The 854,265-nt window shown below is 38.2% G+C and overlaps 5 protein-coding genes and 2 non-coding genes across 11 annotated transcripts; 4 read left to right on the top strand and 3 right to left on the bottom strand.

Moving 5' to 3' along the window:
- The first annotated feature begins 41,244 nt into the window (after positions 1 to 41,244).
- On the top strand, positions 41,245 to 41,316 carry Trnag-ucc (transfer RNA glycine (anticodon UCC)). The gene has a single exon. It is a non-coding gene; the product is annotated as a tRNA-Gly (tRNA).
- Positions 41,317 to 45,468: 4,152 nt separating this feature from the next.
- On the top strand, positions 45,469 to 45,540 carry Trnag-ucc (transfer RNA glycine (anticodon UCC)). Its single transcript has one exon. It is a non-coding gene; the product is annotated as a tRNA-Gly (tRNA).
- Positions 45,541 to 45,804: 264 nt separating this feature from the next.
- Positions 45,805 to 124,382, bottom strand: LOC106091367 (probable ATP-dependent RNA helicase CG8611). Of its 2 annotated transcripts, XM_013257864.2 has the most exons (8): positions 124,212 to 124,382; positions 123,214 to 124,153; positions 104,253 to 105,198; positions 104,106 to 104,190; positions 98,260 to 98,450; positions 98,041 to 98,192; positions 46,126 to 46,315; positions 45,805 to 46,052 (listed from the first exon to the last, which is right to left on the bottom strand). In XM_013257864.2, exons 1-8 carry the CDS (start codon positions 124,266 to 124,268, stop codon positions 45,860 to 45,862), a joined length of 2,754 nt encoding a protein of 917 aa, XP_013113318.2. In that variant the 5' UTR covers positions 124,269 to 124,382; the 3' UTR covers positions 45,805 to 45,859. The 2 variants fall into 2 exon arrangements, with proteins under 2 accessions (XP_013113318.2, XP_013113319.2); XM_013257865.2 differs by lacking the exons at positions 45,805 to 46,052; positions 46,126 to 46,315 and adding an exon at positions 80,569 to 80,822.
- A 29,228-nt stretch (positions 124,383 to 153,610) lies between these two features.
- On the bottom strand, positions 153,611 to 657,895 carry LOC106093711 (uncharacterized). 3 transcript variants are annotated; one of them, XM_059366857.1, is made up of 6 exons: positions 657,838 to 657,895; positions 656,563 to 656,939; positions 448,523 to 448,581; positions 343,661 to 343,763; positions 193,141 to 193,833; positions 153,611 to 156,216 (listed from the first exon to the last, which is right to left on the bottom strand). In XM_059366857.1, the coding sequence occupies exons 5-6, from the start codon at positions 193,193 to 193,195 to the stop codon at positions 156,068 to 156,070; spliced, it is 204 nt and encodes a 67-aa protein (XP_059222840.1). In that variant the 5' UTR covers positions 193,196 to 193,833; positions 343,661 to 343,763; positions 448,523 to 448,581; positions 656,563 to 656,939; positions 657,838 to 657,895; the 3' UTR covers positions 153,611 to 156,067. The 3 variants fall into 3 exon arrangements, 2 of the variants coding, with proteins under 2 accessions (XP_059222840.1, XP_059222839.1); XR_009398025.1 differs by lacking the exons at positions 153,611 to 156,216; positions 448,523 to 448,581; positions 656,563 to 656,939; positions 657,838 to 657,895 and adding exons at positions 192,977 to 193,038; positions 358,770 to 358,812; positions 434,221 to 434,792; positions 434,872 to 435,645; XM_059366856.1 differs by lacking the exon at positions 657,838 to 657,895 and having other exon boundaries at positions 656,563 to 657,319.
- LOC131996825 (uncharacterized) lies at positions 178,931 to 179,596 on the top strand. The gene is made up of 2 exons (XM_059366854.1): positions 178,931 to 179,019; positions 179,082 to 179,596. Exons 1-2 carry the CDS (start codon positions 179,010 to 179,012, stop codon positions 179,486 to 179,488), a joined length of 417 nt encoding a protein of 138 aa, XP_059222837.1. The 5' UTR covers positions 178,931 to 179,009; the 3' UTR covers positions 179,489 to 179,596.
- LOC106093993 (cytosolic endo-beta-N-acetylglucosaminidase) lies at positions 209,521 to 301,102 on the top strand. 2 transcript variants are annotated; one of them, XM_059366853.1, is made up of 5 exons: positions 209,521 to 209,827; positions 256,268 to 256,499; positions 256,579 to 256,727; positions 265,106 to 265,283; positions 296,199 to 301,102. In XM_059366853.1, the coding sequence occupies exons 1-5, from the start codon at positions 209,800 to 209,802 to the stop codon at positions 297,430 to 297,432; spliced, it is 1,821 nt and encodes a 606-aa protein (XP_059222836.1). In that variant the 5' UTR covers positions 209,521 to 209,799; the 3' UTR covers positions 297,433 to 301,102. The 2 variants fall into 2 exon arrangements, with proteins under 2 accessions (XP_059222836.1, XP_013116619.2); XM_013261165.2 differs by lacking the exon at positions 209,521 to 209,827 and having other exon boundaries at positions 256,162 to 256,499.
- Positions 278,612 to 279,942, bottom strand: LOC131996826 (uncharacterized). Its single transcript, XM_059366855.1, has 2 exons — positions 279,593 to 279,942; positions 278,612 to 279,168 (listed from the first exon to the last, which is right to left on the bottom strand). Exons 1-2 carry the CDS (start codon positions 279,722 to 279,724, stop codon positions 278,986 to 278,988), a joined length of 315 nt encoding a protein of 104 aa, XP_059222838.1. The 5' UTR covers positions 279,725 to 279,942; the 3' UTR covers positions 278,612 to 278,985.
- Positions 657,896 to 854,265: the final 196,370 nt, after the last annotated feature.

The raw sequence follows: 854,265 nt of genomic DNA, 5'->3' as shown, positions 1-854,265 counted from the left end.
GGGTTAACCAAATTTATTGACGGCAGTCCTTTGGCCTTCACTGCCAAATCGTCTGCTCTACCATTCCCTCTTATTCCGCTGAGGCCCGGCACGCAAACGATGCGGATGATAGATGTTTCCTTTGTATCAAAGGATGTAAGTGGAGGAATAGGCGACTGGGAAGTGTTGGATGACCACAGCTTCTCTGATCGTCGGTATATTAGTGGTCCCTCGGCTAAGGAAGATCCTACCCTTGAGACCTGTTGCAGAGGGATATATTCAGAAGTCAGAGAATGTATGGACAAAGTCTAGTGCGGAAACACTAGAACTACTCGTTGATACACATTTCCTAGAAAATCTCGCCACCAGAACAGGTGACTTTTGAAAATCTTGCATTCGCCGGAGGTTATTGTGTCCGAGTCATAAATCCCTAGGGCTATTAAAAGTTGGGACTCCTTTAAGTGGCCAGGCATTCCATAACATTGAAGGTGCTTCCTATAATGTTAAACCTATGTCTATCATGAAGGAGCTGGAGTTTCTAGGCATCAACACACATTGTGAGCATTCCAAAATTATGTGGCCTAGTCTAGACTTGAAGAAATCTACCGCTTTGCTGTCGCTGGCCAGAACGGACGTATCAGTCATTGTGCCTGTCGTGACAGGTTATTGTTTGATTGAAAAACATGCTGACAGACTGAAGGTTGTCAGTAACGACTTTTGCCGAAACTATGAGGACGTCGAGGAAGAAGAGACTATAGAACATCTACTGTGTGTGTGTCCCGTACTAGCAGTCAGAAGGAGTTCCACTTTAGTTTCCCATTTTTTTGAGAACTTGTCTAATTTAGCGGATGCGAACATTCGCAAGTTGTTGGGCGATCTGGATTAGTCAACGGTAGGAACTAGATGACATCTTCCTTCTCCTATTTCTGTGGTATTACAATGGACGAAAATGTCTAAGATAGTCTGATGGCAGACTGCCACTTTAACCTAGCCTAACCTAACAGATAGAGATAAAGGGTGATTTTTTTGAGGTTAGGATTTTCATGCATTAGTATTTGACAGATCACGTGGGATTTCAGACATGGTGTCAAAGAGAAAGATGCTCAGTATGCTTTGACATTTCATCATGAATAGACTTACTAACGAGCAACGCTTGCAAATCATTGAATTTTATTACCAAAATAAGTGTTCCTTATTTTATGTTCACGAAACATTACATAGCCATTTCCAGTAAGTATAAATAGGCGTTTCCAAGAAGTGTTCAAAATTTGGGGACCCTAGTGAGCTCAGAGGCTGATCCATGGTGTTTGAAAGTTGGTCACCTCGAGCATGCCAAATTTTGAATTGGTTGCTACTCAGTCTTATTTATGACAAGATTAAATAAAAGGGTAATGTTTTCAGTGATATTTTGCAGTTTCAAAATTTCAAAAAAGTAATCGTGAAAAACAGTGTGAAACACGAACTTAATACCCACCTTTTTGTAAACATGCAATTTCACTCGTCGAATTTTATTAAAGATTCTCGTACATAACTCATGAAGAAATCATTATTCGCAAATCTTTTCAATGTTGAAAGGTTTTATTGGAAGAAAATCAAAACATCAAAAAGTAAATTTTCAAAATATTTAAAATAATATTTCACTGTGCTCAAATCTACGGTCAAAGCCAGCAGATATAACAAATGTCTACTAGAATATTTGTCCCTTAATAACTATGAGCTCCGTATCAATTGCCTTAAATACTGTATTGTGAATAATGGAATTCCAAAAAAAAAACAAGTAAAAACGTGTTAAGTTCGACCGTGCCCACCACCATGTAGTAATTAACTATCCTCTTTTATAATAATTCCACTACCATACCCATTGTGATATGCAAATCGGGGCTGGCCTGTATCATTATTTGATTGAGGTCCCGAGAACTCCTGCACAAGTCACTGTTTCAGCGAAATGGCGCAACAAATCTACTTTTTATGGGATGAGGAACCTTAATTGGAAGATCGGTCTATATGAAAGCTATCTTAATATAATCTAATCTGGACCATACTCTGGTTCGGTGACGGGAGGCTTAGTACAAGTCACTGTGTCCTATTCCAGCGAAATCGGGTAATAAATAAAGCTTTTATGGGCTTCAGACTTTAGACCCTTTATCGAGAGATCAGTCTATATGGCAGCTATATCTAAATACAGTCCAATCTGAACTATATTTAGGTTGGATGTCGGGAGGCTCAAAACAACTCACCGTCTCAAATTTCAGCGAAATCGGATAAAAAAGCATTTATGGGCTTTAGACCCTTTATCGGCTGATCGGTCTATATAGCACCTACGTCCAAATATGGACCGATTTGGCCCGTTCAAGAAGCTAACCAGCGTGCATCAAATTTCAATCCAATATCTCAATTTTTGAAGGCTCTAGAATGATTACAACAGACGGACGGACTGACAATCGGACATCGCTAAATTGTCTTGGCATTTAATATCTAAAATATATTTACTTTGTAGGGTCATAAATTGATATTTCGATGTGTTGCTAACGGCATGGCTAAATGAATATACCCCCTAATCTATGGTGGTGGATATAAAAACGAAATGGTTATATTTGAAATAATTATTTGAAAATATCAGTTAATCTGGGTGATCATTTCATGGTTTTGAAGTTGTTTTTTCGAGTCTTTAAAATTTTTCATTTCATCGCTGATGTAAAGTTTTTCGGACTAACATGCAAATTTTTTCGTTAAAAGTAATTTTTTTAATTTTTTACGAATTAAGAGAAAATTCTTATATTGTACAATTATGTCTTAGAAACATCTTTGGTAAATGTTTGCCTTTTGGAAAAAATTTTTTAAAAAAAAATGTTGGCAAGAAAATTCCATGAAGATTTTGGCTTCAAGAAAATTTTTATAACTTTTCTTTTACAACAATCACAGAAGTTTTATCTTTTGAACAATTACATTGCGATTCGGTTTAAAAAAATGCATTAATCCATTAACGACCCAAAAACAGAGCTGTCTTAGAAAAATTCTAGCTCGAGTTAAAAAAGAGATTTCGTAATTACATTTGGATTGGCTTAAAGCGGACGAATGAAACCAGTTACAACAATTTTTCCCATCATGTTTTGGTGGAAAATTGGCTTGTCAAAAGTCCAACATTTTTATATCTCAAAAATCAAACGAAGCAATTTCTTAAAGTTCTTCTGACTTAACATAACCTAAGGAGTGAGACTTCTAGAATCAGTTTTAATGTCAAGTTGCTGTTGATGGTTTCTATATTTAAAAAAAAATATTTTATGGCAATTATCCTACTTCTTTTGATAGCAGGTGCAATTTTATGACAAAATCATTAAATTCAGCTTTCTTCGCTAAATGGTCATAATATATGATTTTGGTTGTAGTGGCTTTGGAAATAAGATTTTTATTTTCTTTAAAAATTTTTAAAATTCAAAATAAAATTTGCAACGTCAATAAAATAAAAAAAAAATAAAAAAACTCTGAATTATGAATATTTACAATTTAATAAAAGACGAACCGAAGGTCAGGCATAATGGATTAAAATTTTGTTTTTAAAAACATTTATTGAAATTTATCTATATTAAAATTTAAATGTTGGCCTTGAAAAATAATCTCTAGGTTAGTTTGTCTTTAGAGAGTTTTTCGCTGAAATTTAGTGGTTACAAAAAATTCTTTAATATTTATTCATTTGTAAAAATTTTATTGAAATCTTCTTTAAAACAAGTAAAAAGGCATTAAGTTCGGCCGGGCCGAACTTTGGATACCCACCACCTCAGGTATATATGTAAACCACCTTTCGTCAAAATCCAGTGAAAAATGCATACCTTATGTCCCATAGCAGCCACATCGAAATATGGTCCGATTTTGACCAAATACTAAAAAGTACAAGTCATTGTTCAATTGTGTATAACACAATATTGGTTATTGTAGTAGCTATATCTAGAAATTAACCGATCTAAACCATATACGACACGGATGTCGAAAAGCCTAACATAAATCACTGTGTCAAATTTCGGAGAAATCGTATTAGAAATGCGCTTTTTATGGGGCCAAGACATTAAATCAAGATATCGGTCTATATGGCAGTTATATCCAAATCTGGACCGATGGGAGAGACTGACACAATTCACTGTCCCAAATTTTGGCGACATCGGACAATAAACACGCCTTTTATGGGCGCAAGACCTTAAAACGAGAGATCGGTCTATATGGCATCTATATCCAAATCTGGACCGATCTGAGCCAAATTAAAGCAGAATGTTAAAGGGCCTAACTCACTGTCCCAAATTTCAGCAAAATCGGATAATAAATATGGCTTTTATGGGCCTAAGACCCTAAATCGCCGGATCGGTCTATATGGGGGCTATATCAAGACATAGTCCGATATAGCCCATCTTCAAAAATAAAAATTTTGTCTTTTAAAAGAATTAAATCAAAATGTTGTCTTAAAAAAAAAACAAGTAAAAGCGAGCTAAGTTCGGCCGGGCCGAATCTTATATACCCTCCACCATGGATCGCATTTGTCGAGTTCATTTCCCGGCATCTCTTCATAGGCAAAAAGATATAAGAAAAGATTTTGCTCTGCTATTAGAACGATATCAATATATGGTCCGGTTTGGACCACAATTAAATTATATGTTGGAGACCTGTGTAAAAAGTCAGCCAATTCGAATAAGAATTGCGCCCTTTGGGGACTCAAGACCATAATAAACACGTATGTTGACGTTAATGAGAGAATCCGTTGTACAAAATTTCAGGCAAATCGGATAATAATTGCGACCTCTAGAGGCTCAAGAAGTCAAGATCCCATATCGGTTTACATGACAGCTATATCAGGTTATGAACCAATTTGAACCCTATCTGACACAGTAGTTGAAAGTAGGAATAAAATACGTCATGCAATTCAGCCAAATCGGATAGGAATGGCGCCCTCTAGAAGTCAAGTCCCCATATCTGCTTATATGACAGTTATATCAGGTTATGAATCGATTTGAACCATACTTGGCACAAATGTTGGATATCATTACAAAATACTACGTGCGAAATTCATTCAAATCGGATAAGAATTGCGCACTCTAGAGGCTCAAGCAGTCAAGACCCAAGATCGGTTTATATGGCAGCTATATCAGATTATGAACCGATTTGAACTAGGCTTGACGCAGTTGTTGGATATCATAACAAAACACGTCGTGCCAAAATTCATTCAAATCGGATAAGAATTGCACACTCTAGAGGCTCAAGCAGTCAAGACTCAAGATCGGTTTATATGGCAGCTATATCAGGTTATAGACCGATTTAAACTATACTTGGCACAGTTGTTGGATATCATAACAAAACACGTCGTGCCAAAATTCATTCCAATCGGATAAGAATTGCGCACTCTAATGGCTCAGGAAGTCAGGACCCAAGACCGGTTTATATGGCAGCTAATCAGGTTATGAACCGATTTAAACCATACTCGGCACAGTTGTTGGATATCATAACGAATCACGTCGTGCAAAATTTCATGCCAATCGGTTAAGAATTGCGCAATCTAGAGACTCAAGAAGTCAAGACCCAAGATCGGTTTATATGGCAGCTATATCAAAACATGGACCGATATGGCCCATTTACAATACCAACCGACCTACACTAATAAGAAGTATTTGCGCAAAATTTAAAGCGGCTAGCTTTACTCCTTCGGAGGTTAACGTGCTTTCGACAGACAGACGGAAGGACGGACGGACGGACAGACGGACGGACATGGCTAGATCGACATAAAATGGTTCATAACCTGATATAGCTGCCATATAAACCGATCTTGGGTCTTGACTTCTTGAGCCTTTAGAGTGCGCAATTCTTGTCCGATTGGAATGAAATTTTGCACGACGTGTTTTGTTATGATATCCAACAACTGTGCCAAGTATGGTTCAAATCGGTTAATAACCTGATATAGCTGTCATATAAACCGATTTTGGGTCTTGACTTCTTGAGTCTCTAGAGTGCGCAATTCTTATCCGATTGGAATGAAATTTCGCGCGGCGTGTTTTGTTATGATATCCAACAACTGTGCCAGGTATGGTTCAAATCGGTTCATAACCTGATATAGCTGTCAAATATAAACAGATCTGGGGACTTGACTTCTTGAGCTTCTAGAGAGCGCAATTCCTATCTGATTTGGCTGAAATTTTGCATGACGTTTTTTATTTTTTCTTTCAACAACTGTGTCAAATAAGGTTTAAATCGGTTCATAACCTGATATAGCTGCCATATAAACCGATCTGGGATCTTGACTTCTTGAGCCTCTAGAGGTCGCAATTATTATCTGATTTGCCTGACATTTTGTACGACGGATCCTCTCATGACCATCAACATACGTGTTTATTATGGTCTGAATCGGTCTATAGCCCGATACAGCTCCCATATAAATCGATCTCTCTATTTTACTTTTTGAGCCCCAAAAGGCGCAATTATTATCCGAATTGGCTGACATTTTACACAGGTCTACAACATATAATTTTATTGTGGTCCAAACCGGACCGTATCTTGATATCGTTCTCTTAGCAGAGCAAATCTTTTCTTATATCCTTTTTTGCCTAAGAAGAGATGCCGGGAAAAGAACTCGACAAATGCGATCCATGGTGGAGGGTATATAAGATTCGGCCCGGCCGAACTTAGCACGCTTTTACTTGTTTATATTTTTGAATTACAGCCCCTGATCGATGTTTGTTTATTTTGTCACCTCTTCTCATACAAGTGCCACCACTATGCATGGATACCTTTCACCATGAATTCTGCAGAAAATGTATGCAATTCAACTCGGTTTATTTATTGATTATTTGTTTTAAATAAACCAATGGTTACCCAAGACATCAAATCGGGATATTGGTTTATATTGTTGACATTTGTATTTGTACCGAACTAAGAGAAGGTGTTAGTAGTGGGCAGACGCTATATCAGAAATAATTAAGTTTTCCCAATTGACTAATTCTTCGAGAAATTTTCTCCAGATAGCTTATCCATAAAACAATATTGATTTGGCAAAACTCACAAGTAACTGAGTGGAGACTCGATTCAGCCCAACTACAGTCTAAACATTTTTTTAGTTTTTGTTCCGAATATTTTTTATTAAATTTTTGTTAGGAACTTTTCTTTCTTTTATTCTCCTTGAAACGGCCGACAAAACATAATAATAGCTGATTAGCCGACAATATGCCGATACAAAGAAATTTAAAGATAATTTAGAAAATTGTCCTTACTTCCGCTCTGGTACTGCGAAAAGTGAGCTTTAAACTAAGAAAATTAGTCCTTTGCGTGATATTGCTCCTAAGCATTGGCTGTACTAAGAAGAAACGTGGCTTTTTAACAAACATTTACATCATTTTATCCTGCGAAGGCATATCCTTAACGTCTACGCGTAAACTCTTCATTGGCTTTACGCACGCACACATTGATGCCAATAGCACCAGAAACGTTAAGTGCGAGAGGAGAGAACGAAAAGCAAACAAAACAAAACCTTCTTTTGATCTTGCAATTAAAACCACGTTAAAATATCATTTGCTTTAGTTTAGCATTTAACAGAATTATATTCAACATCGTCCATTTACTGAAAAGAAACTTGACGAAGGCTTGCTAGAAAGGGAGCAGAGCATGGGTACAGGTTAAAAACGAAAGAGCAACTAATGACACCATCATTAATTCTTTGCGTTAACAAAGCGTTGAAGAAATCACTTTACCAGCGGCGTCTTCAACAACCACGACGATATGCTGCATTCACCGTGCGGACATCAACTAAATGATGCCATGGACATAGTGCACCAGCACTTGCTCAACGTCGCGGAAGGTGTAAGTGCGGATGGTTAGTCAGTCAATTGTTTAAACATTTGGCAAAAACTGAACTTCTTGCGTGACATGTATTTTAAATAACAAAAAAAAATTATGAGGCATCTAGATAAAACTTTTTATACCTACCACTAAATATTGCTTTGCGACCCTATAAAGTATATATTTATGCATACTCTTGATCGCCATGACATTGTATATCAATCGGTCGAAACTTCAACAGCGATCGAACTAAAAAACAAGATACCACTAATTGATGTAGGTCGTTGGGGATTGCAATTTAGATATAGATTCCATATTAAAAAGACTTTCAATTTGGTTTGCTGAGCCCCCAGAAGCCTTAATTTATAAGTAATCGGACTGAAATTTGATATATGAAGTACATTTATGCACTTAAATGCTCATTCCAGGTGCTCCAGAGAAACTTAAGTTAGGTAAAGTTAATGTGGCAGCCTGCCACCAGACTCACTTAGACTTTTTCGCCTATTGTGATACCTCAGGAACAGAGAATACATCTTGTATTCTAGTTCCTAGCGTTGAACCATCTAGATCGATTTAAAAATCCCAACAGCTTGCTTATGTTTACATCCGCTAATCAAACATGTTCTCAAAAAAAGAGTTCTTAAGTTGAACTCCTTCTGACTGCCAATGCGGGACACACACACAGCTGATTTTCTATAGTCTCTTCTTCCTCGACATCCGCACAGCTTCTGCAGAAGTCGTTGCTGGCAACCGTCAATTTTTTCGATCAGACATTGGCCTGTCATAACTGTCACAATGCAAAGCGATAGACCACAGCAAAGCGGTAGACCACTTCAAGTCTAGGTTAGGCCACATAATCTTGGAATGCTCACAACTCCCTCTTTGTGACCATCTATCATTTGTTTCCCTTCGGGCCAGATCCTGAAAACTTAGCTTACGTGGCGCTAGAGGCATATTCACAAATTCCACTTCCCCTGGAAGTGGTAGTTCCTTGTCTCGCAAGCTCGTCCGTTTTACAATTCCCTGGGATATATCTGTGGCCCAGTACCCAGAACAGATGAATTTTGAACTGTTCAGTCATCTCGTTGAGAGATCTGCGACAGGCGAGGGCTGTTTTTGAATTCAAAATAAGATCTCCAAGGATTCAATGGCTCTCTGCCTGTTTGAGAATATATTTGTGCCATTCGTCTTTATGATATTATATCTAAGGAATTTCACAAGGATCCCCACTTGATATACACTGAAGTGGTCTGGTAACCTTTTCGTCCAAACCAGTCCAAATTCTTCAAGGTACACCCCAAAAGCGACCTTGTCGTTTAGTTTGGAACCATCCGTATAGAAGTCTATACAACTATATATATAAACTATTACCAGACATATTGTAGTTCCAATCGGTTCTATCAGGGATAGTGGTACAGTGCCTTTTTTTTAAAAAAAGCGGCTCCGACAATGTAAAATCCACACTGCCGGACATTGTATCAAGAACAACAGCGTCCGAAGCCGCCACATGAATAATAAGAAATCTCCCTTAACCTCACGGCAGTGGTCGCTGCAATTTGTCTACCCACAAAGGCCAGAGGCATAAGATGTGGCATTTAATTCGGTGCATCAGATAGTGTCGTTCTCAGTGCGTCTGTTGTACAAACAAGCCATCCCTTGGATTCGGCTGACTGACCACAACATCGTATAGCATTATAGGTCTGACAACTGCAGTATATACACAGTACATGACACGCGGCTTAAGCCCTGAATTTTTGCCCATCGCTCTATTGCAGATTTATAAGCCAAGAGTAGCCTTTCTTGCCCTTTCCCAAATATTGGATTTGAAGTTCAATTTTCAGTCCAGCAAAACACTTAAGTATTTTGCGCTTTCAGTAAATGGGACATTCTCTCCTCCCAAGGAGACAGGTGCCACTTTAGAAAACTTGTATCTCCAGCTGAAAAGACTAACTTCTGTCTTACACGGACTTGCTTAGACCACTTTTGGTAGCCCATTTCGCTGTCACACACAGAGCTTGCTCATGTACATATATCTCTAAGACTGCTGGGAAACTTTCCCCTGCAATAACCACGTCATCAGCATACGCGACCACTATTAAACCTTTTTCTTGCAGAAACAATAATATATTGTTAATGGCTATATTCCAAAGTAGAAGAGACAGTACACCTATTTGAGGTATTCCTCTGCTGACCCAACTGTTTAAATCTGCAGATCTCTTAGTAAGTGTTTTTTACAAAACTTTCTTATGGTAGTGTTGATGACAAGAAACTCCAGCTCCTCAATGATTAACGTCGGGTTTACATTATTAAAAGCACCTTCAATGTCAAAACATGATTCTATTGTATATTCCTTGACAGCGAGAGAACCCTCTATGTAGCCGACTAGGTCGTGAAGGGTTGTTTCAGTGGATTTGCCTTTAATTTATGCATGCTGCTGCCGCGGCAGGTGATCTCCAGGGATCTTTGCCCTAAGATATATTTCTATCAACCTTTCAAGAGTCTTCAGTATGAAGCGTGACAGACTAATAGAATGGAAATCTTTTGCCTTTGTGTGGTATGGTTTTCCTGCCATCCCACAGGTATATATGAGCTACTGATACAATCAGAGTACACTTCCCTAAGGCAAGGAGCAAATTCAGCGGACAAAGCTTGTAATAACACCGGTGATACACCATCTGAGCTAGGCGACTTCAAAGCTTTTTATCGAACAAAGGATTTTCGGCTTAGTAACCATTACCCAAATAACCTCCGACGAATGCATACCAGTGACAACCTCTTCTGGCGCCACGTTGTCCATTAGAGAATTTCCTGGAAAATGTGTATTAATGAACTTACTTACTTCTGAATATACCCCACCGTAACAGGTCTCGAGGACAGAATCTTCTTTAGCCTAGATGCCTCAGATGTATACTCCACGGAGCTGCAGAATTCTACCTGAGCCTTTCTAAGCCAACCCTTCTATTTTCTTAGCTCAGCCTTATAGATGTCCTAATAGTGTGTTGCTCTTGTGGCTTTTGCTCTGTTGAAGAGTTTTCTGCAGTCCTCCCTTAGACCAACCAGCTCTGGGTTCCACCATGGCGGTCGCTGTTTGCCCATTGGCTTGGCACTAGGGCATGCTGACACAAGCGAGTGATTCAGGGCCTTCGTGATCCGCTTGTCCACTATGTCTATATCCTCCGCAGTTGCCACTTCTTTTTCTGGTCTAGAAGAAATAGACGTGCAGAATTTGTGCGGAATTTGTCCCAATCCGCCTTTCTTCGGTTTATCGTGTTACATATTTAGGGAAGCCAGCCAGTAATGAGATTTATTTATTTCAAGGCTGGCTACTACTGAACCTTCAGTGCTTAGCGACGGAAGAAGAAAAACATTTAAACTACTCTCTGCAAGAGATGTTTAAATCCCACAATTTTAAGTCCACGAACCATTCCTCCACACACCCATGGTTCCTGGATAAGATCTTCGTCAAATCCCCCTGCCATCAGGAGGACCTTTAGTACCGCCGAAGCGATGGAGATTTATCTGCAGAAACAGGACCATAGTCAGGGTTCAGAACTTCCACCGCTGTTGCGTTAGCATCGTCTTCTGATTCCGCCAGAAGTTCATCCTCGTTCGTTAGATCTTGTCATGATGAGCTTCCGTAAGCATCCAGGGGCAGGAAAGAAAGCATTTTTACCATAAAAAAAAACAGAAAATATTTGCTGCTGTCCTATTTTTAGCAGGCTTTCTGCAGCAATCAAACAATTTTGATGGTTTTACTAACAAATTTCTGGAAGTTGGAAGGTATTTCTGAATTCAAAAACCTGTCTGATCGGAAAACATGCTAACAGACTATAATCCGATCAGCCGATTTGAAGCCACAATTTGGTAAATAAGGAACATTTGAGGCTTCCACAGTCCTCACACAGATACAAATAATTTTGAAAAACAATAACTTTTGTCAAAATAATACGACGAAAATTGTTAATTTTCCTGCAACAATTTATTTTGAAAATCAACGATCCAAAGTAAAAATTTGTTGTTCAAAGACTCTCTTTGCAATTCATCATATAACAACTACAACAATATTATTCATAAGCAAGACAAAAAACCATTATACCAACTAAAGAAGTGCACAGTTACAACTGATTGTACCAGTTTGGTCATTTTTCAACATTCAATGGAATGCCATTTTTTCAACGATAACAAGTGTGAATGAGTACAGTGAAAAGGAGAGTAACATATCTATTTCCTATGGTCCTTCCAAACAGATTTTTTTCATTCTAGAGTCTGTAAATTACATAATCCTAACAGACTAAATTATAAACTAAATATATATACAAAACAAATATAAACAGAATTTTAGATTAAATTTGACACATGTTACATGTATTAAGATGTAGTATTAACTTTCTTTTAACAGAATCACAATTTTCAGAGAGATCAAAAACATTATAATATTTATTAAATTCAACAAAGAGATGGAGTAAACGGTCATTGTTTGCATAGTTCGATGTAAAATAACTTAATTAAATTAAGTTTAATCTAAATTCATTCAACGGAAGAGCCCGAGGATCGCAGCCACGCCCACTGAGGCACAATAGAAGAAATTGTTTTTGAACAGACTCAATCCTATTTGAGTGAATGGAATAGGCCGGATCCCATATAATGGACTAAAGTACTATGCACAAATGTAATATATAATTGTTTAGTTTTTAAGGGATCTAAAAATCGTTACTTCAACCCTTGATAAATCTCAGGCTTCTATAGGCTTTATTCGTAAATATGTTTACTAAAATTTAACAGTTAGTCCAACATGTTTCCCAAATCATGAATAGAATCCACATACTCCACTATACAGTCATTCAAATAATAACTTGTATCTATCTTCTTGAGCCGAAAGAAAGACATATGTTTATATCTTTATTGATCTTTATAATAGCTATATCTAAAAATAAACCAATCTGAACCATATACGACACGGATGTCGAAGAGCCTAACATAAGTCACTGTGTCAAATTTCGGTGAGATCGATAAATGTATCCAAATCTCGACCGTTTGGAGCAAGTTGCAGAAAAATGTCGAATGTCCTAACACAACTAACACAACTCACTTTCCCAAATTTCGGTCACATCGGAAAATACATGCGCCTTTTATGGGCTAAAAACCTTAAATCGAGAGATCGGTCTATATGGCAGCTATATCCAAATCTGGACCGATCTGTGCCATATTGCAGAAAGTTGTCGAGGGGCTTAATTTAACTCACTGTCCCCAATTTCGGCGACATCGGACAATAAATGCGCCTTTTGTGGGACCAAAGCCTTAAATCGAGAGATCGGTCTATATTGCAGCTATATCCAAATATGAACTGATTTGACCCAAATTGAAGAATAATGTCGAAGCGCCTAACACAATTCGCTGTCCCAAATTTCGGCGATATCGAACCATAAATGCGCTTTTTATGGGCCCAAAACCTTAAATCGAGAGATCGGTCTATATGGCAGCAATATTCAAATCAGGACCTATCTGGGCAATATTAGAGAAGGATGTCGAATGGCCTAACACAACTCGCTGTTTCGAATTTCGGCGACATCGGACAATAAATGCGCCTTTTATGGGCACAAAACCTTAAATCGGACCGATCAGACAATAAATGTGGCTTTTATGGGCCTAAGACCCTAAATCGGCGGATCGGTTTATATGACAGCTATATCCAAACCTGAACCGATCTGAGCCAAATTGAAGGAGGATGTCGAACGGCCTAACTCAACTCACTGTCCCAAATTTCAGAAAACTTGAATAATAAATACAGCCTTTATGGGTTTCAGACCCTTTATCGGCAGATTGGTCTATATGGGGGCTATATCAAGATATAGTCCGATCTGAACCATATTTTAGTCAGATGTCGGGAGGCTTAAAATTACGCACTGTTTTAAATTTCAGCGAAATCTGATGAAAAATAATGCATTTATGGGCATTAGACCCTTTATCGAATCGGTCTATATAGCAACTGTTACGTGGTGCACTAATTATGCACTCTGCCTAATGACGTCTTGCATATGATTGCAAGACGTCATTTCATTTTTGACAATCTGGTACTCGACTAGCTGAGCATCTGTCATAGGCAATCGGCGATGACTCTGTCCTTTTTGCATTGCTCTGTCAACCATTGCTAGTAGGACGTATTTTTTTAATATTGCCAAAAAAATTGAGAGAAGTGCGCCAGACTAAGCCCCAGCCAAACACAAATGTAAGATGACACCGTGAACAGTTACATTTAAGTGTGAATTAAATATATATATGAATTTTAGATTTGAGTGTTGTCACCAATTGAAATAAAATCAGTTTTGGATCACTCAAAATAAGTGTTTTCCTAGCCTGGGCGCTACATCTCGCAATATCGAAATAGAAATCTGATGAAAAATAAAGCATTTATGGGCATTAGACCCTTTATCGAATCGGTCTATATAGCAACTATATCCAAATATGGTCCGATTTGGCGCGTGCAAGAAAACGCTGAAATTTGAAATACAAATTCAACAGTGAAATATAAATACAAAATTCATCAGTTATATATATTATACAGCTCAATGTCCGTGCCGAATTTGGGTGCATAAGTTATCCAATTTTCACCGGTTAGTGACGAAAGGGGGTTTACATATATACCCGAGGTGGTGGCTATCCAAAGTTCGGCCCGGTCGAACTTAATGCCTTTTTACTTGTTCTCTCTGTTATTGTTCAATTCTTGCATTTTATACTATAACTGTTATACTTATTCTCCCATTTATACCACATGTATAAAGTATGCATATGATGTATCTGTTTTGTTGACACTTCCCTCCAAACATTTGGAAGTGACTTTCTCACTCCCTCCCAGAATAATCACTTTTTAGGTCCTTTTGTATGATTGTTTGTAGATATTTCATGATTTAAAACAACAAAAAATGTCGGAATTCTATCATTCATGTTTCGCTAATTAGTTTCTCATAATCAACTGTTATTGTTACAAATTTAAAAATAGATATTCTTTTTGTTTTGGACGCTAACTCAAAAAACCCAACACAAGAGAATGTATGTTTACTTAGCCTTCTGTAATAAAGAAAGGCCGGTAGCACAGAGGGATAGCATACGCCTCACAATCGCAAGGTTGGCTGTTCAAATCCCAGTCAGGGAAAATCATTGCAAATAAAATCTTCGACTATTAATCTTGAATTGGAAAAGAAATAAATTAGGAAGAGAAATAACAAGTAAAAGCGTGCTAAGTTCGGCCGGGCCGAATCTTATACAATATAACCTCCACCATGGATTGCATTTGTCGAGTTTTTTTCCTGGTATCTCTTCTTAGGCAAAACAGGATATAAGAAAAGATTTGCTCAGCTGTTAGAGCGATATCAAGATATGGTCCGGTTTGGACCATTGGAGACCTGTGTAAAATGTCAGCCAATTCGAATAAGAATTGCGCCCTTTGGGGGCTCAAGAAGTAAAACAGAGAGATCGATTTATATGCGAGATGTATCGGGCTATAGACCGATTCAGACCAATAAACAAGTATGTTGATAGTCATGAGAGAACCCGTCGTATATAATTGCGACCTCTAGAGGCTCAAGAAGTCAAGATCCTAGATCGGTTTATATGACAGCTATATCAGGTTATGAACCGATTTGAACCACACTTGGCACTGTTGTTGGATATCGTAACAAAACACATCGTGCAAAATTTCATTCCAATCGGATAAGAATTGCGCACTCTAGAGGCTCAAGAAGTCAAGACCCAAGATCGGTTTATATGGCAGCTATATCAGGTTATGGACCGATTTGAACCACACTTGGCACTGTTGTTGGATATCGTAACAAAACACATCGTGCAAAATTTCATTCCAATCGGATAAGAATTGCGCACTCTAGAGGCTCAAGAATTCAAGACCCAAGATCGGTTTATATGACAGCTATATCAGGTTATGAACCGATTTGAACCATACTTGGCGCAGTTGTTGGATATTTTTTCACTCTCTTTACCAATACCCTTAAAAAGAAATTTTGATAATTTTGCCGCCGCAGGTTTGAACTCATGATCTCATGTTTGGTGGTCATGCACGCATCCTCTAGCCTACCGACATGACCTTCCATATGGTGAAACAATTCAATAAGTAATACTGTACCACTTTTAAAAATATTTTTGATAACGAAATATATATATTTTTTTAGCCGAATTTTCTAAAATAATTTAAAAAAAAGTAACAAAAATAAAATATTACCGGCCGGGGGGTTCGAACCTTGGTTCGCAAGTATTTAATGGCATGAGAGATTTGAAGTCTACATAATAGTATGCCCATTTTAACAACTTACCCAAAAATTTGTTGAGCATCCACAAAATTTCAATTAGTTTGTTTTACCATTGAATCGAAGACGTTAATTGTTGAAGTAGGTTTGTAGAGACTTGATACTCTACAAACCTACTTCAACAATTAACGTCTTCGATTCAATGGTAAAATATGTTTAAAATTAACTTTTTCACGTACAAAATTGGAAACTGGTGTCTCTTTAGAGTAATTTTTTTATGTGCATACGAGTTTATAAACAGATTTCAAAATTTGAGTTATTTGGTATCTAAACGCCCCATTTTAGATTTGTTAATAGATGTGGTGCGACACGAACTCTCACATTTCGTGGGGTAGTACCAACACTAATAGGCGGGGCCAAACCGTGGCAGAGTTCTTGAATACTAACGACCTAATAACACTTAATATTGGTAGCACCGCTACCGTTGTTATTAGGATTAGGGAGGAGGTTTTAGATGTGACAAATGTGTTCGGAAAATCAAATAGAGAAGGTTCAGGATTGGAGGGTCCCCATGGAGCATTGCTTCTCCGTCCATCGCTACATTAGGTTTAGAATAACACGGCCAGCGCCCAATCCGATAAGCTTCCAGAATAAGTTGAAAACCAAATGAACAAAATTCGGAAGACTACTCATAAGAAGACTTGGGCAGGATAATTTAGATTGTGCAAGCATATAAGACATTGGCGACAATGGATTACGACTGCACTAGTGGAGTCATTCGAAGATAGTTGTCCTCTTGGAGAAAGGAAATCAGCCCAAGAAAAACCGTGGATGATCGGGGAGATTAGAAACATTGGAATAGAGGTCCGCAGACTTTATAAAGAGCACGTCGTAGAAAAGCAAAAGTATATTGGGATGTGTATTACATACGACTCAAGGAATACAATAAGATTACCAGAGCGGCATAACGTGCCTCCTGGAAGCTTTTCTGCGACCAGGTCGATAGCGTTAAAACGCTGCCAAGATTAAAAAGTTTCTCTCAAAAACCCTGTCCATACTGAATGATTAATAGACGACTTGGGAGTGAGAACAGAGACAACGGAGGACATGTTGAGGCTTTTGATGAAAACCCATTTTCCACAGCATACGACGGAACTCCCAGAGACACCGTTCATCGAAGGTTTATTATATCCGAATTTATAGTCAAGGAAGCTTGAGGAGCTTCAAACCATTTAAGTCACCCGGACCTGATGGAATATTTTCGGCGTTACTACAAAAGGAGGCCGACCATCTGGCGCCTCATCTGGTCATTCTTTTCACAGCGTGCCTTGGACTTGCATATACCTCCGAAAGCCTAGCAGGAGGCAAGTATTGTATTTGTAACTAAGCCCGGCAAGGCAAGTTATGCAACACCAAAGACCTACAGACCCATACCCTTTTCTACTCTAAATCATGGAACGTATTGTAGAAACCATGATAAAAAGTAGGACATCCAGCTATTAATGTAGCTCGCTGGATGTCCTACCCTTAATCATGGTATCTACAAACAGCATGCCTATGTCAAGGGAAGGTCGGTGGAGACTGCCCTACACGAGGTTGTGCATAAAATAGAAGAATCCTTCGATGCCAAGTCGTACACATTGGCGGTTTGCATTGACATCGAGGGAGCATTTAAAAATATGCTGACCGTCCCATTGATCTAACCCTTAGACTAGAACCATGTCGACCGGGTCCTTAGAGACTGGATAAACCATATGATAAGGAACAGATGGAAAAATTGCGGGTCCCATGACATAAATATAAGGGAGAAAGTGGCACAAGGCACGGTACGGGGTGGTAATTTTATCGCCACTCCTTTGGGTGACCACCATAAACAACCTATCACGGATACTGACTGAGGTGGGATTTGAGCCAGTCTGCTACGCAGACGATATTATTATAGTTCTTGGGGATAAGGATCCGAACCAGTTATGAACCTGTCCAGACCTGTCTAGACCAATACTTACTTACGCCTCAATAGTTTGGTGGACTGCTATGGAGAAAAAGTGCAACATAAGGACCAAACAACAGGTTCAGAGAACATGTTGTCTTGGTATAGGCGGACCGATGAGGACCACGCCCACTAGGGCACTAAAGACTATTCTAGATATCCGGCCCATAGACATATAGATTAAATTTGAGGCAGCCGCTGCGGCCATGAGACTTAAGGCGATGGATTGGAAGAATGGATTGTGGGAGCAGCTCATAACATCGCAGTATAATCGAGGCGACGATAGGAAACCTTGAGGTGGTGTGATGCAAACGCCAGAGCGGGGAGTGTGAACATCTTCACGGGCAGTAAAATGACCATAAGGGCAACAACAACCAGGAAGGTAACGTCACGAACAGTCTTGGAGTTTAAAAAGGAGATTAGCCCCTGCTCTGAGGATGGAACAATCCGCATCGTTTGGGTGCCGGGACATAATGGAGTGAGGTAGAATTGAAGATCAGACGATTTGACAGTGAAGGCGTTCTCTGGCCGCTGCCATCAATAAACTTGGCTATCCGGAATCCTTTCGGGCCGACGCAGTCCGATTTAAGGGCGTAGGTGACGAACGCCTACGCTACTGTGGAACAGCGAGACAGTCGGGAGGTCGACGAAAATCCTACACTCAACCAATTTTTTTATTCAAAACAGCAAAAATGTTTGCTAAAACAGCAGTTTTTGTCGGCTAAAAATGGGAAAGCAGATGTGAAAGCAGATGTTTCAGCAAACATAGGGCTGCTGTGTTAGCAAACATATCTTACTGCTTTTTTAACTAACAAAATCTGCTGTGTTGAGTACACAATTCTGACGAAAAATAAAGTGAATGTTACTTTTTATGGTTGCTTGTTACTTGTTTTGATTACCATAGGCATTTGCTAGAATATTTTTAAAAATTGTTGGAAGAGATGATTTTAAATTATGTATTTTTGCTGTAAAGAAGCTGTCTGATCCATTCATTGGTATACACATCGAAATGTGGCTGAGCTAACTCGCATTTTTTATACCCTCCACCATAAGATGGGGGGTATACTAATTTCGTCATTCTGTTTGTAACTACTCGAAATATTCGTCTGAGACCCCATAAAGTATATATATTCTTGATCGTCGTGACATTTTATGTCGATCTAGCCATGTCCGTCCGTCTGTCCGTCCGTCCGTCCGTCCGTCCGTCCGTCCGTCCGTCCGTCTGTCTGTCGAAAGCACGCTAACTTCCGAAGGAGTAAAGCTAGCCGCTTGAAATTTTGCACAAATACTTCTTATTAGTGTAGGTCGGTTGGTATTGTAAATGGGCCATATCGGTCCATGTTTTGATATAGCTGCCATATAAACCGATCTTGGGTCTTGACTTCTTGAGCCTGTAGAGTGCGCAATTCTTATCCGATTGGAACGAAATTTTGCATGACGTGTTTTGCTATGATATCCAACAACTGTGCCAAGTATGGTTCAAATCGGTCCATAACCTGATATAGCTGCCATATAAACCGATCTTGGGTCTTGACTTCTTGAGCCTCTAGCATGCGCAATTCTTATCCGATCAGAATGAAATTTTGCACAACGTGTTTTGTTATGATATCCAACAACTGTGCCAAGTTTGGTTCAAATCGGTCCATAACCTGATATAGCTGCCATATAAACCGATCTTGGGTCTTGACTTCTTGAGCCCCTAGAGTGCGCAATTCTTATCCGATTGGAATGGAATTTTGCACGACGTGTTTTGTTATGATACCCAACAACTGTGCCAAGTATGGTTGAAATCGGTTCATAACCTGATATAGCTGCCATATAAACCGATCTTGGGTCTTGACTTCTTGAGCCTCTAGCATGCGCAATTCTTATCCGATCAGAATGAAATTTTGCACAACGTGTTTTGTTATGATATCCAACAACTGTGCCAAGTTTGGTTCAAATCGGTCCATAACCTGATATAGCTGCCATATAAACCGATCTTGGGTCTTGACTTCTTGAGCCTCTAGAGTGCGCAATTCTTATCCGATTGGAATGGAATTTCGCACGACGTGTTTTGTTATGATACCCAACAACTGTGCCAAGTATGGTTCAAATCGGTTCATAAACTGATATAGCTGTCATATAAACAGATCTGGGGATTTGATTTCTTGAGCTTCTAGAGGGCGCAATTTCTATCCGATTTGGCTGAAATTTTGCATGACGTATTTTATTTTTACTTTCAACAACTGGATCAAATAAGGTTCAAATCGGTTCATAACCTGATATAGCTGCCATATAAACCGATCTGGGATCTTGACTTCTTGACCCCTAGAGGTCGCAATTATTATCCGATATGCCTGAAATTTTGTACGTTGGATCCTCTCATGACCATCAACAAACGTGTTTATTATGGTCTGAATCGGTCTATAGCCCGATACAGATCCCATATAAATCGTTCTCTCTATTTTACTTCGGGAGCCCCAATGGGCGCAATTCTTAACGCAACATATAATTTAATTTTGGTCCGAACCGGACCATATCTTGATATCGTTTTAATAGCAGAGTAACTCTTTTCTTATATCCTTTTTTGCCTAAGAAGAGATGCCGGGAAAAGAACTTGACAAATGCGATCCATGGTGGAGGGTATATAAGATTCGGCCCGGCCGAACTTAGCACGCTTTTACTTGTTGTTATTGCTCTACTAATGTGCACATGACTGACTTGGCCTTTTGTATCTAAATTTAAAGAAAAAGATAATAGAAAGTATACATTATTGATTATAAACATCCACTGAGACACCCATTTGTACTTTATTTTTTCTTCCATCATCCCCTTTATAAGCAGCAGTCATTTTCAGCAAACAACACACTTTTCAGCAGTAAACCTGCTACTCTGAAATTGCAGTACTGCTGTAATAGCAGAACTACTGCTACAATAGCAGCAAAATTAAATACTAATATTCAGCAGACAGTGTTTGCTAATTTCAGCAAACTTTTTCTATGAGTATATGGGGTGATCCGAATCATAAGAGGACAAGGCTATTACTGAAAGGAAGTAGTAAGGAGGTCAGTATATCTTTTGGTATCATGACGGGACACACAGGACTACGAGCTCACTTATGCAAAATCGGTGCCTCAAATGATAGCATGTGGGGAAGATGATGAGGCGTTGGAGCACTTCGTATGTCATTGCCCGGCTTTCGCGGCGAAAAGACACCGGTACTTAGTTGGGGACACAATACCAGACATGAACCTACTTAGGGGAGTAGTATGGAAAACAATTAAGGATTTTGTAAGTAGTACGGAATTCCAACAAGCCGATTACTGGCTTAGGTGTATGTCCACAGTGGCATGGGGTGGATTAATATCCGCACCCTCTTTTCAACCAAACCAAACCAAATAGATATTGCCCCATAAAATAAGGAAGCTGTTTGGTCTGGCAGCAACTATGTGTTGTGTTATTGTATTATCCTTGACACTATGCCCGATATCGCAAGCAGTGTGAACTAGGCTGATTGAAGCTACCTTGGTAACAAAAAAATTCGGAATCGTCACACGTCGGCATGGGCGAATGTAAAGGCAATAACCGCCTCTAATAAAAGGTATTTGAATAATGTATTGGAGGATTCGTTGATTATCCATGGGTCGTTAATATTCGAAGTTTTCCAACATCTGTCATCCCAAACTAAACACAAAATCAGTTTCTTAATTTTGCAAATTAATGAATAAATGACAGAGACCCATCATATCATGGACAAGAAAAATCCACAAAATTGATCGCACTTATGATCATGACTACCCCACAGCAGCAAAAACTGTTTGGCAACTGGGTGGACGAATGATGTGCATAAACCCACACTCGGGCAGTCCACTACTCAGACTGCGGCATGGTAAGGCGCGTAAGATTTGGCAAACAAATGATGATGAAACACGCAACGTATGTTTAAACTTCGACGAAAAGCCTAATTTGTTGATAATTTGTTAAAGAATTGTTCCTCCTTTGAGTGTTCCGATGATCTAATGGCGTTTTTAAAGCACTGGCCTTAAGGGGCCAAACTGCAACTCAATGGAACAATCTTATGTTGTTTGTAGCACCAAAATTCACGAATTTAGCTAACATACGTTTGTATGAGTTTGTGTTTTCATCAAAAAGTAAATGACACTTTAAAGTTTTGATGCAACTCGTCATGTATTTTTTGAAAGCAGTTCTAGTTAAATTTGAAGATTTATTGGTTTCGTAGGCTAACCGACAATTTAAATATAATTAAGCCAAAAGGCGTCAACCAGGCTAATTGCCTTAAACAGCAAACAATTAAAAACATCATTATGGGTTTTGACGGCCCTTGACGAAATGTGTATGGGCTATTCCATACTTATTATAGCCATAGTCTGAGGGCTATTTAACTTTTCGTTTGCAATTTCGAAATATTCATCTTCGACCTCATTATGTGTAAATATTCGTAATACCGGCAGCGCAACTATAGTCAATTGACTAAGCGTCAGATGACTAAAGTGAATACTAAATTTCCCATGAACATTCGATTAAGGAATAGGGGATACTTCTCTCATATCAATGAGTGCATTCCGATTAAAGTTTCAAGCTTAACGAAATTGGGCCTCCTTTTATATGCCGAGTACGAACGGCGTGCCGCTTGGCGACACAAATGTAGCCTTAGTAAGTGGAAATTGAAATTCCGATGTTGATGAAGAATGACTTGTTTGATATAATTTATCCGCATTTTAATATACTGAAAAAAGGTTATCGCATAATGTATTAAAAAATTTCAATTTGGTATAGAAATTTTATTACGCTTTATGAGAATGTTCTCTTCAATTATGAAATTTTGCTAAACTACGGGAACATGTACTACGAGGGTTGCCTTTTATATTTCGGGATGAGAGAACAAAAACAAATATTAAACATAGAAAATATCTGCATTGCTTTTCAAAATGTTCTCCATTAAGACACTTTTGCATGCGTTTGAACCAATTGTCTAAGAACTTTTGCCACTCTGATTGAGGTATCTCCAAAACATGCATTCTGAACGCAGCAACCGCTTCTTCAAGTGTCGGAAAACGTCGACCTCTCATATTAGTTTTTACGTACGGGATTAAAAAGAAGTTATTCGGTGCCAAGTCAGGACTATACGGCGGATGACTCCTCAAATCGATGTTATGAGTGCTCAAAAACGCAGTTGTTTGAGCCGATGTGTGAGAGCTCGCATTGTCTGTGTCCAGTTTTTCCGAAAAAACGAGCGATCATTTGCTTGGAGGTGCTTAGTGCGCGAGCAACTTTTATTGGATTTGGCTCAACTTGAAACACCCATACAGTAGGCTGCTGTTTACTTTCGGGCCCATATACGTAATTCCACGATTCATCACCTCGTATTTTTGGAGCATTTCATTCGACCTATCGACACGAGCCTTTTTTGAGCTATTGACAAATTGTGAGGGATCCAAATTTTTTTGGAGGTCAAATGTTCATGCAATATTGAATGTACGCTGGTCCCACTAATGCCTAAGGCTGTCTCAATCTCACGATAGGTCACATGACGATCTTGCAATATCTATTGGTGCACAGCATCAATGGTTTTTGGAACAAAAACTGATTTTTGACGACCATCGCGAAATTCGTCTTGGAGTGAACTACGACCTCGGTTGGAATCACCATACCATCGATAAACAATGGTCCTTGATTGAGCCGATGTGTGAGAGCTCGCATTGTCTGTGTCCAGTTTTTCCGAAAAAAACGAGCGATCATTTGCTTGGAGGTGCTTAGTGCGCGAGCAACTTTTATTGGATTTGGCTCAACTTGAAACACCCATACAGTAGGATGCTGTTTACTTTCGGGCCCATATACGTAATTCCACGATTCATCACCTCGTATTTTTGGAGCATTCCATTCGACCTATCGACACGAGCCTTTTTTGAGCTATTGACAAATTGTGAGGGATCCAAATTTTTTTGGAGGGTCCCACTAATGCCTAAGGCTGTCTCAATCTCACGATAGGTCACATGACGATCTTGCAATATCTATTGGTGCACAGCATCAATGGTTTTTGGAACAAAAACTGATTTTTGACGACCATCGCGAAATTCGTCTTGGAGTGAACTACGACCTCGGTTGGACTCACCATACCATCGATAAACAATGGTCCTTGATGGAGCTTTATCGCCAAACAGTTAATTAAGCTCATCGATGCAATGTTGTTGAGTTAATCCACGTTTAAAGCTGTAAAAAATAATCGCACGAAAATTTTCACGATTTAATTTAATTTTTTACGGAAGATGAATCTTTTAAGTTACTGTAAACAACACAAATGGCGCTCGTATGTCAAAACGTTCTGGGTACGTTTAACCTCAAAAATGTCAAGCTTTACGATAGAACTGTCAGTTGGCAGATTGCAAAACAAGTGTTGTAACCTTCGTATTTTTAAAGAAATTGCAATTAGTTCATATACTTATATGGGTATGGAAATTTCCTAAAAACTTTTCTTTATAACCAGTTTAAAAAATTTAAATTCTCGTTCAAAAATACTCCCGGAAGGGAAAATTACAACCTTAATTGCAGTCTGTGACACACCAAAAAAATTTTGTATGGACAAAAAAAATTGTATCAAATTTTTACTGAAGCTTACTATTGAGGACATGTCAGTATGAAGTTCACCACGTTATTAGAGCAAGATTAATATACACTTTTTTAGTTAGTGGGGAATGAAATATGGTATGCACTATCCTTAAATTATGCAAAATGCACTTTTAGGAAATATTCAATAGCATCTTGTAATAGTATACTTCTATACAAAACAGTCAACATGTTTTGTTACGACTTTTTTCATAAATTTTCTTTAACGATTTTTTGAAGATTAATGTGTCTTGTATGTCACTATATTACATGCGTGAGTTTTTTTATTTTTGGGTTTTTATTTGTGGTAAATTGTGTGTGTCTGTATGAGTGCATGTCCGTAAGAAAAATGTATGAGTGGGTGTCCATTAGAAAAGTATAGATTTTTTTGTTGTTGGACACGCGTGTGTGTATTGTGGCGAGGTTGTTTGCTTCCTTATTTTGCAGTTTCCTATATTACCTGATAGAATACGATTCGTTGGAGAGCAACGAAAAAAAAAAAACTGTAGCTAGATGAAAAAAATTAATAAATTCCCTACGGGAAATGGGACAGGTCCCAAACCTGTCACGGAATAGGTCCTCTGGTGATAGGGACCCGTCCCAGTTCTAATCTGCTTACATGGAAAATCACTTTTATAAGGGTTTGTCGCTCGAAGTGACAAATTGCCACCATTCTAACACCGTAGGATAGGTCCTGGGACGGTTCGAAAGAGATGAGTATACTTTGCATGTATTTTAAAGGGAGATAACATTAGTTAGCAAATATTTTTAACGAATAAGCTATTTTTACAATAGTTAAGCGACTTTTTAGAAAGTAATTAAGAATCATAAGTTATGACAATTGAATCTTTTCCTGTAGGATATGTCCTGTGATAAGTAACTAATTCTCCAGTTTCGGACCGGTATATTTGGGGCAATTGACTACACATTTCCCGTAGGGTTGTTGTAGCAGTCTGATTTGATGTTTATAGATGAATAATTCAGAAAGAGTTTAAATTATTTTACTAACAAAAATGTCATTTAATTTTTTCGTTAAATTAACAGATTATGTGAGCATATACATATATATTTTTCATTTCTGCTGCATCGAGTAAAATTAATAGACGAAAGCGCCATTTAAGGCAATTTTTTTTGGTTTTAATTGTAGGCATTTGTTGTGGCAATTTAAAACTCTGGTTAATATAATTAAAACCACGAGCAACCATGGCTTTTTGCTGCAAATGAGTATCCAAAGCTGCAGATAAATATATTTTTAGGTAAGTTCTACCTAAATTGTTGTGTTATTATACCCACCACCGTAGGAGAGGGGGTATAATCATGTAGTCATTCCGTTTGCAACACATCGATATATCAATTTCCGACCCTACAAAGTACATATATTTTCGATCGTCGTGAAATTCTAAAACGATTAAACGATGTCCGTGTGTCTGTCCGTCCGTCTGTTGTAATCACTCCATAGGCTTCAAAAATTGAAATATTGAGCTGAAATTTGGCAGAGATACGTCTTTTTGATGCACGATGGTTAAGTTCTTATACGGGCTAAATCGGACCATATTTGGATATAGCTGCTATATAGACCGATTTTCGGATAAAGGGTCAGAAGGCCATAAAGGCTTTATTTATTACTCGATTTCGCTGAAATTTGCAACAGTGAGTAATTTTAGGCCTACCGACATCTGACCTAAATATGGTTCAGGTCGGACTATATTTAGATATAGCTGCCATATAGACCGATCCGCCGATAAAGGGTCTGAAGCGCATACAAGCTTTAAAAATCATTGTTTTTAAAATAAAAACAGAAAAGCGATGCATATACCCCTGCGCAAGTTCATTCGATGCTGTCTCAACAACGACTGAAACAAAGAAAATAATAATGCGTGTGACTTGCCATCAACGCTACCGTAAGGGGTTGGACATCACTGCTTTAAGTAGATTATTGAGCTTATCATAACCCCAAATTGCTAAATTGCTTATCAATAATGGAAATTCGTTCAAATATAGGTCTGACTCCATTCAATGAGTTGCTCATTGACTGAATACATTTCTTAACTGAGACCATATTTCAATTTTTTGGCAAACAATGATTGTCTAACTAATTTTTCACATAAAAGCTTAAAAATTGGAGAAATTCCACTCTCTATTTATGCATAACATTAGACCTCATGATATGCTTGATAATTGATCTCTCAGAAGGGTAATTCATATTTTCCGGTTTAGTCTTTCTATTTCCTCCAATAATTTTATCCATACACGTCTAACTTGTGAAGTTAACTGATTGTTTCGAATTATCTACTTTGTTATACCCTCCACCATAGGATGGGGGGTATACTAATTTCGTCATTCTGTTTGTAACTACTCGAAATATTCGTCTGAGACCCCATAAAGTATATATATTCTTGATCGTCGATCTAGCCACGTCCGTCTGTCCGTCTGTCCGTTTGTCGAAAGCACGCTAACTTCCGAAGGAGTAAAGCTAGCCGCTTGAAATTATGCACAAGTACTTTTTTTTAGTGTAGGTCGGTTGGTATTGTAAATGGGCCATATCGGTCCATGTTTTGATATAGCTGCCATATAAACCGATCTTGGGTCTTGACTTCTTGAGCCTCAGAGGGCGCAATTCTCATCCGATTTGACTGAAATTTTGCGCATAGTGTTTTAATATCACTTCTAACAACTGTGTTTAGTATGGTTCAAATCGGTCTATAACCTGATATAGCTGCCATATAAACCGATCTTGGGTCTTGACTTCTTGAGCCTCTAGAGTGCGCAATTCTTACCCGATTGGAATGAAATTTTGCATGACGTATTTTGTTATGATATCCAACAACTGTGCTAAGTATGATTCAATTCGGTTCATAACCTGATATAGCTGCCATATAAACCGATCTGGGATCTTGACTTCTTGAGCCTCTGGAGGTCGCAATTATTATCCGATTTGCCTGAAATTTTGTACAACGGATCCTCTCATGACCACCAACATACGTGTTTATTATGGTCTGAATCGGTCTATAGCCCGATATAGCTCCCATATAAATCGATCTCTCTATTTTACTTCTTGAGCCCCCAAAGGGCGCAATTCTTATTCGAATTGGCTGACATTTTACACAGGTCTCCAACATATAATTTAATTCTGGTCTAAACCGAATCATATCTTGATATCGCTCTAATAGCAGAGCAAATCTTTTCTTATATCATTTTTTGCCTAAGAGGATATGTCGGGAAAAGAACTCGACAAATGCGCTCTATGGTGGAGGGTATATAAGATTCGGCCCGGCCGAACTTACCACGCTTTTACATGTTTAACTTTTCTTAAATCACGAGTAAAATTTTTTCCGAAACTATCAAACGTTCAACACATGCAAAGGAAGTTTTATAACGTAGAACTAAACTTCGCCACCGTGGTACATAAGTAAGCATATCCGTTCATGACGCTGAATGATTAGGTTCGAATCCTGACGAAAACATACTATTGTTGGCGATATAAACAAGCTTTTACGCCTGGTCAAACTAATCTGGGGTCGCTATGTCACCAAGCTTAAAACTTAAATCGGACTTGACTAATGGATATGAAAAAAGTATGCCCATGGGCAAATTTACAGATGTACAAGAGAATGTAATATAGCGTCGTACTTTAGAATATAGCGTAAAATAGAATAACTGCCTATGAACATTCCATTAAGGAACAGGGCAAACTTCTCCCATATCAACCAGTTCTGTCCGATTCTCAAGCTCAATGATAAGAGGCATCCTTTTTATAGCAGAGTCCGAACGGCGTGTCGCAGTGCGGCACCTCTTTGAGGAGAAGTTCTTACATGGCATAGTACCTCACAAATTTCGACAGTATTAGGGGGGTATAATCACTGCTAACATTTTTTTTTTCTGATGTACTCGCCAGGATTCTAACACAGGCATTCAGCGTCATAGGCGGGCATACTAACCTCGGCACTACGATGGCCAGTGGCGTGAATATACAGACAAGTTATTCTTATCATGGAATAGCCTATGTAGTTTAACATGTATTTTGCCTGGAAATGAATAAAAATATCGCTTGATGGGAGTTCTGCAGCACAGATATATGCCATAAGTTAATATTCGCATATTTAGTGTCATCTGTTATGTTTAAGTGGCACTATGTGTAGATAGGTGTTGCCTTTTACTCTTTTACCTCAGATTTCTTCAAAATGACAAATGATCTTATGAACATTATACAAGGTAACCTCTTTTGAGAATTAATAATTATAGACGCTGATTGATATGACGCTGAATGTTTTATAAATTGTGCATTTATGTTTAAGTTGATATATATACCCTTCATAAGGGCCACCGAGGCGCAGAGGTGAGCATGCACGTCTATGAGGCCAAACGATTGAGTTCAAATGTCGGTGTCACGTAAACAAATTCTGGCGACATTTGTAAGGTTGAAACTTCTATAACAATTGGTGTCGGGGCGCCTTTCGGACTCGGCATTAAAAAGAAGGCACCATATCATTGAGCTAAAACTTAATAGGAGTTCACTCATTATTATTCCCTATTCCTAAATGGAATATTCATGGGAAAATATTTAAGATTTTTATATCCTACACCATTATAGTGGTACAGGGTTTTATAACAAAGTACATTTGTTTGTAACTCCCATAAGGAGGAGACAAATTGATAAGTATACGGATCGAATCAGAATCACGTTTTGATTCGATTTAGCTACGTCCGTCTGTCCGTGCATGTTAATTCGTGTACAAAATACAGGTCGCAATTTTCATCCGATCGTCTCCAAATTTGGCACAGTCATCTTTTTGGCCTACACACGAAGCCTATTGAAACTGAAAAAATTGTTTCAGATTTGGATATGTGTCCCATATATATGTTCGTCCAATATGAATAATTTTATTAATTGGAGATTAAAGAAAATTATAAAAAAAAATAATATTCGCTGGGGTCAGTCATCACAACATTACTATTGAACTTAATCGAAATCGGTTCAGATTTAGATATAGCTGCCACATATATGTATCTCCCGATTTTCACTTCTGAAGCCTTTGCAAACGCATTTATCAACAGATATTCTCAAAATTTTGCAGAACGCTTGCCTTTTCAACTCCCACAATGCCCCTGGATTTTTTTCATCCGATTTGTACTACTATTTCAATATATGGTCAGTAGGCCCTTCGACATCCTTCTTCAATTTGGCCTAGATCGGACCAGATTTGGATATAGCTGCCACATAGACCGATCTCTCTATTTAAGGTCTTGGGGCCATAAAAGTCGCATTTATTGTCCGATTTCGCCCAAATTTGGGACAGTGAGTTGTGTTAGCTACTTTGCCTTTTTACTTGTTTTTTTTTTAAATTTCCTACACTGATAGAAAAAAGTTTGCTGAAAACAGCAAGCACTGCCCGCTAAATATAAGTAGTTAATTTTGTGACTGTAGCAGTAGTTTTTTATCTTTAAATTTAGATACAAAAGGTCATCCCAGTCATGTGACATTAGTAGAGCAATAACAAGTAAAAGCGAGCTTAGTTCGGGCGGGCCGAATCTTAAATATATACCCTCCGCCATGGACCGCATTTGTCGAGTTCTTTTCCCGGCTTCTCTTCTTATGCAAAAAAGGATATAAGAAAAGATTTGCTCTGCTATTTGAGCGATATCAAGATATGGTCCGGTTTGGACCACAATTAAATTATATGTTGGAGACCTGTGTAAAATGTCAGCCAATTCGAATATACTTTTTTATGCCTATGGTGGAGGGTATAAAAAAAATGCGAGCTATCTCAGCCACATTTCAAAATGTATACCAATGTATGGATTAGGTAGCTACTTTACAGTAATATTCCACAAATTAAAGTCATCTCTTCCAACAAAAGCATACACATTACTTTTCAGCAGACTTGTGTACTCAGAACAGCAGATTTTGTTAGTTGAAATAGCATTAGGAAATGTTTGCTAATACAGCAGCCCTATGTTTGATGAAACCTATTTTCAGCACACAAAAACTTCTGTTTTAGCCATCATTTTTGCTGTTTTGAATAACAAATTTGGTTGAGTGCATAGCTTTCAAAAAATTATCCCTTAGCAGTCTCACCCCATGATGTATAATATCAAATTTATTTTTGACATGCTGTTTTATTTGATATTTTTCCTTAAAAAACTGATTTTTTTACGACATTCTTTGTTTTTTTATGTACACCTCATTACTGTGTTTTCAATTTAACCCCTTCATTGTAACGAAGTCTTCTGTAATATGATCTCTGCACTACACACGTGTATTGAACAACCAACAACAATTTTGAAACAAAACAAGCAAGAATGGGAGAAAACAAACAATAACAGAAGACAACATGACCCCTATGAATAGAAATAAATGTTCAAATAAAACGTTCCATTTAATTTAAAGCACACTCTTAGGCTAATTTACGATGACCGCAGATCCGGTTCAGCCATATAATTGAGCGAAAACAAAAGAAACAAAATACGATATATATAGAAAAGGAAATAAATACACCCACACACGCTCTCTAACTCTACTTACAAGGACTAAATCAAGAGCAACACACAAAGTCAAGAGCTCAAGGACAAAATGACAAATTGCTAAAGTGTGCTTATGAGTGGGTGTTGCTGTTTGATTGAGCCCGCCGCTGCAGTTATGAGAAGGTGTGTATGCGAATGCTTTAGCTATTATACTCTGAAAGGGAAAAAACGCATGTCAACACAATCGCACACACTTTTCGGCACGTGTAGGCTTCACAATTACGACAGCACTTGATGTTGATGAGTTCCTTTTGCCAAGTGTGGAAACCTTAAAAACAACGCAACAACAACTAAAACACAACGGAAACACTGATTGATGAGAAATGTAAATTAAACGATAAATTGGTTTTTAGCGATCGAAATCACAGGCGATAAAAGGCATTCTGTCTTATAAGAGAAGATGCGGGAAAGTTCAAAGTACTATGGTGGTTTTAAGATGCCAAAACAAAACGCCCAAGTTTTTTTGATGGCATCAAGTTGCATGTTTTTTTGAATGCATTTTTGCTTTGAGTAAAGGCAATTCAATTCCCAACAAGAGCTCATATTCGTTAAACAATTGTCCCTTTAGATAATCCAGCATCTTGACCCTGCACTTGCCTGCTTGTTAATAACTATCTCCGCTCTAGGTATTACGTTTTAGGATTATTGTATTTTGGTCAGTAGAGCAAAACCTCAAAAGGGCTTGAAGCTCTTAAGCCCTTTACATACAAATTACCGTGGCCGAATAAAGGTCACCAATATTCAACGATATGTCAGAGTTGTGTGGACCGGTTAAGGCGATGACTGGGTTGTTTTTATGACCGCTATGTCAAAAGGTGACCTATATTTTTCACTATTTTGCAATCGGAATGATAAAATAATACTTTACGATGATGTGGGTATAAAAAAAGCAATACTCGGGTAATACTACTTTTATCTATGGTAGTGTGCCAATAGTTCTGAAGATTGTATACATATAGAAGCACGCGATGCCATTTGTGATATATTCGAATGAAAAACTATACGTAAACCAGTAAGGAAGGGCAAAAGTCGGGCGGTGCCGCTGTATAATACCCTACACCTACCCCATAAGTACAATGTGGGATCAATATTGAATTCTGAACCAATTTTGATGGACCTCGGCGAGCAAATATGTTCAAACTTTAATAACTACGGTTGACAAATGACAACATTATTGTAAATTGCCCAAAATCCGACGAACATATATATAGGAGCTATATCTAATTCTGAACCGATTTCGATGAAACTTCTTAGATAATGTGGTAGTCATCGAGGAAAGCGTTGTGCAAAATTTTGGAAAGATTGCGCTTGCAGTAGCTCTTTGGGTGAAAATCTGTCGATATACATATATGACAGCTATATCTAAATCTGGGCCGATTTCTATGAAGTTCACCAGTAATATCGAGAGTCATAAGAAAAAACATCCTGCCAAATTTCGATAGAATCGGTTAACAAATGAGCACTTGCTTGCAATATTTCTCAAAATCGGACGAACATATATATGGGAGCTATACCTTAATCTGAGCCGATTTCAATCAACTTCTCAGATACAGTGGCAGTCGCCGAGGAAAGCGTTGTACGAAGTTTTGGGAAGATTGGTCAATAAATGCGCTTGCAGTGGCTCTAGGAGAGAAAATCGGGCGAAATATATAAATATATGAGAGCTATATCTAAATCTGAACCGTTTTCCATGAAATTCACCAGTAAAGTCGAGAGTCATAAGAAAATCCTTCCTGCCAAATTTCGAGAGAAGCGGTTAACAAATGACCATTTTATTGCATTATAACTGAAAATCGGACAAACAAATATATGTGAACTATATCTAAATCTGAACCGATTTTTTTCAATTTCAATAGGCTTCGTCTCTAGGCTGAAAAACATGCCTGTACCAAACTTTGTACTTTGTACACAAATTAATATGGGCAGACGGACAGACAGACAGACGGACAGAGCTCAATCCAATCAGAAAGTGATTCCGAGTCGATCGGTATATCTATCAATGGGTCTATCTCTCTTCCTTTTGGGTGTTACAAACAAATTCATTAAGTTATAATACCTTGTACCACAGTAGTGGTGTAGGGTATAAAAAGCTGCAATTCACTAAGAACAAATGCATTTGTTCTTGTCACAGTTAACTGGCATATAATAAGCTTTCAATTTTAAACACGAAAATATTCTTTTCTATTCTATTTCAAAACATTCAAAAAAATAGTCAACAAGTAAAAAGGCGTTGTGTTCGGCCGGGCCGAACTATGGATACCCACCACCTCGGGTATATATGTAAACCACCTTTCATCAAAATCCGGTGAAAATTTCATACCTTATACGAAATATGATCCGATTTCGACAAAATACTATTAAGTACAAGCCATTGTTCAATTATGTATAACAAAATATTGGTCTCTTTAGTAGCTATATCTAAAAATAAACCTATCTGAACCATAAAAAAGATGGATGTCGAAAAGCTTACATAAGTCACTGTGTCAAATTTCAGTTAAATCGGATTATAAATGCGCCTTTTTTGGGGCCAAGACTTTGAATCGAGATATCGGTCTATATGGCAGCTATATGCAAATCTTGATCGATCTAGACCAATTTGCAGAAATGTGTGGAAGGGCTTAACGTAACTCTGTTCCAAATTTCGGCTTCATCGGAAAATAAATGCGCCTTTTATGGGCCCAAAACATTAAATCGAGAGATCAGTCTATATGGCAGCTATATCCAAATATGGCCCCAAAACCTAAAGCCGAGAGATCGATCTATATGGCAGCAATATCCAAATCTGGACCGATCTGTGCCATATTGATTGGAGAAGTATGTCAAAGGGCTTAACTTAACACGCGCCTAAGACCCTAAATCGGAGGATCGGTCTATATGGCAGCTATAGCCAAATCTGGACCGATCGGGGCCAAATTGACGGAGGATGTCGAAGGGCCTAACACAAGATATAGTCCAATATAGCCCATCTTCGAACTTATGAACAAAAAAAGAATCTGTGCAAAGTTTCAGCTCAATATCACTATTTTTGAAGACTGTAGCGTGATTTCAACAGACAGACGGATGGACATGTCTAGATCGTCTTAGATTTTTACGCTGATCAAGAATATATATACTTTATAGGGTACAGGAAATGGATATTTCGATGTGTTGCAAACGGAATGACAAAATGTATATACCCCCATCCTTCGGTGGTGGGTAGAAAAAGAATTGCTATGATATCTCTATTCGTATTTTTTTCTTAGAATTTATTCAATTTGAATTATCGTTTTCAGAAAAATGCAATTTTTCCCCTTATTTTTGGAATGAATGTCAGAGGCACGAAAGTGGAAAATGTATTATGTGTAAAAACAACAAACACGGGAAAAACTGCAGATTGAACAGATTGAAAAAACTCTTAGTAATTCTTTTTGAATATTGCAAATATTGTGTCCCTAAAAAACTAAAAATGAATTCTTCCTGATTTGTTTTAATCCCCAAAATACCCCTTTCAAGCCAAGCTGGTTTAAAAATCGGCATTTTTTAGTAAATTTAGTGCATAAGCTTCAAATATTGTTAGTTGCAAAAAAATTTTTGTTGTAAATAAAATATGTGCCCAATTGGGGCATCTGGACTTTGGAAATTTTGAACTCGGGGGGTTTTTCAATTCTTTTATTAAAGATTGCTTATTTTGAAGTACATATATCAACCGTTTAAATTGACAAATCTACTTTAAATTTGACTTAAAAAGCATCTACAATATGTCTTCTTCACAAAAAAGAAGAAACAAGTCAATGCGTGCTAAGTTCGGCCGAGCCGAATCTTATATACCCTCCACCATAGATCGCATCGCATTTGTCGAGTTCTTTTTCCGATATCTCTTTTTAGGCAAACAAAGGATAAAAGAAAAGAATTGCTATAATATTGAAGCTATATCAAGTTATGGTTCGGATCATAACTGAATTGTAAAGTAAAAGTCATTGTGCAAAATTTCAGACAATATGAGTAAGAATTGCGCCCTTTAGGGGCTCAAGAAGTGAAATAGGGAGATCGGATTATATCGTAGCTGTATCAGGCCGATTCGGACCATATTTAACACGTATATTGAAGGTCATGGGAGAAGCCGTTGTACAAAATATCAGCTAAATAGGATAATAATTACGCCCTCTGGAGGCTCAAGAAGTCAAGATCCCAGATCGGTTTATATGGTAGCTATATCAGGTTATGGATCGATTTGAACCATATTTGGCAAAGTTTTTAGAAGTCATAATAAAACACGTCACGCGAAATTTCAGCCAAATGGAATTAGAATTGTGCCCTCTAGTGGCTCAAGAAGTCAAGATTCAAGATCGAGGTTATTAAAACTAAGGTAGTTAAGCAAGTTTTTCCAATAAAGACTAATAAATGAAAATACTTTTTTTGGCAAAAAAATATACTTTTTCACATTTTTATACCCTCCACCATAGGATGGGGGGTATACTAATTTCGTCATTCTGTTTGTAACTACTCGAAATATTCGTCTGAGACCCCATAAAGTATATATTCTTGATCGTCGCGACATTTTATGTCGATCTAGCCATGTCCGTCCGTCTGTCCGTCCGTCCGTCCCTCTGTCTGTCGAAAGCACGCTAACTTCCGAAGGAGTAAAGCTAGCCGCTTGAAATTTTCCACAAATACTTCTTATTAGTGTAGGTCGGTTGGTATTGTAAATGGGCCATATCGGTCCATGTTTTGATATAGCTGCCATATAAACCGATCTTGGCCCTTGACTTCTTGAGCCTCTAGAGTGCGCAAATCTTATCCGATTTAAATGAAATTTTTCACGACGTATTTTGTTATGATATCCAACAGTTGTGCCAAGTATGGTTCCAATCGGTTCATAACCTGATATAGCTGCCATATAAACAAATCTTGGGTCTTGACTTCTTGAGCCTATAGAGTGCGCAATTCTTATCCGATTGGGATGAAATTTTGCACGACGTGTTTTGTTATGATAACCAACAACTGTGCCAAGTATGGGCCATATCGGTTCATAACTTGATATAGCTGCCATATAAACCGATCTTGGGTCTTGACTTCTTGAGCCTCTAGAGTGCGAAATTCTTATCCGATTGGAATGAAATTTTGCACGACATGTTTTGTTATGATATCCAACAAGTATGGTTCAAATCGGTTCATAACCTGATATAGCTGCCATATAAACCAATCTTGGGTCTTGACTTCTTGAGCCTCTTGAGTGCGCAATTCTTATCCGATTGGAATGAAATTTTGCACGACATGTTTTGTTATGATATCCAACAAGTATGGTTCAAATCGGTTCATAACCTGATATAGCTGCCATATAAACCGATCTTGGGTCTTGACTTCTTGAGCCTCTTGAGTGCGCAATTCTTATCCGATTGGGATGAAATTTTGCACGACGTGTTTTGTTATGATAACCAACAACTGTGCCAAGTATGGTTCAAATCGGTTTATAACCTGATATAGCTGCCATATAAACCGATCTTGGGTCTTGACTTCTTAAGTCTCTAGAGGGCGCTTGACTTATTGAGCCTCTAGAGGTCGCAATTATTATCCGATTTGACTGAAATTTTGTACGACGGATCCTCTTTTGACCATCAACATACGTGTTTGTTATGGTCTGAATCGGTCTATAGCCCGATACAGCTCCCATATAAATCGATCTCTCTATTTTACTTCTTGAGCCCCCAAAGGGCGCAATTCTTATTCGAATTGGCTGACATTTTACACAGGTCTCCAACTTATAATTTAATTGTGGTCCAAGCCGGACCATATCTTGATATCTCTCTAATAGTAGAGCAAATCTTTTCTTATATCCTTTTTTGCCTAAGAAGAGATGCCGGGAAAAGAACTCGACAAATGCGATCCATGGTGGAGGGTATATAAGATTCGACCCGGCCGAATTTTTACAGTTTGTTTGAATTTCAAACTGAAATAATCTGATTGAGTAATCAGATGTGGACACATGTTGCATCAAAGTCGCAAATCCAAATTATGCATAAAAATGAAATGCTCATCCGATTTGGCTGAAATTTTGTACAACGGCTTCTCTCATGATCTTCAACACACGTGTCTAATATGGTCTGAATCGATCAATAGCTTGATACACCTCCCATATAAATCTATCTCCCGATTTTGCTTCTTACGCCCCTACAAGGCGCAATTCTTATCTGAATGAACTGAAATATTACACAACGACTTCTACAATGTTCAGCATTCATTTATGGTCCGAATCGGACTATAATTTGATATAGCTCCAATAACATAACAGTTCTTATTCTATATGCTTTGTTTGCCTAAAAAGAGATACCGCGCATAGAACTCGACAAATGCGATCAATGGTGGAGGGTATATAAGATTCGGCCCGGCCGAACTTAACACGCTCTTACTTACTTTTTTATACCCACCACCGAAGGATGGGGGTATATTCATTTTGTCATTCCATTTCCAACACATCGTAATATCCATTTTCCGACCCTATAAAGTATGTATATTCTTGATCAGCGTAAATATCTAAGACGATCTAGACAAGTCCGTCCGTCTGTCTGTTGAAATCACGCTACAGTATTTAAAAATGGAGATATTGAGCTTTATCTTTGCACAGATTCTTTTTTTGTCCATAAGCAGGTTAAGTTCGAAGATGGGCTATATCGGACTATATCTTAATATAGCCCCCATATAGACCGATCCGCCGATTTAGGGTCTTAGGCCAATAAAAGCCACATTTATTATCCGATTTAGCTGAAATTTGGGACAGTGAGTTTTGTTAGGACCTTCGACGTCCACCGTCAATTTGGTCCAGATTGGTCCAGATTTGGATATAGCTGCCATGTAGACCAATCCTCCGATTTAGGGTCTTAGGCCCATAAAAGCCACATTTATTATCCGATTTTGCTGAAATTTGGGACAGTGGGATGTGTTAGGCCTTTCAACATCCTTCGTCAATTTGGTCCAGGTCGGTCCAGATTTTGATATAGCTGTCATATAGACCCATCCTCCGATTTAGGGTCTTAGGCCCATAAACGCCACATTTATTATCCGATTTTGCTGAAATTTGGGATAGTGAGTTGTATTAGGCCCTTTGACATCTTCCTTCAATTTGCCCCAGATCGGATCAGATTTGGATATAGCTGCCATATAGACCGACCCCTCGATTTAAGGTTTTGGGCCTATAAAAGGCGCATTTATTGTCCAATGTCGCCGAAATTAGGGACAGTGAGTTATGTTAAGCCCCTTGACATATTTCTGCAATATGCCACAGATCGGTTCAGATTTGGATATAGCTGCCATATAGACCGATCCTCAGATTTAGAGTCTTAGGCCCATAAAAGCCACATTTATTATCCGATGTCGCCGAAATTTGGGACAGTGAGTTGTCTTAAACCCTTCGACATCCTTCTTCAATTTCACTCAGATCGGTCCAGATTTGGATATAGCTGCCATATAGACCGATCACTCGATTTAATGTTTTGGGCCCATAAAAAGCGCATTTATTGTCTGATGTTGCCGAAATTTGGGACAGAGAGTAAAGTTGAGCCCCTCCACATATTTCTGCAATTTGGTGTAGATCGATCCAGATTTACATATAGCTGCCATATAGACCAATATCTCGATTTAAAGCCTTGGCCCCAAAAACGGCGCATTCATAATCCGATTTCACACAAATTTGACACAGTGACTTATGTTAGGCTTTACGACATCCATGTTGTATACTGAAAAGACCAATATTTTGTTGTACACAATTGAACAATGGTCCAAATCGGTACATATTTCGTTATAACTGCTATGGGACATAAGATATGCAATTTTCACCGGATTATGATAAAAGGTGGTATACATATATACCCGAGGTGGTGGGTATCCAAAGTTCGGTCCGCGCGAAATTTAACGCCTTTTTACTTGTTTACACAAAAATTTACTCCTTTTTACCATTTTTCTTACGATTTTTGCTGGTAAATTGTTGGCATCACTGACCAAGACAACATATTCCGTATTATTCTTACGTTTCACTTTTTCCCCATCGCCGTCCACCAAACTACTGAGGTGTAAGTAAGTATTGGTCTAAGTAAGCTTCTGCAGTGCCAGTGGACTATCCTCGGATTGAGGCCCCATTTCGAGCCTACGGCCTGTCTACATTGAGACTTCTCGGTACTCTACTGAATGTGACTATTCCAATTCAGTTTCATGTCCAAGATCACTCCTAAGTACTTGACCTTGTGAGATATCAAAATCGTTCTATTGAGGAAATGTGGTTCGTCAAGTTCGCCCACCTTCGTCTTCGACAGTCTTCACTGGGTTAACATTGAGACACTGGGTTCTATAATATTCGTATGATATCTGCAAGACCCTTTCGGTTCTTCCGTACAGCTAACTCGGATTCTTACCACTTAGAAGTATTATAACTTTGTCTGCGTAGCAAACGAGTTTGAATCCCTCCTCAGTCAACATCCATAATAGGTTATGGCGATAAAATGTCCCCCTGTAGAGTGTCCTGTGCCGCTTTCTCCCTTATATTTATATCATATGACCCACAATTTATCCAACTGTTCCTTAGCATATGGTTTATCCAGTATCTTATCCGGTACTGGTCTTAGGATTGGATTAGTGTGTCGATCCGCGCACTTTTATACGCCCCCTCGATGACAATGCATACCGCCTATGTGTAGGTATTGGTCTATTTTATGCACAACCTCGTGCAGGGCAGTCTTCACCGACCTTCCCTTAAGATAGGCATGTTGTTTGTATTTGAGCAGTTCGCAGGATGTCCCACTTTTTATCATGGAATCCACAATACGTTCCAAGGTTTTGAGTAGAAAGGACGTAAGGTTTATCAGTCTGTAAACCTTTAGTGTCGCAAAACTTGCCTCAACTCAAAACCTAAAATAACTTATCTAATATTGTGATTCGAATCAACTCGATGTAAGTATTCATTCCATCATTACTTCATTTACTACATCTAGGTTAGGTTAGGTTTAAATGATAGTCTGCCATCAGACTCATTTAGACGTATAAGTCCAATGTGATACCGAAGGAACAAGAGAAGGAAGATGCCATTCAGATCGCTTAAAAAAACTACTAATCTAACAATCATTCCAATTTGACGTAAATGACGACCACAAGGGAAAAAGACCACTATCATCGTAGGCCTAAATGTGCAACATTTTGACACATGTTTCATTGCCGACATACATAAATCCCGTCACAAGGAAACCACGATGGAATTGCTAACATATTTCCAACGTTGAGTGGCTGCTCATCCAGCGGAAAATGGGTTTTTAATATTTTTCTAAAGAACTTACGCTGAAGTCTCTTTGATTCTGTCTTTTTTTTTCTTTTCCCATTTCAAAGAAGATTAAAGTTGAGATAAACGAATATAAGTCAACCAAACCCAACGATAAAAGGAACAGGGATGGGAGAAAAAAATGGAAAATGTTTTAGCGCATTTTTAAACAACATTTTTCCCAAAAGGATGTCCGGCTAGGACAAAGTTAAAGATGTGAAAAACTTTCAACGATATAAAAGCTCTGCAGTGTGTGAGCTGGGAGAAAAAAATTAAACTTTTATCAAACATCATCAAGTTGTGTGGCCAGATATAAATTGCTATGGGGTGGCAGGAGATTGGAATGACGGATGTAAGCTTTAGACGTTGGTGGTTGATGATATGAATCCATAATGGAAACCAGAGATGTTGCAGTCTGCTACCACCATCGTCGCCGCCATATTGACCATATCCAATGTACCCATGGCAAAAACTTTGATGTTCTTTTGTATATACATACTCGTACATACGCTTGTGAACGATAAATAGCCAATTTACTAACATTTTACAAGATATTTTTTCGATTAAACGCTTGGATGCATAGCACAATTTTGTTCGATTTATTCCCAATGCGCGCATAAACATTTGTTGGCAATGTTTAAAATTAAAATGATTTTTTATCGACAACAGTTCTTGTTCTATTTTAAACCTGAAAGTAAAGTAAGCCAACGACTTGTTTCGATGATTCGAAGCATATTTCTAAAACAGCTGTGCTAACAACGACAACGGATTATGTCCGAAATATATGAGTACTACTATCTGAAATATAAGCGTTGGTGGTGTAATGGTGAGCATAGTTGCCTTCCAAGCAGTTGATCCGGGTTCGATTCCCGGCCAACGCACAATAACTTTTTATTGCCATTAACCATTGAGTGATTTCTATGAACCTCATTTTGAAACACGCAAGAAAATCAATCAAAATTCTATAAATATAAGAATCTTATGATGCAAACAGAATAAAGAAAATTCCAAAATTAGTTTGTAAATGATTTTTATACCAAACATCATAAATTAGTATATCCCTATACTCATTTACTTATTGCGTTTGTAACACCTCTATATATTTCATGTTTGATCGTCTGGACACTTGAAGTCAGTTTAGCTCATTTCGTACGTTCGTCAAAATAAAGTTCTAATAAAAAGAGCTTCCCATTTTTCGAGTTTTTTGCCTGTTAGGGCGAAAATCTTTAAATTTTAAAAGTTTTATTTGTTTCTCTTTCGAGACGAGCTCAATGATCGGAGATGCAAATGGAAAAGGAAAGCCAACGATAGCAACACATACCAACCACTAGGGGACGCGTTTCGTCTTTGGTTAGAAGATTTTTCAACTATATTAGCAGTGATGGCTTCAAAGGCCGTGCGTTGTATGTTGTATTTGTATCGTATTAATAGCGAAAACGCATCTACGATACAATTACCACATTAACTACGTTCGACAACCCTGTCTATTAGCTGTACTTTTTCCCAATGCATGTATTTTTGTGTAATGACAGACATTCTTTCTGTGGCAAATTACACTTCTTCCGTACCAAACACAAGATTTTTGTGCATATGTTGGCAGTTGTATTGATGGCTTCGAACGCTAGACAAGAGCAATGGCTCTCGCTGTTGCTCCGTGTGCCCAGGTTCAAATCCTGGCCGGGCTCTGCCGAATTTTCATTTTTCAAGTTTTTTGCTTTCGGCTGGAAATTTTCGCTTAGATACTTCTTATTGATGTAAGTCGTTGGGGATTGCAAATGGACTATCGTCAGTTCGGATGTGGATTCCATCTTAATCAATTCTCCAATTTAATTTCTAAAGCCCCCTAAAATCCTTAGTCCTTTTCTTTTTGAAAAAAATATGGTATGTGAAGCATGTATTTGCTCTCGACTCTCGACGGACGAAGCCAATTCAAGCAAGCGTAATATACATATCCCTCTATTAACTGATCCCCCGTTTTGATCTATTTAGGTCCAAGGGGCATCAATTTGTAAATATTTGTCATGAAATTTGGTACGATCCAAGAAATCTTGTCGGAGTGAAGCACATGTGTCAATATATAATGTGACTATTGTCACCTAAGCCGATGTAGAAATGTGTTCTTTCTGCGAAATTAACTGCTATACTTCTGGCTAGTTATAATCCATGTCAATGTTGATTTTTCTAATTCTGGCATTTACCATAACAGCAATTATATTTTATATTACGAGTGTACGAGGAGTTTTACTACAAATACAAATATTGCCCATGAACATTCCAGTAAGGAACAGGGGCAAACTTCTCACATATCAATGAGTGCAGTCCGATTCAAGTTTAAGGTCAATGATAAGGGGCCTTCTATTTATAGCCGAGTCCGAACGGCGTGCCGCAGTGCGATACCTCTTTGGAGAGAAGTTTTACATGGCATAGTACCTCACAAATGTTGCCAGCATTAGGAGGGGAAAACCAACGCTGAAATTTTTTCTGATGGTCTCGCCAGGATTCGAACCCCGGCGTTCAGCGTCATAGGCGGACAAGCTAACCTCTGCGCTACGGTGGCCTCCTAACTACTATGTCCTCAAATGTTATCGTGTATTATTCGCTGCGAAAGAGTATTACAAAATACTTCATTAAATATGTGATTTTGATATACCTCTATTGTATTTGAAATTGTACATAATAAAAAAAGTGAAAGAGGGTCAAGATCGGTCGGATCAAATCACGAGATAAATAAATCGATTTGCCTAGTGATTCGATCTAAAAATTCGCGACGTATATCGAAATTCAAATTAGTGATACGTTAAAGACGTTGGTTGGTTATTCACATATTCTTGATTTCAGATCTAGAAACTTAATCAATAAAATGCTATGTACTCTATCTTGAGCTCTCTAAAACACATGAATAGTCGAATTCATAAAACAAATAGTCAACTACATACAAAAAAATTAACGCTCCCTAATTTTATTTTGTTGTTATAGGAAATAAGTACACCCGGAGAAATAAGTTTGCCGATATCAGCAATCATTGTCTGCTGATTTTATATTGAACATTTTTTAACTTTGAATGAAACACTTTCAAATTTCCACGATCGATTTGAAACTCCTCCTCACAGAATCGTTCCTGGCCGTAGCTCGATACTGTCGTGGACTAACTCATTTCGGGAGTGTGGAAGTGTCGCTCAACCCAGAAATTGACATCAACGGCTATGCATTCTTCCCGACGTTCGGCTCGCAAATACGCAGTTGCTATGGGAATTTCTGGCACCGCTGTTCGACGAATTCTCTTTCAAGATCTTACATTTCATTCCTATTGAGCCACAGCACGAGACTCAATGAATTTGTTGCTACAACATTTCCCCGACTGACTCATCTCAATCAGGTATGATCCCCAATAGATTTGAGTCCGTGCGATTTCTTTTTATGGAGTTGTTTGAAATCCCTAGTTTATGTTGATCGACCACGGACCATAACACACCTCAAGAACAACATTTGACGCCATTGCCAACATATTAATTGATATGCTGCTAAAAGTGGACACGAATTTCAAAAATCGACTTAATCGGTGTATGAGCAAGACTGCATGAAAAATTGGGATATTGTATTCCCAAAAAAAAAAAATCAATAACCGAAGTCCTTTGTTGTTGCTGACCTTTCAAATAAGTAATATTCTCTGGCGCACCCTGTATATAAGATGTTTTATACAAGTTTCTAAAATATTTTTGACATTTTGCGTATCAAATCAACATTTTTTCGTCTGAAAATAGCACAAAATGTTTGCTGTGTAGCAAAAAATTACTGATGTCCCATTTTCAGCAGGCTTTTTGTTGTTTCAGCAAATTTTTTTCCTGCAATTTTTTTCAACAAATTTCTCTGAACAGAAATCAAATGAAACCCAAAATTGGTGGAAACATTTTATTTTCGAAAGCTCTGTCTAAACGCAAACAAGTGGATATAGTCCACAACTTTTTATTTCTTCGTTTAAGCGGAGGATGCAGAAAACTGTGCTGAAGGAGAACCTTTGTTGGACAATTTTTGAAAAAACTTACATTGACATGATTATTCCTCTCCTTTGTGGAGACATATACTGACATTTTCTATTCTAATGTTTCTAGTATAAATCTTAAAATTTGACGGAGTTATTATGAAAACATTGATAAAGCAAGGCAAAATTTTGATAGTAGACGATTATACTTTTTTGCTTATGTAACCGATGTCATGTTCTTGTAAGCATATGTCAAGTTACATAGATCTGACCAACAATTTTTTTCTGACATAAAAACCATGCAAATCTGTTCAGTAGATCAAAAGTTATAGCCCACAGAAGTGGGCTATAACTTTGTGGTCAAATTTGAAGTGGTCAAATTTGACACCCTGTAGCTCATCCTGTAATTAAGATATAAGCCAACAACATATAAGAACTGTGAAAGCATAGTTCCTCCATTAAAAATATCTAGAACAGTTTGTACCGATCAGATAAAAAGTAGTTGACTTATTTGCACTTTTCGCCGTTTGGGCGATTTCAATCTAAGTAATACTATATGGCCCCACAATGTTTTTTCCGTACTGTTATAAAGTGGTTCTTGTTTTTGGGAATACTAAGAACCAAAAGAATTTAATCACAAGATTTGTATTATGCTGAAATATGGCTATGACAGCGGCCTAAATTGAACGCAACATTGGCCTTTTTGGCCAGCAAAACAGAATACACAATATAGGGAATTTAGTGAAGAAATTAACCAATTTAGTACGTGGGTTTTGAAAGACACATAAAAGGACTTCCAACAAGAGGTGTTATTTTGAGTCATTCGGTTTGAAATAAACATCAGATCATTTATCTCAAAAAGTATAATTTTTTCTCTAAAAACAAAAACCTCTTACTGGAAACTCCTAATATGCACTGTGGGATAATATTTACTCACAGCTAATTAAAGCTACTATTTGCGGTATTCAATTCAGCAATATTTTCAATAACACCTATGTCAACAAAACTGCCATAGAATAAAGCTTATTAAATAAAAGTATTACTCCCTTAATAAGCGTTGGTGGTGTAATGGTGAGCATAGTTGCCTTCCAAGCAGTTGATCCGGGTTCGATTCCCGGCCAACGCAGTCTTTTTTATACTGAAAAATAAAAAATCTGGTTATGCATAGTTCTATAATATTCAGAACTGACTACAGTACTAACACCGGTATTCACAAAACTTAAAACTGTGCTATATGAGATTTATTTGGCAGTTCTATGAAGAAAATCTGTCAAATAAGTTTTGTGAATTTGGGGCTTATGCCTCTTCAAAAGTTTTGAGATGGCTGGCTTACTATCTTTCAGAAATAAATTATTTGCAAAAACTTACAAAATTTTAAAATCGGCAACAGTTCTAAGTTATTGTGGTAACAAGTTTTATTTATTACTTAATGGAAAATGTTTGTATTATTTATTTTTGCGCTTCTTCGAAGATGGCAAACCACTATCGAATTCAGATATGGTTAAAACTCTTGATGTGGGAATCATTTTGGCCAATCTATTGGGTTCAGGTCTATTGACATTCCTCACAGCACCAGTAACAGTAGTGCCAAAACGATGTTTTCTAGCCTTCTTTTCCAGTTTGATTTTCTCTGGATCTCTGTTTGATGAAAACAATTTATTTATAAATAACAAATTTTAATGAGGAATTTTAAACCTTTTTGATTACTTACCTCTCGGTATAGGTTAAGCGATTAGTAGGTAGTGCCGGTTTTGGCATAGAATGCTTTTTAGTAAACGAGGTGGGCTGATCCTTTAAGGCAAAACTCTTGGCAAAATGTCCCATGTGGGCATTTTTCACATTGAATATGGGTTTTAACTCTTTGGGAAAAGTTGTATAAAATTTAGTCCACGACACAAAAGCTGCAAGAAAAATAGAAAATATTAAAGGGTAATAAAGATGTTTTAATATCAAAAGAATATATACAAAGGACTCCAAGTAAATACGAACATTTTTGTAGAAACAAAATTAGATTTTACTTTTTCTAAAATCTATCTATTACTTCTAAAACATATAGCCCACTGTCAGACCGCGTAACCAAAGCTTCTAGTAGTTAAATAACAAATCCTTCCGAACTGGACACCAAGGGGAAAAAAAGCCTATTCCGTAATGCTATACTCACATCAACCGATTTGGGGCAGCAAATACGATAGTTATGAGCTCAGGAAGTTTTATCTAAAGATTTGACATTTCTAACTCAATAAAATCCCATTTGATGGGGAGGGTGGGTAAAATTCCAAATTTTGCCCATGAACATTCCACTAAGGAACAGGGGCAAACTTCTCACATATCAATGAGTGCAGTCCGATTCAAGTTAAAGCTCAATGATAAGGGACCTCCTTTTTATAGCCGAGTCCGAACGGCGAGCCGCAGTGCGACACCTCTTTGGAGAGAAGTTTTACATGGCATAGTACCTCACAAATGTCGCCAGCATTAGGAGGGGAAAACAGCAAAAATGGTTTAATTTTTCTCATCAGCCTGTACTGTCAAATATGTCACAAAGAGCACAAGCGGAAATAACTAAAAATTGATACTCCAGTCTACTTGAACTATCTTAAGGTGTTCCCCAAGTCTAAATGATCTTTCGAATGTTCGAACTATGGTACAAATATAAGGAATATTCTTAAATGTGTATCTGATATAAACTTTGATTTGAATTAAGTTTGTAACTGGACAAAAAATAATAGACTTTGCATAAACCCATCAAGGACGAAATTACTCGTAATGCACAGACGTTATTTAACTGTCCTGGATATAATATATTTGTACACTTCAATACAACGTGTTGAAGCTGCTTGTTACTTGGGTTTAACTTATAACTGCAATTTTACCTGGACTAATCACATTAGGTAAAACTGTTCGAAAAGTGTATGGAATGCTGCGTTACCTATTAGTAATGCGCCTCGCAGCACCATTTCAAATACACAAGCTGTTAGCAAAATCACATCTGATTCCCACTCTTCTATGCGGCTGCTGAGTTTTCTACATCTAGAGGTTAAAGAAGTCAAGATCCCAGATCGGTTTATATGGCAGCTATATCAGGTTCTATACCGATTTACGCCATACTTAACACAGTTATTGTGAGTCATAACAAAACACCTCATGCAACATTTAGCTAAATCGGATGAGAATTGCAAGAAGTCAAGATCCAAGATCGGTTTATATGACAGCTTTACCAGATTATGAACCGATTTGAATCATCCTTGGCACAGTTGTTGAAAGTGATACCAAAACACTATGTGCCAAATTTCAGTTAAATCGGATGAAAATTGCGCCCTCTAGAGGCTCAAGAAGTCAAGACCCAAGATCCGTATTATATGCAGCTATATCAGGTTATGAACCGATTTGAACCATACTTAGCACAGTTGTTGGACATCATAACGAAACACGTCGTGCAAAATTTCATTCCAATCGTATAAGAATTGCGCACTCTAGATGCTCAAGAAGTCAAGACCCAAGATCGGTTTATATGGCAGCTATATCAAAACATGGACCGATATGGCCCATTTACAATACCAACCAACCTACACTAATAAGAAGTATTTGTGCAAAATTTCAAGCGGCTAGCTTTACTCCTTCGGAAGTTAGGGTGCTTTCGGCAGACAGACGGACGGACGGACAGACAGACGGACGGACGGACAGACGGACGGACATGGCTAGATCGACATACAATGTCGCGACGATCAAGAATATATTGGGTTGCCCAAAAAGTAATTGTCGGAATTATAGTAGTAATATAGTCGGCGTTGACAAATTTTTTCAACGGCTTGTGACTCTGTAATTGCATTCTTTCTTATGTCAGTTATCAGATGTTACTTTAAGCTTGCTTTAGAAAAAAAGTGCGCGAAATTTTGTTTACATTTGTTTGTTTGGCGTCAATTTTAATATGGGTACCACATGTATTGAAAGAAATTCATTTAACAAACCGAATCAACGCTTGTGATATGCACCTTAAACGCAATGAATTCGATCCGTTTTTAAAACGAATCATAACTGGAGATGAAAAATGTATTGTTTACAACAACGTTAGTCGAAAACGATCATGGTCCAAGCATGGTGAACCAGCTTAAACCACTTCAAAGGCTGATATCCATCAAAAGAAGGTTATGCTGTCTGTTTGGTGGGATTGGAAGGGTGTGGTATATTTTGAGCTGCTTCCAAGGAACCAAACGATTAATTCGGATGTTTACTGTCAACAATTGGACAAATTGAATACAGCCATCAAGGAGAAGCGACCAGAATTGGTCAATCGTAAAGGTGTCATATTCCACCAGGACAACGCTAGACCGCACACATCTTTGGTCACTCGCCAAACACTGAGTGAGTTTAGCTGGGAACTTTTGATGCATCCACCATATAGCCCTGACCTTGCACCATCAGACTACCATTTTTTTCGATCTTTGCAGAACTCCTTAAATGGTTAAACTTTCGGCAATGATGAGGCTATAAAATCGCACTTGGTTCAGTTTTTTGCAGATCAAGGCCAGAAGTTCTATGAGCGTGGAATACTAAGTTTGCCAGGAAGATGGCAAAAGGTTATCGAACAAAATGGCAATTATATATTTGATTAAAGTTCATTCTAAGTTTTATTAAAAATGCATTTACTTTCTTTTAAAAAATCCGCAATTACTTTTTAGGCAACCCAATATATACTTTATGGGGTCTCAGACGAATATTTCGAGTAGTTACAAACAGAATGACGAAATTAGTATACCCCCATCCTATGGTGGAGGGTATAACAAGTAAAAGCATGCTAAGTTTAGGCGAATCGTACATGACCTCTACCATGGATCGCATTTGCCAAGTTCTTTGCCAGGTACCAAGGCAAACAAAGGATAATGGATAAGAAGGACCGTAGTTGATTTGGTTGTTGGAGGCCATGCAAGAAGTCATTGTGCAAAATTTCAACCAAATCAGATAAGAATTGTGCCCTATAAGGGCTGATCGGGAGATCGGTTTATATGGGAGCTATATCAAAACATGGACCGATATGGCCCATTTACATTCCCAACCTACCTGCTAAAAAGGAATTATTTGTGCAAAATTTCAAGCGCCTTGACTTACTCCTTCGAAAGTTAGCGTGCTTTCGACCGACGGACGGGCATGGCCAAGAATATATACACTTTATGCGGTCTTAGACCAATATTTCGATTTGTTACAAACGAAGTGACGTGTTATAAAAATAAGCTTTTAAGGTATAAAATTAAGTTCTTTCTCTGTGGAAAGTTACCACAAAACATAGTTTCATTTAAGGTGATATCACACTATATGTGATTGTCTTATGACATGTCACTTATGCAATTCATCATGTATTTTGCCCACGAACATGTTTTTTTGGTGATCTCGCCAGGATTCGGACCCAGGCGTTCAGTGTCATAGGCGGACATGCTAATCTCTGCGCTACGGTGGCCTCCAATTTGTGAGAAAGCTGGTTAAATCATAAAGTTGTGAAAGCAATTTAATTTGGGGTTGTTTTCATTCGACTGACAACAAAAACAGCTGTTTTCTATATGTTTTCGTCAGAAGGAATAAAGCACGCTCTGATCGAAAAATAACATGCGCTCTTTTGAAAAGTTGTTGTTGTAGTTGTAACCACATTGTCAGGTGGAGGTGGCGATCGTCGTCAAGTTCCTGCAGGTGAACAAGCTCGTTCCGGCCCAAAGGACCGATCGCCGTGGGAACAGGTTGGACATTGCTTATTTAAAGGCGCCAATAGCTCGCCTTGTCATATCGAGCATCGTATGCACTCAATATTTGTGCAAGAACAGGTGCTGCCCGGCCTCTCACTGAGACTCTGCTCGATACCGCTGAAAGTCCGCGACTGCCGTTGCAGGTACTGCGATTTAAACATTCCACTATTCGCAACCTGTGGACGTGCCCGGTAGCTCGCAGGTAAGCTTCTTGTGACAACAATGAACACCACGCAAATTGGAGCTTATTTCATTCATATCACACTTTGTGTGAAACTTTGACAAATGCGAAATTTGACTTATCATAAGACAAGCACATAAAGTGTGATAACACCTTGGTTGAAGATATCAAAAAAGCGTTTTTACAATAAAAATACATATAGGCAACCCCATTATATGTTTTACCACCAGAAATTATTTAAGTACATTGTGTTGTTTTCGTTATGATTATGTCGTTTTGATTATGTCGTTTTGAAAAACATCTCAACCGTTCACACTAGTTGACATGTTTTGGGAATTGCATTTTTTCACACTCCAACATAAATGTTATGATGAATTATTGTTAAACTCAGTTTCTCTTGTTTTATCTGTAAAATTTTGTTTATTTTATAATTTTTTTCTTCTATCTCAATTTTTTTTTTGAAAAAAATATATTTTATTTTTATACCCTCCACCATAGGATGGGGGTATACTAATTTCGTCATTCTGTTTGTAACACCTCGAATTATGCGTCTAAGACCCCATAAAGTATATATATTCTTGATCGTCATGTCATTTTAAGTCGATCTAGCCATGTCTGTCCGTCTGTCTGTCGAAAGCACGCTAACTTTCGAAGGAATAAAGCTAGCCACTTGAAATTTTGCACAAATACTTTTTATTAGTGTAGGTCGGTTGGTATTGTAAATGGGCTAAATCGGTCCATTTTTTGATATACCTTCCATATAAACCGATCTTGGGTCTTGACTTCTTGAGCTTCTATAGGACGAAATTCTCGTCCGATTTAACTGAAATTTTGCACGTAGTGTTTTGGCAGCATTTCCAACAACTACGCTAAGTATGGTTTTAATCGGTCCATGTTTTGATATAGCTGCCATATAAACCGATCTTGGGTCTTGAATTCTTCTAGAGGGCGTAATTTCTATCCGATTTGACTGAAATTTTGCACGAGGTGTTTTGGCATCACTTCCAACAACTGTGTTAAGTATGATTCAAATCGGTACATAATCTAGTATATCTGTCATAACAACCGATCTTGGATCTTGACATCATGAGCCAATAGAGCGCGCAATTCCCATCCGATTTGGCTGAAATTTTGCATGAGGTGTTTTGTTATGACTTCCAATAACTGTGCTTAGTATGGCGAAAATCGGTACATAACCTAATATAGGTGCCATATAAACCGATCTGGGATCTTGAGTCTCTAAAGGACGCAATTTTCATCCGATTTGGCAGAAATTTTGTACAACGGCTTATATCATGAGCTTCAACATACGTGTTCAATATGGTCTGAATCGATCAATCAATAGCTTGATACAGCTCCCATATAAACCTTTCTCCCGACTTTGCTTTTTGAGCCCCTACAAGGCGCAATTCTTATCAGTATGAATAATGACTTCTACAATGTTCAGCATCCATTTATGGTCTGAATCGGACTATAACTTGATATAGATTCAATAGCATAACCGTTGTTATTTTGCCCAAAATAGTATCGCGCGATCCATGGTGGAGGGTATATAAGATTTGGCCCGGCCGAATTTAGCACACTCTTACTTGGTGTAAAAAATTTTTACACCAAGATGGCAGGTGTAAAATTCGCTTCGGCGAATTGCTACAACAAAGCATCTTTTTTGGGAACTTGATATGTCAAAATTTGCAAACAGTGCCAATAAAAATCAATTCGCCTTGACATTTAAAATTTTCGGCAAATTTGCTTCGACCAATCAGAGCAAGAAGAAAGAAGTTAATTAATTTTTGAGTGTCAAGCAAGAAAACGCATATTTAAAAATGTTTAACATTTCAATTAGCTCCAGGGGTTTTACCACAAAACCACCAAGATGGCAGATTTAAATAATTTTCATTACGTTATTATAGTCGTAGATAGCTAACAAGTGAATGCTGATGTTGATAGGCGGGATAATTAACGTATGGCTCGAATAGAAACTTTGTGGTATGAGCTCAATCACCATAAGGTGGGGTTGTGGCTTTTGGATATCTGCGGTATAGAATGTTTAACTCCTAGTCAGAATGAGGTCCAAGTAGCTGTGACCCGACTGAAAAACAACAGGGCAGCAGGAGCCGACTGGTTGCCAGCTGAAATATATAAGACTAGCCGAACCGGGTCCGCTACGCTGCGCCCGGACTCGGACTCTGCTATAAGAAAAGGTCTCTTATCATTGAGTTTAAACTTGAATCGGAAAGCACTCTTTGATGTGGGAGAATTTGACCCTTCTCGGTTCCTGGTGGTAATGTTCTTCCTTAGGGTAATGTTCTCATTAGGGGAGGGATGGCACCTCAGACATTTCGAATGGAATTTGGATATCAAATTCGTTCTTTATTCCCAACGGAAATAAAGTTTAGTTTAGGGGGTGCTTTAGGGCGTACCCCAAAACACTTGGCTCCAAAATTGGATATCAAATTCCTGCTCTACTCTCAAATACCTTTCATTTGAGTCCCATATAACCTTGATCGGCTAATGTGGCCATTTGGGGGTTGGCGACCTCACCCATTACTTGGACCTTATGTTTTATGCCATATTTGCTACCTACTGCCTAATACTTTCATTTGAGTCCCATATTGACAAGAACTTCGAATATATCTGCTTAGAAGGGTTTTTGATTGAGGGGCCCGCTGGGTACTGCGACCCAAATTTTAATAACATATTCTTTTTCTGGTCTCCAATACCTTTCATTTGATACCCTTCTTGTGCCCATCGTACCACTTTCGGATATGGGTGGCGTTTTTGGGGTCTGGGTCCGCCTCCCCCCGATATCTACAAATTATATAGCCCATGTTTCGTTCCAGACAAAAGTACAAAATCTACGAAAATCTTAGCAAAATCTGTTCAGCCAAGCATCATATAGTCAAATTTTAATACCATATTCGTATTCTACTCTCCAATTCGCTTTTAGATATCTGCGGTATTTTCAGGTAATTTGAAAGTTTAAAGTTTGTTTGCTACGAGGATGACGTTGTCATCATGGTGTTTGGCAGTTCAGAGTGCATATAGTACAGTACTTAAGTTTGATTTGTGGGGATGAGGAGTCATAGACGGTTGAGCACCTATTATGGGACCGCCCTGAAAGTGCGACGATAGGTGCAGGATTATGGCTACACAAACACCTATTTTCCTGTCTAAATTATTTTTGGTGCTATAGTCCTTTCGCCATTCTTGATTACTATAGTTTTAAATGACATATTGGAGGGAACTTTTTCCAGACCCATTTTGTCATGCATGTTAACCCCTAATCTTCTTCATTCTAATGTCTGGCAATGTACTGACGTAAATTTTATCAGTGTTCTTCTTCGCTTTTGTAATCTTTCGGGGGCGACACAATGGACCTAAGTTCCCTGAGTGAAACTGATAGTGAATGAGGTTGTTAGACGCGCGGCATTATATACCCACAGTTTTGAAACAGCAGAAAACACAATTTATAAAATATTTATTTGCAGTTTATATTTTTGTACGGCGAATTTAAAAATTAATTGACATATAAAATTTTCCCAGCTGGGTTGATGCGGCCATCTTGTTAAAATCGCCCTGAGTTCATATACTTAAACTTATGCCATTTTGATCTTTCCTATTTCCAGTCCCAAAATTTCGAAAAAAAAGCAAAATGTTTTTCTCTTTCCATCAAAATTCTTTACTGTATCTTTTGTGCCCTAGATAGTGGGCTGAATTCCTTGAGCACCAGTTACTTTTTTTGCGTCTTGCTCTTGATTTCACGAAATCTCGATTTTAAATGCCTTTCAGATGTCAATATTCTAAGAGCTCAAGAAATGCTAGCGTATTTAATTTAAGTGTTTCAGAGAACTTTCAAGTAAAATTTGGAACCATGTATTATCCCCAAATTTCGAATCATACATAATATTTAATCATAAGATTTAATAGAAAAATTGGCTTTCCTTATTTAAATAATTTTTTTGTTTATAATTCATTAATTTATTTTTAATTCATTCATTTATCCAACAACAACATCATCATCACGTTTTAGTGTCTCATCATCGTTCATCATAATAAGCGTTATGAGTATTCATCATAATTACCAACATCATTCATCATAATTACTATCATCAACATCAATTTCGAGCAAATTTATAATCGTTATTCTATTTAATCAGTAAATAATTATTTACTATTACTATTATTATTATCTTTATAATTAGCTTACCCAAGATTGTAACACAATTATTCAAAGAAACGCAAAATTACATGTTTAAGTGGGCTTCACTGTAATGCACTCCGTTAATTCTTTATTTACTTTTACTTACCATAACTCGTTTTTGTAATGTTTAGTTTCAACTGTACTCAGCATACACAAAATCTGTTTTTTTATTCTATTCATTACTTTCGTTAAGTTTTATGCTCTCTCTTATGCATGAAATGATAATTCTATTTTGCCTATACGTACTTTAAACCTTATAAACTGTTGTTGTCCGAGTAAGTCATCATTTGCCAGACACCACAGCTAATGGCAAATGCGAATTTTGCCCATGAACATTACACTAAGGAACAGGGGCAAACAGGACGCCACAGCTGCTGGGGAAAAATTTCTTCTTTTTGAATTCTATTCCAACATCTGTAAGCGATTCAAATAAAGTAAACTTAATTGAATCTGGGTGCAGCCTCTTATTTTTATACCCACCACCGAAGGATGGGGGTATATTCATTTTGTCATTCCGTTTGCAACCCATCGAACTATCCATTTCCGACCCTATAAAGTATATATATCCTTGATCAGCTTAAAAATCTAAGACGATCTAGCCATGTCCGTCCCTCTGTCTTTTGAAATCACGTTACAGTCTTTAAAAATAGAGATATTGAGCTGAAACTATATACAGATTCTTTTTTTTTCCATAAACAGGTTAAGTTCGAAGATGGGCTATATCGGACTATATCTTGATATAGCTGCCATATAGACCGATCCTCGGTCTTAGGCCAATAAAAACCACATTTATAATCCGATTTTGCTGAAATTTGGGCAGTGAGTTGTCTTAGGCCCTTCGACATCTTTCTTCAATTTGGGCCTGATCGGATCAGATTTGGATATAGCTGCCATATAGACCGATCCCTCCATTTAAGGTTTTGGGCACATAAAAGGACAATGAGTTAAGTTAAGCCCCTTGACATAATTCTGCAATATGATACAAATCGGTCCAGATTTAGATATAGTTGCCATATAGACCGATCTCTCGATTTTAGGTTTTGGGGCCATAAAAAGCGCATTAATTGTCCGATGTTGCCGAAATTTGGGACAGAGAGTTAAGTTAAGCCCCTCCACATATTTTTGCAATTTGGTCTAGATCGGAAAGATTTGCATATAGCAGGCATATAGACCGATATCTCGATTAAAAGTCTTGGCCCCAAAAAAGTCGCATTTATAATCCGATTTAACTGAAATTTGACACAGTGACTTATGTTAGGCTTTTCGACATCCATGTTGCATATGGTTTAGATCGGTTTATTTTTAGATATAGCTACTAAAAGAGACCAATATTTTGCTATACACAATTGAACAATGACTTGTACTTATAAGTATTAGGTCCAAATTGGATCATATTTCGATATAACTGCCATGGGACATAAGGTATACAATTTTCACCTGATTTTGATGAAAGGTGGTGGTATCCAAAGTTCGGCCCGGCCGAACTTAACGCCTTTTTACTTGTTTTATTTTTTTTTCTTTTAGACCGGGATACTGTTTTAAGTTTTTTTTATGGGAATTATTGAATATAAGCATTATTGCTTTTAAGTCCTAACGGCGGGTTTAAGCTGTTTTGCCCATAGATCTTTTTGATTGTGGGAAGATCAGAGGTTTGTGTCTTACGATTTAAAATGAAAAATACTCGCCAAGTCGGAAGGCTTTTTTATTTTTTACACAACCTTACTGGCCTGGCCTTACTTACTGTACGTAAACTTTTTTGATATGACCACCGTCTATAAAAGTTGTATTAAACTTGAATCTATTCTTTTGCATTTTCGCTCCATTTTCGTTCACTAAAATACCAATCCACTTGGGACGTATGAGACGCAAAAATTACCCATTCTTTCTTTCAACATTTAACACAACTATAAAGTCAATTAATTTAAGTTAAATGCATCCTTTTCCTTATTTTTGCGAGACGATACTCAAACAAAAGTTGCTCCTCACAAAAACTCTCACAGAAGGCGGTGCGGCATACGTTGTATGAAATTAATTTCAGCTTTTATTTCCCGTGTGGCATTATGTCGACGTCGACGACAACTTCTCCATTTGGTTGCCTTAACACAAAGCCCTGACAATTTGTATAAAAATTACTTAAGCATCCATTATCCTTTTAACTAAACAGGAGGAGCAAGAGCAGCAGAAACAAAGGATGCAACGAAGAAAACCACAACATCTTGCAAAAACAAGGCCGCATGACCAAAGTGCGAGCCAAGGGGGGTTTAATCAGTATGAAGAGCTTCATAGTAGAACCACAGCTACATAGTTAACTCCCCCAGACACTTTTAAGGATAATAAATAAAATTCATTTTGTGGTAAATTTTCTTTATTAGCATCGTTAGACTCTATTGCGGCTGTGTGGCTTCTATGCACTCCAAATGCCAGCAAAACACCCAGAAGAGGGGGAGGACAGCGAAATGTAGTCTTCTATGGACTGCTTCGAAGCAAACACTGTCTAATGTCTTTAATTTGACTCTAATTGTATTAGAGCAATTAAATGGCATTATGTATGAATGTGACTACACTGACGACGATGCGACAATAACCGCAAAGGCATACCACAATCTGTAGATAAAATACCAAGGATTCAGTTAACATACCTCCCATTCTAGGAAGTTTGTCCTGCCCATTTTTATCCTATACTCCCCAATGATGTCAATACAATTAATTTTAATACAACTTGTCTAATTTCTGCGCCAGCCTTCCTGTCTGTCTGCAGATTTGTGGGTGGTGCATACACTGATAATATTTTCTTAAGCAAAATGGCAGACATGTGTGAGGGTGTAAACGGCAGTGAGGGTTGTATAGAAATTCAGCGTCTAAAGTTTTTTCCGCCATTTATCATTAAAGAGTAATGTTTTGACAAAGAATAAGGATGTAGAACAATGAATTTTTTTTGCATATACAGTATCGGACAAAGCATTTACAACTACCACCGAATTTTCCAATTTCTTACGAAGAATGGAACCTCTCAATGCTTAAAATAATAATTATTTCGCTTTCTTTGGCACTTGTTATTTGTATACCCTTCATTATAGGATGGGGATATACTAATTTCGTCATTCTGTTTGTAACTCCTCGAAATATTCGTCTCAGACCCCATAAAGTATATATATTCTTGATCGTCATGACATTTTATGTCGATCTTGCTATGTCCGTCCGTCTGTCTGTCTGTCGAAAGCACGCTAACTTTCGAAGGAGTAAAGCTAGCCGCTTGAAATTATGCACAAATACTTCTAATAGGCGTAGGTCGGTTGGGATTGTAAATGGACCATATCGGTCCATGTTTTGATATAGCTGCCATATAAACTGATCTTGGAACTTAACCTGATATAGCTGTCATATAAACCGATCTGGGGCCTTGAGCCTCTACAGGGCGTAATTCCTATCCGATTTGGCTGAATTTTGAAAGATGTGTTTCGTTACTTTCAACAACTGTGCAAAGTATGGTTCAAATCGGTCCATAACCTGATATAGCTGCCATATAAACCGATCTGGGATCTTGACTTCTTGAGCCTCTATAGGGTGCAATTATTATCGGATTTGAGTGAAATTTTGTACAACGGCTTCACCCACGACCTTCAACATATGTGTCAATTACGGTCTGAATCGGTCTATAACCTAATACAGCTACCCTATAAAATGATTTTCATATTTTACTTTTTGAGCCCCTAAAGTGTGAAATCCTTATTCGATTTGGCTGAAATTTTACACAATGACTTCTACTGTGGTCTCCAACATTCATTCCATTATGGTCCGAATCGGACCATAACTTGATATAGCTCCAATAGCATAGCAATTTTTTTCTTTTGTCCTTTCCTTTGTCCTTGTGCGAAGCATGATGGACAGTATATTAGATTCGGCCCGGCTGAATTAGCACGCTTTTACTTGTTTCTTTTTATACCCACCACCAAAGGATGGGGGGATATTCATTTTGTCATTTTGTTTGCAACATATCGAAATATTCATTTTAGACCCAATAAAGTAAATATATTCTTGATCAGCGTAAAAATCTAAGACGATCTAGACATATCCGTCCGTCTGTCTGTTGAAATCACGCAATTTAAAAATAGAGATATTGAGCTAAAACTTTGCACAGATTCTTTTTTGTCCATAATCGGACTATATTCTGATATAGTCCCCATATAGAACGATCCGCCGATTTAGGGTCTTAGGGCCATAAAAGTCACATTTATTATCCGATTTTGCTGAAATTTGGGCCACATGGCTGTCAACAAATCCAAACACGAGAAACCAAATATATCATGTTGTAGTAGATGGAAGGCATTCAACCAGCGTGTTGGATGTACGATCAATGCGAGGGCGAACATCGATTCGGATCACTACCTTGTTGCAGCAAATGTTCGCACCCGTCTTAGTGTGGCGGGAACGTACGATTTGACACTGCACGAAGCTGGTCATTGAAAAGCTGCAAACACAACAGATGCCAACGGCATACTCCACTCGATTGACCCAACTGCTTGATAAAAGCACTCCTTGTCCCGAGGATATAACGGCGCAGTGGCAATCCATTGCCCACACCATGAAAAATGCCGCAAAATCCGTATAGGATGCCTCCTCCAAAAAACCCATGGTACGACCAAGAGTGTCGAAATGCTACTGTGGCATACAGAGCGACCCTGCTATCTGTAGTAAGGAGAGGTATCGGGAGAAAAGGAGTGAAGAGAAACGTCTGTTCCGCAGAAGGGGAATGGAAAGGCGTGAGTGTGAGCGAATCGAAATGTACAGGAATCTGGATTAAGTCCAAAAATTCTACAACAGAATCAAACATCAACCCGAGGGATTTGGTGCATCTACTTCCTCCCGCAGAGACAAAGATGGAAATCTGGTAACAGACACAAATAGTGTGCTGAGGAGATGCAAAAAACATTTTACCCAATTGCTAGTGTCCGATGATGGTGGAGAAGAGGATACCGCAGAACCAATCCCTGATGTTGGTGTAGAATGTTTACCTCCTAGTCAGAATGAGGGCCAAGTAGCTGTGACCCAATTGAAGAACAACAAGGAAGCAGGAGCCGACGGATTACCCGCTAAATTTAAGACCGGAGGCGACATGCTGATAAGGCGTAAGCATCAGCTTGTCTGCGCGATCTGGCGAGAAGAACGCAAAATTAATAAGATGATACTTGCTGATACGCGTTCCTCAGTAAGAATAGGAAAGAAACTCTCCGAACTATTCAATACCAAATGAGGTTTCAGACAAGGTGACAGCTTATCGTGTGATCTCTTTGATATCCTGCTGGAGAAGATTGTAAGAGGTGCAGATGTGAATAGATATGGCAACCTAAACACAAGACAACACATGCACTCGCCTATGCCGACGACATCGATATCAAAGGTCGGTCACCGGAAGTAATAGCTGCAGTCCTTGAAAGATCGAAAGAGATTCATTGAAAATAGGTGTGGCAGTAAACAGAGATGAAGAAAATGGAGAAAGTAGGGAACCACAACTTTGAGATAGTCAGTAACTTTATCTATTTTAAAAGAAACGTTGAAAAAGATATTCTTCCACATCAATCAGAAATACAGTTCAAAATCATTAACTTTCGATGAGAACATAAAGTTAAACGTATTTTTCACCTTAACATTGGCAACTCTATATACAATATTAACATATTTAGAAATTATTCATCCTTTGTTGGAACCTGTCGCTTGTTTGCACATCATCTATACACGATGTCGTTACAATTACAGCTATCATTAGTTGCGAAAAACTCACACATTATCCCATGTAAACAGACAGATGTTGACATTTATAAAAACCAACACAACACACACACAATGGCAATTTATCCTGTATTCAGCGGTCTTGCATTTGTGCGGTTACTTATGTGCAAAGAGATATTTATCACTTTTTTCACTATGGGAATTTCCATTTACATCTGCATTTGTTCATTGTTTAGATGTAATTCGATACTACCATGCATTGTTTTCATGAATTGAAATTACTTTCATTTCCATTAGCATTATAAAGTATTGTGTGAAGAACAATTGCATTACCAAAGGATGTTGTATGCATTGGAGAATATGCGGAGTAAGAGATATATAACAAAGATTAATATAATAAAATTTTTACTAAATCATTAGAGAGAAATTTCTTTATTATTATTAAATCTATAGATGGATAGAGGATTGGAGCAGGTCATACCATCGCGGTGCAATCGAGGTGAAGATAGGAAACCCGGATGGATTAGAAGAGGTTTCCGATCGGATACCTGAGATGACACTTGAGGTCGAGCGCGAAACACTGCTGCCAGAGGCACAGTCTTGGATTGACGGAACTCTGGTATTATCATCTGGGAGATCATGTTTTACAGATGGATGGAAGCTAGAGGATAAAGTGGGCCTGGGGTCTACATCGAGCACCAAGGTACTGAGACCTGTTTTCGACCGCCTGACCATAATACGGTCCTGCAGACAGAGATTCGAGGGATCTCGGATTGCGTGAGATGGTGTGGTGTTCCCGCGAGGACGTCGAGTGTGAACATCTTTACAGACAATAAACTGGCGATCAGGGCAATAGCAACCAGGACTGCAAGGTCACGTGTTGTGGAAAACAATTAAGGATTTTTGTATTAAGGATTAGCATGAAATTTCTAACTCTGATTTTGTTTTTCGAGGTTACTTTATAATATTTAGAGCGCACACTAATACATATAACAGTTTAAATAAGCCAGTCTGACAGACATTGTCGTGGCCAATATAGCTCAAAACTTTTTACTACACAACGAAATATTGATCCTTTTTTAGCTCTTTTTATACCCTACACCACTACTGTGGTACAGGGTATTATAAGTTAGTGCATTTGTTTGTAACACTCAAAAGGAAGATAGATTGAAAAGTATACCGATCTACTAAGAATCACTTTCTGATTCGATTTAGCTACGTCTGTCTGTCCGTCTGTCCATGTTAATTTGTGTACAAACTACAGGCCGCAATTTTTTCTTTTCATCATTGAAAAGTATACCAATCGACTAAGAATCACTTTCTGATTCGATTCAGCTACGTCTGTCTGTCCGTCTGTCCATGTTAATTTGTGTACAAACTACAGGCCGCAATTTTTATCCGATCGTCTTCAAATTAAATACAGGCATGTTTTTCGGCCTATTGAAATTGGAAACAAGTAAAAAGGCGTTAAATTCGGCCGGGTCGAACTTTCGATACCCACCACCTCGGGTATATATGTATACCACCTTTCATCAAAATACGGTGTAAATTGTATACATTATGTCCCATGGCAGTTATATCGAAATATGTTTCGATTTGGACCAAATACTAATCGGTACAAGTCATTGTTCAATTGTGTATAACAAAATATTGGCCTTTTTATTTGCTATATATAAAAATAAACCGATCTGAACCATTTACGACATGGATGTCGAAAAGCCTAACACAACGCACTGTCCCAAATTGATCCAATGCGGTACCTAGGGGGGCTGCCCCACCCTAAAACCTACCAAACATATATTTCACCACTCACGACAATATGGGACTCAAATGAAAGGTATTTAAGATAAGAAAACGTATCTGATATCCAATTGTCGGACCAAGTGCTAAGGGGACCACCCCAAGCCGCAAAACACCCCTAAATCGGATATATTTACCGACCATGGCAATATGGGACTCAAATGAATACGAATCTGATATCCAAATGTGGGACCACGTTTCAGGGGGTCCACCCCTTTCCCGGGGGATCCACCCCTTTGCCGGGGGATCCACCCCTTTCCCAAACAGGACTTATTAACTGACCATGGGAATATGGGGCTTAAATAAAAGGTATTTGAATGTAGAATACGAATCTGATATCCAAATGTGGGACCAAGTGTTTGGGGAGCCGTCTCTCACCAAAAACATCCCCCAAAGGGGACAAATTTACGACCATAGCAATATGGGGCCCAATTTTCGGCAAAATTGTCTATGGGGCCACTCCACCCCTACAACACCACCCAAATAGTAAGTGTTTTCTGACTATTGCAATATGAGGCTCAAACAAGAGGGCTTTTAAAGTGGAACACGAATCCGATATATATTTTCAAGGCCAACTCACTAAGTGGCCGCCCATCCCACAAAACACCCCCCAAGCCGGTAATGTTTGCCGACTATGGAAATATGGCGCTCAAATTAAAGGTATGTGGAAGTAGACCACGTATCTGATATCAACATTAGGGGCCAACTGTCTAGCGGACGTCCCACCACCATAACAACCCCCAAATAGGACGTATTTGCTCACCAAGACAATTTGGGTCTTAAAGAGAGTGGAACTAAATATTTATAGTTTTTAGGGCCAATACCCCAAACCGGACTTATTTGCTGACTTTTGCATAAGGAGTTTAAATGAGATTAGAAAACGAATTTGATATCCAATTTTGAGGGCATTTGCAATATGGGGTTCAAGTAAATGATATATAGTTATATAAGAATAGAGCATGTTACTGATATATTTTCCGGACTGAGTGTTTGGGGAACCACCCCAATCCCCAAAACACCCCTAAATAGGGCATATTTACCGACCATGTCTATGTGGAGCTTAAATGAAAGGAATTGGGGGGTAGAGCAAGAATTGATACCCATTTTCGGGACCAATTTTCTGGTGGTCTACCCCTTTCCCAAAATACCCTACAAACAGCAATTTTTTAGTGACCATCGCAATATGGGGCTCAAATAAAGGTATTTGGGAGTAGAATACTTATTTGATATCCAAATGTAGGACCATGTATTTAGGGCATCACCCCTTTCCCAAAACACCCCCAAAGGGAAAACATTTTTCGACCATGTCAATATGTGGCCCAAATGAAAGGTATTTGAGTTTTGATAACCTATTTTGGGGCCATGTGTTTGGGGGACGCCTCATCCTGTAAACTCCTCTTAAGCCAATGGCAATACGGGGTTTAAATATATGGTAATTGAGAGAAGAGCACGATGCGGATATTTTTTCAGGGCCAAGTATCTGGGGGACCACCTCTCCCCCGAAAACACCACTAAATCAGACATCATGAGAATATCGGGCTGAAATGAAGTATTTTAAGAATGGAGTACACCTTACATTCAAACTTAAATTCGTAGACCAATAAAGATCATATGGGATTCAGATAAAGGCACTTATATTGTTAAACTGTTAGTCAAGTTAGCATGGTATTTCACTTAAAGATCTTTAACTGTCGAAAATAAATATTCCAAGGAAACTTTTCTTCCATATAAAGTAAAAAAAGGCGCAGCGAGCGGGCCCGGGTCAAATAGTCAAATAGAATACAAATTCGCCCATCAACACTCCATTTAAAAGCTGAGGCAAACTTCTTACATATCAATGAGTGACGTCCGATTCCTTTATGTCAAAAATAAATTCAGTAGTCGTAGCCACAAAGTGTAAACAAACATTTTTTTCAATCGCTATAAGCATGTTTAATTTTTCGTTGAATATCCATGGCGCAAAGATAATGATCTGTATTTGGTGGGAGAGGAGGACATGTTTTGTATAATGAACTTTGTAGTCGGGTCAGACGATCACAGAGCACCTGCATTAAACATAATAATTTCTCTTACAGAGATCGCTCAACGAAAAACTGCAAGAGTATTCCACCCGACACGAGGTCGTAATTTGCCATTACAAATCCTTCATAACATACAACAATCGAGTTTATGAAAGAACGAAACCCTTGTAATGAATGGAAGAAAAGGCCATAAAATTGGTATCTTCATGCATTATGCATAGTGGAAATAAATTATGGATTTATGAATGACATATAAATGGAAGCCTTAAAGCCTTTTCACAGTCCCCATTGCAGAGAAATAGGGTAGTTCGCAATTGACTTGTAATTGTAATTGATCAATCAGGTAAAATATTCATAATAAAAGCAGTTCAATAATTTTAAAAGGGTACCAATTGGTCATGATAACTATTTTAAGCAGAAAAATAAAGTTAGGACACAAATTGAACAAACGTAGAAACCAGCGCTTTGATATTTCTCTAACAGAGGTCTATTAAAAACAGATAGATGGAGATGGAAATGGAGACGATTAAAAATTATACAAACTTAAAAAAAAGAATTTAAATGTACTGTACTTGCTGTCAAAAATAAGTTTCAGGAAAAATTAATTTATAAAAAAGCACATACACATTTGGAAGATTTTGCGGCCACCCAGACTAACATAAGCTTTTATAAGGGTAGAAACAACTTCCGCTAGGTTAGTGGTTTCTAGTCTCACAACTTTGTCTGCTTTATTGTTCTCTGCGATATGGTTCCCTGTGGGCTGCATCGTATCTTTGCTACTGACAAAACTTATTTTGAAAATTCCAAAAATTATCATTCCAAATTTGTGAATATCTGTATGACAGCAATCACCGATGTACTTAGCAAATGGACACAAAGAGGCGTTTCTCCCCAAAGGACAATTGAAAAAAGAAAAGAAATAAGTAACAATTCATGAACCATAACTGAACGGTAGCAAGGATATGAACGAATGAAATACCTTCATACAAAACATGCACATTATCTGTATAATTGGGTGAATCGTTAATAAAGGGGGTTGGAAAGTATATGCCGCCCCACCCCCCACCCCCCACGCATCCCACCACTTTACAAATTATAACTGCATATATATACATAGCCTTCAGGTTGGTCCTTTCGTGAGTATGTATAACAAAACAATTGATTGGAAATAATAAACGAATACACTTATGGTATTTAGTTGTGTTTTTAGCTTTTGAAGCCCCCCCCCCATATAAATGGTAGGAGAAAAAGTTCTATTGTATTAATCAGATACCAACGATTTATCCATATTTTTGGTAGTTGACATGCCACCACTTGGTAAAATAATTAACAACAAAAAAAGAAAACGAAAGAAAATTGAATTGATATATGAATGTGATTGCTTGACTAATTACAGAGTAATTATTACAAAAGCCATAAATATAATTACATTAAAACGTCAATAAAATGTTATTGCTATATATGTGATGTAAGATTTCTTGTTATGAAGGAATTAATTTGATGATTAAACCAGTATTAATTATGAAAAGAGTTTTTCAAAAAGGTTTTTTAATTAAAAATTTAAGAACTTATCTAAGAGATGATTAAGGGAAATTTTTGTTCAGAGGAATTTAGCATGTATACTATAAAATTGAACTAGCAGCGACAAGCTCAGGTAGAAATAAAAGATTTGTAACGAGTGTACCCGGAAGTAGATAACTAGAGACCGGATTTTATGCAAAATCATATTTTGAATGGATGAATGTATTGAAGTCCAGATTTCACACAAATGATTTTGGACCCAAAATGAATCGTTTTAACCCATTTAGGATTTGCATACTTTGCATATCCATATGCTAAAAAATATGCAAATATCTTTATAGAGTTTTAAAAGATTTATATAACTAAATGTATAAAGCTACCAAGCTTAGATTTTGATCAAATAACCAGTATAGATGTCTCTCACAATGGTAGCAACAATAGCCTGGGAGTTTTTGACATCTGAAGGGGATAGACCCTCCCCATGAGGGCAATGTGAATCAAGAACCATGAAATTTGATATGAATGTTGGTCTCGAATCAAAGGACGAGATAAGACGGGGTTTGTTTATATTCACACATTTAGGTATTAAGAAATAGTACCGAACGGTGAATGTTTGTTCAAGGCGAACGGAAAGGGCTAGAAGTATGAGGTTGTGCGCAATTTAAAGAGCGTCTCGAAAAAATTAGGTTAAAGAAACAATTTGTGCATTATCATTCAATTAGTGCCGCAATCGGTACTATTCGATACTTTCTCTCTGATTGGGCTATAGCTCTGAAATTTAGGATGTAGGTACAACTAGGACACATATATGACCAGCTGAAAAATTTATTCAAAACTAGTACATTGCGGTACCAAAAAAGCAAAATAGTACGAAATAGCTTATCTTTGTGTACAGTGAACGACGAGAGCATGCGTAGTTAAAAAAAAAACAAGTAAGTTCTGCCGGGCCGAATCTTATACACCCTCTGCCATGGATTGCATTTGTGGAGTTCTATGCACGGTATCTCTTTTTAGGCAAGGAAAAAATATTGAATAAGAACTGTTATGCTATTGGAGCTATAGAAATCATTATGTAATATTTCAGTTCATTCGGATAAGAATTGCGCCTTGTAGGGGTTCAAGAAGCAAAATCGAGAGATAGGTTTATATGGTGGCTGTATCAAGCTATTGATCGATTCAGACCATATTAGACACGTGAAGGTCATGAGAGAAGCCGTTGAACAAAATTTCAGCCAAATCGGATGAGAATTGCGCCCTCTAGAGTTTCAAGATCCCAGATCGGTTTATGTGGCAGCTATATCAGGTTATGTACCGAATTGAATCATACTTAACACAGTTATTGGAAGTCATAACAAAATATCTCATGCAAAATTTCAGCCAAGTCGGATGAGAATTGCGCGCTCTATTGGCTCAAGAAGTCAAGATCCAAGATCGGTTTATATGACAGCTATACCAGATTATGAACCGATTTGAATCATACACAGTTTTTGGAAGTGGTACCAAAACACTACGTGCAAAATTTCAGTCAAATCGGATGAGAATTGCGCCGGCTCTAAAAGTCAAGACCCAAGATCGGATTAATGGCAGCTATATAAAAACATGGACTTATTTGAACCATACTTAGGGCAGTTGTTGGAAGTGATACCAAAACACCACGTGCAAAATCTCAGTCAAATCGGACGAGAATTGCGCCCTCTATAGGATCAAGAATTCAAGACCCAAGATCAGTTTATATGGCAGCTATATCAAAACATGAACCGATTTGGCCCATTTGCAATCCCAACCGACCTACACTAATAAAAAGTATTTGTGCAAAATTTCAATCGGCTAGCTTCGAAAGTTAGCGTGCTTTCGACAGACAGACGGACGGACGGACATGGCTAGATCGACTTAAAAGGACATGACGATAAAGAATATATATATATTGTGGGGTCTCAGACGCATATTTCGAGGTGTTACAAACAGAATGAGGAAACTAGTATTCCGTCCTATAGAGCTGTAATTGGTTGTTGTAGCAGTGTGTTGTGTTCTATCCAAAGGGATCTGGGTCTGATTCGAGTGGTTCTGGCTGGACAGTTAAACAGGTGCCGTGTGGTCCCAGGCTACAATCGGTACACACATCCTCCACGTTGGCATCAATCCTTGCTCTGTAGCAGTTGAGGCGCCAGCATCCGCCGGATCGTAATTGAGCTAGAACTACTCTGGCTTGCCGTGGAAGGTCAATTTCTTTAGGTGTGGTAGGTGGCGGTGGTTTTATAAGGACAACATTCACCCGGTAGCTATTCACCTCAGCGAATGGAAACTCTCCAACGAGGCTCTGGATGAGTAGTCCCTTAAGCGTATTGGCTACTGATGAGAAAAGGGAGAGCGGAATGTACGATTCCCCTTATTTGGATCATTTCTAGGCTTCAGTAGCGGGATTACTCTACACATCTTCCAAACATCGGGTAATATAAGAGTGTTCAGAGCCATGTTGAGGACAAATGTAAGGTACTCGAGTCCAGGTAGATTCAGCTTCTTCAGCATAAGTGTAGAGATTCCGTCGGGGCCTAACACTTTGAGTGACATTTGTAACTTCGTCCACCGTAAATTGTGATGGTTGTCCATAGGCTCGGAGACCACGGATACGACGAACGGCCCTCCCTCTTTGTGACTGCGGTCTGGTCCTCAATTCTTCCAGGGTTCGAAAGTGAATTATTAATAGACCACAGCCTGCACCTAACGGCACCTAAATGACATTGCTCCAAATATTCTATTGCACGGTGGTCACCGTAGCGCAGAGGTTAGCACGTCCCCCTATGACGCTGAACGCATGAGCTCGAATCCTGGCGAGAACATCAGCAGTGGTTATCCCCTCCTAATTCCGACGACATTTGTGAGGTACTTTCGCCATGTAAAAACTTCTCGAATTAGGTAAATGAATTATTTGAACGTCATGTGAAAGATAAGTGGTCAGACTATGAAATGAATGTTTGAAAGGGCGCTACGCCTTTTAAATGCTTAGTTATAGCTCATCACAGTCAAAATTTGTGGGAAAATGGTAGTAACTAAGTGGAGGAAAAAATTTTTTTTTTTTAATTTAAGATTTTTTTCTCATTTTTTAAGGCTTTAATATCATCATTACTCCTAATTTTGGTTTTTTGAAAATTTTAAATTACGAAGCGTAGGAAAAGACAATCTTTATAAATTTGTTTTGATTATCCGGAGAATTTTGTTAACTTTACAATAGTGTATGGTAAAGAAATAGTAACACAATTTCAAAAATGCCGATGATACATTGACTAAAACCTTAAAAATATGTTGTAACTTATATATCGTTATAGATATTTCAGACATGTAGGCATGTCTTTTGTAGGATTTCACGAACTCTATACTTGTAAAAAGAATTATGACGATCGGCACATAAATGCTTATTTGGCAGCACTTCAAAATTTGAAATGCTCGAGCTGACCAACATTAACGCCCCACGTCACACCCTGGGCCTGACAGGGTCTATATGCATATTAATTTGAAACAATTTCCACATTTACTGTGTCAAGTTTCGTATAGATATCATTATCTGCTCAAATATTATAAAATTATTCCGAAGATTTTTCGACTGTGAGACATTTCCTCCAGACACTTCTTGAACCTTGGCTTTTTTTAAATTGTTTGCCTCTAAACGAAAATGGGACACGTACGGGCAGCTAAACTCATTTGAATTATGTTAAGGGACAATAAAACAGCGAAATTTGAAAATAAAATGATGGTATAAAAGGGTGAATCCTTTTTCTTTTCCATAAAAGTTGAATAATGAAAACATTTTTACTTTTTAAATAGTGATTATCTTAGAGAAGCTAAAAGAAATCATTATTATTATGTTTTGGATACTTCTACATTTATTAAGTATATCCAACAATAGAAAAAATAAAGACAATCTCTTTTCTAGTCTTCGAGATATTACAGATGCAAACGGGCCAAACTACATGAAAAGTCATATCACCTAAACAAAAAATCTGATCTGATTTTTATACGTACCGTTATTGAAATCACTGTAAAGTTTTACACAAGATAGGTTTTTTCTAAATTTCGTAGGCACAAATGAAAATGTTGATTTTAGCACCTGTTTCATCAGCCTTCGGGCTCGGCTATAGAAAGGTGGCCTTATTTCATTGATTATTATTGATTGATATTGATATGTGAGAAATTTGCCCCTGTTCCTTAATGGAATGTTCATGGGAAAGTTTACAATTTGCAAGTGTTTCGATCACGAATTCCGCTTATGTTAGTTGACTACCCTGCTTATTTCCAGATTCACCTCGCTGATTCTGGGGTTAGAGGATCCGCGCAACGAATCCCATCACGCTCGTCTGCGAGCGTGCCGGGAAATCGGACCGCACTTGGGGTATTCGACTGGCTGGTAAAAGCGAGCGGCTTCTGTGTTAATGATGTCTCGGAATTTTCATCTCGGCAAAAAGCACATTTGAGGGGTGCCAGTTCACTGAAGCGGCGATTGGTGTACGCTCTGAAGCCGATCCAACCGGCCTTCTTTTGATTGATAAATGACCGGCGCTCTGAGGTTATTAAGCCGAGTGGTCGGTCGTGAGTATTAGGGGCCGGTGGTCTGATCCCATAAAAAAAATTACGGCTTGCCAGGATACGTCACTCGGGAGATTAGGGGATGCAATGGAAATGTTTGACGAGCTACTGTACCTCCTCAAAATCCTGGTAGAAGCATACTCATTCGCCGTGGAGAACGTGGGGCCTTCAATCTGCTCTGCCAAAGCAATGCCCCGCTGGCTGTTACCTAGGGGAGATTGACATGAAATGTGTTGCGCATTTAAGTCCCCTAGAACCAGGCGATTATGGACAGTAAGCCACTAATGTTCGGTCTGTAAACCTAGCCACTATCTGTGTCACAAATACCAATGTCCATTGGACATACCGGACATTGGTAATTGGCATTTGGTACTTTCTTTACAGATTAGCTGAATAAAATTTCAAAATTCAGAAAAATCAACAAATAAATGCGCCTAAAATGGGCTTAAGTCCGTAAATTGGGAGATCAGTGCATATGACAGCTATATTTAAATACGGTTCGATCTAAATCATTTTCGGTACGGATAATATAGAGGAACCTAGTGTTTTTCACTGTCTCAAATTTCACCGTAATCGGCTAATAAATGTCTCGCCTATGCACACAAGACTATATCGGTCTATATGACGGCTTTATGTAAATATGGTCGGATATGGGCCATACTCAAATCATATTCATATATCGGTGGCTTAGTGAAACTCACTTTTCCAAATTTCAGAGAAATAGGATTATCAAAGCGTCTGTTATGGGCTTTAAGCCCAAAATCAACAGATCTATGCAAAACAGTGAGTACAACTGAAAGACTAACTTAGCCGTTTTCGTCCATTGTAATACCACAGTTACGGGAGAAGAAAGATTCTTCATAGTTCCTACCATTGAACCATATAGATCGCCCAACAAAATACGATTGATGGGCTCAATACCTTATATCTAGAGATCGGTCTATATGGCAGCTATATCTAAACATGATCCGATTGGGACGATATTTAACAAAAAGATGTAGAGGTTTATCAAATCTCATTGTGCCAAATTCCTCGAAATCGGATGAAAAATGCTCCTTTTATAGGCTCAATACTAAACTAAATCGGAAGGTCGGTCTATATGTATCCAAATATGGTCCGATCTGAACCACATTTGACAGGAATAAGTAGGTATCTTTCAGAACTCACTGTGCCAAATTCCATCGAATTCGGGTAATAAATGGATCTTTAAGGTCTCAACACCCTATATCGGGAGATTGGGAGGTCGGGCATCTATACCCAAATACAGTCCAATCTGGACCGCACTTCCCAGAAATGAGAAGGGGTCTACCAGTTTTCACAGTTCCAAATTTTATCGAAATCGAATGAAAAATTACCAATTTATTGCCTCAAGCTATAGCGGCTATATATAACTATATTCCAATTTTATGAGATCAGAAGGTCAGTTTTATATCCAGAGAATACGAAATCATCATTTTTGGAAAATGTTTTTATACCCAAGATATCTGCAAAACTATAAATACCCAGCTTTTGGATATAAATGGGTAAATACCCGGGTATTTACCCAATTTACCGGATAAATACCTTTTGAGTATTTACCCATCGCCCATCTCTACCTAGTCTCTTCTTCTTCGAAGTCCTCACAGATTCAACAAAAGTCGTTACTGGCTACCTTCAGTCTGTCCGCATGTTTTCCGATCACACAGTGACCTGTCATGATGGACACAATGACTGAAACGTCTGTTCTAGCCAGCGACAGCAAACCGGTTGACCTCTTCAAGTCTAAATTATGCCACATAATTTTGGAATGCGCACAAGGATAACAAAGTCTCCGTAGGCACCGCATGATCAAAGAGAAAGCTCCCTTATCCTGACAGCAGTGCTTGAAGCAATTTGTATAGCCACAGTTTTCAAAGGCATTAGGTGTAGCATTAAATTCAGTGTATCAGATGGTGTCGTCCACAATGCGCAAACAAGTCATCCTTTGGATCCGCCTGAGTATTGAACAGTAGTTGGACTTTTGAAGCGCCGTCCACTAGACCACAACACCGTATAACATTATATGTCTGACAACTAATGTCATGCCCATTAAGTATATTTATCCATTATACGGTCTCAGAACAATATTTCTAAATATTACAAGCGGAATGACGAAATTAGTATACGCCTGCCATATGGTGAAGAATATAGAATCGATTTTATTGATGATAGCACCTTCATGAAATTTAACCTTTGTGCATAACACCACTGTTTCTGTTTCCAATTAAAAACTTTAATTCGCTTTATGATGTTCATCGAAAAACAACATGAAATGATGATTTCACGAAAAACTCGTTGAACTCATATTAAAAAAAAAATAAATAAAAAAAAAAAAATATATATATATATATATATATATTTACATTAACCAATTGCGTGGTGGTAGTCATCCCTACCCATCAAAAGGACATTAATTTTATAATTATATACAATTTTTCCGACCTGAAAATCAAATAAAAATGTTGGAAAATAACGAAATGAAACAGGATTATTTTTCCAATTATAAGTTGCCTGCCAGCGAGTCACAGTAACAATTTTATAACACCAGGACAAACACAGACATGCAACTGAACTGGAGATTTGTTTACCCAAACGAAAGGGTTGGCCAAGGCAACACGAAAAGCCAGACCCCAGCTTACCAAAGCATTCGCAGATAGATCCCATTACAAAGTAAAAGTTCTACCTCCTCCCACGCTCACAAAAACCTTTGAAATAAATACAAAATGGAGAAAAACGCGATGTTCCGACAATATTTTATGTTTTTTTTTAACATATAATCTTTTATTAAAAGTTATACTTTATTTTGATTGCGTGTATTTATGACACAGCGCAGCGGTATGAAATTAAACCGAAGATAGGAGGAAAAGATGGACAAATGATGGTGATGGTGATGGTGATGGTGACCGTGTGGATTGATGTTGTTGACGATAAAGGATTTAATCAAAATGAATTGGGTGTTCCCACGTAATTTTTAACGGAAAAAACGAGGCGAAGAGGATTTGAATTAAGTGCCATCGTGGATTTTACCGTTGCTAAGGGACTCAACAAGAAAGTGAGTTTAAAGCAATGGGTGTATGTTCCCCCACACGCACACACACACGTAGCCACATTTTCATGTTGAGGTGGAGACCCTCGTCAAACTCCTGTAGGTGAGCAAGTGACCGTTGGTTATTTAAAGGCGCCAATAACCCGCCTTGTCATTTCGATCATCATAGGTAGTCAGTATTTGTGCAAGAGTCGGTGCAACCCGGCTTCTGACTGAGGCTCTCCGCTCGATACCGCTGATGGTCCGCGACTGCCGCTGCAGCTACTCCGTATGGAGCATTCCACTATCCGCATATATACATTTTTGACCAAATAATGAAAATGCAAATTTTTATCATAATATATGGTTTTATTGTTTTTCAAAGTATCTTCCAGCATGATTTATACACTTTTGTATACGTTCAAACCAATTGTTGAAGCACTTTTTGACTTCGATTGAAACACCTTCAAAACATGGTTTGCGGTATACGCATAAAAATGCGGTATTCGCCACTACTTATACTACATGATCAATGCAAATTTGACCATGAACTTTCTATTAAGGAACAGGGTCAAACTTCTTACATATCAATGAATGCAGTCCGATTCAAGCTTAAGCTCAATGATAAGGGGCCTCAGAAATGTCGCCAGCATTAGAAGGAGAAAATTCACCGCTGGAAATTTTTTCTGATGGTCTAGCCAGAATTTGAACCCAGGCGTTCAGCATCGTAGCCGGTCACGCTAACCTCTGCGCTACGGTGGCCTCCCACATCATCAGTATTTGTTTTTATTTTGTTTCGTTATTGTATGGTGATGAAATTCGATGCGAAAATTCCATTTCGCAACAACACCGTTTGTTACTTTGACGGACACGATAGCAAGACCACGGCAACAGACCATAATTTGCTAAATTCAGTAAAAACAAGTAAAAGCGAGCTATGTTCACCAGTCATAGAAAAACACTACATCCAAAATTGCACGCAAATCGAGTCATAATTGTGTCCTCCAGAGGTTCAAAAAGTCAAACTGGGAGATCGGTTTATATGGCAGCTATATCAGGTTATATACCGATATAGACCATATATGGAACAGTTGTTAGTCAAAATAAAACACCTCATGCAAAATTTCAGCCAAATCGAATAAGAATTGCGCCGTCTAGAAGCTCAAGAAGTCAAGACCCAAGATCGGTTTATATGGCAGCTATATCAAAACATGGACCTATTTGGTCCGTTTACAATCCCAATCGCCCTACACTAACAAGAAGTATTTGTGCAAAATTTCAAGCGCCTAGCCTTACTCCTTCTAAAGTTAGCATGAAATTCGACAGACGGGTTGACGGACATGGCTAGATTGACTTAAAATATTGTATTATAACGATCAAGAATATAAATACTATGTGGGGTCTTAGACGCATAGTTCGAGATGTTACAAACGAAATGACGAAATTAGTATAACCCCCATCCTATGGTGGTATGAATAGAACAAAAGCTAAGATATGTTGTTAATCTAACAGCAATATTTTTGCATACCGACTTATTTCGCAATATTTTATGGAACAGCGGCAGAGTTGAGTTTGAAATGTTGTTAAATAAATTGAAAGTCTATGTAAACAAATACACAATATGAACCATTAAGACGTGATTTAATTCACTGTATGTAACAGTTTTACATAAGATTTCAAAATTATAATGAAATCAGTGCATTTTTTCTCAAATCGCAGAGGCATTTCTGACGGGCTTGAAACCGGACAATTTTTACGATTTCGGATTGCCGGAAGAGGTTTGTTTGAAGACATATAGCTCAGAAAACTGACTTACAGTGGATGGCTTGTTGGTGGTTAGTGTTCGTAGACTTCACCTAGTCTTTATTTCATGTTTTCATTTCGATCCTCGAAAAAAATATCCCTATCTCGAATAGGTACCTATTACGAAAAATGTTAAATGCCTTCCAGGAGTAGGTTCAAAATGCACTCCGAAGACCCAACAGCTGCGGTGGTGACATCAGACCGTTGTTGACCCCCCCTCCTAAAGGTGCGGGGGCCTTGGCAGCACCTGTCGTCGAGAGTAATGCTTCAAGCGCACAACCGGTCGTTGGACTTACAATTAAGGAAGAGACAAAACCGGAGGGATTCGCAGTTCATCCCCAGCCATTAAGTAAAGGTGGTGTTTCAGATTCAGATAGCGACAGTGTCAATGAAACAGCCGAATCGGGAGATGAGGACAGCGGGTTGACGCAGGAGTGAGCGAAGTCTTAGCTAAGCTCACATGGAGCCCGAGAAAGCAATCCGGGTCACGACGAAGGAGATAGACCAGCATCGGCAGCGCAATTGGCCGAAAACGCAGGATGCTGGAAGAGATAGAACTGACATTCCAGGCAGACAGAGAATCAGATCTCCCGAAGAGCATAACACTGCTAAGACGCTGAAGAATAAAAAGAGCTCCCGGTTTTTAAGTAAACTGGGAAGACCAAGCCAGCCTTCCCGCAATGAAAACTCCAGACAGTGTCCTACGGAGTGAGACAAGGTCGGAACAGGAACGAAGGAAGCGCGCACGGCCCCTGAGCCTTCATGGAGGACTGTGACTTCCAAAAGGATGCCACATCTATCACGGAAGGGGAAGAGAGTCGCTGAGAAAAGTAAAGAGCCATCCTCTTACGCCAGAGTGGCAAGGAAGCACAACAGAGATGAGATGACTAATGCAGTCACCGATCTCGGTAATGCATCCGGTATTATTCCATTAGATCATCGGTCCCAAATGAAGCATCTGGTAAATGAACGGGTTTTCGAACATGTGTTGAACTCTGAAGGAGATCCACCTAGACAAATTATGAGCTGTAAGTATAGAGGGGACATCTTGAATGTAGTGATATCGCCAAAAAGCTCGTTGGAAGTATCCACAGTCACTGAGACGCTAAAGTCGCCTTTGTGAGAAAGATGAGATATCCCCCAGCTCACAAAGGCGACGGTATTCATCTTCGCGGCGGAACGCATGATGGAAGTTTAAACAAGAAAAACCAAGATTTTGTCGTGGTGAAATGGGAGCTCTTCCACAGGGTGGAGAATAAGGAAGGAACTCTCCTTGTGGTGAGCATTGATCATGTCTCCGTGACAAGTTTGGCTAAGAGTGAAGGCATGGCGCACTACGGGAACAAGGACATATTTTTCAAGATTGGGAAGACTAGGTTAGGCAAATAAACTTATATTGAGCCATCAGGCAGTGCAGTGGCAGGACATTCAATACCGCCTCACGAACAGAAGGCCGACGAGACAATAACCGACTCACCCAATATTGGGAAGACTAGAATAAGCAAAGATCTTAATACATACATATCAGGCAGTGCAGGGACGAGAGACTCAATATAGTCTAACGAACAGTTTCGGAAGAATATGATGGATAAAAATCCTAACGTTAAAACAACAGACAGTGCAGTGACAGGAAAATCAATGCCGCATAACGAACAGGGAGCAGACGATTTTGCTTCACCCATTCCCAAGATGCCCATTTACTGGAGGACAAATGATTGAGGTCATCCAGATTAACTTCCACCGGAGCGAGATAGCTACACACGTTCTGATGGAAAAAATCAACAAGGGCAAGATTCATATTGCCTTAATTCAGGTGCCATGGATGACCTGTAACAAAGTTTCTCGACTGAACTAGATCAACTACCAATGATTCTATGCTAACATTGGAACTCGGCCGAGAACCTGAGTTATTTGTCATAAAAATTTTAATTATATATTTTTTCGTCAGAGTTGTCAACGTCGGATGCAACAGGGATGCGACAGGGAGACGGCGAAGACGACTCTCCGACACCGCCACCCACGTGGAAGCTGCAACGGCTGGAGAGGAAAGCAAAACAGAGAGGAAACGAGGTACTAATAGGGTGCGATACGAACTCTCACCACATTTCGTGTGGTAGTACCAACATAAATAAGCGGCGCCAAGCACTGGCAGAATTCTTGTATACTAACGACCTAATAAAACTTAACATTGGTTACGCTCTAGTCTAGGTCTCTAAGGGGCACTCCTTCTCAGACCATCGCTATTTCATGATTAGAATAGCACGGCCAACGCCGAATCCGATAAGCTTCCATAATAAGCTGAAAACCAACTGGTCAAAATACGGAAGATTACTTTGAAGCCGTCTTCTGATAATTTAGATTGGGCAAGATAATTTATAGTGCCCAAGAATAGAAGACATTTACGATAATGTCAACAGGATTACGACGGAAATAATGGGTCTTGTGAAGATAGTTGTAATCTTATCTTCGAGAAAGGAAATCAAATGCAAAATTGCCCATGAACATTCAATTAAGGAACAGGGGCAAACTTCTCACATATTAATGAGTGCTGTCCGATTCAAGTTTAAGCTTAATGATAAGGGGCTTCCTTTTTATACTCGGGAAAGAGGTCCAACGACTTTTCAACAGAGCCCGTCGTAAAAAAAGAGTAAGTTTAGTGGCATATTACCAAAGCTCTGGAAGCTTTTCTACGAACCAAAAAGAAAAATTTTTCTTTCAAAAACCCATGTCCAAACTGAAACGTTAGCAGACGACATGGGAGTGAGAGCAGAGACAGGGGGAGTATATGTTGAGGCTTTGGTGAAAACGCATTTTCCACAAAATACGACGGGACTCACAGCGACACACGGAGAATCTTGGAATAATGAGCTTGGCTGAAGGCCTATCATTACAGAGTTTGTGGTAATTTTGATTTGAACCTAATTTAGCACAGTTGTTGGTGGCTCTAGAGGCTCAAGAAGTCAAGATCCAAGATCGGTTTATATGGCAGCTATATGAAAACATGGACCGATTTGATATCAAAACACCCCATTATATAAGACCATCACCCAGGCTGGAACTTTGAGCTCCGATTTGTGTCGTGCTCATTGTTATCACGAGAAGCTTAGCTGCGAGCTTGCGGGCGCGTCCCCTCCATACGGAGTAGCTGCAATTGCAGTCGCGGACAATCAGCGGTATGGAGAGAAGAGTCTCAGTGAGAGGGCGAGTGGTGCCAGCTCTCTCATAAATACTGAGTGTCTATGATGCTCGATATGACAAGACGAGTTGTTGGCGCCTTTAAATAACAAATGGCCATAATGTTCACGCGACGATCGGTCCTTTAGACCCAAACTAGCTTGCTTACTTATAGGGGCTAGATGAGGATCGCCACCTCCACATATAGACAAGTGGCTACAACAACAACCAATATGGCCAATTTTTATACCCACCACCGAAGGATGGGGGTATATTCATTTTGTCATTCCGTTTGCAACACATCGAAATATCCATTTCCGACCCCATAAAGTATATATATTCTTGATCAACGTAAAAACATAAGACGATCTAGCCATGTCCGTCTGTCTGTCCGTCCGTCTGTCTGTTGAAATCATAGATATGTTGAGCTGAAACTTTCGACAGATTCTTTTTTCGTCCATAAGCAGGTTAAGTTCGAAGATGGGCTATATTGGACTATATCTTGAAATAGCCCCCATATAGACCGATCCGCCGTTTTAGGGTCTTAGGCCCATAAAAGCCACATTTATTATCCGATGTTGATGATATTTGGGACAGTGAGTTGTGTTAGGCATTCTTCTTCAATTTGCCCCAGATCGGTCCAGATTTGGATATAGCTGCCATATAGACCGATCCCTCGATTTAAGGCTTTGGGCCCCTTAAAAGGGGCATTTATTGTCCGATATCACCGAAATTTGGGACAGTTAGTTGTGTTAGGTCCTCGACATACTTCTGCAATATGGCACAGATCAGTCCAGATTTGGATATAGCTGCCATATAGACCGCTCGATTTAAGATTTGGAGCCCATAAAAGGCGCATTTATTGACCGATGTGACCGAAATTTGGGACAGTGAGTTGTGTTAGGACATTCGAAATTTTTCTGTAACTTGGCCCAAATCGGTCCAGATTTGAATATAGCTGCCATATAGACCGATATCTCGATTTAAAGTCTTGGCCCCATAAAAGGCGCAATAACAATCCGATTTCACTGAAATTTGATACAATGACTTATGTTAGGCTTCTCTACATCCGTGTCGTATATTGTTCAGATCGGTTAATTTTTAGATATAGCTACTAAAACGACAAATGTTTTGTTATTCACAATTGAACAATGACTTGTACTTATTAGTGTTTGTTCCAAATCGGAGCATATTTCGATAAAGCTGGTATGGGGCATAAGGTATGCATTTTTACCGGATTTTGACGAAAGGTTGTTGACATATATACCCGAGGTGGTGGGTATCCAAAGTATTTTTTTACTAAATTTCAAAGTTTCTCACTGGCAAAAAACACGTGGAATTTTTTGAACTTGAATTAAAGCTTAAAATGTTCCCAACACCTTAGATATGCGTCGCCATATCCTAGCCATAAATGAGGTCGAGGTAGCCAAAAAAAATAGTCGAATTTCAAACAGTCACTGTTCAATCTGAAATCGCTATTCCGAAGCTATTAGAGAAAATTCTGTCTCAAACATCAAGTCTCTTCTATATTGTCTCCCTACCAACATGGGTTTCAGAAATCGAAATCGACGATAACAAATATTTTACAATTTACTTGTTTGGTCAACGATGGCTTTAGGGAACGCTACCAAACGGATACTACATATACCGATTTTAGTAAAGCATTTGATAAAGTCAACCACAACCTTCTGTTAAGGAAAATAGATCTTATTGGTTTCAGTCCATCTTTACTAAAGTGGACCAGATCATATCTGACTGGACGTACTCAAAGAGTTAAATTTGATACTGCAGTTTCCAAATCAATTGTTGTCTCTTCAGGTGTTCCACAGGGTAGTTACCTTGGTCCTGTGTTCTTTTGTTTGTTCATAAACGATATCCCTTTTACTTTAAAGCACTCGAATATTTTGATGTATGCAGATGATGTAAAGATCTTCAGATTTTCAGTATTACGTCTGATTTTATAGTTCATATGTGAAAGGAACTTTTTTCGGTATCGCTTCTTCTACAAAACACAAAAAGAATCATTCAAATATCTCTATTCCATCTCTGTAATCGGAAACATAAAAGTAAATTTTTCAAAAAAGTCTAATTTTCCAAATTTTGTTGTTGACAAACGTCTTACTTATGCAATATACCTCACTTTAAAGAAAATATCCATACTTTTTCATACGGAGATGTTTAATCTAGAGATTGGTGTAGCTACCATATAGAGAAATGTTTTAATGTTTTTTTTTAGCAATTCCGGTTAATAAGAAATTCACTCTCGAAGAGGAAACAGAACTCGGTCTCTGGGCGCTCTAGACCAGGTTCCCTCTTCGTCCGGGTAGCATGAACTATTACATTCCCCTCTACAGAAGAATGTGACGCTATAAAAAGTATTTTGCACTCGGTTTTAATTGTTGATTTTGTAAATCTATAAATTGATGGTCCAGGCAGAAAACGGGTCCCATCTTTGTCTATTCTGAGTCTGAGTGAGTTAACATATTGAAAATTGGCGATTGAGCTGAAATTTTGAACGCAGAGTACACTAATGCTCTCACACTACCACATCAAGCACCGTTCAGATATGACCCCAACAAAGCGGTCTGGAGATTAGAAGCCGAATTTGTCGAAATGGGTGCCAAATAGATCTAAAAATAGAAAAAAGTCACCATATAAACTTCTTAAATTTTTGAAAGGATTGGTGGAAATTTGGTAGGTACAGTACACTTAAAACCTTTAATATTCACGCTTAGTTAGATCCATTAATAGAATAAGGCTATGGTGGTGAATTACGATGATGTTGACCGATCAAATTTATTGCGATTTTACTAAATTTATTCTCGAGATATGTCCTTTTATTTTGTTGATAAACAATGGTATACCCAATATTAAATTGTTCAAATTTAAAAATGGTTTATTAAAGTAGAAGAAGGCTATTATGTGTTTATAAATAACAAAAAAAAAGAAATTTTACATTTTTTCGATTAAAAAGAGCTATTTTAATTCGTGGGAATAAAGCTGTTGGTATTTCCATTTTCGATATGCGTTTCTATATATGTGAGGTGTAAAAATTGGGTTTTTGCATAAGGCCAAGAATTTCCATATTATTTACAATTATTTTCTCGTAGAGGATTTTCAATTTTTATACCCTCCACCATAAGATGGGGGGTATACTAATTTCGTCATTCTGTTTGTAACTACCCGAAATATTCGTCTGAGACCCCATAAAGTATATATATTCTTGATCGTCGTGAAATTTTATGTCGATCTAGCCATGTCCGTCCGTCTGTCCGTCCGTCTGTCCGTCCGTCCGTCCGTCCGTCCGTCCGTCCGTCTGTCTGTCGAAAGCACGCTAACTTCCGAAGGAGTAAAGCTAGCCGCTTGAAATTTTGCACAAATACTTCTTATTAGTGTAGGTCGGTTGGTATTGTAAATGGGCCATATCGGTCCATGTTTTGATATAGCTGCCATATAAACCGATCTTGGGTCTTGACTTCTTGAGCCTCTAGAGTGCGCAATTCTTATCCGATTGGAATGAATTTTTGCATGACGTGTTTTGTTATGATATCCAACAACTGCGCCAAGTATAGTTCAAATCGGTCCATAACCTGATATAGCTGCCATATAAACCGATCTTGGGTCTTGACTTCTTGAGCCTCTAGCGTGCGCAATTCTTACCCGATCAGAATGAAATTTTGCACGTCGTGTTTTGTTATTATATCCAACAACTGTGCCAAGTATGGTTCAAATCGGTCCATAACCTGATATAGCTGCCATATAAACCGATCTTGGGTCTTGACTTCTTGAGCCTCTAGAGTGCGCAATTCTTATCCGATAGGAATGAAATTTTGCACGACGTGTTTTGTTATGATATCCAACAACTGTGCCAAGTATGGTTCAAATCGGTCCATAACCTGATATAGCTGCCATATAAACCGATCTTGGGTCTTGACTTCTTGAGCCTCTAGCGTGCACAATTCTTATCCGATCAGAATGAAATTGTGCACGACGTGTTTTGTTATGATATCCAACAACTGTGCCAAGTATGGTTCAAATCGGCCCATAACCTGATATAGCTGCCATATAAACCGATCTGGGGTCTTGACTTCTTGAGCCTCTAGAGGGCCCAATTCTTATCCGAATGGAATGGAATTTCGCACGACGTGTTTTGTTATGATACCCAACAACTGTGCCAAGTATGGTTTAAATCGGTCCATAACCTGATATAGCTGCCATATAAACCGATCTTGGGTCTTGACTTCTTGAGCCTCTAGAGGGCACAATTCTTATCCGATTTGAATGAATTTTTGCACGAAGTATTTCGTTATAATATCCAACAACTGTGCCAAGTATGGTTGAAATCGGTCCATAACCTGATATAGCTGTCATATAAACTGATCTGGGGATTTGACTTCTTGAGCTTTTAGATGGCGCAATTCCTATCCGATTTGGCTGAAATTTTGCATGACGTATTTTATTTTTACTTTCAACAACTGTGTCAAATAAGGTTCAAATCGGTTCATAACCTGATATAGCTGCCATATAAACCGATCTGGGATCTTGACTTCTTGACCCCTAGAGGTCGCAATTATTATCCGATATGCCAGAAATTTTGTCATGACCATCAACAAACGTGTTTATAATGGTCTGAATCGTTCTATAGCCCGATACAGATCCCATATAAATCGTTCTCTCTATTTTACTTCGTGAGCCCCAATGGACGCAATTCTTATACGAATTGGCTGAAATTTTACACAGGTCTCCAACATACATATAATTTAATTGTGGTCCGAACCGGACCATATCTTGATATCGTTTTAATAGCAGAGCAACTCTTTTCTTATATCCTTTTTTGCCTAAGAAGAGATGCCAGGAAAGAACTCGACAAATGCGATCCATGGTGGAGGGTATATAAGATTCGGCCCGGCCGAACTTAGCACGTTTTTACTTGTTTTTGTGTGCTTTTTGATAAAAATTAACCAGACATAATGACTCAATTGCTGTTCTAATTCACTCAATGCTCTAGCCTGGCATTATTGTTATTGATGATGTGCTTTGAGATTTATTAGAGTAATAAATTTCAACTAATTTCATAAAAGAAAACGAAACAACAGGAAATAAGAGAACAGCCAAAATAAAACACGGAAACGGAAGGTTCATATAATGCCAAATTACTTGAACAAACACACATGTACATAGGTGAGTACTTGCCCAAGCACATGAATGTATCACATACGCGTATGTGTTACACTCAAAGAACAAAGGTTAAAAGTGTAGCAAGGACACAATACAACAATAACCAAAGTACATGAAACAACCAAAAAACTACAAATGTAATAAAAATAAAGGAAACAATTGAAAATGCTTGACAAAACAATAAAAAGCCAAGAACATTTGAAGAAAAACTTAAGAAGCACTTGAAGTAGTTTGAACCGAGAAACGAACAAATTACTTAGAGTATTGTCTAAAGGGAAGCAGAATCATGAAATTCAAAGGGGTGGCGAATGGCTCTGCCCTCAATCCCTACTAACAGAAGAACTTCACATGAAAAAATAAAAAAAATGAAAGTTTAACTGCTTTTTAAGATGTTGCAGAGCGAAAAAAGGAATAGAAGAACAGCACTGTGAAGTATGACCAATCAAAAATCCATTACAATTGTTTCGCTCGAATACAACTAAACAAAACAGTATAAATATACGAAGTAGATTCTCCCCACACAGCGATGCCTTTGCCAATACATTCGCATTTTACAACACCACATACACACTCGTAACGAAAAAGAAGTGAGGATAGTCTCTTCCGTAAAGGAAATCAAAGTACAGCAAAACATCCTGTGAGCATCGTTATAAAAGCATCCGTCCCAAAAACAAAGAACAACAGCAAACGGAGGAGCTGCTGATGCTACAAAAAAACTATAGCAAAATGTTCAAGCGAATAAACTTTCGCAATGTCCGTACAAAGGAAAACTGCAAAATGCACAATAATTGAATCAGTTTTCAAACATGAAATACATTAATTCATCTTTTTCTTTTCGTGCTTCTACTTAGGGGTGTAACGATACACTGAAAAAATAATAAATCCACAAATTACAATATGTTTTGTTCTTCTGGTTTGATGAAGCGGTTAGTTGGTTCGATAACCAAACGAAGCTCTTAAAAAAAATCAACAACACAGAAAAGCAGTATCAGACTCGACGCAGAATCAGCCGAGTACGATACGAAGTATCGAAACTTTTTTCAGACTAATCGAAATCAGATCACTTTTAAAAACCCTAGATCTACTGGAGAATAGTGATGATTAAAAACACAACTCAACCATTTTCTTCAAAACAGCTTCTATATTGACCGTCTACGATTAAACAAGAAAAAACGTGCTAGGATCGGACGCACCGAATCTTGGGTACCCACCCCCATGACTCCGTTAAAAATGTACCTTTATTAACTCAGTATGTATTTGAATTATTTTGTAACAATCAAATCGGAATTGATAGTGGTGTTTATGATAGCGAATTCATTTTAATTTCAGCCAAGTCAGATGAAAATTCAGGCCTCCAGGGGCTCAAGAAGTCAAAACCGGGGATCGGTTTATATGGGAGCTATACCAGTTTATAGACCGATTCAGTTCATACTCCGCACGGATGTAGGAAGTCAGAACAGAAATTCTTGTGCCAAATTCGAATTGAGGTCTCTGGGGCTGAAGAAGTCAAAACTGAGCATCGGTTTATAGGAATGCTATAACCAAATCTGTACCGATATGACCCATTTGTAGAGATGGGCGATGGGTAAATACCCAAAAGGTATTTACCCGGTAAATTTGGTAAATACCCCTGTATTTACCCTTATATATTGCTGGGTATTTATAAAGGGTGATTTTTTTGAGGTTAGGATTTTCATGCATTAGTATTTGACAGATCACGTGGGATTTCAGACATGGTGTCAAAGAGAAAGATGCTCAGTATGCTTTGACATTTCATCATGAATAGACTTACTAACGAGCAACGCTTGCAAATCATTGAATTTTATTACCAAAATCAGTGTTCGGTTCGAAATGTGTTCATTCACCGTAACGTTGCGTCCAACAGCATCTTTGAAAAAATACGGTCCAATGATTCCACCAGCGTACAAACCACACCAAACAGTGTATTTTTCGGGATGCATGGGCAGTTCTTGAACGGCTTCTGGTTGCTCTTCACTCCAAATGCGGCAATTTTGCTTATTTACGTAGCCATTCAACCAGAAATGAGCCTCATCGCTGAACAAAATTTGTCAAAATTTGAACACATTTCGAACCGAACATTGATTTTGGTAATAAAATGCAATGATTTGCAAGCGTTGCTCGTTAGTAAGTCTATTCATGATGAAATGTCAAAGCATACTGAGCATCTTTCTCTTTGACACCATATCTGAAATCCCACGTGATCTGTCAAATACTAATGCATGAAAATCCTAACCTCAAAAAAATCACCCTTTAATTTTGCAGATATCTTGGCAATATAAAACATTTTCCAAACAATTTTTAATGATTTTTTATTCTTCGCATATATAATCCTGACTTTCTGATCTCGTAAAAACGGAATATAGTTATACACAGCCACTATATAGACCGATCTCCCGATTTAAATTCTTGAGGCAATAAATTCCGCATTTTTCATCCGATTTTGCAGATCGGACAATATATGGATATAGCTGCTATATAGATCAATCTCCCGACCTCCCGATATAGGGTATTATGGCCAAAAAAGGTGCACGCGATTTCAATGTAATTTGAAACAATGAGTTCTACACCTCTACACCCTTTTGTTAAAAGTGGCTCAGATCGTACCATATTTAGATATAATTGCTATATATACCAATCTCCTGATATAGGGTATTACGAATACAAAAGTCGCATCTATTTCCCGATTTGGATGAAATTTGAAACAGTGAGTTTTAATAGACCTCTACACTATCTTGTCAAATGTGATCCAGATCGAAACATATTTAGATATAACTGCCTTATAGTTCGATCACCCGATATAGGAGCACGTTTTATACGATTTCGATGAAATTTGTAGCGGTGAGTTTGGAAGACCCTAAACCTTTTAGTCTAATGTGGCCGAAAGCGGGCAAAAATGCTTATCGTAACTGAGTTTACATTGCATTATACGATTTTGTTCATTATATTTATCCACTATTAGTAAAAAATTAGAAAACAGTTAGAAAATTAACTGCGTACAAATAAAACTAACTACTCATGAGTATAGATTAAATAGCTAACAATTCTGGTTGAGTTAGTAATTTTTCTTAAACGATTATTTTTGAAATAAGCGAGAGTTTTTCCTAATATGGGTTAAAGCATGTCACCGTTGACAAAATCTGTTCTGAAATTAACTACTTAACAAATAAAAGCGTGCTCGGCCGGGCCGAATCTTATATACCCTCCACCATAGATCGCATTTATCAAGTTCTTTTACCGATATCTCCTTTTAGGCAAACAAAGGAAAAGAAAATAGTTGATTTAATATTGGAGCTATATCAAATTATAGTCCGATTCGGACCATAATTGAATTGAATGTTGGAGACCATAGTAGAAGGTATTGTGTAAAATTTAAGCCAATTCGTGTAGCAATTGCGCCCTTTAGGGGCTCAAGAAGTAAAATAGAATAAACCGATCTTTATATGGGAGCTGTATCAGGCTATAGGCCGATTCGGACCATATTTGACATGTATGTTGAAGGTCATGAGAGAAGCCGTTGTACAAAATTTCAGCCAAATCGGATAAAAATGACGCCCTCTCAGGCTCAAGATATCAAGATCCTAGATTGGTTTATATGGCAGCTATATCAGGATCGACTTAAACCATATTTGACACAGTTGTTAGAATGCAAAATTTCAGCCAAATCGGATAAGAATTGTGCCCTCTAGTGGCTTCAAAAGTCAAGATCCAAGATCGGCTTATATGGCAGCAATATCAAAACATGGACCGATATAGCCCATTTACAATCCCAACCGACCTACACTAATAAGAAGTATTTGAGCAAAATTTCAAGCGTCTAGCTTTACTTCTTCGAAAGTTAGCGTGCTTTCAACAGACAGACGGACGGACGGTCATGGCTAGATCGACTTCAAATGTCATGACAATCAAGAATATATATACTTTATGGGGTCTTAGACGAATATTTCGAGGAGTTACAAACAGAATGACGAAATTAGTATACCCCCATCCTCCTATAGTGGAGGGTATACAAAATTTTTGTATTTTTAGTGCAATATAACTAAAACGTATTTAAATTTCTTAAGTTCACGACGTATGAATCACGAGCTGTATGACGACGATAGCATAGTTACACGCATCAAGATACAACGGCTGCATTGGGGTCATGATCATGGTCATGTTGTCAGAATGGATGAAGAAGCTCCAGCAAAGAAGTCTTTTGAAGGCAAACACGGTGGTAAACGCAAACCGGGAAGACGAAAAGCCCGATAGAAAGATCAAGTGGTGGGAGACACCTCGAAACTTAATGTCAGAGATTTTAGAATGAGCGCAGAAGATCGAGGTGCTTGGAACGCTATTCTACGTTCGGTTAGTGGAACAAATATTCTGTCATAGCCAAATAAATAAAGTAAGTGAGTTCACAAATACATGCTCAAAACTAAGAACAATTTTATAAACTTAATTCAAGTGGTGAGATATTGTGTCTTTAAACGCTCTAAACGTAAACAAAAAACATGAAAATCTTTGATGAAAATGAGTTAGAAAATGTTTTGCTTTTGTGTTGTTAGCAAATACTGAAAGGGGAAATTAGTATCACATTCAAACAACAGTGATGTGGATACATGCGTAGAGCGTCTTTGTAAACAGAAGGTCCTGGCTTTAGCCCTCAACTGCGGCACAATTTAGTTTTATTTAATTTACAATTGCAATGTTCATATTAAATCTGTCTTTTTCAATGTAGCCTCGCTATTGACAGTATGGAGGTGGGTTTTTTCAATAACTTTAATGGCTTCTACGCATGGTATAGTACATCACATTTGCCAGAAATGTGTAAGGGTCACCAAAACTCACTGCCTCAAATTTCATCGAAATCGAACGAAAAGTGCTCCGTTTAAGTGCTCAATACTCTATATTGGGAGATCCATCCATATGGCAGCTATATCTAAATATGGTCCGATCTAGACAATATTCGACGAAGGAGTAGAAAGGTCTACCAAAACGCATGGAACTCAGATGAAAAATGCTCTCTTTATGGGCTGAATACTTTATATCGGGAAATCAGTCTATATGGCAGCTATATCCAAATATGGTCCTATATGTGTCTCATTGGACCAAAAGGTTAAAGGGTCTACCAAAACTCACTGCTTCAAATTCCATCGAAATCGAATGAAAAGTACCCTTTTATGGGTTCAATACTCTATATCGGAGATCGGTCTATATGGCAGCTATATCCAAACATGGTCCGATCTGGGCCGCTTATTCTGAAACGATTTCTATGAAATTCAAAAGCAGTGCCGAGATTCCGGACTATTGAATTTCATTGAAATCCGTTCAGATTTAAATCAAGCTTACTTACTAAAATATGCACTACGGCAGGATAAAGATCTGTGGATCTAAAAAGATGGGTCAACAGAGGAACACCTCAAGGAGAGTACTGTCTCCTCTACTTTGGAATATAGCCATTAACAATATATTATTGTCTCTGGAAGAGAAAGGTGTGAAAGTGGTCGCGTATGGTGATGACGCTGGAATTGCGGTTAGTGGAAGTTTCCCAGCACTCTAAGAGATATACTTTAGAAAGATCTACATGCAACGGCGGAGTTGGCAACCGAAACTGATCTAGGTATAAATCCGTGCAAGACAGAAGTAGTTATTTTCAGCAGGAGATACAAGTTAACTACAGTGGGACCTATCTCCTTGGGAGGAGTAAATGTTCCATTTACAGAGAGCGCAAAATGCCTGGATGTTTTGAGACGGGCATAGCTAAATCGAATCAGGAAGTGATTCTAAGTCCATTGGTATTCTTATCATGGTTCTATCTCCCTTCCTTCTGGGATTTGCAAACAAATGCACTAAGTTATAATACCCTCTACCACAGTGGTGGTGTAGGGTACAATAATTGTTTCTACTGGAAAAAATACATTGCAATTCGGCCTTTAAAGAAAATTTCATTAATCTTTCAAATAAATTGGAAAAAAGTTTTTAGGCAATATTTGATTGAAATTTTGTCTCTAGAAAAAATTTAGACATTTTGAAAAATATATATTAAAATTTTGCCAACAGAAAATTGTATAGGAAGAATTTTTAAAAAGTTGGCTTTAAAAAATTTCTTTGAAGTTTTATATTTACATTTTATTGGAATTGTGTCCAGATTTTATTCCGAGGAAAGCCTAAAGCAGAGCAAGAGTTTGTCTTTAGAGATTTTTTTTCACAGAAATTTAGTCTTGCCATCTGTCGAAAACAAATGCATTCATATGCGATCATCAACGTAACACCGTGCCATGGCGACTCAACAAAAAGGGCCCGGCACGGGATAGCTGCGAGCACCACACAGGCTGGAATCAGCGTGGTGTTCATTGCTGTCACGAGAAGCTTAACTGAGAGCTACCGGGCGTATCCACAGGTTGCGGATAGTGGAATGCTCCATACAGAGCAGCTGCAACGGAATGTCATGGACAATCAGCGGTATCGAGCGGACAGTCTCAGTGAAAGGTCGGGTGGCACCGGCTCTTGCACAAATACTAGGTCTGTTCGCGTACTTTTCCAGTAAAAATTTGCAGGAGAGAAAGAGCCATTTTACTCTCTTTAAAAAATTTGCAACCAAAAGTACGCGAACGACTTCCATTGAAAATTTGCAGTAAAACAGCTGATTTTTGTTTTGGTTGGTTTCTTATTTGTTTGCTTGGAAAACAATTTTTTTAAATAAAAAATTCTGGCGATATTTTGAGGTATTTTCCATAGATAAACGTCAATTTATTGACCTGAGAGTGAAAAGGCTAGAAGGAGAGCCATTTGTACATCCGTGATCTCCGAGCCGCTCGACAGCCATTACAAATTACCGTGCAATCCCATGGCAGCCGGTTGTACGTACCCATTGGCCCGATGGAGTCTTTCAGTGTATAACGCACTGCTACATCAACAACAACAACCGTGCACGAAGCTACGAATGTCATCCGTGGCGCCAAGTTGAGCAAAGCGCTGGTTCCAGACAGAATCTCTAACCTGATGCTGAAGAATATGGATCTGCCTGGAATCGATTACCTTACAACTGTCCTCATCCTATCTGAACACTATTATAGTACCCGATGTTTGGAAGATGACAGACTGATACCGCTACTGAAACCTGAAAAGGACACGAGCAAGTGGGAGCCGTACGGACCGATCTCTCAACAGTAGCCAAGATGCATTAGGCACTCCTCCTCCCGCTCCATTCGTTGGCCAATTTCAATACGCCGAACATCAGCATGCATTTCGAAGCCTGCATAGGACTACAATTGCTTTGCATGCCATCACCGTATACAAAAGTACACTTGTTGTGCTAACAAAGATATCTTGGACTAACCATCTAATGCTTTTGGATATTGTATTGGGTTGCCCAAAAAGTAATTGTCGGTAATATAGTAGTAATATAGTCGGCGTTGACAAATTTGTTCAACGGCTTGTGACTCTGTAATTGCATTCTTTCTTCTGTCAGTTATCAGCTGTTACTATTAGCTTGCTTTAGAAAAAAAGTGTGCGAAATTTTGTTTACATTTGTTTGTTTGGCGTCAATTTTAATATAGGTACCACATGTATTGAAAGAAATTCATTTAACAAACCGAATCAACGATTGTGATATGCACCTTAAACGCAATGAATTCGATCCGTTTTTAAAACGAATAATAACTGGAGATGAAAGATGTATTGTTTACAACAACGTTAGTCGAAAACGATCATGGTCCAAGCATGGTGAACCAGCTCAAACCACTTCAAAGGCTAATATCCACCAAAAGAAGGTTATGCTGTCTGTTTGGTGGGATTGGAAGGGTGTGGTATATTTTGAGCTGCTTCCAAGGAACCAAACGATTAATTCGGATGTTTACTGTCAACAATTGGACAAATTGAATACAGCCATCAAGGAGAAGCGACCAGAATTGGTCAATTGTAAAGGTGTCATATTCCACCAGGACAACGCTAGACCGCTCACATCTTTGGTCACTCGCCAAAAACTGAGTGAGCTTGGCTGGGAACTTTTGATGCATCCACCATATAGCCCTGACCTTGCACCATCAGACTACCATTTATTTCGATCTTTGCAGAACTCCTTAAATGGTAAAACTTTCGGCAATGATGAGGCTATAAAATCGCACTTGGTTCAGTTTTTTGCAGATAAAGGCCATTTTGTTCGATAACCTTTTGCCAGGAAGATGGCAAAAGGATATCGAACAAAATGGCAATTATATATTTGATTAAAGTTCATTCTAAGTTCTATTAAAAATGCATTTACTTTCTTTTAAAAAATCCGCCATTACTTTTTGGGCAACCCAATAGCTAGATAAATTGCTACAACCACTGATGTGAGGCTAAGGGAGCATTCTATATGCTCAAGTGGTGGCTACGGACACTTTGTTATCATTGAAGATATCTGTATCCGTTCACAATTGGCAGACAAATTTGCACTAATTTGTTCTAATCCCACTGTGCGTCACTTGTTTAACTGCCCAGCTAGAACCAACTCGGTCCCATGGCAGCATCTTCCCTCCTTAACAAATTCAAATTAACTGCCCAGCTAGAACTAACTCGGTCCCATGGCAGTATCTTCCCTCCTTAACAAATTCAAAGAAATGGTGTTGGTTTCATCGTAGCTCTCCGATGAGGATGATTCCATCAATTTAAGAAACCGATAATTGCTCTTTTCCTGTTGTCTAAAAGGATACAATGTTTTAATTTTTCAAGGATTTTCCAAATAATTCCGCAAATTTGCACAAATTTTTGAGTTCCCGAACGCAGCTACTGAGTGCCTATAATGCTCGATATGACAGGGCGAGTTATTGGCGCCTTTAAATAGTCAATGGCCACCCTGTTCCCGCGGCGATCGGTCCTTTGGACCGGAACAAGCTTACTCACCTATAGGTACTTGACCACCTCCACATGAAAATGTGGCTACAATAACAACAACAAGGGCTGTGATAGGTTGAAATTCCAAAACAAACACAATCCCAAGTGATATTGAAGCAATATGGCATACTGCATGTATGCCATGTTGCACGTTACATTTGAGTGTAGTGATAATTTTGAAAATATTTGAGAAATGAAAAAACCAAAGATATTTTATTACCAGTTAAATGATGGCTTGTAATTTTTTTAGTTTTGTATTTATGTTTTTTTAAACATGCTCAAACGCTAAGTTTCAAATAAATTAATTTAAAATTTCAAAAAATGTATCCCATTTAAATCAACCCATGAATTCCATTGTTCGATTTGATTAAAATTTAATATATTTGTTATGTAGACATTTATGGCGACGGAGATTTTTTCAATTTTCCTAACAAAAATTAGTTTTTCAAAATATGTTCTTAAAAAAAACTAAGTTTTAACAGTAAAAATTATTGGTTTAGCATTGAATTACCATTAAGACTAAAAGATTGAATTTTAGTGCTCATGACATAAAATCGTACCTGTGGGCCAAAATAGTGGGCTTATCGCCACAATTATTTTTTTTTAGAAGCATAAAATGCTGCTGGGCACTGTAAGGGTTTCCAGACATGTTCTTGCGAACATTTTCAGTACCACTTTTGATTGATATTTTCAAGTATGTAAAATTACTGAACTTTAACGAGCCAGTTTTGTTAGTTCTGTTTATTGAATGAAAATAAAAATATCTTATATATCATTCTTATTAATTATCTTACATGTGCAAAATGTGTTGTTGTTGTTGTTGTTGTAGCAGTTTATTGTGTACTATCTTTCGTCTGCTTGATTCTGTTGAGTGTCAAGACCCAGGAACTCCGCGACTAAGATGGGGTGCGTCCACAGGGATCTGGGTCTGAGTCGAGTGGGTCTGGCCGGGCAGTTAAACAGGTGACGTGTATCGTGCGGTCCCTGGTTACAGTCGGGACATACATCTTGCACGTCGGCATCAATCCTAGCTCTGTGGGAATTGAGGCGGCTGCATCTGCCGGAACGTAATTGAGCCAGAATCACTCTGGTTTGCCGGGGGAGGTCGATTTCTTCGGGTGCAATGGGTGGCGGTCGTACTCCAAGGACTACATTCACCCGGTAGCCAGTTAACGCGTCTGCTACCGTGTCTGCATGAATGTTGTTCAGACCCGCTTGATATGCCGCTTGATCTAGAGGTTCTCTCTTGTAGCGCTGGACCTCACGCTCTAGATCATGTAGATCTACCTTAAGGCTTCTGGGCGGTGGGTATCTATCCACAAGATGATGATTTGGATGATTTCTGCGATAACAGCCCAAAAGGTATTGCTTAGACAGCATGTAGTTATGTCTTCGCACTGGTAGGATCTTTGTCTCCTGGTGGAGGTGGTCCACATGAGAACTAAGGAGGCAGCCCGTCGCAGTTCGGAGGGCGGCATTCTGACAGATCTGAATATTATTCCACTGCGTGTCACAAAGCTGACGTGACCACACTGGCGCTGCATAACTTACCACAGACCGGCCAATTGCTTTGTACGTGGTCAACAAGGTTTCTTTGTCTGCACCCCAAGTGCTGCCAGCGAGTGACTTGAGGACCTTGTTTCTACTTTTGACTTTATTGCAGATTGCTGTGGCATGTGGGGAGAAAGTGTAGGAGCTGTCAAATGTGACGCCAAGTATTTTGGGACACTTGATGGTCGGAATCAATTCTCCATCGACCATCACAGTCAGCTCAGAATTCACCTCACGCGTATTTGTAGTGAACAGTGTGGCTGAAGATTTGGTGGCGGATATCTTCAGATTTCTTGCAGCGAAATATGAGGCAAGCTCGTTGAGGTAGACGTTCAACCTATCGCAGATGTCATCAATGGGTGGGGGGCCTGATGCCAAGATCGTACAGTCGTCCGCATATGATACGATCTCTATGCCGTCTGGAGGAGGTGGGATGGAGGAAAGGTAGAGGTTAAACAGAGCCGGAGATATCACCCCGCCTTGGGGAACTCCCTGTTTCACTCTACGGTGTTTTGACTTCTTATCCCTAAATTCCACAAATGACTGGCGGCCACACAGATAATTCGCGACCCAACGTTTAAGGCCTGGCTGGAGGGACGTGTTGGCGATGTCCTCAAATAATTTGGCATGGCTGACCGTGTCGAATGCCTTCGATAGGTCCAATGCCACGAGGACCGTCCTATCACATGGCCTGGGTTGATTGAAGCCACGGCAAATGTGTGTGGTGATGGCATGCAAAGCTGTTGTTGTGCTGTGCAGTCTCCGAAATCCGTGTTGATGCTCGGCGAATGGAAATTCTCCTACGAGGCTCGGGAGGAGTAATGCCTCAAGCGTCTTAGCCACTGGTGAGAGAAGGGAGATCGGTCTGTACGACTCCCCCAAACTCGGGTCTTTACCAGGCTTCAGTAGCGGGATCACTCTGCCCATTTTCCAGACATCGGGAACTATAAGAGTGTTCAATGACAGGTTAAGGACAGTGGTAAGGTACTCAACTCCAGGTAAATCCAGATTCTTCAGCATCAATGTAGAGATTCCGTCGGGGCCCAACGCCTTGGAAGATTTGGCGCCACGGATGACATTCGTAACTTCGCCCACGGTAAATTGTGATGGCTGTTCATCGGCTCGGAGACCACGAATACGGCGAATGGCTCTCCTCCTTGCCCTGTCTCTCTCGGGATGCACGATAAATTGACGGTTGAACAACCTGGCGCATCTCTTCGGATCAGTCACGGTTAACTCGCCAAAAGTGACTGAGGTCCTGTCGTCCCGTCTACCGGGGTTCGAGAGAGACTTAACAGTGGCCCACAATTTGCCTGCACCGGTGCCTAAGTTACATTGCTCCAAGTGTTCCAGCCACAAATTCCGCTTATGTTCGTTGACTACCCTGTTTATTTCCAGATTCAGCTCGCTGATTCTGGGGTTAGCGGGGTCCATAGCACGAATCCCATCACGCTCGTCTGCGAGTACCACTGCTTGCGCCGGGAAATTGGGTCGCACTTGCGGTATTCGACCGGCTGGTATAAAGCGAGCGGCTGCTGCGTTGATGATGTCTCGGAATTTCCTCTCGGCCACAAGCACATCAGAGGGGGGTGGCAGTTCGTTGAAGCGGCGATTGGTATACTCTCTGAAGCCAGTCCAATTGGCCTTCTTATAGTTGATGAACGTTCGGCGCTCAGAGGTTATGAAGTCGGGTGGTCGGTCGATGGTGAGGATTATGGGGAGGTGGTCTGACCCCAAAGAGATGACGGCTTGCCAGGATACGTCACTCAGGAGATCAGGGGATGCGATTGAGATGTCTGGCGAGCTGCTGCACCTCCTCGTAATCCTAGTGGGGGCATCCTCATTCACCGTGCAAAACGTGGAGCTATCTATCTGCTCTGCCAAAGCTATGCCACGCTGGTCGTTGCCTAGGGGAGAATGCCATGACGAGTGATGTGCATTGAAATCCCCCAGAACCAGACGACTATGGCCAGATAGCAACCCACTTATGTCGGGGCTGTAGGCCTGGCCATTAATCGGGACACAGCTGCCAACCGGCGGTATATACACGTTGTATATCTCTATCTCGGCAGTACCAGACTTGACTGCTACCCCCATACATTCCATGTATGGGTCACTAGCGTCAAGCGCAGGCGAGATAGGTCTATACTGCACGGAATGGTGTATAACGAAGGCCAATCCCCCACCTCCATTCCTTGAGCGATCCTTACGTAGCACATTGTAGCCGTGACAACTGTGCAAGCTGCAGGTGTTAGTCAGCTTTGTCTCCTGGATCGCTGCGACCGGTATGCTCTTCCGACTCATAAAATCCACAATCTCATCAATCTTGCCTCGCAGTCCATTGCAGTTTAACTGCAGGAACGATACATTTCCCGACACTGGCCTGGCAATAGTAGGGCTAGGGTGCTGTCTTGCATAAATTGCCGTACGGGAGAGGTCGGGGGGGTCACATAGTCCGACGACGAGGACGCCGAAGGCGACGACGGCGACGCTTGTGACCCACTGCTGGCTGAGTTCGCACAGCACCTAGCGACATAGCCAGTATGACTATACTCCCGTAGCGAAGTTAGGCCAGAGCAAGAACGGAAATGTACCCACTCCAAGCACCTGTTACACCTCACCGACACTGACCGATGATGAAGGCGGTTCTGGCAAACGGAACAGAACCAGGGTCCGGGGTTCTTTTCAATCCCGGCACGGACCAAAAGCATACGGAGAAGGCACTCCGGGATGTGCCTCTCCCATGACGAAAAAAGACGAACACGTACACTGAGGCGGCAGCCCTTGCCGATGAAGATTCCATCGGGTCAATCCGGTACGTACAACCGGCTGCCATGGGATTGCAAAATGTGTATTCTCCACCAGTTATTTAGTTTTGGAAATATGTACTCCATATTTTTCACTTCCATGCAACCGTTTATTTGCAGAGCTCACTCGCGTAGGTAATAGCCAATGGCAACAAAAAATCATGCTTCAAAACATGAAGTTTTTCGTTTGATCTACCTATGATAATCGTCACCTACATGTCTCTGTTATGTCACACCGTGCATGTATTTGTGAGTGTCATATGCATTTGTATTGGCCTGTGCCTGGTTTTAAATTTTTACAGCTTAACAGGACAATGGCATGCCGTGACAGCAATAACGCAATTCGGTAGCCCTTTTATATACACCGACCATCCGTTCATGCTCTAAAGGTAACTTTTTGTACCAATCTTATTAACAAAGCGCATCAGGAGACAAAGATACTACCAGAGCGAAGACATACCACATGCTGCCTAAGCAAAACTTTTGGGCTGTTATCATAAAGACCATTCAAATCATCATCTTTTAGATAGGTATCTGCCGCCCAAAAGTCTACATGATCTAGAGCTTGAGGTTCAGCGCTACAAAAGACAACCTCTAGATCAAGCAGACACGGTAGTAGATGCGGTAAATAGCTACCGGGTGAATGTAGTCCTTGGAGAATGCCCGCCTCCAGTTGCACCGGAAAAAATTGACCCCAGAACTACTCTGGGTTCTGGCTCAATTACGTTCCGACGTGCAAGATGTATGTCCTGATTGTGTAAAGGGACCACACGTCACCTGTTTAGACCCACTCGACTCAGACCTAGATCCCCCTAGAAACACTCCATCTTAGTCGCAGACTTCCTGGATCTGGAATCTCAACAGAATTAAGCAAACTAAAGATAGAACACAACAAACTACTACAACAACAATAAAGCGCCAACAAAACAGTGCTTCTTATCGTTTTAATCTGAAAACATTTCGGCTCCGGGCTGTAGAAATTTAGGTCTTTTTCAAAAATAGGTTAACTCCGCTCCGGTGTGATATTCCGGAAATTGGTAATCGCTTAAATACGTCCAAGACAGAGAGTGTTCTTTTCAAACTAAGATCCCATGCTTGTGCCAATCTTTTTGGAAGGAAATTTAATTTTCCGATACCTCAAAACTTTTGAGAGTTTTTATGGAAGAATAACTAAACTTGGCTTTATATCAGACACGCAAAATGCCAGGCGTTAGAGGTTTGAGCACAAGTACTGTATTGGCACTGTACTGGTACAAGTACTGTATTCATATCCTTAATATGCGTTTTGATTATTGTTTTAAATTTTTCAAATGATATCTTTGATATAATGGGAAACCCATTTTATTTGCCCTAAAGCGTCACTAACGCAAGCTGTTGCAGTTAGGTAATATCTTATGTTTTTATTGGTAAGGACACTTACAAACGGTAAATTACTAACCTTTACATGCTTTTTCGTGCATTTCCTTGTCATCTACCAATAATTCTTGAAATTTATGTTGTAAATTCGAGGCAGCTTCCTGAACAGTATTTGCTTCACCATCTGCATCATTTAAGGCTTTTAAATATACATCCATGTCACCTTGTGATATTCTAAAAAACGAAGTTGAATAAGCACAAATACGCTTATAGTGAATCTGAAATATTAATAAAGACTTGCCTAATTCGTTTGTTTTCCAAGTAACGAACAAATTGCACTTCACTTGGGGTTAAAAATAATACGGCACGGCCATTGCGTCCCGCACGAGCTGTTCGACCAACACGATGAACAAAATCTGCTGTTTTTTGTGGCGGAGAGTACTGAATAACCAAATCGATTTCTGGAACATCAATGCCACGACCAACAACATCCTGAAAATAAGAGATTAAAATTTATTACAAATTCAATTTAAATAAAATAATTTATAGCAGATATGTGTTGTTGTTGCTGTAGGTGAAGAAGGAATGTTTTGCGCAATAGTGATTTTACAATAGGTTGTCTCAATTTAAAGTCCATAAAAATCCTAATTTTAAAACACATGCACAATCGGTAGAACGTTTTAAAATTGAGTAAATAAAAAAAATTAAGAAATCCCACTTATAAAAACCCTTGAAATCAAGCGCTTCTTTTACTACGAGAAGTGTTGGTTTGTAGGTTAGATAAGGTTAAAGTGGCAGTCAGCCATCAGACACAGGAACAGAAGAAAGATGCCTTCTAGTTCCTACCTTTGAACCATCCAGATGGCTTTAAAAATCTCAAAAACTTGCGAATGTTCACATCCGCATAATCAGACAAGTTCTCTAAGAAATAAGAACCTAAAATGTAATCCATTCTGACTGCTAGTGCGGGACACACACACAGCAAATGTTCTTTAGTCTCTACTACCTCGACGTCCGCACAGCTTCGGCAAAAGTCGTTACTGGCAACCTTCAGTCTGTCAGCATGTTTTTCGATCAGACAGTAACCTGTCATGACAGACACAATGACTGAAACGTCCGTTCTAGCCAGCGACAGCAAAGCGGTAGACCTCTTCAAGTCTAGACTAGGCCACATTGATGCCTAGAAACTCAAGCTTTTCATGATAGACGTAGGTTTAACATTATAGAAAGCACCTACAATGTCAAGGAATGCTACTATTTATTTTATATTCCTTGCCATCAAGAGAACCCTCTTTGTAGGCGACTAAGTCGGGTACTAAGTAGGGATCTTTGCCCTAAAATGTGTTTCTATCGACCTCTCTAGAGTCTTCAACATAAAGGATGACAGACTAATAGGACGAAAATGACATTCGTGCCCCTCCATCTCACAGGTATATATGACATTCTGATACAAGCAGAGTATATCTCTCTACGACAGGAAATTAATCTATCAGTCACACCTTGTAATTCAACCGGTGATACATCATCAGGGCCCAGCAACTTAAAGTAGTCGAAACTTCCTATCGCCCAAAGGATTTTCGGATCAGACACAATTTCCCTAATAACCTCCGACGAATACATACCAGTGACAACCTCTTCTGGCGCCACGTTGCCCGTTAGAGAATTTCCAGGGAAATGTGTATCAACGAGTAGTTCTAGTGTTTCCTCACTAAACATTGTCTATACATTCTCTGACTTCTGAGTATACCCCATAGTAATAAGTCTCTTCCTTAGCCTAGATGCCTCAGATGTATCCTTTACGGAGTTGCAGAGGATTTTATCTGAGCCTTTCTCAGCTCGCCCTTATATCTTCTTAACTCAACCTTATAGATGTCCCAATCGTGTGGTGCTCTCGTGGCTTTTGCTCTGTTGAAAAGTTTTCTGCAGTCCTTCCTTAGACCAACCAGCTCTGAGGTCCACCATGGCGGTCGCTGTTTGCATCTTGGCATGGACTAGGGCATGCTGACACAAGCGAGTCATTGAGAGCCTTCGTGGTCCGCTTGACCATTATGACTATGTCCTCCACAGTTTCCACTTCCTTTTCTAGTCTAGAAGGGATAGTCGTTCAGAATATGTGCCAAAATCTATCCCAATCCGCCTTCTTCTGTTTAGCTGAGGACCACTTCTACGGTATTTTCGTATCATGAAGCTGTGGTCATCCAACATTTCCCAGTCGCATATCCTTCTGCTAATATCTTCCGATACAAAAGTATTACTTAGTACCCCCTGCCGGTTCCTGGTAATAAAGGTCGGTATATTCCCTTTATACCAAATCGCCAGATTGCAACTTATAATATATTCGATAACCAGCTCACCCCTTTCCTGATAGTCTCTGCGAAAACAGCCCAAAAGGTATTGCTTAGACAGCATGTAGTTATGTCTCCGCACTGGTAGGATCTTTGTCTCCTGATTGAGGTGGTCCACATGAGAACTGAGGAGATAATCCGTCGCGATTCGGAGGGCGGCATTCTGACAGATCTGAATATTATTCCACTGCGTGTCACAGATCTGACGAGACCATACTGGCGCTGCCTGCATAACTCACCACACGCTGCCGGCAAGTGACTGGAGGACCTTGTTTCAACTTTTGACTTTATCGCAAATTGCTGTCGCATGTGGGGAGTATGTGTAGGAGCTGTCAAATGTTTCGCCAAGTATCTTGAGATACTTGATGGTCGGAATAATTTCTCCATCGACCATCACAGTCAGATATCTTCAGATTTCGTGCAGCGAAATATGAGGATACATTCAAGCTATCACAGATGTCAACAATGGGTGGGGGCCTGATGCCATGATCGTACAATCGTCCGCATATGATACGATCTCCATCTGGAGGGGGTGGAATGGAGGATGGGTAGAGGTTACACAGTGCCGGAGATATCACCCTGCCTTGGGGAACTTCCTGTTTCACACTTCGTATCCCTAAATTCCACATGACTGGCGACCACGCAGATAATTCGCGACCCAGCGTTTCAGGCTTGGCAGAAGGGACGTGTTGGCGATGTCCCCAAATAGTTTGGCATGGCTGAGCATGTCGAATGCCTTCGATAGGTTCAGTACCACAAGGACCGTCCTATCACTTGACCTGGGCGGATTAAAGCCACGGCAAATGTGTGCGGTGATGACATGGAAAACAGTAGTTGTGCTATGCAGTCTTCGAAATCCATGTTGATGCTCGGCGAATGGAAATTCTCCTACGAGGCTCGGGAGGAGTAATGCCTAAAGTGACTTTGCTACTGGTGACTGGTGAGAGAAGGGAGATCGGTCTGTACGACTCCCCCAAACTCGGGTCTTTTCCAGGCTTCAGTAGCAGGATCACTCTGTCCATTTTCCAGTCATCGGGAACTATAAGATACTCAATTCAAGGCAAATCAATTTTCTTCAGCATTAGTGTAGAGATTCCGTCGGGGCCCAACGACTTGGATGATTTGGCGCCACGGATGGCATTCGTTACTTCGCCCATGGTAAAGTGTGATGGCTGTCTATCGGCTCGGAGACCACGGATACGGTGAATGGCTCTCTCTACTTCCCCTGTCACTCTCGGGATGCACAATAAATTGACGGTTCAACAACCCTGTGAATCTCTTCGGATCAGTCACGGTTACGTCGCCAAAAGTGACTGAGGTCCTGTCATCCTGTCTACCGAGGTTCAAGAGTGACTTAACACTAGACCACAGCTTGCGTAAACCGGTGCCTAAGTTACGTTTCTCCAAGTGTTCCAGCCACAAACTCCGCCTATGTTCGTTAACTACCTTGTTTATTTCCAGTTCGATAATTTTTCAGATAAGTGTTCAGTAACAACTGCTGAGTTGTTTTCTGATTCCCCAACTCCACCACTTCTATACACTTTCTGTAGGATACAACTCCTTCAGACTTCAGATCTGCGAGACAGCCGGAGTTTACTGCATGTCTCCGGTAGCCATCAGCCTCATCCATTCTACCAGTCTTCCAGTCGGTGGTTGAAAGATTGGGATTGCATTCCCTTAACCTCCCAAGTATGGATTCAGGATCTGAAGCAATCCTTGATATCGAAGTGTATGCCATTGGTCGCGAAGGAATCTCTTCCTTCTTGACCAAATCCATTGCTGTGCCTGGTCAGATCTTGCCAATCTTCTTTAGGGCGGAACAATACATCTCAATTGAGCATTGATCCCCGAAAGCAATCAGTTGAATCGATCCCGATACCAGCCTGCATAGTCACAAACTGGAGGAGACCCAGGTATTTCCGCAAGGACATCAGAGTATACAGATGACAAACCAATACGCTCTTTAAGAGTTTGGAATAATAAGAGGCACATCGCTCTCAGATTTATTGAGAGGCTTGGTGCGAATGTTCCGAAGACCATAAACGGTGACGAGAAAGACTCCTTTAATTTGGTTTGGAGATTCGCTGCGCAATCTACCCCAAAGGCTACTCGTCTACATTCGTAAATGGCACAGCAATCAGCCAAAAGGCTAAGGTCACCTGGAGGCCATCCGCTGGTTTGCCAGAGAAGGCCGATGGCCTAGGCAAATTATAGGTATGCAAAGATAAAATAGGTTCGGCTTTGTCCGAAAAAATTTAACCGGGTGTCTTCGTCAAAAGCCCCTGCTGACCAGTCATCTGTCGACATGTGGAGCCTGGCGCAACCGCTCCACCAGTAGAGGTCTCAATAGCAGACAACATGCAGCTGTTGGGTCTTTGGAGTCCATTATAAGCCTACTCCCGGGCTCTAAATCTGCCGCTCCACTCAAAACAGACGCAGATCATTAACCGCCTAATGGATAACACTATCGTAGCTATCCTTGAGTAACTTGCCTTAAAATAACTGCCTATTATGCGTTCTTGCGAAGCGAAACAAGTCCGCTCCACTCAACGGTTCAAACAAGAATCCCATCGTGGCTTTGTATCTTAATTGGATGATTGCGAAGATATATGCAGTGACAGTTCGATGATCGCAACCAATTAGTGCCATTGTTTTTTGCTTGCTAAAATACTAAATGCCTATGATGTTGTTGTCATATCGACAACGCGAGTTATTGGCGTCTTTAATTAACCAAAACCTATCATGTTCCCGCGGTGATCGGTTCTACGGACAGGAACGAAATCGCTCATTTAGAGGAATTTGACAAGGGAACGAGAACATCGTGATTTTGCGTGTTAAGTTGCTATCATTGTCAAATGTATTTTCAGAGTTAGCAAATTTACGTACTAAAACTTTTAATATGAAAAATGGATTATCGAATAAATATGTAACTCTTTCGATCAAACCCAGCCCTTATTTCACCGAATATAAAGGGTGATTTTTTTGAGGTTAGGATTTTCATGCATTAGTATTTGACAGATCACGTGGGATTTCAGACATGGTGTCAAAGAGAAAGATGCTCAGTATGCTTTGACATTTCATCATGAATAGACTTACTAACGAGCAACGCTTGCAAATCATTTTCAGTGAATCATTTTCAGTGAAATCATTTTCAGTGAATCGACAAATTTTGTTCAGCGATGAGGCTCATTTCTGGTTGAATGGCTACGTAAATAAGCAAAATTGCCGCATTTGGAGTGAAGAGCAACCAGAAGCCGTTCAAGAACTGCCCATGCATCCCGAAAAATGCACTGTTTGGTGTGGTTTGTACGCTGGTGGAATCATTGGACCGTATTTTTTTCAAAGATGCTGTTGGACGCAACGTTACGGTGAATGAACACATTTCGAACCGAACACTGATTTTGGTAATAAAATTCAATGATTTGCAAGCGTTGCTCGTTAGTAAGTCTATTCATGATGAAATGTCAAAGCATACTGAGCATCTTTCTCTTTGACACCATGTCTGAAATCCCACGTGATCTGTCAAATACTAATGCATGAAAATCCTAACCTCAAAAAAATCACCCTTTACATGTAGACACATATCTATATACATGTAGACACATATCTATAAAAAGCACAATACATATGGGAATACATGCCGATTAGAGCGCGCTCTATTTGTATTTGACGTACATAGAGAAAGTCTTAAAGTAACGCACATATCGTGTGATAGCAACTTAAGCCAGAAACTAGTAGTTACGATATTAGTTGGAGCTTGCACTGTATTTTAAAATTTCATATTTCTGCATTATCCACATACCGTAGCCAACAAAACACCAGATTTGCATTCCCGGAATCCTTTAAAAACACCTTGTCGTTCAGTCTGTGACATAGAACCGTGTAAGCTGCACATGCAAATAAACATAATCCATTAGAAAATGTCCTAAAAATGTAAAATATAACTTACCGGAAAAATCTTAAGCCTTTCAACAAAGGTTCTTCAGACTCATCATCCGATTGTTCTTTGGCAACTTCATCATCGTCTTCGTCTAGAACTTTTTGTGTGAGCTGTTCATTTAGCAGATCATGATGAAAGTTTACCATTTCCATGGTACTCATAAAAATCAAAGCCTTAAACTTATCTTTGCCACGGTATTCATGAGCCAATAGACCTGATAGAATGACCAAACGTAATTTGGGCGTAACTACCACATAGCTAAGCTTCAAGTTTTCCGGTATAGTGAGAATGCCGGTAGAATCTTCACCATCTAGTATCTCCGCAGTGGCTGCCTCGATGCTTTCTTTATTATAACCATCAACGGTGGTTATTGCCTTTGCGGGATCCTCGTCACTGTTATCGATGAAAATCGGTTCATTTAATGTAAGGCCAGCCAACTTTTGTACAGCTGCCGTTAGAGTGGCTGACAGTAGCATTCTCTGTAAAGGCTCCAAAGATTCTTCTTTGGCACTCTCCTCGCGTTGTTTATCTATGCCTTCAACGATTTGTTTAACATCCCTTTCGTAACCCATTTCAAGTAAACGATCTGCCTCGTCAAGTATTAGAAACTTGGCTTTGTTTACCTTAAATGATTCGGTGTGCAACAGATGGTCGACTAGGCGGCCTGGTGTCCCAACTAAAATATTGATGCCTTTGCGCAATCTTGCTTTTTCTGCCTTACGTCGTTCACCACCCATTAGAACGCCGGGTACAAGCCATGTGAACGGTTTCACCAACTTGAGAAATAGCTCATATGTCTGTATGGCCAACTCGCGCGTCGGAACTATCACAAGGGCCATTATACCACAATCACGGGTAAGTTTTGGTCGTATGGCTTGAAGTTTTTCCACAACAGGTAGAGCATAAGCTAGTGTTTTGCCCGAACCAGTTTGTGACCGTACCAGAAGATCTTTGCCTGTTAATAGAGTCGATAGAATTCGAATTTTATTAATAAAATATTTGATTCCTTTATATTGTTTTGGCGAACACAGAAAAGTGTTGCTGCATTTCATTTATTAATGAGGGAAATTTTGGCAAAATTTATACGAAAAGATGTAGTTTTTTTATGACTTATTAAGTCTAATAACATCATATTTACAAATGTATTAACCTAAGAATTTAAATAGAACATAATATTCCTTTTTCATATTTTTTCGATTTTCCGATAGATCGATTATATCTTTCAGTTGATTAAATTGACAACACAACTGCCGAAAAGGATCATTATTAGCAAATTTTTAAAGGATAAAAGATCTGGTAGGCCTGATGGGCCTGATGTTAAAGAAAATTCGGCTCAAAAGAAAGCAAGAATCAATTTGGCCAAGAATCTATTTCGTTAAAATGTAATGTGTAACATTGTTCTAGGACTTTTTAGCGACGGCAGTTCATAAGATTTAATCAATATACATATTAAAGTAATGAACTTCAATCCCACCCATTTCTCCGGAGACAAAATCAAGGAAATAGTTTCATACGGAAATAGTTTGTAATACGGATCCAATATCAATGAACGGTGCTCAAGATTACTTCTGACTAACGAAGTATATAAGTTTTTTTGTTACAGAAAAATCATTAAGTTCCTTAATCCAGCGTTTCATAAAAGCACAACGTCCTCTGTTTACAACCATTGAAATGTGTTGACGAAAGTTTAAGCGTATGTAGCAAGGTTTAATAGATCCTGCTTAGCTCTTTAACTACACTGTGGAAGGGATATGCATTTTAAGTCATAAATTATTTGAAATTTGTCGTTCCACCCTTACCATGTACCACTGGTTCGGGCAAAACACAACTAGTTGCCCCAATCGTACGGCAGCCGGTTGTGCGTACCGGATTGACCCGATGGAGTTCTTCATCGGCAAGGACTGCAGTCTCAGTGTATAACACACTGCTACAACAACAACTAGTTGCCCCTATGGCCAGTAGGGCTGGCAAATATGCAACTGCTACGTCTGCGAGAATATGAAAATATTTATAGCTATGGTCATATCCTTACCCCTTCAATATTACTGGCAAAATATATGAGTACAAGCATTCTTAAATCTCATTTGTGAAATCATTAGCCAATTCATTAACCACCTATACAAAATAAATCTTTTAGCAGCCGACAGACCTGTTGAATTAAACAGGGAGTTTCTGAGAATGGTTGACATCGATTAACGTCTATCTATCCCCTATTTCATCGTCTCCGTACGGACGGCAAGAGACCCCACTTTGAGATATATGTTATAGGTTGAACGATTCCGACCAGCAAATACGCCAAAAAGCGTGGATATACATGTGACACCCTTCTCCCGCACTTGCTACCGCAATTATTGGCCGGGCCAAATCTTGGGAACCCACAAAAACGTATGCTGCTAAAAAAGAAATAAAACCGGATTTGTGGTTGAGGGCTGTATGGGCTCAAGAAATCAAATCAGGAGATAAGTTTATATATGAGGGTGGGTTACGTACCGGAATAGATTCAGGATCACTCCTGGACAAGGACTGCTACGTGAATCCACAAACGGACGGACAGATGGACGTACATGGCTATATCGATTTTGAATATCAGGACGATGAAAGATATTGGTTGACAGTTCAATATTTCGAGATGATATAAGCGGAATGACGAGATAACTATACACTCCATCTTATGGTGGTAGGTCCACAAATCAATTTCGGAACCATTAGGACTACAGGCAAGAAACATTGTTCACTACATAAAAGACAATTTTCCGTTTAGTTGTAAACAAAGCAGCGCCAAACAAATGAAACACAGTGGACCTGTAGACCACCTTAATTATGAGAAAAAAACCTGCTCGTGCCATGACAAATTTATATGTTTCTAGCTGGCCCGGTATGCTTCCCTACACCCAAAAGTGGCTATTTAATATTGTTTCTTTAAATGATATGAAGCTGATGCCCAGAGACATGGGTCTTTCTCGGATCTGCATTACTTTATTGTTTATCGTAAGCGATGATATAGGATAAAAACACATAAGCTTTATAGGATCAACGTTATTCTACATTTGGGAGAATGATTCGTACTTTACTATCAAAGCCCCTTACGGTGATTTCGATTCAAAAAAATGTTACACATTTACGGAAAAACATTTTGCAAATTAAAACAGAGATAGAGGACAAAATACACACTTCTGAGCATTCAAACAAATTTTGCTTCTATGACGGCAATCAGCCGTTTTACGAGCGAAGTTACGCCTTATATTCTGTATACGCCGCTATTTTGGTTGAGATACCTATGAAATGATAACAGCTGCTTTATTTTGATGCATTCTATATCGTAGACTTTGCACGGTGCAGGAAATGCAACATTTTTGCACTCTCTGCAGGCAATGCCATTAAAAACGAAAACTACACCCGGTGATCGGGTTACATTTTTTGGGCAAACGAACACAAAATTTCGATTTCAGTGCGACATGTCGACAATCGAAATCAACATTGGTATGAGTCCCATATTATCCCGGTTGACCCCCTTAAAGGGTTTTTTGGTGGCCCAGATACTTGCTCCTAAATTCGAATATCAGAATCGCATATTACTCCCAAAGTCCATTTATTTAAGTCTTACATTGTTTCGGTCATTCAGCATTAGCGTTTGGGGATATTTGGAGGATCTGACATTTTTCCCTTATATTGGAACTCTACTTTCAAAGACCTTTAGGGCGGTTCTCTAGACTTAATGTCTAAAATGAAAAACTGATTCGTATTCCACTATCAATGACCTTTCTGACATTGTCTCGATCGGCCCACATGTTGTTTTAGCAGCCCCCACATTTATTTTCGAATTCGGAATCGAAATATTTACTGTACACTTGAAAACCTTCCAATTGAGTCCAATATTACCCCAATCATACTACTTTCGTTTTTGAGAGACTTATAGGAGAAGGAATCTAAGGGGAAGGAGGATTTTTGGCCAGTGGTGGCCCCCTGTTATTTGGTCCCACATTTTGATATCAAATTCACATTTTTTTTATTAAAAAAATTAAATAGCCTATCACTTCTTCCAACCTGCACAAAATTCAATCCAGCCGTTTTCGAGTCTATACGAAACAAACAAACGAATAAAAATATATAAAATTTATACTCTTCTGCCACCCCATATAATAACGATGGGTTTACGGCCACCCAGATACTTGGTCCCTAATATCAATATCAGATTCGTAATCTACTATCAAATACCGCAATCCGATGGCAGCCGATTGTACGTACCGGATTGACCTGATGGAGTGGTTCTTTGGCAAGGGGTCCTCAACTATCAAATACCATTCATTTGCTTATCGTATTGAACAGGCATGCCAATATGTCCTGCTTTGGGGTTTTTAAGTGGGTGGCCAGCCATATACTTTTTAGTTTACTCTCAAGCCCTTTTAACCCATTTTAGACAGGTGGTGCGTTTTCGCATCAGTGACTTGGCGAGCATTTACATGTGTGTATTGGCTGTATGTTACTAACTTATATTGAAAAAATCAATTTTTACGTATTGCTCTAATTCTACAGAATAATATATCATTCGACTACGTGGATGATATTTGCCTCTTTGCGCATTGCTACGAGCACATATAAAATTGGAACCCTAAAATGAAAACACAGCCAAAGTAGGCAAAAAAAACCTGATTTCAATGTCTAAAATAATTAGAGCAATTAACACTTTGTTTGAAAAGTTTTTTATAAGTCAATACCATGTTTAATCGGTCAAATTTAGGTCTATATTTTTTGTGTACCAAAATCATCAATGGATATCGTCTAATTTCGATACTCCCCTTCTTTTTGAAAGCCTTTGAGCCTATAATCTCCCATCAAAGAAACGGATATTTGAATGACCATCGTCTTTAATCTGAGTGGCAATCTAGTTTTCGACCTCTACATTACTGTACAACTGCACTAATTGATGTGACGGAAGAAATTCAATCGAAACAGGATAATGGTAATGTCTCTGGTATGTCTGGTATTAATAAATCATTCTTAGGCGTTTGATTGTCTTGATCACTATATCCTATGCAGGAAGCTTCAAAATTGTTATGCTTCAAACTGTAATAGCGCTTGTATCAAACTACTTACGAGGTCGTACCCAGTTTGTCCTAACAAAAGATAATATACCAAATCCTTTGAGAGTTAAACGTGGTGTTTCTCATGTGTCAATACTGGGACCCTTGCCGTTTTGCGTGTATATAAATGTCCTACCCCGTCAACTTAACTTTACAAATATATGCGGACCATGTTCAAATATACTTAAGTTTTCCTAAATCGCAATTAATGGATGGAATATACAAGTTGAACAACGATTTGAACAGCGTCCACAAATGGGCAAAAAGAAAAAAGGCTCAACATAAACCCACTACTAGTTTGGTGGACTGCTATGAAAAAAAGTGCAACATAAGGACCATACAACAGATTCAGAGAACATGTTGCCTTGGCATAGGGGGATCAATGAGAACCACCCCCACTAGGGCACTGGAGACTATTCTACAATAGATATCCGACCCATTGACATACAGATTAAATGTGAGGCAGCCACTGCGGCTATGAGACTTAAGGCGATGGGAGAATGGATTGAGGGTGGGAGCAGCTCATGCCATCGCGGTAAAATCGAGGCGACGATAGGAAACCTGGAAGAAAGGGAAGAGGTTTCCGATTGGATACCTGAGATGAACAATGAAGTCGAGTGCGAGGCACTGCTGCCAGCGGCACCATCTTGAATTGACGGGACCCTAGTATTGCCATCTGGAAGGTCATGTGAGACGGATAGATCAAAGCTAGAAGACAGAGTGGGCCTGGGGGTCTACATTGAGAACCCAGGCGCCGAGATCTGTTTTAGATTGCCTGACCATAATACGGTCCCACAGGCGGAGATCCGGGCGATCACGCAATGCGTGAGGACTTCGAGTGTGAACATCTTTATGGGCAATAAAATAGCAATAAGGGCAATAACAACCAGGACGGTAAGGTCAAGAGCAGTCTTGCAGTGTAAGAAGGATAGCAAAATCCGCATCGTTTGGGTGCCGGGCCATAACGGAGTAAGGCGAAATGAAAGGGCAGACGATTTGGCGGTGAAGGTCAGAGGACTGCCGTCAATAAACTTGGTTAACCCGAAGCTTTTTGGGTCGACGCAGTCCGAGTTAAGGGTGTGTGCGACGAATGCTCATGCAACATTGTGGCACAGCGAAACGGTCGGTAGGACGGCGAAAATCCTATGGGCGGATCCAGATCGTGAGAAGACGAGGCTATTACTGAAAGGAAGCCTCCTCCGTCAGTATAGCTATTGGTATCATAACGGGACACATAGTACCACGAACTCACTTATGTAAAATCGGTGCGGCATGTGATAGCATGTGTAGGGCATGCGGGAAAGATGATGAGACGTTGCAGCATTTCATTTGTCATTGCCCGGCTTTCGCGTCTAACAGATTCCGGCACCTAGGTGGAGACACAATAGCACGAAATTCCTAACATAACATTTTCTTTTTAGAGGTTACTTTATAGTTTTTAGATCTCACAACAAGCCGATTACTGTAAGTGTATGTGCTTAAGTGTGTGTCCACAGTGGCATGGGGCGGATTAATATCTGCACCCTCTTTTCAACCTAAACCCAAAAAAGTCTAATTTTGTTCTCTTCTCAAGCCGTTTACAAGAAGTCCTTTTTGAATATCCCATCCGTATTGATGTAATTCTAAACAGGACCCTTACATGGATTGACCACATTGTTGCGGCAACTGCAAAGTTATTTGGAATGCTGAGAACTTTCTATAAAACACACCTGTACACACCAAAACATGTCCGATCGCTCCTGACAAATGCTTATCTTCCCGTGATACCTTATGATTGTGGGATATGTAGGAAATGCTATTCGAGAAGCAATTCTTGCCTGAAAACGGCTAATAAAACCATTATTTCGTCCGTTTACGGCCTAAGGACGAACGATAGCTGTTCACAATTTGCAAAGATCTTTTATAGTGTAGCGTTTGGGGATCTACTAAATATAAAAGCGCTGCTAATGTTACACAATATAATCTATAACAGAAGACCTGAATACCTGTACAACAAACTAACAACGGGTAGATCCAACATTTCAAAAGTCATCTTTATTTGTTGTATTTACATATTAACATTTTCGAGATACTATTTAAATATGTTACAGCGAATAATTTCTTTCTCTTTATAGACGTGCGTTTTTAGAATTATTTAATCTTAGTAAAAGAAAAATAGGAAGACTTTTATTTGAGTGTAAGCTAGTATCAAATATAGTGCGAAAATATATATGTACATAATTTTTTTTACTTTAATTGGCTACGACAGAATATTTGTTCCACTAGACAAAAGTAGAATAGCGTTCCCAGCGCTTCGATCTTCTGCGCTCATTCTAAAATCTCTGACACCAAGTTTCGAGGTGTCTCTAACCACTTGATCTTTCCATCGGGCTTTTGGTTGTTGTTGTTGTTGTAGCAGTTTATTGTGTACTATCTTTCGTCTGCTTGATTCTGTTGAGTGTCAAGACCCAGGAACTCCGCGACTAAGATGGGGTGCGTCCACAGGGATCTGGGTCTGAGTCGAGTGGGTCTCGCCGGGCAGTTAAACAGGTGACGTGTATCGTGCGGTCCCTGGTTACAATCGGGACATACATCTTGCACGTCGGCATCAATCCTAGCTCTGTGGGAATTGAGGCGGCTGCATCTGCCGGAACGTAATTGAGCCAGAACTACTCTGGTTTGCCGGGGGAGGTCGATTTCTTCGGGTGCAATGGGTGGCGGTCGTTCTCCAAGGACTACATTCACCCGGTAGCCAATTAACGCGTCTGCTACCGTGTCTGCATGAATGTTGTTCAGACCCGCTTGATATGCCGCTTGATCTAGAGGTTCTCTCTTGTAGCGCTGGACCTCACGCTCTAGATCGTGTAGATCAACCTTAAGGCTTCTGGGCGGTGGGTATCTATCCACAAGATGATGATTTGGATGATTTCTGCGATAACAGCCCAAAAGGTATTGCTTAGACAGCATGTAGTTATGTCTTCGCACTGGTAGGATCTTTGTCTCCTGATGGAGGTGGTCCACATGAGAACTGAGGAGACAGCCCGTCGCAGTTCGGAGGGCGGCATTCTGACAGATCTGAATATTAATCCACTGCGTGTCACAAAGTTGACGTGACCACACTGGCGCTGCATAACTTACCACAGACCGGCCAATTGCTTTGTACGTGGTCAACAAGGTTTCTTTGTCTGCACCCCAAGTGCTGCCAGCGAGTGACTTGAGGACCTTGTTTCTACTTTTGACTTTATTGCAGATTGCTGTGGCATGTGGGGAGAAAGTGTAGGAGCTGTCAAATGTGACGCCAAGTATTTTGGGACACTTGATGGTCGGAATCATTTCTCCATCGACCATCACAGTCAGCTCAGTATTCACCTCACGCGTATTTGTAGTGAACAGTGTGGCTGAAGATTTGGTGGCGGATATCTTCAGATTTCTTGCGGCGAAATATGAGGCAAGCTCGTTGAGATAGACGTTCAATCTATCGCAGATGTCATCAATGGGTGGGGGACCTGATGCCATGATCGTACAATCGTCCGCATATGATACTATCTCTATGCCGTCTGGAGGAGGTGGGATGGAGGATAGGTAGAGGTTAAACAGAGCCGGAGATATCACCCCACCTTGGGGAACTCCCTGTTTCACTCTACGGTGTTTTGACTTCTTATCCCTAAATTCCACAAATGACTGGCGGCCACACAGATAATTCGCGACCCAACGTTTCAGGCCTGGCTGGAGGGACGTGTTGGCGATGTCCTCAAATAATTTGGCATGGCTGACCGTGTCGAATGCCTTCGATAGGTCCAGTGCCACGAGGACCGTCCTATCACATGGCCTGGGTTGATTGAAGCCACGGCAAATGTGTGTGGTGATGGCATGCAAAGCTGTTGTTGTGCTGTGCAGTCTCCGAAATCCGTGTTGATGCTCGGCGAATGGAAATTCTCCTACGAGGCTCGGGAGGAGTAATGCCTCAAGCGTCTTAGCCACTGGTGAGAGAAGGGAGATCGGTCTGTACGACTCCCCCAAACTCGGGTCTTTACCCGGCTTCAGTAGCGGGATCACTCTGCCCATTTTCCAGACATCGGGAACTATAAAAGTGTTCAATGACAGGTTAAGGACAGTGGTAAGGTACTCAACTCCAGGTAAATCCAGATTCTTCAGCATCAATGTAGAGATTCCGTCGGGGCCCAACGCCTTGGAAGACTTGGCGCCACGGATGACATTCATAACTTCGCCCACTGTAAATTGTGAAGGCTGTTCATCGGCTCGGAGACCACGAATATGGCGAATGGCTCTCCTCCTTGCCCTGTCTCTCTCGGGATGCACAATAAATTGACGGTTGAACAACCTGGCGCATCTCTTCGGATCAGTCACGGTTAACTCGCCAAAAGTGACTGAGGTCCTGTCATCCCGTCTACCGGGGTTCGAGAGAGACTTAACAGTGGCCCATAGTTTGCCTGCACCGGTGCCTAAGTTACATTGCTCCAAGTGTTCCAGCCACAGATTCCGCTTATGTTCGTTGACTACCCTGTTTATTTCCAGATTCAGCTCGCTGATTCTGGGTTTAGCGGGGTCCATAGCACGAATCCCATCACGCTCGTCTGCGAGTACCACTGCTTGCGCCGGGAAATTGGGTCGCACTTGCGGTATTCGACCGGCAGGTATAAAGCGAGCGGCTGCTGCGTTGATGATGTCTCGGAATTTCCTCTCGGCCACAAGCACATCAGAGGGGGGTGGCAGTTGGTTTTCCCGGTTTGCGTGTACCACCATGTTTGCCTTCAAAAGACTTCTTTGCTGGAGCTTCTTCATCCATGCTGACAACATGACTTAGCCAACACAGCCGTTGTATTTTGATGCGAGTAACTATGCTATCGTCGTCATACAGCTCATACAGCTCGTGGTTCATACGTCGCCTATATTCTCCATTATCACAAACTGGTCCATATATTTTACGAAGAATCTTTATCTCAAATACTCCAAGCAAAGCAGATGAGGCAGCTTTCACAAGTACCCAAGTTTCAGAACCATATAACAGATCGGGTAGTATCAGTGTCTTGTATAGTGTTATCTTCGTCTGTCGAGAGGTGGCCATGTATCTAAACTGCTTACTTTGTCCAAAGTAGCATCTGTTTGCCAGTATTATTATATATACATAATAATACTGTTAAATATAATATGGCATTTCTACTTCAACGCGATACGTCTTTGGAACTCCCTGCCCCACAAATCCAATTCTTCGGCAACGCAAACACATTTAAAAAAGCCTTATATAACCATTTTAAATAGTTTTGGTCTGGGATCTAGTAGGAAATACAAAATCAAATAACAGTGGTAGTCACATACTTTATTTAAAAGATGTAAATCATGTTGTATGTGAATCTATCAGTGAATACAAATACAAATGGATTTGGTAGTCACAATTTTAGTCCAAGCATTACCAAATTTAGCCCATAAAGCTACAAAAATTTGCTAGTTATGCCCCAATTATTAATTATGCCTCTGTCAATAAAAACGATATCACTAGTCTTATATCTCTTAAACTATCTCAAGCCAATAACGTCAACTGGAATGGATGCAACCATTACTACAAAAATATTAATCCTGAAAGGCTACCTTCGCAATATCCCCCCGAAAGTTCAAGGTCATCTATTCAAAAAATATGTCCCGCTAAGACTAGTACACACCTATTTCGATCACACACCGTCATATTTTCGATCAACGTAGTGCGACTATAAGCGGAAAACATATAGTTTTTGTAGATGTAAAGCTAACCGCTTGAAATTTTGCACAAAAAGGTCGGTTGGTATTGTAAATGGGCCATATCGGTCCATGTTTTGATGGAGCTGCCATATAAACCGATCTTGGGTCTTGACTTCTTGAGCCTCTAGAGTGCGCAATTCCTTTCCGACTGGAATGAAATTTTGCACGACGTGTTTTGTTATGATATCCAACAACTGTGCCAAATATTATTCAAATCGGTCTATAACCTGATATAGCTGCCATATAAACCGATCTGGGGTCTTGACTTCTTGAGCCTCTAGAGTGCGCAATTCTTATCCGATTGGAATGAAATTTTGCAAGACGTTTTTTATTGTTACTTTCAACAACTATGTCAAATAAGGTTCAAATCGGTTCATAATCTGATATAGCTGCCTATAATCCGATCTGGGATCTTGACTTCTTGAGACTCTAGAGGTCGCAATTATTATCCGATTTGCCTGAAATTTTGTACGACGGATTCTCTCATGACCATCAACATAAGTGTTTATTATGGTCTGAATCGGTCTATAGCCCGATACAGCTCCCATATAAATCGATCTCTATTTTACTTCTTGAGCCCCCAAAGGGCGCAATTCTTATTCGAATTGGCTGACATTTTACACAGGTCTCCAACATATAATTTAATTGTGGTCCAAACCGGACCATATCTTGATATCGCTCTAATACCAGAGCAAATCTTTTCTTATATCCTGTTTTGCCTAAGAAGAGATGCCGGGAAAAGAACTCGACAAATGCGATCCATGGTGGAGGGTATATAAGATTCGGCCCGGCCGATCTTAGCACGCTTTTAGTTGTTTCGATCTCGAACGGTTGCTTTTCGTTCGTCTAGGCTTCTTTCTCCGATCTATATTCGCCTATATAGACGGTTTTTAGTATTTAATTTTGATGATTTATTAGCTCTTTTGACTTTGATAAAGCTGTTTATACATCGAAATTCTTCCCTTTTTGCTCGAACTGCAATTTAAACAAACTCTTAAGTGACGCGAAAAATTCGTTTTAAGATAGACAAACACTACTTGACTACTTAATAGCTAGTCATATAGTCATTTATAGATAACTACCACATGATGATCAATGTTAATAGGCGTTAAGCCACTCCTAGCGAGTAGTAACACTAACATTTAAGTTAGCGCCATCTACTGGATGTTTTCAAAAAGATTTAGGGCCAGTAAATGGCGCTGATTTGGAGAAGCCAATATGAACAGAAAGAAGGCAGAGTGGTCAAAATTGGTCATACAGCATTTATCTTCGTTATGACTTTGTTGCGGTTGTTTGCGGTATTATTTTTTAACTTTCCCAATCTACGATCAATCCCATGGCAGCCGGTTGTACGCACCGGATTGACCCGATGGATTCTTCATCGGCAAGGGCTGCCGCCTCAGTGTACGTGTTCGTCTTTTTTCGTCATGGGAGAGGCACATCCCGGAGTGCCTTCTCCGTATGCTTCTGGTCCGTGCCGGGATTGAAAAGAACCCCGGACCCTGGTTCTGTTCCGTTTGCCAGAACCGCCTTCATCATCGGTCAGTGTCGGTGAGGTGTAACCGGTGCTTGGAGTGGGTACATTTCCGTTCTTGCTCTGGCCTAACTTCGCTACGGGAGTATAGTCATACTGGCTATGTCGCTAGGTGCTGTGCGAACATAGCCAGCAGTGGGTCACAAGCGTCGCCGTCGTCGCCTTCGGCGTCCTCGTCGTCGGACTATGTGACCCTTCCGACCTCTCCCGTACGGCAATTTATGCAACGACAGCACCCTAGCCCTACTATTGCCAGGCCAGTGCCGGGAAGTGTATCGTTCTTGCAGTTAAACTGCAATGGACTGCGAGGCAAGATTGATGAGATTGTATATTTTATGAGTCGGAAGAGCATATCGGTCGCAGCGATCCAGGAGACAAAGCTGACTAACACCTGCAGCTTGCACAGTTGTCACGGCTACAATGTGTTACGTAAGGATCGCTCAAGGAATGGAGGTGGGGGATTGGCCTTCGTTATACACCATTCCGTGCAGTATAGACCTATCTCGCCTGCGCTTGACGCTAGTGACCCATACATGGAATGTATGGGGGTAGCAGGTCTGGTACTGCCGAGATAGAGATATACAACGTGTATATACCGCCGGTTGGTAGCTGTGTCCCGATTAATGGCCAGGCCTACAGCCCCGACATAAGTGGGTTGCTATCTGGCCATAGTCGTCTGGTTCTGGGGGATTTTAATGCACATCACTCGTCATGGCATTCTCCCCTGCGTGGGAGAGCTTTGGCAGAGCAGATAGATAGCTCCACGTTTTGCACGGTGAATGAGGATGCCCCCACTAGGATTACGAGGAGGTGCAGCAGCTCGCCAGACATCTCAATCGCATCCCCTGATCTCCTGAGTGACGTATCCTGGCAAGCCGTCATCTCTTTGGGGTCAGACCACCTCCCCATAAACCTCACCATCGACCGACCACCCGACTTCATAACCTCTGAGCGCTGGACGTTCATCAATTACAAGAAGGCCAATTGGACTGGCTTCAGAGAGTATACCAATCGCCGCTTCAATGAACTACCACCACCCTCTGATGTGCTTGTGGCCGAGAGGAAATTCCGAGACATCATCAACGCAGCAGCCGCTCGCTTTATACCAGCCGGTCGAATACCGCAAGTGCGACCCAATTTCCCGGCGCAAGCAGTGGTACTCGCAGACGAGCGTGATGGGATTCGTGCTATGGACCCCGCTAACCCCAGAATCACCGAGCTGAATCTGGAAATAAACAGGGAAGTCAACGAACATAAGCGGAATTTGTGGCTGGAACACTTGGAGCAATGTAACTTAGGCACCGGTGCAGGCAAACTGTGGGCCACTGTTAAGTCTCTCTCGAACCCCGGTAGACGGGACGACAGGACCTTAGTCACTTTTGGCGAGTTAACTGTGACTGATCCGAAGAGATGCGCCAGGTTGTTCAACCGTCCATTTATTGTGCATCCCGAGAGAGACAGGGCAAGGAGGAGAGCCATTCGCCGTATTCGTGGTCTCCGAGCCGATGAACAGCCATCACAATTTACCGTGGGCGAAGTTACGAATGTCATCCGTGGCGCCAAATCTTCCAAGGCATTGGGATCCGACGGAATCTCTACATTGATGCTGAAGAATCTGGATTTACCTGGAGTTGAGTACCTTACCACTGTCCTTAACCTGTCATTGAACACTTTTATAGTTCCCGATGTCTGGAAAATGGGCAGAGTGATCCCGCTACTGAAGCCTGGTAAAGACCCGAGTTTGGTGGAGTCGTACAGACCGATCTCCCTTCTCTCACCAGTGGCTAAGACGCTTGGGGCATTACTCCTCCCGAGCCTCGTAGGAGAATTTCCATTCGCCGAGCATCAACACAGATTTCGGAGACTGTACAGCACAACAACAGCTTTGCATGCCATCACCACACACATTTGCCGTGGCTTCAATCAACCCAGGCCATGTGATAGGACGGTCCTCGTGGCACTGGACCTATCGAAGGCATTCGACACGGTCATCCATGCCAAATTATTTGAGGACATCGCCAACACGTCCCTCCAGCCAGGCCTGAAACGTTGGGTCGCGAATTATCTGTGTGGCCGCCAGTCATTTGTGGAATTTAGGGATAAGAAGTCAAAACACCGTAGAGTGAAACAGGGAGTTCCACAAGGTGGGGTGATATCTCCGGCTCTGTTTAACCTCTACCTATCCTCCATCCCACCTCCTCCAGACGGCATAGAGATCGTATCATATGCGGACGACTGTACGATCATGGCATCAGGCCCCCACCCATTGATGACATCTGCGATAGGTTGAACGTCTACCTCAACGAGCTTGCCTCATACTTCGCTGCAAGAAATCTGAAGATATCCGCCACCAAATCTTCAGCCACACTGTTCACTACAAATACGCGTGAGGTGAATTCTGAGCTGACTGTTGTTGTTGTTGTAGCAGTGTGTTGTACACTGAGGCGGCAGCCCTTGCCAATGAAGAACTTCATCGGGTCAATCCGGAACGTACAACCGGCTGCCATGGGATAGCTGACTGTGATGGTCGATGGAGAAATGATTCCGACCATCAAGTGTCCCAAAATACTTGGCGTCACATTTGACAGCTCCTACACTTTCTCCCCACATGCCACAGCAATCTGCAATAAAGTCAAAAGTAGAAACAAGGTCCTCAAGTCACTCGCTGGCAGCACTTGGGGTGCAGACAAAGAAACCTTGTTGACCACGTACAAGGCAATTGGCCGGTCTGTGGTATGTTATGCAGCGCCAGTGTGGTCACGTCAACTTTGTGATACGCAGTGGAATAATATTCAGATCTGTCAGAATGCCGCCCGCTGCGACGGCTGTCTCCTTAGTTCTCATGTGGACCACCTCCATCAGGAGACAAAGATCCTACCAGTGCGAAGACATAACTACATGCTGTCTAAGCAATACCTTTTGGGCTGTTATCGCAGAAATCATCCAAATCATCATCTTGTGGATAGATACCCACCGCCCAGAAGCCTTAAGGTTGATCTACACGATCTAGAGCGTGAGGTCCACCGCTACAAGAGAGAACCTCTAGATCAAGCGGCATATCAAGCGGGTCTGAACAACATTCATGCAGACACGGTAGCAGACGCGTTAAATGGCTACCGGGTGAATGTAGTCCTTGGAGAACGACCGCCACCCATTGCACCCGAAGAAATCGACCTCCCCCGGCAAACCAGAGTGGTTCTGGCTCAATTACGTTCCGGCAGATGCAGCCGCCTCAATTCCCACAGAGCTAGGATTGATGCCGACGTGCAAGATGTATGTACCGATTGTAACCAGGGACCGCACGATACACGTCACCTGTTTAACTGCCCGGCCAGACCCACTCGACTCAGACCCAGATCCCTGTGGACGCACCCCATCTTAGTCGCGGAGTTCCTGGGTCTTGACACTCAACAGAATCAAGCAGACGAAAGATAGTACACAATAAACTGCTACAACAACAACAACGACCGACCTTAATAATAATTTTCGAAAACCCCAGATCAAGGAGATGGGTATGGAAATTTTTTTGGTACACTTACATTAACCTAAAATCAAAAATACGGGTATCAAATTAAAGGAATTTGAGACGAAAAAGCTAATCTGATATCCATTTGTGGGACTAATTGTTGCGTGGGTCTCCCCACCCAAAAAAAAAACCCTCAAATCGGACATATTTACCCACCATGACAGTATAGATCTTAAATGAAAGGTCTTTGGGAGAAGAGCACGAAATTGGCTTCCACTTTTGAGACCAAGTCTCTGGGGATCCACCACACCCTTAAACAGGACTTTTACTTATTGGGGTTTAAATAAGAGGTATAGGGTTGAAAAATCCACAGGAAAATAGGAACACATATTTAACTGAAATTAGGCAGAAATTTCCAAATTAGGAATACTTTTCTCCAACATAGCATCATCGGGCGCAGCAGAGCGGGCCGGGCTCAGCTAGTCACCTTATATTATATACACTTATAATAGATATTAGGTCGAAAACCTTTGTCTTTAGAACTTTTTAATAAATAAATAAATATCTTTCATCCGATATGTGCTTTTAGGGCTGTGGTAGCCACAATTTCGCTACGATTATTCAAGTTTTGAATGATATGTTTACTTCAATGTGTAAATTTATTTTCCAAAACGGTTCATATTACACGATATACATTTTTATGACTGAAACCGACGTCATTTTGGTACAATCTTTACAAAATTTTGCATGAGGCATAAGAGGTTGTCTTATGTGCACTTTAACGGCTGTATCACTGTTAGAACTGATTTTATTTACAATATCTCAGCGATTCTTTGCGAACGTTTTAAATTATACGATTTGTGTACAAATTTAATCGATTTTGGACTATTATTAAAAAAAACCTTTCGAGAAACAATATTAACTACTGTTGTTGTTTTTTATTCCCTCCACCTTAAGATGGTGGGGTCTCAGACGAAATATTCGTCTGAGACCCCATAAAGTATATATATTCTTGATCGTCGTGAAATTTTATGTCCATCTAGCCATGTCCGTCCGTCAGACGGACGTCTGTCTGTCGAAAGCACCCTAACTTCCGAAGGAGTAAAACTAGCCGCTTGAAATTTTGCACAAATACTTCTTATTAGTGTAGGTCGTTTGGTGTTGTAAATGGGCCATATCGGTCCATGTTTTGATATAGCTGCCATATAAACCGATCTTGGGTCTTGACTTCTTGAGCCTCTAGAGTGCGCAATTCTTATCCGATTGGGATGAAATTTTGCACGACGTGTTTTGTTACGATATCCAACAACTGTGCCAAGTATGGTTCAAATCGGTTCATAACCTTAAATAGCTGTCATATAAACCGATCTTAGGTCTTGACTTCTTGAGCCTCTAGAGGGCGCAATTCTTATCCAATTTGAATGAATTTTGGCACGTAGTATTTCGTTATTACATCCAACAACTGTGCCAAGTATGGTTCAAATCGGTTTATAACCTGATATAGCTGTCATATAAACAGATCTGGGGACTTGACTTCTTGAGCTTCTAGAGGGCGCAATTCCTATCCGATTTGGCTGAAATTTCGCAAGACGTTTTTTATTGTTACTTTCAACAACTATGTCAAATAAAGTACAAGTCGGTTCATAACCTGATATAGCTGCCATATAAACCGATCTGGGATCTTGACTTCTTGAGCCTCTAGAGGTCGCAATTATTATCCGATTTGCCTGAAATTTTGTGTTTATTATGGTCTGAATCGGTCTATAGCCCGATACAGCTCCCATATAAATCGATCTCTCTATTTTACTTCTTGAGCCCACAAAGGGCGCAATTCTTATTCGAATTGGCTGACATTTTACACAGGTCTCCAACATATAATTTAATTGTGGTCCAAACCGCTCTAATAGCAGAGCAAATCTTTTCTTATATCCTTTTTTTTTGCCTAAGAAGAGATGCCGGGAAAAGAACTCGACAAATGCGATCCATGGTGGAGCGTATATAAGATTCGGCCCGGCCGAACTTAGCACGCTTTTACTTGTTTTTTGATATTTTTAATATTGTACACAAATTTGATAACTTAGAACATCCGCAAAGAACCGCTGAGATATTTTAAAGTTTTTTAGGTTGCTGAATATCTGAAGTCGAAGGCTCGGTATTGAAAAGCAGAAAATCGTTGACTTTCGTTTCTTAATTTAGTCTGTGTTATTTTCCGTTTTATACACTTTTTAAAGCTTTGAAAAAGTTTCATTTTAGAGTTAGCCTAGAGATCGAAGGTATCTATAAATATTGTTGTATTTTCGGATATCGGCTTTGATTTTTTTTAATTTATCTTAAATCACAAATCGATTACTATATCTAAAATTTTAATGGTCAATTAGGTGCCATTTTGAGAGCAAAATAACCCAACGTGCGATGAGAATGCGGTAGTAAAAACTGTTAAAAACTAGCTAGATAATGATAGCATCTGATGCAGTTAGCTTAGCAAACAAACCAGTGTATATATGGTATATTGGAACTTAACCAATGAATAAAGGATGAAAACACAACAAACGCTGTTGGCAAAAGAACGACCGGTGTTGCCCATGCCTACCTGCTTTTACACACCCATTAAAAACAATCGCCGAAATCCTTGACCTTATTTACATTTTAGGATGGTTTATTGATCTTGAGCCCGGATTCCATAAATGCACGGCTAAAAAACAAAAAAGACCCAAGTTAACTACGGCCAAACAACTCAACCACCAACAGCTAAATCAAACAACCGGCGAACCAGTTGCAATTTATCTGAATTTTCAGTCATATGAAAATTTTTATAAGATGGACACAACAACAATATGAACTAAATGGCTATATGTAAGCCTGGAAGTGAGTTAAATTTGTCTCTTGGAGCGCAAAGTGAAAATTGTTATCTGCACTCGTTAGTTGTAGATTTTTGGAGTACCTTAACCTATTCGAAATATAGTGTAGAAATCAAGAAATCGCGATCCACCAAGATTTTTAAATGTTGAACAGCAGACTTTGCCAACTTTTTAACAGTTCTCTGCTATGCTATTTTTTGAAGCATTTAACTTAATGGTCCTATAGAAATATCCACTTAATATAAATAAAAAACTTTCATCGCTTAGAAACTGCTGAATAAATTATATGATGGCTCACCTTCCAACGCCTTAGGGACTGTCTTTTTCTGGACCGTTGTCAATTGTGTTATACTCAAAACATCTGCCAAGTTTTTCACCGTGTGAGCATGCAAATCTAATGAATCAACTTTAATGTCATCAAAAATCTTTTCCGTTATGGGTCTCACCAAGCGTTGACCTAACTCCACCTTCTCCGGTTGATCTTTGAACAGGCCAATTTTACGAACACTTGAATCTCCCGGCCGTTTAACACGGAACGCATTGACTTTACGTGCCTGTGGATCGACATGACCCAATTCGCGTTCTTCCTCTGAACTGTCTTTAGCGTCCTCTGCTATGTTTTGAAGCGCTTCCTTACGCTCCCTTTGAAGAAATAAATCCGAAGCTCTAGGTTTTTGATTGGGATTTTGTGAGTATTTTTTAATGCCAGTTCTGATTTCATTGTCGGTAAGTCTCCGTTTCTTTAGTAACATCTCACTTTGGCGTTCATTTCTTTTATTCTGAAGACGTTCCTCGCGTGTGGGTTTCGTGGGTTTCGGCTTTGCGAAAGTACTGGTAGTGCAGATATTTAACATCAAATCACTAGCTAAACCTTTCTCATTTTGCACTTTGGCATACGATTCTAAATCTGATTCATCATTATCCTCGCGAGCAGGTGCTGTTACAAAATTCTTTTGCAATGGTATCTCTTGTGTTTTTTCGGCGGCCTTCCTTTTCAGTGCACCCAATGTTTTCGTTTGCTCAGAATTAGAAGCGGCAACCTTTCGCCGTATAGCTATCGATTTCGTTGCCACTGATTTATGTGGCTCCTCCGACTGTTGTTTATTGCTGACGTTGGTTGTGGGTCGCCTTCGTGCCACTACAGCCTTAACTTTTTGTGTTCCTCCACCGAATTCAAATTTAAAGTCATTGTTGGGAGTTTTCTTAGATTTTTTAATTTTAACTGTATCAAGTAGTTCCTGTAAAAAAAAATTATCAATGGATGATTTTTAAGTGCAACAAACAGTCCAACTTTACCTCTGGTTTGGAGCGTATTGGCTGCTTGGCCGTGGTTATATTCAGTTCTATAGTCATTGGGAAATATCTTGCCAAATCGTAAATTACTCTAAATACTGCGCACGTGAATTCTCCTATTGAATGCTTTTAGGGGTTATGGGGATTGATTGATTCGGATTGGTTTGTTTTGGTTTTCTTTCGTCATTCACCGTGGAATGATCAACCCTTCGTGTTGAGAACGTTATCAATTCCCAGCGACAAAGTCGACTTTTAACTAATCAATTAATCGACTTCGAAAATGCGATTTTATAATCGACTCAGTGGATGACGGAAAAAAATTATTCAATTGTCGCTTGGCTCACCGGCCAACCCGGAAGGTCTATGCAACCTTCAATGTACAATTTCTTCTTACACTGTTCACTTCAACTAGCACCAGTTCAAGTTTGTGCGTTGTTATTTTTTATTACGATATTTTTCACTTGTACTGTTTGGCGTAAGTTTATACTCTTTGTATTGGCTTCACGATTGGCAAGAAAGAAAGAAGAAAAATACAACAAAAGGCTGGAATCAATTTTTCTGGAACAAAGATTCCAGATTTCTGTTTCGAAACTGGAGGGCAGGACACAAATTTCTGGCTGGCGGCCATAAATGAACTTCGTTCAAAAAAGTGCGTGCGCCAAAGATTTTGTTCAAAAAGGTACACACACAAAATTAAAGGGGATGCACCTTTCATTTGGTATTCCACACTTACCCCAGAACAGTTTTTCGTTGAATAAACTTTCTGTTTCTGTTTTGAAATTGGAGGGCAGGACACATAATTTAGTTTGGAGATCATTAACGAACTATTGGTCGATAAGGACGACATTCCTTCTCGACCAATAGCACACGTTTGGATACCAAGGATTCATATTTAGGAGACTAAGGGAATGTAATCCCAAATTTTCAACCACCGATGGGATGAGACTGATGGCGATCGGTGACATGTAGTATTCACACTGAACTCCGACTGCCTCGCAGGCCTCAACACTTAGTGAATCCTGACTGAACACTTTTCTGAAAAACTATCGACCACATATCTGAAATTTGGCGGATTGCAGGAGACTGAACGATGGGATGGGTAGGTCATCCGGTTGGATTGGGCTCAAGGTTTGCGCCAACGGGGAAGGACGGAGCTCAATAGCTGAACACAGCAGCATCGACAGCAGCAGCTTGTGAAACATTAAAGGAGGAATCGTCCAAACCGCAAGTGTCCTGAGGAAGTGTGGTTCCTCATCATGACAAGATCGAGGGAATCTTTTCAGGATAAACCCAAGGTCTGACGCGAACAGCTGTTACCAGCCGGCCAGGTTTGACGGTATTAAGATGTCAGATTTTTGTTTGCATTCTCGTTTTATCTTCTTTCTCGCGTATTCTCTGCTCATATACGCACACGTATACACACACGCACACAAATTTCTTTGTGTGTGTTTGCAAAAGGTCGACCAGCTTGATGGCAAGATGGCGGATTACACCATATGATTTGTGGTTGTTGTACAAACGATACCACCTTTAATTGTTTCGTTATGGGATAAACCCATGACATACTTACCAGGTAGTGTACCGTAAACAGCTGTGTACAATTTTTTCTTGCGAAGTGCACTATCTATCAACGAGATTTGGTTGTGTGTGTGTACTATAGTTAAGACCCATAACACACACAAACAACGAATAATGGTGCGAACTATTGGGTTGCCCAAAAAGTAATTGCGGATTTTTTAAAAGAAAGTAAATGCATTTTTAATAAAACTTAGAATGAATTTTAATCAAATATACTTTTTTTACACTTTTTTTTCTAAAGCAAGCTAAAAGTCACAGCTGATAACTGACAGAAGAAAGAATGCAATTACAGAGTCACAAGCTGTGAAAAAATTTGTCAACGCCGACTATATGAAAAATCCGCAATTACTTTTTGGTCAACCCAATAGTAACATACATAAAATCGGAGTTGCACTAATCACTGATTTTGACAGATAGTCCACTCAATATTTTGTTGTTGGGCAACTGCCGCTACCTGTAAATGAATATATCTTGGATAAACACAGGTAGTGCACTACAAACAGCTATTTAAAATGTACTATCTGGCAACGAATTTTGGTTGTATGTGTGTATTAAAGTTAAGAGCAACAACACACACAAACAACGAAAAATGCCGCAAACTAGTAACATACTCAAAATTAGAGTTGTTCTCAAGTGCACTCAATATTTTGTTATTGGACAACTGCGCCTACCTGTAAATAAATATATCATGGGATAAACTCTTGGCGGAATCAGTCGAGTTTAACACAATAGTGGTGGAAATTCTTCAGACAAATCTTCCCCATTGTGAGGACGCTTGGCGGCGCTAAAGGTCCTCGGATAACAGTAGGATTTAACGTGGCTCCAGGAAGCATGGGCGCGTGGAGGAATGGTTCTCGGGCTAAGAAGTTTCTTCTTACGTCGCTAAGCACTGAAGATTCAGTAGTAGCAAATCTTGAAAATATATATATGACCCACGATTCAGAGATGCTGCCTTTAAGTCTTAAGTTGCTGGTTAAAGCCACTTCTGCAGGAAAAAAGCCTCTTTGTTGTAAGTGATGCCAATGCACATCACCAGATATGGGGAAGTTCGGATATTAACGAAAGGGGTGAGCTGCTTAATGAATATATTATAAAGGGTGATTTTTTTGAGGTTAGGATTTTCATGCATTAGTATTTGACAGATCACGTGGGATTTCAGACATGGTGTCAAAGAGAAAGATGCTCAGTATGCTTTGACATTTCATCATGAATAGACTTACTAACGAGCAACGCTTGCAAATCATTGAATTTTATTACCAAAATCAGTGTTCGGTTCGAAATGTGTTCAAATTTACCACCGCTGAAATTTTTTTCTGATGTTCTTGCCAGGATTCGAACACAGGCTTCAGCATCATAGGATATGCTAACATCTGCGCTACTGTGGCCTCTATAAACCTATTACGGTGGGATATATTCAGAAGCCAGAGAAAATATGGACAGTGTCTAGTGAGGAAACACTAGAACTACTCGTTGATACACATTTCCCGGGAAACTCCTAAACAGACAACGCGACGCCAGAAGAGGTTGTCATGCATTCGTTGGAGGTTATTGGGGAAATTGTGTCTGAGTTGAAAATCCTTTAGGCGATAAAAAGTTTCAACTCCTTTAAGTCGGCAGGCCCTGATAATGTATCACGGCTTGAATTACCAGCTGAGTCCGACAGACTGGCTTCTTGGGTTAGGGAGATATACTCTGCTGTCGTATATATGTACCTGTGGGATAGGGGGACACAAATATCATTTTTATTCCTTACCAGAAGAATACGAAAGATTTTCGTTGTATTAGTATGCTAACTTAATGGTCAAGACTCTAGAGAAGTTGATAGAAACATATCTTAGGGCAAGAATCCCTGAGCAAGTTCACTGAAACAGCCTGTAGCATACAACGGTCAATTTCAATTTCTTGAAAAGCCAGTACATGTTGATCAAGTCAATGAGCAGACAAGTTGGCATTGGCACGCTTATTCGGCTCGGCCTTATTGCTCGTCGGTGGGTATGGGATCTTGCCATTGTCAAGCTCGAAAACGCTACCATAAAACTTTAAAAAGAATTGTCTATAAAGCGTGCAAGTTAAGCTAAGATGGGGACGAAATAGCAACGCAAGAAGTAGAAAAGAGAAAGAAGAAAATCGATTTTGCAGAGCCTATTGTATTCAGGTTATAGTTGTAGCAACCTGAAAAGTCTATGCCCACCCATCCATGTTACCTGGTATCCACCAATATATCCCTGGTAACCCATAACCAAAACCTCCCCTCTACGCTACTGCGGTGCCTTCAGGAATCAAACATAAAGAAATTGCTTAGCACATATCTATCGATTTCATGATTTTATTCGACATTGTAACCGATATTAATTCAAAAACAAACATATTCATTTTAAATTCACAAACATTTTTTTTTAAACCCTTATATATATATACAAAAGATAATAATAAAAAAACCAAAAAAAAGATAAAAAAAACAAACAAATCAAAATAACTTGCTTAACTGCTGTTGTTAACTATATGGCAAAAAAATTAAAACGAAATGATTAACAGTGACAGAGGTTTGTTCGTAGGTGTCTGTTACGATCGACTGAAATGTTAAACAAAAATGTTAATGCGCATATGTTCAATATGCATAAGAAAGCAAATGCAAAATAAAAAAAAAAACGCAAAGCAAAATGATCGAAGTTCAATGACCTGTTTCCGGACGGACAGGTGAAATTGCAAATGTATTAGTGTTATTCTCTGTTTGGTCTTATTTGCTGCTTAAAATTGTGTCATAATTTCAAAACATAAAACCCAATGCAATAATTACAACAACAAATGAAAAAGTAAAACGATTCTTTTGGTCACATCAACTGGTTTACCATAGGGAAAACAACAAAAACAACATTCACGTTTGTACGGCTATGCATTTATGTACTGAGAGTAAGGGACCACCATTCAAAAACAAGTGAGCATATTAAACTGCAGCCAAGAGCTCGCTATATGTTTCAATGCCTCTAAAGCTGTAAAGAGAAAATAACAAGGCATACACAAAAGGAAAAAAAAACCCTTGAACGCCTACGTGAATGTTATTTTCGAGTCCTTTTACCAGGATTTATAAAATGTTCTAATTATTTTGATCTATTTGAAATTTATTGCAGCTGAATTTGTGACCAAAGAAATATATTTTGAATTTATTGAAAATAAAAGAGAATCTTCATTGAAACCACCACTGCTCTTCAATATTCTAACGGTCTGCTCAAATGATTGGCACAACTAGTCCATGCAGCCACAGCATTAATGACAGCAAGTGATGTTTTCAAATAAAGCAACAACAACAACAAAACAAAAGAGTAAAGAAACCACTTACTTGTCGTTTAGATCCCACGATGAAAGGCCTTTCAGCAGGGGTATGCGGGGCAGGGCTATTTGCACTTCCCAACACTGGTGGATGTTCTTATAACTTACTAGATTTGTTGGTTGTTTTATTTATTGTCTCTTTTATGTGACTTGTTGTTGTAGTCTTTGGGTATAATGTTTTAATATGATTTTCTTTTTCTTTATTAGTGTTTCACTTTTTTCTAAATTTTTTAAATATATCCTTTTTTTCTTCGACCACTTGCGTAATTTTTACCCTTTAAAATTTTGGAAACTAAATAAATTTTAGAGACACTATAAAGTTGTTAAAAATGTTACTTTTTCTCCAAAGAACCGATTTAAAAAAAAAATGAATATAAATGGAAGAGGTTCAAAATCAAACAACACATACGAACAAATATCATGAGATTTTCATGCATGCAAAGCAGACTTCTGCTTGGAAAAAAAAATCAATTTCTTTCTTTTTCAGGTTCTTACAGTTTTCAGGCTATCAAAGCAACGATCTTTTTTTTCTAATTCGCACTATAAAATAGGTCACTTTTAAGGCAGCGAATATGAGCAGGAACACACTATTATTTTTTTGTTTGGGGTTATATAGCACACAAAGGCGGTCAGGGCTTCGCCGCAGTCCCCGAATACTTCCTCTCCACTCCCCTGACCACGGACACAAACGCGGGGAGTAGGAACGAGTTAATTTCACGACGCTGAGTAACAGACTGATGGGTTCCGTGTAAATGGGATGCAATGGTACTCCAAGTCAAGCCAGGGACTTCGTTCGCCTCAAAAGAGAAACCAAATCGACCAAAGAGAGTTAGAAACCTGAGGGAAACACACGACCTCTTATTAGAATTGGAGCAAAGCAAAAAAAAAAAAACAAAACTTAATTTACCTTTGTAGGTTTTTAATGTGGAAATGGTTAATGCGGGTTTCATATGCGGCAAATCAATAATTTAAATGACCGGAAATAAATTATGATTCAATGGTAGTTTGGCTCAAAAATTTATCCAAACACCCTTATTGGAAAATTTAACATAAGTTAGAATAAAATTCCAACCTTAAAACAGAAAAAAAAGAAAATTCGAAATAAATGAAAGGAAATCACTTTATGCCGACCTACCGACACCCGAAAAATAAGAAAAACTCACAATGGATAATTAAAGAAGTTCCGAAAACTGAGCGGTTTTCATAAAAAAAACGGATGACGTTTCAATAAAAAAATTCACAGCGGTTTTATTAAAAATTGACTCAACAAACAACGATCGTAGCTTTATGTACACTTGTTCACTCTGGGAAAGCTTGCCAAAAATGAGGAAGATGGCTTCTCGGCCAGGCCCTTTTCTACTCTCGCCAAAGCATCAGAATTTCCCAAGCTCTTAGCAAAGTTTACAACAAAAAAGAAATGGCCCGACATATACCAATGCAAAACAAACTCAATATGTCGCGGAGAAAAGGAGATAACATCATTGCCTAGGGCATAAAGACTCAATGGCATAGCATAGATATAACAGCGATTAAATGTAATGTGCGAAATCACAGGTATAATCTAGGGAGCTATTTGCCAAACCAAGCCACCAACACCATAACACAATCAGTCTGGCCACAAACCGGAAAAGGAACAAAAAAGAAAAGAAAGATTTAAACCAACACAGCCACAAGCGCCACTACATTTACCCCCCCGCCAAAATCAGGTTTCGGGGAGGAAAAAAAAACTCGAAAGCTGATCACGCTTGTGGATGTTCATTGCCTTATATCCTTCGCATGATAATTACCAAGGGATCGTCCTTGTAGATCCTCAAGTTCGTAATAGTAATTGCCCAGTTTCCTACGTATCCGGGCTTTAACAAAAGTTGGAGCCAATTTGGCATTGTAACCCTGCTCAAAGTTGCTTTGGCGAAAATTTCTCCGGAAAACCTCTTGACCAACTTCGTAGGAAACCTGTCTGGACCGAAGGTTATATGCCCTTTCATTGCGCTCAAACTGCTTCCTCATGAAATCCGAAGCCTTAGCACGAATAATATCAAATGAGTCCGAACGATTGAAATTGACAGCCCTATCATCTAACATGCCCAAGTTTCTTAATAATTTATAAGAAGCACCATTGGTCACCATATGCTGACCGAATGCCATGAAATAAGGGGAAGTACCAACGGAGGAGTGAACTGTAGACCTAAGTGCACATGCAATTCGACTCAGATTCTCATCCCAATCCTTCTGGTTAGGATTTACATACGCCTTTATCGCAGAAATAACTGATCTGTTCACTCTCTCAGACGCATTTGCCTGAGGAGAGTGAACCGCAGTATAAACATGAGAAATGCCATAATGTTGCAGAAGTTTATTGAAATTATTCGCCTTAAATTGGGTTCCGTTGTCGGAAACAACAACCTCGGGGACGCCAAAAGTGTGAAAAAATACTCCTCCAGGAACTTGACAACTATATCGGCCGTAAACTTCTTAACAGGATGGATAAAACAAAATTTCGAAAAATGGTCCAACGCCACAAAAATTCCTACGTTACCGGTTCTGGACCTAGGATACGGTCCTAAAAAGTCCACATACAGCCTCTGGAAGAACCTATGAGTCTCCCCTGCCTTACCCATCGGTGTTTTCATAATGTAATTCGGGTGTTTAGTGGATTTGCAGATCTCACAACTGTTAATGTAATTTCGGACATCATCGACCAAATTTGGCCAGTAGTAATATCTTCGGATTCTCTCCAGTGCCTTATTAATTCCGCAATGAGATGAGAAGGGGTCATCGTGGTGCTTTCGCAGGACCTCAGGAACTAAACCCGATGGAATCCAAAGTTTCCATGCCAAGTCGTCAGTTGTTTGTTCTCCGCGTGCGTGCTCTGTCCTTCTATACAAAAACCCATCGATTATTTTTAAGTCAGGTGTATGATCGATATTAGCTTGAACCCTTCTTAACAAGTCTTTGTAGTCTTCGGAGTTAAAGTGGGTAGAATTCAAATCTACAAAAACCCCACTGTCCTTACCTATCTCGGACAAACACAAGACCTCGGACAAGTCATCAGAGTTGACACGGGAAAGCGTATCAGGAACTATATTTTGCGTACCCTTTCGATGCTCAATCTTAAACCGATAGCCTTGTAGTTTCAAAGCCCATCTGGCCAGCCTTGTGCTTAGGTCTGTTTGGGACATGAGCCATTTTAATGATGCGTGATCAGTTATCACAGTGAACTCATGCCCCTCGACATAAGCCCTGAATTTCTTTATACTCAGCATTGCTGCCAAGCATTCTTGTTCGGTGACACTGTAGTTGCGTTGGGCTTGGTTGAGTTTCTTAGACATAAAAGCTATCGGAAACTCATCACCCTCCGCATTCTTCTGCACCAATACACTTCCTATTCCTGTTTTGCTAGCATCGCAGTGTATGTAAAAAGGCTGCGAGAAATCAGGACTATGCAAAACAGGGGCTGAACTCAAGATTGACTTTAAATCCTCAAAAGCTTTCTGGGCATCATCGGTCCACGCAAATTTTCTTTTTGCCTTTAACAAATCTGTTAAAGGGGTTGACAGGGCAGCATAGTTCCTAATAAATTTCCGGTACCAACCCGACATACCAAGAAAACGTCTGACCTGTTTAACAGACCTCGGTGTCGGAAATTCTGTAACGGCGGCAACTTTATCTGGGTCTGTTCGGATAACCCCGTTTCCCACACCATGGCCTAAATATCGGACTTCAGTCACGCAAAATTTACTTTTCTCGACATTTATGGTTAAACCAGCGTTTCGTAGACACTTAGCCACTTCCATTAACACAGCAATATGTCGCTCAAAGGATGCCGATACCACAAGAAGATCATCCAGATAGACAAACACTTCGGATCTGAGGTCCGCAGGTATCACCCGGTCCATGAGCCTGCACATGGTCTGTGGCGCATTGCATAGACCGAAGGGCATGACTTTGAAATGATACAGCGGCCTCCCAGGTACCGTGAATGCTGTCTTATCTTTCGATGAGTCATCAAGTGGTATTTGCCAAAAGGCATCTTTGAGGTCCAAACTACTGATAAATTCCGCCTTGGGCAGACGGCTTAAAATGCCGTCGATATGTGGAAGCGGATAAGCGTCACCTATTGTCAGAGAGTTTAGTTTCCTGCTGTCGAGACACAATCTATTTTTGCCAGGTTTTCTATGTAGCACCACTGGAGAAGACCAGGCACTAGAGGATTCTTCTATCACCCCCATGGCAAGCATTCGGTCCAACTCTTCATAAATCAACTTCTCAATCGCCGGAGAGACTGGGAAGTGCCGTTGTTTAACTGGTTTTGCATCACCAGTATCGATGGTATGGCATAAAACATTAGTCTTTCCCAGGCCCGCCTTCGCGAATGAAGGGAAAAGACCTATCACCTTTTGCATCTCGAACCGCTGCTCGGAGGTCAACACAATATCACCCAAAATCTCACAAACGTCAGGGAAAAGATTAAGCGAACCTATGGCCGGTAACAAAGACGGTGGTAAAAGGTCATATAAACGCCAAAAATCGATCCCTAAAATCAGATTCTGCGAGAGAGTAGGTACAATGAAAAGCCTTATGTCCATTTTTCGACCGCGAAATTCAATTGAAGTCTCCAAAATCCCTAAAACCTTTTGAGCTTTGCCATCGGCAGTGTTCACTGTGGTGTGAAGAGGTTTGTATGGAATATCCGAATGTAACATTCGTGTAGCCGCATCAGAACCTAAACAGGATACGGAAGCGCCAGTATCGAGGAGACCTATCATATTTCTGCCTAACAACTGAACTTCAGCATAGGGTCTTACATCTCCAGGTCTGTCTAGGACAGAAACAGAGAAGATTTTCCTCACAGATTTAATCTTTTTCCAAAAAGTTTTCATTCTAATACTCGACCTACTAGGCCTGTAGTCTTCACCAAAAATCCTCTTTCTGACTTCATAATAATTCCTAAGTCTCTCATGGAAAGGAACCAAAGGATTAGGACCTAATCGTCGTTCTAACTCAGGGTTATCTGTACAAAGTAATCCCTTTTCATTTCCATTTCCTGTATAGTTAACACCATCATTTCCATCGTTAAAGCTGGGTGATTTATTTTCAAGTCTGGGTAAATTATTGTCATATCCGGTTAGAGTACTGTCAAAATTGGGTAAAATATCCTCACACCCTATTTTGTTTCGGGGCTCGTTCGAGCATGACTCGTTTTGGCTGCACCCTTTGGTGCCATCGCTGAATAGTTTTTTGGATTCGAGCTGCATTTCCTACAGCTGGGTTTGTATGTCTGTGGTGCCCCACACCCATAACAAAATATGGTGCGTTCTGCCAAACAATCTTGGTAACGGTGTCCCGCCCCTCGGCAATTCCAGCAAATCAAACTAATTTCTGCTATATCCTCATCAGGTGGCAGCAACTCTAATACCGGTGTCTGTTCAGGTTCGATATCAATCTCGGATAACCGCTTATGGAGGTGACCCACCTTACTACCAGAAACACCATGCCTTTTATAAACGTCCTGAATGAAAAATTCACGGCGGCGGCAAATCTCACGAAGTTGACCGATAGATTCTATTTTCATATTCAAAATTTCGTGCTGGATTTCTGGCAAAAGATTACGTCTCAAGATCTCAACCAGTGTTTTACCACTCAAAGGCTGCTCCAATCGATCCACGAGGTCGATAACCGATTCGTAAAAGGAGTCAAAAGATTCATGAGACTTTTGTTTCCGGTCTCGGATCATCTCCCTAATATCTACATCCGTACGCGAATCCTTATACTGTTCACGCAGTGCACGACAAAGATCTGGCCATTTAACAATATCTACCGTCTTGTGGAATCGCCAAAACCAATCGTTGGCTTTCCCGTCAAATAACGCACTAGCATTGCCACACAACAAATGAAAATTGCCACCTAAGGTTTGGTTTGTCAACGCTTCAACCCTATAGATAAAACTGTCGACCGGCAAACAGTTTGAGCTTCCATTAAATTTCATCTTCCAGTTAAACATAATTTGGCTAACCTTATCGGGTCGGATACATAAATCAGGCACGGTGACTGATCCTGCAGAGTACGGGCGATTAGTACCAAGCCTAGCATCAAAAGAATCCTGACCACCACTAACATTCGGCCGATTATTTGATGATGAAGGCAAACCAAGGAGCTGCTCAAGTGTGCGCTGCTCTACATCAGGTAATGTATGCATTCGTGGTGCTCTGTTAGCATCCGGTGAAGACGTGTTCAAGGCATGAGAAGAATTTATATCCACTCTGTTCAATTGAGGTGGATTACTCTGAATGTGGCCCATTCGGAAGGCATTCGAACCCAATCTAGACAAACTGGTCTCAACACTCTTATCAACCAAAGTCGAGATTTGGCTGGACAAAGCGGACAAAAGTTGGGATTGCTGTTCAGAAACAATCCTAGATACCATACTCTGAATGTCATTCAAAGAAAATTCAGACATACCAAGGGTCGTACTAGAGGAGGTATTAGAAGGTTTTCCCTGTGAAACATTAGTCGCATTTCCTGATTGACTAGATGTAGATGGGACTAAATCGGTTGATCTCATTGAGTCAAAATTCTTGGCTTTCGATGAAGATCTAGTAGCTACAGGTGATGAAGCAGGCTTAGGCGCCGACGGAGTAGGATCTTTCGTAATTTTCTTACCACACACTGGGCAATTAGGATTGGTTTTAATGTGATTGCTAACACAAGTCTTGTGAAATAAATGCCTGCAAACAGTTTCGGTCAAAACGGACTTATCTGGGACAGTAGCATTGCACACGCCACATTTTGGACCGTTTTCCTCACTAGCTAGCGCGTTAGGCAAATCCTCATTACTACGTTGGAGTACCATTTTGAAAAAAAAACCCAAGACAACAAGAGAAGAAAAATCGAAGTAAAATCCTTCACCAGACGACTTCACGAAAAGTAAAAAAAACCCAAAAATATTTGAATTTGAAAAGCTAAAAATATTCAGAAAAATATTTCGCTTTTTATTATTCAAAAACAAAAACAAAAGTATGGAAGTCAAAACAAATCCCAAAAAAATAAAAATCAAGAGAAAAAAAAATATTCCAAGACGGAAAAAAAAAATCTAAAATAAAAAAGAATAAATAACCAAAAATAAAGCAAAAAAAAAATAAAAAACCAATAATGGAAAAAAAAATCTAATAAAAATCGAAATTTCCAAAACCCAAAATAATCATGAAATTATTTGATTCCTTTAGGCGACCACCAGTAGAAAGGGAGAACAAAATATAAAATATATCTAGGCTCTAAAAAAAAAGAAATTCCCCAAAAGAGAAAGTTAGATCTAAAAGAAAAGATAAGCTTACGTTGGTTGCAAACGTAATCGAAAACATTCACAAATTCCAATACGTAAATTAGAGAGAAAATATCTTAAGAATTTTAAAGTCTAGGTCAGTATTGGACAGAGGTCCAAAATCCTGAATTCGCCAAACAGCAAAATACAAAAGATACCTTCATAAAGATACAAGGCCGTGTACCCCTATAACTGGTAGTATTCGACAGCACCACTGCATTTAACGAAATACAAATTCCATTGAAATTGAGATACACAGAAGAAAATTGAAAAATTGGAAAGGATGGGAATACACAAAAAGATAGAAAAGGAAAATAGGAGCTGAGCGATTTTGCCAAAATATAAAAAAAAATATTTTGAAGTTTAAAAAAAAATAAATTAATTTACGAAAATCAGTTTCAAAACGCTCGGGCCCCACGTTGGGCGCCAAAAATTTTATAAGCCGTTCACGTCCTAGTTGCCTGGTTCTATCGGTGTTAGGTTTATAGGTTCTATCGGTGTTAAGGAATACACATGGTAGCATTTCTTGACATTGAAAGTGCTTTCAATAATGTTAAACCGACGTCAATCATGAAGGAGCTGCAGTTTCTAAGCATAAGAAAGTTTATTAATAACTTGCATAGGTTAGGTTTAAAAGAGGGTGCGGATATCACCCACTAAATTCTAAAAAGTAACCTAGAAAAAGAAACTCTAAGCTAGGAATTCCGTGCCAACATTAAGTTGGTTCATGTCTGATATTGTGTTCCCACCTAGATGCCGGTGTCTGTTAGCCGCGGAAGCCAATACATTGAAAATGCTTCAACGTCTCATCATCTCCCCCACATGCTGTCACTTGCCACACATATTGTGCGCTCGCATAAATCGTCCACTTACCGCCAAAAAAAATTTAAGTGCCAAATTTTGGGATTTTCAGTTTTTATAGGAATCGATAACTGACGACTGTTTCCACCATCTGTTAAAATTTTGTGACGATAATGCAAGCCGTTAAATTTTACAAAAAAAAATTTTTAAATTTGGTAAATAAATTCTGTGACAGCGAAGGGCACTTACATTATTTTCGCCAGACACAAGTATTTTATTTTTTTTTTTATTAAGCAATAATTGCAAAAAATATGGAAGTTATCACAATGAAACGTTTTGTATTTGGAAGTAGAGTACGATTTGGTTGTGTAAAAGTAGAGATAAGCATCTGAGGCTCGCAAACCGCCAAATAGAAATATTGGCCGACAGGGACAATATTGGACTCAAATTTAAAGTATTTGGAAGTTCAGTGGTCACCAATAAACCCATATTGGTCATCCGGGACAATATGGGACGCAAATAAAGGGCATTTGGAAGTAAAGTACGAAGAAACTTCCCAAGACGAAATTATGGGTTGATTGGAAAATATAGGATTTAAATATTTGGGATTTGATATAGTTGGGACGAAGGGAGCGGAGCGGCCCAGTTTCGGCCACTTCAGTCCACTCCAAATTCCCGATTATAAGTAAGTAGAAAAACGTTAAGATCGACTAGGCTTAAATTCAATAAAAAAAAACAATATTTAGCTGCCCCCATCGTCAATACACTCTCCCTTCGCCTTAAGTCTCATAGCCGCAGTGGCTGCCTCACACTTAATCTTCATCGCTCACCCTATCCCATGACAACAAGTTCTCTGAACCTGTTTTATTGTCCTTATGTTGCACTTTTTCTCCATAGCAGTCCACCAAACTACTGAGGCGTAAGTAAGTATTGGTCTAATCACGCTCCTGAAGAGCCAGTGGGCTATCCTCGGATTCAGGTCCAACTTCAAGTCTACATTGTGCCCAACATCTACGAGCCTTCTCAGCACGCTCCTGAATGTGACACTTCCAATTCAGTTTCCTATCCAAGATCACTCCTAAGTATTTGACCTCGTCAGATATCAAAATCGTTTTGTTGAGGAAACGTGGTGCGTCAAATTAACCAACCTTTGTCTTCCTCGTGAACAGTCATATTTCAGTCTTCTCTGGGTTAACATTGAGACCCCTGGGTTTATCCCAGTCATATATCATATGCAAGACCTTTTCGGTCCTTCTACATAGCTGGCTACGATCCTTACCCGTTAAAAGTATTATAAGATCGTCTGCATAGCAGACGGATTCAAATCCCTTATCAGTCACCATTCTTAATAGGTTATTTATGGTGGTCACTTATAGTAGTGGCGATAAAATGTCCCCCCTGTGGTGTGCGCTGTGCCACTTTTTCCCTTATATTTATGTCATCGGACCCGTAATTTATCTACCTGTTCCTTAGCATATGGTTTATCCAGTCTCTAAGGACCGGGTCCACCCGGTACTGGTCTAAGGATTGGATCAATGTGTTGGTCCTCACACTGTTAAACATCCTCTCGATGTCAATGCATACCGCCGTGTGTACGTCTTAGCATCGAAGAATTCTTCTATTTTATGCACAACCTCGTGCAGGGCAGTCTTCACCGATCTTCCCTTGACATAGGCGTGCTGTTTGTATTTCAGCAGTTTCCTGGATGTCATACTCTCTATCATGGTGTCCACAATACGTTCCATGGTTTTGAGTAGAAAGAACGTAAGGCTTATGGGTCTGTAGGCAATTGTTGTCGCATAACTTGCCTTGCCGGGCGTAGGTGTAAACACCACCCTTGCCTCCTGCCAGGCTTTCGGAGTATATGAAAGTCCTAGGCACTTTGTGAAAATTTTGGCCAGATAGTCTGCCTCTTTCTTTAGTAACCCCGGAAATATTCCATCAGGTCCTGGTGACTTAAATGGTTTGAAGCTCCTCAAGGCTTCCTTGACCATAAATTCCGTTATGATAAACCTTCGATCAACCTTATTATTTCAAGATTCCGGTGTCTCAGTGAGTCCCGTCGTATCCCGTGGAAAATTCGTTTTCATCAAAAGCCTCAACATGTGCCCTGTTTCTTATAAATACCATATTTAATCGAACAAGTAAAGGTCTTCAGTGTAAAGAATGACCGACTTATAGGTCGAAAATCGTTCGCAATCGTGTGGTAAGGTTTCTCTGCTTTTGGAATGAAAATTACTTTTGGTCTCTCTATCCCACAGGAATGAACGACATGCTGATACAAACAGAGAATATCCCTCAAGGAGGCAATCTATCAAAGATCTTGTCACATGCGATCCATGGTGGAGGTAAAATAAGATTCGGCACGGCCGAATCTTTTTCGCTTTGTGCGACACCAAGCGGTTGTGAGCTGAGTTCAGGTGTACAACACAAAAATATATTTTAAGAAAAACTACCTCTCTTACCAACATTTTGAACAGAAACAAATTAATTCTCAATTTATATTTTATTTAATGAATATGGGAATAAATATCGTAGTTAATTAATTTATGTGTTATTTTTTTTTTGCTTATCAAATAAATTAATAAAATCTACATCTCCACATTTTTCTAATTGTTAAATGGGTTATTAATTTTTGATCCGGGTGTATGTAAAGTAAATTTGCTTTTCTTTGTGTACGTCATTTAATGTACAATTAATCAATTTGAGTGGTACTTTTGTGTCATTTTTAGTCTTAAATAATAAAGCTATTATTTCTTAACTTAAAAAAAACATACATACAAGTACAATAAGATTTTGCAAAGATACACAAATAGGGTGCCGATTGGAGGAAATATTTGGTTTCAAATATTGGTCTACACACATAGAAACAAATTTTAGTGCATCAATTAATGGTGAAATACAAATTATTACTCGATATGAACTCCACAAAACAAAAAAGAAACTTTAGAAAAAAATATTAATATAAAATTAATTATATATAACACAAATTGAGTATGTATAACAAAATAAAATTGAATAATATATAATACAAATAAAGAAATTGGTGTAAATAGTTTTTTTTTTTTTTGTTGAAATTGAGTTGGCTTTCTAATGAGTCATAATTCACAATATATGTATAGTAGTGCATTTATTCTATAAGAACAATAATTGATTAGTACTATTTTAGCATTTTAAATAATATTTGACATTTCAATTAGTATACGATTACTAATTTGAAAATAAAACAAAAGTTATTAGACCTTATCAGTGCGGCTTTAGTTCTGGCAATTCCTTTGTTGAGCAGATGTTCACACTGCCTCAAATTGAAAGACCCCTGTGAACATATCATGGCTAAATTATTTAAAGGTTGGCTCATTTGTACAAAAACATAAAAACCACATGATAAGATCGCCATCTTGCCATCAAGCTGATCGACATTTTGCCAACACACACAAAGAAAGTTGTGTGCGTGTGTGTAAAAGTGTGCAGAAAATGTGCGTTCATGAGCAGAAAATATGCGAGAAAGAAGATAGCAACAGAATGCAAACAAAACTTCGGTCTTGTAGGAACTTTTTGAGGCATGTTAAAAACTGGAACCACAAAGGATCACAACATCTCACACCTATGAGATTTTACGATCCTTTATGGTTTTAAACAAATTCATTAAGTTTAATATCATGTTTACACTTATCGCGAATCTAGGTTTGCGACGAGGTTTCCAAAATCTCGTGTTTTGCAAGGAGGTTGCCCATACATAATTGAGGCGATTTGCAGCAAACCAGTTTCGATAGTGGTTTTGCTATCCGAAAAATTTAAATGCAACACTGCGATTACAGTGACTTTCGGTTATTATCATCGGTATTATCGACAAAACTTTTCGAAACATGTGACATTTTCTCACTAATATTATTAAATATTGAAGTTAAATTTGATTAAATGGTTTCAATATTAAAAACGCCGACCACAATTAAAATGCTGAACACAATAAAAATAGTGATCACAATTAATATGCTGTAAAAACATTGCTGCTGTCGATTTCATTTCGAAAATTTGAAATACAAATATCTTCAAATGTAGTTAAAAGGGTTTGAGAGATTAGCTCAAATCATCAGGCAGTGTAGTGACAGGAAAGTCAATGCAGTCAAAAGAACAGGGAGCAGACGATGAGACCATCACCTACTCCCAAGATGCCCATCTATTGGAGGACCACTGATTGAGGTAATCCGAATTAACCTCCCCCGGGGCGAGACTGCTACACAAGCTCTGATGGAGAAAATCAGCAAGAGCAAGATTCATATTGCCTTAATACAGGAGCCATGGACAACCCGGAACAAAGTTTCTGGACTGAACCATATCAACTACCAATTATTCTATGCTAACACTGGTACTCGGCCGAGGACCTATTTTCCACAGAGTTGTCAACGTCGGATGTAACAGTGGTGAGACAGGGAGACGGTGGATCATACCTGGCATCACTTTATCTACATTTCGACTCTCTGACACCGCCACCCACGTCGGAGCTGCAACGGCTTGCGAGGAAAGCAAAACAGACAGGAAATGAGGTACTAATAGGGTGCGATGCGAACTCTCTCTCACCACATTTCGTGGGGTAGTACTAACACTAATAAGCTGTAAAATAATAATACTTAATATATCTAACACCGCTATCTTTGTTAATAGGATTAGGGAGGAGGTATTAGATGTGACGATATGTTCAGAAAATCTGATCGATGAGGTTCAGGATTGGAGGGTCTCCATGGAACACTCTTTCTCTGATCATCGCTACATTAGGTTTAGAATAGCACGGCCAGCCCCGAATCCGATAAGCTTCCGGAATAAGTTGAAAACCAACTGTAAAAAATTCGGAAGGCTACCCAAAGAAGACTTGGGCAAGATAACTTAGATTGTCCAAGCATAGAAGAGATTGACGAAAATGTCAACAGGATTATGACTGCACTGGTGGTGTCCTTTGAAGATAGTTGTCCTCTTCGGGAAAGGAAATTTTACTTACTTTACTTTAATTGGCTATGACAGAATATTTGGATGAAGGAATCCTTGAGGAGCTTCAAACCATTTAAGTCACCAGGACCTGATGGAATGTTTCTGGTGTTACTACAGAAAGAGGCAGATTATCTGGCGCCCCACCTAGCCAATATTTTCACAGCGTGCCAGGGACATGTATTCGAAAAGCCTGGCAGGAGGCAAGGGTGATATTTATACCCAAACCCAGCAATGCAAATTATGCGACACCAAAGGCCTACAGACCCATTAGCCTTACGTCCTTTTTACTCAAAACCATGAAACCTATTGTGGACACCATGATAGAGAGTAGGACATCCATTGAACTGCTCAAATACAAACAGCATGCCTATGTCAAGGGAAGGTCGGTGGAGATTGCCCTACACTAGCTTGTGCATAAAATAGAAGAATCCTTCGATGCTAAAACGTACACACTGGCGGTTTGCATTGACATCGAGGGGGCTTTTAACAATGTGCGGAGCGACACACTGCTCCAATCCTTAGACCAGTACTGGGTGGACCCGGTCCTTAGAGACTGGACAAACCATATGCTAAGGAACAGGTGGATAAATTGTGTGTTTAATGGCATAAATATAAGGGAGAAAGTGGCACAACGCACGCCACAGGGGGGCATTTTATCGCCACTCCTATGGGTGACCACCTTAAATGACTTATTACGGATGTTGATTGAGGAGGGAATTGAACCAGTCTACCACGAAGACGATGTTATAATACTTCTAGGGGGTAAGGATACGAACGAGCTATGCGGAAGGGCCGGAAAGGTCTTACATGTGGCATATGACTGGGGTAGACCCAGAGGTCTCAATGTTTACCCAGAGAAGAATGAAATATGACTGCTCACGAGGAAGACGAAGGTGGGCCAATTTGACGCACCACGTTTCCTCAACAAAACGATTTCGGTATCTGACAAGGTCAAATACTTAGGTCTGATCTTGGACAGGAAACTGAATTGGAAGTGCCACATTCAGGAGCGTACTGAGAAGGCTCACAGATGTTGGGCACTATGTAGACGAGCCGTAGACTCAATTTGGGCCGAGAATAGTCCAGGAGCGTGATAAGACAAATACTTAAGTCTCAGTAGTTTGGTGGACTGCTGTGGTGATAAAGTAAAACATAAGGACCATACAATAGGTTAAGAGAAAAAGTTGACTTGGCATAAGAGACGTGATGAGGACCACGCCCACTAGGGCACTGGAGACTATTCTAGACATCCGACCCATTGACATACAGATTAAGTGTGAGGCAGCCACTGCGGCTATGAGACTTAAGGCGATGGAAGAATGGATTGAGGATGGGAGCAGCTCATACCAACGCGGTATAATCGAAACGACGATAGGAAACCTGGAAGGAAGGGAAGAGGTTTCTGATCGGATACCTGAGATGAACCTTGAGGTCGAGTGAGAGGCACTGCTACCAGCGGCACAGTCTTGGATTGACGGGACCCTAGTATTGTCATCTGGAAGATCATTTTAGACGGATAGATCAAAGCTAGAGGACAGAGTGGGCCTAGGGGTTTACATTGAGAACCCAGGGACTGAGATCTGTTTTAGACTGCCGGATCATAATACGGTCTCGCAGGCGGAGATCCGGGCGATCACGGAATGCGTGAGGTGGTGTGGTACTAACGTGAGGACTTCGAGTTCATCTTTATAGACAATAAAATAGCAATAAGGGCAATAACAACCAGGACGGTAAGGTCACGAACAGTCTTGCAGTGTAGGAAGGAGATTAACACCTTTTCTGTGGATGGCAAAATGCGCATCCGCATGGATGCCGGGCCATAACGGAGTAAGGGGGAATGAAAGGGCGGACGATTTGGCGGTGAAGGCCAGAGGACTGCCGTCAATAAACTAGAATAACCCGAAGCCTTTCGGATCGACGCAGTCCGATTTAAGGGCATGGGCGACGAATGCGCGTGCATCCATGTGGAACAGCGAAATGGTCGGTAGGACGTCAAAAATCCTATGGGGGGTCCAGATCGTGAGAAAACGAGGCTATTACTGAAAGGAAGTAAGAAGAAGAAGGTCAGTATAGCTATTAGTATCATGACGGGACACATAGAACTACGAGCTCAAATACAAACAGCATGCCTATGTCAAGGGAAGGTCGGTGGAGATTGCCCTACACTAGCTTGTGCATAAAATAGAAGAATCCTTCGATGCTAAAACGTACACACTGGCGGTTTGCATTGACATCGAGGGGGCTTTTAACAATGTGCGGAGCGACACACTGCTCCAATCCTTAGACCAGTACTGGGTGGACCCGGTCCTTAGAGACTGGACAAACCATATGCTAAGGAACAGGTGGATAAATTGTGTGTTTAATGGCATAAATATAAGGGAGAAAGTGGCACAACGCACGCCACAGGGGGGCATTTTATCGCCACTCCTATGGGTGACCACCTTAAATGACTTATTACGGATGTTGATTGAGGAGGGAATTGAACCAGTCTACCACGAAGACGATGTTATAATACTTCTAGGGGGTAAGGATACGGGACACATAGAACTACGAGCTCAATTATGTAAAATCGGTGCAACAAGTGATAGCACGTTGGACATGATAGCACATTGGCATGTAAAACAATTAAGGACTTTGTAAGTAGCACGGAATTCCTAACTTAGATTTTATTTTTCGAGGGTACTTTTTTTTGTATTTAGAGCGCACAACAAGCCGATTACTGGCTTAGGTGTATGTCCATAGTGGCATTGAGCGGATTTATATCTGCACCCTCTTTTCAACCTAACCTAACCTAACCTGCTTAAATCAAGTGGATTTAGGATCTAGTATAAAAGTTGCTATTTCAGCAGTAGTTTTACAATTTCAGAGCAGCAGGCTTACTGCTAAAAAGTCTGTTTGCTGAAAATTTCAGCTTCTTAATTTATGATGGGTTTGTCAGAAGAAATAAAATGAAAGTAAATAGTTTAAGACACACGCATAAGCTGTTTGCAAAAGAATTTCGGGCACAGACTGCGCAAATGCGTGTTACGACGTAATAAAAGGGCACGTGGGGAAGATGATGAGACGTTGAAGCATTGCCTATGCCATTGCCTGGCTTTCGCAGCCAACAGACACCGATACTTAGGTGGGGACTCAATACCAGACATGAACCAACTTTAGGGCGTAGTATGGAAAACAACGTTTTTGTAAGTAGGACTGAAGTCCTAACTTAGAGCGCACAACAAGCCGATTACTTAGGTGTATGTCCATAGTGGTATGGGGAGGATTAACATCCGCACCCTCTTTCAATCTAACCTAACTTTGTAAAAAGGGGTCATCGTTATCACACCATATTGACCATAACGCACACAAACAACGAAAGATGGCGCGAACTAGTAACATAATCAAAATCAGAGTTGCACTAATTTTGACAGAAAGTACACTCAATATTTTGTTGTTGTGCAACTGATCCTTCCTGTAAATGAATATCTTGGTCGTTATTGTGAACAATACACAGCGCACATGGGCCATAAGCATTAAGTAGGTATGAAGCACTTACGCGGCACTTCCTTGTTTAAAATATCATTACACTGCTGTTGTTCTACTTTACTACACACAAGAAATAGATTAAGGCAACATATTATAAAACCAAACTTTATCAAGGTCATTAGTTAGACTCCCTTTGGAAAAAATGTCCAAAGTAATCACAGCACATGCCATGCCGTAAAAGGCAAAATAAATAATAAATGCAAAACATTTTTTCATGTTGACAGATTTTTTCAACATTTTAGCAGATTTTTGTGTTAAAAACAGCAGGTTTTTTTAGCTGAAATATCAGTACGAAATGTTTGCTAATTTGTTGAGTGTTTGCGGTTTCGTTGAGTGTATTTATAATAGTATGGGAAAAAAAAGGAAATTCACATAAATTTACAATTAAAATCACATGACAATAATGAATTACTTTTTGACAAATCCTACCGACAAGTTTGGGTGGTTCCAAACGAAATCGCGATCTTTTATGGCTTGAAAACCTTAAATCGAGAGATCGGTCTATATGGCAGCTATATCAAAATCTGGACCGATCTGGAATGATGATTGAAGAATGATGTCGAAGTGCCTAACACAACTCAATGTCTCAAATTTCAGCAAAATCGGATAAAAAATGTAGCTTTTATGGGCCTAAGACCATAAATCGGCGGAACCGTCTATATGGCAGCTCTATTCAAATCTGGACCGATCTTTGCCAAATTGAAGAAGGATGTCGAGTGGCCTAATACAACTCATTGTCCCAAATTTCGGCGACATCGGACAATAAATGCGCCTTTTATGGGCCCAAAACCTTAAATCGAGAGATCAGTCTGTATGGCAGCTATATCCAAATCTGGACCGATCTGGGCCAAATTGAAGAAGTATGTCGAAGGGCCTAACAAAACTCACTGTCCCAAATTTCAGCAAATCGGATAATAAATGTAGCTTTTATGGGCCTACGACTAAATCGACGGATCGGTCTATATCAAGATATAATTCGATATAGCCCATCTTCGAACTTAATTTGCTATACAAAAAAAGAATCTGTGCAAAGTTTCAGCTCAATATCTCAATTTTTAAAGACTGTAGCGTGATTTCAACAAACGGACGGACGGACATGGCTAGATCGTCTTAGATTTTTACGCTGATCAAGGATATATATACTTTATAGGATCGGTAATGGATATTTCGATGTGTTGCAATACCCTCATCCTTCGGTGGTGGTTAAAAAAATAGAGGATTTTTGGGGGTGGCGACACTTAAATTTAAAAAAATCTAAGAAAACAACGAATAGATATTTATTAATAATTCTTTTTAAATTCTGCCCAATTTTTTTTTATAAAAATCACCAAATTCTTCTTGCGAGCAAAGATTGTTTTCGAAATCGGCGTTTTTAGTAAATTTGCTGTGGAGGCTAAAAATATTTTTAGATGCAAACATTTTTTGCATGGGTTTAGGGGACATATGGATTAAAAAAAGCATGAGTCCAACTGATGAATCTGGGCTTTGGAATTTTTGAACTCGAACATATAGAACCCGTTTAAGTTGATTTATCGTGTTCAAATTTCACTTAAAAAGCATCTACAATATGTCCTCTCCACAAGCAAAAAAGAAAAAATTAAAGCATTCAAACAAGTTTTTTCCAATAAAGACTAATCTATGAAAATACTTTTTGTGACCAAAACATGCAAAAACAAACACTTTTTCACATTTTTCACATTATAACTTTTAATTGAATAATCAAATTGGACAATTGTTCAGGAAAAGTCGTTGTGAATTTTGTCACGAATTCAAGTCATGCATAAAAATTAAAATCGAAGCACAAATGTCTTCGCAAATTACAAATACGAAGCCAATCTCGGCCAAAATCTAAACAAATAAAAATTAAAACTCTTACATTCCCGAAACCAGTGGAGATAATGTATACCTCAAGCGGATTTTTGGAAAGAATTTTTGAGCACGTTTTAGCAAAAAGAATTTTGAAAATGGGAACACAAATGAAAATTTGGCAGCCCTAAATTTGGGGATCTGCTAAAACTCAGCTCTAGCCTTATGTCGTCCAATTGGGATATGTCGTTTTTGTATGACTTCCTACAACTGTGCCAAGTATGGTCTAAATCGGTTCATAACCTGACATAGTTGCCATATAAACCGATCTCCCAATTTAACTTTCAGAGCATCTTGAAGGCGCAATTATTACATGATTTGTCTTAAATTTTGGAGTTGATATTCCCATATGACTTGTACGGTCAATAACTTCATATAGCTCATATATATTTGAAAAAGTCATTCAAAGTACTTGACAAATGCGATTCATGGTGGAGGATATATACGATTAGGCCCGACCGAACCTAGAACGCTTTTACTTGTTTTTTACTATTTTTTCGCAATTTCTCCCACTGTGCGACAGATGTTCTACATAAGACTGCACTGGTAATTTATCCAGAACTTCGTGTATGTTTTTTTTCTGAAATATGTTTTATGTCATGTGATCTGAAAAAATATAATATATTATTAACATATTTTTTATTGTAAATAAAGGACATATATATATATATATATATATATATATATATATATATATATATATATATATATATATATATATATATATATATATATATATATATATATAACTGAAAAAATATGTTGAGGCAAATCCTTCAAAAAAACCTAAAAGTAAAATGATTCATTTTAGTTTTTCCCAAGTCGTAGCAATATTACAGCAACTTTAACACAATTGTGGTAACAAATGAAATTAATTGTTAATAGTTATTTTTATACATATTTTAATTGGTTTTTCATTCATTATTCCATAAACATTTCAAATAAAATAACATTTAAAGTGCATTACAAGTACAATACATGGGTTCGCAAATAGCAAAATACGTATTTGCTTACAAATTATCACTGACTAACATACATGTGTACCTGTGTATTTATTGAGTGGTATGAGAACTATTCAATGTTGCTTTAAAAGTGTGCTAAAGCATATGAAAAATACCTACACAAAAGTTGGTGTTTTTTGTGTGTGTCCATTTGATAACATTTTTCTACTTTCATCTAAATAATTTTTTTCATTGATTTTTTTTTATAATTTTCATTGTTTTTTATAAAACGTTTTATCGTAATTTTAAATAAAAAGATGTCAACGTATTAAGTTCGGTAAGGTCGAACTTTGGATACCCAACACCACAGATATACGAGAATATCTTATTGACTTCGTGGTAGTCAAATGAAAAATACATTATTTTCGTGTCGAAATCTAATAAAAAACAATGCCCCTAATATAACTTGCAGTTACAAATTCCTGAGAAATCGGGTTGGCTTGGGTTGAGATATCACGGCTCTTAAGAAAAGCACGGCTTGGTATAGGGTTGATATTCCATTCTGCTTTCGGAAAGATCGCTCAAATATTTAATGTTCAGCGAGCGAAATTTGTTTTTGTTTCTATATTTGATTTTTTTTCGGAAATAGATCGCATCTGTCGAGTTCTTTGCGCAGCATCTCTTTTTAGGCAAACAAAGAATAATGAATATGGACGGAGGAGGAGCTATATCAAGTTATAGTCCAATTCGGGGCTCAAGAAGCAAAATCGGGAGATCGGTACAATGGAAGCTGTGTCAAGCTATAGATCGATTCAGACCATATTGCACATGATGTTGAAGGCCATGGGAAAAGCCGTTGTACAAAAACTGTGCCAAATCGGATGAGATTTGAAGATGAAGAACAAGAACTCTAGATCCCAGATCGGTTTATATGGCAGCTATATCAAATTGGATCAGAATTGTATCCTCTAGAGGCTCAAGATGTCAAAACCCAAGATCGGTTTATATGGCAGCTATATCTGGTTAGAGACCGATTTGCACCATACATACGCACAGTTGTTGGAAGTGATATCAAAACACTATGTGCAAAATTTCAGTCAAATCGGATAAGAATTACGACTTCTAAAAGTTCAAGAAGTCAAGACCCAAGATCGGTTTATATGGGAGCTATACCAGGTTATAGCCCAATTTGAACCATTCTTAGCACAATTGTTAGAAGTGATATCAAAACATTATGTGCAAAATTTCAGTCAAATCGGATAAGAATTGCGCCCTCTAGAGGCTCAAGAAGTCAAGACCCAAGATCGGTTTATATGGCAGCTATATCGAAACATGGACCGCTTTGGCCCATTTACAATCGACAGACAAACGGACATGGCTAGTTCGACTTTAAATGTCACGACGATCAAGAATATATATACTTTATGGGGTCTTCGACGCATATTCCGAGATGTTACAAACAGAATGACGAAATTAGTATACCCCCATCCTATGGTGGAGGGTATAACAAGTAAAAACGTGCTAAGTTCGGCCGGGTCGAATCTTATATACCCTCCACCACGGATAGCATTTGTCGAGCTCTTGCCACGGTATCTCCTTTTACTCAAATAAAGGATAAAAGAAAATAATTGCTATGTTATTGGAACAATATGGTTCATTTCGGACCATAATTGAACTGAATATTGGAGACCATAGTAGAAGTCATTGTGTAAAATTCAAATTTGGTAAGAATTGCGCACTTTAGGGGCTGAAGAAATAGGGAGATCGGTATATAGGGAGCCGCATTAGGCTATAAACCGATTCATGCCATTTTCGACACGTATGTGAAAGGCCATGAGAGAAGCCGTTGTACAAAATTTCAGCTAAAATCAGGTTATGGACCTATTATTATATTAATACAGTTGTTGGAAGTCATAACAAAACACGTCGTGCATTATTTCAGCCAAATCGGATAGGAATTGCTCCCTGTAGAGGCTCAAGACGTCAAGATTCCATATCGGTTCATATGGCAGCTATACCAGGTTATGGGCCGATTTGAACTTTTCTTAGCACACTTGTTGAAAGTCATAACAAAACACCTCACCCAAAATTCGGATAATAATTGTGTCCTCTAGTGGCTCAAAAAGTCAAGACCCCCGATCGGTTTCTATGGCAGCTATATCAAAACATAGACCGGTATAACCCATTTACAATCCCAACCGACCTACACTAATAAGAAGTATTTTTGCTAAATTTCAAGCACCTAGCTTTACTCCTTCGAAAGTTAGCGTGCTTTCGATAGACAAACGGACGGACGGACATGGCTAATTCGACTTAAAATGTCACGATGATCAAGAATATATATACTTTATGGGGTTTTAGACGAATATTTCGAGTAGTTACAAACAGAATGACGAAATTAGCATATCCCTATCCTATGGTGGAGGGTATAAAAAACTAATAATTTAAACCAATGACACAAAGAATATTGATGCCGCAATGGTAGCCGTACTGGTATCAGGAGTTGCTAATACAATTTTGTATGCCATTGTCTCACTATAAGCAGATTTCTACTTTTTGCGTATTATACCTATCACCATAAGATGGGGGTGTACTAATCTAGTCATTCCGTTTGTAACACCTCGAAATATTGACCTGGGATCCCATAAAGTACATATATTCTGGATCATCTCGACATTCTGATTCGATCTAGCCATGTCCGTCCGTCCGTCTGTCAAAATCACTATAGCGGTGGAGCGCTTAAAGATAGCAGCTTGAAATTTTGCACAGAACTTAATATTGACGTAGGTCGTTGGGGATTGCAAATGGTCTATATCGGTTCAGATTTAGATATAGCTCCCGTATAAACCGATCTCCCGATTTGACTTCTTGAGCTTCTGGAAGCTGCAATTTTTGTCCGATTGAGCTGAAATTTTGCATGAAGTGTTCTGTTATGCCAACAGCTGTGAGTGTACTGTTCAAATCGGTATATAACCTGATATAGCTCCCATATAAACCGTTCTCTCTATTTAAATTCTTGAGCTTCTGGAGCCACAATCGGCTGAAATTTTGTATGTACTGTTCTGGTAGGACTTCCAACAACTATGCCAAGTACGCTCCAAATCGGTTTATAACCTGACATTGCTCGCATATAAACCGATCCCCCGATTTGACTTCTTGACCTTCTGGAAGCCGCAATATTCGTCCGATTGAGCTGAAATTGAAATTTTGCATGTAGTGTTCTGTTATGATTTCCAACGACTATACGGTCCGAAACGATATATAACCTGATATAGCTCCCATATAAACCATAAAGTTGAACCATAAATATGAAAAACAAGAACAGCAGTGTTGTAGGGTACAGTTTGTGTTTTAATAATTAATAATTAAAATTATTTATAAATGTCTACTTAGTTAATCAATTTCATGCTATGGCCTAAAATACTCAACTGGATTCCTCAGAAATCACTATATCTAACTTTGAACGACGTGTCGGCAAGTGTAATCATTAATCGAAAAAATGGAGGGTATGCATGTCTCTATTTCTCAAACTTTTCTGCTGGTTCACACATTGCAATTTTTGGTAGTGTTTCATGTTTTTAACACACACATGGACATAAGGGAAATCTATCCTTTGCCCATTGATGGGATCTAAACTATACTCGGCATCTAAATATTCTAGATGCTTTATACAATTTTCTGTGCCAAATTTCACTGGAATCGGGTATTAAATGCGGGTTTTATGAGCCTAATGCCCTAAATAGGCGGATTGGTCTATATGGGGGTTATATCATCCTGGAACTAAACCTGCCTATGGTCAAAAAAAGAATGTAAGCACAGTTTCAGCTCAATATATTCAGTTTTAAAAACTACAGTAATTTCAACAGACAGTCGGACGGACATGGTAAGACCGTCTTAGATTTTTAAGACGACCAAAAATACATATAATCGGTTCAGCCGTTTTTGAGTCTATAGGGACCAAACAAATTTTCAAACCCACCAACAAACAAACAATCACAAATTCACTTTTATATATATATATATATATATATATTCCTTTTTCCTGATCATATTCGTAATCTACTCCCGAATACCTTTCATTCGAGTCCCATATTGTCATTATCGTCCAATATGCCTATTTTATGGGGTTTTGGGGTTGAGATTGTCCCCTATGTAATTGGACCCGGTAACAAGGCCCAATATTCTTTTGGGCATTATGACTGCCCAAAAATTGGCCAGAACACGCATTGGGCTTTATGACCTTTTTTGTTTATAAAAATTGGGCACTGCGAAATAAACTCCAAAGCAGAAAAACTGAAAATGTATGGAGAATGTCTAGTGAGGAAACACTAGAACTTCTCGTTGAAACACATTTCCCGGGAAATTCTCCAACGGACAACGTGGCGCCATAAGAGGTAGTCACCGGTTTGCATTCGTCGGAGGTTATAGGGGAAATTGTGTCTGAGCCGAAAATCCTTTGGGCGATAAGAAGTTTCGACTCCTTTAAGTCTCCAGGCGCCGATGATGTATCACCGGTTGAATTACAAGCTGTGTCTGATAGACTGGTTCCCTGGCTTAGGGACATATACTCTGCTTGTATCAGAATGTCATATATAAATGTGGGATGGAGGGACACATTCCAGGGATACTGGAAACTGTGGGTATGCCTCTAGCGACATGTAAGCTTAGTTTTCAGAACCAGGGCCGAAGGACAACGAATGATAGATTATCACAAAGAGGGGCCTGTGAGCATTCCAAAACTATGTGGCCTAATCTAGACTCGAAGAGGTCTACCGCTTTGCTGTCTTTGGCTAGAACAGACTTCTCAGTCATTGTGTCCGTCATGACAGGTCAATGTTTAATCGGAAAACATGCTGACAGACTAAAGGTTGCCAGCAACGACTTTTGCAGAAGCTGTGAGGACATCGAAGAAGAAGAGGGGAGCTTTATCTTGTATATATAGAAAGTAAAATGCAAATTTGCCCATGAACATTCCATAAGGAATAGGGGCAAACTTCTCACATATTAATGAGTACTGTCCGATTCAAATTTAAGCTCAATGATTAGGAACCACCTTCTTATAGCCGAGTCCGAACGGCGTTCCGCAGAGCGACACCTCTTTGGGGAGAAGTTTTTACATGGCAAAGTACCTCACAAAATGTCACCAGCATTAGGAGATAACCACCGCTGAACAATTTTTTCTGATGTTCTCACCGGGATGGTAGCATCTGCTCCATGGTGGCCTACTTTAAAAATGATTGAATTAATTACATTTTTAATTGAAAATGACAAACATATTACTCACGATTGTAATTGAAAAAAATTCAAGTTCAATTGAGAAAATGGTTGAATCAATTAATTCTTTAAAATTTCCTAAACTTCCTAAATTTCAATCACGATCGTAATTGAAAATAATACGGATTCAATTAAAAAAATGATTGATTCAATAAATTTTTTATTGAAAACATTTTTATTTTTAATTAAATTTTGAATTGATAAAATGTTTGTGTTATTTTTTTCTGTGTACACATCCTCCACGAATATTGCTGAGATAGGGCCATACGAAATGTGCTGGGATAGGGCCATACGGTCTTGAAACAATATTAGACCCGTTTATTACCCGATTTCACTGGAATTTGGAACAGTAAATTGTGGTGAGTTTGGTTCAACAAAGATCATATTTCGATACAGCAATTATGGCTTTATAAATAGTGCAGGTTTTGACAAAATGTTGTTCATATTTATACTCGAGGTGGTGGGTATCCAAAGTTCGGCTTTTTACTTGTTTTCTTAATGCCACAATTTGTACCATATAGGTATACTAAATATGTTTCGAATAGGTCCTCTATCTGATAAAACTATCGATTCCACTTTTAAGATTTATTTTGACTAATGGTGATTTCGATTATTCAAAAAAGTGTGGCATTTTTTCGACATGTTGCACTGAAATCGAAATTTTGTATTGGTTTGTCAAAAAAAAATGTAAACCCATCACCGGATGTAGTATCGTTAGTTTTTGGTGTTGCCTACAGAGAGTTGAAAAATGTTGCATTTCTTACTCCGTGCCAAGTCTACGGTGGAGAATGTTGTGGAAAAAAGCGGCAAAATATTAAAAAGAAATATATAAAAATGGAAAAAGTGAACGCCTTTATATAGCCAATGGCAATTAGATGTATTGCTAGAAAGTTCTTCATCCGAAGACGAGGATGCGATTTTTACCATATTATTTGGTCGAAATGATTACAAATAAACATGTTCGATTGAAAATGAAAAAGGTGTAACACTATGAGAGGGTTGAGGCGACATTCGCAAAATGTTGTCACGTATAAGTGCAACATTAGTGTAACATCTTTTTTCAGAATCGAAATCACCATAATCATCGTTTAGTTTCTCTCCTTTTAGAAGCCCGCATCTAAAAAGCTTGACGAACCCAACGACTGAACTTAAAATATATGCACTGTCACTGGAGACTTGTCAAGGTTTAATGAAATCATCTCCCCTTCATTTACATATAAAGATCCCTCAACTCTATTTTTGATTCCATACATCTATAAAATTTTAATATTTAAGGGCCAATGTCTGCAATTTTTCCACTCTTTTTTATTTGTTATTAAAAATTGGTATTACTAAACATAAAATATCAACTGCTTAAATTAAGATCATTGTTTTCCAACATTTACAAAGGGATGTATGAATAATGTTCGCAATGGGCTTATCCATTCTAACATCATGCATATCACACCCTGTATTCGTGTTCATCCATTAAAACTCAAGACTGATGATTTTTAATTGCTCTGCATTTAACCCCAGGAACGTGTACACCATGAACCCATGTGCAGACCTACAAAACTAATTCTATTGCGATGGTTGCTCCCATTTTGTATATTCTGATGATGTAAACGTGGCTGCTCATCATCGACACCAGCTCCAACACCTTGGGGGTCAATATTGGGTCGCCTAATGTAATATGCATAATATTGGTATTGCTGTGGTTGTTGCTGCTGTTGCTGTTCATGTTGCTGCAGGTTGAGATGGCGAGATGAGGTCATGGATGATGATTCGTCTCGAGTTGACGGTGATTGCACAAATGAAGCTGATGATGACGGTGATGAGGGTCCTGCTGATGAGGACGGCAGCAAATTGAATTCATTAAAATATCTTAAATTATCGTCATGGCGATTTCTTGAAATGCGAATATTGTTCACCCGATTGTAATCCATGTCGATGGCGACGGATGCGGTGGGAATTGAGTGATGAAAAATGTTAATGGGTTGTCGTGCTGCTGGTAGCTGTAGTCTACCATTACAGGTGGTGGTCATTGTTGTCGTTGTTTGAGTACCTTTGGTGGTAGTGGTCCTGTCGCCTTCATAACATTTGTTCTTCGCCCTGCTTGCATTGACAGCATATTTGTATGCCTTTTTAGCAAGAGCCGCAACGTTGCTATTGTTATTGTTGTCTGCTGATGATCCTGCAGCTGCGACTTGGGACCATATTATTTTGGCATTGGTGGTGGAGTCTGAGTGGCATTTAGAAGCCAGCTATGCTGTTACGTAATATTCGCGTTGACGCTTTTGACACTTTTCGCGTGCAATATAACACAATGCGATGGTTATCAATAGGGCAATGGTGATGCCCATGCCAATGCTGACCCACATAATCTCCTCATTTATGCCAACGTATGAGCGGCCTGGTTTCATGAAAATACAGAACAAAAAGATAAAAAAGGATTTATTTTATAGTGTCTTTACAATAAGAAGGATTTAAATTTTTAAGTAAAAAGTTTATTAAAATGTTGATCTTTTGTGAATGGCAAAAGTGTTGAGTGTTAATTTTTTATGCGTCTATCCAATGCGAGACATGAATGAAAAGTGCCCACTCATAGAAAAAAGTCTGCTGAAAATAACAAACACTGCCTGCTGAAAATGACTGCTGCTTAATTATGAAGGCTTTGTTAGAAGGAAAAATAGAACACATATGCAAATGTGTATCTCAGTGGATGTTTATAATCACCACTGAATGTATACTTTCCGTAATCTTTTTTCTTTAAATTTAGATACATACGCCATACCAGTCATGTGCACATTAGTAGAGCAATATCAAAAAATTCGAGCTAGCTCAGTCACATTTCGAAATGTATATCAATGGATGGATCAGGTAGCTTCTTTACAGTAAAATGACACACATTAAAATCACCTCTTCCAACAAAATTTCAAAAAAAAAAACTAAAAAATGCCTAAAGTAATCAAAACAAGTAACAGGCATGACATAATTACCAGGTAGTGTACCGTAATTAGCTGAGTACAATTTTTTCTCGCAAAGGGCACTGTCTATCAACGAATTTTGTTTGTGTGTGTATATATTATAGTTAAAACCCATAACCCACAAAAACATCGAAAAATGGCGCGAACTAGTAACATACTCAAAATCAGAGTGCACTAATCACTGATTTTGACAGATAGTGCATTCAATATTTTGTTGTTGGACAACTGCCACTACCTGTTAATGAATATATCTTGGCAACAGGCAACTATAAAAAGTAGCATTTTTTTCAGCAGACTTGTGTACTATTTTGTTAGTTGAAATAGCAGTAAGAAGTGTTAGCTAATACAGTAGCCATATGTTTGCTGAAACAGCAGTAATGTCTGCTTTCCCATTTTCAGCAAAACTGCTGTGTTAGCTAACATTTTTGCTTATTTGGAGGCGTTGAACTCTGTCAACTCCTGTGGTCTAAGTGAGTGAAATTACTGCTTTTTTACAGCAAAATTAAACTTGTGCTCATACACTCATAGAAAAAAGTCTGCAGATAACAGCAAACACTGTCTGCTGACTGTTAGTATTTGACCAATAGGCAAACGGAGATGTGTGTCTCAGTGGTTGTATACATTCCATATTCTATAATATTTTTTCATATAAAATAGACATAAGTAGCCAAGACAGTCACATGGACATCAGCAGAGCAGTAAAATTGTCAAGCAACCAGTTTTGTCGCAAAACCAACTACGGAATATGTTAATTTTCCTGCAACAATTTATTTTGAATCTCAACGATCCAAAGTACAAATTTGTTGTTGAAAAGCAGCCGCCTTGCAAGCCAACATATAACAACAACAACAATATTATTCAAAAGCAAAATAAAAAAAAACATTTTACCAACGACGCCACACTGTGCTTGCTTTGCTGCACAGCTTCAGTGTGCGTGGTTGGTGGTTAGTTATACCCTACACCACTACTGTAGTACAGGGTATTATAGATTTGTGCATTTGTTTGCAACGCTAAGAAGGAGGAGAGCTAGACCCATCGATAAGTATACGGATCGGCTTCGAATCACTTCCTGATTCGTTTTAGCTATGTCAGTCTGTATTTCCGTCCATGTATTCTTGTAATCAAGGTACAGGTCGCATTTTTTGTTCGATTTTCACAAAATTTTGCACAAGTCTATTTCTGATTTTGAAAAAAAGGTCCAGATTTAGATATGGCTCCCATATATATCTATCATCCGATGTGCCCTTTTAAAGCTGTAAAAACCACAATTTTAATCCGATCCTTAAAAAATTTGGAACAGTGTTTTTTTGACGATATGTGCGCAAAATTTCATTGAAATCGATTCAGATAGTCGGCTCCGCCCAACTTTTGCCTTTCCTTACTGGTTTCATTTTCTTTTTTCGGCTCGCTCTGCTTGTTCTCGTTCGTTTAATGCTGCACTCCGGTTTTTCTCTGTCACTCTCTCTACTAATACCTTTAAAACTAAATTTAAATAATTTTGCCTGTCGCTGAGGATTGAACTCATAATCTCATATTTGGAAGTCTTGCACGCATTCTCTAGCCTACCGACATCATCTTCCTTATGATAAAATAACTCAATAAATATTACTGCATTGTAATAAGTGTCTCAAACAATTTTATTAAAAACAAGTAAAAAGGCGTTAAGTTCGGCCGGGCCGAACTTTGGATACCCACCACCTCGGGTATATATGTAAAACATATTTCGTCAAAATCCGGTGAAAATGCATACCTTATGCCCCATAGCAGCGATATCGAAATATGTTCCGATTTGAACCAAATACTTATAAGTACAAGTCATTTTTCAATTGCGTATAACAAAATATTGGTCTTTTAAGTAGCTATATCTAAAATTAAACCGATTTGAACCATGTACTAAAGGATGTCGAAATGCTTAGCATAAGTCACTGTGTAAAATTTAAGTGAAATCGGATTATAAATGTGACTTTATGGGACCAAGACTATAAATCGGGATATCGGTCTATATGGCAGATCTGGACGGATCTGTATCAAATTTAAAAAGGATATCGAAGGGCCTAACACAACTCACCGTCCCAAATTTCTGCGTCATCGGACAATAAACGCGCCTTTTATGACCCCAAAACCTTAGATCGAGAGATCGGGCCATATGGCAGCTATATCCAAATCTGAACCGATCTGTGCCATATTGCAGAAGTATGTCGAGGGGCTTAATTTAACCAACTGTCCCCAATTTCGGCCACATCGAACAATAAATGGGCCCAAATCCTTTAATCGAGAGATCGGTCTATATGGCAGCTATATCCAAATTTGGACCGATCTCGGCCAAATTGACAAAGGATGTCGAGGGGCCTAACATAACTCACTGTCCCAAATTTTAGCAAAATCGGATAATAAATGTGGCTTTTATGAGCCTAAGACCCTAACGTATGGCAGCTATATCGAAATCTGAACCGATCTGGGCCAAATTGACGAAGGACGTCGAGAGGCCTAACATAACTCACTGTCCCAAATTTTAGCAAAATCGGATAATAAATGTGACTTTTACGGGCCTAAGACCCTAAATCGGCGGATCGGTCTAAATGGGGGCTATATCAAGATATAGTCCGATATAGCCCATCTTCGAACTTAACCTGCTTATGGACAAAAAAAGAATCTGTGCAAAGTTTCAGCTCAATATCTCTATTTTTGAAGACTGTAGCGTGATTTCAACAGACAGACGGTCAGACGGACGGACATGTCTATGGATATTTCGATGTGTTGCAAACGGAATGACAAAATGAATATACCCCCATCCTTCGGTGGTGGGTATAAAAAGTAAAAGCAAAACAGGCAAAAAAAAGCTTGAACAAATGAAACAAGTAAAAGCGTGCTAAGTTCGGCCGGGCCGAATCTTATATACCCTCCACCATGGATCGTATTTGTCGAGTTCTTTTCCCGGCATCTCTTCTTAGGCAAAAAAGGATATAAGAAAAGAGTTGCTCTGCTATTAAAACGATATCAAGATATGGTCCGGTTCGGACCACAATTAAATTATATGTTGGAGACCTGTGTAAAATTTCAGCGAATTCGTATAAAAATTGCGCCCATTGGGGCTCACGAAGTAAAATAGAGAGAACGATTTATATGGGATCTATATCGGGCTATAGACCGATTCAGACTATAATAAACACGTTTGTTGATGGTCATGAGAGGATCCGTCGTACAAAATTTCAGGCATATCGGATAATAATTGCGACCTCTAGGGGTCAAGAAGTAGAGATCCAAGATCGGTTTATATGGCAGCTATATCAGGTTATGAACCGATTTGAACCTTATTTGACACAGTTGTTGAAAGTAAAAATAAAATACGTCATGCAAAATTTCAGCCAAATCGGATAGAAATTGCGCCCTCTAGAAGCTCAGGAATCAAATCCCCAGATCTGTTTATATGACAGCTATATCAGGTTATGGACTGATTTTAACCATACTTGGCACAGTTATTAGATATCATAACGAAATACTTCGTGCAAAAATTCATTCAAATCGGATAAGAATTGTGCCCTCTAGAGGCTCAAGAAGTCAAGACCCAAGATCGGTTTATATGGCAGCTATATCAGGTTATGAACCGATTTAAACCATACTTGGTACAGTTGTTGGGTATCATAACAAAAAACGTCGTGCGAAATTCCATTCCAGTCGGATAAGAATTGCGCACTGTAGAGGCTCAAGAAGTCAAGACCCAAGATCGGTTTATATGGCAGCTATATCAGGTTATGGGCCAATTTGAACCATACTTGGCGCAGTTGTTGGATATAATAACAAAACACATCGTGCAAAATTTCATTCCAATCGGATAAGAATTGCGCACTCTAGAGAAGTAGATAGTTAATGTGTCTACTTGAAGAAGTCATGACCCAAGATCGGTTTATATGGCAGCTATATCAGGTTATAGACCGATTTGAACCATACTTGGCACAGTTGTTGGATATCATAACAAAACACGTCGTGCAAAATTTCATTCTGATCGGATAAGAATTGCGCACGCTAGAGGCTCAAGAAGTCAAGACCCAAGATCGGTTTATATGGCAGCTATATCAGGTTATGGACCGATTTGAACTATACTTGGCACAGTTGTTGGATATCATAACAAAACACGTCGTGCAAAATTTCATTCCAATCGGATAAGAATTGCGCACTCTAGAGGCTCAAGAAGTCAAGACCCAAGATCGGTTTATATGGCAGCTATATCAAAACATGGACCGATATGGCCCATTTACAATACCAACCGACCTACACTAATAAGAAGTATTTGTGCAAAATTTGAAGCGGCTAGCTTTACTCCTTCGGAAGTTAGCGTGCTTTCGACAGACAGACAGACAGACAGACGGACGGACGGACAGACGGACGGACATGGCTAGATCGACATAAAATGTCACGACGATCAAGAATATATATACTTTATGGGGTCTCAGACGAATATTTCGAGTAGTTACAAACAGGATGACGAAATTAGTATACCCCTATCTTATGGTGGAGGGTATAAAAAATTCAGCGGAGCCCGGCCGAGATTCGAACCTTAGCATATGGAGCATCAGCAAGAGTCGTTGCCGTTGTCTAGCGTTCGAAGCCATCAATACAACTTCTAACATATGCACAGAATCATGTGTACAACGGAAGTAGTGTAATTGCCACAGAAAAAAAATCTGTCATCACACAAAAAGACATTCATTGGGATAAAGCACAGCTAATAGACAGGGTTGTCGAGCGTAGTTAATGTGGTAATTGTATAATAGATGCGTTTTCCCAATTAATACGATTCATATACAACATACCAACGCACGGCCCTGAAAGCCATCACACCTAATAAGGTTGAAAAGTCTTCTATCCAGAGACGAAACGCGTCCCATAGTGGTTGGTGTGTGTTGCTATCTTTGGCTTTCCTTTTCCATTTGCATCTCCGATCATTGAGCTCGTCTCGAAAGAGAAGCAAACAAAAATTGTAAAAATTTAATGATCTTCGCCCTAAGAGGCAAAAAAAGATTGATAATCCCGGGCGGGATTCAAACCTGGTCACACGGAGCAACAGCGAGAGTCGTTGTCTAGCGTTTGAAGCCATCAATACAACTTCTTAAGATGCACAGAATCAAGTGTACCACGGAAATTGTGTTATTGCCACAGAAAAAAAGTCTGTCATTACACAAAAACACATGCACTGGGAAAAAGTACATCTAATAGACAGGGTTGTCGAGTGTGGTTAATGTGTCTACTTGTATCATAGATGCGTTTTCGCAATTAATACGATTCATATACAACATACCAACGCACGGCCCTTGAAGCCATCACACCTAATATGGTTGAAAAATCTTCTAACCAAAGACGCAACGCTTACCAAGGATGATTGGTGAGTGTTGTGATCTCTGGCTTTCCTTTTCCATTTGCAATCTCCGACATTGAGCTCGTCTCGAAAGAGAAACAAATAGAAATAGTAAAAACCACTTTAAAATTTTTTTCTTAATACGAAGTAGATATTTTTTTATAACTAATTTTCTAAAATAAGTTTAAAGAAAAAAATTAACTTTTTAACCCGTGTTCGCAAGTCATGGGAGTTTGGTGCGCTACATGATAGTGCGCCTTTTTGAAAATCCACAACATTTTAATTCTTTTGTCTGTCAAGTCTCTACAAACCTACGCCAATAAAAATTGTCTTCAATTCAATGCTAAAATTCGTTGAGAATTTAAAGTTTCACATACAAATTTGGTAATTGTTTTTTTCTAAGAGCTATTTTTTCTGTTAATAATTCAATAATTTGCTATGCGTTAATACAACTTTTTGCCAATTATATTTGTATGTTTTTTAGACTTAGACTGTTTATGTTTAAGAATTATCATTTTAAAAGGTAACATGTATTAAACAAATTTTTGTAGTAACTATGAAATTTGTAGGTTATTTTCAACTTTTTACCATCTGCATGTCTGATACAATACCTACACCTATAGAAATAAGTTTTCTGATATCAGCAACCACTGTCTGCCGATTTTAAACTACAATTTGTTAGCTATTTATTTTAGTGATAGCATTATATTAGATTTTAATATTGATTTTTGTATTATAAAAACCTGAAAATGTTCCAATCTATTAATGTAAAGCCCGGGTGGGCGATGTTTGATTAATAAAAAATGAATGATTGAATGAATTTTTTAACTATTGAAGGAAACTTTTTCAAATTGAAATTTAACTTCAAATCAATATATTAAGAAAAATTTTTAGTCATTTTAGGGCAACTTTTTTTGGTTTAATAGCGTAAATATGATAGCGTAGATAATTCATGCTGCTGTCATTTGAAGTCTTTAAAAAGTTATCAAATTGTAAGAAATTAAAACAAAATGTTCACTTTATAATAATAAATAATAGTAAAATATAAGATGCAACATACAAAGTTTTAAAGTATTTTTTGTAATTTTAGACTAATTTCAACATTTTACCGTCTCAAAACAGCAGAAAATGTTTGCTGTTTCAGCAAAAAGTTACTGCTGTCCCATTATTAGTATACGTTCTTCGGTTTCAGCAAACATTTTTGCTGTACTTACTAACATATTTCTTTGGGTGTACAAAATGGCAATCTTGGCGGACAAGATTTATTTATTTTTTTTGACCTTAACTTGCTCCAAAGGGTTGCCAACTATGGGCGCTGTTCAACATCCTGCCGTTTCAAGCTTTTGTTTACTAATTTGTTGTGCTGCTGTATCCTACTACACATCTTCTGTTTATTCGTACGCGTTCTTCCTGCTTCATCCTTGTTTCTGTTTCATCCTGTCTATGGACTTTTCATTCTTTCCGCTACGATCACTGTTCTTACCATAACCATATTGAAGCCTATCGTTTCTGTTGACTCCTGCTGCTGTGTCCTGGTCGCGTCGGGGACGAAATCCGTCATTGCGAATTCGCGAATTCGACACACATAATCCGTTACTGCGGATTATGTGTGTGAACGCAGAAACCATCATTGCTGTTTCATCGATATTTTATTCGACTTTGGAATACAGAGATGCTTAATCCGAATCCATTACTGTGGGTTCAGCGATTACTTAATAGACTTTTGTCTATCTCTATGGGTGAATGTGAGTTTAATTGGATTGTGTTTTTACCGTTGATTTATATCTTCGTGATTATACTTAATGGATGTTATAATTGTAATGTAACATACTTTTTATTTGTATTTGTTTTATTTGTTTTCCAAGTTGCCACTAACTGATGAAATAAATAAAGAAAACTGGGTGAGCGAGTTTAACTATCTTTCGAAATGTATACCACATTGTATGTAAAAGCACACTGTAGGACAAGTAATTTTTTTCGGTAATATTACTTTAATTTCCCATGGCCATTAAACAAGTGGTTCATAAGATTAATTAAAAAACTTATTCCAATTAAGTAAGTCAATTTTAATCTAATTTGGCTAAATTTTCTAAAAAAGAACGACAAATTTTAAGTGATAAATACATTTTACACCTATTTAGTAATAAGTAATTTTACTGAAACAAAATTCTATTCAACAAGTAAACATTCCTTTGTTAGAGAACGCCTATATTAACTCATGATAACAGTTTCGATGTTTTCAGTTCAACTATCCGTAAGAACGATTTTCTTCTATTTGAATACTCATTTGTAAAAAAAAATAGTTTATAAAACTTCCCAACTGTGGATAGCTTTGTGCAAATTAAAAGAAGCATAAGTTTTCACTTAAAATTTTGTTAAAATTTTGGTTTGAAAAAGTTTTTAACTGTGCTAAGCGAAACAACTAACTTTCTAGGAATACCAAGATGTGCTTAATGTAATTACAAATTTATTTATTAAATCGTTATATGCACTTGAAGTTTTTTTCAATCATCTCCAGATTAAAATTTGAAAAAACTCGAAAGTTTGGTTTACAACTTGAAGTTATAAAGGATAATTGGTATTTATATTAACACTCCTTCTAAAACGAGATCTTGTTTGAAAAGCAAAGTCTACTTGTTTATACTTTGAATTGTCCACATACGTTTACCACTTCTGTGAACAAATTTTAGTAGGTGGCAATTTGTCGTATATAGGTATGGGGAAAAGATGGTTCGTAGCGATATAGAGGATTTAGACTCATATTGTCTACATCCAACTGGGTGTCATAAAGTAAAAAATAGTAAAAGGTACATTTATGAAAATAATAAAATGCCTAATACGGCCGTCTACGGACTGCCAAATATAAAATTGTTTATTTTCACAATGAGAAATTAAAATTTTTCTGCGAGTGACAACATTTATTTATAGTGAAATGAAGTGGAACAATATGTTAAAAAATCAACTTAAGTTATTTTCGAAATATAAAAAAAAATATAATAAACATTGACCTTTTATGATATTTATTATTCCGCTGCAATTCTTAAAAAAAAAATAATTTCAGTTTTGATATCTGATATACAATAGTGGGACTAAGTGTTTCGTGGGTGTCATCCCCAAAGCACCCCTCAAATCGTACATATTTACCGACCATGGCAGTATATATCTTAAATGAAAGGTTTTCGGTAGAAGAGTACGAAATTGGCAACCCCTTTTGAGACCAAGTTTCTGAGGATCAACCACACCCTTAAACAGGACTTTTACTTCTTGGGCTTTAAAGAAGGGGTATTTGAGAATAGAAAAATCCACAGGAAAATTGGAATACATTTTCAGCTGAAATTAGGCAGAAATTTCTGAATTAAGAGTACTTTTCTCCAACATAGCATTATCGGACGCAGCAGAGCGGGCCAGGCTCAGCTAGTCTTATTTATAAAAATCAATTTGTGTTTGTCTGTTCCGTATAGACTCCAAAACTGCTAAACCGATTTTCTGAAAGGGGATGGACCATCCCCCTTACCCTAATTTGCACAAACGCCAGATCTCGGAGATAAGTGGTCCGATTAAAGCGAAATTTTATGTGCTTTCTTATAGTAATCTAAAAACAAAAATTTGATATCCAAATTTCAGTCCACCCCCAAATCCCACCAAATGCATATATAGACCAATTACGACAATGTGGAACTCAAAAGACAGGTGTTTACGTTTAGAAAACGTATCTGATATCCAATTGTGGGACTAATTGTTTGGGGGACCACCTCAACCCCCAAATTTTCCGATCATGGCAATTGGGGGTCCACCCCTTTCTCAAAACAACCCCTTGACAGGACTTATTTACTGACCATAACAATATGGGGCTCAATAAAATGAATTTGGGTGTAGAATAAGAATCTAATATCCAAATGTGGGACCAAGTGTTCGGGCAGCCACTCTAACTCGGAAACAACCCCTTAATGAGGACAAATTTACGACCATAGCAATATGGGGATCAAATGAAAGGTCTATAAGAGTATAGCTCGAATCTGATATCAATATCCGGGGAAAGTGTCTATGGGGCCACCCTTCCCCTATAATATCACCCAAATAGGACTTATTTGGAATGAATATGGGGCTCAAATTAAAGGTATTTTAGAGTAGAACATGGATCTGATATATATTTTCAGGGCCAAGTTACTGAGTGGCCGCCCCATCCCCCAAAACACCCCCAACCGGTCATGTTTGCCGACAATGAAAATATGGGGCTCAAATGAAAGATATTTGGGAGTAGAGCACGAATCTGATAACAACATTCGGGACCAACTGTCTAGGGGACGCCCCCTAACAACACTCAAATACTATTTGCTCATCATGATAATTTGGGGCTTCAAGAGAGTGGAGCTCGACGTTGATAGTTTTTATGGCTCACACAGCAAACCAGACATATTTGCCTACTTTTGCAATAAGGGGCTCAAATGGAACAATATGTTAAAAAATCAACTTAAGTTATTTTCGAAATATAAATAAAAATATAATAAACATTGACCTTTTACGAAATTTATTATTCCGCTGCAATTCAAAAAAAAAAAAATTAATTTCAGTTTTGATAGCGGAAGTGAACAGACATAAATGTTTCTCATGTAAGTACAATTAATAAGAATAAGCAGGATGGAATGGAATCTCAATAATATTTTAAGACCTAAAAACAAAAGCGCAAACAGACAAACCAAACGAAAGGTTCATCGCATCTGGTGTAGGTCACTGCCGGATTTATGGACCAATCACTACAATATGGGTATCAAATTAAAGGTATTTGAGAGTAGAAAGCGCATCTGATATACAATATGTCCGATACCTCAAATCGGACATATTTACCGACCATGGCAGTATATATCTTAAATGAAAGGTTTTCGGTAGAAGAGTACGAAATTGGCAACCCCTTTTGAGACCAAGTTTCTGAGGATCAACCACACCCTTAAACAGGACTTTTACTTCTTGGGCTTTAAAGAAGGGGTATTTGATAATAGAAAAATCCACAGGAAAATTGGAATACATTTTCAGCTGAAATTAGGCAGAAATTTCTGAATTAAGAGTACTTTTCTCCAACATAGCATTATCGGACGCAGCAGAGCGGGCCAGGCTCAGCTAGTCTTATTTATAAAAATCAATTTGTGTTTGTCTGTTCCGTATAGTCTCCAAAACTGCAAACCATAGCAATATGGGGCTCAAATGAAAGGTCTATGAGAGTATAGCTCGAATCTGATATCAATATCCGGGGAAAGTGTCTATGGGGCCATCCTTCTCCTATAACATCACCCAAATAGGACTTATTTGGAATGAATATGGGGCTCAAATTAAAGGTATTTTAGAGTAGAACATGGATCTGATATATATTTTCTGGGCCAAGTTACTGAGTGGCCGCCCCATCCCCCAAAACACCACCAACCGGTCATGTTTGCCGACAATGAAAATATGGGGCTCAAATGAAAGATATTTGGGAGTAGAGCACGAATCTGATATCAACATTCGGGACCAACTGTCTAGGGGACGCCCCCTAACAACACTCAAATACTATTTGCTCATCATGATAATTTGGGGCTTCAAGAGAGTGGAGCTCGACGTTGACAGTTTTTATGGCTCACACAGCAAACCAGACATATTTGCCTACTTTTGCAATAAGGGGCTCAAATGAATAGTATTTGAGATTAGAAAAGAAATTTGAGACTAGAGCACAATGCCAATATTTTTTCAGGGTTAAGGGTTTGGTGTTCCCAAAACACCCCTAAATCGGACATATTTACTGGCCATGGCAATGTGAGCTCAAACGAAAGGTATTTGGGAGTAGAGCACGAAATTGATACCCACTTTCGAAACCACGTTTCTGGGGGTACACTTAGGGGGTGCCCTTAACCCACCAACCACCAACCTGGGGGCCTTCCCACTCCCGAAATCAGCACGAGAATATTGGGCTCAAATAAACTCTTTTAAGAATGGAGTACATCTAAATCCAAACTTAAATGACCCTTAATCCTCCGAGCGAATTCATAGAACTATAAATATCATATGGGCTTCAGATAAATGCATTTATATTGTTTTCGTGGCATGGCATTTCACAAAATCTCTTTAATTATCGAAAATAAATATTATAATTTTGATCCATTTTATGTAAAGGAAGGCACAGCGGGGTGGGTCCGGTACAGCTAGTTTTCTAAAAGGCAAAATTTCTATGAAATTTTCTCTTTAGATAAACATTTTATTAAAGTTTTTATAAAACAAAATTGTTACAAAATTGTCTCTAAAGACAAAATTTCAATGAAATATTCTCTAAAAACAAAATTTCAATAAAATTTTCTCTAAAGAATAATTTTCAATTTTTTTTTAAAAAAAATTTTAATGGTATTTTCTCTAAAGACAATATTTCTATGAAATTTTCACTAAAACACTGAAGACGAAATTTAAGTTAAAGTTTCTATTATAAAAGATATGGCTTATGCACCCCTCGATAATTTTTTGTAAAAAAAAAATATCATTGAAAATTCACTTAAGATAAAATTTCGCTATTTTTGAAAACATTTCAATTTCATTTTTTTTCCAATGTCAATGACATTTTTCCTAATATTAGGAAATACTGAAATTAGGCCAAGCTCTATAAACAAATCGTTTTCCTCTACAATTCATAAGGGCAAACCGACTCACTTGCCACAAAAACAAGTCATTCAAAACATGTGAGTCCAAATAAATGCCTTAATTATGCAAAATAAAAACAGCCCTGAATAATGTCAAAAAATAAAAATCGAAATTTTTTTTTACAAAAACTTATAAAATAAACAAAACCATACAAAGAATGTAAGAAAAATAAATCTTAACAAATTAATTTTGAATAGAGAATTTTTTTTAAGTGAAAGTTGACCAGCCAACTTATTTCATTTTGATTTTTATGGATAAACCATCTCTCACCCGGAGGTTACATTGATAGATTTAAAATGTTCAAGTTTCATTTCCAAAATGTTGACGATAAAATTCGAAAACTTCCTTCAAAGGGAAATGTTTTCAAACAGGTGAGATTTCTGTTACGACCAATTAGTCACAAGGAAATTCCCTGCAAAATGTAGGACTTTCAAAGACATGATGCTAAATAAGGGCATAGATTAGGTTTGGTTGTAAAAGAGGGTGGGAGTATTAAACCACCCATGCCACAATGGGCATTTACCTAAGCCAATAATAGGCTTGTGCGCTCTAAATACTTAAAAATAACCTCAAACAAGTAAAAGCGTGCTAAGTTCGGCCGGGCCGAATCTTATATACCCTCCACCATGGATCGCATTTGTCGAGTTCTTTTCCCGGCATCTCTTCTTAGGCAAAAAAGGATATAAGAAAAGAGTTGCTCTGCTATTAAAACGATATCAAGATATGGTCCGGTTCGGACCACAATTAAATTATATGTTAGAGACCTGTGTAAAATTTCAGCCAATTCGTATAAGAATTGCGCCCATTGGGGCTCACGAAGTAAAATAGAGAGAACGATTTATATGGGATCTGTATCGGGCTACAGACCGATGCAGACCATAATAAACACGTTTGTTGATGGTCACGAGAGGATCCATCGTACAAAATTTCAGGCATATCGGATAATAATTGCGACCTCTTGGGGTCAAGAAGTCAATATCCCAGATCGGTTTATATGGCAGCTATATCAGGTTATGAACCGATTTAAACCTTATTTGACACAGTTGTTGAAAGTAAAAATAAAATACGTCATGCAAAATTTCAGCCAAATCGGATAGGAATTGTGCCCTCTAGAGGCTCAAAAAGTCAAGACCCAAGATCGGTTTATATGGCAGCTATATCAGGTTATGGACCGATTTAAACCATACTTAGCACAGTTGTTGGGTATCATAGCAAAACACGTCGTGCGAAATTCCATTCCAATCGGATAGGAATTGCGCCCTCTAGAGGCTCAAGAAGTCAAGACCCAAGATCGGTTTATATGGCAGCTATATCAGGTTATGGACCGATTTGAACCAAACTTGGCACAGTTGTTAGATATAATAACGAAACACGTCGTGCAAAATTTCATTTCAATCGGATAAGAATTGCGCACTCTAGAGGCTCAAGAAGTCAAGACCCAAGATCGGTTTATATGGCAGCTATATCAGGTTATGAACCGATTTGAAGCATACTTGGCACAGTTGTTGGATATCATAACAAAACATGTCGTGCAAAATTTCATTCTGATCGGATAAGAATTGCGCACGCTAGAGGCTCAAGAAGTCAAGACCCAAGATCGGTTTATATGGCAGCTATATCAGGTTATGGACCGATGTGAATCATACTTGGCACAGTTGTTGGATATCATAGCAAAACACGTCGTGCAAAATTTCATTCCAATCCGATAAGAATTGCGCACTCTAGAGGCTCAAGAAGTCAAGACCCAAGATCGGTTTACATGGCAGCTATATCAAAACATGGACCGATATGGCCCATTTACAATACCAACCGACCTACACTAATAAGAAATATTTGTGCAAAATTTCAAGCGGCTAGCTTTACTCCTTCGGAAGTTAGCGTGCTTTCGACAGACAGACGGACGGACGGACGGACGGACGGACGGACGGACGGACAGACGGACGGACATGGCTAGATCGACATAAAATTTCACGACGATCAAGAATATATATACTTTATGGGGTCTCAGACGAATATTTCGAGTAGTTACAAACAGAATGACGAAATTAGTATACCCCCCATCTTATGGTGGAGGGTATAAAAAAATCTTAGTTAGGAATACCGTACTAGCCAGAAAATCTCTTATTATTCTGGATTCCCTCGGAGATTTCGATTAGGATATGTCAATGCATTTCTTATGGTAACAAAAATTTTGCCAATGGAGCATACTGCCCTTTAACTTGCACTTCGTCTCCCCGAAAGGCTTCGGATTCACCAAATTTAGTCAATCCTCTGCCTTTAATTGCCAAACCGTCTGCTCATTCTCCCTTACTCCGCTATGGCTTTAAAGAAAAATTCTGCGGAGAAGGCGTTAATCTCCTTCTTACACTCCAAGACTGATCCTGACCTTACCGTTCTGGTTAATATTGCACTGATGGCCAGTTTACTGTCCGTGATCGCCCGGATCTCCGCCTGCAGGATCGAATTATGGTCATAGAATCGGATATAGATCTCAGTCCCTGAGTTCTCAATGTAGACCCCATGCCCCAACTGTTCTCTAGCTTTGATCCATCTATTTAGCATGAACTTCCAGATGGCAATACCAGAGTTTCGTCAATACAAGGCTTTGTCGGCGGCAGCGGTCCCTCGCACTCAACCTCAAGTCTTGTCTCAGGTATCCGATCCAAAACCTCCTCCATTCCTTCTTGGTTTCCTATCGTCGCCTCGAATGTACCGCGTTGGTGTGACTTGCTCCTATCTCCTATCCACTCTCCATCAAGTCTCATAGCATTAGTGGCAGCCTCACACTTAATCTATATGTCAATGGGTCTGATGTCTAGAATAGTTTCCAATTCCCTAGTTGGCGTGGTCCTCATCGCCCCGCCTATGTCAAGACAACATATTCTTTAAAACTGTTGTATTATCCTTACGATTCACTTTTTCTTCATCACAGTCCACTAAACAACTGAGGCTTAAGTAAGTATTAGACTAATAACGCTCCTGTTAAGCAAGTGAATTCAGTTCCCAATTCGAACCTACGGCCTGTCTACATAGTGACCAACATATGTGAGCTTTTCGGTAGGCTCCCTTCTAATTCAGTTTCCTGTCCAAGATCACACCTAAGTATTTGACCTTGTCGGATATTGAAATCGTTCTTTTGAGGAAACGTGGTGCGTCAAATTGGTCCACTTTCATTTTCTTCGTGAATAGGCAGATTTCAGCCTTCTGTGGGTTAACATTCAGACCCCTATGTTAGCCTAGTCGTACGCCATCTGTAAGACCTTTGCGGTCTTTCTGCATAGCTGATTCGTATTCCTATCCCTGAAATACTATATCATCGCCTGCATAGCAGATGGTTATTTAGGAACGACGATAAAATGACTCCTTTGGCGTGTTCTGTGCCACTTTCTCCCTTATCTTTATGTCATGGAACCCACAATGTATCCACCTGTTTCTCAGCATATGGTTTATTTCGTTGTTGTTTTTGTAGCCACTCTCTCATATGGAGATGGTACAAAGTACCCATAACAAGGTGGTCATTGGTTATTAAAAGGCGCCAATAGCTCGCCTTGTCATAACGAGCACCAAAGGCACTTAGTATTTGTACAAGAGTCGGTGCAATCCGGCCTCTCACTGAGACTCTCCGCTCGATACTGCTGATTGTCCACGACTGCCGTTGCAGCTACTCCGTATGGAGCATTCCACTATCCGCAATCTGTGGACGCGCCCGCTAGCTCGCAGCTAAGCTTCTCGTGACAGCAATGAACACCACACAGATCGGACCTCAATGTTCCAGCAGGGTGGTACTCACAGCTATCCCGTGACGGGTTTATCTTATTGAGCAATAGTTGCATGGAATTTTTACAATAGATCTAATCCATCAAAAATGGATGTTTGGTCGGCTTAAATAAAGTTCGAAGGAGAATTTGACATGTCAAAAAATTATTTTCTTGGAATATGTTAAAATTATTTTTTTTTATGTTTTCAGTTAATAAGTAGAATAAATAAAATTTTATGGAATTAAATTGAAATCATATTTTGGGACAAAAAAAAAATAAACGCAAAATATAAATTTCTTGCAATATTTAAAAATCGTCATCAAATTTTTGAAGCCAAATTTTTAACAAAAAATTTGAATAGCCTAATCTTACTATACTATAAAAGTAACATATCCACATAGAAAGATCTAATCGACCTACATATAGTGTTGCGCAAGCAATCCAAAGTTTGGCACTTGCCTTATGACGAAATGTCACAACAATTTTTCATAACAAATTTGCTAGTGTTTGTATCCAATTCAAAGTTACATAAGGATTTTGGGAATTTTTCGATTTTGGATCCCACTGAGGTGAGGTGCGGCGTTAAACTTTAAAGTACAAAGCTAAACAACACTTTTGCCGCAATGTCAAAAACCCAGTTGTGATGGAGTCAATTTATAATAGCCTCCTTCATCTGGTATTAAACTGATACCAAAGGGTATTTAACACAATTTGCAATAACGCAAATAAATAATACCATCCGGTATTGGCAAAGTACGATCCTTTTTTATCAGTGAACGAGTAATTTATACCATGTTTATTATTCATTTCTGATAGTTAGCATTACAACAATAGCTTCACATCACTTGTGTGCAATGCTACAATACCGTTCTTTCCCTTGATAGATGTTGTTTGTTATTTGAAAACCGTTTTTATACCCACCACCGTAGGATGGGGGTATACTATTCTAGTCATTCCGTTCGTCACACCTCGAAACATTCTCCTAAGACCCCATTAAATATATATATATTCTTGATCGACTCGACATTCTAAGTCGATCTAGCTCTGTCCGTCCGTTTGTCGAAATCACGATAGAGGTCGAACGCGTGGAGCTGGCCGCTTGAAATTTTGCACAGATGCTTAATATTGACGTAGGTAGTTGAGGATAAAAAATGGGTCATATCGGTTCAGATTTTGATATAGCTGCCTTATAAACAGATCTCCCGATTTCACATCTTTAGCTCCTGGAATCCGAAATTTTTGTCCGATTTAGCTAAAATTTTGCACATAGTATTCTGATATCACATCCAACATCTGTATTAAATACGGTACGATCTCTCGATTTGACTTCTTGAGTCCATATAAGCCGTAATTTTTGTCCGATTTGGCTGAAATTTTCTATGTAGTGTTCTATTACGACTTCCAACGACTGTCCAAATCAGTCTATAACTTGATATAGACCCATATAAACCGGTCTCTCGATTATCCATGTTCGATGCTTTAGAAGGTTTAATTTATGCTGGTTTGATAGAAGTTTGGTATGCCCCAGAATCCATGGTGGTGGGTTCCCAAGATTCGGCCCGGCCGAACTTGGCACGCTTTTACTTGTTTATTGCTATGAAGCACAACAACAACAGTATCACTTGAATGTTGTTTTGTGTCGCTGACCACGCGTGATCTGTGGGATGTTAGGATACTAATTATGAATGCCTTATTCTGCCAGTCATGTGTTTTGTTTATTTTAAATATATTGTCTGGTTGCGAACAGACAATTGCTTCTTATTTTAATTTATTTTATCTTCTCTTTATTTTATTTAACTTTACTCTCCTTTCAACAACCGCATCACAAATTCAGCAGCATTAATTTTAAGCAAACAAGAGATTTTTCAGCAGTTCTGAAATTGCAAACAAAACTCTATAACAACAGAACTGCTTCTGTAATAGCTGCAAAATAAACTACTCCTAATTAGCAGACAGTGTTTACTATTTTCGGCAGACTGTTTTCTGTGAGTGTAACCTTGAACAATATGGGTGCAACTTCACATCCCTGGTAAAAGAATGTGCAGGGACTTCTATACGGACGGCTAACACAAGTCCTTCGAATAAACTCTAAAGAAATACAGAATTGCCGCAAAAAATCAAACTTACCCTCCACCATGGGATGGCGGTATACTAATTTTGTCATTCCATTTGTAAGTGTATATATTCTTGATCGTCATGACGTTTTAAGTCGATCTAGCAATGTCCGTCTGTCTGTTTGTCTGTCGAAATCACGCCAACTTGCGAACGAGTAAAGCTAAGCGCTTGAAATTTTGCACTACTACTTCTTATTATTGTATGTCAGTCGAGATTGTAAATGGTTGGTTGAAATTTTGTTTTGACTATCAACAACTGTGCCAATTATGGTTCAAATCAATTCATAATTTGATATAGCTGCCATAAAAACCGATCTTCAGATTTGATTTCTTGAGCCTATAGAAGGTGCAATTACCACCCGATTTGGATGAAACATTACACGTAAAATTTTGCTATGACTTCCAACAACTTTGCCAAGTATGGTTAAAAGATGTCCTTAACCTGATATAGCTCCCATATAAACCGAACGGCGGATTTGACTTCTTGAGCTTCTAAAAGCAGCAATTACTATCCGATTTGGCTGAAATTTTGTACAATGTCTTTCAGGACTTCTACAATAATATACGTGCTAAGTATGGTCTGAATTCGTCTATAACCTTATATGGTTCCCATATAAACCGATCTCCCGTTTGCACCTCCCGAATCAGTCCATAACCTGATATATCTCCAATACAATAGCAGTTCTTATCCATTGTTTGCCTATAAAGAGATATCGGGCAAAAAACAAACAAATCCGATTTATGGTGGCACATAACTTAGCGCGCCTTATGGCGAACGATTAAAGATGGTACTTTCAAAGAGATGCGTTCAAGATTTTACTTCTTAGAATGCAATTTGTAAACAAAGTACATATTTACATGACATTTATCTTCATTATTTGAACCACTAGTTACTCTATATATAGCGCTAAAGATTTATATGGTTCTTATGAGTTAAGCAATTTCTTAACAACTACGAAATTCTTTATACAAAGTACTAGTTCACTTTAAACTTCCTCCAAGTAAAAAAATATAAACTTACCAGCATTGAAGCTGAAATGAAAACTATTGAAAAAAATCGCTATTTGTGAACTCTTTGGACTGTCAAATTAGAGATTGGCGGATACAGCTTTATTAAAAAACACATTTAGTTCCGCATGTCTCCCACCCCCTTGCTCTCAATCGAACAGCTTCATTGAAGAAGACAATTTTTTATGAACATTGTTTAGAGTTGAACCAAGGACCTTCTGTTTACAAAGCAGACGCTCTACGCATTCATCCACCTCAATGTTCTTTGAATCTGACACTATTTTCCCCTTTCAATATTTGCTTCTCTAACTCTTTTGCATCAAAGATGCTCATGCTTTTTTGTTTGCGCTTGACATGTTCTCTTTTTAGACACAATGTCTCACCATTAGAATTAAGTTAATTAAATTGTTCTTAGTTTCAAGCATTTGTTTGTGAACTTAAAAAATGGAAATCAAAATGAACGTTTTAGTTATATCGAATAAAAAATACAAATTTCTTTAAGTAGTTCATTCAGTAATAAATTTCAGAAGAGATATCGTCAACGATGGCATGCTTTTACCTATGTTTAGTAAAGTTCTCGCTTATTTCAAAAATAATTGTTTAAGGAAAATCACTAACTCCACCCGAGTTGTGAGCTATTTTATCTATACTCATGCGTAGTTAGTTTTATTTGCATGAAGTTAATTTTCAAACTGTTTAAGAACAAGCAACACTGTGCTGCCAAATCGAAAACTCTGGGAAACAATTCTGGAACTTTTGAACGGAGATATGTACCAAAAATTATTATACATTTTTGGAAAGCTAGTTCAGAGGACTATAGCAATAAAATATTGTGCGGAAAAATTCCGAACACGAATAACATATTTTGGGTAAAATCGAAAAAAAAAATAAAAATTAATTTTTTTGAAAAATGACGTGTAACTTTGAGCACCTTTAAAATCGGAACGCATCATTGTTTTAACTGTGTATAAAATGGAGCTTTGAAGAAAAAAATAAAACAAATATGTTATAAAAAGCGTTCTAACTGGCCAAAATAAGGTACAAACTAAAATGAGCCTTTTAAGTAAACTAGCTGTTTCTCGCACATTTAATGCTAGGATTTAGAAACCTTTTGCAGTTTGTTAATAGATATGTGGGCCAACTTGTAAGTGTTAAGAACTTTGGAATCGGTTCTGTGCGATTTAAGAAATTTGTTTGTCTTAATATTGTCAATTTTAGGACGGCCTTAACATATATATTAGTTGAACAAATCGGGACTTGCGCAGCTTTAATCGCATCTAAATGTAGATGCGATTAATGCTGCGCAAGTCCCTCTTTAAAACACTGGGACCTACTGGAAGAAAAAGGGTTATGAAGGAAATAATGATGTTAAGAATGCAAAATTTTCTCACACTTTCAGAAATACCGAAGAAACCTTGACAAAAATTTTCAAAAAAAAAAAATCGTTTTAAGTCCATTGTCTTATAAACCATTAGAGACATACTGAACATTTCCACATGTTACATACTTGAGGTGGCCAACTTTCTCATGGATCAGCCTCTGGACCCACTAGGGTCCGCAAATTTTACACTTTTTGGAAAACGCCTCAACATTGACTGTTTAAAGTTTCGTGTACATATCTCTATCCGTTCAAAAATTTCAGAATTATTTGCAAGCTTTTTCGATTTGTCAACATTGTGAAACTTTTAACTAATCGCGGATAAATATCATGAACTAACTTGCATTATGTAATTGACTTATAGTTAAGACAAGCATTTTTTGAGTGCGAACTGTAATCTGCCCCACTATTCTGGCAATGATGCAGTGTTCCAATCAACTTACAAACCGGATTAGGTTTAATGTTCGCCTGTCCTATCTGCCGTTTGTTCATTTTTATGTAATCAATCGCATTTGTTATCCAATCTTCAAAAAAATTTTTATAGCCCTAAAAATGTTTTAGTTAAAACAACAAAAAAGTTTACTGTAAGTGTAATGTTAAGAGTTTGAAAGCAGTCTAAGAAATTTAGTACATTATTTCCAATTTTTTACAATTTAATAATTTTTTACCGATTTTATATAAAAACAGACAAAGAAAATACTACAACCTTTTTTATGCTTTTAAACAGCTAACTAAAAATGTTTTAGTTAAAACAGCAAAAAAGTGTACTGTAAGTTTAATGTTAAGAAGTTGAAAGCAGTCTAAGAAATTTAGTACATTATTTCCAATTTTTTACAATTTAATAATTTTTTACCGATCTTATATAAAAACAGACAAAGAAAATACTACAACCTTTTTTATGCTTTTAAACAGCAAACGTACGTCTGAAATTTCAAAAAATATGTGTTAATATGCAAATGCTTTAATAGAAATTTAAAAACTGTGTATGGTTTACACCTAAAGTTTCAAATTCCATTCCAAACACATGAACACCTCCAAAACTCTCCATTCCAACCTCTTTGAATGTTTCAATGACAATAACAACGAATTATCTTTATAATATTCCAATTAGAATTTTGACTACAGATATCTTAAACTTACTTACTTAGAGACTTTTTAAATATACACCCAGAGAAATTAGTCTGCTGATATGAGCAAATATTGTCTGTTGAAATTTTATTAAAAATGTTAAGCTTTTAAATTAATGTTTGCTGTTTAAGCAAAAAATTACTGCTGTCCTATTTTGGGCAGACTTTCTGCTGTTCAGTGAGTGAGCGTTCAGTTTTACTAACAAATTTCTTTGAAAACGGCTGCTGCTAAATTTGTGAGGGGTTTGTTAGAAAGAGGGTAAAAATAAAAAAAAACAACGAAAGTGAAGATTTTAATTTTTGGACAGAAAATGACAATGGTCGCAGCCATATAACATATGTATAAATAACTCTATAATTCTTTTTGTCAATTCAGCAATACTACGCCGTAAATAAAGTTTAAATGTATTTCACAAAATCTATTTTTTTGTGTGTGGGAAGACTTTTAATAAATCTCTGAATTCAACATTTACAAAGACAACTACTTGACGCCAAGCTCGAACTGCACCCGAAATGCACATGTCATTAAAAGTTTCCTTGCATCGCTTTGAGAGTCATTACATGTATAGTAGGTTGCGTCGTTTTTAGGTTCTTCGTTATCTAACGATGGGACAAAGCCCAGCCTGGTCTATCTTATATGGTAACATGTTTGTTTGTATTTTCCGCATGAGATAAAAATAAACAAAACTTCAATTCTGCAATGATTTTCTGTCACCTACTTTGATATAAATAGAGAGCATTTTCTCTGTTCGAAGTTAAGTTGCAATCGTTTGCTACAGGGAACAAGTAAATCTTCTAAGGTTCTTCTTTGATGAGAGGTTGCAATGCATCTTGGCAAGTTTTTCACAAAAGAATATTTCATCTAGTTGTCTATTAACTGGCGTCCATACTTTTAGCTAAATATTCAATACTGATTTTGTTACTACTTGCTATCAAACTATGTAGTGGCAATGATCAGGCCACTGATTCCCCGTCATCGCTTGACAACAATATAAACAGCAATCTAAATCATCAGAAGGGAAGACGAAAGTCATGTCCACCTGCTGAAGTGCCAAAGCCAACTCCTACAGAAGCCCCAGAGCCACCTCCAACTGGTTTACGAACCCTTGAAACCATTAACGATTGTCTGGCTCTATCTGATGGTACTTTCCTCGTTGACGGCCGCCATTGTCGACGCTACTATATCTGCCAAAAACAACGTGTTGAACGTCTTCGTTGTTCCATTGATCAATGGTTCGACCGTGATATTTCAAAATGTATGGACCGCAATTTGGTAACCAACTGTCCAAGCAACAGGTCCTAATTCCCCTTTATGACTCACCGTCATCGAATTCCCCAAACAGTAGGTGATGTATTATATTGGCAAGGATGGTAAATACATGATAAAAATAAAAATTATCTCAAGCAAGAATCAATTAATTTCTTTTACGAGATGAGCTTAATGATCGAAAATTTTAGACAGTGGAAAAATCAAAGCCACAGAATATACATCACACCAATTATAATTTAACGAAGCGTTGGTAGCGTGCTCGGATTACCAGTGCGGGGGTCGTGGGTCGAACAACGGTGAAATCATGCCTTTGTGGTGCGTTTTTGCGAATTTTGTTTCAGCTAAGACGTCGAATCATGTAATGGATCGATTTAGGTTATATATGTAGCAGAAATTTCAGCCAAATCGAATAAGAATTTCGCCATCTAGAGTTTCAAGAAATATAATAGAGATATCGGTTTATATGGGAACTTTATCAAGTTATGAACCGATTTGAACCACAATTGGGGTGGATGTTGGCGGGGTCATAGGAGAAATCAGTACAGTTTTAGTTATTTTTTGTTTAAATTTTAAAAAAATTCAGTTTGAAAAATATGTATGTCGTATAAAAAAAATTAAGTGGTTTCTAATCTTTTTTTATATGTAACTAGCTGACCCGGGCCCGCACCGCTGCGCCTTCTTTTACTTTATATGGAACAAAAGTTTCCTTTGAATATTAAAGAGCTTTTAGTGAAATACCATGCTACGAAAATAGTATATCGCTTGACTAACAATTTAACAATATAAGTGGCTTTGTCCGAATCCCATATGATCTTTATTGGTCTACGAATTTAAGTTTGGATGTAATGTGTACTCCATTCTGAAATACTTTATTTCAGCCCGCTACTCTCATGATATCTGATTTAGGGATGTTTTCGGGGGTGAGGTGGTCCCCCAGGCACTTAGACGTGAAAAAATATCAGCATCGTACTCTTCTTTCAAAAACCATTTATTTAAACCCCATATTGCCATTGGTTTAGGGGAGTTCACACGATGAGGCGTCCCCCAAACACATGGCCCAAAATAGGTTATGAAATTCGTTTTCTAATCTTAAATACCACATATTGGTATGGTCGAAAATTTTTTACCCTTTGCGGGGTGTTTTGGGGAAGGGGTGATTCCCTAACCCCATGGTCCTAAATTTGGATATCAAATTCGTATTCTACTCCCAAATACCTTATTTGAGCCCCATTTTGCGATGGTCACTAAGAAATTGCTGCTTGTGGGGTATTTTGGGAAAGGGGTTAATCCCCAGAAAATTGGTCCCGAAAGTGGGTATCAATTCTTGCTCTATCCCTCAATACCTTTCATTTAATCACCACATTGACATGGTCAGTAAATATGGCCGATTTAGGGGCGTTTTGGGGATTGGGGTGGTCGCCCAAACACTAAGCCCGGAAAATTTATCAAAAACGTGTTCTATTCTCATATATCTATATACCATTTATTTGGACCCCATATTGCCATTGGTCTTAAAATTGGATATAAAATTCGTTTTCTAATCTCATTTAAACTCCTTATTGCAAAAGTCAGCAAATATGTCTTGTTTGGGGTATTGGCCCTAAAAACTATAAATATTTAGTTCCACTCTCTTTACGACCCAAATTGTCTTGGTGAGCAAATACGTCCTATTTGGGGGTTGTTATGGTACGTGGTCTACTTCCAAATACCTTTAATTTGAGCCCCATATTTCCATAGTCGGCAAACGTGGCCGGCTTGGGGGGTGTTTTGGGGGATGGGCGGCCACTCAGTGAGTTGGCCTTGAAAATATATATCGGATTCGTGTTCCAATCTAAAAACCCTCTTATTTAAGCCTCATATTGCAAAAGTCAGCAAATACTTACCATTTGGGTGGTGTTGTGGGGGTGGGGTGGCCCCATAGACACTTTTCCCAAATATTAATATCATATTCGTGCTTTATTCCCAAAGACTTTTCATTTGAGCCCCATATGGCTGTGGTCGTAAATTTGTTCCTTTTGGGGGATGTTTTTGGGGAGAGGCGGCGCCCCAAATACTTGGTCCCATATTTGGATATCGGATTCAAATTCTACACTCAAATACCTTTTATTTAAGCCCCATATTCCCATGGTCACTAAATAAGCCCTGTTTGGGGGTGTTTTGGAAAAGGGGTGGACCCCCAGAAACGTGGTCCCACATTTAGATATCAGATTCGTATTCTACTCGCAAATACCTTTCATTTGACTCCCATATTGCCATAATCGGTAAATATGTCCGATTTAGGGGTGTTTTGGGGGTTGGGTGGTGGGGTGGCCCCATATACACTTTTCCCGAATATTGATTTCAGATTTGTGCTTTACTCCCAAACACCTTTCATTTGAGTCCCATGTGGCTATGGTCGTAAATGTGTCCCCTTTGGGGGAGGTTTTTGGGGAGAGGCGGCCCCCCAAACACTTGGTCCCATATTTGGATATCAGATTCTAATTCTACACTCAAATACCTTTTATTTAAGCCCCATTTTCCCATGGTCAGTAAATATGTCCCGTTAGGGGGGTGTTTTGGGGAAGGGGTGGACCCCCAGAAACGTGGTCCCACATTTGGATATCAGATATCAGATATCCTACTCGCAAATACCTTTCATTTGAGTCCCATATTGCCATGGTCGGTAAATATGTCCGATTTAGGGGTGTTTTGGGGGTTGGGGTGGTCCCCCTAGCACTTGTTTCGACAAATGGATATCAGATACGTTTTCTTTTCCTAAATACCTTTCATTTTACTTTATATGGAACAAAAGTTTCCTTGGAATATTTATTTTCGACAATTAAAGAGCTTTTAGTGAAATACCATGCTACGAAAATAGTATATCGCTTGACTAACAATTTAACAATATAAGTGGCTTTGTCCGAATCCCATATGATTTTTATTGGTCTACGAATTTAAGTTTGGATGTAAAGTGTACTCCATTCTTTAAATACTTTTTTTCGGCCCTCTCATGATATCTGATTTAGGGGTGTTTTGGGGGTGAGGTGGTCTCCCAGGCACTTGGCCCTGAAAAAATATCAGCATAGTGCTCTTCTTTAAAAAACCATTTATTTAAACCCCATATTGCCATTGGTTTAGGGGAGTTTACACGATGAGGCGTCCCCCAAACACATGACCCAAAATAGGTTATGAAATTTGTTTTCTAATCATAAATACCACATATTGGTATGGTCGAAAATTTTTTATACCCACTACCGAAGGATGGGGGTATCCATTTCCGACCCTATAAAGTATATATATTCTTGATCAGCGTAAAAATCTAAGACGATCTAGACATGTCCGTCCGTCTGTCTGTTGAAATCATGCTACAGTCTTTAAAAATAGAGATATTGAGCTGAAATTTTGCAGAGATTCTTTTTTGTCCATAAGCAGGTTAAGTTTGAAGATGGGCTATATCGGAATATATCTTGATATAGACCGATCGGCCGATTTAGGTTCTTAGGCCCATAAAAGCCACATTTATTATCCGATCTTGCTGAAATTTGGGACAGTGAGTTGTGTTAGGCCCTTCGACATCCTTCCTCAATTTGGCTCAGATCGGTCCAGATTTGGATATAGCTGCCATATAGACCGATCCTCCGACTTAGGGTCTAAGGCCCATAAAAGCTACATTTATTATCGGATTTCGCTGAAATTTGGGACAGTGAGTTGCGTTAGGCCCTTCGACATCCTTCGTCAATTCGGCTCAGATCGGTCCAGAATTGGATATAGATGCCATATAGGCCGATCCTCCGATTTAGGGACTTAAGCCCATGAAAGCCACATTTATTATCCGATTTGCTGAAATTTGGGACAGTGAGTTGTGTTAAGCCCTTCGACATCTTTCTTCAATTTGGCCCAGATCGGTTCAGATTTGGATATAGCTGCCGTATAGACCGATTTCTTGATTTATGGTTTTGGGTCCATAAAATGCTTATTTATTGTCCGATGTCGCCGAAATTTGGGACAGTGAGTTAAGTTAAACCCCTTGACATACTTCTGCAATATCGCACTGATCGGTTCAGATTTGGATATAGCTGCCCTATAGACCGATATCTAGGTTTTAGGTTTTGGGGCCATAAAAGACGCATTTATTGTCCGATGTCGCTGAAATTTGAGACAGTGAGTTTGGTTAGGCTCTTCGAAGTCCTTCTTCAATCTTGCCTAGATCGGTCCAGATTTGAATATAGCTGCCATAAAGACCGTTATCGCAATTTAAGTTCTTGGCCCCATAAAAGGCGCATTTATAATCCGATTTCACTGAAATTTGACACAGTGACTAATGTTAGGCTTTTTGACATTCGTGTCGTATATGGTTCAGATCGGTTTATTTTTAGATATAGCTAGTGTACTTTTAGTATTTGGTCCAAATCGGAATATATTTTGATATAACTGATATGGGACATAAGGTATGAAATTTTCACCGAATTTTGATGAAAGGTTGTTTACATATATTACCGAGGTGGGGAAGGCGTGATTCCCTAAATACATGGTCCTAAATTTCGATATCAAATTCAAAACACTAAGCCCAGAAAATATATCAGCAACGTGCTCTATTCTCATATATCTATATATGATTTATTTGAACCCCATATTGCCAATGCCCTCAAAATTGAATATCAAATTCGTTTTCTAATCTCATTTAAATTCCTTATTGCAAAACTCAGCAAATATGTCCGGTTTGGGTTATTGGCCCTAAAAACTATAAATATTTTGTTCCACTCTCTTTACGATCCAAATTGTCTTGGTGAGCAAATACGTCCTATTTGTTGTCGTCCCCTCGACAGTTGGTCCCTAATGTTGATATCAGATACGTGGTCTACTCCGAAATACCTTTAATCTGAGCCCCATATTTCCATAGTCGGCAAACGTGACCAGCTTGGGGAGTGTTTTGGGGGATGGGCGGCCACTCAGTGAGTTGCCCTTGAAAATATATATCGGATTCATGTTCCACTCTAAAAATTCACGTAATTGAGCCTCATATTGCACCCAAATAGTAAGTATCAGCAAATACTTACTATTTGGGTGGTGTTGTGGGGGTGGGGTGGCCGCATGGACACTTTTCCCAAATATTGATATCAGATTCGTGCTTTACTCCCAAAGACCTGTAATTTGAGCCCCATATGGCTATGGTCGTAAATTTTTTCCCTTTGGGTGATGTTTTTGGGGAGAGGCGGCCCCCCAAACACTTGGTCCCATATTTGGATATCAGATTCTAATTCTACACTCAAATACCTTTTATTTAAGCCCCATATTCCCATGGTCAGTAAATAAGTCCTGTTTGGGGGGAGTTTTGGGAAAGGGTCCACCCCCAGAAACGTGGTCCCACATTTGGATATCAGATTCGTATTCTACTCGCAAATACCTTTCATTTGAGTCCCATAGTACCATGGTCGGTAAATATGTCCGATTTAGGGGTGTTTGGGGGTTGGGGTGCTCGCCCTAGCACTTGGTTCGACAATTAGATATCAGATACGGTTTCTTATCCTAAATACCTTTCATTTGAGTCCCATATTGTCGTGATTGGTCTAAATATATGTTTGGTAGGTTTTAGGGTGGGGCGGCCCCCCTAGTTACTCCATCCGCAATTTGGATACCATTTTTTTTAGGGTACTATATGAGAGCACACAAATCGCACCACCCATCTCCGAGATCTGGCGTTTCTGAAAGTTAGGGTAAGGGGGAGGGTCCGCCCTCCTTCAGATATTTTGATTTTTATATATAAGATTTAAGCTTATTAGTATGCAGTAATACGAATTGCGTTATCTCATCGTAAAGAAAATGATGTAGGTAGACTAGCGGGTGCGTATAGAACTACCAATCATCAGATCATGAGTTAAAATCTCCGCGGCGGCAAAATTAATAAAAATGTTTTTTTTTTTTTAATAATGGATAGTACCGTGAGTGACAGATAAAAAAACGAGAAAATCGTTTGCGGCTATAAAAAACTTTTGCCTTGAAAAAGTTTTTGATTTTTCTACAAAGAAAGGTACTTTCTCGTAAAAATTTCTCAAACGTTTTATTTTCTTGCGTGTATATATGGCAGCTATATTCAAATGTGTTCTGATCTACACCATATTCGGTGTGGATGTGTAGCGGTCTCACGTAGCTCACTGCACTTAATTTCGAAATTGGGTAATTTATTTAAGGGATATCGGTCTATATCTAAGCCGTAGTCTGAGATAAGCCGTACTCGGCACAGATGTTTAAGTGGCTAACATACACCTCAAAATCGGGAGATCGATCTATATGGGGTCTATGTTAAGATATTGATATTCTATTCTAGATATCCGACCCATTGACATACAGATTAAGTGTGAAGCAGCCACTGCGGCTATAAGACTTATGGCTATGGGAGAATAGATTGAGGATGGGAGCAGCTCATACGGTATAATCGAGGCGACGATAGGAAACCTGGAAGGAAGGGAAGAGGTTTACGATCGGATACCTGAGATGAACCTTGAAGTCGAGTGCGAGGCACTGCCGCCATCAGCACAGTCTTGGATTGACGGAACCCTAGTACTGCCATCTGGAAGAGCACATTACACGGATGGATCAAAGCTAGAGGACAGAGTGGGTCTGGGTGTTTACATTGAGAACCCAGGGACTGAGATCTGTTTTAGACTGCCTGACCATAATACGGTCTCGCAGACGGAGATCCGGGCGATCACGGAATGCGTGAAGTGGTGTGGTGTTAACGCGAGGACGTCAAGTGTGAGCATCTTTACAGACAGTAAAATTGCCATAAGGGCAATAACAACTTTATACACGCCTTTCGCGTCTAACAGATACCGACACTTAGGTGGAGACAGAATACAAGACATGAACCAACATAGTGGAGTGGTATTGAAAACAATTAAGGATTTTGTAAGTAGCACGGAATTCCTAACTTGAAATTTTCTTTTTAGAGGTTACTTCATAGTTTTTAGAGCGCACAACAAGCCGATTACTGGCTTAGGTGTATGTCCATAGTGGCATGGGGCGGATTAATATCTGCACCCTCTTTTCAACCTAACCTAACCTATCCTAGTATTGATGTAGGTTGTTGGATTACAAATGGACCATGTAAACCGATCTCCCGATTTGACTTCTCTTGAGTCCTTACAATCTGCAATTTTTATCCGATTTGGCTGAAATTTTTCGTGTGGTGTTCTGTTACTACTCCCAACAACTTTGCCAAATACAACCCGATATAGCTCTCATGTTAACCGGTCTCTCGATCATCCTTGTTCGGTTCCTAGAAGCTTTAAGTTTTGTTGTTTTGACAGCTTGGTTTATACACTCAACCAAATTTCTTATTCAAAACAGCAAAAAAACTGTTTTTGGCAGACATTACTGCTGTTCCAGCAAACATAGGGCTGCTGTATTAGCAAACATTTCTTGCTGCTATTTCAACTAACAAAATCTGTTGTTTTAAGTACACAAGTCTGCTGAAAAAAAGTTGTATGCTACTTTTTATGGTCGCCTGTTACTTGTTTTGATTACTTTAGGCATTGTTTAATTTTTTTTAAATTTTGTTGGAGGATTTGATTTTAATTTGTGGAATATTACTGTTAAGTAGCTACCTGATCCATCCATTGGTATAAATTTTGAAATGTGGCTGAGCTAGCTCGCATTTTTTTGTTATTGCTCTACTAATGTGCACATTACTCACATTGCCTTTTGTATCTAAATTTAAAGAAAAAACATTATGGAAAGAATACATTCAGTGGTGATTATAAACATCCACTGAGACACAAATTTACAAATATGTTCTATTTCTTCTTCTAACATCCCCTTCATAATTAAGTAGCAGTCATTTTCAGCAAACACCAGACTTTTCAGCAGTAAACCTGCTACTCTAAATTTGAAGTACTAAGCAGCAATGCCCTTCAACTAAATTTATTTTTCTGTGATTTCATTGTTGACGTTTGGAATTTTATAACTTTGTCTTCTTGGTTTGGCTCGAGGTCATCGAACAATTTACAAAAACAGTTGTTGGTGTTTTATTTAATTGTTTTATTTGTAATATTTACCAATATTTCGACCACTGCCGGTGATCTTCATCAGGGTTTTAACTATAAATTTAACAAACAACTAATTTTACAAAAAATGTTAAACATTTATACATTTGAAAATAATTACTTTTTGAAACAAAACAATGGACTTTTCCTTTACAGCGCACAAGTTCGACTAAAGCTCTCTCATTTTTGTCTGTATTTTTGTACCAAATTCCTGTAAATTTGAGCACAATTGTCTGTCTTTCTTAAAGTTCATACATTTGTTTGTAGGGGTGTCAATAATATGTAACATTTCTAAAGTAAATCGTCTTTTCTGATTGGATTCTTGTGCTAGTATGTCTACGTCATTAAAATTTGGTGTATGCCCTGTTAAAGTGCAATGTGCTGCAAGTGCAGTTTTTTGTTCTAAAGGTTTGTCTTTCATTTTCTGGTCCGATTTGTGAGAATGAGGCGTCCCCCAAACACATGGCCCCAAAATTGGTTATAAAATTCGTATTCTAATCTCAAATACCTTTCATTTGAGCCACATATTGGTGGCATGGGTGTTTTGGGAAAGGGGTTATGCCCTAAATACATGGTGCTACATTTGGATATCAAATTTTTATTCTACTCCCAAATACCTATATTTGAACCCCATTATGAGATGGTCAGTAAAACAATTGCTGATTGTGGGGTATTTTGGGAAAGGGGTAGACCCCCAGAAAATTGGTCCCGAAAGTGGGAATCAATTCTTGCTCTACCCCCAATACCTTTTATTTTAGCTCCATATTGACATGGTCGGTAAATATGCCCGATTTAGGGGTGTTTTGGGGATTGGGGTGGTCCCCCAAACACTAAGCCCGGAAAATATATCAGCAACGTGCTCTCTTCTCATATATCTATATATCATTTATTTGTTCCCCATATTGCCATTGGCCTCAAAATTGAATATGAAGCGTTTTCTAATCTAATTTAAACTCCTTATTGCAAAAGTCAGCAAATATGTCCGCCTTGGACCTTTAATTTGAGCCCCATATTTCCATAGTCGGCAAACATGACCGGCTTGGGGATGTTTTGGGCGGCCACTCAATGAGTTGGCTTTAAATATATATCGGATTCGTGTTCTACTCTAAAATACCTCTTATTTGAGCCTCATATTGCATAGGAAGCAAATACTTCCTATTTGGATAGTGTTGTGGGGGTGGGGTGACCCCATAGACACTTTTCCCGAATATTGATATAAGATTTGTGCTTCACTCCCAAAGACCATTCATTTGAGCCCTATATTTAGGTGGCCCCCAAACACTTGGTCCCATATTTGGATATCAGATTCGAATACTGCACTCAAATACCCTTTACCGATATCAGATACGTTTTCTTATCCTAAATACCTTTCATTTGAGTCCCATATTGTCGTGATTGTTCTAAATATATGTTTGGTAGGTTTTAGGGTGGGGCGGACCCCCTAGGTACCCCATCCGAAATTTGGATACCAAATTTGTAAATTTAGGGAACTATATGAGAGCACACAAAATGTCGCTTAAATCGCACCACCCATCTCCGAGATCTGGCGTGTCTGAAAATTGCGGAAAGGGGGAGGGTCCGCCCCCCTTCAGATATCAAAAAATTTAGTACCCTATTTTCACCACGGGATCATTATGCACCATCTGTGAAAATTTTAAGAAAATCGGTTCAGCCGTTTCTGAGCAGTAAAATTAATTACGTAGTGTACGTACGGTGTTTGCTTGTATCAGCAGGTTCTTTGATGAGTTTATCTACTCCATGATCTCCATTGAAAGAATAAATGAAAAAAGACTGAACATGCAAAAAATTGAAAATGCAAAAAAAAATTAAAATGCAACAATGTATTTCTGTAAATAGATAGCGTTTCTTGGAGGTCAAACACGAAAGTTCTAAAAATGGACAAAGTTCTGTTGAAATCCTAAAATAATGCTTTTTTGAAATTTTGGAATATGAAAAAATCTTTTATGTTAATATAAAAAAAAAAATCTTTTTGGTATGGTATTATTAAATATTTGATTTAAATACAGTTGAACCTCGTTTATCCGGGCGTTTATTAACCGCTTTCGCCTGTTAGCTGGGATGCTCTGCTTTTGATTTTGGATCTTTATTAACCGCCGTTTACCGCTATTATCCGCGCTTCAATAATGTTCCCTCTATTAACCATGCTAACTTCTATTAACGGTGCTTGCCTCTATTATCCGCCACAACACACACGTCATTTTTATATCCTACACGATGTGGGTGGGGATGTGGGTCTATTAATTTCGTCATTATGTTTGTAACTCCTCCAAATATTCGTCTAAGTGTATATATTATTAATCGCCGTGACATTTTAAGTCGATCTAGCCAAGGCCGTCCGTCCGTTGGTCTGTTGAAAACACGCTTACTTTCGAAGGAGTGAAGCGAGGTGCTTGAAATTTTGCATAATTACTTCTTATTAGTGTAGGTCGGTTGGGATTGTAAATGGGCCATATCGGTCAATGTTTTGATATAGCTGCCATATAAACCGATATTGACTTCTTGAGTTACTAGAGGGCGCAATTCTTATCCGATTTGGCTGAAATTTTGTGTGAGGTGTTTTGTTATGGTCTTCAACAACTGTGCTCAGTATGGTTTGAATCGGTTCATAACCTGATGTAGCTGCAATATAAACCGATCTTGGATCTTGAATTTTTAAGCCACTAGAGGGCGCAATTACTGTCCAATTGACTTTTACACAACGTCTTCTCCCATGACTATCAACAAACGTGTCAAATATGGTCTGAATCGGCCTATAGCCTGATACAGCTCCCATATAAACCGATCTCCCTATTTCTTGAGCATCTAAAGGACGCAATTTTTATCCTATTTGGCTGAAAGTTTGCATGACGTGTTTCGTTATGCCTTCCAACTACTGTGCTATGTGGGTTTCAAATCGATCCATAACCTGATATAGCTGACATATAAAAACCGATCTTGGATCTTAACTTCTTGAGCCACTAGATTTGGCTGAAATTTTGCATGAGATGTTCTTTTATGACTCTGAACAACTGTATCAAATATGGTTCAAACCGATCCATAACATGATAAAGCAGCCATATAAAACGATCTGGGATCTTGACTTCTTGAGCCTCTAGAGGGCGCAATAATACACCAATTTGGCTAAATTTGGTCTATAATTAAACCGATCTCCTTATTTTACTTCTTGAGCCCCTAAATGACACAATTCTTATTCGAATTGGCTGAAATTTTACACAATGATTTCTATTCAATTATGGTCCGAATCGGGATTCCCCTTTTCATTATACCCACCACCGAAGGATGGAGGTATATTCATTTTGTTATTCCGTTTGCAACACATCGAAATATGCATTTCCGACCCTATAAAGTATGTATATTCTTGATCAGCGTAAAAATCTAAGACGATCTAGCCATGTCCGCCTGTCTGTTGAAATCACGCTACAGTCTTTAAAAATAGAAATATTGAGCTGAAACTTTGCACAAATTCTTTCTTTGACTATAAGCAGGTTAATAGGGTCTTAGGCCCATAAAAGCCACATTTATTATACGATTTTGCTGAAATTTGGGAGAGTGAGTTGTGTTAGATTCTTCGCGTATATTTCTTCAATTTGGACCAGATCGGTTCAGATTTGGATATAGCTGCCCATTCGGGCCCATAAAAGCCGCATTTATTGTCCGATTGCTCCGAAATTTGACAGTGAGGTGTATTAAGACCTTCGACATTTTTCTGAAACTTATCCCAAATCGGTACAGATTTGGATATAGCTGCCATATCGACCGATATGTCTATTTAAAGTTTTGGTTCCATAAAAGATGCATTTATAATCCGATTTCACTGAAATATGACACAGTGACATATGTTAGGCTTCGCGACATCCGTGTCGTATATGGTTCAGATCGGTTTATTTTTAGATAAGCTAATAAAAAGACCAATATTTTGTTATCCACAATTGAACAATGACTTTTACTTAATAGTATTTGGCCCAAATCGGAACATATTTCAATATAGCTGCTATGGGGCATAAGGTATGCATTTTTCATCGGATTTTGACGAAAGGTGGCTTACATATATACCCACTTGAAAGTTGACTGGTATAGGTGTTTGTTTAAGAATGATTCCAACAGCAAAAGCGAACAAAAGAGCACGTAAAGTTCTTTCAGTTAAGGAAAAATAATAATAACATTCAAAGATCACAGTAAAAACATGTCCGTTGGTTTGATATCAGAAAATTAGGATGTAGCTAAACAAACTTTACGCGATTTGATAAAAAAGAGGAAAATAATTTTGAATTATGACTCTTGAAGTGAGTCTATGGATGGCTTGAAAACGAGCCATAAGTTAGACAACTTATACAACACATTGGCTTCGATAAGGAGTGCAAAAAGCTTTTACTTCTAGATAAGTGTAAGCGCAACCAGATGTAAATGTTCTGAAATCTGAAAAAGTTACAGTAAAATTTCTTCCACCGAATTCCAGATGCTTTTTCATCCTATGGATCAAGGCATAATGCGAATCTTCAAACACAATAAATTAATCATACAAAAAATTTTGGCTTCAGACAGCAGACATGATTTCGCCAAGTTTTTGAATATCCAGACAACTTTTTGGACATCTGCAGTATTTTGGGACAATGTAACACCACAAGTTTATTGTAATATTTAGAAAAACATGCTGTCCCAAGATACCGAAAAATCGAATTACACTGCTGTTATACAATCGAACATTGTAATAACGCCTGGATGTTAATTTTATGACCTCTCAAAGTAGACGAAATGCAATGATGATGTTACATCCTGTGCTATTTGACCTGATGCCACACCACATGCGGCTAGCCAAAGCGAAGAAATCAAAACATATGGGGACTCCGAAGAATCAGACAAAGGATACTCAAAACACCCATAAACCCCCCATCAGGTCAAGCAATAGAGGAATACAGTGTTCTGTGGGAATTCCTTGAAATAGTAATCCAGAAATGTCAGAGTCAGATGTCGAAGTTCAACTGTATTTAATTATGAAATGGACCCATTTCTGTTTCATTGTAATTAGTTCCAGATGTTTGACTTAGATTCATTCACGAAACATAAGAAATTGTAGCACCAATTAGACACTCATAAAATTATAGACATCGATTTGGACTGAGGCACTATTGAGATGATCTTCACATGTTTATGGAGATCGGGGAAACTACAAGTCGACTTACCAATTGTTGATATATACATACATATGTGCATACAAATAACCACAAGCATACTTATGCATCAAATTTTTGACCTGATCAAATTTTGACCCGGTTCAAATTCAATTTGCGAAATTTTTCAAATGGTCCCATGCACCGACCGCAACCGATAGAAACATACATGTCCGTTTTTCTTCTTCTTCTTGTTGTGTGTTGGGCCCATTGATGTATTAATGACCCGATCCAATTTCGACTTGGTATGTGTGTGTCAGTTATGTACACATCCTGATTGAAGTTCATAACGAATGTATGAATGTGTGGGTGGTGGATGGTTGGTCGATTGGTGGTTGGTTGATTGTGTGTGTGTAAGAGAAATACGTACCGTCTGTTATTAAATAAAAAGGAGGAAGAAGAAGACGATGTAAAGCAAGGAAATACAGCAAAACAAACGGCATGCACAAACATTTTTGGCAAATCAACTACTCACCATTGTAATAGTGGTTGGAATAACCCGCTTTTCCGGCTACACGTCCAGCTGGCATTTTTCTAGGTTTTGCGAATCTTCCGTATTGTGACCGCAGCCAGTTTCTCTATGTATGATAGATGGTCAACACCTTACACTTCCGGTTTCCCTCTTGGCTGACAAGATTAACACCGCGCTTAAACTAAAAGTGGCAAATGTAGCGCTTTTCCCTTTTCACTTCCGTTGTATCCCGGGCCAACCACAAACATGTACAAAGTCTTTGGGAAATTCAGATTTTTCTTTGGTTCTGTGGTCCTTTGGCGGTGGAGGGATAAGTGTGAAAATATTGTAGATTTGTAATTGATATTTTTCTTGTGTTTTCTTTGTGTTGGTGAACCTTCTCTTTTGGCGGTTCTATTGATACTGATATCAATTTTTTAATTTTTTTACTTCTTCGTTGTGAGCATTGCGATGGATGTGGTGGAGGAAATCAAAGCTGATTTTGGTAGATTTTGCTCCTTTGACTACTGTTGTTAAACAATTCACATAATTCGGCCGCCATAGAGGCGACAATGATGTTGAGTTTGTTGACTTTGAAAACATCTTCCAAGCCCCATTGATTAAGGCCAACTATTCAGCTCTCATCCGTTGGTATGCTGATGCTGCCTCCTCAAAAACTGCTGCGGCTGCGGAAGATGATGATGGCCTAGGTTATGTCTGAAAATACAGAGGAACAATGGATAATGGCAAAGAATCAAACAAAGAACAAGTAATTTCTTTTATGGCTGTTGGGAAGATTCAGCAAAAAAAAGTTCTGTTTGATGTCATGAAGAGTTCATGTCCTATTGATATTAACAGTCCATTAGGCCATGCCCTTGGTATGACGTTGCTGGATTAAGTGATGATTGGTGGCCATTAAATACAAAGATAGACAAATGTAATTCGTCGGAAGCTTCTTTTATCTATTTTCCATATATTTATGTATATTGTCATAAAAATAGGAATAAATAAGAGGTGGGAACAAACTGACGAAGAAATTCATTTTGTGGCTTATTATTTGAAGAGGTTTGATTTTGTTTGATCTACTGGCCGTGCTATATAGATCGTTCTATGTTTTTACGGTTGGTATTATGTTCTGCGAAATTTGGCATTAATCATTTGCTATTGTTTCCGTACCAAAAGACGTTTTTTTTATTTGCACTAAATGTATTTTATTTTTATAAACAATTGAAACCAAGAAAAATGATGCCGGCAATGGTTTCAAGCGTTATTAATATAAATTTTTTGCCATTTTCCTCATAATAAGCAGAGTACTACTCTTTTCGCCATTTTTTCTCCAACTTTTTTTATGTGGAGTTTGACGACACGCGAAAAGCTTAACAGAATATCCTGCACCGCTGAAAATCCGTCTTTCAACACAAATAACAATTTTATTAAAATTTTTCCATAAGTAATAAGGGAATGTCCTACTGTATGAAATCAGGAAGTTTTTTTTTGCTTTAAAATATATTAACTAAAATGGTAATTGACGAAAAATAATGCGAAAAGCGAATATAGTATCAGCCTTAAAGGAGAAACTCTTATTTGCAAATAGAGAAACGCATACCCTGCATTTTTGTCCTTTTGATCCTTATAAGCAAAATTGAAATATTGTTACGATCGGTTAACGAAAACCTGTGTCGCCACGACGTCCAAAGTTGGATGTAGTGGTTTCTAAGGAACGTTGTTGAGTATTTTTGGTCCTTGCATAAAATTGTTAAACTATGTACAGATTCAAACATTTTATGTTTTGGACACTCAAGTGCTTCATCAAAATAGTGGTCCGCACTGAAAAGGCAAGGTTAGGTTTAAATGGCAGTCTGCCATCAGAACCACTTAGACGTTTTCTTCCATTGTAATACTCACAGATTCTGCAAAAGTCGTTGCTTGCAGCCTTCAGTCTGTCAGCATGTTTTCCGGTCTGACATCGACCTGTCATGACGGACACAATGACTAAGTTGTCTGTTCTAGCCAGTGACAGCAAATCGGTAAACCTCTTTAAGTCTAGATTAGGCCACATAATTTTGGAATACTCATAGCCCCCTCCGTGTGACAATTTATCATTCGTTGTCCTTCGAGCCTGATCATGAAAACTTATCATACCTACCGCTATAAGCATACCCACAGCTTCCAGTTTCCCTGGAATGTGTAAGGTAGGTAGTTCGTGGTCTTGCAAGCTCGTCCGCTTTACAATTCCCTGGCATATATCTGTGGCCCGGCACCCAGAACAGCCATCTCGTTGATAGATCTGCGCCAGTCGAGGGCAGTTTTTGGATTCAGAAATACGATCTCCAAGCGGTCTGAGAAGATATTTATCCCAATCGTTGTTATGCCATTATATTTTAGCCATTCCACCACTTCCTTAATTGCAAGGATCTCCGTTTGATACACACAGCAGTGGTCGTCGGGTTACATTTTTGATATGACCAGTTCTATATCTTTAAAGTATACCCCAAAGCCCCCATGATTGTCTTGTTTGGAACCATCCGTATAGAGATCTATTCTTCTATTACCACGGATACCGTAGTTTCACTCGGTTCTATCAGGAGTAGTGGTACAGTAGTTTTTATCAAAAAACGACTCAGGTAGGGTATAATCCACACTGCCTGGAACATCGGACATTGTATCAAGGATAACACAGTGTCCGTAGCCGCCACATGACCAATGAGAAAGCTCCCTTAGCTCCATGGCAGTGGTCGCAGCTATTTGTTTAGCCACAATGAGCAGAGGCATTATATGTAACATTAAATTCAGTGCATCAGAAGGTGTCCTCCTCAGCGCGGCTGTGATGCACAAACAAGCCATCCTTTGGATCCAGATGAATATTGAACAGCAGTTGGGCTTTTGAAGCGCCGTCCACCAGACCACAACACTATATAGCATTATAGGTCTGACTACTGCAGTATATACCCAATGCATTGCACGCGGTCTAAACCCCCAACGTTTGTCAATGGCTCTCTTGCAGGTGTATAGGGCAAGAGTTGCCTTTCTTGCCCTTTCCATAATGTTGGATTTGAAGTTCAATTTCCTGTCCAGCAAAACACCCAAGTATTTTGCGCTTTCTGTAAATGCAACATTCTCTCCTGTCTCACTCCAAGGAGAAAGGTGCCACTGTAGGTAACTTGTATCTCCTGCCGTAAATAACTGCTTCTACCTTGCATGTATTTACGCCTAGATCACTTTCGGTAGCCCACTTCGCCGTCACACATAGAGCTTCCTGAAGTATACCTCTTCCAATTTTTTTACACATTTTTAATATGTTTTCCATACAAGTGAGCATGAATGCATATACCGTGACAAATTGACCAAACGATGATAACATTAGCAGCATGTCTAACTAATTCTGTACTACTTCCAGCTTGTCCTACTTCCTCTGTGATATTTAAAATGAAAATATTTCAATCGCTTGTGTATCGACATTTGCACATCTCAATTTGAACCGATTTTCACCAAAATCCATAGCGTTTGCCCTTTGACTAAAAAAGCGATATGAGGATTAGATAAAAATATTGTGTACTTTGAGTAAGAATTGCATTCTAATGGCTGGTACTATGTTCGTTTTTCACCGTTGAAAATCCATGCTTTTTGCGATTACTTTTATCGAAAACTACGCAAATAACAATGATAAAACTAAAATTTTAACATAAGTATTGAGGGAATATACTACTGAATGAAATCAGCAAGTTTTTATACCCTCCACCATAGGATGGGGGTATACTAATTTCGTCATTTTGTTTGTAACACCTCGAAATATGCGTCTTAGACCCCATAAAGTATATATATTCTTGATCGTCTTGTCATTCTAAGTCGATCTAGCCATGTCCGTTCATCCGTCCGTCTGTCTGCCGAAAGCACGCTAACTTTCAAGCTAGGCGCTTGAAATGTTGTAAAAATACTTTTTATTAGTGTAGGTTTGGATTGTAAATGGTTCAAATCGGACCATGTTTTGATGTAGCTGCCATAAAACCCGATCTTGGGTCTTGACTACTTGAGCCTCTAGAGGGCGTAATTCCTATCCGATTTGACTGAAATTTTGCACGTGGTGTTTTGGTATCCAACAACTGTGTTAAGTATGATTCAAATCGGTTCATAATCTGGTATAGCTGTCACATAAACCGATTTTGGATCTTGACGTCTTGAGCCAATAGAGCGCGCAATTCTCATCCGATTTGGCAGAAATTTTGTACATTGGCTTCTCTCATGACCTTCAGCTTGATACAGCTCCCATATAAACCGATCTCCCGATTTTGCTTCTTGAGCCCCTACAAGGCGTAATTCTTATCCAAATGGACTGAAATATTACACAATGACTTCTACAATGTCCAGCATTCATTTATGGTCCAAATCGGACTATAACTTGATATGGTTATCCGAAAATTAGTATTTTTTCATCCTGTCTTCTTGAAGTTACACCGACTAATAGTAACTGTAGCAAAGGTAGGCCAAAATGGAACTATGCAAAATCTTCCTTGCGAACAAAAAAAGGAATATCCAAAGAGCTTATTGATAATACAGATACCGCGCATTTATTAATGGCTGCAGAAATGGAACTGAAAGCATCAGGGAAAAGAAATTCTGCAAAATTTTGTTCAAGATTTAGGCACAGCTTCACCGTCAAATGGCACTGCACTTAAAAAATTACGGTTGTTAATTGGAAACCCGAAAAGTTTGCAGCCATACCATGCTCTTGCGTTGATAATAGATACACATTTGTCGACCCATCAATATAATTTACTCAGACAGCATACGGCAGAAATAAATCGGAAAATGTATCCCTTACATAAGGAAATCAAAGGTTCAATGCTACCCCGAAAACATATCGATAACGGAATCGGGTGCAGAAATTGAATTACAGTCATTAATTGAACATAGCTTAAGAAGATTGTGTATTGCGCAAGAGGAAGTGTTTCTATCCAATCCAGGAATAAAATATGTAAACGCAATTATTTTGTGGAGCATATCCATACACAATCAACAATTCAGCTTTTTTAGACGTGTCTGGGATTGGCGAAAACGTAGTATTTGAAAATCTAAGGTCACTGAAGATAACTTTTAATCCTGGTCCAGACAGAATTTCATCGAACATTTTAAAGCATTTGGCTCTCGAACTTTCATATCCCCTTTGTACACTTTTCAACAGTTCATTAAAGCATGGAAATCTGCCGCAATTGTGGAAGCAAACTTATATAAGACCGTTATTTAAAGCCGGAAATCGCAATGAGGTTTCTAATTACAGGGGGCATTTCAATTTTGAATGCTATTCCAAAGCTATTAGAGAAAATTTTGACTGCCACTATTCCACATACAGTCTCTTCTATATTGTCTCCCTACCAACATGGGTTCCGGAAATCGAAATCGACGATAACAAATATTGTAGAATTTACTTGTTTGGTCAACTATGGCTTTAGGGAACGCTACCAAACGGATACTATCTAAACCGATTTTAGTAAAGCATTTGATAAAGTCAACCACAACCTTCTGTTAAGAAAAATAGACCTTATTGGTTTTAGTCTCTCTTTACTAAAGTGGATCGGATCATATCTGACTGGAAGTACTTAAAGAGTTAAATTTGGTACTGCAGTTTCAAAATCAATTGTTGTCTCTTCAGGCGTTCCAGAGGGTAGTCATCTTGACCCTGTGCTGTCTTGTTTGTTCATAAAGGATCTCCATTTTACTTTAAAGCATTCGAATATTTTGATGTATGCAGATGATATAAAAATCTCCTGATCAACGAGAGACTCTGATGAACAGTGTTATCTTCAGTATGACCTTGATACTCTTTACGAATGGTGCAACCAGAACTTTAGGGAACCTAATATTTTCAAATGCAAACACATATCATTTTCAAGAATAACCGCTCTTAAAACTACAATAGCTACTTTTTGGGTTCCAATCAACTTGAAGTAGTCTATAGCTTTAAAGACCTTGGATTTCTTCTAGACCAACGCTTAAACTTATATACATCGCTAATAAGAAGTAATCTCGAGTACGATTCAGTGGTATGGGATCCATACTACAATATTCATTCTGATTTGATAGAATCGGTTCAAAAACAATTTATATTATTTTGTCTCCGTCGAAATGGGTGGGACAGAAGTTCATTACCTTCGTATGAGTACCGATTATATCTTATAAAGCTTCTTACATTAAAAAGTCGTAGAACCATGCTAAACATTACGGTTTTTACTAAATTAATTCATGGTCAAATAGATTCTTGCTTTCTTTTGAGTCGAATTCTCTTCAACGTTCCTATCAGACCTACCAGATATTTTGAAAATTTCTTATTATAGGACCAACTATGCCATGTTCGGCACCTATGTTATCAATTTAATCAACTGAACGATATAATACATCTCTCTGAGAATCGAGATAGTTTGTATTTGTATTTGTATTTTTATTATGATAAAACCCATACAAAAGACAGTGTCTTATATAAAGCATGGGTTAGTAAATTGATAAATACAATGAGTTCAACAAGTTTTCATTTAAATAGAACAATAATTGGTACAAAATATTTAACAATTTAAGCAAAGTTACTGATACAATATTTAAGTTAAAAAAAGGTTTAAACAAAACAAAAAAAAAAGAAAAAGAAACTTTAAAGAAAATTTAACAATTTAATCAAAGTTACTAATAAAATAAATTAAAAAAATAGTTATTAAAAAAAGCAAAACAAATAATTATTAAAAATGATTATAAATCAAAGATTTGAACTGTCGTTCATTACTTATAATTTGAATACTATTGGGAAGATTATTCCAGAGACGTATAGCATTAACAAAGAACTGTTGTTCAGATACACGATATTGATGACGTATTTGTATTACTTGTTTACCTCTTGTAGAGTTAGCAAAACGCAAAACAGAAGCCAGATATGACGGTTCATTGGTATAAATTATCTTGTGGATCATTTGCAACAAGCGTATCTTAAGGAACGAGTTAAAAGAGACACCATATACTTGTCTGGCAAAGTCAGATACCCGGTCTCTTCTACGCAAACCAAAAATGTATCTAACGACATCGTTAAAGGCCACGTGCAATTTATTCCTATGAGTTACATCACTACCGTAAAAAACCTCGCAAGAGTATAATAGTTTCGGCAGAATAAATGTCCTAGCCAAAAGCATTCTTATTGACAAAGGGGTATACTGTCGACTCATATATAAGTTTCGTAAAACGCCGTAGGTCCTGCCCACTGTCATTCTGACATGATTCTTCCATGAAAGTCTATCATCAAACTCCAAACCAAGGTTTCTTGCAGATGAAACAATCTCAATTGGGGCTCCAGCAATTGCCACATCAAGATTGGGCGGCATTGTCACCCGATTCCTACCAATTACAAGGCACTTTGACTTTATTGGATTTAAAAGAAGTCCGTTGGCGTTTGCCCATGTGTTTATCCTATCCAAGTCATTATTTAGTCGAAGTACGCCATCGATCAACCTCCCCGGCGAGGAGCTCATATACAGCTGTACGTCGTCGGCATACATATGAATACCACAGTTGCGCAACTGTCCAGGAAGGTCATTGCTATATAAGGAAAAAAGGAGTGGGCCCAACACAGACCCCTGTGGAACACCTCTTGAGACTGGAAGATAACTAGAACAGCGGCTATCAACACATACCGATTGGCTTCTATTCGTAAGATAGGAATATATAAGATCCGTTGTTCTTTCAGAAAATTTAAATAAATGTTTCAGTTTAAGGCAAAGTATATTGGGATCAACGGAATCAAAAGCTTTCGAATGATCTAAAAGAACAAGAAAGGCAACTTTATCGCTGTCAATATCACTCCTTACATCTTCAACTACTTTCAACAGTGCAGTAGTGCAACTGTGCTTTGGCCGGAAACCAGATTGAAAATCTGTTAGCAGCGAATTATTCGCAATATATTCAGATATTTTCCGGTTGACTAGAGTCTCAAATATCTTAGAGACGAATGGAAGTATTGCTATTGGCCTAAATTCCTGGTTATTCTTTGGTATTGGGACTATCCTTGCCCGTTTCCAAGACTGTGGATAGCAACTCCTTAAAATAATATTGTTAAAAAGATGGCACATATACGGAAGAATAAAGGGTAGAATTATCCTAAAAAATCTTGGGTCAATACCATCAGAACCAATGGCATTAGACTTAATTGATTCTACAGCGCTAACGATATCGCTTTGTTCAAAACGCTCAAGATCAAAACGTAGGTCTGGTGAGGTGTTGTTACTACTATGGTTTACGTTACTAAATTCACTGTCGTAGAAATGTACGTTTGGCTCAGGAAAAGATATGTTCAAGAAACTCCTATTAATCTCATCTAAATCAACATGCCTATCAATTGATGCATTATCACTTCCTATTCCAATTGACTTTATATGTCTCCAAGTATCTTTCGTGTTCAATGCCTCTTGAAATTTACGACTAAAATAAGCTATTTTCTTCGTCTTTATACAAGAAGTGGTCTGATTCCTCGCACGCTTGTAATCATTAAAGAGTTCAGGTGTTCTAAAACGCTTCCATCGAGAGTACGCACAATCTCTTTTACGTATCAATACTTTAATATCATTATCATTATTTTCACTTGTTGGTTATTTTGAACGCTTTTATAACTATGTATATGTTTAGTTGTTTCTATCAATCAAGACTTTTTGAACACTATTAAACAAGATTTTTTAAAATTTAAGTGGGGAAAACAATGCAAAACTTCAATTAAAGGCGGAACAAAGAAAAACACGTCCGTTCGCTGCTATGTTGTAAAAAGGAAAATTATATTATTTTATTTTTGTAAATATATTATATATTATTATAAGGGTATTTATTATCTATAGACTTAAATAAAAAAAACTAAATTAGGATGCAATGGCGCTAAACAGAGTGGCTACAAACAAACATTTTCTGAAGAAAACCTATCTGACTGCAGCATGTTTTTCATTTTAATAGTGCTCCTACAATTGCATACTACTCTAAACGGACGAAGATTTATAATATGGAATAATCCAGCTTCATCTTCTAACAGGTATTGTGGACCTACAAAATTTGTATTTACAAAAGAAACTCAAAATGTTACCACAAGAGAAGTAGAATGTGTCAAACTTCAAATTTCGATTCTTCAGCCAACACATATTCAAACCGAAAACCTCCAGATAGAGGTAAAAACTGGCTTAAATGAAATTTTTTTAAAAAAGGTTTCATACTATACTTTCTTGCATCGGATGTGGGTTCCAAATATTGTAATTCATGTTGCTTTTGATAACTATGCACGAGAGACAAGAGAACATTATTTGTCCGAATATCCCTGGTACATGATGCCAGTGAGTGTACACAACATTCTTTTTCGTGGAAAGGAAATAATTACAACATGTATTCTTCCTATTGCAAGAAATTATCGTGAACTCTATACTCGGAAAAAGTCACGAATAGAGACTGGCTTATTACATAGATTGCTTATATCTTCAGATCCATATATATGCAGTTTGCGGAAATAAACTTTAACGAAGAAGCGAGCAATTGATTCCGAAGTCTTTGCTTTATTGTCCAAACCAGGAACAGAATATCTTGACTCTGAATAATTTTTGTCATAAAACATTTTATATAAATCTGTTCATATGTATATAATTTTTCTTTAAGTGTTAGAATTATCCTAATATTGAATAACATACAAATAAATTGTTATAAACTTGTGAGTGCACTAATCCGTGCATTACGATAAAGGTATATTTTTTGAGAAACTATTGTCATTTGAGATTCCAACATATAAAGTGTTGCGAAAAACCTAAGCAACTTTCGTTCTTTTTTTTTAATATCGAACAAAAAGGGGGCGGTAGAGGGAAACAACAACAACAAGCTGCTTTCCCCTTCTACCACCCTTTCTTGTTTGGTGTTAACAAAGATGAACGATAGTTGCATAGGTTTTGCCCAACACTATAAGTGAAGTAGGCTTAAAAGTGAGCGGATCACGCCAATTTTTGTTTTGACCTTTCACATAACCCCTCAGAGTATATATGCCAAATTTCAATAGTGTAGCATCTTCTTAATTTTGGTGGAAAAAATCATACTGTGCGGCGGTGACATTTGATCATAAAGTCAGAGCTAAATTTCGTGCTAAATACCAACACACTAGTGTAAGTATATTGAAGCTTTCAGCGAATCTGCTTCAGTATTTTTATGCAATTTTTCATTTGCGCTCATTTTTGCTCTCATACTAGTTTTATGATTTCAACAGGTTATTGTTTGTGTCTGTCTATTGGTTTAAAATGTCTTTTATTTCGATAAAATTTTACGCAAACAAACTGAAAACGTTGAGCAAATAAAATAATTGTTAAATATTTCAAAAAATAAATCTTAATTAAAATCGATCGAAAATCCGTTTTTGATGGTAAAGATGTCCGGTAAAAATTGCATCCAACTATTGTCGTATATGCTTGTAATTTCCATCATGTCTTTATAAATCCTAACGTTTTCCTAATTTATTGGAGATAAAATAAGAAAAGGTGGTTGAACTAAAAATCAGAAATACGTAGAGATTTCTACGTTATTGCAGTTGAATACTTTTTTCTTTCTTTGCCAACTTTTTGATGTCCAATTACCCAGCGGCAAACGTAAGTACAATATAATATAAAACTTGCTCTCATAGATAAAATTCTGCTGACAAGTATTGTTTTAACACATTTCCTCACTTAAGGTGGATTTTAAGCATGACATAATTACCAGGTAGTGTACAGCTGAGTAAAATTTTTTCTCGCGAAGTGCACTATCTGTCAACTATTTTGGGTTGTGTGTGGGTGTATTATAGTTAAGAACACACACACACACAAACAACGAAAAGTGGTGCGAACTTACTCAAAATCATAATCGGTCATAAATGCCGATTTTGACAGATAGCACTATCTATCAATATTTTGTTGTTGGGCAACTGCCACTACCTGTAAATGAATATATCTTGGTTTTAAGGCCGTGTTTCACAGTGCAATTTAATATTTTTAAGATTACATATTTTAGATAATAGATTTTGAAACACAAAGTCTTTCTGAATTCATTCATCAGGGCATTTCTATTATTTATGATAAAATTTTAATAAAAGTGTTATGTTATCAGTGTTTTGTTGTTTTTCAAAAAAGTAACCGTGAAATACTGTGAAACACGAACTCAATACCCTCCTTTTTATAAACATACAATAAAATGACTCGTCGAGCTTTATCAGTTCATTCATTCGTTCATAACACATAAGGAAATCATTAATCGCAAAATCTTTTAATTGTAAAGAGTTTTTGTTGGAAGAAAATCAAAAAGTAAATAACAGAAAGTTTAAATAACGTTTCACTGTTTCCAAAAGCCAGCAGAACTAACAAATTTCTATTAGACTTTTCGTCCCTTAATCACTATGAGCTCCGCACCAATTGCCTTTAATACTGTATTGTAAATTATGGAATTCCCAGAAAAAAATAAACGAAATGGTTTTATTTTAAAATTTAAATTAAAATTAAAAAATGAAATACCACCTCGGGTATATGTGTAAACCACCTTTCGTGAAAATCCCCCATTCGTGAAAATGCCCCATATCAGCTATATCGAAATATTTTCCGATTTGGACCAAATACTAATAAGTACAAGCCATTGTTCAATTGTGTAAAACAAAATATTGATCTTTTTAGTAGCTTATGTAAAAGTAAACCGATTTGAACCAAATTTCAGTGAAAACGGACTATAAGTGCGCCTTTTATGGGGCCAAGAGTTTAAATCAAGATGTCAGTCTATATGGCAGCTATATCCAAAGCTGGACCGATTTGGACCAAATTGAAGAAGAATGTCGAGGGGCTTAACACTACTCACTGTCCCAAATTTCGACGAAATCGGACAATATATGCTCCTTTTATAGGACCAAAACCTTAAATCGAGAGATCGGTATATATGGCAGCCAAATTAAAAAAGGATGTCGAAGGGCCGAATACAACTCACTGTTCCAAATTTCGGGGACATCGGACAATGAATGCGCCTTTTAAGGGTCCAAAACCGAGAGATCGGTCTATATAGCAGCTATATCCAAATCTGAACCGATCTGTGCCATATTGCAGAAGAATATCGAGGGGCTTAACTTAACTCACCGTCCCGAATTTCGGTGACATCGGACAATAAATGCGCCTTTTATGGGCCCAAAACCTTAAATCGAGAGATCGGTCTATATGGGAGCTATATCCAAATCTGAAACGATCTGGACCAAATTAAAGAAGAATATCGACCTAACATAACTCACTGTCCCAAATTTCAGGGCCTAAGACCCTAAATCGGCGGAACGGTCTATATGGCAGCTATATCTAAATCTGAACCGATCTGGGCCAAATTGAAGAAGAATATCGAAGGACCTAACACAACTCACAATTCCAAATTTCAGTAAAATCGGATAATAAATGTGGCTTTTATGAGCCTAAAACCCTAAATCGGCGGATCAGTCTATATGGGGGCTATATCAAGATATAGTCCGAACTTAACCTGCTTACGGACAAATAAAAATATCTGCAAAGTTTCAGCTCAATATCTCTATTTGAAAGACTGTAGGGTGATTTCAGCAGACAGACGGACGGACATGGCTAGATTGTCTTAGATTTTTACGCTGATCAAGAATATATATACTCTATAGGGTCGGAAATGGATATTTCGATGTGTTGCAAACGGAATGACAAAATGAATATACCCCCATCCTTCGGTGGTGGGTATAAAAAAATGCATTAACCCATTAAAGAGAACAAGTAAAAGCGTGCTAAGTTCGGCCGGCCGAATCTTATATACCCTCCACCATGGATCGCATTTGTCGAGTTCTTTTCTCGGCATCTCTTCTTAGGCAAAACAATTAAAAGCGTTCTAAGTTCGGCCGGGCCGAATCATATATACCCTTCACCATGGATCGCATTTGTCGAGTTCTTTTCCCGGCATCTCTTCTTAGGCAAAAAAGGATGTAAGAAAAGATTTGCTCTGCTATTAGAGCGAAATCAAGATATGGTCCGGTTTGGACCACACTTAAATTATATGTTGGAGACCTGTGTAAAATGTCAGCCAATTCGAATAAGAGTTGTGCCCTTTGGGGGCTCAAGAAGTAAAATAGAGAGATGGATTTATATGGGAGCTGTATCGGGCTATATACCAATTCAGATCGTAATAAACACGTATGTTGATGGTCATGAGAGAATCCGTCGTACAAAATTTCAGGCGACTCGGATAATAATTGCGACCTCTAGAGGCTCAAGAAGTCAAGATCCCAGATCGGTTTATATGACAGCTATATCAGGTTATGAACCGATTTGAACCATACTTGGCACAGTTGTTGGATATTATAACAAAATACTACGTGCATAATTTCATTCCAATCGGATAAGAATTGCGCACTCTAGAGGCTCAAGAAGTCAAGACCCAAGATCGGTTTATATTGGAGCTATATCAGGTTATGGACCGATTTGAACCATACTATGCACAGATGTTGGATATCATAACAAAATGCTACAGACAAAAATTCATTCAAATCGGTTAAGAATTGCGCCCTCTAGAGGCTCAAGAAGTCAAGACCCAAGATCGGTTTATATGGCAGCTTTGTTATGATATCCAATAACTTGGACGTGCTTTGTTATGATATCCAATAACTTTGCCAAGTATGGTTCAAATCGGTCCATAACCTGATATAGCTGCCAATTAAACCGATCTTGGGTCTTGACTTCTTGATCCTCTAGAGGGGGCAATTCTGATCCGATTGGAATGCATTTTTGCACGAAGTGTTTTGTTATGATATCCAACAACTATGCCAAGTGTGGTTCAAATCGGTTCATAACCTGATATAGTTGTCATATAAACAGATCTGGGGACATGACTTCTTGAGCCTCTAGAGGGCGCAATTCTGATCCGATTGGAATGCATTTTTGCACGAAGTGGTTTGTTATGATATACAACAACTGTGCCAAGTGTGGTTCAAATCGGTTCATAACCTGATATAGCTGTCATATAAACAGATCTGGAGACTTGACTTCTTGAGCTTCTAGAGGGCGCAATTCCTATCCGATTTGGCTGAAATTTTTCATGAAGTATTTTATTCTTACTTTCAACAATTGTGTAAAATAAGGTTCAAATCGATCCATAACCTGATATAGCTGCCATATAAACCGATCTGGGATCTTGAGCCTCTAGAGGTCGCAATTATTATCCGATTTGCCTGAAATTTTGTGCGACGGATCCCCTCATGACCATCAACATACGTATTTTTTATGGTCTGAATCGGTCTATAGCCCGATACAGCTCCCATATAAATCGATCTCTCTATTTTTCTTCTTGAGCCCCCAAAGGGCTCAATTCTTATTCGAATTGGCTGACATTTTACACAGGTCTCCAACATGTAATTTAATTGTGGTCCAAACCGGACCATATCTTGATATCGCTCTAATAGCAGAGCAAATCTTTTCTTAAATCCTGTTTTGCCTAAGAAGAGATGCCGGGAAAATAACTCGACAAATGCGATCCATGGTGAAGGGTATGTAAGATTCGGCCCGGCCGAACGTAGAACGCTTTTACTTGTTTATACTCCAAAAATCAAACGAAAAAGTTTTTCAAAATTCCTAGGAGTGAGTTTTCTGGAATCCCTTTTAATGTCTTGTATCGTTTAAAATTAATTTGTGGCAATAATTGTACTTTTTTTTGACAGCAGGTGCGATTTTATGCCAAAATCATTAAATCCAGCTTTCTTCACTTAATGTTCAAATATATTAAGAAAATGATTTTTTCTTATAGGGGCTTAAGAAATAAAAATTCTTTTTTTTCAAAAATTTTTAAAATTCAAAATTTTTAAAGTTCTTTGCTGTGCAACTTTTTGAACAGAAAGCATTGAAAGAAATGGTCTGTTGATGGATGATAAAATTGAAAATATTTAAAAAATTGCTACGTCAATATAAATTCTCTAAATTATAAATATATAAAATTTCATAAAAATCGGACAACGTAATATTTATTGATTTTTGTCTATAGAAAAAATTCTAGGGAAATGTTGTTTGGTACAGATAAGCATAATAAAAAGTCTTTCAAAATGTTTATGCAAATTTTGTGTCGCACAATGCGAAATCTTATTTTGGCTTTAAAAATAATTTCTCGGTTAGCTCTTTTTAGAGAATTTTTCGCTGAAATGTAGTCCTTAAAAAAAATTTTCAAGAAATTTTATCCTTAAAAATAATTTCGAGATATTTCCTTAAGAAAAATAATTTTAAGGCGGGTCTGTCACCAGCAAAATATTGTCTTTGTAGAATATTATAAGTATGAAATTTTTTGGTGGGGGGGGGGGGGGGCTCGGCCCACCTGGCTACGTCCTTGAACACTGGTAATCTGCCGAGGACGTTATTTGTCATAAAAAGTATGTATTTCCCCCAGAGTCGTCAACGTCGGATACAACAGTGAGAAGGTGGAGCATACCTGTCATCACTTATCTGCCTTTCGACTAACAGACAGGCAGAGTTCTTGAATACTAACAACCTAATAACACTTAATATTGGTAACACCGCTACCTTTGTTAATAGGATTAGGGAGGAAGATTAAGTGTGACAATATGTTCGGGAAATCTAATCGTTGAGGTTCGGGATTGGAGGGTCTCCATGAGCCTACAGTGCTCATTAAATCCGGATTTAAAGAGCAGTGGGGGGTTTCCTTCGCAGACCATTGCTACATTAGGTTAAGAATATCACGGCCAGAGCGAATTCAATAAGCTTCCGTAATACGTTGAAAACCAATTGGCCAAATTTTGGAAGACTACTCAGAAGAAGACTTGGCCAAAATAATTTAGATTGTCCCAGCATAAAAGACATTGACGACAATGCCAACTGGATTATGATTGCACCAGTGGAGTCTTTCAAAGATAGTTGTTGGTAGTTGTAAATTGAGGCGTTTGTATACGAATTTATTGGGTTTTACACCGGCAGGTGTTTGGCGTTATCTTCAAAGCATTTACCCTTGTGTGTTCTGTATAGAAGTTAACATCTATGTGTGGGAGACATCTTTCGGTCATTGTTTAAATTTGAAAAACTACATAGCTTGGCAGCACAGCAGTTGTCTAAAATTTTCATTTTTCAACGGCTTTTATAAACACCGCGGGTGAAATACATGCAGGAGCGACATCTTCTGGTAATTGGAGGAACTTCGACGCATTCGCCGGGATTGGATACCGCACCATATGGTGAATTGTGATGTGGTATCAAATTCCAGTGAATGACAAATTTTGTTTTGTTTTGTTCTTTGTTTTGTTTTGGTGGTTATTTTCCATCAATGTTAACCTAATTTAATACGCACAGTAATGAAAATGTCAAAAAGTAACTAATTTGCAACCATGAGAATCAACCAATTGGTCTGTTTGCTTCGGCTACAAAGCTATCAATACCAACACAACGTGACAACATTTAAACATTTGAACATTTCGTCGGGGTCGTCTTAATTATTTTTATATATTTATATCTATTTGATTTGTTTAGTTAATTAATTGTGGAGCAGTGTAGCACGCACTTTTTTTTTAATTTTTCAAAGTGGATTTGTGGAAAACATCAATTACGAAATAACGAAGTAAACATTTGAGAAGAAACGTAAACATCACAGTGAAGTAAACAAAAACAATTATAGAATTATAGTTAAATTAAAAGGAAAACAATGTGTGATAATAAAGATGAATGTTGCAGTAAGTTGTCTAGAGTTTGGAGAACGTGTATCTAATTTAAGACTACCTTATGTGCCTTAGCTATTAAGACCCAGCAATTCTCTTTGTCTGGTAATTGTCTCAGTTTTGAAGTGCTAAACAAAAACCAAAACATGTAGAACATTAAAACCTTGTTTGTCTGCACATCGAGCCATCCCCTAACAAACCGACTATGGTGGAGAAGTTAGGGGTGGCGCTAGACAGAAAGACCCCCCGCTCATTGGCAAAAAACCGATGGAAACGCACGTAGCAAAGTGCTTTGGAGATAATATGAAATGACATTGCCTGATTTTTTTTTTTGAGGCATTTGCTTAAGATAAGACCAAAAACAAAAACAAAAAAGGCATTTCAGAATTTCATTTCAAACAAATGGGTGTTTAGACTTTGGAACATCTATAAATTAGAGTGCGAGTTGTACATATCCATGACATATTGTCACTGTGCACCTAACGCGAGAATAGATCACAGAAAAACCCCATATCAATTTGGTTCTTCCACTTCCCGTTTCCATTTTAGAACCTAAACTCAAAAGAAAATTGTGACTCAGTTTGGAAAGTCGTTGTTGTTGCTGCGACCAATATTTAACATTTCTTGCTGTTAACTCTGGTGTTGGTGTTGAATGAACTACAATACAACACACCATGTCGTTCTGCCTACCCAACACAGAACAGAACTTTTCAATTAACCCACTGTGACACTGCGAGTGTGGAGCGGCAGTATGGTATATACATATATGCAGCAACTATTTATAGCTATGTATTTATTGTCCGATTTGTTTTGTCGAAGAAGAAAAACACCATCTTCAATAGGACAAAATGGAGCACTTAAAACGCATGTACAGACAAACATATCAAGTGTGCCTGCGAACTGGTAGCCTTGGATCGGAGCCCGAGAAGTGGCAATTTTGCTCGACTCCGGACAAAAATAAAACTAAGATATTTGAACACAAGCAAAAACAAAAATCCTGGAAATATTTTATATTGTTTAGCCATAGCTTTGACCATTCCCTTAAATATTTCTCCTCTATTTACCATAACTTTAATGAATAAATAAAGTAAATACGCTTGTCTTGTACGCAAACATAAATTTGCCCTAAATATTGGGTTGCCCAAAAAGTAATTGCGGATTTTTTAAAAGAAAGTAAATGCATTTTTAATAAAACTTAGAATGAACTTTAATCAAATATACTTTTTTACACTTTTTTTCTAAAGCAAGCTAAAAGTTGCAGCTGATAACTGACGGAAGAAAGAATGCAATTACAGAGTCACAAGCTGGGAAAAAATTTGTCAACGCCGACTATATGAAAAATCCGCAATTACTTTTTGGGCAACCTAATATAAATACCCACGTTGTGTTTTGGATAATTATCCATATGATATCCGTCATCGACTACTACTAAATTTCCCATGAACATTCAATTAAGGAACAGCGGAACATATCCGTTATTAATTTAATAAAAAGCTTAGTATTTTCTTATGCCCGTATTTGGAGTATAATTTACTGTTCTAAACGACTAGACTAGTGCTCAATCCTATGGCTGCCGGTTGTACGTCTCGCATTGATCCGTTGGAGTCCTTCAACGGCAAGGGATGCCGCTTCAGTGTACAAAACAGTGCAACAACAGTTACACTAGAGTTAGCTAGGCAAATTTATACAAAGTATGAACAAGGATGTCAAATTGACATTCAAGTATTTATTTGCATTATCAAATGTAGCAGCCACAAAATTAAAAGATTTAAGGCCTGGATATGCTCTCGTAAATGTAGAACAAATGTAACGAGGCAATTATGCTCATTACAAAACGTAGCATATGACATTTCAAACAAAACAATTTTTGAACAAGAAAGACTTGAAGGTGAAAGTGTGTTTGACATCGAAGAACTTCAGGCATAACTCAAGGGCAGGTCGGAAAAGACGGCCCTCTACGTAGTGATTTGAGAAGTTGAGACGCCATTCTAACTGAAGGAGTACGTAATGGCGGCCTTCTCGAATATTGAGAGGGTATTTAACAACGAGGAGATGGGCCTACAGTCGCCGCCCAGTCTGGACACTATGGATACGGTGGACAGCCTGAAGAGGTTTTCAAGAGACAGGGACTGGATTGGGGCTATACTACGACACATACAACATTTCTGGCAGAGCTATGAGTATCACAGGCACTCAGTATTTAAGCAAGAGCCGTTGCCGCCCGTCCTACGTCCGCTGCTCCGTATACAAATCATTTCACTAACCGCAACCTGTGGACTCACCCGGTAGCACTCGGCTGAGCTTCACGTAATGCCAAAAAAATTGGAGCTCAGAGTTTCAACTGATGTGGTGCTTATAATCATCCCGTGTCGGGTCTAAATCAATATGTGTATATGGTGGCAGACTGGCCACCTTTTTATGGTGGGCTACACATTCAATCTTAGTCATTAACGATAAATTCCACAGAGAAATGGAATAGGCAGTTTCAAAACATACATTAACGGTTTTGAAATTTCTTCAAACTTCAAATTTTATCAGCTGACACGAAAACGGAACTAACAATTTTGTTTTTACTGAATTCTACTTTCCAGTTACGTTCGACAGAAGTTTCGTAATGTGTTCGCATGTGTTTTCAAAAAAAAAAAAAAGAAAACAGCTGACACGTCTTTCTACATTTACGGTATGTTTACGAGAGCATAACCAGGCCATTATTTTTATAGACGTTTAAATTATGAATTCAGACAGTAAATACGTGAAAAAAGAAACAAAAAGTGAATATTCTTCAAAATCCAAACAAAGCATTAGATATTCTAATGGCATTTGGACACAACTTTGAAATTGCGAAATTCCTTCAGCTGGGCTAGTGACTTTACCTTGTATAGATTTGCCGATGAAGGAGTCCATCGGGTCAATCTGGTACGTACAACCGGCTGCCATGGAATTCATTGATATTCGTTCCATTCGATAGTTTTCGTACCACTTATAGTATCGATAAGTCTGTTAAACATTTTTTAAATACGCATATTGCCAACACGAAAAATACCCGCAAATTCGGCCGGATCGGGCTTTGAATACCCATAACATACCAAAACAGAATACCCTCAACATAGCTGTATCTGAGCTAATATTGAAATATTAGTTGACCTGCTCACTATGGGCGAAAATGGAAAAAAAAACTGTTAAAATAAGATATTTTTGATGTTTCATATATCAAAAATTAAGATTATGATCTCTTATTCCTAAATATGAAAGATATAATTTGACGGTATGCTTGGTTTACGACTGTACGCAATTTAACATAAAAAATAACCAAAATTTTTTTTTTACATAAAGGTTTTTACATCCCTCTACACTTAATTAAATAAATAACCTTAAATATCCTAAACCATGGACATTTCAAGTATTCAGGAGCAATATCATGTTATGATTCGATGTTGAGTTATGTTGACTTGTAATGGCTATCAGTTGGAACATTGTGCTCACTACTACACTAAGTGTCGTGTTCACTGCAGTCACGAGGGGCTTAGTTGTGAGCTACCGGGCGCATCCACCGGCTGCGGATTGTGGAATGCTCCATACGAATTAGCTGCAACGGCAGTCGCAATGCACCTGACCGAATACCCGGCACGGGATATTTGTGAGCACCACACAGGCTGAAACATTGAGGTCCGATCTGTGTGGTGTTCATTGCTATTGCCGGGCGCGTCCACAGGTTGCGCATAGTGGAATGTAGCAGTCGTGGAGAGTCTTAGTGAGAGGCCAGGCGGCACCGGCTCTTGGAAGTCGTAGGAGAACCCATTGTAAAAAGTGTTAGCCTAACCGGATGAAAATTGCGCCCTTTATAGGCGCAATACATCTTAAAGGATACATTCAATGTAGGATCGCCTATTTTTGTTAACCACTAGAGCCCAAATCCACTCGATTCCAAAACCGGTTTACACTACGATTCAAGTGATTCGTATTTGTCAACAGGGATGTTTTTGACAGTGTTTTTATTGTGATCAGCATTTTTATTGTGTTCGGCATATATATTGTGGTTAGCAATTAAATTGATGAAGCGATTTTATTACATTTAATTACAAAAATTTATGATTTCAACGAGAAATTGTCAGACGTTGAGAAAAAGTGCTGTAGAAAACACCGATAATAACCAGTATTCAATACAAACGCAGTATTGTATTTGAGTTTCGAAGGAGATTTTCTGAAAATCTTCTCAAATAAGTAGATTTGCTCACACTGAAAATGTATAGGAAACGTCGTTGCAAAACACTAGATATCCAAAATATCGTCGCAAATCTGGAAAAAATTACAACAAGCGAAGTATATAAATTTTTACGATATTTACCAAAAAAAAAACAAAAAACCGTGCCAAGTCTAAGGTGTAGAATGTCGCACTTTAAATCAGCTGCTATCATACTATAGGCGCCTGCACTAAAATAATGGCGCTCATTAGTTATTATAGATGACAATTGTTATAGGAGACAAAATTTTTTTAATGTTTGGAAAAAAGCGGTAAGATATTGAAAAGAAATACGTAAAAATGGAAAAATTTAACGCGTTTTATTTAGCTAATGGCTTATTAGATGCATTGCTAGAAAGTTCTTCATCCGAAGACGAGCATACGATTTTAAACCCTCCACCATAGGGGGTATACTAATTTCGTCATTCTGTTTGTAACACCTCGAAATATGCGTCTAAGACCCCATAAAGTATATATATTCTTGATCGTCATATCATTTTAAATCGATCTAGCCATGTCCGTCCGTCCGAACGTCCGTCCGTCTATCTGTCGAAAGCACGCTAACTTTCGAAGGAGTAAAGCTAGCCCTTGAAATTTTGCACAAATACTTTTTATTAGTGCAGGTCGGTTGGTATTGTAAATGGTCCAAATCGGTCCATGTTTTGACATAGCTGCCATATAAACCGATCTTGGGTCTTGACTTCTTGAGCCTCTAAAGGGCGCAATTTTCGTCCGATTTGGCTGAAATTTTGCATGAGGTGTTTTGTTATGACTTCCAATAACTGTGCTAAGTATGGCGCAAATCGGCAAATAACCTGATATAGCTGCCATATAAACCGATCTGGGATATTAAATTCTTGAACCTCTAGAGGGCGCAATTTTCATCCGATTTGGCTGAAATTTTGTACAACGGCTTCTCTCATGACCTTCAACGTATATAATATGGTCTGAATCGATCAATAGCTTGATACAGCTCCCATTTAAACCTACCTCCCGATTTTGCTTCGTGAGCCCCTACAAGTCGCAATTCTTATCCGAATGAACTGAAATACTACACAATGACTTCTACAATGTTCAGCATTCATTTATGGTCCGAATCAGACTATAACTTGATATAGCTCCAATAGCATAACAGTTCTTATTGAATATTCTATGTTTGTCTAAAAAGAGATACCGCGCATAGAACTCGACAAATGCGATCAATGGTGGAGGACCCGGCCGAACTTAGCACGCTTTTACTTGTTATTGTATTATTTGGTTGATATGAAAACACATGGACGTATAAACATGTTCGATTGCAAATGCAAAAAGTGTAGCAATTTTTTTCAGAATTGAAATCACCATAAGATATCTGCACAAAAATTGGTTTACATGGTAGCTACATCAAGTTATGAGTTTGGCACGGTAGTTGGAAGTCATAACAGAACACTACACGAAAAATTTGAGCCAAAACGGTTAATAATGGTTCATTTTAGAAGTTCAAAAAGTCAAATCGGGAGACGGTCTATAACGTGGACCCATTTGGCCAAGTTACGATCTATCTACCAACTAACTTACTTCTTCGAAAGTTGGCGTGCTCTAGACAGATAGTTAGACTGACGGATGGACATGGCTAAATCGACTTAGAATGTCAAGAAAATTAAGAATATACTTTGTTGTATTTTAGAGCAATATTTCAATAGGTTACCACCCCAATAAAAGGTAAAAAAATAAAAGATTTGTGAAGTTGCGGCATCCGACCCTTAACACCTTATGACTCAATCGAGACCTTTAATTATTATTTTGTTGTTCATGTGGAGGTGGCGATCCTCGTCAAGCTTCTGGGCGAGGATCGGGCAAGCTCAGTCCGATCGCCGTGGCAACAAGGTTGCCATTGGTAATTTAAAGGCGCCAAGAACTCGTGCGCCATAGGCACTCAGTATTTGTGCAAGAGCCGGTGCCACCCGGCCTCTTACTGAGGCTCTCCGCTCGATACCGCTTACTGTCCACCGACTGCCGTTGCAGCTACGCGTCCGGTAGCTCGCATCTAAGCTTATCATGCAAGCAATGAACACCACACAGACCGGACCTCAATGTTCCAGCCTGTATGGAGCTTACAGCTAGATTATTATTATGTAAACATCGAGTGCAAATTTCTAATTTTTCTTAACAGATATTGCGATTTGGCTTCAAATGTTTCGCATCATATCTCACTCGACGCCTCATATCTCAAAAACGAATTGTTAAAAATTTGCTATGGTCTTCAATCCCCATATGGTCTTCAATTCCCAAATAATTTCATGATTAAATAAAGATCTCATATAGACCGACATTTATATCTCTTGGCCTTTCGCGCCAAGTACCCACACTCGTTAATTGCCGCTTTGCAATGGGTTAAGAGAACTGTTACTCACTTTTATGCTAAGCACCCGTGATATAATGAAATGATGGACGGACGGACATGGAATAACAAAAATAGAATTATTGATAAACGTTGGAGGCTAAAATGGTAAAATTTAATCTTTACTACGTTGGAAATATCTAATTAAAACAACATTGGCAAAATATGGAGAGACACAATTCAAACACACTGGATACGTTTAAATGGCAGCAGCAAAAACACCAACTTTATATAATGACAAAATTTGGGCCATTTATTGCTCCCCAGAAACGCGCTAAAAAAATTGTATGTGCCTAAAGCAAAGGTTCGGTTTCTTACTTCCGTTTGTTTCGGAAAAATGTTCTTGAAGAATAAGTTGATATTGGATTTGAAGCGGAAATATTCTCTCATTTAAATGCACATCTATTAAAGGCCGGCGAAGTGAGGTGAGCCGTGTCTGTGAGTTTCATGCCGGTAGGAACAGCCACAGACCAACAGGTCTGAAGATGGTTAACCGCCTAGCCATATGGTGGTGGGACGCAGTGATTGAGTGATGTGTTGACTTGTTGAAACTATCGCCTTTATTATGTTCCCCATTTATGCGAGCCAATAAGTGAATGTGGATGAATGCACGGATTTATGGCCAATAAATCGAGATTATGGTGTTGGCTTAAGTGTGTGACGTCGACCGATTAACCGTGAAAGGTGTGTGGTTGTTTTTACGTACGCAAGCATGGCTGTTGCAAAAAGTTCTAATGTGCACTTAAAAATGTAGACCGGCGTTTGGTTCTTAGCGGAATTGCTGGATGTGCATTCCAATTCAGTGGCGGTTTGTTTACTTATTTATATACACAGATAAAAATACTTGTATTGTTTGATATGGCGTGAAAAAGTTAAATCGACACTGAATCCAAATATAATCTAAAGTGTTTGAAATTGATTTGTTCCTATTGAAAATGGTTCCGTTTTCAAATTCATAAAAAAATTTGCTGTCATTAGCGGAATCGTGCTCAACTTCGAACGAGTCAAACATGTATTTTATATTGAACTAGCTGACCCGGGCCCGCTCCGCTGCGCTTTCTTTTACTTTATATGGAACAAAAGTTTCCTTGGAATATTTATTTTCGACAATTAAAGATCTTTTAGTGAAATACCATGCTAACTTGACTAACAGTTTAAGAATATAAGTGCCTTTATCTGAATCCCATATGATCTTTATTGGTCTAAGAATTTAAGTTTGAATGCAAGGTGTACTCCATTCGTAAAATACTTCATTTCAGCCCGATATTCTCATGATGTCTGATTTAGTAGTGTTTTCGGGGGAGAGCTGGTCCCCCAGATACTTGGCCCTGAAAAAATATCAGCATCGTATTCTTCTCTCAAATACCATTTAATTAAACCCCATATTGCCATTGTCTTAGAGGAGTTTACAGGATCAGGCGTCCCCCAAACACATGGCCCAAAAATAGGTTATCAAATTCGTTTTCTAATCTCAAATGCCTTTCATTTGAGCCACATATTGGCACGGTCGAAAATTTTTTCCCTTTAGGGGTGTTTTGGGAAAGGGGTGATGCCCTTAATACATGGTCCTACATTTGGATATCAAATTAGTATTCTACTCCCAAATACCTTTATTTGAGCCCTATATTGCGATGGTCAGTAAAAAATTGCTGTTTGTGGGGTATTTTGGGAAAGGGGTATACCCCAGAAAATTGGTCCCGAAAATGTGTATCAATTCTTGTTCTACCCCCAATACCTTTCATTTAAGCTCCACATTGACATGGTCGGTAAATATGCCCGATTAAGGGTTGTTTAAGGAATAGGGGTGTTTTGGGGATTGCTGATATATTTTCCGGTAAGCCCAGCATCAGCAACGTGCTCTATTCTCATTATATACCATTTATTTGAACCCCATATTGACATTGCCCTCAAAATTGGATATCAAATTCGTTTTCTAATCTCATTTAAACTCCTTATTGCAAAATTCAGCAAAAATGTCCGGTTTGGGGTATTGGCCCTAAAAACTATGAATATATAGTTCCACTCTCTTTAAGACCCAAATTGTCTTGGTGAGCAAATACGGGCTATTTGGGGGTTGTTATGGTGTTGGGACGTCCGCTAGACAGTTGGCCCCTAATGTTGATATCAGATACGTGGTCTACTCCACATACCTTTAATTTGAGCCCCATATTTCCATAGTCGGTAAACATGACCGGCTTGGGGGGTGTTTTGGGGGATGGGCAGCCACTCAGTGAGTTGGCCTTGAATATATATATCGGATTCGTGTTCTACTCTAAAAACCCTCTTATTTGAGCCTCATATTGCAATAGTCAGCAAATATTTCCTATGTGGGTGGTGTTGTGGGGGTGGGGTGGCCCCAATAGACAATTTTCCCGAATATTGGTATCAGATTAGTGCTTTACTTCCAAAGACTTTTCTTTTGAGCCCCATATTGCTATGGTCGTAAATTTGTCCCCTTTGGGGGATATCAGATTCGTATTCAACATTCAAATACCTTTTATTGAAGCCCCATATTGCCATGGTCAGTAAATAAGTCCTGCTTGGGGGTGTTTTGGGAAAGGCGTGGACCCCCAAAAAAGCGTGGTCCCACATTTGGATATCAGATTCGTATTCTACTCGCAAATACCTTTCATTTGAGTCCCATATTGCCATGGTCGGTAAATATGTCCGATTTAGGGGTGTTTTGGGGGTTGGGGTGGTCCCCCTAGCACTTGGTTCGACAATTGGATATCAGATACGTGTTCTTATCCTAAATACCTTTCATTTGAGTCCCATATTGTCGTGATTGTTCTAAATATATGTTTGGTAGGTTTTAGGTTGGGGCAGCCCCCTAGGTACCCCATCCGAAATTTGGATACCAAATTTTTATTTTTAGGGTACTATATGAGAGCATACAAAATTTCGCTTAAATCGCACCACCCATCTCCGAGATCTGGCGTTTCTGAAAATTTGGGTAAGGGGGAGGGTCCGTCCCATCTTCAGATATCAAAAAATGTAGTACCCTATTTTCACCACGGGGTCATTAAGCACCATCTGTGAAAATTTCAAGAAAATCGGTTCAGCCGTTTCTGAGTCTATAAGGAACACACAAACATACAAACAAACAAACCTACAAACAAAGACAAATTGATTTTTATATTGGGTTGCCCAAAAAGTAAGTGCGAATTTTTCGTATAGTTGGCGTTGACAAATTTTTTTACAGCTTGTAACTCTGTAATTGCATTCTTTCATCTGTCAGTTATCAGCTGTTACTTTTAGCTTGCTTTAGAAAAAAGTGTAAAAAAAAGTATATTTGATTAAAGTTCATTCTAAGTTTTATTAAAAATGAATTTACATTCTTTTAAAAAATCCGCAATGACTTTTTGGGCAACCCAATATATAAGATTCTAAATGGGTCAAATTGATCCAAGTTTAGATATAGCCCCCTATGTGGGATCTCCCGACTTGACTTCTTGTACTCCTGGTGGTTCCCATTTCTTTTCAATTTCAATGCAATTTAGAATGTTAAATTCTCTTTTGATATCCTGATATAGCTGCTATGTAAGTCGATAATCCGTTATGATTTCTACGGCGGATAGGGCTCAATTCTTATCGGGGTATTAAGAAAATGCATGAGTGCTTCCTGTAGTCATACTTTTAGTATGTTGTTATAACAGTAGATCGTCCATAGAAATTAAGAAATGCGATATCTGCTGGAGGTTATGCAACTTTCGGCATGTCCGAACACAGTTTAAATACTTCACTATAATCCAAATATCCGTCATTCTAAAAATATAGAACCTTCAGAGAGTATCATCCTAATTTTGCAATCGCCTCCTTTTTCGGTTTAAAGTATATCATAAATCATGCACACATCAACAAACAGTTTACATGGTACCCTAGTAGAGGGAACCCTGCGAACATTTTCTATCGTGCGAGTCACTAGATCTGCACTCAAGGAAGTGGAAAACAATCTCAGGCGATATCATTTTTTACACAAATTAGTTTCTCGGTAGGGACTTAAAGACTTTAAAATTCGATTATCAACGTTAATAATAAAAATAAATATTTTTTTTGCCTAATGTTTTTTTTACCAGTTAGAGTGAGCCTTATTTTTATTGCTCTTTCTAATTTGTCTTTTTCAACTCGAGATTAATAGTCGAAGATTTTATTTGCAAAGATTTTCTCTGGCTGGGATTTGAACAGCCTCTCTGTGCTATGCGCCTTTCTTCATTACAGAAGGCTACCCTGCAAACATTTTCTATCGTGCGAGTCACTAAATCTGCACTCAAGGAAGTTGAAAACAATCTCAGGCGATATCATTTTTATAACCTCCACCATAGGATGGGGGGTATACTAATTTCGTCATTCTGTTTGTAACTATTCGAAATATTCGTCTGAGACCCCATAAAGTATATATATTCTTGATCGACGCGACATTTTATGTCGATCTAGCCATGTCCGTCCGTCTGTCTGTCGAAAGCACGCTAACTTCCAAAGGAGTAAAGCTAGCCGCTTGAAATTTTGCACAAATACTTCTTATTAGTGTAGGTCAGTTGGTATTGTAAATGGGCCATATCGGTCCATGTTTTGATATAGCTGCCATATAAACCGATCTTGGGTCTTGACTTCTTGAGCCTCTACAGGGCGCAATTCTTATCCGATTGGGATGAAATTTTGCACTATGTGTTTTGTTATAATATCCAACAACTATGCCAAGTATGATTCAAATCGGTCCATAACCTGATATAGCTGTCATATAAACCGATCTTGGGTCTTGACTTCTTGAGCCTCTAGAGGGCGCAATTCTTATCGGACTTTATTGAAATTTTGTACGTAGTGTTTTAATATCACTTCCAACAACTCTGCCTAGTATGGTTTAAATCGGTCCATGTTTTGATATAGCTGCCATATTTACCGATCTTGGGTCTTGACTTCTTGAGCCTCTAGAGGCTCGTACGATGTAACTGAAATTTTGCACGTAATGTTTTGGTATCACTTCCAACAACTGTGCTAAGTATGATTCAAATCGGTTCATAATCTGGTATAGCTGTCATAGCCAATAGATCGCTCAATTCTCATCCAATTTGAAATTTCGAATGAGGTGTTTTGTTATGACTTCCAACAACTGTGCTAAGAATGACCAAATCGGTACATAACCTGATATAGCTGCCATATAAACCGATCTGAGATCTTGACTAGAGGCCGCAATTCTCATCCGTTTTGGCTAAAATTTTGTACAACGGCTTCTCTCATGACCTTCAACATACGTGTATAATATGGTCTGAATCGATCAATAGCTTGATACAGCTCCCATATAAACCTATCTCCCGATTTTGCTTCGTGAGCCCCTACAAGGTGCAATTCTTATCCGAATGAACTGAAATATTACACAATGACTTCTACAATGTTCAGCATTCATTTATGGTCCGAATCGGACTATAACTTGATATAGCTCCAATATCATAACAGTTCTTATTGAATATTCTATGTTTGCCTAAGAAGAGATACCGCGCATAGAACTAGACAAATGTGAGCCATGGTGGAGGGTATATAAGATTCGGCCGGGCCGAACTTAACACGCTTTTACTTTTAATATTTGTAACAATAACAGTTGATTATGAGAAACTCTATCATGAAATCTCTACAAACTATCATACAAAAGAGCTTAAAAAGTGACAATTCTGGAAGGGAGTGAGAAAGTCACTTCCAAATGTTTGGAGGGTAAGTAAACATACATTCACTTGTTTGGTGTTTTTTGAGTTAGCGTTCAAAACAACAACAAAAAATCTATATTTAAATTTGAAACAATAACAGTTGTTTATGAGAAACTATTTAGCGAAACATGAATGAAAGAATTCCGATAGTAATGTATTTTGTTGAAATCTCGACAATTCTGGCAGGGAGTGAGAAAGTCACTTCCAAGTGTTTGGAGGGCTACGCTTAATAATTTATTCGTACAAAGTCTTGTTGTTGTAGCAGCAGTGTGTTGTGTTCTATCTCTCGTCTGCTTGGTTCAGTTGAATCCAGGAATTCTGCGATTAAGTTGGGGTGCGTCCAGGGGGACCTGGGTCTAAGGTCGAGTGTGTCTAGCTGGGCATTTTGCAAATAAATTTTGCAATTTGTTGTCATCTTTATTGGCCTTTTAACAAATTAATTGATGTACTAAATGACATATAGCTTAAAACTACAGGCAATTGTGTGAGCTTCAGGACATCAATTGCATGATGGGCCATGAAAGAAAATTTATGATAACTAAAATGAGGACATGCCCACGGCGCAAAAGAACAATACGCTACGTTCTCTATATAAAGCATATATTTTGTGAATGCCTAACGGCCTATTTATGTGTATTGAAATGTGCCACATCATCACCATGACCAATTCTTCAGAATATCAATCAAATATTTCAAATAAATAACTTTATCCAATTATGGCATGATTAAATATTTATAGGTCAGGGCAATGGTCTGTTTATTGGCTGTTGACATTTTAATTTCCATATCCTTTAGAGACAATGAAATTTATTGACGCTTTGGCAGAATTCATGCCATACCGGAATTAAATTTTAAAATAAAATTGTCTCCCTTGAAATACTCAGATGACCAACATATCAGTCCTTGTCACCAACTCTTTTTTTCAAAGCATACCCTTTTCCTGCAAGCCATTTCGTTTGATTTGTGCTGGCATTGAAGGAATATCCTTTCAATGTCAACACTGGACACACGAATGAAATATCTCTTGCTCTCTCTTTTTTTTTTTCTCAAAACAAGGAAAATCGTAAAAAAGTCCTTTTTTATTGCACTTTGAAAGTGACATGAAAATGAAGCATAATTGTGGTGTAAAGATGTCATAAAAAGCGAGCAAATAACCAAAGAAGAAAGTTCAGCATAAACGTGCCACTTTGCCAAAAGGAAACATTTAAAGAAATGGCATGGGAATCATTAAAACGAGCATCGTCGATGGCTTTTATGGCCATCGGACTACAGTCAAGTACATGACAATTTCCCCCTTGAGAACGTGATTTGAGTTTTTAAAAGTTTTCTCTTATTCATTTTTAATATCCTCCTTTGCCTCTGTGGAAACATATTGGGAAGGGACCTTTGCTAATTTTCTTAGACTTTTACCTTTGGATGAAAATAAGATTTTGTGAAACTAATAAAATGCCATAAAATGAGTCAGATCAAATTTGATGTGCTTTTGAGCATACAAGGCATTCGCCGAGTTTTCCGGACGATGCCGTTAATACCACACTTGATGTGGATGTCGGAAGACAAACGGAAATCTAAATGCGAATTTAATGAAATTCGCCCTGTAGGTGCCCGAAAACTTTAATACCACTTGATATGCCGCTTGATCTAGACGTTCTCTCTTGTAGCGCCAAACCTCACGCTCTAGATCATGTAGATACACCTTAAGGCTTTTGGGCGGTGGATATCTAGCCACAAGATGATAAATTGGATTGTCTCTGCGATGACTGCCCAGAAGGTATTGCTTAGACAGCATATAGTTATGTCTTCGCACAGGTAGGTTTTATATCTCCTGATGGAGGTGATCCACGTGAGAACCGAGGAGACAGCCCACTGCACTTCGAAGAGCGGCATTCTGACAGATCTGAATATTATTCCACTGTGTATTACAGAGTTGACGAGACCACACTGGCGCTGCATAACTTACCAGAGAGCGGTCAATTGTTTTGTTCGTGGTCAACAAGATTTCTCTGTCAACATCCCAAGTGCTGCCGGGAAGTGTCTTGAGGACCATGTTTCTACTTTTGACTTTATCGCAAATTGCTGTGGCATGTGAGGAGAATTTTTAAGAGCTGTCAAATGTGACACCAAATATTTTGGGATACTTGATGGTCGGAATTGTCACTCCAACGACCATCACTTTCACCTCCATACCAACTTCATTCGCGTATATAGTGAAAAATGTGGCTGAAGATTTGGTGGCAGATATCTTCAGATCTCTTGCAGCGAAATATGAGACAGGTTGTTGTAGTTGTTGTAGCCACATTTTCATGTGGAAGTGGCGATCCTTGTCAAGCTCCTGTAGATGAGCAAGCTCGTTCCGGTCCAAAGGTCCGATCGCCACGGGAACAGGGTGGTAATTGTTTATTTAAAGGCGCTTTGTCATATCGAGCATCGTACGGTGCCGCCTGGCCTCTCACTGAGACTCTCCGCTGATTGTCCGCTACTTCCGCAACCTGTGGACGCTAGCTCGCAGCTAAGCTTCTCGTGACAGCAATGAATACCACACAGATCGGACCTCAATGTTCCAGCCAGTGTGGGGCTCACAGCTATCCCGTGCCGGGAGGGAGGCGTTTAACTTATCGCAGATTTCGTTAATGGGTAGGAGGCATGATGCCACGATTGTACAATCGTCCGCATATGATACCATCTCTACGCCGTCTGCTGGAGGTGCAATGAAGGATAGATAGAGGTAGAGATTAAACAGTGCCGGCGATAACACCCCGCCTTGGGAAACTCCCTGTTTCACTTTACGGTTCTTCTACTTCTTATCCCTTAATTCCACCTATGACTGGCGACCACACAGATAATCCGCGACCCACCGTTTCGGGCCTGGCTTGAGGGATATATTGGCGATGCACTCAAATAATTTGGCATGGCTGACCGTGTCGAATGCCTACGATAGGTCCAATACTACGCGAGCAGTCTTCGTAATCCATGCTCTGGAGGAGTAGTAGCGTCTTGGCTACTGGGTGAGATCGGTCTGTACCACTCCCCCTTATTCGGGTTCTTTCCGAGTAGGTTATGCACTAATGTGAACCAAACTATGCGTTAGAGGATAATTCGACATCGGATGCAAAATGGGCGTCCAGGTGCTCAACACATGAAAAAAATTTGATACCGTATGGTAATCAATGGCATAGATAGTGAAGCGCTACCGCGAAAAAACACAATCCCATGGCAGCCGGTTGTACGTACCAGATTGGCCCGCCTCAGTGTACAATACACTGCTACAACAACAAAGCAATATCGTATGGTATCTATAAAGCTTTTCATTATCCATACTACACGGTATTATTTCACTATCAACACCTTTGGTATCAATTTTTCGTTCAGTGAAGAAATCAAATCGGGAGATTTCTTATTGTGGGGTTCGTACTTGGTACTAGATGAAAGAAATATAAGAAATTTCAACCAAATCGGCGAGGAAATGTCCTTACTTTTGAAATCAAAATGAAAGAGATCAAGTCGAAAGTTCGGTTTCTATGAAAGCTACAAACAAAAAATAATTCTTTTCCCACAAAGGATTTTTTCGACAAGGAAAGTTCTTTTGTGAAATATGTTGGGGGTTTGTTACTATGAAAGTACATTATTTAAATTCATGGAATTTGTGATAAATACAAATTTTTTTACCCTAATAAAACCTTTTATTCTTGAGAAATGAAATCTTTATTCGGCATTTCAATCATTATACCCTCCACCATAAGATGGGGGGGGGTATAATGATTTCGTCATTCTGATTGTAACTACTCGAAATATTCGTCTTAGACCCCATAAAGTATATATATTCTTGATCGTCGCGACATTTTATGTCGATCTAGCCATGTCTGTCCGTCCGTCCGTCTGCCTGTCGAAAGCACGCTAACTTCCGAAGGAGTAAAGCTAGCCGCTTGAAATTTTGCACAAATACTTCTTATTAGTGTAGGTCGGTTGGTATTGTAAATGGGCCATCTCGGTCCATGTTTTGATATAGCTGCCATATAAACCGATCTTGGGTCTTGACTTCTTGAGGCTCTAGAGTGCGCAATTCTTATCCGATTGGGATGAAAATTTCCACTACGTGTTTTGTTATGATATCCAACAACTGTGCCAAGTATGGTTCAAATCGGTCCATAACCTGATATAGCTGCCGTATAAACCGATCTTGGGTCTTGACTTCTTGAGCCTCTAGAGTGCGCAATTCTTATCCGATTGGAATGAAATTTTGCACGACGTGTTTTGTTATGATATCCAACAACTGTGCTAAGTATGGTTCAAATCGGTCCATCAACTCATATAGCTGTCATATAAACCGATCTTGGGTCTTGAATTCTTGAGCCTCTAGAGGGCGCAATTCTTATCCAATTTGAATGAATTTTGGCACGTAGTATTTTGTTATGATATCCAACAACTGTGCCAAATATGGTTCAAATCGGTTCATAATCTGATATAGCTGCCATATAAACCGATCTTGGGTCTTGACTTCTTGAGCCTCTAGGGTGCGCAATTCTTATCCGATTGGAATGAAATTTTGCACGACGTGTTTTGTTATGATATCCAACAACTGTGCTTAGTATGGTTCAAATCGGTCCATCACCTTATATAGCTGTCATATAAACCGATCTTGGGTCTTGACTTCTTGAGCCTCTAGAGGGCGCAATTCTTATCCAATTTGAATGAATTTTGGCACGTAGTATTTTGTTATTATATCCAACAACTGTGCCAAGTATGGTTCAAATCGGTCCATAACCTGATATAGCTGCCATATAAACCGATCTTGGGTCTTGACTTCTTGAGTCTCTAGAGTGCGCAATTCTTATCCGATTGGAATGAAATTTTGCACGACGTTTTTTGTTATGATATCCAACAACTGTGCTAAGTATGGTTCAAATCGGTCCATCACCTTATATAGCTGTCATATAAACCGATCTTGGGGCTTGATTTCTTGAGCCTCTAGAGGGTGCAATTCTTATCCAATTTGAATGAATTTTGGCACGTAGTATTTCGTTATGATATCCAACAACTGTGCCAAGTATGGTTCAAATCGGTCCATAACCAGATATAGCTGCCATATAAACCGATCTTGGGTCTTGACTTCTTGAGCCTCTAGAGTGCGCAATTCTGTTATGATATCCAACAACTGTGCTAAGTATGGTTCAAATCGGTCCATAACCTGATATAGCTGCCATATAAACCGATCTGGGATCTTGACTTCTTGAGCCTCCAGAGGTCGCAATTATTATCCGATTTGCCTGAAATTTTGTACGACGGACTCTCTCATGACCATTAACATACGTGTTTATTATGGTCTGAATCGAGATGAGATGCCGGGAAAATAACTCAACAAATATGATCCATGGTGGAGGGTATATAAGATTCGGCCCGGCCGAACTTAGCACGCTTTTACTCGTTTCTTTTCTTGTTGTTATAATTTGATCTTTTTGAGTTTTTCGGCAGAACTGCTTGCTTTGAATAAAAATAAAATAATTACCGCCACCTATAGGCTTAACATTTGTTGTCAAATTTTCAGAGCACAAACATTTCTCTATAATTTCAATCCTCTTTGTAATCTGTTTGTCCGCAATTATGCTAACTCTCGAACGAGCAAAGCTAACTTCCCGACATTTTTCACAAATACTTCTCATTTATTTAGGTCGGGACTGTAAATGAGCTGAATCGGTCCAGGTTTCGATATAGCTCCAGTATAAACCGATCTCTCGATTTGACTGCTCAAGCCCTTAGAGGGCACAGTTCTAATCCGATGACAAACATGGTTCAAATCGGTCAATAATCTGATTTAGCTCCCATGTAAACGCAATTCTTAAACGTTTTGGCTAAAATTTTGTTATGACTTCCAACCAAGTCAAAATCGGTCTATTAGCTGATAAAGCTGCCATGGACGGCACAATTTTTATCCGATTTGACTAAAGCGATTTTGTTTCCACTGAATTCTATATATTTTATTTCTTGAATTAAATTCAGAAATATCTATAATTTACTTAAACAAAAAACCTGTTTATTATGGTTGCCTATTAGGTTAGGTTAGGCTGAAAGGAGGGCGCGGATATTAATACGCCCCATGCCACAATGCACATGCACCTAAGCCTTTACTAGGCTTGTTGTGCGCTCTAAATGCAAAAATGTAAGTAAAGTAAGTTGCCAATTATGTCTTGGTAATTGATTTCATTTATTTTTTTCATTAATCTCCCAAAGAAGAGATACGGGCTGTTGACCATGATAACAAATATCACTAGAATGAAAGGTTTTTTATTGAATACAGAAAACAAATTGCCAGACATACAAACGAAAAGTACCCTAACAAACCAGTTGTTGCCATAAGGCAACATGATATTTCTAGGTTTAAAGGACACCTAGGGATTAAAGCGAGCCATTTTTGGAATCTTTTACGTTGAAATAATAAATCCTGAATAAATCGTCCAAAAATATACAGTAGAAATTTTCTGGATGATTCGAGTTAAACTCTAAATCAATTTACGCGGTTATAATACAAACTTAAAATTTTACAAATTATAAGCAGATTTAGGGTAGTAATTCAAACTCGTTCAGAGTTTATTAGGATTTATTTCGATTTTATGATACACAATTAAATTTTAAACCTTTCAACGCACAACTCCATTATGGATATTTATTGTGATCTCCTGTATTTCATGTGCTACAAGTAAAACAAAAAATTACTTATATTAGTGGTTGTTCTCGTACATTTAAATACCTATCAAACAATATATGTGCCTAATTCTTGTCGTGTTTTCGTGTGCCTGGCTTCATTTGTCTGCTCTTACAAACCATATTGGGAATGCGAGTATTTTTATACCCTCCTCCATAGAACGGGGGTATATTAATTTTGTCATTCCCTTTGTAACGGCTCGAAATATTTGTCTAAGACCCCATAATGTATATATATCGCCATGACATTTTACGTTGATCTAGCCATGTCCGTCCGTCTGTCTGACGAAAGCACGCTTACTATCGAATGAGTAAAGCTAGGTGCCAGGGTGGTCATTGGTTATTTGAAGGCGCCAATAACTCGACTTGTCATATCGAACATCAGAGGCACTCAGTATTTATATAGGAGCCGGTGCCGCCCGACCTCTCACTGAGAATCTCAGCTCGATACCGCTGATTGTCCGCGATTGCCGTTGCAGCTACTCCGTGTGGAGGATTCCACTATCCGCAACCTGTGGACGCGCGCGGTAGCTCGCCGCTAAGCTTCTCGTGACAGCAATGAACACAGCCTGTGTGGTGCCTACAGCTATCCCGTACCGGGATTAGTCGGTTGGGATTGTAAATGGACCAAATCGGTCCATGTTTTGACTTCTTGAGCTTCTAGAGGGCGTAATCGTTTTGATACGACACCTGTGCCAAATTAGTACAAATCAGTCCATAACGTGATATAGCTACCATAGAAACCGATTTTCCGATTAGATTTCTTGAGCCTCTAGAGAGCGCAATTCTTATCCGATTTGGCTGAATGTGCATATGTCGTTTTGGTTTGACTTCCAATAACTGTGCCAAGTATGGCCTTAATCGGTTAATAACCCGAACCGAACTGGCTCATTTCCGATCCCCAACGACACATATAAATAAGAAGTATTTGTGCGGCGGATATGGCTTGGTCGCCTCAGAATGTGTAGAATATCAAGAATTTATATACTTTATAGGATCACAGATCAATATCATCCTTTCTTTGCACAATTTGACATATATATCTAAAGGTCGCACATTTTAAACAATTTGCCCAAGAGATTTGAATTATGAAAGAACTAAAATTTGACAGTCAACTCCACTTGGCGGTCATGATCTCGCTCATCAAAAAGAACTTGCCAATATCGTAGGTATGTGGGTGTAACAACAACACATCCAGGTCCACAATTGTTGCCTATTTGTAAGCAACACGTCAAAAATTTCATTTAATACCCATATTGGCTTTGTTGAAATTCTTCCCCCCAGGGGGTGACTTGGGTCCTGGGTATCCTTGAGCTTTTACCCCGAAAGAGCGACAATACATACCGTTTTGTATCGATGGCATGACACGATAGGGCGTTGTTGAGGACATAACGCAAGAGACGCAATGGTTTTCGGTAAATGACTTCAATTGTCAAAAATCTCAATTGAGAACCCATGGACTCCTGCTGCGTATTTTATTTATTAAAATCATATTAAGCTTATAGTAAATATAAGAATAATATTAATGAAGGAGAGAAACCCGGGTCCGCTCCGCTGCGCCTTCTTTTACTTTATATGGAACAAAACTTTCCTTGGAATATTTACTTCGACAATTAAAGAGCTATTAGTGAAATACCATGCTACGAAAATAGTATATCGCTTGACCAACAGTTTAACAATATAAGTGTCTTTATCTGAATCCCATATGGTCTTTATTAGTCTACGAATTTAAGTTTGGATGTAAGATGTACTCCATTCTTAAAATACTTTATTTCAGCACGATATTTTCATGATATATGATTTAGGGGTTTTCGGGGGTGAGGTGGTCCCTCAGACACTTGGCCCTGAAAAAATATCAGCCAAATACCATTTATTTAAACCCCATATTGCCATTGATTTAGGGGAGCTTACACGATGGTCCCCCAAACACATGGCCCCAAAATAGGTTGTCAAATTCGTTTTCTAATCTAGAATACTTTTCATTTGAGCCACATATTGGCATGGTCGAAAAATTTTTACCTTATGGGGGGTGTTTTGGGGAAGTGGGGTGATGCCTTTAATACATGGTCCTGCATTTGGATATCAAATTCGTATTCTACTCCCAAATATCTTTATTTAAGCCCCATATTGCGATGGTCAGTAAAAAATTCCTGTCTGTGGGGTATTTTGGGAAAGTGGTAGACCACCAGAAAATTGGTCCCGAAAGTGGGTATCAATTCTTGCTCTACCCCAATACCTTTTATTTAAGCTCCACATTGACATGGTCGGTAAATATGTGCGCTTTAGGGGTGTTTTGGGGAGTGGGGTGGTCCCCCAAACACTAAGCCCTGGAAATATATCAACTCTACTCTATTCCTATAAATCTATATATCATTTCTTTGAACCCCATATTGGCATTGGCCTCAAAATTGGATATCAAATATCAGCAAATATGTCCGGTTTGGGGTATTGGCCCTAAAAACTATAAATATTTAGTTCCACTCTCTTTAAGACCCAAATTGTCTTGGTGAGCAAATACGTCCTATTTGGGGGTTGTTATGGTGGTGGGACGTCCCCTAGATAGTTGTTCCCTAAAGTTGATATCAGATACGTGGTCAACTCCCAAATACCTTTAATTTGAGCCCCATATTTCCATAGTCGGCAAATATGACCGGCTTGAAGGGTGTTTTGGGTGATGGGCGACCACTCAGTGAGGTGGCCTTGAAAATATATATTGGATTCGTGTTCTACTCTAAAAACTCTCTTATTTAGCCTCATATTGCAAGTCAGCAAATACTTACTATTTGGGTGGTGTTGAGGCGGTGGGGTGGTCCCATATATACTTTTCCCGAATATTAATATCAGATTCGTGCTTTACTCCCAAAGACCGTTCATTTGAGCACCATATTGCTTTGGTCGTAAAGGTGTACCCTTCGGGGATATCCAAATATGGGACCAAACACTTGGTCCCATTTTTGGATATGAGATTCTAATTCTACACTCAAATACCTTTTATTTAAGCCCCATATTCCCACGGTCAGTAAATAAGTCCTGTTTGGGGGGTGGTTTGGGGAAGGGGTGGACCCCCAGAAACGTGGTCCCACATTTGGGTATCTGATTCGCAAATACCTTTCATTTGAGTCCCATATTGTCATGGTCGGTAAATATGTCCGATTTAGGGGTGTTTTGCGGGTTGTGGTGGTCCCCCTAGCACTTGGTCTGACAATTGGATATCAGATACGTTGGATATCAGATATATGTTTAATAGGTTTTAGGGTGGGGGGCCCCCTATGTACCCTATCCGAAATTTGGATACCAAATTTTTATTTTTAGGGTACTATATGAGAGCACACAAAATTTCGCTTAAATCGCACCACCCATCTCCGAGATCTGGCGTTTCTGAAAATTAGGGTAAGAGGGAGGTTCCGCCCCGCCTTCAGATATCGAAAAATTTAGTACCCTATTTTCACCACGGGATCTTTATGTACCAACTGTGAAAATTTCAAGAAAATCGGTTCAGCCGTTTCTGAGTCTATAAGGAACACACAAACAAACCCAAATTGATTTGTATATATAAGATGAGAGTGTTCACATTGACCCAACCGGTATAACCAAGTTAAAACCTTTGACTGGCTTTGGCATTATTTCAGCTTGTAACTTGCTGCAGGCGTTTTAGTCTGAAGAGCTCTGCACAGACAGCTGATTCATTGAAAAATATTGACTAAAATTAGTCAAAAATATATATTTAGTTACAATCGATGTATATATAAATCTGTAACGATTTTAACGTTTTTAGTACCTACACACAAATATAAGAGAGAAAGTGGCACAGGGCATGCCACAAGTAGCAAATCCCTGACTGAGGAGGGAGTTGAAATAGTCCGCTACGCAGACGATGTTATAATGCTTCTAAGAGGATCCGACCAGCTTTGCAGAAGGGCCGAAATATCAGGGTTGAAATAGTCCGCTACGCAGACGATGTTATAATGCTTCTAAGAGGATCCGACCAGCTTTGCAGAAGGGCCGAAATAGTCTTGCAGATGGCATACGACTGGGCTAGACCTAGGGGTCTCAATGTTAAACCAGAAAAGACTAAAATCTGCTTGTTCACGATGATGACAAAGGTGGGCCAATTTACCGCACCACGTTTCCTCAATAGAACGATTTCTATAGGGTTACCCAAAAAGTAATTGCGGATTTTTTAAAAGAAAGTAAATGCATTTTTAATAAAACTTAGAATGAACTTTAATCAAATATACTTTTTTTACACTTTTTTTCTAAAGCAAGCTAAAAGTAACAGCTGATAACTGACAGAAGAAAGAATGTAATTACAGAGTCACAAGCTGTGAAAAAATTTGTCAACGCCGACTATATGAAAATTCGCAATTACTTTTTGGGCAACCATATCCGGCAAGGTCAAATACTAAGGAGTAATTTTGGACGGGAAACTGAATTGGAAGTGTCACATTCAGGAGCTTACTGAGAAGGCTCACAGATGTTGGACACTATGTAGGCAGGCCGTAGGCTCGAAATGGGGCCTGATTCGGAGAATAGTCTACTGGCTCTATAGGAGCGTGATTAAACCAATACATACTTACTCCTCAGTAGTTTGATGGACTGCGATGGAGAGAAAGTGTAACGTATGAATAATACAACATGTTCAGAGAACGTATTGGCATAGACGGAGCGATGAGGGCTACGCCCACAGATTAAGTGTGAGGCAGCCATTGCGGTCGATTTGGTCATACCATCGCGGTATAATCGAGGCGACGATCGAAAACCTGGAGGAAGGAATGGAAGAGGTTTCCGATCGGATGCCTGAAATGACACTTAGGGTAGAGTGCGAGGCACTGCTGCAAGCGGCACAGTCTTGGATTGAAGGAGCCCTAGTATTGCCATCTGGAATATCATTTTACACGAATGCTTGAGATGGTGTGGTGGTAATTCGAGAACGTCGAGTGCGAACATCTTAACTGGGTGGTCACGAACAGACTTGGAGTGTAAGAAGGAGAATAACGCCTTCTCTGAGGATGGCACAATCCGCAACGTTTGGGTGCCGGGCCATAGCGGAGTAAGGGGAAATGAAAGAGCAGACGATTTGACAGTGAAGGTCAATAAACTTGGTAAAACCGAAGCCTTTCGAGTCGACGCAGTCCGAGTTAAGAGCGTGGGCTATGAATGCATATATTACTATGGAATAGCTAAACGGTCGGTAGGACGACGAAAATCCTGTGGAGAGATCCGGTTTGTGAGATGACGAGGCTTTTACTGAAAGGAAGTAAGCATGAGGTCACTAAAGCTTTCGGTATCATAACAGGACACGTAGGACTACGAACTCACATTTGCAAAATCGGTGCGGCAAGTGACAGCATGTGTAGGGCATGTGGGGAAGATGATGAGACGCTGGAGCATTTCCTATGTCATTGCCCGGCTTTCGCAACTAACAGACACCGGCACTTAGTTGGGGACACTACACCAGACATAAACCAACTAAGGGTTGTGGTATGGGAAGCAATTAGAGATTAAATTTCTTTTTCGAGTTTACTTACTGGCTTAGGTGTATGTCCATAGAAGCATGGGGCGGATTAATATTCGCACCCTTTTTTCAACCCGTCCTAACCTAGTACCTACACAAGAAAGTTCTGTGCTTTAATTACAAAAAAACATGGTCAAATAGATTGCCATTACAACTATCTCCATTCTAAGCGTGTTGATGGGGGCTATTTTCGTTCATTTTCTGTGTGCGTCACAAGTAGTGGTGCAATTAATAAAAATTCAATACCTTTATATCACCCTTGTTTGTACTGTTGCATTACTAATTTGTCCATGAAATTTCTATGTCCAGAGGCAAAGCATTTAAGCTACTTTACTTAAATTTCGAGTGTCCCCTCCTAAACTTTAGCATTGGTTTGCTTTTACTGGGGTGAGTACAATAGATTAACTTGATTCTTCTTTGGTCCTTTTAATAATGTCTGTGAAGCAAAGATTTTCCTACTAACAATTTCGTTTTAAGCTTCTTTTTGTGCTCGTTTTCTTTTGTGATGACAATGCGTAAACTATTGTAGTGCCTGCTTTCACCCATAAAGTTTTTTGGGGAAATTTTATGATTTTTTTAAAGTTGATTTGGTTGCCACAAAAAACGACCAAAAACTACTATCAGATTTCTTATTCCATGACAACGAATAGGTTTGTTAGGGCGGACCCTCTCCCTTACCCTAATTTCCAGAAACGCCAAATCTCGGAGATGGGTGGTGCGATTTAAGCGAAATTTTGTGTGCTCTCATATAGTACACTAAAAATAAAAATTTAGTGCCCAAATTTCGGATGGGGTACCAAGGGTGGCCGCCCCACCCTAAAACCTACCAAACATATATTTGCATCAATCACGACAATATGAAAGGTATTTAGGATGAGAAAACGAATCTGATATCCAATTGTCGAACCAAGTGCTAGGGGGACCACCCCAACCCCCAAAACACCCCTAAATCGGACATATTTACCGACCATGACAATATGGGACTCAAATGAAAGGTATTTGCGAGTAGAATACGAATCTGATACCCAAATGTGGGACCACGTTTCTGGGGGTCCACCCCTTCCCCAAAAAAACCCCCAAACAGGACTTATTTACTGACCGTGGGAATATGGGGCTTAAATAAAAGGTATTTGAGTGTAAAATTAGAATCTGTGTTTGGTCCCATATTTGGATATCCCCCGAAGGGGACGCATTTACGACCATAGCAATATGGTGCTCAAATGAACAGTCTTTGGGAGAAAATCACGAATCTGATATTAATATTCGGGAAAAGTATCTATGGGACCATCCCACCGCCACAACACCAGTCAAATAGTAAGTATTTGCTGACTATTGCAATATGAGGCTCAAATAAGAGAGTTTTTAGAGTAGAACACAAATCCGATATACATTTTCAAGGCAAACTCACTGAGTGGCCTCCGATCTTCTAAAACACTCCGCAAGCCGGTCATGTTTGCCGACTATGGAAATATGGGTCTCAAATTAAAGGTATGTGGGAGTAGACCACGTATCTGATATCAACCTTAGGGAACAACTATCTAGGGGACGTCCCACCACCATAACAACCCCCAAATAGGACGTATTTGCTCACCAAGACAATTTGGGTCTTAAAGAGAGTGGAACTAAATATTTATAGTTTTTAGGGCCAATACCCCAAACCGGACATATTTGCTGATATTTGATATCCAATTTTGAGGTCAATGCAAATATGGGGTTCAAATAAATGATATATAGATTTATGGGAATAGAGCACGTTGCTGATATAGTTTCAGGGCTTAGTGTTTGGGGGACAACCCCACTCCCCAAAACACCCCTAAATCGCGCATATTTACCGACCATGTCAATGTGGAGCTTAAATGAAAGGTATTGGGGGGTAGAGCAAGAATTGATACCCACTTTCGGGACCAATTTTCTGGTGGTCAACCCCTTTCCCAAAATACCCCACAAGCAGCAATTTTTAGTGACCATCGCAATATTTGGCTTAAATAAAGGTATTTGGGAGTAGAATATGAATTTGATATCCAAATGTAGGGCCATGTATTAAGGGCATCACCCCTTCCCCAAAACATCGCTCATAGGGTAAACATTTTTCGACCATGCCAATATGTGGCTCAAATGAAAAGTATTCGAGATTAGAAAACGAATTTGACAACCTATTTTGTGGCCATGTGTTTGGGGAACGCCTCTCATGACCATCAACAAACGTGTTTATTATGGTCTGAATCGGTCTATAGCCCGATACAGACCCCATATAAATCGTTCTCTCTATTTTACTTCGTGAGCCCCAATGGGCCCAATTCTAATACGAATTGGCTGAAATTTGACACACGTCTCCAACATATAATTTAATTGTGGTCCGAACCGGACCATATCTTGATATCGTTTTAATAGCAGAGCAACTCTTTTCTTATATCCTTTTTTGCCTAAGAAGAGATGCCGGGAAAAGAACTCGACAAATGCGATCCATGGTGGAGGGTATATAAGATTCGGCCCGGCCGAACTTAGCACGCTTTTACTTGTTTTTTTTGTTTACAACACAACGGAACACTCACATATATATTGTGTTTTTTCGAGGGTGTTTGCATCCCGGCTACCGTTTTTTGGTGCTTTTCTCATCTTCCTAGCAAAAGTTTACCTCAAAATAATTCCTCACTTTTAATCTGTATTTCCACTACACTTAACTCACAATTTTTCTCCTCTATTAGGGAAAAATAAAACGAGCGAATAAAGTGCGAAATATATCTGTAATTTTGGCTGGTCCTGTGTCCTGGGTGCAGTGATGCCAACAATTTGCCAGCAAAAAGCTTAACAAAATATGTAATAAGGGTAAAAAAGAGTGACATTTATATAACAATCAGTAAGGTAGGGCAAAGTCGGGCGGTGCCGACTTCATAATACCCTTCACCTACTCTATAGGTAGAAAGTGGGAGCTATATAGAATTCCGAACCAATTTTGATATACCTCGGCGGATGTTTTCAGATGAGTTATTAAACAATCCGTCTCAAAATTCGAGCAAATATGTTAAAAATGTAATAAATACGGTTGACAAATGGCAACATAATTGCAAATTACCCAAAATCTGACGAACTAATATATGGGAGCTATATCTAAATCTGAACTTAATATGACCAAACTTTTTAGATATTGTGGTAGGCATCGAGGAAATCAAAATTGGTCAATAAATGCGCTTGCAGTGGGTCTAGAAGTGAAAATCGGGAGAATCGGTTAAGAAATAACCACTTTATTGCAATATATCTCAAAATCTGATGAATATATATGGGAGATATATCTAAATCTGAACAGATTTCGACCAAGCTTTATAGATCTTGTGGAAGTTGTCGAGGAAAGCGTTGTACAAAATGTGAGTGAAAATCGGGCGGTATATATATATATATATATATATATATATATATATATATATATATATATATATATATATATATATATATATATATATATATATATATATATATATATGATAGCTATATCTTAATATGAACCGATTTCTATGAAATGAACCAGAAATGTCGAGAGTCATAAGAAAAACCTTCTTGCCAAATTTCGAGAGAATCGGTTAACAAATGACCATTTTATTGCAGTATTATCCCAAATCGGGGCTGTATCCAAATCTGATCCGATTTTTTTCCAATTTCAATAGGTTTCGTCTCTAGGCCTAAAAACATGACTGTACCAAATTGTAAGACGATCGGATGAAAACTGCGACCTTTACTTTGTACACAAATTAACATGGACAGACAGACGGACATAGCTAAATCGAATCAGAAAGTGGTTCTGAGTCGGTCGGTATACTTATCAATGGGTCTATCTCTCTTCGTTTTGGGTGTTTCAAACAAATGCACTAAGTTATAATACCCTGTACCACAGTAGTGGTGTAGGGCATAAAGAGTGGAACAGCACTAACTTAAATTTTCAGAAATTTTTGCTTATGGTGCATAATTTTAACGAAAAATATTTGCTATCGTAGCTTAGCATTACGATTGTCCATGGAATAAGACAAATAACAACAAATGAATGAATTGAAGCAAAATAATGGCGCTATTAAATCTTTTTATTTTCATCATCCAGCTTTTTATTTGGTTGACCCATCAAAACACTGAATTGGCATCCCTACCTGGGTGATGAGAATAAACGGGAACGAAATTTACCCTCATACGTACTTCCACATCATCATGATATATTTATTCCAAAGAAACTCCTCATCATCATGACACACAAAGAACGCTTCTCTTAGTGGCTGAGGGTCTTTAAAGCGGCGGATACGGATAAAGCTTGGAAACACAGTGTGTGTTTGTGTATAAAAAACGCCCCACTGCTCATGAAGTGCTCTGATTTATGACTGCATCAGCATCATTTCCAGTGGAGAAGATGAGGGCTTGCACTACACATTGTTGCACAAATATCTTCACTGCGTTTCTTTGGTTTCTCTATCCTCCGTGTGGCGGGAGTAAATGTTAAATGTTGGCGATATTAAGAATTTAATGAGTCACTGAAGAATCTTAACGGGTGTTAAGTTGAGGATAAAACTAAGTTAAATAGTGTTTGCCATTTAACATGGAATTCTGGACCTGATTTGTCTGCGGAAATGTCAAAGTTTCAACTTCAAGCTATAGTAAATAGAATAGGTGGAAACAATGTTGGTGGGAATTTATTAAAATGTGTTGTGTAAAAGATAAAATATTAGTAAGTGCAACAAAGGAAGTGATGTATTTAGTGCCTTTCCACAGAATCAAAGATTGGGAGATTTTTTTTGCGATAAAAAACGCTGGCATGGATTTAACGTCATGAAAATGTTTGACTTTTAATTCTAATAAAACAAACTTTTTATATATTTTTGGTTTTAATTAAACAACATTTAATGAATGATATTAATTAAACTCGCCTTAATAAGTATGGAGTGGTAATTTAGTCGAGTATTTTACCTGAAAGAAACATATAATAAAATTAAATTAATATAAATTTTCTTAAGTGAGGATTGATGTAAATATCCAATTTAAATATGTAGTTAAAAAAAAAGAATTTGCTGTATTATGCTTGATTGTCACCAAACATACTAAACCATGGTTAGATGATTGTTATATCGCTTTACTTGTAAACACCGCATAGTATGTTAAAAAAAAATGTGGCCCCAAATTGGTACAACCCAATCGTAGATGGTATAAAAATTAGTTGATTTCTATACCCACCTGGATAGTCAATAGTAAAAGTTAAATAGGTAAAATATTGTTTTTTCGTATGCACATACAAATAATAGCCTATTTTACTATTAATAAGCCTATTTTCAATTTGAAATAGTTATTGTATGCTCAATCCTTCATTGTATGCTCAATCAGTTCATTTAGCCTATTTTTGGCATTAAGTCAGCTAGACACCAGTTAACCTTTGTCCCAGAGCACGAAAATTCGATTTCAGATTACCCAGAGGAAATTTCTGCCAATTTAATGCACAAAAATTGAATAATATTGTTTTCTTAAGAACATATATTTAATTGAAAAATGTGTACGTTTCACTTAATTCTGACAGTGTATGTAGTAGCAGAACTTTAACATGTCAAAAAATTTTCAATTTTGAAATTACACGTTGGCCTAATAAAAAGACAAAATATCTGAAAAGCTGACTTTTGCATCTCTATTGCACACATTGATGCATTGTTTTCGCTATTTTTGAGGAAATTGTAAATTTCAGTATAATAAATAATTTCTTAAAATGTCAAATATTAGTTTGGTATAAAAACAAACTCGGATTCCAAATGGGAACCGGTTCATGAAACGGAAAAAATATGGTTTTTTCAAGTTGTAGATTTTTTTGTTTAGTTATGTATTTCTCGCTCCAAATTTGGATTTGGTGTATATTTCACACGTTTTTGCATTCAAAAGGAGAATACATATACTCGCAGTTCTTTTTTAAACCGAATTTCGGTCACTAACTAAAAAATTGCTATGGAAACTGAAAATGTTGCCAGAACAAAACGAAAATTTGTTGATAAGTCTATTTTAACTATTGGCTTGTTGTTAAACGTTTTGGACAAGGCGTAATTATATGGTGGGCGCATCGGCAAATTGATATAACAAAGCATATCTTTTGGGTACTTGATGTGTCAAAATTTGTAAACAGGGCGAAGAAAATTCAATTCGCCGTGACATATAAAATTTTTGGTAAATTTGCTTCGACCAATCAGAGCAAGAAAGAAGTGTATTAATTTTTGAGTGTCAGGCAAGAAAAAACAAATTCAAAAATTTTCAGAGTTCCTAATAGCTCCAGACAAAACCATCAAGATGGCAGGTTTAAATAGTTTTCACTAGGTTGTTGTAGGTATAATCCAGCTACCAATAGCCACCAAGAATGCATTTAGCCTTCCGCGGTATTTGTAACCCTTTTTAGGGAGGAGAAGGCTAAAGTTTGTTGGCTACGAAGATCACGTTTTCATCTTAGTGTGTGGTCGTTCAGAGAGTGTATAGTAAGCCGATAAGATTGGCCAATGGGCTTGACATAAACCGAAAGATAAAGTTAATGCCATTCACCAATATGAAGAAATTTGGTGTGTTTAGGGGACCTCACCCAGATGGGGTGGAGCTATCGCTCTCACTTCTGATAAGGCTTGTAACAAGAAATTGCAATGTCAGGACTTTGAAATCGCGCTGGTTGACGGTTGTGTACTTATTGTGGCACTGCCTGAATTGGTTCAGGATTATGGCTAAATGAACACATTTTTTCCTGTTTACATTATTTTCACAGGCACATAGTCCTTTCGCCATTTTTGACCGCAAAATGGGCTTGAAAAGGCAGATTGGAGGGAACTTCTTCAGCCCACCTGGCCAACATTATTGTCATGCATGTTGGCTCCTTATCTTCTTCATTTTGATGTGGCATTGTACATTGTATAATGCGAATTCAAAAATTATTTGACATATCAAATTCCATCAGCTGTGTTGATGCGGCCACCTTATAAAGTACGCCTTGGTTCTGGAATACGAACTTTTAAAATTGGTTTATTAGACAACAACTGTTTAATAAGAGAAGTGCACTTCAAACCTATAATAACTTTTTTTTTTTGAATATGGCTGTTAATGTTTAATATAAATGCAATAATTTGTATACTTAAACTAAGTCATTTTGATCTTTGGTTTTTCTGGTACCAAAATTTCGAATAAAAATCAAAATCATCAAAATTCGTTACTGATATCAGCCCTGTGTTTGCTGGAACTGCAGACATGTCGGCTTCACCCAGGTGGTTTTTTATATCTTCTCACAGCTATGACAACTCTAAAAAAATGTGTTTCCTAATTTTGATGATTCGAGCCAAATATTACCAAACTTTATTTAAAGGTGATGAATTTTCCAAATTTTTAGGGAAACGTTTCCTTTGGTGAAAAATATTTTCATTCATAATGGATTTTTTATTTTAAAAGGTATAAGGTATCCCTAATTTTGCGTCTTGTTATTAAAGACAAAAATCTTAAATGAAGGTCTAAATATCATTGAAAGTTTGAAAATTAACCATGGGACAAGACAACGGTGAATCGTTGTTAAAGACGCAAAATAGCCTTACAAATAGGAGCGTCTTTAAATGCTTAATTTTTATACCCAGCAGGTATACTTATCTTGTCATAACGTTTGTAACACCTCGAAATATTGATCTGTGACCCCATAAAGTATATATATATTCTTGATCGTCCCGGCATTCTGAGTCGATTTAGCAATGTTCGTCCGTTGTAATCACCATAGCGGCCGAAGGCGTAAAGCTAGACGCTTAAATTTTTGCACATATATTTCTTATTGATGTAGGTCGTTGGGGATTGCAAATGGGCCATATCGGTTCAGATTTGGATATAGCTCCCATACAAACCGATCTCCGGATTTCTTGAGTCCTTAGAAGCCACAATTTTTGTCCGATTTGGCTAAAATTTTGCATATAGTGTACTTCTACGACTTCCAAAAACTGTGCCAAGTACTGTCGAAAGTTGTTTATAAACTGATATAGCTCCCATATATTAATTATCGCCTGGTTTGGCAGACATATGGTATGTAGAGTAAAATTATGCCCTTCAACTAATTTTTTTCCCAAAATTCGGCCCGGCCGATCTTAGGACGTTTTTACTTGTTTAATTTAAGATACTAAGTTTAAAAAAGAAATTTTCAAAAAATAATGAATGGACAGTCATCTATAAAGTAAAATAACAATCAATCAGCGATCAAAATTTTAAACGGATGGTTATATCCGTTAATAATAAGACAATTAAATTTAAAGATAGCATTTTTGTTTTAAAGTTTTGGTTAATTGGCTCGTTTTCGTTGCTTTTTTTTTAGTGAAGTAATGTCCATGTCGGTCAATAACTTGCTATAGTTCTTATATTTGAAGAAATCATTCAAATAACTTGTCAGATGTGATTTATGGTGGAGGGTATAGAAGATTAGGTCCGAACTTAGCGTGCTATAACTTGTTGAAAATAGATTTTTCTTTAAAGATTTCGAAACTTGGGTTCAGGTGATCAAGACATTCAGGGCTATGAATCCTTTTCAAATCCATTTTTATACCCTCCACCATAAGATGGGGGGTATACTAATTTCGTCATTCTGTTTGTAACTACTCGAAATATTCGTCTGAGACCCCATAAAGTATATATATTCTTGATCGTCGTGAAATTTTATGTCGATCTAGCCATGTCCGTCCGTCTGTCCGTCCGTCCGTCCGTCCGTCCGTCCGTCCGTCCGTCCGTCCGTCCGTCCGTCCGTCCGTCCGTCCGTCCGTCCGTCCGTCCGTCCGTCCGTCTGTCTGTCGAAAGCACGCTAACTTCCGAATGAGTAAAGCTAGCCGCTTGAAATTTTGCACAAATACTTCTTATTAGTGTAGGTCGGTTGGTATTGTAAATGGGCCATATCGGTCCATGTTTTGATATAGCTGCCATATAAACCGATCTTGGGTCTTGACTTCTTGAGCCTCTAGAGTGCGCAATTCTTATCCGATTGGAACGAAATTTTGCTCGACGTGTTTTGCTATGATATCCAACAACTGTGCCAAGTATGGTTCAAATCGGTCCATAACCTGATATAGCTGCCATATAAACCGATCTTGGGTCTTGACTTCTTGAGCCTCTAGCGTGCGCAATTCTTATCCGATCAGAATAAAATTTGGCACGACGTGTTTTGCTATGATATCCAACAACTGTGCCAAGTATGGTTGAAATCGGTCCATAACCTGATATAGCTGCCATATAAACCGATCTTGGGTCTTGACTTCTTGAGCCACTAGAGTGCGCAATTCTTATCCGACTGGAATGAAATTTTGCACGACGTGTTTTGTTATTATATACAACAACTGTGCCAAGTATGGTTCAAATCGATCCATAACCTGATGTAGCTGTCATATAAACCGATCTTGGGTCTTGACTTCTTGAGCCTCTAGAGGGCACAATTCTTATCCGATTTGAATGAATTTTTGCACGAAGTATTTCGTTATGATATCCAACAACTGTGCCAAGTATGGTTGAAATCGGTCCATAACCTGATATAGCTGTCATATAAACATATCTGGGGATTTGACTTCTTGAGCTTATAGAGGGAGCAATTCCTATTCGATTTGGCTGAAATTTTGCATGACGTATTTTATTTTTACTTTCAACAACTGTGTCAAATAAGATTCAAATCTGTTCATAACCTGATATAGCTGCCATATAAACCGATCTGGGATCTTGACTTCTTGACCCCTAGAGGTCGCACTTATTATCCGATATGCCTGAAATTTTGTACGACGGATCCTCTCATGACCATCAACAAACGTGTTTATTATGGTCTGAATCGGTCTATAGCCCGATACAGATCCCATATAAATCGATCTCTCTATTTTACTTCGTGAGCCCCCAATGGGCGCAATTCTTATACGAATTGGCTGAAATTTTACACAGGTCTCCAACATATAATTTAATTGTGGTCCGAACCGGACCATATCTTGATATCGTTTTAATAGCAGATCAACTCTTTTCTTATATCCTTTTTTGCCTAAGAAGAGATGCCGAGAAAAGAACTCGACAAATGCGATCCATGGTGGAGGGTATATAAGATTCGGCCCGGCCGAACTTAGCACGCTTTTACTTGTTTATGATCATTTGGGTATATTCGTTATAAATTTTCAAAATTTTGTCATAAAACTACCTGATGGAATACAAAATTTTTAAAGACCCACATGCCTTTCCTGTGCCAAAACAAATTTACAATTTTATCCGAACGGCCGGATATATATTCACTTTTTTGCTTAGGAATGTATGTATTTTCAATAGCCTTGCAAATTGTTAATATTTTTAAAATTTGCTATGTTCTTTTTGCAATAATTTTACAAAAGCCAAAGATTTCACGGGTGTTGATACACTTCTGACGCTCTCTGTCTCTTCCATTTGACACCCATATTTTTCCATGCCAATTTAAGGGGTTTTGTCGGTGGGGCTTTGTCCCAGATTATTCGACTTCAAAATGTATGATAGTTTCGTGTCTTTTGGTTCCCATAAGGGTGCAATAAAAATTTTGATTTAATCAGGGAACTTTTTCCCATTATATATCGTTTTTGGATATTAAGAAAGGGTGGGGGGGGGGGGGGGGTGGGGGGGGCGTCCTTCCTTCACCCTATTTTTACTGGTACCCTATTTATCAAGCATGGCGTTGTAGAATTGACCCCATTGGTTCATAAAAGTGAATCAACTCACAGATCGCAACCAGATCAACCACAAATGTTTATAGATCAACAACAGTTTTTTTGTGAACGAAGGGTTAGAAAATAAATCGATTTAATTGTAAATGGTGTTGAGGTGAAACAAGTATGGGATTTAACTTTTCGGGGACGTGTAATTTCCAGATCCTTGATTGTAAGGGACAATCATGGCAAGCTTCTACGTCAAGTGGGAAACCGTCTAAATACACTCATAAAAAGTGTGCTGTTAATAGCAAACACTGTTAGTAGTTAATGTTGCTGTTATAGCAAAACGTTTGCAATTTATTTCAAACCAGCAAGCTGCAAGCTAAAAAGTTTATTGTTTATTGAAAATGTCTTCTACACAATTTATGAAGGAGCTGTTATGAGGAGAGTTAAATAAAATAAAAATCACAAAAAATAAAATAACATAAAATAAAGTAAAAAACTAAAATAAATGGGAAAACAAAACATAATATTAATGTTGAGCTTTTTATTTGCTATCGTAGCATAAAAGTTTTTTCCTGCTCAACAGTAATACGAGTTTAATATTATAGCAGACTAGCTGACCCGGGCCCACTCCGCTGCGCCTTCTTTTACTTAATATAGAACAAAAGTTTCCTTGGAATATTTTTTTTCGACAATTAAAGAGCTTTTAGTGAAATACCATGCTACGAAAATAGTATATCGCTTGACTAACAATTTAACAATATAAGTGGCTTTGTCCGAATCCTATATGATCTTTATTGGTCTACGAATTTAAGTTTGGATGTAAGATGTACTCCATTCCTAAAATACTTTATTTCAGCCCGCTACTCTCATGATATCTGATTTAGGGGTGTTTTCGGGGGTGAGATGGTCTCCTAGGCACTTGGCCCTGAAAACATATCAGCATCGTGCTCTTCTTTCAAAAACCATTTATTTAAACCCCATATTGCCATTGGTTTAGGGGAGTTTACACGATGAGGCGTCCCCCAAACACATGGCCCAAAATAGGTTACCAAATTAGTTTTCTAATCTTAAATACCACATATTGGCATGGTCGATAATTTTTTACCTTTTGCGGGGTGTTTTGGGGAAGGGGTGATTCCCAAAATAAAGGGTGATTTTTTTGAGGTTAGGATTTTCATGCATTAGTATTTGACAGATCACGTGGGATTTCAGACATGGTGTCAAAGAGAAAGATGCTCAGTATGCTTTGACATTTCATCATGAATAGACTTACTAACGAGCAACGCTTGCAAATCATTGAATTTTATTACCAAAATCAGTGTTCGGTTCGAAATGTGTTCAAATTTTGACAAATTTTGTTCAGCGATGAGGCTCATTTCTGGTTGAATGGCTACGTAAATAAGCAAAATTGCCGCATTTGGAGTGAAGAGCAACCAGAAGCCGTTCAAGAACTGCCCATGCATCCTGAAAAATGCACTGTTTGGTGTGGTTTGTACGCTGGTGGAATCATTGGACCGTATTTTTTCAAAGATGCTGTTGGACGCAACGTTACGGTGAATGAACACATTTCGAACCGAACACTGATTTTGGTAATAAAATTCAATGATTTGCAAGCGTTGCTCGTTAGTAAGTCTATTCATTATGAAATGTCAAAGCATACTGAGCATCTTTCTCTTTGACACCATGTCTGAAATCCCACGTGATCTGTCAAATACTAATGCATGAAAATCCTAACCTCAAAAAAATCACCCTTTACATGGTCCTAAATTTGGATATCAAATTCGTATTCTACTTCCAAATACCTTTATTTGAGCCCCATTTTGCGATGGTCACTAAAAAATTGCTGCTTGTGGGGTATTTTAGGGAAGGGGTTGACCCCCAGAAAATTGGTCCCGAAAGTGGGTAACAATTCTTGCTCTACCCCCCAATACCTTTCATTTAATCTCCACATTGACATGGCCTTTTTAGGGGTGTTTTGGGGATTGGGGTGGTCCCCCAAAGACTGAGCCCGGAAAATATATCAGCAACGTGCTCTATTCTCATATATGATCATTTATTTAAACCCCATATTTTGGGAAAGGGGTTGACCCCCAGAAAATTGGTCCCGAAAGTGGGTATCAATTCTGTCTCTACCCCCCAATACCTTCCATTTATGCTCCACATTGACATGGTCGGTATATATGGCCGATTTAGGGGTGTTTTGGGGATTAGGGTGGTCCCCCAAACAAGAAGCCCGGAAAATTTATCAGCAACGTGCTCTATTCTCATATATCTATATATCATTTATTTGAACCCCATATTGCCATTGGCCTCAAAGTTGTATACCAAATTCGTTTTCAAATCTCATTGAAGCTCCTTATTGCAAAAGTCAGCAAATATGTCCGGTTTGGGTTATTGGCCCTAAAAACTATAAATATTTAGTTCCACTCTCTTTAAGACCCAAATTGTATTGGTGAGTAAATACGTCCTATTTGGGGGTTGTTATGGTGGTGGGACGTCCCCTAGACAGTCGGTCCCTAATGTTGAGATCAGATACGTGGTCAACTCCCAAATACCTTTAATTTGAGCCCCATATTTCCATAGTCGGCAAATATGACCGGCTTGAGGGGTGTTTTGGGTGATGGGCGGCCACTCAGTGAGGTGGCCTTGAAAATATATATCGGATTCGTGTTCCACTCTAAAAACCCTCTTATTTGAGCCTCATATTGCAAAAGTCAGCAAATACTTACTACTTGGGTGGTGTTGTGGGGGTGGGGTGGCCCCACACCCCCCCCCCCACAGACCCTTTTCCCAAATATTGATATCAGATTCGTGCTTTACTCCCAAAGACCTTTCAATTGAGCCCCATATGGCTATAGTCGCAAATTTGTCCCCTTTGGGGGATGTTTTTGAGGAGAGGCGGCCCCCCAAACTCTTGGTCCCATATTTGGATATCAGATTCTAATTCTTATATAAGCCGCATATTCCCATGGTCAGTAAATAAGTCCACATTTGGATATCAGATTCGTATTCTACTCGCAAATACCTTTCATTTGAGTCCCATATTGCCATGGTCGGTAAATATGTCCGATTTAGGGGTGTTTGGCGGTTGGGTGGTGTTGTGGGGGTGGGGTGGCCCCATAGACACTTTTCCCGAATATTGATATCAGATTTGTTCTTTACTCGCAAATACCTCTCATTTGGGCCCCATGTGGCTATGGTCGTAAATGTGTCCCCTTTGGGGGAGGTTTTTGGGGAGAGGCGCCCCCCAAACACTTGGTCTCATATTTGGATATCAGATTCTAATTCTGCACTCAAATACCTTTTATTTAAGCCCCATACATGGTCGGTAAATAAGTCCTGTTTGGGGATGGGGTGGATCCCCAGAAACGTGGTCCCACATTTGGATATCAGATTCGTATTCTACTCGCAAATACCTTTCCTTTGAGTCCCATATTGCCATGGTCGGTAAACCGCCCCCCTTCAGATATCAAAAAATGTTGTACCCTATTTTCACCACGGGATCATTATGCACCATCTGTGAAAATTTCAAGAAAATCAGTTCAGACGTTTCTGAGTCTATAAGGAACACACAAACATACAAACAAACACAAATTGATTTTTATATATAAGATATTGTGGTTGAAATAACGGCTTTTGTTAGTTGAAATAGCAGATGAAAATATCTGCTAAAACAGCAGCCTTGTGTTTTTCAGTCATGTCCGCTTTTCGTTTTCAGCAGAAAACACTGTTGTTTTAGCATACATTTTTGTGTTTTGAGTAACAAATTAGGTTGAGTGTATATTCAAATGTCCAATATCTATTAAAAGGGGACACAACTTCCCGGTTTGCTGACAAAATATAATCCGGAAAATTGACGGGTGTATTATGAAAGGTTGCTGTTAATGTTTGCGCACTTCTAAACATCCATCGCACCCCAGCTGAAATGCTCAGACAGGTTAAGAATTGTATTTCTCATCATTGAAATGAAAGATACTGAATATTTTCAATATCTAAAGGACACAGGCCAATTTATTTTCGGAACTGTTATGTTGGTCTACACACTATGAAGTTATCACCAGTTTGTTTACTCTACACTGTTTTAACAAAATTTGTTTTGTTTAATTGGTTAAAAGGATGACATAAAATGTGATATTTCCTTGTTTCGTGATATTAATGAACATGCGATATTTGCATATATAAAAGATAAATTACGAGGTCTTTCTTTACTAAGTACAAAGGCCTGGATGAACTTCTTAAATCTAAGGACTAAGTTTTCGGGAGTTAGGTGGTCCCTTAAACCCTTGGCCCAGAAAAAAATATCAGCACCGTGCTCTTCTCTCAAATACCATTTATTTAAACCCCATATTGTCAATGGTTTAAGGGGAGTTTATATGTTGAGGCGTCCTCAAACATTTAACCCTAAAATTTTTATTTTTTGGGGGGTGTTTTGGGAACGGGGCGGTGCCCCAAATACATGGTCCCACATTTGGATATAAGATTCGTGTTCTACTCCCAAATACCTTTATTTGAGCCCCATATTGCGATGGTCAGTAAATAATTGTTGTTTGTGGGGTGTTTTAGGGAGCCCCGCATTGACGTGGTTGGTAAATATGCCCGATTTAGGGGTATTTTGGGGAGTGTGGTGCGCCACTAAACACTTTGCCATGAAAATATAGCAGAATCGTGCTCTACTCTCAAATATCATTTATTTGAACCCCATATTGCCATTGGCTTCATAATTGGATATCAAATTCGTTATCTTATCTCAAATACCTTTCATTTAATCCCCTTATTGGAAAATTCAGCAAATATGTTTGGTTTAGGGTATGGACCCTAAAAAACTATCAATATCGAGATCCACTCTCTTTAAGAACCAAAATTGTCATGGTGAGCAAATACGTCCTATTTGGGGGTTGTTATGGGGGAGGGACGTCCCCTAGGGAGTTGGTCCCGAATGTTGGTATTAGATTCGTGGTCTACTACTAAATAACTTTGATTTGAGCCCCATATTCTCATAGTCGGCAAACATGACCGGTTTTGGGGATGAGGCGGCCGTTCAGTGACAATGCTGGCAACATTTGTGAGTTACTATGCCATGTAAAACTTCTCTCCAAAGAGGTGTCGCACTGCGGCACGGCGTTCGGACTCGGCTATAAAAAGGAGGCCCCTTATCATTGAGCTTAAACTTGAATCGGACTGCACTTATTGATATGTGAGAAGTTTGGCCCTGTTCCTTAGTGGAATGTTTATGGCTTATAGTATAGGCAATTTTCTGTTACCTCTTACATTTTTAAACAAGTTAAAATATACGTTTCCGATCCGAAACGAATTTTGATCACTGTGGCTCGATTGTAACTCCCAAGAATATTATGTTGCAAACGGGAAACCCTCTGAACTTTCTTTCATTCAATTATAGGCAAATTTCAAATCAGCCGTTTTTCCTCATCTATCGCATTTTGTGTAAACTTAAACTGAATTTATTTGCTAAGATTTGATGCAAGTATGCAGTCAACATTCCTTTTGTATCAAATTTGCATACATTATTTGCAAGCAAAATGTTATTCATCCTGAGTACCTTTTGCTTCTTCTGAAATTTAAATTCACTTTTTTTTTGGTAAACAGCTGCATTGTTGCAAGCAACTAATTGTTCTCAAATGATTCACATAAGGGAACATTATCGAAATTTCTTTGATGTGAATAAAGTTTTTTTTTTTTTCACCATGACCTACAAATCAAACAAACCACATATATGGAAGGAATAGGTTTTTATATTTGTTGTTACATTTGCAAAATATGTTACAAAAAGCACAGTGGCTTCGAATTTGGAGTATGCAAAAATATTTAAAATGTTTCTATTTTCATAATTTTTATTTAGGAGTGTTTCTATTAAGAACTGCCGAGTTTCTGGAATATTCATCAATCGCAACTTCCACCTTTCCATTTCTATTCGGCAGAACAATTTTTCATAGTTTGGCGAAAAAGGTATGTGGTGAGGCAATACGAAAATTTGTTTACTTTTTACCATCACCATAATTGATGTGTGTGATTGGGGCTATGTCCTGTAATGTAATGTAAAAGTAAAAGTTGACGTTTTTATCATCGAGTTTTCCGTGTTTAGTTGCTTATGGCTTTAGGTAGCTCACTGCCTTACACCGACAATCACTTTTATTTTATAAACTCATATTTCATTATCAACTGTGAGGTACACCTTTGATATAGTTATATACACCCTGTTTTAGCTTCAAAATAAGTTTGTATGACTTCCATGATGGTGGCATGACTGTAATTATGGTTAGTTTTATTAAATAGTGATTTGCTATCATGCCAAGCTCAATCAACTCAATTTTTTTCTAGCCTTTTTGTCGTTGATATTTGGTTGCCAAAAGCATGAAATTGATGTATCTCTAGGAGTTCTTCTCAAATACAAGAACAAGACGGGATGGGGACCCAAGGACATACACCTTTTTTCACTTTCTCACCTACACTTCTTTTCTCAAATTGTATCACAAGGGCCAAAGAATTGTTTTTAATTTTTAATTCGGTTAATTTTAAAAAATTTCGGTGATAACACCGGCAAGAAATCGAAGTCACCATCCGTCCATAACAAATCCTACAGACTAACTTGCACAGGAGTAAGGTCACATATGATCTGCTATCGTAAATAATGACAGAATATCGTGCCGACATCGTAGTTATATGCGAGCAATATGGATGAAGAAATCAAGGGTCCTGGCTTGAGGATTTCGAAGATTACAAAGACAGCTGATATCTGGATTCCAGACCTCAATGTCATCTCACCATCTCTCAGCGGAAAAGCAAAAGGATACACCTGGGTGCAGCTAGATTACTTTACGTTGCTAGCTGCGGATTTCAACTCTTGAGTAGTGGAATGGGGCATGTCAACGGCTAACTAAAGAGGAAGATGAGTTATAGACATGGCCGCAATAACTGGTTTACTCGTTGTAAACAACAGAAACGTGCCAAGCTTTAGGCGACCATGGTGCTTCGGCACTATACCGGACATCCTTTTGCGTCCAAAGAAATCATCGGTGAGATAACAGAGCGGAGTGTACTAGAAACTTACACAGCAAGCGACCACCAGTATATTATGCTCTCCTTTAATATTGGAGGAGACACCGCTAATGCGAGAATGAGTACAAGTACACGAAAGTGGAACGTGAACAAGCTCGACCCCTCGAAACTCCTAGAGAAAATTGACCGGCAAGCCCAGCGGTCAGAGCATGCATTAGACGTTCCGTCAACAGTGCAACGAGTAAAGGGCATCATAGAGAGAGCGGATGTAACAAATCCATGCCAAGACTCAAACGGAGCCCAACTGCTGTGATTGCCGGGAGAACAATGGAAAATATAGTCCACACACTTTTTAGTATCACGGCGTATTTTGTGAGAATAATGAAAAGTTACTTGCATAACATCTATCTATTACTCTCAGGATAGAACGAGTGAATATGAGTTCACATAAGCAGCCACGAAAGCTTCAAATTGATCCGGGTCTTAAGAATACTGCGAACAGAAATGCCACACCGAACTTTTTGTAGGATAATGCTGATGGAATCGCTGCAGTCAATTCGGCAAGAGACACGGAAGGTGCAGAGTGCAAACTACGACAGGTGATTCTAAGGGCAAAAAACTGGCTGGATTCCCACGGCTTGCAACTTGCGATGCAGAAGACGAAGTTGCCACTCCTAACGAGAAAAAAATATCCCAGTGGAAGTGGATAAGCGCATAGACTACGCACTGGTGAAGACCAAGAGATTAGTCAAATATATATGTATCTTACTGGATACAAAGCGGAGCTGCAGAGCAAATCCGGCACGCGACGACTAAGACCGCGAGGATAACGGCTCACCTCAGTCGACTGATGGCAAACATAGGTGGGTCTCTCCCGAGCAGGCGTAGGATCTTAATGGAGACATGCAATAGTATCCTCATCTATGGAAGCAAAACATGGGGCCAGACACTGCAGGCATTATGCGGAGCGAAATCCCTGCTCTAGGTACAGAAAACGATGGTATCATCCTACCGGAAAGTGGCAGAGCCCGCAGCCCTTACGATAGCCGGAATTGTTCCGATAGACCTACAGGCCATGGAGCGCGCTAAGTTCTACACCGCGAAGTGCAACACCTAGGGAGGACAGTGTGAGATTCAAACTGATCATACTTGGGGCATACGATAGGAGACTTTTGAGAGATGGCAACAGAAGAGGACGAATGAAAATCGGGCCAGGTGGACGCGACGACTTATACCCGATGTACGGATGTGGTAACTTTCGGAAATACCTGCATATAATGAGCAAATGGCAATCTGGAAAGTGCATTTAGAAGTAGCAGACGATGCGGAACACAAATTCTTCCACTGCGAGCGCTGGGTCAAAGGTTGCTGGAAGGCGGTGATGAGAAACGCCGACGATGCGGAACACATATTCTTCCACTGCGAGCGCTGGGTCAAAGGTTGCTGGAAGGCGGTGATGAGATACGCCGAACAAGTACTGCGCAGGAAGAAGATGGACCTGTAGTGGAATTTTCGAAAATCGTTTAGTTAAAAAACTATAGCAGATTTTAATATTATCTATCGATAACACTAAAATCAGTAGATTTCGTTAACAAAACGAAAATTGTCAAATAAACGACGGAAAATTATACAGCGTTTACTTTAACGAAGAGAAATAAAAATCATTATTACAAGTGGCTTTTGAGTATTTTTCGCTTAATTTGTATTAAAAAAATTCGTATACGGGTGCACAATCAATAAATAAGCATGCTTTACGCAATGTAACAAAATGAAAAAATTGTTTATGAATAAATTGGTATTGATAACACTTTTCCTGAACATTTGTGCAGATTTTATATAAATTGTTGATGTTTTTGAATTAAATAAAGGATATTTCTTGCAATGAAAACGATTAGTTACTTATTTTTAGTATTTCCTCTTTGTGCTTTTCGTTTTAAGAAAAAATGGATAGCGTAATCGTTAGTGCAAACGATATTTCGACAAATTTAATTAAACAATTTTCATTATGAGTTATAGGACGCAGCGGCGTAGAGTATGCATACGGAGGTCTGGGTACAACCAACGAAGAAGATATGTATAATCACCAGATGTGGGGTTCACCTCGAAGTAATGCAAAAGCGGTTTGAGGTGGAATTAATCCCCAGTGGTGACACAGGGTGGGTTTTTAGCCGGCACCGTTGGAAACAATGGAGTGTGGCATAGGGCGTAACGCATTTTCCCATCCTGGCCCGCAAAAAAAGAAGACTAGGCAGGTGCTTTCACCCGACTGATGAGTCACATGTTAAAAAAGAGCGAAAAGTGTTTTGTATTTCAATCAATAGAAATTCGTTAGGAAACTCTCCAAACAAGAGTAGTAGGAGACGTATGTACAGTTAGTGGATCCTAAATACCATCAGTATACCCACACTGAATAGGCTGTGTATCACAGCTGTATTGATAGTGTACGCAGCCTACATCCACGATTCAATGACAGAGAAAACGGCTTACTAGCGAAGTCGAACGCATTCAACAAGTTTTGGCATCGTAGCAAAACCAGGCAATATACGTGGCGAAAAGATAATCTAAATATGAAGGTATTTACAACAACAACACTTGTATTGGGTTCCCCAAAAAGTAATTGCGGATTTTTCATATAGTCGGCGTTGACAAATTTTTTCACAGCTTGTGACTCTGTAATTGCATTCTTTCTTCTGTCAGTTATCAGCTGTTAATTTTAGCTTGCTTTAGAAAAAAGTATATTTGATTAAAGTTCATTCTAAGTTTTATTAAAAATGCATTTACTTTCTTTTAAAAAATCCGCAATTACTTTTTGGGCAACCCAATAGATTGGCTATTTCATAAAGGTAGGCATACATATATTTTTTTGATTCTATTGGTAATAGTAACAATTATTGATTTTTTTATTCATTAATCTCAAGAGAGATTGTGTGTCTTCCAATAAGGACTTCCTAGTTTTCATAGTTGGTAGCGGCTATTTTGTTAAAGTTATATCTAGAAAAATATCTCTTATTTATTTGATCGGTGCGGCAAGTGATAGGGGATGTGGAGGAGATGATGAGAAGTTGGAGCATTTCATCAGTCATTGCCCGGCTTTTGGAATTCCTAACTTAGGTTTTCGTTTTACGAGGTTACTTTTTAGTATTTATAGCGCACAACAAGCCGATTACTGGCTTCGGTGTATGTCCAAAGTGGAATGGGGGCGGATTAATATGCGCACCCTCTTTTCAACCTATCCACCTAAACCGTACGTTTGGCGGTATCGCCATGGCAATGGTTAGGAAAACATGGCGTACAAAGAAAAAGGTTTTTATACCCTACACCACAACTGTAGTTATAACGTTGTGTATTAGAATACCGATCAGCTTAGCATCACTTCTTGATTCTATTAGCTATGTCCGTCTGTCTGCCTGTCCATGTATGCTTCCAATCAAGGTATATTTCGCATTTGTCCGATTGTGGTAAAATTTTGCATGAACTACTTTTTTGGTCCAAGGACGAACACGTTTGATTTTCCATATAAATGTTTCATCCGATATGGACTTTTGAAGGTTGTAGAAGCCACAATTTTGGTCCGATCTTAAAATGATTTTGCATGAGATTATTTGATTTGACGCCCCAATATGTGTGCAAAATTTAAAAATCAATTCAGATTAACATATAGCCTTTAAGACTGCGGTAGCCAAAATTTAGGTCCTATCGTAAAAAATCATGCTATTATATTTGATATTTCAGTAGGAATACACAGCTAAAGTATTTCTAAACATACATAGGTTCTATGTATTTAAAGTAGTAGGTAGATCCTTTGATAGGTAGGTTTTCGTAATGTTAATAGTGCAGTTTTTGTAATATTAACAAATTAAATGCTGTCTTATACCATGCGTGCTTGTAAGCCACTGTGCAATGTCATAACGATAAACTGATAAATTCACAGTTCCATAGTTTTAAATAGTTATGTGTGCATATTTTATACAAGTTTTATGTAAAACTGCATATCATCGACAGACGACATTGACATACGGCCAGGCAAGTGCATTCTCTGGTGTTTTTTTTTGTAGTTGTTGTTGTGTTTTTTGCAATAGCAAAATGTGATAAGAAAGTAATAGAAAAATTGTTGTATGTTCACTTGTTTCCTCATTTGCAGTGAGCAACTAAAATAGTTTTAGCTTAAATTCTCAGCGATTCATAACTATTTTTAAATTTAGTGAAAATAAATCAAATTCAACTACAATACTAATAGACAATGTCTCGTTCTTTGTCTCTTGCAGATCAACTAGAAGCTGAGGCACTGCATACCAATGAACAATTGCTGGAGTTCAATGTGCGCAGCAAGGACATCGATTGGCGTGATTATGTGGTGCCAAAGAAGCCGCGCTCGGCTCCCGTCTATCTGCAGAGGCAATTTAATTTAATTAGCAATTATCGCGAGCCCATCGGCAATCACAATAGACGCAAAGTCTTGGTGTGTCACGACATGATGGGCAATTATCTGGAGGATAGGTGAGTAGGCGCTGATAATGGGGCGTGTAAGTGTTTAAGTGAGCTTTAATCGGGCATTTTGTTAATTGTATCTTTGTAGACATTACCATTCGTCGAAGAAATATGATGACTATCGCTTTTATCACTGGTCGGCTGTGGATTATTTTTGTTATTTTAGCCATAATTATATTACAATACCACCGTGTGGTTGGATAAATGCTGCTCACAAGCATGGCGTATCAGTTTTAGGTAAGCGTTTAACAACTGCTCTTTTTTATTTCATAAAAATCGCATGTTATCTGAAAAATCTACAGCATTTACAAGCTTTACACCCTGTCATCAATTTATTCAATTATTGAAACTATAGCATAAATCACGAAAGGTTTTTAGTTTTTTTTTTTTTAATATACCAGTTAAGACAGAGACTAAACATTAGGACAACTAGTATATATGACCTTATTAACTTATAAAACCCTAAATGTTGGTAAGTAAAATATCCTCGATATTTAAAGTATCGTCAATAAACTTCGTTAGAAGTAAGTTAAGCCTGACATGTATGTAAATATATAAGACCTAAATTCTGATTGTATTTTCATTTTGCTGTTAGTGCACCTTGCACATTTTCTTCTAGGCCAAGAAATCCTGGAATAAAGGTAAGCAAACTTGTCTGGACAATTCAAGACTAATTGATCCGATTTTTATGGGTCTCGACGCCCAAGTCCTACAAGCATCAGCTTACATCCTTTCCTTATGTAGTAACGGGATCACTCTGTCTATTTTCCACACTGAAAAAAAAGTTGGCCCAAGATTTAAGATTTTTCCTTATTCGTAGGATTTGAGCAATGAAAACGAGCCAAAGAAGATGCTATCTTTATATTTATGGATGGCAACCCATCTTCAGTTGAGTTGCCAACGAGCAAATTTGTTATAGAAATTTCTATTTCTATGTTGAATTGCATATTTTTGTACAATGTACTTAATAGCTGAACGTTCAAAATACTGATATTAGATGAAACGGATAAAAATTTCGAACTTTATACTAATTTTTATTTCATGATTTTATCAACCGTCAACGCAGCTATAGTTGAGTTGTCATCCATAATCGACCCCTTAATTTCCTATTTACCAACGAATCTGACCATCCATTTCAAACTTTTACCGTTGATATATTCTTATTTTACGCCATAGATGACTGTTCATTATGACAATGACAATTCTTATTTTTTGAAAAATTCTTTTAATAAATTTAGCATCTTAACCTAAAAAATTTAACATTTAAAGACGCTCCTTCACTGATGTCTTGTCCCAAGGTCAATTTCCTTACTATCAACGATATTTTGACCTTCACAAGACGCAAAGTTAAGGATTTAGTTATCTACCATTTAAAATAAAAAATCCTTAATATGGAGGAAAATATTTTTCAACCAAAGGAATGTTTCCCTAAAAAGTTGGAAAATTGGTCATCTTTAAATTAAAATTATATCAGTGCCGACTTCAGGTACATGGCGGTAATCACTGTAGATCAGGTATCATAATTTTGATCTTTGATCTACAATTTTTTAAGTATTATCTTAAAATTATAATATTAATTTAGAAATATAGTTAAGGAAATATAACGTTTGAAGGCAACGCACTTTACGAAAAAATTACATAATTTTTTTAACACGAACTACGCTCATTTTTTTTGATAAATTTCTAGAAATACCGAGATAAATGTATCCAACTATAGTATATATTTTTGAATAAATTTATACTAACAATGAAAAAATAACCGAACACGGAGTGCATTTATTCAGAAGATGAAAGGTAACTCTGAAAAATGTAGTGGCTAATTGTTATGTTTAAATGACAGAAATAACAAAGTTAAGTTCGAAGGCCACCGAAGCGCAGAGGTTAGCATGTCCGCCTATGACGCTGAATGCCTGGGTTCGAATCCTGGCGAAACCATCAGAAAAATTTTTCAGTGGTGGTTTTCCCCTCCTAATGCTGGCAACAAAACTTCTCTCCAAAGAGGTGTCCCACTGCGGCACGTCATTCGGACTCGTCTATAAAAAGGAGGCACCTTATCATTGAGCTTAAAACTTGAATCGGACTGCACTCATTGATATGTGAGAAGTTTACCCCTGTTCCTTAGTGGAATGTTCATGGGCAAAATTTCGACCAGGCCGAATCTTATGTATATACTCTCAACCATGGATCGAATTTCACATGTTCTATGAATGACATTTTTAAAAAATAGGCGATACATATACAGAGACAGATATCATGACTATTAGAAGTCATAAAAAATACCACGATTAAAATTTCAGGCCAATAATTTCGCCCCCAAAGACCGAAGATTGGTTTATATGGGAGCTATATCAGGTTTATAAACCTATTTAGGCCATACTTGGCACTGCTGTTGGAAGTTATAACAAAACTTTACGTGCAAAATTTCAGCCAAATTGAGCCCTATAGAGGATCAAGAAGTCAAACATGAAGATCGGTTTATATGGCAGCTATATCAGGTTATGAACCCATTTGGACCATTCTTGTCACAGTTATTGGAAGTCAAAACAAAATACCTCAGCCAAATTGGATAAGAATTGCACCCTCAAGAGGTTCAAAAAGTCAAAATCTGAGATCGGTTTATATGGCCTTATTTAAGGTACAGGGCTGCGTAGTCGACTCCGGGCACTTAAAAAATACTGTTTTATATCCACCACTATAGAATGGGGCTGAGGTGCTCCTACCTAGTCAAAATGGGTATCAAATGAAAGGTATTAGCGAGCAGATTAAGAATATTTAAAAACAAGTCTAAAAATCAGATTTAAGAAAACTCTAGGGGGTTAGATGATTTTAAACCCCCGCTTAATCCTAGGCAATATGGGTATCAAATGAAAGGTGTTAGGGAATAGATTATGACAACGCAAAAACAAATAAATTACACTCACCTGTGGCTATTTTTTCCAATTTTCATTTTTATCCAAAATTAAGGATGTAAAGGAAACTTACATTAAATATACGCCTGAGGGCATTAAAATGTAATTGCCACATTCACGCGGTAATTCCTGGATAGCACCAACGATAACAATAGAGAGGATGACCTTCCCCCTACCCCAAAGGAGGCAGGAGGAGTACGTCCCTAGGGAAGTGCAGAAACCTTGCCCCAGAAAAGCACTTCGTGTTCCTAGGCTCCAAAATAAATGCCCTATAAAGTGCATTTTTCGCCAAAGCTCGCCATTTCGTTTGTAACACCCCTTTCTCTAGAGTCCTAAATCATGAGCATCGGGTCAGTCGATCAAAAGTTTGGAGAAGTCAAAAGTGGTCAACTTTGACACCCTTTATCTCACCCTGTATTAACGATATGTACCTACAGCAGTACTTTCCTGAAAACCTATGTACTCTTCTACAAATGTCTAGAACATTTTGTACAGCTAAGATCAATGACTTATCAAGACTTATTTCAAATTTTGTTTGCCGTTTGTGCGTCGTGACGAATACGGTTACAACTGGTGGAGACAAATTCTAACAATATGCGCGTTCAAATTATGATGAAAATGAAGCAGATTGGCCTATTTTAGGCGTACTCCCGGCATATCGTCATTTATAAAGGACGCTTTTATATAAAAAATATTTTTAAAAATCGCTTACCACCATTTAATTCTAAAAAATTAAAATTTTTGAATAAACTGTGCAAGTAAGCTTTACACACTAATGGTTTAGTGTCAATAGTTTGCTGTCCCATATTAAGTTAGGCTGATTTCATCTAATACAAAAAAGTTTTAAACTTTGATCTTATTTCGTGCTATACATACGTGTTAAAAGTGATCAATGGACCGACTTATCCCTGAGCTGGGCTTTGAAACTGTACAAAAAGTGAGCTTATTCAAAAGGGGGGCTTATTCGTCCGATTTGGACTAATACAGCAATACTATCGTCATTTGTCAGCTGATTCCCACGAAATATTGCGCGAAGGTTTCTCTTATGACTCTCGATATTACTGGTGAAATTAATAGAAATCAATTCAGATTTAGATATAGCTTCCATATATATGTATATGTAGAGCCATTGCAAGCGCAAAATAATTTTGCATTACGCTTTCTTCTACAACTACCACAAAACACTTGGATTTTGGCCGAAATCGGATCAGATTTGGATAAAGCTGCCATATAAAGGGTGATTTTTTTGAGGTTAGGATTTTCATGCATTAGTATTTGACAGATCACGTGGGATTTCAGACATGGTGTCAAAGAGAAAGATGCTCAGTATGCTTTGACATTTCATCATGAATAGACTTACTAACGAGAAACGCTTGCAAATCATTGAATTTTATTACCAAAATCAGTGTTCGGTTCGAAATGTGTTCATTCACCGTTCAGCGATGAGGCTCATTTCTGGTTGAATGGCTACGTAAATAAGCAAAATTGCCGCATTTGGAGTGAAGAGCAACCAGAAGCCGTTCAAGAACTGCCCATGCATCCCGAAAAATGCACTGTTTGGTGTGGTTTGTACGCTGGTGGAATCATTGGACCGTATTTTTTCAAAGATGCTGTTGGACGCAACGTTACGGTGAATGAACACATTTCGAACCGAACACTGATTTTGGTAATAAAATTCAATGATTTGCAAGCGTTGCTCGTTAGTAAGTCTATTCATGATGAAATGTCAAAGCATACTGAGCATCTTTCTCTTTGACACCATGTCTGAAATCCCACGTGATCTGTCAAATACTAATGCATGAAAATCCTAACCTCAAAAAAATCACCCTTTATATGTTCGCCCAATCCGGACTAATATTGCAGTAATGTGGTCATTTGCATACCGATTATCATTAATTTGATGAACCAGGACCAAATTTTTAGATATCCTTCAGTGCTGTCCGATAAGACCAATGATGGGGGACCTCCTTCTTATAGCCGAGTGCGATTGGCGTGTCAAATGGTGACACCTCTTTGGGGGTCCCCAAATACTTGAGTCTTCAACTTTTATGCAGTATGGTACTTCAGTGGAAGCTTTTGAAGAGAGCAATACAAATATAGAAACAAACCTTCAAAATAAAGTAAAAGAAGGCGCATTAAAGCAAACTAGTCAAATATAACAAGCGAAAGCGTGTTAAGTTCGTCCGAGCCGAATCTTATATACTTTGACTTTTTCAAATATTTTCAAATAACAGCTACACATATCACATTATGGGCCGATGGGGACCCTACTTGTGATGGGTGTTAGACGTCATTTGGATCATTCACAAAAAAAAAAAAATCGTTTTATATAAAAGAAAATTTCGTCATGTAAACTTATTTTCTGAAAAACGTTGGATTTTGTTTACGATAAATTCTTGCAAAAATTTGTGGCAAATATAAAGTTTTTTTTTGCACTGACAATACCTTTCGTTCTAGATAAAAATGTTATTCGGGGATTCAAATAGTTTTTTTACTTATAAATTAATTTAACGCCATGCTTATGTATGTAAATGTATATTCTATTTAATTTTAATATAAATATACGAATATTAATATAAACGAATAGTTGTTTGCGGCAATTGAAACACTTTTCCAATTAAAAGAGTTTTTGGTGTTGCAACAAAAGAAGGGTGCTTTTACCGTTGGCGAAGTTGCTAAAGGGTTTACAATAAACAAAGTTAGTTACATTCGATAATACTACATTTATGGCTAACGTTTGATATGTTGAAGCGAAGAGTTACATAGTTACAATAAAAGAAAAAATTTGTAATAAAAGTATTTTGTTTCTCGTAAAAAAGTTTCAAACGGTTTATTTTTTTTTTGCTTGTACTTGACACGGATGTTGGAGTTCATAGTAAAATATTTCAGTCATATGGAGTGGTAATCGGCGTTATAGAAGCTCGAGAAATCAAATTTGAAGATCGGTTTATATGGCAGCTATATCAGGTCATGAACAGGTTTGAACGATACTTGGCACAGTTGTTAGAAATCAAAACACTTTAGAAGTCAAAACTCCTTAGAAATCAATACACCCAAAAATTTCAGCCAAATCGCCTCTAGAGGCTCAAGCAATCAAGGTTCGAGATCGGTTTATAGGACAGCTATATCAAAACATAGACCGACATGGCCCATTCACTTAGAATTTCAGTGTCGATCAAGAATATATTAACTTTTTTTGGGTCTCAGATCAATATTTAGATGTGTTGCAAACGAAATAACGAATTTTGTACACCCCCACCCCTTTTGGGAAATTCAAAATATTAATTTTGTTTGAAAATTAAATGTTAAGCATTTTCTTTTTTCAAAAATCAGAACACAAGATTCACATTATATGATTTAAAATGGTTATTCAATTGTTGATTGCATTTCGATACGGCAATGCGTTGATATGCTCATTTAACATTTTATTGCTTAGCTCTGCAATGCGAAGCATAGAAGAGTCTAAATAGCTCGTGCAGTAATGTGTGAACTATTTATCAACACGTATAATGTCCAATCGCTTTATACCCATTGTCATTCCTTTTTTATACCCTCCACCATAAGATGGGGGGTATACTAATTTCGTCATTCTGATTGTAACTACTCGAAATATTCGTCTGAGACCCCATAAAGTATATATATTCTTGATCGTCGTGAAATTTTATGTCGATCTAGCCATGTCCGTCCGTCTGTCTGTCGAAAGCACGCTAACTTCCGAAGGAGTAAAGCTAGCCGCTTGAAATTTTGCACAAATACTTTTAATTAGTGTAGGTCGGTTGGTATTGTAAATGGGCCATATCGGTCCATGTTTTGATATAGCTGCCATATAAACCGATCTTGGGTCTTGACTTCTTGAGCCTCTAGAGTGCGCAATTCTTATCCGATTGGAATGAAATTTTGCACGACGTGTTTTGCTATGGTATCCAACAACTGTGCTAAGTATGGTTCAAATCGGTCCATAACCTGATATAGCTGCCATATAAACCGATCTTGGGTCTTGACTTCTTGAGCCTCTAGAGTGCGCAATTCTTATCCGATTGGAATGAAATTTTGCACGACGTGTTTTGTTATGATATCCAACAACTGTGTCAAGTATGGTTCAAATCGGTCCATAACCTGATATAGCTGCCATATAAACCGATCTTGGGTCTTGACTTCTTGAGCCTCTAGAGTGCGCAATTCTTATCCGATTGGAATGAAATTTTGCACGATGTGTTTTGTTATTATATCCAACAACTGTGCCAAGTATGGTTTAAATCGGTTCATAACCTGATATAGCTGCCATATAAACCGATCTGGGGTCTTGACTTCTTGAGCCTCTAGAGTGCGCAATTCTTATCCGATTGGGATGAAATTTTGCGCGACGTGTTTTGTTATGATATCCAACAACTGTGCCAAGTATGGTTCAAATCGGTCCATAACCTTATATAGCTGTCATATAAACCGATCTTGGGTCTTGACTTCTTGAGCCTCTAGAGTGCGCAATTCTTATCCAATTTGAATGAATTTTGGCACGACGTGTTTTGTTATGATATCCAACAACTGTGTCAAGTATGGTTCAAATCGGTCCATAACCTGATATAGCTGCCATATAAACCGATCTTGGGTCTTGACTTCTTGAGCCTCTAGAGTGCGCAATTCTTATCCGATTGGAATGAAATTTTGCACGATGTGTTTTGTTATGATATCCAACAACTGTGCCAAATATGGTTCAAATCGGTTCATAACCTGATATAGTTGTCATATAAACAGATCTGGGGACTTGACTTCTTGAGCTTCTAGAGGGCTCAATTTCTATCCGATTTGGCTGAAATTTCGCAAGACGTTTTTTATTGTTACTTTCAACAACTATGTCAAATATAGTACAAGTCGGTTCATAACCTGATATAGCTGCCATATAAACCGATCTGGGATCTTGACTTCTTGAGCCTCTAGAGGTCGCAATTATTATCCGATTTGCCTGAAATTTTGTACGACGGATTCTCTCATGACCATTAACATACGTGTTTATTATAGTCTGAATTGGTCTATAGGCCACAAAGGGCGCAATTCTTATTCGAATTGGCTGACATTTTACACAGGTCTCCAACATATGATTTAATTGTGGTCCGAACCGGACCATATCTTTATATCGTTTTAATAGCAGAGCAACCCTTTTCTTATATCCTTTTTTGCCTAAGAAGAGATGCCGGGAAAAGAACTCGACAAATGCAATCCATGGTGGTGCTAAGTTCGGCCCGGCCGAACTTAGCACGCTTTTACTTGTTATACCCTACACCACAACTGTGGTTCAGGGTATTATAACTTTATGCATTTCTTTGAAACGCTAAGAAGTAGACCACTAGAACCATTGTTCTCAATTTGTTTGCAAAATTTCATCAAAATCGCTCCAGTATTCGATTTACCTCAGCTACATATCGTTCATCCCAATTAGTGCAGGTTTAGATATAGCTCCCTTATATATCTTTATTCTTATATATAGACTTTTATGACTATAGAAATAACAATATTGTTGCGATCTTTGTGAAGTTTTATATTTGAACAGAAGTAGGCAGACTCGGTGGTGTAGGTCATAATATAGTCGACTCTGCTCGACTGTTGCCTTTCCTTATTTGTCTTTCCTTTAAAGCATTTGCACGTTTTCCTCCGGTCATTAATTGATTATGTTTCTTCTTCTCTATCTTCTTTCATTCGTGCTTCGTGCAGGAACCTTCATTACAGAGGGTAAGGATGGATCTAAGCGTTTGCACGATATCCTTCAATCAACCGAAATGATAGACAATATTGTGGATGCAATGGTAAAGATATGCAAACACTATCATTTCGAGGGTTGGCTTATCAATGTTGAGTGCAAAGTGGAACTCGACTCAATGGAGAATCTATAGTAAGTATCAGCTTTTATTGAGAATTAATTTAGCAGAATGCATTTTTACATTATAAAGCATTGTAAGAATTAATATATGGGAATCCTTTTGGGGAATAAAATCTATTAAAACAAGGTACATTCATATTTATAAACAGGTAACAAAGCCATTGTAAGTGAATACAATGTTTGAATGTGAAGCGTGGTAAAAAGTTTCGGTGCAACGCACAATGCCAACAGTGCCAAAAACATACTGTCAAACATACTCAGTTTTGTACAATAATGGGCTATGAATCGACTAACAAATGAAGATTATTGAATTTTATAATTCAAAGCTTGTTTTTCAAAATACCCTGAAGAGGATAACATTTGAAGTAATTATTCGTTATTTATATCTTCATGTGGAATATTGGAAAATTCCAGACTTCGCCATTAAGCAAATGAATGCTCTCATTTCTTTTTGTTGACTTAACAAATATCATGTGTTTGTAAATAAAAGCCCTAATCATTTATTTACTTAGGATTTAATAATACGCATTGTAACGTTGAACCATTCATTATTTACCATGACTTCAATATGTGTCAACAACTGCTTCACTTGGTTTAATTGGATCGTTGAGCAGATTTTTACATTTTTTACGCATGGGGTCGTTTCTCCCTTCATACGAGCCGCAGATGCTATTGTTTTTATGTCAGAAACCAATTTGTTAGCAAAAAATAACGAAAAGATAAATAAATTCCAAATGCTACAATAAATGGTAATATCTACGTGTTCAAGGTACGTTTGAACATGAAGTCATGTGCACCCATGTGCAGACATGCGTTCACGTATGCACATGACCCACTGTGCATAACGGTACATTGAAGTAAGTTCTTAATCGCTGATTCCGCCTTGATTTCATATTTGTTTACCTGGAATTGTTGCTTGTAGCTTGGAAAGTTGACCGTTTTCGCGGGGTCCAAGTGACAAGCAACAACCAGAGAAAGATCAGTCTCGTTTTAAATCTCAAACCCGCGCATCGTATTCTCTCCCCCTCAAAGTGAAAACCCAAGTGAAGTGAAAAGTAAAAAGTGAACATACATACAAACATATATAACTAGAGTGAACATTGCAACAATAAACTTTGAAACAGTGAACTAATATATTTAACATTTTAGATACAAAGTGACACAATAACAACCGACTCAAAAACCAAATCTACACTCGACCCACAATTGCAACATCACAACAACCATAAGTGCGGGACACAACATACAACACCAACTAATTCTAATATTGCAAACCCCCCACCTGTTAAATACAATGTCTATCTACTACAATCAACTATACTCATAATTTAAATTTTAATCTAATTACTACTGCTACTTAAATCTATGAATTGTGCTATCTAAACCTAAATATTTGCTACTTAAACACTACGATCTACTTATAACTAATGAATTTAAATAACATAGAAAAGAACATCACAATAAACAATCACCACCACATTTGAATTTTAAACATAAAACTTCCTATGTTTTATTTCGGAAGGCAAAACCCTTAGTTTGACCCCAAACATTTGGTCCATTACGAACCGGATAAGTGGTTTTTTTAAATAATTAAAAAACCAAAAATCAAAAAAATTTTCTGTTTTCTGCCCAAAAATAATTCATTTTCATTTCAAAAGACCCAGTGACCGAAACACAAAAAATTCGCAACAACAAAAGTGCAGTGACCCAACAATTAAAAGCAAAAGAAATAGAGAAAAGTGCGAAAAAAGGGTTGGTTACACACAACCGTACATACATACACGTATGGACGGACGGCCAACACAAAAATATCAAAACACATAAAAGACCAGTTTTGGCCATTTATTAAAAACACAAAATAATACACAAATCACAAATTCATCACAAATCACAAAAATATATAGCGGCTCTCAGTGTTCTTCGTTTGGTTGTGGCATTTATTTTATTGAAAATTTGATAAAATATTCCAACCAAATGAAGATCAAAACGAAATAACAAAAGAAAATAATAACCAAATTGCAAAGTGACAATTAAAGTACATAAAGACTCAAATAAAACAAAAACTAATTAAATTAACAGGGTGACCCGTGTAAAAATAAAAATAATTAATTAAATTTTAATGTGCAAAAAATTGACCCCAAAATCATTAGAAGTTGTGGTAAATCAAAAAAGAAGTGTGCAAAAGACCCAAAAACTTGAAAGTGACCCGCACAGTGGGACAAAAGTGGCAAAAAGTAAAAAAAAAAAAAAATTAAAAACTTTAAAAAGTTTTGAAAAAAGTGTTAAATTCATATACAAAAGTGTTTTTGTTCTAAATAAAGGAAAAATTACATAAAAATTTAAAAATTCAACGATTTGTCGTCCAACTACCGAAATTGTTCACAAATTTTGTTTGTGTGTTTTGATAATTTTTCTAGCAAAATTGTTAAATAACGCATTTCCAAAGCAAAATCCCATAAAAAGCGTAATAAAATCAGTAGTTGCACGCCAAATTTGTTAAATTTGACCCAAAATTAATAATTTTATTTTTCTGTTTTTGCCTTAAAAAATCAATTCGGGACGGTCGCGCAAATAAAAAATACAACAAAAACTTTTTAAAAAACTGTACGCTTGGACCTTGACCAATCGAAACAACCGCTACAACGGTCATTTTCCAAGCTACAAAATTCAAAAAAAAACCCAACAACAAAAATCCACAAACCTACAAAAAGCGAACAATAAAAATAGACGCTTCAAAAAAGGCGCGCAAACAGCACAACAGCAACACAGCATCACCAATATAGACCCATACATACACACATACATCAATCAAAGTGAGTACCATTTTGTTTTTCTATTAAAGTGCGCTTGGGTATTACGTCATACATAACCTTTTTTTCAAAAAAGGAAAAGTTCATACATTTACCCAGCGTACTTTAATATTGTTTTTGATCGTTTTCTGATTATGAATCGCTAATTCGGTTGTCTGATAAATTTTGACCCAATTAATTTTGACCCAAATTAATTTGATCCAAGTGAATTTGGCCCATCATCAAGACACACATTTTTTTTCTCGCATTAGGTTTTTTTTGAAATAGATTTGATTTCTACAAATAACCAGTTTTTTTTGGACATTTTGTTGTAGATTTTTCCGTGGTTTTATAGTTTTTGAACCTATTTAAAACATATACAAGCCAATTACAAAATGGATAAGAATTTACGCGAAAAATTTGTAAACTGTGTGAATGATTTAGTAGATTTTGAAAGCGTTTACTCCGCGGCTAAGTCAGATGATAATATACATTCGTTAGAAATCACGCGGGTAGAACTCAATTCTTTATGGGATCAAATCAAGAAGGCATACTTAGATTGTAGGGACCGCGTTCCGGAAAAGGATGAGACACCTATAGATAAAACTAAACTTCGAAATAATTACAAACAGGCACTAGAAACTTATAAACGGTGTTTAAGCTCTCTTAACGGAGAAATTTTGGCCCTTAACGAGCAACAAGATCAAGAAAAACAGGAGAGAATATCGATGACCCAACAGCGAGACAATAATGATTTTTCACCAGCTCTAAGATTGCCGCCCTGTGACACAGATGTTTTTAAAGGGGGATATCGCGAATGGCCCACCTTTAGGGACTTATTTTCAGCAATTTACATTAACAATTCAAAATTAAGTAAAGTCGAGAAGTTGTTTCACTTAACCCAGAAAACAGCAGGAGAAGCCCGCGAAATAATTTCCAATGTTCCACTGACCCATGAGGGTTTCGACATAGCGTGGAGAAATCTCGTTCATAGGTACGAAAATAAACGCATGCAGGTAAATGAGCAATTGCGAGCTCTTTTTAATTTACCTTCGGTTTCCGTTGATAACGCGTCAACAATCCAGAAATTACAGCGCACTATAGGTAGTTGTACCCAAACTTTACAGACCCTTGAAGTAGAAACGGGGGGATGGGACCCAATCTTAGTTTATCTTGTGTCAACCAAACTACCAAGAATATTTTTAGAAGAATTCGAAAGCAGCCTAGCAGATTGTTCGTCTCTTCCATCGTGGAATCAACTAGATGTATTTTTGACCCATAAATTCAAGACCCTAGAATCAGTCGGCAATATCAAGCCACAATATTCGAGATATAATCAACCCAGATCGGAGTACGATAAGCGGGAAAAGCGAGTTAATAGTTTTCAAACAAATGTAAATCCCAATTTCAAGAACACGGGCTCAAGACCCAGCAACAACACACAATCACACTATAATGCTCAGAATAACAAACCGGTTTGTCAACTTTGTAAATCCAATCATTCTTTGCGAGAATGTCCTCAATTTCTAGAAAGGTCGATCAACGATCGAATAAACATTGTTAAGACAGGTCATCTTTGCTATAACTGCCTTTCTTCGGATCATGGAGTCAGGGAGTGTAAAAGTCGTTTTAGTTGTAGGGAATGTAGTCAACGACACCACAGTTTGATACATAAAGGCAACCAGAGCCAGTACCCTACAACAGACACACACCAACGAGGCGGAGCACGACCTAGCACCAGTGCTGCCGCTCTCAACACTTTAGTTCAACCCGGTAGACAGGAAGCACGACCTAGCACCAGTGCTACTGATCCTACCACCCTAGCTCAACCGGTTAGCGAATACGCACGCCCTAGTACCAGTGCTGCCGCTTCAACCACCCTAGTACAACCATCGGTATCGCCAAATATACAGTCCACACCTTGTTTAGAAGCACCTTGTTCAACGACTTTGACACTTCAGGAAATCAGACCCACTCCGCAACCCAAAGAGACACTTTTGTTCACAGCAATAGTTCAAATCAAATCTAGAGGACATAGATATGATGCCAGGGCAATCATCGATCCTGGGTCACAATCAACTTTCATATCAGAAAAAATTAGAAACAAATTGCAACTTCCAACAGTTAAGAATTTAATTCACGTCACAGGTTTAAGCGACGCAGTTTCTGAAACATCGACAAAAGCTTGCGTCTTCAATCTTTGCTCACGAGTAAATCCTAGTTTTGAGCTGGAGGTTTGGGCACCAGTCTTAAAGACCCTACCTTCTCATTTACCAACACACAATTTAAGGCAAAATCAATTTGGAGATTTTGCACACCTTAGTCTCGCGGACCCCCGATTCTTTGAAAGTCGACCCGTGGACATGTTAATCGGATTAGATATTGGACCCCTTATATTCACAAAAGGCGGTACTATGAAATCCTTTGGATCACTTATAGCGCAGGACACCGTTTTTGGGTGGATCATAGGAGGACCCATTACGGAAGACCCTAAACCCGCCAGACCCACACGCCCTCGCTTCGACCCACGGGAACCCAGGTATCGCCCCGCATCTTGGCAGTATGCCTGTGGCCTCTGCCAGGAGGACCACGCCATACGGTCATGCCCGCGGTTCCGGCAAATGACACCGTATCAGAGATACGAGACAGTTGAGAGACGGAGTTACTGTCGGAACTGTCTGGCGCGCAGCCATCTGGCCCCAGACTGCCCCGTGGTCACTGCCTGCCGAACATGCGACTACCGCCATCACACAATGCTGCATGGAGCCCCACAGCTTAGGGAGACATACGGCAGCTACAGCCCGCCCCCAATGGAGATTGCCAACCCACGGCAACTTGCAATCGAACCAGCCAACCAGATGCCCATCGTCCAAGGCCCTCCCCCGGTCGAGATACCTTACAGCCGGGCCACTGTTTTTTGTACCCACGGCGATGGTGGAATTGGCACCCGAGGAGCAGGACGATTGGGCTGGGGTACGGGTACTTTTGTGCCAGGCATCGACCATCACCCGAATCGCGGCAGCCACAGTAACTCGCCTGGGGATACCAACGAGAGAGCGCAGAGGGCACCGTCTGGCAACAATAAGACTTCGGTCAAGGCATGCGTCGAGGAGGACCATGTATACCATCCGGGCAGTGGTGACCCGGGATTTGCCGCGACGACCCTATTCAGATCCCATCATTCCCGACCCCACAAGCAGCCTAGGATCCCTTTCTTTGGCAGATGCTGACCCTAGGGGCAACGAACCAATCGATGTAGAGGTAGGGGCCGATGCCTACGCCCACCTCCGGAGGAGTGGTGTTGTACAACCCGGATTGGGAGCCGTCTTCGCCCAGGAGACAGATTGGGGATACGTGTTCGTCGGCCCAGTCACCTCACAGGCAAGAAACCAAAATTAGAAAAGGTAAGATGTCACTTCGTCACTTGGAGGGGGAGAATGTTCAAGGTACGTTTGAACATGAAGTCATGTGCACCCATGTGCAGACATGCGTTCACGTATGCACATGACCCACTGTGCATAACGGTACATTGAAGTAAGTTCTTAATCGCTGATTCCGCCTTGATTTCATATTTGTTTACCTGGAATTGTTGCTTGTAGCTTGGAAAGTTGACCGTTTTCGCGGGGTCCAAGTGACAAGCAACAACCAGAGAAAGATCAGTCTCGTTTTAAATCTCAAACCCGCGCATCGTATTCTCTCCCCCTCAAAGTGAAAACCCAAGTGAAGTGAAAAGTAAAAAGTGAACATACATACAAACATATATAACTAGAGTGAACATTGCAACAATAAACTTTGAAACAGTGAACTAATATATTTAACATTTTAGATACAAAGTGACACAATAACAACCGACTCAAAAACCAAATCTACACTCGACCCACAATTGCAACATCACAACAACCATAAGTGCGGGACACAACATACAACACCAACTAATTCTAATATTGCAAACCCCCCACCTGTTAAATACAATGTCTATCTACTACAATCAACTATACTCATAATTTAAATTTTAATCTAATTACTACTGCTACTTAAATCTATGAATTGTGCTATCTAAACCTAAATATTTGCTACTTAAACACTACGATCTACTTATAACTAATGAATTTAAATAACATAGAAAAGAACATCACAATAAACAATCACCACCACATTTGAATTTTAAACATAAAACTTCCTATGTTTTATTTCGGAAGGCAAAACCCTTAGTTTGACCCCAAGTCTCGATTGAAACCTTAAACCCGCGAACCGTGCTCTTTCCCCCCTCGAAGTGAACAACAAGTGAACCAACAGTGAACATACATACAAACATATATAACTAGAGTGAACATTGCAACAATAAACTTTGAAACAGTGAACTAATATATTTAACATTTTAGACACAAGTGACACAACAACAACAGACTCAAGCACCAAATTCTAAAAGCGACCCACAATCTCAGTACAGAAATAAACAACAATCAAAAGTGCGGGACACTAACAACACCAACCACAACCAAAAGTTCGGGCCACAATTAAAACTATAACTTTATATTGCACAATTCCCTAACATTAAAATAAAGCTGCATTTTTTCCTATTAAGATTTAAATTTGTCTACTTAAATCTACATATGAAATTTATTAATCAAACCCTAAGTGAAACCTAAACTAATTCAATCGTTTGTTCCCAATACAAATTTTGCTATCTAAAACTAAGTGTAATATTTGCTACTTAAACTAAAAATGAATTGCTCTACTTACCCTAATTAAAAGCAAATAATTAATTCTAAAATTCTCTAACTAATGCTAACTATAATCAATTATTCAACTCAATTGGCTACTTATATCTAATGAAATCTAAAAGCACTGAAAAATAACAATTACAATAAACAATTACAACAACAATGAATTTAAACACTTAATTCTCCCTCTTTTTATTCCGAAAGGCAAAACCCTTAGTTTGACCCCAAACATTCCCAATACAAATTTTGCTATCTAAAACTAAGTGTAATATTTGCTACTTAAACTAAAAATGAATTGCTCTACTTACCCTAATTAAAAGCAAATAATTAATTCTAAAATTCTCTAACTAATGCTAACTATAATTAATTATTCAACTCAATTGGCTACTTATATCTAATGAAATCTAAAAGCACTGAAAAATAACAATTACAATAAACAATTACAACAACAATGAATTTAAACACTTAATTCTCCCTCTTTTTATTCCGAAAGGCAAAACCCTTAGTTTGACCCCAAATGTTTGGGGTCAAACTAAGGGTTTTGCCTTCCGAAATAAAACATAGGAAGTTTTATGTTTAAAATTCAAATGTGGTGGTGATTGTTTATTGTGATGTTCTTTTCTATGTTATTTAAATTCATTAGTTATAAGTAGATCGTAGTGTTTAAGTAGCAAATATTTAGGTTTAGATAGCACAATTCATAGATTTAAGTAGCAGTAGTAATTAGATTAAAATTTAAATTATGAGTATAGTTGATTGTAGTAGATAGACATTGTATTTAACAGGTGGGGGGTTTGCAATATTAGAATTAGTTGGTGTTGTATGTTGTGTCCCGCACTTATGGTTGTTGTGATGTTGCAATTGTGGGTCGAGTGTAGATTTGGTTTTTGAGTCGGTTGTTATTGTGTCACTTTGTATCTAAAATGTTAAATATATTAGTTCACTGTTTCAAAGTTTATTGTTGCAATGTTCACTCTAGTTATATATGTTTGTATGTATGTTCACTTTTTACTTTTCACTTCACTTGGGTTTTCACTTTGAGGGGGAGAGAATACGATGCGCGGGTTTGAGATTTAAAACGAGACTGATCTTTCTCTGGTTGTTGCTTGTCACTTGGACCCCGCGAAAACGGTCAACTTTCCAAGCTACAAGCAACAATTCCAGGTAAACAAATATGAAATCAAGGCGGAATCAGCGATTAAGAACTTACTTCAATGTACCGTTATGCACAGTGGGTCATGTGCATACGTGAACGCATGTCTGCACATGGGTGCACATGACTTCATGTTCAAACGTACCTTGAACATTCTCCCCCTCCAAGTGACGAAGTGACATCTTACCTTTTCTAATTTTGGTTTCTTGCCTGTGAGGTGACTGGGCCGACGAACACGTATCCCCAATCTGTCTCCTGGGCGAAGACGGCTCCCAATCCGGGTTGTACAACACCACTCCTCCGGAGGTGGGCGTAGGCATCGGCCCCTACCTCTACATCGATTGGTTCGTTGCCCCTAGGGTCAGCATCTGCCAAAGAAAGGGATCCTAGGCTGCTTGTGGGGTCGGGAATGATGGGATCTGAATAGGGTCGTCGCGGCAAATCCCGGGTCACCACTGCCCGGATGGTATACATGGTCCTCCTCGACGCATGCCTTGACCGAAGTCTTATTGTTGCCAGACGGTGCCCTCTGCGCTCTCTCGTTGGTATCCCCAGGCGAGTTACTGTGGCTGCCGCGATTCGGGTGATGGTCGATGCCTGGCACAAAAGTACCCGTACCCCAGCCCAATCGTCCTGCTCCTCGGGTGCCAATTCCACCATCGCCGTGGGTACAAAAAACAGTGGCCCGGCTGTAAGGTATCTCGACCGGGGGAGGGCCTTGGACGATGGGCATCTGGTTGGCTGGTTCGATTGCAAGTTGCCGTGGGTTGGCAATCTCCATTGGGGGCGGGCTGTAGCTGCCGTATGTCTCCCTAAGCTGTGGGGCTCCATGCAGCATTGTGTGATGGCGGTAGTCGCATGTTCGGCAGGCAGTGACCACGGGGCAGTCTGGGGCCAGATGGCTGCGCGCCAGACAGTTCCGACAGTAACTCCGTCTCTCAACTGTCTCGTATCTCTGATACGGTGTCATTTGCCGGAACCGCGGGCATGACCGTATGGCGTGGTCCTCCTGGCAGAGGCCACAGGCATACTGCCAAGATGCGGGGCGATACCTGGGTTCCCGTGGGTCGAAGCGAGGGCGTGTGGGTCTGGCGGGTTTAGGGTCTTCCGTAATGGGTCCTCCTATGATCCACCCAAAAACGGTGTCCTGCGCTATAAGTGATCCAAAGGATTTCATAGTACCGCCTTTTGTGAATATAAGGGGTCCAATATCTAATCCGATTAACATGTCCACGGGTCGACTTTCAAAGAATCGGGGGTCCGCGAGACTAAGGTGTGCAAAATCTCCAAATTGATTTTGCCTTAAATTGTGTGTTGGTAAATGAGAAGGTAGGGTCTTTAAGACTGGTGCCCAAACCTCCAGCTCAAAACTAGGATTTACTCGTGAGCAAAGATTGAAGACGCAAGCTTTTGTCGATGTTTCAGAAACTGCGTCGCTTAAACCTGTGACGTGAATTAAATTCTTAACTGTTGGAAGTTGCAATTTGTTTCTAATTTTTTCTGATATGAAAGTTGATTGTGACCCAGGATCGATGATTGCCCTGGCATCATATCTATGTCCTCTAGATTTGATTTGAACTATTGCTGTGAACAAAAGTGTCTCTTTGGGTTGCGGAGTGGGTCTGATTTCCTGAAGTGTCAAAGTCGTTGAACAAGGTGCTTCTAAACAAGGTGTGGACTGTATATTTGGCGATACCGATGGTTGTACTAGGGTGGTTGAAGCGGCAGCACTGGTACTAGGGCGTGCGTATTCGCTAACCGGTTGAGCTAGGGTGGTAGGATCAGTAGCACTGGTGCTAGGTCGTGCTTCCTGTCTACCGGGTTGAACTAAAGTGTTGAGAGCGGCAGCACTGGTGCTAGGTCGTGCTCCGCCTCGTTGGTGTGTGTCTGTTGTAGGGTACTGGCTCTGGTTGCCTTTATGTATCAAACTGTGGTGTCGTTGACTACATTCCCTACAACTAAAACGACTTTTACACTCCCTGACTCCATGATCCGAAGAAAGGCAGTTATAGCAAAGATGACCTGTCTTAACAATGTTTATTCGATCGTTGATCGACCTTTCTAGAAATTGAGGACATTCTCGCAAAGAATGATTGGATTTACAAAGTTGACAAACCGGTTTGTTATTCTGAGCATTATAGTGTGATTGTGTGTTGTTGCTGGGTCTTGAGCCCGTGTTCTTGAAATTGGGATTTACATTTGTTTGAAAACTATTAACTCGCTTTTCCCGCTTATCGTACTCCGATCTGGGTTGATTATATCTCGAATATTGTGGCTTGATATTGCCGACTGATTCTAGGGTCTTGAATTTATGGGTCAAAAATACATCTAGTTGATTCCACGATGGAAGAGACGAACAATCTGCTAGGCTGCTTTCGAATTCTTCTAAAAATATTCTTGGTAGTTTGGTTGACACAAGATAAACTAAGATTGGGTCCCATCCCCCCGTTTCTACTTCAAGGGTCTGTAAAGTTTGGGTACAACTACCTATAGTGCGCTGTAATTTCTGGATTGTTGACGCGTTATCAACGGAAACCGAAGGTAAATTAAAAAGAGCTCGCAATTGCTCATTTACCTGCATGCGTTTATTTTCGTACCTATGAACGAGATTTCTCCACGCTATGTCGAAACCCTCATGGGTCAGTGGAACATTGGAAATTATTTCGCGGGCTTCTCCTGCTGTTTTCTGGGTTAAGTGAAACAACTTCTCGACTTTACTTAATTTTGAATTGTTAATGTAAATTGCTGAAAATAAGTCCCTAAAGGTGGGCCATTCGCGATATCCCCCTTTAAAAACATCTGTGTCACAGGGCGGCAATCTTAGAGCTGGTGAAAAATCATTATTGTCTCGCTGTTGGGTCATCGATATTCTCTCCTGTTTTTCTTGATCTTGTTGCTCGTTAAGGGCCAAAATTTCTCCGTTAAGAGAGCTTAAACACCGTTTATAAGTTTCTAGTGCCTGTTTGTAATTATTTCGAAGTTTAGTTTTATCTATAGGTGTCTCATCCTTTTCCGGAATGCGGTCCCTACAATCTAAGTATGCCTTCTTGATTTGATCCCATAAAGAATTGAGTTCTACCCGCGTGATTTCTAACGAATGTATATTATCATCTGACTTAGCCGCGGAGTAAACGCTTTCAAAATCTACTAAATCATTCACACAGTTTACAAATTTTTCGCGTAAATTCTTATCCATTTTGTAATTGGCTTGTATATGTTTTAAATAGGTTCAAAAACTATAAAACCACGGAAAAATCTACAACAAAATGTCCAAAAAAAACTGGTTATTTGTAGAAATCAAATCTATTTCAAAAAAAACCTAATGCGAGAAAAAAAATGTGTGTCTTGATGATGGGCCAAATTCACTTGGATCAAATTAATTTGGGTCAAAATTAATTGGGTCAAAATTTATCAGACAACCGAATTAGCGATTCATAATCAGAAAACGATCAAAAACAATATTAAAGTACGCTGGGTAAATGTATGAACTTTTCCTTTTTTGAAAAAAAGGTTATGTATGACGTAATACCCAAGCGCACTTTAATAGAAAAACAAAATGGTACTCACTTTGATTGATGTATGTGTGTATGTATGGGTCTATATTGGTGATGCTGTGTTGCTGTTGTGCTGTTTGCGCGCCTTTTTTGAAGCGTCTATTTTTATTGTTCGCTTTTTGTAGGTTTGTGGATTTTTGTTGTTGGGTTTTTTTTTGAATTTTGTAGCTTGGAAAATGACCGTTGTAGCGGTTGTTTCGATTGGTCAAGGTCCAAGCGTACAGTTTTTTAAAAAGTTTTTGTTGTATTTTTTATTTGCGCGACCGTCCCGAATTGATTTTTTAAGGCAAAAACAGAAAAATAAAATTATTAATTTTGGGTCAAATTTAACAAATTTGGCGTGCAACTACTGATTTTATTACGCTTTTTATGGGATTTTGCTTTGGAAATGCGTTATTTAACAATTTTGCTAGAAAAATTATCAAAACACACAAACAAAATTTGTGAACAATTTCGGTAGTTGGACGACAAATCGTTGAATTTTTAAATTTTTATGTAATTTTTCCTTTATTTAGAACAAAAACACTTTTGTATATGAATTTAACACTTTTTTCAAAACTTTTTAAAGTTTTTAATTTTTTTTTTTTTTTACTTTTTGCCACTTTTGTCCCACTGTGCGGGTCACTTTCAAGTTTTTGGGTCTTTTGCACACTTCTTTTTTGATTTACCACAACTTCTAATGATTTTGGGGTCAATTTTTTGCACATTAAAATTTAATTAATTATTTTTATTTTTACACGGGTCACCCTGTTAATTTAATTAGTTTTTGTTTTATTTGAGTCTTTATGTACTTTAATTGTCACTTTGCAATTTGGTTATTATTTTCTTTTGTTATTTCGTTTTGATCTTCATTTGGTTGGAATATTTTATCAAATTTTCAATAAAATAAATGCCACAACCAAACGAAGAACACTGAGAGCCGCTATATATTTTTGTGATTTGTGATGAATTTGTGATTTGTGTATTATTTTGTGTTTTTAATAAATGGCCAAAACTGGTCTTTTATGTGTTTTGATATTTTTGTGTTGGCCGTCCGTCCATACGTGTATGTATGTACGGTTGTGTGTAACCAACCCTTTTTTCGCACTTTTCTCTATTTCTTTTGCTTTTAATTGTTGGGTCACTGCACTTTTGTTGTTGCGAATTTTTTGTGTTTCGGTCACTGGGTCTTTTGAAATGAAAATGAATTATTTTTGGGCAGAAAACAGAAAATTTTTTTGATTTTTGGTTTTTTAATTATTTAAAAAAACCACTTATCCGGTTCGTAATGGACCAAATGTTTGGGGTCAAACTAAGGGTTTTGCCTTCCGAAATAAAACATAGGAAGTTTTATGTTTAAAATTCAAATGTGGTGGTGATTGTTTATTGTGATGTTCTTTTCTATGTTATTTAAATTCATTAGTTATAAGTAGATCGTAGTGTTTAAGTAGCAAATATTTAGGTTTAGATAGCACAATTCATAGATTTAAGTAGCAGTAGTAAGTAGATTAAAATTTAAATTATGAGTATAGTTGATTGTAGTAGATAGACATTGTATTTAACAGGTGGGGGGTTTGCAATATTAGAATTAGTTGGTGTTGTATGTTGTGTCCCGCACTTATGGTTGTTGTGATGTTGCAATTGTGGGTCGAGTGTAGATTTGGTTTTTGAGTCGGTTGTTATTGTGTCACTTTGTATCTAAAATGTTAAATATATTAGTTCACTGTTTCAAAGTTTATTGTTGCAATGTTCACTCTAGTTATATATGTTTGTATGTATGTTCACTTTTTACTTTTCACTTCACTTGGGTTTTCACTTTGAGGGGGAGAGAATACGATGCGCGGGTTTGAGATTTAAAAGCGAGACTGATCTTTTTTTTGGTTGTTGCTTGTCACTTGGACCCCGCGAAAACGGTCAACTTTCCAAGCTACAAGCAACAATTCCAGGTAAACAAATATGAAGTCAAGGCGGAATCAGCGATTAAGAACTTACTTCAATGTACCGTTATGCACAGTGGGTCATGTGCATACGTGAACGCATGTCTGCACATGGGTGCACATGACTTCATGTTCAAACGTACTTTGAACATTCTCCCCCTCCAAGTGACGAAGTGACATCTTACCTTTTTAATCCTGGTTTCTTGCCTGTGAGGTGACTGGGCCGACGAACACGTATCCCCAATCTGTCTCCTGGGCGAAGACGGCTCCCAATCCGGGTTGTACAACACCACTCCTCCGGAGGTGGGCGTAGGCATCGGCCCCTACCTCTACATCGATTGGTTCGTTGCCTCTAGGGTCAGCATCTGCCAAAGAAAGGGATCTTAGGCTGCTTGTGGGGTCGGGAATGATGGGATCTGAATAGGGTCGTCGCGGCAAATCCCGGGTCACCACTGCCCGGATGGTATACATGGTCCTCCTCGACGCATGCCTTGACCGAAGTCTTATTGTTGCCAGACGGTGCCCTCTGCGCTCTCTCGTTGGTATCCTCAGGCGAGTTACTGTGGCTGCCGCGATTCGGGTGATGGTCGATGCCTGGCACAAAAGTACCCGTACCCCAGCCCAATCGTCCTGCTCCTCGGGTGCCAATTCCACCATCGCCGTGGGTACAAAAACAGTGGCCCGGCTGTAAGGTATCTCGACCGGGGGAGGGCCTTGGACGATGGGCATCTGGTTGGCTGGTTCGATTGCAAGTTGCCGTGTGTTGGCAATCTCCATTGGATCTAATTACTCCTTTTCTATCTATGAAGGGGTTGAATGGTAAAAGACTACTTCTAGGTGAAAGCCTTTTCTTTTGGGTCAAAGAACTGTATTCCTCAACGAAGTAATGTTTCTGAGTTGCCACTATAAGACGCATCTTTGTGTCTATGAGCTCTGGGCTGGTTATTTCTTGCGATGAAATTTTAAGTGAGGATCTAGTTGAACCTGTGTTACGCCAGAACCTAACTGCGTAAGACAAAACACGATATGCTCTAGCTAAAGACGAAAATCGAGTCAAAGGGTCATCAAAAGTGCCTGTTGCGAATACTTTAACTTGTTTTGCTTCAAGATTAGTGTCTGTATTAACTCGGTCTTGCGGCCACTGATCATGCGGCAATTTGAGCCACTGGGGTCCCGTCCACCATAAATTATGAGATATTAAGTCGTCAGGAGAACAGCCACGACTTGCTACATCTGCAGGATTATATTCTGAGTCAACATGTTTCCAATGCTCACCACCGACGTTCTCTAATATCTCTGAAACCCTGTTACCAACGAAAGCGCTCCATGAGCATGGTGGCCTTTGTAGCCAGGCTAGAACGATTGTAGCGTCGGTCCAGAAATGGGTCGTAAACTTTGATAATCGAAGCTTAGGCACAATGGCATTTGCTAACCTTGACAACATAACTGCACCGCATAATTCTAACCTTGGCAGAGAGATTTTCTTAACTGGGGCTACTCGGGTCTTGGCTGCTAGAAGAAAAGTGTCTACAGTTTTATCGATGTGTTCAACGCGTATATAAATTGTGGCTGCATATGCGCTTTCTGACGCGTCGCAGAATCCATGTATCTCCACAATACTAGCAGGTGTAAACCGAACCCATCTTGGTATCGATACAGTGTCTATAGAATGGCTGCCTCTCACAAAGTTATTCCAGTTCATTTGAGTCACTGGCTTCAACGAGTCATCCCATTCTACCTTATCTAGCCAAACCTGCTGCATGATTAACTTGGCTACAACAATTACTGGCGCTAACCATCCACATGGGTCGAAAAACCTTGCTATCGTTGATAATACTTCTCGCTTGGTGCTCATTTGCTTTTCTTCAACTGTAGGGGCCGTAAAAGTGAAATTATCACCTGATATATTCCAACGAATTCCTAGGGTCTTTGTCGAAGAAGCTTCGGAAATATTTAACCAATCTATTGGAAGAAGCATGTCTTCATTTAAATCCTTTAACAAACGTGTGTCATTTGACGCCCATTTTCTTAGCTCGAAACCAGCTGATTCTAATGCGGAGGCTAATTCCTTCCTAGCTGCTGTAGCTTCTTCTATGGAGTGTCCGCCCGCTAATACATCATCGACATATAAATTTTCTTTAATAATTCTTGATCCTAACGGATGAGAATCTTTCACGTCTTCTGCTAACTGGAGAAGGGTCCTAATCGCTAAAAATGGGGCGCAATTTATGCCGAAGGTAACAGTTAAGAGTTCGTAATCCTCAATTGGGTGGTTTTCTGATTTACGAAAGAGAATTCTTTGAAAAGCTGTTTGATTGGGGTCTACTAAGATCTGACGATACATTTTTGTCACGTCTGCATTGAAGACGTACTTAAAAAATCTCCAGTTCAACACTTGTACGACAAGGTCTTGCTGAAGTATGGGTCCTGTATGTAAGATATCATTAAGACTTTTCTTGTTTGATGTTGGGCTAGATGCGTTAAAAACCACTCTAAGTTTTGTGGTAACCCTATCTGGTTTGATAACTGCATGGTGAGGTAAGTAGTAGTGAGGGGTCTTGTATACGCTGTTTGGGTCTACCTTCCTCATGTGTCCTAATTCCAAATACTCTAATATGGCTGCATCATAATGTGCTTTAATATCTGGGGTCTTAGACAACTTTTTCTCCATTCTATGAAACTGTGCCAATGCGATGTTCCTAGATGAACCGATCTCTGAACAGCTTTTAAAAGGTAAAGTTACGATATATCTCCCCGCCTCATTACGTCGTGTTGTATTTTTGTAATTATTTTCGCAATAAATATCTTCTGCTGACCTCAAAACCTTTTTTGGGGTCTCTTCCACCTCCCAAAAGCGAGTGATTATCTTTTCTAATGATGATGCACTATAAAGTGTGATTTGTCTGTCGGATTTAGGGTCTTCCGTAATGGGTCCTCCTATGATCCACCCAAAAACGGTGTCCTGCGCTAAAAGTGATCCACAGGATTTCATAGTACCGCCTTTTGTGTATATAAGGGGTCCAATATCTAATCCGATTAACATGTCCACGGGTCGACTTTCAAAGAATCGAGGGTCCGCGAGACTAAGGTGTGCAAAATCTCCAAATTGATTTTGCCTTAAATCGTGTGTTGGTAAATGAGAAGGTAGGGTCTTTAAGACTGGTGCCCAAACCTCCAGCTCAAAACTAGGATTTACTCGTGAGCAAAGATTGAAGACGCAAGCTTTTGTCGATGTTTCAGAAACTGCGTCGCTTAAACCTGTGACGTGAATTAAATTCTTAACTGTTGGAAGTTGTAGTTTGTTTCTAATTTTCTCTGAAATGAAAGTTGATTGTGACCCAGGATCGATGATTGCCCTGGCATCATATCTATGTCCTCTAGATTTGATTTGAACTATTGCTGTGAACAAAAGTGTCTCTTTGGGTTGCGGAGTGGGTCTGATTTCCTGAAGTGTCAAAGTCGTTGAACAAGGTGCTTCTAAACAAGGTGTGGACTGTATATTTGGCGATACCGATGGTTGTACTAGGGTGGTTAAAGCGGCAGCACTGGTACTAGGGCGTGCGTATTCGCTAACCGGTTGAGCTAGGGTGGTAGGATCAGTAGCACTGGTGCTAGGTCGTGCTTCCTGTCTACCGGGTTGAACTAAAGTGTTGAGAGCGGCAGCACTTGTGCTGGGTCGTGCTCCGTCTCGTTGGAGTGTGCCTGTTGTAGGGTACTGGGTCTGGTTGCCTTTATGTATCAAACTGTGGTGTCGTTGACTACATTCCCTACAACTAAAACGACTTTTACACTCCCTGACTCCATGATCCGAAGAAAGGCAGTTATAGCAAAGATGACTGGTCTTAACAATGTTTATTCGATCGTTGATCGACCTTTCTAGAAATTGAGGACATTCTCGCAAAGAATGATTGGATTTACAAAGTTGACAAACCGGTTTGTTATTCTGAGCATTATAGTGTGATTGTGTGTTGTTGCTGGGTCTTGAGCCCGTGTTCTTGAAATTGGGATTTACATTTGTTTGAAAACTATTAACTCGCTTTTCCCGCTTATCGTACTCCGATCTGGGTTGATTATATCTCGAATATTGTGGCTTGATATTGCCGACTGATTCTAGGGTCTTGAATTTATGGGTCAAAAATACATCTAGTTGACTCCACGATGGAAGAGACGAACAATCTGCTAGGCTGCTTTCGAATTCTTCTAAAAATATTCTTGGTAGTTTGGTTGACACAAGATAAACTAAGATTGGGTCCCATCCCCCCGTTTCTACTTCAAGGGTCTGTAAAGTTTGGGTACAACTACCTATAGTGCGCTGTAATTTCTGGATTGTTGACGCGTTATCAACGGAAACCGAAGGTAAATTAAAAAGAGCTCGCAATTGCTCATTTACCTGCATGCGTTTATTTTCGTACCTATGAACGAGATTTCTCCACGCTATGTCGAAACCCTCATGGGTCAGTGGAACATTGGAAATTATTTCGCGGGCTTCTCCTGCTGTTTTCTGGGTTAAGTGAAACAACTTCTCGACTTTACTTAATTTTGAATTGTTAATGTAAATTGCTGAAAATAAATCCCTAAAGGTAGGCCATTCGCGATATCCCCCTTTAAAAACATCTGTGTCACAGGGCGGCAATCTTAGAGCTGGTGAAAAATCATTAGTGTCTCGCTGTTGGGTCATCGATATTCTCTCCTGTTTTTCTTGATCTTGTTGCTCGTTAAGGGCCAAAATTTCTCCGTTAAGAGAGCTTAAACACCGTTTATAAGTTTCTAGTGCCTGTTTGTAGCTATTTCGAAGCTTAGTTTTATCTATAGGTGTCTCATCCTTTTCCGGAATGCGATCCCTACAATCTAAGTATGCCTTCTTGATTTGATCCCATAAAGAATTGAGTTCTACCCGCGTGATTTCTAACGAATGTATATTATCATCCGACTTAGCCGCGGAGTAAACGGTCTCAAAATCCACTAAATCATCCACACAGTTTACAAATCTTTCGCGTAAATTCTTATCCATTTTGTAATTGGCTTGTATATGTTTTAAATAGGGTCAAAAAAACTATAAAACCAAGGAAAATTTTACAACAAAATGTCCAAAAAAAAACTGGTTATTTGTAGAAATCAAATCTATTTCAAAAAAACCTAATGCGAGAAAAAAAAAATGTGTGTCTTGATGATGGGTCAAATATCTAAGGGTCAAAATTAATTGGGTCAAAATTTATCAGACAACCGAATTAGCGATTCATAATCAGAAAACGATCAAAAACAATATTAAAGTACGCTGGGTAAATGTATGAACTTTTCCTTTTTTGAAAAAAAGGTTATGTATGACGTAATACCCAAGCGCACTTTAATAGAAAAACAAAATGGTACTCACTTTGAAGCTTCTTTTTTGATGTGTGTGTATGTGTGTAGGTGGGCGCTTGGCTTGGGTCCAGAATTGTGTGTTGGCGCCTTTTGCAATTTTTGTAGCTTTGTGTCGTTAGAGTCTTGGATTTTGTTGTTTTAGTGTTTTTGATTTGATGAAGTTTTGGGAATTTAACCGTTGTAGCGGGTTTTTCCGTTTTTATCCCAGAGCGTAGATTTTTTGTTTTTGTGTTTTTACACGGAACGCACGAATTTGATTTTGTTGGGGTTTTTTGAAAATGCACAATATTTTATGTGTGATAGAAAAAGAAAGAATTAGTTTGGGATAAAATTTACAAATTTATCGAGCAACCCATAATTCTGTTTTAACACTCTAATTTGTTTTTTAAGTTAAAATACTGAAAAATTTATGATTTTTAGAGAAAAAAAATTTTTCAAAATATGTAGAAAAAATTAACATAAATTTTGGGTTGGACGATAAATTGTTAAATTTTTCAATTTTTTAGCTCTTTTTTTTCAATTTAACACAAAGAAACTTCTTTAAACAATTTAAAAATTTTTTGATTTTTATAATTTTTTTTGAAATTCCACTTTTTTCCACTTCTGTTCCACTGTGCGGGTCACTTTACGTTTTTTGGGTCTTTTGCACACTTCTTTTTTGATTTACCACAACTTCTAATGATTTTGGGGTCAATTTTTGCACATTAAAATTTAATTAATTATTTTTATTTTTACACGGGTCACCCTGTTAATTTAATTAGTTGTTTGTTTTATTTGAGTCTTTATGTACTTTAATTGTCACTTTGCAATTTGGTTATTATTTTCTTTTGTTATTTCGTTTTGATCTTCATTTGGTTGGAATATTTTATCAAATTTTCAATAAAATAAATGCCACAACCAAACGAAGAACACTGAGAGCCGCTATATATTTTTTAATTTGTGATTTGTGTATTATTTTGTTTTTAATAAATTGCCAAAACTGATCTTTTATGTGTTTTGATATTTTTGTGTTGGCCGTCCGTCCATACGTGTATGTATGTACGGTTGTGTGTAACCAACCCTTTTTTCGCACTTTTCTCTATTTCATTTGCTTTTAATTGTTGGGTCACTGCACTTTTGTTGTTGCGAATTTTTTTGTGTTTCGGTCACTGGGTCTTTTGAAATGAAAATGAATTATTTTTGGGCACAAAACAGAAAAATTTTTTTTTGATTTTTGGTTTTTTAATTATTTAAAAAACCACTTATCCGGTTCGCAATGGACCAAATGTTGTCCATTTTTTGTCTTTAAGCTTGTCTTTATTGTCTTTAAGCTTGTCGTTTGATGTTTTTTTTTCATTGGTTAAGTAAGATATATGTTTATTGGTTGTTAAAGTAAAAGAAGTAAGGAAAGGCAAAAGTCGGCGTTGCCGACTACATAATATCCCATACCCTGCCCTTTTAGTGAAAATTTAACGCGATATATAATTCTGAGCTGATTTTGATGGACTTCAGGGGAAAATTTCCATACCCTTTTTAAGTACATGAAATAAATGCAATTTCTTTGAAAATATTATATGTTCCGGTAGTTTAGCAAAATTTCATTACAGAAGAGAACATTTTCATAACGCACAATGAAACTGTTATGCAAATTTTGGGTAAATTTTTTACTTTGTTATACGATGCCGCTTTTTTCAGTGTACCTTCTATTTAATGAGTAGGTGCTGTGATATTTTTCAAATGGTTTGACCTGCGTACATATGGCTTGTCTGGGTCATAAAACCTTAACCATCATTATCCGTTATCATATGCAGCAGGCACCGACCCTATATTTTCTATAAAGAGATATCTATTTGGGAAATTTCCAGTATTAAAAATGCATTAAATATGGACTATGGAAACATGAGTCGTAAAAGATTGGAAAACATTTGTTTACTAACTAGTCTACTGTAATCATTTGAAATAAGCATGTTTGAGAAATTCAAACATTCTGCGCGTCTTCAATGAATAGTTAAAATTAATCTCGACTTCATGAATTTCCTTATCGAATTGACTATCACAAATATGCTGGCCCCGTTACCAAAAATAGAAAAAAGTATATATGGTTAGAAAAACCTATTTTTGCTACGAGTCTTTTCTACGTCATCTGTGAAAAATTCAGGTTAATATATTCAGTGTGGAGTGTTTACGATGGACATTAATATACAAAACAATAAACGCTCATTGTTATACTCTACCCAACTCTGTGGTACAGGATATTGTATCCGAAATAGCCATGTCCGTCCGTCTGTCTTTCATGGTTTTTTGAAATGAAGGTATTGTCCGATTTTCGCAAAATTTTTTCCAATACACTTTTTGGACCAAGACAAAAATCGGTTTATATTTAAATAGCAAATATCCGTTTTATGGCAACAGATGCCAAAATTTATGTCCGATCATAACAAAATTTCCAAGAAGTTTAATACAATATTTCAATAGAAGATCGAAATCCGACTAGTTTTGACATAGCTTGCACATATAACATTTACTGAATATGCTTTCGTATTTGGCAACAAGGTGTGGGCAGACACAGTGATGTGGGGTATTATATAGTCGTCTTCGCTCGACTTTTGCCTTTCTTCACTTGTTATATTCATTTTCGGTCTGGCCGAACTAAAAGGGGTTTTACTCATTTTTAAACATATTTATTCATATGTTTATAGATGTACTATTTAATTGCCTGTCAAATGGCAACATAACTTTAAGGGAAGTTAGGTTTGGTACTTCTTTAAAAGCCATCCTGAAGAATATCCAATAAAACTTAACATAACAGCCACAAAAAGTTTGATTTGTTGAGAAGAATTTCTAACTTTTTGCAGTCTGTTGTCGTAGAAATTCTTTTACCTATTTTAAATAGAATAAACATGACCAAAATCTTGTTTGCCTTGGGAATCTTGAAAAACTTTCGTTTTTATGCCAAACTCAAACACTGGAATGAACAATGCCAAAACTACAACAATGTCGATAAGAAAAAGCAATCCTAAAATATGACCTATGACTGGGCCAAATCGCTTAGACTGCTGGGACCGGCACGTTATATTAAACATTTTATTTTATTTTTTGGCAAAAAGGATGAACAGCATGATTTATTTTTTTTTGTGATTTAATGGCAAAGACCTTTTAACGAGCAGGACACTGTCGCATGTTTTCATTCAATATTAAGGGGAGGCGAATGGGGAGTTAGAAGAACAAAATGTTCGTCATGAAAAAATAAATGGAACGCATTTTCATCGTTCAAATACTCAATTTTGTTGGCAAACATTGCAAGGTGGTAGATATTTGAGTTTTGGCAATACCATGACGGTCTATGGCACTTTTAAAATTTATGGCTAAATTTTTGCATTGCATGCCATCATAAGCAAAGCATTTCTGATGGACACATTTTTCTCGCCCCTTGTCACCTTTAATCTCCTAGTCGTAATAGACTTTCCCAACAGCTCATGAGAGGAGAATTAAGTAATGCGAAATAGTTTCTTTATAGACGCTTTAAAAGCTTAATTTGGACATTTTGATGTAACTATTCATTTTCTGTTTTGTTTTTAAAACTAAGCTTGAAATTTGCCACGTAGCCTATGTCCCTAACAATTGCACAGTTTTTTTTATACCCTCCACCATAGGATGGTTGTATACTAATATTGTCATTCTGTTTATAACTACTCGAAATATTCGTCTGATACCCCATAAAGTATATATATTGTTGATCGTCGTGATAGTTTATGTCGATCTAGTCATGTCCGTCCGTCCCTCTGTCTGTCGAAATCACTCCAACTTTCGAAGGAGTAAAGATAGGCGCTTGAAATTTTGCACAAATACTGTTTATTAGTGTAGGTCGATTGGGATTGTAAATGGGCCATATCGGTCCATGTTTTGATATAGCTGCCATATAAACCGATCTTGGGTATTGACTTCTTGAGCCTCTATAGGGCGCAATTCTTATTCGATTGGAATGAAATTTTGCACGACGTATTTCGCTATGATCTGGGATCTTGACTTCTTGAGCCTCTAGGGGTCAAATTTATTATCAGATTTGCCGGAAATTTTGTACGACTGATTCCCTCATAACCATCAACATACGTGTTTATTATGGTCTGAATCGGTCTATAGCCTGACACAGCTCCCATATAAATCGATCGCTCTATTTTACTTTTTGAGCCCCCAAAGGGCGCAATTCTTATTCAAATTGGCTGACATTTTACACAGGTCTCCAACACATAATTTAATTGTGGTCCGAACCGGACCATATCTTGATATCGCTCTAATAGCAGAGCAAATCTTTTCTTATATCCTGTTTTGCCTAAGAAGAGATACCGGGAAAATGACTCGACAGATGCGATCCATTGTGGAGGGTATATAAGATTCGGCCCGGCCGAACTTAGCGCGCTTTTGCTTGTTTTTCTTTCAATCAACCAACACGCAGGGGATGTCCCCTATATATGCAGTGCATTGCGTTGGAGAGGGCAGTTATGGATAGGAGAGGGGGAAATAGGGAGTAGTGTTTATTGACACTTGCTTTGAATTTCTAGATGTCGTAAGTAGCGGGAGAATCATCCGCCGGAAGTCGATTCCACATACGAACCGTTCTTGCGAAAAAAGAATTCTCTTGGTAGTGCATGGTCCGATCAGCTAGCCAATCGATTACAAACCGGTGCGCATTTCTAGAAATGTATTTCTGGCAAACAACCTCAAGTCAGGAATCAGAAAACTTTTTCCGAAGAACACACACCATGGAAGAATCGATGGAAGAGCTCCACACAACCCACATTTCGACGATGTTCAAGGGAAACAGTAGAGTTGGATACCCTACCATCTCCAATCAACACCAACGCCCGGCTCTGGACACGGTCAAGCAGCTCCATGGTTGATTTTGGAGCTCCGACCACATATGCGAGTTTTACTTCATCTTCGACCTAATGTACGTAGTGTTGATATTAAGAAGATCAGCGGGCGTGAAATATTTTTTACACCGCTTAAGAAATCCCAAGCACTAGAATGCTCCTTTCGGCACTTTGAATACATGTTTTGACTAACGGACATCACAATGAATCTTCATGCCCAGAACATCAAGAGCCTTTGACTGCGTTTTGCGTGCATTAAAATCTATTCTGTTCATTCGACCTCACTCAGAAATGGCCAGCAAATCCTGGCAGAATGTTACGTCCATAATCCGTCTCCTGTCTTCAATATCTCGATTTTGTACATTTGTACACGGGCATGAAAGTCCGTGTACAAAATGTTTTGTGTCGGTCTCAAATTTTTCTAGAAGTGTAGCGGACTCTGGGTATATAAGGTTATAATTGGAGATAGTTTCCATCAGATAATGTAGGCGCACATGAGGCCTAGGTGTTCTATGTTTAAAAATTAAGTTTAAAAATATGATGACTCTGACTGATTTACAAACAGAAAAAAAATAGAAGTCATTTGTATAGTACTGCTATGTCTACATTGATTCGGTTTACTTTAGTCGTTTTGAAATACATTTCAACCATTCATACTAGTTGAGATGTTTTAGAAAGTGTATTTTTCACTCCAACATTAATGTTATGGTGCACTATTTTTAAGATTTATTTTTTCTTGCATTCTCTGTAAAATTTTGTTTATTTTATAAATTTTTTTGGGAAAAATTTTGATATATATTCTTGATCGTCTCGACTTTCTGAGTCGATCTTGTCATGTCCGTCCGCCTGTCGAAATAACGATAGCGATCGAACGCGTTAAGGTAGCCGCTTGAAAATTTTCACAGATACTTTATGTTGATGTAGGTCGTTGGGGATTGCAAATGCAAATACAGCTCCCATATAAACCGATCTCCCGATTTGACTTCTTGAGTCCCTGGAAGCCGCAATTTTTGTCCGATTCGGCTGAAATTTTGCAGATGGTGTTCTGTTATGACTTTCAACACAACTGTGCTAAGTACAGTCCAAATCGGTCTATAACCTGATACAGCTCACATATAAATCGATCTCCCGATTTGACTTCTTGAGCCTCTGGAAGTTGCAATTTTTGTCCAATTTGGTTGAAATTTTGCAGAAAGTGTTCTGTTATGACTTCCAATATTTTTTATCAAGTACAATCCAAATCAGTTAAGAACCTGGTATATGTCCCATATAACCGATCCCCCGATTTGACTTCTTGAGTCCCTGGAAGGTGCAAATGTTGTCCAATTTGGTTGAAATTTTCCAATAAGTGTTCTGTATGACTTCCAACAGCTGTGTTATGTACGGTCCAAATCGGTCTATAACCTGATATAGTTTCCATAAATATTTAGCATAATCCATGGTGGTGGGTTGCCAAGATTCGGCCCGGCCAAACTTAGCACGCTTTTACTTGTTTAATATCGGTTAGGGGGAGAACTCCCTTCACTTACCCTAAACGCATCACCAAAAATAGAAGTTGACCGATCGGATGAATATGGAACTCAAATGAATGTTATTTAGGACTAGAGTACTGACTTGATATTAAATATTAGGTCCAAGTGCCTAGGGCGTCGCCTAGACCCCAACAATTCCTCAAATATGCATATTGGACGGTCATGATAATATGGGACCCAAGTGAAAGGTATTCGTGAGTAGATTACGAATATGTTCTGAAAGGAGTATTGTGTTATATAATTTGTTGATTTCGGAAGCCGAGGGAAACTCCCCCTACCACAAAAGCACCGCCAGAAAATAAAGATAATGACAATATGGGAATCAAATGAAAGTTATTGGTGAGTAAATTACGAATGTGGTATTTAAAATTTTGGATCCAAGAATCTGGCGGGCACCCCACCTTCTAGAACAACCATATTGTTCGATCATTACACTAAAGCACTCAAATGAGAGGTATTTGAGAGTATAACACGAATATGGTATTAAACTTTGTGTCAAAGTATCTGTAGTCCGCAATTCTTAATTCGGGGTTTCTTTTGGGGTTGGGCGGCCAACCAAATACTTGGCCCTAAAATTGGATATCATTCGTTTTCTACTCTCAAATACAATTCCTTTCAATCCCATATTGTCATGACCAACCAATATACCTTTTGGAGAAGATTTTGGATATGGGCGGACCTCCAGATACTTGGACCATAATATTAATATCAAATTCGCACTATACTCCCAAATACCTTTCAAATACCTTTTAATTTTTAATGTCATATTCGTAATCTACTCTCGGATACCTTTCATTTGAGTCCAATATTTGCATGATCGTTCTAAATGCTTATTTGGGGCGGTTTTAGGCTTGGGCCTGCCCCCAAATAAGATTTTTGTCAAGGCGTATTTAATAAGGTGGCTGCATCAACGAATTGCTACAACAAAGCATCTTTTTTGGAACTTGATATGTCAAATTTTGTAAACAGGGATAATAAAAGAAGTTTATTGATTTTTGAGTGTCAAGCTAGAAAACACATAGTTGAAAATGTTCAAAATTCCAAATAGCTCCAGAGGCTTTACACACAAAACTGGCTGGAACATTGATGTCCGATCAATGTGGTGTTCATTTCTATCACGAAAAGCTTAGCAGTGAGCTATCGGGCGCGAGACTGCACTAAAATTACGAGAGTAGGTGCAGGATTATGGCTACACAAAAACCGTATTTGTGTTCATGCAATAGTCCTTTCGCCATTCTTAACTACTATAGCTTTCAATTGCATATTGGAGGGAGCTTCTCCAGACCGTCTGGCAGTTTGTCTTGCATGCTGGCTCCTAATCTTCTTAATTGTAATGTCTGGCATTGTACTAACGTAAATTTTATCAGTCTTCTTCTGTTCTTTTTGAATCTTTCGGGAGCTACACAATACACCTAAGCTCCCTGCAATAGTCCTTTCGCCATTCTTGACTACCACAGATTTAAATTGCATATTGGAGGGAGCTTTTCCAGACCACCTGGCCACTTTGTCATGCATGTTGGCTCCTAATGTTCTTTATTTTAATGTTTGGCATTGTACTGATGAAAATTTTATCAGTGTTCTTCTGAGCTTTTTGAATCTTTCGGGGGCTACACAATAGACCTAAGTTCCATGAGTAAAACTAATAGTGAATGAGGTTGTTAGACGCGTGCCATTATATACCCTTAGTTTAAAAACCACAACAGCATCAAACACAATTCATAAAATATTTATTTTGAAGTTTATTTGAAGTACCGCGAATTAAACAAGTAAAAAGGCGTTAAATTCGGCCGGGCCGAACTTTGGACACCCACCACCTCGGGTATATATGTAAACCACCTTTCATCAAAATTCGGTGAAAATTTCATACCTTATACTCATATACCTCATACCGATTTGAACTATATACGACACGGATGTCGAAAAGCCGAACATAAGTCACTGTGTCAAATTTCAGTGAAATCGGATTATAAATGCGCCTTTTATGGGGCCAAGACTTTAAATCAAGATATCGGTCTACATGGCAGCTATATCCAAATCTGGACCGATTTGCAGTTGCATAAACATGTCGAAGAGCCTAACACAAAGCACTGTCCCAAATTTCGGCGAAATCGGACAATCAATGCCTCTTTTATGGGCCCTAAACCTTAAATCCAGAGATCGGTCTATATGGCAGCTATATTCAAATCTTTACCGATCTGGGCAAAATTGAAGAAGGACGTCGAAGAGCCTAACTAAACTCACTGTCTCAAATTTCAGCGACATCGGACAATAAATGCGTCTTTTATGGCCCCAAAACCTAAAACCTAGATATCGGTCTATATGGAAGCTGTATCCAAATCTGGACCGATCTGTGCGATATTGCATAAGTATGTCAAGGGGCTTAACTTAACTCACTGTTCCAAATTTCGGGGACATCGGACAATAAATGAGCATTTTATGGGTCCAAAACCATAAATCAAGAAATCGGTCTATATGGCAGCTATATCCAAATCTGAACCGATCTGGACCAAATTGAAGAAATATGTCATAGGGCCTAACACAACTCACTGTCCCAAATTTCAGCAAAATCGGATAATGAATGTGGCTTTTATAGGCCTTACACTACAAATCGGAGGATCGAACTATATGGCAGCTATATCCAAATCTGGACCGATCTGAGCCAAATTAATGAAGGATGTCGATGGGCCTTACACAATTCACTGTCCCGAATTTCATCAAAATCGGATAATAAATGTGGCTTTTATGGGCCTAAGACCCAAAATCTGAGGATCGGTCTATATGTCAGCTATATCCAAATCTGGAGCGATCTGAGTCAAATTGACGAAGGAAGTCGAAGGGCCTAACACAACTCACTGTCCCAAATTTCTACAAAATCGGATAATAAATGTGGCTTTTATGGGCCTAAGACCCTAAATCGGCGGATCGGTCTATATGGGGGCTATATCAAGATATAGTCCGATATAGCCCATCTTCGAACTTAACCTGCTTATGGAGAAAAAAAAAGAATCTGTGCAAAATTTCAGCTCAATATCTCTATTTTTAAAGACTGTAGCGTGATTTCAACAGACAGACGGACGGACATTTCTAGATCGTCTTAGATTTTTACGCTGATCAAGAATATATATACTTTATAGGGTCGGAAATGGATACTTCGATGTGTTGCAAACGGAATGACAAAATGAATATACCCCCATCCTTCGGTGGTGGGTATAAAAATGAGTTGACATTGATGATACGGCCACCTGATAAATACGCCTTGATTTTTGTTCTTTGATATTAGTCAGAGCTGTGTTTATTTAACACAATTGAGGCATTTATTTAGGCTCACATGATTTGAGTAAACAAGTCGTTTGATCAAAGCTGCTTTGGTCTGAACATAATATTACAATGCATTGAAAACGACTCGTTTTGCCTTTACAAATTATAAAGCCAAAAAGTCTTTTTGTGGAAAAAGGATGAATGCGAATCTTAAAAAATGCCTATAAGTCATGAACTGACCATACCGATCCGCTACTAAATTGACTCGTTCCCCACAAAAACGAGTCATTCAAAACATGTGAGCCCAATTTGTCTAAATTGTGGCAAATAAACACAGCCCTGAATAATGTCAAAAAATAAAAATCAAATTTCTTCCAAAAAAACATATCACAAGCGTTGATTCGGTTTGTTAAATGAATTTCTTTCAAAACATGTGGTGCCCATATTAAAATTGACGCCAAACAAACAAATGTAAACAAAATTTCGCGCACTTTTTTTCTAAAGAAGAAAGAATGCAATTACAGGGTCACAAGCCGTTGAAAAAATTTGTCAACGCCGACTATATTACTACTTTATTCCCGACAATTACTTTTTGGGCAACCCAATTGCAAACTAATTGTAAGCCGGCAGACGGGAGGCTAAGTGAAGACGATGGCGCTTATAATGGGGCCGCAACCAAGAACCCGAAACGTCCGCCAATGGTGTGCTTGTCTGTGTCCATTCCGCCTGTATGTCTGGCAATTTCTTTTCTGTTAACAATAAAATCCTTTCATTCTAGTAATATTCATTCTCATGGTCCAAAAGTCCGTGTCTCTCCCCTCTGGGAGATACAAATTTTAGTCAAATGTTTGCCAAATGTGACCGTAGCTTCACTGATTCGATTTCTGCTTATAGAAGTTTATCATGGTATCCAGGGTTTGTAAGACTCACTCAAATTTAATGCATTTGAACTTGCCTTTTACCATTAAATAACTTCCGTTTAAGATTTAATAAATGACAGTAATTTATTCACTGGTCATTGATAGGAAATTTATAATTATTCAGCTTATCTTTAATCGTATTAACGCTGTACTCTGAAATTAAAAAAAAATTTTAAATTGATACTTTTATTTTGAGACTACCATAGGCGATGATGGGCAGTGACCGAGAAGGTCCTGAATAAAAATGTTCGTGTTAAAATTGCACAGCCAGCAACTGTTTTCATTTCCCTTCAAAAAAAAAAAAAAGTTCCTTAATAGCTTAAGCATCTTAGGAGACAGTTGAAATTCAATGACATTTTTTGACAACAAGTTCGTTACGTGGAATTTTAAAACAACAAATTTGAGTGCCAATAAAGCCATTTATTCGAGCATAAGGACTTGTTTCTGTCTCTGCCCCGTACTGACTTGGGAAGAGATATGCAAAAAGTTTCCAACAAATCGGCAGGCAGGCTGACAGACTCTCAGACTGTGGAAGAAAATAATGCGTGTCGTAAACAAATTTACAAAAGTTGTAAACAAAGCCATTTACAACGAGGCAATTCAAATGTGCGCCTGACTTTGGAAGCACTAACAGTGGCATTGGCATTCAGGCAGATATTCATATGTTCACACTTGCAACTCGTCTCGTTTTTAAAGGCAGATGCCAATGGAATTGTCGTTGGGACAATTCATCACTTTAATCAAAGTTTATTTATGCCGTTTTCATGTTTTCCCCAAAGTTCTGTGTTGGCTGCGTCAACATTTACTTACATACTCACCTACCAACAAATTGTCTCACATTGTCTCTGTGTCTATGTTTTTTCGTTTCAGCTACTTTGTGAATAGACTTCGTGAAGCCGTCGAAAAACATGTAAATTCTGGCATTGTATTTTGGTATGACAGTGTCATCGAGACGGGCAGCTTGGCATGGCAAAATGAGCTCAATGACAAGAATGTGCGCTTCTTTAAGTCCACCCATGCCACTCTCATAAACTACAACTGGGACGATAAGAGCCTTGAACAGACGCGGTCGGTGTGCGAGCAGGAGCGAGTCCACAGTCAAAGTGTGTTCTTTGGCATTGACATATTTGGTCGTGGTCAAATTGCCAAATTCCAAAGCAAGCAAACCTTGGCACGCATAGTCAAATATCGCTTCTCCACAGGCATCTTCGCCCCCGGCTGGACTTATGAGACACTGCAACAGTATGGCTACAACATCAAACAACTGCAAGGCGATGATGCTGTGAACACAACATTCCTGCTGAGAAATGATAAATTCTGGTGGCTATTATGGGACCATTTGGCCACACATCCGTACATTGCAATGCCGTTCTATACGGATTTTTGTATGGGCTCGGGTAAGCGAACCTATGTGAGCGGCTTGCCCAAATCCTCGTCGGATGAGGATGGTGTGGGCAAAGCCGCTGCAGCATCAGAGTCCTTCTTCAACTTGTCACGTCAATCGCTGCAACCTTCAGTGCCTTTGTATGATTTGGCCACGCGCTGTTATGATGATGCCTTCAATGGTGGCTCCTGTCTACGCATCACTCATTTTGACAGCAGTTTCCGTCTGTTCAGCACTGACTTTAAGCTGCCTGGTGGTGGTCTGGTATTTGCCTACGCATACAAACTCAATCCGCAGGATGGAGAGTTCGATTGTATTTTACGCTTTTGCACGAGCAATAATGCCCGCGATTGTTATCTGTTTTTGGGCGACTACTACGATACAGTGAGTCTGCAGAGAGGACGTTGTTATGTGTCACCCTTCAAGCCCAAATATAACGAACTGCTGAGTGGGCCCCTAGAATGTTCGCAAATTCCTAAGGATATGGCCTTCCCTGACTTCCAGGCCAATGGCTGGCGTGTCCGCTACTATGTGGTGGAGTTTGATGGTGGCGTCCAAGTCAAAGATATTGGAGTTCTGTATCGCAAAACGGCCGATGCCAAAGACTCTGCCTATTTGGGAGCTGTGTACCTGAATGAGTTCAATGTGAATCAGCATGATTTCCCTGGTGATAGTAATATTGCCCTAATTCAAGCCTATGGCGGCGACTTGCTCAACTGACAGCAGGATATTATATTGACGGATTCTGAGGAATGTTAGCCCTAGTTCTAGAATAACAAATGCTTTTTTATATAGATAAATAAGTAGATGACGATAAGGATAAGGATCCGATTTGTGGGAAGGAGACTAAAAAGTCAAAGTCAAATGCAAATACAAATGCAGTCTAATAAAATTAGCTTTACAAAAAATATTAACGCGAAATGAGAGGTATTAAGACAGAAATCTAAAAGGTGAAAGCTTTAAAGTATTCCTTAACACAGCAGCCACACTAAGAAAAAATTAAAAGCAATTAAATAATTCATTTAATAATTCATCTTAAAACAAAGATAAGTCTAATAAATTTAAAAGTCGAAAATTCCCGAAACCAGAAGATTTTGAAGATATCAAGCGGACTTGGGGGATTTTTGAGCACTATCTATCAAAACAAGTTTTCGAAATGCCGAGGTGACCAACTTAAGGGGCGTTCCAAGAGGTCCCCGGTCCATCTAGAGCCTAAAATTAAAATAAAATATTTCCACATAACCTCGTTTACACCTCAGCTCTAACCATTTAAAATTTCAAAGAGATATCTACTAGTCTTTTTCGATTCCATCCCACTGTGTGAAGGGCACCCCGGTAGTCGAGTTGGTATCGTGCTCGGAGTGCCAGTGCGGGGGTCGTGAGTTCGATTCTTGGCCTCTGGTGGGAATTGTGGTATCACAATGCACTTAAAATTGTCTAATTAAGTCTGCAAAGGTCTGCCACTCTTATCTAGCCTATCCTATCCCATTGTGTGACGTTGGTTCAATTTCCATCTGAGGCTTTGGTCTGTTGCTGTACAAGAATTGTCCAAGAGAGTCGGTTTTCAGACAGCCACTATAACTAAGCCCAACAAGACAACTGGACCTAATTACCACATCCGTAATCGACTTATTACGATCAAGTTTCACATTTTCTGGATGGTGACATCCGTTATCGAATAATTCTATTCGGAACTTCAAATAGAAATGTACGAGTTTTTGCCCGCAGCAATTTACCTATCGAAAACAACCAATTCTCGGCTATTTCATTTTTAAAAATAAAATAATAATTATAATATTTTTACATTTTGGAGGCCACTGTAGCGCAGAGGTTAGCATGACGCTGAACGCCTCGGTTGGAGAACATCAAAATAAAATTCATCGGTGGTTTTCCTATCCTAATGCTGGCGACATTTGTGAGGTACTTTGCCATGTAAAAACTTCGGACTTGGCTATAAAAAGTAGGAGTTTAATGTGACAAGATGTTTTTTAAAGGAAAGGCTTCTAACTTTATCCAATTATACATTTTACTTTGGCTGTTGTTCGCCTTGTGCTTGCCCAAAAAAAATACCAACATAGAAGAAGCACCGTTGGCCTTAATAGGGGCGATGTAAGCTACATAATTTGTAGTCCTCTTTCATATGAAACAACAATTTATTGTGTAAAAACAGTAACAGATAATTTTTACTTATTTTGTTACTAGTACTAATTTTCTCAAACAACTACCCTTTGGTTTGTTTACCTTTGAGATGGTAAAATGTGCTCGGCAGATCAATTTTTCTTCACCGAAATCGATAACTTTTTGAGAAAATAAGGTTTGAAAGCCATAACCAAGTTACTATTTACGGAACAGAATTAATATTCGAACAAAAACTCGTTCGATAACGGATGCGGATGAGTTACGACCCAGATCCCTTTAGAAGATTACCGGTCCGATAATTGTAATGTATACAGCGGCACACCCTTCAAACTCGACTAATAAAAGAGGTAATTTTTTATTGAGTAAAATCTTTAATTAGACAGCACTTGAGAAGTTTATCGTGTTTGCGGAAATTTCGTTGGATTTTTTTTTCAACTTACGCTAAATTCAAAAGAACCACCTGATGTTATCAAACATCAGGAAATGAGTTTACATGCTTTCGCAGAAGAGATGTATTAGAAACTTACTAACGTCGCTTGATGCTTCCATCAACATCCATAATCTAACTACAATTCTTTGCAAAATATAGGGACAACGGTAACCTGTTAAATGCAACCTCACGTTGAGCATGCGTTTTCTTCAATATAAGTTCTTAAGCGCATGTAACGCATGGTTTTTCATACTAACATAGTTGGAATGGAACAGAAATGCAAGTCAAACTCCATTGACAACTTAGTTAGGTTCCATATAATTCCGTACTCGTGGCCTGGGGTATTGGAATAGATAGGTATTAGTGGCAGTCCTTCCTTGGACAATTTGTAGTCCATTGTGATACTAGAGTAGCGACAGAACAAAGACTCTGGTTTTATGAATATGCGCCCAACCTACGAGTTATGTAGAGTTTTCGCCGGAGAAGAAACTATTTATTGGCTTTGTTGTGTTGGAGTTGAGGATGGTTTCTGGGTGCTAGTTGAAAATTTAAGGTTCTCTTCCATAGATCGATCGGTGTGTAGTTTGGCACGCAAAGCTTCGAAATAGGTAAAACGTGTCATGGAACTCCGAACGAAATGCCGCTTAGCTACACCTTCGTAGAGAAGTTTTACATCTCTAAAAACCTTGCAAATGTCGCCAGCATTTGTAAGGGATATCCACCACTGACATGGAAATATATCCTTTTTTAAAAAAACCCGATTGACACAAAACAGTCAGTTGACAGTTGATACCTTCACCATTATTTCTATGTTTGTGCTGGATGTGAAATTCGAAGGTGCGACGGATTAGTTTGTTCTTTTTCAGGTAGATAGAGTATGCTATTTTTGAGTTTGATCTGGGCTTCCACTCATTCTCTCTTAAGGGTGGTACTATGTTCGATTTTTGTGGTGTTTCAAAAAAGTAATCGCCAAATATATGTGTGTTTCAACTGTGAAAAACGAACCTTGAACCAGCCATTATCGCGAAATTTTGTACTAGTTTCTGCTCATGCGACGTAGTTTCAAACTTAATTCAAACCAGCTGATTCATTATATTTATATAGATACTAAACTGATGGGTGTCTCATTTAAATTGACCAAATCTGGACCAGTTGAACTAAAATATCTGTATTCACCCTAAATCTAACATCTAAATCGCTCTTTAAAATTTATCAAAATATGTACGATTTCAGTACTTTTTGCGATGTAGAATTGAGTGTTTCAAAGCTAATTGATATAAAATACAAATTGAAAGTCATGCCTTCATCTTGTCTTTTGAATACCGTTTTCTCAAGGACAATGACAAATATAGCAATGTTTGACCAAATACCTAAAGTTTAGAATTACTGTTGTTTCAAAGGAAAACAATTTTTGACACTCTCATGTTTTTTATACATTTCATTTAAAATAAAAGGGATTTTTTTACATCTCAATGCTACAATGCATGTGCTGCTTATGCACTTTAATACAACGAATATCCAAAAATTAAATTTTCTCTGCTTGCTGTTCAACTTTTTCCAAATTTCACAATTTTTTCTAAACATAAAGAGAAAAAAGCATTTTTTACATTCGAAGCCTTGGGTTGTTTAACCTGCCATCTGAAATTAACTAATAAGACATAAATATTTTAAAAAATTGCTGCCACATCTGGCAACAAAATACGCCATTAGCCAAATTATAAAAGTATTTTGTAAGTGTTACAAATATATATTGTACCTAAATTTAAATACATTTTTTTATAAACAAATTTATTTTTTCATAAATAACATGTAATAGATTTTAAAAAATAAAAGCCATAAATATATGCACTCTTTTATTTTGAACAATCAAGCATATCTTTGAAGGTAAGTGAGATCAACTTTAAGAGGGGTTTGGCATAAAAAGTAAAAATCAGCAGTGCTCGCTCAGACCTTTTTGTTTATTTGTCCATGAATGGGGTTGATTAAATTCTCTGGAAGATTTCTTTGTGAAGACGGGAACGAAAACTAGCTCAAGTAATCGAATCGATAAATCCATGCCTATGGAAGCTATGTCAGCTTGAGAACCGATTTTGACTATTCTTGGCTAGGGTGCTGAAATTCATAACGGAACTCAAAATACGATAATGTTGCCAAATCTTATACGAGCTTATATAAACTGTTCAACTTATTTGCTTGACTTCCCCTAGCGATATTCAAGCTAAAATTTCTATGGCCACTTCGTTGTACTGCAGAAAATACGACTGAATAAATGCCATAAATTAAGAGAAAGAATTTCGCTGGAAAATCCGCAATTTATTAGGTAGCAGTTTTCTATCTTTGCACATTTATTGCAATGCATAGAAATGCATGAAAATCTAAGCTTTATCCGTGGCAATTGAATTGCAAATTCAAGCTTTCCACTAGCCTGATACAAACCGAAGCTATGTCCCAGTTCCTTCGTTATTGTACTCTACTTGTTTGAAATTGTGTGTTTTGAAATTGCCATGTGGGTGATGCCTCTGATGTAAAATTGTTTTGTATTTCGTGTTCTTGTGGCATCAATTAAGTCATTTTATTCATATTAGCTATAGCACTGTGTTTTGACATTAGAAATTCAAATTTGATTGAGATAGAATGTAAATGAATGTAGAGTCAACAGACCTAAACGGCAAGTGTACAAGGAAACTTGAACATTAGCCAATCTACAATAATTGCAAGAGCTAACTTAATTTGAAGATAGAGTTTTTGAATAGATGATTTAGATTCCAAACCAATCTTCAACAAATTTTAATGTTAGTTGAATAGTTATATTGTATGATTGATGGAAATACGAAAACATTTTTTATCGGAAATATGTTTTTTTAGTTGTGTGAGTAAATTTTGTTAAAGCTTATTTTAAAGAAAATAACACGTCAAAGATTGAATGTATCCTTCATCATTTTCAAATCCAATATCCATATTCAATTTTGAACTGTGCCTTTTTTTATCATTTAACTAAACCCAAGAATACGAAAGTCTGGTTCACATTTATGGGTCGATTATGAATGCCAACCTTAGTTCAATTGCGTTGTCAGTTGACAAATTTGCATACCGGATGGCAACTTTCAACTGAAGTTGCCAGTGCCAGTTGCTATAAATGGGATTTTCGGCAACCACTTTTTTTAGTTGCTCTGTTGTTTTTATTAGTAAACTAGCTGACCCAGGCTCGCTTCGCTGCGCTTTCTTTTGCTTTATATGGAACAAAAGTTTCCTTGGAATATTTATTTTCGACAATTAAAGATCTTTTAGTGAAATACCATGCTAACTTGACTAACAATTTTAAAGTGCCTTTATCTGAAGCCCATATGATCTTTATTGGTCTACGAATTTAAGTTTGGATGTAAGGTACACTCCATTCCTAAAATACTTCATTTCAGCCCGATATTCCCATGTCTGATTTAGTGGTGTTTTCGGGGGAGAGGTGGTCCCCCAGATACCTTGCCCTGAAAAAATATCAGCGTCGTGCTCTTCTCTCAAATACCATACATTTAAACTCCATATTGCCATTGGAGGAGTTTACGGGATGAGGCGTCCCCCAAACACATGGCCCCAAAATAGGTTATCAAATTCGTTTTCTAATCTGAAATACCTTTCATTTGAGACACATATTGCTATGGTCGAAAATTTTTTTCCCTTTGGGGGTGTTTTGGGAAATGGGTGATGCCCTAAGTACATGGTCCTACATTTGGATATCAAATTCGTAATCTACTCCCAAATACCTTTATTTGAGCCCCATAATGCGATGGTCAGTAAAAAATTGCTGTTTGTGGGGTATTTTGGAGAGGGGTAGACCCCCAGAAAATTTATCCCGAAAATGGGTATCAATTTTTGCTCTACCCCCCAATACCTTTCATTTAAGCTCCACATTGACATGGTCGGTAAATATGCCCGATGTAGGGGTGTTTTGGGGATTGAGGTGGTTGCCCAAACACTAAGCCCGGAAAATATATCAGCAACGTGCTCTATTCTATATATCATTTATTTGAACCGCATATTGCATTTGGCCTCAAAATTGGATATCAAATTCGTTTTCTAATCTCATTTAAACTCCTTATTGCAAAAGTCAGCAAATATGTCCGGTTTGGGGTATTAGCCCTAATAACTATTAGTTCCACTCTCTTTAAGACCCAAATTGTCTTCGTGAGCAAATACGTCCTATTTGAGGGTTATTATGGTGGTGGGACGTCCGTGGTGTACTCCCACATTGGGGGATGTTTTGGGGGAATTTTGGGAGTTGGCCTTGAAAATATATATCGGATACGTGTTTCACGTTAAAAACCCTCTTATTTGAGCCTCGTATTGCAGTAGTCAGCAAATACTTACTATTTGGATGGTGTTGTGGGGGTGGGGTGGCCCCATACACACCTTTCCCGAATATTGATATCAAATTCGTGCTTTACACCCAAAGACCTTTCATTTGAGCCCCATATTGCTATGGTCGTAAATTTGTCCCCTTTGGGGGATGTTTTTGGTGAGAGGCGGCCGCCCAAACACTTGGTCCCATATTTGGATATCAGATTCGTATTCTACATTCAAATACCTTTTATTTAAGCCCCATATTCCCATGATCAGTAAATAAGTCCTATTTGGGGGTGTTTCGGGGAAGGGGTGGACCCGCAGAAACGTGGTCTCACATTTGGATATCAGATTCGTATTCTACTCGCAAATACCTTTCATTTGAGACCCATATTGACATGGTCGGTAAATATGTCCGACTTAGGAGTGTTTTGGAGCTTGGGGTGGTCCTCCTAGCACGTGGTCCAACAATTGGATATCAGATACGTTTTCTTATCCTAAATACCTTTCATTTGAGTCCCATGTTGTCGTGATTGTTCTAAATATATGTTTGGTAGGTTTTAGGGTGGGGCAGCCCCCCTAGGTACCCCATCCGAAATTTGGATACAAAATTTTTAATTTTAGGGTACTATATGAGAGCACAAATTTCGCTTAAATCGCACCACCCATCTCCGAGATCTGGCGTTTCTGAAAATTAGGGTAAGAGGGGTGGGTCCGCCCCCCTCCTACAAATATAAAAAAATGTAATACCCTTTTTTCACCACGTGGTCATTATGCACCATCTGTGAAAATTTCAAGAAAATCGGTTCAGCCGTTTCTGAGTCTATAAGGAACTCACAAACATACAAACAAACAAACACAAATTGATTTTTATATTGTATATAAGATGGTTTGCAAAAATTATGCCAAAGAAAAACTAGAATTGGCCTGTATATACATATAATTTAAGAGCTAAGACTATTCAAAAACCCATATTTCCCTATACGAGTATCATTCTACGGTGACCACTAAAAAACATATCGTTTGGAGTCAGCCACAAAAAGAGGTTCAATGCAGTACAGCATGTGAGAAAATTTTACTCGCTATTCCTTATATGTATGCAATCTGCAATATCTTTGTAAGCTGCAAACGATATAAGTACTAAATTTTAGCAAAATCGGACAATCATTGAAGCTCCTAGTTCTCATGAAATCGAATTGTGAGAGGTCAACAAAAAAACAAAATTTTGTAAAGATCGGAACAAATTTTTGCTACTACATCCATGACAGGACACATTAGATAGCACATATATGTATATTGAAGCTATACCTTAAATATGAGTTTAAATCTTCTGCTTCTAAGCGATGTAAAAACGCCCCTATATGGGGGCGCAATTGTTACCCGATTTAGCTGCAATAGTGCACAATGACGTCTACAATAACCTCCAACGTTCGCGTCAAGTATAATCAGAATCGGTCCATAACCAGACATAGGTCCCATATAACTTATTCCTCGATTTGTCTAGTTGAGCTATTCTTATTTGTTTACTGCCTAACTGATTGTTAAGATTATTAATCGAGCAAAAGGCTTGACAAACGCTATCCATGGTGGAGGGTGTATAGGATTCCGCCTGGACATACTTAGCACGTTTCTACTTGTTTAAATTAGTAAATTAAACTAGTTGCGTTTATAAAATGTCAGACATTTATTTTCTTTTCTTCATATATTAAAACTATTCTTGGAAATAAACTTCCAACCGTATTTATACCAATGCTTTCCATTTTACGCTTTTGGTATGACTCACAATTTTAGCAAAGGCAAGGACGAAGTTTAAGCCAAACGACCACTTAAAATGATTGCATTTTGATAATTTTTTTATTATGGGAAACCAGTCGATTTCTCTTTTCCCATTATTTTCGTGAATCGGATGTTAGTTTTGACCATGACGGAGACATGAGCCACGTCGTCATCAACGCTAACAGAAATTAAGGACACAAATAAATATTTTGCTTAACAAATGTGATTGCTTTTTTAAAGTATTTTATGTTAATTGCGGAAAACTAACGATTATGTGGTTAATGGTTACAAATGAATTGTTTTGCGGTTCGTTTGTATGTTTATTTTATGTATATTAAAAATTAATTCTTCACTCAATATTGTTCTTTAATTTGTTTATTTATATAGCTCACATTCAGTGGTGTAATGCTTAAACGCTTTTAAATAGAAATATTATACAGTGAAATTAATTTAATCTAGAGAAACCTAGTAGTTCATGTTGCAATAGATGGAAGGCATTCAACAGCGTGTTAGAGGTACGATCGATCCGAGTGGCGAACATCGATTTGGATCATTACCTTGTTGCAGCAAAGGTTCGCACACGTCATAGTTTGGAGAGGAAAGTACGATATGAAACAGCACGTCGGAGCGCTGCATACATAACAGGTGGCAACGGCATTCTCCATTCGGCTGACCCAATTGCAATTGGCCCAAAGCACTCCCTGTCCCGATAGTAAACCATTGTCCACTCCATGGAAGGAGCTGCTACATCCGTACTTGGGTACCAAAAGCCAAAGATTCCATGGTACGGCCAGGAGTGCCAAAAAGCTACTGAAGCCGATAATGCGGCATACAGGGCAACTTTACAGTCAATGTGTAGATGGAGGAGAGGTTTCGGGAGAAAAGGAGAGCGAAACGTCTCTTCCGCAAGAAAAAGAAGGACATGGAAAGGCGTGAGTGTGAGCGAATTAAAATGTTCGGGCGCCAGGGTGAAGCCTGAAAATTCTACCAAAGAATTAAACATCAAGCCAATGGCTTTGATTGAGACACATCCTCCTGCAGAGACAAAGAAGGAAATCTGGTAACTGATACAGATAGTGTGATGAGGCTATGGAAATAACACTTTTCCTAGATGCTGGTATCCGATGATACGATGACCGCAGAATCAATCCAATAGAATGTGTTCCACCTAGCCAAAACGAGGTCCATGTAGCGGTAACTCGGCTAAAAAACAATAAGGCCGGTGGGTTGCCGGCTGAACTGTTTGAGATCGGAGGCGACACGCTCATAAAGCGTATGCATCAGCTCGTCTGGTCAATTTGGATAGAGGAACGCATACCCGATTATTGGTACCTCAGCATACCATATCCCGTACACAAGAAAGGAGACAAGACGGCATGTGTCAACTACAGTGGAATAAGTTGAAAGACTAAAGAAAAAGACTGTGTGAAAGACTAAAGTCTAAAGTCAACGAAGTAATTAGTGTGGCTTTAGACCTGGTAAATCCACCATAGACTAAATATTTACACTGCGCCAAATCCTGAAAAGGACAAATCGACACCTACCATACTTTCGTTGACTGCAAAACCGCCTTCGACAGCCCTATACACTCATAAGTATTTCAGGTTTCAGTTGGTATCCCTGCAAAACTGATCCGACTTTGCAGGAGGACGCTTGGTGATACACGCTCCTCAGTTAAAATAGGAAAGAACCTCTCCGAACCATTCAATATCAAACGAGGTTTCTGACGGGGAGACAGCCTACGGTGTGATCTGTTTTATAACCTGCTGAAAAAGTTCAGACGAGAAGAAGGTGTCAATAGGCATGACACACTATTCACAAGAGAACATATGCTACTCGCCTATGGCAACGACATCGATATTGTGGATCGGTCACCGGAAGAAGCAATCGCAGCCTTTGAAAATATCGAAAGAGAATCGACGATAGTGGGTTTGTCATTAAAGTGATATAAAACAAAGTGGATGATATCAACTCCCACAAAGCCTTATAATCCCGATCAGATAAATAAAATGGAGAAAGTTGGGAACTACAACTTTGAGATAGTCAGCAACTTTATCTACCTTGGCACCGCCGTAGACGAAACAAATGACACCAGTTTTGAAATAAAACGAAAGATAATATTGGCTAATAGATGCTATTTTGGACTGTGCAAGCTGATGAGGAGCAAAATTACCTCTCGACAGACAAAAATTACGCTATAAAAAGCACTGATACTACCCGTGTTGTTATTTAGCTCCCAAGAATGGGTATTTCCGAAAGCAGATAAGACATCACTCAATGATATGTGAGAAGTTTGCCCCTGTTCCTTAATGGAATGTTCATGGGCAAAATTTGCATTTTTTTAGATAAGACAGAAGAGTGTTTGTGAGAAAACTTTCGTAAAATAAATGGATCAGTTTGCGTTAATAAAAAATATAGGCGTCGTATGAACCACGAGCTGTATGGCGACGATAAGAAAGATAAGCACATCATGATACAACGGTTGCTTTGGCTAGGCCATATTGTCAGAATGGATGCAGAAGCTTCAGCAAAGAAATGTTTAGAAGGCGACTATAAAAGAAAAGCCAAAAGGGGAAGACCAAAATTCCGATAGAGTGAGCAAGTGGAGTGCGACATCTCGAAACTGCATGTCCGAAATTGGCAAAGAAGCGCGCAAGATCGAGGCGATTGGACATCTATTCTACGTTCGACTAGAATAAACTTTCTGTAATTGCCAATTAAAGTAAAGTAAAGTAAAAATAAATATAATAAGGGGTGATTTTTAATGAGCTAAAGGAGAGTTAAAAAAAAAAAAAACATAAAATTCAGAAAAATGCATGAAACTTTTATTTGAATCGATAGTAGGGTCCATATAATTTAAGGTTTGAAGATTATTTCATGCTAATGTTGACCGTTACTGCGCCTCAAATGTTCCATCCGCTTAGTCCAATTTTGGCATACTCTTTGCCAACATTACGGCCGGTATCTCACAAATAAATGGTTCAATGTTGTCTTTCAATGCGTCAATTGAAGCAGGCTTGTCTGTACAAACATGAGCCCCACACAAAACAGTCCAAAGGCGTTAAATCGCATGATCTAGGCGGCCAATTGACCGGTACCGAACGTGAAATAAAATGTTCACCGAATTCGCCTCTCAATAAGCTCATTGTTCCGAGTGCTGTGTGGCATATGCCACCGTCTTGTTAAAACCACATGTCGTGCAAGTCAAGCTCTTTCATTTTGGGAAAAAAAAAGTCGGTTATCATCTAGCGTTAGCGCTCACCATTCACATTTACGTTACGATTCGCATCATTTTTGAAGAAGTACGGTCCAATGATGCCACCAGCCGATAAATCGCACCAAACTGTGACTTTTTCTGGATGTATTGGTAGCTCTTGCAATGCTTCTGGCTGATGTTCACTCCAAAATCGACAATTCTGCTTATTTACGCACCCATCGAGCCAAAAATGAGCTCCGTCGTAAAATGGAAGAAACGCGCGACGAACTTTCTTAACAGAGCACACATTTTGATAATAAAATGCAATAATTTGCAAGCGTTGTTTGTTTGTAAGACGATTCATAGTTAAATTATAGACCAAACTGCAGACGTTTGACAGTGAAACAAAACACGAAACGTGCATGAGCTGTATAAACCAGTGTTGCCAAAAAGATAATAGCTAAAAAATCACCTTTAATAATACATTTAAAAAAAATAGGCCCAACATTTTATTGTCAAAAACGCTATTGTGCGTCTTTAACTACGGTTCACTGTTGCCTTGTCCCAAAGTCAATTTCCTAACCCTGAACGATATTTTGACCTTCATTTTAGATTTTTGTCTTTAATACTAAGACCCAAAGTTGAAGGTTTGTTAGTCTACCATTTAGAATAAAGAATCCTTAATATGGGGAAAAATATTTTTCACCAAAGGATATGTTTCCTTAAAGCGTTGTAAAATTGATTATATTTAAATTAAGTTTGCTAATCTTTGGCATGAATCTTTAAAATTAGGACAAATATTTTTTCAGTGTATGTGGCAAAAAAATGTCCTTTACTTTTTATAGCTTCCTCCATTTACATCCACAAATAGCATTTAATTATTAAAACATTCATAGGTAAAATAATTTATTTGCTAGCCACATATGAATGTAAAAAAATTTTGCTTTAAACTAAGCAGCATTTCATCTAAAAATGCTAATTTATCTGTATCTCATCAGTGGTAATTAGTGCTGTTTTTTAGAGAGCTTATATGGTAGAAGTATAGATGGGCAACAACTCAGAACCGCACTTAAATTCCTTTACCCGCGGACATAGGCCAGATGAACAGTGGCACATGGACATTGTAGGCAACGTCGTGTGACTTTGTTCGCCAGGTGCATTGATTTTATTCTACATAGCTCCATCCTTGAGTTGATCGTTCGGTTTATTCTGCCCCTCATACAAACGCATTTTAGCATTTTCAACCATCACTGGTTTAAAGCAATTGCCATTGGATTGATGCTTCTTTAACATGAACCTTAGCTATGAGAACAACGGTGCGTATGATGAACATTCTTGGACTAAAATCATCATTCGCACCCCCATACCAAGCACTTAGATACGACCAATGAGTTATTTAATTAGCCACAAAAAATGGTTTTTCGAAGACGCACATGTTCTGCGTCAAATTTGTAAATGGATGAATAGATGGAAAAATGATTTAAAAAATCTTACCGAATACAAATTATCTTCAGTGAGTCCTGCCATCCAAATACCTCATCACCATAAAAACTTTAACAATGATTAATTGGTGAACATCCAAGTGATGCTGGCAAATACACAGCTAATGAATGAAGAAATAATTTGGCAAATGAGAGGTAATTTTTTCCACTGGACCATAATCTTATTTTCAAGCGTAAATTTGAGTGTAATCATTGACGGCAGGACCGACAGGAGCTTTTTGTTGGTTGGCTTCTTATTTATGTTGTGTTTATTTGCATGGCAAGTGCTATTCTTTTGGAAAAAAGGAGCTGGATGTAGGATGTGTAGACGCAAATTTGTCCATTAGGTAACAGTTGCAAACTTCTAACATATCAATGAGAGATTTTCGATTAAAATTTAAGCTCAATGATAAGGGATATCCTTTTTATAACCGAGTCCAAATGGCGTGCCGCAGTACGATACCTCTTTGGGAGAAGTTTTTACAAGGCATAATCCAGCATTTAACCACCGCTGAAAGAATATTTTTTGATGTTCTCGCCAGGATTCGAATCGAGGCGTTCAGCGTCATAGGCGAACATGTTAACCTCTGCACTACGACGGCTCAGAGGTTAGCATCTAGATAATCATACAATATCGTCTAGAAAATTTGGATCAGTCGCAGGTTAATGAGACAAAACCAGAACAATTTAATATTCTAATAAAAAGACAATGAAAATGTAGGATATATATGATTACAAAAACAAACAAATTATTTTATTATTAAAAATTTAAAAATTTATATTAGCCATAGTTATATTTTGTTCGGTTGAGCGATTTGGTGTCATCTATTTTAAAAAAGAAAATTTCTAGGGATTTTTTATCTGGGTAAAAGCGCACTATGCACCGTAGTCCATGAAGATTAATTATAAGGAAAAAGTTCAAAATCGTGATTTGACATACTGAGTTAAGCTGTGTCTTCCTTTGTTGCTATTAAACAATGCTAATAAAGTATTATTGCTCGCTCTCAAAAAAAAAAAAAAAATATTTGCTTTTTTACTACGGAATTGGACCATCGACCATTATTAACACATGGTCAGAAGAGTCCATAGGACAAGTCTATAATAATTTTAGAAAGCATCAACTGACAGAAATATAATTGTAAAATTTAAATTTGATCTGATCATAAGTTCACAAGTTAATGTGTTTTTAGTAAGGCTAGTTTTGTGATTTTTAAAAGGATCGATTCAAAGCAATTTCACATCTTCATTATCTTTGCTATTTGATGGGAGAAATCATTGCTTTGTCGAGAAAAATGGTTTAAAAGTGGTTCACTAATACAAACTAAGCGCACAAAAACTTTTTGGAGACCCGAAAAGTGTAGTTGTATGAGTTAGCTGGCACTTTAAAGATACCAAAGTAACAAATTAGTTTTATAATGCACGAGCATTATAACATTGGAACTCTTTCCGTGTGAAAAAGGGATTTTTCCTCGGTATGTGACAATGGATGAGACGTGGTTACATAACCACACAGCGAAGTCAAAACAAACGTCATCTGTGTAGACTACAGCTGGAGGGCCACGTCGGAAACGGTTAGGAGCGCAACAGTTGCCTTGAAAATGGTAAGATCGTCCATCCCGAATACTACTCTATGCTGTTTGTCCGTTGGAACGAAGAAATTGCTAAGAAACGATCCAAATGCAAAAAATACGCTCTTACATCAAACTACATGAACCATTTTCGAATTGCTTACGCACTCAACGCGATCTCCAGATTTGGCTCCCAGTGAGTGCTACCTGTTTGCAAACTTGAAAAATGCTCCTAGCAAAGAAAATTGAGGTGATTGCCCTTTATTTAATTTGTATAACCTTTGTCATAGGATGAAGAATTCGTTTCTCCTCTTCCACTCTAAATAGACTATAGATCATATTATTGGGTTGTCCAAAAAGTAATTGCGGATTTTTCATATAGTCGGCGTTGACAAATTTTTTCAACGGTTTGTGGCTATGTAATTGCATTCTTTCTTCTGTCAGTTATCAGCTGTTACTTTTAGCTTGTATTAGAAAAAAAGTATATTTGTTTAAAGTTCATTCTAAGTTTTATTAAAAATGCATTTACTTTCTTTTAAAAAATCCGCAATTACTTTTTGGGCAACCCAATATATATATATACATGCCCTTGATTGCCACGAGATTCTAATTTGATCTAAAAATTTCCGTCCGTTCGGGTAATTTTTGAATGCAGCTCCTTAAAATATACAACAACTTGCTTGAGCCTAGATGACCCAATTCTAACGGATTTGGCTGAACTTTCCTGTGTTGTAAGAACTAACAACGATTGGCATAAATGTCTTCTCAGACAACCAGTCAGCCATTAATTCCCTGGAGAACGGATTTATGAATAAAAATACCGCCCTCGACTGTGATAGATCTCTTAAAGAGATGGCTGAACAGTTCAAAATGCAGCTGCTCTGGGTGTCGGGCTACAGAGATATCCCGGGAATTGTAGCGGATGTGAACATTCGCAAGTTGTTGGGCTTTTAAAGCGATGTGGATAGTTAAACGGTAGGAACCAGAAGACATCTTCCTTCCCCTGTTCCTGTGGTAACACAATGGACGAAAGCGTCTAAGTGAGTCTAATGGCAGACTGGCACTTAAACCTAACCTAACCTACTCCAAGAATGAGCACCACGGCAGGTGAATTGGTAGCGTGCTCGGATTATCAGTGCCGAGGTCGTGGATGCGATTCGCACAAGGCAAAGACTACCACTCTAGCCTTACTTTACTCTAAGAATGGTCTAAATTTATCAATAACCTCGTATAGAAACTACGTAAAATGATCTCGCAATTAATTAATTTCTTGTGGCACATTTCTAAACTTATTTGGCATGCTATATTCTGTAATGACTTTTAATTGCCCCGCCAAACATGGTCTTAATTTGTTTGTGCCCTTGTATAGCAGTAGCATAAAATTATTATATCTGTTTGACTATTTACAAGCTGGTGTGTACAACTACTTTCCGATTTGCTGGTGTTCTGCATAATTTCAAACATTATTGTCAAGTACGGAAACGACTTCTTGGAAACGTTCTCATTCGAATTGGATGAAATTATGTCCATTGAACTTTTCGAACACTATATGGAATATAAGGTTTAGCTCTTCCAAACTCAACCAGTTGCTCTATTCGTTATGTTTGCCATATATGGCTCGTCATGAGGTTCATGTATTTTTATTGCTCTGATTAGATTTGAGCTTAATGATCAAAGGCTTTGTTGAATTACAAAATATGAGTTTTAGATTCATAAGTCGGTATATAGATAAAACATACATGACAACCGCATCTAAACATGGACCGATTTTGCCAATTTACATTCGCCATAATAAGTATTTGGGCTACATTTGCAACGGATAGACGAATTGCATAATGGATTACAACGTACAATTAAGTTCATGCCTTACAATATAGCGTATAAAGAATATACGTTCTTCGTTTTCACACATCATTCGCCCCCCGCCCTATTCAGGGGAGAGAGATTTAATTATCGCAGATTCCCAGGGAACTCGAGCTCCATAAAAATTCCTAAAAACCGTTAATAACAAGTAAAAAGGCGTTAAGTTCGGCCGGGCCGAACTTTGGATACCCACCACCTCGGGTATATATGTAAACCACCTTTCATCAAAATTCGGTGAAAATTTCATACCTTATACTCATATACCTCATACCGATCTGAACCATATACGACACGGATGTCGAAAAGCCGAACATAAGTCACTGTGTCAAATTTCAGTGAAATCGGATTATAAATGCGCCTTTTATGGGGCCAAGACTTTAAATCGAGATATCGGTCTACATGGCAGCTATATCCAAATCTGGACCGATTTGGGCCAAGTTGCATAAAAATGTCGAAGAGCCTAACTTAAAGCACTGTCCCAAATTTCGGCGAAATCGGACAATCAATGCCTCTTTTATGGGCCCAAAACCTTAAATCGAGAGATCGGTCTATATGGCAGCTATATTCAAATCTAGACCGATCTGGGCAAAATTGAAGAAGGACGTCGAAGAGCCTAACTAAACTCACTGTCTCAAATTTCAGCGACATCAGACAATAAATGCGTCTTTTATGGCCCCAAAACCTTAAACCTAGATATCGGTCTATATGGCGGCTATATCCAAATCTGGACCGATCTGTGCGATATTGCAAAAGTATGTCTAGGGGCTTTTTTTAACTCACTGTCCAGAATTTCGGCGACATCGGACAATAAATGAGCATTTTATGGGCTCAAAACCATAAATCAAGAAATCGGTCTATATGGCAGCTATATCCAAATCTGGACCGATCTGTGCGATATTGCAGAAGTATGTCTAGGGGCTTTTTCTAACTCACTGTCCAGAATTTCGGCGACATCGGACAATAAATGAGCATTTTATGGGCTCAAAACCATAAATCAAGAAATCGGTCTATATGGCAGCTATATCCAAATTTGAACCGATCTGGACAAAATTAAAGAAATATGTCAAAGGGCCTAACACATCTCACTGTCCCAAATTTCAGCAAAATCGGATAATGAATGTGGCTATTATGGGCCTTACACCATACATCGGAGGATCGATCTATATGGCAGCTATATCCAAATCTGGACCGATCTGAGCCAAATTAACGAAGGATATCGATGGGCCTTACACAATTCAAAATCGGATAATAAATGTGGCTTTTGTGGGCCTAAGACCCTAAACCGGAGGATCGCTCTATATGGCAGCTATATCCAAATCTGATCCGATCTGGACCAAATTAAAGAAACATGTCAAAGGGCCTAAGACAACTCACTGTCCCAAATTTCAGCGAAATCGGACCATAAATGTGGCTTTTATGGGCCTTAGACCCTAAATCGGAGGATCGGTCTATATGGCAGCTATATCCAAATCTGGACCGATCTGAGCCAAATTGACAAAGGATGTCGAAGGGCTTAACACAACTCACTGTCCCAAATTTCAGCGAAATCGGAGCATAAATGTAGCTTTTATGGGCCTTAGACCCTAAATCGGAGGATCGGTCTATATGGGGGCTATATCAAGATATAGTCCGATATAGCCCATCTTCGAACTTAACCTGCTTATGGAGAAAAAAAAGAAGCTGTGCAAAATTTCACCTCAATATCTCTATTTTTAAAGACTGTAGCGTGATTTCAACAGACAGACGGACGGACATGGCTAGATCGTCTTAGATTTTTACGCTGATCAAGAATATATATACTTTATAGGGTCGGAAATGGATATTTCGATGTGTTGCAAACGGAATGACAAAATGAATATACCCCCCTCCTTCGGTGGTGGGTATAAAAACTGACTAACATAGCCTTCGATAAATGCCAGTAAAATAGTATAGAGATGTTTACAATGATTAATTGAAGCATGTCGACAAGGATGTTTAAAATTAAATCATGACATACAGGGAAGCCAATTGCGCCACTGAACAGAGTTTTTATGAAGCATTGTCCTATTCCAAGAACAAAGTTAATTTCTAATAAAGTCCCATTGAAAAATACGCTTCGTCGAGTTTGGAGGGCGTCTGTTTGGATTTTCAGAATTTAACGTTCTTCTTGTCTACTTTGAAGTCTATTTATTTCATGTATCTCCTGTTATGTAAGGGCAATAAAAATATGTTCTACTCGTAAAGACAATGGCTACTTATGTTGTATGTTATGGTTTTCTCATTTGTGTATATCATTTATAGAGAGATAAAATAGCTTGATGGAATTTTTGTTTTATTAGGGATTGGTTACACAGGTTTTGAAATTTTTAATTTATACTATTCGTTATAGGGTTTATCTACAAAACGTGTACGTAGTAATAAGACACAAGTATATGTTCGTCTTTCACAGTTAAAGACAAATGTTTTAATTCTTTTCTAAAAAAAAAAAATCATAAGTAATGAAGGCAAAAGTCGGGCTATGTCGACTTTATTATACCCTACACCTGCCCTATAAGTACAAAGTGGGAGCTATATATAATTCTGAACCAATTTTGATGGACCTCGGCGGAAATTTTCAGATGGAGTATTAAAATCCCCGTATCAAATTTCGAGCAAAGCAAATATGTTCAAACTCTAATAACTACGGTTGACAAATGACAACATTATTGCAAATTACCTAAAATCTTAATAACATATATATGGGAGCAACATCAGTGAAAAGGCAGCAACATGAGAGAGAGAGAACTTGAATACTCTAGATGGAAGCTTTTCAGAACTCCTAAGCTTCATGATGAATTTCGTATTGCAAGAAGAATAGTTAATAGCACCATCAATGGAGCGAAACTTGAATATTATTCATCGAAATTTAGTTCGCAAATGGAAAGTCATACACGAGATTGGAGTTGGGAAATCCAGAAGTTTCAGAATCCATAAGAAGAGAGATAGATGATAATAGGGTTGCTTTTCTGGTAATTCTTGATCATTCCAAAGCCTTCGATTCTGTCAATCATCTGAACTTATGTATCAAGCTCCAGAGTTTTTATGGGGGTATACTTATCAAGTCATTCCGTTTGTAACACCTCGAAATATTGATCTAGGACCACACAAAGTATATGTATATATTCTTGATCGTCTCGACATACTGAGTCAATCTAGCCATGTCCGTCCGTCTGTCGAAATTACAATAGGGGTCGAACGCGTAAAGCTAGCCGCTTGAAATTTTGAACAGATACTTAGTATTAATGTAGGGCATTACGGATTGCGAATGGCCCATAATGGGCCAATAAATAAATAATTTACCAATAATTTCGAGAGTTATAAGAAAATCCTTCCTGCTTTATTTCGGGAGAATCGGTTAACAAATGAGCACTTTATTGCAATATTTCTCAAAATCGGACGAACATATATCTGGGAGCTATATCTAAATCTGAACTGATTTGGACCAATCTCTACAGATATTGTAGTAGTCTTCGGAAAAGCGTTATACAAAATTTTGGCAGGATTGGTCAATAAATGCGCTTGCAGTGGCTCTAGGAGTTAAAATCGGGGGTATACATATATGTCTGTTATATCTAAATCTGAAGTGATTTCTATGAAATTCACCGGTAATATCGAGAGTCAAGAGAAAATACTTCCTGCCAGATTTCGAGAGAATTGGTAAGCAAATGATTATTCTATTGCATTATTACTGCAAAACGGATGAAAATATAAATAGAAGCTGTATCGAAATATGAACCGATTTTTCCAACTTCAATAGGCTTCGTTTCAACGCCAAAAAATTTATGTGCTAAAATTGAAGACGATCGGATGAAAATTGCGACTCTAGTTTGTACACAAATTAACATGGTCAAATGGACAGACTGACAGAGAGACAGACAAGTCCTAGTGGTGTTTAATGCAGGCACCTGCCGCGTTGGCCTAATCCTGCAGGGCTCTTAACCCCGGGTGAATAGAATGCGTCCACCAACGCCCCCACACATAGCCTAAGCTATGCATGGGTACCAATTCGAGTTCACGTTGTCTGGACGTGTTCTCCCCCTTGGTTAGGGGCGGAGCATTATCTACAACGGCACCCGGTTGCAATGCAACTCCACATCGAGCTTGCGCTCTACCCGCGATCTGGGTCCAAACCACAGCCACCACGTTACTCCCCACTGGGGCCTCACCATAGTCTGGCTGGAATCGAAATTCCAGGGGCCCCCGACTCCCGTGGTACCAGATTAAGGACTCCGGTCAGACCTCGTAGCCGAAGCTACTACCAGTTGAACCCCAAACGGTTCCGGACTGGTGACCTGAAAGGAAAACGGCCAAAGCCATATTCCCAAACCCCCTGCCCCCCCATCCCCCGCAAAAAACCCCCACCACCACCAAGATCAAAACATGGTCGCAAACAAAAACGGACTAAAACCAATACGGGCGTAAAAAAACGGACAAAATACCCAAACACGGACGTAAACACGGACGAGAAACCTATACGGACAAAGCAGACAAATTCCCTATACGGACATGACGGACAAAGCACACAAAAGCAAAAAGAGCACACAAAAAAGCGGACAAACATCAAGAGCCAAACCATCGGACGACCTCGCCAGAGGCCTATCACCGCCCACCTAACATCCTCCTTCTTCCAAACACCGCCCTCGCAAAGGTGGCCAACCTCGCAAACGTAAGGACTCCGGTCAGACCTCGTAGCCGAAGCTACTACCAGTTGAACCCCAAACGGTTCCGGACTGGTGACCTGAAAGGAAAACGGCCAAAGCCATATTCCCAAACCCCCTGCCCCCCCATCCCCCGCAAAAAACCCCCACCACCACCAAGATCAAAACATGGTCGCAAACAAAAACGGACTAAAACCAATACGGGCGTAAAAAAACGGACAAAATACCCAAACACGGACGTAAACACGGACGAGAAACCTATACGGACAAAGCAGACAAATTCCCTATACGGACATGACGGACAAAGCACACAAAAGCAAAAAGAGCACACAAAAAAGCGGACAAACATCAAGAGCCAAACCATCGGACGACCTCGCCAGAGGCCTATCACCGCCCACCTAACATCCTCCTTCTTCCAAACACCGCCCTCGCAAAGGTGGCCAACCTCGCAAACGTCCCAGAGTCCAATAAGGCCCTGCTCAAATCCCACACCCCCTCTGCATAGGATATACCCATGGCATCTAAGTCCGAATAGTACGGGCACTCAGTCAGTAAGTGCACCACGTCCTCAACCACACCCCCGCAGGCAGGACAACCTGCAGTCGTCGCCAGACCCCTCCTATGCAAAAATACATTGAGAGAGCCATGTCCCGTCAGTAAAAACCCAAGACTAAGGCCCAAGCCAAAATCGGGTCTGTCCACTACAAACGTCGCGTCCCCAATAAACCGGTAAGTAACCCGTCCATTGTCACTGTCAGTCCAACGTGTCCTCCACCTATCATAAAGGCACTCCAAAAGGTGTGCCTTAAGCCGCCTAACATCCCCATTCGTCAGATCCGGATCAGGAAGCCAATCCCTTTCAGCAACCGGAAGACCCCTCCTAGCCTTATACAAAACCGCGCGACGGATCACCTCCAAATCAAGAGGCGCAGCATCCAACAATACCTGCATCGCATCTGAGGAGACAGTCCTACACAAAGGCGCGCACGCCAACATAGCCGACCTCTGGCAGGAAGTCACCTTCTCACGTCCATGAACAGTCATGACTGCCCGATACCATATAGGCGCGCCATAAGTTGCACAGGCAACAAATAGTCCCGCATATATAGTCCGTGCAGCACGCCTGCTCAGACCCCAGTCACTCCTCAGAATGCGCCTAAGCATAACTGCCACCGCGGAAAGCCTTTCCTTTACATGGTCCAAATGGGCCAGGAAACGCAACCTCTCCGACACAACTACACCAAGGTACTTGACCCGCGGCGAGTATCGCAACGATACCGGGCCAGCTCTAATGAGCGGAGGCCGGCTAGAAGCCAATCTGCCCTTAAGCAGCATCAAAACTGTCAGAGAGACAGACAGACGATCATAACTAAATAGGATCAGAATGAGATTCTGAATCGATGACATTTTCAAGTCGATCTAGCCATGTCCGTCCGTCTGCCTATCGAAAACACGCTAACTTTCGAAGAAATAAAGCTAGCCGCTTGAAATTTTGCACAATTACTTCTTATTAGTGTAGGTCGGTTGGGATGGTAAATGGGCTATATCGGTCCATGTTTTTATATTGCTGCCACATAAACCGATCTTACTTCTTGACTTCTAGAGCCACTAAAGGGCAAATTCTTATCCGATTTGGCTGAAATTTTGCATGAGGTGTTTTACTATGAATTCCAACAACTGTGTTGAGTATGATTGAAATCGCTCCATAACCAGAAGTAGCTGTAATATAAACCTATCTTGGGTCTTGACTCCTTGAGCCACTAGAGGGCGCAATTCATATCCGATTTGGTTGAAATTTCGCATGACGTGTTTTGTTATGACTTCTAACAACTCTGCCAAACATGGGTCAAAACGATCCATAACCTGGGATAGCTGTTATTTGAACCGATCTTGATTTCTTGAGCCTCCAGAGGGCGTAATTATTATCCGATTTGGCTAAAATTTTTTCAACGGCTTCTCTCATGACCTCCAACATACTTGTCAAATATGGTGCGAATCGGTCTATAGCCTGATACAGCTTCCATAACAACCGATCTCTCTATTTTACTTCTTGAGCCCCTAAAGGGTTCAATTCTTAGTCGAATTGGTCTCCAACATTTAATTCAATTATGGTCCGAATGGGACCATAACTTGATATGGCTCCAATATTATAACAATTCTTTTCTGTTATCCTTTGTTTGCCTTAAAAGTGTTATCGGGAAAAAAACTCGACAATTGCGATCTATGATGAAGGGTATATAAGATTCGGCCGAACTTAGCACATATTTACTTTTTTATACCCACCACCGAAGGATGGGGGTATATTCATTTTGTCATTCTGTTTGCAACACATTGAAATATCCATTTCCGATCCTATAAAGTATATATATTCTTGATCAGTGTAAAAATCTAAGACGATCTAGACATGTCCGTCCGTCTGTCCGTCTGTCTGTTGAAATCACGCTACAGTCTTCAAACATAGAGATATTGAGCTGAAACTTTGCACAGACTCTTTTTTGTCCATGAGCAGGTTAAGTTCGAAGATGGGCTATATCGGACTATATCTTGATATAGGCCCCATATAGACTGATCCGTCGATTTAGGGTCTTAGGCCCATAAAAGCCACATTTATTATCCGATTTTGTTTAAATTTGAGACAGTGAGTTGTGTTAGGCCCTTCGACATTCTTTGTCAATTTGGCCCAGATCGGTCCAGATTTGGATATAGCTGCCATATAGACCGATCCTCCGATTTAGTGTCTTGGGCCCATAAAAGCCACATTTATTATCCGATTTTGCTGAAATTTGGGACAGTGAGTTGTGTTCGACCCTTCGATATCCTTCGTTAATTTGGCTCAGATCGGTCCAGATTTGGATATAGCTGCCATATAGACCGCTCTTCCGAGTTAGGGTCTTAGGTCCAAAAGAGCCACATTTATTATCCGATTTTGCTGAAATTTGGGACAGTGAGTTGTGTTAGGCCCTTCGACATTCTTCGTCAATTTGGCCCAGATCGCCCCAGATTTGGATATAGCTGCCATATAGACCGATCTTCCGATTTAGGGTCTTAGGCCCATAAAAGCCACATTTATTATCCGACTTTGCTGAAATTTGGGACAGTGAGTTGTGTCAAGCCCTTCGACTTACTTCGTAAATTTGATCCAGATCGGTCGAGACTCGGAATGAAAGGTGGTTTACATATATACCAGAAGTGGTGGGTATCCAAAGTTCGCCCCGGCCTAACGCATTTTTACTTGTTTGTATATTGAATGCGACTTGTGTGTTCTGTTAAGATGAGCACGAGGAGACGAAAGAAATATGAATTAAGAAATCTTCTAATATTTCCATCATCTAATACCCGAAGCGTTGAGACATTAAACAATGATTAATTGGTGCTTGGCGCTGTGATGATGAAAATATCTCAATTATATGCCAAAGAAAAAGTACAAGGACGCGAAACGAGTTTTGTTGAAATTATCCTATTAATAGAATGACACGCTTCGCTTAATTTGCAGCCCCAGCTTTAGCTTCGTTTGCTTGCGTTTTTGTAATCTTAATGGAATGCTTACTTAACTACAATTGTATCTGATATTCGTCATCATTAAAAGTTTCAGATTAAAAAGTTGGCAGCAGTGAGATATTGACTTGCATGTTGAACCATTAATGCCAAAAGCTCCCCGGCAAAGTTTATTCCATTTTTTTACTTTAACTTAATTTCTAGAGAGTTTCTTTTTTAAATGGCGATAAATAGGACAATATGTTTAATTTTTATCATAATTTGCACGAACATAATGTTAAGATTTGTTTCTACAAGGCGGAAAAATTAAAATATTGGTTAAAATATTGGTACCAGAAATTCTAAGTTTTTTACCCAATTTTTGTAAGTATACAATAACTTTAAAGTTGAAACTTGATCAAAATTATAGAATAATTGCAAATTGTTATATTGGGTTGCCCAAAAAGTAATTGCGGATTTTTCATATAGTCGACGTTGACAAATTTTTTCACAGCTTGTGAAAAAATTACAGCATTCTTTCTTCTGTCAGTTATCAGCTTTTACTTTTAGCTTGAAAAAAAGTGTAAAAAAAGTATATTTGATTAAAGTTCATTCTAAGTTTTATTAAAAATGCATTTACTTTCTTTTAAAAAATCCGCAATTACTTTTTGGGCAACCCAATATATTCTTACTTGTTTTCTGTATAATTTTTCAAAATATTCGTATAAATGAACATGTGGCGTAAAAATAAAAAGTCCGATAAAAACGACATTATGCTGTTTCCAGATTGACACAGGAGACCATACAATGTCGTCATTTTAAACAAGAAAATTTGTCCATAATAGAGTTGTCATAACTGTTGTAGAATTTCTCTTAAGACTTTGTTAATATAAAACTAGTCAGAAAATTTAAAAGTCCGGCGAAGCTAAATACAAAATTCCTGCGGCTTACTATTAATTGTAAAAAAATGAAGATCTTACATGCAAAATATTCTGTTGATATTTTCTGAGAAAATATCTACAGAACTGATATCCATATCAGATAATCGTATATATTGGGTTTTCCAATAAGTACTTGGCTCATCAAACTTAAATCGATTGTGATGTGTGCTGTGGCGTGTGTGACAGCGTCATGTTGAAATCAAATGTCGTCCAGGTCCATATTCATATCTTGATACGGTAGCGTTGTCCATTCATGTTAACAGGACGATTGGCATCGTATGTATGAAGAAGTATGTCCCAATGACGGCACCAACATGCGAACCGCACCAAACAGTTATTTTTTGTGGATAAAGTGTTGAATCGGGAAATGCATGTGGTCTTTCACCTGACCAATAATGCATTTTTGCCTTTTGACGAAACCATTTAGTTAAAAATGAGCCTCTTCAGAATTGAAGTAAACGCTCTTAAAGTTGCGGTCACCGACTCCGCACTTCGGTAGTAAATTTTTATGATTTGCAGACGTTGTCCGTTCTTATACTTTACCATGATGCTAATGTTGAGTTTACCGAATAAATTAACAGTGACTGTTCGATGATAAGTGTAAGAGTGCGTTCACAAATTAAATTCAAAGTTGTCCTAATAAAAAAACCCACATAGGGAGATACATATAATTAAAGATTTCTACCTGTACAGAAAAAAATAACTCTTAGAAAAAACCAATTACCAAATTTGTATGTGAAACTTTAAATTCTCTATGAATTTTAACATTGAATTGAAACCATTTTTTGTTGATATACGTAAGTTAGTCTCTACAAGAGATTTGGCAGATAAAATTGTTGAAAATTTGTGTACTTTAAACAAATTCTTTAGCAGAGGTAGTTGTTAAAATAGTAGTACTACCATGAAGCGCACGAAACTCCCATGCCGTCCATGACTTGCAAACCCATGTTCTAGTCCCCCGGTCGGTCAAAAAAAAATATTATTTTTTTTCATCAAACTTATTTTAGAAAATTCGGCATTGAAAATATGAGTTTCGTATTCAGAAAAGTTTTTTATTACTCTGCAGCAGTTCTTATTGAGTTATTTCATCATAAAGAGGATGATATCGGCTAGTGGATGCGTGCAAGACAACCAAACATGAAATCATGAGTTCAATCCTCTGCTGCACCAAAATTATTAAAATATGTTTTAAAGGTATTAGTAGAGAGAGTGACAGAGAAAAACCTGAATGCAGCAGTAAAACAGACGAAACAAAGCAGAGTGAGCCGATAAAGCACCATAACCCGAAACAAAACACATGTGGTGGCTGGTTAGATGGTTTTTTGTCTTTCAAAAACAAATTTGTACATTGGGTCGTTGAGATTCAAAATAAATTGTTGCAGGAAAATTAACAACTTTCGTAGTTGTTTTTGCGACCAAAGTTGTTGTTTTTCAAAATAATTTTTTTTTATCTGTGTGGGTTGAACGATTTTGGCAAAATATGGATAAGACCGATAAAATCAGATGTCTTGTCCATATCAGATGAAATCAGATGAAAGATTTTTTTAATTTTTTTTACCATTTCGCTCTTCGTCGACTGTGTGAACTCTGGCAACCGTTAACTCCATTAGACATACAAATAATCAGGTTCAGCCTTTTACAAAATTAGAAATGATTTCGTACTCTTTTTGATCAATATAGAAGCAAGGGCTGCTTTATAAGTTTCTGGCCTAGGATACATCAAGTGTTGCCAGGTGTAATCTGGCATTTTCCTACTCTGAAAGTTTTGACGTATGACCATAATTTTTGTTGTTTATAGTGACTTAAAAAATTATTTTGAAAAACAAAAAAATGGAATTTATTTCTAAACATTTTCAACAACTTTCGACATGGATTAAACAAATCACGACAGGAATGCAGTGATGAACTTACATCTTTGTATGGCGATGAAGCACCATCCTATAGCACTGTGAATAACTGGTATAATGAATTCAGTCGTGGTCAACGCTTGCTCAAAGTAGAATTCCGTGGTCGTCCAAAACGTCCGTTGTACCAGAGACCATTGATGGCTTGCCTGAACGTATATTGCAAGATTATTATGTGACATATCCTCAGATAGAGAGCATTTCTTCCTCCACCATACATTTGACATCGGATGAACACCTTGCCGCAAAAAAGGTTTGTTCTCATGGAATCTGCACAATTTGACAATCGCTCAAAAGTGGTTCGTGTCGACTAGTGCGAAGAAATGATAAAAAATACGATCATCACAGGTGACGAATTGTGGATCTTATATTTGAGTTAGAAACAATGATTAGTCAAATCCAACGAAAGTTGTTCGTGGAAGGAGCACTTCGAGACAAATTATTGCCTGTTTCTTCGACAAACCTGGTCATGTGGCAACCGTTCTGCTTGAGCAACGTAGGAGGTATATTCTGAGTGGTAAACTACAATTCTATTGGCTGAAGTCTTCAGGGAAATTCGAAAAATGAACAAGAGATGACGAATCAGTGTCCACCATGCAAAACATCGGCACAAACCAATGCCGTTTTGACCGGCCAAAAAGTTGAATTGATGATTCATCCGCCGTACAGCCCTGACTGTACGCAAGAAAATGCGGTTGATGCGTTCGTAAACCATGTTTAGGGGTGTCTCAATCGGATTGGAAAAATGATTCGATAATTGGTTTCAGAGAAAACAAAAGTATATAAATAATGCTGGAGCATACTTTGAAAAGCATTGGAAACATATTTGATGGTAAAAATTTGCGTTTTCATTATTGGGTTAGAAAATTATAAAGCAACCTTGGCTGTAACTGTTGCCCCTATTATTTTTATACTCTCTACTATAGGATGGGTGTTATACTTATTTCGTCATTCCGTTTGTAACACATCGAAATGTCGATCTGAGACCCAACAAAGTATATACATTAGTGATCGTCTTGACATTCTAATTCAGTTAAGCCATGTGCGTCCGACCGTCGAAAGCACGCTAACTTTCGAAAAAAGAAAGCTAGTTGCTTGAAATTTTGTACAAATACTTCCTATTAGTTTAGGTCAGTTGCAATTGTAAATGGGCCATGTCGGTCCATGTTTTGATATAACTACCATATAAACCGGACTCGGATGTTAACTTTGAGGTTGCAATTATCAATCGGTTCATAACCTTATTAAGCTCCATATAAATCGATCTTCCGATTTTACTTTTAATCCGATTTGGCTGAAATTTTGGTCTCCAACATTGTATTCTCAATACCATAGAAACGTTTTTTATAGAGTTTTCGTCGAAATTGCCGAGGAGTCTACTACATTTCACTGTTTCAAATTTCATCGAAATCGTGTAATAAATCCTTTAAGGAATTATGGCGATAAATCGGAATATTGGCCCATATGATAGCTATATCAAAATATGGACAGATCTGGACCATATTCAGCACTGATGACTGACTCACTGTTGCAAGTTTCAGTGAAATCAGGAAAAATTCGCGTTTTTAATGCTCGAGACCGTTTATCAGGATTTTTATATGGGTTCTTTAGAAAGATATAGTCCGATATATTTGAAAATAGGTTAGATTAGGTTGAAAAGAAGGTGCAGATATTAATCTGCCTTATGCCAGTATAGACATACACCTAGGCCAGTAATCGACTTGTTGTGCGCTCTAAAAACTAAAAAGTAACCTCGAAAAAAAAATTTATGTTAGAAATTTCGTTTATACTTAAGCCCGACAAGGCAAGTTATGCGACACCAAAGGCCTACAGACCCATAAGCCTTACGTCCTTTCTACTCAAAACCATGGAACGTATTGCGGACACCATGTTAAAGAGTATGACATCCAGGGAACTGTTCAAATACAAACAGCATGCCTATGTCAAGGGAAGGTCGGTGGAGACTGCCCTGTATGAGGTTGTGCATAAAATAGAGGAATGCTTCGATGCGAAAACGTATACACTGGCGGTATGCATTGACATCGAGGGGGAGCGACACACTGATCTAATCCTTAGACCAATACCCTTAGAGACTGGATAAACCATATGCTAAGGAACACGTGGATAAATTGTGTGTCCAATGGCATAAATATAAGGGAGAAAGTGGCACAGGGCACGCCACAGGGGGCATTTTATCACCACTCCCATGGGTGACCACCATAAATGAACTATTACGGATGCTGACTGAAGAGGGATTTGAACCCGTCTGCTACGCAGACGATGTTATAATACTTCTAAGAAGTAGGGATCGGAACGAGCTATGCAGAAGGGCCGAAAGAGTCTTGCATATGGCATATGACTGGGCTAGACCCAGAGGTCTCAATGATAACCCAGAGAAGACTAAAATATATCTGTTCACGAGGAAGACGAAGGTGGGCTAATTTAACGCACCACGTTTCCTCAATAAAACGATTTCGATATCTGACAAGATCAAATACTTAGGTGCGATCTTGGACAGGAAACTGAATTGGAAGTGTCACATTCAGGAGCGTACTGAGTAGGCTCGAAATGGAGCCTAAATCTTAGGATAACCCACTGGCTCTACAGGCGTACTACTTACGCCTCAGTAGTTTGGTGGACTGCTATGAAGAAAAAGTGCAACATAAGGACCATACAAGAGGTTCATAGAACATGTTGTCTTGGCATAGGTGGAGCGATGAGGACCACGCCCACTAGGGCACTGGAGACTATTCTAGATATCCGACCCATTGAAATACTTATAAAGTGTGAGGCAGCCACTACGGCTATGAGACTTAAGGCGTCGGGAGAATGGATTGGGGATGGGAGCAGCTCATACCATCGCGGTATAATCGAGGCGACGATAGGAAACCTGGAAGGAAGGGGAGAGGTTTCCGATCGGATACCTGAGATGAACCTCGAAGTCGAGTGCGAGGCACTGCTGCCATCGGCACAGTCTTGGATTGACAGAACCCTAGTATTGCCATCTGGAAGATCGTGTTACACGCATGGTTCAAAGCTAGACTGACTGACCATGATACGGTCCTGCAGGCGGAGATCCGGGCGATCACGGAATGCGTGAAGTGGTGTGGTGCTAACGCGAGGACGTCGAGTGTGAACATCTTTACCGTCAGTAAAATTGCCATTAGGGCAATAACAACCAGGACGGTAAGGTCACGAACAGTCTTGCTATGTAAGAAGGAAATTAACGCCTTCACTGAGGATGGGGAAATACGATTCGTTTTTGTGCCGGGCCACAACGGAGTAAGGTGAAATGAAAGGGCAGACGATTTGGCGGTGAAGGCCAGAGGACTGCCGTCAATAAACTTAGTTAACCCGAAGCCTTTCGGGTCGACGCAGTCCGAGTTAAGGGAGTGTGCGACGAATGCGCATGCAACATTGTGGAACAGCGAAACGGTCGGTAGGACGGCGAAAATCCTATGGGAGGGATCCAGATCGTGAGAAGACGAGGCTATTACTGAAAGGAAGCAAAAAGAGGTCAGTATAGCTATTGGTATCAAAACGGGACACATAGGACTACGAGATCAATTAGGTAAAATTGGTGCGGCAAATGATAGCATGTGTAGGGCATGCGGGAAAGATGATGAGACGTTGGAGCATTTCCTTTGTCATTGCCCGGCTTTCGCGTCCAACAGATACCAGTACTTAGGTCGAGACACAATATCAGACATGAACCAACTTAGGGGAGTTGTATTGAAAACATGCTTATAATGATAAGAGAGAACCTCTAGACCTAGACAAAATTCATGCAGATACGATAGCAGATGCGGTGAATAGCTACCGGGTGATTGTTGTCCTTGAAAAACGACCGCCTCTCATTGCACCTGAAGAAATTGACTATTTATATTTGACAAAGAGCTTTTAGTGAAATACCATGCTTCGCAAATAGTATATCGCTCGATTAACAGTTTAACAAAATGAGTGCCTTTATCTGAATCCCATATGATCTTTATTAGTCCATGAATTTAAGTTTGGATGTAAGGTGTACTCCATTCCTAAAATACTTAATTTCAGCCCGATATTCTCATGATATCTGATTTGGGGGTGTTTTCGGGGGTGAGGTGATCCCCCAGACACTTGGCCCTGAAAAAGTATCAACATCGTGCTATTCTTTCAAATACCGTTTACTTAAACCCCATATTGCCATTGGCTTAGGGGAGTTTAGACGATGAGGCGTCCCCCAAACACATGGCCCCAAAATAGGTTATCAAATTAGTTTTCGAATCTCAAATACCTTTCATTTGAGCCACATATTCCCATGGTTGAAAAATTGTTACCCTTTGGGGGTTGTTTTGCAAAAGGGGTCATCACCCCTAAATACATGGTCCTACATTTGGATATGGAATTCGTATTCTACTCCCACATACCCTTATTTGAGCCCCATATTGAGATGGTCACTAAAAAATTGCTGTTTGTGGGGTATTTTGGGAAAGGGGTAGACCCCAGAAAATTGCTCACGAAAGTGGGTATCAATTCTTGCTCTACCATCCAATCCTTTCATTTAAGCCCTGCATTGACATGATCGGTAAATATGCCCGATCTTGGGGTGGTCCCCCAAACACTAAGCCCGGAAAACATATCACAAAGTGCTCAATTCTCATATATCTATATACCATTTATTTGAACCCCATATTGCCATTGGCCTTAAAATTGAATATCAAATTCGTTTTCTAATCTAATTTAAACTACTTATTGCAAAAGTCAGTAAATATGTCCGGTTTGGGGTATTGGCCCTTAAAACTTTAAATATTTAGTTCCACTCTCTTTAAGACCCAAATTGTCTTGGTGAGTAAATGCGTCCTATTGGGGATTGTTATGGTTGTGGCACGTCCCGTAGACAATCGGTTCCTAATGTTGATATCAGATACGTGGTCTACTCCCAAACACCGTTAATTTGAGCCCCATATTTCCATAGTCGGCAAACATGACCGGCTTGGGGTGTTTTGTTTTATTTGAGCCTCATATTGCAATAGTCAGCAAATACTTCCTATTTGGGTGGTGTTGTAGGGGTGGGGTGGCCCCATAGACACTTTTCCCAAATATTGATATTAGATTCGTTCTTTACTCCCAAAGACCTTTCATTTGAGCCCCATATTGCTATGGTCGTAAATTTGTCCCCTTTGGGGATGTTTTTGGGGAAAGGCGGCCCCCTAAACACTTGGACACATATTTGGATATCAAATTCTAATTCTACACTAAAATACCTTTTTTTAAGCCCCATATTCCCATGGTCAGTAAATAAGTCCTGTTTGGGGGGTGTTTTGGGGAAGGGATGGACCCCAGAAACGTGGTCCCACATTTGGATATTAGATTCGTATTCTACCCGTAAATACCTTTCATTTGAGTCCCATATTGTCATGGTCGGTCGGTAAATATGTTCGATTTAGGGATGTTTTGGGGGTTGGGGTGGTCCCCCCAACACTTGGTCCAACAATTGGATAACAGATACGTTTTCTTATCCTAAATACCTTTCATTTGAGTCCCATATTGTCGTAATTGATCAGAAAATATGTTTTGTGGGTTTTAGGGTGGGGCAGTACCCCATCCGAAATTTGGGTACCAAATTTTTATTTTTAGGGTACTATATGAGAGCACACAATTCAATTAAATAATGATTGAAAGAACTTATTATCTAGACCACTACCCTTTTTTTTCTTTTTGTCACTCGATTTGATCGCCATTTCTATGAAAACAGGTGTTTTCCCTCTATAAAACCAACTGTTTTCAATGAATTTGCGATCGAATCGACTGACAAAAGAAAAAAGTTAGTGGTTAAGGTTGTTACAATGAAAACTTTCCTATAGCTCTTAAAAAATCACCCTTTAGTTTAATTGAAAAAGATAAAATTTTCAATTATATTTTAAATATAAAATGTTTTGATATTCAAATAAAAAAAATGTAAATCAATTAACTTTTTAATTGAAAACAAGTAAAAGCGTGCTAAGTTCGGCCGGGCCGAATCTTATATACCCTCCACCATGGATCGCATTTGTCGAGTTCTTTTCCCGGCATCTCTTCTTAGGCAAAAAAAAAAAAGGATATAAGGAAATATTTGCTCTGCTATTAGAGCGATATCAAGATATGGTCCGCTTTGGACCACAATTAAATTATATGTTTGAGACCTGTGTAAAATGTCATCCAATTCGAATAAGATTTGCGCCCTTTGGGGGCTCAAGAAAAAAAATGGAGAGATCGATTTATATGGGAGCTGTATCGGCCTATAGACCGATTCAGACCATAATAAACACGTATGTTAATGGTCATGAGAGAATCCGTCGTACAAAATTTCAGGCAAATGGGATAATAATTGCGACCTCGAGAGGCTCAAGAAGTCAAGATCCCAGATCGGTTTATATGACAGCTATATAAGGTTATGGACCGATTTAAACTATACTTGGCACAGTTGTTGGATATCGTAACAAAACACGTCGTGCAAAATTTCATTCCAATCGGATAAGAATTGCGCACTCTAGAGGCTCAAGAAGTCAAGACCCCAGATCGGTTTATATGGCAGCTATATCAGGTTATGAACCGATTTGAACCATACTTGGCACAGTTGTTGTATATCACAACAAAACACGTCGTGCGAAATTTCATTTCAATCGGATAAGAATTGCGCACTCTGTAGGCTCAAGAAGTCAAGACCCAAGATCGGTTTATATGGCAGCTACATCAAAACATGGGCCGATATGGCCCATTTACAATACCAACCGACCTACACTTATAAGAAGTATTTGTGCAAAATTTCAAGCGGCTAGCTTTACTCCTTCGGAAGTTAGCGTGCTTTCGACAGACAGACAGACGGACGGACGGACGGACAGACGGACGGACATGGCTAGATCGACATAAAATTGCACGACGATCAAGAATATATATATACTTTATGGGGTCTCACACGAGTATTTCGAGTAGTTACAATCAGAATGACGAAATTAGTATACCCCCACCTTATGGTGGAGGGTATAATGACAAAAATTTCAATCACTATCGCAATTGAAAAAAGTTCAGATTCAATTAAAACAAGTAAAAAGGCATTAAGTACGGTCGGGCTGAACTTTGGATTCCCACCATCTCGGGTATATATGTAAACCCTCCGGTGAATATTGGATAACATATGCACCCAAATTCGGCATGGACATTCAGTGGTCTAATAAATAGAAGTCACTGTTTAATTTTGTAGAGCAAAATATTGGTCTCTTTAGCAGCTATATGCAACTATTTACCGATCTGAACCATAAAGGACACGGATGTCGAAAAGCCTAACATAAGTCACTGCGTCAAATTTTCAACGAAATCGGATAATATATGCGCTTTTTATGGGGCCAGGACTTTAAATCGAGAGTTTTTTCTATTTGACACCCTTAATCAAAGCATGACCGATGTGGACCAAATTAAACAAGGATATAATAATCATCCTATTTTATTATAACTTCACTACTATATTCGTAGTTATATCCTAATAGGGGCTGGTCTCGATCTTATTCAGGTTCCGAGAACTCATATGCAAGTAACATTTTCAGACAATAAATAAGCTTTTCGGGGAATTAAGACCATAAATTGGAAGATCGGTATATATGACAGCTAAATCTATATAGTCTGGTCTGACTCATATTTGGGTCGGATGTCGGGAGGCTAAAAACAACTCACTATTTCAATTTTTAGCGAAATCGGATAATAAATAAAGCTTTAATGGGCATCAGACCCTTTATCGACAGACAGGCCTATATGCGAGCTATATCTAAATGTAGTCCGATCTGATCCATATTTGGATCAAATGTCGGGAAGTCTTAAACTACTCACTTTTCAAATTTCAGCAAAATCGGAAAAAATAAAGCATTTATGAGCATTGGACCCTTTATCGGCAGATCGGTCTATATAGCAGCTATACCCAAATATGGTCCGTTCAAGAACTTAATCAGTGTGCATCGAAAATACGTTTCTGTACCGAATTTCAGCTCAATATCTCAATTTTTGAAGGCTGTAGAGTGATTACAACAGACGGACACACACTCGGACATCGTTAAATCGTCTCAGAATTTAACAACGATCCGAAATATATATACTTTGTAGGGTCGGAAATTGATACTTCGATGTGTTGCAAACGGAATGACTAAATGAATGAACCCCCTATCCTACGGTGGTGGGAATAAAAATTATTGAATTAATTTTTCGGGAAATTTTTTTTTTGTGTAGCCAGCCAGAATTTTTAATATGAATTCAAAGCTTATTATGCCCTCCACCATCGGATGGGGGTATACCAATTTCGTAATTCTGTTTGTATCTACTCGAAATATTCGTCTGAGACCCCATAAAGTATATATATTCTTGATCGTCACGACATTTTATGTTGATCTAGCACTGTCCGTCCGTCTGTCTGTCCGTCCGTCCATCCGTCTGTCTGTCTGTCGAAAGCACGCAAACTTCCGAAGGAGTAAAGCTAGCAGCTTGAAATTTTACACAAATACTTCTTATTAGTGTAGGTCGGTTGATATTGTAAATGGGCCATATCGGCCCATAACCTGATATAGCTGCCATATAAGCCGATCGTGGGTCTTGACATCTTGAGCCTCCAGAGTGCGCAATTCTTATCCGATTGAAATGAAATTTTGCACGACGTGTTTTGTTATGATATCCAACAACTGTGCCAAGTATGGCTCAAATCGGTTCATGATCTGATATAGCTGTCATATAAACCGATCATGGGTCTTGACTTCTTGAGCCTTATTTTATTCTTACTTTCAACAACTGTGCAATTTAAGGTTCAAATCGGTTCATAACCTGATATAGCTGCCATATAAACCGATCTGGGATCTTGACTTCTTGAGCCTCTAGAGGTCTCAATTATTATCCGATTTGCCTGACGACGGATCGCCTCATGACCATCAACATACGTGTTTATTATGGTCTGAATCGGTCTATAGCCCGATACAGCTTCCATATAAATCGATCTCTCTATTTTACTTCTTGAGCCCTCAAAGGGCGCATTTCTTATTCGAATTGGCTGATATTTTACACAGGTCTCCAACATATAATTTAATTGTGGTCCAAACCGGACCATATCTTGATATCGCTCTAATAGCAGAGCAAATATTTCCTTATATCCTTTTTTTTGCCTAAGAAGAGATGCCGGGAAAAGAACTCGACAAATGCGATCCTTGGTGGAGGGTATATAAGATTCGAACCGGCCGAACTTAGCACGCTTTTACCTGTTTTTAGTTTAAGGATTTGGAGCATTATTCACAAATTTTAATAAAGATTTGATTTCCTTTATAGAACCGTCAAATAAACCTATTTTAAGGCTTTAGAAATTGTTGTGAATAAGGCCATTGATAAGAACTAAGACCATATTTGGTCACTTTATAGAATACATGTGTATATGAATGAAAAATGTATAAATAAATAGATTTATGAGTACTCCCAAAGTTTTGCCCCCTCCCAATAAGTTGTACCAGCATTTTTTTTGACATGACAACATGTTAGTGTAGGCACATTTTCCGTCCTTATGCTGGTTTTCCTTGGTGATTGTTTACCATTTTGAGTGTGTTTGTTTTTGATGTTTATCGAGAATGAAACATGACACCTAAATAGCATTGGAAAACAAAGAAATCACAAGGGAAACAAATTAGTACGTGTCTTCGGCAACGTACACCCTGGCACATTAATGTAAGACAGAGATGGATACTAATGTAGTTACTAAAGTTTTCTCCTCCAATTTGTACTTTGTAATTCTTTAATAGCATCTCATCTTTGACGCTATCGCCGACATCCTTATCCCATTTTTCCTTATTAACATGGGCGTTTTGTGATTTCCGTCCAACGTATCCTCTTGTCTGTGTGTGTAAGCCATGTGCTTGGTGACATGTCAACGTAGCATCAGTAACATTAGAAGTTAATTAACAACTTATTTACTTTAATTGCATTTTAATTAACTTTTGGCAGCGTCTCTTCGAGATGTATTCCATAAAACGAAATTAACAACGGCGGAGTGGCATGCATCCATTTTGGAGACATCCAAGCATATGCTGCAAATTAGTTTTTGTCATTTCCAAATAATATCCAATTTCATCGTACCCCCAACATTAACAATTCAATTTGGTTACTTTGTGAACTGTTGATAATGGACATTGAAACGAAATGCAAAACAGTTTGTGTAATTCCTATGTCAGAATGTCTTTCGCCCTAATGGATTTTTATTTATATGGCCATATAAACAGGCATGTGCATTGTTTTATTAATTTCTGAACATTATTGTTTAGCCATGCATTCTTAGTGCTTCTGAAAAATTAATTTTCCCATTAATTTTTATCCGAATATAAATTTGCCAAAGCGTACAATATGTTGCAGATGTGTGCGCATTCATTATTGTAAGTGACTTTTATGTTTATCTGTATGTGTGGAAAATATAGCAGAAACATGCATTAAGAAAATGTGTTTTTTTTTTGTTGTGTATACAATTATATATGGGGTACTCCGCTTTGGAGTGATGAATGTTATATGAAAAAGTTATTAAAAACAAGTAAAAGCGTGCTAAGGCCGGGCCGAATCTTATATACCCTCCACCATGGAACGCATTTTTCGAGTTTTTTTCCCGGCATCTCTTCTTAGGCAAAAAAGGATATAAGAAAAGATTTGTTTTGCTATTAGTGGGATATCAAGATATGGTCCGGTTTGGACCACAATTAAATTATTTGTTGGAGACCTGTGTAAAATGTCAGCCAATTCGAGTAAGAATTGCGCCCTTTGGGATTTATATGGGAGCTTTATCGGGCTATAAGATGGCCATAAGAGGATCCGTCGTACAAATTTTCAGGCAAATCGGATAATAATTGCGACCTCTAGAAGCTCAAGAAGTCAATATCCCAGATCGGTTTATATGGCAGCTATATCAGATTATGAACCGATTTGAACCATACATGGCACAGTTGTTGGATATCATAACAAAATACTTCGTGCAAAAATTCATTCAAATCGGATAAGAATTGCGCCCTCTAGAGGCTAGAGAAGTCAAGACCCAAGATCGGTTTATATGACAGCTATATCAGGTTATGGACCGATATGGCCCGTTTACAATACCAACCGACCTATACTAATAAGAAGTATTTGTGTAAAATTTCAAGCAGCTAGCTTCACTCTTTCGGAAGTTAGCGTGCTTTCGACAGACGGACGGACGGACATGGCTAGATCGACATAAAATGTCGCGACGATCAAGAATATAAATACTTTATGGGGTCCCAGACGAATATTTCGAGTAGTTACAAACAGAATGACGAAATTAGTATACCCCCCAACCTATGGTGGAGGGTATAAAATTACGACCTATTCTTCATACAACTCCTACCTACTTTTTGGTAGGTAATGAAAGGTCTTTATTTAAATGCAAATTATAAAATTGTTCTAGTTATACATTAATTTACTATGGTCCTATGGAGATTGGTATCACAAACTGAACAACGTAGCCCATTGGGCCAAAATTGTGTAGAGATTTGTAGAGAAGGACATAGGCTTTCAGAAAAGTGCTGCTACACAGGGTGTCAAAGGGTACGTTTGTATGGGACTATACCTAAAGTTGAACCAATCTGGACCATATTCGGCACAGTTATAGATATGTCTAAAAAAGCTCCCTATTCTAAATTTCAGTCAAATGGATAAAAAATACGCATTTTATAAGCTTAAGATAAACAATGAATTTGAAACTTATTGTTCAACCAGTAAGGAAAGGCAAAAAGGCGGGCGGTACGGACTTAATAATACCCTACACCTACCCTATAAATACAAAGTCGGAGCTTTATCTTATTCTGAACTAATTTTGATGGATTTTTAAATTAATATCCAAATCTTACCCGATTTCGACCCAACTTTATAGATATTGTTGTAGTCGTTGACGAAAGCGTTGTACAAAGTTTTGGCATGTTTGGTCAATAAATGCGCTTGCAGTAGTTCTAGGAATGAAAATCGGGCGATATATATATGAGAGCTATATATTGTAACCTGGACTTATTTCTATGAAATTCACGAGTAATTTCGAAAGTTAGGAAAAAGTCCTTCCTACCAAATTTCAAGAGAATCGGTTAATAAATGACCATTTTATTGCTTTACTACAGCAAATCGGACGATCGCATATATGAGAGATATGTCCAAATCTGAACCAATTTCTATGAAATTCTCCAATTCACCAAATTTTAAGACAATCGGATGAAAATTACAACCTGTAGTTTGTACACATATAACATGTACAGACGGACAGACAGACAGACAGACTGACAGACAGACATACGGACAGACGGACATAGTTAATCGAATCAGAAAGTGATTCTGAGTCGATCGGTATACTTATCAATGGGTTTATTTTCCTTCTTTTTGGGTGTTGCAAACAAATGCACTAAGTTAAAATACCCTGTACCACTGTAGTGGTGTAGGGTATAAAATTGACGAAGTTATTAAAAAAACACTAACAACACTGAAAACCTGAAGTCTAAATTTTGATATTTTGAAATTAAACAATTCATACCTCGTTAACGGTTCTTTTTTTAGATCTCATAAAGCTCTTGTTATAGATTCCTGAATCATGCAAGTCAGTGCAGACACCCTATATTAAAGATATGAACCTACAGCTGCACTTTCCTGAAAGCCTATGTCCTCTTTAAAAATCCCTAGACAATAAAATAGACAATGAAATCAATAGAAATAAAATATTGTCAACCTTCTTGGTTCAATGAACAAACAAACTTGATTGATAAAAGAAATTTTGCATATAAATGATGGAAACGTTTTAAAACTTCCTTCTTACTAAGTCAAATCAAATCTGCCAGAAAGACTGCATCAAAATAAATCAACACTACAAAAGCGTCCAATTTTCAAAATCAGTTTCAATGGATTTTGACTACTGAGTGAAAAATTGCAAAGATTTTACCTATTCCTAAGCAAAGATTCGTTCAGTTAAAATTTGCACGATCTAAAAGAGGGCTATAAATTATTCCACCTGGGATAAACTGCCTAAACTCGGAGAGACAATTGTTCATTGCTACAACACGTCTCAGAAACAACCTTCCTTCGATCATTCAAAGCATAATCAACTTTACGGCATAATCAACTTTACGGTTGAAAGGAGGATGCGGATTATAAACCGCCCCATGCCATTATTGACATACACCTAAGCCAGTAATCGGCTTGTTGTGCGCTCTAAATACTAAAAAGTTACCTCGAAATAAAATTTTAAGTTAGGAATTCCGTGCTACCAACAAAATCCCTAATTGTTTTCTATGTCACTCCCCTAAGTTGGTTCTTGTCTGGTATTGTGTCTCCACCTAAGTGCCGGTATCGGTTAGACGACATACCCTACACATGCTATTACTTGCGGCACCGATTTTGCATAAGTGAGCTCGTAGTTCTATTTGTCCCGTTTTGATACGTACCAGAAGCTTAACTGACCTTCTTCTTACTTCCTTTCAGTAAGTAATAGCGTCGTCGTCTCACGATCCGGATAACCCCAGGCACATAAAATGATGCGAATTGTGCCAGCCTCAGGGAAGGGCTTAATCTCCATATTGCACTGCAAGACTGTTCGTGACCTTACCGTCCTGGATGTTATTGCCCTGATGGTCATTTTCTGTCCGTAAAGATGTTCACACTCGACGTCCCCGCGTTAGCACCACACCACCTCACGCTTTCCGTGATCGCCCGGTTCTCCGCCTGCAGTACCGTATTATCGTCAGGCTGTTTAACATAGATCTCATTCCCTGGGTTCTTAATGTAGACCCCCGGGTCCACTCTGTCCTCTAGCTTTGTTCCATCTTCCAGACGGCAATACTAGGGTCAGTTCAAAACTGTGCCGCTATCAGCAGTGCCTCGCTCTCGACCTCAAGTGTCGTTTCAGGTATCCGATTGGAAACCTCTTCCCTTCCTTACAGGTTTCCAATCGTCGCCTCGACTATACCGCGATGGTATGAGCTGCTTCCATCCTCCCAATGGCTTAAGTCTCATAGCCGTTGTAGATGCCTCACACTTAATGTGTATGTCAATGGATCACTTGCACTTTTCTCCATAGCAGTCCATCAAACTACTGAGCCGTAAGTAAGTTTTGTGCTAATGACGCTCCTGTAGAGCCACTGGAATATCCTCGGATTCAGGCTCCATTTAAAGCCTCCGTCACAAGTGCCCAAAATCTGTAAGCCTTCTCCGTACGCTCCTGAATGAGACACTTCCAATTCAGTTTCCTGTTCAAGATTATTCCTGAGTATTTGACCTTGTCAGATATCGAAATCGTTCTATTCAGTAAACGTGGTGCCTGAAATTGACCCATCTTTGTCTTCCTCGAGAACAGGCATATTTCAGTATTCTTTGGGTTAACATTGATACCCCTGGGTCTAGCCCAGTCATATACCATCTGCAAGACTCTAAGAAGTATTATAACCTCTTCTGCATGGCAGGCGGGTGATAACCCATAGGAGTGGCGATAAAATGCCCACCTATGGCGTGCCCCGTTCCAGTTTCTTATATTTATGCCATGGAACCCGCAATTTATCCACCTGTTCCTTAGCATATAGTTTATCCAGTCTCTAAGGACCCGGTCCACCCGGCAGTTCCCTGGATGCCTTACTCTATATCATGGTATCCACAATACGTTCCACGGTTTCGAGTAGAAAGGACGTAAGGCTTATAGGTCTGTAGGCCTTTGGCGTCGTATAACTTGTCTAGCCGGGCTTGGATATAAATACCACCCTTGCCTCCTGCCAGGCTTTCGGAGTACATGCAAGTCCCAGGCACGCTGTGAAAATAGCGGCCATATGAAGCGCCAGATAGTCGGTCTCCTTTTGTAGTAACGCCGGAAATATTCCATCAGGTCCGCGTGTGAAACTCCTCAAGGCTTCCTTGACCATACCATAATAATAGGGTGCGATACGAACTCTCACCACATTTCGTGGGTTACTACGAACATTAATAAGCCGGGCCAAACCCTGACAGAATTCTTCAAAACTTACGACCTAATAACACTTAATATTGGTAACACAGCTACTTTTGTTAATAGAATTAGGGAGGAGGTTTAAGATGTGACAATATGTTCGTAAAATCTGATCGATGAGGTTCACGATTGAAGGGTCTCCAAGAATAGTTTAGAATAGAACGACCAGCGCCAAATAAGTCTCCGTAATTAGTTGAAAACCAACTGGCCCAAATTCGGAAGTCGTAACAGAACACTGCATGCAAAATTTCGGCCAAATCGGACAAAAAAGCGACTTGTAAGGGTTTGAGAAGTCAAATCGGGAGATCGGTTTATATGGAAGCTACATCAGGTTATAAACTGAATCGGACCGTAGTTATCATAGTTGTTGGAAGTCATAACGGAAAATTGCTGCTCAAGAAGTCAAATCGGAAGATCGATTTATATGTGAGCTATATCAGGTTATAGACCGATTCGGATCGTACTTGGCACAGTTGTGGGAAGTTATAACAGAACACTATATGCAAAATTTCAGCCGAATAGGACAATAATTGGGAATAAAAAGGTAAATCTGGAGATCGGTTTATATGGGAGCTATATCTAAATCTGAACCGATATGGCCTATTTGCAATCCCAAACGATTTACATCAATATTAAGTATCAGCGGGAAATTTCAAGCGGCTACCTCTACGCCCTACGACCTACGTCCGCTATCGTGATTTCGACAGACGGACGGACATGGCTAGATCGACTCAGAACGTCGAGGCGGTCAAAAATATATATACTTTATGGGGTCTTAGATGAATATTTCGAAGTGTTACAAACGGAATGCCTAGATGGGGGTATACTACCATCCTATGGTGGTGGGTATGAAAATGAAATAGAGTGGGATATTGATTGAGACCACTAGCAGCTCAGGAAGATATATCGTGAGTTGGGTTTATATATTAATATAGGGTGTGTTTATCGGAAGGTTACATTTTACTTTATGTCCCAAATTTCAACCAAATCGAATAGAAATTGGGGCTTCTAGAAGCTTAAGAAGTAAAATTTGGGGGTCGGCTTATAAAAGGACTATTCCAATTCATGAACCTATCTGTGTGATTTGGTGTGAGCATTGTTGGGTATATTCAAACAAATTGGACCAAAATTTGACATGGTCAAATTTGGTTGAGTTCGATTTATACAGAGGCTATATCTGTTTGTGGACCTATCTAGGTGGTATTCGATGTGTGAGTTTTGAAGAGCGAAATTTTGAATCAAGGCTTCTAGAGATTCATAATTTCAAGTCCATTTTATATGGGGCTACATATGTACATCCAAATTTAAACCAATATGACTCTTTTGTAATCCTCAGCGACCCATATCAATAAGAAGTAACTTTGTAAAATATCTTTCTATATTGATTTCTGCAGAAGGTCGGACAGGCGAACAGGAAATCGGATAAATACCATACTCCTTTTGCATTCAAGGGTAACATCGAGACAACGGTGTATATAAGACCATACCGATGTGAACCTGTGTGTCCCATACTAGGTATTGATTTGGAAGGGGCTAATACAACTCATCTTTTTAAACTTCAACGAAAAGCGATGGAAATGATTTCACAAAAAAAGATTTGTAACGTTTATTTACATTTCTTATTCGTTCAATATTTGTGTTCCTCCAAAAGTTTGGATTTTCCCATATATTTTGTACAATAGTCGGGATAGCTAAAGCAACTCGAGATTACTCCGACTTATCCCGACCATCTGGTAAGCCTTATCACCACCTAGCTTCATCCTTTCAATTTTTGAAACTAAAGAGAAATCTTATTAATGCGCTACTTCTGGCCAAAAACTCGCACAGTAGTACCGATAAGTGAACAGTTGTATTGCTCTAATTTGAGCATAACTTGTCAATAACACATAATGTTCGACGCACAGTAATCGAAGAAAACTGAAAACAGAAGTTGGCAAGCTTTTTTCGGTCTTGCCTCATGCGACGGTTAAATCAGGATGTTTCTCGTAATTTTTTTTTCACTAGTCTTGATTTTCATGTCAGTTTTTTCGTGAGTCATGAATTTCTCGTGAGTCGTGATTTTCTTGTGTGTGGTCATGACTGTATTTGTGTCGATCCTCCTGATCATTGACAACTTATTTATGTACCAGATTTGTAATTTTTTCCAAATACCGTTTATTAAAGTCCCGTATTGTACCATTCGGCCTATATGCCCGTTGGGGGTGGGGGGTTTCCCCACGGTATATGGGGATATTTGTTTTTGGGTAACTATTAAGAAACGAACTAAAGACTGCATCAAATGGTCCACCCGTCTGTCACAAATCTCGGAATTGCAAAACATGAGTACTCTTCGCCATTTGTTAAGATTTCTAAAAAAGATTGTCCTGAGAACTCTAAACTTACTTAGCACCATCACTCTAACATGGAATTTCCCACCACCCAATATATGATGGCGTAATTATCCCACACAGGTATTTGTGTTAGAATTTTTCGAATTTTAAACTCCCACAAACTTGCTGCATACGCTATGGGGTCTATTTTTTGCGTGTATTAGTATCTGAGTAGAATGCATTTCCTGTTGTTTTGCATAGTATTTTAAAGTCAAACATTGTAACATCTAGTAGATAAAAAAGCCAACGGAAAATTGTTGAAAAAATTATTATTTATTATACTCCAAATTAGCAGCTTAAGGTTTCTACAAAAGATTTCCTTATAATTCTGTTACGAGCTATTAGTCTTAGTTCGTTAATCGAATTGCCGGTTTCACTAAAAACAGTTCGGCGCCAGGTCGCTTGTGGTCTTCCACGTCATAGTAACCTTGTGGGTTTCAGGCCAGTGGTTCTGGGCCGCCATCTTAAAACAAGTAAAAGTGTGCTAAGTTCGGTTGGGCCGAATCTTATATACCCTCCACCATGGATCGCATTTGTCGAGTTCTTTCCCGGTATCTCTTTTTAGGTCAACAAAGGATTAAATAAAAATAATTTCTATGCTATTGGAGCTATATCAATTTTGGCCCATAATCGAATTGAATGTTGGAGACCATCATTGTCATTGTTGCGTCCCTTAGGGGCTCCAGAAGTAAAGTAGGCAGATCGGTTTATATGGGAGCTGTCTCAGGCTATGTACCGATTCAGACCATATTGGGCACGTATATTGAAGGTCATGGGAGAAGCCGTTGTACAAAATTTTGTCAAATCGGATTAGAATTGCTCTCTCCAGAGGCTCAAGAAGTAAAGATCCCAGATCGGTTTATATGGCAGCTATATCAGGTTATGGACCTTTTTAAACCATACTTACCACAGTTGTTGGAAATTATAACAAAACCCCTCATACAATATTTCAACCAAATCAGATGGGAATTGCGCTCTCTAGAGGCTCAAGAAGTCAAGACCCTATATCGGTTTATATGACAGCTACACCAGGTTATGGAGCGACTTCAACCATATTTACCACAGTTGTTGGAAATTTAAACAAAATACTTCATGCAAACTTTCCAAATCGGATAAGAATTGCGCCCTCTAGTGGCTCAAGAAGTCAAGATCCAAGATCGGTTTATATAGCAGCTATATCAGGTTATGGACCGATTTGAACCATAGCATAGTGGTTGGAAGTCATAACAAAACACTTCATGCAAAATTTCAGCGAATTTGGAAAGGAATTTCGAAAGACAGACGGATGGACATTCCTAGATCGACTTAAAATGTCATGACGATTATGGAGTCTAAGACGAATATTTCGAGGAGTTACAAACAGAATGACGAAATTAGTATATCCCCATCCTATGGTGGAGGGTACATAAATTAAATCTATTAAAAGGCGAAGCCACAAGTTTATATTGTGGAATAATGCAAAATGGCAAATTTTTAATTTTTTAATTATAACTGGCAAGTGGTCATCTCTTTAACTACGAATCCAATGTCATTATCATCTGCTCTTATTTGCAAAATCCGACATCGTTAGCCGCAAAGCCAATTGTGGCATATAAAAGGTATTATAGGCCATATTAAATGTCCATATAAATACAATACAATGATGGTAATTAAATTTCAAAATGGCTGGGGATATTTTATTTCATTTAATGTAGATGGACATCAAAACATTTAAATCTGCAACACCCAATTTGTGTGCAACACTTTAACAACATTGTGATAAATAATTGCATGAAATTAACATCAACGACTAACTCACCTTTTTAACTTCTTATTATGTACAGTTGAAGGATTTTGCCAACGTTATTATTAAGGCAATGGTATATTTCTCTTAAGGGATGTAATCAGATAAACATTTTTCGCTGAAAAGAGGGGAGATATTATGATTAATGTTAGTGATAATAATCATGATGATTAATGGTGGAAAGTTTCAACAGGTAAAAGGGATGCGCAACAACGATTCATTAATGCCTCATGCCAATTCATAATCATAAAGGCTATGGGTGAAATTTACTTGTAATGACTAGTAAATTAATCTTGCCAACATCACTGGGCGTGGACTAAGTTGGTGTTTCGCATTGCATATTACTTAATAATGTAATGTGGCTCAAACTCTCAATTTTATTCAACTAAAAGCTTGATACAATCAATTAAAAAATACATTAAGTTTGTTTGTGATGCTCAATTCACAGGACCAGTAAATCAGGAAATATTCATTGGGTTATAGAAAAATATATGGAGGCCACCTTGGAGCAGATGTTAGAACATCAGAAAATTTTTCAGCGTTTATTATCCCCTTCTAATGCTGTCGACATTTGTGAGATACTATGCGATGTTAAAATTTCTCTCCAAAGAAGCATCACTCTGCTGCGTGCTCTTCGGACTCGGCTATAAATAACAGACCCCTTAGCAATGAGTTTAAAACTTGAATCAGACAGTAACCACTGATATGTGAGACTCTTCGCCCCTGTTCCTTAATATACCAGGGGCGAAATTACATTTGCAATTTGTAAAGAAAAATTATATATCTACATTCACAGAAAAAGTATTGGCTTAAGTGAGACTAATTAAACATGGTATTGATTTATAAAAATATTTTTAATAAAATTAATAATTGCTTCGATAATTGTTGACGTTGAAATTCCATTTGCCATTAAATCATGACATGTGATTTGTTAAAAGACTAATTTTTATATATTAAATACAATATGTGTTTGTTTGTTTGTTCCGTATAGACTCAAAAACGACTGAACCGATTACCTTGAAATTTTCACAGATTGTGTAGGTTGGTCTGGAAGGAAACATAAGCTATATAATTTTTTGATATTGGGATTCAAATGAAAGGTATTCAAGAGTAGAGTACAAATTTCATAATAAAAGTAGGGTGCAAGTATCTGGGGGGCCCAGCCCCAAAACCCCTTAAAATAGGTTTATTTGACGATCATGACAATATTTCACTCAAATGAAAGGTACTCCGGAGTAGATTACGAATATGGTCAGGTTGGAATTGCTAATTGCAAATTTTGCCCATGAACATTCCACTAAGGAACAGGGGCAAACTTCTATAATTTATTGATAACGGAAGGGGGCCGACCCTCCATAAATACCCCAAAAATACCAACCAAAAACACAAGTGGACCGATAAGGACAACATGGGTTTTAGATGAAAAATATGCGGGAGTAGATAACGAATCTGGCATACAAATTCATGTCGAAGTATAGCGGGTCACCCCACCGCATATGGTACTAAAACCAAGAGTCAAAGTACCCACCGGGCCGCCCCAACCCCATAACCCTTCCAAACATTTCGACTCTTCCATATTTGAGTCGAAATGTCTGGGGTGGCATCCCTCCCCTAATGAGAACATTACCACCAAAAAGAACATTACCACACGTCAATGAGTGCTTTCCGATACAAGTTTAAACTCAATGATAAGGAACCTTTTTTTATAGTCGAGTCCAAACGGCGTCCCGCAGTGCGACACCTCTTTGGGGAAAATTTTTTAAATTACCATGCATGGAATCGCCATGATTCGAACGCGTTCAGCGTCATAGGCTATAATGGCACGAATTCGATATCCGTATTGAGGGTGAAGGCGCAGCGGAGCGAGTCCGGTTCAGCTAGTGTTTAATAAATTTGAAAATGCACAAATTAAAATTGTTATTTAATAACATAAACGGTATGTATCTGTACTTACAAAAAAAAAAAGATGAGATTGTGTACTCTTTCGCACATATGCAATGCGAATATAAGTGCAAATGGGCCAAATATATATTTCTTGTTTCTCTCTCACACAATTATATTTCATTTTGTGCATTCCTGATGTAATTTAAGAGAAAACAAATAAAGGGTGATCTTTTAGCTACTATCTTTTCGGCAACACTGGTTTAAACAGCTCGCACATGTTTCGTGTTTTGTTTTACTGTCAAACATTTTCAGTTTGGTCTATAATTTGACCATGAATCCTCTTACAAACGAACAACGCTTGCAAATTAGTGAAGAAAGTTCATCGCGCGCTTCTTCATTTTACGACGAAGCTCATTTTTGGCTCAATGAGCACGTAAATAAACACAATTGTTGATATTGGAGTGAAGATCAGCCAAAAGCATTGCAAGAGCTACCAATGCATCCAGAAAAAGTCACAGTTTGGTGCGGCTTATGGGTTGGTGGCATCATTGGACCGTACTTCTTCAGAGATTATGCGAATCGTGACGTAACCGTGAATGGTGAGCGCTACCGTGAGATGATATCCAACATTTTTTTGCCCGAACTGGAAGAGCTTGACATACATGACATGTTGTTTCAACAAGACGATGCCATATGCCACACAGCACGCGTTACAATGGGCTTATTGAGAGGCGAATTCGGTGAATATTTTATTTCACGTTCGGGACCGGTCAATTGGCTGCCTAGATCGTGCGATTTAACGCCTTTAGACTATTTTTTGTCTGGCTATGTTAAAGTTCATGTCTATACAGACAAGCCCGCTTCAATTGACTCATTGGAAGACAACATGAGATACCGGTCGAAATGTTGGAGAGAGTACGCCAAAATTGGACGAAGCGGATGGACCATTTGAGGCGTAGTCACTGTCAACAATTGCATAAAATAATCTCCCAACATTAAATTATATAGACCATACTATTATTTTATTTTTGAAATTTCCTATAGCTTCTTTACAAGCGTGGTTAGACGCAAATTCATTTGACAAAAGAAAACATTTGGAAAGTGAAATATATTTTTATACCCTCCACCATAGGATGGGGGTATACTAATTTCATCATTTTGTTTGTAACATCTCAAATTATGCGTTTAAGACCTCATAAAGTATATATATTCTTGGTCGTCATGTCATTCTAAGTCGATCTAGCCATGTTCGTCCGTCTGTCCGTCTGTCTGTTGAAAGCACGCTAACTTTCGAAGGAGTAAAGCGAGCCGCTTGAAATTTCGCACAAATTCTTTTTATTGGTGTAGATCGGTTGGTATTGTAAATGGGCTAAATCGGTCCATGTTTTGATATAGCTGCCATATAAACCGATCTTGGGTCTTAACTTCTTGAGCCTCTAGAAAGCGCAATTCTTATCCGATTTTATTGAAATTTTGCACGTAGTGTTTTGGTATCACTTCCAACAACTACGCTTAGTTGGTTTACATCGGTCCATGTTTCGATATAGCTGCCATATAAACCGATCTTGGGTCTTGACTTCTTGAGTCTCTAGAGTGCTCAATTCTTATCCGATTTTAATGAAATTTTGCACGTAGTGTTTTTGGTAGCACTTCCAATAACTACGCTTTGTAAAGTTTAAATAGGTCCATGTTTTGATATAGCTGCCATATAAACCGATCTTGGGTCTTGACTTCTTGAGCCACTAAAGGGCGCAATTCTTGTCCGATTTAACTGAAATTTGGCACGAAGTGTTTTGGTATCACTTTCTGTACTAAGTATGATTCAAATCGGTTCATAATCTGGTATAGCTGTCATATAAACCGATCTTGGACATGACTTCATGAGCCAATAGAGGGAGCAATTCTCATCCGATTTGGCTGAAATTTTTGCATGATGCGGTTTGTTATGACTTCCAACAACTGTGCTAAGAATGGCGCAAATCGGTATAGAACCTGATATAGCTGCCATATAAACCGATATGGGATCTTTACTTCTTGAACATCTAGAGTTCGCAATTCTCATCCGATTTGGCTGAAATTTTGTACAACTGCTTCACTCATGACCTTCAACATACGTGTCTAATATACGATCAATAGCTTGATACAGCTCAATATAAATAGAAAATAAATGGTTTACGTGGCAGATATTAAATAGGGTATGTATTTCTGTACATTAATGTTACCCTATTGTATTAGAATATTTAATCGTCCATTTATAAATTAGTTTTCTTAATATAATTTTTTCTAAATACATCTCTTCATGTAGATCAATATTATATACGAAATGTTAAGTTTGGTGTTCATTACGATTTTTTTTCCAATATGAAAATAATTTCTTCTTGAGATACTTACAGAGATTGCAATGGCGATGAAGTTCTATCAGACGTAAAGTAAAAACCTAAGTGAACCATGTACTGTCAAATCCCTTTTCGTATATTCTACCTATCTGCTCATATGCGCACTATTATTGACTTTGGCCTCATTGACAGCAGTCAAAAATGCAATCACGGTTGAAAAAGTTGACTTGGATTTTTTCGTCAACTACAGAGTGCCCACGCTAAACGATTTTGTTAACCAATGAAATCCATATGTTTGAACCATTAAAGCCCTCTCCGCCTGTAGAACTAATAGGTTTATTGTTTTTATCAAAATACAAAAAATTTAATGCAATAATTATTAATTTTGTCTCCGCTGTTCAATGCCTGAATTAAAGAATGATTTATTTAGGGAAAAATACCAATTATTTATTTTGATTAGGTCGGTTAAACGTGTTTTTGAAGGAATAAACAATTTTCCAATAAATTGACTAATTGAGTTGATAGCCGCTTTAATTTAATTACTCAGCTTGGCTTAAATGCAAATTGCAAATTCGTTTAATAATAACACCAATTTACTTACAGGATTACAGGATTTCAGCAAAATTTTTGATTGAATATACAAAATAAATTAATAAAATCAAGATATTTATTATTTCTGTGTTAATCTGGAGTTGATGATGTATGTTTGACAATCCAGAAAACAAAAATCTTTTTTATGTTCAAATTAAATCATTATATTAATCTAAATGATTTTGCACGCAGGAGGCCACCGTAGCCCAGAGGTTAGCATGTCCGCCTATGACGCTGAACGCCTGGGTTCGAATTCTGGCGAGACCATTTGAAACAAGTAAAAGCGGGCCGAATCTTATATACCCTCCACCAAGGATCGCACTTGTCGAGTTCTTTTCCCGGCATCTCTTCTTAGGCAAAAAAGAATATAAGAAAAGATTTGCTCTGCTATTAGAGCGATATCAAGATATGGTCTGGTTTGGACCACAATTAAAATATATGTTAGAGACCTGTGTAAAATGTCAGCCAGTTCGAATAAGAATTGCGTCGAGATCGATTTATATGAGAGCTGTATCGGGCTATTGACCAATTCAGACCATAATAAACACGTATGTTGATGGTCATGAGAGGATCCGTCGTACAAAATTTCAGGCAAATCGGATAATAATTACGACCTCTAGAGGCTCAAGAAGTCAAGATCCCAGATAGGTTTATATGACAGCTATATCAGGTTATTAACCGATTTGAACCATACTTGGCACAGTTGTTGGATATCATAACAAAATACTTCGTGCAAAAATTCTTTGAAATCGGATAAGAATTGCGCCCTCTAGAGGCTCAAGAAGTCAAAACCCAAGATCGGCTATATCAAGAAGGCTCAAGAAGTAAAATAGAGAGATCGATTTATATGAGAGCTGTATCGGGCTATTGACCAATTCAGACCATAATAAACACGTATGTTGATGGTCATGAGAGGATCCGTCGTACAAAATTTCAGGCAAATCGGATAATAATTACGACCTCTAGAGGCTCAAGAAGTCAAGATCCCAGATAGGTTTATATGACAGCTATATCAGGTTATTAACCGATTTGAACCATACTTGGCACAGTTGTTGGATATCATAACAAAATACTTCGTGCAAAAATTCTTTGAAATCGGATAAGAATTGCGCCCTCTAGAGGCTCAAGAAGTCAAAACCCAAGATCGGCTATATCAGGTTATGAACCGATTTGAATCATACTTGGCACAGTTGTTGGATATCATAACAAAACACGTCCTGCAAAATTTCATTTCAATCGGATAAGAATTGCGCACTCTAGAGGCTCAAGAAGTCAAGACCCAAGATCGGTTTATATGGCAGCTATATCAGGTTATGGACCGATTTGAACAATACGTGCAAAATTTCATTCCAATCGGATAAGAATTGCGCACTCTAGAGGCTCAAGAAGTCAAGACCCATGATCGGTTTATATGGCAGATATATCAAAACATGGATCGATATGGCCTATTTACAATACCAACCGATCTACACTAATTAGAAGTATTTGTGCAAAATTTCAAGCGGCTAGCTTTACTCCTTCGGAAGTTACCGTGCTTTCGACAGACAGACGGACGGAAATGGCTAGATCGACATAAAATGTCGCGACGATCAAGAATATATATACTTTACGGGGTCTCAGACAAATATTTCGAGTAGTTACAAACAGAATGACGAAATTAGTATACCCCCCATCCTATGGTGGAGGTTATAAAAAAATTTCAGCGGTGGTTTTCCCCTCCCTATGCTGGCAACATTTGTGAGGTACTGTGCCATGTAAAACTTCTCACCAAAGAGATGTCGCACTGCGGCACGCCGTTCGGACTCGGCTATAAAAAGGAGGTCCCTTATCATTGAGCTTAAACTTGAATCGGACTGCACTCATAGATATGTGAGAAGTTTGCTCCTGTTCCTTAGTGGAATGTCTTATTAAATTTGAGTATCAAAATTAACGGAGGCTACCGTGTCGAAGAGGTTAGAATGTCCGCTGAACGCCTGTATTCGAGTCCTGGAGAGAAAAAAAACTTGTGTTTGCAAACAAAACAGACCCGGCAGTTCATAAGAATAAAGACGTCCCACCTAATACGCAGCATTAACCTTAACATCATACAAATTCGGTCGTCCTTAATTTTGTTTGCTTTGGTCATGGGTTTCTTCTCTTTGGTTTGAAGTAATGAATACATTTTTAATCAATCATCCTAGTTTTGTAAATCATTTTCATCTTAGGTAACTTGTCCCATGCACTCATTGATATGTAAGAAGTTTGCCCCTGTTCCTTAATGGAATGTTCTTTGGTAAAATTTGTTTGTTTGTCCCATGCTTACGTGTCCCACTATTAAGTTCATAACCAAAAATGGTCCGTATGACAATTTTTAAGGTTTTCGACCAAAAAAATGTTGTAAACGTCATATACGCCTATAAAACGTATAAAAAGTAGTAAAAGTCACAAGCCTCAAAAACTCTCCTTCTTTTTATACCCTACACCACTTCTGTGGTACAGGGTATTATAACTTAGTGAATTTGTTTGTAACACCCAAAAGGAAGAGACATTGCTAAGTATACCGATCGATTCAGATTCACTTTCTGATTCGATTTAGCTATGTCCGCCTGTCTGTATGTCTGTCCATCCGTCTGTCTGTCTGTCCATGTTAATTTGGGTACAACGTACAGGTCGCAGTTTTCATCCGATCGGCTTCAAATTTGGTACGGGACTGGATGTTTTGGCCTAGAGACAAAGCCTATTGAAATAGGAAAAAAATACTTCTGTCGTGCAACGATTTATACCTAGACCACTTTCGATAGCCCACTTCGCTGTTGGACGTAGAGCTTTCTGAAGTATATCTATTAAAGTGCTGGGAAACTTTCCCCTAACCGCAATTGCCGCGTCATCAGCGTATGCTTCATGTGTGTTCCGCTGCTATCCCTTTTTTTTAGATTCAAAGATCCCAAGCTTGCGGTATTGCATCTTTTAGTAAGTAAGTTATTAATAAACATTCTTACGGTAGAGTTTTTGCTTAATGATTGACGTCGGTTTTACATTATTGAAAGCACCTTCAAAGTCAAACAAGTAGGAGCGTGCTAAGTTCAGTCGGGCCGAATCTTACATACTCTCCACCATGGATCGCATCTGTCGAGTTATTTGCGGAGTATCTGTTTTTAGGCAAACAAAGAATAATGAATATGGTCGGAGGAGGTGGAGCTATATCAAGTTATAGTCGGATTCGGAGCTCAAGAAGAAAAATCGGGATATCGGTTTATATGGGAGCTGTGTCAAGCTTTAGATCGATTCAGACCATATTGCACACGTATGTTGAAGGCCACGGGGAAGCCGTTGTACAAAATCTGTGCCAAATCGGATGAGAATTGCGCTTTCTAGAGGCTCAAGAACTCAAGATCCCAGATCGGTTTATACGGCAGCTATATCAGGGTATGGACCGATTTGGACCATACTTCGCATATCTAGTACCTCATGCCTGTTCCTGGTAAAAAAGGTCGGTTTATCCCTTTTATTACAATTCGCCAGATTGCAACTTATAATATATTCAATAAACAGCTCACCTCTTTCATTGACATCCGAATTTCCCCATTTCTGGTGAAGTGCATTACCATTACTTCCTACAATAAGGCTCTTCTTCTTTGCAGAAGTGGCTTCAACCAGCCACTTAAGGTTTGAAGGCGGCATTTCTGAATCGGTCCATTACTGGCTGGCTTCCCTATCAGTAACTAGACTTGTTTAATTCAAGGCTGGCTACTTCTAAATCTTCAGTGCTTAGCGACGGAAAAAGAAAAACATTTAGACTGCTCTTTCAATAATACAGGCTCTGTGTCTCCCATTCCCCTTACCCTTCAGAAGTCCAATCTCTGAATTTTTAGTCCACGAACCATTCCTCCACACACCCATGGTTCATCAGGAGGACCTTTATTGCCGCCGAAGTGGTCTTACAATGGTGGAGATTTATCTGTAGAAACCGGACCATAGTCAGGATTTAGAACTTCCACTACTGTTGTGTTAGCCTCGTCTTCTGATTCCACCAGGAGTTCATCATCACAATATTCGTTGGATTTTCATGATGAGCTTCCGTTAGCATCCAGGGGCTGGTGAGGAAGCTGTGGAACCACTCTTGCTCAGGAAACTGGACATTTGCGGTGTGAACAATTCCTCCTTAGATGCTTCACTAGCTGCTGCTGTCGAAGTACTTTTTGAGTTCCGTGCTTCCCCGCTGGCGCACACCTTAAGCCCAGTCCAACTGGATGACCCACTCAGGGCTTGTCAGGACCCGTTTCGAAGCCACTCCCTCTTGCCTCGATATATCAAAACTATGGACCGATATGGCTCATTTACAATACAAACCGACCTACACTAATAGGAAGTATTTGTGCAAAATTTCAAGTGGCTAGCTTTACTCTTTCAAAAGTTGGCGTGCTCTCGACAGACAGACGGACGGACATGGCTAGATCGACATGAAATGTCGCGACGATCAAGAACATATATACTTTATGGGGTCTCAGACGAATATTTCGAGTAGTTACAAACAGAATGACGAAATTAGTATACCTCCCATCCTATGGTGGAGGGTGTAAAAAATGAAAAGTTTTAAAGACAAAATTTTAATGAAACGGCTTTTAAATTCAAAATTTGAATGACATATTTTCTAAAAACAAATTTTAATCGAATTTTTTGAAATACAAAATCTCAAAGAAATCTTTCATAACTTTAATTAAAGTTTTTTTCTAAAGGCAAATTTTTTATGGAATGGCCCTGTCCGTCAAAACGCTAATGAAATATTTTTGAGACCCCTCAAAATTATTTTCCCAACGACATTTTATAAAAAAATACTTTATAGACAAAATTAAAAAAATATATTTTAAGACAAAATATCAATCAAGATTATATTTTTAGAAATTTATGATACAATTTTAATCAAATATTTTCAAAGAAAAAGTTTCTAAAAAAAATTTCCTAATGGCAAAATTTAAGAAAAAAAAAGAAAAATCTTTTTTTGATGAAATTGTTTTTTAAAAAAATTTTAAATATAAATTTTCTACATACAATGCAAATTTTTTTAGAAAAGAAATTTCAATAACATATTTTGAAAAAATAAAATTTTAATAAAATTTTCTGTAAAGACCACAATGTAAAACATATATTCTTTAAAGAAAACATTTTTAAGATTTTTGTAACAAAATGTTGATAATACTTTGTTTAAAAATTTTCTTTGAAATTAATATTTTCACGAAAATTTCTCGAAAGAACATTTTACAAATTTTTCTTAAAGACATAAATTTGGGAAAAAAATTTACAAAATTTACAAGTTTTTTTCCTGTTAGGGCGAGATCAATAAATTTCACAATTTGTTTTTGTTTGTTTCTCTTTCGAGACGAGCTCAATGATACATGCATGCATTGGGAAAAGTATAGCTAATAAGCAGGGTTGTCGAACTTGGTTGTTGGCAATTGTATCATATCATACCAACGCACCGCTCTTGATGCCATCACACCTTATATGGTTGAAAAGTCTTATAACCAACGACGAAACGCGTCCCATAGTGGTTGGTGTGTGTTGCTATCTTTCTTTCAAGAAAATCTTATTGTTATCCTTTTTTAATTTTTATACCCTCTGCCATAGGATGGGGGTAAACTAATTTCGTCATTCTGATTGTAACACCTCGAAATACGCATCTAAGACCCCATAAAGTATATATATTCTTGATCGCCATGTCATTTTAAGTCGTTTTAGCCATATCCGTCCGTCCGTCTGTCCGTCGAAAGCACGCTAACTTTCGAAGGAGTAAAGCTAGCCGCTTGAAATTTTGCACAAATACTTCTTATTAGTGTAGGTGGTTTTGTAAATGGGCCAAATCGGTCCATGTTTTGATATAGCTGCCATATAAACCGATCTTGGGTTTGACTTCTTGAGCCTCTAGAGGGCGCAATTCTCGTCCGATTTAACTGAAATTGTGTATGATTGAAATCGGTTCATAATCTGGTATAGCTGTCATGTGAACCGATCTTGGATCTTGACTTCTTGAGCCAATAGAGGGCGCAATTCTCATCCGATTTGGCTGAAATTTTGCATGAGATGTTTGTTAAGACTTCCAATAACTGTGCTAAGTATGGCGCAATTCGGTATATAACCTGATGTAGCTGCTTTATAAACCGATCTGGATCTTGACTTCTTGAACCTCTAGAGGGCGCAATTCTCATCCGATTTGTCTGAATTTTTGTATAACAGCTTCTTTCATGACCTTCAACATACGTGTCTTGTATGGTCTGAATCGATCAATAGCTTGATACAGCTCCTATAAACCTATATAATATATAAACCTATCTTCCGATTTTGCTTCTTGAGCCCCTACAAGGCGCAATTCTTATCCGAATGAACTGAAATATTGCACAATGACTTCTACAATGTTCAGCAATCATTTATGGTCCGAATCGGACTATAACTTGATATAGCTCCAATAGCATAACAGTTCCTATTCAATATTCTATGTTGTCTAAAAGAGATACCGCGCATAGAACTCGACAAATGCGATCAATGGTGGAGGATATATAAGATTCGGCTTGGCCGATCTTACTTGTTATACATAAAATAAATACACATGATGGCTAATTTAATTTGCTCAAATTTTCGCATAGAAATGCTTATGTATTATAGCAATTTAAGAATAATGATATTCTTAAGAGGTACGTAGGAAAAACTGTGGTGAAAAATGACCAGTCAAATTCGCAAAATGTTGACAAAAAATCGGAAAACATCCGAAATTGGGAAATCTTTTCAAACAGGTGAGATTTCTATTATAGGAGATTTTCTATTATAGTCAGCATCCATCCAAAAAATATTTTCAGTTAATTTTAATGAAGTTCGAAGAAGAATTTGAGCACGTCATTTGAGCACAATGTAGGTGGTTTTGTATAAAAATTAGGCAAAACGATTTTCTTTGCTTGCTTAATGTTTTCAGTTTGTGTGTGTAGATTTTATGAAAATAATTAGCATTTTAAATCGAATGTCGATGTCGGGACAATATATTGGGTTGCCCAAAAAGTAATTGCGGATTTTTCATATAGTCGGCGTTGACAACTTTTTCACAGCTTGTGACTCTGTAATTGCATTCTTTCTTCTGTCAGTTATCAGCTGTTACTTTTAGCTTGCTTTAGAAAAAAGTGTAAACAAAGTATATTTGATTAAAGTTCATTCTAAGTTTTATTAAAAATGCATTTACTTTCTTTTAAAAAATCCGCAATTACTTTTTGGGCAACCCAATACCTTTCAAACTATTTGACCAATTTGAGAAAAATTACAACTAGCTTTGAATATATATTTTTAGAATATTTCACAAAAAAACAAGTAAGGACGGGCGAACCCGAACTTTTGATGCCCTACACCACATAATATATGCAGATTAAGTGGTCGAATTTAAAATTTGCTTAAATTTGATATGTAGAATTTCGATCAAAATCCGTACATGTAGTAGGAGCCATAGAGTAAATCGTTGTTGAAATTTTTGAGAGGATCGATTGATAAATGAGTTAGCAAAGGCCTTAAAAGTGAAAATCGGGAGATGTATATATATGGGAGCTATATCTAAATCTGTACCGATTTCTATTAAATTCAATAGAAATACCGGGAGCCATAAGGGAATCCTTTGCGCCAATTTTCGTGTGAATCGGTTAACAAATGATCAAATTATTGTAATACTAGTCCGAATTGGACGAACATGTATATGAATCGATTTCTATGAAGTTCACCAAAAATCGAGACTTATATGAGAATCCCTCGTGCAAAAGTTTGTGAGAATCGGTTTGCAAATCACGATATAATTGCAATTTCAGTCCACATTTGACGAACATATATATGGGGGCCAGGGACGTAGCCAGGATTTTATTTTTTGGGGTGGAGGGCCCACCCCACAATTTTTCAAATCCGAAAATTGTCAGAATTTTTCTGTTCTGTGAAATTGGTAAAGATACCTCAACTTTTTTTCTTGAAAATTGTGGTCGCTATTGTCAGAGCTGATTTTGCACTGATTGCCGACACACTATTTATAGGCCGATCCTAATCTTTCGAAGTATGGTTGTGTTAGAGAATATCTCAATTTTATAGTGAAAGTTTCAGCGAATCAGCTTCAGTATTTTGATGAAATTTTTTCATTTGCGCTCATTTTTGTTCCAAAACTAGTTTTATGATTTTAACAGATTATTGTTTGTGTCGGTCTATTGGTTTTAAACGACTTTTTTTCATAAAAGTTTACGCAAACATACTGAAAACATTAAGCAACTGTAATTGTTACACATTTAAAAAAATAAATTTTGGCCAATTTTTACGCATTACCATCTACATTCTGCTCAAATGATGTCGCTTATTTCTTCTACGAAGTTGATTAAAATAGAACGAAAACCCGTTTTATATGCCGTTCGTGTATGCTTATAATTTGCATCATGTCTTTAAAAATCCTAAAGTTTTCCTAATTTATTGAAGATAAAATAAGGAAAGGAGGTAGAACTTACAAGTAAGAGTGTGCTAAGTTCGGCCGGGCCGAATCTTATATGCCCTCCACCATGGATCGCATTTGTCGAGTTCTATGCGTATCTCTTTTTAGGCAAACAAAGAATATTGAATAAGAACTGTTATGCTATTGGAGATATATCAAGTTATAGTCCGATTCGGACCATAAATGAATGCTGAACATTGTAGAAGTCATTGTTTAATATTTCAGCTCTTTCGGATAAGATTTGCGCCTTGTAGGGGCTCAAGAAGCAAAATCGGAAGATCGGTTTATATGGGAGCTGTATCAAGCTATTGATCGATTCAGACCATATCAGACTGGTATATTGTAGGTCATAAGAGAAGCCGTTGTATAAAATTTCTTCCAAATCGGATGAGAATTGGGCCCTCTAGAGGCTCAAGAAGTCAAGATCCCAGTTCGGTTTATATAGAAACTATATCAGGTTATGTACCGATTTGCGCAGTACTTAGAATAGTTATTTGAAGTCATAACAAAACACCTCATGCAAAATTTCAGTCAAATTGGATGACAAGTCAAGATCCCTGATCGGTTTATAAGACAGCTCTACCAGATTATGTACCGATTTGAATCGCACTTAACACAGTTGTTGGAAGTGATACCAACACACTGTGTGCAAAATTTCGGTTAAATCGGATAGGAATTGCGCCCTTTAGAGGCTCAAGAACTAAGGCCCAAGATCGGTTTATATGGCAGCTATATCACAACATCTACCGATTTGACCCATTTACAATCCCAACCGACTTACACTAATAAAAATTATTTTGCAAAATTTCAAGCGTCTAGCTTTACTTTTTCGAAAGTTAGCGTGCTTTCGACAGACAGACGGACGGACATGGCTAGATCGACATAAAATGACATGACGATCAAGAATATATGAACTTTATGGGGTCTCAGACGCGTATTTCGAGGTGTTACAAACAGAATGATGAAATTGGTATACCCCCATCCTATGGTGGAGGGTATAGAAATATGAATTTAGCACGTGGTGTTTTGGTGTCACTTCCAACCACTGTGCCAAGTACGGTTTGAATCGGATAATAACCAGTTTTAACTGCCATATAAACTGATCTTGGATCTTGACTTCTTGAGCCTGTAGAGGGCTCAATTATTATCCGATTTGGCTGAAATTTTCCATGAGGTGTTTTTTGCTATGAATTTCAACAACTGCGCTAAGTATAACGCAAATAAATACATAACCTGATATGTCTGCCATATAAACCCATTTCTTGACTTCTTGAGCCTCTAGAGGGCGCAGTTATTATCCAATTTGGCCTTCTACCATGACCTTCAACATACATGTTAAATATGGTTTGAATCGATCTATAGCTTGATACAGCTCCCATATAAACCAATATTTCGATTTTGCTTCTTAAGCCCCCACATGGTGCAATTCTTATCCGAATGGACTGAAATGTTACACAGTGACTTCTGCAATGTTTATCATTCAATTCATTTATGCTTCGAATCGGACTACAATTTGATATAGCTTCAATAGTATAACAGTTCTTATTCATTATTCTTTGTTTGCCTATAGAGAGATATCGCGCAAAGAACTCGACAAATGCTATCCATGGGTATATAAGATTCGGCCCGACCGAACTTAGCACGCTTTTACTTGTTTACGATTAATTTTTGTAGAAAATAGATTTTGAAGCAAAAAGATTTTCTGATTTCATTAATTATTCCCATTCTTTATGATAAAATTTTAATAAAAGTGTTATGTTATCGGTGATATTTTTATAGTTTTTCAAAAAAGCTATCGTGAAATCATGGACATGTCACTGTGAAACATGAACTTAATACCCACCTTTTTGTGAACATGCAATTTGACTCGTCGACATAATAATTTTCTTGGAAGAAAATAAAAAATTAAAAAAGTAAATTTAGAAATGTTTTAAATAAGAAATGTTTTAAATTTCTATTGGAGTTTTCGTGTATTCAAATATTTCATGAATAAATATTACTTATTATTCTTTAGAAAAGTTTTTCAGACTAACAAGCAAAATATTTTTTTTAAAGACAGTTTTTAAATATTTTTTTTTCTGCAGATAACATTTCAATTAAAATAATTAAACGAGAATGAAGAGAACATTCATACAGAATTATGTCTCAGAAAAATTTTGTTATATGTTTGTCTTTCGGAACAATTTTTTAAAAAAAATTTTTTTTGGCAAGAAAATTCCATGAAGATTTTGGTTTAAAAACACTATTTGTTTAAAACAATAGCAACAATTTTGTCTTTTTGTTTTAAAAAATTTGCATTAACCCATTTACGATGTATCGAAATTTTGATTGGCGTAAATTGGATGACTGAAATCGTAAAATGACGTTAAATGGACGACTGAATCAACAATTTTTTCCCGTGAACTTTTGAAGGAAAATTGGCTTGTCGAAAATCGGCAATTTTTTAAAAAAATTTCTCAAAATTCTTATTGCCAAAATAAATTTATGGCAATAATCCTACTTATTTTGACAGCAGGATCGATTTTACTCGAAAATCATTAAAGCTAACTTTCTTCGCTTAATGGCCATAAAATATTAAGAAAATAATTTTTTTTGTTGTAGAAAATTATGTAATAAAACGATTTATGTTTTCAAAAATATTTAAAATTAAAAATATTTAAAAAAATTTCTACGTTTATATAAATTCACTATATTATGAATATATAAAATTTCATCAACAGAATCGAGGATCAGGCGTAATGGGTTCAAATTTTGTCTTTCAAAATATTTATTGAAATGCGTCTATAGACTGGATACGTCCCTGGTGGGGGCTGTATCTAAATCTGAACCGATTTCTATGAAAATTACAAATAATGTCGGAACTTGTAAGAGAACCCAACATGTTAAATTTCGTGCGACAGACGGTCAAAGCTAAATCGAATCAGAAAGTGATTCTGAATCGATCGGTATACTTATCAATGGTCTATCTCTCTTCCTTCTAGGTGTAACAAACAAATTATAATACCCTGTACCACAGTAGTGATGTACGGTATAAAAATCGACCTCTAAATACTAGCCAGGTTGTTGAAATATTTGACAAAATAATTGAATCAAATCGATGTTTTGTGTTCGTTTGCCAAAAAAATGTAACCCCACCATCGGGTGTAGTTTTCGTTTGAAATGGCGTTGCCTAAAGATGTTGCGTTTCCTACACCGTGTCAAGTCTAAGGTGTAGAATGACTTCATAATAGAATGCTTTCATAGGCACCTGCACTAAAATAACGGCATTCATTGACTATTGTAGACGACAATTGACATAAAAGACAAAATTTGTTGAATGTTTGGAAAAAAGGCGGCAAGATATTAAATAGAATATAAGTGCTTTGCATGGTATGTAACTTCAGCTTAGTGGCATATTAGATGCATAGCTAGAAAGTTCTTCATCCGAAGATAAGGATGGGATTTTGTGAAGCAACACATAGTGTAGCTCTTGTTTTATGACCAAATGTCGCCAATGAGTCTCTCCCTGGACCCATTAGTGATTAGAATTGTCCATACAAAAATTTGCAATATATTTATTCATTTCACAGTTACAGAAGGATTTTGAGAATCTTTCGATTTCGAACCACAGTGAGGTGGGTTGAAACTTAGCGAGGACATCTCCTCCTAAGGCTGGCGATATTTGTGGGGTGCTACGCCATCTAAAAACTTCTCCACAAAGAGGTATCGAATGTGAAAATTTTGCCCCTTCCTGTTCCCCAATGGAATGTTCATTAGCAAATTTGTAATTTGCATTCGCATATTCGTCTCAAAATCATGACCTAAAGCCTTTGATCAAGGGAAAAATGTTTTACTTTAAGTTATCCTTTTTCAAGTGCTGACTTTTATAAAAATTCCAAATGCATGTTATGTCAGCTTCTACATACGCTTTTAATAACATAGATTGTCACAATTTGCTGGTCGTATACTGTTCACATTATCACTGTTTACCTATGTGACCATATTTGCTTGTCTCATGCATACAAATCTGAGTAAACAACCTTGAGGTGATTACATTCTTTGATGCTGCTCCAGTATGTAATTAAACCAATAAATTAATATTAGAGCTATATCCTCTTGTGGACTTTCTTGCTGGTTAAGGACTTAATTGCCACCTTAGTTTGCTTGCGGCGTGAATTGTTGCCCATTATACCAGGTGAAATAAAATTAATTGTGTCCCTAAGCATAGGTTAGGAATGTAACAAGTATTTTGTGATTCATTGCATTGAAGTGTTTAGAGATAGGTTCTATGTGATACTCCAATGGATGATGTTGTATGTAACTAAAAGAGGTGATAAATGCAAATTTAAATTATCAAAAGAAACGTTATCAATGACTGTAAAAATGAGTAACATAAATATGACTTGAACACTTTTCTAAAGGCTACATTTTCCTTTAATTCTGTTATAATTTATGACACTATGTTTGGATAGGAATTTGTTTAAAGTTTCGGTCATCTCCTTCAGAGTGAACTGTATCAAATTTTTCCATTCGAAAATTTGTGCATGACTGAAAATTAATACTTGGCCTCCACCATAGCGTAGAGATTAGCATGACCGTCTCTGACGCTGAACGGGTTCGAATCCTGGCAAGAGCATCAGAAAAAATTGGGGTTGAGGTTCTATGCCATGTTAAAAATTCTTCTCAAAAAAGTGGTGTCGCACTGCGGCACGCCGTTCGGACTCGGCTATAAAAAGGAGGTCCCTTACACTGAGCTGATATGTGAGAAGTTTGCCCCTTTCCGAAATGTAATGTTCATGGCCAAATTTGAAATTTACAAATGAATACGTCTTGGTATTTCCATTTCACTGTATAATTCATACTGCGAGTGGTTCATACGACACCGATATTTCTTACAAATTGTAAACTGGTCCATTATTTCTTGCTTTGATTTATTACTTCTATTAAGAAGCTTTGAGATTTCCACTTCGGCTTCCCACAAATAGGTTCTTGCTAATCTGTTATTCGCTAAGTGGATTGCAGCAATACTGGTATCAGGGATAGGTCGAAATCTTGGGTCTGACATTTCGTATAGTCGTACATCTCCTTCTGTTCTCCAAGACTGTTCGTGACCTTACCGTCCTGGTTGTTATTGCCCTTATGGCAATTTTACTGTCAGTAAAGATGTACACACTCGACGTCCTCGCGTTAGCACCACACCACTTAACGCATTCCGTGATCGCCCAAAAATTGCGTAAATATTTAACATTATTATTGGTCAATTATTTTTACAAATTTGTAAAAGAAACCTATGGATCCACGTCCGCTCAAATATGTAGAAAAATTGGTGACTCATCCAAGGGTTAATACCATTCGACGATTGCTTCAATTAAAATTCAGTTTACAAAGCATAGGAAAGGTAAGGCAAACGCATGTTGTTGTTTAAGAACTGGACTAACTTAATAAAACTCGAGTAATGGATTGCTCTTGGTTGTTCACTAAGTAATTTCATTCTTAGTGTAATTTTAACAAGATTGTTGTATTGTGGAAAATAAAACTTAGCGGTTGGGGAAATTCGGCGAACATTTGCTTCTACCATCGACTTTATTTTATTCACATTTATACATTATACGCTTTTCTTTGACTTTTACACGAAGCATACTGACGCGATAACTGGAGAAAACTCCTGAACAGAGTTATTTTCCGTGTCAATTATAAACTTTTTTGTGTTGTATTATTATACGGCCATTTATCTAATATTCTATCTGGGATTGAGTAGTTATTTGTTTTTATTCTGAAGAGTTTTAATTAAAAATGTTTTGCTGCTATTCAATTAATTAATTCATTTAACAACGCTTGATGGGTTTCTGGCAACATTCAAAGTTGGTTTGCTGTTTCAGATGGCATGAAAACGATAGCTATTCTAAAGCATGTCTCTATCGAAAAATACGCGTAAATCAAAAGCAGTTATAAATGTGCCGCAATTGTTTTAGATATTTAAAAAAAATATTTTGGGGTTATGTTTGCCAAGAAAAAAGCTTATCTCCGAGAAATTTGTGGAGCAAAATAAACAAGGATATAAAAATCATCCTATTTTATTATAACTCCACTACTATATTCGTAGTTATATCTTAGTAGGGGCTGGTCTCGATCATATTTTATTCAGGTACCGAGAACTCATTTACAAGTAACATTTTCAGACAATAAATCTGCTTTTAATGGGATTAAGACCCTAAATTGGAAGATCGGTCTATGTGACAGCTTTATCTATATAGGCTGATCTGACCCATATTTGAGGCGGATGTCGGGAGGCTAAAAACAATGCCATATTTAAAATTTCGACGAAATCAGATAAAAAACAAGTAAGAGCGTGCTAAGTTCGGCCGGGCTGAATCTTATATACCCTCCACCATGGTCGCATCTGTCGAGTTTTTTGCGCTGTATCTGTTCTTAGGCAAACAAAGTATAATGAATAAGGACGGAGGAGCAGCTACATGAAGTTATAGTCCGATTCGGGGCTCAAGAAGCGAAATCGGGAGATCGGTTTATATGGGAGCTGCATCAAGCTTTAGATCGATTCTGATCATATTTCACACGTATATTGAAGGGCATAGGAGGAGCCGTTGTACAAAATTTGTGCCAAATCGGATGAGAATTGCGCCCTCTAGAGGCTCAAGAAGTCAAGACCCAAGATCGGTTTATATGGCAGCTATACCAGGTTATGGACCGATTAGGACCATACTTTGTATAGTTGTTGGAAGTGATATCAAAATACTACATGCAAAATACTACATGCAAAATTTCAAAATTTAATCAAATCGGACGAGAATTGCGCCCTCTAGAGGCCCAAGAAGTCAAGACCCAAGATCGGTATATATGACAACTATATCAGGTTATAGACCGATTTGAATCATACTTGGCAAAGTTGTTGGATATCATAGCAAAACACGTCGTGCAAAATTTCATCCCAATCGGATAAGAATTGCGCACTCTAGAGGCTCAAGAAGTCAAGACCCAAGATCGGTTTATATGGCAGCTATATCAAAACATGGACCGATATGGCCCATTTACAGTACCAACTGACCTACACTAATAAGAAGTATTTGTGCAAAATTTCAAGCGGCTAGCTTTACTCCTTCGGAAGTTAGCGTGCTTTCGACAGACAGACGGACGGACGGACGGACGGACGGACAGACGTACAGACATGGCTAGATCGACATAAAATGTCGCGACGATCAAGAATATATATACTTTATGGGGTCTCAGACGAATATTTCGAGTAGTTACAAACAGAATGACGAAATTAGTATACCCCCCATCCTATGGTGGAGGGTATAATAAAGCTTTTTTGGGCTTCAGACCCTTATCGGTAGATCAGTCTATATGATAGCTTTATCTAAATAAATATAGTGCGATCTGAAACATATTTGGGTCCGATGTTGGGTGGCCTAAAATTATTCATTGTTTAAAATTTTAGCAAAATTGGTTAAAAAATAAAGCTTTTATGGGCTTCAGACCCTTTATCGGGAGTTCGGTCTGTATGGCAGCTATTTCTAAATGTAGTCAGATCTGAACCATATTTGGATCGAAAGTTGACAGGCCAAAAACTACTCACTCTTCCAAATTTCAGCAAAATCTGATTAAAAAATAAAGCATTTATAGGCATTAGACCCCTTATCGGCAGATCGGTCTATATAGCAGCTATACCCAAATATGGTCCGATTTGGCCCGTTCTAGCACTTAACCAGCGTGTATCAAAAAGACGTATCTGTGCCACATTTGAGCTCAATATCTCAATTTTTGAAGGCTGTAGAGTGATTACAACAGACGGACAGACACACGGACATCGTTAAATCGTCTTAGAATTTTACGACGATCCTAAATATATATATATATATATTTTTAAAGTGGAACACGAATCCGATAAATACTTCCAAGGCCTCACTGAGTGGCCCCCATCCCCCAAAAATCCCCTCAAGCCGGTCATGTTTGCCGACTATGGAAATATGGGGCTCACATTAAAGGTATGTGGGAGTAGACCACGTATCTGATATCAATATTAGGGGACAACTGTCTAGCGGACGTCCCACCACCATAACAACACCCAAATAGGACATATTTGCTCACCAAGACAATTTGGGTCTTAAAGAGAGTGGAACTAAAAATTCATAGTTTTTAGGGCCAATACCCCAAACCGGACATATTTGCTGACTTTTGCAATAAGGAGTTTAAATGAGATCAGAAAACGAATTTGATATAAAATTTTGAGGGCAATGGCAATATGGGGTTCAAATAAATGATATATAGATATATGAGAATAGATCACGTTGCTGATATATTTTCCGGGCTTTGTGTTTGGGGACCACCCCAATCCCCAAAACACCCCTAAACCGACCATGTCAATGTGGAGCTCAAATGAAAGGTATTGGGGGGTAGAGCAAGAATTGATACCCATTTTCGGGACCAATTTTCTGGGGGTCTACCTTTTCCCAAAATACCCCACAAAAAGCAATTTTTTAGTGACCATCGTAATATGGGGCTCAAATAAAAAAGATATTTGGGAGTAGAATACGAATTTGATATCCAACTGTAGGACCATGTATTTAGGGCATCACCCCTTTCCCAAAACACCCCCAAAGGGAAAAAAATTTTCGACCATGCTAATATGTGGCTCAAATGAAAGGTATTTGAGATTAGAAAACGAATTTGATAACCTATTTTGAGGTCATGAGTTTGGGGTATGCTTAATCGTATAAACTCCCCTAAACAAAAAGCAACATGGCAATATTTAATAAATAATATTTGAAAGAAGAGCACGATGCTGATATTTTTTCAGTGCCAAGTAGACCACCTCTCCCCCGAAAACACCACTAAATAAGACATCATGAGAATATCGGGCTGAAATGAAGTATTTTAAGAATGGAGTACACCTAACATCCAAACTTAGATTCGTAGACCAATAAAGATCATGTGAGATTCAGATAAAGGCTCTTATATTGTTAAACTGTTAGTCCTGGGATATACTATTTTCGTAGCATGGTATTTCACTAAAAGCTCTTTAATTGTCGAAAATAAATATTCCAAGGAAACTTTTGTTCCGTATAAAGTAAAAGGAGGCGCAGCGGAGCGGGCCCGGGTCAGCTAGTCTTATATTGGGTTACCCAAAAAGTAATTGCGGATTTTTTAAAAGAAAGTAAATGCATTTTTAATAAAACTTAGAATGAACTTTAATCAAATATATAATTGCATTTTGCTCGATAACCTTTTGCCATCTTCCTGGCAAATTTAGTATTCCACGCTCATAGAACTTCTGGCCTTTATCTGCAAAAAACTGAACCAAGTGCGATTTTATAGCCTCATCATTGCCGAAAGTTTTACCATTTAAGGAGTTCTGCAAAGATCGAAATAAATGGTAGTCTGATGGTGCAAGGTCAGGGCTATATGGTGGATGCATCAAAAGTTCCCAGCCAAGCTCACTCAGTTTTTGGCGAGTGACCAAAGATGTGTGCGGTCTAGCGTTGTCCTGGTGGAATATGACACCTTAACGATTGACCAATTCTGGTCGCTTCTCCTTGATGGCTGTATTCAATTTGTCCAATTGTTGACAGTAAACATCCGAATTAATCGTTTGGTTCCTTGGAAGCAGCTCAAAATATACCACACCCTTCCAAACCCACCAAACAGACAGCATAACCTTCTTTTGGTGAATATCAGCCTTTGAAGTGGTTTGAGCTGGTTCACCATGCTTGGACCATGATCGTTTTCGACTAACGTTGTTGTAAACAATCCATTTTTCATCTCCAGTTATGATTCGTTTTAAAAAACGGATCGAATTCATTGCGTTTAAGGTGCATATCACAAGCGTTGATTCGGTTTGTTAAATGAATTTCTTTCAATACATGTGGTACCCAAATATCAAGCTTTTTCACCAGTCCAAGACTTTTTATGTGATAATGAACGGTTGATTTTGGTATATTTAACTTCTCTCCTATCTCACGCTCAGTTACATGACGATCCAATTCGATTAATGCTTTGATTTGGTCATCATCAACTTCATTTGGCCGACCTGAACGTGGCTCATCTTTAAGTGAAAAATCTCCACAACGGAATTTGCGAAACCAATTTTGACACTGTCTTCCTTTTAAGGCTTTATCACCATACACATCTCGTAACTTTTTAGCAACCTGCTACGCGTTTTTATACCCTCCACCATAAGATGGGGGGTATACTAATTTCGTCATTCCGTTTGTAACTACTCGAAATATTCGTCTGAGACCCCATAAAGTATATATATTCTTGATCGTCGTGACATTTTATGTCGATCTAGCCATGTCCGTCAGTCTGTCCGTCTGTCCGTCCGTCCATCCGTCTGTCCGTCTGTCTGTCGAAAGCACGCTAACTTCCGAAGGAGTAAAGCTAGGCGCTTGAAATTTTGCACAAATACTTCTTATTAGTGTAGGTCAGTTGGTATTGTAAATGGGCCATATCGGTCCATGTTTTGATATAGCTGCCATATAAACCGATCTGGGATCTTGACTTCTTGAGCCTCTAGAAGGCGCAATTCTTATCCGATTGGAATGAAATTTTGCAAGACGTGTTTTGTTATTATATCCAACAACTGCGCCAAGTATAGTTTAAATCGGTCCATAACCTGATATAGCTGCCATATAAACCGATCTTGGGTCTTGACTTCTTGAGCCTCTAGCGTGCGTAATTCTTATCCGATCAGAATGAAATTTTGCACGACGTGTTTTGTTATTATATCCAACAACTGTGTCAAGTATGGTTCAAATCGGCCCATAACCTGATATAGCTGCCATATAAACCGATCTTGGGTCTTGATTTCTTGAGCCTCTAGAGGGCGCAATTCTTATCCGATTAGAATGGAATTTCGCACGACGTGTTTTGTTATGATATCCAACAACTGTGCCAAGTATGGTTGAAATCGGTCCATAACCTGATATAGCTGTCATATAAACAGATCTGGGGATTTGACTTCTTGAGCTTTTAGAGGGCGCAATTCCTATCCGATTTGGCTGAAATTTTGCATGACGTATTTTATTCTTACTTTCAACAACTCTGTCAAATAAGGTTCAAATCGGTTTATAACTTGATATAGCTGCCATATAAACCGATCTGGGATCTTGACTTGCCCCTAGAGGTCGCAATTATTATCCGATATGCCTGAAATTTTGTACGACGGATCCTCTCATGACCATCAACAAACGTGTTTATTATGTTCTGAATCGGTCTATAGCCCGATACAGATCCCATATAAATCGTTCTCTCTATTTTACTTCGTGAGCCCCAATAGGCGCAATTCTTATACGAATTGGCTGAAATTTTACACAGGTCTCCAACATATAATTTAATTGTGGTCCGAACCGGACCATATCTTGATATCGTTTTAATAGCAGAGCAACTCTTTTCTTATATACTTTTATGCCTAAGAAGAGATGCCGGGAAAAGAACTCGACAAATGCGATCCATGGTGGAGGGTATATAAGATTCGGCCCGGCCGAACTTAGCACGCTTTTACTTGTTTCCTTTACGGAAATATTTAATAAAGTAAAATATGACGAAAATGCTCCTTTGTGGGCTCCATATTAAAATTGACGCCAAACAAACAAATATATACAAAATTTCGCGCACTTTTTTTCTAAAGCAAGCTAAAAGTAACAGCTGATAACTGACACAAGAAAGAATGCAATTACAGAGTCACAAGCCGTTGAAAAAATTTGTTAATGCCGACTATATGAAAAATCCGCAATTACTTTTCGAGCAACCCAACATATAAAAATAAATTTGTGTTTGTTTGTATGTTTGTGTGTTCCTTAAAGACTCAGAAACGGCTGAACCGAATTTCTTGAAATTTTCACAGATGGTGCATAATGACCCCGTGGTGAAAATAGGGTACTACATTTTTTGATATCTGAAGGGGGGGCGGACCCTCTCCCTTACCCTAATTTCCAGAAACGCCAAATCTCGGAGATGGGTGGTGCGATTCAAGAAATTTTGTGTGCTCTCATATAGTACACTAAAAATAAAAATTTGGTATCCAAATTTCGGATGGGGTACCTAGGGGGGCCGTCCCACCCTAAAACCTACCAAACATATATTTAGACCAATCGCGACAATATGGGACTCAAATAAAAGGTATTGAGGATAAGAAAACGTATATGATAACCAATTGTCGGACCAAGTGCTAGGGGGACCACCCCAAGCCCCAAAACACCCCTAAATCGGACATATTTGCCGACTATGGCAATATGGGACTAAAATGAAAGGTGTTTGCGAGTAGAATACGAATCTGATATCCAAATGTGGGACCATGTTTCTGGGGGTTGACCACTTTCCCAAAACACCCCCCAAATAGGACTTATTTACTGACCTTAGGAATATGGGGCTTAAATAAAAGGTATTTAAATGTAGAATACGAATCTGATATCCAAATTTAGGACCAAGTGTTTGGGGGGCCGTTTCTCACCAAAAACATCCCCCAACGGAAACAAATTTACGACCATAGCAATATGGGGCTCAAATGAAAGGTCTTTGGAAGTAAAGCACGAATCTGATACCAATATTCGGGAAAATTGTCTATTGGGGCCATCCCACCCCCACAACTACACTCAAATAGGAAGTATTGGCTGACTATTGTAATATGAGGCTCAAATAAGAGGGTTTTTAGAGTATAACGCGAATCCGATATATATTTTTTAGGCCAACTCACTGAGTGGCCGCTCATCTCACAAAACACCCCCCAAAGACAGTCATGTTTGCCGACTATGGAAAAATGGGGCTCAGATTAAAGGTATGTGGGAGTAGACTACGTTTTTGATATCAACATTAGGGCCCAACTGTCTAGCGGACGTCCCACCACCATAACAACCCCCAAATAGGACATATTTGCTCACCCAGACAATTTGGGTCTTAAAGAGAGTGGAACTAAATATTCATAGTTTTTAGGGCCAATACCCCATAATACACCATTACACTGGACATATTTGCTGACTTTTGCAATAAGGAGTTCAAATGAGATTAGAAAACGAATTTGATATACAATTTTGATGCCAACGGCAATATGGGGTTCAAATAAATGATATATGAGAATAGAGCACGTTGCTGATATATTTTCAGGGCTTAGAATTTGGGGGACCACTGCAATCCCCAAACACCCCAAACATCCCTAAATCGGACATATTTACCGACCATGTCAATGTGGATTTTAAATGAAAGGAATTAGGTAGTAAAGCAATAATTGATACCCATTTTCGGGACCAATTTTCTAGGGGTCTACCCCTTTCCCAAAATACCTCACAAACACAATTTTTTAGTGACCATTGCAATATGGGGCTCAAATAAAGGTATTTGGTAGAATAACACGAATTTGATATCCAAATGTAGGACCATGTATTTAGGGCATCACCCCTTTCCCAAAACACCCCCAAAGGAAAAATAATTTCGATCATGCCAATATGTGGCTCAAATGAAAAGTATTTGAGATTAGAAAACGAATTTGATAACCTATTTTGGGGCCATGTGTTTAAAGGAACGCCTCATCCTGTAAACTCCTCTTAAGCCAATGCCAATATGGGGTTTAAATCAATGTTATTTGAGAGAAGAGCACGATGCTGACATTCTTCGGGGCCAAGTATCTGTGGGACCACCTCTCCCCCGAAAACACCACTAAATCAGACATCATGAGAATATCGGGCTGAAATGAAGTATTTTAAGAAAGGAGTACACCTTACATCCAAACTTAGATTCGTAGACCAATAAAAATCATGTGGGATTCAGATAAAGGCACTTATATTGTTAAACTGTTAGTCAAGTTTGCATGGTATTTCAGTAAAAGAACTTTAATATTCAAAAATAAATATTCCAAGGAAACTTTTGTTCCGTATAAAGTAAAAGAAGGCGCAGCGGAGCGGGCCCGGGTCAGCTAGTTTTCTATAAATATGTGTTCAACATACAAATATAAATAAACGTAACACTTTCTGATAACAGAGGCCTTCGGAGAAGGGAAAAATATTCATTGGTCTTTTGATAAGCTTTCAGTTAACTTGAAGGTTTAGGTATTCGGTGTAGATTGAAAGAAATTGGAAGTTGGAACCATTTCCGCAAACACTATGAAGACAAAGCAAAGATGGCAGTAATTTATTCTGTAGCCACATGTTCCCATGTGGGGGTAGAGATCCTTGGCATGCTTTTTTGGTGAGCAAGATTGTCCCGGTTCATAGACCCGATCGCTGTGAATACAGAATCCATACTAAGATCTATCACGAATTTCGATGTTCAATCTTTTCTTGTGCAAATAATCGATAGTAGGTTTATAAAAAGACATGTTATCAACTCTTTTATGGAAGAGGTTTCAGTAGGTAAAATCATCAACGAAAAACCTATCAATGGAAATATCGAAGTGGTCTATGGATTATTTTAACATGACTAAAATGTTACAAATTTCCCTACCCTATGGCAGCCGGTCGTACGTACCGGATTGACCTGAAGATGTTGTTCATCGGCAAGGCTGAAGCTGTAGTGTACAACATACTTCTACAACAACAACAATCTAAGCCAGTAATCGGTTTGTTGTGCGCTCTAAATACAAAGATGTATTACGGCAGGCTTGGGATTTGTGGTTCTAAAGAGATGGGTCAGCAGAGGAATACCTCAAGGAGGTATACTGTCTCCTCTACTTTGGAATATAGCCATTAACAATAGATTATTGCCTCTGGAAGAAAAAAGTGTAAAAGTGGTTGCGCATGCTGATGACATGGCAATTGCGGTTAGGGTAAAGTTTCTCAGCTTTCTAAGAGATATACTTCAGGAAGCTCTACATGCAACAGCAAGGTGGGCTACCGAAAGTGGCCGAGGTGTAAATCCGTGCAAGATACAAATAGTTCTTTTCAACAGGAGATACAAGTTGCCTACAGTGATACCTGTCTCCTTGGGAGGAGAGAATGTTCAATTTACAGAAAGTGCAAAATACATGGGTGTTATGATGGATAGGGAATTGGACTTCTAATCCAACAATTTGGAAATGGCAAGAAAGGCAACTATTGCCCCATACACCTGAAAGAGAGCTAAAATGTTAGTGGTGTTGTGGTCTGTTGGACGGCGCTTCAACAGTCCACCTACAGTTCAATAGTCAACCGGATCCGGACAGCTACACTGAGGACGACACCATCTATTGCACTGAATTTAACGCTTCGTCTAATGCATTTAGAAATTATGGCTAAATAAATTGCTGCGACCACTGCTGTGAGTCTAAGAGATCGGCTTTTTGATTGGTACTGTGCCACTATTCCTGATAGAACCAATTGGAACTACGATATCCCTGGGAATAGAAGTTACATAGACTTCTATACAGATGGTTCCAAACTAGACTACCAGGTGGGCTTTGGGGTGCACTCTAAAGAAGGTTAGCCGACCAAGCAGCGTGTATCAAGCGGACATCCTTGCAATTAAGGAAGTCGTAGAATGGCTAAGATATAATGTCATTACGATGATTGGTCTTCGGGATCATATCAGAAGGTCTTCGGGATCATATCAGAAGGACAACGAATAATAGATGGTCATAAGGAGGGGGATGTGAGCATTCAAAACTATGTGGTCTAAATTAGACTTGAAGAGGTCTACCGCTTTGCTGTCACTGGCTAGAACAGACGTCTCAGTCATTTTGTCTAATCAGAAAACAAGCTGACAGTCTAAAAGTTGTCTGTAACGGCTTTTGCAGATGTTGTGAGGACATCGAAGAAGAAGAGATTATAAAACACCTTCTATGTGAATGTCCTGCACTAGCAACCAAAAAGAGCTCCAGTTTAGGTTCTCATTTCTTTGAGAATTTGCCTGATTTAGCGGATGTTATTATTCGCAAGTAGAAAGCATCTTCCTTCTCTTGTTCATGTGGTATCACAATGGACGAAAACGTCTAAGTGAGTCCGAGACTGCCATTCAAACTTTACCTAACCTAACTTAACTTCGAACAAATAAGAGCGTGCTAAGTTCGGCCGGGCCGAATCTTATATACCCTCCACCATTGATCGCATTTGTCGAGTTCTATGCGCGGTATCAAGATCCAAGATCGGTTCACATGACAGCTATACCAGATTATGAACCGATTTCAATCATACACAATTTCAGTTAAATCGGAGAATTGCGCCCTCTAGAGGCTCAAGAAGTCAATACCCAAGATCGGTTTATATGGCAGCTATATCAAAACATGGACCGATATGGCCCATTTACAATCCCAACCGACCTACACTAATAAACAGTATTTGTGCAAAATTTCAAGCGCTTATCTTTACTCCTTCGAAAGTTGGAGTGATTTCGACAGACAGAGGGACGGACGGACATGACTAGATCGACATAAACTATCACGACGATCAACAATATATATACTTTATGGGGTATCAGACGAATATTTCGAGTAGTTACAAACAGAATGACAATATTAGTATACCCCCATCCTATGGTGGAGGGTATAAAAAAATCTGTGCAATTACTAGGGACATAGGCTACGTGGCAAATTTCAAGCTTAGTTTTAACAAGTAAAAGCGTGCTAAGTTCGGCCGGGCCGAATCTTATATACCCTCCGGCCAATTAGGCTACGTGGCAAATTTCAAGCTTAGTTTTAACAAGTAAATGCGTGCTAAGTTCCGCCGGGCCGAATCTTATATACCCTCCACCATGGATCGCATTTGTCGAGTTGTTTTCCCGGCATCTCTTCTTAGGCTAAAAAGGATATAAGAAAAGAGTTGCTCTGCTATTAAAACGATATCAAGATATGGTCCGGTTCGGACCACAATTAAATTATATGTTGGAGACCTGTGTAAAATTTCAGCCAATTCGTATAAGAATTGCGCCCATTGGGGCTCACGAAGTAAAATAGAGAGAACGATTTATATGGGATCTGTATCGGGCTATAGACCGATTCAGAACATAATAAACACGTTTGTTGATGGTCATGAGAGGATCCGTCGTACAAAATTTCAGGCATATCGGATAATAATTGCGACCTCTAGGGGTCAAGAAGTCAAGATCCCAGATCGGTTTATATGGCAGCTATATCAGGTTATGAACCGATTTGAACCTTATTTGACACAGTTGTTGAAAGTAAAAATAAAATACGTCATGCAAAATTTCAGCCAAATCGGATAGGAATTGCGGCCTCTAGAAGCTCAAGAAGTCAAATCCCCAGATCTGTTTATATGACAGCTATATCAGATTATGGACCGATTTCAACCATACTTGGCACAGTTGTTGGATATCATGACGAAATACTTCGTGCAAAAATTCATTCAAATCGGATAAGAATTGTGTCCTCTAGAGGCTCAAGAAGTCAAGACCCAAGATCGGTTTATATGGCAGCTATATCAGGTTATGAACCGATATAAACCATACTTGGCACAATTGTTAGGTATCATAACAAAACACGTCGTGCAAAATTTCATTCCAATCGGATAAGAATTGCGCACTCTAGAGGCTCAAGAAGTCAAGACCCACTCTAGAGGCACTCTAGAGGCTCAAGAAGGCAGCTATATCAAAACATGGACCAATATTTAAAAGTGAATGATAATTAAAATAAAAGTACAAATCATGAATATTTGTTTGGCGTAATACAATATAGTTTTGAGTGTAAAATGAAAATTTGTAATTATATATGAAATTTGATTTTATAGGTAAGTTTGGTAAAGATATGGCAAATTAAACTAAAATCATGGATTATTAATTTTATAGGGAATAATTTAAAAACAAATAAATAAGAAACAATAATAAGAAATATGTGTAAGTGTGTTTTGGACTTACCAAATTAATTCCCACGATGTCATCAGGCCTGTTGACGGTGGTCTTCTTATTTTCATATTAAATTTGTATAAGATGTTGAATTTAACGTGAAATACTTAATATAACTGTGATAATAATTGAAATGAATTTAATATATTTTTGCAAGGAAAGTGTTTGGATTCTTGGCACTTTGTTAGTTCCAGCTTAAAATGGTTAAACAGCCAATAAGGATTTTGAAATCCGTATATTTATAAATATTTGGCATATCCGGATATATTAAAAAAAATTGACGCATCTGGGTATTTTGAAAAACTGGTATATTCGGGTAAAACTTTAATATAATTGAGAATTGCTGCTCCAGCAAAATGTTGGTAAGGAGAGTTTCGAAGTTCAAGGTTTACTGCATCCAATCTCTAGAGAATTTCTTTCTGAAGAATTGTAGGTCCATAACGTGTCTTTGGTCGCTGGTATTGCAAATGACCCCAAGTCTATGGACTGCAAAATTGATGCAATGTTGTTTTCGGTCCTTAGATCCTTATTAGAAAGTCCGGTTATGGCTTTTTGTTATTTTTCTGGCACAATCTTTTATTTTTCTTTTCTTTCTGATATTTAAACAATTTTTCTACATTTTTCTTCCGTAGCACAAAAAAATTAATGTCTTTTCTCTTCAAGTTTCTTTTTTCAATCCATCTCCCAAAATTTTTTTTTCTCTATACCTACGTAACTAATTTTTTTTTTTGTTTATTTTTCTCTCGGCCTACTACCAATCTTACTATCACCCTTACACATTTGGTTTCAAAGCATATGATTTTTTTTGTTTATTTTTCTCTCGGCCTACTACCAATCTTACTATCACCCTTACACATTTGGTTTCAAAGCATATGTAAAGTACCCAAAGGTTAAGTCGTTGGCTTATCAAAAGTCACAAATTATACACTGCTTAAAAAAAAAAAAAAAAATTATTATGTCCATATATCCTTCGCATGGAAAATGCCGACTTTTCCGCTTTCCATGTCCTTCAACTCATAATTTACATTTCCTATCTTTCGAATAACTTGTGCTTCTATACCTGTTGGAGCCAACTTTGCGTTATAGTATTTCAGATTAGAGCTTTGTGTAAAATTTCTTCTAACAACTGCCTGACCCACTTCGAATTCTCTTATTCTTGATTTCAGATTGTAAATTCTTTCATTTTTCTTATATGCCGATTTTAATTTCGACTGTATCGAATCCCTTAATAATGCGAATTTGTCCTTTCTCTGCATGTTGGTATCACTCTCTTCCAATATCTCCAATCTTCTCATAATATCAAAATCCTTTCCATGTGTTATCATATGTTGGCCAAAAATTATCTGGTACGGTGTTTCACCTGTCGTTGCATGAATAGTATTTCTCAACGCACAGTTCACACTCGGTAAGTAAGCGTCCCACAGACGATGATCTTCCTTCACATACGCTCGTAGTGCGGAGTTTATTGATCTATTTACCCGTTCACTTGCATTCGACTGCGGACTGTAAAATGCAGTGAACTGATGTTTGATACCAAATGTCCCCATTAATTTCTCAAAGTCTCTACTCTTGAACTGCGTACCGTTATCAGAGACTATAACCTCTGGAACACCATAGCACATAAAAATTTCATCCCTTAAACATGAAATTATCGGTTTTGAAAATAGCTTTTTTAATGGCTTGAGAAAACTAAATTTTGAAAAATGATCTAAAATTATTAATATCCCTATGTGTCCACTCCGAGTTCTGGGAAATGGTCCAATGAGGTCTATATAAAGCCTCTGAAAAGGTCTTTTCGTCTCAATCATCTGGCCCATTGGCGGTCGTAAAATTAATGTTGGCACCTTGGAAGTTTTACAAATTTTGCAGGTTCCAATATATTCTTTTACATCTGTTACCAATCTAGGCCAATAAAAGTATCGTCCAATTAATTCCGTGGTTTTCGCTATACCACAGTGGGATACATTAGGTTGATTATGGGCAGAGTAAATAGCATTGTTCCTCAGCTCCCGTGGTAGTACTAACCTCCAAGAGTGTCGATCGTCCATATCTCCCGTTGTAAAGATTACTCTCTTGTAAATATAGATCCCATCTATTTTAAAATCAGGATATTCCGACTTGGTTAGTGTATCACGCCATCTTGAATACTCTTCACCGCGAAAAGCTTCTGAATCTAAATCTACGGTCGGCAACACTTCAATATTCACTTCGGACACAACATTTCCATCTACAAACGCTCGTGAAAGCGCAACAGGTACAATATTCTCCCTGCCTTTTCGGTGTTCAATAGTAAAATTGAAGCCTTGCAATTTCAATGCCCATCTGGCTAAACGTCCAGATAGGTCACTTTGGCGCATCAGCCACTTCAGGCTGGCATGATCCGTCACAACCTTAAATTCATGCCCCTCAATGTACGCTCGAAATCTCTTAATAGCCAAAACAACGGCTAAACATTCCAATTCAGTAATCGTGTAATTTCTTTGAGCCTTGTTAAGCTTCTGGGACATATATGCTATGGGTCGTTCAATTCCCTCACTATCCTCTTGGGCTAAGACCGCTCCCACTCCAACTGTACTGGCATCGCACTGTACTATAAATGGTTTTGCAAAGTCAGCATGAACTAACACTGGTGCGCTACATAATTTCGCCTTTAACAATTCGAATGAATTCTGAGCATCTTCCGTCCATTTGAATACCCTTTTCGTAGACAGCAATTCAGTCAATGGAAACGTGTACTTTGAAAAATCCTCGATGAAACGACGGTACCAACCAATCATGCCCAAAAATTGTCGAAGAGATCGCAATGAAGTCGGTGTTGGAAACTGTGATATTGCATTTACTTTCTCCGGATCAACCTTTAGCGAACCTTCACCTACAATGTAACCCAAATATTTTACCCTTTTTATACAAAAAAAAAACTTTTCTTTACATTTATAGTAAGATTCGCTTTCCTGAATCGACCAGCCACTTCCTGTAAATGTTGCAAATGCTCCTCAAACCCTTCTGATACGATCAACAAATCATCCAAATAAACGAAGACACGAGACTTCAAATTATATGGAATGACCATGTCCATCAAGCGACACATTGTTTGGGGTGCATTGCAGAGCCCAAATGGCATCCTTGTAAACTGGTAAAGTGGTCTATTTGGTATCGTAAAGGCAGTTTTGGGTTTAGATGGCTCATCTAGCCTAATTTGCCAAAAGGCATCTTTTAAGTCCACTTTTGATATGAACTGGACAGCCGGTAATCTAGAAAGTATGCCTTCGATATTAGGTATCGGGTAAGAATCTTTAACTGTGACAGCATTCAGTTTCCTACTATCAACGCAAAATCTAACCTTTTCTGGCTTCACTATTAAAACTCCCGGGGAAGACCAAGCGGATTGCGGACATTCTTCAATTACCCCTAACGAAAGCATCCTTTCAATTTCGGCACACAATAGTTTCTCTTTTGCTGGTAAAATTGGATAATATCGCTGTTTTATGGGTTTCGCATCACCCGTATCGATGTTGTGCTCAACAAAATTTGTACAGCCTAAGCCTTCCTTCTCTGAATTAGGGAACATATCCACTGTAGCACGTAGTTTCCGAGTCTGTTCGTCCGATAATATAATAAAATCAGAATCACTACTGTGATTTTTGACTTCAAATATTTCATTAATCATATTTATAGAGATCTGAAATTTATTCCAGAAATCCATTCCGCATATGATATCCTGCTTTATAGATTTTATTACTAAAAATTCAAAGTTACACTCCTGATTTTGAAAAGTAAATTCCAAATTAACTATGCCTGAAATGTCCTGTCTCTGCCCATCTGCTGTTCTCACATTACCATGACACTTTCTAAAGTTTGGTAAGTGTTCTATTTCTTGAGCCAATTTACCACCAATTACACTTCTATTTGCCCCACTATCCAACAGGGCAAAATACAATTTATCTTCGATAATTTCTTAAAAGATTTTAGTTTTCTCCAAAAATTCCTCATACGAATAGCACTACGTTTAGATTTGGTTCCTTTCCTTAAACTAAAATTCAAACCTACACGCTTATTTTCCACCAAATCATGTGGTATTAATTCAAACTCACTGTAAAATTTAGCATTATCCACATCACTGTCTATCTTTATATCATTTACTTCTTTAACGGTGCATAAGGATGTCCCTTCTTCAAATAAGGAACATCCCTCTTCGAGTTTCCCGAATTGTTACATTTTTTACAGTTAGGTTTAAACATATTTTTTAGACCACATCCATAACAAAATACTGTTCTGTCCTTTTCGCAATCCTTATAAGTGTGGCCATATTCTTCGCAATTCCAGCATTGTGTTTGCCTATGCATTTCAAGCAACTCACCATCGACTAGTTCTTCCTCTAATTCATCTACTTCCTCACTAATTTCAGAAATTTTTCCCTTATCACGGAACTGTCTATAACGATGTAGTGCTTGCATATCGCCTACAAACTTCTCATGCTTTCTAACAGCTTTCCTCAATTCTGCTACACTACCAATATTAACGTGCAATAATTCATGACGTATTTCAGACCTTAGATTACGTGTTAGCGTTTCGCAAATTTCCTCTTCATCCATTGGCAAGCGAAGTTTATCAGATAAACCCATTATTGCATCACAATAGTCATCGAATGTCTCGTTTAGTCTTTGTTTCCTACAACGCATGTCGTCCCTAATGTCGTAATCGTTGTAGAATTCCTTATATTGTCTCTTCAAGGCAGTAGCAAGTTCGGACCACTCTATACTGTCTTTTTGGCGATGGTACCTCCAAAACCACCCTAAAGCTTTATCGTCGAACAATAAATGAGCATACTTGCATAACAATTGAAAATCGCCTCCTAGAGTATTCTCCGTCATAATATTGACCCTATAGATAAACTCGTCAATGGAGATATCATTACTACTTCCAGTAAACGCTAATTTCCAATTTCTTATTACATTCATAGTCTTCTCGGAAGAAATCGGAGGAGTATAAGGACTTCCATTAGCTTCTCTAGGACGTATCTCTGCGGTAGAGTTAACAGTTCCTCTTCTATCCTGACCTAAAGGAAGCCCCATTATCAAATTACCAATCTCTTCTGTAATTGATGCGGTTAACTCCCTTCTCAAATCACAAATTGACTCAGAAATCATATTATGTACTCTATTCTCATCTATTGAGTTCGTTGAACAACCAGTAACATTCCTTGTTACGGTCCGTAGTCTTCCAGAAGCATCGCGAATATTTCTTGTCCTTGACCTAGTCATAGGTCCAGTCTCTTCCATATTTCCGTCCTCACCATTGACGACAAAAGACACGTTATTTTCTCTATTCACTTCTTCTCCTGTCAAATTTTCAACACTTCGAGTAACAAGCATTCTCAAGATATTAAATAATTTTTACACAAAATATTCAGATAACAAATCCAATTAAATAATTATAGTTAAACGTCACTACTCGGATAAAGGTTAATCCATTAGGTGGTACAATACTTTTTGTCTATCAATACCATACGAAGTGAAACTTATTCCTGAGGTAAGTTCCTAAGATTTTTCCAGAAACAAAAATCAACCCAGGTATGTAGTTTCCAAAAATTGTTCATACGTGTGAGAGTAGAAGTCTGACAAAAGGCCAGCCTCAAAATCCGACTCGTATCGTATGTACAATTTTAGATGTAAGCTGTGTGAAAACCCTAAAAGTAACTTCACTGGTTCAGTTCAAAACAATTTAAGAGAAATCAAAATTCCAATGAAATTCCTCTCTAGGCTATGATAAGGTGTATCTGTGTGAAAATATCAAAATATCTCCAAGGGTATTATAATCCGTTTATCGACTTATGAAAAGTCCACATGTAGATAGCTTAACATTTAGTATGAGTGTATGTGTTGGATCTCAACAGCTGAAGTAGGTGAAAAAAAAACTTCAAACAAAATACTATATTTCAATCGAAAAAAACCCTGTTGAGGCCCCACGTTGGGCGCCATTTAATTTTATGTGACGATCCACCCTTCTGGCTCAATCCCCTCCGGAGACGCTACCTTCTGGCCCCGGCCGTGCTCAGTCTTGGGGCAGTTCTTTTCCTTTGGAGACTAATTCGGATGCGTCTACATAAAAGTAAAGTGTAAGGTAGCTATTGTGTCATGTGTGATGTGTGTGTGTGTTTGTGCTAGTGAGCTTAAGAATCCGGATGGTATTAATAGTTAGTGAGCAACATTAGATGTGAGGTTGTTGCTCTGGACTCTTTACCCGACCCTCCTGCTGACTTACAAATTCTCGTCAGCCCTAAATGCACCTCCTAATAGACTGCCTTCACCTTTCGTGACGTAATGATACCCCTTAAAGTTTCATAATCAACAACAAACGTTTATATTTAAAAGTGAATGATAATTAAAATAAAAGTACAAATCATGAATATTTGTTTGGCGTAATACAATATAGTTTTGAGTGTAAAATGAAAATTCGTAATTATATATGAAATTTGATTTTATAGGTAAGTTTGGTAAAGATATGGCAAATTAAACTAAAATCATGGATTATTAATTTTATAGGGAATAATTTAAAAACAAATAAATAAGAAACAATAATAAGAAATATGTGTAAGTGTGTTTTGGACTTACCAAATTAATTCCCACGATGTCATCAGGCCTGTTGACGGTGGTCTTCTTATTTTCATATTAAATTTGTATAAGATGTTGAATTTAACGTGAAATACTTAATATAACTGTGATAATAATTGAAATGAATTTAATATATTTTTGCAAGGAAAGTGTTTGGATTCTTGGCACTTTGTTAGTTCCAGCTTAAAATGGTTAAACAGCCAATAAGGATTTTGAAATCCGTATATTTATAAATATTTGGCATATCCGGATATATTAAAAAAAATTGACGCATCTGGGTATTTTGAAAAACTGGTATATTCGGGTAAAACTTTAATATAATTGAGAATTGCTGCTCCAGCAAAATGTTGGTAAGGAGAGTTTCGAAGTTCAAGGTTTACTGCATCCAATCTCTAGAGAATTTCTTTCTGAAGAATTGTAGGTCCATAACGTGTCTTTGGTCGCTGGTATTGCAAATGACCCCAAGTCTATGGACTGCAAAATTGATGCAATGTTGTTTTCGGTCCTTAGATCCTTATTAGAAAGTCCGGTTATGGCTTTTTGTTATTTTTCTGGCACAATCTTTTATTTTTCTTTTCTTTCTGATATTTAAACAATTTTTCTACATTTTTCTTCCGTAGCACAAAAAAATTAATGTCTTTTCTCTTCAAGTTTCTTTTTTCAATCCATCTCCCAAAATTTTTTTTTCTCTATACCTACGTAACTAATTTTTTTTTTGTTTATTTTTCTCTCGGCCTACTACCAATCTTACTATCACCCTTACACATTTGGTTTCAAAGCATATGATTTTTTTTGTTTATTTTTCTCTCGGCCTACTACCAATCTTACTATCACCCTTACACATTTGGTTTCAAAGCATATGTAAAGTACCCAAAGGTTAAGTCGTTGGCTTATCAAAAGTCACATCCTTCGGCAATTAGCGTGCTTTCGACAGACAGACGGACGGACGGACAGACGGACGGACATGGCTAGATCGACATAAAATGTCGCGACGATCAAGAATATATATACTTTATGGGGTCTCAGACGAATATTTCGAGTAGTTACAAACAGAATGACGAAATTAGTATACCCCCCATTTTATGGTGGAGGGTATAATAAAGTTGAATATTTTGGAAAACTGTGTTTTTAAATCGGACTACAAATGAAGATTATGCATCCTGAATAATTTTTCGAAATGGCGAGGTGAACAAGTTTAGGGGCCTGCAAACAGCAAACTTGATAACATCTCAGCTTAAACCGTTTCAAAGAGTTCAAAGTGTTATCTCTTTCCGTTCTCAAACAGCATATTTTTTACTCGTTTTTTTTTTAATTTTCTTCCACTGTGTAACGTCTTATCATCCTCCCCATATGCCCTACACATGCTATCACTTGCCGCACCGATTTAGTGAGCTCGGAGTCCGGAGGCCACCGTAGCGCTGAGGTTAGAACCTCCTCCTAATGCTGGCGAATGTTGTGAGGAACTATGTTATTTGAAGAAATGGTATGGCAGTCATTTAAAAAAATGGTGTCGCACTGCGGCACTCCGTTAGGACTCGGCTATAAAAAAAAGAGGCTCCCTATCATTGAGCTTAAACTTGATTCGGACAGAACTCATTGATATCCTTAATTATATATCCTTAATAAATGTTCATGGGCAAATTTGCATTTGCTCGTAGTCGAAACGATACCGAAAGCTATATTGACCAACTCTTTACTACAGCAATAGCCTTGTCTTCTCACATCTGGATCTCCCCATAGGATTTGCGCCGTCCTACAAACCGGTTCGCTGTTTTACAGTGTTACGTTCGTCGACCACGCCCACAAATCGGACTGCGTCGAACCGAAAGGCTTCTGGTTAACCAAGTTTATTGACGGCAGTCCTCTGGCCTTAACTGCCAAATCGACTGCTTTTTCATTCCGCTTTACTCCGCTCTTTTTTCCTCATTCAACCAACAATGCAGTGCATTGCGTTGGAGAGGATAATTAAGGATCGGAAAGGGGGAAAGTGGGAGAAGTGTTTATCGACATTTGTTTAGAATTTCAGGATGTGTCATCTGCCGGAAGTCAATTCCACTTACGAACCGACCTTGTGTAAAAAGAATCCTATCGGTAGTGAATGTAGTGCAGATCAGCTGGCCAATCGATTATAAACCGGTGTGCGCATCTAGAAAATCTTGTATTTTTGACAAACAACCTCAAGTCAGTAATCAGAAGACTAATTTCCGAAGAACACATACCGTGGAAGAATCAATAGAACAACGCCACACAACCCACATTTGGACGATGTTCAACTAAATCTCCTTCTTATACTCAAAGATTGTTCGTGACCTTACCGTCCTGGTTGTTATTGCCCTGATGGTCAATTTACTGTCCGTGAAGATGTTCACACTCGACGTCCTCGCATGAACACCACGCCATTTCATGCATTCTGTGATCGCTCGGGTCTCTGCCAGCAGTATCGTATAATGTTCAGGCAGTCGAAAAAATACCCCTGGGTTCTCAATGTAGACCCCAGGCCCACCCTGTGCTCTAGCCTTGATCCATTTGTATAGCATTACAGCCAGATGCCAATAGCAGTGTTCGGTCAATCCAAGACTGTGCCACTGGCACCAGTGTCTCGCACATGTTCTCTGAACTTGTTGTATTATCTTTACGCTGTGGTGGGCCTTGTGTTACTTTCATCCTTATATTTATGTCATGGGCCAACAATTTATACACCTGTTCCTTGTTTATCCAGTCTCAAAGGACCCGGTCTCCCTCGATGTCAATGCAACCGCCTTTTGTTTTATGCATAACCTCGTGAAGGGCAGTCTCTACCGACCTTCCCTTGACAAAGGGCATGCTGTTTGTATTTGAGCAGTTCGCTGAATGTTCTACTCTTTATCATGGTATCCATAATACGTTCCGTGGCTTTGAGTAGAAAGGACGGAAGGCTTATAGGTTTGTAGGCCATAGTTTGGACCACAATTAAATTATATGTTGGAGACCTGTGTAAAATGTCAGCCAATTCGAATAAGAATTGCGCCCTTTGGGGGCTCAAGAGGTAAAATAGAGAGATCGATTTATATGGGAGCTGTATCGGGCTATAGACCGATTCAGACCATAATAAACACGTGTCATGAGGTCATGAGAGAATTCGTCGTACAAAATTTCATGCAAATCGGATAATAATTGCGACCTCTAGAGGCTCAAGAAGTCAAGATCCCAGGTCGGTTTATATGACAGCTATATCAGGTTATGAACCGATTTGAACCATACTTGGCACAGTTGTTGGATATCATAACAAAACATGTCGTGCAAAATTCATTCAAATCGGATAAGAATTGCGCCCTCTAGAGGCTCAGAAATCAAGACCCAAGATCGGTTTATATGACAGCTATATCAGGTTATAGACCGATTTGAACCATTCTTGGCATAGTTGTTGGATATCATGACATAACACGTCGTGCCAAATTTCATTCAAATCGGATAAGACTTGCGCCCTCTAGAGGCTCAAGAAGTCAAGACCCAAGATCGGTTTATATGACAGCTATATCAAAGCATGGACCGATATGGTCCATTTACAATACCAACCGACCTACACTAATAAAAAGTATTTGTGCAAAATTTCAAGCGGCTTCCTTTACTCCTTCGGAAGTAAGCGTGCTTTCGACAGACAGACGGACGGACGGACATGGCTAGATCGACATAAAATGTCACGACGATCAAGAATATATATACTTTATGGGGTCTCAGATGAATATTTCGAGTAGTTACAAACAGAATGACGAAATTAGTATACCCCCCATCTTATGATGGAGGGTATAATAATACTAGTCTTAGAAACTCTTCCAATTAGAAAAGATTTATTAAAACAACAAATTCGTTATAAAACTTATTCACAATTGGAATTTTTTCCATTAAATGTTTATTTATTAAGATAAACTTTAAGGCCCACCTCAAATTTACCAACTTTTTAGGCTGTGGCAGAGTGCCTAGTTGGAATAGAAAAACAAACTGAATTCCCGATGTGAATGTGTTTATTTTGGCTTTGTCGAAGAACATTTCCGTGGGTGTGAAAAAGTTTTTTTTATTTACGCCATTTTTCCACTGGGTTAGTGTGGCACTGTTTTTCTCGTCTTTCTACGACGAGTTGTTAGGAAAGGGAAATAAAAAAGGATTTAAACAAACAATGATGTTAAAAGCCTTTCGAATTATTTGCACATCCCTGATTGTTATGTTGGCTTAGGCGGTGTGTGTGAGAGCAAAATACCATACAATATCCTCAAAGGCACCATGCAATTTGTTTTAATCGTGACGACCTTAGGCAAGAAGAAATTGCTTTTTAACACCAACTCAATTTGTAAAGAAGATGGAACAACCATCAGAATAGGATGTACTCTTACATAGGAATATATTAACATGGAGTTACACTCACCATTTCCCCAGTCATGATTGTTCAAAAAGAAAGACAGACAAACTCACCATTAAAAACGATATATAAATGTGAAAAGAATAGAAAAAAAACGTTTATTCTATTTAAATATTAAACAAGTAAAAGCGTGCTAAGTTCGGCCGGGCCGAATTCTGGATTCTGCTAAAATATGGGAGCTATGTCAGGTTATAGACTGATTTAGATCGTACTTGGCACAGTTGTTGGAAGTCATAATAGAACACCACATGCAAAAAATCGGACACAAATTGTGGCTTGTAAGGGCTCAAGAAATCAAATCGGGAAGCTCTATCAGGTTATAGACCGATTTGAACGGTACTTGGTAAAGTTGTTGGAAGTCATAGCGGAACACTATGTGCAAAATTTCAGTCACATCGGTAAAAATTGCGGCTCAGAAGTCAAGGGGCTCAAGAAGTCAAATCGTAAGATCGGTTTATATGGAAGCTATGTCAGATTATAGACCGATTTAGACAGTACTTGGCACAGTTAGCAGATGTCATAACAGAACACTATGTTAAAAATTTCAGCCAAATCGGATGGAAATTGATGCTTCCAGGGGCCCAAAAAGGCAAATCAGGAGATCGGTTTATATGAGAGTTATATCTAAATCTGAACCGATATGGCTAATTTGCAAACCCCAACGACCTACATCCCCACCGAAGGATGGGGGAAAATTCATTTTGTCATTTCGTTTGCATCGAAATATCTATTTCCAACCCTATAAAGTATATATATTCTTGATCAGCGTAAAAATCTAAGACGATCTGGCAATGTCCGTCCGTCGGTCTGTTGAAATCACACTACAGTCTTTAAAAATAAAGATATTGAGCTGAATTTTGCACAGAGTCTTTTTTTGTTCATAAGCAGGTTATGTTCGAAGATGGTCTATATCGGACTATATTTTGATATAGCCCCCATATAGACCGATCCGACGATTTATGGTCTTAGACCCATAAAAACCACATTAATTAACCGATGGTGGTGAAATTTGGAACAGTGAGTTGCGTTAGGCCAGTCGACATCCCAATTTAATTTGGCCCAGATGGGTCCAGTTTTGGATATAGCTGCCATATAGACCGATCTCTCGATTTAAGGTCTTGGGCCCATAAAAAACATTGAAATTTGACACAGTGACTTATGTTAGGCTTTTCGACACCGTGTCGTATATGGTTCAGATCGGTATATATTCGGATAAGGCTACCAAGTAGACCAATATTTTGTTCTACACAACTGAACAATGACTTGTGCTTATTAGATCACCAAATATACGTGTCGAATTTGGTCAAAACCGGACCATATTTCGATAAAGCTGCTATGGGGGAATAAATTATGCATTTTTATCGGATTATGACAAAAAGGTGGTTTACATATAAACCCGAGGTGGTTGGTATTCAAAGTTCGGTCTAGTCGAACTAAACGCCTTTATACTTTTTATACCCTCCACCATAGGATGGGGGGTATACTAATTTCGTCATTCTGTTTGTAACTACTTGAAATATTCGTCTGAGACCCCATAAAGTATATATGTTCTTGATCGTCGCGACATTTTATGTCGATCTTGCCATGTCCGTCCGTCCGTCAGTCTGTCTGTCGAAAGCACGCTAACTTTCGAAGGAGTAAAGCTAGCCGCTTGAAATTTTGCACAAATACTTCTTATTAGTGTAAGTCGGTTGGTATAGTAAATGGGTCATATCGGTCCATGTTTTGATATAGCTGCCATATAACCCGATCTTGTGTTTTGACTTCTTGAGCCTCTAGAGTGCGCAATTCTTATCCGATTGGAATTAAATTTTGCACGACATGTGTTGTTATGATATCCAACAACTTTGCCAAGTATGGCTCAAATCGGTTCATAACCTGATATAGCTGCCATATAACCCGATCTTGTGTCTTGACTTCTTGAGCCTCTAGAGGGCGCAATTCTTATTCGATTTGAATGAATTTTTGCACGTAGTCTTTTGTTATGATACCCTGTGCCAAGTATGGTTCAAATCGGTTTATAACCTGATATAGCTGTCATATAAACAGATCTGGGGACTTGACTTCTTGAGCTCTAGAGGGCGCAATTCCTATCCGATTTGGCTGAAATTTTGTATGACGTATTTTATTCTTACTTTCAACAACTGTTTCAAATAAGATTCAAATCGGTTCATAACCTGATATAGCTGCCATATAAACTGATCTGGGATTTTGACTTCTTAAGCCTCTAGACGTCGCAATTATTATCCGATTTGCCTGAAATTTTGTACGAGGGATTCTCTCATGACCATCAACATTCGTGTTTATTATGGTCTGAATCGGTCTATAGCCCGATACAGCTCCCATATAAATCGATCTCTCTATTTTACTTCTTGAGCCCCCAAAGGGCGCAAATCTTATTCGAATTGGATGACATTTTACACAGGTCTCCAACATATAATTTAATTGTGGTCCAAACCGGACCATATCTTGATATCGCTCTAATAGCAGAGCAAATCTTTTCTTATATCCTTTTTTGCCTATGAAGAGATGCCGGGAAAAGAACTGAACAAATGCGATCAATGGTGGAGGGTATATAAGATTCTGCCCGGCCGAACTTAGCACGCTTTTACTTGTTAATCATTTAAATCGAAGATGTAAAAATGTGTCATGTGTCCACTTTCACGAAAACCCACATAGCATATGGACAAAATGAGGCATTGATTGTAAGAATAGGTTAACATACTCAGTTTTTATTAACAATTAAGTTAAGGTATCTAATCTGGAATCATCTTTGGAAAAACCGTTGAAGACTTTTTTTATTATTCTCCGATTTAAAAGAAATAAGTGGTAGAAAACCAATAAACTCTCACAAATTTATGTTGAATTACCCTTTGGGTTTTTTATTATAGCCAGCCAGTATATTCAAAGCAAAGTAAATGAAAATTTGCCCATGAACATTCAGGTAAGGGACAAGGGCAAAGGAAATTGAACGTGATATTTTATTTAAGTGTGTTTTCCTTTGACCACATTTATGAGGGGTCATTTATTTGGAAGTTTTGAAAATTTTGCAACGTAGACGTGCTAAATCAGGTATATAGCCACCATAAAATAAGATACTCTCATTCATAAATACTACTAAGTACTAAAATTCCCATGAACATTCCACTAAGGGACAGGGGAAACTTCTCTCTTATCAATGATTGCAGTCCGATTAAAGTTTCAGCTCAATGATAAGGGGCCTCCTTTTTTATGCCGAGTCCGAACGGCGTGCCGCATAGCGACACCACTTGGTAGAGAAGTTTTAACATGATAGGATGCCTCCAAATTGTAGCCAGCATTAGTAAAGGGTAAAATGCGAATGAATATGCAAAGAAAATGGGGACTTTTACACACTAGATTTTGACAGCAAAGGCCGTTTGGCTATTCTAACGGCAAATCTGCTGGTGCCAATTCCAATACCAACCATTCAAGTATAACAGAGCAATAGAGCGACTGTTTCCACACTTACCAACCCAGCGTGCTTTTTCCAGAGCAGTGGAGCATGCACTTTGATGGCAAACACCATTAGAGCCTTGAATATCAGGCCGGGTTCCTCAAGAATGAATCCAAAAAAATTAAGTTGACTGCACTCAAATTAAACAAGTAAAAGCGTGCTAAGTTCGGCCGGGCCGAATCTTATATACCCTCCACCATGGATCGCATTTGTCGAGTTCTTTTCCCGGCATCTCTTCTTAGGCAAAAAAGGATATAAGAAAAGAGTTGCTCTGCTATTAAAACGATATCAAGATATGGTCCGGTTCGGACCACAATTAAATTATATGTTGGAGACCTGTGTAAAATTTCAGCCAATTCGTATAAGAATTGCGCCCATTGGGGCTCACGAAGTAAAATAGAGAGAACGATTTTTATGGGATCTGTATCGGGCTATAGACCGATTCAGACCATAATAAACACGTTTGTTGATGGTCGTACAAAATTTCAGGCATATCGGATAATAATTGCGACTTCTAGGGGTCAAGAAGTCAAGATCCCAGATCGGTTTATATGGCAGCTATATCAGGTTATGAACCGATTTGAACCTTATTTGACACAGTTGTTGAAAGTAAAAATAAAATACGTCATGCAAAATTTCAGCCAAATCGGATAGGAATTGCGCCCTCTAGAAGCTCAAGAAGTCAAATCCCCAGATCTGTTTATATGACAGCTATATCAGGTTATGGACCAATTTAACCATACTTGGCACAGTTGTTGGATATCATAATGAAATACTTCGTGCAAAAATTCATTCCAATCGGATAAGAATTGCGCACTCTAGAGGCTCAAGAAGTTAAGACCCAAGATCGGTTTATATGGCAGCTATATCAGGTTATGAGCCGATATGAACCATACTTGGCACAGTTGTTGGATATCATAACAAAACACGTCGTGCAAAATTTCATTCTGATCGGATAAGAATTGCGCACGCTAGAGGCTCAAGAAGTCAAGACCCAAGATTGGTTTATATGGCAGCTATATCAGGTTATGGACCGATTTGAACCATACTTGGCACAGTTGTTGGATATCACAACAAAACACGTCGTGCAAAATTTCATTCCAATCGGATAAGAATTGTGCACTCTAGAGGTTCAAGAAGTCAAGACCCAAGATCGGTTTATATGGCAGCTATATCAAAACATGGACCCATATGGCCCATTTACAATACCAACCGACCTACACTAATAAGAAGTATTTGTGCAAAATTTCTAGCTATACTCCTTCGGAAGTTAGCGTGCTTTCGACAGACAGACGGACGGACGGACGGACTGACGGACGGACGGACAGACGGACGGACATGGCTAGATCGACATAAAATGTCACAACGATCAAGGATATATATACTTTATGGGGTCTCAGACGAATATTTCGAGTAGTTACAAACAGAATGACGCAATTAGTATACCCCCCATCTTATGGTGGAGGGTATAAAAATGGGATAGCTCAAACAATCGTAGAAGGACTCCAGAATGTGTTGAATGGCTTTAGTCTGTGGGGATCAATTGTGATCGTTGTTGCCGATATAACATACCGGCAAAAAGACATCCGTTTTAGTTCGACTGCAGCAAATGTTTGAAGAGAAGGGTCATCCCACACCCATGTTTATCAGTTGCCAGCACCATGAGGTGGATTGCGTTCTTCGCGTTGTCATGGACGATGAGCTCCATGAGTTGACTTAATCACCAAACAAAGAGTACTCCTTTGGGCAGGATTTGAGGAGCAATTATGATCAATTGAAAGCAGTCTGTCTGAGATTAAGGAAACAGGGGACTGGAGAGACGACATGAAGTTTCTCTCCCACCTCACTCGTGTCTTTCATCACTTCACTGATAGATGTGAGATCCCTTTTGTGAAGTTTAAGTAGATCAAAAATATCTGCAATACACGCTGGAACTCGTGCGCCATTCTAGCTCTTCTTGCGTTTATTCTGATGCTTGAATGCAGGTTGCGTAAAATCTGTTCAATCATTTCTTATTCTAGGGTGATCAAAGGTTCAGTAGGCAATTATTTCGCGCTGAAGGTTTTGAAGAATTGTTTGTAGCTCCGAATAACTACCCAAAAGCTCTCAAATGAAGACACACTGGAAAAAGGATGAATCTCCAGCAACCAGTGCTGTCAGCGTGCGATCAAAGTTATGCAAGACTCATATAATTCATTATACAGAAATATGAGGTTATAAAAAAGTCATCACTCTTATCATAAAAAAACATCGCCCGTTTTTAATTTTGATTTGAATCGAACCCACGACCCCTGCACGGGGCTCCCTTAAAGGAAGTAGTAAGTAAAAAGGATATAATTTGTGTTACTTAAACTCATTCTTTGGGTTTTTCTTAAGAGTCCTAAAGCACAGTTAACAATAATATTTAGTTGGGTAACCCTTTCATGCAAGTACTGCTATTAAATTTGTGGGAAGGCTTGCAACCGACTTTTTAGCGAACCTGGGGGGTATTTAGTCGAAATTCTTGAATATATTGGAAAAAATTATTCCAAAAATTAACTTTTTGTCTTCCCTAAAGCTCTCGCGACATCTTCCGCCAAATTTTTTTAAGGGTTTTAGTACGGTGATCTAAGAGGATTCGACTTATAAATTTATGTTTTTAGTAGAAAACCACACAAAAAAAAAAAAAAAAAAAAATGTGAATCAAACTTAATGATTTTTCCAATGAAGAGAATCTTCAAAATAAAGATGCTATTATGAGATTAAAGTCACTTAATACCAACGGATACAACCTTCCGTTTTCAATTACCATCGCTGACTTACAGATAGCTCTTTATATCTTATTTTCTTGCGAAATCTAAACTATGAACTTAGCATCTTTATTATTAAAATGTCAACGCTCCTATTTGAAGGCATTTCTGCGTCTTCTATTAAGGTACACCGTTCTCCTTGTCCCAAAGCCAATTTCCTAACTTTCAGCGAAATTTTGACCTTCACTAGAAGATGTTTGTCTTTAATAAAGAGATGCAAAATTAAAAATATATTAAACTACTATTTAAGATACATATTCTTTGATATAAAGTAAAGAATCTTCCACCAAAGGAATTGCTTCTTTAAAAATTGGCCATCTTTAAATTAAGTTTGGTATCGTTGGGTTTAAAGTTAGGACAACCGTTTTTTTTTTGTGCATGGTTTGACGCCACTGAAGGCATGTTTTCGTATCATTACGTGCATAAAAATGAATGAAGCTGGCATGTTGTGATCCGCAAATGCTTTCATAGCATTTTCCATTACATCTGTATGCACTGAAAACAAGGATGGTCCAAAGGATAAAAATTTTCTTATTCAAAGGATTTTAGCAATGAAAACAAGCCAAGAGCCAAAACCTTAAAATAAAGATGGTATATTTTAATTTTATTTCCAATTTACTAACGGAAATGTCCATCGCTGATTGATTCTTAGTTTACTGCATAGATGACTCTCCAATTATTATTTTTTGAAAAACTCTTTTGTTAAACATTGCATCTTAACCCAAAAAAGATTAAACATTAAATGACGCTTCTATTTGTAAGGTTATTTTGCGTCTTTTATTACGGTTCAGTGTTGTTCTGTCCAAAGGTGAATTTCCTAACTTTAGACGTTCTTTTGCCCTTCATTTTAGATTTTTGTCTTTAATAACAAGATGTAAAGTTAAGTATTTTTTAACCTATCATTTAAAAAAATAAAAAATCCTTAGTATGAAGGAAAATATTTTTTACCAAAGGGATTGTTTTATTAAAAAGTAGGAAAATTGATCATTTTTAAATCAAGTTTGCTAATCTATGGCTCGAATCTTTTAAATTTGGACAACAATTGTTATCCCTATACCACCACTGTGGTTAAGTGTGGAAATGGTAATCCATTATTTGAGTATTCTTACGTTAAGGAACCACACCACATGTTTCAAAAAACCCCAAACCAGATTTATAATCTGATTCGGTTTTGCTAAAATGCACCAAAAAGTCAACAGTTATAAGAAAATTATGTGTGCAAATTTATTTAAGGATCGGTTGAAAAGTGTCTACTCGTATTATTGCAAGATTGTTAAAAAACGGACTAACGTACGTATGGGTGCTATATACAATTCTGAACCGATTTTTAGCAAATTGTTTAATAGGCTAAATTTCTTGGCAAAAAAAGTCCGTGCCAAATTTTAAGACAAGTGCATGAAAATGGCTACTTATATTTTGTACACAAATAAAAATGGATAGGCAGACATACAGGCGGACTGCTAAATCAAATCCGAAAATGATTCTGAGTTGATACCTATACTTATCACTGGGTTTATCTCTCTTCCTCCTGGGTGTTGCAAACAAATTCACTTACTGTGCCGCAGTAATGGTGTAGGGTGTAACAATTTTTATTATGGCGACAAGTATTTTAGAAACTTGATTTTTAGTAGTTAATAGCCCACATGCAGACCGATTTTATAGATTTTCTAATTGAGCTCCTAGAAGCCTCAAACTCTATCCGATTTTGCTGAAATTTAATATGTAAATCAAACAATTGATATTCAATATTAAATCTATACCGCTCAATATAAACTTATGCGCCGGTTTGCATTCTTTAGCCGTCCAATAGCAACAAACAAATAGGTGCTGCAATAGATTTTTTTCAGATTCGGCTGAAATTTGAAATGTCTACAAAGTACATCTGAGTCCTCTAGCACCCACATAAAATTCGGTCTGAATAGATCCTTATAAACATGTATCCACTTTATGAACTGAACTTTCGATTTAACTTTCCATCACCAAAAACATACATAACTTGAGTACTATTTTTATGAAATCTGAGTATATTTTTAAAATGATAGTTTCAATCAAAATAAAAATTGGGTACAGATCAAGGTAAATTATAATAATACAAGTAAAATTCTAAACCTCCAAGCCATTGTAACAGTCTTTTATGCCAATTCCTATTAAACTTTCAGATAAAAAGCAACATGCATGAGAGTAAAAAAAATATATTTAATTTTAATTTTCAAACATATTTTAATTAATGTTTTTTTTTGTTTGTTCCTTTCTGTCCTTTCTATCTGATAAGCAGATTGAATTTCTTATTGGAAAATTGACTACATGATAACATTTCGGGTTTTGTTCGGTGCTAGTAACTTTTGTCCTGTTTACGATTTGTAAAGGCTCAGCTTTAAACAAAAATGTTTTGTGATATCAAAAACGATGGATTACACTTCTTATAGCATTGTAATTTCATAGGCAATCTCCACTCCATTTCATAGCCACTCTCCACTCCATGAGAAGTAGGCATAAACATTTCACCATTCCATATAGCTCACATTGGTGATGCGGGAAAGCTAATCCGATATTTAGCCCATTTCGTACCACTTGTGAAACATTTATATTACTTTTGAAGCAAATACAAATTGCAAATTTTGACCATGAACATTCCACTAAGGAACAGGGGCAAACTTCTCATATATCAACGAGTGCAGTCCGATTTAAGTTTAAGCTCAATGATAAGGGACCTGCTTTTTATAGCCTAGTCCGAACACCTCTTTGGAGAAAAGTTTTATATGGCAAAGTAACTCACAATTGTTGCCAGCATTAGGAGGGGAAAACCACCGCTGAAATTTTTTTTCTGATGGTTTCGCCAGGATTCGAATCCACGCGTTCAGCGTCAAAGGCGGACATGCTAACCTCTGCGCTACGGTGGCACATTGGAGGATAACATAAAACTGGACACATTACTAATGTAAATAATGGGAGAAATTATTTCAGAACAAGTAAAAGCGTGCTAAGTTCGGCCGGGCCGAATCTTATATACCCTCCACCATGGATCGCATTTGTCGAGTTCTTTTCCCGGCATCTCTTCTTAGGCAAAAAAGGATATAAGAAAAGAGTTGCTCTGCTATTAAAACGATATCAAGATATGGTCCGGTTTGGACCACAATTAAATTATATGTTGGAGACCTGTGTAAAATTTCAGCCAATTCGTATAAGAATTGCGTCCATTGGGGCTCACGAAGTAAAATAGAGAGAACGATTTATACGGGATCTGTATCGGGCTATAGAACGATTCAGACCATTATAAACACGTTTGTTGATGGTCATGAGAGGATTCGTCGTACAAAATTTCAGGCATATCGGATAATAATTGCGACCTCTAGGGATCAAGTAGTCAAGATCCCAGATCGGTTTATATGGCAGCTATATCAGGTTATGAACCGATTTGAACCTTATTTGACACAGTTGTTGAAAGTAAAAATAAAATACGTCATGCAAAATTTCAGCCAAATCGGATAGGAATTGCGCCCTCTAAAAGCTCAAGAAGTCAAATCCCCAGATCTGTTTATATGACAGCTATATCAGGTTATGGACCAATTTAACCATACTTGGCACAGTTGTTGGATATCATAATGAAATACTTCGTGCAAAAATTCATTCCAATCGGATAAGAATTGTGCACTCTAGAGGCTCAAGAAGTCAAGACCCAAGATCGGTTTATATGGAAGCTATATCAGGTTATGAGCCGATTTGAACCATACTTGGCACAGTTGTTGGATATCATAACAAAACATGTCGTGCACAATTTCATTCTGATCGGATAAGAATTGTGCACGCTAGAGGCTCAAGAAGTCAAGACCCAAGATCGGTTTATATGGTAGCTATATCAGGTTATGGACCGATTTGAACCATACTTGGCACAGTTGTTGGATATCATAACAAAACACGTCGTGCAAAATTTCATTCCTATCGGATAAGAATTGCGCACTCTAGAGGCTCAAGAAGTCAAGACTCAAGATCGGTTTATATGGCAGCTATATCAGGTTATGGACCGATTTGAACCATACTTGGCACAGTTGTTGGATATAATAATAAAACACGACGTGCAAAATTTCATTCTGATCGGGTAAGAATTGCGCACGCTAGAGGCTCAAGAAGTCAAGACCCAAGATCGGTTTATATGGCAGCTATATCAGGTTATGGACCGATTTGAACTATACTTGGCGCAGTTGTTGGATATCATAACAAAACACGTCGTGCAAAAATTCATTCCAATCGGATAAGAATTGCGCACTCTAGAGGCTCAAGAAGTCAAGACCCAAGATCGGTTTATATGGCAGCTATATCAAAACATGGACCGATATGGCCCATTTACAATACCAACCGACCTACACTAATAAGAAGTATTTGTGCAAAATTTCAAGCGGCTAGCTTTACTCCTTCGGAAGTTAGCGTGCTTTCGACAGACAGACGGACGGACGGACGGACAGACGGACGGACATGGCTAGATCGACATAAAATTTCACGACGATCAAGAATATATATACTTTATGGGGTCTCAGACGAATATTTCGAGTAGTTACAAACAGAATGACGAAATTAGTATACCCCCCATCTTATGGTGGAGGGTATAAAAATGGAAAAGACATAAATAACTTTTTGTCAAACTACCGTTTGAATTTTCATATTATTTCTTCATTATCAATCAAATGGTTTGTGACTTCATTTTCAACAGGCTGGCACAACTTGTTTTCTTCATTTGTAGATATTTTTCCCAAAGCTAACTTTGAAATATAGTACTTTTCGGGTTTTTTCAGCCGCACACGACTATAATCCTACCTACGATGACTATGGCTTGACTGGGGATCACTCAACCTAAAGATAATCCAAACAAGTAAAAAGGCATTAAGTTCAGCCGGGCCGAACTTTGGATATCCACCACCTCGGGTATATATGTAAACCACATTTCGTCAAAATCCGCGAAAAATGCATACCTTATGTCCCATAGCAGCTATATCGAAAAATGTTTCGATTAGGAACAGATACTAATAAGTACAATTCATAGTTCAATTGTTTATAACAAAATATTGGTATTTTTTGTAGCTATATCTAAAATAAGCCGATCTGAACCATTTACAACACGGATGTCGAAAACCCTAACATAAGTCACTGTGTAAAATTTCAGTGAAATCGGCTTGTAAATGCGCCTTTTATGGGACCAAGACATAGATCGAGATATCGGTGTGGATGGCAGCAATATCCAAATCTGGACCGATTTTGGCCAAGTTTCAGAAAAATGTCGAAGGGCCTAACACAACTCACTTTCACAAATTTCGGCGAAATCGGACAATAAATGCGCCTTTTATGGGCCCAAAACCTTAAATCCAAAGATCGGTCTATGTGGCAGCTTTATTCAAATCTGAACCGATCTGAGCAAAATTAATGATGAATTTTGAAGGGTCCAACCCAACACTACTGTCCCAAACATCAGGGACATCGGACAATAAATGCGCTTTTTATGGGCGCATAACCTTAAGTTGAGAGATCGGTCTATATGGCACCTATATGCAAATCTTGATCGATCTAGGCTAAATTGAAGAGAGATTTCGAAGGGCCCAAAACCTTAAATCGAGAGTTCGTTCTATATGGCAGCTATATCCTAATATTTACCGATCTGTCCATAACCTTAAACCCAGAGATCGGCCTATACGCCAGCTATATCCAAATAAGGACCGATCTGTGCCATATTGCAGAAGTATATCGAGGGGTTTAACTTAACTCATTGTCCCAAATTTCGGCGACATCGAACAATAAATGAGCCTTTTATGGGCCCAAAACCTTAAATCGAGAGATCGGTCTATATCGCAACTGTATCCAAATCTGTACCGATCTGGGCCAAATTGAAAAGAGATGGCGAAGGCCTAACAGAATTCACTGTCCCAAATTTCAGCAAAATTGGGTCTGAGACCTTAAATCGGCGAATCGGTCTATATGGCAGCTATATCTGTATCTAAACCGATCTGGTCCAAATTGAAGAAGGATGTCGAAGGGCTTAACACAACTCAATGTCCAAAATTTCAGCAAAATCGGATAATAAATGTCAAGATATAGTCCGATGTAGCCCATCTTCGAACTTAACCTGCTTATGGACAAAAAAGGAATCTGTGCAAAGTTTCAGCTCAATATCTATTTTTTTTAAAGACTGTAGTGTGGTTTCAACAGACTGTGGGACAAGCGGACGGACAATAGCCATGTCGTCTTAAATTTTTACGCTGATCAAGAATATATACTTTACTAGCTGGACAGGGCCCGCTCCGCTGCGACTTCTTTTACTTTTTATGGAACAAAACTTTCCTAGGAATATTTATTTTCATCGATTAAAGAGCTTTTAGTGAAATACCATGCTACGAAAATAGTACATCGATTGACTAACAGTTTAACAATATAAGTGCCTTTATCTGAATCCCATATGAACTTTTATTGGTCTACGAATTTAAGTTTGGATGTTAGGTGTACTCCGTTCTTAAAATACTTTATTTCAGCCCGATATTCTCATGATGTCTGATTTAGTGGTGTTTTCGGGGGAGAGGTAGTCCCCCAGATACTTGGCCCTAAAAAAACTCAGCATCGTTCTCTCTCTCAAATACCAGTTATTTAAACCCCATATTGCCATTGGCTTAAGAGGAGTTTACACGATGAGGCGTCCCCCAAACACATGGCCCCAAAATACGTTATCAAATTCGTTTTCTAATCTCAAATGCCTTTCATTTAAACCACATATTAGCATGGTCGAAAATTTTTTTTTCCATTTGGGGGTGTTTTGGGAAGGGGGTGATGCCCTAAATACATGGTCATACATTTGGATATCAAATTCGTATTCTACTCCCAAATACCTTTATTTGAGCCTCACATTGCGATGATCATTAAAAAATTGCTGATTGTGGGGTATTTGGGGAAAGGGATAGACCCCAGAAAATTGGTCCTGAAAGTAGATATCAATTCTTGCTCTACCCCCAAAACCTTTCATTTAAGCTTGACATGGTCGGTAAATATGCCCGATTTAGGGTGTTTTGAGAATTGGGGAGGTCCCCCAAACACTAAGCCCAAAAAATATATCAATATATATTATTTGAACCCCATATTGCCATTGCCCTCAAAATTGGATATCAAATTCGTTTTCTCCTTATTGCAAAAGTCAGCAAATATGTCCGGTTTGGAGTATTGGCCCTAAAAACTATGAATATTTAGTTTCCCTCTCTTTAAGACCCAAATTGTCTTGGTGAGCAAATACGTACTATTTGGGGGTTGTTATGGTGGTGGGACGTCCGCTAGACACTTGGTCCCTAATGTTGATATCAGATACGTGGTTTACTCCCACATACCTTTAATTTGAGCCCCATATTTCCATAGTCGGCAAACACGACCTGCTTGGGGGGTGTTTTGGGAGATGGGCCGCCACTCATTGAGGTAGCCTTACAAATATATATCGGATTCGTGTACCACTTTAAAAACCCTCTTATTCGAGCCTCATATTACTCAGAAAATACTTACTATTTGGGTAGTGTTGTGGGGGTGGCGTGGCCCCATAGACACTTTTCCCGAATATTGATATCAAATTCGTGCTTTACTTCCAAAGACCTTTCATTTGAGCCCCATATTGCTATGGTCGTAAATTTGTCCCCTTTGGGGGATGTTTTTGGGGAAAGGCGGCCCCAAACACTTGGTCCCATATTTGAATATCAGATTCGTATTCTACATTCAAATTCCTTTTATTTAAGCCCCATATTCCCATGGTCAGTAAATAAGTCCTGTTTTGGGGATTGTTTCGGAAAGGGGTGTACCCCCTGAAACGTGTCCCACATTTGGGTATCAGATTCGTATTCTACTCGCAAATAGCTTTAATTTGAGTCCCATATTGCCATGTTCGGTAAATATGTCCGATTAAGGGATGTTTTGGGGCTTGGGGTGGTCCACCTAATACTTGGTCCAACAATTGGATATCAGATACGTCCCATATTGTCGTGATTGGTCTAGATATATGTTTGGTAGGTTTTAGGGTGGGGCAGCCCCCCTAGGTACCCCATCCGAAATTTGGATACCAAATTTGTATACCCTCCACCATAAGATGGGGGGTATACTAATTTCGTCATTCTGATCTAGCCATGTTCGTCCGTCTGTCCGTCCGTCCGTCCGTCTGTCTGTCGAAAGCACGCTAACTTCCGAAGGAGTAAAGCTAGCCGCTTGAAATTTTGCACAAATACTTCTTATTAGTGTAGGTCGGTTGGTATTGTAAATGGGCCATATCGGTCCATGTTTTGATATAGCTGCCATATAAACCGATCTTGGGTCTTGACTTCTTGAGCCTCTAGAGTGCGCAATTCTTATCCGATTGGAATGAAATTTCGCACAACGTGTTTTGTTATTATATCCAATAATTGTGCTAAGTATGGTTTAAATCGGTTCATAACCTGATATAGCTGCCATATAAACCGATCTGGGGACTTGACTTCTTGAGCCTCTAGAGTGCGCAATTCTTATCCGATTGGAATGAAATTTTGCACGACGTGTTTTGTTATGATATCCAACAACTGTGCCAAGTATGGTTTAAATCGGTTCATAACCTTATATAGCTGTCATATAAACCTATCTTGGGTCTTGACTTCTTGAGCCTCTAAAGGTCGCAATTCTTATCCAATTTGCCTGAAATTTTGTACTACGAATTCTCTCATGACCATTAACATACGTGTTTATTATGGTCTGAATCGGTCTATAGCCCGATACAGCTCCCATATAAATCGATCTTTTTATTTTACTTCTTGAGCCCACAAAGAGCGCAATTCTTATACGAATTGGCTGACATTTTACACAGGTCTCCAACATAAATATAATTTAATTGTGGTCCAAACCGGACCATATCTTAATATCGCTCTAATAGCAGAGCAAATCTTTTCTTATATCCTTTTTTTTGCCTAAGAAGAGATGCCGGGAAAAGAACTCGACAAATGCGATCCATGGTGGAGGGTATATAGGATTCGGCCCGGCCGAACTTAGCACGCTTTTACTTGTTATTTTTAGGGTACTATATGAGAGCACACAAAATTTCGCAAAATCGCACCACCCATCTCCGAGATCTGGCATTTCTGAAATTTAGGGTAAGGGTAAGGCCTCGCACTTAATCTGTATGTCAATGGGTTAGATATCTAGAATAGTCTCTAGTGAACTAGTGGGCGTGACCCTCATCGCTCCGGCTATAGCAAGTCAACATGTTCTCTGAAACTGTTGTATTATCCTTACTTTGTACTTTTTTTCTATCGCTGTACACCAAATTACTGAGGCGTTGTTAAGTATCGGTCTAATCACGCTCATGTAGAGCCAGTGAAGTATCCTCCGATTCAGGCCCCATTTGAGTCTATGGCCCGTCTGCATAGTGCCCAACATCTGTGAGCTTTCTCTGTACGCTCCTGAATATGATACTTCCAAAATCATTCTTAAATATGTGACCTTTTCAGATATAGAAATCGTTCTATCAAAATGGCCTACCTTTGTCTTCCTTTTAAACAAGCAGAATTCAGTTTTTTCTGGGTTAACATTGATACCCCTAGTTTTAGCCCAGTCGTATGCCATCGGCAATACCCTTTCGGCCCTTCTGCATAGCTGGTTCGGATCCTTACCCCTAAGAAGCTTTATAACATCGTCTACATAGAAGACGAGTTCAAAATCCTCCTCTGTGAGCATCCGTAGTAGGTCATTTATGATGGTCAATTATAGGAGTGATAATAAAATGCCCATCTGTGGTGTGCCCTGTGATACTTTCTCCCTTATATTGATGTCATGATACCCACAACTTATTCACCTGTTCCTTAGCATATGATTTTTCCAGTCTCTAAAGACCCGGTCCACCAGGTGCTGGTCTAAGGATTGGATCAGTGTGTTGGTCCGCACATTGTTAAAAGCCCCCTCGATGTCAATGCATACCGCCAGTGTGTACGTTTTGGCATCGAAGGATTCTTCTATTTTCTGGACAACCTCATGCAGGGCAATTTCCACCGACCATATAAGTACCATTCTTACCTCCTGCCAGTCATATATAGGATATGCAAGTTCCAATATTAGCCAGGAGGGGCCTCTGATAGGTGGGGCCATGTGGGGCCTCTGTAGTAGCACCATAAATTACAAACCTTCAATCAACGTCATTATTCCAAGATTCCGGTGTCTCCGTGAGTCCCGTCGTATCCAGTGGAAATGGGTTTTCATCAAAATCCTCAACATGTCCTCCGTTGTAGCATTGGAGGTTTATCTGGATAACCTCAATCATTGGTCCCCCAGTAAATGTTCTTCTTGAGAATGGGAGATGATTTCATCGCCCACTCCTCGTCTATTAGGCTGCCTTCTGTGAGGATGGCATGATTTGCATCGTTTGGGTGGGCGACGAATGCGCATGTAACCCTGTGGAACAGCTAAACGTTTGGTAGGACGGCGAAAATCCTATTGGGAATTCTTAACTTAGATTTTCGTTTTCGAGTTTTTTTTACTATTGCGCACAACAAGCCGATTACTGGGTTAGGTCCATAGTGGATTGGGGCGGATTATTATCCGCACCCTCTTTCAACCTAACCTATATCCAAATATGGTTTGATGTAGACCCTATTCAAAAATGATGTTCAAGGCTTTTAACTCACTTATTTCAATTGCAGCAAAATCGGGTAATAAGTGTGCCTGTTATGTAATCAAGATAATTCATCGGAAGGACAATCTAGCTACACGAAACACGATGCAACCTACACCATATTTGTCAATGTTTACCGAGGGTTTTATATAATTTACACATGTTGCAAAATCGGTTAAAAATACCTTTGGCGGTGTGTACACTAAATCCTGGCTATAACGGTTTAACATATTAAAAGTCGCTGATTGATTTCACTTCGTTGCCTTCGCTTTTTTCTTTGCATTCTATCTGTAAATGACCTCATTAGATTATAAAATTAACAATCAACACAACCAAATATTTTCAATAAATAGGTTTCTAATGTCCTTATCTGGTAAATGCAACAGTTTTAATTTCCAAAATTATTCAGCTTACATGCATTAGCAAGTTTAAAGTGTTTCAGTAAATAAAGGGTGATTTTTTTGAGGTTAGGATTTTCATGCATTAGTATTTGACAGATCACGTGGGATTTCAGACATGGTGTCAAAGAGAAAGATGCTCAGTATGCTTTGACATTTCATCATGAATAGACTTACTAACAAGCAACGCTTGCAAATCATTGAATTTTATTACCAAAATCAGTGTTCGGTTCGAAATGTGTTCATTCACCGTAACGTTGCGTCCAACAGCATCTTTGAAAAAATACGGTCCAATGATTCCACCAGCGTACAAACCACACCAAACAGTGCATTTTTCGGGATGCATGGGCAGTTCTTGAACGGCTTCTGGTTGCTCTTCACTCCAAATGCGGCAATTTTGCTTATTTACGTAGCCATTCAACCAAAAATGAGCCTCATCGCTGAACGGTGAATGAACACATTTCGAACCGAACACTGATTTTGGTAATAAAATTCAATGATTTGCAAGCGTTGCTCGTTAGTAAGTCTATTCATGATGAAATGTCAAAGCATACTGAGCATCTTTCTCTTTGACACCATGTCTGAAATCCCACGTGATCTGTCAAATACTAATGCATGAAAATCCTAACCTCAAAAAAATCACCCTTTATAACCTTCTTTTTTATTCTAATTTTTATACTAGGTGCTCTGTGGTTGAATTGAAATTCTTGCCCCTTTGGGCATGGCCTCAAAATAATGGAAACCACTTGTGACATCATAAGGATGTTCAAATGTTTTCCTACATTACTCTGTATATGTATGTGTAAGATGTAAGCAAACACACACACAAATAAATATGGAGAAAAACTGCACCAAAGGAACACAAAAACTAAGATGAGTTTGAAAGAAGACAACATGAGAAATTCAAGTGAAAAACAAACAAGCTTCCTAATGAAAGTGTAGGAAAAACAAAGCAAGAGTAAAAAATTCCAAAAGAAGGCTGACTGACTTACACACATACATTGGAGGGGCAACCAGAATTTTTACTTAAAGTGTAGACAGTGTCATGCCATGTTATTTCAACTCTATCAATTTTGAGTATGAAAATATTAAGGAAACAAAAAATGTTTGTCAGTTTTATGTTTTGCTTAGGGGTTTGTTGTGTTGGGGGATTGAACCGCGTGCTATATGGTCTTGTAGTCTGGTGGGGAAAATCAAAAGTAGGATTCAAAGGATGGCTTCTTTATGCATCACAGCCGCACTGAGAACGACACGATCTGGTGCACTGAATTTGAAGCCACACCAAATGCCTCTGGACATTGTGGCTACAAATTGCTGCGACACCTTCTGTGAGGCTAAAGGAGTTTTCTTTTTGTCTTGTGGCGGCTTTTTATACTGGATTATCCTTGATACAATCCCCGCTTTTTGATAAAAAGTACAGTACCACTATTCCCGATAGAACCGGTTGGAGCTAGAATACCCCTTATAATGGAAGTTATGTAGACTTTTATACGGATGTTTCCAAAATATACGATCAGGTGGGCTCTGGGTTGTACTCTGAAGAACTAGGACTGATCATATCGAGAAAATTAGCCGACCACTATAGTGTGTATGAGTATATAATAACATTACGACAATTGGCATACATATCTTCCCACTAAATCCCTGGAGAACGTATTTCTGAATTAAAAAACTGCGCTAGACTGTCGCATATCCTTCACCGAGAGGGTTTAAAATTTAACTGTTCTGGGAGCCGGACCACGGAGATATCCCAGGGAATTGTAGAGCAGACGAGCTTGCCAGACTGGGAACTAGCTTTCACATTCTAGGGGCACTGGAATCTGTGGGTATGTCTCTAGCGACATGAAAGCTTAGTTTTCAGGATCCGACCCCAGGGGCACCGAATGACAGATGATCACATAGTGGAATCGACTTGAAGAGGTCTAGAGATTTGCTGTCGCTGGCTAGTACACACGTCTCAGTCAATGCGTCCGTCAAGAAAGATCACTGTCTGATCGGAAAACATGCTGACAGATTGAAGGTTGTCAGTAGCAAATTTTGCGAGGAAGAAGATACCATAGAACAACTGCTGTGTGTGTGTCCTTCACTGGCAGAAGAAGTTCCACTTTAGTTTCTAATATCTTTGAGAACTTGTCGGATATAGCGGATGTGAATATATGCAAGTTGTTTGGCTTTAAAGAGATGTGGATGGTTCAACGTTAGGAAATAGAAGGAAACGTTTGATTGAGTATAATGACGACTCCCACTTAAACCCAACCTAACATTTGCTTATGGAATGACAGCAATGATATGCATATTGCTGAGATGCATAACAATCAAAATATGCTTAAAAGTGTTTTATTATCGTCAGCTTTTTTCTGATTCTACGAGCAAACTGTTCGTATTTGGGTAATTTTTACTTAAGAGTTTATAATTGACTGGGTAAATTGTCGAAATCCGCTGCTGAATAATGGTGTGGTAAGCCAGCAGTTTCAAAACATTTTAATTTGAAACCCAATAGTGATTTTTTGATGAATATATAATATCACCCACGGCAGTCAATCAATGCTTTACACCAAATCGAATGAGAATTGCCCCCACTAGAGGCTCAAGAAGTCAAGATCCTAGATCGTTTTATAGCTACAGCTATATCAGGTTATTTACCGAATTGCGCCATACTTAGCACAGTTATTGGAAGTCATAACAAAACACCTCATGCTAAATTTCAGCCAAATCGGACTAGAATTGCGCCCTCAAGAAGTCAAGATCCAAAATCGGTTTATATGACACCTATACCAGATTATGAACCGATTTGAATCATCATCAGTACAACTGTTTGCAAAATTTCACTCAAATCGGACGAGAATTGTGCCCTCTAGAGGCTCAAGAAGTCAAGACCCAAGATCGGTTTATATGGCAGCTATATCAAAGCATGGACCGATTTCAACCATACTTAGCGCAGTTGTTGGAAGAGATACCAAAACACCACCAAATTCGCTCGGGCCAAGCTTTCGATGCCCACCACCATTATCCCATTTTCTACTGAAGTCTTCTACGGAGGACATTTCAGTACTCATATAATTTTTGCACTTTTCTTATATTTACATGTCAATGGGGGACAGCACAACACGTATTTGGATAGTTTAATTTTGATTTTGTGTGACGATGTTGGCTAAAAACCACATTTTCGTTATTTTTCCTAAATTTGAATTGAATAATGGTGATCTATAACTAATATATAAGGCGTTATTTATTTCTGGGAAAAAAAGTGTTGCTTAGTAAAATGCATACAAAACAAGTAAAAAGGCATTAAGTTCGACTGTGCCGAACTTTGAATACCTACCTCGAGTATTCATATATACTCGTCGTAATCAGGTGAAAAATGCATAGTTTATGTACCCATAGCTTTATCGAAATATGGTCCGATTTGGACCAAATTCGGCACGGACGTTGATCTATAAGAAAAACAAGTCACTGTTCAATTTTGTAGAACAAATTATTGTTTTTTTGCAGCTATATTCATGTATAGACCGATCTGAACCATATAGGACACAGATGTCGAAAAGCCTAACAAAAGTCACTGTGTCAATACAATAAATGCGCCTTTTATGGGCCCAAGACCTTAAATCGATCGGCCTATGTGGCTGTTTTATCCAAATCTGGACCGATCTGGGCAAAATAAGAAGAAAAAGAAGAAGGATGTGGCCTACCACAACTCACTGTCCCAAATTTCAAATTTGCGTCAATTAAATTGAGCTTGTCTGTATAGACATGAGCTTTAACATAGCCCCACATAAAATAGTCTAAAGGCGTTAAATCGCACGATCTAGGCGGCCAATTGACGGGTCCCGAACGTGATTCACTAAAAATCCTGTGTTGCGGTAGGTCGTTCGGCTTCAATTCTTGCAGCAGCTGTATTTTGAAATGCTTTACACCTAATACCTTTCGCAAGATTTTCGACGTTGTTGAGTAACAGAGGCCCATTGGCTGCGAACGGCGACGATTCGATAATTGATGGTCATCGTTAACACTGGCCGATACAGTTGATACATTTTCTTCAGTTCGCACTCTGCGTTAGCGTGTTGGTGGTTTAATCTCTAACAATATAAATTTGGTGCGAAATTTAGTCACAATAACCCAAATAGTGGGTCGATTAAACTGACCATAAAAATATTGATGTAGGTCGTTGGGGATGGAAAATGGGCAATGTAAGGGTTTCGAACTGGATATAGCTCCCATATAAGGAGGTCCTTCGATTGGATATCTTGAGCCCCTAGAAGCCCATAGAGTTTTGATACGACTTCCAACAATCGTGACAAGAACGATTCAAACTGGTCTATATCCTGATATAGCTTTTTCGATTTGTGGGTTCCCAAGATTCAGTCCGGCCAAACATAGCGCGTTTTTAATTGTTATACCTTGAAAAAATAGAAAATTTATTTGTAAAATCTTGTATCGAGGCGGTTTAAGATTTTTAATATCATATGTCTCTCTTGGATCACCGCAATTTCATACTAGTTAGCAAATTTCTAAACTATTAAAAAACCAGGAAGAAAAGGCTAAAGTCGGGCGGTGCGGACATTTTAATATCGTACACCACCGAGTCTACGTACTACTTTTAATGCATAGAACCTATATCGAAATCAAGTCAGACTTTTATTTTGCATCTCTATTTAAATATCGAATAGAACCTTGTAAGATTCTGCCATATGAGATGAAAGATATGTATATAAGCTAGATACTAATCTGAACCAATTTTGATAAAATTTTGCTGTATTGTGGGAGCTTTATATAAAGCTGGACTGATTTTGATATAATTTTACACTCGTATTGGGACGTCATATAAAATATCTCATTCAAAGGCCATATCTATATATATATATATGTATATATATATATATATATATCAATCTAATCGATGAGGTTCAGGATTGGAAGGTCTCCTTGGAACACTCAACAGGATTACAATTGCACTGGTAGGGTCCATCGAGATAGTTGTCCTCGCCGGGAAAGGAAATAAGCCCAAGAAAAGCCCTGGATGACCCGGGAGATTCGCAATATTGGGAAAGCGGTCCGCAGACTTTTTAACAGAGCACGTCGCAAAAAAGCGGAAGTTTATTGGGATCTGTATTACACACGGTTCAAGGAATACAATAAGATTACCAGAGCGGCAAAACGTGCCCCCTGGAAGCTTTTCTGCGAACAGGTCGATAGCGTTGATGACGCCCCCAAAATAAAAAGTTTATCTCAAAACCCATGTCCAAACTGAAACTTTATTAGGCTTTTAATGAAAACCCATTTCCCACAGGATACGAAGGGACTCAGCTTCTTGAGGAGCTTCAAACCATTTAAGTCACCCGGACGTGATAGAATATTTCCGGCGTTACTACATTTTCACAGCGTGCCTAGGACTTGCATATACTCCGAAAGCCTGGCAGGAGGCAGGGGTGGTGTTCATACCCAAACCCGGCAAGGCAAGTTATGCGACACCAAAGGCCTACAGACCCATAAGTCTTACGTCCTTTCTACTCAAAAGCATGGAACTTATTGTGGACACCATGATAAAGAGTATGACATCCAGCGAACTGTTCAAAAATAAACAGCATGCCTATGTCAAGGGAAGGTCGGTGGAGACTGCCATGCACGAGGTTGTGCATAAAATAGAAGAATCCTTCGATACCAAAACGTATGCATTGACATCGAGGGGGCTTTTAACAATGTGCGGACCAGCACACTAATCTAATCCTTAGACCAGTACAGGGTGGACCCGGTCCTTAGAAACCGGATAAACCATATGCTATGGTGTCGGTGGATAAATTGCGGGTCCCTATAGGTTATCACTATAAATGACCTATTACGGATGCTGCTAAACGCGCCTGCCATGCAGAAGATGTTATAATACTTCTTAGAGTCTTGCATATGGTATACGACTGGGCTAGACCCAGGGGTATCAATGTTAACCCAGAGAATACTGAAATATGCCTATTCACAAGGAAGACGAAGGTGGATCAATTTCAAGCACCACGTTTCATCAATAGAACGATTTCGATATCTGTCAAGGTCAAATAGTTAGGTGTGATCTTGGGCAGGAAACTGAATTAGAAGAGTCACATTCAGGAGCGTACTGAGAACTCCCATAGATGTTGGGCACTATGTAGAGGGCCGTAGGTTTGAAATGGGGCCTGAATTCGAGGATAGTCCACTGGTTTACAGGAGCGTGATTAGACCCATACTTACTTAAGCCTCAGTTGTCTTGGTATATGCGGAGCGATGAGGGCCACGCCCACTAGGGCACAGGAGGCTATTCTAGATATCCGACCCATTGACATACAGATTAAGTGTGAGGCAGCCACTGCGGCTATGAGACTTAAGAGGATGGGAGAATGGATTGAAGACGGGAGCAGCCCATACCATCGCGGTATAATCAAGGCGACGATAGGAAACCTGGAAGGAAGGGGAGAGGTTTCCGATCGGATACCTGAGATGAACCTAAAAGACGAGTGCGAGGGACTGCTGCCATCGTCACAGTCTTGGATTGACGGAACCCTAGTATTGCCATTTGGAAGTTCATGTTACAAGTATGTATCAAAGCTAGAGGCCAGAGTGGGCCTGGGGTTTACGTTGAGAACCCCGGAACTGAGATATGTTTTAGACTGCCTGACCATAATACGGTCCTGCAGGCGGAGAACCGGGCGATCACGGAATGCGTGAGGTGGTGTGGTGCTAACGCGGGGACATCGAGTGTGAACATCTTTACCGACAGTAAAATTGCCATAAGGGCAATAACAACCAGGACGGTAAGGTCACGGACAGTCTTGCAGTGTAAGAAGGAGATTAACGCCTTCTCGGAGGATGGCAAAATCCGTATCGTTTGGTACCGGGCCATAACGGAGTAAGGGGAAATGAAAGGGTAGACGATTTAGCGGTGAAAGCCAGAGAACTGCCGTCAATAAACTTGGTTAACCCGAAGCCTTTAGGGTCGACTCAGTACGATTTAATGGCGTGGACGACAAACGATCATGGAACACTGAGGAAAGCGAAACAATCGGTAGGACGGCGAAAATCTTATGGGGTAATCCGGATCAGATACCGGTACTTAGGTGGAGACACAATATCAGACGTGAACCAACTTAGGGGAGTGGTATTGAAAACAATTAAGAATTTTGTAACTAGCACGGAATTTCTAACTTAAAATTTTCTTTTTTGGCTTACTTTATAGTTTTAGAGCGCACAACAAGCCGATTACTGGCTTAGGTGTATGTCCATAGTGGCATGGGACGGAAAAATATCTGTACCCTCTTTTCAACCTAATTTAACCTTACCTAACACATCGAAATAATGATCTGCGACCCCATAAAGTCGATCTAGCCATGTCCATCCGTCTGTCGAAATCACGATAGCGGTCGAACGCGAAAAGCTAGCCGCTTGAAATTTTACACAGATACTTAATATTGATGTAGGGGATTGCAAATGGGCCATATCGGTTCAGATTTGGATATAGCTCGCATATAAACCGATCTCCCGACTAGACTTCTTGAGCTTCTGGAAGCCACAATTTTCATCCGGTCCCCAAATCGGTCTATAACCTGATATAGCTCCCATATAAACTGATGTCCCGATTTGACTTGTTGAGCTCCTAGAAGTTGGAATTTTCATCCGATTTGGCTGAAATGTACATAGTGGTCATCCGATTTGGCTGAAATGTACATAGTGGTCTGTTATGACCAGTACGGTCCAAATCGGTCAAGGACCTGATATAGCTCCCATGTAAACCGATTTCCTGATCATCATTGTTCGGTTCCTAGGGCTTCAATTTTTGCTGGTTTGATAGCAGTTTGGTATAATAAATAAAATAAAGCCCGTCAACTATATTTGTTCTGTATAAATTTTTAGCAGAAGCCATGGTGGTGGGTTCCCAAGATTTGGCCCGGCCGAACTTAGCAAACTTTTATTTGTTAAAATATAAATATTAAACATGCAGAATTATGATTTCAACTGTTCTTAAATTTCGAAAATTAGTTCAACGCCATTAACGGGTAGATTTACAATCTCAAGAATATATTACTTATAGTTTTACAAAAAAAATCGTACAAAAATTATACGAAAACATATTATTTTGAAAACTAAAAAAAAAATGTTTGCTCATGAACCTACTGCACGTAGGTTATATGTCCTTAGTGGATATTTTTTCCGGAATATGAAAGATAATTTTATACCGTTTCGAATGGTGCATAAAATATGGTTTAACTTGAAATTTCAATTTTAAATTTAACGACACTTTTGAGCTCAAATTCCCAATAGTGCAACGTGCCGCAGGCTTCTAAGCATAGCATAGTACCTTTAAAATGTCGTCAAAAATAAGAGGGGGAAAACTACCACAGAAAAAATTTTCTGATGTTCTCGCCAGTATTTGATGCCAGGGGTTCAGCATCAAAGGGGACATGCTAAGGGATACATTATCACTTGGAACCTTCACAGATTGAGTTGGCTCCTAATTTGGCTTTATATTTGTATGCCAGATTCGCACTGTTCCTTCAAATACCGTTCATGTAAGTCTCATATATTTTTTGATGTTTCGCATAAATGTTGCTTAGGGGTCGGGCTGATCCCCAAATAGTTCAAACAAGATTGGACGTCACACTTGTATTTTTCTTAGGACGAATATAAAAATTGGTTTCAACCAATATTCACATCTCCGAGAGAGTTTGATCAAACAATAACCGTTTTTTCGATTTTCAAATATATATTTCTGTTATGTTAGTACACATATCTGTTATATATGTTGAATTGTCAGTTTGTTTTTGAGAGATTTTAAGGTTAGGTTAGGTTAAAAAGATGGTGTAGATATTAATCCGCCCCATGCCGCTATGGACATACACTTATGCCAGTAATCGGCTTATTGTGCTCTCTAAAAACTACAAAGCAAACTCTAAAAACAACATTTTAAGTAAGGAATTCCGTGCTACTTACAAAATCCTTAATTGTTTTCCATACCACTCCCCTGTTAGACGCGAAAGCTGGGCAATGACAAAGGAAATGCTCCAACGTTTCATCATCTTCCCCGCATGCCCTACATATGCTATCACTTGCAGAATCGATTTTACATAAATCAGATCGTTATGATAACTATAGCTATACTAATCTCCTTCTTACTTCCTTTCAATAATAGCCTCGTCTTTTCACGATCTGGATCCCCCCATAGGATTTTCGGCATCCTACCGACCATTTCGCTGTTCCACAATGTTGCATGCGCATTCGTCGCCTACTTCCTTAACTCGGACGGCGTTGACCCGAAGGGCTTCGGGTTAACCAAGTTTATTGACGGCAGTCCTCTGGCCTTCACCGCCAAATCGTCTGCCCTTTCATTTTCCCTTACTTCGTTATGGCTCGGCACCAAAACGATGCGAATTTTGCTATACTCAGAGAGGGCGCTAATCTCCTTACACTGCAATACTTACCGTCCTGGTTGTTAATGACCTTATGGCAATTTTACTGTCGGTAAAGATGTTCACACTCGACGTCCTCGCGTTAGCACCACAGCACTTCACTCATTCCGTGATCGCCCGGATCTCCGCCCGCAGGACCGTGTTATGGTCAGGCAGTCTAAGACAGATCTCAATCCCTGGGTTCTCAATGTAGACCCCCAGGCCTACTCTGTCCTCTAGCTTTGATCCATCCCTGTAACATGATCTTCTAAATGGCAAAACTAGGGTTCCGTCAATCCAAGACTGTGCCGATGGCAGCAGTGCCTCGCACTAGATCTCAAGGTTTATCTCAGGTATCCAATCGGAAACCTTCCCTTCCTTCCAGGTTTCCTATCGTCGCCTCGATTATACCGCGATGAGCTGCTTCCATCCTCAATCCATTCTCCCATTGCCTTAAGTCTCATAGCCGCAGTGGCTGCCTCATACTTAATCTGTAAGTCAGTGGGTCGAGTAGTCTCCTGTGCCCTAAAGAGAGTGGTTCTCATCGCTATGTCAATGACAAGACAACATGTTCTCTGAACCTGTTGTATGATCCTTATGTTCCACTTTTTCTCCATAGCAGTCCACCGAACAACTGAGGCGTATGTAAGTATTGGTCTAATTACGCTCCTGTATAGCTAGCGGACTATCCTCGGATTCAGGCCCCATTTCGAGCCAACGGCCTGTCTACATAGTGCCCAACATCTGTGAGCCTTCTCAGTACGCTCCTGAATGGGACATTTCCGGTCCAGTTTCCTGTCCAAGATCACACCTAAGTATTTGACCTTGTCAGATATCGAAATCGTCTAATTGAGGAACAGAGTGCTTTTAAAGGTTAGTTGCGTTTTGGCGTGCTTTTCGATTTTTTACTATGTTTACTATTCGAAAAAATGCATCAAAGAATCTGTATTAAGTTTTGTGTAACCAAAAAGCGGGAAAGCTATTTATGAATAACTTGATACTTTTTGAAATAAGGTTTAAAATAAGGATTATTTTTTGATCAGAGCTCGTATGCCATTTTTGAAAATCGGGGGAACGAAAACAATCATGTAACTTGTTGTTTGAACATTGGGCTTATAGAACTGAATCGGCTTTAATTTTTTTATTTCAAAATTTACTTACGAATTCAAACTGTCACTGTTCTTGCTGTGGTTATAACTTTTTGTGGTTTTATTTTTTCTGAGTTTCCATATGTTTATGTTTATAGTTACACATAAAAGTTTATGTGGTCTTTTATGGTTCTTTTTTCAAGTGTGACTTTATTCAGTTGAGACATCACCACATTAAGTGAATTATTTTTGGTGAGTTGAACTTTAACGTTCGCCAGCATCGCCATTAAATTTTGTGGTAAAACAAAAAGTTTTTAATTTATGCCAAGTCAAGTCATTTTCTTGTTTTTACAGTTGGTCGCTCGGAAGTTAAATTTTGAGCTTTGAGTTAATGGCGTAGCTTTTGATAATTGCAAGCAATTACTGAGAACTAAACTAAAATTTCATAATAATTATAACTATTAATAAACCTATGATGAATATACATATTTTCTTGAACTCCTCGCATTTTTCCACTGAAATCTGGTGAAAATACGAGTTTTCTATGCTTCAGACATTAGATCAGGAGATCGTGGACTATATCAATTTAATGTCTGAATATCTATTTTATACAAATTAGATATTAAATCTTAAGTGATTCTACATTTTTCCATATCTTTTGCCTATCTAATCACAATCAACCGAAAAAAATTAATTGTGAGTGTATTAATAGAGACATTAGTTTGTACAGTAGCTTAAAGCAGTTCTGCTGTTATAGCAAAATGTTTGTAATTTCAGAACAGCAGGATGACGGCCGAAAGTTCTGTAATGTGCTGAGTTCTGGAAAAACTATCAGTAATGGTTATCCCCTCCTAATGCTGGCCTCATTTATGAGGTACTATACCATGTAAGAGGTGTTGCACAGCGGCACCGGACTCGGCTATAAAAAGGAGGTCCTTATCATTGAGCTTTAATTGAATCAGTTTGCCTCAGTTCATTAATGGAATGCTCATGGGAGAACTTGCATTTGCATTTGCCGAATTCTTCCTCTTTTTTTTTGCTATTGATTGGTTCATGGCTTATTAATTAAAGGATCGTTGGGGCCAATTCATGTCCTCACGATATGAGAAAACATGTTTGCTCTGATATAAGAACAACCAGTAAGGATAGGCAAAAGTCGGGCGGTGCCGACTTTATCATACCCTATAAATACAAAGTGGGAGCTATATCTAATTCTGAAACAATTTTGATGGACCTCGGCGGATGCTTTCATATGGGTTATTAAAATCCCGGTATCAAATTTCGAGGAAAGCAAATATGTTCAAAATAATGTAATGTAATAACTACGGTTGACAAATGACAACATTATTGCAAATTACCCAAAATCGGACAAACATATATATATCGGAGCTACATCAGAATCTAAATCGACTTTGACCAAAATTGTTAGATATTGTGGTAGTCATCGAGGAAAGCGTTGTGCACAATTTTGGCAAGATTGGTCAATAAATGCGCTTGGCTTTAGAAGTGAAAATCGGGCGATATACATAAAAGGCAGCTATATTTAAATCTGAACCAATTTCTATGGAATTCACCAATAATACTAATCGTCATAAGAAAATCTTTCCTGCCACATTTCGAGAGAATCGGTTAACAAATGATACTTTATTGCAATATTTCTCAAAATCGGACGAACATATATATGGGAGCTATATCTAAATCTAACCCGATTTCTACCAAATTTTATAAATATTGAGGTAGTCGTTGAGGAAAACGTTGTACAAAGTTTTGGCAAGTTTGGTCAATCAATGCGTTTGCTGTGGTTCTAGGAATGAAATTTGAGCGATATACATGTATGGCAGATATATCTAAATCTGAACCGATTTTGACCAAACTTCATAGATATTGTGCAAGCCATCGAGAAAAGCGTTGTAAAAAGTTTTAGGAAGATTGGTCAATAAATGCGTTTGTAGTGGCTCTAGGAGTGAAAATCGGGCGATATATAAAAGAGATACATCTAAGTCTGAACCGAGTTCAGTGAAATTCACCAATAATGTCGAAAGTCCTTCTAACCAAATTTCGAGAGAATCGGTTAACAAATGACCATTTGATTGCAATATTACTGCAAATCGAACGACCACATATATGGGAGCTATAAATACAAATCTAATCCATGAAATTCACCAGTAATATCGAGAGTCTTAAGAAAATCCTATCTGCCAAATTTTGAGAGAATCTGTTAACAAATGCCCATTTTATTGCAGTATTACTGCAAATTGATCTGAACCGATTTCCAATTTCAAAAGGCTTCGTCTCTAGGCCAAAAAACATGCCCGTACCAAATTTGAAGACGATCAAATTAAAGTTGCAACCTGTAGTTTATACATAAATTAACATGGACAGACGGACATAGCTAAATTGAATTAGGTGATTCTGAGTCGATCTCACATATCAGTGAGTGCAGTCCGATTCAAGTTTAAGCTCAATGATAAGGGGCCACCTTTTTGTAGCCACGTCCGAACGGCCTGCCACTTCTTTTGAGAGAAGTTTTAGATGGCATAGTACCTCACAAATGTTGCCAGCATTAGGAGGGGAAAACCACCGCTGAAATTTTTTTCTGATGGTCTCGCCAGGATTTGAATCCAGGCGTTCAACGTCATAAGCTGGCATGCTAATCTCTGCGCTACGGAGGTCTCCAATTATCACGACATAAGAGATCATAAATGCTCGCATTGCAGAACAATTTATTTGCTATAGTACCAACTGTTGTTTGGCAGTTCAGCAGCAATATGTGTTAAAAGTTGTACCCAATTCCATTCCGTAGTTAAAAAGTAGATTTTGTTCGTTAAAAAAGCAGACCGAAATGTTAGCCACAAAATTGTTATGTCGCTTTAACATTTTGAAAAGACTAAACCTGTTGTTTTAGTTCTGCTATTTTGAATGACAAATTTCCTTGAGTATACTATATACAGTATATACGGGGCCTTTCCACCCACTCACAATTTGAAAATCACATGAGTGCTCTACTTCAGAATACGTTTTATTTGCGGCTCATATTCTTCTCAACCATGTCCATTTTCTCATCCTTTTCGGTGTAGAAATCCGGGAGAAAAAATGGACTTGGTTGGGTCATTTCCATCGCCGACCGCGCAATGAAATAGCGAAAAATGATCCAGACTGGAATCCGCAATGACAGCAAAGGAGGGGGCGCCAGAGAAACTCATGGATCCGTTGTTCGTGAAATCAAGCCTACGATAGAGTTGGAAGGAGAGAGCTTGTTGATGCAAAATGTTCACTGAACTTTTTACTATTGGTCGTATTTTTTTTGTAATATATCTAATATACTCCAATCGTAAATAAAGGACATGTCTAATTTTCTTAACACCGCCAGATATAAGGTTCCAAATTTCAATCTCATATTCGAACTCTACTCCCATTCACTTTTATCTCACATTGTCATATTATCAACTTTGGGGTCGAGGCAGTGCCACTGTCTATTAACTCCAGATAGTTTTTACCAAATTTTGTTTTTGGGGTTACTTTAAGGTTGCACACATTGGTTGATCTATCTCTAATATCTAATGTTTTTTGAAAATTATTGTAAGACTGCACTCTTCTAGATTTAATTTACAAAATTTAAATGGCTTATTGTTCCTCTTGCCGAATGTAGAATAGATATCCAAGCACCGCGATCTTCTGCGCTTCTTCTCCAATCTCTGACATCTATTGGGTTGCCCAAAAAGTAATTGCGGATTTTTTAAAAGAAAGTAATAAAACTTAGAATGAACTTTAAACAAATATACTTTTTTTACACTTTTTTCTAAAGAAAGCTAAAAGTAACAGCTGATAACTGACAGAAGAAAGAATGCAATTACAGAGTCACAAGCTGTGAAAAAATTTGTCAACGCCGACTATATGAAAAATCCGCAATTACTTTTTGGGCAACCCAATAGTTTTGAGATGTCGCTCTCCACTTGGTCACTCCATCGGAGTTTTGGTCATTCCCTTTGCGTATTCTATTATGGTCGCTTTCAAAAGGCTTCTTTGCTGGCGCTTCTTCATTAATTCTGGCAACATGACCTAGCCAGCGCAACCGTTGTATTATGATGCGTTTAACCGTGCTATCGCCATTATACAGTACGGCTCGTGGTTCTTACGTCGCCTATATCCTCCATTAACGTTGATTGGTCCATATATTAAATGAACAATTTTTCTCTCAAACACTCCGTCTGCTTTCGCAAGTAGCCATGCTTCGGAGCCATACAACAGCACGGGTAGTATCAATGTGTAGTTATCGTATCGTATTATAGTATCAATCAGTGTAATTATCGTTTGTCGAGATGTGGCGTTGCTTCTCACCTCTTGCTTATTCCAAAATGGGATATGTTAGACTATATTACCTTCGCTTTATTTCAAAACTGGTGACGTTTGTATCGATCACGGCGGTGCCGATATAGATAAAGTAATTGACTATCTCAAACTTGTAGTTCTCAACTTTCTCAATTTTATTTATCTGATCGAGTTTATAGGACTTTGTGGGAGTTGATATCATCCACTATGTTTTATATCCATTTACTGACAAACCCACTTTCGTTGATTCTCTTTCGACACTTTCAAGGGCTGCAACTGCTTCTTCCGGTGACCGACCCATAATACCGATGTCGTTAGCATAGGCGAGTAGCATATGATCTCTTGAGTAGTGTAGTAGTGAGTAGTGTGCCATGTTAATTCACACTTGCTTCTTGTATAGCCTTCTCCAGCAGGATATTTAAGAGATCTTACTACAAGCTGACTCCTTGTCTGAAACCTCGTTTGGCATTGAACGGTTCAGAGAGGTTCTTTTCTATTTTAAATGAGGTGCGTGTATCAGCGAGCGTCATCCTGCAAAGTCGTATCAGTTTTCCAAGAATACCAAACAATTAAACATTAACATGTTGGAGACCTGTGTAAAATGTCAGCCAATTCGAATAAGAATTGCGCCCTTTGGGGGCTCAAGAAGTAAAATAGAGAGATCGATTTATATGGGAGCTGTATCGGGCTATAGACCGATTCAGACCATAATAAACACGTATGTTGATGGTCATGAGAGGATCCGTCGTACAAAATTTCAGGCAAATCGGATAATAATTGCGCTCTTTAGAGGCTCAAGAAGTCAAGACCCAAGATCGGTTTATATGGCAGCTACATCAGGTTATGGACCGATTTGAACCATACTTGCCACAGTTGTTGGATATCATAACAAAACACGTGCGTGGTGAACCATATAACCCGATTTCAAGATTTTTAACTTCTTAAGCCTTCACAAGCCGCATTTTTTGTCCGCTCTGACTAACATTTTGCATGTAGTGTTTTGTTACGACTTCCAACAACTGTGGCAAATACGGCCAAAAGCCTATAACCTGATATAGCTCCCATGTAAACCGATCTCTCGATCATCCTTGTTCGGTTCCTAGGGCTTTAAGTTTTGTAGGTTTGACAGAAGTTTGGTATGTAGAAAAAAATTATGCCCTATAGCTAAATTTATTTTGTGTACATTTTTGGTAGAATCCATGGTGGTGGGTTCCCATGATTCGGCCTGGCCGATCTTAGCACTCTTTTACTTGTTTATGTTTGTGGCTAGATGTTCCCTTTCGTCCATGTACACAAATGGATGCACATAAACTCAGATAGTTAATTGCTAAATGTTTGACTGAGGATTGTAGCACATTTATGTAACGGCTAGGTTGTTGTTCCACACATCCACAATGGATATTTATAGGTAAATTGCATGTTGCAATCAGAACATTGGCCCTGTAAATGAAGTGCAACAACTAAACGACATGGTCATAGACACAAGCAAAAATTCACTTGCAGGAATTCTTTGTAATTTATGGTCATTTATATTACATAAGAAGTCTTATTTGAACTCATTTTTGTTAACATAGAATAGTTTTCCCTTGCAGAAAATAATAAAGAAGACATTTTCAATTCGTAAAATTGAAAGCAAAAATTTGATCTTTTGAAATATAGTTTTATTTTCGCAGTTTATGTAACCAAGTTAACACGGCAATTAGTTGGATTAGGACAAATTTTGTAAAGGGTGATTTTTTTGAGGTTAGGATTTTCATGCATTAGTATTTGACAGATCACGTGGGATTTCAGACATGGTGTCAAAGAGAAAGATGCTCAGTATGCTTTGACATTTCATCATGAATAGACTTACTAACGAGCAACGCTTGCAAATCATTGAATTTTATTACCAAAATCAGTGTTCGGTTCGAAATGTGTTCATTCACCGTAACGTTGCGTCCAACAGCATCTTTGAAAAAATACGGTCCAATGATTCCACCAGCGTACAAACCACACCAAACAGTGCATTTTTCGGGATGCATGGGCAGTTCTTGAACGGCTTCTGGTTGCTCTTCACTCCAAATGCGGCAATTTTGCTTATTTACGTAGCCATTCAACCAGAAATGAGCCTCATCGCTGAACAAAATTTGTCAAAATTTGAACACATTTCGAACCGAACACTGATTTTGGTAATAAAATTCAATGATTTGCAAGCGTTGCTCGTTAGTAAGTCTATTCATGATGAAATGTCAAAGCATACTGAGCATCTTTCTCTTTGACACCATGTCTGAAATCCCACGTGATCTGTCAAATACTAATGCATGAAAATCCTAACCTCAAAAAAATCACCCTTTATGTTTATTAGTGAATTATATTTTTTTTTTACGAAAAAAGTATGTACCGAATTTAACTGATATAACCCATCGCTACGAATGTGGTCAAAATTTAAACTATTTCAAAATTCATTAAGTAAAATAAATTAAAACCAGTTGAGTAAATCAAGTAAGAGCGTGCTAAGTTCGGCCGGGCCGAATATTATATACCCTCCACCATTGATGGCATTTGTCGAGTTCTATGCGCTGTATCTCTTTTAAGACAAACATAGAACATTGAATAAGAACTGTTATGCTATTGGAGCTATATCAAAATATAGTCCGATTCGGACCATAAATGAATGCTGAACATTGTAGAAGTCATTGTGTAATATTTCAGTTCATTCGGATAAGAATTGCGCCTTGTAGGGGCTCAAGAAGCAAAATCGGGAGATTGGTTTATATGGGAGCTGTATCAAGCGATTGATTGATCCACACCATATTAGATATGTATGTTGAAGGTCATGAGAGAAACCGTAGTACAAAATTTCAATCAAATAGGATGAGAATTGCGCCCCCTAGAGGTTCAAGAAGTCAAGATCCTAGATCGGTTTATATGGCAGCTAAATCATACGTCATACTAAGCATAGTTATTGGAAGTCAAAACAAAACACCTCATGAAAACTTTCAGCCAAATCGAACGAGAATTGCGCGCTCTATTGGTTCAAGAAGTCAAGGCCCAAGATCGGTTTATATGGCAGCTATATCAAAACATGGACCGATGTAAACTATACTTAGAATAGTTGTTGGAAGTGCTAACAAAACACTACGTGCAAAATTTCAATAAAATCGGATAAGAATTGCGCCCTCAAGAGGCTCAAGAAGTCAAGACACAAGATCGGTTTATATTTCTGCTATATCAAAACATGGACCGTTTTAACCCATTTACAATACCAACCGACCTACACTAACAAAAAGTATTTGTGCAAAATTTCAAGCGGCTAGCTTTACTCCTTCGAAAGTTAGAGTGCTTTCGACAGACAGACGGACGAACAGACGGGTCTTGGGTCTTGACTTCTTGAGCCTCTAGAGTGCGCAATTCTTATCCGAATGGAATGATATTTTGCACGATGTGTTTTGTTATGATATTCAACAACTGTGCCAACTATGGTTCAAATCGGTTAATAACCTCATATAGCTGTCATATAAACCGATCTTGGGTCTTGATTTCTTGAGCCTCTAGAGGTCGCAATTCTTCTCCAATTGGAATGAAATCTTGCACGACGTGTTTTGTTATGATAATCAACAACTGTGCCAAGTATAGTTCAAATCCTTTCATAACCTGATATAGCTGTCATAAAAACCGATCTTGGGTCTTGACTTCTTGAGCTTCTAGAGGGCGCAATTATTATCCGATTTGGCTGAAATTTTGTATGACGTATTTTATTCTTACTTTCAAAAACTGAGCCAAATAAGGTTCAAATCGGTTCATAACCTGATATAGGTGCCATATAAATCGATCTGGGATCTTGACTTCTTGAGCCTCTAGATCCTCTAGAGGTCGCAATTATTATCCGATTTGCCTGAAATTGTGTACGACGGATCCTCTCATGACCATCAACATACGTGTTTATTATGGTCTGAATCGGTACATAGCCCGATACAGCTCCCATATAAATCGATCCCCCTATTTTACTTCTTGAGCCCCCAAAGGGCGCAATTCTTATTCGAATTGGCTGACAGGTCTCCAACATATAATTTAATTGTGGTCCAAACCGGACCATATCTTGATATCGCTCTAATAGCAGAGCAAATCTTTTTTTATATTCTTATTTGCCTAAGAATAGATGCCGGGAAAAGAACTCGACAAATGCGATCCATGGTGGAGTGTATATAAGATTCGGCCCGGCCGAACTTAGCACGCTTTTACTTTTTTTTTATACCCTCCACCATAAGATGGGGGGTATACTAATTTCGTCATTCTGTTTGTAACTACTCGAAATATTCGTCTGAGACCCCATAAAGTATATATATTCTTGATCGTCGTGAAATTTTATGTCGATGTAGCCATGTTCGTCCGTCTGTCCGTCCGTCCGTCCGTCCGTCCGTCCGTCCGTCTGTCTGTCGAAAGCACGCTAACTTCCGAAGGAGTAAAGCTAGCCGCTTGAAATTTTGCACAAATACTTCTTATTAGTGTAGGTCGGTTGGTATTGTAAATGGGCCATATCGGTCCATGTTTTGATATAGCTGCCATATAACCCGATCTTGGGTCTTGACTTCTTGAGCCTCTAGAGTGCGCAATTCTTATCCGATTGGAATGAATTTTTGCACGACGTGTTTTGTTATGATATCCAACAACTGCGCCAAGTATAGTTCAAATCGGTCCATAACCTGATATAGCTGCCATATAAACCGATCTTGGGTCTTGACTTCTTGAGCCTCTAGCGTGCGCAATTCTTACCCGATCAGAATGAAATTTTGCATGTCGTGTTTTATTATTATATCCAACAACTGTGCCAAGTATGGTTCAAATCGGTCCATAACCTGATATAGCTGCCATATAAACCGATCTTGGGTCTTGACTTCTTGAGCCTCTAGAGTGCGCAATTCTTATCCGATAGGAATGAAATTTTGCACGACGTGTTTTGTTATGATATCCAACAACTGTGCCAAGTATGGTTCAAATCGGTCCATAACCTGATATAGCTACCATATAAACCGATCTTGGGTCTTGACTTCTTGAGCCTCTAGCGTGCACAATTCTTATCCGATCAGAATGAAATTGTGCACGACATGTTTTGTTATGATATCCAACAACTGTGCCAAGTATGGTTCAAATCGGCTCATAACCTGATATAGCTGCCATATAAACCGATCTTGGGTCTTGACTTCTTGAGCCTCTAGAGTGCACAATTCTTATCCGATTGGAATGAATTTTTGCACGAAGTATTTCGTTATGATATCCAACAACTGTGCTAAGTATGGTTGAAATCGGTCCATAACCTGATATAGCTGTCATATAAACCGATCTGGGGATTTGACTTCTTGAGCTTTTAGAGGGCGCAATTCCTATCCGATTTGGCTGAAATTTTGCATGACGTATTTTATTTTTACTTTCAACAACTGTGTCAAATAAGGTTCAAATCGGTTCATAACCTGATATAGCTGCCATATAAACCGATCTGGGATCTTGACTACTTGATCCCTAGAGGTCGCAATTATTATCCGATATGCCTGAAATTTTGTACGACGAATCCTCTCATGACCATCAACAAACGTGTTTATAATGGTCTGAATCGTTCTATAGCCCGATACAGATCCCGTATAAATCGTTCTCTCTATTTTACTTCGTGAGCCCCAATGGACGCAATTCTTATACGAATTGGCTGAAATTTTACACAGGTCTCCAACATATAATTTAATTGTGGTCCAAACCGGACCATATCTTGATATCGTTTTAATAGCAGAGCAACTCTTTTCTTATATCCTTTTTTGCCTAAGAAGAGATGCCGGGAAAAGAACTCGACAAATGCGATCCATGGTGGAGGGTATATAAGATTCGGCCCGGCCGAACTTAGCACGCTTTTACTTGTTTTTTTGTTAATAAGTCAAATTAAAATTTAAATTTTAGAAACATAAACTTTTAAATAATTGTTAAATTTTCCAACATTTAATATATATAGAATGCCTAAATTCCACTCTTTCACAAGTGTTTCATAAATATGCTTCTTCGTTAAACTTTCAAATTTGAGCTTTCTGCAAAAATTTGATTAATTTCAAAAAAATCTTCAAAATTTCTAGTTATGGCATGCAATAATCACTTATTTTGTTAAACAATTTTTCCATGATGTGCATAAATATTCTTGTCTATGTGAGGTCGCGTAAGTCAACATGTTTAAACAAGGAAAAACTGTTTGAACATGATAAACAGTTAAATCTCAACATAGATGCCAGAGCATGGTTTCATTTTCTGGCAAAGTTATGTGAGCAAAATAACAAAAATGGAAACGTGATGATGATAATGCTCATTATGTTTCCTTTATTTCTTTCAAGTGTTTCAGCATACTGCTAGAGGGGAAAACTCAGTTTTCCTTTGTGTACACCACAGCTTTTCGAGGGTATTGATATCGTTCTGTTAGCCATGGAATTATTTGTGGAAAGAAAGAATATAAAATCTCCAAGTATATAGGCACAAAGTTCATGTATACCCTTCATTATAAGCGAAGGCCACATTCTGTCGGAACATTCTTATATGGCAGCAACATACAAACTCCTAATGCCGGCGACATTTGTAAGGTAATATGTCATGTAAGAACTTCTGTCCTTAGAGGCTGCAGAAAAACTAAAACCAAAACTTCATGAAAAAGACAAAATTTCAATGGATTTTTTGGGCTACATCGGAGTATATTTTGAAGTAGCCCCCATATAGGGTGATCCGCCGATTTAGGGTCTTAGGCCAATAAAAGCCACATTTATTGTCCGATTTTGTTGAAATTTGGGACAGTGAGTTATGTTAGGCCCTTCGACAATTTGGCCCAGATCGGTACAGGTTTGGATATAGCTGCCATATAGACCGATCCGCCGATTTAGGGGTTTGGGCCCATAAAAGGCGCATTTACTGACCGATGTCGCAAAAAAGGATATATATTGTTGATCAGCGTAAAAATCTAAGACCATCTAGCCATGTCCGCCTATCTGTCTTTGAAATCACACTACAGTCTTTAGAAATAGAGATATTGAGCTGAAACTTTGCACAGATTCTTTTTTTTGTCCATAAGCAGGTTAATTTTGAAGATGGGCTATATTGGACTTTATCTTGATATAGCCCCCTTATAGACTAATCCGCTGATTTAGGTTCTTAAGCCCATAAAAGCCACATTTATTATCCGATTTTTCTGACATTTAGGACAGTGAGTTGTGTTAAGCCACTCTTCTTCAATCTGCCCTAGATCGGTTCAGATTTGGATATAGCTGCCATATAGACCGATCTCTCGGTTGGTAAAGAATTAATAATAATAGAGCAATAAAAAATTATTGACAATGCGTAAAGTTCGTGAACTGATGCCCCGAAATAATTTTCATTTGAAATAGCTATATCAAATCAAACCAAAAATGTTTTTCTTGTTCTCATTTTCCAATTTTTATACCCTCCACCACAGGATGGGGGGTATACTTTCGTATTTCGTTATTCTGTTTGTAACTACTCGAAATATTCGTCTGAGATTCCATAGAGTATATATATTCTTGATCGTCGTGACACTTTATGTCGATCTAGCCATGTCCGTCCGTCCGTCCGTCTGTCTGTCGAAAGCACGCTAACTTCCGAAGGAGAAAAGCTAGCCTCTTGAAATTTTGCACAAATTCTTCCTATTAGTGTAGGTCGGTTGGTATTGTAAATGGGCCATATCGGTCCATATTTTGATATCTTGACTTCTTGAGCCTCTAGAGTGCGCAATTCTTATGCGATTGCAATGAAATTTTGCACGACTTGTTTTGTTATGATATCCAACAATTGTGCCAAGTATGGTTCAAATCGGTCAATAACCTGGTATAGCTGTCATATAAACCGATCTTGGATCTTGACTTCTTGAGCCTCTAGAGTGTGCAATTCTTATCCGATTGGAATGAAATTTTGCACGACGTGTTTTGTTATGATATCCTACAACTTTGCCATGTATGGTTCAAATCGGTCAATAACCTCATATAGCTGCCATATAAACCGATATTGGGTCTTGACTTCTTGAGCCTCTAGAGGGCGCAATTCTTATCCGATTTGAATGAATTTTTGCACAATCAAATCGGAAGAGAATTGCGCTCTCTATAGGCTCAAGAAGTCAAGACCCAAGATAGATTTATATGGCAGCTTTATCATAAGGGAAGAAAGATAGACCCATTGATAAGTATACCGATCAACTCAGAATCACTTTCTGATTCGATTTAGCTATGTCCGTCTGTCCTTCTGTCCATGTTATTTTGTGTACAAAGTACTGGTCGCAAGTTTCATCCGATCGTCTCCAAATTTGGTATGGGCATGTTTTTCGTCCAAGAGACGAAGCCTATTGAAATTGGAAAAGATCGGATCAGATTTGGATATAGCTTCCATATATATGTTCGTCCGATTTGCAGTAATACAGCAATAAAATGGTAATTTGTCAATCGATTCTCCCGAAATTTGGTAGGAAGGATTTTCTTATGGCTCCCAATATAACTGGTGAATTTTTATGGAAATCGGTTCAGATTTGGATAAAGCTCCCATATATATGTTCATCCGATTTGCAGTAATACAGCAATAAAATGGTCATTTGTTAACCGATTCTCTCGAAATTTTGTATGAAGGATTTTCTTATGACTCGATATTACTGGTGAATTTCATAGAAATGCACATAAATATAAATCGCCCGATTTTCACTCCTAGATCCAATGCAAGCTCATTTATTGACCAATCTTCCCAAAATTTAGTACAACGCTTTCTTCGACAAATTCAACAATATCCATAAAGTTTGATCGAAATCGGTGCGGTATTAGATATAGCTCCCATCTACCGTCATTTGTCAACCGTAGTTATTACATTTTGAACATATTTCTTTGCTCGAAATTTGATACAGTAATTATAATAACCTATCTATAATTTCAATACATTTGCCGAGGTCCATCAAAATTGGTTCAGAATTAGATATAGTTCCACTTTTGTATTTAAAGGGTAGTTGTAGGGTATTATAAAGTCGGATGTGGCCAATGTTATTTATTCATGTATTGTTGAATGTGGCCAATGTTATTTATTCATCATATTTCGAAAACTATATGTAACATATTGACCCTTCATTGCATACTATTTAATTTGTCTTTGATAATTTCATTTCAAGTTGTATTTGTGAGAATTTTGAAAAAATGTGTTTTTCTTAAATTTTTATAAAGACAAAAAATCGATAAAGATATCATTAGAGACAGAATGTTAAAGACAAAGATACAATGAAAATCTGTCTAAAAGCAAATTGCAGTAACATTTGAATGACCAACTTCAATATGGTCTTATTGCCAAGAAAAAAGATTGAATTTAATTTTCCTGGAAAACAGTTATTTTTGGCAAGAAACCGATTTATCAAAATTCCGAAAAATGGCAATGTATTCTATATTCAAATTGTTATTAGTCTCATATAAGTTCATGTACATTTGTGATTATTCAATTGCCTTTAACTTAAATGCAACACTTGTAAGCGATACCATTGTTCGCAAATGAAAACAGTATCCATTGTGTTCAATTATAACAATTTGTATGTATGTATATGTTTTTTTTATGAATTGTATGAAAAGAACTACATTGTCATTTAGACACTTTAACAATGTTGAACAATGGTTTAATTGTTGATTCGCCATTCAAAGAAATATGGAGACCTATCATTGGTGTCGATACTATTATTGTACATTAATAAACGAATGAAGGAATTTGTGTCACAATAAAAAATCGATTTGAATTCCATTTTGTATGTATGCGTCGCTAGACCCGTTTGACGTTTTGGTGACATATGGCGTATACTTGTGACAAGGGTTTTATTAAAAAATCATCATGCGCCACACAGGCCATACATTATATGGAAATATTTGAAATGATTTTTATACCCTACACCACTACTGTGGTACAGGGTATTATAACTTAGTGCATTTGTTTGTAACACCCAGAAAGAAGAGAGCTTAACCCATTGATAATTATACCGATTGACTCAGAATCACTTTCTGATTCGATTTAGCTATGTCCGTCTGTCTGTTTGTCCATCTATCTGTTCGTCTGTCAATGTTAATTTGTGTACAAACTACAGGCCGCAATTTTCATCCGATTGTCTTACAATTTGGTACAGGCATGTTTTTCGGCCTAGAGACAAAGCCGGTTCAGATTTAGATGTGGGATTAAGGATTTTTAAATAACCCATCTGAAAACATCCATCGAGGTCCATCAGAATTGGTTCAGAGTTAGATATAGCTCCCACTTTGAGCCTATAGTGTAAGTATAGCGTATTATAAAGTCTGTACAGCCCGACCTTTGCCTTTCCTTACTGGTTTTTGTATACTTTTTCTTTAACAGATTGATTAAATAACCATAGAAACTAACAGAGCGTCCAACATGAAATGGTTTAGAGGTAAATGAGTTTAAGATAAAAGCTTTTTAAGTTTAACTCAACAGGATAATATAATAAGAATCCAATAACAAAATGAAATTAGTTCGTAACAAAACAAATGGAGCGAAAGAACAAATTAATTCAGGAACAGTACGTCGCATAGTGGGCCAAATGGCGAGAAAATTGGAAATTATTCCACTGCTTTTTATCTGTTGAATTCTCAGGTGCAATCTAAAATGTCCATTGGAAAGTTTGACATTTTCTGGCATAAACGAGCTAAGAACGTTTTGAAGTATGACCATCATGTATGTCGTTAACAGTGACTGGAAGAATGCTGGCAACATTTATGAGGTACAACGCCATGTAAAACTTCTCTCTAAAGGGGTGTCGCACTGCGGCACACCGTTCGGACTCGGCTATAAAAAGGAGGCCCCTTATCGTTGAACTCAAAACTTGAATCGGACTGCACTCATTGATATGTGAGAAGTTTGCCCCTGTTCCTTAGTGGAATGTTCATGGGCAAAATTTGCATTTGCAACAGCAATCTTTATATGACGATATTGCACCACCCTGGGCGTATAATATTATGCCATCATTAACTGACAACTTTAACGATATATATTATGGCGAGATCATTAAATTTTACAATTTTTGTTTGTTTTCTTTCGAGACGAGCTTAATGATCGGAGATGCAAATGGAAAAGGAAACCCAACGATAGCAACACACACCAACAACTATGGGACGCATTTCGTCTTTGGTTTGAAGACTTTTCAACCATATTAGGTGTGATGGCTTTAAGGGTCGCGCGTTGGTATGTTATATTTGAATAGTATTTAATTGCGAAAACGCATCTATGATACAATTACGACATTAACCAAGCTCGAAAACCTTGCTTATTAGCTGTACTTTTTCCAATGCATTTAATTTTGCAGACACTCTGTCTGTGGTAAATTACACTTCTTCCGTATCAATTAAATACGATTCAAATACAACATACCAACGCACGACCCTTGAAGCCATCACACCTAATATGGTTGAAAAGTCTTCTAACCAAAGACGAAACGCGTCCCATAGTGGTTGATGTGTGTAGCTATCGTTGGCTTTCCTTTTCCATTTGCATCTCCGATCAATGAGCTCGTCTCGAAAGAGAAACAAACAAAAATATGAATTGTTTAATTTTAAAAGTTCAAAATTTTCTTTTGCCTTGGTTTTTTCTGTGTTTCTATTAACTTTGGGAAGATCCGGATCGTAAGAAGACGAGCCTATTCCTAAAAGGAAGGAAGTAAGAAGGAGGCAAATATAGCTTTCGGTATCCTAACGGGACACATACGAGTTCACTTATATAAAAAAGGTACGACAAGTGACAGCATGTGTAGGACATTTGGGGAAGATGAAGAGACGTTGGAGCATTTCTTATGTCATTGCCCCGGTTTGCGGCTAACAGATGCTGCCACAAAGATGGGGACACAAAACCAGACATGAACCATCTAAGGAATGTGGTATGGAAAACAATTAGGGATTGTGTAAGTTGCACGTAATTCCTGATTAAGATGTTTTTTTCGGAGTTTTTTTTTTGTATTCAAAGCGCACAACAAGCCGATTAGTAGCTTAAGTGTATATCCATAGTGACATGGGGCGGATTAACATCGTCACTCTCTTTTCAACCTTACCTTACCGGAACTAATAGCGCTCTTGATATGTTCCCTATAATTTAGGGTATATCACGACATTTGTTTGCCACAACCTCAGCCATGGCTAGAAATTAATGAGATTGTGGCAAACAAATACTAAAAAAGTAAAAAGGCGTTAAGTTCGGCCGGGCCGAACTTTGGATATCTACCACCTCGGGTATATAACCACCTTTCGTCAAAATCCGGTGAAAAATGCATACCTTATGCCCCATAGCAGCTATATCGAAATATGTTCCGATTTTGACCAAATACTAACAACTACAAGTAATTGTTCAATTGTGTATAACAAAATATTGGTCTTTTAAGTAGCTATAACTAAAAATAAACCGATTTGAATCATGTACTACACGGATGTCGAAATGCTTAGTATAAGTCACTGTGTAAAATTTGAGTGAAATCGTATTATAAATGCGACTTTTATGGGATCAAGACTATAAATCGAGATATCGGTCTATATGGCGGATCTGGACGGATCTGAGTCAAATTTGAAAAGATTGTCGAAGGGACTAACACAACTCACCGTCCCAAATTTCGGCGTCATCGGACAATAAACGCGCCTTTTATGACCCCAAAACCTTAGATCGAGAGATCGGGCTATATGGCAGCTATATCGAAATCTGAACCGATCTGTGTCATATTGCATAAGTATGTCAAGGTGCTTAATTTAACCCACTGTCCCCAATTTCGGCCACATTGGACAATAAATGCGCCTTTTATGGACCCAAAACCTTTAATCGAGAGATCGGTCTATATGGCAGCTATATCCAAATCTGGACCGATCTGAGCCAAATTGACAAAGGATGTGGAAGGGCTTAACACTACTCACTGTCCCAAATTTCAGCAAAATCGGGAAATAAATGTGGTTTTTGTGGGCCTAAAACCCTAAATCAGGGGATCGGTCTATATGGCAGCTATATCCAAGTCAGGACCGATCTGGGTCAAATTGACGAAGGATATCGAAGGGCTTAACACAACTCACTGTCCCAAATTTCAGCAAAATCGGATAATAAATGTGGCTTTTATGGGCCTAGGACCCTAAATCGGAGGATCGGTCTATATGGCAGCTATATCTAAATCTGGACCGATCTGAACCAAATTGATGAAGGTTGTCGAGGGGCCTAACATAAATCACTGTTCCAAATTTTAGCTAAATCGGATAACAGATGTGGCTTTTATGGGCCTAAGACCCTAAATCGGCGGATCGGTCTATATGGGGGCTATATCAAGATATAGTCCGATATAGCCCATCTTCGAACCTAACCTGCTTATGGACAAAAAATTAATCTGTGCAAAGTTTCAGCTCAATATCTCTATTTTTGAAGACTGTAGCGTGATTTCAACAGACAGACGGATTGACGGACGGACAAGTCTAGATCGTCTTAGATTTTCACGCTGATCAAGAATATATATACTTTATAGGGTCGGAAATGGATATTTCGATGTGTTGCAAACGGAATGACAAAATGAATATACCCCCATCTTTCGGTGGTGTGTATAAAAAGTACATTTTCAAGTAGTGCTTTTTTCACTGTTTAAAACCCATGGTATACATCACATTTTATTACAAACATGTGTAAGAAACTTTTATTTTGTATCACTTCTTCTACAAACCCCAAAAAATAATGAAAATAATTCTATTTAATGTAACCGGCAACATTAAAGTCCATTTCTCAAAAAGCAGAAATTTCCAACACTTTAGACTACACAGAACTCGGTTTAAAAATCTCTTTATATAAAATGTACCCATATATGGGGGCTTCATAAAAATTTTGATCTATTCGTCCACGGGTTGGAATACACTTTTGTCATGCCGAGAAAGTGTCGATTGCCGAATTTTAGAAAAATTGGAGTAAAAATATGGGTTCTAGAGCTAAAATACCAAAAATCGATCTGGACTATATTCGGCACAGTTTCAGATAGGTCTAATAATTATTAACTTAATATGTTTATTTGGGGATTGGTTTGTATGGCAGCTATATCCACATATGACAGCTATATCAATCCACATTTGGCAGCTATATCAAAAATAAATTTCTTCAGCTCGGAGTGCACTCATTAATATGTGAGAAGTTTGCCCCTGTTCCTTAGTGGAATGTTCATGGGTAAAATTTTCATTTGCAAGGAGAAAATTGTAATGACATTCTAAGCAAAAACAAAATTTTATTAAAATTTTTCTGAAGCCAAAATTTCAGCGTAAATTCTCTAATGACAAAACATCAGCACGGGTCGGACCCCATCGAAATCATTTTGAAAGACAATTTTTTTTTTATTTTTTCTAAAGACAACACATAATTAAATTTTTCCAAAGACAAAATTTTTATAAATAAAAATTTCAATAAAATTTTTTTTTAATGACTAAATTTTAGTGAATTTCCTTAATGAAAAATTTCTCTTAAGACAACTTAACCTCAAGATTATTTTTTGAAACCAAAATAGTTTTTGCGACACTACATTCTTGCTTTTTATGCTTATCTGTCCCAAGCGACATTTTCCCAAAATTTTTTCTTTAGACAAATTTAATTTTTTTAATATAGAAACCAACAAATGCAACAATATCGTACATTAAAATGGATTCCAGAAATCTCACCCCTTAGAATTTTGAGAAATTTTTCATTCGATTGTTGGGATATTAAAAATTGCCAAATTTCGACAAGCCAATTTTCCCCCAAAATATGACGGGAAAAATTGTTATAACTCATTTCAGTCGTCCACTTTACGTTAATCCTCTTTCCTAACTCGAGCTAGAATTTTTCGAAGGCAGCTCTATTCTTAGGTATTTTTCTTAGTTAATAGGTTAATGCAATATTTTTAAAGACCGAATCGCAATGTAATTTTTTCAAAAGATTAAATTTTTGTTATTGTTTTAAACGAAAAATAATTGAAAGTTTCTTTTAGCCAAGATCTTCATGGAATTTTCTTGCCAAAAATTTTTTTTTCATAAAAATTTTTGCGAAAGGCATGCATTTAATAAAAATTTTTCTGAGATACAATACAGTATGAGATTTCTTTAAATTCTCGATTTATTATTTTGATTGAATTTTTATTTTGACCGAATCTTATATACCCTCCACCATGGATCGCATTTGTCGAGTTCTTTTCCTGGCATCTCTTCTTAAGCAATAAAAGGATATAAGAAAAGATTTTCTCTGCTATTAGAGCGATATCAAGATATGGTCCGGTTTGAACCACAATTAAATTATATGTTCGGGACCTGTGTAAAATGTCAGCTAATTCGAATAAGAATTGCGCCCTTTGGGGGCTCAAGAAGTAAAATATAGAGATCGATTTATATGGGAACTGTATCGGGCTATAGACCGATTCAGACCATAATAAACACGTATGTTGATGGTCATGAGAGGATCCGACGTACAAAATTTCAGGCAAATCGGATAATAATTGCGACTTCTAGAGGCTCAAGAAGTCAAGATCGCAGATCTGTTTATATGACAGCTATATCAGATTATGAACCGATTTGAACCATACTTGGCACAGTTGTTGAACATCATAACAGAAATTCATTCAATTCGGATAAGAATTGCGCACTCTAGAGGCTCAAGAAGTCAAGTCCCCAGATCTGTTTATATGACAGCTATATCAGATTATGAACCGATTTGAACCATACTTGGCACAGTTGTTGAACATCATAACAGAAATTCATTCAATTCGGATAAGAATTGCGCACTCTAGAGGCTCAAGAAGTCAAGACCCAAGATCGGTTTATATGACAGCTATATCAGGTTGTTAACCGATTTGAACCATAGTTGGCACAGATGTTGGATATTATAACAAATCACGTCGTGAAAAATTTCATTCCAATCGGATAAGAATTGCACACTCTAGAGGCTCAAGGAGTCAAGACCCAAGATCGGTTTATATGGCAGCTATATCAAAACATGAACCGATATGTCCCATTTACAATACCAACCGACCTACACTAATAAGAAGTATTTGTGCAAAATTTCAAGCGGCTAGCTTTACTCCTTCGGAAGTTAGCGTGCTTTGGACAGACAGACGGACGGACGGACGGACAGAGGATAGACGGACGGACATGGCAAGATCGACATAAAATGTCGCGACGATCAAGAAAATGTATACTTTATGGGGTTTCAGACGAATATTTCGAGTAGTTACAAACAGAATGACGAAATTAGTATACCCCCATCCTATAGTGGAGGGTATAAAAATTAAATTTTATGGACTGTTCTATCAATTCAAGTAGAGATTTCAAGCATTTTTCTGAATTTTATGTGTTTTTTTTTTTTTTGAAAAACTTTTCTATAGCTCTTGAAAACTCACATGCTGATACAAGCAGAAAATACTTACTTAGCCAAGCAGCACCAGTCCGACGGAAACAGTCTGTTGAAACTTTTTTTCGCCCAAAGGATTTTCGACTCGGACACAGTTTCCCTAATAATCATTTGCTTTGAGCCTTTTTCACCTCAACTTTGTTGCGTCTTAACTCAGCATTGGAGACGTTCCAACCGTGTGGTGCTCTTGTGCGCTGTTAAAGAGTTTTCTGCAGTGTTTTCTTAGACCAACCAGTTCTGTGGTTCCCCATGATGGCTGCTGTTTGTTTCTTGGCTTGGTTCTAGGACATGCTGGCAGAATCGAGTCATTCATGCCCTTCGTGATCCTCTTGTCTATTATGTCTATATCCTCCGCTATTTCCACTTCATGTTCTGGAAGGGATAGTCGTGTAGAATGTGTGCCGAAATCTATTCCAATCCGTCTTTTATCTGTTTAGCCAAGGGACTACTTCTGCAGTATTTTCGCCAAGGCTGAAACTAATATAACGGTGATCAGAGAAGCTGTGGTCATCCAACGCTTCCTAGTCGCATATCCTTCCGTTTATATCTTCCGACAGAGAAGTGACATCTAGTACCTCCTACCTGTTCCTGTTAATAAAGATCAGTTTATTCTCTTTATTACAAATCGTCAGATTGTAACTTTGAATATATTCGATAAGCAGCTCACCACTTTCGTTAATATCCGAACTTCCCCATATCTGGTGATATGTATTAGCATCACTTCCTTCAATGAGGTTTTTTTCCCTGCATAAGCGATTTCAGCTAGCAACTAAGGCTTGAAGGCGGCATCTCTGAATTGTGAGCGTACAGTGAAACCAGCCAGTAATGACACCTATTAATTTCAAATCAGGCTACTACTGAATCTTCAGTGCTTAGTGACGAAATAAAAAACCATTTCGACTACTTCTAGCAAAAATACAGGCTCTGTGTCTCCCACTCCTCGCACACCCCTGATTCTGGATAAGAACCACGTCAAATCCTGCCATTAGAGATACCTTTAGAGCCGCCTCGTCTTCTCATTCCGCCAAGAATTCATCCTCACAAAATTCGTTCGACCTTGTCATGATGAGTTTCCTCACGCACCCAGGGGCAGTTGAACAAGCAGTGGAATCACTATACCGCCAGACTTCAGAGATGTGGTCTGCAGTTGCTCAAACAAATGTTCAGCAACAACTGCTGAGTTGTCTCCTAATTCTCCAACCATTCCGTACACCTTACAATTTACCATCAGCCTCATCCATTTTACTAATCTTAAATATGTTTCGCACTTCAAAACACACCCCTTCAAACTCGTCACCGGATTCATAAGGAAGAACCTCTTGTAAAGTTCGTGGTGAGCTGATAATTTGTTTTCTTTTATCAACAAAATTTTCATAAATATTGTCACTCAAAATACAAAACAACGAGTAGACAAACACCGACACAACAAATAAGCATATCAGCTGACCTTATCCAACCAAGTTTAGTGATGGTAATCTACCGATAACAACAAAGCAAAAGTTATCGATATCTAATCTACTGCGATCGACAGCATTACCATTCATTGGCAGGGTTCGGAAATATGCAAGATAATTTTCAAACACCCAAGAGGAAACACAACGAAATATCATCGCCAGAAAAACCAAAGTCATCAACATCAAACATGGAGCCAACTGAACTCATAAAACTTATAAAAGAAACTATTAACTCCAATTTAGACGAAAAGCTCAAATCGCTACCTACGAAAGCAGACATAGAAGACATAAAATGCGAGATAATTGCTATCAGCACTGATATAAATGCACTGAAGTCAGAGAATCAGAGTTTGAAAGAAGAGCTAAGTAAAGTGAAAATAGGAAATAGTCAGTATAAAAAGGATATTACTTGGCTAGAAAATCAAATCAGGTCAAGTAAGTTATTTATTAAAGGCCTACCAAGTGCAAAAAATCCAAAAGAAGAGGTGCAAAAACTGTTCAGAGAAAAATTAAACGTAACGGCAAGTACGAAAAATGTCCGCAAAGTTTTTGACCGTAACGGAAAAATGACAGTTATAGCCGAACTTGAGAACGAAGATGCTCTACAACAGATATTTCGAAATACAAAAAAATTGTCGGGCTCTGATATCTCTATTGAACGTGATATGATACCAAACAAGCAACAGCACAAAAAGACTTTTCTTATTCTTCGAAAACAAATTTTAGCGGTTAGCAAACAGCATAAAGTTGTTGTAAGAGAAGACAAGTTAAAAATAAAAGACCGTTGGTTTAAATGGAATTCCGATCACAAACTTGTATCTGGCAACGCTGATGGAGAAAAAGAACTTGTCAAATTATATGGGGAGGATATAAAAACTATTTGTTTAAATTATTTTCAACTTAATGATGATTCGTATCCAAAAAACTAATAAATAATACACAAGCGATTAAACCGTATAATATTTCGATTTTATCGTACAACATTAATGGCCTAGAAAATAAGTATTTGTACCCAACTTTTTTTCAATATATCAAACAATTTGAGATTATTATATTATTGGAAACGCACCTTGAACCGAACAAAATAGAAAGAGCAAAATCATATTTCAGCGGGTTTGATTTATTTTTTAAGCATGCGACACGCATTCATAGATACGGCAGAGCAATTGGAGGCTGTTTGATCGGTATAAGCAAACATCTACACGATACTGGTATTTCGTATGAAGTTATTGATATAGGGGAAACCCCGCTTTTAAAATTGTACACAATGGAAAATACTTACAGCGTAATACCTCAATACTTAAGACCTGCCAATTGGGACAATGACTTTGAAAAACTGGCAAAGTATTTTCAAGACATAGAAATACAAAACCCTATACTCATAGGTGATTTTAATGTCCGAATCGGAGAAACAAACCAGAATATCGGAGAAATATATAAAAGTAGCTTTTGCTCAGGATATGATTGCAGAAAATCAAGAGATAAAACTGTAAATCAAAAAGGTGTTAAATTTATACAACTATGTGATAATTATAACATGCTTATTTTGAATGGAATAACGAAGGGTGATGAGGATGGAAAATTGACATACATTACGACATTGGGTGAGTCAGTAAACGACATATGCGCGGTATCTAAGGAAATTTTGGGAAAGATTGAAGAGTTCAGAGTGGAAGATATAGTATGGTCAGATCATTTCCCTATCCTGACGAAAATAAATATTGAACCCACTTCACGAACGGGGGAAAAGATGTCTCTATTGCCAAAATTGATATGGAAAGATGAAGAAAAGGATAATTATCAAAGAAAGATAAATGAAAGTATACGTAATATCGCTGGTGTAAATCACATCAACCTCAACGATATTAACCAAATAATAGTGAAATCCGCTTCAAAATTGATTAATCACAAAAAGCCTTTTGAGCCGAAAAATAAATGGTACAACAAAAACTGTAATAATGCAAGAATGAAAAGTTTTAAGCTCTTAAAGGTGTACAGGACAACAAGGAATTTGGAAGACAAGAGACGATATATAGTCGCACAAAAAGAGTACAAAACTGTATGCAGTACCAATAAATCCGTGTATTACAATACAATAGCCAACAAATTAAATAACATCAAAAACTCCAAAGAATGGTGGAAAATGGCGAAAGAAATTCGTAACCAATGTAACCTCGTGGGCTCAAATATTACCCCAGATGCCTTTAAATCCTACTATGAAAACTTATTAAATAATCTCAAGAGACCACTCTTATTCACTATGCTCCCCCTTATAAAAATGATATGGATCTCGATAGGCACTTTACGATGTCGGAACTGCAGAAAATGCTAGTGAAAGTTAAAAGAAATAAGGCACCCGGCGAGGATAGGATACCATATGAGTTCTTCATAAACGGCACCGAAGAGTTTAATAGTCTGCTGTTAAGAATATACAATACCATTTATTCGAGTGGGGAAATTGATCCTGTATTCACAAAAACTATTATTTACCCAATTCATAAGAAAGGTGATCTAAACGAGCCGTCAAACTACAGGGGCATTTCATTTATGAATTGTGTGGCGAAGTTATTTATGGGTCTTATAAATGAAAGACTATATAATTGGGTTGAAAACTATCAAATTCTTACAGAATACCAAGCTGGATTCCGGAAAAATTATTCAACGGTTGATAATATATACAATCTGGCCTCGATCGTCCACTTGAAATTGGCAGAGAGGAAAAAAGTATATTGTTTTTTATCGATTTCAAGGCAGCTTTTGACAATATATCAAGGCAAGCCCTTATATATAAACTATTTAGAATGGGTGTATCATATAAAATGGTCTCAATAATAGAGAAAATATACAGCAACACGCAGTCAGCAGTATGGAACGGCAGGGAACTATCTGAATACTTCGAAACAACCAAAGGCGTAAAACAAGGATGTCTTTTATCGCCGTTATTATTTACCCTCTATGTAAATGACCTGCACGAGTTCATCGAAGGTGGTTTGTTTGTGGAAAATATTAACATCCGACTTCTCTTGTATGCAGATGATATCGTTTTCCTAGCAGATGACATAAAAGTACTACAGAAAATGATTGATAATCTGGAAATATACTGCAAAATGTGGAGTTTGGAAGTAAACCTAGCTAAATCCGAAATTATGGTCTTTAGAAATGGAGGAAAATTAAGCAAATACGAAAGGTGGATGTACAACGGCAGAGAAATTAAGATCTCCAACGAGTTCAAATATCTAGGGGTAGTCTTTACTCCGAAAATGAAGTTCAACAAACATGTACAAACCAGAAACAATGAAGCAAAAAACGCTATTAATGCCACTTGGAACCAATTCATTGGAAGAGCAGATATAGATATGAATTCTAAATGGAAATTATTTTTAGCCGTTTGTAGATCTATACAAACATATGCTGCCGAAATTTTGGGTTTTTCACACCTCGAAGAGATTAATGCACTCCAAAGATATTTTCTGAAGCGAATACTTAGGGTACCAAGTTTTACACCAAATTATGTACTAATGCTGGAAACGGAAGTAGAAGACTCACAAATATACACGCTGGGAAAACATTTAAACTATTTGGGGCGAATTTTGTATTACTATACACAAAACAGGCTCCCAAATCAACTATCGGAGATTATATACCAAAAAAATATATTTTGGGTAACAGAATTAAGAGACTTATCTCGAAGCCTACACGTTCAATGGCCACAAACGATGTCTTCACAAGGCAATTGGAACACTTTCTGCAATGATTTATTAAGTGGTATGAAACAACGATTGCATGAAGAAAGACTGTATAGAAAACAATTCAGCCAGAGCTGGCGGATATATAGATATTTAAACCCAAGCAGATCCCATCTTTACCTAAACAGAAAGTACTCTCAAGCGGAAATCGTGTGGATATTTAAAGCGCGCAGTGGAATGATCCCTCTAGGGTGTAACAGTTTTGATCCCGATGTCTTAAATAAAGAATGTAAATTGTGTAACATGCATGAAATTGAAACAATGCAACATTTTCTGGGCATCTGTCCTATACTTCGGGAATTTAGAATGATATCATTCGGAATAATGCGACAGACGTATTTTACATTGTCGCTAAGATATAAAATTACTTCTTAGAATTGTAAAAAAGAAATGTATTTTTATGAAAATATTCAATAAAGAAGTTTACTACTACTACTACTAATCTTAAATAAATAAATTACATTTCCTAGCTTCCCATATTTGCACCCAGCAAAATAAGTTTCACTGATATCAGCAAAGATTGTCTGCTAACCTTGGAAGAAAGAAGTTGCAATTTTTTTAACATCTAAGCCATCGTTAAGGCTTTTCCTCTATATGAATGTATATTTTTGAGTATTTTAGGTGTCTATATTTTATTTAAAAGCATAAATAGGATTTCGGTAGATACTTTGTCTGTTGATACATGAAATCATTAAAAAATTATTAATGATTAATTTGTTTTGTTATTGTTTAATTTGTAGCTGGTTTGGTAAAAGTGTATTCTAAAGCATTTACTTTTTTGACATTTTGAGGCTAAAATCCACAAAAATGTTTGCTGTTTTAGCAAAAGTAACAGCTGTTCAATTGCCAGCAAACTGTTACAGCGAACTTTTTTGCTATTTTTACTAAAATAAGATCTCTGAGTCTATAGAAACTAAGTTAATTAGTTTTTTTTTTTTTTTTTTTTTTGCAGAAACAATGTCGGTAGCTACCCATGATATGGTCCAGCCGAACTAAGCCCGTTTTTAATCATTTTTATATGTTGATCAACATATTCTACAAAATTTGCTTACTCTCCATAATTTTTCCTCAAATGTATGTTTGTGTAGTATTTGTACAAATGCCAGTAATTGACATATTAAATTTACTTAATCGGTTTACAAGTATCGATTGTGCTATGTTACACAAGTTTGGGGAAGGGTTCATGTTCTTGATTGTAAAAAGTTATGCCCAAACAAGCTTATTAACATTTTTAGTCATCTTACCCTATTTACTACTCAAGGAAATTTTCGTCGGAAGGAAATAATTTGAAGGGAATTCGGTCGAGCTTAGTTTTTTGTGCATCGAGGATTTTAAAAAGAAATAATTTACATAAAGGTCAATCTTTTGTGAACCCTTTTATGTACCAAGATTACAATTGGATTTCAGTTTTATTTAAAGCTAACTTAACGCCTTCTGCCTACGCTGGCAAGGGCGTAGGCATTAAATTTCACTCCCATTTTTCGAAAAAAAATCTTAATGACATTTGTGATTTATACATTGTGTCACCATTTATTACTGTTACAAATGACCATTACCAAATGGAACAGTGCTACGCAAATACATCATTAGGTAACAAATGCTACAACTTTTTCTTCTATCCCCAAAATTGTGGTTCTGTCAAATCACATATTAAATTTAACGAATAAATGGCCACAGTAACTAATATATCGGAGCTAGCTTTATTTGTTTTGAAAAATGCCTGAATTTCTGCCATCTTTCGGGCCAGTAGGGTTTCATGTCAATTGGTACATTTTCCACTTGGTTGCTCTGGAATTGCCAAACAGCCTTCGGGTCATCTGGAGCAAAAGCCACATTTGTGCACACTTTCTAATGTACGAGTACAATGGCAAATGGCCAATTTACACAGAAACCTAAAAAACGAAGAACAAAATATTTTTTGCTGCTGTTGAAGAGAATACTGATTCAAAAACTGTGGTGTAAAAGGAAGACCTACAAAGTAATTCAATTCTACACAACTTAATTGCACAAAGAAAGGATTTTTGTAAAATAATGCCATTAAATTAACATATTGTTTGAAATTTATTATTATTTATGTTACTTAAAATATTAGAAAGTTAACATAAAGTTAAAATTGAATTGAAGTTTAAAGATGTTTCTGGTGCCTTAGTGCTGCCATTTTTATACCCTCCACCATAGGATGGGGGTATAATAATTTCGTCATTCTGTTTGTAACTACTTGAAATATTCGTCTGAGACCCCAATAAAGTATATATATTCTTGATGGTCGCGACATTTTATGTCGATCTAGCCATGTTCGTCCGTCTGTCTATCCAAAGCACGCTAACTTCCGAAGGAATAAAGCTAGCCGCTTGAAATTTTGCACAAATACTTCCTATTAGTGTAGGTCAGTCGAGATTGTAAATGGGCCATATCGGTCCATGTTTTGATATGGCTGCCATATAAACCGATCTTGCGTCTTGACTTCTAGAGCCTCTAGAGTGCGCAATTCCTATCCGATTGGAATGAAATTGTGCACAACGTGTTTTGTTATGATATCCAACAACTGTGCCCAGTATGGTTCAAATAGGCCAATAACCTGATATAGTAGCCATAAAAACCGATCTTGGGTCTTGACTTCTTGAGCCTCTAGATGGCGCAATTCTTATCCGATTCGAATAAAATTTTGCATGACGTGTTTTGTTATGATATCCAACAACTGTGCCTAGTATATTTCAAATCGGTTCATGACCTGATATTGCTGTCATATAAACCGATCTTGGGTCTTGACTTCTTGAGCCTCTAGAGGGCACAATTTTAATCCGATTGGAATGAAAGTTTGCACAACGTGTTTTGCTATGACTTCCAACAACTGTGCTAAATTAGGTTCATAACCTCATATAGCTGTCATATAAACCGATCTTGGGTCTTGACTTCTTGAGCCTCTAAAGAGCGCAATTATTATCCGATTTGCCTGAAATTTTGTACGACGGATCCTCTCATGACCATCAACATACGTGTTTATTATGGTCTGAATCGGTCTATGGCCTGATACAGCTCCCATATAAATCGATCTCTCTATTTTACTTCTTGAGCTCCGAATGGGCGCAATTCTTATTCGAATTGCCTGACATTTTACACAAGTCTCCAACAAGTTCTCCAACATCCAATTTAATTGTTGTCCAAACCGGACCATATCTTGATATCACTCTAATAGCAGAGCAAATCTTTTCTTTTATCCTTTTATTGCCTAAGAAGAGATGCCGGGAAAAGAACTCGACAAAACGCTTTTACTTGTTTCAATTTATTTTTAAACATAACAACCATAGTTTAAAATAATACTCCTATTTTAACTTAAGTAGAGTTATTCAATACATTAGAGATTGAGTGTACTACTCCATCAAATGCTTGAGATATATCCAAAAATACTGCAGAACATTCCGCTTTATTTTCAAAGGAATCCTCAATATAGTGAGTTATTCTGTGTGTATGCTCTGTGCTCGAGTGGTCTTTGCGGAAACCAAACTGGTGTCTCGGAATTAAATTTAAGGGGAAATAACTGCATTTAATCTTTTACAAAATATTTTCTCGAATAATTTACCAATTGATGGTAGTAATGAGATAAGCCTATAAAACTGGAATCATTATTACTTCTGCGATCTTCCATAGCGTTGCAACGTACTGTAACCGAATAGCAGTATTAAAAATCTTTGTGAGCTTTCCTAAGGCTTTTAGTGGTAGTTGCTTAAATACTTCTGCATTTATGAGGTCAAATCCTGGGGACTTTTTGCTCTTTATATTTTAATTTCTGTAAGTACCTCCTTTATGGTTACTTTGGTGATCTTATCTTGGTATATAGATTGTATATTTTCCATTATTGGAGCTGAAGTTTTTGCAAAATTTTGCTTAAATGATGTGCAAAAACTGTGGCTTTTCCTACATCCGTTTTTGCCCATGTATTTGCATGGTTTTCAATGGGCGATTCGTTATTTTCGGTCGTTTTAGTTTCTTTGTTGCTCTCCAAAAAGTGTAATTTGTCTTATGATCATAACCTAAACTGGCTATAATCTCTGTGAACTAAGAATTTTTTAATTTCGTTATTTCATTTCTAAGTTTTTTATCTGATGGAGATCTTTTCGTTTGTTACTTCTTATGCTGTTTTCTTTTTATACCTTCCACCATAGGATTTCGTCATTCTGTTTGTAACTCTTCCAAATATTCGTCTCAGACCCCATAAAGTTTATACATTTTTGATCGTCCTGACATTTTATGTCGATCTAGCCATGTCCGTCCAACCGTATGGTCCGAATCAGACCATAACTTGATATAGCTCCAATAGCATAGCAATTTTTTATACCCTCCACCATAGGATGGGGATATACTAATTTCCTCATTCTGTTTGTAACTCCTCGAAATATTCGACTAAGACCCTATAAAGTACATATTTTTGATAGTCATGACATTTTAAGTCGATATAGCCATGTCCGTCCGCCTGTGTATCGAAAGCACACTAACTTTCGAAGGCGTAAAGGTAGCCGCTTGAAATTTTGCACAAATACTTCTTATTAGTGAAGTTTGGGATTGTAAATAGGCCTTAAAGAAACTTTTAAGAATACTTTTAAAATCAGTTACAACAATTTTTACCGTCATGTCTTGGGGGGAAATTAGCTTGGCAAAAATCGGAAATTTTTCATATCCCATAAATCAAACGAAAAAGTTTCTCAACCTTCTTAGGAGTGAGATTTTTGGAATTCGTTTTAACGTCTTGTTGCATTGGATGATTTCGAATCTTTAAATACAGCTTTCTTCGCTAAATGGCCATAAAATATTAAAAAACGGTTTTTGTTTTTGTTGTGGGGGAAAGTAAGCTAATTTTTTTTGCAAAAATTTTTAATTCAATGTCTTTAAAAAAAATTGCTACGTCAACATAAATTCTGTAAATTATGAAGATATAAAATGTCATCAAAATTGGACAACGGAATCGAAGGTCAGGCGTAATGGGTTAAAAATTTGTCTTTAAAGATATTTATTGAAAATATTGTTTGGGACAGATAAACATTATAAAATGAGTTTAAAAATGTTTATGCAAAATGTAGTGTCGCAAAATGCTATTTTTTTTTTAATTTGGCTTTAAAAAATAATCTCGAGGTAAGGTTGTCCTTACAGAGTTTTTCGCTAAAATTTAGTCCTTTAAAAAATTCGTTACAATTTTGTCTTCAGAAAAAATTTTATTGAAATTTTTTCTTATAATAATTTTGTCTTTAGAAAAAATTTTTAAGAAATTTTGTCTTTAAACAATAATTTTGAGATGGATTCGGCCAATGCTGAAGTTTTCTCATTAGAGAATGTTGCGCTGAAATTTCATTAAAATTTATTTAAAAAAATGTTTCATAAAACTTTTTTTAAATAATAATTTCATTACTAATTTAATGAAAAATTACAATAATTTTTCTCTTAAGAAAAATAGTGTTAAGGCAGCCCTGGCCTCAGCTAAATCTTGTCTTTGTTGAATATTATAAGAAATTTTATCATTTAAAAAAAAATGTTACTGATTTTTTTTGTTAGAAGAAATTTAATAATAATTTTTTCTTTAACAAAAATCATTTTGGTGGGCTCGTGGCCGAGGGTCCCCCTAGCTACGTCCCTGGCTGCCACATAAACCGATCTGAGATCTTGATTTCTTGAGCCTCTATAGTACGCAATTATTATTAACTTCAACAAACGTGTAAAATATGGTCCGATACAGCTCCCATATAAACCGATCTCCCTATTTTACTTCTTGAGCCCCTAAAGGACGCAATTCTTATTCGAATTGGCTGAAATTTTACAAAATGACTTCTGCTATGGCCTCCAACGTTCAATTCTATTATGGTCCGAATCGTAACATAACGTGATATAGCTCCAATAGCATAGCAATTATTTCCTTTTATCTTCTATTGGTCTAAAAAGAGATACCGGGAAAGGAACTCGACAACTTCGATCCATAGTGGAGGGTATATAAGATTCGGCCCGGCCGAACTTAGCATGCTTTTCTTGTTTTCTTTAAAGGAAACACTTGAAAAATTTTTAACACCTATTGTGGACGTTCATATTTTATTTTAAAGTATATATATGAATTTAGAAGATATTTTGTCTGCTTTTCCATTCCGTTTGTAACACCTCGAAATATTCGTCTAAGGCCTTATGAAGTATATATGTTCTTGATCGTCTCGATGCTCTAAATCGATGTCCGTTTGTGGAAATCACGATAGCGGTAGAAAGCGTAAAGCTTGCCGCTTGAAATTATGCACAGATACATCTTATTGATGTAGGTCTGCAAGGAGGATTGCAAATGGGCCATATCGGTTCAGTTTTAGATATAGCTTTCATATAAACCAATCTCCCGACTTGACTTCTTGGACCCCAGGAAGCCGCATTTTTGGTAAGATTTGGCTGCGAATTTGTTTGAGTGTTGTGTTATGACTTTCAAAACTGTGCCAAGTACGCTTCAAATCGGTCTATAATCTGATATAGCACCCATATAAACCGATCGCCCGATTTGACTTCTTCAGCCCTAAAAAGCCGCAATTTTTATCCGATTTAGCTGACGTTTTTTCATGTAGTGTTTTGCTATGGTTTCCCACAACTGTGCCAAGTACCGTCCAAATCGGTCTTTAACCTGATATAGACCTATATAAACCGATCTCCCGATTTGACTTCTTGAGTCCTTACGAGTCGCAATGTTTGACCGATTTGGCTGAAATTGAGCATGTAATGTTTTCTTACGACTTCCACCAACTGTGCCAAATACAGTCCAAATCAGTTTATAACACGATATAGCTCCCATGTAAAGCGGTCTCTCGATCGTCTTTGCTCGGTTCCTGGAAGCTTTAATTGTTGCTGTTTCGACATAAGTTTGGTATGTAGAATAGAATTATGCCCTACAACTAAATTTATGTTGTATAAATTTTTTGCAGAATCCATGGTGGTGGGCTCTTAGCACGCTTTTACATGTTCTGTATGAGAACTTTTTCGCTGTGTGCACCGAATCTAACTGCTGAATCGCTCCAATGGATTTGTACCCAAAATTAAGTTATGTTACTGCTAGTATGCAATCTTTATTTAAACATGAGCGAATTTTCTCAACATGAGCCAATTATTAAGCGTTGTATATGCACCAAAGCAGATATCTTTATTAGTTTGAAAGCAGTCCCAACTCTAAGTATATATTATAATTAAAATTTGTAACCATTTCTTTGAGAAGTTGCAAACGAATTAACAAAGAAAATGTAATTTTAAATCTCTGGTATAGCTTAACCAGCCTTTGAAACATATTTTTCGGCAACCGATATGTCAAAATTAGATTGAAAGCCACTTTTGAGATCAAATTTCTTACAGTGTGGCATTCAGACTGGGCTATATGTCATTTAAGTGAAACTTGTAGTAAATTGATTGATTTAAATCTTAATGGAATTTAATTCTTTGTAACATTTACAGCTAAATATATTATTAAAAGCTTAAACTAAATGATTTTTGTAACAAATGATGTAAAGAGCCCAACAAAAATTTGCTTTAAATTTTACTCACGTTTAGGCCATTTTCAATATTCTAAAGTTTCCTCAGTTAGGCGGAAGTAAAACGAAAACAAATATTGGCCATAAGCCGCATGAGCACGGACAGTCACTGCTTCTTCATTTGCACATGATATCCTTAAATAGATAGTCATTTTATATTGTCGGCTTTAAAAAACTTTAACATTTTGAGAATTGTGTTTTAAATATACACAAATTTTTCATTCTCATGTCTCACTTTTGGGCAGATACATATGTGTTTGAATAAAACATAAATTCAGCGCAATTATATGCCAGGGTATTTTTACATTTTACGCAAATGGATTTTCTCAAGCTTTCAAGAAATATCCATATTTCACCTCATAATCTGTTAACATTTTTATACCCTCCATCATAGGATGGGGGTATACTAATTTCGTCATTCTGTTTGTAACACCTCTAAATATTGGTTTAAGACTTCATAAAGTATATATATTCTTGATCGTCATAACATTTTAAGTCCATCTAGCCATGTCCACCCGTCTGTCTCTCCTCCCTTCTGCCTGTAAAAAGCACGCTAACTTTCGATAGAGTAAAGCTAGCCGCTTGAAATTCTGCTCAAATACTTCTTATCAGTGTGAGTCGGTTGGGATTGTAAATGGCCCATGTTGGTCGATGTTTTGATATGGCTGCCATATAAACCGATCATGAAACTTGACTTTTTGAGGCGCCAGAGGACGCAATTCCTAGCCGATTTGGCTGAAATTTTACATGACGTGTTTTGTTATAGTCGGTCCATAACCTGATATAGTTACCATATAAACCGATCTGAGATCTTGACTTCTTGAGCTTCTATAGGGCGCAATTATTATCTGATTTGGGTGAAATTTTGTTCAACGGCTTCTCCCATGACCTTCAATATACGTTTCAAATGTGGTCTGAATCGGTCTTTAGCCTGATACAGCTTCCATATAAAACGATCTCCCTATTTTACTTCTTTACCCCTAAAGAGCGCAATTCTTATTAGAATTATCTGAAATTTTATGACTTCTGACTATGGTCTCCAACATTCAATTAAATTATTTGCCTAAAAAGAGATACCGGGAAAAGAATTCGACCAATGCGATCCATGGTGTTGGGTATATAAGATTCGGCCCATACGAACAAAGCACGCTTTTACTTGGTTTGCTTAAACTTACAATCATCCTTTTTGGAGTCTGCATTTCCTTTCGATATTCTTGTTGTCTACCCGCACCAGTGCCATCGCCATAACCCACCATGGCCCAATTTATATGATGTTGCTTTTTATGAAAAATTGCTGGAATTATTGGTCTTGCTTTGGTACTTGCACTTTACCACGGCAAGGTTTTATTGCCAGCAATTTTGCCACGATCCCTTGGTATTTATCTGATTTTTTTTCTTGTTTGCTTATTGGGCTGATTCATAGAGTACAAGTGCTTAAAGGTTTGTTTTTTTAATGAACAGCATAAACATGAAATGCGTTATTGGGGTTATGTTTTTGGTGCTCGCTTCATATGCACTTTAGCCAGAGATTGTTCCATCTTCTTTCAGGATATTATTGTATAATAAATGAGTATAAAGAAACTTACCTGATAATATCAGTCCAAGTAATTGAATTCCCGATTGATTTTATTTAAAATGATGAAAACTGAAATCAAAAGAATAAACGTTCATAAGATATTAAATTTATTCCATTTACAAAATATTGCATCAAATATAATGAAATGTGGTTTAAAGGCGATGAAAAGCAAGAAGCATGTGCACATGTATACCATAAGTAAGATTTATAATATAGGAATGGAAAACAAGTAAAAAGGCGTTAAGTTCGGCCGGGCCGAATTTTGGATACCCACCACCTCGGAAATATATGAAAACCACTTTTCGTCCATTTGTACCTATTAGTATTTGATTTGGACCAAATACTAATAGGTACAAGTCATTGTTCAATTGTGTATAACAAAATATTGGTCTTTTTAGTAGCTGTATCTAAAAATAAAAATGTCGAAGAGCCTAACACAACTCACTGTCCCAAATTTCGGCGACATCGGACAATGAATGCGCCTTTTATGGGCCCAAAATCTTAAATCGAGAGATCGGTCTATATCGCAGCTTTATTCAAATCTGGACCGATTTGGCCCAATTAAAGAAGGATGTCGAAGGCTCTAACACAACTCACTGTCTCAAATTTCGGCGACATTGACACGACGATCTAGCCATGTCCGTCCGTCTGTCTGTTGAAATCATGCAACAGTTTTTAAAAACAAAGATATTGAGCTGAAACTTTGCACAGATTCTTTTTTTGTCCATAAGCAGGTTAAGTTCGAAGATGGGCTATATAGGGCTATATCTTGATATAGGCCCCATATACACCAATCTTCCGATTTAGGGTCTTAAGCCCATAAAAGCTACATTTATTATCCGATTTTGCTGAAATTTGGGATAGTGGGTTGTGTTAGGCCCTTCGACACCCTTCGTCATATATATAAATATGATATATTTTCCGGTAAGCCCGGAAAATATATCAGCAACGTGGTCTATTCTCAAATATCTATATAGCATTTATTTGAACCCCATATTGCCATTGCCCTCAAAATTGGATATCAAATTCGTTTCTAATCTAATTTAAACTCCTTATTGCAAAAGTCAGCAAATATGTCCGGGTTGGGGTATTGGCCCTAAAAACTATTAATATTTATTTCCACTCTCTTTAAGAAACAGAGTTTGCTCACCAAATTGACTTGGTGAGCAAATACGTCCTATTTGGGGGTTGTTATGGTCGTGGGATGTCCGGTAGACAGTTGGCCCCTAATGTTGATATCAGATACGTGGTCTACTCCAACATACCTTTAACTTGAACCCCATATTTCCATAGTGGGCAAACATGACCGACTTGGGGGGTATTTTGGGAGATGGGCGGCCACTCAGTGAGTTGGCCTTGAAAAAATATATCGGATTCGTGTTCCACTTTAAAAACCCTTTTACTTGAGCCTCATATTGAAATTTTTAGGGTACTATATAAGAGCACACAAAATTTCGCTTAAATCGCACCTCCCATCTTCGAGATCTGGCGTTTCTGAAAATTAGGGTAAAAGGGAGGGCCCTTCAGATATCAAAAAATGTAGTACCCTATTTTCACCACGGGGTCATTATGCACCATCTGTGAAAATTTCAAGAAAATCGGTTCAGACGTTTCTGAGTCTATAAGGAACACAGAAACATACAAACAAACAAACACAATTTGATTTTTATATATAAGACTAGCTGACCCGCGCCCGCTCCGCGGCGCCTTCATTTACTTTATATGGAACAAAATTTTCCTTGGAATATTTATTTTCGACAATTAAAGATCTTTTAGTGAAATACCATGCTAACTTGACTAACAGTTTAACAATATAAGTGCCTTTATCTGAATCCCATATAATCTTTATTGGTCTACGAATTTAAGTTTGGATGTAAGGTGTGCTCCATTCTTAAAATACTTAATTTCAGCCCGATATTCTCATGATGTCTGTTTTAGTGGTGTTTTCGGGGGAGAGGTGGTCCCCCAGATACTTGGCCCTGAAAAAACATCAGCATCGTGCTCTCCTCTCAAATACCATTTATTTAAACCCCATATTGCCATTGGTTTAGGGGAGTTTACACGATGAGGCGTCCTCCAAACACATAGCCCAAAATAGGTTATCAAATTCGTTTTCTAATCTTAAATACCACATATTGGCATGGTCGAAAAATTTTTACCCTTTGGGGGGTGTTTTGGGGAAGGGGTGATGCCCTAAATTTGGATATCAAATTCGCATTCTACTCCCAAATAAAATATTTGAGCCCCATTTTGCCATGATCACTAAAAAATTGCTGCTATTTTGGGAAAGGGGTTGACCCCCAGAAAATTGGTCCCGAAAGTGGGTATCAATTCTTGCTCTTCCCTCCAATACCTTTCATTTAAGCTCCACATTAACATGGTCGGTAAATATGCTCATATGCCCTAAAAACTATGAATTTTTAGTTCCACTCTCTTTTAGGCCCAAATTGTCTTGGGTCTTGGCTTGGGGAGGTATTTTGGGGGATGGGAGGTCACTTAATGAGTTGGCCTTGAAAATATATATCGGATTCGTGTTCTATTTAAAAACCCTCTTATTTGAGCCTCATATTGCAATAGTCAGCAAATACTTACTATGTGGGTGTGGGGTGGCCCCATAAACACATTTCCCGAATTTTGATATCAGATTCGTGCTTTACACCCAAAGACTTTTCAATAAATTTGTCCCCTTTGGGGGTTTTTTTGGGGAAAGGCAGCCCCCCAAACACTTGGTCCCAAAGTTGGATATCAGATTCGCATTCTACACTCAAATACCTTTCATTTAAGCCCCATATTCCCATGGTCAGTAAATAAGTCCTGTTTGGGGGGTGTTTTGGGGAAGTGGTGGACCACCAGAAACGTGGTCCCACATTTGGATATCAGATTCGTATTCTACTCGTAAATAGCTTTCATTTGAGTCCCATATTGCCAAGGTCGGTAAATATGTCCGATTTAGGGGTGTTTTGGGGGGTTGGGGTGGTCCGCCTAACATTTGGTCCGACAATTGGATATCAGATACGTTTTCTTATCCTAAATATCTTTCATTTGAGTCCCATATTGTATTGATTGGTCTAAATATATGTTTGGTAGGTTTTAGGATGGGGCAGCCCGCCTAGATACCCCATCCGAAATTTGGATACCAAATTTTTATTTTCAGGATACTATATGAGATCACACAAAATTTCGCTAAAAAAGCACCACCCAGCTCCGAGATCTGGCGTTTCTAAAAATTAGGGTAAGGGGGAGGGTCCGCCCCTCCTTCAGATATCAAAAAATGTAGTACTCTATTTTCACCATCTGTGAAAATTCAGCCGTTTCTGAGTCTATAAGGAACACACAAACATACAAACAAACACAAATTGATTTTTATATATATAAGATGGGGTCTCAGACGCATATTTCGAGGTGTTACAAACAGAATGACGAAATTAGTATACCCCCATCCAATTGTGGAGGGTTTAAAGACCCCTTCCTTTTTCTCAAATTCTCTTTCGACCTTTATTTTAAGTGGTCCAAAATCCATTTTTGACGGATATGATGTGGAATAAAAATTGTATGCAACTGTTGCTCAAAAGATAAACCGTTTGCTAATGAGAAGGAGGCTAAATTGCGGTTCCTATGACATAAAGTTAAGGGATAGGAATCAGCTTTGCAGAAAGACCGAAAGGGTCTTGCTGATGACATATGACTGTCCTAGACCTTGCCGTCTAATGTTCACCCAGAGAAGACTGAAATCTGCCTGTTCTCGAGGAACACGAAATTGCGCCACGTTTCCTCAATAGAACGATTTTGATATCTGACAAGGTCAAATATTTTGAAGCGATCTTGGACAGGCAATTGAAATTGAAAGTGTTACATTCAGGAGAGTACTGAGAAGGCTAACAGATGTTGGGTTATGAAGACGGGCCGCAGGCTCCAAATGGGACCTGAATTTGAGGAAAGTCCACTGGATCTAGAGGAGAGTGATTAGACGAATATTTTCTTACGCCTCAGTAGTTTTGAGAACTGCGATAGAGAAGAAGTGCAACATAAGGATAACATTAGACCCATAGACATACAGATGAAGTGTGAGACAGCCATTGCGGCTAGGAGACTTAAGGCGATCGGAGAATGGATAGAGGATAGGAGTAGGTCACACCATTGCGGCGTAATCAAAGAGATGATAGGAAACCAGAATCAAAACCTTAAAGTGGAGGGCGAGACACTACTGCCAGCGGCACAGTTTTGGATTGGCGAGAACTCTGGTATTGCCATCTGGAAGTTCGTGCTACCTGCATGGATCAAAGCTAAAGGAATGAAGGGTCTGGGGTATACATTGAGAACCCAGGGACTGCGATCAATTTCCGCCTATCTGACCATAATACGGTAATGGAGCCGGGGATCCGGGTGATCACGGAATGCGTGAGGTGGTGTGGTGTTAACGCGAGGACGCCGGGTGTGAATATATTGGGTTGCCCAAAAAGTAATTGCAGATTTTTCAGGTCGGCCAAATGAAGTTGATGATGACCAAATCAAAGCATTAATCGAATTGGATCGTCATGTAACTGAGCATGAGATAGGAGAGAAGTTAAATATACCAAAATCAATCGTTCATTATCACATAAAATGTCTTGGACTGGGGAAAAAGCTTGATATTTGGGTACCACATGTATTGAAAGAAATTCTTTTAACAAACCGAATCAACGCTTGTGATATGCACCTTAAACGCAATGAATTCGATCCGTTTTTAAAACGAATCATAACTGGAGATGAAAAATGGATTGTTTACAACAACGTTAGTCGAAAACAATCATGGTCCAAGCATGGTGAACCAGCTCAAACCACTTCAAAGGCTGATATCCACCAAAAGAAGGTTATGCTGTCTGTTTGGTGGGATTGGAAGGGTGTGGTATATTTTGAGCTGCTTCTAAAGAACCAAACGATTAATTCGGATGTTTACTGTCAACAATTGGACAAATTGAATACAGCCATCAAGGAGAAGCGACCAAAATTGGTCAATCGTAAAGGTGTCATATTCCACCAGGACAACGCTAGACCGCACACATCTTTGGTCACTCGCCAAAAACTGAGTGAGCTTGGCTGGGAACTTTTGATGCATCCACCATATAGCCCTGACCTTGCACCATCAGACTACCAGTTATTTCGATCTTTGCAGAACTCCTTAAATGGTAAAACTTTCGGCAATGATGAGGCTATAAAATAGCACTTGGTTCAGTTTTTTGCAGATAAAGGCCAGAACTTCTATGAGCGTGGAATACTAAATTTGCCAGGAAGATGGTAAAAGGTTGTCGAACAAAATGGCAATTATATATTTGATTAAAGTTCATTCTAAGTTTTATTAAAAATGCATTTACTTTCTTTTAAAAAATCCGCAATTACTTTTTGGGCAACCCAATATTTACTGACCGTTAACTGGCTATCAGGCAATAACAACCAGGACAGTAAGGTCTGTCTTGGAGTGCAAGAGGAGATTAACGCCTTCTCTGAGGATGGCACGATCCGCATTGTTTGGGTGCCGGGCCAGGGCCGTGGCAGAATAAGGATGAAAAAGCAGACGATTTGACCGTGAAGGCCAGAAGATTGCCATCAGTAAACTTGGTGAATCCGAATCCCTTCGGGCCGACGCTGTCCGGGTAAAGGGAGTGGGCGACGAACGTTGGGACGATCTGGATTGTGACAAGACGAAGTTACACGGAAAGGATATAAGAAGGGATCAGTATAGTTTTCTTATTTATGCAGAATAGGTGTGGCAAATGATAGCATGTGTAGGGCGTATGAAGAAAAAGCCTATGTCATTGCTCGGTTTTCGCAAATAAACAGTCTGTGGCACATAGGTGGAGGCACAAAACTAGATTTGAACCGACTTAGGTGCATGAAATGGAGAGCAATTAAGGACTTTGTTAGTAGTGCGGAATTACTAAATTAAGTTTTTTTTTTTGTAAGTCCAACATTTTTCTGGGCCTAGTCTTTTGAGTAACAGAAATCCCACCTGTTTGAAAACATTTGGAATTTTTGGTCAACGTTTTGGGAGTGAAACTTGAAATATTACATTTCTCAATGTAACGCTTCGGTGGGAGATGGTTGAATGACGGATTTGTCAATTTTGTCAAAATTTTATCTTTAGACAATTTCATCGACTTTTTGTCTTCAGAAAAAGTGAAAAAATGCATTATAACTTTGTCTTTAAATATTTAAAAAAAAACGTTAAAAATAGTTTACGGATATGTCTTCTTTAGAAAAATTTTCATAGAATTTAATTTAAAACAATTTTTAGAATTTTGTCGTTTATTGAAAATTAAAGTTTTTCTTTAATTTTTTTTTTAATTTTGTCTTTAGAAAATTTTTCTTGAAATTTTGTCTTTAAGAAATTAATCTTTTTTTGGAAAAATTTTCATTGAAATTTTGTCTTTAGAGAAAATTTAATTGAAATTTGTCTTTAGAAAATATTTCATTGAAATTTTATTTTTGGAAAAAATGCATCTGAACCAAATATGATTAAGATTGGCCAATACTTGGATTTTAATTATCCATGGATTACTATATCCAGTTATGATAATGTCCTACTTTATCATAACATATAAGCATTTGTGGTGGGTATAGAATGCGTTTTTACATGTTTTCCAATCATTTTTCAATTGTTGTGATGCGTTTGTGGTCACACTACTTGATTTCGTTTATTGGCAGTCATTGCAATTCTTGCCATCACAACTTTAATTGCACTTTGTTTGTTTTTACATCGATTCTTGTTGCAAACTTTGTTAAGAAGTTCCGATTTGGGAATTCAAAGTTTGCGGTTTATTGCACTCCATCTACTAAATTGAGAATTTTGCAATTGAATGTGATGACAAGTATTCGGTTTGTGAGGCTATCTGAAAACTTGTGAAATGAGAAATTTCGTTAGTGTGAAAAATCAATTACGAATGTAAGGGTGAGATATTCGTTTATACAGAATTTGTATTTCGATCTTTTTTTCGGGATTGAAACGAAAAGTGCATCGCATTATTCTCATCTTTAAACTCAACACAGTAGGTTCATTTTGGAAAAGTGAGTTTAATTTTACTTTGTAAGCCCCACACCGAATATTAATAAGAACGGATCATATCCGGATATATCTTATATATAAAAATCAATGTGTGTTTGTTTGTAGGTTTGTTTGTTTGTGTGTTCCTTATAAACTCAGAAACGGCTGAACCGATTTTCTTGAAATTTTTAAAGATGGTGCATAAAGACCTCGTGGTGAAAATAGGATACTACAATTTTTGATATCTCCCCTTACCCTAATTTTCAGAAACGCCAGATCTCGGAGATGGGTGGTGCTAAAATTTGGTATTCAAATTTCGGATGGGGTACCAAGGGGGCTGCCCCACCCTAAAACCTACTAAACATATATTTAGACCAATCACGGCAATATGGGACTCAAATGAAAGGTATTTAGGATAAGAAAAGGTATCTGATATCCAATTGTCGGACCAAGTGCTAGGGGGACGACCCCAAGCCCCAAAACACCCCTAAATCGGACATATTTACCGATCATGGCAATATAGGACTCAAATGAAAGATATTTGCGAGTAGAATACGAATCTGATATCCAAATGTGGGACCACGTTCCTGGGGATCCACCCCTTTCCCAAAACAACCCCCAAACAGGACTTATTTACTGACCATGGGAATATGGGGCTTAAATGAAAGGTATTTGAGTGTAGAATTCGAATCTGATATCCAAATATGGGACCAAGTGTTTGGGGGCCGCCTCTTTCCAAGGACATCCCCCAAAGGGAAAAATTTTACGACCATAGCAATATGGGGCTCAAATGAAAGGTCTTTGGGAATAAAGCACGAATCTGATATCAATATTAGAGAAAGGTGTCTATGCCCCCCCCCCCCAACCCCCACAACACCCCCAAAATAGTAAGTATTTTTTGACTATTGCAATATGAGGCTCAAATAAGAGGTTTTTTTTTTTTTTAAAGTGGAACACGAATCCGATATATATTTTCAAGGCCAACTCACTGAGTTGCCACCCCTCCCACAAAACACTCCCAAGCCGGTCATGTTTGCCGACTATGGAAATATGGTGCTCAAATTAAAGGTATGTAGGAGTAGACCACGTATCTGATATCAACATTAGGGGCCAACTGTCTACCGGACGTTCCACTACCATAACAACCCCCAAATAGGACGTATTTTCTCACCAAGACAGTTTGGGTCGTAAAGAGAGTGGAACTAAATATTCATAGTTTTTAGGGCCAATAGCCCAACCCGAACATATTTGCTGACTTTTGGAATAAGTAGTTTAAATGAGATTAGAAAACGAATTTGATATCCAATTTTGAGGCCAATGGCAATATGGGGTTCAAATAAATGATATATATATATATGAGAATAGAGCACATTGCTGACATATTTTCCGGGCTTTGTGTTTGGGGGACCACCCCAATCCCCAAAACATCCCAAAATCGGACAAATTTACCGACCAAGTCAATGTGGAACTTAAATGAAATGTATTGGGGGGTAGAGCAAGAATTGATACCTATTTTCGGGACCAATACCCCACAAACAGCAATTTTTTACTGACCATCGCAATATGGGGCTCAAATAAAGGAATTTGGGAGTAGAATACGAATTTGATATCCAAATGTAGGACAATGTATTTAGGGCATCACCCCTTTCCCAAAACACCCCCAAAAGGAAAAAAATTTCGACCATGCCAATATGTGGCTCAAATGAAAATTATTTGAGATTAGAAAACGAATTTGATAACGTATTTTGGGGCTATGTGTTTGGGGACGCCTCATCCTTTAACTCTTCTTAAGCTAATGGCAATATGGGGTTTAAATAAATGGTATTTGAGAGAAGAGCACGATGCTGATATTTTTTCAGGGCCAAGTATCTGGGGGACCACCCCTCCCCCGAAAAAACCACTAAATCAGACATCATGGGTATATCGGGCTGAAATGAAGTATTTTAAAAATGGAGTACACCTTACATCCAAAACTTAAATTCGTAGACCAATAAAGATCTCTTATAGCCCGGCTTACGTTGGTCAGTAATGAAATTTAGCTGAGGCATGGTCCGTTTAGCCCATCTGACCCACTGAGCAATATAAAATTATGAATTAGTTAGTACTTTTTGACATTTATTCTACACACTGTCCAAATTAGACCATGTTTAGACATAAATTTAACTACAGAAAACACTAAAATAAGGCGTTAAACTAGAATTGTTTCACATTGAAAATTGTATAAAGTAGTACAATTTCTCTATACGAATTAAGCTATGGTTAGAAGAAGATAACGCCATTTGTGTTTTTTTTTCTATTTTCTTAGTTTGTGTGTTTTTGCACAAAAAGCTTTGAAAATGCAACATTTGCAATGAAATGAATGTATTCTCATTGAAATGCAATATGCTCACTCTTCACAGCTAAAATCATCTTCCTTCGGCTACTTGCTACATTTGTAGTGGAAATGAACTTTTCAAGTGTTTTTTTGCTTTGGTCGGACGGAATAATAATTCATGAATACTGAATTGAGTTGAATACATAAGTAATGCTTATCTAATTTGGGGTTCAAGGCTGTATTCGACATTTGAAAGGTAAATGTTGGAGATTTTATTCAATTAGTTAAGTTTGTGGATATTGTAGCTCCCATTAAAAGTGTATGCGTCAGTTCAAATTTTGAAAACAATGTGAAATTATTGGATTTATAAAATCGAACGGAAAACTTATCCACATAGAATAAAAGTTGCATGCTCCAGGTTCTCCAGAATTAAAAACAGAAATATCAGGTTAAGACGGATCTAGATTTTATTTTGCAGGGAAGTTATTGTGCAACATTTCAGCTTAAACGGATGAGATTTACACATTGTAGAGGCTCACAATTCCAATCAGGAGATTGAATTATAAGAGAGCTATTTCTAAACATAGGCCTATTAGGCCCATTTATATTGAATTGCATGCAAAAGAAGTAATTGCTCTCACTTCTGTGAAAACTTCACCGAATATGAGCTTTATTAAGTTAAAAGGCGGTTTAATTCCCAGTGAATTAAATAATTCTAGTGGGTCTGACTACTGATCCGTAGCCTTACCAAACCGTTCCTGTTTTAAGTAACTTTTTACAAATTGATGCCACAATAAAAAGAACTCTAAATGTTGACGCCATTTCATTGCAGAAAATGTTACTTTGTAACACATTTTCTTACAGTTTATTAGCAAATTGGTAATGCATTAATAAACACTTCTGCTAATGGTTGTTTTGGCAAAATTCAGAAAATTTTCCAATTATTATTATGATCCAATATTTCCCCCAAGTTGCCAGATTTTAGTAACCATGCGGTTATCAACGAAGTCTTAAAAAATACTATGTACATTTTTCTATGCCTGCAATTAATTGTAGAAAGTCACTTAGGATAATTTTATTTCATTCAAACATGTATACACATAGTGAACTATCCTATGGTGGGTAGTCGAATTACTAAATAGTAATCAAAACTCGAGCATTGAGGTGAGGACTTATGTCATGAACTTGGCAGTTGGAAATGTGTTAATTATTTGTTATAAATTTTCTTTTTGTACCTTCCACCACAACAGTGATACTGGATAGCATAATTTATACAACTTGCTTGTAACACCCTGGGCAACATGAGCCCTTAAGTAAGAAGACTTTAAGTTTGGTTTTGAGAGCTTTGGTGAGCTTTTGTTGATTCTTCTATTGAATGTGATTTCTTGGAGAGAAGCCATCGAAATTATACAAAATAATCGGATGTCAGTTGATGGTTCCCCAGAATCAAAATTACATACACTTATACATAAAACACACACATATTTCTTAAATCTAAGTTATTTGTTTTTATTGACTCCATTGCATTATAGGGTCAATGCTTTTGTAGAAATTATATAGGCTAATGCATTCTCCCAAAATGTGTACGAGAAATGTAGCAGTATCAGCAGAATGAGTTCCGTGGCCACAATATTGGAATGAGTTTATTATCTTTTGAAATGTATTGCAAGTGCTGCCTAATCATTTGCTGTCTGTGGCCGTGACATTAATTTGTCGCTAACAATTTGCTTGTGACTACGGGTTTATTGATGTAATTTAATATTCTTTTGTTTATGCCACTTTTCAGTGGAATGTTCATATAATTGACAAATTTAATGAACATGCTTTAAACATTAAGCAAATGAAATTATTATTGAAATTTAATATTTTTTAAGTACATATTTACAATCATTTGCTTATCATATTCCTAACATATCTGTTATCATAATTACTTAATCTAATCCCGGGTTTTTCTTGATTGTATTAATTTAATGTTTTAATTCATCATAAATATATTTTTATGAACTACTGACATCATTATTTTCAAGAAGTTCTTTTACTTTATACATTCCCTTATATTCTGGATCCAATTTAAAGCGTGGTTCATTTCTTAGCAAAACCAGATCACCTATATTTAATTTACAACAGTGTTTCTATCATAAAATTCTATCTGTTTTATTCTATGCCTATCTAATAATGATTGAGCTCTTTTATAAGCTATTTCTAACCTAAACTTTATTTCCTTAGCATAAGTGTCTATATTATACAATAATTGATTATTATTATATTATATTATACGCAAATTGATTAAACGTATTTGGAATTTTTCCAAAAACTAACTCGTATGGACAGTATTCATGTACTGTTGATGGTATGGTGTTATAGCAATAGACGAAATATTTCATCCTTATATCCCAATTATCTTTGCCAATCGACATATAAGATCTGATGAACTCATTAAAAGTTCTGAGACTTCTTTCGATTGAACCAATTGTCTGGTGATGATATGCTGTCGCAGTAAATTTCTGAATTTTGAGCAGATCGCATATCTCCATTAGTAGGGTATTCTTGTATTCTGTCTCCATGTCCGAAATGAACGTCTTCATTGGACCATAGGTGAGAATAAAATGCTCAAATGTCGCCTTAGAAACAGTTTTGGCACATTTGTCACAAACTGGTATAACAATCATATCACATACCAATGTGTCCGCATACTCATTGCCTTGTTCTGTCTTTGGTAATGGGCCCATGGCATCTACGTATACTGTGTCTTGAGTTTTTAAATGTTTTGTATGGAACTTTAAACATGCTTTAATGTATCTTGTTACATTATTCGTTATGTTTTTCCAATAAAAATATCTTTTGATTGTCTTAAGTGTCCTAAAAATTCCATAGTGACCTACTTCTATTGGGTCATCATGATAAGATTTGTTTAAGATTTCTAGAGATATATTTTTATAAGTAAGCAAATCAGAATAACTTTCTGAATCGATTTTTTGATCATTTTATTATTGCTCTTTCCACCTATCTTCACGAGCATAGGATGCCCTCATTCAAAGTATTTGTATTTATCGGCCGATTTCCATTTATTGTGCCATAACCAAATTATTATAACCTCCACCTTAGGATTTCGTCATTCCGTTTGTAACACCTCGAAATATGCGTCTAAGACCATATAAATTATATGTATTCTTGATCGTCATGACATTTTAAATCCATCTAGCCATGTCCGTCCGTCTGTCTGTCGAAATTATTATATTTCTTAGGCTTCTAGACGGCGCAATTCTTATCCAATATGGTTGAAGATTTGCATATGTCGTTATGACTTCCAACAACTATTCCAAGTATTGTCTAAATCGGTATATAGCCTGATATAGCTGTCATATAAACCAATCTCGCAGTTTGACTTTTTGAGCCTCTGGAAGGCGCAATTATTACTCGATTTGCCTGAAATTTTGGAGGTGGTGTTTTCCTATGACTGGTGTTTTTATACCCTCCACTATAGGATAGGGGGTATACTAATTTCGTCATTACTACTTGAAATATTCGTCTGAGACTCCATAAAGTATATATATTCTTGAGCGTCGCGCCATTTTATGTTGATCTAGCCATGTTCGTCCGTCTGTCGAAAGCACGCTAACTTCCGAAGGAGTAAAGCTAGCCGCTTGAAATTTTGCACAAATACTTCTTATTAGTGTAAGTCGGTTGGTATTGTAAATGGGCCATTTCGGTCTATGTTTTGATATAGCTGCCATATAAACCGATCTTGGGTCTTGACTTCTTGAGCCTCTAGAGTGCGCAATTCTTATCCGATTGCAATGAAATTTTGCACGACGTGTTTTGTTATGATATCCAACAACTGTGCCAAGTATGATCCAAAACGGTTCAGAACCTGAAAAAGCTATCATATAAACCGGTCTTGGGTCTTGACTTCATGAGCCTCTAGAGTGCGCAATTCTTATCCGATTTGAATGAATTTTTGCACGAAGTATTTTGTCATGATATCTAACAACTGTGCCAAGTATGGTTCAAATCGGATCATAGCCTCATATAGCTGCCATATAAACCTCTTAGGTCTTGACTTCTTGAGCCTCTAGAGTGCACAATTCTTATCCGTTTGGAATGAAATTCATAATTTGATATAGCTGTCATATAAACAGATCTGGGGACTTGACTTCTTGAGCTTCTAGAGGACGCAATTCCTATCGGATCTGGCTGAAATTTTGCATGACGCATTTTATTGTTACTTTCAACAACTGTGTCAAATAAGGTTGAAATCGGTTTATAACTTGACATAGCTGCCATATAAACCGATCTGGGATCTTGACTTCTTGAGCCTTTAGAGGTCCCAATTATTATCCGATTTGCCTGAAATTTTGTACGACGGATTCCCTCATGACCATCAACATACGGGTTTATTATGGTCTGAATCGGTCGGTAGCCCGATACAGCTCCCATATAAATCGATCTCTCCATTTCACTTCTTGAGCCCCCAAAGGGCGCAATTCTTATTCGAATTGGCTGACATTTTACACAGGTCTTCAACATATAATTTATTTGTGGTCCCAACCGGACCGTATCTTGATATCGCTCTAACAGCAGAGTAATATTTTTGTATATCCTTTTTTGCCTAAGAAGAGATACCGGGAAAAGAACTCGACAAACGTGATCCATTGTGGAGAGTATATAAGATTCGGCCCGGCCGAACTTAGCACGCTTTTACTCGTTCTATTTGAAAAATCCATTCAATGAACTAAATCAATGCGATCCCTGGTTGAGGGTATATAAAATTCAACCCGGCCGAACGTAGCACGCTTTTACTTGTTATACCCTACACCACCACTGTGGTACAGGGTATTACAACTTTGTGCATTTGTTTGCAATGCTTAGAAGGAGAAGAGCTAGACCCATTGATAAGTATACCGATCGTCTTGAATCAAGTTACAGGTTGCATTTATTGTCCGATTGTCATGAAATTTTGCACAAGCCTCTCTTTTGGAGCCATATGAGAGACTTGTGCAAAGCTATTTTGAACGAATTCGATTAAGATTTAGATATAGCTCCCATATATATATGTTATACGATATAGCCTTAAAAGGCTGTAGAAGCCACAATTTTGGTACGATCTTTACAAAATTTGACATAAGGTGTTCTATTGAACGTCCTCATATGTGCGCAAAATTTCATAAAAATCGGTTTAGATTTAGATATAGCTCCCATATATATCTTTCATCCGATTTGGACTTTAAAGGCTGTAGTAGGCACTATTTTCGCCCGATTTCTACAAAATTTAGCGTGCACTCGCAAGTCCCAGTGCGAGTGCAAAAGTTCATATAAAGCGGTCTAGATTAAGACATAGCTCCCATATATATCTTTTTTCCGATATGGGTTTTTAAGGCTGAAGCCACCATTTTAGTCCGATCTTAACAATATGTACAATGGTACAAGGTGTTTTATTTGACGTCTTAATATGTGTGCAAAATTTCATAAAATTCGGTTGAAATTTAGATATAGCTCCCCGATATATCTTTCATCCAAAAAGGACTTTAGACTGTAGAAACCAGAATTTTCGTCCGATTTTGCATGAGACGTTTTATTTGACGTTCCAATACGTGCGCAAGATTTTATTAAAATCGGTCCTGATTAAGATATAGCTCCAATGTATATATTTTATCCGATATGGACTTTTAAGGCAGTAAAAGCCACAATTTTGGTCACATCTCTACAATATAGGGCATGAGATGTTTTATTTGGCGTCCCAGTATGTGTCATCAAAATTAGCACAGGTTTCGATATAACACCAATATAATCTTTTATTCGATGTGTCATTTTAAAAATGTGGAAATCCAAATTTGTTGTCCTATCGTAGGAAAATCTTACAAGGTTCAATTTGATATTTTAATAATATCCAAATCAAAGTGTGACAAGATTTCGTGATAAGCCCGTCCGTCTGTCCGTCCATCTGTCTGTCTGTCGACAGCACCATAAAAACTGAGTTTGGAGCTTCACTTCTTGATTCACTAGAGGGCGCAATTCTTATCATGTTATGGCTTCCAAAAATTGTGATAAGTGTGGTTAAATTGGTTCATAACCTGAAGTAGCTGTCATATAAACAGATCTAGAGTCTTGATTTCTTGAGCATCTAGAATTCCTATCCGATTTGCCTGAGATGCATGAGTCTCGTTGTGACTTCCAACAACTATGCTAGGTATGGTTCAAATCGGTTCACAACCTGATATAGCTGCTATATAAACCAATCTCCCAGTTGGACATCTTGATCCAATAGAGAGCGCAACTCTTATCTGATTTGGCTGAAATTTCACAAGAAGTGTTTTGTTTTGACTTCCAACAACTATGCCAAATATGGTTTTAATTGGTCCATAACCTGATATAGCTGCCATATAAACCGATCTGGGATCTTGACTTCTTCAGCCTCTAGAAGTCGCAATTATTATCCGGAGGAAGATATTCCTTCTTGACCTATGGCGCATGCTTGGATGCCAAGGATTCCCTCAGATCCTGTGTGAGTGGGTCATCCAGTTGGACTGGGCTCAAGTTGTGTGCCAGCGGTGAAGGACGGATTTTAAAAAGCACTTCGACAGCAGCAGCTAGTGAAGCATCTAAGGAGGAATCGTCCACACCGTAAGTGTCCAGTTTCCTGAGGAAGAGTGGTTCCACTGCTTTGTCACCTTCCCCTGGATGCGTACTTAGGCTCATCATGACAAGATCTTACAAATTTTGTGAGATTGAATTCCTGGCGGAATTAGAAAACGAGGAAGTTCTGAATCCTGATTATGTTTCGGATTCTGCTGGTACAACTCCGCCATTGTAAGGCCGCTTCGGCGGCACTAAAGGTCCTCCTGATGGCAGGGGGATTTAACGTAGTTCTTATCCAGGAACCATGGGTGTGTGGAGGAATAAGAATTCTGGGATTTGAACTACTCAAGGGTACGGGAAATTGGCGGCACGGAGCCTGTATTCTTGCAAAGAGTAGTCTAAATGTTTTTTTTTCTTCCGTCGCTAAGTACTGAAGATTCAATAATAGCTAGCCTTGAAATAAATAAGTCTCATCTGGCTTGCTTTCCCATATATGGCACACAATTCAGAGATGACGCCTTCAAACCTTAAGTTGCTAGTTAAAGCCGCTTCTGCAGATGTGGGGAAGTTCGGATGTCAAGAAAGAGGTGAGCTGCTTATCGAATATATTATAAGCTGCAATCTGGCGATTTGTAATAAAGGGGATAAACCGACTTTAATTAATAGGAACAGGCAGGAGGTCTGGGAGGATATAAGCACAAGAATATGCGACTGAAATGTGTTGAATGACCACAGCTTCTCTGATTATCGTAACATTAGCTAAACAAAAGAAATTCTGAACGTCTATCCCTTCTAGACCAGAACAGGAAGTGTAAACTGCGGAGGATATAGACATAGTGGTCATGCGGATCACGAAGGCCCTGGATGACCCGTTCTGTCAGCATGTCATAGTGCCAAGCCAAGGGGCAAATAGCGACCGCCATGGTGGACCCCAGAGCTGGTTGGTCTAAGGAAGGACTGCAGAAAACACTTCAACAGGGCGAAAGCCACAAAAGCACCACACGATTGGGACATCTATAAGGCTGAATTTTGAAAATATAAGGGCGAGCTGAGAAAGGCTCAGAGTCCTCTAAAATAAGGAAGATTCTGTCCTTGAGACCTATTACGTAGTCAGAGAATGAATGGACAATGTCTGGTGTGGAAACACTAGAACTACTCGTTGATACACATTTCACGGGAATTTCTCTAATGGACAACAAGGCGCCAGAATAGGTTGTCACTGGTATGCATTCGTCGGATGTTATAGGGAAAATTGTGTCTAAGCCGAAATTTCTTGGGCGATAAGATGTTTCGATTCCTTTAAATCGCCAGGCCCCGATGATGTATCACCGGTTGAATTACAAGCTGTGTCTGATAGACTGGTTTCCTGGCTTAGGAAGATATACTCTGCTTGTATCAGAATGGCATATATACCTGTGGAATGGAGGGAGGTCATTTTCATTCCGAAAGCAGAAAACCCTTAAGACTCTTGAGAGGTTGATCGAATCATATCTTAGGGTAAAGAACCCTAGAGATCGCCTGTCTCGGCAGAAGTATGCATATATTAAATGCAAATCCACTGAAAAAGCCATTCACGACCTAGTCGGTTGCATAGAGGGTCCTCTCGCTGTCAAGGAATATACATTGGTAGCATTTATTGACATTGAAGGTGCTATGAACAATGTAAAACCAACGACAATCATGAAGGAGTTGGAATTTCTAGGCATCAACTTTTCCGTAAGAAAGTTTATAAATCAATTCCATGGCAGCGGGTTGTACGCATCGGATTTGACCGATGGAATCCATTATCGGCAAGGGCTGCCACCCAGTGTACGTGTTCGTCCTTTTTTCGTCATGAGAGAGGCACATCCCGGAGTGCCTTCTCCGCATGCTTCTGGTCCGTGCCGGGATTAAAAATAACTCCGGACCCTAGTTTGCCAGAACCGCCTCCATCATCGGTAGGTGTTTGTGAGTTTAAACCGGTGCATGGAGTGGGTACATTTCCGATCTTGCTGTGGTCTCACATCTCTAGGGAGTATAGTCATACTGAATATGTTGCAAGGTACTGTGCGAATATAGCCAGCAGTGGGTCACAAGTGTCGTCGTCGCCTTCGGCATCCTCGTCGTCGGGCTATGTGACTCCCGACCTCTCCCGTTCGGCAATATACGCAACAGTAGTATCCCAGCCCCAATATTGGCCGGCCAGTGCCGGGAAGTGAATCAGTTTTGGAACTGAACTGCAACGGTCTCCGTGGCAAGATCGACAAGATTATGGATTTTTTTAGTCGGAAGATATATCGATATCATAGGTCGGTCACCGGAAGTAGTAACTGCAGCCTTTGAAAGAATCGAAAGAGAGTCAGTGAAAATGGGTCTGGCAGTAAACGGAGATAAGACGAAATGGATGGTCTCCACTCCCAAAAAGCCTTGTACAACCGAGCAGATAAAGAACATGGAGAAAGTTGGGAACCACAACTTTGAGATAGTCAGTAACTTTATCTACCTCGGCACCGCCGTAACCGAAACGAATGACACCAGTTTTGAGATAAAGCGAAGAATAATACTGGCAAACAGATGCTACTTTGGACTAAGTAAGCAGTTTAGAAACAAGGCCACCTCTCGACAGACGAAGACTACACTTTACAAGACACTGATACTACCCGTGCTGTTATATGGTTCTGAAGCATGGGTACTTGTAAAAGCAGATGAGGCAGTGCTTGGAGTATTTGAGAGAAAGATTCTTCGTAAAATATATGGACGAGTTTGCGTTAACGGAGAATATAGGCGACGTATGAACCACGAGTTGTATGAGCTGTATGACGACGATAGCATAGTTACACGCATCAAAATACAACGGCTGCGTTGGCTAGGTCATGTTGTCAGAATGGATGAAGAAGCTCCAGCAAAGAAGTCTTTTGAAGGCAAACACGGTGGTACACGCAAACCGGGAAGACCAAAAGCCCGATGGATAGATCAAGTTGTGGGAGACACCTCGAAACTTGGTGTCAGAGATTTTAGAATGAGCGCAGAAAATCGAGGCGCTTGGAACGCTATTCTACGTTCGGCTAGTGGAAGAAATATTCTGTCATAGCCAATTAAAGTAAGTAAGTAAGTATTAGTCGGAAGAACATATTGGTCACAGCGATCCAGGTGACAAAGCTGACCAACACCTGTAGCTTGCACAGTTGTCACGGATACAGTGTGCTACGTTAGGATCGCTCAAAGAATGGAGGTGAGGGATTGGTCCTCGTGATACACCATTCCGTGCAGTATAAAACCATTTCGCCTGCGCCTGGCGCTAGTGACCTCCACATGGAGTGCATGGGGATAGCAGTCAGGTTCGGTATTGCCGAGATAGACGGGATGACAGGACCTCAGTCACTTATGACAATGTAACCGTGACTGATACAAAAAGATCCCAATTTATTGTGCAACCTAAAAGTGATTGGGCAAGGAGGAGAGCCTTTCGCCGTATCCGTAGTCTCCGAGCTGAAGGGCAGCTATCACAATTTACCGTGGGTGAAGCTACGAATGTCATCCGTGGCGCCAAACCATCCAAGGCGTTGGACCCCGACGAAATCTCTACACTGATGTTGAAGAATCTGGATTTACCTGGAGTTGAGTACCTTACTACAGTCCTCAACCTGTCTTTGAACACTCTTATAGTTCTCGATGTCTGGAAAATTGGCAGATTGATCCCTCTACTGAAGCCTGAAAAGGACCCGAGTTTGAGGAAGCCGTACAGACCGATAGCAAAAATGCTTGAGGCATTACTCCTCCGATTGTACAATCATGGCTTCAGGCCCCCACCCATTGTTGACATCTGAGATAGGTTGAACGTCTACCTCCTCGAACTTGCCTCATATTTCTCAGCAAGAAATCTGAAGATATCTGTCACCAAATCTTCAGCCACATTGTTTATTACATATACGCGTGAGGTGAATAATGAGTTGACAGTGATGGTCGATGAAAAAATGATTCCGACCATCAAGTGTCCCAAAATACTTTGCATCACATTTGACAGCTCTTACACATTCTCCCCACATGCTCCAGCAATTTGCGATAGAGTCAAAAGTAGAAACCAGGTCCTCAAGTCACTTGCCGGCAGCAGCTGGGGTGCAGACAAAGAAACCTTGTCGACCACGTACAAAGCAATTGGCCGTCCTGTGGTTAGTTATGCAGCGCCAGTGTGGTCCCGTCAGCTCTGTGACACGCATTGGAATAATATTCAGATCTGTCAGATAGCCGCCCTTCGAACTGTGACGGGCTGTGTCCTCAGTTCTTATGTAGACCACCTCCATCAGGAGTCGAAGATAGATCTAAGGTAGATCTACATGATCTAGAGCGTGAGGTTCAGCGCTACAAGAGAGAACCTCTAGATCAAGCGGGTCTAGATAACATTCATGCTGACACGGTAGCAGATGCGGTAAATAGCTACCGCAATTGCTATTTGCGGCAAACCAGAATAGTTCTGGCTCAATTACATTCCGGCAGATGCAGCCGCCTCAATTCTAACAGAGCAAGGAATGATGAAGACGTGCAAAATTTATGTCCCGATTGTGACCAGGGACCACACGACACACGTCATCTGTTTAACTTCCGAGCCAGACCCACTCGACTCCGGCCCAGATCCCTTTGGACGCACCCCATCTTAGTCGCAGAGTTCCTGGATCTGAAGACTCAACAGAATCAAGCAGACGAAAGATAGAACACAACAAACTGCTACAACAACACAAAGTTTAATAATAACTTACTAACCAATAGATGCATTACAGCAGACTAGGGATCTAAAAAGATAGGTCAGCAGAGGAACACCTCAAGTTGGTGTACTGTCTCCTCTACTTTGGAATATAGCCATTAACAATATATTATTGTTTCTGGAAGAAAAAGGTGTAAAAGCGGTCGCGTATGCTGATGACGTTGCAATTGCGGTTAGGGGATATTCCTCAGGAAGCTCTATGTGCAACAGCGAAAAAGGCTACAGAAAGTGTAAATCTGTGCAAGACAGAAGTTGTTCTTTCAGCAGGAGATAAAAGATGCCTACAGTGGAACCTATCTCTTTGGGAGGAGACAATGTTCCATTTACAGAAACCTCAATATACCTGGGTGTTTTGCTGGACAGGAAATTGAACTTTAACTACAACATTTTAGAAATGGCAATACCATCTGATGCATATAATTTAATGCTACATCTAAGGCCTCTGGACATTGTGGCTAGATTAATTTCTGCGACAACTGGCGACTACGGACACTGTGTTATCCTTCAAACAATATCCGATGTACCAGGCATTGTGGATTACACCCCAACTGAGATGCTTTTTGATAAACATTACTGTACCGAATAGTGGTACAGTAATGTTTATCAAATAGAACCGATTGGAACTACAATATTCCTGGTAACAGAAGTTACATAAGCTTCTATGAGGATGGTTCCAAACTAAACGACCAGGTGGGCTTTGGGGTGTACTTTAAAGATTTAGAACTGGTCATATCGAAAAGATTATCCGACCACTGCAATGTGTATTAAGCGGAAACCCTTCAATTTACGAAGAGGTGAAATGCCTAAGATATAATTTCATAAGGACGATTGGCATAAATACCTTCCCAGACAGCCAGGCAGCCATTAAATTCGTGGAGAACGTATTTCTGAACACAAAAACCGACTTCGAGTGTCGCAGATCTCTCAGCGAGATGGCTGAATAGTTAAAAATTCACCTGTACTGGGTGCTGGGTCACAGAGATATCCCAGGAATTTGTTAATCCGATGAGCTTGCTAGGTACTACCTTACACATTCCAGGGAAACTGGAATCTGTGGGTATGCCATGTGAGCTAAGTTTTTAGGACTAGACCCGGAGGATAACGAATGCTAGATGGCCATAAAGAGGGTGCTGTGAGCATTCCAAAACTATGTGGCCTTATCTAATCATTAAGAGGTCTACCGCTTTGCTATCACTGGCTAGAACGTCTCAGTCATTGTGTCCGTCATGACAGGTCACTGTCTAATCGGAAAACATGCTGACAGACTTTTGCAGAAGCTGTGAGGACATCGAAGAAGGAGAGAATATATTGTAGAATATCTTCTGTGTGTGTGTGTCCCGCTCTAGTGCTCAGAAGGAGTACCACTTTAGGTTCTCATATCTTTGAGAACCTATCTGACTTAGCGGATGTGAACATTCGCAAGTTGTTGGACTTTAAAGCGGCGAATCGACGAAAACGTCTAAGGGGATCTGATGGCAGATTGCCACTTAAACTTAACCTAACCTTTCCCCCTAATGCCGGCGACATTTGTGAGGTACTGTACCATTTGGCATGGCAGTCATGTATAAACTTCTCTATAAAGAGGTTTCGCCCTGCCGCACGTCGTTTGGACTCGGCTATAAAAAGGAGGCTCCCTATCAATGAGCTAAAAACTTAAATCGGACAGCACTCATTGATATGCGAGTTTGCCCCTGTTCATAAAGGAATGTTCATAGGAAAATTTTACTTTGTGTGTAGGAAGGAAGTCTTTGATAGTTCCAACCCTTATGGCGAATTTAATACAGTAGAAATTGTTTCTGAAATGACTCAATTTTATCAAAGTAAATCGCATAAACTGGATCTTAAATAACGAATCCATACTCAAGTGTACTCCGAACAAGAGATGTGTTTAAAGTTTTAGTAACTTTGGGATCATTACATTCTTTACTCTGACATTTTATGAAACCAAGAGAACTTAGCGATTTATTGACCATCATAGATGTATATTGCCTAAAATATATCTTTCGATCTAAAGAATACCAAGATCAAATTAATATTCTACATTCAATAAATCTCTTGATAATCTAGATAATAACTTCTTGACAAATGTTGTACTCTATGAAAATACATTAATTCACATTTAGAAAGGTTTAGTTGCATAAGATTTACATTACACCACCAACATATATTATCTAGGGCGAACTGTAGCAGATCTTGCTCAGGAGGGTTAAACCTTTCGGAAAATTTTTACATTACAGCGTACATTAAAATGGAAGATTATACAATAACTAGAGTGAAATCGTTAATGAATAAATTGAAAAGAATTGTTCCAGATGACTACCCTGAGGAACACCAGATTTCACAAAAATTGGCTTGAAAAAGTATCACCCAATTGTACATTTTGAACATGCCTTCACAAATAGGATATAACTTAATTTATCAATATAGGTGAACAACCAATACTGTCTAACTCAAATAAAACGAGATCGTGATTTTCATATGCTTTGCTAAAGTCGATATATACACATAGCCCATAAAGTCTGCGTTCACCTGACAAACTTTTATGATTGGTTAAAGAATACAAAATAAAATTATAAATCAAATCAACTCTTTTAGATATATTTTTTCTTCATATTTCTAACATTAAAAAACAAAAACAAAATTCTAAGTTTGGTTAAGCACTTTCACTTAAGAGCGATTAAACTATGACAACAATTAAATGTAAGCACCACAAAGTCTGCGTTCAGTAATTAAAAATAAACAAAAGAGTTATTTAAACACAAAATAAAAACATATTAACTCATTCCTAATATTTGGTAGTATAGCCACGTTGTTTTAAGACTGCACTTAGTCTATTTGGAATGGAGTTTACCAACTTCTCTGTTTCCTCAGATGTTATTTTCGCCCATTCTGCCTGCATGACACTTCGTAACATCTCCTTGCTGGTTATAACATGCTGACGAATTTTTTTCTCCAATAGATCCCAAGGATGCTCAATGGGGTTGAGATCTGGTGATTGGGCAAAATCAACAAAGGAACCATACTGCTCGTACATCTTAAAAACGTATTCTTCATTTTCTTCAGTTGGCAAGCATTAGTGTATTCCAAAGAGGTACAGTTGAGGTGAGGTTTGAAATTTTGGGAACAGATTTAGAAAAACAGGTGAATAATGTATCATAAAATTTCGAAGAACATTATTAAGACTCTTTTGGATGAATACATCCTCCCAGACGACATTGGATAAAATAATATCCAATTTCACCTAATTCGTTTTAGGGAAAAAATATTGGTAACAGGTAAGAGCATATTACTGCCATCAGTTTGATTTCACGAAATTGATGGTAAATATATGGGGGTGGAGGCGTTTTAATTGCAGTTTCATTAGAATTTCCATCTGTAATAACTGATATTCAATATTCAAATTCAATATTTGTATATTTAGGTGTATCAGTTATTACAGATGGAAATTCTTATGACACTGCAATTAAAACGCCTCCACCAGTCTTCTTTGACATAAAGGGTAATTTTTTAAAAGCTATAGGAAAGTTTTCAAAAAAAAAAAAAAAAAAATATATAAAATTCATGAAATCTTTATTTGAATCGATAGTACGGTCCATATAATTTAAAGTTTGAAGTTTATTTCATGCAAATGTTGACCGTGACTACGCCTCAAATGGTCCATCCAATTTTGGCAACATTTCGGCCGGTATCTCACGAATAAATGCTTCAATTCAAGCGGGCTTGTCTGTATAGACATGGGCTTTTACATAGTACCACAAAAAAGTCTAAAGGAAATAAATCTCAGGATCTAGGTGGCCTGGATAATTGATGGCAACTCTGACGGAAATGACACATCCGTTACGAAAAAGTCACTTAATGAGGCAATGGAACCTTTACAGCAAAGTTTCGAGTTCGGAACTGTCAAGCTATTGTTCTTAATGTCAATTAGTAATCCATATTTACCAAGAAAATCTGATCCAATAATTGGCTTCTCAATGTCAGCAATAACCAAGTTCCATTTGAACGAACGTTTTAAACCCAAATCTACGGTTAGCGTTTTTGTTCCTAATGTTTGAATAGATGTTTTATTAGCAGCTTATAATATGAGGCTGTCTGAAGACAGGATAAACAGTCAAACCAGCTCCCGTGACCATCAAAAACCAGATTTTCGATTTTACATCTCGAACAAACAGGCGATAAGTCTCTTGACTGGAACCGTCTATCATCAAGGACGGTGCGCTACTTAGTTTTCCAAAGCGTTGCAATTGCACGGAGACACGCACTTCTTCGCTTTCTCCCCGAATTAAAAATGGTACCAGCAAAGCGGTTTATCTCTCTTTGAAGATTTGGATCGACTACGTTTTCCGGACGCTGACTTGCTGCGGCTTCTTGATTTTAGAAATAAATTTATATTTTTATACAGAGGTTCTCTAGCTTCCTCTCTATATCCTCAAGCCATCTGTTGAAAGGAGTAATAGCACACACTTCTGAATCGGCACAATCGGAAATTTTGTCGGCCATTGTGCAAGCTTATTCAAACTGTCATCACGACGGAGAGGATTGCCTTCGTTTGACCGGGAAGACGCTGCATCCAAAGTTGGTTTAAAATCTCGTTCGATACCTTACCTTGAGCCAAATTTCTTATTCCGCTCAATAGCTCGGACGGCTTCTTGCCTCCAATATCGATTGTCGCCAGTAGTTTTTTCATAGGTTTTGTTTTTGGAATCGGGAAAACAGCTTACCAATTTGTCCTTTAATGTTCCATACATATTCACAGCTGGGGAATTGGTTACGATGTTATGAACCATTTCAAGTATGCTGCTCTCAATTGATGCGTCAATCGTTACGCGAGAAACTTCCATTGGTGTTGAAGAATTGTCTCCTGGCGTCGACATATTTTTTAATGTTCAATTTCCACGCGTTTGGTTCAAAAAATATGACAACCGTATTCCAATAGTAATTATAGTTGTCGAAGTTCACCAAAATCGGTAGAGAATAGTAAAGAAACTCTCAAAATTGAAACACCACAATTGATTTTTTATAAAAAGAACTATTTTAAGGTTTATTTGACATAGTTTAAAAGATGACTGCCTAAAATTTCAAATGTGATGTCACATATACAAGACAAAAAGTCAAGGCTTACTTGGTTACAATAAGCAAAAGAAAAGAAAAGCTAACATGACTAAAAATTTCTTTAACTGGAACACATTACAAAATAAGGAAAAATCAAAGCCTAATTAAAAACAAAATGTATAATTTTTTGTATTGGTAATTAAAGTAAATTATAAATCAGAAAGGAAAGGGGAAAGTCGGGTAGGGCGAAAATTGTGGATTCTACAGCCCTTAAAGGCCATATCGGATGAACGATATATATGGTAGCTATATCTAAATCTAAACCGATTTTTATGAAATTTTGCAAATCGGGCGATTCATATATATGGGAGCTATATCTAAATCTGGACCGAATTTTATGAACACATATGAAGACGTCAAATAAAACACCACATGCCAAATTTTGTAAATATCAGACTAAAACTGTGGCTTCTACAGCCATGAAAGTCCATGCCGGATGAAAGATATATATGGGAGCTATATCTAAATCAGAACCGATTTTTTTTAAATCAATAGCGTTTGTCCTTGGGCCAAGAAAGTGACATGTGCAAAATTTCGTGACAATCGGACAACAAATACGACCTGCACTTTGATTACAAAAATACATGGACTCACAGACGGACATGGCTAAATCGAATCAGAAAGTGATTCTGAGTCGATCGGTATACTTATCGATGGGTCTAGCTCTTCTCCTTCTTAGCGTTGCAAACAAATGCACAATTCTATAATACCCTGTACCACAGTGGTGGTGCAGGGTATAAAAAGCTATGCTAACTATATTAGGAAATGTTTTGGCAGAAAATTTTTACTGAGGTGTCCAGGAGTCACCACAATGCCACCAGCCCATAAACTCACCAAACTGACTTTTTCTGAATGCATTGGTAGCTATTGCAATTCTTCTGACTGCTCTTCACTCCAAACAAACGACAATTCTGCTTAGTAACGTACCCATTGAGCTAAAAATTAGCCGTCTTCGTTAAATGGAAGACGGATGGAAATGAATGAATTTTCTTAACAAAAAAGTTTTTCAAGTAAAAAAGCATATCCAAAAATTTTTTTAAAGGTAATTTAGCTAATTGGTATTTGATTTTATTTACTCCAACAACTTTGATAGTTGCACATCAATTGCAGTTGGGCATGCTGTTTCAAATTGACTAGCAATAGATTATTTGCTATTTGATAAATTTGTGTGTTTGCTTGTTGATTTGATAATTTTTAATTCCATTGTATAGTGTATATTGTATATGAGAATAGGTTAGAATAGGAAAAAAGTAGTAGTGTAACATATATTGCAATAATATCATACACAGCAAATTAGTTTTGGTTTTCTTGCTGCCATTTTAATCAGATTAAATGTATCCCTTTCAAAAAGTGTCATTTTCCAAATCGAATTTCGAATTTTGGACAGCCCCATATATTCTTCTTAAATTTTAGTTCAGTGTCATATTCAAATTGTGTTAAGCTCATTAAAATGCATGCCAACCTCTGCAAGGACAGCTTTCTATTCAACACAAATATTTTGTATTCTTATCGTTTTTTTTTTTTTTTGTTTTTTGCATTGGTACAGAAATTTTAAATAATTCCAACAGAACGTTGACACACTCGCACGAGAACACTACAAACAGACTTTTTCAAAAATGCTCAGTGATAAAAGCAGGAGACAAAGATTTCTTAGATTTTCAAAAAAGTGTGAAAGAAAAGTTGATTGCATCACGTTTAGGCTGAGAGAAAAGTTATCCTGGACGCTGGTGCACACAGATAACTTTTGGCACGCGCACGCATACTTACACATATCAATGTGATGTTCTGGCAACGGAGTAAGGACAAGCATGCATAACGATTCTAGTTATGCCAAAGAAAAAGGTTACACATACTGTAAACTTTGGGTTAACATGATAAATGATTGCATGTTTTATTACAAAGCAATCTTCAGGTTTTGATCTAAAGTGCCAAAAGGGAATTGTAAAGAAAACGAAAGGACAAAAATACAATAACACTTTCAACACGTAATATGTGACAGAGTTTCAAATTAAATTTGTCAGTATGAAAATTTGGATGGACTTTTATTTATTGTCTTCAGAAAGTCGCCTAAGAGTCTTTGAGAAACAAAATATTTAACAAAAAATTGATTGGCATGGCAATTCGAATAAGAAACTTTAAAATACACGTAAATATGGGCTAAAGTCGGGAAAGGTCCACCTATTGACGCTCCATACCAAAGTGTAGAACACTTTAAAAGAAGTCAGCAAAAAAAAAAACAAAAAAACACATGCTTAGCAAATCTTATATAGATAAATCAAAGATCGGCCTAAATGGCACCTATATCTAAATTTATTCCGATTTGCCACATTCAAAAACTTAACCTGCGTACTCTAAAAATATGGGTCTGTGCTAAATTTAAAATTTCAGTGTCTCAATTTTTGAAGGCCGTGATTACAACGGATGGATACAAAGACGGACAGATACTTGGACATCTCTAAGTCGTCTTAGAATTTAACGAGGATCTTAAATCAAGGGTTTTTAAACAGGGACGCTACAAAAGAAGACCGATAGGAACAGTAAACGATGGCATATTTTTGCCGCTCTTTTGATATTTCTCTTTAGTAAGGTTTGCCATTTTTGCAAATTTTTAAAACTTACTACCGAAATTCGGAGTCAGTGGGTTCTTCAATAAGCAAAATATGCGGTATTGATCAGACAGCAACCCACACGTACACTCGTTGAATCCTGGATTGGTACTTCTTCCGTGATGATCAAGACCGGCGCGTTACTGTGAATGCTAACAGAATATTTTTGGCCCTAATTGGATGATATGGATTTGGAGGACATGTAGTTCTAACAGGACGGCACAACAAGCCATAAAGCGAATGCCACATTCAATTCATTGGAAATTAAGTTTGGAGAACGTGTTATCGCACGAAATGGATCTGTCGATTGGCTGCCTCGGCCGTGCGATTTGTCGCCGTTCGACTATTTCCTGTGGGGCTATGTCAACAATCCAGTGACAACTGATAAATTTCGTACGAATATCAAACGTGAAATTGCGGCTGTATCGGCCGGTTTAACCTTGAAAACCATCGAAAATTTGGTTCAGCGTCTGGACTTCTGCAAACGTTATATTCGATTTCGTTATAATAGCTTTAGCCTTGCTGAAAATATTGCAGAAGTGGTCCTTTGGCAAAACAGAAGAAAGGCGGAGTGGGAAAATTCGGCACACATTCTGCACGACTCTCCCCTTTAGTACAAAAAAAGGAAGTGGGAAATGCAGAGAATATAGAAATAATGAGCAAGGGAATCACCAAAGCCCTTAATGACTCACTTGTGTCGGCATGTCCTATAGTTAAACCAGGGGGCAAACAGGGACCACCATGGTGGACCCTAGAACTGTTTGGTCTAAGGAAGGGCACGATTGGAACGTCTATAAGGCTGAGCTAAGAAAATACAAGGGCGATCTAAGAAAGGCTCAGAAAAAATCCTGGGTAGAATTATGCAGCTGTGTGAAGTATACATCTGAGGCCCCTAGGCACAGAAGATCTTATCATTGAAGTCGAAACTATAGAACTTCTTGTTGATACACATTTCCCGGAAAAAACTCCAACGGACAAAGCCACCAAAATCCTTTGGGCGATAAAAAAGTTTCGACTCGATAGACTGGCTCCTTAGCTTAGAGATATGTACTCTACTAGCATGTCGTACCCTATGGGAGTATTTCTTGACATTGAAGGTGCAAAAATATAAAACCGACGTCAATCATGAAGAAGTTTCTAGGCATCAACACAAAGGTGAGAGAAAATCCTATTAGTCTGTCATCCATTATGCTGAAGACTGGTGATTGCCTGTTCCATGCTATCGCCTGTCTTGGCCGCAGCATGCATATGGTAAAGGCAAGTCCACTAAAACAGCCCTTCACGACCTAGTCGCCTACATAGAGGGTTCTCTCGCTGTTAATAAATATGCAATGGTAGGATGGGTTTGCAGAAAAACACCTCCTTGAGGTGTACTTTGGAATAATGGCAATATATTAGCTATTTTTCATTTTAGTACTGTATAGTGCAGTGCAATGAAATTTTTATTATTGGGTTGCCCAAAAACTAATTGCGGATTTTTCATATAGTCGGCGTTGACAAATTTTTTCAAAGCTTGTGACTCTGTAATTGCATTCTTTCTTCTGTCAGTTATCAGCTGTTACTTTTAGCTTGCTTTAGAAAAAAAGTGCAAAAAAAGTATATTTGTTTAAAGTTCATTCTAAGTTTTATTAAAAATGCATTTACTTTCTTTTAAAAAGGAAGGACAAGGAAGTTCTGGATAAATTACTAGTAGAGTGTTGTGTAGAACATCTGTCATCTGGATTGCCATGATATGTCTTTTTTATACCCTCCACCATAAGATGGGGGGTATACTAATTTCGTCATTCTGTTTGTAACTACTCGAAATATTCGTCTGAGACCCCATACAGTATATATATTCTTGATCGTCGTGACATTTTATGTCGATCTAGCCATGTCCGTCCGTCTGTCTGTCCGTCTGTCTGTCGAAAGCACGCTAACTTCCGAAGGAGTAAAGCTAGCCGCTTGAAATTTTGCACAAATACTTCTTATTAGTGTAGGCCGGTTGGTATTGTAAATGGGCCATATCGGTCCATGTTTTGATATAGCTGCCATATAAACCGATCTTGGGTCTTGACTTCTTGAGCCTCTAGAGTGCGCAATTCTTATCCGATTGGAATGAAATTTTGCACGACGTGTTTTGCTATGATATCCAACAAATGTGCCAAGTATGGTTCAAATCGGTCCATAACCTGATATAGCAGCCATATAAACCGATCTTGGGTCTTGACTTCTTGAGCCTCTAGCGTGCGCAATTCTTATCCGATCAGAATGAAATTTTGCACGACGTGTTTTGTTATTATATCCAACAACTGTGCTTAGTATGGTTCACATCGGTCCATAACCTGATATAGCTGCCATATAAACCGATCTTGGGCAATTCTTATCCGATTGAAATGAAATTTTGCGCGACGTGTTTTGTTATGATATCCAACAACTGTGCCAAGTATGGTTCAAATCGGCCCATAACCTGATATAGCTGCCATATAAACCGATCTTGGGTCTTGACTTCTTGAGCCTCTAGAGGGAGCAATTCTTACCCGAATGGAATGGAATTTCGCACGACGTGTTTTGTTATGATACCCAACAACTGCGCCAAGTATGGTTTAAATCGGTTCATAACCTGATATAGCTGCCATATAAACCGATCTTGGGTCTTGACTTCTTGAGCCTCTAGAGGGCGCAATTCCTATCCGATTTGGCTGAAATTTTGCATGACGTATTTTATTTTTACTTTCAACAACTGTGTCAAATAAGGTTCAAATCGGTTCATAACCTGATACAGCTGCCATATAAACCGATCTGGGATCTTGACTTCTTGACCCCTAGAGGTCGCAATTATTATCCGATATGCCTGAAATTTTGTACGACGGATCCTCTCATGACCATCAACAAACGTGTTTATTATGGTCTGAATCGGTCTATAGCCCGATACAGATCCCATATAAATCGTTCTCTCCATTTTACTTCGTGAGCCCCAATGGGCGCAATTCTTATAAGAATTGGCTGAAATTTTACACAGGTCTCCAACATATAATTTAATTGTGGTCCGAACCGGACCATATCTTGATATCGTTTTAATAGCAGAGCAACTCTTTTCTTATATCCTTTTTTGCCTAAGAAGAGATGCCGGGAAAAGAACTCGACAAATGCGATCCATGGTGGAGGGTATATAAGATTCGGCCCGGCCGAACTTAGCACGCTTTTACTTGTTTATAAATAAATGTGGTCACCCACAGGAAACCTCTATTCTGAATGGGGAAAATAAAATTAAAACCAATTATATTTAAAATTGCGAGCACAAATTTTAATACATATTATTTGACTTCTATGCCTCCACATATTTTCCAAATTTTGTTTATAAATTTTACAATTATTTTCACTTTTTTTCCTCGTATTGTTTTGACAGGTTGGAAAATGTCGTTACCACGTCATGGCAAACAAACAGACTTGCACTTGAAACTTTTTTTGCGTTTTATTTTTCCCCTTCACGGCTTGTCTATCCGGCTTGTACTAAAATAAAGCACAGCAATTTTTGTCTTTGGAAGCAAAAGTTGTAAAAGTGGTCGCGTTTGCTGATGACAGGGCTATTGCGATAAGGGGAAGTTTCCAGCCACTCTTAGAGATATACTTCAGGAATGCGACAGCGAAGTGAGCTACCGAAAGTGATCTAGGCGTAAATCAGTGCAAGACAGGAGTAGTTCTCTTCAGCGGGAGATACATGTTACCTACTTTAGTGAATGCGCAAAATACCTGAGTACTTTGCTGGACATGAAATTAAATTTCAATCCAATATTTTGGAAAGGCAAGAAATGCTTGCTCTATACACCTGCAAGAGAGTTATTGGCAAAAAATGGGGGCTAGGTTGATGGTTGATTGAACAAAGAGTCTTGGGGCTTGCTTTGTAATTTATGAGTTACGTGAACAACCAGTGTAGAGCGCGAAGCTGATGTCTTCGAAAAGAAAACTCGTTTAGTTAAATTCAATTAACTTCTTTTATTGATTAGGTCAATGTGACCGACCTTCAAATAGACTGTATTAGCAGATAGAAAAGAAAATCGTACTTAATGCTAAATTATAAAGAATTCATGGGTTCTCTTCGTGGTAGAGCTGGCAAACTATCGATAATCGCAACATTCGATATTTTCGATATTAATAATATTAATTATCGATAGTACCTATACTTCCGTAATTTTTTATCTCCTTTATTTCAAACGACAATGAGAAGTAAAAATCAGGAGCTCTATTTAAATAGAAGCAATTCAATGCACAGACCAAATAAAAGCATGGCTAATAAAGTCAGATGAAAGTCATGAGATAAGTTTCAGCCTAATCGGATGAAAATGGCATGCTCTATAGGCGCGATGTATCTTAAAGGATACATTCAATGTCGGATTGCTTATTTTTGTTTAGTTTTGCAAATTTAACTTAACGATAGTATCCATCGGAAAAATATCAATTGATATTCTGTCAAAAAATTAAATATCGATAGTGCCATCGATATTTTTCCAGCTATACTTCGTGAGGCTATTAGTGGAAACTTTAATTTTGTTAAACTAGTTTTAACACTAACCAGAAGCAGTTAAATACCTCAGTATATATATATGGACAAACTTAAAGTTTTGTTATATCAGGCATTAATATGACCTTTTTTGGCTCAATATTTCTCCTTCCTGTATGAAGAAAATGCGAGAATTCGAAAGGAAATGTCTGAGAGCATATACCTTTCTTCGGGCAGCTAATTCACGAGATATATTTATTCCGAACCGAATACTGTGCAATACCGCAAACGTAAGCAGGATCGATAACTTTATCATCCATTTGATACAAAAACATATTTCAAAGAGTAAAAACGAGCTTTGGATGCACACAACTATTGATAAATTAGCGACTCCATTACCATTTGCGTAGCAATATGCAAATAGGGACTATTCTGGATCATATCTGATACAGGCCCGAGAACTCTTATACAAGTTACACTTTCGGGCAACAAATCCGCTTCTTATGGGATTAAGAATCTAAATTTGAAGATAGGTCTATATGACAGCTATATCTAAATACTGTCTGACCTGGACCATATGTTGGTCGGATGACAGATGGGCTTAAGACCATTAATTGGCAGATCGGTCTATATGGCAGCTATATCAAAATATAGTCCGATCTAAACCATATTTAACGCGAATGTTAAACAACTCATTATTTTAAGTTTCAGCGAAATCGGATAATAATTGCGGCTTTTATGGGCTTAAGACCCTCAATCGGCATATCGGTCTATACGGCAGCTACATCTAAATATTGTCCGATCTGGACCATATTTTGGTGTGATGATGGAAGGCTTAACGCAATTTCTGTTTCTAAATTCATCGAAATCGGAGAATAAATGGGCCTGTTACGGTCTTAAGACCCTGAACCGGCATATTGGTCTATATGGCCTATAAGTAATTATGGTCTAATATTGGCCATATTCGGTTTGAATATCTCGACCTCTAGTATGACTTTTTAGCGAAATTGGGGCTTAGGACCCAAAATCGCCAGATTGGAGTATATGGCAGCTATATCCAAATATACTCCGATTTGGCCCATTCAAGAACTTAACCTGCGTATAGAAGAAATACATAATACCTACATAGATCCGTACAAAATTTCAACTCAATAGGGTCGGAAATGGATAGTTTGACGCGTTGCACATGGAGTTACTAAATGAATACACCCCTATCCCATCCTGGTGATGGGTATAAAAAGCTTCGATTGTGTTGGGAACAATTAAATAGCGCCCAATTATACCGATGACGATTATATACGAAACCCACTAATCAGGGTTGCCTTTTATAAATATTTTGGGATTAAGTTAGGTTACGTTGAAAAGAGGGTGCGGATATTAATCTGCTCCATGCCACCATAGACATACACCTAAGCCGGTAATCGGCTTGTTGTGCACTCTAAAATATTTCTGGACCAAAAACCAATATTAATCATCGAAAATATTCCCCATTAAGATCTATACACTTCTGCATGCGTTTGAACCAATTGTCGAAGCACTTTTGCCACTCTGATTGAGGTATCTCCAAAACATGCATTCTGAACGCATCAATCGCTTCTTCAGGTGTCGAAAAACATTATTTTGTACGTACAGAAATAAAATGAAGTCATTCGGTGCCAAATCAGGACTGTACTGAGATGGCTCATTAAATCGATGTTATAAGTGCTCAAAAATGCAGTTGTTTGAGCAGATGTGTGAGAGCTCGCATTGTCGTGGTGAACAGTGATCCGTCTTGGTCGGTGGGTTTTCCTGATTTCTTGGAGTACAACTGGCAAACATATGGTTGTGTACCACTCATAATTGATAGTTCTCCATTTTTTTGGTGGTACAATTGCGACATGTCCAGTTTTTCCAAAAAAACAGGAGACATTTGCTTGGAATTGCCTCGTGAGCGAGCAACTTTTGTTGGATTTGGCTCATCTCGAAACACTCATACAGTCGATTGCTGTTTACTTTCGGGCTCGTACGCGTAAATCTACGATTCATCACTTGTCACGATGTCATAGAAGTGTTTCGAAGCATCGCGATCGTATTTTTGGAGCATTCCTTTCGACCAATTGACACGAGTCTTATTTCAGCTATTGACAACATGTTTGGGATCCAACGCGAGCAAATTTTTTTGACGGTCAAATGTTCATGCAATATTGAATGTATGCTGGTCGCACTAATCCCTATAGTAGTCTTAATCTCACGATAGGTCACATGAAGATCTTACAATATCAGTTGGCGCACAGCATCAATGGTTTTTGGAATGACAACTGGTTTTTGACGACCTTCACGAAATTTGCCTTGGAGGAAACTACGACCTCGGTTGAATTCACCATACCATCTATAAACACAGGTTCTTGACGGAGCTGATTCGCCAAAAATTGAATTAAGTTCATCGCTCGTATGTCAAAACGTTCTGAGTACGTATAACCTCAAAAATGTCAAGCTTTACGATAGAGTTGTCAGTTGGAAAGTAGCAAAGTTGTTCAATCCCGAAATATAAAAGGCAACCCTCGTATACCCGTCTCAATGGATCGCATTAGTCAAGTTTTTTGAACGATTTTTCCATAGGCAGTATAGATGGTTTATATGGGAGCAATATAAAGTTATAGACCGATTTAGAATAAACTTACCATAGATATTGGAAGACATAACAAAACAGTATGTGCAAAATTTCAGCCAATAGTAGCGGCCCAAGAATTTAAATCCGGAGAATGGTTTACATGATAGACAACAAACTACTGTTAAATATCTCATGAATATTCCATTAACATGAATTCATAACAATGAGTGCAGTTCGATTAAAGTTTAAGCTTAATGATAAGGGGCCTCCTTTTTTATGCCAGGTCCGAACAGCGTGCCGCATAGCAATATCATTGGTGGAGAGTTTTAACATGGCATAATAACTCACAAATGTAGGCAGCGTTAGAAAGGGGATAACCACCGCTCAAATTTTTTAAAATTTTCACGCCGGGATTTGAATTAAGGCGTTCGGCGTCACAAGCGACAAGCAAATTGAACAATTATTTTGTCTTCTATTCAAATCATGAAATAGATTCATATGAGAGCTATATTTAAGAACCAATTTGGCTCATTTACAATCCTAACTGAACTACATATATAAGAAGTATTTCTGATAAATTTTTCATTTCGAAGTTTGCTTGCCTACCACAGTCAGACGGACGGACAGTGGTAGATTACAGTAATACTTTGAAGTAAAGTGTGATATTTTAAGAGCTATAGGAAAGTTTTTCAATAAAGAACACATAAAATTCGGAAAATGTATCTAATCCTTATTTGAATCGATAGTACGGTCCATATACTTTAATGTTTAAAGATTATTGCAATGCAAATGTTGGCCGTAACTGCGTCTCAAATGGTCCATCGGCTTAGTCCAATTTTGCCCGGTGTCTCACGCATAAATACTTCAACGTTATAGGCGATCAATTTAACAGTCCCGAACGTGAAAAAATGTTCACCGAACTCGCCTGTCAATAAGTGCGTAACAATGGACTTATTGAGAGGCGAGTTCGGTGAACATTTTTTTCACGTTAGGGACCGCTCAATTGACCGCCTACAACGTGTTGTGTGGTATGTGGCCCCGTTTTGTTGAAACCACATATCATAGCTCAAGTCAAGCTCTTGCTTGGATAAAAAAAAGTTGGATATCATACGATGACGCTCACCATTCACAGTTATATTACGATTCGCATCATCTTTGAAGAAGTACGATCCAATGAAGCCACCAGCCCATAAACAGTACCAAACTCTGACTTTTTCTGGATGCATTGGTAGCTCTTGCAATGCGTTTGGCTGATATCCACTCCAAAATCGACAATTCTGCTTATTTACGTACTCATTGAATCCAAAATGAGCTTCGTCGCTGAACACAATTTTTCGCGCGATGAAATTTCTTAACAGAGCACGCATTTTGACAATAAAATTCATTAATATTAACTTATCTAACCTTAGTTATCGAATATAAGCCTAGGGAGTAACTTTTTTTTATTTGTCAATATATTTTCTACGCCTACTTCAGTTTTCCCTCGACCATGGGAAGTAGCGTTCGATCTAGGCCCTTTCGTTTATAATGTGACGAACATTATTTTTTTTTTTTATTTCTCAGATATAACACTTATCAGTAAGTTTGCCCCTGTCCCTAATGGAATGTTCATGGGAAAATTCGCAATATTCATCATACACATCGTACAACGTTTTGAGCAAAGAGAGATTTTTTTTAACACAGGTGCACATTGGGCCAACTGATTTGTTATCTTCCTTTGACTTTGACCAAGAAATGTGTCAGCCATCAGCTGCTGATAAATTATCAAGATACAAACGTTTATAATTACCTAGCATATTGTCGCGAGCGTAAGTTATTCCAAGAAAGGCAAACTTACACGAACTTATATAATATGTCCAGAAACTTAGATGACTAACTTTACTATGGTTAAGATGAATTACTTTTCTTGACTTCCAAAGTATGTGTGCGTGAGTATACTAAACAAACTTTATGTTTGAAAGTTTGTACCTTTTTTGTTGCGGATATGTTGCAAAGAACATAAAACATATGCAAACAATATTTTGTTGTTAGCTTATGCTATTAAGGTGCCATATGGAATAGGAAATAAAAGATAAAAGCATTTGCAAAGAGAAGGAAAGCTAAGTAAAAAAAAATAAATAAGGAAATTCATAAAAAATTGCTATTTAGCCGAAATGGCATACATTTTCGTTAAAGCCGGCCTTATTATTAGACGGTATTTTCTAAACCAACCTTTTAATCGCAAAAAGTTTTTACTTCTTACACATCATTTCAGTGTAAGTTTGAATGAAAATTGAAATATTTATTTGTATTAGTTTTTCTAAACTGATAGTAACTTCTAAAATTAATAGAATGAATGAATATAGGCTACTGAGGTCATCAGCTAAAAATTTAAATATTGAGAGATATGAAGTATATTTGAAAATGTAAATGCAAGCTTGCTCTTGAACATTACATTAAGGAACTGGGGCAAACTTTTCACAAATCAATGAGTGCTGTCCGATTCAATTTGAAGTTCAATATTAACGGACCTCTTTGAATATGCCGAGTACGAACCGCGTGCTGCAGAGTGACACCTCTTTAGGGAGAAGCTTTTACATGGCAAAGTACCTCACAAATGTCGCCAGCATTAGGAGGAGATAACCATAAAATTTTCTTATGTTCCTGCAAGGATTCGAACCCAGGCTTTCAGCGTCATAGACGGATATGCTAACCTCTGCGCTACGGTGGCATCCAATATTGGAATATAAAAAAAATTTTAAAAACAGGCAATTTTCTTGTGCATCATCATCCCTCCCCTTCCTACAATTTTCAACAAATATCTCATTATTTGGGCTTACAATATTGTCAAATGAAAAACTCAGCATGTGACCTTTTTAAACCTTTTCATTCCCACTTAGGATTTGTTGCTACTGTTTTATTTCAATTTCTTGGCAGAGAATGATGCACAGTTAATGGATGTGCAATGCTCTACTGCGGTGGCCTAGCAGCCATTGTTAGCCGAGGTAAATAATGAATTTGGGCTGCTGCAAAGTGCCTCACCACTCTGCACATTGATTTTCTAATGTAAACGAATATATGGCTTTTAAAAGGTTACTAATTACAAATTGAGTCCGAAAATAACAGAAGAAGTAAAAATCAAAGCTTTTCTTAAAACACAGCATGTATCCACAAAATGTTTTGGTATAGATAATTAACTTCATTGTTAAACAAGACCTAACTATGGATTTCTCTCTCAGTAAGTTAATCTTTCTGTATTAACTTTTGGTTCAATATAATGTCTAAGTAAATTGTAGTCTCGTTATCGTTAGGAACACAGTTGTAGCCGCAAAAGAGGCAAATTGGCTTGTAACGGATACTCGTAAACTTCAATGGCTTCATAAACAATTTGAAAAAAGCAGATTAGTATCTTAGCAAATACATTTGCCTGTCTTATTTAAGAATTAATTTTGTGCGGGAAGCATGTACAAATGATTATTGGCATATACTCAATAGAGCAATGAAAAACATTTTGGTTGAGGAACAAGTGAGTACGGGCTAATGAATAACACAGTGTGTTAATCCTATTCCTTTCGCTTATGAGGAACCCATAATTCTTCACACTTTGCGGAAAACAAACAAGGTTTCAAAAAAAAAATGTTGTTTATATATTTATTCCATTAAAATTTACAAAGTTATTTACAGAACATTTTGATTTGGAACCCAAGCGAAACCTCTTCGCATAGAAAAGTTTCAGTCATGGCTGAGGCCCTAGAATTTTACCACTATCATCATTTTTGAAAGAATAAACACCACTGTAAATGCTCTCACATGTACTTGCCAGGATTTAAACCCAAGCAATCAGCGTTATTGAAGGACATGCTAACATATGTGCCAAAATGTCCTCCAATGCCATCCAAATCTGCTACATTGCCGTAGCATTGCTTTAATAAAAAAAAAATTACTTAAATAAATATTTTTCCATTAACTAACTACTCTGTTTAAATTTTTGTTTCTCTTACTTATTTACAATGGCAAACAAGATCAATTGTTATTTCGCCTAAAACCCTCGAACAATATTGACGACTGAGATGCAAAAATTAGCCCACAAATCCACTGCGAATCTAAATATAAAGTTGCGTAAGGCTTTGTAAGTGCCATTTTACTTCAACCTTGGCAAGTGATTCCTTAAATTGAGTCTTTGTGAAACCTTATCAATATTCATAACTTGTATTTCACTTGTTGCCAATTGATTGGGCGCTTTGCTATTTGTGAATTCGCAATATGCTTGTGTTGATGTGGCATATTTCTCCATACCATAATCGTAAATACTTAGATGTATGTTGCCGTTAAAGACATATGGCTAATATATTCGCAGTCAGGAGACATGTTTCAATTGTCAGAAAAAATCACGTTCGTTTTCTCATTTCTCCTCATATCCTAAAATATACCAAAACCAGTAAGGGAGGGCAAAAGTCGGGCGGTGCCGACATTATAATACCCTATACCTTCCCTATAGTTACAAAGTGGGAGCTATACAGAATTCCAAACCAATTTTGATAGGCCTCGGCGGATGTTTTCTGAAGCGATTTCTATGAAACTAACCAGAAATGTCGAGAGTCATAAGAAAACCCTTCCTGCCAAATTTCGAGAGAATCGGTTAACAAGTGACCATTTTATTGCAGTATTACTGCAAATCGGATAAACATATATATGGAAGCTATATTCAAATCTGAACCCATTTTTTTCAAATTTAATAGGCTTCGTCTCTAGACCGAAAAAGATGCCGTACTTAATTTGAAAACGATCGGATGAAAATTGCGACCTGTAGTTTGTATAGAAATTAACATGGACAGACGGGCAGTCAGACGGACAGACAGACAGACGAACATAACTTAATCGAATCAGAAAGTGATTCTGAGTCGATCGGTATACTTATCAATGGCTCTCTTCCTTCTGGGTGTTACAAACAAATTCAGTTATAATACCCTGTACCGCAGTAGTTTTGTAGGGTATAAATATTTCGGTGCAATATCAGATTTTCATAATTTTTATCAGCAGTTTTATTTAAAGGCGTATTTTTTACATATAAAGTGGAGAGAGGTGAAGTAATAAATCCAATACATTTTTATACCACCATCGAAGGATAAGGGAATATTCATTTTGTCATTCCGTTTGCAAAACATCGCAATATGAATTTCCGACTCTATAAAGTACATATATTCATCCGTCTGTCTATCCGTTGAAATCACGCTACAGTCTTCAGATATATTAAAGATATTTTGAGATGGGCGATATTAGACAATATTCTGATATAGTCCCTATATAGGCAGATTTGCCAATTTAAGGTTTAGGCCCATAAAAGCCACAATTATTATCAGATTTTGCTGAAAGTTGTGTTAGGCCACTCGACATCCTTCTTCAATTTGACCGTTATTTTAATTTTTTTTATTTATTCATCAATAACCATCTTGTCCCCTTCAAAGTAATCCCTCTTAGATATTTTTCCCAATTTTTTCCGGTTTTTCCAATCTTCGAAAGACGTCTGAAACGCGTTTTTTTTGCACAAAACTTAATATTGAAACATTAATAGACATGGGAATGAGAGCAGAGACAACGAAGGACATGTTGAGGCTTTTGATGAAAACCCATTTTCCACAGGATACGAAGGGACTCACGAAGACACCGGAATCTTGGAATAATGACGTTGATCGAAGGTTTATTATAACGGAATTTATGGTGAAGGAATCCTTGAGGAAGAATCCTTCGATGCCTAAACGTACACACTGGCGGTATGCATTGACATCGAGGGGGCTTTTAATAATGTGCGGGCCGACACACTGATCCAATCCTTACATCAGTACCGGGTGGACCCGGTCCTTAGAGTCTGAATAAACCATATGCTAAGGAACAGGCGCCGGGCACGAAACAGGGGGCATTTTATCGCCACTCCTATGGGTGATCACCATAAATGACCTATGCTGACTGAGAAGGGGTTTGAACCCGTCTGCTAGGCAGACGAAGTTATAATACTTCTAAGGGGTAAGGATCCAAACGAGCTATGCAGAAGAGCCGAAAGGGTCTTGCATATGGCATATGACTGGGCTAGACCCAGTCAATGTTAACCCAAAGAAGACTGAAATATGCCCGTTCATGAGGAAGACGAAGGTGGGCCAATTTAACGCACCACGCTTCCGCAATAAGACGATTTCGATATCTGATAAGGTCAAATACTTAGGTGTGATCTTGGGCAGCAAACTGAATTGGAAGTGTCACATTCAGGAGCGTACTAAGAAGGCAGACGGTTGTTGGGCACTATGTAGACGGGCCATAGGCTCGAAATGGGGCTTGAATCCGAGGATAGTCTACTGGCTCTACAGGAGCGTGATTAGACCAATACTTACTTACGCCTCAGTAATTTGGTGGACTGCTATGGAGAAAAAGTGCAACATAAGGACCATACAACAGGTTCAGTGAACATGTTGTCTTGGTATAGGCCATGAGGATCACGCCCACTAGGGTACTGGAGACAATTCTAGATATCCGACCCACTGACATACAGATTAAGTGTGAGGCAGCTATGAGACTTAGGGCGATGGGAGAATGGATTGAGGATGGGAGCAGCTCATATCATCGCGGTATAATCGAGGCGACGATAGGAAACCTAGAAGGAAGGGAAGAGGTTTCCGATCGGATACCTGATATGAACCTTGAAGTCGGGTGCGAGGCACTGCTGCCATCAGCACAGTCTTGGGTTGACGGAACCCTAGTATTGCCATCTGGAAGATCATGTTACACGGATGGATCAAACAAGAGGACAGAGTGCGCCTGGGGGTTTACATTGAGACCCCAGGGACTGAGATCTGTTTTAGACTGCCTGACCATAATACGGTCCTGCAGGCGGAGGTCCGGGCGATAACGGAATGAGTGAAGTGGTGTGGTGCTAACGCGAGGACATCGAGTGTGAATATCTTACCGACAGTAAAATTGCTATAAGGGCAATAACAACCGGGACGGTAAGGTCACGAACAGTCTTGTAGTGTCAGAATGAGATTAACGCCTTCTCGGAGGATGGCAAATTCCGTATCGTTTGGGTGCCGGGCCATAACGGAGTAAGGATAAATTAAAGGGCAGACAATTTGGCGGTGAAAGCTAGAGGACTGCCGTCAACAAACTTGGTTAACCCGAAGCCTTTCGGGTCGACTCAGTTCGATTTAATGGCGTGGACGACAAACGCTCATGGAACACTGATTAAAGCGAAACAGTCGGTAGGACGGCGAAAATCTTATGGGGTAATCCGGATCGTGAGACGACGACGCTATTACTTACTGAAAGGAAGTAAGAAGAAGGTCAGTTAAGCTTCTGGTACGTATCATAACGGGATAAATAGAACTACGAGCTCACTTATGCAAAATCGGTGTGGCAAGTAATAACATGTCTAGGGCATGAGGGGAAGATGATGAGACGTTGGAGCATTTCTTTGTCGTTGCCCGGCTTTTGGCTCCAACCGATACCTGTACTTAGGTGGAGTCACAATATCAGACATGAACCAACTTAGGGGAGTGGTATTGAAAACAATTAAGAATTTTGTAAGTAGCACGAAATTTCTAACTTAAAATTTTCATTTTTGGCTTACTTTATAGTTTTAGAGCGCACAACAAGCCGATTACTGGCTTAGGTGTATGTCCAAAGTGGCATGTGGCGGATTAATATCTGCACCCTGGTTTCAACCTAATACAGTCCCTTTCATCCATTTTTTCGAATAGTAAAAAATAGAAGAGCACACCAAAACACGACTATACTTTTTATCTGTCAAAAAAAAAAACTGAAAATCCAAAATTGCTGATTTTATCAACATATTTGACAAGAATACCAACATAACAGAAAAAAATAAATGCGAAAATCGTTTTTTACCTTTTTTTATCAGAGCTCCCACGCTGAGTCCGAGCCTTGAGCAATTGGTTGGCCACGCACATCACACTCCCACAACACCTTCACCTTAATAGTGATATTCTTTCTTTAGCACCAGTTGCTTCTCTTAATCTCATTTATCTGCTACCACAATATGGCACTGCATTCATAGAAATAACGGATACATAAGTGAAAAGAAATAACAATAAGTAGTATTCTGCTTCTTCTTCCCCCAACAACTTCCGAAAATTCACATCCGCCAAATCAGACAAGTTCTTAAGGAAATGAGAACCTAATGGGGAACTCCTTCTGGCTGTCTGTGCGTGACATACACAGCAGATGTTCTAGTCTTTTCTTCCTCGAAGTCGTCACATCTTCTGCAGAAGTCGTTACTTGCAAACTTTACATGATCTGACGCAATGACTGAGACGTCTGTTCTAGCCAGCAACAGCAAAGCGGTAGACAACTTCAAGTCTAGATTGGGCCATATAATTTTGAAGTGTTCATAACCCCCACTTTGTGTTCATCTTTCATTCATTGACCTGAGACTTTGCTTACATGCCGCTAGATGCCTGTCTGTCTGAAAAGATATTTATGCCAATCGCTACAATTTAGCTTTCATCTTAGCAATTCTACCACTTCTTGGATTGCAAAGATCTCCGCTTGATACACGTAATCTTCTCGATATGACCAGTCCTACACCCCAAAGCCCACCTGGTCGTGTAATTTGGAACCATCCATTTTAAAGCCTATGTAACTTCCTTTTAAAATTCTATGTAACTTCCATTACCAGGCACATCGTATCGGTTCTATCAGATATCGGCTCTATTATAGAGATACAGTACTTTTTATCAAAAATCTGCTGAGGCAATGTGTAATCCATACTGCCGGATAACACAGTGTCCGTATCCGGCACATGACCAAAAAGAATACTCCCTTAAATATGACTTAATGCAGATGCGATTAATGTTGTGCCAGTCTCGAATTGATCAGCAGTAGACGTATGTACTAAACGTGTGAGAAACAGCCAGGTTGCTTAACAATACAATTACAAGGAGCCTCCTTTTTATAGCCGGCGTGCCCCAGTGCGACACCCCTTTGAAGAGACGTTTTTACACGGCAAAGTCGCCAGCATTAGAAAGGGATAACCACCGCTGAAATTTTTTTCTGATGTTCCCGCCAGGATTCGAACCCGGGCGTTCAGCATCATAGACAGACATGATTACCTCTGCGCTACGATGGCTTCCATTTTCCTCCTTTATTTTGAAATTTAAAAAATGTTTAAGACTTGTCTCCAAATATATAAATCACATGATTATTTTAATGGTTCTCTGAAATCATCTGTAAAATATGTTGGAAAGGTGTAGTGTTCTCCCATAATTTTGTGTGCAAACTGTTAACTTCAGGTAAAAATTCCGCCTGAGTCGTTTGAATTTCTCTTTAGGAAATGTTCAGCGTGTTTTTGGGTTTTATGCACTCTATCTTTAAAAAAAAATCAAACCGATCGAATAAGGTGCGTGCTGAAGCAATTCAAATTTTAATTCATGGATTCTGTCGGTTGGGATTATAAATGGGCTAGTTATGGTCCATGTTTTTATATACCTGGCACATAAACGGATCCTGGATCTTGACTTTTCCGATTTGGCTGACATTTTGCATCTTGACTTCTACTATAGTCTTCAGTATCCAAATCAAGTTTAGTCCGAATCGGTTCATAATTTAATATAGCTTCAAAAACTTAGAAACTCTTATGCGTTATCATTTGTTTGCCTATAAAGAGATATCCGGCAAAGAACTTGACAAATGTGATGCAGAGTGGAGGGTATATAAGATTCGGCCCGGCCGAGATTATCACGATTTTACCGAGATTATCACGATTGCAGTGCAATCGCATTCTTTAAATCTTTCTTGCTCTTTTGGGACCGCCCTCGTATTTTTGACTAAACATTTTAAATCCCTCGGTATATGATTGAATTAAACTACAAATGCCATCCCAAATCACAAAAGAATAAGACGAGTCTCTTTGCCTGATCCGTGGCGGCGGGATGAAGTCATATTGGACCTCAATTGTCTGGGACGACAGTTATCGCATGTGCAGACAATGCATGCTACTGATCCGGGCAAGTTTTGCCGAAGGCCATCGAGATCATGGACTACAAGGAAATCGTTTAGGACGAATCCAAGGAACCGAGTAATGGGCTAGTGTCTTAAGACTTATCCTCTGGAACTGTGGAAAGAGGCGAAATATCTAGGCCTAGTTGTCGATTCGAAACTGTCCTGGAAGAGATATATGGAAAGAAGGACGCAGGAAAGCATAGTGCGACTTCTACTGCTGCCGCAGGTATGTAGGTAATAGGGCAAGTTGTAGGTAGGTAATATTGTAGGATGTTAATCCAATGGTAGTTTTCTAGGTATACTCGACCGATGCCAACTTATGGGACACAGTCGACGTCCCAAAGACTAGCTTGCGTTGGAGCCAAGGGAGTGCTGAGTTGCAAACCACAGACAGGTTGGGAAGCGATGCTTAACATTCAACCTATTGCAGATTACATTCGGAACTGTATGCCAAGTTTGCGCTCAGACTCAGGTAAGATGAAGGAGGAAAGGTGCGTCCAAACTACCATTCTGGATACTGCAGGCTGGTATCAAAATCAATTGCGGATAAGATTTTCAGGATACGCTTCCCGAAAAGGAGATGAGGAAGATGAGAGATAGGTCTTCACTGACAGCTTCAATATGGAGTTAAGAATGGGAGTGGGAATAAAATACGATGCACTTGATATCGGTATGTCGTTAAGATTGCCGGTCAAGTATACGGTCTTAAGATGTCACCGAGCACTATTACAGAAGGTAGAACGCTGTACGTAAACCAATCTCAGGCCTTTAAAAAAGATAAGGAAACATATCAATGATAACATTATCTTGTCCATAAGAAACAACATTGGAAGTCGGATATCAAGTATTAGGTCAACGAAGCCGCTGGATATGTTTGACAAGTTCAGAAAAAACTTTAGAAAATTGGAACCTCTTGATCTTAAAATTATTCGTATAGCTCCATGCGATGTGCACATCATAGAAAAAATCCAAGAATTTGAGAAGGACTCCAATCAGAACTTCATTACAAGCGATGTGGTTCAAATTGTTGATATAATAGGCTCTCATTTCGAATAGGACGGGGGTATACTTATTTCGTCATTCTGTTTGTAACTACTCGAAATATTTGTCTGAGACCCTATAAAGTGTATAAATTCTTGATCGTCGTGACATTTTATGTCGATTTAGCCATGTCCGTCCGTCTGTCTGTCGATAGCACGCAAATTTTCGAAGGTAAAGCTAGCCGCTTGAAATTTTGCACAAATACTTGTTATTAGTGTAGGTCGGTTGGGATTGTAAATGGGTCATATCGGTCCATAACCTAAAATATCTGCCATATAAACCGATCTTAGGTCTTGACTTCTTGAGCCTCTACAGGGCGCAATTCTTATCCGATTGAAATGAAATTTGCACGACGTGCTTCGCTATGACTTTCAACAACTGTGCTAAGTTAGGTTCAAATCGGTTAATAACCTGATATAGCTGCCATATAAGCCAATCTGGGATCTTGACTTCTTGAGCCTCTAGAGGCTAAGTTATGTTCAAATCGGTTAATAACCTGATATAGCTGCCATATAAGCCGATCTGGGATCTTGAGCCTCTAGAGGTCGCAATTGTTACCCGATTTGCCTGAAATTTTGTACGACGGATCCTCTCATGACCATCAACATACGTGTTTATTATGGTCTAAATGGGTCTATAGCCTGATGCAGCCCCCATATAAATCGATCTCTCTATTTTATTTCTTGAACCCCCAAAGGGCGCAATTCTTATTCGAATTGGCTGAAATTTTTCACAGGTCTGCAACATATGATTTAATTGTGGTCCGAACCGGTCCATATCTTAATATCGCTCTAATAGCAAAGAAAATCTTTTCTTTTATCCTTTTTTTTTGCCTAAGAAAAGATGCCGGGAAAAGAACTCGACAAATGCGATCTATGGTGGATGGCATACAAGATTCGGCCCGGACGAACGTAGCACACTTTTACTTGTTATACATAGAAATAGTCCATGTTATGTTTTTTAAATTTTTTTCATTACCAACATATTGTTTAAATATTTCAAAATTCATTATTCATAATAATAGTTTTCCTTATATATAAAAATTTGCGTTTGTTTGTCTGTTCCGTATAGACTCAAAAACGGCCGAACCGATTTTCTTGAAATTTTCACAGATGGTGCATAATGATAAATTTTTTGATTTCTGAAGGGGGGTGGACCCTCCCCCTTACCCTAATTTTTACAAACGCCAGATCTCAGAGATGGGTGGTGCGATTTAAACGAAATTTTGTGTGATCTCATATAGTACCCTAAAAACAAAACTTTGGTATAGAAATTCCGGATGGGATACCTAGGGGGGACGCCCCACCCCAAATCTCACCAAATACATATATAGACCAATCAAATACATATATAGACCAATCAACAATATGGGACCCAAGTAAAAGCTATTTAAGATAAGAAAACATATTTGATATCTAATTTTCGGAACAAGTGTTTGGGAAACCACCCCAAACCCCAAAACACCCCTGAATAGGACATATTTGCCGACCATGGCGATGTGGGACTCAAATAAAAGGTATTTGCGAGTAGAATACGAATTTGACATCCAAATCTAGGACCAAGTCTCTGGGTCCAACCCTTCCCTAAAACACCCCCCAAATAGAACTTATTTACTGGCCATGGCAATATGGGGCTCAAATAAATAATATTTGAGTGTAAATACGATTGCGATATCCAAATGTGGGACCAAGCGCTTGGGGGACCCCCCGTCTCTAAAATCACCCCCAAAGAGGACAAATTTACGACCGTAGCAATATGGGCAAATGTTTGGGGGACGCTTCATCCTATAAACTTCCCTTAAACCAACGGCAATATTGGGTTTAAACAATTGGTACTTGAAAGAAGCGCACTATGTTTATATTTTTTTCAAGGCCATGATTTACCGATCATGGCAATATGAGGTGAGAGCTTTTTGGAAATAGAGCACGAATTTCATACCCACTTTCGGGAGTCCATACTGGGGATCCACACCATCTCCTAAACCCATCAATCACCACCCTAGGGGCCTTTCCACTCCAAAAATCCTCATGGGAAAATCGGACTCAAATAGTGTATTTTAAGAGCGGAGTACATCCAAACTTAAATAACCCTAAATCCTTCGAGCGAATTCGTAGCGAATTCCATATAAAGTAAAAGTAGGCGCAGCGGAGTGGGCCCTGTCCAGCTAGGAATAATATAAAATATACTAGTGAACACCCCCTTAGGGTCATTGTGTAATAAAATTTATCCAAACTATTGTTTATTGTAGTATAAATAAAAATAAATAAACATAAAAAACAAGTAAAAGCGTGCTAAGTTCGGCCGGGCCGAATCTTACATACCCTCCACCATGGATCGCATTTTTCGAGTTTTTTCCCGGCATCTTTTCTTAGGCAAAAAAGGATATAAGAAAAGATTTGCTCTGCTATTAGAGCGATAACAAGATATGGTCCAGTTTGGACCACAATTAAATTATATGTTGGAGACCTGTATAAAATGTCAGCCAATTCGAATAAGAATTGCGCCTTTTGGGGGCTCAAGATGTAAAATAAAGAGATCGTTTTATATGGGAGCTGTATCGGGCTATAGACCGATTCAGATCATAATAAACACGTATGTTGATGGTTTTGAGAGGATCCGCCGTACAAAATTTCAGGCAAATCGGATAATAATTGCGACCTCTGGAGGCTCCCAGATCGGATTATATGGCAGCTATATCAGGTTATGAACCGATTTGAACCTTATTTGACACAGTTGTTGAAAGTAAGAATAAAATACATCATGCAAAATTTCAGCCAAATTGGATAGAAATTGCGCCCTCTAGAAGCTCAAGAAGTCAAGTCCCCAGATCTAATTATATGACAGCTATATCAGATATTTGAACCATATGTGGCACAGTTGTTGGATATCATAACAAAATATTTCGTGCAAAAATTCATTAAAATCGGATAAGAATTGCGCCCTCTAGAGGCTCAAGAAGTCAATACCCAAGATCGGTTTATATGTCGGCGATATCAGGTTATGGACCGATTTGAACCAAACTTGGCACAGTTGTTGGATATCATAACAAAACACGTCGAGCAAACTTTCATTCCAATCGGATAAGAATTGCGCACTCTAGAGGCTCAAGAAGTCAAGACCCAAGATCTGTTTATATGACAGCTATATCAAAACGTGGACCGATATGGCCCATTTACAATACCAACCGACCTACACTAATAAGAAGTATATGTGCAAAATTTCAAGCGGCTAACTTTACTCTTTCGGAAGTTAGCGTGCTTTTGACAGACGGACGGACGGACATGGCTAGATCGACATAAAATGTGGCGACGATCAAGAATATATATACTTTATGGGGTCTCAGACGAATATTTCGACCACCCCATTTTTTTGGTGGAGGGTATAAAAACAATCTGGAAATTCTGGGAAATTCAAATGGTATGAGGTAACACCAAAAGTGCTTAGAGATTTTAGAGGCCCTTAATTATAAGCTTTACCGATGGCGAAGGGTCCCTATATTTTGGGATATATTCGAAGCAAATCAGAAGTGAGAAACGCCCATTGGTTGAAAAATATCAAAATTTTTCCAATAACATTCATTTGGAATGACGAACATTTATAAGGGAGATAATCAAAATCCAATAGGATATCGTACTTTCTAGCCCAAAAAAGGGGAGTGAACGATTTTTAGACGATCGGATTGAAATTGTGATTTGTACTTTGTTTACAAATTGACGTACTTGATCCACGGATTTGATTGATTTAGAAAGTGAATCTGAGTCAATCCATATATTTTTTGTAAAGAAGTGCACAATAATTGTGTAGGGCATACAAGTTTTGCGTTTTCGCATCCGCACCTTGGTAAACAATTTATGTATCTGTTTGGGCCGTATCTTTTTAACTTATATATCGAAAAAAAACTTGCACTGCATAGAATAATTTAGAAAAATATTTTTTTTTTTTTTTTCAAAAAGATGCCAGTTGAATTTTAATTATGATTTTTACGAAAAATGAGTCCAAGGAACACACAGGTAATAGTAACAAATTACCCTTTACCCATGATTATGACAATGTACATCCCGACTGAATTGAACGCGATCAATCTAGAAATGTATATACTAGGAACTTTGTCCCGAATAGAAAGCTTTCGACATCACTTATATTAGTCAGAGCGCACTAGCCGATTACTGGCTCGGATGTAAGCTAGAGCTGGCAATCGCAACATTCGATATTTTCGATATTTCTAATAATAAATATCGATTGTATCAGAACTATCTTTTATTACCTACACCTAAATGAAAATGAAGAGCAAATATTAAGAGATCTATTTATATAAGAGCAATATCAAAGCACATGCCGAATAAAACCAAAAATATAACAAGTATAAGGAATTAAGTTCGGCCGGGCTGAACTTTGGATACCCACCATCTCCGGTATATATGAAAACCCCTTTCGTCACAATCCGGTGAAAATTGGACAACTTATGCACCCAAATTCGGCACGGACATTTAGTGGTATAATAAATATAAGTCACTGTTTAATTTTGTATTTCAAATTTCAACTAAATCGGGTATAAATAAAGCTCTTATAAGCTTCAGACCTTTAACCGGCATATCGGTCTATATGACAGCTATATCAAAATACAGTCCTATTTTTACCATATTTGGGCCTAAAATTACTTACTGTTTAAAGTTTTAGCGAAATCGGATAAAAAACAAGTAAAAAAGCGTTAAGTTCGGCATGGTCGAACTTTGGATACCCATCACCTCGGGTATATATGTAAACCGCATTTAGTCACAATCCGGTGAAAAATCCTTAACTTATGCGCCGTAGTAGCTTTATCGAAATGTGTTCCGACTTGGACCAAATACTTATATGTATTTTTAGTAGTAAACCGATCTGAACCATTTACGACACGGATGTCGAAAAGCCTAACTTAAGTCACTGTGTCGAATTTCAGTGAAATCGGATTATAAATGCGCTTTTAATGGAACCAAAACTTTAAATCGAGATATCGGTCTATATGGCAGCTATATCCAAATCTGGTCCGACCTGCACCAAATTGAAGAAGAATATCGAAAGGCTTATCTTAACTCAATGTCCCAAATTTGGGCGAAATCAGACAATAAGTGCGCCTTTTTTTGGGAACAAAACCTTACATCGAGAGATCAGTCTATATGGCAGCTATATCGATTTCTGGACAATCTGTGCCATATTGCAGAAGTATGCGCAATATAACTCACTGTCTAGAATTTCGGCGACATCGGAGAATAAATGCGCCTTTTATGGGCCTAAAACCTTAAATCGAGAAATCGGTCTATATGACAGCTATATCTAAATCTGGACCGACCTGGGCCAAACTGAAGCGGGATGTCCATGGGCCTAGCGTAACTCACTGTCCCAAATTTCAACGAAATCGGAAAATAAATGTGGCTTTTATGGGCCTAAGACCCAAAATCGGAGGATTGATCTAAATGACAGCTATATCCAAATCTGAACTGATATGGGCCAAATTAAAGAATAATGAAGTAATGAAGGGCCTAACACAACTCACTGTGCCAAATATCAGCAAAATCGGATAATAAATGAAGAAGAATGTCGAAGGAAATATCTTAACTCAATGTCCCAAATTTCGGCGAAATCGTAAAATAAGTACGCCTTTTATGGGCCCAAAACTTTAAATCGATAGATCGGTCTATATGGTAGCTATATCCAAATCTGGACCCATTTAGGCCAAACTGAAGCGGGATGTCCATGGGCCTAGCCTAACTCACTGTCCCAAATTTCAACGAAATCGGAAAATAAATGTGGCTTTTATGGCCTAAGACCCAAAATCGGAAGATCGATCTAAATGGCAGCTATATCCAATCTGAACCGATATGGGCCAAATTGAAGAATAATGAAGTAATGAAGGGCATAACACAACTCACTGTGCAAATTTCAGCTAAATCGGATAATAAATGTGACTTTTATGGGCCTGAGACCCTAAATCGGAGGATCGGTCTATACGGGGGCTATAGCAAGATATAGTTCGATATAGCTCATCTTCGAACTTAACGTGCTTATGGACAAAACAAGAATCTGTGCGAAATTTCAGCTCAATATCTCTATTTTCAAAGACTGTAGCGTGATTTCAACAGACAGACGGACGGAATGTCTAGATCGTCTTAGATTTTTACGCTGATCAAGAATATATATACTTATAGGGTCGGAAATGGATATTCGATGTGTTGCAAACGGAATGACAAAATGAATATACCCCCAATCTTCGGTGGTGGGTATAATAATTTTTATGGGCTCATGCTCTTTGTCGGGAGATTGGTCTATATAGCAGCTTAATCTAAATAAAGTCCGATCCGAACCATATTTGGTGTCGAGAGACATAAAACTAAACACTGACACAAATTTCAGTGAAATGGATAAAAAAAGCTTTAATGGGCCTCAGACCATTAATCGGCAGATCGGTCTGTAAGGCAAGCTATATCTAAATATAGTCCGGTTTAATCCATATTTAGGTCAGATTGTCGGGAGGCTTAAATTTAAGCCAAATCGGGTAATAAAAAAAAGCTTTTATGGGCTTCAGACTCTTTATCGACAGATCGGTATATATGGCAGCTATATCCAAAAATAGTCCGATTTGGCCCGCTCAAGAACATAACCATAACATAACGTACATCAAAAAGACGTATCTGTACCAAATTTCAGCGCAAATATCAAATTTTTTAAGGCTGTAGAATGATTACAATAGTTGGAAGGATAGACGGACAGACACACGGACATCGTAAAATCGTCTTAGAATTTTAAGACGATCCGAATATATATACTTTGTAGCGTCGCTAACTGATATTTCGATGTATTGCAAACTTAATGACTAAATGCATATACCCCCTATCCTACGGTGGTGGGTATAATAAAGTCAGTTGGAAGTCATAAGAGAATTCATTGTAAAAAACTTTTGCCCACTCGGATGAAAATTGCGGTCGGATCGCTTACTTTTGTTCAATTTTGCAAAAAATTGCGCTTTAGCTCAATATTCAGACAAAAAATAAAATATCGATAGTGCCATCGATATTTTGCCAGCTCTTGCCAAAGCCCATATTGATAATGGGCGGGGTAAAATCAACATTCGCATGTCAACCTTATCTAACCAATAAGGCTAGCGAATCATAATATTGTATTAAAAACTGGTTGTTGATTGAGTCCTATGTGACCAATCGGTAATTTAATTAAATGACTACATTTTCTCAGTTTTATTTTTAAAATATCTGCTATAGTGCAAAACGAATTCACAAATAACCGCATAGTATTCGCAAATGCCAAAGAGAAAATTACTACACAAATATGTAACTATGGCCACACGGCAAATATGTAAATTGTGTGTGACGTCAACGTTAAAATAACGTGGATGAAAGATAGCTGCTGGTAAATGTTGTATGAGTATTTGCAAATTACAATAACCGACGATGAGGCCAGTTTTGGGTTATGTTTGTTCATTTCCTTCTGACTCTGGTTTGTCTGCCTTCGGATATTGTGGACTGTTGCATTTTTATACCCTCCAGGATGGGGTATACTAATTTCGTCATTCAGTTTGTAACTACTCGAAATATTCGTCTGAGACCCCATAAAGTTTATATATTCTTGATCGTCGCGACATTTTATTTCGATCTAGCCATGTCCGTCAGTCTGTCCGACCGTCCGTCCGTCTGTCTGTCTGTCGAAAGCACGCTAACTTCCAAAGGAGTAAAGCTAGCCGATTGAAATTTTGCACAAATACTTCCCATTAGTGTAGGTCGGTTGGTATTGTAAATGGGCCATATCATATCCATGTTTTGATATAGCTGCCATATAAACCGATCTTGGGTCTTGACTTCTTGAGCCTCTAGGTTGAGCAATTCTTATCCGATTTTAATGAATTTTGCACGACGTGTTTTGTTATGATATGATAAGTATGGTTCAAATCGGTCCATATCCTGATATAGCTCCCATATAAACCGATCTTGGGTCTTGACTTCTTGAGCCTCTATAGTGCGCAATTCTTATCCGGTTGCAATGAAATTTTACACGGCGTGTTTCGTTATGATATCCAACAACTGTGCCAAATATGAATCAAATCGGTCCATAACCTGGTATAGCTGTCATATAAACCGATTTTGGGTCTTGATTTCTTCAGCCTCTAGAGGGCGCAATTCTGATCCGGTTGCAATGAATTTTTGCACTAAGTATTTCGTTATGATATCCAACAACTCTGCCAAGTATGGTTCAAATCGTTTCAAAACCTGATATAGCTGTCATATAAACAGATCTAGGACTTGATTTCTTGAGCTTCTAGAGGGCGCAATTCTTATCCGATTTGGCTGAAATTTTGCATGACGTATTTTATTCTTACTTTCAATAACTGTGTCAAATAAGGTTCAAATCGGTTCATAACCGGATATAGCTGCCATATAAACCGATCTGGGATCTTGACTTCTTGAGCCTCTAGAGGTCGCAATTATTATCCGATTTGCCTGCAATTTTGTACGACGGATCCTCTCATGATCATCAACATACGTGTTTATTATGGTCTGAATCGGTCTATAGCCCGATACAGCTCCCATATAAATCGATCTCTCTATTTTACTTCTTGAGCCCCCAAAAAGCGCAATCCTTATTCGGATTGGCTGACATTTTACACAGGTCTCCAACATATAATTTAATTGTGGTCCAAACCGGACCATATCTTGATATTGCTCTAATAGCAGAGCAAATCTTTTCTTCTATCCTTTTTTGCCTAAGAAGAGATACCGGGAAAAGAACTCGGCAAATGCGATCCATGGTGGAGGGTATATAAGATTCGGCCCGGCCGAACTTAGCACGCTTTTATTTGTCTGTTTTCTTGCCATCTTCGTTTGGATTTGTGAAAGAAAATAGAAGATAATTTACACCTACCATCACAGGATAAACGATATACTGTTCAATTTCAAAATTTTTGCACGTGGAAACATCGATTTTTGGCCCTTTCAAATAAATATTTTCTTACTACTTGTTTATTTTGAAATTGGTTGCTGTTACTATAGCGCCTTTTTAAATATAGGGTGATTTTTTTGAGGTTAGGATTTTCATGCATTAGTATTTGACAGATCACGTGGGATTTCAGACATGGTGTCAAAGAGAAAGATGCTCAGTATGCTTTGACATTTTATCATGAATAGACTTACTAACGAGCAACGCTTGCAAATCATTGAATTTTATTACCAAAATCAGTGTTCGGTTCGAAATGTGTTCATTCACCGTAACGTTGCGTCCAACAGCATCTTTGAAAAAATACGGTCCAATGATTCCACCAGCGTACAAACCACACCAAACAGTGCATTTTTCGGGATGCATGGGCAGTTCTTGAACGGCTTCTGGTTGCTCTTCACTCCAAATGCGGCAATTTTGCTTATTTACGTAGCCATTCAACCAGAAATGAGCCTCATCGCTGAACAAAATTTGTCAAAATTTGAACACATTTCGAACAGAACACTGATTTTGGTAATAAAATTCAATGATTTGCAAGCGTTGCTCGTTAGTAAGTCTATTCATGATGAAATGTCAAAGCATACTGAGCATCTTTCTCTTTGACACCATGTCTGAAATCCCACGTGATCTGTCAAATACTAATGCATGAAAATCCTAACCTCAAAAAAATCACCTCTTATATCAAAATTTTATGATACAAAGCTAAAAATCTTTTTTAGTCAGTGATCCACCTTGCGGAGCAGTTTGACCACGTGCCATGTTCACAAATGGCACCAGCATTAGTGAAGGGAAACAACAGCTGAAAAAACTTTTGATGTTCTCGCTAGGATTCGAACTCAGACGTATTTGTTATAGACGCACCATCTAACCTATGCATTAGAGTAGCCATAGTCATAAATTTACTAAAGTTTAAAATAGTTGTACGATTTTCTCATAATTTTTTAACACCGTGAAAAATTTTTTTTGGCTGTGTTTACGATGTTCTCGACGTACACGTAAGCCACAAACGATCTTTTCGACTAGTAAACTTTTATGCGAAAGAGTCAAGAATTTGTGACAATACAAAGAATGGATATATCTTTATGGTGCAAGATATTGCCAAATAACCAATGAGCTGAAGAAACTCTTGTTGCCTTCAGTCTGGCGCCGTGTGGCATGAGGTTTTTTGTTTGTGGTATTGTAAATAGATGCATTTTCTCACCTAAAGTAAAATTTAAAAAACTACTAGTTTCCGAGCACACGATCGCAAACTTCACAATACTGAATGTTGGTAAACTGAGCTTAATTCAATAAAAAATTGGTGTTATTGTAGTAGCCACACATTTTCATATAAAGGTCCGTGGGACCGACCGCCGCATAGTGTTGCCCCGGTGGACAAAAATGCAAATATCGAATATGAAAATTGTTATGAAATTTTTACTTATCTTTTAAGAATCCTTTCAAATAAGAACTTTAAAAGATATTTATATTCAAGGTCTATCTTCAACCGATCGATGTTTTTGTGCAATGGTTTTTTTTTTACAAATGAATGGTAGATATATTTTCTCAAAAATTAAAATGTTGGTTTATGTAAGCAAAAATTTGTCCCATCGTGGTAATCAAGAGAGAAAAAGGGAAGAGAAAGAAAATGTAAGTGCTCGTACTAGAGGTTATACACGAATAAAAAAAAAGACTGGAGGAGTGAAGAATCCGAGCGGGAGGTGAAAAACCGTCCGTCCCTACGCAAGCACGGATCTTTTACGCCGGAGCTTATGGTACCCCCGTCGGAACCATCCTGTTCCCTCAAGAAACCTCAGCAGACATACCAGAGGTACGTTTGCAAGTTTACCCAGATAACAGAAGAAACGGCTCCCCAGAAAGAATAGCCTTCGTCTCTGTAGACCCGGACAGGAACACAGCAAGTGCTCAATAGTCTTCTCCTCCTCTTCGTCGAGGCCACTCCTACAGAAGTCATTGTGAAGTATCCCCATGCGCGCCGCCATGAGTCCTATGGCACAGTGTCCGGTTATGACCCCTGACCACAAAGTACTCACCGACCTCTATCGAAAGCCAGCAACCAAAATAGAGTACCAAAATAGAATAAGATCTTAAAGAGGACATAACTGAAAGCTTATTTGTTAGCGACAGGTGTTACAGACATGAACATATGGTTAGTGCCGTTAGTTAAAATAGAGCCAAAAATAAAGCAATAACTGCTAAAATTAAACATTTCTGAAAAATTGGGTCCAAAAAGGACCGTCTTTGGCCTACATAATTCTTTTTCAATGTTCTTCAGTGAAGTATCCTTAATCAAAAACGGTAAATTTCAGCTCCATGAACTTAAACCAATTCAGTATTTTGGATTATTTCGTAAAATTTGATTTGTCCGTCCCTTTTTGGAAACAGAGTTAAAAACTCATTTAAATTCTAGCATATCAAAATATTCTACAAAAATATTCGCCGGAAAATTCTACTCAACACATCAAAAAGCAAAACTTAACATACAATAAATACCGGAAATCAGTAAAACGGAAAGCACAATTCAGGCATAAAGTAGTAAAATAATAAGTTATTGTAGTTAATTCGGGAGATTGGTTTATATGGGACCTATATCAGGTTGTTAACCGATTTGGACCATTCTCCACTTTTCTCTATATTACACTCAAATATACAACTGTGCAAAATTTTAGAGCTCTATATTAACTCTAACTATTTTCGTCAAACGAATATCCTAAGAGGCAACACTGTGCGCCGCGGGAGCATGCTGGCCATTGGTTATTATTAAGGCCTCAACAACTTGCATTGCTAAACTTTGTGATTCACAAATTCAGATGGTTGCCATATAAAGTATCTCATTATTTGAATTTTTCAGTTCTCAGAGGTCTCAATTTGAAACCGATTTGGCTGTAATGTGGATTGTTAAGTACACTTGTGACTTCAAAAAACTTACAGAATACGTTTTATTTAGGTCTGTGAGTAAACCATTTTCCCCATATAAACACATTCCATGATTTGACTTGTTCATTCTTAGAAGTCTTTTCATTTGCAGATTACATTTCTTCGAAATGATCCATAAATAATTAAAGTTCACATCAATCAATCATGATCCAAATGTTTTAAACTCGAAGAAAATAGTATCGCCTAGGTTCTCACTATTTCAAGTGGTGAGTTAAGCTAGTCATCACATACCGAATTGCGTATCTATGGAGACCACTCGACTATTCCAAAGGAGTCATAGTTGAACATTTTGTTCCAAATGTAGACAAGAACTTCGATCTCGAGGTGCTTAATAATTAACGGTCGTATCACAAAACTTAATGAAGCCTTGAAATAAGTTTATTTGACAGTTCTATAAAATAAAAATCTATTTCAAAGCTAAATAGAGTTTGTGAATACCGGTGTAAATGTGTATTCAATTTTATTAATTTTTTTCAATACATTTAATTCGTTACATATAAAAAAGTCAATCAATCAATTTTCCTTCTAACTTTGGCCTTATTTACAAGAGAAAGACCCTTCCCTATTTTTTGTAGTGAAAATATGTGTCCACAGAAGAACTATATATGTACGGAATTGACTGTCACAGTGAATGTACATACGTTTTGGCTGTAATTTTGGTCTGCATTCGTGTTAGTACTTCCGCTATAGTTTTCCATCACTTACGAAATCCGTCAACACCACCCCATAGTTCAGGGAGACATTAATGATGATGTATTGCTGAATATGAGAAAAATTATTTTTGCCCATGTAAGAGAAAGAGAACAAAATGATTTTTTTGCACATGCAAGACCCGACACAAAAAATGTGGAACATTTCCCAAACCATTAAATTGAGATTTAAAGCAATATTTCATTGCTAACGACACAAGTGTGAGAAGCTAATTTATTCCGCAGGAGAGTCATGGTCCATCAAGGAAGTGGATATGAAAGTCTATTTTTATCAATGGCGTCTTTAACAAAAAGTCGACAAACTAAGAAAACTTTAATTAATCATTTTAAATGAATTCATGCTGGGTCATTGTGGGTCGCTTGATTGAAGGCCACAATAAAACTTAAGAATTTTGGAAATCAAAATGTGAAGGATCACCATTCATCACTGCCTTAATGATTCCAAAGGCCTCATGTAGTTTTCATTTGATTTTATATGGTTTACAACAGAATTCATTATTTTTAATTTGGTTTAAAGATGAAGTAGTTGGTTTCTCTTGTTCTTCTTCATAAACTAGTTTTGAGTACATTTAATATGTTTAACCAACAAACGTATATTTCAAAGGTCTATTTTTTCCCTGAAAGCATTCTATTGAATAAATTGATTAACTTACTTTGTGGTCGTCATAATTAACTGGTAGAGTTTTTTATTTAATAAAATCCATAGCACGAACGTATGTGAATATAATATGCACACTTCTGCCTATTAATACAAGCTTTTTCGTTTGTGCCGGCGAAATCAATGCCATGGGCCATTGAAAGCAGCTTTAAACTTTGACGAAGTTGAGATTGAAGTTGCCTCAATGAACTGGCAGTAAACGGCACCAACGTTTCCACGCTGGGGTCCATGCCGAGGGATGACTGTTGTTGTTGTTGTTGTAGTAGCAGTTTATTGTGTTCTATCTTCCGTCTTCGCACTGGTAGGATCTTTGTCTCCTGATGGAGGTGGTCCACATGAGAACTGAGGAGACAGCCCGTCGCAGTTCGGAGGGCGGCATTCTGACAGACCTGAATATTATTCCACTGCGTGTCACAAAGTTGACGTGACCACACTGGCGCTGCATAACTTACCACAGACCGGCCAATTGCTTTGTACGTGGTCAACAAGGTTTCTTTGTCTGCACCCCAAGTGCTGCCAGCGAGTGACTTGAGGACCTTGTTTCTACTTTTGACTTTATTGCAGATTGCTGTGGGAAGAAAGTGTAGAAGCTGTCAAATGTGACGCCAAGTATTTTGGGACACTTGATGGTCAGAATCATTTCTCCATCGATCATCACAGTCAGCTCAGTATTCACCTCACGCGTATTTGTAGTGAACAGTGTGGCTGAAGATTTGGTGGCGGATATCTTCAGATTTCTTGCAGCGAAATATGAGGCAAGCTCGTTGAGGTAGACGTTCAACCTATCGCAGATGTCATCAATGGGGGGGGGGGGGTCTGATGCCATGATCGTACAATCGTCCGCATATGACACGATCTCTATGCCGTCTGGAGGGGGTGGGATGGAGGATAGGTAGAGGTTAAACAGAGCCGGAGATATCACCCTACCTTGGGGAACTCCCTGTTTCACTCTACGGTGTTTCGACTTCTTATCCCTAAATTCCACAAATAACTGGCGGCCACACAGATAATTCGCGACCCATCGTTTTAGGCCTGGCTGGAGGGACGTGTTGGCGACCGTGTCGAATGCCTTCGATAGGTCCAGTGCCACGAGGACCGTCCTATCACATGACCTGGGTTGATTGAAGCCACGGCAAATGTGTGGTGATGGCATGCAAAGCTTTTGTGCTGTGCAGTCTGCGAAATCCATGTTGATGCTCGGCGAATGGAAATTCTCCTACGAGGCTCGGGAGAAGTAATGCCTCAAGCGTCTTTGCCACTGGTGAGAGAAGGGAGATCGGTCTGTACGACACCCCCAAACTCGGGTCTTTCCCAGGCTTCAGTAGCGGGATCACTCTGCCCATTTTCCAGACATCGGGAACTATAAGAGTGTTCAATGACAGGTTAAGGACAGTGGTAAGGTACTCAACTCCAGGTGAATCCAGATTCTTCAGCATCAATGTAGAGATTCCGTCGGGGCCCAACGCCTTGGAAGATTTGGCGCCACGGATGACATTCGTAACTTCGCCCACGGTAAATTGTGATGGCTGTTCATCGGCTCAGAGACCACGAATACGGCGAATGGCTCTACTCCTTGCCCTGTCTCTCTCGGGATGCACAATAAATTGACGGTTGAACAACCTGGCGCATCTCTTCGGATCAGTCACGGTTATCTCGCTGACTGAGGTCCTGTCGTCCCGTCTACCGGGGTTCGAGCGAGAATTAACAGTGGCCCACAGTTTGCTTGCGCCGGTGCCTAAGTTACATTGCTCCAAGTGTTCCAGCCACAAATTCCGCTTATGTTCGTTGACTACCCTGTTTATTTCCAGATTCAGCTCGCTGATTCTGGGGTTAGCGGGGTCCATAGCACGAATCCCATCACGCTCGTCTGCGAGTGCCACTGCTTGCGCCGGGAAATTGGGTCGCCCTTGTGGTATTCGACCGGCTGGTATAAAGCGAGCGGCTGCTGCGTTGATGATGTCTCGGAATTTCCTCTCGGCCACAAGCACATCAGAGGAGGGTGGCAGTTCAGTGAAGCGGCGATTGGTATACTCTCTGAAGCTAGTCCAATCGGCCTTCTTATAATTGATGAACGTCCGGCGCTCAGAGGTTATGAAGTCGGGTGGCCGGTCGATGGTGAGAATTATGGGGAGGTGGTCTGACCCCGAAGAGATGACGGCTTGCCAGGATACATCACTCAGGAGATCAGGGCATGCAATTGAGATGTTTGGCGAGCTGCTGCACCTCCTCGTAATCCTAGTGGGGACATCCTCATTCACCGTGCAAAACGTGGAGCTATCTATCTGCTCTGCTAAAGCTATGCCACGCTGGTCGTTACCTAGGGGAGAATGCCATGACGTGTGATGTGCATTAAAATCCCCCAGAACCAGACGATTATGGCCAGATAGCAACCCACTTATGTCGGGGTTGTAAACCTGGCCATTAATCGGGACACAGCTACCAACCGGCGGTATATACACATTGTATATGTCTATCTCGGCAGTACCAGACCTGACTGCTACCCCATACATTCCATGTATGGGTCACTAGCGCCAAGCGCAGGCGAGATAGGTCTATACTACACGGAATGGTGTATAACGAAGGCCAATCCCCCACCTCCATTCCTTGAGCGATCCTTACGTAGCACATTGAGACCGTGACAACTGTGCAAGCTGCAGGTGTTGGTCAGCTTTGTCTCCTGGATCGCTGCGACCGATATGCTCTTCCGACTCATAAAATCTACGATCTCATCGATCTTGCCACGCAGTCCGTTGCAGTTTAACTGCAAGAACGATACACTTCCCGGCACTGGCCTGGCAATTGTAGGGCTAGGGTGCTGACGTTGCATAAATTGCCGTACGGGAGAGGTCGGGGGGGTCTTCGGCGTCCTCGTCGTCGGACTGACGAGGACGCCGAAGGCGACGACGGCGACGCTTGTGACCCACTGATGGCTATGTTCGCACAGCACCTTGCGACATAGCCAGTATGACTATACTCCCGTAGTGAAGTTAGGCCAAAGCAAGAACGGAAATGTACCCACTCCATGCACCGGTTACACCTCACCGACACCGACCGATGATGAAGGCGGTTCTGGCAAACCGAACAGAACCAGGGTCCGGGGTTCTTTTCAATCCCGGCACGGACCAGAAGGGTGCGGAGAAGGCACTCCGGGATGTGCCTCTCCCATGACGAAAAAAGACGAACACGTACACTGAGGCGGCAGCCCTTGCCGATGAGGATTCCATCGGGTCTATCCTGTGCGTACAACCGGCTGCCATTGGGATGGCTGTGATTGTTGTCGGTGAAAGTATACCTATACGCTTAACAAATACTGCCCATATAGATTCATTATTTCATATAGTCGCAAATGCTTCATTGAATCGCCAGAAATTTTGCATGTGAAGTCCACGCAGGACCTTCAACACCGACAATAGATCCCAAAATAGATATTGTCACTATAGAAGTAGCCCCCAGATGCCTTATTTTAATTATTAAACTTCTTTGTGGGTACCCAAGGTTTGGTGGGAACTCATGTTTACGTCAGGCTGAACATTAGTCGTATTTATTTGTTTTGCTATGAATTGCTTCAACATCTTTTTCACTTTAATTTCATATATTACTACTGAAGATTTTTTAAGTTTGCAACATTATTTTCATCGTTATTAAATTTTGGAATAATCACTGATTGTTACGAGAATCTCTTTTTTAGAAAAGAACGCTCCCAACGGAAAACATATCTATGCTAAAATTCATTTTCATTCAGTTTATTCCTCTCAATGCACTCTTGGCGTAAAACTTTTTTAAGCTTATTTGCTAAAGTACATAGAAAAAAAACCAACTTGCTGCGTAGAGTTTGACAACCCGATACAAATTCAATTTGTTTTTCTGCTTATTTTAATCAGCTTTTATGTTACTGTGAGGGAGCCTGTTTTGATTACATATCAAGAACAGCAAAAAACGATTGGCCAGACCACAAGCCTTGATCTTTAGCGTGCATCACATTTAGTATTGATATTAGAGCAAACAATATTATTAGCATAATAAGATATTAGCCCAAGCCTTGATCTTTAGCGAGCATCACATTTATTAGATATTAGAGACACTTTTATTTGCAAAAGTTATCTCAATAAATTTTTCTGATTTATGCATACAAAAGTGTCCTTAAAAAACTGAAAATAAATTCTGCCCGAAGTTTTTTTTTCCAAAAATCGCCAAAATACTTATTTGGGCAAAGATGGTTTCAAAGTCGGCATTTTTTAGTAAATGTGCTGTGAAGGCCCCTGTTTGCCCCTGTTCCTTAATGGAATGTTCATGGGCAAAAATTGCAATTTTGCTGTGAAGGCTACACATATTGTTAAGTACAAGAAATGTTTTGCACTGGTTTAGGGGAAATATAAAGTAAACAAGTAAAAGCGTGCTAAGTTCGGCCGGGCCGAATCTTATATACCCTCCACCATGGATCGCATTTGTCGACTTCTTTTCCCGGCATCTCTTCTTAGGCAAAAAAGGATATAAGAAAAGAGTTGCTCTGCTATTAAAACGATATCAAGATATGGTCCGGTTCGGACCACAATTAAATTATATGTTGGAGACCTGTGTAAAATGTCAGCCAATTCGTATAAGAATTGCGCCAATTGGGGCTCACGAAGTAAAATAGAGAGAACGATTTATATGGGATCTGTATCGGGCTATAGACCGATTCAGACCATAATAAACACGTTTGTTGATGGTCACGAGAGGATCCATCGTACAAAATTTCAGGCATATCGGATAATAATTGCGACCTCTAGGGGTCAAGAAGTCAAGATCGCAGATCAGTTTATATGGCAGCTATATCAGGTTATGAACCGATTTTAACCTTATTTGACACAGTTGTTGAAAGTAAAAATAAAATACGTCATGTAAAATTTCAGCCAAATCGGATAGGAATCGCGCCCTCTAGAAGCTCAAGAAGTCAAATCCCCAGATCTGTTTATATGACAGCTATATCAGGTTATGGACCGATTTCAACCATACTTAGCACAGTTTTTGGATATCATAACGAAATACTTCGTGCAAAAATTCATTCAAATCGGATAAGAATTGTGCCCTCTAGAGGCTCAAGAAGTCAAGACCCAAGATCAGTTTATATGGCAGCTATATCGATCGATTTATATGGGAGTTGTATCAGGCTATAGACCGATTTAGACCATAATAAACACGTATGTTGATGGTCATGAGAGCATCCGTCGTACAAACTTTCAGGCAAATCGGATAATAATTGCGACCCTAGAGGCTTAAGAAGTCAAGCTCCCAGATCGGTTTGTATTATGACAATGTCACATATATAGTTGACAAAAGTGGTGTCTTGGGGACACTTAACCCAAGACAGGGAACTTTTGTGAATTAAAAAAAAATAGTTTATTAAAGGAAAAGTAGGCTTTTATGTGTTTGTGAATACGAAAAAGGTAATTTTACCTTTTTCGTTTTAAAGAGCTTTTTTAATTCCTTGTGAATAAGGCTGTAAACTATTAAATAAAACCTCCAGTGGTAAAATCCATTTGTATGCTTTAATTACATTCGTTAATCTGTTTACAAATGACTGACAGCAATATGTAATTGCGAACGTATTGGAATTAAAGAAAATTAATACACCGCGTTTTTTCTCTCATATTTTTAATTGCTACGCTGTGGGTGGCCTGGAAATGAAATTCCCATATATATTTTTATGTGCAAAGTTATTCAAACTGAACAAACTTTTTGCAAAATAAATTCCACATTTTAAATGAGTTTGCCTTTGGCTACCTAACATAAATGAAACAATGTTGTTTCATTCGCATTGGCGTAGCTAGGGGGTGCAGTATTCCACTGTATTTTAAACCTTCCGATTCTAAAAATAAACTGCTGAGGAAAACTTAATTTGTTTAACAAAGTTTTTCGCGTACTTTGTTTACGAAACAATAGAGAGCATGACGAATTGGGAAGCTTCATTATTTAGTGGAGTTTTCTTTTCCATAGGCGTAATTAATACATTCTTATGATGGCACACATAATATTGTCATTAGAAAGAAGATTTTTTGACCAAACATTTCGGGGGGGAAAAAACCTACAGACAAAAAGAAGAGCTGGCAAAAATTGAAAAAAAAAACAAGTAAAAGCGTGCCAAGTTCGGCCGGGCCGAATATTATATACCCTCCACCATGAATCGCGTTTGTCGAGTTTTTTTCCGGCATCTCTTCTTAAGCAAAACAAGTAAAAGCGTGCTAAGTTCGGCCGGGCCGAATCTTATATACCCTCCACCATGGATCGCATTTGTCGAGTTCTTTTCCCGGCATCTCTTCTTAGGCAAAAAAAAAAAGGATATAAGGAAAGATTTACTCTGCTATTAGAGTGATATCAAGATATGGTCCGCTTTGGACCACAATTAAATTATATGTTGGAGTAAAATGTCATCCAATTCGAATAAGATTTGCGCCCTTTGGGGGCTCAAGAAGTAAAATAGAGAGATCGATTTATATGGGAGCTGCATCGGCCTATAAACCGATTCAGACCATAATAAACACATATGTTAATGGTCATGAGAGAATCCGTCGTACAAAATTTCAGGCAAATGGGATAATAATTGCGACCTCTAGAGGCTCAAGAAGTCAAGATCCCAGATCGGTTTATATGGCAGTTATATCAGGTTATGAACCGACTTGTACTTTATTTGACATAGTTGTTGAAAGTAACAATAAAAAACGTCTTGCGTAATTTCAGCCAAATCGGATATAATTGCGCTCTCTAGAAGCTCAAGAAGTCAAGTCCCCAGATCTGTTCATATGACAGCTATATCAGGTTATGAACCGATTTAAACCATATTTGGCACAGTTGTTGGATATCATAACAAAATACTACGTGCCAAAATTCATTCAAATTGGATAAGAATTGCGCCCTCTAGAGGGTCAAGAAGTCAAGACCCCAGATCGGTTTATATGGCAGCTATATCAGGTTATGAACCGATTTGAACCATACTAGGCACAGTTGTTGTATATCACAACAAAACACGTCGTGCGAAATTTCATTCCAATCGGATAAGAATTGCGCTCTATATAGGCTCAAGAAGTCAAGACCCAAGATCGGTTTATATGGCAGCTATATCAAAACATGGACCGATATGGCCCATTTACAATAGCAACCGACCTACACTAATAAGAAGTATTTGTGCAAAATTTCAAGCGGCTAGCTTTACTCCTTCGGAAGTTAGCGTGCTTTCGACAGACAGACGGACGGACGGACGGACAGACGGACGGACGGACGGACAGACGGACGGACATGGCTAGATCGACATAAAGTTTCACGATGATCAAGAATATATATACTTTATGGGGTCTCACACGAATATTTCGAGTAGTTACAATCAGAATGACGAAATTAGTATACCCCCCATCTTATGGTGGAGGGTATATAAAGGATAAAAGAAAAGATTTGCTCTGCTACAAAAGCGATATCAAGATATGGTCCGGTTCGGACCACAATTAAAATTTTATATTGGAGACCTGTGTAAAATGTCAGCTAATTCGAATAAGAATTGCGCCCTTTGGGGGCTCAAGAAGTAAAATAGAGAGATCGATTTTTATGGGAGCTGTATCAGGCTATAGACCGATTCAGATCATAATAAACACGTACGTTGATGATCATGAAAGGATCCGTCGTACGAAATTTCAGGCAAATCGGATAATAATTGCGACCTCTACAGGCTCAAGAAGTCAAGATCCCAGATCGGATTATATGGCAGCTATATCAGGTTATGAACCGATTTAAAACTTATTTGGCACAGTTGTTGAAAGTCATAATAAAATACGTCATGCATAATTTCAGCCAAATCGGATTAGAATTGCGCCGTCTAATGGCTCATGAAGTCAAGATTCAACATCGGTTTATATGACAGCTATATCAGGTTATTGGCCGATTTAAACGAAACTTAGCACAGTTGTTGGAAGTCATAGCGAAACTCGTCGAGTAAAACTTCATTCCAATCGGATAAGAATTGCGTCCTCTAGAGACTCAAGAAGTCAAGAACTAAGATCGGTTTATATGGCAGCTATATCAAAACATGGACCGATATGACCCATTTACAATCTCGACTGACCTAAACTAATAACAAATATTTGGACAAAATTTGAAGCGGCTAGCTTTACTCCTTCGAAAGTTAGCGTGCTTTCGATATATATATATATATATATATATATATATATATATATAAATGCATTCCATCCAATCAATATTAAAAAAAAAAAAAAAAAAAAAAAAAAATATATATATATATATATATATATATATATATATATATATATATATATATATATATATATATATATATATATATATATATATATATATATATATATATATATATATATATATATATATATATATATATATATATATATATATATATATGCAATCCATCCAATCAATATTAAAAAACGTTATGTTAGAAAAACGTTATATTAAAAAAACATTTATGTTATAGAGTAAAACTTCAATTAACCGAACACGGACTATGTGTATGACGTATCTCCCTGAAAAAGGTCTTTCACTCATAAATAACTTAATGATTACCCGATTTTGCTGTAATTAAGTACAGTGAGCTAAGTTAAATCCCTACATTTCCTCCCCGAATGCAAGTCATGGTGCATTTTTTACCGGATGTTGTTTTTGTAGACCCGTTCAACATTTTGGCCATTGGTCATTTAAAGGCGCCAATAACTCGCCTTGATATATTGAGTATCACAGACACTGAGTATTTAAGCCGGTGCCGCCCGTCCTCTCATGCTCATCCAGTACCACTTTTCAACGAATTTTTACACCCTCCACCATAGGATGGGGGTACACTAATTTCGTCAATCCGTTTACAACACCTCAAAATAATTGGAAAGCACGCTAACATTCAAAGGAGTAAAGTAAGGGCCTTTTTTTGCACAAATACTTCCTTTTAGTCGGCATATAAACCGATCTCCCTATTTGACTTCATGAGTTCTTGAGCCTCTAGAAAGCATATATACAGCCCGATTTGATTGAAACGAGTTAAATATGGCCTGAATCGGTCCATAACCTGATATAGCTCCCATATAAACTGGTCTCCGGATTTTATTTCTTAATCGTCTAGAGGACGCACTTCTAATCCGATTGGCTGAAATTATGCACAATGTCTTTTGCTATGAACTTCAACAACGTGCCAAATATGGTTCAAATCAGTTAATAACCTGGTATAGCTCCCATATAAATCGATCTCGCGAATTTACGTCTTGAGCCTTTGGAGAGACTAATTTTTAACCGATTTCGCTGAAATTTCGAATAGCGACTTTTTCTACGACCTTATACATACGTTCAAAGTATGGTCCGAGTCGGCCTTAAACCTGATATAACTCCCATATAAACCGATCTTCCGTTAATACTTTTTGACCTTCTAGAAGGCGTATCTCTTATCGGGTTTGGGTGAAATTTTGCACAGAGACTTTTCTATGACCTTTCTATGACTGTATAAACCCAAAGTTTATACTGAATTTTGTTTTCACATAAATGCTTATGAAGTACTAGTTTAGTCATGAATTCGTAGTCTAAAATCACATATGAATTTTATAAAGGTTGTAAAGGCACTGAATGTAACGAAATTTAAATATCATGAAAATGTACTAAAGACACAATTGCCGATACTCGTAGGCTTATTCGCAGGCTTAAAATTCAAAGCTCAGTCTCTTCGTCAGCAGCAGCATTCGAGTCAGCAATAAATTTGGTAAAATCAGCCTAACCAATTTGTTTTACTTCCCCCCCATTTTATTTCACTGAGAACTGTGAGTCTGTGACCCACAAATAAACTCCACAACCTGTTGATGGGATAACTTGGATAACTTCCAAAACATCCACATACTATCAATTCATTGGAGCAGCCCCCTTACAAGCTGGACGTTTCCCCCATTTTTATTCAATGACCAAATACGGTCTGAATTGGTCCATAACTTGATATAGCTCCCATATAAAAAGATCTCACGATTTTAATTCTTGAGCCTTTAGAGGACGTAATTCTTATCCGATTTCATTGATATTGGCATCTACTATGGCCTCCAACATCAAGCCAAGTATGGCCCGAATCGGTTCATAGCCTGATATAGCTCAAATAGCAATTCTTAACCATTATCATTTGTTTGCCTATATAGAGATACCGGGCAAAGAACTTAACAAATGCGATTCATCGTGGAGGGTATATAAGATTCGGGCCGGTCAAACTTAGCACGATTTTGCTTGCTTTAATATATACACGAGGTGGCATTTATTCGAAGTTATTATTATTACTTTTTTTTTTTTTTTGTTTGGTCGGGCTGTAGCACCCCTAAGGAAAAATGTCTAGCTACGCCAATGTTCATGGGTGAAATAATTACACTTGCTTTCATTTTAGTAAATATGGTTGGACAGGACATTTGACGAATGACCTATGCGGCGAGTGAATGGCTATATTCAGTTTCCATGGGACTTTATACCAACTTAGTAAAAAGGTATGTGACCGCTGCAAAATGCATACCCAAAAACGCGGCTGCAGTTCTGGTCATCCTTCATATGCAAATAGATGCCAAATTTATTATGAAAATATTTTATACGTAGTAAAAAGAAATTTAATGAATGTATGACAAATATTTTGCTATGATTCGTAAGTTGATTGTCCCATGGCAAGAGAAATTTTAATAAATCATCCGTATTACAATAAAACAGCAATAGTATGAGGAGCATTCATTATACTGTATGCCATGATTATGGTAGAAATCAAGGTCTTATGTGATTTACTTTTTTCAAGGTAAAGGTTGTTGTTGTTTAATTATCTTAGAACATAAAAAAAATCTTTGTTCGGCTTGAGGCCCTTATGTTTAATTAAACTCTAATGGGCTTAGAGTATTTATACCCTGCACCACCACTGTGGTGCATGGTATTATAAGTTTGTGTATTTGTTTGCAACGCTAGGAAGGAGAAGATCTTGACCCATTAAAAGTGTACCGATGGACTCAGAATCACTTCCTGATTCGATTTAGCTATGTCCGTATGTCTGTCTGTCCATGTATTCTTGTGATCAAGGTACAGGTCGCATTTATTGTTCGATTACCTTGAAATTTTGCACATGCCGCTTTTTTAGTCCAAGAACAAACGCTGTTCATTTTGAAAAAAATCGGTTCAGATTTAGGTATAGCTCCCATATATATCTTTCATCCGATATTGCTTTTTAAGGCTGTAGAAGCCACAATTTTGGTCCGATCTTCGCAAAATGTAGCATTGGGTGTTTTATTTGAGGTCTACATATGTGTGCAAAATTTTATGAAAATCGGTCTAGATTTAGATATAGCTCCCGTATATAATATAATTAATCCGATATGAACTTTTTAGGCTGTAGAAGCCACAATTTTGATCCGATCTTTAACAGACTTTGCGCTAGGTATTTTATTTGACGTCATAATATGTGTGGATAATTTCATGGAAATCGGTCCAGATTTAGATATAGCTCCCATATATATCTTTCATCCGATATGACGGTTTACAGCTGTAGTAGCCACAATTTTGGTCCGATCTTTACAAAATTTGGCATGGGGTGTTTTATTTGACGTCCCAATACGTGTGCAAAATTTCATTAAATTTGGTTTTGATTTAGACATACTCTGCTCCCATATATATTTTTTATCCGATATGTCAATATTTCAAAAGGTATATTTTGGAGATAAGTTTTATATATTAAAAGCAGTACGTATACTAGGTGGTGTAGGGTATTATATAGTCGGCCCCGCCCAACGTTTGCCTTTCCTTACTGGTTTTAAAAAAAATGTATTTTTATTTATTTGTTTTTACGCCCACTTTTTCGATTACCGCTGGAAATCATTTTCGAGGTGATTATAAGTTGAAGGGTAGAAAAGAAGTTGCTTATGACCTATTCGGTATCCCTGTGTCAACTCAGACAAAGGTGAGGTCAACTTAGAAACAGAAAGTATAATTTAAAATATATATAAGTTCATATTTAGATATAAATATATATATATATATATATATATATATATTTGTAAGGCGCCTGGGTAGCCTAGTTGGTAGCGTTCTGAGATTGTCAGTGAGGGTTGTAGGTTCGATACCCACCGGAGGCCTTGGTCTGTAGCTACTTGGGTACTATTAGTCTATAAAGGAATGCCACCCAACATCATTATTTGCAAAATCGATTTCATGATATTGAATATTAAGCAGTTGAAAATTTCTCGTTGGTCTTGAAGGAACGTTAATATTAAGCCGGCTCTACAAAAATTCGGACTTCAAATTCCCGTGTAAAACATTTGAGATGAAAGTGATGTTCGACATTTTCCTGCGGCTACTGAAAGTAGGGAGCTTTATTAAATTAAATCCAAACGTATAGGAAGGAAGTGTTTGATAATTCCAACCACGATTACGAGGGTAAAATAGTAGAAATGGTTTCTGTACTGACTCAATTTTATTTCTGTGGATAGTGTAAACCCGATCCCAAATAACGGATCCATATTCAAGTGTACTTCGGACAAGAGAGATATATAAGTTCTTAGTAACTGAAGGATCATAAAATTATTTACACCATCATAGAAATATGTTGTCTAAAATTAAATATACAACCTAAAAGGATGCCAAGATCTTGAAAAGTTTTTTTATGTCAATTTCACGACCGTTAATAACTTTTTGACAAGTGTTGCATTCTATAGAAAGACATTAATTTACATTTCGAGATATTTAGTTCCATTAAATTTACATTACACCACAAACAAAAGTTATTAGGATAGAGTTGTAACCAATCCTGATCAGAAGGAACACAGAGCGATTGGAAAATTTTGACGCCATCAGCATACAATACAAAATATTTGGCCTACACAAATCGGTTACCTTTCTTAGGTATTAAAACTTATCAGGCAAACTTCTAAATTCGTTCATTTTCCAAATTTATATAAAATTTTTTTGACACAACTCTTTTTAATTCAGTGTGGAACAAAGTTGAAGAGGAATTTTTATTTGTGCAAAGGTCACTTTTTATGATGAAGCAAAAACGTAACAACTTCAACTTTCCGTTAGCAACTTTCAAGTTACCACCAATTTTTGCATACTCAATTTTGTTGGCTCAAAGATGAACGCAATTGATTTTGGAAATAAATAGGTCCAGATTTAAATATAGGTTCCGTATATATTTTTCATCCGATGAGAGCTATTATGGCTGTAGCAGCCACAGTTTGGATCCGATCTTGACAAAATTTTACGTGAGGAGTTTGATTTGACGTTTCCGCTTGTCCGCAAAATCTCATCAAAATCGGACAAGTATCTAAGCTATATCTAAGCACCCACATATATCTTTAATCCGATATGGCCTATTATGGCTGTAACAACCACAGTTTTGTTCCCTTCTTAACAAAATTTTACACGAAGTGTTTGATTTGGCGTCTCAACTTGCCCAAGAAATTTCTATTAAATCGGTCCATTATTAGATGTAGCTCCCATATATTTGATATAATATGGCTCATTATGTTGTAACGGCCACAACTTTAGTGCGATCTAAACAAAATTTTGAAGTTCCTTATTTTTTTTAATTAGTCTAGATTTAAATACAGCTTCCATATATATCCTTTATCAGATGTTCACTTTTATGGCAATAATGGCCGTATTTTATGGGGATCGTTATAAAATTTCATTGCTCCTCCATTTGCTTAATAGTAGTAGGTAGAGTCGGTGGTATAGGGTATTATAAAGTCGGCAACGCTCGACTTTTGCCTTTCCTCACTGGTATATAATGAATATGAGCTAGTTTTGATTTCATTCGTATCGTTTCATCATCGCTTGTAAAGGGCATATTTTGTGAAAAATGGCAATTTGTAAAAAATTATGCAATTTTTTCTGGAAATATATTTTACCAACGGCGATTTCCAATAAAAGATATATTTTTTTTTTAATTTGAAAACGCAGCCGAAGAAAATTTTCCGTTTTGAAATGTACGAAAAAAATATGGCAATTGGCCGCTGACTTAAATTTATGGCGTTGGCGCTTTCAAATGCACTTTTTCGGCTGCGGAGATTTTACATAAAAAAATAAAATCTTTTTGTTTTCAAAGGTAAACCATTTTTCAAATCATGTAAGGATGGCTATAAACTCGAGGATAACAAAATATATGCTTTTTATGTTCTTTGTTGTGGTGTCCACTAAATATTTTAGTGCTACCATGTCGATACCAAAATGTCTGCAATATTTGGTTTTTCTAACTTCAAGCAATCAATATAGAACAAATTTGAAATTTATTGCGCGAAGTAGTATTTGACAGCGTACAAGTATATCTCCACCAAGAATCCATACAAAATTTCAAAGAAAATTTTACTGGCAATGAGTAAATATTTTTTGTAAGCCCACCACCATAGGATGGGGGTGTTCTAATTTCGCCATTCTGTTTGTAACTCCTCCAAATATTCCTCAGAGACCCCATAAAGTATATATATTCTTGATCGTCATGACATTTTAAGTCGATCTAGCCATGTCCGTCCGTCTGTCCATCTGTCGAGAGAGTAAAGCTAGTCGCTTGAAATTTTGCGCGAATACTTCTTATTAGTATAGGACGGTTGGGACTGTAAATGGGCTATATCAGTCCATGTTTTGATATAGCTGCCCTATAAACCGATCTTGGATCTTGACTTCTTGAGGTACTAGAGGTACTAGAGGGCGCAATTCTTATCCGATTTAGCTGAAATTTTGCATGAAGTGTTTTGTTATGACTTCCAACAACTGTGCTAAGTTTGATTCAAATCGGTTCATAAGCTAATATAGCTGCGATATAAACCGATCTGGGATCTTGACTCTTTAGCATCTAGAGGTCGTAATTATTATCCGATTTGGCCGAAATCACGATAGCGGTCGAACGCCTAAAGCTAGTCACTTCAAATTTGGTACAGATACTTAATATTGATGTAGGTCTCTGGGGATTGCGAAAAGGCTATATGGGTTCAGTTTTATAAATACTTCCTATATAAACCGAACTCTCGATTTGATTTCTTGAGCCCCTGGAAGCCACAATTTTTGTCCGATTTGGGTGAAATTTTGCACGTGGTATTCTGCAATGCCTTCATCATCAATTTTGATAGTACCGTCTAAATCGGTCTGTAACCTGCTATAGCTTCCACATAAACCGTTGTCGTATTTCGCTGAAATTTTGCATGTGATTTTCTGTTATGACTTTCAACAACTGTGTCGAGTATGGTCTAAATCAGTCTATAGCCTGATAAAGCCGCAATATAAGTCGATCAATTGATTTGACTTATTGAGTCCTAGACGGAGCAATTCTTATCGAATTTGGCTGAAATTTTGCAAAATTTTGGCAAAAATGGTTTCAATTGGTTCATAACCTGACATAGCTGGTTTATAAACCGATCTCCCAATTTGTCTTCTGAGCCTCTTGAATTATTACTCGATTTGCCTGAAATTTTGGAGGTGATATTTTTATATGACTTGTACGGCAGGACAAGTACAATCTATATCGATCAATAACATAATTTAGCTCATATATATTTGAAGAAGTTATTAAAAGAACTTGACAAATGCGATCCAGATTCGGCCCGGCCGAACTTAGCAAGCTTTTACTTGTTTTTAAATAAAAAATTAAATTTTTTCATCAACTGTGATTGATTTAATAATTTTTGTGATTGAAGCAATTTTAATTAAAAAATTAATTGGATCAATTAAGTCCGTGATTGATACCAATTTTTTTTCTGTGTACTGTTCACATATTGTGTAGTAGAGCTATTAATTTATCAATATACATTGGAGCACATTCTGAAAGTGGGAGTCTACAGATGCTCTGGGGGTGGCTAAGCCCCCCTCCCCCCCAAGGATCCTCTATCTACACCAATGAAATGAAACCCTTATTATACATAATACGTGCAAGCAAGCACCCTTTTCTCGTGCTTAGTTATTAAACATTTTAACGCGAAAAATCTTCAAACATTCGTTATACTGACAGCACCTGTGTCATCAATTTGATGGCATTTCATTGACGAGGATCAAAGGAAAGTAATTTTACCTTTTATGCGCTGTACTCGAGGGAGAAAACATTCATTGCTGTTACATGTGTATCGATTGCAGGCATGCGAGGAATTTCGTTCTCAATAACGAGGGGGTTTTATAGGAGTATTGTTACTTTCGTCCTCACAACCCCATTTTAGTGATGGATTAACTGTATCAGTTAGTTTTGATATCAAACTAATAGTGATTTCGATTGAGCAAAAAAGTGTAGCATTTTTTCGACATGTCGCAATGAAATCGAAATTTTATGTTCGTTTGTCCAAAAAATGTAACCCCACCACTGGGTGTAGTCTTCGTTTTGTAATGGTATTGCCTACAGAGAGTAGAAAAATGTTGCATTTCCCACACCGTTCCAAGTCTACGGTGGAGAATGTTGTACTTGAAATCAGCTGCTATTATTTCATAGGCACCTACACCAAAATAACGACGTTCACTTATGGTTATGGAAGACAGTTATTACAGAAGACAAAATTTGTTGAATGTTTGGTAAAAAGAGGTCAAATATTAAAAATAAATATATAAAAATGGAAAAAGAGAACGAGTTTTATTTCGCTTACTGAATGAATTAAGGCAACATAAATAAACAAATGTGCAGCCCTGCGTATGATTAACTTTACTTTTCAAGCGTTTCACTCATACGCACAAGGTTAAAAAGTTTCAATATGAGCACACAGTGCAAGAACCGTTAACCTGGGAGGTAGAAGATTGGAAGTTAGTTTGATGATATTGCGACAGTAAAGCAACAACCCAAGGGCTTGGAGTTTCAGGCCTAATTTTTTGGCAACTTGAACAAAGACAAATAGGCCATATATTTTGCATTATCCGAGATTTATCAAATGCCACAGAGAATCATGCCTATTGTGATGAATCACAAGTTACGAACCGTGGCGAAAACATAAAACAAAAATTTTCGGCGGTGGTTATTCCCTGGCTATGTAAAACTTATCTACTGAGTGGTATCGTTCCGCTGAATGCCTTTGAGTTGAAATTTGACTATGGGAGAATGGTTCTCTCCAAAAACCCCCAACGGTCGTTTACACCAATAGGTGAAACTTATATGAGCTCACAATTGTATTGTCTAAAAGATAGCATGTTTTTTTATGGATTAATCGTGCTCTTTTGAACGTATAGTGTAACTAACCACTGCAATAACTACTTCAAGTAACCCCTTAAAGGCGCATCTCACTGAAATATCTTAGCTTTGAGATTGGATGCTTCTCTTGGTGGTGGTAGCCAGAACTTTTGAAAATACCTTCGTATATTTTCAGTTTGCACAGCAACATTCACAATAAATGGTTCGCGATTCCAAATGTAAAATTGATATGATACTCATCTTCTTGTTGACAGTCGTTAATATTTTCAAGCTTTTATCGAAAACGCACTAAAAAAATCAAATATGATGGTGGAATATATAAAAAGAAAAAACAGTTGTTGTCCTTATTTTTTTTTTAATTTCACGAACTTTTTAACATTGACACATCCTTATATAACACCTCGTAAAATTTTTAATAAAATTTTAGACATTTATCGATTCTAGAGCTTCATATACTATGAAAAACATTTATCACTTTCTGCAATGGTTTATTATGGTTTGAGAATCCTTAATGCCAAATTTTGTTAAGATCGATTGATAAATGATCAAATTATTAGTCAAAATCGGATGAAACTATATATATGGGAGCTACATCAAAATTTTGAGAAAATCTGATACACTGGCAAATGCTCAAAAATTAAAAACTGGTTGATACATACATGCATACAGTGGCACAGATATGTCTACATACCTTTTCATAAATAGCAGTTACGTATACTGGCAGTAACGTAGTTAGAATAAGAATTAACCCTCGAAATTGTAACTATCTGTAGCTCTGGGAACCATGGTAAATAATTTTTGCAACAAAAGACATTTGGCAGAAAATGTTCTTTGTACAAAAATTTCTACGAACTTCTACAGACGGATTTCTATGAACTTCTACAGAAAAGTTGTAATATAAGTTCAAAAGAGTATTACAGAAAAGGGCTTAAGTTTAATCCAAGAAATTGTTTTCATGTCTTATCTATATACACAGCTATTAAATTTTAGAAATGTGCTAAGTTTGTCCGGACCGAATCTTGGGAACAAACCACCATGGATTCTGTTACAATTATACACAAATGAACTTAAGTGAAAACCATAGTTGTACATTACATACCAAATTTCTGCCAAACCAGCGAAATATTGAAACTTCTTGACCCGTAGAAGGATGTCAGTTTATATGGGAGTTATATCAGGGTCATAACGGGACACATAGGACTTGCTCGCTTATGCAAAATCGGTGTGGCATGTGGTAGCATGTGTATGGCGTGTATGGGGCGGATTAATGTCCGCGCCCTCTTTCCAACCTAACCTAACCTATATCAGATTGTAGGCCGATTTTGAAAATACACACCATGGATGTTGGAAGTCATACAAGAATTTAATAATAATTGAGCCCTCTAGAGGCGCAAGAAGCCAAAATGAGAGGTCGATTTACATGGGAGCTATATCAGGTTATGGATCATATTTGCTAGACGCATATGGCTAAATCGACTTAGAATGGTATGACGATCGAGAATATATATTAGGGTGATGGCTATTTTACAACCTCATATCCCTGTATCGTAGTTTGATGAGCATTTATTTAAAATAAGATAAAATCTTACAGTTAAGGTAATTCAATAAAAAGAAACCTTACGCAATGTTTTTAAAGTCACTGTAAGCAGTTATATAATTGAAAACAAGATTTAGAACGACATATATTCAACATCATTAAACACTCAAGGAAGTTATATATCCATGTTGTCATTGGAGAGGATGAATCTAAGTGGAAGGTTGTCCTTGTTGCAGAGTTATATAAGTCTCGCACAAATTTGATCGCACGCTCACAGCACTGGTTGTTCCGGGCAATATTGATTGGAGATTCATCTTTTTTTCCAGTGTGTCTTCAAGCATTTGAGAGCTTATGAGTAGTAATTTAGAGCTACAGATATTTCTTCAAAATCTTCAGCGTAAAACAAATGACTATTGAACCAATGTTTAGCCCATGAATAAGAAATGAATGAACAGATTTTACGCAACCTGTTCCGCGTTTCAGACATCAGAATAAACACAAGAAAATCCAAAATGGCTCGAGTTCCAGCGTGTATTTCAGATATTTGAGATTTGGTTAAACTTTACAAAAGGAATTTCACTCCTTTCAGTGAAGTGACGGAAGACATGAGTGAGGTGGAAAAGAAACTTCATGCCGTCTCTCCAGCCACCTATTTGCTCAATCTGAGTCTTACAATTTCGGAAGGCTGCTTTAATTCATAAACCATTTACCATTTCTGAAGGCTGCTTTTAATCATAATTGCACATCAATTCCTGCGCAAAGAAGTACACGATGTTTGGTGATGTAGTCGATCCATAGAGCTCATCGTCCATGACAACGTTAAGAACGCGTTCCAGCACATGATGCTACCCTTCTCTTCGAACATTTGCTGCAGTTGAACTAAAACGCCTGTCTTTTTGCAGGTAAGCGCGCTTGTTGTGTCGGCAACAATCATCACAATTAATCCACGCATGTTGAACTCATATAACACATTCTGGAGTCCTTCTGTGAATGTTTGTGCTTTCACATCCTTTTATTGTGGCGCAGTCAACTTAATTTATTCGGATTCATTATTGAGGACCACGTTATGATATCAATGTGCTCAAAGTGAATGTCGTTTTCCAGATAAAGCGTGACTACTTCTTCACCCGAGCAACTTCCTTGTATATAGCCTTGTGGAATTTTGACCTGCTTGGGGTTGGGATTTAGACGCCCTCAGATAAAAGGCTGGTGGCAGACAGTTGCTGCTCCGTTGAACGACAACTTTGAGTTGCATTGTAATCCTCCCAGGACTATCTGTACTGTTGTCGAATGTGTTTTCTCGTTGATGTTTCCTTGTAATCCTCGCAAGGACTATCTGTGCTATTTTCGAATGTGTCCGTGCTACTTTCGGAACAATCTAGTATCGCTGAGTTGGATAGTGTGGAAACAGTCGCTTTCTGTATCACTTGAATGGGTGGATGTTTCAAGTTTTTATTTAGCACCAACAGGTTTGCCGCTGGAATAGCCAACGCCACCTTTGCTCTTAACTTGAAGTTTGTAGAAGTTTTCACCTTTTTTGAATTTCCATTCACCTTTTACCCTGGTTATGTCAAACAATTTCTCCAATAAATCAAAGATTTGTTTTTTAGTGTAGAGCTCGTTGTTTTTCTGAAGTTTTGTTAGTTTTGCACAAATGGCTTGATCAGATACATATATGCGGGAAGTTCAATGGGACTTTTGCTCTATAGCATCTTATAGACCGCTCTTTGGTAGTGGTGTTAAGAAATGAAGCGTCCAATGGCGTGGGTTTTCAGATTCATGCGGGTCCGTTTACTTACTGGTCCATCACCAACTGCCACGTTCCAACTTTTTGATGGTGCTTGAAACTGGGCTAGGTTCTTTGTCCAAGGCTCTTTTTGAATGACATGTTGCATTGTATTCAATTACTTGAATGGGAAATGCCTTGTCTGAACTTGTTGAATGACACAATTTTTATTACGTATTTTTCAATATTTTACTAAGAGGTATCTATGAATTGGGCGCATAAGTTGCAACTTTTTCAAAACTTCCAAATTTATGACTCCTCACAACTGTGGTATCTGTAACAACAGCATTCCCAACAGGTAGCCAACGGAAAACGCACATCAATAACAAATGCACTTTCATTTTCCTCCTTAAATTGAATGTAAACGGAGTGGATACAAGTAAAAGCGTGCTAAGTTCGGCCGGGCCGAAAATTATATACCCTCCACCATGGATCGCATTTGTCGAGTTCTTTTCCCGGCATCTCTTCTTAGGCAAAAAAAAAAGGATATAAGGAAAGATTTGCTCTGCTATTAGAGCGATATCAAGATATGGTCCGGTTTGGACCACAATTAAATTATATGTTGGAGACCTGTGTAAAATGTCAGCCAATTCGAATAAGAATTGGATCAAGAAGTAAAATAGAGAGATCGATTTATATGGGAGCTATATCGGGCTATAGACCGATTCAGACCATAATAAACACGTATGTTGATGGTCATGAGAGAATCCGTCGTAAAAAAAATTCAGGCAAATCGGATAATAATTGCGACCTCTAGAGGCTCAAGAAGTCAAGATCCCAGATCGGTTTATATGACAGCTATATCAGGTTATGAACAGATTTGAACCTTATTTGACACAGTTGTTGAAATAAGAATAAAATACGTCATGCAAAATTTCAGCCAAATCGGATAGGATTGGCGCCCTCTAGAAGCTCAAGAAGTCAAGTCCCCAGATCTGTTTATATGACAGCTATATCAGGTTATGAACCGATTTGAACCATATTTGACACAGTTGTTGGATATCATAACAAAATACTACGTGCCAAAATTAATTCAAATTGGATAAGAATTGCGCCCTCTAGAGGCTCAAGAAGTCAAGACCCAAGATCGGTTTATATGACAGCTATATAAGGTTATGGACCGATTTGTACCATACTTGGCACAGTTGTTGGACATCGTAACAAAACACGTCGTGCAAAATTTCATTCCAATCGGTTAAGAATTGCGCACTCTAGAGGCTCAAGAAGTCAAGACCCCAGATCGGTTTTCATTCCAATCGGATAAGAATTGCGCACTCTAGAGGCTCCAGAAGTCAAGACCCAAGATCGGTTTATATGGCAGCTATATCAAAACATGGACCGATGTGGCCCATTTACAATACCAACCGACCTACACTAATAAGAAGTATGTGCAAAATTTCAAGCGGCTAGCTTTACTCCTTTGGAAGTTAGCGTGCTTCGACAGACAGACGGACGGACAGACAGACGGACATGGCTAGATCGACATAAAATTTCACGACGATCAAGAATATATATACTTTATGGGGTCTCAGACGAATATTTCGAGTAGTTACAATCAGAATGACGAAATTACCCCCCATCTTATGGTGGAGGGTATAAAAATCCAAAGGCAATTCTGCATAAGATGATTCAAAATGAAGTGCTATCAATAAATTGACAATAAAAATTAAGTATGTGAACCGATTTTTACGAACAATATCAGATTTTGTTCATAGGTTATGTGGCTTTTCGTGAAAGTTTTGGGACTTGAAACATTTTTTCGTTTTGGATTTGTATGATTTTAAAAGAATATAATTAACCTATTATTTAAAAGTATTATTCAAAGTGGCTTGTTTGTTAAAATTTAAATGGAATCAACGTTATTTTCGTCATGAATGGTCAACAGATCATTCATTCGTGCAACAAAAGAATTTAAAAAAAATCAAAAAGTCATCGCCCTAATATATAAACTTTATTGGATCTCAAATCACTATTACTCCGATCCTATGTGCAGGTTATAAAAATTTAATGGCAGTGGAATTATAATCAAAAATACAAGTAAACACGACTCAAGGCAAAGTTGCCAATTTCCAGCCGCATTCCCAAAAAGTTTTAAAGGCTTTTTATACGCACTTCTGTAGGATAGGGGGAATATTCATGTAGTCGTTCGGTTTGCAACACATTGAAATATCAATTTCCGACCCTACAATGTATATATATTTCGGATCGTCGTAAAATTCGAAAACAAGTTAACGATGTCCGTGTGTCCGTGCCGTCTGTCGGTTTATCCGTCTGTCCGTCCGTCTGTTTTAATCACCGTACAGCCTTCAAAAATTGAGATATTGAGCGGAAAATTGGCACAGATACGTCTTTTCGATGCACGCTGGTTAAGTTCTTGAACGGGACAAATCGGACCATATCGATATAGCTGCTATATAGACCGATCTGCCGATGAGAGGTCTAGTGCCCATAAATGATTTATTTTCGCTGAAATTTTAAACAGTGAGTAGTCTAAGGCCTCACTTTATCTGGTCTAAATATGGTTAAGATCGGTTTATATTTAGATATAGCTGCTATATACACCGATCTGCCGATAAAGTGTCTGAAGCCCATATAAGCTTTATGTGCTGTATTTAGATATATCCGTCATATAGACCAATATGCTGATTAAAGGTCAGAAGCTCATAAAAGCTTTATTTATTTCCCGCTTTTGATGAAATTTAATATACAAAATTCAACAGTGACTTATATTTGTTAGACCACTCAATATCCGTGCCGAATTTGGGTGCAGAAGTTATCTAATTTTCACCGGATTGTGACGAAAGGAGGTTCACATATATACCCGAGGTGGTGGGTATCCAAAGTTCGGCCCGGCCGAACTAATGCCTTTTTACTTGTTAAACTTCTTATATGCATTTGCAACAAAAATCGTATTCACAAGCCATTAATGGCCTATTAAAGGTTTTATAAAGCTTTGTTCAGTAATTATTATTGTAGTCTCTGACCTTCTTTAACCAATTAATAAACTCACTTATTTTTAAGTCTGTATACACTCGCAAAATAATAATACTATATTTCTATAAAAATCTGTTGAAAAACAATACAAGGTTTGGCGAGCCCTAGAAGCCAGTCATTGAAGAACACAAATCTTAGATGGCGTCTTCAACTATTTATGCGGTGTGAAAAGACATACTTTCTAAAGTCATTTGTTCCAAATGATCCAATGAGTATTTGTGCAAATTCATGATTTTGTAATTAAATTGCCAATCAGACTACTTAGTGATGCAAACTTAATAAAAACAAGAATGAAATCCGTCACTGCACCAGTTAATGGAAATACAGAACATTCTTATTTTTAAAATAAAACAAGTAAAAAAGGCGTTAAGTTCGGCCGGGCCGAACTTTGGATACCCACCACCTCGGGTACATACATAAACCACCTTTTATCAAAATCCGGTGAAAATTGCATATCTTTTGTCCCATAGCAGTTATATCGAAATATGTTCTGATTTGGATCAAATACTAATAAGTACAAGTCATTGTTCAATTGTGTATAACAAAATATTAAACATAAGTCACTTTGTCAAATTTCAGTTAAATCGGATTATAAATGCGCCTTTTTTGGGGCCAAGACTTTAAATCGAGATATCGGTCTATATGGCAGCAATATTCAAATCTTGATCGATCTAGACCAATTTGCAGCAGTATGTAGAGGGGCTTAACTTAACTCTCTGTCCCAATTTTCGGCAACATCGGACAATAAATTCGCCTTTTATGGGCCCAAAACATTAAATTGAGAGATCGGTCTATATGGCAGCTATATCCAAATCTGGACCGATCTGAGTGAAATTGAAGAAGGATGTCGAAGGGCCCAACACAACTCACTGTCCCAAAGTTCAGCGACATCGGACAATAAATGAGCTTTCTATGGCCCCAAAACCTAAAACCGAGAGATCGGTCTATATGGCAGCTATATCCAAATCTGGACCGATCTGTGCCATATTGATTGGAGAAGTATGTCGAGGGGCTTAACTTCACTCACTGTCCCAAATTTCGGCGACATTGGACAATAAATGCGAGGGATTGGTCTATATGGCAGCTATATCCAAATCTGTTCCGATCAGGGCCAAATTGAAGAAAGATGTCGATGGGTCTAAGATAACTAACTGTCACAAATTTCAGCAAAATCGGATAATAAATGTGGCTTTTATGGGCCTAAGACCCTAAATCGGAGGATCCGTCTACATGGCAGCTATATTCAAATCTGGACCAAGTTAACGAAGGATGTCGAAAGGCCTAACACAACTCACCGTCCCAAATTTCAGCAAAATCGGATAATAAATGTGGCTTTTATTGGCCTAAGACCCTAAATCGGCGGATCGGTCTATATGGGGGCTATATCAAGATGTAGTCCGATATAGCCCATCTCCGAACTTAACCTGCTTATGGACAAAAAATGAATCTGTGCAAAGTTTCAGCTCAATATTTCTATTTTTAAAGACTGTAGCATGATTTCAACAGACACACGGACAGACGGACGGACATGTCTAGATCATCTTAGATTTTTACGCTGATCAGGAATATATATATACTTTATAGAAACGGAAATGGATATTTCGATGTGTTGCAAACGGAATGACAAAATGAATATACCCCCATCCTTCGGTGGTGGGTATAAAAATTACGTGCTTCTTGTATCAAAGTTGTTTGGAACAAGAGACACTGTTTCTGTTCTTACTGAATTGGAAATGCAAGTTTTGCCCATGAACATTCCACTAAGGAACAGGGGCAAACTTCTCACATATCAATGGGTGCAGTCCGATACAAGTTTGGGCTCAACGATAAGGGGCCTCATTTTTATAGCCGAACGAGTCGAAAGGCGTGCCGCAGTGCGATGCCTCACAAATGTTGCCAGCATTAGGAGGGGAAAACCACCGCTGAAAATTTTTTTCTGACGGTCTCACCATTATGCATTACGGCAGGCTTGGGATCTGTGGATCTAAAAAGATGGGTCAGCAGACGAACACCTCTAGGAGGTGTACTGTCTCCTCTACTTTGGAATATAGCCATTAACAATACATTATTGTCTCTGGAAGAAAAATGTGTAAAAGTGGTGGCGTATGCTGATGAAGTCGCAATTGCGGTTAGGGGAAAGTTTCCCAGCACTCAGCAGGAGATACAAGTTGCCTACAGTGGAACCTGTCTCCTTGGGAGGAGACAATTTTCCATATACAGAAAGCGCAAAGTACCTGGGTGTTTTGCTGGACAGGAAATTGAACTTCAGATCCAACATTTTGGAAAGGGCAAGAAAGGCCACTCTTGCCCTATACACTTGCAAGAGAGCCATTGGCAAAAGTTGAGAATTTGGACTGCATTTCATGCATTGGATATGTACTGCAGTTGCCAGACCTATTATGCTATATGGTGTTGTGGTCTCGTAGACGGCGCTTCAAAAATCCACCTACTGCTCAACACTTAACCGGATCCAAGGGATGGCTTGTTTGTGCATCACATCCGCACTGAGGACGACACCATCTGGTGCATTTAATTTAATGCTACATCTTATGCCTCTGGACTTTGTGGCTAGACAAATAGCGGCTAGACAGTAGCGACCACTGCCGTGAGGTTAAGGGAGATTTCTCATTGGTCATGTGGCGGCCACGGTCACTGTGTTATACTTGATACAATATCCGATGTTCCAGGCAGTGTGGATTATACCCTACCTGAGCTGCTTTTTGATAAAAATTACTGTACCACTATTTTCGATAGAAGCGATTAGAACTACGATATCCATGGTAACAGAAGTTACATAGACTTCTATACGGATGGTTGTAAACTAAACGACCAGGTGGGCTTTGGGGTGTACTCTAAAGATCTAGAACTGGTCACATCGAAGAGGATACCGGAACACTGCATTATGTATCAGCGGAGATCCTTGAAATTAAAGAAGTGGTGGAATGGCTATGATATAATGTTATGACGACGATTGGCATAAATATCTTCTCAGACAGCCAGGCAGCCATTAAATCCCTGGAGAACGTATTCCTGAACACAAAAACCGCCCTCGACTGTCGCAGATCTCTCAACGAAATGGCTGAACAGTTCAAAATACACCTGTTCTGGGTGCCGGTCCACAGAGATATCGCAGGGAATTCTAAAAAAGACGAGCTTGCGGGACTAGGAACTTCTTTACACACTCCAGGGGCACTGGAATCTGTGGGTATGCCTCTAGCGACATGTATGCTAAGTTTTCAGGACCAGGCCCGAAGGGCAACGAATGATAGATGGTCACAAAGAGGGGGCTGTGAGCATTCCAAAACTATGTGGCCTTCTCTAGACTTGAAGAGGTCTACTGCTTTGGTGTCATTAGATAGAACAGACGTCTCAATCATTGTGTCCTTCATGACAGGTCACTGTCCAATCGGAAAACATGATGACAGACTGAAGGTTGCCAGCAACGACTTTTGCAGATGCTGTAGGGACATCGAGGAAGAAGAGACTATAGAACACCTTCTGTGTGTGTGTCCCGTACTAGCAGTTAGAAGGAGTTCCACATTAGGTTTTCATTTCTTTAAGAACCTGTCTGATTAAGCGCATGTGAACATTCGCAAGTTATTGGGCTTTTTAAAGCGATATGGATGGTTCAACGGTAGGAACTAGAAAGCATCTTCCTTCTTCTGTTCCTGTGGTATCACAATGGACGAAAAAGTCTAAGTGAGCCTCATGGCAGACTGCCACTTAAACCTAACCTAACCTCACCATGATTTGAACCCAGGCGTTCAGCGTCATAGGCGGACATGCTAGCCTTTGCGCTACGGTGGCCTCATTACTTACTGAATTACAGTTTTTTGTTTTAAAAATGATCAAACATGAAGGTTGGATGTTGTCTAAAACAGATTGTAATAAAACCGAAGCAAAAACAATTTTCTTCGGCCCGAGCACTAAAATGACATGGGGTTGCTAAAGCGACATAAAGAATTGCATTTAAGCTATTCAGCTGCTATAGTAAGTTTTTGAATAAAAAATTCTAAAGTGGGTTCATTGTACAATAATAACTTTTGTGAATTTTAACGTTTCATTAGTATTTTTTTTTTTTATGCGACTATTCACATTTATATACAATATAGGAATCTTAAATAATTTGTTCCTCATATGTTTCTATGCTATTCTGCATATTTTCTGAATTCCAAAATATTTTGTCCGCCTATGTTTCATAAGTAATTACAATTAGCAGATAATATTAATTATACATAAATACCAAACAAGCAGATAACCGAAAAGTAATTCTTCTTTATGGCTTCTGTGTAGTCAATTTATAAGAATCGCCCACTCACAAATAATTCAATTAACTGTTTTCCTTTGTTTGACTTATTTTAAAAACAATTAGGGGAGTACAACTTCCAGCGAAAACAAAACAACTTTAAAATTATGATAATGAATGTTCTATATTCAAGACAATTGAACAAAGATTATTCGAAAGACAGTAATACAGATTGCATCGTTCCAAAAAAAAGAACAAAGCTTTAAGTGGCATTGTTTTCTATAGGAAACAAACCCCACTCCATATACTAATTCATGTTTTTGTTATAGAAGTTCTTCAAACTTAGGTATATGGGTATCATTGTTTTGGTTCATTTTTATACCCATAAAGTACATATATGTGCAAAAAATGTCAACACCCTAGGTGGTACGGGCCCCAAGATTGGCCACCTCCGCATTTCAAAAAATTTTTTGGGCTGTCATATCTTCATTTGCGGCCCGATTTTCAAAATTCTATGTTGGCTGGATAGTGCTCAAAAATTCACTTTTAATTATACCCTCCACCATAAGATGGGGGGTATACTTATTTCGTCATTCTGATTGTAACTACTCGAAATATTCGTGTGAGACCCCATAAAGTATATATATTCTTGATCGTCGTGCAATTTTATGTCGATCTAGCCATGTCCGTCCGTCTGTCCGTCCGTCCGTCCGTCTGTCTGTCGAAAGCACGCTAACTTCCGAAGGAGTAAAGCTAGCCGCTTGAAATTTTGCACAAATACTTCTTATTAGTGTAGGTCAGTTGGTATTGTAAATGGGCCATATCGGTCCATGTTTTGATATAGCTGCCATATAAACCGATCTTGGGTCTTGACTTCTTGAGCCTATAGAGTGCGCAATTCTTATCCGATTGGAATGAAATTTCGCACGACGTGTTTTGTTGTGATATACAACAACTGTGCCTAGTATAGTTCAAATCCGTGCATAACCTGATATAGCTGCCATATAAACCGATCTGGGGTCTTGATTTCTTGAGCCTCTAGAGTGCTCAATTCTTATCCGATTGGAATGAAATTTTGCACGACGTGTTTTGTTACGATATCCAACAACTGTGCCGAGTATGGTTCAAATCGGCCCATAACCTTATATAGCTGTCATATAAACCGATCTTGGGTCTTGACTTCTTGAGCCTCTAGAGGGCGCAATTCTTATCCAATTGGAATGAACTTTGGCACGTAGTATTTTGTTATGATATCCAACAACTGTGCCAAATATGGTTCAAATCGGTTCATAACCTGATATAGCTGTCATATAAACAGATCTGGGGACTTGACTTCTTGAGCTTCTAGAGGGCGCCAATCCTATCCGATTTGGCTGAAATTTTGCATGACGTATTTTATTCTTATTTCAACAACTGTGTCAAATAAGGTTCAAATCTGTTCATAACCTGATATAGCTGTCATATAAACCGATCTGGGATCTTGACTTCTTGAGCCTCTAGAGGTCGCAATTATTATCCGATTTGCCTGAATTTTTTTTACGACGGATTCTCTCATGACCATCAACATACGTGTTTATTATGGTCTGAATCGGTCTATAGCCCGATATAGCTCCCATATAAATCGATCTCTCTATTTTACTTCTTGATCCAATTCTTATTCGAATTGGCTGACATTTTACACAGGTCTCCAACATATAATTTAATTGTGGTCCAAACCGGACCATATCTTGATATCGCTCTAATAGCAGAGCAAATCTATTCTTATATCCTGTTTTGCCTAAGAAGAGATGCCTGGAAAAGAACTCGACAAATGCAATCCATGGTGGAGGGTATATAAGATTCGGCCCGGCCGAACTTAGCACGCTTTTACTTGTTTTTTTTTTTTTTAATTTTTTCCTAGTATACGCTAGGCTTTATGATTGATAGATTTATATGAGCTCCTTAATTTAGGTATCACTTGTATATTATCTATGAAATTAAAGCACGATTTAATCGAAAAGTTGCATATTTATTATACCCTCCACCATAGTATAGGGGTATACTAATTTCGTCATTCTATTTGTAACACCTCGAAATATGCGCTTCAGATGCCATAAAGTATATATATTCTTGATCATCATGACATTTTAAGTCGATCTAGCCATGTCCGTTCGTCCGTCTGTCTGTCGAAAGCACTCTAACTTTCGAAGGAGTAAAGCTAGGCGTATGAAATTTTGCATAAATACTTTTTATTAGTGTAGGTCGACTGGGATTGTAAATTGGATAAATCGATTTTCTTTCCATTCACAAAAACTTCTTAAAAAAGTTTTATAAAATAGAAAATTCGTATGTTCTATTTTCTATTTATGTTTCAAATAGTAATACAAATGTTCAACAATAAATGTGTTCGAGTGAATGTATGATTTTGGTAGAAATTATTTTTGACAAAGTGTGCGGAAAATTTTAGGTTTGTAGCACAGCTGGTGCTCAATGATAAAACAAAACAAAAATCTTACATTGTCGCCAAGAAACACATTTTAAGCAAAAGAAAAATAAAAACACAAATTCCTTTATTATTTTTGCAGGGGAAAGCACAAGAACAACAAAAAGACTACATTTTGCTTGATTTTATGCGAAATAATCAAGATATTGCAAAGGGTTTTTTAAATTGAATAGGGTTGTGGTGGAAGAGGATGGAATTAAGCAGACAACTTAATGCGACAGGCCCTCCAACTAAAGATGTATCTAATTGGAAAAAGCACTGTTAATGAAATTTTAATGTCGCAGTGATTTTATGTATTTCTTTTATTTTACTGACTTGGATTGACTTATGATGCAGCATCAGGAAGAAGTTGTCGCACCAAAAAATAGAAACGCGTACTACTGGAGGCAAATATAAAAAATATATATTTGATAAACTAAGAAATTTGTGTGGCGGATTAAAACAAATAAACCTATGTTTCTTGTTTTGTTTAGCAATTTCACAAAACACAGCAAAATCAGCTTTATTTGATTTTGCATCGAAAGTGGACTTCCCCTCGAATAATAGAACATAGTTAAACAAGTAAAAAGGCGTTAAAAGGCTTTTGATACCCACCACTTATATATATATATGTAAACCACCTTACAGCAGCTATATCGAAAAATGTTCCGATTTAGATCAAATACTAATAAGTACAAGTCATTGTTCAATTGTGTATAACGAAATATCGGTCTTTTTATTAGCTATATCTAAAAATAAATCGATCTGAACCATATATGACACGGATGTCGAAAATCCTAACACACCTCTGTCCCAAATTTCGGCGAAATCGGAAAATAAATGCGCCTTTTATGGACTCAAAACCTTAAATCGAGAGATCGGACTATTAGGCAGCTATATCCAAATCTGGACCGATCAAATCCAAATTGAAGAAGGATATAGAAAGGCCGAAATCGGAAAATAAATGCGCCTTTTATGGACTCAAAACCTTAAATCGAGAGATCAGACTATTAGGCAGCTATATCCAAATCTGGACCGATCTAATCCAAATTGAAGAAGGATATAGAAAACTCATTGTCCCAAATTTCGGCGACATCGGACAATAAATGCGCCTTTTATGGGCCCAAAACTTTAAATCGAGAGATGGGTCCATCGGTCCATACAGCAGCTATATCCAAATCTGGACCGATTTGAACCAAATTGAAGAAGGATATCGAAAGGCCTAACACAACTCACTGTCCCAAATTTTGGCAAAATCGAATAATAAATGCGTCTTTTATGGGCGCAAGACCTAAAATCGAGATATCGGTCTATATGGCAGCTATATCCAAATCTGGACCGATCTGGGCCAAATTGAAGAAAGATGTCGAAGGGCCTAACACAACTCATTGTTCCACATTTCAGCAAAATCGTAAAATAAATGTGGTTTTTATGGGCCTAAGACCCTATATCTAAGGGCTATATCAACATATAGTCTAATATAGGCCATCTTCGAACTTAACCTGCTTATGGACAAAAAAGAATCTGTGAAAAATTTTATGCTCAATATCATTATTTTTAAAAACTGTAGCATGATTTCAACAGACAGACGGACGGACATATCTAGATCGTCTTAGATTTTTACGCTGGTCAAGAATATATATACTTTATAGGGTCGGAAATGAATCTTTCGGTGTGTTGCAAACGGAATGACAAAATGAATATACCCCCATCCCTCGGTGGTGGGTATAAAAAATGTGTGGATTTCAAAAGATGGAAATGAAAATGGTCTAAAGTAAGAATTCTAGGAATTATCTTTTTACTATATGGATCGGACCCGCTCCGCTGCGCCTTCTTTTGCTTTATATGGAACAAAATTTTCCTTGGAATATTTATTTTCGACAATTAAATAGATTTTAGTGAAATAACATGCTACGAAAATAGTATATTGCTTAACAAACAGTTTAACAATACAAGTGCCCTTATCTGAATCCCATGTTTATTGTTCTACGAATTTAAGTTGGGATGTAAGGTGTACTCCGTTCTTAAAATACTTTATTTCAGCCCGATATTCTCATGATGTCTGATTTAGGGATATTTTCGGGGTTGAGGTCGTCCCCCATACACTTGGCTCTGAAAAATATCAACATCGTGATCTTCTCTCAAATATAATTTATTTTAAACCCCATATTGCCATTGATTTTGAGGGGAGTTTACAGGATGAGGCGTCCCCCAAACACATGGCCCCAAGATTGGTTATCAAATTCGTTTTCTAATCTCAAATACCTTTCATTTGAGCCACATATTGGCATGGTCGAAAAATTTTTACCCTTTGGGGGGTGTTTTGAAGAAGGGGTTGTTCATAAAAATATGAACACAATCTATACATTAGAATAATCTTAAGGTGGAGTAATAAATAAATAAAATAGTTCAGGTCATTAGGATCTTTTATCCCTACTCTTTCAATAGAGATTGTTTATCTCTTTACAGTTTATGGTTTCTTAATGCATATCTAATGTAGCCATAAAGTAAATGAGTTTACAAGCGATAATTGTTTAGGGTTTTCCTGCCGCGCATATGGAAGACGCTTAGGTAGTTTATGACCGGCTTATCACTTAAAAGGGACGCTGTAATTAGGTACTGTTGTTATTCGTCTAATAAGGAAGATAAGATTGTTCGCTTAGTGTAGTTTAAGAATTAGTTGGTAAGATAGTATATAAACGGGATTGAATGGCATAATAAATCAGAATTGAAAATACAGCCAAACCGTACGGGTGTTTTCATTTTTCAGCTTAAACATTGGTCAGCTTAACATTGGTCCTTCGAACCGGATAGAAAATCAGCGGCCGTAAAAAATATTAAAAAAAAAACAGATCAAAAATAAAACAGGAAAAGGAATTCCTTAAAATATAAAGCCAAAAAAAAAAAAAAAAATCAAAAAAGCCAAGAAGAAAGGCAACTACAAAAAAAAACAGCGCTAAGAAAATATATATGTAAAAAAAATACAAATAGCCAAAAAAAAAGAAAGCAAAAACAAAAATTAAAAAAAAAAAAAAAAAAATATATCAAAAAAAAAACAAAACCAATTAATAACAGCTAAAAGGCAAATACTAAAAAAAAAAAAACAAATAATAAAAATGTCGGCAGATAGACATATTCTTTACAAAATTCAAAATAAAATCCTTAAGGAAATCATTGAGATTTCTGGAAAACTAAAGACGGAGAAGTTCAGAAAGGCTACATTGGAAAGTACGTCCAAGTCGCTAGAGAATAAAATGGAGGAAGCAAAGCTAAATAATTATAAATTAGAGCAACTTGGGCCGAATAGCGATGTCTACTTCAAGGACAACATCTGGGAGAGAATTGAGAGTTCCTATGAAAAATGCAAGGAACACATGCAACAAATTAGAGAGGAGCCCGAAAATGAGGAAACCGGAAGCGAAAAAGTGGAGCTTGCGCTACTGACAAATCCTACAACGACAACTGAGCACGAAAAGGGTGCAAGGAAAAAAGAGAACCAAGGAGCAGTAATGGAACAATTTCGGGCATTACAGGAAAACATGCTACTTCAATTTCAAACACAGCAGGAGCAACTGAAGAGACAGCAGGAGATATTTCAAAAGAAAATGGAGCAGATGCTACAAGAGCAATTATATGAGAAGAAGAGAGAAGTCACCCAGCAAGTAGAAGAGCGAGCAGCGTTGAAGGAATTGACCATAGCCACCCCACATACCAATAGTGAGAGAAAAAATGCAGTGCTGTCTCAATTCCGCAGAAGGATCATGAAGTTTTCCGATGCCATGGAAGCAGATATTTCTGGGGTCTCCATATATGCTCTAGAAAATATGAAGTCTATGTGGGAAAAACAATTCGACGACATCAAGCGGCTTCATTTGGAATTAACCACAGAACATGGAATGGAAGAAGTGGATGAAGAACTGGAAGACATAGAAGAAAAAATGAACACAAAAATACAAAATATAATTGTAAAGATGAGTGGCTTGAAAGAAGAATCACAGACTGTGGAATTAAAAAGGATAGAGATTCCATGCTTCAATGGAAATGTGGAGGATTGGAATTCCTTTCATGACCTGTTTAAGAAAATGGTAGATGGAAACTCTCAATTATCCGAAGTTCAAAAACTGTACTACCTAAAAACGAATTTAAGAGGAGATGCCTTCCGTTTAATTCAGCATCTGCAAGTCACAGACGCAAATTATAAAGCAGCATGGGAATTGCTGGAGAAGAGATATAATAATAAAAGAATTTTGTTCACGAAACTAGTGGACAAGATTCTGGATCACCCAAGTATAAACAGCCAAGTGGCGGTGGGTCTAAGAAAATTGCTAGACAGCGTGAATGAGAGTATTCATGCTTTAAAAGCAATGGATATTCCTTTAGACCATGCGGATCCAATTTTAGCCCGAATTATCATACGTAAACTCGATAAGGAGGGGCTTATTCAGTATGAGCAAAATGTAAAAAAATCTAAAGAGATTCAAAGACTGGCAGATGTGTTGGACTTTCTGGAACAGCAGTATCAAGCACTGGAGGCTTCAACAAGCAGAAAACAATTCGTACCAGGACTATTTAAGCCGCAGGATAGATCTGGAATGGCGGAAAAGAAGCAATGCCGATTCTGCAAGTTTAATGGGCATGATATTGTTGCTTGTAGGAAATTTGCGGCACAGTCATCGAACGAGAGATATAGTTGGGTAAAGACAGCGCAGTTATGCCTCAAATGTCTCAAACACGGGAAAGATAAGCGGTGTTTGAGTGATAGCAAATGTCAGAAGTGCGGATTGAGTCATAACACACTAATCCATTTGGAGAAAATCAGCAACACGAAGGCAATGACAACAAACTCAGCAACAAATGTTCTTCTGGCTACCGCCCAAGTTCGTGTAAAGTCTTTACATGGAGAATACGTAACATTAAGGGCTTTAATTGACCAAGGATCCCAAATAACATCGGTATCGGAAGACGCAGCGCAGCTACTACAACTACCAAAGACGAAGACGGAGGTGAAACTACGAGGTCTCGGAGAAACCATGGTGGGAATGGCAAAATCTAAAGTACTAATGGAAATAAGACCTAGATTTGTCAGCAACACTAAAATCAAAGTGGAAGCACTAGTCCTGCCGAAACTAGCATCAGCTCATCCAGATAATAGCTTCCAATACAATATTGGAAGATGGAAGAACATTAATCTGGCCGATCCAAACTTCAACAAATCTGAAAGAATCGATATGGTAATTGGGGCCGACCTTTTCCCACAAATATTGGAGGGAGGAGTTCGTCATGATGAAGCGATTGTGGCACAAAACACGAAGTTTGGCTGGATCCTGTCTGGAAAAATACTAATGAGGCCTGGAAAAGGTAGCGGAAGGTATGTTGCTACCACAACTATTGAGCGATTTTGGGAAATTGAGGAGATAGAAGACGAAGAAACGATCATGGAAGATGATTATTGCTTAAAACTCTATGAAGAAATACACGAGAGTATCACAGAATGTGACGAGGCGCAGAAAGAGGTCATCGACGTATTGTTGGAAGTGAACAATGGTCACTTTCACCCCGTGCTCATGAGTCCCAGTCAACTGCAGTCTGAGATAATAAGAATACGTAATGCTCTACCAGAGAAGTATGTTTTACCCGGTAAAAGCACTGGTGCAGAACTGAAGGAGGTGTTGCATTTAATGAGAGGTCATGGGATGTTTGTAGGCACTCAGTTGGTAATCGACTTGAAAATACCTCTTTTCAATAGGCAGTCATCGCAACTATACAGAGTTATTCCGATACCGTTTGAACGAAATAATGTCGTCATGATAGCGAGGACAAAGGCACCGTATATAGTGTACAATTTCGAATTGGATTCATTTCACTATCTAACGCAAGCCATGTTGAACGAGTGTAAAGGCACCTTGGGTGATGAAATTGTTTGCGAAGAAAATTTTCCGTGGAGAGATGCGTCTACAAATGATTGCGAGTTAGCTCCTCTGAGGCCACACATAAACTTGAAGTGCACTTACGATGAAGTAGAAAACAGTCCATATTTTATACAGCTCAAACGCAAGGCAAACTGGTTATTCAAGATATTTGCTAACACAACAGCTCACGTGAAATGTTCGGACAAACAGCAAACCCTAATGGAGCTTCCACAGCAAGGTATTTTAGTCCTAGAGCCAGACTGTGCGGCAAGGATAGACCAAATCACATTGGTGGCGGTCCATCAGCAAAAGGATGAGATATCTTCCAAATTTCCCTCAGTTCTTTTGAAGGATGTGAGTCCGGCTGAAAGAGAAATCATAAAACCCCTTGGAAATGTACTGGTCAATCATCACGAAGAGATCAACCAACTGAAGAAGGTCGTGGACAATTTAAAGAAGGAAGGAATAAAATTAAGAGGTTTAGAGTTCCATCATTGGTCCGGTCATTTGGCATTTATTTTAGTTATAATAATATCAATAATTCTAATAATTCTATGCATAAGAGGAAAGATAAGGAAGAGGCGCATAGCTGCAATTCAGTTCCCAGGGGTGCCGACGGTCTAGAATGTTTATTTGCCGGCCGGGAGAATGTTCATAAAAATATGAACACAATCTATACATTAGAATAATCTTAAGGTGGAGTAATAAAATATCTTAAGCATACTTTTCTTATCAAAATAGTTCAGGTCATTAGGATCTTTTATCCCTATTCTTTCAATAGAGATTGTTTATCTCTTTACAGTTTATGGTTTCTTAATGCATATCTAATGTAGCCATAAAGTAAATGAGTTTACAAGCGATAATTGTTTAGGGTTTTCCTGCCGCGCATATGGAAGACGCTTAGGTAGTTTATGACCGGCTTATCACTTAAAAGGGACGCTGTAATTAGGTACTGTTGTTATTCGTCTAATAAGGAAGATAAGATTGTTCGCTTAGTGTAGTTTAAGAATTAGTTGGTAAGATAGTATATAAACGGGATTGAATGGCATAATAAATCAGAATTGAAAATACAGCCAAACCGTACGGGTGTTTTCATTTTTCAGCTTAAACATTGGTTAGCTTAACAGGGGTTATGCCTTAAATACATGGTCATACGTTTGGATATAAAATTCGTATTCTACTCCCAAATACTTTTATTTGAGCCCCATATTGCGATGGTCAGTAAAAAATTGCTGTTTGTGGGATATTTTGGGAAAAGGGTAGAGCCCCAGAAAATTTGTCCCGAAAGTGGGTATCAATTCTTGCTCTACGCCCCAATTCCTTTCATTTAAGCTCCACATTGACAAGGTCGGTAAATATTAAATATGCCCGATTTAGGGGTGTTTTGGGGAGTGGGGTGCTCCCCCAAACACTATGCCCTGAAAAAAAATCAGCAACGTGCTCTAATCTCATATATTTGCACCCCATATTGCCATTGGCCTCAAAATTGGATATCACATTCGTTTTCTAGTCTCAAATACCATTCACTTAAATCTCTTATTGAAAAAGCCAGGCAATATGTCCGGTTTGGGTTATGGCCCATAAAAACTATGAATATCGAGCTCCACTGCCTTGAAGACACATATTTTCTTGGTAAGCAAATACGTCCTACTTGGGGGTTGTTATGGTGTTGGTTCCCCGGACAGTTGGTCCCGAATGTTGATGTCAGATTCATGGTCTACTCCAAAGTACCCATCATTTGACCTACATTTCTTCTTAGTCGGCAAACATGACCGGTTTGGGGGGTATTTTTTAAAGCCAGTGACTTGGCTTTAAAAATATATATCAAACAAGTAAAAGCGTGCTAAGTTCGGCCGGGCCGAATCTTATATACCCTCCACCATGGATCGCATTTGTCGAGTTCTTTTCCGGGCATCTCTTCTTTGGGAAAAAAGGATATAAGAAAAGATTTCCTCTGCTATTAGAGCGATATCAAGATATGGTCCGGTTTGGATCTTTGGGGGCTCAAGAAGTAAAATAGAGAGATCGATTTATATGGGAGCTGTATCGGGCTATAGACCGATTCAGACCATAATAAACACGTACGTTGATGGTCAAGAGAGAATCCGTCGTACAAAATTTCAGGCAAATCGGATAATAATTGCGACTTCTAGAGGCTCAAGAAGTCAAGATCCCAGATCGGTTTATATGGCAGCTATATCAGGTTATAAACCGATTTAAACCTTATTTGACACAGTTGTTGAAAGAAAAAATAAAAAACGTTATGCAAAATTTCAGCCAAACCAGATGGGAATTGCGCCCTCTAGAAGCTCAAGAAGTCAAGTCCCCAGATCTATTTATATGACAGCTATATCAGGTTATTAACCGATTTGAACCATACATGCCACAGTTATTGGATATCATAACAAAACACGTCGTGCCAAAACTCATTTAAATCGGATAAGAATTGCGCCCTCTAGAGGCTCAAGAAGTCAAGACCCAAGATCGGTTTATATGGCAGCTATATCAGGTTATGGACCGATTTGAACCATTCTTGGCAAAGTTGTTGGATATCATGACAAAACACGTCGTGCGAAATTTCGTTCCAATCGGATAAGAATTGCGCACTCTAGAGGCTCTAGAAGTCAAGGCCCAAGATCGGTTTATAAGGCAGCTATATCAGGTTATAGACCGATTTGAACCATACTTAGCACAGTTGTTGGATATTGTAACAAAACACGTCGTGCAAAATGTTATTCCAATCGGATAAGATTTGCACACTCTAGACGCTCAAGAAATCAAGACCCAAGATCGGTTTATATGGCAGCTATATCAGGTTATGGACCGATTTGAACCATACTTGGCACAGTTGTTGGATATCATAACAAAACACGTAGTGCCAAAATGCATTCAAATCGGATAAGATTTGCGCCCTCTAGAGGTTTAAGAAGTCAAGACCCAAGATCGGTTTATTTGACAGCTATATCAAAACATGGACCGATATGGCCCATTTACAATACTAACCGACCTACACTAATAAGAAGTATTTGTGCAAAATTTCAAGCGGCTAGCTTTGCTCCTTCGGAAGTTAGCGTGCTTTCTACAGACAGACGGACGGACGGACAGACGGACGGACATGGCTAGATCGACATAAAATGTCACGACGATCAAGAATATATATACTTTATGGGGTCTCAGACGAATATTTCGAGTAGTTACAAACAGAATGACGAAATTAGTATACCCCCCATCTTATGGTGGAGGGTATAAAAATATACCTCTTATTTGAGCCTTATATTGCAATGGCCAGCAAATACTTCCTATTTGGGTTGTGTTATGAGGGTCGGGTGGCCCCATATACACTTTTCCCGAACATTGATATCAGATTCTTGCTTTACTTCCAAAGACCTTTAATTTGAGTCTCATATTGCTAAGGTTATAAATTTGTCTTCTTTGGGGTATTTTCTCGAGGATGGGCGGCCACCCAAACACTTGACCCTACATCTGGATATCAGATTCGTATTCTACACTCAAATACCTTTTATTTAAGCCCCACATTGCCATGGTAAGAAAAAAAAGTACTATTTGGGGGGTGTTTTGAGAAAGGGGTTGACCCCCAGAAACTTTGTCCCAAATTTAGATATCAGATTCGTATTTTACTCGCAAATAACTTTTATTGGAGTCCCATATTGTAATGGTCGGTAAATATATCCGATTAAGGGGTGTTTTGGTGTTTGGGGTGGTCCTGCAAACACTTGGTCCGACAATTGGATATCAGATACGTTTTCTAATTTTAAATGCCTTTCATTTCAGTCCCATATTGTCGTGATTGGTGTATATATATTTGGTAAGTTTCGTGGTGGGGCGCCCCCCCCCCCCCCCCCCCCCCCTTAGGTATACCATCCGAAATTTGAATGCCAAATTTTTGTTTTTAAGTTACTATAAAGAGCACACAAAATTTCGCTTTAATCGCAGCATCCATCTACGAGATCAGGCGTTTCTGAAAATTAGGGTTAAGGGGAGGAATCGCTCCCCCTTCAGATATAAAACAAGTAAAAGCGTGCTAAGTACGTCATGCGAAATTTCAGCCAAATGGGATAGGAATCGCAAGAACAATTTTGCGCAAATACTTCTTATTAGTGTAGGTCGGTTGGTATTGTAAATGGGCCATATCAGTCCATGTTTTGATATAGCTGCCATATAAACCGATCTTGGGTCTTGACTTCTTGAGCCCCTAGAGGACGCAATTATTATCCGATTTGGCTGAAATTTTGCATGAGGTGTTTTGTTATGACTTTCAACAACTGTGCTAAGAATAGTTCAAATCGGTCTATAACCTGATATAGCTGTCTTTTAAACCTATCTGGGGTCTTGACTTCTTGAGCGTCTAGAGTGCGCAATTCCTATCCGATTTGGCTGAAATTTTGCACGACGTGTTTGGTTATGACTTCCAACAACTGTGTTAAGAATAGTTCAAATCGGTCTATAACCTGATATAGCTGGCATATAAACAGATCTGGGGTCTTGTCTTCTTAAACCACTAGAAGGTTTTTTTAGCTGAAATTTTGCATGAGGTGTTTTTTATGACTTCCAACAACTGTATTAAGAATGGTTCAAATCGGTCCGTAACCTGATATAACTGTCATATAAACCGGTCCATAACCTGATATAGCTGCCATATAAACCGATCTGGGATCTTGACTTCTTGAGCCTCCAGAGGTCGCAATTATTATCAGATTTGCCTTAAATTTTGTAGGACGAATCCTCTCATGACCATCAACATACGTGTTTGTTATGGTCTGAATCTGTCTATTGCCTGATACAGCTCCCGTATAATCGATCTCTCTATTTACTTCTTCTTTTCTTATAATATTGTAAATAGATAGTCAATATAAAATTATTAGTGTATTATTAGTATCCCAACAAAGTTAGCTTTGTCCTTACTAGCGTTGCAAATATTTTTACAAAATTATAATGTACTGTATTACTTTAGTGCTGTGAGTATAATGAAGTGTTTTTCCGTCCAGTTTCAGCAAGGGCCGATTCTCACTAAAGTATATTATAGTTCTGAGGCTTTCAACTGTTCCACTTCCTTAAATCGTAAACACCACTTCTTCTTAAATTCAATAAAATGTCAAACAAGATTATGACTATTCTCTTTTGTTTGCGAAACGCATGCAAAACATTTAAAACCAGGAACTTGAAAATAAACAATGTGTCCCCTTTGGCTCCAAAGCTGCCATGGTCATTTAGACAATAAATTGCTGTAATTGCATGCCTTGCACTTTTGCTCTTCTCAACTGTGATACTTGTATGTCGTTTGCAAGGATTGTAATGCTAGGATATGGCACGTGCTCTAACAAATGCCAACTGGATATTCAGTACTGAGCCTTTGTCGTCTGTACTATTTGCCACGGCCAGCGGAAGAATGTTTGTGGCATTTACATTGGTTTGCCATTTTATGTTAATGACGGGTCATCTCAAATGCTCAGAACATTCCTGACTATGCATGTGTGATGTGCCCGTGCATGCTTGTGGCTCTTCACAGTCACTGCATGGTCCTTTAACGATGTTAACAAGGCCCAAGTTTTGAATGTCAACCGCATCCAATTTCAAAATCCCATTACCCCTCTCTACCGCACACAAAATGCTGGAAGATGAAACTTTTGATGAATGTTGGCTGCAAATTTTAAATGAATTGTAAGATTGCTATTGTTTTACAGTGTGTTGTTCCAGTTGGTGTCATTTAATTTATTTTAAAGTTTTGCACACTCGTATATCCAAGTTTAAATTGCAAGGTTGCAAAAACGATGTACTGACAAATTAAAATCCATCGATGACCAAGAAAAGCTGGATATATTCTTTGTATTTTTTTACAAATTATCGTACTTATCGAGCTTTGTGCTTAACGATAAAAATAGTGTGATTTTCTTCGGACTTTCAAGGCTTTTATTAATACTGGCTAGAAAAATTTAATTGAAAGACATTTTTCAGATGATCTAGTGCAACTTATAGTTTCGAATTTCAACGAAATCGGCAAAGTAATAAATGGATCTTAATGCTTAAATTAGATGATAAATTTACACAGCAACTGGCAGCAGCCATTTTTTTCTATTTCCATAAACGTCAAAACTGGATGCAAGTTGCAAATAATCGTGTTTACCCATAAGTCGAAGGTTTTTGCCTCAAAAATCATATAAATTCATCACATAAATTCTTTTTTTAGGATTCGGAACGTAGACATATCACAAACATGCAGCATTACGCCTTTATATCAATGTATCAGTTATTAAAATTTAAACACTCTAAATTGTCAGAGTTATTTGGCCAAAGGTTCCATTTCAATGTGTTTTACAGTGAATGCCAGATACGTGAAATGCATAACGTGCATATATTTTACGAAGAATCTTTCTCTCAAACACTCCAAGCACTGCCTCGTCTGCTTTCACGAGTACCTATGCTTCGGAACCATATACAAACACGGGTAGTATCAGTGTCTTGTACAGTGTAATCTTCGTCTGTCGAGAGGTGGCCTTGTTTCAAAACTGCTTAAAAATGGGTGAAAGTACACTAACTGCATAACCCTGTTCGTAAAATTCGACTATTAAAAGGATTTCGAACGAATAGAACTATTTTTTTCTAATGTTGCACAAATATACCTTATTGATTGGTCAGTCTAAAAATTTACCACATTTTATCATTGGATATAAAAAGGGTTATCAGCGATATCTTCGTGAGTATGGGTTTGTTTAATACTTTCGCTATTTTGTTTGAGTTCATTCATTAACCCTCATTAAATGAGTTGATTTCGACTTAGGTTATGTTGAAAAGAGAGTGCAAATCCGCCCATGCCACTATGGACATACACCTACGCCAGTAATCGGCTTGTTGTGCGCTCTAAAAACTTTAAAGTAACCTCTAAAAAGAAAATTTTAAGTGAGGAATTCCGTGCTATTCACAAAATCCTTAGTTGTTTTCAATTGCACTCCCCTTAGTTGGTTAATGTCTGATATTGTGTCTCCGCCTAAGTACCGGTATCTGTTGGACGCGAAAGCCGGGCAATGACAAAGGAAATGCTCCAACGTCTCATCATCTTCCCCGCATGCCCTACACATGCTATCACTTGCCGCACCAATTTTACCTAAGTGAGCTCGTAGTCCTATGTGTCCCGTTATGATACCAATAGCTATACTGACCTCCTTTTTGCTTCCTTTCAGTAATAGCCTCGTCTTCTCAAAATCTGGATCCCCCCTATAGGAATTTCGTCATCCTACCGACCGTTTCGCTGTTCCACAATGTTGCATGCGCATTCGTCGCACACTCCCTTAACTCGGACTGCGTCGACCCGAAAGGCTTCGGGTTAACCAAGTTTATTGACGGTAGTCCTCTGGCCTTCAACGCCAAATCGTCTGCCCTTTCATTTCCCCAAACCATGCGGATTTTGCCATCCTCAGAGAAGGCGTTAATCTCCTTCTTACACTGCAAGACTGTTCGCGACCTTACCGTCCTGGTTGTTATTGTCCTTACAGCATTTTTAGTGTCGATAAATGTGTTCACACTCGACGTCTTTACCGACAGAGAAATTGCCATAAGGGCAATAACAACCAGGACGGTAAGGTCGCGATTTCGACTTATTATTCCAATTTTTAGACAGAATTAATAGATTTTTTTGAAGATTTTATGGATTTTTCCCGTTTTTTTTTTTAAATTTCTTAAAATACATTTTTTAAATCTGTCAAAATTACAATTTTGTTTATTCCCCGTAAAAATTACAAGTTTTCCCGGTAATTACCGTCTCCAAAAAGGGGCAATTCTCAGGATTTCCCAGCTCGGGAATTCCCTATGTAAAATCATATATAGTCCCCATATACCAGTACCTCCCGCATTTCACATTGAAGACCTTTCCTCTCGATCTTTTCAAAATTTTGCATAACGATTTTCTTTATGAAGCCTACAATATATACGGATTTTGATCGAAGTTCTTCATTTCAAATTGAAGTAAATTTTAATTTCGACTACTAAGCCTGCATACCTAATGTGATGCAGGTTATCAAAAAGGTCGACTTAACCTGACCTTACTTGTTTGGCCTAAGGACAACTTAGACTAATATTGCAATATTGTTATACAACCCTCACGATATATATAAATTTTACTCTTTCAATATAAATTTCATAAAGATCTAATCTGATTTAGATATTACTCCCACGTATATGTGTCTTCAGATTTTGACTATATATATATATATATATATATATATATATATATATATATATATATATATATATATATATATATATATATATAGATATATATATATATATATATATATATATATATATATATATATATATATATATATATATATATATATATATTGTCAAAATCTGAAGACACATATATATATATATATATATATATATATATATATATATATAAAGGGTGATTTTTTGGAGGTTAGGATTTTCATGCATTAGTATTTGACAGATCACGTGGGATTTCAGACATGGTGTCAAAGAGAAAGATGCTCAGTATGCTTTGACATTTCATCATGAATAGACTTACTAACGAGCAACGCTTGCAAATCATTGAATTTTATTACCAAAATCAGTGTTCGGTTCGAAATGTGTTCAAATTTTGATAAATTTTGTTCAGCGATGAGGCTCATTTCTGGTTGAATGGCTACGTAAATAAGCAAAATTGCCGCATTTGGAGTGAAGAGCAACCAGAAGCCGTTCAAGAACTGCCCATGCATCCCGAAAAATGCACTGTTTGGTGTGGTTTGTACGCTGGTGGAATCATTGGACCGTATTTTTTCAAAGATGCTGTTGGACGCAACGTTACTGTGAATGAACACATTTCGAACCGAACACTGATTTTGGTAATAAAATTCAATGATTTGCAAGCGTTGCTCGTTAGTAAGTCTATTCATGATGAAATGTCAAAGCATACTGAGCATCTTTCTCTTTGACACCATGTCTGAAATCCCACGTGATCTGTCAAATACTAATGCATGAAAATCCTAACCTCAAAAAAATCACCCTTTATATATATTAATGGTTGCTAATCAAATTTTAATTTTCTGCCTCAAATAAGTTTTGAAAAACAAATTGAAGGTCGAGTTTGTCGTTGAAACTATAAAATGTTTCTTACACACAAAGCATATTTTTTGAAGTGGTTTTCTTTCAATTTTCTCTCTCGAATACTGGAATGAGACAGCAGGCGATTGCGAAAAAACACAAGTTATTAAATTTTTGTGATATTTAGTGAAAAACAGTTAAATTTTTAAAATATATGAAAAAAAAAGATTTATTTATTTCTTAATCCTCTATATACTTTATATGACCGCATCTTAATATTTCGCGACGTGGCAAATATTATGACTGCAGTACATATTAGGCAATCTTGCAATAAAAATTCATAAAGAAATAACATAAAGTGAAAAAATACAAAAACCAAAGTTATTCCATCGTACTTAAATATCTTAGAGATGCATTTTTATATTTACGTTGTTGTGTTGTCGAGAATATTTATTTATTTTCTACAGTATTTACATTATGTTATTGAAGTGTTTATTTCTCCGAAAGTATATATTTGTAGAGACATTTTGGGTTGTACTTTAATAACAAATAAATTCTTTTATACAAAAACATAAAAACCAAACCTCAATGATGACCGAAGTAAAGTCTTCTTATCAGAACTCAAACCGTGGGCTAACTCATGTAAAGTTTGTTGTTTTTGTGTAGAGGGTCATAAAACGTTCCACCTTGTGCATGAGTAAACTATCCTTTACATGTGGGAGAGATTCAAAGGAAAGTGTTGACAAGTGGACTTTCTTTAATGGCGGACAAGTTGTTCTTTTGCTTTATTATGGCTAGCAATGCAGAATGGAAAAAAACAAAGCATTGTAGTACTTTTGACTTAGGTAGCCGTAAAATACAATACTTTATTTCGGGGCCGAAGTCCGAGAATTTCCCCAAGCGCTTTGATCTTTATATTACAATTTTATTTCTAAGAACAAGCTCAGATATGTTTTTAAACCTTCCACCATAGGATGGGGGGTCCGTCCCTCTGTCTGTCGAAAGCACGCTAACTTTCGAAGAAGTAAAGCTAGCCGCTTGAAATTTTTCACAAATATTTCTTATTAGTGTAGGTCGGTTGGTATTGGTATTACAATTGGCCATATCGGTCCATGTTTTGATATAGCTGCCATATAAACCGATCTTGGGTCTTAACTTCTTAAGACCCTAGAGGGCGCAATTCTTATTCGATTTGAATGAATTTTTGGACGAAGTATTTTGTTATGTTATCCAACAACTGTGTCAAGTATGGTTCAAATCGGTTTATAAGCTGATATAGCTGTCATATAAACCGATCTTGGGTCTTGATTTCTTGAGCCTCTAGAGGGCGCAATTCTTATCCGATTTGAATGAATTTTAACACGAAGTATTTTGTTATGATATCCAACAACTGTGCCAAGTATGGTTCAAATAGCTGTCATATAAACCGATCTTGGGTCTTAACTTCCTGAGCCTCTAGAGGGCGCAATTCTTATCCGATTTGAATGAAATTTAGCTCGAAGTATTTTGTTATGATATCCAACAACTGTGTCAAGTATGGTTCAAATCGGTTTATAAGCTGATATAGCTGTCATATAAACAGATCTGTGGACTTGACTTCATGAGCTTCTAGAGGGCGCAATTCCTATCCGATTCGGCTGAAATTTTGCATGACGTATTTAATTCTTGCTTTTAACAACTGTGCCAAATAAGGTTCAAATCGGTTTATAACCTGATATAGCTGCCATATAAACCGATCTGGGATCTTGACTTCTTGAGCCTCTAGAGGTCGCAATTATTATCCGATTTGCCTGAAATTATGTACGACGGATCCTCTAATGACCATCAACATACGTGTTTATTTTGGTCTGAATCGGTCTATGGCCCGATGCAGCTCCCATATAAATCGACTTGAGCCCCCAAAGGGCGCAATTCTTATTCAAATTGGCTGACATTTTATACAGGTCTCCAACATATAATTTAATTGTGGTCCAAACCGGACCATATCTTATCGCTCTAATAGCAGAGCAAATCTTTTCTTATATCCTTTTTTGCCTAAGAAGAGATGCCGGGAAAAGAACTCGAAAAATGCGATCCATGGTGGAGGGTATATAAGATTCGGCCCGGCCGAACTTAGCACGCTTTTGCTTGTTCAATTTTCTTCTTGTTGAAATCGTTATAAATCTGTTATATGCAATTGTATCAACCTGCAATTTTGAGGAAAGGGCATCTGGCATTAGTCTTCCAGAATAAACAAAAAAGGCTATTTAAAAAAAGGAGTTAAGGCCCTTTTTATATTAAGCAATGCATATTCTGACTCAATTCAACCAAAGACGACTTTAACTTGGTGTTAATATTGTATTACAAATCATATTCATACCCGCCACCATAGGATGGGAGTATACTAATCTACTCACTCCGTTTGTAACACTTTGAGATATTGATCTAGGACTCCAAAAAATGTATATCATGATCGTCTCGATATTCTGATTCGAACTAGCAATGTCCGTCCGTCCGTCCGTCTGTCGAAATCACTATAGCGATCGAACGCATAAGACTAGCCGCTTGAAATTTTGCACAGATACCTAATATTGATGTAGGTCTTTGGGGATTGTAAATGGGCCATATCGGTTCAGATTTGGATATAGCTCCCATATAAACTGATTGAAATTTAACACATAGTTTTTTGTTACGACTTCCAAACCGGTCAAAAACTTGATATAGCTCCCATATAAACCGATCTCCCGATTTGACTTCTTGAATTCCTGGATGCCGCAATTTTTTTCCGCTTTGGCTGAAATTTCGCACATAGTGTTCCGAATGCCCGAACTTTGAATACCCATCACCTCGGATATATATGTAAACCACAAAAACCGGTGGAAAAATGCATACCTGATGTCCCATAGCAGCTAATATCGAAATATATTCCGATTTGGACCAAATACTTATATTGTAGGTACAAGACATTGTTCAATTGTGTGTAACAAAATATTCGTCTTTTAATTAGCTCTATCTAAAAATAAACCGATCTGAACCATGGTAACACGACACCGTTATCGAAAATCCTAACATAAGTCACTGTGTCAAATTTCACATCAAATCAGTGATCTCGAAATATAAAAGCGCCTTTTATGGGCCCAGAGTTATCGAGATATCGGTCTATATCGCCGCTATATCCAAATCTGGACCTATTTGGACCAAGTTGCACAAAAATGTCGAAGGGCCTAACACAACTCACCGTCCCAAATTTCGGTGACTTCGGACAAGAGATGCGCCTTTTATCGGCCCAAGACCTTAAATCGAGAGATCGGTCTATATGGCAGATATATCCAAATCTGGACCGATCTGTTCCAAATTGAAGAGGGGTGCCGAAGAGCCTAACGCAACTCACCGTCCCAAATTTCAGCAAAATCGGATAAAAATGTGGCTTTAATGGCCCTAAGACCCTAAATCGGCGGATCGGTCTATATGGGGGCTATACCAAGATATAGTCCGATATAGCACATCTTTGAACTCAACCTGCTTATGGACAAAAAAAAAAAAAGAATCTGCAGAAAATGTCGGCTCAATATCTCAATTTTTTAAAGACTGTAGAGTGATTTCAACAGACAGGCTGACGGACATGGCTAGATCGTCTTAGATTTTTACGCCGATCAAGAATATATATACTTTATAGGGTTGGAAATGGTTATTTCGATGTGTTGCAAACGGAATGACAAAATGAATATACCCCTATCCTTCGGTGGTGGGTATAAAAATGATGTGGGACGTTAATTTAGACATTGAAATAAAAAATTCAAGTATTAACTAAAAATTGGAAAGATTCTATATACGATTATTAATATATCCCCCAATTAACTTGTGCCTCTAAAACACTGTGATGATTTACAGCGATTTATTGAAAACTTATAACCGTTAAGTGGAGCGGACGTGTTTCCATTTATTTCCTCGAAGAAGAATATCCGTATGTCGGAATAGGTACCTATTACGAAAAATGTTAAAGCCTCAAAGACCCAACAGCTACGGTGGGTTTAATCTTAGCATGTTGTCCGCCCCTTCTACAGGTGTGGGTGCCTAGGCGCCTGTAGTCGATAGTAATGCTTTAGAATAAAATATATGGAAGAGATGGATAAACAAGAGGGATGCGCAGTTCGTTCCCAGCCTTTAAGTAAAGGTGATGTTTCCAATTCAGATTCAAACACGACAGTACCAATGCGGGGTGACGGCATCTTTGCTATGCTCACAAGAAGATCGGGAAAATAATCCGGTGTACGACGAAGGAGACAGAGGAGTATAAACCGGCAGCGCTATCGGTCAAAAGTGCAGGATGCTGGAAGGGATAGAACTGACATTACAGGCACTTTCCCGGAAGCTGGAAGGAGAATCAGGTCTCCCGAAGTGAATAACACTGCTAAGAAGGGCTCCCGCTTTCAAATACTCTGGGAAGATCAAGCCAGCACTACCGCTATGAAGACTCCAGACAGTTTCCTGCGGAGGGGGACAAAGTCAGAACAGCCCAAATGTAAATGTTATGATGCCTGGCAATAGCATTTACATATATGATTTGACCAAGTTAAAGAACTGTTAAAAAGGACACATAAATTCTTAGGACTAAACACAATATCAATTTTCTGTTGATTTATAGTGATATCCAGGTCTAGCAAAGTAAATCTCTTATTTTTGTGAATAACAATCACTTTAGATTTCTGGGGGTTCAGAAATAAACCATTTGCTGTAGCTCACTTATTGACATGGGACAAGTACTCGTTGAGTTTTGCAATACATTCACTAATATAATTAAGAGAGCCGCTAAGGAATAACTGAACGTCATCAACATACATAAGGATTTGGCAATGGACCTGCTGGGTAGGAAGATTGTTTGCTTAGAGCGAAAAAAGGAGCGGACCAATTATTGAGCCTTGTGGATCTTCCTTAGGCACTAGAATTGGCTCTGATATTGAATCACCTACGTACACTGACTGTTGCCGATTACTAAGATATGATTGAAACAATTTGATAGAAGTATTGCTAAAATTGAAAAATCTTCTGAGCTTCATATATAAGTTATGATGATCAACCGAGTCGAAAGCCTTTGAATGATCTAGTAGGAAGGGAAAAGTAACATTGCCGTCATCATTTTCGCTTCTAATTGATTCCGAAACTTCAACTAATGTACTAACGCAACTATGATGGGCACGAAACCCGGATTGTCTTTCGGACAACAAAGATTGGTGATTGAGATATTCGGACATTTGTTTATGCATAATCTTCTCGAAAACTTTCGAGAGGTGACATTATATAGAAATCGGACGGAAATAATTATTCGATTTAGGGATTGGGATTATCTTTGATCTTTTCCGAATAGTCGGATATGCAATTGAATTAAAGAGATGATTAAAATAGGGTAGAAGTTAAGGAGCTAATATTCTAATGAATCTTCCGTCAATGTTATCAAGACCAATGGCAATTGTCTTGGCTGATCTAAAATAATGTAAAACTTCTAAATCTAAAATAATGTAAAAAAAAATAATGTAAACTATTAGTGTCTTGATAAAAAGCCAAGTCTATATCTAAGGTCGGAATATTAACAAAAGTTTCATTCAATTCATTTATATTACCATGGTAATTAGAAATTGCCTTGGATTTTCCAATCCCGATATCGTCTATAACCCTCCACTTTTGTGTCTGACGCCGAATAATATTTTGATGAATAATATCGTAACTTTGCATCAGAAATGAGTGCATTAACTTTGTTCCTTGCTGTGCGGAATTCCTCCACCTAGAGTAGGCTAGGTCCCTGTAACGAATAAAATTCCTAATAGCGGAATTAGACCAAGGTTTAGTATCCGATTTCTTCATCTTATTCTGAATGGGGACTATTGCATCATAGATGCGTTCTATGTTATCTTGAAGAAAGCTACGTTTCTCATCGATAGATATAAGATTATATATCCCATTCCTATACACTTCCTTAATCCTTTCATCTAAGCCAGAATTATCAAAATTTTTAAAGTCGCGGTTCGAAAACTTCTCCATTGTCTTTGACAGACTGAAATTGTAAATCAAATCATGTTTTGAGAAACAAGGGGCTGATATTTGGTCATAGAGTGAAATATTAGAAGCATTATTCACAAAGAACAAATACAAAAGGGTATTAAGAGTTGACGAAAAATGAGTGGGGTTTCTGGAATTGGTAGGGGAGAGACCCAGTGTAAACACATTGTCCGTCAGTTTGGAATCTATAAGAATATTGGAATTAAAGTTGCCAGCTATAATAATCATTATATCCCAATGTTATTGTCTATAAGACGTTATGAGCTTGATTCAGATCTATTGTATTGTTTGGCCGGTAGATACAACCAATCAATGTTTTCTTCAAGTTAGATAAAAGCTCCACGAATTTATATTCCGTTTGATCCTAAGTATAGATTTTAATCGGAATTTGGCTTTTAACGTGTTCCTTGCATATATGGCAACACCACCCCAGCGACGTTCTTCATCAGATCTGAATACAGTATATCCATCCAAGTTTATCAAGCTATCTGCTATTGCAGTGTGTAACCAAGTCTCTGAGAGACATATTATATCGATTTCCGCATTGATTGAAGGCCTATCATTACAGGATACAGGATGGTGAAGGATACCTTGAGGAGCTTCAAATCATTTAAGTCATCCGGACCAGATGGAATATTTCCGGCGTTTCTACAGAAGGCGGCCGCCTATCTGGCGCCCCATCTGGCCGCTATTTTCGCAGCGTACCTACACTTGCATATACTCCGAAAGCTTGGTAGGCGGCAAGGGTGGTATTTATACCCAAGCCCGGCAAGGCAAGTTTTATGACACCAAAGGCCTACAGACCTATAAGCCTTACGCCCTTTCTACTCCAAACCATCGAGCCATGATAAAGAGTAGAACATCCAGCGAACGGCTCAAACACAAACAGTATGCCTATGTCATGGTAAGGTCGATGTAGACTGCCCTGTACGAGGTTGTGAATAGAATAGAAGAATCCTTCGATGCCAAAACGCTCACACTGACGGTATGCATTGACATCAAGGGGGCTTTTAATAATGTGCTGATCGACACATTGATCAAATGCTTTGACCAGTACTGAATGGGCCGAGTCCTTAGAGACTGGATAACCCATATTCTAAGGAACAGGTGGATAAATTGTGGGTTCCATGACATGAATATAATGGAAAAAGTGGCATAAGGCACGCCACAGGGAGCCATATTAACGCCACTCCTATGGGTGACCACCATAATTAACCTGTAATGGATGCTGACTGAGGAGGGATTTTAACCCGTCTGCTACGCAGATGGCGTTATAATACAGCTAGGTTAGAAAATTTTGAAAAGAGGGTGCAGAATGGGCTTAAATATGAGGATAGTCCACCAGCTCTACAGGAGCGTGATTAGACCAATACTTACTTACGCATCAATAGTTTGGTGGACTGTGATGGAGAAAAAGTGTAACGTAAAGATAATATAACAGTTTTAGAGAACATGTTGTCTTGGCATAGGCGGAGCGATGAGGACCACGCTCACTTGGGCACTGAAGACTATTCTATATATCCGACCCATTGAACTTAAGATTAAGTGTGAGGCAAACACTGCGACTATGAGACTTAAGGCGATAGGAGAATGGATTTGACGATAGGATGGATTAGAAGAGGTTTTCGATCGGATACCTGAGATGACACTTGAGGTCAAGTGCGAGGCATTGTTGTCAGAGGCACGGTCTTTTATTGACGGAACTCGGAGACAGAGTGGGCCTGGGATCTACATTGAGAACCCAGGGATAGGGATCTGTTTAAGACTGCTTGACCATAATACGATAATGCAGGCAGACATTCGGGCGATCACGGAATACGTGAGGTGGGGCGGTATTAACGCAATAATAGCTTTACGGACAACACACTGGCCATCAGGGCTATAACAACCAGGAAGGTAAGGTCACGAACAGTTTTGAAAGGTAAGAAGAAGATTAACGCCTTCTCTGAAAATCGTTTGGGTGTTGGGTCATAGCGGAGTAATAAACTTGATTTACCCGAAGTCTTTCGGGTCGACGCAGTCCGATTTAAGGGTATTGCATAACACTGTGGAACAGTTAAACGATCGGTAGGACGGCGAAAATCCTATGGGGTTATCCGGATAGTGAGAAAACGACGTTATTACTGAAAGAAAGTAAGAAAGAGGTCAGTTCAGCTTTCGGTATCATAATGGGACACATAGGACTACTAGCTCTCTTATGCAAATTCGGTGTGGCAAGTGATAGGATATGTAGGGCATGTGGGGAAGATGATGATTACTGGTTTAGGTGTATCCCTAGGTGTCCATAGTGGCATGGGGCGTACGTACCTTACCTATATTTTCGAAAAGTATGTAATACTGGAAAAAGATAGAAAAAAAAGTATTTAACGGTAACTCTTAATAGTTTTAACGGATTTTCTTTCTTACTCCTGATGATCAGTGAATGTTAGATTATAAGTTGTTTGTATTGTGTGCAAATGTATTTTCCAATAAACATTCCATTAAGACACAGGGGAAACTTTTCTTACAAATGTCGCCAGTATTTTTAAGGGGATAACCACTGATGAAATTTTTTTTTGCGATGTTCAACCCATGATTGGAACCCTGACGTACGGCGTCATAGGCGGACATGGGTTCACTTCTTTGACTACCAATGTCCTCCCAGAAGGACATTTTTCTACAGACAAAACAACTAACATATATAGCATAGCAAGAAGAAGGTCAGTATAGGTATTGGTATCATAACGGGACACATAGGACTACGAGCTCATTTATGTAAAATCGGTGCAGCAAGTGATAGCATGTGTAGGGCATGCGGGGAAGATAATGAGACGTTGGAGCATTTCCTTTGTCACTGCCCGGATTTCGCGTCCAACAGATACCGGTACTTAGGTGGATACACAATATCAGACATGAACCAACTTGGGGAGTGGTATTGAAAACAATTAAGGATTATTGGCTTAGGTGTATGTCCATAGTGGCATGGGGCGGATTTGCACCCTCTTTTCAACCTAACCTAACATATTATCTTGCAAAATCATTTTGTGCTTCTTAGCACTCCAATTATGTAGTTGCGAAGAGAAAATAATGTTCATGGGGACTACGAGGGTTGTCTTTCATAATTCGGTATTGGGCAACGCTTGCGTTTCAGTCTGCCAACTGTCAGCTGCTTGACATTTTTGAGGTTACACGTACTTAGAACGTTTTGACTACCAGTGCTATTTGTGTTGTTTCCAGTTACATAAAAGATTCATCGTGAACATTTTTTACAACTTTCGACATGGACTGATATTGCAAGATCGTGATGTGACCTATCGTGAGATTGAGACAATCTTAGGGATTAGTGGGGCCAGCATACATTCAATATTGCATGAACATTTGACCGTCAAAAAAATTTATTCGCATTGGGTCCACACAATTTGTCAATCGCTCAAAAATGGCTCGTGTCGATTGTTCGAAAGAAATGCTCCAAAAATATGAAACAACTGCATTTTTGAGCATTCAAAACATCGATTTGATTAGTCATCCGCCGTTTAGTCCTGACTTGGGTCATCCGCCGTATAGTCCAGACTTGGCACCGAATGACTTCTTTCTATTCCCAAACGTAAAAAATAAATAAGAATATGACGTTTTTCGACATCTGAAGAAGCGGTTGATGAATTCAGAATGCATGTTTTAGAAATACCTCAATCAGAATGGCAAAAGTGCTTCAATAATTGGTTCAAACGCAAGAGTGTATTGACTTAATGGGGAATATTTTGAAAAATAATAAAGCGATTTTCGATGATTAATATTTGTGTTTGTGCTCTCTAATCCCGATATATTAAAGGCACCCCTCGTATGTATGTAAATATGAAGTGTTCCCATGGGCGAATTTTGATTATTGGTTATGTGATTATGGGCCATTTTTCTATTTTTGCTTGAAACTGAATTTCAAAAATTAAACCATTGTACGCTCTGCAATAACCTCAGACTTTAAACACTGTCATTAATTTTCCATTCATAAAAACGTTAAAGAATCAAAAGAACGGGAAAGCCAAACGGTCAATTGTGCAAATTTGCTCATGAATATTCCACTAAGAAATAAGGGCAAACTTCTCAAATATCAATGAGTGCTGCCCGAATCAAGTTTAAGATCAATGATAACGGGCCTCCGAACAGCGCGCCGCAGTGCGACATCTCATTGTGGAGTAGTTTTTACGTGGCATAGTACCTTACAAATGTCGCCAGCATCAGGATGGGATAACCTGGTTGTTCTCTCCAGGGCTCGATCCCAGGCATTCAGCTACATAGGCGGACATTCTAATCTCAGCGCTACGGTGGCCTTCAGTTGTCAATTTTGCCCATGAAAACAATTGTTTCGTACTCTAAATGCGACTATGGAAGTTATGCCCACCTCCATACATAAGGAGTGACTGATAGGGCCTTCGCATACAATAATAAAATGTAAAGTTTCTAGTTTAAATTTGAAATACTTAAATACTTAGTAGTATTAAATATTTTCCGGATAGGAGGTGACATTTTAATTGCGGGCAATTAATTGCTTTAATGGAAGTAATTAGTGATTTTGAAATGATGTTGGTATCATTGTAGGAAGATAGATTTTCCATAGTTAATGTGTTATTGCAGACATGTCAAATAGGAACCTACCATTGGATGGGTGGTTCCTTATTGCCATAACCTTTGCCCTTATTATACATGAAAGCCCACTTAAATACACACACAACGTTTGCTTTGTCTCCATCCGTGTGAGATAATCGCAGATTGTTACAAATTAATAATCACAATTTCATTAAAAGGTTTTCATTGTAGGTTGTCAAGTTTGTTTGCATTAACTTCGTAGGTCAAACTGAATAATGAATTTCCATTACCATTAGTGTGCGAAATGCCCATACAGCACTTTCATTATGTGGGGCAGTTTTACGTTAACATTTGCAATACAAAGTTCGGATAAACAGCCTTACAAGTTGGTAGAAATGATGCAATACTATGATGATAAGGAACCTACTTTCCATAGATGAGCCTGAACGGATAGCCACTAAGCGATGCTTTTCATAGAGTTCTAACTGAGAGTCGAGAAAATTTAAAAATGAAAACTCTATTGTTTTTAAATTGTTAGGTTAATACATTTGTAAGCGTGTCGCTATTATCCTGCAAACATATTTACTAGCTATAGACTTAAATAAAAAATTAAAAGCGCTTTCAATTCATCCGGGCCGGATGCCATATACCCTGCACAGTGGATCGCATGGGATAAGTTCATTGAATGACTTTTTCAAAAATACATGAGCTCTATCAAGTAATGGACCGATATGGCCGAACTTGTCATGCTTGTTAAAAGTCATAAAATATACCACGTTCACAATTTCAGTCAAATCGGATAGTAATTGCACCCTCTAGAGGCTCAAAAATTCAAATCGTGCGTGGAATCTGACATTTCCATTAGAATGTTTGATATTTTCTAGCATAATCGAACTCAGAATGTTTTGGCGTACGACCATCATTTGTGCTGCTTACAGTCATTTAAAAAATTAATTTGACAAAAAACGGAATTATTTCGTGGAAATTTTCTTTCGAAAAATTTTCACCAAAAGAGTGCATTGACGAACTTAAATCTTTGTATAGCGATGCAGCACCATCCCCTAGCACAGTGAAAAACGGGTTGAATGTATTCAGTTGTGGCCGGCACTCGCTACAAGCAAAGTCGTCCAAAAACGGCCGTGAACGGTGCGTGAACTTATAATGCAAGATCGTCGTGTGACATAACCTAAGATAGAGACATCCTTGGACATTTCATCTACCAGCATACTTTCGATATTCCATAACTAACTTTCCGCAAAAAGGTTTGTTCTCATTTACAATCGCTCAAAGAAAGGCTAGGGTCAGGCTGCCAATCGTGGATCTATGCGTAAGAGCCCGAGGTCTTTGAAGTCGAGCCAAATCCAATGAAAATTATTCGTGAAAGAAGCACTTCGAATCAAATGGTCGCCTGTTTCTTTGGCAAAACTGGTCGTATGGCGACTATCTGAGACATACGTCATAATTTAGTTGCGTGAAGTCTTGGGACAGATTCGAAAAATGAGCTAGAGAAGACGAATCATTATTCACAATGACAATGCGAGCTCTAACAAATCGGCACAAACCAGCGCCTTTTTGACAGGCTAAAACGTCGAGTTGATGGGTTATCCGCTGTACAGCCCTGACTTGGCGCCCAAATTAAGATGAAAATGCATGTATCGTTGTCAGAAATTACTGCTAAAGCGTTCAATACCCATGTTTTAAAGTTGTGTCAATCGGCGTGGAAAATAAGCTTCGAAAATAGGTTTAGGCACATATAAATCATCCTGAAGGATACTTTGAAAAACAAACAAGTAAAAGCGTGCTAAGTTCGGCCGGGCCGAATCTTATATACCCTCCACCATGGATCGCATTTGTCGACTTCTTTTCCCGGCATCTCTTCTTAGGCAAAAAAGGATATAAGAAAAGAGTGGCTCTGCTATTAAAACGATATCAAGATATGGTCCGGTTCGGACCACAATTAAATTATATGTTGGAGACCTGTGTAAAATTTCCGCCAATTCGTATAAGAATTGCGCCCATTGGGGCTCATGAAGTAAAATAGAGAGAACGATTTATATGGGATCTGTATCGGGCTATAGACCGATTCAGACCATAATAAACACGTTTGTTGATGGTCACGAGAGGATCCATCATACAAAATTTCAGGCATATCGGATAATAATTGCGACCTCTAGGGGTCAAGAAGTCAAGATCCCAGATCGGTTTATATGGCAGCTATATCAGGTTATGAACCGATTTGAACCTTATTTGACACAGTTGTTGAAAGTAAAAATAAAATACGTCATGTAAAATTTCAGTCAAATCGGATAGGAATTGCGCCCTCTAGAAGCTCAAGAAGTCAAATCCCCAGATCTGTTTATATGACAGCTATATCAGGTTATGGACCGATTTCAACCATACTTGGCACAGTTGTTGGATATCATAACGAAATACTTCGTGCAAAAATTCATTCAAATCGGATAAGAATTGTGCCCTATAGAGGCTCAAGAAGTCAAGACCCAAGATCGGTTTATATGGCAGCTATATCAGGTTATGGACCGATTTGAACCATACTTGGCACAGTTGTTGGATATCATAACAAAACACGTCGTGCAAAATTTCATTCTGATCGGATAAGAATTGCGCACTTTAGAGGCTCAAGATGTCAAGACCCCAGATCGGTTTATATGGCAGCTATATCAGGTTATGGACCGATTTCAAACATACTTGGCACAGTTGTTGGATATCATAGCAAAACACGTCGTGCAAAATTTCATTCCAATCGGATAAGAATTGCGCACTCTAGAGGCTCAAGAAGTCAAGACCCAAGATCGGTTTATATGGCAGCTATATCAAAACATGGACCGATATGGCCCATTTACAATACCAACCGACCTACACTAATAAGAAGTATTTGTGCAAAATTTCAAGCGGCTAGCTTTACTCCTTCGGAAGCTAGCGTGCTTTCGACAGACAGACGGACGGACGGACAGACGGACGGACATGGCTAGATCGACATAAAATGTCACGACGATCAAGAATATATATACTTTATGGGGTCTCAGACGAATATTTCGAGTAGTTACAAACAGAATGACGAAATTAGTATACCCCCCATCTTATGGTGGAGGGTATAAAAACCATTTATATACCCTCCACCATCAATTGGGTCAATATGTTTGTAACTCCGTGAAATATTCGTCTGAGACCCCATAAAGTATTTATATTCTAGATCGTCTTGATATTTTAATTCGATCTAGCACGCTAACTTTTGAAGGAGTAAAGCTAGCCGCTAGTAATTTTGCACAAATAATTCTTATTGGTGTAGATCGGTTGGGATTGTCAATGAGCCGTATAAACCGATTTTGGAACTTGACTTCTTAAGCTTCTAGTGGACGCAATTCTTATCCGATTTGGCTGAAAATTTGCACATATCGTTTTGGTATAAATCGGTTGTGGTCTAAATCGAATGTTAACCAGATATAGCTGCCATATAAACCGACCTTGGGACTTGACTTCTAGAGGGCGAAATTCTTATTTTGCATGAAGTGTTTCGGTATGACTCTCACCAACTATGCTAAGTATGGTCCAAATCAGTTCATAACCTGATAGAGCTGCCATATAATCGGATCTCCCTATAAGACTTCTTGGTCTTCCAGAGGGTACAATTCTTATCCAATATGCTTGAAATTTTGCATATATCAGTTTATTTTGACTCCCAACAACCGTTTTCAATACGGTCTAAATCGGTTGATAACCTTACTTCTTGAGCTTTTAGAGGGTGCAATACTTATCCGATTTGACCAAAATTTTGCATGAAGTGTTTTATTTCGATTTCCAACAACTGTGCCATGTATAGTCTAAATCAGTTCATATGCCGATATAGCCGCCATATAAACCGATCTCTCGATTAGACTGCTTGAGCTTCTAGAGAGCGCAATTCTTGTCAAATATTCTTGAAATTTTGCATATGTCGTTTTGGTATGACATCCAACAACTGTTCGAAGTATGGTCTAAGTCGGTATGGAACTTTATATAGCTGCCATATAAACCGATCTCCCAATTTGACTTTTTGAGCCTCTGGAGAGCGCAATTTTTAAATGATTTGGCTGAAATTTTGTAGTTGGTATTTTTCTATGACTCCTAACAGCCATGGCAAGTACGGACCATATCGGTCAGTAACTAGATATATCACATATGCATTTGAAAAAGTCCGGCCCGGCCGAACTTAGCACGCTTTTACTTGGCAATGATAAAAGTTTGCATTTTAATTATTAGGTTAGAAATTGATATAGCAGCCCTCGTATGTCAAGTTATGAACCGATTAAGATTATGTTAAGCACGAATTTTAAAAGTCAAAACAATACTCTACACAGAAAAAATAAAGAAAGTTGTACATTCAATTAAAAAATTGCTTAAATCGGCCTATAAATTAAATTGTATTTCATGTGTACCATGAAGTCTAGATCCACATGTGTTATCTTCTATCCTCAGCGCCCAAGTCAATATAATCTATTTATGAATAATAATATATTAAAATTAGATAATATTAAAAATGTGTATTTATAAGTGCCACGATTACTTCTATAATATCCTCCAATTTGTTGCGTTTGGTATTTATCCATTCTATTTGTTCACATCGGCATTTATCTGCATTGCACTATTTCAGCGCAAAATGTTTCACTATACATTTGTTTAACTTTAAAGTTATAACAAAAAATAAATACATTTTATGTTAAAAAAAATCCACACATCTAATTTTCCTAATACTATTTTGTCTAGCCACCCACTTTGTGTCTGTATGTGATAGAAACTAGACATATATACATATGTGTGCAAGGGAACACAATATAATCCTGGTCAACACACAATTTATACTTTTAAATAACTATTTAATTCGAACAATTAAAAATATGTTCAACGAATGCCCTATTAATCAATCACCCATATCTAGTTAAAAATATCGGATGACATGGTCAAGTTATATTTTTTTTAGATCATGCTACTTTTTTCAGTAAAAAGAATCATAAAAATATGTTTAGTAGAACAAAAATCAGGTTGAGCAGGTTGAAGAAGTTGAAAGTAAAAAACTTTGATAGCCTGTGTCTCTTCCCGGGATATGGGCCAACAAAAACATTTTCAGATCAACAAATAAAAAGTTGTGAACTTTTTTGACGTTTGAATCACTGCACGATGTATATACGGTCATTACCTCTGCTCAGTGAGGATATGAAAAGCAGTTTAAACCATGAGATACCGAATTTTGCAATGGACAATTAGAAAACTGAAACTTCGAAATTGCGCGGTGCGTTGCTCAACATGCAATTCGACGCTCTATGTGATTTGACACCTATAGGCCTATTTGAATTGTATTTGGCACGGTTTTTGTTGTTATATTATTTGTTATTATATACTCACCAGCATCCAGGCCAAATATTGGGTTGCCCAAAAAGTAATTGCGGATTTTTTAAAAGAAAGTAAATGCATTTTTAATAAAACTTAGAATGAACTTTAATCAAATATACATTTTTTACACTTTTTTTCTAAAGCAAGCTAAAAGTAACAGCTGATAACAGACAGAAGAAAGAATGCAATTACAGAGTCACAAGCTGTGAAAAAATTTGTCAACGCCGACTATATGAAAAATCCGCAATTACTTTTTGGGCAACCCAATATGATCCAAATCGGCTCATATTTCTATATTGCTATCAAATAGATTGAACTGCATATTAAATGTCTTGAGGCTATGAAATAACTTTTGAAATTTTGTAAAAACATTCTCTATATTGCCTTTATGATAAAGGGGTGGTATGATAGGGGAATGATTCAATTTTTCATTTAAAATTTTGCCTAATAATTGCGCTTAATGAATTTGATAATGATTTAATGGTCGCAGTTTACGAAAACTTGAATGAAATAGGAGTACATACTTTTGAAATTTTGGGAAAAAATATTTCTTTATTGGAAACGCTGCCATTTGCAAAACCGCTAAATATATTGGCATGATTATAGCCTACACTACAACTGTGGTACGGGATATATTAACTCATTACATTTGTCTGGGGTGTTACCCAAAAGGAAGAGAGATAGATCCATTAAAAAGTCACCGATCGACTCAGCTCTCAGCTATGTCTGTCTGTCTATTCATCTGTTAATTTCCGTCGCAATTTACACTCAATCGTCTTAAAATTTAGTACAGATATATTTTTTGGCATAGAGACTTAGACATTGCTCCCATGCACGTATGTATACAGGGTGGCTGATGAATATTGCTACAATGATGAATATTGCTACATTTTTTTTTCGGTGTATGGAATACATTTTTCTTTTATTCATGTTAAATTAAATTATTAAATTAATTATTAAATTATTATTAATTAAATTAATTAATTAATTAATTAAATTAATTATTAAATTATTATTATTAAATAGAAAAAAAGTTATTACATTTTTTTTTGGTAGCGGCTTTCATCAGCCACCGTATCGCTCGATTTTCACTTCAAGAGCATTTTGCGAAACGTTTTCTTCCGCAACACCCACAAAACATGCGGAATTTCAAATGAAATCGGTTCAGACTTGAATAAAGTAAATTGGAAACCGATTCTAACGAAATTTGACATAAAGGATTCCCTTATGACGCTCGGTTAAGATTTAGATATAGCTCCCATATGCATGTGTCACCAGATTTCGCACAATGTATTCTTTTATGACTTTTTCTATGTGCGCCCGATTTTGGTTGAAATTGGTTCGGACTAAGATCTAGCTCCCATATATATTTTTATCCGATTTTGACTAATACTGCAATAAATTGGTCATTTTTTAACCGAGCTCCCATATATATGCATTTTCCGCTGAACATTCCATAAAAGAACAAGGGCAAACCTCTTACATATTAATGAGAGCTGTCCGATTCGAGTTAAAGCTGCGTGCCACAGTGCGACACCTCTTTGGTGAGAAGTTTTTGCATGGCTGCCATACCATTTTTTCAAATGGCATAGTTCCTGTCAAATGCCGCTAGCATTAGGAAGGGATAACCAGCGCTGACATTTTTATAACCTCCATCATAGGATGGGGGGTATACTAATTTCGTCATTCTGTTTGTAACACCTCGAAGTAAGCGATACCCCCTAAAGTAAATATATTCTTGATTGTCATGCCATTTTAAGTCGATCTAGCCATGTCCGTCCGTCTGTCTGTCGAAAGCACGTTAACTTCCGAAGGAGTAAAGCTAGGCGCTTGAAATTTTGCACAAATACTTCTCATTACTGTAGGTCGGTTGGTATTGTAAATGGGCCATATCGGTCCATATTTTGATATAGCTGCCATATATATCTTGGGTATTGACTTCTTGAGCCACTATACAGCTCCCATTTGTAGCCCGATACAGCTCCCATATAAGTCGATCTTTCTATTTTACTTCTTGAGCCCCCATAGGGAGCAATCCTTATTCGAATTGGCTGACATTTTACATAGGACCATATCTTGATATCGCTCTAATAGCAGAGCAAATCTTTTCTTATATCCTTTTTTGCCTAAGAAGAGATGTCGGGAAAAGAGCTCGACAAATGCGATCCATGGTGGAGGGTATATAAGATTCGGCCCGGCCGAACTTTTACTTGTTTTCAAATGTTCTCATCAGGATTTGAACCCAGGCGTTCAGCGTCAAAGGCGGAAGTTCTCACCTCTGCGCTACGGTATCTCCCGATTTTCACTTTTATGGCTTTTGCAAACGCATTTATCAACCCTTCTCAACATTTTGCACAACGATTTCTTGTACTTACTGATTTTGGTCGAAATTGTTAATATCAAATAAAAACAAATTTAAATTTCCACGAATCAGCCTACATACCTAATGTGGGGTAGAATATATAATGTCCGACTTTAGCCCATCCTTATTAGTTTCAAATAATCCCTATATATAAGTAATCTTTTGGTATTTAAAAATATCCTTTTTGTAGCAAACTTCCACTTTCACATGATATTATATTACATACATGTCTCAGGTATCCCTTTTTGTTGCTTAACTGACAAACATGAATCGAAGATTGCCATTTTAACACAAACTATCACAGTTAAGGTGAAAACTTATGGGAAACTACCACAACTGCTATGAAAAAACTTCCACTTGAAATTGAAAACTTTAAGCCAACAAGTATCTTTTCTAACAAAAGAAATAAAACACCTCCCACGTTTAGCCACAATAAATGCACATTGGTGAAAGTTCCATCTTCTTAATTTAAAGAAAAGAGAAAAATATGCGTTGAAAAAAGGATTTTAGTTATTTTTTTTGAAAGAATTAATATTAAAGAATTTAATTTAACTATTTGTAGAGTAGAAGAAGTTCCTGCGGTTTTTATACCCTGCACTGCTATTGTAGTGCTGGGTATTATAATTTAGGACTTTTGTATGCAACATACAGGTGGAAGAGAGATACAGCCTATGATAAGTATAAAATCATTTTCTGATTCAATTTAGTTGTCCCTCCATCTTCCTGTCGGTGCATCCACATGTTTTTCATCCGACCAAACTGTTTGGGGTTTGGCAGTATTTCTTTCCCTTTTATGTCTTTCAGCATTTGTGTAAGGCTTACAAATGCAAATGTTGATTATATATATATTCTGTAAAAGTTCATATTACATTTTTGGTTTAAAATATTTTGTTATGAAAAAGCTTTTAGTAAACAATGAAAATTGTAATTTTCGTAACCTTATGCCTATAATCCTTAAACGTTTTTGGCTTCTAAAATGGCAACCAACATCGTGTTTTTTGTGCAATCAAACAATCACACATCATTCAATACTTAAATGTCTGATTTTATTGCCGTAGAAAAAAAAGGAAAAACTTTTACCCATAGTAAAGGGTGATTTTTTTGAGGTTAGGATTTTCATGCATTAGTATTTGACAGATCACGTGGGATTTCAGACATGGTGTCAAAGAGAAAGATGCTCAGTATGCTTTGACATTTCATCATGAATAGACTTACTAACGAGCAACGCTTGCAAATCATTTTCAGTGAATCATTTTCAGTGAAATCATTTTCAGTGAATCGACAAATTTTGTTCAGCGATGAGGCTCATTTCTGGTTGAATGGCTACGTAAATAAGCAAAATTGCCGCATTTGGAGTGAAGAGCAACCAGAAGCCGTTCAAGAACTGCCCATGCATCCCGAAAAATGCACTGTTTGGTGTGGTTTGTACGCTGGTGGAATCATTGGACCGTATTTTTTCAAAGATGCTGTTGGACGCAACGTTACGGTGAATGAACACATTTCGAACCGAACACTGATTTTGGTAATAAAATTCAATAATTTGCAAGCGTTGCTCGTTAGTAAGTCTATTCATGATGAAATGTCAAAGCATACTGAGCATCTTTCTCTTTGACACCATGTCTGAAATCCCACGTGATCTGTCAAATACTAATGCATGAAAATCCTAACCTCAAAAAAATCACCCTTTATTAAAATGTGTGCTCATAAATATGTAAGTAGGAATAAAGGTAAATCCAGAACCATATGCCAATCCCTTAGGGATAGCATACCTTGGGATTATGCATAGTACGATTGGAAAAATTCAAAGCTTACCATGTTCCATGGCAAAACAATGAGCTGGTGTTTTCAATTGTGATTGTAGCGCAGGGATTTGTACACACTAGATGTGTGCACGTGAGTTGTCGTGTCACGTGCAAGTCAAGTGATTCATTTGTGGGTGCAATCCCAATCCAATCACGTGATCGTGATTGACCTAAAATTCTTCTTGCGTGCATGTAGGTGAGTGAAATCATGTACACGACACTAACCAGAAAATCACGGGACACTTACGATTCACGAAATGCTTAGGGCTTACAAGACACTCAACCGGTTAATATTTTTTGGTTAAGAAAACATAAAAACTTAAGAAACACAACAAGTTAAAGCGTGCTTAGTTCGACCGGGCCGAATCTTATATACCCTCCACCATGGATCGCATTTGTCGAGTTCTTTTCCCGGCATCTCTTCTAAGGCAAAAAAGGATATAAGAAAAGATTTGCTCTGCTATTAGAACGATATCAAGATATGGTCCGGTTTGGACCACAATAAAATTATACGTTGGAGACCTGTGTATAATGTCAGCCAATTCGAATAATAATTGCGCCCTTTGGGGGCTCAAGAAGTAAAATGGAGAGATCGATTTATATGGGAGCTGTATCAGGATATGGACCGATTCAGACCATAATAAACACGTGATGATCATGAAAGGATCCGTCGTACAAAATTTCAGCCAAATCGGATAATAACTGTGACCTCTAGAGGCTCAAGAAGATCCCAGATCGGTTTATATGGCAGCTGTCGTCCGACCATCTGTCCGTCCGTCCATCCGTATGTCTGTCGAAAGCACGCTAACTTTTGAAGGAGTAAAGCTAGCCACTTGAAATTTTGCACAAATACTTTTTTTTAGTGTAGGTCGGTTGGTATTGTAAATGAGCAAAATCGGTCTATGTTTTGATATAGCTGCCATATAAACCGATCTTGGGTCTTGACTTCTTGAGCCTCTAGAGGGCGCAATTCTCGTCCGTTTTGACTGAAATTTTACACGTAGTGTTTTGGTATCGCTTCTGGTATGATTCAAATCGGTCCATGTTTTGATATAGCTCTCATATAAACCGATCTTGGATCTTGACTTCTTGAGCCAATAGAGCGCGCAATTCTCATCCGATTTGGCTGAAATTTTGCATGAGGGGTTTTATTATGACTTCCAATAACTGTGTTAAGTATTTTGCAAATCGGTATAGAACCTGATATAGCTGCCAAATAAACCGATCTGTGATCTTGACTTCTTGAGCCTCTAGAGGGCGCAATTCTTGGGAGATTTGTCTTTATGGTAATCCACATATGGTCCAATTTGGATCATAATCAGCACCAGCACGGATATTTAACGGCGTAATACAACTCACTGTAGCAAATTTTTAACGAATTCGAACAAAAATCAAGTTTTAATGGTGAAGTCGTTTTATCACGATATTTATAGGGATGCTATAGAAAGATATATTCCGATATGTCGTATTACGGGAACTTACTACTCTCTGAGCGTTGTTAATCCCTTTTTTAAAGTCGAAAAAACGAAGTATAGAACATTTTTGTCTCATATCTTTTTAAAACATTTTGACGAAGTCTTATGGGAAAAATAAAAAAGCTTTTTAAAAACGTTCAAACCAGGTTTTTACCAGGTTTATTGAATACATGAAGTTTGGACGTTCTCGTAAAAAAACTTGAATCCTATAGCTAAATAAAGTGGAAAGGTCCCTAGGTACATGAAGTTTGGACGTTCTCGTAAAAAAACTTGAATGCTATAGCTAAATAAAGTGGAAAGGTCCCTAGGTACCCCTTCGTGTAAAGAAAGGTCTCGCTTTATGACTAATTTAGTATACGGGGCAGCTAAAACTCCGATGGTACACCCAATGCCAATTTTAAGAGTTTAAGCCTGATCCGTAAAGAAAGTAGCATTTTGCAAGTTTTAGTGTCCAAATTTACGAATTTCAAAAAAACCTGTAGTAGCCCTAATACTAATAGTAATACTTATTTTGAGAGTTCCAATTCAATCCGCAAAGAAAGTATAATTTTGTACATTTTAGTACTTTCTAGTCGCCTATTATATATCCCAAATTTTCAAACTGTAGCTAAATACGTAAATACCTTATAGTACCTAAAGTCATACTAAATGTACTTTTTCGCATTTAGTACCTAGATGTACTAATTTCAAAAAATCTCATTTGTCTTTAAAATTTTGTCATAAGAAAATTCATTCATTTCATTAAAATTTTGTCATAAGAAAAAATTTCATTAAATGTTTGTCTTTGGGAAAAATTTTATTGAAATTTTGTCTTTAGGAGAAATTTCATTGCAATTTTGTCTTTAGAAAAGAGTTGTTTTGGAATTTGTCTTTAGAAAAAACTTTATTAAAATTTTGCCTTTTTGAAAATATTTTATTAATATTTTTTTAGGAGAAATTTCATTGAAGTTTTGTCTCTGGAAGAAACTTCATTGAAATTTTGTCCTTAGAAAGTTTTTTTTTCAGAATAAATTTCATTGAAATTTTCTTTTTAGAACAAATTTCATTGCAATTTTGCCATAAGAAATAATTTCATTGAAATTTTGTCTATAGAAAAATTACATTGAATTTTTTCTTTTGAAACAATTTCATTGAAATTTTGTATTTAGAAAAAATTTGTTTTAAAATTTGTATTTAGAAAAAATTTTATTGAAATTTTGTCATTTGAAGAAATTTTATTGATTTTTTTTAGGGGAAACAAGCAAAAAGGCGTTAAGTTCGGCCGGGCCGAACTTTGGATACCCACCACCTCGGGTATATATGTATACCGCCTTTCATCAAAATTCGGTGAAAAATTCATAACTTATGTCCCATATCAGTTATATTAAAATATGTTCCGATTTGGACCAAATACTAATAAGTACAGTAGATATATATAAAAATAAACCGATCTGAACAATATACGACACGGATGTCGAAAAGCCTAATATAAGACTTTGTCAAATTTCAGTGATATCGGATTATAAATGCGAATTTTATGGGGCCAAGCCTTTAAAACGAGATATCGGTCTACATGGCAGCTATATCCAAATCTGGACCGATTTGGGCCAAGTTGCATAAAAATTTCGAAGAGCCTAACTTAAAGCATTGTCCCAAATATCGGCGAAATCGGACAATAAATGCCTCTTTTATGGGCCCAAAACCTTAAATCGAGAGATCGGTCTATATGGCAGCTATATTCAAATCTTGACCGATCTGGGCAAAATTGAAGAAGGACGTTGAAGAGCCTAACCAAACTCACTGTCTCAAATTTAAGCGACATCAGACAATAAATGCGTCTTTTATGTCCCCAAAACCTAAAACCTAGATATCGGTCTATATGGCAGCTATATCCAAATCTGGACCGATCTGTGCGATATTGCAAAAGTATGTCTAGGGGCTTAATTTAACTCACTGTCCAGAATTTCGGCGACATCGGACAATAAATGAGCATTTTATGGGCCCAAAAACTTAAATCAGGAAATCGGTCTATATGGCAGCTATATCCAAATCTGAACCGATCTGGGCCAAATTGAAGACAGATTTCGAAGGGCCTAAGACAACTCACTGTCCCAAACTTCAGCTAAATCGGATAATAAATGTGGCTTTTATGGGCTTAAGACCCGAAATCGGAGGATCGGTCTATATGGCAGCTATATACAAATCTGGACCGATCTGGGCCAAATTGACGAAGGATGTCGAAGGACCTAACACAACTCGTTTTCCCATATTTCAGCAAAATCGGATTATAAATGTGGGTTTAATGGGCCTAAGACCCTAAATCGGAGGATAGGTCTATATGGCAGCTATATCCAAATCTGGACCGATCTGAGCCAAATTGACGAAGGATGTCGAAGGACCTAACACAACTCGTTGTCCCATATTTCAGCAAAATCGGATAATAAATGTGGCTTTTATGGGGCTAAGACCCTAAATCGGAGGATCGGTCTATATGGGAGCTATATCAAGATATAGTCCGATATAGCCCATCTTCGAACTTGACATGCTTATGGACAAAAAAAGAATCTGTGCAAAATTTCAGCTCAATATCTCTATTTTTAGAGACTGTAGCGTGATTTCAACAGACAGGCGGACGGACATGTCTAGATCGTCTTAGAGTTTTACGCTGATCAATAATATATATACTTTATAGGGTCGGAAATGGATATTTCGATGTGTTGCAAAATAAATATACCCCCATCCTTCGGTGGTGGGTATAAAAAACAATTGAATTTATTTAAGGCGAAATCTTATTGACATTTTGTCTTTAGGAGAGAGAATTTCGTCTTTAGAATTTTTTTGAGATTGAAATTTTCTTTTTAAATTTAATTTCATTGAAATGTTGTATTTAATTCGTTGAAATTTTGTCTTTTGAAAAAATTTCATTAAAATTTTGTCTTTAGAACAAATTTCATTGACATTTTATATTTAGAACAAATTTTATTAAATTCTTTTCTTTAGCAAAAATTGCATTGAAATTTTGTCTTTAAAAAAAATTAAGAAAAAATTTTATTGAAATTTTGTCTTTATGAAAAATTTAATTGAAATTTTGTCTTTATGAAAAATTTAATTGAAATTTTGTCTTCATGAAAAATTTAATTGAAATTTTATCTTTATGAAAAATGTAATTGAAATTTTGTATTTAGAAACAATTTTATTGAAATTTTGTCTTTAAAAAAATTTCTTTCAAATATTGCCTCTAGAAAAAATTGTATGAAACTTTGTCTTTAGAAATTTTTCATTAAAATTTTGTCTTTAGAAAAATTTTCTTTGAAATTTGGCTTTAGAAAATTTAACCTTCGTCTGTGCTATGTACTATATTAGCGAATTTTATATAAAAATGAAAGTGTTGCGCTTTGTTTGTTCCGAATTGACTGAAAACAGTTGAACTGATTTCATGAAATTTGCACAGAAGGTAGAGTTTTGCCCCCCGGTAAAAATAGGATACTCCATTTGCGATATACGCGAGGTGGGCCGACCCTCTCCTTTCCCAGTTCTCAAAAACGCCTGATCCCGGAGATGGGTGCATCGATTTAAGTTATATTTTATATGCCACCTTGTGGTACCCCAAAGATACAAAACTTTGAGGTTAAATACCCACCCGATTGGGAGAATATGGGCCTCAAATGAAAGGTAATTGGATGAAGAATACGAAACTTTTTTGGTCGATTTTGGGTCAAGACAAGACAAGAAATTTATATAAAAGATTGGGATATATTCCCTGACTGCTCGTCCCACCCCAAAATTATGCACCAAATGGAACTAAAGGTATTTTAGTGTAGAATACTAAAAGCATATAAAAATATAGGACAATCGCCCCACCCTAACATTTAACAACACCTATGGTACATTTTGGCCCAATCGTTTGTTAAATGTGGGAAACCTGGCAACGGCTCTGATTAGTTTGATATGGCAAAATCCAGGCTTGTCTTGGTCTTCCTTCATCTCAAATGTGTACACAAACCTCCACGCGAAGACAATTTGGTTAGAGCTGGCAAACTATCGATGGCACTGACGATACTATCGATGATTATTTTTTTGACTGAATATCGATTGATATTTTTCCGATGGATACTATCGCAAAAGTTACACTTTTGCAAAACTAAACAAAAATAAGCAACCCGACACTGAATGTATCCTTAAAGATACATTGCGCCTATAGAGGGCGCAAATTTCATCCGATTAGGCTAACATTCAGTGATTTTTCTCATGACTTCCACCTGACTTTTTTAAGCTTGGTTTTATTTGGTTTGTGCATTGGTATTACTCATATATAGTTCGATCTCCAGATGTTTACTTCTTATTTTCGTTTGAAACATTGGTGATGGGAAATTAATGGTAGTATCGATACTATCGAAAATTATTATTAACACTATCGGAAATATCGAATGTTGCGACTATCGATAGCCAGCTCTAACCTGAGTAGCCACCTTTAACATCGGTAAAAGGTGGTGAGATGAAATGTGCCACGAATTCACCTGTAGAAAGATAAAAAGATAGGTTGGTCATCGGGTTGGTAGCCCATCACCCAGAAAATTTGAAGAGATTACTTAAAAACAAGTTCAAGAGTGCCAGGTCGAATATTGATCCCCTTCACAATTTAACGCGTTTTCCAATTTCTTTGCCTTGTATCTCTTTATAGGTCAAAAAAGGGTTATGGAGCTATATCAGGTTATGGACCGATTCGGATTGTACCTAGCCTGGTTGTTGGAAGAAGTCATTGTGATAAATTTCAGCCAAATCGGATAAGAATTGCGCTCCCTAGAAGTTTAAGAAGTTTAATCGTTAGATTGGTTTATATGGGAGCTACATCAGATTATGAACCGATTAAGACCAAACTAAGCTAAGTTCTTGGTAGCTATTACAAAACTCTTCATACAAAATTTCAGTCAAATCTGATGGGAATTGCGCCCTCTAGGGGCTCAAGAAGCCAAGATCCAAGATCGGTTTATATGGCAGCTATATCAAAACATTAACCGACATGGCCCATTTACAACCCCAACCGACCTATACTAATAAGGAGTATTTGTGCATTTGTGCCTAGCTAGTTAGTGTGCTTTCGAAAGACAGACGGATGGACAGGCACTTAAAATGTCATGACGATCAAGAATACTAATACTATATGTGGCCTTTGACGAATATTTCAAGGTGTTAGAAACGGAATGTCAAAATTAGTGCACCTCCATTCTATGGCGGAGGGTATAAAAATGCTAAACAAAATTTTATCAGTGACAAATTTGACACCACTGACTTTATTGTAATTCTGTACAATCAAATTTGCATAAAATGTTCAGTATATAAACAGTACAGAGAGGACGCTGCTATAGCAGTATTCCGAGAAATAACATTGTGCGTTATTGCTCAAATATCTTATTCACTGGAGCCTGTGAGAATAACGAATCTATGTAAGATACGAATAATTTATTGATTTTATACATATTTTCCATATTTTATATGCATAAACACATAATAGAATTATTGATTGTCAGTGTGATTACAAAGCTACACTGAAGAAGTAAAAACAATTCCTGTCTTGGAGTGCCGCCAAATGTTGTTTACGTGTATCGACTGAAATAAATTCAAATCCCGTGCAAATGCGTAGAATTGAATTTCAATGAGCACTTGTAAAAGATAAAAATATTCTTTTTCTTCGTTTATCATTTTTTTCGTCAGTTAAAAGGTACATTTTCTTCATAAAGTTTAAACAACTGCAGGAGGAAGTAGTATGCTGCAAGATTTTTAGATATATCATGGCGGCTGGTTGGCTTACACATGGCTTTTTGTAGAGTTTAAGGCCTTACCTGAAAGGAAAAAAAAAACAAAAATTTTAGTTAATAAAATAAGTAAATACAGTCTTCTTCATACTATATACATATTGAGTTAAACGTGCCAAATATTGTTGACAGGCAAAATGTCACATCTGGGGTAAGTTAAGTAAGTTAGTGCACGCAAAAAAAATAAATCGTTTCAAATAAAAGAAATTTTCGACAAGTAAACTTCTTCTTTGAAAAACGTTGGACTTTATTTACAATGAAAGTACGTGATAAATTCTTACCAGACTTTGTGACATACATAAAGTTTTTTTTTTACCCTGACATTACCATTCATTCTTGAGACATTCGAAGTTTGAACTTGTTTTAAACAAATGGAAATATTAATCAGAGACCCAACAAAGTACATATTATAGACCCTCTTGACATTCTGCACGATTTAGCTATGCCCGTCTGTCTAAAGCACTCTAACTTTAGAAGGATTAAATCTAGGCGCAAAAAATTCTGCACAAATACTTTCTAATGTAGGTTGGGATTGTAAATGGGCCACATGGGTGCATGTTTTGATATGGCTCCCATATAAACCGATCGCCTGCTATGACATCTTGATCATTTAGAGAGCGCAATTCTTACCCGACTACATTCCTGATCCTCTAATTTGCAAAAAAAATAAATGGCTTAGTTCTTGTCTAATTTGACTGCAATTTTGGACAATGACTTCTAATATGACCTTCAACATACGTGTCAAATGTGGTCTGAATCTATTCATATCCGGATATTGCTCCCATATAAACTGCTCGCAAAAAAAAATCCTTTCATATAAAATTAATAAGCAGATCTCAGTTGGCAACTCAAACTCTTTCAGAGTTTATTTGGATTTATTTTGATGTTATAATACACAATTATTTTAAAAGCCTTCTATTTTCGCACTACTCCATCATTGATTTGTATTATGATCTGCTGTATTCATTATAAAGGGTGATTTTTTTGAGGTTAGGATTTTCATGCATTAGTATTTGACAGATCACGTGGGATTTCAGACATGGTGTCAAAGAGAAAGATGCTCAGTATGCTTTGACATTTCATCATGAATAGACTTACTAACGAGCAACGCTTGCAAATCATTGAATTTTATGACCAAAATCAGTGTTCGGTTCGAAATGTGTTCAAATTTTGACAAATTTTGTTCAGCGATGAGGCTCATTTCTGGTTGAATGGCTACGTAAATAAGCAAAATTGCCGCATTTGGAGTGAAGAGCAACCAGAAGCCGTTCAAGAACTGCCCATGCATCCCGAAAAATGCACTGTTTGGTGTGGTTTGTACGCTGGTGGAATCATTGGACCGTATTTTTTCAAAGATGCTGTTGGACGCAACGTTACGGTGAATGAACACATTTCGAACCGAACACTGATTTTGGTAATAAAATTCAATGATTTGCAAGCGTTGCTCGTTAGTAAGTCTATTCATGATGAAATGTCAAAGCATACTGAGCATCTTTCTCTTTGACACCATGTCTGAAATCCCACGTGATCTGTCAAATACTAATGCATGAAAATCCTAACCTCAAAAAAATCACCCTTTACTATAAATAAAACAAACAAGTAAAAAGGCGTTAAGTTCGGCCGGGCCGAACTTTGGATACCCACCACCTCGGGTATATATCTAAACCACCTTTCATTAAAATCCGGTGAAAATTGCATACCTAATGTCCCATAGCAGTTATATCGAAATGTGTTCCGATTTGGACCAAATACTAATAAGTATTGGGTTGCCCAAAAAGTAATTGTGGATTTTTAAAAGGAAGTAAATGCATTTTTAATAAAACTTAGAATGAACTTTAATCAAATATAATTTTTTTACACTTTTTTTCTAAAGCAAGCTAAAAGTAACAGCTGATAACTGACAGAAGAAAGAATGCAATTACAGAGTCGCAAGCTGTGAAAAAATTTGTCAACGCCGACTATATGAAAAATCCGCAATTACTTTTTGGGCAACCCAATACATTGTTCAATTTTGTATAACAAAAGATTGGTCTTTTTAGTAGCTATATCAACAAACAAGTAAGAGCGTGCTAAATTCGGCCGGGCCGAAACTTATATACCCTCCACCATGGATCGCATCTGTCGAGTTCTTTGCGCAATATCTCTTTTTAGGCAAACAAAGAATAATAGCTCCTCCTCCACCTCCGTCCAGGTGGAGGAGGAGCTATATCAAGTTATAGTCCGATTCGGGGCTCAAGAAGCAAAATCTGGAGATCAGTTTATATCGGAGCTGTGTCAAGCTATAGATCGATTCATACCATATTTCACACGTATCTTGAAGGCCCTGGGAGAAGCCGATGTTCAATATCTGTATCAAACCGGATGAGAATTGCGCTCTCTAGAGGCTCAAGAACTCAAGATCTCAGATCGGTTTATATAACAGCTATATCAGACTGATATATGGACCGATTTGGACCATACTTCGCATGAATGTTGGAAGTGATACCAAAACACCACGTACAAAATTACATCCAAATCGGATAGGAATTGAGCCTTCTAAAAGCTCAAGAAGTCAAGACCCAAGATCGGTTTATATAGCAGCTATATCAGGTTATGGACCGATTTGAACCATACTTCGCACAGTTGTTGGAAGTGATATCAAAACACTATGTGCAAAATTTCAGTCAAATTGGAAGAGAATTGCGCCCTCTAGAGGCTCAAGAAGTCAAGACCCAAGATCGGTTTGTATGGCAAATTGGACGATAATTGCGATCTCTAGAGGGGCTTAACTTAACCCTCCGTTAAATCGAGAGATCGGTCTATATGGCAGCTATATCCAAATCTTGTCCGATCTGAGACAAATTGAAGAAGGATGTCGAAGGGCCTAATACAACTTACTGTCCCAAATTTCGGCGACATCGGCCCCAAAACCTAAAATCGAGAGATAGGTCTATATGGCAGCTATATCCAAATCTTGACCGATCTGTGCCATATTGCAGAAGTATGTCAAGGGGCTTAACTTACTGTCCCAAATTTCGGCGACATCGTACAATAAATGTGCCTTTTATGGACCCAAAACCTTAAATCGAGGGTTCGGTCTATATGGCTATATCCAAATCTGATCCGATCTCTGCCAAATTAAAAAAAAATTTTGAAGAGCTTAACACAACTCATTGTCCCAAATTTCAGCGAAATAGGATAATAAATGTGGCTTCTATGGGCCTAAGACCCTAAATCGGAGGATCGGTCTATATGGCAGCTATATCCAAAACTGGACCGACCTGTGCCAAATTGACGAAGGATGTCGAAGGGCCTAACACAACTAACTGTACCAAATTTCAGCAAAATCGGATAATAAATGTGGCGTTTATTGGCCTAAGACCCTAAATCGGCGGATCGGTCTATATTGGGGCTATATCAAGATAAAGACCGATATAGCCCATCTTCGAACTTGACCTGCTTATGGACAAAAAAAAAAAAGAATCTGTGCAAAGTTGCAGCTCAATATTTCTATTTTTAAAGACTGTAGCGTGATTTCAACAGACAGACGGACAGATGACGGACATGTCTAGATCGTCTTAGATTTCTATGCTGATCAAGAATATATATAATTTAAAGTGTCGGAAATGGATGTTTCGATGTGTTGCAAACGGAATGACAAAATGAATATACCCCCATCCTTCGGTAGTGGGTATAAAAATTACTTATGGGAGCAGTTGTTTTCGCACATTTGAATACCTACTTTGGGATGGATATTTCTTTCTTTGTACCTGTCAGCCATTTGAATGTTGCTCTAATGATTTTTGTCATTGGACACACCAGAATTTTTCAACTTAAGGCAAATTTAAAAAGTTGTAATTTTCCGGTTTTATCATCCGCAATCGACAGAGCTGCTCAATATACTGACTGCTTGTTGCTCAGTTAAAGCATAAAAGGAAAAAATGTTGTGTGTGACAATATGTCTATACCAGTGACGAGCATACAATCGCAACTACTAACAAGCCCATTGGCTGCTTGGGATTTTTGTAATACGCGCTAAAATACTCACTTTTTCTCTCTAGTAGGAGAGACACAAGCAAAAATTATTGGTCCGGTCCACGAATAATCGTTATCGTCCATCAAATCACTTTTGCAATAAAAAAATGTTTGGTTTTTCAACAAAAGGTACGACCTTTTACCGTAGGCGAAGCTGCTAAAGGTTTACAATAAACAAAGTTAGTTACGTTCAATAATGTTACGATATGTTGAAACGAAATGTTACTCGGTTACAATAAAAGAAAACTTCGTGATAAAAGTACTTTGTTTGTCGTAAAAAAAGTCCCAAAGTGCGTGTATATGGCGTAATTCTTTTCTGATTTGGCTGACCCGAAATCGATGTAGCCACAATGGATAAGAATTGCTATGCTATTGGATGATTTAGCTCCAATAGCATAGCAATTCTTATCCATTTTGTTTACCTTAAAAGTGATACCGTGCAAAGACTTTGACAAATGCGATCCATGGTGTAGGATATATAAGATTCGGCGCGGGCTTGATGTTAACTCCGGTAATTGAACCCAGTAGTTCGGCGTCATAGGCGGACATGCTAACCTCTGCGCTAAGTTGGCGTCCCTGACACGATATCATGCCACGTTAAAACTTCTCTACTCGGCTATGGAAAGATGGCCCCTTATCATTTCGCTTCAACTTAAATCGGACTGCTCTCATTGGTATTGGAGAAGTATTCTCAGTTACTTAATGAAATGTTCATGCGAAATTCCGTTTAGCACTTCCAAAACTTCATACTTAATCGCATGTTTTTACTATTAAAAAATTTTTTAATAAGTCATAGATGGTACAAAATGGTTTCCTTTTTCTGTCAAGTTCAATTTTTTGATATAGATGGAGTTCTCGGGCGTTATCATTTATCTCCTTTTGTGTGTGTTAGCTGTGAAAGCATCACGTTGTTCTATTCCTTTGTAATATGACTCAAGACTTTGTATAGTTGTATTGCCATGGCAAGCGTGAGCCAAATGTCTTCATAACATTTCGATCTAGTATATTTCATTTTAATACATCCTTATCTTAAGAGTTTATTTGCTCTCTTTGTGGCTACATCCAAATTCAATTGTGCATGTATGTATAATTCAATATTAAGTATTATGAAAAATTATTTCATGTTTAAGAGGAAAATAATTTCAACAAGTAAAAGAGTGATAGGTTCGGCCGGGCCGAATAGTGTATACTCTCCACCATGGATTGTATTTGTCAAGTTCTTTGCACGGTATCTCTTTATAAGCAAAACATGTAAAAGCGTTCGGCCGGGCCGAATCTTACAAACCCTCCACCATGGACCGCATTTGTTAAGTTCTTTGAATGACTTTTTTAAATATATGTGAGCTATATCAAGTTATTGACCGATATGAACCGTACTTGTCATGCCGTACAAATCATATAAAAATATCACCTTCAAAATTTCAGGCAAATCAAGTAATAATTGCGCCTTCAAGAGACTTAGAAAGTCAAATTGGAGGATATGGACTGATGTATGACATACTTGTTGCAAGTCCAAACCAAAACGATATGTACAAAATCTCAGTCAAATGGGATAAGAATTGCACCCTCTGGAAGCTCAGGAAATCTTATCGGAAGATCGGTTTATATGGCGGGAATATCAGGTTATTGACAGATTTAGATCATACTTTGCACAGCTGTGTGGGAAGTCATACCAAAATGATGTGCCCAAAATTTCAGCCAAATCGGATGAGAATTGCGCCCTCGAGAGGCTCAAGCAGACTAATCGGTAGATCGGTTTATATGGCAGCTATATCATAACATCTACCGATTTGGCCCATTTACAATCCCAAGCGACCTTCACTAATGGAAAGTAATTGTGCAAAATTTCAAGTGCCTAGCTTTACTCTTTCGGAAGTTAGCGTGTTGTGAACAGACAGACGGACGGACGGACCTGACGAGATCGACTTAAAATGACATGACGATTAAGAATATGTATACTTTATGGGGCTTAAGACGAATATTTCGTGGTGTTACAAACGGAATGGCGAATTTTGTATATCCTTATCCTATGGTGGAGTGTATACAAAAATAATGGATAAGAATTGCTATGTTATTGGAGGTTAATTTTTATACCCACCACCATCGGATAGGGGTACACTAACTAGTCACTCCGTTTATAACACCTCGAAATATTGATCTAGGACCCCATAAAGTATATACATTCTTGATCGTCTCGATATTCTGAGTCGATTTGGCCATGTCCGTGCTACCGTCCGTCCGTCTGTCGATATCACAATAGAAGTCGAACCAGCCATTTGAATTTTTACACAGATACTTAATATTGATGTCGGTCATTAAGGATTGCAAGTGGGCAATATCAGTTCAGATTTAAATATAGCTCCCATAAAAACCGATCCCCCGATTTGACATTTTGAGCCCTTGGAAGCCGCGATTTTTATCCGATTAGGCTAAAATATCGCGTGTAGTATTCTGTTATGACTTTCATCAACTGTGCCGAGTACGGACCAAATCGATCTATAACTAGTACGCTTTTACTTGTTAGTAGAGGCGTACAACAAGCTTATAACTGGCTTAGGTATATGTCAATAGTGGCGTGAGCGGATTAATACCCGCACCTACTTTACAACCTAACCTTACCTCTAGAGGCTCAAGAAGTGAAATCGCGAGAACGGTTTATATGGGAGCTATATCACATTTTGAACCCATTCAGATCATCAATTTCACCGACAATTTCAGCCAAATCCGATAAGAATTGCGCCCTCTAGAGGCTCAAAAATTAAATCGGGAGATTGGTTTATATGGGAGCTATATCAAGTTTTGAACCGATTCAAACCATACTTGTCACACCTATTGAATTTCATAGTACGTTATTTCTGATCCTAGATCGCTTAATATGGGAGCTATATCAAAACATGGATGGATATGGCCCATTTACAATCCCAACAGTACTACTTTAATAGGAACTATTTGTGCAAAACTTCAAGCGCCAAGCTTTACTCCTTCGAAGGTAAGCGTTCTTTCGACATACAGACAGACGAACGGACGGACAACGCTAAGCATTAGTAAGGGGATAACCACCGATGAAAAATTTTCTGAGGTTCACGCCAGGGCTTGAACCCATGCGTACGGGGTCATTGGCGAATATGATAGCCTGTGCACCGCGGTGGTCTTTATATAGCTTCCATATACACCGATCACCCGATTTGACTTCTTGAGCCTGTAAACTGCCCAAATCCGATTTGGCTGATATTTGAACGTGATATTTTGCATGGCTTCTGACAGCCGGTCCATATCCATCCATAACTTGATGGAACCTCTTTATATTTGAAAAAGTCATTCAAAGTACCTATCCCGCTTTTATTTGTTGATGTTATGGCGTTCATAAACATTATTTTTTGTATTTAGAATAAAGTTCATTATTGCTTAAAGACTAATAAGGCACGTTCTTAGTTTTACTTTATTGCTCTTCTTACTTAATTTGAATAAGTATAGCAGATTTTAATAATTTATTAACTAGTTGTATGCTGTTGTATAACATCGCAACTTGTGGGAGTGCATTAAAACAGAAGCTAGAATTCTTGTACTTATGTCATGTCTTTCATTAAAATGGTTCCTTGAAATTATTATCCTCTCTGAATCAGCTTCCCACATGATTTCTTAGTTTGGTGACGATGGTTTGACGAATGCCGCCAAACGACCTACCAAAATTCTCACAAATTGCTTTCGTTGTTTTATTACTCCTAACAAGAATTCGTATACATTTGCGTTTCTAAAGGGTGATTTTTTTGAGGTTAGGATTTTCATGCATTAGTATTTGACAGATCACGTGGGATTTCAGACATGGTGTCAAAGAGAAAGATGCTCAGTATGCTTTGACATTTCATCATGAATAGACTTACTAACGAGCAACGCTTGCAAATCATTGAATTTTATTACCAAAATCAGTGTTCGGTTCGAAATGTGTTCAAATTTTGACAAATTTTGTTCAGCGATGAGGCTCATTTCTGGTTGAATGGCTACGTAAATAAGCAAAATTGCCGCATTTGGAGTGAAGAGCAACCAGAAGCCGTTCAAGAACTGCCCATGCATCCCGAAAAATGCACTGTTTGGTGTGGTTTGTACGCTGGTGGAATCATTGGACCGTATTTTTTCAAAGATGCTGTTGGACGCAACGTTACGGTGAATGAACACATTTCGAACCGAACACTGATTTTGGTAATAAAATTCAATGATTTGCAAGCGTTGCTCGTTAGTAAGTCTATTCATGATGAAATGTCAAAGCATACTGAGCATCTTTCTCTTTGACACCATGTCTGAAATCCCACGTGATCTGTCAAATACTAATGCATGAAAATCCTAACCTCAAAAAAATCACCCTTTATATCAAGTTTTGAACCGATTCAAACCATACTTGTCACACCTATTGAATTTCATAGTACGTTATTTCTGATCCTAGATCGCTTAATATGGGAGCTATATCAAAACATGGATGGATATGGCCCATTTACAATCCCAACAGTACTACTTTAATAGGAACTATTTGTGCAAAACTTCAAGCGCCAAGCTTTACTCCTTCGAAGGTAAGCGTTCTTTCGACATACAGACAGACGAACGGACGGACAACGCTAAGCATTAGTAAGGGGATAACCACGGATGAAAAATTTTCTGAGGTTCACGCCAGGGCTTGAACCCATGCGTACGGGGTCATTGGCGAATATGATAGCCTGTGCACCGCGGTGGTCTTTATATAGCTTCCATATACACCGATCACCCGATTTGACTTCTTGAGCCTGTAAACGGCCCAAATCCGATTTGGCTGATATTTGAACGTGATATTTTGCATGGCTTCTGACAGCCGGTCCATATCCATCCATAACTTGATGGAACCTCTTTATATTTGAAAAAGTCATTCAAAGTACCTATCCCGCTTTTATTTGTTGATGTTATGGCGTTCATAAACATAATTTTTTGTATTTAGAATAAAGTTCATTATTGCTTAAAGACTAATAAGGCACGTTCTTAGTTTTACTTTATTGCTCTTCTTACTTAATTTGAATAAGTATAGCAGATTTTAATAATTTATTAACTAGTTGTATGCTGTTGTATAACATCGCAACTTGTGGGAGTGCATTAAAACAGAAGCTAGAATTCTTGTACTTATGTCATGTCTTTCATTAAAATGGTTCCTTGAAATTATTATCCTCTCTGAATCAGCTTCCCACATGATTTCTTAGTTTGGTGACGATGGTTTGACGAATGCCGCAAAAACGACCTACCAAAATTCTCACAAATTGCTTTCGTTGTTTTATTATTCCTAACAAGAATTCGTATACATTTCCGTTTCTATAAGTTTCCGGCAATTTATGGATTTCCTTCATGACTTTCATTGTCATACTAATAGCACTTACTGCATGAATGGAAGTCTTGTTATTTACAATGAATTTCCCCTTTACATTGAAAATATTTTCTTTAGCAAGAAAACAAAACAAAAGACTCTTCGACAATGCAGTATACAGCGTGTGTGAATATTTAGAGATGAAACGAAAAGTGCTTAATTATATTTAAGAATTCACTTTAAGCTGAAGCTAATTAAACTTCATTCAGACATATTGCTTAACTATGAGTTGAAAATAAAGACAAGGATGTTATCCGTATGAATCAGGTTCACGTCATTGGTTTTAAAACTAATGATAAATCTTTTTTATAGAATTCATATCAAAACTAGCAGAATTTTTTTTTTATGTAACTTTTTGTACCCTCCACCAAAGGATGGAGGTGTACTAAATTCGTCATTCCGTTTGTAACTTATCAAAATGTTGTTCTAAGACCTCATAAAGTACATGGATTCTTGATCGTCATTACATTTTAAGTCGATCTAGCCATGTCCGTCCGTCTGTCTGTCAAAAGCACGCTTAAATTCGAAGGAGTAAATAAGGCTCTTGAGATTTCGCACAAATACGTTTTGTTAGTGTTGGTCGGTTGGGATTGTAAATGGGCCATGGGGTCCATGTTTCCATACGGTTAGAATTGGTTACTAATCTAATATAGGTCCCATATAAACCGAACTCTCGATTTTGTCTGATTGAGCTGAAATTGTTCACAATGACTTTTACTATGGTCTCCAATGTCCAAACCCAGTATGCTCCGAATCGGTCCATAACGTGATATAGCTTCAATAGCATAGCAATTCTTATCCATTATCTTTTGTTTGCTGTAAAAAATGTGTTCCATGGTGGAGGGCATATTAGATTCGGCCCGGCCGAACTTATCACGCTTTTACTTGTTTTTTTGGCACGTTCTTCCCTTTAAGTACAATATTTTAAGTTACCAATTTTAATAACCAGTTTGAAGTCAGTTTTATCTGCATATAAGCTACATTTCTAGAAGGACCAAGAAAATGCATCTAATTGATACGATGTGCTGGACATACTATCGAGTAGCAATGGTTCGCAAACATTTCAAGTTTTGAAGATGGTTACAGTTTCATGTAACAATATGCAATAGCATTCGAGCCAAAGATGCCAAAAATTAATTTTATGATGACCAATTTTCCAATTATTTAAGGAACAACTCCATTGGTGAAGGCTTTTTTACTTGACATTAAAGAATTTTTATCTCAAATGGTAATTTAATATATCTTTAACTCTGCATCTTGTTTTCAAAGGCGTCTTTTAATGTTTCAAGGCGTCTTTAAATGTTACAATTTTAAAACTAGAGAATCGGAGCGGAGTGGAGCGTAGAGCGGAGCAGGCTTAATTTTGCCGGAGCGAATTCTAATATCAACAAGTAAAAGCGTGCAAAGTTCGGCCGGGCCGAATCTTATATACCCTCCACCATGGGTCGCATTTGTTAAGTTCTTTTCCCGGCTGTATCTTGCTATAGACCGATTCAGACCATAATAAACACGTATGTTGATGGTCATGAGAGGATCCGTCGTGCATAATTTCAGGCAAATCGGATAATAATTGCGAGCTCTAGAGGCTCAAGAAGCCAAGATCCCAGATCGGTTTATATGGCAGCTATATCAGGTTATGAACCGATTTAAACCTTATTTGACACAGTTGTTGAAAGTAAGAATAAAATACGTCATGCTAAAATTCAGCCAAATCGGATAGGAATTGCGCCCTCTAGAAGCTCAAGAAGTCAAGTCCCCAGATCTGTTTATATGACAGCTATATCAGGTTATGAACCGATTTGAACCATACTTGGCACAGTTGTTGGATATCATAAAAAACACGTCTTGCAAAATTTCATTCCAATCGAATAAGAATTGCGCACTCTAGAGGCTCAAGAAATCAAGACCGAAGATCGGTTTATATGACAGCTATATAAGGTTATGAACCGATTTGAACCATACTTGGCACAGTTTTTGGATATCAGAACAAAACACGTCGTGCAAAATTTCATTTCAATCGGATAAGAATTGCGCACTCTAGAGGCTCAAGAAGTCAAGACCGAAGATCGGTTTATATGGCAGCTATATCAAAACATTTACCGATATGACCCATTTACAATACTAACCGACCTACACTAATAAGAAGTATTTGTGCAAAATTTCAAGCTGCTAGCTTTACTCCTCGGAAGTTAGCATGCCTTCGACAGACAGACGGGCGGACATGGCTAGATCGACATAAAATGTCGCGACGATCAAGAATATATATACTTTATGGGGTTTCAAAAGAATATTTCGAGTATTTACAAACAGAATGACGAAATTAGTATACCCCCCATCCTATGGTGGATGGTATAAAAACCAATCCGCTCCGAACAAATAAAAAAAAATTCAATTACATATTTTTATACTTTAATACCACTACTGTATTTGTTTGTAATATCCAGAAGGAAGAGACAAAAAACTATTGATAAGTATACAGATCGACTCAGAGTCCCTTTTAGAATCGATTATAGTTTGTCCGTCTGTCTGTCCATAATAATTGAAATACAAAGCAAAGGTCGTAACTTGCATCCTTTCGTCTTCAAATTCGGCAGAAGCAACTTTGACCAAGAGACGAATGCCATTGATGCTTGAAAATATCGGTTCAGATAACTTTTAGTAATTAGAGCACACAACAAGCCGATTACTGGGTTAGGTGTATGTTCATAGTAGCATGGTGTGGAAAAGGTATTAAGGAACCAACTTATGCAAATCTTATAAGGGCTCGTCTCGGTCGGAGCGAAATTCGTATAACCTTCACCAAGGATCGCATATGTCAAGTTTTTTTGCACGATTTCTCTTTACAGGCAGTAACTAAAAGCGATCAGGCAACAAACTGCATTGATTTTCATGGATATAAACTTGGTTTGGAACTGCTTTCGGAATATGTTTAAGAACTATAATCGAATGATCGGTTTACATGAAACAATAAAAGGTTATAAATTGAGGTCAAAAGATAAATAAATTGAGGTCAAAAGATAAATCATTATACAAAATTTCCGCCAAATTGGATAAGAATTGCGCCCGCTAGGGGCTCAAGAATTACAAGCGGGAGATCGGTTTACATTATAGTTATATAGGGTTATGGACCGATTCAGGCTATACTTGAAAAGATTATTGGAGGTAATAAAAGATACCGATACATATATTGCAGCCAAATTGGAAAAAAATTGCGCCTTCTAGGGGCTGGCTCAAGTAGTCAAATCAGGAAATCGGTTTATATGGGAGCTTTATCTAAACATGAACCGATTAAGCCCATTTACAAGCCCTAATGACACACAGTGTTGCCAATTCGAGAAATTTTGGAAATAAGTCTGGAACTTTTGACAACAGCAGATAGAGGTATGTACACGAAACTTAACATAGTCATTAAGTATAAAAAATTTGGGGACCCTATAGGTTCAGAGGCTGATTTAAGGGGTTTGAAAGTTGGTCATCTCGAGTATGTCAAATTTTGTATTGTTTATGACAAACAGTCATTTATGGTCTGATCGGCGGGATTTGCGAAACCGACTTTTAACTTATAGACAGATTCAGATTGCTTACAATGATTTTGCTGTATCACGTTTTGAAATCCGGTTCTTCAGTCAAAAGTTATGCAGATTAGAAATCAATAATTGTAAAAGCGATATGCTTTGCTTTCGATGGCCATGGAAATGGCGACAACATACACACAATAACAACAAACATTTATTCCACGCATAACTCGCACACCTCTAATTTTTTTAAACATTTTTTTATATCTAACCCGCATAACTTTTGACTCAAGAACCAGATTTCAAAACGTGATACAGCAAAATTATGTAAATTTTGTAAGCAATCTGAATCTATCTATACGTCAAAATCGGTTTACAAATGTCTACGCAAATCGAAAAATACGAAGTCAGCCTACAAGATTTTCTGTTACCTCCGAAGGAATTTTTCACAAAAGGTTTGCAATTTGCAAATAAAATTAGGGGCAGAACGTTATACATATTTGGAAAGGTATTTCAGAGGACAAAAATGCAAATTTTGACCATGAACATTCAATTAAGGAACAGGGGCAAACTTCTTACCTATCAATGAGTGCAGTCCGATTCAAGTTTAAGCTCAATGATAAGGGGCCTCCTTTTTATAGCCGAGTCCGAACGGCGTGCCGCTGTGCGACACCTCTTTGGAGAGAAGTTTTACATGGCATATAACCTCACAAATGTTGCCAGCATTAGGAGGGGAAAAACACCGTTGAAAATTTTTTCTGATGGTTTCGCCAGGATTCGAACCCAGGCGTTCAGCGTCATAGGCGGACATTTTTTTTTTTTTGAAAAATGATGTGTAACTTTGAGGAGCAGAGGTGCATAGAGATATTATCATGTTTTCACAGTTTATGGATAAAATGGTGCTTTATATAATAAACAAGTAAAAGCGTGCTAAGTTCGGCCGGGCCGAATCTTATATACCCTCCACCATGGATCGCATTTGTCGAGTTCTTTTCCCGGCATCTCTTCTTAGGCAGAAAAGGATATAAGAAAAGAGTTGCTCTGCTATTAAAACGATATCAAGATATGGTCCGGTTCGGACCACAATTAAATTATATGTTGGAGACCTGTGTAAAATTTCAGCCAATTCGTATAAGAATTGCGCCCATTGGGGCTCACGAAGTAAAATAAAGAGAACGATTTATATGGGGTCTGTATCGGGCTATAGACCGATTCAGACCATAATAAATACGTTTGTTGATGGTCATGAGAGGATCCATCGCACACAATTTCAGGCATATCGGATAATAATTGCGACCTCTAGGGGTGAAGAAGTCAAGATCCCAGATCGGTTTATATGGAAGCTATATCAGGTTATGAACCGATTTGAACCTTATTTGACACAGTTGTTGAAAGTAAAAATAAAATACGTCATGCAAAATTTCAGCCAAATCGGATAGGAATTGCGCCCTCTAAAAGCTCAAGAAGTCAAATCCCCAGATCTGTTTGTATGACAGCTATATCAGGTTACGGACCGATTTCAAGCATACTTGGCACAGTTGTTGGATATCATAACGAAATACTTCGGGCAAAAATTCATTCAAATCGGATAAGAATTGTTCCCTCTAGAGGCTCAAGAAGGCAAGACCCAAGATCGGTTTATATGGCAGCTATATCAGGTTATGAACCGATTATAACCATACTTGGCACAGTTGTTGGGTATCATAACAAAGCACGTCGTGCGAAATTCCATTCCATTCGGATAAGAATTGCGCTCTCTAGAGGCTCAAGAAGTCAAGACCCCAAGATCGGTTTATATGGCAGCTATATCAGGTTATGGGCCGATTTGAACCATACTTGGCACAGTTGTTGGATATAATAACAAAACACGTCGTGCAAAATTTCATTTCAATCGGATAAGAATTGCGCACTCTAGAGGCTCAAAAAGTCAAGACCCAAGATCGGTTTATATGGCAGCTATATCAGGTTATGAACCGATTTGAACCATTCTTGGCACAGCTGTTGGACATAATAACAAAACACGTCGTGCAAAATTCCATTCTGATCGGATAAGAATTGCGCACGATAGAGGCTCAAGAAGTCAAGACCCAAGATCGGTTTATATGGCAGCTATATCAAAACATGGACCGATATGGCGCATTTACAATACCAATCGACCTACACTAATAAGAAGTATTTGTGCAAAATTTCACGCGGCTAGCTTAACTCCTTCGGAAGTTAGCGTGCTTTCGACAGACAGACGGACGGACGGACGGACGGACGGACAGACGGACGGACATGGCTAGATCGACATAAAATGTCGCGACGTTCAAGAATATATATACTTTATGGGGTCTCAGACGAATATTTCGAGTAGTTACAAACAGAATGACGAAATTAGTATACCCCCCATCTTATGGTGGAGGGTATAAAAATAGAAACATACCAACATATTATTAAAAGCGTTCCAAATGGCCAAAATAAGGTACAAAGCTAAGTAGTAAACTAGCTGTTTCTCACACGTTTAGGTGTAGGATGTAGAAACCTTATGCATTTAGTTAGAAGACGCGTGACGCTACTTGAAAGTGTTTAGAACTTTGGAATTGGTGCTTTCCGATTTGAGAAATTTGAAAAAAACAATTATCTAAAAGTTGTCAATTGTGGGACGGCCAGCGGGGAAGGAGGGAACTCGAAAGTACTTCGACATCAGCAGCTAGTGAAGTATCCAAGGAGAAATCGCCCAAGCCGCAAGTGTCTACTGTCCTGTGGCTAGGTCGGATTAAGGATCGTCATGGGAATTAAATTTTTTCAATTTAATTGCCAGCGGTCTAGAGCGGTGACGCAGGAGTTGGGTTATGTCATGCGCAGCACTGGTTGCTCGGTCGCGCTGGTAGAGGAACCGTACGTAGTGGATGGTAGTGCTGTAGGATTGCCGGGGGGGATGCGAGTCTTTACTGACAGCGGGGGTGACTCTGCGATAATTGTAGATGACAGCGACATCGACTGTACGGTGGTTAGCTATAGCCAGTGGGGAGTCTGTATTTGTGCAGAAGGGCAGTGTGGTAAGATGTTCTTGGCTAGCATCTATTGTAGGTTTAGCGCCGACTTGGAGCCCTATCTTGGATATATGGATACGGTGCTACTACTCGCGAGTAGCAATCCGCTCATCCTAAGTTTAGACGCCAACGCAACCTCCCCGATGTGGTTCTCGAAAATGACCCAGCACTCGCTTGGTCATGAGAATCGTCATCGTGGGCAGTTGCTTAGCTAATGGTTGACTTTGAATGACGTCGGTGTGTTGAACGTACTGAGCGAGAAGTATACCTTTGATAGGCCTTCAGGCGTTAGCGACATTGACGTTACGGCTGCAAATGGGGCGGCATTTACTGCTTACCAGTTTAGGTGGAGGGTTTGTGACGAATGGGGCTCAAGTGACCATAATCCGATTGAGATTATGGACACTTCCAGGGATCGACGGACTCGGGTTACGACTGAACGATCCAGGTGCTGGAAAGATCGAAACGTGAACTGGGACTTGTATGTGGAAAGTTTTAGGGAGACTGCATCAGCATTGTCTTTAGATGACTTTAGGGCACTGACTATAGATGATCAAATTGCTAACGTAGACGAGTGGATGAGCGCGGTGAATGATGCGCTCCTTGGCAGACGTCGAAAGGCGGAACCAAGTAAGGTCAAGTGGTGGACCCGTGAGCTGGAGACAATGCGGCGGAACGTCAGGCGTCTGAGGAAGCGATTCCAAAGAGCCAGAAGTTCCAATGCTGAGGATCTTGTCTCACGCCGAAACGACTACCTTAGCAATTTGAGGACGTACAAGCAACTGTTGATTAGGAGCAAGGAAGATCACTTTAGGAGATTTGTACAGGACAACAGAGATGATCAATGGGGCAAGGTATACCGCGTGTGCCGGCGCGGTGGGCAACAGGGTTCTAGTCAGTGTGACCTGGGCGGTTTTAGAGTGGGTGACAATGTGTTGACTTCTTGGAACGAGTGTGCTAGGGTGTTAATGAGAACGTTCTTTCCCGATGCGGAGGAGCACGTACAGGCTCCCAGTGTGGAGATGATCGTGCCTCCTCCAAGTCTGGAAAGGGTCGAGATAGTGGACAGTGTTTGCCGGCTTAGAAGCGGGAGGTCACCTGGCATGGACGGTATGACTGCACAGATGTGTAAAAGCATCTGGAAGGCTATACCTGACCATGTCGAGTTGATCCTCACACGATGTGTCGAAGCAGGTTATTTCCCTCGTACGTGGAAATGTGCTCGAGTCGTAGTCCTTCTAAAATCGCCCGATCGATTGAGGAGCAATCCAAGATCGTATCGGGGCATCAGTCTCCTCCCCGTGCTTGCAAAAGTATTGGAGAGGATAATGGTGACAAGATTTAGGGAGGGCTACGAGGAGGTCACTTCTCCGTACCAGTTCGGCTTTCGGGAGGAAAAGAGCACTGTGGATGCCTGGATCCACGTGGAGAACTGTGTGAGAGAATCGAGCGCCAAATATGTCCTTGGCATATTTGTCGATTTCAAAGGCGCGTTTGATTACCTTTCATGGCGTAGTGTACTCACGAGATTAGGCGAAATAGGTTGTCGGGAACTTTCTCTCTGGCGTAGTTACTTCTGTGATAGAAGAGCTTGCGTGGTTGGTGCTAGCGACACGGTTTAGAAGGATATTCAGCGTGGCTGCCCTCAGGGCTCCATCTGTGCTCCATATATATGGAACCTCATGATGGATCCCCTGCTGGGACGTCTAGCTGAGTCCTTCAAAATCAGCGCATATGCGGATGACCTGCTCATCCTGGTTGAAGGAGATTCCAGACTTGCTCTGGAAACTCGTGGTGAGCTTGCCATGGGCATTGTGCGCGAATGGAGCGATCGTGTTGGTGTTGACGTCGCGGAGGACAAACCCGTGACAATGTTGCTCAAGGGCATCTTGTCGCGGAATCGTCCACCCACGATTCGATCTGGTAGAGCTAGCATCAGGAACGTAGCGCTCGTCAAATATCTGGGAGTGACTGTTTCGGAGAGAATGAGTTTCCTGGTCCATTTGGATCGGGTGAAGGAGAAGATGACTGGAGTAACCGGCATGGTTAAGCGTGTTCTGAGAAGTGATTGGGGTCTTAGTCGTCGCGCTGTTCGGTCCATATATGGTGGTCTATTTATTGCTTGTGCAACTTATGGAGCGCCTGTATGGCACGGAATTGCTGCGACTGTCTTAGGATGGAAGAAGATCCTCTCTTGTCAGAGGGTGGCAATGCTGGCTTGCTTGCCTGTGTGCAGGACTGTTTCGACAGATGCACTAAAGGTATTGCTTGGCGCGCCCCCGCTTGACTTACTCGTGAGTTACATGGCTGTTCTGTATAGTGTGAAAAAGGGAATTCCATTAGTGCGTGAGGATTGGCTCACCGCTTCGGAGCTTGCAGATGGGGATATTAGGCGGCTCAAGACACTCCTTTTGGAGCGTCTTGATGATAGGTGGAGGACTAGATGGACGAACAGTGACAATGGTCGGGTGACTTACGAATTTATTCGTGACGCGACGTTCGTACGAGACCGCCCGGACTTTGGCTTCGGCCTAAGTCTGACGGGACATGGTTCCTTTAATGCATTTTTGCATCAGAGAAACCTGTCCGCGACTGTGGGAGACCTGAGGACTAGAGGCATGTACTGACAGAATGCCCGTACTATGCAGACATTAGAGATTTAGGCGCGATGGGGATTAGCGGGGCGGTGTGGGATTTCACTAGGGCCCTTGAGGACGAGTCGACTGTTGCAAGGCTGGCCACCTTTTCCCGGGAAGTATTTCTTAGGAGGCGGATTAGACTTAGTGGAGGTATGAATGCACGCTAGTTATCCATAAAGAGGTGTTGCTGTGCTGGCGCGACTGTGTGATTTGGTGCTGCGCATGACATGGCCTGGCACCTGCCTTGCCCATGTTGATGCAGCGGTGTTTGCCCATTGTTGATTCCCTTATCTGTTGTGGTTGTGATTGGTCACCCGTGAGGGTGGCCGCGTTGATTGTAAAGTCCCATGTTGTTGCTGATTTATGTGGCGTAGCCCGTGAGGGCTGCCGTGTCCTGTTTGTGTTTTGTGTATATTGTCTGGCTGTATGTTTGATGCTTACTTTTGTATGCTGGCTGAGGTCGGCGTAGGGTAATTTTTTCCCATTCAGGTGACCAGTCCGGAACTGTTTGAGGTTCAACTGGTAGTAGTCTTTTAGGGCTACGAAGTATGACCGGAGACTTTAATCTGGTACCACGGGTGTCAGGAGCCCCTGGAACATTGGTTCCAGCCTGACAATGGTGAGGCCCCAGTGGGGAGCAACGTGGTGGCTGTGGTTTGTACCCAAATCGCGGGTAGAGCATAAGCTCAGCGTGGAGTTGCGTTTTCAACCGGGTGCCGTGACCCATAGATCGGAAGGAGTTTTGGTAGTGCTCCGCTCCTAACCAAGGAGGTGAACACGTCCAAATACGTGGGATCGAATTGGTACTCATGTGTGGGTTACCATATGTGGGAGCGTTGGTAGACGCATTGTATTCACCCTTGGGCCTCGCAGGTTTGGGCCGTGATGGCAAGTATCTGCGTAAAACTCGACATTCGTGTCCTGTGGAAGAGTGGTTCAACTACTTTCCAACCTGCTTCTGAATGCGTACTGAAGCTTATCATGACAAGATCCGACGAATCTTGTGGGGATGAACTCCAGGTGGAATCAGAAGGCGAGGCTAACGCAACAGTGGTGGAAATTCTGAATCTTGACTATGGCCCGGTTTCCTTCATTGCACTTGGGTTTCAATGACCCAATTTGTTAGCTATGAGTAAAAATGTAGTTTCGACATATTTTTGATTCTTCCGAATAGAAAACACTCCAAAAAGGAGAGAAACAAAAGTATTTATTAGGTAGGTCGAATTTGTATAGTTTTTTTTACAAAATTGTATGCCTTTTACCTGCGAAAATATTTGTTCTACTTTGCCTTGATAAGTTACATACTTTTAAACTAGTAACATAACAAAGAGATACCTAAAATAGAAGGTTCTTATAAGAGCTTTCAGAAACATATACATAAAGATGTCACCTTCCGTCGATTGAAAGAATTTTTTTTTTTGGGAAATGCAAAAAAAGAATGGAGTGAATCTAAAAAGTACAAAGAGATTTTAAATCGGCTTTTAGCCCAGCATGTATCCTTAAAATTTGTCAAACGTTTTTAATACCTTAAAAATGGCTATCCTTCCGATTATGAAAAATTTTGGATTTTACATTTTTTTGTTTTTGAAATTAATAACGTGGTTTCAATATTGTTCACCTAGTTTAAAATTTTCGCATAGCTTCCATATAAATTGGATCACAATTTATTAATTTTTGGGTATAAAAACAATACTTTTACCCCAATTTTGTTTGAATTTGTCCACATGTCTGTTTTTTTTAAATTGTTTAAGTATGTTTCGAAAATTAGACATGTCAGGTAATATTTTGGTATGATCCTTTTATTTCATCAATAAATTAACCACTCGTTTAAATCAGAGAAATCGTTTAACTCTCCCACCACAAGTACTTGAGCTGCTGGACTGCGAACCACTTCCGAAAGGTTCCGTAATTGAGGATACCGTAGAAACAGAAGATGAATGTTATGAGGATTTGAAAAACTTCACATTTGAAATGAGTTTTCTTTGGATGAAGTACAAAGATGATGTATATGTGAAATTATTTTGTGACCAAAATGGAAAGAAGCGCACAAACAGGTTTTTTAATTATGTAATTTTCAATTTTTGTATACATACATTTTAACAAATATTGCAGTTACACTATAAAGGACAACGTCTTATATATAAACCTAGCTGACCCAGGCTCGCTTCGCTGCGCCTTCTTTTACTTTATATGGAACAAAATTTTCCTTGGAATATTTATTTTTTCGACACTTAAAGAACTTTTAGTGAAATACCATGCTACGAAAATAGTATTGAGTTGCCCAAAAAGTAATTCGTTTTCTAATCTCAAATACCTTTCATTTGAGCCACATATTGCAATGGTCGAAGAATGTTTACCCTTTGGGGGTGTTTTGGGGTAGGGGTGATGCCCTAAATACATGGTCCTACATTTGGATATCAAATTCGTAATTTACTCCCCAGCAACGTGCTCTATTCTCATTTAATTATATATCATTTATTTGAACCCCATATTGCCATTGACCTCAAAATTGGATATCAAATTCGTTTTCTAATCTAATTTAAACTCCTTATTGCAAAATCAGCAAATATGTCCGGTTTGTGATATTGGCCCTAATAAATAATAATATTTAATTCCACTCTCTTTAAGACCCTAATTGTATCAGTGAGCAAATACCTCCTAATTGGGGGTAGTTATGGTGGTGTGACGTTTCCTAGACAGTTGGTTCCTAATGTTGATATCAGATACGTGGTCTACTCCCAAATATCTTTAATTTGAGTGAGTTGGCCTTGAAAATATACATCGGATTCGTGTTCTACTCTAAAAACCCTCTTATTTGAGACTCACATTGTAATAGTCAGCAAATTCTTCCTATTTGGGTGGAGTTGTGGGGGTGGGGTGGCCCCATAGACACTTTTCTCGAATATTAATATCAGATTCGTGCTTTACTCCCAAAGATCTTTCATTTGAGCCCCATATTGCTAGATGTTTTTGGTAACAGGCGGCCCCCAACCACTTGGTCCCATATTTGGATATCAGATTCGAATTCTATACTTAAATACCTTTTATTTAAGCCCCATATTCCTTTGGTCAGTAAATCGGTCCTGTTTGGGGAGTGTTTTTTGGGGAAGGGGTGGACCCCCAGAAACGTGGTCCCACATTTGGATATTTGATTCGTATTTTACTCGCAAATACCTTTTATTTGATTGCCATGGTCGGTATAAATGTCCGATTTAGGGATGTTTGGGGGTTGGGGTGGTCCCCCTAACGCTTGGTCCGACATTGGGATATCAGAAACGTTTTCTTATCTTAAATACCTTTCATTTGAGTCCCATATTGTCGTGATTGGTCGAAATATATATTTGGTAGGTTTTATGGTGGGGCAGCCCAAATTTTTATTTTTAGGGTGCTATATGAGTGCACACAAAATTTCGCTTAAAGCGCACCACCCATCTCCAAGATCTGGCGTTTCTGAAAATTAGGGCAAGGGGAAGGCCCCAAAACTTCCAATAAATGTGTACGGTTTGAATCGGTCTATAACCTGGTATAGCTCCCATATAAACCGATCTTCCGATCTGACTTCTTGAGTGTCTGGAAGCCGCAATTTTTGACCAATTTGGCTGAAATTTTGCATGTCCTGTTATAATTTTTAACAGCTGTGCTTAGTACGGTCAAAATCATTCTATAACCTGATATATCTCCCATATAAACCGATCTCACGTTATGACTTATTAAGCCCCTGGAAGCCGTAATTTTTGTCCGATTTGGCTGCAATTTTGCAAGTAGTGTTCCGTTATGACTACCAATGACTGTGTTAAACTGATTTAGCTCCCATAAAAACCGTTCTCCCGATTTGGCTATTTGAGCCCTGGAATTATTGTCCGATTTCGCTGAAATTTTGCTTGTGGTGTTCTGTTACGCGTGCCAACAACTGTGCCAAGTACGGTCCAAATTGGACTGTAACATGTTCCAGCTCCCTGATATAGCTCGCATTTTTGTCCAATTTCGGTGAAATTTTTCATGTGGTGTTCTCATAAGGCTTCCAATAACAGTGCCAAATACGGTCCAAATCAGTCTATAACTTGATATTGCTCCCATGTAAACCGGTCTCTCGATCACCCCTGTTCGGTTCCTAGAAGGTTTTATTTTTGCTGGTTTGACGGAAGTATGGTATGTAGAATAAAATTATGCCCTTCAACTCAATTTATTTTGTTCCTAATATTCGACCCGGCTGAACTTAGCACGTTTTTACTTGTTTCTTTATCCTTATTGTTGCTGCAGTAATCCTTGCTATCCTCGTAATAGTTACTTTACTTTAAAAACATTTCGTCATGTAATTTCTATAAAATATGCATGTCCGTCAACATTGTTTTTTTGTTCGTTTTCATTGTAATAACTACTATATTTGCACCGGGTGTTTCGAAACAAAGTATATGCGCGTAGTTTGTTTTATGCGATAATATAAATTTTATTGCATCTATGTATGTACATAAGTGGAAAAACACTACAAAAATTAAACTTTTACACAAAATCAGTAAAACAGAACAGAAAAGGGGGCTATTTGTGCTTGTGTTTTTTTTGTCACAATTCACAGAACCCAGCAAGTGAATTATTTATTTAAACATATTTCAGAGAAACGATGTTCTACTTTATCAGTATAATTAAAAGGATTTGATTAAATAACAACATAAAATATTTCAAAATGCTAAAGTCAGTCAAGATTATTTTTTTAATATAATGATTTTATTCTCATATTTCATCCAATTAAGATTCATATTTTTGAATTAAAGGTCATGGCTACATTACTTAATTAATTTAACATGGTTTTAGTTTCATATGTACTACAGCCTGGAGAACACTCCAGCGCGGCAATATAATGTGGGCATCATTATGAAACGAAAACAAGTAAAAAGGCGTTAAGTTCGGCCGGGACGAACTTTGGATACCCACCACCTCGGGTATATATGTAAACCACCTTTCGTCAAAATCCGGTGCAAAATTCATACCTTATGGCCCATAGCAGCTATATCAATATATGTTCCGATTTGGACCAAATACTTATAATTAAAAGTCATTGTTCAATTGTATATAACAAAACATTGGTCTTTTTAGTAGTTATATCTAAAAATAAACCGATCTGAACTATATACGACACGGATATCGAAAAGCATAACATAAGTCAGTGTGTCAAATTTCAGTGAAATCGGATTAAAAATTTGCATTTTATGGGGCCTAGACTTTAAATCGAGAGATCGGTCTATATGGCAGCTATATGCAAATCTTGATCGATTTAGACCAAATTGCAGAAATAACTCTATGTCCCAAATTTCGGCAACATCGGACAATAAATGCGCCTTTAATGGGCCCAAAACATTTAATCGAGAGATCGGTCAATATCGCAGCTATATCCCAATCTGGACCGATCTGAGTGAAATTGAAGAAGGATGTCGAAGGGCCTAACACAACTCACTGTCCCATATTGCGGCGACATCGGACAATAAATGCGCTTTTTATGGGTCTAAGGCACTAAATCGGAGCATCGGTCTATATGGAAGCTAAAGCCAATCTAGACCGATCTGAGCCAAATTGACGAAGGATGTCGAAGGGCTTAACACAACTCACCGTCCCAAATTTTAGCAAAATCGGATAATATATGTGGCTTTTATGGGCCTAATACCCTAAATCGGCGGATCGGTCTATATGGCAGCTATATCCAAATCTGGACCGATCTGAGCCAAAATCTGGAAGAATGTCGAAGGGCCTAACACAACTCACTGTTTCAAATTTCAGCAAAATCGGATAATAAATGTGGCTTTTATTGGCCTAAGACCCTAAATCGGCTGATCGGTCTATATGGGGGCTATATCAAGATATAGTCCGATATAGCCCATCTACGATCTTAACCTGCTTATGGACAAAAAAAGAATCTGTGCAAAGTTTGAGCTCAATATCTCTATTTTTGAAGACTGTATCGTGATTTCTACAGACAGATGGACGGACATGTCTAGATCGTCTTAGATTTTTACGCTGATCCAGAATATATATACTTTATAGGGTCGGAAATGGATCTTTCGATGTGTTGCAAACGGAATGACCGAAGGATGCTTCGGTGGTGGGTATAGTAAACGTAGGTAAGGTTGAAAAGAGAGTGCAGATATCAATCCGCCCCATGCCACTATGAACATACACCTAAGCCAGTAATTGGCTTGTTGTGCGCTTTAAAAAATATAAAGTAACCTCTAAAAACAAATTTAAGCTAGGAATTTCGTGCTACTTACAAAATCCTTAATTATTAATAATTAATAATTATAATAAACAAAAGAGCTTTAAATATATTTAGATTTAATTGTGTAAAAGGCAAATACCAACATGGCAGCAAAAAACTGTGCCATTTGTTTTTTGAAAAAAATAACGTTTATATTGTGCAATAAAAATAGCCGAATCGCATATACCATTGCACTCTCCAGGTGCTCAAAAAGTCGAATTATACCATCGACTTGTGGGGAGCTACATTGGGTTTAGAATAGATATAGACCTCCGTATGGATGCTAGATGCTTGGCATGGATGTTAGAGGTCTCAACTTCAACAAAATTTTAAAGTGTTTTCAATAAAAAACAAGTAAACGCGAGCTGAGTTCGGCCGGGCCGAATCTCATATACCTTCCATCATGGATCGCATATGACAAGTTCTTTGTCCGAGCCTGTATGCTTGCAAAGAGAAGTCTAAATGTTTTCTCCTTCCGTCGCAAAGCACTGAAGATTGAGTAGTAGTCAGACTTGAAGAATATAAGTCTTCTTACTGGCTGGCTTCCCTATATCTGGCCGCCTTCAAACCTTAAATTGCTGTTTGAAGTCGCTCCTGCAGTGAAGAAGAGTTTCATTGTAGGAAGTGATGCTAATGGACATCACCAGATATGGGGAAGTTCGGATGTCAATGAAAGAGGTGAGCTGCATATCGAATATATTATAAGTTGCAAACTGACAATTCATAACAAAGGGATAAACTGACCTTTATGACAAGGAACAGGAAAGAGGTTCTAGATACTACCTTTGTATCGGAATATATAGACATTTCCTCGGTATTTGTGGAAATCCGGATATCCACGCGATGATACAGCGAGAAATGTACTAGACTGGAACCCACAAGGACAGCGGGGGAGGGGGCTTCCGAAAAACACGTGAACCTGTTGTACAAAAAGAGAGTTAGAATCAACCCATATATAATGGAATCAAGCCAAGGCGTTGGCCAACAATAGAGCTCGATGGAGAGAGCTTGTTGATCTCCTATATTCACACTGAACAGTTTACTATATATAGTATATATATATATATATTGGGTTGCCCAAAAAGTAATTGCGGATTTTTCATATAGTCGTTGTGACTCTGTAATTGCATTCTTTCTTCTGTCAGTTATCAGCTGTTACTTTTAGCTTGCTGTAGAAAAAAAGTATATTTTTGATTAAAGTTCATTCAAAGTTTTATTAAAAATGCATTTACTTTCTTTTAAAATAAATAAATATATATATATATATATATATATATATTTTATATTTTATATTTTTTATTTATATATATACATATTACAACAAAATATGGCCAATAGTAAACTGGATGTGGAAACTGCGGAAGATATAGACATTATGACCAAGCAGATCACGAAGTCCCTGAATGACTCCCTTGTGTCCGCATGCCCTAGTGCCAAATTCTCCAACAGACAACGTGGCACCAGAAGAGGTTACCACTGGTAACCATTTGTCAGCATCCTTTGGGCGATAAGAAATTTTGACTCCTTTTAGTCGCCAGGCCCTGATGATGTATCGACGGTTGAATTACAAGCAGTGTCTGATAGACTGGTTCCCTGGCTTAGGGAGATATACTCTGCTTGTTTCAGCATGTCATTTATACCTGATGAATGAAGGTACACGAAGGTCATTTTCATTCCGAAAGTAGGAAAAGCTCACCATTTAAGGACGAGAGATTCTCGTCCTAATAGTCTGCCATCCTCTATGCTGAAGACTCTTGAGAGGCTGACAGAAAAATACCTTACGTCAAAGATCCCTGAAAATGGCCTGTCTCGGCAGCACAATGCATATTGTAAAGCCAAAACCACTGAAACAGCCCTTCACGACCTAGTCGACACATTGAGGGTTATGTGGCTGTCAAGGAACATACAATGGTAGCATGTCTTGACATTAACGGTGCTTTCAATAATGTAAAACGACGTTATGAAGGAGATGGAGTTTCTAGGCATCAACACTACCGTATGAAAGTTTATAGGTAACTTACTAACGGCAGGCGTGGGATCTGTGGATCTAAAAAGATGGGTCAGCAGAGGAACACCTCACGGAGGTGTACTGTCTCCTTTACTTTGGAATATAGCCATTAACAAAATATTATTGTCGCTGAAAAAAAGGTATGTTGATGACGTGGCAATTGCAATCAGGGAAAAGTTTCCCAGCACTCTTAAAAATAAACTTTAAGAAGCTTTACGTGCAACAGCTAAGTGGGCTAGCTGTGCAAGACAGAAGTAGTTCTTTTCAGCATGGGATACAAGTACCTGCGTGTTTTTCTGGACAGGAAATTGAACTTCCAATATTTTGAAAAGGGCAAGAAAGGCAACTCTTGCCCTATACACCTGCATGAGAGCCATTGGCAAAAGTTGGGGGTTTAGAACGCGTGTCATGCATTGGGTATATACTGCAGTTGTCAGACCTGTAATGCTTTATAATTTTGTGGTCTGGTAGACGGCGATTAAAAAGTCCACCTACTGTCAAGGTGCAAAAATTCAGTGTCGTCCACAGCCGCACTGAGGACGACACCATATGATGAACTGAATTTAATGCTACATCTTCTGCCTCTGAACATTGCGGCTATTCAAATTGATGCGACCACTGCCTTGGTCATGTGGCGGCTACGAACACTGTGTTATCCTTGATACAATGTCCGATTTTCCAGGCAGTGTGGATTACATCCTACCTGAGCCGCTTTTTGATATAAAATACTGTAACTGATAGAACCGATTGGAACTAAGATATCCCTTGTAATAGAAGTTATATAGGCTTCTATTCGGATGGGTCCAAACTAAACGGCCAGGTGGGCTCTGGGGTGTACTCAAAAAGTCTAGAACCGGTCATATCGAAAAGGATATCCCAGGGAATTGTAAAGCGGACGAGCTTGCGAGACTAGGAACTACCCTACACATTCCAGGGATAGCGCGTATACTCATTTAGTCATTCCGTTTACAACACATCGAAATATCAATTTCCGACCGTAATAAAATTCAAAGACAATTTAATGATGTCCGTGTGTTTGTCCGTCCCTACCTTGTAATCACTCAACAGTCTCCAAAAATACAGATACGACTTTTTGATGCACGCTGGTTAAGTTTTTGAAATCGGACTATATTTGGATATAGCTGATATATAGACCGATGTGCCGATAGAGGGTCTAATGCCCACAAATGCTATATTTTTTATCTGATTTCGCTGAAATTTGAAACAGGGGAAAAGCATAAGGCTTCCCAAAATCTGACCCAAATATGGTTCAGATCGGATTATATATAGATATAGCTGCCATATTTACCGATCCGATACCGATAAAGTGTCTGAAGCTTATAAAAGCTGTATTTTTCAACCGATTTCGCTGAATTTTTTCAACGGTGAGTAGTATTAGGCCTACCAATATAGGACCCAAATATGGTTCAGATCGGACTATATTTAGATATAGTCGTCATATAGACCGATCTGCAGATAAAGGGTCTGAAACCCATTAAAGCTTTATTTATTACCCGATTTGGCTGACATTTTAAATAGTGAATAGTTCTACGCCTCCCAATATAGGACCCAAATATGGTTTGGATCGGACTATACTTTGATATAGCTGCTATATAGACCGTTGAGGTCGGACTATATTTAGATATAGCTGCCATACAGACCGATCTCCCGATAAAAATTATGAAGCCCATAAAAGCTTAATTTTTTTTATCCGATTTCGGTGAAATTTGAAATATTAAATAGTTTTAGGGCACCCGTCATCTGATCCAAATATGGTAAAGATAGACCGATATGCCGATTAAGGGTCTGCAGCTCATAAAAGCTTTATTTCTTACCCCATTTTGTTGAAATTAAAATACAAAATTCAACAGTGACTTATATTTGTTAGACTACTCAATGTCCGTGTCCTATTTGGGTGCATAAGTTATCCAATTTTCACCGGATTGTGACGAAAGGGGATTTTCATATATACCCGAGGTGGTGGGTATCCAAAGTTCGGCCCGGCCGAACTTAATGCCTTTTTACTTGTTTTTTCTCAAAAACAAACTAACGCTCTATAATGGTGTACATGGGTACCAACTCGTTTTCCTGCCTCTGAATCTTTTCGCACGACAACCGTTTGAGAGTGTAACTGAGCGCTGGCCTGATTTTCTTCTCGCGATTTGAGTTTAAAGAACGGGTTTTATGTCTAAAACTATCCCTAACCGTTATAAGAGCAGCATTTGAACATTTTTCCAATTTGGATCCAAACCTCTAAATCGAACAATTGGTATATGTAAAGGTTCCAAATAACCAGATCAACCAAACAGTTCAAACTCAACGTATCAAAATAGTAGCTCTCGAAGGCTGTAGCTGGAGACGGGCCGTAGGCTCGAAATGGGGCCAGAATCCGAGGATAGTCCACTAGCTCTATAGGAGCGTGATTAGACCAATACTTACTTATGCCTCAATAGTTTGGTATATTGCTATGGAGAAAAAGTGCAACACAAGGGCCTGTTATAGGTTCAGAGGCATAGGCGGAGCGATGAGGACCACGCCCACTACGGCACTGGAGACTATTCTAGACGCGAGGACGTCGAGTGTGATCATCTTTACGAACAGTCAAATGACCATAGGGGCAATAACAACCAAGTGGGTAAAGTCACGAACAGTATTGTAGTATAAAAACTAGGTTAGCACTTTCACTGAGGATGGCACAATCCGCATCGTTTGGGTGCAGGGCCGTAACGGAGTAAGGGGAAATGAAATGGCAGACGATTTAGCAGTGATGGCCAGAGGAAAGCCGCCAATAAACTTGATTAACCTGAAGCCTTTGGGGTCAACGCAATCCGAGTTAAGGGTGTGGGCAAGTAACGACGAACAGTGAAACAGTCGGTAGTACGGTAGGTCGGTAAGTAATCCGGATTGTGAGAGGACGAGGCTACTACTGAAAGGAAGTCGGTTTAGCTTTTTGTTTCTTAACGGGAGACAAAGGACTACGAGCTCTCTTATGCAAAATCGGTGCGGCATGTGATAGCATGTGCAGGGCATGTCGGGAATAAGATGAGTGGTTGGAGCATTTCCTATGTTTTTGCCCGGCTTTCGCGGCTTAAAGGCAACGGTACTTACGTGGGGACACAATACAAGACATGAACCTACTAAGGGGAGTGGTATGGAAAACTATTATGAATTTTGTAAGTAGCACGGAATTCCTAACAAAAAAATTTTTTTTCGAGGTTACTTTTTGGTTTTTAGAGCGCAAAACAAGCCGATTATTGGCTTAGGTGTATGTCCGTAGTGGCATGGCGTGGATTAATATCCGCACCCTCTTTTCAACCTAAACTAACCTAAGGGCTGGAGCTAAATTATACGTCTGAGACTGATAGAAAAAATACATTGCAAAATTATGCATCAATATTGCCATTATCATACACAGCCGTTGTTGGAAATATTATTAACAAGCGTGGATGATTTTGTCAACCCGCGTTGTTGTTTTTTGCTCCGACCATTATAAACATCATCACTACAAAATATGATTATATACCAAACTAAAGTTTAAATAACTCTGAAACATTACATGGGCATAGCCGGCTATGGTGCAATTTGGTATGGCGTTTGTAAACATTCAATGGGTGGTTGTAACACACATTCGATACTCATGAGCATACAAAAACTTTTTGGAATCTTTTAAAAAACTGTTCAGTAGACGTTTTCAGAATGTGAACGGTTGTGGACGTTTTATTCACAAATTCTAGTGTTGGTTTAAATCCTTTTGTGGTTGACCTGATAACATCTGAGGGTTGATTCACTTTTATGAACGAATGTAGTCAATTTGTACGTGAACATTTATATACCCACCACCATAGGATAGGGGGGTAAACTAATATAGTCATTCTGTTTGTAACACCTCGAAATATTCGTCTAAAACCTCATAAAGTATATATATTCTTGATCGTCTCGACGTTCTGAATCGATCTAGCCATGTCTGTCCGGCCGTCTGTCGAAATCACGATAGCGGTCGAATGCGTAGAGCTAGCCGCTTGAAATTTTGCAAGAATACTTAATATTGATGTAGGTCATTGGGGATTGCAAAAGAGTCATATTGCTTCAGATTTAGATATAGCTCTCATATAAACCGATCTCCCGATTTGACTTTTTGAGCCCTTACAAGGCGCAATTTCTGTCCGATCTGGCTGAAATTTTGCACGTAGTGTTCCTTTACGACTTCCAATGAATGTGCAAAGTACGGTTCAAATCGGTCTATAGCCTGATATAGCTCCCATATTAACCGATCTCCCGATTTGACTTCTTGAGCTCATACAAGCCGCAAGTTTTATCCGATTTGGCTAAAAATTTGCATGTAATAATCTGTTATGACTTCCAACAACTGTGCCTAGTTCGGTACTAACCGGTATATAACCTGATATAGTTCCCATATAAACCGATCTCCCGATTTGAGTTCTTAAGCCGTTACAAGCGGGAATTTTTGTCCGATTTGGCTGAAATTTTGCATGTTATGACTTCCAACAACTGTACCAAATACTGTCCAAATCAGTCTTTTACCTGGTATTGTTCCCGTGTAAACCGGTCTCTCAATCATCATTGTTCGGATCCTAGAAGCTTTAATTTTTGCTGGTTTGACAGAAGTTTGGTATGTAGAATAAAATTATGGGTTTCAACTGAATTTATTTTGTATACATTTTAGCAGAATCCATGGTGGTGGGTTCCCAAGATTCGGCCCGGCTGAAATTAACACATTTTTACTTGTTTTGGTTAGAAAAGTAAAGCTTCGAGGTGTTGTAAATGTTTTGACAAAATGAATATACATACCATTATCGTATTATGATGGGTATATATATTAATTCTATCGTTTTATTTTTAACAAACGTTTAGTATATATAATTCAATAATTTTACCAATATTTCAAAATATTCCTCATTCTCCATTGAATACTTTGGTTTGGTATTGTAGCCATAAAACGTTTCCTCTTTTGTTTGCACCATGTTCTTCAAGTAAGTAGGAGTAACATAAATGTGTGTGTGTGTGTGGAGAACAAGGAACATTTCCCCCTTTTTTCGTCCTTCGTCTTCCACACATTCTATGTGACTTGAGGTTTTTTTATTATTATTTACTTTGTCTTGTTTATGCTTTTCTTATGATTATTACGACAACATCACTTAATGATGGAACAATGGGGCCAAAGCATTTTTATCTGAGTATTCTTGTACCATTGGGGTTAGACATTGGTACCGATGAATGTGTGTATTATATATGAATATGTGTATGTGAAGATAATAAATGTATATTTTTGCTTGTTTTCGGATAACCTGATAAAATAAATATTTTATGCATTTACTCCGGCCTTCTCTTCTTAGGCAAAAAAGGATATAAGAAAAGATTTGCTCTGCTATTAGAGCGAAAGCAAGATATGGTCCGGTTTGGACCACAATTAAATTATATGTTGGAGACCTGTGTAAAATTTCAGCCAATTCGAATAAGAATTGTGCCGTTTGGGGGCTCAAGAAGTAAAATAGTGAGATCGATTTATATGGAAGCTGTATCAGGCTATAGACCGATTCAGACCATAATAAACACGTATGTTGATGGTCATGAGAGGATCCGTCGTACAATATTTCAGGCAAATCGGATAATAATTGCGACCTCTAGAGGCTCAAGAAGTCAAGATCCCAGATCAGTTTATATGGCAGCCATATCAGGTAATGAACCTATTTGAACCTTATTTGACATAGCTGTTAAAAATAAGAAAAAAATACGTATTGCAAAATTTCAGCCAAATTGGGTAGGAATTGCGCCCTCTAGAAGCTCAAGAATTCAAGATCCAAGATCAGTTTATATGACAGCTATATCAGGTTATGAACCGCTTTGAACCAAACTTGGCACAGTTGTTGGATATCAAAGCAAAACACGTCGTGCAAAATTTCATTCCAATTGGATAAGAAATGCGCACTCTAGAGGCTTAAGAAGCCAAGACCCAAGATCGATTTATATATCTTATAAACCGATTTGAACCAAACTTGACACAGTTGTGGGATGTCATAACAAAACACGACGTGCAAAATTTCATCGCAATCGGATAAGAATTGCGCACTCAAGAGGCTCAGGAAGTCAAGACCCAAGATCGGTTTATATGGCATCTATATCAAAATATGGACCGATATGGTCCATTTACAATACCAACCGACCTACACTAATAAGAAGTATTCGTGCAAAATTTCAAGCGGCTGGCTTTACTCCTTCGGAAGTTAGCGTACTTTTGACAGACGGACGGACGGACGGACAGTCGCACGGACATGGCTAGATCGACATAAAATGTCGCGACGATCAAGAATATATATACTTTATGGGGTCTTAAACGAATATTTCGAGTAGTTACAAACAGAATGACGAAATTAGTATACCCCCACCCTATGGTGGAGGGTATAAAAAAATTAATCTATTGGTAAAATTTAAAAATCGGAAATAGCTACCTTTTGTGGTTGCAAAGACATACAATGCTGAATAGTCATCAAACGAGGTGAACAAACTAATTGCAAAACCAAAGGGTTCGACATTATAAACTATACCACTTTTAAGTGTATTTAAATTTTTATTCCCTCTACTAAAGAATGAGGGCATTCTTAAATTCGTTATTAAGTTTGTTTCACATCGAGGCATTACAAGTATTATCTAGAAACTTTTAAGCATGCATTTTAGGCTTGGCCAATTTGTAGGTCCAAAAAAAAAACATACAAACCAAGCAGGGTTGCTACGTCTCTTGTCCTCAAATTTCGAATCCTATTCTCCCAAAAGTACTCAATTTCAAGTGAATATCTTATATATAACAAGTAAAAGCGGGCTAAGTTCGGCCGGGCCGAATCTTATATACCCTCTACCATGGATCGCATTTGTCGAGTTCTTTTCCCGGCATCTCTTCTTAGGCAAAAAAAGGATACAAGAAAAGATTTGTTCTGCTATTAGAGCGATATCAAGATATGGTCCGGTTTGGACCACAATAAAATTAGATGTTGGAGACCTGTGTAAAATGTCAGCCAATTCGAATAAGAATTGCGCCCTTTGGGGCCTCAAGAAGTAAAATAGAGAGATCGATTTATATGGGAGCTGTATCGGGCTATACACCGATTCAGACCATAAAAAACACGTATGTTGATGGACACGAGAGAATCCGTCGTACAATATTTCAGGCAAATCGGATAATAATTGCGACCTCTAGAGGCTCTAGAGGCTCAAGAAGTCAAGATCCCAGATCGGTTTATATGACAGCTATACCAAATTATGAACCGATTTGAACCTTATTTGACATAGTTGTTGAAGGTAGAAAAAAAATATGTCCTTCAAAATTTCAGCCGAATCGGGTAGGAATTGCTCCCTCTGGAAGCTCAAGAAGTCAAGATCCATGATCGGTTTATATGGCAGCTATATCAGGATATGAACCGATTTAATCCATACTTGGCACAGTTATTGGATATCATAAGAAAACACGTCGTGCAAAATTTAATTCCAATCGGATAAGAATTGGGTACTCTATAGGCTCAAGAAGTCAAGACCCAAGATCGGTTTATATGGCAGCTATATCAAAATATGGACCGATATGGCCCATTTACAATACCAACCGACCTACACTAATAAAAAGTATTTGTGCAAAATTTCAAGCTGCTAGCTTTACTCCTGCGTGCTTTCGACAGACAGACGGACGGACGGACATGGCTAAATCGACATAAAATCTCGCGACGATCAAGAATATATTTACGTTATGGGGTCTCAAACGAATATTTCGAGTAGTTACAAACAGAATGACGAAATTACTATACCCCCCATCCTATGGTGGAGGGTATAAAAATCAATTTGTGTTTGTTTGTATGTTTGTGTGTTCCTTATCGGCTCAACCGATTTTCTTGAAATTTTCACAGATGGTGCATAATGACCCCGTGGTGAAAATAGGGCACTACATTTTTTGATATCTGAATAGGAACGGACCCTCCCCCGTACCCTAATTTTCAGAAACGCCAGATCTCGGAGATGGGTGGTGCGATTCAAGAAATTTTGTGTGCTCTCATATAGTACCCTAAAAATAAAAATTTGGTATCCAAATTTCGGATGGGGTACCTTGGGGGGCTGCCCCACCCTAAAACCTACCAAATATATATTTAGACCAATCACGACAATATGGGATTCAAATGAAAGTTATTTAGGATAAGAAAACGTATCTGATATCCAATTGTCGGACTAAGTGCTAGGGGGACCATCCCAAGCCCCAAAAAACCCCTAAATCGGACATATTTACCGACCATGGCAATATGGGACTCAAATGAAAGGTGTTTGCGAGTAGAATACGAATCTGATATACAAATGTGGGATCACGTTTCTGTGGGTCTACCCCTTTCCCAAAACAACCCCTAAACAGAATACGAATCTGATATCCAAATATGGGACTAAGTGTTTGGCGGCCGCCTCTCACCAAAAACGTCTCCCAAAGGGGACAAATTTACGACCATAGCAATATGGGGCTCAAATGAAAGGTCTTTGGGAGTAAAGCACGAATTGAATATCAATATTCAGGAAAAGTGTCTACGGGACCACCCCACCCCCACAGCACCACCCAAATAGGAAGTATTTTCTGACTTTTGCAATATAAGGCTCAAAAAAAGGGTTTTTAAAGTGGAACAGGAATCCGATATATTTTTTCAATGCCAACTCACTGAGTTGCCGCCAATCCTCCAAAATACCCCCCAAGCCGGTCATGTTTGCAAACTATGGAAATATGGGGCTTAAATTTAAGGTATGTGGGAGTAGACTACGTACCTGATATCAACATTAGGGGCCAACTGTCTAGCGGACGTCCCACCACCATAACAACCCCCAAATAGGACGTATTTGCTCACCAAGACAATTTGTGTCAAAAAGAGTGGAACTAAATATTCATAGTTTTTAGGGTCAATACCCCAAACCGGACATATTTGCTGACTTTTGCAATAAGGAGTTTCAATGAGATTTGAAAACGAATTTGATATCCAATTTTGAGGGCAAAGGCAAAATGGGGTTCAAATAAATGATATGTAGATATATGAGAATAGAGCACGTTGCTGATATATTTTCCGGGATTGGTGTTTAGGGGACCACCCAAATCCCCAAAACATCCGTAAATCGGGAATATTTACCGACCATGTCAATGTGGAGCTTAAATGAAATGTATTGGGGGGCAGAGCGAGCATTGATACCCACTTTCGTGACCAATTTTTGGGGGTTACGCCTTTCCCAAAATACCCCACAAACAGCAATTTTTTACTGATCATCGCAATATGGAGCTCAAATAAAGGTAGTTGGGAGTAGAATACGAATTTGATATCCAAATGTAGGACCATGTATTTAGGGCATCACCCCTTTTCCAAAACACCCCCAAATGGAAAAAATTTTTCGACCATGCCAATATGAGGCTCAAATGAAATGTATTTGAAATTAGAAAACGAATTTGATAACCTATTTTGGGGCCATTTGTTTGGGGGACGCCTCATCCTTTAAACTCCTCTTAAGCCAATGACAATATGGGGTTTTAATAAATGGTATTTGAGAGAAGAGCACGATGCAGATATTTTTTCAGGGACAAGTATTTGGGGGACCAACTCTCCCCCGAAAACACCACTTAACACACAAGTGCAAGTCATATGTTCTTAATAGAATTTAAGTGCAAAGCTGTTGTGGAAAGTTATCGATATCACGCGATTACAGATAATAATAATCGTTGAATTATGATTTGGACTATATAGTGCTGAAATAAAGCACAGCATGTACAATTTGGTGTAAATCGTCCAAATTTATGTTATCTTTGAAAACATAAATCTTTTATTCATAAACATATAAAAAGGCATTAAGTTCGGTCTGGCCGAACTTTGGACACCCACCACCTCTGCTATATATGAAAACCCCCTTTCGTCGCAATCTGGAGAAAATTGGATAACTTATGGACCCAAATTGGGCACGGACATTGAGTGGTCTAATAAATATAAGTCACTGTGGAATTTTTTATTTCAAATAAAAACAAGTAAAAGCGTGCTAAGCAAAAAAAGGTAATAAGAAAAGATTTACTCTGCTATTAGAGCGATATCAAGATTTGGTCCGGTTTGGACCACAATTAAATTATGTGTTGGAGACCTGTGTAAAATGTCAGCCAATTCGAATAAGAATTGCGCCCTTTGGGGCCTCAAGAAGTAAAATAGAGAGATCGATTTATATGGGAGCTGTATCGGGCTATAGACCGATTCAGTCCATAATAAACACGTGTGTTGATGGTCATGGGAGAATTCGTCGTACAAAATTTCAGGCAAATCGGATAATAATTACGACCTCTAGAGGCTCAAGAAGTCAAGATCCCAGGTCGGTTTATATCGCAGCTATATCTGGTTGTGGACCGATTTTAACCTTATTTGACACAGTTGTTGGAAGTAAGATTAAAATAAGTCATGCCAAATCGGATAGGAATTGCGCCCTCTAGAAGCTCAAGAAGTCAAGTCTCCAGATCTGTTTATATGACAGCTATAGCAGGTTATGGACCGATTTGAACCATACTTGTTGGTAATCATAACAAAATACGTCGTGCAAAATTTCATCCCGATCGGATAAGAATTACGCACTCAAGAGGCTCAAGAAGTCAAGACCCAATATCGGTTTATATGGCAGCTATATCAGGTTATGGACCGATTTGAACCACACTTGGCACAATTGTTGGATATCATAATAAAATACGTCGTGCTAAATTTCATTGCAATCGGATAAGAATTGCGCCCTCTAGAGGGTCAAGAAGTCAAGACCCAAGATCGGTTTATATGGCAGCTATATCAGGTTATTGACCGATGTAAACCATACTTGGCACAGTTGTTGGATTTCATAACAAAATACGTCGTGCAAAATTTCATGCCAATCGAATAAGAATTACGCACTCTAGAGGCTCAAGAAATCAAGGCCCAAGATCGGTTTATATGGCAGCTATATCTGGTTATTGACCGATTTGAACCACACTTGGCGCAGTCATTGGATATCATATCAAAATACGTCGTGCAAAATTTCATTCCAATCGGATAAGAATTGCGCACTTTAGAGGCTCAAGAAATCAAGGTCCAAAATCAGTTTATATGGCAGCTATATCAGGTTATTGACCGATTTGAACCATACTTAGCACAGATGTTGGAAATCATAACAAAATACGTCGTGCAAGATTTTATCCCAATCGAATAAGAAATGCGCACTCTAGAGGCTCAAGAATTCAAGACCCAAGATCGGTTAACTTGGCAGCTATATCAGGTTATGGACCGATTTGAACCGCACTAAGTATAGTTATCGGATATCATAACAAAACTCGTCGTGCAAAATTTCATCCCAATCGGATAAGAATTGCGAACTCTAGAGGCTCAAGAAGTCAAGACCCAATATCGGTTTACATGGCAGCCATATCAGGTTATGGACCGATGTGAACCATACGTGGTACAGTTGTTGGATATCATAACAAAATACGTCGTGCAAAATTTCATCCCATCGGATAAAAATTACGCACTCTAGAGGCTCAAGAATTCAAGACCCAAGATCGGTTTATGTGGCAGCTATATCAGATTACTGACCGATTTGAACCATACTTGGCACAATTTTTGGACATCATAATAAAATACGTCGTGCAAAATTTCATCCCAGTCGGATAAGAATTGCGCACTCAAGAGGCTCAAGAAATCAAGACCCAATATCGGTTTATATGGCATCTATATCAGGTTATGGACCGATTTGAACCACACTTGGCGCAGTCATTGGATATTATATCAAAATACGTCGTGCAAAATTTCATTCCAATCGCATAAGAATTGTGCACTCTAGAGGCTCAAGAATTCAAGACCCAAGATCGGTTTACATGGCAGCCATATCAGGTTATGGACCGATGTTAACCATACGTGGTACAGTTGTTGGATATCATAACAAAATATGTCGTGCAAAATTTCATCCCATTCGGATAAGAATTACGCACTCTAGAGGCTCAAGAAATCAAGGCCCAAGATCGGTTTATATGGCAGCTATATCAGGTTATTGACCGATTTGAACCATACTTAGCACAGATGTTGGATATCATAACAAAATACGTCGTGCAAAATTTTATCCCAATCGATTAAGAAATGCGCACTCTAGAGGCTCATGAATTCAAGACCCAAGATCGGTTAACTTGGCAGCTATATCAGGTTATGGACCGATTTGAACCGCACTAGGCATAGTTATCGGATATCATAACAAACTCGTCGTGCAAAATTTCATTCCAATCGGATAAGAATTGCGAGCTCTAGAGGTTCAAGAATTCAAGACCCAAGATCGGTTTATATGGCAGCTGTATCAGGTTATGAACCGATTTGAACCACACTTGGCATAGTTATTGGATATCATAACAAAACACGTCGTGCCAAATTTCATCCCAATCGGATAAGAATTGCGCACTCTAGAGGCTCAAGAAGTCAAGACCCAAGATCGGTTTATATGGCAGCTATATCAAAACATGGACCGATATTGCCCATTTACAATACCAACCGACCTACACTAATAAGAAGTATTTGAGCAAAATTTCAAGCGGCTAGCTTTACTCCTTCGAAAGTTGGCGTGCTTTCGACAGACGGACGGACGGACAGACGGACGGACATGGCTAGATCGACTTAAAATGTCGCGACGATCAAGAACATATATACTTTATGGGGTATCAGACGAATATTTCGAGTATTTACAAACAGAATGACGAAATTAGTATACCCCCCATCTTATGGTGGAGGGTATAACAAAATCGGTTAATAAATAAAGCTTTTATGAGCTTCAGTTCCTTAATCGGCATATCGGTCTATATGGCAACTATATCTAAATACAGTCCGATCTTTACCATATTTGGATCAGATCGGATAAAAAATAAAGCTTTTATGGGCTTCATACTGTTTATCGGGAGATCGGTCTTTATAGCAGCTATATCTTAACCAGCGTGCATCAAAAAGACGTATCTGTGCCAAATTTCTGCTCAATATCTCAATTTTTGAAGGCTGTAGGGTGATTACAATATACGGACGGACAGACACACGGACAACGTTAAATCGTCTTAGAATTTTACGACAATCCGAAATATATATACTTTGTAGGGTCGGTAATTGATACTTCGATGTGGTGCAAATGGTGGTGGGTATAAAAATAACTATAACAAGTAAAAGCGGGCCAAAATCGGCAGGGCCGAATCTTGGAAACCCACTACCATGAATTCTGCTAGAAATGTATACAAAATAAATTTAGTTGAAGCTTCTAGGAACCGATCAAGGATGATCGAGAGACCGGTTTATATGGGAGCTATATCAGGTTAAGGACCAATTCGGATTCACAATTGTAGAAAGTCATAACAGAACACTACATTTAAAATTTCAGCCAAATCGGATAAAAATTGCAGCTTTCAGGGGCTCAAGAAGTCAAATCGAGAGATCGCTATATATGGGAGCTCTATCTAAACGTCCTACATCAATATTAAGTATATGTGCAAAATTTCTAGCATCTAGCTTTACGCATTCGACCGCTATCGTGATTTCGACAGACACAAGTACATGTCTAGATCGACTCAGAGCGTCGAGACGATCAAAAATATATATACTTTATCTTAGACGAATATTTCGAGGTGTTACAAACGGAATGACTAGACGAATATTTCGAGATGTTACAAACGGAATGACTTGATTAGTACACCCCCATCTTATGGTGGTGGGTATAAAAAAGTAAAGGTAAAAACAAAGTTTTGAGCGAAAAATTTCTCCCCCAAAAAATCCCCAGTTTTGTCTCTTAATCCCCAAGTCAAAAAAATAGTTTCCATTTTCGAAAGTATATCCCAAATTTGGGGAGGAATCCCCAATACTGGCAACACTGATACCAAGTGGTTGTCATAATCATTATCTACGATGAAACTTTGCCCAAGAAACCATGGATTCTTAAATTTAAATAGAGCTTCTGCTTAGCCCAGACGAAACCAGCGAGGCAATGGTCCATTGATATTAGATAAGAGTCAGTGTTACTGTGAAGGTTGGACATAACATAAAAGTCATACCACAGGTTACAACACTTATTGTATTTGCAGAGTTTTATTTAAGTACTGGATAGTCAAGCCGTGAAGTTAAAAAACGCAAAAGAAGTTTCCAGTGCAAGTCTGTTTGTTTGCTATGAAGTAACGCTGTTTGAAATCCTGTCTAAACAGTACAAGAAAAAAGTGCAAATATTTTTAAAATCTATAACTAAAATTTGCAAAAGTGTGTGAGCATAGCAGTCAAATACAATTTATTAAGATTTGTGCACCCAATTGTATAAATAACTAGCTGACCCGGGCCCGCTCCGCTGCGCCTTCTTTTGCTTTATATGGAACAAAAGTTTCCTTGGAATATTTATTTTCGACAATTAAAGATCTTTTAGTTAAATATCATGCTACGAAAATAGTATATCGCTGGACTAACGGTTTCACAATATAAGTGCCTTTATCTGAATCCCATATGATCTTCATTGGTCTACGAATTAAAGTTTGGATGTAAGGTGTACTCCATTCTTAAAATACTTAATTTCAGCCCGATATTCTCATTATGTCTGATTTAGTGGTGATTTAGGTGGAGAGGCGGTCCCCCAGATACTTGGCCCTAAAAAAATATTAGCATCGTGCTTTTCTCTCAAATACCATTTATTTAAACCCCATATTGCCATTGGCTTAAGGAAGTTCACAGGATGAGGCGTCCCCTAAACACATCGTCCCAAATAGGTTATCAAATTAATTTTCTAATCTCAAACACCTTTCATTTGAGCCACATATTGGCATGGTCGAAAAATTTGTTCCTTTTGGGGGTGTTTTGGGGAAGGGGTGATGCCCTAAATATATGGTTCTACATTTGGATATCAAATTTGTATTCTACTCCCAAATACCTTTATTTGAAAAAAATACTGTTTGTGGGGTATTTTGGGAAAGGGGTAGACCCCATAAAATTGGTGCCGAAATGGGTATCAATTCTTACTCTACCCCCAATACCTTTCATTTAAGCTCCACATTGACATGGTCGGTAAATATGCCCGATTTACGGGTATTTTGGGTATTGGGGTGGTCCCCCAAACACTAAGGAAAATATATCAGCAACGTGATCTATTCTCATATATCTATATATCATTTATTTGAACCCCATATTGCCATTGCCCTCAAAATTGGATTTCATATTCGTTTTCTAATCTCATTTAAACTCCTTATTGCAAAAGTCAGCAAATATGTCTGGTTTGGGGTATTGGCCCTTAAAGCTATGAATATTTAGTTCCCCTCTCTTTAAGACCCAAATTGTCTCCGAGATCTGGCGTTTCTGAAAATTAGGGTAAGGGGGAGGGTCCGCCCTCCCTTCAGATATCAAAAAATGCACCATCCGTGAAAATTTCAAGAAAATCGGTTTCGCCGTTTCTGAGTCTATAAGGATATATACACAAACATACAAACAAACAAATATACAAATAAACACAAATTGATTTTTACATATAAAAGTGGTTTTAATTTTCACAATAGAAGTATTTTTCATTTGTGAAACGCAAATGACGGCAATCCTGGCAACAGATGTTCTACATAAGCCTGGGCCGAATTACCGCATATCTGAACGAGTAAAACCGTTCGAAGTTTTTCTATTATGAATTTTTTATTCCTTTATTGAAACGGAATTTTAAATAATTACGAGCGCAAATGTTTAAATTAATAATGATTTATAAAAAATGTGTAAAAGTGATATAACATTCATGAAATAGAGATGAAAGTTTATTCGATACGACCGCGCTCTCGATCACGTATGCAGTAATTCGGCCCCTGCACTGGTAATTTATCCAGAACTTCGTTGTCCTGGATAGATGTCATTTTCATACACTATTCATTGCACTGCACTATATAGCAGTAAATTAAAAATAACAGCTATTATCACACGTATTTTCGAAAAAAAAAAATTATATATATCGGAATACATGCCGATTAGAGAGCTCTATTCTTATATGACGTATTTGCCTTTTTCGATAAAATGTTAAGTTTTAGTCAAAAATTTCTCTCTTTTTGAGTACCAAATAATGTGGTACCGAACCCATATACCTGTAACACAATTTAAGAGCTATTGCTTCAGCTAGTTTACTTAAAACCTATTGTTCAAAATTAAGAGCTTTACACTGAAAAAAAAAGTTGGCCGAAAATTTAAGAATTTTCCTTATTCATAAGGTTTTAGCAATGGTTCGAGCTAAAGAACCAATACTTTGAAATAATGCTATCTTTAAGTTAAATGTCCTATTTACTAACGGACCATCGGCTTAAATTTTGATCAGTGATGGATTTCTATTTTACTTCATCGATGATTGTTCAATTATTATTTTTTGAAAAATTATTTTTTTAAACTTAGCATCTTAACCTAAAATAACTAAACATTTAAAGAAGCTCCTATTTGGGAGGTTATTTTGCGTCTTTAACTACGGTACAACGCTGTCTTGTTCCAGGTTCAATTTACTAACTTTCAACGATATTTTTTCTTTAATACCAAGACACAAAGCTAAGGATTAATAACCTAACATTCAAATCCTTAATATGAAGGAAAATATTTTCATTAAAAGGGAATGCGTACTTAACAAGTTGGAAAATTGATCATCTAGTTAAGGTAGTCTTTGGGACTAATCTTTAAAATTAGGACAACATTTTTTTCAGTATATAAATAAAACTGTACACCGGCATATGTGGGGTGTGGAAATTTCCATGGCATAATAGTATTAGGTCAGTAAAAAAACCCCAAAAGGGTTTGGAGCTTTCAGGTCAAACTTTTGGAGGCCTTTTTAATATGGCGTAAAGAGGACACGAAGTGTGCCCATACATGTGGGGAGCAATTTTAGAACAATATGGGAAAAAACCCAAATGGGTCTCAGGCCAAACTACTTTTAGGGCCCTTTTAATATGGCTAAAAAAAGAACACTAAGCGTCCCCATGTTTTGGCATACATCTTAAGTACGAGGTCTGATAAAAAGATCATTCTTTTCAAATTCCGTGAGTTACGTATGTTCGGTTTTCTCATTTTTAATACCCTCCACCATAGGATGGGAGTATACTAATTTCGTCATTCCGTTTGTTACATTTCAAAATATTCGTCTCAGACCCCATAAAGTATATATATTCTTGATTGCCATCACATTTTAAGTGGATCTTGCCATGTCCGTCCGTCTGTCAAAAGCATGCTAACTTTCGAAGGAGTAAAGCTAGACGTTAAAAATTTTGCACAAATACTTCTTATCAATGGGCTTATTAAATGGGCCATATCGGTCCATGTTTTGAAATTTTCAAGGAAGTGTTTTGTTATGACTTCCAGCAACTATGCTATGGATGGTTGAAATAGCTGCCATATAAACCCATTAGTGATCTTGAATTGTTAGGCCTATAGAGGGCGCAATTCCTATCCGATTTAACTGAAATTTTGCAAATAGTGTTTTGTTATATACTTATGTGCTAAGTATTGTTCAAATCAGTCCATAACGTTATACAGCTGCTACACAAACCGATCTTGGTTTCATCCGATGTGGCTAAAATTTTGTACGTCGGCTTCTCCCATGACCTTCAATATACGTGTCCAATATGGTCTAAGTCGGTCACTGGCCTGATGCAGCACCCATATAAAACAACATCCCGATTATGCTTCTTGAGCACCTACAAGTCGCAATTCTTATCCGAATGGACTGAAATATTACCCAATGGCTTCTACTATGGTCTTCAACATTTAATTCATTTATGGTCCGAATCGGACTATAACTTGATATGGAGCTATATAGCATAACAATCATTATCCATTATTCTTTGCTTGCCTAAAAAGATATACCGCGCAAAGAACTCGACAAATGCGATCCATGGTGGAGGGTATAAGATTCGGCCGGGCCGAACATGGCACGCTCTTACTTGTTTCCTGTTATGTTGGTACAAATGTCTGCAATATTTGTTGGTAATATAAACCATATTGGATTGTCAGTTTATTTTTGTCAGATAGAAAGATCAGTAGTATTTTGGTGTGCTCTACAATTTTTTACTATTCAAAAAAAAAAAAAAAAAAAAAAAAAATAGATCAAAAATACTGCATTAAGTATTGTGTAACCAAAGTGTTTAGAGGATTGGAAAAAATGGAAAAGATTTTAAAATAACTGATGAGATCTTGAAGGGGAGAAGATAGTTATTGATGAACAAATAAATACTTTTTGAAATAATTTTAAATAACGCTTATTATACCCTCCACCATAGGATGGGGGTATACTAATTTCGTCATTCTGTTTGTAACTACTCGAAATATTCGTCTGAGACCCCATAAAGTATATATATTCTTGATTGTCGCTACATTTTATGTCAATCTAGACTTGTCCGTCCGTCTGTCTGTCGAAAGCACGCTAACTTCCGAAGGAGTAAAGGTAGCCGCTTCAAATTTTGCGCAAATATTTCTTATTAAAGTAGGTCAGTTGGTATTTTAAATGGGCCATAAACCGATCTTGGGTCTTGACTTCTTGAGCCTCTAGAGTGCGCAATTCTTATCCGATTGGAATGAAATTTCGTACGACGTGTTTTGTTATGATGTCCAACAACTGTACCAACTATGGTTCAAATCGGTTCATAACCTGATATAGCTGTCATATTAACAGATCTGGGGACTTGACTTCTTGAGATTCTGGAGGGCGCAATTCCGATCCGATTTGGCTGAAATTTTGCATGACGTTTTTTATTCTTACTTTCAACAACTGTGTCAAATAAGGTACAAATCGCTTCATAACCTGATATGGCTGCCATATAATCCCTTCTGGGATATCGACTTCTTGAGCCTCTGGAGGTCCCAATTATTATCCGATGTGCCTAAAATTGTGTACGACGGATCCTCTCATGACCATCAACATCCGTGTTTATTATGGTCTGAATCGGTCTATAGCCCGATACAGCTCCCATATAAATCGATCTCTCTATTTTACTTCTTGAGCCCCCAAAGGGCGCAATTCCTATTCGAATTGGCTGACATTTTACACAGGTCTCCAACATATAATTTAATTGTGGTCCAAACCGGACCATATCTGGATCCTGGTCGAACTTAGCACGCTTTTACTTGTTTTTTTTTTTTTTATCAGATCTTGTATACTTTCTTTGGTCTCTGATCGTTACTACGATGAATTACAAAAGGAAGAACGATGTTAGTATTACTTTGAAGTGGACGAGATAGTTATTGGTAGTTATGATAAATACTTTTTGACAAATTTTGAATAATGGTTATTTTTGATCGGACCTCATACTTGTATACCAGTAGTGCGATTCACGTCTATGTTTAAGGAAAATCATTTAGTTAAAAAGCGATAAAACTAGCTGTTTTGGTTAAGGAATAAAAAATAGTTGACTAAACAACGGAAAATTATTGGGTGTTTACTTTAACGACAAGAAATAATAACAACTATTTACAGAAGCATTTGTGCATTTTTCTCTTGGTTTTTATAACCACCACCATAAACTGGTCATTCCGTTTGGAACACCGGGATAAATTGATTTGCGATTCAATAAAGTATGTTTATTCTTGATTGTCCGTCCATCTGCCGAAATCACGATAGCGGTCGAACGACTAAAGATATCCGCTTGATATTTTATACAGATTCTTTTTGATGTAGGTTGTTGGGAATTGGAAATGAGTCATATCGGTTCAGATATGGATTTAGCACCCATATAAACCCATCTCCCGATTTGAGATTTTGAACCCCTGGAGGCCGCAATTGTTATCCGATTTGGCTGAAATTTCCCGTAATGTTCTGTTACGACTTCCAGCAATCGCGTCAAGTACGGTCCAAATCGGTCTATCCTGATATAGCTCCTATACTTAAAAGAAAATCTCCCGATTATTTTTCTACGGCCCTCCATATTTGGCTGAAATGGCGGAAATTTTGTACACATTCGCCCTTCAACTAAGTGTGTTGGTGCAAATTTTTATCCCAATCTATGGTGGTACCCAAAAGTGATTTAAAAAAATCTTTTCAATTGAAAGAATAAGTTGAATCAATAATTTTTTTAATTGAACCCGGATTGTTTTTTCCACTACGATCGTGTTTGAAATTTTGGCAATTTTCAAATAAAAAATTAGTTGATTCAATCATTTATTTAATTGAATCTGAACTTTTTCAATTCATTTCTCATTTAAATTTAAAAATTAATTATTGCAATTATATTTTAATTGAATCTGAAGTTTTTTAAATACGATGTTGATTGAAATTTATGGCATCAATAATTTTTTAATGTAATCGGAAACTGTTTTAGACCCGACTGCACTGTTATGACGGTCCGTTCTTAAAAATTAAGCCGCTCAAAATTTTGATTAATACTCTTTATATAGAGAAGATAAAACTCCCCCACAAGCAGGCTTTCGACTACTTTTTAATCCCACCACCGAAGGACATCGAAATACCGATGCAACACATGGAAATATCCATTTCCGACCCTATAAAGTATATATATTCTTGATCAGCGTAAAAATCTAAGACGATCTAGACATGTCCGTCCGTCTGTCTGTTGAAATCACGCTACAGTCTTCAAAAATAGAGATATTGAGCTGAAATTTTGCACAGAGTATTTTTTTGTCCATAAGCAGGTTAAGTTCGAAGATGGGCTATATCGGACTATATCTTGATATAGCTCCCATATAGACCGATCGGCCGATTCAGGGTCTTTGACCCATAAAAGCCTCATTTTTTATCCGATTTTGCTGAGATTTGGGACAGTGTTAGGCCCTTCGACACCCTTCGTCAATTTGGCCCAGATCGGTCCAGATTTGGATATAGCTGCCATATAGACCGATCCTCAGATTTAGGATCTTAGGCCCCTTAAAGCCACATTTATTATGCGATTTTGCTGAAATTTGAGACAGTGAGTTGTGTTAGGCCCTTTGACATCCTCCGTCAATTTGGTTCAGATCGGTCCAGATTTGGATATAGCTGCCATATAGACCGATCCTCCGATTTAGGGTCGTAGGCCCATAAAAACCACATTTATCATCCGATGTTGCTGAAATTTGGGACAGTGAGTTATGTTAGGCTCCTCGACATCCTTCGGCAATTTGGCTCAGATCGGTCCAGATTTAGATATAGCTGCAATATAGACCGATCTCTCGATTTAAGGGTATTTGCCCATAAACGACGCATTTATTATCCGATGTCGCCGAAATTTGGGACAGTGAGTTATATTTGGCCCTTCGACATCCTGCGTAAATTTGGCTCAGATCGGTCCAGATTTGGATATAGCTGTCATATAGACCGATCCTCCGATTGAGGGTCTTAGGCCCATACAAGGCGCATTTATTGTCCGATGTCGCCGGAATTTGGGACATTGAGTTAGGTTAAATCCCTTGACATAGTTCTACATTATGGCACAGATCGGTCAAGATTTGGATATAGCTGCCATATGGACCGATCTCTCGGTTTTAGGTTTTGGGGCCAGAAAAAGTGCATTTATTGTCCGATGTCGCCGCAATTTGGGACAGTGAGTTGTGTTGGGCCCTTCGACATCCTTTTTCAATTTCACTCAGATCGATCAAGATTTGGATATAGCTGCCATATAGACCGATATCTCGATTTAAAGTCTTGGTCCCAAAAAAGACGCATTTATAATCCGATTTAACTGAAATTTGACACATTGACTTATGTTAAGCTTTTCGACATCCATGTTGTATATGGTTCAGATCGGTTTATTTTTAGATATAGCTACTAAAAAGACCAATATTTTGTTATACATAATTGAACACTGACTTGTACGTATTAGTATTTGGTCCAAATCGGATCATATTTCGATATAACTGCTATGGGACAAAAGGTATGCAAATTTCACTGGATTTTGATGAAAAGTCTTTACATAGATACCCGAGGTGGTGGGTATCCAAAGTTCGGCCCGGCCGAACTTAACGCCTTTTTACTTGTTAAATTTCTAGACCCAATTCTAATCTTATTAATGATCAAAATATGCATATTAATGGCATAACGGCTTCTTTAGCATCGATCTAAATATAACATATTCTAGATAAATGTCTTGTTGTTGGGTTTACTTCCTCAATGTACGCAATTCATAAAGATACTACCTTGCTACTCTTTCTTTTATAATTCGGAAAACAATGTTTTCCGTTTCATTTTAAGAAAACCCCCGCATGTGTTTTGTTTCCGGGAGTTTCACATTTGTGAACCATGTTGCATCAAAATCGAGTGTGAGCGCTTTTCGCAAAATTTTTAATTACATATTTAATTGATCAATTTAAAAAATTAAATTTCTATCATTTTTTAATTAGATTAATTAAAAAATTTATTGAAAATTTCAAAGTTGTCAATCATTTTTTAATTGAATATAAAATTTTTTCAATTAAAAAAATTTTCAGTCATCTTTTTTAAAAACTGTGATTGATATTATCATTTTCGTGATTGAAACAGTTTCAATTGAAAAATTAATTGGATCAATTAATTTGTTGATTGAAATTGAAATTTCAAGCTATATTCACATTGTTTAATGCTTTTGTCATTCGTTCTTTGGGCTTTTCGTTTTTATACCCTTCACCACTACTGCGGTACAGGATATTATAACTTAGTGAGTTTACTTGTAACGCCCAAAAGGAAGAGAGATAAACCCAATGATAAGGATATGGATTGATTCAGAATCACATTCTGTTTCGATTTATCTATGTCCATCCGTCTGTCCATGTGAATTTGTCGGCAAATTTGGTGCAAGTATCTTTTTGGCCTAGAAGCCTATTAAAATAGTTAAAAACAGGTTCGGATATGGATTAAGCTCTCATATATATGTTTGTCCGATTTGTACTAATATTTCAATAATGTATTAATTTGTTCACCGATTCTTATGAAATTTGGCAAAAGGTATTCCCTTATCGCTGTTAAATTTGATAGAAATAGGTGCAGATTAAGATATACCTTCCGAATATATGCATCAACTGATTTTCACTTTTAGAGCCCTTGCCTTCGTATTTATTAACTGAAATTCTCGCACAATGTCTTCTTTTTTGTCTTTTGACCAGAATTTGGTTCATTTTTGGATCTTGGTTTTATATATAGGTCTCCTCTATGGCTCCAACAATATGTATGGATTTTGGTTGAAATTCTTTATTTCAAATTTTAAAAAAATTTAGTTTGGATGTCTTGGCAGGCATACCCGATGTGGTGTGGGGTATCAAATGGTCGACTTTCGCCCGTCATTACTTTTTATTTTTTGTAGAGTTACCGAAAAAAAACGATAACGAATAGCGAAATCGTTAGCGCAAAAGATTTTCACACATAGATAGGTGGACGGATTTATTTGGGGTCAAGTACCTAGGGGTACGCCTACGTAGGCGTAATTGTAAGTTTATAGATTTAATCAATGTCATTAATGTATATTTTAAAACACACAGACTAAATTACACGAATATAGTTTCGCCCAATAAAAGTCATTGTCCAGAGAAAGTGGCCATATCCACCCATGGTCGAGGGCACATAAGATGTGCATGTTCATAAATTCATACTTGTTTGCATAAAAAATTTGTCATATAATTAATTTATTTTTCTTTGCTAATATTTCAGTTAACATTCCGTAAATGCTTCTAGAAAGCAGAGCATTTTGCTTTCATTGTGTCGGCGTTAACTAACACAAAATTGCCCTCAACGAAATTAAGCTGTTAGCAAATACGTTGAAACATTAAACATTTTCATTACTTTGGTCCCCTTCATTTTGAGGGTCCCAGTGAATGAATGTTCTTTGGTGTTGTGTTTTTGGCAAATTCAAAACGCCCCAAGCAATGAATCCCGAAAAGGTCACACAACGCCTACAACTTGTTTGATGTCCTTCTTTCACATTTCGGACCAAGCACTGTGTTTCTGCCTTGCAATATTAATTCCAAGTAATGCCGACATAGGGACAAATTGAAAGCAATGAAATGAAATATTAATGAACCATTTTCGTCTTCCATATGGTGGAGATAATGCTCTAAGTGTCTCATAAAAACTGAAAGTAAGAAAGTTCAAAAACAAAGTGAAAAGTTATTTGTGAGCAAGAACTTTTCATCCATTGGGCCTTGCCATTAGCATGGTCTGAAATGAAGGCATTTGCATAAAATAAATTTAGGTATGATATGCTTTATTTAAATTATACTGCGAAGTGATTGCCCTAGTGGAAATTGCTAATCATCCCCCAAAATCAAAGCCCACCAAAATTTTAAAAACACCTTTATTTGTATATCCACCACCATAGAAAGGGGAATACCAATCTAGCATTCCGTCTGCAACACATCGAAATATCGATTTACGAAGTCATAACAAACCGCCAATTCGGAAACAAATTGCACTTCCCAAGGGCTCAAAATTCAAACCGTTGGACAAATTGGTGTGGCAGCTATATTCATGTACGAATCTATGTGGACGGCTTGCTATTCTCAATGACTTACATCACGAAGAAGTATCTGCGCCCATTACTTTTTGTTCCTATGTTATTTATGTGCCAAAGTTCCTAATTTGGTTGGTCAAAAAAATGTTAATTTGTCAAAAAAGTTAATTTTTAATTCCCAATATGGGACCAAGTGGTTGGGGGCCGCCTCTCCCCAAAAATATCCATAAAGGGGACAAATTTATGACCATAGCAATATGGGGCTCAAATGGAAGGTCTTTGGGAGTAAAGCACGAATCTGATATCAATATTCGGGAAAAGTGTCTATGGGCCACCCCACCCACACAACTCCACCCAAATAGGAAATATTTGCTGACTATTGCAATATGAGGCTCAAATAAGAGAGTTTTTAGAGTAGAACACGAATCCGATGTATATTTTCAAGGCCAACTCACTGGTGGCTATGGGGCTCAAATTAAAGGTATTTGGGAGTAGACCACGTATCTGATATCAACATTAGAGTCTGTCTAGGGAACGTTCTACCACCATAACAACCACCACCATAATATCCCACAAACAGCAATTCTTTAGTGACCATCGCAATATGGGGCTTAAATAAAGCTATTTGGGAGTAAAATACGAATTTAATATTCAAATGTAGGACCATGTATTTAGGGCATCACCCCTTCCCCAAAACACCCCCCAAAGGGTAAACATTCTTCGACCATGCCAATATGTGGCTCAAATGAAAGGTATTTGAGATTAGAAAACGAATTTGATACGATATTTTGTTTGGGGAACGCCTCATCGTGTAAACTCCCCTAAAACAATGGCAATATTGGGTTTAAATAAATGGTATTTCAAAGAAGAGCATGATACTGATATTTTTTTCGAGGCCAAGGGCGCCACCTCACCGACGAAAACACACCTAAATCAAATATCATGAGAATATCGGGCTGAAATTAAGTATTTTAAGAATAGAGTACACCTTACATCCAAACTTAAATTCGTAAACCAATAAAGATCATATGGGATTCAGATAAAGGCACTTATATTGTTAAACTGTTAGTCAAGCGATATACTATTTTTGTAGCATGATATTTCACTAAAAGTTCTTTTGATTGTCGAAAATAAATATTCCAAGGAAACTTTTGTTCCATATAAAGTAAAAGAAGGCGCAGCGGAGAAATGAAATGTAAATGGAATATTTACGAGAAAAAAGTATCTGATATCCAATTGTCGGACTAAGTGTTTGGGGGACCACCCCAAAACACCCCTAAATCGGGTATATTAACCGACCTTTACAATATGGGACTCAAATGAGAGGTATTTGCGAGTAGAATACGAATTTGGAATCCAAATGTGGGACCAAGTTTCTGGGGGTGCACCACTTCCCCAAAAACACCCCCCAAACAGGATTTTATTACTGATCATGGCAATATGGAGCTCAAATTAAAGGTGTTTAAGTGTAGAATACGGGACCAAGTGTATGGGGAGCCGCCCCTTCAAAAAACCACCCCCAAAGAGGACAAATTTACTACAACAGCAATATGGGGCTCAAATGAAAGGTCTTTGGGAGTAAAGCACGAATGTGATATCAATATTCGGGAAAAAGTGTGTATGGGGCCACTCCACCCCCATAACACCACCCACATAGGACGTATTTGCTGACCATTCCAATATTGGGTTGTAATAAGAAGTATTTTAGAGTAGAACACGAATCTGATATAAGTTTTCAGGGCCAAGTCCCTGAATGGCCGTACCATCCCCCAAAACACCCCCGAAACCGGTCATGTTTGCCGACTATGGAAATATCGGGCTCAAATGAAAGATATGTGGGAGTAGACCATGAATCTGATATCAATATTCGGGACCATCTGCCTCGGCGACGTTTCACCCCCATAACAACGCCCAAATAGGACGTATTTGCACACCATGACAATTTTGGGTCTTAAAGGGAGCCCATACCCAAAAATGGACATATATACTAACTTTTGCAATAAGGGGTTTAAATGAAAGGTATTTGAGATTAGAAAACGAATTTGATATCCAATTTTAAGGCCAATGGCAATATGGGGTTAAAATAAATGATATTTAAGAGTAAAGCACGATGCTGATATAAATCGAGCATATTTACCAACCACGTCAATGTGGGTCTCAAATGAAAGGTATTGGGGGTCTACCCCTTTCCTTAAACACCCCACAAACAACAATTATTTACTGACCATTGCAATATGGGCTCAAATATAGGTATTTGGGAGTAGGATACGAATCTGATATGCAAATGTGGAACCATGTTTTTGGGGTACCGCCCCTTTTCCAAAACACCCCCCAATGAGTACAAATGTTGGTTCCAAATGTTTGAGGATGCCTCATCCCATAAAGTCGCCTTAAACCAATGTCAATATGGGGTTTAAATAAATGGTATTTGAGAGAAGAGCACAGCACGATACTGATTTTTTTTTTCAGGGCCAAGAGTCTAAGGGACCACCCCACCCCCGAAAACACCCGTAAATCGGACATCATGACAACATCGAGCTGTAATAAAGACTTTTAATAGTGGAATGTATCTAACACCCAAACGTTAATGACCCCAAACCCTCCGAGTGAATTCATAGACGAGTAAAGATCATATGGGATTTATATAAAGGCATTTAATTGTTATACTTATGTGATATACATACTTTCGTAGCATGGTATTTCACTAAAAGCTCTTTAATTGTCGAAAATAAATATTCAAAGGATAATTTTGTTCCATATAAAGTAAAAGAAGGCGCAGCGGATCGGGCCCGGTTCAGCTAGTATATTATATAGAATAGTTTGATTTACACCAGAAAGTTGGGAACAGCAACTTTGAGATTGTCAGAACTTTGTCTATTTCGACGCCGCTGTAACCGAAACAAATGACACCAGTTTTGAAATAAAACGAATGATAATATTTGCTAACAGATTCTATTTCTGATTGAGCAAAAGATGAGAAGTCTTTTGAAGACGACCATTAAAGTAAACGCAAACGGGCAAGATCAAAACTCGGAAGGAGTGACCAAGTGAAGAGCAACATCTCCAAACTGGGTGTCATAAATTGGAGAAGAAGAAATTGCAGAAGATCGAAGCGCTTAGGCATCTATTCTACGTTTGGCTAGAGGAATAAATTTTCTGTAATGGTCAATTAAAGTAAGTATGGAATAGGTTAGGTGAGGCTTATGAAATGCAACGATTTTATTTCGTTGTATTCCTAAGGGAATCACAATATGACAATATACCCATGCTATGGTGGCATATCAGTTATAGGTTATGACCTTCACAACCAACTTAGTAATTGTTGTTCTAGCAGTGTGTTATACACTGAGGCGGCAGCCCCTGCCGATGAAGAACTCCATCGGGTCAATCCGGTACGTACAACCGGCTGCCATGGGATTAACCAACTTAGAATTAGCGTAATGCTTATCAAATTAAGGGAAAAAGTTACATCATATTATAATAAATTTTAGGAAAATCGGTAATAATTTAAAGCTGGTAATTCACTTATTTTGTCCTAATTTATATGGCCCATATATTTCATATTAATGTACATTCATGCTGTTAGAAATGATAACAACAAACATGTTAGCTTACTGAAGCAGCACCGTTGTGTATTAGCAGTTGATGTAACCGCGTAGAAGCACTTGAAAAAACCATCATCCACAATCTCTGTCTGTCTATCAACGACACACAATGCGGAAACACTCAGGCGCCTATAAATGTTTACGACATATCACTCATTCTCGCACACACAGATAGAATATTCTATATTTCCTCACCTACTGAAGAAGAAAACACTACACCCATACTCGTACACTCACATTTTTTTGTATTTTCATACTTAGCTCATCAGCCAAGGGTCTGGCTTAGTCCAGGGATTTACATATTTTTAACAATTTACGAAATAGATGCTTTAGTCCCTTTTCGCTTACTTTTCTTGTTGTTTTCTCTTACCAGTTCTGATGATGAAAAACTGAATTGCCACAAGGCCGAAAAATATTTATGAATTCCATGCATTAACCCACAACAATGACAAACAAGAGTGGGGAATTGGTGACCTAAGGAGAAACAAGAAAAATGGCTGCCATATGTACTTATTATATTTACATTTGGGTAAATGGATTTGCAGTCAGTGGCAATGGCATTGGTGAAATTACGGTCGTTTTTGGCATTAGACAATCAACTATATTAGGGAAAGAATTTAAATTTCATGCATCTCATTACAATATATTCTGTTTTTGATATCAAATGCTCAAATCCATTCTGTACCTGTTATATTTACAAATGGTTTGAGTTGAATGGTTTTAACTTGAACAAATATTTAGATTAGACCTATATCACCAGTAAAAACACTTAACGAACTGGACTATCATCTGATTAAAGATTTTTTAATACGATTTTTTAATTGCCTCATCATTTTAAGGACGAGACCACAAAGCTATTGTTGTTTTTAAAATCCAAAATAATCAAACCCTAAATCTTATATATAACAAGTAAAAGCGTGCTAAGTTCGGCCGGGCCGAATCTTATATACCCTCCACCATGGATCGCATTTGTCGAGTTCTTTTCCCGGCATCTCTTCTTAGGCAAAAAAGGATATAAGAAAAGAGTTGCTCTGCTATTAAAACGATATCAAGATATGGTCCGGTTCGGACCACAATTAAATTATATGTTGGAGACCTGTGTAAAATTTCAGCCAATTCGTATAAGAATTGCGCCCATTGGGGCTCACGAAGTAAAATAGAGAGAACGATTTACATGGGATCTGTATCGGGCTATAGACCGATTCAGACCATAATAAACACGTTTGTTGATGGTCATGAGAGGATCCATCGTATAAAATTTCAGGCATATCGGATAATAATTGCGACCTCTAGGGGTCAAGAAGTCAAGATCCCAGATCGGTTTATATGGTAGCTATATCAGGTTATGAACCGATTTGAACCTGTTTTGACATAGTTGTTGAAAGTAAAAATAAAATACGTCATGCAAAATTTTAGCCAAATCGGATAGGAATTGCGCCCTCTAGAAGCTCAAGAAGTCAAATCCCCAGATCTGTTTATATGACAGCAATATCAGGTTATGGACCGATTTCAACCATACTTGGCACAGTTGTTGGATATCACAACGAAATACTTCGTGCAAAAATTCATTCAAATCGGATAAGAATTGCGCACTCTAGAGGCTCAAGAAGTCAAGACCCGAGATCGGTTTATATGGCAGCTATATCAGGTTATGGACCGATTTGAACCATACTTGGCACAGTTGTTGGATATCATAACAAAACACGTCGTGCAAAAACTCATTCTGATCGGGAAAGAATTGCGCACGCTAGAGGCTCAAGAAATCAAGACCCAAGATCGGTTTATATGGCAGCTATATCAGGTTATGGACCGATTTGAACTATACTTGGCACAGTTGTTGGATATAATAACAAAACACGTCGTGCAAAATTTCATTCCAATCGGATAAGAATTGCGCTCTCTAGAGGCTCAAGAAGTCAAGACCCAAGATCGGTTTATATGGCAGCTATATCAGGTTAAAGACCGATTTGAACCATACTTGGCACAGTTGTTGGATATCATAACAAAACACGTCGTGCAAAATTTCATTCCAATCGGATAAGAATTGCGGTCTCTAGAGGCTCAAGAAGTCAAGACCCAAGATCGGTTTATATGGCAGCTATATCGAAACATGGACCGATATGGCCCATTTACAATACCAACCGACCCACACTAATAAGAAGTATTTGTGCAAAATTTCAAGCGGCTAGCTTTACTCCTTCGGAAGTTAGCGTGCTTTCGACAGACAGACGGACGGACGGACGGACGGACGGACGGACGGACGGACGGACGGACAGACGGACAGACGGACGGACAGACGGACAGACGGACGGACGGACGGACATGGCTAGATCGACATAAAATTTCACGACGATCAAGAATATATATACTTTATGGGGTCTCAGACGAATATTTCGAGTAGTTACAAACAGAATGACGAAATTAGTATACCCCCCATCTTATGGTGGAGGGTATAAAAATCAATTCGTGTTTGTTTGTTGGTTTGTATGTTTATGTGTTCTTTATAGACTCAGAAACGGCTGAAGCGATTTTCTTGAAATGCTCACAGATGGTGCACAATGACTCTTTGTGAAAATAGGGTACAACATTTTTTGTTATCTGAAGGGGGGCGGGCCCTTCCCCTTACACTAATTTTCAGAAACGCCAGATCTCGAAGATGGGTGGTGCGATTTAAGCGAAATTTTGTGTGCTCTCATATAGTACCCTAAAAATAAAAATTTGGTATCCAAATTTCGGATGGGGTACCTAGTGGGGCTGCCCCACCTTCCAAACATATATTTAGATCAATCACGACAATATGGGACTCAAATGAAAGGTATTTTGGATAATAAAACGTATCTGATATTCAATTGTCGGACCAAGTGCTAGGAGGACCACCCCAATCCCCAAAACACCCTAAATCGGGTATATTTACCGACCATGTCAATGTGGAGCTCAAATGAAAAGTATTGGGGGTTAGAGCAAGAATTGATACCCATTCCAGGACCTTTCCCAAAATACCCCCAAAGGTAAAAAATGTTTCGACAATGCCAATATGTGGCTCAAATGAAAGGTATTTGAGATTAGAAAACGAATTTGATAACCTATTTTGGGGCCATGTGTTAGGGGGACGCCTCATCCTGTAAACTCCTCCTAAGCCAATGGCAATATGGGGTTTTAATAAATGGTATTTGAGAGAAGAGCACAATGCTGATATTTTTTGAGGGCCAAGTATCTGGGACACCACCTCTCCCCCGAAAACACCACTAAAGCAGACATCATGAGAATATCGGGCTGAAATAAAGTATTTTAAGAATGGAGTACACCTTACAGCCAAACTTAAATTCGTAGGCCAATAAAGATCATGTGGGATTCAGATAAAGGAACTTATATTGTTAAACTGTTAGTCAAGTAAGCATGGAATTTCGCTAAAAGATCTTTAATTGACGAAAATAAATATTGCTATCCTACACTATTAATGTGCCCTTGTTATTGTTAGTGAAGAAAACTGTATATAATGAACATCAGGAGAGGGACTCCCACACAGTTAAGTTGATTTCCGAAGCGACTTTTCCAAGTCAGTATATTTTCTGAGATACTTTTATACCCGCCACCATAGGATGGGGGTATACGTATCTAGTCATTTCGTTTGTAACGCCTCGAAATTTTGATCTAGGACCCCATGCACTATACAACTCTTGATCGTCTCGAAATTCTGATTTGAACTAGCCAGGTCCGTCCGTCCGTCTGTCGAGATCACGATAGCGGTCGGAAGCGTAGAGCTAGCCGCTTGATAATATGCACAGATACTATATATTGATGTAGGTCATTGGGGATTGCAAATGGGCCACATCGGTTCAGATTTGGATATAGCCCCCATATAAACCGATCCCCCGTTAACCTGATTTGACCAAAAATTTTGCACATAGTGTTCTGTTATGACTCCCAAGAACGAAGCCAAATACTGTTCAAATCGGTCTTTAACCTGATATAGCTCCCATATAAACCGTTCTCCCGACTTAACCTCCTGAGCCTCTGGAAGCCTCAATTTTTGTCCGATTTGGCTGAAATTTTGCACATAGTGTTCTATTTTGACTTTCAACAAGTGTTCCAAGTACGGTTTAAATTAGTGTATAACTTGATATAGATCCTCCCGATTGAATTCTTGAGCCCCTGGAAGCCGCAATTTTCATCCGATTTGGCCGAAATTTGGACATGGTGGTATGACTCCTAACAACTGTGCCAAGTACGGTTCAAATCGGTCATGAACATGATATATTGTATGATTTTTCCGATTTGGATGAAATTTTGCATATAGTGTTCAGTTATGACTCTAAACAACTGCGCCAAGTACGGTCCAATTCGGTCTAGATTCGGCCCGGCCGAACTTAGCACGCTTTTGCTTATTATAGCTACCACCGAAGGATAATAATTTTGTGATTCCGTTTGCAGCACATAAAAGTAGACATTTCCTACATTATAATGTATATATTCGCATATTCTTGATCCTCGTACAAATCTACGACGATCTGGCTATGCCTGCCGTTGATGTCACTTCTGCAACAGGTGAAAGTGTGCTAAGTTCGGCCGGACGAATCTTTTATACCCTCCACCATGGATCGCATTTGTCAAGTTCTTTCAAAAACTTTTTCAATATATATATGAGCTATATCAAGTCATTGACCAATAAGGACCGTACTTACCATGGCTGTTAGAAGTCATCGAAAAATACAACCCCCTAAATTTCAGGCTAATCAAGTAACAATTGCGCCTTCCAGAGGCTCTGAAAGTTAAATTGGGAGATCGGTTTATATGCCAGCTATATCAGGTTATCAATCGACTTAGACTATACATGGCACAGTTGTTGGAAGTCATACCAAAACAACATGTGCAAAATTTCAACTAAATTGGATAAGAATTGCGCTCTCTAGAAGCTCAAGAAGTCTAATCGGAAATCGGTTTATATGGCAGCTATATCAGGTTATGAACCGATGTAAACCATACTTGGCACAGTTATTGGAAGTGATACGACAACATCATGTGCAAATCGGACGAGAATTGCGACCTCTAGAGGCTCAAGAAGTCAAAACCCAAGATCGGTTTATATGGCAGCTATATAAAAACATGGACGGATTTGGCCCATTCACAATTCGGAAAGCCTGGCAGTAGGCAAGCACGGTATTTATAACCAAGCCCTGCATGGCAAGTTATGTGACACCAAAAGCCTACAGACCTATAAGTTTATCTACAATACTCAAAACCATGGAACATGTTGAGGATACCATGATAAAGAGTAGGACACCCAGTGAACAGCTCAAATACAAACCGCATGCCTATGCCAAGGGAAGGTCGGTGGAGACTGCCTTACAAGGAATCCTTTGATGGCAAGACGTACATATTGGCGGTTTGCATGGACATCGAGAGGGCGTTTATCAATGTGTGGACCAACACATTAATTCAATCCTTAGACCAGTACCAGGTGGACTTGGTCGTTAAAGACTGGATTACCATATGCTAAGGAACAGGTGGATAAATTACGGGTCCCATGACATATATATATATATAGGGAGAAAGTGGCACAAGGCACGCCACATGGAGCACTTTATCGCCACTCCTATGGGTGACTACCATAAATGACCTATTACGGATGCTGACTGAGAACGTATACGGAAGAATATGTTGTCTTGGCATAAGCGGAGCAAAGAGGACCACGCCCATTAGGGCACTTGAGACTATTCTAGATATCCGACCCATTGGCATACAGATTAAGTGTGAGGCAGCCACAGCGGCTATGAGACTTAAGGCGTTGGGAGAATGGATTGAGGATGGGAGCAGCTCATACCATCGCGGTATAATCGAATCGACGAAAGGAAATCTGGAAGGAAGAAAAGAGGTATCCGATCGGATACCTGAAACGACACTTGAGGTCGCATGCGAGGCACTATTGAGGTCCAATGCGAGGTACTACTGCCATCTGGGAGATCATGTTACATGGATGGATCAAAGCTAGAGTACAGAGTTGGCCTGGAGGTTAACATTGAGAACCCAGGGACTGTCTGACCATAATACGGTACTGCAGGCGGAGATACGGGCGATCACGGAATGCTTGAGGTGGTGTGGTGCTAACGCGAGGACGTCAAGTATGAACATCTATTCGGACAGTAAATGACCATCATGGCAATAACAACCAGGACGGTAAATTCACGAAAGTCTTGCAGTGTAAGAAGAAGATTAACGCCTCCTCTGAGGATGGGAAAATACACATCGTTTGGGTGCCGGGCCATAACGGAGTATGGTGGAATGAAAGGGCAGATGATTTGGCAGAGAAGGCCAAAGGACTGCCGTCAATAAACTTCAAGTATGAACATCTATTCGGACAGTAAATGACCATCATGGCAATAACAACCAGGACGGTAAATTCACGAAAGTCTTGCAGTGTAAGAAGAAGATTAACGCCTCCTCTGAGGATGGGAAAGTACACATCGTTTGGGTGCCGGGCCATAACGGAGTATGGGGGAATAAAAGGGCAGATGATTTGACAGAGAAGGCCAAAGGACTGCCGTCAATAAACTTGGTTAACCCGAAGCCTTTCAGGTAGACGCAGTCCGAGTTAAGGGCGTGGGCGAACAACACTGTGGAACAGCGAAACAGTCGGTAGAACGGCGAAAATCTTATGGGGTGAACGGGATCATGAGAGGATGAGGCTATTACTGAAAGGAAGTAAGAAGGAGGTCAATATAGCGTTTAGTATCATAACGGGACACATAGGTCTACGAGCTCACTTATGCAAAACCAGCTTATGGAAGTGGTATGGAAATTAATTAAAGATTTTGTAAGTAGCACGCAATTCCTTACTTAAAATTTTCTTTTTCGAGGTTACTTTTTATTGGTTTTAAGAGCGCACAACAAGTCGATTACTGCCTAAGGTGTGATATGTGATATGGGGTGGATTAATATCCGCACCCTCTTTTCAACCTAACCCATCGCATATGACGGCGTCAAACGAACATTTGACAAAATAGGCGAAGGCATCAAACAACCTTTATCCCTATTTTGTAATTAAGGATTTTTATGGTACTGCAATTACAGATTTTTGCGGTACTTATGGTACTATATCATGGTCCATATTGATGTAGATTGTGCGCTTTTTTTCATCTATTGCAACTAGCCATGTATTCAAAAAATGGTAGAAGTTTTTATACCCTACACCGCCACTGTGGGTATTATAACTTTGTGCATTTATTTGCAACGCTAAGAAGGAGAAGAGCCGATCAGCTTAGAATCACTTCCGGATTCGATATAGCTATGTCCGTCTCTCTGTCCATATATTCTTGTGATCAAGGTACAGGTCGCATTTACTGTCCGATTGTCATGAAGCATGAAGTGTTTTATTTGACGTCCTAATATGTGCGCAAAATTTCATGAAAATCGGTTCAAATTCTCATATACAATATATCTTGCTTCCGATATGATTTTTTAATGCTGTAAAAGCTACAATTTTGGTCAGATCACTACAATATTGGACGTGAGATGTTCATTCAAATCGAATAAGAATTGCGCCCTCTAGAGGCTCAAGAAGTCAAGACCCAAGATCGGTTTATATGACAGCTATTGTATTTGACGTCCCAGTATGTGTGCAAAATTTCATCAAAATCGGCACAGATTTAGATATTACCCCCATACATATTCTTTATCCGATATGGCCTTTTAAGGCTGCAGAAATTAAAAATTTCCTATTTCCAAAAAATCATATATGGTTATATTCGGTATATCAATAGGTATGCAAAATTAATGTCTGACTAGATTTGGGGATAATTTAAAGTAGCAGGTAGACTAAGTTGTGTAGAGCATTAAATAGTCAGCCCCGCTCGATTTTTGCAAATCGGACGATTATATATCTAAATCTGAACCGATTTTTTCCAATTTCAATGGGCTTCAGCTCTAGGTCGAAAATATGCCTTGCCAAATTTTAAGACGATCGAATTAAAACGGCAATCTACAGTTTGTACACAAATTAACATGGACGGACGGACATAGCTAAATCGAATCAGAAAGTGATTCTGAGTTGATCGGTATACTTACCAATGGGTCTATCTAACTTCCTTATAGATGTAATAAACAAATGCTCTAAGTTTTAATACCCTGTACCGCAGTAGTGGTGTTGGGTATAAAAATGTAACATATTAAAATCAACCCATCGATCCCACTGTCCAATTTGATTATATATTGTATATTTAACATTTACGGCATTTATAGTGACATACACTCTTAAAAAAAAAGTTAACTGATAATAGCAAACGCTGTCTGCTTAATTATGAGGGGATGTTAAAGAAAAACAAGTAAAAGCGTGCTAAGTTCGGCCGGGCCGAATCTTATATACCCTCCACCATGGATCGCATTTGTCGAGTTCTTTTCCCGACATCTCTTCTTAGGCAAAAAAAAAAGGATATAAGAAACGATTTGCTCTGCTATTAGAGCGATATTAAGATATGGTCCGGTTTGGACCACAATTAAATTATATTTATGTTGGAGACCTGTGTAAAATGTCAGCCAATTCGAATAAGAATTGCGCTCTTTGTGGGCTCAAGAAGTAGAATAGAGAGATCGATTTATATGGGAGCTGTATCGGGCTATAGACCGATTCAGACCATAATAAACACGTATGTTAATGGTCATGAGAGAATCCGTCGTACAAAATTTCAGGCAAATCGGATAATAATTGCGACCTCTAGAGGCTCAAGAAGTCAAGATCCCAGATCGGTTTATATGGCAGCTAAATCAGGTTATGAACCGACTTGTACTTTATTTGACATAGTTGTTGAAAGTAACAATAAAAAACGTCTTGCGAAATTTCAGCCAAATCGGATAGGAATTGCGCCCTCTAGAAGCTCAAGAAGTCAAGTCCCCAGATCTGTTTATATGACAGCTATATCAGGTTATGAACCGATTTGAACCACATTTGACACAGTTGTTGGATATCCTAACAAAATACTACGTGCCAAATTTCATTCAAATTGGATAAGAATTGCGCCCTCTAGAGATCGGTTTATATGACAGCTATATAAGGTTATGGACCGATTTGAACCATACTTGGCACAGTTGTTGGATATCATAACAAAACACGTCGTGCAAAATTTCATTCCAATCGGATAAGAATTGCGCACTCTAGAGGCTCAAGAAGTCAAAGCCCCAGTTCGGTTTATATGACAGCTATATCAGGTTATGGACCGATATGACCCATTTACAATACCAACCGACCTACACTAATAAGAAGTATTTGTGCAAAATTTCAAGCGGCTAGCTTTACTCCTTCGGAAGTTAGCGTGCTTTCGACAGACAGACGGACGGACGGACGGACAGACGGACGGACATGGCTAGATCGACATAAAATTTCACGACGATCAAGAATATATATACTTTATGGGGTCTCAGACGAATATTTCGAGTAGTTGCAATCAGAATGACGAAATTAGTATACCCCCCATCTTATGGTGGAGGGTATAATAAAACACATATGTAAATGTGTCTTGGTGGGCAACCATAAAAAAAAATTTTTCAGCTGACTTGTGTACTCAAAAACAGCAGATTTTGTTGGTAAATAGCAGTAAGAAATGTTTGTTAATGCAGAAGCCCAATGTTTGCTGAAACAGCAGTAATGTCTTCTTTCCTATATTCAGCAGACAAAAACCGCTGTTTTAGCAAACACTTTTGCTGGTTTGAATAATAAATTTGGTTGAGTATAGTATTTGTTTTAATTTTCTCAACTACATTTTTTTATTTTAATTTTTTTAACTATTTTTATTTATTAAAGAAATCTAAAAAAAATCTTTAAATTTTATCAGTCACTAAGCTTTTACTGCAAAAAAAAAAACTTTTTGCATTATATTACCATTTATGCAAATTACCACTTATGAAATGCTACAGCGAAAGAGTTTACAGAAATTTCTTTTACGAACATTTTCAAAGCCACTTTTGTTGACTTAAAATTTAATTTAAGTTATTATTTTGATTAGTTAATTTTTTCCTCAAAACGTAACATTATATGGTAACAAACAATTTTTATACCCTCCATCATAGGATGGGAGGTATACTAATTTCGTCATTCTGTTTGTAACTACTCGAAATATTCGTCTGAGACCCCATAAAGTATATATATTCTTGATCGTCGCGAAATTTTATGTCGATCTAGCCATGTCCGTCCGTCTGTCTGTCGAAAGCACGGTAACTTCCGAAGGAGTAGAGCTAGCCATTTAAAATTTTGCACAAATACTTCTTATTAGTGTAGGTCGGTTGGTATTGTAAATGGGCCATATCGGTCCATGTTTTGATATAGCTGCCATATTAACCGATCTTGGGTCTTGACTTCTTGAACCTCTAGAAGGCGCAAATCTTATCCGATTGGAATGAAATTTTGCACGACGTATTTTGTTATGATATCCAACAATTGTGCAAAGTATGGTTCAAATCAGTTCATAATCTGGTATAGCTGTCATATAAACCGATCTTGGGTCTTGACTTCTTGACCCACTAGAGGGCGCAATTATCGTCCGATTTAACTAAAATTTTGCACGTAGTGTTTTGGTATTACTTTCAACAACTGTGCTAATTATGATTCAAATCGGTTCATAATCGGTTCATATAAACCGATCTTGGATCTTTACGTCTTGAGCCAAGTGATGGCGCAATTCTCATCCGATTTGGCTGAAATTTTGCATGAGGTGTTTTGTTATGACTTCCAATAAGTGTGGAAAGTATGGCGTAAATCGATATAGAACCTGATATAGCTGCCATATAAACCGATCTGGGATCTTGACTTCTTGAACCTCTAGAGGGCGCAATTCTCATCCGATTTGGCTGAAATTTTGTACAAGGACTTCTCTCATGACCTTGAACATACGTGTCTAGTATGGTCTGAATCGATCAACAGCTTGATACAGCTCCCATATAAACCTATCTCCCGATTTTGCTTCTTGAGCCCCTACAAGGCGCAATTCTTATCCGAATGAACTGAAATATTACACAATTACTTCTACAATGTCAATCAGCATTCAATTATGGTCCGAATCGGACTATAACTTGATATAGCTCCAATAGGATAACAGTTCTTATTCAATATTCTATGATTGTCTAAAAAGAGATACCGCGCATAGAACTCGACAAATGCGATCAATGGTGAACGGTATATAAGATTCGGCCCGGCCGAACTTAGCACGCTCTTACTTGTTTAAGTTGTCTTTATTGAATGAAAATATTATGGAATAAGAGAAGAACGTGACCTACCTGTCGCTGTTATTGCATGCCATACCGCTCTAGAGCTTGGCTGCATGCATTTATGTGTGTCTGTTAGTTTATGTGCACCACATGGCCTAATAGGACAGCGGCATGCTGCCACCGCTGTCTAAGGCTTGTGCAGCCCATTAGTTTCGATGAATCGGCTACAGTATTACGATGAAATTTTGTTTTGCGCTCATTTTAATTTGCTCTCAAACTTATTTTATGATCTCAACTGTCTCTTAATTCCATAAAATTTTAGGCAAATAAACTGAAAATATTAAGCAACTATAGTTCTTAAATATTTAAAATAATATAAATTTTGGCAAATTGTTACCGCATTCTGCTTAAATGATGTCGCTAAAAATTCGTTTTGAAGGAAAAGATGTTCGGCATATATTATATATAGGTATTGACGTATATGCTTATAATTTGCGTCATGCATTTATAAGTCCCAAAGTTTTTCTAATTCTAAGATGGTAGAACTAAAATCAGAACTATGGGGTTTTCCAGCAAGAGGTGTTATTTTGAATCACCCTGTATTTGGGTAGCTGTCACATTTGAAGCTTTTACTCTTTGACATTTGACAAGTAGAAACTACGTCGCTATTAAAAATGGAACGATGGCCGTTTCATCAATGGATTGAAATTATTTAAATTCACTATAAAAATGGTGAAAAACTTACAGTCACAGTTCGCAAAACTAAAACATTTTTGGGGTCGTCATGAAGTTCCTTGTCGGACCGCAATATAGCAAAATTGTCGTATCTGGGGCTCGGAAAACCCTCCTCAATCAGTGACGTCATTGGAACTTACTTTTTCGAAAATTGGCTGGGTAAACCGTTACATAGGATAGCCCCATAGCGATTCGGTTATTTAAAGTTTCATTAAAAGGAAGTGGTCCTGTTAGTGAGGAAAAGATCGTGCATTTATCTGAAAAAAAAAAAATAATTTTCTTTGAATACCAAAATAACACCTCTAATTGGAAACCCCATTACGAAGAGATTTCTATGTTATTGTATTTTGCGCTTCAAAATTTCACTTTCTGTTCTATACTCAGCCGGATACAAATGTTGTTTGTGCAACACAGCCGCACTGAATCCGACACCATCTGATGCACTGAATTTAATGCTACATATATTCCCCCTGGACATTGTGGACGTTGCACTTACGGACACTGTTTTATCCTTGATATAATGCCCGATGTTCCGGGCAGTATGGATTACTCACTGTCTGAGACGCTTTTTGATAAAAAGTGCTGGACTACTTTTTCTGATAGAACCGTTTAGAACTTCGTCCTCGAGATGGTGGAACAGTTCAAATTTACCTGTTCTGGGTGCCGGGCCACCGAGATATCCCAGGGAGTTGCAGAGTAGCCGAGCTTGTGGGACAAGGAACTACCTTACACATCCCAGGTAAATTGGAATCTGTGAGTATCCCTATAGCGACATGTAAGATAAGATTTCAGGATCAGGCCCGAAGAGCAACGAATGACAGATGGTCACAAAGTGGGTGTTGTTAACACGCTTGAAGAGGTTTACCGCTTTGCTGTCGATGGCTAAAACAGACGTCTCAGTCATTGTGTCCATCATGACAGGTATACATGCTTCTAATCGGTATACATGCTGACAGACTGATGGTTGCAAGTAACGACGTCGATGGAGTTCCACGTTAGGTTCTCTTTTCTTTGAGAACTTGTCTGATGTATAGGAAGGGAAAATTCGCAAGTTGATCGGCTTTTAAAACGTTCTGGATGGTTCAACGGTATGAACTAAGAGGCCTGTTCCTGTGGTATCTCAATGCCTAAACTTTTGTAATTGTGAACTTTTTTCTTAATTTGCCAATTTTATTTGTTTTATTTTCGTCAACATATTATTTATGTCCTCCTCAAAAATAATCATTATCAAAATTAAATTATTTTCAAAAATTCTCAAAAAGCAAATTCTCTAGAAAGCGTTTTCATTCAACAAGCCCAAGATGACCAGTAATTAATGTTAACTGCTTGCTTGCTCTCATAGAAATGGTCTGCTTACTTAAGAATTTATTGAAAATCGCTCCTATTTTTAAACGTTTTTTTCAAAATTCATTATTGTTTTTCGTACATAGCACTCAAGGAAATCAAAATCTTTTAAATGCAAAAAGATTTTCTTGGAAGAATCCCAAAAATTCAAATAGTAAAGTTTGAACATTTATAAAAAAATATTTCACTGTGCCCAAATATAGGGTCAAAGCCAAGAGAACTTATAAATTTCTATAAGGATCAACACTGCTTGCCACTTGGCCCTTAATCACTATGAGCTTCATAGCAATTGCCTTAAATACTGGGGCCTAAATCCCGCATCCGAAGTCGAATTATGTTTTGTTTAAAACAATCTCAAAAACGCTATCTTTTAAAAAACAATTTTTGGAATGTTGTTTTAGAGAAAATAATTTCGAGGGGGCCTGAGCAACATTTTGTCTTTAGGCAATATTTCACTGAAATTTTGTTTTTAGAAAAAATGTTATAGACATTTTGAAAAAATTTTGTGGAGAATGATGCGGAAATTTTTTTTTTACTCAAAATAATTTTCGGGTTGGGTGGTGCTCGAGGGCTATCCCCCCATGGCTATGTCCCTGGTGGGAGTCATTTCTAAAAGTAGACTTATTTGACCCATTTATAATCACAACCTACCTACATCAAATACTAATATTTGTGTAAAATTTCAAGAAGTTAATTGAACTCGTTCGAAATTTAGCATGCTTTTTGACAAACATATTATCTTATCTTGACAAAAAGATTATCTTTTAGCGGAAGGTATAAAACTACTGTACTCTAATAGCTTTGGCGTTGCCATATGACAACACTCAGTTTTATAGACATATATAAGGTTAGGTTAGATTTAAGGGACAGTCTGCCATCAGACTCACCAACGTTTTCTCACATTGGAGAAGGAAGAATGCTTCTAGTTCCTACCGTTGAACCATCCAGATTGCTTTACTCAAAGAAATGAGAACCTAAAGTGGAACAGTGCAGGACACACAGGACACACATCAGATGTTCTGTTGTCTCTTCTTCGTCAACGTCCTCACAGCTTGTGCAAAAGTCGTTACTGGCTACCTTCAGTCTGTCAGCATATTTTCCGATCAGATAGTGACCTGTCTAGACGGACACAATGACTGGATGTCCGTTCTAGCCAACGACAGCAAAGCGGTATACCTCTTCCAGTATAGACCAGGCCACATAATTTTGAGATGCTCACAGCCCCCTCTTTGTGACCATCTATCAACCGTTGCCGTTGGGGCCTGATCGTGACAACTTAGCTTACATATTGCTAGAGGCATATCACAGAATCCGGTTTCCCTGGAATGTGTAAGGTAGTTCCTAGTCCAGCAAGCTCGCCCTCTTTTCAACTCCCTGGGATATCCCTGTGGCCCGGTACCCAGAACATGTGAATTTTGAACTGTTCACCCATGAAATTTGAATTTTAATCTGTTCAGCCATGTCATTGAGAGATTTGCTACAGTCAAGGGCGGTTTTTGAACTCAGAATTACATTCTCGAGTGATTTAATGGCTGCCTGAGAAGATATTTATGTGAATCGTCGTTATGACATTACATCTCAGCCATTCCACCACTTCTTGATCTCCACTTGACACACACTCCAATGGTCGGGTAATCTTCTCAATATGACCAGTCCAAGCTCTTCAGAGTAAACCCCAAAGCCCACCTGACCGTTTAGTTTGGATCCATCAGCACAGAATTTTATGTAGCTACTACTTCCAGGGACATCGTAGTTCTAAACGGTTCTATCAGGAATAGTGGTACAGCACTTTTCATCAAAAAGCGGTTCAGGCAATGTGTAATCCATACTGCCTGGGTAACATATCTAGCCACGATATCCAGCGGCATAAGGTTTAGCATTAAATTCCCTGCACCAGATGGTGTCGTCCTCAGTGCGGCAGTTATGCACAAAGAAGCCATCCTTTTCATCCGGCAGAGTATTGAACAGTAGGTCGACTTTGAAACGCCGTCCACCAGACCACAACACCGATTAGCATTATCTGGTCTGACAACTGCAGTATATACCAAGTGCATGACAGGCGGTTTAAACCCTCCCCCCCCCCCTTTTGCCAATAGCTCTCTTTCAGGTGTAAAAAATATTACATTTGAAGTTCAATTTCCTGGTGTTTTGCGCTTTCAGTAAATGGGACATTCTCTCCATTCAAGGAGACGGTTTCCTCTGTAGGTAGATTCTTTCTCCTGCTAAAAAGAACTACTTCTGTCTTGCACGGATTTACGCCTAGACCACTTTTGGTAACCCTCTTCGCATCGTTGACTTCCCCATATCAGATAATTTGAATCAGTATTACCATGAGACGCGACATCCATCACTGCTGCGTTAGCCTCGTCTTCTGAGTCCGCTAGGAGTTCATTCTCACAAGGTTCGTTCGATCTTGTCATGATGAGTTTCCTTACGCATCCAAGGGCAGTTGAGAAAGCAGTGGAAACAATCTTCCTCAGGACACTGGATACTTGCGGTTTGAACGATTCCTCCTTTTAAGTTCCGTCCTTCCCAGCTGGCGCACACCACGTGCCAAATCTAATGGGAAGACTCACCCACACAGGGCTTGTCGGATCCCATCTCGACGTCTTCCCCTTTTGTCGAAGGCGTCGACATAAAAGGTGAAAAATCTTAAATTTATCAATTAAAATTTACACAACTTATTAAAACAACTATTTCAAATATTTCAAAATTTTTTATAGTTTATCTTCTCAAATCACAGTATTATGAACTATTACTAATGTCAATTTGCATGCTTTTTTTAAAGCCCTATTTTGCAACCATTTTATAAAAGAACCAATGCCACGTTTTAAACAAATTACCACTTGTTAGAAAAGGCGCTTCTCACCTTTGTAAAAATGCATATTCTCATAATAACGACAAACCGTTGCAATTTTACATCCAGAAAGCCGCGTGTACTTTTGCGTTTTCAAACAGCAACACCAGGGCAATTCGGGTTTATATATCAACCAATTAAATGTTGGGTTGGCATGTGTGTTTTGTAATTCTTCAAAAATGCCAGTTGATGTTTTTGGTTTATGCATTAACTTTGGAATACTTCATTTTAGTTGGTTGGCAAGTGAGTTTTCTTCTATTTTGGTCGTATTTCATTATTTGAGATTGTTGGGTTCGGTCGGTAAAGATTGTTGTTACACTATTTTTTTCGTACCCTTGGAAAGTTTAGTAGTATGCAAATGTTGATATTCGCCTCTTTTGATTCAAGGCGATTCGTTTAAGTTGTTTATCTCTTTAACTCTTAATAATTTTTTGATTTGGTTTTCGCACAATGAATGCAACAGAACATAATTGGATTCGTTCGAAAATGGATGGCTTCCCCACTGCTTTGGTACTTATACCCTACATCATTACCATTGCGCTGGATTTTATAATTAGGTACATTTGTTTGTAACACCTATAAGAAACTCTCTCTTCTGGCTGTTACAACTTCTAGACCGACTCAGATAAGTAAATGGACCGTCAGTCCTTCCATGTTAATTTGTGTACAAAATAAAATTACAATTTGAATTCAAATTTGAGACAGGAAGACCAAGCAAAATGCAATTTGGACCATGAGCATTCCATTATGGTGCAGGGGCAAGCACGGGAGATCGCCGTGGCGCAAAGGTTAGCATGCCACGCCTGGGTTCCAATCCCAGCGTGAACATCAGGAAAAATTGTTCAATTGTTGGCGACATTTATACATTCTCATATGACTGTTCAATATTCTAAAGGATTTAATTACACCATACACATAAATCACCCGATTTACACTTACAGAGCAATAGTTATAGTTAGTATGCACCGATTTGCTCGAAATATTGTACTCCTCATTAATTTTTGCATCAATTTTTCATAAACGATTTTGTAATTTTATAGTAAAAACCAGTGATTTTTACAAAAGAAGTTAACTTGCTAAAAATTTTGTTTATGGCTAATGAATTGTTTTGTCGCGTATCATCCGCTGCATTTCTATCATCCGCAAAGAATCATCTTGTTTGTCGCTACAGACACAGATGTCCTGATTTTTGGAACTTACAAGACTTGAATGGTTTCAAGTCTTGTAATTTCAAAATATCTAATTTCACAGGAACTACTCTTTGACCAAGTTTTGTTATACCCTCCACCATAGGATGGGGGCTATACTAATTTCGTCATTCTGTTTGTAACTACTCGAAATATTCGTCTGAGACCCCATAAAGTATATATATTCTTGATCGTCGCGAAATTTTATGTTGATCTAGGCATGTCCGTCCGTCTGTCTGTCGAAAGCACGCTAACTTCCGAAGGAGTAGAGCTAGCCGTTTGAAATTTTGCACAAATACTTCTTATTAGTGTAGGTCGGTTGGTATTGTAAATGGGCTATATCGGTCCATATTTTGATATAGCTGCCATATAAACCGATCTTGGGTCTTGACTTCTTGAACCTCTAGAAGGCGCAAATCTTAATGAATGCACGACGTATTTTGTTATGATATCCAACAATTGTGCCAAGTATGGTTCAAATCGGTGCATAACTTGATTTAGCTGTCATATAAACCGATCTTGGGTCTTGACTTCTTGAACCTCTAGAAGGCTCAAATCTTATCCGATTGGTATGAAATTTTGCACGACGTATTTTGTTATGATATCCAACAATTGTGCCAAGTATGGTTTAAATCGGCGCATAACCTGATATAGCTACCATATAAACCGATCTTGGATCTTGACTTCTTGAACCTCTAGAGGGCGCAATTCTCATCCGATTTGGCTGAAATTTTGTACAAGGGCTTCTCTCAAAGGACCTTCAACAAACGTGTCTAGTATAGTCTGAATCGATCAATAGCTTGATACAGCTCCCATATAAACCTATCTCCCGATTTTGCTTCTTGAGCCCCTACAAGGCGCAATTCTTATCCGAATGAACTGAAATATTACACAATGACTTCTACAATGTCAATCAGCATTCAATTATGGTCCGAATCGGACTATAACTTGATATAGCTCCAATAGGATAACAGTTCTTATTCAATATTCTATGTTTGTCTAAAAAGAGATACCGCGCATAGAACTCGACAAATGCGATCAATGGTGGAGGGTATATAAGATTCGGCCCGGCCGAACTTAGCACGTTCTTACTTGTTTTTCATTTGTCAAAGGCAGTACATTGGTAGGTCGTACCTCTATCGAAGTTTTTGCGGAAATGCGATTACGAAGTGAGTATGACACTAACCACGCTCGACACCTTGTCGCACTAACTGTCTCTTTCCTATTCATGTGTTTCTGTTGTGGTAAGGGGTATTTTGTTCATACAACACCAATTGCTTCCATGATATATACGTGTTGTGCGTGCATCTTTTTGGTGTTATTTCAATCGCTTCGAACGCTAAGGCGGTGACAACGGCTTTGGCTATTTTTTTGAACTTTTAGTTTCAAATCCAGGCAGGGCCAGCAGAAATTTTTCTTTTAAGTTTTGTTACCCACCACAATAGAATGTCGGATTTCTACATGTTGTCATTCCATTTGAAATACATCGACATATCTTTTTCCGACCTTACAAAGTAAATACATTTTCGATCGTCATAAAATTTTAACTTGATTTAACGATGTGCGTCTGTCTGTTTGTCCGTCCGTCTGGCCCCCCTATCAGTTGTTATCATGTAACAGGCTTCAAAAAATAAGATGTTGAGGTGAAATTGAGCACAAACCTATATTTTTCCATATGCAGATTAAGTCCTTGAACGAGCCGAATCGGACCATATTCGGATATAGCTGCCATATAGATCGATTTGTCTATTTAGAGTCTTACGCTCTTAAAACCGTATTTGTTGTTCGTTTTCGCTAAAATTCGAAACATTGTATAAGTTTTTGATCTTCTGACATTCGTACTCAACAAAGTCCAGGTAAACATTGAGCGAAAAATTGGTGCCAACGGTATTGACAGCGAAATAATGTCAAAACAATACCGTATGGTATAGATGATGAAAAGCGTTATACATACCAGCCGGTATTGTTTTGGTACTAATGCATGGAGACCATACGGCATACATTATGTAGAGCTTAACGCCCTAAAAATGTGTATTGATAAGCGATTTTGCTTAAACTTTAAATAATGAGTTGCAGTAAGCCTTACATTATATTCGTAGCGAATATGGTACAGATAACAATTTTAATATGTAGTTGCCGATCCCCCAACTTTGGGGAAAATTTTCATAAAACCATTTACTACACAATTTGGCTGAAATTTTAAATTTTGTTTGAAGGGACTACCCTTCGGGACCACCCTTCGACCGACCGCCTATCTTGCCCAAACGCCCGGGTTCAAATCCTGCCGGCGAGAACACCTTAAAAAAAAAAACATTTTTCAGCGGTGGTTATCCCCTCACCAAATGCTGGCCATGTACAACTTCTCAATAAAGAGGGGTCACTTTTCAGTGACACGCCGTTCGGAATCGGCATAAAACAGGAGGTCCCCTTATCATTGAGCTTAAATTTGGATCGGACAGCACTCAATTGATATTGTGATAAATTACTTTCCCTCTAATTTGTTCCGCATTGGGATGTTTGGGAAACACTAAAGCACATTGTAATAAAGCACGTTAATAAATAAATTTATATGTTGCTTCAATTCTGAAAAACTTTTGACACAAAAATTTATTTCTTTGAAAGACAATCTCTTATTTGCTTTTAACGTTAATGAAAAGGAAGTACTGTGTCTTAAATAAGGAAACACTATTTATATTAAAGTATATCTTGTACAAATTTATGTATTTAAAGTCTCGCCTGTATGGCTTAACAACATTCAGTATGGGTGACACATTTTGTGAGTGTGTGCGTGTGTTATACACACACACAAACACTGCAAAGCAAATGAATTCCAAAGGGAACTTTGCGAGGAGCTTTATTTCCTCGTTCCAAATAAGTCAAATGTCTTATATGGCTGTGATCCAAATTAATCCTCCCATTTGACGCAATGCCCATCCGGCGGACGTAGTTCTAATAAAATTTGGCAGATGTGTAACACGTTGTGTTTTTTATCCATAACCCAATGTAGCCCTATAAAACCAAATCTGATTGTACTCTTCAAGTCTATCTGTATAAAGGCTTTAAGGTCGAACATTGATAACATTGTTATGATAAATATAACTAAGTAAAAGTAAGTCAAAGTAACTCCGAAAACACGTCTAGGAACTAAACATGCCGATTTGTGTATATTTTAATAGTTTTCGTAAAAGAAGAAAATGAGGAAAATAACTTAAACTTACATTTCTAACCAAAATTTTTAGAACTTATTCATTTTCATTCAGTAAAGGCGTTCATTAATTTGTAGTTTTTAGAGCCAGTAGATACGGACTTGATGAAAACCGGGGTTGATTTGAAATACATTCAGAGCGGTGTAGTCTGTGTCTATAAGCTAAACACAATTTGAGAGGGCTATAAGGCTTACCACCTTAAGATTCTCTTCCCCAAACACAAAATCCCATTTACTCCCACACCCATGGGTAAAATTTCCAAACGATACCAACACCAACAATTTTTTTGTAAATCAGCTAAAGGCTTTTGTACTGTAAATGTAAACAAAGGCAAACAAAAAACAACGGCAACAGAAATAGCAACACCAACTACAATAACAATGAGCAATGCTGACGAGCTTACCCAAACTTTATGTGGCTTGTCTGGGGACTTCCGCCGGAACTTCGTGTTGTCTCGTTACAATACTTTCTCTCTATTCTAAGCAACCCAAAGCAATTGGCGTGAAGTATCGCCAGATTGTGGGAAGGCTGTTTATGTTGAGGTATGGGCTAAGAAACGTGCAATACGTGTCGTTGGCTTTAATTCTCCCACAATTTCGTTACGCCTGTAGCTGTGTATCCAATTTATGTGTTGTTGTATTTTTGTATTTACGTATGACACTGAATGGATTTCTTGTCCATTGATTCAATTGACTGATTTGTTGGCCCATGCGGCATAAAACACTTTTGGTAAAATGGCTTGACAGATTTCACTTTTTTAGCACTTGTTTCTCGTTTTAGCTAGAGAACATTGCGAAAAATATATAGGAGGCAAGAAGATACGGCAAAGTTTATTTTATGTTAAAATGGCAAAATAAACACATTAGACAACTTCAGAAACTTTTTTCTTGACACAGCAAATAAAACTTTATTAAATATTTTTAGTATGTTTACTTAATGTCAGATTTTTTCGTTAAATCGTTTGCCATTGGATGTTTTTTTTAACATTTTTAATCATTTAAAATAAAATAAATTGGTTAAACATTTTTTCCTTCACTTTTTTAGCACATCACAAAAACTTCAAATAATTTATCCGTTTGATAATCCGCCAAAAAAGTGCACTTTCACCCATGAACGACAAAAATAGAACTAAAACTTTCCCTTTCAGTTTCGGCACTCGGATGCTGTGTATCCTGCCACTGATGTTCTCTTAGTATTTTTGTTTATATCAGAGAATTTATAAAACTTAAGAGAAGATAAAAGACTTTACGTATAGGACGGAATATAAGGGAATCTTGTTTTTAATTGAGCGAAGCAGGTTGGTGAAGTACAATCGGTTGAAACGTATGGTTTTTGTAAAAAGGGAATGGGCCAATTTAACTTTTAAACTTGCTCAGGGATGCCCAAAACTAAAATTTTCTTCACGCTAGCGATGATGTTCAATTCGCACGTATTCTTATTCTCTTGGATTCAGTCGTTGTTGAGACAGCAACGAATGAACACACGCACGGGTGTACGAATCATTTTCATTTTTGTTTTCAATCTACAACAATTTCTTTTGATTTAACGCAGGACAAGACAGAAATAGTTATTTAAATTTCTTAAAATTAAGTTTACTTTTAAAGACTTGAATCTGTCTAATTATTTAATTTTCAGTCATTTAGAGAATTGAAAAAAAGAATTATAGAGTAATACATACAAACAATTTTATTTTCATTTTGTACAGCTCCGTTTTAAACGGTGGTTATAATTTTTCTCTTTGTTTGTCAACTAATTTAAATTAACAACAACTTTAACAATTTAAATAAAAGTGTTATGCTATCGTTGAGATTTTTGTAGAGTTTCGCCAAAAACACGTGAAAAACTAACATGGTACCAGTTATAATAGGCAAAACTTGAAAAAAATAAATTTAAATTTGAAATCAGCAAATCATATTTTTCCGTTTGTTTCTCTTTCTAGACGAGATTGATGATCGAAGATTTTTCTTGCGTGAAAAAGAAAGCCAGATATCACTATACACGAACCACTGTAGGAAGCGTTTCATCCTGGTCTAGGGGATTTTTCAACCACATTAGGGTTGGAGCTTGAATGGCCATACATTGGTAATTGCGATGTTATTACGATGTTAACCATGATTGACACCTTTCACATTACACACAGAAAAATGGTGCTATAAAATAAAGTAAAAAACTTAGTTCAAATTGGTTGCAAGATTGAGTTTTGCAAAATGCAAGATTTTTGCAATTTGCAAGATTTTACTCATCTGTAAGTCATAATTTCAGAAGTCATTTTATTTAACCATATTTCTTCTCAACAAGTAAAATATTCCTACAGTTACCCAATATAAATATATTGTAATATTCTGTTCAACATATGTATGTTGCAAGCCTATATTCTTCAAATTGAGTAAATATTCGTTCAAAATAATTTAGGAATTTCCTAAATTTGAGTGGTATTGAATAAATTTAATTCAAAAACGAGTTTTATTTTAAAATTTTGTTAAAAGTAGACGTAGGTTGACATCCTAGCAGAAAATATTGTACCTCTGGATGCAATAGTGTAAGTTAAAACTATTGTGACATTAGCATACACAGTTGGTTCCGGCATGCCTAATTTTTGTGGGCGATGTCCCACTTAAATGCGATTGTTTAAAGACCCAAAATGCGCTTCTTGTTTAACATCAAAAATAGAGCATAAGCAGCACAAATTTAATTTGAATTTAATTTTCCATGAAAACACCGTTTTCTGCGAATTTACTTTACTTTAATTGGCTATGACAGAATATTTCTTCCACTAGCCGAACGTAGAATAGCGTTCCAAGCGCCTCGATCTTCTGCGCTCATTCTAAAATCTCTGACACCAAGTTTCGAGGTGTCTCCCACAACTTGATCTTTCCATCGGGCTTTTGGTCTTCCCGGTTTGGGTGTACCACCGTGTTTGCCTTCAAAAGACTGCTTTGCTGGAGCTTCTTCATCCATTCTGACAACATGACCTAGCCAACGCAGCCGTTGTATTTTGATGCGTGTAACTATGCTATCGTCGTCATACAGCTCATTAAACTCGTGGTTCATACGTCGCCTATATTCTCCGTTAACGCAAACTGGTCCATATATTTTACGAAGAATCTTTCTCTCAAAGTTACTACTTCCGGTGACCGACCTATAATATCGATATCATCGGCATAGGCGAGTAGCATGTGCTCTCTTGTGATTAGTGTGCCATATATTTTCACTTCTGCATCTCGTATAATCTTCTCCAGCAGGATATTAAAGAGATCACACGAGAGGCTGTCTCCTTGTATGAAACCTCGTTTGGTATTAAATGGTTCGGAGAGATTCTTTCCTATTCTTACTGAGGAACTCGTATCAGCAAGTGTCATCCTGCAGAGTCTTATTAATTTTGCAGGGATAGCAAACTCAGACATGGCTTGAAATACCTTTGAACGTAAAGGAGTATCGAAGGCGGCTTTGTAGTCAACAAAGAGGTGGTAGGTGTTGATTAGTTCTTCTCGGGTCTTTTCCAGGATTTGGCGCAGTGTGAATATCTGGTCTAGGGTGGATTTACCAGGTCTAAAGCCGCATTGATAAGGCCCAATTATCTCATTGACTTTAGGTTTTAATCTTTCACACAGTACGCTCGAGAGTATCTTGTATGCGATGGGGAGGAGACTCCTCTGTAGTTGGCACATTCCGTCTTGTCTCCTTTCTTGTGTACGGGACATAGTATGCTGAGGTTCCAATCATCGGGTATGCGTTCTTCTAGCCAGATTGCGCAAATAAGCTGATGCATACGCCTTATTAGCGTGTCGCCTCCGGTCTTAAATAATTCAGCGGGTAACCCGTCGGCTCCTGCTGCCTTGTTGTTCTTTAGTCGGGTTACTGCTTCTTGGACCTCATTGTGACTAGAAGGTAAACATTCTATACCATCATCAGGGATTGGTTCTGCGGTATCCTCTTCGCCGCCAACATCGGACACTAGCAGTTGGGTAAAATGTTCTTTCCATATCCTCAGCATGTTGTCTGTATCAGTTACCAGATTTCCTTCTTTGTCTCTGCAGGAGGATGTGCCTGCACCAAAGCCATCGGTTTGGTGTTTAATTCTTTGGTAGAATTTCCGGACTTCATTCTGACTCCTGTACATCTCAATTCGCTCGCACTCACGTCTTTCCATTTCCTTTTTATTCTGCGGAATAGACGTTTCTCCTCTCTCCTTTTCTCCCGATACCTCTCCTTCATCTGGTGTTGCTACTGATTGCAGGGTTGCTTTATATGCGGCATTCTTCGCTTCAGTAGCATCTCGACACTCTTGGTCGTACCATGGGTTTTTAGGAGGAGGCTTTCGGTACCCAAGTAGGGATTTCGCGGCATTTTCCATGGAGTGGGCAATAGTTATATCATCGGAACAAGGAGTGCTTTCATCAAGCAGTTGGGTCAGTCGAGTGGAGTATGTCGCTGCCATCTATTGTGTTTGCAGCTTTTCAATGTCCAGCTTCCATGCAGTGTTAGATCGTATTTTCATCGCCATGTTCAAACGGGTGCGAACATTTACTGCAACAAGGTAATGATCCGAATCTATATTCGCTCCACGGATCGATCGTACATCTAACACGCTGGATGAATGCCTTCCATCTATCACAAAGTGATCAATTTGGTTTCTCATGTTTTGATCGGGTGATAGCCATGTGGCTTTGTGGATATTTTTATGTTGAAATCTGGTGCTACTAACTACCATGTTTTTTGCCGCGGCGAAATCTATCAGCCTCAACTCATTACTGGACGTTATCTCGTGGAGGCTAAATTTTCTGACTGTTGGACCAAAAATTTCTTCCTTCCCTATTTTCGCATTAAAATCTCCCAGAACGATTTTAATATCATGGGCAGGTCAGCGGTCATATTCTCTCTCTAGGCGCTCGTAGAAAATATCCTTGGTCTGCTCGTCTTTGTCTTCCGTTGAATAAGACTGATGTAGAAGAATTTGGCTTTTATGGGGATTGTGGCTAGCCTCTCATCCACCGGAGTAAAGCTGGAGACTAGGTGTTTCAGTCTTCGACTAACCACAAATCCGCAGCCAAATTCATGCCTCGTGTTATGGCAGCTATAGTATAGTTCGTCACCGTTTGGTGTTGTAGTGACGCCATTCCCAGTCCATCGCACTTCCTGTAAGGCGGTTATGTCTGCCTTGTACTTCTCTAATACAGCCGCCAGCGCGTATACGGCACCGTCTCTATAAAGAGTGCGGACATTCCAGGTGCAGATCCGCAAATCATGGTCCTTTTTTCGTTTGCGTGGGTCGTCAACGTTGGGGGGGTCCGTTTTTACTATTCCTTTGTTTTTCATAGTAGTTCTTTGTTTTCCGGGGGGCGGGTTACTGGCCCAGCGCCCCAACCGCATGGGTTTGTGGGATTGCATGTATCCCTCGTTGTGGCGAGCCGCTTGCTCCAAGATCCGACGCTCGCCGGCAGCCGCCCCTAACCTGGGAACAGACGCTGATATTGGCCATTGGTTATTTGAAGGCGCCAATAACTCGCCTTGTCATCTCGAGTATCATTGGCACTCAGTATTTAGTTAAGAGCCAGTGCCACCTGACTCCTCACTGAGACTCTCCTCTCGAAAATCGCCGACTGCCCGCGGCCGCATTTGCAGCTACTCCGCATAAAAACGGAGCTTTCCACCATCCACAAGCTGTGGACGCGCCCGGTAGCTTTCAGCTAAGATTCCCGTGATAACGATGCGCACCACACAAGTCGGAGCTCAAAATTCCAGCCTGTGTGGTGCTCATGGTCATCCCGTATCTGCCGGGGTTTTCTGCGAAAAATGCCCCAAAAAATAAATAATTACAATATTTTTTATTATTTTAAAAATATAATTTTTTTTATTATTTTGTTTTTATTTGCAGTAATTAAAAATAAATTGTCATTTACATACAAAGCTCAGTCTCAGATAGCGTTTTATTGTATTGTAATAAACTAAACAAATAAATGAAATACAATAAAAGAATTTAAATTTGAATTCAGTCTCAAAATCTTTTAAGAATACTGCGTTAAAAAGTATAAAACAACAACAAAAGATAAAACACAACACACGCGATAACCTCTTTGCCCGAGTTCGCAAATTCAACTGAAGACATAAAACTTTCTTTAAGCACTCGGATAAAGATCGAGCCAATTTCTAGCTCTCGTGAAGCACGAATTGTATTACTTGATCTTCGTTCAATGAGCTCAAAACACTATTAGCATACACTACCGCTGATTAGAAGCAATATGGATGCAAAACAATTTCGTCTTTGCCATACTTTGAAGCCATGTTTCATGCATACCGTATGTAATAGATTAGTATGCTAGAGTATTTTCGTATTGCTTCCAAGGAAACAATTTTTGCTGGGATGTTTTGTAACAGAGCTGACTAAATCCAATAACTTCACAGTAATACAAAGCCTAGCCTAAATGCAATTGTAAATGCGCTTTTTAAACAAGTCATCACTCGATTAAAAATTATATATACATATTATAATACAAGAACGTTTGTGACTTCACATTGAATCCGATAAGAAGAGACCTCTTAGAAACCTCTAAGGTTTATATCTGATACAAATTCTTATTTAAAACGTAAAGCCAGCCTAATCTTCATAAAGGGTGATTTTTTTGAGGTTAGGATTTTCATGCATTAGTATTTGACAGATCACGTGGGATTTCAGACATGGTGTCAAAGAGAAAGATGCTCAGTATGCTTTGACATTTCATCATGAATAGACTTACTAACGAGCAACGCTTGCAAATCATTGAATTTTATTACCAAAATCAGTGTTCGGTTCGAAATGTGTTCATTCACCGTAACGTTGCGTCCAACAGCATCTTTGAAAAAATACGGTCCAATGATTCCACCAGCGTACAAACCACACCAAACAGTGCATTTTTCGGGATGCATGGGCAGTTCTTGAACGGCTTCTGGTTGCTCTTCACTCCAAATGCGGCAATTTTGCTTATTTACGTAGCCATTCAACCAGAAATGAGCCTCATCGCTGAACAAAATTTGTCAAAATTTGAACACATTTCGAACCGAACACTGATTTTGGTAATAAAATTCAATGATTTGCAAGCGTTGCTCGTTAGTAAGTCTATTCATGATGAAATGTCAAAGCATACTGAGCATCTTTCTCTTTGACACCATGTCTGAAATCCCACGTGATCTGTCAAATACTAATGCATGAAAATCCTAACCTCAAAAAAATCACCCTTTATTTACATGCACTGTGTGAATAAAAATTGAGCGAGAGTTTTTCCTCGTATGTTTGTAAGATGAGACGCTTCCATACAATGGTATTAGTGGCAACTACCTGGGATAATAATAAAAATAAATGTGGCATTGAACATCTTTGCTGGGACCTCCGACATCTGGCATGGCCCAAATCGATCGGCCTATTTGAATTCTTGGGCTGGTGAATTCTTGGAGAAGACACAGAAAAATAGGTAAAAACCTTTCTCCTTGCTCGGGAAAGGAGGTGTATCTCTAGCTGCGAGAATACAATGGATCTCAAGTCTACCAGTGGGCGCCTAGCCAACTCCAAAGTTGCTAGTCGCGTGCCCTCCAACCTATTCTAACCTACACTCAGAAAATTTTTTTATTAAAAACGGAGAAAACAACAAAAAATCTGCTGAAAATAAGACGGCAGTAATTTTCTTCCAAAAATTTCAAACATTTTCTGCTGTTTTCAAATGGTAATAATTTGAAAATAGCCTACAAATTAAATGTACACATCAACAGTTTTTATAAATCATCTCATCTCCTCATTTTAAAGGCATATAGCATTAATTTTAGTTTTAATTTTCTAGAATTTCATAATTTTTAAATATTTTTGAACAACAGCAGACAAACAAACTACTAAAATCATATTTACACTTTTAAAAAAGCAAATGTTTCAATTGTTGTTTAGAAGGTCAAACATTTTGTATGCTTTTCTACTAAAGGTACAATTGTTTAACATCAGCAGACAGTGTTTGCTGCTAGTGACAGACTAACTACACTAGAGTTTCCAAGATTCGGCCCGGCCGAACTTAGCACGTTTAAACTTGTATTCCCTTAAATTCTTATAATTATAATATAATTAAATGTGGAAAATTCGAAAATAATACCATATAAAACAAGTAAAAAGGCGTTAAGTTCGGCCGGGCCGAACTTTGGATACCCACCACCTCGGGAATATATATAAACCACCTTTCATCAAAATTCGGTGGAAATTTCATACCTTATGTCCCATATCAGTTATATCAAAATATGTTCCGATTTGGACCAAATACTAAAAGTACACTAGCTATATCTAAAAATTAACCGATCTGAACCATATACGACACGGATGTCGAAAAGCCTAACATAAGTCACTGTGTTAAATTTCAGTGAAATCGGATTATAAATGCGCCTATTATGGGGCCAAGACCTTAAATCGCGATATCGGTCTATATGGCAGCTATATTCAAATCTTGACCGATCTGGAATTGAAGAAGGACTTCGAAGAGCCTAACCAAACTTACTGTCTCAAATTTCAGCAACATCGGACAATAAATGCGTCTTTTATGGCCCCAAAACCTAAAACGTAGATATCGGTCAATATGGCAGCTATATCCAAATCTGAACCGATCTGTGCGATATTGCAGAAGTATGTCAAGGGGTTTAACTTAACTCACTGTCCCAAATTTTGGCGACATCGGATAATATATAAGCATTTTATGGGCCCAAAACCATAAATCAAGAAATCGGTCTATATGGCAGCTATATCCAAATCTGAACCGATCTGGGCCCAATTGAAGAAAGATGTCGAAGGGCATAATACAACTCACTGTCCCAAATTTCAGCAAGATCGGATAATAAATGTGGCTTTTATGGAACTTAGACCCTAAATTGGATGATCGGTCTATATGGCAGCTATATCTAAATCTGGACCGATCTGAGCCAAATTCACGGAGGATGTCGAAGGGCCTAACACAACTCACTGTCCCAAATTTCAGCGAAATCGGATAATATATGTGGCTTTTATGGGACTTAGACCCTAAATTGGCATATCGGTCTATATGGCAGCTATATCCAAATCTCGACCGATCTGAGCCAAATTCACGGAGGATGTTGAAGGGCCTAACACAACTCACTGTCCCAAATTTCAGCGAAATCGGATAATAAATGTGGCTTTTATGGGACTTAGACCCTAAATCGGATGATCGGTCTATATGGCAGCTATATCCAAATCTGGACCGATCTGAGCCAAATTCACGGAGGATGTCGAAGGGTCTACCACAACTGACTGTCCCAAATTTCAGCAAAATCGGATAATAAATGTGGCTTTTATGGGCCTAAGACCCTAAATTGGCATATCGGTCTATATGGCAGCTATATCCAAATCTGAACAAATAAAAGAAACATGTCAAAGGGCCTAACACAACTCACTGTCCCAAATTTCAGCAAAATCGGATAATAAATGTGGCTTTTATGGGCCTAAGACCCTAAATTGGCATATCGGTCTATATGGCAGCTATATCCAAATCTGGACCGATCTGAGCCAAATTCACGGAGGATGTCGAAGGGCCTAACACAACTCACTGTTCCAAATTTCAGCAAAATCGGATAATAAATGTGGCTTTTATGGGCCTAAGACTCTAAATCGGCCGATCGGTCTATATGGGGGCTATATCAAGATATAGTCCAATATAGCCCATCTTCGAACTTAACCTGTTTATGGACAAAAAAAGAATCTGTGCAAAGTTTCAGCTCAATATCTCTGTTTTTAAAGGCTGTAGCGTGATTTCAACAGACAGACGGACAGACGGACGGACATGTCTAGATCGTCTTAGATTTTTTCGCTGATCAAGAATATATATACTTTATAGGGTCGGAAATGGATATTTCGATGTGTTGCAAACGGAATGACAAAATGAATATACCCCCATCCTTCGGTGGTGGGTATAAAAATGTAAATTATACCCACCACCTAAGGATGGGGATATTCAATTTGTCATTCCGTTTGCAACACATCTAGATATTCATTACCGATCCCAAAAATTATATTCTTGGTCGTTGAAAAAATCGAACTCGATCTTGCCATGCCCGTCCGTCTGTGTATTAATATTGGGCTGAAATTTTACACAGATTCGTTTTTTGTCCATGACATAGTGATGTTTGGCTCTTTGACATCCGCGTTCAATATGGCTGCCATATACACCGATTTCCCAATTTAAGGTCCTAGGCCCAGCCGATATAAGAACGTTTTTACTTGTTTTAAAATCAGTCTGTATAAGCATACTCTTCAATCATCTTCAATAGTTCCCGTTTTTGAAAATGAGAGAATTTCCAGATCAGCGAATTCCTTATGCCATACTAGAAACACAGAAATATATTATTGGCGTTTGGATACCCAGTTCCGCCCAGCAGAGTTTATGGCTTTTTAACGTGTTTTCGTATGTATGTTATATCTAAGTCCGTATTTGTCTTAAAACTTCTTATACAGAGTTAAAATTTCAAAAACGGGTTTGCTATTTAATTCACTTTCCTTATATCTGATCAATATATCTTTCAACCCAACCAAAGATTTCCATCCTAATGTGCAATACCACTAACGAATGCAGTACATTTCATTTTGGGAGTATACTAAGTCTCATTTACAGTTTCTCTTATTTTCTTTTCAATTTTAAGAGAAATTAAAGAGAATCCCGTATATAACACAGCGTGCAATCAGCATTCTTTACAATATAAAGGATTTTACACCGACTACCCACATAATGTGGGAGTGAGAAAATATGTGCGTGTTTGTCCAACGATGAATGAAAGAGATGGTGGTGGAAGCCGATGGGCCCTAGATATGCTTGTGTTTAAACATTTGTTTTTCGGTACATATTTGTACTCGCATATTGATGTTTTCAATAGATATTAGAAGCGTTTTTATATACGGTCTTCTCTAAATAATATTAATAATTTTCTAGGGTAGAGAAATAAAAATGGCAATAAAAAAAACAAAACAAGTAAACAGGCGTTAAGTTCGGCCGGGCCGAACTTTGGACACCCACCACCTCTGGTATATATGTAAACCACGTTTCGTTATAATTAGATGAAAAATGCATAACTTATTCTCATATGAAAGCTTTATTGAAATATGGTCCGATTTGGACCAAATTTGACACGGATATTAGGAGGTCTAATAAGTACAAGTCATTGTTCAATTTTGTAGAACAAAATATTGACCTTTTTGGTAGCCATACCCAAATATAGACCGATGCGAACCATATACAAGATGGATATCGAAAAGCCTAACATAAGTCACTGTTTTAAATTTCAGCGAAATCGGATTATAAATGTGCACTTTATAGGGCCAATACTTTTGATCGAGAGATCGGTCTACATATCTATATAGCTATATCCAAATCTGAACCGATCTAGGCCAACTTAAAGGGGGCTATCGAAGGGCTTAACACAACTCACTGTTCCAAATTTCGGCGAAATCGGACAATAAATGCGCCTTTTATGGGCCCAAAACATTATATCGAGAGATCGGTCTATATGGCTATTGAAAATGGCTGTCGAAGGGCTTAACACAAATTCCTGTCCCAAATTTCGGTGCAATCGGATTATAAATGCGCCTTTTATGGGCCCAAAACCTTGAATCCAGAGATCAGTCTATATGGCAGCTATATCCAAATTTGGGCCGACCTGTGCCATATTGCAAAAGGATGTCGAGAGGCCTAACTTAAGTCACTATCCCAAATTTAGGCGACATCAAAAAATAAATGCGCCTTTTATGGGCCCAAAACCTTAAATCGAGAGATCAGTCTATATAGCAGCTATATCCAAATCTGGTCCGAATTAAAGTGGGATGTCGGCTGGCCTAACGCAACTCACTGTCCCAAATTGCAGCAAAATCGGATAATAAATGTGAATTTTATGGACCTAAGACCCTAAATCGGAGGATCGGTCTATATGGGGGCTATATGAAGATATAGTCCGATATAACCCATCTTCGAACTTAACCTGCTTATGGAACAATATCTCTATTTTTAAAGACTGTAGCGTGATTTCAACAGACAGACGGATATGGCTAGATTTTTACGCTGATCAAGAATATATATACTTTATAGGGTCCGAAATGGATATTTCGATGTGTTGCAAACGGAACGACAAAATGAATAAACCCCCATCCTTCATTGGTGGGTAGAAGAAATGTTTTAACCAATAGGGTGCGGTATAACAAACAAGTAACGAAAGAGAAAAGTCGGTGTTACTCGGTCATGTATGTGCAAATCGGTTGATACTTACATATGTAAGAAAACATAGCGAGTTTGTGTAGCCCGCCAAAGGCCACTTTTTGACCAAATCAAAAAATTGTCAAAATCCTTCTGCAACTGTGAAATGGATAATGATATTTTAAATTTTTTTATGAGATGTTGTGGTCTCTACATTGACAAGGAACTCACCCATCGGCGATGGCATTTGGTCATAAAGGGTGAGCAAAACTTGGTATTGTTTTCCAATTGATTGATTTATTTCATTTTGCTCTTAAATTGATTTTATTTATTCCACGTGATATCTTCAAATTTAAACCATATTTTTTAAATTCTGTGTATATCATATCTAAAAAAATCGAAAATAACCAACAACAATTTGTTCAATAATTTCAATATTGGGTTGCCCAAAAAGTAATTGTCGGTAATATAGTAGTAATATAGTCGGCGTTGACAAATTTTTTCAACGACTTGTGACTCTGTAATTGCATTCTTTCTTCTGTCAGTTATCAGCAGTTACTTTTAGCTTGCTTTAGAAAAAAAGTGCGCGAAATTTTGTTTACATTTGTTTGTTTGGCGTCAATTTAAATATGGGTAGCACATGTATTGAAAGAAATTCATTTAACAAACCGAATCAACGCTTGTGATATGCACCTTAAACGCAATGAATTCGATCCGTTTTTAAAACGAATCATAACTGGAGATGAAGAATGGATTGTTTACAACAACGTTAGTCGAAAACGATCATGGTCCAAGCATGGTGAACCAGCTCAAACCACTTCAAAGGCTGATATCCACCAAAAGAAGGTTATGCTGTCTGTTTGGTGGGATTGGAAGGGTGTGGTATATTTTGAGCTGCTTCCAAGGAACCAAACGATTAATTCGGATGTTTACTGTCAACAATTGGACAAATTGAATACAGTCATCAAGGAGAAGCGACCAGAATTGGTCAATCGTAAAGGTGTCATATTCCACCAGCTAGATCGCACAACGCTAGATCGCACACATCTTTGGTCACTCGCCAAAAACTGAGTGAGCTTAGCTGGGAACTTTTGATGCATCCACCATATAGCTCTGACTTTGCACCATCAGACTACCATTTACTTCGATCTTTGCAGAACTCCTTAAATGGTAAAACTTTCGGCAATGATGAGGCTATAAAATCGCATTATGTTCAGTTTTTTGCAGATAAAGGCCAGAAGTTCTATGAGCGTGGAATACTAAATTTGCCAGGAAGATGGCAAAACGGTTATCGAACAAAATGGCAATTATATATTTGATTAAAGTTCATTCTAAGTTTTATTAAAAATGCATTTACTTTCTTTTAAAAAATCCGCAATTACTTTTTAGGCAACCCAATAGATACATTTTGATCAATTTTTACTGCTCAAATTCTTCTTCGAACATCATTAAAATCGATCAATAATCTATATTTATAGAATCAAAACTTTTCTCTTAGAGAAAGTTGATAGTCAAAACAGCAAAAATGTTTGCTGTAACAGAAAAAGTCCGCTATTTTCATATGGAAAAAGGTGACAACAGCCTAAAAATGCTTCGACTTTTAAAAAAAAAATTATAATCGTCTTTCCTTTTTATTTGAAGTGTATACAGCGCACAATTATAGCGCACAGCACTACTGTGGAACAGGTTACAATAATAACTTTGTGCATTTGTTTGCAAATCTAAGAAGGAGAAGAGCTAGACCCATTGATAAGTATACCGATCGACTCAGAATCACTTTCTGATTCGAGTTGGCCACGTCCGTCTATGAGTCCAAATATTCTTTTTATCAAGGTACAGGCCGTGTTTAAAGTACAAAAGTCAAGAAATTTTGCACATGTCATTTATGTGGACCAGTGATGATTAATTGTGGTACAAATCGGATCAGATTTAAATATAGATCCCATATGTAAGTATCGCCCGATTTGCCTATAAGGCCATAATAATTACAATTTTTAACCGCTCTGCACAAAATTTGGCACGGTGTGTTTTGTTATTAATCTGAACATAAATGCCAAAATTTCATTAAAATAAATTCCGATTTAGATAAAGTTTCCATCAGGGACGTAGCCAGGATTTTATTTTTTGGGGGTAAGGGCATCTCAAATTTTTTCAAATTCGAAAATTGCTAAAATTCTTCAGTTACTGTGAGATTGGTAAAGATAACCCAATTTATTTATTTATTTTTTTTTTTTTTTTGAAAATTGTGGTCGTTATTGGGTGCAGGAACAGACACGTCGCTATTTGGCCATGAAGCGCACAAGAGCTGAATTGGGTATAAAGGGTTTGATTTTGTTTCTATTTAAAATAGAAACATAATAAAAACTCTTTTTAAAAAGTTTTAAAACAGGGTTTTTATTTTGCTTTCTATTTTAAATAGAAACAAAAGCAAACCCTATATTGGTTTCAACTGGACAAATAACGTATGAGAAGTACGCCGATATATATGTATACACACATTAAAAAAGTGACTTTTGGCAAGCGAAGATTGTTGGGTAACAGGTTTTTGGCATTGTTTGTGTTGCTGACGCTAGATGTTCTTTTTGAGCTAGAGATATTGGCGGTTGGTGGTTTAGCTTTTTTACTGCGCTCTAATATCAAATGTTCGTCTCTAGAAGGCATGCTCTACCATTACACAGCTCTCTAACTAGTGAGTGGTGGAACCATGTAATCTTTTTGGCCAAAGAAAACTGATAATGGAGATTGATTAACCTCGAAATCGCGATCTCTGTAGCCTGCCCAATGCATAATTCACAACCACATTTTGCCAAATTTTTTTTTTTAAAGGCTTTCTGTTCAAATAGAAATAAAAACAAACCCCATATTGGTTTCATATACCCTCCTTATATACCCTCCACCATGGATCGCATTTGTCAAGTTCTTTTCCTGGCATCTCTTCTTAGGCAAAAAAGGATATAAGAAAAGATTTCCTCTGCTATTAAAGCGATATCAAGATATGGTCCGATTTGGACCACATTAAATTATATGTTGGAGACCTGTGTAAAATGTCAGCCAATTCGAATAAGAATTGCGCCCTTTGGGGCTCAAGAAGTAGAATAGAGAGATCGATTTATATGGTAGCTGTATCGGGCTATAGACCGATTCAGACCATAATAAATACGTATGTTGATGGTCATGAGAGGATCCGTCGTACAAAATTTCAGGCAAATCGGATAATAATTGCGACCTCTAGAGGCTCAAGAAGTCAAGATCCCAGATCGGTTTATATGGCAGCTACATCAGGTTATGAACCGATTCGAACCTTATTTGACACAGTTGTTGAAAGAAAATTTCAGCCAAATCGGATAGGAATTGCGCCCCCTATAAGCTCAAGAAGTAAAGACCCCAGATCAGATATCAGGTTATAAACCGATTTAAACCATACTTGGCACAGTTGTTGGATATCATAATAAAATACTTCGTGCTAAATTTCATTCCAATCGGATAAGAATTGCGGCTATATATGGCAGCTATATCAGGTTATGGACCGATTTAAACAATACTTGGCACAGTTGTTGGATATCATAACAAAACACGTCGTGCAAAATTTCATTCTGATCGGATAAGAATTGCACACGCTACAGGCTCAAGAAGTCAAGACCCAAGATCGATTTATATGGCAGCTATATCAGGTTATGGACCGATTTAAACTATACTTGGCACAGTTGTTGGGTATCATAACAAAATACGTCGTGCGAAATTCCATTCCAATCGGATAAGAATTGCGCCCTCTAGAGGCTCAAGAAGTCAAGACCCAAGATCGGTTTATATGGCAGTTATAAAGGGGGCTATCGAAGGGCTTAACACAACTCACTGTTCCAAATTTCGGCGAAATCGGACAATAAATGCGCCTTTTATGGGCCCAAAACATTATATCGAGAGATCGGTCTATATGGCTATTGAAAATGGCTGTCGAAGGGCTTAACACAAATTCCTGTCCCAAATTTCGGTGCAATCGGATTATAAATGCGCCTTTTATGGGCCCAAAACCTTGAATCCAGAGATCAGTCTATATGGCAGCTATATCCAAATTTGGGCCGACCTGTGCCATATTGCAAAAGGATGTCGAGAGGCCTAACTTAAGTCACTATCCCAAATTTAGGCGACATCAAAAAATAAATGCGCCTTTTATGGGCCCAAAACCTTAAATCGAGAGATCAGTCTATATAGCAGCTATATCCAAATCTGGTCCGAATTAAAGTGGGATGTCGGCTGGCCTAACGCAACTCACTGTCCCAAATTGCAGCAAAATCGGATAATAAATGTGACTTTTATGGACCTAAGACCCTAAATCGGAGGATCGGTCTATATGGGGGCTATATGAAGATATAGTCCGATATAACCCATCTTCGAACTTAACCTGCTTATGGAACAATATCTCTATTTTTAAAGACTGTAGCGTGATTTCAACAGACAGACGGATATGGCTAGATTTTTACGCTGATCAAGAATATATATACTTTATAGGGTCCGAAATGGATATTTCGATGTGTTGCAAACGGAACGACAAAATGAATAAACCCCCATCCTTCATTGGTGGGTAGAAGAAATGTTTTAACCAATAGAGTGCGGTATAACAAACAAGTAACGAAAGAGAAAAGTCGGTGTTACTCGGTCATGTATGTGCAAATCGGTTGATACTTACATATGTAAGAAAACATAGCGAGTTTGTGTAGCCCGCCAAAGGCCACTTTTTGACCAAATCAAAAAATTGTCAAAATCCTTCTGAATAAAACGAGTTTAATCCCGGAGTACTTTTTTGATACTCATTTATTTCTTCAAAATCTCATCCTTATATATAAACTTAAAACTAACTACAAACTAAATATCCTAAGAAAGGCAGGCAAATCTAAAAATAATCACTTTGGGAAAATAAGATCATAAACAAAGACGATAAACATCCTATGCAGATACTAAATAAATTTGTCCAGCTGCAAGCCATATGCTTGCCATTCAGACCGCTGTGTTTTCTGATAATCCCTAACTATTTCCTTATCTACGCACATTAAAAACTATCTTCCACTTATCCCTGTGCGATGCGTTGGCTAGGTAAAAATATAAACTCTTATCACATTTATGCCTGCCCTTAAAACTATCCTTTAAAATAAACAAAAAATGGAAAGTATCTTATCTATTCGTTCTCAAGGCTAAAACATTTCCATGACACACATCAACTAATATCCCATGTTTAGAAATCTAAACATTCTGCGGGCGGCCAAAAATAATTATGAAATAGCTCTACTTATAAACTGTAAAAATTCAGCAAAATGGACTGTAATTCAAATATATATGTTAAAATCTAAACATCCCGAGGACGAACAACAACTATGTTACTTTCTCTTGTTAAATACTTATAGATTACATAACTTAAAAATAATATTATTAAAATAGAGGTAGAGATTAGTGAAATATGACCACTGATGTGATGCCATGATAGCTCCTTAAGGTGGATCGGATTCGCCTTCATCATTTTAATTTCTTCCTCCAATCCTTGAATCGTTGACGAATGATCGATTTTATTGTAGTTTAGCTCGTCCACCATCGCTATGTCCTTCACCTCTCTCAAGATATATGATGTGGAATTATAGGACATCTCAGTTTTTGCTTCTTGTGACGCAGTTAATACGGTTCGTCCAATCCTAGCAGTACACCCAGGCTGGAGAGTGATGATACCTAGGCCTGGTAATTCAAATACTCCTTTAGTGCGCTCAGCACATAGAATATGGGCCGAAACTTGATCTTTAGTTTTAAACAACCATGACCCTCTTGTCTTCAGCTCAATCCAAAAATTCCTGTTCTGAGTCTTCAAAAACTGGCAGCCATATTTACTTGTTGGCTTAAGCGCTGCTAGCTCACATGAATGATCGTTGGCGTCTTCCCAGGCCCAGTTGCCTCTGCAAAGAAATTCATCTTCACCAGTTAGCTGACATTGGTTCATCGATGACTGCGACAGTAGATGATAAGCATCCATTTCATAGTTGTAGGCCAGGAACTGCTGTCTTAAAGCTGCTACCATTGCGGTTCCGTTTCTCACCATCGGCAGTGGTACGACGCGGAATATTTCTGCTGATGATTTTTCTACCAAGGGAATCTGCACGTCAATCACTAATTTTTCTTCCACCAGCAGACCATGCGCCGTCATCACCTTGTATATTGCCTGCAAAACATCGTCCTTCTCACCAGGCAACCTTAGTCCTTTAGGTAGCTGATCCTTTATTTTCATCACCTCTGCCTGCAACTGGTTTGGCCGTACTAAATTTGGATTTACTTTTCCATGGTTGATGTCAATTAATAAGCCAATTACCCTGGCTTGAATATGTTCCACTTCAGTAAACAAGCTGCTAAGTTGATCGGCTACCGCGAAGAAGTCCATCGCCTTTTTGAAGAGGGAATAGTCAGTGTTCAGCATCTGACTTATGTTTTGCACCTTCTCATTCAGCTCTTTAAACTGTCCATTTATTTCATCCGTGGTCTTTTTCAGCACATTAAGCGTTGCTTCCACCACAGACGTTTGCTTCTCAGCCAAATATTTCAAGTTGTGCTGATTTTCAAGTACATTTTTCATATTTGCTTCCATACTCTCTCTGTCGTCCGCATCCATTACTCCGAAAAGAATGTGGAAAAGAGACCCAACAAACTCTAAAGGAGCCCTTTTATTTCGTTGGCGTTTTTTGTGTGAGAGTAACAAGTGGTTCTCATCTATAGTGTTCAGTCTGTTCGTCATAATATCCATCTGCGTGTCGCACTGCTGCTCGAACGATCTCAGCCGAACACATAATGATTTACACGCTTCTAGACCCTTATCCAGATGATTCACCGTGACAAAATACCCGTGCAGATCGAAATATGTCATAAGGTTCCATGACGATGTTACTCGGTTGATTCTGCCAATTTTATCCATATAAATGATTGTGTCATTTCCCAATTCTTTTATCGCACCGCCGGTAATTGAGGTTGACATCGATTGAACACTTGCCATCATTGCCATGATCATCCATAACATCATTGCTACGTTTATTTTTCTTCTTTGAGGTAATTTGCAAATATATGTCTGCGACACTTCAATGTCGGCTTCCTTTTCACCACCATTAGCGAATATCTCCAGCGGGCATAACTTGTGTATGGGCCGTTTTAACAACCCCTTTTGTTTAGCGACCTTTACTGTAGCGACTCGAACCTTTCCATCTTTGCCTTTATGTACTTCCGCAATACTTCCCAAAGGCCACCTTCCAGGAGCAGTATTTTCATCCTTCACTATCACCATCTGTCCAACCTTGATATTTGGTACTGGAGTTTTCCATTTTACTCTCTGCTGAAGACTACTCAGATAGTCATTGCGCCACTGTTTCCAGAAATCATCCCGCATTCTTTGAATTATTTTCCACCTGTCTAAAGATCCCAGTTTATTCTCCACGCCTCTTTCTGGAATACTTAGCAATGGTCTTCCGACTACAAAATGTCCTGGCGTTAAAATCTCGCAGTTATCCTCACTGAGTGGACACAAGGGACGAGAGTTGAGAACAGCTTCTATCTGCGACAAAAACGTTGCCATTTCCTCATACGTTAACTTCGTTTCACCAACAACCCGTCTCAAATGGTGCTTCACAGACTTCACGGCAGCCTCCCACAATCCTCCGAAGTGAGGAGCTCCGGGCGGAATAAAGTGCCACTGTAGTCGCTCAGATGCTAATATATGAGCCACGTCTGAATTTTGCTGCACCGCTTTGACGAACTCTTTATCCAGATGTCTTGCCGCTCCCACGAAATTAGTGCCATTGTCCGAATATATATGGCTACTTTTTCCTCTTCTACTGAAGAATCGCCGTAGCGCAGCCAAAAACGCTTCTGTTGTTAGATCGCTGACTGCCTCCAAATGTAATGCTTTGGTTGCCATACAAACAAATACAGCTATGTATCCTTTGTAAGCTCGCTGTCCTCTTCCTTTAGACACCTTCATTTGAATAGGACCTGCATAATCAATTCCTGTGTGATCAAATGGATGAGACACACAAACTCTGCTTTCTGGTAGGTTACCCATTAATTGAGCCGCAGTTTCTCGCCTATAACGCAAACATTTGACGCATGACCGAACTGCTCTCTTGATGGCATTTTTGGCACTAATCACCCAATATCTGCTGCGTAGTTCATTTTCCATGAGTTTCGCACCTCCATGTAGCGTTTCTGTATGGATGCCATCAATTATTCGATCCACCAGACAACCTTTCCCCAATAGAATTGGATGCTTTCTGTTGAAGCTTAAACCAGAATTCTCCAGCCTGCCTCCAACTCTCAACACTCCAGCTGCATCAATGAACGGTGTTAGTCCACATATCTTGCTCCTCGTCGGTACTTCGCTGCCATTCCTTAGACACGAAATCTCTAACGAAAATTGGTTTGCCTGCACGCTCGTAATTATTAATTGCTCTGCCTCGTTTATTTCTTCCGCAGTTAATTCATTTTTTCCTGGTTTACGCTGAGCACGTTCAATAAATCTTCGCACATATGCTATAATTCTTATGAGTTTTTTGTAGCTAGAAATCCTCGTAATTAACTGCATGATGACATCGTCTTCCTGTTTATTTTCCTTTAGAACTCCAACAAAGGGTTGAACCGTCGATATGGGCCAATTGTTTTTCTCCAGCAGCCAATGTGGACCACTCCACCATAACTCATCTCCTTTTAGCAGCTCTGGCTTCATCCCTCTTGATGCAGCATCCGCTGGATTCTCCTTGGATCGCACATGACCCCATACGGCACCAGGAACAGACTTCTTAATTTCCTCTACTCTAACCCGAACAAATTTGTCTTTAATATTTTCAGCCTTTGCGATCCATGCTAGAGCAATAGTTGAATCGCTCCATAAATATTTCTGTTGTTTTTGGACTATTAACTTTTCCACATTAAGCATCAATTTAGCCAACAGATGCGCTGCACACAATTCAAGTTTTGGCAGTGTTTTCCTATTTTTCACTGGGTTTACCTTAGATTTTGCTGCTACCAACGTAACTTTGTTTGCGGCCCGGATGTATATGACAGCTGCGTACGCCTTTTCCGAAGCATCAGCAAAACCATGCAGTTCTATTTCCATTAGTGATGAGGTAGACAACCAACGCGGTATTCGGATTTCTGCTAAGTCGGGCAATTTCCTCATGATGACATCCCATTCCTTTATCATCTCAGAGCTTAACTGGTCGTCCCATGCCATATCCATTACCCATAGTCGCTGAATGAATAGCTTGGCTAGAATGGTTACAGGAGCCAGCCAACCCAAAGGATCATATATCTTGGCCAGTGTGGAAAGCGCCTTCCGCTTAGTCAACTTGTTATCTTCAATGATCTGAAAATAGAAAGCAAAATTATCTGTATGGGGATACCATTGAACACCCAACGTTTTCATTGTTTCGCCTTCCTCAATCCTAATGACTTGATTTTCGCCAACATTTGGTATTGCCTCCAATATGTCATTTTCATTAGACATCCATTTACGCAGCTTGAAACCAAACTTATCCAATTGTTGGCTGATGTCATGATGAATTCCAATGCATTCCTGTACTGAATCAGCACCTGTCATCAAATCATCCATGTAAAAATCATTTTCTATGATGGCTTGAATCTTTGGATTCCGTTCGCTGCACTCTTTTCCAATTTCAATTAGAGCTCGTTTTGCCAGAAATGGAGCACATGCTGTTCCGTAGGTAACAGTCGTTAGCGCAAACTCCTCAATTGGCATATGTTTATTCTCGCGCCACAATATGCATTGGTATGACTGATCTTTATCTGCTACTAACACTTGTCGATACATTTTCTCCACATCCGCTACCAAGACAAATCTCCATAATCGCCATTTCAATAGAATTTGAAATATATCTTGTTGTAGTTTTGGACCAATTTCAAGTACGTCGTTTAAGCTTTTACCATTCGATGTCTTGGCTGAAGCATCAAATACCACCCGAACTTTTGTTGTAAGATGGCTTTCTCTTATCACCGCTTGATGTGGTAAATAGTACTTTCCACTATTTCTTCTTGAGACCTTTTTCATACGCCCCATCTCCAAATACTCCTTCATAAAAGCACAATATTGTTTCTGTAACTTTTCATCCTTTTCCAATCTTTTTTCAAGATTTAAAAAACGTGCTAACGCCATTTTCCTTGATGCGCCCAACTCGATATCCTCCTTAAACGGCAATCTCACCACCAATCTCTTATCCTCATTTATTGTTGTTGTTGTTGTAAAGAGCTGCTCGCATCGATCTTCCTTGACGTCGTCATCTTCACATACTTCCTCCATCTCCCAAAATCTTTCCAGCTCTTTCGTAACCGCCATCACGGCATTTCCAGATTCATGTCCGCAAACGCAACCACAGATTATGAGACCAAGTGACGTCTCTTGTCCAGACAAAGAGCCAATTTTGACTACCCCTTCTTGAATGATTTCATGATATAAATCTGCACCAATTAATAAGTCAATTCTATCGGACTTATAGAACAGCGGATCAGCCAAACAGTAATTTCGCCAGCTCTCCACACTGACGTTCAAATTTCTATCAGGTTGCGCTGAAGATAATGTTGACAACACCATAGCATTTATAACATGAACCGCATCGCTCTCAAACCGTGGTTTGATTTCAATTTGCATGATGGCTTTTGATCTGCCGACTGTCGTGTTACCCAGACCCACTAAATCTGTAACTAACTTCTTTCTGGGTAACCTCAGTATTTGGGCTGCCTCTTCCGATATTGAAGTGCGTTGAGAACCTTGATCGATTAAGGCTCTCATTAAAATTTGCTCACCACTTGCAGCCTTTACTCGTATTTGTGCTGTTGCCAACAGAGTGACAGCATTGCCTTCCATAGTTAATTGAGCTTTGGAGTTTGATCTCTGAGTTTCCTGCGTTTTGTTTCCTTCGACGTGAAGCATAGTAATATGTTTTCCGCCGCACTTGTCGCACTTGGTGTTAAATTTGAAGCATTTCTTTTCCGACGGGTGACTCAAACAAATTTTGCACATTTTCATTTTTTGTGCCCACGCACCTTTTTCAGCTGGTTGCAGTTTCAAAAATTTGTAGCACTCTTTTAACCCATGTCCTGATGCTTGACAAAATGCGCACGATCGTTGAGTTGTTTGGTATGACTGTGTTGTTTTTGCTCTTTGATGCGTGTTTCCTTTTTTGCTGTATACCGCTTCCAAAGCCAAGTATTGCTGCTCCAGAAAAGACAGGACATCCTCTAGCCTTTGGACTTCTTTTGATTTCTGGACCCATTGCTCATATTTCAGCAATCCTTCCTTATCTAGCTTTCTAATAAGGATCCGAGCAATGAATGGATCTGCCTCGTCTACCTTCATTCCCATAGCTTTCAATGCATGTAATGATTCCGTAGCCGTATCCAATAGCTGCTTTATACTGTTGCTATACTGAATATTTATTATGCCGTGGTCGATGATCTTGTCAAACAATGTGCAGAATAACAGCCGCCGGTTATCGTATCTCTGCTCCAGTATCTTCCATGCCGCACTGTAGTTCTCCCCTGTCACTTGAAGATGTTGTATTAAGCGAGCAGCATCACCTTTCACCACACTTTTAAGTCGATAAAATTTTTCGACTTCCGATAGCCTTCTGTCCTCCTCTACTAACTTTGTAAATATTTCTTTGAAGGAATTCCAATCGTTGATATACCCACTGAATATGGGCACTTTTAACTCTTCCAATCTAATTAAACTTGTTGATCCTGTATTTTGCATTGTTTCCACACGTTCTTCAATTTCCACACAGACATCCACGTATCTTTCCCTGATACAGTCCCAAGCTTCAATCATGTCTAAATCATCTTCGTCATCATCATCAATAATTATTTCCACTATTGATTCCAGTTGTCCATACTCTGATTGCAACGCCAGCCATTGCATATTTAAATAACTTTTATTCGCAGTTGGCAATCTGCTTTCTATTACTTCCAGCTTTCTTGTAATAGTTCTATACTTCAATTCAAATTTTCTTCTTAGCTTCGACACAGGCTTTTCTTGCTCTCTGCTAATTGCCTGATCTCTCGGCTGGGTGTTACTCTCATTTGCCGTTTGTTCGCTAGGTGCCAATGCAGCTGCACCTTGCGTTACCATTAATTTTTTCTCCGCACTGCCTTGCGTTATCTCTGCGTCCTGATTAGCTGCCACTTTGGCTGAGGCTCCTTTTTCTTGCTGCTCAAACCCTTGCACAATTTTATCCATTTTGCTAATTGCTTCTTCTACTCGTCTTTGCAGCTCCTGGACCTCTTCTTCATGCCCACTGGACGACTTTCCGATATCCTTGTTTAACTTGTTGTAGCCTACAATGATTTCCTGCAGCCACTTTCTATTTTTCTTGACAACTGGCAGTAACATTTCCTCCACATCGAGGTCAACTGCTTTTACTGCCAACAAATGTTCAAGGTTTTTCAATTTCTCCAACAGAGAATCCGATTGACTCCTTGTGAACATTTTTCTTTCAATTTTAAATCACTTACACTGATTCGATACGTGTATTAAATCTTTGTTTATTCTTTACTACTTTGCAAGAATCACCAACTTTTACTTTAAACACACTTAACCGTACCGAAGGTTCGAAGGACCAAATGAATAAAACGAGTTTAATCCCGGAGTACTTTTTTGATACTCATTTATTTCTTCAAAATCTCATCCTTATATATAAACTTAAAACTAACTACAAACTAAATATCCTAAGAAAGGCAGGCAAATCTAAAAATAATCACTTTGGGAAAATAAGATCATAAACAAAGACGATAAACATCCTATGCAGATACTAAATAAATTTGTCCAGCTGCAAGCCATATGCTTGCCATTCAGACCGCTGTGTTTTCTGATAATCCCTAACTATTTCCTTATCTACGCACATTAAAAACTATCTTCCACTTATCCCTGTGCGATGCGTTGGCTAGGTAAAAATATAAACTCTTATCACATTTATGCCTGCCCTTAAAACTATCCTTTAAAATAAACAAAAAATGGAAAGTATCTTATCTATTCGTTCTCAAGGCTAAAACATTTCCATGACACACATCAACTAATATCCCATGTTTAGAAATCTAAACACCTTCTGCAACTGTGAAATGGATAATGATATTTTAAATTTTTTTATGAGATGTTGTGGTCTCTACATTGACAAGGAACTCACCCATCGGCGATGGCATTTGGTCATAAAGGGTGAGCAAAACTTGGTATTGTTTTCCAATTGATTGATTTATTTCATTTTGCTCTTAAATTGATTTTATTTATTCCACGTGATATCTTCAAATTTAAACCATATTTTTTAAATTCTGTGTATATCATATCTAAAAAAATCGAAAATAACCAACAACAATTTGTTCAATAATTTCAATATTGGGTTGCCCAAAAAGTAATTGTCGGTAATATAGTAGTAATATAGTCGCCGTTGACAAATTTTTTCAACGGCTTGTGACTCTGTAATTGCATTCTTTCTTCTGTCAGTTATCAGCAGTTACTTTTAGCTTGCTTTAGAAAAAAAGTGCGCGAAATTTTGTTTACATTTGTTTGTTTGGCGTCAATTTAAATATGGGTAGCACATGTATTGAAAGAAATTCATTTAACAAACCGAATCAACGCTTGTGATATGCACCTTAAACGCAATGAATTCGATCCGTTTTTAAAACGAATCATAACTGGAGATGAAGAATGGATTGTTTACAACAACGTTAGTCGAAAACGATCATGGTCCAAGCATGGTGAACCAGCTCAAACCACTTCAAAGGCTGATATCCACCAAAAGAAGGTTATGCTGTCTGTTTGGTGGGATTGGAAGGGTGTGGTATATTTTGAGCTGCTTCCAAGGAACCAAACGATTAATTCGGATGTTTACTGTCAACAATTGGACAAATTGAATAAAGTCATCAAGGAGAAGCGACCAGAATTGGTCAATCGTAAAGGTGTCATATTCCACCAGCTAGATCGCACAACGCTAGATCGCACACATCTTTGGTCACTCGCCAAAAACTGAGTGAGCTTAGCTGGGAACTTTTGATGCATCCACCATATAGCTCTGACTTTGCACCATCAGACTACCATTTACTTCGATCTTTGCAGAACTCCTTAAATGGTAAAACTTTCGGCAATGATGAGGCTATAAAATCGCATTATGTTCAGTTTTTTGCAGATAAAGGCCAGAAGTTCTATGAGCGTGGAATACTAAATTTGCCAGGAAGATGGCAAAACGGTTATCGAACAAAATGGCAATTATATATTTGATTAAAGTTCATTCTAAGTTTTATTAAAAATGCATTTACTTTCTTTTAAAAAATCCGCAATTACTTTTTAGGCAACCCAATAGATACATTTTGATCAATTTTTACTGCTCAAATTCTTCTTCGAACATCATTAAAATCGATCAATAATCTATATTTATAGAATCAAAACTTTTCTCTTAGAGAAAGTTGATAGTCAAAACAGCAAAAATGTTTGCTGTAACAGAAAAAGTCCGCTATTTTCATATGGAAAAAGGTGACAACAGCCTAAAAATGCTTCGACTTTTTAAAAAAAATTATAATCGTCTTTCCTTTTTATTTGAAGTGTATACAGCGCACAATTATAGCGCACAGCACTACTGTGGAACAGGTTACAATAATAATTTTGTGCAATTTTTTGCAAATCTAAGAAGGAGAAGAGCTAGACCCATTGATAAGTATACCGATCGACTCAGAATCACTTTCTGATTCGAGTTGGCCACGTCCGTCTATGAGTCCAAATATTCTTTTTATCAAGGTACAGGCCGTGTTTAAAGTACAAAAGTCAAGAAATTTTGCACATGTCATTTATGTGGACCAGTGATGATTAATTGTGGTACAAATCGGATCAGATTTAAATATAGATCCCATATGTAAGTATCGCCCGATTTGCCTATAAGGCCATAATAATTACAATTTTTAACCGCTCTGCACAAAATTTGGCACGGTGTGTTTTGTTATTAATCTGAACATAAATGCCAAAATTTCATTAAAATAAATTCCGATTTAGATAAAGTTTCCATCAGGGACGTAGCCAGGATTTTATTTTTTGGGGGTAAGGGCATCTCAAATTTTTTCAAATTCGAAAATTGCTAAAATTCTTCAGTTACTGTGAGATTGGTAAAGATAACCCAATTTATTTATTTATTTTTTTTTTTTTTTTTTTAAATTGTGGTCGTTATTGGGTGCAGGAACAGACATGTCGCTATTTGGCCATGAAGCGCACAAGAGCTGAATTGGGTATAAAGGGTTTGATTTTGTTTCTATTTAAAATAGAAAGCATAATAAAAACCCTTTTTAAAAAGTTTTAAAACAGGGTTTTTATTTTGCTTTCTATTTTAAATAGAAACAAAAGCAAACCCTATATTGGTTTCAACTGGACAAATAACGTATGAGAAGTACGCCGATATATATGTATACACACATTAAAAAAGTGACTTTTGGCAAGCGAAGATTGTTGGGTAACAGGTTTTTGGCATTGTTTGTGTTGCTGACGCTAGATGTTCTTTTTGAGCTAGAGATATTGGCGGTTGGTGGTTTAGCTTTTTTACTGCGCTCTAATATCAAATGTTCGTCTCTAGAAGGCATGCTCTACCATTACACAGCTCTCTAACTAGTGAGTGGTGGAACCATGTAATCTTTTTGGCCAAAGAAAACTGATAATGGAGATTGATTAACCTCGAAATCGCGATCTCTGTAGCCTGCCCAATGCATAATTCACAACCACATTTTGCCTAATTTTTTTTTTTTAAAGGCTTTCTGTTCAAATAGAAATAAAAACAAACCCCATATTGGTTTCATATACCCTCCTTATATACCCTCCACCATGGATCGCATTTGTCAAGTTCTTTTCCTGGCATCTCTTCTTAGGCAAAAAAGGATATAAGAAAAGATTTCCTCTGCTATTAAAGCGATATCAAGATATGGTCCGATTTGGACCACATTAAATTATATGTTGGAGACCTGTGTAAAATGTCAGCCAATTCGAATAAGAATTACGCCCTTTGGGGCTCAAGAAGTAGAATAGAGAGATCGATTTATATGGGAGCTATATCGGGCTATAGACCGATTCAGACCATAATAAATACGTATGTTGATGGTCATGAGAGGATCCGTCGTACAAAATTTCAGGCAAATCGGATAATAATTGCGACCTCTAGAGGCTCAAGAAGTCAAGATCCCAGATCGGTTTATATGGCAGCTATATCAGGTTATGAACCGATTCGAACCTTATTTGACACAGTTGTTGAAAGAAAATTTCAGCCAAATCGGATAGGAATTGCGCCCCTATAAGCTCAAGAAGTAAAGACCCCAGATCAGATATCAGGTTATGAACCGATTTAAACCATACTTGGCACAGTTGTTGGATATCATAATAAAATACTTCGTGCTAAATTTCATTCCAATCGGATAAGAATTGCGGCTATATATGGCAGCTATATCAGGTTACGGACCGATTTAAACAATACTTGGCACAGTTGTTGGATATCATAACAAAACACGTCGTGCAAAATTTCATTCTGATCGGATAAGAATTGCACACGCTACAGGCTCAAGAAGTCAAGACCCAAGATCGATTTATATGGCAGCTATATCAGGTTATGGACCGATTTAAACTATACTTGGCACAGTTGTTGGGTATCATAGCAAAATACGTCGTGCGAAATTCCATTCCAATCGGATAAGAATTGCGACCTCTAGAGGCTCAAGAAGTCAAGACCCAAGATCGGTTTATATGGCAGCTATATCAGGTTATGGACCGATTTGACCCACACTTGGCACAGTTATTGAAAGAAAATTTCAGCCAAATCGGATAGGAATTGCGCCCCCTATAAGCTCAAGAAGTAAAGACCCCAGATCAGATATCAGGTTATGAACCGATTTAAACAATACTTGGCACAGTTGTTGGATATCATAATAAAATACTTCGTGCTAAATTTCATTCCAATCGGATAAGAATTCCGGCTATATATGGCAGCTATATCAGGTTATGGACCGATTTAAACAATACTTGGCACAGTTGTTGGATATCATAACAAAACACGTCGTGCAAAATTTCATTCTGATCGGATAAGAATTGCACACGCTAGAGGCTCAAGAAGTCAAGACCCAAGATCGATTTATATGGCAGCTATATCAGGTTATCATCCGATTTGAACCATACTTGGCACAGTTGTTGAATATCATAACAAAATACGTCGTGCAAAATTTCATTCCAATCGGATAAGAATTGCGCACTCTAGAGGTTCAAGAAGTCAAGACCCAAGATCGGTTTATATGGCAGCTATATCAAAACATGGACCGATATGGTTACAATACCAACCGACCTACACTAATAAGAAGTATTTGTGCAAAATTTCAAGCGGCTAGCTTTACTCCTTCGGAAGTTAGCGTGCTTTCGACAGACAGACGGACGGACGGATGGACAGACGGACGGAAATGGCTAGATCGACATAAAATGTCGCGACGGTCAAGAATATACGGTCAAGACGAAATTAGCATACCCCCCATCTTATGGTGGAGGGTATAAAAAAATTTAAAAAAATTTTTTCTTAAAAAAAAAAAAAAACAATTACAAGGGGTTCCGGCCCGTGCTGAAGTTTTGTTAATAGTGAATATTATGCGTAAAGTTTGTCTTTGGAAAAAATTCGTTAAAAAATTTTTAGAAAAAATTTAATTAAAGTTTTGTACTTAAGAAAATTAATTTTAAGGCAGCCCTGGCCTCAGCAAAATGTTGTCTTTGCATAATATTATAAATTTGAAATTTTGTCATATTAAAAAATGTACAGATATTTTTTGATTAGAATAGATTTAATTGAAATAACCATTTATTGAACAATGAAAGTAATCGTACTACACATTTCTTAATGGGTTACTTAATAAACTGCATACCTAATAAAACGGTTGCTCATTTAAGTAGCAAGGCAACAATTCCAAATCCCATTAAGCGGTTAGTTGCCGCAATGGTGTATCTATAAAAGATAAAAAACATATGGAAAACTATACCTTGTAGGGAAGTGTATATTGTACGGCATATTTAATATACACTGAACGTAACGAAATTGGTTGTAGGGCATGCGAGGAAGATGATGAGACCTTGGAGCATTTCCTATATCATTGACCGGCTTTCGAGGCTTACAGACACCGACACTTAGGTGGGGATACAATACCAGATATAAGCCAACTAAGTAGTGTGGTATGAAAAACAATTAGCAGCACAGAATTCCTGACTCAGATTTTCTTTTTTGAGGCAACTTTTAGTATTTAGGTCACTCAACAAGCCGATTACTGGCTTAAGGGTATGTCCATAGTGGCATGGGGCGGATTAATATCCGCAACCTCTTTTAAACCTATCCTAACCTAACGAAATTGGTTTGACGTTGGTATTAGCAAGTTATATAGGCGACAAGTTAACGCAGAAGCTTCTGTTATTTAGGCATTCCAATTTATTTATGTGGTTGAAATAATACCTTAAAATAATATTTTGTAAGGCAGATTTAAAACGAGTTTAAATAAGTGAATATTCGTAAAGTTGTAAAACCTACAGTTCATTTGTATTTGCGTTTTTTTTTAATTGGGGTCACAAAATTATTTCATTTAATTGTTGTTTCAGTAAATTTTTTTTCTAATTGAACACTTAGAAAAATGTAACCAATAACACCCAACGAAAAGTCGCGTAGAATTGAGAAAAACTTGACAAAATATTCCATTTGAAAACAGATAAGGATAATACTTTAAAATTTAAAACGGTGAAAGCTGATGTGCTATCGACATCACGAGCAAAAAAGAATTTTGACCAACTTTGGAGGCCTGCCTGAGGTGTCTAAAATTTTACACATAATGTCGATAATACCTCAGTTCTAACCATTTCGTATTTTAAAAAGTTATCTGTATCCGTTCTCAAATGATATAGTTTTTAGTATTTTTTTTTGATTTTATCCCACAGTGTTTATCCCATAAAGTATATATATTCTTGATCTAGCCATGTCCGTCCGTCCGTCTGTCTGTCGAAAGCACGCTAACTTCCGAAGGAGTGAAGCTAGCCGCTTGAAATTTTGCACAAATACTTCTTATTAGTGTAGGTCGGTTGGTACTGCAAATGGGCCATATCGGTCCATGTTTTGATATAGCTGCCATATAAACCCATCAGGGAAATTTGGCTGAAATTTTGTACGCCGGATCCTCTCATGACCATCAACATACGAGTTCATTATGGTCTGAATCGGTCTATAGCCCGATACAGCTCCCATATAAATCGATCTCTCTATTTTACTTCTTGAGCCCCCAAAGGCCGCAATTCTTATTTGAATTGGCTGACATTTTACACAGTCTCCAACATATAATTTAATTGTGGTCCTAACCGGACCATATCTTAATATCGCTCTAATAGCGGAGCAAATTTGTTCTTAAATCCTTTTTTGCGTAAGAAGAGATGCCGGGAAAAGAACTCGACAAATGCAATCCATGGTGGAGGGTATATAAGATTCGGCCCGGCCGAACTTAGCACGCTTTTACTTGTTTTTGAAATCAATGCGTATTAAAAATGGATCAATGGTTGGCCATGACATTATCGTCTTAGTTTTCAAAACATTTAAGATCTTTTGTACTTTGTATAATCGTAAATCAATATTTCGATGTGTTTTAAATAGAATAAAATATTTATATTTCTTGTCCGTTGATGTGTGGTCTACAGGGTAGGTGACCTGTTACCAATTCAAACAACAACATTTTCATGTATGAAAATATCGTTTATTGATTCAAATGATAACAATGCGCAGAAGAAATATATATTACAGAATCCATTCATTTTTGCTCGAAAATGACTAACTTTTGCCCTGACTCTAAGTCAGTCAAAAACAAGTTGTAAGCTGCACGAATATAGACTGCATTCAGAAAAATGCATGAAATCTTTTTTTCAATCGATAGTACGGTCATATACATAAATTAATGTTTGAAGATTTGCTTAGTCCAATTTTGGCATACTCTTTCCAACATTTCGGATGGTATCTCACGAATAAATGCTTCAATATTGTCTTCCAATGCGTCAATTGAAGCGGGCTTGTCTGTATGGACATGCGCTTTAATATGGCTCCACAAAAAATATTCTAAAGGCGTTAAATCGCACGATCTAGGCGACCAATTGACCGGCACATTGTTACGCGTGCTGTTTGGCATGTGGCAGCGCCTTGTTGAATCCACATGTCATGCAAGTCAAGCTCTTGCATTTTGGACACACAAAAGTTGGATATCATCTCCCGGTAGCCTTCACCATTCACAGTTACGTTACGATTCACATCATCTTTGAAGAAGTACGGTCCAATGATGTCATCAGCCCAGAAGCCGCACCAAACTGTGAATTTTTCTGGATGCATTGGTGGCTCTTGCCATGCTTCTGGCTGATCTTTACTCCAAAATCGACAATTCTGCTTATTTACGTACCCATTGAGCCAAAAATGAGCTTCGTTGTAAAATGAGACAAGAGCACTATGAACTTTTTCAACTTTTATAATTTTACCTTTAATCGTTCTACAAACGAACAACGCTTGTAAATTATTGAATTTTATTATCAAAATGCGTGCTCTATTTTGATAATAAAATTCAATAATTTACAAGCGTTGTTCGTTTGTAGAACGATTAAAGGTAAAATTATAGACCAAATTGAAGATGTTTAACAGTAAAACAAAACACGAAACGTGCGTAAACTGTTTAAACCTGTATTGCCAAAAAGATAATAGCTAAAAATCACCCTTTTTTAAGAAAGAACTTCAATTAAAAGATTAAGAAATAAATCCTTGTTAGCATACTATACCCGCATCAACAATGGCTTTACAATATACCAATGGTTAATTTGTCATTTTTGTTGAATGTATTTTCTCAACCTCTTCATTCTGAACAAATATTTGCTATTTATTATCCATTTAATTGATGTACCGAATGAAACAGCATCTACATATATTCAAACTGATGGCAATTGTGTGGCCTCTAGGATAACAATTAACATAAATCATATGCCACATAATAAAAATCATACCACAAAGGGAAATATGTTGAATATATTCGGCTACAAATTTATCCGTCTCTCTATATTCTGGAATTGGAATGTTTCACGTCAGCATCAGCATCATCATCAACGATGCCATTGATGACGTTAAAGGTTATCAAACTAAATATTTCAGAGGAGATATTTTGACCAATCACAATTTTTGTTGTAATGGTTGATTTCATTTTCATAATTTTTATTTAAAACCATTGGATTTTATGCTACAAACATATTATAGTTTACTTTATTTTAAACTAGCTGAACCCGGCCCGTTCCGCTGCGCATTCTTCTACTTTATATGGAACAAAACTATTTTTGCAAATTTATTTTCGACAATTCAAGAGTTTTTAGTCAAATACTATACTACGAAAAAGAGTATATGTACAATATATCGCTTGACTGATAGCATAACAATATAAAAGCATTTATCTGCATCCCATATTTAAAATTGGATGTTAGATGTCCACTCCACTCTTAAAATACATTATTTGAGCCCGATAGTCCCATGGGGATTTTGGAGTGGGAAGGCCCCTAGGGAAGTGATTGGTAGGGGGTCGACCCTTAGTGTGGGCCTCCGAAAGTATGTATGAATTTCGTGCCCTACTCGCAAATACCTCTCATTTGAGCCCCATATTGCCATGATCGATAAATATGGATGTCCGATTTCAAGGGTTTTCGGGTGGGAGATTGTCCCCCAGACCCTAAACCATGCAAAACAAGTAAGAAGGCATTAAGAAAAAAATTTGGGAAAAATCGGACAATAAATGCGCTTTTATGGGCCCAATACCTAAAACCGAGAGATCGGTCTATATGGCAGCTATATCCAAATCCTTACCGATCTGTGCCATATTGCAGAAGTATGTCAAGGGGATTAGCATAACCCAGTGTCACAACATCGGACAATAAATGCGGCTTTTATGGACCCAAAATCTTCAATCGAGAGATCGGTTTATATGGTAGCTATATCCAAATCTTTACCGATCTGTGCCATAATGGAGAAGGATGTCAAGGGGGCTTAACTTAACTCACTGACCCGAATTTCAGCAAAATCGGATAATAAATGTAGCTTTTATGGGCTTAAGACACTAAATCGGAGGATCGGTCTATATGGCAGCTATATCCAAATCTGGACCAATCTAGGCTAAATTAACGAAGGATGTCGATGGACCTAACACAACTCACTGTCTAAAATTTCAGCAAAATCGCATAAAAAATGTGGATTTTATGGGCCTAAGACCCCAAATCGGAGGATCGGTCTATATGGCAGCTATATCCAAATCTGGACCAATCTAGGCAAAATTAACGAAGGATGTCGAAGGACCTAACACAACTCACTGCCTAAAATTTCAGCAAAATTGGATAATAAATGTGGCTTTTATTGGCCTAAGACCCTAAATCAGAGGATCGATCTATATGGGGGCTATATCAAGATATAGTCCAATATAGCCCATCTTCAAACTTAACCTGCTTATGGACAAAAAACAACTATTTAAAGTTTCAGCTCAATATTTCTATTTTTAAAGACTGTAGCGAGATTTCATCAGACAGACGGACATGTCTAGATGGCCTTAGATTTTTTCGCTGATCAAGAATATATATACTTTATAGGGTCGGAAATGGATATTTCGATGTTTTGCAAACGGAATGACAAACTGAATATACCCCTATCCTTCGGTGGTGGGTTTAAAAATATAAGCATAGTGCTCTATTTTCAATACCATTTGTTTAAACCCAATATTGCCATTGGTTTATCGGAAGTTTATGGGATAAAGCGTCCCCAAATCACTTGGCCTTAAAATTAGTTATCAAAATAGTTTTCTAATTTCAAATACTTTTCATTTTAGTCATATATTGCCAGGTCGGGAATTTGTACTCACTCTTTGGGAGCGTTTGGGGGAAGGAGCGGTGCCCCAAATACATGGTCACACATTTGGATTTCATATTTGTATTCTACTCTACTACTCTACAAGTCATGAAAATAGATCAGAATGGTGCTCTACTCTAAAATATCATTTATTTTATCCGCATATTGCCATTGGCCTTAAAATTGGGTATCAAATATTTATATATATATATATATATATATATATATATATATATATATATATATATATATATATATATATATATATATATATATATATATATATATATATATATATATATATATATATATATATATATATATATATATATATATATATATATATATATATATATATATATATATATATATATATATATATATTTGGTAGGATTTGGGGTGGGGCGTCCTTCCTAGGTACCCCATCTGGGATTTGGATAACAAAATTTTGTTTTTAGGTTACTACAAGAGATCACACAAAATTTCGTTGAAATCGCACTCCGAGATCTGGCGTTTCTGAAAGTTAGGGTAAGGGAGAGGGTCCGCCCCTTCAGAAACCAAAAATGTCTATTTTCACCACGTGATCATTATGCACATTATGCATCTCTAAAAGTTTCATGAAAATCGTTTCAGCCGTTCCTGAGTCTATACGGAACAGACAAACAAACACAAATTGATTTTTATATATAAGTAAGTATAAGTATTTTTGAACGCTCTTTTTGGGAAAGGACAAGGGATTGTAATCGTCGTAGCTGTCTTTCTGGTGCTGAAGGAAATGGCTTCATATGAGTGTTACATCCGATTTTCCACTATTTGGACCATACTTCTTTCAAATAATGGTAATTTTGCCTAAAAAGAAAAAAGTAGAAGCATCTAGAAGCTCGAAAACTCTAGCTATATGGTATCTTTATCTAAACATAATCCCATTTTACAAACTTCCAATCGAAAACAACGTACCATAATATACAATTGTACAACATTTTAATGACGATGAAGTTCGTATGTTAATATTTCGGCGTGAACCAACGAAGTTCGAATACAGCCCCTCGAATATAAAGATAAATGCCTGTATTCACAAAACTTAATGTAGGTTTGAAATTGGTTTATTTAACAGATTTCCTTTATAGAACTGTCAAACAAACCTATTTTAAGGCTTCATTAAGTTTTGTGAATAAGTCCGTTAAAGTTTGAAGCACAGTGGAACTTCTCTAAAACGTAGCAGTTGGGAACCGACGAAATACTACGATATAGATAAACTGACCGAAAAGATTTCAATTGCAAAAATAAAAAAACACACAGTGGGATATAATCGAAAAAGTAGTAAAAAATCTGCCGTTTAAAAACGGGTAGAAATAACTCTGAAATTTTGAATGGTTATAGCTGAAGTGTTAAAGAGATTATGCGCAAAATTCGAAGTCCCTTGACAAGCTCCTAACTCAATCTTCATTTGTGGTCCGATTTTCAAATTTTCAATTTTCTGAGAACGAAAGTTCTGAATTTTGCATACAAAACTGTCCTTGGAAAACAAAACATAAAAACTACCCGAATTTTTTCATTCGGGCAAATATGGTTTCAAAATCGTCATTCTCTAGTAAGTTGGCTGTGGAGGAGGCTACGAATCTTGTTTGGTGCAAACAATTTTTTGGGAAGCCTGTCTCGGCAAATATTCAATAATTAAATGTCGAAAATCAACGAGTCCAGAAGAGGTATTGTAGAATTCAAGCGGAATTTTTTTGGTGGGCATTTTTGAATACTTTCCAGAACAATTTTTGGCCTTCAAATTTTGCGCAAAATCGAGTTTATTCTCTACCCGTTCTCAAACGGAAGATGTTTACTTCGAATCTAACCCACTGTAAAGCATCTGAATACTTAGACATCGTAACTTTCTGAAATTTATTGGATACAGTAAATTGCGGATGACACTTGTCTTTTAAATATTTGAGAGTGTTATAGCCAATATTCCTTCCATTTGGAGCCTTCACTAACTTTGGATATAATAAGGAACTTTTCTTCAACAGCTAAACCCTTAAGTCTAGCCATTTTTTTGTCTGTCATCCGATAACTACACAACTTTTTATACCCTCCACAATAAGATGGGGGGTATACTAATTTCGTCATTCTGATTGTAACTACTCGAAATATTCGTCTGAGACCCCATAAAATATATATATTCTTGATCGTCGTGAAATTTTATGTCGATTTAGCCATGTCCGTCCGTCTGTCCGTCCGTCCGTCTGTCTGTCGAAAGCACGCTAACTTCCGAAGGAGTAAAGCTAGCCGTTTGAAATTTTTCCACAAATACTTCCTATTAGTGTAGGACGGTTGGTATTGTAAATGGGCAATATCGGTACATGTTTTGATATAGCTGCCATATAAACCGATCTTGGGTCTTGATTTCTTGAGCCTCTAGAGAGCGCAATTCTTATCCGATTGGAATGAAATTTTGCACGAAGTATTTTGTTATGATATCCAACAACTGTGCCAAGTATGGGTAAAATCGGTCCATAACCTTATATAGCTGTCATATAAACCGATCTTGGGTCTTGACTTCTTGAGCCTCTAGAGGGCGTAGTTCTTATCCAATTTGAATGAATTTTGGCACGTAGTATTTTGTTATGATATCCAACAACTGTGCCAAATATGGTTAAAATCGGTTCATAACCTGATATAGCTGTCATATAAACAGATCTGGGGACTTGACTTCTTGAGCTTCTAGAGGGCTCAATTTCTATCCGATTTGGCTGAAATTTCGCAATACGTTTTTTATTGTTACTTTCAACAACTATGTCAAATAAAGTACAAGTCGGTTCATAACCTGATATAGCTGCCATATAAACCGATCTGGGATCTTGACTTCTTGAGCCTCTAGAAGTCGCAATTATTATCCGATTTGCCTGAAATTTTGTACGACGGATTCTTTCATGACCATTAACATACGTGTTTATTATGGTCTGAATCGGTCTATAGGCCGATACAGCTCCCATATAAATCGATCTCTATATTTTACTTCTTGAGCCCACAAAGGTCGCAATTCTTATTCGAATTGGCTGACATTTTACACAGGTCTCCAACATATAATTTAATTGTGGTCCAAACCGGACCATATCTTGATATCGCTCTAATAACAGAGCAAATCTTTTCTTATATCCTTTTTTTTTTGCTTAAGAAGAGATGCCGGGAAAAGAACTCGACAAATGCGATCCATGGTGGAGGGTATATAAGATTCGGCCCGGCAGAACTTAGTACGCGTTTACTTGTTTTAAACTATTATTTTTCCTCTTTTTGTTCGTAATTTTCCAATCAGTCGTCAGGTCACTACAAATTTTTTTTTTAAGTTTATACTAATTTACACACCACTTGCTCTATACTAGAAACTAAGCATAGTAGTCAAAACAAATGTAACATATTTGACCTAATTTTTATTTATTTTCTGGATGTTTGAATGTGCGTTAATAATCAACACTGAATGAGTTTCGTTTTTTTCAAACTTTTTTTTTGTGAACTTCAAAAAAAAAAGTTTGCCAAAATATTCGTTATAGAGAGATTAGTTTGTGTGAGAATTTCAGCTTGCGGCTTAAAAACAATTTGTTACAGGCATAGATCCCGAGCGGCTACCTTCTTTCTGCTCCTGCAAAATTGTTTTCGTTCCGCTCCCGCACCTTTATATATAAATTGACTTTTTTTTCAATTTTTGTTTTATACACACCATCATTGAATAATTGGTATTAATTTTTTTCATTGCGTTTGTAACATTTAGCAGTATTCATCTCCGATATATCTTTATTAAGTCCCTATATATACCGATCTCCCGATTTACCATATCAAGCTCATAGAAGGAGCCTTTTATACCCTCCACAATGGCATGAGGATATACTAATTTTGTCATTCCTTTTGTAACTCCTCAAAACAGTGATCTGATGTAAGTCGTTGGTTATAAAAATGGATGATATCCACATTCAGAATTGGATATAGGCTACATATAATCCAATAAATCGATATGATTTCTTTAGCTCCTAGATGGCGCAAGTTTTACTCCATTTGGCACAACGCTCTTAACTCGGACCGCGTCGACCCAAAAGGTTTCGGGTTAACCTGTTTGTTGACGGCAGTTATGTGGCCTTCACTACTAAATCGTCAGCTTTTCCATTCCCCCTTACTCCGCTATGGCCTGGCACCCAAACGATGCGGATCGTGTTATTATCAGAGTAGGCGTTAATCTCCTTCTTACACTCCAAGACTGTTCGTGACTATACAGTCCTGTCCATAAAGATGTTCACACTCGAAAGAACCACTTCTGTCCATAAAGATGTTCACACTCGACGTCCTCGTGTTAGCAACACACCACTTCACGCATTCCGTGATGGCCCGGATCTCCGCATTCAGGACCGTATTATAGTCAGACAGTTTAAAACAGATCTCAGTCCCTGGGTTCTCAATGCAGACCCCCAGGCCACCTCTGTTCTGTAGCATTGATCCATCCGTGTAATATTATCTCCCCGATGGCAAAGTAAATCCTTGTGCCGCTGGCAGCAGTGCCTCGCACTCGACCTCAAGTGTCTCAGGCACCCGATCGGAAACCTTTTCCAATCCTTCCAGGTTTACAAGCATCGCCTCAATTATACCGCGATGGTATGAACTGCTCCAATCATCTATCCATTCTTCCATTGCCTTAAATTTTCATTAAAGTTCCAAAAAATTTCCAAAATTAATATTTAAAGTACCTTTGTTCAACAAAAACAAGTAAGAGCGTGCTAAATTAGGCCGCACCGAATCTTATATATCCTCCACCATGGATCGCATTCGATCGATTCAGACCATATATTGAAGATCATGGGAGAAGCCGTGGTACAAAATTCCTGCCATATCGAATAAGAATTGCGCCCTCTTAAGGCTCAAGAAGTCAAGGTCGTAGATCGGCAGCTATACCAGGCTGTATGCCGATTTGGAAGTGATGCCAAAACACCACATGCAAAATTTCAGTCAAATCGGACGATAATTGCGCCCACTAGAAGCTCAAGAAGTCAAAACGCAAGATCGGTTTATATGACAGCTATACCAGGTTATGAACCGATTTGAACCGTACTAAGCACAGTTGTTGCAAGTGATACCAACACAACTCGTGTAAAAATACCAAATCGGATAAGAACTGCTCCCCCTAAAAGCTCAAGAACTCAAGATCCAATATCGGTTTATATGGCAGTCATATCAGGTTATGAACCTATTTGAACCATATTTAACACAGATGTTGTTAAAGAAGTCAAGACATAAGATCGGTTTGTATGACAGCCATTTCAAAACATGGACCGATTTGACCTATTTATAATCCCAACCGACCGGCGCTAATAAAAAGTATTTGTGAAAAATTTCAAGCTCCTAGCTTTACTTCTTCGAAAGTTAGCGTGCTTTCGACAGACGGACGGACGTACATGGCTAGTTCGACTTAAAATGTCATGACGATCATGAATATATATATACTTTATGGGGTCTTAGACGCATATTTCAAAGTGTTACAAACATAACACCTTCCCACAGAGATTTATTTAAAGAATTTTGCTTACCCACACATTACCTCTGGGTTTCTTTGTTTTTCAAAAATAAACCATAATTTTTGATTTATATTCTCACTAAACCTCATCTATGTTATTGGTCTGTTGCGAAAGATGAAAGAGTGCACCTGTAATTGCAGTTGGGCGTGGGGCCTCTGGTATGAATAAACGAGAGAGTGTTTATCCGACACACGTGCTTTTCAGTTTCGTGAAAAATTAATTCCAAGGAAATTCATCGCCATTACATCACTCAAGAAGCACTTCTCTTAGTGGTTAAGCGTCTTTAAAGTAGCGAATACGGAACAAGCTTGAAAATATAGTGAATGCATGTGTGTACACATAACATCCCACTGCTTATTAAATCTGATTTATAACTGCACAGAACCAGCTTCCGAGGAACGGACGAGTTCTTGTACTGGCAATTGTTGCATACATTTTATCATTCTTTATTTTTTCCGTTGCCTATATGTGACAGGATTAAAAAGAAATGTAGGTTATGTCAAAGATTTATTTAGTGATGGAAGATTTATATTAAATCCAACACCTATGCCATGGAACGCATTTGTCAAATTTTTTGAATGGCTTTTTTAAATATATATGGACTAAATGAAGTTATTGACCGATATTAACCGTACTTGTCATGACTATTAGAAGTCATACAAAAATACCAGCTCCAAAATTTAATCCAAATCGAGTAATAATTGTGCCCTCCAGAGGGTCAGAAAGTCAAATTGAGAGATCGAATTATATGGAAGCTATAACAGGTTCTGAACTGAATTAGACTATACTTAGCACAATGGTTTGAAGTCGAACCAAAATGACGTAATGACCAGCCAAATAGGATAATAATTGCGCCGGCTAGTGTCTCAAAATGAAAAATCGGGTCATCGGTTTATGTGGCGGCTATATCAGGTTATAGACAGATTTATATAATATTTGGCTCAGTTGTTGCAAGTCATACCAAAACAATATGTGCAAAATTTCAACCCAAGATCGGTTTATATGGCAGCTATATCAAAACGTGGACCGAGGGGATTAACCTCCTGTCAGCAAATTTAGTTTTCTCACTCTCATGGTAAGTGAAAAAAGGGGCAATATCAAGCGAATTTTTTGCAAAAGTCGTTCGCTTGCTAATAAGGGAGAGCGTGAGCTTAGGTTTAAATGACAGTCTGCCATCAGACTCACTCACACAGGAACATGAGACGAAAAATGCCTTTTAGTTCCTACCGTTAAACCATCCAGATCACTTTAAAAAGCCCATCATCTTGCGAATGTTCAAATCCGCTAAATCAAACAAGTGCTCAAAGAAATGAGAATCTTAAGTGGAACTCCTCCTGACTGCCAGTGCGGAACACACACAAAGAAGATGTTCTATAGTCTCTTCTTCTTCGACGTCTTTATAGTTGCTGGAAAAGTCATTACTGGCAACCTTCAGTCTGTTAGCATTTTTTCCGATCAGTCAGTGACCAGTCTAAGGAACACAATGGCTGAGATGTCCATTCTAGCCAGCCACTGAAAGCGGTAGACCTCTTCAAGTCTAGACCAACAAATCAGTTCAGATTTAGAAAAAGCTCCCATATATATTTTCGTGAGATATGAGCAGAGAATCCACAATTTTATTCCGATTTAAAGAAATTTTGCTAAGACTATACTGTCGCTATCTCCTTAAAGTGTGCTTATTTTGCACTCAATCGGTTCAGTTTTGGATATAGCTCACATATATAGTTTCGTGCGATATGAGCACAGAATCCACAATTTTATTTGGAATTCAAAGAATTCAAATTTTGCTCAGACTATACTGTCGCCATCTTCTTTAAGTTTGCTTTTTTGGACTAAATCGGTTCAGAATTAGATATAGCTCCCATGCAGAATCTTATTTTGAAGAAAAATTTTGCTTAGTGAAAAACATGAATTCGTTGCTAATAATACAACACAATTTTGTGCTATCTTTATTTGTTTTTTAGTGTTGTTTTTAATGTTTTTATTTGTAATCTGTGGATCTCAGCTGACATTTTGGTGTATAGTTTGTAAACCGATATTCAGCCTTTACTAGCCATCAATCACATTAAAAACTGTTTTCGAAAGGTTCCTTCTTCGTCTGCTAATAAAGCTTTTTATGATGTGCCCTTTTTAGCTCTGTTATAATCTTAAATTTCATCATTTTGTTGGTCATCGCGGTTAAGGCAATGTACTGTAATATAACACTAAAAGCTGATCAAACAATAAAATTGTATGTCCTTTTAAATTACTTAAATAATTTTTTCTTCAGAGTACACTCCAAAGTCCACCTGGTCTTCCAGTTTGGAACCTTCTGTGTAACTTCAATAGCAGGGGATATTAGTGTTCTATCAGGATTGGTGGCACAGTACTTTTTATTAAAAAGCGGCTCAGCCAGTGGGAAATCCACACTGCCTGGGACATTGGGTATTGTATCAAAGATAACAGTCTTCGTGTTCGCCGGATGACCAAAGGGAAAGCTTCCTTAGCCTCACAGTAGTGATCGCAGCAATTTGTCTAGCCACTGTCCATAGGCATTAGGTGTAGCATTAAATTCAGTGCATCATATGGTGTCGTCCTCAGTTTGGCTGTTATGCTGAAACAGCCCCTCCTTTGGATCCGGCTGAGTATTGAACAGTTGATGGACTTTGGAATAGCAGTACTCCAAACTATGACACCATATAGCATTAAAGGTCTGACAACTGCAGTATATACCCAGTTCATGACACGGAGTTTAAACCCCCAACTTTTGCTAATAGCTCTCATAAAGGTGTATAGGGCAAGGGTTGCATTTTTTGCCCTTTTCCAAATATTGGATTTCAATTCATGCTATTCAGTAAATAGAAAGAACCACTTCTGTCGTGTACTGAGTTGCGCCTAGACCACTTTCGGTAGCCCACTTCGCTGTGGAGCTGAGCTGAAAACCGCAATAGCCACGTCATCACCATAAGCGACCCCTTTTGCACTTTTTTGCCAGAGACATTAAAATACTGTTAATGACTATATTCCAAAGTAGAGAAGACAGTACACATCCTTGAGGACGAAAAGCTTTCGCCTTCGTGTGGTAAGTGTTTCCTACTTTCGGAGAGCCTTAGGATCATTCGCACTAAGCCTTTCAAATGCTATCCGGCAAACTATTGCCGAAAAAGTTGGCGATCAACTTATATTAGGCAGCAATTGGTAAACAAAAAACAAGTAAAAGAGTGCTAAGTTCGGCCGGGCCGAATCTTATATACCCTCCACCATGGATCGCATTTGTCGAGTTCTCTTCCCGGCATCTCTTCTTAGGCAAAAAAGGATATAACAAAAGAGTTGCTCTGCTATTAAAACGATATCAAGATATGGTCCGGTTCGGACCACAATTAAATTATATGTTGGAGGCCTGTGTAAAATTTCAGCCAATTCGTATAAGAATTGCGCCCATTGGGGCTCACGAAGTAAAATAGAGAGAACGATTTATATGGGATCTGTATCGGGCTATAGACCGATTCAGACCATAATAAACACGTTTGTTGATGGTCATGAGAGGATCCATCGTACAAAATTTCAGGCATATCGGATAATAATTGCGACCTCTAGGGGTCAAGAAGTCAAGATCCCAGATCGGTTTATATGGCAGCTATATCAGGTTATGAACCGATTTGAACCTTATTTGACACAGTTGTTGAAAGTAAAAATAAAATATGTCATGCAAAATTTCAGCCAAATCGGATAGGAATTGCGCCCTCTAGAAGCTCAAGAAATCAAATCCCCAGATCTGTTTATATGACAGCTATATCAGTTTATGAACCGATTTGAACCATACTTGGCACAGTTGTTGGATATCATAACGAAATACTTCGTGCAAAAATTCATTCAAATCGGATAAGAATTGTGCCCTCTAGAGGCTCAAGAAGTCAAGAACCAAGATCGGTTTATATGGTAGCTATATCAGGTTATTGACCGATTTGAACCATACTTGGCACAGTTGTTGGGTATCATAACAAAACACGTCGTGCGAAATTCCATTCCAATCGGATAAGAATTGCGCCCTCTAGAGGGTCAAGAAGTCAAGACCCAAGATCGGTTTATATGGTAGATATATCAGGTTATTGACCGATTTGAACCATACTTGGCACTGTTGTTGGATATAATAAGAAAACACGTCGTGCAAAATTTCATTCCCATCGTATAAGAATAGCGCACTCTAGAGGCTCAAGAAGTCAAGACTCAAGATCGGTTTATATGGCAGCTGTATCAGCTTATGGACCGATTTGAACCATACTTGGCACAGTTGTTGAATATCATAGCAAAACACGTCATGCAAAATTTCATTTCAGAAAGAATTGCGCACTCTAGAGGCTCAAGAAGTCAAGACCCAAGATCGGTTTATATGGCAGCTATATCGAAACATGGACCGATATGGCCCATTTACAATACCAACCGACCTACACTAATAAGAAGTATTTGTGCAAAATTTCAAGCGGCTAGCTTTACTCCTTCGGAAGTTAGCGTGCTTTCGACAGACAGACGGACGGACGGACGGACGGACATGGCAAGATCGACATAAAATGTCACGACGATCAAGAATATATATACTTTATGGGGTCTCAGACGAATATTTCGAGTAGTTACAAACAGAATGACGAAATTAGTATACCCCCCATCTTATGGTGGAGGGTATAACAAGTAAAAGCGTGCTAAGTTCGGCCGGGCCGAATCTTATATACCCTCCACCATGGATCGAATTTGTCGAGTTCTTTTCCCGGCATCTCTTCTTAGGCAAAAAAGGATATAAGAAAAGAGTTGCTTTGCTATTAAAACGATATCAAGATATGGTCCGGTTCGGACCACAATTAAATTATATGTTGGAGACCTGTGTAAAATTTCAGCCAATTCGTATAAAAATTGCGCCCATTGGGGCTCACGAAGTAAAATAGAGAGAACGATTTATATGGGATCTATATCGGGCTATAGACCGATTCAGACCATAATAAACACGTTTGTTGATGGTCATGAGAGGATCCGTCGTACAAAATTTCAGGCATATCGGATAATAATTGCGACCTCTAGGGGTCAAGAAGTAGAGATCCAAGATCGGTTTATATGGCAGCTATATCAGGTTATGAACCGATTTGAACCTTATTTGACACAGTTGTTGAAAGTAAAAATAAAATACGTCATGCAAAATTTCAGCCAAATCGGATAGGAATTGCGCCCTCTAGAAGCTCAGGAATCAAATCCCCAGATCTGTTTATATGACAGATATATCAGGTTATGGACCGATTTCAACCATACTTGGCACAGTTGTTAGATATCATAACGAAATACTTCGTGCAAAAATTCATTCAAATCGGATAAGAATTGTGCCCTCTAGAGGCTCAAGAAGTCAAGACCCAAGATCGGTTTATATGGCAGCTATATCAAAACATGGACCGATATGGCCCATTTACAATACCAACCGTCCTACACTAATAAGAAGTATTTGTGAAAAATTTGAAGCGGCTAGCTTTACTCCTTCGGAAGTTAGCGTGCTTTCGACAGACAGACGGACGGACGGACATGGCTAGATCGACATAAAATGTCACGACGATCAAGAATATATATACTTTATGGGGTTTCAGACGAATATTTCGAGTAGTTACAAACAGAATGACGAAATTACTATACCCCGCATCTTATGGTGGAGGGTATAACAAGTAAAAGCGTGCTAAGTTCGGCCGGGCCGAATCTTATATACCCTCCACCATGGATCGCATTTGTCGAGTTCTTTTCCCGGCATCTCTTCTTAGGCAAAACAGGATATAAGAAAAGATTTGCTCTGCTATTAGAGCGATATCAAGATATGGTCCGGTTTGGACCACAATTAAATTATATGTTGGAGACCTGTGTAAAATGTCAGCCAATTCGAATAAGAATTGCGCTCTTTGTGAGCTCAAAAAGCAAAATAGAGAGATCGATTTATATGGGAGCTGTAGCGGGCTATGGACCGATTCAGACCATAATAAACACGTATGTTGATGGTCACGAAAGAATACGTCGTACAAAATTTCAGGCAAATCGGATAATAATTGCGACCTCTAGAGGCTCAAGAAGTCAAGATCCCAGATCGGTTTATATGGCAGCTATATCAGGTTATGAATCGACTTGTACTATATTTGACATAGTGGTTGAAAGTGACAATAAAAAACGTCTTGCGAAATTTCAGCCAAATCGGATAGGAATTGCGCCCTCTAGAAGCTCAAGAAGTCAAGTCCCTATATCTGTTTATATGACAGCTATATCAGGTTATGAACCGATTTGAATCATACTTTGCATAGTTGTTGGATATCATAACAAAATACTACGTGTCAAAATTCATTCAAATCGGATAGGAATTGCGCCCTCTAGAGGCTCAAGAAGTCAAGACCCAAGATCGGTTTATATGACATCTCTATAAGGTTATGCACCGATTTGAACCACACTTGGCACAGTTGTTGGATATCGTAACAAAACACGTCGTTCAAAATTTCATTGGATATAATAACGAAACACATCGTGCAAAATTTCATTCAAATCGGATAAAAATTGCGCACTCTAGAGGCTCAAAAAGTCAAGACCCAAGATCGGTTTATATGGCAGCTATATCAAAACATGGACCGATATGGCCCATTTACAATCTCGACTGACCTACACTAATAGGAAGTATTTGTGCAAAATTTCAAGCGGCTAGCTCTACTCCTTCGGAAGTTAGCGTGCTTTCGGCAGACAGGCGGACGGACGGACGGACGGACGGACGGACGGACGGACGGACATGGCTAGATCGACATAAAATTTCACGACGATCAAGAATATATATACTTTATGGGGTCTCAGACGAATATTTCGAGTAGTTACAATCAGAATGACGAAATTAGTATACCCCCAACTTATGGTGGAGGGTATAAAAAGGATATAAGAAAAGATTTGCTCTGCTATTAGAGCGATATCAAGATATGGTCCGGTTTGGACCACAATTAAATTATATGTTGGAGACCTGTGTAAAACGGCAGCCAATTCGAATAAGAATTGCGCTCTTTGTGAGCTCAAAAAGTAAAATAGAGAGATCGATTTATATGGGAGCTGTATCGGGCTATGGACCGATTCAGACAATAATAAACACGTATGTTGATGGTCATGAAAGAATCCGTCGTACAAAATTTCAGGCAAATCGGATAATAATTGCGACCTCTAGAGGCTCAAGAAGTCAAGATCCCAGATCGGTTTATATGACAGCTATATAAGGTTATGGACCGATTTGAACCATACTTGGCAGAGTTGTTGGATATCGTAACAAAACGCGTCGTGCAAAATTTCATTCCAATCTGATAAGAATTGCGCACTCTAGAGGCTCAAGAAATCAAGACCCCAGATCGGTTTATATCGCAGCTATATCAGGTTATGAACCGATTTGAACCATACTTGGCACAGTTGTTGGATATCATAACAAAACACGTCGTGCAAAATTTCATCCCAATCGGATAAGAAATGCGCACTCTAGAGTCTCAAGAAGTCAAGACCCAAGATCGGTTTATATGGCAGCTATATCAAAACATGGACCGATATGGCCCATTTACAATACCAACCGACCTACACTAATAAAAGTATTTGTGCAAAATTTCAAGCGGCTAGCTTTACTCCTTCGGAAGTTAGCGTGCTTTCGACAGACAGACGGACGGACGGACGGACGGACGGACGGACGGACGGACAGACGGACGGACATGGCTAGATCGACATAAAATTTTACAAATTTCAAGAATATATATACTTTATGGAGTCTCAGACGAATATTTCGAGTAGTTATAATCAGAATGACGAAATTAGTATACCCCCCATCTTATGGTGAAGGGTATAACAACTAAATTTATATTACCATCTGTTTGAATTTATAGAGTCGATAAGTCACTATCGTTAAAAGCGGCTACTTAATACCAAATTCGTCAACTTTTTTTAACGCGCGAACGCGCACTTTACCTGTGAAACAGCGATATGGTCGGTAGGACCTCGAAAATCCTATGGGGAGATCCGGATCTTGAGAAAACGAGGCTATTACTGAAAGGAAGTAAGAAAGAGGGCAGCATAGCTTTCGGTATTTAAGCGGGATATACCTGACGACGAGCTCACTTATGCAAGATCGTTGCGGAAAGTAATAGCATGTGAAGCGCATTTGGGGAAGATGATGTCGTTGCTCGGCTTACGCTAAGAGACTTCGGCACTTAGGTGGGGACGCAATACTAGACATGAACCAAATCCGACCATATTTGGATATATATGCCATATAGACCGATCTGCCGATTAAGAGTCTGAAACCACTTGCATTTATTATCCGATTTCGCTGAAATTTAAAACGATGAGTTGTATCAAGGCTTCCGACATCCAAACCAAACATGGTTTAGATCGGACTATATTTATAAAACGCTGCCATCAAGGACATAGCCACGGGGAGGGAGGTTCTCAGGCTTGAGTCCCGAAAAAATGATTTTGTCTTAAGAAAAATATAAATTAAACTCATTCTAAACATAAAATTTCAGTATCATTTTTCACAAAATTTCATAATATTAATTATAACTATAATATTAATTATAATATTCTACAAGAACAAAAGGACAAAATTGTTTTCCGTCGCAAACAACATTTTGCTAAAACTTTTTATGTAGACAAATTTCAATAAATATTTTTAAGGAAAATTTTGAACCCATTACGACTGACCCTCGATTCCGTTGTTCGATTTTTATAAATTTTTACATATCCATAATTTAAAGAACTTATGTTGAATTTTAAAAATTCTTAAAAAAAGACAAATCTTTGTATCTCCTAGGCCCCAATGTATTTGCAACAAAAAAAAAAAATATAAATATTTTATGATCATTTAGCGAAGAAGGGTGGATTTAATGACTCACTCGTAACTGCTGTAAAAAGAATTAGGATTATTGCCAAAAATTATTTTTTTAATATAGAAACCATCGAATTCAACAACACACTAAAACAAATTCCGAAAATATTACTCTTAAGAATTTTGAGAAATTTTTTTGTTTGATTTTTGGGATAGAAAATATTGCCGAAAATTTCCAATTTCCCCCAAAAATTATTTTAACTGGTTTCAATCGTCCAATTTTAAAATCCCGAAATGATTTATTTATATTTTATTTATATTTTAAAATAATTATTTATTTAAAATTCTTGGAATTCCATAATTTACAATACAGTATTTAAGGCAATTGAATTGACAGTGAAATATCATTTTAAAATTTACTTTTTGAATTTTTATACCCTCCACCATAGGATGGAGTGTATACTATTTTCGTCATTCTATTTGTAACTACTCAAAATATTCGTCTGAGACCCCATAAAGTACATATATTCTTGATCTAGCCATGTCCGTCCGTCTGTCCGTCCGTCTGTCCATCCGTCAGTCTGTCTGTCGAAAGCACGCTTACTTCCGAAGAAGTAAAGCTAGCCGCTTGAAATTTTGCACAAATACTTCTTATTAGTATAGGTCGGTTGGGATTGTATATAGCTGCCATATCGGGGATCTTGACCTCTTGAGCCTCTAGATGTCGCAATTATTATCTGATTTGCCTAAAATTTTGTACGACGGATTCTCTCATGATCATCAACAAACGTGTTTATTATGGTCTGAATCGGTCTATAGCCCGATACAGCTCCCATATAAATCGATCTCTCTATTTTACTTATTGAGCCCCCAAAGGGCGCAATTCTTATTCGAATTGGCTGATATTTTACACAGGTCTCCAACATATAATTTAATTGTGGTCCAAACCGGACCATATCTGGATATCGCTCTAATAGTAAAGCAAATCTTTTCTCATATCCTTTTTTTTTGCCTAAGAAGAGATGCCGGGAAAAGAACCCTACAAATGCGATCCATGGTAGGGGGTATATAAGATTCGGCCCGGCCGAACTTAGCACGCTTTTACTTGTTTATTTTCTTCCAAGAAAATCTTTTTACATTGAAAAGATTTTGCTAATAAGTTTTAAAGTGTTTAAATATATATGTTTTTCACGATTACTTTTTTGAAATCTACAAAAATATAACTGATAACGTAACACTTTTTTTTTAAATTTTATCATAAAAAATGGGAATGCCCTAATGAATGAAATCAAAAATAGTGTTTGCTCCAAAATCTATTATCTAATAAAAGTTATCGTGAAAAATATTAATTTTCACTGTGAAATACGAGCATAATACCCTCTTTATGTAAGGAAACATGTTAAAATAATTTTAGTCAGCATACTTCTATCTATGAGAGCAAGATTTATATTACACTTACGTTTCCCGCTAGGCAATCTGACATCAAATAGTTGACAAAGAAAAAAAAAAAAAAACACGTTTGCAACTGCATTAACGTAGAAATCTCTTGGTATTTCTGATGTTTATACCCTTCACCATAGCATGGGGGTATACTAATTTCGTCATTCTGTGTGTAACTCCTCGAAATATTTGTCTAAGACCTCATAAAGTATATATATTCTTGATCGTCATGACATTTTAAGTCGATCTAGCCAAATGCGTCCGTATGTCCATCCGTCCGTCCGTCCGTCTATCTGTCGAAAGCACGCTAACTTTTGGAGGAGTAAACCTAGCCGCTTGAAAGTTTACACAAATTCTTCTTTTAGTGTAGGTTGGTTGGGATTTTAAATGGGCTATATCGGTCCATGTTTTGATATAGCTGCCATATAAAACAATCTTGAATCTTGAATTCTTGAGCCACTATAGGGCGCAATTCTTATCCGAATTTTATGACTTCTAACAACTGCGCTAAGTATGGTTCAAATCGATCCATAACCTGATATAGCTCCCAATATAACCGATCTGTGATCTTGGTTTCGAATCGGACCTTAACTCCAATATTATTGCAATTCTTTTCTTTTATCCTTGTTTGCCTTAAAGGAGATATCGGGAAAAGAACTCGACAAATGCGATCTATGGTGGAGGATATATAAAATTCGGTCCGGTCGAACTTAGCACGCTTTTACTTGTTAGTTCTACCACCTTTTCTCATTGTATCTCCAATAAATTAGGAATATTTTAGGACTTAAAAGGACACGATGCAAATTTTAAGCATATACGGCAATAGTTGGATGCAACTTTTATCGGGCATCTTTCCATAAAATATTCATATTGAGATATAGCTGCCATGTAGACCGATCTGCCGACATAGTGTCTATTATCCGATTTTGCTGAAATTTGACATAATTACTTGTTCGAAGCCTCACGTCATCTGACCAGAATATGATCCAGATAAGACTATATTTGGATATGGCTGCCATATAGACCGATCTTCCAATTAGGATCTACATTCCATTAAAACAGATTTTTTAACCGATTTCGTCGAAACTTGTATAAGGGTTTTATAGGAGTTCTCGGGACCTGAATCAAATATGATCCAGACCAGCCCCTTTAGATATAACTATGGATATGGTAGTAGAGTTAAAATAAAATAGGATGATCAATACATCAAACTAAACACATTTTTACACCTCAAAATATAGTTCTAAGACCATAAAGTATATATATTCTGTCGAAATCACGATAGCGGTCGAACGCGTAAAACTAGCCGCTTGAAATTTTGCACAGATACTTTATATTGATATCGGTCAATTTTCATTCGATTTGGCTAAAATTTAGCACATAGTATTCTGATACGACTCTCAATAACTGTGTCAAGAACGGTACAAGATATGACTTCCAACAACTTTGTCCAAAGTACGGTCCAAATCGGTCTATAACCAGATATAGCTCCCTTATAAACCGGTCTCTCCATCATCCTTGCTCGGTTCTTAGAGGTTTTTGATTTAAAATTATGCCCCTCAACTAAATTTATTTTACATAAATTTTTAACAGAACCCACCATGGGTTCCCAAGATTCGGCCCGGCCAAACTTTTCACGCTTTTCCTTTTTTTATTTAATTTTTTATCAATATTTCAACGGAATGCATTTTTATGTTATGATATATCCAAAAGAGAAACAAAACAAGATTCTTATATACGAAATATACACAAATAATTTAAATAAAAAACAAAAAGACTTCGAGCTAGAATTTAAAAACAGCAAAATTAAAAACAACAGGCTGCTATAAAAATACCAATATTTTTTATTCTAAACACTTTCTATACCCTCCACCATAGGATGGGGGGTATACTAATTTCGTCATTCTGTGTGTAACTACTCGAAATATTCGTCTGAGACCCCATAAAGTATGTATATATTCTTGATCGTCGCGACATTTTATGTCGATCTAGCCATGTCTGTCCGTCTGTCTGTTGAAAGCACGCTAACTTCCGAAGGAGTAAAGCTAGCCGCTTGAAATTTTGCACAAATATTTCTTATTAGTGTAGGTCGGTTGGTATTGTAAATGGGCCATATCGGTCCATGTTTTGATATAGCTGCCATATAAACCGATCTTGGGTCTTGACTTCTTGAGCCTCTAGAGTGCGCAATTCTTATCCGATTGGAATGAAATTTTGCACGACGTGTTTTGTTATGATATCCAACAACTGCGCCAAGTATAGTTTTAATGGGTCCATAACCTGATATAGCTGCCATATAAACCGATCTTGGGTCTTGACTTCTTGAGCCACTATAGGTCGCAATTATTATCCGATTTGCCTGAAATTTTGTACGACGTATCCACTCATGACCATCAACATACGTGTTTCTTATGGTCTGAATCGGTCTATAGCCCGATACAGCTCCCATATAAATCCATCTCTCTATTTTACTTCTTGAGCCCACAAAGGTTGAAATTCTTATTCGTATTGGCTGACATTTTACACAGGTCTCCAACATATAATTTAATTGTGGTCCAAACTGGACCATATCTTGATATCGCCCTAATAGCAGAGCAAATCTTTTCTTATATACTTTTTTGCCTAAGAAGAGATGCCGGGAAAAGAACTCGACAAATGCGATCCATGGTGGATGGTATATAAGTTTCGGCCTGGCAGAACTTAGCACGCTTTTACTTGTTTTATTTATCAAGTTTCATATAAGGAATTCTTTAGAAATGTTATCTATTGATATAAGATTTAGTTTAGGGATTTCCTTATGGTGAAATAGTCTGTGAAACTATGTTTGTATGTTTTCAAACAAATACTGAATAGACTTACCAGAGAATGTGCCATCAAATTATCCATGTTTATTCCGATGAAATATGAATTTGTAGTGATTCAAGAGCTGCATTTTCTCTGATTAAAGGACGTATTTCGAATACAATTTTCTTATTTCAAATATTTTTATTAATATTTGAAAATATCAATATCTTTCAATACCAACATCTTGACTATAAAGTCTTTCATCGGAATATTAATGTGTTTCAGCTAAAAATAAATTTTGCATTCTTAAGAAGACGATTTAATTCGGCCTTGGCAAAGGTATTACCTAGGTGGGTCCTGAATAAACAATTAAAAAAATTGCATAGATTACAACTTTTTCATTTTCCTCCGAGCCAAAAAGTTCTTCCTTCTTAACAAAAGCATCGCAGGAGACAGCTGGAAGTCAATAAACAATTCCTACAACAAATCTTCTTATGTGAAACAACAAATTTGTGTGACAATAAACCATTGAGATAAGAATAAGGTCTCGGCTCCGATACAATGGATTGGCAAAGGCGGAAAAGTTTCGCCAAACAGACAGACAGATTCATATTGTTGAAATGAGTAGTAAGAGTCGTAGGAAAATTTACAAAAAATGTCAGACTTTGGTTGCGTTGAGATGTGAAAGTATTTATGTATATATTTTCATTTTCAGCTCGTCCCACTCTTGGCGGAAGAATGTAAAGAAATACTGATTATTATTTTCGGCAGTATCATTTTAGTTAATGTTTATTTACTTATTTTTCACCTATTCTGTAAAGTTCTGTTGTATGCAACATTTAATATTTTGGGCCCAACAACCCACTATGGCGAGGACAGAGGAAACAGGTGGCAAAAATCAAAATTTTCATGCGCGCCTTCGAAATTTTGAAAAAAAGCTAAGGAACTTATGTAGAGCTTTCCAAAGATTCCGTTCAAATCTATTTTCGTTTTCAAAAAAAAAAAACATAATTTCTAAGCAACTCAAATTTTCTTTGAGCTTTTCCGGGTAAATTACTGCAATATTTAAAAAGGACATATTATTTTAACTATTTTTCAACTTTGATGGAAAATAACAGAAATTTTCCTTTTATTACTCTCGCCATTGTTTCAAAAAATCTTTGATTTTTCCCTAACAAAATTCGAAACTGTTTGGCTATCCATACTTGCCCCAATTTCTTTTAAAGGCAAAACATGTAAAAAATTCGTAATTCAAGAATTGAATGGAGGGCATGTCCCACAGTCAAACAATCTAGGGAATAATTCCATAACATTTTAACGTATACAGGTATCTACATGAAACTTAACAATGTGAATGCAATATTTAAAGACCGTACTAGGCCCAGGGACTTATATGGGGCGTGAATGTTGATCTCCTCCAGCACTTCAAATTTAAGAATGCTGGCAAAAAAAGTATTTATAGTCCCATCGTATTGATTCTTTTTGCAAAAGATAGAAATAGTAGAAAACTATAAAAAAAACTATGCCTATATGTCTAGAATATTCTGGAGATTCTGGAGTTATAACAATTTTATTTTAATAATTCAGTGAAGGTATGGTTGGTATTTTTGAAATTGTAGGAATATTTCTTGACTCATTGTATATCTGATTGATAATAAAACAAGTAAAAACGTGTTAGTCCACTTTTTATGGAACTAAGATTCTAAATTGGAAGATCGGCCTATACCGGAACTTGATCTAAATATAGTCTGATCCGGACGATATGCTGGTCGGGTGGCGCTAGGCTTATTACAAGTCATTGCGTCAAATTCCCGCGAAATCGGCTAATGAAGGCAGCTTTTATTGACCGATTTTGCATAAGAGAGCTCGTAGTCCTATGTGTCACGTTATGACACCCAAAGCTTTACTGACTTCCATCTAACTTCCTTTCAGTAATAGCTTCGTCTTCTCACGGATCACCCGGTAGGATTTTCGCCGTCCTACCGACTGTGCCGCTGGCAGCAGTGTAGTATGAATAACGAACCATATTTGAGTCGGATATCGGTGTGATTTAATCAACTCATTTTATAAAATTTCAACGAAATCGGATTATAATTGCGGGTATGGGTTTAAGACCCTCTATCGGCAGTTCGGTTTATATGCCAGCTATATCGAACTGCTGTTCGATCAGGACCATATTTAGGTGTGATTATTGAAAGCTTAAAACAAGTCTCTGTTTCAAGATTCTGCGAAATCGAGGAAAAAACACAGTTTTTATTGGCTCAAGACCCTCAATCGCCAGATCGGTCTATAAGGCACCGTAATCTAAATATTTTCCGATTTCTGTCCGATAAGTCGGATGTCGGGAGGCTTAAAACAACTCACAGTTTCAAATTTCAGCGAAATTGGATAATAATAGCGAAATTTTTTCATTTGCACTAATTTTTTGCTATCAAACTTGTTTTTTGACTTCAACAGGTTATTGTTTGTGTCGGTCTATTGGTTATAAATGACTTTTATTATACCCACCACCGAAGGATGGGGGTATATTCATTTTCTCATTCCGTTTGCAACACATCGAAATATCCGTTTCCGACCCTATAAAGTATATATATTCTTGATCAGCGTAAAAATCTAAGACGATCTAGACATGTCCGCCCGTCTGTCTGTTGAAATCACACTTTGCACAGATTCTCTTTTTGTCCATAATCAGGTTAAGTTCGAAGATGGGTTATATCTGACTGTATCTTGATATAGCCCCATATATAGACCGATCCGCCGATTTAAGGTCTAACGCCCATAAAAACCACATTTATTATCCGATTTTGCTGAAATTTGGGACAGTAAGTTGTGTTAGACTCTTCGACATCCATCGTCAATTTGGCCCAGATCGGTTCAGATTTGGATATAGCTGCCATATAGACCGATCCTCCGATTTAGGTCTAAGGCCCATAAAAGTCACATTTATTATCCGATTTCGCTAAAATTTGGAACAGTGAGTTGTTAGGCCGTTCGACTTCCTTCGTTAATTCGGCCCGGATCGGTTCAGATTTGGATATAGCTGCCATATAGACCGATCCTCCGATTTGGGGTCTTAGATGAAATTTGGGGCAGTGAATTGTGTTAGGCCCTTCGACATCCCTCGTCCATTTGGCCAAGATCGGTGCAGATTTGGATATAGTTGCCATATAGACCGATCCGCCGATTAAGGGTCTTAGGCCATTAAAAACCACATTTATTATCCAATTTTGCTGAAGTTTGGGACAGTGAGTTGTCTTAGGCCCCTCGACATCCTACTTCAATGTGGCCCAGATCGCTTCAGATTTAGATATAGCTGCCATATAGACCGATCTTCCGATTTAAGGTTTTGGGCCCATAAAACGGGCATTAATTGTCCGATTTCGCCGAAATTTGGGACAGTGCGTTGTGTTAGGCTCTTCGACGTTTCTCTGCAACTTGGCCCAAATCGGTCCAGATTTGGATATAGCTGCCATGTAGACCAAAATCACGATTTAAAGTCGTGGCCCCATAAAAGGCGCATTTATAATCCGATTTCACTGAAATTTGCCACAATGAATCATGTTAGGCTTTTCGACATCCGTGTCGTATATGGTTCAGATCGGTTTATTTTTAGATATAGCTACCATACTTATTAGTCTTTGGTCCAAATCGGAACATATTTTGATATAACTACCATGGGACATAAGGTATGAAATTTTCACCGAATTTCAAAGTTCGGCCCATAAAAGTTTTTAGGCCCATAAAATGTGCATTTATTGTCCGATGTCGCCGAAATTTAGGACAGAGAGTTGAGTTAAACCCCTTGACATACTTCTGCAATATGGCACAGATCGGTCCAGCTTTGGATATAGCTGCCATATAGACCGATCTCTTGGTTTTAGGTTTTGGGGTCATAAAAGCGCATTTATTGTCCGATGTCGCCGAACTTTGGGACAGTGAGTTGTGTTAAGCCATTCGACATTCTTCTGCAATTTGGTCTAGATCGGTCAAGATTTGCATATAGCTGCCATATAGACCGTTATTTCGATTTAAAGTCTTGGCCCCAAAGAAGGCGCATTTATAATCCGATTTAACTGAAAGTGACTTATGTTAAGCTTTTCGACATCCATATTGTATATGGTTCAGATCGGTTTATTTTTAGATATAGCTACTAAAAAGACCACTATTTTGTTATACACAATTGAACAATGACTTCTACTTATTAGTATTTGGTCCAAATCGGAACATATTTCGATATAGCTGATATGGGGCTTAAGTTATGCATTTTTCACCTGATTTTGACGAAAGGTGGTTTTCGTATATACCCGAGGTTTGGGTATCCAAAGATCGGCCCGGCCGAACTTAACGCCTTTTTACTTGATTTCATAAAAGTGTACGCAAGCAAACTTAAAACATTAAGCAAATTTAAATGTTAGATATTTCAAAACATTAATTTGGTCAATTTTTACGAAGAACCATCTATTTTTTGCTAAATGATGTCGCTAATTTCTTCTTCGAACTTACAAATCAAAATCGATCGAAAATCCGTTTTGATGGAGATAACGTCCGATAAAAATTGCATCCAACTATTGCCATATATGGCGCCCCGGTAGCCGAGTTGGTAGCTTGCTTGGATTACCAGTGCAGGGGTCATGGGTTCGATTCCCGCCAGAAGCCTTGGTCTGTTGCTACTGTGGTATCACAGTGGACTTAACATTATCTAAGTGAGTCTGTAAAGGACTGCCACTCTTACCTAACCTAATTATTGCCGTATTTGCTTATAATTTGCATCATGTCTTTATAAGTCCTAAAGTTTTCCTAATTTATTGGAGATAAAATAAGAAAAGGAGGTAGAACTAAATGCGGCCGGGTGCAGTTAGCGTTTTTCGAGAAGAGAGTGTAAGTGAGGAGTCAGGTGGCACTGGCTCTTACTAAAATTCTGAGTGCCCATGATACTCGAGATGACAAGGTGAGTTATTGGCGCCTTCAAATAACCAATTGTTGGCCATTGGTTATTTGGTTAGCGTCTGTTCTCAGATTAGGGGCGGCTGGAGGCGAGCGTCGGATCTTGGAGCAAGCAGCTCGCGACAATGATGATTTCATGTGCGATTCTACAAAACCTATACGGTTCAGGCGCTGAGCCTGCAACCCGCCCACAAAAAACTATAACAATCATCATGAGAAACAAAAGAATAGTAAAAATGGACCCCCCTAATGTTGGCGAACCACGCAAACGTAAAAAGGACCATCATTTTTTGATCTGCACCTGGAAGGTCCGCACTCTCTATAGAGAAGGTGCAGTATACGTGCTGAAGGATGTATTGGAGAAGTACAAGTCAGATATTATAGCTTTATAGGAAGTTCGATGGACTGGGAATGGCATTACAACAACACCAAACGGTAACGAACTATACTATAGCTGCTATAACACGAGGCATGAATTTAGCTGTGGATTTGTGGTTAGTCGAAAACTGAAGCACTTTATCTCAAGCTTTACTATGGTTGATGAGAGGCTAGCCACAATCCGCATAAAGGCCAAATTCTCCAACACCAGCCTTATTTGTACCCATGCCTGACAGAAGAAAACAACGAGTAGACCAAGGATATAGTCAATGAGCCTGGAGAAAGAATATGACCGCTGACCTGCCCATGATATTAAAATCGTTCTGGCAGATTTTAAGCAAAGATAGGGAAGGAAGACATCTATGGTCCAATAATAGGAAAATTAAGCCTCCACAACATAACGTCCGATATTGTATTGAGGCTAATAGATTTCGCCGCAAAAAACATAGTAATTAGCAGCACCAGATTTCAACATAAAAATATTCACAAAGCCACATGCTGTCACCCGATCAAAACACGAGAAACCTAATTGATCACGTTGCGCTAGATGGAAAGCATTCATCAAGCGTGTAAGATGTACGATCGATCCGTGAAGCGAATATAGATTCGGATCCTTACCTTATTGCAGCAAAGTTTCGCAAACGTTTTAGTGTGGCAAGGAAGTAGGATCTGACACTGCACGGAAGCTAGACATTGAAAAGCTGGAAACACAACAGATGACAATGGCATACTCCACTCGACTGTGTGGCGCAGTGGAAAACCATTGCCCTCTCCATGGAAAATGCCGCGAAATCCGTACTTGGGTACTGGAAGCCTCCCCCAAGAAACTCATGGTATGCCCAAGAGTGTCGAAATGCTAGTGAAGCTAAGAATGCAGGAACCCTGCAATCAGTAGCAACGAGGTATTGGAAGAAAAGGAGAGAGGGGAAACGTATTTCCGCAGAAAGAAAAAAAAATTGGAAAGACGTGAGTGTGAGCGAGGAGTCAGAATGAAGTCCGGATGTTCTACCAAAGAATTAAACACCAAACCGATGCCTTTGGTGCATGCACATCCTTCAGCAGAGACAAAGAAGGGAATCTGGTAACTTACACAGATAGCATGCTGAGGATATGGAAAGAACATTTTACCCAACTGCTAGTGCCCGGCGATGGCGGCGAAGAGGATACCGCAGAACCAATCCCCGATGATGGTATAGAATGTAAACCTCCTAGTCAGAACGAGGTCCAATTAGCAGTGACCCGACCGAAGAACAACAAGGCAGCAGGAGCTGACGGGTTACCCGCTTAACTATTTAAGACCGGAGGCGACACGCTGATAAGGCGTATGCATCAGCTTGTCTGCGCATTCTGGCTAGAAGAACGCATACCCGATGATTGGAACCTCAGCATACTATGTCCCGTATACAAGAAAGGAGACAAGACGGAATGTACCAACCACAGAGGAATAAGTCCCTCACCATTACAAACAAGATACTCTCAAGCGTACTGTGTGAAAGATTTAAAGCTAAAGTCAATGAGATAATTTGGCCCTATTAATGCGGTTTTAGACCTGATAAATCCACCCTAGACCAGATATTCACACTGTGCCAAATTTTGAAAATGACTCGAGAAGGACAAATCAACACCTACCATCTCTTTGTCGACTACAAAGTCGCTTTTGATACCCCTATACTTTCAAAGGTATTTCATGCCATGTCTTTTATAAGGCAAACACGGTGGTACACGCAAACCGGGACGACCAACAGCCCGATGGAAAGATCATGTGGTGGGAGACACCTCGAAACTTTATGTCAGTTATTATAAGATGAGCGCAGAAGATCGAGGCGCATGGAACGCTATTATACATTCGGCTAGAAGCCAATCGGGAGATCGGCTTTTATTGGAGCTGTATCCAAATCTGAACCGATATAGCCCATCCAACCGCTATCGTGATTGTTCGTCTGTCGAAATCACATTCGGCTAGTTCGACTCAGAATATCGAGGCGATCACATATATTTTTGATCGCCTTGATATGGGGACTTAGATCAATATTTCGAGGTGTTACAAACGAATTGACTACATTAGTATATCCCCATCCTATGGTATAGGGTATAAAAAACAATCTAAAATAAACAAACACAATTTTTTTATTTACTCTGTTACCATTTTTCTACAAATTTTGACATTAAGCCATAACTAAGCACCTACAAGGCGTAACTTGTGTGCATTGTACATATTTGTGAAAGACGTAATTTCGAGAAGTTCAAGAACATAAAACCAACGCAGAGTTATGAAAAATGGAAAAGTGGAAATAAGTGCAAAACTCATGATTGGTTTGCCCAAAAAGTAATTGCGAATTTTTCATATAGTCGGCGTTGACAAATTTTTTCACAGCTTGTGACTCTGTAATTGCATTCTTCCTTCTGTCAGTTATCAACTGTTACTTTTAGCTTGCTTTAGAAAAAAAGTGTAAAAAAAGTATATTTGATTAAAGTTCATTCTAAGTTTTATTAAAAATGCATTTACTTTCTTTTAAAAAATCCGCAATTACTTTTTGGGCAAAGGCTTACAGACAGAGGTGGGCATAGGCTTACAGTAACAAATTTGTTGAACTGCATCCCAGCGGCGAAAAGAGGTATGTTGCAGGCTTTTTGAAATGCCTGCTATGAAGTCTGCAGACATTCCAAAGACAACCTCTCTCGCTTTCAAACTTACACGGCGTGTCATTGGCGAACTAGGCATCACCTTTCACTTCAACAATTAGCACTTATGTAAGTCCTGTCGAAGGAGTGCGTTAATAATACCTTTTAAAATACCTCTGAATACGGGCCTCTTGTTCCTAATTTTAGAATGTTTATTTTAAGAAAAAAAATTTCTTACTGTTTTATTTCATTTACATTTAAATATTGTTGTTTTGTATTAAACTTTTAGTTTTTACTATTTTTCCATATTTGTGCCACCTTTATTTTTTGCGTCAGTGGGGCTATTTTTAGAACAAACAGCATCGTGTTTTGCTTTCGTCGACACTCCTTATTATACCCCCCACCATAGGATGGGGGGTATACTAATTTCGTCATTCTGTTTGTAACTACTCGAAATATTCGTTTGAGACCCCATAAAGTATATATATTTTTGATCGTCGCAACATTTTATGTCGATCTAGCCATGTACGTCCGTCTGTCTGTCAAAAGCACGCTAACTTCCGAAGGAATAAAGCTAGCCGCTTGAAATTTTGCACAAATACTTCTTATTAGTGTAGGTCGGTTGGTATTGTAAATGGGCCATATCGGTCCATGTTTTGATATAGCTGCCATATAAACCGATCTTGGATCTTGATTTCCTGAGCCTCTAGAGGGCGCAATTTTTGTCCGATTTGACTGAAATTTCACGTGGTGTTTTGGTATCACTTTCAGTAACTGCGCTAAGTTTGGTTCAATTCGGTGCATGTTTTCATATAGCTGCCATATAAACCGATCTTGGATCTTGACTTCTTGAGCGCAATTCTCGTCCGATTTGGCATGAGGTGTTTTGTTATGACTTCCAATAACTGTGCTAAGTATGGCGCAAATCGGTCCATAACCTGATATAGCTGCCATATAAACCGATCTGGGATTTTAACTTTTTGAGCCTCTAGAGGGCGCAATTCTCATCCAATTTGGAAGAAATTTTTTCCAACGACTTCTCTCATGACCTTCAACATACTTGTCTAATATGGACTGAATCAATCAATAGCTTGATACAGCTCCCATATAAACCTGTCTCCCAATTTTGCTTCTTGAGCCCCTACAAGGCGCAATTCTTATCTGAACGAACTGAAATATAACACAATGACTTTAACAATGTTCAGCATTATTTTTTCGTCCGAATCGGACTATAACTTGATATACAGCGGTCAAAAAAAGTATTCATCATTAGCAAAATTGATAATAAATTCACTTATTTTGGGTAATTGAAGAAAATTTAAAGTAAACAAATAATGCAGTTTTATGCAATAGTTTATTTTTCGTAATATGTTTTAAAATAAATTCAAAAAATAAATTTAATTAGCGCAAAAAATGCAATTTTATATAATAACACCAAAAACAGAACAAAAAAAGTATTCATCATTGATGTGCTAACATCAAAGTCAAATTCAAATATTATGTGGGAATCCCCCTTTTCTGTTTTATTTAGTAAAGGAGGCTTTGCCCTTGACAGCAAATATTTAATTTCATTGAAAATATAGTTTTTGTCAAAATGGGTCGTAAGCAAAACGAGGTTTCTGATGAGGTAAAAGTTTTGATAATAAAACACCACAGGAATGGTTTAACTCAAAAAACTATCAGTGAAATATTAAATAGACCACGATCTACTATACAATCCATCATCAGAAAGTGGACAGAAACGAAAACTGTTGACAATAAACCAAGATCTGGTCGACCAAAAGCACTTTCAGTTGAAGATGTGCGTTGGCTAGTGCGGCAAGTTCAGAAAACTCCGAAGACAAATGCGACCATTCTTCGTAAAAACACTATGGAATATTTAGGGAAGGAAGTTACTACACAAACAATTCGAAATACACTCAAAAGGCATAGTTACAGAGGAAGAACTGCACGTAAGAAGCCCTTTATAAATAAAATAAACCGAGTGAAAAGGCTAAACTTCGCAAAAATGTATGGATCATAAGTATTACATTGACATTTTAAAGAGGAAATTAAAAGATAGTGCTGTAAAACTTGGGCTTGGTAATAACTTTCAACATTATCAAGATAATGACCCCAAACATTCTGCTTTAAATACCAAGATGTGGATGCTGTATAACTGCCCCAAAGTCATTAAAACTCTTCCTCAAAGTCCCGACTTGAACCCAATTGAACATCTTTGGGAACATCTCGAACGCAAATTGAGAACGCGCAATTTTTAGAGCAAGAGTCAAATGCAACAGGTGATAATGGAGGAATGGACTAATATAGACCAAAATATAACCGCTAAATTAGTCCAATCGATGTCAAACCGTTTAAAAGAAGTTATAAGACGCGGTGGTCGAATAACAAAGTATTAATTTTTTTTAAATTATGTTATTTATTTTTTGTTTTTTTGCAATGATGAATACTTTTTTGTTTAATTTTTTGTGTTCAGCTGTAAAATGGCCCTTTTTGTTCCAATAAATACTATTTTTTTCTTTAAAAACAATGAAATTGTGTACATATATATCACACAAGCACTACTGCATCATTAGTTTAATATGTTTTTATTCCAATTGTCTTTTGTAGACTTATTAAAAAAAAAAACATTGAATGATGAATACTTTTTTTGACCGCTGTAGCTCCAATAGCATAACAGTTCTTTATCAATATTCTATGTCTGTCTAAAAAGAGATACCGCGCATAGAACTCGACAAATGCGATCAATGGTGGAGGGTATATAAGATTCGGCCCGGCCGAACTTAGCACGCTCTTACTTGTTTATTATTACCTCAAGTGGTGGCTAATACCAGCATAATATGGAAGATTGTCCCATAGACAGAAAAAAATGCTAAAGGCTGATTTTTCTTTTTAAGGTTTTCAAAGAGCATTTTAGTTTGGGTTTCTAACATGGATCTATTATTCTATACAAAGTGAAGTCACAAACGTGCTTGTACTACGATATCATAAGTTTTTATGATTGCACGATTGAAAAACAACTTGTTTAAAATGCACCTTTATATTGAGAAACTTGTTGAAAAGAAACTTGGTTAAGTAAAATGACTTCCCAAACTCAAGTTTATGAACTATTTGCCCCCAATTACAGATAAGTAAAACTTACTTAAATAGTGCAATTTTTCCTTGTTTTAATTAAAGATAAACCAATTTAGATTAAAATTGGCAAACTAATTTCAACTAAGTTTTTTATCTTATTTTATGCGCACCATATTTCTGAGTGTAGTTAATATGGTTCAGTCCAGATACTTTATTCGGGGTCGTCCATGTCTTCTGAATTAAGGCAATATGAATCTTGCCCTTGCTGATTTTCTCCATCAGGGAGTGTGCTGCTGTTTCGCTCCGATGAAGGTTTATCTTGATAACCTCAATCATTGGTCCTCCATTAACTGGGCTTCTTGGGAGTGGGTGATGTTCTCATCGCTCACTCCCTGCTCATTAGGCTGCATTGACTTTCCTGTCACTGCAATCACTCCCTGATGTTTTCATATTAGGTTTTTTGGCGTTTCTAGTCTTCCGAATCTTTGCCTATACTAGTCTTCCAAATCTTAAGTAAATGCGAGCAGGTGATGGTTCCATCAATAATATTAAGGGTCATAAGAAAATACTTCCTGCAGAATTTCGAGTGAATCGGTTTACAAATAGGCACTTTATAGCAATATTTCTTAAAACCGGACGAACATATACAATATATGGGAGCTGTATTTAAATCTGAACCGATCAAACCCTGTAGATATTGTGGTAGTCGTCGAGGAAAGCGTTGTACAAAATTTTGGTAAGCTTGGTCAATAAATGCGCTTGCAGTGGCATCAGTAGTATTAAGAGTCATAAGAAAATCCTTCTTGCCGAATTTCGAGAGAATCCGTAAACAAAGAAGTAATGTATTGGTATACTTCTCAAAATCGGACGAACATAAATATGGGTGTTATATTTAAATATGAACCGATTTCGTGCAAACTGTTTTGATGGTATGGTAGTCGTTGATGAAAGCGTAGAAGTTAACATCGGGTGATATATATGTACATACCGATTTCTATGAAATTACCATTAATTCAAAAGAAAATCCCTTCTGCTAAATTTCGATAGAATGGGGTAACAAATGGCCATGTTATTGCGATGTTAGTCCAAATCGGACGAACCTGTATTAAATGGGAGCTATATACAAATCTGGATTTTTTCAAATTTCAAAAGACTTGGCAAAAAGAGATGACAGTACCAATTTTGAAGACGATCGAAAGAAAATTGCGACCTGTCGTGTGTACTCAGACAGACAAATAATTTTTTTTTTGCAAATTTTGCCCATTTGCCCATGCACAAGGGGAAACTTCTCACATATCAATGAGTGCAGTCCGATTCAAGTTCAAGCTCAATGATAAGGGGCCTCCTTTTTATAGCCGAGTCCGAACGGCGTGCCGCAGTGCAACATCTCTTTGGAGAGAAGTTTTACATGGCATAGCACCTCACAAATGTTGCCATCATTAGGAGGGGAAAACAACCGCTGAAAATGTTTTTTGATGGTCTTGCCAGGATTCAAACCCAAGCGTTCAGCTTCATAGGCGGACATGCTAACCTCTGCACTACGGTGGCCTGCAAGACAGATAGTCAGATATAGCTCCATCTCTCTTCCTTCTGGGTGTTTCAAACAAATCCTCTTCCTTCTGGGTGTTTTAAACCAAATGGCGTGAAAACGGGAAAAACTTTTTTTTTCGTATAAAGATTAGAGGATCCCTTAAACTAGCAAAACCAGGTTTCGAAGCTTGATATGTTTGAATAGTCACCAAATATCTCCATATTTTTATAAAAAAATATAAAAATTTTAAAATCGTCAGAAAGTTCTTATTTTAGGAAATGAAAATTTTTGAATTATACTGTAGCAAAACATGTAAAATTAGTTCAACGCCAAAACAAATAGTTTCAAGGTCATATGACTTATTTTTATTTCCGAGAAAATTCTTACAATAATTGTACGAACAACAACAGTTTAGATGGCCTATGATCACATTTCTCCGGAATATGAAAGATAAATTCATATCCTTTCGAATGGTGCTTAACATGTTATTATAACTTGAAATTTCAATTTTGAATTAAACAACACTTTTGACGTCAAATTCCCCACTGTGCGGCGTGCCGCAATGGAACACTTTTTTGAGGAGAAGTTTTTACATGCATTTTTCCAACAGCATTGTTCAGGTGTGAATAGGCACACAAGAGAACATATGCTTTATTATGAGATATTATGAGTCGGTCACCTGAAGAAGCAATTGCAGCAGTAAATGGATATAAGACAAAGGAGATGATATCAATTCTCACAAAGCCCTGTAAACCCGAGCAGACAAAGAAAATAACCGAAACAATCGACACCAGTTTTGAAATAAAACAAAGGATAATACTAGCTAGCAGATGCTACTTTGGATTAAGCAGACAGATGGGGAGTAAAACCACCTCTCGACAGACGAAAACTACACTATACAAGCCACAGATACTACCCGTGCTGCTGTATGCCTCCGAAGAATGGGTACTTGCAAAGGCAGATGAGGTGGTACTTGGAGTGTTCGAGAAAATAAATCCTGAAATATATGGACCAGTCTGGATTAATGGAGTCATCGTATGAAGCCCGAGCTCTATGACGATGATGGCATAGTTAAATGCATCGAAATACAACAGTTGCGTTGGCTAGATCATGTTGTCAGAAAGGATTAAGAAGCTCCAGCAAAGAAGTATTTTGAAGGCGACCATAAAGAATAGGCAAAAGGGGAAAACCAAAACTCCAATGGAGTGACCAAGTAGAGACCGACATCTCCAAACTAGGTGCCAGAGATCATAGAACAAGCGCAGAAGATCGAGGAGCTTGGGCATCTATTCTACGTTAGGCTAGAGGAATAACTTTTCATTAATTATTAATTAAAGTAAAATTTAAGTATTTGTATTCTGAAAGTGTTTATGAAAATAATGTTAAGATTGAGTTTTTATAAAGGGTCTTATTCATTTAGTTTACAAAGAAAATCATTTCAGTGCTTCCTATAATATTAAAATTCAATTTATTTGGAAAAAAGTAATTTGTTTTTCTTCTTTTTATCCACTTTATACTTCCCATCAACATGTGTTACATGATTTTCTTGGTATGTCATTTCGTTATTGTAGGCACAAGACTTTTGCCATTCTGTGTTCGACATGAATCGAGAATGAAACATGACACCTTAATAGCATTGGAAGTAAGGAAATCATAAACGCAAAAAAGAAAGAAAACCTTGTGATGTATACAAAGGCATTAATGGTTGACGGAGTCTGGTTAATATGGTTAAACTAAAGTTTTCTCTTCATATACGTAATTCTTTAAGAGCATCCCATCAGCTTTTATAGATGTAGGTGGACTTTCTGTTTTTTTTTTTCATATCCACCCAGTATTTGTAAGTCATGAGCTTAGTAATGTGTCGGTGTATGCTGCATTAGCTACATTAAAAGCTTATTAACAACTCAAGTCAAATAGCATAATGTTTGCATAATATAGAAGGTAACGTCCGACGTTCGCCCAATCTACATGTTTTAACATAGAAAGGTAAAGTTCAGGGATGGGCTATATCGGGCTATAACTCGCTCGCTCCGGTCCGCAAGAATATTCTGTAACTCGTAAAAAGTAGTTATTTTCGGAAAAAATTTCAAGTCACTCAAGGATAGCTACAATAGTGTTATCCCCTAGGCGGTTGATGATCTGCGTCTGGTTTCAGTGGCTTAGAATGGACTCCAAAGACCCAACAGCTGGACTGGTAGAACGGGTACACCAGGCTCCATTAGATGACAAACCACTCGCCAGCAGGGGCTTTAAACGAAAACACCTGGTTCGATTCTTGAGGATAAGGCTGAACCTTTTTGTTCTTCGTTTGTCTATAACTAGCCTAGGCCATCGCATATCGCTCTGTGATTTAATGAATGGCTTGGTGTAAATGATCCTAAAATTCTCACTCATATGCAGAGAGGCTGCCTTAATTGGGCTCAGAGATTCGCTGCACAAAGGCTACACGTCTAGACTCGGAAACGGCACCTCAGTCTGAGGTCGCTTGAAGCGCTACCCATCCCCAAAATAACTTAGTTGACAAATAACAATATGGGTGCAAGATCCTTTGCAAATATCGCTAAGGACAGCTTGGTAATGAAAGTTGTCGACAAGAGAGAGGAACAGGTCTGCATACCTAGAAACAATTGGAGTGCGATAGTCAATGGACCATCATCAGTATACTCCAGTTTGGGACCGTGCAGGCTGGCATCATTTGAAATGTATCGCTACGCCCTAAAAAATATTGCCGAGATCTGGCCAGGGGCAACACTGGATTTACCCCAATGGAAGAAAAAAGGATTCCCTCGAATACTGAATTTATACTTGGGAGACTCCCAATCTTTCTACCACCGACAGGTAGATTGGATGAGGCGGATGGTGACCGGATACATGCATTATTCGTATAAACTCCTGCTGTCTCGCCGACCTCAACAAGACTAAACGGGTTGTACCCTATGTATCAACAAGTTGATACTGAAGCGGTAGGGTTGTGGTTGAGATGTTGTGTTCAGTTGTTGCTGAACACTTGTCTGAACACTAGAACTTCTCGCTGATACACATTTCCAAGGAAACTCTCACAACACCGAGATCATTTTCATTCCCATACCATTTGTCTGCCATTATTTATGCTGAAACATATCTCAGGGCACAGATCTCTGGAGATCGCCTGTCTCGGCAAGGACCTAGTCATCTATTTAGAGGGTTCTCTCGATGTTAAATAATGGTAACATTTCTTGACATTGGTTCAGAAAGTATACTTACTTGAGGTCAAGGAGGTGTACGGTCTCTCCTACTTTGGAATATAACCATTAGCATTGCATATATAATTGTCTCTAGAAGAAAAACGTGTAAAAGTGGTCTCGTATGCAAATGGAGTGTATGTTGCGGTTAAGGTAGGAGAGATACAAGTTACCTACAGTGGTACCTGTCTGCTTGGGAGGAGATAATAGCTGTGTTTTATTTTAGTACTATATAGTGCAGTTCAGCGAAAATTGTATGAACATGACATCTACCCAGGACAATACCAGTGCAAGCATGCCTGACATATTTTTCACAAATAAGTGTGGCCACAAGCATAAATCCTCTATTGTGAATGGCAAAATAAAATTAAAACCAAATATTTATAAAATTGCGTGCACAAATCTTGATACATTTTATTAAACTTTTTTGCTTCTTTTAACGTATTGTTTTGACAGGTTGGCCAATGGCGTTACCACCCCATGGCAAACAAACAGCCTTGTACAGAAAACTTTGTGTGTGTTTTATTCTCGCCCTTTACGGCTTGTCTATCCAGTACTAGAATAAAACATCGTTTTCCCGATTTAATCCTTTCACTACCGAATTAAAATTATCCTCGAAAAAATTGTTTTCCCTTATGTAGCACTCCAGAAAGAAAAAAAAAAAAAAAAACAATTATCAAGAATAAATGTATGTTAGTTTACTTGTCTATGGCAAAATGCTTTCCTGAAAGGACCTTGGTAGTCAATGGGGTCAATGAAAACTGAAAATTAAAGCTGTCTTCAAATTTTGCAGAGATACTTATCTTGATGTTTGAGTTTGCCCCTGTTCGTTATTGTAATGTTCATGGGTAAATTTGCATTGTACTTCATATCAAGATATAGCTGCAATATTTACGGATCAACCGGCATGACTTTTTGTGACCATAGAGGTTGCCATTATTGTCTAATTTCGGTGAAATTTTGCACGATGACATCGGTTATGGCCAAGTTTGGTCTAAACCAAGTAAAGCATTGAATTGGAAACTTTTAGCAATCTATGCCCACTACAAACTAAACGATCTGTAGGAATACACTACACTCACCTAAATCTTGATCCCCATTTTTGTACAGCTGTTCATAGCTTAGCTGTAGATCAGCACAATAACATAAATCAACGCCAAAATTTGTTTTGCAGTCGACTATTAAAATAATTTCCTCTGTTGAGGACTTCTTCTGTGAAAGGGTCGAGGTTTTGAGCCCATGAAAAGAGCAATTATTTTACGATATAGCTAAAATTTGGAACAATGAATGTCTGCCTTATAGACCGGTCTCCAGATTTTATGTCTTGAGGTAATAAAAGGCTTATTTTTTGCCCGATATTACGAAAAATGTTGTAGCAAAGGTCACACGTACCTCGGACTCGATACAAAACAAAGGGTATTGTTATCATTGGGCATATGTTTGAAACGGGAAGCACTCAATTGATATTGTGAGAAGTTAGTTTCACTCTGCTTTGTTCCATAGTTGCATTTTCGAGAAAAACGGTTGTTATTGGTTCACCCTGTACTGTATACATTATCATGTCTTACCTATGTGACCATATGTTCTTGCCTCATGTATAAAAATCTCGGTGAACAACCTTAAGTCGTTTGCATTCAGGGATTACATTCTAAGATGCTGCTCCCGGCATGTAATTAAACCAATAAATTAATATGAGTCCGAAGAACTTAAGACATAATTGCCACCTTTAGGTTGGTGTAAGTGTTTGGGCCGTGTCATCGTGTGCAATAAAAGTAATTTTGTCCCTAAGCATGTGTAAGAATTTTACAAATACTTTGTGATTTAGCACAACACTAAAGTGTGTACAGCGTATTGGCGTTTAGCATATTTTTCCCATGGAAGATGTTGCTATCGAATTACTGAGCAAAAGGAAAACCACTAAGAGTTATCAAAAAATTTAAAGGAATACGATGCAGATGTTTTTGAAGGATGGTTCATTTACTCACTTTTGTTTGCCATTATAGAACATTTGTTCCTCTAGCTGAATGTAGAACAGATTTCCAAGCGCCTGGATTTTCTGAGCTCGTTCTCCAATCTGTAACACAAAGATTCGATATGTCTTCCTCCTCTTGGTCACTCCATCGGAGTTTTGGTCCTACCCTTTTGTGTGTTCTATTATGGTCACGTTCAAAAGACTTCATCCCTGGAGCTTCTTCATTCTGAGAAAATGCCCTGGCCTACGCAGCCGTTTTATTTATATGTGTTTAACTATGCTTTCATCGTCATACAGCTCATACAGGTAATGGTTGATAAGACGCCTATATTTAAGGAGGGATCCTTTCTCAACACTCCAAATACTATCACACCGGCTTTCTCAAGTACACTGAACAAATTTTGTCCTAGTTTTAAAGTTTTGCTCCAAAGATTAGCAAACTTAATTTAAAGATGTTAAATTCTCCAACTTTTTAAGGAATATTTCTTTAGTTTGCCCCTGTTCCTTAGTGGAATGTTCATGGGCAAAATTTGCAATTTCTTTTGTTGAAAGGTATTTTCCTTGATATTGAGGATTTTTTTTTTTTTTGACTTATTTGATGATTTTGATTTAGATAATCCTTAACTTGGCGTCTAGTTGTTACAGACAAAAATCGAATATAATTAAATCTAATCGTTGAAAATTACGAAATTGACTTTGGAACAAGACATCAGTGTACCTTAGTTAAGATGCAAAATAGCCATACAAATATGAGTGTCTTTAAACGATTAGTATCTTATACCCACCACCGAATGATGGGTTATATTTATTTTTTTTTTCGTTTCGTTTGCAACATATCGAAATACCCATTTCCGACCCTATAAAGTATATATATTCTTGATCAGCGAAAAAATCTAAGACGATCTAGCCATGTCCGTCTGTCTGTCTGTTGTAATCACGCTACAGTCCTTAAAAATAGAGATATTGAGGTGAATCTTTGCACAGATTCTTTTTTGTCCCTAAGCAGGTCAAGTTCGAAGATGGGCTATATCGGACTGTATCTTGATATAGCCCCCATATAGACCGATCCGCCGATTTAGGGTCTTAGGCCCATAAAAGCCTCATTTATTAATTGATTTTGCTGAAATTTAGGATAGTGAGTTGTAATAGGCCCTTCGACATCCTTCTTGAATTTGGCCCAGATCGGCCCAGATTTGAATATAGCTGTCATATAGACCGATTGGGTTAAAATGCTAAGTTTAAACAAGTAAAAGGGCGTTGAGTTCGGTCGGGCCGAACTTTGGATACCCACCACCTCGGGCATATATTTAAACCACCTTTTGCCAAAATCCGGTGAAAAATGTAACCTTATGTCCCATAGCAGTTATATCGAAATATGTTCCGATTTTGACCAAATACTAATAAGTACAAGTCATTGTTCAATTGTGTTTAACAAAATATTGGTCTTCTTAGTAGCTATATCTTAAAATAAACCGAAGAGCCTAACATAAGTCACTATGTCAAATTTCAGTGATATCGGATTATAAATGCGCCTTTTATGGGGCCAAGACTTTGAATCGAGATATCGGTATACATGGCAGCTATAAGCAAATCTGGACCGATTTGGGCCAAGTTGACGAAGAATATCGAAGGGCCAAACACAACTCACTGGCACAAATTTCAGCAAAATCGGATAATAAATGTGGCTTTTGTGGGACTAAGACCCTAAATCGGAGGATCGGTCTATATGGCAGCTATATCCAAATCTGGACCGATCTGAGCCAAATTGACGAAGGATGTCGGCTGGCCTTACACAACTCACTGTCTCAAATTTCAGCAAAATTTGATAATAAATGTGGCTTTTATGGGCCTGAGATCCTAAATCGGCGGATCGGTCTATATGGGGGCTATATCAAGATATAGTCCGATATAGCCTTCTTCTTCGATCTGCTTATGGAAAAAAATGAATCTGTGCAAATTTCAGCTCAATATCTCTATTTTTAAAGACTGTAGCATGATTTCAACAGACAGACGGGCGGACATGTCGAGATCGTCTTAGATTTTTACTCTGATCAAGAATGTATATAATTTATAGGGTAGAAAATAGATATTTCGATGTGTTGCAAACGGAACGACAAAATGAATACACCCCATCCTTCGGTGGTGGGTATAAAAAAGAAATTTATCAAAAATTAATAATTGGTCAGTCATCTGTGAAGTAAAAATAGAATCAATCAGCTCTCGAAATAAGAAACGGATTGTTAATAAGATATATCTTAGTGAATAGGAAATAAAATTTAAGGACACGAACTTTATTTTTAAGTTTGGTTCTTCAGCTAGTTGTCATTGCTAAAATCTTACGAACTAGGAAAAATCTAAAATTTTCCGAAAACATTTTTTTCCCATGCTTCAACAGCACGGGCAGTATCAGTATCTTGTATAGTATGATTTTCATTTTATTTGAAAACTGGTGTCATTTGTTATATTACGGCGGCGTCGAGCTAGATGTAGAGAAGTTTCTATTCCAAAGTTGTCCCTGTTTATCCGCTCGGATGTAAAGGACTGTGCGGGGGTTGAAACCGTCCACTTTTTCTTATCTCCATTTACTGCCAGACCCATTTCCATTGATTCGCTTTCGATACTTTCAACGATGTAATTGCATCTTCCGGTGACGGACCCAAAATATCAATGTCGACGACTTTTGTGAGTAGTGTACCATGCCTATTCACACATTCATGTTGTATAATCCACATCAGCGGATATATTAGAGATCATCCGAAAGGCTTTCTTCCTGCCTGAAACCTCGTTTGGTATTGAACGGTTCGGAGAGGTTCTTTCCAATTTTTACTGAGGAGCGTTTATAAGCAAGCGGCATTCTGCAAAGTCATAAAGGTTTTGCAGGGGATACCAAACTCAGACATAGCTTGAAATACCTTTTAACGTATATGGCTGCCGAAGGCGTCTTTGTAGTTAACGCACAGATGGTAGTTGTTAACTTTTTCTTCTCGGATCCTTCCAGGATTTGGCGCAGTGTAAATATCTGGTCTATGGTGGATATATCAAGTCTAAAGCCGCACTGATAGGTCCAATTTTGGTGGACTTTAGACTTTAATCTTTCACACAGCACGCTCAATAGTATCTTGTATGCGATGGGGAAGAGACTTATATCTCTGTAGTTGGCACAAATCATCTTCTCCCCTTTCTTGTGTGCGGGACATAGTATGCTAAGGTTCCAATCATCGAGCTGATAGTTCGATCGACTGCTTGGTGAACGACGTTCTGACTAGGTGGTACAAATACTATACCATCATCAGGGATTGGTTCTGTGGTACATTAATGGAAATAATCATCGGATACCAGCAGTTGGGAAAATTTTTCTTTCCATATCCTCAGTACACAATCTGTATCTGTTACCAGATTTCCTGCATTGTTTCTGCAGAAGGATGTGCTTGTACCAATGCCATCGGTTTGATGTGTAATCCTCTGGTAGAATATTCGGACTTCATTCTTCTTCATTCGGACCTCCATCCTTTTCTCTCAATACGTCTCCTTCGCCAGGCAAAGGAGACCAAGCTTTTTGACACTCTTGGTCGTACCATGCGTTCCTTGGTGGAGGCAGAGGCATTTGGTACCCAGGTACGGCTGTTGAGGGAATAGTTTGCAATTGCTTTTCTATACTATTGGGACAGGGAGTGCTTTCTTCAAGCAATTGGGCCAGCCGAGTGGAGTATGCCGTGCCACCTGTTGTGATCGCAGCTTTCCGACGTCCAGCTTCCATGCGGATCAGATTGCTCGTTTGGCGTCACACTAAGACGCGTGCGAACCACTGATCGGATCGATAGTGCATCTAACACACAGGTTGAGGGTGCTCCATTTAAGAAGATTAAAACAAGTAAAAGCGTGCTAAGTTCGGCCAGGCCGAATCTTATATACCCTCCACCGTGGAACGCATGTGTTGAGTTCTTTTCCCGGCATCTCTTCTTAGGCAAAAAAAGGATATAAGAAAAGATTTGCTCTGCTTTTAGAGCGATATCAAGATATGGTCCGGTTTGAACCACAATTAAATTATATACATGCGCCCTTTGGGGACCAAGAAGTAAAATAGAGAGATGGATTTATATGGGAGCTGTATCGGGCTATAGACCGATTCAGACCATAATAAACACGTATGTTGATGGTCGTGAGAGAATACGTCGTACAAAATTTCAGGCAAATCGGATAATAATAGCGGCCTCTAGAGGCTCAAGAAGTCAAGATCCCAGATCGGTTTATATGACAGCTATATCAGGTTATGAAACGATTTGAACCTTATTTGACACAGTTGTTGAAAGTAAGAATAAAATACGTCATGAAAAATTTCAGTCAAATCGGATAGGAATTGTGACTTCTAGAAGCTTAAGAAGTCAAGTCCCTATATCTGTTTATATGACAGCTATATCAGGTTATGAACCGATTTGAACCATACTTGGCACAGTTGTTGGATATCATAACAAAATACTACGTGCCAAAACTCATTCAAATCGGATAAGAATTGCGCCCTCTAGAGGCTCAAGAAGTCAAGACCCAAGATCGGTTTATATGACAGCTATATCAGGTTATGGACCGATTTGACCCATACTTGGCACAGTTGTTAAGTATCATAACAAAACACGTCGTGCAAAATTTCATTCCAATCGGATAAGATTTGCGCACTCTAGAGGATCAAGAAGTCAAGACCCAAGATTGGTTTATATGGCAGCTATATCAAAACATGGACCGATATGTCCCATTTATAATACCAATCGACCTACACTAATAAGAAGTATTTGTGCAAAATTTCAAGCGGCTAGCTTTACTAGCGTGCTTTTGACAGACAGACGGACAGACGGACGGTCGGACAGACGGACGGACATGGCTAGATCGACATAAAATGTTACGACGATCAAGAATATATATACTTTATGGGGTCTCAGACGAATATTTCGAGTAGTTACAAGCAGAATGACGAAATTAGTGCACCCCCATCTTATGATGGAGGGTATAAAAATCGTCCTGAAAAAAATTCTCTCTTCCATTTTTAATCGTACTTATGTTTGAAATGGCAAGGTTAAACCACACTCAGCTAAATTTGTGATTCAAAATAGCAAAAATGTTAGGTGAAATATCACTTTTTTCCTGAAACTGGGAAAACATGCATGACTGTTTCGGCAAACATGGAGCTTCCGTTTTAGCAAATATTTGGTACTGCTATTTCAGCTAACAAAATCTGCTATATTAAGGCGGGATTTCTTACTAAATCGTATTACAGTTATGCTGTTTCGACTCTATGTTATATCCCATCTTAACAATTGGGCACTGTTGACCGTTCGACTCTATGTTATATCCCATCTTAACAATTGGGCACTGTTGACCGTTCGTTTTTGGAAAAAGTCTAGTCGCTCGAAAATTTACTAAATACTTTTTATATGTAAGGTAAAACTACCAAACAAACAGAATTTCGATTAAATTATTAATTCTCTAGACGTAATTCTAATCATATATAATATGATCAAAACATGCATATAAGTATTTTTACGGAAGTGCATTTTAAAGAACCATAAGTCCTATGTTTTGGCAAATTTATATCAACACGTTCCCACAATCCGCAAATGGTGGTATTTTGTATTTTACAATTGATCATGGGCCCAGACAAAGACCTCAAATTCGTGTTCCAGGAGGTTAACATATGTGCACCAAGTTGCATCGGCATCTAGTGCCAAGCCATACGCGCTTTTCGAAAAAAAATTGTATCACATTTGCGCCTAATTCAATGATTTCAATTAATTTTAAAATTGATACAATTAAAAACTTAATTGGAAATTTCGAAAATTTCAGTCATTTCATAATTGGTTCAAAGTGAAAATGTTCAAAATTTCAAACATTTTTTTTATTTTATCAATTAAAAAATGTATTTTAAATATTAAATAATTTAAATAATTTTATACCCTCCACCATAGGATGTCTTTCCGTTTATAACACCTGGAAATATTCGTCTAAGACCCCATAAAGTATATATATTCTTGATTGTCATCACATTTTAAGTCGATCTAGGGACATGTCCGTCCGTCTGCCGAAAGCACGCTAACTTTCGAAGGAGTAAAACTAGCCGCTTGGAATTTTGCACAGATATTTCATGTTAGTGTAGATCGGTTGGGATTGTAAATAGGCCATATCGGTCCATGTTTTGATATAGCTGTCATATAAACCGACCTTGGATCTTGATTTCTTGAGCCACTGGAGGGCGCAATTTCTTATTGGACTTGGTTGAAATTTTTGTTATGATTTTCTGATACAGCTGCCATATAAACCGATTTCGGATCTTGATTTCTTGAGCCTCAAATAGCGCATTATTACCAGATTTGGTTGTAACTTTGCTAGAGGTGTTCTGTTATGACTTTCAACAACTGTGCTAAGTATGGTATAAATCGGTTCATAATCTGATATAGCTTCAATATAAACTGATCTCCCAATTATATTTCCTGAGCCCATAGAGGACTCAATTCTTATCCGATTATGCTTTACTTTTGCACAATGATTTCCACTTTGGTCTACAACAGCCAAACCAAGTATGGCCCTAATCGGTTTATAACTTGGTATAGCACCAATAGCATAGCAATTCTTATTCATTATGCTTTGTTTACCTTTAGAAATGCAATCCATGGTGGAGTGTATATAAGATTCGTAGCGGCCGAACTTAGTACGCCTTTAATTGAATATCCTTTTTTTATTGGTATTATTTTCATTTTCAATCACCTTTTTCAAAAACTGTGATTGGTATCATCATTCTCGTGATTGAAGCCGATTTAATTAAAAAGTTAATTGGTTTAATTAATTTCGTATTTGAAACCATTTTTTTTTTCTGTGTACAATTACCCTTTTTACAATAACAATTACCCTCTTTACTTTATTATGAAGCGTAAGTGCGTTGCCTCTCTTCAAAACCCTTTTATATTCAAAGTGTGTAACAAACAACAAAAAAAAGGATAACATCAGTGTGTGTGTGATCGGAACCTTTTTCTTCTCTTTTCTTTCCAAAAATTTCTCTATCATTATAAAGGGTGATTTTTTAGCTATTATCTTTTTGGAAACACTGATTTAAAAAGATCACGCACGTTTTGTGTTTTGTTTCACTGTCAGACATCTTCAGTTTGGTCTATAATTTAACCATGAATCGTCTTAGAAACGAACAACGCTAGCAAATTATTGAATTAAATTATCAAAAATCGTGCTATGTTAAGAAAGTTCATCGCGCGAAAAATTTTGTTCAGCGACGAAGCTCAATGGGTAGGTAAATAAGCAGAATTGTCGATTTTGGGATGAGGATCAGCCAGAAGCATTCCGGCCGAAATGTTGGAAAGATGGACTATTTGTGGCGCAGTCACGGTCAACATTTTCATGAAATAATCTTTAAATATTAAATTATACGAAACGTACGATCGATTCAATTAATGATTTCATGAATTTTTCTGATTTTTTTTTTTTTTAGAACTTTCCTATAGCTCTTAAAAAATCACTCTTTATTTCCATCATAGATTAAGCAGAAGACTTTTTCAGGAAACAAGAGACTTTTCAGCAGCCAGTCTTCTATTCTAAACTACACTCAACCAAATTTGTTATTCAAAACAGCAAAAGTGTTTGCTAAACCAGCAGCTTTTGTCTTCTGAAATTATTTCAACTAACAAACTCTGCTGTTTTGAGTACACAAGTCTGCTGAAAAAAAATTGTATACTACTTTTATGGTTGACTGTTACTTGTTTCGATTATTTGATTTTGTTGGAAGAGATGATTTTAATTTGTGGAGTATAGCTGTAAAGAAGCTACTCGTTCCATTCACTGGTATACATTTCGAAATGTGGCTGAGCTAGCTCGCATTTTTTGTTATTGCTCTACTAATGTGCACACGACTGGCATGGCCTTTTGTATCTAAATTTAAAGAAAAAGGTTATGGAATGTATACATTCAATGGTGATTATAAACATCCACTAAGACACACATTTGCATATGTATGTGTCCTATTTTTTCTTTAACATCCACTTCATAATTAAGCTATGCACCATTGCATAGCTCATTAATTAGTGAGTAGGTGGAAGCATGTAATCTTTTTGGGGTAAAATGGACTGATGATGAAGCTTGGTTAGCTTCGGAATCGTGATCTCCATAGCCTGCCCTTTGCAGCAGTAGTATTGCAATTTCAGAGTAGCAGGCTTACTCTGAAAAGTCTATTGTTTGTTGAAAATGACTGCTGCTTATTTATGAAGGGGATGTTCGAAGAAAAAATAGAACACAAATGTAAATGTGTGTCTCAGTGGAAACCTATAAAAATGCCTTAAGTAATCAAAACAAGTAACAGGCAAACATAAAAAGTAGCATACATTTTTGTTTCAGCAGACTTGTGTACTCAAAACAGCAGATTTGTTGGTTGAAATAGCAGTAAGAAATATTTGCTAATACAGCAGCCTTATGTTTGCTGACACAGCAGTAATGTCTGTGTTCCCATTTTCAGCAGACGAAAACTGCTGTTTTAGCAAACACTTTTGCTGTTTTGAATAACAAATTTGAATGAGTGTAGAGATATATAAAAGAAACTTTGCACAGCCAAAGTTGTGGTATTTTACAATAAGTATGCAATATTTTGAGTCCCTAGTAAATGATCCTTGGGACTTGAAAGTTGGTCACCTCGAGATAAAGCTCGTAGAACTTCTCTAAGGGTTTAAAAGTTATTGGACTTAAAACAATTTTTTTTTTTTAATTTTTAATCAATTTATCGTCGGTGTTTGTGAAATTGCGTGACCATTTGTTAACTTATTGAAATTTTTTTCAAATCGGTGGGAAGGCTACAAAATTTTAAAGCGAATAACTACCTATCAAAATTTATTCGATTCGTAACTTAATATTTCAAAATTTAGCATTTTAGCGAAGTTTTTATATATTGGTACATTTCACCATTTCAAACACCATTTTATCTATAAACTCTGAAAAAATCATGATGATATCTCTACTCGTTCCGATTCCGACTCGATTGCATAACCTTTGTTTGAGGAATCCGATATCAAAATGTGATACAGCAAAGTTATTGTAAATTTTGTAAACAATCCATGGATGAGCGTGAGAGAAAAATCCCTCACCTGCACAACTCCACATCATACATTGAATATTATCTGCATTGCTGTTAGATTATTTCGTCTTCCTTTGTGTGACCATTTGCTAACTTATTGAAATTTATTTCATATCGTTGGGAAGGCTACTAAATTGTAAAGCGAATAACTACCTATCAAAATTTATTCGATTCGTAACTTAATATTTCAAAATTTAGCATTTTAGCGAAGTTTTTATATATTGGTACATTTCACCATTTCAAACACCATTTTGTCTATAAACTCTGAATAAATCATGATGATATCTCTACTCGTTCCGATTCCGACTCGATTGCATAACCTTTGTTTGAGGAATCCGATATCAAAATGTGATACAGCAAAGTTATTGTAAATTTTGTAAACAATCCATGGATGAGGGTGAGAGGAAAATCCCTCACCTGCACAACACCACATCATACATTGAATATTATCTGCATTGCTGTTAGATTATTTCGTCTTCCTTTATTATACACTTAGAACATGTGGTTCCAACTTTAAAGATAACGAGGTAAAATTTTCTAAAATTTTCTTTGCTGAAAGATTTTTATATCCTCCACCATAGGATGGGCGTACACTAATTTCGTCATTCTGTTTGTAACTACTCGAAATATTCGCCTGAGACCCCATAAAGTATATATATTCTTAATCGTCATTTTTAGTCAATCTAGCCACATCCGTCCGTCTATCCGTCTGTCGGTCCGTCCGTCTGTCTGTCGAAAGCACGCTAACTTTCGAAGGAGTAAAGCTAGCAGCTTGACATTTTGCACAAATACTTTTTATTAGTGTAGGACGGTTGGGCTTGTAAATGGGCAAAATCGGTCCATGTTTTGATATAGATGCCATATAAACGGATCTTGAATCTTGACTTCTTGAGCCACTGGAGGGCGCAATTTCTCATCCGATTGGCTGAAATTTAGCATGAGGCGCTTTGTTATGACTTCCAATAACTGTGCGAAGTATGGTGCAAATCGGTACATAACCTGATAAAGCTGCCATATAAACCTATCTGGGTTCTGGCTTCTTGAGCCTCTAGAGGACGCAATTCTCATCCGATTTGGCAGAAATTTTGTACAACGGCTTCTCTCATGACTTTACAATATACGTGTCTAATATGGTCTGAATCGATAAATAGCTTGATACAGCTCGCATATAAACCTATCTCCCAATTTTGCTTCCTGAGCCCCTATAAGGCGCAATTCTTATCCGAATGAACTGAAATATTTCACAATGACTTCTAAATACAATGTTCAGCATTCATTTATGATCCGAATCGGGCAATAACTTGATATAGCTCCAATAGCATAACAGTTCCTATTCAATATTCTTTGTTTGCCTAAAAAAAGATATCGCGCATAGAACTCGACAAATGCGATCCATGGTGGAGGGTATATAAGATTCGGCACGGCCGAAGATAGCACGCTCTTACTTGTTAAATTTAATCTTTTACATGTTAAAATTTTCTTTATTTTTGCTTCAGAATTTATCAGAAAACCGAGTTCTTTGCCTGGTATCTCTTTATACGCAAACAATGGAGCTATACCCGTTAAGGATCAGGTTATATCAGGTTATGAACCGATTTGAACCATACTAAGCATAGTTGTTGGATATCATAACAAAATACTTCGTGCAAAAATTCATTCAAATCCGATAAGAATTGCGCACTCTATAGGCTCAAGAAGTCAAGACCCAAGATCGGTTTATGTGGCAGCTATATCAGGTTATGGACCGATTTGAACCATATTTGGCGCAGTTGTTGGAAATAGTAACAAAACACGTTGTGCAAAATATCATTCCAATCGACCCAAGATCGGTTTATATGGCAGCTATATCAAAACATGGACCGATATGGCCCATTTACAATCTCAAGTGACCTACACTAATAAGAAGTATTTGTGCAAAAATTCAAGCGGCTAGCTTTACTCCTTCGAAATTAAGCGTGCTTTCGACAGACAGATGGACGGACGGACGTGTCACGACGATCAAGAATATATATACTTTATGGAGTCTCAGACGAATATTTCGAGTAGTAAATAAAAGCAGAATCTATTGTAACAAGGTTGAATTTTTAAATTTTATTTAATGTCTCATATACAACATGTATGGTAAGGCTGGTTTCGTTTTTGTCATCACTGAACATGGGAATGCTTGTACATTTATCGGGATTTAATTTGGTATCCAATTATTTTTCTACCTTTCCATCCGGGGTTAAAGTTGTTTTGTTTTTCGTTTAGACGAGTTTTAATTGATAATGTTTTGCCTCCATTTTCTGTAAATACATGCATTCAAAAAAGTTTACGCAAAATATTTGAAGTTAGTCTGTTATTTCAGTAGGCATAAAAAAAATTTTTAGTATTCGCTAAGGACGATTGTTTGGGAAATGGACAACGTAAACTCATATCTTTATAGCAATATAAATACGAGTGTAAAAGAGATTATACGAGGGTTGTATTTATGAACAGACAACAATTACCCCAAGACCATAAACAAAAAAAAAAAAAAACATTATTAATTTTGAAATACTTGAAAACATTCTTTACTAGATGACATAACTTCAACCGGGCAAAATTTATTATTATGAAAGAAGTTTTTCCATTACGGATGAACTTGGTTGGTTCCAAATCGAAATGAAAGTGGTATCCTAAAACGATAAATTATTAATCTTTTATGTTTAAGTCATTTTTTTGAATTTCAAGTGAAGTCAATAGCGGCATACATTACTAACGTATTCCAATCCACTTTCATATATCCTTGTTTTAATTAACCCCAGAAGTTTATTGTAAATAAAAAATTAATAGGAACTGTTCTAAAAAAACATATTCGCTTAAATAAAAAAACTTGTTCAGGAAGTAAACTTTGTCTATAAAATGTCTGCGATCTGCGATAAGGTAGATATACTTATGGGTTAACACTCGTTGTTTTCAATTGTCTGTGGGTTTCTGCTGGTGTGTTTGGTTAGAATGGCAGAACAAGGCCCGAGGCAGAACATATAAAGTGAACAAAAACCACTGTGAAAAACAAGTTTATTTGGCTTTGTTGGTTAACATTGCATCCACGAGGGCGAAGAACTTTTTTCTTTCTTTCGGTTTTTGTGTTCAATTTCCCCCCTAAGCGACAAATCGATAGCAAAAGGAAGTGAAAAGCCTTTAAAATTATTTCCACACACATTGGAGGGGAGCATGTTTGAGTGGTTGTTTTGAAACAGTGCTAGTTTTGAAATCCTGGAGGACAACGTCCATATCGTTTTAATTGTGACGACCTCTGGCAATATAAAACACTTTCGAATTTTAACTCGATTTGTGAAGAAAAAAAACAACGGTTAAAAAAGAATATATATTACTACTTACACGATGCATGAAATGAAAGTAAGATCACCGAATTTAAAAAATAAATCGATATTTATTGACAGCCCGTTCTGGGCTAAATCGGTTAAAAATTAAGGTGTCTATGGAATGAAGAATTTAAAACTCGTAGACCAGTTCATATGGGGCTGCACCCATTGCACCTAAATTAGCTTTATTTGTAAATTACGTTGGGACTTTGTTTACGACAAAATGTTTCATGCAAGAATTTGCGACGAATACTTTTTTTCTCCTTTAGAATTCAAAAATCGGGTATATTCCTCAAAGTTGGTCGCACATATATATGAGACATATCCGAATATGAATCGATTTCTTATAATTTTGGTGGGTTTCATCTCTACACGCAAACAAAAAAAAAATTAAACGTTTTGGACATTTCGACGTCAAACAAACTAATTGTGTTAAAATTTTTCCTCTATAAAACTATAAAATAAACGAAGCATTATTGAATGTAACTTAACAGTTTAGCGGCTTCGCATACGATAACAGGGCCTTTCTTTTGCTGTAAAACCAAAATCTCCTTAATGGTTTCGATAGTCGAAAACGATAATTATTCTCCTATATCTCTCCTACGGGACCAATAATTATTCTCCTATATTTCGCCTACTACAGTGAAAGGGCGATGTTTTGAGGGTATAGACCAGTGATGTGTACGTACAAAAGAAAATAATCCCAAGCAAGTCCATGTGCTTTCAAATAATTGCAATTGTGTGCTCGTCATTGGTATAGGCACATTGTCACACACAAAATGTTTTCCTTTTCTTTTTGACTGAGAAAGACATTTTTAAAGTTTTGCCTTAGGAACACAAATGCTGGTATGTGCATTGACAAAAGCAACACACAAATGGTTACTAGATACAAGGAAAAACAACAAGAATTTCTAGAGACAAAAACATCAAGTATTTTTTTTATTGAAACGCATACCCTCCACGTTCTTTCTTTCGATCCCAATAAGCAAAATACGAAGTATTTGTGCTGTCTAAGGAATTTAGTCGAGTATTTGAGGTCCTAGCACGAAATTGGAAAACTAAATATACATTTATATGGAACGAATTACAAAACCAAAAACTTTACTCTACACCACTACTGTGGCTGTGATAAAATGTGTAGTTGCACTCAGAAATTCCTTCTAATTCGGCTTAGCCATGTCCGTCTCTCCGCATACCCTTTTTGTTCTGATAGTCCGCCTGTTGTTTTTTTATAACCACCGAAGGATGGGGTATATTCATTTTATCATTCCGTCATCAAAATATCCGACATCAAAATATCCATTTCTGACCCCATAAAGTAGCGGTCAAAAAAAGTATTCATCATTAGCTAAATTGATAATAAATTCACTTATTTTGGGTAATTGAAGAAAATTTAAAGTAAACAAATAATGTAGTTTTATGCAATAGTTTATTTTTCGTAATATGTTTTAAAATAAATTCAAAAAATAAATTTAATTAGCGCAAAAAATGCAATTTTATATAATAACACTAAAAACAGAACAAAAAAAGTATTCATCATTGATGTGCTATCATCAAAGTCAAATTCAAATATTATTTGGGAATCCCCCTTTTCTGTTTTATTTAGTAAAGGAGGCTTTGCCCTTGACAGCAAATATTTAATTTCATTGAAAATATAGTTTTTGTCAAAATGGGTCGTAAGCAAAACGAGGTTTCTGATGAGGTAAAAGTTTTGATAATAAAACACCACAGGAATGGTTTAACTCAAAAAACTATCAGTGAAATATTAAATAGACCACGATCTACTATACAATCCATCATCAGAAAGTGGACAGAAACGAAAACTGTTGACAATAAACCAAGATCTGGTCGACCAAAAGCACTTTCAGTTGGAGATGTGCGTTGGCTAGTGCGGCAAGTTCAGAAAACTCCGAAGACAAATGCGACCATTCTTCGTAAAAACACTATGGAATATTTAGGGAAGGAAGTTACTACACAAACAATTCGAAATACACTCAAAAGGCATAGTTACAGAGGAAGAACTGCACGTAAGAAGCCCTTTATAAATAAAATAAACCGAGTGAAAAGGCTAAACTTCGCAAAAATGTATGTAAAACAGCCCGAATCATTTTGGAAAACAGTCATTTTTGCAGACGAGAGCAAGTTTAATCTTTTTGGGTGCGATGGAAAGGTCATTGTGTACAGAAAACCAAATACAGAGCTTGAAGAACGAAACACAGTTGCTACTGTAAAACATGGTGGAGGTGGTTTAATGGTTTGGGGGTGTATGGCGGCTTCAGGAGCGGGAAATCTTGAAATTATTAATGGAGTAATGAATCATAAGTATTACATTGACATTTTAAAGAGGAATTTAAAAGATAGTGCTGTAAAACTTGGGCTTGGTAATAACTTTCAATATTATCAAGATAATGACCCCAAACATTCTGCTTTAAATACCAAGATGTGGATGCTGTATAACTGCCCCAAAGTCATTAAAACTCCTCCTCAAAGTCCCGACTTGAACCCAATTGAACATCTTTGGGAACATCTCGAACGCAAATTGGGAACGCGCAATTTTTCGAGCAAGAGTCAAATGCAACAGGTGATAATGGAGAAATGGACTAATATAGACCAAAATATAACCGCTAAATTAGTCCAATCGATGTCAAACCGTTTAAAAGAAGTTATAAGACGCGGTGGTCGAATAACAAAGTATTAATTTTTTTAAATTATGTATGTTATTTATTTTTTTGTTTTTTTGCAATGATGAATACTTTTTTTGTTTAATTTTTTGTGTTCAGCTGTAAAATGGCCCTTTTTGTTCCAATAAATACTATTGGAAATTGTGTACATATATATCACACAAGCACTACTGCATCATTAGTTTAATATGTTTTTATTCCAATTGTCTTTTGTAGACTTATTAAAAAAAAAACATTGAATGATGAATACTTTTTTTGACCGCTGTAAGTATTCTTGATCAGCGTAAAAATCTAAGACGATCTAGACATGTCCGTCCGTCTGTATGTTGAAATCACCCTACAGTTTTTAAAAATAGAAATATTGACCTGAAACTTTGCACGAGTCTTTTTTCGGACTATATCTTGATATAGCCCCCATATAGACCGATACGCCGATTTAGGGTCTAAGGCCCATAAAAGCCACATTTATTATCCGATTCTATTAAAATTTGGGACAGTGAGTTGTGTTAGACCCTTCGAAATTCTTCTTGAATTTGGCCCAGATCGGTCCAGATTTGAATATAGCTTCCATATAGACCGATCAGCCGATTTAGGTTCTTAGGCCCATAAAAGCCACATTTATTATCCGATTTTGCTGAAACTTGGGACAGTGAGTTGTGTTAGGCCATTCGACATCCTTCTTCAATTTGGCCCAGATCAGTTCGGATTTGAATATAGCTCTCATATATAAACCGATCTCTCGATTTAAAGTTTTTGGGGCCATAAATGTCGCATTTATTGTCCGATATAGCCGCAATTTGGGACAGTGAGTTGTGTAAGGCTTTTCGACATTTTTCTGCAACTTGGTCCAAATCGGTCCAGGTTTGGATATAGCTGCCATATAGACCGATATCTCGATTGAAAAGGTGCATTTATAATCCGATTTCACTGAACTTATGTTAGGCTTTTGACATCTGTGTCGTATATGGTTCAGATCGGTCTTTATTTGGATATGGCTACCAAAAAACCAAAATTTTATTCTACAAAATTGAACAATGACTTTTACTTATTATAACATAAATATCCATGTCGAATTTGGTCCAAATTGGACCATATTTCGATGTAGCTGCTATAGGGCATAGGCTATGCATTTTTCACCGGAATTTGGTTTACATATATATCTAAGGTGGTGGGCATCCAAAGTTCTTCTTACTTGTGGTAATTAAGGTGGAAATCGCACTTGTTAATCGATCATCACGAAAATGTTCATATATCACATTTTTAGGCCAAAAGACAGAGGGCATAAAAAAGGAGGCCCCTTATCATATAGCTTAGACTTTAATAGGCCTGCACTCATTGAAAAAGTAAACCCTGTTTCCTAATGGAAAATTGGAGGGAAGTTTATTATTTAGTAACATCGAAGTAAATAATAAATAAATAAATTTTTATTTGTTTTGTGCTGAAACATTAAAATGAACTTGGGGTATTTTTCGATGTGATCAAAATTAAAGAGCAAAAGTTATGGTTCATTTCGGAACATAATTTAACAGAATATTGGAGACCATAGTAGAAGTCATTGTGTAAAATTTCAGCCAAATCTAGTAAGAATTGCGCACTTTAGGGGCTGAAGAAGTAAAATAGAGAGATCGGTTTATAGGGGTGCTGCATTAGGCTATAAACCGATTCATGCGAAGCCCTTGTACAAAATTTCAGCCAACTCCGATAATACTTGCGCCCTTTAGAGGCTCAAGAAGTCAAGATCCCATATCGGTTTATATGGCAGCTATATGAGGTTATGGGCCGATTTGAACTATTCACAGCTCAGTTGTTGAAAGTTATAACAAAACAACTCATGCAAAACTTAAGCTAAATCGGATAATAATTGCTCCCTATAGTGGCTCAAGAAGTCAAGACCCCAGATCGGTTTATATGGCAGCAACATTTGGTTATGGACCGATTTGAACCATTCTTAATACAGTTGTTGGAAGTCATAACAAAACACGTTATGCAATATTTCAGCCAAATCGGATAGGAATTACTCCCTGTAGAGGCTCAAGAAGTAAAGACCCCAGATCGGTTTATATGGCATCGGTTTATATCGGACATAGGTTATGGACCGATTTGAACTATTCTTAGCACAGTTGTTGAAAGTCATAACAAAACACCTCATGCAAAATTTCAGCCAAATCGGATAATAATTGCGTCCTCTAGTGGCTCAAGAAGTCAAGACCCCAGATCGGTTTATATGGCAGCTATATCAGATTATAGACCGATTTGAACTATTCTTAACATAGCTGTTGGAAGTCATAACAAAACACCTCATGCAAAATTTCAGCCAAATCGGATGAGAATTGTGCCCTCTAGCGGCTCAAGAAGTCAAGATCCCAGATCGGTTTATATGGCAGCTACATTTGGTTATGGACCGATTTGAACCATTTTTTATACAGTTGTTGGAAGTCATAACAAAACACGTTATGCAATATTTCAGCCAAATCGGATAGGAATTACTCCCTGTAGGGGCTCAAGCAGTCAAGACCCCAGATCGGTTTATATGGCATCGGTTTATATCGGACATAGGTTATGGACCGATTTGAACTATTCTTAGCACAGTTGTTGAAAGTCATAACAAAACACCTCATGCAAAATTTCAGCTAAATCCGATGAGAATTGTGCCCTCTAGCGGCTCAAGAAGTCAAGATCCCAGATCGGTTTATATGGCAGCTATATCAAAATGTGGACCGGTAAAGCCAAATTACAATCCCAACCGACCTACACTAATAAGAAGTATTCGTGCAAAATTTCAAGCGACTAGCTTTACTCCTTCGAAAGTAAGCGTGCTTTCGACAGACAGACGGACGGACAGATTGATGAACTGTCGGACATGGCTAGTTCGACTTAAAATGTCATAACGATCAAGAATATATATATACTTTATGGGGTCTTTCGAGGATTTACAAACAGAATGACGAAATTAGTATACCCCATCCTATGGTGGCGGTATAAAAATAATAAATAACATATTTCATGTATCATGAATGAAATGTATTGTTACGGTAAAGAAACTTTATATATGTCACATATTCGTGTAAAAATGTACTTTCATCGTTAAAAAAGTCAAACTTTTTTGAAGTGAACTCGTCGAAAACTTCCATTATACGAGACGAACTACTTTTTTTTGCGTAAAGGCCGAAAAACGCCAGTGCCAGATTTGAAGACGATCGGATGAAAATTGCGATTTAAACTTTGTACACACATTAAGATGGGCCACACGAAAGGACGCACAGACAGATGGACATAGTAACAATTAATTAAAAAGCGGCACTGAGTCGATCCATATATTTTTCATTGGTGGTCTCTGTATATAGAATTATCCTTTAACACAGAAGAAATTTCACGATAGCGTTCGACCGCTATTGTGATTTCGACAGACGAACGGGCTGACATGGTTAGATCGACTTAGAATGTGAAAAGAATCTTGAATATATATACTATATTGAGTCGAAGATCAATATTTCGGGTTGTTACAGACGGAATACTAGATTAGCTTCGTGAGATGAGATGGGAGCCTATTAAATCAAATAAGTAAAAAGGCGTTAAGTTCGGCCGGGCCGAACTTTGGATACCCACCACCTCCGGTATATATGTAAACCAACTTTCGCCATAATCCCGTGAAAAATGCATAATTTATGCCCCCATAGATGCTCTATCGAAATATGGTCCGATTTCGACCAAATTCGACACGGATATAGAGTGGTCTAATAAGTACAAGTCATTGTCCAATTTTGCTGTACAGAATATTTGTCTTCTTGGTAACCATATCCAAATATATAACGATCTAAACCATATGCGACACAGATGTCGACAAGCCTTACATAAGTTACTGATTCAACTTTAAGCGAAATCGGATTACAAATATGCTTTTAAAACGGGAGATCGGTCTATATCCAAATCTGAACCGATCAGGGCCAGATTGAATAAGTATGTCTAGGGGCCTAACACAACTCACTGTCCCAAATTTCGGCGCGATCGGACAATAAATGCGCTTTTATGGGCCCAAAACCTTAAATCGAGAGATCGGTTTATATGGCAGCTATATCCAAATCTGGACCCATATGAGCCAAAGTGAAAAATAGTATTGAAGGACCTAACACAGAGATCGGTCTATATGGCAGCCATATCTAAATCTGGACCGATGTGGGCCATATTGCAGAAAGATGTCAAGGGGGTTAACTTATCTCACTGTCCCAAATTTCGGCGACATCAGACAATAAGTGCGCTTTTTATGGGCCCAAAATCGAGAAATCGGTTTATATAGCAGCTATATACAAATCTGGACCGATCTAGGCCAGATTGGAGAAGGATGTATAGTGGCCTAACACAACTCACCGTGCCAAATTTTGGCAAAATCGGACAATAAACTTACCTTTTATGGGCGCAAGACCGATCGGAGGATTGGTCTATATGGCAGCTATATCCAAACCTGAATCGATCTTGGCCAAATTGACGATGGATGTCGAAGGGCCTAATACAACTCAATGTCCCCAATTTCAGCAAAATCGGATAATAAATGAGGCTTTTATGGGCCTAAGAACCTAAATCGAGCACATCTTCGAACTTAACCTGCTTATGGACAAAAGAATCTGTGCAAAGTTTCAGCTCAATATCTCTATTTTTAAAGACTGTAGCGTGATTTCAACAGAGAGACGGACGAACATGTCTAGATCGTCTTAGATCTTTACGCTGATCAAGAATATATATACTTTATAGGGTCGGAGATGGACATTTCGATGTGTTGCAAACGGAATAACAAAATGAATATACCCCCATCCTTCGATGGTGGGTATAAAAAAGTGAAAAAGCTAAATTTCGCATTTTTTGGCCAACAAATTTAATATTATTTTTTTATCTCTTTAAAGAAAATTTTACCAAAAGCTTCCAATTATATTTATTACGCTTTAAAGAGCGCATAATAAAGATGCTTTGCAAATAAAATTTTTATAGTTTGTGTTGACTCTTGTACCATTGCGGGATAAAGCTGTAATGTAGACTGTATTCATTTTTGGAATACAAAGACCAATAGAAGAATGAATCAGTTTTAAGTGTTTCAGTTTAGCATAGTTAGAATTGTTATTTGTAGCGATATGTGTAGAGGTTGTTGGTCTTACCGCTTTGTAGATATGCGGAGTACAATTTTGGCTTTTTTGGAAAACACAATAAAAACACTTTTTATACCCTCCACCATAAGATGGGGGGTATACTAATTTCGTCATTCTGTTTGTAACTACCCGAAATATTCGTCTGAGACCCCATAAAGTATATATATTCTTGATCGTCGTGAAATTTTATGTCGATCTAGCCATGTCCGTCCGTCTGTCCGTCCGTCCGTCCGTCCGTCCGTCCGTCCGTCCGTCCGTCCGTCTGTCTGTCGAAAGCACGCTAACTTCCGAAGGAGTAAAGCTAGCCGCTTGAAATTTTGCACAAATACTTCTTATTAGTGTAGGTCGGTTGGTATTGTAAATGGGCCATATCGGTCCATGTTTTGATATAGCTGCCATATAAACCGATCTTGGGTCTTGACTTCTTGAGCCTCTAGAGTGCGCAATTCTTATCCGATTGGAATGAATTTTTGCATGACGTGTTTTGTTATGATATCCAACAACTGCGCCAAGTATAGTTCAAATCGGTCCATAACCTGATATAGCTGCCATATAAACCGATCTTGGGTCTTGACTTCTTGAGCCTCTAGCGTGCGCAATTGTTACCCGATCAGAATGAAATTTTGCACGTCGTGTTTTGTTATTATATCCAACAACTGTGCCAAGTATGGTTCAAATCGGTCCATAACCTGATATAGCTGCCATATAAACCGATCTTGGGTCTTGACTTCTTGAGCCTCTAGAGTGCGCAATTCTTATCCGATAGGAATGAAATTTTGCACGACGTGTTTTGTTATGATATCCAACAACTGTGCCAAGTATGGTTCAAATCGGTTCATAACCTGATATAGCTGCCATATAAACCGATCTTGGGTCTTGACTTCTTGAGCCTCTAGCGTGCACAATTCTTATCCGATCAGAATGAAATTGTGCACGACGTGTTTTGTTATGATATCCAACAACTTTGCCAAGTATGGTTCAAATCGGCCCATAACCTGATATAGCTGCCATATAAACCGATCTGGGGTCTTGACTTCTTGAGCCTCTAGAGGGCCCAATTCTTATCCGAATGGAATGGAATTTCGCACGACGTGTTTTGTTATGATACCCAACAACTGTGCCAAGTATGGTTTAAATTGGTCCATAACCTGATATAGCTGCCATATAAACCGATCTTGGGTCTTGACTTCTTGAGCCTCTAGAGGGCACAATTCTTATCCGATTTGAATGAATTTTTGCACGAAGTATTTCGTTATAATATCCAACAACTGTGCCAAGTATGGTTGAAATCGGTCCATAACCTGATATAGCTGTCATATAAACTGATCTGGGGATTTGACTTCTTGAGCTTTTAGATGGCGCAATTCCTATCCGATTTGGCTGAAATTTTGCATGACGTATTTTATTTTTACTTTCAATAACTGTGTCAAATAAGGTTCAAATCGGTTCATAACCTGATATAGCTGCCATATAAACCGATCTGGGATCTTGACTTCTTGACCCCTAGAGGTCGCAATTATTATCCGATATGCCAGAAATTTTGTACGACGGATCCTCTCATGACCATCAACAAACGTGTTTATAATGGTCTGAATCGTTCTATAGCCCGATACAGATCCCATATAAATCGTTCTCTCTATTTTACTTCGTGAGCCCCAATGGACGCAATTCTTATACGAATTGGCTGAAATTTTACACAGGTCTCCAACATACATATAATTTAATTGTGGTCCGAACCGGACCATATCTTGATATCGTTTTAATAGCAGAGCAACTCTTTTCTTATATCCTTTTTTGCCTAAGAAGAGATGCCAGGAAAGAACTCGACAAATGCGATCCATGGTGGAGGGTATATAAGATTCGGCCCGGCCGAACTTAGCACGTTTTTATTTGTTTTTAATAAAGTTTTAGGCAAAATATGGTTTCTACTAATGCATTGGATTGTTTCATTATCCAACATCTTCAGTTTGGTCTTAAATTTAACAATGATTCGTCTTACAAACGAATAACGCTTGCAAATTATTTAATGTGGTTATCAAAATACATGCTCTGTTAAGAAAGTTCATCGCGTGCTTCTTCCATTTTTCTCATTTGAGACTCAATGCGTACGTAAATAAGCAGATTTGTCGATATTGGAGTGAATATCAGCCAGAAGCATTGCAAGAGCTACCAATGCATTCATAAAGAGTCGCAGTATAAAAATGTCTATCCAATGTGGACACCACGGTTTTTTTCCCAAAGATTCTCGACGAATCACGTATTCGGGAAACTTTAAAGAAGCGAAAATTATTCTGTAATTTTTGAATGAAATGAGATATCTTTATGCAATTTGAAATACATAGAGCGGGAGTGTTTGTTAGATTTCAAGGCCCTAGAGGGTGGGGGCATTATTTGTGAGCCCTCTGATTAAGTCATCTTCAAATTATGACATACCCAACGTTAGCCCAATCGAACAGAAAATCAGTAAGGAAAGGCAAAAGTCGGGCGGTGCCGACTGTCTAATGCCCCACACCTACCTAAGTACAATATGGGAGCTATAACCAAATCTGAAACAAAGTTGATGGATATAGGCGGATTTCAGATGGGTTATTGAACAATCCTTATCAAATTTGGAGCAAATATGTTCAATATGTAATAACTACTGTTGACAAATGACATATGTATGTGAGCTATATCTAAACCTGAACCGATTTTGAGCAAACTCAAATATTGTGGTAGTCGTAGTCGAGGAAAGCGTTGTACAAAATGTTGGCAAGATTGGTCAAAAAATGCGCTAGCAGTGGCTCTAGGAGTAAAAATCGGGCAATATACAAATATGGCAGCTATATCTAAATTTTGACAGATTTCTATGAAATTCACCAGTAGTGGCAAAAGTCATAAGGAAATCCTCTCTGCTAAATTTTGAGAGAATCGGTTATCAAATTAGCACTTTATTACATCATTTTTCAAATGCGAACGAACATATATGTCGGAGCTATATCTAAATCTGAACCAATTTGGAGCAAACTTCTCATGTATTGCTGTAGTCGGTGAGGAAAACGTTGTACAACAATTTGGGAAGATTGGTCAATAAATACGCTTGCAGTGGCTCTAGGAGTGAAAATCGGGCGATATATGTATATGACAGCTATATCTAAATCTGAACCGATTTCCAGCAAACTTTATAGATATTGTTAAAGTCGTCAAAGAAAGCGTTGTACAAAGTTTTATACCAAAGTAGTGGTGTAGGGTATAAATATTGGTTTTAGAATAATGATATATTTGACTACACGACTTAATTGTTTATTTCATATGAACCCTGATTAAATGCTAACATAAAACAAAGGCGGACGGACGCATGGCATGGCCCTGGTAGCGTTTAATTTTTCAACTATGGATTATTTCCACTTTTAATTACATTCATACACATTACGTGTCACAAATTCAGTACAAGGTTTGTGATTATGAATGTTGAGGCAATGAAAACAAAAACGTTATAAAAAATTGGGGTATATTCATTTTGTCATTCCGTTTGCAACACATCGAAATATCCATTTCCGAACCTATAAAGTATATATATTTTTGATCAGCGTAAAAATCTAAGACAATCTAGACATGTCCGTCCGTCTGTCTGTTGAAATCATGCTACAGTCTTAAAAAATAGAGATTTTGAGCTAAGCAGGTTAAGTTCGAAGATGGGCTATATCGGACTATATCTTGATATAGCTGCCATATAGACCGATCCTTCGATTTAGGATCTTAGGCCCATAAAAGCCTCTTTTTTTATCCGATTTTGCTGAAATTTGTGACAGTTAGTTGTCTTAGACCCTTCGACATCTTTCTTCAATTTGGCCTTGATCGGAACAGATTTGGATATATCTGCCATATAGACCAATCCCTCGCATTTATTGTCCAATGTCGCCGAAATTTGGGACAGTGAGTGAAGTTGAGCCCCTCGACATACTTCTCCTATCAATATGGCACAGATCGGTCCAGATTTTGATATAGCTGCCATATAGACCGATCTCTCGGTTTTAGGTTTTGGGGCCATAGAAAGCTCATTTATTGTCCGATGTCGCTGAACTTTGGGACAGTGAGTTGTGTTGGGCCCTTCGACATCCTTCTTCAATTTCACTCAGATCGGTCCAGATTTGGATATAGCTGCCATATAGACCGATCTCTCAATTTAATGTTTTGGGCCCATAAAAGGCGAATTTATTGTCCGATGTTGCCGAAAATTGGGACAGAGAGTTAAGTTAAGCCCCTCTACATACTGCTGCAAATTGGTCTAGATCGATCAAGATTTGAATATTGCTGCCATATAGACCGATATCTCGATTTAAAGTCTTGGCCCCAAATAAAGCGCATTTATAATCCGATTTAACTGAAATTTGACACAGTGACTTATGTTTAATATTTTGTTATACACAATTGAACAATGACTTGTACTTATTAGTATTTGGTCCAAATCGGAACATACATATTTCGATATAACTGCTATGGGACTTAAGGTATGCAATTTTCACCGGATTTTGATGAAAGGTGGTTTACGTATATACCCGAGGTGGTGGCTATCCCAAGTTCGGCTCGGCCGAACTTAACGCCTTTTTACTTGTTAATTTATTTTGGCAAATAAAGAACGCAACGCCCTATGGTGTCTAGCTCTTCTTTTTTATCTTCCACTTCTAATTATAAAACCCTCTGCCGCAGTGGGGAAGTACATCTTCATATACTATTCCGTTATACCTTCACACAGAATATATGCAAAATGCGTTCGCCTTTCTGCCATTGCAATTGTCTTTCAGTTATCCTCAACCAGCTTTGCCATTTAAGTCTCAACCAAGTTCTTGAATATGAAAATACTTTTGAAATGGGAAAAACAAGCAACGAAAGTGTCAACATTCAGATGGTCACACTCAAGGGATTGCACAAAAGGCCATCTTAAGGGAAGTGTGTTTAAAATGCCATTATGTGAATGAATAAACGCTTCTACAGCCAGTCGTTGCTTCTGCGGAAATTTTATTTTTCTGATGTTAACAAACCCGTGGATTAAAAAAAATTAAATATTGACTACAGAGAAATGGTTGGCGGCTGTCGGTGGCCGAAGGATGACAAAAGTAGTAGAGATTAAAACTATTTTTGGGTATTTATTTAGCTAGTGTTTGTTATTTCCATTGAGTGGGTGTAATTGAATGTTATCATGCAGACACCACAATTGGACTGTAAAAGCAAGCAAACGTGTTTGAGCGAAGCATATTTCAAAGCCATTCATGTGGCAAATTATGAATTATTAAGTAAAGTATAAGTATGACTTAGATTCACTGCTATTTAACTAATGGATGGAATAGTCAAAGGATGTTCCCAACAACTAAGCTCTGGTAATTTATCTAGAACTTCGTTGTCCTGGATAGATATCATTTTTATACAAATTTCATTTCACTGTACTATACAGAACTAAAATAAAACCCAGGTAATACATTGCAAATTTCCAAATTTTGCCAATGAATGTTCCCCTAAGGAACAGGGACAAACTTCTCACATATCAATGAGTGCAAAAATACTTCTAGATTTTCGGTGGTTAGCACAACCAGATTTTAACATCGTGATGTTTGCAGGATCACATGGTTGTTCCCCTATGAAATTATGAGAAATCACATAGATCATTTGATTGTTGGAAAGCCGCAAACTCTTCTCCCCTCTACCAACCCTATTGCCTGAAGTGATATAGCTTCAGAAAATACAGCGGCACAACTTCTGCTTATTTTGATGAACCAACTGAGTTAACGAGAGCACCCTACAAGACAGTGAAAAACGAAGCAAAAACAAGTAAAAGCGTGCTAAGTTCGGCCGGACCGAACCTTATATACCTTCCGCCATGGATCGCATTTCTCGAGTTCTTTTCTTGGTATCTCTTTTTAGGCCAACAAAGGATAATAGAAAATAATTGCTATGCTATTAGAGCTTTATCAAGTTATGGTCTAATTAAACCATATTAGGCACAGTTGTTGGAAGTCATAACAAAATACTTCATGCAAAATTTCAGCTACATCGGAAGAGAATTGCGCCCTCTAGAGGATTTAGAAATCAAGATCCCAGATCGGTTTATATGACGGCTATATCAAGTTATGGACTGATTTCAAACACACTTAGCACAGTCATTGGAAATCATAACAAAACACCTCACCAAAATGGATAAGAATTGCGCCCTCTAGTGGCTCAAGAAGTCAAGATCCAAAATCGGTTTATATGGCAGCTATATCAAAAATGGACTGATATGGTCCATTTACAATCCCAACCGACCTATACTAATAAGAAGTATTTGTGCTAAATTTTAAGCGGCTAGCTTTACTCCTTCGAAAGATAGTGTGCCGACGGAAGGACATGGCTAGATCGACTTAAAATGTCATTACGATGAAGAATGTGTATACCCTATGGGTTCTTAGACGAATATTTCGAGGGGTTACAAACAGAATGACGAAATTAGTATACCCCCATCCTATGGTGGGGATTATAAAAATACAGTGAATTCAATTAAAATCTTGGTTTAAATACAATAAAATTCTCTTATTTCATCAAAGTACCAAAAGACGCCCCAAGGAACCCATGGCATGGCAGGAGTGTCGAAATACTACTAAACCAAGAACGCGGTATGCAAAGTAGACCTGCAGTCAGTAGCAATGCTTCAAGCAAAAGGGGGGTATAGGGAAAAAGTAGAGAGGAGAATTGTCTATTTCCCAGGCAGACATGAGTGTAAGCGAATCGAAATATTCAAGATTAGAAATTAAGAATGGAAGCCAACATCGTGAAGAGAATAGCAAGTCATCTTATGATGCCGAACGCATGGGTTCAAATCCCGTAGTGAACATAAGGAAAAATTTTTCAGTGGTGGTTATCCTCTTACAAATGCTAGCGACATTTGTAAAGTATACAGCCATATTAAAACTTTTCTTCCAAGTGGTGTCGCTAAGCGGCAACAGGTTTGGACACGCCAAAAAAAAGGAGGCCCATTGAACTAAAACTAGAATAGGACTGCACCCATGGATTGTTCATGGGAAAATTTGCATTTGCAGAAATTAAGTATTGAAATTCCAGCAAAGTATTAACCAAAGGCTTTGGAACAGGCACATCCACCGCATAGACAGAGAAGGAAATCTGAGACAGGAGCAGATAGTGTTCGTAGGACATTAAAAACCCTACTTTCCCGTTGCTTATATTTTGAAGTGACGCAGAAGAGGAAATTGGCGACAGTAGTGTAAAAGATCACGGCTCTTTGAATTCTATTTAGAGTTCGATTAATGGAACAAATGATGTTTGCCAGATTTACTTTATGACTCAGAACTTGCAAAACAATTCCAATTAATACTTCAGCTTTAATTATAGGCTATTTCTGCTTGAAACAAAGTTTAATTTCAACAAATAGTAAATGCTAAATGTTCATAGATATCGCCAATGAATGAATTTTCAAAGAAACAGCTAAAATTTGCCAAAATTTATTTAGGGGTTTTGAGCATATTAAGAACTTTATGAAGTTACGAGCGTAAAGGAAAATTAAAATGTTTATCTTCGTCAAAGAGTGGACTCTTGTACCATGAAGATACCCTCCACCATAAGATAAGTAACTACTCGAAATATTCGTCAGAGACCCCATAAAGTATATATATTCTTGATCGTCGTGACATTTTATGTCGATCTAGCCATGTCCGTCCGTCTGTCTGTCGAAAGCATGCTAACTTCCGAAGGAGTAAAGCTAGCCGCTTGAAATTTTGCACAAATACTTCTTATTAGTGTAGGTCGGTTGGTATTGTAAATGGGCCATATCGGTTCATGTTTTGATATAGCTGCCATATAAACCGATCTTGGGTCTTGATTTCTTGAGCCTCTAGAGTGCGCTATTCTCATCCGATTTGACTGAAATTTTGCACATAGTGTTTTAGTATCACTTCTAACAACTGTGCTGAGTATGGTTCAAATCGTTTCATAACCTGATATAGCTGTCATATAAACCGATCTTGGGTCTTGACTTCTTGAGCCTCTAGAGTGCGCAATTCCTATCCGATTGGAATGAAATTTTGCACGACATGTTTTGCTATGATATCCAACAACTGTGCCAAGAATTATTCAAATCGGTTCATAACCTGATATAGCTGCCATATAAACCGATCTGGGATCTTGACTTCTTGAGCCTCTAGAGTGCGCAATTCTTATCCGATTGGAATGAAATTTTGCACGTCGTGTTTTGTCATGATCTCCAACAACTGTGCCAAGAATGGTTTAAATCAGTCTATAACCTGATATAGCTGTCATATAAACCGATCTAGGGTCTTGACTTCTTGAGCCTCTAGAGGGCGCAATTCTTATCCGATGAATTTTGGCACGACGTGTTTTGTTATAATATCTAAAAACTGTGCCAAGTATGGTTCAAATCGCTCTATAACCTGATATAGTTGCCATATAAACCGGTCTTGGGTCTTGACTTCTTGAGCCTCTAGAGTGCGCAATTCTTATCCGATTGGAACATACGTGTTTATTATGGTCTGAATCGGTCTTTAGCCTGATACAGCTCCCATATAAATCGATCTCTCTATTTTACTTCTTGAGCCCCCAAAGGGCGCAATTCTTATTCGAATTGGCTGACATCTTACACAGGTCTCCAACATATAATTTAATTGTGGTCCAAACCGGACCATATCTTGATATCGCTCTAATAGCAGAGCAAATCTTTTCTTATATCCTGTTTTGCCTAAGAAGAGATGCCATGAAAAGAACTCGACAAATGGGATCCATGGTGGAGGGTATATTAGATTCGGCCCGGCCGAATTTAGCACGCTTTTACTTGTTATAAGGATGAAATAATTTTTATAATTATGTTCTAAAAATTAAACCAATGAGGTCGGGTTTCATCACAAAAAAGGTCCCCTTTCTCTTGATCTTAAATTGTGAACTTAATACCTTGGACCCACGTGATTTTTAACTTAAAGAAATATAACAAAATTTTATTTTGTACAAGAACAAACATTGCGTTGAAGTAAAATCGGATAAAGTTTAGCTTGGCCAATCTTATGCACCTCCTATAAATAATGGCATTTGTTATGTTCTTTGTACTAATATATTTTAAGCTGAAATTAAAGCGGGTTTTTTGAGTTGAAAGCCTTAACAGAATTCTTTGTGCACAATCGGGTAAGATATACGCCTTTTAGGGACTGGAAAAGTCAAATTGGGAGATTTGTTCGGATTTGACTCATTTGCAATTCCAAGTGATCCACTTTAATTAGAAGTAAATTGCAAATCATGCTCATTGTAAAGGAAACATTTATTAAGTATTTTTATTAAGGCAAATACAGCAACTCTGAATTCAAACTTCCTCTCCAAAAATTGCCAACATCGAAAAGTACAAGTCTTAAAATTATTCCCAATTTTCGAGAAAAAAATTTCCATATTTTAAAGTTTGCAGCTTTTCAATTCCCGAAATCTTGCAATTTTTCCTGCTCTTTATGTGTAAAATGCAATAATTTATATCGGCCGCATATTCTTAGGAATTTTTCTCTATTACTGCTCACTTTTAGAATTAAAATTTCACAGTGGAATATAATTTATTTATTGTATACTAAACTAAAAAAGTGTATATTAATTACAACAAGTAAAAAGCACTAAGTTCAGCCGGGCCGAACTTTGGATATTCACCACCTTGGATATATATATTAACCAACTTTCGCCATAATACGGTGAAAAATTCATCATTTTGAACCCTTAACAGCTATGTCTAAATATAGTCGGATCTACACCATATTCAGGAAGGCTATTTAAGCGTATAACGCAAATTATTGTACCAAATTCATCGGATAAAAATTTCACATTTAATTGGCCCAAGGACAACTATATCCAAATACAGACCGATCTGAACCATATTTAATACGAATATCGAAGAGTTTAACAAAGCCCACTGTGTCACAATTCAGCGAAATGGAGATACAAAAACGTGCTTTTATTGTATCCAGAAATTAATACGGGAGATCGGTATATATGGGAGCTATATCGACATAAAGCCCGATCTTGGCCATTCTCGGTACGAATGTCGAAGAACTCTTTGCGCTGAATGTTAGCGAAATCGGTTAATAAATTCACCTTTTATGGGCCTAAAACTTGAAATCGGGAGATCGATATATATGTGAGGTATATCCAAATGTGGACCGATCTGGGGCGTATTGAACATGGTTGTTAAGTAGCCTAACACAACTCGCCATACCAAATTTCAGCGGAATCGGGCAAAAATTACGCCAGTAATAAGCCCAACACCTAAAATTGATTGAACGGTCTATATAGCTGTTTTCTCGAAATAAAGACCGATCTTAACCATCAGGCCTAACGCAAAATCGGTGAATAGATTAACCTTTTAGGAGCCTAAAACTTTAAACCTGGGGATAGGTATAAATGGCAGCTATATCCAAATCTGAAACCGATCGGGCCCGAAGCGCCTTACACAACATGCTAAACAAAATTCCTGTGAAATCGAATAATAAATGGCCAAGACGCCAGGTCTATAGATCGAGTGATCGGTCTATATGAAAGCTTTTCCACAATCGAAATTAAACAAAGATGTCGAGGGGCCTTACATAACTTACTGTCCCAAATTTCAGCAAAATCGGAAAATAAATGCGCCTTTTATGGGCCCAAGACCTTAAATCGAGAGATGTGTCTGTAAGGAAGCTATATCTAAATCGGAATCGAGCTGGGCCGTATTGATCAAGGATGTTAAAAGGCTTAACGCAACTTACTGTACCAAATTTCAGCGAAATCGGATAATGAATGTGGCTTTTATGGGGCTAAGACCTTAAATTAGCAGATTTGGATATAGGGGTCTATATCAAGATGTAGTTCGATATAGCCCATCTTCGAACTTGACAGACGGACGGTCAGAAGGACATGGCTACACCGTCGTAGATTTTTACGACGATCGAGAGTATATAAACTTTATAAGGTCGGAAATGGATATTTCGATATGTTGCAAACGGAATGATAAAATGAATATACGCACATCCTTCGGTGGTAGGTATAAAAATGTATGTATTCACGGAGGCTAAGCTCCCCCATCCCCCCAGGAGCCTCTAGCAATGCACTTGTGACATCATTTAGAAGTCCAAGTATTTTCCTTCATTGTTGGTATATTTGCTATAAGCAAGCACTCATATATACACACATGCACATTTCATTAAAGAATGCATTAAAGCAATGTTGGAGCTGAGATGACTTAGAAAGAAACCAGAATGAACAAGTAAAAGTGTGCTAAGTTCGGCCGGGCCGAATCTTATATACCCTCCACCATGGATCCCATTTGTCGAGTTCTTTTCCCGGCATCTCTTCTTAGGCAAAACAGGATATAAGAAAAGATTTGCTTTGCTATTTGAGCAATATCAAGATATGGTCCGGTTTGGACCACAATTAAATTATATGTTGGAGACCTGTGTAAAATGTCAGCCAATTCGAATAAGAATTGCGCCCTTTGGGGGCTCAAGAAGTAAAATAGAGAGATCGATTTAGATGGGAGCTGTATCAGGCTAAAGACCGATTCAGACCATAATAAACACGTATGTTGATGGTCATGAGAGAATCCGTCGTACAAAATTTCAGGCAAATCGGATAATAATTGCGACCTCTACAGGCTCAAGAAGTCAAGATCCCAGATCGGTTTATATGACAGCTATATCAGGTGATGAACCGATTTGAACCATACTTGGCACAGTTGTTGGCTATCATGACAAAACACGTCTTGCGAAATTTCATTCCAATCGGATAAGAATTGCGCACTCTAGAGGCTCAAGAAGTCAAGACCCTAGATCGGTTTATATGACAGCTATATCAGGTTATGGACCGATTTGAACCATACTTGGCACAGTTGTTAGATATTATAACAAAACACGTCGTGCCAAAATTCATTCAAATCGGATAAGAATTGCGCCCTCAAGAGGCTCAAGAAGTCAAAACCCAAGATCGGTTTATATGACAGCTATATCAGGTTATAGACCGATTTAAACCATTCTTACACAGTTGTTGGAGATCATGACAAAACACGTCGTGCAAAATTTCATTCCAATCCTATAAGAATTGCGCACTCTAGAGGCTCAAGAAGTCAAGATCCCAGATCGGTTTATATGGCAGCTATATCAGGTTATGAACCGATTTGAATAATTCTTGGCACAGTTGTTGGATATCATAGCAAAACACGTCGTGCAAAATTTCATTCCAATCGGATAGGAATTGCGCACTCTAGAGGCTCAAGAAGTCAAGACCCAAGATCGGTTTATATGACAGCAGCTATATCAGGTTATGGACCGATTTGAACCATACTCAGCACAGTTGTTAGAAGTGATACTAAAACACTATGTGCAAAATTTCAGTCAAATCGGATGAGAATTGCGCACTCTAGAGGCTCAAGAAATCAAGACCCAAGATCGGTTTATATGGCAGCTATATCAAAACATGAACCGATATGGCCCATTTACAATACCAACCGACCTACACTAATAAGAAGTATTTGTGCAAAATTTCAAGCGGCTAGCTTTACTCCTTCGGAAGTTAGCGTGCTTTCGACAGACAGACGGACGGACGGACGGACATGGCTAGATCGACATAAAATGTCACGACGATCAAGAATATATATACTTCATGGGGTCTCAGACGAATATTTCGAGTAGTTACAAACAGAATGACGAAATTAGTATACCCCTCATCTTATGGTGGAGGGTATAAAAATTCAAGTGAAAAGCAAATTGGAAAAAGGACTTCCAGAGTCCAAATTCTAAAAGAAAAATAGCTGAATCAAATTCTTACCAAGGGAGAGAGAAGACGGTTGCTTTAAAGCATTAACAGTACCGGACAAGTTATTCTCTTATATTTTAGAAACAAAAGACGTATGAAATACTTGTGGAACTACAGTTAAGTTCGGATAACTGAAAACATTTCATTGAATAAGTTAATACAGTTAAACATATTCGACTTTATATATTTTCGGAATTTACTGATTGTGAGCCAAATTAAAAAACTTGGAAACGAACGATGTATGAGTTATGTATATGGAACACTGCTTTAGATTTGATGCAAAGAAGGAATGTTATCGAATATAATTGGAATGTATAGAGATAAAAACGCATTACCCTAGGCAACCAATCACTATATTATGTATTTATACATATTAGCTTTGGTTAAAAATGAATTATTTTAAATAAGTAATCATGTTAGTTAGAAGGCGTCTTACTTCTCCTATGGTAACACAAGGAAGAACACGTCTAAGTGAGTCTGATGGCAGACAGCCACTTAAAACAAGCCTTATCTAATAGAATCCGATTTTTATTCCCTCCACCATAAGATGGGGGGTATGCTAATTTCGTCATTTTGTTTGTAACTACTCGAAATATTCGTCTGAGACCCCATAAAGTAAAGGGTGATTTTTTTGAGGTTAGGATTTTCATGCATTAGTATTTGACAGATCACGTGGGATTTCAGACATGGTGTCAAAGAGAAAGATGCTCAGTATGCTTTGACATTTCATCATGAATAGACTTACTAACGAGCAACGCTTGCAAATCATTAAATTTTATTACCAAAATCAGTGTTCGGTTCGAAATGTGTTCAAATTTTGACAAATTTTGTTCAGCGATGAGGCTCATTTCTGGTTGAATGGCTACGTAAATAAGCAAAATTGCCGCATTTGGAGTGAAGAGCAACCAGAAGCCGTTCAAGAACTGCCCATGCATCCCGAAAAATGCACTGTTTGGTGTGGTTTGTACGCTGGTGGAATCATTGGACCGTATTTTTTCAAAGATGCTGTTGGACGCAACGTTACGGTGAATGAACACATTTCGAACCGAACACTGATTTTGGTAATAAAATTCAATGATTTGCAAGCGTTGCTCGTTAGTAAGTCTATTCATGATGAAATGTCAAAGCATACTGAGCATCTTTCTCTTTGACACCATGTCTGAAATCCAACGTGATTTGTCAAATACTAATGCATGAAAATCCTAACCTCAAAAAAATCACCCTTTATATATATTCTTGCTCGTCGCGACATTTTATGTCGATCTAGCAATGTCCGTCCGTCTGTCTGTCGAAAGCACGCTAACTTCCGAAGGAGTTAAGCTAGTCGCTTGAAATTTTGCACAAATACTTCTTATTAGTGTAGGTCGATTGGTATTGCAAATGGGCCATATCGGTTCATGTTTTGATATAGCTGCCATATAAACCGATCTTGGGTCTTGATTTCTTGAGCGTCTAGAGTGCGCAATTCTTATCCGATTTGCCTGAAATTTTGCACATAGTGGTTTAGTATCACTTTTAACAACTGTGCTGAGTATGGTTCAAATCGGTCCATAACCTGATATAGCTGTCATATACACCGATCTTGGGTCTTGACTTCTTGAGCCTCTACAGTGCGCAATTCCTATCCGATTGGAATGAAATTTTGCACGACGTGTTTTGGTATGATATCCAACAACTGTGCCAAGTATGGTTCAAATCGGTTCATAACCTGATATAGTTGCCATATAAACCGATCTTGGGTCTTGACTTCTTGAGCCTCTAGAGGGCGCAATTCTTATCCGATTGGAATGGAATTTTGCGCGACGTGTTTTGTTATAATACCCAACAACTGTGCCAAGTATGGTTCAAATCGCTCTATAACCTGATATAGCTGCCATATAAACCGATCTTGGGTCTTGACTTCTTAAGCCTCTAGAGGGCGCAATTCTTATCCGATTGGAATGGAATTTTGCACGACGTGTTTTGTTATGATACCCAACAACTGTGCCAAGTATGGTTCAAATCGCTCTATAACCTGATATAGCTGCCATATAAACCGATCTTGGGTCTTGACTTCTTGAGCCTCTAGAGGTCGCAATTATTATCCGATATGCCTGAAAAGTTGTACGACGGATTCTCTCATGACCATCAACAAACGTGTTTATTATGGTCTGAATCGGTCTGTAGCCCGATACAGCTCCCATATAAATCGATCTCTCTATTTTACTTCTTGAGCCGAACGTAGAATAGCGTTCCAAGCGCCTCGATCTTCTGCGCTCATTCTAAAATCTCTGACACCATGTTTCGAGGTGTCTCCCACAACTTGATCTTTCCATCGGGCTTTTGGTCTTCCCGGTTTGCGTGTACCACCGTGTTTGCCTTCAAAAGGCTTCTTTGCTGGAGCTTCTTCATCCATTCTGACAATATGACCTAGCCAACGCAGCCGTTGTATTTTGATGCGTGTAACTATGCTATCGTCGTCATACAGCTCATACAACTCGTGGTTCATACGTCGCCTATATTCTCCATTAACGCAAACTGATCTATATATTGTATTTTATGAAGAATCTTTCTCTCAAATACTCCAAGAACTGCCTCATCTGCTTTCACAAGTACCCATGCTTCAGGACCATATAACACCACGGGTAGTATCAGTGTCTTGAAGAGTGTAATCTTCGTCTGTCGAGAGGTGGTCTTGTTTCTAAACTGCTTACTTAGTCCAAAGTAGCATCTGTTTGCCAGTTTATTCTTCGCTTAATCTCAAAACTGGTGTCATTCGTTTCGGTTACGGCGGCGCCGAGGTAGATAAAGTTACTGACTGTCTCAAAGTTGTAGGTCCCAACTTTCTCCATTTTTTATACCCTCCACCATAAAATGGTGGTATACTAATTTCCCCATTCTGTTTGCAACTACTCGAAATATTTATCTGAGACCCCATAAAGTATATATATTCTTAATCGTCGCGACATTTTATGTCGATCTAGCCATGTCTGTCCGTCCGTGCGTCCGTCCGTCCCTCCATCCGTCTGTCTGTCGAAAGCACGCTAACTTCCGAAGGAGTAAAGCTAGCCGCTTGAAATTTTGCACAAATAGGTCGGTTAGTATTGTAAATGGGCCATATCGGTCCATGGTTCGATATAGCTGCCATATAAACCGATCTTGGGTCTTGACTTCTTGAGCCTCTAGAGGGCGCAATTCTTATCCGATTAGGATGAAATTTTCCACGACGTGTTTTGTTATGATATCCAACAACTGTGCCAAGTATGGTTCAAATCGGTCCATAACCTGATATAGCTGCCATATAAACCCATCTTGGGTCTTGACTTCTAAGGCCTCTAGAGTGCGCAATTCTTATCCGATTAATGAAATATTGCACGACGTGTTTTGTTATGATATCCAATAACTGTGCCAAGTATAGTTCAAATCGGTTCATAACCTGATATAGCTGTCAATAAAACCGATCTTGGATCTTTACTTCTTCAGCCTCTAGAATGCGCAATTCTTATGGATGCATTTTTGCACGAAGTGTTTTGTTATGATATTCAACAACTGTGCCAAGTGTGGTTCAAATCGGTTCATAACCTGATATAGCTGTCATATAAACTGATCTGGAGACTTGGCTTCTTGAGCTTCAAGACGGCGCAATTCCTATCCGATTTGGTTGAAAATTTTCATGAAGTATTTTATTCTTACTTTCAACAATTGTGTCAAAGAAGGTTCAAATCGGTTCGTAACCTGATATAGCTGCCATATAAACCGATCTGGGATCTTGACTTCTTGAAGCTCTAGAGGTCGCAATTATTATCCGATTTGCCTCAAATGTATTTATTATGATCTGAATCGGTGTTTATTATGATCTGAATCGGTCTATAGCCCGATACAGTTCCCATATAAATCGATCCCTCTTTTTTACTCCTCGAGCCCCCAAAGGGCGCAATTCTTATTCGAATTGGCTGACATTGTACACAGATCTCCAACATTTAATTTAATTGTGGTGGTCACCGCACCATATCTTGATATCGCTCTAACAACAGAGCAAATCTTTTCTTATATGCTTTTTTTGCCTAAGAAGAGATGTCGGGATAAGAACTCGACAAATGCGATCCATGGTGGAGGGTATATAAGATTCGGCCCGGCCGAACTTAGCACGCTTTTACTTGTTTCTTTATCTGCTCGGTTGTGCAAGGCTTTTTGGGCATTGAGATCATCCATTTCGTCTTATCTCCATTTATTGCCAGACCCATTTTCACTAACTCTCTTTCAAAGGCTGCAGTTACTACTTCCGGTGACCGACCTATGATATCGATGTCGTCGGCATAGGCGAGTAGTGTGTTCTCTTGTGACTAGTGTGCCATATGTATTCACATAGGCATCTCGTATAATCTTTTCCAGTAGGATATTAAAGGGATCACACGATAGGCTGTCTCCTTGTCTGAAACCTCGTTTGGTATTAAATGGTTCGGACAGATTCTTTCCTATTCTTACTGAGGAACGCGTATCAGCAAGTGTCATCCTGCAGAGTCTTATTAATTTTGCAAGGATACCAAACTTAGACATGGCTTGAAATACCTTTGAACGTAAAGGAGTATCGAAGGCGGCTTTGTAGTCAACAAAGAGATGGTAGGTGTTGATATGTCTTTCTCGGGTCTTTTCCAGGTTTGGCGCAGTGTGAATATCTGGTCTAGGGTGGATTTACCAGGTCTAAAGCCGCATTCATAGGGCCCAATTATCTCATTGACTTTAGGTTTTAATCTTTCACAAACTACACTCGAGAGTATGTTGTGTGGAGGAGACTTATTCCTCTGTAGTTAGCACATTCCGTCTTGTCTCCTTTCTTGTGTACGGGACATAGTATGCTGAGGTTTCAATCATTGGGTATGCGTTCTTCTAGCCAGATTGCGCAGTTAGGCCTCCGGTCTTAAATAGTTCAGCGGGTAAACCGTCGGCTCCTGCTGCTTTGTTGTTCTTTAGTCTGTTCACTGCTACTTGGACCTCATCCTGACAAGGTGGTAAACATCTATCATCTACCGCGGCGAAATCTATCAGCCTCAACCCATTACTGGACGTTATTTCGTGGAGGCTAAACTTTCTGACTGTTGGACCAAAAATGTCTTTCTTCCCTATCTTCGCATTAAAATCTCCCAGAACGATTTTATGGGTCATAGGCACAAACAAGGCTGATGTTGAAGAATTTCGCTTTTATGAGGATTGTGGCTAGCCTCTCATCCACCGGTTCAGTCTGCTTTGTTGTTCTTTAGTCTGTTCACTGCTACTTGGACCTCATCCTGACAAGGTGGTAAACATCTATCATCTACCGCGGCGAAATCTATCAGCCTCAACCCATTACTGGACGTTATTTCGTGGAGGCTAAACTTTCTGACTGTTGGACCAAAAATGTCTTTCTTCCCTATCTTCGCATTAAAATCTCCCAGAACGATTTTATGGGTCATAGGCACAAACAAGGCTGATGTTGAAGAATTTCGCTTTTATGAGGATTGTGGCTAGCCTCTCATCCACCGGTTCAGTCTCCGACTAACCACAAATCCACAGCCAAATTTATGCCTCGTGTTATAGCAGCTATAGTATAGTTCGTCACCGTTTGGTGTTCTAGTGGGTTCGGCTTTGGATTAACCACTGGCAATTCATCTGCTCTTTCATTCCCCCTTACTCGGCTATGGCCCGGCACCCTAACGACGCGGATCGCGCCCTCCTCTTTTTCTTACTTTGCAAAACCGTTAGTGACCTTACCACCCTAGTTGTTATTGCCCCGATTGCCAGTTTATGGTCAGGCAGTCTAAAACAGATCTCAGTCCCTGTAGACCCCCAGTCTCAATGTAGACCCCCAGACCCACTCTGTACTCTAGCTTTGGTTCTTCTATGTAGCATAATCTCCCAGTTGAAAAGACCAGAGCTCCGTCAATCCATTACTGTTCCCCTAGCGGCAGGGCTTCGCACTCGACCTCAAGTGTCATCTCAGGTATCCGATCGTAAACCTCTTCTATTCCATCAGGGCTTCATATCTTCGCCTCGATTATACAGCGATGGTATAACCTGATCCTATCCTCTATCCACTCTCCCATCACCTTAAGTCTCATAGCCGCAGTGGCTGCCTCACACATCATCTGTAAGTCTCTGAAAGTCTAAGGGTAGGATATCTAGAATAGACTCCACTGACCTAGTGTGCGTGGTCCTCATCGCACCGCCTATGCCAAGACTCAATGCTTAGAACACCAAAACACATTCAAATTGCCAAACTCTTTTTGTTCCGCGCTTGTTAATTCGTCGAATGTCATGGCAAGTGTTTTTTTTTTTTTTTTTGTAAGTAGGCCTCATATACTACAGCACAGCGACGGGCCGGTTCATTGGAATTGTCTGTTTGCGCTGTTTTACTTTGATATTTACAATACTTTCGTGGTTTTTTTAACGTATTCAACGCTTTCTATTCAAGGAGGCCACCGTAGCACAGAGGTTAGCATATCTGCCTATGACGCTGAACGCCTGCATTCTAAGCCTGGCGAGAACATTTGTAAAATTTTTCAGCTATGGTTATCCTCTCTTAATGCTGGCGTGTAAAAACTTGTCCCCAAAGAGGTGCTGCACTGCGGCACGCCGTTTGGACTCGGGTATAAAACGGACGGACACCATTCGTCATAATCCGATGAAAAAGCACAATTTATGCAACCATAGCAGCTATATCGAAATATGGTCCGATTTGTACCAAATTCGGCACAGACATTGAATGGCCTAAAAAATACAAGTCACTGTTCAATTTTGTAAAACAAAATATTGGTGTTTTTGGCAGCTATATCCAAATAAAAAACGATCTGATCCATAAGGACACAGATGTCGAAAAGCAAAATCGGATAATAAATAAATGCCTCTTTTATTGGACCAAGACTTTAAATCGAGAGAACGGTCTATATGACAGCTATATTCAAATCTGGATCCATTTTCAGGAAGGTTGTCGAAGGGCCTAACACAACTCACTGTTCCAAATTTCGGTGAAATCTGACTTTAAATGTTTCTTTTATGGGGGCAAGAGTTTAAATCGAGAGATCGGTCTATATGACAGCTATATCCAAATCTGGACCGATCTGCGCCGAATTGCAACAGACAGACGGACGGCCATGGCTAGATCGTCTTAGATTTTCACGACGATCAAGAACATATATACATTAAAGCGTCGGAAATTGATAAAGCGATGTGTTGCAAACGGAATGGCAAAATTAATATACGACCATCCTTCGGTGGTAGGTGTAAAAATGTATTTTGTTTTCCCAAAAAAGTTAAACAAATTTAATTTAAAATCAGCAGACAGTGTTTGCCGATTTCAGCAAACTAATTTCTCTGGGTGCGTCTTATATATGAACGTAGCTGCCGATTTCCATTGCCCGTCTTTTGTCCGTTTTCAATTTTCTTATTTTCATTTACAATAATTTGTATGAAATTAAACTCTTAATATGTACATATAATTCCCAAAGGCAAAGCCAATTTATGAACGTCATTTATTCATCTGCGTACAGATGATGTGGCAAAATGTATGCTCGCTTATAAGTATACAAATACAAAAGAATATTCATATAACATTTACTTCAGCACTGTAAGGAGCTTAAAGTTACACCAAGTACACAATTGACGAGCTTGTATTGCCAAATTAGCTTCTCAAAATATTTGCAATCGTATTAATTTGTAAATTGTCCAAAATTAATTCTCAATTGCGGATGAATTTGCATATGGCTAACATATACTATTTATTTATGTATGTGTATATGGAAATGATTTCCTTAATTTGTAATTTAATGATACCCGTACAACAAGAACGTATGTTCCTAAGATTATAGTAAGGGAGTTTAATCCTTTTAAAGTTTGCAATGTTTAGACAAAGTATAATGAAATAAATATAAAAGTAAAAAATTAAAATATAGCAAGAGAAACTGAAAACTAACAAAACGGAAATAGGATTTAAATTTGAGTAATATTTCACCATTGAGAAACCAAATACCACATCGCTTTGTTCTATACCCGAGAATTCGAATCCGTCACGGTGACGAACTTAAAGCACGAAATCAAAATCATAGAAACTAGGATCTAGGGGGTTTGCTGGAATATTCGTGAATGTAGCATTAAGTTCGTCCACATCCACATCAGTGAAGTTATCAGGGAATCTGCAACCGATGCCAATGTCGTGAATGACCTTCCAAGTCTTCTTCGAACCGATCGCTGAGGTGAAACGTCTGAGGTAGTAGTTGCCTTTGGCAGATTTTATCAACTTATTGACTCGTGCTCTGTTGGAGCGATATTCCTCTCGTAGGTGCGACGTCCTAAAACGCTTCCATCTACGGTATGCAGTGTTTCGGGTCTCAATTGCAACAGGAAACCAAGGTTTAGTCCTTGGGCAATTTCATCTCATTCTGACCGGGAGCATAAGATCCTGGATAGCACACACATTTCCATACAAAAAGTTCAACTGATCGCCTACCGATTCTACAATATATGGTACAATAAACTCCAATCGATATCAGGAATTAAAGAAAGCAAGGCTTCGTGGTCCAGACTACTGAAATCTCTATATGAATAATACTCCTCCCCTCTAGAATTTTAAAGCTGTAGGACAGAAATATTAAATTATGGTTAGAGAAGCACGATGCGGAGAGTTGGTCATACAAGGACAAAGAACAAATCTAGAAGGTGCTGGAACTGGACGAAAAATGAGTCGGCATGGATGTAGTATATCGCTTGACTTACAGTTTAATAATATAAGCGCCTTTATCTGAATCCCATATGATCTTTATTGGACTATGAATTTAAGTTTGAATTGAACATGTAAGGGGGTCTACCCCTTTTCCCAAAGAAACGTGATTCCGAAAGTGGGTATCAATTCTTACTCTACCGCCCAAAACCTTTCATTTAAGCCGCACATTGTCATGATCGGCAAATATCAATTGTGTATAACAAAATATTGGTCTTTAAAGTAGCTATATCTAATGATAAATCGTTCTGAACTATATACGACACGGATGTCGAAAAGCCTAAAATAAGTCACTGTGTCAAATTTCAGTGAAATCGGGTTATTAATGCACCTTTTATGGGTCCAAGGTTTTAAATCGTGATAGCTATATCCAAATCTGAACCGATTTGGGCCAAGCTTTAGAAAAATATCGAAGAGCCTACCACAGCTCGCGAACACAACTAACTATTCCAAATTTCAACAAAATCGGATAAAAAATGTGGATTTTATGAGCCAAAAGCCCTATATCGGCGGATCGGTCTATATGGAGGCGATTTCAAGATATAGTCCGATATAGCCCATCTTCGAACTTAACCTGCTGGACAAAAAAATAATCTGTGCAAAATTTCTGCTCAATATCTCTTTTTTAAAGATTGTAGCATGATTTCAACAGACAAACGAACGGACATGTCTAGATGGTCTTAAATTTTTACGCTGATCAAGGACATATTTACATTATTGCGTCGGAAATGGATATTTCGATATGTTGCAAACGAATGTACAAAATTAATATACCCCCATCCTTCGGTGGTGGGTATAAAAAATTCAAAATTTAAACAAAAATTGCGACGGATCGCATGTTGGGATACTTGGGCAAGCAAAACCAAGGTTTGGTCGCTGAGAAGAGGGAGGTCTTCCACAGGGAGGGGAAGACCCCTCCCTCCTCCAGAGTTCCGTCTGGAGGAGGAAAGAACTCTCTTTGTGGTTGGTATTGATCAAGTCTCCGTGACATGTTTGGCTAAGACTAAAGGCATGGCGCACTACGTGGGCAAAGCTGTCTTTTTCAAGATTGGGAAGACTAGGATAGGCAGAAATTTTTATTCTGCGACACCAGGCCGTGCAGTGGCAGGTGACTCAACACCGTCCAACAAACAGGGGGCCGACAACGAGACAATCACGACATCTCTCAATATTGGAAAGACTTGGAGAAGCAAGGATCCTAATACAAAAATATCAGGCAGTGCAGTGGGGAGAGACCCAACACAGCCTAACAAACAGGATCCCGATGACGGACCCATCACCGACTTAATGATTCGGAATACTGGGATAGGTAAAGATCCTAATATTGGAACATTAGGAAGCGCATTGACAGGAGTCTCAATGCAACCCAACGAACAGGGAGTCGATGAAGGCACCATCACCTACTCCCAAGAAGCCCATTTACTTATGATTCGGAAGGCTAAGATAGGCAAAGATCCTAGTATTGAGAATGGAAACCCAAGTACAGAGAATGGAAACCAATACAGCTTAACGAACAGGGACCCGACGTGGCACCATTACCGACTTTGTAAAGAGTCGGAAGACTAGCCGAGGCAAAGAATCTAAAACGATGACATCAGGCAGTGCAGGAAAATCAATGCAGTCTAAAAAACAGGGAGCAGACGATGAGATCATCACCTACTCCCAAGACGCCCATTTACTGAAGGACCAATGATTGAGGTAATCCAGATAAACCTCCACCGGAGCGAGACTGCTACACACGCTCTGATGTAGAAAGTCAGCAAGGGCAAGATTCATATTGCCTTAATTCAGGAGCCATGAATGACCCAGAAAAAAATTTTCTGGACTGAACCATACCAACTACCAATAATTTTATGCTTAACAGGATTGCGACTGCACTAGTGGAGTCTTTGAAAGATATTTGTCCTCTTTGGAAAGAAAAACCCTGGATGACATTGGGAAAGAGGTCCGCAGACTTTTTAACAGAGCACGTCGTAAAAAAACGGAAGTATATTGGGATGTGTATTACACACGTTAAAGTCTTGCGGTGTGTTCGGGAAATCTAATCGATGAGGTTCAGGATTGAAGTGTCTCCATGGAACGCTCTTTGGTCGATGCAGTTCGCTTCATCGTCAGTGATGGCGTCTATTTTGTTTTTACATTGAAAAACCATCAGTGATTCCACCGTCCCGGTTGGTAATGCCCTGATGGGCAGTCAACTGTCCGTAAAGATATTCACACTCGATGTCCTCGCATGAACACCTCACGCATTCCGTGATCGCCCGGATCTCCGCCTGCAGGACCCTATTGTGGTCAGGCAGTCTAAAACAGATCGCAGTCCCTGGGTTCTCAATGTAGAACCCCAGGCCAACTCTGTCCTCTAGATTTGATCCATCCGTGTACCATGATCTTCCAGATGGCAATACTAGGGTTCCGCCAATCCGTGCCGATGGCAGCAGTGCCTCCCACTCGACTTGAAGGTTTATCTCAGGTATCCGATCGAAAACCTCTTTCCTTTCTTCAAGGTTTCCTATCGTCGCCTCGATTAAACCGCCATAGTAAGAGCTGCTCCCATCCTCAATCCGTTTCCTAATAGTCTAAAGTCTCATAGCCGCAGTGGCACCCTTACACTTAATCTGTATGTCAATGGGTCAGATATCTAGAATAGTCTCCAGTGCCGCAGTGGATCTATACAAAGACAACTTGTTCTCTGTATCCGTTATAGGGACCTTATGTTGACTTTTCTGCATAGCAGTCCACCAAACTACTAAGTCGTAGGTAAGTATCGGTCTAATCACGTACCTGTAGAGTCAGTGGTCTATCCTCGGATTTAGGCCTCATTTCGAGCCTTCGGCCCGTCTACATTGTGCCCAACATCTGTGAGCCTTCTCTGTACGCTCCTGAATACGACACTTCCAATTCAGGTTCCTATCCAAGATGATACGTAAGTATTTGACCTTGTCAGATATAGAAATCGTTCTATTGAGAAAACGAGGTGCGTCAAATTGGCCCACCTTTGTCTTCCTCGTGAACAGGCATATTTCAGTCTACTCTGGGTTAACATTGAGACCCCAGTCTCTTTGGACCGGGTCCACCCGATACTGCTGCATTGTTAAAAGCCGCCTGGATACAAATGCATACTTCCGGTGTCTACGTTTTGGCATCGAAGGATTCTCCCATTTTATGCTCAACCTTGTGCGGGGCAGTTTTCGTCGACCTTTCCATGACATAGGCATCCTGTTTGTATTTGAGCCGTTCGCTGGATGTTCTACTCTTTATCACAGTGTCCACAATACGTTCCATGGCTTTTCAAGGTTTTCCAGGCCTTTGGTGTCACGTAACCTACCTTGCCGGGCTTGGGTATAAACACCACCCTAGCCTCTTGCCAGGCTTTCGGAGTATATGCAAGTTCTAGGTACGCTGCGAAAATATTGGCTAGGTGAGGTGCCACATAGTCGGCCTCCTTCTGTATTAACGCTGGAAATATTCCATCAGGTCCAGGTGACTTAAATGGTTTGAAGCTCCTCAAGGATTCCTTGATAATAAATTTCGTTATGATAAGCCTTCGATCAACCTAGTTAATCCAAGTTTCCGGCGTTTCCGTGAGTCCCGTCCATGTCGTCTACTAACGTTTCAGTTTGGATATGGGTTTTTGAGAGAAACTTTTGCATCTTGGCGGCGTCATTAAGGCAAACGACCTGTTCGCAGAAAAGCTTCCCTGGGGCACGTTTTGCCTCTCGCAATTTTATTGTGTTGCAATATACTTCCGCTTTTTTACGACGTCCTCTGGTATAAAGTCTACCGACCTCTTTCTCAATATTGCGAATCTCCCCGGTCATCCAGGGCTGATTTCTTTCCCGAGGGGGACAACTATCTTCGAAAGACCCCACCAGTGCAGTCATAATCTTGTTGACATTGTCGTCAAGGTCTTCTATGCTTGGACAATCTAAATTATCTTGTCCAAGTAATCTTCTGAATAGTCTTCTGAATTCTGTCCATTTGGTTTTCAAATTATTACGAAGCTTATCGAATTCAGGCCGTGCTATTCTAAACCTAATGTAGAGATAGTCAGAGAAAGAATGTTCCATGGAGATCCTCCAATCTTGAACCTCATCGATTAGATTTTCCGAACACATAATGTCGCATCTAAAACTTCCCCCCCTATCCTTTTAACAAAGGAAGCGGTGTTACCAATAAAATTTTGCTTGGGTTTGGCCCTCCTTATTAGAGTTGGTACTAGAATGCACCCGATAAGTACCTTATTTCCTTTCTGTTTTGTTTTCCTCACCAGCCGTTGCACTTAAAGTGATGCCAGGTATGTCTCCCTGACCTGGAATAATTGGTAGTTGATATGGTTCAGTCCAGAAACTTTATTCCGGATCGTCCATGGCTCCTGAATTAAGGCAATATGAATTTTGCACTTGCTGATTTCCTCCATCAGACCATGTCTAGCTGTCTCGCTCCGGTGGAGATTTATCTGTATGACCTTTATCATTGGTTCTCCAGTAAATGGGCTTCTTGGGAGTGGGTGATGGTCTCATCGTCCTCTCCCAGTCCTTTAGGCTGCATTGACTTTCCTGCCACTGCACTGTCTAATGTTTCAGTATTATGTTCTTTGCCTATCCTAGTCCTCCAAATCTTGATGATGTCGGTAATGGTTCCATCGTCGGGTCCCTGTTCGTTAGGCTGTTTTGAGTCTCTAGTCCCTGCACTGCCTAATGTTGTATTGTAGGTATCTTTGTCTATCGTTGTCTTCCCATTATTGGAAGTCTAGGATAGGAGTGTCCCTTCCTCTTTCTCCTTCCTGTGGAAGACTTCCAATTTCTGCGACCAAATCTTAATTTTGCTTGCGCAAGAATCCCAACATGGGGCCGAATTTGCTGCCCCATGTTGGAGGATGTCCATTTTTCTTACAGGTCGAGCAAAACGCAGAGTAAAGATGTCCCTCTTCACACGCATTTCATAATTTGTATGGGTGGATCCTCTACAGAGTTCCACATATGTTCGAAAATCCGTCCGTTTACCAGATGCTTCACTTCAGAACGATCTGTTGAAATACTACCGCATGCACAGCCGATATTGATGACTGAATAAGTCATCTCGTCTCTGTTGTGCTTCCTTGCCACTCCGGCGTAAGAGGGCGGCTCCTTACCTTATTTTACGATCATCTTCCCCCTCCGTGATGGCTGTTGCGTCCTTTTGGAAGTCACAGTCCTCCATGAAGACTCAGATAACGTGCACGCTTCCTTCGTCCCTGTTCCGACTTTATCTCCCTCCGTAGGACACTGTCTAGAGTCTCCATTGGATGGCTTGGTCTTCCCAAAGTATTTGAAAGCGGGGAGGTTTAGTAGTAGGTTTTAGCACTGTTGTGCTCTTCGGAAGATCTGATTCTCTTTCCAGCTTCTGTAGAAGTGCTTGGGATGTCAGTTCTATCCCTTGCAGCATCTTGCACTTTCGCATGATTGCGATGCCTGTGCATATTCCTCTGTCTCCTTCGTCGTGCCCCGGATCGCTTTCGAGGTCCTCTTGCTAAAGCAAAGCCATCGCTCACTTCTACCGTCATTCCGCTGTCCTCATCTCTCGATTCAGTTGCGATGACTGTTTCATTGACACTGTCGCTGTCTTAATTTGAATCGGTAAACCACCTTTAATTAAAGGCTGGGGACGAACTATGTATACCTCTGGTTTATCCGTCTCTTCCTCATTAATTAGTCTGAGGACTAGTTGTGCGCTTGAAGCATTACTCTCGACTACAGCTGTCAAGGCACCCAGATCTATAGTAGGGGAGGACAACATGCTACGGTCTGACGGCGCCACCGCAGCTGTTGGGTCTTTGGCGTCCATTTTAAGCCTACTCCCAACAGGCTTTAAAATGTTTTGTAATAAGTAGTACCTATTCCGAGATACGGATATTTTTCATTGAGGAGCGAAATTTAAATATGTCCGCTCCATTCAAAGGCCTATCTCTTAATAGGTCTTACTTCTCATTGTGGATATTATAGACAGACGATCATACCTAACTCAGAATGTGATTTAGGCTTCCCATATGGTCGGGATTATTCCTGGAATATTCCTTCTTTTGGTTGACAAAATTGAGCTTATAATGAAACTTCAGTTGTGTGCTTTACAACCTACTCTAGTTGGGGTGGTATATAAAGCACCATGATCCATTCGACATCGTCCATGACATAAAGTACAACTAGCAAAGGCAGACATGTGCACCATATTCAAGTACTTACTTCGGCAGGGCCAAACGTGGAGACCCACCATGTCATCTTGGAAAGTGATCGATGTTGGTATTGGAAGAATACTCCACATTCCAAATTTCCAATTAGGAAGCCATATCGGAGAAATTGTTTATATAAGGCGAATATTAATATAAGAAACTACAATAAATTGGTCATATTTGTTACAAGTACTAAAAGTTATAAGTACACTTAACATGAAAAATCACAGCCAAATCGGAAATGATGTATACTTTTAAAAAGAGAGGCAAAAGTTAACTTCTAGAGTTTTGATAGCTCAAACTGGCTTTATATGGCAGCTATATCCAAATATGGCCATTACGGTATAGTGTAAGAGATTGCAATCTAAAGTCAGTAATGTAATTGATTTGAGACCCTGAAAATATCTCTAATTTACTTTGTCGTATTCATCATTGGCTGCACAACTTAATATATTGACATTATTGAATTAAGCGTATCAAAAGCCAAGCCAAAAAATCATTCCAAAATACAAATGACTGGGCTTATGACAGATTTCAAGTAGAATAAGACATATTGAAACTGTGTGCTACGAAATGTAGGGCACTTGACCGCATATTATTTTTATACCCACCACCATACGATGGGGGTATGCTAATCTAGTCATTCCGTTTGTAACACCTCGAAATTTTCGTTAAAGACCCCATAATGTATACATATATTTGATCATCTCAATTTTCTAAGTCGACCTAGCCATGTCCGTCCGTCTGTCGAAATCACAATAGCGGTCGAACGCGTAAAGTCAGTCGCTTGAAATTTTGCGCAGATACTATCTATTGATGTAGGTCGTTGGGGATTGCAAATGAGTCATATCGGTTCAGATTTAGATATAACTCCCATATAAACCGATCAGACTTCTTGAGCCCCTGGAAGCAGCAATTTTTAAGCAGCTGAAATTTTGCATGTAGTGTTCTGTTATGACTTCCAACAACTTTGCTAAGTACGATCTAAATCGGTCTATAACATGACATAGCTCCCATATAAACCTATCTCCCGATTAGACATCTTGAGCCCCTTGTGCCAAATGCGGTGCAAATCAGTCTATAACCTGATATAGCTCCCATATAAACCGATTTCTCTATCATCCTTGTTAAGCTCTTGGAGTTTTTTTTTTTTTTGGTGGTTTGACAGAAGTTTGGTATGTAGAATAAAATTATACCTTTTAACTATATTTATTTTGTATAAATTTTTTACAGAATCCTTGGTCGTGGGTTCCTAAGCACACTTTTACATGTTCTTGGTCATCTGTGTAAGCAAAAACTTTATTCAGTGGGCTTATGTTCTTGGAAATTTTTATAATATTATTTCAATAGCGTGCTTGTGTTCATCCTTACTCCAGAAAGTCCAACTCTGTTAGTTAGACTCTAACTATCTTCTATTTATATATAACAATTAAAAAGGCGTTAGTTCGGCCGGGATACCCACCACATCGCGAATATATGTAAACCACCATTCATCAAAATTCGGTGAAATGTTCATACCTCATGTCCCATAGCAGTTATATCGACATATGTTCTGATTTGGACCAAATACTAATAAGTACAGTAGCTATATCTAAAAATAAACCGATCTGAACCATATACGACAAGGATGTCGAAAAGCCTAACATAAGTCACTGTTCCAAATTTCTGTGAAATCGGATTATAAATGCGCCTTTTATGGGGCCAAGACTTTAAATCGAGATATCGGTCTACATGGCAGCTATATCCAAATCTGGACCGATTTGGGTCAAGTTGCATAAAAATGTCGAAGAGCCTAACACAAAGCACTGTCCCAAATTTCGGCGAAATCGAAAAAGAAATGCCTCTTTTATGGCCGCAAAACCTAAACCTAGATATCGGTCTATATGGCAGCTATATCCAAATCTGGACCGATCTGTGCGATATTGCAGAAGTATGTCAAGGGGCTAAACTTAACACACTGTCCCAAATGTCGGCGACATCGGACAATAAATAAGCTTTTTATGGGCCCAAAAATCTTAAATCAAGAAATCGGTCTATATGGCAGCTATATCCAAATTTGAACCTATCTGGGCCAAATTGAAGAAAGACTTCGACATCTTTCTAACCTAACACAACTCACTGTCCCAAATTTGAGCAAAATCGGATAATAAATGTGGCTTTTATGGGCCTAACACCATAAATCGGAGGATCGGTCTATATGGCAGCTATATCCAAATTTGGACCAATCTGAGCCAAATTGACGGAGGATGTCGAAGGGCCTAACACAACCCACTGTTCCAAATTTCAGCAAAATGGGATAATAAATGTGGCTTTTATGGGCCAAAGACAATAAATGTTCTTTTGTTCTTTGTTTTTATACCCTTCACCATAGGATGGGGGGTATACTAATTTCGTCATTCTTATTGTAACTACTCGAAATATTCGTCTGAGACCCCATAAAGTATATATATTCTTGACCGTCGTGAAATTTTATGTCGATCTAGCCATGTCCGTCCGTCTGTCTGTCGAAAGTACGCTAACTCCCGAAGGAGTAAAGATAGCCGCTTGCACTATTTTGCACAAATACTTCTTATTAGTGTAGGTCGGTTGGTATTGTAAATGGGCCATATCGGTCTATATTTTGATATATCTGCCATATAAACCGATCATGGGTTTTGACTTCTTGAGCCTCTGGAGGGCGCAATTCTTATCCAATTTGAATGAATTTAGGCACGTAGTATTTTGTTATGGTATCCAACAACTGTGCTAAGTATGGTTCAAATCGGTTCATAACCTGATATAGCTGTCATATAAACAAATCTGGGGACTTGACTTCTTGAGCTTCTAGAGGGCGCAATTCCTATCCGATTTGGCTGAAATTTTGCAAGACATTTTTTATTGTTACTTTCAACAACTATGTCAAGTAAGGTACAAGTCGGTTCACAACCTGATATAGCTGCCATATAAACCGATCTGGGATCTTGACTTCTTGAGCCTCTAGAGGTCGCAACTATTATCCAATTTGCCTGAAATTTTGTACGACGGATTCTCTCATGACCATTAACATACGTGTTTATTATGGTCTGAATCGGTCTATAGCCCGATACAACTCCCATATAAATCGATTTCTCCATTTTACTTCTTGAGGCCACAAAGGGCGCAATTCTTATTCGAATTGGCTGACATTTTTCACAGGTCTCCAACATATAATTTAATTGTGGTCCAAACCGGACTATATCTTGATATCGCTCTAATGGCAGAGCAAATTATTTCTTATATCATTTTTTTGCCTAAAAAGAGATGCCGGGAAAAGAACTCGACAAATGCGATCCATGGTGGAGGGTATATAAGATTCGGCACGGCTGAACTTAGCACGCTTTTACTTGTTTTTTTCTGCTAATGAAACTTTGTAAAAAGTCAGAAACTACTTTGCGATAACATGTGGTACATGCGGTATATGAGCAACTTTTATGTTTGCAGTGCTCTTGAGGTTAGAGTGGGTGGACCTGTTTCTAAATAAAGAAACACCCATCTATCCATAACGAATAAAACGAGTTTCATTTTAAATTCAGGAAATATTTCAATATTTTTAAACATTATGCAAATACTTTTCTGGCAGACCTTGGAGCATGCAAACACAGACACCAAAAGTTGAGTTAACAAATTGTTGAACAAAAAGTCTAAAAGCGATAAATATTACTTGAGGCTTTAAATGTATAATGTTTTAATACCAACGATTAGGATGTATTGAACTTCATTTTATTTCATCAAAAATCTAATCTAATCTGAATTACATTCATGAAACGCTTTTTTATAAAACTTATAATGATTTAAGGAACATTTTTCACTTCACCAATGCCAAAATCAACCACTTCCTTTGATGGAATGTCTCAAAGGAAAGTAGTTGTAAGGAGAGATCTAGTCGAAGTTAAATAGTGATTTTCAAACAATTTATTCCATAAATCTCTTTTTATACCCTCCACCATAAGATGGGGGCTATACTAATTTCGTCATTCTGTTTGTAACTACTCGAAATATTCGTCTGAGACCCCATAAAGTATATATATTCTTGATCGTCGTGACATTTTATGTCGATCTAGCCATGTCCGTCCGTCTGTCCGTCCGTCCGTCCGTCCGTCCGTCCGTCTGTCTGTCGAAAGCACGCTAACTTCCGAAGGAGTAAAGCTAGCCTCTTGAAATTTTGCACAAATACTTCTTATTAGTGTAGGTCGGTTGGTATTGTAAATGGGCCATATCGGTCCATGTTTTGATATAGCTGCCATATAAACCGATCTGGGGTCTTGACTTCTTGAGCCTCTAGAGTGCGCAATTCTTATCCGATTGGGATGAAATTTTGCACGACGTGTTTTGTTAAGATATTCAACAACTGTGCCAAGTTTGGTTCAAATCGGTTCATAACCTGATATAGCTGCCATATAAACCGATCTGGGGTCTTGATTTCTTGAGCCTCTAGAGTGCGCAATTCTTATCCGATTGGAATGAAATTTTGCACGACGTGTTTTATTATGATATGCAACAACTGTGTTGGGTATGGTTCAAATCGGTTCATAACATGATATAGCTGCCATATAAACCGATCTGGGCTCTTGACTTCTTGAGCCTCTAGAGTGCGCAATTCTTATTCGATTGGAATGAAATTTTGCACGACGTGTTTTGTTATGATATCCAACAACTGTGCCAAGTATGGTTCAAATCGGTTAATAACCTGATATAGCTACCATATAAACCGATCTGGGATCTTGACTTTTTGACCCTCTAGAGGTCGCAATTATTATCCGATTTGTCTGAAATTTTGTACGACGGATTCTCTCATGACCATCAACATAAATGTTTATTATGGTCTGAATCGGTCTATAGCCCGATACAGCTCCCATATAAATCGATCTCTCTATATTACTTCATGAGCCCCCAAAGGGCGCAATTCTTATTCGAATTGGCTGACAGTTTACACAGGTCTCCAACATATAATTTAATTGTGGTCCAAACCGGACCATATCTTGATATCGCTCTAATAGAAGAGCAAATCTTTTCTTAAATCTTCTTTTTGCCCAAGAAGAGATGCCGGGAAAAAAACTCGACAAATGCGATCCATGGTGGAGGGTATATAAGATTCGGCCCGGCCGAACTTAGCACGCTTTTACTTGTTTTTTTTTTTGTTCCATACACCAAAAAAAATCAAAAATCATAACAAAACAGGTCATGCAAAATTTCTGTAAAATCGAATAAGAATGGCGCTCTCTAGTGGCTCAAGATGACAAGATCCATGGACCGATGTAGCCCATTTACAATCCCAACCGACCTATACTAATAAGAAGTATTTGTGCAAAATTTCATGCGGCTAGCTTTACTTCTTCGAAAGTTAGCGTGTTTTCGACAGACAGACGGACGGACGTACGGACAGACGGATGGACATGGCTAGATCGACATTAAATGTCATGACGATCTAGAATATATATTCTTTATGGGGTCTCAGACCAATGTTTCGAGGAGTTACAAACAGAATGACGAAATTAGTATACCCCCATCCTATGGTGGAGGGTATACAAATAGTACACATCTGTAAATGTGTGTCGCAGTGGATGGTTATAATCGCCACTAAATGTATACATTCCATAACCTTTTTTCTTTAAATTAAGGTACAAAAGGTCATGCCTGCCATGTGCACATTAGTAGTGCAATATCAAAACTGAAAGCTTGCACAGCCACATTTCGAAATGTATACCAATGGATGGATCAGGTAATTTCTTTACAGTAGTATTCCATATATTAAAATCATCTCTTTGAACAAAATTTCTAAAAAATGCATAAAGTAATCAAACGAGTGACGGGCAACTTTAGTAAATATATAAAGACTTTTCTATTTAGGCTTGGAGCACGCAGATATATGCCTGATGATATTACTTTATTGAATGTCTCTTTGGAGGAATGCCATCGAATTTATACTAAATGATCGCTCTGCCGGCGTCTTTTGATGGATATTTGTAATACATACAAACATCTCTTACATCCAAGTCTTTATACAAAATATGCATCTAGTGCATTTATGAATTCCATTTCTTTATAATATCTTTGCATTTTCCCGAAAAGTGCATAAGAATTGTAGCAATATCAGCACAAAGAGTTTAGCGGCCGTGACAGTGAAAACAGTTCACTGGCAACCACAATGAATTATTTTGATATTATTTAAGTTAGCGTTTGGGCATTCACGCATGTTGGGTGTTTCTTACTGACACTCTCTTTGTTTGAATCATTCGTTCACATCAGATTTTGTTAGTTGAAATAGCAGTAAGAAATGTTTGCTAACACAGCAGCTCTATGTTTGCTGAAACAGCAGTAATGTCTGCCTTCCCATTTTCAGCAGACAAAAACTGCTGTTTATTGAGTGTCTAAAACGTACAAGCAAGTATGAGGTCTAAATATTTTTGCTCGTAGAAGTCATCGGCACTTTTTTGTGTGGCCACAAGGAGACAGCAAAATTAGAAAAATCATACGTAATTCATAAAAAAGTACATTGCATTTGTTAAATTGCGAAGAAGAAATGTATTTGTGCAATATTAGGAACAATCACACATTATCAACAATGCTAAAAATTTATTATACAAGGTTCTGGAAATAAGTGACAAACGGTTTCATATAAAGAATGTATCAAAATTCTGAAAAAAACACTATTCTGAAAAATAAAAGTTTCCCAAACATGCTTCAATTACAACTAATTGAAGAAACAAACAAAAAGTAAAGACATGAATAGAACAAAATTTTGGAAAATAGCCTTAACATAAATGAAATAGAATCAATAGAAAAATATTTTTACAGTGTACAGTGTATACCCCACTTAATGGACAACAAGTTAATAAGATCAACAATAACACAAGGAACAAACAACAAAAGGAACAAGTAAAAGCGTGCTAAATTTGGCCGAGCCTCCACCACGGATCGCATTTGTCGAGTTCTTTTCCCGGCATCTGTTCTTAGGCAAAACAGGATATAAGAAAAGATTTGCTCTGCTATTAGCAATTATATGTTGGAGACCTGTGTAAAATGTCAGCCAATTCGAAAGAGAATCGCGCATTTGGGGACTCAAGAAGTAAAATAGAAAGACCGATTTATTTGGGAGCTGTATCGGGCTATTGAACGATTCAGACCATAATAAACACGTATGTTGATGGTCATGAGAGCATCCGTCGTACAAAATTTCTGGCGAATCGGATAATAATTGCGACTTCTAGAGGATCAAGAAGTCAAGATCACAGATCGGTTTATATGGGAGCTATATCAGGTTATGAACAGATTTGAACCTTATTTGACATAGTTGTCGAAAATACGTCATGCAAAATTTCAGCCAAATCGAATAGGAATTGCGCTCCCTAGAGGCTCAAGAAGTCAAATTCCCAGATCGGTTTATATGACAGCTATATCAGGTTATGAACCGAATTGAGCCATACTTAGCACAGTTGTTGGATATCATACAAAACACGTCGTGCAAAATTTCATTCCAATCGGATAAGAATTGCGTCCTCTAGAGGCTCAAGAAGTCAAGACCCAAGATCGGTTTATATGGCATCTATATCAAAATTGTATGACCCGTTTCCAATTCCAACCGACCTACACTAATATAAAGTATTTCTGCAAAATTTCAAGCGGCTAGTTTTACTCCTTCGGAAGTTAGCGTACTTTCGACAGACAGACGGACGGACGGACATGGCTAGATCGACATAAAATGTCGCGACGATCAAGAATATATATACTTTATGGGGTCTCTGACGAATATTTCGAGTAGTTACAAACAAAATGACGAAATTAGTATACTCCCATCCTATGGTGGAGGGTATAAAAACGGCCACTCATCTGACTTAGAAAACATACGAATATTGGATATTGAATAAAGAAACGAAAGAAAGAAAACGATTCACAATAAAGAGCCTGCGAATGCAACAGAACATAAACAGGACGATGAATTTAAAGGAAGATACAAACAACATAGGCGCTAGCTACAGTGTTACCATTTTATAGTCTCTGATATTAGTTTAAGTCGTGTTTTGGTTTTTATATTCAATGTTAGCAAAAAATCAATGTAATCGATTAAAATAAAGTTGTAAATTATGAAAAAGTTCTTACTATGTGCATAATTGTGTGACTATAATATTATTTAAATAGATGGATTAAAAATCCACTGAAGAAGTCAAAAATAATTGATGAAACGTTAGGCAAAATGCAATAAAAACTTTATTTTATTTGCAAAACAACAAAGCTGAACCACTTAAACAAAACATTTCGGTAAGAAGGGAACAAAAAGTCCATTCAATACTTTTCAGTAAATGCAATTGTAAATAAAGGTACACGCCAAAATGAACAAGTAACAAGTAAAAAGGCGTTAAGTTCGGCCGGGCCGAACTTCAAATACCCACCACTCGAGTATATGCGTAAATCACCTTTCGTCAAAATCCGGTAAAAAATGTATACCTTATGCCCCATAGCAGCTATATCGACATATGTTCCGATTTGGATCAAATACTAATAAGTACAAGCCGTTGTTTAATTGTATATAACAAAATATTGATCTTTTTAGTAGCTTTATCTAAAATTCGAGAAATCGGTTTATATGGCAGCTATATCCCAATCTGGACCGATCTCTGCCATATTATAGAAGTATGTCGAAGAGCCTAACCTATCTCACTGTCCCAAATTTTGGCGACATCGGACAATAAATGTGCCTTTTATGGGCAAAAAATCTAAATCGAGAGATCGGTCTATATTGCAGCTATATACAAATCTGTGTCAAACTGAAGAAGGATGTCGAAGGTCCTAACACAACTCACTGTCCCATATCTCGGCGAAATCGGATTATAAATGCGCCTTATATGGCCCCAAAACCTTAAATTGAGAGATCGGAATATATACCAGCTATATTAAAATCTACACGAATCAGAGCCAAATTGAAGAAGGACTTCGATTTGCCTAACACAACTCACTGTTCCAAATTTCAGTAAAATCGGATAATAAATGTTGCTTTCATAGGCCTTAGACCCTAAATCGGCGGATCGGTCTATATGGCAGCTATATCCAAATCTGGACTGATGTGAGCCAAATTGAATTAAGATGTCGAGTGGCCTAACACAACTCACTGTCCCAAATTTCAGCAAAATCGGATAATAAATGTGGCTTTTATGGGACTAAGACCCTAAATCGGCGGAACGGTCTAAATGGGGGCTATATCAAGATATAGTCCGATATAGCCCATCTTCGAACTTAACCTACTGATGGACAAAAAAAGAATCTTACAAAATTTCAGCTCAATATATCTATTTTTAAAGACTGTAGACCGTGATTTCAACAGACAGACGGACGGACATGGCTAGATCGTCTTAGATTTTTACGCTGATCAAGAATATATATACTTTATAGGGTCGGAAATGGATATTTCGATGTGTTGCAAACGGTGGTGGTATGAAAACTATTTGACCTGCTGTGAACTTAACTATTTCCAACGTTTAAAAGTAAATATAAAATAAAAGTACTACAAAACATGGACATGCTAACCTTTGCGCCACTGTGGCCTCCAACTCCAATCCATCTAGGTACTGCAAAAAAAAGTGAACTTTTTATATACACATACGAGGTCCAATCAAACATAACCGTAATTTTCAAATTTCGTGAGTTATGTAGGTTCGATGTTCTCACTTTTTCTGTTATGTTGGTGCACTCGTCTGTTATATATATTGGTAATATCAGTTGTTTTGGATTGACAGCTTGTTTTTGACAGATAAAAAGGTGCGCTTTTCGATTTTTTACTTTTCGAAAAACTGGATCAAAGAAATTGCATTAAGTTATGTGTAGCCAAAAGAGAGTTGCAGAAGTTTTTAGAGGATTGGAAAAATATCTGAAGGGGATTACTTGTAGGGGACAAGATAGTTATTGATGAATAAATAAATACTTTTTGAAAAAAAAATTAAAATAACGGTTATTTTTATACCCTCCACCATAGGATGGAGGTATACTAATTTCGTCCTTCTGTTTGTAACTCCTCGAAATATTCGATTAAGAACCCATAAAGTATATATATTCTTGATTGTCATGACATTTTAAGTAGCCATGTCCTTCCGTCTGTCTGTCGAAAGCACGCTAACTTTCGAAAGAGTAAAGCTAGGCGCTTAAAATTTTGAACCAATACTCCTTATCAGTGTAGGTCGGTTGGGATTGTAAATGGACCATATCGTTCCACAACCTGATATAGCGGCCATATAAAACGATCTTTTTTCTTGACTTCTTGAACCACAACAATTCTTATCCGATTTGGTTGAAATTTTGCAAGAAATTTTTTGTTATGGCTTCCAACAACTGTGCTAAGTATGGTTCATTATAGCTGTCATATAAACCGATCTGGGATCATGACTTCTTGAGCCACTAGAGAGCGCAATTCTCATCCGATTTGGCTGAAATTTTGTACAACGGCTTCTTCCATGACCTGCAAGATATGTGTCAAATATGGTATATAACCTGAACCAGCTCCCCGATCTCCCGATATTACTTCTTGAGCCCCTTAAGGGCGCAAATTTTATTCGGTTTGGCTGGAATTTCACACTTCTACCACGGTCTCCAACATTTTATTCAATTATGGTCCAAATCGGACCATAACTTGATATAGCTCCAATAGCATATCAATCCTTTCCTTTTTTCTTTGTTTATCTAAAAAGAGATACCGGGAAAAGAATTCGACCAATGCTATTAATGGTGGAGGGTATATAAGATTCGGCCCGGCCGAATTTTGCACGCTTTTACTTGCTTGAATAGATCCATATATTTTTATACCCTCCACCATAAGATGGGGGGTATACTAATTTCGTCATTCTGTTTGTAACTACTCGAAATATTCGTCTGAGACCCCATAAAGTATATATATTCTTGATCGTCGTGACATTTTATGTCGATCTAGCCATGTCCGTCCGTCTGTCCGTCCGTCCGTCCGTCCGTCCGTCTGTCTGTCGAAAGCACGCTAACTTCCGAAGGAGTAAAGCTAGCCGCTTGAAATTTTGCACAAATACTTTTTATTAGTGTAGCTCGGCTGGTATTGTAAATGGGCTATATCGGTCCATGTTTTGATATAGCTGCCATATAAACCGATCTTGGGTCTTGATTTCTTGAGCCTCTAGAGTGCGCAATTCTTATCCGATTGAAATGAAATTTTGCATGACGTGTTTTGCTCTAATATTCAACAACTGTGCCAAGTATGGTTGAAATCGGTCCATAACCTGTTATAGCTGCCATATAAACCGATCTTGGGTCTTGACTTCTTGAGCCTCTAGCGTGCGCAGTTCTTATCCGATCAGAATGAAATTTTGCACAACGTGTTTTGTTATGATATCCAACAACTGTGCCAAGTATGGTTCAAATCGGTCCATAACCTGATATAGCTGCCATATAAACCGATCTTGGGTCTTGACTTCTTGAGCCTCTAGAGTCCGCAATTCTTATACGATGGGAATGAAATTTTGCACGACGTGTTTTGTTATGATACCCAACAACTGTGCCAAGTATGGTTCAAATCGGTCCATAACCTGATATAGCTACCATATAAACCGATCTTGGGTCTTGACTTCTTGACCCTCTAGAGGGCACAATTCTTATCCGATTTGAATGAATTTTTGCACGAAGTATTTCGTTATGATATCCAACAACTGTGCCAAGTATGGTTCAAATCGGTTCATAATCTGATATAGCTGTCATATAAACAGATCTGGGGATTTGACTTCTTGAGCTTCTAGAGGGCGCAATTCCTATCCGATTTGGCTGAAATTTTGCATGACGTATTTTATTTTTACTTTCAACAACTGTGTCAAATAAGGTTCAAATCGGTTCATAACCTGATATAGCTGCCATATAAACCGATCTGGAATCTTGACTTCTTGACCCCTAGAGGTCGCAATTATTATCCGATATGCCTGAAATTTTGTACGATGGATCCTCTCATGACCATCAACAAACGTGTTTATTATGGTCTGAATCGGTCTATAGCCCGATACAGATCCCATATAAATCGTTCTCTCTATTTTACTTCGTGAGCCCCAATGGGAGCAATTCTTATACGAAGTGGCTGAAAGTTTACACAGGCCTCCAACATATAATTTAATTGTGGTCCGAACCGGACCATATCTTGATATCGTTTTAATAGCAGAGCAACTCTTTTCTTATATCCTTTTTTGTCTAAGAAGAGATGCCGGGAAAAGAACTCGACAAATGCGATCCATGGTGGAGGGTATATAAGATTCGGCCCGGCCGAACTTAGCACGCTTTTACTTGTTTGGGTCTCAGATCATCACTTCGATGAGTTACAAACGGAAGGACGATGCTAGTATTACTTTGAAGGGGAAAAGATAGTTATTGATGTATAAATAAATACTTTTTGAAAAAAATTTAGAGGTAGTACTTTTCTTCCGGTGAAATTTTAAGGCCTAGTTAAATAGATTTCACAACGCCCGTTGTAAATATCATCAACAACGACTTATTTCTATGGAGTTGGTATGTAGACCAAATTTGATCATGAAGACTGCAATTTTTTACCTATTACCTGCAGTTTAGCACTTAATTTGTGCATACGGAGATAGGCAAACATTGTCTGCTGGTTTTATATTAAAAGTTTTTATCTTTGAAGGAAACACTTTTAACATCTAAACCATTTATTTTCAATTTGGGATATTTTTGGTTATGGTTTTAGTAGATATTTTGTCTGCTTTTATTTGAAATTGCAGAAAATTAGAAAAAGAAATTATATTATACATATATCCCTGAAACTAAAAGAAAGATTGCAATACACAATTTTTATACCCTACACCACTATTGTGGTACAGGGTATTTTAACTTAGTACATTTTGTATAGCGATCAATTCAGAATCACTTTCCGATTTGAATAAGCTAAGTCTGTCAGTCTTGTGTAGTAAGTACAGGTCGTAATTTTCATCCGATTATCTTTGGCACAGACATTCTTTTAGCCAGGAGACAAAGGCGATTGAAATCGGAAAAATCGGTTCAGATTTGTATATAGCTCCCGTCCGACTTGTTTTTTAACCGATTGCCACGATGAATGGAACATATAATACTCTTATGACTGCTGCCATGTTTTCTAAATTTTCTCAAAACAAACACAACAACAATTCTATCTATGTCACAGGACATATTCTACAGAGAATGAAAAGTTTCAATTGTCATTCTAAATGATTGTTAAAAATTGTTTATCCGTAAATTATAATTGCTAACGTATGTTATCTCCCTTAAAAATACTTGAAAGTATACTCGTCCTTTTCGAACTTTCCCAGGACCTATCCTACGGTGTTAGAATGGTGGCAATTCGTCACTTCGAGCGACAAACCCTTACAAAATTTATAGGTTTTTTCCATGTAAGTGGACGAGAACTGGTACCGATCCCTATCACCAGACGAAGTATCCTGTGACACGTTTGGGACAAGTCCCATTTCCCGTAGGGAAAGAATAAAAGAAAATAGTTGCTATGCTATTGGAGCCAAGTTATGGTCTGATTCGGACCATAATCAAATTGAATGTTGAAGAATGTATAAGTCATTGTGAAATATGTCAGCAAATTCGAATAAAAATTGCGTACTTTTGGGGATAAGAAGTTAAATATGGGAGATCGGTTTATATGGGAGCAGTGCCATAGTCTTTGGAACTCATAAGAAAATACGACATTCAAATTTTCAGCCAAATTGGATACGAAAACAAAACAAAACAAAACAAAACAAAACAAAACAAAACAAAACAAAACAAAACAAAACAAAACAAAACAAAACAAAACAAAACAAAACAAAACAAAACAAAACAAAACAAAACAAAACAAAACAAAACAAAACAAAACAAAACAAAACAAAACAAAACAAAACAAAACAAAACAAAACAAAACAAAACAAAACAAAACAAAACAAAACAAAACAAAACAAAACAAAACAAAACAAAACAAAACAAAACAAAACAAAACAAAACAAAACAAAACAAAACAAAACAAAACAAAACAAAACAAAACAAAACAAAACAAAACAAAACAAAACAAAACAAAACAAAACAAAACAAAACAAAACAAAACAAAACAAAACAAAACAAAACAAAACAAAACAAAACAAAACAAAACAAAACAAAACAAAACAAAACAAAACAAAACAAAACAAAACAAAACAAAACAAAACAAAACAAAACAAAACAAAACAAAACAAAACAAAACAAAACAAAACAAAACAAAACAAAACAAAACAAAACAAAACAAAACAAAACAAAACAAAACAAAACAAAACAAAACAAAACAAAACAAAACAAAACAAAACAAAACAATGTCTCTTAATGGTATGTTCGTGGGATAATTTGCATTTGCAAAGCAAGAATTGTTGCTGTTGTTTGCTACAAATTTTCTCGGAGAGTATTAGGACTTTCATATATAACTTTACATAAAGTCATCTAAATTATTTAAATACCGTAGGGTAGTAGATTTCAATTTGGCCAAACTCGATAATAGGATGGTATGCAACCATATCGATTTATTTTTATTTACGGTTTGTTTGTTTTTGTCATGTCCGTCACATCCGCTAATTAAGTCCTTTAAGAAATGAGAACCCAAAAAGGAACTCCTTTTGCTTGCCAGTGCAGCACCTGTTTCTCGACATCATAACAGACTTGTATTCTAGCCAAAGACAGCAGAATGGGCCAAATATTTTTGGAGTTTTTCGACAATTCTGGGCCATCTGTCATCCATTGCCTTTTAATCCTTATGTCGAAAAACAACCTTGCATCTTGCTGGATTCATATTCACAGATTCTAGTTCACCCATTCTAGTAAGTCTATTCTACAATTCCCTGTGGTACGACACAAATAACAGGTGAATTTTAGACTATTCCACAATCTCATTGAGAGGTCTGGCTGATATTTACTTATGCAAATATAAACTAAAAAACAAGTAAGAGCGTGGTAAGTTCGGCCGGGCCGAATCTTATATACCCTCCACCATGGATCGCATTTGTCGAGTTCTATGTGCAGTATCTCATTTTAGGCAAACAAAGAATATTGAATAAGAACTGTTGTGCTATTGGAGCAATATCAAATTTTAAACCGATTCGGACAAAAAATCAATGCTGAACATTGTAGAAGTCATTATGTCATATTTCGGTTCATTCGGATAAGAATTGCGCCTTATAGGGGCTCAAGAAGTCAAGATCCCAGACCGGTTTATATGGCACTTATATCATGTTATGTACCGATTTCCACCATACTTATAACACTTATTGGAAGTCATAACAAAACATATCTTGCAAAATTTCAGCCAAATCGGGTGAGAAATGCGCCCTCTAGAGGCTCCGGAAGTCAAGACCCAAGATCGGTTTATATGACAGCTATATCAGGTTATGGACCGATTTGAACCGCACTTGGCATAGTTATTGGATATCATAACAAAACACGTCGTGAAAAATTTCATTCCAAACGAATAAGAATTGCGCACTCTAGAGGCTCAAGAAGTCAAGACCCAAGATCGGTTTATATGGCAGCTATATCAGGTTATGGACCGATTTGAATCACACTTGGCATAGTTATTGGATATTATAACAAAACACGTCGTGCAATTTCATCCCAATCGGATAAGAATTGCGCACTCTAGAGGCTCAAGATGTCAAGACCCAAGATCGGTTTATATGGCACCTATATCAAAACATGGACCGATATGGCCCATTTACAATACCAACCGACCTACACTAATAAGAAGTATTTGTGCAAAATTTCAAGCGGCTAGCTTTACTCCTTCGGAAGTTAGCGTGCTTTCGACAGCCAGACGGACGGACAGACTGACGGACATGGCTAGATCGACATAAAATGTCGCTACGATCAAGAATATATATACTTTATGGGGTCTCAGACGAATATTTCGAGTAGTTACAAACAGAATGACGAAATTAGTATACCCCCCATCTTATGGTGGAGGGTATAATAAATTAAAACTCACAAATTAATGAATTTTACGTGGCTGCATTTTGTCCGGTTTTTGAAAAAAATTGTTTGCCAATAAATATTAAGATCGAATTTAAACTAGTTTCACTTACTTATTTTTAAGTTTTCTCGTTTGCGGTTGATCCTGGAATTGTAGGAGGCTCTTAAAGCATTGAAACAACATCGCGATTTAATGCAATTAAATGAATCACACTTCGTTAAATTCCTAACTGTTTGACATTTTGTTTGTGTAACTATAAATGAAAAGGGAAAAACTTTACCTCGTAACGTTCAAAATTGTGTGCTCATACATGTGTACGCAGGAATAATAAAATTGTTCCCAAACACGGATTATAACAGTGTCGGAGGTGATTCCATGTGCAAAGCGTTAGTTTAAATGTATCGCCTTTGAAAGCAATCTACAATGTCATCGTTTGTACAATATAAGGCATAGCATGATGGGGCAGAATTAAAAGTCCGTCGAGCATCACGGAAAATGTACAAAATGTGTTGTTGATTTACGAACAATACAAACAGTTGTAGCCTTAGCGTGAGTGCTTTTTTTTTATCTGTGACACATAATTTTTATTTTATTAATTTTTTTTATTCAAAGGATTATTTTATTTTTAAAATGATTTAATGTCACTTACATCTGCATGGTACTTTTATATGTATATATAATTGCAATTTTAAAGCGTATTTCGCATTTATACTATATGACAGACTATACAGCTATCGTAATTTAAATTATAATTTAAATTGAAATAAATCGTATCGTAACTTCATTCGCCGTATCAAATGTGTTATTATTTTGTTTACGACACTCAAACAGGATTTTTTGTTGACGACAACCACAAATTGTGGTCCTTTTATCATTGCATAAATGAATACCCTGCACCACTGAACATAGTACTTTAAGTTGGAAATGGCTCATAAGTTATCAAGCATTTATAGTTCAGCAGTCTTTGCTAAAAAACAAAAACAATTGAAAAAGTTCTTAATGCCGATGTTTACAAACAAAATAAAAACAAGTAAAAGCGTGCTAAGTTCGGCCGGGCCGAATCTTACATACCCTCAACCATTGATCGCATTTGTCAGGTTCTTTTCCCGGCATCTCTTCTTAGGCAAAACAGGATATAAGAAAAGATTTGCTCTGCTATTAGAGCGATATCAAGATATGGTCCGGTTTGGACCACAATTAAATTATATGTTGGAGACCTGCGTAAAATGTCAGCCAATTCGAATAAGAATTCCGCCCTATGGGGACTCAAGAAGTAAAGTAGAGAGATCGATTTATATGGGAGCTATATCGGGCTATAGGCCGATTCAGACCATAATAAACACGTATGTTGATGGTCATGAGAGAATCCGTCGTACAAAATTTCAGGCAAATGTTGATGGTCATGAGAGAATCCGTCGTACAAAATTTCAGGCAAATCGGATAATAATTGCGACCTCTAGAGGCTTAAGAAGTCAAAATTCCGGATCGGTTTTTATGGCAGCTATATCCGGTTATGAACCGATTTGAACCATACTTGGCACAGTTGTTGGATATCATAACAAAATACTACTACTACGCTGGCATATAAACCGATCTTAGGTCTTGACTTCTTGAGCCTCTAGAGTGCGCAATTCTTATCCGATTGGAATGAAGTTTTGCACGACGTGTTTTGCTATGATATCCAACAACTGTGTTAAGTATGGTTCAAATCGGTTCATAGCCTGATATAGCTGCCATATAAATCGATCTTGGGTCTTGACTTCTTGAGCCTCTAGAGTGCGCAATTCTCATCCGATTTGGCTGAAATTTCGCAAGACGTATTTTATTGTTACTTTCAACAACTACAGGGTGGCTGATGAAAGCCGCTACCAAAAAAAAATGTAATAACTTTTTTTCTATTTAATAATAATAATTTAATAATTAATTTAATTAATTAATTAATTAATTTAATTAATAATAATTTAATAATTAATTTAATAATTTAATTTAACATGAATAAAAGAAAAATGTATTCCATACACCGAAAAAAAAATGTAGCAATATTCATCATTGTAGCAATATTCATCAGCCACCCTGTATGTCAAATAAAGTACAAGTCGGTTCATAACCTGATTTAGCTGCCATATAAACCGATCTGGGATCTTGACTTCTTGAGCCTCTAGAGGTCGCAATTATTATCCGATTTGCCTGAAATTTTTTACGACGGATTCTCTCATGACCGTTAACATACGTGTTTATTATCGTCTAAATCGGTCTATAGCCCGATACAGATCCCATATATTTCGATCTCTCTTTTTTACTTCTTGAGCCCACAAAGAGCGCAATTCTTATTCGAATTGGCTGACATTTTACACAGGTCTCCAACATAAATATAATTTAATTGTGGTCCAAACCGGACCATATCTTAATATCGCTCTAATAGCAGAGCAAATCGTTTCTTGTATCCTTTTTGTTTTTTTTGCCTAAGACGAGATGCCGGGAAAAGAACTCGACAAATGCGATCCATGGTGGAGGGTATATAAGATTCGGCCCGGCCGAACTTAGCACGCTTTTACTTGTTTAAGATTGCAAATGATGAAATGTCAAATGTCACATGCATTCTCCAATCGTGGTACCTCCCAATATTGGACAACAGCGACTGCAATACTTGGAGTCATAGACGAAGCTCTATTAACTACTATGAAGTTTTCTTCGAAAGTACCACACGATCGCCATAATATTTCGTATTTTGCTTATTGGGATAAAAAAAAAAAGAAGTAACAAGTAAAAGTGTGTTAAGTTCGGCCGGGCCGAATCTTACATATCCTCTACCAAGGATCGCATTTGCCGAGTTCTTCTCCCGGCATCTATTCTTAGGCAAAAAAGTATATAAGAAAAGATTTGCTCTACTATTATTGTATTATTATATGTTGGAGACCTGTGTAAAATGTCAGCCAATTCGAATAAGAATTGCGCCCTTTGGGGGCTCAAGATGTAAAATAGAGAGATCGATTTATATGGGAGCTGAATCGGGCAATAGACCGATTCAGATCATAATAAACACGTATGTTGATAGTCATGAGAGGATCCGTAGTACATAATTTCAGGCAAATCGGATAATAATTGCGTCCTCTAGAGGCTCAAGAAGACAAAATCCCACATCGGTTTATATGGCAGCTATATCAGGTTATGAACCGATTTGAACCATACTTGGCACAGTTGTTGGATATTATAACGAAACACGTCGTGCAAAATTTCATTCCAATCGGATAAGAATTGCGCACTCTAGAGGCTCAAGAAGTCAAGACCCAAGATGGGTTGATATGGCAGCTATATCAGGTTATGAAACGATTTTAACTATACATGGCACAGTTGTTGGATATCATAACAAAACACGTCGTGCAAAATTTCATTCCAATCGGATAAGAATTGCGCACTCTAGAGGCTCAAGAAGTCAAGACCAAAGATCGGTTTATATGGCAGCTAAATCAGGTTATGAACCGACTTGTACTTTATTTGACATAGTTGTTGAAAGTAACAATAAAAAAACGTCTTGCGAAATTTCAGCCAAATCGGATAGGAATTGCGCCCTCTAGAAGCTCAAGAAATCAAGTCCCCAGATCTGTTTATATGACAGCTATATCAGGTTATGAACCGATTTGAACCATATTTGGCACAGTTGTTTGATATCCTAACAACATACTACGTGCCAAAATTCATTCAAATTGGATAAGAATTGAGCCCTCTAGAGGCTCAAGAAGTCAAGACCCAAGATGGGTTGATATGGCAACTATATCAGGTTATGAACCGATTTTAACTATACATGTCACAGTTGTTGGATATCATAACAAAACATGTCGTGCAAAATTTCATTCCAATCGGATAAGAATTGCGCACTCTAGAGGCTCAAGAAGTCAAGACCCAAGATCGGTTTATATGGCAGCTATATCAGGTTATGGACCGATTTGAATCATACTTGGCACATTTATTGGATATCATAACAAAACACGTAGTGCAAAATTTCATTCCAATCGGATAAGAATTGCGCACTGTAGAGGCTCAAGAAGTCAAAACCCAAGATCGGTTTATATGGCAACTATATCAGGTGATGAACCGATTTGAATCATACTTGGCACATTTATTGGATATCATAACAAAACACGTCGTGCAAAATTTCATTCCAATCGGATAAGAATTGCGCACTCTAGAGGCTCAAGAAGTCAAGACCCAAGATCGGTTTATATGGCAGCTATATCAGGTTATGGACCAATTTAAATCATACTTTGCACATTTATTGGATATCATAACAAAACACGTTGTGCAAAATTTCATTCCAATCGGATAAGGATTGCGCACTCTAGAGGCTCAAGAAATCAAGACCCAAGATCGGTTTATATGTCAGCTATATCAGGTTATGGACCGATTTGAATCATACTTGGCACATTTATTGGATATCATAACAAAACACGTCGTGCAAAATTTCATTCCAATCGGATAAGAATTGCGCACTCTAGAGGCTCAAGAAGTCAAGACCCTAGATAGATTGATATGGCAGCTTTATCAGGTTATGGACCGATTTGAACTTTACTTAACGCAGTTGTTGGATATCATAACAAAACACGTCGTGCAAAATTTCATTCTAATCGGATAAGAATTAAGCACTCTTGAGGCTCAAGAAATCAAGACCCAAGATCGGTTTATATGGCAGCTATATCAAAACATAGACCGATTTGAATCACACTTGGCACAGTTATTGGATATCATAAAAAACACGTCGTGCCAAATTTGATCCCAATCGGATAAGAATTGCACACTGTACAGGCTCAAGAAGTCAAGACCCAAGATCGGTTTATATTGCAGCTATATTAAAACATGGACCGATATGGCCCATTTACAATACCAACCGACCTACACTAATAAGAAGTATTTGTGCAAAATTTCAAGCGGCTAGCTTTACTCCTTCGGAAGTTAGCGTGCTTTCGACAGACAGACGGACGGACTGACGGACGGACATGGCTAGATCGACATAAAATGTCGCGACGATCAAGAATATATATACTGTATGGGGTCTTAGACGTATATTTCGAGTAGTTACAAATAGAATGACGAAATAAGTATACCCCCCATCTTATGGTGGAGGGTATAAAAACATACTGATCTTTATAATTGACGAAAAATAAAATTAGTTGAAAGGCATAATCTTACTCTACGCACCAAATTTCTGCCAAACCAGGCAACGATGAAAGCTTCCGAAAACCGAACAAGGATAATCGAAAGATCGAAGATATATGGAAGCTACATCCGGTTGAAAACGATTTAGGCCGTACTTGGCATAGTTGCTGGAAGTCGTAACAGAACATCACTTACAAAATTTTAGCCAAATCGGACAAAAATTGTGGCGTCAAATCGAGATATTGGTTTATATGGGAGCTATATCAAATTAGAGACCGAGTTTAACCGTACTTGGCACGGTGTATTGGACATAGAAACAGAACACTACATGCAAAATTTGAGCCCAATCGGATAACACTTGCGGCTACTAGCAATTTGCAATTTCAAATGACCTACATCAATAAGATGTATATGTGCAAAATTTTAAGGTTCTAGCATTATGCGTTCGACCCTTATCGTGATTTCGATAGACAGATGGACGGACGGACATGCCTTGATTTACTCAAAATATCTAGACGATCAAGAATATATATTCTTTATGGGGTCGCAGATCAATTTTTCGAGGTGTTACCAACGGTATGATTAGGTAAGTATACTTCCATCCTATGCTGACGGGTATAAAAACAAGTGAAAACTCGCTAAGTTTGGCAGGGCCAAATATTGGGAACCCACCACCATGGATTCTGCTAAAAACTTACACAAAATAAATTTAATTGAAGGGCATAGTTTTTCTCAAATTTCAGCCAAAGCAGGCAATAATTAAAGCTTCTAGAAACCGAACTTGGCACTGATATTGGAAGACATAACACCACGTGCAAAATTTTAGCTAAATGGGACATAATTTGCTTCTTCCATGGGCTCACAATGTCAAATCGGGAGATCGGCTCATATGGGAGCTATTTGTATGTATAAGAATTACGTGACTGACTGATTGCTTACTGACTGATCATCACCCAGCCCAAACGGCTAAAGCTAGAATCATGAAATTTTGCGTGAATATTGGTCTTGGGTCGTAGGCACAGGATAAGGCTGGATTTGGTGATATCCGTTCGTTTAGGTACTAAAACGTACCAAAAAGTACGAAATTGTACATAGCGTGAGCGGAATGGGCTAGAATTATGTTCTTTGACTCAAACTAAAGACCGTCTCGAAAAAATAAGGTTTGGTAAAAAAAAATTTGGAAAACCGTACCGGAAGTACGAGAAATAGTACTTTGAGCACCGCAATTGGTACTATTTAGTACTTTTTGTAAATTGAGCTAGAACTCTGAATTTTTTAACTTAGGCAACCCATGGTAACCTTAATCGGGCGTCTATTAGAGTTTTTGGAAATTTGTACACTTAGGTTCTAAAAAATTTACCAAAAAGGTACGAAAATAGGTGAATATTGAACAGGGCGGATGGAGGCGGATAGAAGAAGAATTTTGAAATTTGACTTAAGTGACATGGATGAGGGTGAATAGAAAAAATGGAAAAATAGTACTGTTAACGGAAGAAAACGTACGTCTAGTACCGCAATTGTTACTTCCTTTATAGATGGAGCTAGAGATCTGAAGTTTGGCGTGTGGGTACAACTAGGAAATATATGATGGGTGACAAAACGATCTTTCAAAATTCGTATATTTTGGTACCAAAATTGGTATCATTTGGCCCTTTCTTTACAGATGGAGCTTTAGGTCTGAACTTTGGCATGCAGATTCCATTAGGAAAAATATGATGGGTGATTATGATCTTTTTTCAATTCGTACATTTTGGTACCAATATTGACACCATTTGGTACTTTCTGTGCAGATGGAGTTAGAGGTCTGAAATATGGCATGTTGGTAAAACTTAGAAATATATGGTGGGCGACTAAATGGTATTTTCACAATTCGAACATTTAGGTACCAAAATTGGTACTATTTGGTACTTTCTTTATAGATGGAGCTAGAGGTCTGAAATTTGAATGTAGGTACAACTAAGAAATATATGATTAGTGATTAAAGGATCTATTCAAAATTCATACTGCGCAGATGGAGCTAGAGGTCTGACTGTGGACTTCTTTCCCAATGTTGCGAATATCCCTGCTCATCCAGGGGTTTTCTTTCCAAGAGGACAAATTTTTCATCCAGGGGTTTTCTTTCCAAGCGGACAAATTTTTTTGAAAGACTCCACTAGTGCAGTCGCAATCCTGTTGATATAAGCATAGAATAATTAGTAGTTGATATGGTTCAGTCCAGAAACTTTGTTCCGGGTCATCCATGGCTCCTGAATTAAGGCAATATGAATCTCGCCCCTTGTTGATTTTCTCCATCAGAGCGTGAGTTGTTGTGTCGCTCCGGTGGAGGCTTATCTGGATGACTTTAATCATTGGTCCTCCATTAGATGGTCTTCTTGGGAGTAGGTGATGGTCTCATCTTCTGCTCCCTCTTCCGTAGGTTGCATTGAGTTTCCCGTCACTGCGCTGAATGATGTTTTAATATTAGGATCTTTGCATATCCTAGTCATCGGAATCTCGAAAAAGTCGGTAATGGTCCCATCATCGGGTGCCTGTTCGCTAGGCTGTATTGAGTCTACGGTCCCTGCACTGCCTGATTTTCAAATATTAGAATCTTTGCAAATACTAGCCTTCCAAATCTTGAGTAAATGGGGTTCTTGGGAGTGGGTTGTGATCTCATCGTCGCCTCCCTGCGCGTTTAGCGGCATTGAGTTCTCTGTCAAAGCACGGCCAGATGTTTCAGCATTAGGATCTTTATCCATCATCATAATTTTTTTACAAAAATGTCATTAAAATTTAAAAAAATAAACTAATAAATTTAATTGAAAGTTTGTCTTTAAAAGAACTTCATTAAAAATTTTCTTTAGGAAATTTTTCTTAATAAAATTTTTCTTCCAATATAGGTTAAAAATCAAACAAAAAAATGTTTAAAAATTCTTAGGAGTGAAATTTGTTAAAACTGATTCAGAGTCTTGTTGCTTTTGATGGTTTCTGTATTGAAAAGACAAATTAAAGGTGATAAGGTTATTACTTTTGAAAGCAGGTGTGGTTTAATGTCAAAGTGATTAAAATCCACTTTTCTTCACTAAATGGGTATAAAATGTTAAGAAAATTATATTTTTTATTCCCTACACCGCTACTGTGGTACATTGTTTTATAGTTCAGTGCACTTGTTTGTAACACCCAGAAAGAAGAGAGCTTGACCCATTGATAAGTATACCGATCGCCTCAGAATCACCTTCAGATTCGATTTAGCTATACCCGTCTGTCTGTCTGTCCATGTTAATTTGTGTGACAAAGCACAGGGCGCAATTTTCATCCAATCATCTTCAAATTTGGCACCAACATTTTTCTAGTCAAGAGACGAACCTATTAAAATTGAAAAAAATCGGTTTAAATTTGGATATAGTACCCATACATATGTTCGTCGAATTTTGAGCAATTTGACAGGAAATATTTTTTTATTACTTTCGATATGGATTGTTTTACATCCTATCTGAAAACCTCCACCGGAGTCCATTAAATTCGGTTCAGATTAAAATATAGCTCCCAATTTCAACTAAAAGTGTAGGTTTAGGGTCTCGACATTTTGATTCGATCTAGTCCGTCCGTCCGTCCTTCTGTCGAAATAACGATAGTGGTTGAACGCGTAAAGCAAGCCGCTTAAAATTTTGGACAGATACTTTATATTGACGTAGGTCGTTGGGAGTTGCAAAATTTAGGGGCATATCGGTTCAGATTTGGATAAAGCTCCCATATAAACCGATCTCCCGATTTGACTTTTTGAACACGTGGGCAATTTTCCGATTTGGCTAAAATTTTGCACATAGTGTTATGTTATGACTTGCAACAAATGTGTCAATTATGGTCTAAATCGGCCAATAATCTGAAATAGCTCTCATATAAACCGATCTCTCGATTTGACTTCGTGAGCCCTAACAAGCCGCAATTTTTGTACGATTTGGCTGAAATTTTGAATGTGGGGTTCGGTTGTGACATTCAACAATTGTACCAAGTGCGGTTCGAATTGGTTTATAGCCTATTTTTTGTCCGATTTGGCTGAAATTCTGCATGCGGTGTTCTGTGACGACGTCTAACAACTGTGCGAAGTACGGTCCAAATCAGTCTATAACGTGATTTAGCTTCCATGTAAACCGGTCTTTCGATTTTCCTTGCTTGGTGCCTAGTAGCTTTAGTTTTTGCTGTTTTGACAGAAGTTTGGTATGTAGAATAAAATTTTGCCCTTCAAATAAATTTAGTTTATATATATAGCAGAAACCATAGTGATGGGTTCCAAAGATTCGGTTCGGCCGAATTTAGCACGCTTTTACTTGTTTTAATTAAAAATATTCGGAGTCGTGCAATCATCCCGGAGTCGGAGTCTTCTCCGCACCCCTGCCTACTACTAGACAGTTATGGCGTTTAATCAACGTGAAAAGATCAGAAGATGACTAATTTGGAACAAACCGAAACTTTATGATTTTGCTTATAGAAAGCACAAAAGCAGATTAGGTTGAAAATGAACGACATTTGGAAAATCGATCCCTAAAACGGTCCCGAACTTTTTCCGTTTGGACGTTTTTCAAAGAATTATCAGCCTTAAGGTCTTGAAGACAGATCAAAGTCCTCATCCTTTTGGATGAAAAAGGCATCCAAATTTGGGACTTAAATGAAAGGTATTCAAGATTAGAGAACAAACTCCATATTAAAAATTGGGTCCAAGTAATTCGGGGGCCACCTCGACCCCAAAACCCAAAAAATAGGTTTATCGGACGAAAATTACAAAATGGGAATCGAATGAAAGGTATTCGGGAGTAGATTACGAATACGGCCCGGAAGGAGCAATAGGCTATATAAGTTTTTGATATCGCAAGGTGGGCGGATCCTCCTACTTACCCCAAAAGTACCACCCAAAACTAAAAGTGGACCGATTGGGACTTAAATGAAAGGTATTCAAGAGTAGATTACGAATATGGTCAGGAAGGAGATATAGGCTATGTAATTTGTTGGAAGGGGCGAATCCTCCCCCGTTACCACAAAAACACCACCCAAAATCAACAGTTGTCCGATAGGGACAATATGGATATCAAATGAAAGATATTGGAGAGTAGAAAGCGAATGTGGTATCAAGTGGCAGTATGGCGCACAACCCTCATATAGATGCCCTCCACCAACACCAATCATGACAATATAAGGTTAAATTAAAAGTATAAGGTTGTGTAATGCGAATCTGATATCATTATTCTGCTCATATATCTAGCGGACCACCTCACCCCAAAACAGTCGATCAATTAAAAAGACCTATCGGGACACTGTGTGATTTAAATAATGGAATGCCGCCATAGCCCCGAAATTATAACATTCAGCGTGAAAGCAGGAGTTGCAAACCTTAACGATAAGGTTGCAACCATTTTTAGCTCACAGATAGACGAGACCAAACGACATGTTGCTGGGCAACACTTTTTTACACCAAATATATATATACTGGCAAAATTAGTTTTTAACCACAGAAAATCGTTTAATATGGCAATTTAATATGATTTAAAAACAAGTAAAAAAGCGTTAAGTTCGGCCGGGCCGAACTTTGGATACCCACCACCTCGGGTATATAAATAAACCACCTTTCATCAAAATTCGGTGAAAATTTCATACCTTATGTCTCATAGCAGTTATATCGAAATATGTTCCGATTTTGACCAAATACTAATAAATACAATTCAATTGTGCATAACAAAGTAGGGATCTTTTTAGTAGCTATATCTAAAAATAAACCGATCTGAACCATATACGACACGGATGTCGAAAAGCCTAACATAAGTCACTGTGTTAAATTTCAGTAAAATCGGATTATACATGCGCCTTTTATAGGGCCAAGACTTTAAATCGAGTTATCGGTCTACATGGCAGCTCTATCCAAATCTGGGCCGATCTGAGCCAAATTGGCGAAGGATTTTTAAGGGCCTAACACATCTCTCTGTCCCAAATTTAAGCAACATCTGATAATAAATGTGTGTTTTATCACATTAAAGACCCTAAATCGACGGATCGGTCTATATGGGGGCTATATCAATATAAAGTCCGATATAGCCCATCTTCGAATTTAACCCGCTTATGGAAAAAAAAATCTGTGCAAAGTTTAAGCTCAATATCTCTATTTTTAAAGATTGTAGCGTGATTTCAACATACAGACGGACGGACATGTCTAGATCTCTTAAATTTTTACGCTGATCAAAAATATATATACTCTATATGGTCGGAAATGGATAATTCGATATGTTGCAATCGAAAATTTATATACCCCCATCCTTCGGTGGTGGGTATAAAAAGAGACTAAATGATGACTATTTTATTGGTAGTTATATGGTATGGTGGTTGTCTATGAATGACTATTCATAGACAACCACCATACCATATGGTCCACTATAAGCGAGTAGCACTAACATTTAAATTAGTGTCATCTGGCAGTCTTCAACTGAAATTGTTTGATCCAATTGGATTTAGTTGATCCAATTAAAAACATGCCAATATGAACAGAGAGAAGGTAGAGTGGTAAAAATTAATCATCAGCATGTATCTTTGTTATGACAACCGACCGATAGGTTGAATAAAGAACAAGTAAAAGCGTGCTAAGTTCGGCCGGGCAGAATCTTATATATCCTCCACCATTGATCGCATTTGTCGAGTTCTTTTCCCGGCATCTCTTCTTAGGCAAAGCAGGATATAAGAAAAGATGCTCTGCTTTTAGAGCGATATCAAGATATGGTCCGGTTTGGACCTCAATTTAATTATATATTGGAGACCTGTGTAAAATGTCAGCCAATTCGAATAAGAATTGCGTCCTTTGGGTGCTCAAGAAGTAAAATAGAGAGACCGATTTATATGGGAGCTGTATCGGGCTATAGGCCAATTCAGATCATAATAAACACGTTTGTTGATGGTCATAAGAGAATCCATCGTACAAAATTTCAGGCAAATCGGATAATAATTGCGCACTCTAGAGGCTCAAGAAGTCAAGACCCAAGATCGGTTTATATGACAACTATATCAGGTTATGAACCGATTTGAACCATACTTGGCACAAAACATCGACCGATATGGCCTATTTACAATACCAACCGACCTACACTAATAAGAAGTATTTGTGCAAAATTTCAAGCAGCTAGCTTTACTCCTTCGGAAGTTAGCGTGCTTTCAACAGACAGACGGACGGACGGACATTGCTAGATCGACATAAAATGTCGCGACGATCAAAAATATATATACTTTATGGGGTCTCAGACGAATATTTCGAGTAGTTACAAACAGAATGACGAAATTAGTATACCCCCCATCCTATGGTGGAGGGTATAAAAATAGAATATAGGAATATAGGAAGGATCAAAAAGTAAAAAATCTGGGGTGGGATGCCTAGGAGAGCCGCCAACCCCCAAAACCCGGCAAACGGATTCATAGACCAACCACTACAATATGGGACTCAAATTAAACGTATTTAAGAGTAGAAAACGAATCTAATATCCAATTGCGGAACTAAGTGTTTTGTTGGTCACCCCACCACTATAAAACCCCTCAAATTGGACATATATACCGGCCATGGCAATATGGATCTCAAATGAAAGTTCTTTGGGAAGAGAGCATAAAATTTGACTTTCACTTTTAGGACCAAGTGTCTGGGGGTCCACCACACCCCAAGAAGGACTTTTACTGACCATTGCAATGTGGGTTTAAATAAGAGGTACTTGAGTGTAGAAAAATCCATAGGAAAATTGGAATACATTTTCGACTACCTTTACGCAGAAATGTTCACAGTTACAGTACTTCTCTCCAACATAGCATAATCGGGCGCAGCAGAGCTGGCCGGGCTCTGCTAGTTTTATATATATAAATCAATTTGTGTTTGTTTGTTGTTCATTTGTGTTTCTTATAGACTCAGAAACGGATGAACCGATTTTCTTGAAATTTTCACAGATGGTGCATAATGATCCCGTGGTGAAAATAGGGTACTAAATTTTTTTGGTATCTGAAGGGAGGCGGACCCTCCCCCTTACCCTAATTTGCAGAAACGCCAGATATCGGAGATGGGTAGTGCGATTAAAGCGAAATTTTGTGTGCACTCATATAGTACCCTAAGAATAAAAATTTTTATATCTAAATTTCGGATGGGGTACCTAGGGGGCCCGCCCCACCTTAAAACCTACCAAACATATATTTAGACCAATCACGACAATATGGAACTCAAATGAAAGGTATTTAGGATAAAAAAATGTATCTGATATCCAATTGTCGGACCATGTGTTAGGGGGACCACCCCGAACCCCAACCCCCAAAACATCCCTAAATCGGACATATTTACCGACCATGGCAATATGGGACTCAAATGAAAGGTATTTGCGAATAGAATGCGCTTTTTTTATTCAAATGTGGGACCACGTTTCTGGGGGTCCACCCTTTTCTTAAAACACCCCCCAAACAGGAATTATTTACTGACCATGGGAATATGGGACTTAAATAAAAGGTATTTGAGTGTAGAATCTGATATCCAAATATGGGATCAAATGTTTGGGGGGCCGCCTCTCACTAAAAAAATCCTACAAAGGGGACGAAATTACGACCATAGCAATATGGGGCTCAAATGAAAATTCTTTGGGAGTAAATCACAAATCTGATATCAATATTCGGAAAAAGTGTCTATGGGACCATCCCACCCCAACAACACTACCCAAATAGTAAGTATTCTCTGAATATTGCAATATGACGCTCAAATAAGAAGGTTTCTTTTCAAGGCCAATTCACTGAGTGGCCGCCCATCCCCCAACACACCCCTCAAGCCGGTTATGCTTGCGGACTATGGAAATATGGGGCTCAAATTAAAGGTATTTGAGAGTAGACCACGTATCTGATATCAACAATTTGGGTCAAAAAGAGTGGAACTAAATATTCATAGTTTTTAGGGTTAATACCCCAAACCGGACACATTTGCAATAAGGAGTTTAAATGAGATTAGAAAACGAATTTAATGTCCAATTTTGATGTCAATGCCAATATGGGGTTCAAATAAATGATATATAGATATATGAGAAGAGAGCACGTTGCTTATATATTTTCAGTTCTTAGTGTTTGGGGGACCACCCCAATCTCCTAAACACTTATAAATCGGACATATTTCCCGACCATATCATGTGGAGCTGAAATGAAAGGTATTGGGAGGTAGAGCAAGAATTGATACCCACTTTCGGGATCAATTTTCTGGGGGTTAACCCCTTTCCCACAAACAGCAATTTTTTACTGACCATCGCAATATGGGGCTCAAATTAAAGTATTTGGGATTAGAATACGACTTTGATATCTAAAGGACCATGTATTTAGGGCATCATCCATTCCACAAAACACCCCCAAAGGGTAAACATTTTTCGATCATGGCAATATGTGGCTCAAATAAAAGGTATTCGAGATTAGAAAACGAATTTGATAACCTATTTTGGGGCCATGTGTTTGGGGGACGACTCATCGTGTAAACTCCCCTAAACCAATGACAATATGGGGTTTAAATAAATGGTACTTGAAAGAAGAGCACGATGCTGATATTTTTTCAGGGCCAAGTGTCTGGAGGACCACCTCACCCCCGAAAACACCCCTAAATCAGACATCATAAGAATATCGGACGGAAATAAAGTAAACATAATATGGGATTCAGATAAAGGCACTTATATTGTTAAACTGTTTGTCAAGCGATATACTATTTTCGTAGCATGGTATTTCATTAAAAGCTCTTTAATTGTCGAAAATAAAGATTCCAAGGAAAATTTTGTTCCATATAAAGTAAAACAAAGCGCAGCGGAGCAGGCCCAGGTCAGAAAGTCGACTATAAAAAAGCTGCTATATAGTCGCGTTTATTATGTGAAGTCGTTGAATTTCGGAACAAAAAACGGTATTAGGCTCATCAACATGCGACTAGCTGCCACGTCGTCTGGTCTGCCGAATTAGGGTCTCAAGTTCATAACAGGCACATTTATTACCCGATTTCACTGAAATTCAGCATAGTGAGTTTTATTAGGCTCGTCGATATCGGAATAAAAAAAGTCCAGATCCGAACATATTTAGATATAGTTGCCATATAGACCAATCTGCCGATTAAGGGTCTTAATGTGATCACTCCAGTTGGCTTTAAAATATTAGTTTACATTTCATGCCACATTACCGGTGTATATATAGTAATTCGAAAAATAATTGCAAGGTTTGTACAATGACAAAGGATAGAACGAATAAGTAAAAGCGTCCGAAGTTCGGCCAGGCCGAATCTTGGGAACCCACTACCATTTATACAAAAAAATTTAATTGAAGGGAATAATTTTATTCTACATACCATACTTCTGGCAAACCAGAAAAATTAAAGCTTCTAGGAACTGAACAAGGATGAAGGTTAGACCGGTTATGATGGGTGCTATATCAGGTTATAGACTGATTTGGACCGTATTTGTCACAGTTGTTGCAAGTAGTTATTGTGTTTAAATATATATCCAGTGGTCGATTGGCGGTCGTCTATATTTCCAGCCCAGTCAGCATCACAGTATCCAACAACTGAACTCTCCACATCAAATTTATACTCGAGACCTACAGTTGCCGTGCCTTTTAAGTATCGCATGACACGCTTCACTGCTTCCCAGTGAGCTCTCCCTGGATTAGTGCTGAATCGACTTAATATATTTACTGCATATGAGATGTCTGGGCGTGACACTTGTGCTGCGTACAACAAACATCCAATTGCTTGCGTATAAGGAACCTTTGACATTTCCTGTCTCTCATTTTCATTCTTTGGGCACATGGAAACAGATAGCTTCAGATTAGTGTCAATCGATGTTGAAATTAGATTGCACTCGTTCATTCCAAAACGATATAAAACATCATTTATATATTTTGATTGATATATTTTTATGTTATCACGATTTCGAGTTATTCGCATTCCAAGTATTGTAGAAACTTCTCCTAGATCCTTCATTTTAAATATTTTGGAAAGCTTCTTCTTTATATTTTGTAGTATCTTTATATTATTACAGAATATAAGGACGTCATCAACATATATCGCAATATATAGTTTATACCCATTGTCCAAGTTGTGGTATATACATTGATCTACATCACTCCGTACGAGTCCCAGCTTTATGAGTTCACAATTTAGCATCTCGTTCCAGACTCTTCCAGATTGCTTGAGCCCGTATATTGACTTTTCTAGTTTGCAGACTCTTTTCGTTTCATCAGAGAATCCCTCAGGTTGCTGCATATAAATGACCTCCTTAAGGTTCCCATTTAAATATGCACTTACTGCATCCATTTGATGAATTTCAATTCTATACTTAGCGGCCAGTGCAACCAAGTACCTTATAGAGTCATATCTGACTACTGGTGAAAAAGTTTCGTTGTAGTCAATTCCTTCTCGTTGACTAAAACCTTTGGCGACTAATCTAGCCTTATATCTGTTAGGAATTCCGTTTTCATCAGTTTTCGTCTTGAAAACCCGTTTGGATTTGATAGCCTTTTGTCCTGGTGGTAATTCTGTTAAAGTCCATGAACACGATTGGGATTCCAATGTAGACGGAGCGGGGGTGAGTGATCGAGAGAGATGACGTCACAATCGGAATTCCCTCGATGGCTGATGATGAGTGGACTGTAATTTAGGCGGTTTACTAAGCTTATTATTCCTCACGCACAGAGGAATAATAAGTTAGAAAAAGAGGAGATAAACCCAAAAGAGACAAGTGGAAATAAAAAGATGGTAAGTGTTTCGGTTGCGAGATTACAAAGGTAAGGGTGTTATTAGGAGAGGAGAAAAAAGTGTGGATGCTCACCTTGCTGCGGTTGTGTAAGAAGTGAAGTTTTAAAAATTACAGAAAGGGCAAGTGAGCTGCAGTACTAAAAGGCTTATAACTAACAATTCACAATAGTCTTACAATCTAGTACGGATGGCAAAAAAGGATCTCTTATACGCTAGACAATTCATATCAATTCACAATACAATTCAATAATTCATACAACTTATTCTACGATATGTTCTTAATTTTTAAGGGACAAATGCAAATTTGTCCATGGCGCCGGCCTTGCGGTTACGCAAAATTTGATGAGGAAGCGCAAAGTACGGTCGCCAAGGACTTTATAGCCTCTGACAGTATCAAGTAATTCGGTTGAGGGGCTGCTGAGCGTTCTTTTTTGGCTTTCTGTGGCTTTGGCTTCTGTTGAGGTCTTGGCTTTTGCTGAGGTCTTGGCTTTGGTGGCAGGCGGCCTCTTTGACTCTGAGACCTGTAGCGTTTTTTGGGTTGTCGCTGTTGTTGACCAGCTGAGGCTGTGTGTTGACGTTGGCCAAGGCGTGATTTAGCTGGTTGTTTGCGTTGGGCCGGAGTTGATGTTGATTGTTGTCGTCGAGGCCGTGCTAAAGTTGGTGGTTTCTTTTGGGGTTGTTGTCTTGATGAGGTCGATTTGGTGGTGATGGTAGAGCTGCTGGAGTTGAAGGTGAGTTTTCGTGGGTGCAGCATGGTGTGATGCCGAAACCCACATTTTCGACAAGTATCTGCCGACTGGCAGTCATCAATTGTGTGGCTTTTCGCCAGACAATTTCGGCAGTAGTTGTGCTGTCGAACTACTACCCTCCTGTCCTCCACCGTCATCTGGATGAAAATTGGGCAGTATCTGAGGGCATGGAGAGAGGCAATTTTTTGCACAACATGCACTTGTAGAGGTTTTGGGCACTCATTTTGACCTGAAAGTAGACAGATGTTTATTGACTGTTGAGGTAAGCAAGAAATGAGAAAACAAATGAGAGTGAGATAGAGTATATAAACGGGTATGAAAAGTAAAGGAAATGGAAATGAGGGGAGAAGCAGACACACTTATGCGGTAATAATTTCCCCTATTGGGTTTGATCAAGTATGGGTAAGTGACATAGTTTAACGATTGGTCGAGTAATGACCCCGGATGCGATCTTCACATCCGCAATTCTGGTGTTCCTATCGGAACCGCTGTAGGTCTTAGACACTCTTCCCAGTCGCCAGTCACTAGGCGGTAGTAGATCGTCCATTACGACTACAAGATCACCGACCTTCACATTGGGAGAAGTGGTCTTCCATTTATAACGCTTCTGCAGCGTCCTCAGATACTCCTCTTTCCATCGTATAGCAAACTGGTGATGGATGGCCTTCAACTTCACCCACCTATTTACCACGGAGATATCCCCAGCCAAAGGCTCGGGAAATGACATTATCGGAGCGCCTTTCAAAAAATGTCCGGGAGTCAGCGCCGTGAGATCATTCGGATCCTCAGAGACGGCAGAGATGGGGCGAGAGTTCAGAACTCCTTCAATACGAGCAAGTAATGTGGCAAATTGCTCGAACGTGAATAAATGAGCGCCAGCCACTCTCCTGAAATGGTGCTTAAAACATTTCACGGCCGATTCCCAAAGCCCACCCATATGTGGAGCATGAGGGGGTATAAACTGCCACTCAAAGCCCTGTGTAGAGTACCTCTCAGCAATGTCGCTTGCTGCAACCTGAATGAAACTCCTAAACTCTCGTAGCATCTTTCGACTGGCACCCACGAAATTCCTGCCATTATCAGATACTACCTTACGAGGTAGGCCTCGCCTCCCAACGAATCGAGAAAAGGCGGCTTCAAATGCCGCCGTGGAGAGCTCGGAGCATGGCTCTAAGTGCACAGCCTTTGTTGAGAAGCACACGAAAATGCTTACATAACCCTTTAAGAGAGGGGCTCTGCGAAGAGCTGAACTTTTGAGATCAAAGGGCCCTGCGAAATCTATGCCCGTCACGTGAAATGGTGGTGTTATTGTACATCTGTCAAGAGGGAGCGGAGCCATAATCTGGGAGCAAGGCTTCTTCTTGAAGATGATGCACGTTTTGCACTTGTGAATAATGCCCTTCACCCTTGGTTTGAGACGTGAGATGTGAAATTCTGTCTGAATCATACGACACATTAGGGTGCATTCACCGTGGGCGAGAAATTCGTGCAAATGGAGCAAATAAAGGTGGCAAAGCCGAGAGTTCCCTGGAAGTATGATAGGAAATCTCTCGTTGTAGGGTAAAGAACAAGCCGCGAGTCGACCATTAACGCGTAGGACCTTGTCCCGATCCAGGAAGGGGTTCAGACATTGTAGTGAGCTTTTGTTGGAGAGTTCTTCAGAACTACTAACCTGCTTGTATTCGTCTGGGTACCACTTCATCTGGGCCAACATTATCAGACGGAATTTCGTGTTTCTTACCTCATCTTGGGTAAGAATTGGAGAGGAGTTACTAGTGGTCCCTCTAGATTCAGCAAGGCAGTTATAGTAGAATCTGAATATATAGGAGACTACCCTAAGTGCTCGGGGGTATGACGAGAATCTGAGCAGGATGTCTGAGTCTTCCACTGTCTCGTGCATAACCTGGATATTCATGCGCTTTCCCATTCCAGGGGATACCAAAGGGTTCCTGTTTGGCCATTCTGACGGTGGGTTCGTCAGCCAATTTGGGCCATGAAACCACAATGAGTTGCATGTGAGGTCTTGCGGCCTACAACCTCTTGTGCCGAGGTCGGCTGGATTGTCGTGAGTAGGGACATGTCGCCATGTCCCCCCTGGAAGAAGGTCATGAATCTTGGACGTCCGATTGGCCACGTATGTTTCCCATGTCCATGGTGGTTTTGTTAACCATCCAAGGACAATGGATGAGTCCGTCCAAAGAGTTATGCCACTAATGTCCAGATCGAAAGTGGATAGCACAATGTTGACAAGTTTTGCCAAGAGAAAGGCTCCATTGAGCTCCAAACGTGGTAGGCATACAGGCTTCAGTGGAGCCACTCTACTCTTCGCAACGAGTAAATTCGAGGATACAACGGATTTTGAGGCCCGACACCTAATGTAGACGCATGCACAGATCGCCGCCTGAGACGCGTCGGCGAACCCGTGAATCTCTACTGTATCAGTCGGATAGTACTGTAGCCATCTGGGTATGGAGATTGATCCGATGTGATTCAAGTCGGATATCAGAGAATTCCACTTCATTAGAGTTTCTGAGCCGAGTTCGTCGTCCCAATCCAAACCTTCTAGCCAAAGTTGCTGCATCAGTATCTTCGACCTGATTACAATGGGAGCCACCCATCCTGCAGGATCGAATAACTGAGCAACGGCAGACAGTACCTTGCGTTTGCTCATGGGCTGATCTGTTGGAAGAGCGCCGAGGGTGTAACTGAAAGAATCAGTAAGCGCATTCCATTTGATACCCAAGGTTTTCGTTGTGCTCGCTTCATCGAAACGCAAGAAGTCAGAGTCATAGAGACTCTCTTTGGGAAGCCGGGCAAGTAATTGTGGGTCGTTTGCAGTCAGTTTCACAAGAGGAAACCCTGCTTGCCCCAGAACTGATATCAAGTCCTCTTGCTTGCGGATAGTGTCCTCTATAGTGAAGCCACCAGACAGAATGTCGTCGACATAAGTCTCCTTCCTCAGTGTCTTTGCGACATTCGGAAACTCATCCTCGGAATCAGAGGCGAGTTGCAATAGAGTGCGAATTGCTAAAAACGGTGCGCAGTTCAGACCAAAGGTAACCGTTTTTAGTTCAAAATCCTTCACCGGTCCGTTAGGATCCGGTCTGAAAAGTATGCGTTGATATGCTCTGTCGATCGGATGTAGCCATATTTGCCTATACATCTTCTGAATGTCGCCACCGAACACATATCGGTATCGGCGCCAATTGAGGATCACAGACGTTAAATCGGTCTGCAGTGTAGGTCCTGTGCGGAGCACATCATTCAGCGAATAACCAGATTTGCTCCTACGAGATGCGTTGAACACAACTCTCACCTTCGTGGACTTGTGTTCTGGACGGACGACTGCGTGGTGTGGGAGATAAAATGAATTGTATCGTCCATCGCAGTTGATTTCCTGAGACGAGGTCTCCTGAGCGTGATCAAGAGAAATGTACTCGTTTAAAACCGAATTGTACTCGGTTTTTAGCTCGGGATCATTAGAGAGCTTTGTCTCCATCCGATTATACTGAGCCAGAGCCAGAAAGCGAGATGAGCCAAGAGAGAGGGAGTCGGAGAATTCTGCTTTGAAAGGCAGTCTCACGACGTATTTACCGTCCGGCGACCTGGAGGTAGTTTTAGAGTAGAACTCTTCGCAAAACTGATCATCTTCACAAAGAGGAGGAGCCATGGGTACCTCTTCTTGCTCCCAGAATTTTCTCAGAAGTTCGCTGATTTCTATATCCTCGGATTCCACCACGTTCGTGGAAAATGATAAAATTCTCTCAGTTTGCATTGGACCGCTCAATACCCAGCCAAAAACTGTATTGTATGCTGAGGTATCGCCACATATATTCCTCCTGATTCCTTCCATATTAATGAATCGTTCAGAATCATTGCCTAAAATTAGGTCAATTTGAGCGGATTTGTTGAAGTTTGGATCGGCCAGATCTAACTCCTCCAACTCGGACGGATTTGAGATTTTGAATGAGACGGAAGGAAGCCATTTTGTCATTTTAGGCAATACTATTGCCGAGACTGTGAAGCGAACATCGTATTTCTCCGCCACAATGACAAGTTGGCATTCCTTATTTGACGTTTGAGTCTGTTCGCCAATACCAAAAATCTCAAAATGCGCTTTAGAAGTGGGAATTTGTAAGCGCTTCTGAATTCGCTGTGTTATAAAGGTTCGTTGAGAACCAGGATCAATAAGAGCTCTTAACGTAAACAACTCCCCTTGATGTTCCATCCGAACCAGAGCTGTTCGTAACAAAATCATTTCGTTGTTGGACGAGAAATTGGCCTGAACGTGAGAGGGGCGCCTTGCGCCTGAAGTTGAGGGAGCCTCATTATGACCCGTGTTTCTCGAATTCATGCCAGACGATTTCATTTGACCCTTGTCATCCTCGCGACTAGAATGGGTTGCCTGATCTTCAGTTTCCACTTCTGGATTACTTCTTAGATGAAGCAGAGTGTGGTGTGGCTTATGACAAATTATACAGGTGTTCACACTTTTGCAATTTGTCTTGAGATGAGATGAGGAGAGGCAATTTATGCATAACTTGTGCTTGTATGCAAAATCTATGCGTTGTTGCGCAGTATATTTCCGAAACTGTCCACAACTTCTTATGGTGTGGTCGGAACTGCATAGGGGGCAAGAAGAGCTTAGCTTTTCTTGCGAGTGATAAGTTTGAACCTTACCACTGCTTTGAGACGGGAGCGAACTTCTGGTCTTTGTGGCTTTTATGCTCGAGAGCCGTTCCACGATTTCGTACCTGTTGATGAGGAATTCATCGAGCTGTTTCCAGGTAGGAAGATCGCGGTGAGATTTGAGGGATTGCTCCCACAGAGCCAGCGTTTCATCTGGCAACTTGGTCGAAACCAAGTATAAGAGTATGGGATCCCAGCTTTCTACATTGACGTCAAGAGTCTCGAGAGTGCACAGGCAATCATTCACGGTGGATTGAATTTTGTGAATTGCTTCACTATTCTCCACAGATGCCATAGGAATGTTGAAGAGAACCTTTAATTGATTGTCTACTAAGACCCGCTTGTTCTCATAACGAGCCTTTAGAGCACTCCAAGCGAGTTCGAAGTTTTCATCGCATAGAGTGAATCTCTTGACTATGGCGCCAGCTGCACCTCTAGTCTTGTTCCGCAGATGATATAACTTCTGAGCTCTCGTCAATTTTGGATGGTTAACGTAAACGGCCGTGAACATGTCACGGAATGATGGCCATTCCTCGTAACCCCCTTTAAATACCTCTGTATCACAGGGAGGCACTTTGATGTAACTGCCAGCCACCTCTTGAGAGGAGTGATCAACCGAAGGCTGGGGAATATAAGCCGGAATAAGGCTGTGCCTAGCGTTCTGGCGAGCATTTCCTCCTGATATTCTCAGAATATCCAGGATTTGGGACCTTGCCATGTAATAGGCTTCGGAGCTGGCATTGAAATTAACTCTAGCGTTGTCCCTGTAGTCCTTGGTATTGACACTTCTTGGAGCTAGCATGAGACCTTCATAGGTAGCCTGAAGTCGTTGCCACCGATTCTCGAGGTCCTCTAACTTTACTTCCAATACCGAATCAGTTTGATCCTGAATGTCACTCTGTTCAAATTGAGTGCAAAAGTTGATCAAATGGTCGCAATCAAAGAGAAACTTGTCTTGATTCGACGAAGTCTTAATTGCGGAAGTGGGATTCGATAAAGGATTAGATCCCGAAGGCAGAGAAGCCATGTCCGTGGTGGCTTCCTCTAAGTTCATTCTGTACTGATTCCGTACAATAGAGTGAACAATGAGAAATAGAGCAAATAAGCGAAGAGTGAAGAGATTTCAACTCCTGTCTGGGAAAATAGTGCAGAAGAATTACTTCGAGTAGAGATTTCAACTCTTGTCCAAGAAAGTAGCGCAGAAGAATTATTTGGTGTACTGTCGTGAGAAATCTATTTGCCTCTGGAAACACAGGGAGATAGAAACAATTTTGATTTGCGATTGGGTTGAGTGCAAGCGTAAAGCTTCGTTGAATAACCAAAATTGTTCAGCTAGTAAGAGAGGTGATAAGATTCCGAATAATTAAAGTAGCGGGTTCTGCATAATATGCCAAATATAATTTTAAAAACTCAGAATCTTTGCGGGCGTCTAAAGAGCAGTCTTAGATTTAAAGGCGAGAATACCAAAGGCAAGATTTCACAGCTAATCCAAATAATTCATAACATTAGACGTGAGGGACTGAAATTCCCGTGATGAGCATAGTCGGAGGGATAAGTGGTGTCCGAAAATTCAATTTTAATTGAATTGCACCAAACTTATAAACTGCAGTTCAATAGACAGAGAACCGTCAATTTGAATTGCATTACAATCAAAAAGGAAAAGGTTCTGTTGTAGAGGAGTGTGGCAAAAGATAACTTGTCGCCTTTTCTCACAACTATACACTGCCGCGTACTAATTGCGAGCAATTATTCAATAATTGACAAATGTTCAGATGATATCTGTTGAAATTTATCTAGAGTGGCTTATCAGCTGATATGTGTAAGTGAATTTCTCAAAAATCTAAAAACACATACTTCTCCAAAGCTTGATAAATTTCTTCAAATATCTCTGTTTAATTCATAGAAATTCTTTAACTTGTCAAACAAGTTCACAGAAAGGCGAAACGATGGCACACAACTATGTATGTATGTCAATGTAGATGGGATTTACCTCAATCGATGGTTGTCTCTGGTTGTCTCAGTGGACGGCTTCGAAGGACCATGAACACGCTTGGGATTCCAATGTAGACGGAGCGGGGGTGAGTGATCGAGAGAGATGACGTCACAATCGGAATTCCCTCGATGGCTGATGATGAGTGGACTGTAATTTAGGCGGTTTACTAAGCTTATTATTCCTCACGCACAGAGGAATAATAAGTTAGAAAAAGAGGAGATAAACCCAAAAGAGACAAGTGGAAATAAAAAGATGGTAAGTGTTTCGGTTGCGAGATTACAAAGGTAAGGGTGTTATTAGGAGAGGAGAAAAAAGTGTGGATGCTCACCTTGCTGCGGTTGTGTAAGAAGTGAAGTTTTAAAAATTACAGAAAGGGCAAGTGAGCTGCAGTACTAAAAGGCTTATAACTAACAATTCACAATAGTCTTACAATCTAGTACGGATGGCAAAAAAGGATCTCTTATACGCTAGACAATTCATATCAATTCACAATACAATTCAATAATTCATACAACTTATTCTACGATATGTTCTTAATTTTTAAGGGACAAATGCAAATTTGTCCAGTCCAAGTATTATTATGTTTTAATGACTCAATGTCTTCTTTCATTGCTAGTTTCCTTTTACTAGCATTTTCTGTAGCCATTGCTTCTTTGTAGCTTTCAAGATCATTTGAAACAAAATCAATGGCACAAAACGTTGACGAATTTCGGTTTCGATTTGCAATACGCTCGGATCTTCGGATAATTGGCCCCTCTATCCATATACTCACTATCGGTATCAGATTCTTCAGTATGAATAACTTGAGGAATTAGATTGTCTTCATTTGAGTCCGCCACATTGGAATCTTCATTGGCTGTTACCGAAGGTATTGATTCACTAACATTTGGTTGAGTAAGATTTCCACTCTCCCCTGAATCTGCACATTCGCTTTGCTTAATTCCGGATAATACAAATCTTCTTCATGTTGCTCTATTGTGTTGGCTTTGCTGTTTTCCATAAAAAATGCATCACGAAAGCCATATCATTGGATGGCCATCATCTCTGAGTTTCAGCCTTGGCGAAAATACTGCAGAAGTGGTATCATCTGCCTTTCATCTAAACAGATGAATGTGTGCAGAAATCTATCCCAATCGGCCGATTCACTTACATTTGGTTGAGTAAGATTTCCACTCTCCCCTGAATCTGCACCTTCGCTTTGCATTAATTCCGGATAATACAAATCTTCTTCATGTTGCTCTATTGTGTTGACTTTGCTGTTTTCCATAAAAATTGCATCACGAAAGCCATATCATTGGATGGCCATCATCTCTGAGTTTCAGCCTTGGCGAAAATACTGCAGAAGTGGTATCATCTGCCTTTCATCTAAACAGATGAATGTGTGCAGAAATCGGCCGATTGGGATAGATTTCGGCACACATTCTGCACTTCTATCCCAGAAAAGGAAGTAGCAACTGCACAGGAAGACACAATGCTCAAGCGGATCACGAAGGCCCTGAATGACTCGCTTGTGTCAGCATGTCCTAATGACAAGACAATGGGCAAACACCGACCGCCATGGACCCCATAACTGGTTGGTCTGGGGAAGGACTGCAGAAAATTCTTCAACAGAGCAAAAGCCACAAGAGTACGTCACGATTGGGACAACTATAAGGGCAAGCTGAGAAAGGCTCAGAACAAATCCTGGGTAGAATTCTGCATCTACCAGATGTATCCTCCACGGAGATGGAGGCCTCTAGGCTAAGGAAAATTCTGCCCTCGAGACTTATTACGACTCTTTGATACACATATTACGACTCTGTGATACAGCTTTTCCGGGAAATTCTCCCGAAAATCCTATGGGCGATAAGAAGTTTCCACTCCTTTAAGTCGCCAGGCTGTGATGATATATCACTGGTTGAATTACAAGCAGTGTCTGATAGAGTGGCTGGCCTGGCTTAGGAGATATACTCTGCTTGTATCAGAATTTCATATATACCAGTGGGATGGAGGGACACGAAGGTCATTTTCATTCCGAAAGTAGGAAACCTTACCACAAGAAGGCGAAAGATTTTCGTCCTTTTAGTCTGTCATCCTTTATGCTGAAGGCTCTTGAGAAGTTGATTGATATAGGAGGGGCAAATCCTCTGAAACAGCCCTTAACGACCTAGTCGCTTACATAGAGGGTGCTCTCGCTGTCAAGGAATATACACTTCTTGCTACACTTGTAGCACTTCTTGACATTGAAGGTGTTTTTAATTATGAAAGAGTTGCAGTTTGTAGACAAACTCTACCGTAAGAAAGTTCATAAATAACTTACTTACTAATAGATGCATAACGACAGGCTTGGGATCTGTGGACCTCAAAAGATGGGTCAGGAGAGAAACACCTCAAGGAGGTGTACTGTCTCCTCTACTTTGGAATATAGCCCTTAACAATATATTATTTTTTCTGGAAGAAAAAGGTTTAAAAGTGGTCCCGTATGCTAATGACGAGACTATTGCGGTTAGGGGAAAGCTTCCCAGCAATCTAATAGATATAGCTCAGGAAGCTGTACGTACAACAGCGAAGTGGGCTACCGAAAGTGGTCTAGGTATAAATCCGTGCAAAACAGAAGTAGTTCTCTTCAGCAGGAGACACAAGATGCCTTCAGTGGCACCAGACTCCTTGGGAGGAGAGAATGTTCCATTTATAGAAAGCGCACAATACCTGGCTGTTTTGCTGGACAGGAAATTAAACTTCAAATCCAACATTTTGGAAAGAGCAAGAAGGGAGACTTTTGCCTTATACACCTGCCAGAGAGCAGGTGTATATATTGGGGGGTTAAGACAGAGCGTCATGCATTGTGTATATACTGTAGTTGTCAGACCCATAATGCTATGTAGTGTTGTGGTCTGCTTAATACTTAACCGGATCCAAAGATTGGCTTGCTTGTGCAACACAGCAGCACTGAGGATGACACCATCTGATGCACCGAGTTTAATGCTACATCTAATGACTCTGGACATTGTGGCTACCCAAATTGCAGCGTCCACTGCCGTGAGGCTAAGGGAGCTACCTCTTTGGTCATTTTACGGCTACACTGTGTTATTCTTGATACAAAATCCGAAGCTCCAGGCAGTGTGGATTACATCCTACCTAAGCCGTTGTTTGATAAAAAGTACTGCGCCACTATTCCTGATAGAAACGATTGGAACTACGATATTCCTGGTAATAGAAGTTATATAGACTTCAATACGGATGGTTCCAAACTAGACGACCAGGTGGGCTTTGGGGTGTTCTCTAAAGATCTAGAACTGGTCATGTCTAAAAGATTACCCGTCTAATGCAGTGCGTATCGAGCGGAGATCCTTGCAATTAAGGAAGTGGTGGAATGGCTAAGATATGATGTCATAGCGAAGATTGGCATTGATATCTTCTCAGACAGCCAGGCAGCCATTAAATCCCTGGAGAACGTATTTCTAAACACAAAAACAACCCTTGACTGTCGCAGATCTCTTAACGAGATGGCTGCTCAAAATTCACCTGTTCTCAGGCATTGTGTCCGTCATGACAGGTCACTGTTTAATCGGAAAATATGCTGACAGACTGGAGGTTGCCAGCAACGACTTTTGCAGAAGCTGTGAGGAAATCGAAGAAGAAGAGACAATAAAACACCTTCTGCGTGTGTGCCCCGCATTAGCAGACATAAGGAGTTCCACTTTAAGTCCTCATTTTTTTAAGATCTTGTCTGATTTAGCGGATATGAACATTCGCATGTTGTTCGGCTTTTTAAAACGATCAGGATGGTTCTACGGTAGGAACTAGAAGGCACCTTCCTTCTTCTGTTCCTGTGGTATCGCAATGGACGAAAACGAGTAAGTGAGTGTGATGGTAGACCGTCACTAAAATCTAGCCTAACCTAAGGATTCAAGAAGTCAAATCGGAAGATCGGTTTATATGGCAGCTGTATCAGGTTATAGACCTATTTGGACTGTACTTGACACAGTTTTTGGAAGTCATAACAGAATGCTACACGCAAAATTTCACCAAAATTTGGCAAAAAATGCGGCTTATAAGGGCTCAAGAAATCAAATCGGGAGATCGGTTTATATGGGAGCTATATCTAAATCTGAACCGATATGACCCGTTTGCAATCCCCAACAACTGGACATGCGTCCAGTGGTGTAAGGACATGGCTTTTCTGATTAAACCTTAGATTTATTGATCTGATCCTCTTAGATCACCATTTCAAGACCCATTAAAACACTTTCGGAAGACGTCGAAAGAACTTTGGGGAGGGGGATAAGTTATTTCAAAATCTACAATCACAAGAATTACCGTGCCTTAAAAACAACCCGAAGAACCAATTTAAGTAAAACGAATAATAACAGTTGTTTACTTAATAAATAAATTGCATATGTGTCCCTTATTAGCTGTCCAAGCAAAAATTGGACGGAATATGTTTTCTTTTTATAGCTACCGTCGAAGGATACGGGTATATTCATTTTGTCATTCCGTTTGCAACACATCGAAATATCCATTTCCGACCCTATAAAGTATATAAATTCTTGATCGTCGTAAAAATCTAAGACGATCTAGCCATGTCCGAGATAGTGAGCTGAAACTTTGCACAATTTTTTTTTGTCCATACGCAGGTTAACCTTGGTGATGGGCTATATCGGACTATATCTTGACATAGCCCCCATATAGACCGATCCACCGATTTTGAGGTCTTAGGCCAATAAAAGCCTCATTTATTGTCCGATTTTGCTGAAATTTAGAACAATGAGTTGTGTTACACCACTCGTTATCCTTCTTCAATTGGGCCCCGATCGGTCAAGATTTGGATATAGCTGCCATATAGACCAATCTCTCGATTTAAGGTTTTGGGCCCATAAAATGCGCACTTATTGTCCGATGCCGCCGAAATTGCGGACATTGAGTTGTGTTAGTCCCTTTGACATTTCTCTTTAAATTGGTTCAGATCGGTCCAGATTTGAATAAAGCTGCCATATAGACCGATCGCTGTATTTAAGGTCTTGGCCCCATAAAAGGCGCATTTATTGTCCGATGTCGCCAAAACTTAGGACAGTGATTTGCGTTAGGGCATTCTACATCCTTCTTTAATTTGGGCCAGATCCGTCCAACTTTAAATATAGCTGCCATATAGATCGATCTCACGATTTACATCTTGGGTCCATAAATGACGCGTTTGGGACAGTGAATTGTGTTATTCCTCTCGACATTCCTCTTTAATTTGGCCCAGATCGATCTTTCGATTTGATTTGAGACAGTAACTAATGTTAGGTTTTTCAACATCCGTGTCGTATATGGTTCAGATCGGTCTATATTTGGATATGGCTACCAAAAAGACCAATATTTTGTTTTACAAAATTGACCAATGACTTGTACTTATTATAATTGCCGAATTTGGTCCAAATCGGACCATATTTTGATATATCTGCTATGGCGGCATAAATTATGCATTTTTCACCGGATTTGGTGGTGGGTATAAAATGTTTGGCCGGCCGAACTTAACGCTTTTTGACTTGTTTTTTTTTTCTTATTAGAATTACAAGACATTTCATTTCTGTAAATTGCCGGTCATTTATGGATTTACTTCATTACATCCATTATCTTCCTTTGAGCGCTTTCTGATTACATTGAAATTATTCATACGACCTTTTTTGAAGCAAAAAATATATACAAAAATCCACAATATGAAAATTTGCTATAAGATAAAACAATTGCGTATAAAGTGTTATTCATAGCATGGTCACAACGTCAAGTTTTTTGGGTTGAAACTTAAGTAAAGGATTTTTAGTTTAAAATGATTGTTGATACTGCAAATTTTGCCCATGAACATTCCACTAAAGAACAGGGGTAAACTTTTCACATATCAATGAGTGCAGTCCGTTTCAAGTTTAAGCTCAATGATAAGGGGCCTCCTTTTTTTAGCCGAGTCCCAACGGCGTGCCGCAGTGCGACACCTCTTTGGAGAGTAGTTTTACATGGCATAATACCTCACAAATGTTGCCAGCATTAGGAGGGGAAAACCACCGTTGAAAAAATTTTTTCTGATGGTCTCGCCAACTGTTTTCGTTTGACGAAGTTCCTCACTTTGCAGTGACTTCTCTTTATTCCTATAATATGACCCTCACCTGTCATATTAAGATATCACCCGTTTTAAAAGCAACAAATCCCAGGAAGCAGCTAAAACTCAAAAATTTTGCACCAACGACATTGAGGGCATCAATTGAAATTTTTATCGCATTGTACTGCTATGATTTCCATCATTCGTGCCAAGTCCGGTACAAATCGGTCTATATAGGTCCATATAAACCAATCTCTCGATTGGACTTCTTGAAGTCAAATCCCGGATCGATTTATATGGGAGCTATACTTGACATGAATGCTTGGCGGTCGAAGTAGAAGTCAGTGTGCAAACATTTAGTCAATTCGTATAATATTTGCGTCCTGTAGGGACTCTAGAAATCAGCACGGAGATAGGTTTATCAATCGGAGATCGATAGTAGTTAAAGCTTATATAATTTCCTTTCAAACAGTATGTATATTTGGTCGGACAAGAGCATTTGCCATTTATTTCACTTAAATACAGTTTAAACTTTTTTTTGACACTCAAGTGTTCATTATTCGTAATTTGGTTAAAAAAACCAAACAAATTTACACCACAACTAATGACAACATAACCAAATGATTTCTAAATACAGAGTAGCCACCTAGGTCCAATATTTTATTTTTTAGCTTTCCATGTTCGTAGACATAAAACCCCATTTTTATACCCTCCACCATAGGATGGGGGTATACTAATTTCGTCATTCTGTTTGTAACTACTCGAAATATTCGTCTGAGACCCCATAAAGTATATATATTCTTGATCGTCGCGACATTTTATGTCGATCTAGCCATGTCCGTCAGTCTGTCCGTCTGTCCGTCCGTCCATCCGTCTGTCCGTCTGTCTGTCGAAAGCACGCTAACTTCCAAAGTAGTAAAGCTAGCCGCTTGCAATTTTGCACAAGTACTTCTTATTAGTGCAGGTCGGTTGTTATTGTAAATAGGCCATATCGGTCCATTACCTGATATAGCTGCCATATAAACCGATCTTAAGTCTTGACTTCTTGAGCCTCTAGAATCCGCAATTCTTATCCGATTCGAATGAAAGTTTGCACGACATGTTTTGTTATGATTTCCAACAACTTTGCCATGTATGGTTCAAATCGGTTCATAACCTGATATAGCTGCCACATAAACCGATCTTGGGTTTTGACTTTTGGAGCCTCTAGAGTGCACAATTCTTATCCGATTTGAATGAAATTTTCAAAGACGTATTTTATTCTTACTTTCAACAACTGTGTCAAATAAGGTTCAAATCGGTTCATAACCTGATTTAGCTGCCATATAAACCGATCGGGGATCTTGACTTCTTGAGCCTCTAGAGGTCGCAGTATTTTGTTATGATATCCAACAACTGTGCCAAGTATGGTTCAAATCGGTTCATAACCTGATATAGCTGTCATATAAACAGATCTAGGGACTTGACTTCTTGAGCTTCTAGAGGGCGCAATTCCTAATATCCTTATATCCTTTTTTGCCTAAGAAGAGATGCCGGGAAAAGAACTCGACAAATGCGATCCATGGTGAAGGGTATATAAGATTCGGCCCGGCCGAACTTAGCACGCTTTTTCTTGTTTTGCCTGAGAAGAGATGCCGGGAAAAGAACTCGACAAATGCGATTCATGGTGGAGGGTATATAAGATTCGGCCCGGCAGAACATAGCACGTTTTTACTTGTTGCTTTTTAAAAATTCCTTAGTTCAGAAACGACTTTTTGCCTCTGAATCTGGTCATTGGGCCATCGTGTAAGGTTAGGATTTAGTGACAGTGTCTAATGAGATTCAGTTATACATATTAGTTCATCGTGATACCATAGGTGCAGGAGAGCAACAGCAAAGCGGTAGACTCATTTATTAATCATCCGTTGTCGTTTGGACCTTAATACGAAGAATTACCTCATATGTTGTTAGTCGCATTCCCACAGATTCCACCACCACTGTGGTACAGGGTATTTTAGATTTGTGCATTTGTTTGCAACGCTAAGAAGGAGAAGTGCTAGTGCCCACTGATAAGTATACCGATCGACTCAGAATCACTTTCTGATTCGATTTAGCCATGTCAGTCTGTCCGTCCGTCCGTCTGTCCGTCTGTTAGTCCGTGTATTCTTGTGATCAAAGTGCAGGTCGTATTTATTGCTCGATTGTCACGAAATTTTGCACATGTTACAGTTTTGCCCCAAGGACAAACGCTATTGATTTTGAAAAAGAATCGGTTCAGATTTAGATATAGATCCCTTATATATCTTTCATCCGATATGGCTTTTTAAGGCTGGAGAAGCCACAATTTTCGTCCGATCTTCACAAAATTTGGCACTGGGTATTTTATTTGAAGTCTACATATGTGTGCAAAATTTTACAAAAATCGGATCAGATTTAGATATAGCTCCCATATATATCTTTCATCCGATTTGGCTTTTTAAGACTGTAGAAGCCAAAATTTTGGTCCCATCTACACAAAATTTGGCATTGGGTATTTTATTTGAAGTCTACATATGTGTGCAAAATTTTACAAAAATCGGATCAGATTTAGATATAGCTCCCATATATATATTTCATCCGATATGGCTTTTTAAGGCTGGAGAAGCCACAATTTTCGTCCGATCTTCACAAAATTTGGAATTGGGTATTTTATTTGAAGTCTACATATGTGTGCAAAATTTCATAAAAATCGGTTCAGATTTAGATATAGCTCCCATATATATCTTTCATCCGATTTGGTTTTTTAAGAATGTAGAAGCCAAAATTTTGGTCCCATTTTTACAAAATTTTGCATGAGGTGTTTTATTTGATGTCTTCATATATGTGCAAAATTTCATAAAAATCTGTTTAGATTTAGATATATCTACCATATATATCTTTCATCCGATATGGCCTTTAAAGGCTGTAGAATCCACAACTTTCGCCCGATTTTATATGAGACGTTTGAATTGACGTTTTAGTACATGCGCAAAATTTCATTAAAATCGGTCCTAATTTAGATATAGCTCCAGTGTGTATATTTCATCCGCTATGGACTTTTAAGGCAGTAAAATCCACAATTTTGGTCACATCTCTACAATCTAGGGCGTGAGATGCTATATTTGACGTCCCAATATGTGTCATTAAAATTGGCACAGATTTCGATATAACTCCTTTATAATCTTTTACCCGATATGGCCTTTTAAAGATGTGGAAATCCAAATCTTTTGTCCTATGATAGGAAAATCTTACAAGGTTATAAATTGCTATTTTAATTGGTATCCAAAGTCTGACTAGATTTCCATATAAGTTCTACATATAAAAAGTACTACATGCAATAGTTGGTGTAGGGTATTACGTAGTCGGCACCGGCCGACTTTTGCCTTTCCTTACTGGTTTATAATGCAAATTTGCCCATGAACATTCCATTAAGGAACAATGAGTGCTATCCGGTTCAAGTTTAAGCTTAATGATAACGCCCTTCCTTTTTCAGCCGAGTCCTAACGGCGTGCATGGCATTGTACCTCAAAAAAAAAAAAAAAAAACCATCGCTGAAAATATTTTTATACCCTCCACCATAGGATGGGGGTATACATAAACTATATATATTCTTGATCGTCTCGACGTCCTGAGTCGATCTAGCCATGTCCGTCCGTCCGACCGTCTGTCTATAGAAAGCACGATTACTTTTGAAGATGTAAAGTAGATCGGTTGGGATTGTAAATGAGCCATATCGGTCCATCTTTTGATAAAGCTGCTATGTAAACAGATCTTGACTTCTTAAGGAACCAGAGGGCGCAATTATTATCCGAATTGGCAGAAATTTAGCATGAGGTGCCTTGTTATGATTTCCAATAACTGCACCAAGTATGTTTGAAATCAGTTCGTAACCTGATATAGCTGTGATATCAACCGATCTGGGATCTGGGATTTTCTTAAGCTTCTAGAGGGCGCAATTCTAATCTGATTTAGCTGAAATTTTGCATGACGAGTTTTATTATGATTTCCAACAATTGTGTCAAATATACTTAAAATCGGTTCATAACCTGATATAGCTGTCATATAAACCGATCTAGGGTCTTGACTTCTTGAGCCTCTAGAGGGCGCAATTCTTATCCGATTGTAATGAATTTTTGCAGGTAGTATTATGTTATGATATCCAACAACTGTGCCAAGTATGATTCAAATCCGTCCATAACCAGATGTAGCTGTCATATAAACCGATCTTTGGTCTTAATTTCTTGAGCCTCTAGAGGGCGCAATTCTTATCCGATTTGACTCAAATTTAGTACGTAGTATTTTGTTATGATGTCCAACCAAGCCAAGTATGGTTCAAATCGGACCATAACATGATATAGCTGCCATATAAACCGATCTTGGGTCTTGACTTCTTGAGCCTCTGTAGTGCGCAATTCTTATCCGATTGGAATGAAATTTTGCACGACGTGTTTTGTTATGATATCCAACAACTGTACCAATATGGCTCAAATCGGTCCACAACCTGATATAACTGCCATATAAACCGATCTTGGGTCTTGACTTCTTGAGCCTCTAGAGTGCGCAATTCTTATCCGATTGGAATGAAATTTTGCACGACGTGTTTTGTTATGATATTCAACAACTGTGCCAAGTATGGTTCAAATCGGTTCATAACATGATATAGCTGCCATATAAACCGATCTGGGGACTTGACTTCTTGAAGTCGCAATTATTATCCGATTTGCATGAAATTTTCTACGACGGATCCACTCATGACCGTCAACATACGTGTTTCTTATGGTCTGAATCAGTCTATAGCCCGATACAGCTCCCATATAAATCGATCTCCCTATTTTACTTCTTGAGCCCCCAAAGGGCGCAATTCTTATTCGAATTGGCTGACATTTCACACAGGTCTCCAACATATTATTTAATTGTGGTCCAAATCGGGCCATATATTGATATCGCTCTAATAGCAGAACAAATCTTTTCTTATATCCTTTTTTGCCTAAGAAGAGATGCCGGGAAAAGAACTCGACAAATGTGATCAATGGTGGAGGGTATATAAGATTAAGCCCGGCAGAACTTGGTACGCTTTCACTTGTTTTTTCTCTATACATTCTAGCACTTGAGAAGATATCTGCGTAAACCGTCGTTAAAATATAGTAACTTGGTCAATTCAATGCTTCTTTAAGTGCTGGGATTTTTGCTTGATACCAACTACGATTATGGAGAAACCCGCGCGAAATGCCCATTCCCAGTGCTTTAAAGTTTTTTTGCGATTACTTTTTGAAACATTACAAAACATAATACTTTTATTAAAATTTAATCATATGTAGAGGGGGAATGTCCTACTGAATAAAATCAACCAGTTTTAGCCGCAGTATCTATTATCTACGAAACCTAATCGCGAATAAAATAAAAAAATTTAATGCGAAAGCGAACATAGTACCAGTCTTTATGCTATTCTCTATGAGTATATTTTAAGTGCCAAATCTCTCTTTCTGTAGATGTTTCATGGATGTTACTTGTTGCTATCTCAAGTATTCAAGAACTGCACACAATGCCATAAGAATGGGTCCTATAACCACAGATCACCAGCACCAGTAGAAGCACCATCAATGCACTTTAGATGTCTCTGCTCTGGGTATTTATGTTTCGTGCCTTCACGTGTGCTACGTGATTTTAGCCCTTTTATCCTCTCTGTTGCAGCTTCAATTCTTCTTGTTATCCTTACTATGGAGATAAATTTAAAACTTTTTCGAGACATGTTGCTGGCTCTTAAAAACATTTGGTCATGCAGTTTATTTAAAATATGCATGACGGCCAACATTGTTTTCTACGTTTTCTCTTTTGTTATTTACATGGCAATAGCTACAATATTTACAATACTTGTATGTGTTTTTAAAACAATGTGTACAAGGGTATTTTTTTATGGTATAATAAAATTTATTTTAGCTATCGACAACAAAAAGTATGAAAATAAATATCTAGCATATTGTGGGAAGCCACCTCAAAAAAAACCTTAAACTTCGAAGCGAACAGATAAATAATTGAAGTTTTATTTATGGAATGCACTTGCCGCAAAAATGTAAGCTTTAATTATACACAAACAAATCTGTCAAAATATTTTGTTAAGGCATTGCGAGGATCTACAAAGCATATTAGTATTTTGTATTTGCATCTTTCAAAATATAGCTTTTAAATTGTTAAGACTCAGAACTTTCTTTCGCCGAGCTTCGCATATCTTCCACCTCAGTTATATGCATGCATATATTAACACAATTTTGTCAAAATTCGGTGAAAATCGCCACTTATGAACCCAACGAAGAATATAACATGGCACATTGTGCCAAATCGGGTAATAACAAGTAAAAGCGTGCTAAGTTCGGCCGGGCCGAATCTTATATACCCTCCACCATGGATCGCATTTGTCGAGTTCTTTTCCCGGCATCTCTTCTTTGGCAAAAAAGGATATAAGAAAAGAGTTGCTCTGCTATTAAAACGATATCAAGATATGGTCCGGTTCGGACCACAATTAAATTATATGTTGGAGACCTGTGTAAAATTTCAGCCAATTCGTATAAGAATTGCGCCCATTGGGACTCACGAAGTAAAATAGAGAGAACGATTTATATGAGATCTGTATCGGGCTATAGACCGATTCAGACCATAATAAACACGTTTGTTGATGGTCATGAGAGGATCCGTCGTACAAAATTTCAGGCATATCGGATAATAATTGCGACCTCTAGGGGTCAAGAAGTCAAGATCCCAGATCGGTTTATATGGCAGCTATATCAGGTTAAGAACCGATTTGAACCTTATTTGACACAGATGTTGAAAGTAAAAATAAAATACGTCATGCAAAATTTCAGCCAAATCGGATAGGAATTGCGCCCTCTAAAAGCTCAAGAAGTCAAATCCCCAGATCTGTTTATATGACAGCTATATCAGGTTATGGACCGATTTCAACCATACTTGGCACAGTTGTTGGATATCATAACGAAATACTTCGTTCAAAAATTCATTCAAATTGGATAAGAATTGTGCCCTCTAGAGGCTCAAGAAGTCAAGACCCAAATTCGGTTTATATGGCAGCTATATCAGGTTATGGGCCAATTTGAACCATACTTGGCACAGTTGTTGGATATAATAACAAAACACGTCGTGCAAAATTTCATTTCAATCGGATAAGAATTGCGCCCTCTAGAGGCTCAAGAAGTCAAGACCCAAGATCGGTTTATATGGTAGCTATATCAGGTTATGGACCGATTTGAACCATACTTAACACAGTTGTTGGATATCGTAACAAAACACGTCGTGCAAAATTTCATTCTGATCGGATAAGAATTGCGCACGCTAGAGGCTCAAGAATTCAAGACCCAAGATCGGTTTATATGGCAGCTATATCAGGTTATGGACCGATTTGGACCATACTTGGCACAGTTGTTGGATATCATAACAAAACACGTCGTGCAAAATTTCATTCCAATCGGATAAGAATTGCGCACTCTAGAGGCTCAAGAAGTCAAGACCCAAGATCGGTTTATATGGCAGCTATATCAAAACATGGACCGATATGGCCCATTTACAATACCAACCGACCTACACTAAGAAGAAGTATTTGTGCAAAATTTCAAGCGGCTAGCTTTACTCCTTCGGAAGTTAGCGTGCTTTCGACAGACAGACGGACGGACGGACGGACAGACGGACGGACATTGCTAGATCGACATAAAATGTCACGACGATCAAGAATATATATACTTTATGGGGTCTCAGACGAATATTTCGAGTAGTTACAAACAGAATGACGAAATTAGTATACCCCCCATCTTATGGTGGAGGGTATAAAAACGCCATTTATGTTCCAGGAACTTAAATCGTAAAATCGGTATATGGGTGAATACTGCATGACGAACGCTACTTATTTACGCAATTTTTATACCCACCACCATAGGATAGGGGTATACTAAACTACATACTTTGATCTGAAACCCAACAAAGAATACATATATTCTGGATAGCCTCGACATTCTGATTCGATTTAGCCATGTCCGTCCGTCCATCTGTCGAAATCACAATAGCGGTCGAACAAGTTAAGCTAGCGACTTGAAATTATGCACAGATACTTAATATTGATGTATGTCGTTAGGGTTGCAAAAGGGCTATATCGGTTCAGATTTTGATATAGCTCCCATATAAACCGATCTCCCAATTTGATTTCTTGAGCCCCTGGAAGCCGCAATATTTGTTCGATTTGGCTGAAACTTTGCACATAGTGCTACGTTACGACTTCCAACAATTGTGCGGATCGGTCTATAATCTGATATAGCTCCCATATAAACCGATCTCCAAATTCGACTTCTTCAGCCCTTACAAGCCGGAATATTTGTCCGATTTGGCTCAAATTTTGCATATAGTGTTGTGTTATGACTTCCAACAACTGTGCCAAGTACGGTCCGAATCAAAATGTAACCTAACATAGCTCCCATGTAAACCGATCTCCTGATTTTACTTCTTGATCCCTTACAAGTCGCAATTTGCATGTGATGTTATGTTATGACTTCCAACAACTGTTCCAACTACGATCTTAATCGGTCCATAACCTGACATAGCTCCCAAGTAAATCGGTCTCCCGATAAAGATAAAATTATGCCCTACAAAAATATTTATTTTGTATAAATTTATAGCAGAATCCATGGCCGTTCCTGAATTTAGCACGCTTTTACTTGTTGATTGATATATATGATTTTTTTGTGATGTGAAAAAAGATTATTCTATCTACTCAACGTGATACTTTCGAATGAACAACAATTTTTTTTTATACCATACATTGTTAAAAAAATGGTCTCAAAGTTGTGTGACGCACGCTACAAAATATGAAAGTGTCTTTCGAGGTTAGTATATATTTTGGTCAGTTCAGCGTATTTTGCGGAGCTAACCTCAACAAGCATTTCGCAAGACTTTGAATGACTTTTTATACCATCCTACATAGCTAATTTCGTCATTCTGTTTGAAACTCCTCGAAACATTCGTCCAAGACCACATAAAGTATATATATTCTTGATCGTCATGACATTTTAAGTCGAGCTAGCCATGTCCGTCCGTCCGTCTGTCTGTCGAAAGCACGCTAACTTTCGAAGGAGTAAAGCTAGCTGCTTGAAATTTTGCCCAAATACTTCTTATTAGTGTAGATCGGTTGGTATTGTGAATGAGCTATATCAGTCGACGTTTTGATATAGCTGCCATATAAACTGATCTTGGGTCTTGGGTAGAGGGCACAATTCTTATCTGATTTGCTGAAATTTTGCATGAGGTAGTTTATTATGACTTCAAATAACTGTGCTGAATCGGTTCATAACCTGATATAGCTATCATATAAACCGATCTGGGGTCTTGACTTCTTGAGCCACTAGAGGACGCAATTATTACCCGATTTGGCTGAAATTTCGCATGACGTGTTTTGTTGTGACTTCCAACTACTGCATTAAGAATGGTTCAAATCGTTCCATAACCTGATATAGCTGCCTTATAAACCGATCTGGGGTCTTGACTTCTTAAGCCACTAGAGGGCGCAATTATTATCTGATTTAGCTGAATTTTTCATGAGGTATTTTGTTATGACTTTCAACAACAGTGCTAAGATCAAATGGGTCCATAACCTGATATAGCTGCCATACAAACGGATATGGGATCTTAACTTCTTGAGCCTCTAAAGGGCGCAAGTATTATCCGATTTGGCTGAAATTTTGTACAACGGCTTCTGACATAACCTTTAATATACGTGTCGAATATGGCATGAATCAGTTTAAATCGTAATATAGCTCCCCTATAAACCGATCTCCTTTTTTATACCCTCCAACATAGGATGGGGGGTATACTAATTTCGTCATTCTGTTTGTAACTACTCGAAATATTCGTCTGAGACCCCATAAAGTATATATATTCTTGATCGTCGCGAAATTTCATGTCGATCTAGCCATGTTCGTCCGTCTGTCAGTCGAAAGCACGCTAACTTCCGAAGGAGTAAAGCTAGCCGCTTAAAATTTTGCACAAATACTTCTTATTAGTCGGTTGGCATTGTAAATGGGTCATATCGGTCTATGTTTTGATATAGCTGCCATATAAACCGATCTTGGGTCTTGACTTCTTGAGCCTCTAGTGTGCGCAATTCTTATCCGATTTGAATGAAACTTTAAACGACTTGTTTTGTTATGATATGATATTCAACAACTGTGCCAAGTATGGTTCAAATCGGTCCATAACCTGATATAGCTGCCATATAAACCGATCTTGTGTCTTGAATTCTTGAGCCTCTAGAGGGCGCAATTTTTATCCGATTTGAATGAATTTTTGCACGTAATATTTTGTTATGATGCCGAACAACTGTGCCAAGTATGGTTCAAATCGGTTCATAACCTGATATAGCTGTCATATAAACGGATCTGGGATCTTGACTTCTTGAGCCTCTAGAGGTCGCAATTTTTATCCGATTTTAATGAAACTTTGCAAGACGTATTTTATTCTTACTTTCAACTACTGTGCCAAATAAGGTTCAAATCGGTTCATATAAACCGATCTTGGGTCTTGACTTCTTGAGCCTCTACAGTGCGCAATTCTTATCCGATTTGAATGAATTTTTGCACGAAGTATTTTATTATGATATCCAATAACTGTCCCAAGTATGGTTGTAATCGGTCCATAACCTGATATAGCTGTCATATAAACAGATCTGGGGACTTGACTTCTTGAGCTACTAGAGGGCGCAATTCCTATCCGATTTGGCTTAAATTTTGCAAGACGCATTTTATTCTTACTTTTAACAACTGTGTCAAATAAGGTTCAAATCGGTTCATAACCTGATATAGCTGCCATATAAACCGATCTGGGATCTTGACTTCTTGAGCCTTTAGAGGTCGCAATTATTATCCGATTTGCCTGAAATTTTGTACGACGGATCCTCTGATGACCATCAACATACGTGTTTATTATGGTCTGAATCGGTCTATAACCCGGTACAGCTACCATATAAATCGATCTCTCTATTTTACTTCTTGAGCCCCCAAAGGGCGCAATTCTTATTCGAATTGGCTGACATTTTACACAGGTCTCCAACATATAATTTAATTGTGGTCTAAACCTAATCATATCTTGATATCGCTCTAATAGCAGAGCAAATCTTTTCTTATATCATTTTTTGCCTAAGAATAGATGCCGGAAAAAGAACTCGACAAATGCGCCCCATGATGGAGGGTATATAAGATTCGGCCCGGCCGAACTTTGCACGCTTGTCGCAACAATGAATCTGTGTGTAATAAGTAAAGGGTGATTTTTTTGAGGTTAGGATTTTCATGCATTAGTATTTGACAGATCACGTGGGATTTCAGACATGGTGTCAAAGAGAAAGATGCTCAGTATGCTTTGACATTTCATCATGAATAGACTTACTAACGAGCAACGCTTGCAAATCATTGAATTTTATTACCAAAATCAGTGTTCGGTTCGAAATGTGTTCATTCACCGTAACGTTGCGTCCAACAGCATCTTTGAAAAAATACGGTCCAATGATTCCACCAGCGTACAAACCACACCAAACAGTGCATTTTTCGGGATGCATGGGCAGTTCTTGAACGGCTTCTGGTTGCTCTTCACTCCAAATGCGGCAATTTTGCTTATTTACGTAGCCATTCAACCAGAAATGAGCCTCATCGCTGAACGGTGAATGAACACATTTCGAACCGAACACTGAATTTGGTAATAAAATTCAATGATTTGCAAGCGTTGCTCGTTAGTAAGTCTATTCATGATGAAATGTCAAAGCATACTGAGCATCTTTCTCTTTGACACCATGTCTGAAATCCCACGTGATCTGTCAAATACTAATGCATGAAAATCCTAACCTCAAAAAAATCACCCTTTAGTATAAATCCTTTGCGAAATCATTTGTGATGTGTGAAAATATTCCATCGATGCAAAAATTGTAAATTGCATTTTAATTTTAAAAGTTCTTACAAACAAAGTAAAATAAAAGAATAATATTGGGTTTTTTACTTTTAATTTTTAATGCTTACCAAAATTTGAAATTTGGAATGGTTTTTTGACAAACTGTGTATTTTTTAACTGGATTGATGTTGACTATTTTTCAGTAAAGTCATTGTAAATTTTCCACAAATACAAATCATGCATTAAATTGAAAATCGAACCACAACTGTCAAAATTGCAAAAAGAAATTAAAAGTCGAGTATCCTCGAAACTATTGGAGATATTATAGACCTCAAAACGACTTTTTTGTAGGGATTTTAAGCACCACCTGCAAATTTTGGAAATCGGACTACAAACGAAGATCTTCCAGCCCCAACAAATTTTCGAAATACAAAAGTGACTAACTTTTGGGCCTGCCGAAGAGCACCCGGATAACCAAGGTTAGGTTGAAAAAAGGGTGTGGATATAAAAGCGCCCTATGTCACTATGGACATACACCTAAGCCTATAGTCGGCTTGTTGTGCGCTCTAAATACTAAAAAGTAAAAGAAAATCTAAGTTAGGAATTCCGTGATACCTACAAAATCTTAATTGTTTTCCATACCACGCCTCTACGTTGGTTCATATCTGGTTTTGTGTCTCCAACAAAGTACCGGTGTCTGTTAGACGCGAAAGCAGGGCAATGACATAGGAAATGCTTCAACGTCTCATCATCTTCCGCACATGCCCTACACATGTTATCACTTGCCACACCGATTTTGCATAAGTGAGCTCGCAGTCCTATGTATCCCGTTATGATACCATTGCCGTAATAGCCTTGTTTTCTCATGATCCTGAACTCCCCATAGAATTTTCGCCGTCCTACTGACCGTTTCGCTATTCCACAGTGTTATATGCGCGTTTGTAGCCCATCCCCCAACTCGGACTGCGTCGACCCGAAAGGCTTTGGGTTAATCAAGTTTATTGACGGCGGTCCTCTGGCCTTTACTGTCAAATCGTCTGCTTTTGCTTAACGATGCGGAGTAGCCATCCTCAGAAAAGGCATTAATCTCCTTCTTACACTCCATGACTGTTCGTGACCTTACCGTCCTATTTGTTTTTGCTCTGATGGCTAGTTTACTGTCCGAAAAGATGTTCACACTCGATGTCCTCGCGTGAAAACCACACCACCTCATGCATTCCGTGATCACCCGAATCTCATTTAGGATTTGATAGAAATGTTTTTTTTTTAATTGTTTGAAATTTTTATTTAAATACCAACGGGAAATTACTAAATTATTAAACCTATGAAACGCGTCGCAACGCCTGAAACCACCGCAAAATCTGTTAGATAAGCCAATTTGTTGACACATTTAATATTTTTATTATATTTTTCCAATTGACTAGACTGCTCTAGTGGTGTTTTTGGCAAATTCAAACTTCGCTAGTAATGAATTCTAAAATAGCCAGCCAATGTCCATCAAATATTTAATGACTTTCTGGCACAGTTCTGAAGTAGCTTTGCATTTATGTCTGCTAATACAATTTCCAAGTGATATCGACTTAGGGACTAATTGAAACGAATGACATGAAATATTAATGAACTTTTTTTCGTCTCCATTTTGGGAGAGCTAGACCCCAAAGTGTCCCACAGAAATTAAAATGGTAATAGGATAAAAAAGGTTCAAATACAAAACTAAAATAACTTTTGAGTCCTTAGATCGTGGTTATTTACGTCGCCGAACCTAAGAGCTCATATACATACATATGCATATACATAAGTGAAAATTTCCTCAGAATTGAATAATCCAAACAAATATTCGTTAACAGAGGAAGGCGACATTTAAATTGATTTAAAGAAATATTTGAAATATTGCTTAGAGTATGGATTCTTTGAGCCAAGTATGGGGCACCCACTGGGGAATAGTTGTTAAGGCTTTTGGCATCTCTTTTTCCACTGGAATAAAATTGTAGACAAATAGCGCATTTCTGACGTATAAGAAATTAAACCTATGGCTTATTATGATCATGTAATTCTATTTTAAAGTACTGTTAATAGGCAAAGTTCGATATAGATTTTATTATATTTTTTTAATGTACATTCACCAAAAACCTTTTTGGATCACGAATACAATATCTTCTTTGCAAGTTCATATAACAACAAATACAAAATATATTTAGTGTCCAAAAAATCGTAAATCCGGTTAAAAGCTTATGTATATGCCATATAATACTGTTGCCAGGTTTGGAAATAACACGGAAATTTTACATCAAACAAGTAAAAGCGTACTAATTCGGCCAGGACGAGTCCTTTATACCCTCCACCATGGATGGCATTTGTTAAGTACTTTGCCTGGCAAACAAAGATAATGGATAAGAATTTCTATGCTATTGGAACAATATCTGGCTATGGACCGATTCGGACCATACTTGGTTTAAATATTTTAGACCGTAGTAGAAGTCATTGTGATAAATTTCAACCGAATCGAATAGGAATTGCGCCTTATAGGGGCTCAAGAAGTAAAGTTAAGAGATCGGCTTATATGGGGGCTACATCCGGTTATAGACCGATTTAGACTATATTTAGCACATATGTCGCACAAAATTTCATCCAAATCAGATAAGAATTGCGCCTGTAGAGGCTCAAGAAGTATAATCGTGACATCGGATTATCTGGAAGCTATATAAGGCTATGAACCGATTTAAACCATATTTGGCGCAATTGTTGGAAGCCATAACAAAACACTTCATACAAAATCAGCCATATCGGATAACAATTGCACCCTCTAGAGGCTCAAGAAGACAAGAACCATGACCGGTTTATATGGCAGCTATATAAGCTTATTAACCGATTTAAACCAACTTATCACAGTTTCTGGAAGCCGTATCAATATATTTTCATCAAAATTGCAACCAATTCGTATAATAATTGCGCACCATTGAGGCTCAAGAAGTCAAGATCCGAGATCGGTTTATGTGGCATTTTCCACGGAGACACCGGAATCTTGGAATAATGACGTTGATCGAAGGTTTATAATAACGGAATTTATGGTGAAGAATCCTTGAGGAGCTTCAAACCTTATGGAATATTTCCGGAGAGGCAAGTTATGCGACACCAAAGGCCTATAGACCCATAAGCCTTACGTTCCTTCTACTCAAAACCATGGAACGTATTGTGGACACCGTGATAAAGAGTATGACAAATACAAACAGCATGCCTTTGTCAAGGCAATGTCGGCGGAGACTGACCTGCACGAGGTTGTGCATAAAATAGAAGAATCCTTCGATGCAAAAATGTACACACTGGCGGTATGCATTGACATCGAAGGGGCTTTTAACAATGTGCGGACCGACACATTGCTCCAATCCTTAGACCAGTACCGGGTGGACCAGTACCTTAGAGACTGGGTAAACTGTAAGGTAAGGAACACGTGTATAAATTGTGTGTCTCATGGCATAAATATAAGGGAGAAAGTGGCACAGGGCATGCCACAGGGGGGCATTTTATCGCCACTCCTATGGGTGACCACCATAAACGACCTATTACGGATGCTGACTGGGGAGGTATTTGAACCCGTATGCTACGCAGACGATGTTATAGTACTTCTAAGGGGTAAAGATCCAAACGAGCTATGCAGAAGGGCCGAAAGCGTCTTGCATATAGCATATGACTGGGCTAGACCCAGAGGTCTCAATGTATGCCCAGAGAAGACTAAAATATGCCCGTTCACGAGGAAGACGAAGGTGGGCTAATTTAACTCACCAAGTTTCCTCAATAAGACGATTTCGATATCTGACAAGGTCAAATAATTACGTGTGATCTTGGACAGGAAACTGAATGGAAGTGTCACATCCACTTCCATGCAGCCACTGCGGCTATGAGACTTAAGGCAATGGGATAATGGCAGCTCATACCATCGCGGTATAATCGAGGCGACGACACGAAACCTGGAGAAAAGGGAAGAGGTTTCCAATCGGATACCTGAAATGAACCTTGAAGTCGAGTGCGAGGCACTGCTGCCATCGGTACAGTCTTGGATTTACGGAACCCTAGTATTGCCATCTGGAAGATCGTGTTACACGTATGGATTAAAGCTAGAGGACAGAGTGGGCGTGGGGTTTACATTGAAAACCCAGGAAGTGAGATCTGTTTTAGACTACCTGACCAAAATGCGGTCCTGAAGGCGGAGATACGGGCGATCACGGAATGCATGAAGTGGTGTGGTGCTAACCCGAGAACGTGGGGTGTAAACATCTTTACCGACAGTAAAATTGCCATAAGGGCAATAACAACCGGGACGGTAAAGTCACGAACCGTCTTGCAGTGTAAGAAAAAGATTAACGGCTTATCTGAGGATCGGAAAGGGGAAATGATAGGGCAGACGATTTGGCGGTGAAGACCAGAGGACTGCCGTCAATAAACTTGGTTAACCAGAAGCCTTTCGGATCAACGCAGTCCGAGTTAAGGGATTGGGCGACGAATGCGCATGCAACATTGTGAAACAGCGAAATGGTCGTTAGGACGGCGAAAATCCTATGGCTGGATCCAGATCGTGAGAAGACGAGGCATTTGCTGAAAGGAAGCAAGATGGAGGTCAGTATAGCTATTGGTATCATAACGGGACACATAGGACTACGAGCTCACTTATGTAAAATCGGTGCGGCAAATGATAGCATGTATAGAGCATGCGGGGAGATGATGAGACGTTGGAGCATTTCTTTTGTCATTGCCCCGCTTTTCAACCTAACCTAACCCAACAGGTCACAATGTTCATCCGATTTTCTTCAAATTTGGTACAGGCAAGTTTTTCGGCCTAGAAACAAAACCTATTGAAATTGCAAACAAAACGATTCAGATGTAGATATAGCTCCCATACATATGTTCGTCCAATTTGCAGTAAAAATGCAATAAAATAGTCATTTGTTTACCGATTCTCTCGAAATTTGGCAGGAAGGATTTTCTTATGACTCCCGACATTACTGATCAATTTCATATATACATTTCGGATTTGGATATAGATCCGATATATATGTTCGTCCGAAATTCTGAATTTAAGTTTTATATTGGGTTGCCCAAAAAGTAATTTCTTGATTTTTTAAAAGAAAGTAAATGCATTTTTAATAAAGCTTAGAATGAACTTTAATCAAATATATTATAGCCATTTTGTTCGATAACCTTTTCCCATCTTCCTGGCAAATTTAGTATTCCACGCTCATAGAACTTCTGGCCTTTATCTGCCAAATACTGAACCAAGTACGATTTTATAGCCTCATCATTGCCGAAAGGTTTACCATTTAAGGAGTTCTGCAAAGATCGAAATAAATGGTAGTCTGATAGTGCAAGGTCAGGGCTATATGGTGGATGCATCAAAAGTTCCCAGCCAAGCTCACTCAGTTTTTGGCGAGTGACCAAAGATGTGTGCGGTCTAGCGTTGTCCTGGTGGAATATGACACCTTTACGATTGACCAATTCTGGTCGCTTCTCCTTGATGGCTGTATTCAATTTGTCCAATTATTGACAGTAAACATCCGAATTAATCGTTTGGTTCCTTAGAAGCAGCTCAAAATATACCACACCCTTCCAATCCCACCAAACAGACAGCATAACCTTCTTTTGGTGGATATCAGCCTTTGAAGTGGTTTGAGGTGGTTCGCCATGCTTGGACCATGATCGTTTTCGACTAACGTTGTTGTAAACAATCCATTTTTCATCTCCAGTTATGATTCGTTTTAAAAACGGATCGAATTCATTGCGTTTAAGGTGCATATCACAAGTGTTGAATCGGTTTGTTAAATGAATTTCTTTAAATACATGTGGTACCCAAATATCAAGCTTTTTCACCAGTCCAAGACTTTTTATGTGATAATGAACGGTTGATTTTGGTATATTTAACTTCTCTCCTATTTCACGCTCAGTTACATGACGATCCAATTCGATTAATGCTTTGATTTGGTCATCATCAACTTCATTTGGCCGACCTGAAAAATCCGCAATTACTTTTTGGGCAACCCAATAGAATTCGGATTTGGATTATAGAATTCTGATTCGCCGAATGAAATTCGGAAATGGTGATAAGTTTTTCAACTCATACCGTATCGCATTCTGATCGAGTTCTGAAATGATAATTTATGGTATTTCCATGTCTTTTCCGCTGTGTCGCACAGATGACCTCAAATTGACTTCATGAATCAACACTGAGATATTGTCTTACCAACCACAAATGTTCATAAATTTACAACAGTTTTTGTGAACGATATATTCAAAGGCGTCAACATGTAGAGCATAGGTTTTTTTGTAAAGATTGCAAAAAAAGTTTGTCTGTGCCTGAATAGCTTTGGGGGGGGGGGATTCCAAATATATGATGTAAAGCGAAGGTCGTAGATGAGTGGACTGTATGTAGCAGCTTGTTATTCCTCAGAGTTGGGGAATAACAAGCAAAGAAATAGAATACCCACAGCAACACCGCAAAGGAGTAAAAAGCAAAACACAAGTTTGGTTTCAGTAAAACGTTATAATATGTAAGTTTATTTAAATAGGGTTAGTGGGTTAGGTAGATGTTACGCTAGGGAAAGAGATGAAAAGAGGAGTTAGAATCTTCAAACCTTACCGATCGAACGCTGATGACCAAGTGTTTGATGGTAAGTTTCTAAAAAGGGCATGTAGTCAGGAATGTTCTAATTCCATATCATTCCTTTAGTACAAACTGACATGCCTTTTAGCATTCTATTACAATCAGAGTTGGGAAGTACAATTTAACAATTTAATTCAATTATAATTCAATGGTACAATTAAATTCAAGTATTCAAAACAAAAAACAAAATATAAAATCAAATGTTAAGGACAGGATTGTCCATGCCGCCGGCCTTGCATCTACGCAACATCTTCGCAGATAACTGTTGCCACACATTTCAGCGCCTCAGCGAGCAGCTGTTTCTGCAGCAGCTCAGACGGCTTGATTTCTGGTCGTTGGCTTCTTGTCCTCAACTTCTTGCGTCTGGGGGTGGCTTCAGTCGTCGCTTTCTTCGTGTAGCGGTTGGCAACTTTGGGGCTTACATATGCTGGTGTGAGGGCGGTAGGAGGCACCGGAATTTGTGGGTGCAGCATCGTATGGTGCTGGTAGCCGCATTTTCGACAGGTGGCGGCTGAGTGGCAGTCCTCCACCTCGTGACTCCGGGCCAGGCAGTTCATACAATATTTGTGGTTACGGACGGTCACCCTCCTATCTGCCACCGTCATGCCGCAGAAGATTCGGCAGTAGCGGAGCGAGTGCCTCTCCAAACAGATGGCGCACTCATAAATCTTGTTGAGATTCATTTGCTTTGAGCCCATTTTTTTTCTGGAAATGAAGAAGGTAAGTAAGGTTTTTACGGATTAGAAGAAGCCAATGAAATGAGGTGAAATGTGGGGTTAGATGAGGGTTAGATGTGGATTTAAGCGGTGATGTTAGTGTTATTTAAGGCGAGTATGAATGGGAGGAAGATTATGATAGTGATGAGTCTAATGGATCTTGGTCCAAGAGAGGTAAATAACAAAGTTTGACTATGGGACGAGTTATTGTACCAGACGATATCCGTATATCCGCGACTCGAGTATTGTCGTCGGATCCTGGATGAGTCCGGATTATTCTCCCTAAACGCCAGTCGTTAGGAGGTAGCAGGTCATCCATGACCACGACCAAATCGCCTATCTTCAAGTTCCGATCCGAACCTTTCCACTTATATCTCTTATGGAGTGCCTTAAGATAATCTTCCCTCCACCTTATAGCGAATTGGTGATGAAGGGCTTTGAGTTTTGTCCATCTGTTGACCAGGGACAACCTCTGTGAATCCTGCTCAGGAAATGCCATGATAGGGGACCCCTTAATAAAGTGGCCGGGTGTCAAAGCCGTCAAATCACTCGGATCAGCAGAAATCGCTGATATGGGTCTGGAGTTGAGAATTCCCTCAATACGGGCAAGAAGAGTAGCAAACTGCTCGAAAGTGAATCGGTGAGCCCCAGTAATTCTCTTAAAATGGTGCTTAAAGCTCTTCACTGCGGATTCCCACAATCCGCCCATATGCGGTGCGTAGGGAGGAATAAACTGCCATTCGAAGCCATGACTGGAGTACTTCTCGGCTATATCGTCTGCTGAAGTCTTCACGAAAGTCATGAATTCTCTTAGCATTTTTCGGCTGGCGCCGACGAAATTTCTACCATTATCGGAAACTACCCTCTGGGGTAGCCCCCGCCTTCCGACGAATCGTGTGAATGCAGCCTCAAATGCTGCAGAAGAGAGCTCGGAACATGGCTCTAAGTGTATTGCTTTCGTCGCGAAACAGACGAAAACGGAAGCATATCCCTTTACCATGGGGGAGCGGCGTAAAGTAGAGCTTTTAAGCTCGAAAGGCCCTGCAAAATCGACTCCAGTAATGTGAAAAGGAGGAGTCAGAGCGCATCTCGAAGGAGGTAGTGGAGCCATGATCTGAGCACATGGTCTATGCTTAAAAATGATGCACGTCCTGCATCTGTGTATGACGCCCTTTACCCTAGGCTCGAGTCTAGAAATATAAAACTCCGTTTGGACCATTCTGCACATAAGTGTGCAATCGGCATGAGCCAGGAAATGATGTAAATGGAGTAGGTACAAGTGGCATAATCGGGAATTTCCGGGTAAGATCACGGGATGTCTCTCATTATATGGAAGAGAAGAATCAGCCAGTCGTCCATCAACTCGCATGACCCCTTCGCGATCCAGAAATGGATTCAACACCTTTAGTGAACTTCTCTCGCTTATTGCCTCGGACTTGCCTAACAGGTCGTATTCATCATGATAAAATTTCCTTTGAGACAGTGAAATTAGGCGAATCTTAGCAAATTTCACTTCCTTATGCGAAAGATATAAAGAAGTATTCTTCTCGGTAGAGCGATATCTACTAAGACAGTTGCCGTAGAATCGAAAAATATAAGAGACCACCCTTAGAGACCGAGTATAAGAAGAAAACCTCTGCAATATGCCGGATTCTTCATTCGTCTCGTGAAATGTCTGTACCTTCGAACGCCTTCCCAACTCCGGCGACTCCAAGGGATTGTTCCTTGGCCATGACGAACTTGGTTGAGTCAGCCAACATGGGCCATTGAACCATAGAGGGTTCATATTCAAATACTGAGGTGTACATCCCCTCGTGCCAAGATCGGCAGGATTATCATGCGTCGGGACGTGACGCCAAACACCATTAGGGACAAGATCGTGAATCTTTGAGGTTCGATTAGCAACATATGTCTCCCAAGACCAAGGCGGCTTTGAAAGCCAGCCGAGTACTATCGAAGAGTCCGTCCATAGAGTTATGCTGCTGATCTCGTAGTCGCATGTAGATAAAACATAATCGACCAACTTGGCAAGGAGGTATGCACCATTCAGCTCCAGCCGTGGGAGACAAACAGGCTTAAGAGGCGCAACCTTGCTTTTGGCGACCAGAAGATTAGAGAAAACCACAGACTTCTCGTTCTGACATCGCATATAAACGCAAGCGCAGTATGCAGCTTGTGAAGCGTCTGAAAATCCATGGATTTCTATGACGTCGTCAGGGACAAATCTAATCCATCTGGGTATAGAAAGGCTCTCCACGTGATATAGATCGGAGACAATTGCATCCCACGCAAGCTGAGAATCCCTGCCGAGAAAGTCGTCCCATTCAAGTCCTTCTAACCACAGTTGTTGCATAAGAATCTTGGCCCTAATAATAATAGGTGTGATCCAACCAGCGGGATCAAATAGCTGGGCAATTGCAGAGAGAATTTTGCGTTTCGTCATTTCATGACTTGACTCAACGGGTTTGACGGAATAACCAAAAGTGTCAGTTAAAGCGTTCCATTTGATTCCCAGCGTCTTAGCTGAACTTGACTCCTGGAAGCGTAAAAATTCAGAATCGTAAAGATCCTCAGGTGAGAGATGAGCCAGTAGCTGATTATCGTTGGCAATAAACTTCCTAAGGGGAAATCCTGCTTGTTTCAAAACCACAAGCAGGTCCTTCTGGGCTTGGACCGCTTCGTCCACAGAGAAGCCTCCGGACAATATATCGTCGACATAGGTTTCTCGTCTGAGAATACCTGCGACATGAGGATAATCGTGTTCTGAATCTGACGCCAGTTGTAACAGTGTACGTATAGCGAGAAACGGAGCGCAATTTACGCCAAAAGTGACGGTCCTAAGTTGATAGTCCTTAACCGGACCATTCGCTTCGGGTTTAAACAATATCCGCTGGTATGGTCTGTCGTGGGGATGAACAAGAATTTGTCTGTACATTTTCTGGATGTCTCCACAGAAAACGTATCGGTACTTCCTCCAATTGAGAAGCACAGAAGTCAAAGCAGACTGCAATGTGGGTCCTACGTGAAGTACATCATTCAATGAGTAGCCAGACTTTGTCCTTCGAGAAGCGTTGAAAACAACTCGGACTTTCGTCGACTTGTGCTCAGGGCGTACAACGGCGTGATGGGGTAAATAAAAAGAGTTAAATTTACCCTCCATGGATATCTCACGAGAAGACGTTTCTTCCATGTGATTAAGAGTCAGATATTCGCCTAAAACAGCGTTGTATTGAGATTCTAATTCGGGTTCTTTCGAAAGATTTTGCTCCATACGATTATACTGAGCAAGAGCCAAGAATCTAGACGATCCTAAATACAAAGAGTATGAGAATTCGTCTTTGAACGGTAACCTCACCATATAACGACCGTCCGATATTCGAGTTGTAGTTTTCCTGTAGAATTCCTCACAGAACGCATCAGAATCTGAGACGAGAGGAGACGAGGGTATTTCTTCCTGTTCCCAAAACTTCCTGAGAAGATCGCTTATTGCGGGTTCTTCTGGTTTGAGAACGTTCACAGAGAAAGAGAATACAGTTTCAGCTCGCATTGGGCCACTGAGCACCCAACCGAATATAGTATTGTATGCTGAAGTGTCACCACAAATATTCTTCTTGATTCCTTCAATATTGATGAAACGTTCGGAATCATTGCCAAGAACTAAATCAATTTGGGCTGATTTATTAAAATGGGGATCCGCCAGATCGAGATCTTCTAAATCTGAAGGATGTGGTATTTTGAATGAGTAAGACGGTAAACGTCTGGTTAATTTTGGCAGCACAATTGCTGAAATAGTGAAACGTACATCGTGTTTTTCGGATACCACCACTAATTGACATTCTTTGTCAGAGATCTGAGTTTGTTCTCCAATACCGAAAATTTCGAATTGGGCTTTAGTAGTGGGAATTTGTAGTAAATTCTGAATTCGTTTTGAGATAAATGTTCGTTGAGAACCCGGGTCTATTAGGGCTCTAACAGTGAATAATTCTCCCTGATGTTCAATTTGGACTAAAGCTGTCCTTAGAAGAATCATATCGTTGTTTGAGGCAAAATTTGCTTGAACACCGGAAGGACGATTTTGTCTTGATGTAGAAGGAATATCGTCTTGTGACTGATAATTTGGTTCTGCGTCACTTGACTTCGTCTCGGAAGTTTGTGGTTGAGAGACATTATTGTTGTTATCAGTGGTTTTCCTAAGATGGAGAAGACTGTGATGTGCTTTGTGACAAATAATGCATGTATTTTTGCTTTTACAACTTGCTTTTAGATGGTTTGAAGCCAAACAATTATTGCAAATTTTATTCTTGTAGACAAAGTCTATACGCTGTTGTGCTGTAAATTTGCGAAAATCTGGGCAAGTCCTAATTGAATGTTTGGAAACACAAACAGGACATGACGAATTTAGTTTCTCTTGGGAGTGATACGTTTGAATTTTGGCAGATGAGTTATTTGGTGACTGAGTCTTGGCAGAATTTTGAGACGGGATGTTATTCTGTTGTTTCGTATACTTAATGCTGGTGATGCGTTCTACAACCTCGAATCTGTTTATGAGGAACTCGTCAAGTCGGTTCCATGTCGGTAAATCTCGGTGGGATTTCAAAGATTGTTCCCAAAGAGAAAGAGTTTCATCTGGTAATTTCGTCGATACCAGATATATCAAAATCGGATCCCAACTTTCGACGTCAACGTCAAGTGTCCTGAGAGTACACAGACAATCATTTACTGCCGATTGGATTCCCTGAATGGAATCACTATTCTCTACTGTTGCTGTAGGAATATTAAAAAGCATCTTCAGTTGATTGTCAACAAGCACACGCTTGTTTTCGTAGCGGGATTTCAGAGCACTCCATGCTATGTCGAAATTCTCGTCACATAAGGTGTACCTCTTGACGATTGCACCAGCGGCACCTCTGGCCTTATTCCGCAAATGGTAAAGTTTCTGAGCTTTCGTTAACTTGGGGTGGTTAACATAGACTGCCGTGAACATATCACGGAATGACGGCCATTCCTCGTAGCCTCCTTTGAAAATCTCAGTGTCACAAGGCGGTACCTTAATGCAGCTGTTTGAGACTTCCAGAGACGTGTTTTGAGGAATATATTGCTGTCGTGGTATATAACTGGGGATAAGACCGTGTCTCGTAGACTGTCTAGTATTCCCGCTAGCTATTCTGAGAATATCCAGAATTCGAGATCTGGCTGTGTAATACGCCCCAGAACTGGCGTTGAAATTTATCCTCGCATTTTCCCTGAAGTCCCTGGTGTCCGAAGACCTTGGAGACAGCATAACACCTTCATAAGTTGCCTGTAGCCTTTGCCAACGGCTCTCCAAGTCCTCTAGTTTCACCTCCAAAACCGAGTCGGTTTGGTCAGAAATGTCACTTTGTTCAAATTGTGTACAAAATGAGATCAAGTGATCACAATCGAACAAAAATTTATCGTTGTTGAGGGAAGTCTCCATAGATGCACCACCTGTAATTCCGGTGGAATTACTGTGGTCAGTAGACCCCGATGTCGGATTGGTATCCATACATCCAGTGTCCCCTGTGCCGGTCTTAGCACCTTTAGTCGTCAGACTCATCTCGAAAAAAGGGAAGAACAGAACTGCACGACAATGACAAATATGACATGGATGGAGTCAGCTAGAAGAAGAATCGATATCTCGTAGGTTCACCAAAAAAAGATCTTCGCGCGAATCTGTATGGCTTTTGAACCCCAAGCGTGATGTGATCCGTTGAATGAGAAACTGTTATTTTAATTGTAAGTGCAATCAAAATGTAGAGCGATCAGGAAATGTAAGCTGCAGAGCGGGAATGCAACGAATTGCCAAAAAAATACAACTTACAAATGCCAACAATCAATGTAAAAATAGTCTCACTCAAAGCAGAATGCAAAGTCGAAGAATGTGGGCCGATCGGGGTGATGCAATGGATTGCGAAAATTCTGTGAGGTACAGAATTACCAGGAGCAAATGGAAGAACAGATCCCTTCTTCTATGCAAAGGTTTGATCCTGAAAATTGTAAGTGACTAGCGGGAATGCAACGAATTGCCAAATATGTACCTTACAATTTCAAAACCATAAGAGTTGTCGAGATTTGAAAACGTTAGGCCTTCGTAGAATCTCTCCATCAAAAGTGGAAGAATCGAAATCCCAGTCACTGAGAATTCCTGAGATAAAAAATTCATAAAAGGCAGCCAAACCCTCCGCTGCAAGAACTCTCGTGGAAATCCAATAAAGGGCTATAAACTCCTATCGAGCAAGAATTCTTGGGAAAGGTACGATAAAAAGTAGTGAAATTCTGCTGGAGTAAGAATTATCGTAGTAAAATGCAGTGAAATAGCAGAATTTCGTTCGAGTAAGAATTTCTCTGAAAAAGTCCCAATAAACGACAAAAAAAAAAAATTCTTATTGAGTACGAATTTTTGTAGAAATCCAGTCAAACGAAGAGAAATTTCCTCGAAAAATCATGTGACTTCCGATTGGGAATGAAGTTTCCAATAGAGCAAGAGATCGACGGGAGAAGAAATCGACGCGAATATCCAAATCGAATCGAAAAACGTCAAAGGGTCCCAAGTCGAAATATTCTTGTCTGCAGATAAATTAGAGATTCCCAAAAAAATGTATTTCCATTTGATAGCAAATTGTATCAAATGCGGACCAATGTTTTGTGTTAGTTCAGAAATGTGTGTTGTTAGTTTTAAAATGATGAAAATAAAGATGTGTTTTATGGTGTTTGTTATTTTATGAAGTTGTAATTTTCATTTATAATAGTTTTATTTTATTTATTTGTTTGATGATGGGAACAATTGTGCTTACGTTTCACAATTTTCCTTATAACGCTAAAATATTTAAATTTATTTTTCGTAGAATGGAATCGTTGTGTTGCTTCTTCACAATATTCCAACAGCTCGCTTTCGTTGAATAAATTTTGTTTATTGTCGTAGAACGGAAGAATTGTGTTTTAATTTCCACAATTTTCCAATAAAAAACGCTTTATATTAAAACATATTTCAGTCTCTAATCATCAAAACACTTGTTTGTGAAGAGAGGGGTTCCGTTGGGCTCGTTGTAAAGATACACTGTTGACAATATGTTGGCTTTTTTTTCCTTTAACTTTTATTTTTCTCAAATGAATTGTTTTGGTCTTAATATGTTGGCCTGGTGCTGTACCATATGATTTCTAAATTCTTTCTTCATGTAAATATATTTGACTATGAAAGGGCATTGACCTTATGCAGTTTGCTGTTTCTCTATTCGCAAATGATCACCGCTGTTGCCTACGACCGTCGCTGCTCATGCGAGTGGGGGAATGATATGCTGTTACGATGACTGCGTGTACAAATGGATGTATATACACACGTACCTATGTTGACGAATTTGCTTTGACTATTTTTTCCCTTTCGTTGGGCGACTCCTGCATATATACGTACATATGTTGATGAAGTAGGTTTGGATATTTTCGTTTTGTTAGGGACACCGGTACACGTGAAAAATAATACGAGTCGAGTTTAATGATTATATTATCGAACACAAAAATTTTTTATTTTACATTAAAATTTAATAAGAGCTGTTGGAGTTATTGAGAAATAATAGCTTTTCTATAATTTCGGCGAAACTATGAAAATGTTAATTCCGACAAAAAAAATCAATTTTAATTGATTAGGGATTTTATGCAACAGTTGACAATTTTAATTGTTTTTTGTTAAGACCGATGAAAATATATTTTATGTTGACAAAGTCTAAATGTTCGGCATAAACTTTCACTGTTCGAGCATTATTCTCAAGAAAAGTTGTTGTAAAATTTTAATTTTTTTTTAACTTTCCGGAAAAAATTATATTGAAATCAATAAAAGCGATGCGAAAAGCCAGCACAATATTAAAAACAAACCAAATAATTTTGTATCAAGAGACGGGGTTTCAATTCATTTGAGAAAATTATCAATGCTTTTCTTTCTTATTCATGGGCATATGATTTGCATATCATGTCTAGGTGTGTTTTACTGTAGATGCAAACATCAATAGTTGATTCTCTGTGTAGCCACAACGTTGTTATTTAAAATTTCGAACGATATAACGATTTATATATTTGATTCTAACTCTTTGTCTGTTCAATTTCGATATTTACTTGTTGTTAACGATGAATAAATGTATGTGGTTTTGTATGTTTGTGATGGAGATGTTAAAACAAATCAACATAAAAATTTTCCAATATTATACGTTGTACTTTTCCTTTAAAAAAAATTACCAACAATTTTTTCCAGTGTACTGTGATCATACGTATGTTCATAGGCTGTATTTCCAGCCTCGCTTATTGCTATTGCCGTGTGTTCTTTGTCTCTGCCAGTGGATAAGGCTGCGAGCTTTGACTGAGTGTCGATGAGTATTTATGTATACACACACGCGTGTATAACCATATATGCTTCTACTTCGTTTTGTTTTCTTTTCGTTGCTTCTAGGGCCAGGCAGTGGCCGTCGATGAACATTCAAGTATACACACACACGTGTATATTTACATACAAGAACTCTGCTTTATTTTTTTTTTTTTTTTTTTTTCGTTGCTGTTAGCGGCCAGACATTGGCTTTCGTTGTACACCGATGACTTTATGTATGTACGTTCGTTTGTATATTCAAATAGGCATACATTGCTTTGGCCCTTTTTCATCACAATTGATGTTGGTTGGAATTGATTTTCTTTTTCTTATTAGGTGATCATGTACACTCGAAAAAAAATGCTTTTTGATACAATGCAATTTGATGGGTAGCTTAGTTAATTGCAAAATTTAAGCGATATGTTTATGGGAAATGATTTTAAATTGTAGTGTATGTTGTTGTATTGATTTGTTTTAATATTTTAGTGGAAATATAATTTTATGGGAAAATAATGATAATGTTTGTGTGCAATATGATAAATGAGTAAAGTGCAATAAACTGAAGATGATTAAGGGGCAGTGCAATTTTAATGATGATAGTGCAATAATTCAGGAAAATTTTTGTAAATTACGATTTTAAATAATTTTTTTTTTTTTTTTTTTATTTTAACAAATGATGACAAAAGGAAAATGGGGGATGATTTATGATGAGGATGAAATGAATATGATGAGATGAATTTGAGGAAAAAAATTTTTTCTTTTTTTTTTTTTTTTAAATACCTTTTTGTTGTATTATATTAGCCTCCATGCACAACGAAAAAAAAAATTTTATTTTCTCCTTTTTTTTTCGAATTTCTTTTAAACAAAAACGGTTCTTTTTTTTACATGGGCTTTTCTTCTTCTATCTATTTGGATTACAGACTGGGTTTCTTCTTCTTTATTGCCTTTCCTGTACATAAGTGCACCTTATGTATTTGTATCTATATGTATATAAGACGATTCTTTCGGATTTTTGGGCACGTGTTCGACCGTTATTTTCACCGTTTTTTTTTTTTACCGTTATAGCAAAAATTATGGATTTTTCAAACACCCTTTCAACCGAAAAAATTTTGCACTTTGCACTTTGCACTTTTTCTTGAATTTTCTGCAGATTTTTTTGTTGAGTGTATAATTTTATTGGCACACAAACGAACATTTGCAAACAAACGAATTTTGATTGGTTTTTGGCAGTTATTATGTCAATTTTTTTTTGGCTTTTTAGGCTTTTAATTTGACCATTTTCAACTTTCAAACTAACGAAAATTAACAATTTTTAATGTCGAAACGACGAAAACAACAACTTTGCATTACAAACTGACTTTTTTTTTTTTTTTTTTTCTTTGTTATCTTTTATCACATTTTATCACAGATTTTTCAAATTTATGGAATTTTTGAAATTTTGAGCACTTTTTATGATAATTAGTTCGATTTTCCTGTTTTCTGTACGATTTTTTTCGCGGTTGTTTGCAAATGTTTTTTCTTCAAGAGAACAAAAAATGGTTTTGCACTTACCGGTGCTTCACACAACTAACATGGGAACTTTGGGATTTTGGTTTGGTTTTACCTTCTGTTGTGTGTGTGAGTTTTTCTTGCAGTTTCCAGTGAACGGCTGCGGAGGACCATGAATAGCTTTGGGGGGGGGGGATTCCAAATATATGATGTAAAGCGAAGGTCGTAGATGAGTGGACTGTATGTAGCAGCTTGTTATTCCTCAGAGTTGGGGAATAACAAGCAAAGAAATAGAATACCCACAGCAACACCGCAAAGGAGTAAAAAGCAAAACACAAGTTTGGTTTCAGTAAAACGTTATAATATGTAAGTTTATTTAAATAGGGTTAGTGGGTTAGGTAGATGTTACGCCAGGGAAAGAGATGAAAAGAGGAGTTAGAATCTTCAAACCTTACCGATCGAACGCTGATGACCAAGTGTTTGATGGTAAGTTTCTAAAAAGGGCATGTAGTCAGGAATGTTCTAATTCCATATCATTCCTTTAGTACAAACTGACATGCCTTTTAGCATTCTATTACAATCAGAGTTGGGAAGTACAATTTAACAATTTAATTCAATTATAATTCAATGGTACAATTAAATTCAAGTATTCAAAACAAAAAACAAAATATAAAATCAAATGTTAAGGACAGGATTGTCCAGTGCCAACAACGTTTTAAAAGTCATTTGAACTTAAGTTTGGAATACATACACATTTTGTAAGGATGATGTTCAAGCGCGTCAACAAAATCAATCCCGCATATTAACTATTTTTTCAAAAACACCTGTGTATGATAATGACACCATTGATGCATAAATTTACAATTGGTTTTACCTATCAGTTTAGAAAAAAGTTTGAAGATGAAAATGGATTTCGATTTTCAAAGGTTGTGCCGTGCCGAATGCGTTTTTACTTACTTTTAAGTTTGTATATCAACATATCGGTAAGACAGTAAAACCACTTAAACTCCCGTATTAAAAGAATGTCAAATGTTTATCACTGTTATTTCAGTAATTTGTTGCTGAAATTAAGACTTTGCCCATTATACAATTTTAAAACCAAAGAAATAACTTAGTGACAAGAGTCTTCCCTACATAAAAATAAAATTTTAATTAATTTTACTTATGCTATCATATAAACTGGGTATTTAGCATTTAAAACTCCGGGTTAAAAATTGATTTCTATTACAAAATAAAGTTTTGCTTCGCTCCATACATAGAAAGAAGCTAAGACTGTGTCTTAAATTAAGACACGCCATCATATAATCTGGGTATTTAGCATTTAAAACTCCGGGTTAAAAATTGATTTCTATTACAAAATAAAGTTTTGCTTCGCTCCATACATAGAAAGATGCTAAGACTGTGTATGTATTTTAAGTCTCGTCTGTGCAGCTTAGTGGCTTTCTATGTTACTGACATACTTTCGATGTTATAAAGTGTGCCTGTGTGTGTATAGTAAATATAAATTTGTATGTACATATACAACAGCGACAATAAATTTGCAAACACCAAAAAATAATGGTTTAGATCCCTGGTGAGAATTTGGTAGGGATTTAAGTTTAAGGCCTTTAAAGGGAACGATACGTTTCCTTTTTGATACCACAAGAATATCTCGATTTGAATCAACCAGATAGCTTTAAAAATGCTAAAAATTTGAGAGGTTTATATGGATATTAGGTATTGCAGTAAAAGGTTTGCGCAAATTTGAAGTGACCAAGAAATTGAAGCAAAATTTACTTACACCCAACAAATAAATAAACATTGTTATCAAGACACTGGGAGTAAAACTTCTTCGCGGCGCAACGATTGCAAAGCGATGCTACTTAACTAAACTTTAACTGGTCCATAATTTCTTGAATAAATGTGACTAGCAGACCTAACAGATCCTATCTTGTTATGCACAACATCGATCAGAAAGCCTCTTCAGAATGACCAGCCCAATGTTTTTACGAAACCGCAAAGTGTATATGGGATCAAGGATGTATATGGGACCTTATAAATATGGTATCTAAAAACTAAACTTGGCAATAAATGTTTGAATTGTATATCAGCAGTAGAAAAGCATAAGCCACAGTGCTGGGCTGAACAAGCCGAATTGAATGAACCCTTGACAGCTGTGACAGCATGCCATAGTCCTGTAAGGTCATGCCGTACAAATTTACTAACAGATCACAGACCATCACAAATGCGAGTGCATGCAGCAAAGACCAAGAGCGGCATGGCGTGCAATAACAGCTACATGTATGTGACATTCATCATAGATTGATAAAAAACAAAACAGCATGCCGTCAAGCGTTATTTGATACCATAGGCTATTTTAAAAGCGAGTGAGTTCTCCAAAGAAACGGAAGTGAAAAATATGGAGTAAATATTTCAAAAACTAAATAAATAGAGAAAATACATTTTAAAAATTTAAAAGAATTTGTAAATAAAGAATAAAATGTTTTTTCTCATTCAATACAGACATCTAACAAAATTTTTTGTTACCATAGAATGTCACGTTTTGGTAAAAAATTGGCAATCCAAAATCACTAATTTAAAATTTCAACGAAAATAGATTTAAAAACCACGCATCTGAATTTGAACAAAGTTCTAAAAACCTCGATCTTCTGCGATCCTTCCATAATCTTTTACACCAAGTTTCAAGGTGTCTCCCACCACTTGATCTTTCCATCGGGCTTTTGGTCGTCCCGGTTTAGTGTACTACCGTGTTTGCCTTCAAAAAACTTATTTGCTGGAGGTCCTTCAGGCATTCTGACAACATGACCTAGCCAACACAAACTGGTGTCATTCGTTTCAGTTACGACAATGCCGAGGTAGATAAATTTGCTGACTATCTCAAAGTTGTTGTTCTCAAATTTCTCCATTTTCTTTATCTGATCGGTTGTGCAGGGTGTTTTGGAAGTTAATACCATACATTTCGTTATAACTTCATTTACTGCCAGTCCTATTTTCACTGATTCCCTTTCGATTTTTTCAAAGGCTTACTTCCGACCATTGAAATCGATGTCGTCGGCATAGGCGGGTAGCAGTTGTTGTCTTGTGAGTATTGTGCCATATCTAATCACATCTGCATCTCCTATAATCTTGT

Source organism: Stomoxys calcitrans, chromosome 4 (assembly GCF_963082655.1).
Source record: "Stomoxys calcitrans chromosome 4, idStoCalc2.1, whole genome shotgun sequence".
NCBI classification, from domain to species: Eukaryota; Metazoa; Arthropoda; class Insecta; order Diptera; family Muscidae; genus Stomoxys; species Stomoxys calcitrans.
Note: the sequence above shows the minus strand (reverse complement) of the source record. Positions and strands in the feature narration are given on the sequence as shown.

Coding starts and splice junctions, on each gene's coding strand:
- LOC106093711 (XM_059366857.1), bottom strand. CDS start 193,195: ATGCCAGCTGGACGTGTAGCCGGAAAAGCGGGTTATTCCAACCACTAT. Junction 156,217..193,140: donor TTCCAACCACTATTACAATG/GTGAGTAGTTGA, acceptor TCATGAAACCAG/GCCGCTCATACGTTGGCATA.
- LOC106093993 (XM_059366853.1), top strand. CDS start 209,800: ATGTGTGATAATAAAGATGAATGTTGCA. Junction 256,500..256,578: donor GGCAATTATCTGGAGGATAG/GTGAGTAGGCGC, acceptor GTATCTTTGTAG/ACATTACCATTCGTCGAAGA. Junction 256,728..265,105: donor GCATGGCGTATCAGTTTTAG/GTAAGCGTTTAA, acceptor TGCTTCGTGCAG/GAACCTTCATTACAGAGGGT.
- LOC106091367 (XM_013257864.2), bottom strand. CDS start 124,268: ATGACTATAGAACTGAATATAACCACGGCCAAGCAGCCAATACGCTCC. Junction 98,451..104,105: donor CTGGTGTTTTGTTGGCTACG/GTATGTGGATAA, acceptor TCTTATTTTCAG/GATGTTGTTGGTCGTGGCAT. Junction 98,193..98,259: donor TTGGAAAACAAACGAATTAG/GCAAGTCTTTAT, acceptor TTCGTTTTTTAG/AATATCACAAGGTGACATGG.
- LOC131996826 (XM_059366855.1), bottom strand. CDS start 279,724: ATGCCTACGCCCACCTCCGGAGGAGTGGTGTTGTACAACCCGGATTGG. Junction 279,169..279,592: donor AAGAAACCAGGATTAAAAAG/GTAAGATGTCAC, acceptor TTAACATTTTAG/ATACAAAGTGACACAATAAC.